Source organism: Ischnura elegans, chromosome 11 (genome assembly GCF_921293095.1).
Source record: "Ischnura elegans chromosome 11, ioIscEleg1.1, whole genome shotgun sequence".
Taxonomy (NCBI): domain Eukaryota; kingdom Metazoa; phylum Arthropoda; class Insecta; order Odonata; family Coenagrionidae; genus Ischnura; species Ischnura elegans.
The window spans coordinates 86,357,593-87,511,025 of NC_060256.1; the positions used below are offsets into that span (position 1 = coordinate 86,357,593).

Below are 1,153,433 nucleotides of genomic sequence, written 5' to 3' on the forward strand. Positions count from 1 at the left end.
TTCCACCACCAAGCCATTTTCTCAGAGCGAACTTCGGTATGGGTTTTAGCGAACAAGATGCTGACGTCACAAGTCCACACTGTGGCACATGTGGCGAGGGTCGTGCTTACTAAGTCACTGTCTTGTTTGTCCTGTCTATTTTGTCGCTGGTCTGCGACGACGAATTTCAAAGCACTGCAGGAACAAGTGACTTTTCGGAGGGTTCGAATCCCGGCTAAGTCAAATATTTTTTCATGGCGAACTTCATCCGTTGGTGTATTTAACTCTGCACCCGTGCGCGTGACTGCGTACAAAGTCACTCGTTCCTGCAGTGCTTTGATACTTTGTAAATTTTCACTGAATTTATTTTCTGGTGAGACGCGTTTCGACGGTAAGGCGTCATTTCCGAGTACAAATTCAACAATCGGGAACTCGATATTGTTATGTCCTTGCCCGTAACCCCTTCACAGTCACCAATCCCCCCCCCCCCCAAATTCTTCCCCCAAAATATTTAATGCAAGAAGTCCGGTATAATTTGGCCTTGACCGCTATACTTGCGTGCCTAATGAAATCTATAGATGTTTCATACGGTTTTTAGCCCTCTCTCTTTCAAAAACTGACCATAGAATAAGACACATTTGGATGAAACGTACCAGGAACATAATATCATATCGAGAGGTAAACTTGGAAAAGACAAGAAGCAGCTAAGAAAACATTCAACTCAATTTCTATGTAGTAAATGCGGCAGTTTGCCGTAAGTTCTTCAGAATAATTACAGGGGGCGTATCTTCCACATTATTTTTATTCCATAAACGCCCTCCGCTTTATTCTTCATCCCTCTTCTCTTCAATTCATCTTCTTTCCAATGCAGCTAATTTTGATGCATAATAAGCTAATTTTTCGTTAAGTTCTGAAGTTAAACGCATTTCTAATTCTTCATAAAAAACCACCTCTTAGGGAAAAATTAACCTGCTTAAGCGTAACAGTTTGCGAAGATATACAGTCAAGAGTGACTGTAAAACTTTTCCTATTTACCATAATTGGAGGTTTCTTTGAGGTGTTATCTACTCCACGTTTCCTTCATCAAGTTACCAAAACAGTGAAGCATCTGAAAAACTGACTGTGCGTGCAATTGCAACAGCAATCGGTACTGGCTGGTGGTGAGGCAATTTACGCAATGGTTGTTGGAACCATAAATTTCGCGGCACAATTACTGACCCCAGTGTAATCTTTCACATGTGAAAATAAGTGATGATGTAACACTCAATACACTACAGAAAAATTGTAAATTTCACATTTTAACTGGGTATGAAAACGTGAAAGATTTGTTTCAGAACATGAATGAATAGAAATGAATGAACAGAAATGAATATGATTCTCTATAGATGTGAGGTATGGAAAATGAAAGCAGCGGATAAGTCTAAGTCATAAAACTCACGTCATTAATTATTCAATGTACATATCCAGATGCATTTCGTTGGAAATAAAGACACATAGTAGCTGGTTTTCGTTTTTTTTATCTTCTAGGAGAACTTTATTCCCGAAGTGAACCATCATTTTCTAAGTAATTTATGACAAACAAGCCGAGTACTTACGGCAGTGAGTGACATACTTATTTTTCTTGTATATATCATATTTTTACAGCAAAAAGTTCATCAAACTGCGATTATTTTATATCACTGCGATAGATATACTGATAAACTTAGCCAAAAAAGCAATTGCGAAGGAAGCTGTAAATACATTTTGACAGCAATCAGTGAATTACCCTGCTGATAGTAAAGAAAAGTAGGAGTAATATATATGAAAACTATCGAATAATAAGACTCAAGATGTATTCTGTAAACTTATGCCTAACACCACAGTCGAAATTATGGTAGTAATTCCGCAAAATTCGTGATAATCGCAAATAAAACTTGTGTCTACTCAAACAAAGCCTCAGACTAAGGTCGTGGATTCAAGAACTGGGCATGAACATATGTTTTTGGAAATGGCTCTTCATACCGAATCTAGAATCACCATTAAAACATGAACTTTGAAATTCCAGACAAGACAAGCAACAAAGTTAAGCGTATTTATAATAGATAGTCACTCACCTGTAAAATCGAGGATAAGCCACGTTAACGCCGCACCTCCTTCCCACGTTGACATGCGTGTAAGCAGGTGGCCGGGTAACGCACCCTACATCCAATTTGATGAATTACTCCGATAATTATATCATACGATTTTGGAAATTTCTCATCAGTCTATAACTGCGACTGTTTCCAAACGACGTTATTCATTACTGGATTAGGGATTCAGATTTCGTAGCCAGTTACTCTAGGAGAAGTATTTCAAAATATTTGCCTACAAAAAAAGTAAAAATAAATGAAAAGAGAAATTAGGAAATACGTAACAGATATTATGATATAAAAAAATTTTAAACGTTATACAATAAATAAATATGGAATATGAAAGAGGAATAAAATATTAAAATAATAAATAATTAAATAAAACAGAATTAACAACATAAACTCTCGTCGAGTTAAATGAAGATAGTTTCTGACATACATTCATTGCAAATGATAAAAATCTCCCGAATAAACTTCTTCAGCTTTTGCAGTTCTGCATGTATTCCACAATACTCAGAAGTAAACAGCTCCAGTGTTACAAAATGAAGGTTTTCATTGTAGCCAATTTTCTATAAGACGATATTTTTTTTCTAATTCAACCTTCTGAATCCCTCTGGAGATCGTAAAATTTTGCATGTACATGTTGCATAGACTAATGACGCCTTCATTTTGAAATTATTATACAAGGTACATCTGAACTATGGTGACATCAGAGAAAACAAACAATGTAATTTCCTGGTTTTCTTTATTGATAATGCATTGGACATTCTTAAGTTTAACTAGCGAACAAATTTGTCAGAAAACCGAAAAATATGGTCCCAGTTCACATCAAATCAATCAATCATTATCACGTAAACATGAAATCATGCTACAATATTCATGTGGCAACTTTGGTACAAAATTCTTAAACAAGGCATGAGATAGAAGCTTCAAAAATTAAGTTTTATGGACAAGCACACTTATACATTCAAACCAGATATATCATTAATTTTCCATGAATAAATTTCAAATATATATATATGTATATACAAGGAACATTCTATTCAGATTTGAGTAATTTTTTAACTCGTATAGTAGATATTGTCTTAGTTTGCCTTCCTGATAAACCCCTCAAAATTTTCCTGCACCCAGTTTTTTTCTCAAAATCAAACATCCTTTTTTCATTGTCAATAGCTTATACATTTAACCCTTGTTTGAGTAAAATATATAAAATACTATTGTTTCCATTACACATGAATGATTGAAGTGTATTCTTTTCAGGTACATAGCATTTTTTTAATCAATTTTTTCTCTTTTTTTCAATTTATGAACATAAACAGCCAAGGCTTTAAATAATAACGGTTTCTTTCTCATAGCACCTGTTTGGCCTGGATCTGCTCCACTGAAAATTACAAAAACAAGAATATATTAAAGCCTAATTTTTAGAGGATGACACGCTAAATTCTGAGTAAAATTCCCCTTGATAAATAACTCACACAAATGTTTTTATATTCAATGGCATACATTTAAACTCTGATTATGATGCATATTGCATGATAAAAACTAAGAAATAAAACTTGAGAAGTATTTAACGGCTCAAGACGATGCGTGAGCATGAGTTTTTGATCAAAAGAGGACGATTGTTCCAAGCAATTCAATTTCAAGAATACATCAATATTTATAATGCTACTACGCAAAATTATAATCCTGAATAATTGATGACAGAAGGACCAGTGCCACCAAATTTTCTTTGTATACATTTCCACGAAAACGCACCTTTTTTTAAACTGCTGAAACTAATAGCCAAGCGCTCCCAATGGCTACGAGTTTTCACTGTTGCCAGACGCCCTGACCTCGCCGGGTATTACGTAGAAGTGGATTTAAATTGCATTTAATCTTTCCAATGTATTCTATAACATACTTAATAGAAATATATGTGTATCAGGGTGGTCCTTATTTTTCGATTTTTCGAATTTCTTTCGGGACGCCCCCTCATTTTATGCCAATCGGTGTAAAAACATATCCTGTAAAATATTATCAGCTTTATCTAAAGAATTTTATGGTTTTACGATGAGTGAGAATGATCAACAAATGTTGAGCGTATGCAACCCGCGTGTCACCAAAAATGTCTGCCTAGGGTGGGGCGCGCTCACTCCTGGGGCCGTATCTCGGGAACCACTGGTTACAATTGGTAAATATTTTAGGAGTAGCATGTCAAATGTCTATTGTATCGTTAGTTACCATATAAAATCAGTTGAAAAATACCAGCGCCTTCTTATCGCCATTCATACGTGAGAAACAGCCGAAAATACCAAAATTTCTCAACTTAAGAGTGCGATGCGGCACGTTTTCCCTTCATACAATTGCAAGAATATTTTACAGGGCATTTTTTACGCCAATTGGTATAAAATGAGGGAGCGTCCCGAAAGAAATTCGAAAAATGGAAAAATAAGGACCACCCGAATGTGTATATACGCACCGTGGAATCAGCGATGAGCGATGGGGGTGGTTGTACCCTGTGGTGGCTGTGGGGTGGGGAGTGGTGGGGGAAGGCGGGGGAGCAGGGGGATGAGGAGAGGGGCGAGGGGGCGAACCACGAGGGAATCGCCCCGGGCACGTCGTCCACCGACGAGCCGAACCCGTCCCCAGCCTCGTGCAGCATGTAGTCTTCGCACGCGTGGCCCAGCAAAGGCGTCGGTCGGCCCGGCGAATACGCATCTGCAACCGAAATGAAAGGATGAAACACGTAAAATAGTACCTCTTATAATTATAACAATCAGTTTGAACTTTATGCCTTGAACAGGATTGCATTTAGTCCTTCAGGATTCATTCGAGAAAAATGGTCAAATGTGAAATAAAATGGTGATCAATGCAAGCAGAACTGAACGAGTGAGGCAGTTTTGCAAGGGAACGAAATTGAGCAGGTTAGAACTTCATTATTTTCTAAAATGGCGCTGAATTACGCGAATGCATAAATGAAATTAGAACAGTGGCTATTTTGCCATCTCACATCCAATGAAGTAAAACTCATTTAAATAGTGGTTATTAGCAACGTTTATGGGGAAAAATTCTTTTCTTCTTTCGCTAATATTCTAGCGTCGCAAAGTTAAACCCGGACATTCAATTTTATTCGGCGACGCTAAAACATAAGCTTAAGGAGGAAATTACTTCTTCAGAATGATAAGAGAGGCCGTTGAGATCGTGAAAAGCCAGACAGCTTGAACAGGGAAGATGAGGAATGCTCGTTGAGCATCCACTCAACAGGGCATGGAATAGAATTATTTCGCACAAATTTGGAGATGTTCCCAGATTAGCCGAAGAAAATTTCCGATTTTCCATCGCCACATCCAGCACCGCAATTCCCCATATAAAATAGGACCAAAAGCTTCTTACAAATCCTTCAATCAGGGGCGGCCTGGGGTGATTGGGGGTCCCCGGCTGGGGCTCATTATGTGGCCCTCCTCCTCATCCCCCCTCTCTGGAAAATTTTAGGAAATAGCACGCCCGGAAATGGATTTTGACGCTATTCTGGATATTTAAAAGCTAGACCAAAGTTATGACAAAAGTACTAATTCACAGCTTATGAACTGTGATAATGTATTATGGTTCTTTATTATGGTATATTAATTATGTAGTGAATTTTTTCCATGCAATTGCACCGTAGTCTAAAAAATCTCCAAATAACCTTCTCGAATAGCCCTTTCAAACAAGCGTCAGGTTCTCCTTAATCTTCAAACACCTTTATTTTATTTATTTTTATACGATAGTTTCTCACTTGCTATGTTGTAAATAAAGCTACTAATGAAAACGTAGAGCTTAATAATTACAAAAAACTTTGGTTCTAGGGATCTTATTCTCTTTTTGTTACACCTTTCATATATTCAACTTCACGATAGACGCGAGCGTTTCGGGGTCCCTTAACCTCGGGGCCCTCGGCGATCGCCGACCAGCCGACCTGGCCAGACCACCCCTGCATTCATCTGAGGACGCCATCAGGAAGTTGGTGAAGCATTGGTGGATTATTCAACAAAATACGCGGATGCAGCTCGAAAATATTGGCGCTATCGCCTTTTAGGTTTCCAAATTGTGACGTTTTTCTTTGCTGGCGCTTGGGAGCGCCCACTGTCTCTCTTTTTTTTTAGTTACTTCCGTACACAGCTGCGGAGGCCGCTTTCGGAAAGAGAGGGGGGAGGTCACAACCCCCTCCATCCCCTCGATTGAAGGGAGTCGGCGAGAGTCGAAGGGTGGTGAGTTGATCGGGTGCGGCAGTCTGGGTAGGAGTTTTTTGCTGATCCACCAAGCGTCTGGCGAGGCCGGTTAAGGTTACGTGGTTGAGTTTATTTTCGAGTTCGGTAGCCGGTGGTAGTCCGAGAAATTGAATGTTCGTTCCTCTATCTTTATTGTTTTTGTATCCCTTCCATCACCCTGCCGTTTCCCAACCTCCCTTGATTCCCCGTGATGAACAGGTGCACGAGTCATTGAGTAATTGTCTGTCACTACCTACTCTGAGGGAATCTCTCAAAAAAAAAGTTATTGTCACCCCCCCACTCTTCCGAGTGTGGGCGGAAGCCCTTAATTACCCACACTGGCGCCCTTTATATCACCGACAACTCTACGAGCACTCCCGGGCAAACGTGACAAAATGTAAAACACACTCACCGAAGCTTCCTGGGATGACATCTGGTTCGCTCTCGTCGGTGAGGAGTCCGCCGAAGGCTCCTCCCCGGTCGGAGCGTGGTGCGGAGTAATAGCCGACAGTTGCCGGGGAAGCGACGCCCACATCCTCCGTGGAAGGACAACGCCTTCTCCCGTCTTTGCCCCCACGCGACCAACCACCACCGACGGACTGGTCGCCGCCGTACTTGCCATTTTCGTACCTCCGATCACCACTATCATGCATAAAAAGCATTTTCAATTACCACTGATGGAGGTTAAATTGATCACAAAATATCCTTCATCACCATCACTTTCCAGTTTTTTTTAACTACATTTACTATTACACAATACCCCGCAAGCCGCCTAAAAGGCATGTGGCAGGGGGAGGTGGAACACCAGCCGTCCACACATCATAAAAAGGAAGTGCTCTTACGAAATGTAGATACAAGCTTAGCTTGATTAATGTATAAGCTTAGGTAGCGAAGACAAGTAAAAGCATAGCTACAATACATAAAAACATAGACCTAGCAAAAATAGGGTGTGTCTAAATTCTTGCCTCTTATTTTGAATTACTTTCAAATTTAATTATCATTTTTCTTTCATTTTTTTGTAAAAAACATTGTAATAATAATTTTTCATACAATTATGTATGAAAAGTTCATGTTACCATATTCATTCAAAGCCCTGAAAAAGGTATGAAAATATACCAAAACGTTGGCTAAAAACTTTTGCGTTTATTCTTAAAAACGTACACTCCAAATCACTAATCAACATTCTAACTATTATTATATATCACTATATAACTATAAGGATTATGTAAGCACTTAGCCCTATCCCGGCGAACTAATTCCTGTCATATTGTGAATTATCAAAGTATGGTTGTATTTACTTTTCTTTCGAAAAACTTCATTCATTTCTTTCTTCGCAGTTACTTTATTATTTTGATGCCCCAACAAATTGTTGTACTTTTTTCTATTCGTTGAAATAAAATATGAGGATGATTTAATAAAAAATAAATGTTAATAATGAAAAACACTTTGTTACTTCTACAAAATTCACAGAGTTTCTATTTTATTACCGGTTTCGGCTATTACGCAATCTTCAAATACATACAATATATGGTGGGGCCAGGTATATATATATAGTGGTTGTTGATGTGGAGGTGGGGGTAAAAGGTTTGGATTCAAGCTGGGATTGGTAATTCGTGGAAAAGAATAGGGAATAGAATTCCACGAATTACCAATCCCAGCTTGAATCCAAACCTTTTCCCCCACCCCCACATCAACAACCACTATATATATATACCTGGCCCCACCATATATTGTATGTATTTGAAAATGGTGTAATAGCCGAAACCGGTAAAAATAAATACTATTTGAATTTTGTGGAAGTAACAAAGTGTTTTTCATTATTAATATGGAGCCCTTCCACCATGTAAAAGCTTCAAGTTTCGATTTAAAAATAAATGTACTTACCTCCGCTCCACCCTGCGATCCCTTCCGTCAGGGGCGGCTCTCATCACTCCCGCGTCCCCGGAGAGCTCCGTGAGCAGTCGCCGCTTGGACTCTGCGTCTTCGTCCGATGAGTTCGCGTTGGCGGCGGCGAGCGTTGAAGTCTCCCTGTTGGTGGCCGAGGGCTGAGGGGCGGCCGGGGAGGAAGAGGGGGGACATCGCGCACCAGTGGTAGCGGCACTGCCCCCGCCGCCCCTCCGAACTTTGAGGGCGACGAGCAGGGTGACGGAGAGCAGGGTCAAGGCAGCACCCAACACGACCCCTAGGAGCGGAGACAGCCTCACGTGTCCGTAGGAGGCTGGAAGGGAGGATAAATCAGATACTACGGTAAAAACTCGCTCATAAAGAATTTCATGGGAACATCGATGTATTTAGTTATAAACGAGATTCCATTAAACCCATAATAAATGATTTTGCTAATTTTGCTATACAACACAGGATTAAATTTAAATACACCAAAGGATGAAGTTCGCCATGAAAAAATATTTGACTTGGCGGGGATTCGAACCCGGATCTCCCGATTGCCGGTCAGGTGTGCTACCAGTTACACCACCAACCCATTTTCTCAGAGCGAACTTTGGGATGGGTGTGACAGAACAAGATGTTGACGTCACAAGTCAACACTGTGGCACATGTGACGAGGGTCGTGCTCACTAAGCCAATATCGGAATGAAAAACCTTTATTTTGCCGCTGGTCTGCGACGACGAATTTCAAAGCACAGCAGGAACAAGTGACTTTGTACGCAGTCACACGCACGTGTGCAAAGTTAAATACACCAAAGGATGAAGTTCACCATGAAAAAATATCGGCAATCGGGAGATCCGGGTTCGAATCCCGGCTAAGTCAAATATTTTTTCATGGCGAACTTCATCCTTTGGTGTATTTAACTTTGCACCCGTGTGCGTGACTGCGTACAAAGCCACTTGTTCCTGCTGTGCTTTTCACCACAGGATTGCCTGCTAATAATCCGTAAATCGTCTTTATTGAAGCAACAGGTCCGTAACAATTTCCTAAGGGACCAAAAAATAGTCCGTAAGAGTGGGGATTTCGTATCATTGGGACTCGCTTCATGCTGAGAAATTTACTTTGTCTATTACGGAAAATTTTAAGGGATCAGGCACTCGCGTCGTTATTGGTGGGATTTAGTAATCGTTATAAGCGAGTCATACTGTATTTCCATGGATAAAACTAAAATTTACTTTATAATTAATTATTTTGGTTTCGTCAGTTGATCTGAAAGGTTCCTTCGAATTATAATTGTATTAATGTAAATATAAGTTCAACTAGCAATTATATTAAGTTAAAAACGATTAAATAAAATACCTAATAATGTATATAGCAAATAATATTTACGTTAAATGCATTAAACTGCTTTTTCTTTTACCTGTCCTGACAACGACTAAGAAAAAACTTTTTTTACTCTTTTTTTAATTAACATCAATTATAATAATGAAAAAGAGTAAAAATGGGTTACATAATATATCTGTTAAAATTTTAATCACTTTTTGCCCAAGTGCCGGTTTTGCAAGTTTGAAAATTTACGAGTCCGATGCCGCTCTGTGGCAAAATTGTAAATATTTTTCAATTTTGAAGGAGAATGGCAAGCTAGTTATTTGAGGGCTTTATCGAGGGGTGCTGGGTTCATATCCCGAGTGAACCCTTCGGTTAGACCAATATAAAATCCTCGAAGTCCGTGATGGTCCAGAATTGCGCCCCCTACCCTGAAGGTGTGTCATTTATGCACCTGTGATAAAGCCTTGAGTGAGCTCTTTCCTCAACTTTCCGAACTAACAACCGGTAAACCCTTAAGGATTGAGTGAGTGAATGATAAGACAATTCCAATGCAGGCGTTACTACTCTGAGCAAACGCAAAACAGGATATGAATATTCATTCGAATATTGTATACTTACACTTCATTCCCAACCATGGATTTATCAAAGGAAACTTGCATCTACATCTACGTACTGTCCCGCAATCCGCCTAATAATCGCGTTATGGGAGGTGTTTGGCCAACTTTAAAAATATTATGGTGTTTTTGGGTCCATAGTTAGGAATGAAGTATTAGCGCTGAGGCAAGTCTAGCACTAGTTCCACGCTCGCCGATCCACACTGATTTTTGACATGGAACACTGATATTTTATCATCACATCGTAATTATTCTGCAAAGCAGTCCATGTAGTGAAATAAATGAGGTCTTATATGCTAAGATAAAATATATAAATGAAGTTAATAGTGGCTTTTATCAATGGAAAATCAACGACTACTGAAAACTACCCGTTTTCTGCCTCTTAAGATATTTTATGTAATCAATAGACAGCAGACAGTCTTAACTAGTTAAAGCCATGTAGAAAATGCAAACTATCGCCAATCAGAGAAAAAAAATTTTTTTTAGGAATTCTAAGGATATATAACTTAAAAGTCAATTTTTTAGGGCACATCAATTAATGGAATTATTTCAGTGACAAATTTGCTTGTACCATTGTTTGTAAAGAATAATAAGATGAAATACCATTGAGTTTACAAAGGAGATGTACATTAATTTTTTTTTTCTAAAAACGGCGCGATTGAAATTTGGCATTATCTATATTTTCAGTTTTGATCACTTGCTGGTCATAGGTTGGTATATTTTAAAAACATGTAAGGAACGTAATTTTAACTGAATTTTTTGCATCAAATAATTCATTTCTTTTGTTTCTATTGGAAACTTCTTACTTTTTAACTTGCTGCTTCCACCAAATACATAAAAAGTATGCTCCATCTCAGAGTGGAAACAAAACCAATGGAGGTGGAATTTTTTTTAATCCAACAATTTTTTTCAAAAATAACATATTTCTTTAGTAGCATTAACAACTAGGTAGAAATAGATACGCTATAATAATAATACCTGACTTATTTGACCATAATTGAAGGATTTCCATTGCGCTTCAAGCTGCATGAATATAGGAATATTCTGACGAGAATTTGGGTGAAAATACTGAGATAGTACGCATAATAATATAAATTAGAGTAAATAACGTCATTACCCATTAAATGTTTTGTTATGACCACACAAAGTTATTAAAGTTTTCCATCTCTAACGTAATATAAAATTATCATGAAATTTTGATTACTTATATCTGAACTCTGTATTAAATAACCTCAATATCTCTATTCCTCCTCAAGAAATAGGAGTCATTCATTGCAAATTCCAGAGAAATGAATGTTAATACCGGAAAATTGCATGGAGCGGTTTAGTCTCGCACGCAATATGAAATTAAAATATAACTGCGAATTGATTCGCACATCCGAAGGCACGTAGGAAATTGCCGTCCCGGTGAATCCAATCACTCACTCCAACCAGACATTTTACGCAAATAGTCATTTTTAGCGCTTTCGTTCTCGTTGTCGGCGTTAATTGTGGTTTGTGTGAACAATGAAACTTAAATCTAATAACTCGACGGTTGAATGTTATACAAATCATTGTTTATCGTTGATTAGTGACTTCGAGAGTAGGTCTTTAAGAATTGAATGCAAAATTGTTGGCCAAAGTTTCGGTATATAATTGGGACCATGGTTGGGAATGAAGCATTAGCGCTTTGGCTAAGTCCAGGATAAGTTCCACGCTCACCGATCCACATAGATTCTTGGCTTGGAACACTGATATAATATTACCACATCGTTATTATTCAACAAAGTACTTTATTATATCATATAATAAAATACATAAAGTCTTTAATAAGAAAATTAATAAAATATAATACATACCTTCACCAGGGAATTTTTACAATGAATATGATTTGATAAAATTAGTAAAATTATTTATATTCCTATTTTTTACTTACAAATCAAGCATTGCAAAATAGCCCTCATGTAGGTATGAAAATGTACCCAAACGTTTGCCAAAAGTTTAGAATTTAATTATTGAAGACTATGAAACTGGTCACAGTTAAAAATTAAGGTCGAAAAAATGAAAAAACACTATCATAGTTTATGAAAACTGACTGGTTTGGGCGACTCAGTGAACTCACCTTGTAAAGCAATTCCATACGCACCTTCGGTGCGCTATTAGGAACGTGAATGAATCAAATCGCATTTCCGTAATAATTTCATGCTGCGTATTAGATGAAACCATTCCATGCAATTTTCCTACATTAAAATTCATTTTCCTGGAATTTAGAATAGATGGCTATCATGAAACTGTGATTTGATTGGTGCTGAATCATACTTTAAAGGAAATTACAGTTCGTGCGACGGCAGGCAACTCTGATTTCCCTAAATGGCCCGCCGGGTTAGATTGTCACAAAATCCGGCTTGATTAGTTCCTACGGCCGCTTTTATTGCTACCTGAAGTTGAACTCAATGCCTAGGCTGTCTCTCTGTCGCAATCCCCTCCGCATGAATGTGCCTACTAAGGTGAAATTAGGTCGGTCGCCTTCAAAACCGATTCGGGGGATGAGGACCTCCAATTCACTTACCAATCCCCCGCATCGCTCTGCATTTCACGCACCGAAGTGATTAGCCCGAAGTGGGATGAATCCACGCACCCGCATCCCGCTTGACGACCAAACACGGATAAAACTTCCGCACGAAGAGTAGACGGAGGCTTGGTACATAAATACTTTACGACCCATCGCTCCTAACCGCTTGTTCAATCAAATCACTCAACCAGTACTTCCAATTTTATTGGGCTTAGAATAGAAAATCCGTTTTGGCCTCCCAAACTTACCTGTCACAGAAAATTTTCACCCGATTTAATAACAAAAAAAATTATTAAGATGAACAGACGGTGGTCATATTTTAGCACTGCAAGTAACCTTTAGTCCTCCATAAGTTATTTTGGCTGAAGATAAGTTCTCCTTAACTCATAGTCCTCTCATTCTAACTAGCTATATTTTTATTCATAAAAATTCCCAATACTTAACTTGAACCACTTTTCCCCTAAATGACTTTATAATTGTAATTATAGTTCTTCCTTATAATTTTATTTTATATCGTAATTATGAGGAAGGCTTAGTACATAAATTGTTTACGATCCCTCGCTCCTAACCACTTGTTCAATTAAATCTATCACCCAGTACTTCCTAACATTTCGGCTTAAAAGAGAAAATCCGTATAGGCAATACAAAATAACCTGTTACATAAAATGTTCACTTGATTAAAGAATTTTTGTGAAAGGATATACCCAATAATATGAGCAAGCCGTGATGATGTAATAGACAATGAAAGTAACTTCAAGTTCCCGAATCCCAATTAGCTATATTTTTAAAAATTACTAATTCCGCTTCCTTAAACTTACTTTAAACTAAGCTTCCTCAGTGTTCATTTATGACTATATACCTACTTGTAAGTATATATTCCGTGGTGAAAGCGCTTTGGAAAGAACCTTATATACCATTTCCACGTCTAATTGTATATTGAATAAACAAAGCAACACTTCCTGTACCAATTTATTAATAGGAGATCCCGGATTTTTACTTAATTTTAGATTATTTGTGTTACTTTATATTGATAAATTGCTTATATTGTATAGTTTTGGAATACGTTCAGCGTAATAACAGGAACACCAGTGCATCGAAGGGTTTCAGTGTGTTGCTTCCACCCGTTTGCTCAATAAAATCACGAATATAAATGAGACCCAAAACCAATGAGGTAAGGAGAGAAATTCCATTTCAGCCAACTACATTTACCGTTTTCAGAAACATGCCGCCTGATTTACAAAGGAGCAAAACCTAAATCTATAGCGCTAGCAAGTAATGGAAAGCCTTTAATACAAGTGATTTTAATCCACCTTTACTTTAAGAATATATGGATGAATAAATTTCATTTTCTCGCCCAAACCTGGATGCAAACTAAACTACTGAGCAATTACGTATTATTTTAAAATAAAAAGCATCTCTATTGAGATATATCATCAAACAAATCTGCGTTTACAGAACAAAACAATAACTTAATCGAGTATTTACCTTATATTTTTTTAAATAAATCTAATTTGATAGGGGTACATAAAAAATATCATCTCACAATTTTCTTGCAAAATAAAAATTGAGTGTCATTGAGTTGTTATCAAACAATGAGTATAAATGCTTTAGAAAATTGGCTTCAGTATATTCTGAAAGCTTTAAAATGTGTTCAAATCTACATTCTGCATACGATTAGATTACATATTCTTAAATTATCTTCGCCTTGTAATTTCTGGATATCAAACATTTGTCAAAAAAAATTCATTCGCACGGTTTTGAAATCACGTTAAAGTCCCTTTTGTAGGAACAAGACGAGAGAACTAAGTCGCTTTGAAAATTTGAAATTGGTCCGACCACATCATCTTCACACAGCCTTCGTGTTTTTCACCAGGACCGGCTGGGGCGAAATATCCGTAAATGAGGCTTGACTGAAAGCATTCCTAGCGTTTGAAACATCCCACTCTTCATCACAATCACTATTTTTACATGGTATAATCGCAAAACTCATAAAATGGTTATCCATCTAAATTGGGAAGTATATTTCTCAAATATTTGTTCAGATTAAGGAGATAATCATTCCGATAGGATTTTTTATCTTTGGCTATTTTATATGGAAAATAGATTTATATTAGACGTGTTCGCATTGATCACGTGTAAGAAATTATTGTGAGATATCATTCAAAATGCACTGAAACACTCTGAGAAATTCTATTGATGCAATGAAAAAAATCGCAAAAACCGGAAAAAAGAGCTGACAAATGGCACGTGTAAATTTTTTTGCTGCATTTATACACATTTTGCCGCCAAATGTAACAATTTCAATTATGTAATATAGATCATACTTATTTCTCGAGTTTTAGTTGTGACTACTATTCATTTCAATCATTGTTTTTTGTAATTTGAGACAGTTATAATTATCACTAAAACTATCTTTACTGCTTAGCAGCTTGCCTACAAAAAATCATACTTTAATTTTGGCAATTGTATTTTTCTCCAGCATTCCACATAATAAGTAGATTTCCGTTTCCGAAAGATCCAGTATGATTTTTGGTACGATGTGAATGAAATTCCTAATACTTAATAAAATAGTCATTCCGCAATATTTACACAAAATTAAATGCCGCACGACATTGCTTTGTTGACAAGTGCCATTCTCAGGCACTTTTCACATTTTAGTGGTAGAGAAACGCGTCGCGAAGAAATAAATTTATGGAAATATAATCATGCTAAAATAGTTCTTGGAGTGAAGGTCAATGTATGTTATGCAAAAAAGTTTTAGCCAACGTTTTTTTTATATTTTAAACTATCATCAGGGCTTAGCTTTGCACATATTTATTGATAAAAAATAATATATAATAAATATGTGCAAAGCTAAGTCCTGATGATAGTTTAAAATAAACAGAAACGTTGAGTAAAACTTTTTTGCTTAACATACATTGACCTACACTCCAAGAACTATTTTAACATGAATTAAACGAGGTCAAGATAAGGAAAAACATATGGAAATATAATGCAATGTCTAATTCAATCAGTATTCCCGGGAAAGTAAATAATGCCTTTCACCTTACGTGGAAAATGAATTACCAATTTTAAGCTACGAGGAGTTACCTTAAATTCTTTTAATGAGCGCGATTTGGAAAGTGCGATTAAATCCTCGAAGAAAAAGTAAGACGACTGTGCACTGAGAGGCTAAATGGCGACGTGAAATCGGTGCGACGACATTATATTCACAAGGACTTCGCATATTTCACTCGGCTCAAGGTAGGGAGCTACACATCCGGTAATGGCGCATTAACGCCCAAGGTTCTCAGATAGGAAATTGTGATGATACACTTAAAAAAAACATGCGGGAGCCTTTTGAGGAGGAGGCTTTAATCCAAGGGAGTCAATCCTTTCGTCACTACTCCGTGCCTTCCCGTCTTAAATGGGCACGTACGTATAGAGGAGCAAGCAAGCCGTGGGCGTATTATTCGTGTCTTTAATTACCGAGGGAGTTGGTTTTAGGCTGGCCGCAATGAATACGGAGATGGGTAGTCGAAGCTTTTCGGGGAATAATCTTCGCAGCCGAGCAGTCTGAGTCGTTCTCTTCCGTTTCATCATCATGATCATCATCTAGCCACCGCATTCGGTTAGGCGCGTAAACCTTGTCCCATTGAGATTTGTGGCTTGGCTCTTTAGAGAGGCTCAGAGATTCAGCCCATCTTCTCTTTAAATGAATCGAAGGGAGAGTGTAAAATTTGCAAGGAGTGATACTTTCGAACAGGGGTTGATGAACTTTTCGAGGCTACATATCGTACTCTGAAGTGAATAAATAGGGTAGTTTCCTTCGTCAAAGAAAACAAAATGCATTGATTGCTATTCGTTACGCACCATTAGGGTTTTTATGACATACAAATTATTTAGTTTTAGAAATACCAGTTTAGATGAAAGGCAATGGTCAATTTTAACCTCATTTGAAAAAGGCCAGATTGGCGCCCATGCGATTCCACTCCACGTGACGTCACAGGGACCTAGTGTCTACACGAGAAGATAGGAGTTTTACATCGTCTGAGATTACCAATGTATGCATGAGTCACAGAGCTCAGGGAAACATCTCTTAATAATCACTTATTAAAATTGACTAAGGTCGGAAAGTTTCCTTCGTTTGATAAGATAGTAATAATCCATATTGAAGCCAAGCGCTACCTGCTAGCAGCCTGCGTCGTATCAGCGCTCAAGCCTCGCCTCAAGGTCACCTCACGGGGCGGCAGCGGGAACCAGAAATACGTCACACGGACTTTTTCCCATCATTTCTACTTAACCGTCGCGTTTTCGCGCGCTTGAAAATTTTCACTTTTCGTTTAGTCGCGAAAAATAGATATCGTCATTCTAAAATCTAAGACCGTGAAATGCATACTCCAGGAGTAATAATCTTTCAATTTAGGGATAAAAAAATAAAAGGAAACCACCCTATTTGCGTAAGGAGCTGATGCTTTTATTCCTACGAATTATTTTGATGACTTTCTTAGTTTGCCACATCACGAGGTATGATGGCCGGATGAAACCATCTTCCGAATGCAAGTTGACGGGAAGAATGGCAACGCAGGGCCCAAAATGAGTTGCTCGGGACAGGTTCTAAAGTATGTGAAAGAAGATAAATGTGTCATTTTAAAAAGGATACTAAATAATAGAGCAGAATTGAGAGCTACATCAAAACAATCTTAGGAATTTCGACGTATGATGAGTGTGCCTACCGTCTCCCAAGTAGTAAAACTCTCTTAACAGCCCTTCTTCGATAGCATACGTATTTGAAATAAAGTTACAAGATTTAACATTTAAATTTTGAAGGAAATGTCGTACTTGTTTCCTTTTACCATGTGACTGAAGTCTTAATTCATCCTCGACTTGCAGGAATATTTAGCTTAAATTCTCAAAATAAACGCACTGATTTTTCCGCAAAGGGTTCGAACTAAAGTGACAAACAGTGTACATAAGGAGGACATGTGTTTGTTATGAATAGGAATTACTATGCTGGTGTTCTTTTAAAAACTTCAAAAAGCAGTCACATATTTCTTCAGAGAAATTATGATACTGGTTGAATATTATAATGGATTTGAGATATGAACTTCAGGGTTCAAGGTTCTGCGGACGTCCTGCGCGTAAAATATGAGAGTTCGTTGTAAGTACATTTATTAACATGTGAAGACTTTCGAATAACAGATGAATGTTGACAAGCACGTTATACCTAGGAATTAAGGAATGAATGAATAGAGACGTTTAATATTTTTGCTCTAAAATGGAAGAAGAAGAAGAGCAAGCTGAATGAACAGCCTATAAAAATTACCTACCCTCTCCAAAAAAAAACATCGAGCTCTTTTTCAAATATACTATCTCAATATTTCACGCGGAAGGTTGTCATGAATAGGTGGCGGTTGAGATCACTTTGGAGCAAGCCACGTTCGTGCAATAGCGCGCCCGTGAATCGTAATTGGCTCATGAACATCTACCTCCCGTTCTTAAAAACTGTTTGTGCTTCAATATCAAACTTGAGAGTACGGATTTATAAATTAAGGAATGATCATTGTAGGGGCAAGGTGAAATGAAAGTAACGAGAAAAAAAATGGTATTTTTTAACCAGTTAGTTCACCTCGTCTTTCCTGCAACAGTGGAATAAATTTCCACCAATATTCATTATTTTATTAAATTGAAGAGTCACATGGAAATGGTGCGATATAATTATTTTATATTTTCCACAAACTTCCACGGTGAAAATAGCTTAGAAATAGTCTCTGCCAAGAAGGGATGGAAAATCCGACGAATATTACAAAAGAGTATCCTCAAGTCAATCTCTAAATGTGTTTTCACGCAACGCGCACATAAATGGGTTTAAAAAAATCGCCACTCACTTCGCTGGTGGACAAATCGGTCGTAGTTTCACGTGGAAATAATGTTTGATTAGGAGTGTCAACCAAAATTTATATACATTATTACGTGATCTATGAAATAGATAAGTTTAAAATGCTATTCCTCGCAATTTCCAATAATACTATGCAAAATATTGGAAAAAAGTGGATCGCATTGTACTCATCACTGCGCCGCACAGTGGGCCGAAATCAAAAAAGCTGGCCAAAAATCATATCTTCCATAGTTTTATAATTAACTCGATGAAATTTTTCGCACTAATCTTGCTTACGCTATATAACATGAATATGATGACATTTTTCCGCAAAATCGATCCGGACAGTTTTTTTTAAACAAATTCGAGGAGACGGAAAAAAACAAAAATCGACTATTTGGACCGCTTTTGTAGAGAGGGAAAATTTAATTGAAATTAATAGTGAGGAATAATATTTTATATAGCTAATAGTAAATATAAAAGTTTTTTCTACATTAAAAAGTGAAAAAAAATCATTTTTGGCCAGCTTTTTTCGATTTCAGCCCACTGTGCGCCGCGGACATTTTTGAAAGTCGATTAAAATGCGATCGAAATGGCAACGGAAATCAGCCTTCTCTGGGATGAAATTGGGCCTCCTCTATGCAGTCCTCTTGGAAAATCCATTACAATTATGAGATCTGGACCTATGATACGTTCCCGTGACGAAACTGTTTGCAAACAAAACGAGTTGTGTCGCGGTAGCCATAGAGCCACAAACCACACATTCGTTCCCATTAGTGACATTGAAACCTCCACGACTTGAGCGCTCAATAGAGCTAAACAGTTCGATTCTCATTTCGACGGACGTAGCGCATTTTTCGGCCTCGTAAATTGATCCCGTCAAGTTGTTTCAATTGACTTAATGCACAAGTTTAGGATTGGCCTGCGTGTGTTCAAACGCTTACACGACCCTTTTGAGTCAGACCATTGCCACGTATTTCGTACCCCTCCCCCCCGTTTGATGAAAATTCGCGACAAACTTGGAATAGAGTGATTTTCAGCCGAGCAGAGATGACGTGATTTATTTGGCAATATTCCGCAAGCAGTCAGCTGTTTTGTACTCCAGTAATTAACCCGCTAAACTCATCTGTCGACTCCCTCGTCGCCGTGAGTGTGCCCATCGCCGTAATGATTGAGAAAGTTACAGCGCAGGGAACAAACGGGACGGAGATCAAATTGCCCAGCGGAGCAAGGAAAAATTGTTTGAAGCGAGGAAAACAGAGCTCAAAGAAAGATGGAATTACACTTCCCAAACCAAATATGAGAAATCATTTTACAACGCGGTTGTGTGTCATAATTTTGAGCTTTCGCCCAACTTTTTCTGCATCTACATACAACACCGCAAGCCGCCTCAACAGACATGTAGGTATAACGACTAGAGCCATTAACAAAAATGTATACATAATAACTTCAAAAAGAAGATTCGTGTACTGAGTCCTGGCTAGAATTTACTGAAGTCCAATGTTCTTCCTAGGAAAACCGAATTGAGCATTCGTCCGACTTTATTATAACTACATAAATGGCGAGCCGCCTCAAGAGGGGTGTAATGGAGGGTGTAAAGATACTAGTCTTTAACAAAAATTAATACCTAACAGCTTAGCAAAGTATATGCGTAAACTGAGCTCTAACTAGAATTTATTGAAGTCCATTATTGTTCCGGGAAGAAACAAATTGAGTTTTCGGCCGACTGTTTCTATATCTACATACTACCCTGTGAGCCGCATGAGCAGACGTGTGATTTAGAGTGTAAAGATAACAGCGGTTGACAAAATATATAAATAACAATTTCAAAATAGAGACTCGTGTACCCCACCCTAACAAGCACTCATTGAAATCCATTATTTTTCCAGGAAAAAACGAATCAAGAACAGTATTAATATAATAAATAATTTAAGTATGGAGAAGAATAAAGAAGTAAAATGGACGAAGTGGAGGAGGAACGAATAAATACTGGACATGGTGGGTGAAGAGAGGTAGCCACTAAATGATATACGGAGGAGACAGAAGGTATGGATGGAACTAGTGCTGAGCGGAGAGAGAATGTAGACAAAAGTGTTGTAAGGAAGAATTTTGGCTGAAAGAGGGAGAGAAAGGAAGACAATAGGATTTTTAGACATAATTTTAATATAAATAACAGGATAATATATATATATATATATATATATATATATATAATGTATTGGAAAATCCGAAATGCACGTGGCACGTAATATAAATAATTTAAGTTAATGTCAATACACACAGAGACACAAAAAAGAAACACTCACATTGGATAAATAAACTTGAAGCTATCGAAGCACTTCCGGCTTCTTCCTCACCATTCATTCTTCAGCTGACGAAGAAGCCGGAAGTGCTTCGATAGCTTCAAGTTTATTTATCCAATGTGAGTGTTTCTTTTTTGTGTCTCTGTGTGTATTGACATTAACTTAAATTATTTATATATATATATATATATATATATGAAAAAGAGGGGCGAAGGCGTTATTGTGAATAGAAAAGGCAAGTCCTCTAAGGTTGGGGAGGCTACCAGAATACTTCTTAAATACTCGATGCAAACCTACCTTAATCGATGGAATACTTCAATAATTATCAGTAAATAATGCGGAAGCAATTTAGATTTCATTGTCTTCTCACTTCTCTTTTGACTTAAATAGTCCACGGAAAACTACCTATACCTACTAGTAGGTACAATACCTACTTCAATAATTGATAGTCGATAATGCGAAAGCAATGGAGCTTTTGATTGAGGCCATACTTCTTTTTTGACGGCGTTTTTCTTGTCTTTGTTACTTTGGGGTAGAACTGGGGGTAACTAGAGGATACAATTTTGGGTAAACAAGGAAGAAAAAAAATGTTTTTTTTTTTTTAGATTTAATGAAAAGGAGTAGGTCTTATTGTGAATTCAAGAGGAAAGTTCGTCAAGGGAGAGGAGGCTGTCAGAAAACTTCTTAAGTACTCCATGGAAACCTACCTTAAACCGGCAGAATATTTCAATAATTGATAGTCGATAATACAAAGGCAATGGGGCTTTTATTTATTTATTAAATGTTAAATTAAATGTAAAAAAATTTATTTAAATAAAATTTAATAAATATATAATTAAAAATATTTATTAACACAGCCAAAATGGCCTTTACTTTGAATTCAAAACATAAAATCTCCAGCTTTAACAAATATAAACTATTTAAAAAGCTATAAAAAGGATATAAACAATAAAAAAGGGATTCAGTAGATGGCATTTCAAAGGTGCCTCTTGAATAATCTTATGGGCATTGAAAGATCCAGGGAAGGGTGAGTACTCGAAATGCCATTGAAGGAGGTAGGGAGTCTGTAAAAAAGTGATCTCTGAGAGAGAGAAAGACGGAATTTAGGTTGGTGTAGAAGGTGGTTACTACGGAAGGAGCGGAAGGGAATGTGGAGTGAAAAGAAAGGCAGCATATCTGAGGCTTGAAAACTATCTGAAACTTGGCATTGAAGGCATTGTAAATGAAGGAATTATCCTGGAAATTCCTACAGGAGGATAGTGGGACCAATGACAGGGCAGACATTACTTCAGAGCGAGAAGAATTACGGAGGAAAACGGTGTCGGGCTACTGAAATTTGAGGCCATACTTCTCTTTAGATGGCGTTTTTCTTTTCCTTGTTACTTTGGGGTAGAATTGGGGGTAACTAGAGGATACAATTTTGGGTAGACGAGGAAGAAAGAGAATGTGGTTTTTAGATTTAATGAAATGTTATAGACCTTGTTGTGAATTGAAGAGGGAAGTCGATGGAGGGACGGAAGGCTACCAGAATACTTCTATAATACCCCATGGAAACCTACATCTTAATCGGTGGAATACTTAAAAAAAACTACTCACCGGTCCTCTTCTCAGGGTCCCTGAACGTGACTTCGTCGAGCACGACCGCTTGGCTGCGTCCCTTGGAGTTGACGGCGAACACGGCCACCCGGAAGGACACGTCCGGCTCGAGGTCGGACAGCGTGAACGAGGGCCTGTCTGCAGTGATGGACATGAGCGGCCGACCACTCCCATCCTCCGGCTTCGGCTGCCGAGGCTGCGGCTGAGGGTGCCGTGAGGCGTCGTGGTGCTGCTCCGTTGCGGATGCCGCTGCCGTCGAGAAGGAAGCCGCACCCACGTCGGAGTCAGGGTTGTCGGGGTCGGGTGCGGCCGGGTGCAGAGGCACCACCACACCCGGGATGATCTCATCCAGCCCCTCGGCCTGCGAGTACAGCTCCAGAAGGAAGCGCTGAGGGAGGCCTCCGTCAAAGCCGGGAATGCAGCTCACCTCGACCGATGTGCTCGTCTGGTTGAAGAGGGTGCAGTTTCGGACTGGGAACGGCTTGCCTGTAGAAGCATAGATAAATATACTAGGTGAAATAATGCGTTTCCATGATTTTAAAAAAATTTACAGAAAAACCATTGGACATAACAACTTTTTCTGAGGCTATATCAAAGATAGAATCGTCACCACACCAATTCTCAAGCATACCGAGACTAGCCACGGTGATAACTTTACGGGAGTCACCCGCAATGCACAAATTAAGCAAAAAATCCACAAAGAAACATTCGTTCGCCAATTTCCACAAGGGAGAACGCCACCTCGGTTGCATAACTTACTCAAGCACTCGGCCGGAAGTCGAGGGATCCGGGTTCGAATCCCGGTCAAGGCGAATGATTTTTTTCTTTGTGGATTTTTCGCCCAATTCACCACACCAGTTGTTCACGTCGACGAACTGAAGGCTAGGTCATAAGCTGTTGTGGTTACTGTGATAGAACACATGTTACAAAACACCTGGCGGGAACTGGAATACCGCTTAGACATTCTCCGAGCTACTTATAGGGGAACACGTTGAAGTTTGCTAACGTAAGTTGTCTTTTAAAAAACTAGTAACAATAGCCTATGTAATATTATCAAATTTAAATTAATATGCCAAACAATTATACTGAATTACTTTTTTATAATATGGGCAAGACTTTATGCTCACCCCGAATATGCCATACGCTAGTAACTGTTCACAACTTTGCATTCATTCTCATACCCATCCTCCGAGACGTAAATCATCATTAAATAATTGAGGTCAAGGAAAAGAAACTGCTATCTAATCAACCAAGGAAGAATAAAACCATCACTCTAACGTCATCATCATCTCACCCAACAATAAAGAAGTAAAAGAAAAAGGACCAGAGAAAGTAAGCTGTGTAACAACGTTCAACAGAAATGCATCTATTAGAACATCAGAAATGGATAATTTACTCAAAAATCCTAGAGGACCCTTGGCACACTTGAGGCATTATGTTGTAAAACCACGACACTGGATATTTAACTTACCATGATTTCTCTCGTACTATCGTTTAATTAGCGCCTACCATAGTATCAATCATCATTTTAAAATATCATAACTTGATCAAGGTCTTTGATTCATCCCTCTAATAGTGAAATTTTACGTGTTGTTCGATTGGTGCTAGGAGAGTAATAGTAAAAAATTTGGAAAGATAAATAATCTTCCATGCTAGTATATCAGCTGCTACTTTAGGCTACTCCAGGCTAGCAGGGAGAAACTTAGTCTAAAATTATTTTCCTAAAGATAGAAGAGTTCATTAAGCATATTTTTACGATTGAAGCTTCATTACGACACAGGATAGTAACACTTTTTGCTCGTTCTGAGTCAATTTACGGTTACTTTTCTTCAATAAACTAGGCTAAAACCTATATTTTAATGGTGATATATCTAAGTTGAAATCATGGCTGAAGCCAATAACACAATATTGAGGGAATCAGAACTCTAAAGGCTATTATACTCTGTTCATTTTATCTCTGCGGGTGAGCTGGTGTTCCCAAAGTAAGTGGAGATGAGGGGAAGGAAAGTTTTTCGGCATATGACTTTGCCAATCAGCAAACAGTAGGCGTGGCTTCAGTCATTCGCTCTCAGACCTCCGCCGAATGAACATCGTGAATCTGCTCGTGGAGCAGTGTTGCCATACCTCACGCGTTCTCCTTGTACCTGACTAAATATGCCTTCCACCAATGGTGCCTCATTCAGCGCAGTAGCTGGAAATGTCACGGGCTTCTGTGAAAGGATAATCCCCAATGCCTTCCAAATGAGCAGGTATATTGTCTCGGCGCCGGGGCCAAAATACCTGTGGCCACCTATCATTCACACGTTTTCAGTGATGAAGTAGGGTGGCTATGTACATTTGGCAACGTTATGTTCGCTCCTCCTCTTTCTCGGTACTACCCCTCCCCTCTCAGGGAAGCCATTCGTGAGGGTCCGAACTCTCACGAAAGCTCAACCGCATGCATAAAGTGAACAGACTCTAGGATAGTATAGCAACCAAATTACTTGATTAATCAAACATAGAATATCCTTCGCTCTGCATAGGCTGAGTTAGTGAAGACTGAGCTCCTGAACCAGAGGCCCAGTAGTTAGGGGGAATTTGGAAAGGGTTCATTCCCATAATAATGAAAAACGTGGGTATTTTAGAGAGAGATGCATTAAATTAATCATTGAGAGGTTATGGAGATAAAATTCCTGGATCATCTTTCCTTCTTTCTTTGATATCAATGGCCATGCCAGAATTCTCATATGTGTGTTACAATATGAGTGGTTATTAGAGATTATACATAAAACCCTCATTTGCTGTAAGCTACTTTGAAAAAACCGTATTAAAATCCATGAAAATATTTACAAAAGATGAGGGACTGCTCAACCGTCAAGTGTGTAATTGCCGTAAGGGTATTCGTCATTGTGAATTCCCATGCAACGTGTAGACGTATGAAATTTACGCTGTAAAATTTTAAAAATCTTAAAATTCAAACTCTAGTACCATTCAGTAGTTTCTTGGGTGCATAATATGTTTAAAACTAAAACCCCACGCAAGCCGCATTTGAAACATTGTACTATTAACCCTGTAAATGGCTGAATATTGCTTATTTCCCGCTAAAAATGGATGAAAATCATTGAACTGACCAGCGGCGACCACTTGGTAGACGCAGGGCGCCCCTTGGTGTCCGACCGCGTTCTCCGCCCAGCACGAGAGGGTGCCGTAGTCTAGGTCGGAGGCGGGCGAGTAGCGGAGCAGCGAGGCGGAGCCGTTGCTGGAGAATCGGCCGGGGGCCACGTCCAGCGTCTCGCCCGAGTTGTTGAACTTCCAGCGGAAGGAGGTGGCCGGAGGGTCAGCCTCCACCTCGCACCAAATGTCAACCTCCTCGCTTCGAGACGCACCCACCACCAGGATCTTCTCGTGACGACAAACGGGAGCAACTGCAAGGTATAGAGGGAGAATGATACCAGATACATAGAATTTGTGTAAACAGGTTCAGAATTCATGGAAAATAAGGAAAGCTGCTGTGTGTACATTGGGGGAGTAAGATGGAGATCAAATGAGTGTATAGCTAGAGGAAGAGAAGCTTTAATATAAAGTAAAAGACGTTACGCAGCAGTATGAACGTAGGACAGGAAGAGGCTGGTAGACTGTGGGCCTTGGGAAAAAGAGTGGCAAGTATGGCATCAGTGCATTTTAGATGTGGACGTAGGTTCCGTACATCAATACATTGAAGTAAGGTTAGCATATCATAAGGCAATGGAAAGATGGTGGCTGAAGATTGGAGGAATGAGTTAGAAATCAAGTCAAGAATATAGATACCGGAAAAGAAGCTTATAATAAGAAGAAAAAGGTTTTGTGGAGCAGTTTGAGTCTAGAACTGAGGAAGAGACTCATGGTGAAATGCGGACCTTAGAAAAAGAGAAAAGGATAGCATCAATTTTTTTAAGATGGTGTAGATGTGGCTAGAGAGAATGAAATTCAAGGAGGTTGTAAATATACTGGAGGGGGCACCACTGGTTCCGAGCGTTGAGCGCAGTGTGGCAGGAATGGGGGTGCTTGGGTAGGATAGCCACGCCCACTTTGACCGAAACATTGATAATACCATAAGAGTCAATGCTAACTATTTGGTGAAATATTCTGTCATGATCGTTGTACGTTACAATAAACTATCACAAACGAACACAGTAAACCTTTTTCTATAAGTATGGTAAGGTTTCATGAAAAGATGCCTTGAATATCTTTTCCAAGGAAAATTTATTTGTCAAACACCACGGTTCCCCTGTGCAACTAGCTTAGCCAAAATAACATTTTATAAGTGTAAAATATCCATTCCCCTGCACTTCTACCGCTAGCTAATAAGTACAGCCAATGGAAATCTTACGAAAGCGTACCAGTAGCAATATTAGTACGAAAGTATGTTCAAGACGATATATTATCACCACAATATGGCTATGTGGACAGTTTAACATACACAGTAGTATGGCGAACAATCGGATAACGCAGACGGCAATCAGGAAGTAATCGTTGCATTTTCATTCTATAAATCAGAGACTATATAAGGAATAGAATACTTGATTATATATGTACACTGTTTGAGATCAAGTCCGAAAATCGTCAAAGCAAGATGGCGGAATTCTTACCACGCTTTAAACTCGAATACAGCGACTCCAGATATTTACAACCTCTTCGGTGAAATGGGAAATAGATAAAGCCAGAAATGAGAAGGTGTTGAGAATAGTTGGGGAGGAGAGAACATTGTTGACAAACGTACAAAACAGAAAAGGGGAATTGTGATGGGCATTATTAAAAGGGTAAGGGTGTTTTAAATATTACAGTAGTTGAGGAAACAGTGAAAGGCGGAAAGAGATGAGGGAGAAGAAGGCTGGAAATGAGAGACGATGTGAGGACAAACAGGAGTTAGAGGTAAACAAAGGAATAGGCCCGGGACAGTAGCAGGTGGAGATACCTTAGGAGTTTGGGGCCTACCAGTGGACAGATAACCAGTTAATGATGGCATTGAATTGCACAGGAAATTATTCCAATATTTAATGGGCTAAGAGATAAAATATTACCAAAAGATTTGTTATTGGAGCACAAATCCCACCATCATAGAGAGAAGTAAGAGTAACAGCTAATATGAAATGCATAAATACATGTATAAAGTGACTTATCCAAAACACTAATGTTTTATGGCCCAAATATTACACTACTTGAGACAGAGTCACAGTTATGATGAGATAGCCCACAGCTACTAGCAGGGTCTACTCTTAGCTTCAAAAAGCTGCACGACTGCAGCGGAGGAAGATTCATACAGTAAATGACGAATTATTATAGCTTCAATGAGCGTGCGGTATCATATTTTATATACGAGCAAAGAACTTTGAGAAAATGCTTTTCCAATGTTAACTGTTGAATTGAGTTTCCACCTTATAAAGCTATAAATCAGAACTTTCTCTTGGTCAAGATATGTGCATGAAGATAGTCCGTACCCACGCGGCTGAAAAATAAAGTAATGTGGGATTTTATGATGATTCAGGCAAAATTTATGGCAAAATTGCGTATTTTAACGAAAGCTGTGTCTTTTAAATAGCCTTCAAGAGAAAATTCAGGTTATTTGTTGGTAAAATTGTAAGATGTGGGATCAACAGTGGACCGTAAGATACGAGGAATGGAAAATTTAATTTGAGAGATTTTTTCGCTGAAAATTCGGTTTCTTAGGGATGAAAAAAAAGCTCAGGCGCAGAATCCATAGGGACTGAGGGGGCCCGAGCCACCTAAACAATTAGTTATAGGGGGAACGATAAGATGTGTCAGGCTTGTCATTTAATCGATAGTCCAGTTTTCAGGTTTCTAATTTTGATCTTATTACTCTTCCAAAATGCTAAAAAAAACTATAAAAATCACTATTTATAAAATTTCCCGGGGAAAGACCCCCAGTCTGGGCCCCCCAGTATTTTTTTTATAATTCGGCACCCCTGAAAGAAAGCGTTCCGCTGTGAATTCACACTCACACTTGACCCTGAAGTTCAGAGCGTTGCTGACACCTTCGCCTTCCGAGTTCACGGCAGCGCAAGTATACTGTCCTCCGCTGGCCCTCGTCACCTTCTGCAGAACAAGGGACTGGTTGCTCCGGATCACGCGCGCAGACATGTTGTGACTCAGAACTGCACCCTTTAGGAGAAGAAGACCATTCCCATTTATTGACACCGTTTTGAGTGGCAACGTCGCCACAGATTCCATTCCAAACCCATTCCTAGTGATAATATTCAAGTGGCCATCGCCTAAAGGAAACTTCTTGGTTGGAAAATTTGCAAAAAAAATTAATTTATATGATCTTAGGTTTTCGCGGCGTATCAGTTACAGAAAAGTCTCTCGGGTTTTCCACCGGTTGATGTCGTCTATGTCTCCCGACGTTTCGATCCGCGACTTGCTGATCATCCTCAGGGGATCTTCCGAATCATCCTCAGAAATCGCCTAAGGATGATCAGCAAGTCGCGGATCGAAACGTCGGGAGACATGGACGACATCAACCGGTGGAAAACCTGAGAAACTTTTCTGCAAAATTCATTGATATTCAAATAGAGAAACTGACATGATCCAGGGAGTCCCTGACCGATTTCATTAGCATTGATTATAGGCAAGTTTCTCGGCCATATCGTTTCTGGCAATATTATGGCTTCTCTGAAAAGTCAAAGAGTTCTACATAAAATAAAAGTATTCAGCACAGCATCCGGAAGTGTAGATATTTTGAATCACAACTCGCACTATTTCTCCACGAGCGATGTTCTCAAGTCAAGCAGTTTGATAATAAAATTTGATGCCATATTACTATATTGCATATGCATAGAAGAAAACAATTGATACAGTATTTTTCCAAAACGTTTATAGAAAATGAAGACAAACCGGAAAACGAAACAGTAGTAAATTGGATACACGATTGTCTGAATGTTCATTAGCAGAAAGCAGTTCTTGATGGAATTAGCTCTGATCTGACAGCAGGTGTTCCAAAAGACACAGTAATCGGCCTTTTTCGTTTATTATGCACTAATAACTGATATCTGATCCCAAAGTAGCAGGAAAATGCGTTTATTTGTTAGCTAATCTGTCATGCATCGCAAAAATAAGGAACAAATTCTTTATCGCATCTGAACTATTTTCATGTTAGGAAGTAAGAGTGAGGATTAGAACTTAATGTAAAATGCACGATGGTACATATTTCGCATTGGTAGCCCAACTATACCAATGGAAATGTTGTGAATTTAATCAACATAAAGGCAACGAATGAAATGAAATATTTTGGAGTAATGATAACTTCAAACCTATTGCGAGAAAAATGTATAAAAACTGTTTTCGTCACTACCTTGAAGAGGCTAGGACTGGACAAGCGTGTTGTGGCAAGGTTTTCGGATGAAATATTAAAAGAGGTGGTGTTGCACTCGTCCGGCCACACTTTGAATATATAGCGAGTAAACGGAGTGCAGATAATACACAGCCAGGCTTAGCCTGTTGATTTGATAAAATAAAGCGGAAATATTCGCGGCTTCCCAAAAAATGCTTAGAGCTAACAAGAAGCGTTAAGGCCGTTTTACACGGGGCATGGAATTGCGCAGGTTAGAGCTGCATTAATTTCTAAAATGGCGTGGAATTGCGCGAATGCATGAACGGAATTAGAACAGGGGCTATTTTGCCGTCTCGCATCCACGCATTCTCATACGTGTTCTAGCAATCCACCGCTTTACACGACGCAATTTTGATTGCGCTTTCGAACGTACGTCAGATTACACAATTTCGTGTACCATGCAAAACGCCCTTTATACAGCGTTTACTTGAATCAGCTGGAGATTCGGAGGCTATGCGACAGGATTAGATTTCTCGAGAAATTAATAGCAGAGATCTTTCGGGATGACACGTAGAGAATCATCTTATATCCTCACGATATTCCCATGCCCGAGAGAAGAGATACGATAAAGATATAATTTTCTGAACGGTTAAGTACAGGAATTCGTATTTCAAAAGGACTGAAAATCAGCGTTTCGTATTGAAGAGTTATTTATTGCAGAGCCAAACTGAGATTCCCATACCTGGAATCGTTTCCCGTAAATATGAGAAAATGTGTCACCACCGTTTGCATGACGTCGACTGGAATTTTCGCGTTAAATGCCTAATGAAAAATGAGAAATAACCCGTTTGGTATAATAAGCGGAAAACATGCCAAGCATTCCATAACATTCCCGAGCATAATTTTCGGTTTAATGTTATTCCGATTCTAATTAATAAAGAAGAATTTGAATATCCCAGTCAAAATTTCGAAAAATAACTAATTCCCATTAATTTTCGATTAATCTACGTAACATTAAAAATCTCTTTCAGAAGCTACTAAAATCTTCCCAGAAAACATTTATGGAGTGAAATTTTTAGTACTTAGTCATGAATACATATAATCATACAAATCATCATCAAAAATAGGACAACAGAAAATATAAAATTATCAATCATAGTAAAAATAAATTGTAAATATTGGATATAATATTAAATTTAAGGTCACATAAATGCAAATCAATACAGTTCAATGAGCACTTCTCTGCGACAAACTTGACAAGGTAAAGATTCATTCGTATTCCCAAAACGCTTTGAATGGCATGACATTTTCGTTGAAAGCAAATGATTCCTACGTACTAAATATTATAAATCAGAGTCATAAATAAATACATTTATGCAGCACTTGGACTAATTATTATAAAAATTAATACAACTAAAAACACAATACTCTAACATCACAGACACTCATACGTCGTAGAAAATGCGCCATAAATTGACGAACATTTCCACCTAGTCTCTCAATATCAAAGCCTACTCATTATGTGCGGTCATCGTGTCGCTGATGCGGGACATATAGAACATCTGTCATCTAAACTTGAGAGCTTCGTAAATATGCGTGTGAAGTTTCATACTTGTATGCCTTAAAGTTTAATAAATATATGCATTCGAAATACGTATATCCTTTTTGTAAATTAAACTGCTTAATTCACTGCTTAAACACTCTACATTTTAGTGATCAAAAATGAAAATTTTAATTTCCATGGTCGTTGATCGTAAGGTACTTTAAGTAGCATAAACTTCATCCACAGGTGTAAATATTTGGTAGAACATATTTGTGAATGGCAAAAGTGCCTGAATCAAGCAGTTTAATTGTTATTTAATGCAATGGCATTTTAAAAAATTAAGGTGCTATTTTTATGCCAAGACTGCCTCCTTGAGAAAATATTAGCATCGATTGCATCAGGTACCCGAGCAAAATCTAAAATAATTGTAAGCGTACTTTTTCCAAGATATGATTTTGACAGTGATAGTGATTGAGCCCGGTAACATTTATTCAACACTCTACCCGTCACTACTGTTAAGCTATATGTTCTGTAAAAATTTATTGACACAACTGCAGTTGACTGTGAAACATTTCTGGTGATTAAAAAAGAAAAATAGAGGGTGTGCTTAAGCAGTATGGCTCGTATCGCGAATTCATTTCCACCGGAAATATCTCAATTCAGTCCCGCAATAGTTCTCGACGACCGAGGCGGAAAATTCAATTAAGATGTCGATGAACCCATTTCGCGGAGTCGCGCATTACGACCGACCACCGCCAAAGCACCCTCCCAGAATATCAACGGAGCGCGAGTTCGAGTAATGAATTCGCGGTGGCCAACGTGCCAACTGCGTCGGAGAACTGCGCCGCACCCCCCGGCCTCGTCATGAAAGTCTCTCGCGAACTATGTGGCGAGCGTAGTCTCCGAGAATGTAGAAACCGGAACAACCGAATTTCGATTGTCATCTGTTTGCAATTAGTAGTGCCTCATTCTAATTACGATTGTTCCAGCGATTGTCGGAACATTCGTGCATTCACACGACGATTGTTAAAACCTGTGCGGCCCACTAGTGCTGACATCTAAAGTGAACGGGAAATTGACGGTAAGCAAAGCTGTTGAGGTATGCAGGGACAAGACGTTACTGTGTTCAACGTGTATTTACCGAGTTATTTTTCTTCCGCCCATATTCTTCCTTCCTAGAACAAATTTATGAAAAAAATAGAGCTTCACGAACTTTTCATCTTTCTCTTGTCGCTTCCGTTTCCGGTCTCCCAGCGCCTCACCATCGCAAATCGGCAGCGTTCGGAACTACGTCAACTATAGTCAGGACATCATTCACACGGCTAGTTCGGCCAACTGTTGTTAGGACGATCGCTCGGACAATCGTAATGTGAACGAGGCATAGGCCTATTTTTGTGTTTGACGTTTATGTCCTTCAGCAGGCAGAGAATTGCGTTATTAAAGGAGGCGTTCGGATATCTGGAAATACTTTATGCTGCCACTCTTCCTTCACCATGTCCAACACTTCAACGTTTCTCTCTAAGCGCTGCACTACAGATCAGAGTACTCAAAACATTTTTTTCAAACTCTAAAAGAACTAAAGCACTGCAGGAGCAAGTGACTTTGTACGCAGTCACGCGCACGGGTGCAAAGTTAAATACACCAGCGGATAGAGTTCGCCATGAAAAAACATTTGACTCAGCCGGGATTCGAACACGGATCTCCCGATTGCCAGTCATGTGTGTTAGCCAGTTACAACACCAAGCCATTTCTCAAAGCGAACTTAGGGATAACACACATGACCGGCAATTGGGAGATCCGTGTTCGAATCCCGGCTGAATTAAATGTTTTTTCACGGCGAACTTCATCCGTTGGTGTTGGACATGGTGAAGGAAGAGTGGCAGCTTCCGGATGAGATGAGAAGAAATTTGGTAGAATTTGCCATTTCTTTAATTTGTAGGTGCGCTTAGAAATATTTTCATTTAAAAACAACCTGGAAAACTGCTTAAGTAAGGAATCACTTTTAGGATGATGATCCCTACAAATTAGTTTCTAACCGATTAGGCCCACATTCCAGATTCATCTCTCTAATCAATCATGAGATCGCGCACTTAATGCGATGCTCACGCCACCCGAAGCGAACCTCTTCCCTCGCCACCGTTGCTTCCGAAATCCACTGGAACCCAATGCTACCTCACTCACTTTTTCCCCACGCGAGGCGCGGGAGAGGCATTTCAGATGGCATTCTAATGGCAGAGTTCAATAGGGTGGTTTCCTATTGTTTTTTTATCTCCCAAATGGAAAGATCATTACTCCTGGAGTACGCATTTCACACTTTTAGATTTTAAATGACGATATCTATTTTTAGCGATTAAATGAAAAGTGAATATTTTCAAGCGCGCGAAAACGCGACGGCTAAGTATGAATGACGGGAAAAGCCCGTGTGACGTCATTCTGGTCCCGCTGCCGCAAAGTGAGGTGACCTTGGGGCGAGGATATGTGCGCCGCTGAGATGCAGGCAACTAGCAGGTAGCAGAGTACCCTGCTGTCAGGTAGCGCTAGGCTTAAAAAAGGATTATTAATACCTTATCAAACGCAGGAAACTTTCCGACCATGGGCAGTTTTAATAGGTGATTATTAAGAGGTGTGTCCCTTAGCTCTGTTCCTCATGCATGCATTGGTAATCTCAGACGGTGTAAAACTCCTATCTACTCGTATAGAAACTAGGTCCCTGTGACGTCACGTAGAGTGGAATCGCATGGGTGCCAATCTGGCCTTTTTAAATTGTGGATAAAATTGACCATTGCCATTCGTCTAAACTGGGATATCTAAAACCAAATAATTTGTATATTATGTATACACGAACGGTGGGTAACGAATCAATCAATCGCAATCAATGCCTTTCGTTATCTTTGATGAAGGAAACTACCCTATTAAGTTTTATATTGTGTCTCGCGCCTCATTTAACTCGTCACCTGAATATCATTTGAAATATTCATGCTTAAGGGAAAGTATTATAGTTGTGTAATTAATGAAATTAATTAATAACGTAATTTTATGTTAAAAAAGTTTGGTCACTTCATAAATTTTTCTAATGGCAGAGTTAGAGAACTTTAGCAAGGTACATTTCATGGGCCACCTCTCTCCCATTTAAAATATGAATGCATGATAGTATTCTTGCGAAAAATATCCATAAAAACGGTAAGCAAAACATATTCTCATCTACGTGTTCCATATTACGACGCGACGGGTTTATTATCAATAATGAATTATACCGATTAAGGTAGGTTTTCATGGAATACTAAAGAAGTTCTGTCTAAATCTGGGAGCCTCCTTTAGTTTCACCAAGGTCTCCTTCAATTCAATGTAAGACCTACATCCTTTCATTCTATTTAAAAATCGCCTTCTCTTCCTTCCTCTCCCTCATTTACCTAACATTTTACCCTCTAACACTGTTTTCAACGTCCCCTTCCCGCAAAGTACTCGCTTCATCCATACCTTCTGTCTCCTCCGTATCTCATCCAAAAGCTACCTCCTCTCAACCACCATATCAAGCACTTCGTTGTTCGTCCTCCGTTTCGTGCGCTTCACTTTCAGTTTAGGACGTACTCACTGAATTAAACATCATTCCAGCCAGTTAATCTTTGTTTATTTCCATTGATGTAGCATTCCAAATACTGTAATGCGAAAGATTTCAATATATACTCACGTCGTGTATCCATGAGAGTCTCCTCCAGGGTGGGTTTGCTTGCACGTGACATTCGAAGTAGACGTCATCGCCCTCCTTGATGTCGTCCGGGTTCAAGGTGCTACCCAGCCGCAGCGACACGATCGGCGGATCTGAAAAACACAAATCATCTTATAATCCAGTCATCCTGACAAGGAGACATCGTGAGGGCGATGTTCGGAATCTAAAGGTCGACGTTATGTTCTGAATAGTGAAGGCTATTCGGGTTCTCCACCGGGTAATCTCCTCCATGGCTGCCGACGTTTCGGGGTACGAGTTGTACTCCATATTCAGGGCTGAGTGTCATTTCTCGGAAGGTGCTCGTCTTATATAGCGTGCCGGGATGTCAGGTTCCCTCTGATTGGCCCTTGGTTATAGCCAATCGGATTTTATTCAATACGGGTTTCCATATGTTACTAAGGGAGTAACTGCCATCTCTGTTGAAGTTTTTGTCAGTTAGCCGGATCTCTATGGCCTCCTTCGTAATTCTTTCCCAAAAAATAAAATCCGATTGGCTAATTGGCCGGGCCGATCTTTTATGTTCTGAATCTATACAGGAAATGCAGCATCATAATTCACAGCGTCCGGCGATATCTGGTGGAAGTGTTTTATATCCATGAGAATAAACTAAAACGGTAACCTTCCACACAATTTTATTTACTTAAGTACCGACCCGGTTTCGACACGTAGTGTCATTATCAAGGTACCAATTTGGCTTTCCAAGTTCTATATAAACCGTCCAGCAAGAGAAAGGTGGCATCCTAAGAGCAGCCTAGTGATGGTTATTTATTTCATAGTTTGCGTGTGTTTTAGACATGGTGTCGAAAGAGAGAAAGAGAAAGAGTAAATGTGGTATGGGAGGAATTTGTTTTAATCGAATTGTTGAGCGGGAGAGGAGGAGTCGCTGTTTTTCTTCGGAAGACGGGGAATGGGGTCGTATTTATTTATTGTCATTGGCGCATCTGTGCCTTTTAATATCAGCATTCGAGGTGATTGCCTTGAATTGGCGTAGTCACTGTGGAGTAGGGTGGTGCGAAAAAACTCAAGTTCCAAATTTCGTGTCGTAATAGAGCGGAAAAGTTGTGATACGTTAGTACAAGAAAAACAAAAAAAGAATTATTAAAATCGGACGTCATCTTCCGATCCCGCAAAGCACCTGAAAAAATGACAAAAATGAAAAATATTGTTTTTTTTTCGTAGTAAAAAAATTAAATTAAATTAATATCTTTTAACGTTGTAGCAAAAAATGATTACAAATAGCATAGGTTATTATTTATATATGCATATTTATGGTTTTTAACTGTTATTACCGATGGCAAAAGATCATTAAAAATGTATAAATTTTGCAATATAGCCGGTTTTTCAGTGTTGTGTCATAATAACTTAATGTAATATTTTAGTCTAAAATACATGTTTAATTATGCAGCTCTTCCTTTGTTCATATATGATTTAATAATATTTAAACAACCCAGAACTCACCGCGGAGAGGTGGCTGCACTTTGAGTTCTACCCACACCCTCCATCCATCCAACCAATGAAGGTTACTGCTTCTACAATATTTAAATTTTTTGTCCTTTTAAATTTTAACTTTTGAAAACTACTTTGTACTGCGATTTAGTGGTAAGGTCTGGCATAACGGACCTTGATTTGAATTAGCCCTAATAAATCCATCTCTGGATCGATAGCCACAAAGCTTAAGGGATACCTCCGTTACCAATTCCACACACGGCTCCATTGCTTGCGGGTGATATGGGAAGTTATAACATCCCAATCTTGTTTATCGCCAGATTCAATGAAGGAAGCTATTTCTTCATTAGTAATTATTCTCATAAAAAGAGGTGGAGTAGATAGTTTGACTACATTCCAGTCAATCAATTCTATATGGTCAGTTATTTCGAAGTTAATGGTAGGAGTAATGAAGTTTACGATAGGTTTGCCCTTTGGTTAAGTCTGTCTGGCTTTAAATACTCTTTTTAGCCCTAGCTCTCTAATGTGCCTTCTGTAATCAAAAACATCGCCATCAATACATTCTCTTCGTGATCAAAATTAGAGTTCCGTTCAATAACAGAGAAAACTACTTTTTTTTTAATATCCAGGTAGGTATCGAGAGGTTTCCTTTGCTCTGTTCACACGAGCCATCTAGCATGTGAAAATGGTCCAGTATCCCGGTTTGCTAAGTCATTTGGAAAGTCGCCACTTGTGATTGCTTGACTAATATCTATAAGGTATCTTTGGTCCTTGCTCAAAATTTATCTATCAACTTGTAGAATTTCACATTCAATTGTTTGAGAATGCAGTTTGGAAGCTTTCCATAACCATTCATATTAGTCCAATTGGCCCACTAAATGATTTTTGGCCACTTGTTTCACCATATAAAAACTGAAAAATATGACAAAAGTAATGCAATGAAATGAAGTAACCCAACTGCCCATTGCAGCGGGTATCATTGGTGTTTTACGAGCTTTCGAATAGTGCAACCTTTCCATATAATGTTGATGCTCGCGCCATCACAGCAAACTAACTCTAAGAACTCTAATGATACTCCTTGATCAGAGAGATAAGATAGTATGGAGACCACTATATCTTTAGCAGACCCGGAGCTTGGAGAAACATAACTCAAATACACAAAAGCCGGTTCTTTTAGTAGAGAATGGTGTTCCGCTATAACTGTCCGACAGTACTCCTTCGATTCAATAATTTCTATTACTCTGGTATTGTCTACCCTTCCGTCAAAGTATAGCCGTGTAGCTCACCTAAATCAAGATGGATTTGCTGTAAATCACTTATAATATTTCTCTTTTCCCTTCTAATTCTACATCGGTCAATGAACTTAGAAGTATATTCTTCAGTTATAACACCAATGTCTACAAGTACACTTGATGCTATAGCAGCAGCTGTACGGTGAGACACCCCGTATTGATCACAATGAAAAGCTGTACTTTGGAATTTTACCCTCATTTGCCATGGTGATTTATATTTTTTTGGATGTACTAGGCATGTAATCTTCCTAGTCAACAAATTTCTCCTTGATTGTTGAACTTTGCGTTGCGTCATTTAAAACCTCAACATCTTCACTTTCGGCTTCAATAGGGTTAACATGCTGCCTTTTTAAAGTAAAGTGTAATTTTGCCTTTCAGTTCTAATGGTCAGTTTTATTGTCATTTTTGAACTAAAGAGCTAATTAAAACTTCACCAAATTTATCCTCAAGTAATTATTACAAAACTGAAAAATAGGCGAAATTGCAAAATTTATACAATTTTAATGATCTTGTGTGATCGGTAATAACAGTTAAAAGCCATAAATATGCATATATAAATAATAACCTATGCTATTTGTAATAATTTTTTGCTACAGCGTTAAAAGGTATTAATTTAATTTAATTTTTTTACTACGAAAAAAAACAATTTTTTTCATTTTTGCCATTTTTTCAGGTGCTTTGCGGGATCGGAAGATGACGTCCGATTTTAATAATTCTTTTTTTGTTTTTCTTGTACTAACGTATCGCAACTTTTCCGCACTATTACGATACGAAATTCGGAACTTGAGTTTTTTCGCACCACCCTACTGTGGAGTCCTCTCGGGGGGTTAATGGGGGGGATGGCGATGTTTGTTGTCCATCTCATATGGAGCTACGTATGGACACTATACATGGAGCATGTTTTTCTATGGTAGCGATACTTTGACGTTGACAGCAGCACAGAAGTCAAGAGTGGAAGAATTCAAAATGGGGTTTCACCTAAGAATGGTGAAGACAAAATGAAACGACCGAGCAAGTAAAATGGGAGTGTTAATAATACTCGTAAGAAAGAGAACTCTTCAAAAAATTTAAGGAGAAGACAACTTAGTCGACCTCATTATGAGATGTGATCGCCTGATGAAAACAATCGTAGAAGTACAGGTAGAAGGGAAGAAAGGCAAGGGACGGCCCCGAATGAGTTACTTAGGTTATAAAGGATGCTATATTGAGCAGGTTATTAAGGATGTAAAACAGAAGAAATACGTCACTATGAAAAGGCTATCGAATAGGAGAGGAGAATGGAGAGCTGCGTCAAACCCATCTTAGGATTGTTCACTGAAGATAATGATGACAGGCAATGTATGAAAACTATTATGGCTTTCTTCTCCATAGGCACGATTTTGGGAGTTAATACATGCATACATTTTTCGCGGTGTGACTGCCCTTGAGTAAGCATGTTATGCCAGCTACCTGTAAAGCCAAATACGTTGTCGAACGCGGTCTTTCATTTCAACAATGAGCGCCCTTTTCTCTCTTATAATTTAAGCAAAGAATTACTATACAGGTATTCGCGTATCTTCAATATCTAAACCTAATGCGTTGGGCAGGTTGTGAACCCGAAAAGGGAGAATAAAATCCCATAAATCGCGCCCTATGTTCTCATTCGGAGCATTAATAATTCATACAGAAAAATAAGGAAAATACTAATGTAACAACTGTCTTAAATGAATGAGCTTGGCTTGCAATAGTAATGCTGATGACGTATATTATATTTTAGTAAGAAATCTCCCCCTGCCAAACAATCCACATATTTCTACTAGGGTTCTATGTAGATATGTCTGCATATTTCTTTGGCTTTTAACTATTTAAGGTGGGAGCTTTCTGTGAAATCCAAAAGATCATTCAGCTACATTGACATATATAATTAATACACACCTAAATCACTATATTCCTATCGTAAATAAAATAAAAACTCTGTAATATTCCACCAGTTTAGTTTCAGGTACAGCTAATTTCGACGCAGCAAAGTCCTCTTCAATTACCTGAAAATTAAACTAGTTATGCCTGAAAATGAAGTGCTGGAATAAAACAAGTCTTTATTTTCATTTACGATAAAATGAACTTCCACAAGGTTAAGACTGAGACGATAGAGTTAAACTATGCTTTTTGTATCATTGATATTGACTACTTTGTTTAATGGATATTGAATGGATTCGGAGAAGAAATTTGTAATTTCTTTTCTTTGCTTTGACATGTTATCCTAGAGAATTAATACAAATATTTATTCATACATTTTATCCCAAGCATTGCCACCACAAATAACGCCGACTGGATTCCATGCCTTTAAGGTACGTTTAACTAGATCTGCAATCCAATCGCAGGAACAAAGACGGAATCACTGGATGCTGCGAAATTCACTCGCGTCACGTACCTACAACACGATTAGCGCCTTGCGGTTTACTGAAGTTGCAGAATCGTCGCAGTTAGCGGACTGGAAGCGAGGACAAAAGAAAAAGATTAAAAGAAAGAGGTACGAGCGACGACTTTGGAGATGCACCCAGCGAAAGACACCGCATTAACTCTCCTCGCGAGCAAAACAAAAGAAGGCGCGGAGGAGAAAGGAAATTGGAAAAGCGTTGAAGGAATTAAGGCGCAACTCGTTATGAGGATAAAGATCGCAGTTCAGGAGCATTTTCGGACACCGCAAGGTTTCAAAGTTTCAGTTGCTGGCTGTTTGACTGTCACGAATTTGCATCGCAGCACATGGATCGAGTCACGTTTGCATAGAACTCCTTCCTGACCTAAAACTCAAATGGAAATATGTATACTGGAGCGCATCTCTGCATGAGACGAAACATTTGAAAACAACAAAGACAGAATACCCCAGTAAGCCACCGTAGGATTTCAACTAGTAGCAGATGAAGTACAGTAATTTTAGACGATGCAGTCTCCAACGAGGCTAGAGTCACTTCTAGCATCCCTCAAGGTAGCGCCATAGGCCCATTCTTATTCCTACTTTATATAAACTACAATGGTGAAGTTGCACACAGTAAGCTGCAGTAAGATTATTTGCAAGTGACGCTGTAGTTTACCGGGAAATCCGTTCCAATAAAGATAGGGATAAACTAACGAACGACCTTGCTGCTATCCAAGCGTGGTGCGATGCATGGCAGTTAGAATTAAATTTGAAAAAAATGTGTAGTAATGAATTTTTGTAAAAAACATTAACTCCCCACAACATAGTTATATCATTCGGGGCACTCAAGTAAAGACAGTTGAATCCGTGAAATATCTAGAAATCTATTCCAAACAGATTAGGTGACTGATAATAATGTAGCCTACTAACTTGTGTAAAACTTAATCCATGTCTTTGAATTTTATTATTATTTCTAACAGCATGTAATTGTATAATTTTTTATTATGCGTGACGTTTTTTGGACAGTGTGGTGTGCATTTGGGAGTCCGATTGCAGGCTACATGCTGGTGATTGATCACCCCCTGCGAAACACCCTAGAGGTGGCTCGCAGGGTATTATGTAGATGTAGAAGTAGAAGAATAAAATATGGCAGTAAATCCACGATAAAATATAAACTAGAAACGGTAATTTCCACACTTAAGTATATAATTCCACTCCAGATCATAAATTCAATACTCTATGTCACTTTCAAGGTAGTTTCACTTTGGCACCTTGAAACTGACATGACAGTGTTAAAATTCATTAGTGAAGTTATATATTTAATTGTGATATTACCATTTGCTGTTTATATTTACTCATGAATATATCGCATTTCCACCACTTCAAGCATAAAATAAGTTCATACGATAGCAGCAAATGTTCCTAATACCATTTTAAGGCATATAAAGAGCGGAAATTTGCGATTTCACCCAACAGGTTTCACCCAATATATGGTAACTTTTATACTACCATTAGAAAAGGGAATTTCTTGCCAACCCTAATACTTTTTTTCAATTAAATATCTTCTACTCGAAACCTTGGGTAAAGCTTTATATCACTGTTCGAAAAAACTCTGTGAAATATTTGTAACTGTCTTTACTATAACCTACTTTGAACATCCATGATAACATACACAAAATAAAATTAGCAATGGTAGTTTGATAAATCGCTTTACCACCTAGCAATTTCACACTACTATGAACAGTAAATAAGTGGAAGTAAGGAAATAAAACTTTGTAAGGTTCACTGTTATTTAATTATGGGCACGACCCGGGTTTCGTAACTTGGTTACATTGTCAGGTGGTTACCAAGTTACGAAACCCGGGTCGTGCAAATAATTAAATAACAGTGAACCTTACAAAGTTTTATTTCCTTACTTCCAGTATGGATAGGTTTCACATAGTAAAGCCTGAAGTTATTAGTAAATAAGTGTTTATATAATTCTATACATGAGAGAGAGAGAGTGCAAATATTAGATAATGACCAAAGCTAAAGTTTCAAGAAAAATGAGAAAAAATAATGGAGGGGATGGGAAGCCAAGGGATACAAGTGGTATTTTTGTTAAATAGAGTTAGGCATAGAAATAAGGTAATGAAATAAAAAGATATCATCTAGATATCAAGGAGAGAATTCCTTTTTCCAGACCATGCCATCACAGAGCAAAGACTACCTCGTTACCCTTGGTCACCAAGTTTTTGTATACCTATTTCTTCTTTCAATTTCTGTACCTAACTCTGTCTAGAAAATGAATCACTTGTACCCCTTGACTTCTCACCTCCTGAATTGTCCTTGCACTCTGAGAGCAGTCGGTATGTTTCCAACAATGTCTGCTGAACTCATTTGAAACTCATTGTTGAAAATAAAAATATCAGCTGGTAAAGAGGTGAAGGGGCTTTCATTAGTTTGTAGAAATCTCCTTTTTGACAAAATGATCATTCCATAAACAGATAATTAAATTATCACAGGATATAATAATTTTACGTACGTGGACATTTCTACCAACGATAGGTCACCACCGATCATCGCCTAAAGGGGATGATAACAATGTCATATTAATTTCTTATATTTTAACTGTCTTGATGAAAAATTCAAAGATACCTTAACTGTTTAAAGCACAAAAATATTCGGAGCTATCGGAGCTGTTTACCCTTGCTCCAGGATACACTTGCGCTGAAAACAAGGACTCAAGAAACCCTGCCGTACGTAAAATGCGAGAGTGGATGGGAAAGTGAAAGGAAGGTGAAAGGATAAAGTTACTTTTAAGGGTTTCGGACGATAAGCGAGTGAAAGGAATCCCATTTCCTGAGAGACCATAGCGCCACGAATTCAAATGCGGCCGCTATCTCAATAAACTCATTACGTTGCGTGGAAGCCGATTTTCCTCGCCGCTTGTATTAAACAGCCCCCTGGAACGCCACAAAACCTTAGAGCAGAGCCAAGATAGGGGCATCATAGTTTTCTTTTCTTTCCATAGCGGGGAAAAATCCATGCGCTCTTCAACTGCTTAAAATATCCGGTTGAATAAAGTTTTCGTGGGTTTTTATCCTGGTGTAAAAGTACATTTTCTCCAACGTTTCGAGGTCCGACACATTCCTCGTCATCAGGGAGTGTTGCTGGTTCGACGCAGCGGCGCCATTGATCTCGCCTGGACTATACAGTAGGCTGGGCCGAAAAAATTTTTTTTTCCCTGATCAAATATGCCCTGCGCGGAAAAGTTGCAAATTGATATCAGGATCTCGAATTAAAAATTTTTTTCAAATCGAATGATGTTAACCAATGCCGCCAGAGCTCTAAAGTTTAAAATATTGCGGGAAATCACGCTGATTTCAGAATCAAACGGTTAATGAGACTAATTTAATAAAAATATGCGATAATAAAAAATATTAATGAGTGGATACATATTCATAGTTTACAACAATGAAATTTAAAGTTTATTTGACGAAAGATATGGCTCAAACAATGCGTACGAATAAACAACTAAATTAAGTATAGAACACCCGCACAACACAATGGCATTTTGCCTACTTAGAGCATCGTTTCGAATATTCAATATTGGAGCTAAATTGAAGATATAATAATATTTATTTAGATTCATATATATTTCTATTATTTATATGGGATGTTCACCATAATTTATCGTAATTATTTATTATAATGTACAAGATAATGTTTCACTGTTTGAAACACCCTGTGTAGTTTACAGGGAGTTTCTCAAGGAACTTGTCTTACTTTAGGAGGAGTTAGGGGAAATAAATAAAAGTAATTTTGTGGGTAAACATGAGGGCGCGACTGCTTACTTACTGAACTATCGCAACGCAAACATTTTTGGATGCACTTAGCAATTACATGAAAACAGTTTTTATTGGGAATCCAGCCTTTTCAACATTTTCATTAATAAATTGAATTAATTAATTTTCAACATTAATACTCGGGATTTTTAAGGATAATAGGTAACTAAGGTTACGCAAAAATATTATATTACAAATGCCTGAAATAATTAATCCCAAACTCGGTGAGATTGGGCAATAATTTTGTTGAATATTAATTAAGCAAAAATATTGTTTCCAACATATATAATCGAATATTTTGGCCCAACTTTAATTATTTTATGTCCATAAAAATCCAGATTATTAAATAAAATTTCTAAAGGCAAATTAACCAATAAAAACTGTTTCCATGGTAACTGTGAGGTGAATCCAAAATAATGCTTGAGTTGCCATAGGGTCAGTAATAAAGGAGTTGCGCCCCCATTTTTTTTAGGACAAAAATGCTTAAAATTGTCTCCCCCACCACCTCCTGAAGTATTTGCACATTCCTCCAGAAACACCCGGCATATCCGAGAATAGGGCCGGCTGACGTAGTGTACATAAACCAGTAACTAAACGTCTTAGCGTGGTGGCAGCAACTTGAAAATGTTGTTGTCTCGAGAGAGGCAAAGCATACGCGTAAAATTTATATTGAGTAGAGCATATTTGGCCATTATGAGCTTTCTATTTGATAAAGATCGAGTTATATCTATTCGTCTTTCCTTGGATATGATTTTCGGGTAATAAATTTAATATTTTATAAGATATGAGACTGAAACCAATTTCAAAAGCTAGTACTTACTAATGCATAAAATCCGATTAAAGTTAAAGAAAACGAATCAAATAAATACCATTGAAGTTGTGAAGGATAGAAATATGTATTCGATACATGCACTTTTCAGTGTAAGTATTGTGGCTGAGGTAATAAAAATAATATGTTATAATCAGACAACAATGTTTTACGTCCACCTATAACTCGTAACAACGAGACGCACAGGGAAAAATTAATTTTAGTTTTATTTTTTTAACTAATGTAAATGGCTAACATCATATCGTCACACATAACATACAAATGGCTGCCTGACCAGGATAATACTTTAACAACAAAATATAAAAGAAATGTGGAATTCTGAGGAGCAATATGAATAGAAGATGCTTTGTTTAAACAAAATTAAGATTAAAGAAGGAAAGTGAAGGGCAAAATAAGCATTACGTTTAAGAATGCTCCTCTGTTTTAACTTACAGACGACTTCTATCCTCCAGTTGTCCTCGAGGAAGGCGCCGGTCACGTTTGGATTCTCGGCGCGGCAGGTCACCTGCTTGCCGTCGTCATCCGTGGTCGGAGTGAAGCTCAACTCGCTCACGGTCGCGTTCTCTCGAACTTCCTCCTGAATGTAAAGGATGCGCATAAAAACATATATGTATCTATAAATAAAATCCACAAAATAATAACAATCAGACAGATTAAAGGCTGGGACGCAATCAACGCTAACGTGAGACGGTATACGGGATCCGGGAGAACGTGAGACGGGGAACGCCACCGTGCGGTCACAATTGACGTTCCCGTGGCCGGAAAGAAAATTGACTAACGCCCACGCAGTGGTTTTGTTTGTGGTTTTCAGTCTTTTAGCTTGTGTGTAGGAAGAGTTTTGAAGAATGTTCGAAATCGACGAGGATAGTATGCACGTAAATTAAATTAAGTAAAGGCTTACCTTAACTGACTTCTCTTCAGCTCCCGTTGCACAACAACAACTGCTATATTCAGCAATGGGCGCCAACAGTGCTGTATCGCTGTAAACAGATGGCTCCCATTTTCGGGCTGTTCTGATTGGCTTTCTGTGTACGGGACACGGGAAGAGATGAAAGTTGCCCATCTCTCGCGTTTACGTACTCTCCGTAAACGGTGGTTGTGTCCCTTCCATAAGCTTTACCTTCCGCCATCTTTTTACCACTTCCCGTTAACGGCTCGTTAGCGTTCTCGTTACACGTTAGCGTTCATTGTGCCCCTGCCTTAAGGCTGGTCGTAAGCTGGAAGCGTTTTCAGGCGACTTTGCGCGCACGCGACAATGGCATAAAACTAGCGACTTCGCGCGGCAAATCACATGACCCTGCGTCAGACTAACCCGCGTCTACTGCGCGGCGCCAACCTGCGCGGAGCTTCAGGCGTACTCACGCTCGCGATGCACATTCTGCTTGCGTTCGATCTATCGCTCGCAGACGCTTAGCCTGAGAGCGTGAAGTGAATCACATATCGATGGGCGAGTTCTAACAACACGTATCTCAAATTCGGCCGGTTTGAGACGGGCGTATTAAACAAAGCATATTAACATTAAAAAAATAATATACTAGCAAATAACAACAAAAAAGAATGCTTATTTTTAGTCTAATGAACTTTTGGTTTTTAATATCAGTGTACAAGTAAAAAAATTAATCGTTTTTTTTCTCTCCCGAAAAGTTGCTATTTTTGAGATACATGTTGTTAGAACTTCGCCATCGATATGTGTGTTCTATGCTATGTGGTTTTGTTTTCTTGTGCTTTGTATTTATTGCGAAAATGGAAGAAAATACCGAAAAGTTTATTAATACAGTGCGATCTTTTACACATTTGTTGTATATGAAGGATAAGAGGTATCACTCAAGTGATATACAAAAAAGTACATAAAGAGGCAGGTACTTTTAAACAGGTATAACTCCTCGAAATCCATATTTACAGATAACGTTGTATTTTTTTCAAATATGGCCCAACTCACATATATCCGTATCGAATGCATACGTCCACTGGCAGCGCAAGTTCGCTTGCAATGGACGAGCCCTATGCTTGTAGCTGCTCATCTTGTTGCCGCTTCTTGCCTCGCGAAGCCGCCTGAAAAGGTTTCCAGTGTACGACCAGGCTTATACGCAACAACAATTACAAAAGAATTACATTCTTAAACTATGCATACAGAGAAACCTCTAACTTACGGGCACTAATAGTCATCGGAAATGTGTCCGTAAGTTAGAGATGTCCGTAAATCGGAGGTGACCCAAAGAAAACCGAATTTTTACGCTTTATTTTTCTCCACAAATATGGTGGTGTAGGAATGTAAGGCATCTGAATTAAATCCTTTTATTTTGAAAATTATATTCAAATGGTAAATAATAATTTGGAAATTAAAAAATAACGCAATTTTTTACGCACGTATGTAACTGTACGTATTCAAAATTCTCGACGTATATATGTAATTGACAGACGCGGAAAATGTAGGTCTGCCAGCGAATTCATTCAGCAAATTATACCAGGATGAGTATAAGGTATTCAAATCACAGCTTTACATCTATTGAGCGTTGCGTTTCTCGATGTTTTAAAGTGACTCACCCTGACTCTCTTGAGCTGCCTCTTGCCCTTGTACCACGTGATGACCGCGGGAGGTCGCGACCCCGCCGACTCACACGTCACCTCGTATCGGCGATCGGCCAGCAGCGGAGACGTCTTTGTCGTTATGCTCACGGTCAGGGGCTTCACTGGACCACCAAGGCAAACGCAAATCCCAGGAGAGCAGATCCACACGCACAGTAAACCGTGTCGGAAGAGAAATTATACATATAATTTATGCGTTCACTTAGTAAGCACTATGAGCAGATTCGAAAATGAAAAAATGACCTTTAATTACCTCTAATATAAAACAACAATTTGAAGTAATACACTATATTCATGATGATAGATATTGTATGAGGATAGCAGAGACATAAGCATCCCTAAATAAATGGCCGAAGGACAAAATATTCAAACAATTAAATTCCTTCAAGTTCCTTAGAAGTTTAGTTAACTAGAATAACAGTTTACAAAACAAATTAAAAGCAGAATTGGGCAAGTAAAACAGAATTTAGCAAGATTAAGGAACTGGTGACTGCAAGGAACATCAAGATGATATTAGGAAAATATTTTGAAAATGCTTTACCCGGAGCATCATATTGTATGGATGCGTAACAAGAACGTCGTACATGAGAGAAGAAAACTGGTAGGAAAGCTTCGTAACCTGGCTAAGGTGACGAATGGAGAAGGTTGGATTGAAAAAAAAAATTACAAATGAAGTACTGATAATAAAGAAATATACGGAGAGAAATTAAAAAGACAAGGGAAAAATGGATGGGACACATTTTAAGGAGTGACTGCGTAATGAGAATTAAATAATAAAAGGGAAAATGAAGTGGAAGAAGGAGGAAGCGGCTGGAATGGTGAAGGGCATCTAAGAAGGAAGATATTACGCAGAGATGAATACAGGGGCCCAGGAAAGAGTGCTGTTGAGACAACACTTAACAGGATTTACACCGCGTGTGGCCACATTTGCAGGCAACTGTTTCGTCTGCATTGCAGCGGCCTTCTGGAGTTCCCGCAGGAACTCAATGCGGATTATATCAAAATAATTGCAGTTGTGGCAGAGTATACATCGGGATAACATGCAGATCCCTAGAGATACGTAGCCAAGAACACAAAAAGCCACAAGAAATCAACAACTGCGACTCCCAAACATTGTTGAACACAACTGGGGTGGGCCCAATACCCCTATCCCACGCTGGTGTGGGCCCTGGAGTGGGTTCTGAACATGACAACGCAAAAATAATTGCCAAGGAGAGGAGATTGTCATCTACGAATGGAAGTGATAGAGATTAATAATGCCACAAAAGTATTCAACAGGGAAGATCAACCAGCTATCCTACTCATGGAAAACATAGCCCACACCAACACATGATAAAAAGTATATTGAGGAATAAGCCAGGGAATCCAGAACAATGAGAAGTCTCCTACTTCCTATGTGGAGCAATGAGTAGACACCGGACTCCGGATGAGCATAAAAGACGGTTGATTCCGCCTCTCGATTCATCGACCTGAAGAAGACGGCTGCAATTCCGGCGAAACTCTTGTCTACACATATGGACTCACGTGGTGCATGTCCCGTTAACCTCTCCGCTAAATGAATAGGCTATAGTAGGGCCTTTGACAGTCTTTTCTTGTAAGGGTAGAATGTTCTCTCGTATTTTCCTAGGAAGCTTCCTGAACTCTCCAGCATAAGTACCGGCAAAGGGGTAGGCGGTGCAGAAAGGTGGGCCAGAGCAAAGTAGAAAATATTTTAAACGCTCACAGTTCATAGTCGGAAGTGGTGAATACTCACATTGAATATCGAGAACCAGCGAGGTTTCCCTCGGCTCGACTAGTCCCGAGTTCGACGCCTGACAGGAGAAGATGGCTCCAAGAGCGGATCTCGCCACCGATGGCCAGTTTAGTCTGTTCTCAATCACCTCACCGGTGTTGCGCTCATACTGCTCGTCAATTGTTTCTCCGTCCACCAACCAACGAACAGTCGGTTCCGGCTTGCCTGTAAAGGAAAGAATAGGCAAATCATTAAAATGGTCTCATGGTCTAACTCTAACACTAACAGAGAGGTTAGAGGTTTTTGGTGCTTTCCCGGCGGACAGACTTAATAAGTTGGCAGTGATTCTTCCGGGTTCCCTTCCGCGTTTATCATTTTTTCTACAAAAGGACATCATTGGACCTAAAGAAGCCAACTAGAACGTTGGCCAAATATTGTCCAGAAAAAAAGGATAAACGCGGAAGGAAACCCGGAAGAATCACTTCCTACAGTCAAAATCTCCGTGGAAGATTAAATGAAGACTTTATAAGGTTTTTTCGGGTTTTAAGTCGGGTGAGAGAGTTCATTTTATCCAATGATTGTGACAGTATATCAAAAAAGGTAATTGAAATCAGAATTGAAAAAATCAACTTCAATAGACACACTGTGTTCGCGTTAATCAACGCTTGAGAACTACCTGGCTTTTAAAACCTCTACGAAGACCTCTAAGCTATGCAGGTTCCAGATTCGCTATTTCCTATGGGCCAACCAATGGGAAGGGATCACAATTGCGATTTAGCCATAAATATAGGCCCCTGCGTTATTCCCTGATGATGAGCAATGTGTCGGACCTCGAAAAGGAGGAGAAAATGACACCTCGACCCGGCTACAAACCCAAAAACCCTTTTTCTACTAAGAAGATGACGGTGCGCCCAAGGATACTGGCGGTGACGTTTTCAAGAGGCCCCAAAAGGCAAATTTCCCCTTAATAAGGTGAAAGAAAACATTTCGGTGAGCGATTTTCGATTATTTAAAGTAGGTAAGCAATTCAATTCCAACGTAAATTTAAATGCTGGCCCTCTAATGTAATCGGCTTTTTTTCACTTCACATTCCCACCCGCGCTATTCGTAAAAAACATCTACTACACTAGCCAAAATTCCATATTTCTCTGTCCCAGATCACTTTTTGAGCAGACACCCATGTCCTTGTTCAGCATCATTTAGTCTACCTCCCCGCCCCTGACAACACGAGCCAACTTCGGAATGCTGTCTTCTCCCGAATAATAATTTTATAACCTTTCCACTGATTTTTTCCACCGCTTAAGTTTTGTTTAACCTACAGATTATCTATGTAATACATATATGCAAGAATATTTGCGGCATAGCCCTGAAGAAATTAGGATTCGTCAAGCGTATTGTGGGAAGATTTTCGGATGAGAAAGTAAAAGAAAGGTGCTATTTCGCTCTCGTCCGACCGCACCTTGAATATGCAGCGAGTGTATGGGATCCAGTGTAGAAAGACTTAATCCGCGAACTGAATAAGATACAAAGGAAGGCTGCGCGTTTCGTCAAAAACCGCTACGGGCGTACAGACAGTGTTACCCAGAAGTTAAGCGAATTAGGCTGGGAGCCGTTGGAGACTCGGAGACTGCGCGCTAGGCTTAGATTGCTTGAACAATTAAGAATGGATATCTTTAAGAGCGACACAGAGAACATAATCTTAGAGCCACACTATATTTCCAGGTCCAACAGAAGCGATAAATTAAGAGAGATTTTTTGCCGAACGGATAGATATGGGAATTTGTTTTTCCCCCGAACAATAAAGGACTTTAATAAACGCTTGTCCCAACCTCGTTAGAGCACTTCTTTTTTTTTAATAGCTGTAAACGGCTGGTGTCCTAACACCCCATGCCACACGCCTTTTAGGCGGCTTGCGGGGTATTATGTAGATGTAGATAGATGTAGATATGTATAAAACAAGATGCATGTTGGTCTTTCCGTAATGCGTTTCAATACGGCTGCACGGATTGCAACCAAAGATAGTATATAAGAAGTGCAACTTATGCAAAGATTGTATGTAGTAAGTGCATCTTATTTACACGCTATATGCTACCTTTGCATAAGATGTAGATATAGATACTATCGACACTGTACTAATATATACTACCTATACTAGATAGTATATAGTAAGTGCACTAGATGCACATAATATATACTATATCTGGTTGCAATCTTACTATATACTATGATCCTCATCACTTCATTCACTAAATATCTGCCTTGTATGAAATGGAGTGAAATTATGAACGGAAACCAGTACGTTATATTTCGGGTATTCCTGCCCAGTCGTAACGGAGTAGGTGCAGTTTTTACGTGTTGAATAAATTTGTGTTTCTCGCTTTAGGGAAAACTCTCTACGGCATTCCATTTTTCAGAATTTTTCGGATAATATATTCAATTGCACAAATATGGAATGAAATACAATATTTTTGGACAATTGTACTAAGCCACAGGCTCAAAGACCGAAAGATAATTCGATCAAATACCATAAGAGAATTTGATATTTTCGTTGGGAACTCTTCGACCACCCACCCTAGTGTCAACATCTACATTTAAATAATACCACGCAAGCGCCTAAAAGGCGTGTGGCAGGGTGTGTGAGTACACCAGCCGTTTACAGATTTAAAAAAATGAAGAGCTCTGACGAAGTTCGGACTAGCGTTTACTAAAGTCCTTTATGGTTCGCGGGAAAAACGAATTCCCATATCTATCCGTTCGGAAAAATATATCTCTTAATTTATCGCTTCGGACCTGGAAATATAGTGTGGTTCTAATATTATGTTCTCTGTGTCGCTCTTAAGGGGGCGCCCAAGCGTTTGAATTTCCTAATTTAACACCTTGAGTGCGGCATGACGTGATATCACGTCATGGTGCGCTATCCCCTGGTGCTGATGACGTGATATCACGTCATGCGTACCCCGAGGGTTCCGACCCTCTGTAAGAGGTTCGGTTCTATTATGACATTTTTCGCCTCTAAGTTGCTCAGCAGGGATCTAGCAGCGCATTTGTGAACGCCGTTTCAAGCAACCTTTCCTGGGAGGATCGGGAGAAAATTTTTCTTTTATCTTAAGGTAAGCCAATTTCCATTCATTTTCCCCCTATATTTTATGCTATTATTTTTATTTATTTCTATTAATGCGTGAGTATGACAAATTTTATTTGAGTTTTATTTTACAAATAATATATATTTACTATCTGGAACTTAATTGTGTGTTTTTATTAATTTTTTATTCCGTTTTTATAATGTTTTGCGATAATATACATATTTTTTTCCATCCTTCCTTTTTTTAGCTCTTTGCCTTCTCTAGGCGAATGTACACGAAGAAGGAATAGCGGGAGGTCCTGGAAGAGAGGGGGATCAGGCACTCTCTGAAGACTACGAGCTAGAAATTTAGAGAGGGTGGGGAGGAGGTTGAACCCTCACAGTCAGGTACTCCGTTGCCTCCTTCTACGCCTGATCCCTTTATGTCAATCCCTTGTCCATCCCCTTTGTCCTATTCTTTCCCTGAACCCTCTAACAATACCGTCAGTCCTTCTCCATCTCAACGTCCTTTGCGGTGGACCCGTAGTTCAGTGACCCCTCAAAATATCACTTTCATAGAAAACCCAACTCTCACCACTCCACCCCCTTCCAACGACCCAAGAGTTTTTTGCGTCTCCTTTTCCCAGACACCCTCTTTCGTATACAGACATACTTTCTCAAAATCTCCGAAAGAATAGGTTAGAAATTGGAAACAATTGACCTATGAAGAGTTTTACCTTCATAGACCTAATATTTCACAAGATATTCCTATACTTAACCAATATATCCGACTAATGGAGCATTGCTATCTTGTTTGGCCTGCTTTGCTTTCGGAAATACATGAGTCGTGATTGATTCTTTAGCATTCTTCAAGCACTTCATTTTCACCGAACACCGGCCCAAATGATTCAGAGCCTGAGTATTTCCTCTAAAAAAATCCGTTCATTTTGATTCATTTCATTTCTCCATTGATTCCCTAATAATTCCTTCCCGAAACCTATGCACGCTTTTTCATTTATCGTGAACCCGCCCAAAAGATCTCCCTTTATAAATTCCGTCTTTCTGTCATCAGATTCTCCGGCTCACGAAAGCCTCTAGCCGCAGCGCCGGGATATGAAGACGAGAGCCGAAGCGCCGCAAGGGAGAGAAAGGGGGGGAAAGGGAACTCCCCTCCCAACTTCACCTGCGAAGACTCCGAGGAGAAATTTGATACTCAGGATAAATTTGATACGGGTCGCTGGAACAGGGGTCGAAGTTGGAGTTGATATGTGAAACCTAAGTGGCGGCGAGCCAATAAAAATAGTAGAAGCCAACTTCTGTTTCCTCTCGCATGCGCTGAAAAAATAGGCTTGTGAATGCGAAGGTCCTTTTGAGTTTACACGTTTTCCGAAATTGTTGGCGATGATATCTTCATTGCGTAAACAGGCATTTCGTCAACATCACGCCGCCGACCTCGGTGGCGGCTGGGTCCAATGATGTCCTCGTCTGCCAAACAAGAAATCGCGGGTTCGAGTCCCGCCTGGGTAGGTTTCCCCTATCCAGGGCTTCATTGTTCGTGTAAATAATTGTGAAACTTTTTGAATAATCAATATAAAATGGCTCAATTTGAGATGTATTCGGTGGTTTGGGAATAAAACAAAATTAAAAATAAAATTTGAGCATTGAATTGTGGTTTATGATGTTATTTTAACGGAATGTAGAGTCTTTTTACGTAATGAGGATATCATCGCTCGTAGTTTTCGAAACGGAAGGGAAAAACGGGTGGCAAACGAAAAATGGAGAGGTTTCTCATTTGATATATACCTACGTGAAATATATTCAACTAACATAATTAGTTATTGATAAAATGTAAAAATATATGTCAGCTAGCTTGCTTGAAAATCACACTTGGATGCGAAAAGCAATGGTTACAGCTAGAAATATATTTTTTATTAACACCGATGAAAAGAAGCAATAAAACAGAACATGATGAAAAAATTCTGTGGGAGAGCCGAAACCTGCATTTCAAGACAAAATTAGTACTTAATTAATAGTTGAACTTTGTGTCATCATTTTTTCTGATATAAATCTCATCAGAGATCACTTTGTCAATAGCGTATTTTCCTTCAGCAAAGAAAACGAAATGCACTGATTTCTATTCGTTACCCACCATTACAGTATTCATAATATACAAATTATTTGGTTTTAGAAATCCCAGTTTAGACGAATGGCAAAGGTCAATTTTAGCCTCATTTAAAAAGGCCAGATTGGCGCCTATGAGTTCCACTCCACGTGACGTCACAGGGACCTAGTTTCTATACGAGTAGATAGGAGTTTTACATTGTCTGAGATTAGCAATGCATGCATGAGGCACAGAGCTCAGGGAAACATCTCTTAATAATCACCGATTAAAACTCCTAAGGTCGGAAAGTTTCCTTCGTTTGATAAGGTAGCAAACGAAGCAAGCTGGAACCAGAAATACGTCACACGGACTTTTCCCAGAATTCCTACTCAGCCGCCGCGTTTTCGCGCACTTGAGATTTTTCACTTTTCGTTTAATCGCGAAAAATAGATATCGTCATTCGATAATCTAAGAGCGTGAATTGCGTACTCCAGGAGTGATTATCTTTCGATTTAGGCAATAAAAAAATAATAGGAAACCACCCTATTGGTTCAACTCTCAGTCGGCGAGCTGCTATTCAGAGGGGTTACAGTAGATAGTATAGCGGTACATAAAATGTTTAGAAGTGAACGGCGATTTTGTAGAGAAGGAAGTAGGTTTGTAGCCAAATAAAAGTGCCAATAAAATGTTCTTGCTATGATTATATATTTTCCTGTGACCAAAAAGGCCATCACTTTATGAAATACTTCGTATATTAGAGAAAAAAGGGCCATTAATGATAGAGGCCAATGCTTTTAAACAAGCAAACCATCACTCGCCTTTCTCTGCGCGTATCTGTGAAGGAATAACTGTTCATAATAGATATTATGAAACTGCCAGATAATATGAATTTGGCCAGGAATATCCTTTACTAGTTTTACGGAGGCATAAGTGCATTCAGGGCAACCGTTATCAGTGGCGCAGCGAGGGGGGGTTAGGGGGAAATACCCCCCTCCTCCCCCCAGAGCTCAGAGAAACTTTTAAGTTTAATCCATTTTACTTATTTGGATCAGTATTACTTATAAAATAGTGTTAGGATTTATCAAATATCCCTCAGAAAGCCGTAAAACTCGCCATTTTGAACCATTATTCTTAAATTTTTCTGGATTAGGGCCCCCGCGACTCCTACTTACCCTGGTGGGTATGCAATACCCCTCACAACCGTCAATATTAGTTGCGCCTAAAACCCCCCCCTAGCCTTAATTCCTAGCTGCGCCACGACCCTTATGCGTACATTCAATCCTGTACATGTTAAAAAGTTTAAAATAGAGGGTTCAAAATGTCATAAATTGAAATGTTTCAAACTGTGGCCTGTTTGGATATTTTCATTCATTTAAATTGCTGGGCTCAAAAACCGTTTCGTTAACAACAAATTGAGAGGAGCCATTGGCGTCGCATGATAACTAATTTTTACCACAAATAAATGAGATATTCCTTCTCTGTGCTTATACCAGTCTATTACCCAGCCCAATTATTGCCACTATAACTTTTTACATTTTTCAGTTTTTTTACTTTTCAAATTATGGGTCTCAGATACCCCAGACTCGTAAGTAATGAATCAGTTCCATTGTCATTTTTCGTCCAAATATCTTAATAACACAGAATGGACAAAGATGACATTTTTAAGAACCAAACAGTCACTGGATTTTGCTGCATTAGTGGATCTTGAAGTAGCCTTATATATCACGAGATTTTTTTTTACCGAGTTGGGTACCTAATTCAGGACAGGTATACAGATATTTTAACCATTTAAATTTTTTCCTCGTGTGCTACTACCGAGCTTACCTTCATCGACCCAAATAAAAAGGATTCGTGGACGGAAAAAATTGAGGCACTAAATTAAGAATAAATCCGCCACGGAGTGCCGCGTAATCCACGAGCATAGTCCTGGATCCTAGCGCCGCCACGGCGTAGTCGGCTGCTCGGAGAATTACGTGAAGGACGTCACGGGACTGAATATCTTCAAGCCGCATTCCAAAAGGCGAGAAAGAATATAAGAAGTTCGTTGAACTGAACTGAGTGTATAATTCCAAACTCAAGTAAGACATAATTAAATGGTTGTCCTACATTTATGGAAGTGCATCAACTCTTTCCACGAGTTACTCGGCTTGGCCCCATTCATCTCAAATGGCTAACAACTTATTCCTTGGGTATTCGAGCGATTCTGCCAAAATGACTGGTCCACAGAAATTTTCCGCAAGTGTTATTATTGCTCCAAATAAATAATGATTTGCAACTATCCGTTTCCATGAGATCGACGTCAAAGCCTACATCTGTGGTTCGGCTGTAATATCGAATGTGTATTGAACAAATGTTTATTCTTCGTGGACCTCAGAGCCAGACTATTACAGAAGTTACGTTTAGGTACGCATAGATAAGGCTGCACCTAATTAAGTTTGACTTGTACATTAATTTTCCCGACATGCAGAGGTTTCTTCATTAAAGAAAGATAATTTTTTAATTCTGCTTTACAAACATTAACCGGCGTAATTTATTTCCCTGGGAAGGGCTATACGACGTTTTAATAATTCGAAGAACGCAGTGCATGGCAATTTTTTAAGTGAGCCCTACAAGTGCATTGAAGTTCTGACTGAACGCTTCCACCATGTTTGACCGGATGAATGCGTATTTAGAACAATTTTTCTTCTTCATTTATTTCAGTATGTCCAATCAATCACATAATCAGTGCAGTATACCATTTGAATAAAACTTTCCTTGAATTTCCACAAAAAATATAATTTTTAAACATGATATGAAGAAGATAGCAAAGTTAATTATTGGTAAATAGTTCACAAATAAATTGCAGAGAAAAGTAAGCGAAAGAATATATATTACTCATGCAAGCAGGTAGCCACTGTTTTACATATTTCCCTTACATTTGTACCTCCTCCAGCTGTTACTGGTAATAATATATATTGTTGACTGCTTTGTCTTACTTTCCTACAGAAAAGCGAGGCCAAGGTCTGATATAATAAGCATGATAGAGGTCACGCAATGCAACACTATATTTTCAGCATCCCTAGTCAACATACCGCATAATTAAATTACCTCCGTGTACTAATGGCAACAATTATCACGCCAATAGAGGAACTTCGTGACAGAGAGAAGAAACGGGAACACAGGAAAGATATTTATTCCGAACACTATTTTTAATCATAAGATGAAAATACACGTATTGCACATGCCACACCGCATACATTATAAGAGGAAAACGATAGTGAAATTCGCCTACATTCATAAGAGACCCTCAAAATGCTGGTAAATATCAATTTTTACCTAAGCCTTACCGTGAAAATCTTATACACTGTCAAAATATTTGAAAGAAATTTGAAAAGTATAATACCTTGAGTTTTTTAACTAGCATTTTAAGCCGAAATCTTATTTTAACTTGTCAGGGTTGAGCTGTAATCGGATTAAACCGCAAGTATAGGATATCCATATTTTCCAGATGAGGGAAATTGTTCCATCCCCTGTATCTTTACAATGTTCGAACATATTTTTTGAGAATTTTCAAAGCTTTTATCTGGACATAAACCCGGTCACTTTAATCGATAACAACTGACCTTGGGTTTCAGACCATCACCATGGCAATAAGTTTCATAATAGATATTTTTCTCCCAACAATGACGCGTGACGACGTTTTGTTTATATTCTGATTGATGAACGGCAACAGCACCGTAATTATAGCACATTAATTAAATTACTGTTAGTCAAAAGTCAGATTTTTCCTGGTAATTTTTCGAAGGATAACTCAAAAAAGGTACAATAGAAAATTAGTGCGCTAATCGTCTCTAGATCCTCTTTAAACTGGGGTACTATCATAAGATTTACTGCCATGCCATGGGAGATTTAGCGGAAGAATTATAACTAGACTAAGTACATCCAAACCACAAACTCCCGCGATAGGACGAGAGCACGCGCTTAGCAAACGGGACTTTGATGAGCATTATTAGGCTCGGGAATGCTAATGAGTAAGATAGAAAAATCACTACTGGAAATGGGGCTTTATAATGGGGGTCATGCAACTTCATGGCATTAGACGCCAAAGCCTGTGACTAATTATGGAAAATTTTGAATTTCCTCCGAGTTCTGCAAGTAAAAGATTTTAACATTTATATCTACTTACCACTCCGCCAGCCGCCTGAATAGGCGTATGGCGTGGGATGTTACGACAGCTGCCGTTAAGAAACACAATGAAATGCTCAAACAAAGTTCCTTCAAGCATATACTGAAGCCCTTTATTGTTCTGGGAAAAAACGAATTCTTACACCAATCCGTTCAGAAAAATATCTCTCCGAATTTGTAGTTTGTGCCGGACCTGGAAATGTAGCGAGTATTAAAAATGACCTACTCCTTGCCGGTCTGAAACATATCTACACGTAATAGGGTAGTTTCCTTCATCAAAGAAAACGAAAGGCATTGATGGCGATTCGTTACCCACCATTAGTGTATTTATAATATGCAAATTATTTGGTTTTATGAATTCCAGTTTAGACGAATGCTAATGGTCAATTTTAACTGCATGTGAAAAAGGCCAGATTGGCGCCCATGCGATGCCACTCCACATGACGTCAGAGGGACATAGTTTCTATACGATAGATAGGAGTTTTACATCGCCTGAGATTACCAATGCATGCATGAGGCACAGACTTAGGGGAAACGTCTCTTAATAATCACCTATTAAAACTGCCTAAGGTAGGAAAGTTTCATTCGTTTGATAAGGTATTAATAATCCTTATTTAAGCCAAGCACCTGCTAGCAGGGTACTCTGCTACCTGCTAGCAGCCTGCATCGAAGAGGCGCACAATATCCTCACCACAAGGTCACCTCATACGATGGAAGCGGGAACTAGAATGACGTCACGCGGGGTTTACCCAGCATTCATACTTAGCCGTCGCGTTTTCACGCGCTTGAAAATGTTCACTTTTCATTTAATCACTAAAATTAGATATCGTCATTTATCGTCATCATCTAAATCGTGAAATGCGTACTCCAAGAGTAATAATCTTTCGATTTAGGCAAAAAAAAAATAATAGGAAACCACCCTATTGTTCAAGGTGCTTAAGTATAGTGCTCAACCTCCGAGTCTCTAGCTGCTTCCAGCATAATTTTTTGAGATCAGTGTAAATCTTTCTGTACGCCCGTAGCATTTTTGGCGAGGCAAGCAGCTTTCCTTCGTATTTTATCCAGTTCACGAATTAAGTCTTTCTGCTCAGGATACCATGTACTCGCTACATAAGCTGTGGGTAAACTAGTGCAAAATAGGACCCTTATTTTCCTCTCTCTTTCATCGGAAAATCTTCCCACAACACGCTCGACGAATCCTGGTTATATAAGTTAGTATATTTTATGCATGTTATTCATGTTGCAAAAAGTTGGAACCAAGTGTGAAATAGTTGTAGTAAAGTATAAAAATAATTCAAAAATAGTATTTAAACTTTGTTTTTAATCATTTACGCTAATATTTGTCACAACAAGGACGTGAGTGGTTTTGCACAACCTTCAAGGACGACCAAATATCCAATAGGGTGGTTTCCTATTATTTTTTTATTGCCTAAATCGAAAGATTATTACTCCTGGAGTACGTATTTCGCGCTTTTAGATTTTTAAATGACGATATCTATTTTTCGCGATTAAATGAAAAGTGAAAAATTTCAAGCGCGCAAAAACGCGACGCGTAAGTAGGAAAGTCCGTGCGCCGCATTTCTGGTTCCCCCTCTCTCCTTGTGAAGTGACCTTGATCGAGGCTCTGAGCGCTGATAGGACGCAGGATGCTAGCGGATAGCTGAGTACCTTCCTGTCTGGTAGCGCATGGCTTAAAAAAGGTTTATTAATACCTTATCAAGCGAAGAAAACTTTCCGACCTTAGCCAGTTTTAATAGGTGATTATTAAGACATGTTTCCCTGAGCTCTGTGCCTCATGCATGCATTGGTAACCTCAGACGATGTATAACTCCTATCCTCTCGTGTAGAAACTAGGTCCCTGTGACGTCACGCGGAGCGGAATCGCATGGGCGCCAATCTGGCCTTTTTCAAATGAGGATAAAATTTGACCCTTGCCATTCGTCTAAACCGGTATTTCAAAAACCAAATAATTTTTGTATTATGAATACACTAATGGTGGGCAACGAATCGCAATCAATGCCTATCGTTTTCTTTGATGAAGGAAACTACCCTATTGGACAAGGAATTTTTTCCTACTCCGAACATTTATTTTTCCTCTCGTTACCTTTACTTCAACGGGACTTGAATCCAGAGCATAAGGAATTGAAATTGACAGTTGATTTGTCATTAATATGGAATATTTCAAACACTCGTGCATGGGAGAACAAATGAAACCTTGACAGTAGCAGCATTCATCATTTATCAAAGGATAATCTGAAAAAAAATAATGGCTAAATCCAAACACAAAAAAATGTACACTTATTGCATGGGTTATAGAGGAGATAAGATCTAATAAATTTGATAACGCATAGGAAATCTATTCCCGAAAATGAAAAAAATGCAGGATAAAATTATAAGCTATTCAATTTTACGTGAATACTATGCTCTAGCTCAAAAAAGTTCCATTAAATTTTTTATTAAGATTTTTCTACAATTGGATTAATTCCAAAACCACTAATATGAGAGTTAAAGAATATCTTAAAATAAACATATAAAGAGGAAGCAGACTAAATTCTGATCAACATGAATTTTTTTGTAGATTTTTGAACATTCGTCTAAAATACTAAAAAAAAAGTTTAATAATCTACCTTAATAATGATTTATTAATATTTTCGCCTATTTGTCGGTAAATATTAATGAAAAGTCATATACTGAACTATGTTTAACTAATCAGTGTGAATAGATGAATAAAATAAAAATAATTTCAGCGAAAGTAGGGGAAAAAACTTATAAAATCTATAATTCCTAAAATTTTATATAAATACACTTTTTCTCAGCTAAGAGTGACAACCGTCAAACAGGGGAAATATATTATGTGTACGATATAATTATAGAAAATGTAAGGAGTGTCATCCCTCAGGAAAAGATGTGCCACAGTTGCTCATTTTGAATCAGATTCAAGTAAACTTTCATAAAGAACTTTCAGAAATGAATCAACTCACCTCCTTCCACGCGACAATTGAGGATGACGTCATCGCCCTCGTTGTAAGGGCCGGCAGAGGTTGTCACTGCTTTTCCATTCTTGTCAAATACAATCGGATGCTCTGGAGGCACTGAAATGAGAACATGAATTCACGAATCACGCATCATGTATTACCATACCTGCATGTAAATAACTTGGTTTCGTGCGTCGTATTTCTAAGTACTTCAAGAATGAAGCTGATCTAAAAAATTTGCATCATTTTCTAGTTTAATTTTACTTTTTCGTGACTTGCAACCCGTTTACAAAAAAAGTATATTGATATGATCAGTGGCGGATTACAGATAGGGACAAAGGGTTAAAGTAGGCTAAGTAGGGGTTAAAATTCCAGCAGCAGTAGTAGCAGAAAAATTACCATTATACATAGAGTAAATTGGATACCCGAAGGGGGCTATAGCACCCTAACCCTCCCCTCCACATAGATCCGCCACTGATTATGATTGAGAGAGTGCAAAAAAGATTTTAAGGTACAATTATTACCTACGTCCGTTATGATACTTACCCTTTAATTGATAATTACTTAGAATATGACAGCTAAATACAAATATTTTTGTGTTCAAAATGGATGTGTAAGGAGATTATCACAAGATAAATGGTTTTTGCATGACATTATAAATAAAGGTGGAAGTAGTAATCTGAATAGTAGATTATATGTGAATGTTCCAAATGGCAAACAAAGGTACAACAGGACTTCTATCTCATGAATATAAAAAGTTACAACGATAAAAATGGCCCTTTAAATAGAATTTGTAATTCCTTTGATACACTATGTAATGGCCTGCATTATTTGATCATCGAAGGAAATTTTGCCCGGAGATGATGGAAATTTTGAGCAAAATGAACTTGTAAATCAAAATAATACACGAACATAACCAGTCTGAGTCTATTGTATAGAATTTTATTAATTTTTCTTGTAACCGTAACCTTTAAAAGTAACTGTAACTTTCTCATCAAACACATTTGAATTTTTCAATAATTTAAGGGGCGATGAACCATTATTCTCTTCATTTAAATAAAAAGTGTTTGAATAAAAAAAACATATTTTTAAATTGGAATGTTACTTAAGACTTTTCATTTTACGACGTTAATGCGTTAACATGTAATGAGTAACCATGATGAAATAAGTGCCATTAAAGGGTAACGCGTTTAAAAAACGGAGTAAAAAAAGCAAAGCTAGTGTCATTCAATACTATGATTTTCCTAAGATTCACCAAGCAGTATTTGATGCTATAGGACATTGAGGAAGATTTAAGGAGTTATTTGAATCATCGATAGTTTAGTTAAAGATTTATACAAGTAGAGAATCAAAGATTATCATAAAATAAAATTGTTTATACAAATTACAGCCGGAAGAAATTTAGCATCCCGTTTAAAATCATTTAAAACCTTCACAAAACTGTGCGCCTACCTCAATCAAAACGTATTTTTTAATATAATCATTAAGTACTCCATAAATTCTGCTTCCCTTTAATTGAACATATGAAACAATAAACACGCCAGGTAAAACGTCAATATGAGCTAAAATTAAATCAATCATATTATGCACAGTAAATGGATTTGATTATAATTAACGGTTGTTTCCCGGTGAAGATATTATGCATAAATAAACGCCAGTGACGTGGTTTCAATATCCACCTGACCTTTTACATAAGGTTATTATTTCATAGCAAAGAAATTTAATAACCATTTCCCAAGTATTTTCTCAAAATATTGAATAGCTGATATTGCCTCGCTTAAGTAATACATTTTATGGGGTTATCAATAAAACTCCTTTGTGTTCTGAAGCTATTTTAGCCTCGAGTTGAAAGCCCATCATTAATTGTCATCATTCATCAGCAACTAAATTACATTTACATATAAAGGACTTCATACATGAAAGTGGCGAAAAAATAAACAAAATTTCTTTTTGAGCAGAGAATTTTTCTAAAATTATGTCACATACCCGAAAGATAGTTTGAATAAAATCGAGCGTAGCTATCGTATAAATTTTTCAACAAATTATCATAAAAACAGAAAAAGGTTATACTTTTTTGCACATGGGCTTCCAACATGCTGACAAATGGCATGTTAAACTCTGTTCATTGGGTGTTATGCGTCAGAAAATCCATGCACTAAAATATTAAATATGTCCAGATCAGCCTTTAACACTAAATTGCGTGTTAGGCTATACCAAATTTGCTACAAAAACGCATTTTGGCACATTTTATCGAGAAATATGAGTAACTTAGGTGCATGAGCATGAGATAGCTTGTGATTAACAGTTCTCGGCCACTTAATCGCATTGGAATGATTCTTTGGAACACATTGGGGAGCAAACTTTCATGTAACTTTCAATATTTTTTTTATTGTTTCCCTTCATTAACTTTTTTAGGTTTTATTAGGAGTCAGAAGGCATTACTCAGGAGAAATATAGAAGTGTATTCAAATTTCTAATAAAAATTTTTCTTCTGTACCCATTCCATTGCACTCTTATTTCAAGAGGAATTGAAATCACTTTAAATATCTGGGGAAAAAGACTTTTCATTCACTGATCCTTTGCCCGAAAAATTAAAATCATGGACCCCGCCTATTCATGCCGCATTTCCTATTTGACAATCGAAAAGAATGAAGAAAAAATTAAAAGATTTTCCTTATGATGATATGTTATATAAGTTCAGCCATTAATGTAACATTTTGAAAGTTGCAATTGGTTATTTAATACAAAAAATAACACATTTTGAGCCGCATACTATGCCTATCTATAAAGTATCTGTGCTATCGTATCTGCCTTGAGAATCTATTCTAACTAAAATTCTCAGTCATAATTGCATATTATTCGGAATTAAATAGATAAAAAGTTCAAAAGAAATTTTTCGATTCAAGTCTTTAAAAAGGTATCCCAATCTCAAAATGGGTTTAACAGCAGTGTCATGCAAGGGCACGGCAAAGAATATTAAATTTTTGCACTCTTTCTTTATGCCTTTCATAATGTCAAAAAAAGCAACAATTTCAACTTACCCTTTTTCAAATTAATGCATCACCAATGTTCAACAACAAATAGTACATGTATCAAGCTCTCAGGTACGGATATATATTTCCAGTATCCGCATTCCCTTGTCAAATTTCGCGAATAACGAAACATTAAATTAAAAAGAATTAAACGAGAAAATAAAATTACGCTCTCCCACGGGAGTCGTTAAAAATTTTCTCCTTTGATCCGGAAAGAGCTTCGCGTGTTACACATTCTTTTTTTTATTTCCTCCGTTACATACTCAGCGCCCCCTACCTCCGAACTCTCCGCGGCCCATTCGACTCCCAACCTCTCTCTCTGCGCCCAATTCGACCAACTCTTTCCCCCATTCGACCCCGACTGGCTTCTTTTTTTCGGCGGTCAGATAATTGGGTTGTGCTGGTGTCCGTGGTTTCACCAATGGGTTTTTTCTCCAAGCTTGCTCCCTCTCTCCACAGTACGCTTGCCGCTGCTTTCATGTTTTTTTTCTTCAAATTCTTCATTTTTTTTACTTCTTCAAATATTATTATTCCGCCGAAATCAAAGGGGTGCCAGAGCGGAACGCTATTACGAGAGAACATTAAGAAACGGTCCAGTTGATCATTTTTCCCCTCAAAAAAGGTTTCGAACGCAGCGGAAAAAATCAGCCTCTAATTATGCGGCGCTATTAATGCCCCCAATATTCACTTCCCTCCCGAAAACTGTCCTCCACAGTTTCCTAATTTCCTTTCCGCCGGGAAAACAAAACCAGAGTTTTTTTCCGAAATGCCATGTTCTAACTTTAATAAGTAAATATATTTACTTCTTTATCACTCGCTTCTCACATTTTTCCAGTTTCCTCCACGGGCGACAGTGAAAAATTATTGGTTTTCAATGAACGAGGGAGTAAAGCGATTTGTTAACACGTGGATGAATCGGATAATTTTATTAGCGTGATCTTACAAGCAAGAATCGCTGTTGGTGCAAATTCGATTCTTATTCATCTTCCTACATCGCGATTTACATGGAAGTATTTATTTCGAAACTGTTAATAGCATTCGTTACTTCTATCGATCCCTGGACGTCGTGAGAGTGAAATTAATCTCCCATCGATAGAAAATGGATAAACAATCAGATTTTATTAATCTGGTTTAAAAGGCTTTAATGGTATATTTGTTACGTTTACTTGGATTATTATTTTGTTATGTCAAAATGTTTTGTATATTAAATTCTGTTCTTATATATATGTTTATTTATACATATTTCTTTAAATTATATTGTATTATATAAAAAAAAACCCAATTGTTCCTTCTTTATGTATAAATATTGTGTATCGTCTTATTCTCTGTATTTTATATTGTTTCACACTTTTTCTAACATAGCCCTGAAGATGATTTAAGAAAATAAATCGAAACGTTGGCTGCTAACTTTTGTATAAATGACCTATACTCCAGGAAATACCATATTATATATTAAATAAGGTAAAGAGAAGAAAAAAATCATATCGCTTAATTAAACATACTGAATTGCTAAATTAAATTCATGAGGGAAAGCCAATGGAGGAAAGGTCTAATTGGAAGTCTTTTAAATTTTTAAACTCTCCTTGTAGTTAAGGGCAACCAAATAACTTTTTCAATCGACCGCCTTATGATTAATAAAAAGCAAACAAGTACTTCATAATGATACAGAAATAACCTGCATATAATAATAAAAACAGGATATTTTCTCCAATTAATAATAAGTAGATAACAAATAAATAACAAAAACAGTTAAGTAACACACCTTGTGGTAATGGAAACACTTCCACAAGGACTCCTTGGTGTGGCTGTAAGTGGTAAATAATATTTCGTTAAAATATCAATGAACGAGGTACTCAAAAGCAACAAAAGCATTAGAGTAAGACAGCGGTGAGTAACTGTTTAGTTCAGCAATTCGATTCAGGTAAAATTAAATTGACAGCATGGCCTATAGTGAACCAGTAAACATGGTGTTCCGAATGAAATAGCACCTTGCAGGGAGGCCAAACAGTTTTGAACCATTGAATTTCTTAAGGACATCGAGATATTCCAAGTTATCGTAAATTCATAGCCAGTGGCCATCCATGAAATGGAAAACTCTTCTTCCGACGTGGAAAATGCCTCAGCGCACAATGTTCACGTATAACGTGACTGGTTCAAGTCAAGACAATTTATTCACAGGAATGCTATCAAAAATAGTATTCATTAGAAATAACGTTCCCCGCTAAACGTTGCAAGGTTGCAACACGTTGTCAAATGAAGACAAACGGAAATAAAATAGAACGTTCACCCTTAGAACTTTCTATTTTATTTCCCAAACGTTAACCCTTAGAACGTTTCATTTAGACCAATGTTTCGATACTTTTATATCCTCTTCAAGTCGTTGGCTTGTACTAATACGACTGCTTTATCATTGTTCGCCATAATATAGTCACAGAGTTATAAATTTTAATGTTAGACGTGTATATTTAAAATTGAAAAGTCAAAAATGTATCTTGGGTTTTACGTGGGTTTCAATAACAATATTGTAATTTCATACGCCTACATTCTCTTGGCTGGTCCAAGGATGGTCTTTTTCCGACGGCGAGAACAGTAGGATATGATGAAGTAACCAATGCGTCCCAGATGAGTTCTTCTTACTGCTGAGAATATAAGCGGTGGAGTTAACAAGTGTATTATTAGAACCGACATTTGGAGCACTCATCTTTATTGTATTGAGGCATGGAGGACGACAGCGGTAGAGAAATCAAAGTTGGAGGCTTTGAAATGTGTTGTCATGGAAGAATCGTGAAGATCTAATGATAGATGGCGTGAGTGATGCGAAAGTTCTAAGAAGATTGCTAGAGAAGTATTTTGAAATCCTTGAGTGGAAGACGGGACAATTTAATTTTTTTATTTAGACAATTTAATCGGCCACGAGGTGGGCAATGGAATGATGAAATATTTCGTTTTAGGACATGTGGAAGGCATTCACTGCAGAGGTGAACCACGGATGATATTCAAAGAGCAGTTGATGAAGGTTTTTAAAGCACGAAAGTAGAACAGATGGGTCAAACCAATCTTAGGATTCATGACCGTTGATAATGATGACGAAGAAAAGAATAGTCCAATATTCTATGCACAATTAATTTACTTGCGGGCTTAATGATAAACATTAAGTCATTAAATCTTTCTCAAAGAAATACTTTATATACCTCAACGTTTTATTGAAAAAGTTTCAGCCCTCTTTAAAGTCAGATGATTCGTCCTTTCCAAAAACCTCTTCAATACCCCTTAATTTTCTTCAAATTAATGTTTTATAATTTTTATCTAACTCCTTCAAGCAACCCTCCTTTTCCTTATCTCCTCAACAATCCCTCTATCACAGTGGCGTAATTATCTGATGTAAGAGGGGAATAGATCCCTCTCTAAAGCCTCAGAATATTATAAATCAATATTTAAGGGGGCGCCCTAGCACGGTCGCGGAAGACGATGCAGACCCTTTCTATTAACCAGTTTGTGCTTCGCTCATTTTAGGTACATAGCGGTTTCTTGACTCAGAATATTTTAAAGCTTAAATCTGTGCCTCGAGACAAAGAAGGGTCTTTTACCAGGTTTCCTACAGGAGATACTTGACGTTTAATTTCACGAATTTCGATTTTTTTCAATGACTATCACCACGGCGCAAAATCACGTAAAGAAAATCCAACCACCCAAAGCATAATATAATCCTTCAACTACAAGCAAAGGCTGCACGTATGCCACACGTCGTAAATCAAAGCTACAATTTGGGAAATTGTGAGACCTTGCAGCCAGTTTTTCGATAACGCGCAGTCGTTTCAAGTCATCCTAAACACCTTTCCTCCTTCCGCGAGTCATCCTTCACTTCTTTGCCTCCCCTCCTGGCCCTCCCTTCCGAGGCGCGCAGGCCCTCCTCTCAACAGCAACACCGGCCGGCCGGTGATACGTTTTCTTAGCTGCTTGATTTTGGGGTCGCATCGTCGTTCTTTCGTTTTGCGTATTTCTTTTTGTTGTGCGATGGAAGTGTCTACCAAGCCTCAAGGGAAATGACGCCGTCGAAAAGAATGGAAGCCTTGGAGAAGGAAGACTTGCAACAAACAGAGACTGTCAAATTAACATAAAATGATCTAAATAATGTTTTCTTATCTTTTGATAAAATTGCCAGAAGTATATGTCTACAGTTGCGTTTTGTTTTAAAATGAGTAATTTTTAAGGATGCCATAGCAAGAATGAATATGGTTACATTCCGTAGTAGTGAAAATTTCTTTTCTATTGATAGTTTCTATCGTTTCTATTATTTTTTATGAAACGATAAAAATGTTTTATTTTTCACGTCTTGATAACATGGTGAGAGAAAAACTTCATGTTTATTCACATTGCTACGCATAAGATCTTACACCGCATAACAAAAAAATTATCAATTTTGATTCTCAAAAGGGAAATCTTGCACCAACCTGCCACCCCACCTCTCCTATCAAGTTATGTGCCTGAGTGTCCAACCACCCGACGCGATGATTAAATGCGAAATTAGTTCCGCATCAGTTATAGTTGAGGATATTTCGCTAAAGATGAGGCGACATTACAGTTTTCTACACTTGCATACATTATAAATTCCAAATGTGTTATTTTTTGATTTTTTAATGTACAAATTACGATTTTATTCATGAGATATATGTTACGGACTCGACGATTGCGCTGGCAAGTCAGAATTTTGTCATAAGTCAGAAGCTTGTCTCAGAAAGCGCGCGGCTGCAAGGAAATAGTTTCTTATTCTTGGAGAACCCATATCTTACCGCAATGCACCCGCATTTTGCTAACTACATTCTCCTAGGTCTTTCATAGCTCCCATCAGCTCAAACATTGGAAAGGGCTCAAGAGTGGCGGCGGGCCCACCGCGGTAACCCCTATTGTGACCGTAAACCCTACCTCAGTCTTACGATTTTTATCTAGCGTTTAAAAAGTTTTCTACTAAAAGAATAGCTGTACGTTTGTAGAAATGCCGCTAACTGCTTTATTGCCTCGTTATATGAAGGGTTTTTGCCATTTTGAGGATCGCTTATCTTCGATACAGGTGATTTCTACGAGGTGGCTAGCACGGAGTTTTCCACAAATGCTTCTTTCCAATTGATTGAAAAGCATTCCTTTCACGATTTTACCGAGCAAATTAGTCAACTTTTACTTGTAAGTGTCAGTGCTTGTGCTACGGAAGCGAGGAGCCAAGGTCTATTTTCCCTAGAGCGTGAGATTTCAGCATTGAGGACGAACTACCACTACTGGAGGATATCTCGCAACGATAAAAAGGTTCCTATGTTTTCCAAGATAAATATCTCACCGATTTCGTGTGTTGTATTAAGCAGGGTATTATATTCTAATATTGATTTTCATCTTTGATGATTCAGATTGTTGATATTTCGGATAAGAAAAATTGAGCGAATGAAAGTAACACGAAAAGAAATAAATGACGTTATTGTTAATGGAAGTGGAAATGCGTTGTCCTCAAAACGTAAATTTGCCGTTCAATATCTTCTCAATAAGTTTAACTGGGAGCAGGAAGTAAAGACGAAGGAAGTAATGCAGAATGCCATGAACAAATACTTTTTCAATATGTATTTCCAGAAATGGGACGAAAGCAAGAGAACCAGCGACAGGTTTGAAATAAAACGTCGATGTTGGTTAGAGAAGGGTATACCCACCTGACATGCATAATAATCTCCTTGAAACTCCTTGCACAGTTTGTAACCTATTATTCTTTAACGTATTCGTATTGGCTTTACTTTCCTCCTAGGCGATTTTATGTCACTAAGTATTGCTATCTAATTCCTGGTTTTTCTGGGTAAAGCAGCAAAGATAGGCCTAAGAAAGACTTGAAGAGGTCTAGTGATAGGTCTAACAATAAGAGCAGAAAAGTGACTGGTTTGAGAAAGCAACAGCAGCTGAGCTATCGCTAGCGACATCTGTGACACTGCGCTCGCAAGGGAATGATGCGGCAGCGAAGATAATCACGGAAATGACCACGACCACCCCCACCCGAGGGAAACGGATATTACAGAAATGGAGGAAAATACCTACAATTCAAAATGAACTGACGCCAGAAGAAGCTATTTCGCTGATTGCTGATGGCAATTTAACAAAGTTTTTATCCAAAATTATTCGTAAGACTGCCAAGATCCGGGGGTATCAGCTTTATCGTGGTAATGAAAGGGCTCGACGAAAAAAATCTTCATTCCTAGAGGGGGACATCAGTGGAAGAAAAAAATTTAAAGTGGACCTTCAAGGGCTTCTGAACCACACAGCCTCGCGCATCATAGCATCAATGCCAAAATTCAGTGATGATCACGGGGTCAACTTTTCCCTTGAATGCAAATGAAAACTAGTTGTGGAGCTGGTGAACTTATTCTTGATGTTTTCTTATGATTTAAATACTTTTGTTAATTTACAATGGTTCATATATCATTTCATGTTTTCCAAATATATGCAAACTTTTTATATTTTGCATTTTCAAAACATAAAAAGTTTGCGAGGTGATTTCTGATGAGTGCTGTATCAGAAAAAATGATGACTCAAAGTTCAACTATTAATTAAGTACTACTTTTGTCTTGAAATGCAGGTTTCGGCTCTCCCACGGAGTTTTTTTCATCATGTTCTGTTTTATTGCTTCTTTTCATCGGTGTTAATAAAAAAATATTTCTAGCTCTAACTTAAGTAACCATTGCTTTTCGCATCCAAGTGTGATTTTCAAGCAAGCTAGCTGACATATATTGCTACATTTTATTAATAATTAATTATGTTAGTTGAATATATTTCACGTAAGTATATATCAAATGAGAAACCTCTCCACTTTTCGTTTGGCACCCGTTTTTCCCTTCCGTTTCGAAAACTGCGTGCGATGATGTCTTCATTACGTAAAATGACTCTACATTCCGTTAAAATAACATTATAAACCACAATTCAATGATGAAATTTAATTTTTTAAATTTTGTTTTATTCCTAAACCACCGAATACAGCTCAAATTGAGCCATTTTGTATCGAGTATTCAAAAAGTTTGACAATTATTTACACGAACAACCAAGCCCTGGATAGGGGAAACCTACCCAGGCGGGACTCGAACCCGCGACTTCTTATTTGGCAGGCGAGGACATAACCCAGCCGACACCGAGGTCGGCGGTGTTATGTTGACGACATGCCTGTTTACGTAATATCATCGCCAACAATTTCGAAAAAGGTGTTAGCTCAAAAGGACCTTCGCATTCACAGGCCTATTTTTTCAGCGCATGAGAGAGGAACCCGAGGAACCAGAAGTTGGCTTCTAATATTTTTAATTGGCTCGCCGCCACTTAGGTGTCACATATCAACTCCGACTGCGAACCCTGTTCAAATGACCCGTATCAAGTTTATCCTGAGTATCAAATTTCTCCTCGGAGTCGTCGCGGGTGAAGTAGGAGGGGAGTTGCCTTTCTCCTCCCCCTTTCTCTCCCTCGAGGCGCTTCGGCTTCCGTCTGCATATCCCGGCGCTGCGGCTAGAGGCCTTCGTGAGCCGTTAAATTGGGAAATTCAAACGCTAGGGCGCCCCCTTAATAGTATTCTCTAGTTTTGAAGAATAATAACTTTTAACCTAAACTTTTAAATAAAGCCAAAGTTTAAGTGTCAAAATGATGTAAAATGTATTTCCAGGCATTTAAATTTTCAAAGATATTACCGGACACCCGTTCCCTGGGGGGAGGGGGTGATTGCCCCTTATGCCCCCAAACTCCCCCAAAGTATATCATTGGTAACACCACTGCACTCTCCTATCATCAAAAACTCCCTGACAACATTAAATAACACAATTTTAATATCAAACGTTACGCCTCAATAGTCTGAGCACACTATCATTATAAGGATGTAAAAAGGAAGAGATAAGAAGAAGTAAATTCATGCCTATAAAATCGGCTGTCAAACCAATCTTAGGGTTAATGATTATCTTTGATTATGAGTTTGATGCCTGGGAGCTGTGAATGCAGCCCAAAAATCATCAACTCACTCCATGACTAACAAAATTATTCACGGTTTTATTCTCTCCTGTGTTTTTTGGTCCAATGGGAATACTGCCACGGGCAAAATGCACTTTTTAGGTTTCATAGACCGAGAAGAATAGTAATTCCACGCCATTCACTCAATCAGCGCGATCCGTACTATTATGAAAACCGATGCCTTTGGCGGGTGATGTCACTCTCAAATAATAGGCAGGTCGTTAATTGGAACTGATCGTGAAATTCAACCAGAGTATTTTTTTTCAATTGCAAGGTGATATTGGACAAAAAAAATCTATACTACATCTCATCCTACCTAGCTCACAATCGCTATCACAATCACATCCATTTTATTTCAGGATGGACTCATATTACTTTCGGGTTGGCTAAACTTAGAAAAATGCAGACTGAATGACTTTGACAACAAAGTGAATGAAATAGTACAAAGACTTTTATGCGACTTAAATGAAAAGAAGAATGAGAACAGCACCAATTAAAGGTATCTACAAAGCATGCGTTTGTGATCCTGCTAGGAGGGAATTATCAAAGAAATCAAAAGGACCCAGTTATACGACAAGGAATATTCAAAATTTTATGATAGAGCCTACTAGGCAACTCTCAAATACGCTAAAATGTTCCTTCCTATATCGTGGGATAGGAGACCGGAATGGAAATATTGGAGCCCTTCCTAACTAATATTCATATTGTATGACGAGGCTAGAATAAATTGAATTGTGAGGGGCTTTTTTTATTTTTTATATAGCATTTTGTATTTTCGTTTTCATACACTTTTGTACTGTATGCAACCACCCGACAAAATATTACACTTGTAACAAATTGTTTAATAATAATCAATCTTATTGGATGCGGGATTTGAGATTAATTCAACAGGCCATTTCTTTGAATAAAAGAGAGTGTAATAGGAAGTTTCCGAAATTAATACAGTACTTATTTTTCCTTTGAAATCAGGAATAAGATATCCTTCAGTGGCCAAAACTTCGATTTTTTCCATCTTTACTTGACAAACGACACTGATATTTTCAGTGCACCCGTATTTTGATCACTAGAGCTATCACTTGTTTAAACTTTGGCTTAAATGTTATATTTTTGTGTTGCATATTAATAGACCTTTTTCAATGATTAACTCAATAAAAAAATCTTGCCTAAATGTCAAATTACGATGGACCTACATGTTGATAAATGGAAATTGCAGTAACAGTAGTACAGAAATGAGTTCTAATGAAGTCAATTTAAGTAGTATCACTATTTTAATAAGAATAACTATGGGAGCGATGATGAGATGAAATCAATCATCAAATTGAAAAATTAAAGCCTAGTCATCAATGTATCAGATCAATGATTAATTTTAGGACTACTTATATCCAGATGTCATATCATAATTTATATCTTCAATAACAATATAAACCTTAATATATTTTCTAATGCAGTAACTCGGAGGATATATTGAATATTTATACTAGAATAATCAAACTTTCCACTGAGAAAATCACAATTTTTCATCATTCAATGATGACTAAATATAACTTTTATTATTATTAATATTATATGTGAAAATTTCTTTCATTATCATCTTCGAATCTTCCCTCTTGAGAGGGATAACAAAATTAAATTCTGAATATTATATACTATGGTAAAAAAGTCATATCGGAGAAACAGATTAATCTTAAAATGCGTTTACATTATGACAGATGTAAATTTCAAATCGTAGCTAATTTGAATTACTCCATAAAATCGGGACAAAATACCACCAGTGTGGTTGACGAATGAAAGTCCACATAAGATAATCAATGACGTCACACAATAAATCGCCAGCCGTATGTCTTCGGCAGGAACGTCGCCTACGATTGATTTTAATTTCAAAGATCGGTTAAGTGGGCCAAGGATATTTCTCCCGATTAGAAACTCGACAGTGCACAACATCTTTATAACTACAGGCTCACTTCGACGGAATGGCAATCGATGAGTGAAGATACCAGAAACCTGAATCTTATTCCTTTCCTGGAACGTCCTCAGAAGATGAATTCTTTAAAAATATCCCATCACAAAAAACGAAAGAATTCTCATCATTAACGTCGCATTTGGAGCACAAAAAATAATTTTACGTGCACCTCTTCATTAGTGTACCACGCCAACAGTTAAACCCCTGCTTCTGAAGAGAAACTATGTACATCACTACAACCTTTTTTTTTATTAATTCAACATAACGAGTTGCCGATACGCATAAAGCCATAAATTTGAGCCTTTTCCTCTGTCCTAAGCCCAAACTTTGAACTTATAAAACTATTGATACATGATAATAGAAACTTGTCATTTTGGGAACACATTAGAAATGTAGTACAAAATTGTATCAACCTAGTACTCAATAACCCACGGTTTTGTGTTCTAATTAGTGATAATAATATTAAAAGCTACCTCAATAAGGAGGGAATTGATCTCATGTTGATGGTTTTGATTAAATACACTATTTCTTAAAGAATACGAACACAAAATGCTACATACAGCTACATAACACTCACGCAAGGATCGGGCAGTGTCTGAAAGTTCTCTGCCATCGGATAAATGACCGTTCCACGAAAAACTTTTCTGCCATAGCTTCCATTGCCGGTACCGTCTTTCAGCCAGTCACGACGCACGCACGCTAACAGCGATTGTAACGCCACGTGTAGTTTTTTTAATTGAACTGCAGTTTTAAATACGGAAAGGAACGGAATAAGGGATGGAAAAAGGGACGGTGGGAATGACCATATGATTAAAAAAATGATGGCTCGAGCGATCATTCTATTGGTCCCGGAAAACCCATCGCTGGAGCTATCATTCTGAGGGATGGAAAAATGTTCTTACGAATCAAGCTTTAGCGAGAGAGAACTGGAGGTTGACATACCATCAGATACACGGAGAGAGACGGAGAGGAGGAGGAGCGCCCAAGTGCTGGAAATGGTTGGTATGGATGGGCATATTAAAGATTCGGAGAGACATAGAGTATGGATGCTGATAGTTAGAGATGCGTGAAAATCGCAAATGCGATAAATGCGATATAGATGCGATGTGCGCAAATAAATGTGACATAGGTACGATGACTGGAATTTCATGATATTATTACGCAAATTTGCCTTTTCGACGGCAAAATTCGTATATTTTGTGCCCAGCGCAGTTTAAATGCTCCGCCGACACTCACCGCTTAAAGCATGTGAGCGACTGGCCAGCTACTAGCTGGCTGGGACTCAACGTGTTCGCGAACTACAAGTGGGCGCGGACAAGCTACACCTCCGCCACTATATGTCTTATTTCTTAATTTATTATTGTTATACAACATAATAATTTGAATATTCTGTATTTTGTCATACGACTGTGTTTCACTACATTTTATCGTCATCTACCTCATTATGAAAACCAAAAAATAGACATAACAAAATGCGATAAACTTAATGAAAGTGCGATAAAATAAAAATGAAATTGCGATTTTCACGTATCTCTACAGTGATAGTTTAGAATGGAAATGGGAGGTTAAGAAGAGTGTTAGGGGGTATAATGTTGAGCAAAACGAGGAAAAGGAAGGAAGAGAATAGGACTTTTGCATAGGATGAAAGAGAGTAAAGAGGGAAGTTCATTTAGGAAGGGGAGACTGCCAGGATGGATCTTTAATACTCCATGGAAATCTACCTTAATCGGTCGAATACTTTTGCAACTTATGCGGAAAATTAAATTCACTACTTTTGCATGAACTGCAGGGATTTATTTAACATACTTCAGATTTATCGATTTGGGTCTAATATGCAACATTTTGTTCGGTAATTTGTAGTGATTATAATGGTAGCTTTTTAATACCTCTTTCATCAAAGATTTGCTGTTTTTTGGCGAAAAAATCAATTAATCGATTATCACCATCTTCTCTAAATGCCAAATTCTTATCACTCAAGAAGTTTTGTAATGCGAGGAAAAGATGTTTATTGCTTGGGTGTCTTCATATTATACAAATTATTTGGTTTTAGAAATCCCAGTTAATACGAATGGCAACGGTCAATTTTAACCTCATTTAAAAAAGGCCAGATTGGCGCCAATGCGATTCCGCTCTACGTGACGTCACATGGACCAAGATGCTATACGAGTAGATAGGAGTTTTACATTGTCTGAGATTACCAATTCATGCATGTGGCACAGAGCTCAGGGAAACATGTCTTAATAATAACCTATTAAAATTGCCTAAGTTCGGAAAGTTTCCTTCGTTTGATAGGGTATTAATAATCCTTATTTAAGCCTAGCGCTACCAGCTAGCAGGGTACTCTACTACCTGCTAGCAGCCTGCATCGCATCAGCGCTCAAGCCTCGCCTCTGGGTCACCTCACAGGGCGGCAGCGGGAACCAGAAATACGTCACACGGACTTTTCCCATAATTCCTACTTAGCCGTCGCGTTTTCGCGCGCTTGAAATTTTTGCGCTTTTCGTTTAATCGCGAAAAATAGACATCGTCTTTTAAAAATCTAAAAGCGTGAAACACGTACTCCAGGAGTAATAATATTTTGATTTTGCAATAAAAAAATAATAGGAACCCACCCTATTCTGGCCATTTCTGGTAAATCGCTAGCTTCAAACTGTCCAGGTGTTGACAGCAGAGATACTTATTTAATTTTTTTCATTATGGAAGCAACTCATGCAAAAGGATATTCTTTCCAGTCCCATCAAACACACTGCAGAACTTTCGTGGCCGTTGGTGCTAGTTTGGCCACCGATCGAGGAGCTTCATCTCGCTTTGACCACGATCGTTTTCGCACAATATTGTACTGAGTAACCCACATCTCATGCCCAGTCATCATCCGTTTTAGGATTGGGTCGATTTTATTACGTCTTCCTAAAGTTTCGCAGATGGAAATTCAATACATCGTGACTTTTGGCGTTAGTTGGCGTGGAACCCAAACATCGAGCTTCTTTTTGCATCCAGTTTGGTGAAAATGGATTTTAAAAATTTTAAGGACGATCTTTAGCATCTGGGCGATGTCGTGACAACTAACATTCCGTTCAACTTCGATTATTTCTGTGCTTTCATCGACGATCGTTTTCGACGACCGGGCTGCCTGTGTGAGGAGCATCTTTAACATGAAAAATTCCTGAAAGTCCGGAATCGACGAAACCAAAACTGCACGTAATTAGCTGTTAGACTATGGGAATTATAAACACCATTCACCATATCAGCCACCTGGCTTGCATTTTCGCCTTTATCAAAGAAAAAATGGAAAAAGAGACTAAATTTTCTCTTAGTTTGCTACCATTTTTAAACGCCGTTTCACACGGGGCACAGAATTGCGCAGGTTAGAGCTGCATTAATTTCTAAAATGGCGTGGAATTGCGCGAATGCATGAACGAAATTAGAACAGGGGCTATTTTGCAGTCTCGCATCCACGCATTCTCGCATGTGTTCTAGCAATTCACCGCTTTACACGACGCAATTTTGATTGCGCCTTCGCACGTACGTCAGATTGCGCGATTCCGTGTACCGTGTAAAACGGCATTAAAACCCTGTAACTAACAACTGAATGCAGCAAACAATAAATTATGTAGTGTGAAGTGCCATCTTGACAATGAGCATAGATTTGAAATCTTTTAATCGATGCTTTACGAATATCAATCACTACAATCATCAACTGACAAAATGATGGACTTTTATTCCCCCAACCTGATATTAGTTTTAAACGAAGTTTACTGAGTTTTTTTGTCGCAAGAAGAGTCAAAATGCAACAGATCGACCGGGTTTAATTCGTCGCTTAAAGCAAACCCACTAGCCCCCTCTCCAAAAGCAACCGAAAGTTCTCTTCAATAATTTGAATATGGTAGTTTCCTTCATCATAGAAAACGAAAGGCATTGATTGCGATTCGTTACCCACCATTAGTGTATTCTTAATTTACAAATTGTTTGGTTTCAGAAATACCGGTTCAGACGAATGGCAATGGTCAACTTTAACCGCATTTGAAAAAGGCCAGATTGGCGCCCATGCAATGCTACTCCAAGTGACGTCACAGTGGTCTAGATGCTTTACGAGTAGTCAGGAGTTTAACATCGTTGAGATTACCAATGCATGTATGAGGCACAGAGCTCAGGTAAACGTCTCTTAATAATCACCTATTAAAACTACCTATGGTCGGAAAGATTCCTTCGTATGATAAGGTATTAATAATCCTTATTTAAGACAAGCGCTACCAGCTAGCAGGGTACTCTGCTACCTGCTAGTATCCTGCGTCGAATCAACGCTCAAAGCCTCGTCTCAAGGTCACCTCACTTGCGGCAGCGGGAACCAGAACGACGTCACACGACGTTTCCCCAGCAGTCATACTTAGTCGTCACGTTTCCGCGCGCTTGGAAATTTACACTTTTCATTTAATCGCAAAAAATAGATATCGTCATTTAAAAATGTAAAAGCGTGAAGTACTTACTCCAGGAGTAATAATCTTTCGATTTAGGCAATAAAAAAATAATAGGAAACCACCCTATTGAGAATTTCGATTTGTAGATACTAACTGCAGTAGTTATTCTATGTGACATCAGTTGATGTTGTGATGAAGCAAGAAATGAATTGTGGGCGCAATATTTCCCTTTCTTTTCCTTCAAGAGAACAATCCAACAGTGCATCATCTGCAATGGAACTCGACTGAGTGTTCGCAGCCAAATGACCACTGAATATGCGATTTGTACATCTCCCGCAATTAGCTTATCTTCCTCTTCCGAAGATTGATTCCGGACGTAAGTCCAAAAAGTGCGTTCACAAAAATAAAAATCCTAGCGACCACAACCACCATCAAGAAATGAATGGACATTGGTCCGTTGGTTGGATACAAATTAGCCAAAAAGCCCAACAGAAATGATTTGTGATCACTATATGAGGTTGAGCGATGGTGATGGAGAAATATGCCTCCAAATAATATTCTTTGTGAGAAACCACCAAAAACCATCAGATAAAATGAGATCGGTTCGTAAAAACATGCAAAAACTGAAATAAATATATATTTTAAAACGTAAGTAGGATTGAAATCAAATGGTACATCTGTCATCACGCGTATGAATTCGCAACTTAAATGAAAGGAAAATATTCCATCCATTGCCTGTGAGATTGAAGCATTATTCGCGTAAGTAATGAAAATAAGAACTTACCAAAAAGATTAGTCAGCTTGCATCCCAATTATCTCTTGAATATTTTGTCCATATTGAAAATGTTCATATTTTTAGGAAAACTAGAATCTAAGTTTGACCGAAAAAAATAAATGCTAAAACCTTTGTCGTTAGATTTGATAAAATATTGTTTGCAAGAAAGCCAGTATTGTAATTCATGACTTTTTACTTGGATATAACTCACTTCTTCTAAGTTAATACTTAAAGACCAAAGCATGTTCGAGTGAAATTTTTAAGAAACTGTTGATATCTCGTCAGGAATTCAACGTGAAAGTTTTTTTTATAATTAATAAAATACAGCAAATTTAAGCAGAAGTAGCAATGTATTATTCAAGACTGGCCAAATAATTACGAGCGACTTTCCGTTGGGTAGACATGTTCTTATTTCTTCTCTAATGTGGGAGTTATACAGGTGTTAAAATAATTGGGCTGGTAGACAATGGAAACTCAGAGGGTGTGCGTTAGACTTAGATTGAGAAAATATAATTTAATAGGGATATTTTACGAACAGATAGGAGTGGGAATTCATTTTTCCCGTTAAATATAAAGGGCTTTAATAAATGCTAGGAGGAAACATTGCTGGACCATTTCATATTCATTTTATAGCGGCTGGAGTACAAACACCTCCCATCATACACCCAATGAGTTTGTTAGAAGGTGTAAATTTAGATGAATTTAATGAAACAGCATTTTATTCTGGATCGACATATTTTGACATGTCGTATTTCTCTTAATCAGACATATTTTTACAACGATTATTAAGCTATATGTAAGTACATCCTTAACGCTATGAAAACTACCTCTTGAGGGGTGATTCATAAAATTAAAGCCATTATAATATTTCAAATTTTAGTCACTAGCATAGATATAGTGAAAAAAATGCTTTCAGGTTTCATCTAAGTTTATAGCGACGTTTTTAATAGCAAAAACATTATTACCAGTCAATTCACTAATAAGTTTTGCTTCTTAAGAGAGCGACTAGTTCACTTCACCAGAGATAAAACTCCTAAAAATAAAATACCGATTTTCCAATTCTTTACAGCATGATGCAAAATATTCTACATATTTTTCAAAAATGCTGCGGTTTTGTTTAAGCATCCTTTTCATTTCATTTACCGTATATATGAAAATAAAAACACCGCCCTGAGTGAAATAATTGTTCCGCCCACGGGAGCCCCATGACGGCGGTGCTAGTCCCATCCTCAATTGAGATGAGATGGCTGGTTTCATCTTTCATCGACCGGGGCTGACAGCTGTTTATTGCACGAATTTGATTGGTTCCCGCAACCCATCAAACGCTAATTGTAGTCCATCTGCTCCCCTAGCGCCATATAGCAATCACGTGGGACGTATAAATATCTACGTATTTCAATAACGTTGATTGAATAGCCGCCTTGAAATCCAAGATCGGGGTTCATTAAGGATGCATATACGCCGGAATATCTCATTTCTAATTTTGTATCCACCTACGCTTATTATATTCCCAAAATGAACTATAAATATCATTATAATGATTTTTTTTACGTAGATGACTTGTCGTTATTCGAATTAGATTAAGTAGAGCAATTTCTTTCTTCAATAAATTATAATTTTCTAGAATTTAAGTAATCATTCAAAGGTATGCATGTGAATAAGTGAATGTGGAAAATTAGGGCAAATCATCTATAAATAATGAATTCTAGTTAAGTCTTAAAAAATTCATTTCCTACCACTCTGCAGATATGCGACGAATAAGTGATATCTATTGGTGAATGTTTACTTTTTACAGTTGCCAATAAAAAAGTGATCAGCTGCGCTCAGTCATGAGAGTTCAGCCTCATCAGGGATGCCGACTTACAAAAAATATTAGGGGGGCCCAAACCGAGGACCTTGCCCCGGTAACTTTTATAAGGAAGTAGTGAATTTTAAGATTTTAAGCATTTTTGAAGTGTTATATGATCAACATTAGAACCCTGATCACTCGAATCTCGATATCTGGACACTCCGGGGAACATCGAAAAGCCTTACACATTTTTTCCTCAAATCTGTAATGAATTTTTGGGGGGGCTCGGGCCCCCTCAGACCCCTTGGAGTCGGCGCCACTGAGCCTCATTAACTCTTTCAGTGAAGACCGCACATAGTAAGTACAAATGAAGTGAAATATCTGGGAGCTCCCCAGAAATATTTGTGGCAAAGACCCTCAAGAAGCTAAGATTCGTCAAGCGTGTTCTGGGAAGATTTTCGGATAAAAACGTTAAAGACAGGGGCTGCTTGAATACGTAGCAATCATATGGGATACGGCGCACAAAGACTTAATCCGTAAACTCAATAAAATACAAGATAAAGCTGCGATATTCATCAAAAACAGCAACGGGCGTACAGAAAGCGTAACGCAGATGCTTAGCAAATTAGGCTGGGAGCCACTGGAGACCTAAAGGCTACGCGCCAGACTTAGATAGATTATGTAATTGAGAATATTTCAGAGCGACACTTAGAACATCATATTAGATCCTTACTAAAATTCTAGGTCTGACTAAAACAATGAATCAAGATATATTTAGCTGAACGGACGGAAGTAGAGGATTTCTTTTCCCACCAGTACAATTAAGGACTTAAATAAAAGTTGGTTGGGCTCGGGTATGCACATGTGGACTTTGCACTATTGAATAAATCACAAAGTCTATTGAGGCCGTGAGAGTAATAGAATATAGGTATGTGAGTGGGATTTCGGATTCAATAACTCGTTCAGTAGGACGACTAGTAGTGCAGTAGACACTGAAAATTAGCTTTTAACTCTAATGTCTGAGAAACTGAACCGTTCTACTTGAAATTTTTTATAGTTAGAGAATGTGTCAACAAACATTGGTGGCAGAAGGCTGTTGGACCTTCCCCACCTGAGAATGATTTCGACCCGCTCTAGGGGATGGAAATTTTGTTTATCAAGGTAACCAGAATATCCATATAATACCCAATTTGAAACAAAAGTTGAAGAATTTATATGGAATTACAGCGTTAGCCAATCTTCATATAATAATAATAATAATAATAAATAATTGTATTAATCCACACACAAATTACATGACAATAGCAAATTTGAGTAATTTTAGGTAGCCGCGAAGGATAACATGTTTGAGACTACATCCGAAATAATAATACATTATGCTTTACATATAGTGTAGCTCATTTTGTGTTACCTTGATAATAATCTATACTAACAAAGCTTAAGTGCGTACATGAAAAAATAACGAAAGTAGTATTTAATATTCATTTACATCAATATTTTATAACAATATTTATTCTAAACTTTCCTTAGTGAGAAGCCAAGAATGTGCATTTTTGCAAAAAACTTTTTCAAAGACTTTGAAATACAGCATGACTGGGGTAATAAATTAAAATTTGGGTCCTACGTACAAAAAAGATCTTTTTAAACAAAGTCAAATTTGGTTGTGGTAAGGGCACACTTATTTTACGCAGGGTAAAGGGAGAAGGCAGCGACTAAAATATTTTAGAGTTGCCATTATTTTTATATACTATATATTTATTGATACCGTAACTAGGACCTGACGGGCTGATGAAACTTTTAAAAAAATTATACTATCCTTGCATTTTGGAACAATCTACTTTTTCCATTCCATTTGCAGATATACCGTGAGAGTTTTGGTGGTAACTTTTAAAACATTAATTTCCAGTCTATCTGACCAAATTATTGAATACAAAAGCTTAATGTTAATATTTTTCCACGGTAAAATGTTCTAATGCAGTCGGATGAATATATTATTTTCATTCCATTCGCTGAGATTCCGTGAGTGTTTGTGGAAACTATTTAACCATGAGTTCCCAACTCGTCTGATTAAGCCTAAGAAGCACTTAGATATTAGCTTTAGATATGGGGAATAAATCAATACGGCTGAGCCCCTTTTTGTGGCGCGCCCCTTAGTGTGGCGCGCGCTCACTCTCGGTGCGATATCCTGAGAACCAATGGGCAGAAATGAAAGATATTTGAAGCGATACAATATAAATGTCTAACATGTCGTTGTAAAATACAGAATAGTGATATAATAATCCGAGAGTGACATTATCTTAAGTTATGTCCGAAAAACACCCAAAAAACACAAAATTTCTAAACTTTAAGTGCGATGCGGCACATTTTCCCGGCATCCGATTGTAAAAATAATTTACACGATTTATTTTCTCAGCAAATGGAACAAAACTGGGGGGTGTCCCAAAAGAAATTTGAACACTTTAAAAATAAGGACCACCCTACTAAACATCAAATCACAATCCGCACATAAATTGGGAAATCGGTGTTGGCGGTCTCGTGAAGGCTCTGTATGTCTCTAAAGTAACTAATCAATCTTCCATGCCTCTGGTTGATTTCCAGATAAATTTGAGCAACTGATGAGTAAGTCAAGGAATGGTATTTAAAATTGCTGTGAACCAACAAGTGCGCTTGTTTATTTTTCATCTCCATAGCTACGCGAAGTTAAGTTACTGTAAACGAGGGTCAAGGAAGACAAATGATTTCTGTTGCCAACAAGAGTCGCTGAAAGAGACCTATCTCGCATCTCGTCCCAATAAAATCACTCCCACCGCACAGGGGTGGCAACGGGGGGGCCACTCAGGGCCGGCGGCGGAGGATAACATCAGAGGAGCAGGTGGCCGTCCCAAATCCAAATACCGAATCCCGAGTGGAATTGATTCCTCGAATACGTCAACAGCCATCGCCCAAAAGGGATAACTGCACTGCCTCACCCCCCACACTCCCGCGTCAAAGTCACGTGACTAGTCCCTTCCGTACACCATCATACCACTCTACTCGGTACACGAATATTACATTCGAGGTTTCTACAGTCGTCGTCCAGACCCTTTAGCCCTTTATAACCTGTTTTTTTTAGGCAAATCAACTTTGTAGATTTTTCTTATAAAAATATGTGTTATTATTGAGTCTATCATGATTATTACGCCAGCCAAATATTTGACAACTAAAGTTCGAGGCACAAAATAACTTGTGGTTCAAATTGGCCTTTGTTGGAGCTGAAAATAAGCATTTATTTAGTTACCAACCTTCAATTTTAATGTTGTTTAATATCCGCACTGGGTTAGAAAACGTTGATGGTAATAAAAGCTATACCGATGAAAGTAACACAGCTATCTAAAAGACTTTTATTGCATCAAATACTAAAATTATGTAAGCGTAGATAAATATAATATCAATATTTAAGTCACATGCTGACTTGTTAGTAAATATTTTTAACAAATTACCTGAAAATACTTTTGAAATTCACAAATTACATTCTGATTTATAGCGAGTAGCACAACGTCGCGGTCGCCTCTGACTGTATTGCATCATGAGTGTCTTTGTTGAGTAGTTTAGAGTATGCTGACTATACAGCAGCGCCCTACAGAGCAAAAACCCAGGTGGCCCATGATACCCGAGTATTTCATAGAAGGAATTCCACCATTCCTCTACTAATTAACAGGATATAATCGTTAAAAATTGGTACACTACCAAAGCGGGAATTGGCACATCCTGAATCAATACCAAATGATATTCTTCCTAACATAAAGACCCAGTCTTTGGTTGGATTCAATAATCCTCCGGAATTTTTAAATTAAAAATTTCAGGGGCAGAATGTTAAACACTTTTGAACAGAAAGGAACGTTTATGAAACGTTAATCTTGGCCTGCTAGTCACAATATTTGGCTTATTCCAGAAAATACATACACTTTTTCATATTCACGCGGCATATTAGCACTTTTGGCATAAAACTTTAAAAAACTTGAACTAATGCGAACGACTTGATGACAACGGTCTGACGGCAACAAAAAACGGGAATCAGTGTTCACTTACAGTAATTTTGCATCACATTTTTTTTTAATTCTCATTGAAAGACGTTTTTGAACTCGAATTATGCTTTCTTACTCATCTGATAAGCTTACCAAAGTCGCCACTCGCGTCTCCGTAGTCAGGGTTTTGCGCGATTCACGAGGAAATGAGGTATAGTTATAGGTTTACCAAAATTTACATGCAAGATGGTATTATTTAACAAATTCATACATTTGTCATGCCATTCCTCGCAAAGAGAAATGCACTATTTAAAATATAGAAAATAAGTATATCTGAAATTCCTCTGAAAAAATGTCATTAGAAACAGAAATTTGCAAGGTGATTCTAAGTGGAAAGACATTTCTTCTTGTATTTTAGAGAGGGAGTTGAGCCAACGAATATCGCAAGGGATGAGAGAATTTTAAACACTTATTGATATGCCACTGTGATTGATTCCACTTTTATTTTCTCCATCCGTTTTCAACGCAAACGTCCAATTTTCAACTAAACTTTTCAACAGCTGACATATTTCAAGATACGATTCTCCAGTTGGCCTCGAAATATGTTGTCACCAGTGATGCAGAATAACGAAGTAAAACTATCTGAATTGCTATTAACGATTACATTTTCAGGTAATTTTTACTAGTAATCGATACATTTTTTTAAAGTTATTTTTACTTATCATTAACTCCATAGGTAGTGTAAGTAATCGTTATATTCGAGTTACCGTTACATTTTAGTAATAAAATAAAATATAAAATAAAATTTGAATTCCACGCGCACAGATTGAAAAGCAGTTCCAGGTAGATTAACCTCGTTCACAGGTGTAAATTTTTGGTAGAACATTTGCGCTTCTAGTACCTTAATAAAACATTTTAAACATTTACGCTGTGGCATAAAATAGTAATTAAATGCTGGTTTGCATGTAAGTTCTCCATGTTCGAGAAGCGATTTCATCATGCACAGCGGGAAAAATAAAAGGCAATTGTATTCTGATTAGTGTTTCAAACATTGATATTTTCTTTAAGTAAACTGAAACACTGGCTAACAACTTTTTTGCATTATTTAAATTTGACCTATACTCCAAGAATTATTTTATCATTATGTTAGTCAACGTGTATATACAATAGTAAAATGTGAAAGTTCCTGCCATTTCGCACAAAATCATTGTAAAACCTAAATGCATGTATTTATGCATAGGAATGCATGCAATGTATTTATTAATTATCCAAAACAAGATATTTTATCATTAAAAAAGAGCCATTGTTTTGAATTACAGGAAAGACTAAAATGTAACACATAACTTATGAATTATAAATGGGGTGCCTGTGATGCGAGAAATATAACTGTAACTCAAATATAACGATTGCTTACACTAGCTTTGGAGTTAATTATAAGTAAAAATAACTTTTAAAAAATTTATCGATTACTATTAAAAATGACCTTAAAATTTAATCGTTAGCAGTTATTCAAATACTAATTAATACTTCGTTATACCGCATCACTGATGACAGGATATCTAGAGGCCAACTGGAGAGTACCTAACACAGTCGTTCGCGTAAATTTTCGAGGCACAGCCACTGAACGGTTAATGAAAGGATCATATAAAAAAGACTCGGATTACTTGAACTAAAGCTTTTTGCTATTAAAAAATTCTACGTTTACAATTCTTGCATTATTTACAATATACTCAGTTTTAAAAGGTTACACAAAAAATGAATAAAATAAAGGTGTCACAAGATAAAAAAGAACCTCATTGCGTTTTTGAAAGGGTTATTTGCAAAGGTTTTATAGGTTTTTTTTTATTTAAGGGCAGTTTCAAGAAAAAATTCAATATGCAGATAGTAGAACCATAATAAATTAAATTCTCATTGTTCAACGTATTTTTTCTTTCGAAATTGCTTTTTTGTATTAACTGTTATCCAGTTTTTGATAGCATCAAAATCCATTCCCGAGGTATCAATATTCAAAAAATTTCCGGAGCAAGACCCCTGATTCCCTTTCGGTACGGAGGGCCCCATAACATGCCCCATCCGAAGGCCCCCAATCACCCCGCACCGCCACTGAATGTAATTCATTTAATGCATCATTTTTCGATGATCATCCTCCCGATCGCTAGTACTCTACTGCTAATATTAACCCTTTATAACCCAATGTTGCTTCTAAGTAACATTAAAAATGTATGCATTTTCAGCTCTATTCAGGAAAGATTTTAATTGCGTGTTCCTTTGTGCTGTATATTTTAAAAGTGAAAATTTTCAAGCGCGCAAAAACGCGACGACTAAGTATGAATGGTGGTAAAACTCCGTGTGACGTCGTTCTGGTTCCCGCTGCCGCAAGTGAGGTGACCATGGGGCGAGGCTTTGAGCGCTGATACGACGCAAGATGCTAGCAGGTAGCATAGTACCCTGCTAGCTGGTAGCGCTCGGCTTAAATAAGGAATATTAATACCTTATCAAACGAAGAAAACTTTCCGACCTTAGCCAGTTTTAATAGGTAATTATGAAAACATGTTTCCCTGAGCTCTGTGCCTCATGCATGTATTGGTAATCTCAGACGATGTAAAAGTCCTATCTACTCGTATAGAAACTAGGTCCCTGTGACGTCACGTGGAGTGGCATCGCATGGGCGCCAATCTGACCTTTTTCAAATGAGGATAAAATTGACCATTGCCATTCGTCTACACCAGTATTTCTAAAACCAAATAATTTGTATATTATGAATACAGTAATGATAGGTAACGAATCGCAATCAATGCCTTTCGCTTTCTTTGATGAAGGAAACTACCCTATTACATTTTGCCTTTGGTGGCAACTGAGCTGAGATGAGTCGAGCTTCCACGGTGGACTGGAGCTTCACCTAAGTAGGTCCCTTGGGTCGGAACATGACGCCGTATTGACCTATCTACATACACAAACAAAAGAGGCCTATTGATGAATTTTTCTCGGGTTCTCAGCCAGTTTAATTCTTTCACATAAGCCGCAAAAAATCGTTTAAAAAAGGCCTAGACACAGAAAATGTCTAAACTCAATCCTGAGGTCAGAAAACCTCCGCAATTCAATTTACATCCTAAACTCAGGGTTGCCAAAGTCACAGATACACAGTCCTGAGGCCGGATTCTGCTACATGTTATTTATTTTAACAACACGGGATCATAACAAATAAATTGTCAAAAACAGTTTTCAAAAATTGGTCATAACGAATGAAAGGTAAAAAATAGCTTGTCTTTAATCATAACGAAGTGCATGATAATAACGAATAAATGGTCGAAAAACGGCTTAAAATTAAACGCAAACTATTTTTTCTCTTCGAAATATGATTTTTTTCAAAAAGCTACAATTATCCATACTAAACCGACTCAACCACTACAGGCGTCAGCGTTACCCAGATGTTAAGGGAATTAGGCTGGGATCCCCTAGAGCCTTGAGGGATGCGCCCTAGGCTTAGATTGCTTGAACAATTGAGAATGGATATCATTAAGAGCGACACGGAGAACATCATATTAGTGCACCACTATATTTACAAGTCCGGCAGAAGTGATAAATCAAGAGAGATATTTTGCCGAACGGATAGATATGTAAATTCGTTTTTCCCCCGAACCATAAAGGATATTAATAAATGCTTGTCTTAATTTTGTTTGAGCATTTGCTTTTTAAATGAAAACGTCTGGTGTCCTAACACCCCCTGCCTCACGCCTTTTTAGGCGGCTTGCGGGGTAGTACGTAGATGTAGATGTTGTGCTTTTAGACGGTGCCAACGCCATCGGAATGAATTCAGGAAGCCTTATTGCTTTAACATGCTTTCTCAAATATGGATCCAATTGATGTGCTCTCTCTAATTGGTGCTGCGTCTTTTTTTTCCCAATGGAAGGGTGGGAGGCATCAAAAAGGCAACAGCGAGACCCCTCCCACGTTGTTTGGAGCAAACGACGGCCCTCAGCGTGGATTTGTGAACACTGGATTGGGTCCTCGAAGGGCTGCGCCCTCTTTAATGCTCCATTTTCCACGAGGCCCTCGTGATTCGCACACACACTCACAAATGGCAGCACTCTCACATTCACTCCTGGGTCCAGTCGAACAACCTCCACCCAACTCCATCCTCACTTACTTAGCAACTCCCTCCACTCTCTCCCTATCCCATCCAGAACACTCATGCTACGGACCGTAAGTCCTCCCGCCACCCATTCCATTGGGCTTTATGCTATCATTCGCAGCAACAAGAACACAGCTCGTGACGGGATGATTCGTTCTTTTTGGAGAATGAGACCAAAATAAAACGAATCATTAATTCGGTCATTTCAATTGGAAAGGAATATGTTAACTCATGTTTAAATAGTTCTTGGAGTGTAGGTCAATGTATGTTATGCAAAAAAGTTTTAGCCAACGTTTCTGTTTATTTTAAACTATCACTATTTTAACATGAATTAAACGAGGTCAAGATAAGGAAAAAAATAATAATTTAATATGTTTACGTAAATAGAGTATTTGTCATTATGAGAGTTAATGAATTTAGTCGTTAAAAAAATGCAGAATTAACTTTTTCTTGAGTCAACTGTACTTACTGTGTTGATGTTAAGAATTATTTATTTACAATATGAAACAAGAATAATTAAATCGGATTCGAACCCTCCCAGAACATCTCCGCAGCAATCGCGCTTGGAGCGAACCTTCACGGCTACAAAGTCACGTCTTTCTAAGATAGCATCAGTGAGTCCAATATGAATAATAAATAAATATAGGAAGAACATCGCCCCTTATCCCGAAAGACAGCACTCCTACGGCCCGAGCTGTTTGTGAGTCAATAGTATTGTAGTGATCCGGAAATGGAAGATTTCCATTTCCAAAATATGCATAAATATGATGTTGTGTGACTTCTCAGAATAGCCTGCTTGGTCAAACTATGCCTCGGGATTTGTACCTATTCACTTTCAAGAACGCCTAACGCCCCTTCCTCTTGGACGAAAACATCCTGGTTCCACTTCCCTATGTAATGGCAAGGTGGAGATGCTATTGGCACACAGGGACTCACTCAGTAACTCATACTCAGTCACTGGTCACTCGTCAGTGGTCAGTCAGCAATGTAGCCGTCAGTTGGAGTCGAAGCGCGGGCCGTATGGCCCGTGCGACCTAAGCGCCTCGCCATCCACCCGTGTCATCACTAGCAGCTTCTCTCCTGCCCGAGACTTTTGGTAATATCCTATATTTTGGCTATACTGGACGCACAAACTCATTATTACTTTATGTATATTCATTGAATTGATTGGTTAACTGGGATTTTAAAGGGAAATAAACTTTGAGTAAAAACTTTAACTACTTGAAAGTGATTATTCGCTTCCCGACACCAATGGCAAGATCCCACATAATTCAAAGCGTGCGACCCGCGACTTTTAAGCTGGCGGGCCGCACCCTTCCAGTACGTCAAGCAAAGCAACCTTATCAAGACCCTTCCAAGGTCTCCTCCAAGATGAGTGAGTCCTTCTGAAGGTTTTCCTGTGGAGAGGATGGGATTGATCACTCTGCGAAACCTCCCTTTTCAACAAACCGATACAGTTATTTGTGTCGTTCCTGTAACGTGATCCCTAACTTTACGGCCATTGGAGACTGAGGAACTGTTTAGAGGGAAGTAGGTGAAAACGCTTTCAGTGGCCAACTTAGAATCCTTAATGGTAAAATTCAATGCTAGACCTTTTCAATACTCCGACTAATAAAATACCTACCGAATTGTTATCGAGTTTCGCTACAGTCGTTCACTAATCGAGATATTTGGTATATAATCTGAGGTTTCAGGTGAGATGGAGTGGAAACGGTACATAATGAAGAAGCAGGAGCAATTTCCACAATTTTAAATTTATTAGTACTACCGGTTTCGCTTTACAGCATCATCAGGTAAACAGCTGATGATTCTGTAAAGCGAAACCGGTGGTACCAATTAATTTAAAATTGTGGAAATTGCTCCTGCTTCTTCGTCATTGAGATATTTGGTACTAAAAAGCAGGGACGCAGCTAGGAATAAAGGCTAGAGGGAGTTCTTGGGGGCCTTGGGATGTGGCATACCCGTCAGGGTAAGCGGGAGGTGCGGGGGCCATAAAAAAATAAAGATAAATGGTTCAAAATGGTTGAGGTTTACGACATTCTGAGAGATATTTTATTAATACTTACACTATTCTATAAGTAATTTAATCCAATTAAGTAAAATAGTTTAAACTTAAAAATTTCCTTAAGCTCTGAGGGGAGTTTATCCCCCCTCGCTGCACCACTGCTAAAAAGGACCGTGTAACCTCAATACTTCAAAGGATAATAATTATGGCGTGCAAAATACTATGGGCACTTCAATTAAATCAATTGTCAATTTTCCAGCGTTATAGCGTCTTGCATCTCTTTTTGATTCAACTTCCTTAGGAGATATTTCGTGGAACAACGTAACTAATAATAAACGAGGATATCGCATTGCCCACAATTCATTAACAGAGTACTACAGGTGTTTCAATTGATATAGATTCATCTTCAGGTACTCCTCAGGTTATTCTCTATTAGTACCTGAGGATGATTGTGCATATAGAAATTCCTAGGCGGATCACGGGGACACGTGCACGTCCCCCAGACCCTTAAAAAATACGCAAGATTTTTAATACGGTCCCATTAACATTGCATTCGTATTGTATTACGAGGTATCCTAGTGCTCTCCCCCCCCCCCCCCCCCAGAACAAAAGCCTGGTTCTGCCCCTGTAATAACACAGGCCAACAATGAAAAAACGTTTTTACTGAAAATACCTTATTCTAATGTTTTTTTAAGTTTCTGAATCCAAATATGATGGTTTCAAAGTTGTATCACCCACCATTTATTCACATTTTACTGTTAAATTTATATTTAAAGCAATATTTTTAGAATTTAACAGCTTTTTTATAGTTATAATAAAATTGAAAAAGGAGATCTAATGAATGAAGATAATGGGGATTACTGTTGGTACTTCACCGAGAAGTTCAGCAAGCGATTCATCGCAGCAAAAGCTACACAAGAAGCTTCGAGGAAAAAAGGGAAAGAAAATGAAGACCATTTCCAGTTGACAAGTGAACCCTGTATTATCATGCTGTAGTAAATACAAACAATTTTATCACAATGTAGTGAGTAAATACGAACAATTTTATGATGTAGCACAGTGTTTCATTGATTTCCCTGTATACCGTATAGGGGTATTAGACTAAATATTAAATACATATTGCTTGGAAACTATGGGTGATACAAAAGAACTAAGGCCAGGTTTGGATTCGACACGAAAAAATCTATAAAGACCAGCTATTAAAATAAAAAAGTTTTCAAAAAAATTTTTTGTTGGCCTATGTTATTGAAACACGTGTAGTACTCCGTTAATAAATAGTGGGAAAAACGATATTTTCGTTTATCATCTGTCTGACTCGTTCATTTAAGAATGATCTCTGACCGATTCCATCATATAAGAACGTTCTCTTGCTGATTCGTTCAATTGAGCGACTCATCTCCTTTCTCACCACAATCTCAAATAAGCGCATGGCAAAGACCGCGTCCGGCTGAAGCAAGCCACCGCCAGATGCGAATATCACGGCATCGCGCACAGCGGGAGAGTGCGAGGGATTCGCCCGACAATAGAATCCAATTTTCCAGCGCGATAAACGCGGAAAGCCAATCGGGGGAGGGTGGGGAGATTTCTTAAAGACGGAGGAGGGGGGAGAACTTTAGGAGGGGGGAAAGAGGGAAAAGTGGAGGCAGGAGCAGAGTGAGGGAAAAGCAAGGAAGGACCAAGTCAGCATGGAAAGGAAATCGCTCACGAACATAAGGTTCACGCCCATATGACGACTTCCTTGCTTCCATAGGTTTAACGAGGAACGGTTACGGGTGATAGAGCGCCTCGGTAAAAGTAATAAGAATCTGATGAAATTTGGTCACTTATTTTTTGAAAAACGCACTTCAAATGATCCAGAGAAAAAAAGTCTCTTCCTCCTTTTAATATTATTATGTATTTGTATTCAATGTATTCTGCTCTGTCCTGGCATTGGCCCTCAGCTATTGCAAGAAGTAACTCATGGAAATTGTTGAATTGAAAAGAAAAAAATGCTGCAAAACGAAAAAAAAATTCGTTCAAAAGAAAAAATGAAGATAAAACAAAAAAAAATAATCATAAAACAGACAAAAGGCAAATTCAACAAAAAAATCAAAAAAAATGTTAAAATTCATAAAAATTGTAATTTTAAAATGTTTTGGGCCAATAAGGGTCTTTTTCGACGTTCAATGTCGGCTAGGTTTAGTTCTTTTAAGTTTATTGTGCTTTAGGACGCGCTCACTAGAAGCCTGTCTTTCTCATTCTCCTTCCCTAATAATGAAGAGGTTATACTGGTCCTTTTACACTTGTATCGCCATTTCCCCATTTTCCCGTTAATTTAACATGAGCTCTTATGAGGGAATACGGTGTTTTCAAACTAGCGAAGCTATATGTAACAAGAAGTTGTAGTCACGTCACCCATTATAAGCACAATTTTGTGACAAATCCAAATATGCACGTGAAATTATATGTCCATGATAAAATAAGAAAGATGTTTGCAAAAAACTACCTGAAACTGGCAAGATTGCCGCCGGGAACTCTGGTACCAACATCGAAAAACGAAAACCACAACACCGAATTCGCCTAAATTAAACAAATATAGTCAGTTTTCCGGCTTTCACAGACGTCTTACCATAGCGTAAGTATAAGTATATGGTCTTACATATCTTTTGATCATAAATAAATATATTTATTTAGGATTTATCCCTTAGATTGTGAATATTTAGTTAAAAGTGTCGTCAACAGTTCAGTATGCAAAGGTTGGAAATACTGCTGAAACTAGTCAAGATGAATACTGGAAATACCTTTTAAAAATCATTTTTGAAGTTTGCATTGGGCTGATGTAAAAAATTGCACTCACATTTTATTCCTAATTATATTTTCGTAATTTAAAATTTTTGCGACTCTTTTGCGAAAATAATAGTAAGTCCAAGTATACGTGGGCGAACCCAGTGGGGGGCATAGAGAGGGGGACACTGCCACCCTTCCAGAATTGAAAATAAATTTAGTTCAAAGCAAAAGTAATGAACAAATTTTCTTTTTAAGAAAAATGATATTAAATCATTATTTTTTAAGCAAATGATTATAAAAACTAATAAATTACTGTCATAAGTTCCTTAAAATTTGGTTTCATCAACTTTTTCAGGGCAAAAAAAGTTACTACTTGATCGACCACGGATAGCTTTACCCCCCTCTCCCCCATAGTTTTGATTATGGGTACGCCCATGCGAGTATATGACTTGACTTCAGCTGATAACGCTCTAACTACCTCAAATACAAGAATTATAAAGTTATATTTTTGGCCTAAAACTTTATACCTCTGTATATTCTTGTCCGATCTTGTTTTTTTTTCTTTTTTTGCACTTAAATTTACTTCACATGATATGTTTTTTTCCAAGTGTCATATTAAATGAGATATTTATGATGCTTTAAAAAATTAGTTATCTTTTGTGACTAGCATTGTATTTAAAATTGAGAATGGTAGCTTCCAAAATGGTATTAACCACCGTAGCAACCTGAAGATCCTTCATTTGTTTTGCTACCAAGCCTGTAATTTGAGACATTATGATGCAATAAATTTATTGTTGCATCAAGTTGACAACCTTGGAAAACATTTTCATTTATTGATACGAACCATTAAGGGCGTTTTCACGGGGCACGTCATTGACGCATGAACGGCGGCGCAGACAAAATTGCGTCATGTAAAACGGCGAATTGCTGGAAATTGCAAGCGAGAATGCATGCATGCGAGATGGCAAAAAAGCCCCTGCTCTAATTCCGAGCTCGCATTCTCGCAATTTCACAAATGTTTTCAGTGCTAGCTTGCGTAATGACATGCCCCGTTTAAAACGGCCATCACATCATAATCAATCTAACAATGGTAAAAACATAACAATACAATACATATACATGATTCTGAAATTGGTCCGGTTTTAGACCATTGAAAAGTAATTTTCTTTTCTCTTTATCGCCTTTCTGAAAAAAAATTGACTGGATATTTCTTATGGTATTCCATGAAAATAAAAATGAAATGAAACACATATACGGACAAAAAACACAATTTGTGAAGGTGCGGGTGGTTATGATGGAGCTCAAATTTCCCTTTGTAAATCGTATCAGATTACTTCTTGTATTCGATAACATTCTCAGAGGCATTGCTGGACTGAATGGAGCTAAATTTCACTTCGAAAAACGTATCAGATTACTTCTCCGTATTATTGAGTTACACCCTCGGGTCCCTGGAATGCTCGGAAGACCCACGTTTTCCTCTATAAAGGTTTCATATTACCTTTCCGTATCAGATCTAATTTTGAAAGAGGCAGGTGAACGTTTATCATGAAGTATTATTCAAAACTTCATAGGTAAGTGCTGAACCGATGAGCGCTACCTTTTGTCATCTCTGTCCACATCCCATAGGACAATCTGAACAACCTCTCCACCCTATCCAAATATTTCTACTACCGTCTTACCCTTGATGGACGTTGTCAGATATTCTTAAATTAGTGCGTGTGCTCGAAGTAATGCTAATATGTGCTCGATTTTTGAAGGATACTATCCTTATTGTGTTAACTGGGCGCCCATAACTCGATGGGGTTGGATCCAAACGGTATAATATCTGGGCTTTATTGGATTTCGCGAGGATACTGGATTGGGATAATACGCTACGGAAGACCGATAATACTAAAAGAATTCTATTGAAAGATTCTCCGCCAATTTTGCTAGAACGTCATGAAATAATTTTGCCGTTTAAAATCACAAGAAAGTGACATTTTGGAGTGTTGCATCTTGTAAAATAGTTTATTTATTGTAAACCGATTTAAATAATATATATCTACCTTGTTAAAAGTTACATAATAATGAAGGAAATCCATTTTCACCATTTTCGATATAAATACGATGATCCCTCAATAAAATTTATCAATATGTATAACGTTTTTATGACAAAATACTGGTAGTGGAAAACTGTAGCTGCACTTTCAACGCTATTTTTTATGTTCGAGCACTTTATGTCAGTCCCTTCCGTTAAAGTGCCATCACCTGCAGTTATTTAGCCTCCTCCGTGCAGGTCAATGAGTCCAACTCCATAAATCAATCGGAGCCCTTGGATAGTTCCTGTATAGAGCCCTTGAATAGAGCCTTCTGTAGTTAAAATAGGTGCATTTTTGACAGTCATTTTGATCCCTACTGACATCACTTATACATACGAAAAAAGCGGCGGAGGATTCTTAATAATAGAGTATTCTTTCATTTCTGTAGGAACAGCAAAGCATAGTTTCGCTAATGCTTGACCACCTCGCCCTAATGACGGCGTGGAATTCTTCCATTCCAGACCCTTTCTTCCCTATTCCTACCCTGGAGGTGTCTGCAGGCTTCTATCGCTTCTATCTTCCTTACTCTTCTTCATTCCTCTCCACCCCCTCCTGAGGAGTACGGCGCATAAGTCTCTCACTTGGTAAACAGGAGTAAGGAGTGTAACCCCGTGAACCCGCCCAGCATAAGCGGATCTAGGTAGGGGGGCACGGGGGCACGGGCCCCCCCCCCCCCAGACCCTTAAAAATATGGAAGATTTTTAATACGGTCCCATTTTCATCTAATTTTCTTTTACTAAATAGGTACAGGGTGACATTTCCATGTAATTTATTGTATTTGTAAACACCCAGGTTTACATCAGCTCTCACTCAGTAGGTTTTCGAAGGTTTTTCACGTCCCCCTTCTTGTGTGGCCGTTTTCCTGCAGTGGGTTTTTTCCAATATGGACGACAGTCAATATCATTAGGTTTTTCCCACGTTCACTAACATCTTTTTACACTTGGTCAGTGGCAACTACGTTAACTTATAACCTTATTTGTTGATTGAAATCATTATGCTGAAAATGGAACTTCTATTTCTTTTTACGTAATTTCTCTTCATGTAATTTCATGAGCAACATCATTTTGTATTTAACTGCATAAATTTCATGTTTGACGAAGGGTTGGATGGATGATGGGACATTCTAGTCCCAATTTCGCCCAGTAAAGACGTTTTATTATTATTATTAAGACTGCATTCATTTTGTATTATGAGGTATCCTTGTGCCCCCCAGAATAAAATCCTTGATTCAGCCTTGCTTGTGCCTCCCCACGAGAAAGAAATCCTGGATCCGCCCCTGCCGCCCAGGGACAATGTACACATGTGCAGCATCCAATCGAAGGTGCTTGGTACTCACCGATGACGGTGAGGTTGTATCTGAATGATCGGGTGGGCGTGTTCCTGTAGTCCACGCGGCACCTGTAAACTCCCTCGTCCACGCGCTGGACGTCGTCCACCACGAGGGACGCTGGGTCGGACACTGTGCGGAAGTACGCCCGGGAACCGAAGGCAGTCGGCGACGACCAGTGCGTCGCCTGGCTCAGCGCCTTGCCCCGAACGTCGAAACTGTGGCAATACAGAGAAATAAATACATAATGATTAGAGAAAAAGGAAATGAACTAAGGGAATGACCTAGATACTGATAAACGTGTAACTGGATGGGTAAAAAGTTGTTATGAGTCAATCGCGATTGATTCGTTCAAAGTGATTGAATCACCGAGCGAGTGACTCACGAGTCATTGAGCGAAAACAAGTCCATCATCACTCGCTTGGATTTCGGGTTTAATAAAAACCATCAATACAACTTCTGCTAAGGTCTAACGGTAAACTCGAGGGTTTGCTAAATGATGACGTTTTATCAAAACAGAAAAGTTAGAAACTTGGAATCAAAATAAATTAAGTAATTTGCACTTTATAATGGCACAGTGAAATATAACAATTGCTACTCAAATTAATTATGCAGTTTTTATTTCTCTTCATTTTTAAACTTCTTTCTGAAATTTCTCCCTTTTTTAATGGTAATTTTAAAAAAAGACACCACAAAACCCTTACAGCTCTACAAATTTATATTTGCCTTCGGAAAATTTCGGGCCGAAAGCAGTTACTCGCTTCGTTGATAGTAAAAATATTAAATCTGGCTGCGTTGTCAACGCATTAAAGAGCACAAATAGAGGAACACCTATTTTATCAGTCTTGTAACTCAGTATTATAATACCCCACTGAAATATAAAAATCAACAACGTTTTGGCAATAGCTATTCAGATAAAATCCTTAGGATCTTGAGTAATAATATACCGGCGGACTTTAATTAAGTACTTAAGCAGACTTAATAATGTTTAAAAGTGTAATCAAATACGATACTTCCGCCAGAGTTAAATCATCATGAGAGATAAATCCAGCTGTAATAGTAAAAACGTCATAAATGCTGTGGAAGAGAATCATAAAATCAAACGGTTACCGATTGAAAAATTTAATAGAAAAAGAAAAATAGTTAGCAACGCATTTTAATGACATTAAGGATTTCGTCGCTATGAAACAATTACGATTGGAATCAATATCACTGCGACGTGAATATGGACATATCAGAGAACGTAATGAAGGCAAACGCATTATCCACCTTTTGATAGTTCCTTGCACACCAGACATCAATAATTGATTAAGTAACAGTTATCTAGAACAATACTAGAATAAAATATCAAAACATAATGGCAAATTAGGATTCGTCTTGTCGCTGTCTTATTCATATCATTTTAATAATTTACAGCACAGGCCTAACCCTAACGGATTTTAAATTTTAACGGGAAAAAATTGTATGAAGTTACCCTTGATGGGGCAATGGAATTCATCGAAGTAGGGTAAAAGGTTCCAAAACGGTTTAAGATTATATACTGTAATCAAAAGCAAGAACCGGTGAGATACTCATTTGCAATATCCAAAATATTTCATCTGTATCTACGTACGACTCATCAAGTCGCCTCAAAAGGCGTGTGGTGGGCGGGGGTGTTATGACACCAGCCCATAAAAAATAAATAGAAAATTCGCATGCGAAGTTCCGCCTAACATTTATTAATGCCTTTTATTCCTCAGGGATAAAACGAATGGCTATACCTCTTATTTCCGCAAAATACAACTCTTCATTTATCGTTTCTGTCGGACCTAGAAATATAGTGAGGTCCTATTATGATGTTCTCTGTGTCTCTCTGAAAGATATATGTATATGTATTCTTAATTGCACGAGCAATCTAAGCCTAGCGCGCATCCTCCGAGTCTCCAGCGGCTCCCAGCCTAATTCGTTTAGCGACTGTGCAACGCTCTCTGCACCCCCGCAATATTTCGTCGCTATCGAGAATAAAACGAATGGAATCCAGGCAAAACTCAAACGTGCGTGCATCGCAGGAGATCGTCATGGAGACAAACACATTAGCCGGCTTTGATTGTTCCAGGGCACAGTGGTGGTCGTCGTCTGGACGACCGTTTATTTATTCATAAAATCAAATTAGCCGAAGGGCGAAGGATGGGCGACAGTTTGCGGAGGTCGGGGAGAGAGGGAGAGATACAGATAGAGAGAGAGAGAGAGAGAGAGGGGGGTTGAGTGAGTTTGTTTGTGGTTGAGAGCCGAAAGTGCTTTTCTGGTCGAAGGCGGAATCCTTCCTTCCTTCCTTCCTTTCCTCCTGCTCTCCAAAACACACTCAGACAGTCTCTCTCTCTCTCTCTCTCTTCCTATACGGGGGTGCTCTGGTGTTTCGTGTTTAATTGGACTCGATCGATTCGCGGAGTAATTGAATTGAAGTTTCGCTGCGGGGGTGGAAAAAGGGTTGCAGATGGCACGTCCTGCGGAGTGAACGGAGGGGACGAGGTTCAGCTATATATGGATACCCAAAGATTTTTAAAAATGTTGCAGCACGAAAGGGTGAAGTCAGTCGGTTAATTCTTTTATATTTTGGTCAATTCTTCGCCGCGAATAGGGTAGTTTCCGTCATGAAAGAAAACGAATGGCATTGATTGCGATTCGTTACCCACCATTAGTGCATTCATAATATACAAATTATTTGGTTTTAGAAATACCGGTTTAGACGAATGGGAATGGTCAATTTTATCCTCATTTGAAAAAGGCCAAATTGGCGCCCATGCGATTCCACTCCACGTGACGTCACAGGGACCTAGTTTCTATATGAGTAGATAGGAGTTTTACATCGTCTGAGATTACCAATGCATGCATGAGGCACAGAGCTCAGGGAAACGTCTCTTAATAATCACCGATTAAAACTGCCTGTGGTTGAAATGTTTCCTTCGTTTGATAAGGTATTAATAATCCTTATTTAAGCCAAGCGCTACCTGCTAGCGGGGTACTCTGCTACCTGCTAGCATCCTGCGTCGTATCAGCGCTCATACCGTCGCCCCAAGGTCACCTCAATTGCGGCAGCGGGAACCAAAACGTCACACAGAGTTTTCCTAGCATCCATACTTAGCTGTCGCGTTTTCGCGCTTGAAATTTTTAAACTTTTCATTTAATCGCGAAAAATAGATATCGTCATTTTAAAATCTAAAAGCGTGAAATACGTACTCCAGGAATAATAATATTTCGATTTAGGCAATAAAAAAATAAGAGGAAAGCACCCTATTCTTCGCCGCGAATTGCTCGAGAAGCAGAGGGTGGATCTAGAAAACGGAAAAAACGGGTCCTATTATTTTGTAAATTCTTATGAAAATGGATAATGAAAGAAATTAGTGAACAATCCCTTCCAGATGAGAACAGAGATATCGATGGATAAGTTCTAGCAACACGTACCTCACAATTTGGCTGGTCTGAGTTAATACTGCTAATACTTTTAATAAAAAATAAAATTCAAGCAAAAACATCTAAAATGTGTGCTTCTTTTTCAGTTTCACGCATCTTTTGTTTTTAATTTCAATTAAAATTATATGCAATTTAAAAAATAAATCATTTTTTTGGTCTCCTGAAAAATTGCTATTTTTTAGTTACGTGTTGTTAGAACTTAGCCATCGATATGCTCCCTTGAGGATACATGTTCTTGTATAGGTGCATTTTTCTTCTTTCGAAGGAGTATATTTAACGAAGTACCCATAACAGTCATAGGGTTTCGTTACTCACTTTTATGCTTAGGACATTGCATGTTTCATTCCAACGACTCTTTCTGACTCTATATCTTTGTTTATATGAATAGCGAAACCTCTCCAGGGGGTACCCAAATAAATCCATTTGAGCAGACAAAAAAAGCAATCTAAAAGTAGAGAGAAGAGTATGTACGGCAAGTGAGGAATAAGAATGCTTCTAATTTGAATTATGATGAAAATATCAGTCTGCGATGCTTATATAAAATATTTTTTTATTTAATAAGCCTTAAAATATAATTACAATTACTTGTAAAAATAGAAAATTATTTCGAAAACTAAAGTCGTCAAAAACTTCAAAAAAAAAGATATATTTGGATTCTAAACGCGATTATAAATCACCATAGAATTTCTTCACCAATTAGCATTTCATCTCTGCAGGAACATAATTGGATCTAGTGATGGTCATAAATTTGACGATCCTCGTTTGAGTCTATATTGAGGTGAATAATGTCCACGGCGTCGGGTCATTCCAACATTCCACAGCCTCCATTGCAACTCATAATTTTTTTACGTTCACGTGTCCTCGAAATAGATGTCGGTCATCAATATCCTCGCTAAACGAAAACGGGCGATAAGTTAGGCGAGATATAATTTTGTCCAGAATTTGAGCTTTCGAAAATGAAACTGAGCCATGGAAAGTTTACGGGCGCCTGAATCTGAATCCTAAAAATTGCATTTTTAATCTCCCGTCATTAATTCTAACGGTCATTCTTCAATCCACATTGGTATATATTTTTTAACGCGTCCCTTTAAACAGCTTGCCAACGGATTGCCTGGTAGAGATAAAGCAGTAAATTGCATCTCCATTACCATTCTAGAGTCGAAAACTGATCTTAACCGTTCGCATGAACCTAGCAATTTCCAGTAAAAAAAAAGTGACACGACAAATGGGTGGATAAAAAAATTATTGAGCTTATTCCATGGGCTGAACCTGCTCTGGAATCTCAAATGTGGCCCTCATTCGATAACAGTTATGCAACGAAATCTACTGCCAAAAATATTAAGTCCTCTTTTAGCTATTGATCAACTCCACTGCTCACGAAAATTGTTGGCTATCCATCAACTATAAATTAGGAAAATTTGATTTGAAAACGCATGGTAGGCAGAACTGCAATTTGAATCTATTAAATTTTATTAAATGGAGATCCCATATCATTCTTGGGATAATAGTTTATTATGAAATGATACGTGATATAAAAAAATTTGCTATTGTAAAAACAAATTCGACCGCGGCCAGGATTTTGATGAAGTAAACTATCAAAATGCCATATCTAGGTTGTAATTCAAGCTGGGGTCTCTCTAATACGTTACGAAGTGTTTTTTCATTAATGATCTAATTTTTTATTTAGAATTATTACCACTACAATAAATACCAAAATATGCCACCTCCACAATTGAAATAGCCTTTTCGTAAATCATTCGGCATAAGAACACAACACGCAATTCGTCTGAGTAATAAACAATTCACAAAAGTATACGGAGAAGCATTTAACTCTATGAGTCTTTTTTCCCTTCTCTGAAGAAAAAAAGTTCATTTTATGTAGAGAAAGTTTATTTTGCTTTATTGAGTATTGTTTAATGGCTATTGCGGTGGTATTTTTTAATTATTAGCCGAAAATTTTGGGGCAATTTCGGATCTTAAGGGTTATTGTTTTACTTGATAGAAATAACCATTGATAGATTTCGAGGAAATGTAAGCTCACCTACATAAGACGGGAATTGATTCGATGTATATATCCAGTTTATCGGATTTTAGCCAAACGTCCGATATTTAAGAATAATTACTACACGTGCGAGTCAAAGGACCGATACAATGAAAATTTATTTAAGAAACATTTTTAAAATCCAGGAGAGATTATCATCACCTAAGGCTCGAATGCACGTAGGTGGATTAGGTCGAGGTGAACTTTACCCTCACCTATAGAAACAATCATTCAGGTTGGATCACTGGGTAAAGGAAGGGCTCGAAGAAAAAATGCTAAATGATAAATACTCCAATCAATAATTTCCCAATTTAAAATGTGTTTTACCCACAATTACAACTTATTCCTTCGCCCTATCCAACAATATGTTTTTTTCTGGAATTCTACTAATTTTGAATCTATTTCATAGCACATTAGTCAACCAAACATTGCTGTTTTCTCGAATCAAATTGGAGTTTATTGGTTATGCCCCTTACTTTGTCAAGGATATGGCATCCCAAAATGGCATTTCCTCTGTTCACCAATCACACACTAAGCGATTGTGTTTCTCCAAGGCGACTGATGGTACACAAACATTCTCGCGTCATTCAATGATTGTCTTTGCATGTCCTGCACTTGCAATGTAATCACGGACAAGTGTGATTGAGGGCCGTTTTGGATACTGTATCTCACATCGATTATTTGGGTTCTGTCATTCATACCATTTTCGTTCTAATAATGATGGACAACAGCCCTCTTTCATCGTCATCACTGGTCAACATTAAGACGATTATTTGACGCATCTTATCCCCATACTGTGGATGGTGTTAACACAAAGGCGATAGATGAAGTGAAGCATCTGAGAGTTACGCTTCGATCCTATCGAGGGGAGCATATTTCAGAAATATTTGTGGCAGAGAACTGAAGAAGCTAGGATTCGTCAAGGGAGTTGTGGGATGAGTTTTTGATGAAAACGCAAAAGAGAGGTGCTCTTTCGCACTCATCTGACCACACCCTCAGTACGCAGCGAGGATGTGTGATCCGGTGTAAAAATACTTAATCCGTGAACTTAATAAAATACAAAGGAAAGCAGCGCGATTCGTCAAAAACTGCTACAGGCGTACAGAAAGTGTTACACAGATGATCAAATATGATTTTCATACTCCTGGTTTAAAAGGCACACATAATAGTGAATTTTGGAATGTTATCCTCAATATGCTATGCTATATCCTCAGTATGCAATTGGCGCCAAATATCTAGTCATCTTTTTTAGGCAGAATGTAGTGCCGTATCAACAAAAATGTAAACAGGGATTAGCAAGTTTTTGTCTATTACAAGTTCCTCCTTGAAAACATTGGTGGGTACTCAATTTTCCATCCCTTGTAGTAATTTATGCAGAGACCATCAGGCCCATATATTAATGCACAATCATGAATTTCAAATATTAAAAAAATTTATACATTGGAAGGAAAATGGTTAGAGTAAGTGTGATTTTGTAATAATTTGATTATATTATGAAGACAACAGTCGGAGGAGAAGTCAATGGCAAGAACGCGAAAGGAAGACCTCGAGTAAAATGCATGGAACAGTTAATGAAAAATGTAAGTGGGAAAAATTAAGTATGTGTGAATATATATATTTGCTGTTAGAAGAATTTCATTATAAGGTTTCCAGGGACCAAAAGGGGGATCCCCCAGCCCATCATTTTCTGATCACACAATCATCCTCATCGTCCCTTCTTCATACAGTTATTCCACCACTTTCCATATTTACCACTGTCATTCAATAATTGTGACGTTACAACCGCTGTAAGCGGCCGTGCGTTCTGATTGGCTGAAAGACGGTATATGATCTGATATATACACGATCTGATACATATGTATTTATGTATTCAGATATTTATTTATTGCTTATGGACTTATGTCCTCTAAGATCAAACACAATTTACTTGTACAAAATCATAGAGTACATTTAAACAAACAATTAATTAAATATAAAATAGTAATATTAACTCACTTAAAATCCTGAAATAAACTCATTTACTCGTTATGAGCGACGAGCTAACAGGACAATGTAACAAAAGAGTTCCATTATACAAAGTTCAAAGAAAAATATATGATACATAATTTTCCAGTGACAAATCACCCTGAGCAGAACCAATGAGGAAGGAGTTTTATGAATAGCATGAAGTTACATGATGAAAAGAATAAACAATCAACGAAATATAAGAGATATACATTTTTATTCATGTAACCAGTAAGTTATAATGATGTACCAGCGATGGTTTCATCGATGTAAAAGAGACGTGACGAATTATGCAAAAAGGGATGGGAAATTCATTCGTGAAGCCATTGCGGAAAATGATAGCATTAATTGATCATTCTTTCCGCCATCATCGGAGCTATCGCTGGAGCTGTCCCTCGTCAATGATGGAAAAAATGATCGTGTGAATTTAGGCTGGGATAGCAGGTGGAACGAAACGAAAATGGTTCGTTTCGACCCGGAGCGAAACGAAAATACGAGGACTGGGTTTAGTTTCACTCCCGCACGAAATTAAAATCACCTACAAGTTTAGTTTTTATCCGGTACAAAACTTTACTCCCAGAAACGAAACTAAATTAATCGAAACTCCGCTGCTCATAGTTAAGTTTCGATCCTAGAAGTTGAGTGGAGGGGAGGTAAGAGGGAATAGTTTCCACCTATTGCGTTTGACATACGTGTGGAGAGGTTAAAACATCAGCTTAAAAATCTTATTCCTTAACGGACATAAATATGGTGATATCAAATTAGTTTCGTTCCCGCACGAAATTAAAATCACCTATGAGTTTAGTTTCGACCCGACGCAAAACTTTACTCCCAGAAACGAAACGAAATTAATCGAAACTCCGCTGCTCATAGTTTAGTTTCGATCACATAAGTTGAGTGGAGGGAGATTAGAGGGAATAGTTTCGATCCATTATGTTTGACATGCGTGTAGAGAGGCTAAATCGTTGAGTTTTAAAATCGAATGGCCAGTTTACATTCACCGTTCTCCTATTAGTGTCAAAAATATGAGTGCACCATGCATCTAATGGCGGTAGGCCGAACCTCTACTTCATTCAACCATCGAAACTAAACTGTTTCAAGGTGAAACACGTGGTCCCTCTGGTGCGAAACATTATCTGTGTATCAGAGTTTTTTAGTTAAGTTTCGACTCCAAGTAGTTTCGACTCCGATTTCGTTTCGAATCTGAGTTTATCTCCCTGGGTTTAAATTCATTCCGTTTCGTCTCTACGTTTCGCTTCCGGGAACGAAACTATTGAAATTTTAGTGGTTATGAATTTGGTTCCGTTTCACTTGCCATCCCTGAATTTTGGTTAGACGGCCGAAATATCATATCTTAAGCCTGAATCACACGATCATGTTTTTTCGTCGCGAAAGTGATGACTATCGCGATCACTAGAGTGATCACTCGCAAAATGATCGTCGCCGGCGATTGTTTTTCGCGATCGCGATGAGGATTCCCATCGCTATTTTTCATCACTCGTCCGGTCGCTTTTTCCGTCGCTAAAACCGTCCCTAAAACCCCATATCAGCCAATCGGAACGCATGATCGTATGGTGTGATTGCAGCGCAACGTTTGACAATTGTGGGAACGACATAGATAAACAAACACGCTATATATGTTCGTGATTTGGGTCCTATGACAACGAGCTGTGATATTGGAAATGATGTGAAAAGCGACGGCGGGAGTGACCGTGTGATTCAGAAAAATGATCACTAGAGCGATCGCTTTTCGCGACCGGAAAAGTGATCTCGATAGTGATAACTTTCGCGACGAAAAAAAAATGATCGTGTGATTCAGGCTTTACAAACAAAGAATGTGATCGGGCATTCCTGGAAGGGCATCAGAGCTCCAAGCGGATATGTTGCGGAGGTCCACTCAAAAGTAAATTTCAGATGGAATAATATGGAAACGAATTGTTAACCGTCATAGGTATTCGCCGATGACTGACGACTACTGGTCGAGAAATCCTAAGATTGATGGAGAAACTAGACACAAAAAAATGACGGAATTTTGAAATTTTTCTAGAAACGACAACTTTTTGTCGCCCTATTCCAGCATTCTGACAGCTTATGAAAGCTGAGGATTGCACACAAAAAAATGAGGGTTTTATAAATCCCGTATTGTTAGCATAACGCGCAGATGTCTCCCCTCAATGAGACTGTCAACACAGAACATTAGAATCAGGCAGCACGATTTCTGGTGCCGAGACCCATTCCTCTTCCTCCACGCACCTCCATAATTCCCTCTCTGTATCTCAATAGCAGCGCACTCATTGGGGATGACAGCGCCGTCCCTAAGTGCGGTCGCGGAAGGAACCAGGAAAGGAAACGAGGGCACACCACGGTTGCTGCGGACAACAACAGAGAATCCCTTTGTTGAATAGGATGTAAAGCAACCGCTGTGTATATGGAGAAAGGGAACATTAGTTATCCCTTTTCTCTACCGCAAAAAAAGCACTTCGGAGGACCAGGGGTACCAACCAAGAGGAGAAAAAACTGGCGACATCCTATACAGGAGGGTACCCTCGTATCCTCATTCCTTTCAGTTGGCCGAGAAGGCCAAAAAAGGGTCTTCTAAACGCCTCCTCTTGAAATTCACGGCCCGCCCACGGGAAAGCCCCTGTCCGGCTGCTTTTGATCCTTCGCACCCGATTAAGGCACTTGAGAACACGCCGCCGAACACAATGCCTCGACGGCTAACCCCTGTAAGAGCAGCCCCTGATTTCCTTTCATCCGAGCAAGGTTGATATTTAGACATAAGTGATACTAGTTATGTCGATATTCTTGCTTAATTTCACCGTTGCTATGCATGACCGATATAAGTAAGCAATTGATGAATGCTTGTTTCTTCAGTATGTAATTTAAGTACCCAAAAGTTTTTTGTAAAAAATTAAAAATATTTATAGATCTGATTTCTATTTTGTAGTTGTTGTGCACTTATTTTGATATTTTTGTATTAATCAACAATTTTCTGTGGTTTAACTTGCCTTGATGCTTAGATACATAAATTTTTTTCTGAGCGCCCATATGTAAAAGATGGTAACCACCAAAAGAGTCTCTTCTGTGTTTAACTTCCTTCTATTACTGCTGATGCTTATTGTAAAGTATCAATTATGTATATTAATGAAATAAAGTCATATTACATATATATTATTATAAATGGTGTACCGTATAATTGATAACATTCATTTTGCGCCGCACTATCTATCACCTTACTTTAATGGCTTTACCACCTACCGAACTCATTAATTTCAATATAATATCTCTGAACACTTGCGCTGATTTTTATTCAAAATGAGAATTATAACAAAACTGTATTGGCCAATAGCGTCCAATTAATATAAAACCCGCAGCAAAAATGAAAGCTCATTTCATTAGATACAAAAATGTACATTCAAATACAATTTCACCATCAATTCCACGTACAAAACTCATCATCCGAGTATACAGCATGTATTTGGTAGGCAGTAGAGGATCACATTCTTAAACTTGATCAGGTTAGTCATTCTGGCTGGAAACCATCAGAACGAAATTTTCAAACTCTTCCTTTAACACTCTGGTCTTACGTATGCATGTTTATTAACACATTCTTTCGATCAGAAACATCAATTCGAATTATTGATTACAGCTCAGACAGGCGTTAGTAATCACTACAGCAGCGGGTTGGTTGTTAAAATGTTCAAAGCGTCAAAAGTATCATTGTATTGATACGTCCATCAATTAAATACATACTTGACATAGTGGGACCCTAATTGGACCCTCATGACACCTAGAACACTTATTTACTGGACAAACAGGTACCCATACATTGCATCGTATCGCCGGTGTATTCGTGAAAATTATTAATATTTCATTTCATGTACCTAAAGTTAGCGCAGAGTTTCTAGTACTTTTCAAAAGTATTAAATTTTCGATCTAATACCTACTGGCTAGAATGTCTTGACCATGTTTAAGATTGTGATCCACTCCTAGCTAACGGCACATGCTTTACATTCCGCTGATGGGTTTTATTCGTATGACACTGGTGATTTCGAATTTAAAATGTATATTTTTGCATACTTTTTGTATTTACTAACTCGAGCTTTCATTTCTGTGACGTCTATATTGAGTGGATGCTCTGTGCACAGGATTGTATATCCACTATGATGCAGCACATCATTCGTAGCCGGATATTTTCGATTAAAATTGAGGAAAGTAGTATCCACAGTGGGTATAATTGGTATTATATCTGTCTAGATAATCTCGCATGATTAATTTATCCCTGTTCTCAGTTATTTTAATGGGAAAAGTTCTGTAGAGCACTACGAAATTAAACTTGCATCAGAACATCTTCACCAATAAATAAATGTATACCAATGCTCTCTTCAGCTGGGAAATTTTTATCAGTCGATTTAGCAATATGCATACCAACACGATACTTCGGAGGTATCAACCATATGTCTATTACAGAACTGTGATCTAAAGATGCTCCAAAGTACAGTCTCAAGTGGTTGCAGCCAGCTATTTAATTTCCGTGGCATTTAATGGAGAGGCCATTTCGACAACGCGGTCCACAATGGCTGGTCATTATACGGTTCAACAGGGTGCAGTTAACTAACCGCTACTTCCTTAGTCTCAAGAAGAATGAAGCATTGGTAAGCACATTCTCCAAAATTGTTCACTAAGTATAATTAATGAATGGACGCAATTTAATCACAGAATACAACTGATTTGTGAGAGTAATTCCTCACAATGGAGATCAACCACCAATTACCACTCAGGATTGTTAGTACCTTGACCGAATGCAATTGAAATCCTATTGCTGACATGCAGATCTGTTATGTTCCAAGACATTAATGGTTTATTCGGTAATTTTGTAGTAAGTACATTAATTTAAATTCCTGCTTTGAATTCCACGTAGTCAGAATAGTTTAGGTAGCCTCAAATTCTATAATACCTGCAAGATGCTTCTGAGGTATCGGCTGTCTGTAACAGAAATCTGGTCTACAGATGTTGCGAAGTACACACTCAAATGGCACCAACGAGCTATCATTATTCAAGGCATTTAATACGCCTTGCTGGGGTAACTTCCACCATGAAAGCGTATTATTAGGGTGACGTAGGCACGGTTTAAATTTCCAAGATCACATTACTGGGCACTTAATGCATCAAATTATCTTCTAAATTATCTTTTCCAATAGTAATAAAGTTTTAATTGATATAAAATAGAAATTGGAATCACTAAATCTCTCTCGCATTCATTTGGTAAACGGGGAAAGCGAATCGAAATATCTGATTTAATAATATGAGATAAGTAAAGATTTCTGGGGTCTTACACCGGGTGAGGTCCTCCATGTCTTCCTTCCAACGTTTTGACAAGCAACTCGCCGATCGTCTTCAGGGATTGGATGAGGCAAACCGCTATCATGTGGAAAAAACTCTATATGGAACTGCTCGTAATGAATGCACATTGGCAATAAAGAGACATCCTCATTGATTTGAGCAAAGTATGAAATACTTACAATTGATAGAGAACTTTAAAACGATACCACCCTCCCAGCCTCTTTTAGTCCCAACTGGTCTCTTTTGGTAGTCTATTACCCATTACAAACTTATCTATTCATCTATACTCATCCCCCCGAAAACAGCTCAATTTGGCCTTTACATCGGGGTGGGGGCCTACAATGTATAACAATTATGGTCGGCCACAAACAACCATTCCCAGGTAACCTATTCAGGCGGGAATCGATCCCGCGACCTTCAGCTGTAAGGACTGTACCCCATCTTAGTACTTATGCTATCACCTTGCTATTTCAAAAAGTATTATGAGTAGACTGTGGTTCATAATTCCCTGTATATCAATAATGAAATTGGTACCTCAGTAATTAATGCTATTCCCTGGGAAAAAAATAAGAATAAAATTATTTTTACAGCTAAACTATGTGTATTAAAACCAACTTGAGAGCAAGGGCTCTCTAATCCATCTTTCTGTTAATGCCATCTTCATGAAATTTTCAGGATATAAAAGCATACCGTGGTCAACATTTGAAACCTGCACCTCGAATTTGAAAATTTTAGCCTAGTAATCAATGGTATCATGCGGAAACAATCACAGAAACTATTTTTATCACAATGGAAATTAGTGTTTGATATATACTTCATTGATATGAAGTATTCATAAAAAGTGGCTTAAGTTTTACCCATTCATGAGTTGAACTTGTTTTTTTTTCTCTAGTACATTTCAAGTCAGAGTGTTGCTCTTTAGATGAAACTGTATAAGTCGTAATTGAAAACTGTGAATGAAATCTACTCGATTGATATGTAGTGATAATAAAAAGCTGCTAAATGTTGTTGTGCTGCTTTTTTGTCTTACACATGTGAAGTCAGAGTCTTCCTCTTTAAATGAAACTGTTCATAGGACAACTAAAATCAGGAAATGAAATCACTTCAATTGATATGAAGTAATCGTAAAATACTGCTGAATTTTTTTACAAGAGCTGAACTGATTCTGGTTTCATATTATCTTACATTTTTCAAGTCACAGTGTTGCCATCACCTCTCCAGGTTGGTTAAAAAGCGCGCAAGTTCGTTGCGAGGAAGCGAATAAAACTTGACGAGAATTTGGTCATGACATTGGCACGTTACGCATGAAAAGGGAATTCTGATGAATTATTATTTTGAATGTGATCAGGGGGGGTCCTGCTCCCTTCTGGGAGTTCTCTTTGATCTCTTCCCGATGGCAAGGCACGGGAAAAGGGGTGCTGGAAGGAAGGAGGGTTGGATTGGCGTGGGTTTCGCAGAAAGAAGCTTGTTAGCGGAATTCATAATTATAGCGGGATCCATAACGCATCATCATCCGGAACGGTGAAGGGAATTGGTATGGGAATGATATTGAGGAGACAAATTGATTCTCTCGCACTTGAGAAAGGAAAATAAAACCATCTTCCGCTCAGGGTACCTCTCCCTTGGCCCTGGAAATTATTTACACCTGGATTATTAGTTTTAATGATTGAACGTCTCGAGAGCCAACGATGATATAAATTTTTTGACACAAGGTCTATCGGTTGTGAGAATATTTTACCCCCCAAATCCCTCCACGAGGTATTATTAAGGGTTTTGAAATGATTTCAGGGAATTCGTGAAATTCGCTCTTACGTTGTATTTTCCCGATATCATATTTATTATTTTATTTATACAGAAATTTATGATCTAAAGGTTCTTCGCCCCATGAGAGGCAGAGTTTTGGTGCCAGTAAAATCCTTTTTCATTACTGAAACTTCAAAAATTAAGGTTGGAAATGGTGATCACATTTCACGAGGCAGCATATATCGTGAATTTGAAATCTCGAGGTTAAAGACGAAAATTTTAAAGACACAAATTTTTTAAATCCATAGGTCCAGATTTGTGATATTTTATATGTTTAAAAAATGATGGATGAACGTCGAAAGGATGGACATGGTGGGTGAGGAGGGCAGCTTTTAGATACGATGTGGAAGGGATAGAAGGTGTGGGTAGAGTAGTACTTAGCAGGGAGGAGATGATGAAAACAGTGTTGGATGGTAGAATGTTGGGTAAACGAGGGAGAGGAAGTAATAGAGTAGGATGTTTAGATAGAATAAAAGGGAATAAGCCTTATTTTGAATTGAAGAGTCTATTGAGGGGAAGGCAACTTTGACATGAAATGTGGAAGAGATAGAGTGTGTGGGTAGAGTAGTACTTAGCAGGGAGGAGATGATGAAAATAGTGTTGGATGGTAGAATGTTGGGTAAACGAGGGAGAGGAAGGAATAGAGTAGGATTATTAGGTAGAATAAAATGGAATAAGCCTTATTTTGAGTTGAAGAGTCTATTGAAGGGTAGACGGCCATAATACTTCTTTAATACTCCACGGAAACCTTAATCGGTAGAATACTTTATTAATAATTCACCTTAACCAGGCAACTTATCCCCGCAAATGATTGAGCGTGTAGAATGGAAGACGCACAGTTGTACTCCGTGGGCAGTGTACGCCAGTTGCTTGCATGGTGATTCTTCTTGACAATCGGAAGTTGAAAAACATACATTCTTCGTACATAAATAGGGTAAAAATCGAGTCAATATACTGTGAGCGTAAAATTTTCTCAGAGAGACAAGCGTGTCGACAACCAGGAATCGGGTCGTAGTTAAGCGGAATGAAGCGAATCTACTAGGTAAGCATCCTTCCAAACGCCATCGAGAAGAATGGAGAAGGTGAAGTGGACGGAGAGGAGGAGGAAAGACGAAGTGCTGGAAATGGTGGGTGAGGAGAGGCAGCTTCTAGATGAGATGCGGAGGAGAAAGAGGGTTTTAGATGGTGCGAGTGCTGATCGTGAAGGGGATGTTTTGGGGATGGATCATGACCAGGAAATTTTGTAAATAAAGGCAGAAAATGTGAAAAAAGGACAATTTCGATGCAATTATTCCTCCTAACTAAACTTATAAGGGAAATCATTAGAATTATGCCATATAAATTGATGTTCAAAATATTTACATCTTCATCATGTATTTTCGAATTTTTTCTCTATTTATTCTCTTATCTTACTTCTATTGCGGCTATTAATTGTAAATTTCCATATATTAATTTTTGTTGATTATAATTATTGATACCATTACGTAAATTCCTCAAGGGCCCGTGTGTACTTCGGTAATAAGGTGAACTGAAATGGCAACGTGATGAAATATTAGCCATCTAAATGTTTGATTTTTTATCAGCAACGTCACGTATATAACTCAGGTTAGCATAATTATTAGTACATGAGTTTCTTGGAGTGCAGGTCTTGTGTTGAAAACATGAAGCTTTTAGCCAACGTTTTCGTTTGTTTTTCAACGGCTGGAAATTATAAATGGATGTACTTTTGAGAAATAATGATTTTTTTTATTTTATTATTTCTCAAATCTCCCTTTTATTAAATATAACAATCATCATCATAAGTCAACAATCCTAAGATTGGTTTGACGCAGCTCTCTATTCTTCTCTCATATCCACTAGCCTTTTCATAGCGATGTATTTCTTTTATTTAACATCTTTCATAGCAATTTGTTTTCCTTATCTTAGTCATATCCTTATCCTTACATGAATTAAACGAGGTCAAGAACATTTTAAACAGAAATTATTTTGTTTATTTATCAATAAATATGTGCAAAGTTAAGCCCTGATGATAGTTTAAAATAAACAGAAACGTTGGCTAAAACTTTTTTGCATAACATACATTGACCTACACTCCAAGAACTATTTTAACATCTTTCATAACTTGTCCTCAGTAGCTCATTCGGGGCCTTCCCTTACCCTTCTTCTCCTCCTCCTGTTCTACTGCGATAGTTTTCATCAGGCCGCCATGCGTCATAATGTGGCCAACTTCCCAAAATCCTTAAGCAGAAGACGGGACAACAATAAGTTGTCCCGTCTTCTGCTTAAGGATTTTAGAGGACTTCTATTTTCTCCCACTCTTCTAAGTACGTACTACCACACATTACTCGGTCAATCCATTTTATCTTCATCGTTCTTCGGTAGTACCATATTTCGAATGGTTCTACCCTTGACTTTTCTGCAGTGTAAACGTCCAAACCTGACTCCCGTGTAGAAACATGCTCCATAAGCAGCATTTGATGAATTTTTTCCACACTTTTATGCTTGTATTCTCAGCTGTAAGAAGATTTTTTTTGCAGAAAGCCATCATCGCCTGCCCGATTCTACTGACAATTTGTTTCTTGCTTCGTCCCTTGGTGATAATTTTCCCTTGCTTCCCGGGTAAGAGAACTCTATCACCTCCTCAAACTTTTGTTTTCCTAAAATCGTATTTATAACAATTTCTTAATATTTCATATCCATTTTCATTTAAAGCCGTGATGAATAAATGGAATGCTGAAAAATTTCTTGGGTTTTCCACCGGTTGATGTCGTCCATGTCTTCCGACGTTTCGATCCGCAACTTGCTGATCATCCTCAGGGGATCTTCCAAATCGGGGGGAGACATGGACGAAATCAACCGGTGGAAAACCCGAGAAACCCTTCTGCAACTGATACGCCGGGAAAACCTAAGATCATGCAGAATAAATAGATTTTTGTCAAAAATTGCATTATAATTTTTTCGACTTTTAAGAGGTCAAGAAAAGAAGAAGAAAACTCGTTTTGCTAATCTTATTCGCACGAATATATTGAAATTGTGCATTATTACGATTGTTTACGCTAATGCGTAAGCGAGAAACCTTTCTCGCCAACCCCTTCCACCGCCCGAGCGTCAAATCACAATAAAGAACTTCCTTCGTTGATCGGATGATGGCGAAGTAGCATAGGTACACATCCCCATTTCCTCCTCCCACACTTATCCAAAGCGATAGCGGATCGAATAGCGAGTCAAGAAGCCTTAATGAAGTAAGAGCGGGATCTCTTTGACTCAATCCCAGAAAGCTCAACCCCCTCCGGATGTTTGGTTAACGAACTCCGGAGCTGCCAACTTGTGAAGAGGAAACGCGACAGGGCCGGCAACAGGCTGAAGATGAAGCAAATATCGAATCACATCGATACTGTACGGAATCTTTTGGTAATGTAGATAACTTCTCAAGCTAAAAGACAAAAATAGTTCACATTAATGGGGTTCATTTACTATTATGCTCTTCTCGCGTCGTCCTTAGGAGTAATTATTGAGATCAATGCTATAACTTCGGCCGAGAAATTGTAGTGCTCTACTAAAGTTTCTGTGTTTCTTTAAATACTTGTTTAATTTGGTAAACCCAAGCAATGGCGTATCCGGGTTCCAGGTTACAGCCCCTCTTATGAGCGCCAAAAAAAGAGGCGCCAAAAACGAGTAATACGGCCTCAATAAAAGCTTTTATAAATACTCGGACAAAATTACTGCTTTTGGGTCCTTATGACTATTATAAAATAATACTGTGTTTGAGGTTTTTGATATTGAAAGTCTACGTTTTCAATATCAAAAACCCCGAAATATTCCGGAGGAGGGCCTCCATTTGACATCAGGGGTTTTCAATATACCCGGAAGGGACCCAAAATCTCCGGTGAACACCCAACCCCTTCCCTTCTCAAAATCCTGCCTGCGCTACTGAATCCAACTGGTGAATTTTATTTACGCTCAGGCCGGTATAAAAAAAATCCAGAAAAGTGGTCAATCGTGAATTACCTACGACATGGTGTGATTTTGAGTGACCCAGATCACTCAAGATCTCTGTAAATGGGGATGAGGGATGGCAAAAATCGTCCTTACTTTGAATCTCCGATATCCACCATAGCAGTCTCGGAAAATAAGAACACAAAGAAAACGTAATAGGAATTTTTACGATTTTTCGACATATCCGGAATTAAACATTTAAAATTTTCTGATTATGCGACCCGCACTTCAATAAGTATTTTCACGTTTTTTATTTCTTTCTCGTAGTTTTGCAATTAACCACATTCTTTCCGCGATTGCTATTAAGACCGGGCAGTAGCAAAATTACTTTTAAATTAAAAACACGTGCGCGAGATTCCAGCAGCCGAACTGCGGCATTTATAGAAAAAATCGCGGATCCAGGTGAGATTCGAGCGAAAATAAGCGTGAAAGTTCGGAATGCGCAATGTCGCATTCATTTCTTTCATGCGCTTTGAAACGAGGTTTTACTAGTTCTGAAACCATTTTAAGTTAAAGAATACAGGTGGAATAAAGAAACCTAAATGTGTTACATGTATTTTTGAGAATAGGGTAGTTTCCTTCATCAAAGAAAACGAAAAGCATTCATAGCGGTTCAGAGGTGAAAAATGCCATTCTGCCCCAGTACTATGAAGGATAGCAACGGTGTCTCAATTAATAAAATTAATGGCGTCACTAGCTAGGACGGCTCATTGCTTGCTTTTATTTTTTCAATTGTTCTAACCTTGCATGGAGCTATCATTAGAATTACTAATCGTTGGAAAGTTTTGCCCTAGCATGAATGTGAAAGTATTTTTTATTATTATGCATAAAATTTTTATGACCATGCGTGGCGCAAGTTGGGATCCTCTTGCATGCTGATTTACGGACACCCCCTGTCAAACATCCTATAAGTGGCTCACAGGGTAGTATGTAGATGCAGATGAGCTTCCCGCCATTTTGCGCGGAAAGTTCCAGAGCCACAAAGAGAAAATGGTTGATTTCCATTCATCGACACACGTCGACACAAGTCGACTTGTGTCGCGGTTTTCGTGTTCCATTCCATGCGTGTCGCCGATTGCTGTGACACAAGTCAACAAACGATTACTCGCAGGAATTTGAGAGTCATAACCAGTTCCCGTGAGTCGACACTAGTCGACGCGTGAGTTGCATGAATGGAAAGCAACCAATTTGCTGCGAAATAATTATATCTCATTATTTCCATGACAACTGACACGTAATTAATGCGCTAAACAACGCGTAATACTTGGCGTTTCAAAATCTGCTTTAATTCATCTTCTGAATCTTATCAATCAGGGAATCTAAATGCTCCTTTCGTGTGATGAGAAAACACTCAAGATTACATCTCTGTGCATTAAATGCGTGCACTGCGCAGGCATTAAATAAAGTGAGGGGGAAATGTCAACATTTTTCATAGCAGTCATTAAAAATGGTTAATCACGCCAATGGTATTTTCTTCTTGTGTTTCCCAGTGGTATAAAAACGAGATAGGACTGTTATACGCTGTACTCTATAAACCTAAAGTTTAAATTTATGAACATTGAATGAGTGCAATGCACATGTACTAAACTAAATTTAACGTAGCTAGGTGGTGTCAAAATGTTTCATAGCGCTCATGAAGACTCGCTAAAAAGAATAAAGATTAAAATAAAGAAGTGAATTTTCGAAATCCTAATGACATCATTGTTTTACATCCAGAGCTCCAGACTCAGGGTCTTCTATAATTATACATTTTCTGTCTAGGGATTAATGGGATTACTCAAAATTTAATTAATTTCCAAAATTTCTAAAAAGAGGTACTTAGTCACTTTTAGATTTGTTGTGTGACAACCCGTGATTTTTTAAAAAATGGAAAGAAAATTACAGAACTTCACGAAAAACCAAATATGATTTTGAAGCTAATTTTTAGCATTGATTTTCATTGAGTCTACTTTGAATGAATATTGAAAACCCCACAGTTTTGTTAATACTCTTTTAGTGATTCCTCTTGGAGGCTCACATCATTGAAACCAGAACGAGTTTGAAAATATATTTTTCAAAACATCACTCCGCGATGTATGTGCCTAATAGCATATCTTGTAGAGGTTCTTGATTTATTAAAAACATAAGCCTGAAATAAGAACGCAAACATGCTACTAGAAATACAAATACAAATTGCACAAGTCCGACAGCAATTTCCACTACATTGTCGTCAAAGCCAGAATGAATGTATATTTTTTTTAATAAAATCTTTTGCGTACAATGTTAAAATTACCATACATGAAGTCATAAATTCAATATACCATACGATTATGAAGTTTTAAATATAAAATTAGAACTATATATACGACGTTAGAAACATAATTAAATAATTACGAAGTTAAAACGCCGTATTTGTATCATTTACAAAGACTCCACCCAGACGGCACAGAATCCTCCGTATCTAATTCGTATGCAGATAGTATCCATTGACTACCGCTCCGCTGCTTTTTGTCAATGGATACTATCTGCATACGAATTAGATACGGATGATTCTGTGCCGTCTGGGCATTGGTGCGCTCCAAACCAAAATGCTGAAAAATATTACCTTCATTCCAGTAAATTAAAATATAGATGGGCGCTTAAATTCTGGACGCCTAATATCGGTAGTGTGAAACATTCCTGAGGTAAACAACATCATTCAAATTGCTTAAGTCAATGAAGAATGAGAGTTACTATGGAAACGAGTAAACTGCGCAGCTTCATTGCGCAACGCTAAAAAGTCATCGAATGCGTTCTCGAAACTTTCAACCACGAGTAATAAAGAGATAACTGCTCCTTTTATCGCACACCTCTCTTAACTTTGAAATCGGAAAATAATTCCCGCGGGAATTAAAATTTCATTATCCAATAAAAGCAGTTATGGCCACTCAGCTGTCGATTCCGGCGAAATTCGCAGTGATTCAGCTCTCAAATTCTAAACGCCATCATCGCTTTCAAAACCTCAGTTCACATCATACGCAGGCCTGTTCTCAAAAAGCAATTCTTGATATCATAGTTCGATGGTTGGTCGCATAATCTACGCATATAATTTGTTTCATCTCAAGGAAAAAGAATATTTTCAAGAAGCAATTGTAAGCATATATTTAAGATTTATAATAAATAATATTAAATAATAGTTACGATAAAAAATTAATTTTTTCCAAGTAAAATTGTTATGCATTGCAATTCTTGTGACATCAATCCTACCACAAGCTCTTGCACGGCATGCAAAGTGATCCCTTGGTTTTTCAAAGTACCTAAACGTTCAACCTCGCTAGGCTACCGCACAGTTTTTGATCATCGTAAGAAAATAAAAATGTTGATAAGGGAATTTAAATATGCATACGGTAATTATAAAGAAATATTAAAGACATGAATTGATATTTTCGGCAGTGATTCTGTCGATTTTATTTGATGAGGCTTCAATCAAGTCACGTAACTACTGACTTGATGAATAGTGAAATACTTGACATAATTTCATTAATTTACATAATTCATAGCATAAAATAAGCATAATATGTTATGGTAGAATGAATTTAGGCATCCCAGAAGAGCACTCTGTTGGTGGGGTTGCCATCCGTTACAGATGGCAGCACAGGCAAACAAAAATATCTAAGGATTAAGGCATGATTATGCACGGAGAGGTATCGGTAAACCATTACCAAAACGCCAAAATACCAAATGGCCCATAACAACAAAACAGAAATTTTTATAGCAAATATTTTTAGGCATGCTTAAATTTCTTATCAAATCAATTCCTAGCCACGAGTTTAAACATTAACAAACCTAATATTCTGTTGTTTACAATAAGTACTTCTTCAATTCAAATTCTTCCAATATTCTCTTCGGGTTCTTTGAATTGAAAAAGTTAGGAATACATTGCTACTTAATTAAATCTCTTCATTGGTTAAATTTCGTACAGGGAATTTTTTGGGGACCAAAAAGGTTACTCAGTAGGAACTCAAGTGATTGAACTTTACCAATATTACTAGAATTAACCTTTTGCCTTGTAAAATCATAAGGAAAAAGGGTCTGCTGATAGAAATTAAAACACAGTCGTTCAATGATAGGAAATTAAAAGAGAGCCAAAATTCGTTAAGAGGGGAAATTGATTTAAAATTCAATTGAAGCTCCACCAACGTGCAGAGGCGAAACTAAAAACTTCGAGGGCGTGAAGATAAGGAAAACTGTCGAGTGTGTATCCCAGTTTTTTTTTTCTCCCAAAATTGCCTCGGATTAAAATCGTAAAGAAGTCGTTTGCATGTTGCGCGTTGGACTGAAAGCACTCAAAAACGTTTCGTTCCCGAGCGGGAACCGATCAAATCAAGGGGTCTCCCGTCCCCTCTCGTGTTTCAACCCTCAATATCATCATCCTGCGGCGAGAAATCACTCAACCGGCGATAAAATTAAACGGCTTATTGTGCCCGAGTGCTTTACCCGCAACATTAACCGCCCTCCGACTTGGAGAAAATATAATGAATTATAACCCCGATTTTTTTCCGCCGCGAAAACGGTTTTAAAATAATGCGACGATTAAAAAGGTTTTGGCCATTAAATGCGGCGGTGTGGATGGCGGTGGCCGTAAAAAACACAGGAAGACTGCGGAGCGATACAAGACGGGATAGCGTCGCGAAATTTATCCTCGAAATACATCGCTGCCGACCTCGCTATTAACCCAAGAACATAGGAAAATCACTGAGGCCGTGCCTGGAAATCTTTGGGTGGCATGGTACCTTTCAGGGCGAGCAAATTCACGCAGCTTGAAAACTCATTTCGAAATCATGTAAGTACTCTATAGCGTTATGTTTTTAAATGCCATTTTTTAAGTCCTCCCGCTCATCAAAAACTACACAATAGGTTAGTTTCCTTCATCAAAGAAAACGAAAGGCATTGATTGCGATTCGTTACCCACCATTAGTGTATTCTTAATTTACAAATTGTTTGGTTTTGGAAATACCGGTTTAGACGAATGTCAATGGTCAACTTTATCCTCATTTGAAAAAGGCCAGATTGGCGTACATGCAATGCTACTCCACGTGACGTCACAGTGACCTAGATGCTTTACGAGTAGTCAGGAGTTTTACATCGCCTAAGATTACCAATTCGTGCATGAGGCACAGATTATCTGTTAATAATCACCTATTAAAACTGCCTGTGGTCGGAAGGTTTCCTTCGTTTGATAGGGTGCCAGTGATGAACCTAGCGCCACTGATGGAGAACGAGTATAACTAAAGCACAGTATATCTGTCGTATGTTATTTTGGGTTAATTAAAGCATAAAAAATGTGAAGCGTAGCGAAATTCCGTCCCGAAAACCGATCCGGGAAGAGCTCCGTTCAAAGATACGGTTCGTGAAACTGGAAACCTCCGTAACAAAAGGATTTGTAACGAAAATCGCTTCGTAACAAACATTAAACCGAAGCGTTTCTGAAAACTTGTTTACGGAAGCGAAAAAAATTGAGGTTCTGTTATAGCTCAAGGAAAATAAAAGTGGTTCGGTGCGGGATTACATCTACTTGAATCTGAAAGGGCAAATATGGCTGCCTTAAAAGTTCTTTTCGCCTAAACGCGCACAACGGCCGGAAGAAGACGAGAAGGTGACCTGGGTTGCTCGAGGGAAAGACTAAATTACCCTCCGCTCCAGGGCCCAATCTGGAAGCGGACACCAAATAGATATCTTGCACTCGTATTGAGTGTATATTGTATAGGCCGGGACACAATGAACGCTAACGTGAGACGCGAGCCGCTAACGGGAATCGGTAAAAATATTGCGGAAAGGAAAGTTTATGGAAGGGACACAACCACCGTTTACGGGGAGTACGTAAACGCGAGAGATGGGCAACTTTCATCTCTTCCCGTGTCCCGTACACGGAAAGCCAATCACAGCGATACAGCATTGTTGGCGCCCATTGCTGAATATAGCATTTGTTGTCGTCGTACAACGTGAACTGAAGAAAAGTCAGTTAAGGTAAGCCATTACTTAATTTAATTTGAGTGCATACTATCCTCGTCGATTTCGAACACTTCAAAACTCTTCCTACACACAAACGAAAAGACTGAAGAACTTAGACCGTGGTCCCTGCCCTAAGTCGCTAAGGCCATCTCGTCGTCGTCACCTGGGGATTGATCGGGAAAATCGCACAAAAAAAGGAAAGAACTCATGTCGTCAACAATCACGCTTTAATCTTTCTTAATTCGTGTGCTCTCGCCGACTGCCCAGTGCACTGTCGTCTCCCTCTGGTAAGCGTTTTTCTGTTATTCTCTCGGGTGTGTAGCAGTCTCACGTTCTTAAGAAAGAGGTCTTGCCTTGCGTGGTCATGCGAGCACTTCCTTTCGGGATTGGGTGGTGGGGGAATCGTGGGAGTCGAAAGGAAAGGAGTTATTGCTGAGTTTGGATGGGAAAGGAAATGAGGTAAGGAAGACGACAGCCGCCTCTTACAATATCTTAATTTGTGCACAACCAGGCGTATTTCACTTTGTAACCTACATTTGAAACCACTCAGCTATATTTCGACTACTAGTTGAAGCGGAAACATTTTCCAATGAGGTTATCCTCCATACTAGCGCATTTGGGCATGATCTTGTAAAAGTTCACCTCTATGACTCAACTGTTCGCCATTTTGATATTTATTTCGTCAGTGAAAAGAGATTATCGACTACTTATAACCCGGGACGGCAATAGAAACTAAACAAAAGTAACCTGTAGAGTTTCATTAGTTACGTTCCCAGGAGCGATGCGTAAAAACGAAACGAAATGGATTTAAACCTGAGGAGCAAGGCAGGCGCGCACAAGCGCGACCACGGCCTCAACCACGGCCACGACCTGTGGCACGCGACCAGTTTTTAGCATTGCAGCAAATGGAGCGACGCGCACTAGGCCAAGTGCGACCCGTTGGTCGGACCCGAGTCATCCGACCAACATTTTTGAATTTGGTCATCCCCGATTCAGCGGTCGTTGCGGCCAGAAATTACACATATTGTAATGGCCCCCCGCGCACTGACTCCGAATTCACTCCGACCCGACCATACCGACTGAGCAAGTGGACAGTGAAAGTGTTTTGCTATCATGGGTGTGGTCGTGGTCGTGCTCTGGTCGGAAGGTGTACGAAAGAGATCTGTCGTGGTCGTGGCAGTGGTCGTGTTCGTGGTCGCGCTGGTGCGCGCCTGCCATAACTCAGGCTCGAAACGAAATCGTAGTCAAAACTACTTCGAGTCGAAACTAAACTAAAACTCTGGGACGAAACGAAACGTATATAATGTTTCGCGCCGGAGGGACCACGTGCTCCACCTTCGAACGGTTTAGTTTCGACCCACTCATGCCTCGTTCAGATTACGACTGTTCCAGCAATCGTTGGAACTATCGTGCATTCACACAACGATGGTTAAAATCTGTGCTTCCCTCTAGTGCTGACATCTAAAGTGAACGAGAAGTTGACGATTAGCAAAGCTGTTGAGGTGTGCAGGGTCAAGATATTACTGTGTTCCACGTGTAAGTATTTACCGAATAATTTTTCTTCCGCCCATACTGTTCCTTCGTAGGACAAAAACATGAAAAAAGACAGGGCGAAGAGGGCTACACTAACTTTTCGTCTTTCTCTTGTTGCTTCCTTTTCCGGTCTCCCAGCGCCTAGCTGTCGTAAAGTGGCAACGTTCGGAACTACGTGAACAATTGTCAGGACTTGCATTCAAACGGCTAGTTCGGCCAACTATCGTTACGACGATCGCTCGGGCAATCGTAATGTGAACGAGGCGTCACCGATTACGAAGTATGGTTGCATGAAGCAGAGGTAAGGTAGAACGGTGAACACAACCTGGCCATTCGATTTTTAAGCTCGATGTTTTAACCTCTCTACACGTATATCAAACGCAATAGCTGGAAACTATTCCCTCTTACCCCCCTCCACTCAACTTCTGAAATCGAAACTAAACTATGAGCAACGGAGTATCGATTAATTTACTTTCGTTTCTGGGAGTAAATTTTCGTCCCGGGTCTAAACTAAACTCCTTGGTGATTTTTAATATCGTGCAGTAACGAAACTAATTTGATATTACCATATTTATATCCATTAAGGAATAAGTTCGCCATGAGAAAATATTTGGCTTTCGAACGGGCATTTCAGGTAAGGCGTGTTACCCAGTTATATCACAAACCACGGTCCTTAGAGAAGGACCATGTCACCACCCTACCCTCTCAGAGCCAACTTGGGGATGGGTGTCAACCGAACAAGGTGCTGACATCACTGTTCTACACTGTGACCAATAGCGTAGCCAAGAATTTTGTTCGGGGGGGCTCCAAAACCAGGGGGAAAATGTTTTGAAACACAGGGTACCTGGTAGAGGGTTTTAAACTAATTATAACACTTTTCATGGTCGAAAAAATTTCATTTTTCAAAGAAATCTTTGGTAAATTCATGACTTTTTAAATATTTGTTAGTCTTTGGTGATGTAAAGTACGTGTGCTTTTATATTTCTGAGGGGGGGTCCGGCCCTCCCCCCCCCCTGGCAACGGTACTGTCTATGGCACACATTCCACGACTGTCTAGCTTGCAAAACCACAGTCGGCAAAAAAACTTGTATCGGCAATTGAGAAATCTGGGTTCGAATCTCGCCTATGCCAAGTATTTTTTCGTGGTGAAGTTAATATTTGGTGTTTATTAATTGGCATCCGTACGCGTGACTGCGTATAAAATCACTTTTTCATGCAGTGCTTTATCGTTGCAAGTGCAGTTCTTTCGCACACATTAGAAGAATGAAATGTTGTGGTATTTACGATCGAGCCATTCCCTCTTTCTGCTAAGCGTCGCAATCTCTGTATTGCTCCTGTCGATACTAGTCACGATATTTTTTAGATCACCTTTGAGGCTTATTCTAGCAAAGATAATAGTCCTTATTTCTCAATATGCTTACGATCCAAACAACGTTTGTGGTTGAATCACTGATGACGAGTGTGAAAGATAACACAGGCCAACAATGAAAAAACTTTTTTACTGAAAATACCTTATTCTTATGTTTTTAAAGTTGCTGAATCCAAATATGATGGTTTTAAAGTTGTATCACCCACCATTTATTCACATATTACAGTTAAATTTATGAAATCAAGCAATATTCTTAGAATTTAACAGCTTTTTTATAGTTATAATAAAATTGAAAAAGTAGGTCTAATGAACGAAGACAATGGGGATTACTGTAGGTACTATACCTAGAAGTTCAGCAAGCGATTCATCGCAGAAAAAACTACACAAGAAGCTTCAAGGAAAAAGGGAAAGAAAATGTAGACCAATTCCAGTTGACTGTTATTATCACGCTGTATTATCAGGCTGTATTATCACGCTGTAGTAAATACAAACAATTTTCTGATGTAACACAGTGTTTCATTGATTTCCCAACATATACCGTATTAGTCTAAGGTATTAGGTAGGTAGGTATCAGTCAAAATATTAAATACATATTGCTTGGAAACTATGGGTGACACGAAAAAACTAGGGCCAGGTTTGGATTCGACATATAAAAATCTATAAAGATCATCTATTAAAATAAAAAGAAGTTCTCAAACAATATTTCTTTGTTATACAGAGTAATTAGCTAAATTTTCTTCATTGGTACTAAACAACGAAGTACTATTAAGAAGAGTCTCAGTACATTTGAATGGGTGTCTATAGCCATGTATTGCAGTATTTTCATAGCGCGTCTGGCACAAATACAGGCGTTCCACAAGCATTTTCCGTCGATAACAACTCAAAGCCCATGGGAAGAGTGAGAAAAAAATTCATTTTTATCACACTTCGAACTTTAAACGCGATCTAATGGTGATATTTTGGTACCTTCCCTAAGTTACAATAATGTTCTAATATTACTATTAAATGCTAGTTAATTCGAACTGAAATTAAAATACCTTTAGTGCAGAACTCTTCTAAACTTTAGGAATAGGTTCCCATGCGAAGCTTCTTTAGTCATTGAAGCTGAAATAATAATTGGAACCAAGAGTGGATACTTTTCCGCCCAAATGATGCACTAAACTTAAGTACCTTCCCAAAGCTCGAATATTTTTTCCCTCGTATAGGGCGCTGGTTCGCGTTTTCAAGAGAGAATCCCCCGAAATGGCCCCGCGGCGTATATGACCATTCGCGACTTAATGACACGAAATCGACCATTTTTTTCAGAATGGCGAATTCCACCCCCTCCATGAAATCGTAGACAGTGCATTATGGTCCATTTACCGCCCTGTTGCTTTATCTTTTTGCCCAGCAGTGATGAGTGCAACGAAAAGTACCACTAAAGTACCTCACGTTGCAGATATCGTCGCCAATTTATGATATGGAGTTATAAATTAAGTCCACGGGTAGTCATTTATGCATCAAATGTGATGCTAGGTTTTTTTAATCTATCGAGTATAATACAGATATTAAGGGCCTCGCTGAATATACAGTTGTCAATCTGAGAATATCTATTTGAGTTATTTAATTTTTTTACTCTAGGTTTACTCACGCTGAAGGGTAATGCATACATTTGCCACGCAATAGTGAATTCTACTAAAAAATTAGTTGTGCAAAATTTTATTCCACATCGGTGGCGGTGGGGGAAAAGCCTAGCCGGATGAATCGGATGTCGTGGGTCAGGCCCCTTCTGGGTAGTTTATCTCCATCCAGGACGTGGTTGCACCAAGACAACTTTTCATGGTGACGAGTCGCTGCTCTATGTCATGGAAATCAACCCTTTTTCAGAACTCTTCCTCAGGGAATTCGTATACAGTGATTATGGCACATTTATCGCTCCATTACTTTATATTTTACCCCCATCAATAATGGGAGCAGCAAAAAGTACTACTCAAGTACCTTACTGGTAAAAGTACTCAGGTATCGAAGTTATAGCTTTTAATCCAGGGGTAGCTATTTATGTATTAAATGAGATGATAATTTGTTTTATTAAACTATCGAGTATTACACATATGTTAAGACGTCCCTGAGTATAGAGATGTTAATTTGAGAATATCAATAAGAGTTACTTAACTTTTGTATCATAGGTTTAGCCAAGCTGAGGAAACATTACATCCACTTAATACCCCACGAGTCACCTCTAAGGTGTTTGGCAAGGGTTGAACAATCACCGTCATGCTGCATGCAAGACAAAACCCATGCGCACACCACACGGTCATACAATTTTTACGCATAATAACCAAGAAATGCATGCACATTTGAATCGCTAACTGCAGAAATGCATCATGTCAAAATGGGACGATTTATCTTTTTTTATTAAGTTGTTGCTAGGTGCAAGAATAAACTTTCCTACTAAAAGGAAACATGTCATGCTAATAATACAGAGAATTTGTGTTCCATAACATGTTTCCTTTTAGTAGGAAACGTTAAGCCTTGCACCTAGCAACAGCTTAAAGAAGAAACGAGTAAAATCGTCCAACTTGGGCATGATTTGGACTTGCATTTCTGCAGTTGGCGGTTCATTTATGGATAATCAAAACTTGCTGACGCGACGGTTCGTAATTCCCATACTGAAGCCATGCGAGGTTAGAACAATGGAAAAATATATGCATATAATGAGTCGTCTAAATGAGTGACGCCATTATTTATATTAATCGAGACAAGGTTATTAGGTCTGATAATGCGAGAAATGAATGACATATTAAATCTCTTGTTTTTTGTACTTTTATTTCCTTCGTTTTCTTCTCGTGATCAAGTCTACCGTGGTACGACGGTGAGCGAAAGATTCACGTCCTCTGAGAAAAAACTTCTCCAACTTTACTGAGTAAATGTAGCCTATATTTTTCTATAAGCTCCTGTAAAGATTCCCGTTCCCATTAATGCATGCACTTTTCACGTAATAGAATATACTAATGGAAATAAAAATTTTAAAATATTGTTTAACGTTTCCACGACACCGATAGTTTATATTAAAATTTTACAAATCACGCCGATGTTAAGGGCCTCTCAGAATATAGGGTTGTTAATCAGATAATATCTATACGAGTCGTTTCATTTTTACATGCCATATTCAGCCACGCTGAAGACCATTAGTGCATACATCTGTCACGTAATATTATAAACTAGTGGAAGTAAAAATTTAAATAGCATTGCTTGGCGATTCCCAAACGCCGATATGTAAAGTTGCTATTAACATTGCACAAGTAACGTTTCGGTTACATTTCCGTTACATCGTACTTTTTAAACGTTTCTATAACGCTGAGTTAACTTTTTCTTGCTGATGAGTCGCCACTATAGGGCACTAGGTCAATCCTTTTCCAGAATGACGAATTCTTGTGCCGGGAGACAGTGCATTATGACCCGTTTATCGCTCCGTTGCTTTATCTTTTCGTCCAGAAATGATGGGTGCAGCGAAAGGCGCCGCTGGAGTACCGCACCACGGAAATCGCCGCCCATTATAACGGAGCGTTATAAAGTTAAATCCGGGGGTGGCAGCAATGCATCTCCCGTCATCTCTGCCGCTTTCCGAGGTACTATTTTCGGATTCCACTGCCATTGGACGAAGCCTCGCGGGCGCCACATAGTGCTATCCTACATAAGTAATCATTATTCGCAATTAGCCACGAATTGACCCATTTTCCTCACCGGTAGCAGATACCACTCTGGCTTAAATTCCATCCCCCTAACAGACACACACACACACACATATATATACACAACGACCCACTCACAATAGCGAGACGAAATGGTTTAGTATTTTTTTCGCAGGAAAAAATATTAGGTACTCGCTGAGTAACCCGTGGGAGCAATGAAAAATTAATGGTTTGGCGTGAAATGAAAATCCACTCGAAAGAGCTATCCATTGATTCGAATTTATGCGCTACTTTGTGCTGTGAAGCAAAGTATGGAGATTAAAGGCTTAAATGATTTTTAAATCAAAATTCCATGATAATATGTATAAGGCATTCACTACTGATAAAAGAAATTTTCCTCTGTTGGCTTAAAGTAGAAACTGTAATTTTGCTGACTACGTAATGGCATTAACTTAAATTGTAAAATAAATTGTAAATATGTTACCCGTGGAGCCATTTACACCTTGTTTACATATTTCCTTCCTGGTTGAGAGTACCTACTTGAAAAAAGCAAGTCAAAAGAGCTAATAATTAATTCAAAAGTATTAGCTACTTTGGGCTGTGAAGCAGAGTATGGGGATTCAATGTTAAAATAACTTTTTAAAATTGAAATTCCATAATTTTATGAATAAGACATTGCCTACAGATAAAGAAAAATATCCACTTTGTCTTAATGCTGAATACTGAAATTTCGCAAACTTCCTGATGGCACAAAATTATGAACAAATCGTATATAAATTACCCTTGGAGTCATGTAAGCTTGCGAATATTGCTTTCCTACAAAAAAAATTACAGTATTTACATTAGATACGTAAGTCATATGAGCTATTCATTGAATCAATTTCATTGGCTACTTTGAAATTTCAAGCAGTGCAAGGGGCTTAAACACTAAAATGGCTTTTTTTAAATTGTGATTCCATGATTTCATAATTCAAACTAACTCCACCTATTTGGTTAAGTGCGTAATTGTAGACAAAAGGCTACATACTGATACTATCACGTCGCATATGTCACAATTTTGAGTAGAGGTGATTCAATCTGGGTTGCCTAATTTCATTCCACTGCAGCTGATGCTTATTGTATGCTATGAATTACGTAAATAAATTAAGTCATACGCTATTACCATCATTATATTGTCCTGGAGATTTACTTTGTACAACTGATGATCGCTTTTCTGGCTTAGCTTTGTGAAATCTTTCCATTATGACCTGACGACGCAACTACTACGTTATGAAACCCTAGTCGTACTTTTTCACACATATTAGTGATCCTAACAAAGTTTATCCATTCACTTTCTATGAATTACTTTGTATTCATAATTATAGTTATTTTCCACTGGCACAAAGGAAAATCTGCTTGCAATTCAGGATGGGGATCCCCTCTCGTGCATCATGCCCGATCTGCTTTATTTCGCGGCCAGCAGAGCGTTCTGGGAAACCGCAGCTGCTGCGAGCTGGCGACAGGGGGAGGAAAAGTAACAGCTCCCTCTACGGCTACACTGTTGGTTCTCCCTCGGTCCGCACGCGAGGCCTCAAGCGTGTGAATATCATGGCCTGCTTACGGGATTACGGCCAGGTGAGCTCGGCACTAATACGTTGAGCCTACAGTCTACACCTCGCTAATCCTCGGCAAAATGCAGCTCGTCCGGCTCTCAAAGAGCGATTCACGTTACAATTAGTTAGAAAGCCATTTCAGCGCAAATTGACCACGAGGAACTGGAAAATCCCCTTTAGTTATTCGCGTGTGTGACATGAAGCTTAGAATTCAAGATAACTCCGGTTCCCTCCCGAATTTTCATAGGCTTTGGCCATCGCAAGTGCACCGACGTGAATGCAAGTGGTAAGCTACTACGTGCAGGGTTTTGAATCACGTTAGTAAATTCACTTGTCTTAATGATGCATTCACTAATTCCAAGTTAAGCATTATACGCATTAAAAGACTAGCTCAGCTAGTACTCCATTGCAATACAGCTTGGAAATTAACACGTTGCGGACCGCTCACGGAGATCTCCGTGTTTTGCGTGCCGAACGCTGAGGACCGGCCACGGAGATTTCCGTGTTTTCGCATGTGGTAATAAAACTTACTCTGCTTCTTTTAATATTTGTTACTTATGTTCGCATTTGCTTCTGGTGTATTCCAGAATGTGCTTTCATTGATTTAGATTAGTTTTATAACATTCAAATTATAAATTTATTAATATTTTTTCGATGAACGTAATCCACTTTTAGAGTTAACTAATGCATAGGATCAGAATGTCACTAAGCCGTAACGTGTGAAAAAAAACTCGATCAAACATTCATTTTTCTATAACAGCAACTCTTTAAATTCTACAATGTTCTGAAATTACGAATTATTATATTTTAGATGATAAGGAATAATTTTGGTTGGATTTCTTCGGTCCTTTTCTTTTGGCTCCAACAAAATCTATTGTCGGTAATTCTCTCATCGCCTACTTTGCGCCATACATTATAATGAATGGCGCAAAGTGAATAATGTATATTTCACCTCTGGGTGCATTCGGCTGTCTTTCACACGCGCCATGGTCTGGATTCTCACAAGACATCCTATCTCCAGCGCTCAACGTAAACACATCAACGAGTCTCGAGGGCCAAGCACTATGAGGGTCATTTCAGCGGGACCCTATCTTTCGGTCCTTGATAGAAAAGGACCAGATGGCCACAACGCTTATCTTTGTTAGTCTCTTATGTTTCCCTTTGCTAAGAATGCATATTAGTCTTCTTTGGGACGTTCTTGTGTTCTTTACTCTCTTCGTTAGAGATCTGAAGTCACGTAGTTTAGTGAGGAATCATTTCCTTGGATGAAAGTTGGTGTACGTTTACCCTATGAAAGTGCACGCATACGTAGCCTTCGTAAATTTCATTAATTTCCAGCAATAATTCCTGCGTATCTTGTCAACCGAAAAATTTCTCCAAAAACAATACGACCTTATTTATAGTAATGGTGTCAATTAGTGGTGGTGCTTGCGGAATGACGGAGAAGGATATATATGAAGAACTTTGTGTGGATGCATTATCAGACGTGCCAGATGATTGTGTAGACGAGTGTGAGAGCTCAGATAGTGAAATTGGTTTTGATATTGGTGGAAGACAACATAAAAGAAAAGCTGCACAGTTAGTTTACACTGATGATAGTGACTCCGATGCAAGTGATAGCGATGGTAGCTTAGTGAAAGACACCTCGGTGACATGGGATAAAATTGACCTTCCAAGAAGTTTGGAAGATTTTCAGGGAGTGGCAGGAATCATCAATGCTCCTGATAATTGTGAATGTGTTTTAGAAGTGGCAAAAATGTTTTTTGGGGATGATCTTCTCGAAATGATGTGTAATGAGACCAATTTGTATCGAATGCAGAACGAAGGCAGATACAAGTCCTCGCAGAAAACTGGGAAGTGGAAAAATGTAACGGTGGGAGAGATGAAAGTTTTTTTGGCTATTATTATTTTGATGGGAAAAGTCAGGAAAGATTCAATCAAGGAATATTGGAGCACTGATGAATTTATCAATACACCGATTTTTAGTAATTTGCTCAGCAGGAACAGATTTGAACAAATTTGGAATTCTTGGCATTTCAGTGATAATCAATCAAATTCTGAATCTTCCGATAGGCTACATAAAATTAGACCAATACTATCATATTTCTTAGAAAAATTTAAAACTGTGTATATGCCTAAACGTGATCTCTCTCTAGACGAAGGAGTAATACCTTGGAGGGGAAGATTGAGATTTAGAACATACAATCCAGGGAAATTGGTGAAGTACGGATTATTGGTGCGAATGGTGTGTGAGAGTGAAAGTGGTTATATTTGCAACATAGAAATATACACAGCTGAAGGAAAAAAATTAGAGGAAACCATATCGACCCTTTTAGATCCGTATTTACACCGTTGGCATCATGTGTTCCAAGATAATTATTACAACAGCGTACAAATAGCTGAAAATCTTCTAGCGAAAAAAACTCGAGTTTGTGGAACCATTCGTGCCAACAGGGGGCTTCCCACTGAATTTAGGCATGAAATAAAAAGTTTGAAGAAAGGTGACTACACATTCTGTAGACGGGGGGAAGTTCTGCTGCTTGCGTGGAAGGACAAGAGGGAGGTGAGGATGATTTCCACAATCCACAACTCGAATATGGGCGAAGGAAAGCGAAACAGATGGACGGGGCATATACAGAAAAAACCGATTTGTATTTTGGAGTACAATAAGTACATGGGAGGTGTAGATAAAGCTGATATGTACTTGGCTTACTTTTCAGTACTTAGAAAAACTATGAAGTGGACAAAAAAAGTGGTGTTGTGGTTGATCAACTGTGCCCTATTTAACTCTTTTGTGATATACAAAACATTGAACACATCTACCCGTTTGACCTTCAAAAAATTTGTTTTGGAAGTAGCCAAGGGCTGGGCTAAATGTGAGGAGGGAAGAAGTGCGTCTTCCAGCGATGATGACACAGAGGGCGATATAGGAAGGCCGACTCAGCGAGCGCCTAGGCAGGATAACCCAGCAAGGCTAGCAGGGGGAATGATGAAACACACTCTAGAGAAGATAGTGGGGCATGGGAAGAAGAAATATCCTTCGCGGATGTGTCGAGTTTGTTCTGCTAATAAACTTAGGAAGGAAACTCGGTATATCTGTGGATTCTGCAAGGTTCCCCTGCACAAAGGAGCATGTTTCACCAAATACCATACAAAAACTAAGTACTAACACCTCTGGTAAGTAAAACGCTTCAAATTTTATTAAAATACGTTAAAAAGTAAAGATTTTATGAGTGTTTTCGTGAATCAGTGTCATTTAGGTTAAAGCTCCTTTAAATGCCCGGTCCTACCCGTTGAGATTGGAATTAAATACCCGGTCCGCAACGTGTTAATGAAACATTATTATATTCACTGAATACTAAGTCGTAAATAAATTTGAATAGATATCACTATAGTTTTACAAACAAGCATTAAGCTTACTAACTTTTCTGAGAATATTGGTTTTGATTTCCGAAAAAATGAAAAAGTGTTTGTAAAAATACCATTGAAACTACCATTCCTAATAAGATTAGTTGTAACACACTTCAAAATTTAACATCTCAAAGATGTTCTCTGGACTTTATTTGAAACGAATTTTGTGTAAAAACAGTATTTTTGTAATAATTAGAATTTATCCCTCAATAAAATGGAAGGAACTTATTGTTAGTATTTACGGGGTCTGAATCATATACTCTGCTTTCTATTTTCTTATTACTCGTTTCCCCTTAGGTATTCCAAAAAACTTTGTCCATTATCGGATTTAATTTATTAATGTAAATTAATACTTAAGTTATTTCTGCGCAAATTGACCACGAGGAACTGGAATATACCTCTCGGTTATTCGCGCTTTTGCCATGAAGCTTAAGAGACTAGATAATTCTGGATCTCTTCTAAATTTTCAAAGGCACTGGCCGTGACAAGTGCACAGGCGTGGATTTCAGAGGTAACTACGACATGCAAGGGTTTTACTCACGTTCGTAAATTCACTTGTCTTTATGATGCATCTACTAAATCCTACTTAATCATCATACGCAATGAATTAAAATCGAAGCTAATATTCTAGTGTAATACAATACTAACGTGACCTGATCGTATTATGGGCACTGAAAATGTTATCGCAAATTTACGCTTATTTTATAAATTTTAATGATTATATGAATATTATATAATTTCAAAGGATTATATTGTTCTGTTTGATGTCCTATGCATAATTTTTAATTGCAAAAGTAAGGATTGGAGACAAAACTGGAATTTTTGACAATGGTTACTCATTATTAATTTCGCAGTTGTAAACACAATCGATAATAAACCATATATCGATCAATAAACGTGTACATTTTTCACATGTCATTTATATTAATCCCTCAAAAATCTCTATCAATAATGAATTTGTGAGGCCTGGTTTTTACTTGAACAGTATTTGCAATTACAAATTACAGGTTTTTTTAACATATTTTGTCCCTAAACAATGAAAAACGTATGGAACTTTTTCTAGAAAACGTACCATACGTTTTTAATTGTTTACAATGGATTTTCACAAACTTAACCCTGAAACAATTGATTTCATACTTTTTCCCATTTCTCGCTAATTATAAGACACCAGTTAGATTACATTTACTATAGACCATTGAAGCCTATTTCTACCCCATAATTATTCACTCGAAAATCTCACAAAAGGCCCTAAATTTCAAACTCATTTTTAAGAGAAATTAAAACATACAATGCCAGTAACATATCTTTATCGTCTAGGCATTGAAAAAAAAGAAATTGTCTCCACGTAAAGAGCTAAGAATGATCTAAGAATTCCCTGCAGTTTAATTTATTATAAAATTGGACTCCAATCCCAAAGCATTACTTTGTTGAAAATGAAAATTAGAAGGTGAAAAATAGGATAATTTCCCAAGGTACCGAATAATAATTCGTGATGTAAGGCGAAAAATAGCATCTTTACCATACAAATGAATAAATAATATAGACGAATCCATGAAATACCAGAAAAGAATTTTCTTTGACGTTTCTACATTTAAAAGAGAGTTTTTGTTTGCCCGTCCGCTATGCACGCGGCTTTATAAATGGCAACCAAAGTTAGTACATAGGTGAATCATATACTTCCAAAGCCCGTAGTGCTACCTCTATATGTGTCTGATTCGTCCTTTCCGTCGATTCCTCATACCCGGTTGTTACGTCGCGTCATACAAATTCTGTACTTGTACTTCCTCCTGGGTAGACACCTCTTTACCCACCTAAAGGGAAAACATAACTTAAGTGTTCTACACTTAACTATTACTCCTCTCTGTGAAAACCTTTTTTATGGGGTACATGAAATTTTTTATCTACGCACGGATAACGATCAATATTATGAAGTGAAGTGTAAGCTGCGCGGTACACGAAAATCGTTTTTTCCATTGCTTGCTGATACATATGTATACCATCATCATACCTGCTTTGTTCCTTAGGCTAAAAATTCTGCCATGTGACCGCAAATTCCAAGTTCCAATTTTCTCACTACTGGATATTTTCGTTCCCTAGCAACGCCGAGTGGCCTACTAGTTTGCTATATTTATAGTTTGTTAATCAAACTCAAACGAGGTAAAAAAAAGTGTGAGAAAAGAAATATGTCAACTGAATGGCCCATCACTTACCTATACAGTGGAATGCCCGCGTCATCCCGGAACCAGAATACCATGTAGACTTTGTCGTGACCGGGCGGAGTGACGTCACACGGCAGCTGAACACTTCGCCCAAGCACTGCCTCCACGTCCACCGGCGGAACTGAAAGAATGAACCATGGAGTCATGAAAGAAACAACTACAATCAAACTGAAAATACATGAAGTAATGCTACATCAGTGAGGATTCCTCATAATGAACGAGAATCAGTAAAACTACCTTATAACGAAATTCAGGGGACCATCGTTCTATTTTGTTATGAACACGATTTCGCTATATCCACATTTTTCCCTATGCATCCCAGGATTGCCGGCTAATATTCCACACATTCGCTTCATATAAGCAATTCATCCGTAATATTTAACCATCGTCCTATCATTTCCATCGAACGGCTGTAAAAGGAAGGATTTTAATATTAACAGTAGAACTTTTTGGTGATGACCACGCGTAAGAACAACTGATAATACGGTAAAGAACGGTTGAGTGGCGGATATGGCCGTAATTTTTTTTGTAAAAGAGGAAATAATTCCCCAAAGTACCAAATAATAGTTCGTTATATAAGGGATTTCGTATCATCCGTAGAATGGCGATGATAGGAAAGTCCAAGGGACCGGGAACTCACCTCGTTATAGGCAGGATTTTGTTTCAACCATTATCGTTATAAGTGAGTTTTAATGTATTTAAGACCTTGAAAAAGTTTAAAGAAAGGGAGCCAGGTATAGTACTCTAGGGAGGCATAAAATAGGTTATATGGGGCCTACAAAGAGTCTATAAAAGAGCAGGTTTGGAAGAAAATAGGTCAAAAGCTGGACTCAACCTTCTATACACAGGATGGAGCGATCACAAATTCAAAATTTAGTTCAAGAAGTAGAAAACGGAAACTTCGAAGGATTCCGTCTTGTATGGAGAAATAAACGAGTGGAATGACCTTCCATGAGCTCATCAGGGACTATTGAATATTGGGTTATTTTATTCTAATTAGTACGGCATTCGTGTCATTGTAGTTCTTGCATCCTGCAAGCTGTAATATAAGGTGTATTTACTGGTTCTTCAGTTTATCTTAGGTAGCAAGTTAGTATTTTCATTCTTTTACTTCGATGCTGCAACCAGGCGAAAGCCTACTTGTAACAATTCATGTAATAAAACTAAAGTAATTAATTTATGATTTATTTAAATACTTTCATTAGTGATCCGAATTTCTCGAAACATGGGACGATTAACCTATTCAACAACATAAGCATGAATAAGTGAGTCATAATAAGTTAGTAATGCACTGCATGCCCAAGTACCTATTGAGGAAAGATACCCGCGGCGCTCCACGGTATTATCTACGCCGTCATTTTCAAGAATTGAATACTACATTTGCAATAAGCACCGATAAAATCTTTACCAACAAGAAAGAAAATATTGAATTTGTTTAAGACAAAATAGGAATTTTTGCCACTTTGCTGAACACTTAAAGTTGGTTAACCAAATTCACCATTGGAGTGGTTGATAGGTATTTCAGATATATTACTTTGTGATGACAAGGCATCGTACGTTTCATACAAGTCGTGTGTCTTGATGTTTTAATAAACCTCAATTCAACCGCCTACATCGTTGTGAGATTTATTTTCTATCCCTCTATCAAAATTTACCACTTGGTAAGTTCTACCCGGCCAACTAAGTTCTCAAAAATGGCTTCGAGCGAAACTGCTTTCAGTTTCCTCTAGGGATAATGATATAATCAAAACTGTCTCATAAACATTACACAGCCAAAAGCATTTGCCTGTAAATTAATATTCTGTGTTATAGGAAATTATTCAATATTTGATAGGAAAATAAAAGAAATCTACATTCATATAATCATTTTCGTTTTTCCAAGATCCTGATTGGGTTAATAACTTGCCGTAAAAATAAAATAAATAGTCCATAAAAGGAATCGTAGCATTTTATACGTTTATCTATCTATTGGACGTAGAAAATTGAAAATATAGTTCGGGTGGCTCTTATAAAAAGACATAATATCGAGAAAAAATGGCTTTTGCTAAAATGAGATATCGGGAGTGAGAAGTAACAATTACTGTTGCAGGAAAACCGTAAAAAAACCAATGATAATGCACATGAGTAGGGGAAAAAGTGCAGAAAGATGAGAATATACATGACAGATTTCCTCATGTCGTAATTGGTAGAAATACGTATTGCTGTGAGCAATAAAATTTCAATTGAGATCCATCCAAGCTATTCCAAAATTTCGACTCGGAAAATTTTATTTGCTAACATGCTGCTATGACTTAGCGATTGGACGCCAATAAAAATTTGTTCCTGCTTCCAAAAACGGAACGGCACAAAGGAACATTTCCCTGGAAGTAGTCGAGCAAAAGCAATTGAATTCTTCGGGGAAGCTTTTTCCCTCATAAACGTCAGTTTTTCAGTTTATTTTTCAGCCATTAATGAGAAAGAAAACCTTCGGCATCCAAAGTTCGCGATATTAGACATCCACAGGTGAGTTCAATTCTTCTGGATATTCTAAGATGATAAAGGTTATTCTACAACCATTACATAATGTCCCCAAGACAGTAAGGTGTTTCATTTAGCCCTCACTGATGAATTCAATGTTGCGGTAGTTTACAGTTTTCAATTTACGTTCGTTCTGCACAATCAAGATCTGTCGGGTTCATAATCATTTTAAGTCTTTGTTTTGCCTCATTACAGTGGAACACCCTAGAAGAAATCTTGTTGTTACCTGTTATGGCAGCAATCAAACCAACCATTTATTTTACTTAGACGTTTCAGCTTTTTTGATCGTGTGATTCTATGTAAATTTTTCATTACGTTTTCATTTTGCTTCTATTTAATAACTTTCCAAAATGTGTGTTACGTATTTGTAGCTTTTAGGGATATGTATCCAGAGAATTGAATAAATATCTTCTTACTTTCTTACTCAAATAAAAGGGAAAATTAAAATGCTGACGAACAACAAATTCCAGGTGCTGATTGAAGAATTTCTAGAAGATTTTTTTTAACCAATTTCATTCCATTTACGACAGAAATACGCCCATACTTTTGTAACAATGATTCCGGTGAAAATATAACAATGAATTTTTGCGCATTTTTTGCGTTTTCTGTGTTTAGTGTGGTTTGTGTGAAAAAAAGAAAACTTAAACAACTTGACAATTGAGCAGTAATACAATAACATAAAATATAGAAACATTAATAAATTACGGTTCAAAAATTTTTATGTAATAACGTGATTCTTATTATTTAATTATTATCTTTTAAGTATCTTTTTATAAAATTATATAATACTAAACCGGGGACTTTTTCCTTAAATTTTCGTTTTGAGTTTTGGTCGTAATTGAATTCCTAATTTGTGGTAACAACATTATCCGTGGTTACAATATTAATTTCAATGATTTTAAATGGCTATGTTAATACTAATATTACATCCCTAAAAATAACGAATCTATTAATAATATGGATAAAATTATAGCCGTACGGTAACTTCTGTGATAAATTTGGACACTTCCCTTCTAGGATTCTGCAGTAGGTTACCTGCAGGAATTGCACCACATCCTAAACAGGAAGTTACAGATAAATTCATTATTTATTATTATGAGACGCAATGCGATAAAATTAAATTTCAAGGAAATATTCAACAGATCCTCGAGCATGGCTCGTGTTGGCAGTTTTCAAACGGTTTTGCAAGAAGTGACTTTATATGTACTTTTCATTGTCATTAATTGACAATGGAAATGTTGACTATTACATGTAACTGTACATAGTTACTTTTTTAATTGTAACTGGCATTTGTAGCTGTAACTAGTAACTATTACTTGTAATTGTACCTGTTACTTGGACATCTACAACTACATGCTAACCCGCAAGCCGTCTAAAAATTCGTGTGGCAGAGGGTGTTAGGAAAATAGCCGTTTACATATAGAAAGCAAATGCTCAAACAAAATTACGACTAGCTCTTAATAGAGTCCATTACGGTTCGGGGAAAAAAAGAATTCCAATATCTATCCGTTCGGCAGAATATCTCTCTTAATTTATCGCTTCTGTCGGACCTGGAAACATAGTGGGGCTCCAATATGATGTTCTCTCTGTCGCTCTTAAAGATATATAGTCTCATTTTCTCAGGCAATCTAAGCCTAGCGCGCAGCCTCCAAATCTGTAGCGGCTCCCAACCTCTTTCTTACTATCTGTGTAACGTTTTCTGTACGCCCGTAGCTGTTTTCTACGAATCGTGCAGCTTTCCTATGTATTTATTCAGTTCACGGATTAAGACTTTCCGCACCGGATTCCAATTGCTTGCTGCATATTCAAGGTGCGGTCGGACGAGTGCGAAATAGCTGCTTTCTTTTACTTTCTCATCCGAAAATCTTCCCACAATACGCTTGACGAATCCTAATTTCTTCAGGGCTTTGCCGAAAATATTCAATGTGTTCCCCACAAAAGTTCGAGGTTATCGTAACTCCCAGATACTTCACTTCGTCTGTTGCCTTCATGCTTACACCATCCACAGCATTAACATGGTTGTAGTAAGTCTACCCTTAGTCTGACGGAATTGATTAAATAAGAATATAGAATTAAATAAGACGGAAGTCTTTCTTCACCGGATTGCATACGCTCGCTGCACATTCAAGGAACTGCCGGACGAGTACGAAATAACACATTTGTAAGTATAACTATTTACATTATTGTATTGTACTGGTACTTATGAAAGCAATCAGTTGCTGTTTTAACTTTTAACAGTAACTAGATTCTTTTTGGATTTGAAACTGGTAGTCGTAAAATATTTATAACGTAGCTGAAACCGAGCCTAGTTACTGTTTTGGCAATTTACCGATCATTTAAAATTCCTAGTCCTCTCCATTTCTCCATGTACATTAATTTGGGTAGCAGTTTACACTTTTCATTACGAGGGAAGGAGTGAAAGACAGTCATTCGGAAGAGAATCGAAAAGGGTGAGCAGACAGACATCGTTTCCTACCGTGAGAGAGAGGGAAGACACACTCTTACCTACTCCTCTTTTCATTAGACCTCGCCCCCCTCCCTTGCTCCACTCCGGTTTCTTTGGGGACGTTATTGGCCAAGTTTCACCCTGAAGTTCATTGGCCGTAAGATTTCCCGAAACAAGCAGAGGCGCAGAGAGAGAGGTAGGTTAACTTTTTTTCTACCCGAGAGATGGAGCTCGTATTACCCGCCCGAAACATTTCACCCCTCCAACCCCTGAGTCTCAAATTTAAATGAAGATTTAATGAATTATGTGGCAAAAAGTTTTGAGCAGAAGACAGCAATGGGTGTGTAGGAGAAAAGGATACGGACGATAGTGGTGTGAGAAATAAATACGAGATGGCAGCACCAAACGGAAATGAAAAGTGGGAGGGGAGGACGAGTAGGAGATACACAAAGTAAGGATGCAGATAAGGTTTTATTAGAATACACCTATATGATCTTGCAATGGCAAATTCGTCTGGTGGCCATATTGAAATAAGTTAAATGTTCATAAAATTAAATTAAAAATAACTGAAACGTAATTACCATAGAGTAGAGAAGTATACTCTCATTTCATTGGCTGAAAGAAATTGTTCCCAATGGGTGAACCTGGGTAATTTTTAGCAGGGGAGAGCATACTTAGGCTTATTAGGAGATGATGTAATGAATCACCAAGTACAGATAAATTTCGACGGATCCGACTGTATAAATTTCAGGCACCAGTAAAAATAGATATGGAGGAAATGTGAATTTTTTTCTGAAACTCATGACTGCCCTTTCGAGAAGCTGAAAGACGTGTTGCTTTTCTAAGAGATCTTTTCTTTATTACAGGACAACGTCGGCAAATAGATTGAAAATGCTTGTTTATTGCTCAACGACCACAATGAACATATTAATTACATCAAACTACGCATCGTTTAATAATGGCTCTTAATACCCTCTGTCTCTCTGCACTTACTTACTCTGTGGTAGAGGTGTAAAGAGAAACAAGAAAACGGAATTGTTCTCAGTGGCACTGAAACTATTTTCAATCATAACCAACCATAACTACCGCTCTTTATTTTTAACATGAGTTAGTCAGAGCCTTAAGGACAATTGTAGTAGCTTTCTATAAACTTCCATTTAAAATATTTTCCTTAAGACACATACGCAAGAGACAAATGGTGTGCTACTGATACAAAGTTCCTCTGCCTATTAAGAACTAGCCAATAATAAATTTACTTCCTCCTAATGCTCAAGGGACGAAACAGAATAATTACTTTGGATAACCTAAAAAATTCAATCAACGTTACCTACGCAAGACTTCTTGGCTGAATATTTAAAAGGATAATAAGGATTTCTTATAAAAAAGAACGAAATAAATACGTATATGAGTTATATTTTTGAAACTTTTTGCACAAATAAAATTCCTACGCGAGATAAAATCTTTATTGGTAACTAAGCTGTAATCAATCATGACAAATCCTCTTTTGAAGGAAATAACCCTGCGTCCCATCGAAAAATAGAATAAATTCTCCCTCGTACGTAAGCTCTATCCTTTTATTTTTTGCTTATCTTTCACAATCTGTTTTTGTGTACCCACCCTAGAGCAAGAAATCGGAAAATAATAGGGTAAGCTAAAGCAAAAACAAAATATTAAATGATAGACAAAAAAAGTTGGAACTAACGTGGAAGAGTTTAATCTAATTTTCGATGAGACGCAGCCCATCTTTCTCATGGGAGCATAGAATACTTTAAGTATACTAACGATTAAGGTAGGTTTCCATGGAGTATTTAAGAAGTATTTTGGTAGTCTCCCCAACCTTTCTTTCTTAAATTCATAACAAGGTCTACTCCCTTCCATTATATATTCCATTAAGACCCTATTTCCTTCCTTCCTCTCCCTCTTTTACCCAACATTATACCCTCAAACACTGTTTTCAACATCTCCTCCCAGCTAAGTACTCTCTCCACCAATACCTTCTGTCCATTCCCCATCCAATCTTCGTCGTTCCTCTTCCTCTCCGTCCGCGTAACCATCTCGGTTCTTCTCCACACACAAACCTAAAATGCCTCCGGTATTTCCTCCCACCTAAGTGTCCACGTTTCCGAACCGTAAAGCGTGACACTCCAAATCAGACTCCTGACTAGCATTATCTTTAAACTCTAACATAACCATCGTCTCATAAGCTTCATCGTGTTCATGAACTCCTCCTTTGCTAAAGCAATTCCCTTCCTCATGTCTTCACGGCTCTACCTGTTTTCCTCTAATGTGCAGCCCATATTAGTACTGCCCTTTAATCAGCGAGCGTGCAATTCAAATTTTCAGTTTTGATTGCTAAGATGGAATGATTACTAAAATTAACGATAACTCGTACGAGCTTCGAGTAGATTAAGAATAAAACATTTTGAATGCAGCAAAAACAAGTAAATATCACCGTTATTAAGATTTCATCGTTAAAAGTAATGCGATTACTTTTAGTTAGTTAAATTGTATCACTAGGTTTTGATACCTCCAATAGTTTTGCTTTTCTTAGCATACAGTTTGAAAATACTCATATTATTTACTGAATAAAGTTTCTTCTCCTGACCTTCCTTATTATAACAACAATGTAATGTTTATGCTCTTGGAGTATAGGTCATGATAAATTAAACTCACATTTGGCCAACGTTTCGGAGATTTATTCTCCTTCCTCAGGGCTCTTAATTATAATGAATGTTTACAAAGAAAATAAAAAGAATAAATTAATTAATTAAGTGGTTACTATTTACCCTTTACTTATTTAGTGCAGCTGTTAAGTCCGAGTCCAGATATTAAGCAAATTAGGCTGGGAGCCACTGGAGACTCGAAGGCTGCGCGCTAGGCTTAGATTGCTTTAACAATTGAGAATGATTATCTTTAAGAGCGACACGGAGAACATAAAATTCAAGTCCCACTATATATCCAGGTCCGACAATGGCGATAAATTAAAAGAGATATTTTGCCGCACGGATAGATATGCGAATTTCTTTTTCCCCCGAACCATAAAAGGGCTATGATAAATGCTAGCCGTAATTACGTTAGAGCATTTCCTTTTTATTTGTAACGGCTGGTGTCCTAACGCCCCCTGCCACACATCTTTTAGGCGGCTTGCGGGGTAGTATGTAAATGTGTCTTGTATGAATTGCACCGGGACGTTTTTTGAAGTGTGGTAAACATGCTTTTCAGCTCGCGTAGATTACAAGTAAAAATTATTTTTTTTAATGTATGCATTAAAAATAAATAATATTAAAGTATAAAAATAATATTTTTATAAACATCACGTTTTGATAAAAAGAAGTAAATAACTGTCTACGGCCGCTAAAATTATTGAAAATTTTAAACATGATTGATGAGAAAGTAAAATAAGCTTTAGATGAACAACGAAAAACGGGGCGGGCATGTAAGATTGCATTCCCCTTCGCTAGGAGACAAATGTGATACATATGAACCAGCATTTATAAATTTCATAATCTCACATACAGACACCTTATTGCATCTACTGTGATTACAGCGTCTCCATTGGATTTATGTGGCAATGTTTAGAACTCCATATTTAATTTTTATTTCTGAATATTACTCGAAGTAATGTATAATTATATAATAATGTATGTGTAATTTATTCTTCCATGCATACATATTTATTACAGGTTATTATATCTATTCAAGGAAGTTAGGAACCCTGTAAGGCATTAAGCCTGTGTTTAGGCTAACTTCAAATTTCATAAACTGCGGAAATGAAAACACACAGAACTAAAACACTCTATACCTAGAGAAAAAAATATTTTTTGCGTAATAATATCATAACTGAATTGACCGTAAGATAAAGTACATGTGATGTAGAACGCATATGATGCCAAATGTGTTTAAAACAATATAACGACCCTTTACCATAACTTTTCAATGTCATCAAAAGTTATTATCCATTTTACTCCTCCCATCGCGATAAAAATGTTTATAGCATTGCGTTGTCATACAGTTTTCAGCTATTCTGAAAATTTCAGCGCTTTATTTAATCAGTACTTAAGTGGTTGAAATATCTAAGATAACTGAAAAATAAGATTTTTCCCGGAAGGACAATCAGGAAAGCGAGTATAATAAAACGTTGTAAAATTTCCAAAGATGTGTCTTTTAACAGTAATTCGATTGGTTTTACCTCGTTACACCACATCGGCGGTTATCAGCTGTGGTGGTTGGGGAAACAAATACGAGATGGCAGCACCAATGAAGAGGAGAAAGGAGAAGTCTGGTCGGTACACGCGTGAGGACGGTCGCGAGAGCATAAATTGTAAGAAAGGTAGAGACGAGGGAGTGTTCTAATGGAAGGAGGCGATTTTCTTCTGTTCTCCCCTTTCATTAAGTGAGCTTCCTTCCCCCACCGACTGCGCGGAGTGAATTTTCCCTTTGAAAATGTCGACGCGGCGACGTTCGGCTCGTGGAGCGCAACCTTCCGCGACTACCAAGGCCTCGAGGCAAAGACATGCGGTGCGTTCGGGAAGAATAAGTTAGGAGAAGGAGACGAGGTACACGTGGTGGTATCAATTTTGAAAGAACGAGGAGGACGAGATTTATATGAAAATGTTAATTAGCCGTCAATTCCTCTCAGTATCGGTCTTTAAATAATAATAAAAGGAAACTGCGCGCGTTACTTATAAAGAATGGATATTATAAATTTATTGAGTCACCCTGAAATAATATTGCGATAAAAAAATAAGTCTTCATAAAAACGTTATTTTCGCAAATATTTTTCGATATAAGAGGGACGATATTTTTAATTCCCAGTGGGCCATGAACAGAAGATAAAATAATCGATTAAAAATGATTCCATGGATAAATATTGATCACACTTGTGGTGTCCTTTCGACAGAATTCCCTCAGTGATTGAGGAATTGATCGTGGCTGTAGAAAGCATTATTATAATTTCTTCATAGGATGTTGCCGTCAATGACTTCAAATAAATTTTGCCGTCGTCTTGAAGCCCATCGTCCATTTGAAAACGCTTCCCTCATTGCCACATCTTTATTTCAGGGCAAAGATGGAAGTCGCACGGCACTAGATCGACATTGCGTGGCAGGTGATCGAAAATGTCCTATTGAAATCGCTCTAGGAGCAGTTGGGCTGAATCACTGCTGAGATGACGGGCATCGTCATGGATCAGAACACTTCCAGAAGTCAGCATGTCTCTTCTTTTGTTTTGAATGGGAAAAGGCGTAATGTTTCACAGTGAGCAGCTGCATGAACATTGTCACCGGATGCATAAAATCCATGAGTAACGCACCTTTTTGAAACAAAACACGGTAGCATAACCCGTTCGATTACTGAAAGGATCGCCTGATTTTCTTTGTTTGCCTAGTGACTTTTGGTGCATCCTTTGTGGTAATTATTGCTTTGATTCATGAGTGCCGCATTTAATCCGTCTCATCCGTGGCCACTATATATTTTTTATTATCTTTTATTGGCATAAAGGCCAAGACATGTCAATGCTGAAGCCATTTGGCGAGTCTTCTGGCTGTCCCTTCCCAGTGCACACTTGGCGGGAGAATCAGTTTAGGCAGTGTAGCTAATGAGATTGGCACTACCTTCAAATGACTTACGATCAAAAATGACTTGAGCGTGTGGTACGGAGGACGCGCAGTAGTCCTATTCCCTCAGTGCCCTCCTGTCGCTTGCATGGTGTTTTTGCTGAGCTATCGGAGGGTGGAAAAAAAAACAGCCGTCGTACTTTCATGTAAACCAATTTGTTGTTCTGACTCTTATTCTTCCTCCTTCCTTTTAATGATCGCAACGCCGCCGTCTTTTTTGGTGGCCATATTTTGAGTTAATATTCATATAAATTTTTAAATTCTGAATAACAACCGCGATGCTGTTAAAACCATAATAAAAGTGCCAGAATATTGCATTGTCGCCTGTTTCTGAGTGTTCCTGAAAATGTCAGCTTGATAGCTAATAGAAGAGTGGGTTTAAATGGAGTTGCAAGATTTTACCATGACAAGATGACGAACAACGAAGCGAGTATATAAAAACGTCATAAAATATGAGGGCTATTCTTTTTTCAAGGTCCCGTCGGTCGTTACATTAAGATCACTTTGAAATTTAAAACTGTTATTTACTCACGATTCAGCTACATCAACCAGCTAATTTTCTACATACAACCAGTTACGACGTAAACATTTATTCTAACATGGTGACAATTTTCCTATACCCCCATCATAGAAGGTAGCCGCCTGTGATCTCAGCCAATTCCCTACGCTGTCTTCAGCTCTTTGTTGTGGCCAAAACGCTGTCCTCTTAGCAAGCGTTTCATGTGAGCGAAGGGATGACAATCAGAGCATGCACATTACACATCTCAGCATAAAAAATTCAAACTAGAGCTCGCACATCAGATGTAACTGGAAGGCACTGCTGTTGTTACTCATAGGAACATATTTAAGTGCTGATTGTGCTCTCACGACTAACAATTGCGAATAGACGATGCAGAAGAACATAGCAGAGACGCTGCACAACATATATACGCAGTGTAAATTGAATAGGGTGGTTTCTATTATTTTTTTATTACCTAAATCTAAAGATAATTACTCCTGGAGTACGCATTTCACGCTTTCAGATTTTTAAATGGCGCTATCTATTTTTCGCGATTAAATGAAATGTGAAAAATTTCAAGCGCGCGAAAACGCGACGGCTAAGTATGAATGCTTGGAAAAGCCCGTGTGACGTCATTCTGCCATTCGTCTAAACTGGAATTCTAAAACCAAATAATTTGTATATTATGAATACACAAATGGTTGGTAACGAATCTCAGTCAATGTCTTTCGTTTTCTTTGATGAAGGAAACTATCCTATTGTCACTGTGGTTTTAATATTATGACCGATCGGACCTTGAAAAAAGAAAAGCCTCGTACTCCAGTTCGCTTACATACAGTGAGAGATTGAGGCTGACACTAGCAGAAAATTCAAGAGTGGAAGCATTCAAAATACGTTGGTAACGAAGTATGAGGAAAATACTTTGGATCCACCGAGAAAGTTATGAGGAAGTGCTAAGAAGAGTGGGAGGAAAGCCAAAGGTTGCATTCCCATGTCAATTTTTTCTCATAACAATTTTTATGAAATGAAGAAATAAAACTTTGTTAGTTTCCAATTTTAAGGCTTTAATTCCAATATGGAGAGGTTTCACAAAGTAAAGCTTGAAGTTATCAGTTATAATTTTTATGAATATGTACTGGACATGTCTTGGAGCTGCAGCTTCATGATACAAGCCACGAAATGACAAAAATGACATGTGATGGTAAGCGACACGGGAGATATCATTATCACTGCCCAACAATCCTAAGAATTGTTTGACGGAGCTCTCCACTGAATTCTCCTCATCTTTACACACCACCGTATTTTTTCTCCTTTACATCCTTGTTTTTCATTCCCATATACTCTGTTCAGTGTCTTTCTTTTTCGTTCTCGCTATGTAATTATCCATAATCATTGATTAACAATCCAAAGATTGGTTTGACGGAGCTATTACCTCAATTCCCCTATCAGTTAATCTTTCCACACCTGCGTATTTTTTCTCCTTCACATCCTACTTTCCATGCTCCATATATTTCATTCGAGGTCTTTCATTTCTGTTTTTGACATCCACTTGTCCATCGATGAATGTCTTTATCAGGCCATCATTTCTTAAGATGTGGCCTATAAGGTTTTTTCGTCTTCTTATTAACCCATTAAAACCCAATGTTGCTTCTAAGCAACATCAAAGAGGTATAAATTTTCTGCTCTATTAAGGAAATACTTAAACTGTGTATTATTTTGTGGTGTAAATTGTAATGGAGAAATAATTAGCTGCCACAAATTTTATGATCGAGTGAAAAATTTTCAAGTTTTCAAAATGAAAAATCTTGAAATTTGATTTCTCCCAGAAACAGCTCTGGGTTAGAAATGGTCAAGGTTTTCATGAGGCTTCTCCTCTCTCCAACTCTTCTTAGTGCTTCCTCATTTCTAACTCGTTCGATTCATTTCATCCTCATCATTCTTCTGTAGCACCACATTTCGAAGTCCCCCATCACAGATTTCTCTGCGACCGTCATTGCCCACGCTTCACTTCCTTTGAGAAGCATACTCCAAGTGCCAGTGAACTAAAATGCACTAAAAATTGTCCGTTTTACAAAAAAAAATTCATATTTTTTAATTCTAATGTGGACTGATAATGCAACCCAATTATCTACATACGCCTACGTACTTCCCTTTCTCTGCAAGTAACTCCTCGGAATAAGTCCATATTCCCTCCGTGAGAAGAGGTTTTATTCTTCCCGCGCCTTCGATGTAACAGCTCCAAGCTGTGCAGTCCCCCCCCCCCCCTTGGAGAAAGTGTCGGCTCCTATAAATATTCCGCGGTCTCTCATTTAACCGCGTGTAATCTGTGCTCCCGCCTTTTCGCTGTACCTTATACTCCGCGGCTCCTCGCTTTTTGCACTGCCGAGCAATCGCGTGTCCGTTATGTCTTACTCTCGCAACGCCCCCACGGCAAATGCGGCGTGTCTCTTAATTATTCATTCCTTACCAACACCCCTCTCCACTCTTCTTACATAGCTCCCTTTCAATGGGAATAATTTCGAGTCTCAAACTTTATTTTCCTTGCTTCGCGGGCGAATTAATTTATTCATGATTTCGCGAGGGACATATCTTTTTTTTAAGCAAGTCTTATCGGCTGAGGCTTTAATGAGGTCCTCGAGCGAGTTTTCTCGCCTTGGTAATGGCCATAAAGTGAATATTAATTCAGAAGAGAGGAAATTAAAAATAATGGTGATATAACCCTTCTTTCGTTTTTCGTTAAATGTCTCAGGATTTTCGCACTTCTTTGCCGATTCGGAGGAAATCCTTTGCATGAGTTCGGAAATTACTTTTTTTGCTTGATTGTTTTCGCGAATCGCTACAAGAAAGGAAATCGCATGAAAATTGAAATTTGTTTCTCCATAAACATCACATAATGGGATAACTTACGAATGCGCATTATTTACGCATGAAGTTATTATTGCATCAAGAGTAGTAACTGGTAATATCCTCACAAACGGATAAAATCGTTTCAGGCTTGCTTTGGTGGAAGGTCGATATATCCATGGTGAAAACACGAACGGTAATTCAGACTCTTAAATTCAAATCTCAACAACCAGCCATTGTTTCAGCATATTGTGTCATTTTGAAGGCGATAGAACCAGTGCTTTCCCAGTATTTATGCCCAGGCCAAGGTAGGTTTTTGAATTGAAGTGAGGAAATTACCCATTTTTATCGTGGATATCCTCAAAAATTAATACACATATACAATACGAAAATAGTTATACAATTTATCACTGTTCGCTGGTTAAAAGACATCACCAGCTACAATAACTCCAGGTAAATGTTTCAGGAAAAAAACAAATTTGAAAATTTTGCTGAAAAAGGATTGAGCGGTTAAAAATGGGAGTCGTGGGAGAGCATTTTATGGTTTATTTAACATAGAATATCGGTTACTTCACGCGTTAACACTTATTTTGTTTGCTTAATATTAGTCTTTCATTCTCACCCTTTACATACAAATCAAGCAATCTCAAAAAATATTTTATAATTAATTCCATACGGTGATGAGATCACGACGATAACTTTCACGAAATTGCCGTAAATCGATTCTACTTTGACGATCAAAATAAGTCTAAACATTTTTCACATAACCTTAACCCGAAAACGAAAGGCAATTTGAACGATAAAAATACTGTCAACAATTTATTGCTCGTTTTTTTACCGTCATCACGTAAACAAGCTTCTTTTGGTAGAATGACATTAGTAAGAGGATTTGAAATGGGAGTTATTGGCTGAAGGCTTATGGGATTCATCAACGTAAGCATTGATTTAGCTCATGTCGGTGTAGAATAAAAAAACGCACGTACAATATTAATCTCTGGATTGAAATTTAATCCATCACCCAAAGTGAAAGGAAGTCCATTCAATATTCAAAAGCAGCGCACACGTGTGTGATTAGTCACGAAGCAAATGATCACTGTTATGGCCTGGTTGCCTGCTCCTGTCAATATAAACTGATATCACTTTCTTCATCACTATTGGCCAAAAATTCTAATATCGGTTAAATTTACTTCTTCAATCAACTATTTTTCAGGGAACCTTTTTCACACTTTATAATTTCGTCCAGTTCGCATGAGTCTTAATAACTTGTCACAAATAACTAGTGTGAGCTCTGTTACTCACTCTAACATATTTCGAAGTTTTTAGGAATATAAGAATAGTCTTCATCAGGTCATCTAGCCTCAGAATGCTGGTGATTTAGTAGTCCCATGCCTTTCACATGGCTATGAGAAATATTCCCACGTTCTTCTTCAAATTCACTTATACTCTCTTTCTTAGGCTTTCACATTACTCACTCAATCGATTTATTCCTGCATTATTCTTCTGTACACTATATTTCGAATATTTCCATCATTCACTTCTCAACTAAATTCACTGCCAACGCCTTTATCAATGAGACAAGGGAATTATGGTTCAGAAGTACTGAAAACTGTTTTCTATACTTCTATTCGAGCACGCATTTACATTCAATTTCTTTTAAAGTACTCTGAGCACCTCGATATATTCCAATACAACATAAAAATCATCACGAGGTTCTCTTGGCATCTATCCATTACACCTCCAAAGGGAGCCAGAAGATTTATATTACTGTTTTCCTTAAACTCCGCATAATTGATTTTAAATAAAAATAGCCTTTTGTGATTATTTTCGAAATTGAGCTGAGTTGTGCTTTCATATGTCAGTGAACCGGCTTTTGGTTGATTTGACAATTCCTGTACGTAACAAGGTCAGTTTTATGTGTATCCCGCATACCTATTTAAGATTTCCATGTATTTCATTGTTTACTTTTACCCGTAGACCAATTTATTTACTATTCACTGGCTGGGCAGTAATTAGGGTCAAAAGTTCCATTAATTGAGGTGAAATTGAATAATTTTTTTGGGGTCACTCTCTCACAATCGGACAAAATTATGTTCATGGACTGCCATAAGAAAGCCAAAACTGGCAAATCAAAATTGATTGTTTGAGGCGTAACTTGGTGAAAGCGATTCATTATTAAAATTAAAAAGAAAAACTTTGTGCTTTCACATTAGTATTTATTCACAAATTTAGGTCCCAGTTTTTCGGAAAAACTCCTATACGGACCAAGTGATCCACTCCAGTTCAAGACATTGTTTTTCTCAGAATTTATCAGCCTTTCACAGCATGTTACATAGGATGCTGCATATTCCGATGTCCCCTACCAATTTCAATGAGGAATTAAACACAATTAAACTAATTGCTAATAATAACGGCTACAACGAACAGCTAATGGATAGTTAATATCGGAAACAATTAAAAAAACAAGCAGTGGGAGAAATTTATGGATCCCGAACGCGACAGGAATCCACGGCCAAGTGGCGTAGGATCCTTTTTTTTACAGGATATCGGGCCGAAGATTTACAAAAAGGTGCCTAAGGATAAAATTAAAGTTGCGTTTTACAATAAATCCAACCTCGGGAACATTCTTTCTCTCACAAAAGATGCCATCCCAAGAGAAGAAAGGAGTGGGGTGTATAGGTTAAAATGTGAATGCAACGCGGTGTATGCTGGGCAAACGGGGCGACAATTTCAAGAACGGGTGAAAGAACACCAAACCTGCCTGAGAAATAAAAAGACTACTTCACAATTTGCTATACATTTGTTAGATAACAATCGTCAAAATGATTTTGTTTTTGAAGTGCTTCATTTTGAACCTAAAGGACCTAGATTACTTAGACGCTTTGGAACAGATGGAAATTTTTCAGCATGTACGTTCCAATAACAACATTGTAAACGAATTTTTGTATGACTCCCACTCCCCTCTTTTAAGCCTCCCACTCGTGAATTCCTGGTCTAATGACATGATGAACCCTTCCGCCTCTCTCTCACCTGAACCCCCCCTCCACCAGCCATACCCCCCCTAAGAGAGTCTCCTCCCCCAACTTCTTTCTACCGAATGACTAAGTTCTTTCCCCCTCCCTCTTCTCTATTGACCAATCCGTTCAACCTATTTACCTTCCTCCCTCCCCCTCCTAGCCTGGTATAAAAGGATGTGATGGACCTCTGTAGAGTTCACCTGATGATGACGTCTAACGTTGAAACCATGGTCGTGAATAAATACTAATGTGAAAGCACAAAGTTCTTCTTTTTAATTTTAATAATGGTAAATCAAAAATAAAGTGGCATATTATTTCATGTCCCCTTTTACTAATTTTAGCAACAATTTAGCAAAGAAAACAAAATTAATTTTCACAATGTCCCCCAAATTTAGTGTCCACAGACTATGATTCTTCATGTTAAAACAAGTTAAAATAATATAAACATTCCAAAATAGTCTTTGTGGGCTGCTTTATTTCATAATATTTATCATAAAATTAAAAAAAACATTTGTCCTACCGAAGAAAGCAATCTCCGTTGACACACAGGAAAAAGGGGGAATTGTTCATAGGATATGGTGGCAGCCCTGAACAACCAGTGTGTAGAGAAAGATATTGTCAGCTTTATTGGGTTGTTTGAGTTTATACTTGGCTTAGTGAATGTTTTAACGCTGTAAGAAAAATTTTGGTTCACTTTTTTGAAAGAGCCAAAATCATCAGTCATTTCCGTGGACAGGTAAAAATTAATAAAAGTAAAATCTCGTAATAATTACAATTGAGATATCTTTTGCAGCTATAAAATGCATTTTCAATGTAGTAGAGACAGTCAGGGGCGGATCCAGGATTTATTTTTGGGGGGATGGGGGGGAACAAACAAGGCCGTATCCAGAATTTTGTTCTGGGGGTAGCACAAGGATACCTCGTAATACAAAACAAACGCAATGATAATGGGACCGTATTAAAAATCTTGCATATTTTTTAAGGATCTGGAGGGGCACGTGCCCCCGTGCCCCCCCCCCCCTAGATCCGCCTATGGAGACAGTGCTCTAACTTATATTAAGTTCCAACAATAACTTAATTTAGAGGAAATCGTCATGTCCGTGGGGATCGTGTTCGTGAAATCTGCAGTCCATGGACATGACAGATGGTAACCTACACTATCACTAGTTACAGAATGTCCATTGACAAATTCAAAAAAAATCTCGTAAATTAACACAATATTCCTTTTCTGCTATGTCCGTGGACATATATATCTTGTCCGTAAATAGCACATAAGTAAAAATAAAAAATTGTAAATATTACAAACGATCTCTATCACTTACGTCATTATATTGTTTGATTGACAAACTGTAATTACACAATTTTAGTTCTCGATAAACAAAAATTAATTTTTAAAATTTTGCCTTTAAAAAATTGTACGTTTTTCAGAGACTGACCGTTTACAATTTGTGATAAAATATTAACGAATGAAAAAATAAGAAAAAATACCGTAAAAATGTTCCTTTCGTAACGGTGAAATGCGCTATTGACACATTCTCCTAGATTCACCAAATTAATCAAAGGTACTCTCTTTTCACCACCTATTAACAATAATGAACTATAATGGCACTGTTATCTTAACGCAGTGCCAATTCAATTGACTAGGGTTTTGGTTAGAGCACGAACTGGCAGAAAAACCGAAATACTATTTTGAAACCAAATAGCCGCGGACAAATCTTAACTGAGTTAGCCACGAGTGGACATTTAGTGCGAGAATAGCACAGAGGCAAAAAGCATTTGCGCTGACCGAAATGGGAACCTTATTCTCTCTGATTCGTTAGATTCACGTATAATGCGAGTTTCGGGAAATCTCGGCTCGTATTTTGCTCAAGGTAAATGATTTTTAGCCCAGCGGAATTTTCGCACTCCAACCCCAAGTACCTATTAGTATTTTGAACTGATTCCTGTGCGTACACATTTTTAACATTATTCGCGCGATATTTAATATTTACTGGCTTGGCAGAAATTAGGGTCAAAATTGCCATGAATCGAAGTGAAATTAAATAAATTGTCTTCAACCATTTGTGATAAAATGTTAACGAATTAAAAAATCAGAAAAAAATGACATAAAAATGTTCCACCAGTTCAAATTCCAATACCTCCCCAGGAGAACAGTCAAGAATGCACATCACTTTTCGTCCCAACTAATCCTACATATGGAAATGCATTTAATATTTAATTTCAGTATCAAAGGCATGTAACGTGGAAAGTACAAGCTGGCTGGTGGATAACTTGATATTATAAAATAGCTGCAGAAGTTTGATTATTAAAATAATCATAATGAAAAAAGGGTGCACATGAAGGACACTAAATAAGGTATTGAATATTTGATGGCCCATTGCATCTGCATGGGATAACACCGATGACATTATTTTTATGCAACATGGCGAACCACCTCACTTTGAAAATGTCGTGCGTGCGTGGCTGGATGAGAAGTTTCTAGGACGCCGGTTTGAAAGACGCGGACCTCATGAGTGACCTGCAAGAATTCCGGACCTGACACCATGTGACTTTTTTTATGGGGCTGGGAAAAAGATAAGGTATACAGGACAAAATCACGCACAGTGAAGCAATTGGAAGCAAGGATCCATGAAGTTATCAACAATATCCCACGCGACTTCCACCAGAAGACTGTGGATTCCATGCCTGGCCGCGTAAGGCGATTGGCCAATGCCAGAGGCGCTAGCATTGAATTTTGAAGTATGTATCAAGATTCAGAAAAGTTTCACTGGTTTTCCACCGGTTGATGTCGTCCATGTCTCCCGACGTTTCGAGCAGCGACTTGCTGGTCATCCTTAGGGGATCTCCCGAATGATTCCGAATGACGATTGGGAAGATCCCCTGAGGATGATCAAAACTCTCGCTGCTCGAAACGTCGGGAGACATGGACGACATCAACCGGTGGAAAATCCTAGAAACTTTTCTGCAACTGATACGCCGGGAAACCCTAAGATCATACATGTATCAAGATTCTTATATTATACTGTATGTATGATATTCATTTCAACAAATTATTGCAGTTAATTCATAATTTATTCGCCTTTTTCAACACCTACTCATATATACCAGCCACACTGTATATCCATAGTTTCTGGCGAACCGTCAACAATTTTGATTTCAACCACTCTGCCGCCATTTTACATTTCCAACCCCCACAAATAGAGACTTCCCCTAAGGCAATGGGCTCGACCGAAACTTCAATGGACAACCCAACCGCATAAACTTCGTTACATTTGCAAATGGAGCGCATGAATGTAACAAAACTGTAACAAGATCACCAATGCTGACAAATTTCTGGGTGAATGACGCATATGTTTGATAGAAAAGAAAATGTTTTATTATGGTAGAGTGAAACGGAATAGTTCCCTGGAGCAAGAAAAATGTCTTTAAAATAGCCAAACTGCAAAATCGGTCTAAGAAATCTGTCGAGGCAACTACACTGATCCCATCATTATTATGAATTCCTTCCGCCACGTAGCTGTTTATAGGTTTGATTCAATATCTTGCATGATACATTTTGGTACGATCCACAATGCTTAGGAAGTTATTCATATCAGTAAAATAAAACATTCCTAAATAGTTCCACTGAATTTCTTTTCGCACGGCGCTTACCGTTCGATACCTCCACTGCAGAAACGCTCAACAATCGCCCACCTAATCAAATCCGCTCATCCCATATTATTAAGGCTCCGATTATATATTTTTTTAATTTTTGTGTATATTTCCTTGAAGCATGATCAAATTTTCAGCTGCACTCATTGATGACTTTGCCTGTGGCAGCCTCTGAAGTTTTAATGAGCTTTGCGATTTTTGGCTCACACTTCATTTGATTGTTCGTTAATTTTTGGCCAAAAACAATATTTTAATGATGCACTAGCCTCTGTATTCAGAATACACGGCTCCATGTGACTCTTTCCTGTTTACAAAAATAAATAGAGTCTCAAAGGCCCATCGTTTTACAAGCGTGGATAACATACAAATAAATCGCTGATAGATTTGAAGACTATCCCAAAGATCAAGTTTGAAAAGGGCTACGAGGATTGTAAGCTCTGGCACCAGCGGATATTATCTTATGGGGATTATTTTTAAGATGACAACTTTAATATGGACAAAAAAATTTTAAAAAGCGAATATTTACGTTATTTTCTGAACACACCTCGTAGACCTTGGTAGTATGGTACAACCAATGCCCATTCCATTGTTATCTTCATGGCCATAGCACTGATTCACAACCAATATAATTTCATTTGTATGCAAAATATTTTAATCATCCCTTTAAATCGAATGATATGCTGGCGCAATAATTAATCCAATATACATGAGTTAAGTAAGCCTTTTTTGGTCGAAAGAACACCTTATCGAGTTCTTTTTCATACATACCTTTCAACGAGATGTATCACAAGTGACTTTATAGTGTTTACAGGCAAACTGTTGTTCTCATCAAAGACTATTAGCAATATTTTAAGAAATACGCTGGTTCAATTTCCATATTTATTTTAAAATATGTTAATAAATATTAATTGGCAAACGAAACTACGATAAATAAGTTGCAACTATCATCGGAACAAGCAAACTCCAGAATGAAGAATTTATTTTCCAAGGATGACTGGCATTTAATATTGAGAAAATGTGTGTAAGTATTCGGGCATATACTTTTATGATTTGAATTCATGATAAGTTCGCATATTTAATGAGTGATTCAAAAATAACTCCTTATATTCAATTAGTTTCTATTTATACAATTCGATAAGTATTTAATTTATAGCAAAAGTTATAAGACGAAAAGTTTCTATTGGATGAATTTTTTCATAATTTTCCCATTAAATAAAATTACAATTAAAATAAAACGTATTTTAATTGGATTAATTCAAGTTTTTGCTACTTAAATTTTGTTGTTACTACCATTGATAAAATTCCGCCCACCGCTTTTTGTAACAAAATCTTTGATGTTTCTTGCGAATTAAAAAAAATTGGATGACCTTGGATGTGGCTGAAAAAAATGTACTTCCCTTATTTAATGATATGAGGCGGAACTTTACACTGGAATAACAAAAGAGAACGATATTTTGGAGGACAGGTAACGCGAGTGTATTTGCGAGTGTGTGTGACATTATGACCGAAGTCTTTAACCACGAGTACAATTGTTTTGCAAACAAGAAAAGTTTTTAAAGAAGACACGAGAAACAGACTAACTGGGGCAGAAGTTCTACGAAATCTCTTTTTGTGGGGGGAGAAAAAAATAATAATGTGAGACACGGAACGATTATTATTTTTCGCCATGGGAGGAGTTCGAGCGGAAAAATTGGAAAGTATAAAGAGTGAATCCAGTGCCTCACACCACAAAAGTTTGAGGCTTGAAAAAATAAATAAACAGGCCTCCTTTGTCCCTCCTCTAACACTCTCCTTGTTTCCGTCTTTCCTTGCGTGCTAACCAGTTGCCCAACCAAATTGAGAGAGAAAAACTCTCGAAAAATCCATTCGCCGGCGAAACATCCGTTAAAATTCTTCGGCTTTTTTCCTCCTCGATCTTCACACTTCCTCGCTCCTCTGTTCATCAAGGTCGAGAAATCAGCGCACTGCCAAGCAGAGTGTGCAAAAAGGCTGCGAAAATTATTCTCAGTTTATTCTCTTGAGCAGAGATTATGGCAATGAAATTTGTAGGACTGTGTGGGAAAATAACAAATTCAAAGGCATGCATGGCGTCTCACAGGCTATTTATGACCATGATAGTACCTAGATACAAACAATAAACGTTAAAAAAATCCACCCCAAAAAATGACGTTTAAATCCCGTGCAGGGCCGAAAAATACAACTTTTAATTACGCTCGAATTTAATATCAATCTAAGTTTTCTAACAATAAAGATAGGTTTCCATGGAGCATGTAACAGGCATTCTTCAAGTCTCTCCTCTTTTCATGGGCTTCCCCTTCAAACCACTATAAAGCCTACCCCCTTACATTCTATCTAAAAAAAAGCACCCTACATTTCACCCTATTCTCGTTTAAAAACCTTGCTCTCTTCTTCCCTATCCCTCGTTTAACCAGCATTCTCCCCTGCTCCACAACTTTTCACTATCCCCCCCTCGCTAAGTACTTGCTCCATCCATACCTTCTGTCTCCTCCGTATCTCTTTTAAAACCTGCCTCTACTCACCCACCATGCCCAGCACTCCGTCGTTCTTCCTCCTCTCAGTACACTTCACCTTCATCGATTCTTATTCATACTAACACGCGGCATATTGATTTTTCAATACTTTTGCTGTAATTAAACTTTAAAAATTGAATGGAATAAAATAACAAATACAATTTGGAGGCTCAAAAAGTATCGTATATTTATTACAAGATGCCATATGTTGGGGTAGTGGCTTAAGAGTCATAACCGGTGGACTTGGCGATAACAGAGACTCTTTTTAAGTTACCCGGTTCCTATTTCATTGCTTCGTGGAGCACACGTCAAGGAATCTGCCTCAGCTGTTGGCCGCCTCCTTCCAATACCGTACTAAAATTGGCTAGCCAGAAACTAAAAATCCCGTAACTTCCTCATAGCTTTCATTAATCTCGGAAATATTTTGCTATCACACCTATTGAACTGATTTAAAAACATCCCAATCATCGGGTTATTTTCGTGAGAAACGGAGCAAATGAGAGCATGTGTTTCAAGTCGTCCACATACTACAAAGAAGACTTATATAGGCACTGGTATCATTCATCTTATCTTGACAATCGAGCAAATGTGACAGGAATATTGAGGTTTAATGCTATTAAAAACGTAGGATGAGACCTCAATAGTCACTTTGCCCCATTAGAGGATAGAAATATTTGGATTTTTGCTGAAGTGTTTCCCCAAACATTCTATCAGAAAAAAATATTTTGATTTGGTCATCATCTTCAGTTACCAGCCATGGGGCTGGCTTTTATCAATTCGTCATTCTTCTTTGTTCATCACCATCATCTTCAGCTGGCAATATTATGCTGTGCTCATATCTCCCATGATCTGATTGATGAATGCAATTGGCGGTCTTCCTCTTCTCTTTCTTCCATCTAACGTCCCTTCCTTCAATGACTCTTGCCATTCGGCAATTGCGTCTGAGGGTATGCCATACCATATTTGCTCTTGTTTTCCTAAGGCTGTTTATAAAGGCTTCTCCTTTCACCAGCTCTTCTGATAAGTCCCTCATGATCTATTAATTAGTTAAATGATCTATCCTACTGATATTCAACATTCTCTTCCATTACCAATCCTAAAAAGCCATTAACTTTTCCTCTGTTACATTTCCGATTATCCATCTTTCACTTCCATATAAATCCACGCTCCAAAGATGCGTCTTCGATTGTCTTTTCCTCGTATTAAATAACAATTATATTTATAAAAGTTAACAGATTTCTCTTTCCATGAAATGCGCCATTTTCCTGAATAATTTTGCTACTAATTTCTCATTGATTGGTCACTTACATTTGGTGATAGCATCAAATATATACATGTATAAAAGAGGATGTCTGTTTGTCTGTCCGCTTCACGTTTCCATACGGCTGCACGGATTGCGAACAAAGTTGGTACTTAGGTGCATCTTATGCTTTCAAACCCCAAAGTGATACTTTTGGTTGCTTTCGATGCGTATTTTGCGTTGTTTTCCCATTACCATTTGTTTTTTCGTCAGGTTATACAATTATTGTGATTGGACATCCTGCTGGTTAGTCCAGCTGCCTTTTAGTTTAGTTAGTTACCTCTTGATACAGTCCAAGTGAAAAAATTACTCAAAGTACTTTTGCACTTGAGTATTAATCCTCTTTCTGCAAAATACTTTGCTGGAGTGTGCGCTCAGACGACGTGTTTGGTCTGTGCACGTACGGACACAGATGAACACAAAATGATCAATGTTGTGGAGCAGTGTCCTGGGTTCGAATAATAAGGGCCGTGCTTATCCCATGCGCTGTTTACGCAAGTCGTTCTTTTCCATTGAATGCGGTTACATTTGTAACACTATCATCATACTACCTGCTTTGTTCCTTTACCTAAGAACCCTTCCATGCGACCATGCATTCCAAGTCTCCCATTTCTATGGATGCTATCATTCCCCAACATCGCCGCATGGCCTGCTAGTATTTACCCTTAACCCATTAATGCCCAGACGTATCTTTAGATACGTCATACTTTAAAAATTCCTAAATACTCTTTAGTTTATTTTTTATGCAATTTCTTTACGTAATATGACAAAAGAAAGTCTTCAAATGGTATACAAGTGATTTAGATGATTTAACTCTATATTTGCAATTGTTATGCTTAATATCACATGTCTGGTCATGAACTACTCGGAAATGGCTACGCTATGGTCATGTGAAAATTTAATTTTTGCATAAAGTATTGAGTTATCCGAATCCAGTTTTTACCTGTTTTATTTTAAATGTATAAGGAATATTATCATTTTAAAGAAATTCATTTTTATTTCAAGCTCATGACAAAACTAGTCAGTTAAGTTTTGACGTATCTAAAGATACGTCTGGGCACTTGTGGTACTAAAAACTCAAGTTTTGACTTATAGGTATATTTCACTATATTTATTGAATAAATAAGTAAATAATTATTTTATAAACCTAATTATGTGATACCTCAAAAGACAATTTTATATTTCTGCCATTTCATGAAGTATAATATTGAACAATTAGGTAAATACAGCAAAAACAGGTTTTTTCTCAGAATTAAAGTGTGTGGTATCCTCATTTGAATTGCAATAAATTACCTTCATTGGAAGCATAAAATAAATCACTATTGAATTTCTGGAGGCACAAATGCTCGCGATATCAAGTTGCCTATCCTGGCACAGTAGCGGAAACAGAAAAAATTCAAGGGGGGCGCAAAAGATATATTGAGATACCTTTACTTGTATCGTAACGAAAAATAATCAAGTCACATTCAGAGTTTAGGAAAGTTTTATTTAAAATGATTATACCCATATATATAAGGCAATGCCATCTTATGATGTGAAGGAGTTACAATTGTAGTTCTGCAATATTAGGCAATGCGGGTGGCCCCGTAAGAGGGGGGCGCGCACCCCTTTGGCCCCCATGTGTATCTGCCACTATCCTGGCATCACTTGTATTCTGTATCGCCGACGGTGGAATGCATTGATTACTTTGTTTCTCGTTAAACTTTCTGCAGGCAATGAAATCCAGATTGCAAGTCGGAAATCTGTGTAGGAAATAAGTAACTTCAGTCAACATTGGTAAGGAAACTATGCACCACGCTATGTCACCCAAAAATTTGTATTTAGTATTCAAGTTCGAGTCTCCGATGGATATACCTGACATAATGAGGAATCGGTGCTTTAAAAACTTCTCTACCGTCTCTTTTGTGTATGATCTTTTGTAGCGCACCCCTTGCTATATAAGTCAGGAAAACAGCACAGCTCCCATTTACCGTTGAGAAGAGAAGACGTACCTTAGTGATGGAGCAGAGGTGAAACATATCTGAAATAGCTCTACCATCAACACTGTCAGCAGAAAAATTCAAGACAAGTTTTCTGAACAATTGTTAAAAATGTCAGTACATTCGTAGGTACAAATCGAAGAGATTTATAAAGTGTTTGGAATATCGCTACTCTCAGTTTATCACCGTGTACCTAGTCGATCGCTTTATCGGAGATCATCTCCAGGCTGCACCATCGAATTAGTTTCTCAGTCAATGCGTAGGAACAGGTTTGAAGAAATTTTAAGGCTTCTGCATCTGTCAGATAATTATTATTATGGGAAGAATGATGGCAAGGATAGGTTATATAAAGTTCAACTTTTGTTTGAGATTTTGAACAAGACTTTCAAAATTGTAATCGCTGGAGGATACTGTTTGGTGGATGAATCAATCGACCCCTACTATGGTAGATACGGCTGCAAGCAATGTATTAGAGGGAAATCAGTAAGATTTGGGTTATATGTAATTATGGTGTATTTCTGAATCAAGTCAACCTTTATCATGCTGGTGCCAATCTTGAGAGAACAGATCTTGGTCAAGGAGGAGATGTAGTTTTAGGACTCATGGATGAGTGTAAATTACCACCAGGTACAAATATATTTGTTGGCAACTTATTCACATCAGAGAAGCTGCTTAGAAAGTTGACTGGAAGGAGCTTGTGTGGCACTGGAACACTTCGTGACAATAGAATCAATTATGTATATAACCTTCCAGAAAAAGCTTCATTTCAAAAATCAAAAGAGGGACTGCTGAAGTTAAGTCGAAAAGTTTCTAACGATGAGTAATACATAGTTACCATGATTACTGATAGCATGCATAATAAAATGAAAACCCCTGTTTGTTTTTCAGTTTCCGATAAGAAAAAAATAATATTCCAATGCCATTGGCGATCGCAGAATACAATTCTTACATGGGTGGAGTGGACATATGCGATCAATTCTTGGCAAGTTATCGGACAACAGTCAGGAATAAAAATGATGGTTCACTTATTTTAGATGAGACTAGATGTATCAGTTGTACAGAGATGGCTACGGTATAGAAAACTGGATACAGGGTCACACCGCTGTAAAATTTCAAAATGCAAATGTAAATTGTTCACGTAATAATACTATAATAATACTCAACATTATATTATTTGATGGATAAAAATTAAAATTGAAGTTCAAAAACCAGTGATGAAGGCATAAGTAATGAATTATACAGCAAAAACGTGCATAAACACAATTAAATGATAATGTACATTTTTTTGACCCCTTAAGTGCCCAGATGTATCTTAAGATACGTATAGGATTAAGTACTATGCAAATGATAGAGATTTTTTTAAACATTTTTTCCCACATCAGAGGTGATGTCTAATCATAATTTAAGCAAAAAAAGTAAAATATTTTGAAAAAAATCTTCTGGGCATTAATGGGTTAACCATTCAATTCTTGTTACACTACCAGTGACATGCGGTCTGGGAGACAAACAAAAATTTATAAAACGTTGCAAAGTCATTTTTAGTTAGTTTAATGCTTCTTTGACTTCTCAACTATTATAAAACTTATATTTAATATTATGCATTCCCAATACGAATCAACTTTTTCAGTAAAAATTGTTATTTGAAACAGGATCATAAAACTGATATAAAAAACACTTGAGTTGATATTATTATCGTGCTTTTTTTAATTAAGTACTTAAAAATCCACATTATGCATCGAAAAATGCTTTCTTACAAATTATTAATTATAATTATTCTTGAAAAATCACTAGGAATTGTATTTTACAACTTTTTGAATTATTTCCACCAGCATTACGTTTATTGGTTTTTCCAAATTAGTGACGTGAGGCCTCACAGACCGTAACTAAAACACAGTTGCAAATTTTCAGAAATAAATAGTAAGAGCGTTAAATTTTAAGAGTACTATGTCCTTATTATGCAACATTATGACGCTCACAAGGATAATAGATATTTTGAAATAGCAATTTTGAAAATATAAATAATATTAGAAACGCAGCGATATCTCAGACCGCACGTCACCGGTTAAGGGTAAACGAGTCGGGTAAGTACTCTTTTACCGCTATAGCCATTTAGTCCTGGAGAAAAGTGGCGATATGGTGGGCCCTAGCATGTACACTCAAGGCAATGCGAGAGATCTCATCGGGGAGGAACATGAGTGCAAAAGAACGGGAATGGAAAGTGAATAGGATATGATATTACCGCTGAACATCAATAAGATTAAAAATCGGAGCAAGGATAAATTTTGACAAGATAATAGGGCAATGACACTGTCAAAAGTGGATCCAAAACAAAAAAAATAGAAATGAATATCATGATCAGTCGAGAGATATAATTCCCATATTTAACGATACCAGATTGATCTTCCGAAAGATATCCCGAGAGGTGGAAATTAATACGAAAATAATAATTTCATTTTGTGGCATCGAGAAGAGGGATTTAAAATGGCACAAACGAGATTCCGAGCTTACAGCTGGCTTGACCGATTGTTCCTTTGAATTTTATCGCGGCTCTGGAGGCGGAAAAAGGGATAAATCCAGAGTCAGAGTCAGTCTCTTTGATCGAATCAATTCGCCACATTAAGCCTCTCAGATGATATTAAATGTATGACTCACTGCCTTCAGGGCTCGATTCAAGGCGATCAGGGTTTCATTTTTTTAAGAAAGGGGGTGAGGAAAAGAGGCGACCAAATTTTTTTTATTGACGATAGTTGCTAATGTTAGAACTTGTATAAGGGCGATAGGCAATCAAGTAAGAATGTAAAGATAAAAATTTATTTTGTAAAATATTAAACACGACAGTACCAGTAGCTGTGTTTTTTGCGGTGCTTGAGTCAATAAAAATTCCAAAAGCAACAATTTTTCAATTTATTTATATGCTATTCGCATCTGAATTTTTGTTCTATCATTCTCCATAGAAAATATTTGAATTGTTCAAACATTTATGGACATTGACCAGAAAAAGCTTGGTAATGAAGATGGCACACTTAAGCCACTCAAGCCAAGGAATTCATGGAAGTTTATAATTAGTTTTTTAAGTTATTTTCATTTTCCATTCCCAGTGAGTTTAACCAAGTTTTGTCTGTCATTCTTTCTGTTTTTGTTTTAGCCCACTCCTTACATGACGCATACTATGTACGCCTGATGAAGCTGTCATTACTAAGGCGGAAGTCTAGCAAACCTGTATAGTCAACATACTTGATCCCAAAAGTTTATATATGGAAATAGCCCCATAATTTGAAACAATCCATTGTAAGAGTAAAGAATAAAATTCCATCAGAAGAAAGGCTTTCCAAGGAGCAATTCATCTTTTTATAATGATCCTCAAGGTCATAATTTATAAATTTTCTGAAATACGCTCATGATGGCTTTTTCACTTAATATTTATTACGTTTAGTGTTTGAAATTAATTTCCCGCACTCTAACATCATATCCAACTTATTTTGAATTTCTTTTTCGAAAGATTAGAATACTCAACCTGAGTCTTAAATTCATTTTTCCTTATTCTAACCCACTCCCATAAATATGTGCCAATCAGCCTAATATTAGGTTTATTGCGTTATTTCATTTCTACCCCTAAATTATAAAACTTAAAACAGGCTTGAAAATCTTTCAACCTGCCTCATTTATAAAAAACTAGCCCATTTGAATTATCAATGTAAAATGCAACCATAATTTTACATCATTGTAAGGAAAATGGAAAATTTTCTCGATTGACGGGAAATGGTTAAATTATTTATGCATTGTCCAATGCTTTTTCTACAGATGCAATATACACGAGCTAAATTTGTTATGTAAGAATTTTTTCTTACTCCTTTCTAGAGCCAAGTTGAAAGCAACCCACTCTTTTTATTCGCTGTCCCACGAACGGTATCTTCGATACCTTCATATTGATCGGTAGGTATTCAGATTCCCGGAAAGAAATAACAGAAATTTATGACACTAAATTGATTACACCCCATTAATTTCAATGTTAAAGAGCCGATAAATGTCCAACTTCATTAATCGCTCTGCGCAAAATCGGTGTCAATCAAGTACGTTTTAGACTTCCTACGCAACATCATTTCTCGGAAAGAGCAATATCTGAGTAAGGAGGAACAAAATGACTAAGGGAAGGAAATTTCATCAAATATTCAAATTAATACCAGCGGAAAAATCAAAAATGAAATGAGCGTATTAAAACCATCTGTATTATTATTATAATATAAATTGTTAAGAGTCTACCATAAAGTCGAGTGGTAACATAAAATCAGAAGTATATAACGATAAAAATGTACAATGCAAAGTACCTGCTTGGTTGAAAGGTTTCATCACACACAAAAATATACAAAAACCAAAATACAAAACATGAAGTACTTAGTACAAAAAAAATTGAAAAACCCCACAAAACCATTTTTTACATAATGCATGTCCACATGTACATAGCACCAAATCCGCAAAAAACAATACATGTATACATTTACATAGACCTCAAAATCCATTTTTCCACAATAATATATGAAGATCAAAGCAAAAAACATGAAACACCAAACTCAAAACATAAACGTTTTGAGAAACTCGCAGAGTTCAATTTTATTTGACCTAATCATAAATATCTTGGCGTTAGTTGGGAAGGCTAAAAAGAAATTCCTCCGGTAAACCATTCCAATGCTCAATCCTCCTATTATTATAATTTAATTTTTTTCACAGCATTTTGCTGGTTTTAGGCGAGGTACGGGTATCACCAAGCACTCTCGTCTTTTTACTTTGTGTTGAAAAATTTCCTTTCCAAAATTTCCAAAGATGTATTTAAAATTGCTGCTTTTTGTATTGTAATGAACAAGTTTTTCGGCAATCCAATAGTTTTAAGACTTTGATAGATTGAATGAGGCACTACACCTGTGGCAGAGATAATTATTGGTATTTTGTGTACTTTATCCGATTTCCATAATCTCTTAATTTTATCTTTAAGTTCTTCAAAATTTTCCATTTTGTTGGTGTAGGCTGTCGTGATGTTATGCGAATTAGGTACGGCAATGTCTATCAAGTACGTTTTATTGTGAATTTTATCTTGCACTACTTGATCAGGTCTATTGCTATGGACTGTTTTATCGGTGATAATTGATCGGTCATAATAAATCTTACAGTGATCGTTTTCAAGGATGGTTTTAGGGTTGTATTTATAATAAGGAACTGCATTTTCTATGAGTTGATACTTAAGAGCTAATTTCGGGTGGATGATGTTGCATATTTGATTGTGTCGGTCCAGATAGTCTTTTTGTTTTTTTTTTTAGTTTTTTAGTATTTTTTGTTTATTATTATTATTATTATTATTATATAAAATGATATTGCCTCGAAAAAATTTACATAAAAAACATAGCTCTGGCCAAACAAAGCTATCCGCTTACACTAATGTGACGTGCTCGGGGAATGAATAATATTAATTAAACATGAAATGACGTATCCGTCACCCTCGACTGTTTAGACTTGTTTTTTTTTATATATCGTATGCTAACCCTTTAAAAATCTCAATGCCACACTATTATTTTTAGGGAATGTTTTCGTTGAGTAATCACGATTTGCCTTTTTTCTTGATTAAAAACTGTTAATCCGAGAAAAAAATTGAGGTAAAATTTCAAATTGGAGATAATGAGACTAATGCTGAACATTGTCAACCCTTTATCCTCGGGAAATTTCAAAATGATATAATAAAATTTAAGAAGTGTACCTGTAACCAAAAAATAACTGATTAAGTGGAATTGATGCGTCCTTTTAGTGGCAAGATTCACTGCAGGTTAACAATCATGCCCGGAACTTGGGTGGAACAGAGGGGGCCGCGAGCTAATCTTTGCCCACGCTGACCAAACTCCTACTTCCGGCCCTGATCACAATTTTCCTCATCGTAAAAGTTTACCCAACTGATCTGGTTCATAGTGCACTGAAGTAAAAATTCGTGTGACCATCTTGAATACGTTGTAAGACTAACCTAATGAGACTCCCACGTAAGCACTGCAATTGTTCTTACGAGTTTTCTCAACGAAAAGATATGATATTTCCGTTTCGTTGACAGTGTTTTTCATCGAAAAAAACTAGTTTGAACAGAGAACATATGGCCCCAGAATGGCATGAAAAAATGAGTCAATTTCACCTCGAGCTGTCACTCTTACGACCAAAACACTTACGAGGAACAAATTCAACTCTGTCCTCACCACCTATGAAGAGTATTGAAAAACAGCGATGATGAATTGGTGTCATGTGGCCAAAAAAAATGACAATGGATGTAAGAAACAACAGAAAAAGAGATTGCAGTTGGAGAAAAGTGCTATCGATAGAAAAAAGTGGAAAAAATGGAATGAGGGAAAGGAGCGAATTATTCCCTGGGATTTGCGGCGAAAAGGAAACAGAGGAATAACGGAAAGCGGTAAGTTTTTTTCGGAGATCTCGCGGAAAAAAGTGAGGAATCCTTTCCGTCCTTTTATACCGTCGTCTCTTCTTTTTCTCGGAAGGAGGTGTGGTATAGGTTGAAGCATTATCACAGTTGGTAAACTTCACGGAGGGGAAATTTGGCATTGATGGAACGAGAGTAGGTATTGTTACTGTGAATTGCAGCTGTCCTGCGAAAGTTTCTTTTCGCTATTACTCCACTCAATCGCCCGTCATGACCCGTTGTCGCGAAAGCGTCGATTTGCCGTGTTTTATTTCTCACAGTCAGGGAGGAACTAACGCGGACCGTTATTCATCTAATTCCGCAACTACATTTATTTGAAATCGAGCAACCCAAATTAATGAAACATCCCATGGTAAGGAGTCATAAATCCTAATATTGGTTTGACGGAGCTCTTCAGTCAGCCCATCATTTTTAATTTACCAAAGAAACCAATGTTTTGCTACTGGTAAATCGTTCATTAAGTGAAGCAAACATAAGTGACCATTATATTCATGCAATATAGATGAGACCTCAAGCTGGGTATTCCAGTAAAGAATTTCGAAAAGAGAGGCCATTACTTTGTACAAAATAGGTAAGATTAAATTCACTGCTCTTGTTATAACTGATCATGTCCAGTCTATAGTTATTCTAAACATATTTTTTCTCTCGGTCATGTAATATTTACATTAAATTGTATCTTCTGTAAAGTCTCAGCTAGTCAGCTGAGACTTTACAGAAGATACAATTTAATGTAAATAAAGGTAGTCAGCTCAATATCTATGCTGATGAAGGAAAATGGGGAGGTACTTACTGGAAGTTTCTTCAAGGGTGCCCTCGTCTTGCCGTAAGGGCTACGTTGATTACAAGGAACACAGCTAGCAATCATCTCTCTCACATTTTTATCAAGGGAGGGCCACCAGTACATCTGTCGTATTCGTCTAATAGTCGGCTTTACTCCTAGGTGTCCTGACAGAGCGTGGTCGTGATGTTGGCGGAACACAGTTTCCCGTCGGCTCACAGGAACCACCACCTTTAATCCCTCACTTGTCGATCGGAACAGCAGTCCATTTTTCTCTTCAAAACTCTCGCACGACTTCCACTCCTGGCATTCCATATCCTCGGCTTGGTACTTCTTCCAATCTTCATCATCCATTACCTCCACCACTCGTATCTTTCGGCTTAACCCGTCGGCGTTAAGGTGGAGTTTTCCTGGCTTGTGAATAACCTCATACTCATATTCGGCTTATTTCAGCGCCCATCTGGTTAATCTACTACTGGGATCGCGAAGACTAAAAAGCCATCGGAGGGCGGCGTGATCCGTGATTATTTTGAATGGGCGACCCCACACATAAGGGCGAAAATACTGAACCGCGAATACGACCGCGCACAGCTCCTTCTCCGTGGTCGTGTAGTTTATTTCCGCTGCTTGAAGTTGCCGCGATGCGTACGCGATGGGATGCTCCTCGCCATCTATCTCTTGCGACAACACCGCGCCCACCGCAAAGTTGCTGGCGTCAGTGGAGATAACGAATGGCCTTGCGAAGTCAGGATAGGCGAGCACCGGAGTGCTTACCAAGGCCGCCTTCAAGGATTCCATCGCCGCGTCACAGTCAGGTGTCCATATGAATTTAGTTCCCTTCTTGAGGAGCCGCGTTAGCGGTCTTGCGACCACAGCGTAATTATTTATGAAGCGCCTATAATAATTGGCGAGTCCCAAGAACGATTGCACTTCCTTGGTATTACAAGGTGAAGGAAAATTCATAACCGCGTTTATTTTCTCAGGGTCCGGACGAACACCCTCCCGGTCGATCACATGTCCCAAATACCTTACCCTTTCTTTCTCTAGCAAAGTGACACTTTTTTCAATTTTTAACGACAAACCTGACTCTTGCAGCCGATCGAACACGCTTCTCAGCCTTTCAACATGCTCATCCATGGAGAAACTAAATACAATGACGTCATCCAAATAGACGAGACACTGTGTGGGCTTTAGTCCTCTCAAAACGCCGTCCATCATGCGTTGAAACGTGCTAGGGGCGTTGCGTAATCCGAAAGGCATGCGGTTGTATTCAAAATGTCCGCCCTCTACATTAAAGGCAGTCTTCTCTCTGGAGTCAGGATGCATAGGGATCTGATAATAACCACTCGTTAGATCTAACGTGGAAAAGTAACGGCTCCTCCCTAAATAGTCTAACGTTTCTGTTATATTGGGCAGGGGATACACGCCTGGGGTAGTCACTGCATTAAGGCCACGGAAGTCAACACAAAATCTATAAGATGGGGTGCCGTCAGCTGATTTTTTTGGCACAATGACGACTGGTGAAGCCCAGGGGCTACTGATAGGGACAATTATCCTGGCCCGTAACTGCTCGTCCACAAGGGTTTGAATCACTTCCTTCTGGTGATATGGCACTCTATAGGGGCGGCGATAAATGGGTGGAGAGTTGCCCGTGGGGATTCTGTGAGGGGTAATTGTTGTGGCCGGAGGTATTTTTCCTTCAGTGAATAAACTCTGGTACTCCTTCAACAGGGGTAGCAACGCTTTCCTTTCCGGTTCATCCAGATCCGCTAACTTCTCCCGGAAATCTATCTTTCGCTCTTCGGTAGTCGTTGCTCGGACGTGCCTTATGCCTGTAAAGTTACCTTTAAAAATTTTCTCCACTTCATGGAGAGTTGCCACTTTTGTTCCCCGTCTCAAAACAACCTCATCCAGCCCGAAATTCCCTACTTTTACCATAACCTCCCGTCCTCTCTCAAACTTACACACACCCCGCGCTACAGCACAACTGTGTGCGTCCGTTATCACCTCTGGCTCTGTAATGTATTCCTTCCTTCCTTTCCTCCATCCTTCCATTCCATCCTTCAAGAGGGGCGTCATCTGACAGTCTGCAACACACTAATTTTTCGCTCCTGGGCGGAATCACTGTCTCATCAGTTAATTTAATAGGAACTTCAACGTCCACTCCAACGACCCTTGCACTCTTTTTTTTCCTCTCCTCGCATCCTTCATGCGCGCTGCACTTGCCTCTCAACGAAACGTAAACGTCACCTAATTTCATTGTCTTTTTACTCACATCAATTAGTCCACCGTATTTTTCCAAGAAATCTAACCCTAAAAGCCCCTGATATTCTCCCACCGAATCTACCACTATCATATCTATACTATAAGAACACTTTCCCAGCACTAATTTCACCGTTTCTACACCATGGTTATACACAGTCTCCCCCGAAATACCCTTTATACGATATGGGGATCTTCTAATTCGTTCGCCCCCGTTCACACCACGCGCTACCAAGGAAACTTGGGCACCGGTATCCACCAAAAATCTGCAGTCTTTTCCCAAGACGCTAACTGCCACCACTAAATCCTCTGTCCGCTTAGCGGCCTCTAACCGTGGAAGGAACAGGGTTACAGGGGTCCGGCCTGGGTGGCGCCTCCGGACCCGCCGCCATTTAAAGGCTTCTCTGAGGGTTTCCGCTGGCACTGATAAGCGATATGGCCGGAAGCTCCGCAAGCATAACACCTCCGGCGGGGGCACCTTCACGCGAGATGGTCTGGAGAGTCGCACTCATAGCACCTCCGCCCCGCCTCCGCTGGGGAACGGAAAACACGGCGGACCGGCGAGGGGGCTCGCGGACTGCGATCAGCTTCGCGGATCCGAATAGCCGTCTCAAGGGCCGCGTCGAACGATGCCGGCACGGCCAAGCGGCACAGACGACTGAGCTCACCGGGAAGACCACGAAGGAATGCGTCCAGGGCCCTTTGGTCGGCTTCATGCTTGATCGCGGCAGCCATGTCAGCGTGGGTCGGAAGTTCATACGTGTGAGAGTTAATCGATCTCACCCGGTCCGCGAAGGACTCTAAGTCCTCTCCCTGCCCTAGTCTCACCGATCCTAACTGCTCGCGATAGAATCGAGCCGTTAATTTCGGGCGATATCGATCAAGGAGGTACTTCTTAAAAACTGAAAAATCAGCCGCCTGGTAGCACTCCTCCTTGATACGACAGAACTCTGCTGCGTCACCGCCCAAACGCACTCTCGCTGCCTTCAGGGTCTCTTCGCTGGTCCAGCCACTCAATTCTGCCACGCTTTCCACTCGCTCGATGAAAGCTACAACACTCTCCCCGGGGCGGCCAGTGAATACATCGATGCCGCTGATGAGCTAGAATTTGTTTCCCCGCGACGGAGCAGAGCTCTGAGTCGCGCTGCAGAGTCGTTCCTTTAGCTCCTCGTTTTCCTTAGCCAGGATGCTGATCTTCTCCCCGAAGTCATCTATGACACTCTGCAGCGGCACTTCATGCCCCCCAAAACTCACGCGACTCGCCATTCTTGCTGCTTCCTCGCGATATCTACGATCTCCGGTTTGATCGCGCTTCTGACACCACTGTAAAGTCTCTCGGGTCCGCCGGAGGTCGCAGAGGGAACGCGAGGAAGGGAATTAAGGAATTAATAACCAATTCCCGGTCTTTTCCATAACTCCTCTTTATTCGAGTTAAGATACAACCATTCCACAAGACGTCTACAAACCAACTCCACACGTCGTGTCTCCTTCCCACCGACGCATCAACCAGCTTGCAGTTCCCACCGCTCTTCTCACCGGATGCAGGGAGGGGTGGGAGGAAGGCATTAGGTATCTGCTTGCTCTAGAGGTAAGTATGGTGGGAATGCAAGTCAGCGTGAGACTCACACTTCTATGTTAATCTAAATGGTTTCCATACAAATCATTTCAGCAAATTTAGGCGAATGTAGACCTCACCACGGAATGAACCACAAGCATTGTAATTTCACATGCTAAGGGTAGGGGTTGAGTTCCTCTCCCCTAGGACAGCGAGCATTTCTCTTTGAGGATATTTGTTTAGGAATGTCCGAGGTTTTACCTGTTATAGTAAAGGGGTTTTGTGAAATAGGCAAGCATATTGACTCACTCGCATTTACAAACAAAGTGTTGCTTAATAATTTTTCCTTAACATAATAATTTATTGAATTTACCTTGACCACGATTTATTTATTCATTTACATCTACATCTACATAATACCCCGCAAGCCACCCAAAAGGCGTGTGGCAGGGGGTGTTGGGATACCAGCCGTTTACAGCTTTAAAAAAATTAAGTGCTCTAACTAAGATGGGACTAGCGTTTATCAAAGTCCTTTATGGTTCGGGGGAAAAACGAATTCCTTTCTCTATCCGTTCGGCAAAACATCTCTCTTAATTTATCGCTTCTATCGGACCTGGAAATACAGTGTGGCTCCAATATTGTGTTCTCTGTGTCGCTCTTAAAGATCTCCATTCACAAATGTTCAAACAATCTAACCCCAGTGCGCAGCCTCCGTGTCTCCAGCGGCTCTCAGCCTAATTCGGTTAACATCTGGGTAACACTGTCTGTACGCCCGCAGCAGTTTTTGACGAAGCGCGAACCCTTCCTCTGCCTTTAATTCAGTTCGCGGATTAAGTATTACTGCACCGGATCCCATACGCTCGCTGCATTCATGACGCTCGCATGTGACACGATACCAGCGTTTTCTGCACACTGTTTCTATATTTTCCATTGTTTTTATTACCATTAGCAACATGTATTTATCTTTCAATTGGGATAATTTTTCTATCCTGTAGACCCACCCTTTGCCCTGACCAGTTTAACTAGGAATATTTTTACCGATTATTCGTAAGGAAATATACTAAATACCGCAATACCTATCTATTTCTATCGCAGAATCTATCTATTCGAACTTCTCTTATGCGATCATGTATGGTCATAATGGAGAACCTTATTTGATATGGCAATAATCAAATGGGACACATCAAGTTATATATACCCTTCCGCTTAAGGAATAATATTTTGATAATTTTGAATGCATTTTGAAAAAACTAACAAAATTACTGAGATTACCGGGCCATCAGGGTATTCCAGTTAAGAATTTTTCCTTGTCAAGAAGAAAAATCATTTCTTTCTACACAATATGTAGCGATCAAATTCAGTGATCTTGGTATAATTTATCATGTCCGACTTAAATTGATTCCAAAAAAATCCTCTTGCCCATGTAGAATTTTAATTAAATTTTATTATATCCTCCACATCAATTAAAATAAATTACATGCTAATCTTTTCTACATATATTAGGGATTTAACCCTCCTTTAATCCTAGGCAATATGCTGGAAACTCTATTCATCCCCATATACATTACTAATTACAACAACTATGTAGTACACTTTAAAAGTCCTCATTAATATTCTCTCATCCAATGAGGCCCTATTTATGTGTATGGCATGACGACATTTACTGATCTACTTAGACTCAAAAAGGGAACAAGAACAAACAAAGTAATTATAACAATCTTGTGATATTTGATCCCTCTTGGAGGCTGGAATCAAAGAATTAATTTTTAGAGGGGGTTATTTTGGCGTAGTATTGGTAAACTTATTTCCTCACTCGGAAAGCAAAGCCTGAGGGATAAGTGATGATTTTTGTTTGACCAATTTCCTTCGCAAGAAAGCTTGAGATATTCAAAAATAAATTCCTCCGTTTGCTACTTAAGCTATAAAAAATAATCCGCATTTCCCACGTCCTTTCCGCCCATAAACTTCCCTCAGTAAACCACTTGGTAACCCAGTTAAGTAATAATTTTAAGTCCAGGCTAGGGACAACTAAAAACAAATCACTTACAAACATTTAGAGCTATGATAATGTAGTTCCAACAACGTACATATCGCCTCATCAAGTTCATCTTCTTTGTCATTCCAATACTTCTAGTTTTAATACTATAATTTTTAAACATTTATCGTATTTGAAATGCAAAAGCAATGAAGCTTACTACTTTAACAAAGAAAGAAACATATTCCAAAAGATGAAATTATAAAAATTAATAAAATAATTAACTTTTGAATAATATATGCATTATATAAGTAGATAATAATTAGAAAATATATGCAATGGGGAGCTCTCTTAAAATTAAAAAGGTGATTTTTTTCAACATGTCTAGATAAGTTAGTTAAATTTATTAACGCATACAAAATATGACTTCACAATTCTCAATCTTCATAATTCGTGTTCCTACAGAGCTTCAAAGTTCGCAAAAATTGCTAAATTCTTTCGCGCTACAAAAACGCTCTGTGACGTCAGCATGCGAGTAAACAGATTCGCTCCATGTCAATAACAAAACAGTAACAACGATAACAAACATCAACGATGATACTAAATCATTACTAGAAGGGTGTGTCAAAAACAGTTGTGAATAGTTTAAAATTTTTTACTGTACTTGTTTTGCGCAAAGGCGACAAAGACGCATTATTTCTGGGAACACCCTGAAGGTAGAGTAATTCATAGTCGCTTATTTCTTCTCCAGTAATTATGATTTCTCGGCACGGAGTTGAGAAGCCGTGAAATTGGAATGCAACATAAATTAAATCAACGATCTCCTTCGCTATTAATCTAAAGCTTGGTTTGTATATCATTTAACTACTGTCATTTACTCATCGCTTTTAATCTGTACTTGGTTCAATACTGGAATATGTGAAGTTAACGTTTTGGAGAAATACAACGGATCATATTTTATGCCGATATACTTAGCATTCCTAAGGTCTGGAAGAGAGACATACCGTGTTTCAGCAGTTTTTTAGGTTCAACTGTTAATAAATTTGAGCGTTTCAAATTGTGGGGCATAGGAGACACCGGAACATAAAGTGAGAACAATAATCTTATACAGTGGAAATCGCCTTAGATGAGGAGGATGAAAAAGTAATAAGCGCTACTTGTTTTTTCTTATATTCTTACATTCTTTAAACCTGTCAACTATTCAGGGTAAATATTTCACGTGACTTTGAACGTAGGTTTTCGCAGCGAGGGGCATCGTTGCAGGACGCATCATTCATCGCCTGATGATGCGTCCTGCAACGGTCGCGAAAGCTTGCACGACAAAGCGCAACACGCAGCTGCACCCGGAAGCCGATAGCAACGATTTCACGTGACTGTAATGAAATTAACATATAAAGCTATGAAAAAATAATTTGTGTTGAGATACACGGGTTTTTCTAAAGCTGAGAAAAATAGTCCACGTACACGTAAACGTATTGTTTACTGTACTCTGACGTCACGCTCAGCCAACACGGCGATGGGTCATTTGGTGCGCAAGATTACTATACAATTTTCAAAGTGGAATTTTAAGAATAATACGGAGGTTAGAGAAGAACTGCTTTCACTTTAATTGCTAGCACGAAGGATATTTTTTAATCGCATAATCATCCATTTTCTGTGGAGTTCCCCATTTTTTAAAAAGAAAAATTTTCTAAATTATATTTTCAATTCCTAATTTTGAGCTTCTGCTAACAGGAGCAACACACTGCGCGCACAAAACAGAAAACTGCGCAAAATAATCATTGTATTTTAATTTGGTTGGTTGTGATGAGATTTGGTTTACCAGTAAAGCACCTGAGCGTGCCTTTTGCGAGGCCGATGACGAGGAGTAGGAAAAAATACGTCAGGCCTAGGCCATTACTTGCGAGCCTGAATGGAAGTAGAAGAAGAGCTTCACGCAAAACACATAATTTAATATTCATCTTTAGACTAGAAAACTTTCAACCAGTGAGACAATTGCAAACGATAGGAGTCACTCCATTTTCAAGGAAGGCGCGATGATGACTGCATCATTGATGAAACTTGAAAGTGAAAATCTTATGGTAGTTGTTTCAAAATCTTTTATTGGGTCCATAGCAGAAAAAAAGAGACTCCAATCCTCCCCAACTTCTTCTTTGATTACTTAATTGTGCAAATTACGGCGCGAACTTACTTTCCGCACGAACACTCTTAAGGTAACACGGCAGTCGTCCTAACAGCGGTCATTTTCCTCACCGTTGGATCCGGAGTTGTCGGACGAAATGAGTTTTTTTTACGCTCGATATAAACTTATCCTTTATTTCGGTGGTTTAATCGCCCGTCGCCTGGGGGCGAAGGAGAAGACTTTGACTCGCTCCCCTCCCACCCATTTCCATCTGAAGGGTTTCCAAGGGATAATAAGGGCCCCGCCCTCGCGAAACTTATAAAAAGGCCCACTTTACCCTTCGTTTCCGCTGCGAAAACCTCTCAGCGCATCCTTTCTTCAAATTCTGCTTCCGTCTTCCAACCACGACAAGGGGAATCTATATACGGTCGTGAGAAATATTTTTAATAAAAATTATTATTTCAACATCAGCAGAGAGGCTCATTGATCTGCAATAGTATATAATGGAACTTTTTTTTCTGTGGTATTGGAATGTATATAAGTTGGGACCTTATCCTAAATCAATATTATTTTACAAAATATATTGTTCTAAATATAAAAAAATCGAACGGAAACACACGAAATTTCCAGCGAAGTGAAGTAAGAACTCTCTAAACTATATTTAAACATTCATTGATATGCACGTCATATGTTAGAAGTTATTCAAAAATTCTTTCCGAGGATTTCTTAAGTTTAAATAATTTCACTCTTCAAAAATTTCACTTAGCATAGAACCTATGCTAGGAAACGCTACAACTTTTAGCCTAGGTAAAAACTCTCTTAAATTATGACTAGGTACCAAAACCCCATTGAAGAGTTCTTATTATGATAGATTTTATGAAAACATTTTGCCCATGGAAATCAAAACATTTTATAATCTCCTTTTAGTATAATAATAAGTTTAAATTAATTAAAATTTTCGTATAATATTAGTGAAATCAAATAAATTATCAGTTAAGAAATATTAAAAACACAGCTAAAACTGGCATCTGCTTCTGGACAAAATAGCTATAAGTATTTATGTATTTTAATATGTATGCAACATGAATGTAATTGAATAAAAATTTCTTAATATAGTTTTTTCATTGCACATGTATTAGTCGCTCCTTAACCTGAATAGGAAACCCGACCTCGTTCGTGGAAGATTAACAGTCATTCTTTTGCCGAGGCATAAATAAACTCATTCCTCGATAACCTTGCTGAAACCGGAAAGAGCTTCTTCTGGGAAGATTCCTTGAGGAAAGAAAAAAAAAGAGGAGGCTTAAAATATGTGTTTCATTAAGGCGGAGAGGGTTTCGGATGATAAACCCGGGTAACAGTTGTTCTTAATGGAGCAGCTCGCCCTGATATCCTCTCCAACCCTCTTGAAGAGAACAATGTTGGGAAAGTGGAGCTCAATTCGAGCAAAACGAACCGTGTTCTTGAGTCTTCACCAGAGGGAGTAAAGGTACATCGTGATCACAACACAACGCATCAGTAATCATTTATGATGCTTATGTGTATTTTTTTAAATTAAGTCAATACATTTTTACGAGCATTTAAATTAATTTCAATTTATAGCTTTTTCGGTCCCGCTAAGTTGTAATTGGCTTATCAAAGTTTATTGGCTCATTAGTTGACCTCTCAAGACAACACTGCGGCACAGGAGGCGGACGTCGCACTCAATACTAGAACACAGTCGGAGAAATGAGCCCTAAACGTCGGAATTATATCAGAGCACGGCATGAAACAAATGACTAAATACGCAGTCTCGCAAGGGTTCAAAGTTATTTACACCACGGATGAAATCACTATGAAAAAATATTTTCGGTAACATTCAGCCTGAGATTCCCCTTGGAGGAAGATAGCTTGGTGATGACTAGCAATTAGAAGACCCGGGTTCGATCCTTAGATAATCCAAATATTTTTTCATTCCGAATTTCATCCCTCATATCCATAACTTTTCACCCGTGCGCATCACTGAAATCAAATTTACTAGCTTCATACAGCGCCTCTCAATTATATTGCCAATAGCACTACTTAAAAGGGCATTCCACTCTTTGCAGACAGTATTCTGAAATTATCACTTCATAAAAATGAACGTGAGAGATAATAGACACTAATCGTGATGCAGGCGTAGATGATAGGTTTCGCAGTAATTTCGCAAGTAAAAAGATAAATGCAAAGTGATAAATGAACTCCCTGGTGTATGAAACAAAAAAAACGAACGGACCCCTTGTAGAGTTGGTAATTTCCGATTAAAACCTTCTTACTATGCACTAAAAATTTCAAACGAAATCCGATAGAATCAAATATTACGGGAACAAGCTGCTTTTTTGATGATTTGCTTATCCAATGATGGTAAGGCCAAAGAACTATTCAATATAGACCTTTCATATTGAAAATTACTTAGGGCGAGACAGATTCCAAGAAAGTAGGAAAATATTAATATAGCACTGCTTATCTACAGGACACGAAAATATGGTGAATAGTTATACTTGTATAAAATTCATTCAATTTAGCTGACATTTATGTTTCACCCTTACTATCTTTCAACGGAATACTTCCTTCATCATAATGTAAATATAAGGCTACATTTATGCGTAAAAGTTACAAAGGAAGATGATATCTATTTTAAATAGCAGAATGACAAAGAATTTTGAAGAAAGAAGACATTAATCATTTGATTTTTACCGCTTTAGGGCCAAATTTGTTTTTTTTTTATATCTCCTGTATATAAAATATATCTCCAGTGTTCATTAAGAACGATCGTTCAACAATTTAAAGCCATAGAGCTAAATTTAACGCATTTTATCTTTTTAAAGCATCCATACTTCAAAGGAATCGGGAAAGAGGACCTCATAAAAGTCATGCCTCGGTTTGATGGCGATAATAATAATAATTCATTCACTTAACAAGGGTAATGATTCAGACTTTTCGCTTCAGCTCAACGGTGATTTTCCATTTAAATGCAAATTATAGGGAAATGGCATCTCTGTTCATTCATTATATCATTTCCTATTAAAACGCTCTTTTTTTTCTGTTTCCCGAAAGCCTTCGATTTTGCCCGATCCCAACCAAAAATCGGAATAAATTTTTTGCTGCCGCGCCTAGCTGGTTATTTTATTTTGTCTCTTTCGCGCAGTGGGTCCGAAAAGACCATTGCTATAGTGAAAATGGCTTATTTTGCAAATGCATGCGGAGATGGATAAGTCGGAAAATCTTCGCGTTTTTCATATTAATTTATTAGTGCTTACCAAGCAAGATCCTTTAAAATCACAGTCTCTGACTTAAATGCGTAAACAAAACATCTAGGCCTCCTTGGCAACAATACAAAATATGATAGCACCATTCAAGGTCGCCGCATACATTTCGTAATTGCTTGAGCTGAAGGTGATCTCACGTTATTTTGTGCTAAAAAGATACGAAATGGCTTTGCGCACCGAATTGTTCCAACAAGGCCAGCAAAGGTTATCTTGCGAAAAAAATGTCTAAGTGAAAATTGTAATCTAATACTATAAATCCCTCTTCCGACCACTCACTTACTCATACAAATGATCATTCGCGATCATGATAAATTAATCTTTCGATAAAATTCGTCATACTAGGCCCAATTCATGCTAAGGATCTCCAATTTGCGCATTTTCACTAGCTATTGATATTCAGTTTCTACGTAATTCCATTGTATGTATCGTACACTCTTAAGCTTACGAAGGGAAACTGCAGTCACACCTTATTCATATTTCAAGAATTTGGTTGAATGATGTGAACATTTTCGGACAAGGTTCGTATGTAACATCCCTTTTAGCAAATTATTTCATTTTCGGTTTTACTATTGCTGATCTATTGGTCTAAAAATAATTAATTAGGCAAAATTCACATCAAGTGGTGGAAAGAATGCTTTTCTTAGTATTTACAAAGTAGGTTTTTAGCTGAGTAAAAGTGCCAATAAAATGTGTTTTATATGAGAATATTTTTTCCCTGTGGCCAAACGACCCTTACTTCATAAATATGTCTCGTGTATTTCAGAGCGACACGAAGACCATCATATTACAGCCCCACCGTATTTCCAGGTTCAACAGAAAAAAATTAATTTAGAGAGATATTTTGCCGTACGTATAGGAATGGGAATCCGCTTTTCCCCGAAGCCATGATGGACTTTAATGAATGCTAGGTGGAACTTCGTTAGAGCCTTTAAATTTGTTAACGGATTGCATTCTAACACCCCGCATATTGAGTACAGGCAGGTATTGTAGGGCAGTACTTAATTTTTTATGAAGATGCAGAAATATTTCCTCTCTCACCTTTTTTAGGGTAGAAATTTTCCCTTAGGCCACGTTGCTGCCAGGGCTGCAAGGTAAACAATACGCTCCTGTCTATACGTCTACCTGAAATGTATACCCTGATACATACCAAATTTTCTCTGAACTTTAAGCAGTCAAAACTGTCTATGAATAAAAAATTGATATTCCTCTCAGTGAGCTGCTATTATAAATAAACGTTGTAGGATGATAATTAAACAGAACAATTTCATTGTAAAAATTTATGGGAATGAAGATATCTTAAACATGAAAAAGAATGACTGATAAACCACCACAGGATTACCAAACCTATATTTCAGTAAGACTCAAACTGTAGAACCACGTACATCGCGTTTCAATATGATATTTCGCAATGCCAAAAAATGTGCCTATCATCTAAACCGATAGAGATCATTACTAACCGTTAATAGAAATATAATTGGATAACCATTTGAACGCAACGTTTAAAAAAAATTAACATCAAGGCCATGTACGTCCAATCATTTCTCTGGAATTCTTGATTGTCACCGCTGGACGGGTTGATATTTTCCGTAGAATCAAAGTCACCGGTTAAGCTGGATACGCTTGCACTTGGACGCAGAATAAGCGAACAATGAGAGTAACTCAACAGCACGCCGAAGACGATCACTTTAATCGGAGGAACTGGTTTGATCTTTAGTGACTATTAATATCCCAACTATGATATCTCGTTCGGGGAAGGCCACAAATATCTCGGCTTACATGCCAGATCTCTTTCCCAGCAAATAAAAAATCTACATACTGCCGTAAGCCGCCTTAATACGCGTGTGGCATCACATGAAAATTTATTTTTTTTTATCAATAATTAGGTTCGAAGAACAGTGATGTAGTTATTTTAAAGAATAAACTACAGCAAACACTCGGTATGAAAAACGCCAACGTAGTATTCGACTCCTCCTTTCTTAAGCCGACTTTCGCTTGTAAAGGCGCGAGGGGCGTTAGGCAATGACGGTCGCTGCCCGTGAATGCGGCCTGCGAGCGACCAGGGGTGTGACGCGCTGCTGTAGCTCGCGGAAAAGTATTGTATTCCTGGAAAAATGTTGAGTGGACGTTAAAATGGAGAAAATTTTGGTCATACAGGGCTGCAAAATCGTGCGTTACCCCTGAACATGATGTTACTTCAAAAAACCGGGAAAATTTAATGTTATTACGCTCTTTGAGCGATCTGAAAGGAATGCATTATTGGGAATAAGACTAAAACATAATAAGCCAATGATTATAAATAGCAATATTGCAAAAATGCCAGAAACACGATAAGCAATGAAGTAATTTCACTGGGGGTAGAATAAAGCATAACAAAATTAGATGTAACTCCATATTTTTTGCAATTCCTCCTAGCTGCGCGTCACAAAATTAAATGGCTGCAGATTTGGGACACATTCCCCAAGTATGAGACAGTAAAGAAAAAGGTATTCATTCATGGAAAGGCCAATCGCGAGCATTCAAAATATTTATTATATTCTAAAGGCGTTCCAAATTATATCCGCCCATAAATCGCAGGATAAATTCCCCTCATACCTGAAAGATTTGATGATACTCCCCACTCACTCAGTCGAGAAAATTCATCGCATTCAAATAGGAATTCTCAGTAATTATAAATCCAATGATCTCATTAATTCTCACCATATATCGCCGTCTCATACTAAGCAATATTTATATTTTTTTGTTTTTAGATTTTCGCAGAGTTATAAAGCACTATAATATTTTAAGTTTTAATGACAATGATGGCTTATCACTTGAGCAGTGTGTAGAAAAGTTTCCTATCACAAACCATTGCTGTGTAAATGAGCAATTGAAACATTTTCTGTTTTCTCTGGGTCATGATCCAAATGATTGAATACGCCTATTTTTCACCAAGATTACCGGTGTAGAACGTAAATTCTATCATGCCATGTAGGTCGAAGGTGCGGCCACTAATACCACATTCTTTTATCTTCCATTCACGGTCCAGCTGACCCTGACTATGAATAAACATAACTAGCCATCATATGTCATATTTTATATCTCTGAAGGTAATTCCATAGCAATATCAACATATTCGTCATTCACTAATGTTTTGGGCGCATTAATTCCTACCAAATTCTATCTTTAGAAAAAATAAACTAACCGCATAATCATCAATACTCGTCATATGGCATATTGTACACCTATAAATGTAACAACAAATTTTAAAATTAATCCACACCCTATAGCCCACGTACTATTTCTAGCCATTGAATATCTGGCCGACGATCCCAATGATTGAATAATCGCCACCAAGTCTAACGCTGTTGTACGTAAATGTTACCATGGCATTTAGGTCAAAACCGTTACCACGAATACCCGCCAACCATTTCAATCAACAGGATCCACCAACTCTCACCGCTAATTCTGTCGCTGACGCTCTTTTCATGAATAACCTATCAAAAAAATCCCCACGCAGGTTCTTTCATCGTTACTTTATCGTTTTTTTTCCTTCCATTCACAGTCCAGCAGACCCTATCTATGCATAACCATAATTAGTCATTATAAATTTAAATTAGCCATCATTTTATATCTCTAAAGGTAATATCATACCAATATGTAACATATTCGTCATTCACTCACGTTTTTGGTGCTTAATGTTATACCAAATGCTATCTCTAGAGAAATTAAACCAATTGAATAATCATTGCTAGTCTTCATATGCCATATTATATAACTATAAAGGTAACACCAAATTTTAAAAATAATTCACACCCATGGATTATTTCAAGTCATTGAATCTGGGCAATGATCCCTCAGAAGCACTGCGGTTTTTTTATTTTAATGAGGATGATGGCAATCGCCTGAGTATGTGAGGAGAAGATGCCTTTCCCAAAATATGGTTTTGAGAATCTATAATTGATACAGTTTTTCTGTTCTCTCTGGGTCAAAATCCCAATGATTGAATACGCCTACTTGCCACCAATACTAACGCTGTTGTACGTAAATGTTACTATGACATTTAGGTCAAAAGCGTGACCAAGAATATCCACCAACCATACCAATTAACAGCAGACCCTGACGATGCATAACCATAATTAACCATCATAAGGTGTATTTTATATATCTAAAGGTAATACCATACCAATATACAACATATTCGTCATTCACTCATGTTTTGGGTGCATTAATTCCTACCAAAGTCTATTTGTAGACAAATTAAACCAAATGAATGATCATCATTAGTCGTCATATACCATAACATATACCTATAAAGGCAAAACCAAATTTGAAAAATTATCCAGACCATATTGCCCCTGTATTAATTCTAGTCATTGAAACTGGGCCCTACAAATCACTGCGGTTTTTTTTTATTTTAGTGAGGATGACGGCGATCTCATGAGCAGTGTGAGAAAAAGATGCCTTTCCCAAAATATAGGTGTGAAAATCTGTAATTGATACATTTTCTCTATTTTCGCCGGGTCAAAATCCCAATGATTGAATACGCCTACTTGTAGCCGAGACTAACGCTGTTGTACGTAAATGTTACCATGACATTTAGGCCTAAAGCGTAACCACGAATATCATTCCAATCGACAGGATCCACCAACTCTCACCGCTTATTCTGTCGCTGACGCTCTGTTCATGAATGACCTACCAAAAAAACCCACGCAGGTTCTTTCATCGCCACTTTACCTTTTTTTTATCTTCCATTCACGGTTCAGCTGACCCGTGCAGGTCATATGAAAACCCTCACCCCTCACGCTAAAAACGCCACGCGGCCATGCGATCAAATTCGGGCCGGGCCAAAAGAGTGCAGCCGGGATGGAAAAGGCGAGACAGTGGCAAAAGAGCATTTTCATTGCCTGGGGGGGCGGGGCAGCTATTTTAAGGCTGTCCCTCTAATCAGGCGCCGAAGACAACGTCCCCTTAAAGCACCGCCGAAATACATTTATAAATACTTAAGCCCTAAATATACTTTCCTCCTTTCGACCCTACCTTTCCACAACCTATCCATTTTCGTCACCTTTACCCTTTAAAAACCTGCATGAATACGAGGATTTCCTCAAATAAGAGCACCACCGTGTACCTACGTAGATAGAAACGGGAATAGATGGCATAATTATAGTTCAAATGGTGATTTTTTCATTAGGTTTTTATATGGATGAATGTTGTAAAAAATGATCACCATCTTGAATTTTCAACTACGTGATATAACTTTGGGAGGGGCTTATGATATGAATGTTATCTAATGATTTGAAGAAAAGGCGAAGATCAGTTTATTTTAAGAAAAGGAATGTAAATTCAAGATGCTGCAGTGATAATGATCTCCCTCGTGAAAAGGAAAGTAGAATATAACCCGGATGTCTACTCTTGCTTCGAGGATTCTGAAAAAGCATTTGATAGAGGAGCCTAGGTAAAGCTAATAGACGTAGATTAGAGGGATTGGCGGCTCATCCATAATCTGTACATGGCCCAGATCTCGCAAGTAAGGATAGCCGACGTGGGATCTGGGTGGACAAGAATTGGCCGAGGTTTGAGGTAAGGTTGCCCATTATCGCCGTTGCTTTTGACTTGTACTCCGAAAAGATGGTTATTTATTTTAATAAGATTAGTAATTAAGCATAATTAAGCAAAATAATAGCACAGTGCAGAAAAAAAGCATTAATAGCTAAATAAGTTATCAAAATTAAAAAATATAATCTTATTGAATTCACATGCTTAAATACATCACATATAATAATAATACTTAATAGCCTAAAGTGCACGTTAAACGCACCTTGCTGGATCGGTCCAGGGCCGAATGACAGCGTGTAAAGGGATCTTTGCACAGCACATAAGACATCATCGAAGTGTTAGACTGCACTAATAATGGTAAAATGGCTTTAAACTTAAAATGTGTACCACTAAGACATGCTAATAGTTAATAAAAAATTTTGGCTTGTGAGCCTGTCAGGCAAAATGCGCCTGAGCTCAGCCATTCCAATATTGCCCCTGACAGAAATGGTAATATTAATTAAAGATTCTTCAAAATTCCCCCAATTTGGGTACGCACATATACACACAAGGGTTTAATTGTAGGGAATGCGGAAGGAGACTCTCTAATCGTATCTCTTCCAAAAAGGAGAGCCACCATTCTTCTCGACACACACTCCGTATTCCCTAGCATTGTCGGCGATTTGTGGTGGTGAAGCAAGAGACAGCTAAAACTCGAATCTTTGATATCTTCCCCCCCCCCTCTTCCGACCCCTGGGATATGAATGCAGTCTCTGGAGCGGAAAAGGAGGACAAATTAAGCACTGCTGTACTTTAAAGTAGGCACTTGAAAGAGCATTCTGATTGAATCGTGGGCGGGAAGGTTATTTAAGAGGACTGTGACTTTAAAGGTCCTCTTTAAGCACCACCGAAATACGGAAAAGCTTCCCTAAAAAAGTTTCGATCCTGTCCTCCTACAACCGATCTTTTTCGTCCCTTGCACCCTTTTAAAGGTCGAGGGGATAAAAATAAGGATAAATTCCCCCACGAAACCCTTCCTGAAGCGTAGGACCACCATCCTCCATAACAGGCACGAAGGATCTCTACGCGTTGTCGGCGTCTGGCGACAGTCTTTTGTTCTCAGAACTCTTGAGTGTAACAGTGGACCGAGAAATGGATCAGAAGAAGTTACGCATTGACACGAGTCTGGCGAGTTCATAGAAGAGGCCCCATGGCTTATTTCCCCTGGAAAAATTCGGATCGCAGATGTAGGCGTCCGGGGAAGTGTGAACGCGCAATGGGAGACATGGTAGATAATTTGGTACGATTACAAGAACTCGAAAATCGATACTTCGAACTATGCGTTGTGAAAATGTTTTACTAAATTTATTCTCCATCTCTGGCGCCGCGATTGGAGGTTTGGCATCGTGGGTTCTACCACGGCAAGAAATATAAATCTCTCTTTATCTCATTTTCAATGCATTGAATATAATAATGATCAAAATGTACCGACTTTAAAATGTAAATTAGGGTCTTGCTTTCGTACCTTATTGCAATAGGAATATGACCGTAAGTCAAGTTACAATATTCACGATATTTTAAAACAATGGTCTCACTATATTTGACCAAAGAGCATGGAATATTTCTAAAATTTTATAAGGTATACCCATCCTTAAATACTTTGAATATATGACTTTATTTTATTAATTTATATAATTCATATCATACTTTAAGCCTTAGATATATTATATCTGAGCATCAAAGCAAATTTATGCACAGAAGAGTGTTCCTTATTATAAAAAATATGAAAGTAAGTGCATAATAACAACAAAATAGGCTTCATTGTAACTAGATATTTAATGAACAGTTCAGTTGCTTATATCTATCATTACAACATATCAATTTACTTGATTTAGAGACACTTTTCATCCCTTCAATAATTTTTTACCACATTTAAAATAGTTTTGTCGAACATAGAAGGCATTTTATACAGGACGATGAATCCGGCTTGGTTTTTTTTCTTGAAGAAAACCCATCAAACCTGTTAATTAGTATTTTTCTTGACGCATCGCCTTGCAAAAATTTTGCAATGCATGTAAATGACCCTATTTTACATTTTTTATGTTTCAAGATTTAACATCCTACCCCAGTTTTATCTCCAACAGAAAATTCCACTTTCTAATCCCAAGTATCTAGCATAGTGAAATATTGGACCTACATTTATACTCACTTCTTGATATCACATTTGGATGCATAGTTAAGCTGCTGTGAAGATCACAATGGGCTTCTTTCCGTATTTTAACCGAAGGATTAAATGGAATACTTAGGAAAACTTTTGTGGAGAGGAAATATGCAATACAAGGGCCATAATTGAGCTGTTATTTGCAAAGTTCAGGTTCGGGATTAAGGAACTTACGAATTTATAAATAACCACCATTTCATCAAGTTATGATCAAGTGGTTTGATGAAATCATTCCAACTTTCAAATGCTTTCTATCATCTCTCTCGCGGTTTTTATTTAAGTAGATAGTATTTCAAATGGGACACATGTTCAAACTGATAAATTTCTGATCCAAACGCTATGCGATAGCAATATTAACAGCCGTGTGCCTAGAGATAGTGGACGATCAAGATATTTTCTCCGCCGATGTGTACCTCTTGCGTGATTTTTGGAGCCTAAAATCGATATTTTGAAGCTATTTACTCTGAAGCATTTCGTATGAATTCGCGGTCTAAATTTATAACCCAACCGTGACATGTTTCCTTGAAGTTTGGCAACCATGTTTGCATCGTAGCCATCTTTGCATACTTTTATTCGCATAGCATTGAATGAAAAGAATTGCCAACATGGGCGCGCAATAAAAAATTTAAAAAACAAAAAAAAATAAAATTCAAGGGCTCGTTTGGGTTACTCCGCGCGACGGTTAATCTTTCCCCGTGCTGCCCCCTGTGACGGTTTCGAAAATTACGCGGTCAACGGAATTGCCTGTACCCACTCCCCGTCGCCTGCCTTCCTCGTAGCCGGCGTATTTATCATCCAATTGGTGCTCTGGTTTCCCTGAAAAAGCGCTCAAAGTGATAAAAATCTCTCAACCAATAGGTTTAAGTCAAAGGCAGTTTATTTATTTTTTTTATATTCCCTCCCTACCTACCCCCAACATCCTTTAGATGGCATATTTTGGAATATAATTGAAATTCACGCATCCCAGGAGCGATAAAATAAATCGAGTCTGGACTTATTATTTCCTCACAAAATTTCGCCTTTCTATAATTTTTTCCATAAAAAGGGAAGGGCAACCTTTTTAAATAGACCGCTGTATATGATATATTTTTCGATGTAACGTGCACACGTGTTTCAATATTTTAGATCAATCAGCTGCAGGTCATTAATTATTTATATTCGCAAACGATTTTCATTTTTTTTCAAACTACCATTGCCAAATTTGATTAAATTTTGCCAGTAAGGTGAATTTAATGTTTTATTGGAATAAAAATTACTATAGAAAATTAAAGTACAGCGAAAAATTCAGTATACGCAAATGGCATTATTTTTCATGCTATTTCACAATAAATGCGAGGTGAAGGATTTCAATCTGTGATACCAAAATATCCGGCTGGATAAGGTGGATGTAGTGATGTAGATGGCGCGCATGTTTCAATATTTTAATTCAATTAACCGCAATTCATCCTTTATGCATGGGTCCATGAATTGTTATTTTCATAGCAATATTACTTGCATGTTTCTCCTCCTGTGAGCGTTCTATGGTGCTGGATTTAAAAAAAATGAAATAAATACTAAAAATTTAGGTGCATAATTCACATGCTCCTACATCCATATTACGTAGCTAAAATGTGCAAACATAACGAAGCGTTATTTGTATATAAAATCCCAAAAATATTTCGAAAGATAAGACCATGTCCATAACAACATATTTGCCATTAACTGAAGTTTTGGATTCCTTAAATCCTAACCAAATAATGTCTCTGGCAAAAATAAACCATTACTAGTCATCATATCACATATTTTGACACAATATACGAGCACATTTTTTTTACAAAAAGTGTGTTACTTTTCGATGAAATGATATTTTGCACCTTATTTTGAAGTGTTTTACCGAAAGAGTAAAGCATGATCAAAAGCATTTCGTAGTGACGTTTTTCTTTTCTTCAAAACTATAACTGATGGCTCCTGTGATGTGAGGAATCATGCTGAATTCACCAGATAAATATGCTGGGTTCAACTGATCATTTGATGCCAACTACAGCTATATTTCTCCACTGACTAACAACAAGGAAAAAATATCAAAATGGTAACCTATGGTATGGCATGGTATTTGAAGAAGGCGATCGACAGCAGATGTAATTTGTGCGACGAGGAACTGAGGGAGGAGAAAAACCCGGCGTCGGGATTAGCCTGCTCTGAATGAAAGGCATCTAGGGAACCAGGGCTTAACGTCCTATTCGACGGACGGAGTGTTGCACTCAAAAGTGCCCTCCACAAGGCACTTAAGCAGGGCTCGTACAGCTTCTGAAAAACTGTACTACCGTCGTGAGTTGAACCCGTTTCGAGTGTGTCACTCCAGCCGCTACATCAAATAATACCCTGCGAGCCACCTCTAGGGTGTTTGGCATGGGGTGATCAATCACCAGCACGCAGCATGCGATTGGACTCCCACATGCACACCACACGCTCCAACAAACGTCACGTATACTAACAAATTATGCTACCATATGCTATTAGAAATAAAAATAAAATTAAGAAACATGCATTAAGTTTTACATACGGTAGTAGGCTACACTACAAGTGTTCTAATTTATTTATGAGTTCTATCGCTGCCGTTATAATCTCTTATTGATCGTGGAAAAAAGACATTCTGAATCTGTCTGTTTTACAATCTATCTCTCTTATTTTATTTATATGATCTGATCTTCCGTAGTATGTTGGCGTCCGTAAGATATGGTTAACTTCGTTAGAAAAGACACTGCTCTTGAATTTATCTTAAAGGTTTAGTCTACTTTTCAACCTACGGTCCGACAGAGATTCGCATCCGAGTTTATCTAAGAGGTCAGTTACACTAACAAGACTATCGTAACGACCTTTTACATACCTGGCAGCTCTTCTTTGCACACGTTCTAACTCTGTTATTAAGCCTTTTTCATGAGGGTCCCAAACAATGACAGCGTATTCTAAATGTGGTCTAACGAGGGAAAAGTAGCTAATTTCTCTCACTTTGTCGTCGCACTTTCCTAATATTCTTTTAACAAAACCCATTTTACGATTAGCTTGACCTGTTATTTCTCGATTATGTTTATTCCAACTACACCAACATACACTACACCAACCCCATCGCAAAGGCCTTTATTTTAGTACCTAGTATGCCTTTACGTAAAGTTTTCAACTTTTCTGTCGTTTTCTTTCCATTTATATATTTTTATTCCTGACCCCGGAGATAGCACTATTAGGCCTTTACATCGCAGGGCTACAACAAATTACTTACAATATACTATCACAAACATTCATCCCCTGGATAGAGGCTGCCTACCAAGGCGGGACTCGAACCCGTGACCTCCGATAAGGATGAAAATTGTCATAGTAAAATCATTTGGCTTAGCCGGGATTTGAACCCGGATCTCCAGATTACCGGTCAGGTATGCTACAAGTTACACCACAAAGCCAAGTCTAATCTCAGATAATAACATGGCCACGTCAAATGATTTTGTCCATGGCGATTATCATTCTTGGTGCGTAAAACTTTGCACCCAATCACGTGTCTACGACCAAATATACTTGTTCTATACCATAGGCAGATCTAGGGGGGGCACGTGCCCCCCCCACCCAGACCCTTAAAAATATGCAAGATTTTTATTACGGTCCCGTTACCATTGCGTTCGTTTTGTAGTACGAGGTATCCTTGTGCACCCCCCCAGAGCAAAATCCTGGATCCGCCCCTGTTCTATACAGTGCCGTGACAATCGTTTAGGAAGGTGAGGACCCGAAGTCACAGAGGCCGGCTATTTTGCTATCCATTAGCTACTTTTATTATTATAATTATTTCCGATTTAATTTAAACTTAGTTTTAACAAGTTATGCTCAATATAGTTGTAATGAATACATGTGACTTCAAAAGGTGAAATGCCTAAATATATTCTCTTTGTTTAATGTTCGCTAGTTTTATTTATACAATTAGTTATAAAGTGTTTTGTATATCACTCTGCTATTTGCCACATGATATGTATGTATGTGAAACCCTCTGACAAAAAATGTGGGTTATAGGGACCGTGGATGCAAAACACAATAAATTTATATAGTTAGTTTTTAAAAAAATCATTACGACCCTATAGAAAACAACTTTCTATTTTTTTACGCCCTGCATAAACCGGTTAAATTTTATTCCATCAAACTAAAATGTCACACACTGAAAAACATAGGCTTTCTTTACCATGGAAAATAACAGTAAGATATGCTAGTATCCTTCGAACTGCATTGCCTATGCTTTTCCCGGAGTTTCCTGGATATGGCATGGCAGTAGTAGTGCCACCAGAACCCAGATAAATTCCCAAGGTCGCCAAAGCCCTCGGAAACACAGTCGAGTTGAAAGTATGAAAAATGTGAATTCTTAAAGGAGTGAAGAACGCACATCATCAAGGAAATGACAGCGACGGACGTGGAGAACCTCAGCGTTTGCATTCTATCTGCAGTCTGGGAATCGATTTTTCCCACGGAAACAATAACTTTCTCTTTGCTGCCACGAAAAAGAAAATAACTCACTCGTTATTTCCTTTACGGCAGAAAAGTTCGCTCTCTCGACTAGGGACGAAAAATATCGGGGACGGCATCTTCGGGATTCGAAAAGTATTTCGAGATTTTTAAGGAGATATATCAATGGCGAAATATTTTCATTTGCTCATGCCAATATGGATCATGGTGACGCAAAAATACATTGAGTCACGATTATAAAGAGTTTTTACAATCTTAATCTCTTATAGATCTATAACCATGATGAATTCGTATTAAATATTTGTAATGTAGGTGTAGGTAAATGTAAATTTATAAACAATTATTAACAGCAGCCACTCTTTATCCTCAAGGGGTGCAAAAGAAACGTTGAAAGCACAAAAAACTGGTAAAATGAGTGTAGGTACTTGAACCCTAAAGAAAACCTAAATAAATAAAAAGTCCATGTTACATTGCCACAAATATTTTGATTTCACTTCGTAACCGACTTAAATACATTATGAAATTTCTTCAAGTGCCTTCAGCTGAAATTCAATTAAATTACAAATGAAAACTCGCCGGTTAACTTTTAAAACAACCAATATGCCAGAATTTCTGAAGTTTTAAGCCTTGAACAACTTTCTTTATCAAAAAAAACCTAAGAACCAAGTAAAAGCTTTAGCAGCCAAATATGTTTTTAATTTTTCTTCAACCATTATATTCAGCACAACATCTTTTCTTCAAAATCATTCACGACATAATTTTAAGTCAAACATCCGAAGACTGATTTAACACAATTCAAGACCTACGTAACGTGGAAGAGAATATCTTAATTAATAAGTGTAAAATAATAAACAATAAAATAAATTTGGAAGTTACAGCTTTTGCATATTTTTCATATTAGATAATTATATAAGGATTCAGACTAGATTTTTGCATATTTTTCATTGATAGGCTTACTTCAAGGGGCGCTAAAAAATCCTAAACACGACTAAGGCATTAATCAGAGCAATAGAACACTGGAACACCAGCTTTTTCATATGCAAAAGTGCAAAAAGAATTAAGGCCCTTACTAATGAACGGCCTTTCTGGACGAGTGATTGATTTTAAAAAATAATAATTCTAGAATTAATACAAAAAGAAATAATCAATGCCCCAAATTTTCCTCGTTTTACAATTCCTGATTTCCTTCGGTACCTTTGCTTCGAAATTTTTTAAAGGAGCAAAGAGTTTACATGCTCTCCGACGTCGCCATGGAGATCACACGGTTATGAATCGAAGGCGTGAAACAAATGAAGGCGGTGGTTCGTCGACCCGAATCGTCGAGCCGTCCAAATGCCAACGCGTTCCCGACACTATTCAATAAAACGTCGACGATGATCGAAGATAGGAGTCTTAAAGGGGCGATTTTTTGCGCACGGGAATAATCTTGAGAAATACGACTGCTCATGAATTTCTTCGGCACCACCAGCACCATGGGAACGATTCAAACGTACTTCATACGAAATCAACCACAAGGGGGGCTAAAATACTGAATTTGCATGCACACATTGGTACAAAATACACACCGTAGTAATTTTTCACGGAGGGTTTCATTACGAAATAATATTACACATAGTCTCATCGTCCACTTAAATGCATTAAAAGGTGGTGACTGATTATAAATTACGCATGATCTATGAATATATTTAGCCAAATCATATCAAATCGTCAAAGAATTTCATGCGAAAGGTCCACAGAGAAAAAAAAATTATTTGATATTATATTAAATATTTAGATTGTGCATTGCGGGTGACTCCCGTAAAAGTCATCACCGCGGCTAGTCCCGATATACTTAAAACCAAAGAATTTCACTTCCAATTTTTGGAGCAATACAGAGGGCAGATACTAATTGATATAAATTAAGTATCTATTGATCTTGAATAAAACAAAATCTTCTTACTGTATCCGCTTTCCCCGTAAGGCCCGATTAATGATAGCAGTTGGTCAACAACGGCTTCGCTCATCATTTTTTTACCATTATCGAATGTGATAGAGCTCGAAAAATTAAGACACCAAAATGTTTACTTTTTTTCTATCCGTCGATTACTTTTCTAGCTATTTGCGGCGAAATGTCGACGGGCATACGCCATTCGCCCAAAATTTTATGACGTCACTGACTCTTGCCGAGTGGCTCACCGCATCTCTCACACTTCTCGGCCTCCCAAATCCGTCTCACAAGTTTGTTATCGGGAAAACTCTCATGAGACGTCATTTCAATTTAAAATTGGGTCTATCTGAACGATTTAATGAAACAGAACTTCAACGACGTCACTTGATTATGAAATGTGGGCGGCAACTTTTGGAAAAAAGCGTGACGATGAGTACAAGAGCGATTCATTGATTCACAAAATTCGGCAATAAAATAATTGCAATCGAGTTGTCTTTACAATCGAGCATTGTAAAGACAAACACCATTTAACCGATTCAAACTAGAACCATAATTCTGATACCACAAGTGGGTGGAGTAATAACCAAAATGATATTAGAAAAAATGATAAAAATGGAAGAATATTAGAAGACCAGTTGTTTTTCCGGAAAGGCAGAGGAAGGGGATATTCTATTGGATGTACGAGGGTGTCCACTGAATGGGTAATAGAGTTGAACCATGAGGCATGAGTGTTATTTATTGGTTATGGAGAGGAGTTTGATAGGATCAGATGGGATATCTTACTAGATATTCTGAGAAAGGTACATATTGAGTGGAAGGAAAGAAGATAAATAAAACAATTGTACACCCATCATAAAGGCGCAGGAAGAATCGGCGACAAGGAAACGAAGGAAAGCACAACAGGAAGGAGAGTCAGGCAGGGTTGCTGCTTGTCACCATGATTATTCAACTTGCATGGAGACAAACTTCAGAGCAGAATCTTAAGAAGACATAGGGGGATAAAAGTGGGAGGTGAGAGAATAGAATCCATCAAATATGCGGATAACCAGGTTAAAAGAGAAAGTATTGAGGAAAAACTTCAGAAAATTATGAAAAAAGTTTTGAAGAAGAGAGAAGATTACTGAATGAGTATTAATATAAATAAGACTAAGGTAATGAGGGTAGCAAAGACAGAAGGACCCCTAAATATATTGCTGAAGGAAAAAAATTAAAACAAGTAAATCCTTTCGAGTACCTTGGTAGTATTGTTACCGAGAATGGCAGTTGTACAGATGAAATTAAAATCAGAAGCAAGGAAAAACAACATTTGGCAAGGTTAAGGAACTGGTGACAGCAAGGAATATCAAGATGGATATTGGGAAAATATTTGCGAAATGGAGCATCGTATTGTATAGATGCGAATCGTGGACGATGAAGAAGAGAGAAGAAAAGTATTTGGAAAGCTTCGAAATGTGGCTATGGCGACGAATGGTGAAGATTGAATGGAAAGATAAGGTTACGAAGGAAGAGGTACTTAGGAAAAGAAGGAGAAACTGAAAGAAAGAAAATGCTGAAACAAATTAAAAGGAGAAAGGTAAAATGGATAGAACATATTTTAAGGAGTGACTGCGTATAGGAGTTAATAATAGAAGGATCAAATAAAAGGGAAGAGAGGAAGAGGAATGCTGACGGACATCAAAGAAGGATGGAATTAGAGTTAAAGAGAGAGTCCCAGGACGGAGTGCTGTGGAGACAACACTTACGTTGAAACCTGTCTAAGGACACAATCACCTATGATGATGATATTTCAGAGCGACGAGTAGAACGTCATATAAGAACCCCACTATAATTCCAGGTCCGAATGAAACGATAATTTAAGAGAAATATTATTCCGAGCGGATTGGTATGGGAATTTTTTCTTCCCCTGAACAATTACACAGGCCAACAATGAAAAAACTTTTTTACTGAAAATACCTTATTCTTATGTTTTTAAAGTTGCTGAATCCAAATATGATGGTTTTAAAGTTGTATCACCCACCATTTATTCACATTTTACAGTTAAATTTATGAAATCAAGCAATATTTTTAGAATTTAACAGCTTTTTTATAGTTATTATAACATTGAAAAAGTATGTCTAATGAACGAAGATAATGGGGATTACTGTTGGTACTTCACCGCGAAGTTCAGCAAGCGATTTATCGCAGAAAAAGCTACACAAGAAGATTCAAGGAAAAAAGGGAAAGAAAATGTAGACCAATGAAAGCGTGATAATACAGGGTTGACAAGTGAACCCTGTATTATCACGCTGTAGTAAGTGCAAACAATTTTATGATGTAACACAGTGTTTCATTTATTTCCCTGTATACCGTATAGGGGTATTAGACTAAATATTAAATACATATTGCTTGGAAACTATGGGCGGTACAGAAAAACTTAAGGCCAGGTTTGGATTCGGCACATCAAAACCTATAAAGATCAGCTATTGAAATAAAAAAAGTTTTCAAAAAAAAATTTTGTTGGCCTGTGTAATGGGCGCAAAAGCTCTCAGATGAGCGTGAATTCCATGAGAACGTTCATCAACGTGGTAAACGCGCCACAGTCTTCGGAAGCGGATATCTCGGCAAGTGGCGCTGAGGACCACAACGGATTCAAACGCTGAAGGACTTAGAACGGAGATGAGGAGGGGAGAACGGTAGATAAACCACCTTACCCCCCCCCCCCCGCTATGCCACCGTTCGAGACCCAGTTTTGCATTCATTTGCAATTGTAATCTGGCTCGATGGAGCCTTTGGCGACTTCAAAGGAAAACGTAAAGCCGTCCGAGCCAAACCTATCTTAAGGTGCGAACGGCAGGAAGGAACATTAAAATTATCCTCCAATCCCCACTTCCACTTTGGTACGTTCAATGGTAGTGATTGATTAAGAATCGGTCACACCCAATGAACCGTTTCAGACTATTTAAAAAGACATCAAAATTATTCCCATTCTCCACTTCAATTAACATTAAATGGCCATGACTGCTAAACCTATTAATCGGTCAATAATTCCAATTTTGAGGTATTATTTTAACATAGAAGCATAGTAAGTCAAATCAAAATATATATTAGTCAGTAATCAACGTTATCCAAGAATGCTTTTGCTAAATTCCAAACCCATAATAGCTCTCTGCAGTCCATAACTGATTTCAAATTGTATTTTTAGTTAATCACATCGCCAGAAACACCGTACGGATCTCTTTAGGGTTTATCTCCTATCCTAAATCCTCAGATTACTCATTGTCTTACTAACAAAAGATGTTGCCTTGTTATTCAATCTTTAAAATACAGGATTACTTTAGGATGAATAAGGATTATTGAAATACGCAAATGTTCTGAATTTCCTCGAAGTATCCACTTCATCAATAATTTTACACCACTCAAATGTTTTTAATTTTTCCAGCACTTTTTCATACTTACTATGTAAAGTTCTTTAAGGCTTTTTTTAAATACTGAAGGTCTAATATACACCAACGATGAGGTTTGCCATGGAGAAATATTTGGTTAAGCCGGGATTCGAACCCGGTTTTCCCGATTGCTGGTCAGGTTTTAATACCCATCGCAAAGTTCGATCTAATAAGATGGCTTGGCTTTGTAACTGGCTAACACGCCCGACCGGAAAATCCAGGTTCGAATTCTAAGCTAAATATTTTTTCATAGAAGACTTCATCATGGAGAAGAAATACGCTTTATTCAGCTGAACCCATGCCCCGAGGGTACTGTAAAAATAAAGCGAACATAGGCTTATACACGTTTCTAAACGATGTTACCAAATTATAAAGATTTTTATTGAAAAAATATACCTTTTGCTAAAGAGAATCTAGGTCCCTCTAAGCCTCAAGGCTTGTCAGAAGGAGCCGGTCAGTCGAAAGGATAGGATAGGCCTTGTTAGAGGATAGGTGTGGGAATTTGTATTTCCTTCCCGAACTTTTAAACGCACGATAAATAATGAGAGATTTTTTATTTGAGGGATAGGTATGTGGATTCGTTTTTCCCCCGAACAATGAAGGCATTCCATAGATGCTAGGCGGATCTTTGTTGGAGCATTTCACTTATAATTGCTAACGGCTGGAGTCCTAACAACCCTCACCATACGCCTTTTGAGGGGACTTTCGACGTACTATAAAGATGTAGATGAATGAGGTGTTCTTTGTTGAGGTGCTGTCTGCGGTTGTCTACTCAATCAGCATTCTGTTCCCTTCTCAATCAACATATGTCATTAGAGCGGATCGGAAAAATCGATTTTTTTCAAATCCATCTCGCCCAGTGAAAAAGTTGTGGGACCGATCAAAAATAAGGCCTGAAAATTTTCAGACCTCTAGGTGAACCCCTGACTCTCGCTCAAATGCAATTTAGGGGGGGAGGGTCGAAATTCGAAAAATATAATATTTTATGGTCATTCCCTGTAGATTTTGCCGAGTTACTGAACTTTTAGGGCAAACGTTTCGTACGTTTTGCCGTATCTGCCACCGTTTAGCCACAAAATCCCTAATTTGAGTCTGCGTCCGCGAAGAAAATATTCCAACGCCCACGCTTCTATTCTCTAGAACAGGGGTTCTTGTGCCCCCCCTGGACTTTCTCAACGCCCCCTGGGGGGGCGTTGAGAAAGTCCAGGGGGGGCATGGCACCCAAATGAAATGAATAAAAAAATTACAAAAATAATTTCCTCAGATCTTTGAAATAAATTCTTTCTAAGTTTTCATAATTGTAATCTTTCCATTCTGCGTTACCGCATTCAACAGTGAACAAAAAAATCTACCTACTCACCGCATCAAGTGGGCACATACTTGTACGAGTACAAGTACTTGTGCAAGGAGTTGGTATGTAGGGAACCGTGGTAATAGGGTATCGCAAAATGGAAAGCTGATATGTGTAGCGGGGGGGGGGGGCGTGGTACAAAAAAGTTTGGGAACCCCTGCTCTAGAAGTTGGAAAAATCGATATGTTTAACGCCGACGAGGCACTAAATAGGGGACATGTCGTCTCACTACGAATCCTTTTTTACCTTTTATCACCTTCCGATTAGCATTCCGATAAATTAGCATTAATAATACATATTATTAGATATATTACATATTATATTAGCTTGAACAATTGAGAATGGATATCTTCAGGAGTGACACGGAGACTATCTTGTTGACCAACTATATTTCTAGGTCCAACAGAAGCGATAAATTAAGAAATATATTTTTCCGAACGGATAGATGCGCGAATTCCTTTTCCCCCGGGCCATAAAGGACTTTAATAAATGCCAGTCGTAATATTTTTTTAGCATCTGCTTTTTACATGTAGACGGCTAGTGTCCTAACACCCCCTGCCACACGCCTTTTAGGCGGCTTTGGGGTAACTATATAGATGAATGAGGTGATTTATTCTTGAGGTGCTGTCTTCGGTTGTCCACTCAATCTACATTCTGCTTCTTCTCAATCAACATACCGATGGCTAAGTTCTAACAACACGTATCGCAAAATTTGGCCGGTTTAACATAAGTATCTTAAACAATGTGTAATAACATTAAAAAATGAAATTCAAGCAAAGCACAACTCTGTCGGCAAATTCATGCTTCTTTTTCAGTTTTATTAATTTTTGGTTTTTAATTTTAGCGTTCAATCAGAAGAAAAACAATCGTTTTTTTGCTCACCTGAAAAGTTGCTATTTTTGAGATACGTGTTGTAAGAACTTAGCCATCGATATGTAATTTTATAACACGGTGGTAGTATTTTACAAATGCTTTCTTAGCATATTAACGTCGGTTCCGTTTGACAGCATTTCACTACCATTCATTTTTTTTCAATTTATGCAACAATCGAATTTAACACTAGAACCGCGGTGGGGGTCAAATTGACCCCTTATGATTTTCAACATGTATATTTCACACTTAATTTTTTTTTCACAAACCTGACATTGTCTGACTTTTAATGAATTGTAGAAAGGCATATTCGTGCGAAATTCCGACGCTCTAGGACTATTTTTGTGAACAATAGACAACAATATACCTAGAACCGCGGTAGGGGTCATTTTGACCCCTGCTCTGTTGTCGCTCCCGAACTTAATGTTTTCGCAGCAGAAATTCACCACAGGCGTAATTTTCGAACGGAGAGAAGCCAACGGCTGCGTACTGACAAATTTGCACTTTGTTCTGACCTTTGGGACTCTTTTATCGTGAACTGCAACTCATTGTACAAACCAGGGCCTGAACTCACGGTTGACGAGCAGTTTTTCCATCAAAGGCAAGATACCCTTGTACACAATATATGCCCATCAAGCCTGACAAATTCGGCATAAAATTCTGGATGCTCTGCGATGCTAAAACTACCTAGGCAAATCAGACGAGCGGGCACCAGATGTAAACTTAGGTGAGCATGTCGTTCTGAAATTGTCTGAATCATGCATGAAAAAAGGAAGAAATATCACTACTGATAATTATTTTACTACTGTGAAACTTACAAGGGCCCTAAAACCCCAGCAAACAAGCTTAGTGGGTAATGTAAGTAGGAAGAGAAGGGTCAATACCTCATGAGGTAAAAGCAGCCAAAGGACATCGGTAGTCCACAGTATTTTTGAAAAACAATGACGCCTCTCACAGTTTATCAGGGTAAAAGGGAGAAAAATGTGATTGTACTCAGCACTATGCATCCCAATATCACAGTGGGGGAAACTGAGAAAAGACTTCCTGAAACTATTGAGGTTTATAATAAAAATAAAGCTGGTGTTGACTTTGTTGATCAAATGGCTAGGCTTTACTCTGTTCGTGCTGCCACGCGACACTGGCCAGTACATGTTTTTTACAACATATTGGATATTGCTGCTATCAATGCTTACATTCTCTTCTCAGAATGCAAGGGGGAAAAGATTTCTCGTCACGAGTTTCTCAGAAAGCTGTCAGAGGAGCTTTCGGTGACAAATAAAATTTTAAGGGCTAGACCCAATTTACAAGCAAATTTGGACTTCTTCTTCGAAACTTCGAAGCTGGAGAATCGACGCAAATGTCAGGTACTTGAGGTATGCTCTGCGAAAAGCAAGAACAAGTCATCCTATCTCTGTATGGAATGTAAGAAAGTTGTCCGCGGTCCATGTACTTCGACAATGCAAGCAATATGTCTATCCTGTAAGACAAAATATATAAATTAGTTTCGTAATGTGAAAATTGTGCAGGAAAACCAAAGTATTCAATGTAGTTTACTTACCTTTTCTACACTTACCTTGTTCAGTGTTTCTTTTTTTACCCAACGAAACGAATTTATTCTATATTCTTCATTACTCTATGCTTCTCTGCACCAATGAAAGTGTTTCTTTTTTCTTAAAAAAAATTACATTTTTCCCCCATCCTAAGCCGAACATACAGTAAAAATGTGAAAAACGCATTATTTGTGCAAGGCGGGTAGCCTATCTAGCGCTTATACCGCCCATACATCATTCAAATTTCATTGTAAATCTCAGATAATTCATTTCACATAGTGCAGTATCCAAAAGAAACCCAAAACACTAAAAATATGGCAAGAAAAGACGAGGGGTCAAAATGACCCCCTCCGCGGTTCTAGGTATACGAAAAAGTCCGCGGTTCTAGTGTTAAAGATCAACTCTCCTTTCCAACTCCGTCAACAATCCAAAGAGCAAAGATAAACAAATCATGGAAACCCTTCAGATCTCAATATCATCTTGAGGAAATACACTTAAATTATCTTGAATAATTTAAAAATAGAATTGAAATAAATTAGCATTGATAATATTAGTCATTAAACGTCACAGCGAAGAAAAGGCTTACGGAAAGAAATAGGACCGACCTCTGCGTTAGCAATGGATTGATCCCTCAAGCACTCTTCTCTGATTTTTCAATCGTTAAGTGGTCATCATTATATATCGCTCGGCAAAAATACAGAATTTCTTTCACTGGCTCGCTAATTTGACCGGCACACTCCAGTTTTCAAGCATGGGGTTCGAGGTAAATGCCTGTCCATCTGCTAAGATTCCTTTTCATCCTGATATTATTAGCCCGCTTTTTGATTTTTGACGAAGTGCTTTCCTACTCAACTTAAAGAATATCGGATTATTCGGGTTCTAAGTGCCTATTGAAGGGTAGGCTTTTGCTAACGCAGAGATTCTTAACTATTTTTTCGAATCAAACCTGGATCAGAGTACCAGAGATGAAATCGAACAATTGTGACCGTGACAATGAAAAAAAATACATCTTTTTTTCATTTTCTGGGATTCATGAAGAAAAAAATCTATTGTGATTAACATATAGGTAATTGTTAATAATCGACAAGATATGCGATGAAAATTATCGCTATGTATACCGCTCTACGGTTAGCTTTCATTTTTTATGTGTTTCTGTGTCAGTAGTCAAATATCTGACCTAAAATTTAATTAGTTCTGCGAAATTAGTAAGTACCGTATGTGTAGATTATGGAAATGAAGTTTCAGCAGATTATGAAAGTGAAGTGCATTATATTTGCTTTATATGAAATTATTTTTTATTCACGCATCTATTTTTTTATCCGGCTAACTGGGAGACTACCAAAATGTCTAAATTTTCATTTTTGTAAAACTAAAACTCAGAAAACATGAGTAACCAATTTTTACATAATACTTATTCTAAAATGGATGCCTTCTTATTGATATAGTGTTGTGCGTAATCCAAATGGGATAAATTGAATTTGATGAGGATGGAAGCAGGCCTACCGTCCACCAACTTATCGAATTTTTTCTTTATTTTCTAATTATTTTTTTCTCAAATTTCTAAAATAAAATATGCTTATTTTTCGTCGATATTACATTTTTCCTCTACGTGATGAAATTACGTTATAATTACTTAAACCATATTACTTTCTGCTCTCGGTTTTTTTTATACCATGATTTATAGCTGATTCTACAGCTAAATATTAACTTTAGTTTAAATAAAAATGTTTGTAGTGAAACTTCCAATATTTTTTGATAAAAAAAGTTTTCTTGAAAACTTGTGTATTAACTTTTCTGAAATATTTCAAGTCATAATCGGCTGAAACCTCATTTTCATAATCTGCGCATATAGCACTTATTACTCTCGCAAAATTAATTAAATTAAGGGTCAGATAATTTATTATTGACCGAATAACACATCAAAAAGAAAGCCAATGGCATAACGGCCAATATAGTGGTATTTTCATCAAATATTTTTCGAACTTTTAGCTTTTCCATATTCGAACTGGATTTCGACAGACTCTTGGGCGAAGTAATGGATCCTTCCTTGTTTGCCTCTCTGTGGGTTTAAGTGTCATTTCCATCAACGTCTCGCTCCAATCCCTCCTTTCACGTTCCATTGACCCCAAAGCAAGGAAGGGAGAATGTAACGAAAGGGATGTGCTAGCAGGCTGAACGGAGGATTTATCTTTATAGCCTCTATCGCATTACACGACTAAAAGACATTGCATCCGTCTCTAATTCCCTTCAATGGGATAAAAATGCTGAGACTAGCGTCGGAGCTATCGCCGTACCGCTCGAGGAATTGCTTTGTTTCGCAATGAGATACTGTGAGCGAAGGTTCATTGTAGCCTATCTACTCTGCATTTGCAGTGCTTAAGAAGTTGGCCAGCTGCAATTGTGGACTCTTTCTCCGAATTATATTATTATTATTGATCAAATTGCTACAAGTCGATCATGTAGCCGGGTTGTAACGCACAGCATAAAAATACAGGGTAAGCATAAATATTTTCCTTGATTGTGTAAATTTATTACAGAATAAAAGATACAGTGTCCGGCGTGATGCGGTGGAAATCTTTGATATTCAGCTTATTAAAACAACTCGTCTGTTTCCACACTATTTTATTTTCATCGACCATGGTTTCGGCATCTTGTGCCATTGTCAAGGGCACAAGTTGCCGAAACCATGGTCGGTGAAAATAAAATAGAGTGGAAACAGACAAGTTGTTTTAATAAGCTGAATTATTACAGAATAACCTTTTAATAACTTTTTTCTGGGGCTATATCAAGGACAGAGTCTTCACCACACCTTTTGCTGACGTCGATGAACTTGAAGGCTAGGAGACAAGCTGCTGTGGGTACTATGGCAGAACAAATGTTACAAAACGTCTGGCGGGAACTGGAATACCACTTCGACATTCTCCGAGCTACCAAGGGGGCACAAGTTGAAGTTAACTAAGGTTAAGTGGTCTTAAAAAAATAGTAACACTGACCAATGTAACAGCATAAAATTAAATCATTATGTCAAAAGGCAAAAGTCAGGGTGAGAATTCATACTCACCCGTATATTAAGAAAAAATATTAAATGCTACAAATAAAAAGGCCCTAACAGTTCAGTTTTTCAGCCTCGTCATAAAATTCTGAGTATTAATTGGGAAGGGCTCCAATACTTGGTAGGGAAAGCCATTCCAGTCCTCCATCTCCCGATATCGGAAGGAACATATTAGTTTATTTAAGTGCTGCCTAGGTCACTTCATCTTAAAATTATAAATCTTACTCGCCATATAACTAGGTCCTTTGAACCTGTTAGATAGGACAATCCACGCAGGATCACCAACACATGCTTTATACATACTCTCAATAGGGCAGTTTCCTTCATCAAAGAAAACGAAAGGCGTTGATTGCGATTCGTTAACCACCAATAATGTATTCATAAAATACAAATTATTTGGTTTTAGAAATCCCAGTTCAGACGAATGGCAATGGTCAATTTTATCCTCATTTGAAAAAGGCCAGATTGGCGCCCATGCGATGCCACTCCACGTGACGTCACAGGGACCTAGTTTCTATACGAGTTGATAGGAGTTTTACATCGTCTGAGATTACCAATGCATGCATGAGGCACAGAGCTCAGGGAAACATCTCTTAATAATCACCTGTTTAAACTGCCTAAGGTCGGAAAGTTTCCTTCGTTTGATAAGGTAGCAATAATCCATATTTTAGCCAAGCGCTACCTGCTATCAGGGTACTCTGCTACCTGCTAGCAGCCTGCGTCGTATCAGCGTTCAAGCCTCGCCTCAAGGTCACATCACAGGGTGGCAGCGGGAACCAGAAATACGTCACACGGACTTTTCCCATCATTCCTACTTAGCCGTCGCGTTTTCCCGCGCTTTAAAATTGTCTCTTTTCGTTTAATCGCGAAAAATAGATATCGTCATCCGAAAATCTAAGAGCGTGAAATGCGTTCTCCAGGAGTAATAATCTTTCGATTTAGGCAATAAAAAAATATAGGAAACCACCCTATTCGTGCCTTTCAACCCATTTGACTGTAATCATCTCCACCCCAAAATATATAATATTTATGTAACACTTGCCTTCCTTTTAAAATTACCATTCACAAATCTTGCTGCTAAGCTAAACTGGACTTTTCAGGTCATGACTGCTGCTTGATCATCTGTATGATCGCCGCATGTTTCCTAAGATAGTTCTTGCAAACTTTTTTACGCGAAGTCATTACTTTTGCTGCAGCATATAAAAATTATATTCCTACTTTTTATGAGGTCACTCCATTTCTCCACTCTTTGACGGTATAAGCCGCTAGTACCTCTTGGTAATGAATTATTAACTTCATTTCTTTAAATTTATCAGGTCAAAATATTTAGTTTTAATGAAGCAGAACTACGTTATTTCTTCGGGTAATGTAAGTGTAGGCTAGGAATCGATACCAATGCTTTGGATATTTCAAGATTATATCGTAGGGTTTATTAAACAGAAATGAGTGGAGCTTCTTATTTGCGGAAACCTAATTTTATGCGTCAAAGCCAATAAAAATAGGAAAATAAAGTCTCCGAAACCGGTGTTTCGGTTGTCAACCATCATCACGGAAGGGAACGTGGCTTAGGCTCGGTAAAATATCTCTGTTTACCGCAGGAGCTGGAAATACAGTTAGGTTCTAAGATGTTCTCTGTGTAGCTCGGTAAGATGGGCCTGTTTTTCAATCCTTCGTCTACTTCTCGAGCTATTCGCAACGATATATCGAAGGGCTTATCCTTTTGGCTTGAAAGCTAATGACGTAACTGACTCTTGCCGAGTGAATCACCGATACTCTTTGACCTCGTGCATCCATCTCAAGTGGTTCTTTGTCATCACTATTGAGTGAGCGATTATTTCCGTCAAAGATTGGGTCTCTCTGAAAGACCGAATGAACCAGAACGTAAATGACGTCATAGACTCAAAAAAAGTGGGCGACAATTTTTGCATTTGTTTCACGTAAAAAGCTATGGCAAAAATTAGTTGTTTCCGGCGTGACTCAATGGAATATACTTGACATAATGAAAAGTTAAGAATGACAAAGTTTTCTTTACTTTTCACCACAAAAAAGGGATGAATGATGGAAACGTATCATTCCCCCCATTTACGGAATAATCTTAATGAATCGCGATTCCTACTCTGAGTGAACTACTCCATTCTACATGCCTGTGAATGACTTCGGGCTTCCCAACGATTTTAGCACTCTATTTCTTCCAACATTTCGATGAAATTCTTTTTCATTCATTCGTTTCTTTCTTTAGCTTCGTTTTTTTGTATCCGCTCTTTTTCTCCAAATAAAATGGTGTGCCTAATGCGATGGAAGGCCCGAGAGAACTTCGCAGATTCTATTCGCCGGGAAACAATCGAATACTTCGATTATAAATGGCTCAAGCAATCAAAGCCCAGACAAACATGGACAGACTCCGGTCAATCACCCTGGAATGCTAAAATTTTATGTTATTTCTGAAATATTAAATTTGCAAAACCAACAATATGATGGCAATATGAGAACAGAGAGGGTGACAACGACGCTTTTTCTCCTGCAAAAAGGGACGATACCCTTATCGCAATAGGCTGAAAACCTCTCAAGATTTCCGCGGAACAAGAAAAAAATAATTGTGGTGATAATAATAAATTCCCTGGCCACAAGATTAAAAACCCTCTCAAAGGATTAAGGTAGAGGAAAAGGAGGAGGTAAAAAATCGCGAGAGATCATATGGATTTTTTTCGCCATTCTCCCGAAAAGGATCCTCATCGGCCTTTTCTGGATCGGCGGTTAAAAATATCCGTCCCTAGCACGCACAAAAACGCACACACGACTTTTTTTACCCGACCACCGCGAACGAACATAAAAAAGATTGGAAGGGGAGTAGGGCCGAGAGGTATTCCTTGCTGTACACGCATATATATATAATTTTAAGGCGAAGAAGATTAGAGGTTGAAGGCAGAGATATTTGGGATTTGCATAACTGAATATTTATCGTTTTTAGTCTCCTCTTCGCCACCACCTCAGGGCACGGGGACAGCCATTCACTTGTTTTTTTTTCGTTTTCTTTTTATCCCTCTCTTTTACTCAAAAACCTCACCTGGATCGTCAGTATATCCCCTCCTCTTCAAATTTCATTATTTATTTTGACCTCCTCCTCAAAGGAGTTCTTCCTCATCCTTTTTTGCCTCGTGACATACAAGGAGTGTTTGAGGGTTGCAGCGGAACAAGGAGGAGGGGTAACAGGGTTTCTGAATTTACTTTACAATTTTATAACCACTATATGAGTACAGAATGGCAGTTGTAGAGAAGAAATTAAAAGAAGAATTAGGCAAGAAAAAACAGCATTTAGTAAGATTAAGGAACAGGTGACAGCAAGGAACATCAAGAAGGGTATTAGGAAAAGATTTGGAAAATGCTTTACATGGACCATCGGGGTGTATGGATGCGAAACAAGAACGTTGTAGAAGAGAGAAGAAAAGAACTTGTAAAGTTTCGAAATATGGCCATGACGACGAATAGAGTAGATGTAAAGATAAAATTATGAATGAAGAAGTACAAAGGAGAACAGGAGAAAAAAGAAGTATGTCGAGAGAAATCAAAAAGAGAAAGGTATAATGGAGAGATCATATTTTAAGGACTACTTACAGAAGTTAATAATACAAGGGTTGAATGAAAGGGAAGAGAGGAGGAGGGAGGAGGAGGAATACTGACGGACATCAAAGATGGAAGGTATTACAGTGAGATAAAGAGGAAGGCCCTAGACAGAGTGATGTGGAGACAACTCTCCCCTTGAAATCTGTCTAAGGACAGAATCACCAATGATAGGCACTCGACAATGTTATTTATAACAACGAAACGCGTGTTGTTAAGATAAATCCAGTGGAAATATTACAATGCCTCAGTTAACCAATATTAACATTTCGTCATGCACAATATTGGAATTGCTAAGGCCAAGCGGAAAGTGCCTGACAGTCAGAGATGTGAACAAATATAATTAACTCTTATTGTTAGTATGACTCAATGGTACACCTTTAAAGTTAGAGCCACCAATATTAGTGCACTCGAACACTTACATGATATCTTTCATGCTATGCATAGACCCTTTTCCATGCCGTCATACAGCCCCAGACCGATCCAGCAAGATGCAATTTAACGTACTCTTTAGGCTATTATGTATTATTATACGTAATGTATTTTATCATTTGAATGCTATAAGGTAAGTGCTTTTTACTTTGCTAACTCATTTATACAATAATGCTTTTATTTTGGTTTATTGTGCCATTATTTTGCAAAAATATGCTTAAAAATCCGCCACTGATCCGTCGGCATTAATGTGAAAAGTGAAAGTTATGCCAAATAAACAGCTCTACTATAAGCGCCAAGTGTCTATGCCGCCCACTGGCACGGAGAAATGAAGTAAACATTTGCGCTGTTTTTATAAGATCCAATGCCCCCGACGGAAGGTTTAAGAACTTCCAGCACACCGTGCCGCACATCATAGAAGGCAATGATGACGATATGAGTACGTTCGAGGTCGTGATTTTTTAAATTTTAACTAATCCCTCACTCTAATGATTTTACTTTTTACTCACCTTCTTCGACATATCCTATTTGTATTCTACATTTTCGTAATTTTCTTTTTCTCACTATGAATCATTGAGTTCACGTATAATGCAATTTAAAATATTCAACTGACGGATATGCTTTCAGTTCCACCGATCAAAATTTAATAAATGGATTACTTTCCCTTGACATCCGCTATTTAATGGTGATAAATGTCTCGGAGTATAGGTCTGAGCTTTTTTTTCAAAATTGTTTACCAAAATTTCGATATATTTCTAACTAATCCAAGCAATCATCCAGGATGATACTTAGCACTAAAGAAAGCCCTGAAGAAGTGATCATTTATATCGAAACGTTGTGAAAATAAATTCATACCATACTCAGACCTATACTCCGAGTCGTTAATCATCGTTTCACAATACATTTCAACCAACCTATTGGAGTTTCGCTCGATCACTCTTCACCCCTTAGCACTAGAACGACTTCACTTGGTCCACCACCCACAACGGCCGAATATCAAATTTAAGTCTCACCTTAGTTAGCTGCGCATAGATATGATGTACCAACGTACCAAGAACAATTCCTTTTCTGTGGTACAATGCGTGACGGAAAGCCTAAAAAGTGTCTTGAAAGCCTTGAAGTGAAAAACAGAAATTACATCATATAAGAACAAACCTTTCTCCGAAAAAAAGGACCTAGTTACGTGGCGAGGAAGGATCATAACTTTAAGAATGAGCCTCCAAGGCAGATAAACTTAAATTTTCTTTCCAACATCGGGGAATAGACTGGAATGGTTTTCCTGATGAAATATTGGAGCCCTTCAAAATTTATTCGCGGATTGTTATGACGAGGCTGAAAAATAGAATTTTGAGGGCATTTTTGAATTTTTTTATTTAGAAGCAGAAATTTAGTATTTTCAACTTTAAATATCTTTGTGCTGTATGTTACCACCCGACCTCATCGGTCAATTGTAACAATTTGGATGATGAAAATAATAATTCAACATTTTTTGCACAGGAAACAATTTGATTCCAGCGGCCGTGTGAGGTAAATACGATATTTCCATGCCAGCGATAAGTAGTAGGAAATGATAGTCCTAACTTTACGCCCATGCATGAACCAAAAAGTGACAAAAATTCACGAAATAAAATTACTCTAAAACGAATGGCAATCAACTCAAATCTGAAAAGATCGTCTTGAGTAAAATCAATATTTTCATGCAAGGAAGTAATAATTTATGGTCCTGCTTTTAACCCATGTATGAGCTACAAAACTATTACATGTCACGATATTAAATAATTCTTAGACCCACTCTTTTCGTTACGACGAAAACGAGGGTCGTTATGTAAGAGATTAAAGATAAGGCTAGTGAAGAATCTGATCTGAAATGTGGCGCTTTACGGTGCGAAAACATAGACACTTACGAAGCAGGACGAGAGAAGATTGGAGGAGATATGAATGTGGAGAAGAATAGAGGTATGGATGGAGCGAATACTTAGCAGGGAGGGAATGTTGAAACAGTGTTGGAGGGAAGAGTGTTGGGCAAAGCAGGGAGAGGAAGGAAGAGAATAGGAGTTTTAGACAGAGAGAAAGGGAGTCTTATTATGGACTTAAGGCCTTATTATGAATTTAAGAAGGCAGTTCTTGACGGTAGGGGAGACGGCAAGAATAATTTTAAATACCTTAATCAAACACGTCTTAACCGTTAGAATAAAAAATAAATAAATTAGCGCCTTTCCAAACCGTGAAGTATGCAATTTTTGCAGTACCCAAAACAGTACTTAATCAGTGAATCAGTTATTCATGTATCTAATCTTCATGATAAGGATGGACATTAAATAATATAAAAATTTGCATTTCTGAACACGAATTATTGATAATACGGCATATGGAGTCTCATTTTGGGCAGTCGGTCGATGAATTATAATTATAGGACTGTGTTTTTAAAATTTTATGAAAAATATCATATCGTTTATTTAGGAACCAAGTTTTAAGTGCCAACTGCCAAGCGTAGAGGTCGTTCGTTTGAATTTTTTTCGATGTTTTCCTTACCTATATCGCAAATTTTAATATCATGAAACGATTAGTAAAATCTCTGGTAGCAAAGGAATCATTTATTTAAATTTAATATTTTTTTGCATAAATGTGAATTTAGTAACGATAAAAGTGAGCGTAAATTATAACTGCAAATACAATACGAAACAATACTTGAGCATAATTTTTCACGTGAAACTTTCAACTTAAGTTTGACACACTCCGATCCCGATAAAATATCAATTCATGTGTACAAGTATTTTTATGCTGTAATTTCCGTTTTCAAAGTGCATTTTTGAAAAAAAAATCGCAAAACACTAGAAAGGAAATAACTTTTCAATTTAATCTCTCGACAAAACGATATAAAAATATTTGATTGGAGATTTTCGTCAACAAAAAATTGATGGTAGATGACACTATAAAACAACCTATTATTTTATATATTTTTTTAGTCTCTGATGCAATAAGATACATTTTATGATCTTTCCCCATTAAAAGGATTGCTTGTTTGTTTTGTGTAGCTGAAAAAACTCGGCCATTCTTTCCCCTTCAATCCGTATATGTCGTTTAACGATGATGATGATGGTGGTGGTGGTGAAAAAAAGCGAGAGAGATGGAGAGACAGAATATTCCTTTCACACCATCTGCGTCCGGCTTCAGGTCAATATATTTCATCGCTTTGTGAGCACAGGGAATGGGTGGTCGCCGTGGCTAATGCCCTACCAAGACAAATTCGATAGCGCCGGTCAAATTTCGCTCGCCGGCCGTTATAGAGAACAAACGGGTCCCGGAGACTCCTTCCGCAGATGATCCAACCATTAATCACTCACCAAATTGCCATAAATCAACTTTCCTCTCACCACCCGCTGCGCGAGTCTATATAGATGCTCACATGTCCAAACTATTATTTTCCTCCCCAGAACGCTTCATTGAACAACATGTTTGAGGCGCAGTACACAAAGATGAAATATAATGGACTCATATCTTTCAAAAATGAATACACGATGTACCTCCTTGGAAATTACGGGTAGCAAACACGGCAAAAATGCCAAAAATTAAAAGGAAGGATAGCCTCTCTTTACAGTGATGAACTTCACTTGTTGTGACACATGGGTAATTCTTTTTTATTTCTATTTTGATTTTCTTCTAATTAATTATTATTTTTTTGGATTCGCGCTTATCGCTCGTAAATTTTTTCAGAACAGGTGAGGATGAGCAATAGCCCATTATTATTAATATAAAAAATTTTCAGCACGGATCATACCCTTCATCTACATAATACCCCGCAAGCCGCCTAAAAGGCGTGTGGAAAAAACCCTTATGAAAATGGACTCTTACACTCACGAATATTACGCAAGAGGATCCTTAAGTCGACCTCCACATGTTTTATCACGCATTTAAATGGGTTTACAAAAGTCGCCACTCGCCTCGCTGATGGGCAAATTGACCCGAGCCTCAAGATGAAATAAGGTATAATTAAGGGTTTCAATCGAAACTTATGTTTATGATGATATGATCTATCAAATTTCTGAAATACACCAACGGATAAGTCAAATATTTTTTTCGTGGCGAACTTCATCCTTTGGTGTATTTAACATTGCGCCCGTGCGCGTGACTGCGTACAAAGTCACTTGTTTCTGCAGTGCTTTGAAAGACGTCGTCGCCATTAAGCGACAAAATCGGGGTTTTTCATTCCGGCAGTGGCTAAGTAAGCACGACCCTCGCCACATGTGCCACAGTATGGACTTGTGACGTCAACAACTTGTTGGCAAAAACCCATCCCGAAGTTTGCTCTGAAAAAATGGCCTAACCGGCAATCAGAATATCCACATTCGAATCCCGGCTAGGTCACATATATTTTCACGGTGAACTTCATCTGTTGGAAACTTTGCACCCGTGCGCGTGACTGCGTACAAAGTCACTTGTTCCTGCAGTGCTTTGAAATTTCTGAAAGCTCAATGCCATTGCTCGCAATTACAAATTTTGAACTTCAAAACATTGGAAAAAATTGAATCGCATTGCACTCATCAACGCGTCGCGGAGATTTTTTGAAAACTGATTAAAATACGACCAAAGTGGCAACAGAAATCAGCCTTCTATGGGATGGAATTGGGTCTCCTTTATCGAGGACCACTGCTTACGCTATTCCAAGTTCTTCAGAGGCAGAATGAGCAGCCATTTTTTACAGTCATTCTTTGTGCAAATCGCTCAACTGCAGCATAATTTTGACGGTTTGCGATAGTTTCAATTTGTTTTTGACTATTTGGCGTAGAGCGACTGCAAGCAATCCAGTTTAAAATTATTTTACCATAGATTATATAAAATAAATCTAAAAACATTAACAACTGTTTATTTAAACTGAGAAGAGGAAGAAGAATTTATTGCGATTAATTAAAAAATAGGGTATTTTCCTTCATCAAAGAAAACGAAAGGCATTGATTGCGATTCGTTACCCACCATTAGTGCATTCATAATATACAAATTATTTGGTTTTACAAATCCCAGTTTAGACGAATGGCTATGGTCAATTTTAACCGCATTTTAAAAAGGCCAGACTGGCGCCCATGCGATGCCACTCCACGTGACGTCACAGGGACCTAATTTCTATACGAGCAGATAGGAGTTTTACATCGTCTGAGATTAACAAAGCATGCAAGAGGCACAAAGCTCAGGGAAACATGTCTTAATAATCACCAATTAAAACTGCCTAGGGTCGGAAAGTTTCCTTCGTTTGATAGGGTATTAATAATCCTTATTTAAGCAAAGCGCTACCTGCTAGCAGGGTACTCCGCTACCTGCTAGCATCCTGCATCGTATCAGCGCAAAAAGCCTTGCCCTAAAGTCACCTCACTTGGCGGCAGCGGGAACCAGAACAACGTCATGCGGGGTTTTCCCATCATTCATACTTAGCCGTCGCGTTTTCGCGCGCTTGAAATTTTTCACTTTTCATTTAATCGCTAAAAATAGATATCGTCATTTAAAAATCTAACAGCGAGAAGTAAGTACTCCACGAGTAATAATCTTTCGATTTAGGCCATAAAAAAATAGTAGGAAACCACCCTATTAATTGAAAAACTCAAACTAATAGGAAGATAGGTAACCATCCTGCCTTAATCCAAACTTCTACGCTTAAATTTTACTGATGCAAGATTACATGTACGAAACCAAGAACGTGGTGCGCAAAAATGCCGACGACCTCAATCAATCAGTATTGAAAGAATAGAGAGATGGCAGTTTTCAACAGGCTTATTGTTGAAAGTACGACGCGTTTCGGTCGTCAGGTCATCATCATGTACAATATAGATAAATGGTATAAAACTCAAATCGGAAAAGATCGCGTTGATCCCCGCGGCCGTTTGAAGTAAAATCAATATTTTCATACAAATAAGTAAGAATTTATGGTCCTGCGTCGTACTTACAATAATAAACCTGTTGAAAAATGTCATTTCTCTGTTCTTTCAATAATTACAGGATGTCATTCCACTAAATCTCGCCTGATTCTGTTAATTTTGTCTTCAGTCAAATTCTTCTCTGTGAACACCCATTAAAATAGTTCAACTAAATACCTCATCATTGGCAATGAATTTATATCGATCCAGCTTGAATTGCAAAGTGAATATGTTCCCCATGTCTTCGGTTTTGAAGATGTAAAATTCTTCTATCAGTAAGCATAGGAGCTTGAGCCAAGTCAGATTAAAAAGTTGCTTCCTCTTCGAAATTCGTTGAGCATTCTCTTGCATTGCAAAACCAAAAAAAACCCTTCTAATTGATCCACAATTTTGAAAATATAATGCCGAATATTAGACCTACTAATCATCCCTTGTTACCAAAATGGTTTAACAAGAGATGTCAGGTACAACGGATCCTCCTTCATATGTATTTGTCTTCATGTTCCACCTGACCTTTCGCAAATTTTTAAACTGAAGGGCTTGGGCGTCAGAAGAGATAATATATCCTATTTTAATATTACCTGTATCTTCGGCCTTTAAATCAGTACCTGTGCTACATTCGGATCAGCCTTTATTATCCTATGGTCTACGCAAATTAAATGTATTTAAAAGCAATGATTTCTAAAATAAGTGGATAAAATATATCTTGCATTAGGTAACGTTTTATATGCCAATACCATGCATTTTCGAACTATTGATAGAGTCATTATGACTCCTCGTGATTATAATTTTATCACCGTGACTAATATTTTCCGAATTTCGGCTAGAAATTCCGAGAATTTTACAAAGCTTTGATACAAAAGAATGTATTTTCAATAAAAAGATGGTTTGCAAAACAATAATATCCCCCATTTTTTAAAATTGACCGATAACTACCGTAGAGAATCACTTTAGTGAGGCATGGACAATGACAGTCACGGAGAATTCAAGGGTGGAGGCTTTCGAAATGTGGTGCTACAGAAGAATGATGAGGTTCAAATGGATCGACCGAATAGTAACGAGGGAGCCCGAAGAAGAAAAGCCTCATGAAAACCTCGACAAGAAGACGTAACAACCTTAGAGGCCATATCATGAGACATGATGGCCTGATGAAGACAACCGTTGAGGGACAACTAAATGGCAAGAACGGAAAAGGATTAACTTGAATTAATTGTAAGTGTAAAAGAGAAGAAATAGTTTGGGGTGAAAAAATTAGATGGTAGAAGAATTGAGTGGAGAGCTGCGTCAAACCAATCTTAGGATTGTGTACCAGTGATGATGATGATGCTACTTTTACGAATAAGGTCAATTTGATCCAAAAATTGATTGTTTGAGGCGTAACTTGGTGAAAGCGATTATTTATTAAAATTAAAAAGAAGAACTTTGCGCTTTCACATTAATATTTATTCACAAATTTACGACCATGGTTTCAACGTTAGACGTCATCACCAGGAGTCTAACGTGATGATGATGACGTCTAACGTTGAAACCATGGTCGTAAATTTGTGAATAAATATTAATGTGAAAGTACAAAGTTCTCCTTTTTAATTTTAATAATTGATCCAAAAGAATTGACTCGCCCCAGCGTGCTAAGTGTACACTAACAACTTCAATGTGTTTGCTTAAGATTTTAACAAGTGATAAGTCGCGATTAAGCGGAAGTGATTCTCTCTTTTAAGCAAGGCACTTGGAGATCGGCCGGATAGAAAAAAATATCACAGTTTATCTCCGCACGATGAAAAAACACTTCAGAGCCCTTCGCTGCATTCACATCAGATTGATTCAATGTCCTCCACAGGACATTCGATAAAGAAATAACATCCGCCTACTTTCTTCGAGAAAACTTTTTTCCGCCATTTTACTCTTACGATATCATATTTTTATCACGATTTTTTTATGCTACAATTGAATCGAGCCAGAGATAGGATCAACTCCCCAAGGGTGACCTCCCAAGTCAACTTCAATCGGATTTTTTCTTCCTCCGAATTTCGCAAACCCCAGATGGGAGCAAAGTCTGCGATACCCATCCTTTCCCCTTCCGGAACACTTATCGCAAAGAAGAATATATATTTTTCCGGATGAAATCTAAGGAAAAAAATGAAGGGGAGACCTCCATCGTATCGGTTCGTTCCGGAAAAGATATTCTCGATGGGAAATACACTTACTGAGGGTCAGGGAAGTAAGACTTGTTTGCTTGCTGAGTGAGGATAAAAATATTAAATATCCATGGAAAATATCGAGTGTAGGTACAGGTTGAATCTTAGAGGTCTCTTTTAGTGGCCTTACGGAACATCATGCAAATGTTTTTCACACACTTTTTTTCAACTTGCTTCGTCTGTTTCAGTGACGTAGCGTGGGAGTCCGGACACTCAACCCCTCCCTCCCCCCGAAATATAAAAACACATTTACTTTCCTTCGTAAAAGACCACAAAATATGGAAAAATCATGACTTTACTAAAGTTTCCTTGACAAATGAAGTTCTTTCGGTTATGAAAAGGGGCAAAATTAGTTTTGAACCCTCTTCTTAGTACTCTGTGTTTAAAATATTTCCCCCTTAGTTTCCCAAAGGCCCCCGAAATTCCTGGTTACTGATCTGTGCGACTGTTTCATTGATGGAATCTCGTATTTGATTTTTAACCCACGTTTCATTTTTAGATAGGCTTGAACTCTTGCACATAAGTTCGCTTCTTATTAAAATTCAATACCAAACAATCAGAATTTTGACCCCATGTGCTCAAATTAGTTCACTAAATCTTCGAATGGGAAACTTTTTTTCACTGTAGATTTACTGTCACTGTATTTATAATTTTTCTGACAGAAACTTTTTTAACAGTTCTGATTACATCGATCACACGGTTCACCACTAAAAAGTAAAAAGGTAAAAATTAAGTAATAAAATATTTTTTAAACGCGCTTATTCCAAGAACACTGTAAAATGCACTAAAAAGTAAAAAATGAGTCTTTCATCTCTTGGAGAATAAAGAGTGAGTGCTGATAAGGTTTAGGTATTACGTACCTAATGTGGCGAACCATTACGTGCGTATCCCTCAGACTCATCGACACTCATCTCCAATAAATCTAAGCAGAACACGGTAGGCTTTAATATCCAAGTGATGAAAATGTTATTATTTTTGCTGTTTTTTGTGTTTTATTCTGCACTTAGGAAGAGCGTGTTTTTCAATCAACCTTCTATATTATTTCTACTGTAAAGATACCTTTTTCTCAACTTATACGCAACCAAACTCTACAAATGAGGTACCAAAATGCACAAAATTTATCAGAGAACATGCGACGGCATATCTTACTTCCTGAAAATTGCTATTGTTTCCTAAAATTGGTTTTTAAATAATTAAAAATAAAAACAAAAAAAACTGTAAATATTCCTGACGTTAACGGCGCACAAACTGATGCATTTGTTCATTTGCAACAATATCTCGCATTCTTTAAATAACTTTTATCAAAATGCGGCTGATTCCACATTCAAGTCTCCTGTTGATTCGTAAGTATGAGTCATCATGTGCGTTTAACAGAGGATAGTGTAATTACTTCCAATGTTGTGTTTAAACAGGTCCTCTGACCTCAGTTTGTACATGAACATTCCAATTAAATTTGTACATAAGACCCTGCCTTTTTTTCTACATTTTAAAATTAGAAACGCGCCTATCCCTCTGTGGACCTGCATTGAAAAGAGCGGGGGAAGCCCGTTGGGATCGGGCGCAGCACGCTCGTCTTCTTTTAGTTTTATTAAGCTATACCATTATCTTTGTTCCATTTACTTTAACTGTTGAAGGACTTATCGAAATATAAATTACAAATAATGATGTACCTATGTAACAAATTCTGAGGTAATTATCCATCTTAGAATTGAATTGATTTAAAAAATAAGCTATGAGATGCAGGTTCTGTACCCTAATATGATAATTTCTATAAATTCCTGAAGATGGAAGTCATCATATTCCGAACCATTGGCAATGAATGATTGTTTAATCATCCAAACACACAACCTACACACCACATTATTTTATTGGCTGCATAAATCAAGTGGTCGAGAAGGAAAATACTGACAAATATTAAAGCCACGTGAACACTTGCCACGTGAGTAATGCATAAAGAGTGATTGCGGTACTTATTTAAGTAAGATTTAATATGGTAATTAGAAAAAAATTATGATAAATAATATCTGAGCATGTTTTTATGGAAATTAGGCATGGGCATTTACAGAAGCAGTAATCCTCTGTGGTAGCATTCTGAGTGTGGTCTGAACAGGAACAGGGAATCAGATCTGATCGGAAATTGATGCTTCCTTTAAAACATTGAAGCAAAACGACGAGAGACAGTTTCCTCAGGGCCACCAGGCGAAACACGCTGTCCTAGAGTCCCGCATGACACGTTTCCCTCCTCGAAGGAGAGCCGCAGAGAAAGAAAAGGAAGGAAGGAAGCACGTCGGGGAGTGAGAAGTCAGCATCTACTCCGGCCTCAGTGGCATCATTGCTGCAGAAAACCGTCTCCGTAGCATTCGAGTTCGAAGTCGAGAACTTTGGTCTGACCCACTCCCTTGAACTCTTCACCGTACACGTTTCACGTCACATGCACTACTACGTCCTCAAAGTCGAATCTACACTTGTTAGTCACAATGTTTCATAATAAAATGAGATTTTCTCCATCTAGAGATCATTTTTGAAGGCTTTATCTGAGGTAATTCTAACACATCAATTCTCACAAGGATTCTTTGCGCCGTAGCGGTGATCGTGGTTTTTAAAATGCTTTAAAAATTTCCTAACCAATGGAATTATCTGATAATTTCAGTGGTCTATTTTCAATGTATTGTTTAAGCTAGGTAACGATATATCGGCCACGTGTTTCATTCCAGCTAAAAAGGTTTGTTCATAATATTTTGAGGTAGTTTCATACTGGAGATTTTATAAATGTTTATCACCCTGATAAAATGATATTTATTCTATAGTATTCAGTGTTCTATACAAGTAAAAGAATTTTGTTACATTGATGTTTATTTATACAGGAGGAATCTGCAATACTTCAGTAGATGGTAGGGCGGACAATTTTAAGCATTTTTTGTTCATAAGCATAGGGTAGCAGCTCCTTAGTTACTGTGCCATGGCAACGCAAACATTTCTTTTGGATGCATTTGCAGTTACTATGAAAACGGTTTTTTTATATCCAGCCTTTCCGATATTTTATTTAATTCTCTGGATTTTTAAGGACATTAAATAATTAAGGTAATAGTGATTATAATTCTCTGGAAGAATTAATTGTTGATCTTGAATAAAAGGGAGCTTTGAGCGAGAATCAACGATACGATTGCGCAGTATCACCCATTTTGAGATTTCTATTAAGTATTGTCATCAGGTAAGATACCGTCTTACTCTGTGGTATTATGTAATGCCCACCATTCTTGAGAAAAGAGCTTAACTGATGTGAGACAGCCAAGATAGCAACATTATGTCTCCAACTTGTACGGAAAAGATAACTTTGAATATGAAATTTGTTTCACTTACATAAATCTGCTAAATGGAGATATATTCATAACCAAGGCTGCAAAGTCAAGCGCTTACCTGTAAATAGAGAAAAACTTTGTTAATACTTCAAAAAAAAAACAATATAATTACTATCAAATGAACATATGTAACACAACTACGCATATAAACAGGCTTTGTCATTCAAATATTTGATTAGAATAATTGTTTCGGAGTATATCGGTTACTCTCCCTTACATTTCATAAAGTGAATGTGGCTTTATTTTACAACATCGTATTGTGTTCAGTTTAGAGAGTTCTAAAAAAATATGAGGGATGCAGCTGAGGTTGATTCCGCTAAGGTTAATGTACAGACTGTTTTTTTTCGTTTTCTAATACGCGTCCTTAAAATATTCTACAATAACGATTCATAGGTTTGTAAATCCATTTTACACCCGAATATCAACTTTGAATTGGTAATTAAATGAATTTTACCATGGAAAAAAACAAATTATAGAGTGGGATAAACACATAATATGATAAGGAAAGTTTTATGTGAACATTTTATTTTAGTTGAGTTTTTCCCGGCGCATAGTCTGAATTAATAATTCTCGGGTGTCCCACCGGGCGTGATTTTCTGTAATTGGTCACAACGTCCCAAAAATATTGGTCAGCAGGGTTTTTCACATTCTCCATATTCCGTGAAATAGCAGAGAATGGCCTATAAATACAGCGTCCTGGTGGTGAAATAGAGTGGAATAATGTAGGAATAAGAACGGACTACTGATTAATACCAATTTATATCTACCAAATGATTACCGATAAATACTGTAGCCGTCTACCTCGGGAAGGGTCCACAATATACGAGGTGGAAAAAAATTTTGTCACGAAATTTTAACTCTGGATAGCTTAAACCAGTAGAAACCAACATTACTAATGATGTTTAGCTCGAAAACTCACAATTGTTAACCTAAAGAAACTTTGAACTAAGGGCTCCGATTGGCCGCGAGTTTGCCCTGTTGCCGGATGCTCAGGATGCCTCATGCTTTCGAATGCTTTGCCTGCAGGAGTTTACGATGCATTAATAGTCCAGGAAATGAAGCTCATAAAAGTGAAAAACCTTGCAATTTTTTCAAACTGAATCGATTTGCACCAAAATTTGGGATTAGACTAATTATACCCCCTACTTCAAAATCTATATTATGCCGAAGGGCGCTTTTTATTTTTTAGGGGTGAAAACTACCCCTAAAACCTGGAAGTTAAAAAATTATTTTTTAAAGCTAAATACGTGTAAAATTTAGTTTAAATTATATGTACAATTATTTTTTTGTTTGGTAAATAATTTTAAGGTGTTTCAACCCATAATAATCAACCCTTATTGGGGGTTTATGTAAAAAAGAATTTTCGAACTGAATCGATTTGCATAAAAATTTGTGTTTATACTAATCATACCTCCTCTAAAAATTTTTTCAAACCGAATCGATTTGCACAAATATTTGGGATTAGACTAATTATACCCCCTACTTCAAAATCTATATTATGCCGAAGGGCGCTTTTTATTTTTTAGGGGTGAAAACTACCCCTAAAACCTGGAAGTTAAAAAATTATTTTTTAAAGCTAAATACGTGTAAAATTTAGTTTAAATTATATGTACAATTATTTTTTTGTTTGGAAAATAATTTTAAGGTGTTTCAACCCATAATAATCAACCCTTATTGGGGGTTTATGTAAAAAAGAATTTTCGAACTGAATCGATTTGCATAAAAATTTGTGTTTATACTAATCATACCTCCTCTAAAAATTTTTTCAAACCGAATCGATTTGCACAAATATTTGGGATTAGACTAATTATACCCCCTACTTCAAAATCTATACTATGCCGAAGGGCGCTTTTTATTTTTTAGGGGTGAAAACTACCCCTAAAACCTGGAAGTTAAAAAATTATTTTTTAAAGCTAAATACGAGTAAAATTTAGTTTAAATTATTTGTATAATTATTTTTTTTGTTTGTAAAATAATTTTAAGGCGTTTCAACCCATAATAATCAACCCTTATTGGGGGTTAATGCAAAAAAAATTATTTACCCTAAAAATAAAAATTATTTATCACATTGTATCTTCTTATTCACTTTCTCACTCTTATTATGTAATCACTTTTTTCTCTCATGATTTTAATCACAGCACAGAAAAGATATAACAATTGGATAAACAGAACAAACTTCGTCATGTTGACATAAACAAATAAATGCACATTTATGTACACATTACATGAAACACAATCAAACGGAGACTGTATGGCTTCCAGTCTTCCCCCACATGCATGCTCACAGGTCACTGTGAGCGAGAGCACACATACTCACATATGTGTATCTATACATACATCTTATGGGTATGTGTGTTTATTTTGTAGCAAATTTGAGTGTATCGTTAGCTTCTAACGTAAAGTACACAAAGTATATGCTGAGTATGAGGAATATTATGCTCTTAATTGTGGATTTCGAATTTTTCGAAAATAAATTTGTTTGGTATTTCAAACATAGCTCCTTTATTTTTTATGATAGAAAGTTCATTTAAATTGTATTTTGTAGAGTTGATACTGACTACAAGTTCATGTGAATTAAATTTTTTTCGAGTCATTAATTTTGAAAGGGGAGGGATTTAAGGGTGAGGATAAGGTGGAGCTCCCTTGGAAATAGAGGTTTTAACTATCAATATCTCACCAAATATTTATTGTATAGAAAATTAAAACACACCAAAATATTTAAAAATATAAAGCTACAATTTATTACTCTTGCATTGTATTCATATCTCCAGTTTTTCTGGAGTTATTTTGAAAAAAAGAGCATTTTTAACGAAATTGTAGAAAATGACTTTTCACTTTTTCCTCCATTTTTTTCAAAATTTAGCGTTGTAAATTAAAAAAACTTCTAGGATCAATTAATAATACTTAAATAAAGAGAAATACTGAAGGGCATTGATCAATTTTGTCTAGTGTGGTAATACGGTGTTGTTTTCAGTGATTTTTTCGTACAAAAAAGTAGGGACTGATCTTATTTTTAATCATAACTTGCTCAAATTTCATGATAAAAAATATTTTTTCTGATTATAAGAAAGTTTTTTAAAAACACTTTTAAATAGATTACATAATTTTTCCCCGAAAATTACATTTTTCCCGCTATTTGGTATTGAATGTTTCAAATTTAGCGTATGAAAACAATAGATAACCATCAACAAGTTGTAGCTCGGTCGGAATTGGTCATAAAGGAAATATAAAACAAGATTTGTATTTAATTTTGTACAAGCTACAGTTTTGTAATTCACAATTTCCTGATAAAATTAATGCTTTTCAAGTTATTTGCCTATAATCGATTAAAATCGTTGATTTTTCTGTCAAAAAACTGTTACTTTCATTCGCAAATAACTCGAAAAATATTAATTTTACGCAAAAAATGGTAAGAACATTTTATTCTTAGAATTCATTTTTCTATCGATTCCTGTGGTCAAAATATAATTAAAATTTTCCACCCCCGAGATGGGGTGGAAACCACCCCCAGGGTAAAAGCGCCCGTCGGCATGATATAGATTTTGATTCTTGGTATATGCCCTACTTATTGTGAAAATTTCAAGAAAATCGATTCAGTTTGAAAAAATTGCAAGCCAAAACGCTTCATTTCCTGGACTAAAAAGCCATTTGGCAACAGGGCAAAGATGATTTTTAAATTATAATAACAAATAATAAGGGACCTACCGTCGAAGAGACAGTCTAGATTAAATAATCATAAAGATTACTCATTCGAAATCTAGGGGTAATAAGTTTCGCTGAGAAATCATTCATCCCCTACAGTGAAAAGAATGTATTAATTATACAAATTGCTTTGAAAAGAATTCAATTATTCCGTATGCCATTGAACGGTGAACCACCTTCCTAAAAAGTATACAAGGCGGTGAAAAATTGTGTTAAGTAATTTTAACCCTGGATAGCTGACGCCACTGGGAACCAAAACTACTAGTGATATTTAGGTCGAAAAACGCATCATTTCCAAAGAAACTTTGAGCCAAGTGTTTCGATTGGCCGCGAGTGTCACTGTTACTGAATGCTCTGGACTAAGACAGGTGAAATATTCGAAGTACATATTAGGTTGTCTAGAGCATTAAGCAAACTCAGCCAATCGGAGCGCTTGGCTTTAAGTTTCTGCAGTTTAAAAAAAGTTCATTTTCGTGACACAATATTCCGCCCTGTAACAGTGACGCCGACTCCATAGGGACAGAGGGGGCCCGAGCCCCCTCAAAAATTCGTTTTGGGTGTGAGGAAAAAAATGTGTCAGGCTTGTCGATTTTCCACGGAGTGTCCAGATATCGAGATTCGAGTTAACAGGGTTCTAAGGTTGGTCATATAACCCTTCTAAAATGCTTAAAAAAAAGTTAAAACTCGTTACTTATAAAATTTCCCGGGGCAAGATCTCCGGTTCGGGCCCACCCAATATTTTTTGTAAGTCGGCATCCCTGCCCTGTAACCCCTAAAGGCCGTTTTACACGGGGCACGGAATTGCGCAGGTTAGAGCTGCATTAATTTCTAAAATGGCGTGGAATTGCGCGAATTCATGAACGAAATTAGAACAGGGGCTATTTTGCCGTCTCGCATCCACGCATTCTCGCATGTGTTCTAGCAATTCACCGCTTTACAGGACGTAATTTTGATTGCGCCTTCGCACGTACGTCAGATTGCGCAATTCCGTGTACCGTGTAATACGGAAGTTGAAGATGGTAGGTCAAGTTTTAAACAATAAATACGCCAAGACATCCCCCTGGTCGACCTAGAGTGCTGTTTCTTCTGAAAAACTCGTCTTTCTTTAGCATTTCTTGTCCAAATTTTGGTGAGCATAGATTTAAATTACGACCGTGTTTGCGTAAGAAAATGGAGCACCAACCCACTCGGAATGGAAGTAAAATGGACGATCATTTTTATTCACGGTGGATTTAGCGAGGGGAAGATGAGTTGTGCTCCAATCTGAGGATCATCCGCGATGGAGAAAAAGAAAGGATATATATCTAACGCAGACCATCTTCTTCATCATCTTATCTTAAGGGTTGGGTCGGCTGCCTGCATCACGCAGTCCACTTAGCGAAAAGGGCAGATAATAAGAGGCTAAAAGCCCCACTCTCCCTCAAGATATCATTTGCTCAACCATTCCTTTCGGCCCCTCCTCATTATTTTATTATTCGTTTTTTTTTCTCTCTACCTCGGGTTTAGCACCGGCGCGGGGGTGGTGCATTAGTTGAGCAAAGCCCCGAACGCGGCGCCACCCTCGCGCACGGTATTGGGTGCCATGGAGATTAATGGGCGACGATTGTAGTTCTTCCTCACGAAAGTTTTCCATTGATTCAGGTATTCTATCGAATAATTACCTCATGTTAATTGTTGGCATTCTTGGTCACTGCGCGCCAAAGAGTAACACGGAAAATTGGCCAAGTAAGGAGGCACAACAGTTACGTGGGAAGCATAAGGTAAGGAAACATTCATGGAAAAGTCCCCGGGGAATGACCAATATACAAGTACCTAGGACAGATCAAGAAGCACACGGAGGAAGTAAAAGAACTAGCTTGGGATAGGACTGAAGTACTATGACTGTGTGTTATTTCTTGAACAGTAGCAATAAGTACCTACCCTAGATTATCATCAGCTAATTCATTGTTGAATCAATATGTTGTAAAGCCGTTAAATTCAGAGTTCGGCATTTATTCGGGAACTAAATGGAAGACCGTCTTTATGGATACGAGTTTCGAGTAAATACGATAACAAAGACCGCTGCTAAAGAAGTGGTGGGGAGGGTAAATAGCTAAGGATAATTAGAACGAAATTGAAACAAATTAAAGATATCGGTGCCATCCTTACTGGAATGACTGGTTATTGAATTCAAATGGTAACATTTTACTCCACTTATCATGAATACAGGGCAGCTTATTAAATCTCAGCTTCATTATAAGGTCTTCTCCTAATCCCATAACCCAAACCTTCTTCATCGACGAATACCTTCATTTGTCCACAAATTGGAAGTTGATAAGTTATCAGCATACATAGGTAGCACAACTGCATAATAAGCTTTCCCATTCAAATATTATATTAGGTTCATTATTTCGATGTTTTTCGGTTACTCTTCCTCCCATGCCATAAAATCAAGTGTAACTTTCTTCTACAATTTCATATTTTGTTCAGTGTTGACTGTTCATGAGCGCGAGCACAGCAAAGGGGTACCCTAAATTACCACGTGGTTTTTTAAATCCACATCTCCTTCTACATATACTCATATATTCTATATCTTCTGGCACCTATCCTAAGTTATTATCAGTAAATTCATAGCTGAACCAATATGGTTTAAAGCCGCTAAATTCAGGATCCGGCAATTATTTGGAATATAGTTGGAAGACCGTCTCTATGGATACGAGTTTAGAGTAAACAGAATAACAAAGGTCGCTGCGAAGGATGTTGGAGATGTTACTTAACGAACAGAATGGAATAAAAATGGATTGAAGATAAAGGTGTGATCCTTACCGGAATGAATAGCTATTGACCTTAATTGGAAACATTTTTCTCCACTTATCATTAGTTTAGGGCATCGCACCACGTATAAGTTTCATTATTAGGTTTGCTCCTGGTCCCATTACCCCAACATTCTTCATTGACGAATACCTTCATTTGCACAAAAATTGGAAGTTCAGAACTTATCAAATCAGCGCAAGCACAGCAAAAGCATACCCTAGATTACCAGGTCAATATTTCCATTTTATCCACATCTGAATGTATATATTACCCCAAAAGCTGCCAAAATAAGGGTGTGTCATGTCTAGGGCACCAGGCATTTACACAAAAAAGGAAACGCTCTAACGAAGTCCGTCTCGCATTTATTATAGTGCTTCAATGTTCGAGGGAAAAACAAATTCCCATACCAATCCGTTCGGAAAAATATCTGTCGTACTTTATTGTTCCCGTGGGATCTGGGAATATATTGGGGTTCCACGATAACATGATGTTTTCTGCATCACTCTAAAAGATATCTTTTCCCAACTGTAAAAATCTAAGCTTAGCGGGCAGCCTTCGAGTCTCTAGCGGCTCCAAGCTTCGTTCAGTCATAATCCTTGTAATAATATTGAATACACGGAAGATAACAATTATATACGGTTTGTAATGTTTGGAGAACGGGACTGGAAATTTTTAATTAAAGTGCAGTCACTAAATCAAAAACGAATTTTAAGGAAGTTGATCTCAATTTTTTTCTAAAGTACCTAGTTTTACATTAGGAAAAAAACATTAGTTCTCAAAACATTTGGTATAGCCAGTGCTCTGAAAGCAACAATTTCATATTAAGTTCCATTGGAAGCGGTCTAATAGAAAATCTGATACGAATATCGCCTATCAACCATCCATCAGTGTCCAGTCTTATTGGCAGAAATGCCATTCTGACCCAGAATTATTGGTTTTTGGCCTTTGCTGAAAATATTTTCTTCGACGTCAAAACAATTTGTACGACATTGCTTCTGTAAGCAACAGTTTCATACTAAGTTCCCTTGAAGGCGTTGTAGTAGAAAATCTGATTCGTACAATGCTCATAAGCCACCCATTAGTGTCCACTCTTGTTCACCTATCATACCCTCAATGTTCCTATCTATAAACATAAAAAATGTACACATCTTCAGCTTTATTCAGGAAAGGTGAATGCTACGTGCTCTTTTGTGCAATAAAGTTAATGGCAAAATATGTAGCTGCCACAAAATGTATGATTGAGCAGAAAATTTTCAAAATTTTTAACTGAGAAGCCGTGAAATTTAATGCCTGAGGCAGCTCTGGGTCATAAAGGGTTAACAGGAAAGTCATACGGACTGGAATTATTAGTTATTGACCTTTACCGAAAATAGTGTTTTCATTGTCAAAAATATTTCTATAGGATGTGCCCTGTAAGCAGCGGAGTTTCTATAATTTCCATTGGAAGCGGTCTAATAGAAAATCTGATAGGAATATCGGTCACCGGCCATCGATCAGTATCCACTCTTATCAACAAGAAAGCCATCTTGATTGGCTTTATTGGTTATTTACCTTTACCGAAAATAGTGTCTTAATTGTCAAAAATATTTCTATAGAAAGTGCCCTGTAAGTATTTAATATTTAAATAAATTTTATGCTGTCTCAAAATAAATTGTATAACATTTTTTCTGTAAGCAACAGAGTTTCATATTAAGTTCCCACGGATTCTCTCTCAATCTGATTCGTAAATTTTTCATTCTTTACCCGTCAGTGTCCACACTTTTTAACAGGAAAACCATCCTCACTGGAATTATTGGTTATTGACCTTTACTGAAAATATTTTTCCCCGCCCGCCATTAGTCCAGGCCCACGTGTGTTAATCGCAGCTTCATTATTACGCCTGCTCTTCTTCCCACGCTAGCTCAGGGGCTTCGCAATCGAGGAATGATATCTCCCTTCTCTTGCGCGCGAGTCCCCGCCCACGCCGGATGGATTCCACGGGCATTTGAGGGATTTCCGGTTGAGAGGAACTCATGGAGGAAGATTCCGAGGGAAGAGAGAGCGAGTGGTGATTCCTATGTATATATATTCGCGAGGATTACAGCCAAACCAGCACTTTACCACGGCAAGTATCGACGTCTTTCGGAGCGGAAACCGATGAAAACCTGCCTTTTTTCTCTATCTCCCCCTTACATCCACGCCGTGAAAAGTAAGCAAAGCAGTTAAAAGCATGATAAAATCGCGGCGCGAGTTCATTTGCGAAAGTTATCCACGCATTAAATGAACGAGAGCTTTTTCCTCCGAGGCTGGGAGATCGGTTACACACACCTGAGCGATGCAGTGTTTCCGCTAAATCCCCGTGACGGGAAATGAATGAGGTGGGCTATCAAGGCCTTACCTGGAGAGGTTTAAGAGCCCTTTATTTAAGGATAGCTGGGGTCCATCCTATCAAGGTTCGGTATGGTATTTGGATGAGGCGAAGCACAACTAAGGTCATTTGCACCGTGAGGGAAGGGTAAATGAAAGAAAGGTGGAGAGAAACCCGGCGTCAGCATTAGCCTGCTCTTGACGAAAGGCACCAAGGGGACCGCGGCTTAACGTCCTATCCAACGGACGGTGTGCTGTACTTGAAATGCCCCCCTAAGGGTACTCGCATAGTGAGGAGGTAGAAATGGAGGTGGAGATAGAGGTAGAGATGAAGATTGAGGTGGAGGTAGTATCGCATAGTAAAGGGGTTTAGGCACGCAGCTTTCCCATAGCCTCGATCACGCGCCAGTCTTTCACCGTGTGGCATCAAATATAATGGTTATTGGTTAGTTGAAACATTTTCACAATGTTAAGCGATAGTAGTGGTGATGGTGACGACATGTCAACAGCATGTAAGTGGTGGCTGATTGATCGTTAAGTAATCGCAAAGTGCTCATCCCATAAATCAAGTGCCACAAGATCTGGGAGAATACCACCATCTGTAGTTGCAACTTAAGTATTACCCAGACAAATTTCAGGAAAACATTAGGATATCACATGAAATGGTCCTTGAACGTACCAATCACGGAGAAGCCTCCCGATATACCTCGCGACACACCGCTCGAAAGACAAACTCGTTTGTCTTTGAAAGCGGTCCCGCGCGACCTCCTGGTGAACCGTGAGGTACACCTCTACCTCGACCTGCTCACTATGCGCGCGCCCGTAACACACAATGTATTTGTGTTACGTCGAGGTATCGCGACCTCTACCTCTATCTCCACCTCCACTTCTTACCTCCTCACTATGCGAGTATCTAAGACACTCAAGCAGGGTTCGAGCAGTCACTGAAAAATCTCCGCCGCCGGGATTTGTAGCCACCATGTGACGGTCAAACAGTAGCCAAGATCACTGACATATAACTACATCTATATAATCTATTATGTAACCATTCCACGAAGTGAACGAGTGAACCATTGATTTGAGCCCACACAAGGACTTGCGATAGGGTATTAGATTCACAAGGAAGGAAGCTTTGAAAAGTGATGCGTAATTGAAGTAAAGACACGGTACACGGAATTGCGAAATCTGACGTACGTGCGAAGGCGCAATCAAAATTGCGTCGTGTAAAGCGGTGAATTGCTAGAACATATGCGAGAATGCGTGGATGCAAGACGGCAAAATAGCCTCTGTTCTAATTTCGTTCCCGCATTCGCGCATTTTTAAGCCATTTTAGAAATAAATGCAGCTCTAACCTGCGCAATTCCGTGCCCCGTGTAAAACGACCAAAGAGAATGGGTACAAAATGTTCCCAAAGAATTTTAACAGGGAACTGAAACAACATATTTTCTACAGGAGAAAGAAATAACTAGAAACTGAGTCATTCCTTTCTCATGCATTTCTGATAAATAAAATCCCAATTATTTTACATTTGATTTGTTACACCTTTGTTAGGGAGGAAAGACCCAAGAGCCGTAAGAAATAATTTACGTTTCTGTTTACAATTGTAAAACAGGAATATAACCAGAGGATAAAACAGCTTTACTAATACAAATGCGATTGATATCTAGCTAAGTCCACAGGGGCGGACCCAGGATTTCTTTCAGGGGGGGGGGGGGGGCACAAGCTAGGCTGTATCCAGGATTTTGTTCTGGATGTGGCACAAGGATACCTCGTAATACAAAACGAACGCAATGATAATGGGACCGTATTAAAAATTTTGCATATTTTTTAGGGGTCTGGGGGAGCACGTGCCCCCCCCCCCCTCCCTAGATCCGCCTATGTAAGTCCATATCCGAAATTTTGTTGTGTTTCCTACTCATCAATCTGAAAAGTATGCATCAAGTCCAAATCAAACTTTTTTATTCCACTGCCGAGAAACCTACACTTGTTGTAAATCACCACATTTTCTAAAAGTGCGACGGAAACCATTACGAGGAGTAACGGGAGGCAATACATTAGCAGTAAAATACGTTAATCTATCGAGAAACTAGTGATCACTCTGACTATGAAATTCGATCATCGGAGTTTGACAATGTTCATTTGTGTAGCCAAGAGTGGGGGACTCGAACTTAATCTGAGCAAATGCATGATTCAGAGAGAAACACATATCTTGCAGAGTTCGTCCAACTATAACCATGTTTATGCTGTGGATGGTATTAATATAAATGCTACAGACGAAGTGAAGTACCTGGGAGTTGCGAAAACCTCGAACCTATCGTGGGGAACACATATAAGAAATATGTGCGGCATAGTCCTGAAGAAATTTGGATTCGTCAATCGTATTGTGGGAAGATTTTCGGATGAGAAAGTAAAAGAAAGGCGTTTTCACACTCGTCCGACCGCACCTTGAATATGCAACGAGCGTATTGGATCCGGTGCAGAAAGACTTAATCCGCGAACTGAATAAAATGTAAAGAAAGGCTTCGCGGTTCGTCAAAAACTGCTATAGGCGTAAAAGCATCGTTACCCAGATGTTGAGCGAATTAGGCTGTGAGCCGCTGGAGACTCGGAGGCTGCGCGCTAGGCTTACATTGCTTGAACAATTGAGTATGGATATCTTTAAGTGCGACACGGAGAATATAATATTATAGCTCCAGTATATTCCAGGTCCAACAGAGCGACCAATTAGGAGAGATATTTTGTCAAACGGATAGATATGCGAATACCTTTTTCCCCCGAACCATAAAGGTCTTCAATAAATGCCGGTCGTTATTTCATTGGTGCATTTCCCTTTTATGTGGAAATGGCTGGTGTCTTAACACCCCCTGCCACACGTCTTTTAGGCGGCTTGCGGGGTAGTATGTAGATGTTGATGTAGGTTGATGCCATGAGAAACCAACGGTTAGCCGCCTGAAAAGTGATCCCAAGAACCCCGCATCTTACAACTAGTTCTTCATCAATTGTACCATCGCATGCCTCCCTGCAGAAGAAAAAGAACCACTGCAAAACATCTCTGTATAACATTCTTCTCATTTGCTCATAAGATGAGTATTTGAAAGAATAAACCATGCAATAGTAGTTCCCCATAAGTCCCGGTAGCTGTGTACCGATCGCTAATAGGTGGGTTTCCTATTTTTTTTAATTGCCTAAATCGAAAGATTATTACTCCTGGAGAACGTATTTCACGCTCTTAGATTTTTGAATGACGATAGGTATCTATTTTTCGCGATTAAACGAAAAGTGAAAATTAGCAAGCGCGCGAAAACGCTACAGCTAAGTAGGAATAATGGGAAAAGTCCGTGTGACATCTGTCTGCTTCCCGCTGCCGCCCTGTGAGGAGACCATGAGGCGAGGCTTGAACGCTGATACGACGCAGAATGCTAGCAGGTAGCAGAGTACCCTGCTAGCTGGTAGCGCTTGGCTTAAATAAGGATTATTACTACCTTAAAAACGAAGGAAACTTTCCGACCATGGGCAGTTTTAATAGGTGATTATTAAGGAATGTTTCCCTGAGCTCTGTGCCTCATGCATGCATTGGTAATCTCAGACGATGTAAACCTCCTATCTACTCGTAGAGAAACTAGGTCCCTGTGACGTCACGTGGAGTGGCATGGCATGGGCGCCAATCTGGCCTTTTTCAAATGCGGTTAAAATTGACCATTGCCATTCGTCTTAACAAGGATTTCTAAAACCAAATAATTTGTATATTATGAATATACTAATGGTGGGTAATGAATCGCAATCAATGCCTTTCGTTTTCTTTGATGAAGGAAACTACCCTGTTGTTGGCAGTCTTGGCCTGCTGCGGATTTGAATGGGGCCCAAGTCTAATAACTTCATGTTTTTCCACTCTTCATGTTGTCAACGATCGTGGTTGTGCTGCCGCTCAACCAGAGTATCTGACAAGATACTAATCAAGGATATTTTCTCATTACCGATGAGGTTTTCGAAATTTTTAAAATAAATAATAACTTCCGAGGTTTACGTCACACATTGAACGCATATTTGCCGACGGACATCGACATATTTGCTTTCCCGGTGAAAAATGAAAGTAAACATTTCTCGGGATACCTACCGGGTTAAATGTTCCATTTTAGCCCACGATTCGAGCGCCGACAGGAGGCTCTTCCTCAGGGCTGCTGAAATGGCTAAAACATTCGCTATAATTGAGAATTAAAACCGGTGGGAATCCCGAGAAAGGTGCACTCTAACTTACCGCCGTTTCGGTAACGATTCTTTTCTCTGTGGATATTTCACCCATCAAAGTACGACTCCTTATTGTGGGGACTCCTTTCAGGAGCCCTATCCACTCAGGCAATCTCTCGGATAGTTCGTGGTTGGTTCTCGGAAAGGCGTCATAATTACGGAATGAGCTATCAACTTCGGTCGATCCGAACTTTGCGTCATGGAAATTCGTCCGAGAGCGGCTAAAATGTAATTTAGCAGAGTGAATAGCATAAAAGCGCTTCCGAGTTATGGAAACGGAAAGTTCGATTCCGAAATATCGGAAACGGGGAGACGTAGCAGTTGATAGGCCTCCAGATCACACTGAACGAAGTGCTGAAGTAAAGGACAGCAATTGATTTCCTCGTCATCCTCCGAGGTTTGAACCAAGGTCCTTAGTATTTGGGCATAGCTATCGCAATATCCATCGCACAAATCTGGTTAGTAATGCGGGATGAAGTCAGTATCACAGGTAAATACGATACATCGATAAATCAACCGCGGAATATTTAAAAAAACTTAATCATATTTTTTTCGGTCATTTCGGAATTATTCGCAGTTAAATCAAAATTCGTAGCTTAAAACAATAAACTCAAGGATGAAGTTCGCCATGAAAAATATTTGACTTAGCAGGGATTCGAACCCAGATCTCCCGATTACATTTTTTCGTGGTGAACCTCATCCTTTGGTGTATTTAACATTGCACCCGTGCGCGTGACTGCGTACAAAGTCACTTGTTTCTGCAGTGCTTTGAAAGACGTCGTCGCCGATAAGCGACAAAATAGGGGTTTTTCATTCCGACAGTGGCTTAGTAAGCACGACCCTCTCATATGCCTCAGTGTGGACTAGTGACGTCAACACCTTGTTGGCTAAAACCCATCCCGAGGTTCGCTCTGGGAAAATGGCTCGGTAGTGCACCTGCCTATAGTCTATTCACTTTATGTCTGTGGGTGAGCTTTCGTGCGATCCCGGTCACTCTCGGATGGCTACGATTATGGGGGAGCGGTAGTACAGAGAGAGAGAGAGAGAGAGAGAGGAGGAGCGAACATAACGTTGCCAAATGTACGTAGTCACTCTACTTGGTCACTGAAAACGTGTGAGTCATGGGTGGCCACAGGTATATTGGCCCTGGCGCCGATACAATATACCTACTCATTTGGAGGGCATTGTAGATAATCCTTTCACAGAAGCCCATGACATTGTCAGCTACGGCGCTGAATTAGACACCGTTGGTGTAAGGCATACTTTATCACACACAGGTAGAAAGCGTGAGGTTTGGCAATACTGCTCCACGAGCAGATTCACGATGTTCAATTGGCGGAGTTCTGAGAGCGACTCACTGAGGCCACGCCTACTGTTTGCTGATTGGCCAAGGGAAAGGAACATGTTGAGAAACTTTCCGTCCCCTCATCTCCACTTACTTTGGCCACACCAGCTCACCCGCAGAGATAAAATGAACAGAGTTTAACACACCTAACCGGAAATCAGAATATCCACATTCGAATCCCGGCTAGGTCAATTGTATTTTTTCATGGCGAGCTTCATCCTTTGGTGTATTTGACTTTGCACCCACGCGTGTGACTTCGCACAAAGTCTCTTGTTTCATACAGTGCTTTTACATTTAAGCAACTCATTTTAACACATTTGAAAAATATGTATTATGTTTAACTTTAAATACGAACCCATTAATAAAATGGACGGAGACAATTTCATTGGCCTATATACTTTCACACTTGCGAGGTTTCAATCTCAGAAATATATATATAAGGATTTTCAGGGACAAGTGCGATTGCTTCGACAAATTTAAACCTGATTTTATACAAGATAATAGCAAGATCTAACTTTCTGAGCACTTTCACCCCATTCTGGAGGAAGTTCCTTTTGGTAAGGTATTCCGAAGGATTATCTCGTCAGGGGTACCTTTTGGAAAACCTCCTACCCTTTGGTTCCGTAAGGATTCCCACTAATTTTTCAAGGCCACAAAAAATAATCCCAGGGATTAAGCTCCACTTTCATGAGATTTAGATCCTTTCCTAGAAGGATAGAGAGGCCCTTTCATCGCCGTGCCGTAAAAGTTTCAACCGATTTCTCCGCGAGTTACAGGGCGCGTGTGGGGTATTAAAAGAAACGTTTCGAGGTGAAACACTACCATTACATCAGAGGGATAATAAGGATTAACAGTTCTTTTTTTTCGTCTTCTTGTGTTCTTTTGAAGAAAAATGCACGTATAAGGAATCTCACGCTCCTCAACACCACTGCTTTAATTCCATTGGGGATTAAATTACAGCCCTAGGTTGGCGCAAAACGCACGTAATTACATGTTGGAAAAATATCTAACCACTTCTTCGCGTAAAATGTGAGGCATTGAATTTCCTACCACGCCTCAGACAAGGAAAGGTATCTTGCCTCAGACGAAACCGGATGGTAAACGTGGGCAAGGCTACCGTGAGATATAGATTATATACCCATTTTTAACTACACGCCTTATCGGATGGCGAGGCACGCAAAAGCGTGCTTCAATGACCCGTCCGTCCCGCTTGGAGGGGTGTAAATGGGACATCACGCGTCACGGGATTCGACTGTTCGTCGAGAAATTTAAAAAAAATTCAAGCAAATAACAAAACATCTTCCCTAGAGATCTCCAGCCATTAACAAAACTCTTTGGCCTTTAAAACATCTGTAGCATGACATAAACACGCTTTAAAGCATGCTGTGAATGATAAATATCCAGACTATTACGATCTCTCGTGCAACGTTAACTGTGCGTGGAAATTGAGAAATGAAAATCGAGATGCGGAATATTTTACGCTCCCTTGTCACATTCTCAGATACTACATGTCGGCTATTACAGTGAACCAATATTCAAAGCATATCTAAAGACTCACTCCTAATAAATTCCACTCAGTGATCTTCAAAGAGCAGAATATTTTGTTGATAACTTAACATTGTTTCAATCCAGTATTTTGTCAAAAATTTACGTTACTCATGTTACGAATTTTGGATAATTATTTATTAAATATTTGTATATATTATTTTAATATGTTGAATTTTGACATGGGTCTTAAGTCTCCATCCAAAGCTTTTCGTGTCACGCTACATTTATTTTCAAAGGTATATATTATAGAATTCTCACCAAGTACATCTAGTTAGTCAATAGGCCTACTCTCTGAATAACATGAGTTCTAAATAAACTATTATAATTTCTTCCGGTGAATAATACTGTGGAATTCTATCCTTGTTCCCAACGAGGTTAGTAGAGTAGTTTCCTTCATTAAAGAAAACGAAAGGCATTGATTGCGATTCGTTACCCACAATTAGTGTTTTCATAATATATATATTACTAGCTGACCCGGCGAACTTCGTACCGCCTAACAATCAATGAACTTACAGTTTACTTACACCATTTATAAATCAAGAGCGGCTGTATCGTTTTTAATCATGTTTAATTATTATAATAAAATAAGGATACAAATTCAATAAAACTACGCAAATGAGTACCAAAATTGCTTGTCAGAAAGACATTTTCTTTATTGAATCTACATGGGGTGGATCGGAGCACGTTTACGCGGATTTTTTTCAACAAATTTTCTTACGTTTTGGCTTAAGAAATTTTGGGCATTGTGGTTTAATAAAGCAGTTTATGAAATAAAAATTATACGCATTCAGTTGTTGGCTATTTGCGTTATTAGCTGTAAAAAAATGTTTTTAGGTCCAAGTCTGTTGCATACACTTGGCCCTTTCAGAGGGCAGGTTGACACAACCCCAGACCGACGCTTGACTGATGCTCAAAATCGTGCAAGAAAAGCCCCTATGAAGCAGCATTCGCATTAAATGACTTAAGGCGCGCCAGTTTTAGTATCTCTATTTGGAAAAAATGCACTGCGTAAACGTACTGCATGCGTAAACGCACCTCGGTGAGCCCTACCCATTCGGGTTTAATGTCTTGCGTCAAGCACCTTCTGAGAAACAACAGTTTTTCTTTTGTATCAGGCGCAAGATGAAGCGGATGAAGCTAAATAAATATAGCGAAGCAAAGCAGTGACGAAGCGAGGGGAGGCTTTGGGGGATAAACCCCCCCCCCCCCAAGAGCTTGGAGAATTTTTTTATGAAAGATTTTGTTATTAATATTAGGGGGACGGATGACTAACAAACAAAACATATTTAACTATTCACACAGCCACAAAACCCACTATTTTGAACCATTTATCTTAAAAAATGTCTGGGGGAAGTGCCCCCACACTTCCCGCTTACCTTAGCGAGTTTTCTATACCCTACAAACCCGTGGTATTAGCTGCGCCCAAAACCCCCTATCCTAGCTACGCACTTGAAGCGAAGGAAGAAATACAGAGGATGGTTTATCGACTCGTGAACATAGCACGCTAAATTGACCATGAGAAAATCATGGGTTTTCATTAGCACATGATCACAAACAACACAAAAACTGAAAGAATGACCATGCGATTTTTTAATCGTTATCACGAATGCAACACGAATTGTAAATTGAATACGTTTTAGCTCAAAAGGGCATATGAGTTGACATCATGGAATCTACGGAATGAGGACTTCCTAACCTTTGAATTTTCCTTTGAGTAAAGTTGCGTGAATCACATTCATCACCAATTTTTTAATGATCACACACGTTCCGTTGGATAGTTATGGTTGGTTTAGGCTTCGAAAGATCATGAGCACAGAAACTACATTTTTCTGTAAATCGTGCCTTGGTAAGCCAGGTACGTCCAAGGACTTAAAATATTCAGATAGATAGTTGGTGATTTCGTCTTCGTTTGTTACACATTTAAAAGATTCGAATCCATGCAGAGTACGAACTATTTGAATTTACCTCGTTTTAGTCATCCACATCTTCGTTCTTGCTCGCTAAATCAACCATCTTTGATTCGGAACACGGACATTACCGTTTGTCAACAATTGCTTGGAGATTTGTTTACAAACACGGTAGTGAAGTGTCAACTCGAGCTGGGCCACGGCTGGGCTTACAATCAGCTCGAATTAAATTTTAAAAATGTAATTTCAATTTAATTAATATTTTGAATATATTTAGTAATTAAAATGTTACATTGTTACTAAATTCAGTTATTAAAGTGGTAAAAACAAAACAAATTATTTAATTTGTAGTTTTGACCGACTTATCAATTGTTGTGTTACTATAACTCCTAAAAGCATGTCCATAGGAAAGAGATGAATTTTTTGTGTGAAATTATCCTTTTTTTTAATGGCCTATATGTTAACCCCGCCTGAGACGAATCCAAAGAACCAAATCTCATTGAAATCGGTGCAGCCGTTCTCGAGTTATAAGTGTTCTAACTAACACGATTTTCGACTTTCTTTTATATATATAGATTTGGTTTTAGAAATCCCAGTTTAGACGAATTTTAATGGTCAATTTTGATCTTATTTGAAAAAGGTCAGATTGACGCCCATGCGATGCCACTCTACGTGACGTCAAAGGGGCCTAGATTCTATACGAATAGTAAGGAGTTTTACATCGTCTGAAATTACCAATGCATTGAGGCAGAGAGCTTAGGGGAACTTTTCTAAATAATCACCATCATATTGAAATTGCCTATGGTCGGAAAGTCTCCTTCGTTTGATATGGTATTAATAATCCTTGTTTAAGCCAAGCGCCTCCTGCTAACAGCCCGCATCGTAGCGGCGCTCATAGCCTCGCACCAAGGTGGTCTCACACTGCGGCGGCCGGAACCAGAATGACATGACACGGGTTTTTCCCAGCATTCATACTTAACCGTCGCGTTTTCGCGCGCTTGAAATTTTTGACTTTTCATTTAATCGCGAAAAATAGATATCGTCATTTAAAAATCTAAAATCATGAAATATGTAGGTACTCCAGGAGCAATGATCTTTCGATTTAGGTAATTTAAAAAAAGGAAACCACCCTATTCGGCCGTATAGGTCGAAATTTGTCCAATTTCTCATTCATTGAATAACACGCCTTGAAAATGATACACCAATCATCTTCCAAAACGTCGGCCTATACGACTGAATTAGCCTGGCTGAGAATTCGAGAAAAACCCTCTAGAACAGGGGTCTCCAATTTCTCCGATGGGCCACATTCAAAGTTCCGAATCGCCCCGCGGGACGGATAGCAAATTTGCCGATGACTGAAGCATTCGATACCAACGTCTACTGAAGAAACCGGTGGCGTATTTCTTATTTACGAACAGTTTAAGGCGACTTGACAGCGCTGCAATGCTCCTAGCGAGTTAAACGATCGAGAATCGCGAGCTAATTGAAACGAGTGCGCGGGCCGGGTGAAAGCCCTCCGCGGGCCGGATCCGTTTTTTTGGAGACCGTATTTTGTAACCCCAGCTCTAGAATACTAAATATTTGCACAAGAAATTTTTCAGGAACACAACATTTTTTCTCTTTTCATCGTTGGAATAAAAATATATCATATATGTTACAACGTCTATAATTCCCGTGATTTATATGCCTATCTCAACAATTCACAGTAACCAAGATAATAACAAAGGAAAATGGAGCTATTTTTCGAACGAGTGCAGACGATATATCGCATCCGTTCCAAAAACTCCACGTAAATGCTTGGGCGTTTGTAGCTATCAAACCTGCCGATTTATGCTCGCTTGCTCTATCCTGGACTGACCTAAGATTGAGCCATACAAAGCGTTTAATGGATTTTTTTAGGCGCTTGAAGTGTGTAACGTACTGCAACCTCGGTCATTTGATAATCACGGTCGGTCTAGAAAGCGAAGTCTTTTTACGAAATTGTTGAGTAAGGAAATTATTTCAGCTGATGAGCTCTGTGCCTCATGCATGCATTGGTAATTGGTAATAATTGGTAATTAATTGGTAAAATTGACCATTAACATTCGTCTAAACTGGGATTTCTAAAACCAAATAACTTGTATATTATGAATACACTAATGGTGGGTTACGAATTGTAATCAAAGCCTTTCGTTTTCTTTGATGAAAGAAACTACCCTATTGCCATGGGAATTCAGGATCCTTGATTTCATATTGGTCTGCGCAGAGGCTTTCTCATGGCATTCTATGCATATTTCATCCCCGTTCACGCGAGGGGGCCCGAGCCCCCCCAAAAATTCGTTATGGGTGTGAGGAAAAAATGTATCATCTTGTCGATTTTCCCCGGAATATCCAGATCTCGAGATTCGAGTTATCAGGGTTCTAATGTTGATCATATGACTCTTCCAAAGTGCTTAAAAAACTTAAAACACAATACTTATAAAATTTCTCGGGGCAAGATCCCCGGTTTGGGCCCCCCCAATATTTTTATTAGTCGGCATCCCTGAGTACTTTTATCCTTTGTCACTTAGGAGCTCTCTGATAATCTCTCACGTCGGAGGAAGACGACAATGGTGTCATATAACAGCTAATATACGTCAGAATTATCTTGCGAATTGAATTTCCTCCTAACGAAAATAAATCAGGGAAAACGAGTGAAATTTACTTCGGAAATCGCTACATATTATTATTCGAAGCCTATTCCACCACCTCTGAGCGTATACCGGCTGAACCTAAATTTTTGCGTGCATTTATCGTGCCAAATTGAAACCAGTTTCGCAAAAAGACCGATAAATTTTCGAAAATTTGTGTTCTTATAATTACTCTACTGCCACCCGCTGGTTTCATTCTCAAGCGGACGGACTTCTATGACACAGGAATGCAAAAGTTTATCCAACGATACGGCGACAGTCTCAATTCTCTAGGTGACTATGTAGAAAAAAGCTGTAACATGGATGTAATTCCAATATTATTTCAATTAAAATTGTTTCCCTTTTTCGCATAAAATAATAGGGGAAAATAATTTTCCCAAGTCTACCCCTTATTAAACTTTTATTTTTAAAAATTACTCATTATTACCTCCGTTAATTACCCATCTCCACCAACAAGTACTATTAGTCAAGCTAATAAATCAAACTCTAATTTATAAATAATTAATCCGTGACATGACTCCTACGTACTTGAGAATGTTTCGATTCAATGCTTTAATAATTTTTCGCGATAATCCAGCCACTCAGAATGTAATGGCAGGCCAGACAATCTTGAAATAGATTTTTTAATTTCCTCCTCTTCGGAATAAAACAGAAACAAAAGCGTGGGTGTGAAGAGGTGTATTCTAAAAACTCCTGGCAATAAAGACCGAAAAAAATTGCAATAAATCCAACGCAGCTGGGGAAACGAAAAACAAGAATTATTAAGTGCCAAGACATCCGCAAAAATGTATCTTTCCGCCGACCGTATTTCTGATGGAAGCCATTTTTTATCAACCTTAAATACAGGTTGTGCTTTAACCCAATTGTCTTCCCACGCATGAAATAATTTCCGGAACGAACGCAGCCCAAAGATTCTTCACGGAAATAAGGTCCAATAAATTACGCTCCGTTTAAATTTTATCCAAAGAACCCATCGAAATTCCGCTTTAACTCAGCTCTGCCATTAATTTCAATCATTTTCCAAAAGGTTGAGTTGATTAGAGGTCTTCCATTGGACTTTTTCTTCTTTATGAGGTAATATTATCCAATCAATAAGACTCAAAGAGACATATTGGGTTACAACGTAATTAAAATGGAAATAATGCGTGGGAAATTCGTAAAATCAGGGGCTAATGACAATTATAACTAATTTTTCAATGATCCGAAATCATTCTCCCTGTACGAAATCGGACTCCTTATTGTTCCCACACTTATAATTATAATTGTTTATTACTCCAAAAAATAAAAGTACAGAATAGAATTAATACATAAAACGGAGTAACTTTAGGTAGCCATTAAGGACAACCTGTTTTTTGGCTACCATCATTTGCATAGGGTCATGCTGACGTATAAACATTTGAATTGAAGCAAGCACAACATTTAAATTGGAGCAAGAACAACATTTGAATTGAAACAAATAAGTACATATATTACATGGTATTACATCATAGAAAAATCACATCATCACAACTTCGATGTAGATTTGACTTATTATTATCTATGTTGTTTGTTTTAAATGTATTCAACTCTCGACAACACAGAAATGGTACAAAAAAGGGCTTAGTAAAATGCAGATACCATAGCGTAGGGCGATAGATATGAAGATCAGTTACACGAATTGATTTGCAAGATGGAAAAGTCTTTATAAACGGTACCCTTTATGTTTTGCGTTTTTAAATACATATGCAAGCACTGCGGTATGACATTTCTATAGACTTGTTTACACAATTTGGCGCGGAGCAAACTTCACCCCAAACCGTGCGGGACGTCATTTTTAGGGTTATGAGCGGGGGGTGCACGAAATAATTTTTGCAAAACACATCAATGTGACTGAGAGATATTTTAAAAGTATTTTTCATATGCTTCAATCACGATGAGTTCCATTTCTGTTAATAATTTAAGGATACAGAGACTAGCCACGGTGATATCTTTACGGAGTCACCCGCAACGCTCTAATTGAGCGAAAAATCCACAGAGAAAAAAATAGTTCGCCTTGACCATGGTTCGAACCAGGATCCCCCGATTTTCGGTCGAGTGCTTTAGCTACGGACCTCCGCGGAGGCGCCATTCTTCCCAGCGGAAATTTTGAGGACTGGACAAGGTGGTATGAACTGCTGAGCTTATGATGCCACATGCAAGCCAAATCGTGATCGGTAAACTAACTGGCTAAAGCACTCGACCGAAAATCGGGGTATCCGGGTTCGAATCCTGGTCAAGGCGAACGATTTTTTTCTCTTTGGATTTTTTGCACAATTTTCGTTAATATTTGGCCCCGACGACCGGAAGTTGAGTTATTGCCACAAAGTTAGAAAAAGACGACCGTGATGCAAAGTTTGCAACAGTTTGCAACGCATACTAAATGAGGATTACATACAGTGAAGTCCCTCTATTCCGAATAGTACGTTAAATCCAAACAGCCTCCTGTTTCTTACAGCTTCGAGACGATTTATTTTTTCAAAGAAAATTAACCGTTTCTTGACTTTAATGTATAGTTCTTTTATTTAATAGCTAGGCCTTAACCCTTGAGCGAGCGTGCTGGCACATAAAGTTATAATTCTTCCCTTCTGATAATAACTATTGCCTTTAGTGTCTAAAGGCCGTTTTACACGGTACACGGAATTGCGCAGGTTAGAGCTGCATTAATTTCTAAAATGGCGTGGAATTGCGCGAATGCATGAACGAAATTAGAACAGGGGCTATTTTGCCGTCTCGCATCCACGCATTCTCGCATGTGTTCTAGCAATTCACCGCTTTACACGACGCAATTTTTATTGCGCCTTCACACGTACGTCAGACTGCGCAATTCCGTGTACCGTGTAAAACGGCCTTTAACGACCGGTTACCCGCCATATTTGTACGAGAAATTCGTAAGAAAAACTGAAGTAAGTACATAATATATCTACTCGAAATCATACCATTGACCTCCAAATCCCAAAACATCACACGCCTCATATGAACAAATTGCTCATAGTAACCGCCTCACGAATATGGAACTCTCTCCCAGCCCGAATAAGAAACATCACAAGCATGAATAAATTTAAACATATCACATATGGGTTTCTGAAAAATGCCTCCTCAACCTCAAGTTGAATTTCTTTTGTTTATATTCATGTTTAGCCTAAATATTATTGTTATTGTTATTTTTATTGATACACATGTGAAAAAATTGTTAACTAAATTTTGAATTGTGCTAAATCATAGAATTATCCTAATGTTTTGGTTTCTTTAAAAAATTGTTTGTTTGACACTATTGTCATAACAAATTATCACCTTAAATTCTTGTAATTAGTCTGTTATATCTAAGTGCGATCATTTATTTTATATATTTTTTCTTTTGTTGAAAATATTGTTTCGCTGAATTTTTTTCATGCTCTTGGCGATCTTCACTGGTTGTATTTGCCTGTAATTCTATTTATTTACTTCTTTTCTTCTATTTATCTACCAATGCTAAAAATGTAGAAAGCTGTGCATTTATTTTCTCATAAGCCTCAGCGCCCACGAAAATAAACGAAATTGTTATTATTATTTTATTATTATAAAGTACGCCAATCTTCGAAAACCAAGGATTTCAACGTTGTACGTACATTCTTATCTACAATGGCCTCGTGTATTCTTACAATGTACTTTGACTGTCTTTGATTTTTAAACCTCGAAGTATTGTAGCAAATTTTTTTAGATCGGCAAGAGGAACCCTACACCCGTGGCGTACTAAGTACGCCGCGCGACCGGTCCTGTACCACGTGCTTTGCTTTTCTTAAATGGTCACGTGTATTCTTACAAATTCATTTTTACTGCCTATAGCGTGAGTTTTTAAAGCACAAAGTATTGTAGCGAATATTTTTTAAGTCGGCAAGAGGACCCGTGGCGTATGAATTAAGCCGCGCGACCGGCCGTGTACCACCTGTGTACCTTTATATCTGTATCACCTATAAATGTACAAGCTTGAACTAATTTCTACAAATAAAGATAATTTTTAACAAAAATCGAGTGTTATCATTTAAATCCATGTGTCGTTGACAAAGTACGCCACGCGCCCGGTAGTGTAAAAGTATCAGGGTTAAACACAGCACAATAATTATTTTACGAACAAACTTTAAAATATATTACAAAATATTAACTATAAACTACGTGCAATATTCAATACCCTCTTTAAAATAAATTATGGTAAAGAGGAGTGAGGACAGCCGGACGTGCGCCTTAGAGACAGCAGTGTGAGTGAAGTGCGTCGAAGAAGGGGTGTGGTGAGGACAGTATTGTCCAGTTATGCGGTCGTATGCACTGCACACGTTGGTGATTCTTCGTTCTTCCTTTTCAAAAAGATTTTTTTACTGTTATTTCTGTCATTGCCGGTGGTGTCATGGTGCCGTAACGCGCCGGAACGCCGTCCCGTACTAGTTGACAAAAGACATAATAGCATAGAGTTTACATTACTAGAGTATTTATGCATAATAGTCAAATAAAATTTTATCAATTTTTTGCCACAAAATTTTTAATTTATTCATTCGCAACCAAAACAAAAAAAATTGCAATAAAATTTAAATAATACTTGCAATAAAAAACGCACAGAGAAATATTTCACTTTAAAAAAAAGTTAAAGGAAAGTGAGTTCCGGAACTGCTAATTTTTCCATGACGTCACTGGCCAATCCGAACCCCCAAGTAAGCCGAAGAGGTCCTAATTCGTTCTGATTAGCGGGACACCACTGTACTATGGGACCTAAAGGAGTCATAGATTTTAAAATGATGTCTAAATGGTACAAACGAAAAAGAAAAAAGGCAAGAACCGATGTGAACGGATAAAATAAATGTAGGTAAGAGAACTGTTGATCCTGACCGAACAACAGCTGAGCACTTTTTGTTGCGGCTTCTGTCCAGGTTGTCAAACATTGTTTCTTCATGTCGTTGTTACATTATCAACAACAATGTTTAGTTTCTCATGTTTTTTACAAATGGAGTCCTTATATCTTATTAAAATGCTAAACCCATCAACCACAGTCTGCACAAAATAGGAATAACCACAGTTACTACCTAAAAACTAACATAATACCAAATTGAAACCACCACTAGCATCAGCAGTTTATTAAAAAAATCTTATTAAAAAATGATAGCATATCCCATATTTCATTCTGCAAAAAAAAACTTAAAAAAAAGCAGATAACATTGTGGATAGACACGTATCAAATCCTAAATTTTTTTAGAGGTTTGCAAGCATTGATGGATTTAAAAAGAATTCGGGTCGTGACCTCCCTTTGAAAAGCTTTTACAGCGAACAGATAGGCACCTCTTATCAAGAGCCATTCACTTGAATAAGCAAACACTAGGAAGGCATAAACATTTCATGAGATTAAAAGTTAATTCAGTGGCCTTCGAATGAGTGAAAATTAAGGCAACCAACGAAGCGTTAGAGCATTGGATACAGATGAATTGCTAAAACATGACGAATCTGTATCGCAATAACACAAGCGGCTTCGTGACAGTTAATTTACTAACCAAATTATAAGAAATTAATTTTGCTTGTTTTAAACGTAATTGGACACCTTCAAAACCATTTCGACTTACGAAGAAATTGTTGTGCAATTAAATTATTTAACAAGGACTATCATCATATACAATTTAAAAATCAATTTATCTCTATTCCGAATTTGATACGCTTCGAAAATGTTCTTTTTAGACCGTGGAAAAAAATTATTTTTAAAATTGGTATGAGTCCTAATTTTTTGGTCCCACAGTGATACTGAAAATTTGTGCTCAAGCGCGGATGCCAACTTACAATTTCGCAATGCAAATATTAATGGATACGTAAATTGGATCATTTCCCTCGTACGATTATTCCAAAGATAAGTGCATACGAATGCTGACGAAGAAAAAAAGATGATATAAAGAGGAGACTCAAGTCAGATGGGAACGAAATTGATTTCATCCGATCAGAGATATGACTGAAAAGCCACTGAAACTACAACTACGCATGGTAAAGTTGAGAGGCGCATAGTGTGAACCTTCCCCAAGAGATGGAACTTACATCTAGATGTCCAGCGCCGTAGGATTGTAATTATAGCGCACATTGTTTCTAAAATCAGCTTTTCCCCTTCCACTAGACCTCTCCCCACCCCTCTGACTCTATCTTGTCCCTGAGACCGCCCAACAGACTTCATACAACCCAGCTCATGTTTCGCGCAGGGTTCACGTTACGAATTAGCTTCGAAATAAAATATCAGGTTACAGGAGAGCAATAGAAACATGATTAACCTCTCTCCCTTTGCCGCCAAATGACCTTTCTCACCCTAACGTAAGTTCCAGTCTTTCTGTTTCAGGGGACCAACTGAAACAGCGAAGAGTATGAGGGTTCAGGGCGAACCCTTCAGGGATACAACGCACCGGGGCCGGGAACCAAGCCAGTGGCTTATACGCCCGATCACCCGGGGAGGGGCTGGAGAGGAAGGGAAAAGGAAAGAGGCGCAGCCGCGATAGGAGCCCGACGACGCCTCTGGGAAAGGATAGGAGCGAAGGAACGGGACGGGGAAAACACCTCAGCGCTATAGAAGCGAAGAGGGCCCTACTATAAGCGAAACCAGACAAAGCCATAAATATTCTAACGATCTTGGAGGATCATTCTATGAGGATTAATGGTCGAACGATCACATCGTTTGATAAAATCTAACGATCGTTAGATAAATAACTGAAACAGCAGTTACCTTTGCGACCAAAGATTTTTAACGATAAATTACGGAAATTGGCTTTGTTAAGTTCATTTGATTGAAATATTGGTAATGCGCACGTAATTTAAAAAAAGAATGAGACCATACACGATGTATTTCTGACATTATTTAAGTTTGAGAGAAGAACTTTTTAGCAATGCCTAAAACTGTTTATACTTACTATCATCATAACAATACATTTTAAGAAAATATACAAAATCCATTAATTTTCACAATACTTATATTGATTCCACGTTGTTCTCCATTTCGCTCTCCTAACTGCTACTCTTTTCGTAGTGACGGACTTATCCAACAGATAAAATCAGCAAAATTTATAATGTCACATCAAATCCGCTGGTTAATGCCACTCTGAACTCAAAATCAGTAGTATTAATTCGTAAATAAATTGTAGATTGTAGCCATTATCCTAGTTTCCAGTGGCAACAGCAATTTGTATACTTGCCAGTGATTATTTTCTGTACACATCCAAATATTTACGGTTGAGATCGGAGAAATATTCGAAATCTACCTTCTATTCTCAATGCTCACGTGCGGCTTTCAAGGTATCAAACCACTGTGAATAATGAGACGCGAAAAATAATCACGAGAAGGCATCGAAGATCGTGCAAGAGATGTGAAAAGGCATCGCGCATTGTGCACGCGTGAGGATACAATGAGGAGCCGAAAGAGCCGCAAACATGGCGACTGCGCGCAGCTTGTTTGCCGAGTAATTAAACCGCGCCGTTCGGTTTCCCGTTGTGCCAAGCGCAAGGGAACTGAACTTCCTTTCCCCTCGGAAATTTATACAGGCTACTCGCCCACACGAGGCAGTGAAAAGGGCAACCGTAAGATGAAAAGGACACAAGGGTAATCAAGAGGGTATATAAGTATTTGTTCCGCAGGAGATGAAAATACAGGAGTAAACTTAAAAGTAAGATTTTCAATTTTTTTGTCATTAAATGAGACATTCATTTACATTGTTGGTTACATCGCTGGAAAGGTCACGGTTTCAGCTACTTTTGATGTAGTCACCCTGGTTCTCCGTATCTTCCCCAATCCCAAGGAAGGTTTTAAATAGCTGGAGGTGATGTATTCTAGTTTTAAGCGAGGTCAGAATTCCGCCATCTTGGTTTGACAATTTTCGGTCTTAGTCTCAAACAGTGTACGTATATAATCAAGTGATTCTATTCCTTACATCGCCTCTGATTTATAAAAAGAAAATGCAGCAATTACTTCTTGATTGTCGTCGGAGTTTTCCGATCGATCGTCATACTACTGTGTACATTAAACTGTCCACAGTCATATCGTGGTGATAATATATCGTCGTGAACATACTTTTGTACTATTATTGCGACCGTTCCGCTATCCTAAGATTTCCATTGGCTGTAATCTTATTAATTACCAGTAGAAGTTAAGAGGAATGGATATTTTACTCTAGTAAAATGCTATTTTCGGCTAAGCTAGTTGCACAGGGGAACCGTGGTGATTGACAATAGTTTTTCCTCGGGAAAAGATATTCGAGGCATATTTTCACGAAGCCATCCCATAATGATAGAAAAAAGGTTTACTGTGTTGGTTTTCGATAGTTTATTTTAACGTAAAAACGATCATGACCGAATATTTCACCAAATAGTTAGTATTGACCCCTATGGGATTATCAATGTTTTGGTCAAAGTAGGCGTGGCTATTCTACCCTAGCACCATCATTCCTGCCACACTGCTGACGCTAGCGATACATCTTAAGTCAACGACCCCCACTGCCATGGCGACTGCATAGAGGAGGCCCAATGCCATCCACAGAAGGTTGATTTCTGGTGCCACTTCGGTCGCATTTTAATCGGCTTCCAAAAATGTCTGCAGCATGGTGATGAGCGCAAGGCGATCCATTTTTTCAATATTTTATAGTACCATATTCGTAATAGGGTAGTTTCCTTCATCAAAGAAAACGAAAGGCATTGATTGCGATTCGTTACCCACCATTAGTGCATTCATAATACACAAATTATTTGGTTTTACAAATCCCAGTTTAGACGAATGGCAATGGTCAATTTTAACCGCATTTGAAAAAGGCCAGATTGGCGCCCATGCAATGCCACTCCACCTGACGTCACAGGGACCTAGTTTCTATACGAGAAGATAGGAGTTATACGTCGTCTGAGGTTACCAATGCATGCATGAGGCAGAGAGCTCAGGGAAACAGCTCTTAATAATCACTTATTAAAACTGGCTAAGGTCGGAAAGTTTCCTTCGTTTGATAAGGAATTAATAATCCTTATTTAAGCTAAGCGCTACCAGCTAGCAGGGTACTCAGCTACCTGCTAGCATCCTGCGTCGTATCAGCGCTCAAAGCCTCGCCCCAAGGTCACCTCACTTGCGGCAGCGGGAACCAGAACGACGTCACACGGAGTTTTCCCGGCATTCATACTTAGCTGTCGCGTTTTCGCACGCTTGAAATTTTTCACTTGTCTTTTAATCGCAAAAAATAGATATCGTCATTTAAAAATCTAAATGCGTGAAATACGTACTCCAGGAGTAATAATCTTTCGATTTAGGCAATAAAAATAATAGGAAACCACCCTATTGCTAGGTATAACATTGAAAAGTTCTTAATTTGATAAATAACATCGTCATGAATGCAAATTTCGATTTATATCCATTATTACACTTTATTTTCTTGTGAAACTCGGATCGATTTGTCCGTCAGCGACGCGAGTGGCAACTTCTGTAAACCCATTTGAATGCGCGGGTGGCGAAAACCTTAGAGTAAAATAATTCTATGGTGAAAACACATTATGAGGCCGACTTGAGGATCCTCTATTGTAATATCAGTGCCCACTCCGTTCCAAGTTGAGCTGCTTCACACACGCAAATAATCAAGACCACTGCTCGATTCGTGCTATTTCCGCAGTGCTTCGCAGTCGTCTACGCATACGTGACGATCCTAAACTGCTATAGCATTCAACTTCTAAGGTTAAGTGATATTGTAAAAATTTGGTAACTTCTCTAGAGATTTCAATAATTAATGTATTTAAACTCAAGTTTCCATCCACAGTCATCATTTTCAAATTACATTTCCGTTATCTATCAGGAAAAGTTGTGTATGAATAAAAATGAAACTGCTCGCTACACTGTGATATTTTAAGAATTATATCTTCGCAAAAATTGGGCTCACAAAGTAAACCCAAATGAAATTCATTCAACAATGTGATTGCATTCTTTTGATTCTGAAGAAGCAACACTAAGCGTCAACATCCACACCAAAAAAAACCGCAAGCCGCCCCAAAAGGCAGGAGTAGTTTGGACACCAACTTAACATGTGAAACAATGCAAAAACAGTTAAAGGGTGCATTGCGAGAAATATCAATTCTTGAGTTCGACCTCATCGCAGGACGATATGACATGAGGTATGTGTAGCCTCACGCATAAAATTCCCCTGCAGCGGATGATAAATTGGTGACCGACACAGAAAACCATAATCAGCAAAACATGAGTTTGGAAACGTTCAAACATTTTTAGTTGAATTACTCAAAATTAAATGCCATGCTTATTTTCTACTGTAGTCATACTCGTTCACTGCCAGAGGCGCTGGGCTCGGCGCACTCGAAGCGAACATATGCCTCGTTCACATTACGATTGTCCGAGCGATCGTCCTAACGATAGTTGGCCGAATTAGCCGTGTGAATGCATGTCCTGACAATAGCTCACGTAGTTCCGAACGTTGCCACTTTACGATAGTAAGGCGCTGGGAGACCGGAAAAGGAAGCAACAAGAGAAAGACGAAAAGCTCGTGAAGCTCTATTTTTTTCATGGATTTGTCCTAGGAAGGAAAAATATGGGCGGAAGAAAAATTATTCGGTAACTACACGTTGAACACAGTAATATCTTGTCCCTGCATACCTCAACAGCTTTGCTAACCGTCAATATCCCGTTCACTTTGGATGTCAGCACTAGAGGGCAGCACAGGTTTTAACAATCGTCGTGTGAATGCAAGATAGTTCCGACAATCGCTGGAACAATCGTAATGTGAATGAGGCAATAGTGAAGATTACATGGGATGACGTTACTGTATAGACTGTAGAAGTAACTTTTGTTTTCTTTTTTCTTTAAAAGTCACTTTAAAGAACGAAGAATTCAAAAGTTGAAATTTTAAAAATGCAAGCAATTGGTACACCACCAACCTGTTAAGGTGGCAGCTGCAGAAATGCTGCAGGAAACGTTATAAGTATATTGCTGAGTAAATTGTACTTACATTACCTGGTTCAATCTTTACTGTCTCAAAATTTCACTCGGGAATATTCGAGTCGGTGTTTATCTTCTTACTATCTTACTGCCCCAGATTTATAAAACTGTTCGCCACGTGAAAAGTAACCACAAACGACTTATTTATCACCTGCGGCGTTGGCTATATAGATTTTTCGGGAAAATATCACGCAGTTGGCTCTCAAAAAATAAGTTATGAACTGAGAATTACGTCACACGCATGAGAATATACCATTCCCCGGGAACATAAAAAAATCACAAAATAATTTTACTTGTCCGTCCGCCGTAAATAACGAAACACTCACATGGAAGAAATGAATGTAACGGTCGTAAATTTCATTAACAATTACATTTCTTCCTCCACCGTCCCGCCTCTACGTTTTCGAGAACACTGGACCGTACTTCCCGCTTAAAAATATATATTTTCTCTCTCTCTCTACCTCCCACCAACCGGTCATCCAGCCAGCCCGCAAACCCGACATTCCAAAAGTAAAATCTAATAAAATAAAACGAATAGGCATTTTCGGACTGAAATTAGCGCCATCCCGCGTGCCAGACACTTTGTCACGCCTTACAAAAAAAATATAGGGACGACGAAATTATATGAATCGCGACGGCAGCGCCGCATGAATACAGCGGCCGGGAGGAGAATCATTGTCCTTCGCCCGCCATTTTGTTTTTTTTTCCTCCTTCCATTTTTATTTTTTTATTCATTCACTCCGTCCTCCGTCCCTGCGTTTTTTTACGGATGCGATCAATTATAAATGCTTCCTTTTGTCACACAGCTGGTCATTCTGTCCCTACTCTGCTATTCGCAGTCGTCCGTTATGGTCCTGCCGCGCCGAAGGTTTCTTCTTTTTCGATTCCATCAGTGAACGCAATGTCTGCCCGTCTCTCTGTCTCTCCAACGCCAATCTCTTCTTGATATCACGGTCTCAAACGTGTGTCGTCCCTTAAAAAAAAAAAAGACGAACGTCTGCTGGAGCGAAAACACGGATGAAGTGAGTGTTATTCTTCCTTGATTTAAGCCGCTCTATAAAATATATTAGCGGTAAATTATCCTTAGCGAGCACTTAAGTATGATAGCACACTATCTATACGTGATGGAAGCGTCGGTTAAATGAATTATCGCGGAATCTGATCATAGTTGTAATTTGTGCAAATTTATTACATTATGTTTAAAAGGTGTTGAATAATTTATAAATTAAGTATTTTTTCCTTTCTCATGACTTCAATTTTGACGTCGATTTGTGTATTGGAGTCATTAACAATTAAATGCAAATATGCAAATGAAATGCTAAGATTTCGGTATATTGTTATACCTTCATCAGGGGTATGGATGATTACGATTATTAAGGTAAGGTGGGGTAAGTGCGACCCCTAAATAGCATACATCAATTTTCACTTGCTTAAGAAAATTTTCTAGGCTAGCTAAAAACATGAGATTCGATGCATAATATGTATGTGAATCATCGAAAAAGATAATTAGATAATCCTCTCTCTGTAAAGTGGTAATTGCTATAAATTTTTTCTTAAAATCTTGTCGAGGGATCACACTTACCCCGTACATGGGGCAAGTGCGTCCCATGGCTGACATGCAGTATATTTATACATTACGCGGCACATGGGGTAAGTGCGATTTGTCCATAAATTCAGCTGTACATTGCTTTTTAAAGTACCGAATTATGTGAAACCATTCTTTAGAAATCAATTTTTATCCTAGGTAAGTAATGTAAGTAGATATTTTTGCGTTCTTTGTTTAATTATGGCAGAGTATGGAATTGCTGTTAAGTGTGTTTTTATATGATAGAAACAGTATTCAACTGTTACACATTTCATATGACAACAAATCTGAATACAAACTAGATTGTAATGAACAAAGAATTGCTTCTCTAATGTAACTTACGTTATTAATATAAAAAAGCAAAACGAATTAAAACTCATGGCCTTCAACCAATTGAATATTGAATATTTATTTGTTTATTTTAAGTTGTACCCCGAGAAAGGTAGGCAAAACTACGACTACGAGATGAACGGACGGGTATATATCCTAAGCATGTGTAACGAGAAATAAAGGGATAAGTATTACAAAGTCGTTGGCTCTGGTTTCATTACTATGTGCGGAATATGTTGCACGACCGCCACCAGCTTCGAGAACGGAAATACGATCTTCCTTTAGGGAGGTCGCATTTACCCCACCTCACCTTACATTAATTTGATATTTAAAGGGTTGAAAGGTTACCGCAATGTTTTTCCAATAATAAAATATTTATTCTAAAAAATTAAATTCTAAAAAATATTTATTAATTATAATATTAATAAATGTATTAATTAATAATATTCTAAAAAATATTTATTCTAAAAATTCATGACTTCTCGTATCAAATTCATGTAATCATAATCATTCATACCCAGTGGCTTAGCCAGGAATTTTGATCGGGGTGGTGTCCAAAACCAGGGGGGGGAGGAAATTTTTGAAAAATAGGGTACTAATTGGAGAGTTTCCAACTAATTTTTACTCTTTTAATAATGGAAAGAAACTTCTTTTTTCAAAGAAATCTTTTGTAAATTCATGATTTTTCAATATTTAGTTTGCCTTTGTGACGCAAAGTAAGTGTGCTTTTATATTTCGGGGGAGGGGGATCCGGACCCTCCACACCTCCCCCCTCGCTGCGCCACTGTTCATACCCCTCAGGAAAGTTTAACAATATACCGAAACGTTAGCATTTAATTAGAATATTTTCATTTAATTCTTAATTTATATTCTTTAATGATAGAACGACAAATATAAAAATGCAAGATTATTATATTATGCTAAGCATACTATTTCTTGTTGAATGTATACATGCAATTGCAAAAATGAGAAAAGTAAAAGCCAGAGAATCTTCTGATGAGCTTCATTATGCTCAGGAAGACTCAAAATACCCGTGGAGTTTTTGGAAATACCCACCAAGAAATGGTGGCACTACTAGTCAATGGGTATTAGAAATTTTATCATCATTGAAGAAAAACCCGTCCTCACATACATATTAGACGTGTCCTTTAACGCAAACGATGTTACATTTCAGTAAAGCATTTAAAGAGGAAAAACGATGTCCCCAGCTTACCAATACGTGGGAATGAAGTATTACCGACTCTATATATTAGTAACAATTTATTCCTGATATTAACGATTTCATTTAACTTTAATTGGGAAATACATAAATTAGTTACTTTCTTACGATATTAACTTTCACTTTAATCAGTGAATTTTTCAAATAGTAACCATTATCTTCACCAGTTACTTTTTACCGATATTAAATTTAACTTCAATCGGCTACTTTATCATAAAGGTAACTTTAACTTCAACTAGTGACTTTTTTGCGTGATAAACTTTACCATTATTCAGTAACTATTTCAGAAAGGTGTCTTTTATCCTTAACTAATTACTCTCTACCGATATTAACCTTAACTTCAATCAGTTACTTGTTTCAGAAAGGTTACTTTAACTTCTACTGATAACTTTGTACCGAGATAAACTTAGACATTAATCAGCTACTTATTCAGAAAAGTAAATTTGTCTTTAAATAGCTACTTTATATTACTGAGATTGTCTTTTACCTTATTTTTTTCATTCTTTTCTTTTCTTTACAACATCTTTTACGATGACTAACTTTTCGCCACAACAAAGAACCGCAGCTACCTTTTTTTCCACATTCCGTGAGCCTCACAAATAGACCACGGATGATAATGATTGGAGTAGTCTTGTTCGAAATATATTCATCCATAGAGTAATTTCCACGTCTTCCGTACTGCCTATTGAAACATCTAGTTCCGATCCACCTGCGCGTTTCAGACACACCCATCACGTATCACTGGGCATCCAGGCGAAAGATATGACAGATTTGTCGCGTAAATTTCGTCTCTATCGGACTTTTAGAGTCTAACTCAGGAGGGAACAAAATGCGCAGTCCGCGGTTTCATTTGTCACTCGTTTCATTAAACTAGAAGGGACTTTTGGGAGCAGATGAATCTTTCGCATGGATCCGGTGAAATAATTCTAGCCAAAAAGGAGTGGCGTGCCTATGAATTAAACTCGGATGAATTCAGCGTAGTGATTAGTTTCCTCAAAGGATATTTCTAAAACCACACTAATGACATCCAGAAAATTCTATGAAACCATTTTAATTAAATGGGAATATTTTTCAATCACCTTACCGCTAACAACAATTCCAGAATAATGACGTTTTCGCCTAAAATAGTTTCTAAAAAAAATGACCAGTGTTGGTAAAAGTACTGAGAACATTTTTCTGGGCTCAGTTAATAAGTTATCATTTAAGAGTACAAATTCCTGTTTTTGAAAGGTAACCAGTAAAATTACACTTACAATTCCAATCGCTTCATGCATGATTGTCCACATTACCTGGCAGCTGGCGAATAGTGCAGTAAAATTGAGGAATAATTGAGTCATAGAAATTGCTAAAGTTAAAATTTTCTTGCGATATATACAGTTATTACTGCTGAAACAACGCAAAGAGTGTCATATTTTGTGTTCACTATAAGTGGGCTACAAGTGTGTTAGTAGGATGACTGAACCTATGCAATCAAAATATGGTTCTCTGGGATTAGAATTTATCTGTAGGCCGCCTAAGTAAATCAGTGAAATCAACTATTTCGCCGATCACGATCAATTAACGATTAGAGCGAAAGTTACGATTCCTCTTTCACCATAAGGAGCAAAAATTACATTTCGTAAATTGCAAGTACAAATTACTGTAAAAGTATTCTTTAGAAATAATCCGATTACTTTCACGCGGTGTTTATTAACACTGAAAATGACTGCGATACTTATAACAAAGCTGATGAAAACACAAAGTCTTTAGATCGCGCGTTTAAATGGATTTACAATCTACAGTCTACCTTCGAACATTTGTGAATTTCTTATTCAAATTTATTTTATCACTAGCCATTATGAAGAACAGGTGAGAAGACAAGACTTATGAAAACATTGATAAAAAGACAGAACAATGTGGTCAGTCATGCGAGACTGATGAAGACAATCGTCAAAAGGAAAGTAGATGACAAGAATGTGAAAGGAAAACTTTGAATAAAATATACATAACAGGAAAAGAAGGATTTGATGGAGAAGACACACGTAGGTGTGAAAAGTAAGCCGACGGGTGAATTGAGTGGAGAGCGGAATAAATGAATGAATGTTTATTTTATGTTGTGAGGAAAGGCACATACGAGCGAATGGAAAGAAATTACATTATCACATTATGCTCAAAATACATATTAAATGTCATACAAACAAAATATTCAATGTCAGTAATGCTAATCATATGAATTCAATGGTTCAAACTCTTTCGAATGGCAATTTCCTTTCTCATTCCCAGAAACACGAATAGCACAGAAAGAGGATCCTCAAATCGGCGTCTGAATGTATTGCCGCCCACCGCGCGTTTAAATGGGTTTACAAAAGTCGCCACTTGCGTCGCTGATGGACAAAGTGATCAAGTCAATGAGCAAGTTTCACGGGGAAATACGGTGTGATTGATTATAGGTGTTAACTGAAATTTATATGCATAATGCTATGATCTATCAAATTCATCACTTTCCAATGCTATTCCTCGAAATGACAAACATTACACTGCAAAATATTAGAAAAATGTGGATCGAATTGCAGTCATCTCCGCGCCGCGGACATTTCTGAAAACCGATTAAAATGCGACCGAAGTGGCGACAGAAATCAGCCTTCTATGGGATTGAATTGGGCCTCCTCCATGCAGTCCCATTGCCCAGAAAGCTCACGCCCGATAAAAAAACGCGTCGGGCGTTACGCATAGTGATTCAAGAGGAATCTGCAGCACTTCAGGAGGTGATAGGATAGACATTTTTAACCATTTTTTGTCCACAAACATGTGGACAAGTTACTCGTTTGTTACTGAGCTATGGCAACGTAATCATGTTATTGGATGCACTTTGCAGTTACCATGTAGACGGTTTTTCTTGTGTATCAAGCCTTTCTGACGACATTTCATTTAAAACTCTATATTTTTAAGGAAATTAAAATGACCAAGTTTAAACGAAAATGTGCGATTGTAATTGTCGGAAATAAATAATCTTTGAGCTCCATTAAACGGTAGCTTTGTGCGAGGGTCAACAATATGATTGAGAAGTCTCACCCCATATTTAAATTGGCATTCGGATTGTCCACCTTATGGACAGTTACCTGAGAAACTATACTATGTCATTCGATGGTATAATATTTGGAGGAGGCGACCGACAGCTTAGATAATTTGCGTCTTCGGCAATAGGGTGGTATCCTATTATTTTTTTATTGCCTAAATCGAAAGATTATTACTCCTGAAGTACGAATTTCACACTTTTCGATTTTTAAATGACGATATCTATTTTTTGCGATTAAGTGAAAAGTGAAAATTTTCAAGCGCGCGAAAACGCGACGGCTAAGTATGAATGCTGGGAAAAAAGCCCGTGTGACGTCATTCTGGTTCCCGCTGCCGCAAAGTGAGGTAACCTTGGGGCGAGGATGTGTGCGCTGCTGCGATGCAGGCTGCTAGAAGGTAGCGCTTGGCTTAAATAAGGTTTATTAATACCTTATCAAACGAAGGAAACTTTCCGACCGTAGGCAGTTTTAATAGGTGATGATTAAGACATGTTTCCTTGAGCTCTGCGCTTCATGCATGCATTGGTAATCTCAGACGATGTAAAACTCCTATCTACTCGTATAGAAACTAGGTCCCTGTGACGTCATGTGGAGTGGCATCACATGGGCGCCAATCTGGCCTTTTTTAAATGCGGTTAAAATTGACCATTACCATTAGTCTAAACTGGGATTTCAGAAACCAAATAATTTGTACATTATGAATACACTGATGTTGTGTAACGAATCGCAATCAATGCCTTTCGTTTTCTTTGATAAAGGAAACTACCCTATTGCACGTTGTCTCCTAGAGTGGCCTCACCTACACTGGTAACTCAACTCAATCTCAAGACTTTTAGTCTCCAGTGGACAAGCAACTTTAGACTGGAGGAAAGTTGAGTTGATAAGACTGCTTTGGTTTAAATTTCTCAAACTGGCGGGGCAGAGTGTTCGAAAAAAAAGTTTCCCAAACCTGGAGAGGTGGTAGTACCCAAAAATCAAGAAAAGAAGTCCGACAAACCTTGGTCCTCAAACGCTTCATTCCTAACCTACACTTTTTCATAGCGGTGAAAGATCGGTCCGAAAACGCATACTTTCTGCATCCTGCAGTACTCTTAATTCGTAGCATTCTTAAAACAAGAATAGTTGGACGACCTACGCAAGAAATGTATCGCAGTGCATTTGCTCACAGATTTGCTTTTTCAGATTAAGTTATAGCTCCCAATCTTGGCTCCATAAAAGAACGTTGATTAAATTCATTGATACAATTTTAAATCCAGATACTTATTTCGTGATAGATCACAGCCTCTTCAGAAAATAGGCAATTTTATTGCTAGTTTGGAGCGGAGATCATCAGTGTGTGTAATGAATAAAAGGAGGCCGATTACGCCTCCTCATCATGGCAAATTGCATCCTTGGTATAGATAAATAACACAGCGACATCAAATTCAAATAAAAATAAACAAATAATTATCCAAGATGCTTCAAATGATGGCGAGTTTTAGAAAATGATGACTTAAGCATTCATTTTCCAGTCATTGAATATCATAAGTGACATGATCTCTAGACTTGTCCTTAAAGAATGATAGGAGTATTCAAATTTACTAGTACAGTTCTAAATTTTATAGGATACTTAGAAAAAGGGCAACAAATAACTGCTGTCATTCGTACGCGTTAAATTGCACAGTACTGCATAAGCTTTCAATCAATTTCATTTTGAGCATCCTATTATGTAAATGAATAAATACCAATTTAATTTAGGCAATCTTTTCATTAATCTCTCATTTCTAACTTATCCTGGCATACTATACAATAATAATGGACACCATCCACGTAAAAAATACCTAATTCATCAGCATCAGCTAATATGAATACATACGTAAAAGAGAAGGTTTCCGTATCATAACGATATGTTGGTTATTCGCCAAAAGTTCATTAAAAACAATATATTTTTTAGCCATATGGATGCAATCAATTACCTTCAGAGATTACAATTATCAATTTAAATATATTAAGCACCTATCGAGTTATATCGCTATAATCCGAATCCCATGGATGCTTAAAATTTATGGCTATCGACAGGTCACAAAATATTTTTTTTTAATTATCATTAAATTTTAAAAACCCACGCGAATAAGGCCGCATTTATCATCTTTAAATATGGTAATTACGTAGAATTCCAACGTAGCAATATATATTCCATTTTTATTAATCCCTCGTAATTGCAACGTGTAAGTGAAAGAGGAGTTGATTGCAATAATTGCATTTTATTTTATCCACGAGTTAAAGCATTTACATTTTAAAAAGCATCAAGGCATATTTCAATGTAAACGAATTTATTTTAAGTAGCCACTTCAGTCACAGGAAACTTAATAATGCATCGCGGCATAGTTATTGCTTTATCAATGCAACCTTCGACCTTTATATTATACTAGCTGACTAGGCAAACTTTTTTTTGGCATATGTATTATTTCTAGTGAATATTTTGGCAGTCAAATAAAAAATAACTAGCTTATTGTAAGTGTGTGGGATGTGATTTATGCGGAAAGAAGAATGGCGCGCTGGGAACGATGACGACCTATAAAAATAACAAAACACTTAGCAGTCATTCTTTGAATTCATTATAATTTTATTATCTTAACCAATAAATATCAAGTTACGTCTCTATCAAAAATTATGACAGTGGGGAACTATTGGGATTATTATATACGGTAATATAAAAATATGAGATCACTCATTCGAAATCTCAGGATATTAAGTTTCGCTGAGAAATCATTCGTCGCCCTACAGTGAAAATAATCTATTAATTATGCTATTAGCCTTGAAAATAATCCAATTATTCCGTATGCCATTGACCGGGGAAAAGTATACAGGACCTTCGTAAAAAGCATACAGGACGGAGAAAAATTGTGTCACGTAACCCTGGATAGCTGAAGCCACTAGGAACCAAAATTACTATGCTGTGTTCATTTTATCTTTGCGGGTGAGCTGGTGTGGCCAAAGCAAGTGGAGATGAGGGGAGGGAAAGTTTCTCGACATGTGACTTTGTCTTTGCCAATCAGCAAACAGTAGGCGTGGCCTCAGTCAATCACTCTCAGACTCCGCCGTGTGAACATCGTGAATCTGCTCGTGGAGCAGTGTTGCCAAACCTCACTCGTTCTCCTTGTATGTGACTAAGTATGCCTTCCACCAACGGTGCCTCATTCAGCGCGGTAGCTGACATGTCATGGGCATTATCCCCAATGCCTTCCAAATGAGTAGTTATATTGTCTCGGCGCCGGGGTCAAAATACCTGTGGCCACCTATGACTCACACGTTTTCAGTGACAAGGTAAGACAGCTTTGTACATTTGGCAACGTTATATTTACTCCTCCTCTATCTCTCGGTACTACTCCTCCCCTATCAGCGAAACCATCCGAGAGTGTCCGGACTCTCTCGAAAGCTCAACCGAAGACATAAAGTGAATAGACTAAAATGATTTTTAGATGAAAAACGCATTATTTCCAAAGAAACTTTGAGCCAAGTGCTTCCATTGGCCGCGAGTTTCACTGCTCCGGATGCTCTAGACCAGCGGTTTTCAAAGTAAGCGCTACTGCCCCCTGGGGGCGGTGTTCTCGTCTTTAGGGGCGAAAAGAGCCAAGGAGGCGGTAGGGGGAAATTTTATTTTTATGTTAAAAGTATATTCTTACTTAAGTTCCTTTCAATGCGCATTAAGCCTTTTGCATATATGTGTTATGAAAACTATACATAATATATTGAATTCTAAATAAGTACTCGATTATTCATTGTTTCTAAAGTAACTATTACAATGTTACTCATTTGGTTATTTAGTGTATGATTCTAATCATTATTTTAAATTTACCGATTAGTGCCCGCTGAGTATAGGTTTATGGATCCAAGGGGTCGAAGTATCGAATAAGTTTGGTAAACACTGCTCTAGACGAAGGCAGGCAAAGCATTCGAAGTTATGGGTTGTACAAAGCATCCAGCAAACTTGCGGCCAATCGGAGCGCTTGGTTAAAAGTCTATGTAGTATAAAAATGGCGCATTTTCGACCAAAGAATCATTGTTAATTTTGATTCCTACTGGCATCAGCTATCGAGGATTAAAATTTCATGACGCAATTTTTTTCCTCCCTCTATACTTCAATATACATACTGCCTTCCCCAACTGAATTCTGTCGTCAGCACCCCCAGCTATTCAAACACACGTGACTCATCACAAAATCACCGGACGGGAATCGAACACATTACTCTTATACTCCAAGGCGAGCTAACTCATGATTGCGTAATAATAGTAAAAAAATAATTTATTAGTTTTCCCGCTGAAATTCATTAACACATGAATATCTATTGTTATGGTTATACTTATTCAGTTTGGTCCATCAGTAGATCATACTCATTTATTCCAATCGTATACACTTGACGAATGCGATCCATTTAACTTTTAAACGTCCTTCGTTTGTTTTCCGCCGCCGTGGAAACCTGAGCTCGGCATAATAAATAGCAAACAATCCAACAATGTAGAGACTTTGCGCCACTAAATCTAAGGCAAACACCGAAAGTGAAATCAATTTGCCGATCTATTATCCGCATTGGGAGAAGGGCGAGGTCGGAAATTCACTGGAAACTCACGAGCCAATTCCTGTCACCCCTTGCAGGTATCAGTTGCGATTACACGTGCGTAGTGGTGTTGACGTTTGCAAAAAAAAACAACAACGAAAACGAAGCGTGGCACGATACGCTCTAAACCACGAATATAGAGACATTGGCTCCACGACATCGCCATACATGCATTGGACTGTAATCGAAGTAATTCTGATACCCTTTCCTTCCAATTTGAGGCCACGCTATTCATTGTATATAGTATTAATTTAGTACCTACCCTGAATCCATTTATTAATTATTAATTATCATATAATATAATATTATGTATCATAAGTAAAATATATATTCGAAGGGAGAAGGGAGGTCTAGATCAATGTAAGTTCGTCAAAATTAAATTTAATATAGGCCCACCCCGTCATATTTTACATTTAAAAGTAAAAAAGCCAATAGTTAACACCGTGCTGACCTTAGTACAGTACATCTGTACCCCAATGCTGGCCACTTTCATTAAAGTAGTGTTATATCTTATCAACCAACCTCTAATACGAGGAATAGGTATATGATATATTTTTTAAGAATGAATTAGAATTTATTACTATTTTATTTGTTTATTTAGGGCTTAGTAGCACCACTTTGTTAAAACAAATTTCAAACTAAGATTTTTCAAAAGACGGATGGCGTAATATTTACCTACTCCTAGAAGCCGCGCGATATTATTTACCGGAAATGCCGGTGAAAAAATGGGGGTGCGCGGGTTACACGAATCCTCCAAATTTTAATGGAAGCCGTGGACCATTTTCCCTCAAATTATTATCGTTTGTTGCTCCAGAGTTTAGCATGAAAGCTAGGAAAACTTCGCAGGAATTACATTTCTAACATGACAAGGCCGTAACCAGAAAATATTTTCGGGGGGGTTTATGGAATAGTAGACAAACATAAAATTATTTTTATAAGCTAAATAAAATAGCGTATACGGTTATATACACATATTTATTATAAACCCATAAAGGAAAATATAAAAATATTATTACAAAATTGAATTTAGCCTTCTAGCTTTTTTTTGCAGCGACCAAATGAATTAACTCCTCGATGTCGATGTCAATTCCGCGGTCACTCAGGAGGCTCATTAGTCACTCTCCTCTCTACTAATTTACAGCACTATTATGTTACACACTGCACTACAACTACACACACTGCACCTACAAATTCGCTTAGATAATTATTCACTTAAGTCGCATTGGACTACTAGATGTCCCTGCGCCGCTATATAATATCGTCGTATGAGCACCAAGCGAGCATAAAGTATCTATTTATTTTTTTCATTTCGGGGGGGGATCAATCCCCCTTGATCCCCCCCCCCCCTGGCTACGGCCTTGTAACATAATTTAACCTTATTAATCATGGTAACGTAAATTTATCGATTTAACAACGAATCACGAGTTAGATATATTAGACTGTTGGTACGTTGGTCTTTCCATCCTACGAGCCCGGGTTCAAATCCAGGCGGTAGCAGAGATTTTTCAGAGCTTCCCCGATATATACTTAATAATGAAAATAATAAAATGTCTTTATTCGGGCGAGATTGAGACTAAGAAGTCCCCTATTCCACCTAACCCCTCCGTAGCGTCAATGCAAACATATTAAAAAATAATAAACGACCGTTTTCAATACAAAGGTTATACAATACACAATATTTGTGAAATGTCAAAAATATGAACAATATGTGAAAATTTTGTAGAAAAAAGAATTCTGTTTGTGGGAAAAAACAAGGATAAGGGTGTAGTATCCTTCAGCGAAAATACCCACTGCAGGAAAACGCCCACACAACACACACGCCATACTTGGGTGCTATGCAGAGGGCATTTCTAGTACAACTACCCTTCCGTCGTATGAGACGTTACGTCGTTGTCCCCTTGGCGCCTTTCCTAAAGAGCAAGCGAATTACGATGCCGGGTTTTCCTCCATTCTTCCTTCTCTCACGACGAACATGACTTGAGCTGTTCCTATCTACGACAACAGTGGACGGATATGATAACTTCATGTCCTGCAACAACTTGACATATACTGTCTAGGGATTTCTAGAACCAAATAATTTGTATATTGTGAATACACTAATGGTGGGTAACGATGCCTTTCGTTTTCTTTGATGAAGGAAACTACCCCATTACGCTGTACCGAAAACCGTTTTTTGAACAGGATATTCGAAATTATGGCGTTGCTTATAAGGCCTACCTTTGCGCCAAAGAATGTTGTCTATTCAAAAAAAATGCAAATCGCGTAGAAAATTTGGCGAGACACTAGTCAAAATGTGTAAAAAAATACACTGCAACGTGCCGAAACTGAACTAATAACTGATAAGGCTACCATATCATATCAGCTCAAAACTCGTACTTTTGAACATCAAAACGCATCTTGTGTGGTATAATTCAAAAATGACGTACAATAAAGTACTTCTACGCATAGTACCGGCAACAATTCTTCATAATGTCCAATGATATTGTGGTGTACAACAGTAAACTTTCCCCTCTAGAATGTTGTGAAATCGTATCCCTTAACGTTGAAAATCAATTTTTTGAAAAATTTATGAGGTTATTTTTAAGCTGTATTAATGGATTAACTAAAGCTATCGAATCTTCTTTTATTAAAAAATGCACCAAAGTATTTTATCGCAAAATTTAAGGGGCTATTTAACTGAGAAGTTCATTTAACATAGTTATGGAACCAAACGCCATCATTATATTCATCATATTTGATATACCTACTTAACTATAATCTTATTTGGAAAGAGAATTATTCTGCGACAAATACGTGATTATTCGCCAAATGGTCATTAAAAACCTGTATTATATAGCCATACGCATTCAGTCAATTATCATTTATAAAGCAATAACTTGATGCAAATGTATATTGAAGCATATAAAAATAGTATTACCTGGTAAAATTAGAAAGAGCCAATTCCCATGGATATTTCAAATTTATGACTGCAATGTATAAATCAGAAATTATTTACGGATTATCCATTAATTGTTTAATATCAAAGCTAGACACATACATCACCTGCAGCTACGGTAGTTAAAATGATTCTTTCTAACGTATACAGCGCACGGATTGAATAAATCCCATACAATTATGGCAAAAATGAAATATATTATCTCCATCCCATCAACTTTATTTTATTTTACAGCCAGATTAGTATCATTTATGCCCCTAAAAGTTACTTATAGGAGAAGCTATTTATTTTTTAATAAAATATTCAAATAAAAATTTGTTTAAAAATTAATGGTTACGATTTAATTTAACTACGTACATCAACTGTGCAACTTTTTTAATGCTTTAAAGATCATAATTTATTTGATGCACAGACTCATAATTCATGATCAAAATTGGCAATGACAACATGCAGAAAAACGCTTTTTAATTGAATTAGTACAATATTTCACCGAAACACCGAAAATGCTGGATTATATTTCCATCAACTTTTTAAAACGATATGGAATCCAAACTGCACACGGGAGAATGTTGTGAAATCGAAAAATATCGCGTTTAAATTGAGTTTTTTGACAAATTTACGAGGTTATGTTTATTTTGCAGTAATTAATTAACATCAGCTATCGCATCTTCTATCTATAAATAATCCAAACTTTGTATTTCAAAATTTAAGCGGTTATTTAACTTAGCAATCTATTTAATATAGTAATGGAACTCAGTGCCTATCCATTACACTCGTAACACCAACGACCTACTGAATATTTTGAACTACCTCCTGCAAACGATGATGAAATTTCTTCGCATTCAGCAAAAACCACGCGGTGAATTTCGCATTGATCAAGTCGTTCACATTCAGTTAGGATCCTTCGCTAGGTGACAGAATGAAGTACTAACAAAGCAATATATTTTTTCGCTAATTTTTCTCAGCGGCAATCCGTGTACAGAGCTGGTCAAGTGGTGAGATAAAGGCCCTTTCGGGCTTCCAACTGGGTTAGAATTGACCGCACGTATACCTTTCGACAGCTGACTATGCTGTCATCATTACGGAATGAGAACCTTTAAGGCCGCCATACATGGTGAATGATCATGCGAATGAAATCATTTGCAGTGTATAACGGAAAAATTCGCGAATGAACCGTCATGCGCATTATCTTTCAGTGAAAATTAGAACATGTTCTATTTTGCTCGCGTGATCCTGATATCGAAACATCGGGATGCGGCGAGTTCCAACCCGGTTGAAAACCCGAGAATGTTTCAACCAACTTATTCAATTGGAAAAATCCATTCAATGTGGGATACGTTAGGCTGAAGGTGGCAATCTCTATGCCCCCGCTGAATTAAATACTCCCGATGCAACGTTCCTTTATTCCCGACTTAGATAATTATAATCAATTTAAATACATTATTCATTTTCCGGATTTAAAAAAAAGAACTATAATATGCGCATTTTTCATCGACGACAATGATGCATACAGTGACATCGACATCTGCCATATTGTCTGCACAGCAAGTCAGCGTAATACCTCATACATAAAAGCTGCATTTTCCTTCATACATCTTTGCAGAATTTTGCTCATCATCATCAGTCATCTATTCGGTATTTACATTATTCATAATACTGCAACCCTTAGATTGGTATAGATAGCCAAATTAGATGCAGATTTCAATAGCTACAAGATAATAAGTGTGCAATTTAAATTTTCACTTCTTATTTATAAAATATAACGGTTAGTCACACGTAACGATTATTTGAACTAGCTTTGGAGTAAATTTTCAGAAAAAATTACTTTTAAAAATGTATCGATTGCAAATCAACATCTACGAAGATGTAATATTTAACAGTAATTCAATTATATTCACTTCACAACGTTGCTTCATTGGGTTTTGATTCCTCAAATATTATTTTGCTGCCCTTTGCAAAAATTTTGCAAAAACTCTCACATCTACATATTACCCTGCGAGCCACATCTTGAGTGTTCGGCAGGGGGTGACCAAGCTCGCAAGAGGTTTCCCACATGCAAACCACACGGACATAAAAATATTACACATGCTAACAAATTATACTTCCACATTGATGCAAAGCAAAATTTGCCTGCTACTCATGAATGAAATCGCCCATATGCCATTTCTATTATTTTATACCTTTTATTTGCTCAGTGCACTATCTATTTGCCAAATAGAACGCACGCACTCCCGCTACGCACTCGGCTCTTGTACGAACTGCATCATTATTTCAAGTGTGGCAAGCGTGCTTTTCAACTCAATGGGTTTTGATGCCTCAATTATTATTTTGCTGTCCTGTCCGAAAATTTTATTAATACTCTTATTATTTACCTTTATTTAATTGGTGCAGTTGGTATTTTCCAACTAGGATGAGCTCAACTACGCAACCGATTGTTTTATGAACTGCACTGGGATATTATTTGATGAGTGGCAAGCGTGCTTTTCAACTCAATGGGTTTTGGTGCCTCAATTATAATTTTGCTGTCCTGGACGAAAATTTTAATAATGCTCTTATTATTTACTTTTTATTTAATTATTGCAGTTGGTATTTTCCAACTAGAATGAGCTCAACTACGCAACCGATTCTTTTACGAACTGTACCATAGCCACATAGAGAGAAGGCCCGATCACAAGCGACGGCTGTGGCTCTAATATCCCTTAGATTCATTTGGGACCTTGTGTGAACACCTTTTACTCTGCCAGAAAGAAATTATTTATCCAAGGTAAGTATATGGAATGCAACCAGGTTTAATCAAATATTTGACATCACCACTTAATGCTATTGAATTTCGAGACGCTTTTGTGTCGAAGACTAAATTCTCTTTGGGTGAAAAGAGCCTTTTCTATGTAGTTATTTCAGATTTTAATCTTGTTATGTTGTACATCTAGTTCATAGTGACAATTTATGAATCAGTTATAAATAGTTTTTTTTTCAGGAGAAGAGCGAGGTTATATGGTACGTGGATTAGACGCAATATTAAGAAATAACTTATGATTGAAAAATATTCTTGTTGATGCGTGTCAGTATTTTCTCGGAACCCGCTGACTACTTTCTTATTGACTGAGTAAATTAGGTATCAATTATCTTTTCATTAGGGCGGCTAAACCAGCGTCGCAGACAGCACCACGACAACTTTAGTTCTGCCATGCTCTGGCGGTAGCACTACAATGAGTGACGTCACACGCCTGTTAACGGGCCTTCTCTCTAGGTAACTGTGACTGCACTTGGACATTATTTGAAGAGTGGCAAGTGTGCTTTTCAACTCAAAGGGTTTTGATGCCTAAATTATTATTTTGTTGTCCTTTCCGAAAATTGTATTAATACTCTTATTATTTACCTTTTATTTAATTAGTTCAGCTGGTATTTGTCAACTAGAATGAGCTCAACTACGCAACCGGTTGTTTTACGAACTGCACTGGGACATTATTTGACGAGTGGCAAGCGTGCTTTTCGACTAACTGCCCCCTCAAATCGCAAGCCCACGCTAGGATCCATAAACGGCCCGATGCATGATGTTTTCATGCACTCTCCCCACCCCCATCTACACAGCTATCTTGGAACCCCTCTCCCGGTCGTGTTTACAAGCCGGGCGCATAAACTACGGGGCGGTTACTATGGTGCTGATTAAACCGAACCTATCCTCCCACCTCCTCCCCTTGACTGCGATATACTGCGCTCTTGCAAACGAGAAGGTTCGGTCAACACGGACCGGATTCTCATTGATATCTGCTCACTTGAGAGTGATATATATTCGCCCACGCCATGTTTAATCGTAGCTCCCCCGTCACAGCGGGCGATGCAATATACCTCTGCCTATGCAGAGAGAGGGCTAGGCAGTGATAATATCCAGAGTTGTAGAGATTCGGAATTCAAACCCCTAGCATTGATTAGATAGTACTGTCGCCGAAGTTTTTAGGTGAAGCTAATGAGTTGATCCTTTAGGTAGCGGCGGATATTTAGGAGTTAGTACTATGCGCACTTCAAAACAGAGTAGGTACTATACACTGTGAAAAAATAGTGCTAATGCCACTCTACTTAGGCTCTTTGTAACGTACGTAAGGATCCGATAGATCAATCAGACAGATGTGGAGTGCATGTATTCGCTGAAATGCAGCGATTGCAATGGTTCCTACGTAGGGCGGACAGGAAGAAGCTTCGGTATCAGGAAGAGAGAACATTTTAGTGCTCGCAGAAATAACAAAGATGATGAAAGTAATTAAGCTAAACACTTCATATGCAACTGCCATAAGAGTGATTTTAAAATGAATTTTTTTTAATTATGCATCGACCGCCGTGAATTAGATTCCAGAGAGCAGTTAGAAATTAATAACCAGGGTATCACACCCATAAACGAATATAATATTTACCCATATTTTTCACCAATTTTGGCTTCCGTATCAAATTTCATCTCTTCTTCCGTTACGTAACTAAGGTAACGTTAAATAATAAGATAAATAGCTAAGAATGAACGTCTGATGATGATTATCCATCGAGACCCGGGTCGCGTAAAAAATAAGTTGTGAAAGCCAGTGTCGTAACTATGGGGAGGATGAGGGGATGTATCCCCCACCCCAAAAGCCTCAGAGAAATCAAAAAATTATTTGAAATCTTGTCTGTATTTGCTATATAATAAATGCATCTGCTTAAAGTTAAATTTTAAATTTCAAAATGATGTAAAATGCATTTTCAGGCATGTTATTTTAATAAAACTTTCCTGAACCCTCCATTTCCTGGGGGAGTAGCCCCCCTCATCCTCTCTTAAAGCCCCCTAACCCGCCCAAAGCATATCCCTAGTTTCGCCCCTGGTGTAAGCAATAGCTAACTATCCAAAACACCTAACTGTAAAAAATTTTGGAAAATACGATATTAATCGCGGGCACTGTTAGTTAGATAAGACATTGAAGTATTTCATGGTTGGGTTGGTATGGTAGTAAATGTAAATAAAACGCGTGTACACAGACTATAAGTGAATTTTGCCGTGGAAGGATTATTTTTGGAAATAGTCTTCGAAATGGCGTTCTATATGGCATTTTATTGAGATCCGTGGTCGAAAGCGGCGAGAACGCCGGGCCAGGGCCAGAAAAATATCCAGGAGGGTTAAACTGGAGCAAGGTTACACGTCAGGGAGGGTTCATTTGGAGAAGGTGCGCTTATGACCGCTTCAAAATATTTCGGGGATATAGGGGCGCGGAGTTGGAGAGGTTGTTTTCTTCCAAACTAATGCACTGCTGTGCTTTTAATCAATAATTTCATTAATTGGGAGAATATATCAAATTTAAATAACCATATTTTTTTCGCTTAGAATTTTTCTATTATGCCGCTATTTTGCACCGATTTTAATATTTTTGTAATAATTAAGAATTTTCTTTGCATTAACTAGCCTTTATGCATACACATGTTTGTTTTTCTGTGCTTCCATATGTATCGGATGGCAACCCCACCAAAAAGTGCTCTCCTGGGGTGCCTAATTTCATTCTATTATGCCCCGTTCCGATTGCGATTGTCCCAGCGATCGTCCTAACGATGCTGAACGACGTTGGCAGAACAAGTTGTGTGAATGCATGTCCGGACAATAGTTCACGTAGTTCCGAACGTTGCCACTTTAAAATGGTCAGGCGCTGTAAAACCGGAAGAGAACGTGATGTGAGAAGGACGAAAAGTTTGTGAAGCTCCCATCGCCCTATTTTCTTTCATGGTTTTGTCCAAGCAAGGAAGAATATGGGCGGAGGAAAAATTGTAAGTTAAATACAAGTTGAACACAGTAATATCTTGTCCCTGCATACCTCAACAGCTTTGCTAATCGTCAATTTCTCGTTCACTTTAGTTTTCAGCACTGGAGGGCAGCACAGGTTTTAACCATCGTTGTGTGAATGCACGACAGTTCCAACGATTGCTAGCACAATCGTAATCTGAACGAGGCATTATAGCTGCTGCATATTGCATGCAGATGAATGAAACAGTCATGTTTTGTGATTACTAAGTATTTTGCAAACTTAAAAGACTCCTTTATACCCATAATGGCTTCACAAGTACCCTCGTATTATCTAAAAATGCAGGCAAGAACTCAAGCCGGAATTAAGGCCGCTTAATTGCAAACGTCGGTCGGCGCCTGACTCCCTCATGCTTTAATTAAACTTCCTCGCATTTCAAGGCTCATTTTACGCCACTGCACCAAGAGTAATGACGCCTTGAAGATAAGAAATACACGATCATCGTTAAATGGATGGACAAAAAGAATAACGACTCCGTAAAGGAAGGCGAGTACTTTACGCGGATTCTTGTTTAACGCAAACGAAAACTGATGTCACCACGCGGTGAAACCCAGAAGCATGGAGACATCATTTAAAATTGGCGCCAATTTTTCATGCTGGATTGGTCCACCTTCTCTTTTCATCGACCTGAAGACGCCGGTTGGAATACCGGAGAAACAGTCGTCGCAAAGAAAATCCACGCGGCGAAACCCAGAAACATGGAGACATCATCTAGACAACGCCGCGGAAAACTACCCATGAACTTCGGAAACGAAAACATTCTCCCCTCGCATTTACACACGCTTTATTGCAGCCTTTGAATGCCCCATTCAGATAACCAACGCTCATGTGTACTAGTGTTAATGTAAACAAAGAGGCAGAGGCACATTCCCAGAAGGTAGTCTTCCCATAACATGCCCAATAAGATACCCAGCATGCACTGCAACTCATATTCACCGCGTATCAATCTTTGGTTTTTAATCTCCTTTCATATGCAAGTTTCCCACAATCACCGCGAAATTGCAAATAAAACGTCAATATAGTGCATTGCGTAAACGCAAAAAGATCATCACGAAAAAAATAAATAGCCCAGAAAGGTAAATGTGGTAAACTCGATTTTTCAGGCCTAACTTAGTGAAAATCCTTTGTGAACAATAAAAAGTTACGATACTTTTTCACACAATTTATTCAAGTCGACCGGTTTCGTCGCAGAAGCGGCATCATGATGGTGATGATCAGAGATGACGTCGCCTCTGCGACGAAACCGGTCGACTTGAATAAATTGTGTGAAAAAGTACCATAACTTTTTATTGTTTTAAGGATATGTGGGTTATTTCCTTTAACCAATAACGGGTCCGCATTCTTACGACGCAGCTTCCTTGGAAGAATGATGAGGATCAACTGGATTATCCGAGATGGTAATGAGGAAGTCCTAAGAATAATAGGAGAGAAGAGGAGCCTCATGGAAATCTTGATAAAAAGAAGAAATAACCTTATAGGTCAAATGTTGAGACATGGTGGCCTGATGAAGACAATCATCAAGGGACAGGTGGACGGCAAGAACGGACAAGGAAGACATCGAATGAAATATGTGAAACAGGTGAAGAAAGACCTGAAAGAGAAGAAATACGTAGGTGGGAAAAGATTAGCTGATAGGAGAACTGAGTGGAGAGCTGCGTCAAACCAATCTTAGGATTGTTAACCAATGACGATGATAAATATCCCTGATATAAATGCATCGTTACCAAGAGGTTCTACAACAAAACAGAACTATTTGCTTCTATCACACTTTGTACATTAAGGCCAGTGATGATGATAGATTACCTCCGCTAAATTACCGTTGGTTTTTCCATACTGATGGCGTCTATTAATTACGTGAGGTGTTTTGGCGATTTTTTTTACCCCTCTTCTCCCTAAGTGAGATATCGTGATATTTTGTTCGACCTCCTCCCTCTAATCTAACGTGAGATTGTGTAAACTGCGTATGTTCAGGGTAAAAACTTTAATCTATTCTTCAATACGTTGGCTTTATTTATATAAAACTATTTTTTGAATTATATTTAAGATTATTTAAGATTCAAGATTACTAAGATCGCAATCTAGAATCACATTTTACTCTGTTTGTTGCGGAAAAAAGTTCGTGATACTTGCCAGGACTCTCCGCACGTGAGATTAGGTGAGAATCGGCTTTAACTCCTCCCCCCTAAACGCCTCACGTAATTATTGAACGACCCCTTAATTCCGAATAGATTTCGTAAAACGCTTACACATTTAATATTTCTAGTGTGTTCAGTCAACGATCTTGACAGCAGCACATTAGTTCTAACAAGTCTTGTTAGGTTTCGTTAGACCCTACCTAGTTTCATAAGTGTCCTCACTTGTTGTTAGCCTCACGTACATGCAACATTTCACGCCGACACTTGACGGGTCTGTGAGCCTAAGCAAGTTATCCTCACGCCGTTTTGTTTTACCCTTACGGAATTCCCACACATCGCAAGGCTCATTTTACGCCACTATACCAAGAGTACTGATGTCTTTAAGATAAGAAATACACGATCACGGGAAAATGGATGGACAAAAGAATAACGGCTCTCGAAGGAAGGTGGGTACTTTACGTACACTCGCGTTTTGCGCAAACGAACACTTTCCATTCCCGCATACACGCGCTTTATTACGGACCTGAGTGTCTCATAAGGAGTACACCGTAACCAACCCACCCTTATGCGGGGCCCTGTGGATGTAAACGAAGAAACGGTGGCATATTTTCAGAGGGTAGTCTCTCCCCTCGACATGCCCAAGAATTTTCCCAGCATGCTCTGCATCTCATATGCACCATGTTCCATCTTTTTATCCTGCTTCGTTTTCTTCTTTTTTTTGCACATTCACCACTCCGTCGCCAAGAAACGGTCAGGTGAGAGTGACCGTATGACGCCATTAACATGAATAAAAAAATGAATAACCAAGAAACAAGATGGAGGACTGCTTTCGTTTTTCAAAGGTTCCATCTTCTCCGTTATATAAGGGCTTACACACGCCATCTCTTACATCATGAAAACCTCAAGGAAAGGGGAATAAATAACGAGGAGAAAATGGGGAGATCGCTTTCACGCCGTCTTTTGTCATCACCCCATCCCGATTAAACAAATGAGGAGCGGAACGCGGGACAAGGATTAAAGAACGGGCCCCGCCGCCATCATGCATATTTGATGCGGGAGATCTCGTCGCTTGGAGACCAGCGTGTTGACCAGTCCGGTTGAATGGGGTCCGGTCGTAATCAGACGGGAGACCGCCACGCGGTCAAGCGAAGGGGTCAAATGCCTCCTGGCAAGGGAGACGCGAATAGCGGTGCACCCAGAAAGAGGTAAAAAATGTTTAAAATAATATGAGACGGGTCAGAAAGGAGAGTAGGTGAATATTATCGCAGCCCGACATCAACCTAACCAACGCGGGACGCACGCGTTAAAGTAGCCCCCGTATTCGAAGACATCACATTGCGGCGTTTTCAATCCGAAGTTGGTGCAAACGAATAAAATTTTCCCAGAAACAGATGCGAAACGGCGCAAGCCTCGCAGTGTTGTGTGTTCGGATGTATGTGATTCACCTGTGTCGCGGTGACACGCAAAGCCCTCCTATGATAGTCAGGCCCAAGGTCACCAAGCTCCTTGAGCTTTCATAGTTTTTAGTTTCACTTTTCTATTCAGTTTCGTTAGGACCATAGGTGGATCTAGGGGGTGAGGGCACGACCCCCCCCCCCCCAGACCCCTAGAAGATGTGCTAGATTTTTAATACGGTCCCATTATCACTGCGTTCGTTTTGTATTACGAGGTATCCTTGTGCCCCCCCAGGACTAAATCCTAGATACGACCTTGCTTGTGCCCCCCCCCCCCAGAAAGAAATCCTGGATCCGCCCCTGGTTAGGACGCAGGGAAGCCGACTTACAAAAAATATTGGGGGGCCCAAACCAGAATCTTTCCCCGGGAAATTTTATAAGCAGTGAGTTTTAAGTTTTTTAAGCATTTTAGAACAGTCACAAGATCAACATTAGAACCCTGATAACTCGAATCTCGATATCTAGACACTACGGAGAAAATCAACAAGCCTGACACATTTTTTCCTCACAGCTATAACGAATTTTTGAGGGTACTCAGGCCCCCTCAGGCCCCATGGAGTGGGCGCCACTATTAGGACGCTACATCTTACAATTCTTGTTAGTCAAATTATCAGTCCTATTATGAATGTTTCTATGACAGGCAATCCTTAGGTCTTACTGAAATTGTGGTTATGATTATTGAATGATGGGGGTGAGTTATCGAGGGGTAGTATTTGCGGTTGGTGTGGCGGCTGGAGTGTAAGCTTCATACCCCGTTGGTCCGGGTTCAAATCTCAGAGCTGGGGAGATTTTTCATGGATTAAAATATCCCTGTTTGAGTGCCGTGTTGACGACACTTCAAGCACAACACTCCGTCCGTCGGATGGGACGTTAACTTGAGTTCACCTTGGCGCATGTCGTTAAAAGCTGTCCAATCCCGGCGCCATTCCTTCTCTATCCTTATAGATGGCGAAAATTACCAAGTTGACGGTCTTCTCCTTCAGTTTCATTCTGAGTTATTGAGGTTTGGTCAAGGTGTTATAATAGGGTAGTTTCCTTCATCAAAGAAAACGAAATGCATTGATTGCGATTCCTTACCCACCATTAGTGTATTCATTATATACAAATTATTTTATTTTAGAAATCCCGGTCTAGACGAATGGCAATGGTCAATTTTAACCGCATTTGAAAAAGGCCAGATTGGCGCCCATGCGATGCCACTCCACGTGACGTCACAGGGACCTAGTTTCTATACGAGTAGATCGGAGTTTTACATCGTCTGAGATTACCAATGCAAGCATGAGGCACAGAGCTCAGGGAAACATCTCTTAATAATCACCTATTAAAATTGGCTAAGGTCGGAAAGTATCCTTCGTTTAATAGGGCATTAAAAATCCTTATTTAAGCCAAGCGCTACCTGCTAGCAGGGTACTCTGCTACCTGCTAGCAGGGTACTCTGCTACCTGCCAGCAACCTGCGTCGTTACAGCGCTCAAAGCCTCGCCCCAAGGTCACTTCACACGACGACAGCTGGAACCATAAAAACGTCACACGTAGTTTTCCCAGCATTCCCACTTAGCCGTCGCGTTTTCGCGCGCTTGAAAATGTTCACTTTTCGTTTAATCGCGAAAAATAGATATCGTGTTTTAAAAATCTAAGAGCGTACTCCAGGAGTAATAATCTTTCGATTTAGGCAGTAAAAAAATAATAGGAAACCACCTTATTACTTGCCAAATTTTCACCAACATTTCGTTCCTTTGTTTGAGCAACCTCAGGGCTGAATATAACAACACAGCAATGAGACAGTATAAATGAATTATAACAAGCAATTGCAAACTCAGAAAAATATTGTAGTTCTTACGGAACATTTTGCAGTATTATTAGTTTCATAATGCTATAACATCAAAAACATTCGGAGCATTTTTCTATTACTAAATCATTTTACAAACAGACGGAGAATAGGTGACGGCCAATCAGAATCACATAGAGATCACGGGATTTTACTATTTCAATCTCGTTCACAAACGCAAATCCCGAAATTATTCTGAGTAGCTATGCCAGGAAACAATCACGTCAAATGAACTCGATGCGATGGTGTGATTGTCCCGTTATCTTGGCATATATTCGGCCGGAAGCACTGGAATGATTCTTATCTGGACAACCGTAGGTACTATACTCGCTTTCGTTTGCCAGTCGCTTCGTCTCTTTCACTACAAATATCCGCAAAACGCAGATGCATAGAAGCAGTAGGCTAAATTGTAATAGACGAGCATGCTGCCCCCGCCCCCAGCGGGCTTCCCCCGCTCTTTTCAATACAGGTCCACAGATGAATTGGCGCGTTTCTAATTTTAAAATGTAGAAAGAAAGGCAGGGTCCTATGTACAAATTTAATTGTCATTTTCATGTACAAATTGAGGTCAGAGGACCTCTTTAAACACAACATTGGATGTAATTACACTATCCTCCGTTAAACGCACATGGTGACTCATACTTACGAAGAAAGATCTGAGGTTTTCCCGGCGTATGATGTTGTTGAAGTTTATTCGGGATTGCCACCGGATAAGGTTCTCCATCTCTGCCAAAGATAAAGACGTTTCGATGGCCGAGTCGTCCATCGTCATCAGGGCTTGTCTTTGCTTGTCAGGGCAGAGATGGAGAACCTTATCCGGTGGCAATCCCGAATAAACTTCAACGACTCTTACTTACGTATATTAGTTTGTGCGCCGTTAACGTCAGGAATATTTACCGGTTTTTGTTTTTTTTTGTTTTTTTTTAATTATTTAAAAATCAATTTTAGGAAACAATATCAATATTTAGGAAGTAAGATATGCCGTCGCATGTTCTCTGATAAATTCTGTGCATTTTGGTACCTCATTTGTAGAGTTTGGTTGCGTATAAGTTGAGAAAAAGGTATCTATACAGTAGAAATAATATAGAAGATAGAAAATTTAGCGTTTCGACAATTTTTTCCTAGGGTTCTTGACTATTTTAGAGAGGTGTCGATTTTATGACTAATTGTCGAACCTCGTCTCGATCACCCCTAGAAATTGAGTGAGTCTGTCAGGAGTGATAAGAAGTGGGTTTTACAGTACATAGACGCTGTGTGGAAATTACAAGGAAGTTTCTTTTAACATGCTTAACGTACGGAAAAACTACGCAGTATCACATTCATGAATTGATTTAATTCCATGAATTATAATGCTAGCAAGTCACCCGGCTTTACTCGGGATGGATAGTACCCAGAGAAATCGGAAACTTGGAACTTGGAATGCATGGTCACATGGCTGGATTTTTATGTTTTCACCTATATAGGGTCAAGAAGTGTTCCTACCCAGCAGGATTTCTAACCGCAGAAGTTGAATGGCTTGACGTAACAAATGGTCATGACCCATAGGACACGTCGGACATAACAAGAAGTAAGTATTAATTCACATGTATCCTCTCTAACTTCAATAGCCGAAAAAAATCTTTTCTACTGTTACAACTTCTCATTATCCATTCCCAATAATTGTCCAGGCTACAGAGAAAAGTTAAAACTGTTACAGACAGTTGTCAAGGCATTGGTCATACCAAAAATCATTGCACTCTACCTCTGAGGTGCGTTCGCTGCGGCCAGGACCATTTAAATAATGATTGTACTGAGCCTAAAGAACTGCCGGATAAATGTGCTTTGTGTGATAACGCCCACCCTGCCAACTACCGCGGCTGCATCAAGCACAATGAGGCAAAAGCTGCAATGGCCGCACGACGTGGCGCTGTTTTTCAAAATACTGCTTCCCCGCCTCCCCTTACGAAATCATTCGCCGCTGCCGCAAACCCTGACTCCTCTCCCTCCCTTCCAACCAAACAACCTTCCTCTGTACCTTCCGCCAACGAAAACCAAGACCTCCTTTCGTGGTTCTTAGGCATTAATTCACATTAATCCTCTCTAACTTCAATGGCCGAAAAAAATCTTGTCTACTGCCACAACTTCTCATTATCCCAATAATTTTCCAGGCTACAGGGCAAAGTTAAAACTGTTACAGACATTTAACCAAATACAAATTACTCTGCCTTGATTATTATTCACGTCTATGTGTCTTTCGTATGCCTTACGTTCTTCCAATCACAGTTTTTCAATTGTCCTTGCTTTTTTGAGGCAATTATGATTCCATTACCTTGCAAATGGAATTTCAAAGAGACAAAAAAAATAATTTAAAAAATACATATTTTGTTGCTTGCAAAGCATATATTGTATTCTCTAAACAAAAGAAAAAAGTTATATAATCTAATTTAAAAAATTTAAAAGTAAAAAAAATGTGTATGCATATATCCAATATGCCAATGTTTTATAATCTTTCCTTTTCTACACAAACAACACTTTACACAGACAACTATACACATGCGCCAATTTCATTTAAATTTCTTTTGTAAACTGGCCGGTTGTGGTGAGTTTTGATCTCATCGGTACCTACAGCAAAGTATACGCGCCTTCGGCGCTGACAATGAGGGACTTCTAACATAATTTCAAAACTAAAGCAGCGGGAAAAGATATTATGAAAGACGAGCTAGCTCAGGATTAGTTCGATGGAATGGGGGAAGGTAATATTCGGTTTATAGTTTGCTAAATATTGCACCAGTCTTTACCCAAGTGTCTGGAAAGTATCACCAATACGTAGTCCATTTATAATTTTTCGATCCAATAAAAAAAACAATTCCTGAGTTGAGTTCGGGTACTAGAACAGTGGCGCCGACTCCATGGGGCTTGAGGGGGCCCGAGCCCCCTCAAACATTTGTTATGAGTGTGAGGAAAAAATGTGTCAGGCTTGTCAATTTTCCCTGTAGTGTCCAGACATCGAGATTCGAGTTATTAGGGTTCTAATTTTGATCATATGACTCTTCAAAAGTAATTAAAAAACTTATAACTCACTACGTATAACATTGCCCGAGACAAGATCCCCGGTTTACCCCCCCCCCCCAATATTTTTTATAAGTCGGCATCCCTGTCCTGGAAAGTCCTAAGAAGGCTGCTGTCGCTAATTCCCAGTGGGCTAAATGCATCTACTCTATTAACAAATTAACTTCATTGTAATATTGATACCTCTCCTTCCTCGGAAGTGTTAAAAAATGTGGGAACAAAATTTAAAATCGAAATGTCTAAGTGAAAATAAGCCCTTTCATCGGATTCAGCCAATTGGACGCATTGGTGATAAGGCGATCTGAAATTTTGTCATTTCAATTTCGCTTGCTTAACAGACACCAAAATAAAAAAGGAGGGAAACTTCACAAGCAATGATAATGTTCATTAACTAAATATAATGAAGACACACTTTTGTATGTTCCACAGGAGTTTTAATTACCGACCCAGGTTTCGACAGTACACTATGTCATTATCAAGGTTACCTGTGGAACATACAAAAGTGTGTCTTCATTATGTTTCCTGTCACCAAGTTCCACCAAGTATCGCCCTCCAGCCTTAATTTGATCATTAACTAAACATTTTACTTCGATTATGTGTCATTTTGTAGCATTGTTACGGCTACTGGAGTTTTTCCGCTCCTTTCTTTTACCTTAGAGCCAAAAATTTCCGTTTTTATGCCATTAACTGATAATCACTCACGCAAAAACTAACCCTTGTGAATTCACACGAGAAAACAATCACGTCTAATGGCCATGAGCGTGTGATTGTCTCCTTCCCCGGGAGCTGGCGCGGCTGGCACCGGTGGACTGATTTTCATCGACCTCGGGCAATCCGCAGGAACCATTACGGTCCACAGAATCCATTCTGTCTCACAAATATCCTACCCGTATCACATCTTCGTGCTGATACCTGGAGTAATTATGAACAAAGCTGCTCAAGATGGCGACGCGGTATCCAAAATTCGAGGAAATCATTAAAATCCCCAGATTCGATACTTTCACGAAAATGGAAATTTCGTCAAACTATTTAATGCGTAAAAATATATTTTTGAAAATTTTACGTCAATACTTCTCCGAAGGTGTTCAATTCGTAGAATTATAATTTCCAATCGAAAAAAATTACATTAAAAAACACACTTTCGTCGACATTAGCTTCAATACTTTTACGAAAATGGAAAGTTTGAGAATTTATTGCATAAAAATATATTTTTAAATAATTGCAATTTTTTCTTCTCTTTTTTTTCGTGGGTGTTTGGTGCACTGAAAATAAAATTTACAATCGAAATAAGTGACGTCATAAAAAATGTATCGCGTCGCTTAAAAAAAATAAAAATTTAATTAAAGTGTTGGAATTACCATTTACAGTTTTTATCATGGATATACTATCAAACTTCCACCAATTTAAGCCTGAAACGATTTTATACTAAATAAGCCACGTTACAACGCACGCTAATGTCGGAATTAGCTAAGGATATCCACCGGCGATCACTCGATCAACATTTCGGTTATTTCAATGACAATGGTATGCGCAGGAGTCGAAATTCAGTCTTGCTTAAAGGGTCTAGCCGGTTAAGATGGTGAAAAAGTGCCCCCTGATGAACGAAAAAATCATTTTCGGCAGACGTTGTATTTCTCGAAGCTTGAAGACGAACTCAAAGCTTGACAGTATGTTTATTACCATTAATTACGATTAATCTAAGTGAGATAGGCATTGTTTATGTTAATCTTTATTCTTAAGCAATAATATTAAAGAATGATCAACAATCGTTGCCCTCAACAATCAAATCAAATAGCCTCCTGGAATACATAGATACAAATGGCGCACAGCAGTTATTCCTGTTTTTGACAGTGTTCCACCAATTTTAAAAATCTGAAAAAAAATAGGATTATACTTTGATGTAGGGGTAACAACAAATTTTTATCGGCGTGTGTATTCTTTCTTAAAAATTTTAATTTGATTTTGAAAATTTCAAACATATGCAAAATTTTAGTTTTCGGTCAAAACATTTTGAAAAAAATCAGAATGGTAGAGCATAGTAGTATATACATTTTAAAATTAAGAAAAAGATTTAACAAAAATAAAAACTGGAGATATGGTTAAAAAAACGAAAAATTGTGTTTCAATTTTTTAAGGGGTTATTTTCCATTGTTAGGGCCTGAAACTTTGGGGAAACAATTAATTTTTTATGCACTTTAAGTGTATATTTTTAATTTTTCAAAACATCAGGGAGCACTTTTCACCATCTTAACCGGCTAAACCCTTCACTACGAATGAGAAATCACTAAATGAACCTGAGCGTCTAAATTTCTCGCTCCCCCGACATTTGCGCGGGCTTCACCCTTGGACTGATTGACTGATCTGGCCATCTGCATGCACTACACGGTCCTTATAATCCATTCCACAGTAAAAATGTACTATGACATCACTACTCCTCACCGGTACTTAGAGTAACTGTGCACCAAAGTGCCCAAGGTGGCTGGGGGGTATCCAAAGGGTAATATTAAGGATAAGTCGATTCCAAATGTCGATTCTCGATTCTGTCGATTATTGGGCCCGGATTTGGAATCAAGAATCGATCGCCTAGAGTCGATTCCGATTCCATCAATTCCAGGAAAATAAATATTTTGAAAAAAGACTATAAGCTTGGGGAATAAAGGCCACCAAACACATGAGCCATTTTGCAGTGCACATTATAAGTTAACAATATATTTTCAAAGTGTTTATTAATTTATTAAAGCTGAGGATATGTTACTGTAATACTGATTCGCATTTTTTTTATAAATATACTTTTAGGGGCACAGTATCTTCTTTGTTTTTTTATTCCATTTAATTCCTAAATTTTGATGATATCAGTGCTACTGAAAAATCAATATCCAACCAGCTAGTATGAATAAGAATCGATGGAATCGGATTCGGGAATCGGGAATCGATTTGAAAGAATCGGAATCGTAAAAATTGGAATCGACATAACCCCAGATAATATTAAAATCCCTAACTTCAATATATCTGCGGGAAGAGAGGTTTTGATCAAATTAAGTACTTGGAAAGGATTTTATAGCCCTGATACAACTATATTTCCATGAGCGTTCACTTCGGCGAAAATAAAATTTCTAATCAAAATAAACTAAATGAAAACACATACGCTATCGTCGGGACTATCCAATGAAACGTATCAGAGATTTTTATCTACTTTCGCAATACTTACGCCTATTTGGCAGTAGATGTGCAACGGGCATGTGAAAATTAGGATCATTCGTAATAACCATCATCCGTAAAAAAAAAATAAGAAAGAAAAGAGAGGAGATATGAGTACCGAATTCCACATAGCATTTCATCCCCACCAAACAGGCAAATATCTATAAGGGTGCGATCAAAATTCCCCATTTTTTTAGAGGCTGGTGTACTCAATCCACCATAATTTTATTGTTGCAAACGCCTGATGTCCTAAAAACCCCGCCACAAGCCGATTGAGTCAGCTTGCGGAGTTGCATCTACTCTACATAATCTACACCTACATAATCCACTCCACAAGCCGCTTCAATAGACGTGTGGCGGTGGTGTTGGACACCAGCGGTTAACAATTAAAACGTAAATACAAAAAAAAACGTAAGCCAACGAGGAGGTTTTTATTACACTGGAGGGGGCACCACTGGTTCAGAGCGTTGAGCGTAGTTTGGCAGGAATGGGGGTGCTTGGGAATGATAGCCACGCCTACTTTAACCAAAACATTGATAATTGAATAATAGTCAATGCTAACTATTTGGTGAAATATTCGGTCATGATCGTTGTTACGTTAAAATAAACAATCAAAAACGAACACAGTAAACCTTTTTTCTATCATTTTGGGAAGGCTCGTGAAAATATGCCTCGAATATCTTTTCCTAAGGAAAATTAATTGTCAATCCCCACGGTTCCGCTGTGCAACTAGCTTAGCCGAAAATAACATTTTTTAAGTGTAATATATCTGTGCCTAAAATATCTACCCTGTACTTCTACTGTTAATTAATAAGATTACAACCAATGGAATCTTACGATAGCGGATCGGTCGCAATAATAGCATGACAGTATGTTAACGACGATATATTATCACCACGATATGACTATATTCACAGTTTGATATACACAGTAGTATGGCGAACGATTGAAAAACTGCGATGACATTTAAGACGTAATTGCTGCATTTTCATTTTATAAATCAGAGGCGATATAAGAAATAGAATACTTGATTATATACGTACACTGTTTGAGACTGAGTCCGAAAATTGTCAAACTAAGATGGCAGAATTGTGACCACGCTTAAAACCCGGATACAGCGCCTTGACTACTTACAACCTCCATGACCGCCAAGCATTTATTGAAGTCCTTTATTGTTTGGGGGAAAAACGAATTCCCATACCTATCCGTTAATTTATCGTTTCTGCCGGACCAGGAAATAAATCAGGGTTCCAGGATGATATTCTCAGTGTCTCTATGAAAGATATCTAATATTAATTGTTCAACGAGCGTAGCCTCCGAGTCTCTAGCGGTTCTCAGCCTAATTCGTGTAAAATCTGTTTAAAAGCCGTTTCACACAGAGCATCATCTCATTATGTGGCGCGCTGCAGACTCTTTATAGCTGTACCGGTAAACCTAGTTCACCCTAACCAGCCAGTTTACAATATATTTCATGTTATGCGCATTTGTTTATGATGTGGGTGCACTTTTTTGTTAGTGTGTGCAGAACCTTAAAACTATTAAAAACATTATTATCATTTTGCATTCAGATTCTTAACTTTTTTAGGATTTTTTTTCCGGTTCCATTTTTTCAATCAATTTTTTTATAGCAAGTAGCATTTTTCTTTATTTTATACTTTTATCTTTTGTTTGAATATTTTTAAATGAATCAAATAATATTTCAACGTAAAAATATTTCATTTATGAATAATTTACTAGCTAATTCTTCAAGAAGGAAAGACATAGAAAAGACTCATAGACGAGTAACTTGTTGAGGCAGTTTTTTTGATGCTGAAATAGCTGGGTCATAATTCTAGATGCTTGTGAGGAGTGTGTTCTGGGTTCCTCCGAGCCTGAATGTGAAACTATTGAGATGAAATTGCTGTGGGCAGCTTGTGGGCAGAAAGGATGTCGGAAGTTTGGACAAGGCGGGATAGGTTTAGAAGAAGACGAAAGGATTTATTTTGGAAAATAGGCTGTTTTCCATTATTGCCTTGGAGTTAATGTCTCATTATAGCGCACAAAATTAGATATAGCGCACATTATAGATTGCGCACATTATAGATTGCGCACATTTCGCGAATGTAACTACAAAATTAGAACAGGGGCTATTTTGCCAGCACACGGTCATGCACTCTTGCATGCGTTCTAGCAATTCAACGCTTTACACAACGCAATTTTTACTGCGCCTTCGTACAGGCGTCAGATTTTGCAACTATGTGCACCGTGTAAAACGGCGCTTTCTGTATGCTCGCAGCAGTTTTTGGCGAATCGCGCAGCTTTCATTTGTATTTTATCAGTTCACCGATTAATTTTTTTGTGCCGGATCCCGTACACTCACTGCATATTCAAATTGTAGCCGGACAAGTGCGAAATAGCACCTCCCTTATTCTTAGTCATCCGGAAAGCTTCCGCAACACGCTTGGCGCATCCTAGCTTCTACAGGGATTTGCCACAAATATACCTTATATGTTCTGTTCTTAATAGGTATCAACTTCAAAGCTATCGTATCTCCGAGACACAATTCTCACGCATTTATTTTAAAACCATCCCCAACATATACATGGGGATTATTGGATTATCATGTGATCTGCAATTATGTCATTTCAATCTCGTTGGCAAGGAAAAACTGATAAAGTCGCTCTTGTCATAAGTACCGTAAGCTGAGGTTTAGCATCAGGGTAACTTTGGTCCACACTCTGAAAAGAGATTTAATATTTTCAAACAGTTTTTCAGTCAACATATTGTCATAGTGAATACTGTTACCATTAGGTAGCAGAACTAACTAAAGATTCCTCGATATGACGATTCCAAAGTATGGAAGATAATGTGAGGGGCAAAAATTCTTCTTGTCGCAACAAGAAGTAATCCATCCATCCATCCATCAGTAAAAACAAGCATCAAAATCATGAAATATCTTGTGTGGTACAAAATAACCCCAGTTTGGGGCATCACTGGCCCAACTTAAAAAGTAAAAAATCGCAAGGGAATTTCTGGATAATTGGTGCATCTGATATTCATGTAACACATACGCTTAAACGCAAATAATTTATTTTGACTTTGTAGTTCCCAATTCCCAGCTTTGCAGCTGTCTCCTGGGTGTTTCTTTAACAATTGTTTCTTTCTAAATAAAAACAGTTAAGTCATTCCCCAGATTCAAACAGGGGGAAGGAATATGGGCAAGGAAAGTTTTGGACGTTTTAGGCTTAAGGTAAGGTTTCGGTTCATAGTTCCAGAGACAAGTGAGACATGCATTTCATTGTCAGTTTTTTAAAATGATTTTTCAAATTTGTGCAAGCCGTCTATAAGGTGATGCAGAAGTCGAATTTGCCTCGTCATCGAATTTGATTTTTGCTGATTAACCATGGAGCCCCAATTTTTCCTGGTCATGACCCCAAACAGCAATATGCAAAATATTTAATATAGCATAGATTCGAATTTACTGATTTAAACATATTTTTGGACGTACAAGTTGTGCAGCTGGCAAAGTCGCACTTTATCTCAATCTAAATCTTACGGTATTTACTCTTGGGTCTAGATAGAGGAAAACAATCACGCCAAATGACAATGAGGGTGTGATTGTCTCGTTCGCCAGCGTTCGCTGGACTGATTCTTATCGGCTTCGGACCATGCGCAGGTATTATACGGTCCTCTCAGAATCCATTCCAGCGCGAAAATACCACTGGCAACTCGAATCCACCTAAATTGGACCAATCGCGAGGCGCAGTCCAATCTTATGGCTGCGTTTTGGTCATCGATGCGAGTTCCTCCCAATGAAGACTGGCGTGGTTTAGCGCGAGCCGCTGCAACGGGTGAGGAAGAAATGGGAACTCATCAAAATGGACGATATGCCGTAAAGTGATTACGATTCTGAATTGCCGGATTCTGAATTCTTGCGTTTTTGAATTTGGAAATTGATAAGGATGGGTGATTTCAGGTGAGAGAGGAATCGTGATGGTGGTATGGAATTATATTTACCAGTCCACCGTGTAATTAAACAGAAATATATAACTTTAATACACCTATAGATGGTAAAAGTATTGAAAAATACTATATGGCTAAATTAAATTTATGCTGTCGAATATGTAATTAATTACAATCAAAAATTACCCTTTGAATTAGTAATCAGAGGGATTGCAGTTGCATCTAAATTCGTTCATGTACAATACATATGTGTGATTTTTGTATTTAAAAATTTCTCTTTTCTTCATTTTACTGATACCAAATCACAAATAGCCCAATTGTAATACCATTCGTAAAGCAATGAAAAAAATGACAGAATTATTTTCTCAACGGTGCTAAGATGAGAATCGGTCCACTGCTACCTAGAAAATGTCAGATTCAAGATGCATTCTAGCAAAGAGACCGACAGACCTTCAAAGCCCACTTGCCGAGATTGTTTTCCGGTATCATGTTCCAGGGGCGCAGCTAGGAATTAAGGCTAGGGGGGGGTTTCAGGCGCAACTAATACTGGGGTGCTTGGGGTATTGCATACCCTCCAGGGTTAGCGGGAGTTGCGGAGGCCTTCCGCCGGAAAAAATTAAGATAAATGGTTCAAAATGGTAATTTTTACGGCCTTCTGAGGGATATTTTATTAAATCTCACACTTTCCATGAGCAATATTAATCCAATTAGGTAAAATAGATTTAACTTAAAAATTTCTGTGAGCTCTGGGGGGGGGGGTTTTATCCCCCAAAACCCCCCCCCTCGCTGCGCCACTGTCATGTTCATAGTGTGTCCTATCAGTCATGCGCTTCAGAAACAATAAAAAGTGGAAACACTCATCATTATATGACAGAAGTATACGCGTTAGTCAGAATGCCAAGAAAAGATCACTATTAATCCTGAGAAGACCTCACGAAAATATAATTAGGGCTGTTTACTGAAATTCCTATTCGTGCTGGTATAACCTATGAATTTCGTAACTTTTCAATGCTTATCCTAGGGATGGCTAGTATTATGTAGTGAATAATTAAAAAAAATGGATTGCTCTACACTCGTATTCATATATCTCAGAAGAGCAAAAACAAATATCAGGTAAAATATACGTTTGCAAAAGTACAAATTTTATGTTTTACTTCGGCTGATCTGAGCTACAGTTCAAATTTACATAAAGATAGTCATGGCGTTATTTTTACTAATGCATACGGGAGGCTTACCGGGAGGGTTATTCTGTATATATCCGAATCCGGGCTCAAATTCGGATGACGTCACTGATGGAGACAAATGCATTGTTCGGAATTGCACCAAGCGACCGCCCACAGCGGGCGAGTAACGGCTCACTCAGAGCCCTCTAGATTGCCTCGTAATAACTACGAAGTGGAGTCGTCGATGCCCGCCATTGGTACATCAATAATTTGTTGTTGGCTATGTTGAAGCACAGACGTCGAGAAGGGTGGAGTTTGTTTATTTCCAATATTCCAGTTGATAACTAAGAAAAATCAAAATTTCGTTCGCAAAAAGCATTCCAAATAACCAAGAATGAGTGCTTAGGTTTTTCACTTTATTATTGACGTTCCCATTGTTGTTACGCTTCAAATGTTTCTAGTTTGGTTCTTCCATGCTGCGGAAAATATCTCAGCTCTTCTTAAAAGCCCAACAATTTTCATATGTTTAATAAAACTTTAAATAAAAAACACGATATTTTGTTCAGCCAGGCGATAAGGTACTTTCCACCCATCTCTATCAATCACGCTTCAAGGTCCTCCAGCATCGCAGTATGCCGAATTTACTTGTGTACATAAAAGGATGTTCCATGAGAACGACTTGCCTGAATTTTCTCAAACAAATTTTCTGTGTTTGGGAAATTTTAGCCATCATAGTCGTCATGAATATTACATATTAAAATAAAGGATTCTTCAGCCTCTACTACCCGTTTTGTCTGTCACCTGTCTGACATCTGTCACCTGAGTCTCAAGATCAATATCTCTAAGACCGTTAAGAAAAATTGCCAATTCATCAGCAAAAAACACTTCAGATAACTCCATAGATTAGTTTCAGGGTGTTTTCTTTATTTCCGATTTTCCCATAGCCGTCACGGTTAAAAATATTTTGTAGTTTAGTTCTTACGGGAGCAGTAAAATATTTTAAATCTTTTTGAATGCCTGGCGATCTTAATTGTTCAATAAACCTTGAAAAGCACGAGGCCTTTTCATTTCCCCATAATAATAAATAGTGTAAGGAAGTTTTAGCCTGACGATAGCGAACACCGCCTTCCTCAAAGCGGAACCATAAGAGACTAGTCGACTTGGTGACGAAGTAGTGTTGAGAGTGTAACCCATAGTCTATCCAAACTCGAAAGGCATTTAGGCACCGCTCGAGAGCCCAACCATAGCCTGCCCTCCGCCAAATATTAGCCGGGGTCCGGTCGACCGATCCCTTTACCCTGCGTAAAATAAGTGTGTCCTTACCATGATATTTCGAAACCTAAACCAACCAAATCTATCCAACGGAACGCGGTTGGTGATTTAAAAAAACTAATAATGAATGTGATCCAAGCGACTGTACTCAAAGGGAAATTCAAAGATGAGGATGTTCTCATTCCGAAGATTCCATGATCCCAACTTATATGCACATTTGAGCTTGAACGAATTCCAGTTCGTGTTGCATTCGTGATGATGATGACAAATCAAAAGGTCAATCTTTCAGTGTTTGTAATTTTTGTACTCATGTGCTCATGAAAAACCCAAGATTTTATATGTAGTTTGTTCACGAGTAGGTTAACCATCCACTTCCGCTTCTTTTCTTCGCTTCGCTATATTTATTTCGATTCATCCGCTTTGTCTTGCACCTGATAAAAAACAAAAACTGTCATATATCAGGAAGTGCTTAACTTAAGAGATTAAACCCGAATGTGTAGGTGCCGTGGTACGTTTACGCAGTGCACTTCCCCAAACCGAGTTATAACCAGCGGGCCACGAGTATACGACATATTAATGCTTCTCTTGGGGCTATTTTCGCGAGATTTTGAGCATCAGTCAAGTATCGGCCTATCGATGCGTAAAATTTATCCAAAAATGGGTTTGACATTAATAATTCCTTTATAAGACCACAGTGTCTTATATTCCTAAGTTAAAACAAAAAAAATAGAAAATTCATTGAAAAAATCCATATGTACATGCCTTGGTCTACTTCCCCGGTGTAGTTTGAATAAAGAAAATACGTTTCTAACAAGCCATTGTTATGATTATTTATGTTTTCTAATTTTTTTAAATTTTTACCGTAATCTAAATATTATTAAAATCAGTACAGTCCGCCCTTGATTAACAAATGGTGTTACTAACTGTTCAGTGATTAATAGGCGGTACGAAGTTCGTCGGGTCAGCTAGTATTGTTATAAAATATTGTTGTAAATGAATTATAAATACTATTTTAGTAGTTATTTCTCATGTACGCACTTAAGCTTTGTTAACAGGCTACAAAGGTAACACAAAATGAGCTACACTATATGTAAAGCATAATTTATTATTATTTTGGATTGTAGCCTCCGTAAGTAAAAAGTTTATCCTTTGAGGCTACCTAAAATTACTCAATTTCTATTGTCATTTAATTTTCGTGTGGAGTAATAAAATATAATGATTTTACAAATCGCACTCCACTCTGAAAAATTATTTCACAAAAGCAAGCGTAATTCGTAATTTTTTATTACAGTTTTGATTTCTATGCGTAATTTCATGAAAAAATAGTCTATACACGATGGAGTTATGTCAATTAATAATGTAACACTTGGTGTGACTAGTGTGACACGTTAAAAAAAAGGAAAAATACAATTTTTTTGCAACCACTAAGTGTCACATAACTAATTGACATAATCCCATCGTATTTGCATTCCCATGAAATCACACGTAGAAATGAAATCTGTGATAAAAAATTATAAATTAAGCTTAATTTTATGCATTAATTTTTCAGGGTGTAGTGCGATTCGTGACTCATCATAGCCCGCGTGATCGACCGAACCCCGGCCATTGTTGGTCTCTCGACCTCCACCTGTCCCCCTAACCCGCCCTACCTGTTTGGACAGACTATAGAGCACTCTATGTAATACATGCTTATAGAGACGGCAGTATGCGTATCCAATGATCAAAAACCATTAACAGCCGAATGCCGGATAAAAATTCGAATCAGGTACCAAGCGTGGAAAATGTGTGATTTCATGATTTGCGAACGGTAAGCAGATGAGAATTTGAATATTTTCGGAGGGGGTTAGGGGGGGGTACGATCATTAATAACCAATTTCGCAATCGGCTCCCTCAATCAATACGGAATCGAGACAATAATTGAATCGTTTAATCGATGATGTGAGCGCATTTGAATGACTTATTCCCCCGGAATGATGCAAGCCGTAATGAGAGCGGCCATATTTCAAAAATCGTCATGATTTAATTTCGCGCGCTATTTAACCGCGAATTCACAACATTCTCGCACATGCCGACCGCCCCTAAACCGATTGCCAAGGTTTCATCGCGTTTTCCAACCCCTCAATTATGAAAGCGAAAACAAGCGGACGCCATGAAAATTCATCAACGCGATTTATGGAATTGTGCCCACAAAAATATGCGGGGAATTTAATGAGGATTAAAAAAAAAAACAAATGACGACGAAAATAGAATGTTATATCCACGCATTCATAAATTCCTCTAAAAAGCTCCATTATGAGAAGGTCAAAGTACTTCAACCTTTACCATTGGCATAATATTCTCATCCACCATTTTTTTTAAAAACTTCATGCTGTCCATTGCTTTTTTGTACTGACATTATATATAATAGAGAACGTGGATTGAAGCGCTTTACAGTGAGGAAATATCTACATTTCCATATTACACCGCAAGCCGCCTCAATGAGCATGTGGGGGGGGTTGCTAGGACACCAGAAATCAACAAATAAAAAGTAAATATCATTTACGACCGCCATTAGGAAACTTCCTCTTTAAATCCCTCTTTCCTTTCTCCGCCCTTCCCAAATAACAAATGAGCGGATGAGGCGTTCATAGAAGTGAAGTATTACGTTACATCTGTGTGTATTTAATCATGCTTTTTTGTTGTTGTTTCTTAGTTACACTTTATTATTTAACCATTTTTTTTAATCCAATGTAAAAGGTCGCATGTACTGTTTTTGGGTTTATTGCAAATAAATAAATAAATAAAATCACATGCGAAGTTCACCACACCATTGATTTTACAGCTTAGGGGATAAACGAATTACCATACCTGCCCGTTTGGCAAAATATCCCTCTAAATTTATCGTTTCTCCCTGACCTGGAAATGTAGTGAGATTCTATTATGATGTTGTCCGTTCTGCTACGATAAATGTGTATTCTTAGCTGCTCAAGCAATCGGAGCGAAGCGCGCAGCCGCTGACTCTGGCGGCTCCCAGCATAAGTTAGTAGGGTGGTTTCCTATTATTTTTTAATTGCCTAAATCGAAAGATTATTACTCCTGGAGTAAAAATTTCACCCTCTTAGATTTTCGAATAACAATATCTATTTTTCGAGATTAAACGAAAAGTGAAACTTTTCCACCGCGCGAAAACGCGACGGCTAAGTAGGAATGCTGGTAAAAGTCCGTGTGACGTCTTTCTGGTTCCCACTACCGCAAAGTGAGGTGACCTTGACGCGAGTGTTGAGCGCTGATACGACCCAGGATGCCAGAAGGTAGCTGAGTACCCTGCTAGCAGGTAGCGCTTGGCTTAAATATGGATCATTACTACCTTATCAAATGAAGGAAACTTTCCGACCTTAGACAATTTTAATAAGTTATTATTAAGAGATGTTTCCCTGAGCTCTGTGCCTCATGCATACATTGGTAATCTCAGACAATGTAAAACTCCTATCTACTCGTGTGGAAGCTAGGTCCCTGTGACGTCACGTGGAGTGGAATCGGCGCCAATCTGGCCTTTTTCAAATGAGGTTAAAATTGACAATTGCCATTCGTCTAAACTGGGATTTCTAAAACAAAATAATTTGTATATAATGGAAACCCAAATGGTGGGTAACGAATAGCAATCAATGCATTTCGTTTTCTTTGCTGAAGGAAACTACCCTATTCGCATAACATCTGCGTAAAGCTTTTTGTACGGCGTAAAAGTTTTTGACGAATCTCTCCTTTGTATTTATTTTAAGTTCACGGATTAAGTATTTCTGCGCCGGATCCCATATGCTCGCTGCATATTCAATATGTGGCCGTACGAGTGCTAAATAGCGCCTCTCTTATACTTTATCATCGGAAAATCTTCCCACGGCACTGGCCTTTTCTTTAAACTCTTGCACAGAAATCCTCTCATAAGCTCCTCCCTGTTAATGAAGGCGTCTTTTGCTAACGCAATTACCTTCCTCATGTCTATTCCTCTTCTTCCTCATGTCATGTCATCTCATGTTTCATCCTCATGTCATGTAGTATTCGCTTTTCTCTAGTATGCTGCCAAAATAGTTGTATTGCTCCATCTGCTCAAAGTTCTGCCTTGTTTTTGACATAATTATGAAATTAAATCCAACGATTACATTAAGGGGAGAAATAGTTTCAACCGGTAGAATACTCATACAATGGACGTACCCAGCGAGGGGCACGAGGGGGCAACTGTCCCCCCCAACCTTAGAAGCAAAAGTTACAAATGTCTTTAGGGATAATAATATATTTTCAATCAAATAATTTTAAAAATTAATATAGAGCTGTTACAGTTTCCTTAAAATTTTGATTTCATTCACCTTTTCCATGCTTAAATATTATCTACAACTTGAACAACCATGACTTGCCCCCCCCCCCACAAGTGGGTACCAACCATGGGTTGCCCCCCCCCCCCCCCCCCCCCACTGGGTACGCCCTTGCACTTGTATAAAAAAGATTCGTTAATTTCCTTTCCTGGGGAAACTGGGCCACCCATAAGAAATTTGTTCGAATGCATCTCACACATGTAAAGATTCAGAATAAAACGGTAGCACCTTCAAAAAAAGCTACCTTTTCCGTAAATGTAAAAATCTTAACCCAGATGGTGGGGATGTTGGTATTTTGCGAATCGCTCTCGTAATGTCATTATTATTCAAAGGTCAGGGCGGGAAAGGAGGTCAGCGCAGCAAAGGTCAAGTCCTCCTCGGATCAAAAGCGAAACCCCTTTCGTTCGCATTGTTTACGTGTTTATTAAAGGTGAACGAACGCTTTAATGCTATATATAGAGTGGGCAGATTTCGGCTAGGCCACTGCACCTTCGAATCTTGAGGGAGCGTGAATAAATGTAAGTATAGACAAACCCTTTCGTGGCGAGTGAATTCTTTCCTATTTCTTTCATTCCACTAATAACTTGTAAAAATTGATTATTATACGTCATTATGCGGAGAGTTTCCTGTGATCGTGCCTCCAACTCATCTTTTACTCAATAATGAGGTGTAGAAAAAAAACTCATTGACAAATCAATTTTTGTAATACATGAAATCATAAAATGGTCAACAATGAAAACATAAAAAAGTCTTTCAGCTCACAAAAAAACTAACAAAAATAGCATTTTTTTAGTTTCCAACAGTTTAAAAAATAAAACAAAAACAAAAAATCCAACCGAAAAAGTTTATACCTTTAATGTCTCATTGTTCTCACAACTGTTTTTATTTTTTAAACGTATTCTCCTGCACTGGAATGACACATCTGGACACATACGGTAGCTATCTTTTGCCAATTAGTTGTACAATTTTAGTATTTGATTGAATTGATAATTTACTGCAATCAATTATTCTGCATGTTAGAATTAGTCTTCCTATAATTGCAATGGCAATTAAAGAACCTGGGTAGCGTAGTGGTCTGCGCATTGGCCCGGAATGCCAAAGGTCCGTGGTTCGATTCCCGGTCCAGGGGAATTGTTTCTCATGGCAATTCTTGTATATTAGTCTTCCTAATTTAGTACATATTTTACGACCTTACTAGCAGCCTCTACTTCAATTTCTCCTGCACATGCAATGGGAGGGTATGCACTGGTCCTTTACACATTAGTTGTATTAATCTCTTTGTTTTTCACCATGGCACAACCAAAATTAATGAAGAGGTAGAATATATCGCACCGGAGCAGTAGACGAAAAATCCGGATCCAAACGGCCCAACCGATGGCAGTGTTGTACAAAGCGGTGGGATGCATTCAAGAAAGAAAACGTATCCCGGCGAAGTCCATTCTGCTATTGATAGGGGCGCACATGAGGATCCCCACATGTAACATCTACATAGTAACGTACGAGCCACCTTTAGGGTGTTTGGCAAGAGGTGACAATCACCACCAAGCACCATGCAATTGGATTCCCAATTGCATACCACACGGTCCAAAAAACGTTACGCATAGTAACAAATTATTATACCATATTCATTTAAAGGAAAAACTTGCTAAATACTCATTAAGGTTATCTGTCAATAAAACTAGAACACGCAAAATACGCTTGTAATACGATGTACTTTTTTTAAGTCGAATGAGCGGTATCTTCGAGGAATCGGTTTTGCGGATATTGGTTATCATCATCACTGGTCAACAATCCTTAGATTGATTTGACGCAGCTCTCCACTCAGTTCTCCTATCGGCTAATCTTTTCACACCTACGTATTTCTTCTCTTTCACATTTTTCTTTACCTGTTCCATATATTTTGTTCGAGGTCTTCCTTTTCCGTTCTTGCCATCTACTTGTACCTCCACGATTGTCCTCATCAGGACATCATGTCTTAAGATGTGGCCAATAAGGTTGTTCCGTCTTCTTATTAAGGTTTTCATGAGGCTTCTCTTCTCTCCTACTCTCCTTGGGACTTCCTCGTTACTAACTCGGTCGATCCATTTGATTTTCATCATTCTTCTGTGGCACCACATTTCGGCAGCTTCTAGCCTTGACTTCTCTGCACCTATCAACGTCCAAGCCTCGTTCCCATTGAGAATCATGCTATATATGCAGAATTTGTTTCATTGTTTCCTATATTCTATACTTGAACTCTCAGCTGTAAGAAGATTCTTCTTTTTGTAGAAAGTCCTCTTCGCCTGCGCTATTCTACTGATTATTTCTTTCTTGCTTCTTTTTTCGCTGCTAAATCGGCTTCTTAGGTAACAAAACTGTTTCATTTCTTCAATCATTTGTATTCCTAGCTTAATGTTTGTCCTAGCCTCCTCTCTTTTGCTGCATATTAATATCTTATTCTTCTTTTTTTATTTGCAGCAGATGACTGGTCATTGTCTTTTCCATATTTTTCATAGTATTCTTCAAATCTTTCTCCGATTCTATCCTTGCTTTCTCAGCTGCGGTCATTGTCCATAACTCACTTCCATGTAGGAGCGTACTCCAAATGTAGATTCTCATAAATTCTTTCCTTACTTCCATATTTAAGTTACTCGCTGTAAGCAGGTCTCTCTTTTGGTGGAATGCTCCTTTTGCTTGAGCTATTTTTCTGCTAATTTCTTTCTACCTTCTCCCGTCGCTAGTGATCCTGCTTCCCAAATAACAGTATTGGATGTTGGTCAGGTGACAGAATTTTCAAATGGATAGTACAGGAGGGAGGATTTTTTATTATAATATTCATAATGACGATGGTGACAAAAAATACCCAAAAAAGAAATTGTATAAGAAAATGCAAAGGTTCCTCGAGGACCACCCTTGTATATAGTGTAGCGGAAAAATATTAATGCAAACCCCTTTGGCATCTGAATGCGGCCCGAGTACATGAGTTCGGCATAATCCGATGTCAAAGAGCCTTGAGTTGAAAAGTGATTGATAGCGATAAGCGGTGAGTAGCGAATTTGACGAAATTTTTAAAGCATTTTTTATAACAGATATAAAGGAAATTATGACAACTCGATATGTTGTACCACTAAAAAGGCATAAACCCGATGAGTCCGCAAGCAAAAAAAACTCAAAATAATAATTTAAAAAATGATTTCATTATAAGAGGAGAATGAAATAGTTAATTAGCGTCTAAATAAATGTCCTGCCATCAGTCAAAGCAGAAAAGAACGACCTATAGTATGATTTACTTTTCCTTTAAGCCGAATGAGCGGTCTCCGAGATATTGGTCTAGTGGATATTGGCCAGGTGAAAGAATTTTACAACGGATCGTAGAGGCTGGAAAATCCTATAATGTGATACTCATGATGGCTAACAAAAAAAAAAGAAAATGTAGCTCATTTCCCCGTGAAATTTGGATCGCTTTGGCGACCAGCGACGTGAGTGGCGACTTTTGTAAAACCGTTTCAAAGCGCGGTGGGTGACAGCGCATTTAGAGGGCGACGTAAAGGCCGTTTTACACGGGGCACGTACTTGCACAATCTGATACGTGTACGAAGGCGCAGTCTAAATTGCGTCGTGTAAAGCGGTGAATTGCTAGAACACATGCGAGAATGCCTGGACGTGAGATGGCAAAATAGCCCGTTCTAATTTCGTTCGTGCATTCGCGCAATTCCACGCCATTATAAAAATAAATGCAGTTCTAACCTGTGCAATTCCGTGCCCCGTGTAAAACAGCCTTAAGGAACCTTTCTTGTAATATTCGTGACTAAAAATGCCCAGAAAGAAACAATGTTAGAGGAAATACCGGCGTTTCCTCGAGTACTATCCTTGTACACGGAGTATATTCGGCATGCGCCGATGCTTAAAAACGTGATGGACGCAGTTATACTCCATGTACCTATGGTAGCGTGTATCTGACACCATTGTGGTGCGATAAAATGAGTTAGAGCGAATTCGCACGAAAGCTAAGAAGGAAGGGTAGGAGAGATTGAAATCTAAAGCCACGCAGGGGGTCCAAAAAAGAGGGGTGCACACTGGGGGGGCAGGAAAAATTATGGCCGAGTTGGTTGCATGGGTAAGAAGGAGGGCGGGAGTCAGTCGAGCGAAACGCACCGTGACGCAACAAATGACGAACGTAAATTCGCCGTGGCTGACGGCAACAATAGTCCCCTCTTTCTGACTCACCCATTGTTTCGCCTTTCAACGTTAAATCAATAATGACGTCAGTAGCTGAGGCAGATGGCTTCTTTATTTTCAGCATCACGTTACGAAGTTGGCACCCATTGAGTCAGCATGGCGTGAAATAGAATTGGATACCATTGATGGGACGAAAATTGAAAGACTCTCTTTTATCCCATGCATATAATATCGACACTTACGCTCGTAAAGCACTATTAAAAAATCACTGCTTTCACACAAAATCGGCGGTACTTGAGTAAAGCAACGCTGCCCCCAAACAAGAAGTGGAGAAGGTAACTAAATATGAAGTACATAATAGCTTACGAGCCACCTCTGTGTTTGGATGCTGGTGCCAATCAGTGTATTTGATACAAACCTTTACAATTGGATAAATTTTCATGCATCATTAAATGAAAAATAATCGATACTGAAGGCATAGTTACCAAAAAAAGACAAAAAACAATACCTACATGAAAAATATAAAATTTAGATACTGATGAGGAACTTCAATGTTGGTAACTAGTGTGACAGCAATATCTACATACGCGAACGCTACCAAAGAAGTTGAAGTATCATTAAGAAATTAAAAAAAACAGGACAATGAGGTTCTATGACATTCCTTGTGTTTACTGAAAGTTTGATTTATTTTGAGATGAGTATTTTGAAAATTACGATCAGCATTCCCCGATACTCGAAGTATAATCGAATTAAGAATACATTTTACTCAACTTAGCGAATTTGAAATTATGAATTCCTGATGAGTATATCTACATATGAGTGTAGACATGGGTATACAGTTGAAAAAACTTGCTATTTTAGAGGTTTATATATAATAACAAGAAATTTTTCTAGATTTAAAATGTTACAAACGGCATATTCACTTCCTTTTTTATTATTTCTCCTATCTCTAATGACCTTTAATTCACTATTAATCCACACGTTCATGCTTTCTTTCCATTCTGACGCCTGTCATGGCGCAGCCACAACTGGGCTTTGAACCTGGATCCACAGGGTGAGGAGCCAAAACTCTGGCATTCGCAACAAATCCGATCACAATCGCTTTTCCGTTTCTTATTTCTGAGAGGATCGTTATGTGAGACTTTAAAGAAAAAGTTAGTGAAGAGCTTCATTTGGAGTGTAGCTCTCTACGGTGAGGAAACGTGGACACTGAGGAAAGAAGACGAGAGAAGATTGGAGGCATTCGAGATGTGGGCATGGAGAAGAATGGAGAGGGTGAAATGGACGGAAAGGAAAAGGAACGACGAAGTGCTGGACATGGTTGGCGAGGAGAGGCAGCTTTTAGATGAGATACGCAGGAGACAGAAGGTATGGATGGAGCGAGTACTCAGCGGAGAGGGGATGTTGAAAATGGTGTTAGAGGGTAGAATGTCAGGGAAACGAGGGAGGGGAAGGAAAAGGATAGGATTTTTAGATAGATTAAAAAGGGAGTAGGCCTTACAGTGAATTGAAGAAGGCAGTGCTGGAAGGATAGGGAGGCTCCTAGATCACTTCTTTATTACTCCATGGAAACCTACCTCAATCGGTAGAATACTATAATAAATTCAATTCCGATACTCTGAACATTCGCGGATTGCTTCGCAGAATAGTTAAGGAATGGTATAGGTAAGGTATGGTGACAATTGCGACTACAGCGCTTACCAAAGGAAGAGGGCAGGATTACAAGTAAAAGTTGAGCTTGCATGGACATACGTTCATACGATGATATTGTCCAATCCGCGTAGAGATACCTGAAAAACGGCATTGTCGGCAAAACGGCAACGGAGTGTAGAAAAACCATAAACCTATTATTTTAAACAGAAATTAGTAAATACGTACTCAGATCCTTCAGGTCAATTCTATGCTAAATCTAATTTAGCAGGTAACATTCGACTAGGTATCCATCAAAAGAACATTTCTTAGGAACCTTCGTAGCCATCGAGATGAAAGCACATGCTGGAACACTTCCATTTATACGGCCTACGCAAAGCGCGGAAAATGTGCTTTCAGTGGTGTACTTATGGAGTTCAATGAAGTTCAACTTTTATATCTTGCCGCACGCCACATTTTATGCCATATAGGATATTTTAATTTCAATTAAAGCCTTCATTCGCTACGGAAATCATTAGCATTATGTAAATCGGAATGTTACGTAATAATTACATGAAAACAATCAAAAAGTTTCGTCGATTCCTAAAGTATTCTTGCGGAAGAGTTCGAGAAACAATCATATTTGCACAGCTAATTAAAATGGCAAATCTTTTTTTCATTTAAAACATCAATTCACCTCAGCATCCAAGCGAAAAAAATGGCCAGAGAAAGAAGTCATAGTTCTAACCTTACATGTATTTGCTCTAGGAATTACTAACCATTAGCAATTTTGCTATGAATAAGCATGTATATTTTTCTAGTGTGCGTAATATTTCTATGACCGTGCGGTGTGCATGTGGCGGTCCTCTTGCATGGTGCATGTTGGTGATTTGTCACCCCCTGCCAAACACCCTAGAGGTGGCTCGCAGGGTATTATGTAGATGTAGATTGAATCACTAAAATGATCGACTCTACCCATCACAAGTGGCCTGCATGGGTGGAGGCTACGAACAGCAACCTCTGTGCTGCGAACAAGAAGTGCTCTAATTGTTACGAGGACGTCAATAAGCGTAAAAGTACAGCCACGTGATATACTTCCAGTGTATTCCCTACCACAAATTTTGGCATCACTTTCCATGAGCATAAAAAGGCACTGCTGAAGAAGAAGCCTAGAATCTAAATATGGAGCGGAAGGAGACTTTTTCAGCACGAGTACACGCCAAAAAAAAAGAGACAGCATTGAGAAAAGAAGAGGCGCACTTTAAAGTGGAAGTCGCTCTGATTGAATTCGAAACATCGATCGATCTCTCGAAAAGTGATACAAACGAACGCCAGAAGACGGTTGACCAGTCGACTTCCCCGCTTCCGACCCACTTGCGAGGAGACGCCAAGATGCAGTGAGAAATAAGTACACGTGGAGCGACATATGCACTCGAAGCTGTGGTACACGATGATACGATTGGTGGGAAACACTACCAACCTTAACAGTTTACACACCAATGCTCCCATTTGGGAACAGATATATGAAAATTAAGGAAAATTATATTTCGTGTCTGTGATTACGTTTATAGTTTTTGTTATGTAAATAAAGTATGGAAGTGATTCTTAAAGTTAATCACATGACTTGTGTATGAATTGATCGCTAATCATGCCTTTTCAAAATTGGTTATTTTTATCACCTCTGTAGTGAGTATGCGGTTTATTTGATATTTTTCCCTACACTCTTTCTCCAGTCACAAATGCACATTTATGCAACGAATCCATATACATATGATGTTGTTAAACTTAATTTTTTGGTCAAGTGTATATTTATTTTACAAGCAATAGCAAATTTTAAAAAATTTGTTCGGGTTTTCTTTCATATAAGCTAAAAATTAGGTGTAAAATAAATGGTACACGCAAAAAAATAATAAAAATTAGTCGGTAAGTTAGTTCAGTCTTTAAATAATTAATTGAAAAGCCTTAAGACCGTAAGTTTATAGAAAAATTAGCAATAAATATGAATTTGGATCTACGAAAAATTAACTACTTAACTTCAGTGAGTTCGTAGAAAAAATTGGCGTGGAATGGGCGCAATTTATCATTATTCTGCAGAGCTTTAACAGTTTACTGCCACGCATAAGTCTATTGAGCCGTTTATTTGCCACGTCGATTTTTATCGTAGTTTAATTCTCAATTCCATGTAACGTTAACGCGACTTTTCATTTCGAGGCCTCTTTCCACGATTCGCTGTTAGAAAAAAGTATTAATTTTAATTTATGAACATATCATTGACTAAGTTCTAACAACACGTATCTCAAAAACTAGAAAATTTTCATGAGAACAAAAAAACGATTTATATTTTTAATTTAATATAAGTTTAAATGAAATTTAAAACCAAAAATACATGAAACTGAAAAAGAATCATACATTTGCAAACAAATCGTTAGTTTTTTGCTTGAATTTTATTTTTTACTAACAGTATTAGCAGTATTAACTCAGACCGACCAAATTTTGAGACGTTTTTTCAGAACTTAGCCATCGATATTTAGTTTATTTAATAATCAGGGATATCCGAAATCTAAAATAAGGCATATGGTGGCATGTGTACCTTTAGTGGGAAAATATAATCCTCGAAATTGCGTCGTAGGCAAGGGAGTACCCATGATCATAACTAGGGGGGAGCAAGCCATGGTCTAAAGGGGGGCAGGTCATGGCCTAAGGGGGGGGGGGGGGCAAGCCATGGTCTATGGGGGGGCAAGCCATAGGATTTATGAGATTACTTCCTAGAAAAAATAGTTTTATTTTAGTTACATATCTTATACTAATATATATCATTTTTCGTGGGTTTAAAGAAAATTTGTCGAAGACTTTCGTTTCAATTCAGTACTGATTTTGCTTAAAGACTTTTGCGATTTTTGCTTCTAGGGGGGGGGGGCAGCTGCCCCTCGCTGGGTACGCCTATGGTCGTAGGTCCTCATTCGGAGGAATATTGACAATCCATAAAAAAGGAAGAATACCCATTACCACACGTCGATTGTTGGAGATGAGCGTGTCACCTAGGGGAGAGATGCCACACTAAAACTTTACATATCTTTACATTTTTTTAACATGTGACTATCTCTCGAACCCGGGCCTATGGGGAAGAAAGCCGAGACACTTTTTCTAAATTTATGGTATAGTTTCATAAAATAACTTTTTTTCGCAAAAATTGTAAAATTTAGAAACCCAAATCTCCGCGAGTCAGCTACTAGTGCAGTTTTATCCTCTTTATCCGTCACTAGTCTCTCCCTTCTCCGTCATCAATCAGACATCAAATTCGTTTATAATACCCTTAACTCCCACTTCGACAGTCCTGACATTGTTTCCTTCCTCAACATTAGAGTACCTTCCCGCCACACCCAATCTTTACTCTACATTCCTACACCCAGGCTATCTGTAATTAAGCGCTCACTTTTCCATAGGCTTTCCCTTTTAATAAATACTCTACCCGGTGATATTAATCCGTTTGGTCTGACACTTAAAAATTTTACTCATAGGGCATTAACATATTCATCGCATAAATGACTAGGTAGCCGGATGTTTGTTGTTTTCTTTTATTCTATTTAAATTTGTAGTAAATAATTATTATTTAATTATTAAATATTTGTTGTTATAAGTGCACTTTAAATTGGCAGTCTTGCTGTATGTGTACCTCTTTATTAAAATAAAAAAATAAAATCGTCGTTCAAATCTCGAACTGTCTCTTCGTCAGGGACTCCTATCTGAGGATATCTCATGCATATAACGAACGCGAAAGACAGTGAGAACTAATTATGACTGGGTCCAACGGGAAATTTTTTGCAACCACGAGAATATAGAACATATATATTTATACAAATAAAATTGAAATTAAAACCTACCCGTTAAATGTTTTCTTGGCTCTTTTTTGCATTGTGAAATTAATTTTTAACACTTGACCACTTTGGTATTTTTAGCACCTCAACTCCTTTCATTGAATTAGCCTAGAAAGTGGAAAATACATTTCCCAAAAAATCTATGATATGCTGGGAAATATGTGTTTTTATAAATAACATTAACCCCACCAGTTAAAATTTAAATATAAACAAAATTTCAATTGCAAAAGAAATGTATTCAATAAAAAAATATATATATAAAGCGAACTGTGAAGTTGAGTTATAGGAAGTACGAACGATTCTATCCGTTACAATATATTTAATAATAATAATAATACTTTATTTGCTTCAATCAACCGATTTGAATGACAAAAGCTGGTAATTTCATTACTGTTTTCCTGAATGCATGTGGCTGGTTTTTTCGTATATGCTCGGTAAACTTCCTTTTCGTATTTGCCGCCGAGTGATGCATTTTGTTTTTCTTTTGTTTTTTTGTTGTGTGTTCGCCGTAAGAGGGCAAAAGGTTATCAATTGTTGAATTGAAGTCAATTGTTGGCTAGTAAATACGGAACGCGTATGCTTCGGACATCCAGGATAACCTCCTTCAGAGACCACGTCCCAGCTCGCCATTGAAATAACGCCTCCGAATTTTCGTAAGTACCATTCGGCGGCAATATAATCTAATACAGTCCACTTTTCATCTTTTTGAATATTAAACAGTATATTTTATTCTATTTTTTATCGCGAAGCAAAATTCCCAATTTCAGGTTTTTAAAACCTTAAAAAAATTCACAGAAAACTATTTATTTGAAAACAGGTCTATGATACCACTATTCTCTTGAAATGTGTAACATATTTATATTTAAAAAAATTATAATTACTTTTTCAGCAAACATTTTCAGACGCGATTCGGTAGGGTCAAAATATTATACTATCAAGCTGATTATTTTTTTCTGCTGTTTGTTATCTAATGAAACTGCATCGAAAATTCAGCCGCACTTACAACTTAAAAAAAGAAGTTTTTTACCGCCCTTGTCATGCGTGTTTCAACCGCTTTTCCTCAAACACAACTTTCAATGGAGTAATGCGGAAAGCCGTGAATCTAAAAAAATTTAAGGAGACAGTGTCAGAATAACTGAGCGTAAAATGGCAATCAAATTAACTTTTATGTCCAGATGGACCTACAGCATGGCGCAAATACAACGTGGCAAAGGATAATTCTCAGAAAAATTCATTTTTGAAAAAACGCCTACGATTATAGAAGTCAGTTAATTTGGAAATGATTCCTATCGTGGGTGGACATTTCCACAAAGGATATTGGAGAGGCGTAGTTAAACAGTCGGGAACTGTTTTGAACTGAATTGATTACTAGGAAAACGCTAAAGAAATTGGTACGCTTATTTCATATGCAATAATTCTTATCGTGGGTGTATATTTTAATGAAGAATAGTTTTTAGGGGCGTTGTTTGCCGTATTTTATTTTCCTTCAGTAAAATGGAAAGCTCTAAAATATATTCCCTGTTATAAATATCACTATCATCATAATCACAATACAATAATTGCAAGAATGGTTTGACGCAGCTCTCCATTCTTCCCTCCTATCGCTAGACCATTCATAGCAGCGTATATCTTCTCTATTACGTCCTTTACAACCTGTCTTATGTAACTCATTCGGGGACGTCCCTTGCCCTTCTTCCCTTCCACCTGTCCTTCTACGATAGTCTTCATCAGGCCATCGTGCCTCAAAATGTGGCCAACTAAGTTGTCCCGTCTTCTGCTTAAAGTGTTTAGGGGTCTTCTCTTTTCTCCCACTCTTCTTAGCACTTCCTCGTCACTTACACGGTCAATCCATTTTAGCTTCATCATTCTTCGGTAGCACCACATTTTGAATGCTTCCACTCTTAGGGACAAATATATTAGCAGAAAATTGAAAGTAATAATATACAAAACAATAGCAGAAATTGTTATTAAATGAGGAGCAGATGTAGGGGACATTAATGAAAGGAACAGAAATAGGTTATATGCTACAGAGAGAGATTTCATATAAAGGAGCTGCAGAAAGAGTAGACTTGATAAAGTTATATATGATATACTTAGCCCGGTGAAATTAGCCCAAAAATTAGCGGTACCCTTACATAAATTCCCAACCAGCTGAAAATTTTCATGAAAATTTACGATACTACTCTAATGAAATCCTCGGAAAGTAGCTATCGATCCCGTTTGTGCAAAAAACTTTATTCAAGGCCGAAGGTCACAATTTTTTCCATTTTTTGGCCAAACGGTTGGTTTTACGGTAAAAATTATTCAAATAAAATTTGTAGATCATAAAATTATCTACAAAATAGTCCCAGCACTTTTTTCTCTAAGATTTACCATTTCTGAGGAAAATCCATTCGAAAGTTAGATGGGGCTGTATTCTTCGTAATGTGCATAACTATATTATTGTGCTCTCCGAACATCATTGGGCAGCTCTAAAAATTGTAAAGGTCACAAAAACTTTTTTCGAAAATAAATGTGTTTTTCGACCTGCTTAAAACGTAAGAGATACCGAAAACCATCGAAGCTGTCATATTTTTTGCGTAATAAAACGCGTACTCATTAATTTAATGTCAATGCCGTACATTAATGCCGTCATGCCCTGTACACAGTAAGCTTTTAACTGGGTGAAATGTTTCATCAGAAGCTCTCACTGCCTCTCATTTACTGCTTCAACCTCAAGGTTGGTAAGAATCGGTGATAGTACAGCTCATCCCTACCTAAGCCACAGGCGTGTACATTTCACACATAGCTCAGGGCAGTAGGACATTGCCTTTACCTTCGTCACCTCAAGGATTTTATTTGGGGGGGTCCGAAAGGCATCATCAGGGATTTGAACCCGAGACCTTTTGATTAGCAGACAAGCGGTCTACCTACTAGAATACCACACTTCGCCCCATTCAAAATATCAATGTCATTTCCTGGATCAGAGAACTTTTGAGCGACCGCGTCCAAATGGTAGTATTAGACGGTGCAGCCTCCAATGAGGTTAGAGTCACTTCTGGCGTCCCTCAGGGTAGTGTCATAGGCCCACTCCTATTCCTTCTTTATATAAACGACATTGGCGAAGAAGTACACAGTATGTACGATTATTTGCAGACTATTAAAAACAATGTGCTGCAACGTATTGAAAAAAAAAATTGGATCGCATTGCATTCATCACCGTACCGCGGACATTTTTGAAAACCGATTAAAATGCCTTCATTGAAAAGAAGTCAGCCTTTTTTGGAATGGAATTGGGCCTCCTCTATGCAATCCCCTTGGTGGAAGCATACGGAATGTTGCGCTAAGGAAGAACGATGAAGATAAAAATGGATCGACCGAGTAGGTAATGAGGAAGAGCTAAGAAGGGTGGGAGAAAAGAGAAGTCTTCTAAAATCCTTATGGTGAAGATGGGATAAATACACCAAAGGATGAAGTTCGCCATGAAAAAATATTTGACTTAGCCGGTATTCGAACCCGGATCTCCCAATTGCCGGCCAGCCGTGCTAAACAGTTACGCCACCAAGCCATTTTTCTCAGAGCGAACTTCGGGATTGGTTTTACCGAACAAGATGTTGACGTCACAAGTCCACACTGCGGCACATGTGGCGAGGGTTGTGCTTACTAAGCCACTGTCGGGTTCTGCAGTGCTTTGACGATGGGATAACTTAGTTTGGCACATTATGAGACATGATGCCTAAATATGGCAATCGTGGAAGGACAGTTGGAAAGGAAGAAGGGCAAGGGACGTCCCTGAATGAGTTACACGAGACAGGTTAAAAAGGATGTAATAGAGGAAAAATGCGTCGCTATGAAAAGGCTAGCGGATAGGAGAGAAGAATGGAGAGCTGCGTCAAACCAATCACACCATTGTTGACTTATGGTGACGATTATGAAATCCTAGGTGCAAGATTGGTAAGTCCGCGAAAAAAATTGAATGACATTCCTTTTTTGTATTTTAATTAATATTATGAAGTAACCTAAATGAATATCTATTTGTGAAATTTGAAAAATATGTAATGCTTTTAAGAGTTTTATTTGAGAAATTTCCATTCACATGATGTCTTCAAGCCAATTCTTGGTAGAAGAGCAAGGGGCGGCACAGAATTAGTTGCATAGAAAAGGTTATTAAGGTTGTAAAACAGGAGAAATACGTCGCTATGAAAAGTCTAGCGGATAGGAGAGAGGAATGGATAGTAGCGTCACACCAGTCTTAGCAATGATGACTTAACGATGAGGCAGATGTCTTCTACAAAACTTACGGAGAATAACGGCCCAACTTCACACACACAGAAGCGTTTGCCACATTCAGAAGCGTGATTGCCTGATGAAAACAAACATAGAAGGACTTCGGAAGGGAATGAGTGCAAGGGGCTGCCATAGTTACATAGGACAGGTTATAAAGTATGTAAAAGGAAGATATACGTCGCTATGAAAATGCTAGATAGGAGAGAGGAAACCAGAGCTGCGTCAAACCAATCGTAGGATTGAATCAAAAGGCAATTGCACTTTTCCGCAAGTATTTAATGTGTACGACTCTTTTCGATTCTTGGAGGATAGATGAGGGTACAGTTCACCCCGGACTAGGTCACAGGCGTGATAACTTCACACATTAAAGGTATGGGCGCCAGTGTCTTTCCCCTGGGCCACCTCGTATATCGAGGATTTTGATTGAGGGCATACAATTTGTCACATAATCACCGCAAATATTTGGGCTGTGCCGGTGAGTCAAAAAACTCACCCTAACCAGCCAGTTGACGGAAGCAATTGAAAAAATGGCGCATGCGTACCGTGTTTTGTATTGCTTGCGTGGAAAAAGAAACTTAAATCTGATAAATTTGAAAACAAGAACAACAACTATGCGTTGAATTTCAAGTTCAAAGTTATTTAATGAACTTTTCTGCTTTTTACTTTCATTATTTTTATTTTTACTCCAATATCATTTTAAGACCAATTATTGCGTTGTACCAGATGATGGCTCTGTTAGCCGAAACGCGACGTATGCATCAAATACTTGTGGAAAATTGCAACTATCTTTTATTTAATTACGTCGAAGTTCCACCACATCACGTCTGAATCGGTTGAACTCAATCTTAGCATTGTTTACTTACGATGGTGAGACAAAAAGACGTATAGAACTCACACTTTTGCGAAAATATTTTTTTCGCATTTTGCTAATGTGGCAAAACGTTAAATAAACGTTAAGAAGACTAAAGTGATAAAAGTGAGAAATGTACAATGTACATGGTATGCGAGTGAAGACAAAAGAAGGTGAAATACAGAATGTGAGAAGCTGCAGCTACTTGGGAATTTTGTTAACTGAAGACTGGAAAAGTATAGGAGAAATAAAAAGAAGGATAGGAATGGCGAAAGAAGTTTTCAAGAAGAAGAAGAGAGCCTTGTGTAACAAGGCACTGGAATCGAAATTGAGGAAGAGATTGGTGAAATGCTATTTATGGAGTGTGTTTATGTATGGATGTGAGACTTGGACGATGGGGAAGAGAGTCAGGGGCGTTTGAGATGTGGGTTTGGAGGAAGATGGAGGGAATACGGTGGAGGGATAGAGTTAGGAATGAGCGAGTGTTAAATAGGATAGATGAGAAAAGAATATTGATGGACAAAATAAATCAAAGGAAGGGTAACTGGCTGGGACATTGGATGAGAGGGAATGGAATTTTGAAGGTAACTTTGGAGGGAACGGTGGAAGGGGTCAGGAGAAGGGGAAGGAGAAGGCTGAAGTTCATTGACAACATAAAAATTGGAAGATGTGGAGACTTGAAGGAGATGGCCGGAGACAGGAGGGAATGGAGACAGCATTGGCGCGGGGGACCTGCCGACGGGAAGAACACCACAAGATGATGATGACATGCAACTGACACGAATAAATGATCCACCTGAGGAGTAAGATCACTGAAGATAGAAGAAAATATTGTAGACTTAAGAAACAGAATTTCCACCTATCTATGGAATGGGATCAATGAGGATAGAATAAATATTGCAGTTCCTGTTGGCTATCCATCTAAAAGTAGCAAAATTGATACAAGGAAAATGCTTTGATAATGTTCTCTTGGCCATCCTAGATGTTTACGGGTCAAAGGGGCACAGGTAGCTCTCGGTTCCAGTTAATAGACGAAATTCAAAGGGATAATCATAATCCCTTGAAAAAGCGACCATCATCGGTCGGGAAACGTTGGGGCCACCCAAGAATTGACGCGGCGACATAGCCCAAAAGTTTTTAATCATAATGACGAGCACCCGCGAAAGTTTTAACGAAGAATAACGTATACAATTCTCACTTTTGCGAAAATATTTTTTCCACCGTTGCTAATGTGGCATTACAGTTAGTGAATGTTTCCTACCTTGGGGCCCTGGAATGAGTATTCGTCCGATGGCTCCCAACCCCGGCGGTGGCGTCCGGGACTGACTGCTGAGCGCGAAGATCCAAGCGAGCACCAACAGCCTCAGGGCGTGGAGAGCAGTGGGCCCTGGGGCAGCACCGAGGCGGGGGGCCGACCAGGGCCACCCCTCAATGGCCTCAAACCCTTCGGATCGCATCTCAATCGTCCGTCCTTCCTGCGGAGAAGCGATCGGCGGCTGATGAATATTCAAGACGTCGCGACGCCGGTGGGCGCCGGCGTCTCCGACGCGAAACGGTCCCCGGCCGTCATTTCCTTCCACTCTGAGTCACACAGGAAACACACGAGACACACACGAAACGGACAACACAAGGCAAACGAGCCAATCAGGCAAAGCAGCCGTTCAGTCCTGGCAGCTTCACTGGGCTATCGTACTATCAAACAAGTGTTTTGACCGTTTTTTTTGTCCCAACGATTTTTTCACACACCGGTAAGCTACCTATAAACTTAGCCCATGCCTTATAATTATTCCCAGTACAGACGTCTCCTAAGGCAACAGTTTTTAGAACAAGATTTTTGTCAGTTTTTTATTTAAAATTTTATCCGATCGATTTTGAACTCCGGGAAACTTCCTGTAAACTTGTCCTTGTCTAAAATGTCTCAATGATGACACAAAGTTCTCGCCTTGATTCACCTAATAATTACCAAGCTTTGATTTCATTTGGTAAGTTTTCTTTCAAATAAACTTCAAAAAAAAGAAGAGATGTGTAAAATTATTTCGTCCAAGTCGTCCCAATACATCTACAGTACAACCACACGGAATAAATCATTTCGGTGAATATTTGAGTTCTTCTGAGGTCCGGTTCGAATATTACCGAGGACTTTGCCTTGCGCTAGTAATACTATCGGGGTTCAAATATGCTAACGATTTTGCGATTTCCAATAATCAAACTCCAGTATACTCCTCCAAACGACAAGTAGTTCACTGCTTTCGCGAATTGGCGAAAACAACCGGTTCTACAGAGACAAGATTCGCCAGTCGAAAAGTTAACTACACCACGTGCGTCAGACTTTTTCTGCTGCGAGACTATTACTGGGAGACACTAGTCATGACGTCCCTTTGGATTGCTATCTGCCAGCATACAGTAAACGGCGAGAAATCTCAACTACACAACACCTTGCGAAGTTCTATGCTATCAATTCGATGCGGCTGAACTTGAATAAAAAAAGAAAAACAAAGCGATGACTGCGCAGTAATAATTTTTAAGCACTTTTTAGATGCTGCAAATGTTGTAGCGATAAGTCATCAATACATCATTGGAATGATGCGTTTAGAGCTTTTTTCCGAATCACTATTATCGATTTTTATCGGTCCTATTCCCATGTATCTTATTTATCCCATGGATCGGTAGCCTCACTGGAATTGGTAGCGCGAAAATACTAACTTCGCAAGACTTTACCTACCGACGAGAGGATAATTATTTTCATTTCAAGAAAACAATGGACTCTAGGGTATCTCTGCGTTTTCAAATCCGATATATTATGGACAAAATCATCACCAATTTACTTTAAAGTGAAAGGAAAAGAACATTTCCAGGATCCCGCAATGATGTTCAACGATCCGAAAGTGGAAAAATGCGATTTAAAAAACCCGACCAAGAGCGCACGAAAGATTTCAGCTAGGGAAGAAATGACACGCTGAACCGCGCAGGTCTAGAATTTCGAGAGGTCAAAACTTTTTCGCGGGCTAAAAGAAAGCGAGTAGGAGGATGAGGAAGAGCCTCACGATGAACTCATTTACAAAATGTGTCACCAAATCGCCCCAAATGATATCCCATCAACATTTTCCTTCAAGAATATAGAGCATAATCTGAGTCCTGCTGTTTGAGAACTGAATTTCAAAATGAAACTTAAAAATCTACTCTTTAAAACGCGTGACTTGCCGAAATAAAGGACAATTAAATATATTTTATAGCATTAAGCAATGTCCCAATTGCTCTGACATTGCTCAAAAATTTGATCGAAATTCAACTAGGAACTTAGAGGAATCCGACGCTAAATTTAACCAAGGAAAACAATTTAAGATTCTTCAAGTCCAAGCGGAAAATGACTATGGATGAGAAGGCGTGCATCAAAAAAGGCTTCGCTAAAATTGTCCGAAATTTTCTTGGAGTAAAATACTCCCTTTCAACAGAAAGAAAAATTCATAACGGATGATAAATCGCTCTACTAGCACACAAGAACATTCACAAAATTTATTAGGTTTGCTGGCTCCTATATTATTCCAATTCTCTACCTGAAAGTAACGGAGGAGACTTGAAAATTCCTCAGGAAAAATACAGAGCTGTTCAGTAACCTGTCAAGTTATATATCGTCCCTGAAAACCGCTATCATTTTAGCGTCTGCGATTGCAACCAAGATGCGCCTGTAGACGATAAAGGGGTCGGAGAGTCAACGCATTCCACTTCGAAAAGATCTCTATGAACTGTTTTGAACAAAAACGGTTTTATTTCATCTTATAAAAATCTACAAGTCGAAAAATACATCGACGGACTAGGGCAGCTTGGACGACATTCACAAATTTTCTCAGGACTGTGTATATTTAAATAAAAGCTAATCATCTGTATTAAAATGCCGCAATAATCTTGACAGTTCGCTACAGAACACGAAAACAGGCCGATATCATCATCTATCGCTCCGAAAAAAAAACACTGAATTCAACCCAATACAACCAAGAACACCGGTGAACTTACTCTTTTTTTTAAGTTCTCAAAGAAATTTCAAAACAAAAATAGCCTTTTCGTTCCACCCCCAAAAATCTCTCCGTAAAAATAACATAAATACCTTGGTGATTTTCTGCAAAGCACAATTAAAGTCTGAAAATGTCAACTATCGCTCCGGAAAACAGCAAAAAATAAAACACTTCCAAACTGACGTGGCGATCTCCAGAAAACAATCGGCGCCGGTGTGCGAAGCGTGGGAATCAACACGGACTTTCAGCTCTCCAAGTTTTTATAGAAAATACGAAAGCCTTAGCCTCCAACCCTCTAAACTCTCTTCGTAAATGTAAAACGATTACATTAACAGAGATTGTATCATTAAATACCACTATTATTTATACGAAATCGCAGGCAAGGCTGCTAGTAATGCAAATTAAGTAGCCTTTTCTTGCCCCCAAAAATTTCGTCGTCGAATCAAAAAAAAGAGGACCTCGGTACTCTTCCCCACAAAACACGAGTGCTGTCTAGCGGTGTTACCTATCGCTCCGAAAAATAGCGAAATAAACCGCCGTCAAACTTGCGACTGCTCGGAACGAAACTGCTACGAAGGTAGGGTTGCGAAGTCAACAATGCCCTCCTGGCTTATAGAGTCTCCCCCACGCCGGCCGTCTCTTGCCGGCAGCTTCGCTCGTCGGGCGCCCGAATACGACTTCGCCTCGCGGCGCCGTATCAAAAGGGCCCGAAGAAGACTCACACTATGGCTCCTCTGCCCCTAACAAACTCGCGCCACGGCGGACGAGCGAACACTGGCGTCGGGAGGCGATTACATTTGGAGCAGAGGCGGCGGTCATGGACTTAAAACTCTCTCTCTCTCCCCCCTCTCGTATGCCGACCGCGGAGCCATCTGTGCGCCGTGCGCGAAGTAAAACGCACGCGCGCCGTCCCGAGGGAGGGTGGGTGGTCCGCAGCAGGTTGACGTGCTTCTGGATATCAGATCGGGGGAGCGACGAAATGCATGAATGAATGGGGCAGGGAGGGGAGAGAAGGCTTGCTCGACTCGCACCAACGCCATCGCGCCACCTCCAGTGAATATTCTCCAGGGAAGGGAAAAATTGTGTTTAAATAAAATACCTTGGAATATGCGTAAGATATAATACCTTAGATCAGCGGTTCCCAATCAGTGGTACTATGCGTACCTCTTGGGGTAACGAACGAGCCAGTAGAGAGTACAGCGAAAACAATCGGTATTGGCGAGTGCCAGGAACTACGTTTTAGCCAGGAAATATCCCTACATATTATATTAAATTATATGGAGTATTAAAGAGGTATCTCCTCTCCGTCCACTTCTCCTTTTCCATTCATCTCCATATCCAATCTCGAACGCCTCCAGTCTTCTCTCGTCCTCCTTCCTAAGCGCCCACGTTTCCGCACCTGAAGGCACTGCACTCCAGATCAGACTCTTCGCTGACCTTTTCTTTGAGCTCATTAAGATTCTCCCATAAGATCCTTCCTTGTTCATGAACGCATCCTTTGCTGACGCAATTCTCTTCCAGATATCCTTAAATCTATATCCATTTTCCTTTCATGTCCTACTCAAATAGTTTAATAGCTCTCCCTGCTCAAGTTTTTGCTCACCTACTATCTTGAGTCTCACATTCCTCGCTCGCGATGCTTTACAAAACCGCATTACCTAGGTCTTCTTGTGATTAATCTCCATGTCATATTCTCCATAACGCTTGTCTAACGCATCCGCTGGAGCCTGTAGCCGTCTCGCTGACTGGATAATCAACGCCCTATCATGCGCAAACCTTACCTGGCATACATATCATTTAGATGATGGGAAATATATGTCAAAAATTCCTTATATTATGCGCTACAGTAATTTCGTACGCGCCCTCTTTCAAAATTTTCGGAATTAAATTAGCCAAGGATGCTGTATCTCTTGGGTAGTCAGAATGTAAATGGGATAATGTTATATTTTACGATAGCTGCCGAGAGACCGCCTTAAAGTTTCCTTTTGATCTAATAATGATTCTTACTAAGCTTCCAATGGACATATGAACGTTGACCCGAATCTTCATCAGGATAAAGCTAGAACAAAATCTATTTTTAGCAAAAATTTTCTCAGTTCTCCATTAAATGGAAGCCATTTGTCGCAAGTACTTAACTAATTTTAACTTACAATAATCACATAACTAACACGTTTTAATGCCTGTACGTTTTGTTTACTGCACCCTGATACATATTTGAAAACTGTCCCTATCTGTATTGAAGCTGAGCTTAATAATTGACACTGTTCCTGAAGTTTAATGAGCTAAAGCAAGATATAAACTAAAAGAAACCGTTTCGATAACTGTGGAAAAATTTAAAAGCGTTAAAATAATTTGGTCTCCGGATAAATCATAGCAGTTACTCTTACCAAATTACAGGTTCTTCAATTTTTTTAAACTTCTTTTAATTAACAAATGAGACTCAACCTCATAGACCGCCAATTATCCAAAAATTTCTATAAGATAAGGAGTGAGTGAATAAAAGCATCGACTACTAAAATGTAACGATAACTCATTTGCACGATAACGCACTGAAGCATTGGAGTGTATCCCAAGTAAAAAAAATATTTTCTTAAAAAGGTATCGCTTACCAGTTAAAATTACCAAAGACGTAAGATGATAATGTTGTGGCAAGGTGCACTTCAAGCATGCTCCGCAATCGCGGATAAGTTCAACTGTTTTTTCTCCGTGACTAAGCTGTGCTATTGCAGATGCGTTTTTCCTGCACGTCTCTCGGATGTACTATTGTTTTCGATAATTTGGACTCTCAGCATCTCCAGTGCATTTCTACCGCTTGGCCGTGCACCCCTAACTCTTTGCCCTGCCAGTCCGCCAAAACCATTTTCAATAGGGTGGTTTCCTATTATTTTTTTATTGCCGAAATCGAAAGATTATTACTCCTGGAGAACGCATTTCACGCTCTAAGATTTTCGAATGACGATATCTATTTATCGCGATTAAACGAAAAGTGAAAATTTTCAAGCGCGCGAAAACGCCACGGCTACATAGGAATGATGGGAAAAGTCCGTGTGATGTATTTCTGGTTCCCCCTGCCGCCTTGTGAGGTGACCTTGGGACGAGGTTTGAGCGCTGATACAACGCAGGATGCTAGCAGGTAGCTGAGTACCATGCTAGCAGGTAGCGCTTGGCTTAAATATGGATTATTATTCCCCTATCAAACGAAGAAAACTTTCCGAACTTAGATATTTTTAATGTGTGATTACTAAGAGATGTTTCCCTGAGCTCTGTGCCTCATACATGCATTGGTAATCTCAGACGATGTAAAACTCCTATCTACTCGTACAGAAACTAGGTCCCTGTGTCGTCACGTGGAGTGGCATCGCATGGGCGCCAATCTGGCCTTCTTCAAATGAGGCTAAAATTGACCATTGCCATTCGTCTAAACCGGTATTTCTAAAACCAAATAATTTTCATATTATGAATACACTAATGGTGGGTAAGGAATCGCAATCAATGCCTTTCGTTTTCTTTGATGAAGGAAACTACCCTATTCCAGCATGGGGGCTATTGGAAATGGTTGTAGTACTATCATTTTCAATAGTACGTAAACACCCACGTGTCCCACTTTACTGATGGAGCCGGGTCGGTGGACTTTGAAGGTGGGCACACGCAGGGGCGCAGCTAAGAATTAAGGCTAGGGGGGATTTTAGGCGCAACTAATACTTTGGGGTGTTGGGGTATTGCATACGCGCCAGGGTAAGTGGGAGTTGCGGGAGCCCTCCATCAGAAAAAAATTAAGATTAATGGTTCAAAATGGCGAGTGTTACGGCTTTCTGAGGGATATTATATTAATAATTACACTATCCTATAAGTAATACTAATCCATTAAGTAAAATGGATTAAACTTAAAAATGTCTTTGAGCTCCGGGGGGGGGGGGGGGGGGTCTGTTCAGGAATATACAAATGCAAACATATGCGTCTCTAGCATGGCTTATAATGTAAAATTATTGCCCACGATAGTGGATAGCGGAGATTCCGAATAGATATAGCGGATTTTAGGAACGATAGGAACAAAAGTAATCGTATTATGCGCTAAGTATATAAACGTAAAGTAAAACTGTGTTCGCAATTCTGCATGAAAATGCGCCCCAGGAAAATATACTTAATAGCAATTGTCTCTTCTGTTCATGTGGTCATCGATGTATAAAAGTCATTGCGGATTAAAGTTTGAAGACCTCAATATTGCAGGGAAGCAACTTTAAGCATATAGTGGCTTACATTCAATTCAATGATTTTATTATTCGCTTAGTAATATTACCGGCTATTTCTTCCTCGAATCTATGTAGTATATTGGTGATAAAGAGTAACATGGAAATATTGTATTAATATTCTATATGAACATCAGATGCATATGTATTATTTGTTGTTCTCATATTGCCTCCACTATGTTCAATCGCAGAAACAATTCGATATGGAACGAGTAAATCATCACTTATCTAATGAATTATTCAAGCATAAAAATAAGAACCTCATCAGTCCGAATACAAAACTTTCAACGGTCGCAAAAAATCGAAATTCTAATGGCACAGATGAAAAGCCTAATGAAATAATTTTTCAGCCTCAATAATCATTCTGTTATTCTTTCATGTGAACCTTGGCAGAATGAAGACTCATGGATGAAGTACAATTTAAAAAACCCAATAGTGTTCATTTTTTCTGTCTATTTTCAGATTCGTTTCTGAGATAGCATTCACAAGCTTGAGCCATTGCAGAGTGGAATAATGCCGCCGCTGTAATTCGAAATGGATTGCAAAGTGATTTATTACGAGCGACAAGAGAGCCTTTATTATCAACTCAAGGTATAATTTTCCTGCGGAAGCTAATACTTCAAGAAAAAAAGGCATATATGCATACGATCTCCGTAAAGCCTGTCTAGATATTTGTTCTTCACCGTCGATTCGTTCTCCAGGTAAGTAATGTCATTTCTGAATTAATATCAGTGAAGTAATATCATCCTCTGAATTGACCAGTGTTTCATGATAAAAAGAAAAGGCTTTCATTAAGTTATTTGCCTGCATTATTCGTCAATCGTACTCAAAACGCTATATTGAATGAGTTTAAACAAATTTTTATAAATAGTTACATATATTGGTCACACTTTTCCGAAAATATAGTCGCTGGAAGAGACGATTAATTTTGCAGTCTCGGCACCTTTAAGAGCTCGCCCTATTGGATGCTCTGACGTGCTGTATATGCGTAAAATATAGGAGAAACTTTTAACGATCGAAGAAACTCCAACTTTCGACATTATAATGTGTGCAAACGGCAATAAAAAGTAGCCTGGATATTTTTTAGATAATTTCAGCGCTTGCCAGTTTCATATCGTAATTACCCCCACCGCAGTGATTTTCCGTTATTTTTTTGTTTATTTCATGATTTTCAATTAATTTCTTTTTATATGAGAAAGTCACTAAATTTTTCACTGGTAACACGAACAGCAAGGTTTGCTCATCAGTATTGCATAAATCAGTTATATTAATCATCGTAACATTGAGTGGAAGGCAGAGCCTTTGTATGGCCATATAAACCTCTAAGCATGAGTCAAACGGACGGAGAGCTTTGCTTGGTTGGATGTTATAACGTAAACCAAGACGTATTATAGGAATATGCCTGGTGTTTTTCTCAGATTTTCATCTATTCCGAAACCTTTCGAAATATCTACAATAATTTCTGTGGAATGCATGGTGAAGAAAAGGATGAGGGGTTCATCTTAGGAAAAAAAATAATAGTAGTCAAAAGAGCCGAGATCTTAAGTTGGCTTGCATGGCATGTGTCCCTGGTAGCCAAGATCTCTACATAATCTATGTATGCTTGTACGTTCATGTTTCAACTGTGCATTGGGAAGGGGGAAAAGCTTATCTACATCCCCCCACTAAATACGTTTCTCACGTCAACCAGCTTTTTTCTCGTGATGATTCAGTTTTTCCATTCTCTCCCCCCTCATTTTTTACTCCACCCATGTCAACTTGGTTTGCTCATAACTTGCACTCCAAGTCACTTTCTTGGAGTTTTAGCCGATAAGAATGACGACGCAGAAGTGTTTAATCTGCTAGAGTGTAAAGTAATGTATCAGCATTTGGGAAGATAATTGTATATTCTATTGAATCGTAATTAAAGTAGGTCGAACTAGATACAGGTTCGACAGGTGTAATAATCCTTCGTAATGTCACACAAGTATAAAAGGTAATTATGGTATTAATACCAATTGAAATTATCTGACAATTGTATGTTTTCAATTTAATATGACAGATTAAAAAACTAAAATCAGGATTAGCAGAAAATATGAATTTTCAAAATGACGCACCCTGATGTTATTAATCTCGTAAAATAATTAATATTACCTTGTATCTCACTCATATTCTCCTGCATAGGGTGGTTTCCTATTATTTTTTTATTGCCTAAATCGAAAGATCAGTACTCCTTGAGTACGTATTTCATGCTCTTATATTTATGAATGACGATATCTATTTTTCGCGATTAAATGAAAAGTGAAAATTTTCAAGCGCGCGGAAACGCGACGGCTAAGTATGAATGTTGGAAAAAGACCGTGTGACGTCATTCTGGTTCCCGCTTCCGCCCTGTGAGGTGACTTTGAGGCGAGGCTTGAGCGCTGATACGACGCAGGCTGCTAGCGGGTAACAGAGTACCCTGCTAGCAGGTAGCGCTTGGCTTACATAAGGATTATTAATACCTTATTAAACGAAGAAAACTTTCCGATCTTAGCCAGTTATAATAGGTGATTATTAAGACATGTTTCCCTTATCTCTGTGCCTCATGCATACATTGGTAATCTCAGACGATGTAAAACTCCTATCTACTCGTATAGAAACTAGGTCGCTGTGACGTCACGTGGAGTGGAATCGAATGGGCGCCAATCTGGCCTTTTGCAAATGAGATTAAAATTGACCATTGCCATTCGTCTAAACTGGGATTTCTAAAATCAAATAATTTGTATATAATGAATACAGTAATGGTGGGTAAGGAATCGCAATCAAGGCGTTTCGTTTTCTTTGATGAAGGAAATACCCTATTGAATTTTATCAATTCGATATCACAGAATAAAAAAACTAAAATCATGATTAGCAGAAAATATGCATTTTCAAAATGACGCAACCTGATGCTATTAATCTCGTAAAACAATTAATATTCTCTTATAAATCACTCACATTCTCATATTATGCCATTGAGGAGAACAATAGCAATGACATCATAAGCCTTATAAAATCATCCGCCTATCGCTATTGTCAGTGAAATTGAACAAAGATCCGGTCAAATGGGGGCTTGAGACGGCCGATATCACTCACGTGGGCTAGCACGTCATAGTTACGAGAACGCTGTGGGAAGAGGGGAGATGCTAATCTACTTCCCCCAACTAAACCAACAAAAAATAAACTATTCTCTGGCATCCAATTTTCACTCAACGCATGTCTACTCGGTAGGCACATAACCTTTTAGACTTTAATAATTAACTTTATTTGTTTCAACTAACCGTATATCCGTTAAGAAGTACGCACAAATGCTGCTACTATTAGAGCGTAAAATATATGATTTCGAAGATTATTACTTATCCCTTAGTACCGTAATTCAACTAAGTAGAACCTATAACGATTATCGTTTTTTTTTCTCAGAGAATTCTGAGGGCAAATATTGCATTTTTTACTTATTGAACTAATTTTAGAATTTCATTTTTTTCAATTCTATATTACGATAGCACAAAATCAAATAATTGAGCCAAATATCAAGGAATATTTTACATTATCAAAATCAAACCATCTATTGCAAAAGAATTCACATTCTCGTTAGAAAAAGTGGGTGAAGCATCTAGTTTGGTTTCAAGAATTGTCTCTCAAAATGGTGAAGCCTCACATTGAGTGCAAGAGAAAAAGGCTCCCTACCTTTCATATAATGACATGTCCATCGGCGGTAGAGCTCAGCTGTCCATCGGCGATTCCCCAAATTACGCATCCACTTATACTTCACACTAAACACACCATTGGCCATGACTTTTTCCATGAAAACTTAGCACTTTCACTTCACTGTATTTCTAGATGATTACTTGCTCCTACCATGGGGTAATATAGTTGAAATATTCACATCATTTCCTTGATAAACGCATCTGTTGACAGAGTGGCCGACGCTGTGTATCTGACGGCTTGAAACGGAGCGATGGAAGCTTGTTTTTAATCCTATACTTTCATCCAAACGGTTGATTAATTGAATTATCCACTCCTTTCTCGTAAAAATCTGAAAAAAAAGAAATGGTCCTAAAGTTAATACCGTGAAAACGAATTGCACCCATAACACTATACATCCGTTTATATGAAAATAAGGAATGGTCGTTGCGGAAACGCATGCCATATATACAAATTTAACCCGTTCATTAAAACCTGGTTTAAGATAGACCAGCTCTTGAAAGTGCATGTATATTTCTGAACAGTTTTTATGAAAAGAAACTTGTGCGAATTGGTGAACTAAATTGGAAGAGATTCAATATTCTGATCATACATTCATAAAATAAAAAGATAATTTTTTGTTGTTAAAAGTTGTTAAAAGATAAATTTTCGCGGACATTTTCGGCTCATACATTTTTATATTAATGTGTACTTACGTAGTAATGTATCGCATAGCCAGTCCTTGCTGCAGGATCTAGAGGGTCAAACCCCAATAACACGTGTTGCAAAAATCACATTAATGTTGACAACATTTTGTTGCCAAAGTGTATATTGTAATTTCGTTCTCAACATGCAAAACGCGATTATATAATATGCATAAACAGCATGGAATAATAAGTATGAGTAAAAGACATACTCCACTCTTCAGCAACAGACCATCCATCTCTCACCACTAATCGATAAGCAATTAGACTCGGACTTAACCATAGCAGAATAAAGAATATAGGGAGAAACGAAAGCAGTGCACTGCTTCTTACTTTAGCTATTGGAGGATGAGTAATTGCTAAGGAATTTAGGGGGTGTTTCCGGGCACGAATAGCCTAAGATAGTGTCAACAAGTGTTGAACTAAATCTGAGTCAAGGTACATCACGAAGTCTGACGGGAGAGTTTCGGTTCGTACGTCGTTGGGTGAGATAGGCAGTTGGTGGCTAAGGGGAGGTATCGAAAGAGCGTTGGCGAGGGTAGGAAAAGTGACTCAGGTGCCACCCCCCATACAATAATGCCATTAATTCAGTTTTAAGCGTGAGTTATCGCTGCATAAATTGGCTGCTTTGCGTTCCATTACAAGTCCTCTGGCTATTTTCAATTTTCGAGGTGAATCTTCAGAACAAGACGACAACAATTCATGCATAAAATTACACGATTTGGGTACACCGCGATCTCCAGCAGGCAAAACATACGAAGCCATGAGTTATCCAGAGCATTTGGCAACAGGGCAAACTCGCACCCAATCGTAGGGCTTGCCTAAAATTTTCTGTAGTTTAACCCTAATACGGGCAACATATTTTTCTGACGTAATCAGGCAAGGTGAGTCCAATGGGCTCTTTTAAAATATGCTTCTAATTTAAACTATTAAACAGTGAAAAATATTACTTTTCACATGAATTTGCATATATTGTGCACCTTAGAATCATTTAACATAAAATTGATTATTATTTGTTCAACAAAAGTTTAACTTTGCTTATTAATTTCATACATAGTAAAACAGCGAGTACAGTGGACTCTAGTGACTAATTGTTTCTGTTTACACTGCATAAAAAACCAAATATTTATCGTTACATGTACATAGGGATAATTTTACATCATTTTGACAATTACAACCAAATATTTGTAAAATGCACATTACTTTTTACATTTCGTGCAAACAGACTCACCTTGCCCAGATTTGTTGAAATTCAGGGGAAAAAATTATTTTTAAGTTACTTTGATTCCGAAAGAAGTCTGAATTACTCTAATTTATAGGAAATATACCACTACAAGAAGTAAAAAATTTACAACATGCTGACATTTCAATAACATAATAAAATTCTCAAAAATGTGATGCGATGAGTCCAAGAGACTCACCTTGCCCGTATTAGGGTTAAACCAGTGGCGTAGCCAGGGAGGGGTCCGGGAGGTTCGGGCCATCCCCCCTGACCATCCCCCCGAAAGGTAAAAACACATTTATTTTCCTTCACGAAAGAAAACAAAATATTGAAAAATCATGAATTTACAATATATTTCTTACCAAATGAAGTTTTTTTCGATTATGAAAACTCTTAAAATTAGTTAAAAACCCTCTACTTAGTACCCTGTTTTTCAGAAATTTTCACCCCTAGCTTTGGATCTCCCCCAAACAAAATTTCTGGCTACGCCACTGGTATAAACGTGGTGCATTATCGACCTAAACATAATTTGGTAATGCAATGGTCATTTTGATTACTACTGGCATCAGCAATCCAGGATTCAAATTTCGTGACCAGTGGTATCATGGTGACGGAAAGCGCCGGAACGCCGTTTCGGCACTATTAAAGAAAAGACAATAGTTAAATAACACTTTTATCAAATTTCTAATAAATAAACTCGTAACCAAAACAAAAATTTATTTTAAAATATCCAGACATAACTTGTGATAAAAATACACAGAGAATAATAGTTAACTTGTTGATAAGTTAAGGAAAGTGCGTTCCGGCACTGCTAATTTTTCCATGACACCACTGTTCGTGACACAATTTCTCTCCACTTCGTATATCCAGGTCCGACAGAAGAATGAATAAAATGTGCGAGGGCCGCTTATTTTTTTTTTCAAGTTCCGATAGCTCAGCAAAAACACCACACAAGCGACAGGCGGGCACTGCGCGAATAGGGGAACTGCGCGTCCTGCGCACCGCACGCTCGAGTAATTTCTGACAGTAATTGTTAGTTTAAGGTTAGTGTCATCTCATTAACTACAATGCCCCAATTGATTCTCCCGCCAAGTGTACTGTGCGGAGCGACAGCCAGAAAACTATCCGAATGCAAGGGTGCCAACTTACAAAAAATATTGGGGGGCCCAAACCGGGGACCTAGCCCCGGTAAATTTTGTAAGAGTCATATGATCAACATTAGAACCCTGATCACTCGAATCTCGATTTCTTGACACTCCGGGGAGAATCGACAGGCCTTACACATTTTTTCCTCACATCTGTAACGAATTTTTGGGGGGGCTCGGGCCCCCTCAGGCCCCATGGAGTCGGCGCCATTGTCTGAATGTCTACAAGATGGACATGTCTTGACCTTTATGCCGATAAAAGTGAATTTTTCTAATGCACCGTGGCTAGAGAGTGAAACAGTGTAAAATATTACGTAAATTCTCATTCAAAACAAAAGAAGAGGTATGCTGACTTCTGGAAGTGCTCTGATCCATGACAACGATCGTCATCTCAGCGCTGATGCAGCCCAACTGATCCTTTAGCGATTTCAATGGGACATTTTCGATCACCCGCCGTGCAATGCCGACCTAGTGCCGTGTGACTTCCATCTTTACGCTTAAATGAAGATGTGGCTTGGAGGGAAGGCGTTTTTAAACGTGCGATGTGCGACTGGACAAAGGCAAAAATCATAGGAAGTCATTAGCGGCAATATCCTGTGAAGAAGGTATAATAGTAAGGCCTGTCTACAGGCACGACCAATTTATCCATTGCCGAGTGGATTAAGTCGAAAGGACATCACAAGTGAACTTAATATTTACCTAGGAAATAATTTTTCATCATTCATTTCGTCTTCTACTCATGGCCCTTCCGAGCTTGAAAAAACGGTGAGTACTCGTATTTTTATATCACCCTTAGAGCAAAACAAAATATATGGTTGAGGTGAACTAGACTCACTAAATATGTCAATAGGTACATAAAAAAGAAAACATAGAAATAATTGTTGATGCAGAACAAATAAAGATAAAACAGCAAAGTAAAGGATTCAGCAGTATGATGTGAAAATGTAATAGAATAAAAAATATACGCGATTTAAATTATAAAGCATTCGTGATTAGCTAGCTGTGTTTTATTTAGTGTTTTTGTATTTCTCTTTATGATCTATTCCTTAAGTTTAATTTTTATCTGCATTGATAAGAGCCATACATAATTGATTTTTAAATGCATTAATTTTTTCTTTTTGTTGTAAGCCTTCGGGGAGAAAATTCCGGAATTAGAATTATAGGAAACCTTACCAATGGAGGCATACATGGATAGGGAAAAGTCGTACTATTAAGGCACTCTTTAAGTTGGCTCCTTAATAATGTCCTTATATGCCGTAGTGAGAAATGATTCTTGGTTGCACGAGGAAGGGGATAGCGCAGAGAATAGTGCGAGATGTCTTAGGTTTGGTCTCTGACCTCATCTTAAACATTTCGATGGATAAAGACGATTTTTTTACTTTTACGATAGAAAACTGAAATGAAGAAGTTCACCAAGTCACAGTAAACTATTTGCAAGGGTTCATCAGACTGGTTTTCGGGGTTACTACCGCGTAGATTCATCTCTGTAGACTCAGCCGGCGTAACTGTCGTCTGCAGCGATGAATGTACGCGGTAGTAACCCCGAAAACCAGCCTGCTGAATCCTCACCACACCGCGAAAGCCTACACAAGGATATTTGCAAGGGGGCAATCTCTATGCCCAACTTTTGTAGAGGCTGGTGTATTCAATGTATCCTATTTTTGTTGTAAACTGCGACAACACTGGGGAACATCCATTTTGTTATCTTAGATCTGCTACTTGCTTTTTGACTAACTTTTTGGCCGCTGGATAAGAAAATTACCTCACTTTTTATTTATCACGTCAACTTTTTAAGCTACATACTACCTTATTTTCGTCTCATACGTCATACAAAATTTCCAAATTGAGGAATTTAAGGGGAAATCTTACGTCACATATTGTCCGTACAGAATGATAAAATTCATACAAAGGTATGTATGCGAGTGTATTGTCAAAAAAAATCCGTGTATGTAACCGGCGCAACACCATAGCTCCCTTATGAAGCAAATTTCGGGCTACATGCTTATACCTCACTACAGCATCTCCAGCATAACTAGGCTGCTATGCATGTGTCGCTGGTCTCTTTGGGCCTCAGTCACCCGGCGCCGGTCGGATAAGGTTAATGTCAGCCAGTTGGAGAGCAATGATGCTGCAATGATTTGTCAAGCTAATCGTAAAATGGGTTTTGTTAAAAGAATATTAGGAAAGTGCGACGACAAAGTGAGAGAAATTAGCTACTTTTCCCTCGTTAGACCACATTTAGAATACGCTGCCAGTGTTTGGGACCCTCATGAAAAAGGCTTAATAACAGAGTTAGAACGCGTGCAAAGAAGAGCTGCCAGGTATGTGAAAGGTCGTTACGATAGTCTTGTTAGCGTAACTGACCTCTTAGATAAACTCGGATGGGAATCTCTGTTGGACCGTAGATTGAAAAGTAGATTAAAACTTTTAGCTAAATTCAAGAACAGTTTCTTTTCTAACGAAGTTAACCATACCTTACGGACGCCAACATACTACGGAAGATCAGATCATATAAATAAAGTAAGAGGACAGACAGATTCAGAATGTCTTTTTTCCCACGATCAATAAGAGATTATAACGGCAGCGATAGAACTCATAAATAGATTGCATGACTTGTAGTGTAGCCTACTAATCTATGTAAAACTTAATGCATGTTTCTTAATTTTATTTTTATTTCTAACAGCATACGGTAGTATAATTTGCTAGTATACGTGACGTTTTTTGGACGGTGTGGTGTGCATGTGGGAGTCCAATTGCATGCTGCAAGCTGGTGATTGATCACCCCCTGCCAAACACCCTAGAGGTGCCTCGAAGGGTATAATGTAGATGTAGATGCCCTCTGTGATCGACGCTTAATCTAGCAGAGACGGATAACAATTACACAAGGAATAGTGAAAAATCTTGAAGTTGTAGAAACAAACGAAGTACAGTTTTAAAATCAGCATGCCTATTTTACCATATAGCAGCTCAAAAATTTAAGTCAGTTTAAATTATGTTAAAAAGTGTTCCCCAGTGTAATCTTTCCTTAATGGAATTCACGAGAGATTTTTTATTAATTTAAATCAATTATTCGCCAAAATAATCTTTAGCGATTGCCAAGGGGGGATCCAGGATTTTTTTCAGGAGGGGGGAGGGCACAATAGTCAGATAGGCGAACGATTTTCTCACGCTCGATATTAAAAACAACATGCAACAATAACTGAATGAAATATTCTTTATTTTAATAGGAAATTAAACGATTGAGACTCCGTTATACACAAAACAAAACGAACGTAATGACAACCGTAATAAAAATTTTGTCTATAGTTTAAGCGTCTGAGGGGGGCCCCCGTCCCCCTCCTAAATCCGCCTACGTCGATCGCCTTTAAACACACTCAAAACCAGTCATTCCTTCAACTAAATAGTTTCAGGTATTCACCGAGAATCAGCGAATAAATTAATTACACGAAATCCAGGAATTAATAAAGGCGGCGGCAAGAAAATTAAATATTTGTACAAGAAGGGATTAACCGCTGAGTTGGGGTCTCAATGATATTCACCTCAGGGGGCGAGAGATGTGTAAAAAGGGTCAAGTTGCTTCGAATGTTTCCGGAGAGGACTTCGCGAATCTCTCGGCTTAAATGAAACGCAGACTCTTTTTGACACAAATGGGAAAAGTTATTCAAAGTTTGGGCTAGAACCGTGTGTTATTAAGAGACTGATTCACAAATAAAATACACTCGAGGAATTCTCCAAGTTATCCAATCTTATGCTGGACTTGAAGTAAAAACTTTATTTTTCTGTTGAGTCTTACTTTCGCGGAAGATTTCACAACTTTTTTTTTCAGGGTATTAAATTTTTTGTGGAAAGCTCTTTGATTATCTCTAGCTAAACTACATTTGTACCAAATAACTCCTTTTCATGCGTATATCTTAGCTCACAGCAGTGGCGTAACTATGATGGTGATATGATGGTGATGGTAATTCCCTCCCAAAGCCCCAATGAAATAAAGCAATCATTTAAAACTATTGTCTAGTTTTGACACATAACGACTGCATCCGCTTAAAGTGAAAGATCATTTATTATCATGGCAGTGAGCAGTGGCGCAGCGAGGGGGGGGGGGGAGGTTTTGGGGGATAGACCCCTCCCCCCCACAGCTCAGAGAAATTTTTAAGTTTAATCCATTTAACTTAATTGGATTGATATTACTGACAGAATAGCGTAAGTATTAATAAAATATCCCTCATAAAGCCGTAAAAGTCACCATTTTGAATCTTTTATCTTAAAATTCCGCAATTTATCAATCTCGCACCTACCACTTATCCTGGTGGGTATTCGATACACCCACACACCCCGGTATTAGTTGCACATAAACCCCCCCCCCCCCCAGCTTTAATTCCTAGCTGCGCCCCTGGCAGTGAGTCATTTGAGTCATTGAGATGAGTCATTTTCCAAAAATTTGTTGCCTGGTGCGAGGTCGCCCCCTATGGCCCCCATTCCCCCAGCATATTCCTAGTTACGCTACTCCTTCACAAGTTTTGCCACCTCACAAAAAACAGCTTTTTTGCTGTAATTATAGTTAGACAGTGGTTTAGTCTTGCTTTTGAAATTATATTCCCAGTTTTATTTATTTAAGCCCTTGAATGACAGAAGTCCTAAGGGTAAATATCAACTAAAAGTAAGCACGAAGAAAACCAAGATATTAGTATGCAGCAGAAGAAAAGAAGTCAAGACTAACATAAAAATAGGGAAGCAAAAACTGATAGAGGTAGATGAATTCAGTTATTTGGGAAGCAAGATAACTAGTGACGGGAGAAGCAAGAAAGAAATCATCAAACTTAAATATAGAAGTAAAGAAACAATTTATAATAATGGAGAATTATATAATAATGGAAATTTATAATAATGAATATTTGGAGAATGCTCCTATACGGAAGTGAGGCATGGACAATGACTGAAGCGGATAAAGGAAGGATAGAGGCCTTTGAAATGTGGTGCTACAGAAGAATGATGAAGATCAAATGGATCGACCGAGTTAGTAACGAGGAAGTCCTAAGAAGATTAGGAGAGAGGAGAAGCCTCATGAAAACCTTAACAAGAAGACGGAACAACCTTATAGGCAACATCTTGAGACATGATGGCCTGATGAAGACAATCGTCGAAGGACAAGTGGAAGGCAAGAACGGAAAAGGAAGACCTCGAACAAAATATATGGAACAAGTAAAGAAGGATGTGAAAGAGAAGAAATACGTAGGTGTGAAAATATTAGCTGATAGGAGAACTGAGTGGAGAGCTGCGTCAAACTAATCATAGGATTGTTGACGAGTGATGATGATGATGATGATGATGATGAAAGACATTGCAGGTATAACACCATGGAGGGGTAACACTTATAAAGCAACTATCAGAAAACGGTACTCGTGTATTTTCTTGTAGAAAACGGTTACGATTTCATAGTGGTATTGAAAATAGTCCTGAAATAGGCCTTTACGATGAATAAAACCTGGGGTCTTATTCCGTTTCTTTCGTTGTCAAGGGTTAGTAACACCCGTAATTTGCAATGCATTCGAAAATTGCGCATTTGACCATCTTGAGACGGGCCTCTAGAATTGCGATCCATTTGAAATAGTTTATTTTTAATTTTATCAGCTCTAAAAAATCGGATGAGATTGCGACTTGGAAGATAAATTATTTGAACCCCGTACGACAGCTTTTTTTCCTGACCCAAAACTCTTCCCATCCAACCTCTCATAATCTTTAAAGCAATACAACACGAAAGTTGCCGTCCTTTTTTTATAAGTCGGAGACGTCATCAGTAACAGTTAATTTATTTATTTATTCACGGTGAAATTTTCACTCGGGGAAGGAATCGTTCACAAGAGTGGGCGTTGGACAATCTCAACCACGTAACAATATTTCTGTTAAAATTTCATTCCTGATAGTCTGTAACGCAGCTTAAACAATAAATATAAATCGGGAATAGTAAACATAATCAATTACTGAAAATTTCTCGCCAAAACTAATTTGACCCAACCGAGCATAGGCAGTCGTGAAAATTCGTTACCTTGCGTAGCCCTGTTCACTAACATTAAATAAATAGGTAGGAGATTTCAATAAAAATAAATTAAATTTAGGCATAGTATAGACATGGGTGAAATTTCCACACGAACGATTTATCGCATCAAATGATTATCGGCACAAAAATCAGACTGACGCTGTGACACTATCGAATTTTTAGCGGTCGGTAAAATATCATTTGGTTCTGCGGAGAAGAATTTATACGTAATCGTATGATTTTCCTGCGGTGAATTGGCTGGCATATAATTTTATTTTTCTTTGGGAAATCGGTTGACTTATCACAATACTTTACTGTGGAGAATCGTTAGACTCATCATATGATTATTCTGCGGTGAATTGGCTGGCCCTGTTCATAAAATGGTTACAAGATTTCTTTAGAAGTAATTAAAGTTATATATAGTAATCATCCTTGTACCTCCCCATAAAACATTCCTGGATCCGCCCCTACTAACGAGAGATAATTCCACGACAGAAAAACAAAACTAAATAGAAAACACCCTAGCATAGCTGTGACACTATCTAGCCTTCTATGTTTCCCTACATTATACTTGGCTGCCTCTCTTTGAACTTTTTCAATCTTTAAAGTGTCATTTTTACAATAGGGATCCCACGCCGAGGTAGCATATTCTGGTACAGGTCGAACCATTGTTAGTTAGGCCATTTATTTGGTTTCTTTTGTACCCGCTTTCATATTCCACATTACCCAATGCATAGTTTTTAATGATTTTCCCACATCTGATCAATATTCACTCCCAAATCTAGTTTGGATGAGAAATTAACCCTCAAGTATTTACAATTGTTTAAGTTAGGAATATTTCCCAGGAACAAAATATACGGCCGATAATCCTTGTTTCTCCTTCTCGCGAATTATTTTGCATTTTCTCTCATTAACATCCATTTTGTTGGTAATTATCCAGAAAAGTATTTTATCTAAGTCATTTTGAAGGGTACACCGGTCTCCATTGCTTTTGATCCTTCGGTAAATTATCCAATCATCAGCAAAAAGGAGTATTTTGGAGTCAACTCCCACATGCATGTCATAAATTCATACATTTAAAACAATAGCGGATCTAATACGCTTCCTTGCTGGACCCTTGATATTACCGCTATCTACATGGAATATCCTTCACCTACTCTCTGGGGTCTTCCTTTCAAAAATTCCCTAATCCGTACTATAACCCTACCATCTAGCTGTAGCTTATGTGTTTCCTATATCAATCGTGTGGCACCTTAGCAAAAGCTTTTTTGAAATCAATGATCAATGCATCTTTTTCACTGCCTTGATCCAGGACTTCAGCAATGCCATGCGATAATACCAGCACTGGGTCTGGCAAGAAAAGTCCTTCCTGAAATCAAGCTCAAACAAGAATAGCCTGACACTTTTATCCCAGAATTCACGCAAGTACCTCACGATAACCTTTTCAATTAATTTGCACACTATTGACGTCAGGCTCACCAGTCTATAATTATCTACTTTAGTCTCATTATATCCCTTGAAAATAAGTATGACGGTTGCCATTTTCCTGTCGGAGAGCAAGCTTACATTATTTAGTGTGACGAAAAAAGTTTTCTAATTTAAGGAACTATTGCTTCATCCCCTGGTTTAAAATCATCCATGGACACATTATATGGACCCATTATCTGCTGTTTCTGTATTAGTTTCAATATTTCACTACCTGCTACTCTAATAGCTATAAGAGCAAGGTGGAATTTCCATCATTCTACACCGAAAAAAATATATCACAGTATATCACGGATGAGCTTGAACAAAAATTTTGAAGACATAGGTGACCATTATTTCGGTCATAAATGAAATATTATTAAAATTCGTTGGATTAAGTAGTGTTATGAATTCATTTACCAATTTGTATCTGCTTAGAAACTAGGTCCCTGTGACGTCACGTGGAGTGGAATTGCATGGTCCCCAATCTGGCCTTTTTCAAACGAGGTTAAAATTGGCCATTGCCATTTTTATAAACTGGTCTTTCTAAAAAAAATAATTTGTATATTATGAATACACTAATGGTGGGTAACGAATCGCAATCAATGCCTTTCGTTTTCTTTGATGAAGGAAACTACCCTATTAGCGAGACAGAAATGATGAATCCAAATATGAATCTTAAGAGAGGAAAAACCTCGCCACGGAGCCTGAAGGAAAACACTCCGACGGCCCAACGCGTGCGTGGAGGTGAGTCTCCTCAGTGCATTACATACGCTTATATGAAATCCGCTAGGCCTTATGCTCGTGGAGTTTGACTACAGCCTCGGTAGCTTAGTCGCGTCTGCGTCCGTTCTCGTCGGTTCTTGGTGTAGTGAAGGCAAAGGATGCAGGTTGCTTCATGTGCCAATCTTCCAAGTTATCACCGACCCGGCCCCATCAGTTGTAAAAACAATTCTCGGTAAAGGCCCAAAAAGGTGAAAGAAATAAGCGACTTGACTCTAGTTAGGCCTCACTTGGAATATGCTGCTAGCGTGTGGGACCCTTACGAAGTAGAACTAATAGCTGAAATCAATCGAGTACAGCGCAGGGCGGCCAGATTTGTGATGGGTTGTCAAGACAAAAAGTGTAGCGTTTCCAGTATGTTACACACGAGTTAGGATGTGAATCTTTACAGGAGCGTAGATCGAAGTATAGGCTTAACTTACTTAGGAAATTCGAAGAAGATATTTTCTCAGACGAGGTGAATAATATCCTTCGTTTACCATCGAACTATAGTACACGCGATCATGAGAATAAAATAAAAGAAATAGACTACAAAACAGAGAGATTTAAAATGCCATTCTTTCCTCGTACTATTAAGGATATCAACGTTGTCTCAATTGATAGGATTAATGTCGTCGCTCGCTTGGATCACTCATTGCATGTTTTTTCATAGGCTTAACCTTGCATGTATTTTCTCTAGGAATTACTAACCATTAACAATTTTTTGTGAATAAGCATGTATATTTTACTAGTGTGCGTAGTATTTCTATGACCGTGCGGTGTGAATGAGGCGGTCCTCTTGCATGCTGCATGTTGGTGATTTGTCACCCCCTGCCAAACACCCTAGAGGTGGCTCGCAGGGTATTATGTAGATGTATATTCTGGATGGTCAGCAAAAAATCGGTCGTCCAAGTTCTAATAGTGATTCTTTGGAGGCCATGGGACCGACCACGCATCGACACCGGTAAAAACTCGGTTAGCAGTCGTTTATTGCCTCAGAGGATCACGACAACCAAGCAAGTGATCGTTTGACAGGTTGAAATCCGGCGTATGTGTAATAAGCGGCCCTCCGCCCATAAAATATGTATGGGCCAATTTTTCACCGGCCGATATTTCGATATTTTACCGGTCAAGCGCACCTTGCACACACGCCGGATTTTAACCGGTCAAAACCGATCACTTGCTTGAATGTTGTCCCGGCGCCGGCGAACCACGGTGGGTGCTTTCCATTCATCGACACACGTCGGCACAAGTCGACTTGCATCGCGATTTTCGTGTTCCATCCTGTGTGTGTCGGTGACTGTTGTGACACAAGTCAACAAACGATTGCGCACAGGAATTGGAGAGTTATAAACAGTTACCGCGAGTCGACACTAGTCGACGCATGAGTCGCATGAATGGAAAGCACCCAGCATGAATGGCCGGCAGCTAACCGGCATTTAATCGGTACCGGTTCGTGGTCGGTATGTGTACAATCTCCCTCACATATTTCACTAATGGAATGTGGACGGCCGATATTTTACCGGCCCAGGGGCGCAGCTAAGAATTAAGGCCAGGGGGGGTTCTAGGCGCAACTAATACTTTGGGGTGTGGAGTTATTGCGCACCCGCCAGGGTCAGTGGGATTAGCGGAGGCCCTCCGCAAGAAAAAAAGTTAAGACAAATGGTTCAAAATGACTAGTTTTACTGCTTTATGAGAGATATTTGATTAATCCTCACACTATTCTATAAGTAATACTAATCCATTGAGTAAAATGGATTAAACTTAAAAATTTCTCTGAGCTCTGGGGGGGGGGGGGGGTTATCCCCCAAACCCCCCCCCCCTCGCTGCGTCACTGTACCGGCCAACCTAAATCGGAGTGTGTGCAAGGGGCCGAAGTTCGACTGAACAAAAAACGTTGACCATAACTAGCCACAACAATCAGGTTACTCCTAATCCAGATCAGAAGTAATCCGATTGTCGTTATCGTTAATACCTTGCAGTGGCGTAGGTAACTAGGAATGTGCTTTGGGAGGGGGGGGGGATGAGAGGGGATGTGCGAAGGGCGACCCCCCACCCACCACCCCCCATTTTAGGAAAATATTGGAAAAATGACATGCCTGCAAATACATTTTACTTAATTTTAGCACTTAAAATTTGAGTTTCATTAAAAGGCCACGTTGAAATTTGCTGTAAGTCAAAACTAGACAATAGTTTTGAATATTATTTTTATTTCTCTAAGGCTTTTGGGGGGGTCTACCCCCCTCATCCCCCCATAGTTACGCCTCTGATATCTTGTATGATGTTGGGCACGATATGGTGGAAGTTCTTAATATTTACAAAATTAGAAATGTCTAATTTTACTAGTTATCGTTAATAAATACACCAGCGGATGAAGTTCGCCATGAATTATTGACTTAGCCGGGATTCGAACCCGGCTAAGTCATTTTTTTCATGGTGAGCTTCATCCGTGGGTGTATTTAACTAAGCACCCGTGCGCGTGACTGCGTACAAAGTAACTTGTTCCTGCAGTGCTTTTAATATCGTTAATAGATACGTTTTTCGTTCAGCCAAACTTATTCATTCACCCTGATGATGATGGATGAGTCGTCCGTTGCAACGTTTGATGTTTACAACGATTTAAACCGGTGGAAACCCCGAGGAGACTTCACGCAGATAGTAGTAAAGTTTACTTACCTAAGGTCTTCCTACGGCGAGCGGACGCCGGGTATTCCATTAGGGTGAAGTTCGCCGGCAAAAACCTAGCGGACACAACACACTACCACCTCTTACAACACATTCGCGAAGACTGAACGAAAAACCAGCGCTTCGATACGTCACGGGAGAAGTGCCAGGCAGTCGAATTCCGCGTCGCGACGCTGAGTTTGACAGAGTGGTTGATAAAGGCATTTACTCACCTGACGAATTCAGTTGTCACGGCATCTTCATTTACGATTCATTGCTCTGCTAGCCTGCAATACAGTTCGTGCTTGAGGAGCATTACAGTAGATTCCGTTTAATGGGTCCAGTGGTTACTTGGAGTAGATCTTGAAGAACAGAACTCAATAGAGGAATATCCCAGAGTATTCTCCGCTTAATTGGGACAGCATGCTGCTTTATTGGGCCATGAGTCGGCGACATACACTCTATACTCGTGACCAAATTAAAATTTTTGTTTTCAGAATGCTATATTTTATATTTTCCTCCTTTGATTGACTCTTATTTTCACAAATGTTCCTATTCTTACCCTATTTTGAAAGCTCTTGTTGTTATAATATCCGCAAGAGGATAGGGCTTTTCTTTAATAGTAAAATACATTCATTCAGCGTCGCCCGAGTCTGTGAAATATATTTTTGACTAAATTTTTATAATTCTTAAATCATAATAAATTATCTAAACTCGCTGATTTATTAATCAAATTAATAGTTTAATAAACTTATGTTGCATTATGAACATTCTTTAGTCTTCTTTCTATCATTTCAACGTTTGTTTATGTCCATATACAGGATAGTTCGCCTAATCGGGGCAGCCGCTTAATTGGGGCAAAGCGCACAAGTCCCGATATGTCCCAATTAACCAGAATCTACTGTTTAACCTTTTTCTAATGTTATTTGGTATGGTATTTAGAGAAGGCTACCGACAGCTGAGATCATTTCCGCCATAAGGGAAGAATGGGGAAAGTAAGGGCGTAGTGAAACCCGGCGTCGGCATTAGCCTGCTCTATACGAAAGGTGCCAATGGGACCACGGCTGAACGTCCTATCTGACGGACGGAGTGTTGCGCTTGAAATGCCCTCCACACATAATTCAAGCAGAGATCGGGTATAGTCTCTGAAAATTCTCTGCCACCGCCGGGATTTGAACCCGAGCCCACGGGGTGGGAAGCCAACACCATAGCCACCAGACCAATCTTATTCCTCATACAGTTTTTCATTCACATAGATATTCCATCTTTCGCTAATTACTGTCGATGTTATTCACAATTTAATTTCTAATTGTAGTACTAGAATTCCTAAAATGTCTTATCATTACCAGTTACAGTATTATTTGTTAGTAACCTAATTTTTCTTCTGATTTATTATTTTGTTATTCCTATACACAGGGGCGCAGCCAGGAATTGAGGCTAGGAGGGGTTTTAGGCGCAGCTAATACGTTGGTGTCTGGGGGTATGGCATACCCGCCAGGGTAAGCGGGAGGTGCGGGGGCCCTCCCAGAGAAAAATTAGGAGATAAATATGAGTTTTACGACTTTCTGAGGGATATTTTATGAATCCTTACAAATTTCTCTAAGTAAAATTAATGCAATTAAGTAAAATGGATTTAATTTTTTTTAAATTCGGAGCGCTGTGTTTTATCCCCCAAAACCCTCCCCTCGCTGCACTACTGCCTATACAGATGTAACTTCCCGTCCCTGTAGCCGTTGCAGAAAATGATTGCTTGAAACGATCATTTTCCAGTCTTATCCATGGCCCAATAAAGCGGCATGCTGTCCCAAATTGGAGATATCGCTCGAAGCTGATAGAAAAAAAATTATCGTAGGATTCTGACTTTTGGACATGACGTCAATCAATCCTTCGTGTTCGTTTATTTTCCGTAACTACGTAAGACATGAGTGCTCAAATTAAAACGATCTCTTCTTTGGACGGCTATGAGTCAAGAGTACTGCATTACACCAGTGGCGTAGCCAAGAATTTTGTTCCGGGGGGGTCCAAAATCAGAGGGGAAATTAAAAAAAAAGGGTACTAAGTAATGGGTTTTAAACTAATTTTAATGCTTTTCATGATCAAAAAACTTCATTTGTTGGAGAAATATTTTTCATTCATGATTTTTCAATATTTATTTTATTTCACGAAGGAACATAATTGTGTTTTTGTATTTTGGGGAAAGGGTGGTCCGGACCCCCTGGACCCCCCCTGGCTACGTCACTGCATTAGGCTTTGTCACAGTCGTATCCCCTTCGAATGACACTAACATGGCTGCCCAACTGGGGGGTAAATTTCTTGTTGCACTTCTTCGCTAAACTACGGCAAAGCAGTGGTAGATTAAGGGGTATTCAGAGGGGAGGCAGGCCGTAACTTCCCCGTAATTTCTGGAAAAATTGAGAAAAACTATATTAGGTGACTCTCCAATGAAAGTTTTGATTTCACCAGCTTATCAAGCAATGATTCAAAATAATCGATAATTACCTAAAAGCCACATGTCCACGCATACCAGATTTTAGACGAATTCAGTGAGTTAATAAAAAATGCAAAATGTTCCACATAGGAGTCATTTCTCTCAAGAAATATTTGATAATAATGATGTCGATGGAGGCTGAAAATTTGGGGTTTTATTAGTAACACAGGAATGCCTACTAATTCAAGTGGGAAATGTATTTGGAAGTACCTCGCGTCAGCTAGTTACCCTGGAAATAGGCAGCACTTCCTGCATTCCAAGTATTTCATTAGGATAGGTGAGTCATAGCTGAAATAATTAGAGTCAAATTCAAAGTGATGCCTTAAAATTTTAAACTAAGGTACAGCTATAGTTCCTAGCAGATGTGGGGGGGGGGGGGTGCGAAGTAAAATCTGCCACTCCCCTGGTAATTTCTGGAAAAATTGAAAGTACGGTAATTTGTGGCTCTCCAACATTTGTTATTAGATACTTTCCTGTGCATATCAAACCTCTGACAAATTACTTCTAAAACGTGTTGCATACCACTATAAGATCATCCCCCCAAAACAATCACCTTAATCTGCCCCTGGTTAATAGCTGAAATAATAGCCAACAGATTTACGGTGATGCCATCTTAAAGATTTAAATAAAGGTTACTCACATTAGCCATTCTTCTCCCAAGGGTAAGCAGTCACCTTTGCACTAGTGTTGAAGGTATAAAAAGATCTTTCATCAAACTGGAAGAATAAAAAAAAACACACCTCCTGATGATTCACTGTTTATTATAAATACAAATAAAATTAATATATTCATATCATAAAACGTTCATTTTATAAATGTTTACAAATGGATTCATTAACATTTTTTCGTCCTCCAAATAGTACAAATCACAGATGACGCAAGCATTCCATGTCCACCTGCTTGGGAAGAATAAATCAAAGAGGACTCGGGGTGTGCGCACGCAAGAGAGAGATAAACAACTAATGAGAACGCACCATTGTTGCTGCGCACCGCTCTCAGAGAGGCAGCAAGCGTTCCCCCCACACAATAGACGAGCCAATTAAACAAATAACGCATGCATGTGAAATGCACATGCCGCATACAATATCAGTTGGTAAACCTCGTGTATTCTTTTGTTACCTCAATATGCCTTCTTTTCGATAAATTCTCATTGTTAGTGATGAAGGTAGAAAGGAACCATATAGTGATGACATAAAAAATGGGGTAATGCACAGTACCTAGTTTACGTACAGGTCAAAATAGAAGACATTTTATGTACATACATTACAGCATTAAAGTTCATCAACTTTTTCATACATACGATCTAAATGAAATCAAGTCAGACAAAAGTCCTTGCATGAAAAAAAATATTTACCTGTCAACAAATGAGAATAATTTAACCTGAAATTTTCATCTAAAAATGAATACAGATAGTTCTATACTTCAAAAATATTCAATACAAGTGACAAACAATGTCTTTCTTTGGATACAGTGAATGATTATTAATTACGCTTAAAAGTATTATTTCCAATTATTTCAGTGCAGTCCTCTTTAGTCACACGAAAAGCAATCCTCAGAATTTTTCACAGGAAATCAAAAAAATTGCAGTTAATAACTATTGTAAGTCATCTGCAAGAACTTTTGTTGAATGCAATACCTAAAAATCAAAGCACCATTAGTAAGACTATTCTGATGAAGCTCGTATTCCTCATCAGGCAAAAATTAAAAATAGGTATCTTCTAAAAAAGATGTCAGATGAAATTATAAGAGAGAGTATTAGAGGAGATAGATAAATCTGGTGTATGTACTGCCAAATTTTTGTTGCCTATAAATATTAACAAGTGTTAGGTGTTAGCAATTTTACATGCAGCTCAAGTATCACAAATATTTTCAACATTTTTTTCAGTCCATGTATTTGTATTTTTTGCATCCAGGCATGATAGCAAAAGTACAGTGAAGAACAATTTGATACATATACTTCAACATGTATCACAGATTAATTTTCAAACTAAAGGGTTGCGAATCTTGGCGGATACTGAGCTCCCATTTGCTTAAGTCTTACCCTTACATAAGTCATTCAGGCAGATAACATTGACAACAGGAATGGCAATAGCAGATGTATACATGCATAGGATTCAGGTTTCAAGTCAATAAATAATTAACTTAGTAACCCTCTTGAGTTTCCTTAAAATATATAGCTTTCTGTGAGCTTTCACTTTCATTTTCCTCCAAGTAAAGGACATTTATAGATATATACATGTAGGCTTACATAAAGCCTCAACTACTGTCTCTGCTGTCTGTGCCTATTTTCAGTAACAATTAATCATAAATAGGCTTTCTCTAACACTTACCAGCATTCACCGAACAGCGAACATGGTAATAACCACCAATCTGAAGAGGAATTAGTATTCTGTTTCTGATTCACACAATCTTTGCAACACAGATCAATAATTTAAAAGAGTATCGCATTGAGCTCCTTTTAAAATACTACTCTAAATTTATAAATAAAAGTGTACTAGCATGTTCTCCTCGCACAATTCATTAATATGTGAGCACGAAAAAAAGATGGTGGTTGCCTTATCCATACAAAGAGTAAAAAGTCAGATTTTTAACATTAATAAATGCCACAAGTTGAACACAAAGTTGAAGATCTCCTTCCTTCAGTGAAAATAGGAAACAGTGGCATGAACGCATCAGTTAAATAGTGATGCCTGGTCCAAAAAAAATTCAGTGTGTATAGTAACTGTCACCACAAAAAGATCAAAATGCATATGGTCCTGCTTAACCATGGAAATGTTAAAAACACGGAATGAGTAATCATAGCATTATTTACTCTAAAGAGTATCATCGGCATGAAAAAGTTCATCCATGCATTTCTTTGCTTTTCCTTTGTACATGACAAGAACAATGTTTTTTATTGTGGAATTTAGTTGGAAAAAATTTTCCACGACAAGGAAGCAATATAATGGTTTGAATGTATAATGAGATATCTTCAGATATGAAATTCAGACCACCAATTCAACAATAGTGCACATTGCTATGATTCATTGGCTGGAAATGGAGCTTGAATGCAGCTATGCAACGTTCAAAATACTTAATTCATTCAGAAAATTAATGAAATCAGTCCTGCAAAATGTGAGGATGCGGTGATCATTTAAGTAATTTACTCTTCAAGCAAATCATGACTTTTTACGATGGTACAAGCATAACATGAAAAAATGCGATTCAATTTTTTGTAATTGGTAATTTTTCAGCACCTAATAATATTTAAATGCAAAATACATTGGTCTATGGTTCATAAGTATAGATGGTTGTCAGACATCACATGATACTAAAAAAATTAAAAAACTAGGTATATACAAAGCAAAATATTTTGTAGTGTGGACAAGATACTCAAAAAAGGAAAACTCATGTAAAATTAAGTTGATAAAAATCACTAGTGCGTGCACACAATACCTACAAACCTTTGACTTTCTATTCAAATCATACAAGTTCCCCACAATCGATAAAATTTCCTTAGGGGATCCAAGAGAAACATGTCACAAATAATTAAAACAACTTACACATGAAAATGGTTATCACACAAGGTATGTACACATCATAACCTTCAAATGCTAAACAGCCTTATGACTTCATAATTAAACCATAAGTTCGTATCCTTTGTACATCGTAACACTCAATAATTTACACTTTAATTAAGTCAGTTTTTTAAACTTTTCATAAATTATGACCCTCATATTATAATTTTTGTGCTGTAGGCATATTATAATCGTAAACTAATAATTTTAACAAATATGTATTCATTAGGTTCAATATCAGAGAATTATGTATCGGTATTCATTATGGGAACTAATAAAATTCACCATCAACGTTTGTCTCAGTAAAAGCTACAGTTAATATACTAAGTACAAGATTTTTATATTAAATGACTAGTTTTAAATGTTATAATTTCAGCTCAGTAATCACACTGGTGGCAGCAACAGAGAGAAAATCTTTCAGAATGAATTACTGAAATACTGATTGTATGGAAACAAATATCCAATGTACCCTGAGTATCAAACCAGAACACATGTGATATAAAACGAAAATTTGAGACATTTTGAACCCAAAATGCATAACAGATGATGCTCCATACATGGCAAAAGAATCTCAAGAATATGGTTAAAGATAGCCTTGTACCAGGAAGGTACCTTATATAGATTAGGGGGATATCTGATACCTACATTAATAGGAAGGAAATGTAGATTTCTCAGTATTCTTTGTCTTTTAAGATTGATGATTGGGAAGTCTGTTAGGAACTGAATAAATGACTCAAACGTTTCATCTTTGAAATAAGATAACCTCTCTCCAATTCCTGTTAAAATAAAACATAAATGCACAAAGCACTAAACTCGTGTTAAGTAAGCTATTAGATTCAGCTATAATGAAAGCATACTGCCAATATTCATACAGAGAGCAGATAGATTATGTGTGATTTTTTGACCCTCTCGCTAAAACTCTAATAAATCTCCAGGAAAAAAAATCATGCTAAAAAAATGGCTAATGTTTTATGCACCCCACAAGTTATCTAACCAGAAATCAATGCAATACACTTGATAGACACAGCTGAATACTATCATCCAAAGTTCCATTGTGTTTCTTTGGTTTAGAATCAGGTACAAAGAAATGTAATTTTTTAAACAACTCTTCCGCACAGCACCTTTAAATTGGCTCAAAAATCCCCAATGGTAAACATTCATAGACTTATTAACTTATTAGACAGATAAATACCATTATGAAAAGTATTGAAACAAATGCAAAAGTTCAAGGTACTTTCTGACACAAAAAATAGTTATAAAAACAATAGAAATAAGGATGAGAGTCACAAAAGGTAAAATCACAATCCAAATCAACCCAGAAAGCTGAATGGAATCATAAACATTTTGGAGTGGCAACAACACAGGATATCAGATCACAATTCAAAGAAACGGTCATGAATATCTGATAGAAAGTTGGTTTGGAAGTGCTTCTGACCTTTATTGTCCTTGTCTATGCCAGAAGGCGGCACTAACAGAAACCCAGGCCTTTTCCTTTGACACAGGGCATGGCACACAACCAGACGACACCTTCAAGGAATTGTTGCAATCTATGCTCGGCAGTCATTCAGTCTGATACGGTTCATCCAAAAATCGCTAGTACAAGGTTCATGTCGAGTAGAATGCACCAACAAAATTACATTTTGGATTCAAGAGAGCCATAGGAAGACACTTGATGCTTAACTGATGGGTGTTTCTTCAGATACAATAGGTGGTGCTGGTTTATGCAGTATACTCACTGGCCTGTTTATGCTCTTCGACTTGGCTTTGTTGATTTCCCGGCGACGCAACTCATGAGGCGACTGCAAAACTTCTGTATACTCCCGAATCAAGCTGGCAATTTGGAAAGCCTGGAACATAACAGCAACATATGCATACAGTGGATGCTCATTTTTGTGAGTACAAAATATAGTGAAAATCTCATTACAACGAGTGATTGGTATCGTCACCAATCCTACGATTAATCTGTTAAAAAAACATTGATATAGCAAGAACAAGAAGTCATTGCCATGATTTGTACTCAGTATATCTATTCCACATACAGCAGACTCCCGATTATCCAGCTACACTTTATCCGTGTTGTGGATTATCCGTGCATGATTTTCACTCTCGCTCAATTTTTTCCGCAATCTTAACTTTAAAAAATAAAATCGGATGCAAAATCATCGGGATTGCTGCATTAATGCCAGGATACATCGGGCTTATTATTCCCGTCAGAATCCCATTTGTAAAACGGAAGCAATTGCGCGCTAGTTGCATTCACGGGAGTACCGTGTTTCTGTTTTCCAAGCTTTGCAGTGCCCAACCGCGCTCCGTGATCACGGAATGATGTCTCGCAGCAGTTTCAACCCCGGCAACTTGAGCGAGACGTGACTACGTGGCGTGGTGCCTGATAGCGTAGTTTCCGACGTCGATCAGCGGTTTTGAAACATTTGTGCAAACCACTTTTCTGTACCCTTGATCACGCAGCCACGGATGTGTGGTTTTCAAAACCAGGCCTTAAATGGAGCATTAATAATATGAGTATAACCATATTATCGCCGCTAAAAAGATTGCGAACTGGCAAAGAAAGCTCTCATTGAGTCCAGGAAGCACTCTAAAATAACAGAATAACTGCATAAGTAATAATATATTGTTTGTTTTACGTAAATTATGAACAATTCAAGACATTTAAGTGAAAGTTTGGGTTATCCATGTTTACCGATTATTCGTGCCTTCCCTCCCCATCATTAGCCTGGATAATCGGGAATGTACTGCAGATATACTGACTATACTATAGACCTATCAGTAGGTATATCTAGGTATATCTCTTCAGAGTGGAGCACAACTACGTAGTTTCCTTGAAAGTAAATAGGAGCACCCATTTTACCAGTTATGGTAGAAATAATCCCATTATAGTGCTAATAGGGTAGTTTCCTTCATCAAAGAAAACGAAAGGCATTGATTGCGATTCGTTACCCACCATTAGTGTATTCATAATATGCAAATTATTTGGTTTTAGAAATACCAGTTTAAAAGAATGGCAATGGTCAATTTTAACCTCATTTGAAAAAGGCCAGATTGCGATTGCGCCCATGCGATTCCACTCCACGTGACGTCACAGGGACCTAGTTTCTACACGAGAGGATAGGAGTTTTACATCGTCTGAGATTACCAATGCATGCATGAGTCACAGAGCTCAGGGAAACATCTCTTAATAATCACTTATTAAAATTGTCTAAGGTCGGAAAGTTTCCCTTGTTTGCTAAGGTAGTTATAATCCTTATTTAAGTCAAGCGCTACCTGCTAGCAGGGTACTCTGCTACCTGCTAGCAGCCTGCGTCGTATCAGCGCTCAAGCCTCGCCTCAAGGTCACCTCACAGGGCAGCAGCGGGAACCATAAATACGTCACATGGACTTTTTCCCATCATTCCTACTTACCCGTCGCGTTTTCACGCACTTGAAAATTTTCACTTTTCATTGAATCGCGAAAAATAGATATCGTCATTTAAAAATGTAAAAGTGTGAAATGCGTACTCCAGGAGAAATAAACTTTCAATTTAGGCAATAAAAAAATAATAGGAAACCACCCTATTGAACTAAAGGACTACCTGGCGTGTAGTATTTCTGAAATGTCTGCAACATTAAGGCCAGCATAGCTTAGGAGAAGACTTATGTTGCTTGCTGGACTGCCTATCATCTTTTTCATTTCTTCAATTAAGGATATAATGAGTGCCAGATATAGTGAGTCATTTTTCGGGTATTATGAGCACTTGTTAAACCTAGCTTCCACCGTATTTGGTTTTCTCTGCTCTGGAACTGAATCATTATGTTCTCCAATTTGGAGCAGACTGTGTGAAGGGAACAACACATTCTAGTTCAGTGTGGAAAAAAAGTAGGGTATGAAGTTTTCACCTATGCTCAACAACTGCAAAGCAAAAACATGATCCCTCTTCAAATAACTGAAAGAATTTTAATTTTAGAATATGTAAAAATTCAGGTTATCCATAAGGTAGGCTTCATTCAAACACATTTTAATGAAAAGCATATCAAATTAAAAGCAAAACCTTAAATTCACTACAATTTCACATCTACTGTCTTGGCAGCATTGCATTCAAATTATTTTGCTGAAGTAAGAATATATCTATTTTCATAGTTCCAATATTAAAAAATAGTGAGTAAAATTTTCAGAGGGGGCTAGGAAAAGCAGGTAAGAAAAAGGGATTGAACACAAAGTTACATTTTTACAGCAGTGAACACATATGTTCCTGAACATGTGCATTCTAAACAGCCAACTAGTTGAATAACCGCATTGAAAAGACTTCACTAACAGTTAAGATGCAAGGATATAAAAATAAAATGAAGAAATTCCCTGCAAATAATCATTTGACCTGATTTGAGGATTCAAACCCCAATGTTCCAGTTCACACTTATTTACCCCAATGTGCTGGGTTTATGAGGTTACTTTCTCTTTATAATAATTACCTGGGTAGTAGTGAGAATGACTTTGCTCTGTTTCTTTTCACTGCCTGTAATGATCATCAAGCAGTTAAGAGCTGGGCTGTAACTCAGGATTGAAGAGTACTCGTAGGTGCAGAGAGCATTCCTCGAGCGATGCTCCAGCAAGTGAAGGCCCCACTGATCAACAGCAAGCCACAACACTCGCGGCCAATTGGAAGTGAACGATTGCTGCAAGAACAAAATCACACAGTAATTAAAAGGTAAGCATTCATTAAATACAAGTAAGCAGTGGCGCCGACTCCATGGGGCCTGAGGAGGCCAGAGCCCCCTCAAAAATTCGTTATAGGTGTGAGGAAAAAATGTGTCAGGCTTGTCGACTTTCCCCGGAGTGTCCAGATATTGAGATTTGAGTTATCAGGGTTCTAATGTTGATCATATGACTCTTCTAAAATGCTCAAAAAACTTAAAACTCAATACTTAAAAAATTTCACGGGGCAAGATACCCGGTTTGGGCCCCCCCAATATTTTTTGTAAGTCGGCACCCCTGCAAGTAAGATGACTTGTTTATTGAATACGACTCTCAAAAAATTAATAATGTGTTTCTTCATAAAATTCTCATGTACAGCAAAGCTTTAATAATCCATCCTAATGGAGGAGATAGCCAAAATAGAAAATCAAAAGGCAAAGATACTCTTTTATTTGGCCATAACCTCTGGAATATTTAAATGCTTTATTACTGTTATTTCTGTGGTATGTGTAATATGGTACATATTTGAGGCAGACCAGCGACAGCTTAGATCATTTTCACTATGAGAAGGAGGTAGGGAGGGAACAGTGGAGAGAAACCTGGTGCCTGCATTAGCTTGCTCTCAATTAACCCTTTCGCGCCGGACCTTCGTTGAGGGAAATTCTTCCTTGTCACGAGTCTCTTGAAAATTTTTCTTTACTCCCCTGTACGAAGCTTTTCCGCGTCGACAGAAGGCAGTGGTTCCCTCCCTAACCATTTTGGACCCAACTCAGCGTGGCGCCGCTCCCTTTCCCCAGCCTCTGTCCCAGCCCCTCTAAGGATTAAAAGCCCCTTCACAGCGCTAGTCCGCGGTCAACTGACTGAAATATTAATGTTTAATACACACAAATATTTGCTATTCGCATCAATTTTTTTACATTCAAAATGAATTTTGTGTTTTTTTCTGAGTGTGCAGGAATTTTAAACGAAGTTCTAATGTTCATATTGACGGATTTAGTATATGTATTAGTCGTTCTATAACTTCATTGATATTAACGTTAGAATTTCATTTGAAATTTCCATGTGGTCAGCAAAAAAAGATGAATTCATTTCTAGCATTGGATTTCAAAAGTAAGCAACAAATATTTTTTTGGAAAAAACACTGCAAATAACAGGAGTTGACTGGTTGGAGAGGATAGGAAAGGGTAGATCTGAGTGGCCGAAGATGGGACTGGGCTCGCGCTAAGCCGGATCTCGAGGGGCGATGGCATCCGTGGGTCTATTGTGCCCGCCACGGTCACTTTTTTCATTGGTTAGGGTAGGAAAATTCATGCCGCACAGGTGTGGCATTCGTTTTATAGGGAAGAAAATCCTCGCCGCACAGGTGTGGCATTCGGCGCGAAAGGGTTAAAGGTGCCTCAACCAGGCTTGAGTATTGGAGGCTGAGATTTTTCAGAGACTGCCTAATCCCTGCTTGAGTGGTTGGTGGAGGGAATTACAAGTATGTACAGCACTGCATCCACTGGATTAGACTTTGAGCCGTGGTTTCTGTGACAGGCTTTCTTGGCATCTTTTGCATCCGTTCAATTTGAAAAACTTATTGTTTTCAGGTGGGGAAGAGAACGAAAGGGAATATATATAAGAGGAAGAAAGGTGTGGAATTGAATAGACTGGCTAGAGAGAAGATAGGTGGATAATCCGACAAATACATATCACATGATAAAGGCTCAACTGTTTTTAGAACTGCCTTATCAATCTTGAACACACAACATGCTCAAAAATCACTCAATCACACAAAGCAGCAATCATAAGAAAGTTAAATTGCAACGGTTACACAAAAATTAAAAGGCACAGGCAGCATTTTAAAAAAATTAAGGCCTACAGGAACACGTAGATTTCATACTGCATATTTGGACTGCATTTGAAAATAGCTAAATAGTAATTAACAATGAAATTATTCAACAAATCTGGCAATATTGCTTTTTTTACAGTAAGTGTCCAATGAATAAGCATGCGAGTAGAACTTTGTGGTAATAGTATGTTATCGTAACTGTTATAAAATCGACAATCTGGAATATTCTGCTATGCTTTTTGTGTTATTACTGTTTATGTAACAAATTCAGGTTATGATTTTGATGCTGATTCCATTTGGGATATTAGCATGTTGCAGAAATTGAAATTGTCCAAATAATTTCAATTTCATAATGATAGATCTAGAATTTTTTAAAGTATGGAAAAATATCTGAAGTATTTGAATCACAAACTAAACAGGAACAATTCAAGTCTTCAAAATCTCGAAGCTCCTCTGGGATTTGAAGGTTTCAAGGATTTAAGGATTTGAAGTCCATCTCTACATACGATACAGCATTTTTTCTGGCATTTTTGCAAGCTGTGGTGGCAATGTCCACATTTCTTTTAGTCAATCTAAAGTAAGTTCCCAAAATTATGACAGCATTATGTTTCTGGAGAGTTTAATAAATGTGAAGCCAGCAGATCTCATTTCACAGTAGAGCATTCTTCACCCCAATGATTACATATCTTCTGTATTTTTTATCATTCCCATGAGAGTGCTTGTTAAATAAAATGTCAGTAAATTTTTCCGATATCCGAGGCCAATGAAATATTCAGAAGGTATATTAGACTCATATATTCACCAACGTGATGAAAATTACTGCCTTATGCAAGCAACTGAAAAATGTGCATATTAAGGTTACGCATCCAACTAACTTTGTTCGTGTATATTCTGAAAAGAAATTTTCATACTGCCATCGTAGAAAAAAATTTAGTTTTTGCAGCAACATTTATCATATGAGCCAAAAAAGGATAACATAGGTTAGCAGACACATGATGTTAGCAATGAGTATTTATTCAGCAGGTAATTCAGAAAAAAATTAATTTTAGAATTTTTGTGATTTTTGAAACGAAAAAAACACATTAACATACCTGGTAAAAAAATTGCTTTGATTGATATTGCATTGTATTGTGCTGGATTTTTTTATGTTATACATGTATTTACCTATAACTGTGGTTTTTTTGCGTCCTATAAAAGGTTGGTAACAAATAAAAATGTCATGCATTATTTTTCTTACGCTCTGCAAGAAATTAGTTGAAAAGAAAGAAATATTAAGGATTGGAACAAATTAAATGCTGGTTTTATTTGAATGACATCAGACTCAAAGTTATGCCGCTAAAAGTTAATGAGACTGTGCAAACTGAAATAGTAATGGTGTACTCTTCTGTTACATACATTGACTACATAAAATCATCACTTAATTACAATTATGGGAACTTCCTTAGTTACTTAAAGTCTACTCAAATGTTGCCACAAATTTTCACCAGAGATGTAATGGGTTAATAAACCAAAGGACTTTTATTAGTATGCAAACTTAAATCATACTAAACAAAGGGCTACTACCACAACTAGAGAGGAAAGTAACCAGAAGCTGGGGGATGAATCACTATCCCATATCTATAAAGAAACAATACATACCATCATTCAAAAAATTGGAAACATCAGCCATTTGCCAACATCAACAAATAATAAATATATGCAGCTACAACAGCTTAATGTTACCACCACCTCTTTACGTTTTCATTCTGGCAATGAATTTCCACTTCCTGTTTCACAGGATAATGTTCATATTATTGCTAATTGGCTTTCTTTCAGCTTCTTTATGATCTTTATGATAGAGTTTCCTTTTGAGAAAAACTGAGTGCATTTCATATTTACTCAAAGCTTCACTCCTCCTACTGAGATCTTAATTAAAGGAATCATGTACTGTATTTTCATTTCAACTTATGTATATCTATGCCTAAAAGTATGGCCGTTCTGCCCATGCTAAACCTATAGTTTTTCTCTCTATTTTTTTTTCTTCAAAAGTTTTCTAATAGTAAAATGTTGGGAAAAAATTTAGCAGGAGATTATTGTGGATACGAAAGAAATAAAATTGATAACTATAAAATAAATAAAAATGAATATAGCATAACCTTAAATTGAACAAACATGATATTAATAATCAAGGCAGAGCTTATGGTCCCCAGTGAGAAATGGGTGGTGGAATCCACGTGGAACCCACGTGGAATCCACGTTGAGTGGTGGATATTTGGTGGTGGTGGATATTGAGTGGTTGGACCCACGTGGAATCCACGTTGATTTCAAGTGGATTTGTGGTGATTACCGTATAAGCTCGTGTAAGAGGCGCACCTTTTTTCCCAAAAATTGCAGCCGAAAATGAGGGTGCGCCTCTTACACAAACTTCTTATCTTCCCCCCTCCCCTTCACCGGTCGAAAGTCTGAGGGGAACTGAGTGACCTTGGTTTTCAGTGTAAGTCAGTTATCTGTAATCCTAGGTCAAAAACAAGCGGCAGGCAGGGGAGTTTCTCCCTTAGTGACGTATTTTTAAAATGCCCTGTTTGCTTTTCTTGTAAGCATCGCGCCGTCACGTCGGTACCCCAGAGGTGAAAATGGAAAAGATCGCGCGGGGGTTTTTCGCTCCGGAGGGCGCGCTAAATTTACTGCCACGAGTGGGCATCCCGCGCCATTTATACTGCATATAGTAATCGCTTATCAAACTTAGAGAAACGCGTATTTTTGAATGACATACCTGGTCAATAGTCAATATCTGTCTTGCCGAGTAATTTCCATTACGCTGAGGACCTGATTTTCCAAAAATCATCTTCAGACGCAAATATGACGATTATTGCAACTGAAAATTATATTGGTATCAAAACCTGCATTTTTAACCCTTTCACTGCTGTTCAATCTGCGGAAACCTTCTCCTCACATGCGGCGAAAATGTTAAAATGCGTCTCCTGGGCTCATGGAGCAGGTACTTCCAGGATGGGTGTGGTACACCCTCCGAAGGGTCACTAATCTCCGACCCTATCCTCGACGAACTCACCCTCGCAGGACCGTCTCATCGGCCCTACCAGCGGGGGCCCTACCTCCGGAAAAGTGACCGCTCTGACTGCAATTTGAAAATCAATCAATCAATCCGATCATCGAAATATGATAGTTTTCATCGCACTCCTGCCAATCAAGCAATCAAGTACGTCTTTGAACCGTGTCTCTGCGATAAAAAATAACGATTTTGTTAACTTTGCAACAAAACGTGGCTGCGGACCACCGGAAAATGGCCATTATATCAAAGTTAACAAAATCATTATTTTTCATCGCAGAAACACGGTTCAAAGACGTACTTTATTGCTTGATTGGCAGGAGTGCGATGAAAACTATCATATTTCGATGATCGGATTGATTGATTGATTTTCAAATTGCAGTCAGAGCGGTCACTTTTCCGGAGGTAGGGCCCCCGCTGGTAGGGTCGATGAGACGGTCTTGCGTGGGTGAGTTCGTCGAGGAAAGGGTCCCGGATTAGTGGGTCCCTTCGAAGTGCTTCGTGGACCATATGGCAGGGAGGAAGAAAAAGTACGTCCACCGCAGTCTGCCGTGCGGACGTACTAGGTACGTCCACAGCAGTGAAAGGGTTAAAAAATTCGAACGAGTGTGTTCATTTTTGGACTAAATTGTGGATGGTAGAAATCAGAAATGCTTGTAAGTGAAGAGCGCGGAAGGAGAGGTCCAGGGGAAGGAGCGCGATCCCTCCGTCTTCGAAGCAAGCGACGAAATACGGAGGGGAAGGTGCGCGCTCCCTCCCCTCCGTATTTCAAGCTACGAAGCTATGAGCGAAGGAGCACGGGAAGAACACGTCCGATCTTGCATTTGACGTCGTTGCCTTCAAAGCGAAGGGGCGAAGGAGCAGCAATGTGATATATGCAGTTTGCGTTGCATAAAGTTTCCAGTCGGTCTCGTCTTGTTTGAGTGCGCTTATGCTACGCTTGTTTCTGTAACTGTAAATCTTTGTGTCAAACAATTAGATCTTAAAAAACTTAAATTCTGTCAGATATGCGTCTCGTTAGATATCTTTCTTTTTTTGAACCTCGCGCGTGTCATACAATTATTGAAAGCTATCGAGATATCTTCGGGCTCAGTTGATGACTCACCTAGCATTTGGCCTCCAGAAACTGGGAGATCGATCAAGGTCAGTTGGTGAAACGGGGTAGGGATGAAACACGTTTCCATTGTTCCCCTGTAACTTGATGTTTTCCTGTGGGGTCTCGGAAAGGGAAAAAAACGGCAGAGGCATTGGCTGATGGAGGACCGAGGGTGGTTCCGTTAAATCTACGACGTGGTTATTATCCTACGGCGCGTAGATTGCCCGATTGTCGTCCAAGCTCTTGGGAAGGTTCGTGCTAAATGCCTGTCGTGTTTTGCCTTAAAATTTTCCATGGCTGCAATTCTATTGCAATACTCCTGCGAGAGCATTTAAACAAAATTGTTCGTGAGTAGGACAAGCATCGCAGAGCAACGGCGTATGCGAAGAGAGGATCGGAACTCTTTCTACTCCCTCTTATACCGCTGTTACCGCCGCAGTTATCAAAATTTCCTCTCTCAATATTAATTGAAAGAGGAAATTTTCCTTTCCTTTCCTCTTTCAATTAATATTGAAAGAGGAAAGTTCGATAACTGTCGAAATTCCCGGCGCACGTCTGCAACACCGCGCGGTAGTATAAAAAAAAATGCCGTAAAATTTTTTTTCTTTATAGCTCTGATGCTCAAAATAGGGGTGCGCCTCTTACACGTGTGCGCCTCTTACACAAGCTTATACGGTATCATAAAATGTTAAACAGAATTTCTAATTTGTGGAACTTAACTCTCTGGTGACATTGCGTCATTTATCATCCTGAAACCACGCTAGTTATGTGAAAATGTATCGCACATTCTATTTTTATATAATTCGAGGAAAGGCAGCCATGAGAGCACATGAAAAATCGTAGACACATATATAGAAGGTTTAGATATAGAGTGGTTGAGGTTTTAATGGTTTTAGGACAGCACCAACTGCTGTTTTAATTTTTCCACCAAATTTCCACGTGGGTTCCACGTTGATTCCATGACCAAAAACACGTGGTATCCACGTTAATTCTCCACGTGGGTTCCACGTGGATTCCACCACCCATTTCTCACTGGGTCTAGGAAATAATTACAATATCAGAATTGTTTGTTTAAGTGATCTTGCGATTAAATTAAGTTTACAAGGAGTATTTTGTAGATTACCCAGGCCTGTCTCTCCTACAAAATTAGAGCTCCATCATCAACTCACAATTATTCCCACTATGTACCTGCCAATTCCCCTCTCTTACTCAAAATTCTTCCCTCTAATTTAGTTTTTAGCATCCCCTCCCCACACAGTACTCCATCCATCAAAGCTAAACCTTAGAGCAAATGTGCAAGGGGTAAGATTTAGCATACATACTTTTTCACTTTTATTTCAGCATTAAATCTGAGTACATAAGTAGGTAAGTACAGTAGATTCCGTTTACTGGGTCCACCGGTTACTTATGGCAGCCGCTTAATTGGGGCAGATTTTGAAGAACAGAACCCAATAGAGGAATATCCCAGAGTATTCTCTGCTTAATTGAGACAGCATGACGCTTTATTGGGCCATTAGTCGGCAATATAGACCCTATACTCACGACGAAATTAAAATTTTTTTGTTTTCAGAATACTATTTTTTTATATTTTCCTCCTTTGATTTACTCTTATTTTTCACAAATGTTCTTATTCTTGCCCTATTTTGAAAGTTCTTGTTCCTATACTATCCGCAAGAAAATAGGACTTTTCTTTAATAGGACTTAATAAAAGACTCGTTGCCCGAGGCTGTGGAAAATATTTTTAACTAAATTATAATTCTTTAAAATCATAATAAATTAACTAAACTCGCTGATTTATTAATCAAATTAATAGTTTAATAAATTTATGTTGCATTACAAACATTCTTCAGTCTTCTTTCTATCATTTCAATGTTTGTTTATGCCCATATATAGGATAGTTCGTCTAATTGGGACAGCCGCTTAATTGGGGCGAAGTGCGCAAGTCCCGATATGTCCCAATTAACCGGAATCTACTGTACTTGAATTAACAAAAAATAAATGGCACTTTTCCACAAGTATGTTGTATACTGTGCAATGTGTTTTGACTATTTGGTAAGCAATAAACTTGTGGAAAAATGCCATTTCTTTTCTATTGACTCAGGATGTTCTTTCACTATATCTTGCTGGTATCAGTTATTTTAATTAGGTACTTGAGACCTTCAGGGAATTTCGTTCCTCAGGAAAATCAGCTAAATGAGTGAGCTAGGAGGTATGAGTTTGTTTTGTTTTCTGGTGTAATTGTGTAGTATTATGTGCTCTGACCTACTCCATTACCTCACTTCCTGTCTATCACTTCCCCACCAATCCCTCAAATTTCCCAGCAAAGAATATAGTCATGGGGATCATTTCTTTTAATCAAATCTTAAGCAATTAATCTTTGTACTCACCATCACATCGAAAATGGTGGCTCTATGAAGAGGCCAGCTCTGGATGAGATTGAGGAATGCTTTCTTTGCTTCGGCTGCAGTCATTCCACGCAGACTTTGGTGATGGATGGCAATGCCCTCATGAGGCACATTTGGTATCACACGAGGGGGCAGGCAATGACCGCAGATGGATCTGTAGTCAATCAGTTCCTCCCGCCAATCTCCAAGCTCAAGCTGAGCTTGCAGGGCACAGAGCATCATCTGGAAATGACAATGAAATCATTGGAGCCATTAAGTCAAATCGACATTGAAACAGAATGCTGAATCAACTTACAATATCCTCCTCAAGGTGTACAGTGTCATAAAGTAATCCATTTTATACATTCTAGGTATTACTACAAGCAATGGCAGCCACATAATATTTATTGAAATTATATTATACATTTTCATAAATTGAAATAAATTTTTATCCTCATGCAGCTAAATGACTAACTTCTATCCTATAGAATCTAATTATTTGTCACATGTTCATCAAATTTTATGAAAAGAAATTGGTACCTCCCCTTTTTGAAATTACAAGTTGGTCAAATGATACATAAAAATAAATCTTAACTTGAGAGCTTAACACAATACCAAAACATTAATAATATAGATTTTTTGCATATAGAAATAAAGGGCCATTATTAAGAAAGGGGTAAATGGTTTTGGCATTTATTTCTCAAAATGAAGCAAACAATCTGTTGGAATTACTTATGAGAAATACATGAATGGAGCAACCAGATTCGGGTGAGTACCAATCAGTCACTAATCAAGTCAAAAGCATCAACTCATGAAATCTAAATAATATTGGTTAATTATTTTCACTGAATGGTAAAATTCTTCAAAAAAATCTGATGAGCATTTTGCCATAGTTTCTTAAAATTGATTCATTATTTATTAAACTGTGTATTTTGTATTTCAGCAGTTACTGGTATAAACAGACTTTAAATCATGCAATGCTTTCTGTAGTTGCACAGGAGATTTATGAGTTACTGATGGAATTCACCAGTTGCTGGTAGATCTTGATGAGTATCTCACCGATGCTTCCTCCAGGAGGATAAAGAAAGTCAAGAAGATCACTCACCGATTCTTTCTCCGTGACGGGGAAGCGATCGGACCTCAAACTGTGCAGCACTTGATGGTACAGCAACTCCTTCTCGACGGGGTCATCTAGGTCGAGGAATTGATCGAAGAAGAGGTGTTTCTTGAAGAGGAACAGGTGCTGTGGAGGGTGGTGGTGTGGGGGCGGGGGAGGGGGATTGTTTGCGTTGTGCTGCGCGGCCTGCGGGTGGTGATTGTGGTTGTGGTGATGGTGGTGGTGGTTGTGCTGCTGCATTTGCACAACTTGTTGAGCGTCGCCGTTTGGCTGCTGCCCAGGGTGGCGGTGGTTCGAATTTCTCGCCTTGAGGTGACCCTGGAAATTATTGTGCATCACCGTGATGTTCCCTTGTGGCGCAGAAGCGGCTGCTGCGGCTGCTGCCGCTGCCGTGGCTATTCGATACCGCTCCCATTTAGACATTACATCAGCCACCTTCTCTTCAGGCATCAGACTGCGTTCTGAGTTGCCCAGCACTTCATATATGGCATAACCTGAAATTGAAAGTTCAAAAAATAAGTTAAATGAGCTGTAAGGTCATGGGAATCTGCTGTGGTCAGACTCCCTAAGATTTTCAGAAACTTGTTTCTCAACATGTGTACAGTAGACCCAGAGTTAACAATGAGTTCAACTTTCCATGAATTCAGCATATGATCTAAGCTGAGTCTTTAAAAAAATTATGAATAGGGTAGTTTCCTTCATCAAAGAAAACGAAACGCATTGATTACGATTCGTTACCCAACATTAGTGTATTCATAATATAAAAATTATTTGGTTCTAGAAATCTAAGTTTAGATGAATGTTAATGGTCAATTTTAACCTCATTTGAAAAAGGCCAGATTGGCACCCATGCGATGCCACTCCACATAAAGTCAACGGGACCTAGATTCTATACGAGTAGATATGTAGGACTTTTACATCATCTGAGATTACCAATGCATGCATGTGGCACAGAGTTCAGGGAAGCATTTCTTGATAAATCACCTATTAAAACTCCCTATGGTGGGAAAGTTTCCTTGGTTTGTTAGGGTATTAATAATCCTTATTTAAGCCAAGTGCTACCTGCTAGCAAGGTACTCTGCTACCTGCTAGCAGCCTGCATTGTAGCAGTGCTCACAGCCTCGCACCAAAGTGGCCTCACATGGCGGCAGCCAGAACCAGAATGATGCCACACAGGCTTTTCCCAGCATTCATACTTAGCCGTCGCATTTTCGCCCACTTGAAAATTTTCACTTTTCATTAAATCGCAAAAAATAGTTATTGTCATTTAAAAATCTAAAAGCATGAAATACATACTCCAGGAGTAATAATTTTTCGATTTAGGCAATAAAAAATATAGGAAACCACCCTATTTTGCAGCCATTGTATCCATTCATACAGCTTGTCATCATCCATGATTTACCCCTTGTATGTTAACAGAATACATTTTTAAACAAATCAAAATTTATGTTTGCATATTCTCATTACAGTGATTCTTCATTGGGAAATAATGGTGATTCAAGATATGATGAAATGCAATTCACCATTGGTCCTCCAGTACAGAATTATGCATCTACATCTACACAATACCCTGTGAGCCATCTCTATGATGTTTGGCAGCGGGTGACCAGTCACCAGCATGCATAAGAATCTCCACATATTGTGACGGTTGCGGCCGTCCCAACCCTAGCCTTTATTCCCTTGTTCACTGTCCTCACCCATTTCCCATCTTCCCCCTCCCCTTTTTCCTACCCAAGTATGCAAGGTGGAGTGGATGAGTGAGTCGGTGTGAGTGGAGGTCAGCCCCGTTGAATGGCCCAAGGTTTCCCCCTATTTTTTTGTGTATGTGTTGCGTGTGCATCGGAACCCCCTCACTCCCCGATGGGAGTGTATAAAAGCCGAACGCACCGAAGAAAAAAGAGAGAATTGTAAATTGTGTTGCTGACTGTGCACTACGAGAAAAAGTGAGGCGAAAGGCAGCGATCGGCGTAGAAGACGGGAAGCCAAGTCGGAGGATCCACTCTGAAATCCGAAAGTGGTCGCCAAGGAGGTTCCAGGGGCAGCCAGGCCGCGCACATTGCCGTCTCCAAGAAAAAAGGAGGCCGCACAGAAATAGACGAGCCTGCGTCCAGCCCGAACCACGGCACCAAGGAACGGAGTCATCCGGTGGTCATCCAGGTCACGTAAAGTTACATTGCCCTGACCCCAGTGATACCACCCCTGTCTGTGTACTTGTCCCCGTATGCAGCAATACGCCACTGTTAAGGCACCTTGTGAAATTCATCGACGCCTCAGTGATTTTTCTCATGATTCTCAAACTTAGTCAGCAACGGAACTTAAATGTGCAATTGGGACAGACTTTATTACTTCCCAGATATTAAAAAGTGTAACGAAGTCTAATAATTGAAACGAGTCCGCTTAACGGCATATATTTTTGACTTTTGTTAAATATTTTTTATTATTATTATTTCATGGTAATTTCAAATGCCAAGTGCATAAATCATTTGTTATTTCATCCATTCATCACTAACCCAATCATTTTCACTCATCTGGTTAAATATCTCATGTAAGATGTTTCTTATTTTTGAATATATTTGTGTGAATGCTGAATGAAAGGGTCCTTGCATTTCTTTGGGTATTCCTACGAAACCTATTTTCCTTCACCTGCCGCCGATCCGTCACGCGCCTTACCCCAATTAGGATCTCTTCACCACGAAATAAGCTGCGAACAGGAATCCCCCACATTTATTGTAATGCTAATTTAAATCTTTCGATAAATCGTCCTGGCTGGCAACGTAAGGAGGTTTATCATTTATGGGTGGTTTTCGCGGTTTTTCGTCCGGGCAACCGACGTTGAACCATTACAATATGTACCACATGGCCATATAAATATTACTCACAATTGCAAAAAATATACCTGCACATTCATGCAAAGTCAAAATTGGCCTACCATTAATAATTCAAATATGTACATAGTAAATTATGCAAGGTTAGATAGTAAATTATGCAAGGTTAGAATAATGGAAAAAGATAAACATATTATGAGTCGTCCTAGCCAGTGATCCCATTAATTTTATTATTATAGTAATGCCATGGTCTATAATATTTGTATTTTATCCACAGATGATATGTTACTTTTAGAGAAACATAACTTTGCATTCCTGAACAACATTACCCATGGTTAAACGTCTTGGTCGAATTACTAGCATTTACGGCACTAAGCCGCAAGGCTATCATACTGGAGAAATTTTATAATTGTGATACTAAATGTTCACAGAAAATCCAATTTAAAAAAAAAATTGGCTCATTAACAGCAGTTTTCAGGAAATTCATTTTACCACCTAAGGTTGAGCTACCAGGAAGGTTGAACTAAGGTTTACCACTTTAGGCTTACCTACCAAAGATTGGAGATTGAAGAAATGAGATACCTGAGGAAAGTTATCCAAATTAACCCCATAATTAGGGAGCAAAACTACACTAATGCATCACGAAGGCTTCACACCCAGTGGGTCCGGATTCAAGTCCTGACAGTGGCAGATACTTTTCAGAGATGGCTGTATCCCTGCTTAAGAGTAGTGTGGAGGGAACTTCAAGTGCAACACACTTTCCGACAGATGGGACGTTAAGCCCTGGTTAAGCCTATAGTTACAACCTGGCTAATTCCAACACAGGGTTTCTATCCTCCCTCCCTTACCTCTTGGTGAAAATGACTTCAGCTGTCAGTTACCTCCCTCTAAATACCACACCATTGATAATACCAGAGAGGAGAAATAATACAGAGCACACGGCACCTGGCAGTGGCCTATGTATGGGGGGATGAGGGAATAGACCCCAAAGCCTCAGAGAAATGAAAAAGAATATTTATAACATTGTTTAGTTTTGATACACAGCAAGTGCATCTGCTTAAAGTTAAATTTAATGTGCCAAAATGATGTAAAATATATTTACAGGCATGTCATTTTTTTTTATTTTCCGGGAATCCCCGTTGCCTCAGGGAGGAGGGGAGCCGCCCCCAAGGTATTTCCATCCCCCCCTCCAAAACATATTCCTAGTTGTGCCACTGGCACCCGGCATATTCCGTAACTAAGATTTTTCCAGTGCCAATATCACTTCTTTTATGTTAGCACTTTAAATAACCGCACAACTGCCGTCAGTGATGAATGAACAAAAATAGATAAAGAGCCTCGAAAAATCTCCCCTTCTATCATGTTTACGCTCTAAGAAAGAATTTTCCCATGAAATTTTAGCAATAGTAGATTGAATCTACTGGGCATAGCTTCTCTGTCGGCATTCTTCCGTGAATTCAGCGCTGGGAACTTCAACTCACAAGCCGCGTGATTTGTCTTCACGGAAATATTTTACTTTCTCATATCTAGTAACAGCACCGGGCACTTATGTGCTTCAAAATAATGGTTAAATGCCATTCCTGAGTCAAAAGGAACTGCCTTTACTTTCACATTTTGGATTTGACTTTAATGATTACGTGACGACTGACGACGCGAGTTATTCTCCTAGGGCATTAACACTAACTCTCGTTCTGTTAAAAAATAAACGCTTGCCACCAGGAAGAGTTATGCAAATAGCTATTCAAGGTGCAACTATGTTTCTTTTAAACCCACTGAGTTACAAGTTGGGTCAGTTTTGATCTGCGCGCCGCATAAATAACTTTCCCCCGGCACAATTCGTCCCGCAGATGTGGGATAAGCCCACGGAATGAGACCATGCATGCTGTCATGTTGAATCACCATCAACTTATGTCCATACTGCAAATATGACAATCTTTTTTGGATGACCGTGGGAGGTAAAATTTTGGTACGTGAGGATTTTTAACAGGTCATTTGGGCGTTATTTCGCTGGGGCGATGGAAAACATAACCTTGGCAGAATTCTAGAAAATCTTCCGTGAGTGATAGATATTCCGTAGTTCGTGATTCCAGATTGACGATCATCTACCATAGTTAAAATTAATATCCAATAAATTTCATCGCTCATTATTAAAACTTATTATTCTTATCGACATATCTATGTAATGAGCACATACTACTCCCACTCCTGTGACTAAAAACTGTGAAAAATGTGTTAGAAAAAGAAATTATTCTTTTCCAGTTTTATTATGTTAATTCCAGTTTACTATGCTAATTGTACTGCTCACCACTTTAACAATTTCTATGTTCCAAAGGAGTTAAAACTCCTAGAGCAATAAATGAGTTAATTATTAATTATTATTAAAATCATTCCCCAATCTTCTCGTAGAGGTTTCGTAACTGAGGTCATCGTATAAGTGAAAAGTTTCATAACCGAGGTTGGAAATAGATGGGTTCATATGGGGTTATTCACCGGACCAAAAAATCAGTGTATAAGTGAGGTCATCATATAACTGAGGGTTGTATAACCGAGGTTCTACTGTAATTAGAAAATGTTAGATAATAGGAGAGTGGATTGGGTAGTTGAGGCAAACCAATATTTGGATTGTTGACTTATGATGGTGATGAAAAAGGACCACTACCACTAAATTATAACTAATCACTAATAAAGTCAAAGACTACGTGACGTACCCATTGCACTTTCACGGAGACCAATTTTCGCTTTGACGATCTCCATGACATCCCTTGCAGTGGCTGATGGGTGGAATTCAACGGCATGGTACTGTCCATCCATAAAATGGAACCTTGCATAGATCGGCCTTCTATTTATTGTACACATAATCTCTTCCCTTGACGGCGGCCATTGCCGCCTCCTGGTCCCTTGCGTCTTGTGGAGGCACTAGGAGAAAAATATTCCACAGATTAATTCATCCATTAAAATAATCACAGTGACCATTCATAATATACATTAGAATTTTTTTCAAAACAGGAGGGCCCCCTTTAAATATTTGGGAGTTTCAGTATAAATTAAAAAGCTAATTAATCAAGGGTGCCAGGGGTTGGCTGCCCCCCAGTAATTTCTGGAAAAATTATGAAGATGGTAATATTTTAGGTGGCTTTCCAATTAAAGTTTTTGTTTCAACAGTTTAACAAAAAGTGTTTCAAAATAATTGATGAATTTGTAAAAGCAGATATGTATATGACTTATTTTCCCTGGTAGGCCTTGCATGCCACAATGGCACAGGAAAAAGTAAGAAGAGCCCCCCCAAAACAGTGACCCTAATCTGCCCCAGGAATGTAAAAAAAATCATTTTATCAGCTTTTGCTTTGCAACAGCAAACAAAATCAATACAATGATACATTCCATAACTTTGGCATAGTCTATTTCAAATAACGCAATGGATTGATAAAAACTTTTGGGAAAGTTCCAAATTAATGTAAGATTGCCTGTAAGATCATCCTGAATAGGTTTTAAAAATCATGTATCAAGAAATCTGCAATTTTTTTTTGCTTTATATTCACCCAGATTTGATTCCAAGAGGATCACAGTGTAGATGCTAAATGGATCATTTATAAGCTACATATATGCCTAAGCAGCATTCACCAACATGAGGAATAAAGAAATCAACAGTGACTGAAGTCTAGCTGAGAAAGCATAATGAAAATATGCATGTGCAAAATCTCCAAAACTCAAGGAAGGACATTTAGGCAAAAGTTTACATCATAAATCATTTTTGAGTTTGGGCTTCATAGTCCCAAGCACTGAAAGCAACTGGACACTGAATCTTTTTTAACTTCAATTAAAAAATTGGTTTAATTGAAAACTTTTCACTACCCAACAGTTAAGAGGGAATTATACATACCTTAAGTTTCCTTGGATATCACACAATTACTTATACCACTTAATTTTTACAGAGTACAACCAGGGTTTCAATGAATTATCATCATCTTCAGGTGCAAATTAATGATGATAATGATAGATTAATGACGATGATGATAATTCATTGAAACCCGGGTCGCGCTCTGTAAAAAATAAGTGGTATTAGTAATTGTGTGATATCCTAGAAAATTTATAATGGAATACCACAATGTTAATCAAGAGTTAGTGAATTTTGATACATACCTTTTCAGCAAAGCGGGCATATTTTCCCTCTTCCGACACACAGTCGGCAGCACACCTCTTGAGATGCGACAACAGGTACTTCCGAATGGCTTTGTCCGTTGGAAGCACGACAGAGCAGGCGAGAGAGAGCAGTGCCCAATGACGGAGGTTCACCCTCGAGTTGGGATCCGGGTGGTCGGTCGTCTGCTTGATCAGCTGCAAGTAGAGCTCATTGAGCAAACTCTCCTTCCTCATGCACTTCTCCATTATGCGCTGAATCAAGTTGATGTGCTCATCCTCAGCTCGACGAATCGCATCTCCTAGAAATTGACCATGACAAAAGTTGTTAAGTACATATAATCAATGTTGGTAAGTAATTAAGTTAAAGTAATTGGAATACTTTTGCAATTATTTGTGCATGTAACAATTAATTCCTACGAAATGTAATTTTTATTAGCAATTTACTGTTTATGGTGAAGGAGGAATCATCCCAGCTAGCACATTATAAGTCATTGAGATAAGGTGAAAGGAAGAAATAAGGAAGGCGCTTCTCAAGTAAGCTTGTTATGGGTTTCTTACAGCCAGGCCAACAAACATCCAGAGTAATGGCAAAATGGATGCCAAACTTTCAGCACTTCCGTAGATGCTGTTATTATCCCATCATTTCAGAGTGATTATTAAGGCCTTTATGTATAAGAATAATGTTTTTTTCTTGGCACTTCTATATATTATGAGGAGAAATAACATCATACCGCCATAATTTGAAAATCATTCACATTTATGAACTGATGGTGAAACGACGGTCATAAGAAAAACACAATTTCACAAGAATAGTGACGTAGAATAATATGAAAATGCCGGAAGGAACATCTAATATACATATTTTTGTCATCGGGACATCAAGCCATAGATTAAAATTCATAAATGTTAAGTTGTGTAGACTTTGATTAATTTCAGTTTTTCATGCACATACTAGACAAGTTTTTCTACATAATTAAACTTTAAATTGGTAACTACACCGTTCGCTTTCATCAGCTGCTGTGGTGTAGTGGTTAGAGTAAGGAGCATCGGATATGGAGGTCGTGCATTCGGTTCGCCCTGACGTTTTTTTTTTTTCTTTCTGCCGCAAGGATAAAGTAATTGTGTTATGCTTTATATCTTCACTAGCCAGTCGCTTGCAGTTATTCATTTTTTTCAATTAACGGGAATATCTGTTATCAGTTGTTAAGCCCTTGTAAAGACTCGCTTAATTTCACCGGTAGCCTTTAAATGCATGTCGGGAGAAGCCGCGTAGCATGTGTAGTACGCTGTTTAGCCGCCTTTGGCGCTCCAACAGAAGTGACTTATGTTGCCTGAGGATATTTGACAGCATTTCTTACCTATTCTTCCATATAATGTTACCCTTGCCTTATACAAGCCCCTTAGCTTACGATAAGCTGCTTATCAATTTTTTCTGTAAGAAAACCATAATAAACGGTTAACTCTCTTACTTTGTGCTATCTGGGATTATTTATACTATTTTAGCAATGTATGTCAAATCTGCTCATAACCTAATCGTAAACAGGTAACTTAATAAAGAGCCATAGAAAGAAATATTGCATGATACTAGCTACTGGTTTATGAGCCACAAGGCATTTACTTGTACTTCGCAATGTCAGGTGTTCAGATTATGGAACACTAGGCATAAATGGGTTACCAGGGTGGCATTTCAAAAAAATACTTGTTTGCATATGAATTTGGAGATGACGGAACTGAGTTAGACTGCGATCCAAAACTTACCATTTTGGCCCAATCCTGCATAGGTGAGGATGATTTGGAAGACCTGTAACACTATCTGCTCCTCAGTCTCTGGGATCTTGCTGAGGCTCTGGGGAATGCATTGACGGCTAAATGCCCAGTATGCATAAGAGAATCCCTTGTATGTCTCGCCGTGATCAGATGGCCCGTGCTCTGACCTTAGTTTCTCTAGCCTGTGCTTACTCAGCCTGAAATATCAAAAATGAAAATGTTTCATCACAATATTTCAAATGTTCACTGTCTGAATGGGTTAACAATTCATAGCAAAATAGTTTATGGGTACCTCAATAAATCAAGACAAACAAAGCCAGGGGCGCAGCCAGGAATTAAGGCTGGGGAGGGTTTAGGTGCAACTAATGCCGAGGTGTGTGGAGGTAGGGAATACCCACCAGGAGAAGGGGTATGTGCAAGATTAATAAATTACGGAATTTTAAGATAAACAGTTCAAAATGGTGAGTTTTACGGCTTCCTGAGGGATATTTTATTAATCCTTACACCATTCTATTAGTAATATCAACCCAATTAAATAAAATGGATTAAACTTAAAAATTTCTCTAAGCTCTGGGGCGTTTTAACCCCCAAAACCCCCGCTCGCTGCGCCACTGAACAAAGCTATCCCTTCTATCTCATAATTTAAATTGGATTAAGAAAGCCTCTTGCAAAAGAAAGCTTATCACAGATTTCCAAATTTCTCGAATGACATTGTATACAATGCTATATATAGTTGCTGTCATTAATTTTAGCATTCATCATATCTTACTTACACAATTTTACTTTGCATCATTCGAGACTGTGTTTAATAATGTACCGATTTTTAATGGAAATTCTTTGTATATTTTAATCAATAGTTTCAGGCATTAATTAGTGAAATTGCTTCATATTAAATATAGTTACTTTGTCAATTTCAAAATTACGAAATTAACGAAGTTTTTTAAATTTAATATCCATAGTTTAATCTTTTCATGTGTCTAACTATAAATGCTACCATGCAATGATTCCAGTGTTAATTGGTAACCTATTTAAATATAATGCATTTGATTACTATGCATATTTTTTGCAAAGGAAAAAAGATAATGAAAATAAAATCACAAATATTGTGAAAATAATATTGAGAAAATGAAGATATAATATTACCTATGTACCAATTTAAAAAATCATTTTCTTGAAAGCAATTGGTTACAAATGTGCCCAACAATAACATATAGAGCTGTACCTATTCCTTTATGAATTGCAGCTTTCATGATACAGATTTTTCTAATGAATATTTTGATCTAAGAAAAAATAAAATGCAATCACACACTATGGTATTACTTAGTAAAATTATTATGAAAATATATACATGAATTTGTACAAGATTGAAGGAATTACATCACTGGAATCCATTATTTCACTTTGCAAAGAAGAGTAAAATAGTTTACATGAATCAAAAAGCACTAAAATTCCTAATGCCTATTAAGACAAGCAAATTTCAACGAGTTTTTACCTGCGTAATGTGTTTCTTATGAACCCTCCACCCGTATCTTGAGGTTTTTTGAGTAAGTCACTGTCAACTAACGTCCGTCGGCAGTTAATTAAATTGTGGTATAAGCGTATCCTATCTTCGTTAGTTATCACCTTTGCCTATAAAAAGAAGATGAAATTTATTGGAATGGAAGTGTAATTTACCATATCATTTATAATAATAATTTTTTATTTGTCCAAGGATTTGTTGCAAATGTACAAATATAGGACACATCATAATTGTAGAGGGAAAAAGAAGAAAATACAATGCTAAATTACTAAACATATATACAAATACAGTAAAACCTCTTTACATCGTAATGGAAGGGACCAACATTTAGGCAATTTGATGTATGGAGGTTCACTATAGAGAGGTTTTAGTGATAGGCACCATTTTTTCATATCCTTTGGAATTGAAAGGCACTACTGTCTTTTAAACCATTATAGTTATGTGTTTAAACACACATGCATTCATCAGTGAACATATATTTATTATTTAATAATTACAGAAAGGGAACGCTATCGCTTGATTTTTACCACGATTTGAGAGAAAATGATGTGATCTCTCTCAATTCAACAGTCACTTAAAATGATTGGGGTAGTTGGATACCTTTTTTCTTATTTACTGTAAGGTATGCTCTCATATTGAACAAAATGGCCACAACTAATGATTAACGTGAAAATTACAGCATATTAAAGGGGTAAAAGAAACAAATAATAAGGGTGAAACATTTATCGCTGAAAATGTCATTCCATGTACACATAATCACGGCTGCATCAATGGTCTCTTGTTATCTCGGTACGATTTACGGAGGTCGTTAGGCTGTTTCGGTGGTATCTCCTTGGTATGATAAGTGGAGGTTTTACGATATAAAGAGGTTCACTACAAAGAGGTTTTCCTAATAATTTACATGTAAATCAGATGGGACCGTAGGGGTGGTATGATGTATGGAGGTTTATGATGTAAAGAGGTTCACTACATAGAGGTTTTACTGTATAAGCATAGGGCATGTCAATGTTTGGACAACAGAAATTCTTTTATGGAGTAAAACAGGTAATCCTGCAGAAACTTTTTCAGTTTTTCCTTGAAAATTGATGTCTTTTTTTTTCAAGCTTAATCTCATGTGGTAACCTGTTAAATATCTCTAAACCCTATATTTAAAAAAAGCTTTCAGGGATACACTACTAGGACAGATTTTGTTACAGTCAAGTGGCAAACTTACCCTCCTAATGGGTTGCTCAGCTTCAGTGATCCATCCTGCAAGAGGTGGATAGTAGCTGGCTATTAAAGATCCAATTTCATTCTTCTGGGCAGTCTCAAAAACAAAACAACGATGTGCATCAGGAAGAACTTTCATCAGATTAATCGTAATGAAAGAATCGCTCGGATCCAAGAATATGGACTCGATGTCGTGGTAGCGGTACTCATTGAGAACGAATTTGTCATCAGGCTTAATCATCATGATTCCATCACAATTCACTCCAAGAATGAGGGTATTACCTGAAAAAAAAGGAGTTTCAAAGAAGAAAAAGTGAAAGCAAAGGCCATTATGAAAGTTATTTTTACTGGAAAAATAACTTTCAATAAATCATCACTTTCATTAATATTTTTAATTTAAGAGATATCCAAGTAGGTATGATCCACTAGACTCTTCTTGGATATAAGAATAACCAATAAAAATTACAGAAAAAATATCATCAAGAAACAAATGGTATGTCAGTGGTATAATTTCAACAAAACATGGCAATTTAAGATTATACTAACCATAAGACCAATAGCCTCTATATGTAACTTGGAAAAGGGTTGTTCCATACAGAGGGTATTGCATGACGCAGGAGAGGTACAGGACTTTGGCAGCTAATTCAGACCTTCCCATTCCGTACTGCCTGTGAGCTTGTGCCAGTATACCAACCTGAAAATGAAATAATAAAGAACTTTGAGCTCTCTTGGGTCAATTTAGGGGCAATTATGGGAAGGGAAGATTAAATCAAACTGAAGAGTTTATAGCTGCTGCACCAATCACTGCCAACCTACAAGCTTTCTTTCCTTCAATTGCCACAAAGGCATACCTTATATTTTGCAGCTTGCCCTTGACTCAATCTCATGAATGTTAACTACTCTACATCCTAACCCTCATTATTTGCCAACACTATGTTTTCCGTCGCCCCAGCAAAATATAACGGCGAAATGAGCAGTTAAAAATCCTCCCTTGCCAAAATATTGGCTTCCATGGTGATTCAAAAAAGATACTCGTTCTTCTAGTATGGACGTAAGTCGATGGTGATTCAACACAATGGTAAAAGCAGCATGTATTGTCTCACTCCGCGGGCTAACCCCACATCTGCGGGACGAATGGAGGCGAGGGCAAGGTGCGTATATGCACCTTGGGCAAGGGAAAGTTGCTTGCACGGTGCCCTTATCAGAACTGACTCTACTTGTATCTCATTGTCAGTGGGTTTGAATGAAGTATGGTTGGAACTTGAATAGCTATTAGCTTAACTCCGCTATGTGGCAAGCGTTTATTTTTAAGGGAACGGGAGTTAATGCCCCCGGAGAATAACTCGCGTCGTCAATCGTCATTTAATCATTGAAGTCAAATTCAAGACGTGAATGATAAGGCAGTCCCTTTAAATTCAGGAATGGCTTAGCACCATTAAATCGAAATACAAAAAGGGTCCAGTGTTGTTATCAGATATGGGGAAGCAAAATATTACGTGAAGATGAGGCTTGTGAGTCGAAGGTCCCGGCGCTGAATTTGCAGGAGAATGCCGACAGAGAAGCTATTCCCGTTAGATTCAATCTACTAATGCAAAAATTTCATGGGGAAATGCTTTTTTAATGCATATAAATTATAAAGAGGGAAAATTGTTCCGGACTATTAATCATTTTTTTATTCATCACTGGCGGCATGACAGCAGTTGTGCGGTTATTTAAATAGCTCACTTAAAAAAAGTGACCATAACACCGGAAAAATCTGAATTTCCGAATATCCCGGGTCCTATGTGCTCTGCATTATCTATGGTATGCTATTTGGAAGGAGGTAACCGACAGCTGGGGTCATTAGTGACATGAAGTAAAGGTTGGGGGGATAGGAACCCTATGTTGGCATTAGCAAGGTTGTAATGATAGGCTCCAAAGGGACCAGGACTTAACATCCCATCTGCTGGACAGAGTGGTGCACTGGAAGTGCCTTCCACATTACACTCAAGTAGGGATAGGGCCATCTCTGATAAGTTTCTGCTATTGCCAGGACTTGAGCCCAGGCCCACAGGGTGTAAAGCCTTTGTGATGTATTAGCGAAATTTTGCTCCCTGTTAATGGGGTTAATTTGGATGACTATCCTTATACCGTAATACTGTAAAAATATGAGACTTTTTCTGGTTCCGGTTCTGGCCTAAATAATAAATTTACAAAAGCGTATGACTAAGCGTTCTAAAAATAATGAGCAAGTGTCATCCTGAAAACTATACTCCTCCTCAATACAAACTCTTGATTTTACACACTTTGATTTTACACAGTGCCCATATTTCGGTCCCTCCAACTGCGTAAAATCAAAGTTTTACTGTATTGGCTATTATTTGCTCTGCCTCCGGTAAAGCGACAATTTGCTATAGCGAGTATTTATTTGAGTACGGTGGAGTCTCATTTTATCGAGATTATATGTTGTGAGAATAGAGATTTTTGGTTCTAATAGAGGTAAAAAAAACTACATTCACAGCCACTTACCCATTGGTCCTCAGCTCGATTTCTGCTGATTCGATAAGGCAGGTACATGTCAACATCAACATAATAGTCAAACTTTCCATCTTTTGGATCCCCTAGTGCAACCTGAGCTTGTAAGCCAGCCAACTGCAGAGCCACCTTCTCTGTCACTGGGTAGTCATCACACTGAAAAGAAAACATCATTTCCAGTAAGGATATACAGTTTCAGGCTATTTATCCTGGCATTGGTAACATAGAAGCGTCAATCTCCGATGAAATTAAATGGCTGGAGGTAATTTTTGAGATTCATTGTTTATTTGGTACACATTTTAATGACACTCGCACAAGGGAATATCATTCAACTCAATTCAAATGCTGTTTCACTCCAGCAAGATGCAACTCACAAAAAATCTGAAATGAAAGCTTTTTGACTACTATTCATATGACTCAGTATAGGAAGCTTCACGAGCATTTTCAAAAAAATGAAAGAGCTACTAATAAACACAATTCACTCAACTGTTATAGAATTTATGAAAAAAAAACTCATACAAAATTGAATTTCTCACACTCAGATACATAGTTCTATTCAGCTACTTCAAGCATTGATGACAACATAAGGAATTATTAATTCTGACCAGAAGCACAACCACTCTTAATGATTGAGATTTCATGAAAACATTTTATATATATAACCTCCATGTTGAACACTGGTTATGTACTCCAATTTCAGGTTAGTTGGAGAAATAATTGAAAAAATTTCTAGTAACCATATTAACTTTTCAACAAATATTTTTGACAGTCATACAACAAGTTTTTGCTGGCATTACCTATGAAGTATCTCTGCAATGCAAGCAATATTGCATTTAATTAATATCATGCTTAAAGATACCATTATACATCAAATGAAACCAGCAGTATAGGTAAGCAAAGGCAGATCCAAAGAGGGGATAGGAGGGGTAGTAAACCCCTTAGGTATCCTAATTACACTGGATAAAATGATAATTTTTTTTGGATCTCCACTACTACTGGGAGGTTACCCCTGGGCCTTTAACCTTGCCTCCCCTTTCGTCCCTATCCTGGATCCATTACTGAGAGTGAGCAATGAAAATGATTGTGGAACAGTACAAAATATCAGTTGGAATATAAAAATAGCACCTCATATGGTTGATGGTTAAATATTTATAGTATATGAAGCAAATATGTATATCAAGAAAAGTATTGAATAAGATGACAAGAATTTTAAACATCATATATTCTTGAGGCACATGAGTAGGTATAATGAATGCTACAACCCCGATTTTTCATTTCACAAAGTCATATTGGAAATGGTTAAAATTTCAAACTAAATTTTATATACGTGCATGAAGCACTTAATAAGGTTCGATTGAAAAAATCAAGCACACCTTAGCACATCAAATGAAGAGGGTTTGGATGAATGCTCACCTTGACGACATTATACACAGCCTGAGCATACAGCATGTTCACTTCAACTGGATCTTGTGAAAGCTCTCTTGAACTTCTAAACAGTCTCTTTTTGAAAACAAACCTATTCTCACCACTACCAAGGGTAGATGCATTGCCTCTTTTGGTCAGGGTAGGGAAAGATGAAGAATTGCCTATTTTTGTTTGTTTCCTGCAATGAAAAACAAGGAACAGCATTACCATCACAAATTTTGGCTAAAAACCCTAATTTTATTCTGTTTCAATTTGGCCATAGAGTACTCACGCTTCCCAAGCAGCAATCACATCGTAAAGGTAGTCGTGGGCTTTGACGTGCTCCTCTCCATCGGGACGGCTCTGGTAGATGGCCCATCCCTCCAACGACCTCAGGCCTAGCTTCTCAGCCAATTTCTGGGCTGCATCCGCTGCCGTGTCCGTTGGATGCACATCGATTGCTTTTGTTCTTCCATCCAGGAAGAAAAACCGACAAACAATTGTACCTAATCGTCTCATTGCCTGCAAAAATGATAATAAATAATAGTAAGTATTCCTATTACAATTGTTGAGAGGAGCCGTTTTTAAAGTACTGCTTTGATTGATGCATGCATCTGTGTTGACTTTATTTGATGATCATTAATATCCATCGCATCAAATGCAATAAAGCTCAGTTATCCGCATGCAATGGCCAAGTATGGACCAAATGTCCCTGCTTTTCAAATAATTCTACAAGTTGAAGGAAACACAAAAGGTTCATAAGATCCAAAACAAATGATTTTTTTGTGTTTAATATGCAGGTATCCAACTGCTGATTGAAATAAAATGATTTTTAAGACAATAAGAAAAATATTGAAAGACTAAGTGGTTTAAGCATCATAATCCTAGGTTTATAAAAAAAAAGCAAAATTGAAATTTTTTCTGTAATACATGCATAAGTATGAGTTGATTGATTTTAGGCAAGCAATGCAAGGCAATTATCAACGGCTATGCAACTGATCAGGAGCTTAAAAGTGGAAAATATATCTCCAGATTATGAAAAGCACTTACCGCAATTTCCACTGTGGAAGGAGGATACTGACGAGAAGACACTTTAGTATACCGGCAATTATCCATGCACCACTGGACATATTGCCTCAGTTTACCTTCGACAAGAAGGTTTTTCTTCAAAAAGCACACAAAATACTGAAATACAAGAAAGAAATAATTGTAGTGCATATTCCTGCTCAATAAGGCAAATCTGTAACTTGGATAGATTCAGGCAAATACAGATGAAAAATTAACTTGCTGAAAAACTTGAAATATATACTTTTGAACGTACTGCATGTTCCAACCATCTCATATCATTATCAAAGGTGTAATTGTACATGATAATGACACGAGTTGGAAGTTAATAAATTGTGTTAAAAAAGTTGGAAAAATACTTGTTCTTTAAGTTTTTGCTTTTTAAAATACAAACTTAAATACTAAGTTTGTATCTTTTGATAAACAGATTCAAATGGATCCACTAGGTTCATTCTAACAAATAATATAAAGTTCACTCTAACCTTGAATAAGAGTTTGCTGGGTTGAAATGACACAATGCACAAACAGAGTATGAGCCATACTCTCTCCGTAGACTCATGGCTTGGGTTGTTTGTGGCCTGCCGCATGCACTGAACATATATTTCATCCCTCAGCTCTTCTCGCTCAATTCCATAACCAATAATAGCCTGTATTGTTTGCACTTCCACATCAGGCTTCATTTCTCCCCTTATATATTTGCATATGTCCTACAAAAAAAAGATATCAGAGTGAAGAGTCATATTTTTTAATTTGTCATCAAGGCAGCCTTTTTTTTGGCAATCAATGACTTCAACATTTACACAGAGTGGAAGACAAGAAACTAAAAATTCTGATATTCCTTAACTCTTTTGAGACGGAGGAGTTTTCGTCTTAGCATGACTCCTGTACTGAGCCCCAAGAGACTTCTTTGTCATGGTTTTTGGAGCATTTTTGGAGGACATTCGTTAAGAAGGGTCTCGCGGAACCTTTTTCGACCCCTCCCCATTGGGACTCCACCGTGGTCAACTTATGTACTGCTTATATGTATTTAGCACATGGACAATATTTGCTTGCACGTAAATTACAGCCTTTGAATTGAATTCCTCATTTTTTTCTGAGCATTGTCAAACTTTAAACGAAGTTCTAATGTCAATATTAACGCCTTTAATGCAGCAACATTTTCCATGTTGATGTTTAAACAGAACTTGAGATATAAATTAATATTTATCGTAGAATTTCGTTTAAAAATTGTAAACGCAGCTCAGAAGACAAAGAATTCAATTCTTAGTTTATATTTCTTGAGAAAAGAACAAATATTTATTTCAAAACCTGACTGGATAAACAATTGCATGACTGCGGTCCCTTACCGCTAAGAGGGGTATTAAAAGACATTCTAAAGAGGGGTAAGAAGGTCAGGGTACCTGCTCCCTGATTCCGAGGGTAAAGCCCAAACCCTGCGGTGTTGGGTCCCGAAACAAAGACGTTGTACACCCGCGACCGTCATAAAAAGGGGAGAGGTAGGTAACGTATACATATATGTATACGGCTTTCGTTCTCTTGGTCAGGAAAATCTCAGACGGAAACATACGGCTTTCATCTCCCGGGTCAAGAAACGTCCACACGTATATTTACGTCTTTAGTAGGGAAAAGGTTAACTGAACTGCTCTAACTTGCAAAATCCAAGAATGCCCAAATGGGTATGAGAGAATAGTAGCACTTGGCACCTGATGTGTGAATTGAGACGGGTTAGAATTAAATCTACCAGTGAAGGGTGACTACTGGGAATTTAAACTTGGCTGAAGGTAAAAATTGTATGTATAGGGTGAAAAGAATATAATGGCTTGAGAATATAATCACCAAACATGTTCCACCCTTCGCAGAAGAAAAAGGCATAATTAGACTGTTGAAAAATGCTCCAAACAATCAATTTGTCATCTCATTTCAACATAATTTCTTCCTTTCAGATTGAGCAAAAAACATTATGCTTACAGAAAGTTAATGGCATTTCCTCATTCTGATAACCAAAGCACACTTAAATATACAAAATACCCTCAATCACTGAAAAATCATTGAATAATTTGTGGAAAAGGAAATTAGATATCTGAAAATAATGAAAATGGCAATAGCTCTATGTGCATATCATCCTAAAAGTGTTAAGTGAAATAAATAATATCCTACACAGAAAGAATGAATTTTACTTACCCTAAACACAGAACAGGCAACATTAACATTGTCAGGGTCATACATATGAATGTGGGAGTTGGGAATCGTTGAGCCTCTGTAATAAGTCACCATCTCATATTTTGGAATGATTTCTGTAGACTTCCGTTTCCTTGTCAGGGTTGCCATTATGGTACCTTAAACATAAGTGAACCATACAAATGAACAAAAATACCTTATGAATAGCTCAAGAAAGTAGGTGATGAATCAAAAAATGGAAAAATACCAGTCTCAATGCTTTTTAAACACAACCAACATTGACTATGGAAGAAAATCAGTGAAGAAGTCCATGGTTAACTCACCATCAGGAGACCTTTCATGGGCATTGAAGTAATTCTGAGCAAACTCCACAATGTCATGGTAGGTGTCGTCCATATTCTCCTTATTATCCTGCTGCAGCTCTTCCAGTTCCTGTAATTTCCGCTCCACACGAAACTTCCTCCTCTGGTCTTTCTCTGTATCTTCCTCGGCTCGATTATAACGCCAAGAATACGATGACTGCATGCCCTGAAAATTTCAAGTTCAAAGTGAGTCAAATATGTATACTCATTATTGAATTCAGTTCCCGAGCCCATTTCAAATGACTCGGCGTCTAGAATGGGTTATTTCTGTTAATTAGTAGCTAGAATCATTTGAAATAAACTTTTTCAAATGTAATTATGTATTATCAATACAACGCGTTATTAAATTTGTAAGATAGAAATATGTATTACTGCCATAGTAACCACAAGGTTTTAATGGTCAATGATCGAATAACACTAAAGAATCCAAGTGCCTCACAGTTTTAGAAATACTCTGCAAAAGTGAGTTTATTGACTCATACTGAATCCTCCATATATGAATTATTTAGGAGGAAAAAAATTTAAATATGAAGAAATCATTTCAATTTCAACTTTTTCACTTTCAAACAGACGCCATTGAGAAGACAACAATTTTTTCTCTTAAAAATTGCAAAACTGAGAAGTAAATATGAGGAAATCAGTTCGATTTCAACTTTTTCAATTCTTTCTCACTTCACCTTTTCATTAAAATTACATTTTTACACAAATATTTTTTTCAAATATTCAAATTAATTTCTTCAACCTCAATCACTTTTTAGGCAAGCATGGTATAAAAAATGTTACCCAAGTGAGCAAGCAATATTTCTACTAAATATCCATTTTTATGCAAGGAAATGGAGGATTTAATATGGTATTTGAACAGCTAAAAAGCAGAAGCAAAAAAATTTCGAGGGATAATAATTAAAGACTTGACTCCAGAAATTTATAGGTAGCAATTAATAAGGAGTAGCTGCTAATCGCCTCAGACAAGACATCTTTCTCTCTCTGTGAACACTTTACAGTTGACTATAACACTATTGATCAACAAATATTGACACTACACTGGCTCAACCTGAGTACAGCAGGTAGAGAAATCTTGCAAAAAGTGGCCCAGACCCAGAACAAGGGCAGGGCAGAGGGGGCACGTGCCCCGGGCAGCAGACTTCAGGGGGCGGCAAAAGTTCAAAAATTTATTTTTAAAAGTTATTTAATTTTTCTAATTGAATTAGTTAACAATAATTATTAATTTATAAAGTGTATTAATTTATAAATTAATAATAATCATAATACAGTAGATTCCGGCTAATTGGGACATATCGGGACTTGTGCACTTTGCCCCAATTAGGCGAACTATCCTGTATACGGGTATAAACAAATGTTGAAAAGATAGAAAGAAGACTAAAGAATGTTTATAATGCCATGTAAGTTTATTACACTATTAATTTGATTAATAAATCAGCGAGTTTAGTTAATTTATTGTATTTTTTTAAAATTATAACAATTTAGTTAAAAATATTTTTCACAGCCTCGGGCGACGCTGAATGAATGTCTTTTACCAAGTCCTATTACAGAAAAGTCTTGCGGATAGTATAACAACAAGAGCTTTCAAAATAGAAGAATAGGAATATTTGTGAAAAATAAGAGTAAATCAAAGGAGGAAAATAAAAAAAAATAGTATTCTGAAAACAAAAAATTTCAATTTTGTCGCTAGTATAGAGTCTATGTCGCCGACTCATGGCCCAATAAAGCGGCATGCTGTCCCAATTAAGTGGAGAATACTCTGGGATATTCCTCTATTGGGTTCTGTTCTTCAACATCTGTCCCAATTAAGCGGCTGACCCAAGTAACCGGTGGACCTATTAAACGGAATCTACTGTAATACTTATTAACAGCGAACATGTGTAATTTTAATTACCACATCTCAAAAAACCACATCAACCACACAAATAGGGTAGTTTCCTTCATCAAAGAAAACGAAAAGCATTGATTGCGATTCGTTACCCACCATTAGTGTATTCATAATACACAAATTATTTGGTTTTTGAAATACCGGTTTAGACGAATGGCAAGGGTCAAATTTTATCCTCATTTGAAAAAGGCCAGATTGGCGCCCATGCGATTCCACTCCACATGACGTCACAGGGACCTAGTTTCTACACGAGAGGATAGGAGTTATACATCGTCTGAGGTTACCAATACATGCATGAGGCACAGAGCTCAGGGAAACATGTCTTAATAATCACCTATTAAAACTGGCTAAGGTCGGAAAGTTTTCTTCGTTTGATAAGGTATTAATAAACCTTTTTTAAGCCAAGCGCTACCATCCAGCAAGGTACTCAGCTACCCGCTAGCAGCCTGCGACGTATCAGCGCTAAGCCTCGCCTCAAGGTCACCTCACCGGGTGGGTGGGGGAACCAGAAATACGACGTACGGAGATATTTCCCGGCATTCATACTTAAGCGTCGCGTTTTCGCGCGCTTGAAAATTTTCACTTTTCATTTAATCGCGAAAAATAGATATTGTCATTTAAAAATCTAAAACCGTGAAATACGTACTCCAGGAGTAATAATCTTTCGATTAAGGCAGTAAAAAAATAATAGGAAACCACCCTATTACCACATCTCCACTTAACAGCTTACGGATTTATTATGCTTTAGTGGTGGGGTAAGGGGTAGAGAGTGGGGTGCACAGGATAGGGGGTGGAAAACTGACCTTTGACCCCCCTGACTAAGCTCCCAGTTCTGGCCCTGACTGCAAGAGTAAATTTCGTGGCACGGTGACAAGTCCCTAGACTATAAGTCTCAATACAGCAGTTGAGCTCTAGTTAGATTTCACTTTACAGTGTACACATAGGTACCTTAAGTGGCATTAGGAATTCATGTAGCTAAAAACGTATTTTAGCCACATTGCATAATTAGAAATTCATGGAGTCAAGGAGGAGGTGGTGCTGGGGAATGCAATATGGATGTTCTGAAGAGGAAAGTGATATTGCTTGAGACCCTTTACTATCCCCAGTAGTTCCCTTCAGTACTGAAAAGCCAATGTCCCTTGTGCTGGCTGCAACATGCAAGCAATACTATTCTGCCAACTAAAATTTTTTCCAACCATAGAGAATGACATTTCTGAAACTGATACAAAATTGGTTAGTTCACATATTTTTTTGTTCGTCACTCTGCAAAGAGTCTGAGAATTACAGACATGATGAAATTTAACAATCTATATTTACAATCAATCACATTCCATAACTCAATTATCTAATAGGAACCCAATACAAATACACTTCATGCCATGTGAAATTCAAGATCTATACCTTGGGAAAAACTACTGAGCCTTTTCCACTACCCATAGGCATTCCGATTTTTCTGAATATCGATCTACAAACACATGATCATATTTGATGTCAAATTGAGGCTTCTTGAATTATGTCCTGTGCAAAAAAATGATCTAGTTTCCACTGACTAGTGTAATGAATGCAATCAAACAAGAGTACTTCCTTATGGACAGCATACAGCAGATAATTTTGATAAAATGAGACAAAATAGCAACTGTACAAAGATATGGGTAAACTATAGGGTTGAAATTTGATTGGGAGAATGGAAAATGAGAAACTTTAGAGGGAAATGCTAGGAAATATTTGAGAAAATTGAAAGAGTCTTCCTCTGTACAATTACATGCAATACCCTTACACCAAGCTCAAATTTTATTAATCCATGGATGGTGCATATATTTACTCATGCAAGATAATATCATGCAATATATTTAAAAAAGATATGACAAGCAAAATATACATTGGTGATTGATCAGGAGCATAGACTTAATAAGAGAATGGATGTGGCTACTGAATTTACAACTGATAGATTGCAATAGAAGAAAATTTTATAGAGGATTTGAAGATAAATATTTACAGTACATATTCTCAACTTTTACTCAAATATTATCATTAATCACAACAGATTTTTTCTACATTAGTGTCAACTTCAATCAGTGCATTTATTTATTTGCATAGAATAGTGTGAATGTACATAAAATGAACTGCTTCGATGATGAATTGGAGCAATAAATAGTAAAAATAGGCCACCATAAAAAGCCATCCAAAATTTTAAGCATTTCATTAAAAAATGAGTCATAAACCACTCATTATTTATAATTAATATGTAAGCAGATGGTATTAACACAATGCATAAGGATTTTGAATTAGCGCTTTGCCGATCATCTGTTCTGGAAGGTCTCTAATTCCTGTTTTGCTAAACACAAATCCTCTCTTATTCTTACTTATAATTATGTAGCACCTTGAATGCATCTACCCAAAAATTTACATTCTGGCAATACCTTGCTGCCTTGATGCAAGCGTTATGTTGCAGAAATGGGCAGTAGAAGATGGAGCAGTAGAAATGGCGAGAGTCTGTAAACTTTGCTGAGGCCCTTGTGGAGAAACCTTTTTTCCCCCTGGCAAGAATCTTCCACCATCAATCATTCCCAATGTATTGATGGATATTTACGCAGATTAAAGCACCCACATGGCAGCGACTGTAGACGGAATTGACAAAATAGATCAGGGGTCTCCAATTTACTAGGCCACGAGGGCCACATTCCAAGTTCTGAATCCCCCTGCGGGCCAGGTAGCAAATTTGCTGATGACTGAAGTATTCGATTCCAACGTCTATTGAAGTATCTGGTGCAGTGGCGCCGACTCCATGGAGCTTGAGGGGGCCTGAGCCCCCTCAAAAATTCGTTATGGGTGTGAGGAAAAAATGTGTCAGGCTTGTCGATATTCCCCGGAGTGTCCTGATATCGAGATTCAAGTTATCAGGGTTCTAATGCTGATCATATGACTCTTCTAAAATGCTTAAAAACTTCAAACTCACTACTTTTTTTCTCTCACTATTTTCCGGGGCAAGATCCCTGGTTTGGGCCCCCCCAATATTTTTTGTAAGTCAGATCCCCTGATCCGGTGGCATATTTCTTATTTACGAACAGTGGAAGGTGATTTTGACGTGCAGTACAGCACTGCAATGCTCCTAGCAGCATCTCACATTGTTAAACGAGCGAGAATCGCACGCTACTTGAAACGAGTGCGCAGGCCGGATGAAATCCCTCTGCGGGCCGGATCCGGCCCACGGGCCATATTTTGGAGACCCCTGATATAGATGGCAAGCAGCTCATTGAACTACATATATTAAACATGGCGAACATGAATTGCAAGGGACTTCGATGCTGGGAAAGTGAATCTCTGCGCATTAAAAATTTTTTTTTTTTTTTTTTTTTTTTAAAGTTCATTGCTAGCTTAGCATATTAATTTGTATGAACGTTCTGGGTTTGAGTCCCAGTCAGGTTGCATTTTTTCCCTCAGAATTTTGGCTATTTAGTTCTACAACAGCATGGCTATCGTTGTCCATTGTGTGTTACATTTCCTTTACCTTTCTGTTAATTTCTGACGTATGTTTATGCTTATGGTGTTGTGTGAATGAATAAATAAGTATATTTTAAAATTTTATGTACACTCCTGATATGATTATTTAATTTCTTAAAACGAATTTTCATGAACAATGACTCATCAGCACTTGATATTGAGACTGTTTATATACATTTACATATACTATAGTTTTGTAAGCCAAATATAATACAGCTCCATCTATTCTCTTAAATAGTCCTGATCGCTCACCCACCTCGCTCACAGCACTCACCCCTGACACGGACGAGCCACGACTGCTCGGGCGGCTGTGTCTCGGGGAACTGCACACCGGCGACCCCCTCCTTGGACTCGGAACCCGATCCTGCCCCACGCTCCTCCTCTGCACCCGCTCCACGCCCGGGCTCTTCGGGTGCATGTGCCCGGCCTTCGGCTGCGGATGGCTCGGTGCCGGCTGGAGCGGGGGCCTCGGCACGTTGGCGTTGATGGCGTTGGCATTGTTGGAGAGGGGAGGGGGCGTGAAGGAGGGTGGGGGAGGAGGGGGGAGGTCTGCGATGGGGGGGCTCGTGGGGGCTTCCCCATCCCTCGGGAGCACGGCCTCGTAGATGGGCTCTCCATCGCCATCCAGCCGAGATGGGGAGGGTGGGGCGATGGGGGATGGTCCATCCGACATGCGGTCCTGCATAGGGATGGGGGGAGGGGGTGGAGGGCACGTCGGTTCGGGTAGCGAGGGCTGACCTTTGACCCCAGACTTGGAGTCGGGTCGAATGGTGGAGTGTCGGTTGAGGTCAAGGGTGGAGGGGGGAGTGGGGTGGTCCGAGTTGTGCTGTAGAGGGGGTGGTAAGGGTGCCATCCCGGCTGCCTCCATGCTGTTCCTCTGAGCTTTGATCGCTTCACATTCTTGCTGCAGAACATTCTCCAGCTGGAAGAAAATGATTAATAAAAGATACGTTAGTACAAACATGGGCATAGCCAGGATGATGTGTTGGGGTGGGCACAACCCAGTCAGGGGGGGATTAAACCCCTCTCGGGAAAAATGTCAACGTTTTTATCTCTAGAAATCACAATTTATGCTGTTGCGCCACTTAATATTACACAGTTGATGGGTCATTGGGAAGCTGTTTTGCTAAAACATATTGTTGGAGTAGAATAAATTTGTTTATTGGTTAATATTTTTCTGCCAAAATGGGGACACGTGCCCCCTGTGCACGTACTGAATATAAAGACCCCTGATTTACAATGGATTTGGCATACAATCATACAATCTGAACTGATTAAGGTCTTGATTTTTAAAATTTCAAATTAGGTGATTTTTTTCCTCCCTGACAATATGTCAACAATTATGTAACTCTCCTTCTTATTTACAGACCTTTTACATTATAATATAGAAACACTTGCAAGCATGGATGCTCTTCAGTGTGATTACTCATCCGAAAATAATGCTGATTCAACATGCCGTGGATGTCTCTTAAGATCACTTCTCTGGAACAGACTAACATTGTGAAGCAAGGATCTGCTGTATAATGAATCTTCTCAGATGATGCTTAGTGGAATTGTTAATCTTCATATTAAAACACCATTGTAACCTCTACACTTACGTAATTACAGTTGCATCATTGTTGACATTTCTGAATCCATAGTAAAGCAAGAGGCAGCTGCCCTCCCCCCCCCCCTCTTGAAGCAAAAATCGCAATTATCTTTGAGGAAAATAATATTTTTCAAGAAAATTATTTCATAAACTAATAAAGAGCTGTTAGTTTCCTTAAACAGTTGGTTTCATTCACCTTTTCCATGCTTAAATCTTACCTATAACTTGAACAACCATGGCCCCCCTAGTTTCGATTCTGGACATGCCCTTGAGGGATTAGGCAGTATTTGAACCCAGGCCCTTGGAGTGAGAAGCCAGCTCTTTAGCCATTACACCAAGCCAAACCCCTTGGCAATTTAATGAGTAAATCCATTTGTTCTTCCCATAGTAGATTGACATGATGCGCAAACAAGACATTTTGTTCTGCAGGTCTCTTCTATGGATTAGACAGTAAGGAAACAGAAAGAGGACAAACCTCAACATCCAAATCTTCGACCAGCTCGTCCATCCTCTCCCCAATCTCATCGATGATTTGGTTCCGATTAGTTTGGACATCAGACAGGAATGCAAACAGATTGTCCAAGTCAACGCTCTCTCCAGAGGGCTCGGTGGAGGCCAACTTTGTGTTGAGCTGCTGAGCCATTTGGGAAAGGGCAGCAATCTCTTCCTGGGCAGCACTGAAAAAAGTTACAACAGGATCACCTATTTTTTCTACTCACTCACTCACAACGACGGTTGATTTGTACAGGTGAGGGTTGAGCTCATCCCAGACTAATCCATAGGCATTTGAAATTAACATATTCAGAGTTGGAGGGACAAGTTCTTTTCCCTGGTCACCCAGAACTTTGAGGAATTTTTGCTTGGAGTTGTCCGAAGGCTTCAATCAGGATATGAACCTGGGACCATTCTGCCAGCAGTTAAGTGCTCTACCAACTGGGAAACCACATTCACCCAGGTCATGATTCAAAATAGTAGCAATGAATTTCAAATCTTTGATTACTATACGTAAATTTAAGACTTGCAATATCTGATTATAAAGAACACTTAACTGTCACACTCAAAAGAAAATGACTATTTTATTTTTGTGTGAGAAAAAAAATCAAGTTTTAATGCAGAGTATGTAAATACTGGCCAACCCACTATAGCTCAGTAAAGTTACCAAAACATTCCAATGACCTTCCCAACTTGACCCAATGCATTAGCCAAGCTCTGTCCATTGGTGCCAAAACTTGGGAAGATTTGGAATAACTTCAGTACAAACCGAGTCATGTTAGTTTCAATTTTCTCAAGTATTGTGACAGATTTTCCCTAAGCTTTCCTGTGTATCCAATCAAATAAGATACTTGGGAGCTTTCAGCACCACCATCAAGCTAGAATTAGATTCAAAGTTCATAATTCAAAGATTCAAAATCAACAAGAAAAGAGGAGTTAAGCTATTATGATTACTTACAACCTGCCTTTATGAAATGTGTAATGATAATAGGATCCCTTGCTTAAAAATCTTATTATGAGCAAAAGCCATTGGAATAAAACACCATGAAATTAAAAAAAGAACGGCTTATCTCTCATAATTGCTCTGTAATCACTGAAGAGGTAGAACATGCACGAAACAACATTAAACAGCACACAAAATTATTTTAGTAACATGTATGAGCATCTAGGTTCTAGAGTGAAAAACACATATGTATTTCTGTTCTATTCTGAAATTAGCATGTCATCAAATGAAAACAGTCAATGTTAAAGACAGCAAAAATAAATCATTAGGAATTAAAAATTCCAGATCTAAAGAATAAGAAAACTAAGGTTCTGCTGGAAAGAGAAAGGAAGGTAGTAAAAATAAAACAAATAATTGTGAATTATTTTTTTGCAACATGAACTAGGATTAAATCTGTAAACTAGAAGCTTTCATCAAGCCACATCAATGCCAACAACATTCAAAAGCAGTCTATATCTATCAGCACCTAGGTGTTTCTATGAAAGCATTTAAAAAATCCATTTCGCTTAAACAGCTCCTTACCCACTGTTCATTCCAACCAATCCATGATATTGGGTGCTTGAAAGGAAAAAATTACATTTTCATTTTGGAACCTGATATACAGCCATATCTATTTCCGAACAAATGACTGTCCAGACCCCCCAAAAATATAAAAACGCAATTACTTCCCTTCATAAAATAAAACAAAATATTGAAAAATGATGAATTTACAAAAGTTTCTTTGAAAAATAAAGTTTTTTTTTTATCATGAAAAGTGTTAAAATTAAGTTTACAACCCTCTACTTAGTAACTTGTTTTTCAAAAATTTTCCTCCCTGGTTTTGGACCCTCCCCCCCAGAACAAAATTCCTGGCTTCCCCACCCTGTCGATTTCTGAAACAACAATGCCTGTTCGCTGTCCGTTTGAAGTCTGTTGATAGCCTGTTGGAGATTAGTGAACAGAGTATAAACAGCCAACGAACAATCTCGGGTCACTCACAAGTAGGAACAACTTACGAACAGCCTACCAACAGTTTGTACTCTGTTTGCAGCTTGTTCCTTAACAGGCAGGCAACAAGCATTTCGGGAACAATAGTGAACAAGCTTTTAACAGGCAGGGGCCGGTTGGTAGTATGTTTCACCGAACAGGGAATGAACAGACAACAGTGAACAAACACTAAACACCCTATCGATTTACGTAAAAATAATGCCTGTTCGCTGTCAGTTTGGAACCTTTTGGAGATTTTGAGAACAGATTATGAACAACATATGAACAATTGTTTTAAGTTTCGGAATTTGGACAACAATTTGGATTAATCCAAATTTAATTGAGTACAAGGAAGTTTGAATGAATCCAAAGAAAATATCATCTACTTAAACAGTAATTATATACGGTTGAATTCATTATCACGATTACCATCAACCACGGATGACGGTTATTGAAGTGAGCACGCAAATTATATTAGCTATCTGCTCGGCTTACGCACGTTAAATACTTTACTTCGCCAATTACAGGCAGGGGCCGTATGTTTCAGCCAAAGAGTATGTACTCTGTTGTTTCAGCGGACTGGGAACGAACAGACAACAGAGAACGGACAGTCAACAGGCAAGGGTCGGTTCATAGTCCGTTTCACAGTACAGGGTACGAACAGAAAACAGTGAACAGCTAGTGAACAGGTTCTCAACAAGGACGGAAAGATAGCGTGGTGCTGCTACCTACCTATAGAAGATATAACCAATAACCGATACCGTTATCCGGACAGTTTACGAGCACATGGTCAACTGTGTTGTGGTGAAGTTGTTGGTTGCGGAGAAAACAGTTATTTATTTGATTATTATTTAACCTGTGCTAAATGCCCGCAGTGACGAATTAAGTAATTCGTGCATCTATTCAGTGATAGTGAAAGTCGTGAAGTGATATTTGTTCTTGAGTGTGTTTATTTAATAATTTATTGTGTCTCTTAAGTTTTTGATCAAGTACTGAGATTTGTATTGTATTTGTATTATGCGTATGTGCGTTACGTCGCCAATAAGAACCGACAAACATTGTCAGAGGACTGTCTTTCTTGTAGGTTTGTTTGTGAGAAGTGAAATCATCGTGTTCATAAATATTCTTTAAAGGCGTGTTTCTCTTTTAAAATCACACGTATTATATTGACATAGTGCAGAATCCGAGTTGTATTAATTTAAGGAAGTACATATTTCTTTGATGAAGGCATGTGAAATATTTGTTGGTGTAGTGGTTGTTCTGTTAATGATGACAAAGCTTGCTTTTCTGCAACTATTCAAGATTTTTATAACTAATGGAATATGTGGAAAAGCACAATAAAAGTTTTTCTTACAATCATTCAAATGAATTTCAACTTTTAATTCTATTTTAACATAAATTATCTCTTGTCTATTATGTCCAACTTAGCAACAGCGAACAGTTAAGGAACAAAGTATGCGCATAGGGAGAGAACAGACAAATAACAGTCTTCCCACATTGTCACAGACAAGGAACAGACAAGGCGTTCCAATTTACATTCTACGAACAGTCGCCTGCCTGTTCTCTCTTGGTCAAGGAACAGGGAACAAACAACCTAAGAAAACAGGCAATGAACTGACAGCGCACAGTCCCCTGCCTGTTCATTGTCTGTGGTCCAACAGGTAAGGAACAGAGAATGCCGCTTTCTTAACAGGGAGGGAACAGACAAGTAACCCTTTTCTCACAGACAAGGAACAGACAAGGCGTTCCAATTTACATTCTGCGAACAGTCGCCTGCCTGTTCTCTCTTGGTCAGGGAACAAGGAACGAACAGCCAACTGACAGACAATGAACAGACTTTATTGTTACAGAAATCGACAGGGCACTGTCTTAACTATACATAATTCCAATGATTTACCATAAAGAAATCAAGACTGTAGCAAGAGCAGGGATCTAAATTATGAATATCGAAAATGTTTGGTGGTTATGATCATACGTGTACCCACACTAAATGAGCCCCTCAAGAAATGTACACCCTCTCCAAAACCGTCCCCAAAATTATTTTCTGGCTGCAACTATAAAAAAAATAGCAGTAGAGGAGAAAAAAGTGCAATATACATTTTAAAAATTATGACAATTAATCCCAACTAACAGTGCCCACATAATTTCTGATTAGGAATAAAGAATGCTATATTAGAAACATGAATATTTCATACAGAAAACAACTTCATATAGAGCTGTATGTAGTATGTATCTGGAATAATACTGATATGATTAAAAATGAAACACTTTCACTGAGTCTCCTATGATCAAAACTTAAACCTATATGTATGGATATCATTTTCATGATTTACTCGTAAATCAAACTTGAAATGATGAATTAATGTGTTCCGAAGTTTAAAATACGAACAGAATAAGGCTTCATGAAGTGGAAGGTATTCATAATAGCACACTGTTCAACTCTTGCACCATTAATTTTACTCAAACACAAAATATACCTCATAGTAGTTTTATCTTCCAAAATGACAATTACTATTTCACTGCATATACAGGGTGGAAAAAAATTGTGTCACGAAATTTCAACCCTACTATCGGCACAAAAAAGGTAGAATGCTGAATTTTAAGCATTTGTATAAAATCCTGCCGAAGCTCCGTGTGGTCGTATCATCAATCAATATCTTATCTGTTTTCTCAAAGCTGTTTGAAAAAGTGTTCCTCAAGCGATTGCACAACTATTTAACTACTTGTTTTAATTTAACTACTTCATGAAAACCAGCATGGCTTTAGGGCTGGAAAATCTACTAACTCGGCCTCTTTTGAGCTGATAAATAATATCCTACAGGGCCTCAATGATAAACTAGTCACAGTGGGAATCTTCTTTGATCTCACCAAGGCCTTTGACTTGATCGACCACAACATTCTGCAAAATAAGGTAAATGCTCTTGGTATCACTGGTCCAGTCCAGGATTGGATCATGTCATACCTAAGAGATAGGCATCAAACAGTATGCTATCAATGCAGTAGCACCAACTCAAGTATCAAATCGAGCCCCATGAAATCTACAAGGGGAGTGCCTCAAGGATCCCTCCTTGGCCCTATACTTTTCCTGCTCTACATCAACGATCTCCCTACTCATTTGTCTCATTCTAAAATCACTCTCTACGCGGATGACACCTCGACCATCATTACTGCAAATAATGCTCAAAATATTGTTGACCGGACTAACCTCACAATCAATGAAATGCATCAATGGTGTAAAAGGAACAAACTGATAGTTAACAACCAGAAAACTGTCTTCCTCCAATTCCTACATAAAAACTCCTTCAAAAAGGATCTTATCCCTCACATAGACAAAATCTCACAATCCTCTGATGTTGACACCACAAAGTTCCTTGGACTTCAAATCTCCACCAATCTTGATTGGGCACCTCACGTACAGGTCGTACTCAAAAAAATCTCCGTTGGTATATTTATGATTAGAAGGTTGTATCCGATTGTATCAATGGATACTTTAAAAATGGTATACTTCGCGAAAATTCATTCCCATATCTCTTATGGCATTCTGTTTTGGGGAAACTCACCTGCAGCAAAAAGAGCCTTTTCAGCCCAAAAACAAGCCATTAAAGCTATGTACCATGTCCCTATTTGCACTCCCGGTAAAATCTTCTTTGCTAAATCTAAAATCCTCACCCTCCCTTCTTTATATATCCTTACATGTGCCTGTTTTGTCAAAGCTAACCCTTCCCATTTTCTTCAAAACTCTACCTACCATGATCACCTCACCCGTTCTAGAAATAACATCCATTCCAACCAATATTCCAGCTCTCTCTGCCTAAAAGGTCCCTACCACTCTGCCTCGATCCTATACAATAAAGTTTCCGATGAAATAAAAAATTGCAAATCACCTTCCGAATTCAAAAGGAGACTAAAAAGCCTCCTAGCTGAAAAATGCTATTACAGTATTAATGAATACCTGGAGGATGCATTATAAAGGAAATTTTCTAGATGGCAACTTGAATGCCTACAATTTTCCATACTTTCTGTTAGTATGTTTATAACCCTCTCAGCTCTGTTTCTAATGTTTTGTACATATAGTGAAATGATTATCTTGAGAATTCCCAAGAACCTGGAAAATTTTCAATCATGTATGTATGTTGGTATCTCATATTCAATCATGTATGTATGCTGGTATCTCATATTGACTTTAGCCTTGCAGATGTATAATTTGCCAATGGTGAAATAAATTTATTATTATTATTATTATTATTATTATCATATATTGTTTTACTCATTGTTTAGTTGACTACAATAATTCATTAAACCTTGTTCAAATGCAAATGTTTAGCTTCTATGGTCAAAAGAGTGAAGAAGAACACGCAAAAAAGTATGAAAATGACGAGACGGTCATCTTCTTCATCTCACCACAGGCAAATTATTTCATGGATTTTACAAAAATGCATAAAGTTCAGCATTCTATATTTTTTGCACTAATAGTGGATAGGTAATGCTAGTACGAACCAAAATTGCTAATGATGTTTTGTTCAAAAACATTTTTTAAACCAGAGAAACTTCGAGCCAAGCGATCTGATTGGCAGCAAGTCTGCACAGGACAACTGATGCCTTTGGATGCTTTGACTGCAGGAGATTGCATGGTACTTAGAATGTCTGGCCTTTCAAACTCAAATAACCATTCCTCAATTGATGGGCAGTTGTAAGTTCCTGCATGCAAACTTTGCTCGCTCCGCACTCTTCCAATGCAATAAGCAAACGTGTCGGAAAGGTCTCATTCGTCTCTACCTCATGCCAGTCATGAGTAGTTCAGAGTATCTGGCAGAAGGGCAAACTCTCAGCCAATCGGAGTGCTTGGCTCAAAGTTTCTGTAGTTCAAAAATGGTGCATTTTTGACTAAACATCACTCTGTAAGGCCCAATGCACACAAAGCGACTATTTTGTAACCACAGTTGGGAATCAGTTGTGTCTGCAACCAGTATGCAGACGCAACTTGGCCGTCAGCGCTTACTATCACAGAGTCAGGCGAAGAAGACGCTGTGAACTATTATCAATACCAAAGACGTTAGATAGTTTGTACTTGTTCAGGATTTCGTGCTTCTCTACTGCTCCAACGAGCATCATGTTGAGTTCTTGATCATTCATTTCGAGATTGGAACTATACAGCTGTCAAAATACCTCATAAACACCACGTGGTCTCGTGCTACTGAAAACTGCAATGCAACTGCAATGGTGGGCCCACAGTTGTACGTGACTGGTTTGAGATTGTCAAAAACCAGTCGGGTCGTGTGCGCCTCCCCACTCATATACATTGTCGAGGTCACAAAACAGTTGTGCGAGCAACTGGTTTGCAACGGTAGTTGTAAAACAGTCACGCCATGTGCGCTGGGCCTAAGAATGCCTGCTTGGCATTCTTGCATAGGCTCGGTTTTGCTCTTGGGGTGACGGTGGATACGAATGCCGAGTCACGTTCAGGTGGGGGCATCATATCCGACACCCCTCGTACCTTGCAGTCTCTTGGTGTGGGACTGGTCTCCATATGTGGGAAATGTTCAGGTATGGCTCTAATACCCTATGCCGTTTAACATGCTGCAAAATCTTGGCATGAGACGTGGTCATAGTGGGAAGATATTGGTAGGGCAAGATCCCATGGTTCTTTCCGGCCAATAGGAGGATGCCGAGAGAGTCACGAGATGACGTGAGCACGGTGGGTAGCTTAGAGGGCAAAGGCACCTGGAGGAGTCTTGCTCTGTGTGTCCGAGGGAACAATGTACTTGTGCTGTGTGCGAATTAAAAGGTGTTAAACCAGAAGTTTACTTTTCACCTTACTGTGCCTTCTCTGAACCTGGCCCATACTATTGAGCTTAGTGCTTACAATTCGTAATTTTGGTTCATATTGGCATCACCTATCTAGGGTTAAAATTTCGTGACATAATTTTTCTCCACCCTCTGTATATTTTAAATATATATGTAGTGACCCTGGCTGGCATAGGCATTCTAGTGCCTAGATGGCAGCAGTGTGCATACCGTTCGCTTTCCTCGAGCAGCCTCCTCTCCTCCTGGTCTCGCTTCTCCATTTCAAGTTCCCGCTGTCTCCTCTCCTCCTCCAGCTTCTCCCTCTTGCGCATCTCCTCCTCCATACGCCGCATCTCACGCAAAGCAGCAGCCACCTGAGAACAAAATGTGTACAATCAATAGAAGTGCAAAAGTGGACACTTGCAATTCAAAAATTCTCAAAGTGAGATACAAGATGTGATAATCATTTTCAAAAGAGATTGTTTGGACTCAGAAATAGATTTATTTAACACATTTTTGGTATATTTTTAATGGCTAATGCAAAAAAAAACCAGGGTTAAACATTTGGAAACTCTGCCAGAAGCTAAAAAGACGAGCATATGAATGTACACCTAAACAATTCTTCCTTTGTCCTATTTACCAAAATTACGCAATTTAAACCTAATGACTGTATTAATTATGTATACTTTTTACTGGGTATAGTGTTTTTAGTTTTTGCAACATATTTTAAGACTAATTGAGACACTCAATGCGCTGTCGCAACTTAGAATTCAAATAAGATTAGAAGTTTGAAACCAAAATTTCAATCATATCCATATAAATTTTGATTCACGCCAGAAAACTTAATTGTGATAAGTGTATGGTTAAACAAATTATTAAATTATTTAAAAATTAATTAGTAAATTATGGTTATGGACCAAAAAAATACAAATTTCTTCACCTAAGCCATCATGCTGATGTGCTTCATGCATGATCAAGGCTGAAGTTTTAAAAATCCTACTTTGTTATTGTGATTTTGAATTTAAGACACAAGAAATTCATCATTAGAATAAAAAGCTGCTAGCTAGTCTGCAGTTATATCTATATATATAAAAGAAAGTCGAAAATCGTGTTAGTTAGAACACTTATAACTCGAGAACGGCTGCACCAATTTTAGTTACATTAGGCTCTTTGGATTCGTCTCAGCTCCGGATAACATATAGGACATTAAAAAATAGGAAAAGTTCACAAAAAAAATTCAACTTTATATTACAATTAGAGATATGTTTTTAGGAGTTGATTGTTAAGACGGTCAAAAATATAAGATTTTTTTCGTTTTTACTAATGTATTGACTGATCTTTTTAACAATATTAAAAAAAATTTAAACGTTCAAACATGTTAAATATATTAAAGTAATATTAAAATAGTATTAAAATAATTGAATTAGAGGTAAGCTCAGCTCGAAATGAGTTGTCAACAAACACATAACTACCGTGTGTGTTAACAAATCTCCAAGCAATTGTTGATTATCAGTAATGTCCGTGTGCTCTGCATGAATTCGAATCTTTTAACTTTGTAATAAACGAAGACGAAGTCACCAACTATCTATCTGAATATTTAAAGTCCTTGGACGCACCTGGCTTACCACGGCACGATTTACAGCTAAAGGTAGGCTCTGTGTTCATGATCTTTCGAAACCTAAACCAACCAAAACTATCCAACGGAACGTGTTTGGTTATTTAAAAAACTGATAATGAAAGTGATTCACGGCACTATACTCAAAGTAAAATTCAAAGATGAGGAAGTTCTCAATCCGAAGAATCCATGATCCCAACTTATATGCCCTTTTGAGCTAAAAACGTATTCAATTTCCAATTCGTGTTGCATTCGTGATAACGATTAACAAATCGCATGGTCAGCCTTTCAGTTTTTGTAATGTTTGTTCTCATGTGTCAGTGAAAACCCATGATTTTCTCATGGTAAACAATATGTGGTATGTTTACGAGTCGGTAAACCATCCGCTGTATTTCTTCCTTCGCTTCAAGGGCGCAGCTAGGAATTAAGGATAGGCGCAGCTAATACTGGCGGGTCTGTAGGGTATAGAAAACTCGCCAAGGTAAGCGAGAGGTGTGGGGTCCCTCCCCAGACATTTTTTAGGATAAAAGGTTCAAAATGGTAGGATTTGCGGCTGTGTGAACAGTTAAATATTTTGTGATTCATCCATCCCCCTAATATTAATAACCAAATGTTATATAAAAAGATTGTCTGAGCTTTTGGGGGGGTTTTAACCCCCAAAAACCCCCTCCTCGCTGCGTCCCTGCTTCGCTTCGCTATTTTTATTTAGCTTCATTCGCTTTATCTTGCGCCTGATAACAAAACAAAACTGTTGTTTATCAGAAGGCGCTTGACGCAAGACATTAAACCCGAACGTGTAGGGCACACCGTGGTGCGTTTACGCATGCAGCACGTTTACGCAGTGCACTTTTTCCAAACAGAGATACTATAACTGGCACGCCTAAAGTCATTTGATAGGAATGCTGCTTCATAGGGGCTTTTCTTACACTATTTTGAGCATCAGTCAAGCGTCGGTCTAGCGTTGCGTTAACCTGCCCCGTGAACGAGCCAAGTTTACGCTACGGACTTAGACATAAAAATATTTTTTTACGGTTAATACCACAAATTACTAACAACTGAATCCGTATACTTTTTATTTCATTAACTGCGTTATAAAAACACAATGCCCAAAATTTCTTAAGCTAAAACGTAAGAAAATTACTCCGATCCAACCGTATGTAGATTCAATGAAGAAAATATCTTTTTGACAAGCAATTTTGATACTCATTTACGTAGTTTTATTGAATTTGTATCTTTATTTTATTATAATAAATTAAGCATGATTAAAAACGATACAGCCGCATTTGATTTATAAATGGTGTAACTAAATTGTAAGTTCATTGATTGTTAGGCGGTACGAAGTTCGCCGGGTCAGCTAGTATATATATATACTACTTCATTCATTCACACGGCGCCTTAAGCGCAAACATACATATAAATTCAGAGGTAAGGAAAGAAAGGGATAGGAGCATGGAATAGAAAAAGGACGAGGACAACGGTGCTGTGGTAGGTGGAAAAAAGCCAGAAATCAGAGGGTAAAAATGCGGCCTGACTGGATATACATATATGTATATATATATAACCTTGAATAACATCAATGTTGAAAGCCCTGGTGTACCAAGTGCTCCAGCATGATTGCTTGAGGAATACATAATGAAACAGTTCTTTCGTACACACCTCTCGAGCAAAGACACCCCTCAGATGTGATTGTATCACAATGGCTGCTCTCCTCTGCTTCAAGAATATTAACCGTTGCTTCCATCCCCTGAAGCCATGCTGTACTCTCAAGGCAGCATTTCTCTTTTTCAGGAAATCTGAAAAAAAAACATGCAAAAAGACATCAATAGGATGAGATGCATATTCATGTAATTTCACACATTTCCACTGACGTCAAGGCAAAATTAGCAGCAAAACCACAACCCACTTTCCTCAACTTTTTTAGGAGTGAAATATTACTCGGTGTTTTTTTATTACAAGTTATAATTTAAATTTTATTGCAAAATTTTTGGTTTTAGTTGCGAAAGCATATATTAGAAATTTTGCGTCAACAAAATTGATAAAAATGTTATTTGACTATTAGGTATGTCTTTTGTTTACCAGTGCCGGAACAGCATTTCGGCATGTTCCGGCACCATGACATCACCGCATGTTTCCTAGGGATGAACCACAGGAATATTAAGATAACCCATTCGTGCCTGAGCCTTGTGGAGGGAAATTCTTCCACATTACAAGTCCCTTGAAAATTTATGCACTCCCATGTGCAAAGCTCTCTGGTGACAACGGAGAAGGTAGAGATTCATACCTGTCCCAAGGTTGGGACCCATATCAATGGGATGCCAATCCTTTTCCTCGGCTACTGTCCGTGACCATAGACTGATTTAAAGACTCCTTCACAGTGCGAGTCCACGGTCAACTGAGTGAAATAGCAGTCTTTTATAGAAATGAATATTTGTCGTTCCCATCAATTTTTTATATATAAAATGAATTCCCTGTATTCTTCTGAGCGTGAAAAAATTTTAACCGAAATTATACTGTTCATATTGATGGATTTAGTGTATTTCTATTCCATATTGACTAATTTGGTACTGATCTGAACTCCATTGATATTAACGTTAGAACTCTGTCTATAATTTCCATGTGATAAGCAAAGAAATATGAATTCATTTCTAACTTTAGATTTATAAGATAAGTAATAAAATATGTTTTTAGAAAAACACTGCAAATAGCAATCAGTGTCCCATACCTGATCTGACTACGTATGCTCTCCAAGTCTTCTGAATTTTCACGGCCATCGACTGCACCACTTGGTTACGACCGTCCTCCAGAGGCTCATGGACGCAACTTCTTAAAAATACCTTGTTGTAACCCACTTGCCACTGGAAGCCTCCTAACCCCTTTTCCTCAATTATAACTCTGCAATAAATTAAATAAATATGTCTCAATAAAAGTACATGGTATACACTAATTGCATCAACATTTTTGTAACTCCTCTTAAAACTAAGGGTCAAGCATTGACTTTTACTTCTAAGCCAAAAAATTTCACTAACCGATATATCGCCTTTGAGGTAGGAAACAGTTCAAATTAATAATTCTGCAGTAAGTAAACTTAAGAGCAAAAGAAGGATAAAAATATATAGCTATAGATAACAATTGATATTAAAAAAACAAAATAAATAAAAAGAATGATGGTATTCCAAAAATTGACATCACAGAATTTTTTTTAACCCATTTATGCCTAGTGTTCCATTTTTGGAACACCTGATATGACTTTCTAATTTAATGACTACGACTCAGTATATACAAATATGCCACGGTTTTTCTTTCTGGTCCTCTTTATAAAGATATATTGTATTATAAGGCGCAAAGATTTAGTCAATTATTCCAACCCATCGCAACCAGTGTGTTGAGAAATATCGGTCTTTTTTTTCAAGGCAGTTTTTCTGTGACCATCTCTAATGTTATATTAATAACTATTTGCCATTACACCCAAATGTTGTAAATTTTTCCCTGCATATTCAGTAATAGTTGATCTACAGTGCTTAATGAAGAAATTTTTGAAACAACGTATTTTGTTTTAGTTAGAAGCTTTTATTTAACAGTGTTCCATTTTTGGAACACTAGGCAAATCCACTACTATTATACGTGCATTCAGGCGCACTGAAATATTCACTTTAATTTTAAATAAAGTCAGCAATTAGATGTGGAACAATTAATAATCTTGCCGGTTAATTGCTGCGCGCTTCTGCTCATCTCATTCATGGTTCTTCTGACGAAAACTTTTACCTTTTTCTGATACCGGATGTTGATACTACTGAAAATGGCGGTGCATCAGCTTCTTCTTCGCCTCAACCTCTTCTTGCTCAAAGAAAAAGGGTAACCAAATTTGTGTGCAAATGGAAGAAAGCCGATGTGACTGCCCAGACAATAGGAGTTAGAGTATCAGATGAACAATCACGAAAATGAAAACCCCTACAGAATACCTATTTAGAACTCTTTCTGGATATTGAAGTGAACCTTGAACTGACTGTCGATGTTTTTTGGAATAATTTTCCTGAGTGATTACGTCTCTGTCCCTAGACGACGTACGCTTTGGGAGCAAAGAACAGATTCGTATAATTCTCTAGTTAGTGCTGCAATGAGACGTGACCGATTTGAAACAATATTTTCAAATTTGCATTTTGCTGACAATTCTAACTTGAACCACACGGACAAGTTTTCCAACTGCGACCTCTAATTGAGCGTCTGAATGACAGATGTATGAAATTTGTGCCAAATGAAATATACTTCAGCTTTAATGAGGCCATGGTTCACTATTTCGGTCGTGACGGGTGCAAACAGTTCATTCGGGGTAAGCCAATTCGGTTTGGGTATAAATTCTGGTGCGTCTACGCTACATTTTCTGGTTTCAGCCTTATCAAGGAAAAAAAAACCGAACACTTAATACCAATAATATGTTGTAGGTGCTTCAATTTTTTTGCAATTCACTGAGGCACTCACAACGCAGCATCCCGTTAAATACCATTTTGTGTTCAACAACTTATTTACAAGCTTGCACTTCTTGATAAACTTCATTCAATGGGCCACCAAGCAACTGGCATAGCGAGACAAGATCGCGTAGACAAACCTCCTTTACTATCTGATGCTACACTAAATAAAAAAGTTTGGGGCACATTCGATTACCAAATTGATGGAAAAGATATTGTTTGTAGATGAAATGAAAAAAGTGCTATAACTGTTGCATCTTCTGGTGCCGGTGTCAATCCTTTGTAACAGTCAGTCGTTATTCTCAAAAGTAGAAAAAAAGATACAAGTTACTCTTCCAAATTCAACCAAGGTCTATAATCAGTATATGGGAGGAGTGGACCGAGCTGATGAAAATATTAACTAGTATCAAGCATCAATCCGGGGAAAGAAATGGTACCCGAGCCCTCCAGTTATTATGCTTTGAGCTGGATTTACAAAATTCTTGGCAATTGCATAAAATAAACGATGCAAAGCCAATGGATCTTCTTGAATTTCGTCGCCGTGTGACCTGTCACTATATAGAGAGAGACATATGGTAATACTGCTGAGCCTAGTGGAAAAGAGAGACCATGAAATCTATGAAACGTAAACTTGACTCACGTCATGACGGCATGAATCAGTAGAAAGTAAAGCAGGGAAAGCAAATTTGCTGTGTCAAATACCATAAAAAATACTACTTTTCAATGTAAAAACTACAATGTGTCCTTGCATGTTAAGTGTTGACCTGGATATGATTCTTAATAGTGAGTTAATAATAGTCTGAATCAAATTTTTTGCATGCTATCAATGAGTACGTCATAGTAGTGGATTTGCCTAGTGTTCCATTTTTGGAACACCTCGTAATTAATAATTGGTAAGAGATACATTGTTTTTTCTTTCGGATATTGTTTTCATACGCATTTTTATCGAAAATATGTAAAAATCAGGGTAAAATTCGCATTTTTCAAACCTTCGGCATAAATGGGTTAATGATTAAGTTCTCGTACACCATGAATGATCATGAATTATCAAAGGTTGACTGCTTCAAGGACCTGGGGGTCTTTTTTGACCCAAAATTAAAATTTAATTCTCATTGCTTGATCACTCAGACTAAGGCACTAAAGACGCTTGGGTGTGTTTTAAGATTTGATCGTGACCTTAATAATATTTATGGTCTAAGGATGCTGTATGTATCCCTTGTTAGGCCCATTGTTGAATATGGTTGTTGGATCTGGTCTTCTCACTACAATGTACATATAAATACCATTGAAAGAGTGCAACTAAAGTTCATTAATTTTGTAAAATACAAGTTTGGTCTTCAACATCTAGATTATAAAAGCATTCTTTTGGCACTAAATTTGGAGCCACTCCATGTTCGTAGAAAAAACCTGGGCATCCTCCTCCTCCTCAAGCTAGTCATGGCAACTATTGATGTACCTGAATTACTTGGGGCAATAAACTTTCGAGTTCCTACATGTGGTCTTTGGGACAATGCTGTTTTCAGTACACCCATGTCTCGTATAGCGCAATTTCGATATAGCGCAAATACGTTCCTCAGGGAAACATTGCAACGCAGTGTAGCCTAATCAAAACTCTTAAACGCTCTCATGATAAAACGTGAACTTGCGCGAAGTACAAACGAAATTTCTATCATTTTACGCATATTAATGTTATTGCTTGCCTCAAAGCTTCTTTTTTGTTTATATATTAATCGAACTCTATTGCTGTGCAATGGCCAAAAGTATTACTCGTCATTGGGTCCAGATAGCCGGCTTACCGAAGTAATTTATCTTGTCTCCTTAACAGAATGATAATAAATAATTTAGATCGTTAATTAAGCGTGAGGCTAGTGGAAATGATTTTTTTTTCAGCAATACGGTTTGAGACGTATTTTTGCCGTCATAGGTTATCGGGCGATTGACTTCCAGGTAGAACGTCTACGCCGTCTACGCTGAAGCCTTCAAGGTCATCGGTATTCACGGGGGAGAAATGGAGCGGTGGCCGAGTTGCGCATGAATAGCATCAACACATAAAAGGGTCCGCTATAGAGTCTCAAACACAATGGCTTTGTTCCCTCCCCGCAGTCTTAGGCCTTCTGCGTCTCAGGAATACAGTTCAGCAGTGGAAGGTGATTTAGATAGAGCCATACAGAGTAAAAACCAAGAGAATATGGCAAAAAATAGGAATGCGTGTAGAAAAATCAAGAATTTATCAATAAAAACTATAAACCTAGAAGAGGAATTGAAAGAGGTCAATTGCTTTGAAAATGGAGAGCGTCAAAGCGATATTGCGCAGAAGTTTAAATGTACGATGCCTTATTAAGAATAAAGACGAAGTTAAAACATCAGTGACCTCAGCCGCACCAACTTCAACCAAGCGGTCTACACATATGGAAAGTTCATAGAGAATCAGTACAAAAAGACGGGAGTGGTAATCGCTCAGAGACATTTAGTGAAAACTCCGGTTGGTTCCAGCATTTAAACGGCAAGCAGGTATTTTCAGTGCGGCGATATCAGGTGAATATGCAAATGTTGATAGCGCAGTCACCGCAACATTTTCTGATGAACTCCAAGCTGTGATTGAAAGTGGCTCCTTTCCCCCTCAACCAGTTTTTAGTGTTGACGAGACGATATTGTTTTGGAAAAGAATGCAATCTCGTTCATTCATTTTCAGGGAAGGAAAACCTGGGTCAGGTTTCAAGGCATTTAAAGACTGTTTCACGTAGCTGCTAATGACTCGGAGGACTTCAAATTAAAATGATTTATCATTCATAAACTCCGCTAGCTATGAAATGGCATTCGAAGTAGCATTTTCCTGTCATTTCGATGAGCGACAAAAGGGCCTGGGTGACACAATAGTTTTTTTTAGACCAGTTTGAAAAATCGTCAACTGCCGGCAACGCATTACGATCCCCTGAGATAGCAGATGTTAGCCCACCCGCACGACAGGAGGGAATTTCAAAAGCACGTAAGAATTTTTTTTAACGTGAATAAAAGTCTTTGAATGCGTGCATACTATCTTTAAAGATGTTTTAAACTATAAAAATTTATATAAATAATGTTTTCTAAGGCTTTTTATGGGAATATAGATGTTTTAGAGGAAATTCAATACCCAAGACCTATCCTACCAGGAACGCATCCCTATCTTCCCAATGATAAAACGCTCTCGTATAACGCAAATTCGTATAGCGCAAAGACCCCGAGGAACGCATCCCTTGCGCTATATGAGACATGGGTGTATTCCTTACCACACTAGACAATACTCGTATTTTACATCACTCTCAAGACTAATACGGGATGCCAATGGTACTTGCAGAGATGTTGATTTTTGTTGATGAGGTTGTCAACTACACAAATTAGAAATTATATCAGTCACCCAATGGACTGGTGAAACATTTATTTGAATAATTTATGTATTCAGATTAATGTATATATTGAAATATCCACAAAGACTTTATGTATCATCTAATTTTAACCAATTTTAATGATTACCTATTTTGATTGTTCAAGGATTTCCTATTTTGATTTTTCAATGATTACCCATTTTGATTTTTTATGATTACTTATTTTATATTTTTACTGATAAATGATTTTTCTGTAAGGCTAATTTTCCTTATGTATCCTTCATTACCTTATGTATTATCTTTCTGTGTCCATGTATTCCATGTTAAAGAACAGCATGCCCGTCAATAAATAAATAAATAATAATAAAGTTTCTCCGATATTTAATATAGAGGTAAACAAAGACATAGGAAAGGCAAAAAATATCAAATTAAAAAGTTACTTACTTAACAGCATCCTTGAAGTCAGCAGGAAGTTTTGCTTTGGTTAAGCATTTGTACCTTTGAACAAAATCTTCAAAAGACATGTGGATAGGATAACCCTCTTTCCTGATGCGAATAATTTCGAGCATTCCAAGGTACTTCAACTGATCTAGAACCAATTTTTCATTGTAATTGTTGGAAACCTTCTCCATGTTTGGTTTTATACACCTCACATACCTACAAAGGTAATATTGGGGAAATTATTAATTTATTGTCATAAAATTTGTTTTAAAATCTCTCGACTCAAAAAAAGACTTACAGTTACGAGTGCATATGATTCACAAAAATTCGATGAAAAATATAGGTTTATATCTTGAAATAAAGCAATGTTTGTGTTAACTTCATCTATCCAAATAAAATTATTTTATCTATTTTTAAGATGGTACATATGAGTTATCCAATTCAAATCCCAGGAAAATTCACCAATGTTCATCAATACAGCAAAGCAATAATTGTGGAACTTCAAAAGCTAAACTTCAATTTAAAACAAGTATATCAAAATTGCATGAATAAATAAAATATCATGCAAAAAATGACCACCTTAGTTCTTATTGCATATTTTATTAGATCTGCTTCAAAAATATTTCCACTATAACAATAAATCACTTTCCCCCTAATAAGGCCAGTATTTTCAGCATATTTGCATTGGTTTATACATATGTCAAATCACCAAGCCAAAGAGCAGATCTGAAGGAAATATGAACAAGTTCTTACCATGGGTTGGTAGACTGTAAAACGTCGACGAGTGCTTGCAGTTGGTACCTGAAGGTGTCACTGACGGTCGGCTTCCCTTTACTTGTCCCTCTTGACATAGTAGCGCCACTCATGTTCCCCATTCTAGTCACTGTGCATCCCAAAAGGTCCTGCTCACCAAATAATATGCCAATATGAGAAATCAGACACCATTGTATGAAACTCATGAATTGTTACCTATACAGTGATGGACTCTCTTTAATATGAACAATGATATGACAAAGTTTTTGTTGATCTTAACTCGTTGCGTACACATGGCGAGAATTCTTGTCATTTTTTTCCCGAACGTTCCGGACATATGACAAAGATTCTTATCATTTAGGCACGTCAACCTAAACAATTTTAAAGCGTACAATACGTATTTGTTAGTACTTTTTCAGTTGTTGTTCATTATTCATAATGAATTGATGCATCATAACGTTTGATTGGGTAAAGTTATATATTCTAAACATTAGCTTTTTAACCATGTTTAAACCATAGGCATTACGCCCTAATAAGCACATATTTCCAATCTCAACACCTCCACCCAGAATCGGCATTCCTAGGAATTTAAATACCCCGGTACGCAACATGTTAAGTAAAGTCATGGTCGCTCTACAATGGAAGTGCCACATTGGAAGCACATGGGAATAACACATGGCAATAGAAATGATATTATGTACACCTGTTTTGATGCTGTAAAATTATGAACCTAATTTTCAATCCAAACAGCATGAAATATAGAATTTTGCCTCCGCAATAACATATTCTCTGCACAAAATAAAGGCCCTAACTTAATAATGGTCAAAGCAGGGAAATCTTTTGATGGAAGTCTTGCTGGTCGTTTATCACTAGTTTCCCCAGTCTTTTTAAATCTATTATAAGTATTTAATAAAAAAATCAAGATATCCTACTCAGTTGCAGGACATATCTACCATTATTTCTGGTATGAATTTCATGTTTTCTGGCTACGTAGATGTTGACAAACAACATTAGCAATTTCTGGTGATCATGATTCTGTATGATGTTGTAATTCGTTAGGAGCACTACATTAGTTGCCATAATTACATTTCCCTTAGCCAAGCAGGAAAAATTCAAATGTCATTGTACTGTATAAAAAATGCGTGGATCAAGGAGAATATGATTTCATGATTCTAAAACTTTGTTCCTCAAACCTTTGAACCTCAAGTTACCTTAACCTTCCATCAGTCGTGTAACATTTTGGAACGCTATTTGTTGAGAGGTTACTCACAGACACCATTTTGGAACGATTAAACCAAATGCATTAAAGTAGGAATAACTTTTTTAACTACAATAAATCATTCATTGAATACTCAATTTCATGAATGAACAACAAATTTATGCACAAATAATGATGGAGATTTTTGTATTAATCAAAGACTGAATATTTACTACATACTTATTTTGATGTATCTTACAGTTTTTCCCTCATTGAAATTATATCAAATTGATTAAAATAAAAAATTAGTAGCAATAAGATGCATATCCAAAATTAAATGGTTTAAATAGTTGATACATATTTTAAATTATAACCATATTTAAAAATGTTGCGATATATATGACAAATCTATTACTATGTAACGTATTGTAACTCCAGTTGTCACGTGGCATTTACCGGACTCCAAAAACAACAAAATATCAAAATTATTTACAGAAATATGACAAAACATATAATCATATTGGTGACTATTTCAGAATCATAAATTTATAAGATAAAAGGAATATGAGTTTCCTAAACATTAGAATGCGATGCAGGCAAAGTGAAGAAAATGGCATGGCGTCTGTTAGATGCCACGTGACCAACGGAGGGTTTAGAAATATTAAATTATTAAATGTCACGTGCCATACTAAGAGCAAATGCAGCAGTTGGAGAGGAAAACAATTTTGTATTTGAGTGGGGAACCGCTGTCCACACATGCCATGCATTGGTCAAATATAACATTAGGTTGAATTCATATCTAAGCCTTGTACAGATACTTTTTAATGAATTACCTGATATAGAGTGACTTCCTGTACAAACTCATTGGTCGATCGGCTCATGAAATCAAAAAACACATCTTGTTGCACATCACGATTTTTGTCCACAAATCCTTCCACATTGTAGGTCACACAACCAGCGTAATGTTGGATTCCAAACTCCTTCTCCCAATTCCTGCGGTCATCGCCTTTGAAGTAGTTTGGGTGTCCTTCAAACTCCCCATGCAAATTGGTCAAGTATGCTATGTCAGATCCCTGAAAGTAATTTAAAATAATTTACTCAAAAGATTACATCAGTGATTAAACTTTCACTTCAGGATTACATGAAGGTCAATTACATGGGCCATATTTTATTTTCAACTCACGCATCAAATAAATACATCAACCCTTAATGCAGAGGAATATATTTCTTACAAGCACACCTATAAATTCAGGAGGAAAGTATTTAGAGTATATAATCCTTTCTCACTACAATGTTAGCCTTTTGTCAAACTTTTCTATGCATAAAAAACGTTTTAAAAAATCAGCTAAATCACAGCTTGCTCCTAAAAACTAAAGGAAATTAATATTTCTCCACCTTTGGTTGTATTGATTCCTTTGAGAAGAGCAGTTATTAAATGTAGAAATTTTACATTGTGCATAATTTGGTAATCTAAGACCCATCAAAAAGACAAGCATGAATAAATATGTTGTGGTGGTAAATATTCTTCTCTGCTTCCATTAAATTAATAACAACAAGATCTCTAGAGACAGCAAACTATAATATGTATTTGTTTTTCAAGGCTCATGGAGATCCAGCATCTAAATAAATAACATTAAATTACCTACATTCTGCATCATTCAATGACCTCAAGTAGCAAATATTAAGTTCACCAAACCAGGGTCGGATCCAGGGTTTCTTTCTGGGGGGCACAAGCAAGGCTGTATACAGGATTTTGTTCTGGGGGGGGTCTCAAGGATACCTTGTAATACAAAACAAATGCAATGATACTGGGACCGTATTGAAAATCTTGCATATTTTTTAAGGGTCTAGGGGGGCATGTGCCCCCGTGCTCCCCCTCCCACCCCCCTAGATCCACCAATGTACCCAACTGTTTTGTATCATGAAAGTGTTATTTTATTAATTTTCAATTGAAAATAAAAATAAAAGGATACCTTGGGCATGTGGCACTGTTCTGTGAGGAGCTTCAAAATGCATCGAGGGGGCTTCTCAATCAACTCCAGACAGGTCGTGTTGTCCGTGAACTGGATGTGGGAAAACTCAATTCCTTCTTCTTCATACTGAAAAAAAAACAATGTACATGCAGTCAAGGTTTGAAGGAAAATTATATAATCATAAATAATGAACAGTAAGTGAGCTTTCACCTCTATAGCAGCTGTTGATTTCTACATGACATTATCTTAAGCTATTAGCTAAGAACCTGAGAATAACTTGATTCTTTAAACCAAAAACCTATAAAAAAATGAATATTTGACTCTTAAAAAATTTCCATGGCATTGCTAAGCAAATTTCCAAAACACGTCTCATTTCCCATTTTAAATCATCACACTTGTAAATTTCTAGCTCAAATTTGCTCCTGTTCAGATGGATCAAGTTTTTAATCAGTCAAAATTTTTAAATAAACACACATTCAATAGCAAAATTATTAACTAAGGGATGAATTACTGTGGGAGAACTGTGGGAATTATTACAACAAAGATGTTCCACCAATAACAGTTCAGTTAACTTATAATCATGAAACAGATTTCAGAGGACTTCCAATAGTTCACAAGGCTTTACTTAAATAATATCATTATAGTGTGCTAAAATTAAGAAAAAATTGAGTTTTTCTTGACTAATAGTCATGGTAAGGCCAGTTATGCAATTTCATACAGTTGTAAACTAACTGACACTCTTTCATATCCCTTCATTTCATAATCATGCCTATTAAGAGCACCTAATTATTGTGTGTGGGACTTCTGCAAGAAAATATTTTGAAACAAAATTCAATGAATATCCCCAATTGACAATTACATATAGGAATTTCCTTTCAAAATTAAAGATTTTACTAAAAAAAATGAAAGTAATAAGCTAAGGTATTTTCAAAGTACTAATTCTGTCGAGGGTTGACATGCCGTCAAGACACCTAAAACAATATTGGGTACACAATTTATGATGAAATAGTATTGCAGGTACTTACAATTTCTTGTTCTAATGCAAATACATAGTGGTTGAAGAACTTGTGAAGTTTCTCGTTGGTGTAATTGATGCACAGCTGCTCAAATGAATTGACCGAAAAATTTTCAAAACCAAATATGTCCAAAACGCCAAGAAATCTGGAAGAATCTTGCCCTGGGTTGGTGCAAGTGTTGATATGGTTGACCAGCCATGCGAATGTTCTCGAGTATAAAGCCTTTGCCATTGCATGGCGATTTTCTCGAGCCTGTAATGAAAATAGTTATACTGAAAATTGATTTCATATCCTATGGTAGAAGTCAAATTCATACAGAGATAATAAGATGAAAATAGTAATGGAAAGGGAAAGAAAATGGCTGACTGCAAACACAGAAAAATATCCAGTAATTTACCTTAAATAAAATATTCGAAAATGTTTTTCAATGTAAAAAATTGCTCAAGGTTTTTGCTACTTGATTCAATTGCTGTCAAACCATTTGATTCAGTGGTTGCATGTTTTGCTTATTGACAATATTCTCAAAGATCACTGTCTTTTGTCATAGGAGTTAGTTAATAAAGCTTCTCAAAGTATCCAAAAACTTCTTTTGAGAGTGTCAAGAGTTGCAAGTAAAATCCAATTTAAAGGTGCATAAACAATGATTTTGATAAATTGTACATGAATCAAAAGCATATGACATAGTGCAGTTTACTAAATTGCACAAAATTGAAGATAATATACCCTATTCTTCTATCCATAATTTTCGGCAACATTTTCAACCACTATTTTTTAACAATACATTTGAATATTGAGTTTACCATGTATTTCTTTTTAAAGACAAATAACCTAATAACAAAATAATAAATTACGAATGATGGATACATGACTTTGTTCTCTGAAAATGAAATTGTTAATTGGGTTATGCAATTCCCAATATTCAAAATGAGGGACACATTACATGGGTTTCACACTAAAGTGATTTCTCAATTGTATTAGCAAAATTAATTTTTACCAACCTCTTGCAGTTTGAGAGGAATCTCCGTGATATTCCCTCGCACGTTTATCTGCCTGAGCAGGGTCACGTGGTTGAGGTCTTCGACCTGCAGTCCTAAGAGCGATGCCACCGTTTCAAGCACTTCCTTGTCTCCCTCTGCCAATTCACATTTCTCTCCATCAACATCCTTGAAGATTGAAAGAATATCACGTACAGTAATGGATACAAGGAGGGGTTTTGGAGGTCATGACCTCCAAGAGTAAGGACAAGTACAGGGCGAGTGATGTCACTACTTTGGTTCCAAAATAAATGTCTAAATAGTAACTAGGTTTTGAATCATGTGACTTGCATAACATTGGCAAATGGTTCATTGCTGTTGAGCATATTGGTACCAAGAAAATTCATTTGTGGCGGCCGCACCTCCTGCCTCGCCGCCACACCGCTTGCCCAGAGGCAACATAAACCGCGCTCTCTCATCGCTTCCCCTCAACAGGCCGGCTAGCCCAGCGGTAGCGCGGTCGCCTCCCAAGCGGGCGGCCCGGGTTCGATTCCCCAAGGGAAGCCCAATGACCTTTCATTCGTGAATAAAGTTAAAAATATTTAAATTTACTGTATCTCATTATTTTCAATGTTGGAACTTGAGCTTCTAAGGCCATAATTTGCTGTTTATAGGGAAGTTGGAAATAAATAAATAAATACGTGCCTACTGTTGGCATCAATATGATATGCTGTTGTACTTAGCAAATTTATATCTGCGCTTTTGCACATGCTAAAATAATGAATAATACGTCATTTTAAAGAAAATTTTATTCTTAATTCTGATTCATTATTTATTTTATGAAAATATGAAAAATATGGACACACTAGTGCAATAAGTGACTCTGCGCACCGTAAAATTAGCCGTTTTGTCAACTTCATGAACTTTGTAACTCAGCCTATGGAAAACTGCTTCATCTACAACATTAATCTTCCACAATAAGTTGCAAAAATTTTTCTGAATCAATAAAATGGCTTTTCCATAATTTTTGAACGCATATTTTGTTGTTTATAAACGAAAATGTTTAAACATTATCTATCTTGTAATTTTCCCACTTCGTTCATTGTTGTGTAAATTCCCCACGTCGCGTGATACACATGATAGTTACACTTATTTACCGAAAAGGGTGGTATCTACCTGCCCTCAACTTATCCTTAATCTATGGCGTGTACAGCATATCTTGAATGCCAATGCGTGTTGCATACATTGACAGATAGGCGCTATGTGTGTTGCGTGTACCATAGGATATATAATTAGATATCTCCAACACTTTAGGGGTAAATTATTGGTTGTTTAGCCTCCTGCGTACAACAATTGTAACTTTTACCGCTATCTGCATACAATAAATGTACAAAATATCGGATAGACCAGTGCTTCACGCCTAATCTACTCGAAAAAGGCACATTTAGCTTTACATCCTGAAGTGTAGGCAATACAGTCATTAGCTATGAGTGCGTCGTATCCTTTCAGAACAGCGCAAATTTTCGTAATGCAAGCTTTTTAATTACGAATTGGTAACCCGATTATATGCCGAACGATGTGCTTATTTAAATACCTATGAATATATGTTTCTAAAGCAAAATATTTCTAAATATTTGTTTCCAATTTCTCTTCACTTTTTAAGCTTATTATTAGTCTTCGTTATTATTTAAATCGTAGCCTTGGAAATTGAACAATTATTGTAAAAGAACTTCTCTGTTTATTATTTATCGTAGAGAAAAAAATTAATGCATTAAATTTTTACAGGCACGAATAACATGCTCATTTATAAGACATTTAGAAAATATATTATAAGCGTATGGATCATCTCTTTTTCATAGCATTTACCACTTACCACAAACTGCAAGTTTCCGAGCCACAAGATGGCGGAGAGCACGCTGTAGATGCCGTCGCTCATTTCGCCAGGCACCTGCAGGATGTTGAAAGCGAGTCGAAGGGCGTCGAATTTCCGTGCATCGTTCACACCGTCCATTTTGATGCAACCGGACTGGTTCAGGTAATTGTAGAACTCCGGGGGCCTCAGCTGGAACTGTGCGGCTAGTTCCTTGTTGTTCTGTAAAGAGAAAGTAAATGCTTTAGTCGATATCTACAATATACAGGGTAGAGAAAAATGTAGTCACGAAATTTAACCCTGGATATCTTATTCCAGTAGGAACCAAAATCACTAATAGTGATTAAGTCAAAAACCAATGACGTTGTATATATCTGGAGGCAGGGGCGCAGCCAAAAATTAAGGCTAGGGGGGGTTTTTAGGCGCAACTAATACTTTGGGGTGTTGGGGTATTGCATACGCGCCAGGGTAAGTGGGAGTTGCGGGGGCCCTCCTCCAGAAAAGTTTTGAGATTAATGGTTCAAAATGGCGAGTTTTACGGCTTTCTGAGGGATATTTGATTTATTCTAAGACTTTGATATAAGTAATACTAATCCATTAAGTAAAATGGATTATATTTAAAAATTTCTCTGAGCTCTGGGGGGGTTTTGACCCCCAAAAACCCCCCCTTGGCTGCGCCACTGTCTGGAGGCTCTGTTTCCGAGTTTTTGGCTTGGTCAAAGTTTCGCCATCTTAGTTTAACAATTTTTGGACTCAGTCTCCGACTGATATTTTGAGGTGACTAAGATCTGTTCTGAAAATGAACTAAATTAAGTGAAAAATGCTGCCATAATCATCAGTATTTGGCGGTGATTGTCATGGGATTTTTCTCATCATTCGCGATACTTCTGCTAAGATATAAACTCTGTGTCTGTTAGCTACTTTACTGGTGGGGATATCCTTGAAATATACATTATTACTGTATTTGTTAATTTCCGTTGGCTAAAATAAAATTCAATACCCCTAAAAGTGCAAGTGAAAGAATAATTTACTCTCGTAAAATTTTATTTTCAACTGAGCTGTTTGTAGAACGTAACCGTGGTGCTTTGCAATAAATTTTCCCTGGGAAAATGATATTTGAGTCATAACTTCGCGAAGCCTACCAATGAAGTAAGAAAAAAAGTTTACATTGTGCGTTCCATAGTTTGTTTTTATGTATTAACGAGTAATGACCAAAAATTTCGCCAAATAGTAAGCATTGACCCTTATGGGATTGTCAATGTTTTGGTTTTCAAAGTGGGCGTGGCTACTCCTACCCAAGCACTCCCATTCCGGCCACACTTCGCTCCACGCTCGAAATCAAAGGCGATTCCTGCAGATATTTACAACCTCCTTGTCACAAACACACCATTTTTAAACAACAGACACTTTGAGCCAAACGCACCGATTGGGCGCGAGTTGTATCCTATCAGAACATATGCCATGTTGCCGAATGCCTTGGATACATCGCTATCTCCGGCAGGCATCTCATTCGAAGTCACGAGTTGTCCTGGACATCCGGCAACAGGGCAGACTCACGGCAAATCAGAGTGCTTGGCTCACAGTTCCTGTAGGTAGTTTAAAAATGAATCGTTTCCGACCTAAACATCATCAGTTATTTTCGTTCCTGCCAGCATCAGCTATCCGAGATTAATAATTTTGAGGAATAATTTTTATCCACCCTGTATAATGATTTCGGTTATACAGTGGAACCTGGCTAATTCGAACTTCTTTCATTCGAAATATTCTTTAATTCGAATGTTTATCTTGGTCCCCAGCATTTTGCATTAAAAAAATGCTTTAAAAAATCGTGGATGATTCGAATTTTAGTTTTAATAATTCGAATTTTTGGTGCGCCAAAAGAAGGTATAAATTTATAAGGTATAATTTATATACTCTGCGACTCAAAGTAATTGTGAACGAGCGTGCTGCGCCCGCTCCCAGCGGGCTTCCCCCGCTCTTTTCAATGCAAGTCCACAGAGGGATAGGCGCGTTTCAAATTTTAAAATGTAGAAAAGAAGGCAGGGTCTTATGTACAAATTTAATTGGAATGTTCATGTACAAATTGAGGTCAGAGGACCTCCTTAAACACAACATTGGAAGTAATTACACTATCCTCTGTTAATACTTGTTTAGCGTTTTCCTTAATATTTACAAAAATATTTTGAAAAGATCTTACCCTAGGGAATGCTACATAAAGTTGGCCATGAGAGAATACAGGGTCAGGCAGGAATAAGCCAGCTCTTTGCAAAGTCTGACCCTGAGCCTTGTTAATAGTCATCGCATAGGAGACCTTAATGGGAAATTGTCTGCGATTCAAATTAAAAGGCATGGTGGGATCCGACGGCGTTGACTGTATTCTTGGGATGAGGACAATCTTGCCGGAATCGATTATTTTTTTAATCGTTTTTTTTTTTTAATTTTAAAAAACCAATTTTAGGAAACAATAGCAATATTTAGGAAGTAAAATATGCCGTCGCATGTTCTCTGATAAATTCTGTGCATTTTCGTACCTCATTTGTAGAGTTTGGTTGCGTATAAGTTGAGAAAAAGGTATCTATACAGTAGAAATAATATAGAGGATCCATCGAAAAATATGCTTCACTAATGGTATTGTTAAAAGGTTTATATTACACAAAATGCGTGCCAGCTTAGAGTTTGATGACTCACCCCGTCCCCTCCCGCCCTCCGCGCAAGGTTACTAAAAATAAAATGTAACTAAATATGTAACTAGTAAAAATTTAAATAAAAATGCGCGAGGTTACTAAAAAATAAAATGTAACTAAATATGTAACTAATAAAAATGTAACTAACAAAAATATAAATAAAAATGTAACTAATAAAAATGTTACTAAACTCTACCTCTTAGTTTGTTGAAATAAATATTCCCGTTTTAAGGTTACTTTAATCTAATTAATAGCCGTTAATCAAAGTATTTACATTTCAAGAGAGTCAATTTAATGAAGAGTTTTGATTATAAATATGAATTTTATTGTTTTGGACCTATTCATTAAGGACTTCTTTCATTCGAAATTTTTAGATAATTCGAATTTTATAACTGGTCTCTTGATGCTCGAATTATTCAAGTTCCACTGTATTGATAAGTTCACATTAAAAAGAGTGAAGTCCAAGTTAAAATATGAGTCCATCTTTAAAAAACCGTGAAAACAGCACACTTCAAATCAACAATTTTTGTAACAAATGACTTTTTCAATGAAAAAATATCTAGTGCTTTCCCGGCGAATGGACTGAGTAAGTGTCCATTTTCTCAAAATTTTTAGAGGCCTGACTCATTCCCTGATGAAGGGGAACGTGTCCGACTTCGAAACGTCGCGAAAAATGGACACTATCACCCGGCTTAAAACCCGAGAAAACCTTATTCACTCTTTTTCTATGTTCGTATTTTTTTTAGTTTAAATATTTTTTCGTGTTAAGTTTTCCTTTGATTCTCATGTACCTACAATGATACGAATCTTAATGGCGTTTGAGCTTAAGAGTTTTGTTTTTCTACTTCGCCTCGTTTTTTCGTGGGATGGAATTTTTGAATGGAGACTTCCGTCGTGGAATAGTGATAAAGTAGGATTTATTTATCATACAGCGGCTTAGTATGCACGACCTCCGTCGAATATGCCACAGTGTGGACTTCAACGACATTTTCGGTAAACCCAATCAGAGATTCACATTTGAAGATGGTTTGGTGGTGTAACTGGTAGCATATCTGACCGGCAATTGGGAGATCCGGGTTGGAATCCTGGCTGAGCCGAAATGATTATTTACAAGGCGAATTTCACCTTTGGTGAATCCGAAAATTGTACCTATTCGCTTGGGACGTATCGCATTTGTTTCGATGCAAGAATGATTTAATTAAAAGAAGAACAAAGTAAGCCCCGTATCAATATTTTAATTAATAAGTGATGGCTCTCTCCTGGCACAAGCAAAAAATATCATCTTTGAATATTGGCGTTTTTAATTAAGTCACAGATAACGTGAAGTTAAAGTATGAATTTACAATTATTAAAAACGCCCACAGTGTAATGAAAATGTTCGTAGGATTAAGAATGAAACAAAGAAGCTAAAATTATTTTCCAAATGTTTACTGAATTTTTTTGCAAGTTTTTTTTTCTGCGAAATGCGAACGAATTTGAGGCGATTTAAATTTCTGCAGACTGAACCTATTAGAGAGTTAAAATTTTTATCGTACGACCAAATTTCAAACATGCAACCGAGGGAAAATTCTTTATTCTCGCCAAACCTTAGATACTACTATATGTTGAAAATTTTATCCACGTCGTAGGCTGCATAATTACACCATCGTAGTGGAAATTTCGGCAACAACTCTTCATCACGATCCTATATTTCTGCCCTCGGGACATTACTGCTCCCAATTATCAAAACCAATCATTTCAGAGGAGGGGGGGCAGAGGGAGAAAAAGGGGAAAGAGGCGTCCCCGCCGCCGTGAGTCCCCTGACGACGACTCCTCCAGGGTAAGGATATTAATGATACTGTATTAATTACCTTGCCGAGTCGCTGACATCTCTTCCATTTATACCACCAGAATTTAAGCGCTTACCTGATATATACCTACCCATATTCCCGTTTAATACTTAAGTTACCCCTCTTTGAATTTCCTCCCAATCACTATATTTTACCCTTTACCCAGTAGTCTCCCCTATCCTTCCACCTCACTCCGCATAATCGTAAGATATCTATCCTCTCGTTCTCAATTTCCCTGGTTATACATTCTAGCTTACCCATCCTCATCATTTTCTTCACATTCCATGATCCTACATGCATTGCTGCCTTCTTCTCCATTTTATTGGTCTTCTTTTATCATTTCTTGGATGCAGACGATGATAAGTCTCTGAAAGGATTTCACATGGTACGGACCTCGAGGACCTTGCCGACCTCGCTACCGCCGACAACACCTGCCCTCCAAGGGCCGGGTCCCACGACTCCATCCGAGGCTCATTTGGTTAAGCTCCTTGTTTTCAGGGAAGAGATAGCCGGTAGGGTTTCCCATTTCCATTCCAACACTGTTTTGTACGTGACACAATCACGTGGACTACCTTTCGTCCTGATCCTACTCTTCGACCTATCTGGCATGGGTGGCATTATTGAGGGTGATTGAGAATTAATCCCGCCAGTGCAGCTCTTGGGGTCATGGGAACGTGCATGCTTTTCCACCGCGGTAAGGTGAGGGAGGGCAAAGATAGGGATGGGAAAATTTCAATGTCGCCATCAAGCCAAGCGGTGTGAGCCACCACTGGCGAAAACGAATTTGCAGTATGTAGATAAGTAGGAGGAGCTATTGGGGAGGGTGGTAGCCTAGTGTGCAGAGCATTTGGCAGCTGATCGAAGGGTCCCGAGATTGAATAGGGTGGTTTCCTATTATTTTTTTATTGCCTAAATCGAAAGATTATTACTCCTAGAGTGCGCATTTCACGCTCTTAGATTTTCGAATGACGATATCTATTTTTCGCGATTAAACGAAAAGTGAAAAATTTCAAGCGTGCGAAAACGCGACGGCTAAGTAGGAATGATAGGAAATATCCGTGTGACGCATTTCTGGTTCCAGCTGTCGCTCAGTGAGGTGACCTTGGGGCGAGGCTTTGAGCGCTGACACGACGCAGGATGCCAGCAGGTAGCAGAGTACCCGGCCAACTGGTAGCGCTTGGCTTAAATAAGAATTATTATTACCCCATCAAACGAAGAAAACTTTCCGAATTTAAGTAATTTTAATGGGTGATTATTAAGAGATGTTTCCCTGAGCTCTGTGCCTAATGCATGGATTGGTAATCTCAGACGATGTAAAACTCCAATCTACTCGTATAGAAACTAGGTCCCTGTGACGTCACGTGGAGTGGCATCGCATGGGCGCCAATCTGGCCTTTTTCAAATGAGGTTAAAATTGACCGTTGCCATTCGTCTAAACTGGGATTTTTCAAACCAAATAATTTGTATATTATGAATTAATGGTGGGTAACGAATTGCAATCAATGCATTTCGTTTTCTTTGATGAAGGAAACTAACCTATCCCTGGTGAGGCCTTCGGCCACCCTGGTACTAAAATCCTTGAAGTACCAGGTGGACTAGGGAAAGGAACTGGCTCCCTTACCCTGAATGTGTGAATGAAATTTCACATGCATGTGGCCTAGTTAGGGGTGAGCTCTACCCTCACCTAACGAAATTAACCTTGGGATTGAATCACTGACTGAGTGAGAGTTGAATTATCGAGTAGAGTAAAATAATCCAGAAACTTTTTTCTCTAGCTGCTCACTACATACAATAAAATGTTCGTAAGATAAACAACGGGGACAGTGAGTATTTCTGACATTATTTTGAAAACTCCTGCCTAACATCTGCATAATGCACCGGCATCACAACAAAATAAAACGTGAAAGGATATTACGCAGGTTACTTTTTGGGTTCAGCCAACAATTTCAACATCCTACTGTTGCGTTAAATATTTAAAAATATATCTGTCATCCAATTATCTGATGTGAGAGCACACATGTTTGAATATTTTCCCAAAAGAATGAGGAAATATAATTTTTTAGAACTACTATTCGATGAGAGAGCATACATTTTAAAATATTTTACAAATAAAAGAGCATAAAGGCATGAATAAATACATTTTTGAAATAAGCATAAATAATGATTAAAAATTCTGGATATATTTGCCTTCAAAATTTTATTAAAGAGATGAACTGTAAAAAATAACTAGAATACGCTCCGAGGGCTAACAGCAAAATCAAGAAAATGTAATTCTAGGAAAATTTCTAGTCTAGGAGCGCACTAAAGCATGAATCACTTCTGTATGCTATGAGGCACGAGGGTACGAGATGCGCTGTGAATAATTGATGTGAAACAGTAAGATGAAATGGGAAACTTCGGAGGCGCCACAATGTAATTATGACGGAGTTTAATTACCTTAATAGCATGCCATCCGTTGCCGGGTGCGACGTAAGTAATATAAGAATCAACTTTACACGAGGTTTGAAACAGCGAACGCTAACACAGAATATGGTATACGAATTGCGTTTTTACCCCTTATTCAGATTAAAATTAAAATGTATTATTCTAAAAACAGGAAAAGAGCTTAAAAAAGGCATTATCATAATTTAATATTGGAAAGGACTGGAAAATTTACCTGGACTTGTACTTAAAAAGAGATAGGAAAACACACAACTTAACTTTAAAGAGTCTAATACAAGTATCAGTAGAAGCCTATACGTATAATTAGGTCAAACCTATGTATAGATAGATAAAAAATGACACATATTACAAAAAGAATGCATACGCATTCCGAGGCGGCCCTTTCTATTAAAAAATTAATATATACAAAAATTATCGACTAAAGATAATTTAGATGTTTTAAGGAAAGAGTTATGATTATCTGTTTAAAAAAAGGCTAAGCGGAATTGATTTTTCCATCAATATTCATCAACTGACAGCCTTACTTATCGATTAAAATACACCTGCTAAAAACTTCCATGAATCTCCAATATTTTAAGGCATTATTTTACTCTAATGATAGCGCATATTGATTCATTGTGTAAATGTAGTAACGGAACTGAATTGAATGTGATTGTTTTCATAGTGATCTATAAAACATTTTTTAGAACTATGACATCCTAACGCCCGAAAATCTCTCGTCTGACGATTTCATTTTTTAAATAAGTAATATCACCCAGCATATAGAGTGAGGAATTATTCATCAGGTGAATTTATAATTTTTTTTCTAATTCTTTCGATCAATTTCCATTTTGACCCAAAAATCTTGTTTTTGCTGGAAAAATGATTTTTTTATCAAACCAATAATAACATACTTACTTGACAACAGTTATAGATGACGATCTTGAATTTAAAATTAGATACCACTTTAATTTATCTTTGTGTTGAATGCTTACCGATAAGTAGTTTTGCATGCACACAGAGGTAAATACGTACACATTTACAAAACAAAATCTGCCTGGTTTAACTGGTAAGGAATATAAACCGTGTCATCCATTAACGTCAGTGTTTTCTAATCCTTTGTTGATATATTCTAAACCAAGAGAATGTTTTTAAAAAAACATTACCACATAACTTAGGAAAATATTTCAGCCACTTAGGATATTTCATAGCGGATATTATTACCCTAAAATAGCTTCATAGTACTTACCACAGCTCCGGCAGTTAGTTGGTAGAAGACGTGATAGTTCCTTTCCTCAGGGCTCTGGAAGGTGATTCTCGATTGCTCCAGGAGGTAGTCTTGTATAATGCATCCCTTGATCATCCAATGGGTGTCGAAGCAAACCTGCATGAACTTCCCGAATCGGCTCGAATTGTCGTTTCGCACCGTTTTGGCATTTCCTGCATGGAGCAAGTAAAAATAGTTCATCCCTTAGTTCACTAAATACACAATATCTCAAAGAAACATTTCGTTAACATACAAAAAACTGTAGTTACAATATGAATTAAATCAAAATATGAATAAACATATGTTGGCTATTGTATAAACATTAGACAATTCATTGAGTGTTCATTACAAAAGTAACCTCAGCCATGTTCTCACAATAAAAATGTCTATTTAATTTATGTATTCCTAATGATATTTTGGACATTTTGATACTTTACACAAAGAATTTCGACTGCTATTCTGCGACAAGTCACCAAATTACTGAAGCCTAAGCCAAAATGAAAGTGTTCTGTGACATCAAAATTATTATTATTATTATGGTTGATGCAATGAATTTTTAATAAAAATAAAGGCCCCGAAGAAAGCAGATATTCATCGGGAATAAATTTCTGTCACATTCAAGGATCCCCAATGAAACCGGAGCCACGGTACGAATGTAATGGTGATTTGGAATCTACAATGAGCCCACGGCTGGCTGATTGGTCGCTGAAATGAGGTCTCACCGAAATAGATGTATTTTGGTAAAATATTTTCCCTTAAGCCATTCTTCAATCTTATAATATCCAAATTTGAGGATACTCAATGGCAGGAAAACTATTTTGCGAAAAATAGCATACAAAGAAATGCGATCAAAAGTATTAGTAGGTAGGTCGTCAGTTTAGGATATTAAAAATTCATTCTCTGATAAAATTTCAGAATGTTATGAATACCATATTCAAGACTTCAGAGAAAGAACCATATTCCACTAAGCATAACTGTAGGAAGATTCACCCAAATATGTAGTAGCAATAATGATATACCCATTATAACAATTTTTAAGGCAATTATTCCTTTTAATTTGGATCGATTTTGTTAGATCAGCTCTGAGATGTTGGCAAATAAACATAAATTTACAGAACAAATTCTACCTGGTTTAACTACGAAGTAGTATAAACTGTGTCATCCATTAACGTGTTTTTTCTAATACTTAAAAAGGTAGAATACTCTACAACCAGAGAGTATCTAATAAAAAACATTGCGACATAAATTTTGAAAATATTCCACCCACATAAGATAAATTATAGCAGATATGCATCAAATTGACGGGATTAAATCCTGCGATCATCGGCACAATTGGCGAGCTACTCAAATCAGAAATACTTCATATGATTCTGTCAATATATAGTCTCCGAAAATGGAATTTATTTAATCCGGAAACGTTTAAAAAATTATATTTTAATTACCAAAACTGTCTAACTATACACGATATTTTAATGGATATGAAAATCAAAAGATCGAGATTGTACCGTAAAATACGATCACCTCATCCTTCTGTGAATATTTAAAAGGCGGATTATTTTTAAATTTTACGAAAATAACACCTCCAACCAAATTATCAAAGATGAAATATACGATATATGTATTACAATCAAATGCTTAGATTAATTTTTCCACTTGAAACTACAGAATAATATCCTCAATATAATAAGTCCATGAAAAGTGCCAACAAAAATGCTTAGTGAGGTTAATTTCTGCCACTTAGACCTACGAAATAAAATACCAAATACACTAAAACTATGTAAAATGTAATTATCACTACGAAGTGAAATATACTTCATAAAATAAAAATAATCCATTGTAAAAAAATGGCATATGAGGTATGAGGAAGTAGAGTTTCTGCTAAGAAAGGTGGCATAAAAACTTTTCAATAAAAGGTATATTTTATATTTTATGTATGTAATTATGCGGTTATATAAGAAAGATAGTTATACTTGTGTAAATATTTGAAATATCATATAATAATAATGAATGCAATCGGTAAGATAACAAATAACTGAATGCAACGAAATAAATTTACTTCTCATGTATGTTAGCTCCAGACCTGTGCAAAAAGTGTAAGATGGTAGCGCCATAACTATTCAGTAAGGGGTACCTGTATATTTCATAATTATTTAAGTGTTTTCTAATGTAATATATTTGAATGTAAATGGAATAAAGTTATATTATTATTATTAAAATATGCTCTGATGATTGCACATTTTTGATAGGAATAAATTTCTGCCTTCTCCCAGGATGCTCGGTTGAACTAGAGTGCTTTTAAAATATATCGGTATCAGAGTCCGCCAAAAGTCAAAATATGACGGATTGTTCCTTGATATGATGTACTCAACGAACTGGGTGTATTTTGAGCGAAGCTCTTTCCTCTCCAACCATCATTCACGCTTAAAAGTCCCGTCTCCGAGGACATCCTAATGGAAGAGAGACAGAGCCGCGAAAAATAGCTCGCGACAGAATGCGATTGCCACAAATGCGTTCGCCGATTTGAGAGCGATCTTAATGGAGGGAGACGGTGAGGCAGGGAGTAGACAGACGATGGATGAGCTTTCGACGACACGACAATAGAACGTCAGAGTCGTTTCAAACGCGGATGGAGGGCAAACCGAAGCTATAATATGGATCGGAAGGACCTTTCCATGTACATGCGGAGTGGAGAAATATTGTGTCACGAAATTTTAACCCTTGATAGCAGTAGATGGCAGTGGGAACCAAAATTACTGAGGATGTGTAGGTCAAAAATGCACCATGTATGAACTACAGAAACTGTGAAGCAAGCGCTCCGATTGGATGCGAGTTTGTCCTGTTGGCGGATGCTATGAACAACTCAAGATTTCGAATGCTTTGATCACGGGACTGGTTTTTTCCCGCACGGGCGAAAACGTGTAACATGCCAGGAGCTTAATAGGGTAGTTTCCTTCATTAAGAAAACGAAATGCATTGATTGCTATTCGTTACTCACCATTAGGGTTTTCATAATATACAAATTATTTGGTTTTAGGAATCCCAGTTTAAACGAATGGCAATGGTCAATTTTAACCTCATTTGTAAAAGACCAGATTGGCGCCAATGCAATGCCACTCCACGTGACGTCACAGGGACCTAGTTTCTATACGAGTAGATAGGATTTTACATTGTCTGAGATTACCAATGCATGCATGAAGCGCAGAGCTCAGGGAAACATCTCTTAATAATCACACATTAAAATTGTCTAAGGTCGGAACGTTTCCTTCGTTTGATAAGGTAGTAATAATCCATATTTAAGCCAAGCGCTACCTGCTAGCAGGGTACTCTGCTACCTGCTAGCATTCTCCGTCTTATCAGCGCTCAGAGCCTCGCCCAAAGGTCACCTCACAGGGCGGCAGCGGGAACCAGAAATACGTCACACGGACTTTTCCCATCATTCCTACTTAGCCGTCGCGTTTTCGCGCGCTTGGAAATTTTCACTTTTCGTTTAATCGCGAAAAATAGATATCGTCATTCGAAAATCTAAGAGCGTGAAATGCGTACTTCAGGAGTAATAATCTTTCGATTTAGGCAATAAAAAATAATAAGTAACCACCCTATTCCGATACATTTGATCGCCTAAACCTCTGCCCACTATTGTTACTGAAAGACTGAGATGGAGTGTAAGTGTGGAGTGGAGACCTGACTTTAAACTATTGATCATAAAAAATTTAAAAATGGCAAAAATAAGTTAAAATGGACATTATTAGCCAGAATAATTCATTTTTTAATGAAAATTTGACAAAAATAGCTTTATGCATTAATGGGTCTAGACTGCACCGACCGTTGACCATTATGACTGAAGCTTCTGGCGTGTGACAAGAACTTTATGCGAAAAGAAGTATTCCTAAAATACCAACCAAAAGCTGTGTGCTGTATTTGTATTGTAAGGTAACGTTCTTCAGATCCTTCTGCATGAATGTCTTCAGGAGTTTTCTAAATGTTTTACCGTAAATAAGTAATGTGTAACTGTAATTGCGCTTGTAACAGTTACCATTTACTTTTTTTCACGTTTAAATTCCAACTGGTGATAGGGTGGTTTCCTATTAATTTTTTATTGCCTATATCGAGAGATTATTACTCCTAGAGTGCGCATTTCTCGCTCATAAATTTTCGAATGACGATATCTATTTTTCGCGATTAAACGAAAAGTGAAAATTTTCAAGCGCGCGAAAACAAGACGGGTAAGTAGGAATGATGGGAAAAGTCCATATGACGTCGTTCTGGTTCCAGCTGTCGGAATGTGAGGTGACCTTGGGGCGAGGCTTGAGAGCTGATAGGACGCAGGCTGCTAGCAGGTAGCTGAGTACCCTGCTAGCAGGTAGCGTTTGGCTTAAATATGTATTATTATTTCCCTATCAAACAAAGGAAACTTTCCGAACTTAGGTAATTTTAATATGTGATTATTAAGAGATGTTTCCCTGAGCTCTGTGCCTCATGCATGCATTAGTAATCTTAGACAATGTAAAACTTCTATCTACTCGTATAGAAACTAGGTCCCAATGACGTCACGTGGAGTGGCATCGCATGGGCGCTTATCTGGCCTTTTTCAATTGCGGTTAAAATTGACGGTTGCCATTCGTCTAAACTGGGATTTCTGAAACCAAATAATTTTTATATAATGAATACAATAATGGTAGGTAACTAGTCGCAATCAATGCCTTTCGTTTTCTTTGATGAAGGAAACGAAAGGCATTGATTTTCCCTATTTTCTGCAAACATATATGTGTCATGTGAATGGGAGAAGGACAAAAATAAGTAATATGAATTATGACAACTTTTTGCAAAACTGAATTTTCTGTGTTTAAACCCAATAGTTGATGGAGTATAAAAGTTAATTCAAATGCTGCTAAACTGTAGTTACTCTAAGCAAAATCAGTACATAAAATAGAAAAACCTTTGCGCAAGTCACTTATCTCCTGAAAGCTATTCTCGATATAAATACCGAAATTTTCACAAAGTTTGTCAGAAAATCTCGGAGGAGCACGTTTTCCAGAAAAACAAAAATAATTTTTGACAACTTTTCTACGCATGTTATGCCTCCTTGAATTCTACCGCAGTATCTTTCGGAAGTAACTGCCATAAATATAAGTTCAAATCCAGCTCGAGAACAGGCTTGTAGTTTTTCCTACATTTTTGTTTTATCGATGAGATTTTTAATCGATGTAAATGCAAGATCGAAGTCTTCAGCCCTCAGCAGCTTTCATCCACAGCGATCCCCCATGATTAAAATAACAATTCATCATTTGGGAATTGAATGCGAGCCGAGGTATATAAACACGCAGAACGCACCGTAAAAGCACTTCTGAGCTTTGGAGTTGAAATTAATCCCTCCGTGCTTTTTCGAAAGCCTACTTCTCTTAATTTCTCCCCCGATGATATTCTCCCTCTGGCAGCAATTGCCATGTTGCCATTGCCCGTAGTTGATAAACATAGCGTCAGTCGAAGCGACGGGTCGCGAAAAAAAATATTGCAACGGCGTCATCCCATCAGGATTTGTGGCGTCGGCTGTTGCTACGCAAATTTAATTAAATCAACCCATTAACTGATTTCATTAATGCGAGGATAAAGCAAGTTTCTCGGAATTAACATTACAGATACATATTCGCAATTTAATTACCGATGAATGTTCACGCTAAATAGAAAAACCGGCAAAACAAGGTGAGCAATCATAAATTAACATGATAAAACAATGAAATCGGTGATTTGATCGTGAATTCTATAAAACAGGCGGGTTAAAACTCAGCCCTTTCAAATAAATAATACACTTCACTCATTAGATCTTTACACCCGAATTTTGACAGCATTTTTGCTAAGCCAATCCGCAGACACTTTCTCTGAATTGTAAATCCACCTGGATTTTATTCTGGTATCGCATAAAATGAATTTCCGAATTCAATATTTTGACCGTTGAGTCATGATATTTCGAAAACTAGTAAGCCGTTTTCTGGGAGGCAGACTAAAAAAGTAATAAGTTAAAAATAGTATAATTACATCAATTGTAGAAAATCTTGGAATTGAAAATCGACAGCGATATACTCTTTGATAATATAGGTGAAAGGTAATACACACCCAACGAAACCCCCATTTATGAAGTCTATCGCCGCAGCGCATATAATAAATGCATGCAAATTAAACTCGTGGCTGATGTGATGTTGAATAGGTCAACATTAATCAACCCGCATTAATTAATATATTTTTGAAAAGGTTGATTTATTTTTATTAATTTATAAAAGCATATTTTCCCAATGTATTGCTTTTTCTTCTCGTATACTTTTTCTTTTCAACCTTTTTTTTATAATTTCTTAACACAACAACAATTACTTTCTCTTGCTATAAATAAATATTAGAACTAAGCCTAGCAGAAAAACAAGTTTTAAAAAATCCAACATGAAAAACATGTTAATACTACCATTCCAAAGTAAAGCGCAACTCATTTTAGAATATATTTCTTAAGCTTGGGAACTGGGAACTTTAATATTTATTTAATTAATTTAAATATTAAATTAAAAATGGAAACTTTAGGAAATAAATTGGATCAAATATGGATTTATAAATATAAAAAATTAATCTTTACAACTAATTACACTTCCAACAGGACCTTAAATGAAGGGTTAATTGTATGTTGTTCAAAAGAAAGGGGGACAGAAAATTTTGATATGCTTAGCGTTTGCTTATTTGATAAAAGTAGCGCATTATTATTTCTAATTGTTGAAGTGCAATCATTTCTGTTCATTCCTGCTAATTTGCTGGATTTTCTGAGAAAAGTCACTGTCACGACTATTTTCAATGGTATTGTTTAAGTCATATTTACTCCACCTGTAGACGAGTGTGAATACCACAGCAATTTTTATGAACACAAAAATGGCAGTGAAAACGCATATAGAAAAACAAATGGTACGTTACACACCGCAGCCGAAATACACCAAAGATAACTTTAGGCTGATTTTCAACCGACTGATTCAAAGGGTCACCCATTGTTAAAGATTCATTTATGCAAACAATGTATACATTCATACCTATAGCATATTAAACTTTTGTACACAAAATGGAGTGACTAAAAGCCTCCATGACCCGATTTCCTCTTTTAAATGTTTTCCAAAGAAAACCAAAACTGGAACAAACCCTCTACATGTATGCCCTAGTACTTCCAGAATGAAACAATGCGTAAATGAAAAATAAATTCAGTCGACTGAAATTATTTTTACGGCGTAACAATGCTCAGAGGTCCCTATGCAACGGCGGATTTCAAAATATTGCTCTGTTTTATGCGTCTGCCGGCCAAAAATTTTTTAACTCCCTTATCTCATGACATACGTGCGGTTTATTTTGGCTTCCACTGAATCATCCCTGGTGTCGGGATCCTGGTGGTTTGCCAAACGGCAAAGTCTCCGCTGAATTTACGGCAAAAAACCGCTTGCAACTCAATGATAATCCCGACTATATATCGTATTCTTTACTACCAGAGCTGCGAAACCGTGGTGCCAGCCTGATATGTTGGGTTTTCATAAAGAATAACTCGATACGCCACGCACACCTTTAGCATTTCAATATTTTTTTAAGAATCCGTCGATATTATTATCGCCAGTAAAATCGTATCGAAATGTGTCTTTTTCCATATATAGAACTAGAAAAAAATATGAGTAGCTTAAAAGCCGTAAAAAATTCATATTAATGGAAAAAGAGTCAATTTTCATTTGGATTCGTTTTCCATTCATTTTATTTATCCGGGATCATATGTTTTCACAGAACTATGCTCTCTAAATGTAATTAAATTTTGAATTATAAATCAAAGATATCATAAATGAAATATGAGTTAAGGGTGTGATAAGCTCCGCATTGGGGAAATCAAAAATGATTTCATGCAATTAAAATTTCACCAAATAATTATTAATCAATAATAAACCTATGGTTTAGGTTAAATAAAACAATCAATTTTCATATTCCATGTTCCATCAAAGGATTATCCAATAGCTAAATCCTTATTCCTAATTCCTCAGAAGGAAAGGTTTCAATTTTCAGAATATTTTTGATCGAATTAGTTTTAAATCCATTACAACAGGTTGAAAATTCAACGCAAAACATTTTTTGAGTCAAGCGACAATCGCCATTTCAGAATTTATCCAATGAAATCCAGCAATTCTCATGCGTGTGTGTATTCAGTCCAGTTTTTAGCTGATTGTTTAGAATTGAAAATTAAAACGGTACCAGAACTGACTCGAGTACCTAAGAAAGAAAATATAGCCAGTCTTTATTTTCCTCCAAAAATAAATTATGCGTTACTCCACATAGCTTAGGCAAGACATGCTTAGTTGCTAACGGCTTCCGGGTGCAGCATGCGTGTTGCGCTTTGTCGTGCAAGTTTTCGCGACCGTTACAGGGCCTGACCATTCATCGCCTGATGATGCGCCCTTTAACGGTCGCGAAAGCTTGCACGACAAAGCGCAACACGCAACTGCACCCGGAAGCCATTAGCAACGATGCCTCTCACTGCGAAAACCTACGTTCAAAGACATGCTTAGAATTGCAAATCTAATATTTTCTATTCTTCCTCATAGCTGTAACAAAGGAAATGTTGTCGCTGGTTCAATTAATTTGATGATATTTTGGGGACACACAGAGAAAGGTGAGTAAGCTCGCAGGCTAGGCAGAGCAATGCAATTTTATCCGTACCTGTAAGGCGCGGCCAAGGACCAAATGAGAACAAAATGGCTTAGAGAGTAATAATCCATGGAGATCAGGTTTGCATAGCGCCTTAATTCAAACCATATTTCACACATCCTATTTTATGCATTCCAATTATTGTTGCTTGATGGGTCCAGATCTCAAATTTTCATATTTTAATTTTCCACTATTTTTGCAATAATTAGAAACAAAGTACATTTCAAAGGACACGGTGGGTGAGTAAAGGCAGAATTCAGATGAGATATGAAGGAGACAGAAGGTATGGATGAACCGAGTGCTGAGCGGAGAGAGGACGCTGAAAACAGTGTCAGAGGGTAGACAACTCGTGATAAGATGTTGGGGATATATACTGCGTTTAGTATTGGAATATTATACCATTAAAAATAAGACGAGATAAGCAATTTAAGTATCCACATTTTTCTGTTGTAATGATTCTATTTTTATCGTGTTTTTCTATGCTTAAAATTTCCCTGATGCTTAGATATTTTTGTTTTCCTCCGCTGCGGGATAGCAACGGAGGTGATGTTAAATAACTGAGGGAGAGGAAGGAATAAAATAGGATTTTTAGATTGAATGAATGGGAGTAGGCCCAGTTGAGAATCGAATCAAGTAGTCCATGAAAGAAGAGGAACAGTCAGAATGTGTCTTAAATTCTACATGGAAACCTGTCTTAAGGTAGAACCTGCGCTTCGAAATACTGCTTTCATTAGATAAACTCGACAACAACGAGTTATAACGGCTAAATTTGTCATTTATAAAAATAAAAATAATTTTAAATCAATCAAAATAGCTGTAAAATGTATGTATTTGACTAAAAATGGAATAATTCTGTGATATGAAGAACGGCTGTTATATTGACTCTTAGGTATCGGAAGAATTTAAAAACTTTCTCTGGAAATACGGTAAACCTTCATAACTATACCATTTGTGATGAATAAAAATAACTTAATTAGTGAGAACTTTTGCTCTGTTAATTTTAACCTAATTTGGAAAACGATTTATACACAATTGCTGACCACCAACTCGACAACGCTGTCAACATATCGTAGTTTCACTCCAGTTGAGCACCTTTGTTTGTTTACTCTGAGGTTTGTTTACGCTACGTCGTTGAGTTACGTTGGACTGTGGCGATATTACTCGTTTTATTATCCACTTTACTAAGCCTTAAATAAATGAATATACCTTTGGGCTGAAGTGATGGCTTCATTATGCCGATTTAAAGGCAAATTTGTGTCTACTTCCATAATAATAATAAGGAAGGGGACAAAGATTCCCTTCCCTTGAAATGAGGATCTCTATAAATCACTGATTCATTGAACTACCTCGGCACTCAATGATTCTCGTTTACTTTATACGAAGATATTTCCAAGAACTCAGGCAGCATATCTCCCTACAGGTTTTCGCTCAAAGGTTCAGCTCCCTTTTATCACTGCGAAAGTATTGATCGGAAAAATCTCCATTTTACATTTAAATCGCCGATACTCGTCCTAGGTTATCTATGGTGAATATTCTTACTACACTATCCAAAATAAAAATGAAAAAAGAATACGAAAAGCGAAAAAGAAGATTAAATTACTAAAACAATTACAAATATAGCAGTGCGTTTGCAAAATATATGTTGAATATAGGTCCTCCTCATTAGAAAAGTAACTCGCGATAAGACGGTGGGGACATATCCCGCGTTTAGCATTGGAATATTACACCGAGATAGAGAATAGCATTGGAATAAGACGAGATAAGCAGCCTAAGAAGGGTAGGAGAGAAGAGAAGCCTCATGAAAACCTTAATAAGAAGACGGAACAACCTTATAGGCAACATCTTGAGACATGATGGCCTGATGAAGACAATCGTCGAAGGACAAGTGGAAGGCAAGAATGGAAAAGGAAGACCTCCAACAAAATATATGGAACAAGTAAAGAGAGATGTGAAAGAGAAGAAATACGTAGGTGTGAAAAGATTAGCTGATAGGAGAACTGAGTGGAGAGCTGCGTCAAACCAATCCTAGGATTGTTAACCAGTGATGATGATGTTGAAGCTATTTAAGTATCCAAATTTTTCTGTTATGATGATTCTATTTTTATCGCTACTGTGCACTGATTTTGATATTTTTGTGGGGATGAACACTTTTCTGTGCTTATAATTTCCCTGATGCTTAGATATTTTTGTTTTCCTCTACTGCGGGATAGCAACGGATAGCAACCCCACCAAAAAGAGCTCTTTTGGGGGTGCCTAATTTCATTCTGTTATAGCATATGCTTATTGTATGTTGTGAATTATGTAAATGAATGGAAAATGATCGGTAAAATTCAAACGCTTGTTTTCCTAGAAATATAATCCCAATAGCGCCTTCCTCAGCTGTTAACTTAAAGTGAATAATTTGTGGCAAAAATAAGAAATAATATATATGTACTATGAGAGAATTACAAATATTAAATTTATACACGTCAACCCAAAAATTGTTGACTTAGGATACGGTAAAAAAATCAAATTTATTCTTAAAAATCAACTGTAGAGTATAAAAAGAGCAAAAAAATCAGTTATGATGGGATGGAGGGCTTGAAGTTTAACCGAGTTAAAAATCGGACAGGTCACGACATATTTCATTTAAAAAATCCTCTTCAGTAGAGAATAGTGACCGCAGGACGTTACCAAACTGAAAATTTCCAAACGTTTTATGTGGCGGCTGATTTTTAGCCATCGGCGGCAGGTAGTGATTAACGGAAAGCGTCTCCATGAGGTAACGCGGTTTCCACGGTTACGCGCATAAAATTTAACTGCAGCCCGCGTACTCTGAAATGTCCACGAACATGGACAGGGGAATAATGGCGCATATAGTGAGGTCATAGAAAAAAAAAGTAGATGGAAAAACAACAAAAATTTTACCTATGAAATCGCCGGAATATGTTTTGGATAAAATCACCTTTTATATATTTCATCATATTCACATTGGTACGGAAATAAAGCGTGTATTATATTAATGTTTAGCTTTCAATACTAACTCTCCCTCTTTTAAGCAACCTCAAGAGGGTTTACCATTATTTAAGTATTCTACCGATTAGGATAGGTTTACATGAAGTATTCAAGATATATTCTGGCAGTCTTCCCTACCTTTATAGACTTCCCTCTTCAGTTTATAAGTGGGCCTTCTCCCTTTCATTCCATCTAAAAATCCTATTCTCTTCCTTCCTCTCCCTCGTTTACATAGCGTTCCACTCTCTAATACTGTTTTCAACATCCCCGCCCCGCTTAGCACTCACTCCATCCATACCTTCTGACTCCTTTGAATCTCATTTATAATCATCTCTTCTGTCTCTCCTCACCCACCATATCCTCTACTTCGTTGTTCATCCTCCTTTCCGTCCGCTTCACCCTCTCCATTCTTCTCCACACCTACATATCGAACGCCGCCAGTCTTTTCTCGTCTTCCCTCTTATGTGACCCTGTATTTGCACCACAAAGCGCTATACTCATAGGTCTTTTATTTATATTTCTTTTAATAGCTCTTAGCCTACTCTATACATACATTTTCTAGGAGATAAGCGAATGAGAAATCCGTCAAGTAAAAGTATAAGATACATCCGTTTCATAGGCAGTTATGCATCCTCTCAAGCTACAGATTGGGAATTTCTTTCGATTTATCACTAGCAACGCTTTCCCTATGGCCAGGAAGCTTTCTTAATAATTACCTGCCAGGTAGTATCTAGTTGTTCCGAGAGTAAGCCGCAACGATAATGGACTGCCAAGCTTAGCTTGCTATCGAAGCAGAGCCTACCGTGCGTTTGGCTTGGGGGCAAGAGCTAGCAATATCTCAGGAATGGATTCAATGTCGACTGGACGGAGTAATCGTGGTTATTACTACACGCCATATCAATCAACAATACGGCAGGGATAAGTACGTAGTTAGGGTAATCGGTTAGTGGTAATATAATTAGTATAATAACATACATACATGCATATTCTAGAAGCCAGTGTAAAAAAATGAACAGTTTTAAAAATTTCAACTTATGAAAATTATTTTTTGTCCCTATTATGAATTTTACTAAATTGTTTATGAGTCACAAATTGATCAATTATTTATCTCTAACAATTTAATACCTTTAAAAGAGTTATTTCATACATTCCTATACTCCGTATTTCTGGATAAATGACACCTAATATGAAGACGCTCACGTAAAGTTTGCAGTTTTCAACATCATAGCATATTGCAAACTGTAGTATACTTCAGGTTTTTCGCTGTGTAATTGAATGAGGACTATTTAATTAATTCTGTTGATATCGGTAACCAATAAGGGCAATCGAATGGTCAGATTTAGGTGGAATGACACATATAAATACTCTATCCGTTAGAAGGTGGGTGGAAAATGAAATGTTTGTCGGAAAAAAACTAAAAACTCAAGTCAGAATAGGATTCTTAAAGTCAAATTGACATGCATCTGCATAAAATGTACATTACAACTAATAAAAACATACAATTTATTCATGATTCAATTTGTAATGCAAATAACCCATACTCTGGCTGTTTATATTGAGTTTACGAAAAATCTCAGTATTATAGAAAGCTCTTCAAGTGGGCTCTTATCTGCTCGCACGATAAGGGATAACTATAAATCATAAAAAAAACTGAAAACGGTAATCAGCAGAATTCTTTCTATAATCTGCTGTTAAAAAGTGGGAAATCATAGCGTAGTTTGGTGAGATTAATTAAAGATTCCTCCCCCACACCACATAAAACGAATCGAAGACCGACACGAAGTCAACACCCAAGAGAAGAAGTTTATCCGGAAAGAGGACTCCTCCCTGACGACCACAGCACACAAGGCGACAATGAAGTCGCACGTTGTACCCTGGCCCTGGAACATTTCTCCCTCTCCCATTCCCCTCCTGAGAACCCTAAAAAACGACCCTTTCTCCAACAGCCTTAAATATTCCTATCTACCGATGCCAAAACCTTATCTTACCACTTCTTCTTTATATTACTATAATTATTTTATATAGGTACAAGTTGGCTATTTTCCAGGTGGTGACAGTTTATTTATTTATTTTCATACCACCGAAAGTAGCTCTATACGGCCTTTTACATCGGGGTTGATAACATGTCAAAAAAATAACTTACACAAACAACTATGACGTGGATAGGGGGTAACTTAAACAGGCGGGACTGGAACCCGCGACCTCCTGTTTGGCAAGTGAGGACTTAACCCCGCCGGCAAAATGCGGTCATAACTTTTATCGGCCAAAATAAAATTAGATCAGTTTAATCGAAAATATAAAATTAAAATTAGTTCTCCAAGATAATTTTTTGCACCCGTTATTGAAAATCTTTGTGTTGCTAACTGGGATGAAACAGTTCTGCAGGGAGTTGATTTCAATCACCAGTCATCCCGTTGAGACATGAGAACCTTTTTTCACTGGTCCGTTGTAACCGACATTTCATCTTGTAGTTGTGATCATTCCTATCTATGTCACTGGGGCTCTTTATATTTTTTTCGCAGTTACCCCATCGCTTGTTCCCCCGAAAGTGTGCGCAAAAGTGTGCAAAGCGTATTCATTTTTCCTCTCCGTCCAACTGAGTCCCATGCCAGCACTTGCAGCATTTTAATGTCACTATCAGTGTTTTTATGCTTCCCCATTACATACCTCGCTGCCTTTCTTTGTACCTTCTCAATGGATTTTGTTTGCCCCTTTTCATACGGGTCCCACGCTAGTGATGCGTATTCTAGCAGCAGGACATATTTGAGGAAGAAGGTGACTGCATATTAATTTTAATTTCATTAAGATCATGGACTAAATGTTTCTGCGCTGGGTACGGCGTCTTTGTTGAGAGGCTATTTAGGGAAACATGACATAAAATTAGTGAAGGTTCACAAGTTTGTTAACTTTGATTTGGATTTCTTACCTGATTGCGCCATATTCACTTACATTGCACTCACCACAATGAATTGAGCACACTCTGCTTTCATCTAACGCATCCACTTGGTCTTTTGATTTTATAAATTCCTTTCCTACGGATGCAGGTGAGAAATAACAATCTCTAAGCTTGCCCTTCGGAATAAGACAGCAAATTCTCTTAAGTTTTTTTGAAATAAACTTTTCACAGTGGAAAATAATCACCGCACAGGAGTTAATTTGTTCTTAGCTCGAGACGTAATTAGAGAGCATGTCTGTTGATTCCCTTAGGGGGACGACAGGTAGCACGACGACGGCGTAAGACAAATGCCGGAGCAGGTGCAACAGGCTTAGGTTACCATCTGGAGAGTGTGTCTTTACAAGCGACGACCTACATTGCCTCAAGTAGAGTAACCACTCCAAGACAAAGTAACATGGTTGATATAATTAACTCAACACGGCGAGTATGTTCGTTAGCAGTTATTGCAGCCAATGCAAATTGTGAGTTCATACCTGTTTACATACGTAAGAAATCGTTTCAGGCTTGTCGTGATGAAAACGCGATGTATCCATGGTAAAATATAAACAACAGATGAAAATCGCCACACTTTAACCCATAACCGGAAAACTTTCTGCTTGCGATTGTGAAGATATTAAGTTAAGTTGCTCCTAAGTAATAGTAATCCAGTGAAATCTTTTGGGGATACATCAACTTGTTTCTTCTGAATGACACGCAGCCATACAGCTTTAATAGGTAGTAACGTCCTTGGTAACTTTTCACTGGAAAATTATTTATTGGTAAGACGCGTTTCGACGCTGAGGCGTCATTCTGAAGTACACTGTTTATAATATCGACAATCCATTAAATACCCAAATTCTGGCAGGGGGGGGAGGGAGAAGGGTTATACAGGGGGGGAAATTTGGGGAGGAGTGGAAGGGTTGGTGAGGGAATGGTTGGGATGCGTGATATTATAAACAGTGTACTTGAGAATGACGCCTCAGCGTCGAAACGCGTCGTACCAAGAAATAATTTTCCAGTGAAAAGTTACCAAGGTTGTGTATTTTTATTTCAACATGGATTTTCACAAAGTAATGGCCGAATCAATTGCATTCATCAGGTAGTAACGAGTTCAGAATCTGATGTTGTTCAATTTCTACAAGTGACATTGATAGAAGGTATCTATCTTCAGAGCGAGCATATATTTTTTTATTAAGTTAAAATAATCTAAACACAACCATTTCGTGTTTTCTTTTATAATATTTGCATGTAATTTACAAACAGGCGGCGTCCAAATTGAATATCCGTTTCGCACCCACGTCTACCCGTTAGTGGGCTTATTTCTTACCGGCTCCAAAAATAAATTAAAAATAAGATTAATATAATGCGAGCATCGACACATTATCGGTGAAAATACGACAGCAAAAATGAGAGAGGGTTTTCTTCAAGAGACTCGTATGCCCAGAATGGAAGGATGTTGCCATATGGCCACGGTGGGCGGAAATGAGTTAATATATAACTCTACAACCAACCACGATTTCGACACTATGTAATTTTGAAGGTAATGAAACAGACACTCTTTCATGTATTTATGCCCAGAGCCAAGGTAGGATGAGGGGGTGTATGGAAGTGGCGTGAGGGGAGTGGGAGGGGGAAATAGTTTGGGTAAACAAATTAAGGTCAATGACATGAAAAAGACAACAAAGTGGCAAACTTGTTTACAAATGTAGGAGGTAATAGCATTTAATTCCTGGAATAGCTACTGCCGACAATCCTATTTCTTCGCTGAAAATCATCTGGTCTATGGCGTGAGATTAATTTTTTTAAACGGAAATAGAGACATACTTATTCAATTTACGTTTTATCCCCTGCCAATGGACTATATTAGTGAAAAATATTACCTAAATAGCAACTTTAAGAGTCAACACAAAATTTCAAGCATGATATTGAAATTTCGTTAAAAATGCTCGTGTAAGAGTGAAGTATCAACCTAGTTACGTCAAAGTAAAAAATATTCTCAATTTTGTCTATGCAATGCACACAAAAATTAATGCAAGAATTTTCTCTTAACTTTTATCACTACGAATCAAAGATTTTAAAGCAGGCTTTGCAAAAGACAATTCTTTTGTCATAACGTTGCCAAAACTTCGCATGAAAGAGAGATGCTTGAGCTCCCCTCCAGCATTTTTTTAAATCGTATTTTTAGTATAATTATTATAGAATATAAGTAGAGAAAAAAATTTAATTTCCAAATCATTTTTCATTTAAGCCTTCAGTGCCAGAAAGCTGTAGGAAACGTGACCAACGGCTATAGCATTTCGTCTTTAGTTTCAATGCATAACAAGTACTGAATAATTTTAATTATAGATATTACAACGGCAAAACACACTGTTTTTCCGCAAGGTTATGCTCTTCAGTTTATTAAAGTTAGAAAAGCGACAAAATATAATTTCCGGACATGTATAATAACGGGGGAAAAGAGTTAATGCTTTCCTTTTAATATACACAATAAGTTAATGCATTTCCTTCGCCCCCTAATCCGCAAATCACTCATTTCAATGCGATGTTCCACGATTTAGTTCTCATCTACGGAATGATTACTAGCATAGTGAATGAGCGAACTCAGTTAATTTTTATTCCCTTTAAACGAAATTCTCAGTTACTTTTTGACTATTTGAAAGGCTTAAGGAAACAATACTCTAACACACGTGACAAAAACATGTCCCCTTGCTAATTGACTGGCCCCTTGAAGAATTCAAGCGTTAAAAATTCTCATTTAATATAAAAAATGAAGTACCCCCCAGAATCATCCTTTAAAAAGGTTTCTCGAAACTAATAAACCTAAAAAATACATAAACATTATTTTTTGACGCATAGAATTAATAAAAGCATATTTTACACTATGTAATAGCCATTTTTATAGAAAAAAATTTAAAAGGTCAATCCATTTCTGTAACTGTGTATTCCCATGACTAAAACTAACGTTGTTAGCGATCAAATCTAAAATTTACGAGTGTGGGCGCCATCAATTTTGAAAACGTTCAGTCATACATAGTTGAAAACAATGGAGGTTTGGTTAAAAATCGATGAGTATAAACCAAACGGATGAACTGGAAAGAACATATCTTTTCCATTCAACCTCGATTCAACAAGCTCTGTATGGATGGATCACCTAAAAACTACACATTTCCTAATCCACAAGAAGTGAAAAACGGAAGAGGTTGAAGGGTTCTTAAAGATGGCGGGATTTCCGATCTTTAAGCTATAAAAATGAAATGCTCTAATGGAGAGCCAAAATAAATTACAACACAGTCTGTTTACGACACAATTACATCAAAGCTACATAAAAATTACCTAAAATTTTCATCGAAACACGCTGACTTAAACAAAATAGGCATGAATGTAAGAACAAATTTTAATGAGTTGATTTTTGACTTTCTATTTTCAAAAATGAGAATTGTTCTAATATATGCCATTTCTCTGATAAATTATCGACTCGAAAATTTTAGTTGTAATTACTGAACTAAGCCCGATTACGTTCGATTCAAATATCTGATCGAGAGTCGAGTTCTTGCGACCACGGAAATTTCGAGTCGGCAGCAGGTGATCAAGCCTTGATGAATAGATCGTCTTTTCTTTTTCTTCCGAGCGGTTTGGGGTCCCCACGGTTTACCAAGTTTCGAATACTTTTCCATCATCTTCAGTGCAGTTTGTCGAACTTGAGAAGATTAATCTCCTACATTTAAGGATATACCAACGTACTCCACACTGATCAAATAGTTCCGCCTACGATGAAAAGTATTCCATAGAAACGTCGACAGTCATGGGCAGCGTAACTCGGTTGAAAGCCCGATAAGATTTCTTCAGGACATACTATCGACTCCCCTCTCTTCATGAACTACCCTATTAAATTCACAATAAGATCTACTCCCTTTCATGCTATCTAAAAATCATATTCCCATCCTCTCCCTCGTTTACCCAAATATCTTCCCTCTCTCACCGATTTCATCCGGGTCAATAGCTCCTCTTCCAACGTTTCGGCTCCGTACTCGGGCAACGCCGTCATGGAAACACGTCATTGTTGTTGATTTGGCAGGAAACGCGAGAGCCACTCCTGTCATTCATTTTCCGGGAAAGTATCAAGTGATAACGAGATGCTTTCATTGCATCAGTTCACCAGTAAAGCAATAAATCCTTTCAGGTATATTTTTCGATTAAAGAAACACCGAAATTCGTTCCAAGAAGATACAAAACGCTGAATCTAAAACAATGTCGTTGTTCCGACAGATTAACAGCCTTACCTGAATGAGTTTCGCTAAGTTTTGAACCCCAATGTTTTTAAATTTATCTTCATCACCCCGAAAACAGGAAAAAAGGTCTTTACATAGAAGGGAGGGGTGACAACAATTAACAATAAACGGTAACAAATATCCTTGCCCCGGATAGGGTCAACCTACCCCGGTGGAATTCGAACCCGCGACATTCGGTTTGACAGGTGAGGACACATTTGAGACTACCTATCAGGTCCACGAAAATTTTGTGGCTCCACGAATTACTGACTTGACTCCAATTGTCTTTCCATTTAAAAATTCGACTATCATCGAGCTTCCAAGTTATCATTCCCACGAAATTTCTGCAGCTGAATAGGTCTTTCTTAGTGAATAGAGGGAATGTTGGGATGGACCCACCGAATGATTTGACGATCGTGTTTGGCCTCTAAGATCTGTCGCTGTACCCAAAAGTCCACGTTGCTGGGGGGAGATGTACTTATTTCGTCATTGATATTCTTTACTGAACTGAATCAGGTAAATTGCCATTTAAAAAAATTTGAAATCCGCACCAAGTAGATACCAAACGCCAACGACGTCAACGGAAATTTGTACCTCCGATAGGTAAACAATCCTTACTGAATAAGGTGCTATGAGTTTGCACTCTCCAAATACGAGGCTAAACACCTAGCCCACGAAATTAGTGGGTCCGAGACGTAAATAGTTTCCCCTGAATATGGTTCGAAAAATTTCCAATCTCAACACCTGAAACTACACATCACGACCTCGAAAATATCGTGGGTCAACGATGAAAAAAGTTTTGGCTCTAAGGGCTCATAAGTTTCCATTCTCAAAAAAATGAAACTAAACATCGAGGCAGCAAAAGTTTCGTAGCTCCGGCCGATAAATAGTCCTAGGTAAATAAGATACAAAAAGTTTTTGCTTTCAAACTTTGAGGCTAGAAATGAAGTCCATGAAAGTATCTAGGGTATATAACTAAATTAGTCTTTGCTGAATACGGCTCTCCGAGTTTCGATTCTCAAAATTTGAGACTTAACACCGTGGCCACGAAAATTGCGTAGCTCCGCCTGGTAAACTGTCTCTGATGAATACTTCAATAAGTTGCGAATCTTAACATTTGAAGCGGAATGTCATTTTCACAAAAATGTCTTGGGTTCACAACGAAAATAGTCTTTGCTGAATAAGGTTCCATGAGTTTTGATTCTTAAAGCTTGATCCTAAACATCACGGCCACGAAAGTTTTGTAGCTCTAATGCAGAAATAGGCCGTGCTACTCCGATTATCTTCATAAAAAAATTGCCGGTCATCGAATTTCATTTGTCCTTCTGCCAACGAAATTTCCGTGGGAGAATAGTAGGAGTTAGTGAATTATTATTACGGTATTGTGCTTTTTAGGTTGGTTTCCGTGGAGTATTTAAGAACAATTTTATTATTTTTCCCTGCCTTAATGGACATTCCTGTTAAATTAACCTATCTGTCCATCTAAAAATCCTATTCTCTTCATTCATATCCCTCGTTCATTCAATATTCTACCCTCTGACAACATCCCCTCTCCACTCAGCACTTGCTCCATCCATACCTTCTGTATCATCCGTATCTCATCTAGGAGCTGCCTCTCCTCTCCCACCATGTCCAGCACATCATCGTTCCTCTTCCTCTCCGTCCACTTCACCTCCTCCATTCTTCTCCACACCCACATCTCGAACACCTCCAGTCTCTCCCTCTTCTCCTGTGTCCACGTTTCCGCACCGCAAAACGCTACACTCCAGATCAGACTCATCGCTAGCTTTTTCTTTACAATTTTACATTACGATCCTGTCATAATCACCTTACTTATCATGAACGCCTCCTTTGCTAATGCAATTCTCTTTCCGATATCCTTACTATGGTATCCGCTATCCTATAGTCAAGTTTTTAAAATTGCTACAAAAATATCAAATACATAAAATTTCAAACAATAACACTGCCATACAAACACGAGTACACTTTATTCTGATTATATGAGAATGAGTTCGAGTTTTATACTATTGGTTATATACGGTTCGAGTTCGAGCTATATGTAGATATTTGATATGTAGATGTAGATATGCTGTTTCTATAAATCAACAAAGGCTAAATTTTAACTGCGGGAATTTGCTTCCTTGACATAACTTATTTGAAGATAATTTTCTTCTCTTTCCTAGCCTTCTCAGTAAATCTTGTGCGCCAAAGAGGTAATGTTTGTGTAAGCACTCACCGAATGATTCGAGGATGGTGTTGGCCTCCAGGATCTGCTGTTCCACCCACGTGCTCACGTTGCTCGTCACGGAGCACAAGTACTGCAGGATGAACTTGGTGGTCTCAGTCTTTCCGGCACCGCTTTCGCCCGAAATCACGCACGACTGGTCGGTGGCGTCGCACGCTTGCAGCGACGAATAAGCTGCCTGCGCCAAAGCGAACACGTGCGGCTCCAACGCGGCCATCTTCCTGCCCTGGTACTGAAACACCTGCTCCTGCGGATATCAACACGAGAGAGAGGAGAGTCAGCCGGGAGAGGGGAAGTTTGGGAACGGTGGCGCTCTCAAGCGCCCGATCCAGGACACTACTCTTTCCCACCCCTTCCCAAGTAAAATGCGATTCTCCACACATCCCCACCCAGGAGCACAGGGACGTATCCAAAAGGGTGGAAGTCCAGGGGACTACCCCCTCCAAAATGGGGAAAATTAAGTAAAAAGTCGAGTACAGTAATTTATATTATTGTGACACATAATTGATGAAAAATTATACTTAAGTAAACTTACGGCAAGAAAGAACGTAAGAGTAAAAATTAAAGATAGTCCATGGAAGAATGGTAATACATATGTTAAATAGAAGATAATTTTATATTGTTAAAACACTGATAAATTTACAAATATTGCCAAAAAATAAAAAGTTTTAGGTACTTAATATTTTATGGTGCATTGGTATTGTATATTTCATTGCGTATTGTGTACTTAAAATGTACATTATAACGTAAACTGATTATTAGAATGGGTACTGTACATAAAAGAAATGGAAAATGTTGTCAAATAATTATTTATGTAAAAGGTGCCAGCTGTTGACAAGTCCTTAACGGTTTAGCGGTGAATTGGAAATTTCTTTTAATGTATGTGCATGAATATTTTTTGCATAAATAAAGCCTTTATCATTTGCCTGAAAAATATGCGGGTGAAGAATTAGGAGACCCCAAAGCAAAATCCTCAGTGTGCAAAGAGGCCCACGAATTTCATACCAACCCCATAAATTACAATGAGGGTAATTATTAGCAAAGTGGATGCATACTTCTACTACAATTATTAACTGAGACTCAAATTCTACACTTAAATTTGTTTCCTTGTTCATTCAAAGTTTTCCATCCTTAATTTTAATTTTCCTCTATTAATGAGCATATGCATTGAATACATAGGAAGTTTACCAATGCGACAGCTAAGTTACAGGTGAATATATATTTTTAAAGGATCAAATGCGTTTTAAATGTTAAGTTCGGGGTAGCTAAGGGAAGGAAAATGGACCGTCCGCATTCTGAATTCATAGATTTTCATCGCCTTCGGCTTATCCCAGGGTGAGATTTATCCTTACTAATCCATACTATCTTTGGGGTTGAATCAATCGCGACGAATCGTGTTCTCAGCAAATATAACTGAACATCTAACAGCCATCAGTTTCAATTCGTAGATTGGCTGACGACTATTATTTTATAATAGCATTGCACTGTAGTTTTCCACATGCATACTATAGATGGCAAAAAAGAACGTTCTAAATTAAGGTATAAACCAACCTTGTGTGGGTCGATTTAGACTTTGTAAAAAGATTTTAACTCGTCATAGTACGTGAGGTGCCGATATTACTATTTATTGCCACAGAAATAAAAATATATAGTTTATTATCTGCTTTTACCAAATATTTAGTAAGAAATTAGTAATAGACCAAACTTTTGCTGAAATTCGACATTTTTCCTTATTCAGAGGACTCAAAATCTAAGTCTGCCGAGTTTTACCATAACATGTCTGTCTCGATGTCCATGGCTAGGCAGGCAATAGCCCCACTTGCTATCACACGTTGTGTATGTATCCTGTGCGCGATGCTGGATTTACACCAGGGGTTCCAACGGGAAGGTATAAAGGCCAGGGGCAGGTCTTTTACTGCTCCCGGTCCCTCCCTTAAACTCTTACCACTTATCCCTCCAAACAGCAACTTCCCCTTTCAGACGATCCTCGTGGCCACACGCGTTATAACCTCGGCCGTTTCCGAAAACGGCACCGATCCTCATGAATCTTAACTACGTACAGCAATTTTCGTTAGAAATTCAAACTGTACATTGCTTTGTCATCCCAAACCCATACTCAAAATCTATAACAAGAGTAAAAAAATGTCAAAATTTTTAATTCCTTAAACTTCAGTTATTTGTTAGTCATTAGAATGATTTTACAAAGTTTTATCCAATAACTCTAATTTGGGAAAATTTGGGCCCGTGCCCCTTAAAAATGCAATTTAGTTAGTCATTAGAATGAATGATGCCCCTTAAAAATGCAATTTTACATTTTTGTAGCAACCTTTTTTGAAGTAACTATACTAAATGCAAATACTCAAAGGCAAAGCGGTAATTACTAATTGATTACTCTAGAATTTACCAGATAATATTTTATTGCTCGAGGGAAATTTTCAAAAAAAGGTTGCGACAAAAATTCTAAAATTGCATTTTTAAGGGGCACCGTGACATACACTTTCTCTGCAGTAAATAAATAATCATACCATATGTAATGGCAACTTCAGTACCATTTAAGGCGTAAGTATTTTTGATAGCATAGATTTTGTGTAATATTGAGTCTGCATACGTAGCGAAGATGTATTCAATATAACCACTTCAGGAATTGGCCGGCATCTAAACAGAGCGCTCGAAGTGACTGCGCAGTTTCTATTAGTTGAAAACAATATTTACGCAAAGGTGAATTCAATTTATTTAACACGAAATAGATTTTATTCATCAATGATTCTTCTTCCTATACTAAAGTAATCATTTCATGGAATGAAAGTCTTCATTGGAGATAAAATCTCCGCTATAAATTGGATAGTTCACTGAAAACCTAAAGCGTAATTCATAACATTGATTCGATAGATGGAAGGGAAAGATAAGTCACTTTAATAAAGAATCTTTCCCACTAAGCCATCCCTCGTACGTTTATTTCATCACCACAAAAATATATGCAGTCCAAAATACAGAATATAAGATGCTAAATACAAATAAGCTCTTATTAAAATTTTTTTTTTAAAACCAGCCTTTATATTTAGATTACAGGGGATGAGCAACGTTTATATATGACACAAAGCAAAAAAACTCAGTGACCCCGAAAAACCAAAAGTGACGTATTAAAAAAGTCACTATATTTATTAAATTTTCAGTGAATGGTAAGCCCCCTATGTTTCAAAATGCCACCCCTATGCTTTTAAATGCCTACCCCTATGTTAAAAATGCCACCCCCCTATGTTAAAAATAAACATGTTTTGGGGGGCTATAGGTTGACTGGGGGGTAATTAAAGGGAGGTTGGAGAGAAAAAGTTATATTTTCATGTATTGTCATCGGAAATGAAGAAGTGTGCAAAATTTCAGCGTTTTTGCTTCACAGGAAGTGAGTCAAATTTGAGTTACAAGATTTGTACCAGACAAACAGACAAACAAACAGACAGGTTGGTGAGTTGATATAAAGGCTGGAAAAATGATGGAGACGGAGAATCTTTCTCGGATGGAAACCCAAGAAATGTTTATGTCAGCTATTCGCCAGGAGAAAGTTAAATCTGTCTTTGTTTTTTCGTTGATGCTTGCCACAGCTGTTGGTTCTGCATAATCCTTAGTTATTTGAGCACTCGACGGTAATTATGAAAAAAAAAGATCTTTTAATGCCGGGTGAAAGAGGAGAAGCACCAGCCGCTGCCGATTAATATTAGATTATGGTAAGCCTGGCACAGGATACCCTTTGGGTACACCAACATAACCCCTTTAAAGTTCCATGAAATTGTAAAACCTGAAATCGTGTGATTTTCTAAGGTGGAATAAAAATCATTATTATTATTTTGTGCTGGGTTTATATGCGTGTACTTCTATAGATCTGGTAATATTTTAGTGCTTTCAAATCTACTTTTATTTACATGTAATTACTTTTATTATACGTAAAATTTGATATGCTTAAAGTGTGTCTGTACCTTTTACTGTGTTAGTTTTATTGTTTTAGCGCATAAAATTTAATTTGATTTGAGTAAGTTCATGCATTTTAGTATATATGATGAAAAAGCAGAACCTGATGATAAGCAATAGGTTAGCAGGACCATATGTGACGAAAATGTAACACATAACCTTATTGCGGATTTTATTGTGACCGATGCACCTATGTAAACTTAAATAACATAATTATTAATATTACTGCTATTATATTATTATTATTTTTATTATTATATTATTATTATTTCAAAATAAAATTAATGAAAGAGTCTATCGGAGCAATTCTAAGAGGGAAATCAGCCAATGAGGTATCAATTCCCAGGCAACAAGGAAACTCGGCCGATCCCGGACACTCCTGGTGCCTTCTCCATGGTAACCCCTCCCCTTAATTTTCCTCCGAAGAGAGATATCCCGCTCCGGCAACGAAGCTCGCCAAAGGATACGGGCGTATCATAGCAACCCTACTTGCGTGCGCCCACGCAACATCTACACTTAAAATGATCAACAATGTCGGCAAAGGCAACAATCGGCACAAGAGCGACAAAGGAATACTCCCGCATTTGCGCAATTCATTGTATGGTCGATTAGTAACTTCTATTAGGACATGGAATACTTCACCAGAGGAAACAAGATCCTCCCTAAGGATGATATAAGGAGGATGCCAAATGATTTTTCCATGGCGAATTCAGTTCTTGATGTATATTTGTACCTCTGTGCGTCACATCCCACGAAGTTATTTCTTTCGTGCAGTAGAGAGCAAGTTTAAATGAAAGAAATTTTGCAGGCCCACTTAATTCAATCATAGTAGTTGAACCACATTAAATTCTGATCTCTTTACCACTCATTTGTAGTGTCGCTATATGGTTACGGGCCATTCTGAAGAAAGAAGTTGATTTTTTACCAAAATCTTTCACTGGCTTATTAAAGAGCAACATACCTCAATATCAGTGTTCACAATCGCAAACAGAAGGTTTTCTGGGTGGAAATGGGTTAAATGTTTTGGCTAAACTACCTAATCTTATCATCGAAAGCATGGGTATACCAACGAAAAAGCTTTACCGAGCAAGAAAAGAAAATAGAAATGGATGAAATAAATCATTAGAAATAAAACATAAGTAAGAAAGAATGTAAAAAGAAGCGTACTACCAGAGTTTAATTAGTCGACATAATAAATCGAAATATATAACTTTCTGATTCGGGACCGTAGGCAATAGTGAATATGTTTCCAGTACTGAGGTAATTAAAAAAAAGAAGAGAAAAGAGGCTTTTAATAATTATATTCAAAGACTGCACACTAGCCATGACGAGGCTGAAAATATTTAAATTTGAATGCCTTTATGTATTTTTGTATTTGGCATCCAGTACTTGTGTTCTGGATCTAATATATTAGCATTCTGTATGTTACCGCCCAACTATATGATCGACTTGTAATTACTTGTTTCATAATAATAATAATACAAACATCCTTATGATAAATAAATGTTTAGGTTAAAGCTGATGGGAAGGGTTGGTTTCATTTTTCAATGTTCATTTCACGTGGAGGAGTTATTATCATTTGTTTCATTACGAAGACAGCGCTTACTGCTGTCGTCGATTACAGCTGTTAGCTTATAATGACCTCAACGAAGAAAATAATCTCAAACTTTCCGTGCCTTAAAATCCTGGCTTAGGTTCAGTTTTAACCTTCACAGGGACGTCCACATCAAACCATATTATAAGCAACTAAGATTGCTAAACGCCAAATACCGTCGAGAATACCTTCTATAATCCTTTTTGTTTGTTCTATTTAAAAACAAATCACCTAAGTATCTGTATGATTTGATGCTTGGTTGTCACTCCGTCTCTGCAATGGCCACTAGGTCTGACACTAATCAATTGTATTTTCCACGACATCGCACCACCGCTTATAGTAAATCGTTTCTTGTAACCACAGCTTTTTATTAATGAATTAAGGTGCCTACTGAACTTAAAAATTGTATACCTGTTTAAATATTTATACTAAAATAGTATGATTATTTACCTTCTCGGGAATAGTATAAGTTACACTTGTTTTTTCTTAAAATTTGTGTTTTTGTTATTAGGTTCATTTTTTGGATGCACTATTTTCTAATTTGTTTAGTTAAGAATAGATGAGTTTTTTGTTGTATCAAATCCGGCTTGGTGTATAGCTCCATTTACCTTTTCTTTAGTTAGGTACATGTAATTGTTATGTTTTTTATGTTCTGAAATGGGAGAATAGCATAATTAGACATAAAAAATGAAAAGCTTATCTTTTATGCAATAATTGACGTGTCTGCAATTTACACTATATTAGTATTTTTGTTCTTGTGGATTTTTTCCTGAACAATAAATATTTTCTACCTATCCATCTTACCACTGTAATATGGCAGAATTATGATCTACGAGTCACTCGCGAAAGGATACACGTTTGTACGAGACTATTTTTTTTCCTTCGTAGAATAGAGCGCGCGTAGCTACAAACGTCTGAACGGAGTAAGAGGCGTGCTTTAAACCCTCGACTCTTCTCCGTTGCCAAGCCCCCTCTGAGAGCGGAGGAAAATTGACTCCGAAAGGCGACGGAACAAATCACGTACGTCAGCTCGCCGCTTTCCGAGACGTTAGTCTTTTTCTTATTATCTCCCGGGGAAGAAGACCAGAGATGTCCGTTATACACTTGGCTAGATAAAAAGTCTTCGAAAGAGGGTTGCGATAAAAAATAATGAAAGAGTAACATCGGAAATAAATCTCCATACTAGAGTCATTCACATTGCATCTTCAAATACCTTCACACAGCATCCTGTCCAGATTATCGACAGAAAGTGTCAATTAATCCACGACAAAGTGAATACCGAAAAAAAGCTATAATCCATTGATCTGAGGAAGAGGCAAAGCTTCACACTTCGTGAGGAAAAATTGAATACATGTCATTGGACAGATAATGTAATAGTTTAAGTTAAAATAAAGTCTAGTAAAGGAAGAAATAATGAATAAAAGTTCAACACTCGCCAATATCCAATGCTATAAATATGAAAAGAAAAATGGTGGAAGAGTGACGGAATTATTAATAAAAATAATATCTACATCTTACAAAAAAAGAACTGTTATTTCAAGGAGAAATGGGTATCTAATAATAAATTTCACTGATGGAGCTGTACACATTATTTTTCCAAAATACAAAGATATGAATAGTGTTGTAATTATAAAAAAATCATACCTCCAATTCTAAATGGAAAAAAATTGCTGAGATTCAAAGAAAACTCAATTTCTCAGCCCGTGGCTTCCTAATGATGACCTATCGAGATGAAATGAGTAGATTCGGTTCAATAAAGTCATAAAAAATTACTAATTTCAATTAATCCAAGATATTTATTGAACTGAGAAACTCGGGGTTGTAAAGACTGATTAACTAATGGATGGGTAGATGCTTTACAATAACGCATATTCTCAAGGAGATGATATTTTCACGTAAATTTCTTTTTTAAACTAAGCTTATGATAAATGATTATGATACACCCTATGCGATATTGTTGAATATTAAAGCATCGTTGAAACAGTTATGCTGTTTCCGTTTATCCAGAGGCGTTTGGGTGAATGAATAGCGATAAAATTTAATGCAATCTTCAAATCTCGATTTCTAAAATATGATTACGATACAGAATCTAATTGGCCTGACATTTAAAGGAGGCGACTGAGAGCTAAGCTTAGTTGCATCTTAGGGAAGGAAAGGTGGAGAGTAACCTGGGATTTATGCGACCAAATATTCATCAGAGCTATCATCTCTCATCATTATTATTAAACAGTCCTTTAGCCATTGGCATTAGATTGCATAACAATTTGTTTGTTACCCTCAATTCATTAAAAGAACATAATTTATTTAAAAATAATATCAAGAACTATTTATTACTAAACGCATTCTATAGAGTGGATGAATCTATGTAGTAATGCAATTGTTATTACAATATATTGTTTTCCAGCTAATTTTAGTAAAGCAGTTAGTAAATAATCTTAGTATATATACCCATTTTTATTATATTATTATATTTTTCGTATCTCATCTATTTCATATCTGACTACATTATGTGTGTCTATTTGAAGACTCCTATATTTGATTCTACGAAGAGTTTGATAAATAAAATTAGATGAAAAATAAAGAAATACACTAAGGAACCTCATTTAATAATTTAAGTAAAATCATAGCATGGAACTACATCAATGGAATTAATGGAGTAGCTGTGAAAAATAAAATAGGTAATGATATGATTAGGGTAATGATTTTGAAAGGATAAAAAAAAAAGAATTAAGCTGACCTGAATTCGATTCCGTGTTCATTACACGAAGCCCTAATTTGCACCAAATTCATTTCACTCCGATACGTAAGCTATTTCCACAGCGACTGAGCAGATAATAAGTGACATTGCGGTCGAATGAACGAGATATCAATCAATCCGTCGCAAACACATCATTTAAAAATTCTTTTCAATTATTCTGCGAACGACCGTACCATGATGATAAACCTCATACGCTGGGTACTAATAATCAAGGGAAATAATTAAGTAATCAGAATTATTTTGGATGCAGTTGATAACATAATTGGAGTAAAATCCATGTTAAATCATTTTATTTGCAGCGTTCGAATATCGGAAATAATATGAAATAAAATAAAATTGCATAAAACCACATGCTTTGTGAATGTAGGCCGCTATGTAATTAAGGACGCGGAATAAATAATTCAATGGATGATACGAATTAATGCCATCTTGAGTATGCAACCTTGCTTTACATAGGAGCATAAAGGGCATGCGTAGCATTCAGGATGCTTGAAGATCAGGTTAAAACGGATTCATGTTTCTCATTCTGACGATGTGGCTTGTGAGCTCCTTCTGTGAGCGGTGCGATAACTATAGAGTATGATTTGATTTTTCACCAGGCGATAAACTAAGGATGGAACGTGTTATTGAAAATTTTCCATTATAAATCACTGCAGTGGGTATATTAACACTAGAATGCCCGGCTGGGTCAAATTGACCCAAATAGAGGATATTCATGTTGATAATTTTGAAACGAAGAAAAATTTTAGACTCTTATTTCGTGACTTTTAATAATTCAATTTGGTTTACCACTGCGCAAAAGTAAAACCTGATATTATTACTTTTTCTATTTTTCCTCATCACTTACACCTCCTGTGCCCGGAAGGATCATTTTGACCCAGACCATCAAATTTATTTGAAGCCTTTCTACTGTTCATTTGTATTCATTGTAACTGTGTGGAACTTTGGAATTAAATAAACACATTTTTATATATTTTGAACTCATTCATTGTTAATACTCCCTCACAACACTGCAAGAGCATTTAAAATGTATAAATTAAAGAGAGTAAGAGATTAAAATACAGAAAAATTGCTGATATCATTAAAAATAATTATGTCTCTCATCAAATATTCCACGAAGAGGGAAACCTTTTCAACTTCGTTTTCTTGTAATTAGGTTTAATGCGAATAATTATAAATAATGTAATATTTGATATCATACTCATTACTTTTCTGGTATAAAACTAAAGAGAGTACATTTATGAGGCTACATTCCTTCCCATTGGCCCTTGATCCATGCGGCATATTCGACGCAATGCAATCGGTTTTCAAAATATTCCGCAGCGCGGCGTTGATCCATTTAAATCCAATGTGCCACACATAATAGAAAGCAATCACAGTAATAACATTGATAAGTCGTGAATTAGGTAGATTACATCTCAAGCATTAATCATCAACTCAAGCATTAATCTCAGTAAACAGCCCTAATTTTAGCTTATTTCCTCCACGAAATTCGAATGCTACTTCCCGTTCGTTGTAATATCCGTGCATTAAGCACTTCTCAGCTTTGAGCGACCAAGGTCGTTAGCTATCTCGATTCATCGCAAAATCGATGGAAGAAAAAGCGATATTAATCGACCCTAGTGAGCGAGACCTTTACATTGGTGTGTAATATATAAACGATGTGCAGTCGTCGCAGCCGCAGTATTGCTTAGTATATCACTACTGGCGGACTGCGTTGAAGAATTGGTGCCGAGAGGAGTTATTGTGGAGGATTTTTCAATTGAAAATTTTTGTTTTCAATTTTTCATTTAAAGATTGTGAGAAACGGTCCATTCGTCAAGGGGCGCAGCTAGGAATTAAGGCTGGGAGGGGTTTACGTGCAACTAATACCGGGGTGTGTGGGGGTATGGTATACCCACCAGGATTAGCATTAGGTCGAAATTAATAAATTGCGGAATTTTAAAGATATTTGGTTCAAAATAGTGAGTTTTAGGGCTTTCTGAGGAATATTTTATTAATTCTTACACTATTCTATTACTAATATCAATCCAATTTAGTAAAACGGATTGAACTTAAAGAAATTCTCTGAGCTCTGGGAGGGGCGGGGGTTTTATCCCCCAAACCCCCCCCCTCGCTGCGCTACTGCATTCGTCAGCAATTAACATTTCTTAGAACTCCATAAATGAGTTTCATTTCATTTCCGATGCTCTCATTGTTGTCACGCTTCCAATATTTGTATTTTGGTTATTAATAGCTCCGGAAAACATTTCAACTCTTCTTCAATGACTGATTACCTTCATTTATCCAATACAACTTTTAAAAAAATATGATACCTGCCCATTTTCCCAGAAAACTCTACGGGGCGTTTGACCGAACAATGGCGGACAATGCCTTTATGTCGAGCCTTAAATAACCGATGGCGGCGCTGGTGTAGTTTGCCAATATGGTGGACGCATCGAGGATAGTGTTGTGATCACGAACATTACAATAGAGGATACTCAAGTCCAGGGGCGCAGCTAGGAATTAAGGCTATGGGGGGTTTCAGGCCAAGTAATACTGGGGAGCTTGGGGGGTATTGCATTCCCGCCAGGGTAAGCGGGAGGTGCTGAGGTCTTACCCCGGAAAAATTTAACATAAACGGTTCATAATGGTGATTTTTACGGCCTTCTGAGGGATATTTTATTAATCCTCACACTATTCTATTAGCGATATTAATCCAATTAAGTAAAATAGATTTAACTAAAAAATTTCTGTGAGCTCTGGGGGGGTTTATCCCCCGAAACTCCCCCCCCCCCTCGCTGCGCCACTGCCCAAGTCTGCCCGCTCAAGTTGTCACATGAGGCGCATTTAAATTGTTTACAAGAGTTTCCGCTCGCGACGCTGAAGGACAAAGTGATCCGAGCCTCACGGAGAAATAAGGCATAATTAGGGGTGTTAACCGAAACTTATATACATGAATATGTGTTCATATATTCATAACTTTTCATATTCATAACTTATTCATGCATATAACCAACATATTCATAACTTTTCAATGTAATTCCTCGCTTTGCAAACACTATAATGTAAAATATGGCATCGCATTAGATTCATCATCCATCCGCGATATTTTTGAAAGCCGATTAAAATGCGACCGAAGTAGCAACAAAAATCAGCCTTCTATGGGATGGAATCAGGCCTCTTCTATGCGATTGATGTGATGACAACATTGGTTTTAATAGGAGGAATCGTCGAGCCACGGCGTAAATTTAAGTAGAAAATGTCAAGGAAGATTTTTCTTGTTTTTAAGGAGGCATTTCTATACCTAGGACAAATGAAAATAGTAATAAAAATTCATGAGGTCATAAATTAAAGCATAAATATCCGCAACTATTTCACGGCGATTACTGAAAGGGTCCTAAATAACCATAAATGCCTGACTCCGATAAAATAACACAATTTTTGGGAGGGTAGAGAAGAAATAGCACAATACATTGGATACCTCAAACCTACATGCCACCGTCATAGTAAATGATGAATTGTAGCATGAAAAGCAACTAAATGGCATATTAATATTTATGAAAATATAAAATATATCTATCACTTACGGCGTCACGATGGATAATCTCAACAAAATAATAAGAGAAATCAGAAAATAACCAACAATGCCAATGATTTCTCAACGTGGTTCCTAAGGTAATTGTTATGAATCATCGGAGCTCTACTTCCGTATTCGGCCGATAGGTGACGCCTCACTTGCCCGGATTCTCGAATGGTGGAAGCGTATGACACGACTATATGTACTTAGTGACGGAATAGTGTTGTGAGTGCAATCTAGATGACTCTGTAAGCGAATGGGTTACTCCACCATCCAGTGGTGGTAGGTGAAAGCATTTCCTGTGCCACTGCTCCTACAAAGAGGAATCCCCTATCTGCCACTGGATGTGTTGACACCCGTTTACGCAAATGGATTTTCCAGACGTCACCACTAGCGTCACTGGCAGAAGAGCGATCAGAATTCTACAGGGAAATTACCAATAGGATGGTTTCCTATTATTTTTTTATTGCCTAAATAGAAAGAACATTACTCCTGGAGTACGTATTTACGCTTTTAGATTTTTAAATGGCGATATCTATTTTTCGCGATTAAATGAAAAGTGAAAATTTTCAAGCGCACGGAAACGCGACGGGTAAGTATGAATGCCGGGAAAACTCCCGTGTGACGTCGTTCTGGTTCCCGCTGCCGCAGGTGAGGCGACCTTGGGGCGAGGCTTTGAGCGCTGATACGACGCAGGATGCTAGCAGGTAGCCGAGTACCCTGCTAGCTGGTAGAGCTTGGCTTAAATAAGGATTATTAATACCTTATCAAACGAGAAAAACTTTCCGACCTTAGCCAGTTTTAATAGGTGATTATTAAGACATGTTTCCCTGAGCTCTGTGCCTCAGGCATGCATTGGTAACCTCAGACGATGTAAAACTCCTATCTACTCGTATAGAAACTAGGTCCCTGTGACGTCACGCGGAGTGGAATCGCATGTGCGCCAATATGGCCTTCTTCAAATGAGGTTAAAATTGGCCATTGCCATTCGTCTACACCGGTATTTCTAAAACCAAATGATTTGTATATAATGAATACACTAATGGTGGGTAAGGAATCGTAATCAATGCCTTCCGTTTTCTTTGATGAAGGAAACTACCCTATTATTAAGGATGCTGATCAAAATTATTTATCGTAAAGATATAATATTCCCCATTCATGGCTTTTCAATGCTATTTCTCGCGAGTAAAAATACTGTGTTGCAATTATTGAGAAAAAATGGATCGATTTGTGAGTTGGCCTGAGCTTACGACTAGTTCAGGCTTCCGGCTTAACTTTGTTAAACCACGATGCAGAGAAATGAACTCTACTCGGTACGTTCCGACGTGGTAATTTATTAACATCGACCATAGTTTTGATACTTTTCAATATTTATCATGGAATAATTACATGATATATCAGTATCGAAATCAGGGCCGGAGTTAATGATTATTCAATATATTTCTTTTGTTCTTGGCATCTAGTTTATATTTAAGTACTAACTCTTGAGGTTTAGTATGTATGAAAAACATATTTACAGACGTTTCGGATATTTTTTTAAAGGCTTATTGAATGAAAAGATCGGAGGTACAATAAATGCAAAATTGATTCATTAAAAAAATTAAGTTAAAGAAAAAATATCCAACAAAACATTTAAAATAGAAAAACTGTGCGACTATCGAAAAAGTGTTACATCAATTTTCTGAACTAGTTTTTTTTAATCTAATAAATGAGGTTGTTTAGTTTGTTTTTCAATTGCTTTGTTACAATATTACATTTATATATATTTGCAATATATAAACTGTTACATCAAAATTGATTAATTAGGTTACAATATTTTTTGCTTGAACAATCGATATCAGTTCTTTTGTTATTTTTTTTTCGTGCTCGCATACACAAACAACTTCTTTAAATAATTTTTATGATAAATTATACACTGAGCTTAAAGTTTCTTTGTCATCAAAATATAAAGTGGTTTTTTATTAACTGCATATTTAACCAGAGCACAGAACTGTAAGTTAGTTTTAAAAGATGATTTGTTTACTGAAATCTTATTTTTGAGGTAATGAGATGCTTGTCCTATCGTATGAAACATAATATACATTTAGGAACGTACAAAGTGAAGTTTATTCCGACTTCGACGCAGCCATCTTGAACTCACCGTTTACATTTACACTTGAGCGAAGTACGGCTGCAGTTCGATGCGTAGCCAAAGCACAAAGCCCGGAGTTGGCCCCTGGTATTTGGTGAATCGATGAGTTCGGTCACGCAGGCTGCAGCCGAGGGTATCCTGCTAACAGCTCCTCCCTTGACGAGTGTGGCTGAAGGGCTCCAACCACGCACAAATCGGGATTTATGTTTCCACTCTGAGCGAAATATTCCCTCGCTGCTCTTTGGTGAGTGCCTCCCAGAGTTGCAATCCCACTTCTGACGCTTGGCTGTGTTTTAAGGAATACCAAGCGACGACACTCCTCGCAAAAAAATATTGGCTTATTTTTAAAAAAATCCGTTATTCATTTTAGAGATGAAAGTTCTCAACATTGCACCTATCATATGTCGATAATTAATCATGGGGAATTTGTAACATTATTCGCTCGATAAATAATAACTTAGAAGGCAATGACATACTTATAAAGTTAATTTATGAAAAAGTTACAACCTTATCATGATCAGTTCAATAAAAAATTCTAAGGTTGGTTTTACGCTGATCTTCATTGTATGATATTAAAAAAATATTGGAGTAGTTACGTCTCCTCGGGGTAATAATGTGGTAGTTTCCCCTCGCCTTCCACATCGCAGTACTACAGCCGTTAAAGTAAATTTTACCACATCCACAGTGAATGAGTATCGCTTTACTGACCACCTTGATCTCCATCTTCACCCACATGAGGAAGAGCTGCTACCCTCTCCCCCCGGATGATGGGAGGCTTAAGTGTCGGCGGCCTTCCGTCGCCAAACCACGGTATCTTCATAGGCTCTATATGCAAAATTTAGATGATATCCTAACCAGAGATAGTCCCTTACCACCTTGAAAAGCGTGGATTTTTGTCCATGACTGATTATTTGACGAATAAACTCGCTTATATCGCAGCTTACCTATATATATAGAGGTAGACCCACCATCCATAACTCGGTGAGTAAAAGCTCCGCCGCGAGACCTATTATAAAATTAATTTAACTCAATAACACATTACATAAATTATTATTTCATTAATAATATTATTTCGAATATAAGTACCTAATATATGGGATAAGTTTTACAACACCAAATTTGGCTTCGAGTTTTTAAAATAAGGTATATTCGTGTAAAATAGGAAAATGCAGGGGATAAGACACTTTTTATGAGTCTTCGAGTCTAGAATTTCATCGTCACTGTATTGCTTGGAATTTTATCTTTATTTTTATAAGAGATTTCTTATTTTAATTTTTCTCTGAGTAATTATAATTATTTTAAGTAACAGAGGAAAGTTAACAAATGAAAGCCATCAAAACGTTTTTATCATACGAGCGATTATTTATAGATTCGAGAAAATAGTTAATGAGAAGTTCACCTGATTGAATTCCTGAGTGAAAAAAACCGGTTTATGGCCAAATTATGCAAAAATTATATTTCCACAAACACAAGAATCCCCTTCTCCCTTTGTGCAGCAAAATTTCTTATTTTTACAACAATAAGTTCCAAATAAGTTCAGCGGAAATTGTTGAAAACTTATTTGCTATTTCCTTTTACACGCAGACATTGTTATCTTCCGAAATTAACTCCCAAATAACCACAGCAGATGTAGTTGAAAACTTATTTTCTATTCCTTTTTACCAGCAGACATTGTTATCTTCAACAATAAGTTCAGCAGACATTGTTGAAAACTTATCTCCTATTCCTTTTTAACAGAAGACATTGTTATTTTCAACAATAGGTTCCGAATAAGTTCAGCAGACATTGTTGAAAACTTGTGATATATTCTCTGAGTGCATGAACCATTATTTTTAATTTATCTCGAAACTTCACATTTGGTTATTACATGTGTAACGCCGTCATATTTGTGTTTATTTACTTGATGTTATTGATAAAATGGTTGCTACGGGGATGTTGGTTGTAGTGGTTGTTGACTGTAAAAAAGGAAGAGATTGTGTGGCGTTAAAAAGATATATGAAATAAAAGAGTGATATTAGCAAAGGTGGCGTTACAGACTTTTAATTGGTGGCTTAACGGTGGGATACGACGTAACTGGTGTTTCGGCGACTCGGCATTAGAAGTCTTCTGAAGAAAAAACCGGAACGGTGGAAGGAGATATACTTCGGCTGCAGAGAAGGAAAACCGGAACGGTGGAAGGAGATATACTTCGGCTGCAGGGAAGGAAAAACCGGAACGGTGGAAGGAGATGTACTTCGGCTGCAGGGATTTAAAAAAAATATAAAAAAAGAAGAGTCAAGACTGAAGTAACCACGCAGAATTTCAGAGGTAAGTGCCTGGGTTGGCAGCGTGTTTTATCTCAGTGACGAAAAAAATTTTTTTTTCGGGCGTAGTGCTAGTCAGATCTTGAAATATTACGATGAGCTATTTAGCTCGATATTTAAAGAAAGATTTGTTGTTGTTGGCGGAAGAGTTGGGAGAAACAGTTCCCGAAGATGCAAAGATTTTTTCGATAAAAAAATTGATAACTAATAGCTGCAATTATGAAGAAGAATTCTGTAAAGAATGGCTTCAATTTCGAGAAAGATTGCGCAAAGAAGAAATTGAAGAGCGGGAACGGTTACGAAAAGAAGAAATTGAAGAAAGAAGACGAAGGGAGGAGACGCAGTTTGAGTTAGAAAGGCTAAAAATTCAAAATAATGGACTACGCGATGGTGTGTCAGATCAAAACATGTCAGTTAGACCAAAGTTTAAATTATCAGATGTCATGCCATGCTTTGACTCCAAGGAAAATGACATTAGTCTGTATTTGGTTACTTTCGAAAGGCAGGCAAAAAGGGCGCAAGTTCCCGTAGAGGACTGGGTTGTGCATCTCATAGGGCTTATGCCGCGTGACATTGCGGAATTAATTGCCAGGGAACCAGAAGAAGCAGCGAACAATTTTGCTTACGTAAAAACACTGTTGCTGGAGAGGTTCAAGTTAAGTTCAGAAAAATTTAGACAACTATTTTTCAACAATTTGAAGACAGCTGAAACATCGTGGAAGGAATTTACGTATAAGTTGAGGAATTATTGGAATGGCTGGATTTCTGGTTTGGGAATAAAGACATTCGAGCAACTTAGTGATTTAATGGTGACGGAACAAATAAAAAGGAAGGTTCCAGCAGAAGTGAGAGACCATTTCCTTGATGAATGGTCTTCGTTTAAAGACGCTGATATTTTGGCAAAGAAGCTGGATGATTATGCTAACGTACGTGAATTATTCAGCAGGAAGACAATTATAGAAGATCAGAAAGAAAAGTTTAAGTATAGTGAGAACCGCTGGTTTCCCCGACAGAAAGATAATTGGAATAGAGAAGATAACCCACCGAATATCAAAGAATACTCCAAAGAAATTGAAAATGCTTTTGAACAAAGAGCTCTTCGTAAGTGTTATATCTGTCGGTCGACTGATCACCTAAAAGCTGAATGCCCTAAGCTAAGGCCCCCCACGCAGAGAACGAAAGAGGTGGTGGGATGCGTAATGACATTCGGAAGTGATGAGTTAATGAAAGATTTTATATCTGAAGGTTTGGTAAATGGATACAAAATGCCGATTTTACGAGATACTGGCTCGTCAATAGACATCATATCTCAAGATTTTGTAGCCCCGGAAATGCTGACTGGCAATATGTGTAATGACTCATTTTTCCCAGAACCCAGAGTGGGTGTGTGCGGTTCAGACCAGGGCAATGAAAAGACATGAAGAAAAGGAGGACATATCATCCTACAAACAAAACTATGAAAAATTCACAGGCATGGATGAAAATGATCTGCCATCACAAAAACTGGATGATGAATTGCAACAGTTAGCAGAAGCAAAGGCTGATGAAATTATATTGGTACAGGAGGAAAAGTTAAGTCAGCTTGAACAATTCATGGAAAGTTGGAAAAAAACAGTAGAGAATGAAAGATTATTAATGAATTACCGTATGGAACACCGAGAAATGGTAGGACATCAAATTAGAGAATCTTGTCAAATGGCAGTAGAAAACATAAGCAAAGAGTGGATAGAAATTAAAGAAGCATATAAGAAAATCCAAATGCACCAATGTAAACTACATGAGCTCGAAAATAACATAGCAACAGCAAAGATGGTACTAGAGCAGAAAGAAATTCTTCATAAAGAAGATTTGACAAAGATAGAAAATGAGAAGCGCACTGCTGAGGCGGAGTGGAAACATATAACTCTTGAAAAAGAAAAAATTAAAACTGAGAGAGCCTCAATGGAAAAGGACAAAGAAAAGCTAAAAGAAAAGATAAAATGTATTGAAATGCAAAGGAAAGAGTTGGAAAACAGAAGAGAAATATTCAAGGAAGAGATAAGAGTTGGAGAGGAGATACAGAAGAAGGTAGACGAAAAACGCACCTCAGGAATCATAGAAGAGCAAAGGAACTTGGAGAAAAAGCGGGAAATGTTGATGATTGAACATCATGATTTGTATAAAGCCAGGCAAATATGCGATGCACATCGAGCTATTTTAGAGTGGGAAAGAATGTGCATTGCCAGGGAGAAAGATGAGGTTCAGGATGAATGGATGCAGTTAGAGAAGGAGAAAATGGCTCTGGGAATCATTAAGGCAACTAATGATGAGAAGATGATGATGCTTGAAACTGCATGGAAGAAAATAAAAGAAAAAGAATATGAAATGGACATTCAATTCAAAGGATTGGAAGAAGAAAGAAAATGTATAAGCGATGAACGTATTTCCCTTCAGAGTGAGAGGATCCATCTCGATGAGTTGAAAACAACTGTACTAACAAGAGTAAGTGAAATTAACACTGAAATCAGTCAAGTTGAGCAACAAAAGAAAGAACTCTCATCCATGACATCTGTTATAGGTAGGAAAAAATCAGAACTTGAAGAGGAGAGGGAGGCTCTTAAGCTAGAAAAAAGAGAATGCATGGAGATATCAGAAAGAACTGGGGAATCAGATACATCATGGCAAGATTACAGGTTGAAACACTGTGAAATGGTTAAGAATATTAAGAACAGAATTCTTGCACTAGTTGATGAGGTTAGCTGCATGGAAGAAAGATCTTTAGATGGAGCAACCCAGAATGTACATAACTACAAATTGCACCACCAAAACTTTGATCTCACAAAAAAGTCAGAACAAGGAATTAATGCAGCGAAACTGGATGAAGATCATGATACCCAAATAATAAAGCACCTAGTGAAAGCTGTGAAAAGCATGGAAAAAGACACGTGTAAAATGAAATCTAAAATAAAAAGGAGGCGCCAGCTTAAGAAACAAGTAATCACCTTAAAACAACAAGTGAAAAGAATGCGAGGACAGTTATCCAATCTGCAAGAAAATTTGAAGGAGAAAAGTGAAATAAATTTTAATGCTATTGACCTGATGAACAAATTTATGCATCCCTATCAAGGAAGCCTAATCGCTAGAATAGATAACGGAAAGTGTGATGAATGTGGGGCGATCACCAGCATTAAAAATATAATGAAAACAAGAGCTGGTAAAATGGCAGGTGACTGGAAAAGCACAAGTTTTCTCCAAACAAACTATTGCCATCAGTGTTTCAATGTTATAGAAAATCAAAATGCTGATAGCTTAAGTAAATCTACTCAGAGAAACGTCACTGAGGTAGAGACGGTGTCGGGCTTGGGCACTTGCCATTCAGATTAAATTAAACAGAACTTCTTTGAAATAAGTTCGTTCTTAAGGGGGAAGAAGGCTGTAACGCCGTCATATTTGTGTTTATTTACTTGATGTTATTGATAAAATGGTTGCTACGGGGATGTTGGTTGTAGTGGTTGTTGACTGTAAAAAAGGAAGAGATTGTGTGGCGTTAAAAAGATATATGAAATAAAAGAGTGATATTAGCAAAGGTGGCGTTACACATGGTTCTCGCACTCATGTCTCCAATTTTGCTGCATGATCTAACCATGCCTTCCGCCGCTCCATGTCGGCCATTTTTTGAAACCGTGTATGGGCTCTCCGGGGTAGTGAAACACGGTACATCCCTGGTGCAGTGGGGGTTGGATGATTGGGATAAGAGGGCTTTTTTTTCAAAGGGTCTGGACGAGAGTAATGTTTGAGCAAAAGGTCGATATATCTACGAGTGGGGGTGGATGGGTAATTTGGAGCGAAGGGAATCCGAGGAAAAGTGGGGCCGTAAAATGTCATCCTGCTCATTTGGAGGGGGCTTTTTCTGCTCAATGGAAGAGAGGGACTTCGAGAGACGAGGCTTCGATGAGGAGGGAAATATCTTATTTGCTCCGCCCCTCACCCTCCTTCCCCGAACGAGTAGAATTGAATGAACGCTTTTGAGTCGCGTCTTTTTTTTTCGTAACTCTTCGAGATATCAGAAAATCCTGGAGAGTTGAACTGCGAAAAGGGTAGTTAATGATGTGACCAACAATACAGTTTGTCAGTGAATGGACTGCAATACTTATTTATCACTATTAGAAAACCATATGCATCTTGTATCATATTATGAAGCTTATTTAACTAAACTGCCCCTCTCCCCCATTCAAATTTTGTTGAATTATTTTAATTTTTATGTTTGTAATCTTGTCTCTTATGTTTTTTCTGTTGTTTATATTTTAAACTCCATAATATTATCATATTACTGTTTCACTATAAATTAGCAGAAACGGTGTATGTGTTCAACTAAAATAAATAAAAGCCATTTCAGCCTAGCATAATTTATGGTTTTCTTCTCCCTGTATGACAAATATATGGCGTTGATCTGCTTTTAACGAGAACGAGTACCATAGCAACTTTCTCAGCCCTATTTTCTGCCAAAAAGAATCATAATCAGTGTGTTTCAATAGACCAAAATAATATTATTAATGCAGAAGATGGGAATTTATTGATTCAATAATTATAGGATCACTTTCACAAATAAATCGAGCTTCTTAGTTGGCTTCCATACAGTCGCTCACTCTTATGTTGCTAACAAGAAGCTCATTTGAGCGAGGACTGCTTGCAGATACAATCGCGTATTTTTTATTTAAATGTACATAATAGACACAAAAAACAGTAATATTATAAGCTTTAGGAAGTTTGAAGCATATTCCGTAGTATCGAAATGAAATAAACATTCGTTAACTTTAAAAAATGACAGCTAGTTTTGATTTCCTCAAAAACAGTGGTATTAAATAAGAGGGGTGCAGGTTAGAATTAAGGCTTGCGAGGGTTTAAGGCGCACTAAAGCTTGAATCACAAGATCATTGTTTTCGTCATTATCATGTGATCATTCCAGCGAATACTCGGAAACAATCGTCGCGCGCATTGTTTTTCGCGATCACTCCAATAGGGTAGTTTCCTTCATCAAAGAAAACGAAAGGCATTGATTGCGATTCGTTACACACCATTAGTGTATTCATAATATACAAATTATTTGGTTTTAGAAATTTAGACGAGTTTAGACGAGTGGCCTTGGTCAATTTAAACCGCATTTGAAAAAGGCCAGATTGGCGCCCATGCGGTGCCACTCCACGTGACGTCACAGGGACCTAGTTTCTATACGAGTAGATAGGAGTTTTACATCGTCTGAGATTACCAATGCATGCACGAGGCACAGAGATCAGGCAAACGTCCCTTAATAATCACCTATCAAAACTGCCTATGGTCGGAAAGTTTCCTTCGTTTGATAAGGTATTAATAATCCTTATTTAAGCCAAGCTCTACCTGCTAGCAGGGTACTCTGCTGCCTGATAGCATCCTGCGTCGTATCAGCGCTCAAAGCCTCGCCCCAAGGTCACCTCACCTGGCGGCAGCGGGAACCAGAACGACGTCACACGGACTTTTCCCATCATTCCTACTTAACCGTCGCGTTTTCGCGGCTTGAAAATTTTCACTTTTCATTTAATCGCGAAAAATACATATCGTCATTTAAAAATCTAAAAGCGCGAAATACGTACTCCAGGAGTAATTATTTTCCGATTTAGGCAATAAAAAAATAATAGGAAACCACCATATTTTGAGGATTACCATTTTTTTATCATCACTCGTCTTGTCGCTTTTTCCGTTGCTGAAACCGTCACTGAAACACCATTTCAGCCAACCAGATCGCATTCTCGTATGGAGCGATTGCAGTGCAGCGTTTGACAATCGTGGGAAAGAAATATGTAAACATAAACACGCTATATATTTTCGTGATGCTGGTCCTATGACAACGAGCAGTGCTATCGGAAATGATGCAAAAAGCGACGGCGGGAGGGACCCTGTGATTCAGAAAAATGATCACTCGAGCGATCAATTTTCTGGTTGCGAAAAGCGATCGCTCTATTGATCACTTTTCGCGGCGAAAAAAATAATGGTGTATTTCAGGCTTAATACTGGAGAGATGTGGGGTATGGAGTACCCGCCAGGGTAAGCAAGAGGTTCGAGGGCCCTCTCCCAGAAAATGTTGATGTAAATGGTTCAAAATGGTGAGTTTTACGGATTTCTGAGGGATATTTTATTAATCCTTACACTATTCTATAATTAATATTAATCCAATTACGTAAATAGGATTAAACTTAAAAATTTCTCTATGCTCTGGGGGAGGTTTCATCCCCCCAAACCCCCCCTCGTTGCGCCTATGATAAATAAATCCATTTAGGTCCAAGATGTACAAAACATATTTTAATAACAGTCGGGAAAACCTTTTTTCAGAATGAAGTAAGCCGAACGTTTGAGTTTAGCTAACCCAATTAAATTGGGGTCAAACCCAGTTCTAATCACTTGATTGTTCAGATTTCCCTAAATAATGGTAAAAAGAACGGTTTCATTCGGAATAACCGAATCGCAACCCGCAAAAGAATCGCTGTGCACAGGACCGCATAACTGGACAAGACTGGCCCACCCCTTCTTCAACGCTCCCAACTCACGCTGCTGAACAGGCGCGCCGAGCTATTGTACTATGACTAATAAAGTTAAAGTAAGTTATGTATCGTTCACTGATTGGTCGAAACGCTTCAATACCATTCGAGATTCAGTAGAAATTAGAACCGTTCAAGACAAGACGAATTTGATGGAAACGAAGTGATTCAAGAGCATTCAAGATCAAATGTCCGCAGTCATGACGATTGACATGACGTCATATAGATTCGATAAAGATTGTTCAACGAGTCTCGAACGTAATTTGACGAGAATTTGACAGTGTGAAACCCCCTTAAGGCCTAAATAATAAAGACTGAAGCTGCAAATAAAAAAAGGCTAATTTTATTTTTTTTAAATTCGTCTTATAGCTGTTCGGACTAAGCTGGATATTCTGATAATTCAGATATTCGGATTAAACGCGTTCGGATTAGCGGGACTCCACTACCTTACATCCACTATCCCACGATGTGCTCGTTTAATCTTCCATTCCGTATGATTGATACTTAAAAAGAATGGAAAAGCATTCAGTTGAATGCACGATGCTCCACTACCCACTCACTATCTGGATAGATAATCGCATCATAAAACAAAGACCAGACATAACAATGAAGCGAATGCTTTGGCGTCGATTTAGCCAAATTGGCAGAGCTTTGAATCGCCTATACGCCAAAGTCTTTAATTGAACGATGGGGAAACGTCTTTCGATTAACAGATCGGTGCTAAATCGTCCATCTCTCCCATTATTTTTGTTTTTAACAGAGCCGCGCGCTATTAATAACAATAGCTTGCATATAATAAAAATATTATTTTTGTTGATCTTGTTACATGCCCTTTTTCCACTATTTCACCAATGCATGGAAGATTATTAGAACATAATGATGGTAAGCCAAAAACAAGTTCGCCTTCTACGTTACCTATAGCTCCTTTGCATTTTGTATGTCTTTTTTGTAATTAATATGGAATAATAAAATTTATTACCTACTATTATATTATTATTATTATTAATATGACCAAGATTACAAATCAGTAACAGGCGAAACAAAACTGCAATGAGAGAAACTGCCGCTTATTTTCCTGATGCTTTGATTTTTCTTCGCAATTTTGGCACTGATTGTCGATTTATGAACTTCCAGGCATTCAAGCTACTCCAGGTGGGTAAGGAATACGATTTCCCTCACCTATTCAAGAAGTTAATTACGTACAACTAAGAAGGCATTAATTTCTCGTATATATGCAAAATTTATAAACATATTGAACAATGCACTTTCCCTTCAATAAATTCTTACTTTACATTTAAGCAACTATATAACTCAGTTTAGCAATTCACATTACGTCTAACCTTCGTACTGTCGGTCAACAATTACCGCCAAACCAGCAGAGTGACGATATAATATTAAATGCCATGCTTCTTTTAATTATAAAATATACATTTGTGTGAGCACGTGGATATGATGTATCATGGCTGAATTCTGAAAACAATAGTATTCAACAGAGCATTTTGCTCAAGCTTATCTTTTTTTATGGCTTACTCCCCAGCATATAATCGCAAACCTTTCGAAAATTTCTGAAGTTTTGAGGCTGTTACCAGAATGAGACAAGGTGATTTGCTTATTCCCTTTGCTGTTCAACGCAACAATGGATGATGCCCTACAAGTATAATCAACGCTTCATATTCCGAAAAGTAATTAAAGATAAAAAAAATGATAAAATAATGAAAATAAAACAATGGAAAAAATAATAACAAATCAAATAAAAATGAACAAAAAAACATTAAAATATTATCAAAATAATGAAAAATATAAAAATATTCAAAGGTTATTTTCTGTAGACTTTTTATAAAAAATCAACAACTGTTTAGTATGTACGTTTCTGCTAACAAAAACACCACACTACCCCAAACAACACAAACTTATGCGCAAAAAATAATCGAATTGTAATCTGGCTGGTTGTGGTAAACATGGTTTACCGGTACGGCGTAAACGCGCCTTCGGAGCGACACTTAATGTGACTCTCTTAAAATGCCAAACGCTATGAAGGTACGTGTACACAGTAGAGCAAAATCTCGCCAGTCTAGAGACTGTAAAACACTGACACGAAATTTACTCTCGCGAGACCGCTATCGACGTACTCCTCTCTCCTCCATTTTCAAAATTTCTGCAATCTCCTTTAATGGTTTTGCTTTTTTTTGCCTATTCCGAAATTCTTTACTCGCGGTATTCCAAAGGTCTGGGTAACTGAACGAAGTATTTTGGGTCTTACACCGGGTTAATTTCTCCTATGCTATAGACCAGGGGTGTCAAACACACGGCCCGCGGGCCGTATGCGGCCCGCGGCACCATGACTTCTTCAATCGCAAACGGCACTTCCTTTGCTCCTTTAATATTTACAGCTCTTGCAGTTGGAAGATCAAAACTTACTGGCACTTCATCCATATTACCCACATGCATTTCTTCATGCACTTGTACAGGCAAAGAGGTGTCAAGTATCTGGGAGCATTAGTACTAGGGATTAAAGTAAATAAACTCTTTCTTCTTTTTCAGTCGCCTTTTTAAATAATAATAATTATAATATAGTTGCGGTAGTATTTTATATAATTCTCCTGTTATTGGTCCTGAAATACATATGCGGCCCTCGAGCTGTATGAGTTGGCTAATGTGGCCCGCCAAGGTGAATAAGTTTGACACCCCTGCTATAGACGTTTTGATGAGCGAATCGTGGTATCCCTGATGACGACCAACGAGTCGCCGGTCGAAACGTCCACAGTAATCAAGCAACTCACTTGGTGAGAGCGATTCGAGATCATTTCATTGAAGAGAGACACCGGGGAAGCACCATATCACTCTCCTCCATAACTTTCGAACGGCTTAATTGAATCAGAGGTCAGTTTTTCCCCACTTTTTAACCATTTCTGTCAGATAGGATGATTTCCTCTTGCGAGAGAAAATACTCTACCAGCCGACCTTAGATAGAGCGAGAGCAGTCTAGCGAGACACTCTACCTTTCTGTTCTGGCGTGAGAGCAGCTCTACCATTAGAGCCGAGAGTCGAACTAGCTATTATAGTGCCCTCAGAGATGTTTACATTGTAGAATTTTCTGGTAGACTGCTCTCGCTAGAGAAAATCTAGCTAAAAAAACTAAAATATACACATACCTTAAGGATAAGCATTGGCAAGGACAAGTACAAACTATATTTCACGCTAATGTGATCCCTCACTAAAAGTAAACTATAAAAAAGTCAAATTCTAACTGGCATTGCGGATGATGGCTTGGACTAATTAGTCTTCAATTACTGTCCACGATGTTGGTGCTTATTATTGTGTTTTTAATTTCACAAAGAAATTAACATCGAATGTATATGTACCTAATGTTCCAAAACGTGATTGCTCCTTTTTAAAAAGGCCTTCTGTTTCACCTTCATAAATTTTTTCCCCTATAATTCAAGCTTCAAAAATATTCGATGAAAAGTATTCATGCCAGAGAAATTCCCATTAAGATTCATTTTCCTTTTATTGAATACTTGCAGTTCTATATCCATTTCTTGCATTACCTAGTGCATTATTTCCTGACCCTATGCATTTGTTTTTTTCAAATCCGCAGCTAACATTCTTGCGTTTCCCCAGAAATCTCAAATTAATTGTCTTCATTTTTTATTACCACTTCATCCCTGGTATCCAAGTTTCGAATTAGATTGAGAATTTGCGTCTTTTATGGAAGAGGTCAGGGAGCCAACGTGGCCTCTTTTCAGATTAAGGGCAAAGGAGAACTTCATACACGATGAGTAAGCCGAATAAGTAGGTCAAAAGTGAGGTAGCAATCTGGTGGTTGAGTAAGGGATATTCGTCGCGGTAATCCGAAAAAAAGTAAAAAAAACGCTTGTAGCCCATCAAATACCTTGGCCACTTACTACTCTGATTATCTTAACTATTTACTGGTCAATGTATGTCGTGGGAGACGCATTTCAATACGGCTTATATAAGGGATCTCCAGGTATTTATTTACACTTCGGGCGATGTATGTCGTATGATACACGTGCTATAATGTAATTTAATGCCATAAGTGTGGTAAACATCCACCATCTCACCATGAATCTCGCCATCTCAATATGAATGTAAGCCTTTGTATGTTCTTAGTGGACCATATAGGTCCAAGAACAATAAATATTTCTTTATCTTCTTTATCTCACCGATGTTTTCCCGATCTACGTGGATGCTTCATGAATTTCAATATGGCAACGGTAATATCACTACCTCTTGACTCATTGTTAAGTTTTGTTTACGTAAATTAATTTTTATGGACATAGCGAAGCTATTACCATTCTGTCTTATCTTTATCACTGAGTATCTTTGGAATTTACATTCCACCAGGCAAATTAAGTATGTAGTCAAAATGGGAAATATTTTCAGGAGATACATTGGATTATTTAATTTAATAATTTATAAAAAATTTATAAATAAGCGCAACAGGATAGCTAAGTAAGACACCGGGTAATCAGAGAATTTTGGATGGCAGATAAGGCCTAAAGAAACCAGTATGCTGTTTCCGGCTATGTGATGTACTAAAAAATAATTTGAAGACAGAAAGGGACAGTAGAGAGCTATAAAGGGCTGGAAAAGTATGTTGTTCAAATGTATGTTCATATATCGTTGAGATAGATTTTGAAGTATTGATTACGTTTCACGAAGAAAATGAAATGCCAACCAGTGATTTAAAACTACATTTGAAGTGAATGAATGAAGTGACAGATCTTTTACTTTTGACTTCATCAACACCAAAGCATGAGATGGACCAATGTTTTGTTATTTGATATTTAGATTCTTGACGTGAACATATGTTCCCGCTTAAAGACACTGGTGATGGCGTGAACGAATAAGAAGTCTTCAACTCAGATTGAATAACACTTCATTTAAAGAACGTCACATAATCAAAGTTACCAAGAGTTATTATTACAGTATTCTACCGATTAAGATAGGTTTCCATGGAGTACTAAAGAAGTGATCTGGGAGCCTCCCTTTCCTTCCAGCGCTACCTTCTTCAATTCACTGTAAGGCCTACTCCCTTTCAATCTATCTAAAAATCCTATTCTTTTCCTTCCCCTCCCTCGTTTGCCTAACATTCTACCCTCTAACACCATTTTCAGCATCCCCTCCCCGCTAAGTATTCGCTCCATCCATACATTCTGTCTCCTCCGTACCTCATCTAAAAGCTGCCTCTCCTCGCCAACCATATCCAGCACTTCGTCGTTCCTTTTCCTCTCCGTCCATTTTACCCTCTCCATTCTTCTCCATACCCACAACTCGAATGCCTCCAATCTTCTCTCGTCTTCTTTCCTCAGTGTCCACGTTTCCGCATCGTAGAGCGCTACACTCCTGATCAAACTCTTCACTAACCTTTTCTTTAAACTCTTACATAATGATCCTCTCAAAAGCTCCTTCCTGTTCATGAACACCTCCTTTGCTAATGGAATTCTCTTCCTAATGTCCTTACTACTGTATCCGTTTTCCTCCAACGTACTGCCTAAATAGTTAAACTGCTCAACCTGCTCAAGTTTTTCATCGCCCACTTTTATCTTAAGTCTCACATTCCTCGCTCGTGATGCTTTACAAAACCGCATAACCTTAGTTTTCTTGTGATTAATCCTCATCTAATACTCCTCGCAAAGGTCGTATAACGCATCCACTAGAGCCAGTCAGCGAGGGGGTTCCAGGCTACATAAACCAAGAGTACATAAATAAAATAGTTTGGTTGCCAACCAACGAAGAAAAAACATCAGCGATAGAGAAATTTCAAATGACAAAAAGGCCAAAATTTGTCCAAAAAATTACAACCAAGGCACTACCATAAGGGAAAGACTTTTTTGAATAACGAGTTTTCATTTGCATATACCTATAAGGGAGGAGGACCAATATATGCCAGGTAAAAGGGAAAAAATCCTCCTTGAAGCATATGCAAACATTCTCCAAGAAGGATACTAAAAGCTACAAGACTCATTTCAGGACGAGCTGCACCGTCTTTAACATTCAGTTGAATATCAAAGTCACAAATAATGCCGAAAATGAATATGAGCAGAAAGTTAAATATAATATTTCGAAATGAAATGGAATACTCTCAGATGAAATGGAACGAAGCGAAATGAGATGATGCATAAGCCAGGGTCTAAGATATTGGATCGCATGAGACAAGACAAAACAACGTCTCGGTCCATACTCTTCTGTTTACAGCTGTCATCGCTTCGTAAAAAAAATTCAATGATAAGAATGTAAGAACAAAAATCCATTAGAAGGCATGATAATGTAACAGCCATAATTTTTTACTTCTCTTTTTTATATTCATCTTTGGTCACGCATATTTCACCAGCACCTGAATTCCAGGACCATCAGCAATATTATTTCCAATTTTGTACTCCCGTGCCATCTCGTCGTTATATTGAGTATATATTAAACTGAGGCAGCCGATATTCATCGTATTATCATGCATGAGTAAGTATGAGTCCATAAATAATTCATATCTAACTTTAGATTATATATTCTCCATATTCACAAAGTCAGTCTTCCCGATACGATGTTAGCTTGGATGTAATGTTTTGAAAAAAAAGGATTTGTTAGCGTGATATCAAAATAGTGGTCCATCTCATGATTTGGAGTGGATGGAATCAAAAATTAGAGTCATATAACTTCACTTTCAAATTCAGTTAGAAATTCGAGATCTATAACTTCACTTTACTCTTTCGAATTCATTTTTAATTAATTAGTTGGTATATAATTTTTATCGTAAAACTCAATCAAACTTTCGACGGAAAACATTATTATTCATACTTCAAACTAATATAGGTGCTTATCTGCTTACTTCGTTCAAACATTTTCTGGTAAGGCAACATTAAACACTCGTTAGACTCCAGGTATTTCAAAGATTTCATGCCGTCGAGTGGCGTAGTGAAGGAGGAGATCCAGGGGGTCTGGAACCCACCTCCCTTCCCCCCCTCCCCCCCCCCGAAAAATAAAAACACATTTACTTTGCTTCATAAAAGAAAAAAAACTATTGAAAAATCATGAATTTACAAAAGATTTCTTTGAAAAATGAAGCTTTTTCGATTATGACAGGGGTTAAAAATTTGTTTAAAACCCTCTACTTAGTACCCTGTTTTTAAAAAATTGTACCCCCTGGTTTTGGACCCCCCCGAACGAAATTCCTGGCGACCCCACTGCGTCGAGTAAATAAATTCTATAAACATCCATCGCCGATTCGATTTAACCTCGACCTCAAAAATATCTTTATAATTAGATAAACCAATAATGCTTGAAAATATTTCCATACCTAGTCATTAATTTGCTATCATTTGCGAGCAATGTTTGCGAGTAATGTTCCAGGGAGATAAAAATCACAAAAAAGAAATCCAAATAAATAGCTTCATTTTATCTGCGTCTCGCTGACTTTTCACGAGAAACGTTTTAGCCCTTAACCGGTGACGTGCGGTCTGAGAGACCGCTTCGTTTCTAAACTTATGAATATTTTCAAAATTAAGATTTCAAAATATCTATAATTCTCGTTAGCTTCATATTTTTGCATAACAAGGACATCCCACTCTTAAAATTTAACGTTCCTTTTATTAATTTCTGTAAACTTGCAATTGAACTCGATTAGCGGTCTGTGAGACCGCACGTCACTTACTAAGAATGCATCAAGAAAAGGAATAGGAGGGATAAATTTCATGCCTACTTACTACTTAGCCTTCCAACTTTAAAATTTAAGGCCTTTTTTGAATCTGGCGAAATATTGATACATAAATATAATAATTATAACTCAAGTGTTTTTGGCATCAGTTTTTTGATCCTGCTTCAAATCACAATTTTTTATGACAATTGGTTCGTATTGGGAGTGTAAAAATTTTAATATAAGTTTTAAAATAGTTAAGCATTCAAAGAAAAATTAATCAAAACAATAAAAATGGCGTAGCAATATTTTATGAATTTTTGATTTATTGCGGTCTTCCAGACCGCACGTCACTGGTAGTGCAACAAGAATTGCACGTCACTGGTTAAAGGTTAAGGAACCTGGTCATTTACATTCGCAAAAACGTACAAACATTTTCACCGGATGTCGGTCAATCATTTCTGGGCCTATTTTTTTATGGATTCGTTACGGCTTACTTAAAACGAGAAACCTTTTCAAGCAGTAAAATTCCAATGGCGAACTTTTTGGAAAACTAAAAAGTCCGATCCGTATTCTTTTGGAGAGGAATTTCCGTGATAATGGCGGAATTCTTTCCATGGCTGTACACGGCACAAGGCTTACCTCTCCCGTAGAACAATGGACCAGGTCCTATTGAGCGAAATGCACCACGGGATTTCTGGAGCGGCAAATGCCCATACGAGTGGATAACCAATGCGGAGCCAAGAACTCAGAAGCCGGCTAAGTTCCCGATCTTTCGACCCTTAGAAATAAACGTTTCCGAATAAATGAAGGATTTTTAGAGTGCACTAACCTCGCGAAAATTTCACCGGCATATTTCGCGGAAAAAAATGTATTCATAAGAGGAGAAATAATACTTTTAACATATTTGTGCAGCGAGTGGGATATCATTTTACTCATTGCATAAAAACGGGAATAGCAACTATAGTAGTTATTATTTCTCGATTAAATCTTTCGCGGCTCATAATGTTTAAAGAGTGACGTACGGTTGTATGCCGCGAGATGAATCGGATTTTTCCCCGACTTCTCGTGACCAACTGGTGGTCACCATTCCCTTGAAGAAGTGACCAGCAGTCGGTCACGAAAAGTCGAGGCAAAATCCGATGTATCACGTGGCATACACCCGTATGTAATTCTTTAATCATAGTGTATGTTATATTTGATACATTAGGTACTATTTGATACGGCATACAAACGTATGTAACTCTTTAATCATAGTGTAGGTACTATTTCAAAAACTCATGTAACAAAACACTTTACAGATAAATTGAAACTAAAACTTCTGTTTAACACAATTTGCCTAATGCAGTATCTTTCCACTGAGTTGCAACAGGTTTTCTTTATCACGCCGAATACGTCCGAAAATATTTCATGCGTGGCCTATGGTAAGTATTATTTTTTTCTTCATTAGTTTCAGGAAAGAACTTAATATTATTGAGGATAAATCGCAATTACGGCATAATATCAAGGTCAAAGGGATCAATTTATGAGGTATTGAAAAAAAAACTTTAAATAAAAACAGTTGTCTTGGAGGAGATCCGACCCCGGATCTTAAGTCTTCAAATTTCGAGAAAAAAACAAATGCTACCAAAATTAAACATAACCTGAGATAATTGAACGTATATTAGCTGCATAGCTTGTCAAAAAATTGCTTAAAATTTTATTTTCTGGCCAAGACAGCAGTAACAATTACCAATCAAATCTGGTTGAACACTAAGCACATAGATTGGTTTCCATATTTTGGGCCCAGATAATAGGTATTGCAACTTTTTAGTGACCTATAAAGTAGCCAAAACAATCATTGATTTCTTCTTGAAGTGAGAACGAAAACATGCAAGCTAAAATGATTTATTTTATACTTGAAATGAAAGGCCTCAACAGATACACGAATAAAAAATTAAAATCGCCCTAGATATGTAAAATTCGATTGATTAATGGTGGCAAGCGACACACAATGCATCTTTTGTTGAATACGAATGAGAACCATTTTTGGTTATAAATCCTGCTCTTTGCCCACCACTCATGTCACCTGGGCAGAAACATAACATTATTTAAAAGAGAAGTTTTCACGCCCTAAACAAAGAAGGAGGAGGGATGTTTGGATAATTTATCTATTGAATCCGTTTCCTTGTCTAAATGAAAAAAGGTGAATAGAAATAGAAAATCGAATGCAGAAAATGTAATGCAATTTAAGAAAAATTACATAAAAAACACACGACAAAAGAGATGTGAAACAAATTGAGTAGGATTCGATAACTGCAAATAATAATACTCATGTAGTAATATATACACTTGTAAACATAGGTGGCATGAATTGTATATTCTTATTTACGGTTACATTAAGTGCCGAAAATTAATGATATTATAGCAATCTCAATCACAAAAAGCACAAATCTGAAAGTTGTTTGGACACGTGATGGGGTATAACTGACTATGGACTTAATCGAAAATGCGAGGATTTCACACAATTAATTAGACACTAAAGCATGTGAAACCGCTCTGTCTCATTTTCATACAGTAATCAACTGCACTTAAATAAGGTAACATCATTGATATATGTATTTAACGTTGAATGTATGTTAGGTTGGAATATTCGCATCATAAATTAAAGAGAGAATTATTCTTGATACGGAGGTAAAAATGTGTTGCAAGGGTAAAAGCTCAGTTCCTTTACTTTTATTAGAGAGTGTCTGAATAAAAGATACCACATGAATAAAAGATGTCACCGTCGCCCCAGATTCTGAATTTAAAAGCTAAAAATATGAGCAAGAATGTAAAATAAACGCTTAAACACTTTTCTTTAAATATAATATAGCAGATATATACGAAAAGTTCCCCAGTAAAACCACTATCTATGCAGTAAGTAGCCGCGTTTTTAGAGCTAATGTGAATTTTATTTAGCTCATAGAGCATTTCACTGCCAGAAAAATTATAGTAAAAAACGTACCAAAAATTTAATGCAAAGCTTAATGATAGAGCTGCAAATTTAAAGTATTTACGACCATAGTTTCTCTTTTCTCGAATAGATCTTTCATTACATGAAACAATTGATAACGGGAAGAAAAATGACGATCTTCTCCAACATTTTTCACCTGAACCATCTTGGTAACTTCGTGACACAAATTACGCCTGCGATCTAAGGCAAATCAAATGCTGTCTTTTATCATATGATTCATTCAGTTACTCAAATAAAATGGTTTGATCAATAATAACGGTTATTCATTTGTCTATGGCTGTTTTCACTAGGTCACTACTCCGTTTATTGATTAGCTGATTACCATGTTTGCTAACATTCAATTGATTGCATTACCAAGTAAAACAAATACATTCGGTAAAAACAAATACATGGGTGCTTAAGTACCTACCTATATGGGTACTCGGACACCTCTTCAGGCACTTTAATGCCTATCTGAACACTTTTGTATCAGAGTGCCTGCATACCTGCAATGTTAACCATGCTGCGATGATTAAAGTGTATGATATATATCCTTTACCTAAGGCTAAAGATAAAAGGAAAAGATAAAATATCCTAACAAATAGTCGCATTTTAGAAATAAAAAATGATCATAAATAAATATGAATTCAACTATGCTTCAAAGGTGGGCAACGTTATCAGTTCTAGCTATATTAAATACAATCAAAAAAATTCCATCATAGCTAAGTCTCCTCTTACATGGTTAAACGCTCTAAAAAAATACAGCATCCACGGCTGCCTTCGGTGAGTCTAATACGACAACCGCACCAATTTATTTTTTCATAAATTCTCATCCAAGCTAACAGCGATTTTCCTATTACTTGGTAATTTCCCACACTTTTCAGAACTTTTTTGGCTGGTATTTTTCTTTACAGGCTTTTATCAACCGATGTTAAAAGCCTCTATACAATTTTTGAGAGCTTATCAAACAAATAAATCAAATGCCCTTCACATTCGGCCAGTTCTTCAGACAAAAAAAGGTTGTTTTAAAGAGTTCAAAGTGATGAATAAGCATAAACAACATTCAGCCATGTTTTCGTAGACGGCAAACTTTTCGGAGAAAATAAAGAATTTCAACAGATACAACCTTCACGTATTTATTCAAATTCCCCTCCACGCAACATATCTGCCCTCTGCCACGTTGAAACAAACATAAATGTCTTCCGCGAAAATCTGAAACTGCCCACATTATCGTGTTGGTACCGTTATAAAAGTTATTAATGACCTCAGATAAATTTTAAAGAACTTAAACCACAGCCCTTCGTAATGGCTGTAACCCTCGCGTTTCGCCCGCGAACACGTGGGTACGTACCAGATAATGCGCATCGTATAATATGGCGCATAAATCTTATGCGGACTTCCTCCCCTTGCGGGAGAGAGGCGACCCCAAAAGGCAAAAAGACACCCTTTCCATTGTTCCTGAAATTCTTACCCCTTCGCCCTTATAGCAACGAGAAACCTTTCTCGGGTGGGTAAGTCGATATTTGGAGGGAAGGTATAAAAGAGGGGTCCTCGACGCACAGAGACATAAAAGTGGTACTATACACAGAGGCCCCCTTTTTGCCGATGGTCTCCCCGCCATCGATTGCCGTGTCAGTGTGTGAGGGAAGAATCTCGCCTCGATATGGGCGCCTGCGTTTTATGAAGGCATTAGTGACGCCACCACCTCGACGGGAAACTTCCTTCGCTCTTTTCTCCGAGGGAAACACCGGATGCAAGGTAACGACGAGGTAGTGGTTCCTCGCTTTTCCAAAAAGACACGCGCCTATTATGGACGAACATGTCTTTCCACCGTGGAAAACCAATAACACCACATCTACGGGTATCCAAAATCTTTGAAGTGCAAGGCGTTCCAAAGGAAGGACCTGGTTCCCCCAACCCTGAATGGGCAAATTTTTCATGTCCATGGATTATTCTAGGGTTAGCCCTACCCTCACCTATTCAACTCAACCTTTGGTTTGAATCACTGGATGAGTGAGTAGATAGAATAATCATGTCATAATTTTTACAGTGATGCCCACGTAACGACGAGGTAGTGGTCACTCGCATTTTTTCCAAACACGCGGCTATTATGGCCGAAAGCGTCTTCCCAGCAAGGAAAACCAATAACCCTATTTCTACGGGTATTTACACACTCTATCTGTAATAGAGCGTGTAATCCTACTGGCGTGTAGCCCACACTGTGAAGTGTGGTTGCTAAGCAATGTTATGTTGTTATGATCAAGGTCTAACGCTTGAAAAATACCGACACTAATCAGTATAAAAATAAAATTCTCAATCCATTTATTAAACCATGACATACTAATATCGAAAAATACCTTCATAGTTATAGTTACGCTATCATGATATCTATCTTTGCTATCATGTTTATTGGTGAGCACTTGGCTGCAGACTCAAGAGTCCCGGGTTCATATACCGTGTGAAGCTTTTGAACACTCCCAGGCAAAATCCTCGAGGTGTTGGGGGAACAGGAACTGTTCCCCCAACCCTTAATGTGCGAATTTTTCATGCCCATGGTTTATTCTGGGGTGAGCCCTACACTCACCTATTCAACTCAACCTTGGGGTCGAATCACTGAGTGAGTCCGTAGAAAAAATAATCATGTCCTAATTTTCTCCAGTGCTACCCAGTAAGAGATTGTCGGCCTTTCGCATATGACACAGCCGCTCTACACGATGTTGGCTTCCACCGAGATTCTGGAGAGAGAGTTGACTGGGACAATCTGTTTTCATTCCTGTCTGATGTCCAAAATAACCGGAACCAAATCGCCGATGAGATTGGGGATAGGATAAAAGATTTGGTCGAAGATTTGGATGTTGAGGTTTGTCCTCTGTTGACTTACTGCCAAATGCATTAAAGAGATCTACCGTACAAATTTTTAATCTGCCTGTCAGTAGCTTCGTCTGGTGTGAGCTTTACCCAAACCTATCTAAAACAACCTTCGCGTTGAATCACTGAGTATAATGAATAGCTTTCGATCAAACATTGAGGCACCTCGAATGCGTGGTTGAATGAATTGTTTCATATTTTCTTAAAGCCCACGCAACGTTTTTGCAAATTACGCATTGCAAATTACGTGTCATTGTCAGGGGAAATTCAATTTGTATATTTCCTACTCCTTATAATTTTTCCCATGAGAATGACAGGTGAGAGATGAAATTGGTCGCGCTTAAACAAATTAAAAAGCTGTGAGTAATTGAAAAGGTTTCAATCTATTTATTTAACCATGACATTTTTTTAGTTATTTCATGGGATGAAAATAAAGAAATATTATCTAAAAAAATATCTTCATGTTTTTTATACGCTATCATCATATTTGTTTTAGTTATCGTGCTTGTTGAATCAGTGGTGCAGCGAGGGGGTATTTTGGGAGATAAAACCCCCCAGAACTCAGAGAAATTTTAAAATTTAATCCATTTTATTTAATTGAATAAATATTGCTTATAGAATAGTGTAAGTATTAATAAAATATCCCTCAGAAAGCCGTAAACCTCACCATTTTGAACCATTTATCTTAAATATTTTCTCGGGGAGGGCACCCGCCCCTCCCATATTCCATATCCCCCAGTATTAGTTGCTCCTAAACCCCCCTAGCCTTAATTCCTAGCTATGTTATGTCTATGTTATGTCTATATGTAGCGCCTATGTTAGAGTACTATCATGCTTTTTTGAGATCCAGTGAGTAGAATTTTGGTTATTTTATTTAAGTGCTATCGGATCAAATCTGAACCCTTCGGACACAGCATTAGAAAAATCTTGGAAATACGAGGCGGCCCAAGGACGAGGAAGCACGCCACAACTTCGACGGGAAACTTCCTTCGCTCAATCTCCATGGAAACACTGGAGATATTGGGACGACGGAGCCCTAATAGTGCGTTGCTGACTCCTTCCGGACATGCGGCCGTATCATATACCCATAAAGTGAATACAAGGTTTGCCATACAGTCTATATATCAGACCTTGTCTTCACTTCACAAAAGGCGTGCATTTTCACAGCACATTTATAAAATAAGGAAAATGTTAGCAATATACATGGGGTATCAAATATTATTAATCCATCACGATCCGATAGGCGTTTTTTTAGAGCTTGTTCATCTCTTCATTCAATGTTAAGATAATCAATTTGAAAGAAACCAAGTCTAGGAGGGATATATAGAAAAAGGAATTCCGGGACTACCTAAAATATTATTTTTGCATTCATCAATGGATAAAAACTGTGAAAATTATGAAACATACGAATTATATGGACAAGATTTCCTCCTAACATTGTGATCCTCCTTTTTTTCTCTATATTTCTCATCTTTGCCATGGCGACACGACCGATTTAAATTAAATGAAAAAAAGCGCCCTTCAAAATAAGTATACTTGGCTTAAATCGGCTTAATATGCCCTAGGCCAAGTAAAATACGCAACCACTCGCATCTAAGACCGTATCTCAATAATTAAATGAGTGCATTCCTTCACTAATGACCATTCCAAGTCAAGTAAGGCCGCTTTAAACCTCTATTGGCCAATTTATATCGTTTGATACACCATTCAAGCTGGCTAACATAAGAGATCTCCTCGTATTTCTTAGCACTTCGAGCGACGTATACACCTCGAAAAGAACACGTGCTATGAAGGCATAGTAAACAACCGCCGTATCCTTGAGTTTTCCCGATCTACGTTGATGCTTCATGATTTTCAACAAGGAATGGCATGTAATTTATTGTTTATTAACATGCGCAATCTGATACCTTACTGTCCTCTGTTTACCATGGAGCCTCTTTTGAATTTCTTTTTCGCAATAGCAATTAACTACTTCGCCAAAATGGTCAATTTATCTCAAAAGATACGTTTCATTATTATTATTATAGTATTCTACCGATTAAGGTAGGTTTCCATGGAGTACGCAAGAAGTGATCTGGGAGCCTCCCTTTCCTTCCAGCACTGCCTTCTTTAACTCACAGTAAGGCCTACTCTCTTTCAATCTATCTAAAAATCCTATTCTTCTCCTTCCCCTCCCTCGTTTCCCTAACATTCTAGCCTCTAATACGTTTCATAGTTTAAAAAAATAATTATCAAACATTTGAAAATAAACTAATATGCACTGCTCTTTTTGTAATACTTACTATGCTTAAATTTAAGAGAATATTTTCACCATTAAATTGGAACCACTGGCCTATTAAGGGTTTAAGTTGTTGTGAACAGGTTGACGCTTTACTCAGGTTTTCTTTGTCTTAGTTACGCCTAAAAATATCTAACACTAATTAAAAAACTGCGTCAATTAATGCAAAATAGGTCACAATCCAAAAAAACACAATTGCATCAACAAAAACCAATAAGCAAGTGACAAGACTCATTTAGAAAAACCCAACAAAACATGCATTAATGATTCGGGAAATCCAGCGTAAAATTCAACTGCCTCATTATTTTTCATATTTTTTGTCGCAACCCTTGTAATTTCGATCAAAACACGGTGCAGTTTAGAGATAAATTTTTTTCTCCAACTGCACGACAGAAGGCCCGGATATTGATATGGCTATTCCGACTCGCCAATTATGACGGGCCCAATGATTCGGAACAGAGCGCAAATATGCAAATGGAACGACATTCGTATGCAGCAGGCACATCGGAGCCAGTAATGGAGCCGTAAAGCAATACTTTTTTTTATATTTTTCGCTCGGGATTGGACGCAGAAATGGGTCGCATTGTTAAAAAAAAAGGACTCGCCTTACTGTCACTTCACTTCGTCACTATGTCGTCACTTTCCCATAACAACCGATTTTATTCATGCCTCTCCAATTTATTTTCCCAACCATATATTGAGTAATCAGTTTACTGTGTACTTGAATAAGAATTGAATTACAAAAGCTACAAAAACATTTCATATTCAATTGTATGCGAGGTGGCTTTGTCGATTTTTTTAATTGTTCATTAAATAAGTCGATCACTTAGTCTATTTCAAAAACTTTAATTAGTACACTCGACCGACTTCAACACTTTCAAGTCATGTTCCGCAGAATATACGAGAAGTTATTTTCCTGTTCATAAAAAAATACATAATCCCCCTGTCTCTATGACAGATCTCTCTTCTCGATCGCTCTATCAATCTAAGTCTAGCTCACAGCCTTCGAGTCTCTAGCGGCTCCCAGACTGATTCGTTAAACACCTGTGTAACGCTTCCTGTTCACCCGCAGCAGTTTTTGACGAATCAAGCCGCATTCCTTTGCATTTTATTAAGTATACGGATTAAATCTCTTCGCTCCAGATCTCATATTCTCAAAAGGGTACTTTACTTCATCAAAGAAAACGAAAGGCATTGACTGCGATTCGTTAACCTTCATTAGTGTATTCATAATATACAAATTATTTGGTTTTAGAAATCCCAGTTTAGACGAATGGCAATGGTCAATTTTAACCTCATTCGAAAAAGGCCAGATTGGCGCCCATGTGATGCCCCTCCATGTGACGTCACAGAGACCGAGATTCTATACGAGTAGATAGGAGTTTTACATCGTCTGATATTACCAATGCATGCATGAGACACAGATCTCAGGGTAACATCTCTTAATAATCACGTATGAAAATTGCCTAAGGTAGGAAAGTTTTCTTCGTTTGATAGGGTATTAATAATCCTTATTTAAGCCAAGCGCTCCCTGCTAGCTGTTTACTCTGCTACCTGCCAGCAGCCTTCATCGTAGCGGCGCTCAAAGCCTCACCCCAAGGTAATCTCACACGACGGCTGCGGGAACCATAAATACGTCACACGGGCTTTTCCCAGCATTCATTCTTAGCCGTCGCGTTTTCGCGCTATAAAATTTACACTTTTCATTCAATCGCGAAAAATCATTTGAAAATATTAACCTCATTTGAAAAAGGCCAGATTGGCGCCCATGCGATTCCAATCCACGTGACGTCACAGGGACCTAGTTTCTACACGAGAGGATAGGAGTTTCACATCGTCTGAGATTGCCAATGCATGCATGAGTCACAGAGCTCAGGGAAACATCTCTTATTAATCACCTATTAAAATTGTCTAAGGTCGGAAAGTTTCCTCCGTTTGATAAGGTAGTAATAATCCATATTTAAGCCAAGCGCTACCTGCTAGCAGCCTGCGTCGTATCAGCGCTCAAGCGTCGCCTTAAGGTCACCTCACAGGGCCGCAGCGGGAACCAGAAATACGTCACACGGACTTTTCCCATCATTCCTACTCAGCCGTCGCGTTTTCGCGCGCTTGAAAATGTTCACTTTTCGTATAATCACGAAAAATAGATATCGTCATTTAAAAATCTAAGAGCGTGAAATCCGTACTCTTAATAATCTTTCGATTTAGGCAAAAATAATAGGAAACCACCCCATTCTAATGGAATGATAATTTCGCTTGATTATACTTAAGTTTTTTTCATTAGTCAATATAACAATGAAGACCGGAGGCGTTCAAGATATGGGTGTGGAGGAGAGTGGAGAAGGGAAAGTGGACGGAGACGAACAGGAACGAAGAAGTGCTGGACATGGTGGGTGAGGAGAGGCAGCTTCTAGATGAGATGCTGAGGAGACAGAAATTATGGATGGAGGGGGTGCTGAGCGGGGAGGGGATGCTGAAAACAGTGTTGGCGGGTAGAATATTGGATTAACGAAGTAAAGGAAGGAAGAGAATGAGATTTTTAGATAAAATGAAAGGGAGAGGGCCTTATTGTGAATTGAAGAGGGAACTCAATGAAAGGATGGAAGACTGCCAGAATAATTGAGGATCCTCGAAGCCTGAAGGTACAAGTACAATTTTAATAATTTTTCAGATTAGAGGAGATAATGGTTAGTAGGGTACACGGTATAGTTGTGGCAAAGAGATTTACGTGAATCAATGAATCTATATGCATAGTATACTCATCATTGTTTCACTTGTATCCCTTTGCCACAGCAATATTGTGTACCCAAGTGGCGCAGCAAGGGGGGGTTTTGGGGGATAAAACCCCCCCAGAGCTCAAAGAAATTTTTAAGTTTAATCCATTTTCCTTAATTGGATCAGTATTACCTACTCTTAGAATAATGCTAGGCTGAATCAAATATCCCTCAGAAAGCCACAAAACTCGCCATTTGGAACCATTATTCTTAAAAATTTTCTGGAGGAGGGACCCCGCAACTCCTGCTAACCCTTTCGGGTATGAAATAGCCCAACGCATCTAAGTATTAGTTGCGCCTAAAGCGCCCCCTTAGCCTTAATTCTTAGCTGCGCCCCTGGTGTACCCTACCAACCATTATCTCCATTTATCTCCAAAACTGTTAAAATTGCACTAGTACCATTTCTCTCCTATGGTCCTCAATTCTAAAAGGCTCCTTGGAAACCTACCTAAATCGATAGATTTCTTAAATAATATAGCACGATAGTGCAGATGAGTTCTCCTTCTCCCTCGTATTACGCGAGGATTGCTTTGGCTTATATGTTATTCCCTCTCCTTTCATTGAATTTCATCACCTCCTCCTCCCTCGCACATCGCCGTGTCTGTTTAACCTTCCCTTCCCGCCACCGGATAAAACACACTTCCGCTGCGTCACCTCTTCCCGTCATGCCTTTTGCCTGCCCTCTCTCTCTCAAATAGCAATGGACAGCGCCACTATTGGAGGGTGGACAGAAAAAAGACGGTGCCTTCCACTGAGATATCTGGGGTCAAAATACCAGTTCAAACAAAAACAAACCTTCGGTGGATAACCTTAGGTAGCCATAAATGATGGTTGGTTTTCATTCATGGCATTTGTGTTAGCATAAAGGCGAAAAATACAGGGAATTACCTGGAAGTAATGATAACTTGGAACCTATCGTGGGCATTACATTTAAAAGAAATTCGTGGCAGAGTCCTGAAGAAGACAGGATTCGTCAAGCATAATGCGGGAAGATTTCGAATGAAAAAGTATATGAGAAGTGCCTTTTTGCACTCGTTCGGCCTTAAATCGAATATTCAGCGAGAATATAGGATTCGGCGTAGATATACATAAGCCCTGAGCACAATAAAATACTAAGTAAAACTGCGCGATTCCTTAAAAAGTGCTATGGGTGAAAAGAGCACGTTACACAGCCTTTACACGAATTAGACTATAAACTGTTAGAGAAAAACGAAAACAAGGCTTGAATTGCTTGACCTATCAAAAAATAATGTTTTCCACAACGACACAGATAACACAATCTTAGAACCTCACTATATTTGTAGGTCCGACAGAAGGTATAAATTAAGAGATATATTTGGCCGAATGGAAAGGTATGGAAATTCGTTCCGCATTCGAAGATTATTTGCATTTAATAAATGATAGGTTGGTTTCAACAATCAAATATCTCCAAGGCGCATATTTTATTAGCTTAATACCCGCTGGTGTTACGTGTCCTGCCACATACCACATAATCACTGCCATATGCCTATTGATGTGGCTGGTGTACTATTATGTACTTAGTAGATGCAGGTATCATTTGACGAAACCTTAGAGTGCAACCAAAATTTAGTCCATTCGATCTGACCTGAGTAACTAAATGAATAGATAAATAACTAGCACGGATACAGCAGTAAGGACCACGGGAAGAGAATTGTGTTAGAAAAGGAGTTGTTCATGAACAGGAAGGAGCTTATGAGAGAATTGTTACGTAAGAGTTTAAAGAAAAGGTTAAAGGAGTCTGATCTGGAGTGTAGCGCTTTACGGTGCGGAAACGTGGACACTTAGGAAGGAGGACGATAGAATACTGGAGGCGTTCGAGAGATGTGATTGTGGAGAAGAATGGAGAAGGTGAAGTGGAGGGTGAGGAGGAGGAGTGACGAAGTACTGGACATGGTGGGTGAGGGAAGACGTTATCTAGATGAGATAGGGGAGAGACAGAAGGTATGGATGGAACAAGTGCTGAACGCGGAGGGGATATTGAAAACAGCGTTGGATGGAAGAATGTTGGGTAAATGAGGAAGAGGGAGGAAGTGAATAGGATTTTTAGATGGAATGAATGAAGAATTTACTTACAGCCGAATGTACAACTTCATGAATAAGGAAACAATTCATCTGGTGCTACTTATGGAGCATGTTACTCCACGGAAGCGAGGCTTGGACGTCGACAGGTGTAGAGACGTCAAGATTAGAGGCTTTCGAAATGTGTTGCTACCCAAGAATGGTGAAGATAGAATGGATCAACCGAGTAAGTAAGGAGCAAGTGCTAAAAAGAGCCTACTAAAAACCTTCGGGAGAAGACGGAACAACTTATTTCGCCACATCATGAGGCTTGATGGCCTGATGATCAAAATGATGATGGTTACCCGTTATAACAATAAAAATATTTTATTCACAGTTATTGATAACCAATTTCAAAATTTAAATCGTATTAAACAGACAATTAACGTGCCAGAATTCTTCTCAAATCTTGAATTCTCCATGGAAACCGACTTTAATCAGAAGAGCCCTTTAATAATAGTATCTCAGAAGCCCAATGCTTCGAGGCATTAGCAGTTTACTACAGATCTGAGCGAGAGGCATGTGCTTCACGATATTCAATCTAGCCTCCAGAACGTACACTCACCATAAGCCCCATCAGGCGTTCAATCACAGAAAAAGCCATTACCTTTAATGAGCTCCAAGCACGGAGATATTCCGTTGCCGCGTCGGCAAGACGATCCCATCCTCTCCATTTAAACAGGGGCTTGAGGCTTATTCACTTCTATCCATTTCCTCAGACTTCCCATCGTAAATACGAGTAGGGAGCTACGCTGATGTGAAGCCCCAATCAATTGAGAAATAACCAAGTTCAACGTTCCAGGAAGAACTCTTATTGACTTGATACGAGTTGCAGGTATAAAATAAATAAAGTAAAAAAATGGGCTTTTAAAAAAGCACGTACGCTGATTGGTTTCGACAAATATTCAGAGTTTGAGGAGTTACTTCAGAAGTCATTCCAGGGTCATTAGTCTCTCCGGTACGCTTGCAATGTTTCTGTGTGATTAATAGATATATTTGTACTCAAACTGAAGAGAAGAAAATATTCTTGCCTACTGCAAAGTAGAAATACATTCGATTCATTGAAATCTTGATTTTATCTCAACGAAAAGCCGTTCACTTAATTCGAATCCATGCAGGGATAGCGGAGTGACCATCGCGGATATTGAAAAAATACGTAGTAGGCCTACATGAATATTGAAAAATTAGCTTTACAAAATTTTTGCAGCGTATTTTTTTCTGAAGCTGCAGCCATTATTAGAAAAGCACCTATGATGGCCATTCTGGCAGGCAAGGGGTAAATAATCTTTAAATGTGCTTGATTTGGATAGAATAATGAGGCTAGAATCTTGAAAATTCTTTGTTTTAGAGTGTTTCTTATCAGCTTCACTAGGTATTAAGAAAAAAGTTTTAAATTCAACGGGGAGCGTTTGTACGGGAGGCGATAAATTTAAAATTTGTTTAATAATATCAAAATTGTGTCAAATATGATGATTTTTATAGAGCCGTGGCTAGTGTTCTAAGTGCTAACTAAATATTTTATCACGTAGGAGTGAGTTAAGACTGTAGTAGCTAGACAGATGCACCCTCTTAAATGCCAGCATGGAGTGAATAATAAAATACACGAACAATGTATTTCAAAACATTTAAAACCATTAGAAAATTTATCACTTGCATATTATTTTACTCACAGTTTATACCGAATCCTCAGCAAAGAATCGCTTCAACAACTAACCACAGCTCCTGATTATACTCACCTGAAAATGGAAAGGAAGAATAATTACTCAATGACATCATTAACAAATACAGTTGACAGATAATACACAAATATTTGCTTGGTGGCTATCAGAGGGGTAGTGGAGTTAACTTAGTATTGCATTCACAATTGACAGCGACAAAAGACTGTATATAACCTAAAAACATTTCAAGCTCATAAGAGTTAGCCCATCTCTTCAATTTCAAGAGAATATTTTCTCACGCGATGACTTTTAAGTCTAGGAACGCTGTTTTAAGTTGTTGCGAACAGCGAGAAGCACTTTTACAGATTTCATATCCATAGTTACGCCAAGTTAAGACTGGTTAAGTTGTAGCGAACAAGTCTTAATTCATGTTGAGCCAACGACAGAAAACCTAGTTACCGACCGTAGCTTAATTTACAACACATCCATGGTTTCGTCGAACAGTCGACGTCATCAAGTTAGTAATTCACACAACACATTCCTTAACATGAGGATAGGAAAGGGATAGTAGTATCCTAATCAGTAAACGGCTAGAATGCTAATCGGAAGGTCCTCACAACTGCTGCTTTATGTACAATTTTCCCGGTTTCGAGCGAAAATTTTTCTCACCACCTCAGACTATGATCACAGGTTGTTTTCACGTCGCTGAATATGCCACTGACGCTGTAGCCGGATAGTAAGTTCATATTATTACCGTGAAGCCGAATCTCGATGGACTTTTACTCTTCGATCACAGTAACCGTGAGGTTAAATTTGCCCGCCTTTCACTACAGTTAGTCAGCTTGGGTGCATCGACCCTACCTACCTCCCCATCCTCTCACATCCCCTTGGCTTTTACAACCAGGGAAAGACCTAACCCCTTCCCCTCCTCCCTCCCAACTCCCCCCCCCGCCACAACTTCTGGTTTATATGGTCAGGTATTTAAGACGATCTTTCAATGTACTCCTCGCCTGAGGATGAGGCAGTGCGTCGAAACCGCGGTCGTTATTAAATAAATATTTATGTGGAAAAACAAAGTTCGATTTTCATTCATTACAACCGTGAGGTCGACAAAGAAGTTTCTTATCCTACTTGTGGTTCTCTTGAACGCTGTGCTTGGTCACAGTAGATTTTTCAAGTTAACGACGTTCTTTTAGCCTATATCTCGCGAAAATTAGAGGCGAGGACCAACCGATCAGGAGGCTCTGGAAGAAGATTTGGCTCGAACTCTGGAAAATTGTGTACAAAACGTAAATTGAGAAGAGGATGGCACGTGGATACCTGGATCCCTGAAGAAGATGAGGTTGACGCTCGTCGAAATATTGGAAGGACACATAGAAAACCCTAGACATCTTAAACAAAAATATCCGCTTTCATAAAACGATGCGGTGAGTAAGCGAATTGACTTCGGCTTGGTGTTGCTAAAAATATGTTTCGTCACCCTTCTACTCTGGTGTTTCAATTTTCGGCGCGAAATGGAGTGTAGCTCCGTAGCGTGAGGGCGAACCGCAAACATTTACCTATAAAAATGTGTCCCACTAATGGAGGTCATCTCCTGGTGTGCTCGGAAGTAAGGGCCCCCTATCTGCCTCGTCAACCTTCCTTGCGCCCCTCATGAAAACCAGAGCCTCTTGCTTTTATTCGACGCCGCTTGAGATGGACGGGAAGTCGTGGTGTTCGTTGCTGGTCTTGCTCGCTGGGAGGCGCTGTTATCTCTAAAATGCCCAACCATGCCTTCGGGCATTAGCCTTGCAGTAGATCTGAAGGTGGAGCCATGTGGTTACTATATCCACAGCAAACTCTGGAACGTAGCTAGGGAACCTTTCCACTCGCCACACACGGAATCCCATTGCCTTTAAGTAGTTCCTAATAGTGACTTGATGAATATAAGCAAACACCATACGCAATCGGATGCATTTTGTTTCAACCCTTTCCGTGCCACCGAAATTTGGTGGTACTAGCAATAACTACCAAGCGTAAATTTAAGAATTTTCTATCACTTTACGACGATGCTAAAATTTTAGATATCAATGTAATTTTTTTAAATTTACTAAAAATAATTTATGTGTTGGTTAAAATATTACAAAGCATAGGATGAGAGATAAGCAAAATATATTAATTTATTAGGGTTTAAATCTGGTAAACGCTCGGGCCGGTATATCGGGGCCTTGGATCTAAGAGGGCTAGCAAAAAAGTTCTGATTGATTTCATTCGTAGAATTTTTTGATATTGCAAGCCAAAAGTAGCTATCATTAGTCATAATATTTTATTATTAAGTTATTATTATAATATATTACTCTAATTAATAATAGTGCACTTAGCTTTAACGTCGTTAAATTGACATACGGTATCCCACAGGGAAACGTGATCAGACTCTTTTTGTTAAAATCGTATATAAATGCACTTTAACGAGCCATTATTACGTTTCGCGCATTATTTGGTCAGCGCATCTCAGCTACTTCCCCGTCTAACCCATCGGCCTCAAGTGGTTCGCTTTGAGCGTTTCCTACCCTAAATGACGATCTCAACTCTCCCTCAACTGGCACATTCGTGACGTTATCAACTCATAACGCGAGGGTGGTAACTTCCACGTTATTTCTCTCTTTGAAATGAAGACAGCACGGTAAAATCAGGAAGATTTGTTTTCATTTCCTTCCACATATCAAATTACATGAATTGCGATTTCGGGTTCATTATAAAAAACCGATCTGCCCAGTGAGAAGGTAACTATCCAGGGATATTCCTAGACTCGCGAGCAAAATAAGCGACGTCTATTAGGGAAAAACATAATTGGAACATGTTTGTGGTTTGCCTTCGACGCGAAAAGGCCCCAAGCTTTACCAAAAATTGTAACTAGAGCTAGAATCGAGACAAAATATTTTCAACAACTCCGCGCAGAAGTCTAAAAGCTAACTTACCGCATCGTCCTGTAAAAGTGAAGGCCGCGAGACAATTACGTAAATTTTACGTAAATGAATGGAAAATTCATTCACCCGATCACGTTCATCTGTTGAATTGTTGGCAAATTTTGCATGAAATAAACCGCCGGCATGAATAATTTGAATCATTTGACAAATCTATCCGGTTCTCAAGGTATACTTTACGCCTATAAAAGGTTAATATAAATTTCTTTATCAATATTTATTTAATATTCTGACGATTAGGCAGGTCTCCATGTAGACTTTCAAGAAGTATTCCGGAACTCTCCTTCTAAGCCTAAAAATTAGCCCTAATCGCTATCATTCTATCTAAAAAATCCTATTCTCTTACTTACTATCCCTCGTTTACACAACAACCAATAGGGTGGTTTCCTATTATTTTTATTGCCTAAATCGAAAGATTATTACTCCTGGAGTACGTATTTTACGCTTCTAGATTTTTAAATGACGATATCTATTTTTCGCGATTAAATTAAAACTGAAAAATTTCATGCGCGCGAAAACGCGACGGCTAAGTATGAATGCCGGGAAAACTCCGTATGACGTCGTTCTGGTTCCCGCTGCCGCAAGTGAGGTGACCTTGGGGCGAGGCTTTGAGCGCTGATACGACGCAGGATGCTAGCAGGTAGCAGAGTACCCTGCTAGCTGGTAGCGCTTGGCTTAAATAAGGATTATTAATAGCTTATCAAACGAAGAAAACTTTCCGACCTTAGGCAATTTTAATAGGTGATTATTAAGACATGTTTCCCTGGGCTCTGTCCCTCATGCATGCATTGGTAATCTCAGACGATGTAAAACTCCTATCTACTCGTATAGAAACTAGGCCCCTGTGACGTCACGTGGAGTGGAATCGCATGGGCGCCAATCTGGCCTTTTTCAAATGAGGATAAAATTGACCATTGCCATTCGTCTAAACCGGTATTTCTAAAACCAAATAATTTTTATATTATGAATACACTAATGGTGGATAACGAATCGCAAGCAATGCCTTTCGTTTTCTTTGATGAAGGAATTACCCTATTTCCTTTAACGCTGTTTTCAACATCCCCTCCCCGCTAAATACTCGCTCCATCCAAACCTTCTTTTTCCTACGCACCTCATCTACAAGCTGCCTTTCCTCACACACCATGACCAGTACTTCGTCGTTCCTCCTCCTCTCCGTCCAATTCACCTTCTCCATTCTTCGCTACACCCACATCTCGAACGCCTTGTTTTCTCTCATCCTCTTTCCTAATGTCCACAGTTGTGGTCATGTTTCCGCACCGTAAAGCGCTGAAGGCTAGATTAGAGTCTTCACTTGCCTTTTCTTCAAACTCTTAACGATACTGCCATAAGCATGATCATGAGCGCCTCCTTTGTTAACGATTGTCCTTATATCCTTATTAATCCTTATCCATCTCATATAATAAAGTTTGAATAATAATTTTTGCTACAATAACATCATTTGTTAAAATGTTAAAAAAAACACACTGTCATCCAAACTCGAGCGTTTTAGTGGGATTTAAAAAAATATTTTTTTTCGCCTTTATCATCATTTTTTGGTGATTTTATCATCAATACACAAAGGCTCAGTAAACTGCCGGAAATAATTTATGCCCCCAACATAATTTATTTTGAGATATTTTTTCCTTCCTGCAATCAAAATATTTTCATCATTAATCAAATGAATTCTCGTCCGAGTGATTGCGTTTGCTCCTCAAAAATCAATCACATATATATCCTGGTCTGATCCAAAAAAAGCATTTAATATAATAAAAACTCGAATCAGGATGTGAAATGAATAAATGCTGGAATTTCTCGTGATTAGTTTTTTTTCCCCTCAAGTTCACTGGAAGGCAAAATGTAAAGACGAATTATTTTCACTATAAGCCATTATTCACATTTTTTCGTTGTCTGCATAAATGAAGTTTCCATGCAAAAAGGAGGTCAAAATACAAAAATTAAACAAATTAAATAACTCCAGAATTAACCTGGCTTTTTACGCAAAAACTTCATTCAACATCGTTCAAGCAGAAAGGAAACGCTTAAACACCTCAGGAAGAGAATCTAGTTCTTAAATACTATAGTTTCCCAACCAAGAATGTAATATATGTCAGCTAAGTGATGTCTGAAGGTGTAAGCTTTTTTGAAATAAGAAAACAAGTCTTTACACTAATTTGTAAACTTTAAAATCGTTTATTTAAGTGTCAACATGTTTTGCTGCACAGCAGGATCATCTGTGCTCTCACTGGCTATATGTGCTATATACGCTCTTTACTAAACTATAGGCTCAGCGCTTTCTTTCGCCAGCTAGCGAAGTTTATTCTGAGTATCTGATAAATGTTTAGCTAATATGTACGCCACAATTCTCCAGTTCCAACGTTATACCGCCTATTTTCTTAGACATCGAGTCTTTGAAATTATTCCGTCCCATGTTTTGAATTTCAAACTCATCAAATACTTGGCATAGAATATATACTTACAACCACTGTACCACAGCCAAAAATGTAGACTGCTCGTGTATAGTGTATCCGATCTCTATCTATATATCTACACTCTGTCTGAAAGACTTGTGGTCTTCATAACGATTTGTTTTCATTTTGGAAATACAAAGATTTTAGAATTAAACTCGAAGGTAATTATGAAAAGCATAATTAGTATTTACTTTTATACTTGAGATCAAACTCTCCAACAACCTATCACCAATTTTACAAAAAGATGCTATGCAAAAACGCCATTTTATCACTAAAATAGGTACCAGCAATTGAGTTTTAGATCATATCATCATCTATCGGACGAAAAATGTTACAGTGGGCTATTCCTTGTTATCCACTTATAAAATACACTTCAACGCATAAGTTAAATATAAAAGTAGCCTGGATTAATCCCGGAAATTTAAATCACATTCATTAATCAATAGAAATAAGCATACATAATCTCGAATCTGATAAAATGAATATGATTTTATTTCTAAAAAATAATAGAATATTTACTATTTAAATAGCATCAAAAGCAATGGTATCATTATTGGAGTATATTAACTTTTTTATACTTGTCACTTGACCCAATAAAGACACAATGACCCAATTAATGGATTAATGATAATGCAGCAGTGCAGTGAAAATTTATGCAAAATTTTCATACTTCCTTACCCAATTAGTAAGGTAAGATAAATACAAGTGTACCAACGTACCCAGGAAATGGGTATCGTGTAAGTTACATCCAACACACATATTTGTTTTAGTTACTATAATTTATACAAGGATCTTTTGTTCCCCACACTTTGGCAGTAGATAGAAGAGGCTAGATCCAATAAGATTACTAAAAAATTACGGCAATATCGCAAAGGTTTTTCCAGATTGAAGTCTTGCAAGAAACAGAATAAACGTAAAAGACTGGCTGATCGATTAAACTGTAATCCAGTTTGTATCTCAATCTTTTGTTTTCATATTGTTCGGAGTAAATCCAGATTGGTAAATCCAACCAAGGAAGCAAGAGGCAGCAACACCATTATCACTCTGCATTGCGGAGAATTCATTTCTGAGAGAAGCGCGCTAAATATTTTTTATTGCCGTTAATTGGAGACATTCAGACCAAAAAAAATAGAAAGCGATGTCCCTATTAGGCCTTCATTACCGCTCCACGGAGATTAAATATCCCATTGCACTCCACTCCTACTTCACAACTATTTCATTCCCCTCGTTTAATATTGCTCACTAATTTGGTCCATATAATCACCCCGACTAATATAAAATGCTTTGATTGCATCCCTCATTTCTTTGCGAAAATATTCAGACATCCTATAGAGTCCTATATTTACGCAATATGCCCTAGGTGACGTTCTGTCTTAATCTAGCCTACAGTATCGGATTTTTAATTGCTTTATACTACCCTAAACTCAACTTTTAACTTAATTCACAGTTTCCGGAGAAATTTGGTGGAAATGCTTTATATCCATGAGAAAAAACTAAAATGGTAACCTTCCACACAATTTTATTTACTAAAGTACCGACCCGGTAGGGTCATTATCAAGGTAACACCTTGGTAATGACCCTACGTGTAAATTAGGTATTCGCCTTGATAATGACACTACGTGTCGAAACCGGGTCGTCACTTTAGCGAATAAAATTGTGTAGAAGGTTACCATTTTAGTTTTTTTCTTAACTTTTAACTGCCCTGAACTACTTTCTATTTTGAATTTTAGGATACCAACTCGATCCACCCGCTAAGTCTTCCTATTCCATATGCATATTCCAAGCACTCACCTTTGTATCGCCTCTCCTCCCTACCTACATTTTGTCATGCAACAATTTCGCCATACAAAATTTGTCCCATATGTCAGCTTTTCCATTAAATATTTTTATGTTGAAATGTTTATTGAAACTTTCAATATTTTCCTCTCTTCTAGTTTATTCTATGTTAGTTTTTGTATTTTTATTGTATTTTGTCCCATATCATATTTTTGTTAAATTTTTTTACTTTTAATTTGCGTCATGGCTGTACCTACATGAAAAATTATTAAAATAAATAATAATTACTCAGAGAGGAACTTATTATATTAATTGTGAAAACCTCAAATCAGCGTTTTATTTCACTGTAAGCTTTTCTTTATTCTTAGTGCATGGCAAAGGCAAGATAAGTTCATCTCTTAGTTCCGAAATTAAAAGAGAAACTAAAACTTAATTATATTTAACAGCGTTTAGCAGATAGGAAGAAATTTCACGATTCATACAAAAGAAAATTTAAGGTGCTTCAATAAAATAGGACCAGACCTCTGTTTTTGCAAAAAAAAACTGCTTGTTAAATACGATTTTTTTTGCGCTAGAATTTCACACGCAGTACGCTAAGGATTGAAAATGCATGTACTGGAACAAATATAAATTAGAAGATTCCGTGTAGAGTTGAAAAGAACATTTTTCAATAACCCACAACCCTCCTCTCTGAATAGCTGCATTCACATGAAACCAAAATTGAAAGTAAAGTCCTATACCATATCATTTCCTAACCTCGTATTTTTAAAATTATTTTTAGGAGATTAATTTGAAATTTTTCGAGAAATTTTATTTTATTTATTAATATTTCTAAGCCTTTTGTATGGTTTATTTATGCACGTTATTTTCATGATCACTTATTAATAAGAACATCAGACGTAACAAATTTCACAAAATAGTGTTATAAAAACAAAAAAAAACTATAATGTAAATGTACTTGATGAAATTTCAAAAAAAAATGAAAAATTCAGGGAAAGCCGTGCGTCTGTTGAGCCCTTTCTGAAATGCATGAGGAGAAAGGATGAAGAATATTTAACGACTCACCCTGCCAGCTGACGAAAGCCACATCGCGTGAAAGCGTGCGAGGCAATATGAACGTCATAAATTTCACAATGTCAGCGTTTTTTCCAGGAATTCATTTCAACTTCACAGTATGATGCACCTTTACTGCTGAAGGTAGAAAATGCATCTCTCACGAAGAAACGACTCGAAGTAATTTTATCCCAAAATATCCTTTACAGAAATATTTTCTTCTAGACCTATAAATTTTCAATTAATTCCCAACATCTTAGGTGAAAATATAATAAAATCGGATGAAAAGGTGAAAAAGAGTTGCTATTTTACACTCGTTTAGCCACATCTTGAATATTCGGCTAGAATGTGGGATCGTGCGTAGAAAGTTTAATCCGTGAATTTAATAAAATACAAAGTAAAGCTACGCGATACGTCGAAACTTACCACGAGCAAATTGCGTTTCACGACTGCTAAACGAATTAGGCCGGAATCCGAATGAGACTCGGAGGTTAAAGATTTGTTCAGTGCGACACGGAGAAGGTAATATCAGAACCTCACCTTACTTGCAGGTCCGAGGGAAGCGATAAATTCAGAGAGATATTCTGCCGAATATCGGTATTTGGATATCTTCTTCTTCCTTCCAGGATTAGGCTACTAAGCCTGTTCCGGCTCCACATTACCATCTTTTTCTTGGTCTCTTACCAAATAGTTGATATTCCATTGCTTGTTTTGGAATTCTTTCATTTGGCATTCGAAGTAAATGTTCCTTCCATCTATGTTTGTAGTCTTGTAGTTTGTCAGTGACTGCCTGGACACCCAGTTCATCTCTTATTTGAGTATTTCTTATTTTATCCAATCTTGTGCAGCCTTTATTCGGCAGAATATCTCTCTGAATTTAACCAGAGGGTCAAATTTTGCAGTAGTTACTGAATGTACAAATGGCAAATTTTGAAAATGTCTTTCTAAAATACATTGTTGCAGTTAAATATTAATTATATTTTTCTGAATACGCAGGTAGATGTGCGTACAGAGGTATTTTAAGTCCATTTGCATTTCGCTCAAACCGCATTGTTCAAGGCGATGGAAAAAGGATGATTTTGAGATTTAGTGAGTATATATTGAATTTCATGTGTTTGATTATTCATTAGAAATCAAAGGTTGTAGTGTATTATTTCCAGCGATTATATGAAGAAAAGCGTTATATTTAGTCACATAGAGAACCGCGTGGCTAAAATCCGTTGTGTATCCAATTTTTTTAACTACTCAAATTTATTAAATCATAAAAAATTTATTTTGCACTGAACTGAAACGATATTTATGGATATAGGAATTCTATTTTCCCTGCTCCCCATTTTCCGATGGTGGCAGCATTGTCACTGGCGCAGAGGTGATCGTGTGCAAATGATTATGACGTCGTCGCGTGTTGACGTCGGTTGTTTATTTTTATTCACTTTGCAATAGCCTCGATTATTGAAGTCCTAGAGCTTGTAAAATGCATTGATGTTGGCCGGCAGCCTTTGAAAGAGCCTCATGAAGTTAAATTTTTGATCTTTTCATCGAAGGTTATCAGATTCAGTGCCATATTATATGCAGGAATACGTGAAAGTCTGTTTCGGAAAGGTGTAAGCATGTTGTTAATTTCCCTAGAAGGTTCGGTTGCGGACTTAAAATAAATACTAGACAAGACTCCATACGCACATCTCCTTTCCTTTTCTTCTATCTTCTTTTTGTTAACATCTAATGCTTATTCGGGTGGCTTGCAGGGTAGCATATAGATGTAGATCAAATATAGGCATTTAGTGACGTGTTATTATCGGCAACTGATAATGTTATTAGAACGGTTGGAGTCAACCGTATAATGGAAACTAATATTAATGGAGAGCTATTATTTATATTTTGGCGATTAAATATTTATTTTATACGTGGTTATTCTTTAACATTACTTTTGAGTTTCACTTATACTAATTATCTGTGGAATACTATGTAAAATTTGAAATGGGTTATCAATACCCGTGAATAAAATATCATTATTACAACGGGTAACATCAAGTTCAATGTGGCCATTATTTTGACGAGGTAACGGGATATTCATGCATGTAAAGATGAGGCCAAAAATATAAAGGTTTTATGAGATAAATGATGGTGATAATGATAGGAGGAACACCTCTATTCTCCCCTTCAGTCCATTAATGGATGCATACAGAGTTACCATACCGAGTCATGAGCTACGTCACTTTAAATCATTTTTTAAAAAGTGATTTATGACCCCGTGACTTCGTTCTCTCGTCACGCGAGGTCGCACCGAAAACAAAGACTCGCCATCGTCATGTTATTACAGTGTTTCCGACTAAATGTGCTTATTTAGGCACCGCAATGCGTCTCGGAAGACAAGCTTAAGATGGGTTACTTTCTCGATTGATTAGCGAGGCACGATGAACACGATGAACTATAACTTCCACCATAGAAAACAAGTTCTATTCTTAGATACCTTTATAATCTGCCAAATGGGGTCGTTCACAAAGCTACAAGATCTCGCAATTCATTTAAACAATTCGCTGAAGGCAAGGGAAATATGAGATACGACGAAAGCATAATCTAACCCTTTCAGCAATTCTGTCATCACCATCATAACACAACAATCCTCAGATTGGTTGATTGGTACCCTATCACTTTTCCTAGCACTTTCTCATTACTTACTCGGTTGATTCACTTTATCTTCATCATTCTACGGTAGCACCACATTTAGAATGCTTGACGCTTGGCTTCTCTGCTTCTGCCTATGTCCAAGCTTCGCTTCCAAAGAAAAACCTGCTCCATATGCAGCATCTGATGCATTGTTTCCTTACATCTATGCTTGTATTCACAGCCGTAAGAAGATTCTTGTTTTTTGCAGAAATCTCTCTTCCCCTGCGCTATTCTTCTGACTTTTTCTTTCTTGCTTCGTCCGCAGTTAATAATGAGAGAGCTTCCTCTTTCAATGAACTCTTCATGCTCGAAATAGCTTCAACTTCAGCTTGCCATTATAAAAAACAAAGTTCATGACGCGGTAAAATGATGTAATTGATGCAAAACTCTTCTCCAACTTTTTCACCAAAACTCTTCTAAGAATAAGAACAAAAATCAACTATTTTAATAAATTCATATACGTTCTATTTACATAATTCATGTTGAACAAGTTAATAGGAATAAAGATTTTAAACTACGTGAAAATTATACTCATTATATATACTCATTGCAGTCTCATAAAATGTGACAATATTTTATGTAAGAGCCGATATATCGGCTAAATGGGTAAGAGAGTAGGTTTGCGAATACGCCATGAACATATTCACTAATTTCTATTTTGCTGTCAATAGTGATGGAATTAAAAAAATAAGAGACCTCTTTATTTCCGTTTTTAAGTCTCTTTTAAGAGACCTCTTTATCCTAACTTACTGAGAATAGATCCATTTTATCTTCATCATTCTTTGGTAACACCATACTCCGATTGATTCCACTCTTGAATCATCTACACCTGCCAGCGTCCAAGCCTCGCTCCCATACAGAAACATTAGCTATCATTCACACCGTATTCAATGAATTATTTCATCGTTAATGAAGAATTTCGTGCCTTCAATTAAAGGCTGTCTGCCAACAACAATGCATTTGACAAGCTCAAATACCTTACTAAAATTATGGAGGCCATCGCTAAGCAATTAAAAAATTACCCTTCGTCAGCACGTCAAACTTGCCCAACAAGTATTCTCCGATAAGATTTCTACCGGTTAATGAAAGTTTCCATAGAGTATTTAAAAATTATTCTGAGTCTCCCTCCCCTTCACGGACTTCCCTCTTTAATTCACAATAAGGGCTTTACCCTTTCCATCTATTCTAAAAATTAAAAAGACATTCTAAAAATTCTATTCTCTTCCTCCCTCTACCTCGTTTACACTACATTCTTTCATCAAACACTTCTTAAAATCCCCTCCCCGCTCAGCGCTAGCTCCATCTATACCTTCTCTCTCCTCCGTATCTTATCTAAAGGCTGCTTCTCTTAACCCACCACGCCCAGCACTTCGTCTTTCCTTCTTCCATTCGTTCACTTTACCTTCTCCATTCTCCTCTACACTCACATATCCAACGCTTCCACTCCTCCTCCTTCCTATGTGTCCATGTTTCCGCACCGTAGAGGCTCAGGCTCTTCCTTTAAACTTCTACATAACGATCTTCTATATTATTTCTACTGTATAGATACCTTTTTCTCAACTTATACGGAGCCAAAATCTACAAATGAGGTACCAAAATGCACAGAATTTATCAGAGAACACGCGACGGCATATCTTACTTCCTAAATATTGCTATTGTTTCCTAAAATTGGTTTTTAAATAATTAAAAATAACAAAAAAACAAAAACCGGTAAATATTCCTGACGTTAACGGCGCACAAACTGATGCATTTGTTCATTTGCGACAATATCCCGCATTCTTTAAATAACTTTTATCAAAATGCGGCTGATTCCACATTCAAGTCTCCTGTTGATACGTAAGTATGAGTCATCATGTGCGTTTAAAAGAGGATAGTGTAATTACTTCCAATGTTGTGTTTAAAGAGGTCCTCTGACCTCAATTTTTTCATGAACATTCCAATTAAATTTTTACATACGACCCTGCCTTTTTTTCTACATTTTAAAATTAGAAACGCGCCTATCCCTCTGTGGACCTGCATCGAAAAGAGCGGGGGAAGCCCGCTGGGAGCGGTCGCAGCACGCTCGTCCTCTCATAATCTTCTTCCTGTTCATGAACTACACCTTTGCTAACGTAATTCTATTCCTGATTTCCTAACTGCAGTATCCATTTTCATCTAATGTGCTGACATAATAATCGATTTGCTCGTAGTTTTTTGTCCATATTTGCTCAAAGCGATGATGAAAGTAAATCCAGCTAAACTATTAAGGGAGAAAGAGTTTAGATAGAGCACTAGCTCCATTTAACCCTTCTGTCGCCTCCGTATCTCATCTAAAACCTGCCTCTCCTAACCCACCATGTCCAGCACTTCGTCGTTCCTCCACCTCTCCGTCCACTTTACCCTCTCCATTCTTCTCTACACTCGCATCTCTCGAAAGCCTCCAGACTTCTCTCGTCCTCCTTCCAGAGAGTTTTTTTCTTATTAATAACAGCATAAGTTTCACGTGGAACATGACGAGAGATACATTTTCGAGAGAAATAACAGAATTGACGTCGGTATGGCTGTCACCGCTTCCTTAAACCGAGCTTTCCTCGAGACCCTGCGAGGGTATTTTCGAGAGAATTAAATTTCGTGATGACAGCGGAGCGGCGGAGAAAGGCCCCCAACCCCACGAAGAGTAGGGAAGAACAAAGAAACTGGGGGAATGGAAGGGGAAGCTCGCTTCCGAAACTTCTTCGTCGGCTCGAAAGAAACGTCCCTCCAAGAAATGAGGAGGAAGATTTGACGGCTCCCATGTTCTCGCTCTTCATAATTGAATTAAAGCGAACTCCGGGGGAATCGCGGAAAGGCGCGATTACACTTGGAGGATCGTTCCGTGACGTGCCAAGATACAACGTGAACACAAATTATTTCGATATCGAAATGAAATAAAATTTAAAAATAAATTGAACAAATATAAGCTAATTTATTTAATCCAATAAAGGAAATCGAAGAAAGGCAAAAAATAATAAATAAAATAGTTAAGTAATGAGATGTGCGACAAGGTTGCTCAATATCGCCTGATTTGTTTCATCCATTAATAGAAGCAGTAATATCTTTTTTAGCAAAGAAGTTTGAAGAAGCAAACCAATATGCAGACAAGTTGTATCTTAAGCTATAGAACCCAAGCACAGCAAGAGACATTTTAAATACGTTTATTAGATGATCCTGTCAGCATGTGTGAAATTTAAATATTTCTGTTTGAATTTAAAAATGGCACTCAAAACTAATTACAAATATAACAAAAGTAACTTTAAGCTTGTTCAGTTAGTAGAAAAATAAATACAAATTAAATATGCATTAGATAAATAAAAACACTGTTAACTTTGTCCACGCCATTCACTTTATTTGGCGCACCTCGATAGGGTTCGAATGTAAAATTTGTATGGAATAAATAAAGTACACAAAATATTTAGTTAACCATGAGCAAGGTCCACAAAGTCAGCTCGAATACAATTGAGTATTAGCTTACGCAAAACACGGGAGACGATACAATTCAAATTTAATTCACGAGCAGGAGATTCTGAATAAAGGCCCTGTTTTTTGTGGGATTAACGCTTCTAACTGTAGTGAAGGTGGCTCAACTGACAGCGGTCTTTAATTACTCAGAGTGCGGGTTGTTTTTATTCACCTCTATTCCATGGAAAGATCGGTTGCCCTTCTATCACGACGATCACGACGTAAAACATCCCATGACCCGTTCCTTCATCAATCTATTTTTTTCATCGTAGCATTTTCCAGCAAACGTTTTTTTCCCCTTGATTCGCAATAAGTCCACTTTCCATTCCATGCTGAACTAAAGCTTTTTTTCATCCATGGAGCGACTTTACGTTCTTTTACCAACCCATTACTTGTACTTGTCGTATAAGTAGAGCTAAAGATACACTTTCAAAGAAAGCCTATGACATTGAGCCTTTGACGATTTTGGGCTGTCGCGGGTGGAATTATACTATCGGCATTATGATCATGAAAAATCATTATTCTATGGATGAAAAGGTTACATTTTCATATGTTCAACTCCATCATTGGCCGAGTTACACATTTGATTGCTTTTTTCAGAATATCCCTCCTGTTTGCCCCAACTTATCCATGCTTTCTTATTCCCTGTGACAAATCATGTCTCATTCTCTCATCCTCGTCGTATCCATTCTTTTAAATCTACTCATCTTTCAACATGTCGGCGAAGATGAAGTAGGGCGTCTTTTTTTAATTTTTTTCTCAAGGCCTCAATACAATGCAGAATAAAATGAAGATTAATGTGAGCAGAAATAAGATATAATAGGGGAGGACCAGCTATGGGTCATTTTCACCCTTAGCCGTCCTTCTAAGTATGATATCCATCTAGAAAAGGTTCTATGAGTAATTACGCAACTTTTTTCTATTAGCATATTGAGTAATCATACACAAATTAAGGCAATTTCAGAGGAATAGGATATAAAATAAGAGTTAAATTTCATTAAAAACATGATGTATGGGTCAACATGATCCATCCCGTCCTCCTAGTGTTAAGTTTACGTAATTCACCATTATGTGATTTCCGAAGGTACTATTGGTCAGTCAATGAAATCAACCAACTACAATATGCAGCAAACAAAGCAAAAATGAACATCGGTGCAAGGAATTTTTTTTTATTGTGATAAAGGACCCGAATTCACAGCTAGCACGAATATTCAGGATCAATATGTAATGTATTTAAGAGGAAAATATGATTATGGATGCATACTACACATAGAAGTAATTGAATATTGCTAGCACCATAATTAATGTATCCATAAAACAAATGAAAAGTGATCGAATCGGAGGATATACTTAAAGAAACAGCCGGAAAAAAATCGTAATATTTTTAAATGGAATACGATTAAATATCAATTAGGAGCCTTTGAAATAAACACGCGTAATAATATTTAACGCAATCCAGCAGAAAGATGGGATAACGCATAGAAATAGAAAACCGATTTTTTGTGACTGTTTGTCTCCAGCAAATATGATTTCCCATTTTCCAATTCTCATGCTTTTCATCATCTTCCTTCTTAAATTGTCTTGGTTGTTATTCCTTGCCTCTGCGTCGCTTTCTTTATTGGTATCATATTTCTTTTAAGGCTATGCAGACTTTGATCACCATATCGTTAAAGAGGTTAGACCGACTGCACTCCGTAATTCAAAATAAATTCAACGAAGAGTTTCCTTTAAAATTTAATCAACTAAATGTGCTTCGAAGCATAATAGAAATGATATCCATAGAATAAAGTGTAAAAAGTAATTCATTTAGAGTAAGAAGTAATTCTTTTGCCGTCAGTAAAACGAGTGAAAATTCATTTAACATCACTGATAACATTTTGGACGTCATTATTTTAAAAGACGTCATAATTTTATGGAGAATGGTTATTACCATGGCACTTTTTACTGAGCCAGCAGTATGCTGTTAGCAGTCATAAATTCTTTAATTTATCAAATTTTCATAAATGCTCAGCACAATTCTCCCTCTTTCGCAAAAATTTTTCATTCTCCTTTCTTTACGTCTTCCTTTCTCTCTTGGGTTTTTCAGTCATTCTCTTTGTCTCCTTCGCGTCACTTTCATCCTTATTCTCTCCTTTCATCCTTTATCCTTTCTTATATTTTCAAAGCATTCGTTTTTTATCAAATTGTCAGAGCTTTAAAGCAAATTCTTACTTTCTGAGCCTAAAGTTTTCTATGCGCTTGGCTGATCAAGGGGTCACGGGTTCGAACCTCGAGTGAAGTCTTCGGAAAATCCCCAAAAGAAAATCTCGCTTAGTGAGGTGGTTCAGGGAAAAGAACTGGCTCTTATATTGTTTCCATCTTTTTCTGAGCTACATACACTAAAAAAAGACGTTGCTTGTAATAGAATCATTGTTTTCTGAACTTCACCTGATTTTTCTCAGCTATTACAGTAAGCTGTAGGAAATCATGAAATCGTTAATTTATCAAATTTTCATGTATTTTTCAGTATAAAATCTTTTTCTCCAATTTTTTCCATTCTCCTTTCCTCTTTTTTTATCTCCTTTCAGGCTTTCCCTGCCGTTCTCTTCGCCTTCTCTGCGTCACTTTCTTCCCCGTTCTCATCTCTCATACCGTCCTTCTTCCTCTTTCGGTTTTTTTATCACCTCGTATATTCCTCGGCAGTCACCCACCTCCACCTTTTTTTACTCTCTCCGCATACAACCCTTCTTGATTCTCATGACTACAAATTAGTCCCTCGTCATCGCCATGGAGTCGAGGTTATATGCGGGACCTATAAATTTCGAGGCGTAATTATTTTTTCGCGTCGCCCGCTGCTGGTTCGTTCTAAGGGCGTCCGTTCTTTGTAAGGTCCCCCTCCCGTGGGTATTACGGAACCATTTGTTTAATTTCGGCTGATATAAAAAAGCACTAAAAATAAACAGAATGTGATGGTCTTTTATCCCTGAACATGTGAATGATGATCTTAAAAATTTCGCTTTTTTTTCGAAATTATTTCGTTCGTACGACTGTTGGTCCCACTTCGAAAACGCAGTTCCATTTCATATGCCAATCCTCTATATTATTTCCACTGTATAGATACCTTTTTCTCAACTTATACGCAACCAAACTCTACAAATGAGGTACCAAAATGCACAGAATTTATCAGAGAACACGCGACGGCATATCTTACTTCCAAAATATTGCTATTGTTTCCTAAAATTGATTTTTTTTAAATAGTAAAAAATAGAAAAAAGAAAAAAACAAAAACCGATAAATATTCCTGACGTTAACGGCGCACAAACTGATACATTTGTTCATTTGCAATAAACAATATCTCGCACTCTTTAAATAACTTTTATCAAAATGCGGCTGATTCCACATTCAAGTCTCCTGTTGATACATAAGTATGAGTCATCATGTGCGTTTGACAGAGGATAGTGTAATTACACCCAATGTTGTGTTTAAAGAGGTCCTCTGACCTCAATTTGTACATGAGCATTACAATTAAATTTGCACATAAGACCCTGCCTTTTTTTTCTACATTTTAAAATTAGAAACGCGCCAATCCCTCTGCGGACCTGCATTGAAAAGAGCGGGGGGAGCCCGCTTGGAGCGGGCGCAGCACGCTCGTTCTCACTTAATATGAGATGGTCTTTTATTCCTGAACATGTGAATGATGATCTTAAAAATTTCGCTTTTTTTCTCCGAAATTATTTCGTTCGTACGACCGTTGGTCCCACTTCGAAAACGCAGTTCCATTTCATATGCCAATTCTCACTTAATATTGCTTCTTTTTTCGATTTTTTTAAAACTTCCCACTCCATGATTTTATCATTGGAGAAGGTATTCTCTGGCGTAGGCTCTTGTGCGATGAGTTGCAGATGCTCCCATGCTTTCCAGAGTTCCAGCGCGTTGAATGATTCCTGATGACGACAGCTTCGCAGGTCATTATAATAAAGCAGGTAAAAATTTAAAAGACGATTTATTATGTCCAGAGGCATACTACTGGCTGAGTTAAAATTGAGAGGTAACGGCCAATTGCAAATTCATCAGAAGAAAAAATGTTAATGCTTGCCATATCTTTAGTTAAAATTTAAAAAAAGAATTAAGAAAATTTATGAAAATGTTTAAAATTATTGTTTATTTAAACTATTCTAATTTTTAATTCGCCAAATTTACGTTTATTGAAAGACCAAACTCCAGATGTTGATATTATAATGTGAATAAAATAACCTTTTTCGCAAATTAAGATATGAAAAAATTTAGGAGGAAATTGGTAAAAAAAATAGAGAAACATCTCGTGGTGTAAATAAATATAAACTTAAGGAAAATAAATGAATGGCGATTTGGCACCAAATGAGGTGGCAAATAGGACAGGAATGCAGGATTTCGTAGAGCATGGAATTATTACCGATTATCACACGAATAATATAGCTTATAATGCCAGGAGAAAGCTCTAATAGTATAACAAATGCAAAAAATAAACCACTGAATTCATGACAGGAAGCTGATAATTATAATTCCCGATTAAATTTTAATTGAATGCGTTCGATGTCAAAAGGTCGAGTTTAATTGAATTGAATGGAAGCACTCGAAACGGTGAACAAATAAACCGAAATGGTGCCTTTGGAGTCCTTTGAAAATATTCCATCAATTAAAATCGACTGATCTGATTTTCAGACGTGTACTTTAATTTGAAAAAAAATCAAGCTGTCGTCTTGAAATTTTCGGAGTATGTAGGGAAAAATTTAATCCAATTCGCCTTGTTTCCAAAATATAAAAAAACTATAGCTCAAAGAAAATATTGCAGTTCAATTTTCATTTTTGGGATCCAAGCAATTATTCATCAAGGTCTACTGTTTTGAGAAAAAATTCTGTAATTTTAAATCAAATAATAATATGACAGACAATGATAAAAATAAAGAGAGAATGAGGCGTCCACGTTCATAACTATAATAGGCCCGTTAAGATTTATTTGTCGTCCATTGCGATGGAGTTGGAAAAATAAAGAGACCCGTATTTTTCATTTTACGATCCGTCGCCTACTTTTCGAGCTATTAAGTATCGGAGAATGATCGTCGGGCTTAAGCGATCCGGTGATAAGTTGATGACGTCACTGACTCTTTCCAAGTGGCTCACCGCGTCTCAGCTACTACTCGTCCTCACACATCCGTCTTACACGGTTCGCCTTCATAAACACTCTAATGAGCGATTCTTCCCATCAAAGATCGGGTGTCTCAGAATCACTTAATGAACCAGAACTTAAGTTATGATGTCACTAACTCATGAAAAGTAGGCGGAAACTTTTCCATTTTCTCATTTTAGAGTTCCGAGAAAATGGCTGATGCGGAGTCATTGAGAACGACTGTTTTTTCGTCATGACTTATCTTTTCAATTCATTTACCGAATTATTTTTATCAAATTGCGATGTGGGTTCGGAGTGAACGTCTCCATTATTTCACAAACGTGACAACGATGTGCGTGTGAATATAATATATATGAATTTGTTTTTATATTTTGCATATGAAAAATTTGCATTTTTGGCAAAAAAATTTGACTTGTATTTTCTTGTATGCTCTTATTTCCTCACATTGCACTTTTCTCCGATATATTCTTATTCTCTTATATTCTCTTACCATGATATGTTTTTTTTTTTCCTGCTGTCATATTCAAACACATTTACATTGAAAAAAATCAAATATTTTTGTGACTAGCATTGCATTTAAATTTAAGGATGCTATCTTCCACTCTGGTGGAAACTACCCACAGATTCTTCATTTTTTGTATCTAAGCTGTCAATTTTACACATTTGGAGTAATAAATTTACTTTTATAAAAATGTCTCGATAACAGATATTGAGTAGCTTACAGAGATCACCAACATCATCAATGCAAGGCTCGAAGATTTTCGCGGCGTTGATTAGATGATCTATGCAACTTAGAAAGCCTCGCCTGCAGGCCAAAAATTTGACGCGAGTTGAGCTCCAAAGGGATGAGTAAGAAAGAAAGAATAAGAGGAAAGCAAGAGATGGGTCATCGCCCGACGAAATGCCCGAAGAGGTAAAGATAATTTAAAAAAATCTTAAATTTCACTTCCTTAACCCCTCTCATTGCTCAGAGGCAGCTACGCTCACAGCTCAAAGGAAACTACGGGACACGAAAAGAGTCTCAAAAATTTTCAGAGATGCAATCTCAACGTGAGGTCACTCGGTTCAAATGTAGAAAGAAATTAAAATTTCAATTTCGAATTCTCGTGGCTCCTGAGACTCTTAGACCCGTGTCATTACGGCGCCCATTTAATCCCTAGAGGAAAATGAATAAATACAGCATAAATCGAATTTCTCTTCTTCTATGAAAAAATTTGGAAAAATTTGTATTTCTTTATTATATTTTCACATTTATTTTTCATTCTTAATTTTACTGTACTTTTCATCTTTTAAAACCATGCACCCTAAGACTATTATATTAATTTCGGAAACGCCGGAAAATGTTTTTTAAATAAAATATCTGAACTTCAAGGTTTCCATATTCATACATTACAAGAGGTGAAGAAAAAAAGAATAATAATATTATTTCATTAAAATATTACAAAAACATAGTTGCAAAAATGAATTTTACCCGTGGTTTTAATGAAACCTGCATACAGGATGTCAACAATGAAACTTTTTAAGACTGAACAAAATGCAGAAATTTCGTATTGTAATAAATTTACCGTAACCGTGAGGCTGATTAATAATATTATCAAATAATAATATCATGAAAATTGCTAACACAAAGGCGCATTTACTCAAAACTGGTCAAATGCTGGATTCTTATTGCGTTTAATCCATTCTCAAATGCTGAAACTATCCTGCACGTCAGTTCTGTTTACTATTAAGTTCATAAGCCAGCCTATAAAGTTATTTGATGGGAACAAATACGTAAAAATAAAAAAAATTGGTGAAAAGAGAAGTAGAACATCAGGAGCATGGTCTGATGAAGATTGCAAATCAAGAAGCCGAAAGAGTGAAGGTGGTAATATAAAGCAAATACTTTAGGGGAGTTTATTTATGGCCTAGGAGAGGAGTTAAATTTAACTGAAATGCAAAACTATAACCCATAAGCTGCTGATATTGAGGTCATAGTCCCTATTAAAGCTGCCTTCGAATTTCCACATTTCCACTGTCTCCCAGATAGGTTGTGGTTTGTAACTGTTTACTCTTGCGATTAATATTTTTTATACACGGTCCGTTTCCTGAGGATGCTCTGCTACCTTGGTGACTTCAAGGGTTGCCCGAATCGGAAGACTCGCTGGTGTTCCTCTAGTCGGGTCATCAAAGAGCACACGCCGATTCATTTCCTGTCACAGGTTTTTCCGATGCACCCCAAAACAGTAAACACAGCTGTAATGACCCGTGAAAGCTTTTAGCAAGAAACATGTCGCGGTGTAAACGACCTCAGATGCCCTTAAAGTCCTAGTGCGACCAACCAACATCGAAGAACAGGCTACAGTAGTATTCCTTGTAGGAGATGGAACGCAAGGAAAACGAGTGTGAGAAGAATACTGACTGAATAACATGGGGAGAGTATTATCTGTTGTTTATTAAAATAAAAATGTTTTTTGTAAGGAGTGGTAAAAGACAATACTTTTTGGAAGAACCTCCAGGCACAATTTCCGTGATCTTTTTATATTAAAGCTTCCAAAACCTGACAGAACTTTTTTCAAGAGAGGATTACTGTACAATGTACATGGGCCCCAAGTTGTACAATTTAATACCACTTGAAATAAAATCTGCTCAGGGTTCTTCAGTTAGGTTTTCCAAATTAATGGAGAAATATCTTCTCCATCAATTTAGTGTTGAATATATCTTTGATATATTACAATAATTACCGGTCTTTGGCTTTATTAATGTAATAAGTCAGCCTATTTTGCATCATAAATACAATGGATATTTCATCACAATTTTTAATGAAAAATATGCTTAAAATAGTAGTTGCACCACACAATCCCACCGACAAAAATACGAGAAATTACCTTTTTAAACCAATGACGCACATCATAACCCTAATTCAAGCGCACGAGAAAACATTCAAGAAATAAGAGGTCTGAGATTCCATGCAATACTAATCTATCAGATAGAACCTTATTAAATCAATGTAGCAAATTATAATCCTATTTTAAGGTCATGAGTAAACATTTACGATGTAAAAGACCTGAAATACCATTCAATACTGTCAGTTGGAACCATGTTAAACCAACGCAGCAAGTCATAAAAACATTTCAAGCGTATGAACAAACATTTCGCGGTGTAAACGACCTGAGATACGGCTTTAAGCGCAAGTGAGACCAGCCCACAAGGAAAAACAAGCCGAAATGGCATAGAACGGGAACCGTGAAAGAAGAAAGAGCGATGAGATAGAGAAAGAAAAAACGAAAGAGAGGAAGATCCTGAATGGATGCTAAGGGGGAAGGGAGGGGTCGTCGGTGTATATGCCAGGGCGACGGGGAATCTCCAGGGTACAGGGGAGAGTAGTAGTCGGGAATCAGGGGAGGGGTGGGGTGTGAGGAGGGTGTTGGTTCCAGGAGGGGTGGCAAAGAGTGGCTGTGGATCGATAAGGGGAGACCGGAGAATGAGAGGGAGGGTGGAGGGGGTGGTGGTAGGGGGAGGGGCGTTTGACACCCCCTCTTCCCCCTCCTCTCGTGACGAAAGTGGAGGGGGAGGGGGGAGCCACGCCCAAATGATGCAGGTCAACACGGGGAAACGCACACCGCGCCACACAGAGAAAGAAAGGGAGTAATATAAATTCCCTACGTCATTTCCCACTCCGATTTAGGCGTCACTTTTGACCAAAAATTAACTTTCCACGATCATATAAAAGGCAATGTTGACAAGGCTACAATAGTGTTTGAGACCCTATACCGTCTGAACGACATATCCGAACCTAGTGCTTTAAAATCCGTCTTCATTAGATGCGTGCAACCCATCCTAGAATATTGCTTTCCCATTTGGTCAGCTGTTTCTCCCTCCACATTAAAACTACTTCACCGTCCACTCAATTTCTTCAGAGCAATAGTACGACATCGCATACCTCACCTCAGACTCTCTTCACGTGAAGAAATACTTCATTCTCTAGGATTATTACACCCCACCGCCGATTGACATCAAATTCCTTCACTGCATCATGAATGGGTTCTTCAGATGCGTTGATCTCCTGACATTCTTTTCACTCCGCATTCCAGCTCGCAAAACCAGCAATACTGAAACTCTACACCAGCCCAAATTCCGATTTTCAATATCCCATATATGCCTTTTTTACCGCCTGCCCTCTCTTTTCAATTCCATCTCGAATACTTCTTCTTCCCTTGACCTCTTTGCCTCCCGTACCAATTTCAATAGCCAATTGCAAATAATTGCTTTTTGATTATTTTGTATGCATTGTGTACGTTAAAAATGATTGATATTTATGAGATTATTTTTATACTTGTTTTCCTCATTATATTTACATTATTTATTTTGTTTAAAAAACCCAATTTAGAGGTTTTAGTGCTATTTTTGGTGTTGAATAAATAAATAAAAATCCCCGTTTCTACAGAGAAAACATTAACAATATAAATCATCCGTACGAACCACTTAACGTGAGATTCCTGTAATCGTACATCAACATTCCTTTAAAAAATTAGCGTGGAGCCTGGTGGTAATTGTGCGAAAACTAGCCTAGGTTTTGGCCAATTTGGACCAGGGGTCTTCAACCTTTTTTGATGCTAGGGCCAAAACTCCATTTGACATCGTCCGGAGGGCCTCAATGATCCACGCCATTTAACCACCACATCAATAAAATATTTAAAAAGAACTGTGATTTCAAAATGCAAGAATCTTTATAGCTTAAAAGTTCAATCGATCAATGAGATTTTTGACAAGTGTGCCGATCAGAGCGTAGTTAGGAATTAAATCTAGCGGAGGGGGTGGGGGGGTTAAGGCGCCACTAATACTTAAGGATCTGGGGCCGTATTCTGTAACTCCAAACCGATCGGTGCGGCACCGATTCGTCGGGTGCGACGTCACACCGACTCCCGGTAAGAAGTCGTGCGATTCTGTACGTACCCGGTCGGTGCGGCACCGACGAGAGGACGGGAGATCGTCGGTAGCCGTACCGACAGCAAAAAGGTGTCGGTACGGCCACCGACTAGTGGGTTTCATGAATCGTGGGTGCGCATTGTACGTTTTATTTTGTTTTTATCTCACCACCGAGTAAATAATGAGGTTTTCTGCAATGTTATCTTTTTCTGCCCCTTCGAATACGCCTCTATAATTCACTGTGTCATCATCTATATTAATTACCTTGACAGAAATATAAGATAATGGTTAATAAACATGAGGTTTGCTGACATATAATGACTTTCTCTCATTTATGTTACCACTTTCACTCGCTTGTAATAGGCTTTATTTCTCTCTATCATCATTTATTTGCTCCTTTGACATAAAAAAGATATTTTTGATTAAATATGAGTTTTGCCGCAATGTTATCACTGTATATCACTCTGAATAGGCGACTGTTATTTCACTCAATCATCAATTTGGCGTTTCTCTCGGCATAGAAATAAGATCTTTTTATTTAAGTATGAAGTTTGCCACAACGGTATCAGTTTCTTTCATTTGTAACGGGCAACTCTATTTCATTTCATCGTCAACCATTGATTCCCTTGACGATAAAAGAAGATATTTGTTAATAAGTATGAGGTTTACCGCAATATTATCATTTTCTCTCACTTGGAATGCGCAACTTATACATATGTATTTCACCCAATCACAATTTATTTACTTCCTCGTCATTACACTTCTTTTAATTACACCCAGCTCCATATTTTTATAACAATTTCCTAACTTGTTCCTCTAATATGACATTTACATTTGCATTTGAATCCTACGTTCACGTTCCATGGTATGCTATTTTCGTCTGCTACGGGTAACCTTCCGTTGATAACATTTATACGGAACTTACTTAATGACAACTATATTACCAAATCATGAATAAATAGCATTATACGGAACCAATATTTAAAAAAAGAAACTACGATCTCAAGGATAGTTTCAATAATTCATTCCAGCAACAACAATCTCCATCACATACAAACTTTATTGTGATGTTGTAATATTGTTTCCTTCGATTCTGTAGGTACAGCATTACTACCACACATTATATAAGCATTGTTAACACCTTATCCAATATCGTTTATCTTAATCTAGCAATAAGTCGTAATTTCCGCAAATAAAAAGATTGAGAATGACGACAACAAACTGTGCCAATGAGTCTTCTCTTGTTTTTACCCTTCTTTCATTGGTGGAGACACGTGAAACTTCGGATATATTCGGATTTTCCCTGTTTGGGAAGGAGAGGGAACCGTACCGACTGGATTGAAACCGACGACCTTACAGAATCGCTGAAATTGTCGTCGTCGGTGCGGAATCCGTTGTCGGTACGGTTTGATGTCCAGTCGGTGGGCTTGAAAGGGAAACCGACCGGTGCGGCACCGACGAAATACAGAATACGGCCCCTGGGGGTTATGTGATACCCGCAAGGGTAAGCGGGAGGTGCGGGAACCATCCCTCAGAAATGTTTTAAGAAAAATGGTTCAAAAGGCTTTACGGCGGTGTGAATAGTTTGATGTTTTGTTTTGTGAGTCCTCTGTCCCCCTAATATTAATTGCAAAATTTGTCACATTAAAATATTTTTATACAACAAATGTCTCTGAGCTTTGGGGGGGTGTTTATCACCCAAACCCCCCTCCCTGAGCCACTGGAGACGATATATATATTTTATATTGTGTAGCGCGAAACAGTATTTTCTTTAGCCTCCTTGGGCCGCAAGATATTAGCCGGCGGACCGCGGATTGAAGACCCTTTATTTAGACGGTAAGTGTCGCTTCAAAGTTAAGTATCCCGCAACTGGACAAGGTGAAAACTTTACGGAGTCACCCGCAATGTAAAAGTTGTGCGAAAATTCCACGGGGAAAAATCATTCGCCATGACCGGGATTCGAAAACGGGTCTCTCGATTTCCGCTCTAATCCACAACTTTCCAATTTGAGCAAAGGAAGATTAACTGCTAAAGCACTCGCCCGGAAATCGAGACATCCGAGTTCGAATCCCGGTCAAGGCGATTAATTTTTTCCCTGTGGAATTCTCTTATAAATAACGTCAACATTCTTTTAAAATAATAGCGTGGAGCCTGGTGAGCTTTGTGCGAAAACTAGCCTAAGTTTTGGTCAATTTGGACCAGTGGTCTTCAACCTTTTTTTCCTCAATGATCCACGCCATAAAGTCTTTAATCAAGTCTTTAAATATAAATTCCCTCAAGATTAGGCTAATCCCAGCTCTTCAGTGACCACGTTCGTAGAGAAAATTAGCGTAGAGCCTGGTGAAATTTGCGAATATAAGCGCGAAAATTTAGAACGGTTCGTGTTGGATCCACACATAAATTCACTCAAGATTAGGCTTAAATTGCATGAGTAACAATCAGCAGAGCATAGGAAAATAGGATTTATTGATGGAATGAAAGAGAGCAGGACTTATTATGAATTTTAGAGGGAAGTCCATAAAGGAGAGGAGACTGCCATAATACTTCTTATGAAAACTCCATAGAAATCTACCTTAATCAGTAGAATACTTAAATAATAATGAATGAATATTAATTTTTAATTGATCGAAAGAGCATTTTGGGTAGAACGTAGATGTAATCAGAGCGACACGGAAAACATAATATTAGAGGGATATTTTTCCGCACGGATTGGTATAGGAATTCGATTTTCCCCCTGATCAAAATCTGAATTCAGACGTCTCCAAAACAAAGCACATCCCTTTTTCAATTTTTGTAAACGGCTTTTGATGTAAGACATACCGATTTTAGTGATTTGCGGATCCGTTACAGTAACTGTATTTATCTTGAACATGTACCAATGGTACATAGACGTATTTAATAAAAAATGACTCTCTGCAGTGATTACCGAAAATTTATAAATAATACTAGTGCGAAGGCTTCCGTGGTGCGCTGGTTATGTAGGCTGCATTTTCCGGGTTTCACCGCGTAGTGGTTGCGTTGGGGACAACAGTTTCTCCTGCAATCCAGCAGGCGTCTTCAGGTCGAAGTGATTTGATGAAACTGACGCTTCGACCTGAAGACGCCTGCTGGAATGCAGGAGAAACTGTTGTCAAAAAACGCAACCACGACGCGGTTAAACCCGGAAAATGCAGCCCACATTATAAATAATACATTTTTTTAGAATTTTTTTTAATTTTTACGATATTCATCAATTATATTCGTATATTTTAAATAGATGATAAAGCATTTTGACATGGACGCTTAGGAAATAGAACAAGAGAAGACTGGAGGCGTTGGAGATAGAATGGAGAAGAATGGAGATGGTGGAGTTGTCGGAAAAGTGGAGGAACGAAGAAGTACTGGACATGGTGGGTTAAGAGAGGCAGCTTGTGGACGAGATACGGAGGCAGAAGGAATGGATGGAGCGAGTGCTGTGCGGGGAGGGGATGTTGAAAACAGGGGCAGTAGATTGTTGGATAAATGAGGGAGAAGAATGAAGGTAATAGGGTTTTCCGATAGAATGAAAGAGAGATGGCCTCATAGAGAGGGGGCAGGGAAGACTGTCAGTATACTTTCCAAATACTCCATGAAAACCTACCTTAATCGATAGAAAACATGATAGAAATACATTCATTTTAATTATGAATTGATTCACAGCACTTTAAGGGAAGAAAATAGTTGTAGATATTTGCAAAAAGGATGAAATTTATCGTTTAAATATCACTCATTTTTAATTTGCTTCCAAATCGAATCTCAGAGTTGCCTGTTTGATATGCCACCAAGTCAATAGAATGCAGAGAGAATGGATTCACGGGGTGAATTTCATGAGATAATTACCAATCAACCTTGAATCATTCACTCAGTAAATCAACCCGAAAGGTAGCTTACTTAGGCGAGGGTAGAGATCAGGTGTGTTTATATAGTGATGGAGAACAACACGGGAAAGACACACGCACGGCGGAGAGACAAGCACGCCCACGCATATGAGAAACGAAACGCCAGGATTGGATGTAAGAAGAGAAAAGTCTGCTGAGGATCAAAATGTATCGATTTGAAATGAAAATGTTCTGCTACTTCCAGTTTTGGATGGCAGAAAAGAAAAACTTGATTTTCACTGACCGTTTTTGTACCGATGTAAAATTTCGTCAATGCTAATTAGAATCAATTGCCTAGATTTATGGGAGACCTTTATTAATCATTGAATTTCCATCACTGCTGAAGGCATTCATAAACGTCACATACGTGAAACACAATATAAAATAGTACCTTGGTACATCAGAGATTTTTGTCATAATAAATTCAACATATTCAGAGTTACATAGTGGAAGTTCGAAATGTTAAAATGAAAGTTAATTACACTTTTTCACCTTTAATTTCAATGCGTACGACGCGTTTCGGTTCACCTAGCCATCGTCTGGGTTAGTACGAAACGAACGCGTTGTACGCATTAAAATAATTAAGGGAAAATTGCAATTACGTTTTATTTTGCCGTGGTCACCGTCCACACAAATCCACTCAGTTAAATCACCATATTGTATGTTAAATGTATAATAAGGGGTACTACCCCACTGCTTCTACCTTATTAACGCTAATTAAAGCGAATTGAAAACTTTTCGGGTTACTTACCTACGTCAATTTGTGGGTGGCCTCAACGTTTTACAATCGATACTGGGCGCTTTTTCATAGGAATATTATGAATTTTCAGAACTTAACGTTATTAAATCCCCTTAATAAAAGCGACTGGAATGGGCCGGGATGCGCGGGGCCCACCCAAATATTGACGAGACGAAATAGCCCAAAAAATATTTAATTCACCATGACGACCACCCGCGATATTATTGATGAAGAATCAAAATAATATTTTCGTCTGTTACGCCATGCAGGCATTATGAATCGAAAATTTAATTAAAGGACAGTTATATTGAAAAATTTCCATATTAAAGGATAAGCAGGGATCATTTTTCAGGGATCATCAGGGATTTTCCTCTGACAAGCCTATTTCCCTCAATAACATCGTCATCAACAGTAAGCGATCCAGAGATAGGAATGACGCCGCTCTCCACTCAGCCCTTAATATCGTCTAACCTTTCCACAGTCATAAATCATTATTTTTACTCCCTCATCATCTCATCCAAATTCTTAATTCGAGGTCTTGTTTTGCCCTCCCAACGTTCCACAAGTTCAACAATGCCATGCCCAATGGTGTGACCGATGAAGCTGATATGTTCTCTCAGCGTTTTCGTCAAACCTCTTTTTTTTAAGACTATCCTCAGTACTTCCTCATTGCCACAAATAATTCAGTATTCTATGAGCAAGCTGCAAATTTTTCACTGCAAAATTAGTTCTGTCCTTAATACTTAGATCCATTTTTCCTGGCGTTGCCATAATTTCTACATTCCATGAACCCATCAGTAAGGTTCTTAAAATTATCATAATACTTATTGTACTGTATGGATCTGAGATCAGGACACTAATTGTAAGTATAAAATCAGGAAAGAAGCCCACTCGATCAAATACAATTCATTATAATTAAACACCTATATTCAATGCGTTTATGGAAGCCAATTCCATTGTCATTCCATGAATTTTCCTCAATGGTGAGACAAAAATAAAAAAATTCTACCTAATATTATTGGCCCATGACGTGAACAAGGTATCTGGAAGAAACGGGCCAACAGAGAACTAAGAGTCCTCTACCAAAATTCCGACATAAAAAGTGGTTTTCTATCATTTTTATTGCCTAAATCGAAAGATAATTACTCCTGAAGTACGTATTTCACGCTTTTACATTTTTAAATGACGATATCTATTTTTAGCGATTAAATGAAAAGTGAACATTTTCAAGCGCGCGAAAACGCGACGGCTAAGCATGAATGCTGGGAAACTCCGTTGATGTCTTTCTGGTTCCCGCTGCCTCAAGTGAGGTGACCTTGGGGCGAGGCTTTGAGCGCTGATACGACACAGAATGCTAGCAGGCAGCAGAGCACCTGCTAGCTGGTAGCGCTTGGCTTAAATAAGGATTATTAACACCTTATCAAGCGAGGAAACCTTCCGACCTTAGCCAGTTTTAATAGGCGATTATTAAGACATGTTTACCTGAGCTCTCTGCCTCATACATGCATTGGTAATCTCAGACGATGTAAAACTCCTATCTACTCGTATAGAAACTAGGTCCTGTGACGTCACGTGGAGTGGCATCGCATGGGCGCCAATCTGGCCTTTTTCAAATGAGGATAAAATTGACCATTGCCATTCGTCTAAACCGGAATTTCTAAAACCAAATAATTGGTATACTATGAATACACTAATGGTGGGTAACGAATCGCAATCAATGCCTTTCGTTTTCTTTGATGAAGGAACTACCTTATTGTCAGGTCAGATAAACTAGGTTTCCTTCATTGAGATAAGAGAAAACTTATTTTTTTAAATACATTTATTTCCCTCAAGTGTACGCATTGTAGGAGTAGTATACGTCACTATCTCTTAAGAGCCGCTTAAAGCACCATTATCATGCGGATTCACCACATTTTTCACAAACTCGAAGGAATTGAACAAAAAAACGCCAAAAAAATATTCATCCTCATGTCAATCTTTCTCTTGAATGCCGTAATTAAGATTGAAAATATCAAAAGGCTATTCACTATTAAAAAGGCAGCTTTTGATAGATTGCGAGTTTCACTAGGCTATCACGCTCCCCTAAATAATTCAATGCAGGGCTATTAATCCAGCTTTCAAGAGTAAACACATCGTCAGCGGGTAGCATTCCCTTAATCATACGAGGAAAATAAAAATCATTGGCAATCAAAAGGATTGTCTCTCCCATCGCCAGATAACTCGTAAACTTTCAAGTTGAAAAATTTTTCCCTGGTTCGGATCCTACCCAAGCAGATTCTTTTACACAACTAAAGTCTCCTCCTCGTCAATTTTTCTCTGCAAAAGAAAATGAATATCGCAGATACGTAAGCTATATGAAAAAAACATTTATAAAATTTTCGTGTGAGGAAATTTTTATGTTATTCCTCTCACTTAAAATGAGCCAGAGAGACGAAAATCGTCGTTTTACTAGAGAACATTGCCGCGGGGCGAAGTTCGTCTTTTTGGTTCTCATAATGGGGTTCTGTACTAAAAATTATACTGCTAAATTATCTCAAGCGATAGTTTATGAGCTGCAGATTATAAAAATCACTGAAAGATTATAAAATGAAGTATTAACCCTTTACGCTGTAACGACGAGTCCAGCTCGTCATGAACTTTCGATGCCAAACCACTCAATGACGAGTGTATCTCGTCATCGAATTTACATAATTGTAGCACTATTTAGAGGAACAATATAATTATTGTTAAAGCTTAACAATGTTAAAACATTCATAGAATACATGAATAATTCATATTTCATGAAACATGAGGCATTGGAAGGATTAAAATGAGTTTATTCGAGTAGCGATAGCTTTGTTCTCCATGTTTAATAATCACATTTTACTTCACGGTTCTACGTTGATTACAAAATATCATTTCACTATCTATCACTTATAAGAGAACCACAGAAAAAATAAATAGAGAATGGGAGCATGATATTCAGAAAATTAATCGAAGTGGAAGGGGTTAAATTACTGTATTAAAAATAAAGTATAAATTCTGGCATAAAATCTTACGCGCCGCGAAACGACATTTCGTTGGTCGGAGGACGGATGACGTAACAAGCCATATCCCTTATGGCCAGTACTCGAACTACCTGCTGATTCAATGAGTAAGACGTTTTAGTATTGTGTCCTTCGTTGTGTACGATAATAATTTTATATCATGGATCAGGAAGAATTCGTTAAAGTTGATTCTAACAATCTTCCCGCCTTGGACATTTTTACTCTTCACGAATTTATAAGAAAAGATGATCGCTTTAACGCCGATGGGGTCAGAGGTACAAAAATGAAGAGGTAAGTTCATTTTCCCGAAATTAATATCTTACTGCATACTGCTAAGTTTCACCTATAAATATTTTAACTTTGTAATGTGAAGGAATATAACATTCAATGCTAGTTTAATTAGATTGTAAGGAATGGTATTGATTTTCTATTTGAAAATCACTCATTAGGGCGGCCCGAGATAACTACGTCGATTATACGTTAAAGTGAAGAGAGTCGGATCGGAGTGTACTGTAAATGCTCGAGTTTGCCCGGAGCATAAAATACGAAGCAAGTCTTACAATATTACCCTCGTTTTGAACGAAAAAGAGGAAACAGTTCGGAGCTGAACTGTCTGGATTGCACTGCGTCTACTGGTAAGCCTTAGTTTGTAATTAGGTAGCTAAGTAAGAAATGTATTTCTTTTGAATAAGTTTACTTCACTTTTAAAAATTCCGTTTGGTGGTAATTAAAGATTTTTAAGAACGGGGTAGATTTGCGTCGATACTATAAGAAAACCTGGCCGTTCTCATAGTTTTTCGCGTGTTCTTCTTCAATCTTTCGACCGTAGAAGCTAAACGGTTAAGTTTAAACAGTTTTTAATGGTTTATTGTTGTAGTCGAATAAAAAATGAGTAAAACAATACATAACACAACCCTATGGAGCTTCAGCAGGGTTTTAAACAATTGTTTAAGGTTCAACATTCTACCTTTAGTATGATCTTAGGCTTTCCCGGCGTATCAGTTGCAGAAAAGATTCTCGGGTTTTCCACCCGTTGATGTCGTCCATGTCTCCCGACGTTTCGATCCGCGACTTGCTGATCACCCTCAGGGGATCTTCCTTCCTTCCTTCTTTCGGAAGATCCCCTGAGGATGATCAGCAAGTCGCGGATCGAAACGTCGGGAGACATGGACGACATCAACCGGAGGAAAACCCGAGAAACATTTCTGCATTCTACCTTTTTTTTGCGCAAATAGTTGGCACGAAATCCTAGGATTTTACGGTAGAAGAGAAAAGTCTGTTTAGAATAAAATACGCATCGATTCTGACATTACAATATTTCCAATGAATTTATCTCAGCACGACGCGTTAGGATATTTTCAAGTTCATTTTCATTTTCATAGGTCCGATAAAAAGCGATAAAATAAGAGATATTTTGTTGATTTTAATTTTCTGTAAACGATTGGTGTTCTAACTCTACCCTCCACGCACTATTTGACGTGGATTTTGGAGCTTTATGGTTTTAAACTTTCCACTTAGCACATATTTATGAAAGAAATTAGTTGCACAGGACGCATTTGAAAGTTTTGTCATAGAAACGAAATACGTCGTGCGAAAATGAAATCAGTGGAAATATTCCAACGTCTCATTTAACAAATATCAGTAACTTCCAAAAAATTGCGCCTGATATATCATACAAGATGTCCTACAATTATAGTGCTATTAAATGAGTTTTCTGGTGTGACTACATCGTCAGGGAGCGGTATTCCCTCCCCATAATATTAAGTGAGGGACTATTATTAAATATCAATAACTTACAGCACATTGTGCCATATATTTCACTCAAAATGATCGACTGTTAGGCTACCCTGTCTAATCCAGAGCTGCTTCTGTGAAAAATTACATTTCAACACTTCTCATTTTAAAAAAGTGAAAATTTTCCATTCCAGCATAATTATTGTGGCAGTTACATATTTAACCATTAATCTTCACAATACAAAATAAAGAACACGTAGTTTAAATCTTTCCCGTATAGAGGTGAAAATGTATAAATTTTTGATGTTACTTTGAAGAAACATTGGGTAATTGAATTCGCTTGTGTGAATGCATCGTCAGCGAGTTATATTCCCTCCCTATAATATTACATGAGGAACTATAATTTAATGTCAATAACTTGAACCACGTCTTGCAACATAATTTTTCACAAGATGATCAACTCTTAAGGCCGTTTTACACGGTAAACGGAATTGCGCAATCTGACGTACGTGAGAAGGCGCAGTCAAAATTGCGTCGTGTTTAATCGGTGAATTGCTAGAACACATGCGAGAATGCGTGGATACGAGACGGCAAAATAGCCCCCATTCTAATTTCGTTCATGCATTCGCGCAATTCCACGCCATTTTAGAAATTAATTCAGCCCTAACGTGCGCAATTCCGTGACCCGTGTAAAACGGCCTTTAGGCTATTAATTGAGTTCTCTGGAGTAAATAATCAGCGAGCTGTATTCCCTCACTATAATAATGAGTGAGGGACTACGATTTACTTAACTTCAACCACATTGTGCATATATCATACGAGATGATCCACTATTGGGCTAATTGAGTTCTCTGTAGTGTAAATACATCGTCAGCGAGTCCTATTACATCCCCATAATTGCCTAGAGTCGAGTGTGAGACTATTGTTGGATGGTGAAAGTGATGATGCGTTTGGGAGGGTGGTGTGGGAGTGGTTGGAGAGGCCGTTGAGGACAGAGGGAGGGAGGGAGAGAGAGAAATCGATTTGGAGGGTTGAAGGGGCCTGCAGAGGAGAAAGGAGAGGATGTTTAAAGAAGGCAATATGGGGAGGGGAGGGAGGGTGCCTAGCGCAGCGCATTCACCACTCATGACGACGAAGAGAGGGCGAGAGAGAGAGCTATATAGGGATCACTGAACCCTGCATGCATACAATCTCACGTAAATATACACATATATATATACACATATGCAGAGTGTGGGCTCTCCCTTAAGAAAGTTTTTAAAGATATCATCCCCGTAGTTCCTCCACTAGCCGCCGCGATTCGGCGTGTGGGGCGTAGGGGAGAATAGGATGCCAGCCGTTAAGAGATAAAAAGAGAATGCAAATAAGAAGTGCTTTGCTCTCAATACCTTTTTTTTTTAGTTTCTAGGCAGTGGCGGAACCAGGATTCTTTTCTGGGGAGTTTGGCACTTGCGAGCGGTTCTCTCATATCTGAGATTAAAAACAGCATGCAAGAATTACTGTGCGAAATATTCTTTTTATTTTAATACGAATGTTTTTTTATGTAAAATTAAATGTTTTAAACTCCGAACAAAAAAGAACGTAATGATTGCCGTATTAAAAATCTTGTCTATTTTATATGCGTCTGAGTGAGGGACCCCCTCCCCCCCTCTAACTCCGCATGTGTGTCTAGATGCATAAGAAAAGGCAAGTACCGATTCTTTTCTAACGATTACGAATACTCCATCAAAACAATACCCCATAAGCCGCCCCAATAGATGCGTGGCGGGGGGTGTTGGAACTCCAGCCGTTGAGTAATAAAAAAGATAACGCTCTAACGAAGTTCCACCTGCCATTTATTTAAGTCCTCCGTTATTTCGGGGAAAAATTCTTAAATTTATCCTTTCGGAAAAATATTTCTCTTAGTTTATCGTTTCTGTAGGACCTGGAAACATTGATTATTACAAAACTCATACGCACCAATGCATTATCATTTGCTGCATTGGTTTAACAAGGTTATTTCTCGCATTTTATTACGTAACGTTTCGTGACAAACCTACTGCTTGAAATACTGTATACTCTTTAAGAAAAACGGTTCTACCCCAATTTGGAGAAATATTATGAAATATCTGATTTGATAATAAATCAAATGACATATGATGGGGTGAGAAGCCAAGGGATACGATTGATTTTTTTTCTAAACAGAGTTAGGTGAAGTTGGTTGTAAGAAGAAATACACAAAAATTGGTTGCCAAGGGATACGAGTGAGTGAGCCAGTTCTCGTCTGACCTCGAGTGGAAAATCAAATACACTATATCAAATATCTAGTCGATCTCATTTGTTTTCTATACCTAACTCTGTATAGAAAAAAGGAATCACTTGTACCCCTTTGCTTCCAACCCACTCACATATGTTCGGAAAAGTATATTTCTTCATTCATTGTTACTGCCGGACCTAGAAATATAGTAGGGTTCTCATATTATATTTCCTTATCGCTCTTAAATATACCTATTTATTCTCAACTTCTCAAGCCATCCAAGCCCAGCGAGTAGCATGCGAGTCTGAAGCGGATCCAAGGCAACGTCTTTTAATATCTGTGTAAGGCTTTCTGTGCGCACGAAGTAGTTTTTGAGGAAATGCGTCGCTTTCCTTTGTATTCCATTAAGTTCACGGATATAGTCTTTCTTTGCCGTATAAAACATGCTCCAATATGTGGTGGGGATAAGGACACTAGCCATTCAAAACAACATTCCCGTTGGAAATATTTGATAGCTATATATGGAGGGAATAGGACTCATTTTTTATTTAGATGTTGTGTGCCTATGTATTGGTGAAATATAAGTCTACATAAAACTCAATAAGCCTCTGGGGTAACCTAAACCTCCAAATTTGGTTTTGTATGTATTGTATTTGCATTTTTAAATTGTTTAAGGAGCATTAAATATATAATATTAATATGTATTACAATGCTTCCCTTGGATCTACTGGATTTTTTCAATGAATTACGATTATTGGTCGGAGCGAAAAAACTCCATCACTTCTCATTCATTTCCTATTTATAACAAAAATCACGAGAAACTAGTTTTTACGCCATCTGAATAGCCTAGTTTCGTCACTTCTTGCCTTCGTCCTTTATGGGCTGACTTATTCCTTTCCCCCAACAGCCCACTGCTCCGTGGAGAACTGCCCCAATAAGATTATTTCGCACGCCCCGACGGCCTCCTGGTTGTGAAAGAGGAAATTATCTCCGGACAAGATTGGAAATATTGGGTGTGGAGAAAGGACTGCCGGCAGCGCGATCAAACATACAGCGGCCGATGATTGAACCTCGACGGTGAGCGACCGGCGACAAAAATTGAAGGTTAGAACTCACGGCCCTAATGCCTCATTCACATTGCGATTGTGTCAGCGATTGTCGGAATTATCGTGCATTCACACGACGATTGTTAAAACCTGTGCTGCCCTCTAGTGCTGACATCTAAAGTGAACGGGAAATTGACGGTTAGCAAAGCTGTTGAGGTTTGCAGGGACAAGATATTACTGTGTTCAACGTGTATTCACCGAATAATTTTTCTTCCACCCATATTCTTCCTTCCTAGGACAAATCCATGAAAAAAATAGAGATTCACGAGCTTTTCGTCTTTCTCTTGTCGCTTCCTTTTCCGGTCTCCCAGCGCCTAAACATCGTAAAGTGGCAACGTTCGGAACTACGTCAACTATTGTACGGACATGCATTCACACGGCTGGTTCGGCCAACTATCGTTGGGACGATCGCTCCGACAATCGTAATGTGAACGAGGCATAAGAGTTGATAGAACAGGTAAGGTGATCTCTACGGCTTCAATACCGAAATATGTTAATTTGTGTTTCTCTCCAATGGCCGTTATAGTCAAGTGATTTCTCAGTTCACGTTAACATTGGAGACAACTATTCTGTTTCCTTTGTGTTGAGGCGTAGCTTCCGAGATGCTCAGACCTCAATGGGCCAGAATATCCGATTTTCGATTGTCATTTGTTTGAAATTCTTATGCCTGTTTTTTTATGACCGTGTGGGGATACTGTGAAAATTTTCGTGTTAGGCCTAATTTTGGGCTGCTAATGTTTGTTCGGAGCCGCAAATTTCCATAATAATTATTATAGTCTTGAAGCATAGATCAGCGAATGAAATGCAAAAATGTTTGCCGACATTTAGATATTTGCCTTTATCTTCCAATACCTCATTTTCTTTCGATATCTCCTTACCGAAGCCTCAATACCATATTAATTACTATATGAATTTAGGCCACGAAAAAGAAATCGTAAATTTTAATTACACCAGTATCACAGCTATCAGGAAATTGCTACGTACGGCTCATGGACCATTTTATACAATAGTATCCAATATATTCCGCGTGTCGTTTAAATAAACACGCAGATTTGAATGCTTAAATATTTGCCATTTGTCTGCACTAATACATTGACGTCTTGGATTAACTAACAACTGTATATAGATGGTAAAACAAAAAAGTCTACACTGGTAAATTAACCATCACGTGTAAGTACCTCGCAGGAAAAAATTCGCATATAGTTCTCACAAATATGCCTTTATTGCAAGTATAACAGGCGGACCTTCACGCATGAAAAAATATATTTCAAGGGAGTAAAACATAAATCACGATGAATTCTGAACATTCATTCCACTCATCATATTTTTTCCGTAAATTTTCAATTAGAGACAAAAATGGGGCTTTTGAGACAATAACGATTGATTTAAAAAAATTTACGGGCTGTAAGATGAACATCATTTTTAGGCATTCTGATTTATGAAATATTTGAATCCATTCTTCATAAAAAAATATCGTTTCTTTGAAATAATAAAATTGTTTCTGACCGTACTAGACCGTAGACCGTACGGCACACGTCGAAGAAATAAGTACGGGGAAAAAAGGGTGAACCTTAAAATTGGAGTATAACTTTTTCCTAATTGAAAGATATTAAAAAAGTATGGGTAAAAGAAATGCCATATATATTGTTTGAGTTTCATACGATTTTTTTCCGATGGCCTTTTTGGGGATTGCAAAGAAATATTACCAGGCTTACAAATTTTAAGAGTACGCTCTTTGCTGTAAATGGATTTTTTACGAGCATTTATCCCAGCGGTCAATGTTACGATTCATTCATTATACAAAATATATTAATCTCGAGAATGACGGCTGCTTTATCACACATGTTACACTGTTTCCAACGGCAACACAGTCATTAATCAAACAAACCCCTTCTCCATCCCTTCAGTCTCTCAATCATGACACTCGGATACATGTCTTACGTTATTGATGGGGATGAAAATCGCCTCACAACAAAATACTAGTCACATGGCTTCTAGGGTTCAATCTTTGTAGCGAGGAAATTTTTATTCCTGTTTACGAGGCGAGGCTTTCTTTATCTGGCCGCGCACATCTTACACCGATCTGCTTTTCTTGAAGTAACCGTAGAGTATCGTAAAACGAAGTAAAAATCATTGCCAACACACTTGGGCTAGCAAACTTAAAAGTAATAGTTACTCAACTAATTTTTGCCATTTGATTCCATTTTTCAACCTAACTTTATGAACAAAATACGATTTGACTTAAATGGAACTAAATATTTGACTGCCAAAAATTAGGTAAAACGCCGTATTTACCAAACAACAATGTCCGTAATGTATAAAACAGACTATTAGACGTATAACACTGCTTAAGTACATGGGGTGTAACGTCGTGTCCATGATATTTGGCGTGATTGAACATTCATTGATGTTGGAATTGTATTTTTATTTGTATGCGTATCTGTATTTATATTGTTTTTTTGGAGTTGAGGGCGCTATGGTGATGGGGAGTAAACAGGGAATTGTTAGAGAAAGATGAAATAAAGCTCTAAGGATTATAAGTGATAAATATTGTCCGAGAAGAAAAAAATGTTTCGACATCACAGGGGGCTGGCCACGGTGATAACTTTACGGAGTCACCCGCAATGCACAAATTGTGCGGAAAATCCACAGAGAAAAAAACATTCGCCTTGACTGGGATTCGAAACCAAATATCCCGATTTCCGACCTAATCTATAAATTTCCAAATAGAGCTTAGGAAACTTAACTGGCTAAAGCCCCGGACCTGAAATCGAGAGATCCTGGGTTCGAATCCCGGTCAAGGCGAATGATTTTTTTCTCTGTGGTATTTTAGTTGCCTTCAAATATAAATTCACTCAAGATTAGGCTGATTCCAGTTCGTCAGTGAAAATTTCTAGGAAAATAGGAAAAATTATCTTCGAGCCAAATATAACGCAGTGATTAATTTCAATTATTTGATTACTTCTGCGATGAACAATGGAGAAAATGACATTTGATGTGATTAGCTGCAACCAATAAACTCATGAAAATAACGATATCATAAAAATAACTATATGCATGAGGTAGTATTAAAGTTGTTTTATTTGGCTAGAAAAATACCATTCCTATTTTTATTTCCGCCATAATTAAGTATTCCAATACCTAAGTAGTGTCCACATAGCTCTAAATAAATATAGAATATAATAAATTGTCTCGTATGAGAACACACCATATATTATGCTTTCAGTTCTTTACATCATCAAATATTATATCCATGTAAATACGGTAAAAAAATGAAGTCCCAGCAAAATGGACGAAAATAATTCAAGAAGATATGCCAAAAACATGAGTCACAATACGAAAATGTTCTCAAGGATTTTGCTCTTTAAAAAATGTATTTTCAAGCATCTCTTTTAAGCATTTGGGCCGAATGCAAACAGGTCCTCGTCATTTCTCTGAAAGGGAGATTTTCACGTGGGGATTAGAGATTCTTGCATTATTCCAAGAGGGAAAACGCGATTTTCTTTTATTTATGTTGGGAAGAGGTATAAGAATGAGTATTGAAAGGAAAATGAAGAGAACAAATTTCCAAATATCTTTTAGTTGGACATCATTCCATCAGATGGGAAAGTTTGGTAGTTATATTTTTACATAAAATGGTGATGAATGTATCCAACCATTTTGGCAATCACACAATACGATACGTGTGCAACCAATTTCATTTATCAGGTTTAAAAATATCTTCATCAAATATGCCATTGCTGACAAATTTATATTACATAAGTACCAAGTGAACTTTTAAAAATAACTTTTCAAACGCAAAAACGACTCTGCATATTTTCAAAAAAATTTTGTTGCGTAACCGTATGTCAAAAATTAATAATGCAGAAAAAGTCCTATCCAACGCTTTTCAGACTCTTCACTGTTGTTCAAGTTAGTTAGTTGCATTCAAAGAACCCTATTTCAGTTAGGATCCCAAATTTGAGTTGACTTACATGTATCTTCAACATGACTTTGGTTTTTTCACCTCTACCCATTTTACCTTCACGTGTTGAAGGTAAATTTAAAAAAAATTTTCAATAGAAGGAGGAAAGTATAAACTTCGTGGTAGACCTGAAGATATTATATGACATTTAATGCATTTTCTTCAGCACAAAAACTTATTTAAAAATAAATACTTGGTAAAAAAATATAACTTTAAATATTTTTAAATAAATAACAATTTGACGTGATTTAAAATACAATTTGTATCAAAGGCTATTTTTAAGGTTCCAACACCTTTACATGATTATGTGCAACACCTGAAGATGAGAGGAAATAAATAAGAACGTGGTAACAAGTCATCGATGAATATTATACGTGAAATCACTAACTTAAACTGTTAGTTTTACAATGAATCTATTTTCGATTAGTCTTGAAGTGTAAGTCTTTAAGAATTAAATGCAAAAATTTTGACCAACGTTTCGGTATATTTTTATACCTTCATCTGGGATGAATTATGAATATGATTACAATAATTTGATACATGCAGTCATGAGAGGGTACTACAATGTTTGTAACAATAAAAAATTCAATAGTAAATTATTAAAAAGAAGAGACCAGAATATTGACATACCTTTTATGCAATGAATGTGTTATGTTTATTGATAGTAACTAAGGTAACACAGGTCATCCTATCTATTTTCATATCACCTATCAATTTTGAGTTATTAAATAAAATGAATCTATTATATAAAGATAAGCGGAAATCTTCCGAAATATTCTATAGTGAAATTGTAAAAGTGATCTCCTGAGGGAGAATCTGGTACTTTCCCGGCAAATGGACTGAATAAAATTCTCTCGGGTTAGCACTTGCGTGAGAGTGTCAAATTGCCTCCAACGTATCGATGTCCGACACGTTCCTCTTTATCAGGGAATGATGCCGATGCCATGACCGTGGCCTGTATTTATACTTCGCAGGTGTGGCCTCTTCACTTTGGTTAGCGTCGATTTTTGTCTTCCAATCACTTTATTGTTGCTAAGAACTGGCCCTCGATCGTTGCTCAGCGTGTACCCGATGTCTCTGTGGTAATGCCGGTTTTCTAATCGTATTTTAATTGCCTCTTTAGATATTCCGTTGCTAATGATCTCACTGAATGGCCGCGCCGAAGGCACGAATTTATTTTCTCTACCGGTGAGCCTTGGCTCACTCCAAGTAGCTTGTTTACAAAAATCATCAAAAAATAGCGCATGCTTTCTGTTTTTGGTGTTTAGTACTGTCAGAATGAGACAGAAACTTAAATTTACAATTTATTATAAAGAACAGACCGATTCTACAAAAAGAATCCAAAACAATTGACAAATTATAATTATTTTTTCTTTTTTCTTTTAATTACATTATTTTTCTTTTTGTGTTATTTTTCCAGCAAATTTCTCTACTTTTTATTTTATTTATTTTTATTCAATATAATGAGTATTCAATTTCACTTTCATGTTTATAGTCTAATTTCTATGTCTATAGTCTTAGTATATAATCTATCATTCTCAATAATACATTCAAGTACAAATACAGGCAGTGGCCTCCATGGGGCCTTAGGGGGCCCCAGCCCCCTCAAAAATTCGTTATGGGTGTGAGGAAAAAATGTGTTAGGCTTGCCGACTTTCCCCGGAGTGTCCAGATATTTAAATTCGAGTTATCAGGGTTCTAATTTTGACCATATGATTCTTCTAAAATGCTTAGAAAACATAAAAGTCACTAATTATAAAATTTCCCCGGGCCGGGTTTGGGCCCCCCCAATATTTTTTGTAAGTAAGCATCCCTGCATACAGGTCAGGTCACCCAGCTGTAACCCCGAGAAAACCTAATTCACATGATCTCCTCTCTGCATATTTGATTGATTGTTTGAGAAATCTCTTCCCCATTTTTCGCCTCAATTCTGCAGTTGAAATTTGATGCTGAAATCAATATTTTTCTTTCAGGAAACGAATGAATATTTGGAATTTTTCTCCACACAAAGGAGCGGCTGGGAAGAAAACTCGTTAAACTGAGCGAGGCTGCTCGCTTCGCAGCTGCGAGGTCAAGAGGAAAAAAATCGCTCTCCTCAAGAAAGAAGGAGAGAGACCGCGCGTCGCGCCCTGGAGAGGCACCTCTCGCGTTCCCTGCGTGAGACAAAGCAAAGTGAGAACGCCCGCATATTTTCCTCACGAATTTCATGAACCACTCTGACGGAATGACAGGCATTCTGGGAAGAAAGAACAAGAAGGCTAGAATTAAAAGTATCGGGTGACGCATGAGTAAAGAGAGATAGGAATCTCAAGAATAATTCTTACTTTAATGGATGAAAATCTTAAGAAAAAATGGATCATATTAACGCAGATAAATAAGCAAATAATTCCGCAGCACTTAGGTCTGATCAAGCATTTTCAATGCAATATTAAATGGAGGATTACAGGAGCATAGATATCAAAAGTGGATACATTCAAAATGAGATGTTACAGGAGCACGACGAAAATAAAAATGGAGTGAGCAATGACGAAGCCCTGAGAAATGCAGGAGATAAGCGGCATGAAAACCTTGATGAGAAAGAGAAACAACCTTATCGGCTATATATTGACACGTGATGGCCTCTTGAAGTCAATCGTCGCGGGACAATCGGAAAGCAATTGGAATGGAAAAGGAAGACCACGAATTAAATATTCGAGAAGGCAAAGAAAGATGTGAAAGAGATGAAATATGTAGGTGTGAAAAGATTAGCTGATCGGATAATTCAGTGGAGAGCGTCGTTCCATCAGGGCTTACGTTTAATGACGATGGTGGAGATATTTGAGTGTTTAATCCACATTTTACGCTGCTCATTCTCTTAAAATATGAAATAATATGTGGTTAAGAAGTTTTCCAATGTAACGCTCAATGTAAAAGAAGGTTGTCACAAACTTCAGCGGATAGAGTAAGTCAACTATTTGAGCAGCACGATGGAGGATAACGGACAAAGCAGAGAAGATATCAAAAAAATAATAGCGTTAGCACCAGAGGCGTACAAAAAATAGGAAGAAACTGCAGAGGGGATTGTTAAATAAGAATTTGAAGAAGAAACTGTAGTGCTTTGCAGCGCGAAGAATAAACGCTGACGAAGGGGGAATAGAAGGGATTAGAAGTTTAGGAAACGTTGGTAAGGTAGGTGGGTAATTAGAGGAGGCGACCGACAGCTGAGGTCATTTGCGAGGTCATGAGGGAAGGGTATAGAGGGAAGAAGGGGGGAGAGAAACCCGGCGTCGGCATTGGCCTGGTCTTAACGAAAGGAGCCAAGGGGACCACGGCTTGACGTCCCATCCGACGGACGGAGTGTTGCGCTTGAAAAGTCCTCCACACAACACTCAAGCAGGGATTGGGCAGTCTCTGTAAATTCTCTGCCACCGTCGGGATTGGAACCCGAGCCCGCACGGTGGGAAGCCAATACTCTAGCCACCACACCAACCCGATCCCTTAAAAAATGTTTAATCTTTCAGCTCTATTCAGGAAATATCTAAACTACCCATTATTTTGTAGTGTAAATTTTAATGATGAAATAGTTAGCTGCCACGATAATTATCATTGAGTGTAAAATTTCCAAGTCTTCAAAATGAAAAATCTCGAAATTTGATTTCACCCAGAATCATTTCTGGGTTATAAAGGGTTAAGAAACACACAAATACATGACGCGATTAAATTGGTGCAAAGATTGAACCGAACCATCTTCCAACGATCCGTGAAGATGCACCGAGGGGTGAGGTTGGAGAGTAGCGACACGACCCGCTGTGTCTCCTGGCCTCCTTTCTCGCTCTCCACTTGTATCCTCGCATCCATCCCTTAGTTATCTGGGTCGTCAGCCGCCGGAGGGGTTAAGGATTCCGCCGGTGGCAGAGTAAAGGGGGAGAGGAGACGACAGGGGGGTAAGACAGGGCTGTGCGAAGGGGTAACAACCCCCCTAACAGCTGCTCGGCAATATGTTCGCCTCCTCTCGCCGTACATACACACTCATTATTTTTTTCCGCGTTAACTCCGCATCTCGGTGAAGGGATTCAGTCGGAGTGCCTCTCTCCGCCACCCCCCTGCTTTCCATTTGCGCCTTCTCCTTACACTTACATCACCACTCTCCTTTTCATCTTTCTCTCTCTCTTTCTTCGTCTTAGCAACTCTCATGCACTCAATTCTTCTGCTTGGGTTTCTGAAACATTCAGGGAAGACTACTGCATAAAACTACATACTACTATGAAAACCCGTCTCGAGAGAATATCTTGCATGATGTGAGGGACGATGTGGTGGAAGTTTATATATTGGTAAAATTGGACATTGCAATATTTCCACTGAGTTTTATTTCGACACTATGCGTTTCGTTGTTACAAACAACATTATCAAGTGTAATATAAGTCTTCAGAGATTTTTCTTACATAGGTATTGGTGCTTGAAGGGAAGGGGTAAGATGGAGGATGGTGTTTTGGTATGGAGAATTGGAAAAAATTGAGAGTTTCCATCCTTTCCATCACTGGCGGTCTTTCTAGCCCTTGAGGTATTACAAACGTAATAGTGTAATTTTACGTAAGAAATAAATGCATAAAATTTTTAAACCAAACGACAAGGTTCAAATAATTACAATAAGTGAGAATATTGCGGAAAAAAATACTGAAAAAAGAAAAATACGAAAACATTTCATGAATATTTTTGAAATCTTTAAAAAGGTGAAGCAAAAAAAGATAAAATTTCATGCACCGTATTAATAGGAAGACAGAATTTGATTGCAAATATCTACATTTTTTTTAGATGCAATTACAAAATATTTGCTCATAAATACAAGGTATTATTGATACAAATAAAAAATAAGCGTGGAATGCTAGAACTAGCATTACAAGGTCTCGTAGATCATGAAAAAAAATGAATGCGACAAATCGATCCAAATTATCATATACTTTAATTCAAAATCGACCAAACAATACACTGATTTTAGCGCTAATGTTTTCTATGATCGCCGCAATTATCGTATGAGTGATGTATTTACACCTTAAGTGTCCCTAACGGACTAATAATGCAAGCTTTTTTCCATAAAACGCCTTTAATTTATGTGAAATAGTAAATCCAAACAGGGGCAGACCTTTTAAAATGCACAATTCAGCCTCACTACAATGAGGTCATTAGCCTTTCCCTCTCCAGAAATCATTTCTTTGACCCAAATTTAAGTCCTCTTCAGCTTTTCATAGCCTCTAACACCACTTACCTCGCTCCAAATCCTTATTCTTTCCCTCTTTTCCGGCGCTTATAATGCACTCTCCATTCAAGCTGCTCTTCACCCTGCCTTCCCATGTCAATATCTCCTTAATACGATTTCATCCATCTTTGAATCGGTGCCAACAATTCTCCACTTTCTCTCTTTAACTTCTCTAATGCATTGACGCTTCTACGTTTGTCCTCCTCAACACTTACAATATCACCTTCGCTTTCTGTACAACTCGATGATCGGAAATTAGAAGTCTTCACTAAATACTTAAATGGTTGCCAAAATAATAATGATATTATTTTCGTTAAATGGCTATCTGAGAAGGGCTCGTTTGCCATATGGGGGATGCTTAGGCGTCCCGGTAGTGAGGTGGCCTTTCTTATCTAGGTTCTTCGGAGGCCACAAAGTTAAATACCCAGGAATATCTTTGAAGATACAAAATAACCAAAAAACTAGCTCGAAAGAAATGCATGAAAGATAACTTTGCACGCCATCATGGGCACGGGTGCAAAGTTACATGAAGCAAGGATGACATTCGCCATGAAAAATCATATGGGCCAGCTAGGATACGAACTAGGACCTCAAATTTGCCTTTCACGTATGCAACCAGTTAAACCACCAAGCCTTACGGATATTACGCAATCACTTTAACAACATGTCATATTTTAAACCAAAAGTTTGGTGGTGCAAATGGTAGCCTACCTAAGCAGCAATCAAGAAATACAGGTTCCAATCCTTGGTGTGCATAAAACTAGCTGGATTTGGTTAAGATCCCAAGAGACTGGGATTAATCTTCTATATTATTTCTACTGTATAGATACCTTTTTCTCAACCTATACGCAACTAAACTCTACAAATGAGGTACCAAAATTCTCAGAATTTATCAGAGAACATGTGACGGCATATCTTACTTCCTAAATATTGCTATTGTTTCCTAAAATTGATTTTTAAATTATTAAAAAAAAACAAAAAACAAAAAAACAAAAACCGGTAATTATTCCTGACGTTAACGGCGCACAAACTGATACATTTGTTCATTTGCAATAAACAATATCTCGCACTCTTTAAATAACTTTTATCAAAATGCGGCTGATTCCACATTCAAGTCTCCTGTTGATACGTAAGTATGAGTCATCATGTGCGTTTAAAAGAGGATAGTGTAATTACTTCCAATTTTGTGTTTAAAGAGGTCCTCTGACCTCAATTTGTTCATGAACATTCCAATTAAATTTTTACATAAGACCCTGCCTTTTTTTCTACATTTTAAAATTAGAAACGCGCCAATCCCTCTGTGGACCTGCATTGAAAAGAGCGGGGGAAGCCCGCTGGGAGCGGGCGCAGTACGCTTGTAGGTGTATATTTACGTCAGAGGCAGTTCATTCGGTTCACTTCTTTAAGCATTAAAGTTAAAAAAAGATGAAAACATTAAAGTGTCACTGGTGAAGAGAATAAAAATTAATTTCATGGATCATGTCTACTTTCAGAGAACAATGAAGAAGCATTATCCAGCTTTTTACCCAACAAGATCCGAGTATTCCCTGGGCTATATTTAAATACTATACCATGGAATGAAATGGCAACTAAAATGTTTGTGATGCATAGATAGTATGAGAAGAGAAATGCATTGTCTCACGCGCAATAGTGTTCTAATTTTTTTCTCGGAAAATAAGCACGGGCATAACAAAAAAGCCTTTCAAATATTTTTACAACATCTCAACTTTCTGGCCATAGACAATTAATCCTAAGACGCTACGCCGCATGCATATTGAGACGGGTAGCAAGGTAAAATATAAAAGTAGATATATATTACCGTTACAAATAAAAATACAATAATTGGATGCCAGTGGGTCTATTAGTTGGTTCTTCAATCTCATTTTCTGAAACTCACAGATTTCCTATGCCCTTTAGGGCCATCGATTGCCGATAGGCCAGAGATTTTCCTAAGTTCCTATCATCACCATGCGATAATTAACCTGCGAGGCAATTACTATTTACTGAGGAAACCAGGCAAGCATATCTTTGATGATCGGACCTGGCGTCACTGTGCGTCTCGCCTGTGAGATCATTATTTTTAAAATACGTTTTTTAAGGGCATACCATAGCTTTTCTCAAGATTTATCAAATATGAATTTGTTTTCTGAGATGGAAAAAATGCAATTGTACCTTTCTCGTATAACACTGGGGAATAATTTTTAATTTATTTTCTGTTGAATTCAATTTTTGAGCTGAATTAGGTTAAAACAGCCACACTGATTTCAAAACTGTAGTAAGTTATCCTCAACCACGCCAAGTTTTTTTCACTGTTCCTTGTGTAAGTGTGACCACACACAGCTTAATTGAGCGTCGGTCACAAGAGGCATCATTGCCCTCCAAATGGCTGAAATAAACATTATGCGAATGTTTCCGAGTGGCTGACGCCGTAGTGCATAGTTGTGTAGCTATGCAGGAGATATTATATTGAGACGTAGCCACGTTGTCCGAAATTTGCTCCATATTGAGCGGGTTGCATACACTAATATTTTGTCGGCAATAAGGTGGTTTCCTATTATTTTTTTAATACCTATATCGAAACATTATTACTCCTGGAGTACGGATTTCACGCTGTTAGATTTTTAAATGACGATATCTATTTTTCGCGATTAAATTAAAAGTGAAAATTTTCAAGCCCGCGAAAACGCGACGGCTAAGTATGAATGCCGGGAAAACTCCGTGTGACGTCGTTCTGGTTCCCGCTGCCGCAAGTGAGGTGACCTCGGGGCGAGGCTTTGAGCGCTGATACGACGCAGGATGCTAGAAGGTAGCAGAGTACCCTGCTAGCAGGTAGCGCTTGGCTTAAATAAGGATTATTATTCCCCTATCAAACGAAGGAAACTTTCCGAACTTGGGTATTTTTAATAGGTGATTATTAAGAGATGTTTCCCTGAGCTCTGTGCCTCATGCACGCATTGGTAATCTCAGACAATGTAAAACTCTTATCTACTCGTATAGAAACTTGGTCCCAGTGACGTCACGTGGAGTGGCATCGCATGACCGCCAATTTGGCCTTTTTCAAATGAGCATAAAATTGACAATTGCCATTCGTCTAATCTGGGAATTCTAAAACCAAATAATTTGTATATTGTGAATACTCTAGTGGTGGGTAACGAATCGCAATCATTGCATTTCGTTTTCTTTGATGAAGGAAACTACCCTATTCATATGCATCGGTAAACCATCCCTTTGAATACATCACCAATAAATTTCTTTTGAATATTGCTGAAAGTTAAATTCATCGTTGGTTATTGGCAGGTACCATGAAATTAAACCACATCAAAGAGCCGAGGGTCGGAGTACAGGTGCTACGGGGCTAGGTTCCGACGTGGTTTGAGGTGGGTTCTTTTTATAATGTCAGCAGCGTTTAGTTTTCATCCGTACGAACTGAAACATTTCTAGCCTGAAATTTATTTATTGCAATATGCAAATATCCCACTCCATCACGTTTGGATTTTCGAATTTTCTGCCTGCGCAGGTTAGTCGACGTCAAAAGACATACAGCAATGCACTCGTCAGGAAAGCCCGTTTTGCCTCTTTTAAAGTGAAAATTAGTGATCAAGATAAATCATGGGCCCCTTACAAAGTAAACTAGCAGTATGTCAAGAATTAACGGACCTGGAGGAAGGGAACACAGTACATTTCTATTTGATATATCCGTGATTTGGCGAGAGCCCAAAGATCACTCATGTTGCTGCTTTTTACTAGCAAAAATATCTGTACACAACAAGAAAATGAATTTTAAACCAGAGTATCCTAATTAATCTTCATCTATACGCCCAGTGCTTTATCTAGCTAGAAATGGAGTTCCAGTTTTCAAAGTATCTCATTTCATCTGTTTGCAAGTACAGGAATACGAATCAGGTGAAGATCAAAGTGGCCCCAATGACAAATACATTGAAATTGAAGATGATTCCGTTTGTAAGGGACTTGAATAGTATAAATCGGATTATATCGTGCGAAATTTGAGTCTCTCTCTAATAGATTGCTACCGATAATTGACCACATATGAAGTACTCCAGGCAAGCATCATGAAGCGAAAGTTTATACATAAATATTTTAATTTAGCGTTTGGTAAAAGAGTCACTATTTGATTAATCGCAATTTACACTTGCAGTAACTATATATAACCCTCGTACAAATTAAAACATTCTGTATCGGCAGTATACGAGGTAAGATTTCCCTTTAAATCCCTGCCTACCAAAATTTTGTATGTCATATGAGGGAAAAAGACGGTATTTTGTAGCTTAAAAAGTTGATGTGATAGAAAAAAACTGAAGTTATTTTCATATCTTAAAAAGACCAGATTTTATTCAGAAATAAGTCTCAGATCTAACACAACAAAAGGGCTGTTCCGCAGTGCAAATGATGGTGCATACTTAATTTGCATTTTATTTCTAGCGCAAAAATCCCATCATAATCCACAAACCCCTTTGGTAATCGGGGGTGATTAGATTTAAGCAATTTTTATTCCACATAAGCTTGAAGGCAAAACAACAAAATTAAATGGAATCGAGTGATCATAATGAAAAAAATGAAATTTTTCCTATCTTTTTAACCCTTCTATGTAATCTCTTTGTTTGAGTATGCGAATTTATGTTGATGATGTCAATCGGCTAATACAAAATGTCTCTTATAAATATTTGACGAAAACTTGGCGTTTAGGTGGCAGCTATAAAATGTAACTTATCAAGTGCTTTCGATACCAAACACTTAAAATTACATACATACATGATAGATCAGTGTATGTAACGTCTAGCAGGATGAGAAATTTTTACCGGGGGAAGGTCCTCTCTGTGTTTAAGAAGCGACTCATTAGTTACCTGATGAAACAAAGAAAATGGGGAATTGATGTATAATAATAATATGTCATATAATGTATATAATATACTGTTTTGTATGCCATGCATACAAAACAGTTATTCCCCTTCGTGTAAATACTGCTGCATTTACTATAATTAAATTTGCACAATATTTTTAAACGGTTTAGTTTTCATTTTTCGCTATTATGTTTCTAATAGTGCACTACTTGAAGATTGCATATATTTTTCTTATGAGCTATTTGTGTAAATTCTTTGGAAGTTGGTTGTTACGTTAATGATTATTCTGCATTGGCAATATTTAGCTGTAATTTAAAATGAAGCTTAATTTTTTTTTTTGAGTGGTCACATTCAAACGTTCCAACATGTCTCAGAGCTTCAATATATATTTATGAAAACGAAATCTTCCCATAATTCTCCTGAATTTTGTATACTTCCTCCTGAAACACAGATTCACGAAATACTCTACCGTAGCGTAACAAGCATCCTCGCGTTTCGAGTCGGTATTCGCAGTAGGAGGGACTGTGAGTGGCTATTTTCTCTCGGGACTCATTATTGTTGCACACGGGACGCCAGCAACGGTCCAACAGGCCAATCAATACATGTGCAAAGGAAAACCGACTCACCGCTGCGAGCGCACAGATGGAGCACAACAAGATACACGAAGCAAGAATATCGATAAGGGATTCTCCACCCGGCTCTTAGCCAGAACTCCAATCTGAAGTTGTGCTCTCACTCCAACCCAGTGAAGTCAAATCTCAAATTAAGTTGAGTTTAAGTTAACAGCTCGCTAAAATTTACAAATTAATGGATTCACCTTAACCTTTAAGCGGTGACGTGCGGTCTGAGGGACCTCTGTGTTTTTAAAATTATGAATATTTTCAAATTGGTTGTCTATAAGTATCTAAAATCATCGATAGCGTCAAATTTTTGTATAATAAGGATATAACTCTATTAAAATTAAACGTTTTTATTATTCGATTCTGTAAATGTACAAATTAATTCGATTTGCGGTCTGAGAGACCTCACGTCACGCCTGCAGGATGCGTCAAGAAAAGGATTAACGAGATAAATTCAATTGTTTCTTATTAGTTAGCCATATTTCTTTGACAATTTAGACGCTATTTTGAAAAGTGGCGAGATATTGACGCCTAAAACCGATAACAATAATTCAAATGTGTTTGATATCAGTTTTTGGATCCTGTTTTAAATTACCTTTTTTTTTACCGAAAAACTGATTCGTATTGGTGACGCATAAAATATAAAGTTCGGAATAGTTTAGAAGATAAAGAAACATAAACTTAAGCAATGAAAATGGTGTCGCAATATTTTATGAATATTTGATTTATTGCGGTCTCCTATACCGCACGCAACTGGTAGTTTAACAAAAAGTTCACGTCACTGGTTAAGGCCAAACTACTTTCACCGATAGCCTTCTAATCATCAAAAATTATAGCATTACTGGAACAATATATCACGCGTGTAAATTTTTTCAAGAGAGATATTTAATTTTAAAAAGTGAAAATCGTAAAAATACGAAAATAATTCTGAACATATCTGCAAAAATGGCGGACGATGAAGAGAAAAAGAGAAAATTTTAATGTATTACCAAGAAAAAAAGAGTAAAAATTTTATTGATGACATAAAAAAATTTCGAGATACAAATGCAAAACTTTTCTCATTAGTACATGTTACATACACAAGGCCACAGACTTTCCTTCACCACAATTACAGCGAAAGTATTTACGGAGGCAACTTCTAGATCTGAGTTTTTCTACGCATTTCAAGTCCATATGGTTTACGCCGTCATCCAAAAAGTGCTGGTGATGCCTAGAAGTAGTCTTCATATCAATACCGTGTAGTTATAAAGCATGCAATTCAAGCGTCAAGTACTTGATCGGGTCGTATATTTCACAATCTGATGTTATTGCTGTTATGATGAACTAACCATGATTTTTTTAATGGAACTATAATTCATTGAGAAGATGCCTAGAAGTAATCTTCATATCAATACCGTGTTGTTATAAAGCATACAATTCAAGCGTCAAATACTTGATCGGGTCGTACATTTCACAATCTGATGTTATTGCTGTTATGATGCACTAACCATGATTTTTTTAATGGAACTATAATTCATTGAAATCGTCATTGCTGAAAATAGAGCAAAATAAAAAAACGGGTCGGAGACGGCGTTGAAGTAGTCCTTGGCACGGCTGTCGATTCAGAACAAATACCAATAAAAATGCCCATTGGGAGGAAATTTTTATGAACACGCTCCGCACGGAGACTCGAATCGATTTGCTGTTATTCTTCGAGTCCAATCTCGAGGGGTCGAACGGCTCTGAAGATCTCGTTGAGGAAAAGTCAAGTCGAGGGGCGGGCGAAAATCTTCTCTTTCCTGCTAATGAGACCGCAGTCACGTGATTTCTACCCAACCCATCGCCGGAGTGCATACGAGTGTACTCCAACGGAGCACGTTCTTCCGAGCGTAAATAATTCAGAGCATTTTTATCCGAAATCAAAACCGGTGAGTTCATGAACGTGAATTATTTTTGCACTCATAATTTCTTTAAAAAAAGCGAACAAGCGGAATATATAAAATATTGAAGCGATAATTTAAAATACAAAGGCAGGTGCAGTGAACAATAGATCAACAAGAGGATTACGAAGGGAAAAACTATCATAAAAGCCGACAAAATCCTATGAAATCGTTGGCGGCTTACGTGGTGGAAATGCGATATATACATGATAAAATATAAACAATAAATGACATTTCCGACATCTTATTAAATAACTCCACTACCGAACATGGTTTCGACACTCTTTATTATTTTCAAGGTGAAAAACCTAATTGATTTTTAGCGACGTAAGCTATCATTTTGAAATTTCCATGGTGGACTGTTGTCAACGTTTTCATAAACCGCAAATTTAAAAGTGTATTCTCATCATGTCATCATAAATGAACCCTAAAAGCTTGAGATGTAAGCAAGATTGAACAAAGTCATATTCTAGACCCTGACTATTTTAATAGTAGATACATAACCAGTGACGCCATGGCATAATTAGCAGTGCAGGAATGCACTTTCCTTTACCTTTTCCAGAAGTGAAATATTACTCTGTATTTTTATTGCAAGTTATTATTTACATTTTATATAAATTTTTTGCTTTGGCTACTAATGTATGTATTAGATAGTTTGAGGCAAACAAATTTGATAATAGTGATATTTGACTATTATGTCTTTTTTTAACCAGTGCCAAAACGCCGTTCCGTCACTAGTTGACAAAAGACATAATATTCAAATAACTGGCACCATGACACCACTGATTAAAACTATTTCAGAAGGAATTCTTCACGAAAAGGGCCAAATACGACTGGATGACCTGGAAAGATTCTCCCATTTCAAAATTCAAAAAGGAAAAATGAAAAAATGGAGCAATGCAGCCCGAACATTTTAAAACCATATTTATTCGTTTTGCTGTACCTCTTTCTTATCAGATAAATTTTCTTACTCACAGGTTTTTGGATATCTTCAACCATTATGACAGCTCATGGTATCACTTACCTGGAAATGAAAAAAATAATTATCAATAAATTATTTCTGAGACATAAAACCAAAGGGACAATATATTTTACACAAAAATGACCTCTTGTTAACTTAATTGATACATAGCTATAGTACAGTCCAATAGATGATATCACAACAAATAGTTTAAATATGCAAATGAAATCATAGCAACTTTAATTCCACAAATAATAACCACAATTATGAATATAGCCAACTGCGTAGCCATTATAAAAAATTGGAGCAGAACCTGAAAACCGTATATTCTTTACATATCATAAAAACAATTTTTATTTCCTGAATGCGCTTTCTTCGATAGCGGAAATTAAGAGTCTCCTCGTTAAATGTAAATGGAGTTATGTATCAGTTGCAAGTCTCAAAATAGTGAGCATTATGTTAAAAACACCAAGACGTGCTTTTATGAATACCTAGTTGACAATTTTGGTACGAATGGCGCATTTTTTCCCCTGCGTGGCAACAGAGAAGAAATAAATATAACTTGAACCGTCTTCCCTGCTGGCATCTCAACCCAAATAAAGCTCATTATCTCACAACAAGATATTTCAACGTCTCTTCCACCTGAAGAAAACGCCATTAAAACCCAGTTGCAGATGAATTAAAAAAAAACTAAATCATTTCCAACGAGCCGAAAAAAAAAATTCAATTCCCTTCCATGCACTCAAACCGATTTATAAGTACCCACAATTACGAATATAGTCAACTGGGTAGCCATGATAAAAAATTAGAGCAGACCTGAAAATCGAATATTACTATATATTACTTTCTTTAGTCATGGGATGAGTTAATGAGGATACCTTGATGCAAATAACATTGTGAAAAGACCTAAAGTAATTGAGTAGGGATAGAATAAATCACGTAGAGATATCATGAAATGAATTCAAACTGAATCGGAATCCCAAAAAATATTTATGTCCTAAAGAATCGACCACACTCAGTAATGAAACTTTATTCAACCTAAAAATAATTCCGATCTTTCTCATTCAATGCAATAATTGAATACACGTATTCACTACTATATAAAACTCACATGAAATACAAAATAAAAATTTCTCGTTAGAAAAAGGCGTAGGAAATCGATTATTTCGAAATTAAATCAAATCTAAAATTATAAAATAAAATATTTGGAGATTTTTTGGACCAATTAATCGGTAATAATTCAAATAATTTCTTCGCAAACTACCATGTAAGCAAGTAAGAAGAACGTTTTCAGACCAATGAAAAAAGTCGGGCCTGTAATTCGGAAGTAATGACCCACATAAATCCTTTGACCCGCATAATAGCGTCAGTCTAGTACAAAGGGATGGATGAGTACGTACTTGATTGCAATCAAGGATGTTTGAAATGTACGAGTAGCTACAGAGTCGCGAGAGTTGAGTTTCTTGTCTCGACAATCGAGCCAGAGTTCTATTGAATGTACGTAGACCATACTGCGGACCAATCGTCTTCCAAAGGGGATTTCCTTGTCTTCCCAATTGGGGCACCGCGGTGCATTTCAATGCGAGATCCGTCCGGGACGGAGGGAGTACTCCAAGGCTCTAGACTGGGCCCTCCATCAATGAAGACGTCAATACGCCCTCCTCCCTACAACTTCACTTCCACCCCATATCATTGGCTCCACACCACACACACTGCCCAATAAAGTTTTACGTCTCCATTTACAACTCAAAGTTTCTTCTTGCCACCAGTCTTTATCCCATTACTTTATTTTAGCGATACAACACAGTTTTTATTCAAGTATTCAAACCGGCTAAGGTATGGATACTTAGTAATGTGGACGAGAGTAGACTTGAGGCGTTCAAGATGTGTGTGTGGACAAGAATGGAGAAGTTGAAGTGGATGGAGAGGAGAAGGAACGACGAAGTGCTGGACATGGTGGGTGAGGAGAGGCAGCTTTTAGATGAGATATGGAGGAGACAGAAGGTATGGATGGAGCGAGTGCTTAGCGGGGAGGGGATGCTGAAAGCAGTGTTAGTGGGTAGAATGTTAAGTAAACGAGGGAGAGGAAGGAAGAGAATAGGATTTTTACATAGAATAGAGTTGGCCATATTGTGATTCGGGGAGGTATGTTCAAGTTGGGATAAGATGCAGGCCGGGGTTCATTCATCACGGAATGAATCAAAGATATTATGATTCATTAAGAAGAAACAATTCGATCACCAGTCATCAATCAATTGCTCTTCCAGTAGACAACAATGTTATAGGGTAGAATCCGCTCTTTCCTATTCAAAAATACCTTTATTAACGTGATAATCTTCCTGCACCTCGATTATGTAAATGTGACAGCGATGATGGCGATAGATGACCATCACGTTCTCCTATCACGTTCCGCTGTATCACGCGATCATGTAAGCCACCGTCATCGCGCGTATCATATAGGTACGAGCGCGTGAGGTTGGTATCATTGAGAAATCTGAAGAGCCAATGAAATCTTTCGACACATCTCTGTCCGAGAATGCGTCGTCTGCGGAGAGTTTGAAATAACAATAACAAACAACTAAAACATAAAATGGAGGCAGTTCAAAGCTAAGTACTTCGCTTCACCAATAGAAAATATTATAATTAAGTACTCGTATTATGTTAAAGTTATGGGGAAAGTGTAGTATTACTTTTCGATGTGTGATAACGTAATCTATTATGCTAATGCTCGCCGGGAGATGCTGCAAATTATTTGCTATATCGTCGAAAAGTCGTGACCTTGGATTGAAACTAATTAATGTTGAAATGATAATGGAAGTGTAATCGCGCTAGCGATTTGAATGTAAGTAGTTAATAGTTGATTTATGATGATTAAAAATCGAAAAGGAGTTTAACGATGTTGATATGTTGGAGAAAGTACTTGGCAAATGTTGATAATTTAACTTCGATATAAAATAATTGACGTTTGAATCACGGATGTACTTCAATTAGCAGTACTTTCCAATTTACTGTGTGAAAATAAAGCTGCCCGATCGAATTCACCACCATGCGCATATAACAATTGAACAACGTGGACAACTACAAAGTCAACAGAGCACTCCAGTTGAAATGAATAAGAATTATATTGGTTTTTAATCGATTATAGGGCATTTTTAAATTAAATAAACAATAATTTTTTGCAAATATCTGCATTTAGTCTTCGTTTTTATGTCAGCATATGCTTGTCACCATGGGTTTCGAACGTGATAGGCCGATGACGCTCGCAGCGTGATAAAGAGAGCGATAACGGTTTCATAATCGCTGCTATCACCTTCCGTCATGGGAATCGCGTTGCCCCTGGCAACGACATCGCTCTCACCCTTCTCACAGTTACATAATCAGGGTGCTGATGTTCTTGCTGCTGTGCAATGTTTTCCTCTAAACAACTAAACAAAAACTTTATCTGATCCACTTGCTCAAGTTTAAGACCATCTACTTGTGCCTTGAGGCTCACTTTGCAAGCATTGATTTCATATTTATGGAAGAATAAATTTTTTATCGAAATATAGTGGCTTTTTGAGCCTCTCAGTCACGATGAAACCTAATAACTTCTTTGAAATACAATGTAGCAATGAGTGGCTGAAACAACCTGAGAACGAAAACGCTTGTTATATAGAAAATTCCAATTTTTTTTCTTCCTATACGAATAAACACCTACACCACTTTTTTAATGCGCGCCTTTATATGAATAACTACGTTAGGGGATTTTATTATATATAGATTAAAAGTATATTTTTTTATCCCACTGCAATTCATCCACTACTCCTGGCATGAAAATATTCCCTCATTGAGATATTTAAGTTTTAAATCGTAAACCCCGAACTTTTTCGACCACTTTACTTATTTTATACAAAGTGCCTTCTCATTCTCAAACCACAAAGGATGCAAAAAATATCTCGCAAAACTTCCCCTACGAAACTTTTGAAGATATGATTTTATTCTGCCGTGGGGAGATCGTGAGTCGCTTGAAATTGAGAGAAAAAAAAGGAAAAATTAAATCCGTGGATAAGAATTGACTCGCTGCACTTAAAATGCGGACCTGTGACAAGGCTTTTTTGATCGAGGAAAGTTACTATGAATGAGTTTAACCAGAATTATAAAAAATTGGAAAAAATGACTTCTTCAGCAATTAATATATAAGAAATTAATACTTGAGAAATTTCCTTCCAAACATTAAATAATATTTAATATCTCTCCAGTGAAATCTTTTCTCAAAGGAGCATTTTAGAATGTAATAAAAGGTATCAGGCAAGAACAAGCAAAGCTATTTGTAATAAATACAGGATACTACCATTTTGATACAGGATAATACCATTTTTACCTTTTTGGTACAAAAAAGACAATTAATAGCGCTTTAGCCATGGTATGATATGGTTGATTCAAATTTTTATATCCTGATATCCCTGCAGTGACGGATATTTCACACAGACTGTGGCCGTTGGATGAGACGGATCGCAAAAAGTATAAAAGAGAGGTGCTATTTCGCATTCTTCCGCCCACACCTAGAACATGCAGTGAGAATATGGGATTGGAAGCAGAAATACTAAATTTGTGAACTTAATTTACAGACTCGGAGGCTGAAGTCTAGGCTTAAATTGTTTACGAACTTAAGAATAGATATCCTTCAAAGCGATACGGATAACATCATATTAGAACGCCACCATAATCCGAGTCCAAGAGAAACGAAGTTCACCGTCACAAATTAAAAGTAAAATACAGAGATTATTAGAGTAGAATACATGTATAATTACAACAAAATTTAAAATACGAATTAATAGTTAGAATCATCAAAAGCTACTGAAAATGGTACATCTTGAGAAATATCTACCACTAAGCCAGCCTAGTCATAAATATAATGCAAACCTCATTATTTATGAACCTTCTGAATATATTTCTCGGATTGAACAGATTTGCGGCCCTTTTACAGGCGTAGTATTCACCCCTGGATTATATCTTTCATCTGTCATCACTTTTTCATTCAAATTTGTGTTGACGGCTTTGAAATTCAATACTCTCAGTCTGTTAAAAACTTAGGAGTTACTCTTAACAATGCACTCACTTGGGAGGAATAAGTAGCACATATTTCAAATAAGTGTTATAAAACGTTGGCACAGCTTAAGCATTTTAAGCATTTAATACCTCTTGAATTGCGCAAAAAGTTGATTCAATCGTTGTACCTTCCTCATATTCAGTATTGCTCGCTGGTAATGTCTGATCTAACTAATGAATTGTCCAATAAAATGCAAATACTGTTAAACGCTGGTGTAAGATTTATATTTAATGTGGCATTACATGAACACATTACTCCTTATTACTTAAAGATCGAGTGGCTAAAACTTGAAGAACGAAAAAAGTTACAGTATTCTATTTTTATGTTTAATTTATTGTCAAGCAAGACTCCTGATTATTTATATGAAAGAATAATGGTCAACATTAGCAATTGTGATAGGGTTGTTAGGGCGCGGAGACGTTTTAAAATACCAAAATGCAGAACAAACTCGTTCCTGCAATCGCCTCTAAATACATCAATGAGAATATGGAATGATATCCCTGATTACATTGTTAAGGTTAATAACATTTACCAGTTTAAAAGGCTTATGACAGCTCACTTATATCAAACTTTCCGTGCAAACCTAAATGAAAAACGATCTGGTTCATTGTACAATGGATAATAATAAGTGTATATACATTATGTTGGTATATTTGTAACTATTCATTTTCTGAAGATGTGTATAATTTATTTTTTGTTAATTTTTACATGGGTATACTCTTGTATGTGTGTTACCTTTTGTGCACACCGAATAAAAAATAATTTGGTTTCTTGTCCAAAGAACAATAATAAAAAAGTGTGCATATATAAGTGTATATGCATGTATGTATATATATTTCACACATGTGTGAGTACATAGCTTCAGAAGAGATTCATAATTTATACTTTGTATTTTTTTCCCTTGAGTATAATCTTGTATGAATACCTAAGCATGTTTTCACTTTTTTGTCATGTAATTGGAATTTTGTCTATGTTAACATATGTATACTCCTTTATGAATATCTACGAATGTTTCTATTGGCATGTAATGCGCAGGTATGAAATTCAAATAATTAGTATATTGTCCATTTGCAGCACCAAAACTAAAAAAAGGTTAAATTGTAATCTTGTTCCATAGGACACTAGTCCTCGAACAATAAAATTCTATTATATTCTATTCATCACCAATGATGGAATGCTTGTGTTTACAGCGTTGACTGTATATAAAAATGTTGAGAGAAATACTCTCTTAAAAACTTCTTTGGCGCAAAATTTGATATTATATCATAAATCAAATTTTGCGCCAAAATACCAAAGTGATCAACATCAAAATTTGATATTGATCGCTTTGAACGCATCACTTTGGCTTCAGTATAAGAGATCAGAGAGAAAGTAAATCGAATTATTGTTTGCCTTCTTAGGCTTACAATGGGTGAACCTTAATTAAATAGATTGTAGCTCAATTCACTATTTGGTAAACACTGGAATTGTAATTAATGCCCTCTATCATTGTCAAGCTGTAGAGGCGTTGATAGGAAAATAAAATATCAGTAAAATATCACGTAATGGTATCATTTTCAAAACACCGAAATTGAAGTGAAATACAAGCCTGGTGTAGATGGAAAGCAAGCATTATGCAGTTTTATATTATTTATTATATTAGTCTGGAGGCTTTTATAAATTCCTGCACCAATGAACGCATGACAAGTACATATTTTTAAAATACCACTTCCATTGAAACAGAGATCATGGCCGCGCCAAATTGATCGGTATATTACCTTCGAAAATACAGAATAAAAGTGGACTTCATTGGGTTGGAAAGCAATTTCTTTCCAATCCATTTATCTCGGTTAAGGCCATCGTTTCGGGCGCATCAGCCTTCTACCATAAAAGGCAATCGATAACGACTCAAGCTGCGTCCATTGTGGCAGTAAAACGCCTTGTAGCCAACGTGCGATTCCGTAAGATCGATCAATGGACACTGAGCGATTCTAAATAAGATATAATGTCCAATTCAGAAAAAGCGCCGAAACTTGTATGCCATCAATGTAAGTATCGAAACATCACGACATTCAAATATATTAGGAATCCGTTAATGAGTTTTGACACAAGTGATACATAGTTTCCCGATAAAAATCGTGAAATATCGCCCGATAACAAAAATAAAAATATCCAGCATAATATTCATGAGTTTCACGGCTAAAAAAGAATATTTGGAGAACAATCCATCTTGTATCCAGCTAAAAATGATCGCTCTGATTGTGCACCATACTCCGTCCATTTAGGGAACACCATTGCTACATTTTAAGGTAAGATTTAGCGCTAATCGGCAGATAAGGTGATTTCTGGAGGTTTCCTTGAATTAAATACACTGGGCTTAGTTTCGGGGAATAATAACGCTATATTTTGTTATTGCAGGAGTTACTTTGGCATATTTTGTAACTGTTGTCATTACCTAATATAAGTCAAATTGATGCTTAGTAAGCATTATGTCATTTTGCCTAAAACCTGATTTCTGTATCTTTTTTGATGTAAATACACTGAGTTTAGTTTCGAGGGAATAATAAAGTTATTTTTGGTAATTGCAGCTATTAATTTCGCTTATTTAGTAACTGTAGTTATTACCTAATGCAAGTGAAAAAGATGCTTCTTAAGCATCATTTCATTTAGGCCTCTAAATTCGCAATTTTGATGGAAACCTGAGCTCTCAATTATAGTAAATATGTATTATAATAATGGTCAAAAATCCAAAGATGAGTATGACGCAGCTCTCCACTCAGTTCTCCTTCTCTTTTACATGGTTTTTAGCTGCTCCAAATATTATATTTGACGTCTTACATTCTTGCCATCCGCTTTTCCATCGATGATTGTCTTCATCAGGCCATTATGCCCCTAGATTAAGTCACTCCACCTTTTTATTAACGTTTCCACAAGGCTTCTCTTCTCCCTCACTTGGACTTTCTCATTGATCACTAGGTAGATCCATTTAATTTTCATCCTTAAATCATTAAATCTTACAATGGTATATATTTATTAAACTTTTATTTAGTATATATCTTGTTTTTTCAAGCATCAAAATAATTTTTTAATCCCGCAAATCCTCTTGCTGACGTTTGGCAAGCTTTATTTTCGCATCATCTGGGTTGATAATTTCTAATAAATTAGCAAATCACTGCCACCGTTTGAACCTCTCAACTAAAACTGAACTTCAATTTCCATTGTTAAAAGTTCGAGTTTGGTGAAGAGTTCGAAGAGCTTTTATGTATTAATATATTAAAAAAAAGTTCTCAACAACCTAAGACGCAACAATTAAGTTTACCATTTTTTAACGAGTGGATTGGTCCATCTTTTTAGAAAATAAATCACGTCCTCTCTTTTTATTATTATAAAGGATGAGAGAGTGCTCTGAATTTTTTCATTGTTTTCATACGAATACGATTTGCTTTAAATTTGCTTCTATGCTTTTTAATAGCACTGCCGTCACTAATGAATCCGCTTACGTAATACAGATGGAAAACAATAAATTTCTCCGCATAAAGTTCCAATGCATGAAAGTCTCTAAGCTGAGTGGCTTAAATTCCCCGGAGATTCGACTGTTCGATGGCCGCCTCATTATCGAAATGCCATCAATTGCGCGAATTCCTGCACGAATTGGATGGAGGAAAATGCTATTACATTCCCCAAACCAGAAAGCAATGCATATATGTATTTTCCACCCACACAGCGGGCAATGGGTGTTCAGAGGAAATCGATGAAATTGCGATCCTATATCTTTAAGGGTCTCTCGCACACACGAATGAAGGAAGATTCTTCCACGAAGCGGATCCGATAACGGCCAATATTCAGGGGAAGAGAAGTAACAAGCTACGCGCCGATATTCTCACGGGAAATATTTTTTCATCGGGGTCATCCAAGACTCGGGTTGAGCCATTGATACTTAAATTATAGTGAAATATTGGAATCGTTGAGGGGAAATAAGTCTGGCAACAATGTTCATCAATTGCAACCGAGATTATGTGTGCCTGAATAATGTTAGTGTACAGAAGATGGATAAACGAATAAAAGGCACAATTACCAACTTATTCTTTTTTTGATTTACGTTAAAATGAAAATAACTAGATATAGTTAAGAGGATTGACTATTTAAGTTTGATTCCTATTTTTTCCCATCATAGCTATACCAGATAAAATATCAAACCATACAAGGTGTATAGAGCCCCAGTACATTATAAATCATGGAAAAACGGTTTAAAGACACAATTACTGACTTATTCTTCGTTAAACTTACCTAAAAATTAAAAAACTACATAGTTATAGCTAGAGGAATCAATATATGGCTTTGATTCCTATTATTTCCCATAGTAGCCATTTCCAAGATAATATCGAAACATAAAAGGTAGCTTTATCCTCATTACATCATAAATCATGGATATGAAAGTCTTTCCTTCAACCTTCAAATTTGTATATTTCATGCATTTCGAATATCAGTCAGCATACATGATATTTTATGTACTTTCACAAGGTAAAGTATATTTTTACGATGAGTATTCGAGCTAAACCTGATGAACAGCTTGGAATAGCTTTCCTACGTAAAAACTTCAACGGTTTAGGGGCAGTTGAGCGGACTAGTTCAGTTAGTCTCCATAGGCCCTCATTAGCCGAATCCTCCCTCGCCATTTGATATTATTTTGTTAAGAAAGAATAGATAAATGTAAACATATAGAAAATTGTTTCAAACATCACACCCACAAATTGATGAAATCCTCGTAACAAATAGGGTATTCGAAAGGGGATTTTTATCTGGTTTAAAAAGTATAAATGCACAGCATTATGGATGATCTGCGAATGTGAGCGTAATCATCTCAAGCACGACCTTTTTCTTTAGCACGATGCAAGTTTTTTTGAGAGTTACCTCCAATCAGTATATTTACACCCACATATGAAATTCAACAAAATTAGAGATTGAAATCTGGTGTGTATATAAGATTTTACCTCCCATATGGACGATGCAATGAGCTGGCAACCCTGAGTCGTGATCAAGACAGGATTTTCTCCACACAAAAGTCGCACGAAATAAAATTCCAGGCCAAGGACGTATGGGTACTTAATGAGGAATTTCGCATTTTAGGTCATGAAATCCGAGGGTAAGGCGCATAAAAAGCATACTGGATTTTTTTACCTACTCATCAAGATGGTAGACGGAAAATATGTCTCGAAGAAATCTTAAGCAGTGAAACACCTGGGATGGGGATATATATTTCGAGGGGTGGGATGGGTTTGAACTGAAGGGGTGCGATAAAATCTTACCTGACTGGCATTTCAGAGGGGGATGATTTGAACCCCCTACTATATATCTCTCTTGCTATAGCCTAATACGTTGAGTTTACCTCTCACGCAAAGGAATGTGTCCTGAAAGTAATCGAATTACCATTACGGATTAATTTTTTGGTAATTTTTACAAGTACACGTTAATTTTTAAAGTAATTTTTCCTAGCAATCTAATCCAGAGTTCGTGCGTCGCATCATTAAATTTTAAAAACTGTTGCAATTTAAAAATCAAATAGCGAAAATTTGAATTCCAAACGCGCTGATGATCCATAGGCAGTTCCAGATACATTAACCTCGTTCATAGGACTAAATTTTTGGTAAAACATATTTATTTATGCCTAAAGTGCCTACATGAAACACATCTATTATAATGTTATGTAATGACATTCATATAATAATTAAAATGCTGTTTTTCATGGTAGTGCCGCGGCTGAAACCGAAATAAAGAAGTATGAAGAAAGAACGATACGAAAATTTCGAGACATAGAGAACGAAAATGTATCAAGAAAAACGCTTCAGCGAAGTGGAAGTGATTTTCAATGAAGATAAGTGAAGTTATTTTCAGCGCAATGCAATTTTTTGTCACTGGTTATTAATAGACGAGTTTCAAAACTTCACTACACGAGGGCAGCACTGGGCCATCTCGGTCGAGTAAATGCACGTTAATTGTTTACCGAAGTTTTATGAACGGGGATTATATTTTTTTATGGATTCGCAAACTTAATATCGAACGATTGTTTTCAAGCTATTAAAAGTTTGGTAAAACTGACGCAAGGTCTGTTTTACCTTATAGGGGGACAGGAAAAATATTTACCCATATTTTAGCATTAGCAGGGAAACCATAGAATTGGCTTTTAAAAGGCTGTTTTCCACAGCCAAATACTGTCAAGAAAACAAGCAAACACCTATTCTGTGACATTTAACCCAGAATTTGACAAAAAATGGAAAACATTTGCACTCTTATACTCATTTCTAATTTGTAAACTGAACGTAAATCAAAATTTTTGAAATTAACTAGAAGTCGAAAACCTTTTCAACGGCTTTAACTAAAGCATTATTCAATAAATTAAGAATATTATCTTAAACTAGATCTCTCAAAGAATATCAATTTTTCAAATCAAAAAGAATGCTTTCGTTCCTTTTGCTTGAATTTGACAATTCTACAATAAAAAAGTATTCATTAATAGCATTGCAATCATACATTACAGCTGCGTTATACAAACCAATCAGATTGGTTTGTATAATGCAGCCAATCAGTTTTTCCTTTAGCTGACCTCAAAAAGGAGTTTAAATTAAGCATAATTGGGATTTTTCATGAAAGTAACATTTCCCTCGTTGTCCGTATAGAATCTTCTTTTAAAAAAAATTACGATGAAAATAATACTATTACTTCGATATATATTTGGGATTTTTCGTAAAGGTATCATTTATATATATTTACATATATTTCTCCGTATATAATCTTCTTCAAAAATAAATTATTAAAAAATAATCATATCGCTTCGATCGATTTAACCGGAAAATATCTTCTTGAATGACTAAAACAATTAATTCGATATGACAGATTTGGATTTCTACTGTACGTATTTAAGGCCTTCACAGAGGGGGAAATCTAAGGAACAACAACATAAGACGATCACCAACACCCAAGCTTTGGATGAGGGTAATCTACCCAGCAGGACTCGAACCCGCAACCTCTTTAGTTTAGCGGGCAAGGACCTTACCCCGCTGCCATCGAGGCCGTACCAGAAATCAGTCAGGTATCTAAAGTTCGACACATGAGGGCAGCTCCAAGGCCTGTATTTAGAGGCGATCGACAGCTCATTGGCGAAGTGAGGAAAGAATGAAGGGAAGGAGGGTGGAGAGAAACCCGGCGTCGGCATTAGCCTGCTCTCAGCGAAAGGCGACCACGGCTTAGCCCTTAGCCGGTGACGTGCGGTCTGAGAGACCGCTTTGTTTCTAAAATTATGAATATTTTCAAAATTGCTATTACAAAATATCTATAATCCTCTTGAGCGTCATAACTTTGTATAATAAGGACATAGCACTCTTAAAATTCCACGTTCTTATTATATATTTCTGAAAATTTTCAACTGAATTTTAGTAGTGGTCTGTGAGACATCAGGTCACTAAATTGGAAAAACCAACGAACGTAATGCTGGTGGAAATAATTCAAAAAGATGTTAAAAACAACTCATAGTGATTTTTCAAGAACAATAATGATTAACAATTTGTAGGGAAGCATTTTTAGTAGCATAACGTGGATAATTAAGTACTTAGTTTAAAAAAAGCACGATAATAAAATCAACTCAAGTGTTTTTGATATCAGTTTTTTGATCCTGTTTCAAATAACAATTTTTACTGAAAAAGTTGATTCGTATTGGGAATGCATAATATTAAATATAAGAAATATAAGTTTTATAATGGCTGAGAAGTCAAAGAAACATTAAACTAAGCAATAGAAATGACTATGCAATGTTTTATAAATTTTTGTTTTATTGCGGTCTCCCAGACCGCACGTCACTGGTAGTGTAACAAGAATTGCACGTCACTGGTTAAAGGTTAAGGTCAAATCCAGCGGCCTTACTTGAGATGCCCTCCACAAAAAAATTCCAAGGTGGGATGTGGTAAGGTCTGAAAAATCTCTGCCACCGCCAGGATTTGAACCCGGGCTCACGGGTCGAGAAGACAACACTAGCCACAGTACTAACCCGAAGCCGTGAACTTAAATATACTTTAATAATTGATCCAAATAGTAATTGTAAAGCTACTCAACTGTAACCATCAAGAAATCAAATTTAGGAATACTGGAAATATAAATGTTTGTTCATTATCGCTTCTCTTCATCCTTTTCCTTCCATTGAACAAAGCGAACGAGGATATTTCAACCTTATTTGGTTGTGCTATTAGAAATCTCAGGTGAATCAATGTGATTTGATTAATTCACGGATTATGCCGTTTTAAAAATTTAATATGGGAGCAGTTTAATTAAGCGAATTTAAATTTTACGCATAAAACTGTGATACTATATTGCCCGACAATGTTCCTGAACAGCAACGTCATGTTCAATATATATTATTTCACATTTGTTTCCTATAATTGTTAAGTTATGTGTAAAATTTTTATCTGTAATTTTTAAATGCATTTATATTTGCTTGAAAAATGTGTGATAATTTGTAAAAAAAAAACATCTAATTTAAACATTCCCATCCAACAGACTTGGACTTGCCCACCACACAATACCCAAGCAAGGATCGTGAACTCTGTGAGAAAATATACCCTCCACCGCCGGGATTCGCATGATAGACAAACATTCCACTTAGTGCTCGTACTGATATGATATAGCGTGAAGCAATCTAGGGGAAGTGAGCAACCACGGGTATTTTATACTGTTGTGATTTAGCGAGTGCCCGATCATGGACTCTTTCGTGACCCAAATCTCCGCTCAAGTTCAAAACACGTCCCTCCGTCCCAGTTCTCCCGCTCCCCCGCCGCGCCCCGATGACTAAATAGTTCAAGGGCGCGTCTCCGCACCCCCCACCCACCCACTATACCATGCCTCACCCACCCCACAGCACCCCGCCCTTTGTTGATCCGTTACCGGGTTATCAGCGGGCTATGGTGATGGCGAAATTCTTTCAATCGGAGTAGCTTCTTGACAATGTGAATAGTTACTGCACTTCTGGCGAAGCAATCCCTCCCACATGTTTTTATTTTCATCCCATACCCAGGGAGGAGAAAAATTGGGTCACGACATTTTAATCCTGAATTAATAATGCCAATAGGAACCAAAATTTGTGATTAAATCAATCAAAAAAATCAATGATATTTTGATCGAAAACGCACCATTTTTATACTACAAAAACTTTGAGCCAAGCACTCAGATTGGCCGCGAGTTTGCCGGATGCCTTGAATTCATCGTTTTTTCGTGAAAAAATCATTTGGCTAAGCCATGATTCGATGCCATAGTTTCCGGTCTGTTTTGAAACATTGTATTACCTAGCCATCTTATTCCAAGGCAAATTTCAGATTTATTTTACCGGGGTGCAATCCTTAGCCTTGAAAACCCCAACCCAAACCCTAGAATATGCATATAAACCGACAATTGGGCAAATGGAAACGAGAAGCTTAAATGTGGTGGAAGGGTTCCATACTTATAAGCAATGATAACACTTCGTGACTTCCACAATTTATTTAAAAAATTGAGACAGGTTTCGGCAATTTTTGTCTATGTGCTTGATAATGGCTTGATAGCAACAGTCGATAACGGATTGATGGCAAAAATTAATATTGGCTTGATAAACAACTATTGCTGTTTACGTATTTGACAATGGCAGCACCATGGTTCATTAGCAACCGCCAAATCCGAAACGATCTCAAAATGACACCAATTTTGTCATTTCTTAAAACCGCAGTAGAAAAATTTCAGCATTCTTTTGGCAAAACATATAACGAACTGTTAATGAATCTTTGGGATTACATTATTCCAAATAAACCCAGACATAAAACTCCCAAATTTTCCCTAAAACCTTCCCATATTCCTTTCCCCACCTAACCCAATGCAATGCTTAGACTGAAACCTCAAGAAAAGAAGCCAACTATACTATAAGAAACCATCCCGTTCCTGAATCAACTAGAAGACAGCTGATTGGCTGGGAGCTAGTACTGCTGCTATAAAAGAAAACTCCGCTGCTGCTGCTGCTACTTGACAATGGCTTGATAAAAAATCGTTGTTTATGTACTTCACACCTGATAGCCAAAACGGGTCGTATTTAAAAAAATACATTGTGGAAGTCATGAAGTCTTATCATTTCTAAAACAGAAAGGAACTGCTGAAGATGGTGAGAGTTTCGCTCGTCGAAACGTTGGAAGTAGAGATGGAAAACCTCACCCAGGGTGAAATCTTAGATATCTCTACCACGTGATAAATATCCAGCAAACACGACTCCCAGGATTATGCATTCGAGAGCTGATTGAGTTATTTCTCCCCTTGAATGCTCCGCACTGAATATACTGAATGAAACTTCTCCAACGGAGTATTTGAGAATTCCCCGATTGGATCAATATTTCGCGAGACACCTGCATCCAAATTTGATGAGAAAAAAACCTTTCAGTGCACCCATTCACGTTCACGCCATAAACTGCGTAGAAGGTCACGGAAAAAATGAACGACCCTGACGTGCAAAGGTTAATTGGTCATCCATGCGTGCAGGCACGTAGCCAGGTTTTGATGGCGGGGGGGTAGGAGTAGCGTAGCTCTAGGGGCGAGACTCATCTTATTTATATTCATTAAAAATATAACGCAGCCTGAAAAGTTGAAGGCAATAATCGATTGAGGCTTGATAGTAGGTAGCAGGTACACAACTAATGCATTTTTAAATTGAGAATAAAAAGAGGACTGAAAATACACGGAGAAAAAATTATGTCACGAAATTTTAAATCTAAATAGCTGATGCTAGGATGTGATAATGTTTGGGTCGAACACGCGCCATTGTTAAACAACAGAAACTTTGAATTAAGCGCTCCAATTGGCCACGAGTTTTCTCTGTTGCCGGATGCCTTTGAAACATCGCGATCTCCGGTAGGCCAAGTATTCGAAATCATGAGTTGTCCAGAGCATCCGGCAACAGGGCAAACTCGTGGCCTTTCGGTGCACTTGACTCAAAATGTCTGTTGTTTAAAAACGGTGCGTTTTCGACTAAAAATAATCAGTAATTTTGGTTTCTACTGGCATCAACTCGGTGACGTTGCCAGGGGGTTCCAGGGGGTCCCCCCCTCCGAATTATAAAAACTCAACAATTTTTCTTCATAAAAGAAAACAAAATATTAAAAAATCATGAATTTACAAAATATTTCTTTAACAAATGAAGTGTTTTCTATTATGAAAAGTGTTAAAATTAGTTTAAAACCCAAAACTTAGTACACCGTTTTACAAAAATTTCCAACCTCCCCTGGTTTTGGACCCCCCTCGAACAAAATTCCTGGCTACGCCCCTACATCAGCTATCCAGGGTTAAAATATGGTGACATAATTTTTCTCCATCCAGCATAATAGCAAGCAAGCAATAGACCGATATAAAATAGCTTGAGACTAGAGTGAACTCACGTTAATCCGAAATAATGAGGACCGAACCCTGTTCGTATTACTTGATCGTTCGGATTAGCCGAAATAAGTGTAAAACATCGGTTTGAAAAGGAATAGCGAATCAATGGTGTGCGCATTGCAGAATACCGTGCGGAACACATAAGGAATATTTGCGGCATGGCCCTGGAGAAATTAGGATTCCACAAGCGTATCATGGGAAGATTTTCGGATGAGAAAGTAAAAGAAAGATGCTATTTCACACTCGTCCGACCGCACCTTGAATATGCACCGAGCATACGGGATCCAGCGCAGGAAGACTTTATCCGCGAACTGAATAAAATACAAAGGAAGGCTGCGCGTTTCGTCAAAAACTTCTACGGGCGTACAGACAGCGTTACCCAGATGTTAAGCGAATTAGTCTGAGAGCCGCTGGAGACTCGGAGGCTGCGCCCTTGGCTTAGATTGCTTGAACAATAGAGAATGGATATCTTTAAGAGCGAAACGGAGAACATAATATTAGAGCCCCACTATATTTCCAGGTCCGACAGAAGCGATAAATTAAGAGAGATATATTGCCGAACAGAAAGATATGCGAATTCCTTTTTATATAATAAATTTCGATAGAGAATTTCCTTTTTATGTACAAATGGCTGGAGTCGTAGCACCCCCTGCCACATGCTTTTTAGGCGGCTTGCGGGGTAGTATGTAGAAGCAGACCGTGAAACTGGACAAGGCAGTACTCGCCCTCCCCCTTCTTCAACACTCAACACTCACGCTGACACTCATAGGTGCGCCTGGCACGATCGGCGGTCAACACTCCCCATTTCTGTAATTTACCTAAAAAACTGTGTTAAAAATAGTTCGTAGTTTATAGTTCTCATCTTTTTTATACCGTTCACAGTCCAATTTTCCCCTTATGGAACAGTTTTATAAAAATTTACTACAATTATACTTCGTATCTGTGATTACTTTTATAGCTTTTTTATGTTAATAATGTATGCAAGTATTCTTTGAAGTGAATCACATGACTTGTGTATTACATTGGTCGTCAATTATACCTTTTCAACATCGGTTCTTTCCATCAGCCCAGTAGTGATTACGCGGTTTGTTCGATATTTTTAGCTACACTCTTTCTCCAGTCACAAATGCTAATTTATTCAAAACATCAGTATATATCACGTCATTAAACTTAGTTTTCTGGTCAAGTGTATACTCATTTTTCAAGCAGTAGGAAAATTTTGTAGAGTGTTCCCATTTGAGAACATGCTTGAAAACGCATTTAAAAATTTTGTTAGGTTTTTCTTTCATAATATATATAATTTAGTTTTAAAATTAATAGGATATGCAAAAAATAATAAAATAAGTTGGTAAGTTAGTTAGGTATTTAAAGGGTTTAAAAAGTTGAAACTATAAACTACGTTGTATATGTTATACTTCGTACATAATGGAATTATTGTACTGCGTTTACGGGCTAAATATTAAAGGAAAGAAATGCTGTAAATAATGATAGGATTTTCTTTCTAAAAATTTCGTCCTGGAGTTATTCGGATTAAGTGTTTGTACGGATTCCACCAGTTCGAATTAGCGAAAATCCACTGCTTTTAGTCTTTCGCACTAACCCAAATTCGCAATTTCATTTCTTTAATCTGAAGATGAATGGTAAAGTGGATGTTAGAGAAACTTCGAGACTCAATTATTACTAGCTTTGTGACATTTCTGGGAGAGAATAAAATTAGATATGAGCTCAAGTGTACGTAATCGCTAAACTAATTTTCTTACCCTGATGACGACGAACGAGTCATCCTTGGACATGTCGGCGACAAATAACATTTTAAACGAGTGAAAATTGCTTGACGGTTTTCTCGGAATCATTAGAAATTTATTCGCACCATTAAACCTGTTTTTTTTCCGCCAGAACTTTTTCTTCCGGACATTTTATCCCTCGCAATATCGGAACGCAGAGGCTTGGTATATCGGCCATTATTTAAATAATCGATCAATGCCCTTCCATGCTGCGTCAGCTGATTTCAACAGGATTGCCAACCTGCCGATGATGCAGTATACATAAGCTGAGTGAAAGGGCTCGCGTGGAGTGTTGGCATCCTCGCCTTTCCCGTTCCCTTAGGTGATAAAAAGAGTCCATGCTGACGAACATTGGCTTAAAAAGGTTATTTATAGGATACCTATCCACCCTTTTATGTTTCTGGCGTAAGGAAAGTGGATGGTTATGCCTCTGTCATAAATCCCCGTATCGACTCTGTAGACCTTTAAAGGTTCACGTATTCAAGACAAGAAAATGCTGATAAATCCTTAAATTTATGAAAAATAAATAAACTTTCGAGGCTCGCGTTCAAAGCTCCTTGGATACATACGAAGTAGGCGATGCACGGAAAAATATGAATTTGTATTCCATTGTACTTTAGGCGGCGTAAGAGCCAAGTGGTTAGAAAGATAGGCAACTGCTCCGAGAGTCTCGGGTTCATATCTAGGGTGTAGCCATCGAACACTGCAAATGGTAATCAACAAATCGCCAATCGATCAGGGAAAAGAAACTCACATCCTCACCTGACTGAAGCACTTACAGGCTTGTGGCTTACGCTGGAGATAGCTCTATCCTAACCTATTTAATAAAACCTGAGCGATGATTATAAATTAAATACTCTGAAGGTATACCAGATCCATTTAACAACTAAACCACACGTCACAAAACATTATCATGCGGAATTATTTTACACGTCAAACGTCACCCAATTTTTCATATTGCCGACGCTTTTATAATTTTAATTCTTGGACTTAAGAAGAGCCGCTCAACTAAATACAATTTTTTTTTCATTATAAAATGTTAAATAATTATTAGAATATTTTCTAAAGAGCTAGTTCACAGTATTTTACAATACATCTCAAAATATACTATAAAAGGAATACAAAACTTTTCATTGTAAAGGATAAATAAGTAAATTTTTCTACCACTAATTAAGCCCAAGAATTCCGATAATTCGATGCAGTCAATGCGAAAATTTGTATCCAAACATAGTCATCGAAATAGAAAAGACTTTGGAGACGAGATTACTAATCATATTAATGATAGGTTTCGAATACATAATACTTCGCAAATCGCCACAATAGACGTGCGGTGGGGGATGTTAGTACACCACCGGTTAAAAAGTAAAAAAGAAATTCTCTAAGTTCCTCCAAGCATTTATTTAAGTCTTTTATGTTTAGGGGTGGGGAAATTTCCACGCTTATCCACTCGGCCAAATGTGTCCCTTAATTTATCATAGCCAATTTATCGTTTTAACAGAGACATATAAAAAATAAAAAAATGTTTTTTTTTAATATGGAAAAATCCTTTTAAGTAGTTATTTAGTGAGTTCATAGTTATGTCACGATATTATAAATATATTTTCATCGTTCTTTCGATTGATTAGATAACGATATTTTTTCTTAAACTATCTTGGACAGTTCATTTCCTATTTTGTGTGTTTTCACACATAAATCACTTCTTTAAACAATATTGTTGGTAATAAGCACTACACATCAAGCATTTAAAAAACAAAATAAACAACTGCTTGAAGGGAATTTCACCTACATTTTCTCAAATCATTTTGTTAAATGGTTATTCAAAGTATTTCTTAAAATTTGTATAAAAATGTGGAGAAATTTCGCACATTCTGGGTATTGGGGGGAGGGGAAGTTTTTTTCTTGGGTCCTCTGTAAGAAGCGAATTATATTTTAGAAACTTTTGCATTTTATTTATTCTCAACTATCGTGTTGTAAATTATTTTCGATTGTCTTTCGGATGATTATCATTAAAAAATAAGATAAACTTTATTTTATGCTATACAAATCGTTGAACTTGTATCCGATCAGTGAATTTAAAAACGGCACCTGCTGACAAACCTTTAAAGGCTTAGCAGGACCAAGCCACCTTATCCCTTACATTTTTTATTTTACTTTTGCATTATGCCGGCATCGGTGGCGGCGGGATAACGTCCTCGCCTGCCAAACAATAAGTCGCGGGTTCGAGTCCTGCCTGGGTAGATTTTCCCGGTTCAGGACATAGCTGTTCGTGCACGTTTACTTATTAAATTTGTTGAATACCCCGGAATAAAATAGCCAATAAGAGCTGAATCCGGTGGTTTGAGAAAAAAAAATTAAAAAATGATATGTCTTTCCTTTGTTCCTTCAGAGCAACTTTGTTATTTTGATGACGCTTAAACTTTTTTTTGCACTTCTTTCCTAATGTTGAAAAAATAAATTGAATCATGCAATTCCACCAAATTAAGCCTGGAACGACAACCTTCACCTCATGAAAAATTTCAGGTCCTTCGTCGCGAGGCGCAACAGCGTCGCCACAACAGGGAGAGAGAGAGATAGCAAAAGAGATACAGAGGAGAGAAGAGGAGGAGGAGGGGGGGTTGGAATGAAGAAGTGAAAGGGAATTGGTTACACGTGGGTCGGGACGGATGCTGAACACGAATAGCAGAGGGCAAATGGGGTAGTGACGTCATCATGCATTTATGCGCCCTTTTCAACAGTCTTTTTGAATAATAAATCTATATATTAAGGGAAGCGTAGCATAAATGATTCTACAATTAATTACCAATCCTCTAGGTACAAACATTTTTGCTGGGGTATGCATTCACACGGTGTTTTTGGTCTACGCACCTGCGGACATACATAGTTATCAATGTTATGGAATTTCGAAAATTACTAGTTTTTCTTTTCGTTTAAAATTATTATAGTAATGGTGTAAATAATTATATTTTTGTAAACCACAAATTATTGTGAGTTTTATTCTTGCTGAATAATCTTTTTCCTTCTTTTTTATACCATTTTTGGCTTCCTAAAAGGGAGATTTTGCAGCATAAAATATTGTTTGTTAAGTTAACTTAGATACAGCAAATTATTAGGATTCGATAAATTCGTGCCAGCATCCGCGATTATACGATTGAGTCAAAAGATTATTATTGGTTAGTAGTAGTTATTTTCATTTTTATTATTGTCCAAAATTTTAGGTTTAATTTATATTTTTTTATAAATAATATACATTCATGATTCTACGAAAGTTAGATCACAGACAAGGATTAGATACCCTTTTATACTAAACGTTAATGTTCTACCTGGGTAGTAATAGTTAAGTTCTTGAAACCCAAAGAATTTGGCGGTATTTTAGTATTTTCAGAGGAACCTGTTGTGTAATCGATAATCCACGCTTTTCTTTACTTAAACTTGTGTTCAGTTTTTATACCTCCGTCATAAGAATGTTTTTTTAGCTAATCCCATGAGCGATATACGGAAATAGTTTTTTTTCATTGTTTGCTGTTACATATGTATGCCCTCCTCATAGCAGCTTTGTTCCTTTACGTAAAAATCCTGCCTGTGACCATAAACCCCAAGTTCCAAGTTTCCTCCATCTTTAGGCACTATCCTTCCCGAGCAATGCCGGGTGGCCTGCTAGAAAATTCATGAGTATTTAAAAAGAAAGTATAAAATTTATAGTTCTATTCCCTCATTATTATCACAATAATTTCTTTAAGGAACTAAATGATATTCTATGAAAAATCTCAAAGTTTGAAATTTTCAAATCAGTCATTTTCAGCATTTAGAGATTGTAAGAATAAAGAATAGTACTTTGTACTTTTCCACATAAATACTTTATTTTAACAGAGTCTACATGTTTCCCTGCATTGCAGCATTATCAAGACTCCGTTAAAATAAATGTTAAATGTGGAAAAGTGCAAATTACTCTTCTTTATTCTTAAGAGTGATCTTCACAAAGAATCTGCCTCTCCAATTCAATTTAATTAGAGTAGAGATTGGGTTAAATACGACTGCACTTACATGTCACTTAAAATATGTACCTTTTTTATTCATGGATTTAGTGTTGCGATAAATTTGATATAAATAAAAATACATAATAATAATAGATACTTCGAAATGTTCCTCGACGAGGTAAATAACATAAAAATACCCCAGATTGGGCAGAATCACAGGAAACAAAAAATATATAAAAAAACGCTCACAGTACTAAATTGTCGGTGGCCCATTACCACCTACAGTCTCCTACCTAACTCTGAGGAAGGTGGTAATGCGCCATCGAAAATTTAGTACTGTGAGTGTTTTTTATATATTTTTTGTGTCCTGTGATTCTGCCCAACACGGGGTATCTTTATGTTATATAATAATACATAAAGAATACACTTTTCGTCCAGAAAGTACATGTAAGTAGCTACTTCGCTGAACTTAGAAAACGATGACTGCCGGTATTGAAAATCTGTATCAAACGGTCACATTCAGTCAGTGTAGGCATGAAGATCACGGTGACCAGAATGACCTCTGCTTCCCTTTTCTTTAATTCATCGAGGCCATAAGACCTTGACCAAGGAAAAAGGTGAAAGATTTATGGTAAACAAGTTTTATGGAATTCCCTTCCAGGAAAACAGGGCACAGGGGCTGTGTGTGAAAGGAAAATGGGAATGGCAATCAAAGGGAGGTTAGAGGGTTTTCATGAACTGCCCCAAGGCCACTGCAAGGCCTTCTCTCGTTCCCAGGGTAAGCTCATCCTTTCTCCGGCATTCTCCGGGGGCGAGCAGGAAACGCAAAGGGGTGGACTCCGGGCCCCACTTTCCCGGAATGAGTTTTTTTTCCACGAAGAAAGGTGAGCTCTCTCAAGCGTCCATGAGGGCCCACAACCCCTTTCTCCTACAACGCTTGACTTCTGAACGACTTTTCGGAATTCCGATTTTTCGGAGCATATTCTCAATTGCTGACCTCTAAACAATGGAATGCTGATCCACAGGGGGGGTCTAATTGGGTTGTAACTCCCCAGAAGTCGTGGGGTCCGAAAAGTTACCATTCTATCCTGTTTACATTGAACAGCCAAGGGGGTGCTGTAACCCATCCTAGCCCCTCTCTAAATATAGCACTAGATTGTAACATTTCAAAAGCGTATAAAATAGCCTCTAAGTTTAGAGCTAATTTGTATTTCAATTCGTTGGAGCTGGTAAATATATCGGAAAATATACATAAATACTTTTATGACATGTGGCAACCTCCAAAAATTTCGATTTTATCTGGTGTGTGTTTCGACCCAGTGAGGGCATATAAATAAAATAGAACCTACACCGACCATTAAGTGGAGTCTACTCAAAAAAAGAATCGCCCATTTAAAGAAACGATATAACGCCATGGATTATGTGTTTCCGGGTTTCCAAACGGGTTAAAATGAGCCTTCATCCTGCTATTATCTTCAGAAATAAAAAATTGGTTCTCGTGGATTTCCTACTAAAAGTTATTGCGAAGTTAACGGCAGTTCAGTACACGATATAATTATTATTATTTAAGTACTCTACCTATTGAGATATGTTTTCTTGGAGTATTTAAGAAGTATTCTGTAAGTGGGGGGACCCTTAGTCAAGCATATACTCTCCCCCCATAGATCCGCAACTGGCATGAGGATTAATCACAAGAAGTCTATTGTTAATCTCAGACCATGCATCCTTTACGCATGGTTATGGTTCTGAATTTTTCTAGCATTTCTACCAGCATGTTTTGCATGTTCTAGCCTCATAGGCGGATTGTCTTCACGATTGATTGGCTATTTTTGCCTGAGAATGAATGTGAAAGTATAATTGGTTAGTATGTGTTACATTTTTATGACCATGTGGTTTGCATGAAGTAATCCTCTTGCAATCTCCATTCTGGTGATTGGTCATCTCCTGCCGAACCCCTTAAGGCTGTTTTACACGGGGCACGGAATTGCCCAGGTTATAACTGCATTAATTTCTAAAATGGCGTGGAATTGCGCGAATGCATGAACAAAATTAGAACAGGCTATTTTGTCATCTCGCACCCACGCATTCTCGCATATGTTCTAGCAATTCACCGCTCTAACACGATGCAATTTCGACTACGCCTTCGTACACGTCAGACTGTGCAAGTACGTGCCCCGTGTAAAACGGCCATTACAGGTGGCTCTCAGGGTATTATGTAAATGTAGATGTTATGCGGTTTTGATGACGTATTCAAGCAGTCGAATCGTTAGTGATCTATGAAGAGCAGCTTAATTTCAATACTGAAATCAAAATATATTCTAACAAAAAATACGTAGAAGTGGCCTTTGAGAACTGAAAAGGGTCCTGAAAAAATTAAATTCTTCAAAAAAATTAATTTATATATTTTAGAGCTTAAAAATTTCACTTTCCAGCATTTAAGGTTTGATGTGGGTGAAAGGATTGCGTCTTGAAACATAAAGAGGGAAAGAAGAAAAATTACTCCATATTCTTTTTGTGTTTATTTCTCCTTATCATACATTCACGCGGGGTCGCCAGGGCACAAACCCCTTTCCCAAAAGCAGTTCCCTTTCTCTTTTCGTCGACACCGTCCCCTTTCCCACTCCAACCCCTTCTCACCCTCCCTCTCAAACGTTCCCTTTTCAATCTTACCAAACTCCCACGCACAGCCGATGCCTTACCAATTACCTCCTCCATATTCATTTCTTTAATATATATCGCTACATGTAGGCAAATTACACCCTGTTCAACATTTCCCCTATGTCTTAAGAATGAAAAAAGTATATCTGAGAAACATATAAAAAATTAAAAGGAGAGTTCATAAAATTTAAAATACAGGCAACGTTGACCACTGGCTCACCGAGGGGGGGGGTTTTGGGGGTTAAAAACCCCCCCAGGGCTCAGAGAAATTTTTAGGTTTAATCCATTTTACTTGATTGGATTGATATTACTAATAGAATAGTGTAAGGATTAATAAAATATCCCTCAGAAAGCCGTAAAACTCACCATTTTGAACCGTTTACCCTAAAATTCCGCAATTTATTGATCTCGCACCTATCGCTTATCCTGGTGGGTATTCCATACCCCCACACACCCCGATATTAGTTGCACCTAAACCCCCCCAGCCTTAATTCCTAGCTGCGCCCCTGACGTTGACTACGGTAAAGGTACTACATTTATGGTGAAATTTTCAGTAATCGATGTGTACCGTCTCTGGTACTAATACCACATCATCTTTATCATTCATCATCATAAGTCAAAAATCGTAAGATTGTTTTGACGTAGCTCTATTCCTATCTGCTAACCTTTTAATACTGGAGAATCTCTTTCTCTCCCATTCATTAATTTATTTAATACATATTGCTACTAGTAGGCTATCACCTGGTGATGAGTAATAATATAAACGAATAAAAAGCCTACTTCACAAAGAGCAAATAAAGGGACATAAGATGCAACTGTGGGACACAAAAATACACTAACACGAATACCATACTGCTCATTATCGTCACTGGTCAACAATCCTAAGAATGGTTTGTCACAGCTCTCCACTCAGTCCTCCTGTGAGCTAATCCTTTCACACCTACGTATATCTTCTCTTAGACGTCCTTCTTTACCTGTTCCAAATATTTTATTGGAGGTCTTCTTTTCCGTCATTGTCATCCACCTGTCCCGCGACGATTAATTTCATCAGGCTATCATATCTCAAGTTGTAGCCTATAAGGTTGTTCCGCCTTCTCATAAAGGTTTTCATGAGGATTCTCTTCTCTCCTACTCTTCTTAGACTTCCTCATTACTCTCTAGGTCGAAGCATTCCATCCTCATCATTCTTCTGTGGCACCACATTTCGAAGGTCTCTACTCTTGATTTCTCCGCGGCAGTCATTGTCCATGCATCACTTCCATAGAGAAGCATACTCTAAATGTATATGATAAATTGTTTCCTTACCTCTATGTTTAAACTTCCCGCTTGCATTTCCACTTTCCTTTGGTGAAATGCTCTCTTGGCCTGGGCTATTCTAAAGGCCGCGATACACGGCGAATGATGTCATTCGCACGATCATTCAGCATGATCATGCGCATGATCATTCATCGTATATGATGGAACAATTCGCGAATGAACCTTCATGCGCATCATCATTCAGTGAAAATTAGAGCACGTTCTGTTTTGCTCGCATGATCCTGTGAATGATCACGGAATAATTCAGCATAATCATTCGCACGATCATTCACCGTGTATAGCGGCCTTAATAATAATTTCTTTCTTGCTTCTCCCGTCGCGCATTATCCTGCTCCTCAGATAACAGAATGCATTCACACTCTTCCGGCTTTTGTTTCCCTACTTTAGCCATACTACTAAAGACTGAAATTTGAACTAAATAAAGGTAAACTTGTTGGAAGTTAGCATTCGTCTCATAATTCCCCGATCCTCGATTTTTAATCGGACGTGTCCCTTCTCTCTCCTTCTTCTCTCTCCACGGCAATGGATTCGTCCATTCCCCCACAACCCACAATCTTCCTCCATTGAATTTCCGATTCCGCCCCTTCCCAGTCGTCATCACCAAACACCGACGCGTTCCCAACACGCACAAACCACCTCCATTCACCCCGGGACCACCATCAACAGGGCAGGGCGGTTGTGGAGGGAAAAATGGAACTCCCTTTCAATAGCTAGAGGAAAACGATGTAATTTGTGATGAATAGAACCCACACCGACCATTAAGAGGAGTCTACTCAAATAAAGAATCGCCCATTTAAAATAAAACGATATAACGCCATGGATTATGTGTTTCCGGGTTTTCCAACGGGTTTAAATGAGCCTTCATCCAGCTATTTTCTGCAGAAATAAAAAATTAGTTCTCGTGGATTTCCTACTAAAAGTTATTGCGAAGGCTACGGCAGTTCAGTACACAATTGAATTATTATTATTTAAGTATTCTACCTATTGAGATATGTTTTCTTGGAGCATTTTAGAAGTATTTTGTAAGACAACCCCTTCCTTTATGTACTTCCCTCTTCAATCCTCACTTAGGGCTGATCCCTTACACCCGTTGACAGCAGCGGAGAGGTGAAGAGTGGAACCATTCGAAATGTGGTGCTACCGAGGAATGATGAAGATAAAATGGATTGACCGTATGAGTAATCAGGAAGTGCTAAGGAGAGTGGGGGAAAAGAGAAGCCTCCTAAAAACCTTAAGCAGAAGACGGGACAACTTAGTTGGCCATCCCCTTAAAAAAAAAATCTCCAACATTCTCCCCTCAGAGACTGTTGTCAACAACCTCTAACCTCCCCATCTTCATAAACATCAACAAGGAGCATAAGATTGGATCCTTCTGTAAAAGTTGAAGAAAAAATGCTAGTGAAGAGTCTGATCTCTAGCGTAGCGCTTTACGGCGCGGAAAAATTGACACTTAGGAAGGAGGACGAGAGAAGAATGGAGGCTTTCGAGATGTGGGTGTAAAGAATAATGGAGGAGGTGAAGTGGACGGAGAGGAGGATGAGGGACGAAGTGCTGGGCATGGTGGGCGAGGAGAGGCAGCTTTTTGGAGGAGATACGGAGGAGAAAGAAGGTATGGACGGAGCGAGTACTTAGCGGGGAGGGGATGCTGAAAACAGTGTTAGAGGGTAGAATGTTGGGTAAACTAGGGAGAGGAAGGAAGAGAATAGGAATAGAGTTGGCCATATTGTGATTCGGGGAGGTATGTTCAAGTTGGGATAAGATACAGGCCGGGGTGAACGGCAAAATGCTTCATGTAAATACACTAATACGGATTTTTCAAGATTGATCCGTTCATTGAATCAAGGAATGAATCAAAGATCTTATGATTCATTAAGAAGAAACAATTCGATCACCAATCATCAATCAATTGCTCTTCCAGTAGACAACAATGTTATAGGGTAGAATCCGCTCTTTCCTATTCAAAAATACCTTTATTAACGTGAGAAGAAGTGCTGGACATGGTGGGTGAGGAGAGACAGTATGTGTGTGATACGGGGAGACAGAAATGGAGGGTGTGCTGAGCGGGGAGGGGGTGTTGAAAACAGTGTTGGAGGGTAGAATGGTGGGTAAATTAGAGAGAGGAAGGAAAATAATAGGATTTTTAATGGAATGAAAGCGAGCAGGTCTTATTGAATATTTAAGAGGGAAGTCTATGAAGGGAGGAAAACTGCCAGAATATTCCAAATACTCCTCGGAAACCTACCTAAATCGGTAGAATACTTCAATAATAAGTCAATCGTTCTTCTGCTCTTCCATAGGAAGGGGCTTACGTTTACTTACTTAGAAGAAGCGTTTTATTTGCTTATGGCTTCAAGCATAAACGGATAAAACGACATTCAGAAACCCTGAGGATGAGCCCCAAGTCGAAGCTTGATACATTCGCTAGTATGGAGAAATCATTCGCCGGGAAAGCATCAGCATTTATTTCAGACCATTTTTTATTTCTGGATATTATTATTAGTTCATGCACTTTCTCTGCTGGTTATACCAGACGGTAATATTCACATATCCTTAGGGCAAATTAGGATTAGGCTCGGATGCTAAGGAAGAGAATTCACCCTATCCTACACTGTCCGATCATGCCGGACCCAGGAATCTTCTCACGATCTGGCAGGTCTGTAGTAAAACAGCTTTTTTCCGAGGTTAATCAGTTGTTTTTTAATTCCCAGGCCTTTGACTTCTTTTTTGAATCTTTTAGACAAGACACCCTCCGCAGAGATTATCAGTGGGTGAATGCTGACGTCTTTCAACTTCCAAATATTTTTTATTTCACCGGCCAAATTCTGATATTTTTGTGTTTTCTCTCTTTCCGTAGAATCAACATTGTGATTTAGTGGCACTGGTACATCGACTATGTTTGCTCTTTGCTGTAATTTGAGGATCAATAAAATATCAGGCCTATTGTAATCTATGGTTTTATCTCTAAGTATCGGTCTGTCCCAGTATGAAATGTGTGTATCTGTCTCTAGTACGGCGGGTGGATGGTATTTGTTATATGGTGGAGTATTTTTTTAAAGTCCATAGGTAGTTGCTAGGCTTTGGTGGATATATTTATTGTTATTGTTCTTATTATTATTGCTGTTATTATTACTATCATTATTTTTCCCCCTTTAAATGTTCTTCAGTTTTTACTGAGTTATTAAGTGTAAAGGGTACGGGTTCTCACCAAAGTAACTCTACTATTGAATTGCGTTGAGAAATTTTCTCGTGAAATGACAGGTTGAAATTATTAGTCTTTTGCAATTTGATGCATGTATATAGATGAAGGTTGAGTATTTTGAAACTGTTTTGCATATGTTTTGGGACGATACCGGTAGCTGAGATGACATTATCATTTTATTATTATAATTATTATTATTATTTATAAATAAGGCCGGCATTTCATCTTATATTGGTGATCTTTCCTACCTATATAGCTGGTTTTCAATCTTATTTCGTAGTTCCACCCGTACCTTTTCCCCCTTAAGTGTGTGGAAGAGTGCGCAAAGCCAATTTATTTTTCTTCCTAGTGAGTCCCACCCTAGTACTTTTTAGAAAGAGGATGAAGGCGTATTTCAACCTGGTGGGAAATCCGGAAAACCCTAAATGACGTAATATAGTTTTTAACAAATGGAAAATTCTTCCTTGTGTAGGCTCCACTTAAAAGACGGTCGTTGTACGCTCAATTCACCACAAATTACATCATTTTCCTCGATTTATTGAGTCAGAATTTCATTTCTCCACCATAACCGCGTGCCCTGTTCAGGGTGCACCCCGGGTATATATCGGAAGAATATTTTAGTACTAACTATGCGATAAGGGAATACGCAGACGAGGCCATTGGCATAGCTAGGAATTTCGTTCCTAGTCCAAAACCTGAGGGGAAAGTTTTTAAAAACAGTGTACTAATAAGAGGGTTTCAAACTAATTTTATTACTTTTCATAATCGATAAAACTTAATTTGTTAAAGAAATATTTTGTAAATTTCTTGATTTATCAATATTTAGTTTTCTTTAATGAAGGAAAGAAATTTTGTTTTCATATTTCGGGGGGGTGGGATCCGGACCCCCCCGCTCTCCCCTGGATACGCCACCGGACTAGGCGCATAGAAGTGAGCTATGTTGTTGGAGTGGCATAGAACTGGGAGAGGAGGTTTGAATGCTGGGAAAGAGAAAGTCAGGGAAAAGATCAGAAAGTAATGCAAAATCGAGGAATGGCGGCGGAGTATTATGATTTTTTTATTTGCATTTTTCATCAACTTTTTATTGACCCGCGCCGCGCTCGTTAGAATAAGCTTCCGACTCCCAGCCTCTCCTCGCTGAGCTCCAAGAGAAAAAATGCGAATTCAAAAAGCCCTGAAAAAATTCTCCTTTCCACATCTCTCCTGTATTCATGGTACCGCAGCTGGGTGGAAGAAATGACACTCGGTTCTCCCCTTTTTTCTATCGTGGAATATAAACTTTTACTCAGTTTGCGAGTCTAGACTACCTCATTTGCCGTGGAATCCGCGGAGAGCCAATTGTAAGGCTCTTGGGATGGAAATGATTGAGGCAATTATTCATGAAGGAATCTCAAGTCCCTTGATACATATAAATATAATTCTAGCTTTTTTTTCATTTTGTGATTCGAATCGTTTTCATTGCTAGAGTAGGCCATCATTTCACTCAATCTATGCTTAGGCTTAGGTACCATTTTACAGAAGTAATGTTTGCAGCCAAGTAGAATTTAATAGAATAGAATATTTTTATTATGCTCTAGGTAAAACCTATGAGAGCAAAAAATAGATAATACAGGAAATGTCATGCTCTTAATAAAAGGCATTTTGACAAAAATAAGGCATTATGGAGATTATTGCTGGGCTAACAAGTAGTAGATATTTATACAAAAAATGTAAAATATTCAATACTAATAACACAAAAATATAAGTTTTAACTTAGACAGTAATGAACACACACATACATATACACATTTATGTAGAGAGTTTTGATAACATCACAACATTTAATGATAGATTAGAAGGAATGCATCGATTTAGAATTAAATCGATGCATTCCTTCGACCCTTTTTTGCGAAGTTCATTATCGGTATTCTGTAATGAAGTGATTGCTTTCGTGTACTCCTTAATTTAAATATGCATTAGTAAAAACAAGGTACGTGAACTCAATGTTTCGGTAGCTTAAATTTGTTTTTCTTGCCACGACTTTAATCATGGATAATGACAGTGTTTCTGCTTTGTTATTTTATATCCTGCTGGCGCCGATAATTACCGCAAAGTGATAAGGAACTCAGGGATATTTTCCAGAATTTAAAAAAATAGCATTTTTTAAAATCCCTCTCGCAAAAGAGTATTTTAATGGACAATGTTGTGGATGGAAAAATTATCCCCACTGAAAATCTACATGGATGTGGAAACTTTACCAGCTAACCATCCCATAGCTATCTTCCAGAGTTCTCCGTCAAAATTAATTCAAGTTTAAATTACATCTGGAAACTTAACTATTTGGAAGAACATGGCACTAATGTGATTTGCGTACAGTATTATCGTGATATTTTTTTTTCGGCAGAACAAAGAAAAACAGGGGACAAATTAGTTCACTAGCTTCGTTCTGCTTGAAATGAAATTTAAATTGGGACTAAAAGGAATATATATATGCTTCCATGTTTTGCAATAAAAATTCCAAAGATGACAATAAATTAGGCTAAATTACATAATCAAAGACTTGCCATGATTTCATAACTGCCCTAACCATTTTAGTTTCAAAAATGACTTCCATAATTAACCTTAAATTTCGGTGAAGACATAGAATAACAATTGTAATCAAAGATAAGGAATTGAAAATGACTTTAACAGCAGATACTCTTCAATCTCTTCAATCAATATGCTCTTCAAAAACTCTTCAAATAATCATCTCTGAAATTGTCGATATTTTGTAACAGTAAACGTAAAATGCAAATTATATTTTTTTTGTGTTAGACATTTTAAATCCAGGTGTATCTTTCAAGATTCTTCACCCAAAGTTTTATTAGTGATGCCCTACTACTCTGAATTTAAGCCGAATGGCCAGCAAGTCATGGCTTGGCATAAACTCTAATGGATTCCCGATGATTGCGTGTGGTTTATATCATATGGTATTAAAAGCTGTTTTCACATCTATGAAACTATTTATGATGACGGAATAAGACGTCAAGCGGGAGAAAACGAATCGTCCTCCTCACATTATTACTATAGATTTAAATTAGACACTTTTTTCACGGAGAAATTCATCTTTGATAGGTTTAATTTGGTACTCGCGCAAGTCCCTTATAAATGAAAAATTTGGAGAGATATTTTGCCGAACGGATGAGCATAGAAATTTGCCTGTGCCCCGAACAACGAATGACTTCTATAAAAATGCTGGGCGCAAATTTGTTAAAGCATTTCCTTTCTATTTGTAAACTGCTGGTGTCCTAACACCCCCGCCACACATTGCGGAGCCGGCTTGCGGGGTAGTACGAGTTAATAGTGTTTTAAATTAAGCCAGGTTTTCAAATTTATCAATGTGTAGGGTAAACATCAACTGTTTACTATGACTGCATCCTACGGTAAAAACTTATTCCCTTACATTTATTATGGTACATAGTTAATAATTTTTATACTTACGTTGATATTTCTCTTATTTAATGGTGTTCAATATTTACGTGGATATTATTTTTCATGAATGACACCCTTGATGACGGCTTCTGCTAATCTAATTTCCTGACTGCTTGGTATTTTAACATATTGTCCTGCAATTCTTAATTATATATAATTGTTTAGCTTGCAATAAGATAGTACGTATATATATATGTATTCGAAAATCTTTCAATTATAAAAATTTGTATTCTCTTTTTCATGAAGTCTTTTCTTTTATGATGACCAGGTTTATTTAGAAAGTTTCACATTGATTTGCTACGCGTACTATCGGAATTATTAGGATAAATTAGTGGTAGATAAAAATTTATTTATAAGTTACAAATGGATGTTTTGTTCCGTTTTATAGTATTTCTTCCCTCGTCCAAGCCCACCATTTCGTAGCTCATCACCCTCTCTGTCTACTTCACCTTCTCCATTCTTATCCACACCCATATCTCGAAGGCCTTCAGTCCTTCCAATAGTAAGTGTCCATGTTTCCGCACCGTAAAGCGTTGAATACTAATATTACTACTGCACTCTTTAGTCTATGGTGAGCTCTGCCCTCACCTGTCAAAAAACCTTTGGGTTATAACACCAACAGAAAATGTAGGATAACAGAAAAGAGAAGATAGTGCTTTAGTGTAAAGCAAATTATGAATCCTAGGTAGTTTCCAAAAGTTTATGTGCGCCTATGCTCCGCTCATCGGTTGAATTTATTGGGCAAATCAGAAACAGTACAACTATGAATATCACGCTCAAGGAATTGTAGGTAGGAGTGGATACAGCTAGGAATAATAAGTGCATACAAGGACTCATCAGTCTACTACACTCCAGATCAGACTCTTCTCTATCTTTACCTTTAAATCCCCACATAAATATCCTCACATAGGCTCCTTCCTGTTCTTCACCGTCTCCCCTGCTAGCGCATTTCTCTCCCTGATGCCCTATCTGCTGTATCCGTTTTCCTCAAATGAGCTGGCCAAATAGTTGTATTGATTTACCCCCTCAATCTTTTCGCCACCTACTTTTACCCTGAGTGTCATATTCGTAGCTCGCGATGCTTTACAAAACCGCATCAGCCTAGTCTTCTGGTGATTGCATCCCACACTCCTTGCAACACTCGATGGACATTTGGGAGAGAAAATATCGATGGCCAAGCCCTAACAACACGTCTCTCAAAAATAGCAATTTTTAAGGAGAAAAAATAAACGGTTAATTTTTTAATTGCATATAATCTTAATTGCAATTAAAAACCAAAAATACATAAAGCTGAAAAAGAAGCATACACTTGCAAAAAAAGACATGTTTTTCGCTTGAATTTCATTTTTTATAAACAGTATAAGCAGCATTAACTCAGACCGGCCCAATTTTGAGATACGTGTTGTTAGAACTTATCCATCGATATATGGAGATCATTACTTTTATTACACTAAAAAGCACGGCGAAGAAGAATACAGCATACGGTTTTGGAAATTTTTTTTTATATCGCCCTATGGAACTTTCACGCTTCAACCACCTCTCTGAATTTCCTGCAAGTGTTCATCTTCTTCTCCCTTCTAAACCCTTTTCCACAAATGTCGTCTACTCCCACAGTCCTCGCACAGCGTCACAACGAGCGGCCACCCCCGGACCCCCCCTTTATCCCCTATAACCCCCTCCTCCTCCCTCCCAGCCATTCCCTGGGCGTGGCATTAAAGGCGACCTCTTTTTAAGGTCATACATATATCGTCCCCACATTTTTACTCGTCTTCCCTCGTCTCCCTTAACATTTAAAGAGGCTGATGACGCCCTTTTCAATATTTTCTTTTTGGCACATTTCACGCAGATTCACTTCACATTTTTCCCTCTTTCTGCTTCGCGGAATAGAGAATGTCAAATTCCATGAGGCGGATGAAGGTTAGACTATCGGAAAGTGACTGTTGATTAGGTTAAGGTACCCTTCCCGAGAGACCGATGAAAAATTGTTTCCAAAATGTATGTGGGATGAGAAACCTTTCCTTGCCAACGGGCTGCATGATCAAATCGTCAAGGCTACGCGAGGCGTGAATTATGACGTCTTCCTGAGATTTTTCGTAAACAACAATTGTATCAATGAAAGCGAGGAAACATACGTGGCGGTATCAAGAGAGAAGCAACGATACGGATGGGTGTGCAGCAAGGTTGCCTAACATCGCCTGTCATGTTTCTCCGATTGCACATACACAGAAGAAGCAACGTCCGTAATGAAAACTAGGAAAATAGAAATGGATATCAATGACGAACGAGCTTATTGAGAACGATTTGCTGATATCATAGTTTCAGATGCTGATATTCATTTAAAATTAAAATGTTAAACCTAATCCTGAGAAGTGAATTATAAAAATTGAAACATGAAATGAAATAATACACAATAGCTAAAATGTTAAATATTGAAAATCGCACATTTCTGCTAGCGTTTAACATATTATATTTACTAATGAAGTCCATGAACGAAGCCTTCCTATCACATGGTAGCCCCTAGCAAACCGGAAATATTATTTATGAGACAAGAAATTAAACGCCAAAGTTTTAGTTAGAACATATCAACACATGAATAGGAAAAATAGGCAATAGTAATGGATCCTTGTAGTCTTTTTTGTGTTTCTTACATAAATACATGTACAGAATTGAAATCCCCCATCCCCTTCAAGGAGTATATATGTTTGCTTACCATTCAAATTTGTCGTACTTGATAATGACCTCTATGGTTCGAAAAATGTCGTACGGACGAAATAAATCAGTTGAAGTCAACGAAGTCTCCTTATCATTTCCGAGCTTTGGTATTCCAAGCTTGCAGGGCCCTTGGACTGTTCACAAAAACATGAGATATCAGAAAATTCCATAGAATTAAAAATTGAAAAGGGGCCAATTCGAGAGAGAAGGGCGGCCACTACAAATCGTCCCTAGTTGAGATGAAGCGCTCAGGGAAGTGTTCCCTCAAAACAACCATCTATGCTCTTGAAGTGAGGGCCGACGAATGACGCATGATAGCGATGAAGTAGGGTAATTTCCTTCATTAAAGAAAACGAAAGGCATTGATTGCGATTCCTTGCACAACATTAGTGTATTCATAATATACAAATTATTTGGTTTTAGGAATCCCAGTTTAGACGAATGTAAATGGTTAATTTTAACCTCACCTGAAAAAGGCCAGATTGGCGCCCATGCCTTGCCACTCAACGTGACGTCACTAGATGCTATACGAGTAGTCAGCATTTTCGCCATTGTCAGAGATTACCAATGAATGTATGTGGCACAGAGCTCAGGGAAACATTTCTTAATAATCGCCTATTAAAATTGCCTATGGTGTGAAAGTTTCCTTCGTTTGATAGGGTATTAATAATCCATATTAAAACCAAGCGCTACCTGATAGCTGGGTACTCTGCTATCTGCTAGCAGCCTGCATCATTGCGGCCTTCATAGCCTCGCACCAAGGTGGCCTCACACGGCGGAAACTGGAATCAGAATGACCTCACACGGGATTTTCCCAGCATTCATTCTTAGCCGCCGCGTTTTCGCGCGCATGAAATTTTTCACTTTTAATTTAATCGCGGAAAATAGAAATCGTCATTAAAAATCTAAGGGCATGAAATATGTACTGCAGGAATATTAATCTTTCTATTTAGGCAATAAAAAATTATAGGAAACCACCATATTTTGCAGAAACAAAACTTCATAGTCACGCCTCTCGAACGAGACCACTGACGCACAGTGGTGGGAACGGCCGTTCTGTATGGACAAAAGTATGTTGGGCGCTTATATTTCACGTAGAAGCGCCCAAATTCTTGTAAATGTCTTCAATATTAATAGCATAACTTAATTGAATGATGAAAATTTATTTCCTCGTTGCCTGAGGCGAAAAGAGGGGGGAGAGAATTTCCCAGATTTTTCTTATATCGCTTAAAAAATAAACACTGGGGTGATATTATATTCCTTAACGTCGCGTCCGTGATGTTCGGCGTGATTAATTGTGCCATGGTACTTGGATTATGCATTGATGTTTGAATTGTATTTTTATTTGTATGCATGTTTATGTTTATATTGCTGTTTTGGGAGTTGAGGGCGCTATGGTGATGGGGGAGTAAATAAGGGATTGTTAGTAAGAGAGCCATATTGGATGCAGGAGAGAGACTAAGGGCCGTATTAATAGTCGTTCCCCTGAGGGTCCCCCAGGGGCACCCTTCCCAAGGGACTCCAAGGGGAATCTTCAACATCGGTATTAATAGTCGTCCCCTTGGATTCCCCTAGTAAGGGGACTCCGAACGTGGTAACTACGGGCCGTAGCGACAACAGAGGTGTTTATTTACTTTATTTTTATAAGTGTTTTTGAACAAATAACTTGAGATGCCGGCGCGAAATGCTTCGTTTTCAGCTACGGAGAAGTAAATATTGTGCGATTTGATTGAAAAATACAAATGTTCCATTGAAAGAAAACCTCGCATTGAACGGACAGCGTTCAATGCGAGGTGAAGAAGAAGGCGTGGCTATCTGTACGGAGTGAGTTCAACTGTCACCGCGATGTTGTTAGAAGAGATGTAAAATAACTGAAAAGGTAAATAAAAAGAGTATGCAAGTAAAGGTAAGTTTAGGATGTCTCTTTCAGGTATTTATTTGCAAGTTAACTGATTTTACGTAGTCGGTAATACAATTTTGAAGAAAACATCCTCGCCTTGCCGGATTCAGCATTTTCTGTCGATTTCATAATGAGATTGCAGCGTACCTATTTAGCAACAGAATATTTGAAGTAAAGAAAGTAAAATGTGCATTCATTCTGAGGGGATCCAGTAATGTGGGTTGGAGTAATATGTGGAGTGTATTACGGTATGAGTTTTTACGTGCTGACGGGCGCATATTTATTTGCCTATTGAGCCTGAAAAACGGTGTTTCTGAAATGCGGGTGCTTTTTTTGCTCTTGAATTATTTGCTAATTGCTGTATTAATTTCTTTGGTGTGATTAGATGTGAATTTGATAATTTTAATGACAATGAATAATAGTCCTCAATATGCCTTGAAAATTAGCTGGGGTAAATAGTGCTAGTGTTTTGATAGCTAGTAATATTGCATTATTAACTTAAATGATATTAGCCGTTGGACTCGGTGCAAATTCTATCGAAAATTATTTAAATAGATGCTTTGGGAGGCTGTGGGATAAAATTTATAACCATCTAAACGATATTTTAATATAAAAGTTTAAGAAAAAAATGTGTCGTTTAAGTCGCAATGCTACATTTTCGGCGATTAAAAAAATTAAAAAATGATCATGCATTCAGCTGTGTTTATTTATTTTTTCCTACAAAATGATATATGATATATTGTTGTTAATTTATAATTGCTTCCTGGATGCTTTCAGCCAATACTTCCATGGGCATTGCTGAGAGGGAGTTAAGGGCGAGGTTGGAAATGATGGAAGAGGAGAGGAACTATTTACGAAGATTGTATGAAATGAAGATAAAAAGATCCCTGGAGAAGGAAAAAATAACAAAAGATACACTGAGGCAAGCTGTGGCTGCTAGAAAGCTGGCGGAAGCACAATTGAAATAGTTTTTGGGAAACGTGACCCCTAATTTGTAAATTTTATTTTTATAAAATATATTTACAATTTTTAAAATTTGCATATAAATTTATTCCTTCAACTCGTGAAATACCTATCATGAAAGCATGAGATAATGGCTGAATCATAAGGAAATCGGTGCCTGTTATTAAGGGAAATGGATTTGGAACAAGTTTTGGCATCTAGCAACAGCCAAAAAACATAATAGACTACAAAGTTGAACAGTGGTAGGTCAAGGTACCTCATTCGCTCTGGTGACCAAAAGCTCCAAGATACAAATTTGTTGTGGCGCAAACACTGATAACTGAGACTGAGGAGGTAATGTAGCGGAATAAAAACCAGATAATGTGGCCTTTGTGTTTTAAAGGTTTAAGTAATTGCATTCCCAAAATCGAATAATACAACTAGTACGTAGTTGGATAGATTTCCTGGTTCCGTCTACGCTGTCATTTTGATGGCGACGTTTTAACAACTGTGCTCTAGGTGTCCTCAAGCCAGGCTGATATGGAGAGTGCTTCTGATTGCCCGTTGTTCATACGGTGGCGCCAGATTGAGGGAGCGCTTGCCCGTCGCTGATTGGTCCCCATACGGGTAGGAGGGTCCTTCTGGGGTCCAGAAACAAGCGTTTCAAGGTGCTGGAAAGGGTGTAACCGTCTTCCCGATTCGTATTTTATGGTCTTTTGGTAATTTACACCGATTCTCTGATTATTCTACTACGGTGTATTGCATTTCTTTGGCCAAGATTTTTGCTTTATCAAAATTGATTTCATTACCTGGCTCTGACAAGACATGTTGAACAATTTCTGATTTCCCTCTTTGTCTATTCTTCAGTGCTCCAGCATGTTCCTTCATTCAGCATTGTATGGCCCTTTTAGTTTGTCCTACGCATGATTTCATACAGATGTATTGAACCTCGTATACACTCTCTAACCTGAGATTCACTAAGGACCGACGAAATGAGGCCGCACCATCTCAAGCAGAGACCCTCTCACTGTTTCCTTAGGAAACCGGTACCGCTGCAGGAACTCTGTATCTATAAAAAAAAATCGAATACATTTTCCGAATCACGGGCGTAAAACTTCTTCAATCTCAGATGTTGGTTCGCCAATCTATCGAGACGACGAACAAAGGCATCCAGGCTGTCCATCCTCGTCAAAGATACCATATCACGGGTAAATAGGGAAAATATGAACGTATATTCAGCGAAGTAATACACAGGAAAAGGTTGAGGTGAAAGGGAAATGGTGAAATGAATGAAAATGGGTGAAAACGAAACGATTTTTGAATGGGCGAATGAGCAATGTGCCAGGGTGAATAAATGGTATGGTATGAATTAATATGGAGGTGAATAAAGGCATAAATGAGTAACTTTTTAACGAGAGCACAACAGCAACGAACATGTTGGAACAAACAGCAACATGAAGTCAATAAAATACGAAAGCAACTAACGATTTCTGCTTACAATTCCATTAGTACCTGTTTTCTCCGCTTCATGCACATGTCGCAAGGCAAGGCTCGCTCCGCTCCCATTGTAGGGGACTGCAAGGGGGCCCCTACAGCCTAGGGGACGACTATTAATACCAGATTCGTGCGTGGGGGACTGTAAGGGGATACCTAGAGCTAGGGGACCCCTGGGGGTCGACTATTAATACGGCCCTAAAGCTCCATAGATTATAGATGACTATTATTGTTTGAGAAGCAAATAAAGGTTGCGACATCACAATACTACTCTGAAAACCCGTCTCAAGAGAATATCTTGCATGATGTGAGGGACGATGTGGTTGAAGTTCTTAATATTAGTAAAATTGGAAATTGCTCTCCGTGCGAATAAATGCTTAAGCTGTCAAATCTTTTTATCTTCTTCCACCTTCTTTATCTTCTATGATCGTCATCTTCCATACATATTAGTTAATTTTTTTCCGTCCTTGGTTCCGTCCATGGCGCTCCGCTAAGACATCAACCGACTGAATTGCACCCATTTTGAAAAAGAAAGTTATGCCGCCGCACCTTGTATTTACAATCATACGAGAGTCGTACGTATGGCATGAGATAAGAAGTCACTCTCTCCTTCTTTCTAGGAACACAAATCGATGAATATTTCGGGAGGTTTTCAGCATTTCACCCTCACACGGGAGGAGTAACCGGAAGTTGCGTGAGTTTCTCGCGGCGTCCCCGAAATCGCCTCTGGGAGTTCCGGCTTTCCTTCCCCCCCCCCCACTCTTGGCGATTTCAGGGCCCTGCCGACTGCCCCTGATCTCCCGTCGAGTTTACCCAACTTCCGGAGAATCGCCGAGGTGCGAGAAGTGAGAAAAGCTTTTATCACTTCCCCCTCCGAATTGTAAAAACCACGAACACTCTTCCACGAAAACCAAACTCTTGATGATCGCATGAAAACATCGTCTCTATTTTATAAAGGCTTTTTTCCAGTCTGCATTTTACTTCACAATCCCAACCGTGAACCCTTAGCATAAAATAATTCGCATTTGTATAACTTTATTAATATATGGAAAATGAAAGATTAAAATTTGTTAGTTCACTAATATATTTAACCCGTTATAACCCAGTGTTGCTTCTAAGTAACATTAAAAATGTATGCATTTTCAGCTGTGTTCAGGAAAGATTTAATTTACCTGTTCCCTTGTGCTGTAAAGTTTGACGGCGAAATATGTACCTGCCACAATAATTATATTTGAGTGAAAAATTTGCATATTTTCAAGTTGAGAAGTCTTGAAATTTAATTTATCCCAGAAGCAGCACTGGGATGAAAAAGGTTAAAAAAGCACGGCTCGGGTTTTTTATTTCATTTTCTATAACGGAAAGGTTTCCCACTGTTAAACTTGATATCATCAGTTATATAAATTTATTTATTTTATTCAACTTCACCGCCCCGTAACAGCACTATAAGGCATTTACAGCGAGGGAGTCCAACAAACAATAACGTAGAAAGATCACAAACGCCCGTATCCTGGATACGGGCAATTTATTGAGACGGGAATCAAACCCACTACCTTCGGTTTGGCAGGCGAAGACTTAACTCTGACACCAACGCGGCCAGTGAAGGCGGCCTTGTGTATAGCGCTGCACTGCATGATTTATTAAACGCCAAATAGAAGCTCTTTTAATTTCATTCGGTCAAGTACAAAATCCCACGATCATTTAAGAATGAACGTGGGATTGTGTTCATAACTGAATTCGTATCTACATTCTGAGTATCCACGATAGGTACCGGACACTGGAATGGAATTTCTATTCCTTGCTACGATTATATGACGTAATTTACTCTATCTATTCTGATTTCTTCCTTACCTATGCCCATATTTCTAAATGTAGTTTGAATATCCCATACACTCGGGTTCTCTTCTTACAATTAATATTGCCTTTAGTGGAAATGCGTTCACTTTTCTATTGGAATGGATATCAACATAAATACTCTAATCGATAAATATTGAATATACATTGGTTCTTGTCGACATCGCACAAACTGTAATGCAAACTTCGTGAATGAACGTGGGATTGTACTCTTAATGCGAAGAATGATTTTTTAAATACCAAAACGAGAGACTAAAACTCGATATTTTTAATGCATACATAAAAAATAGGTTCAAAAGGAAGATATCGCATTAAAAATATCCTCTTGAAATGAACAGCGTCCTATACCCTTTAATACAGAATACCATCTTGGGAAATAAACATATTCTATGCTAACACTGCAAATATATTCTTAATCACAGCAAATTTTCGGCCACGAACGATGCTCAATGATGATTCAGGCAGATAAGAAGATCATCTATATTTTACTTGTATCACCTCTTCGATCCCGCCATTAAGAATAATTCCTTCTTTAAATTCGAGTATTTATTTTTCAGTGTGGGAAATGGTGGTTCCTGGTAGCAATAGAAGCTGCTTTCAGAGCTAAGAATGTCTAGAATATTTTTAAAGCAACGATGCACTTGCAAAGAGAGCTGAAACGACGCTATTGTCCCGGTGGACTTCGTTTAAACTTGGAATTGAGTGCAGTATTGTTTTTAATACGGGCACGTATTTCAAAGGAGATCATCTTTACTCTCGTAGCCGCACAAGTAACATTGTATTCGATTCTCTGAGGGACTGAATTGCTTTTAACCTGACTTGAACATCCAGGGACTCAAAAAGTGACTGCAGGAATAAAATAATCCTTTGTAAGGAAGTTACTGTTACCGCAAAAACAGGGGAGCATATTTTCCCAGAGGATACGTTGCTCAAAAGGAAGAAAAAAATACATTCAGTGGAAAGATGCAACGGAGTTATTTTATTATCTGTACTTCTAGAAATGAATGGAAATCAAATACTATGGTAGCTAAAGAATACATACTTAATGAAAATTCTATTTCTATTGTAATAAATAGTCCTTATTAAGGGCCTTTTTATTAGCTCTAAGTACCTTGATTTCAAGAAATTAACTATTAATATTAAATATATATTATAAAAAACTATGCCTTATCTAATATATATTTTTCTATTTCCCACAAATAAATAGAAACTGCCAGTTTATTCACTTAAATCCGTTATAATAACATTTTGTTGCAATTGAAATCCCAATAAACGTGCGATTATTCAAAATTATATTTAAAAATTTAAGAAATGCAATTGTTAGGATTAGTATAAAATATTAACATAGGTGAAGTGGTAATTACACCAAGAGATAAAAAAACGTGATCTTCCAAATCTCGCGATATATTTTCCCATTCTTTAAAATAAAAAAGCAACAATCCACATGGTTTTTCTCGATGAAAAACACATGGAATGCATTTTTTATTAAGAGCAAAATAGATAACATAAATATTATAAGATAATCGAAAGAAAATATTTAACAGTATAATTTTAAGGCAAAAGATACATAAATTGTAGTTAAAAGCCAGGATAAAACTTACGACATGGTAATTATGGGATTCGAATCTGCGACAATCAGCATAGTTGTCGATCTACTCCAATCAGAAATAGCACTAGGTATACCTTTACTAAAATTTTGGCTTCCTTGTATTTGATGAGTCATATTTAATTAAATAAATTGATTTAGATTGAGGGTATTTTGAAGAATTTTGTTTAGATTTGAATAAAATCACTTTATTTGATGGCGAAGAATAATTTTAAAGAGAACTGTCGTCCAATGTCAAAAAATGACTTTTTGCTAGCTTATATCTCTTTGGGACTACTGTGTATCGTCTTCGACCAACCCGGCGGTCAAAGACGCAGTGCTAACCAAAATGACCATGAAGAAGGATTTGGTGCTTTCCCGGCGAATGCTGTTGATAAAGTCTTCACGAGAAATCAGCCGGGTAAGGATGGACATTGCTGCCAACTTTTCAATGGCCTTCTCTGGCCATTGAAACGTTGGCAGCAATTTCAACCTTACCCTGCTGATTTCCCGAGAATACTTTATCAACAAAAGAACCATTTTTCCACAACCGTTTTAAGCATTGTATCATCCATTCAGCGCATTCAAAGTCAGATTTGCCTCATTTATCAGCAATCTCGATGAGTTGCAGGATGTATCGAAGTAACTCTTCGAGCCTTTTTCGGAACATGGCGTCCTTATGCAGATAGCAGATTATGCAAATTGTACGCGCCGATATGTCGCGACTATGATTGTTTTCTCAGTAGACCTTGGCATTTACTTATATGACAAGATCGCGATATTTAACAGAGACTCCAGTTCCGAGAACGTCAAAGTGATCACTCATTGCCAAACTGCGAATATGACCCTGAAGAATGAACCTGCGTTCGGAATAAAAAATTATTAATTCTATTATTATTAAGAAATAGTAATAGAATTGAGAGGGACTCGTTTCACAAACGCACACGGTAAATGGTGGATAAAGCGACGGCGTTGGCGTTAAAGTTCAGTTTAAAGACTGGCACAAGGATTCGATTAAATCTCGTTCTTATTACAGTATATTCCGGTTGATTGGGACATATCGGGACTTGTGCGCTTTGCCCCAATTAAGCGGCTGCCCCAATTAGGCGAACTATCATGTATAGGGGCATACGCAAACGTTGAAATGATAGAAATAAGATTAAAGAATGTTTATAATGCTACATAAGTTTATTAAACTATTAATTTGATTAATAAATCAGCGAGTTTAGTTAATTTATTATCATTTTTAAGAATTATAACAGTTTAGTTAAAAATATTTTACACAGTCTCGGGCGACGCTGAATGAATGACTTTTACTAAGTTCTAATAAAGAAAAGTCCTATCCTCTTGCGAACAGTATAACAACAAGAGCTTTCAAAATAGGGCAAGAATAGGAACATTTATGAAAAATAAGAATAAATCAATGAAGGAAAATATTAAAAAACAGTATTCTAAAAACAAAAAAACTCATGGCCCAATAAAGCGACATACAGTCCTAACTAAGCGGAGAATACTGTGGGATATTCCTCTATTGGGTTCTGTTCTTCAAGATCTGTCCCAATTAACCGGCTGCCCCAAATAACCGGAGGACCCATTAAATGGAATCTACTGCATTTATCTTCTCCAGCAGTTAAGATTCTTGGATACGTCTCAAGTGAAATACTTTCTTCGAGAGTTGCACGGGGACGTTACTCCGTGCATTTGTCATATTAACGTGTCGAGAGGTATGCAAAGGGGACTCGGGGACAATAATATGCCTTTCGTCGCTTCCGGCCGCGGTCATAACAGCAGCGGAGTCGCATCGCATATTCCGAGCACGCTTGCAGTCACCACGCCTGACACGCCACCGGAAACCGACCCTATAGCAGCAGAGAGGAGCGAGCGATTCAGAAAGACTACAGCGGCACAGAGTCGAGGACTTTTTCGGAAGCACACACTCACTGTGGGGATATTGCCGCGGGAAGAACACAGGATGTGCATGTCTTCGTTTAAGGAGGCACAGCTGCAATAGATCAGCCAAAAAGAAATATTGAAATAAACCACTGAAATATTCCACGATTATAAAAATTAATTCCCACCAACGTTTAGATGTTACTACATCATCTTCAAGGTTTAAACTCTAATGCGATACATTGGTCCAAATACATTTTATAATAGTGGACAATGCAAGTGTTTATTTTAAGTTTTTATTCTACGAAGATCACGTATTACTTTACCAAAACCTAACATTAGGCTGTATAAACGTTGTTTCTTGTTTATTGGCCCAAAAGTGTATAACTTAACACCTGATTCATGCCTGAAAGCAAAAAATAATAACGTAATTATGAAAAATATAGTCTTGGTTGTTTAGAATGCAAAGTATGGAGGATATTTTTCTTTAATATAATACCATGTAATACATGTGCGTACTTACTTCAATTCAAATGCTGTGCCTAAAATGTTTCTATGTCAGCATGACCCTATGTAAACGATGGTAGCCATAAAACAGGTTGTCCTTAATGGCTACCTAAAGTTACTCCTTTTTATGTGATTAATTCTATTCTGTACTTTTTTTGGAGTAATAAAACAATTTATTTATTTTATAAGGAAAAATTCCATTCCATCAAGCTTGAATCTTCGGATTTTATTAAAAAGAAATACTTGATGCGTATTTCGTTGAACGACAATTGCTTTCATGCAAAACATCCTCCGACAAAAACATCAAAATAATAGATACACAAAATATGGTCTATTCAATTCTCATAAAAATTGAATGTATGCATGCACAAAAAGTATTTCAATAGGTATTTGAGCCAAAGTAACTTCGGAAGAACAGAGGATGCGCAGTGTAAAATTATTAAAGCCGTTTTAACCGGGGAACGGGATTTCGGAGGTTATAACTGCATTAATTTCTCTTTATGGCGTGGAATTGCGCGAATACATGAACGAAATTAGAACAGGGGCTAATTTGTCATCTCACGTCCACGCATTCTCGCATGTGTTCTAGCAATTCAACGCTTTACACGATGGTATTTTGACTGAGCTATCGTAAACACGTCAGATTCTGCAATCACCAACCTCGCGTAAAACGGTCTTTATTGATAAAAAATTAAGGCCTATTCCTCAGTCTAGAATTAAACTCAGCCGTCCGTACGGTGGCGGAAAAAAATAACTTGATTCCCTTGTTCCCATGATGACACAAAGAACGACTACCTCCAATGATAATTTTCTAACTATTTCTTAGATAAGAGACATCTAGCGGTCGTCGCTGGGTTAAAAAAAATGAACATTCAAATTTCCAATTTTGCTCGTAGTACCGAAGTCATAAACGCTGTATCTTCAGTTGAAGGTAGTTCATAAATTTTCAACAGAGATACAGATCTACAAGATACCCTTCGAGTCCCCTCAATAGGCATGTGGAGGGGTATGTTAGAACACCAACTATAAGTAAATAGAAAATGCTCAAAGGAAGGCTGTCAATATTTTCTCGAACAGGGAGTACTATCCTGAAAAAAAGCATTTTAAGTACTCTTAAATCCGTTATATAAATAACAATGAAAATATTTGATTAAGCCATTTTATGCATAAGATATATGAATACGTTCCACCAAACTTTTACACCTATGGATAGGGTTAATATATGCAGGGACTGCCTTCCGATTAGCATTATTGAAATTTTCTCTTTTGATTATAAAATTGTAACGATTACCCAAACGTAACAATATCTCGCACAGGGTTTGGAGTAGATTACAAATTAAAATTACTCAATCTTAAAATTTATCGATTAAAGAGTTAAAATAACCAAAAATATATCAATTTCATTCCGTCTCTAATCACATTGTACCGAAAACAGCATATTTTGGTCTTTCTATAGGACTTTTTCAACTATTTAACAACACGTACACTAACAAACGTAACCTGGATAAAGGCAACTTGACGAGGCTGCCATCATCCAGGTTACGTTATTGGCTCTTAAAAATGTGACAAATTTTTTCACTAATATAGTAAAGTGCAGAGCCCCTCATCATCGTAATATGTCCGCTGATACTGTTTTGCACACTCTCTCTATATCTAATATTCAAAATTTAATCCTCAAATCTATTTTTAAACTAATACATAGCATTCTAAACTCTGCCATAGACTGTCCCGATCTCGTCTCCAATCTAACTTTTAAAGTTCCATGCAGACCCACTCGAACGCATTCGCTCCTCCATATGCCCATTCCCAGATTGTCACTAACCAAACGTTCCATCCTCTCCCGCCTCTCGTCCCTCATAAATTCCCTCTCAGATCACGTTGACCCGTTCTCCTTTCCAAACCACTCCTTTACAAACCGCGCTCTTTCCTACCTTAATAGAGACTCTTTAATGTTCATGATGATAAAATAAAATAAAATGGTTAATTTCCACACACTTTTTTTTATTAACGAACTACCGACCCGGTTTCGACACGTAGTGTCATTATCAAGGTACCCATTTTGGCTTCCCAAGGTCTATATATACCGTCCAGCGGGGGAAAGGTGGGGTGGAAAGGCTAGCAAGGGAGGGGGGGGGGCAGTTTGACTAAAGGAGCGCAATAAGGAAGGTCTTTGGAGGAGGGGTTGGGAATAGGGATTACGTAAATTAGTGAATCGGTGAGGAAGGAAGAGAAGTCATGACAACCAGGAGAAGAGCGGGTGTTGGCGAAGGTCAGAGATTAAAAACATCTAAGAGCGGGCAGGAATTTTCAGGGATAAAAGAGGCGATTGGGTAAAATACACTTCGTCGTTACAAAGATTATGCGGGCTATTAACAATTTCATATTTCTCGTAAAAGTCCAGCTTTTGCCCTTTGTCTATGTAATGTAAAATATCAAAATCAAAGTTACTAAAATGTTTACCTTGATAATGACACTACGTGTCGAAACCGGGTCGGTAGTTCGTTAATAAAAAAAAGTGTGTGGAAATTAACCATTTTATTTTATTTTATCATCATGAACATTAAACATTTCCACCATATATCGCCGGACACTGTGAATTATGAGACTCTTTAAGTTCAATAAGTTTACTTTCAATGTATTGTTATTTATTTAAATTTATTATGTTTGATTATGTTTGTACTTTTTAAGTTTGTTATGCTGTGCCACAATAAAATGGCAAACTATGCTGTATGTGGACAATTTGATAAACAAATAAATAAATAAACCTACCCCGGCGGGACTAGAACCCGCGACCTCTTGTTATAAAGGCGAGGACTTCAACCCGCCGCCACCGAGGCCGGCCGTTACATAAAGATGTAATTGCTAAAAGTAATGCGATCACTTTTACTTCTGTAATTGACATCAATGATCAAAATCTACGATATAATTACATTAATTCGCGAGACCATCGGTTGGTAATTATTTAAACTGATCCATAATTGACTTTGCGAGGTCACGAAACGAGGCACGGGATAAGAGGAGGAAACATTTCTCCACGCAGCTGGAATCCTCAAATCCTCCTTCCGCTGTTTAGCATTCAGGATCGCAGTACGCAGCCACGGCGGAGACACAATCAAATCAACGCCGACATCAAATTTCCACGGAACCACTCGTGTATTCACGCGAAGGGAAAGTTTTCAATCATCCCGGTGACGTCCGATCGTTGACTCCCAAGCAGGACTTCTTCCATCCATGTCGAAAACTGCAACGGGCGCACGGATGCTGACTTACAAAAAAGATTTTGGGGGGCCCAAACCCCCGGTGATCTTGCCCCGGGAAATTTTATCAGTAGTGAGTATTAGGTTTTATTTAAGCATTTAAAAAGAGTCACATTAATCACAAGAAGACTAAGGTAATGCGGTTTTGTAAAGTATCGCGAGCGAGGAATGTGAAACTCAAGATAAAAGTAGGTGGGGAAAAACTTGAACAGGTAGAGCAGTTTAACTATTTGGGTAGCACATTAGAGGAAAATGGACTCAGTAGCAAGGGCATCAGGAAGCGTATTGCACAAGCAAAGGAGACGTTCATGAACAGGAAGGAGCTTCTGAGAGGATCGCTATGTAAGAGTTTAAAGAAAAGGTTAGTAAAGAGTTTGATCTGGAGTGTAGCTCTCTACGGTGCGGAAACGTGGACACCGAGGAAAGAAGACGAGAGAAGATTGGAGGCATTCGAGATGCTGGGTATGGAGAAGAATGGAGAGGGTGAAATGGACGGGAGGAAAAGGAACGACGTAGTGCTGGACATAGTGGGTGAGGAGAGATACGGAGAGATGAGATACGGAGGAGACAGAAGGTATGGATGGAGTTAGTGCTTAGCGGGGAGGGGATGTTGAAAATGGTGTTAGCGGGTAGAATGTTAGGGAAACGAGGGAGGGGAAGGAAAAGAATAAGATTTTTAGATAGATTGAAAGGGATTAGGCCTCACAGTGACTTAAAGCAGTCAATGCTGGAAGGAAAGGGAGGCTTCCAGATCACTTCTTGAACACTCCATGGAAACCTACCTTAATCGGTTGAATACTATAATAATATAATATGATCAACATTAGAACCCTGATAACTCGAATCTCGATATCTGGACACTCCGGCGAAAATCGACAAGCCTGACACATTTTTTCCTCACACCCAAAACGAATTTTTGAGGGGGCTCGGGCCCCCTCAGGCCCTATGGAGTCTGCGCCAATGTACGGGCGTACAGACAGCGTTACCCAGACGTGAAGCGAATTAGGTTGGGAGCCGCTGGAGACTCGGAGGCTGCGCGCTAGGCTTAGATTGTTTGAACAATTGAGAATGGATATCTTTAAGAGCGACACGGATAACATAATATTGGAGCCACACTATATTTCCAGGTCCGACAGAATCGAAAAATTAAGAGAGATTTTTTGCCGAACGGATAGATATGGGAAGTTGTTTATCCCCCGAACCATAAAGGATTTTAATAAACGCTATTTCCAACCTCGTTAGAGCACTTCATTTTTATTTATAAACGGCTGGTGTCCTAACACCCCCTGCCACAGGCCTTTTAGGGGGCTTGCGGGGTGTTATGTAGATGTACTTTGACTTTATTAGCAGGGTCGTGATGTAACGAAGTAAAAGTAATGGAATTACCCTTTCAGATTACGCCTTTGGTATTTTTACTAATAAACGATGCATATTTAATACGAAACATATTTCGGCGGCCACGGTGGCAGCGGAAATTTTTAGAAATAAAATTAAAACGGTGGTAACCCGAATACCTCTCTAAAGGCCTGGTTACACGGTACATTAGAATGTACAAGAATCTGTACATTTTTCTGAATGGTTTTCTGAACAGATTCTTGTACATTCTCATGGACAAGATTCACGAGTGGGTGGTTACACGGTACATTTTTTCGGACATTTTTTCGTACATTTTTAAATGCGCAACAAATTATTTCAACTTCAAATATAAACCAATGGGGAGCATGCAAACTTTTTTAAAAGTACTAGAATAATAAGATCCTTACCTCAAATGTACTTTCCGAAAATTTCGCGGATGAATAATGTTTTATAGCTGAGATATGAGTCTTTAAAAATAATCTTCATCGACTGTTTGAAAACACGTGACGGGGCGTGCGCGCGTTACATCACGGCCTGGAATCCACTGATGACAGACTGAGGAAGTGGATAGAAAAACTGTCTATGTAGGGACTCAAACGCAAATTTGGCGAATATAATTGCTGCTTTAACGCCAAACTTCGGATTGTGAATGGGTTGCCAAGGCGTTGTTGAAATAAATAAAGGCGATTGTTTGGGGGGCTTTGGAAAGATTAAATTAAAATAAGTTGATTGCAGATTGTGATCTACATTACACACCTACATCGTTTGCTTAATGCAGTAAGTATATTGCAGCAAGGACATTCAATAGAAAAACGTGTGAAAATCATATAAATCGTGTATCCCATAAAACCATATAAAGTGCCCCGACGTCTAGTACCTCTATTTACTCGCCGGAGAAGTTTTTTGCTTGTGTCCGAAGGGACAAAAATAAGAGGAATAAGTGGTTGATGATCCACAGAATGGAGTCAAATACATTATCTATATTGTCAACGGGATATCCTCAACGTAAGTACACTCTTAAATCAGGGTTACCGCAGGATTTAATCAAGTTACTTATTTCACTTTGTAAACAACTCTATAAATGTACCTATCATTCTACCCATTGTAGGATCAAATTATAAGGAAAGTGGCTGTTTACGAGAATAAATACTGATTACGATTAAACCACGGTGAAAAATAAGGAATGTAATGGGCGGCCGGCCTCTCGTCACAAGGAGCCCCTAACAAGGAATATTCACAAAGTGTCTTTCGCCGATATCGTTAAAATTTTGTTGGATAGTAGTGTTCCATAATAAAAGCACATTTTCAAAATTTCTCGTGCCCTTAAGCCTTGTGATATAATAAACAGGACATAATAAAGGCAGTTGAATTTTAGACTTGAAAGCGAGTGTGTCGTGATTTCTCTCCATCCTTCTCCTGTGAATCGGCGCGCGCTACAGGAATATACGAGAAATATGAGGCTTTTGGCAAGGTAAATTCAATATTTATTACTGCGATCCCCATAACGTTCGCTGCATGCCAACGCAACACCTAAAATTTCGACTCGTTTTGCAGTCGGTCTCGATTAAAAAACAGGAACTTGAGTAAATACAGCGTAAATAGTACTTGAATCTTATTTCTTTGCCTATCACATGCTTTTTATGACCTTTTAACGATCATTTGGATCTCAATCTTGGACAATTCTCGCGGTTCATACATTCAGCGCCTTTCCATCTGATCCTTCCTTTTACCCATCCCCTTTTCTTGTGTTCCATTCTTTCGCTACCCATATCCAATCAGTGAGATATCCAAGTCAAGCAAGATCATATCAAATCCAAATAACTATCGGGGCCATACGTAAACAAAGAAGTCGCCTATACAAGCCAGATGAAATGAATGTGTCGTTTTCGTAGTCTGCCACCAGGTGACTCTGAGTTCAAATTGTATGATTGTCTGAACGAAATTAGAGCAGGCGTTCAGAAATTCATACATTCTTACATTTTGCGTGGTTACACGGTGCATTTTCCCGTTCATTCTGAGATTCAGACATTCTCACATTTTCTTGTACATTCTCATGTACCGTGTAACCAGGCCTTAAGACTACGGAAAAACGCGATTGAATGCTTAACATTATACGTAAAATTGATTTTTTTTCTTTCACTGCGTACATGGAATTAAATGTGTCAGCGCGAGTGATTTAGTTCATTATAACGAAAGTGAACTAGTTGACTTTGTGAGACATTTTTTCTTCTTTCTAATCCATAGTACTTTGAAATTACCCTTTAATCTAGTGTGTACTGTTTAATTTATTTAATTAGGAACTGCCAATAAGGCCACCTTTAAATATTGAAAAAGAGGAAGAGTATGCAATTCGATCGCGTTCACTTAATTCTAATCAGTCGTTTCGGTACCGGTGATAAGTTTTGTGTTTTTATCAATATTATTTCCTTTATTGCCCGACAGCGTAAGTCCTCACCTTCCAAACAAGAGGTCACGGCTTCAAATCCCGTCTAGGTAAGCTGCCCTTACCCACGCCACAGTTGTTCGTGCACGCGTAAATTTTTTCTTGTTGAATACCCCGATGTAATTGGTCAATGTGAGCTATTTTCGGTGGTGTGAGAATAGATGAATAAATCAATGTTTACTCGTAATCTACTTCAAAACAAGCGCGGGTAATCGTTACATTTTATTAATCAAAATAGAAAACTTTGATTCCACCCTCGCTAATGGAAAGGCAGTTCCAGCCACAATTACCTCATCCACAGGGGTACATTTTTTTATACAATGACATTGCATAATAATTAAAATGCTGGTTTGCATGTTCGATTCTTTCATGTTCGCGAAATATTGAATGCGATTGCATCACGGAAAGGAGCAAGATTAGAATAACTACTTCTGGATGGAAATTCTTGAATCGGAGCCATTCGGAGCGCTGCGCTGGAATCAAGTTTCTTTCTTTCTTTCCGTCGCGTTTCCGCACCTTAGATACTTTCGGAAGCCGAAAGATATGTATAATTTTCACTTATAAACATAGCGTACGCAGTTGATGCTCCAGCAGTGGATGTGGGGCAGACTTAATAAAATACATTATGATTGAGAACTAGCTTAGCATTTATTCCTAAACCCGGAATAGAAATATGTGAGGAGCTTGTGATTGATTATCAGTATTCTCACAATGTTTACATTTGGGCATAAGATTAATATCTTATTATTAACATAGCTTTTTGAATCGCATTTCCAATTAATAAAATTTCAAGGAAATACTGTCTCTTAATTTGGACAGGTTTCGTAATCATAATCGAATTACTGAGTGTTGCAACGCCATCTATATGTCGTTTTAAATATTTTGGGGAAACTGAGGGTTGACCATCTTTCGGACTACCAGCATGTACATACTGATATGGAGACGCTTTCTAAGACAGACCCCAAGGGGACTACAAAGGAAAATTAATTATATTAGATGAGATTGAACGAATCAAAGCCTTTCGAGAACGCGAAGACTGGAAGGATATGAAATAACACGTATAACGGTCGTCACAGGCACTTTACAATTTGGTAAACGAATAAAAGGAATAACTGTATGGGAGACAGGAAAAATGTTTACCATGGCTTCTTTTCCTTCGATACAACGTTACTTAAATAAATTCCAGTCTCATAAATTGATGTTTATAGATTTTCAACCATTTCCGCCCACCGCAGCCATATGGCTACATCCACGGGGACTGCATAGAGGAGACACAATTCTATCCCACATAAGGTTGATTCCTGCGGGCATTTTGGCCGCATAATAATCGATTTTAAAAAATGTCCGCGCCGCGGCACTGTGATGAGTGCAATTCATTCCGCTTTTTTCCATTATCTTGTAGTATTAGGTGCGCAACTAAGTTCCCGCTGTTTGTCAACAGATGGCTCTAGCAGCGATTACTGGTCGATTTTGACGTATCGGAAACGTCACGAATCAAGCTTAGACATTTGGTAAACAAACCGCTCGACAACAATGGAGAGTTATTTTTAGCGCCATATCTTTATTGTTGCGTGAAAATGTCCGCAATTGTGCCAGGTAACCGTCATTTGCGGGGAGTGTTTATTTTCTTCTTTCATTCGAAGAAAACAGAGGCTGAAGTGCATCGAGACCTCCAAAAAGTTTACGGAGAAGCTGCTCTAAGAGAAACAACGCGCCGTAATTGTTTCCGTCGCTTCAAAGACGGTCATTCCAATGCTGACGTGAAGGAAGACCAAAAACGTTCCAAGACGCTGATTTGAGGGCATTACTCGATGAAGATCAGTACCAAACTCAAGAATAGCTTTCTTATGCGTTGGGAGTTACCCACCAATCCATTTCCAAGCGATTGGATGCGTTGAATTTTATGCAAAAGCCAGGAACTTCGATTCCTTATGATTCTGAGTCTACAGCGTGACAACGCTCGACCCCGCGTCGCAAAACCCGTTAAAACCTACCTGTAAACGCTCAAATGTTTTTATATTACGCCGTTCGATTATTATTTGTTCTGTTATATGGCACATGGTCTTGCTGATCTGCAGTTGCGCTCATACGAAGACATCAAAAAGTTGCATGATTCGTGGGTAGCCTCAAAAAATGAACACTTTTACCGTTGCGGTATTGGCCTCTGCCACATTGATGGGGAAAAATTGTAGCTAGCGATGGACAATAGTTTGGATGATTCATCATGGACTCCATGGATGCGGGTTTGGAAGTGGACGCCGTTGTAGTAGACCTGTCTAAAGCCTTCGATAAAGTCGAACACAATCGACACATACTAAAGATGAGACAATTACCCCAGCAAATAGACAGACGGGTGATCCTGTGGGTTGAGGACTTTCTAAAAGGTAGAACTCAAAGAGTACAAGTTGGGGATATGAGTTTCGATGAAACAATGGTTACATCGGGGGTGCCTCAAGGTAGTGTTCTTGGGCCAATCTTGTTTTTAATTTATATAAATGACCTCCCAAACAAAATTAACTCGCATGTTAGACTTTTTGCCGACGATTGCATTATTTATAAACAGATAGGAGGAGAGAGCGATCATGAATCTCTGCAAGTGGACATTAATAAAATGGCAGACTGGGTGACTCGGAACGGGATGGATATAAACGTTAGTAAATGTAAGCTTATATCCTTCGGCAACAAGATAAAGTCTACCAAAAGGGACTATCAGTTCTTAGGTAACCCTATTCCTAGGTGTGACAACTGTAAATATTTAGGTGTCCACCTGTCTAAAGACTTGAATTGGGGGCTGAACGTTCAATATACTGCCAAGAGAGCCTTCAAGAAACTGCACTGGGTGATGAGAAATCTAAAGGGAAGCAAGTTTCGCACGAAGGAAATGGCGTATAAAACAGTAGTTAGGCCTATCCTAGAGTATGCCTCAATGGTGTGGGATCCCTATGAGGTGGGACATATAAAGGCCTTGGAGAGAGTTCAAAGAAAAGCGGCTCGATACGTTTTGGGTAGGCATCGGAGGATAGAGAGCGTATCAGGCATGTTAAAAATACTGGGGTGGGAATCTTTGGAAAGTAGGAGAAAAAGAAACCGACTCTGCGGTATGTATAAAATATACAAAGGGGATAAATCATGGAGGGAATTAAGCAATGAAGTGAGAAAACTAATTTCATTGGTAGGAACGATCATCAGTTCAAAATCAAATGCCGGGCGCAGAGAACCAATGTTAAAAAATTTTCATACCTGAATAAAACAATTGAAGATTGGAACAGATTGCCTGCAGAGTTATTTGAGCCCTTTCCAAGCAATGTAAAAATATTTAAGAAAAAGCTGAAAAAGTATTTAATTTTTTAGAAATTCTAATTAAATTTTAAAATTTGTACAACTGTCTAGTTGATACGTGACTTTGTGGGGATATTGTGTTTTTCTTTTTTGTATATACATGTTACCACCTGGCCAGTTGCCAAATTGTAGCTTATGCAATAATAATAATAAATTTATAACAATTTTTTCACGATAAAGTTGTATTTTCGTTCAAAATCTGCGCACCTAATATAATGTTTGCAATTGTGAGTAATAGCATTGGAAATTATAAATTTGATACATTAAATTTATCATGCACACAAATTTTGGTGAAAACCGCTAATTATATCTTATTTCCCCGTGAAACTTGGATCATTTTTTTCGTCAGCGACGCGAGTGGCGACTTTTGTAAACCCATTTAAAAGCGCGGTGGGGCACATAATGAGGCCGACTTGAGGATCCTCTATTGTAATACTCGTGGCTACATCCTACCGTTCCGAGCCAGATAGGCTATTGAATAGAATCCGCACTCCTTTTTGGTGTCGAATAGTCACAAATATGTTGTTGTACAACTGGGTTTTGAAGATTGCAATAGCTTAACACTAGCATGCCCGACCAATCCTTATACCTAGAGATGTGTGAAAATCGCAAATGCGATATAGATGCGATGTACGCAAAATAAATGCGACATAGATGCGATGACTGGACTTTTATGATATTTTTACGCAAATCTGCCTTTTTGACGGCAAATTTCGTACATTTTGTGGCGAGCGCAGTTTAAATGCTCCGCCTTAAAGCATGTGAGCGACTGGCCAGCTGCTAGTTGGCTGGGACTCTACGTGGCCGCGGTGGCCGCGAACTCCAAGTGGGCGCGGGCAAGCTACACCTCCGCCACTATACGTCTTATTACTTAATTTATTATTGTTCCACAACAAAATTAAAATTATTAAAAATATTCTGTATTTTGTCATTTAACTGTGTTTCACTACATTTTATCGTCATCTATCTCATTATGAAAATAAAAAAATAGACGCTACAAAATGCGATAAACTGTCATTGAAAGTACGGTAAAATAAAAATGAAAGTGCGATTTTCACGTATCTCTACTTATACCCTATTATGCCCGAGTGGGTCAATTTCACTTAATATGGCGCTGTATGCATATTTAACTCATAATACTTAATTAATTCCCGGTTTATTTATTAATATTGTTTATAAAGCATTTTGGAGGGTAGTAGAAAATTAAATTAGACGAAAAATATTAAATTTGTAGTTGTTCAACAATTTCTATGGTGCTATGGGAAACTATAATAAATTTGTGAATGCCCATCACTTATCCTTTTGTTGGGTTTGGGAGTTACAATGAATTTCAATCGTATCAGGTTTAAAAAATTACAGTAACGTTTTGACAAAAATCTGTATAAAACACACCGTTACATTGAATACAAAGGAAAAGTAGAAAGGCTTCAAATGGATTTGATTGTCTGGGTCAAAATGAGCCATTCGGGCATGGCAGGTCTAAGAAATGATGAGATGATGAGAGAAAATAGAAAAATTAATAATATCCGGCCTAACTTTTGCACAGTGATAAACCAAACTAAATAATTAAAAGTCATGAAATGTGAGTCTAAAATTTATCTTCCTTTCAAAATAACCAACATAAATGTTATCTTTTGGGTCAAGTTGACCCAGCCGGGCATTCTGATGTTAATACACTAGTCACTTTATTTTTAAAGTCGATCGAAATAAGTCCACTGACGGTAAGAAACCGGTGCGAAACGGAAATTCAATATGGACGGCTATTTTTTGTAAATTACATGCAACTATTATAAAAGTAAACAGGAAACGGCATTGCATAGATTATTTTAACTTTCCTTCTCCAGAAAATAAACTTTCCCCGAAGATTCACCCTTCCCATCAAGGTTACTAGAGGAAATTGAGCAACAATAGATTCTAACCTCGCTACAACTCACGTCAGTATAGCTACCAGTCATTCTGAAGAGATAAGTTGATCCATCAGGATCACTTTCGGAAAATAATCGTCATACTGTTTATATTATTGAATAAAGGAAAATGTCAACTTGATGAACTGTTGTTACGCAAGCAATATAAATTAATCGTACAGCAAGAAAAACAAATGAATGGACATTAAATTAATAAGGTTGAAAAAGGGATATGTTTTGTGAAGACTAATTTGTCCTCTATAATATTTTTTTCTCGTAAACAGCCAAAGTTTCACCTGCTTTTGCAAGGTATAGATGTTGTTACTCTTTTTGATTGGTGTTCGGAAGCAGTTGTAAATTTTTGATTCGAAAAAAAAATAAGAATCGTTCAAACATATTAACACTCGGCTTGAGCAATACATATGAATTATTAGTAATCTATCACTGATGCACAGCAAAAATAGGACCACTACGCATGCGTGAAAATATGTTCAACACTTACCGCGTTATAGATGTCCAGCTCCTTGTACGGGTTCACAGCGACGAGGATGGTCCCTGTGTAAGTCTGGAGATCAACGTTAAGGAAAAATTTCAAATGGTAATAGGCAATCAAAGAAATACAGAAGTTATATTCATATATTATTACACAGTAAACATTTGACTTAGCATCAAAGACATTTTTAAATAGGCATCAACTCACTCAATATGGAGAAAAGTACAGGAACAAGTCTATAGAGGGCCATAAACAGATATATAGGTTTTCAAGCATAAATTTCCACTTAAAAAAGGTACTCTTAATGCTTTATAATTGACGATTGCACGATTCAATGTTTGGTAAATGTTATTTAGCCATACCGTGCTTTCCTATCCAATTTCCTAAAGTATAAGGTAGGATCAAATTTGAATTCCCACACTTTCTCTGCATGTTTTTTATGTATGCATTTTAGGTATTCATAACTCGAAAGTATTTTAGTAATTCTTCAACGATAAGTCGCCGAAATGAATTACATTACATGAGTACTTATAAGATACGAGAACGTAATTGTATACGAAAATCACAGTTTCACCTAAGGTCAATAACAAGATACAGGGGAAAGAAACAAAATAAAGTTTTGCCTCCTCATTTTACCAACGATAGGATAACCTCACCTATCACTGAGTGAAAATAAGGTCCAACGGTATTGCAAATCCTCGCATGTAAAAAAATAGCATAATTATTGACAGTACTCCCATGGAGTACACCAATACAAAGTAATACAAAGTTGATTTTAAAAAATCATTATTATAATTTTCATTAACAGCTTCCAGCGTTATTTTTTTTATAGTGATACAGAGATTATCAAGGGGATATGTGGTAGTCTAGTGGGCAGAGAAGTTTCCAACTAATCTAGAGATACCGGGTTCAAATCCCGAGTGAAGGCTGCGGACATCCCCAAAAAGCCCAATGAGTCGGTGACATAGATTCGCGACGAAATTAAAATTTTTTGTTTTCAGAATACTATTTTTTTAATTTTCCTCCTTTGATTTACTCTTATTTTTGACAATTAGTCCTATTCATGCCCTATTTTGAAAGCTCTTGTTGTTATACTATCCGTAAGAGGATAGGACTTTTCTTTAATATGACTTATTGTTAGTAAAAGACATTCATTCAGCGTCGCCCGAGGCTGTGAAAAATATTTTTAACAAAAATGTTATAATTATTAAAAATGATAATAAATTAATAAAACTCAGAGATTTATTAATCAAATTAATTGTTTAATAAACTTATGTTACATTATAAACATTCCTTAGTCTTCTTTCTACAATTTAAAAGTATTTTATGCCCATATACAAGAGAGGTCGCCGGGGCGGCCGCTTAATTGGGGCAAAGTGCACAAGTTCCGATACGTCCCAAACATCCGGAATCTACTGAATATGTATGCCTCCAACCTGAGAGCATAGAACAATGAGAGCATTCTGTAAAAATAAGTATCAAAGCGGGAAATTTAAACATTGAAGTCAGGGAACAATTCATTGGACCTAACATTTTGTGTATAGGTAATTCTCTACAAAAGTGAGACGTGGACGATATCAGTAGTGAAGAAATCAAGGGTGTTGGCATGTATTTCTAAGTTTTCTTTGAGCTAATTTTAATGCTCTGCTGTAAATTTTGGGTCTTCGAACTTGAGCCGTACTTCCGTCAAAAAACGCTCGTTAGGTACAACTTAAAAAGAGGCAAATCTGCCCTCCATCACTTGGTATTCTGACTACGCATCCGTGAGCAGCGGTGACAGTTGCTTCATCGAATACACGATTTCGGGAAATGCTTGACGACGAATAATCTCTTGAATGATTCATAAGCTGTCGAGGGAAGGTACATACCTTGCGCCCCTCACATTTCAATCAAGCTCTAATGCATCTTATGTATACGACCTTTAATTTCTTCCTTTCATGACATATTTTCATGATCACCAAAGGAGTTCGCATAATAAAAATTATTTTGCCTACCAATTTATGGATACTGATTGCTTTAATACGTCACGAAGTCTAAATTTAAAGCCATTGCAGATGAAATATTTCTAAGTTCTCATTATCGCTGGTCAGAAGAGATGCAAATTAAAATCGGAGTCCTGAAGGGATATAAAAGTCATTGGGCCCTACAAAAGCTATCACAGAGTAAATTCCTCTCAAAAAACACTAAAGTAAGGAAATATTGCATCAAAGCTAATATTTAGCGCTTGGCTTAATTACCTCACCTTCGACCTGAAGACGCTGACTGTAATGTCAGCGAAACTGTTGTCGCCAAAAAACAACTGACGCGGTGAAAACCCGAAGAGAATGCAGAGATCATCTAATCAACGCCGCGAAAATCTTCGAACCTACAAGCTAATATCTTATTTATCATACAAATGTAAATCAGACTCAATTATGTAAAATAAGTTATTTTGTAAACCTTAATCAACAACGTAACATTACATGATTCAAGCTTTTAGTAGCATTTATCAAATAATTACAGACATATACGTTTCTTATTCCACGGAATAGAGGCATGGAAAATGACAGTAGCAGTTACCTCAGGAGTTTACAAGCGGTGCAGCAAAAGAATGTGGAGCGCCAAATGGATCGACCGAGTGATCAAAGAGGAAGACTTAAGAGAAGTAGGAGAAAAGAGAAACCTGATGAAAACCTCTGCAACTTTATCGGCCACTTCATGAGACATGATGGCCTGATGAAGACAATCGTTCAGGACTATAAGATGGCAAGGACTAGATAGGTAAACCTCGAATAAAATATAAAGAGCAGTTTATAATGAAGGATGTGAGAGGAAAAATGCGACTGTGTGAAGAGGTTAGCTGTTATAGAGAATAGGGTGGTTTCCTACTATTTTTTCATTGCCTAAATCGAAATTTTATTACTCCTAGAGTACGCATTTTTCACGCTTTTAGATTTTTAAATGGCGATGTCTATTTTTCGCGATTAAATTAAAACTTTTCAAGCGCGCGAAAACGCGATGGCTAAGTACGAATGCTGGATAAAGCCCGTGAGACGTAATTCTGTTTCCGGCTTCCGCCGTGTGAGGCTACCTTTGTGCGAGGCTATGAGCGCCGCAACGATTCAGGTTGCTAGCAGGTAGCAGAGTACCCTGCAAGCCGGTAGCGCTTGGCTTAAATAAGGATTATTAATACACTATCAAACGAAGGAAACTTTCCGAGCTTCAACAATTTTAATACGTGATTATTAAGAGATGTTTCCCTGAGCTCTGTGCCTCACGCATGCATTGGTAACCTTAGGCGATGTAAAACTCCTGACTACTCGTATAGAAACTAGGTCCCTGTGATGTCATGTGGAGTGGCATCGCATGGGCGCCAATCTGACCTTTTTCAAATGAGGTTAAAATTGAGCATTAACATTTGTCTGAACTGGGATTTCTAAAACCAAATAATTTGTATATTATGAATACACTAATGGTGGGTAACGGATCGCAATCAATGCCTTTCGTTTTCTTTGATGAAGGAAACTGCCCTATTGAGTTGAGAGGTGCGTCAAATCAATCTTAATACTGTGGACCGGAAATGATGGCCATAATTATCGTAATTTCAGTAATCCAAATCCGAATTTCAGTAATTTTCTAATATTTTCGGGAAATGAGCAGTATTCTCGATTTCAAAGTGGTCCTAATCGCTCCGTAAATGGAGCTCAGGGGTCGGGGAGATTTCCCTCATAATGGTAAACAGGATATTCTCTCTCATTGATATGCAGACTGCAGACCTCTCCGGACGCGTATGGGTTTCATCCTGGGGAAAAAGGGTTCTCGGGGATGGTCTCACGTAGGGATTATAGCACAGGGGTTTGGCGTGAGGGATGAGCCAAGGGATATTGAGGATAAAATCCCCACGGGGGTGTGGAAAATGGGTAATTTCTTTTGCCGACAGTGGTCGATGAAATATGACTCGAGGTCGCTTAGCATTGTTTCATTTTTTCATTTTTCACTGAATGCATGACCCGGAAATTTATAGTGATGGTCGTAATAAATGAAAATCACGGAATAAGAGCAGGGAAAAGGGGCTAGCTCAAGAGTGAATGAATTGCAATTAAAACAGAAGATACGAGAGTTCGAGCGAGCCAATATCCTTTCGTAAAATTAAGGATTTAATGGTAGAAAGAATCAAAAAAAGCACTCCGCCATAAATAATTAAATCCTCGCTACTGGTTTCAAAATGTTAGAGTCATTATCAAAACAAATAATGTACGACGCTAAGGTGTTGAAACAAGAGTACAGCATTAAATTATTTGTGGAACAGTACTTTGCTTTTGGTCTGTTCTGCCACGAGTAATACTTCATTTCATAGGCGGATTTAGGGGGGGCACGTGCCCCCCCCTCAGATTCTTAAAAAGTAGAAGAGATTTTTAATACAAAAATTAATAAATTTAATAATTTATAATAAAAGTTATAAATATTTCCATATCAATAACTTTTATAATAAAATTAGGAGTACATTTCGTAGCTCAATTGTTGCTTTTAGTTTTTAATCCCAAATTTGAGAAGACTGTTTTCCTGTCAGACCCCCATAGAAAATTCTGGATCCCCGCTGGCTTCAATACACCAAGAAACACCAAAATAAGCTGATTTGATTGTGGATTTAAGTTATTCCTAATTTAAGATTTTCACTCTTGCGATTAAAAAATATGTACTGTAAATTATTATAGAATAAACAAAGAAATCATTTTACTCTCAAAACACTTCTGCGTAAAGATATAGTACATATTTCGAAAACTCGTTTAACGTTCAGGAGGTTTTTATATAGAAGGAAAGCGAGTAAAGTGAACTTAAGAAGGAAGTCCATGAAGGGAGAGGAGACTGCCAGAGCACTTCGTAAATACTCCCCTACCTTAATCGCTAGAATACTCAATAATAATTTAATTCCTATTAAAACATTTTAAGATTTTGAAAAAATAATCCGAAAAAATTGTTTAAAAAGCCACACCCTAATGCGGATCCGATGTTTATTTTTCCATGAGATAGAGATGCATCAACTTAAAACAGCTCACTTAGGCACTCTCTGGCATTTCCAAGTCTTCCTGGACGGTCGGAGACACGGTACTGAAGTGCTAGGGTATTGTTGCTAGTGGTATCTATACCTGGCAATCGTCCAAGTAGGCATGCGGGATGCCAAAGAGGAAGAAGCTATTCTCTCTCATTCACGATACCGTCCCGACATTCCGCCAAAGCAGCGTCATAACAAACGCCGAGACTCGCGGTCCTTTGTGAAACCGGACAATTGTCACCAGAGTGCAGTCTTTACGGTTGTTTTTCACTCGCGAAAAAACTTTCAACGGAAGGACCGAAAGAAATGGCCTCCAGAGATAATATGGCCCGTACACTTAAATTTTTTCCTTTCCCAAGAGATGGCAGCGCTCAGGTAGCGGTCTTTTTGTTTGACGGCGTCATTTCCCCAAAGAAATCTTCAGCAGCTGTGGCAAGGAGTTTGAAAAGTGAAAATTCTCCCAAGGATAAATATAGATCAATTAAAGTATACTTGCAGTGTATATGATGAAAATATTTCCCATTCTTCATTTATATTCCTTGAGAAAATTGTAACACAAATAAGGCCGGGAGCTTAAGGCTTTCCAGCGAAAGCAGACGAATAGATCTTCCCTATAAACGCCGCAAGTTTTAATAACGTATCTTTTAGGCAAAACGTAGCTGTTATCGATGTAGTAAAATACGATAAAAATAAAACTTAAGCGTCGTAGATTTTCGTTCTCGTTATCCTTACCAATATACGCATTTAAACCTAAAATAAGCAAATTATTCAACTGAAGTTCATACTGGCCTTAATGAATGTTTAAAGTACGCCATATTTCATGCCTAACGGCATAATTATCGATGCAGTGTTGTCGCCTTTCCTCACTCGTCACAATTCAGCATACTAGGGAGGGAAAGAAGTAATGCAGTTGCATAATATTAATATAAATTCATACCTCGCTATCATCTTGCAACGGCATTGAATGAATCTGCTTTTTATAGGATCTAAGGAGATTCCACAGCGCCCTATGAGGTTTCTTGCGGATGTACTTCTTCCAACACCGGCGTTGAATTTCAATCAATTAATGATTAGAGCAAATCTGAAGCTTCCTCCAACGGAGTCCTCCATTCACATAGCGTACGACCGAATTGAGAGATTTCGGCACGCCATTTATCTTGTTAACGGTAAGTTATCCTTGTAGTGTTGCTACCTTTCCTTATTCATGATAATCCAACTAACTTGGTAAATGCGTAAAAAAGGTCAGTTGTATGAAATGTATAATAACTGATACCCCACCAATAGTCCCTAATGAAATTGAATGCAATATCTTTTGATGGGTTTCATTGAACATCATTCACTTCACAGGTGCAAATGAGGTTTCTTCCGAGTAGACTTCCTCCCACTCAGTCGCTGAATTTCGATCAACGAATGATAAAATGAGCAAGTATGAAGAAACTGGCCCAGAGAGAGATCCCACATCCTCCTTACACATCGACATACAGACCGAGGAGCGAAGGCGGACGAGACGAGACTGTGGTGAATACGGAGAGCGCTTTAATAAAGTGGGAGTGGTCCGAGGCAGGAGCCTTGGCGCACACATGGTTTGCTTCAAGTGAAGCGCGCGGGGGAGGACTTAGAGCTCGACCACACCGTAATGAAGGGACCCTTTCAAGAGGAACCATTACCTCGAAGCGCAACGCTCATCATCATCACTGATCTACAATCCTGAGATTGCTCTGACGCAGCACTCCACTCAATGCTCCAGAATCAGCTTATCTTTTCAACCTACGTATTTCTTCTCCTCCACATCCTTCATTAACTGTTGAGTACATTTTATTCGATGACTTCATTTTCCATTCTTGCCATCCTTTGGCGATTTCTTACATGAACAGCTTTGAGCAATAGAGAAATGCAATCATAATTTCCAATTCGTTTATATAAAAATTAATCTCTTTTCCTATACTCTGACTACTCCTTATCCTTTCTTACATGAATTAATGTAATTCTTTTGCTGCACCTACTGTTTGTAAGCTCTATTAAAACTCTTATTACGTTCTTACGGAGGGTAATCATCATTTTCACTGCTCAACAATCCCAAGGTTAGTTTTACGCAGCTCTCCACTCAATTCTCCCGTTCCTCCTTTCACACCAACTCTTTATCTTCTCTCTCAAATTCGTCTTTGCCTGCCCCATAAATCTAATTCGCGTTCTATCTTTTAACTTCCTTGCCATGTTCTTTTCCTTCAATGCTTGTCTTCATAAAGCAATCATGTCTAAATATATGTCCGATTAAGTTGTTCCGACTACTTATTAATGTTTTCAAATGGTTTCACTTCTCTCTAACTCTTCTTAAGACTTCTTCATTACTTTCACGATCGATCCATTTGATCCTCATCATTCTTTGGTGACACGACATTTAGAAGGCCCCCACCCTTCATTTCCTCCCTGGTGTCATTGTCCATGTCTCACTTCCGCAGAGAACCATACTCAAAATGTAATTTCTAATATATTGTTTCCTTACCACTACGCTTATATTTCCCTCTGTAAGTAAATCTTTCATTTGGAGGAATGCCCTCTCCATCAGGGCTAATCTACTGACAATTTCTTTGTCGCTTTTTTCATCGCTATTATTCTTCTTCGCAAATAGCAGAATTCATGACATCTTCCAAATTTTCTTTCTCTATTTTGACGTTAATCTTGAGTTCTTCTGCTGCATACTTAACTGCATTTAGCCGCACAACATAATGGCTATCATTCCGATTCTCACCCTGTCTCTTCTCCATCATGGCATACCTCTCCATCTTCATAAGCCCTTGTTCGAATTTCTCATTTTCCCCATACGAACGTTCACCACCGCCTAAAAATTCCACCCAAGGTCTTTAACTCCTTTCGTCCTCTCCTCAGTCTTTCGATATCCATATCACTGCCTTCATTCAATCATTACATTATTGCACCAAACAGGGAACTTTGTTCGTACATATTCACGAAAAAGTACTAAATAATTTACGCTGAGAGGGTGAAATTTGACATAAAAATATACTTTGGCTTTGCCGGGATTCCAATCATTACCTCTCAATTGTCGGTCAGACATTCTCCCATTTTTGCATTAAAACTTTTCTAGGTAAGGTGCAGTAACTGACAAATTCCGGGTTCAACCTTGGGATAAGCAAAATGATTTGTTATTGGCAAATTTCATCTTTAGGTGCCCGTAACATTTATCGTATCCTGAAAGTTGCGACAAAATTTTAATTTTCCTCTGCGGCGATAGGCCGAAAAGTATTTCAATTTACTAAAGGCTGTCTCATGAAAAAACTTTCTGTTGTAATTGTACTATTTTTCATCGAACTTAAATTAACTTTTATGATATGATATTTTTCATTTCAAGAACAGTGTTTTGACCACGAAATTGATGATGATGGATTCGAAAAATCCAATATAAGATATTTTTGTTGCTATTATTGGAATCCACGATGGATCAATGCATTACAATACTTTAACTCCATCTAGAACTTCAAACTATCTAAATCCTTTAAGTTCCCAGGATGCTAGCCTCAGCAGAAATAAAATTCAGAGAGAGCGTTCAAAAACAAATCCATTTTGGTTTTCTGCCAGATTCAGCATATAGATGGGAGTCGTCAATTTTCAGGGAGGGACACAGAAAGTCCGCATCATCTGATCTGTCAGAAGTAATAAAGGGAATCATTATACCCCGTTCACGCAACATTGATCGCGACGTGCTTAACCCACCTACGCGCGTTCAAGCGCTATGTGATGTGTAGCTTCGTGCATTTACGCTTGAACAGGTGCTGTATTTCTCCTTTCACTCGAACCGAGAGTGAATATGATTTTACGTCACATGATTCAACAGGCTTCCGAAGAATTGTATATTTAGACAAAGTCATGATGAATCTCAATACTATTTCATTTCCTATTTAAGAAAAACATTTGTAGCAGAGTAAATAGTTGAAGTACTTTTATGTGACGCCAAATGCGAGACTAAACTGCATGACTTGGACAAAAATTGGTGCCAATCAATGGGGAGAGATAATATATGCGATAGAAGTAGTTATCAATAAAAGCCACGGTCATGGCAACAGCATCATTACCTCATGACGAGGAACGCGTCCGACTTCGAAAGGTTGGAGGAAATGGACACTTTAACAGTGCCATGTGAGCGGCAAGCACCCTTCAGCTGGAAACTTGGAAAACCTTTGTCTATTCGCCGGAAAAGCAGCTTCTCTTTCTTCACTGTCTCCAACGACCTGTTTTCAAATGCTTGCGCTGCACTGATTCTACGTCTGACGCAGACCCTGATAGCACAACGTCGTTCCAAATTGATGTCACTCTCTTCCAGAATGCACTGAAAGAACCTTGCTCACGTATAAATTCACAACAACTCTTAGTGATGTCAAACCTTTCAAATGTGTGATGGCCGCGTATTAGATGTTACAATGAGCCCACAAAATATATTTCATCCCCAGTGTTGCCAGATCGAACGTTTGAGAGTCAGTCTCAGTACTTAATTTACAAACCTCGTAAAAATTGGTACGTGAGCCCTTATTGTCCGTGAAAATAGTCTACGAGAAATACTGGCGGTATACGTATCCTTTACTGCGGTCACTTTTATGGCCCTTTCTCCAAACTCCACTTTCGCGTGGATTTCCGCAGTGAAAGGATTTAAGGGCGAAATAAAGCTAAGCCGACGTGACGCAAAAGTGACTTTTCCGTTTTCCTCTTAGACGGCCTTCAATTCTTCGTAAAGGCACATTACAGTTAGTTTAAGTTCAATAATCATCTAAAATCTCTTAAGCATTAGCAAGCTTTGTCTCCATTCCTTTTATTGCCTAAAGCAAAAATATAACTCTGTGATGTCAACAGAAAGCATGGTTTTTCCATTACATCCTGGTCAAAAGCCAACCAGCAACCCTACTTTTACAGATCCACTTAGATTCAAAATTGGATCACAAAAAAACGAATGACTTTGAAGATGGTCTTGAGACATTTTACCTCCCTTGGATGGTAAAATTTAAATATTCATTTTGAGGGGGAATTATTTTGGCGTAGTTTTGTTGAACTTATTTCCTCATGAGGAAAGACAAGCTTTAGAAAATAGAGACGATTTTGGCTGATTTCTGTTTTCTCACCAAAGAACTAGAAAAAGCAAGTTCACCAGTAAGTTAAACCATCTGAAGTACTGCTCCTCTAAAGCATTCGCAGTGAGACAAACAGTTTCTTCACTCTCCTCCCCCACCTCTCCACTTTCTCACAAGTCAAGAATTGTTTTTTTTTTCAATCAGACTGACATTCTTCTACGGCTGCGAGATATTCCACAGTAAAAGATCAATCCGCAAAAAATTGAGATCTTTCTAAATAAATCCCTCCGTTTTCTACTCCACCTCCAACGATTTATCCGCATTTACGACGACTTTTCCGGCCATAAACTTTTCTCCGTAAACCAATCAATAACCCAACTAGTCAATAATTTTAAATATAGGCTCGGAGCAACCAATAACGCGTTACTTACAGACATTTAGAACTACGATACTACAGTTCTAACTACATACCTCATGCCTCATGAAGTGTACTCATCTATGAGTCTTTTCCTATGTCTATGCCTTTCTGTTTCTTCTAGTTTTGATAGTTTCATTCGTTGAATAAACTTATCGCCAGGTATGTTATCAGTTACTCCAACAAGCAGAGCGTAAACAAACAAAGCCATCTTCTTCCAAGACAATTCTAAGACTGGCTTAACTTGACAAGATATTGACGTTGCAAGTTCACACTTTGTCACAGGATATAGGGGTCATGGTTACTAAGACATTGTCGGAGAAATAAAGGAAAAATAAGTCGCTTAACTCAGTCTGAAGACCTTGGAAGAAAATGGCTTGATAACTAGTAGCATACCTAACTGGGATATCTGGGTTCGAATCCCCGCTAGTCAGAATAATTTTTGGTACGGTGAATTTCATCCATGGTTGGTGGTTTCCGGCAATACTATGTGGAATTTACTGAACATATTGGATGAATAAAATTTGAACTTTGCTTTTCCACAAAATTCTGTGGAGAAATGGCGTTTCAATTCTATCAAACAGAATTCTGTGGAAAAACAAAGTTTCAATTTGATTCATTCAAAATGTTCATCGATGGGGCACAACATTTAAATGAGGCGATAGACATTTGAGATCATTTTCGCAGTAGGGAAGAATAGGGAAAGAAATATGGAGAGAAAATCGGCGACGGCATTAGCCTGCTCTCAACCAAAGCCGCCAAGGGGAACACGGTTTATAATAACGTCCCATCCGACGGAAGTGTTGCTGGACTTGGAGGATTCTCCACAAAATCCTCAAGTAGGGATTGGGATGTCTCTGAAAATCACTGTCACTGCCGGGATCTGAACGCGAGCTCACAAGGTTGGAAGCCGAAACTCTCGCCACCACACCAACCCGAACCCCCAAATCCTTGAAATACGGCGACGACGATCTCCAAATTTCCTCTCGGTTGAACACCAGGTTACGGTGAATATTTTCCACCTCATCAGAGAAAGCGAGTGTGCAACAGAATCCATAAAGGGGAGCAAATGGCATTTGAGTCTATACTTTATCTTTACCTCCTTCTAATCACCCGTTATTGTTTAGTATTTTTTCTATTTTCAATGAATACATGTGTTATAAAAAATAATAAAATTGGTTTAAAAAATAAAATACTTAATACAAATTATTGAAATTTGCTCTTAAAATTCTCATGGGATATAACTGAGAAAAAAAACTAAGCAAGGTTACCAGAGTGGTAGCGTCAAAAAAATTTAAAATGGAAAGTTATCAATTTAAAGGAAAAATCAATTATAACATCACTCATATTTCTAATGTATTGGATTTTTATCAAAGAAATGCTTTCGTGATTAGTAGTAAATTTTAGAGTTAAGTTTCTACTTCTAAAAACACCACTTAACGCCAACAAAGGCGCTATTTTTAATATATTATTGTATACTGGTTGGTTGGGGTGAGTTAAGGTTCACCGGTACAGCAAGAATATTCCCCTTCGTCGCGGTCATTCCAAGACATCAAGCAACAGTAACGGGACCAGTGTTCCCTATCCAGTGTAAGAAAAGGGGAAGATGGAAGACAAGCTACTATTAAGCGAGGGCGAGGCACAACAAATCTATGGAGAACTAATCCTAACCGAAAGATTTGCGTCGGGTCCAATCGGCCAACAAACAGTAAAGTCAATACATTTATTTTTTCCTTGATTTTTTTCAGTTTTTGTAACGCTTTTTGAGTTTTTAACGAGTTTTTGATATTCTTAGTTTATTTTTGCTATCCATCCTTGGATCATGAACGTAGGTCTCTTACGCCCGCATGTCTTTTAAAACTCATTCATACATAATCCTGAAAAAGATTTGAAAATTTATATCTCTAGTGAAGACAAGACATTTATTTATTCTTAATTTTTTCAGTTTTTGCAATGTTTTTTAGTTTTGAATATTTTAGATATTTTAGATTTATTTTGGCTATCTATCCTTGGATTATGAACGTAGACCTCCTACGCCCGCATGTTTTTTAAAGCTCACCCATACCTAAATCTAAAAAAGGTTTGAAAATGTATATCTCCAATGAAGGCAAGACATTTTATTTCCTCTTGATTTTTTCAATTTTTCGACGTTTTTTTTAATAGTCTTAGATATTTTTGATTAATTCTTGCTATCTATTCTATGATGACATGGACAATGACACCAGGGAATCTATGATTGTGAAAGCAGGCCTCCAATGCCCGCATGTCTTTATTTGGACTTATTTGTATACAGAAACCTGTAAAAGATTTGAAAATGTGTACCTCTAATAAAGGCAAGAAATTTATTTTCTTCTAGTTTTTTTAGTTTTTGCACCTTTTTTCAAGTTATAAGTTTTAGATATTTTACATTTATTCCTTCTATCTATTCTTGGAGTTCAAACGCTGGCCTCCAATACACGCATCTCTTTTAAAAACTCGTTCATAAATAAACCTGAAAAAGACTTGAAAATGCATTTCTGTAACTAGCTATGAGAGAGGTTTCCCGGTGAATAATTCTGTGTTGCACCCGACAGATAAAGGGTGGACTATGTGCAGGACAGGGCAGTATTTCATTTACATGTATTTAAAAATGTAGTTGTGATAAAATACATTTGTGATTTGTATTTAGTATTTCAAATACTCGACCTGAATGTATCTAGTATTTCAAATACAGATTGTTGGTACTTTTTTTCCCAGTCTGAAATAAAAAATGCATTTGTAAAATGCTTTAGAAGGAGCTATCATAGCACTTCTGTGACATTATGCATCAGAAATTATTTTGTTTTCGTTAAAATCGTTTTCATCATGCTTGTAACTATCCATATTGCGTGCAAAGGCAGGTTATATTTTTTAAGATCTCCAGTTTCTGTTCAAATGTATCTAGTATTTTAAAAGATATTTAAAATACTATTTTTTAGTTTGTTTTTCAAACACCTATATCAAATGTATTTTATATCCCAAATACATTTGGAGTGATATTTAGTACGTTTTACTTCAAATACATTTGGAGCTGTATACTGTATTATGTATTTAAAATGTATTTGGAGTGATATTTTATATGCTGAATTTCAAATGCATTTAGAGGGGTATATTGCATTTTGTATTTCAAATACATTTGAAGCGGTATAATGTATAATCTATTTCTTAAATATATTTGGGGAGATATTTTTATATTGTATTTAAATAAATTAGGAGTGATCTTTTGTACGCTGTTTTAAAATACAATTGGAGCGGTATATTGTATTTCTAATACATTTGGATCGGTATTTCGTATTTCAACTACTCTTCGGCCTGTATTTTGCCCAGCCTCGAGGGTGGGCTAGGTGCCACACCTCCGCCCGGGTCGGAGCCCTCGTATTTGCATTCTGCGGTCGAAATATACTTCCGCCCTTTTCCAGTCGAGAAGGCCATCTGTCGGCGGCGGAGTCAACCACTCTCCCTTCCCCTCTCTCTCCTTTACTTCCCCTTCCACCTTCCCATGCGTCCACGATAACCTCCCCCGCCCCCTTCCCCTTATTGACCCCTCCCCCTCAGTGCGATGTCGCCCGCATGAGGAAACGACCGCTTATGTATTCACTCGCGTAATTCGTGATCCTTTTTAAAAAGGATTCACTTGCGCAAATAAAAATATTTAAAAATTATTTATACATATATATACATGTGTATACGCGCACTTGCAGACGGAGCGGGACTAGCAATGAGTTGGGTGGGAATCATAAAATGAGTGCATTTGCGAGTGCATTTGCGAGTGCATTGAAATTTATATCGCGTTTTTACCGAGTTAATGAGCGTAATTACTGCAGCTGGGAATTAAAATAATGTGACCTCATGAGGATACTTAATGGTCGTTCGCTTATATTTTTTCACGTATAAATCTGTCGGACTACATTAAGATATAAAAAATTCAACTTAGTATTTTTCAAAGAACAGTTTTATAAAGGTTAGAAATATTTTTATGCAAACTGTACTGTACTGAATAAAGAGGAAAATTGTCTGAAATCGGAAAAATATACCGAAAAGTAAACACAATATACGTGAAACAATGACAAAAAAACATACGTGAACATTTCCTATCTCTATAGACATATAATATGAATTTTGACCAGCGTTTTTCGATTTTAGCCCACTGTAAGGCGTTTGATTTACGTTTCATTTGCTAGGAATATTATTTTCTACACAATATATTCCATTTTAGGAGCATCAAAAAATGCGTATTATAATTTTTTATCGTCGTGATCATCGATCATCAATCGTAATTGGATTGACTCAGTTCTCCTTTAGGCTAATAATTTTATTTATTGTAGTATTCTACCAATTAAGTTAGGTTTCCATGGAGTGTTCAAGAAGTGATTTAGGAGCCTCCCTTTCCTTCCAGCACTGCCCTCTTTAATTCACTGTAAGGCCTAATCCCTTTCAATCTATCTAAAAGTCGTATTCTTTTCCTTCCCCTCCCTCGTTTCCATAACATCCTAATATTAACGTAATATTTTTATTTGAAGTATGAATATGAGCTAGCTATGTATATTATGGGAGACATTCTTTTTCACTTAAAATTGTCCACCTACGACTACTTTAATCAGAACACTATATCTCATGATGTTTCATATTACGTCTTCTCCTTGGAGAGTAATTAAGGTTTTTATTTTCCTCAACTCTTCCTAAGGTAGGTAAGTAGACGTGAGCTCGAGAAGTAAATAAAGGATTAAGACTGCAAAACAGAGAGCTTAAAATCTCATTATTTCCTCGTTATATGAAGGATAACAACGGGGTCTCGATTAACAAAAAAATAATAACGTTACTCGCTTGTACAATGCTTTGTGTGTTTTTATCTTTTCATTGTTCTAACCTCGCATAGATTTACTATAGAAATCATTGACCATGTAGAAAGTTTTGCCATTGCATGAATGTGTACGTATAACTTGTTAACAGGCGTAATATTTCGATGACCGTGTTATGCGCAAGTTGGTGATTGTGTTGCTTACTTGGCATTATTTGGTAAACTTTTTCAATAAATAAAAATCTTCTTAAACTTGATTTACTCAACTTTTCTTCTACTTCTTGCACGAAGTGACACACTTTTTAAACAAACTGCGATACATACAAGGGATGCCCCTGCCAATCACCTTAGAGGTGGCTCACAGGCTAATACGTATATGTAGATAATAGCTATCTATCGCGTCAAAGTCCTCTTACAGTCCTATTTTGATGTCGCGCCTGTGCGAAACTAGACGGCTCAGCCTTTGAAACGGTAGGGATCACCTCCCTTCGCCACTAGCCATTTCTCGACTCAGCAAGGGGTTGTCAAGAGGGCTTATTGCTCATTAAAGCAGGTGATGTCCGTCTCCCTCGATGAAGCCTCCACGCTCCGTAGGCCAGGTGTCGACACCACTTGAGCTACTGAATTAACCTCCTCGTGAAACCCTATTAATGCCGATTCACGCTTCTACCTAGAAGTTTAGCGAGCTAAAAATTGGTCCCTTTGCCTGGGAATACAATAATAATCTAATTTTTTCAATCGCATTTAATGTATAGAGAGGTCGAATTGTTCACCATACCACTTGACTGGGAAATTATAGTTATTAATTTTTTTCAATTGTATTTGACGTATCAGAGTGGTCGGGTTAATTAATATACCACTGCATACTATTTTACTTACTGCTTTCCTATTATTTACGGAATGATTCACAAAAACCCGTACACATATTGCATGTTCCATACTTAACAACAATCTATATTTATAAACGACGCTATCCACGAGTGTGTTCAAGATGTATAATGTTATACAACTATGCATTCTTACAATCGGAGTGACTTGTATTTACTATCTTTGGCTGACGATGGCGAGTAGAACAAGCCGCCGAGACGTCCTTATTTCTAAATCTACTTATTAATTTATTTATTTAATAATTATTACTAAAATTATGCAATACCCTGGTGGTAACAATGGAATAAAAATAAACGAATGATAGGCCTAACTACTTTAAAACAAAGTAAAGGAGCAGAAAATACACTTTTAGGATACAAAAAATTCACCAATTCAAATACCACAATACTAACAAATGAACTTTGGACCAAATAACTGTCTAAAATGTTCTCTAATGAACCACAATGACATCAACCGAGATAAGAGAAACACACTTTAAAAATTTTATGCGTGCAAGAAAGGTCTTAAAATATTCTTCGATTTGGTCATTCCAATCCATCATTCTTCCATGCAGGAAGGATTCCTTCGATATGACCGTATTCTGCTACTTGAACTTAATTTTGAATTCGTGATCTTTCCTTCCTATGAAGCAGGGTGAGTCCAGCATTTGACCCATTTACTTCCAATCCCACCCTTTTATAATGGTTTTGTAGACCCCACACAAACTATTCATGGTCCTCTTTAATTTAAACGGCCTTCATCATAAAACATCTTAGCATAGCTGTAACACAGTCTCCACTTTTATGTCGCCCTAGAGTCTATCAGGCTGCCTTTCTACCAACTTTTTCAATGCTTAAAGCATCTCTTTCAATTTTAATATCTTAGAATGAATTAATATATTATAACACAGGACGATCGGTAGTCATGTATACCATTTCTCGCCGGCCTCGGTGGCGCCGGGGTAAAGTTCCCGACTGCTAACCTAGAGGTCGCGGGTTCGAATCCCGCCTGGGTTGATTGACCACCACCCAGGGTATGGATGTTTGTGATTGTCAATCAAGTTAATTGTAAGAGAGGACAATGTTGTCCAAAATTCGCTTGAAAAATAAAAGACGAAATTTATTATGCCTCTTTTATATTTTCTTTAATATTTCTCATGACCCAATACAGAGACAAATAAAAGAAATATACGAGCCTCTAAATTTTCATAATTGCTCACAGCTTCATCAGGGGGATAGTGGTACATCAAATCACACATTATATACGCCGATGTTATCGCTACCACTAAATATCGGTCCACTCTCTTCCCTTGATAACGCAGTACAAATTTGCGCCTTCATCCTGTTGGGGTACAATAATTGGGGAACGGGGTTTGAAGCAAAAGGGCTTGGAGCTCCTCGCATGAATTCCTTAACTGAATTTCCTCTTCATCAGAGAGAGCAGCGATCCGAAGGGAGAAATCCGATGACCGGAAGTTGGGAGAGGCAATATTGACAGGGCCCGAAATGAAACCCCAATTACCACTACCACCACCTATACCATCCTCACAAAATCGGTCGATTAAATTGGTGGTGCCCCAAAATTAAGTCCAAGCAGATGCCATAAATCATGTTTCTAGTTCATTAACAAAACCTTCCGAAAAATATTTGAGCGTAGCTTTAATAAGATATGTGGGAAATGTAGGAAAAAATCGATTCATATCTGTATATGCATCTATAAAATTTACAAAAAAACGTCTTACTATAAATTGCTAATTTACCCTCAGAAAATTTGAAAATTTAAATTCCGGAAAATATTGTGATATATTTTTTTTTGGTAAATTAATTTTTCAAAGCAATACTTGGCAATTTTTTATGTTTTATTGATTCGGGCGAAGAAATTATTTTGGTTCCTTGGTTGGCTTTATTATCATCGATGCTCTTTTCATCAAAACAGTGCGTCAAGGTCTGCAAAATAGAAGCATTTTATCCGCGTATTTTTCACAGAATTAACTGAATAAGACTGTCAACAGCCTTTAGTGAGGGCAGAATACCCAGCGAATTCTACTCTTATTATTTTTTGTTAGGATTTTAAAATACTTAATGAATAAAAATATATTTGAATTGCACTTGTCTACAATTATTTTTTAATTAAGGGACATAATTGTCCCAAATTTTTGAAATGAGTTGGTGAATGACTGTAACAATTGGTTCTATTGAAGAATAGGCTATAGGGTAGTTTCCTTCATCAAAGAAAACGAAATGCATTGATTGCGATTCCTTGCCCACCATTAGTGTATTCATAATAAGCAAATTATTTGGTTTTAGAAATCCCAGTTTAGACGAATGGCAATGGTCAATTTTATCCTCATTTGAAAAAGGCCAGATTGGCGCCCATGCGATGACACTCCACGTGACTTAGCGTAAATAGATGTTCGATAGTGTGGTATGTAAAGTTCCTCCACGTGGCGTGATGGACGTTTATTTGTTCTAGCATTATATAGCGCACTTTGGTGTAAATATGTGGGAAGTTCCGTCGTTATTAACTTGTGCAAAAATGTTGCCTTATAAAGTAAGCGCCTATCTGGTATTTTTAACCATCTTGGTTTTTCAAAATATGGTGTCACATGTTCATAATATGCGAAAATGCTTTATATCAACCTAGTCTGAGGGATTAGTTTAAAAACATCCGCATATGTGTTTAAATTTTCACAAAATTAGTGTTCTTATGTCATGGGACACCCTATGGATAATAAGGGAGCGAGAATTGGCATTACTTCACATCCCAGACTGTATCTTACAAACTATTAGAGATACCGCTTTCATATGAGTGGGAAGCCAAGGGGTACAAGTGATTTTTTTTCTCAATAGAGTTAGGTAAAGTTAATTGCCAGAATAAATACGCAAAAGCCAGGTTGCCAAGGGAAACGAGTGAGTCTCTGTTCTGTGCTGACATCGAGTGGAAAATCAAATGCAATACTAAGTATCTAATTGATCTCTTTTGTTTTCTATGCCTAATTTCTGTACCTAACTGTGTATAGAAAAGAAAAATCACTTGCACCACTTGGCTTCCAACCCACTCATATAAATGTTTTTGGAAACATGCGCATTAATATTAGCCTGAAAACGCATTTTGTTATGCAATCTAGAGGCTGCAATCTTTGTGGACCTTAAACGGTTAATGCGTAGTACGCGTTTTAGCTCAAATAGCCATCATCTGGTATTAGAAATCACTTTACTTGAGAATATCACCTTTATATCACATTTATGTATCTGAGGAAGAGGTGAGGGAAACGTCATTTAACTTGTCCAATTCTCCCAACCTCTTGCTCAAATGTATATATGTGATGTTCTCAATAGGGTCGTTTCCTTCATCAGAGAAAACGAAAGGTATTGATTGCGATTCGTTACCCGCCATTAATGTATTCATAATATACAAATTATTTGGTTTTAGAAATACCGGTTTAGACGAATGGCAATGGTCAATTTTAACCTCATTTGAAAAAGGCCAGATTGGCGCCCATGCGATGCCACTCCACGTGACGTCACAGGGACCTAGTTTCTATACGAGTAGATAGGAGTTTTGCATAGTCTGAGATTACCAATGCATGAGGCGCAGAGCTCAGGGAAACATCTCTTAATAATCACGTACTGCCGAAGGTCGGAAACTTTCCTTCATTTGATAGGGTAATAATAATCCTTATTTAAGCCAAGCGCTACCTGCTAGCAGCCGGCATCGTGGCGGCGCAAACAGCCTCGCACCAAGGTAGCATCCCACGGCGGAAGCCGGAACCAGAATTACGTCAGACGGGCTTTTCCCAGCATTCATACTCATCCGCCGCGTTTTCGCGCGCTTAAAATTTTTCCATATAATCGCGAAAAATAGATATCATCATTTCACAATCTAAAAGCGTGAAATGCGAACTCCTGGAGTAGTAATCTTTCGATTTAGGCAATAAAAAAAAATAAAAGGAAACCACCCTATTACTGTAATTTCCTTTCCAGATTATGGATCTCCGAGCAAAAATTTGTCGTACGATTTTCAATAACGGTGGAGAAAGTGCTATTATATTTTATTGTAATAAATCAAAATTACGCCACATCACGACTGAATTGGTTGTATTGATGATTGAAGCACGATTTTTTCTCTATTCCGTATAATTACTTATATCTTCAGCTGAACCTCAGATAACTTAGGCATCCCCCTCATAGAACCTTAGAGTAGTGGAGGGTGTGTAGTTAGCACCCTCTTCAGTAAACACGTGTACCCATTATATGTAACACTTGACGTGCTAAAGCGGAACATAAATGAACCTCAGATTACAAAATGGGCACATATCACAATGAAATACAATATATTAAATTTTTTTTCAACTTCACTCACCTTTGAAAGGTCCCTGAATACATAATATTCTGTCACATCCTAATGCATAGCAATACTGCGCAATCTCGCCTATCCTACGCAAATCACATGACACAATACACACGTTACCATAGAGATCTACATAATACCTCGCAAAGCCCCCTAAAAGGCGTGTGGCAGGGGGGTGTTAGGACACCAGCCGTTTACGTATAGAAAGGAAGTTCTGTAAGGAAATTACGACTAGCATTTATCGAAATCCTTTATGGTTAGCGGGAAAAACGAATTCCCATATCTATCCGTTTGGCAAAACATATCTCTTAATTTATCGCTTCTGTCGGACCTGGAAATATAGTGCGGCTCTAATATTATGTTTTTCGTGTCGCTCTTAAAGATTCTCAATTGATAGTAACGTCACCGTCTACTTTTAACCTTAGTCTAAGTATAAAATAGGACAAATTATAGGTCAAAGAAATAGGTCACCCAGTTGACAGAGCCATGGTAATAATATTCTGAAACAATGCAATAGCCGTGCAGTAAACAGAGCCCAAATAAGTTCCTACCAAACCAATAGTGTCGTCTTTCTTCTTCCTGCCATTTTCAATTAAGGAGTACTGAGCCCTCGCCGAAACAAGTTTTATGAGGGATAAAAAAAGGTTATTCCTCTGGGTTTAGCCGTCGGAGATCCGTTTTAGCCTTCACCCTCTGTCTGTCTACCCGAAAGTAGAGGGACGGACGAAAAGCAGTCAATATCTCATCCCAGTTCGGACTGCATCGCACTGCAAAATGCTCTGGCCTCATCACTGCGCCATCGACGCGGAAGGACAGACCAATTGTTGCCTCGACACAAAATATTCCCTTCACACCAGAGTCCTCTGGATTGCCTTACAACAACTACGAAGCAGAGCCGTCGCAATCCGCCATTTTTGACACAACACTAAACACTGGCGGACTGTGTTGAAGGTTTGGAGACGAGTGAAGTTTGTTTATTTTCTATTTTCCGGTTGAAAATTGTGAGAAATGGACTATTCGTCAGCAATACTAATTTATCATAACTCTATAAATAAGTTTCAAGTTTTCACGTTACTTCAGAACTTCCGCTTGTTGCCAAGCCTCTAGTTTTTGTAATTTGGTTCTTGCATCACTCGGAAAACATCTTAATTCTTAATGAACGGCTGACAAACTTCATACCTTCAATCAACCTTAAAAAAAACCATATTTTCTACCCATTTCCCTATAAGCCTTCATTTTATCCTAAAAATGGTGGACACCATGCCGGTGAAAGGATTTAGTTAAATCTGATTGAGTAACAGCTTAACAGTGCGTCCAATATATATTTAATTCGTCTTCGAGAAGAAACTGTGAATAGATGAGTTTAACAGCGTCAAAATATCAGGAAATACTACGTTGGTGGAACGATTCGACGTAAGTGCGGATGTAATATTGAAACACTTCAGAAAAAATAACTTCCAACAGGCAGATATTTGTATGAAACTTTAAAAAGAGAAAAGTACTTGTTCAACTAAATCTACATTCTACCTCGCAAGCCGCCTCAAGGCGTGTGGCAGGGGGTGTTAGGACACCAGCCGTCAACAATTAAAAAGGAAATGTTCTAACGATCTTCCGCCTATGAATTTATCAAAGTCCTTTATTGTTCGGTGGAAAAACGAATTCCTATACCTATCCGTTCGGCATAATATCTCTCTAAATTTATCGTTTCCTTCGGTCCTGGATATATATTGAGCTCATCAGCTCTAGGAATCTAAGCCTAGCGCACTGCCTCTTGAGTCTCTAATGGATACCATCCTAATTTGTTTAACGTCTGCGTAACGCCTCCTGTACGCCTATAGCAGTTTTTAACGAATCTCACAGCTTTGTTTCACTTCTATTTCATTAAGTACACGGATTAAGTCTTTCGAATACTCTCGCTGTATGTAAGGTTTACGGCAGACAAATTATAAACAACACCTCCATATGTTTAAAAATTCACTGAATATCTATGAGTGAAAAAGGAGTTGACATTAATTCGTAAGAGTATAAATTGAGTTGATTGACGATCCAATTTTCTTGAAGGCCGCTCTATCGGTCAAATTAGCTAATGATGTAGAGATTATTTTGTGGATCGTTCAAGCTGTTAAACTTTGAAATTCTCATTTCAACGGTTACGCTATAAATTTAGATTATTCCTCTTTTCTTTAAACGTCACAATTCCCTAAAATAACTCTATATTTATCACTTTAGTATTATACAAATACCGTTGTTGATATTTATAGATATTATAATTCCCTTTACTGAAAAAATAGGTGACCTACCTTAATGACCTATTTTCCCATCACTTACTGACCCAATCATATTAAAGTCGTGGCTAGTAATGGATATTTCCGAACTCCTCGCTCATACTATACTCCCATTCACGAGTTATATCCGAAACCCATAAGAATTTTATCGGAGAACTCCCTCGCAGGAAATGAACCAATCCCATTTCTTCTTAAAAGCATCGCTCCGCGAACGAGTGATATTCTCAGATATAAGAGAGATGGATGGTTGCGTGGAGTGGAAAGGAAGATGGATAGCGAAAAAACTTTCCTCGTCTTTCATTCTAAAACCCCCGTCATATTTGCTACGATTATCTAGCCATTGCACTGACCTCCCGTAGGGAGAAGCTTGAAAAAACTTGGCCAAAATCCAAAATTTTTACTTTCAAATAGAAAATTTTAAATACGCATTTTTGGATATACATTGTTCACGCTACATTTAAACAAGACCACATAATTATCGAGACATTTTAACACCAGCACAATCCGTCGAAGTTGAAAAAAAATGTAAAAAATGATGAAACGCAGATTTTTTTAAATGTTAGTTTAATACCCTTGCTTTTTCGATCATCTGAAAGCAAATATGGCAATTTTTAAATTATGCATCAAAGGGGGCTGCTTTTTTCCAAAGATAATGGATGATTGTAGTTCAAAGAAATCAAATTTTGTTGATATAATAAAAACGTGGTATATTTCCTTATTTTCTTCCAATGCAAAGAAAACGTTTAGTAACAACACAAAACGACACGGAGGTACTTAGATCACACGCAGTTAAATATATCTACTAAAATATAAAGTAAAAAAACTTTACCTATTCATTGAACTTGAGTTTGAAACCAATAACATACAACGAAAAAAGACGCAGAAAACTTATTCCGTCATATTTTATTTATATTTATAAACTATTTATATTTATAAACTATTTCATATTTATAAACTATTTCCGTCAAATATATTCCGTCATTCCGACTTTATTTGCCCTATAAGTACATTAAAAGTAAATGCCAATTCTACAAAAAATAATCTAGCTTTGCTTCATGACCGGTGTCATTATATCTTTCCATCACCAGAAAAAAATGTAAAATGTAATTAAACCATTTGCAGAGTAAAATTTAAGTGTTTATGGAAAGTTGTCAGTAACTTAACTTACATTTTATAAGGGAGACAACTTTTCTATTATTTTCCTTATTCAGTTACGCGCAGTTTCAAACTAAATTTTTACATTAGCAATGACATTCTCACCCGTAATTCCTTCATTAAAAAACAAGAACTTATTTCATATAAAAGATATTTCATTGAAACTTATGGCATGCACATTAAAGATAAAATGTATATTTACCTCGCTTTTACTAATTCTTGGTGGTTATAACAAGAATTGTTGCATTGATTTTGGAAGCATAGGCTACTGAAATTCATGCATCAACATTAAAGAACTTACTAGGCAGCAAATTAAAAAAAAAATTACAGCAACTTATATCTCAGTAATGAAAATTAATCTTATCGACAAGTCATCATTTTCCTTTTCGACGAAACTAAACCTTCCTGTGGAAGTTACTCCTAATGGTTCAAATTCTAAGATTTATTCTAACACAACGCAGAATTGGGCATGAGAAATGTAACGCAATATCCCCATTCCGAACTTCCTTATTGACGCGAAATCCTTTCCGCCCACCTGCTAACCTCACCTGTGTCAAGTTCACGGTCGCTAGGCCACAAGGACCCTTATAGGGGAAGGGATATTTGAGCATTCTCCTTCCATCAGCAGCCTTTGCTACGACCGGGTCGATACAATGGGAGAAGCCAGCCATAAAAGGCTTACGCCGCCGTCTCTTTTCCACACCAGATCTTTTTGATGACGGCAAAGGCGTTTTCCCTTTATAGACGAGCGACGTAGCGTTTAATGCCCCCTGGGATTCTGCCTAAATATTGGTTCTCCGGATCTGGGTTAAGGAGAAAATGAAGACGTCTCCGGAGCTTTTACGTGCACCGTATGTAAAAGAGTCCGGGAAGAGAGAGATTTTAAAATTTTACATCGGTGATCATGGTGAAAGATTCCTGATCTACAGGATAATATGGGTTCATTGAGGAAACTAAACTACTACATTTTTCCCAACATACTTAGGAAGCTTGAATGAAATTAGTTTTTTCTTCGAAAAAAATTAGAAACAAAATCTTCCACCATTAAATAAAATTGTGAATATCTCTGAGTAAACGACGAGTTTCAATTAATGTATAAAAATACTCTTTGAGTTTGATAGACTAGTCATTATAGGCCGGCCCTTATTTTTCAGAATTGAGAAAAGTTATGTTTTCCTAGTCTCAAAATGATCCAAATGAGGTTCATATTCACGTGTTAAAATTTGGTTACTTTAAAATAACGGCAACCCGTGCCCCAAGGGCCCTAAGTACTGAGGACCCTCAATTGAGATTTTTGGGGCCGAAAAAGTGCTATTTCTATGTAAAACGTAAAAGTAAAGCCCTTTAGGGCCGATGTTTTGTTTGTTTTGACCTATCTCTAAGCGTTTACGAGATATTGTCCGTCGTAATGCAATCCACCCCCATGGGCGCTACCCCGCACCGCGGCGCCGCTGAGGTACGGCCCGCACCACTTACTAGAGACTTCCCCTCCAACCCCTCCCCTCTCTCGGCACAGACTTTGCTCCTGATGGCAAGATGTAGTCTTTGAAGAAATGTGCTTACGTTAAAAAGAATTTAATTGCCATGACAATGCTTCCAATCAAAGTGATCAATTTACTCGTATTTTCACTTGTCCATGTATTTCAGTACGTATTAACCAAAACAAAATACATTTTCGTATTTCTAATCTTTCATATTTGGCATTTAAAGTGTATTTGCGCACGTTAGGGGCTGTGCTACGATGAAAATTCACATTTATTGTTAGTAATTAATTTTGAAAGCTCTCTTTCTTCTACGTGACTGACTTAAAATCTTGAATTAGTTTCACCCCTCTCTCTGCACAATCATCTACCGCTTGAAGGCCCCGAATAATTTGCAAATCGTTCTTGTAATCAGGATGTTCATACCATTCTTGCATGGGCACATCAAAGAATGCAGTTCATATTTCCAATGAATTAAATAGCTTTCTCGAATTAGTAGTGACAACATTTGATATAGATACCGTTTTCAGGTCTTCACGTTTATAGAATGCCATCTTTGGTGGATCATATTTTCCCTCACGTGTCCTCATATGGCGTATCACATTTTCCTTTTCACACCCAGAAAAGGATTCGTCAAAGAATGACAGGCCTATGAACTCCTCATTCAGGTACCACAAGTGGTTTGAAAACCTCTTTTGTACTCCTTTCGCTATGTCCAGGTTAACACTTTCGTAATTTCAGGATCTGAAAGTCACTGTTGGGAGCAGATACAGCACAAGGAGGAATCACAACTTTTTCTTTATCCTTGAGCATATTGAAATCTATTCCACCAATAACTGCATTTCATGCTCCTATTTGAATGCATAAGAATTTTACTTCTTCATCCCACGCACATTTATCTGAGAGATTAACTGTGAGCTCAAAAATTCAAGGGTAATATTCTCTTCTCTAAATCTCCACGGTAGTTCCCACTCTCTCTTTATGTCGTCGCACCTTCATCCATTCTTTGTGTAATGTTTCTAACATTTCAGTCACCTCATTTTCTGAAATAACAGGAATTCTCATTTTGTTCCATGGATGAAACGCATTTCTTACTGTTTTTCTCGCACTAAGTCTGATACATTTCAAACCCATTAGGTTATAGAGAAACACACAGTACTTATCTCACTGTAAGCAACTTTGAGCCAAGTATTTCTTCACTTTCTTTTCCAACCACTTCAATGTGTGAATTTAGTCTTGATTTCATACTTTTTCTTGTTGGCCTATTCTTAAAATGAACGCCACGTGTGTTCATGATAAACTACTTTTTTCACCACTTTTCTCCGTATATCCTTAAATAACTTAGCACATTCTATCCTTTGCGCACTATACATAAGAACTAACTATCTCTCCACATTGATCTACAAATGTGAACTGACTGCCTCGTTTCTTCTTCATAGAATATTTCTATCAACTGTTATGACCCTGGAAGCCCTGCTCATTTCCTTCATTCCTTTATAATTCACAAACACAATTGTATCAAATACTTATAAAATTTGGTACATGAAGAGCAGTTTTGAACAAAGCATGCGGTAATTGTGCGCGGTCGTATGGTGGCAACAAACTAAGGTTTAAGGGGTCGGTGCACAGTACATAGGACGGCGTTGAAGGGTTAAGATTGACATTGTATGCTTTAAAAACATTAATCATGACACAAGAGGAACTTTTCAATTCTGTACCACTAGCATGCAAATATTGCCAGCAGAAGCAAAGTCTTTGCCGAGGGAGGGGAGGGGTTGGAGGGGAAGTCTCTAGTAAGTGGTGCGGGCCGTACCTCAGCGGCGCCGCGGTGCGGGGTAGCGCCCATGGGGGTGGATTGCATTACGACGGACAATATCTCGTAAACGCTTAGAGATAGGTCAAAACAAACAAAACATCGGCCCTAAAGGGCTTTACTTTTACGTTTTACATAGAAATAGCACTTTTTCGGCCCCAAAAATCTCAATTGAGGGTCCTCAGTACTTAGGGCCCTTGGGGCACGGGTTGCCGTTATTTTAAAGTAACCAAATTTTAACACGTGAATATGAACCTCATTTGGATCATTTTGAGACTAGGAAAACATAACTTTTCTCAATTCTGAAAAATAAGGGCCGGCCTACTAGTCAAGCTTTCTTTACGGCAACCTCATGGTCAAGTTAGGGAAAAATACATAGGTCATGTTGAGAATAATCCCTGCCTCGGTTGATCATTGAAATTCTCATTTTAATTTTTAATATAAGGCATACCTCATTTTCTTAAACAAGGCATTTCTCTTTTCATTTGACTAAACATTCATAATGCTAGAATAATTTACTCCCAATATATTCTAAATTTTAGGGTATAAGACATCATTCAAGTGAATGTTTAATTTGTTTGGGACCGCCATTCTATATTAAAAGCACATTTTGAGCTTCCATCTAAGAGTTTAATACTCTAACATCAAGAAGGTCAACACCTTTTGGTTTAAGTATTTTTTTCTCCGGAGTTAACAACAAACCACATTAGATATTTATTACCCTACTAATTTACCCCTCTACGTTCTAATCATCACCAAACGTTCTCTTGTTTTCCCCCCCGCATATAGCGTCAAAAAGTACAAAATAATTTGTGGTCAGAGCACCTACCTCGATTTCGGTGAGTACAAAATAGAATCCCGGTATATGTAAATGTGTTTGTGAATAAAAGCAAACATCGAAAAAAAAAGTTTTCTTATAATAAGAAGAAAGTATCCTCAATATTGACGCCAAAGAGGGTGATCTCAATTTTCGGAGATATTCTGGCATGTCTGAGTCAGAACTGATGGCACCGTTCATGAGAAATTCGAAACTTGAAACGATGAATTTGGGGAAAATATTCATTACGCTAGGATGCTTTACTTGCCTCCCAATATCTCTAAATTTGAGGATATCATTCAATGTCAATAGAATCTTAAATGCAACAGCTACCACCACTCAAAATTAGGAACATATTATAAGCTCGTATTTTAGTGTTTCATACTCTAAAATCGAGAAGGCGACTTTCGATTGGTGTCATTTTTCTGAGGAGGTAAAAATAAAACATGCTCCTTTTCGAGGACTTGAAAGATTTTGACCCCTTTTTTTCTTAACTGCGAGATGAAAGAATACGAAAGAGATAAGCCCTGTGTTTACGCAACAATGCGGATGCAGACTTCATTCCAAGCGTCAAACTGCACCTCCCTGTTAAACATGCCAAGCGGAAATTACGACAATCGAGGCGTAGAAACGGATGCTGATTAAGAAAAGAACGGAAGCCAGGAAGTTACGCCCAAGCATTGCATTTTTTAGGGCAATTTTATTTGTACGTAGCGAGGCACTTTACACACCGATCGTTTGTTTGCGTTATGTACGTTGATAGAGGTGACAAATACCTTTTTTGATTCTTTACTATGCCTGCTGCAATCTCACAAACAATTTGTTAATAATTAATAGCTATCTGACAATCCCTGAAGAGAAATATTTCCACATAATGGAGTCCTTGCTATAAAATGTATAGTAAAGCATATATTATATAGCAGGCCTCAATCTCAGAATTGTGGATTTTATATGATAAGTTGTTTTTTTTATAATACTGTCAGGTTTTTTCTCTGTAGGAGCTTGAAATTCTCAAAATTAAAAATAAATATACATAAGTCCGCACTATAACGAGTAGACTTAAAAGATAGGATATAAAAATAGTTGCATAAACCTTTCTGCATGAATTCACTCATTAAAAAATAGACCTTAGAGTGTGATTTAAGCGAAGTTATTTTTCATCATGAAGTTGTCCTTTCTCTTCACCTATCTTTTCAAAATTTAACCACCATAACCTATAAATATTCATCTACACAGGCAGCGATGGAAATAAACGCATTTTACCTTGACTTGACAGAGAAGAAGCGGTATGGCCTCGTTCAAAATGGTTATTTCGATTCATTATAGAATGTGTCCTAAATTTGAGCAACGACAAAACACTCAAAACACGATGGATCGTTCCTATGACAGTCAATTGGCCGGAAAACTGGCATTGGCGTCAAACCCCTCTGCAGCTTAATGGCAATATTCAACGCTTGAAACATGTTGATACTCCAGTGGTGAAAAAATATAAGTCCATTTCATGCAGTCACTACTATCACGGAAGCATAATCACAGCAATAACTAATGCGTATTACTTTCCGTAGTAAACTGAGTGATGAAAATCCACGTTTATCGACTAGGTCATGCGGTATTAAACGTTAATCACAGCCATAGGTGATCACATTGACGGATAACACTTGCGATGCCATACCAAGAGTAGACATATTCCGCTTTCGATAAATATCGAAAAAAATGACGAAAACTACAAATTTTTCAATATTTAATAGATAATTTTTTTAAAGTAAAAACCTGAAATGAATATACTGAAAGAATAACTAAGCGCTGTCAAGCTTTGTCTTTGCGTGAATAAACATGCATTTTTGTTAATATTCGTAATATTTTTGTTATCATTGCCTTTCATGACGGTGATTGGTCACCAGCTGCCTCATCTTAGGAGTGGCTCGCAGGTTATAAAAATAATAAAAATAGTTACTATATGGACTAATGTCCTTTTACAAAAATTACAATAGGCATAGTTTCGTTATAAAAAATAGAAAATTAGACATTTTGATGCTACAATATTTTGAATGCAATTTAAGTTAATTGAATGAATGTATATTGAATGGAATGAATAATTGAATTAATTAAATGAATGTTTTGTGATAAATTAATTGTATGGATTGATTCACCTCGTATATTGAAATACCTCATCGTTCCATAAATTACTAGGTGATACATCTCATAGGTGTATAGAGGCAGATGAATTAATTTTTTTACTGCGCTTGCTATCCATAAGCATAACCATGGAATACAGCGCAAAATTTTACCGCACGAGAGGGTAGTTATAATTTACCAGGTAATGGGAGAGGGAAACGACTTTAAGTTCGTGTGTTGCGATGGACGCAGGGATGTCAATAGAAAGTAAACGAAAGTCAAAACCAGTAAAATTTCAATACTTTCGTTCCTGGGAGCGAAATGTAGATACGAAACGAAATGGATTCCCTTGATCTGTGACGTGCGGTCTGAGAGACCGCTGCGTTTCTAAAATTACGAATATTTTCAAATGTGCTATTCCTATATAACTATCTATAATCCTCGGGAGCGACATAATTTTGTATATTAAGGACATGGCACTCATGAAACTCAACGTTCTTATTATTAATTTCTGAAAATTTGCGACTGAATTTTAGTAGCGGTCTGTTAGACCTCACGTCACTGAATTGGAAAGCCATCAAACGTAATGCTGGTGGAAATAATTAAAAAATTTATTAAAAAGAATTTCTAGTTATTTTTCGAGAACAATGATAATAATTAATAATTTTTAAGGGAGCATTTTATTCTCAAGTGTTTTTGATATCGCTTTTTTTATCCTGTGTCAAATAAAAATTTTTACTGAAAAATTTGGTTCGTATTGGGAATGCATAATTGAAATTTAAGTTTTGTAGTAGTTAAGAAGTCAATGAAACATGAAAATAAGCAATAAAAATGACTTTGCAACGTTTTACGAATTTTTGTTTTATTGCGGTCTCCCTGACCGCACGTCACTGATAGTGTAACAAGAATTGCACGTCACTGGTTAAGGGTTTAACCCGGGGAGCTTAACTCAGTGTCGAAACGAAATCGGAGTCAAAACTACTTCGGGTCGAAACTAAAGTAAAACTCTGGGACGAAACGAAACACAGTTAATGTTTCGCACCGGAGGGACCACGTGCTTCACCTTGAAACAGTTCAGTTCCCACCCACACACCGAAGTACGAAGTATGGTTGAATGAAGTAGAGGTTCGGCCCACCGCCACTAGATGCATGGGGCACTCATATTTTTACCACTAACAGGAGAACGGTCAACGCAAACTGGCCATTCGATTTTTAAGCTCAATTTTTTAACCTCTCTACACGTATGTAACACATAATGGGTCGAAACTATTCCCTCTTATCCCCTTCCACTCAACTTTTGGGATCGAAACTTAATTATGAGCAGCGGAGTTTCGATAAATTTAGTTTCGTTCCCGAGTCGAAACTAAACTCCTTGCTGATTTTAATTTCCTGCCGGAACAAAACTAAACGTAGGTCTCGTATTTTCGTTTCCTCGCCGCGTCGAAACGAAACATTTTCGTTTATTTTCACTATCCGTGGTCTGACGCCGTGGTGTCTGTGGATGACACCAACTGAATGCCTCACGAAACAAGGAAGGGGGTTGAACGTGAATTGTTGTGGAGTGAGGTGGGGGGGAGGAAACTGGCAGGAAGGGCGGAGAGCGGAAGAGGGAGGGGGAGAGAAATTGAAATCCTATGACAACGAACAAGAATCACCGGATTCTCTGAGTCTTCCCTGATTATTTCCAGAAGATTGAAATTCCCCGAACATTCCTCGTATTCCCCGGCAATTTTATTTTTTTAAATATAATTTCAATGAAAATGCCCACAAACAACAACATTGCCAATTAACAGCGGCACATTTTCAAGTTCATATATAAAATATTACGAGAATCAAATACATGAAATGTAACGTGAATCAGATGCCTAAAGTTTGGCGAGAATCAAATACATAATATACTACGAGAATCATATCCATTAAAATACCGAAAACAATTAGATAAAAATGAGAATGGGAACAGTGCAGTGCAATGGTAAGAAATATATATTAAGTGATGCTATTGATGATCAGAGAGGTAAGACAGAGCCAAGTTTGTTAAGACGTTTTCCATGCAAGCAAACAAACTGTTGGGTTTATTGCCGAAATATGGGAATGGGATAGTAGTCAAAATTAAACACATCATTAGGAATAAGAAAATTAACATTTGATAGAAGACAATACATTTACTTCGTAGCATCACATGACTGCTTATAGGTTCTGGGCAGGAAGAAAGGTTACATGCACCGTAGGAGAAGTGAAAGCAAAGGAGAAGGGTGTCTGGGTGCGAGGCTAATAACCTTCAAGCACGCAACACACGATTCGCAAACACTTTTCGATCGATCGAATGGAAGGGAGGAATGGGGGGGGGGGAGTCGATGAGTCACCCGTGAATTATAATCGCCGACAACTTCGCGATGCATACAAAGAGTCCCTTTTTCGGGGAGCCTTATGTCGCTGCCTGCAGTGCTTGTCGGGGGTGCAGGGGAAAGATTTTGGGGGAGTGAGGTTGGTCCATTGTTGTAGGTAGTCCAAGGGGATGTTGTGAAGAGGGGTTTAGGATCCGTGCATGAACGTACCCTGGTGAGCTTTATTGTTGGCGCGCAATCCATCGCGTTGGGCTCAGTGAACGATTATAACGACTGGTGGAGGTCTCAATGAAATCATCAAGTATGCAAAGAAGTTGCCGGATGAGAGGGTATATGAGAATTTAAATAAATGATTAAGGAAACGCATCATTCGCACAAGACAGGTTTTCAAGAATATGTATCTCATTCAATGGACTTCAAAGTGAATCAAATATAATCTTACCTAAGGAAATGCTTCGTGGACAGACATCGTCGATGTTAGCAACATAATTCATTTGTATAAAATTTTGTACCTACTTATTTTATTTTTATTTAGTTCTCAAACCACCGAACACAGATCATATTGGCCATTTTACATCGGGGTATTCAACAAATTTAACAAGTAAACGTACACAAACAACCATGCCCTGGACAGGGAAACCAACCCATGTGGGACTCGAACCCGCAACCTCTTGTTTGGCAGGCGAGGACGTTACCCCGCCGCCACCGAGGCCGGCAAGAAACACTAGGCTGGCTTTGATAGTTTTGGTAATTAATTATACTATTAGCTTATTTCTTCTTGTATTAAGTTCTTTTTGTATTATGATTGTTATTATGTGTTTTTATTGGTAATTTCCAGCTGTATTCTATGTTCACTTCTTTATCGTTGATGTTTTGTCATCGTTGGTTGGCGACCAAACTTATTCATTTACCTTCCCTCGACAACAATACGTGATGTACTTTCAACATTTATTTTGATGTTATTTCATGTCAGCAATACTTTTATAACGAGCGTGCTGCGCCCGCTCCCAGCGGGCTTCCGCCGCTCTTTTTAATGCAGGTCCACAGAGGGATAGGCGGGTTTCTAATTTTAAAATGTAGAAAAAAAAAGGCAGGGTCTTATGTACAAATTAAATTGGAATGTTCATGTACAAATTGAGGTCAGAGGACCTCTTTAAACACAACATTGGAAGTAATTACATTATCCTCTGTTAAACGCACATGATGATTCATACTTACGTATCAACAGGAGACTTGAATGTGGAATTAGCCGCATTTTGATAAAAGTTATTCAAAGAATGCGAGATATTGTTGCAAATGAACAAATGTATCAGTTTGTGCGCCGTTAGCGTCAGGAATACCGGTTTTTTTTTTGTTTTTTTTTATTATTTAAAAACCAATTTTAGGAAACAATAGCAATATTTAGGAAGTAAGGTACGCCGTCGCATGTTCTCTGATAAATTCTGTGCATTTCGGTACCTCATTTGTAGAGTTTGGTTGCGTATAAGTTGAGAAAAAGGTATCTATACAGTAGAATTAATATAGAAGATAGTTACTGCGTTTATTTTTGCGGCATATCGATACCTCCCCTGCATAAACGCTCAAAAATCGCCCACCGAATCAAATACGCTCATCTAGATAGCCCTTATAGTACTACAGATGAGCGTATTTGATTCGGTGGGTGATTGTTGAGCGTTTATGTAGGGGAGGCATCGATATGCCGCAAAAATAAACGCAGTAACTATTATAAAAGTATTGCTGACATTAAATAACATCAAAATAAATGTTCAATTTTTTCTTGAGAAAAAAACCAGTCTCTGGCAAATTTTAACAGATAGAAGATTAAGTTTTACAAATTGGGTATAAGAATAAATATAAAAATTAACTTCATCTGAGGGGCTAATGTATGGACAAGTAATGTGCGCGTTTTTAGTTTCGAAACAATGGAATGACCTTTTCCTTCTGTTTTCTCGACTTATCCAAATGCGGTACATATCGTTTTACTTTGCCACTCGCCTTAATGCAAGGTTAGAGGATGGGGAGGGGTCGGAAAAAGCCATAAAAAGTTCAAGGCCGGCCCTAATGCACGAGGACATTTGGCTGTTCGCATAAAATATGGATGAAACCACATGTTCGCCGTGAAGTCATCCCCATTACGTCTCGAATCCGAAGTATTACGTTACGTTTTAATGGAACGCTCACTCGATGCTGAAAAAAAATAATTTGTGCGCTAATGCGTTTAGCCATAAGCGTTTAGCGAACCAAGGATATCAATAATTATGAACGAAACTCGATTACAAAGCACTTCCCCAGGGCAAGCAAAAACGCAGTTATCGGCTAATCGCCCAGTTACTGCTGGATTTTTTTCGACACTGATTTGACCTAGATTCTCCTGCATTTAGGATGATTTTCAGGTAGGCCAACCAGAATAATCTAGCCGGATGAGCTGCGTGCGAACCAGCACGATTAAAATTATAAACTATTAGCTAAAAAAAATTAAACCCTTGTGCTAAAATGAAAAGTCTAGCACGTCGTGAACTTTCGATGCCGAATCGCGCAATGACGAGTGTAGCCCATCATCAGGTTTTCATAACTTAAGGGCTATTCAGGAGAACAATATAAAGTATTTTATACATAATAATATAAAGTATTTTATACAAGGTATTTTTAAAGTTAAATAATGTTAAAACATCCATAACGTAAATAAAGAACTCATATTTCATTAACAATGATGCATTGGAAATAAAAAATGGTTTTATACAAGTAGCAATAGCTGTGTTCTCGATGTATATAACTAGACATTCAACTAAATGAAATAATTATCACATTTTATTTAACAGTTGTACTAAGATTACAAACAAAAAAATATTTAATTAACTACCATTCCATTTGAAAATAACCACAGAAAAAATAAAATGAGGATAGGTGAACAATTATCTGCAGAAAATACATTGAAGTGGATGGTGTTAGCAAGAAAATTTCACAAATAAGATTTAAACGAGTTATTCGAAACATGGCGCAGTAGATGATTGATGAGGATGAAATGGATCGCTCGAGTGAGAGATTAAGTAAGTGCTAAGAGTAGCGGGTGAAGTGGAAAGTCTCCTGGAAACCCTAAAAAGAGGACGGGAAATATTTATCTACCATTGATGAAGCCTGATGCCCTGATGAATCACTGAGGGACAAATGGATGAAAAATTTAACAAGAAGGGCGTCATATGAGGTCGAATTATAACGAATATGGGGATCGGGTTGGTGTGATGGCAAGAGTGCTAGCTTCCCATCCGGCGGGCTTGGGTTCAAATCCCGGCAGCGGCAGAGAATTTTCAGAGACTGCCAGATCCCTGGTTGAGTGTTGTGTGGAGGACATTTCAAGCGCAACACTCCGTCCGTCGGATGGGACGTTAAGCCGTGGTCCCCTTGGCGCCTTTCGTTAAGAGCAAGCTAATGCCGACGCCGGGTTTCTCTCCACCCTTCCTTCCATGCCCTTCCCTCATGGCGCAAATGACCTCAGCTGTCGGTCGCCTCCTCGAAATACCATACCATATAACGAATATGAAGCAAAAGAAGTCCGCTATCATGAAAGGATTGCTTAATAGGAGATAGGCGAGGGCTTCATCAAGATGATCCTGATTCTGCATGATAATGAGACTTCCAAGTCGCATATTCTATGAACAGAAAATTACTAATAATTACGAGTCTTATGATGAATTGAAACAAAGGACAGTTGCATTTTTCCACAAGTATTTAACGCGAACGACACATTTCGGCTCACAGCCATCATCCAGTACAAGGCGTCTCGTTCGACAAATTGAAACACAAGGTAGTTGCACTTTTCCAAAAGTATTCAATGCGCACTTTCCGCTCACAGAACCATCACCTGGTACAAGATATACTAGAAGACGCCTTGTGACACACGCCTTGTCATCTGATACAAGACGTCCCGTATTAGCAGGAGTTATCCCTGATGATGCAAATAATTTTGCCGAAACGTTGCCTTGACTGGCAAGATGTACCTTATCCCTCGAGAAAATCCCAATATGACACAATTATTATTTATGCAAGGGTCTAATAATAATATCGTTTGAGACATAACATATTGAGTACTACCTATATTTTCATCAAAAATTCCATTAGTTTCACGTAGAGTACAGCTCTAGAATACTATTGCCTTCGTAAGATTTTGAAATTGAATGATTAAAGGCTTAAATGATGTCTTCTATACCCTGCTAATACCAGAGAAATGAAATCCTAGTTCTAAATTAACAAGAAATCTTACCTCATCGGTAAGTAGCATCACAGTAGATGATCATGTTCGTGAAATATTTCACCCCCATTATTTGCATGTACATTCGTTATAAGTCTTTAATTTGGAGAGCAATTTTGGAAGCTCCTGCTTTTGAAAATTCCTTCATGCACTATGAATTCTTCGAATTCGGTAACAAGGTTGGAATAAGCACTGGGTACATCGATAAACATGGTGCGCTCGCTCTACATATACACCCCCAAAGAACTATTCCAATTAGCGCACAAGCAAGGGAATCCCAATCAAAAGAGAGTGGTACTTTACGTATTACGCCCGAGAACAAATGAGCACTGATCCCATTGGGTAATATTAAAGGTTTGACCTAGATTTTCTAGCTAGGAAACTTCCGCCTCACAAAATTTTATACCAGCGCGAAGGGTTTTATGGGTCACCTGATAATACACCCCTCTGAAGATAATTAGGATGAATTGAGGGGAAAATTTCTATGACTTGAATTAATGATATTTCCTCACAACCTTCCTTCATAAAATAGTTTTCGGAACCTTAAATTAACAGCAAATTCGTTCTGATGGTGTACTACGCTGATCCTACTGTATTTTTTAGCTATTTTTCACAAGTTTTAGAGGAATAGAAAGCAGGTAGCCTGAAGAATGAGGCCTCGCCCTTTATTGGTTATCCATGATAAACGTTTCATTGCTATGCCCATTCTTACATCACCATGATCATAAATCAACAATGCTAAGATTGAAATCCGAAGATCCAAGTGTGATGGAGTGGAATTTTCCCATACTGAAATAATCACTTGCAAATGTTCATGATTACAAAATTTTTATTCCGCCCTAGGTTTCGATATTTCTATATCATCTTCAAGGACTGCTTTTGCGCAGCTGCCCATTAATCTGTCCCATCTGCTATCCTTTTAATGGTGACGTATTTCTTCTCTTTTACACACATTATTAACTGTCCCATGTAATTCAATCGGGGTCATCCCTGCCCTTCTTTCCCTCCACTTGTCCTGAAACGATTGTTTTCATCAGGCCATCATGCCTCATAAAATTGGCCAACAAAGTTATCCCGTCTTCTACTATTTACACTTTGAAGCATCTAATACATTGTTTACGTACTTCTATGCTAGTATTCTCGTTAATAACTGGGCCTAAATGATTCGGGGCCGTCCCTAGCCTTTCTTCCTGTCCACCAGTTCTTCGACGATAGTTTACGTCTAAATTGTCCCGTCCCCTCCTTAATGTTTTCATACCGCTTCTTTTTTCTCCTGTTCTTCTTGGCACTTTCTCAATTCTCACTCAGTCGATCAAATTCATTTTCAACATCCTAAACGTAAAGCAAACAATTCTCTGCGACATATTCTCCTGATTACGCATAAATTATCTGGTAAATTATATGTCACATTGAAAATATTTAATGCATTCATCTTTTGCAGGAGGTGGCAGCTATTTATTTTTCCTCGTATGCAAGTAAGTCTCTATTATCTTCAGATGTTATACACAGCATTTAAATTACTTGAAAACTATTCCTGTGCTCAGTCATTTTTACCATGTGAGCAATATTTACCCCAAAGTCCTCATATTTGGGACTAGAAAGCAACGCAATTTCCCCGGAAGACATGGAACACAGGAGAATTTTTTTATTGTTACACAGCGGACATTCTAATTTATAATTGGATTTGAAAGTCTTAAAAACGGTGAAAGTACCAGACAGGAGCATTAACTCCTCTCGGGATACCGCGCGGGTAAGATTTAGTAAGAGCGCCGACGTTTCGGGTACCGACTAGTCACCCATTCTCACGGCTACCAAGAATTCTATGGCTACGGTTTAGTAGCCGTGAGAATGGGTAACGAGTCGGTGCCCGAAACGTCGGCGCTCTCACAAAATCTTACCCGCGCGGTATCCCGAGAAGAGTTTATACATATTGTTCGCCGGGAAAGTGTAAAATCTTACATAAAAGACTGGAGTGTTCAAACGTTCATGGTGTCCCCGTTCATATGATCAAATTGCTAATATTTTGTCAACTTTGAGAGATTATCTTGAGAAGACGCCTTTATTAAATAGACTCAGCCATTATGAAAACCGACTTCAACGCCAAATTAGCCGAGACAGTCACATTTCTTTTGAAACGCTAATTTTATTCTATTATGTGATAAAAAATTGCGTAACCTCAACGTCCACCATTTTGCAACATAAGAGCGATCGAACTCTGTTTAGAATTTCTAAAACTACGTAATAATTAAGAAAAACTTATCCTAATATTAAATAATATCATTTTATTCTCCAAATCTGTATTCCAATAACGTCAAGAGTTTCTTAATTTTTAACATTAAAAGAATGAAAAACAACCTTTCCTAGCATTCAAAACACATGTTAGTAATAGTAAAAGTTAGAAGTTACTAAAAGAAGTAGTTATAAATTAATAATAGCAACAGTTGGCTGAAGAATGGTTGCACGATATGCTTTCATCTTGAGTACGGAGAGCATTATATTGCATACATACAAATTGGTAATTTATTGCAAACCATTTTTGAATAACTAAAAGCTGTTTCACACTGTTAAATTCTGTTCGAGACTAGTTGAACAAGCTTTCTCGCATGGATATGACGTCATGTCAATCGCCATGACTGCGGAAGTTCCGCCTTAAATGCTGTCGAATCTCTTCGTTTTCATCAAATTCGCATTGTCTAATTCTAATTCGCGAATCTAATTTCTATTGAATGTCGAGTGGTTCTGAGGCGTTTCTAACAATCATCTAGCCTCCCAAGAGCTCCCTTGGAGATGGGCCGAGTATTGACATCATCGCCGCCCTCATTAAAGTTGACGAGAAGAAAAGTTGTTCACATTAAGTGAACTAAAACATGAAGCAGAAGAGAAGCTCAACACTGCAAGAAATTAATACAAATTTGTTGCCTGTACGTAAAATTATGATTATAATTCCCTCTCGGTCACGCTTCACGGAATTCCTTTGTCGATCATTTTTTATATAGCTCTTCAAGTAAATTCAAGCTTTTTACAATAGTGTGAAAGGCCGTACAACTCAATAGGGTACTTTCCTTCATCAAAGAAAACGAAATGCATTTTTTGCGATTCCTTAACCACCATTAGTGTATTCATAATATAAAAATTATTTGGTTTTAGAAATTCCAGTTGAGACGAATGACAATGGTCATTTTTATCCTCATTTGAAAATGGCCAGATTGGCGCCCACGCGATGCCACTCCACGTGACGTCAGAGAGACCTAGTTTCTATACGAGTAGATAGGAGTTTTATATCGTCTGGGATTACCAATGCATGCATGAGGCACAGAGCTCAGGGAAACATCTCTTAATAATCACCCATTAAAATTACCTAAGTTCGGAAAGTTTCCTTCGTTTGATAGGGTAATAAAATCCTTAATTAAGCCAAGCGCTACCTGCTAGCAGGGTACTCTGCTACCTGCCAGGAGCCTGCGTCGTATCAGCGCTCAAAGCCTCGCCCCACGGCCACCTCACAGGGCGATAGCTGGAACCAGAATGACGTCACACGGACTTTTCCCGGCATTCCTACTTAGCCGTAGCGTTTTCGCGCGCTTGAAATTTTTCACTTTTCGTTTAATCGCGAAAAATAGATATCGTCATTCGAAAATCTAAGAGCGTGAAATGCGTACTCTAGGAGTAATAATCTTTTGATTTCGGCAATAAAAAAATAATAGGAAACCACCCTATTCAAGATACGTCGAACAATCTCTCTTGAGAGATCGTCTCGAATTGTCTTCAACATCATTTTAGCTTTCATGACGACTAGTTCCACGTTCCTCGTTCAAGATATCTCCAGTAGTGTGAAAATGCTTTACGAAGTTTCAAGTTCCTACCTCGAGAAACGTTACTGTCTAATTTTGTCTACCTTTGTTTTCGTTTTAAGCCCACTTTGCGACTTAAGCTAGGTGCTAGTACTGTAGTACTTTTTAGTAGATCGCACACTTTGACAAAATTCCCTTTGCTCTTCACTCACGTTATCCCTATCTCCTCGTCTTTAATGCATTTCTTCTCTCGGGGGACTCGGCTCCTTTGATTATTCGGCGAAAGGCTTCTTCGCTCCCGCGAACCCAACGCGGCCGCTTTGCAATTCAAATCCGTCGTTCCTGTTTAATTCCACTTTTACGCGGTCTTGCGTTTAAAACAAACGCTTCCGCTGCGTGTACAAAAGAGAATTACATTCCCCTCTTCCTTTTGCATTTTCGAGTCAATGTTTTCATTTTGTTCCGAAGCCTAACAGACCCTTTCTAAGCTAAACTGCGTGAATTTTCTATGTAGGTATACGTCACCCAATGGAAACGGGTGCTCTGAAATGTATTGCTCGATACGTACAAACTAAACCGTAGGCTGCCTCAATAGGTGTGTGTTGTGGGGTGTTAGTGCAGCAGCCGTCAATAAATAAAAATTAAATGCACGCTCGAAGTTCCGCCCAGCATTTATTTAAGTCCACAATTTCTCGGGGGAAAAAGGAATTCTTATTCCTATCCCTTCAATTATCTTTTAATTTATGGTTTCTGTAGGACATGGAAATATAGTAGGCTTCTAATGTGATGTTCTCCCTGTCGCCCTGCAAGATATTTATTCTCAATTGGTCAAGCAACCTTAGCCTAGCGCGCAGCCTCCGAGTCTCTAGCGGCTCCCAGCCTAATTCATGTAACATCCGTGTAACGCTTTCTCTATGCCCGTAGCAGTTTTTGACAAATCATGCAGATTTACTTCGTATTTTACTAAAGGCACGGTTTTAGTCTTACCGTGCCGGATTTAATATGCTCCCATGTGAGGTCAAAAAAAAGTTCGCTATTTGACAATTATATACATATGGATGAAATAGAACTCACTTTTTTATTTCAATTTTGTTTGTCTATAGATTGATGGAAGATAAGCCTATATAAAACCTCAAAAACCACTTCAATAGCCATATGGAGGGGTGAAATGGCCGCTTACAAAGAAATCAAAATATCTCTCTTAATTTATCGTTTCGGTCGGACCTGGAAATACAACGGGTTACTATTATGATGTTTTCTTTTCACTCTTAAAGATATATGAGGGGATAAGAAGCCAAGGGATACAAGTGATTTTTTTTCTAATCAGAGTTAGGTAAAGTTAATTGTTAGAAGAAATACGCAAAAATTGGTTGCCAAGGGTTACGAGTGAGTCTCAGTTCTGCGCTGACGTCGAGTGGAAAATCTAATCCTTATTAAATATCTAATTGATCTTGTTTGTTTTCTATGCGTAATTTCTGTACCTAACTCTGTAGAGAAAAAAGAAATCACTTGTACCCCTTGGCTTCCAACCCACTCACATCTATTCTCAATTGCTCAAGCATTCTAAGCCTACCGCGATTTTAAAGCAGGCCTATGAACATGTCGTAGTGTGCTTGAATGAGATAGAGGGAATAAGGCGTAGGATGTGGAGGGGAACGGGAGTCTGTATAGATAGCGCGCAGGAGCAAAGTGTTATCAGCAAAGTGTCGCTGTTGCGGCGTGGGAAAGGGAGACAAGAGAAGACAAAGCCTAAGCATTCTTCCAGCCCACAGCCACTCGGGTATCTCGTTCACAGCACTTGCAAAGCACCGTGTACCACTCGCGGTGAAGTCGCCTTGGCAACAATAAACACTCCACAAAGTAGGCGGATCGATATAACTCCCCATATGAAACAGATGACGAAGTTTTTTATCCCGTAGTTTTACGACTATGTTTCCGAGCAGTCCGGCGATGATATGGCCATCATTCAATACAATCATTATCTTGTGCCGTTACTTGGTGAAATAACTTCGTATTAAATAAAATATTTGATTGGGTTTATTTTCATTTTATATTACTTGGTGTACGTCGTATGGCATAAAATACATCTGTTTTAGGTGGCGGAAGTTCCTTTAAAAATCTTAAACGGTGACGAAGTAATATGGTGTCTGCCACAGTTGTAGGCAACATGCGTACAAAAATATATCACGTCTTTAACCCTGCGGCTGCAAAAAAGTAGAAATAATACAATTTATCTTGAGATAAATTAAAATATTTAACTTGGCTTAAATGATACTATATATTAAATAAAATTTTGCAAATTTCACATGCCTAATTTCACACGATAGGTTTCACCGCAGTGTGACATTATATGGTGTGGATATAGGAAATATCGAATGCTAATTCATCTATTATTTTATATATATATTTCATGTAAGGCAAGTGTATTATTTCTCATAGAGATTTATCGGATGATAAATTGTGTTATTTCCGATTTTTTGCACTAACAGGGATAAAAATGTGATGTTACGTCCATTACATTCAAACGAAAACGGTGGGAGGCACGATATTACTTCGGTCACCGTTCGAAATTTTAAAAACTATTTTACCCAATTTAAACAGATATTTTAAATTTCATACAATGACACGCATCCTTAATGTTGCAAAGCTCAATTTAAGAAAAAATGAAAATGGCCCAATAGCATGAGCAGAATATGACGGATATATTTTCGAAATTATTAAAAATTGACCGGAAATAAAGGAAGGAAACTTTGAAGACAGGCCACCCGCAAAGTGATAACTAAGTGATTACACGCCGCTCCATGTTTGACGACAATTATGCATATTGAAATTCACCAATCATCAGTATCAAAACAAAATCATCCGGTAGAGTCAACTACATAGGTTATTGACTTCGTCTTACGAGTGCAATGGAGATCACTTTCGACTGGTCAGCTAAGGGCCATGTGGTCACCTTAGAGCCTTAAAAAAGGACACTTTCCCCTCGTTCCAGCTGGATGATTTTTTTCTTTTTGTGCTCTCTCTCACTCGACAGGGTTTCTGGTGAGTTGGTGGATGATCACTTATTCGAAAGTCATGTGAGACGTAATCATCCGTAGTTTTACAGCAAGGAAAGAAAGGAAGGCCTCGTTAATGTCATTCTTTAATGTACTTGCAAAAAATATAAATTAAAATGTTTGATTTTGGCACTTAAGGTCAAAATTACTATGTACATACTGAGAAAATGAACCACTTTCTGTGATCAAATCACTAGATTATAGAAAAGAAAAGCAACCTCCTCGACAGAGAAATTTACTGGACTAATAAAAAATTCTCGGGTTTCTAGCCGAGTGAGACGAAGAAATAATAGGGTAGTTTCCTTCATCAAAGAAAACAAAAGGCAATAATTGCGATTCGTTACCCACCATTAGTGTATTCAAAATATACAAATTATTTCGTTTTATAAATGCCGGTGTAGACGAATGGCAATGGTCCATTTTTATCCTCATTTGAAAAGGGCCAGATTGGCGCCCATGCGATGCCACTCCACGTGACGTCACAGGGACCTAGTTTCTATAGGAGAAGATAGGAGTTATACGTCGTCTGAGGTTACCAATGCATGCATGAGGCGCAGAGCTCAGGGAAACATGTCTTAATAATCAATTATTAAAACTGGCTAAGGTCGGAAAGTTTTCCTCGTTTGATAAGGTACTAATAATCCTTATTTAAGCCAAGCGCTACCAGGCGGCAGGGCACTAGGCTACCCGCTGGCAGCCTGCGACGTATCAGCGCTAAGCCTCGCCTCAAGGTCACCTCACCGGGCGGAGGGGGAACCAGAAATACGACGTACGGAGAGATTTCCCATCATTCCTACTAACGCGTCGCGTTTTCGCGCGCTTGAAATTTTTCACTTTTCATTTAATCGCGAAAAATAGATATTATCATTTAAAAATCTAAGAGCGTGAAATACGTACTCCAGGAGTAATAATCTTTCGATTAAGGCAATAAAAAAATAATAGGAAACCACCCTATTATTTATTTCTAATTTATCAGTGGGATTACAATTATAGTTACCATTATTTTTAATTCTGCTTCTATGCGTGAAGCAATCACTGATAATATATTCTCAAATAGGGAGCAGTAAAATTCAAGCCAGCATTTTAATTATCATTTAATAAAAATGAATAAATAAAATAACAAGCTTAAAATGATTGATGAATTTGTATTAAATCATGTATATATCAATACGTATGGAATGATACGTATAAAATTATTAATAACTGACAGAAAAATATTCACACTCGGACAGAAACCCGCCGGACAGAAACTGACTTGAATCACATATATTACAGAAAGGTCTTTCTCCGTCATTCCGTATATTTTCCGTTAATACTGAAACTAAACTGATAAATGAGAAGAAAAAATACAATCTCCATCTCAAATTTCAGTATTTACCTACCCATGAATTTTACTTAAAATTTTCAATTTTTCCATGTCGATTACTCGCTCGATTTACATGGACTCAACACATTTCTTTTATTCTTAACTTAAAAAAAATGATTAAAAACCCGTTAAATACATATCCAAACCAAATAAACATACCATAATCAGGCAAATATATTACAAATAAAGACTATGAAGTATGAAGGATATTAAACGTTCTCTAAAAGAGACATGGTGTGTAAGGAACTTAAAAGATAACGTGTATCACGAATAAGTAAAAATATTGAGTTGAAATTATTCAAGAACTATTATCAACGGGAATTGACAACAAAAAATGAAAATAGTACGCAATACACATGGAGATTGTACATTCTGTGTATAGTAGTCACGCTTGGTATATTTTTGAAAGAAAGCATAGGAAGAAAGTGCTTTATGACACACCTTCTCTATTTGAAACCCAATGCCACCGTTTCCTTAACATACGCATTCTCTGATCCCGTGAAAGTTCAAATTTTCGCACGGGTTACCAAGCTATTTATTAATATATTTCGCCGATAAAAAACGAGAGCTCATAATGAACTGGATGTTGGAAAGATGATTCTAAATTAAGAAACCATTCATAATGGCGCATGTATGAAGTTCCTATTTCTGCATCGCAGTGCAGCATGGGCGATGAATGTGAAAAAAAGGAAGGAAATGATAATGTCAACCATTATACTCATGAAAGTCGACAAATTTTACGGCTTGGCCCAGTGGGGTAGCTAGGAATTTTGCTTGCGGGGGTGCAAAACCAGTGGGAAAGTTTTTGAAAAATAGGGCAATAAGTACCTAGAGCGTTTACAATTAATTTTAAAACTCTTCATAATCGAAATATCTTCATTTGTCAGAGAAATCTTTTGTAAATTCATGATTCTCCAATATTTAGCTTTCTTTCACGAAGAAAAATAATTCTATTATTTTATTTTGGTGGGGGTACCTCCCTCCTCGCTACGCCACCTGCTTGGCCTAAAATCCTATCGAGTATTCAGTCCCGAATAAAACCCAAAACCTAACATAATAATAACTTTACAGTTCACACGCAAACGGCCAAGATGGAATACCCACCGTAAAGTTTTTACTCGTTAAAGAAGGGCGCTCATCGTTATTCTCGGCTGTGGCGCCGAAGAAAAACACAGGCCGACTAAAAAGAGAAATTCCCAAAACTTCGCCTTATCTTCTCCCGCGGGGGAGACGAACTTTCAAACCTCCGCAACTCCCGAAGATCACCGCTGCTTCATGATATTCCCTGGGCTCAAGGAGAGCGTCTGAGTAAATATTATGTTTGAATTCGTGTGTACATAATCAATCTTGAGTCTACTTTATAATTTTGGGTCAAGGCCGAGAATTAATGTGGCTCAAAAAACACAAATAACTCCATGTTAAAAGGCTCTATGGGAGAATTAAACGGGTAGGTAAGGTTTTATCAGTAGCTCAACCTCTATTGAAGATATTAAGGTGATAAGCAGGTATGTGATGTAACGAAATAAAAGTAATCGAATTACACTTAACGATTACATCTTTGGTGATTTTTACTCCTAGTCGATGCATTTAAAAAAAATGTAAGTGTTACTAGTAATCTGCTCCAAATGTAGCGCGAATAACCGTTATATTTTAGTAATCGCCACTAATTTGGTATCGAACGTGATAATTTTGAGATCCACGCGCGCTAATCCAAAGGCAGTTCCTGCTACATCAACCCCATCCATCGGTATAAATTTTCGGTAAAAAATGTAAAAATACTTATACCGAAAGTGCCTAAATCAAATGTAAATATTATATTATGCAATGGCATTAAATAATAGTTCAAATTCATTTTTGAATTATTATTCAATGCCATAGCATTATTTGATGCAGGTACTTCCTGATTGAGAAAATATTTACAGCGATTGCATCAAGTACACGAGCAAAATAAAAAGTAATTATGTAATCTTACTGGTTACTTTTTCAAAGATTAATCTGTATTTGTCATTAATTACAAATTTGATGGTCCAATCGTCATTCAGCCCTATTACGCGATATCAACTATTTTTCCATCACTGGTAGTAAAACCATTTTACATGGGGCACGTACTTGCACAATCTGATGTGTGTACGAAGGCGCAGTCAAAATTGCGTCGCGTAAAGCGGTGAATTGATAGAGCACATGCGAGAATGCGTGGACGTGAGATGGCAAAAAAGCCACTTTTCTCATTTCATTCATGCATTTGCGTAATTCCACGCCATTTTTGAAACTTAATAACCTGCGCAATTCCGTGCCCCGCGTAAAACGGCCTTCAATTTTGGTACAGAAGAAAACCCAAAACTGACAACGAGACGAGATTTAGACATTTCGTATTCCCCTCTCATCCCAATTACACCTCTTCGGCTGCGCTTGATGTACACAATGTTTTGCCTTCAGTGTCCTGCGGCAATATGTACTTATTTATTTATATATTTCGTACTAATGTGGGCATTCGAATTACATTTCATAATAGAGTTTTCATGCTTCAAATAAATATTTGGCCGATGTTTCCAAAATTGAACGAATACACCATGTACATGGAATCCCGATATCGAAGGTGAAAACTGAGTCTATACTTCTAGGATTCTTCCCTTTCACATTTCACGCCCTCATACCTTCCAAAAAAACTAACACGAAGAGCGAGAGTGAAAAAAGCATCCAAGCTAAACATGTAACCGAATACGTGAAAAGAGAAGTTTTACAAACGTCGCATCGCATCGCCTCAATTTCAGGAGACAAACACTTAAGAAGATGCCATCAACTATCTTCTAGTTTTCCTCCCATTGTCGTGCAATAAAAAAAAACTTAATCTCACTTTCCTATCAAGGCCACCAATCTATCCAGAAAGGAAACACGGCTGGTATGAAGAAGATATCTTCGGAGTGGGATCCAAAAGAAAAAAAAAGCGGAGGATTGACGAGGAAAGGAAATTTGATATGGGGAAAAAAAGAGAGCGACAAATAGGAGGAGTCCAAAATACAGAATTCTTGGTGAGAGGAGACAAAGGACAGTGCGAAGCTGAACGAACTTCGTCGAGAGTCGTGGCAAATAAAAAAATGAATGTCGAATAATGAAACAGAGTTCCAAAGTATAGTTGTGTTTTGAATCGCTCTAGATAATGTCGAAAACAATCTCCAATGTTTATACGTCCAAAGTCCATATCCGAAGTCCAAACATTTAGACTTTATCTCAACATGGAGAAGTCATTTTTTAAAGCTTAATTCATTCAAATATCGTCTTCAGTCGATCTAGAAGAATTCAATTTATGATCGTCCAAAAATTGGAGCGGATAAGTCTGCTGATGAGCCACAAAGTTAATGAGTCAAAATACGAAAATCACGGAGCATCGCTCAAACTCTTCTTACAAAGAAATTGTTACTTCTTTACGAAACCTTTAATATATGCTGATAATTATCCATTAGCATGATCTACATTCACAGTTCAATATTCTTAGTTAATTAATTTTTTGGTCAAGAAAAATGAAGAATTTCCATATGCAATGAGATCAACATAATTTATCATAATTTGTACATATTTGGAGCTATGTGGTGGAATATTATTTATTTAACTATCATAAGTTTAATATGACATTGCAACATTTCCGCTGAAATTATTTTCGCATATACGTTTCTTTGTTCAAACATTACTTTCAATTGAAAATTGTAGCGACAATAGAAACTTTTGTTGTAACAACGAAACGCAAAGCAATTGAAAATTGTGACAAAAATTTAAAATGTTGTTGTAACGACGATTCGCAACGTGCGAAAATTATTTAAGTGGAAATATCACAATGTCTCAATGCTAATGCAATCATATGACTTACAAACGACCGCAAAAATTGGATTTAAAATAAATGTGGCCATCTGCCTTATTTTATAATTAGCCTTGTATACGGTGAGGCCAACAAACAGATTCAAGTGTTTTTTTCTTCCTTCCCTTTGTACAATCAGTTTACACCAAAAAGGGAAAATGGGAGTCATAAGGTTTCGTCGAAAAGAGAAAGGAATACGTATAGCAATGGGGAGAAAAGCAGCGAAGAGGCCTTTTAAAATGGTTCTTCCATTCGACCCCCAGAGACTGCTGCTTGAGCCTTTGTGAGCATTGAGATCTAATTCAACCGCCAATGTGGACATGTCCCGAAAATTCACAAAGGCTTTAAATTACCATTAGGGTGTAGCTTAGCGTGATATCGGGGTGGCACGGGAGACCCTTCCCCAAAAACGTATGCCGTCGGAAACGAAAGGGAGTTTCATCAATGCTACTCTACAAAAATGAAGAGAGGAAAAAAAGAGCTGAGGGACCCAGAGAAGGAAAATAAAAAGCAATTTCGTTCCTTTGGGAAAGGGAAATCCTCGCTTTCTATCCAATAAAATCAATGTATTCCCAATGAAATGAATTCCTTGTAATGTAAAAACATTTTGTTCTATCCAAGAATGAATAATTTATGTCTATAAACATAATGGTTTCCAAATTTAGAAGAAAAAAAAACGGACTGATGAGGGGAAAGATCCATGATATTAATAATTCTATTGATTAAGCATTGATATTATCTACCTTGGCAGGCCATACTATCTTCAACTGAAAACGTGCATCACAAAAAATATTTATTAATTATTTAAAATTTTGATTTTATTAAATTTCAAAATATTTTTTGTTCCGAAAAAAATATTATGTTACTTTATTATTATGTCAATATTTGTGTCCCAAAAAAGTTCTTGACACAATAATATTGAATAGTGAGTCTAGATCACACAAATTTGGTAATTATTGGCATTTTATAAAGTTTAAAAAGAAATGACCATTTACTTTAGAAGGAGGGTTTGAGGCAAGTTTCCTAGTTGCCGGGAGATGATTCTATTCTTGTACAATCCTGACGTAAATACATTATAAAATTACAAGTTTTGTCCCCGGATTTTTATAAATACCAATGTTCATCTACAAGCATTTTCAGTCCTAAGCAAATTAATATATAGAGGAGTTAAAATTATTTTGCTAAATATTAGTCAAGCAGATCACCCAAAAATTGTTCTTCATCTAAAAATTATCGAATAAATCATGGAATTCTAACCACTTCAGCGTTGATGCGCATTAGCAATGTTACAGGGGTTACATAAAATTAGGTTCCACTAAAATGTTTTTACGTAAATTAACAGATACGCTGGTCCGTACCAATAGAAAGTATCTTTATAAAAGTTGGCCATAACTATATAACAGTTCGCAGTCGTGGTACGGATATACCTTTATTGTCATGAAATGGAAAGGGATGCTTTTTCTTTTCCGAAGAAATCAATTGCCAGTAATTCATTTTATTTGCGCCCCACATCTTTTCGAATTTGACAGCGTTTATACATTACCAATGCACTATATTGCCAATAAAGAGCAAACAACTCACATTTCAAAGCATAAGACGCATATATAGATGCGCGCATAAATTTTATTTTTGCTATGGTAAATACCTTAATTTTTCGTTATCTGATGAATTTTAAGCAGCGATATTGAAAAAAAAAAAACAATTCACGCTCCATTCTCCATTAGTTACTAAATATCACACATCCAGAAAGCCTAGTTCAATGTATAACTTAGGAGAGGGATTGTGTCTACCACATTTGAGGTCGTTGCCTGGGTGAAATAGCCATGAGATGCGATCCGTTTAGGTTGAGCTGTTGGAATGGGGTATTAAGCTCAGAATTTCTCGTTGTTTCAGCACATTTCCTTTACTCTTTGCCAAGGCTTCATGGAAATGGCCGAAGTACATTGGTGCATGGGAAAGGAATACTTTGCTCTTGTATTTAACTCCACGCAATCTACATCTGGATACTACCTCGCAATCCGCCTCAATAGGTGTACGGCAGGGGCTGGTTACCACACCAGCAATTTACGAAAAAACGGAAAATGCGCACAAGAAGTTGTCCAATAGAAAGAAGCAGTGGTGAGTGTAGTTGCAACAGAGGTAAATTCATGACCGGTTCAAAAATACCAAGGTAGTACCATAGTGGGAGAAGACTTCGGACGCCTCATAACAAAAACTTTCGAATGGGCTCGCCGGCCATTTTATAACGTTTTTATAAACTCGCATTGCAGTTGTTTGCCACCTTGCCCTGGTCGAATCTTGCAACTCAATTTTGACCCACTTTTCGATAAGCTATCACGCTGAAGTTTTCAGAATACGTGAGAAACAGATGACAATGCAATGCTGTAACACTTTTATTATGATTTTGTCTGTATCTAGATTGATATTCAGAATTTAAAATTAAATATGGCGATTAGTTCGAAAAATTACCACCAAAATTCTATGGCAGCGATAAGATCATTAAAAGGAACGAGAATGACAGAGAATCCGACAGACTAACTTGTTCACATCAAAGCTCATTGAAAAATTTGCGAGCAAAAATTTACTAGCATAAGAAGAAGTGAGAGATAAAACAAAAAGAGGTGACAGGTGAGATAGGAAATTTACAATGTAATTTTTGAAAAGTCAAATTTGTCATAACTTGAGTAGGTACATGTGAACAATTCCAAGCTGAACATTTAGTAATCAATTAACACTTGATATTCTCTTTTGATTCGCAATTATTACTTATTGAAACTATGCTCGCGTAAATAATGTGTAATTTTCTAGATACTCATTATTCTAGAGCGTTTCTACACTTACCGAAATTTGAAATTAATGATGTAATTTAATTTATTTCGCGATAAAAAACGTTGGTTCTCATAAAAATTCATTTTTATTTTGCATTATTATATCTATCATTGTCGATTGCGATGGTGTTTGCAAAATGATGAGACCCGTTTTTTTATCGTTTCTCCACAATTCGCCTGCTTATCGAACCATTCGCGGCGAAATATCGACGGGCTTATCTAACATGACTTTAGTTCCCACTTCTGACACCAACGATAGGTGTATTAGGCATGACATCCGTGGTAACAGCAGTTAGGTGCGGTTAAAGAAAGGGAAATTCAAAGAGTCAGAGGGAGGAGCATAAAGGAAATGGAGATCCTTACTCTCTGTCGGAGCTAACACAAAAAAAATAATTTCGCGTGAAAAAATAGAGAGGCAAATTGAACTCCATCCTTTTGGACGAACAAAAAGCCCTTTCGCGATGGGCCTTGCGGAAATTGAATTCTTCCTACCGACTGAGATGAGAAGCGCCTGACGGAACAGCACGCAGCGCCTGTGTTCCGTCCCTATTCACTACCCTATCCCACCGCGCCCTTTAAGATCATCCGTCCTGCTTTCCCCTCAGCGTATTTCTCCACGAAAAATTCAGGGCTGTGTCATATGCCAAGGGTTACACCCATCCCTCCCTCGCGAATTGGCTGTTTGCTCTTTTCATAACCTTTTCTCCTCGTCATTCTCACGAAAATGGTCTCGCCGACTTCTTTTTTAACTCATAAACCACTCGTATTCCACCCCATGCATCGCACGCGTCTAATCCGGTGGTCCGGAAATAGAATTTTTCCGGATCAAATATTTTTCCTTGTTTCTAGAGGTTTAGTAATAATTAGGTACATCATTATAAAACAGAATGATTCAAAAAGAATGTATTATTACTTATTTCGAATGCATATATTAATTAAACTTTAATACACACGAACATGAAACTTAACACACATATTTACGAACCTCTCAAGTTCAGATTGCAGATGTTCAATATGTCCTCCGTCAGCGATATTAACTACAGCACATCGACTCATACTCGTACAAGCATGTCTTTCGTTAAGCCCGCTACACACGGTGAATGATCATGCTGAATGATCACGTGATCATACACAGGATCATGCGAGCAAAATAGAGAATGTTCTAAAGGCCGTTTTACACGGAGACGGAATTGCGCAGGTTAGAGCTGCATTTATTTCTAAAATGGCGTGGAATTGCGCGAATGCATGAACGAAATTCGAACAGGGGCTATTTTGCCGTCTCGCATTCACGCATTCTCGCATGTGTTCTAGCAATTCACCGCTTTACACGACGCAATTTTTATTGCGCCTTCGCACATACGTCAGATTGCGCAATTCCGTGTACCGTGTAAAACTGCCTTAATTTTCCCTAAATGATCATGCGCATGACGGTTCATTCGCGAATTTTTCCGTTATACAAGGCGAATTATTTCATTCGTACGAACATTCAGCATGATCATTCGCATGATTATTCGCATGATCATTCACATAGCGGCCTTTATTTCTTACTAGCTGACCCGGCGAACTTCGTACCGCCTAACAATCAATGAACTTACAGTTTACTTACACCATTTATAAATCAAGAGCGGCTGCATCGTTTTTAATCATGTTTAATTTATTATAATAAAATAAGGATACAAATTCAATAAAACTACGTAAATGAGAACCAAAATTGCTTGTCAGAAAGACATTTTTTTATCGAATCTACATAGGGTGAATCGGAGCACGTTTACGCGGATTTTTTTCAACAAATTTTCTTACGCTTTAGCTTAAGAAATTTTGGGCATTGTGGTTTAATAAAGCAGTTCATGAAATAAAAATTATACGCATTCAGTTGTTGGCTATTTGCGTTATTAGCTGTAAAAAAATGTTTGTAGGTCCAAGTCTGTTGCATACACTTGGCCCATTCAGGGGGCAGGTTGACACGACCCCAGACCGACGCTTGACTGATGCTCAAAATCGTGCAAGAAAAGCCCCTATGAAGCAGCATTCGCATTAAATGACTTAAGGCGCGCCAGTTTTAGTATCTCTGTTTGGAAAAAATGCACTGCGTAAACGTACTGCATGCGTAAACGTACTGCATGCGTAAACGCACCACGGTGAGCCCTACACATTCGGGTTTAATGTCTTGCGTCAAGCACCTTCTGAGAAACAACAGTTTTTGTTTTGTAATCAGGCGCAAGATGAAGCGGATGAAGCTAAATAAATATAGCGAAGCAAAGCAGTGACGCAGCGAGGGGAGGTTTTGGGGGATAAACCCCCCCACCCCCAAGAGCTTAGAGAATTTTTTTATGAAAGATTATGTTATTAATATTAGGGGGACGGATGACTAACAAACAAAACATATTTAACTATTCACACAGCCACAAAACCCACTATTTTGAACCATTTATCTTAAAAAATGTCTGGGGGAAGTGCCCCCACACTTCCCGCTTACCTTAGCGAGTTTTCTATACCCTACAGACCCGTGGTATTAGCTGCACCAAAAACCCCCTATCCTAGCTACGCACTTGAAGCGAAGGAAGAAATACAGAGGATGGTTTATCGACTCGTGAACATAGCACGCTAAATTGACCATGAGAAAATCATGGGTTTTCATTAGCACATGAGCACAAACAACCCAAAAACTGAAAAAATGACCATCCGATTTTTTAATCGTTATCACGAATGCAACACGAATTGTAAATTGAATACGTTTAAGCTCAAAAGGGCATATGAGTTGAGATCATGGAATCTACGGAATGAGGACTTCCTAACCTTTGAATTTTCCTGTGAGTAAAGTTGCGTGAATCACATTCATCACCATTTTTTTTAATGACCAAACACGTTCCGTTGGATAGTTATGGTCGGTTTAGGCTTCGAAAGATCATGAGCACAGAAACTACATTTTTCTGTAAATCGTGCCTTGGTAAGCCAGGTACGTCCAAGGACTTAAAATATTCAGATAGATAGTTGGTGATTTCGTCTTCGTTTGTTACACATTTAAAAGATTCGAATCCATGCAGAGTACGAACTATTTGAATTTACCTCGTTTTAGTCATCCACATCTTCGTTCTTGCTCGCTAAATCAACCATCTTTGATTCTTTTGGTGATCAATCATATTCTGGAACTCTTTGTTGATGAGCTCACTGAAACTAATTTGCAATCATTCCAAGGAAATGAGTTAAAACTACTCGATTCCTCGACAGGAACACGGACATTACCGTTTGTCAACAATTGCTTGGAGATTTGTTTACAAACACGGTAGTGAAGTGTCAACTCGAGCTGGGCCACGGCTGGGCTTACAATCAGCTCGAATTAAATTTTTTAAATGTAATTTCAATTTAATTAATATTTTGAATATATTTAGTAATTAAAATGTTATATTACACACCTACATTTCTTAGATAACAGTGAGTGCTTGTAATTTAATATGAACTTTATATAATAGCAATAAAGCTCAAATTGATTCTACGTTTTAGTTAGAAAACGTTTGTATGTGAAAAAGAAAAGGGCTGTTTTTAGGGTTTTCCCGGAAATTATTCGATTTTTTCTCGCCGTAAGAACCATCCTTGGACTTCAACGAACATTTAAAAAAAAGAATTGGCCAAATTGGTCCAGGCGTTGTTGAGTTATGCGCTTACCAACACATTTTGCGATTCATTTTTATATATAAGATATGGCAATACGGATCCGGTTCTTCACCTCTTCCAGATTCTGTGGGATTGGTGGTGTATATAAAAGTTGTCTTTAACGAAAACCCACAGTAAGAAGTCACAGGTCGTCAAATAAAATAAACTAAACTAAGAATTCGTTTCCCCAACAGCCGAGCCGAGGCGCAATTATCGATAGTTTGGACAAAATAATACTTTGTAATACGGTTATTCTATTTTAAACACCCTGTGCTTTCATAGTAATGGATGAAATATGGAGGAGATAGCACATGGATGCAGCGAGCACTGAACGGCGAGGGGTTGTCTACAACAGTGTTGGAGGGTTCTACATTCTTTAAATCGGTAGTTTTTTTACTTTTTTAAATTTTAATTCTATGGTAACTGAACCACGGCTTTAGAGTTCGATTTCGGTTTTCCACCTACCAACCACAAACAAAGCGAGGGTTTCGTTCTGCCAACGGAAGCTATCAACTTAGGCTGCCACTCCGAAAACCACCCCTGGGGAGAGAATGCCACGGAATAAGAGAAAAAAAATGTTTTCAGAAATATTTCCCTCAAACCTACGACCTGAGTTGAAGGCCTTTACGTGCTCCTTCTACCATTGGCCTTGTTTATAGACAAACTTTGAAACGGGAATGCATTGGAGGAGCAATGTACCAATAAAAGATACAGTGTCCGGCGTGATACGGTGGAAATCTTTGATATTCAGCTTAGTGAAACCACTTGTCTATTTCCACACACTTTCATTTAAACCGACCATGGTTTCGGCAACTCGGTCCATTATCAATGCATGTGCCAGTACCAATGTGCCAATACTGTCCAGGAATATGGTGACTCAAAGACTCTCTCTAGTAAACAGAACATCAAGGCCTTTCTGTGACGAGAAATGCCGCTATTTAAGTAACGCTGTCCAAACAATTGTTTCAAGTTAAGTGATGAGTTTTACTGCTTCGAATTGAAGTTTATTTACTAATCCATTATATAATTATCCATAATCCATCGTTTAGTAATGAGAAATTTGTGCACAAAGAGAAGCTTTTTAATAAAATCTGTCTATTTTTAGGCGCTGCTTTCCAACCTTTTCCCTCATTCCAATGTAATAAAATGAAAAAAATCATGGGAATTGAATATCTATAGTTCCAAAAAAAAGTTTTAATTGGACAATAATTTATAATTATATTTTATCTCTTTCAAAATGTTATGAACTGATTCATGGAGTCATCGAAGATTGGTATGACGAATCTCACCGCTCCCCCTCTTCTGTCTGCTATCCTTGTCATACTCAAGTATTCATTGCATTTTAAATCCTCAATAGTATATTCCGTTAGTTCTTGACCTCTTGTTTATATATCTTGAGTATAAACAAGAAGTCTAGAACATACATATTTTCGAACGCTCCGGAAGTTTATTTTCAATATCCAAGGCTTAATATGTGAAAAAATGAGAGGTACAATAAATACTTAAGTGGTCAAGTATTTAAAGTTAATTTTACAGTGCAAAAAATATTCAATTAACATTTAAACAAATAGATTAAAAATATGTGTATATCAACACTGATTTACTAATTCTATGAACAATGAAGCCATTATTTCATTCTTTCGACATGATATTTGATTCTCATTATTATTTAGGATACTTCATGGTCTCCTCAGTAAATTTTAAATCATTCATCACCATTAATTTTAAACCATTGCTCTGCCTTTTCTCCGTTTCCACTTTTCTTTTGACGATTACCCTCATCACCCTACCGAAATAATATCCAAATGATTCCAAAAGCACAGGACTGCAATAATAATCTCAGTAGTTGGTCTAGGCTAATGCAAAGCAACGTTCAGCGCTATGTTTGCATTCACGCTGAAAGCAGCCACTCGGAAAAACCACCCTCGGGACACAAATTCCACAGAACACGCCAAACTTTTACCCTCCGAAGATCTGAGCGTAAGACGGCCTTTTAAAACTCTCCCACCTCGGGATCCGTTTATTTCCGGACCCGTTTATTTCCTTCTTAAAAGGGAAATTCACCGGAGGAACCGACTTTTCAAAAAAATCGAAATTTGAACTTAAAGATCGATTTATCGAAAAATCGATGGTTTATTTTTGAAAAAAATAATAGTTCACTCACTCAGTCGATCAATTTGATCCTCAGTGTTATATTCTTCAGTTATGCCTATAAAAATCTCGACTTTTCAAAAAAATCGAAATTTGAACTCAAAAATCGATTTATCGAAAAATCGATGGTTCATTTAAAAAAAATAATAGTTCACTCACTCAGTCGATCAATTTGATCCTCATCATTCTTCCATTGCACCACATTTCAAAAGCCAATTACCTCGTTATTTCCCCTGCTGCCATTGTCCATACCGTACTTCCGTAGGGAAGCTCATTTCATGCGTAAGTTCTTTTCATTTTTATTTATCTCGATTACCCTGAGAAGAGCACAATGTGGTCTTTACAGTGTGGAGTTTAAACAATCAACATCAGACGATCACACACACCCATGTCCTGGAAGGGGGCAACCTTTACAGTCGGGATTCGAACCCGCGACCATGGGTATGGTAGGCGAGGACTTATCCCCGCCGCCATTGAGGCCGACACTTCTGATTTCGTTGTTTCCTTAACCCTATACTTGCTATTCCCATATTTACCATATTCTTTTACGTAGGTACCGCTGTGAATAGGTTCCTTACACATTAAATGTATGCTCATACCGGGAGTAATTGAGGATTAATCCCGCCAGTGAAGCCATAGAAACGCGCAAGCCTTTCCACCGCGGCAAGGTTGTAGCCTAAGGGAAAGGATAATCCATTGATAATTCCATTAACGTATGGAGTACACGCGATATTTAGTGCGCTTCTCACTTAACATCAAATGCGCGACAGAATACATTAATTGAGTGGGTAAGAAGCTAAGGGGTACACGTGATTTTTTTTCTAAACAGAGTTCATCATCATCACTGGTCAACAATCCTAGGATTGGTTTGACGCAGCTCTCCACTCAGTTCTCCTATCAGCTTATCTTTTCACACCTACGTATTTCTTCTCTTTCACATCCTTCTTCACTTGTTCCTCTTTTAAACCGCCTTCTGACAAGGACACTTCTCTCATAGTACTCGGGTGCTGTGAACATACGACTGTTCACATGTTACTTTTGGTCTCGTCCGGCGAACTCTGTCTTGCCTTTCAAGTGAGAAAAATCAGTTTTCTAGTGTACTACTTCGTTTGTTTTCGCTGAAAAACTCCGTTATTAAAAAAAATCACTTTTATCCCATGGCTTCTCGTCCCCTCAATTCATGTTGAAGAAAAGAGCCAGAATATTAGTGAACCCGTATTTAAAGTAAGGGACACGTACTGATGTGCCATGTGAGTAGCCGTGGCTGCATACAATCAGCGCAAGATGAGTAGTACATGCGGAAACAAGACTTGTAATTGAAGATGCACGCGTCCAAGTACAAGGACGGCGTCTCCGGGGAAATGTGCTGAAAGCGTTATTGTCGTCTCATTAGGGGAAGAGTGCTTTTTCGGGAAAAAGGGACTGTATGGCTTCTTCATCCGTGCAACAGGCGCCGGCGCGAATCTCAACTCGGCCGCAAACTCTCAGCATCCAGCAGGAGGTGTTATTAACCCCCCTTGGCCTTTCAACCCCCTGCATAAGACGGGGGCCACTTTCCACCACTCCCCTCCTTGTATAAAAAATGAGAACGTATGTACGCGATACACCCCACGTATACTATCTCGTCTTTCCGCCGACGCGTTTTCGCTTCAAAGGAGAAATAAACAGAGGTAGAGAGAGAAAGAGAGGGAATTGCAAAGGTCGACGACTCAGGTCGAAAACGGAAGGGTAAAAGTTTTGCTGTGTTTCGCGGAATTTTTGTCCCGAGGTTGGTTTCCGAGTGGCTACTCCCAGAGTGAATGTTGACATAGCTGCATGCGACTATCAGGTAGCCTATGCCAACTACTGAGACTAGCTTGTGTGATATGCGGCACCAGTGGCGTAAGCATTGGGGCATATTAGGGGATATATCCCCCCCGAAAGCCTCAGAGATGTCAAAATATTATTTTAAAATACTGTTTTGATTTGATATATAATAACTGCATCTGCTCCAAGTTAAATTCTAAGTGTCAAATGACGTAAAATGCATTTTCAGGCATTTTATTCTTCAATATATTTCCTAAACTCCCCGTTTCCTCGGGGGTAGTCCCAAGTAACCCCCCTCATTGACCCCTAAAGCCCCCGAATCCCCCCCAAAGCATATTCTCAGTTACGCTTCTGTGTGTCACGATGTGTTATATGAGGAAACTGCTATTAATATTGGTTAAGTAAGACGAGAAGGACTCTTCATTATTTCCGCTGAATTTCACGCGACGTTTATATTGTTTACAATAGCCAGAGCATTTGCCAATAAACGGTTTATCATGTATCGCAAATACCGTGATATTCAGTTCATAAGATTGTGTCTAAGATCACTTTAAATAGCTGAAGAGGATAACACTATTCCTCCAGTACATTCCCATTTGAAAGGAGAGATAAACGGAACCCGAAGTTTTTAAGATTCTCCACTCACGTCTTCGGAGGTAAAAGTACTGCCAACCTTTCGATGTCCGACTCGGCCATCGTAACGTCGGCAGTAATGTAGTTCTTGACCCGGTGGCGATTCCGAGAACACTTCACTCAGTCCATTCGCCGGAAAAGCATTAAATCTTTGAGGGAATGTTGCGGTTATGCAGTTATGCGACTATTCAGTACCCTAGACCAACTGCTTAGAAAGCTTGTATGGTGTACGGCCCGATGTGGTGGAAGTTACCTTTAATTAGCTTAATTTAATTAATTAATTTAAGAAGAATTAATATTTACCTTGATTAGTGTCTCGGAGTGCAGATCTTAAAGACCTAAATGCAAACTTTTTGGCCATCGTTTCGGTATGTTTTTATACCTTCATCAGGATTCTAATTTATTTGTTCCAATGCACGCCATTTGGTTATTTAGTCTATGATCTATAGGGCTTAGGGACAGCGCCTTAGAGGTTATAACACAGCTAAGGGAATATCTTTTAGAAATATGACACTAAATTATAATTGCTTAAGTATAATAATTACAAGTTTTTCGAAAAACGCTATTTTGACGGAGGCATGATTTCTCAAGTATTATGAATTTATTATGTTATGCTTCTTAACTATCTATAATTTCATAAATATTTTTTATTATTTTTTCAACAGTGCAATTTCAATGCAAAAGGTCTAAATTTATGAATGAATATTTATACTGTGGTTTAATGATGGAACAACAAACATAATAATTTGTATATAATGCTATTCATACGACCACCAGTGAAATGAATGTTGATTGCAAAAATGAGAAAAGGCAGGGAACCTTCTGATGAGCCACGTGTGGCTCTGTAGGACTCAAAATATAAAGGAAATCATCACCTGTTTCCATAAATTCATTGCTGCACTCCATGTAAAATATGCTTTCAATGCTGAGATAAATATGCTATCAACTTTGAGATAAATTGGAACAATTATTACTCTATAATGATTTTAAAACGATTAAAAAAGTTAGTTGTAATGTATCGAAATCTGCCGCGTAAACAGCGGTGACATACGTAAATTGCCACGAGAAAAAATTGTCATATATTTGATTGATATAAAAAAATACCTTCAACCCCGGTACAATTGCCATTGAAAATAAGGAAGCTGGATAGCGTAGTTATCTGCGCAGTAGTCCGGAAAGCCAAAGGTCCGTGGTTCGATTCCCGGTCTAGGGGAATAAAAAAAAAGTTCTTCTTAAATTAGTTCTTATTTCACCGATTACCGAAAACGTTAAGATGCCGATAGGAGGACGTCGAGTATAGGTCTACGGAATGGGCAGTTAGTGAAACACTGGTATAGAGGGACGTGCCTAATTTGAAAAGTTGAGGGCACAAAAGGGTGATGTAGATCAATGGTTTAATGAGTGTCGTGTCCGCTTGATAGAGGGAGCCCAGGTGAGGGCATTGACGCGTGAATAAGGGACCGCGGACTTCCAGCAGACCTCAATTGAGGAGACCACCGCACTTCAAAGGGACGTAAGTTTGAGAAGGGACTATTCCGACCACTATCGCTTCGCTCCAGGGAACGCAGCCACACATTCGGATTGGCATTTTCGGAATCTCATTGTCACGGAACAAGTCCTTGCTATTGGTCGATAATCTCTCCCTATGGATGAAAAAACTGGTACGATGAATAGGTTTTAGTTCAGTAACTGACTTAATGAATCTATACTGACAAACGGTTAATTATTCTTTAAATGATTACTTTTAAAATGTGCGGTTCTAATCGTGCCTCAACGACTGGCGATAAAAAAATGGAATTTTCGCGAAATTATTTGGGAAAAAAAGTTAGTAAAAAAGAATTTACCTAATTTTCCTACAGTGCCTGTGCTCTAAACATAGCACAAATATTGATTATAACTATCATAAAAGTGTGCAAAAATAAAGTACCACAAAGTAGGCTATATAACCATGAAAGTCTTTAAAAAGCATTTCAACGAATACTTTGAGTTCAGGGACTGACTTAAGGAAGCAATACTGACTGATACGAATAAAAATATGACTGATATGAATGCATAAAAAAATATGCACTTCTAATTGTGACTCAACGAATGGCGACATTAAAATGGGATTCTCACGAAATGATTTGAGGAAAAAACTATTAAAAAGGATATCCAAGCAAATTTTCCAGCAATACTACTGCTCTAAGCACAGAAAAAATTTTGATTATAACCAGAATATAAATGTGTAAAATCGAAATTGCCTAATGAGATTGGCCTGCATAAACACATTTCTCAGGAAAAAGTCCTGCGAATACTTGAATAATTTTTTTTAATTTCACGACCATTTTTTCACAAGTTTTAACTACAGCATATAAATTAAATTTATGAATGATACACCCGCATGAGCTCACAATTTGGAAAATACAGGACAAAATATTATAGATTGATACATTTATTAAAAGAAATGTTGATCCTGCAGTCCTGGTCGGTAAATAATTTCTACAAGTTGCCCACGGCCAGGTACAAGTAAAATGAACAATGAAATTGGAAAGAAAAGTTATAAGCGTCCCAAATGACCATGAATTGCATAATTCATAACGATGTAAGAAAATTCATACCATTAATTACCCTCCAAGCAAAACTCGACAAATTTTAGCCCGCACTGACACTCAAGGGGACATTTTCAAATTAAAAAGCCGTTTTCTCAGTGACAAATTATGACGCGGAAACTGCATTCTTTTGTCCGTAACAATTTAGACAACCATCATGACATGAAAAAAAGATAATGAGACGCCTGCGGGTTGATAAGCAAACAAACTCGAAACAAGGATGCAGCCTTGAGGGACCCCTGTATACACAGAAACACACGGAACAAGAATGGCGACCAGAGTGTCAAAATGGGCCGTCAAATGGCACTCTCGTTTTCCCGCCCTTCTCGACTTCCGTCCCTGCGTTCACTTTTTTCCCGCCTCTCAGGCAGAAGTGGAGGGGAAGGAATGGAGGGGTTAAGAAAAGGGAATCGGCCACTTGGAAGAGCGGAAGATGAAGGAGAGGAGAATGAAGAGGGATACGAGGAGAGAGAAGAAAGCCGTAATAAGTACGGCTGGAAGGATGGATGGGGAAGTGATTGTGCCCAGCATTTTAAAAGGGCGCGTATGAATGGCAAGACAAGGGAGGTTGGCGAATGACGAATCGTAGATGACAAGCGCAAACCGTACCACGAAAAATGCACGTGATTTAAAAACCCTGCAGGGCCTTACATACCCTCATCCCCAACCCGCCTAAGACCACTCGTAACCATTCCCCCCATCCCCTTGTAAACACTCCTGAATACGTCATTCTGCACCCCCAAACTCTTTCTTTTTTTCCACCCTTCATAAAGAGGCTTACTTGTTACTGCCTCGTCGTTAGCTTCAGAGGGAGCTTGAAGGAAGAGAGAGCTTCACAGGCTTGAAAAATTAAGAGAGGGGTGGGTTTTGATGGCATAAAAGGGAGAAAACCCACCCCTTACGTACTCCACCCTTCCACCCTGCAAAGGCTGCCTGAATGAAATAGTAGGGTGTGGAAGAAGGGGTGGGGATAAGGGGTGCATTAAGGGATGTGGGGTGAGTCACGAGGTTCCTCCTGAAGGGCGGACGTTGCGTGTATGGCAGAGGGTGCCAGTGGGTCGGAATGAGGGAATGAGTTCCACGCCACGATATTATCAGCGGGGTCGCTTTACGCCCTCAACCCCACCGAAATAAAAAAGGGGCAGGGACGTAAATAAGCGATGTCATTAAATATGGACGCTCAATCAATGGCGGATTTTTATGAATCAGCGCCTTGCCGATCAATTCATAGTCATGGAGGGGTACGTTAGAGAGGAAAATGGACCACTTCCGGATGCGGGGTCGCCCGGAAACGCATTCAGACCATGCAATTTTCATATGCATCCGCCAGGAGTGCTCATGGATTCAATACACAGGGGTAACCTACGCAATGTTTTCATCGCCGACACCGGAATCGAGATGATTTTCAAGAGATTCATAATCTATTTATATACCTATGTAGCCCCACAGAGCCAAAGAGGTTTTTATTTATTTATTTATTTCACACAACATCAAAAACAGCACTGCTCGGCCTTTACATCGGGGTTGATAACATTTAACAATCACAAACATCCATGCCCTGGGTAAGGGTAACTTACCCAGGCGGGACTCGAACCCGCGACCTTCGGTTTGGCAGGACTTTACCCCGCCGCCACCGAGGCCGGTGTCCTTGACATCTCCAACGACTGATCGCCATACGTTACGATCCTGCATTAGGTCCACTGTTACGTTGAGCCTTTACCATAACTAATTGTAATCTCAACCGATTCAGGAGTAAGATAGTGGTAGATCGACGCATTGAAATGAATAGGTAGTTGCACAATTCCACAATAATTTAAAGCGCACAACATGTTTCGGCTCACAGAGCCTTTATCCAGTACAAGACCTCATGAATCATGTCTTAAATTACTGTCGTAAAGTACATCTGCCTTTCATTTCTACTTTACATATTTTTCTGCGCTTGATCTCCCCGCCGTAGCTTTGGTCCCAGTGGTCGCCTGCATCGTGGGAGATTTTCCGCCACAACCATCATGTGGAGTCCAGCTCCCTCCTGTTAACGGGGCCCGCCTATCTCAATCGTATTGTACCAATAGGCTAGTTTCGTTCATCAAAGAAAACGAAAGGCATTGATTGCGATTCGTTACCCACCATTAGTGTATTCATAATATACTAATTATTTGGTTTTAGAAATCCCAGTTTAGACGAATGGCAACGGTCAATTTTATCCTAATTTGAAAAAGGACAGATTGGCGCCCATGCGATTCCACTCCACGTGACGTCACAGGGACCTGGTTTCTGGACCTAGGTAGGAGTTTTACATCGTCTGAGATTACCAATGCATGCATGAGGCACAGAGCTCAGGGAAACGTCTCTCAATAAACACCTATTAAAACTGCCTATGGTCGGAAAGTTTCCTTCCTTTGATAAGGTATTAATAATCCTTATTTAAGCCAAGCGCTACCTGCTAGCATGGTACTCTGTTACCTGCTAGCATCCTGCGTCATATCAGCGCTCAAAGCCTCGCCTCAAGGTCACCTGACTTGCGGCAGCGGGAACCAGAAATACGTCACACGGACTTTTCTCATCATTCCTACTTAGCCGTCGCGTTTTCGCGCGCTTGAATTTTTTCACTTTTCGTTTAATCGCGAAAAATATATATCGTCATTCGAAAATCTAAGAGCGTGTAATGCGTACTCCTGGAGTAATAATCTTTCGATTTAGGCAATTAAAAAATAATAGGAAACCGCCCTATTCCAGAATCTAGATGCGGTAAGTTGAAAAGATTCGAAGTATATATCAGTGATAATAATATTCTGCCCGTTATAATCCTAATTATGCTCCACATTCTCAGGGAAATGTTTGCGACAAAACAATTACTCCTTTGTTGAATCTTGGGGAAATTGTGAAAGCGATTCCCACTATATCAAATGTCTTGAGGTCTCGTTGATTTCGGTCGGCACCTCTGCACCATTGGGACGGGGGGTGGATACGTACAAAGCAATCCTTTCTCTTCGACAAGAGAGAGAGAGAGAGTGCTTCAACATGGCACGACTGATTTCCCCGGAGGTCAAACACAGGTCTTCGGATTGACAGTGGTTTTCCACGGAAGAATTACCAATCAGGGACCTGACACCAAACACCTCATCGAAGCCCTTGAATCATAAAAGAATTAAGACTCGCTCTAGAAAAATATTTACGCCCGCAACCGCCAAAATATTGAAAAGTTATAGAAAAAATACTTTTATTATGCACTAGGTAAAACCTATGAGAGCAATAATAGAAAATACAGGAAATATTCTACTCTTAATAAAAGGAATTCTGACAAAAATAAGCATTATGGAGATAATTGCTAAGCTAACAAGTAAATGATATTTATACAAAAAATGTAAAGCACTCAATACTAATAACACAAAAATATAAGTTTTAACTTAGACAGTAATGAACACACACATACACATTTATGTAGAGAGTTTTGATAACATCACAACTTTAAGATGATAACTCTAATGAGTTGAGGAGACTGAATTAAGCTTCCCAGACTTCAAATCGGAGTACAGCCTTCTTTTAAACGACTGAAGTGATTGTGACGTCTTTATATTTGGCGGAAGAGAGTTCCAGAATCTAGACGCAGTTGGATGAAAAGATTTGAAATATATATTGGTGAGTGCTTGAGTAATTTGAAGGTCAGAAACACGGCGGGTGGAAATTCCAGCAACTTTTATGCTATACTAACTATAGGTAGTAGAGGCAATTTTATACTGTAAATAAATACACTCAACATAAAAGTTGCCAAAGGCTTTCAACATTGCTATGCATTTCACACAAAACTATGCAACTTTACATCGGCGATAAGAGAAAAAGAAACCCTAATGAAATCACGCGACTAATTCAGCAGGAATAAAATATGATTCCGTCCTCATTTCAACAAGACATGGTCCAATATTGCACTACTGTCTCTATCATACGCATAAATTTCCCGCACGATTACAAAAAATTAAGTCCTATACGGTGAAATTACCATTCAGACAGGAATCAAACCAACGACTTTCAGTTCAACAAACGGGGAATTCGTCTAGAACACCTTTTTTAACGACATTCTATTTTTCGCTAAAATTGAGAAATCTTAACTTGAAATGAATGGCCTAAAACGGTGGTAAAGCAAAATAATTTATGATAAAACCTCTAACTCAATTAGATTGATCCCAAATCCCATGACCCTTTCTTCTTAATGAACGATAAGTTAATAACTCTATCCACCCCTGGCATGAACAATCAAATTTCTCAGATAAAAACAATCAAGAGATCTTGATTTGTCCGGTGAAAATTGATTTGAGCCATTGAGTTACCTGCAGCGTTTTTCAGCACGAATATTTCCAACCCAGGTTTTTTTATGGACGCGTGGAATTTTTTATACCTGTTTCACAACTATAATAGTTATAAGCCCTCATTAGGATCGCGTAGCATTAAGGCAAGAATAATCCGCATTCATTTACACCATACTGTTTCAGCTCCAAAGTTAGTTTGAAACTCACATCATAAGCGAAAACAGATATTCTTGGAATATTTCTGAAGCATAGTGACATCATCACACGGTATATTATTTAAACGTGGTTGCTATTTATACATAGTAATGAACGCCATTTCGGAAAACAATCACTTCTTCAACTATGCGAAATGTATTTCTTAAATTGCGTTCATTCCACTTTTTTACCAATGCCACTTTCCTCCTACATTATATGCTCCATATGAAACGCCCTTGCGATACTTATTTACATACTATAATCAATTAAAATTGATCGATAGGATTATTTATAAACAAGTTCCACCGTTAAGTAATACTCTGTGGTGCTACTTGTCCACAATGGATGCCATATTTTTGAGTAGCCATTTTTCATTTTAATATAAGAGAAAATAAAGGTTGTTTCAGGAGAATTCTTCAGGAGGTGGTAGTCGAGACAACTTTAAGAATAAGTCCTATAAACATGGGGGCGCAAATCCTTAGTTACTGGTCTATGACAACGCAAAAAGTAACCATGGAAACGGTGAATAACATCATTTCCAATGGTGTGAGGGATCTGAAGCTTGCGCTCATTGTAATTGAGATATGTTTCGTTCATTTTATGCTATCCAGGAAAAGGACCGTAGCTTATTTTGACAATGCAATACGAATAACCACGTACATTTTAACTGTAGATAGGCGTATTTTTTATGATAAAAGCTTTATTTTCAATGGTAGAATAAAAATTTTCATAACCCATTTTGAGGAAAATTTATACTGACAATGCAATACGCATAATCGTAAACATTTTAACTTTGAAAAGGCATATTTTTACGATAAAAGCTTTATTTTCAGTTGCAGAATAAACATTTTCAAAACTGACTTTGAGGAAAATTTATTTTGACAATGCAATACGAATAATTGTATCCATTTCAACTTTAAATGGGCATACTTTTAGGATAAAAGCTTTATTTTAAGTGGCAGAATAAATATCGTCATCGCCAATTTTGAGGGAAATTTATTTCATTTATTGCGGTAAACAACCTTTAAATGTTAATTTTTTTACCGAAATTTTCGTTACGGAAGGGAATTTTTACACCCATTCTTACAATTATTCGTTCATTATACTCGTCTGAAGGCCTTTGATTTGTACACCCTGCAGACCTCCACATCTAACTCACCCACGCTAGCTTCTTCAGTTTCTTTTTCACTGTGACCTTTTCATCTGCCCCACGTATTGGTCCCTATGGGCGAACTTTTCCTTCAAAGCCTAGCTTATCAATTACCACCTCTCAATTAGAGTTCCCCACAGAATCTTCCGCACGATATCTGATCACGGACTGAAGTGGGCGCGAAATACAATTTAGACAAAGAAAAAGAGACACTTGAGAGAGGAAACTCGACCGCCCGTCACATAGTTTTTTCACGCCTTGTAATGAGGAGCATCGTGTAAAAGGACTCGTTGAAGAATAGTTCCGCGCGGGCGCCTACGACCAATTACGCACGGCAGCGTCCTCGAGGAGGGAACTCTAAAAAGTCCCTCCCCGGGAGCCCTTGAACATCAACCCCGCTTTCCTGGCCCTTGTTCCCTTCCCCAACCCCCCCTGCCCTGCCCAACCCCTTCATCAGGGGCTTTTCGTGTCCTCTCCCCCGCTTATCTGGCCTTGCTGATCTGGATAGGACGACGTCAAGCGCGTATCTCTCTACACAACATTTTACCCAGCTCTATCATAATATCAACATACCAAACTCCAAATAGGTATGGAATAGGGTAGTTTCCTTCATCAAAGGAACGAAATGCATTGATTGCTATTCGTTACCCACCATTAAGGTTTTTATAATATACAAATTATTTGGTTTTAGAAATCCCAGGTTAAAGGAATGGCAATGGTCAATTTTAACCTCATTTGAAAAAGGCCAGATTGGCGCCCATGCGATTCCACTCCACGTGACGTCGCAGGGACCTAGTTTCTACACGAGAGGTTAGGAGTTTTACATCGTCTGAGATTACCGATGCATGCATGAGTCACAGAGCTCAGGGAAGCATGTCTTAATAATTATTTATTAAAACTGGCTAAGGTCGGAAAGTTTTCTTCGTTTGATAAGGTATTAATAATCCTTATTTAAGCCAAGCTCTACCAGCTAGCAGGGTACTCAGCTACCTGCTAGCATTCTGCGTCGTATCAGCGCTCAAAGCCTCGCCCCAAGGTCACCTCACAGGGCAGCAGCGGGAACCAGAAACACGTCACACGGACTTTTCCCATCATTCCTACTCAGCCGTCGCGTTTTCGCGTTCACTTTTCGTTTAATCGCGAAAAATAGATATCGTCATTCGAAAATGTAAGAGCGTGAAATTCGTACTCAAGGAGTAATAATCTTTCGATTTAGGCAATGAAAAATAATAGGAAACAACCCCATTACGGGATTAGAACTTCCTTTGCCGCGATAAGCTTTTTTCAATGAGATACAAATTTATTTTTCGATGCGAAAAAAAGATGAAACGCGACAACTAATCATAACGCAGTGTACCTCCAACAATGCTTCTGATAGATCCGTTACGGCTAGGGGATGTTTATTATTAAAGTATTCTTCCGATTAACGTAGGCAGGTAAGGAATTAAGGTAAGTGGGTTGCAATTGATATATCCTTGTAAATGAGGCTGGATTAGGGACTTCAAATGTATTTTTATTGGTTTATATTTCTGTACCGTTATTAATATCAAGTAATGGAATAGAAACGATTTTTAATTATTTAGTAAAAAAAAAGGATTTTGTGAACACAAAAATGAGAAATTGTAATTTCCGCGAAATGCATGATTTTTTTTTAAATACAACAAAAAAAGTATTACTTTTAGTCGTATATCATATTCACCCAGTGATTCAATCCGAAGGTTGGTGTCGTTAGTTGAGGGTAGAGCTCACCCCGAAGTAAGTCAGTTACCTTTTAGAGGAATTTAATCTGGGAGTGTCCGAAGTTTTCACCCAGGATTTGAAGCCGGGGCCCTCGAACAGCAGACATGTGCTCCACCCAATCACCGAAGACGATCGTAGAAGGACAGGTGGAAGGGAAGAAGGGCAAAGGACGGTCCCAAATAAGCTACATTCGAAGAGTTATAAAGGATGTACGAGAGAAGAAATACGTCGCTATGGGAAGGCAAGCGGATAGGAGATAGGAATGGAGAGCTGCGTCAAACCAATCTTAGGATAGTTGATTTATGATGGTGATGATAAATGAATCAATAAGCAATGGTGACTTCCCAAAGAAACATATCCTCCTCAAAAGATTACTTTCTGGTATGGTCTCGGAAACTAGTGACGTTACCAATTCATTAGGGGTTTTAATTAACATTTGCTTATTATTTCAATATGGATCACCATGAAAGAAACCTTGGAAAGAAACACCCAGTATTCTAGACTACCATGGCTTCCTTGCTTGCTGATTGGACGTCCAACTAGGGAGTGTGATATGACACCCTCTGGTCAACAAGCGGAGATGGCACAGTGGTATTTCCCATTCTTTGGTCGTCATGGAGCCATTCCGTCATCTCTCCCCCTGTCTCAAGACACATGACATCGCAATCCCCCTGCCTCTCAATGGTCCAGCGATCATCCGCTATCAATCTCTTCTACTGACACTCCGCCCGACCCTTTTTGCTTTTTGCGGCGACGCCGATTGGGAATATAGTCAACGAACGTGTGATCCCTGCGGTAAGGGTGATTCTACAACCCCAAAGGCGACATTTGAAGTCACGGATTTGCCTAAATATATATTGTCGAGATTTTCAAAAAGACATTATTTCTCTCTTATTCCCCAGGTGGCAACGGTAAGTGCACGAATATTAGAATGAAGGATCACGTAAAGATTTTAAGCGTTTTAAAATTCCACTCCATGAATTAATAATTCATTCCAGTCAACATATTTGACTGAACTGCAACATCGTCAGGGATGAATATATATTTAACTCACTCATTCACACATTAAAACCGAACGTTGTATTTCGTAAATGATGGTAGGGCTCAACCCAAACTAAGCCATAGCCGTGTAGAACTCAAGCATTTAATAATCACCTATTATAACTGGATATGGTCGGAAAGTTTCCTTCGTTTGATAAGGTATTAATAATCCATAACTAAGCCAAGCGCTACCTGTTAGCAGGGTACTCTGCTTCCTGCCAGCATCCTGCATCAGCAGCCTGCGCCTAGCAGCGCACATGTTCTCGCCCCAAGGGCTCCTCACTTTGCGGCAGCGGGAATCAGAATGACGTCACACGGGCTTTTCCCGCCATTCATACTTAGCCGTCGCTTCTTCGCGCGCTTGAAAATTTTCACTTTTCATTTAATCGAGAAAAATAAATATCGTCATTTAAAAATCTAAAAGTGTGAAATGCGTACTCAAGGAGTAATAATCTTTCGATTTAGGCTTTAAAAAAACAAAAGGAAACCACCCTATTGGTCAAGAGATGCGATGTCACCCATCGCGTATTCAAATGGGTTCAATTAGGTCTCCACTCGCGACGCTGACTGGGAAGTGATGGAAAATTCACGGGAAAATAAGCCACAATTAGGGATGCTAAATTTATATTATATAATCTATCGTATAAATTACCTTTCAATGCTATTTCTCGCCATTACCGCGCTGCGGACATTATTCGAAACCGATTAAAATAGTAACCGGATTTGAATGGATACTAGTGGCATCATTGCTCAAATATCTCAAGCACCTAATCATTATTTGTAAACAGTTCTTGTCCTTACATTCCCCTCCACACGCCTATTGAAGCATCTTTCAGGGTACTATGTAGATATAGATATAGTTGAGCACTCCGTGAAAAATAAGGGTACAATAAGGTAACTTGAAATGGTTTGGTACTATTTAAGTGGTCGGATTGGTATCACTGACCAGTGCACAATTTTGTGTTAAGGCAAATACAGTGGATGATTTTGGTATAACGTTATATGACAGTCAGTATTTATAAGAATGCAAGTCCTTATAAAAACAGGTAAGTAGCCATTTCAAGTTACTCCGGTTCACGGAATTACAGCTTATTTGACCTTCATTATTTTTTTCCTCTTCGTGTTCCTTCGCGCACGACGAGGTCGAGTGACCTATTTCATGGTTTCACCCCCCGCCTTTTGTCTCTAAACGTCCTTTTCTATTCATACTTCCTTTTTCTATTAACTCCTATGTAAAATGTGTTCTAAATTTTTATCCTTTTTTTCATCCCTCATCCATCTTGCACCATCACTATTGTAATTTTCCCCCTATTCCTCGCACCACCCGATGAAATTTACTATTCTTTGTTATTTATTTGTAAATACTGATGAATATTTTTTTTCATTATTGGTTACGTTGCTTAATATTATTAAATTGTTTCTCCTGTTGTTGTGAGTCCTCTGTAATTGGCCTCGTGCTGTTTTTGGACTGGATTTAATAAATAAATAAATTTTATTTACATACTTCAGCATCTGCCTACCTTCCCTTATGTTTTCTGACCGTCCCCGCCCAGAATAGGAATGGCGTGATATCCATGGCGTGTGGCGCGTGTGTTGGGTTGCTGTCTACGAACTTTCCGTATTCCCTCTCAACTTTTCTCGGCATTCGCGAGCAACAATTGCGGCAAAAGGCACAGGAGCGGGTGAAGTGAATTTCCTCGCGGGACACCAGTCGCTTGTGGCTTTGAGGCATCCGGAGCAGAAAGGCCAGAGAGAGGAAATTTGGTCGGGGAAAATTCACAGCCCCTTTACGTGGAGTCCCCACTGGCCGCAAAGGAGCTCGAAGGTCGCCCAAAAGTTAGAGCTACTATCTAGATAGTTCCCTTCTATTGAATTCTGCATGTAAGAGTACGGGGGAATCATATTTGTCTCCATACAGTAATTCTGCGGCACACCGAAATATACCCGAAAGTTTCAACTACACACATAACAAATTAACAGTTTTAATCTTCTATGAGTCTATCCTATGTCTTTCTATTTCTTCTATTTTAAATTATATCAATCAAATATGTTTATTGTATTTGTAATATAAAAAATTAAATAACTAAAACATTTAAAAACTGATAAAAAAGTTTACTTTAAACAAATAAAGAGCAATACAATAATAACATATAATGATAAACAATAAAAATTAGAAATTTGGAAATATCTATCTCTTGCGTAGCATTCTGTCTGCCATTGTACAATTATGCTTCTATTCATTTTTTCAATGTTTAATGTTGACGCTTCTTGTAACACAAACAACACACAACGCAGACAAACGCGAAAAGGTGGATGAGTAACATAATAGAAGATTTGCAAGGAATGGAAGCCCGGAATGATTGGAGTCGAGCTCGTAGAAATTGAAGAGCAATGACTCTGGCCTCTTCACTACACAGTGTAGCTATCTACGGCAACGGATCATTCTGAAGGAACAAGTTGATGTATCCCCAGAATATTTCACTGGATCACTAAGGACAAACAAGGGAGAAACTTGCGTAAATATCTTCACAATCGCAAGTAGAAAATTTACTGGGCGGAAATGGGTTAAGTACGTTGGTATTTTTGATAATCAACACCCGCATAGCTACTAATTAGCATTTTAACTCTATACCTCTAGTACTCCTCGTCACTGATTTTTATGCAAGTTCATCACCGATATCATATTTCACTGCACCGCGCCACTTTACTAAGGAGTAATCTGTTCAATTCAGTACCCTTTAAAATGAATATCTCTAACGGCATAATACAGTTAACCCTGTATTCAAGGAAGGGAGAGGCATGGTAAAGCATTGCTGCCTCTGATCCACCTGGTATTTCATTAACTTAATTGCAAATCCCGGGAGTAATAAGAGGGGAGAGCTCTGAAATAAAATATTTCTCCCTCTCAGGATTCCGAAAATGCTTTGAGATCTTCCCGCCTGTATATGGAACGTACTTAACCGCATCCACGATTCACTGACATCCCCGGCATTCCAACATCGCGTCGACTGAGCTAGTGAGGGTCACAGCGTCACAGAAACAAAAATTACCCGGTTCATTTCTATTTTCACGGGTAAAATCCCGTTTTTTCCTAAGTGAAAACATCTACCATCTACCTGTCAAGCCACCTCTATAGGCGTGTGGCAGGAGATGTTAAAACACGAACCGTTATAAAAAATAAATGGAAATGCACATTCGAAAATAAGCCTAGCACTTATGAAAGTCCTTTATTGTTCCGGGGAAAAGAGAATTCCCATACCTATCAGTCCGGCAAAATATCTCTCTTAATTCATCGTTTCTTTAGGACTCAGAAATACAGTGAGGTTCTCTGATGATGATATCCGTGTCGCTTTGAGAGACGAGATCTGTTCTTAACAGCTAAAGTAATCTAGACCTAGCACGTAGCCACTGAGTCTGCAGTGGTTCCCTACCTTATTAGTCTAAAAATCGTGTAGTACATTCTCTCGCAGCAGTTTCTGACGCATAACGAAGCTTTCCTTTGTATCTGACCAATATTTTGACCAACCTATGTAACCTGGCAACCAATGCGATGAATAGATTGTTTGTTCCCTGCAGACGTCAAGTTGCCTACATCATCGTATGGGACGCGTAATACCAAAAAAAAATTTGTTTTATGATAGCCTTTATCGCTTTGCATATTTTCGATAAGATCCATACTTGAGTAAATCTAAAATAGCAATGAAACTTAAATTATAAAGGTTAATGTAGGCTATGGAGTTATGAAGGCTAGGAGAACCTGAAGATTAAAGGTGGACAGCAAGTACGATATAAAGCAAAATACCCACCCCTGACGCCCTATAACATAAAGATACCCTCTTTGGCAACTTTTATCGTTCTGCTATATACATTTAAGTAAAACAGAATTAGACTTGACGCTTCAATTCCAAATCCCGCGACAATAGAAATGCTAGAGACTCGTAGGCTGCTCGCTAGGTTTATATTCCTTAAGAAATTGAGAATAGATATCTTTCAGAGTAAAACGGAGAACATCGAATTAGTTAGTTAGTTTTTATTTATTTAAAGAGAGTTTATTAGAGAGTTATTTAGCCGAAGAGATAGGTGTGGAAACTCATTTTCCCCCAAACAATAACGGACTTTAATAAATACTATGCGTAATTTCGTGGGAACATTTCCTTTTTTTGTTAAGGACTGGTATCATAGCAACCCTATTGAAGCGGCTCGCGGGGAAGTTTGCAGATGTAAATGAACAGGGCCAGGGTACAAAGGCTAGGGGAATCCTGTGGACTTGATTTCGGCCAGCAATTAAAAAGGGAATTACCCTACCTCTGACACCAGATCCAACCACGATACACACTTTGGAATGCACAGAAAAAAAAACAGGAAAACCTTCCCTTTACCATCAAACCCAGGGCGATATTTTTTTCTTTTTTGGTGGCATCACCCGAAAGGGGTTTTTCGTGACCAGTCGACCGAACCCGTTCACGAAAGCGGAAGGGGTTTCCAAGTCCATGCACGGTATCATGCACAAAAAAACGAAACACGCTCATAAAGTTAATTTGCGAAATAAACTTGATCGTCGACGTTTACGAACAGACAGCGGGAAAAACTCGTCCTTTTGATGATAACTTCTTACAGAAAAAAAACTCAATTAGCCTAGACACCTCTTATTCACATTTTATGAAAAGGTTATATTACTTAAAGCAGAAAGCGTAACTCGTCTTCATTTGTATTGTAACCATTCTAACTCTGGATAGGCTCGGAAATAAGAACACAAACTTAAGTACCATTTTTTATAAAAGATACAGCCTCCGTCGTAATTTGGTGCAGCTCATTGATACTTAACATCATGAAAAGTATTTGTCTATTTACTCTCTTATTTATTGCAACCAACACATTATTCGGCACATGAGCAATTTCGTCGGGGAAAAAACGGATATTACATTTTTAAAATTTTAATGAAAAAGACCTTGAAAGATGGCATTTTGTACCTGGGTCAGTTGGAATCATTAAGTGTGGAAATAAACAAGAACTTTTCATTTGGTCAGCTACCTTTTTTAGAAAATTAGTGGTAATAAGTAATACTCTCCTACGGAAAGTAACGATCCAGAAAAGGTGTCCTCAAGTTAGTGGAGGGTATTTCTAAATAGAGAAAAGAGATTTTTCCGCTTTTATGAAAATTCTATAAATTAGGGAAACCGGGTCGGACGAATGCCGGACCAAAAGCCATTCTCTAAAAGAAAATAGTTCCAGAATTTTAATGCTGTACTATGACTGCTAAAAGCTCACAAATAATGCAAAGTAAAAACAACCATGTGATAAGCCCTAAAACGAGGTCCTCACTGAGAGTCTATACATAGTAATTTCACTTGAGAATAACATATTTAAGACAGCACTTGAACTTAACATCACTTCTGCTTCAATATAAACTAAACGGTAGTCTACGAGGGGTTTTGATGGTTTCCCTCGATTGCAAGACCAAAAGCCATCCCAGATGGAAAGAGTTCGAGAGAAATATGTTTTTACAATGACTGCTATATGCTCACTAACAAATGTAAACTTGAAACAACCTTTTGACAAGCATTAAATAGCCCGGTCAAATCAGCCCAAAAAATAGGGGTACCCTTACAGAAATTCCCAACAAGCTGAAAATTCGCGTGAACGTTAAGGATACCACTCTAATGGAATATTGAAAAGTCCCCATCGACCCCGTCCGTGCAAAAACTGTTATCCAAGGTCAAAGGTCACAAAAATGGATTTTTTGCATTTTTTGCCTAAGCGGTTAGTTTTACGGTAAAAATTACTCAGATCTAAATTGTAGATCAGGAAATTATCTACTGGATTGTTATCGCCTTTTTTCTCTAAGATTTACCATTTCTGAGAAAAAGCCATTCGAATGTTAGCTGGAACTGTCCACTCAATTCTCGGAGAGCGCAACAATATGCTCATGCACATTACAGAGAATATAGTTGCAGCTAACTTTCGAATGGCTTTTGCTCAGAAATATTAAGCCTTAGAAAAAAAGTACACAGACTAATTTGTAGATAATTCCCTGGTCTACAATTTTGGTTTGAGTAATTTTTATCGTAAAACTAACCATTTGGCCAAAAAATGCAAAACAAAATCCTTTTTTGTGACCTTTGACCTTGAATAAAATTTTTTGCAATCACGGGATCGATGGGGGCTTTTAGGGATTTCATAAGAGTGGTATTCCTAACGTTCCTATAAATTTTCAGCTTGTTGGGAATTTATTCAAGGGTCAATGTCTATTTTGACCGGGCTAAAAGAGGAATGCTCCTAAACGGGATCCTTGCTGAATATATATTTGTCTATAAACTACCGATACTACGTAAATATCCACCTACCCTGTCATTAATTAAAATAAGCCTTTATTGAAGTCAAATGACGGATCAGACATTAGCCTTGGAGATGGGAACCGACTCAATTCCCGAAAATCGGCAGCAATGTCAACAAGTACCCGGTGGGAAACCCGATAAGCCTTCAAAAACGCGAGGGAATACCTAGGGTGAGAAGATAAACCAGATACGAAGCAGCGGAGAAGAAAAATCGTGGAAAAAATATGTCGCATTTTTTCGGAAGAGATTCAGTCTGACATGCAACATCCCATTGATGCCGGATGCCCACGGGAGGCTGCGACAATGGAGTCGGGAGCAGAGATCTCCGCTCGGAAAAAGAAAAGGGGTTGTCGCGAAAAAAAATATAAAAAAATTTCAAAGACAGAGCAAAAAAAGAAGAAAATGAGATCGTGAGTATGGAACCGTGAAATTCGAACTCAAGCTTTAGGAGGAAAAAAGACGTCAGACGGGTACAAATACTTAGGGAACAGATGCGACACGGAAGAAGAAGAAGAAGAAGACACGACACACCTTCTGTGAATGGACGATATGAGGAAAATAAGAGGAAAAAACACTCTTTAGAGACACGTTCGTCGCTCAAGAAGGAAAATATTGGAGTCGGTTACACTGAGGAAGTAAATATGTAATAAATATGCGTATCGCTATATCACGCTTTGTTGATATGATGTTTCGTAATAGGTGGATATAATTTTAAAATAAGTAAAAGAAGAAATATTACACGATTTTCATTGCTTTTCGATTGCAAGTAGTTTTCAAAATCATTAGGGTATGTCTATATCTACATACTAACGCGCATACAGCCTTAACAGGCATTTAGCGGAAGGTGGCAAATAAAAAGGCAATGCTCCAACGAAATTGAGCCTAGCATTTAATGAAGTCCTTTACTGCTCCGCAAAAATCTCTATTATTTTATCGTTTTTGTCGGACCTATAAATTTAGGGGGGGGAGGTTCTAATGTCAGCGATACTTGTCGTCATAGCGGATGAAATCACGTGGAAGAAAACCCGAAAAACTCGCTAAAGTCTCCCATCCAGCTCCTTTCACTTGCTTTTTGACTCATTCACATCTTGAGTCTCAGGAATTAATATTAGATATGATATAACAACAAGAGTATTAAAGTATTCTACCGATTAATGTAGGTTTCCATGGAGTACTTAAGAAGTGTCCTGGAAGCCTCCCCTCCCTTCATTGACTTTGCACTTCAATTCACAACAAGGCCTACTCCCTTTCATCCTAGCAAAAATCATATTCTCTGCCTTCTTCTCCCTCGTTTATCCAACATTCTACCCTCCCAAACTGGTTTCAACGTACCCTTCATGAACAGAAAGGATTTTATGATAGGATCGTTACGTAAGACTTTAAAAAAAGGATAGCAAAGTGTCTGATCCTGAGTGTATCCCCAACACTGTTTTCAACATCCCTTCCCCGATGAGCACTTGCTCCATCCATACCTTCTCCGTATCTCATCTACAAGCTGCCTCTCCTCACCCACCATATCCAGCACTTCTTCGTTCCTCCTCCTCTCCGTTCACTTCACCATCTCCATCCTTCTCCACACCCACGTCCCAAACGCCTCCAGTCTTCTCTCGTCCTCCTTCCTAAGTTTCCATGTCTCCGCACCTTAAAGAGCTACACTCCAGATCAGACTAATCAAATATATCCAAGATTAGCTTAAGGTTAGTTCTTTGTTAAAAGCAGATGTATTTTCTGGCTTATTATTAAAATCCCCCATTGATAAATCTAATTTGATATTATTTCCTATATCATCAAAAAGGTCTTCGGTCAACTGTACATGATTCCATGCAATTTGAAATTATCATGTTCGTACTATCGCATCCCAACCCTCTACCTCCTTAATGTGACTAACAATTGAAACAATACAAAGGGCTTTTTCATAGTGCAACGATTTTTACTCTTGAACCACTATTAAAAGCAGCTGAGAGAAATTTGGTAACACCTAGACAAAGTAATCAGGAAACTTACTCCTGCTTGGCAATAAATTTTACGATCTATTGCTATGGTCCTCAAACTTTTAAGCCTAAAGGTTGACGATACTTGTAAGTATGGGCGTAAATGAAGGAGAAAGATAATGAATGAACTTAAGATGACATCAGGGACGAGTGGCTATAAATTTTCCATGCTTCCGTCAAAACGTGATCTCACAGAAAAGTCACGAACATTCTTGGAAGAAAAAAAACGGTGAATTGATATTTATTGTCTCGACTGGTTGCGATATATTAGTAATAGTTAACAAAGAGTCATTTAATACCACATACTTTATCCTGACTAATAATAATTAGGAGAAATTACCCAACAGAAAATTTTTTGTTATTCCATTTCGGAGTAAATCTCTGTTTCTTTTTGTCCATAGTTTAAAAATGAAGACTTTCATAGAATGTGAATGCTGACTCCTTATTTACCTTAATATAACTTTTAGCTTTCATTCACTTAACCCAGAGGGTGGTTTCCATCCCTTTTCGGGGGGGAAAAGTTGGTGGAAAGTTTGTACACAGAGAATGTGTTAACAGACATTGTTGATGCAGCACAAAATAATCCCGGAAATCGATAATGGACCAAATGTAGTAAAAATATTTGAAAAAACAAATCATGTTGTTCCCTCTTCCCTTATCTCTTCGAATTAAGAATCCTGATATTCCACTTTATGTCTTTCTACAGTACAACGGTCTTTTATTACCTTATTCTGTGTTCCGATATGAGAATTATATTTCCCTCCGATCCGTGATTCTTTCATTTCATTCCCTATTTCTTTCCCCGTTTATCACGCTCTCCTAATTATTGTCTCCATTCTTCTCATTGGTTATCGGGCCACAAACGCTTGCAGGAGGTGTTCCGTTATACCAATGCTCGCCACAACCACCGAGTGAACAATACAATAATTTTTATGCGCATTGTTATGTGTTGTAAGGGTAGTATGCTGTTTGTGTTGGTTTAAAAATTTAAAATTGAAAATACGAATTGGAACATTTTTTTCAACAATTGCATAGAAAAAGCTATGAACAAGGTAAATATTTTTTTATTATTATTTATCATTACTTCATTATAATTTGCAACATTTTTACTTTTTTTAAAGTATCAAATTATAACATGTTGTCCTTTTTTAGCTCTTTCCTTTTTTATTCTTCAAATACAATAGACATATTAAACAAATTACATTATTAAAACTAGAATAAGTGGAAAGGAATGTGAAAAATTCATAGAAAAGTAACTCAATGAGGTAGAATACATGAAGGAAGTACACTATAGTAGGAGGAATACATTGCTCCAGATGTCTATAAATAATTGGTTGCCTTGAGTCTCGACAAAAATTATTGACTAGTCGAGTAATGAACTTATTGACTTCGGGGAGTTTTTGGGCAGAAAGAATATCGGAAATTTCGGGTTAACTTTGAGAGTACAATAGCATACGGACGGATTTGTTTTGGAAAATTTCTTGTTTTTTGCGGATTAATTATTTGTTCTCTTCTAAGTACTTTCTACCGTCGCCGTTCTGTCTCCGCTCGTCGTGTGTCCTTCCCGTCATCCCCCGCGCGCCCCCCAACACTAACTCACTCACTCTGGCGGTCCCAACCCCGCACACTGGCGCACACGAACGCAATCGCGCACAAGAGGGAGAAAGCCCTGCGGTCGATCGATACGGAGCGGAGAGTGGAAGGGATGGGACAGCGGCGGAAGACAGGAGAGAGACTGGCTGCTCTGCTGCGCTTTGCCAGAACCCACGAATGCTCGGGTCTCCTCGGGGGAAGTAGGCAACTGAGTGAAAGTAACTGGTATTCATTACTTTTCCAAGACGGAAAAGTAATTCCACTTCGCAACATTTGGTGGAAATTTTTCACATTTGTTCTATTCATGCATCCAGAAGACTTTTTGTCATTCAAATCATCACCACTGGTCAACAATACTAAGATTGTTTTGACGTAGCTCTTCACTCAATTCTCTTACCAGCTAATCTTTTCACACCTGCGTATTTCTTCTCTTACACGTCCTTCTTTACCTGTTCCATGTATTTCATTCGAGGACTTCCTTTTCCGTTCTTGCCATCCACTTGTCCCTCGATTGTCTTCATCAGGCCATCATGTCTCAAGATATATGCCCTATAAGGTTGTTCCGTCTTCTTTTTAAGGTTTCCATGACTTCTCTCCTACTCTTTCTATGACTTTCTCATGACTTACTCGGTCAATTCATTATATCCTCATCATTTTTCCATAGTTATTCAACTGCATAAAGCATTACGATTGTTTTCAGAAGCCGATCTCACCAACAGTCAAAAGCCTCTGATGTCACCTAAGCTCTAACGTGTTTTTGAATCCATCACGTTTTAAAATATTTTAGGAGCAATAAAAATGTAATATATCTGGAAATAAATACTTTGTGAATTACACAGGGTGCATTTGCACATTTCCCAGAGTGAGTCAATGCTGTCCATTACCGCCTTGACTTTTTAACATGTAAGTTGAGGGGATGGTAAGATAGGCGTGGGATGAGTTGGAAGCTGGAGTAAAAGTGGGGGGAATGATGTTTAAAGCAGTGAGGTTCGCGGATTATCATGGAGTTCACTGGTTGATTAGGCAGTCGTTGAGAGGACTTCAGCATCTCGTGGATGCGTTAGACCAACATTGCGACAAGTATGGCAAAAGGATTAATCACAAGAAGACCAAGATTGATTGATTTTGTAAAGCATCGAAAACTAGAAATGGAGCACTAAAGAATAAACAGGTGGGTAAAATTTGAGAAGGTATAGTGATTCAGCAAATTGGGCAGAGCAATGGAGGAAAACGGATACAGTAGTAAGGACATTAGGAAGAGAATTAAGTTAGCCATAGAGGCGTTAATGAATGAGAAGGAGCTGGTGAGAGAATATTTATGTAAGAGTCCAAAGAAATGACCAGGGAAGTCTCTGATCTGGAGTGTAAGTGGACGGAGAGGAGGAGAAACGATGAAGTGCTGGACATGGTGAATTAAGAGAGGCAGTTTCTAGATGAGATAGGGAAAGACTCAAAGCGGAGGGTGTACTTAGCGGGGAGAGAATGTTGAAAACAGTGTTGGAGGGTAGAATGTTAGGTAAACGAGGGAGAGGGAGGAGAGAAAAGGATTTTTAGATAGAATGAAAGGGCCTTATTTTGAATTTTAGAGGTAATTCCATGAAAGGAGGCGAGACTGCCAGAATACTTCTTAAATACACCATGGTAACCAACATTAATCTGTAGAATACTCATATTATAATAATAATAATATTCCACAGATTTTGTTCAACACTGACCGCAGTTTCAATGGCTGAGCGTCATGGTAACAGTTCACAAACTTATGGAATTTTTTCATTGCTTACATTTAATAGTGAAGACCTGTTAAATCTATTGAATGATAGTGATTTTCGATTAAGTGAAATTCGAAGATATTTTCTCAGACGACGTGAATCATATCCTTCGTTTACCATCGTACAATAGTAGACGCGATCATGAGAATAAAATCAAATAAATAGACTGAAAAACAGAGATATTTAAATGCCATTCTTTCCTAGGACTATTAAGGATAGCAACGTTGTCTCAATTGATAGGATTAATGGCGTCGCTCGCTTGGATCACTCATTGTATGTTTTTTCATAGGTTTAACCTTGCATGTATTTGCTCTAGGAATTACTAACCATTAACAATTTTTTTGTGAATAAGCATGTATATTTTGTTAGTGTGCGTAGTATTTCTATGACCGTGCGGTGTGAATGAGGCGGTCCTCTTGCATGCTGCATGTTGGTGATTTGTCACCCCCTGCCAAACACCCTAGAGGTGGCTCGCAGGGTATTATGTAGATGTAGATAGTGATGATATCGATGAAGATAAGGATTTTAATCAAGAGAACTGTGACAAACGCAAAGGTTTAATAGTTGAAAACATTGATTTTTGACGCACAACAATACGTTCTAAGCTCTTCAAATGTAAACTTGAAATTACATTTTGACAAGCTTTGAAGAGGAATATTCATATACGTGGCCCTGGCTTTGAAATACATTTTTTTAGAAGTAATTATGCCAAGTCTCTATTTTTTTGTAATATCCTCATCTCTGGATCTCACGAGTGCGTCCTCCTCCCCACCACCTTCCGCAGTGGGGGTGCAGGGTGATAAGGGATGAGACTGCCAACGCCCCCGCTCTCTCCGCCACACAGTCGAGTGCAAAAAAAAAACAAGTCAATGCGTACGCGCGGAAGAGAAGAGCGTTTCGAGAAGGAGAGATGCGAGGAAATGAGAGTGGGAGGCGGGCGATATCCCGATACATCGGCCATTCACCTATCGAGCGCAATATCGCGTTCAGCCAACCTTCCCCTGCGCCGAAATACCTCTCACTGAATCAAGAAAAAGAATACAAACACGATTCTCTGTATTCGTCCACACAATATAGTGGCATTTAGTTATTATTATAATATTCTACCGATTAAGGTAGGTTTCCATGGAGTACTAAAGAAGTGATCTGGGAGCCTCCCTTCCGTCCAGCTTGCGGACGGGTCCCGGACGATGAGATTCCGAGGCTCATTTGGTTGTACTCCATGTTTTCAGGGAAGAGATAGTTCGTAGGGTTTCCCACTTCCATTCCAACAGTGTTTTTCACGTGACACCATCACGTGGACTACCTTTCGTCTGGCTCCTACCCTTCGAACTATCTGGCATGGGTGACCCTACCGGGAATAATTTAGAATTAATCCCGCCAGTGCAGCTCTAGTGGTCATAGGAACGCGCAAGCCTTTCCACCGCGACAAGCCCAAGGAAAAGGCAGCATTTAGTATCGACTATTAAATAATTCAGGTCACAGAGGCCACTATGTTTCTATCTATGCTAAGTTGTCGTTTACGCATTACATTCTCCATTTTTTTAAACGACTCAGAGTGCTGTGGGAAAATTTTCGGATGAAAAAGTTAAGAAAAGCTTTTTTCCACTCTTCTGGACACACTTTGAATATGCAGTGAGCATATGGGATCCGTCGCTCAAAGACATGATTCGTGAACTTGATAAAATACAAAGGGATACTGAGAGATTCGTCAAAAACTGCTACGAACGTAGATAAAGCGTTACACAAATAGATATATTTCAGAGCGACACTGAGAACACCATATTAAATTCTATTATACTATATTCCCAAGTCCAAGGGAAACGATAAATAGGGTGGTTTCCTATTATTTGTTTATTGCCTAAATCGAAAGATGATTACTCCTGGAGTACGTATTTCACGCTTTTAGATCTTTAAATGACGATATCTATTTTTCGCGATTAAATGAAAAGGGAAAATTTTCAAACGCGCGAAAACGCGACGGCTAAGTATGAATGCTGGGAAAACCCCGTGTGACGTCGTTCTGGTTCCCGCTGCCGCAAAGTGAGGTGACCTTGGGGCGAGCCTTTGAGCGCTGATACGACGCAGGATGCTAGCAGTTAGCAGAGTACCCTGCTAGCAGGTAGGCAGTTTTAGCATAGGCAGTTTTAATAGGTGATTATTAAGAGATGTTTCCCTGAGCTCTGTGCCTCATGCATGCATTAGTAATCTCAGACAATGTAAAACTCTTATCTACTCGTATAGAAACTAGGTCCCTGTGACGTCACGTGGAGTGGCATCGCATGGGCGCCAATCTGGCCTTTTTCAAATGCGGTTAAAATTGACCATTGCCATTCGTCTAAACTGGGATTCCTAAAACCAAATAATTGTATATTATGAATACACTAATGGTGATTAACGAATCGCAATTAATGCCTTTCGTTTTCTTTGATGAAGGAAACTACTCTATTGAGAGAGATATTTTGCCGAACGGATAAGTATAGGAATTAGCTTTTTCTCCGAACAATAAAGGACTTTAATAGTAGCTAGGCTGAACTTCGTAAAGAGTATTTCCTTTCTACTTGTAAACGGCTAGTGTCCTAATGGGGATCGGGTTGGTGTGGTGGCTAGAGTGTTGGCTTTAATTTTAATTTTTCTTCCGCCCATATCCTTCCTTCCTAGGACAAATCCATGAAAAAATAGAGCTTCAGGAGCTTTTCGTCTTTCTCTTGCCGCTTCCTATTCCGGTCTCCCAGCGCCTAACCATCGTAAAATGGCAACGTTCGGAACTACGTCAACTATTTTCAGGACCACAGTGGCGCCGACTCCATGGGGCCTGAGTGGGCCCGAGCCCCCTCAAAAATTATTGATGGGTGTGAGGAAAAAATGTGCCAGGCTAGTCGATTTTCCCCGTAGTGTCCAGATCTCGATACTCGAGTTAACAGGGTTCTAATGTTGATCATGTGACTCTTTTAAAATTCTTAAAAAACTTAAAACTCACTAACTATAAAAATTCCCGGGGCAAGATCCTCGGTTTGGGCCCCCCCCAATAATTTTTGTAAGTCAGCGTCCCTGCAGGACATGCATTCACACGGCTAGTTCGGCCAACTATCGTTAGGACGATCGCTCGGACAATCGTAATGTGAACGAGGCATGAACAATTTGAGCGCTATGGTAAGTGGCGTGCGGGTTATGGAGCCGTGGGAAAGGATCTGCAGGGGAGGAATGTTTGGGAAGGACACGGGGGAGAGGAGTGAAGTGGGAAGGGGAGGAAAAGCAATTGCAACAATGGCGGGGATCGCAAGGGTACGAGGGGAGGGGGAGGGGGTGCGTGGGAGGGCGATCCCAAAGCGAACGAGGGCGAAGGGGGGAGGATTTTTTTATTCGTATTGTGGAGGGGGGAGAAAAGCATCATCCACCCCCTGGTGACGTCAGAACGCAGCGAAAGGGGAATTCTCCCCAAGTCAGAACTGTTTCAGCGCTGTCTCTCCTTGCAGTCCTATACGCCAGGGGCGCAGCTAGGAATTAAGGCTAACGGGGTTTAGGTGCAACTAACACCGGGGTGTGTGGGGGTATGGTATACCCACCAGGAGATTAATAAATTGCGGAATTTTAAAGATAAATGGTTCAAAATGGTAAGATTTACAGCTTTCTGAGGGATATTTTATTCATCCTTACACTATTGTATTAGTAATATCAATCTAATTAAGTAAAACCGATTAAACTTAAAAATTTCTCTGAGCTCTGGGAGGGGTTTTATCCCCCAAACCCCCCCCCCCCCCCACGCTACGCCACTGCTATACGCTATACTCATTCATTTCCAGAGATTCGGTACAATGGCGTAGAAGTAATCGAATTACTATAAACGGCACCTACATCTTTGGTATAAATAAGCCACGGTGATAACTTTTACAAAGTGACCCGCATTGCACATATCTATGCGCATAATCATAGAATTAAAAAAAATCACTTTGTTCTATTCCACACTTTATTTTAAATAGTGCAAGCCACCCATCGAATTGTACCTGATGATAGCATGAGATGCTGAAACCCGGGTCGTGCTATTTAAAATAAAGTGTGGAATAAAACAAAGTAATTTTATTGTATTCTCTAATGAAGCAAATCCACAAAGTAACGCCTGTGACCGTGTCTATGCATAAGTCTAGAGCGAACCTATAATGCATAAGTCTAGAGCGAACACCTCTTCGTGTTCAAAGTTCGGGCCTTGCTCACCGGCTGTGGCGCCGAGCGCACGACTTGTACTGCTAGTCGCATAATATGCTCAGCAGTCCATACCACCTTGTCCGGTATAGTCCACATATTTCCACATGGGAGAATGACGCCTCGGTAGCTTAACTGGCTAAAGCACTCGGCCGGAAATCGGAGGATCCGGGTACAAATCCCGGTCAAGGCGAACGATTTGTCCTCTGTGGAATTTTCGCACATCTTTGGCAATTTTCACTTGCAGTCTAGACATTTTAAGAGTAATTATTACTTGTATTCCCTAACTTTAGTGAGACCTCACTTGGAATATGCTGCAGCGTGTGGGACCCTTACGAGGTACGACTAATAGCTGATATCAATCGAGTACAGAGCAGGGCGGCCAGATTTGTGATGAGTTGTTACGACAAAAAGTGCAGCGTTTCAACTATGTTACACGAGTTAGGATGGGAATCTTTACAGGAGCGTAGATCGAAGTATAGGTTTATCTTACTTAGGAAATTCGAAGAAGATATTTTCTCAGACGACGTGAATTATATTTCGTTTATATTATTTCATTTATAATTATTATTCGTTTACCATCGTACCATAGTAAACGAGATCATGAGAATAAAATAAAAGAAATAGACTGCAAAACAGAGAGATTTAAAATGTCATTCTTCCCTCGTACTATTAAGGATAGCAACGTTGTCTCAATTGATAGGATTAATGGCGTCGCTCGCTAGGATCACTCATTGCATGTTTTTTCTTAGTTCAAACCTTGCATGTGTTTGCTCTAGGAATTACTAACCACTAGCAATTTTTCTTATGAATAAGCATGTATATTTTTCTAGTGTGCGTAATATTTCTATGACCGTGCGGTGTGCATGTGGCTGTCCTCTTGCATGCTGCATGTTGGTGATTTGTCACCCCCTGCCAAAAACCCTAGAGATGGCTCGCAGGGTATTGTGTAGATGTAAATGTATTCCTCCAAATCTTGTGCGAGTAGTCGATGCATTTGAACAATCGTCACATTTGAGTTATCAAAGATGAAAATTTGATTTCCACGCGCGCTCCTCGAAAGGCAGTTCCAGATACATACAGTAACTGCTGCATCCACTGGTGTAAATATTTGTTAGAACATATTCATTTACGCCGTAGTTTTTTGGCTTAGCACCTGCCCGTAAAGCAGAAGGCCCGCGATTCGATTCCCGGAAGAAGTGGAATTCTATCCGCGTGTTTTCGGCCAATATTCCATCTCCGCTTCACCACTGTGAATTCGTCATATATTCGGGTCCCTATCGCTTTGTTTCATATTCTATTTATTTGTAATTTATACGAATATATAATATTATTTTTTATGTATTCAGGGTGTTCATAAAGCCTTAACGATAAAATTGAAGAAGAGGAAATTGTTAGCCATAAGATATGCCAAAGCATTAGCGCTATGGAAATTAGCATTGTTATGTATGGATCGCGATCGGCAATGGCGCAACGAAGGGGGGGGGGTTGAGTTTTAAACCCCCCCTCCCCTTAGAGCACAGAGAAATTTTTAAGTTAAATCCATTTTACAAAATTGGATTAATATTGCTCGTAGAATAGTGAAAGGACTCATAAAACATCCCTCAGAAAGCCGTGAATCTCACCATTTCGAACCATTTATCTTAAAAGTTTTCTGTGGGAGGGCCCCCGCATTTCCCGCTAACCCTGGCGGGTATTCCTTACCCCCCCAATATTAGTTGCGCCGAGAACGCCCCCTAAACTTAATTCCTAGCTGAGCCCCTGGCGATAGGTGTGAGTAAATTGTGAAGTGCCCGTACCGAATGCAGAATATGAAGTGAGAATTGTTGTCTCGCTAAGCAGAACACCCTGTTTGTGTGGCGGGTCATGTGAGAGCAAAAGTGGGAGCGAAATAATTAGAGTGAGAGAGAAAATGGAAGGGAAGGAAACGAGACGAGGTCAATTTTTCCTCGGAGGACGAAATTGAGACCTTAATGTAAGGGGGACACAGCCATTCATACGATGTAAATAAGCCAATTACTGTTCATTTCCGACAAAATCATCAACAAATTATCGTCTTACGTGATCAGCTCCAGGGTCGGGTAAGCAACTGCTCTATACCGTCTTCTTTTTCAGTCTGTCAATATCATAAGACATGAACAAGTTGTTATTTTTTTGAGAGACGGGTGCTTAGGAAAATATATGGTCCGGTCCAGGACGAATTAACTGAGGAATGAAGAAAACGACTCAATCAGTAACTTAATAATCTCCATGTGAACAATACGATGCGATGCTGAGGGATCCGTCAAAAACTTCTTCGAGCGTACAGAAAGCGCTACACAGATGTTAAGTGAATTAGGCTGGGAGCCGCTGGAGACTCGGGAGGCTGCGCCGTAGGCTAAGACTGCTTGTGAAATTTATAACGGATATCTTTCAGAGTGGCACATAGAACATCTTATTAGAGCCCCACCATATTTCCAGTTCCGACAGAAGCGATAATTAAAAGATATATTTTGCCGGACGGACAGATTTAAGAATTTGTTTTTTCCCCGCAACAAAAAGGATTTCAATAATTTACCCAGATGTTAAGCGAATAAGGAACACAGATAACATAATATTAGAGCCACAGTATATTTCCAGGTCCAATAGAAGTGATAAATTTAGAGAGATGTTTTGTCGAACGGATAGATATGGGAATTCGTTTTCCCCCGAACCATGAAGGACTTTAATACACGCTAGTCCCAACGTCGTTAGAGCACTTCATTTTTTTAGCTGTAAATGGCTGGTGTCCTAACACCCCCTGCCACACGCCTTTTAGGCGGCTTGCGGGGTATTGTGTAGATATAGATGTAGATGAATAAATGCTTGTCGTAATTTTGTTTGGGCATTTGATTTTTTCATGTAAACGGCTGGTTTCGTAACAACCCCTGCCACACGCCTTTTTAAGCGGCTTGCGGGGTAGTCTGTAGATGTAGATATTCTCCATGAGGACAATATGATAGTGGGATTATTAAAAATCCGGTGATTGGATTGAATAGGACATATGGAACGGATGAATAACAAAAGATCTACTAAATTATCAAATTATATGGTGGAAGACCAAGAGGAAGGCCAAACATGAGGTGGATGGTTAGCATAATAAGTAGAAGATCTGTAACGAATGGAAGATTGGAAGGGAAGTGGCCAGATGAAGAGAAGAGTGTAGAGCCTTGGTGATGACGTAGCGCAGTCGCGTCAAGTAAAGTAAGTAAAATCATAACCACGACAAACTGCAATCTAAGTGCTAAATTATTCACTACATACATACGGTGCGATCTCGGTGATCCGACATGTACGCAACGGTGACATGGCCGGAGTGTTGAAATCGCCGACTAACTGGAAATTAACAGGAAAAAAAAACAATTCCACAAAATATTTTTGTATGATAATACTTCTGGACTTAATTTTGTCTTTGTAGCAGGCCATTATTACAACAGTACCTATCAGTTCGCCGCGCGCTAGTCCAAAGTCATTTCCTAACATAACTTAGTTTTCATTACCCAATAGTGTGTCACGCAGCCAAAACCACGTTTGGATCATGTAAGAACGAAGTAGAAACACTACCAAATAAATTAAATACTTCTTACTTTACCATAGTATTCCATCCAGGCTTGAAAATTGAAAGAAACTATTTTGCAAATCAGAACTGTACATTGAGTTGCCTGTTTTTTCCCCAAAATATGCGGTAAAATGACATTTATTTCGTACTGACGGCACATCTAATTTGATAATGGTATTTTATGAACAACTTTATTGCATGAAGGTCCACTTTATATTATTTTCAATGCCAATGTTTATTTACTCTATCCTAGAAAGGCCTTGATATCTCAGCAGAATGAATTGTAGGTAATCATTTCATTGACAAAAATATTTGCCGAGATATTTTTATCAAAGAAAGAAGAAAATAATTGGATTGCAAGCAGGGGAAGAAACTCGTCCTTCATCGAATTAAAATAATATTCCCCATCTTTGAAAATAAATGTCCATTCCTCCATCGGCCTGAAATTATCTTCCTTTCACTTTTCCAAAATTGTTTGTAGAACTCCCGGGGTCAAGGACATTAATTCGAAAGAACGCAGTGCGTGATTATAGGAAAAAGTTCCTTTGTATATGGTCCCATTTCTCTTTGCTTTCGAATGCCTGGCGTTTTTAATTAGCATTTCATTTTCATACTATTCGTCCTCTACTTTTGTGTTCCTTTGACAGCACTTCCGATGAAAATAAAGTCAACATCGTGAGGCATAAAATTATTGTCAGGTAAATTGAATAAGACTTCCATTCCAATAAGTTCTAGGTAAATAAAATATGTCTTTTTAACGTTAATGCCATTTTCACAAAAGTTATTTTTTCCGTTATAAAATTAAGGACGGGAATACTGAAATTTTTTCTGAATAACTAAACTCAATCTTAAATGAATATTGAAATAAAGAGGTTCAATTGTGCGATTGACGCTGCTCCAATCTTCGATTAAAGACCGTATCAGTCGAAAAGAAACTTAACCTCAATGACAACTACAATTGTTTTTGGTCTTTATTGAATTGTTAGCCTGCGAGAAAGATGTTTCATTTTCAATGAATAAACTTCAAGCCTCGAATTAAGCACATACAGTACATTCTCAGTAATCAGGGATTGCAGTAATACGACACGCCGAGTAATCCTGATTCCTGGACACTAAAAATACCTATAATCATAACGCACAAAAATTTGTGAAAGTTCTCAAAAGATAAATTCAAAATAAATATCATAAAGACGCCACAATATTGTTTTTCATCAAATATGACCAATGGCTGCCTTACCTTTCCGATCGTTTTATTTCCTCCGATATATTGAAGGCCTCAAGGGAGTCTCCTCTCTTAATATTACGCCATACAGCAGATATTTGTTTCAACTCTCTCTTGAAGCATACCGCGTGATCAAAGGAACGCATGTATATTCACTGATGCATTCCTCTCTTATTCAAATACCTGCGGGAGACGCAGAAGTACTTCAAAGGATATGGAATAGCTCGGCTTCGCAGAGAGAAAAGATACCAACGCGAGGTTTATATTCTTATTTCACAGCCCAAAGGACTTAAAACACGAGAGAAAAATTGTAAACAGGGTGTCTCTAACAGAGAAACTGTATAAATAGGTACTCGAGGACACAAATTTTTCATCTTCACCACAGAGGATTTCATTGAGAAGATATTTACACTAATATTTTTCCAGTTGTTTCAACCTCAAAGAAGCTAATTTAGCATCGGTTAGCATTTGTGTTACCATACAGTCTTTATCATTCACAAAACCTTTCTAGGGCCTCGAAATTTTTAGACGAAAATTTTCCTTTATTTCTTCAGTGAGACAACGAACGAGTACTTGGGCTTTTAAAAGAGTAAATGAGCTCACAATTTTCTTTAACGCGACAAATTCGCTGGTCTTAACATTTTCCCCATCGTTCTATCTCCTCCTGTTTTAATTAAGGGATAACATAAAATTTCATTGAGTAGTTTAGAAGCTATAACATGGGTAGTCCAAAGATTGTTCCCATAAGGCTATCTCAGTTGAATATCAATAGAGGGTTCAAAAAAGGATTCGGTTTCAATTACTTAAAAATTGGAGCTAACTTTCCTTAGGCAAGTTACGCAATATATCAGGGCTGTCTTGGCAGTAAAAATATAGAAACAAAAACTGAGGAATTGAGGAAATGATACCGCGGCTTTCCAGTTAGCCGCTAGAGAGTCGGAGGCTATGCTGCAACAGCAACTGCGTTGAAATCACTAATTCCCACAGGCAATTAAGACCTATAACAAAAATTAGGAAAATATTTTAACACTCGTTGCGTAAACGTAAATATCTCTTGGAATTGGATGGCTGGTGGGCTACCATCCTCCGCTAATCATTTATATAGAGGTGGTTTGGGGGTAGTAATTCGATGGGGTGCGGGACAAAGGATAAGTAATCATCTCCAGCATTCATTACGCTACGTAAAGGTATTGCCACCACGGCTCGTGCATGTAAAAGCAAATACGAATGGACCATTTAGTATTGCTGAAAATATTATTCGTTATAAATGAATCAGAAATCACGTAATAGCTCTAAGTAGTTTATGTGACACCAAGTGTCCCACAAGGTAGCGTAATCGGCCTCCTTTCGTTCTTTATATAGAGAAATGACCTGTTCTCCCAAGCAACAATACTTTTTTCCCGAGTTAGGTTATAATTGTTGAAAATCTCAGCTTCAAAATTTCTTTTTCAAATGTATTTGATACTAATCCCTATACAAATATTGCTAACTTATGACTGATAAGATAATTTCCATAAATTTTATTTAACTTCATTCGCTAAATTTTTTAATTTTGCAATAATTTCTCTCTCCATTGAAACTAGGTTGTAGCTCAAATGTATTCCAATAGCAACTATTTTTCCTGCCTTTTCCGTTTCATTGATTAATAGGATGTACCTTCAATTGTAGTCAATGTATCAGTATATTTTTTATCAGTAAATATCTGTCGGTGCGAATAGAGAATATGATCTTGTGATTATAAAACTACCGATGGCTCATAGTATTATTATTTTTTTAAATGAGAAACTGTCGCTGGCCTTTTTCCGAAGATTTCTTTGCCTCAGGGTTTCCATTTTTCCAATATAAATTCCTTCCCTTCTCCCATCGCTAAAATTCCTTTGCTTCGAGTCCCCTGGCGCCAAAGTAAAAAAAGAATAAAAACGAAACAGCCTGAAGGAAGATTTACCAGGCACGTCCGCCGAAGCAGTTTCTCGCCTCCTGGTCCCTTACATTCCTCTCCCGCTTCTCTTTACCTCGTTCGTCTTCTGTCATTCCTTTTCTCTTCCATCCGTTACAGCACAGATACAGCAAGTTAAAGATTAAAGTTTTACCGCCACAACTTCGAAGGGACTAGAACTAAACCAAAGAAAATGCACGGGAGAACATTTCTTGCGTAGGGCTTCCTACCATCCCTATATCTAAATATGAAATCTTTGAAGTTAGGTCATTTATTAAAAAAAAGTATTTTTGGGCGTTTACAAAAATAAACATTTTCCAATTTCAAGGCATACTATATTAAAATATAAGGGGTATTGCAAGTATTAAAAATAAATTTTCCATATCTCAAAATATCCAATCGGAGACGCTACAAACTCATATGAGGTATTAAGCCAAGCGCTACCAGCTAGCAGTGTACTCTGCTACCTGCTAGCATCCTGCGTCGTATCAGCGCTCAAAGCCTCGCCCCAAGGTCACCTCACTTGCGGCAGCGGGAACCAGAATGACGTCACACCGAGTTTTCCCAGCATTCATACTTAGCCGTCGCGTTTTCGCCTGCTTGAAAATTTTCACTTTTCATTTAATCGCGAAAAATAGATATCGTCATTTAAAAATCTAAAAGCGTGAAATGCGTACTCCAGGAGTAATAATCTTTCGATTTAGGCAATAAAAAAAGTAATAGGTAACCACCCTATTCCGGCGAGGCGAGGGGACCTTTCGCAAGGTCCTCGTCACGACTGATCTGACGTCACTGTTTGTTCTATGGGCAAAAAATGGATTCATTTCAGGGCTGCTTTAATCTAAGGTAACAGCAAGAAGTCTGCTGAGGCGACTATAGGACGGCAGTGGGTAGGGACAGGGTTCGAACCTCGTCTTTTGCCGGGAACACGCGGACTCGTAGCGCGTTGTCGCAAGGCGCGTTGTCGAGATGAACTCGCCAGGTAGCGGAGATGTCTTTTCTCGTCCAGATGATACTTTTTCGGAGTTTATCAGCACGTATATGTCATAGGGAGCATTGACTAGGGATGCCGAGATTTTATAACTAGAGAGTTTTAATTTTTTTGAGCATTTTAGAAGAGTCGTATGATCAACATTAGAACCCTGGTAACTCCAATCTCGATATCTGGACACTCCGGGGAAAATCGACAAGCCTGAAGCATTTTTTCCTCACACCCATAACGAGTTTTTAAGGGGCTCGGGCCCCCTCAGGCCCCATGGAGTCGGCGCCACTGGCATTGACTATCTTTCTTTGAGAAAAAATTCAGTACAGATCACACCTTTGATCCCTAAAAAGACAATGAGCAGTGATTTCAATTTTTATATGCCCATTCTTGCAATTATGGTCACTCACCTATTCCCGGCCCTTCTTAAAGGCCTTTAAACTTGTGAGTAGGACAGACTAGAGTCCCAGCGCAAAGAGAGAGGTATTGTAAGTAAAAACGCAGTCGAGTATTAAAAATAAATTTTACAGAGCTCAAAATATCCAATCGGAGCCGTTAAAAACTAATAGGTTTAGGACTATGCTTAAATAGCTGGAGATATTATGGACCGATAACCTCACGAATATTTTTTTCTCCTCAAGAGATTTTTTCAGTTTAGCACAAAACTTACGATTTTTTTCGATTGCCGATTCCATTTTTCCGTGACACGGCGCGCAGAGGTTTACAATAACTGACGTTCTGAAGCTTCCAAAGCTTGTATAGCACTGAGACTGGTATTGCGGTAAACCTTAAAGTTTCCTGCTTTCCTGCTCCTCTGTACCTCTTCTGTTTTTCCTTTCCAACTTCCATCCATCTTCCTCGACAAGAGCAGATTAAAGATTAAATTTTAACCGTTACAACGTCGACGAAGGCTAGTCTCCTAGCACTCTAGCTAATGGAAGCCGTGGGAGAGTAAATGGATTCTGTTCGTTTAAAAATTTAGCGAATTTCACGGTGAAAAAGAATGTAGCAGTGCACACTTTCACTGCAGCCAACAAACTTGATTCACTGCGGCACTCAACAGCCTTGAGAAAGTTACACCGAATGAATTTTACACCGCTCTGAGAAAAAAATTAATGAAATTACTGCGTGTAGAACCTTGTTCGGCTATCAGTGTTCACATTTTGTTACGTCTATTTCAAAATTAAAAGATTCAAATTTTCCACAGAAACGTTTTTAAAGAACTAACCGGTCATTCTTTTAACACCTAGAGTTTGATTTTATAAGGTCAGTGATATTTCAAACCGTCTTCGTTAAGACATTGATTGTGGTTTTAACTCCAAAAACTACTTATGGGCATGGGTAATTGAAATTAACCTTACGCCGTTGGTCATTTTCAATTTTTTAGAAAAAAATACAGATTATTGAAACAGTGTACAGTCCTAAATATTCAACCAAAAACATACCTTGATTAGAAGAAAGGATGAAACGATGAATTATTTCCAGCAGTTTTATTATTTAGATAAGAATTAACTAAACATCAATCGGAGAATAGAAGTAATTTTGCTTTTATATGTCAGTCATTTTCAATTTGCATAGAGGTCTTTTGGTTCGCTGGGCGATTGTCTATACTTTCTTAAAAGCTCACCGAAAGCTGACAAAACACATTTCACGGCGAAAAATACTTAACTCGATAAACCAAAAAGAACGCAGAAAATCTGCATAGAAAGCCATTTTATATATGATCCTTAGTTAACATATTTTTTCCATGCTTCAGAAATACAGTTTCCATAAATTTCCATGAAAAAAAGTTACGTGTTTTGCTATACCAGCTTAAAAATAACTATTTCTTAAATTCTTTTCTATTCATTAGCCAAAAAAACCAAAAACTGAATTACATTGTAGAATACAGACAACGCAGTATTACTGCGCAATCAATGGAGGTTTATTCAGCATTCCTCACTAAATAATAGCTAACCGATATACTATGAAAGAAGCGTAAAACACCATTCGTCTTTTTTATTATTTTGACCTGGTGACAATGATGTTTATATTGCCCGTACAATAAAGTTACAGGATCTTTCTACAACGCATTAATTATTTTTAATAAATTTAGCCAAGCATAAAATCGTAATCCCTTTATTAAATTTGCTGTAAAAATCATTCATGACGTTTTTCTGAGGGAAACATTCCCAAACTTTTTGAGAGAGTCGTTTTAATATCCATTTATAAATTCTGTCCTCTTGCCCAGCCTCCTCTCATTCAAAATTAATCCCAATTATGAGAAATTCTAATTAAAACCTAACGTTTACACATGCTTTCCCTCTCATTCTCCCTAAGATAATTGAATTTAATCTGGAAGATATGCTAACTACCTCGTTTCCTCTCCGGTTTATACCCATTTCCTGCATTTATCATTCATTACTTTAATACTAACTTCCCATATTTTTCTTTCCATTTTCAGGGCCTCGCAACAACTTTCATTTTTTTTATTAATTTATGTCTATTCTAAAAATCAAATAATTATGACATTAATTTCGACTTGGTAGCATTTTTTTACACAGCGAAAAAAATTAACATCTGTTAAGCCCAAGGCTTATACGATTTACCAAAATGAAAAGTCATCAAAAATGAGGTATCCCCAGTGGAAATTTCGTAATTTTCCTTGCAAATGCTCTAAGTTAGTGAAATTGAAATTTTTGAAGTGTGAGATTGCTAACATTTTTACTCCCACAGGAGGAATGCTTGAATAATTATAACACACTACGTCATGATCAATAAAATTAAGTGTTTTTTTATACTTCAGACAGTTTTTTACGGATATTACCTGTTTCTGTTCGAAGGTTCAATGTTAAAAGAAATATTTTAATCGTGAGATTATTGAATTCTCTTAATTACATGTTAACTAAATCTAGAATTTTTTTATATTCCCTCTTAACTTTTTTCCAAATTTTTCGAATTTCGAGGTAAAAATTCTAATAGAATTTCTGATTCGAAGCCCAAATATTGTTCCCACAAGCTATCTCAGTTGAATATTAATTAATATATCAAAAAATGATTCCGTTTCATTATTTTAAAAGAGGTGCTAACTTTCCTAAGGTAAGTTACACAATATGTGCCGACATCAAAAATATGAAAACAAAAACTGAGTTATTGAGGAGACAATACTGCGGTTTTGCAGGCGCCTTGGTCCGTTGAATTGAACATAATTTACCAGGATTGCATGGTGAAAGCCGCTAGAAACTCGAAGGCTACGCTGCAACCAAAACTGCGTTGAAACCTCTTATTCCCACAGGAAATTAAGGACTATAACTAAAATTAGAAAAATAATTAATGCTTGCCTTTTAAACGTACATATATTTTGGGATTGAATGGCTGGTGGGCTAACATCCCCACCAATCACCTACATAGGGGTGGCTTAGGCGATATTAATTCAATGGGGTGCAGGACAAAGCGTGAGTAATCATATCCAGTATTCATTAAGTTACGTAAAGGTGTTGCCATCACACCTCGTGCATGTAAATGACACTACGAATCAACCTTTTAGTACTGTTGGAAATATCATTCAGTAATAATGAGTCAGAAACCAAGTATTAACTCTGATGTATTAAAAGGGATATCGTTGACTACCTTCGCCGCGTAAACTGAAGACGAAACTCTATGCGGCGCGAAGTGCGTAATGGCGTAGTGAAAAGCAACAATGCGATTTTCGCGATCAAGCCGCGAGACCTACCGTCTTCGTTAACAGTTACTACAGGTGTCCCACAAGGCATCGTAATCGGCCCCCTTTCCTTCATCATGTAGACAACTGATCTCTGCCCCCGATCAACAGAAAATATGATTATAAGCTGACGACACTGAAATCTGTCGCGAAATTAGTGATCACTCCGAATTTGAAGTCCTATATATCATCAATTAGGACTAGCGTTAGGCCTTAGCACATTGAATTTTTTTCATATTTTAAAAGAATTATAATTTCAAGTTTCTTATTCAAAGTCATATTTAGGTATAAATCGATTAGAAAAAAAATATTTCGCCGGGTACACCACCTTACACCCCTTGCAATTTCTCTTGCAGCGTTCCACGAAGTATTTAAGGGTATTCTCTCCTCTTTTGCACCCCGAGCACGAAATCAAGGCTCCACCCTCGCCTGTGAGTGCGATAATAACACCCGGGGAAACGGATTAAGTCACGTTAAGCACGGCGGAGGACGAGGGAAGGCGAGGGCGGGTGGAAGGCGCGCCAAAACGACGAAAAACAGAACTAAAAAAAACAAAGCAGTCTCGACGAGCGACGGTTATGTCACTGACCCTACGAAACAATGCACGCAGTTTCCTGTCGTCGACGGTAGGAACAGGAAAAAAATAATAAAAATAGTAATAATGCAACCATACATGTACCTGCTGCCATTGACCTTTTTCGGTGGAATACGTCCGTATCGAAAGCTCTGCGCAGTGTGTTGAATGGCAGGAAAAAGAACAGAACTACCGATATCTTACGGGGTGCACGCCTGAGTTCGAAGGATATTAACTGCCAGAGAATAAGCCGGAATCCGCGGAATAATTCGCAAAAAAAACCCTTTTTTACGAATATGAAATTTTGTTGTTTTTGTCTTTTTACATAAAAAACATATTTTCCGACGTTATGGAATTTATTTTCCGTTATCAAGGCTTACTATACTAAAATATGAGAGGGATAATGAACACAAAAGCTGATCATGAATTAAAAATTAATTTTAGAATGCAAAAACATCCAATAAAATATTCTAACAAATTGATTGCACTTTCATTCATTACACCAGTCATATTTTCATATAGCAAGCCATGAAAATAGAAAATGAAATTCCAGAACAACGGAAAATTTGTATATATTTTACTTATAAGGGCTAATACCTCAAGATTTCTCATTTATAAGAACTAAAACAAGAAAAAAATGACAAAATAATTGAGAAAACCTCAATAACATTCGGAAAACTATGGAAAAAATATACTAATTTTATCAAATTCCATAAGGCAGATAAGCACCGTGTTACCCACGCATGAGCTCCAACAGGCAACAAAGTAGCCAAGGAAACCCAAACAATCTAGCACCAAATGCTAACTTCAAACCTAAAAATCGAAAGCAGGCATTTTATTCATTTCTAACAGCAAGTACAGCTACAGAAAAACTAACGGAAAAAATTAATTTAAAAATGTATTTATTTTTTTTGTATTCACCACCGCACTTGCTTCAGTTTACCAATATAAAGGCTAATACAAAACTTGCCTGCGAATTTTTAAAATACGTATAGGCTATATTTATTCCAAACATTTTTATCGAATGAAATTCAATCAGGAAAAGAGTATTTTTATTAATAATGTGGTGTAATTATTCATGAAAAATGCCAAGGTTCCATATAAAAATTGGTAATGTTGATGTTTAAGTCATCTAATTAAGTTGACCATCGTGTTGCAACGCCTTGTATTACTTCGTACATTGTCCTGAAGACTGAAAATATTCAAATTCCGAAACGCACAGCACAGCATACATTTCCTATCATTCAAATGACATATTCTTGATAATCTGGTCATTCGTACGTCCAAAATTTCAAGTCAATAGGCTCACTTGCAAAGAATTCGGAGGATACAGTTGATTTTCAATGCCCGGACTAGTACGGCCTACCGTTTCCATTACTTTCCGAACGTTACACTGTCAGTAAAGTGCCACTTTAACCCCACTTAAACCTCGCACGGGGGCTATCTCCTTAGTAACAGTCTTGCAATCAGAAGAGTAAACAAATGGGAGAGGCCTTTGAGTGCTTTTTTTATGAGGTACAGGTAATCAACCCTCCTGTCCTTGTTTTTTTTCAACATCCGCTACGATGCACACGTCACGCCTAATTATGAAAAAATAAAATGTCTGAAATTGCATTTATGCCGAGATAAACTCAATGCGTGTTCAAGGTCTTGAAATCCATAAACTTTTACCTATTTTTATGAAAGTTTTATGCATAGATACAGGAAAAAGATATACCTGTGTCACTGAGTTATTCGTATTACCTAAAATCCATGCCTTATTACTGGACCAATCTTCCCTAACTTCCTCCTGCAAGTAATGAAATTGCTTACCCGTAAATTTTAGAATCCCTACCACAATTTCGACGTTCAACAGAAACATGAGTCGATAAGAAATGTAGTGAAACGTCGGGAAGCACGTACCTCCTGACCCGAGAAGAATACATCCAATTTACCTCATTTTAACGATTAATTTTTATCGTTTTCCTGAGGTATACGATATCCCACTCGAATGGGAATCTCTGTCAGACCGTAGACTGAAAACTAGACTAAATCACAAATGAAAAAACGACTTCGTTTTCTTCCACTAATTTATTTTGACGGTACGACATGTTTCGTTTTTTCATTTGTGAACTTCAACTTCCACAAAGTTGAGCCTGACACCATTGAACGTACTAGACTAAATCTATTATTTTAATTCAATAGCAATTTATTATCCGACTAAGTTCGACATGTCTAACGAACGCCCACATACTACGGTAGATCAGATCATGAAAATGAAATAAAAGAGAGAGAGAAAGTAGAACAGGCAGATTCAGAATGTCTTTTTTTCACGGTCAATAAGAGATTATAACGGCAGCGTTATAGCTGACAAATATGTTAGACGAATAAAATAAAATTACTTTGCTCCATTCCACACTTTATTTTAAATAGCACGACCCGGGTTTGGCATCTCATGCTATCATCAGCCTGATGATATTTAAAATAAAGTATGGAATAGAACAAAGTTATTTTATTCTATGATGAAGCAGTTCCACAAAGTAACGCCTGAAACCGTGTCTTATGTTAAAATATACTAGATGACTTGTAGTGTAGCCTACTGACTAATGCATGACTTAATGCATATTTATGAATGTTCGTAGTATTTCTTATAGCTTGATTGGCATGTTCTATCTTCATAGGCAGGTTGCCTTCTTAAGTAGTTTGCATTTGCATGAATGTGGAAGTAATTATGTCAGTATGCGTAACATTTTATGACCGTGGGCTGTGGGAATCCTCTCGCATGGCGTTGATTGGTTACCCCTTGACAAACACCCTATAGGTGGCTTGCAAAATATTATGTAAAAGTAGTAGTTGTAGCTGTTTTTTAATGTCCAAAGCACCCGAAACGCTGGCACAGGATAAATATTCTATTATTCAAATAGCCGATCCTTGATATTCATCTCATAAGTGTGTCCAAAAGTTTTAGTCAAGTGGTTCTCTTTAAAATAATTCGGGGCTCACACATGAATTTCAGCTTCAATGTCTGGAATAACACAACCGACCGTTTCCATTACTTTCCGAACGTTACACCGTAAGTAAAGTGCCTCTTTAACCCCACTTAAAACTCGCCAGGGGGGGACTATCTCCCTAGTAACAGGCTGGTAATAAAAGAGTAAACAAATGAGAAGGGCGAAGGAAAGTGGTTTTTTCATGGGGGACAGAAGACAACCCCTCCCGCCCGCATTTTGTTTTCGACGTCCGCTACGATGCACACGTCACGTCGTATTATGAAAAAAAAATTCAAATGGCTGAAATTGGATTTAAGCCGAAAACTGCAAAAGGCTTTATGCTTGTTAGACGTCCTGAAATTCAAAAACTCCACCAATTTGTATGAAAATTTTATACGTAACATAGATATAGGAAAAATATATACTCGTGTCACCGAGTTATTCTTTGTGCCTTAATTCCATAACTTATATCTTCAGCAATCTTACCTAATTTCCTCCTGCAATAAATGGATTTCTTAACCCATAAATTTCAAGACCTTCTCCACACTTTCGATATTCATGAGAAGCATGACGACAATTGTAGCAAAATGTCGGAGAACATGTGCCATCTGACCCGAGAAGAATACACCCAATATACCTCATTTTAACAATTGATTTCAATAGGGTAGTTTCCTTCATTAAAGAAAACGAAATGCATTGATTGCTATTCGTTTCCCACCATTAGGGTTTTCATAACATACCAATTATTTGGTTTTATAAATCCCAGTTCAGACGAATGGCAATGGTCAATTTTATCCTCATTTGAAAAAGGCCAGATTGGCGCCCATGCGATGCCACTCCACGTGACGTCACAGGGACCTAGTTTCCATACGAGTGGATAGGAGTTTTACATTGTCTGAGATTACCAATGCATGCATAAGGCACAGAGCTAAGGGAAACATCTCATAATAATCACCCATTAAAATTGCCTAAGTTCGGAAAGTTTCCTTCGTTTGATAAGGAATTATTTAAGCCAAGCGCTACCTGCTAGGAGGGTACTCCGCTACCTGCCAGCAGCCTGCGTCGTATCAGCGCTCAAGCCTCGCCTCAAGGTCATCTCAAAGGGCGGCAGCGGGAACCAGACATACGTCACACGGACCTTTCCCATCATTCATATTTAGCCGTCGCGTTTTCGCGCGCTTGAAAATTTTCACTTTTCGTTTAATCGCGAAAAATAGATGTCGTAATTCAAAATACTAAGAGCGTGAAATGCGTACTCCAGGTTTAATAATCTTTCGATTTAGGCAGTAAAAAAATAATAGAAAACCACCCTATTGTTAAATTCCCAAGTATGGCATTGGAGTACCACCTGAAGACTCCAATACCCCACTAGGATAGGAATCCCTGTCAGAGCGTAGACCTAAAACCAGACTAAACCTACCGTATAAATTCAAGAGCACTTAATTTTCCGATGTAGTTAAACAATCTTAGGAACTCCCACACACAATGGAAGGTCAGATCATAAAAATAAATAAGAGGGACTGTTGAACAGATTCAGAATTCCGTTTTTTCCACGATCGATAAGAGACTATAAAGGTTGCGTTAGGACTTGTTAATAGGGTAGTTTACTTATATTGTAGCCTACCAACTTATTTATTCCTTACTGCATATTTCTGTATTTTTCTATTATTAATCACAGTATATTTTGATTGTTCTATATGCATTGACAAATTGCCTTAATATATAATTGGCCAGTTTTGCTTTTGCATGAATGTGGAATCATATTTTGTTTGTAAGCATAACATTTTTATGATCGTGTGGTGTGCATGTGGAAATCCTCTTGTGTGCTGGTGATTCATCACCCCCTGCCAAATACCATAGAGGTGGCTCGCAGAGTATTATATAGATAAAGCAGATGTATATGAATACTTGCGTATAAAATCGTTTCAGGCTTGATTTGGTGGAAGTTCGATACACCCATGATAAATAACACAAATGGTTGTTTTCACACTTTACTTCAAAACTCAACTACCGATCATGGTTCCAATGTATTATGCAATTTTCTTTCAATTTCCCTTTTTTTCAATTGCCATTTGTAGTTTTTATCATGTATTTATACCTTGGTATACACGCCTCATATGAACAAATCATTCATAGTAACCGCCTCACAAATATGGAACTCTCTCCCAGCCCAAATAAGAAGCAGTACAAATATCAATAGGTTCAAACACAGCACATATGGGTTTCTGAAGAATGCCTCCTTATCCCCAAGTTAAATTTCTTTTGTTTATATTCACTTTCTTATGTTCATATTTCTTGTTTATATTCACTTTCTTATGTTCATATTTCTTGTTTATATTCACTTTCTTATGCTCATATTTCTTGTTTATATTCACTTTCTTATGTTCATATCTCTTGTTCATATTTCTTTTGTTTGTCACCTTAAATTTTGTAATTAGTGTGTTATATCGAAGTGCGATTATTTATTATTATTTTTTTTTGTCGAAAATATTGTATTGTTTCTTTCATGTACTAGGCGATATGCACTGTTCACATTTGACTGTATATGTATATATATTTATTTACTTTTACTTTTATTTATCTATCTCAATATGAAATGTAGAAAGATGTAGGTACTTATATTTTCTCATGGGCCCCAGTGCCTACGAAAATAAACGATATTATTATTATTATTATTTATGAATACCCGTTTTTTAATATCTACACCACCCAATTAGATAAGATTCACAGCCAGGCAGAAGACACCGCATGAGATATCTCAAGGGAAAGAAAACGCGTCTCATTTTACCTAAGTTAGCAGGGAGGTGCGTGTTGCTGACACCACGGCGCCCCCAGTGAGCGTCTATTGATTCACCACTGGCGCCTCGCCAACGCACCCTCTCCCGCTAGCACCATTCTCGCATACGAGGAGGCAAATGTGCGAGTTGGCATACAAATATGCGCATCAATGCTATCATCTGGAAGCTCCATTCCCGGACCACTCAAATATATTTACGGAAGAGGCTCTTTACATTGTTCCGTTGCTATGCTTTCCGCCATTTGTTTAACCCTTAATCGGTGACGTTCGGTCTAAGAGACCACTGCATTTCTAAAATTATGAATATTTTCACAATTGCTAAACTAAATTTGATTAGCGGTCTTTGAGACCTCACGTCACTAAATTAAAAAAAAAAACTGATTAACGTAATGCTGGTGGAAATGATTCAAAAAGTTGTTAAAAACAATTCTTAGTGATTTATCAATAATGACAATAATTATTAATTTCTAAGAAAGCAGTTTTAGTTGCATAACTTGAATAATTGAGTACTTCATTTAAAAAAGTACGATAATAATAACTCAATTGTTTTTTATATCAGTTTTTTTATCCTGTTTCAATTAACAACTTTTATTGAAAAATTGGTTCATATTCGGTGTGCATAATATTAAATACAAGTTTTATAATAGTCAATCAGTCAAGGAAACATTAAAATAAGCAATTAAAATGACTTTGCAACGTTTTATGAATTTTTGTTTTATTGCGGTCTCCCAGACCGCACGTCACTGGTATTGGAACAAGGATTGCACGTCACTGGTTAAGGGTTAAGGATGGGAATTTTTTCGGAGATACAACTGTTCTACAACAATATCCAGGACAGAGGACGGCGGGAAGACACAGTTTAAATCTATATAGTACCTCGCAAGCCGCCTCAAGGTGGCGCGTGGCGGGGAATGTTAAGACACTAGCCGTAAACAACAGAAAAGAAAATGCTGCAACGAAGTTCCGCCAAACATTTGTGAAAGTCCTTTAGTGTTCGGGGAAAAAATGCTGGCCTCGATGGCAGCGGGATAAAGTTCTTGTCCTCCAAACAAGAGGTCCCGAGTTTGAGTCCTGAATGGGTTGTCCCTCCCCAGTGCATGGTTGTTCGTTAACGCGTAAATGTTATCTTGTTGAAAACCCCCATGTAAAAGGCCAATATGAGCTGTTTTCGGTGGTAAGGGTACAAATAATTAAATAAAGCCAATTCCCATATCTATAGCGTGTGAGAGTAATAAAGGATTTTCATCTACATCTACATACTACTCCGCAAGCCGCCTAAAAGACGTGTGGCAGGGGGTGTTAGGATACCAGCCATTTGCACATAAAAAGGAAAACCTCAAACGAATTTACTACTGGCATTTATTAGAGTCCTTTATGCCCCGCGGGAAAAACGAATTCCTATATCTGTCCGTTCGGCAAAATGTCTCCCTTAATTTATCGTTTGTGTCGGACCTGGAAATATAGCGGGGTTCTAATATTATGTTCTGCGTTTCGCTCTTAAAGATGTCTATTCTCAATTGCTCAAGCAATCTAACACTAGCGTGAAGCCTCCGAGTCTCTAGCGGCTCTCAGCCCAATTCGTTTAAAATCTGGGTAAAAATGTCTGCACGCCAGCATTATTTTTTTGACGAATCGCAGAAGCTTACTTTATAACTTTATTCAATCTATGGGTTAACTCTTTCTCAGTCAGATCCCATTTGCTCTCTGCATATTGTGTGCCTAAGCGATTGCGAAATGGCACCTCTTTTTTCCTTTTTCACACAAATCTGTCCACAACACGCTTCACGAATCCTAGGTTTCTTCAGGGCTCCCGCACAAATACTTCTATTATAATTTAATCCCCACGATAGGTTCGCAGTTATCATAACTTCTGGATACTTCACTTCATCTGTCGCCTTTATGTTGACACTATCCACAGCATACACGTGACGATGATTCGTCGACCTACGCAAGGAATGTCCCGCCGTTCATTTGCCCATTTTAAGTTCTAGTCCCCATTCTTAGCTCTACACATGAAAAATCAAGTGGGAACCAAAACTTTAATGCTTGATTATAGACCATAAGCGTATGATTTTAATGCTAATACGCACTATATCTCAGTCATTTAAGAAAGGCTTTTTCTCCGCCACAAGATCAAAAGATTAGATGAAAGAGAATATTACGCGGAAACATTCGAGTGGGCAATGGCATCACCAGCATCCAAAGCCTAGATGATTTTGCGAAATTCTTCCAACGAAACATCGGCATCCATTATGGAGACCCTAACCGGGTTTGAAAAAATAAGAATTCACGCAGATATTTGAACCCGTCCATCTGGGTGGGAATTCAACGCTATAGAAATTAGAACCACCGAATTCGCATCCCAGGAAAGCCTTCACAGCGATAGCAAGTCGTTCGTTTTATTGTCGTTTATTGAGCTGTTTATCCACGTCTTTTTATAACGACAATGATCCAATAGCCCATTTTTTACAAACGGCAAATCCTCAAAAAAATACTCGTCGAGGTCGTTCCACCAAAGTTTCCACAAGAAAAGGAACCTGCCCGGTCAAAGGGAATGTGGGAAAAAGTTTTCCCACATTGTGCACTCAGTTCATCCTCCAATTCTTCCACTGCCATACTGTCCGGGAACTCACACGCGATTAGTTAAAAGTTGCAGAAACAGAGATCGTAACATAGATTCTCCACGGATTAGGCTGCAAGCTGCCAGGGAAAGAACAGAAGTTGTGTGCTTGGCATGGATGGCTTGAGCAACAGATATCTTTCAATGCGAGACGGAGAACATTATATTAGAGCCCTATTATATTTCCAGGTCCGACAGAAACGTTAAAATGAGAGAGATTTTTTGTTGAACGGATGGGAATAGGAATTTACCCCGAACAATAAAGGACTGTAATAAATGCTATTTGGAACGTTTCCTTGTCGACGTTTAACTTTTTATTGTTAGCGGCTGGTGATGTAACACCACCCGCCACATATGGAGTCAACTTGAGGGGTATTATGTAGCCACCAAAAGAAACCAAATCCTTACACCTTGAATCTATACATATTGAATAAAAGTTATCTCATCCGTGCGTTGTTTATTCCTACGCTTCTATAACAAAAATTCCTCAAGTTAATTTTTTATAAGCAGTAAATCCTCAAAATCCACCAAGGGATGATATTTTCCAACCACCAGAAAAACCCCTAAACAAAAATATAATCTGAGATTTCAGGCGAGATGGAGTGGAAACGTGACATAATGAAGAAGCAGGAGCAATTTCCACAATTTTAAATTTATTGGTACTACCGGTTTCGCTTCACAGCATCATCAGATACCTAGGTAGGCGCTAGAAACTCGAATGCTAAGAGCTGGAGTTAGATTTCTTGCTATATTAAGAATAGATGTATTTCATGGTGACACGGGAAAAATCATCTTAAAACCGCCAATATTTATTTTTTATAACCACCAAATCCTCAAAATCCGTCGAGGGATGATGTTTTCCAGCCAAGATGCCACCAGGAAAAAAGACTTCGCGAATTTATGGGGAGGGAAAAAGCGTTCTCCCCTTACTGCTCCCTCCAATGCTCCCATTGCGATGCCGTCTGCGAAGGAAGGAACACAGACGCACCCTTAGACAGGGTCTGCAAGCGAAGAGGGATGTTATAAGGGGGCGCCAGACCCTTCTTCGGATCACCCTCTTGGAGGCGTTCAGTGGGGGTTAGGATTCGATTTATAAGGAGGGACAGGGGGTGTAGGGTTTTTCTCTTCCCCTCTTCTTTGCCCTTTCTAACTGTAAGGAGAGGCCCTTCCACTCAATAAACGCACCCTCCCCTTGATGGGCAAACCTTTTCCAGCACCCCTCCATGGTGGAAAGAGAGGGTGTCCTTCCCCGCGTGTTAAGGGTTGGTTGGTCTCCACTCCTGAGGACAGTCACTGGGAATCCCGACTTGTTTTTCTCAGTCTTCTTTCCGGGGATGATGAGTAAGGATATGTCTTGCCACGAAAGAGAAGGCACGGTTAGCTGGAGGATTTCGTCACTATAACATATACTAAACTGGGGGATTCCCATGAAGAATATTCGCCGATCTTTTTTCATGTTTTTTGCTTTCCAGCGGGCAACATGGATGAAAATCTCTCTGGCGCCCCATCGATTCGGGTTGCGTCTCATCACATCAGTAGAGTCGTTGAAAAATCGTTACGATAGCCTAATTAGAATAAGTGACCCGTTAGATAAACTAGAATGGGAATCTCTGCCAGACAGTAGATTGAAAATTAGACTAAACCTTTTAGATAAATTCAAGAACAGTGTCATATCTGACGAAATTAACAATATCTTACGAACGCCAGCATACTGCGATGGATCAGATTATGCAAATAAAATAAGAGAGGTAGACTGTAGAACAGACAGAATCAGAATGCCTTTTTTTCCACGATCAATAAGAGATTATTACGTCAGCGATAGAACTCATAAATAGATTGCATGAATTGTAGTGTAGCCTACTACCCTCTGTAAAACTTAATGAATGTTTCTGAATTTTATTATTATATCTAACAGCATGTGGTGGTATAATTTGTTAGTATGCGTAACGTTTTTTCGACCATGTGGCGTGCATGTGGGAATCCAATTGCATGCTGCATGATAGTGATTGATCACCCCCTGCCAAACACCCTAGAGGTGGCTCGCAGGGTATTATGTAGATGTAGAGTTATAGTTCATTTTATCTTTTAGAGATTAACGTACACTGAGAATGTCTCGCAATAGTACTAAACACAAACGAACAGAGTAAGACCCATTTACATCTACGTAATACCTCTAGGATGTTTAGCAGGGGGTGATCAATCACCGGCATGCAGCATGCAAGAGGATTCCCACATGCACACCGCAAAGGTCATAAAAATCTTACGCATGCAAACAAAATTTACCTCCACTTTCACGTAAAGGCAAAACTTGCCAACTGCTCGTGAATGCAATCTGCCTATGAAGCCTAAACATGGTGTTAGAAATATTAAGAAAATTCAGAAACATGCATTAAGGAATACATTAGTTAGTAGGCTACAATACAATTCAATTAATGTATTAGTAAATCCCACCGCTGCCATTATAGTCTCTCATTGATCGTGGACAAAAACTACATTCTGAATCTGTTCTGCGGTCTATCTCTCTTAATTCATTTCTATGATCTGATCTACCGTAATATGTTGACCGATGGGCATGAAATGAGGATCGGGCATGTGCACAAAAAGTACTTTTTGTAGAGACTTGATCTGTCTCAGGACCGTGTCCGTTGGAGACTAGTTTCAGCCTCTTAGAGATCTCCGAGACTTAAGTCCTGGAAATTGATCTCAACAATGTGTTCTTGGAAAGAAAATTACTGAAATTCCGCCGCTACCATCGAGACCAGTCTCAGAATAATGAAATTGTGTCGAATGTGGTAATGCGAATTTTCAATTGAAGGAGAAAATAGCGTGAAAACTTGGAACGCGCAGTGTCGAAGTCATTTATTTTAATGCGCTTCACGAACGTGTTTTGTTAATCCTAACCGTTAATCGTGGAAGGAGACACCTGAGCATGAAACATAACTTGGATATAATGGAAAATTAACCATTTCTAACCCAGAGCTGTTTCTGGGAGAAATCAATTCTCAAGATTTTTCATTTTGAAAACTTGAAATTTTTACGCTCAATGATAATTATCCTGGCAGCTAAATATTTCGTCATTAAAATTTACATTACAAAATAATATTTAGCTTATTGTTAGATATCTCCTAAATAGAGCTGAAAGTTTAAGTTTTTTTGATGTTGCTTAGAAGCGACATTGGGTTATAAAGGGTTAAGAAATAAACTACGGAAAAGACATCGCAAGAGGCGAAGAAAAATCTTAACACAATTTAAATACCTTGTATGCGGCGGTTTGCAGTCGTATTTCAGGTGCTCCGGTGAAAGTTCCCATTGGTACTTCCATTAAGACTCGGCCTGAATGGATTTTTTCATGTTTTTCGACGAGTATGGTGATCTTTAGAAATTGGCAGTGAAGTTTATCCGAGAGGGAGGTAATGATCACGTAAATGTACGAAGCTTCTCGTCGCGTCTAGTTTCTCTTGATAAAGTATAATTCCATGTTGTGATTGATCACTGGATTCTATCATTTCTTCATCCCTTTATTCGACGTATGGGTAATTCGTAGAGATTTTTGAACCAATTTTCACTTATCATTAGGAACTAATTTTTTGTGAGCAGCAAAAATGTAGGCCGGTTGAATAGTACTACATAGTACGAGATTCCAATTCATATTAGAGAATTATTTTTTTCCTTATCTTGGCCTCGTTTAATTCATGTTAAAATATTTCTTGGAGTGTAGGTCAACGTATGTTATGCTAAAAAGTTATAGATAACGTTTCTGTTTATTTTAAATCATCATCAGGGCGTAACTTTGTACATATTTAAGAAATATTTAATAACTTTTTTGCATAACATACGTTGACCTACACTCCAAGAAATATTTTAACATATATATCAGAGTCCAAACTAATATAATAAATTCATGGTTAAATAAAAACACAGTACTATTCCACAAGACAATAAGGTTGTGGAATAGTACTGTGTTTTTATTTAACCATGAATATCTCATCGTTCCACCAAGTAACGCCTAAATCTGTTGATTTTAATATAATAAAGATGATGAAAAAGCCCATTGTTTGCTTTGGAAAATTGAGCTTTTCAAACTCTGGGTTCTTGCTTTATTTGCAGACTCCTATGCTCACTTAGCTTCATATAAGGTACTTGCTTTTTTCACGGATTTTGTATCTCCTTGGATCTTTATGGGAAACCGCGGGCGACAATGGAAAAGAAGAATCGATCCTACTCAATCTATTTTACGGCCACTGTCGGCTCTGGCCGCGAAGTGGATTCGCCTTCGCAATTTCATTTTACGGGAGGCTATTCACGAGTATCGCGCTGTTGAAATCATCGTCCATCTTCGTTTTGCTGGCAGACTCTTTAAACGAAGTGGATTACATCATTGCAAAAACGACGTTTCCACTCAATATACCGTGAGCATTATCAGAATTGTATTTAAAGAGGAATAAAAAGGTCATTTCAGTGATACTTATGAAAGTGAAATTTAATCTATTTACGATTTGTATACCGTTACTTTTCCCTGTTCTGTGACTGGTAAAAGATAAGGAATCTGTAACACGGCACACTATAGAGATGCCACGGTATTAATGTTATTATTATTGCTATCAACATCATCATCAGTATCACCATTACTATTTTAATTATCATCAAGGGTAGATCCAGGATTTTTTCTGGGGGGGATCAAATGTCTGACAGGATTAAAAACAAGATACAACAATTACTGTACGAAATATTCTCTTTATCATAACATGAGAGTTATTAATATGAAATTAAATGATTGAGGTTCCGTAATATAAGAAATATTACTACATGTAAATTGAAATTTGTAACTTAACTTATTATTGTGCTAATGCTTAAGTTAACTGATTATTGTGCTGATGCTAAAGTAAATAAAATCAGATGTATATATGAGTTCATACGTTTGTCGTGCTGTTAATTATATATACATATGTATTTTTTTGTTCTACTTCGTCATATATATTTAGTCGCATTCTGTGAAATCGATGTATTATGTAGATCTACTTATTCTTGTAATATGTCCGACTCTATTATATTTATAACCATATATGTTACTAAGGGACAAACATGTCCCGGAATAATAAATTTCATTTTCCATTCTATTCTAATACACAAAACAAAACGAACGTCATGATAACTTCAAAAAAATCTTGTCTATCAGCTAAGCGTCTGGGGTGGAAGTGCCCCCGTGCCCTCCCCCTAAATCCGCATATGACTATCATCATCGTTATTATTAAAGTATTCTACCGATTAAGGTAGGTTTCCATGGAGTATTTAAGAATAATTCTGGTAGTCTTCCCTCCCTGAGTGGACTTTCTTCTTCAATTCACCATGAGGCCTACTCCCTTTCATTCTATCAATAAATCCCATTCTCATCCTTCCTCTCCCTCGTTCACCCAACATACTACCCACCAACACTGTTTTCGAAATCCCCTTCCCGCTCAGCACTCGCTCCATACATTGCTTGTATAAATTTTAACGAGTTCAAAAACGGATCAAACAGAGCTTGGATTCATAATTCATCACCATTACGTTCTGATTATGATACTTACCATGCTTTACATGAATTAAATTTTATCAAGGGACTAATTAGAAGCTATAAAATTATTTTTTTTAATTTTATTGTACGATGCATCGTCGTGCTGTGATGATTAGCGACTCCAAATTGCAGGCTCAAATTCTGCAGCCGCAATAAAATTATTTTCGAATTCCACGAAAAAAATAATTCAAAAAATATTTTTCTGGGAATATTGGGGGGCGACAAGCTACCTTTCGTATCGTATCAGCGCTCAAGCCTCGCCCCATGGTCACCTCACACGCCGACAGCTGGAACCAGAAATACGTCACGCGGACTTTTCCCATCATTCCTACTTAGCCGCCGCGTTTTCGCGCGCTTGAAATTTTTCACCTTTCGTTTAGTCGCGAAAAATAGATATCGTCATTTAAAAATCTAAAAGTGTGAAATTCGTACTCCGGTAGTAATAATTTCGATTTGGGCAATAAAAAAATAAAAGGAAACCACCCTATTCAAAAAGTGAAAACTCAGGCAATGGCCTGGAGTTTCATGAAGCCTGAATCACACCATTGTTTTTTTTTTCGTCCCATCCGAGTCGTAGCCTCGGCGATCGCTCCGATAATGGCGGAAACATGAACGTTTCACGCAATCACACACGACCGCTAACAGCGACTGTAACGCCACCTATGTTATGTATGTTACACGAGTTGGGATGGGAATCTTTACAGGAGCGTAGATCGAAGTATAGGCTTAACTTACTTAGGAAATTCGGAGAGATTATTTTCTCAGACGACGTGAATCATATCCTTCGTTTGCCATCGTACTATAGTAGACGCGATCATGAGAATAAAATAAAAGAAATAGACTGCAAAACAGAGATTTAAAATGTCATTCTTCCCTCGTACTATTAAGGATAGCAACGTTGTCTCAATTGATAGGATCAATGGCGTCGCTCGCTAGGATCACTCATTGCATGTATCTCATAGTTCTAACCTTGCATGTATTTGCTCTAGGAATTACTAGCCGTTAGAAATTTTTTTATGAATAAGCATGTATATTTTGCTAGTGTGCGTAATATTTCTATGACCGTGCGGTGTGCATGTGGCGGTCCTCTTGCATGCTGCATGTTGGTGATTTGTCACCCCCTTCCAAACACCCTAAAGGTGGCTTGCAGGGTATTATGTAGATTTAGATGTATGGCTATTAATTGAACCACAGTTTTCAATATGGAGAGTGACCGAGTAAGCGATGGATAAAGGGACGCTGGGAATGACCGTGTGATTCTGAAAATGATGGGTCGACCGATCAATTCTTTGGTCCATGAAAACCTATCGCTTGAGCTATCACTCTGAGGGACGGAACACAATTATCGAGTAACTTAACGTTAATGGAACTCTAAGGCATTGGCTAAGAGTTCCATTATTGATCCAAATACCGTATTACTCTGACACCGGCGAAAGCCATGGAAGACACCGACCGGTCACGTTGAATGAGGGGCTATATCGTCTAGAGTGGCTAATTTGGTAGTTTCCAGTCTCCTTCCATGTCTAAACATTCCAACCAATTCCGTGGACTTCACTCTCGTCCGACTTTATGGCAACAGATACTGGATCAATCCCCTGAATCTTCGCCACCATTGCCATTTGCAAATGAAACTGCTTTCTCTCGCCTGTCGAGTCAGTAAAGCCTGAATCACACGATCATTTTTTTTTCGTCGCGAAAGTGATCACTGATAATTTTTTCTGAATCACACGGTCACTCCCGCCGTCGGTTTTCGCATCATTTCCGATATCACAGCTCGTTGTCATGGGACCCGCATCACGAAGATATATAGCGTGTTTGTTCATCTATGTCGTTCCCACAATTGTCAAACGCTGCGCTGCAATCACACTATACGGTCATGCGTTCCGATTGGCTGGTATGGGGTTTTATGGACGGTTTCAGCGACGTAAAAAGCGACCGGACGAGTGATGAAAATAGCGATGGGAATCCTCATCGCGATCGTGATCGCTAAAAACAACTGCCGGCGACGATCATTTTGCCAGTGATCACTCAAGTGATCGCGATAGTTATCACTTTCGCGACGAAAAAAAATAATCGTGTGATTCAGGCTTAAGGGTAGCCTGTCGCTTATAAAGTATGCATAAAGAAATGGTTGCTAGGTAAATAAATATTTTTGTTTGAATGAAATAGTGACTCATATTCTGAATGTGTTTTAATGCACATAATTGCATTATGTGTCCATAAATATATTATATTCTCTAGTTTGAGCTGTAATATTTATATTACAATGTCTTAAAAAAGGAAAGAGGAGTTACTTTACGTCAAACTGTGTTTACTTTAGCCTCATAAGTTCCAGAATACGTGTGGACCATAAAGTCATTTTTTACCACTATATTCGGTTTTTAAAAGAAATGAAAAACATTTTCCTACCTTAGCTCGGCAGAGTTTACGGCCGAGCAAAACTGTTGATAGTATATCTGAAATAATAGAATTTTTGAAAAGGATACGTATATCTGATCCCTGTCGTACCGCACTTGCAAGTTCTTGTTAATCCCCATCTCGTCGATGTCCGATATAACGGTCATGTCCGGAACTCCATCTTCTGGGCGACATCCTGAAATGATATCAAACATAATCAGGTAAGTGCTACATGAACCTGGGAGATATGAACTCAAATGAAAACAACATGATTACAAGGACATCTGATAGGCTTTTGATAGAAAATTTACCATTAAATAATGTTTTCTCTCTTATCCACCATGTCTTTGAGATATGCTGACAAAATTATTTATTTGTTAGAGAGGCATCATAAGTAATGTATTGAACACGCCACATTTATAGGATATAATGAGAAAAATGCAAAACATATTTACAAATAAATACTCGTATAAATAAGTCTTCAATTTTATAGAGATATTTATCAAGGAGAAAGTTACATAATAGTTTTTGAAGGCATTCAAATTCGTCCCTTTTTTTAATATGCCATGGGATTAAATGTTAAATTTTTATCCCATTAACTTTGGGACCTCGGGAAAACAATTTAAAATTAAGTTGCATAGCACGCAAATCCTCAGATCTCCCGATTTATTGTTTGCGGAGGTTATCATTTCTATAAAATATAGATGTATTGGATCTAACATACTGTACAATATTATAAACATAAATGGACGGCGCAGTGAGGAGATCCAGATTTTTAAACAATGGCTGGCAGTGTATTACATATTTCTCAATAAACGTATGCATACATAAATTCCTCGCCTCGTCTGGAGAAATTCATATATTCATAAAGACTTTTTTATAGGCCTACTACATTCATTTATAATGAAGGACCCGAGAGAGAGAAAATTTTTCAAAATATTTTTTTAATCGCATTCATGTGTTACCACAAAATTTAATTTTTTTGTATAAAATAAATTTGTCAAAATTTTGCAATAAAAGTTGCGGTTGATTCTGAGATGATTTTTTCTGGAAATTTTACAAAAATATTTAAAACGTGAAAAGTTAACAACAGCAGGAATTGACTTAAAATCAATTTATTTTATATTGCATGTAAAGTCTCACTTTTAGAATGAGAATTACATTTCTCTACAAACTAGGTTGGGATATATACATGGATAACTATTATTAATGCCACGTAATCTTGGTGTTTTTGCCAATGTGAAAAAACTGAAATATGCATAATTCGCGAAATACTTATGTAATGGCAGTCCAGGGGTATTTATGTAGAGGAGCATACATGCAGGCAAATAAATTTTGCTCAAAATCTGAGATTCTAAAGATCAAACGTTTTTTGACCTGATGTGGAATGGCTAACTTACTTAATACTTAATAATAATTCAATAACTGGAGATGAATACAATGTTACAGTGTCAAGCCAGAATACCATTAGCCACTGCGTCCATTGTTACTAGGTTACTACCAAACTCTATAATGGTGTTTGAGGATTGATATGGCCTAAATACAGCTAAAACGAGAATAAACTTGCTAAAGATCATCTCATAACAATAACTGTTTGCTAAAGACAATGAAAACATTTCATTCAATGCTTTCCTATCTCCATATTTGTAGTGTGGCCAAAGTGAACGACTGCGAAGACAATTTCGTGTACTCACGACGAATTTCGGTGCAAAATATTAGCATTACACTATCGCTAATCCAAACAAAGGAGTACGAATGATGGACAAACTTAATCACACGCTACGAAAACGTACCGCAAGCCAAATTTTGAGTTGAATTTCATACAGTGAATCAGTCATTTATCATGATGCCAAGCCACTAAATCTCATAGCAACTCAAGAGTAATTCGTAGTTAATATTATCAGTCAAAACAAGCATGAACGTATAAATACTTTTTAACATTTCCTTTAAAGTACACATCTATTTGGATAGCGATCAGTTAAATGTGTCCTACTCATCTAATTGTAAATCATTGGTTCCATCAGAAACCCACTTAGTCCGTAAATCACACCTATTGACTATAATAAATATTTTCCGAGTCATAGGTTACACAGGCCAACAAAAAAATTTTGTTTGAAAACTTTTTTATTTTAATAGCTGATCTTTATAGATTTTTATGTGCCGAATCCAAACCTGGACTTGGTTTTTTTGTATCACCCGTAGTTCTCAAGCAATATGTATTTAATATTTAGTCTAATAACCCTATACGGTATACAGGGAAATCAATGAAACACTGTGTTACATCTTAAAATTTTTTGTACCTACTGTTCACTATATCGTGATAAAATTGTTTGTATTTACTACAGCGTGATAATACAGGGTTCACTTGTCAACTGGAATTGGTCTACATTTCTTTCCCTTTTTTCCTTGAAGCTTGTTGTGTAGCTTTTTCTGCGATGAATCGCTGGCTGAACTTCTCGGTGAAGTACCAACAGTAATCCCCCATTACCTTCATTCATTAGACCTACCTTTTCAATTTTATTAAACTATAAAAAAGCTGTTAAATTCTAAGAATATTGCTTGATTTCACAAATTTAACTGTAAAATTTGAATAAATGGTGGGTGATACAACTTTAAAACCATCACATTTGGATTCAGCAACTATAAAAACATTAGAATACGGTATATTCAGTTAAAAAGTGTTTTCATTGTTGGCCTGTGTTATTATTATTAAGGGATCACATTTGCGGAAAAATAAAACCAAGGATTAAACTTGCTCACTAAGAGTCCAAACCAACAGAATGCATATCAAAACAATGCCTCTTAATACGCATCGTTGACATAGGCAATTTAAACAGTAAACTAAATGCTTTGCTTATGATTCCATACCTGCAGTAGGCTAGTAAAACCACAGCAAATAGGCCACGCAGTTAATTCCGAGCATTAAGGGGAGCTAAATACTTGAATTTCCGTGATGAAAAGTCAAATAGAGTGGTACAGCGAATGAGAACACTTAATTAGACATCATGAAAAAGTGACGCAAGGCAAATAGATAATACGTCAAAGTAAATTAGTCACCTCACTATAACGCCAATATTTTTAATACCAATTGATCAAAGAGTATTTCTGTGAAATTTACCAAATGTGACCACAAGCTTCAAATAAAAAATGCATCCTTCTCCTAGAATCATTTCTTATATTTATATATTTACATATATATGATATCTATAGATTTAGGAGCTTTTGCGCATAAACCATTTTATTTATTTTAAATAACCGCATTTTTATTTTCCATTTCCAAGGCTTACTGCAGGGTTATGAGAGGTGCAATTGATAAAAAACATGATACGTATTAAAAATTGATTAGAGTGCAAACGATATACTATAAAACATTTTAACTGATTCATTTAAATTTTTAAAACCAAATTTAGAAAATTTACGTGCCATGTACTCATAACGACTTTAAGTAAAAAATATTAGCATTGCACTATGGCAAATCCAAACAAAGAGATTCGTACAATGAATAAATTTAATCACACGCCACGGCAGCGTAACGAAAACCAAATTTTCTTGTTGAATTTCATACAGTGAATCAGTCACTTATGGTGATACCAAAAAGGATCACCCTCTCATGACTCTAAATAAACAAGGAATCAAGCAAACAATCATCATTACATGGTGATTGCGTTCTTTGTAGTTGTTTAGTTTTTTTACTTTAGATTTTTTTAAAGTTATGCTTGATACAATACACGTTACCATAGAAACGCACGAGACAGTGTTAGGACCAAGGTAGTGAAGTCACCAACCATCTACTTACATCCTTACTAAAAGGCAAAATGAATCCCGCTGATTCTAACAATATATATTAGTTAACACGCAAAACGGGCATTATTGTAACAACTGCGTTTACATTCTGAGAACATATGTAGTTAAGGAAACAACTTCGCACCAACTCGAGGGCATAAAAACGACCACTTCACTAACTTCCAAAGTTTCGCATCGACAAACAGGCAAGAAACTTGTCCCGCAATCAAGGGGACTGCATAGAGGAGGCCCAAATCCATCCCATAGAAGGCTGATTTCCGTTGCCACTTCCGTCGCCTTTTAATCTGTTTTCAAAAATGTCCGCGGCGCGGTGATGAGTGCAATGCGATCCACTTTTTTCCGATATTTTCCATCTTGTTCTTTGAAATTACGAGTAATTGCATTGAAGAGTTATGCACTTGACAAATAAAATCATCATGTATATACATTTTGGTTAATAGGCCTAATTATTCCTTATTTCCCCGCAAAACTCGGATCAATTTGTCCGTCAGCGACACGTGTGGCGACTTTTGTAAACCCATTTAAAGTCGCGGTGGGTGATTATATATGTTAATATTTTATTAAACATGGATTTTCAATTATGAAAAAATAGCATACAGAACAGAATCAATTCTCAAAAATCCATCTTTAAAAAAAAAAACTAAAAATATCTGCTAAAATGTAAATAATATAGTATGAATTAAGTATTCACAAAATGGCATTTCAATTGGTTTTATTGAAATGTAATCGGCAGTAAAAATAAAGCCTCAAGACTGGACTAATTGTCAAAATGTAGAAATAAAACAAAACATAATCAATCGGACGAATATACTGCGCCTTATCACAATTAGTCCATGAGACGCCAATTTGGAGTTAGGCGACGCGATGGGAGGCGTACAAACATATTTTCCGCAGGTACACAGGCCCGAGAGAAGATACGCTTTGGTTTTATTGATTCACGGAATGAAGAATTCGCCCGTAACATGACTCCTCCTAGCACTACATGCGCCAGCGAATCCAGGAAGTCCTTCTTTCTCGAGGGATACGAACGCAAGCGAGCGAGCAAGCGGAGGATGCAACAAGCCCAGCAGATTTGCACGCCGCGAGTCTTTTGTTTGAACGCGGGAATTATCCCTCCGCACATTGGCTACACTCAACTCAAAACAATGGAATGCTGGTCGCTATGCACACCGCGCGCGGGAATTGTTGCAGCGAAGCCGAATCCAGTTCGGGACGTCCAAGCATGGTCGATTCCTATGCACTGTTTGGAATGATAAAACGTTCAAAATTCTATTTTGAATCCATTTCTAGATGCAAAAAGTGTTGTATAAGATCCAAGTAATATGTATTCCATGAAGTGGATGGAGCGATGGATATAGGACCCATGGGCGTACCCAGCGTTGGGCAGGAGGGGTCACCCCCCTACAAGGAAAAGTAAATTGATTTCATAACGAAAATTTTGAAACACATTTCTTGAAATTCAAGAAAAGTGATTATAGTATAAAGCATGATATCAAAATAAAAATATTTTTTCCGTGCAAATAATTTTAAAAACCAATAAAGCGCTGTCATAATATTCTTGAAATTTCAGTTTCATAACCTTTTCTGTGTTACAACTAAAACGACAACGGCCTGCCCCTCTAGTTTTGATCCTCGATACGCCCTTGATAGGACCCTAGATAAAAATAAAAACTTGAGGGGGCAAAAACTTGAGCAGGTAGAGCAATACAACTGTTTGGGCAGCATATTAGAGGGAAACGAATACAGCAGTACATCAGGAAGAGAATTGCGCTAATAAAGGAGGCACTCATGCACAGGAGGGAGCTTATGAGAGGATCGTTACATAAGGTTTTTTTTTAATATATTGATAAAGAGTCTGATTTGGAGAGTAGCGCTTTGCGGTGCAGACACATACGAAGAACGACGAGAAAAGACTGGAGGCCTTCGAGATGATGGTCTTGACAAGACTGGAGATGGTGAAGTGGATGGAGAGGAGGAGGAACGACGAAGTGCTGGACATGGTGGGTGAGGAAAGGCAGCTTTTAGATGGGATACGGAGGAGGCAGAAGGTATGGATGGAGCGAGTGATGATCGGGGAGGGGATGTTGAAAACAGTATTGTAGGGTAGACTGTTGGGTAAACTAGGTAGTGGAAGGATGACAATATGATTTTTAGATAGAATGAAAGGGAGAAAGGAAATATAGCCTTATTTTGAATTGAAGAGGGGTAAAAATATAAATTCCAAAGCTGCCTGATTACCCATGTCTTTAAATGAAGCTCAATCCTCTTAGTCCTTTACAAGATGGCCAAGAGCGCAATTTCCCTTCTTCCCTTAAGGAGAGGGTATCAGCATCCCATTGTTCATATTTCAGTGATCGGCACGCATATTCGAGTCTGAATGAAAGGACTTCAAATCAAAAAATATAACCCAAGTTCCGAGACTTAAAAAGTGCTCACGCAACACATTGTTCTCAAGTAAATATCTTTGCAGGTAGAGATTGCTTTCAGTGTCAATATCTGTATAAAAAAACTCCACTGAAAACTGATTGTATCTCTTAATAAGGACATTGAATCGAAGAAGTTTCCTTTCTGAAACAAAAGGATTTGGAATTATGAAAACAATCCACCACACGCCTATTGAGGTATCTTGCGGAGTAGTATGTAGATTTAGATATTTTCCATCTATTGAAAGAACTTTCATGAAATCCCAGTTCAACGTCCTAATAGATGGTAGACGTAGGTACTTCTCTTGTACTGGCAGTGTTCTGTACCTGGCGCTCTTCCACGTGTGGAGTTTGGCATTCCGCAACACTGACGCAGTCATTGCTTACTTCTCACCTCATCCATTAGTACGAGGGATAGGAAGGCCTTCAGATCCCCCCAAGGTAATATTACCGACCCACCCAACGGATAAATGATGACGATCGATGAGAGGACGAGGAGACAGCTATTACAACATACAGTACATACAATTAATAAACTGGAAAAGACACTTCTTTGTTTTACCATTTGTATACGCTGGTTAAAATAGGGGCGGAATACTTAACATCGACCCGAAAAACTTTCTTGACGGAATAAGCTCGGACGCAGTTAGTATCCCACAAGGTAGCGTAATCGGCCCCGTTTTGTTCATTATAAATGGCCTCTTATCCCGAATCAACAGCAAAATTCGTTCGTTCGCTGACGTTGCTATTATCTTTCGGGAAATTAGTGAAGTTATCGAAATCACTCTTCACAATGAAATGCTATGGTAGGATTTAAACGTCGTTCAAGTGTGGAACCAAGAGTGGGGACTATAGCTTAATCTGAGCAAATGAACGGCGGTATATTTCTTGCATGGGTTCTCCAATTATTCCCATGCATATTTTGTGGATGGTGTCAACACAAATGAAGTGAAGTATATGGGAGTTACGATAGCTTCGATTATTTTTATTTGTAAACGGCTTGAGTTCCAACAACCCTAACACATGCCTATTGAAGTGGCTTGCGGGGTACTACGTACTAGCTGCAGATATTTTCCAGCTCTTGCAAAAAAAAACTTTCATGAAATCCAAGTTCAACGTCCTGTTACAAGGCAGGAGTACTACTCTTGTACCTGCAGCGATCTGCATCCAGCTCTTAATTACGTGTAGAGTTTGGCATTCCGCAACACTGTCTCAGTTATTGCTTACTTCTCCCACCCTCTGACATGAGGAGCAGGTCCTTCATATCTCCCCGTTGTAACCTTACCGACCCATCCAAAGGATAAATGATGATGGTCTATGAGAGGACGAGGAGACAGCCATTATAACAGCTGAAGCATGCGGAGCAAAAAGACACGGCAAGGAGACTGCATAGAGGATGCCCAATTCCATCCAATAGAAGACTGATTTCTGCTGCCACTTCGGTCGCATTTAAATCTGTTTTCAAAAATGTCCGCGGCGCGGTGATGAGTGCAATGCGATCCACTTTTGCCAACATTTTGTAGTATAATGTTTTTATTGCGAGGAATAGTATTGAAAAGTTATAAATTGGATAGATCACATCATCACGTATATAAATTTTGGTTAACGCTCTTAATATACCATATTTCAGTGAAACTTGGATCATTTTGTCCGTCAGCGACGCATGTGGCGACTTTTGAAAACCCATTTAAAAGCTTCGAAGGAGACAACACATTTAGAGGTCGACTTGAGAATCCTCTTTCTGTAATATTCGTGACACACGGGAAGGACAAGATATATTCCCCGTCAAATTCCTTGATTCGGAGGGTTAATTGTAAAATAACAAAGATATCAACGTACCCAAAACATTTAAACGTGGTATAGTGGCTGAAATCGAAAACGAGTGAGCAGCATTGGAAAGTGATGTTCTTTTAGAGGTAGGTACCTAAAACTTTGCAACAAGAACACACAGAAACTTGACTGAACTTGGAGTAAGCGAGATGCTGAAACTTTGAGATAATCGCCAACTGATTAACAACAGTTTAAATCATCGTAACTCAACCTAGCCTTCTTTGCTGCTGGAAGCACATTTCAACGTTATCAATTTATTCACATCAAAAAGAAAATAGCAAACATACAAAAAATACCAATTAAAACTTTAAACTTTAGCCACTTTAAACAATATAATTAGTTCTATCCGGCGGGTAATCGAACCCCGCTCTCCTGCGTGACAGGCGGGGATACTGACCACTAGACTACTCAAGCAATTATAAATAACGCCACCTCATTCCAGATTTGACATTTCTAAGTTCATTTAAGCTGTTATATATCAGTAGACGATCATCTCATAGTTTTAGCTTCTCAATTACGCCATGTTTAGTCTAGTTACTGCGATCCAAGTCATATTCCCTGATTTTCCAGATGGGTAGGTAATATTTTGAGGGCGTGGTACCTCACGAGATAAGAGCGGAAGAGGAGATTATGCGCGGTTGAGGAAGATGGTGTTTGCTTCTCTTCGTCATGAAGGGGAACATGTTCTCCCGTCAGATTAAATGATACTTATTAATTCATCATTACTGATTTTCGCTGACAATAGCATTTTCTTATCTTTAGATTTTATTATTGAATTCAAACGAATATTAAGTCTCGCCATTTGGTATAACACTTCGTTGTAGCACCGCATTTTGAAATGATGAATGACGAATCGATCGAGAAGAATGATGATTATAAAATGGAGTGTACAATGAAAAAGTTCTGAGAGGAGTAAGAGAAAATGGAAGCCTTATGAAAACATTGATAAAATGGTGGAACAAGCATATCGGCCACATCTTGAAGCATGATGGTCAAAGATAACAAGTGGATGGCAAGAACAGAAAAGTAAGACATCAAATGAAATACATGGAACAGGTGAAGAAGGATGTTATAGAGAAGAAACACGTAAGTGGGAAAAGATAAGCTGATTCGGAGAATTGAGCAAAGAGCTGCGTCAAAGCAATCTTAGGATCTTTGACAGGTTAGGACGAGGAAGTAAATGGAATATATTCTTGGCAAAATTCAACAGCGTAATAAGATGACTGTTAAAGGGAGTAAAGTAGTATTTATGGCTTCAAAACATATTATAATTAGCATAGCTGCTCCATGTTGATCGAGCTCATGTGGCAATGTTGGAGGTTCAATTGTAGCCAAAGAAGACTAACTTCACCAGAAAATAACAACTGTCTTATATGCCTAAAATAGGATAGTTTCCTTCATCAAAGAAAACGAAAGACATTCATTGCGATTTGTTACCCACCATTAGTGTATTCATAATATACAAATTATTTGGTTTTACAAATACCGGTTTAGACGAATGGCAATCGTCAATTTTATCCTCATTTGAAAAAGGCCAGATTGGCGCCCATGCAATGCCACTCCGCATGACGTCACAGGGACCTAGTTTCTATACGATTAGATACGAGTTTTAAATCCTCTGAGATTACCAATGCATGCATGAGGCACAGAGCTCAGGGAAACATGTCTTAATAATCACCTATTAAAACTGGCTAAGGTCGGAAAGTTTCTTTTGTTTGATAAGGCACTAATAATCCTTATTTAAGCCAAGCGCTACCAGCTAGCATGCTGCGTCGTAACAGCGCCCAAAGCCTCGCCCCAAGGTCACCTCACTTGCGGCAGCGGGGACCAGAACGACGTCACACGGGGTTTTCCAGGATTCATACTTAGCCGTCGCGTTTTCACGCGCTTGAAATTTTTCACTTTTCATTTCATCGCGAAAAATAGATATCGTCATTTAAAAATCTAAAAGCGTGAAATACGTACTAGGAGTAATAATCTTTCGATTTCGGCAATTAAAAAATAATGGGAAACCACCCTATTGAGCAAAGAGCTGCTTCAAAGCAATTCTAGGATCTTTGACAAGTTATGACGCGGAAGTAAATGGAATATATTCTTGGCAAAATTCAAGAGCGTAATAAGGTGACTGTTAAAGGGAGTAAAGTAGTATTTATGGTTTCAAAAGATATTATAATTAGCATAGCTCTTCCAAGTCATTCAAGCTCCAGTGGTAATGTTGGAGGTTCAATTTGTGTTGTAGCCACTGAAGATCAGGCGTGATATGTCTGACCTCATGTTCTTGTTTAAAACAGTGATTGGCATTATAAATATAATTGTGGCTTCTCAAGACTCTTTCGTCTTGGTGACGATGCTGTATCACAAGTTATTTTTGGAATTAGTGCTGTCATTTTAAGGGTGTAATTCGTAAAATATTTGCTTCGTACTGATTTGGTACATGTGTACTTAAACCACCTAGTTATTTTAGTATTGTTACATATAAATTTTACTTCTATTAACTTTTATCCCTTGTTGAGTTAAGCTTTTCATTTGTTGTGTTCTTCCTGAAGTTAATGCATATGTGTATCATTTTTGTCATGTTTCTTATATTAGCATGCTATTTGGTAAAAGGCCGATCCGTTGACAATAAATTAATGAAAATAATTACTGTTCGCAACCATCGTTACTAAATAGTAATTCACTCACCATTCACGTCGCTTCTAGTTGAGGAATCCACTCATTTCGATTGACAAAGACCTTTCATTTCCTTAGAAATCACGGATAGCTCCCAGGGGATATTTAATTTCCCCATTGCAATACTTCGCATTAAGTGATTCCGCTCCACTTCGCAGTAACACCGGATCTGCGAATGGAGCTTCGGCTATAAAAAGCCTACGCGCTACGATTCGCAACGGCGCTGTGTCTTTGTCTCCGCCGGAAGCGAGCCCCGAGCTTCCGGTTCTTCATGTATGCAAACCTCTCCTTATCTCTTCTCCTCTGGCCTCAATAAGAAGACGGAGAAGACGCTGATTACACACGCTAGAGCCCTCATTGCCAAATCAAATGGTACACACACTTGAGTAGCTCTCTCGTGCACATAGATAAATTATTCCTGCGGTAGTACTACGCCTGAGTGTGTTGAAAAGAAAGAGTTCAGTTCTCAGAAGAAGAAGGAGTTCCCTTTTTTGGCAGAAGGCGCCTTTGCCACAATGCCATAATTACGCGATGTATTTCTTCATGAGCCGGGACTCAGTTAAATGGAAAATAAATTAATTTCTAGTCTGCTTTCCCGAAACATCAACCCTACTATAAACATTGTCACGTAATTGCCGCATAAGCGTTTGCTCCACAGCAATTATAATGAAAGATATAAGCTTTCTACCGGTAATGGTACGCTACGGAAAAGAATTTTGTGATGTTCTGAAAAGACATTTTTAATTGGAACAGAGGATAAAAAGCGATGAGATGGAGAACACTTCAAAGAAGAAGATTGAGGAAACTTCAAAGAGGGGACAGAAATGATATAAGATTTTTGGATGGAGCGAGTTTTTGAGCAAAAAGAAAATAATAAGACCAGTTTTAGATGAGATAATAATAGGTAAGCGAGGTAGGGCAAGGATGAGAATAGGATTTATAGAATTAAAGAGAAGAAGTCTAACAGTGATTTGTAAAGGCTATTTCAATTTGGCGCAAAGGTAAGCCGCGATGATTCGTAAAACGTGCCCACACGTAAACACCTAAACCGACTCGTAAAAAAACTGATATCTTTTTCGCATATATGTTTGGGTTGTAAAGAGGATACATACCTCACCCTCGACCGGTCGCGTTTTGTCTCTTTTTTGTCATATTGCTCGCTTAAAACAAAATTATCAGAGAACAGTGACGAAAAAAATTAACACATAGGCGTCTGAAAGCGGCCAGTTCAAAAACTACTCGTCATCCACAATTTTGCTCTCGTGATGCTCTCATACAACCGGGAATTTTTAAAGCTGTATAATAAGGACATTACGAAGAGAATTGCATTAGCAAAGGAGGCGTTCATGAACAGGACGGAGCTTCTGAGAGGATCGTTATGTAAGAGTTTAAAGAAAAGGTTAGTGAAGAGTTTGATTTGGAGTGTAGCGCTCTACGGTGCGGAAACGTGGACACTGAGGAAAGAAGACGAGAGAAGATTGGAGGCATTCGAGATGTGGGTATGGAGAAGAATGGAGAAGGTGAAATGGACGGAGAGGGAAAGGAACGACGAAGTGCTGGATATGGCTGGCGAGGAGAGGCAGCTTTTAGATGAGGTACGGAGGAGACAGAATGGATGGATGGAGCGAATACTTAGCGGGGAGGGGATGTTGAAAATGGTGTTAGAGGGTAGAATGTTAGGGAAACGAAGGAGGGGAAGGAAAAGAATACGATTTTTAGATTGAAAGAGAGTAGGCCTTACAGTGAATTGAAGAGGGTAGCGCTGGAAGGAAAGGGAGGCTCCCAGATCACTTCTTTAGTACTCCATGGAAACCTACCTTAATCGGTCGAATACTGTAATAATAATACGCCCCTAACACCAGGGAAATAATCATATCCGTCCTATTATGAGAACGCCCAGAAGATCCAGCAACGCATTCTTACCCATATTCTACGAAGAATGCTTCGCCCACGACTCACCTACAATCTACTCTCGCCGGGACATCCGTGAACACAGCCGACATAGAGACACATGGACATAGAGAACGCCATGGGACAACACCGTTCTGCTGGTGTAGTGGGTGAAGTATCATGCAACGAATCAGAGGTTCCACGGATCAAGTCCAAGTGACGGCTAATTTGATTCTGTACACTCTGTGGACATTTTTCTGATCTTAAAACTTCGTTAAACCTATCACGAGATCCAGAGAATTTTAATAGCTACTGAATTCTTACGCGCTTATTTATATGTTGAAATTCAACTCCTATCTTGCACAACCAATAGCTCAGTTGACTGTGGAGTGAATTCTAAATACCTAAAATTCTCAGTCGACCCCACATAAGTGGTGGGGGTGATTCCGTTGTCAAGTTCTCTGAGATGACGTAGATGATGGCGCAGCGCCAATTTTCCACTCTGGTGGCGTAATGGGAACTAACTATGAAACTGAGAAAAGACGTCCGATAATTTTCGGGCGTATTATTAGGGCAACGGCTCAAGGTAAATAAACAATCCACCAGGTCGTGTAGGCACGTTAATTATCGCAATAAATACTCTCATATTGAGCCAAAAGAAGAACCTTATAGTCTCTAAATTACTTAAAAAGCCGTCTGTGCAAGTACGGAGCAAATATGATCATTGACGTGGGAAATTACGTTGCATCATCAAGGTTCGTTATTCGCTTTCACCTTCCGTAGTTAAGTTCATTATGTGGCAAATAGTGGCATGAAAATACGCTTTCTGTGGTTATACGTAAACGAAGTATTGGTTTGCCAAAAGTATACCAAGTGCCAAACGTGAAAAATATTATTATACATTCGTAGAAACAAGGTGCATGTATACCGCTATATTGTTCTTATTAGTTCAGTCAATTTTATAATTTATTTAACTTGGTGGCTTTAAAGTGGTACTATCATTATCTTTCCGCTTACTGTACATTTTAAAATGGTTTGTGTGAGCTCGTCTTTGTAACGTAGATTTTTTAATCGAAGTAATCAGTAGACGATATTTGCCCGCCATGTTTTTGTAGGGTGTAGGGCTGGTTCGGGTACCCTACATCATGTAGTTTAGTTCCAAAAACGGCCATATGTTGGGCTTGATGTGGCGTATGTAGGGCGAGATCGGTTTATGTAGGGGCTGATGACGTATCCAGGGTTGGTTGGCCCTACAGGATCGACTAAGAATACGGGTCTAAACCTAGGCCTCGCATTTTCACCATCGCCATCGCTCCGGATCGAAACGAAGCATTTTCGTTTCGTTTCAATGCCATCCTTGATTATAGGTAGTAATTGAAAAGAGCCTCCTCCATACACGTTGACATTTAATATATCATGTTGGCGTAAGTTTTAAACAAGCAACACGCCATGGCATAAGAGAAAATAAGATCAGGAGAAACAGTGAGTCAAGCGTTCTCGTGAGTATGGTGCATAGAATTGGCCCTTTTAAATTGCAGCATCTCAAACCGTAAAGGCCGTTTTACACGGGGCACGGCATTGCGCAGGTTAGAGCTGCATTAATTTCTAAAATGGCGTGGAATTGCGCGAATGCATGAACGAAATTAGAACATAGGCTATTTTGCCGTCTCGCATCCACGCATTCTCGCATGTGTTCTAGCAATTCACCGCTTTACACGACGCAATTTTGATTGCGCCTTCGCACGTACGTCAGATTGCGCAATTCCGTGTACCGTGTAAAACGGCCTTAAGAGCGAGTAGGTCTTCCCACGCAGCCAGCGCCATGAGACGCAATGATGAAGAGGGCGCGAAGTTATACCGCGGAAAGGAGACAATCCGACTGCTGCGGATCTTGCCAAGAGATGGTCGACACTGCAATTGCGTCGAATCATCCTCAAGTCGAGTCTTCCAGACTACACCATCAACAAACTATCTAAAGGATTCAAAATAAAAGTAGGTGAACAGGTAGAGCAATTCAACAATTTAGAGAGCACATTGTAGAAAAACGGATGAAGTAATGAAAACAGGACAATTGAATGTGTTAACGAACAGGAAGGAGTTTACGAGATGTTTGTCACATAAGGGTTTACATAAAATAGTGGGCGAGATCGAAACTAAACTTATGCCACGCATTTTCGTTTTGCTTCGGGTCGACACAAAATAGCTTCCTTTCGTATCAATTGCCATCCTTGGTACACGGGAAAAGTAATAAAAAAGGAAAATTTAATGTTTTAACGATAAACAAGGAGTTTACGACATGTTCGTTACATAAGGGTCTACAGAAAATATTAATGAAAACCTTGAGAGGGTAGATCAATCAAACTACTCGGGCAGCATATTAGAGGAAAGCGGATATAGCAGTAAGAATATCAGGAACAGAATAGGGTAGTTTCCTTCATCAAAGAAAACGAAAGGCATTGATTGCGATTCGTTACCCACCATTAGTCTATTCATAATATACAAATTATTTGGTTTTAGAAATTCCAGTTTAGACGAATGGCAATCGTCAATTTTATCCTCATTTGAAAAAGGCCAGATTGGCGCCCATGCGATGCCACTCCACGTGACGTCACAGGGACCTAGTTTCTATACGAGTAGATAGGAGTTTTACATCGTCTGAGATTACTAATGCATGCATGAGGCACAGAGCTCAGGGAAACATGTCTTAATAATCACCTATTAAAACTGTCGATGGTCGGAAAGTTTCCTTCGTTTGATAAGGTATTAATAATCCTTATTTAAGCCAAGCGCTAACTGCTAGCAGGGTACTCTGTTACCTGCTAGCATACTGCGTCGTATCAGCGCTCAAAGCCTCGCTCCAAGGTCACCTCACTTGGCGGCAGCAGGAACCAGAACGACGTCACACGGGGTTTACCCAGCATTCACACTTAGCTGTCGCGTTTTCGCGCGCTTGAAAATGTTCACTTTTCCTTCAATCGCGAAAAATAGATATCGTCATTTAAAAATCTAAAAGCGTAAAATACGTACCCCAGGAATAATAATCTTTCGATGCAGGCAATAAAAAAAATAATAGGAAACCACCCTATAGCGTCAGCAAAGGAGGCGTTCATGAACCGGGACGAATTAATCAGAGGATAGTTATGTTAGAGTATACATACAGAGAAAGCTAATGCAGTCTCTGATCTGGAGTACAACGCTTCACGGTGCGGAGACATGGACGTTAAAAAAAGGGACGAGAGAAGACTCGAAGCGTTCGAGATGTGGAGAAGAATGGAAAAGGTGTAGTGGACGGTGAGGAAGAGGCACGACGAAGTGCTGGACATGGTGGGTGAGGAGAGTTAGTTTCTAACTACTTTCCAACTACTTTCATCTTGAGTCCCCTAGATGAGATGCAGAGGACACTGAAGGTATGAGTGGAGTCAGTGCTGAGCGGGGAGGGATGTTGCAAACGAAGTTGGAGGGTAGAATGTTGGGTAAAACAAGGAGAGGAAGGAAGAAAGAAGGATTTTTAGATGGAATGAAAGGGAATGGGGTTTCTTGTGAATTTAAGAGGGATGTCCATGAAGGGAGGTGATACTGGAAGAATAACTCGTAAATACTCGATGACAACCTACCTAAATCGGTGGAATACTATAAAAATAACAAAATATCAATTTAAGAAGGCTGCTTATGGGGACGATACAACTTAAAAATTCGTACAATAATTTTAAAATTACTTATTGTTTTAAGTACCTAGAGGCAAAAAGTCACTGTATTACGAAAAGATAAATATTAAAATCTGTCAACGCAAAATAAATTTTCAAATACGCTTGAACGTATACATAAAAATGTTGCTCTTATACGTTCCACTCTGTTCATGAAATGACGTATCAGGCAATTGTTCAGTTATTGACGATCTGTCTATTATCCATTTTCTTATCCAAATTATTTGCATACGAAGGCTGTTTACTATCTTCCAGAAGGACAAAAATAAATAATGTATAAAATAACGTCCAAAAAGAGTCTCCATGCACAAAATTAAAAAATTATTCGAAAACGTTTGAAAATGCGTATGACACAGCTTGCACTCATGCAGTTCGATGGGAGAAGAGCCAGGATGCATTTTCCTCTTGGCATAATCTGCCGAAAACAAACAGAAATACGAGGATTCACGCGAGCACCCCATAAAAGGAAGCAGTAGTATCCACCGGCCCACTTCAATTAAAAGCGAGCGCAAAACTCACACCATTGAATCGTTTCTGAGCGAAGGAAAAAAAAGCGAAAAACAAAGGAACGTCAATTCTTTCCTCGAGAAGACAAATGGGAAAAAATCGCACACATGCGCTATTTTTTGCGACAAAGTGCCTGGCGTCGGACGAACACGTGATTGTCAGTCTCGGAGCGAGATCTGAGAGCGACGCGCTCAATTCTATCTTTTTTTTATTCCCTTTCATCGTCTATTTTTTTTCGACAGAAGACCCCGGGATTGAATTTTAGCTGAATGCACCATACGCCCACGTCCCATTAAGCAACTCTAGTTGAGCTTCTCAACAAGTCGAATGCATAAAACCGTTTTGCATATGGTGGTGGAGAGGAAAAACCGTGGTGCTGGTCGCTCTCGTGAAACGAAAAAGAAACATGAACTAACTAGAGTAGTAGGATCCTAATAGTTCACGCCCTTGTTACAATTGCGTATTTTGATAGACATAGAGGAAGTTGGTAAAAGGTTTCCCGATTTCCGAGAATGATAAAATTCTGATGAACGATCACGTATCTGATCGTGTTCGGATTCTGATCACGTATTACTTTACCAAGAACTAACCTTAGGATATATACACGTTGCTTCTTGTTTATAGGCCCAAAAGTGTATAACTTATTACCTGATTCATGTCTGAAAGCAAAAAATAATAACGCAATTATGAAAAATATACAGTTTTGGTTGTTTAGAATGCAAAGTATGGAGGATATTTTTCTTTAATATAATACCATGTAATACATGTACGACGTAAGTACGTACATTGTACGTACTTACTTCATTTCAAATGCTGTGACTAAGATGTTTCTATGTCAGCATGACCCATTCTAAACGATGGTAGCCATAAAACAGGTTGTCCTTAATGGCTACCTAAAGTTACTTCTTTCTATGCAATTAATTCTATTCTATACTTTTTTATTTTTTTGGAGTAATAAAACAATTCATTTTATTTAACATCTATATGAGATTCGTTGTACATTTAAACCATAACATGTGACAATAACTACGGTTCGATCTTGCCTTAAATTTGGTGTCGGATTAATGGTGCGAAATTTTTGAAAAGCAAAGTCATGATTTTTCAAACTATGGAAATGTTTTACGATAATTTTATCCAAAACTTGATTTTTACGGGAAAATCGTCACAATCGTTTCAACCCCCTCTCTCCCGGGATACATACAACGTTATCTTTGGTATGAATTTCATGTTTTATAGTTTATTAGATGTCAACAAACAACATTAGCGATTTATATTAACCATGGTTCTGCATGATGCTGTTATCTTTCAGGACATTTCACTTAGCCAAGCGGTAAAAAAATCAAACTTAGATTATTTTATATAATACGCCAGTATTATATTCAATACATTGACAAAATACCAAGGATATGAGCTAATGTAATTTTAAATTGCTTTCCTGCACCCCCTGGAGGTAGCTTTTCGATCAGCGTCCTTTCCGATAAATGTGGCCCCTTACTCTAATGCGAACTTTAAACATGCCTCACGAACTACTTTAAGGCTTTGAGACATCGTTACAGTTATTTTAGCTTTAAAACAAAACAGAACTCTTCAAACAACAAAATTTCAGAGCACCCAATCCAGGCAAACGATAACCACATGTATGGAGTATGAGTCGTAATACGTGAGCGCAGATGATAAGAGTGAATTATTCACGGCGTAAATAATGATAGCAGCAACTAAATGGTACCGCATGAGTGAGTAATACTTCGAAGAGAAATAAAATAATCAGAAGTTACAAATTTCAGTGGTGTTGGGGCAATCAATCCGATAAAAATTCAGTGAAGATGAATAAAATCATATCTCCAGCGTCATCCTGCACGGAAAAAGTTTAGTTAGAACTATCGAATTCTGATGAAATTTATTAAACTTTTCTCTTCATATGGCACATTGAAAAATTCATTAATAATTACTTAACCAGTTTGATCTTGACAAACTGGCTTGGTAATTGTTACCGAACTGACCACAGCAGTTCGATAAAAACTACCAAAATCGAAAGGATAATAAAACCAACGTAGTGGGCACATAAGAAAGATTTCCACCATGAAAAACACTGTTCTGATTTAAAATCATAAAATTAAGAGTATAACGTAAGTTTCTGCGAAAGAAATACAAAATAGTGAAGAAAAAATACGTCTGCACGAAGCATTGAAGCCCCCGCGCAGTAGAAATGGACTCTAACAACTAGGCTAAATCGGTGACCAAAATAATAGATTGCACAAACGTCCTACAATACTATTACTGTTAATAATCAACCTTTGTTTTGAAATGCGAATAAGGTGTGACTACATTTTCCCTTTGTAAGCTTAAGAGGAATACTTGATGCATACAATTGCATTACGTAGGTACTCCTCTATCAATATCTAGTGCCGATGCGCAAGAAAACTTTATTTGCAGACTTTTTACATCGATGTAGAGATGACTTTAACTTGCTGGGTGATATCCTTAGCATGGATTGGGTCTAGTATGACGACTTTTATCATATGTTATTGAACATGATCGCGAATGATTACACCTCAGGAATGCCTCTAATTAAAGTTTTAATGAGTCGAAATACACAAACATCTCCTTACAGCTTTAATATCCATGACAATACGCTATTCAATCATTGTCTTTGATGCACCAGCTAACGGATTACATTGCACTTTAAAGCAGAAATCAACAGAAAAATGAACGTGAACAGAATTAAAACGTTATCGACATCACAAATAATGAAAACAAAATCATTTCTACCAACCTATCTTTTATATAAGGCATATTTAAGAATCTTTCAACTGCAAATGTGTATTGGTATAACCAGTAGAGGAACGACAGAGCGTTCTATAGATTATGAAACACTTACAGCAATGAATAATAATAAAAGAAGTAGAATTCAATGGTTTCCGGCTAAAAGTTGTAGAAGTTGAAGTTCACAAATGACAAAACGACTTCGTTTTCTTCCACAGATTTATTTTCTTGGGACGACATGTTTTAATACTTGGCACAACATGTTTCAGTACTTGAAAATAACTCTTGAGGTTGAAACATGTCGTGCCAAGGAAACAAATCCGTGGAAGAAAACGAAGTCGTTTTGTCATAGGTGATAGACATAGAACTCGGCCGGTGGTGTACCTAATAAGCCTATTTATCAATGAAATAGAATAAAAATACTTTTCTCCCCACGAAACCCAGTCAATATAGTAATCACGCCTACTTTGAAATTCTATCGTCAGATTTAAACAACGCTCTTGTGTAAAGCCAAGAAAGGCGTCTATAACTTAATCGGAGAAAGGTCACGGCGGGACATCTCTTGAGTAAGGGCCCCAGCGCACTGGCAACTTTTACAAAGCCACTATTTACTTCCTTTGATGAAGTCCAAGTTGAAACACACGGCAGTTGATGCAACTGAAAAGTCGCCTGTGCGCGGGGCAACAGTAAATGCCGTGTGTTTCATTTGAACTTCCACAAAGCTTCAAACTAAATAGTTACTTTGTAAAATTTGTCAAGAGATCTCTTGAGTAAGGACCCCAGGAATCGGAAAAAGGTCCCGCCGTGACCTTTCTCCGATTAAGTTATAGACGCCTTTCTTGGCTTTACACAAGAGCGTTGTTTAAATCTGACGATAGAATTTCAAAGCAGGCGTGATTACTATATCGACTGGGTTTCGTGGAGAGAAAAGTATTTTTATTCTATTTCATTGATAAATAGGCTTATTAGGTACACCACCGGCCGAGTTCTATGTCTATCACCAATGACAAAACGACTTCGTTTTCTTCCACGGATTTTTTTCCTTGGCACGACATGTTTCAACCTCAAGAGTTATTTTCAAGTACTGAAACATATTGTGCCAAGTATTAAAACATGTCGTCCCAAGAAAACAAAGGCCCTAAGTCGCCCAACCATCCCCATGTATATTTTGAGAGTGTTGATAATATGACGGCGGCATATGAAGTGCAGTATCCGAAATTTACAACAATTTCGAACCTATCGTGGGAATCACATATAAGAAAATGTTTGGCACAAGCCTGAAGAGCTTGGATTCGTCAAGAGCGTGTTGCGGGAAGATTTTCGGATGACGAAGTTAAAGAAAGGTGCAATTTCGCTCTCGTACGACCGCACCTAGAATACTCAGCGAGCACATGGAATGCGGCGCAGAAAAACTTAATCAAATACCAAGGAAAGCTGTAGGATTCCTCAAAAACTGCTACGGATGAACAGAAAGTGTTACACAGATGTTAAACGAGTTACGCTGGGGGCCGTTAGAGACTCGGGTACTGCGAACTCGGATTAGATTGCTTGTGCATTTGAGAAAAGATATCTTTCAGAGCGTCAAGGAGACGATCACATCACAGAATCGCTTTATAATGTGTTTTTTAATACCAAAATGGTAATTTCTTTTGAATCTTTTAATTTTTTACCTGAATTCTCGATTGAGAAACTTTTATTTTTTTCTTTCTTATTTATTTTTTAATCGAAGATTTTAACATTAGTACATGTACGTTGCAAACGTGTAATTAGATGTAGTTTTATGCATAGGAAAGGCTCAGGGAAGAGTGATAAGTGGAGGCAGTAAATACGTTGTTGGGACACTTGGGTCGTAGTCCTAAATACCCGCAGCAGTGTTTTGTTTCTGCCCTTCATCCTGGATTCAAAATTAGTTACCAGATAGGGAATGAAGTTACTACTTGTAGGGTGTTTGTAGGCGTTACTGACATCGGAAATTCGGATTGGATAACTGAGACGGAAGAGGCAACGGATTGATTTTTATGGAAAAGATTCTAACTTTTTACGTACGGTTCGATTTTTGGCGTAAATTTCGCATGAGTAGGTACAGTACCACCGGGTGAATGATATTTTTATAATAACGGATTCTAGAACATTGCTGAAATTAATGCTTGCAATTTTCCACGATTATCAAATTTATTAAGACTTCAGTTACAATGTTAGCACATCATCTTGACTGAAATTTTATAATCGTGGAACATTGCAAAAACATATTTATTTCACTATATATTTTTCAAACTATAATTTTCTTTATCGAATTATTGCTAACTTTATCAAGCCTACTCTTTTTGCAGCTCCAAATTTAATATCTCTCTTTGAATCGCCAATTACCTATTTCTGTTATAATGTTTGGTTCTTTCCCGGCGAACAATAGAAGTAAAAATTTCTCGGGTTTTTGACCGGGTCAGGTCCTCCATGCCTCGTTCCAACGTTTCTACAAGCAACTCGTCCATCGTTTTCAGGTAATATTGAATCCAATGGTCGCTTAATTCCTAAATTCTTGACGACGATGGGTGAGTTGTTCATCGAAACGTTGGAAGGAGACATGGAGGATCGAACCCGGGGCAAATCCCGAGAAATCTTTACACCAATTTCTGTTTATTTCGTTTTTTTGGTTTCTGTCTCATATTACAGTATTTTTTTATAAAATACCATTGTACTGCTACAGCAAATGCATGCATAAACAGCTTTTCTCTCATTTATCGCGAAAGACATTATTAAGGATTTTACTGATTAGAGTTGGATGCTAACGTACTTCATTAATGTAGAGGGAGTCCATTAACGTTATTAAGAGCGTTTTCCGCTGTTAAATTTCATTTGGCGAGAATTATACTTGAATGGTGGAGACTCATTTCAATTTTTCTTGGGATGCGCTGCACACCGGAAATGGTTTCGCCCTGACTTGCGGTCCGTCCTAATTATGTAGAGTGCAAATTTACCGCTCCATTTAACCAAGCGACACATCCGCCATTTTCCTCGCGAAAGAGCGAAATTCTCTGAGAAAAGAGGAACCACTTTGCGAAATTCAAGTTTGAATTGCGAAAATTAGAGGATGAATATTAAAAATATGCAAGTGATAAAATAACAATGAAAGCCTTGGTAACATGCACTATCCTATACATACATCATAGATCCATAACCTCTAGGTATTCAAAAACTTAAAAGTGAACAGATATCCATATTATTTATAGATTTTCCTCATAAATTAGTGGAATAGAACAAAAATTAAACTAGCAAGACAATAGCTGAAGAGGTTAAAGAGTTTTCTTACAGTGAGTTACCGAATAACCAGCGATTAACGAAGCAAGAAAGAAATAATTGAGTGAAGTTAGAAATAAGCGTCACAAAAATAGCACAGGCGACGACAGCATCCTACAAAAAGAAATCTTGAGTGGATCTGAGAATACAAGCATATAAATAAGGAAAAAGTCATCAGATGCTGCATGTGGAACATGTTTGTGCCTGTGAATGAGTCTTGGACGTTGATAGGTGCAGAGAAGTCAAGAATAGAATCATGTGAAATTTGTTGTTATCAAATAGTGATGGAGAAAAAAATGGGTCGAAGCAATGAGGACATTTCGCAATTTTTTACGATTAAAAAATTTTATTGCGACGTAGGTTTCAAAATGGTTCAAAATGGTCGAAACACCATCTTGAAATATTTTGTACATTGAACATGATGTATTAACATCGAAGCGTAGGTCCGAATTAAATTTTATAATATTGGGAAATTACAAGAGTTAATTTCAATATGGAAAAATTCCAATCCATCACGATTGGTTCTTCTATGTTTTTACAGTGAGGAAGTGTTTGAAGAGAGGGAGAAAATAGAAAGGTTCCCAAAACCTTAATGAGAAGACGAGACAACTTAGTTGGCCATATAATGAAACTTTATGGCCTGATGAAAACAATCGTAGAAGGACAGTTGGAAGGGAAAAAGGGCAAGGGACGGCCCCGAATGAGTTACATGGGTAAGATTATACAGGATGTAAAAGAGAATAAATATGTTACTATGAAAAGGCTAGCGGATAGGAGGGAAGAATGGAGAGCTGCGTCAAACCAATCTTAGGATTGTGACAATGATGACGGTGATGAAATTAAGGGTGGAGGTATTCTTTCCGTTTTATGTCCTATCTATACCTAATGTATTTCCTTATGAATCTGTCAGTTTCTAAAGATACACGCCGCGTCACATCTGAGTAAAATCTCAATCGTACATAATCCCCGCCACTTATCAAAGAGTACGATCCTCAACGACTTAATCCGTTATTTGAGATACCGAAATCCATTCCTATGATGTCATATCAAACAAGATAAGATGGCAAACATGGAATAATGCTCGTAAAAAACTGGAGTGATTCCAATCTAATCGTGAAAATTATTCATTTTAATCCCACGTCTTAAAAATCAAGTACAGCTGCCGTCAACATGTATTAGTGACGGAAAATGGCACATAATTTGTAAAAAATGAGGAACAAATTATTTTTTTTAATACCTGGAGACGTAATACCACATAATTGGGATCTGTACGAGTGAATTCGTTAAGTTACGCGAGTGCTCTTAATTTCAAATTTACCCTTCAATTTGAGAGACATTTAATTCTACTTTGTGTATAGTGTATTTTAGTGTGTATTATATTTATTCTATTATATAACAAAATTTATGGGATAATGGTCATGAAATACAAAAATGGAACAGTAAAAGTAAACAATAGATTGAAGGAAGAATTAGACTTAAGGTAGTTAGAGGGCCTAGGTAAAAGTAACAAGAATTTTTATGAAACTTTGGTCACATATTGGCCTTTTTGTCGGTCTCGGTGAAGGCGGGGATAAGCCCCCGCCTACCATACAAAGGGTCACGGGTTCGAGTCCCGCCTGGGTTGTTTGCCCCCTCCAGGACATGGGTGTGTGTGATCTAATTTTGTAGATTGCTTAAAAATACCGAGAAAAAAGGCCTCATTTTACTATTTTCGGGGGTAATAGGGTAGCTTCCTTCATCAAAGAAAACGAAATGCATTGATTGCTATTCGTTACCCACCATTAGGGTTTTCATAATATACAAATTATTTGGTTTTACAAATCCCAGTTTAGACGAATGGCAATGGTCAATTTTAACCTCATTCGAAAAAGGCCAGATTGGCACCCATGCGATTCCACTCCACGTGACGTCACAGGGACCTAGTTTCTACACGAGAGGATAGGAGTTTTACATCGTCTGAGATTACCAATGCATGCATGAGTCACAGAGCTCAAGGAAACATCTCTTAATAATCACTTATTAAAATTGTCTAAGGTGGTAAAGTTTCCTTCGTTTGATAAGGTAGTAATAATCCATATTTAAGCCAAGCGCTACCTGCTAGCAGGGTACTCTGCTACCTGCTAGCAGCCTGCGTCGTATCAGCGCTCAAGCCTCGCCTCAAGGTCACCTCACAGGGTGGCAGCGGGAACCAGAAATACGTCACACGGACTTTTCCCATCATTCCTACTTAGCCGTCGCGTTTTCGCGCGCTTGAAAATTTACACTTCTCGTTTAATCGCGAAAAATAGGTATCGTCATTCGAAAATATAAGAGCGTGAAATGCGTACTCCAGGAGTAATAGTCTTTCGATTTAGGCAATATAGAATAATAGGAAACCACCCTATTGGGATAAATAAATCAAAGATAAATAAATATTATTCGAAAGACGCACTTTAAATGACCTAAAGAAATAGGTACTCCCATGTGCCGTTTTGGAGATATTTGACGGTCAAATTAAGATAATTTAACATGGGCTTTTACAGAGAAATACGGTTATTTAGAGCTAGCGAAGTTGTTTTTGACAAGAAGTTGTTGAGACGGCCGGCACACATTAGAAGCAAAATTTTGTGAAAAATCTAAATTTGTAAGGGAAAGTATAAGTTCACGGTGGAGTAAAAAAGATATTTGTGAAAAACTGCCTGAAATTGGCAAGATGGCCACCGGGATCTCTGGTACCAACATCGCGAAACGGAAATCACTGCACCGACTTCGACTAAATTACGCAAATACATTCAGCTTTTCGGCTTTTATGTACGCCTAAGATATATTTGGATGTAAATAAATATATTTATATAATATTTACCGCGTACATTGTGAATATTTGGTCAAAAGATTTGCCAACAGTTCAGTGTGCAAAGGTTCGAAGCAGTGGTGAAACTAGTCAAGTTGAATACTGTAAATACCTTTCAAAAAATCATTTTTGACCTTTGCCTTTGTGATGAGGTTCAAAATTTCACTTGCATTTCATTCCTAATTACGTTTTCTTTTGTTTAATTTTTCTGGCGACTCTTTTGCTTAAATAATCCAAGTACTCCTAATATATAGCTTGACTTCAGCCAATGCCGCTCGAAACTACCTTAAACGCATGAGTTAAGAAACTAATTTTTAATTATATTCGGCTCTGCGCTCTCTGATCGACCGAAAGAGAACAGCTTTCATGATTCTGTAGTAATGAATTAATGGAAAAAGAAGCAGAAAAGTAGGAGTAAAGTTATTTGTTCACTGAAGACTAAAAGTCTCCGGATTGAGTCTTTAGTCACAATTGGAATGGTAGTGAGACCACTCTCGGAGAAAACGTACGATAATTCTCGGAGACTTCAATTGTTGCCAGTGCAAACGCACACTTGCTAACTCACGAGGAAAAGTCTCATAATTCAAAAAAATTTCCTTCTTTTGAGACTGGTCTCAGAATACTTACAGAGGCGTAATTTTCAGCAGTTTTCCTTTAGTGGGCATTTTGTTGAGATAACTATCCGAGGCTCGAGTCCTCTCGAAGGCCTCCCGAGACCTCTCGGAGGCTATGATTAGTCTCCAATGGACGCAGTTCGGAGATAAATCTCGGGGTCAAGTTCCGACATTTGGACACTAGTGGACACGCAGCTTTAGAGTTTATGAAACGAAGAACACGTAGATGTCCAACGAGGAGGCTATTAGATCAGCTCATCGTCTATGTCCACATATTACCCCGCAAGCCGCCTAAAATGTGTGTGGCAGGGGGTGTTAGGACACCAGCCATTTACACATAAAAAGGAAATGCTCTGTCAAAATTACGACTGAAGTTTACTAAAGTTTTGACTAAATTACGCCGAAATTACTTCTATTAAAGTCCTTTATTGTTCGGGGGAAAAATGGATTCCATTACCTATCTGTTCGGCAAAACATCTCTCTTAATTTATTGTTTCTATTGGACCTGGAAATAAAGTGGGGCTCTGGTATGGTGCTCTCGTTGTCGCTTTGAAAGATATATTCTCAATCGCTATAGCAATCTAAGCTTAGCGCGCAGCCTCCGAGTCTCTAGTGGCTCCCAGCCTAATTCGTTTAGTATGCGTGTGTAACGCTTCCTGTACTCCAGAAGTACTTTTGGGCGAATCGCGCAGCCTTTCTTGGTATTTTATTCAGTTCGCGGATTAAGTCTTTCTGCACCGGATCCCATACGCTCGCTGCATATTCAAGGTACGGTCGGACGAGAGCGAAATAGCGCCTTGCTTTTACTTTCTCATCCGAAAATCTTCCCACAATACGCTTGACGAAGCTCATGACTTTATAGCGAGAGAGAAGATCCTTGAAGGTGTTTCCGGCTTCAGATATCTAGGGACAATAAGTATAAGAAGACAACAGGGAGTATAAGATGCAATTCATATCTAAATCAAAAGTCAATACTGGAGCTCTAGTTTTAAGCTCAAAAAAAAGGAAAAAATGCAATGACGACCCTTTCCGCCCCAGCAGTGGACAGCAACAGAAAATATTTTAAAATTAAATTAACCTTTTCCAGTTCTCCGGGAGAACCTGGGTTCCGATGAGCGACCTTTTTTCTCCATGATGTATTCCTCAGCTCTCGGGATATCCACACAGTTCACATCACTAAACCAAGGAAATTGAAACACTAGACTTCAAATCATGTCCAGTTGAGTCAACTGGCGAAGCGAAATCACAGTTGAGCACTTTATAATCCAATTCAAAACCCAAACAGGAGAAAACGAGATGGCTGGCAGCTTATAGTTCAGTCTTCCTTAAAAACTGTACAAGAATGTCAGGAAACAACTTTTATGGGCAAATCACAGATAACTCTTGGTTGATGTTGACTGCTGGAGTCGGAAAACAACTTAAGGGGCTAATATGGTGGTAATTTTGGTCTATATCTTCATCAGGCTTGACGGACTATTGATTTTTCAAATCAGGAAACTACTTGAATAGTTGAAACGCCGAATGATGGCATTTAAACTCCTATGAGGCCGATAAAATAATGATAGTTAATTTCGGTAAACAATTAGGATAGTTGAAACACCGATAGCTATTGCGCTATATCTTCTTCAGAACTGATGGAATGCTGTTTGCTGGAGTCAGTAAGCAATTATTACGGTTAAAACGGTGATAATAATGGCGTTTTTCTTCCAACTGTTGATAGTTGAAGTCTGAAAACAACTTGCGTGGTTGAAACTGAATAACGATGAAGTTATCCCCCCAACAATGTTTGATCTGCTGGTTGATAAGGAAACTAGGATGGTCGAAACTCAGTTGATGATGATGACGTTGTGTCTACTCTTCGGGTTTGGTTCACGTCGACAGCAACCCAAATTAGTCGGGAGTTGCGGCCGCACTGGCCGGGAGAATGCGACGAACGTGGGCGGTGCGGGGTCAAATGTACGGGGTGATCTAACGAGGCCTGTCCCGGCTGAGCGTTCGTTCGCGGCAAACTAGCGCAGCGGACTGGGAGAAGCGAGGAAGCGAAATCCGTGCTCGCTGAATGCAGATAGGGAAGACAACTCGAAACAGGAAGGAGCGACCGCGGCATTTCTGGAGAGATAAAAAGGCTTAGAGCAAGAGTTTCGTCATAATAAGACCGGGGCTCATGACAAGAGGAGTACAAGCATGAAGAGTTAGAGCATAGCTTCCTGGCCAACTGCCGGTTTGTTTCCTCGTTGCATTAAGATATTATATTAAAAGAATGTAGCACGTTGAGCTCTAGGTTCGAGTTGTTTTCTGTCTTCAATAATCAATAGTCATTGAAGCCTGAGGAAGATATAGACCAAAATTATCACCTTATCAGCCCCACAAGAGAAAACTCACATCATACACAGCAGCAGGCACCGGGGGCGTCCCGAAATCCACTGTTAGTACTGGGTTCATAACTCGCTTGTTAATGTAACGCAGGAACCGGTTTGTTAACTAACACATTGTGCACGCTTTCACGGAATGTAACGGACGGAATTCTGTGTATTGGAGCTTGCTGATAAAATTTTTCTTCAATAAAAACCTGGAAATGTATATCGGATGTGACAATGTCAATTAATGTATGAATTAATACGCATTCGCGATACATTATTCAAAAAATGTAAGGGAAAGATTTTAATTAAGTTATTATTACATTATTTTACCTGTTAAGGTAGGTTTCCTTGAAGTATTTAAGAAGTATTTTGGTAGTCTCCCCTCCTTTCATGGCCTTACCTCTTAAATTCACAATAAGGCTTACTACCTTTCATTCTATCAAAACATCCTGTTCTCTTTCTTCCTTTCCCTCGTTCACCCAACATTTTACCCTTTAACACTAATTTCAGCATCCCCTCCCCGCTAAGTGCTCGCTCCCTCCATACCTTCTGTCTTCTCCGTTTCTCATCTAAAAGCTGCCTCTCCTCACCCACCATGTCCAGCACTTTGTCGTGCCTCCTCTGAATTGAGGTCAAGGAAAAGAAATCGATTTTTTAACTCCTAAGTTATATTATTAGCTTACTTTTTATTTTGCTTCACAACTTCGGAACGTTCATAGAAAAAGTTAGCGTTCACTGCACGCCATCCGTCTGTCTTCTGCAGGATAGTAACAGAAAAATATCGCACATAACGCACATAAAATCGAGTCTAGCTGTTTCTTAGCCGCATTGATTTATTTTACACGGATTACTTCTCCATTAAATTTTATATCAACGTTATTTATTACTCTGAGGTGTCTTCTACTCTTCACGATTAGAATTAACAAAACACGACTTCAAAGCGCACAAAAAATACGACTCACGGCACGACATACTTCATTCCAAAGTTTCACGCCAATCTTACCGTTAATTCAAATGGACCAAATCCTACGCTAATTTTCGCGATAATTTTTTCTCTGAACGTCGCCGATGACTCTATGGGTACTGGAAGCTTACGCTAAGTGCTTCGTAGGGGAGACCGGGGCACGTTGGCCATAGGGGCAGGATGGCCCAGTCGAGCTAATTCATACAATAGACTCTGAATCGTGCTAGGAATCTATCAGAAGATTGGTAGCACACTTCCCCTTGCTCCAAAAGACCATTATGACTGGCGGAGCATTTTTTGTCAAGTAATAGTGATTAATTGTATTTGCGCGTGTTTCAGTGAAATTCAACTCCGAGGTTTAATGTGTTATCTAAGTTTTGACCAATTTGGGCCCAATAGTTGAGTACTATAATTAAAGATCATAGTTTAAGGATAACTTGTGTGTGGCATACAATCTAAATTGCTGCAGTGAGTTTTGTAACGAATACAATTTATTGTAAACATGGCGATGGGGCAGGTTGGCCCAGCGACGACAGGGCGCGTTGGCCACCCGGGTCAACATGCCCCGTCCTATGCATTCCTTCGTCAAAAATGGTCTAATTTTGAATAGACGGTCACTTACATCATCAAATGAGCTGTCATTCAGGTGTAAATGACTTAATATTGTTTCAAAACGGTTACAATGCATGCTTGCCAACAAGAGTGTGGGGATGTACCTTTTGTTAAGTTTTGTTACCTCTTTGGACCAACACATACGTTTATTAGGGTATTTATCGTAGCATGACATTAGCATTACATGTCATATTGCCTGACACTAGCATGCTATACGTTCCTCCTTCTCCAAAGCTAGATTTACATTTTTCTGGTTAGCATATATGTCACTGTTTCTTGAAATATATTTCTTTATAACTATTAGTTTTATTTTGATTTCCTAAAATCATACTAGTTTAGCTTACCAAAAAATATATGGGCCAACGTGCCCCAGCCACTGGGCCAACTTATCCCGATGTAGGGGCAGATTGGCCCACCTGTCATATGACCAGTATTTATTTATTTTTTGAAATTTATTACTCATTTATTCAATTTTAACTATTGCCATCCAGATTCAGAAAGACTGTTCTATAATTTAGCAATAATTTCATAAAGTTAAATATGTATAAATAAATAATATTTAGAAAATTAAAAAAATCGGGCCAACGTGCCCCGGTCTCCCCTACGACTAATTTTAAGCAATTTTTTCTAAAAAAAAACATTCTTTAAGATAATTCATTAGAAGGTACTTTTTTCATACAAGCTGAAGAAGGGTGGATATCAAAAAGGAGAAATCTGAGAAAGCCTGTTCTAAAAGACCTCTGAGGGGAGCTCATCTCTTTCGAATGATGGCAAAACATAGCTGATAAAGGCAACGGCAAGGAGAAAAATGTAAGAATCAATGGAAATGTGGGGCTGCCGAGAAGAAAATGGAAATAAATAATCGAAAGGCAATGGGGACGTCCCTTTGAAACACAGCGGTATGAGGAAAAAAAATCTTACTGCTCATATTCTGCGGAAAAATACCAGAGAAAAGTCTGATTGTGAAATGAACACATGAAAAAAAGCATGTTGACATTTTATATTTCCATTAGCATCGCCCGTTACCGTAATTGAAACAAAGGTCTGTTGTAGGATTCTTTTGAGCTTTATGACCTCTATCTGCAGTCATTTTGAATTTTTTTTCGCAGTGAAAATATATTTTGAGAAAACCTTCGTGGTTCATTAGTGAATTTGTAATGTTTTTGGGGTTACAGGCGTTTTGGCGCTAAAAATCAGACATTTCTCCTCCCTTGCCGAAAGTATCTTCTGGGGTGATTGCGGGGGCGGATTAAGGTCGTTTATCAGAAGGGAGGTGGGATAGTTAGTCGTATTAATGGTTTGGTGGTATGCAATACCTATCAGCGATAATAGGTCTGACCTCTCATGTGCGCAGGCAAATGGTTTTTAGATATTTATCTTTTTATTGAGACCGTTGTACACGGGGCACGTACAATCTGACATGTGTACGAAGGCGCATTCAAAATTGCGTCGTGTAAAGCGGTAAATTGCTAGAACACATGCAAGAATACGTGGACGTGAGATGGCAAAAGAGCCCCTGCACTAATTTCGTTCATGCATTCACGAAATTCAACGCCGTTTTTTGAAATTAATGCAGTTCTAACCTGCGCAATTCCGTACCTCGAGTAAAACTGCTTTTAAAGTATTCTACCAAATAATGTAGGTTTCATGGAGTTTTTGAGAATAATTCTACCATTCTCCCCTCCTTTTATGGACTTCTCTCTTCAAGTCACAATACGACTTACTCCCTAACAATGCCTACTTTGGTGACAGCGGGGTTAAGTCCTCGCCCGCCAAAAAAGAAGTCATGGGTTCAAGTCCAGGCAGCTGGGTAGATTTCCCCCATTAAAGGTATGATTTTTCGTGCACGTGAAATAGTCAAATGTTTTGATCATTTCGATTAAAAAATGGCCAATACGTGCTATCTTCGATGGTATGGGAATAAATAAGATTTTAAAAAATGATGAATGAAAATGGTGAAAAATTATGATTTAATGAAATAAATCCTAATCTCTGCTTTTATATACCTACCTTGTTTACCTAACTTTCCACCCTCCAACAGTTTTCTACATTTTAATTTCAACAGTTTAATACCCATAAGTAAAAATTGTGTGAGAGAGAATCTTTTACTTCAGTTATAAGACTACTCAACACTCTACCCTCTGACTCTGTCTTCAATATCCCCTCCCCGCACAATACTAGGTCCATCCATACTTTCTGTCTTCTCCTTATCTCATCTAGAAGCTGCCTCTCCTCACCCACCATGTGCAGTTTTTCGTCGTTCCTCCTCCTCTCCGTCAACTTTTCCTTCTCCATTCTTCTCCACACCCACTTTTAGAAAGCCTTCAGTCTTCCCTCGTCCATCAACTATTTTCTAACATTGTTTGTTAAGCTGGTGAAATAAAAATTTATTTCCGAGGACCATCTAATATTTATCTAGATAATATTATCTAGATAAATATTAGATATCCTATCTATCTAATAATAATATCTAATTCACATTAGCACATCAAAATTTAAATAACCCCCGTAAACCGGTGACTGACTGTTGTGTGTAGCTGAGTAAAAGCTATAATGATTCTATTAAACACAACAACCAGAGAGAGACATTGACTGTTGTAGACAGTGCAGCACCTCGAAATACACATGATTCGTGAGTGAAAACGTGTTAGATGAAAATAGATTATGTCAGCATAGAAACGTTTGATTAATCTAATGTTAGCAAAATCTGCGCATAGTCATTTTCCAAGACAAACAATCTCCAACACACCGATATAACTTAATTCTATTGTAATACCCACGGAAGTAGATAGTGTAATGGAGTGAATATTACAAAGGAACTTTCCTGTACACATTTAGAACTGTTTACACTTTACGGTTCTGTACTCACATCATGATGTGATTACTACGTAATGTGTAAGTTGAATATCGTACTCATGCAATGATAGTAAATGGTGAACAATATTGGAGACAGACAAGCATAATCTCCATTTGACCGAAGATACACTCATCAGAGTGTTGTATAATCGAAATATGTTTCAATCCGGGACATCGCACAGTGGGCTAGAATCGAAAAAAGCTGGCCAAAACCTCAAAATCGACTTTTTTGAGCCAGGAAATTGAACCTTCGCATACATATTCTCAAATAAATTGTGCATAACGTTCCAGATGATTTATTTCCGGTATTTTAACGTTAAAAATATATGTGAGGTCAAAGTTGAACAAATTTAGCGATAAAACGACCACCCTCGATTTTTTCTGAAAATTGCCGACTTTATCCTCGTGCAGTGGTTTCATGAATAGTTTTATCGACAAAACTGTTATACCATCTTAATTGACACTTCTTTTTCTTTCATTTGAAGGGTTTTTAAAGATTTTGTTTCATCGATGATTTTTTTCGACTCTAGCCCACTGTGCATCGACGCATATCATTCACGGAGGCGAGGTTTCAGAATTTCATTCACTGATCACGAACGATTTCAGCGGACGACGGGCATATTTCACAGCAGGCTGAGCGTCAAACGGCCAGTGATCACGAAAATGCGATTAGTCCGCGATATCGCACGGGATAACAAAAGAGGGCGGGCGGTAAGTAAGCGGAGAAGAGCGGGGAGAGAAAGCGAAAACATTCAAAGTATACCAAAGCACTCGACTCGCCGAACAGAACAACCATTAACTACGTACGTATTCAACGTCCGAAATGTGGATCAGGACAAAAGCGCCGATCAAGCGGGGAGACTATATCGATAACGGAGGTCAGAGAAAAGACGCTCACATCCCATACCTACGTTCACCACAGCCAAGACGACATATGGAAATTTCGGAAAAGACCGGGATATTTACGATACATCGAAATATCGGAAAATATCGCGATATTTAAGAGATAACAAAATATCGCGGCATTTATAGATATGTATCATGAATCCAAATTTGATTTTTGAACATTCGCGATAGACTTCCATCCGATTAATCAACGCGGCATATCGCCCGAAAACGCAAATTAAAATATTGCGCCCGCGCAAAAATCCCGCGATAAATATCATGATAAAATATTGTCATTATCTAATTTTTTTAAATCCCCGCCCGATAAACTATCAAAAGATATGATTCGATAAGTACCAAAATTTCGTACAAACGGTTACTTATCTATTTATTTATTTTTTATTCAGGTATTAATTCACACATTAATTAACATTATCACATCCGAAATATATTTCAAGGTATTTATTGAAGAAAAATTTTATCAGTACGCTCCAATACCAAGAATTCCGTCCGTTACATTCCGTGAAAGCGTGCACTGTGTGTTAGTAAACAAACCGGTTCCTGCGTTACATTAACAAGCGAGCTGTGAGCCCAGTACTAACAGTGAATTTCGGGACGCCCCCGGTGCCTGCTGCTGTGTGCATGATGTCACCATGGGGGTAGCAACATGGCCGTCTATTATTTGATCGCAACGTACAAAATTTAATCAACCAATTTTAGCGTGACTTCGTGGATCTAGGATGTATTCATGGCAGGACAAAAAAAACAAAGTACAGTTCCACAAACTTTACGTTGCTTTCGACTAATTTCGACGGCTATAGAGTCATTCTCAAGACAAACTGTCTGTTTAGACAATTAGTCCGCCATGTTGCTACCCCTATGACTACAGCATGCACACCGCAGGCACTGGGAGGTTTTCCGAAATTCACTGGCAATACTTGGGTCATTGCTCACTTGTTCTTGTAACACAGCACAAACAAGACTGTTTATCTTGAAAATGACGCTATAGTCGTCGAAACTAGAAAACAGCAGCATAAAGTTTGTGAAACTGTACTATGTTTTTTTGTACTACCATGAGTGCAAAAAAATTAAATCCGTTTTCGTAAATAAATTGGGAAACTTATCATGATAAAATTTAAAATTCGAATTTTCTGAAGCACCAAATATTTATTTAAAACATTAAAAATGTTCTTAATAGTGTTAATTAAATACTGTGGAAGGAATAAATTACAAAATATAAACATCCATACCGAGATGACCCTAAGACACTCGGAATATAGAAAAGGCATTGCGGACTATTCAATGTAATCACATAGTCAAGGCAACAGGAAACAATTACACAAAAACAGCGATTTAACGAAAATTCATGTTTACGATGATTCTACCTGTATGTAAAATAATAATAATAATAATAATGGTTATTGTTCCACACAAATATAAATTTTAAGAAATACATGGCTACAGGAACATAGGTACCCCTTTGGAGTTAAAATTCCGTTTTGGGGTTAACGACTCGTTCTTCAGTTAAAGTGCTTTTGTACATTTTACACAAAAAATGTTACCTTGCTGGATCATTTGTATTGAGAAATAATAAGCTCCCTAACATATGAAACATAAATAATATGTAAACATAATATATATAAATAAACAAATAGAATATGAAACCACTGAATAACATAAAACAATCATAGCATCTCATTCCATTCATCACAATACCTCATTCACCTAAGCAACTGTGAAATATCATTATGAGCAAACAACCACATCTTTATCCTTTTGCAATATCTCTATACATTCATTTCGTCAGTTATGTATTTTGGTAACTCACAGTAAATTTTCGGTCCCAAGAATAGATAACTGTGTTCAAATAATTCTGTTCTTTGCCAGGGTATGTGAAAAGTATTACAATGTCGGAGATTATGTGATATTGGTAAGTTCTTTTCACCCTCTCTAATATAAAATACTCATAGGACCTTATAAACAAATAAATACCTCAAAGGTAAAAAACGGAAGTTATTATTATTTATTTAGCAAAAATTGTCCCAATAGGTTAACGTACTTATAGGCTTCAAGGGAGAGGGTTACATTAGGGTCTGAATTGTACATCACATGAGGAGGAGGGGAGGAATAAGTGAACGTAGCTGGACCGTGGTTAAGAGGGACGGGGGGGGGGGGTGGCTGCGAATGACTCGTGAGCGGTGATTTAAGTTTCGGAGGGGGGAAAAAAGCGAAGGACCAGGGGCAAGGGATGTGCTCTCGCGTGCAATTGGATCTGTGAAAAGGGGGAAAGAACAAGCAGCTGCAATGCCGGGCTAAAAATTATCTCGAAGACCATGAGCTAAAGCCAGTTATCAGCTTCACTATAAATCTTGCATGATAGAGATACTAAAGATACGGCTAATTAATGAAAGGACGCTTGTAAAACGAGAGGATGGGTAATCCATGTCGAAATCATGCCTTCTCCCTTTACTCTGCGTAAAATGAGTGTGCCCTTACCACAACCAAATTTGACTTTGTTTAAAAGATGTTTTTGTACGTAAGACCAAAGGTTTTCAAGGTGTTCAAGGTGTTACCCCAGTCATGCTGTATTTCAAAGTCTTTGAAAAAGTTTTTGCGAAATGCACATTCTTGGCTTCTCACTAAAGAAAGTGTAGAACAAATATTGCTATAAAATATTGATGTAAATGAATTATAAATACTACTTGAGCTGTTTTTTCATGTACGCACTTAAGCTTTGTTAGTATAGATTATCAAGATAACACAAAATGAGCTACACTATATGTAAAGCATAATGTATTATTATTTTGGATGGTAGCCTCATTCCAACTTCCCCGTAAACATCACTTTAAGGTCTTCACAACGGAGGATAAACAATACACAACACAAACATCGATGGCCTGAATAGGGACCACCTACCCAGGTGGGATTCGAACCCACGACCTACGTTTTGGCAGGCGAGGACTTTACCCCACGGCCACCGAGGACGGAAATACATGTATATAAATATTTCAACTTAATTCACACAAAAGAGTTGTAATAAATTGTAAATGGATGTTTTTCACATGGTTTTCGGGGTCTTTTTCGCGGTCCCATTCCGAACCAGTGTCTTTACATATGTAATTTCGACTGCTCTTCGGTGAAATACTTCAATCATGACTCAGGAATTCAACCCATCAGTTGTATAATCCTTACTAAAGTTTGTACTTTCTGTAAATAATTATAATGGATTACGACTTTCTATTGCATCGAGTTCGAGTGTTATCGGTGGTCAGTAATTGGGTAGAAATATTTTTTTCAACTGTGTATGCCTGTAAACTTTAATAAAGTATTCACAGATTTCATGAGACACCCTCTAAACTGTCATTTTGGTGATACAAACATGAAGTTGTTTACATAAAGTGTTGTTGATTCAACATGCATAGAGTCATCGTAAACATGAATTTTCGTCAAACCCTGTTTTGTGTAACGGTTTCCGGTGGCCTTGGTTTTGTGATTACATTGAATAGTCTGCAATGCCTTTTATATATTCCGATTACCTTCAGGTGATCTCGGCATGGATGTTTATATTTTGCAATTTTTTCCTTCGACAGTATTTTATTAGCACAATTAAGAATAATATTATATCGTCCCATGATTTTGCCTTCACATATGTAACTTTTACCTTGCCACCTACTGCACATTGAAATGGGTTTATAAAAGTTCCCACTCGCGTGGCTGGTGGGCGGGACGATAAGAATTTCACGGAGACATGAGTTTTAAATAGTGCTTTAAACGGAAGCGTACATTCGTGACGATACAATCTAACAAATTCATAACGTTTCCGTACAATATCTCGCGAGTGCAAATACTCTTCTCCAAACGTTGAGAATAAATGGATCGTTCTGTACACATCGCCGCGTTGCGGTTACATTTGAAAGCCTATTGAAATGCGCTATTGAAACGATGACAAAAAACAAGCTTACGCGGGATGGATTGGGACCTCGTGCATATATTCCCCATTATTATTAGCCCTCCATTCCGCTCTGCGAAAAACTGAGCTTCCCATGGTAACATAGCAACCAACCTAAACAAACCTTCCGCAAGTTACAAGGATCGTGTGTTTCAGGCATGAACGCTTACGAAGATTCTTACTTTCGGCCTGAATTTCTTGTAGACGATACAACATATTGAATTTACGCTACGGCTATGGTGTCATTTTGGCTTAATTTTAGTTACATTAATAGTTATCTTCCTCATTCCCGAGGCATATAATACCGTTATTAGCGGCCTGAATTTCATGTATCCTGGTAAATTAGATGTTAACAAACAACGTTTGTGTTTTCTGTGAATCATGCTTTTGTACGATGCTGGCATCTTTCAGGAAGCACTGAACTTTTTGCAATAACGACATGTCAATTAGCCAAGCAGGGAAAAATTTAAACGTCGATATATTGTGTACAATACGCCAAGACGAAGGAGGTTGTGAGCTCTTCTCGGGCTTGCTACCTGGTAAGAAAATGAAGGCAGCCGACGAAGTTGCGGGCTCAGACTCGTCCTCAATTTTCGAGGCTATTCAAAAACTATTGAGGAGCCTTAAGAGAGGCGAAAAAAATCGATGATTTCCACCTCAACTTTGTGGAAGTTGAAGTTCAGAAATTACAAAACGACTTCATTTTCTTCCACACATTTATTTTTTTACAACATGTTTCAACCTCAAGAGGTCGTTTTCAACCAAAAAAAATAAATCCGTAGAAGAAAGCGAAGTCGTTTTGTCATTTGTGAGCGACAAGTCGAAGCGTTGACGACCTTAAATTTTCCCACCCAGTGGAGAGCCCGAGAGGAATCCATGCAAAACATGGATACAGTGATTTCCCGGCGAATAGACAGTAGAAGGTTATCTACATAATACCCTTCGAGACACCTCTAGGGTGTTTGGCAGGGGGTGATCAATCACCAGCATGCAGCATGCAATTGGACTCCCACATACACACCGCACAGTCCAAAAAACGTCACGAATACTAACAAATTATGCTACCATGTGCTGTTAGAAATAAAAATAAAATTAAGAAACATGCATTAAGTTTTACATAGGGTAGTAGGCTACACTACAAGTCTTCTAATTTATTTATGAGTTCAATCGCTGCCGTTAAAATCTCTTATTGATTGTGGAAAAAAAGACATTCTGAATCTGTCTGTTCTACAGTCTATATATCTTATTTTATTTATATGATGTGATCAGCCGCAGTATGTTGGCGTCCGTAAGATAAGGTTAACTTCGTTAGAAAAGACACTGCTCTTGAATTTATCTAAAAGGTTTAGTCTAATTTTCAATCTACGGTCTGACAGAGATTCCCATCCGAGTTTATCTAAGAGGTCAGTTACACTAGCAACGTAATGACCTTTCACGTACCTGGCAGCTCTTCTTTGCACGAGTTCTATCTCTGTTATTAAGCCTTTTTCATGAGGGTCCCAAACACTGTCAGCGAATTCTAAATGGGGTCTAACGAGGGAAAAGTTGCTAATTTCTCTCACTTTCTCAGTTTTCCGGCAAATGCAAGCCCTCACCCGGCTGGCAACCTGAGAAAACCTTCTTCACTTCATGCATAAAATTCGCCTGGAAAGTTAATCATACATAATGCATTCACATGTTGATGGAAACTTTCGCGGGGTGGTGCAGCATGCGTAGCAAGGTTTTCGGGTTGACCTTCGCGTCGTTTCATCTTCATGACGGCAGTTTCGACGGCGGGCGAAAACCTGCATCAAACACTTCGTACCTGAAGACGCCAGCTGCAACGCCGGTGAAACTGTCGTCGTGAAGATGAAACGACGCGGAGGTCGACCCGAAAACCTTGCTACGCATAATACATTCACGTTCCAACCACGCGTGGTGGGGGACGGGTGGTAAAGGCCCAGAAGGTCCCACGGGTTGTTTTGACGCTTTCAGCGGGACTATGAGCAGGGGGGAGGTCGCGGTTTGGAGGGGAGGGGGAAACAGCTGCCGTGCGTGGCCCGTGATCCTTCCCACCCCTCCCCCCTCTTTTTCCCGGTCCGGGGGAGCACGCCTAGACTGCTCTTCCCTTGGGCAGACGACGCCAGGTGGCGGGACACGCGCCTGCAGACCAGCCGCGCTTTTACGGCTTATACTGCCGACACGTGCCGCGGAAACTCCCCCCAATATGACTGGCAAGAGTCTTCTATTCTAACCCTCTCTCTGCGCCCATAAATATTTCGAGGTAGCCACTGCTGACGCAGTCCATTTGACCATTGGGAGGCTCACCCCGGGCGATACTTCGATTGAGCCGATTCTCGATACATACGTGAAATCGGGTTCTGAAGTACTATCGGAACGATTCAGCGATTTACAATCGGATTATTCGTCAGCCAATATGATACCGGCACTTCAACCCATTTTCGCCGACTATACATACCTACATTGTGGCCACACCCTGCCGTGCTGGTTAAATGAGGTTCTTGATGAAGAACTCTGCATTTTTTGTTTTAAAATTGTCTCAAATATGCTGTTTAAGATTCGTTTATCCTAAATACTCCATGGAAACCTACCTTTATCGATAGAATATTTTAATAATAATAACATTTCATCTATTAGTTTATTTTTGAAACTGATAGAATTAATCCTACTTGCTGACAGACTGCTGCAAATCGGAATTTCAATACGGACTAAAAAAGTACATGTTATAGAAATTAAAATAGAAGGGCATTGGAAGGATTGTTTTAACTCACGCAAAAGGTCATTCCGAGCAAGCTGTTTGATTGATACATAACTAAGTTAGTTAAAAGGAGACGGTATTTACTTAAGACGACCGTCGGACGAGAAATTTTTCTAGGCATAAATGGTTTAAAATCCCATATTTCGCCAACCACAATAGTAACGACGATTTAGAGCCTGAACTTTCGTCGGCCGAATTAATAATTACGATTTCAAAGCTTGTCGAAAATATTTTTATTTCTTATATATAAACAATTGACGACAGAAATGCATTCATGCATAAAATAAGCAAACTTGGTCAACATCTAACAGGCCCTTCAAAGGGCGTGAATGAAACCAATGGTTTATTCATTAGATACAAACGTAACGTGCGTTTGGTGGTTAGATTACAAAGGGAAATATTAAACTTAAAAGTGCTCCGACTGAAAGCGGATTCAGGAAAAAATTGACAATCGGTACCCTATCATCATCAACAGTCATCAATCCTGAGATTGTTTTGACGCTCCACTCTTTTCTCCAATCGGCTACTCTTTTACCACCCACATAATTCTTATCCTTTAAATCCTTCATCATCTTCTATATTACGTATCTAATCCGTGGCCTACTTCTACCATTCCATACGTCCTTCAACAGCATAAATACATAATTTTTATTATTCCATTTTGTCGCATGATCAAACCGATTAAGTGGTCCCGTCTTCTGTCAAAGGTTTTAAATGGGATGGCCTCCTCCCATACTCTCCGTATATCTTCCGAATCACTCACATCAGTGGCGTAACTATGGGGGGAATAATAACAATAATAATAAAACGTGTTTATTGAGCGAGATTGGGACTAGAAAGTCCCATCTTCCATCTAACCCCTCGTCAAACATGAAATATATGCAGTTAAATACATAATGAAGTTGCTCATAAAATGCAGAGAAGAAATTTACAGAAAATTACACGAGGAAATGACATAAAGAGACCTAGAAGTTCCATTTTCAATCAACAAATGAAATTATAAGTTAAAAATGTTACATTTACCAAGTGTAAAAAGATGTTAGTGAACGTGGGAAAAACCTAAGGATATTGACTGTCGTCCTTATTGGAAAAAACCAACTGCAGGAAAACGCCCACACAAGAAGGGGGGCGTGAAAAACCTACTGAGAGAGCTAATGTAAACCTATGTAATGAGGGGATGGATCCGCCCCCAGAGCCTCAGAGGAATAAAAAAATGTTTAAAACTATTGTCTAGTTTTGACTAATAATTACTGCATCTGTTAAAGTTAAATTTTAGTGCCAAATTGATGTAAAATGTATTTCCAGGCATGTCATTTTTCAAAAAATTTCCGGGCCCCCCTCCGTTGCCCTGGGGGGGGGGTTCGTCATCCCAAGCCATCCCATTCCCCCAAAAAGCATATCCCTAGTTACGTCACTGACTCACACCATATATGCATTTGATCTTAAAAGATTCAGTTTCCGGGCGTAACTCGGTGGAAATCTATGATATTAATGAATAATGAAAGCACTTGTCTGTTTCCACACTAATTTATTACTACCGACAACGGTTAAGGCACTTAATGACATTTTGAGGATTTTGAAAATGGCTTGAAGTGCCGAAACCATGGTCGGTAGAAATAAAGAAGTGCGTAAATATACAAGTGCATTAATTATGCTAAATGGGATTTGATCTTCATCATTCTTTTCTTAAGGCCGTTTTACACGGGGCACGGAGTTGCGCAGATTAGAGCTGCATTAATTTCTAAAATGGCGCGGAATTGCGCGAATGCATGAACGAAATTAGAACAGGGGCTATTTTGCCGTCTCGCATCCACGCATTCTCGCATGTGTTCTAGCAATTCACCGCTTTACACGACGCAATTTTGATTGCGCCTTCGCACGTACGTCAGACTGCGCAATTCCGTGTACCGTGTAAAGCGGTGAATTGCTAGAACACATGCGTGGATGCGAGATGGCAAAATAGCCCCTGTTCTAATTTCGTTCATGCATTCGCGCAATTCCGCGCCATTTTAGAAATTAATGCAGCTCTAACCTGCGCAATTCCGTGCCCCGTGTAAAACGGCCTTTAAAATGTAAAGATGTGAGATTTTTAAACAAAAAACAGAAACGTTTGATATTTAAATACTGTTATTTTATGTTGTCAGGGAGTTGTTGATGGAAAGAGAGGGGGATTGTTGAGGAAGAAATAAAAATCTGCTTGAAGGAGTGAGACAAAAAAGATTGAATAAAATGAAGATTTTTTTAAGAAAAGTAATCGTCTGACGTTTCACGATGCGACAGGGGATCTAGACAGAACGTGGCCGTCCTTTTAGTTTCGTCCATCGTTATTCACTCGGCTACCCACGATACACTACCCTCCTTCTCAAGTTTTCCTTTTCAAAATGCCCGAGTGAAAAAATTAGAAAAACATTCAGGTGCATATTCCCCAAGTATAGTACCGGTCCTTTTTTACGGGCGACAGTCCGAAATTGAATAAAACGCAAATCACCTAAGTTAGAAACATTTAGGAACTGATTTTTTGTGCAGTTCATGTTACCTATCTCTGGATTAATCAGTTACCGTAATCGCGAGGCAAATCCGTCACGTTTACCAAAGAAACCTGCCATTAATCCATATGGCGTGACAGTAATCACTCCCTTTGCCTTGGCACGCGTGTTCTACACCATGAGACTATATTGAGTCGAAACCCTTTCGTGAAAAAAGGCGGAGACGATTAGTGTTTTTGCGTTTTTTACCTTTTTTTCGAACAACACAATCCTTGTGACTTTAGAAATGTGAGAGACTGCAGTTAGGGAGGAATTCCTTGACGCGATCCCTCATGTTCCACACAACTAACCTGACATCATCAACATTCATGCTCGCTATGCGATTACTATGTTACGATACGATAATTACGAGAACGGAAACAATGTACGAAAAATCCACAGAGGAAAAATCATTCGCCTTGACCGGGATAGTGCTTTAGCCAGTTAAGCTACCGAGGCGTCATTCTCCCCTGTGGAAATTTTTGGACTATACCGGAAAAGATGGTTCGTATCCCGGTCAAGGCGAATGATTTTTCCTCTGTGGATTTTTCGCACAATTTGTGCATTGCGGGTGACTCCGTAAAAGTTATCACCACGGCTAGTCCCGGTATACTTAAATAAATACGGAAACAATGGTTTATTAATTTAAGTAACAAGTACGCCATTATCAGAGATGGGGAGTACTTACCTAAAAAGTAGGTTAGAAATATTTAGGACCCAGTCAGTCACAGGTACCCGACAGGCGCTTACCCCTTTCACTAATAAGCTAATGACGTCACCGACTCTCGAAAATAAATCAGTCACTGGTAACTATTGCATTCTAGGTATTTTTATGTATTGGCAATTTTTTTTATGTAATCAATTGCTTGCAATCTACTCATTGCTTTCTGAAAGTAGTCGTTCCTTTCCCGTTCTGTCTAAACCGACTGACGTATGACTTGGCGCGAACTGGCTTCTTCCTACGAGCGTAACACGGCCAAATTACCAATCAAAAGCAATGTGTTAAACTTGTATTTTAAGGAAATGTTCAATGTAATCCCTGCTTGAATCTCGTAGGAATTTTTCATAAGGATTTACGAAAATTAACCGTACCTTTACTTGTAAATATAACTGATAACTTCTAGAAATTGTTACTGAAACATTTAACTGATTAAATATTACAAAGTATCTGCATTGGAGCCTAGTCACTATCTTTGGTACTCTACCGATATCAGGTGATTATGACGACCAGTGGAAAACTATGATTTAAAAAAAATAATTAAAATAAAGATTTAGATGTATCGCATATTAATTTTGCAATTAAATTTTGAAAAGACTTCTCTTTCTATGCACATTTCCATGCCATAATTTCACTTGTGTTACTTTAAAAACAATACTTTTACTGCAATTAATTAGTTGAGCGAACTAAATGAAAAATTAAGTTTTCTGGGCATCACACCAGATAAATGAGTCCAAACCGAATTATAAAACAATGATAATTGGAAATAATAAATCCAATTTGGTCTATAAAACGTCATAAATATAAAATAATCCACCAGGAAAGCATAAATACACATAATTTGAAGAAATAATGGGACCCATATTTTTCCGTGTCTCCAACCTTTGCCAACTTCTCCAATCATTTGTGCCGACAATTTGACACGCTAACCCTTTCGCTAATAAGTTAATAATGTCACTGACTCTTGCAGAGCGCCTCGCGCATTCATCTGGAGTGATACGTCGTCGTCAACGCCCTAATGAGCGATTCTTGCCATCAAAGATCGGGTCACTCCGTATGATTTAATGAACCAGAACGTTAATGTCGTCATTAACTCGTCAACTTTGGCATTTTTTCATTTTTCAGTTATGAGAAAACGAGTGAATAAAGAAGAATTTTCTTTCGTAATTACTTATCTTTCCCTTCCATCTAACGAATTATCCTATTGAACTGTGGGTGGGGAATTTCGGGTCAGAGAAATCGAACCGATTGTTTCAGGCCAAAAAAAGCTTCCAGAGCAAAGTCTGCCCACTAATCAATGCCGGTATCTTCCGGGGTGTTTGCAGAGTGATTCATTACACTTGGGGACATTACATTATCGTCGACAGTTCCGTTGACTTGAGCGAAATTAAGAGGCATTTCATTATGGATGGCCCCATTGAAACTGACCCAACCTTTGGGTCCTGTGTAAATTTTGAGGTCCCTCCTCCACTCCTTCGGGTCAAACTGCCCGAAATGAAGGATCAAACCCTTTAATGAGTCCCTCTTTCGTTTGAGTCCCACTCGAGTGGTTCCTCGACTAGCATCATCCGCCAAGTGGTCTAGAGCAAACGGAGGGCGTTCAGAACGCTGCTGGTTGGGCATTCCACTCCAACAGCTTGACGATCCATTAGGGGGAACATGACCAGAAACCCATTGCCTTCTCACGTCAGATTTAATCACCGTGGTGAGAAGGGAGCGATTATGTATACGGAAATGCATCAAGATAAAATAATCAATCTCTCCTTCTAGCGGCAAGAAAAACTAACAATACGTTGAGGCCGCTTCATTAAAAAAGAATAGCAAAGAATATACATTAGGATTAACGAAAAATCGGCTTAAGACCTTCGGAATGTTCATGTACTCCGAATATTACAGAAGAGGATCCTCAAGTCGGGCGATGAATATATTATCAACCACCGCGCATTTAAGTGCGTTTACAGAAGCCGCCACTCGCGTCGCTGACGGAAAAATTTATCCTAGATTCACGGGGAAATAAGGTATACTTAGGGGTACTGACCGAAATTTACATTCGTGATGGTGTAATTTATCAAATTCATAACTGTTCAATGCTATTCCTCGCAATTTCAAAGAACAAGATGCAAAATATTGGGATAAAAAGTGGATCGCATTGCACTCATCACCGCGCCGCGGACATTTATGAAAGCCGATTAAAATGCGACCAAAGTGCCAACATAAATCACCCTTCTATGGGATGGAATTGGAGTACTCGACTCCTCTATAGACTTCCCTAAGTTCATAGAAAAAAATAACGAATACTCGACGCCATCTGTCAGCAAACCATGTAACAAAATAACCGCAAACAAATACAAGGTATTGAAATTTATTTGAGCTGTCGAAACGTTGTCTTTTCCGGAATTTACTTCTCAATTCAATGATATATCCACGTAAATTGGTGACAGGTTTAGTAAACGACTAGAGAATACTCAATTGTAGCATTCGTGGTTGATACCATCAACATTACACGATGAATAAAATCCAAGCATGGGGACAGTCCCGAAAATCTTTTTATTTCTTATTTATAAACAGTAAACGACAGTAATACTCACGATGCAATGAGCAAACTTGATCTACAGCTAATACGTCCTTAATTAGCGAAATCATGTTATGCATACAACTGTATTACGCAACCATTGGTAAATTAAAAAGGGAAATAGTAGCACCAGTATTTTGTTTTCTTAGTTCCAAGACACCTCGAGAAAAATGGACTATTTTTTGCTACTTTTTTCAAAATACCCGATAGAAAAATTAGTACATCCTTAAGGGGCACATTCCTAAAGTCACATTTGACAAGTTACTCACCAAACTTGAAGACCTCGCATATCATAAATGTTAGAGATATTTAAGACCTGCATTTTTTATTTAACCTTTAAAATTTAATTCGCATTCCTGTTGTCCTTTTCCTCCCATAAACCTCCCAGAGCAAACTAATTTTTAACCCTACTGGTTAATAATTTTAACTCCGGGCCGTGGGCAATAAATAACCCATTACTTACGGACATTTGGGACGACGATCCTCCAGTTTCTATTACGAACATATTGCCTCGTCAAGCTAGCTTTTATTTATCTTTTCTATGCCTTTCCACTTCTCCTAGTTTTAATAATTAACATTATTAAATATGCTTATCGTATTTGGAATAAAAGGAAAAGAGAAAATAAGGTAAAATGATAATATTTGCTACTTGAAAAAAATAAAATAGCGAATAATGAAGACAATGAAATCATTTAGCAAAAATAAAAGATGATGAATTAACTTGCGAAAAATATTCTTTCTGCTATCGTTAAAAAATTTATAAATCATATTTGCAATGTTTAATTTTAATCTCCTACTAATCCGAACAACACATTACACACAATTCATACACAAGTGTGCAAAATTATTAATGCATGTAAACTGGCTGGATTTGGTGAGCTTTTTTTTGCCGGTACTGTTTCTGTACGCGCCTCCGGTGCGGCCATTACTCGGAAGATATAATAGATACTATCTTCTCTCTGGATTTATCAGATTCCTTAAGATAAACGTGGCACGAGTCTTTGAAGTCTTAGCCCTCCTGACAACATGAAATAATTTGCGGGCAATTTTCAATTGGCTGCCAGATCATTACCAGCCACCCTCAACCCTATGGAATTGTGGGTCGGAACATCAATGGAGGGAGGGAAAGGAGCGGAAGAAATTGACGCGAGGAGTGCGGCCGATGCAAAACCCTTGTCCCGCCCATTCCAAAGCGACATCCCTTTCATATGCCTTCCATCCCTGGCTTCATGGTGATGATGATGCGGTCCGCTTTGCATCAAGTGGTGGGGTCTGGAGAGCTCTCTAAAGTTTGCGGTTTTTGGGGAAGACAGGGGTTATTTGACAACGGCTTCTTGGGCAGGAGCGACCGCGGCCATGCAATTCAGGGTATCGAACTCAGCAGCGGATACAGAATAAACTCAAGGGGGGTAGGGCGTAAAAGATATCTTGAGCTACCTTTACTTTTATCGTAATAAAAAATTAATCAAGCCACGAGCGAAGTTGAAGAAAGTTTTATTTAAACGCATTATACAAGTATATAAGACAATATCTGACACTAAATCTCTTACTAACTTTTTCTCAAGTTTAGTAAAATATAGAGTACCTCACATGCGTAATATGCCCACTAACACCATTCTAACTTCTCTCTCCATTCACAATCTTCCTTCTGTACGCCTTTAAAGTGACCTTAAATTTATCTACAAAATCCTAAACTCAATCACAGACTGTCCTGAACTCCTTTCTTTTCTTAATTTCCGAGTACCCTCCCGCTCCACACGCACCCACTCACTGCTCCACACACCACTTCCCAGATTATTTATCACTCATTCAACGCTCACTTTTTTACCGCCTTCCTTCACTTCTGAATTCCCTTCCTCCGAGTATTGATCCCTTTTCCCTATCCCCGAAAGTCTTTACTAAACTTGCTCTATCTTACCTCTCTGAACATCAATAACAACGCTTCCCATTTCTTACCATTGCTACAATTTTCTTCATCTTTATATACTTGTGTTCTTTAATTTTGAGGTTTGATTCTCATTATATTTTGTGTACTTGATTCTCGGCATATTTAAGGTTGATGTGACTCCCGTAACATCGTATGTACTTTGTTTCCTTGTTATATATTATTTATTATCTTGTTATTGCGCCACTGTAAATTGGCAATAATTGCTGTATGTGGGCTTTTGAAATATATAAATAAATATGAAAAGTTACAATTGTGGTTCTACAATGGTCGGCGATGAGGGCGGCCCCGCAAGGGGGGGCGATTCCCTGTGCCTCTTATATACATCTGCCACTGACCGAATTTAAGCTACGTGTCTTTGGAGAATTAAAGTCTCGAAATTTGGATACACAATATTTGTGGTAAGTGTGTTTTCTCTGAGTGCATATAATAATAATGTTGAGACTAGCAGTGCCAACCAGCGTGTTCCACAGCCAGTTTGACTCTGCTACACTACCACTCATTGCCTTTTTGCCTATTATTGTGGCGCTGTTGCCTGTAAAAGCGTTGCACCTGTCACTGGTTGCTAGAGTTTAGCAAAGCAGAATCACTGCGGTGGGGAGATAGTTTTAATTGTGGCTAGCCACTATCTGTCTCCCGTTTTGTGGGCAGGCTGTTTTTGGTTCGTTTTTGTACGTTTTTTGCCCTCAACTTTACGCAGCGCTGTCACCAAGTCTTGAATGTGCGTCCAACGCAACACCGCTAATGACTGTTGTTGATGATCTCAAATTTAAAAAAAAAAATAACAAAAAAAACCTAGTAAACTTTTTCAAATTTGAAAAAAGGCAAATATTGGTGAAGGTCTACCATATGTACCCGGAAAAGTATAGAGTCTGATTTTAAAGTTTGTGATAGTTAAACAAAAAAGACCGGTCGTGAAAGAGTGATACGTCATCTTAAGACAAGAATCCAGGAAAAACGCTCATCAAAGAAAATCGTACCAGACCCTGGAAGGCAATAGAAAATTCCTTGTGTGAATCTTTCCTTGGTAATGATGCGTCCCGCTTTGACGTAAGTGGTGGTTGGGAAGTGGAGTGCACTCTAAAAGTTCGTGGTTTTTGGGAAAGATATGGGGGAAGGTTATGAGGGGGCAAATACAACCCCCCGATCCCTTCACCCCAAAAAGCCAACACCACTCCACCCCCCCTCCCCCCCCCCCCCCCCCCCAAAAAATAAATAAATTCACTACACGCGCGAGTGGCGGGCTCTGATGAGGCCTTTTAAAAAAAGCCGCAATTTCTGGAAAGAACAAAGCCCATTCACGACAGACGCACGATCATAGGGGTCGCAGGGGAGAGGTTGTCGTGGATCACGAACCGCAAGGGATAAAGTGAGGTTTTTTTTATACATATACTTTATCTCTGCTCTATTTTTGGAAACGTGCATATGGAGGAGAGAGGAGAAAGTGCCTTTGTCATTATTACGCAACAGGGATGCCGACTTACAAATAATATTGGGGGGGGCCAAACCGGGGATCTTGCCCCAGGAAAGTTTATAAGTAGTGAGTTTTAAGTTTTTTAAGCATTTTAGAAGAGTCATATGATCAACATTAGAACCCTGATAACTCGACTCTCGATTACTGGACACTACGGGGAAAATGGACAAGCCTGACACATTTTTTCCTCACACCAATAACGAATTTTTGAGGGGGCTCGAGCCCCCTCAAGCCCCATAGAGTCGGCGCCGCTGTTACGCAATGTATTTCTTCCTTAGGGGTGAGACTGCTAAACACAAAACGTGGTAGCCGATACCAGAATCACACGAACGTTTTTTCTCCTCCCATTAGAGTGATAGCGATAGATTTTCAGGGAACAAAAGAAAGATAACTGGATATATAATTTTCGGAGTCACACGATACTCCCTATCATTCCACCTCAAAATACTATAATTCTCTTCATTCCTCTCCCTCGTATACCCAACGTTCTACCCTCCAACACTGTTTTCAACAACCCCTGCCCGCTCAGCGCTCGCTCCATTCATACCTTCTGTTTCCTCCGTATCTCATCCAGAAGCTACCTCTCTTCACCCACCATCTCCAGCACTTATTTTACTTTCTCCATTCTTCTCCGCATCCACATCTCGAACGCCTCCACAATTCTCTCGTCGTCCGGCCTGTGTGTCCATCTTCCCGCACCGCAAAGTGCTACACTCCTGATAAGACTTATTTTTCTTTAAACACTTACATCATAATCCTCTCATAATCTCCTTCCCGTTCATGAAGTGTGTAGCGTTATAGGATGGGGAAACATGGGCAATTAGTAAGGAGGACGAGAGAATACTGGATGCGTTCGAGATGTGGGTCTGGAGAAGAAGGAGAATGTGAAGTGGGCGGAGAGGCTACGAGGTGCTAGACAGGCCGAAGGGATTTGTTAAAAAAAACTGCTCCGTGTTATCCTACCTAAACCGGTGGAATACATGCTGTCTAGACCTAAAACAAGGAAGTTGTAAATACACTGGAGGGAGCATAACTGGTTCCGTTCGTTGAGCGCAGTGTGGCAGGAATGGGGGTGCTTGGGTAGGATAGCCACGCCTACTTTGAGCAAAACATTTATAATCCCATAAGAGTCAATGCTAACTATTTGGTGAAATATTCGGTCACGATCGTTGTTACGTTAAAATAAACTATCGAAAACGAATACAGAAAACCTATTGTCTATCATTACGGGTAGGCTTCGTGAAAATATGCCTCGAATATCTTTTCCCAAGGAAAAATTATTGTCACCACGGTTCCACTGTGAAACTTGCTTAGCCGAAAATAAAATTTTGCAAGTGTCAAATATCCCTGCACTTCTACTGGTATAATTATTAAGATTACAGCCTATGGCACTCTTACGATAGCGGACCGGTCGCAATAATAGTACGAAAGTATGTTCACAACGATATATTATCATCACGATATGACTATATGGACAGTTTAATATACACAGTAGTATGACAAACGATCAGAAAACTCCGACGACAGTCAAAAAGAAATTGTTGCATTTTCATTTTATAAATCAGAGGCGATATAAGGAATAGAATACTTGATTATATATTCTTACACTGTGTGAGACTAATTCGGAAAATTGTCAAACCAAGATGGTGGAATTCTGACCGCGCTTAAAAATCGAATACAGCGCCTTCAGATGTTTACAGCCTCCTTACCCTATACAGACCTATTCCTATTTATTTCTCCATTCTATTCAGTTTTAAATTTCCCACTTTTTCTTCCCTTTTCCCGCTTGCCTTGGTTTTAGCATAGAGTAAGTATATATAGAGAGCTCACCACACGTACAAAAATCGTATACGTTTTTGGTGTAGTTCTAGAGCGATTAACCAGATGTCACTAAAAGAATTTTGGCAATTTTTTTAATTTGCTCGTTCCACAAGTCTAAAAATATATTCTGAAGCAGAAAGGGTTGCTACATTAAGTGGAGACGTTAATTATTCGATTTTGTTTATAACAATTGTTATAAAAAATATTTTCTCGAATTTCGGCTTGTTACTTGACTTTTCCGAGTTTATATTCCTAATCCATTTTCCGGCAGACTGTTCTTAGTATAAAGTTGAAACTTGCAGGAAATGTTCATAGCACATTGTTTTCCATACTAGTAAACTTTAATTTGTTTATAACTCAGTTTCAACGTTGTTATGTGTGTTTATATATCTTTCGGACGAAAAATTTGGAATTTTGCAGGGTAAAAATCAATCGCCTGCTAACTTTCGTATCTTACGATATAGGTCCATATATGCTGCGTATGAAATTTGGAAAAAACTATAAATTTATTTTTGGTGAAAGAGTTGTAACTTTATCTCAATTACAAAGGGAGTTATGCATTTTTAATGGCCGCACCTCGTCAGGCTTTCCTTACTGGCCTGGGTCTACGCAGAAAGCTCCCGCCTCCTAAGGAGTTCGTTTTGCCATCAGATAGGTTGGCGAGGCGAGGGTTTTGTTTTGACGAGGAAGAGATTTTCCGTGAGGGAAGATCTTTTCGCTTCAAGAGACAATATAAATCTTATTGTTGGTCATCGCATCGTTGAACGATCAACATATCGAATGAAATACATTTCGCGTAGTGTGCTTCAGAACTTCAGATAGGAAATACTTCACTTTGGTGAAGTGTAAATGCTATTTACAACACCAAGTGCCGGAATATTACAATAAAAAGGGAATGCGAGATTGGATCTCTACACTGAACAACAATGCACTGTTTGCCTTTCGCTAACGGTCATAGCCTCTTCACCACATATACTTACTATATGGTTTTAGTGTTCTTTTTGTTTTGTGCGTGCAGGGGTCGCTTTATACGTTCCAGGGATAGTCTTTTCAGGAATCGCATTCTCTCGCCGGAAGCTCCGGGGAAAAATACACATATCTTTTCTTTCTCTCGTTGACCTTCAAATGGGAAAGACATGCATAGAATTGCGGGGGTTGGCGAAGACAAAAGGTAAGCTAAGATTTCCTTAACCTCATGTCTTCCAACTCCTACATTCCTTCATCTTTTTTCACTTCCCATTTGGTTTCCTCTCCATCGTAATTTTAATTTTTTGGCTGTAAACGTGAGACTAGTTCCGGCCCTGCATCACCAGCCTTTAGAGAGGGATGAAACGGCCCTGTGACGCGACACTTGCAAGCAATAATTAAAGTATTTTTATACCTCTCCTTAGCGGGAATAAGGATCCGACGTCTGGGAAACCCCGCGTGGTCTTCAGGGTTTGGAGTCACCAAATAAAAAATCACGACCTTCGGGGTCGTTGCTAAGGTTTCATCTCTCTTTCTCCGTCTAAATTGTATTTGTTTTGTTTTTTTTTCAACCCCGTCTATTGCGCTCCTGTCTGTCTCTTCGTTTAACCTCGCACTGGAATCCCTTCCCCATGAAATCCTTCCCCACAAAACAGACCCTCCTCGGAAGTTCCCAGGGTTAAGTTGTGCTCATTAAGGGCTCCGCTGTGGTTAGGTGGGTGTTGTTAATCCCCCAATTGGACAGGGGTTTCGCTGCTTTTTAAAAGCTCTGCGGTCGAGGAGAGCCGTGTTGCTTGTTCAACACGGTTTTAAAGGGCGGTGCCCCCGACTCGGATATGTCACCCAAGGTGGATTTTAGGAATGTGAAAGTTACGGAAACACGGGAAAGTTTGAAGGGGGCGAGATACCTCTGCGGAAAGCTTAAGCACGAAAACTAATGGTAAGGAACTACTGTTCGTCTGAAAGGAGTAGATAGCCGAGTGTAAAGGAATGTTTACGGAGAAGAAAGTGTAGTTAAAGCTACAGAACTGATCCTGGTTGACACATTCTTGGATAGAATTAAGAAAATCATGATTAATATAATCAGAATTTTTGCTCGTATTGCAAGACCCAGTCCAGTATTATGAGCAAACATTTGAGCGTAATGCCAATAATTAGTTGGCGAGTAATTTATTTAAAAAATATCTTCGAGCATAAAATTATTAAATCAGTGAAATGATGATATTGCCCGAGAATTTCATTGCTCCAAGGATATACCTGTCAGCATTCAAGGTTCAGCGGGTGTCCTGTACGTAATAAATGAGTGCGCGTTATCACTTCGCGTACCATAGGCGTAATATTACGTCCTGCTAATCCTTCTGAGGATTTCCATGGACGTAATATTACGTCTATCTATTTAATTGACTTTGTTTGCGTGAAGCTGTAATATTTCGCCCGTGGTACTTTTCCATTTTACTGCTTAGTGGTTCTGTTATTTCAAAAATCAACTGCTCGATGGAAAAAGAGTTGTTTTAATGTCTTGAGGACGAAAAGTCCTCTGTAGCTACCGGCACCCTTTTCTCAGCCAACTTTGTGTGAAAATTCTTTGGAGGTAAGAACCGTTCGTGGAGGGTGTAGTGACCCTTTCTGTCATCCAGGATTTTGAATGATTTGCTTGGAACAATGATTTTGCATGATTCCCATAGTTTAAATAGTTCAAATTGAGCGTAATAAAAAATATTATGCATTTTATGGCGGTATATCATTTGTTGCAACTTTTTTTATTTTTCAAAAACAGTATGTTTTCATTATTAAAATAAATATTTAAAAGTTAGCAATAAATGCTATTCAACTCATTCATAAAGAAGAGCAAAGTCCATTTTTGTTGAAATACAAATCGATATAAATATATTTTTGATGCTAATGTTTTAAAAAATTTGCGAATACAGTAAAAATGGCTTGATTTTTCAGTAGGGCTTTGAAATTAGCGGCTGGCACTGGCAAGTGTTATACTTGAAATTTTGGAGAGATGCGGATAACAATTAAAGGTTGACCTGCGAGCTGTGCATGCGTGCGTGTGATAACCAGTAGCGTAGCCATGAGAGGGCTGATGGGACACGCCCCCACCCCACAAAATCGAATAATTTTAACAGAAAAAATATTAGCCTAGAAAACAAATGTATTCTACTCCACCAATAATAGGAAGCAAAACTAATAGAGAGTGTAATTTTTGTGAAGTAACACTACGAACCACGGCTATGCGCCTGGTCTGACAGCAAAGCCAGCGTCTTGAGTGTGAATACATTGTATTCATAGACGCTCATTTATGGTCCGAAACTCCATCAATTGTATAATTTTAAGCTCCAAAGTAGCACTAAATGTGATTTTTAGAGATACAAATGTTCACATTTTCCCCGAACGGGGGTACCACCCCCATGACCCTCTGGGCCGTGCCCCCCATAAAACATCGTCCGGGCTACGGTCCTGGTTATATCTACTTGGAAATTTAGGGTACAACCTTAGGGGTATCCACTCCATATGAATTCGCCCGAGATGTATTACCTCCTCAAAGTAAAGCCCCCTTAAAGGAGAAAAAGTTAAAACTACCACACTGACCCTGGTTGTGTTTCTCTAGGGTAGAATAACGAGAATCATGATTAAAATTACCAGAATCCTATCTCGTGTTACTAGTATAAAATTTCACAAAAATATTGAGTAAAAAAATTTCACATAAATATCACATACTGAGTCCAGTACATATTTTGATAATGAAAAGTAAAGAAACCTTTGTCATTTCACGTATATATTTAACGAATGTACGACCTAGGTTTCGACGTGACACGTTATCATCAGAAACTGCATTGAAGGCAAAGAATAAATAGTCACACACAATTTGTTTTCAATTCGGTAATGACCACAAAATGAAATTGAATCTTACTCTCTATGGTAGAACAGAGAAAAATCAAAGCACTGTTTCACAAATAAATAGTCACACACAAAATTATTTCTTTTTCAAAAACACAAATTTTGTGCGTGGCTATTTATCCTCAGCCTTCTATGAATTTGTACCAGATGAAGACGTACCACGCAGAAACCTAGATCTTACATTTAATATTTATGTGGAATTACAAAGTTTTTTTTACTATTCATTATGTTAAGTAGATTCCACAAAGCCACGCCAGAAACAACTGTACCCATAGAGAAACAAAAACCAAGTACTGTTCCACAAACGTTTTTTTATTTGCTGTCAACTAGTTTCAACGTCTATACCGTCATTAAATATCGTCATCAACAAGACAAACAGCTGTTTTACGATATTTAATGACGGTTTAGACGTTGAAACTAGTTTACAGCAAATAAATAAAAAAGTTTTGGAACAGTAATTGGTTTTTGTTTCGCCATGAACATTTCATCGTTCCACCAAGTACCGCCCAAATCAGTTGATTTTATTCGCAACTTTATCCAGTATACAAGGCGTATTGGGTAGCGGCTGCCTGGTTATCTATACCAGACAACGTCATTAGGGCCAAGTTTTACGTAAAGCCAGTGTCCCACGGTCAATTTCTCCGTAGAAGTATTCACAAAAAATCAATTGCCATGAAGTGTAGTTAATCTAACCGGAGAAATTTCAACAGCATGGTGTAGTAATTGTAGCCATGAATGTAATTGGTCCATATACGCTTCTGCTTACAGAATATCTAAGACGGTTTTGTTTTGCAGCTGATGCAAAAGATGTAACTGCTAGACGACTAAGAAGTCTTGAGAGCGATACGCTGAGCGCACTTTCCCTGAGAATAGGTGTCCAAGGTCGCAGTTTTTTTTATAATGACCGACTACGACTGACAACTCCTGAAGAATTCACGATAAAAAGGCACGCCCGTCAACGAAGCCTCCGACTAGAGATGGGTACACCTCGGAAAATAAAGGAATCTTTTTGACGTCTGAAAAATACGCGTTTTTTCATTCGGTTCTTAAAAAAACGCGAAAAAAGCGTTTTCTTTCAATAACTTTATGTATGAAACTTTTCTAGCATATCGCCTTAATTAAGCGCAATGAATTTAATTATCATTTCTTTAATACCTTTTACAAGTTACAAGCTCCTTCCTTCCATTTCCTCATTAGTTTCTTGATTAGTTTCTTAATAATGAATCTCCCCAGGTATACGTGATCCAGGCCACTGGCAATGAGGGTTGACATGAGATTTTACAGATTCCAAATACATCTCATTGAAAATTCCATGCGATATAATGTCACATTATATATTTCAATATTTCCATGTGATAACTAATTCTTGGGAATGATAAATTATCACTGAATTTTTATCGGGAATATTATAAAACTGAAATCTAAGAGGATATGACTTTATAGATAAAAATTTTAATCAAGAAATGAAAAAAAAATAATGAAAAAAATGTTTATATTCGACGTTATAAATCACCCAATAATCTCGCATTTTATACTACAATGTTTCCATGTTTTAACTGATCAAAGGAAATGATAGTGCATCAGTGTACATTTCTCGGGAGCAATATAAACTAAATTCAAGGAGGACATGCCTTTTACAGGTAAACATTTAATACAAGAAATTTTGACAAAATTGAAAAAAAAACTTGCAATGAAAAAAAATGCGTTTTTTATTCGACGCTTAAAAACTTCAAGGTAAAAAAAGCGTTTTTTCCCATCACTCCATCCGACCCTTCACCTGCCCATACAATTACTCTCCTCCGCTTTGCTTTCCTCAAACCGTCACGGAGCACTGACTCTTTCCCACCACTTTTTAATTGCTGTCTCCCGACACCACCGCGTTCCGCCCAGCCAACGGATTTACATTCGGAAGAAACGATATTCCTGGCCGCGTCCCCATCAGGACGTGAGAAAAGCAGACCCTGCCGAAGCACAGTCAAAACGTCCTGGGAAACAAACACACTGCGGCAAATTCCTACGACAGAGAGAAACTAAATTTTCAATGAAACGTGATTTCCGTAATATATGAATATGGAATACTTTTTTAGGGTTCTTATGGGAGTTCTAATTACTTAATTGAATAAAAGATTTAAATGACAACACCGAATTCAATGCGATGTTCACTCTATTGTCGTTCCAGCCCGAATGCCTGTTTATTTATTTCAAACATGTTAACTTGCATAGCAACAATGCAAAATGACCAATATAAAATACAAACACAATATAAAACTGTAAAATAACAAAACCAAAACGATAAAAACCAAATCATATAACAATATTATTAGGACGTCATACTGTTATTGCACTTATCCTCCGTATTCTAGTATTCATTTTCTTTGATGCACCAGTTTACGGATAACATTGTATGGTAAAAAAGGAAATAAACATAAAAATCAACGTAAACGTTATCGCCAACACAAACAATGATAATAACATCATCTTTCAACCGCAATTGTGTGTTGGCAACAAAACAGGAACAACAGTCCGTTCGATAGATTTCGCGAAGCGATTAGTGTATCAGATAAAACTAAAGAATGTTCGATATTTGTACCAAATATGCAAGCTCTTTCGTAAAATCAACTCATGACTTCGAATGCCTTGCCTGTTGGAGATCGCGATGTATCCAAGGCAACCGACAACAAGGGTAACTCGCGCCCAATCGGAGCGCTTGGCTCAAAATTTCCTATGTTTAACAATGGTGCGTTTTCGACCTAAACAACATTCCTAATTTTGCTTCCTGCAGGCGTTAGCTATCCAGGGTCAAAATTTCGTGACGCAATCTTTCTCCACACTTCGTATAAAGAAAAAAATATTCCCTCACCCCAACGCCGCGCTGACAATATTTTCGTTAACAGATTTTAATGGTAACAAAAAAATCAGGCTTCTATGAGGTGGACAGGGGCCATCTCCTTGTAGTCCCCTTGGTTTAGCCTATCATAATTTTTCCTATTTGTATCTGGCTCATTCAATTAAGCTCGATTAAATGATATTAATATCAATTGTATAAATAATAGTTCAAACAAAATATAATGTCAGCATTAACAAGTGAAATGTATTCCCTTCCCTTAAGCAAGTTACTGTGGTAGTGCTACGACACCGTGGCGATTGGACCAGGGATGGCAATAGAAGCTAAACGAAAGTCGGAACCAGTAAAATTTCAATAGTTGCGTTCCCGGGAGCGAAATGTAGAAACGATACGAAATGGATTTCAACCCGGGGAGCTAAACTCAGGGTCGAAACGAAATCGGAGACAAAACTACTTCGGGTCGAAACTAAAGTAAAACTCTGGGACGAAACGAAATGTTGAAAATGTTTCGCACCGCAGGGACCACGTGCTTCTCCTTTGAACAGTTTAGTTTCGACCCGGATTCGACCGAGTACGAAGTATGGTTGAATGAAGCAGAGGTTCGGCCGACCGCCATTAGATGCATGGGGCACTCATATTTTTATCACTAACAGTGGTACGGTGTACGTAAACTGGTCATTCGATTTTGAGGTTCAATGATTTAACCTCTCTACACATAATACGTCAAACGTAATGGGTCGAAAATATTCCCTCTTTCCCCGCTCCACTCAATTTCTGGGATCGAAACTTAACTATGGTCAGCGGAGTTTCGATTCATTTAGTTTCGTTCCCAGGATTAAATTTTCGTACCGGGTCGAAACTAAACTCCTTCGTGATTTTAATTTCGTGCGGGAACGAAACTAAACCTAGGCCTCGTATTTTCGTTTCCCTCCGGGTCGAAATGAATCATTTTCGTTTCGTTTAACTTTCCATCCCTGCATTTGGACTATGGTAATATATAGCCAAATGCGGGCTAAGGGAATGCATCGACACCTACCGATCCTCGCGCCACAGGTGACAAAATTTGGAGTGCGATTTAACGCGCGGGGACCGGGTTCGCATTAGGATTGCTACTGCCACCTTGTGGAGCCCCCTATAGTATAATACTTAATAATCACCCCAAACGGAGCCGTCTATTGTTTACTGTTATTCTGACGTACGATTTTATGTACGAAATTTCAAATACAAGACTCGAGGCATTCGAGATGTGGTTGTGGCGAAGAATGGAGAAGGTGAAGTGGACGGAGAGGAGGAGGAACGACGAAGTGCTGGACATGGTGGGTGAGCAGAGGCAGCTTTTAGATGAGATACGGAGGAGACAGAAAGTATGGATGGACCGAGTACTTAGCGGGTATGGGATGTTGAAAACAGTTTTAGAGAGAAGAATGTTAGGTAAACGAGGGAGGGGAAGAAAAAGAATAGGATTTTAGATAGAATGAAATGTAGTACTTAGGTCTTATTGTGCACTGAAGAGGGAAGTACATGATGTAAGGGGAGGCTGCCGGAATTCTTCTTAAGCACTCCATGGAAACCTACCTTAATCGGTAGGATACTTTAATAATTATAAGGCTCAAATATTAAAAATACGATTTTCTCGGCCTAGAAATTCAAGATACGCACGAATGGAATGATTTTTTAAGATACTAATTTACGGAAAGGAGAGGTCGATATAAACTCAGTGGCCTATGCCAACGTATCTAGCTATGATCGAAACTCCGACCATGGGGTTGATTCAATGCCGCTAGAAGCTGAAAACCCCAAAAACCACTTGGCGGCAACAGCGACACCAGTGTCGGATTTCCTCATTAATCATTCCGCAAGGTCGCGGTGCGTAGAGCACTTCAGTAAAAGCCGTCTGCGTCGAAACGCAGAACGACGCCGCCTTCCTCAAATAATAATCGCCTTGATTCCCGCCAACGGATTAACGAGGACGCATTCAACGCTCGAGAGGCCCAATTTGACGAGACGCGACGCGCCGCTCGTAATTGCCGCGCGGACGTCAATTGTTTTTCGGTTAAGGAACTCCCACGCATGCCGTGGTTATTAATTATAATTTTACGAACGTCCCTGCAGGCCACGCCAGTGGTGTTTTGGAGCGGGAGAGTAACGCCAGAACTGTAAAACACTGCACACGCATTTCGATGTTCTATTTTTTTAAATATTCCACGACACATTTACGTTAAAGCATGAGGTGTAATCTCCCACAAAGCATACATTGTTCAACATATTTGACTTCGGCACAAATATACCGCTTTGGAGAAGGCTAATAGAAGGTGAGTGATATAAATGTGTTTAAATACCCTACTTTGTGAGCATCTATATGTTACAACAACAAAAATACGAGTAGATAAACGAATATAAGTATATAACGCAAGAGAGAAAACTTCGACTTCATTACACGGCAGACATTTCAATCTGACCTCCGTAGTTATTTGTTCATAATAAATAGTGATCATACCTCAGAAAGGTACATTCAATTTCAAAAGTTGTAAGACAAAATTTGTGGCGCCACTTCTGCTTATCGAGGAATTTCTGTTTCCCTTACAATTTTTGTTTCCCTTGGTTATTCACCAAAAACATTTCGTTTGCGAATGACGATATGTGTACTCATGAGGAGATTTTACTTGCAAACTGACCATTCTCTTTCGGTTTATGTTGGATTTAATGATAATTTCGGGTGCATTTACTGCGTACTTGCCCCGGTTTTCACAGCTGGTTTCTATTGCACGTATAATAAAATTTGCACTGCAAGTAGTTGCGGTGGCCTAGTGAAGTAAACGTGCGACTGAGATGGAGGAGATTGTGAGATCGAGTCCACGACGTGGAAAATATTGGTCATATTTATTTCAGATGATTCACTAGTTTTGTATTTCTTTATATATTTCAAATAATTTTAAAATCGCTGCAAAAGCATCATTTACTTTTGTTAAACTATAATTAGCCACATAAAAGTTAAGAATAAGGCAAGTGGGGTCTTATCCTTTTTAAGAATGGCTAAGTACATCTACAAGGCAAGGGATTTGGAAAAAAGGGTAAGCCGGTGGTAAAAAGTGGATAAAAACCAGGCGTCACCTCTAAAAGTTTAATAGAATATACCATAACGTCCAGTGCACAATGGAAATGCTCACTGCTTTTCTCCGTAGATCTGGGACGGGGACCACTTCAACACAGGAATGGTTTACGCAGGAACTTACCTGTAAAGAGGCAAATAAAAGAGTTACGTTAATAACGAATAAATTTTACGGACAATGCATATTACAAAATTTTAAGATTAAGAGGAAACTGGGTCTATGTAGCTGCTATCAATTTAAAATATGAAGCCCAGTTTTGAAATTCATAAAAATTCTGGGTAGGTACCTATAAAGATAGTAAATAACATGTTAAAATACCATTTTTTAAATAAAGTGCTATACAAATGCTTTCTTTTCAAGGAGAGAGATATTATCAACGCATTCAGTGGAATCGTAATTTAATTAATTAGAACAAAGACTAAATTCACCACCTTCATAGATTATTGACATCGCAAAGAGAGAGTTCTGAATTACTTGCATCAATAAATATTAACATACCCAAAAAATGCAAGTAAACAATAAACATTTTTTACGGATTGGCAATGTAGATTTTAACCACCATATTTCTTCTCTTAGATAGAATGGATTGGAACATGCATCATTTCAGAAACTGCTGAAAGTCGAATTTGTTTGATAATTCTATTAACTTTGGAAAACATAACGATAAGGTATACGCTGAAGATCAACGCTTAGAAAACAAAATCATTAGTCAGCAGTAGATGAGAAAAAGTGAAGACAAAATTGTAACTAGGAAACCATTAACTAGAAGAGGTGAAGTAGTTCTGCTACTTGGGTGTAGTCGAGTGATCAACGATGGATGAAGCAAGAAGGAAATCTTCACTAGAATAGTCCAAACGTGGAGGGAATTCCTCGAAAAGACAAGGCTTCTTAATTCTGAAAATATAAGCGTTGAAATCAGGAAGCACATTAGGACTTACATCTGAAGCATGCCTCTAGAGATGTGAGTCAAATGTAAGCCTAGTGAGGAATGGACAAAGACAGCAGCGGAGAAAGCATGGATGGAGGCCTTAGAAATGAGGAAGTCCTAAGGAGAGTAGGAGAGAAGAGAGGCCTCATGAAAACCTTTGCAAAAGGACGAAACAACCTTAAAGGCCATTTCTTGAGACATGATAGCCTGATGAAAACAATCGTCGAGGGACAAGTAGATAACCAGAACGGTAAAGGAAGCTCTCGAATGAAATATGGGGAACAGGTAAAGAAGAATGCGTGGATGTGAAAAGATTAATTGATAGGAGAATGGAGTGGAGAGCTGCTTCAAACCAATCTGAGGATTGTTGACCAGAGTTCAAGGGAAGATGAGATGAAGAGGGAAAAAACAAGAATATAATTGTTGTTAAAAATTATTTAAAAAAAGGAGTTCAACACTATTAAAACATGAATGCAATAGGGTAGTTTCCTTCATCAAAGAAAACGAAAGGCATTGATTGCGATTCGTTACCCACCATTAGTGTATTCATTATATACAAATTATTTGGTTTTAGAAATACCGGTTTAGACTAAGGGCAATGGTCAATGTTAACCGCATTTGAAAAAGGCCAGATTGGCGCCCATGCGATGCCATTCCACGTGACCTCACAGGGACCTAGTTTCTATACGGGTAAATAGGAATTTTACATCGTCTGAGATTACAAGTGCATACATGAGGCACAGTGCCCAGGGAAACATCTCTTAATAATCACACATTAAAAATACCTAAGTTCGGAAAGTTTCCTTCGTTTGATAGGGGAATAATAATCCTTATTTAAGCCAAGCGCTACCAGCTAGCAGGGTACTCTGCTACCTGCGAGCATCCTACGTCGTATCAGCGCTCAAAGCCTCACCCAAAGGTCACCTCACAGGGCGACAGCAGGAACCAGAAATACGTCACACGAAGTTTTCCCAGCATTCGTACTTAACTGTCGCGTTTTCGCGCACTTGAAATTTTTCACTTTTCATTTAATCACGAAAAATAGATATCGTCATTTAAAAATCTAAAAGCGTGAAATACGTACTCCAGGAGTAGTAATCTTCCGATTTAGGCAATAAAAAAATTATAGGAAACCACCCTATTGTACATTCCTAGCACAGTTTACGTAAAAATGAAATATATACACATATGCATATGTATAGCAAGTTTTGATAATATCACAAAATACAGGTGGAAAACTAACTTAAGCCCTGGTTTTCAACAGGAGTAGACCCTTTTTTTAAATGACTGAAGAGATTGTGTTGTTTTTATATTTAGAGGTAGAGTGTTCCAGAATCTAGATGTTGTTACCTGAAATAATTATGGAGGAGGTGATTAAGGATATAAAGCGGAAGAATTATGCAAGTGTTAAAGAGAGGCCTATAGGAGAAACGAATGGAGAGCTGACATAAATCTTAGGATTTAAAATTTTACGTTTTCCCGGCGTATAGATTGATGAAAAATTTCACGGGATTCCCACCGGGTGTGGTATTGCGTTAATTCTCCCAACGTTTCAATGGCTGAGTCTGCCATCATCTCCAGAGGTTTTATCCTTAATGGTACTTTTTACGGTACTTATTTATTTATTCATATCCCTGGTTGCACGTTATTGTTGTGTGCGGATGTATCGATTAATTGTGGCATTCCAGGCACTGCTCAGTTGGAAGCCTTCATCTCTGTTTAAGGAGGAACCATCATTTCAAACATGCCCGAAAACCTCCCCTTATTTTGACATATGTTGTTGCTCATTATTTTTTCTATCGAATAGTGAAAAAATATTACTATGTCACCGGCCATTTAAGAAAGATTTATGGATTTGAAAATGACGGATTTCCACCTTGAAATACATTGTCTTTATGGGAGAATGATGACCTTCCCTTGTAAAACATTTTTTATCTCAAATTTGGCCCGAAATTTATCGTTGAAAAATTAGCACAGCATAGAATAGACATCGATGCTTAATATATGTATTTTTTTAGAAGGGGTTACCGGTATGTTAGCGCCAGTATTTAAGTTTAAAGAACATACTTACGGTTTTCTGCAGAGCGAGCAGCCATTATGCGGCGGAGGTAGTGGCAACGTTGCAAATATACGGAGGTTAACTATGAAGAGCGATATTGCACCTGTCGACCGCTGCATAAATTCAGTGAATTGGATTTTTCGGAGTCATTTTTATACGTATTCATTAAACGAATATTCAGTTCATCTCGAAACGTGCTATACACCGAAGTATGAAATTTATCAGTGCTGGTTGTTAAAGTAATTCCTATATGCGACTACATTTTATTAAACATGCGAATAATCATGACCGAAATTCAATACATCCCTTGAAATTGTCGGCGTATCGCTTCAAAAGCGAAAATGATAGAATATAATGAGACTTGCGATAGTTTATCTGTTCTTCTGAATACTACTTCAAATTTTTTCACGTTTATTTCGAAAAATATGCATCGTTTTCAACTTGTAGAAAATACTTATTTTAATAGAAGTTCTAAGCGTAAAGTAGAAAATCTAGCGCATTATGTATTTAATCATCAGTTTAATTGATATTAAATGTCTAGAATAAGGTGTACAGGTAAATGAATATACCACGAGACAAGCATATTGCCGTTGGGTACCGACTATGTAGTATTTGGAAATACAACTTCGCGAACGTACTAATTAATCAAATACTCACCCATGTAATTCTTCGAAAGTATAAAATAAAATAGACAAGAGTACTTCCTTTTTCACTGACCAAACAATTTACTTTGATACGTTTTCCAAAGGTCCAATTAGCATAATTTGAAAAAACAACAGTAAATACATTTACCTATTCATGAAGTCATTGCAGGAGGATAAAAATTAGGATGCATTCCTGAACAATCGATGGCAGCTGACATAAGTGAGTCCGTAGAAGTTGCAATGCCAGTCTTCCAAATTTACTGAAACTTCGGCACTAGGAACAAGTATTATTTAATTATCCTGATACTAATGATTCGAATTACATTTGGGTTATAACTGACACATTAGTTTCTAATTTTCACTAATCAACTCCTTATTAATAGTATGGATGAGGCTATTGAATGGAAAATCTACAAAGAAATAAACATTAAAGAACTTTGTGTCAGTCATTCGACAAGGACTTTAATCTTCATAAATCAAGACATAAACATTGATTATTTAAACAATGATGGACACTTTATGTTGGGAAATATTGCAAAAATTTCTTAAGAAATTGAAAATGCACGTAAACGATTCGGTATCCTTCAACAGATGCACTCGTTGAAATCGCTTCGATGGAATTGATGGATTCACTTTCGGCCACATTTCGTTTCCTCAAATAATCCAAGCTCTTACCTTTACCTTCAGACACAAATTTGCCTTTAAATCGGCATAAAGACGCCATCACTTCAGCCCAAAGGTATATTTAATAACTTAAGGCTAAGTAAAAGGGATAATAAAACGAGTAATATTGTCACAATGCAACGTAACTCTACGAGGTAACGTAAACAAACAAAGGTGCTCAACCGCTGTGAAACTACGATATGTTGGCAGCGTTGTCAAGTAGGTGGTCAGCAATTATAAATAAACCATTTTTCCAAATTAGGTTGAAATTAACAGAGCAAAAGGTCTCATTAGTTAAGTTCATTTTATTCATCACAAATGATGTAGTTATAAAGCTTTACTGTATTTCCAGAGAAAGTATTTAAATTCTTCCGATACCTAAGAGTCAATATAACAGCCATTCTTCATATCACTAGATTATTCCATTTTAAGTAAAATTCATGCATTGTACAGCTATTTTGATTGATTTAGCATTACTTTTAATTTTTATGAATGACTAATTTAGCGATTTTAACTCGTTGTTATCGAGTTTATCTAACTAATGAAAGCAGTATTTCGAAGCGCAGGTTCCTCCTTAAGCTCTTCTCCTCAAGGCTAATGGCAATTGCCTCATTTACAATTTTATACCAATAGTTATTAGTGCGGCACAAAACCTTCGTATTTTTGAAGTCCATCCCATGACCACACCCGGTTGGAATCCCGAGAAATTTTTCATAAATCATAGGATTGTTGACTAATTATAATGAAGAATATTCGCACATAAATTCTCTCCAATTGTGACTTCAACCGAATGAATTTTCTTTAGCGCGCGGTTTTTCTCGACGCCAGTGGTGCAGGAAGAGTTTCGTTCGAAAGAATAAGATTCCTCGTCTGTTACTCTAGCTTACAACGCAATTCATGGGAAAGAAAAATGCGAGCAAGTCAGCATTGATTGCACCCCACGTATTTTTCGAATTGTCATCGTCAGCATTCAATATGCACCGAAAAACTAAAAAAAACACGACGCGCAGCCATAACTCTTATTTTCTAAACACAGTTGCTACTTCCGATGTTTTCCCACGTCTTATCGTTTTCGCTCGTAATAGGGTGGTTTCCTAATTTTTTTTTATTGCTTAAATCGAAAGATTTTTACTCCTGGAGTACGTATTGTTCAAGCTTTTAGATTTTCATATAACGATATCTATTTTTCGCAATTAAATGAAAAGTAAAAATTTTCAAGCACGCGAAAACGCGACGGCTAAGTATGAATGCTGGGAAAAGCCCGTGTGACGTAATTCTGGTTCCGGCTTCAGCCGTGTGAGGCTTCCTTGGTGCGATGCTATGAGCGCCAATACGATGAAGGCTGCTAGCAGGTAACACAGTACCCAGCTAGCAGGTAGCGCTTAGCTTAAAGAAGGATTATTAATTCCCTATCAAACGAAGGAAATTTTCCAACAATAGGCAATTTTGATAGGTGATTATTAAGAGATGTTTCCCTGAGCACTGTGCCTCATGTATGCACTGGTGATCTCAGACGATGTAAAATTCCTATTTACCCGTATAGAAACTAGGTCCCTGTGACGTCGCGTGGAGTGGCATCGCGTGGACGCCAATCTGGCCTTTTTCAAATGCGGTTAAAATTGACCATTAACATTCGTCTAAACTGTGACTTCTAAAACCAAATAATTTGTATATTATGAACACACTAATGGTGGGTAACGAATCGCAATCAATGCATTTCGTTTTCTTTGATTAAGGAAACTACCCTATTGCTGCAACCCTAGTTCATGGGATGCAGATGCAGAAAAAAAACAAGAATATAATTGCCGTTAAAAAGTATTAAATAAGGAGTTACACATAATTAAAAAATGAATTAAATTTTAAATTCCTAATACATTTACGGAAAAATAAAAATTCTAATTTAGTGCCGAATTTATTCAGCAATATTGAGACTTCAGCTGCTACGTGCAGTATTCATTCTCTATTAACCCATTGAGTAACTTATTTGTTTTTAATCTTATTTATTAGTATCCTTTTTAAGGTTACAATACCCCTTATATATATTCAAGTTGAAGGATTTAGGCGGCTCTTTATGGAATGCTAATATATAAAAATAATTACGTCACTTTTCAATTCTACAAAACAACATTTTTAAATGATGTAACAGTTATATTTTACAATTATTGTATGACTGTTTTGATATCTGCATTCTTTTTCAAAAAACCATCCCATTGTCTTTTTGACCACCGGTTTTTTCTTCCTCCTCTTTTTCTCCCCGTCCGGATGGGGCACGCGTCCCCCCTTCCCGAATATTGAACAATCCCTCAACGGCAGTTTACACGTTTTACTCTTCCTAAAACTCCTTCTTACTCATCCTGAGGTGTAAAATAGACCATTACACCCTTAATAGTGTCTATTTCCCGCAGATAGACTTCACTGCCTGATGATGTTAACAAAAGGCAAATATATCGCAGGTTTTAACAGAAAAGTTTACGATCTAATAAATTCCAATATTATGAAACAAAAAGAGACTGTGATTGTTGTGCCTTTCAGATTATAAAACTTAATGATATCATGTCATTTATTCTCATTCACTTCACGTAATATTATGTACACATATATTCAATATCTTTGAGTTGTATATTTTGAGCATGTTTTATTTATTGATTATGTTAATTTATTTCTTGGCAGTTCATTTATCAATGTCTAAAGGACCTATGAGCCCACGACAGCTAATTTTTTTACGTTCGAAAAAATAAGATTCCTCGGCTGTTATTCAAGCTTATCATATTATTGTGCAAAAAAGTTTCTCGGGTTTTCCACCGGTTGATGTTTTCCATGTCTCCCGACGTTTCGAACAGCGACTCGCTGTTCATTATCAGGGGATCATCTTTGTTCTGTTATTATTTTATGGTTAGTGAATTTTGTATAATTATCTGTAGGATATTGATAACGACGCCATAGAAGTCGAATCCGTTGGACCGTAATAAAAGTCTTGTGGCATTGTAGGAAGTGTTTTTGCAATGATATGGGATATATTTCTTTCCGTTGGTGTCATGGTGGACACTGGTTAACCAAAAAATATAAGAGTCAAAATACGCTTTTATCAATTTTTTTGCCTCAAAATTTCTGAATTATAAATACGTAGCCAAAACAAAAAATTTAGTTATAAAGTGTAAATAATGACTTGTAATAAAAAACACACAAGCGTGATATTTCATTTCCCCAGAAAGTTAGGGAAAGTGCGTTCCGGCACTGCTAATTTTCCACGACGTCACTGATTCTTTCCCTGCGAACTAATAAGATGTATTTCTCTCGGGTTGTCCACCGGGTCAGCTCTTCTGCTGCCGACGTTTCAATGGCTAATTCCGCCATCGCCATCAGGTCCTCCTTACTTGGCTGGAATATAGCGCTCACCGAAAATTTCGAGACCCAGTCACGCCAAGACCTTGCTGAACAAGTGCTCATTGCGGACATGTTTAACGTACCAAGCTACCGTGACCGCCGTGAACACTGAAACAAAGCGAGCGTGGTTTCTCACATTCCCGCGTCTTGCTTTATCAGCTCGTTAAATACGAGAGAAAGAGAAGTGTTCCGCCTCCTCGTTAAGCGATCCTCGACTACTCTCTTTGCGCTCTGTAGAATTACCCGACAGAGACACTTTCATAGGCCATTCGCACCGACTCGGCGCGTTAAGCTTGCAATTACATTCAAAGGCACCTTATACTCTGGTCGCTAAATCTCCGAATAAGTACTCTTCGTGCAAGTAAGTGCCAGCTGAACAAGATATCCATTCAAGCCGTATCAACGCCATGGAATTACCCTTAGCCACTAATTTTCAAGATTCGTTCATAACACTGTAACACGCGGGAAACATATAGAAACCTGCGCAGAAAGATTTATTTCGTGAACCAAACAAAACGCTTAGGAAAGCGGCACGAGTCAATAAATTTTGTTGACAATGACTGGAGCTAACAAAGGGCGTTACACTGCTTTTACATGAGTAAAGTTACAAGCCGCTCCATCGCTAAGTATTACCCTAAATACCGGATTTAAGGAAAAATTAGCGAAAAATTTAATGAAGCACTTTCCGAAAAATTAGTTTAAGGCTCATAGGATTTATGTAAAACTTAGGGTGGGTGATGTCATTACAATGGTCCCAACATAACTAGAACGTCTCCATGGTAACGTGGTAATGTCTCACGTGACTTGCATAAGATAAGCGAAATAGTGCACTATTGTTGTGCAACCGAGTGCCACCAAAAATCATTCAAGGGAAGCTCAGTGGCCTTTGAAAGGTGAATATAAATTTTAAATATGAAAATATATTGTATTTCATTTTGATGTGTGCTTAAATTTTCCTCTCGGGCTCATTGATGTTTGAATTTCCCACGCCAAGTGACGCATGCATCTACATAACATCCTGCGAGCCACCTCCATGGGGTGTTTGGCAAGTGTAACCATGAGGTGACCAATCACCAGCATGAAGCAAGCCAGAGGATCCCTACATGCACGCCACGCAGACATAAAAATATTGCGCATAAATAACACAGAATAAGTGGACATTCGCTAGAAGGCAAAGCTTGCCAACGGTTAGTATTTCCAATAGTAAATCCATACAAAATTATTAAATTGGGAAATAAGAATCACATGCAATGAGTCGTCCAAGCGAGCGACGCCATGAAATTTGTTGATCGAGACACCGTTGCTATCCCTGAGAGCAAGAGGAAAGAATGACATTCTCCTTTATTTTCTTCTCGTGATCACGTCTATCTTGGTACGACGGTAAACGAAGGATATTTTTTACGTCGTCTGAGAAAAATCTCCTCCGAATTTACCAAGTAAATTTAGCCTGTACCTGGATCTACTTTCATGTAAAGATTCCAATTCCAACTCGCCTAACACATGATAGGTAGAATACGGGAAATCTAAAATAGAGTTGGGTCGATTGAGGAGCTTTCAAAATGGCGGTAGTAAACAATAAGATTCAAACAATGGCAAACAATTCTCTTGGACGACGCAAAAATAAATAAAAATGGAGTCATGCAATTTGGAACTATGCTATTCCTTCCAAACCCAAACATAGAACCCCTGAATATGCCCTAATCCCTTCTCATATTCCCTTCCTAACCTATTCTTTGCTATGTCTGGACTGAAACATCAAGAAAGAAGTCAACTACAGTATAGAAACCAACCCCGTTCCAGAAATTCTAAGAAGACAGCTGATTGGCTGAGAGCTCAGACTCAGCTGAAAAAGAAAACTTCTCTTTGCTTGGCTTGGCAAATACAATCGTACGAGACGTCGCTACCGATCATTCGTCCTGAAAACTTATCAATTATGATTGCAATTTCGGCTTATTTGATTTGGGTAATAAAGTAAAACATTTCAACGTGTTAACCGAAGAGAGCCAGCCTCTAATTTATCCTAAGTCTTTACAAGCTGCCAACGTTAGCAGGTATATCCAGGAGCGGTCTGCCTAAGTTGGCTGGTCGGCAATCGCTGAGGGCCCCGAGCTTGGGGGGGGGGGGCACAACCCTTGCGTCTATTGTGAAGCGTATATGAAAGATGTAAAAGAAAGACGCAGATTACTTTAGCAATTTTACAATTATAAAATTGTTAGTTTTCATTAGTTGCTTTATTTACAACCTACTCATTGTCAGTGTAGAAACCTTACATTAAAAAATCAAGGTGTCAGAAGATAACAGAGAACCTTATGCTTTTTTGTAAGGTTTATTCGAAAAGGTTACGTTAGAGATTTTTTAAGATTTCAATACAGTTTCAAGGAATAACTTCACTAAATAGGTAATAAAACCATAATAAATAATTACATTTTATAAATTGTGAAATGTTCAATTAGGTATATAATATTTTTTCTCACGAAATTTCTATTTTTTTCTTAACTTTTATCTAGTTTTTAAGAGCCCGAGTAGCGCTAAAATCCATTTCAGGGCATGCAATTACCTTAAATTTTCCGGATCCCCCCCGCGATCCCATATAAGGAGGGCCTCATCATGTGCTCCAGCTGAGGGCCCCCCAATCACTCCAGACCGCCCCTGGGTATTATCTATCGCTTTAAGCAGAAACCTCTATGGTAGCAAGTCGCAAGCCATCCCTCAGGATCCAATCTTCGCACAAAAATCTCCATTACAGGCCATTAGGCGCACAAGTTACCCTCGATATATAAGCTAACCAAGCGTGTAAACGAATTTCCAGAACCCAGACCGAAACTTTGTATCTGTATACACACACACAGGCGAAGGCGATGTTCCGAAAGTTACGAAATGGCTCGCTTGGATAGGATGCTGCACTGAATCTCCGAGACACAGGAGCAAAAAACAGAAGACAGACTCCGAGGCGCAGAATCAAGGACCTCTCCGAATGGGATGTGAAGGAAAAAAATGAGAGAGAGAGAAGTTGACCGCAGAATATGCGTTGATTCACTTCCGTTTATGTTCGGCAATTCAGATAGCCTCTCATCATGCCAGCGACTGCGTGACAGTGCCTCTGGTCTCGATAGAAGCACGATTTTGTAAGCCAAATGCGACTCCGACGAAGATATCATTATTGTGTCCACAGTGTAGAACAAGGTCAGGATTATTTATGCATAATTTTACTTTAAATAATTATCATCATTATTAAAGTATTCATCTACATCTACGTAATACGCCGCAAGCCGCCTAAAAGCCAAGTGGTGTTAGGACACGTGCCGTTTACAAATATAAAGGAAGTGATCTAATGAAATTACGACTATATAGCATTTATGAAAGTCCTTTATGATTCGGGGGAAAGCGAATTCCCATATCCATCCGTTCGGCTAAATATCTTTCTTAATTTTATCGCTTCTATCGGAACTAGGAAATATAGTGTGGCTCTAATATTATGTTCTCCGTGTCGCTCTTAAGGCCGTTTTACACGGGGCACGGAAATGCGCAGGTTAGAGCTGCATTAATTTCTAAAATGGCGTGGAATTGCGCGAATTCATGAACGAAATTAGAACAGGGGCTATTTTGCCGTCTCGCATCCACGCATTCTCGCATGTGTTCTAGCAATACACCGCTTTACACGACGCAATTTTGATTGCGACTTCGCACGTACGTCAGATTGCGCAATTCCGTGTACCGTGTAAAACGGCCTTTAAAGATATCCATTGTCAATTGTTCAAGAAATCTAAGCCTAGCGCGCAGCCTCCGAGTCTCCAGCGGCTCGCAGCCTGCGTAAAGGCCGTTTTACACGGTACATGGAATTGCGCAATCTGACGTACGTGCGAAGGTGCAATCAAAATTGCGTCGTGTAAAGTGGTGAATTGCTAGAACACATGCGAGAATGTGTGGATGCGAGACGGCAAAATAGCCCCTGTTCTAATTTCGTTCATGCATTCGCGCAATTCCACGCCATTTTAGAAATTCATGCAGCTCTAACCTGCGCAATTCCGTACCCCGTGTAAAACGGCCTTAACGTTGTCTGTACGACCGTAGCAGTTTTTGACGAACCGCGCCTTCTGCCCCGAGTTCTACCGATTAATGAAGGTTTTCCAAGAAGTATTTAAGATATATTCTGTCAGTCTCCCCTACCTTCATGGACTTCCCCCTTCAATTCATAAGAAGGCTTGCTTCCTTTCATTCTACCTAAAAACCCTATTCTCTTCCTTCCTCTCCCTCCTATCTCTCATCCAACACTCTACACTCCAACGCTGTTTTCAAAATCGCCGACGCTCGCGCATGGGAGAAAGTTTTAAACGCGGAATGGACAATGGTAAAATAGTTTTAAACCAGCCCTTTATTTCGGTGTCCGACCTGCTAGCCTTTCCATGGTGACGTCTTTCTTCTCTCTTACATCCTTAATAACTTGCCCAAAATAACTCATACGCATCCAATATCACAACGGATAAATCTACCCGTCATCTTGTTAGGGTTTATATAAGATTCCTCTTTCTTTGGGAATATGATATAACTTTTCCTTTATGGCGAAATTAATCATTATTTCATTTATAGATCTTGAGCTAGAAAAAATCGATAATTGTTTAACAATCGACCTTACTACTTTTAAAAATAAGTTCCATCTTACCTGTAAGTTCTATCAATATATCTATTGAAGTGAGGTAACAAAATCATCAGAAACTACAAATTGAGCATGTTTCTGTATGGGAGCGAGGCTTGGACGTTGAAAGGTACAGAGAAGTCATAAATGGAAGAAGCATTCGAAATGTGGAGCTCACGAAGATAGAGGAAGGAATAGAATAGAAGGATCGACAGCTTTGCTATTTCCACATAGTAATTTATTGACATCGACCATGGTGTCGTTACAGAGTAACATTATCAAGGTGGTTTCTATTCCTGCGATTATGAATTTCCACCAAGTTAAGCCCACTACGATTAATTATATGAATGAGGAAGGGAAAATGTATCGATCAAGTAAGTAATGAGGAAATGCTAAGAAGAGTGGGAGAAAGGAGAATTATTCTACAAAACCTTATGGAGAAGACGGAACAAACACATTATGAGGCATGACGGCCCGATGAAGACAATCGTATAAAAACTGGTGGGAGGGAAGAAAGGCAAGGGAAGGCCCCGAATGAGTTGCATAGGACAGGTTATAAGTAATGTATAAGGGAATAAATACCTCTCTATGAAAAGACTAGCGGATATGAGAGAGGAATTGAGAGATGCATCAAACCAATCATAGGGTTGTTGACTGTAGTTTATATACCGTAAGTTGGCGCACGGGCCCACGAAGTACCTGAGCCGCGAGCAAAGGAGGGGAGGAAAGGACCGACAAAAAAATGTTTGACAACTAGAACCTCTCATAGAATAATTAGCTTTTTTTAGTTTCTCATAATATCTCAATCTAAATAGCATATTTGTAAAGTACTAAAAAAGCTCAGAAGAGTGATATAAAACATGAAGTGCTCCGATCATAAATAACGAAATGGTCGAAAGTTAAAACCAAACATACAGTATCACGGATAAAAAATAACGGGCCCCTGTGCCAACTTACGGTACATACACTTTAATGGCGATCATTAAGTTTTATACCCCATAGCATATTTTAAGACGTTTAAATGGATAAACGAGAAAATTTTTTATGAAATATGTCACATCCTTTAGTGTAACCCCACCATCTAATTCGGTCCCACTTCTGACACCATCATGTTCACCTCAGTGCCTCCATTCTTACTGTGACCCAAAACCACGCGGAGTACCACCCAAGGGAGAAAGATGAAAATTACATACCAGAACGCTGTTCTAAAGCTCCACTTTGCGAGGAAGAGGTTGGGAGCAATTCAGTTAGTGTGCGACTGAAAGTTAATATTATTTCCCCTTCAGGGTCCACGGGCATGAAAACGCTCTCGAAATCTTAATCCCTGGAGGGGAGGGGAAGTTTCTCAAAATTGCATATTTTGGCGAAAGAAGGCCCCGCGAAGTCCTTTGAAAGTTCAGAAAGGAAGGGAGATGATTGTATCCAACCCGTTTAACCTCGCGAAATTTATCGCAGAGACGTGGAGGACCTCTAGATAGATTCTAAAAAGAAGATCACAAAAGTGGAGTTACACAAGCTGACGTATAATAAATGCAACCGATTCAGGCGTTATATAAAGTGGAAGTTAGAAATAATGGGGAACATGAAAAAATTTTTAAAGTACTATAATATGAAGTTCCATACCTCAAATGTATTCGCCGAAAATCTGGCGGATGAATAATGTTTTTTAGCTGAGTTATGTGTCTTCAAAAATTAATCTTCATCGGCTGCTTGAAAACATGACGTCATCGGAGCGTAACGTCACGGTACGGTAACCACTGATGACAGGCTTGGGGAGTGGATAGAAAATCGGTCTATGCAGGGGCTCAAACGCAAACTTGGCGAAAATAATAGCTATTTTTACTTCGATAGCTTGCATTCAAGGCTCTACCGCTATACTCTCTTAGCGAAGTGAATGGTGCACCGTCCGATGACGTCAGAAGGCGTTTCAGGTCACGTGACTTCGAGCGATATTGGAGCACTTTTAATTAGTATTTAATGACGTTTGTGGAATGCTAAGAGAGTTTTGGCTTATATATTTGGACTCGTGAAAAATTGTCTATTCAGTGGGACTTACGAGCATGATGAACAAATTTCATGCATGTTCCCCATTGAAATAAAATTTAATCGCTCTTTTTCTCAATTATTTAAATGCGTTGTACACGATTCGGTTCACAGAGCCATCACCTTGTACAAGACGTGACTGTGAGGCGAAACGAGTCTAACGTATCAAAATGTGTGCGGAAAATGAAATCACATATTATTATTTTCATCCTCTGTCGCGATGATAAAGTTACGCTGAGAAAAGCAACCTGGATCTTATTGAATACAAGGCACTTAGAAGAGTACACTTCGATTAACCAATCCGAACATAACAAAGAATCTGTCGCAATATTCGAACGTAAGTCCTGAGTGGAATTGAAATGGCAAAAGTATTCATAAATTATTTCAATCTATTCTCACACACGTATCAAAAACTCGACAGCGGGTATCGAATAGGACAGACTAATTTGAGACTAATGACGGATATAACTGAACATTTATCGATTATGTATTTCAATTCCATAGGAATGATGTCATTAACTCACCTGAATTTAGAAATGGTGAAGTGTTTATCAGCTATTTCAGTATATTTTTTTTCACTGACCTATCAAGTGATACTTGCCAAGTTACTTGGCAAAAGATAAAGATCACGGCTGACTGATTTTAGATTAATGAAGGAGAGAACATTTCTCCATTGAGTTTTTAAATTCTATAGGGATGGCGTCATTAATTTATCAGCAAATTGAATTGGTGATGTATTCGTCAGTTATTTCAATATATTCTCCCTAGCGTATCAAGGACTCGACAGCGGATAACGATCGCGACCGAATGATGTAATCGACAATAAAAGGAAATCAAATGAAATAGCCCACTATATGTTAAGTGTTATCTCGCTCTAATCACCTGCCACTAGAGTGTAGATACCCAATTTCCGCTTTGGCAGTGTTGTGATTTCCCGGGGTGCTGATGCAATGAGGAAAACAGATCGCAAAAATCTGGCCAGCAATGCAAAAAATGAGGTTTCATTCTCGGAAATTTTTGTATCCTCTCGTCCGGAAAAGGGATTTACAATCAGTAATGAAACGGCATCGGTTATGGCATTTTCTGCGCCATTGTTGCCTTCTACCTTTACCCTGCGTAAAATAAGTGTGCCCTTACCACAACCAAATTTGACTTTGTTTGAAAGATGTTTTTTGCACGTAGGACAAAGGTTTTTAATTTGTTACACCAGTCATACTTTATTTCAAAGTATTTGAAAAACTTTTTGCAAAATGCACATTCTTGGCTTCTCACTAAAGAAAGTGTAGAACAAATATTGTTAAAAAATTATGATGTAAACGAATTATAAATACTACTTTAGTTTTTTTTTCATGTACGCACTTAAGCTTTGTTAGTAAAGATTATCAAGGTAACACAAAATGAGCTACACTATATGTAAAGCATGATGTATTATTATTTTGGATGGTAGCCTCAAACAGGTTATCCTTCGCGGCTACCTAAAATTACTAAATTTTGCTATTGTCATGTAATTTGTGTGTGGAGTAATAAAATGATTTATTATTATTATGATATTATAAAGAAGCATTGCACATATGAACTCGGGCAGCCATTGTCACGCAAGTTACCGATCAAATATGTGGATAAGAATATCAAATGGTAAAGTCACGGATCTATAATATAAAGTGGTTACGTCTTCTTGACCTCCATATGATAAATGACATACATATTTCATGAGGTGTAGGTTGATAAATTAAATACTATAGTTAGCCGACGTTTCGAAAATTTAAAGGTCTTCGCCAAGGATTAAATTCATTATTATGAAATTGAAAAAGATGCGGAGAGTAAACATGAGCGATATTACAAATAAAGAAGTATAAACATATGACAAACAATGTTTTAAAAACGTTTTTAGCAGCGCAAAAATGCACTAAACTTAGTTTAATGTGGTAGAGTTATTAATTTCGTGTTGACGTGTTCTAGCGTTAAAATTGATTTTGAAGTAAATTTAACACAAAAATTACCTACATCTAGACACCTCAATGAATATATCATCCAAAATAATATTAATGCAGGCATTCTCAGCATAGATTTCAGGAGAATCTTTCAATTTCATACATTAACCTACTGCATTAATGTTGCTAATGATTAGAAGTAGATAATTTATTTGTTAATTTTACTCCAATATTAATTATATACCAATGATACTACTTTTACGTACAATCATATCAATGATACGTAAAAAGTAACATCAAATTCGGATTCGGTTGTTCAACTGCATTCGGTATCGTGCATTTTTATTGATGATTTGTCATGAACAACGCTATAAAGGCTTTGTGCCACCTTTTGCCCGATTTGGAGCCAACTCTGCGCCGCGCCGCCCGGACGAGGTTCGCAAGCAAACGAGGCGGCGCTTGCCTTCCCAGGATCTTCCGCACCCTGGGATCAAGGGGGCGTGGGTGTGGGATACCCACTCCCCTCCACAGCTCCCCACCCGCCCCTCCCAGCGCCAGCGAGCAGAAGCGGAAATCCCCGGATCGCCCCATTGATGTGGCGGCGAAGGCCTCGCTGCCATGGAAACCCGAGCGTCTTCTGTTTTTTTTTTGTTTTTTTTTTCTTTTTCAATAGCATCGCGGGCGCAACAGCTACCAGTCAACCGACCGCTGGAACAGCTGATCTCTAGGACACGATCATTATGTCTTCGTAAAAATTTATATCTTATTATTATTATTATTATAGTATTCTACCGATCAATATAATCTGAGGTTTCAGGCCAGATGGAGTGGAAACGTGACATAATGAAAAATGAGAAAGCTGGAGCAATTTCCACAATTTTAAATTTATTGGTACTACCGGTTTTGCTTTACAGCCTGATGTTTGTACAGTACCTGATGATGCTGTAAAGCGAAACCGGTAGTACCAATAAATTTAAAATTGTGGAAATTGCTCCTGCTTTCTCATTTTTCATTCTACCGATTAAGGTAGGTTTCCATGGAGTACTAAAGAAGTGATCTGGGAGCCTCCCTTTCCGTCCAGCGCTGCCTTCTTTCATTCACTGTAAGCCCTATTCCCTTTCAATCTATCTAAAAATCCTATTCTCTTCCTTACAGTCCCTCGCTTACCTAACATTCTACCCTCTAACACTAACACAGTTTTCAATATCGCCTCCACTCTATACGAGTCCATCACGTACACGGTAGCAACACTTAATAAACTGAGCAGTAAGTAGGTAGCATTGATATGGTGGCCTCACTCCCATGGAAACGCGAGATTCTTTTGTTTTGCTTCTTTCTTTTTCAATAGAAATAGCTAGAAATCAACCGAACGTTGGAGCAGCTAATCTATTGGAGACGATATTCTGCTAAAAATATATCTAATTCAGTAAATATAAGAGTCTTTCATGTATCACAGTGCAACACGATGCATAATGCGATAAACTTAGCAGTAAGTAGCATAGATGAGTTGGCCTCCCTGCCATGGGAACCCGAGAGTCTATTATTTTTTTGTTTTTCAATAGCATCGCAGTTGTAACAACTACTAGTCAACTAGGTTTCGGCAAACTGTGCCATTATCAAGGCACCTAGGTCGGTGAAAATAAAAGGGTGTGGAAACAGACAAGTTTTTATAATAAGCTGAATATCAAATATTTCCACCGTATCATGCCGGACACTGTATCTTTTATTTTAAAATACTTGTAAATACTGCCAAGCTCTGAATATAACTATTACTCACATGAGCTTTGGAGTAGAATAAATAAGAATTACGTTTTTAGAAATAAATATGTTACTAGTAAAAATTATCAAAGATGCAATCTTTCAGAGTAATTCCATTATTTTCACTTCGTTACATTATATCATTTCGAATTCTTTTTTTCCTGATTTGAGATCTGGTGTCGGAGTGCACGACTCCACACGGCCAATGGTCACGGCCATACCAATTTCAAACTTATCCAAGCCTTCGCGCAATAGGGTGGTTTCCTATTTTTTTTAATTGCCTAAATCGAAAGATTATTACTCCTGGAGTACGCATTTCACGCTCTTAGATTTTCGAATGACGATATCTATTTTTCGCGATTAAACGAAAAGTGAAAATTTTCAAGCGCGCGAAAACGCGACGGCTAAATAGGAATGATGAGAAACTCCTTGTGACGTCGTTCTGGTTCACGCTGCCGCAAGTGAGGTGACCTTGGGGCGAGGCTTTGAGCGCTGATACGACGCAGGATGCTAGCAGGTAGCAGAGTACCCTGCTAGCAGCTAGCGCTTGGCTTAAATAAGGATTATTAATACCTTATCAAACGAAGGAAGCTTTCCGAACTTAGGCCGTTTTAATAGGTGATTATTAAGAGAGGTTTCCCTGAGCTCTGTGCCTCATCCATTGGTAATCTCAGACGATGTAAAACTCTTATCTACTCGTATAGAAACTAGGTCCCTGTGACGTCACGTGGAGTGGCATCGCATGGTCGCAAATCTGGCCTTTTTCCAAATTCGGTTAAAATTGACCATTGCCATTCGCCTAAACTGGGATTTCTAAAACCAAATAATTTGTATATTATGAATACACTAATGGTAGGTAACGAATCGCAATCAATGCCTTTCGTTTTAAACCTCAGACTATACCATATTGTGTGTTGGCTGGCGACCTCACTTCCCGCTAATGGGCCAGCATGGAAGTCCACGACGCGGCGGTCGGCCGTCCCTTCATCTACATAATACCCTGCGAGCCACCTCTAGGGTGTTTGGCAGGGGGTGATCAACCACCAGCATGCAGCATGCAATTGAAATCCAACATGCACACCACATAGTACAAAAAACGTCACGCATACTAACAAATTATACTACTATATGCTGTTAGAAATAATAATTGAATTAAGAAACATGCATTAATTATTACATAGTTTAGTTGGCTACACCATAAGTCATGCAATCTATTTATGAGTTCTATCGCTGCCGTTATTATCTCATATCGATCGTGAAAAAAATGACATTCTGAATCTGTCTGTTCTACAATCTATCTCTCTTATTTTATATATATTGTCTGATCTTCAGTAGTATGTTGGCGTCCGTAAGATATGGTCAACTTCGTCAGAAATGACACTGCTTTTGAATTTATCTGAAAGGCTTAGTCTATTTTTCAATCTACAGTCCGACAGAGGTTCCCATCCGAGTTTATCTAAGAGGTCAGTTACACTAACAAAACTATCGTAACGACCTTAAATCAATCCGATCGTCCCTTATAACAATCCGATCAAGAGGGTCAATTCGTGCCCTCGCAGGGGTGGCTGGCTAAGAGAGGCGTGGTCACCTTGGAACACGGCCCTGGGCAATCAGTCGTGACGGGGAGTGTGAGCAGAATAGGATCCTCAAGTCGGCCTATTTACGTGTCGTCACCCACTGCGCCTTTGAATTGGTTTACAAATAGCGCCACTCGCGTCGCTGACGGGCAAAGCGTTCCGAATTTCACGGAGAAATCAGCTATGAGCAGAGCTGTTAATCAAAATATGTATTCCCGATGATGTGATCCATCAAATTCATAATTTTTCATTTCAATTACTATTATTAATTAATTAAGGACATAACTATACCAATAGGTTAAGTAGTCACCTGGGAAATAATTAAAAACCGAATATGTGATGTTGGTAGAAATTCAATCAAAGGCCATATATAATTACGCTATTTTAGTCCTCACATTAACACAAATCCACCGAAAATGCCAACGGTACCAACGACACTTCCATAAAATGAAAACATGCACGCCACATTATTATGTTTTCTTTTCTTTCCGATAGCCCTGGGCTGCGAATCTTTCTATGCCTGCCCCCCATAGGTACGTTCCGCCTGGATCAAATGCTTCATCATGATTTTGAGGTGGGCCCATACTTTTGATGCTTGTCCATTCCTTCCAAGTAACTTAGAAAGTAGAATGTAAAATCCGATAGGACTTTCTTTTTTCAGCATCGGAATAATTTACGACGATTTATAGTTTATAATAATTTATAATTATAACCGTTAATATCTTGGTGCAATATTTGGTCAAAATGTACGCCTTATTCTTGAAATTATCGGGATATAAGTTACATGAGCGAAGATTTTTCGTGTTTTACAGAAGGTTGGGATATCCATTCCTCCTTCCAACGTTTCGACGAGCAACTGACCAATCTTCTTCAAGGATCCAAGTGAGGACTGGGTTTTAATTTGGATTCTTGGATCCTTGAGGACAAAGGGCGAGTCGCTTACCGTTATTATTGCCGTAAAAAAATAGCATGACCCGACGTTGACACGTTTTACCTAAACACAAAGAATATCGAGCAACTCTCGCGTGATTTTTTTCTCAGCTCAAATAATTAGGATCAGAATGAGACTTGGAAGATATATATATAGATTATAAATATTAATTGGATACCAAGCGACAAATTTTTCACCTTAAAATTCATTATCATCATAATCTATTTTTGCAATGTTTCCCGTTCAAAATGCAAGGAAGTCGGCCGAGTTTGAAATGCTCGGATGACTTCAACCCGGCTCTAACTGCTCCAATGCGCGGCGCATAGTGACTAGAGTTCCATTGTTTAAATTTCAGTGCATGATACAGTGATTCCATCAGAGAGAAGCCTCCCCCACGCTAATGGAAGCGCAACCGATACCAGAGGGTAATACACCCCTTCCTGTAGTATATTTCCAGAAAATGGATGCTGCTGTAAGCTGCTAATGGAGCTATAAACGTCGATGAATGAGAGAGACCCGCTCTGCACAATAACGCGTCACTCGCACTTTCATCCCTAATAGGATAGCGATGGATGCCAGATAATGCTGTTAATGTCTGCTGCACAAGAGAGTACATACGCTTTGAGGGGTATTTGTAACGCAATGGGGAATGCCGTAAGGATAAAGGTTGTATGCATGAAGTAACTACATCGACCGTCATATCTTGAGAATACAATATTACTATTTTCTTGTGAAAATATGGTAAGCGGGTGAATAAAACGGCTTTTTAGAATATATTTCCCTTTAATTATCTTAATTAGATATACTCTTTACATTAAGTTTGTTTTTTCTCTATCCACTGGAGATATTAAGTCATTGTATCACATGTGCCAGTATTCCTAAAATATCCTGAAGCCAATCCTACTATTAAGCAATTGCTGTAGGGATCACGTACAGCTTTACATTGTAATTGAATTTCAATGTTCAGTAAAATACGATGAAGCAGTCATCATCATTAGTCAACAATCCTAAGATTGGCTTGACGCAGTTCTCCATTCCTCTCTCCTATCCGCTTTCATTTTCATAGCGGCGTATTTCGTCTCTTTGATATCCTTTATAACTTGTCCAATGTAAATCATTCGGGGCCGTCCCTTGCCCTTCTTCCCTTCCACCTGTCCTTCTACGATAGTCTTCATCAGGCCGTCGTGACTCAAAATGTGGACAGCTAAGTTAATGTCTAAGTTGAAGTCCCGTCTTCTGCTTAAGATTTTTAGGAGGTTTCTCTTTTCTCCCACTCTTCTTAGCACTTCCTCGTTACTTACACGGTCAATCCATTTTATATCCATCATTCTTCGGTAGCACCACATTTCGAATGCTTCCACTCTTGACTTCTCTGCTGCTGTCAACGTCCAAGCCTCGCTTCCATAGAGAAACATACTCCATACGTAGCATCTGCTGATTGGTTTCCTTACTTCTATGATTGTATTCTCAGCTGTAAGAAGATTCTTCTTTTAGTAGAAAGCCCTCTTTGCCTGCGCTACTCAACTGAATGTTTCTTTCTTGCTTCGTGCATCGCTGGTAATTCGGCTTCCCAGGCAGGAAAACTCTTTCACCTCTTCAAGCTTATGCTTCCCTACGCTAATGTTTGTCTCAGCCTCCTCTCTTTTGCTGCATACTAATATCTTACTCTTCTCTTTGTTGATACTCAGCTTTTATCTGGCCATTGTCCCTTCCATATTTGTAAAACTCTTCTTCAACTCCTTCTCTGATTCGGTTATGACTGCTATGTCGTCAGCAAATCGCAGCATACTAATTTTTTCTCCGCGGATATTGACACCCGATACTTTCTCCTTGATTTCATTGATGGCTTTCTCTAAGTAAACATTAAGAATTAAGGGGGAAAGTGCACGCCCTGATGAAGCAGTATGACTGCATAATTATTACTATACGGGTGAATGATTTCGGTACGTCTGATTATATAGTACTAAAATAATATTTTTGCTTACAGTTTATTTGATTCAAATATTTATTAATTTGAGGTTGGTCAATCAAATTTGTATTTAATTACCTACAGTAATATTGGCTTCGCTTATGTTCAAATCTACGTTGAAAGCATGCATTTGGTAAAAAAAATTGTGTAAGTAATTTACTCTTTCCTTAAAAAATATTTATACCTAGTGGGTCCCTAAACTTCCAAAGTTTTCAACAACATACATATGGTGTTTTGGTTGAACTTCATGTATTTGTATGCTCATGCCCAGCTGATAATTTAAAATGGTATTTCATAATTTAAGCGTGGATAGTCTCTTTTAGCATTTCTGTTTTTAATGCATATTTTTGAAATGCAATGCTAGAAATTAGCGTACCACATCAAAATTGAAGTTCTTCGTCGACATATTTTAATCTCCATTTCGTTGACAAATTAATCCCTCCAACCTTCGTATGGATGGAATGACTCTTACTCATAAAATTTGTGTATTTCCTTCAACACTCGGTGGTGGAAAAGTTCTCTAAACGGAAGGTTGCGGGTTCGAGTCCCGTCAGGGTAAGTTACCATTATCCATGGCATGAAATTTCGTGTACGTTCAATTTTTAAGTGTCATGAAACCTCCGATCTAAAGGACAAATAGATAAGTTTTCGGTGGTGTGGAAACAAAATAAATACATTGAACTTAGCACTAAACCATTAGTACGTGGACTTCCGCATCAGTGTATGAGCGCTTCGTCCGTAGGTATGCACTGGTTTGTTAGTACACCACGAACATGCACTTGAGTCAGTACAAGGTATATACTTCGGTTATGTACTTGGAATGGAATTCGGCCAACAGCTGGCTCCCTTGTCTTACTCCCTTCCCTTCACTCACTAGTTTTGGGGAGGTTTTTCAACTTTCCCCTACGCGGTGAAAGGGTATACCCCTACGCGGAGCTGTTCGGGGTTCGGATGTCGTACACGTGTGGGGTTGGTCCCCGCAGCTTTCATCACCTCGTGTCCATAAACGAGCGGGTTAATTGCTCCGTCGAGACTAGTGGCGCCCGCTGCTGGTTGTGCGGTGCAACTGCCGTCGTCTGCCACCCACCCCTGGCCGTCCCTTTCCAATTTGGTAGGGGCGGCCGGCCTCAGCTGCGACCCTTCTCCACTAGTCGCCGAGAGGACGAAATGAATATTTGAAAAGTACGTTTGTGCACTGCGTTAGCTTTCTTTCGGTGGTTCGTTCTGCAACCGTACGTAGAATCTACACCTACGTAACATGCTACCGCGCAAGCCGCCTCAATAGGTGTGCTAGGGGTTACCTAAGATAAAAATCAAAATGTATTCAATGAAATAGAATGTTTCAGGTTAATAAGGAAACTTTGAAATCTGTACCGGAAATTTTAAATGTCACAAATTTAATGTGACGGCGTTATTAAAGAAGAATTATTTCGAGAAGGCGTAAATACTACCATATGTTATTTCCATAAACTATGCCAATCAAATATTCCTTAAATCAAATAAAATCTTTCAGGGCATTACATCGTGAGGGCAAAATTCAAAACAAATTATTCTATTTGGCATTTAAAAATTTTTATTTTAAATACAAAAAGCCATTTGGCATAAAAAGGCATTTTTCCAGAATATGATGATAAGTTATATCTACACCTAACGATACATCAATACGACAGATTAACAGATTTCTCGTGATTATCGCTTCTGCAGCTATCAAACTGAAGTTATGAGGAAGCATCACCACCGCTCGATCTCTGCTTTTTTCAATGCGAATGAGGCATTTAATTCTTACGCTGTCCTCTTGTAATTTTCATGGTGAATACAATATCTCGAATGCAAAAAATTCACCCAGGGAATATTTCAAATGGAAACTTTTGTACTTCAGGCACAGGCAAATTTTTATATACACTTATTCCACTTATCCTGAAAAATGCAAGATGATGACGTAAGTATTGCATAAGTTATTAGTCGCGAATAAAGACAAAATACGATCTAAAATATGATAAAAAGGGATTGAGAGCGTCACGTCATCTTAAACTGTGTATCCTTAGAAAGTCTTTCCGCACATAAATAATTCAAAACAAAACATTTTCACATACTTTTCTTCAAAAAGGATATACAAAAATGCTGATAACCTATTGCTTATACCTTCAAGCGTGTTGTGGAAAGAATATCGGATGAAAAAGTGAAAGATAGGTGCTATTTCGCACTCTTCCGACCGCACCTTGAGTATGCAGCGAGCATATGGGAATCGGTCCAGAAATACATAATTCGTGAACTTAATAAAGCACAAAGGAAAGCTCCGCGATTCGTCAAAAACTACTCCGGGAGTACAGAGAGCGTTACACACATACTAAACGAATAAGGCTGGGAGCCACCAGAGACTCGGACCCTCCGCGCTAGGCTTAGATTGCTATAGCAATTGAGAATAGATATCTTTGAAAGCGACAACGAGAGCACTGTACTAGATCCCCAAAAGAAAAAAAAATTAATACAGATATTTTGCCGTACGGATAGGTATGGGAATCGGTTGTTCCACCGAACCATAAAGGATTTCAATAAATGCTAGTTGTAATTTCGTTAGAGCATTTCCTTTTCTGTGTAAACGGCTGGTGTCGTAACACCTCCTGCCACACGCCTATTAGGCGGCTTTCCGTGTTGTATGTAGATGAACATCAATATTGAAGCAAAATAGTTCTAATTTTCCATACAATACATTTAAAACATTCAACCGATCTAATTTTTATCACGTATTTAATGTCATTCTCAAGGTACGCCTGCTACGCAAAAGCTAACATTGCAAAACCTTGGTCAAATGTATGTTTTTATTTAATTGTATGAAAATTACGACTGTTTTCCTTCAGTACGTAAGTTAAATATATTTCCGCAAAGTGAAAACTATTATGTATTTATACCAATACTCATATGTTTTATTCTCATTATTATGTTTAATATTATTATTATTAATTAAATATACATTCCGCATTTTCTACGTACAAGAGAAAGATTACTAAATGCGCACTTTCGTAAAATCTTTATGTTTTTTTAATATATTGGACACAAAAGTTGACTATTGCTATTTATTAATTATTATAATTTTTGTTAAGAAATAAAAAATAAGTTTATTACTATATTATATTTCACAATAATTACTTGCATCTTCTAAAGGATTCATAGTCGCAGAAAAATTAAGACAATTTTCAATGCATAAAGTTTTAAACTAATTACTGCTTTTTCAGGAACGAGTAAACAATCGCTGGAAATCAAGACAAAGAACCACCGGTAGAGTTGTTTCACTGAGACTTTTTTCAAGACTAATTTTTAAATTGGCTCCCCTTCTTTTCAATAGACCTCTTATACTTCATGAAACATTCATCAAAAAAGATTCAAACTGGAGCAAATGCTCGAACAGTAAAAAAAATAACTGGGTTAAACCAAGTCATGCATACGCTAGAAATATGACGCAACTCAAAAGAGGCATGACAGTGCATCAAACTGTGGGTATACTATGATAATAAATAACGAACGAAGCTAGTCTGGCTTTGGGTTTTATAGCAATGGTTAAAAGTCTCGTTGCAGGAATCAGGATTTAAAAAATTGTTTTTGAAATCGCGAGCTCTGAGTAAGTGGAACGATATGAGCGTCTATTGAAAACCTCTGAACGCTGTGACCATTGAAACTTTCCCACGGTTTCATTTCCTCACCGAGTGTGCAGAAGTAATTTTCGCTTTATATATTTACGACGCCAATATTGCCCGAGTGGTTCACGCCAGCAGGGACAATCCTCTTCGTGGGCGGATGTGCGAATACGAAGAACATAAATTTTCGCAATAGTGGCAATCTCCGACGCTGTCCATAAACGTAAACAAGGACGAAACCATGGGAACGCAGGGATGGAGCGTGGCCTCCGTCGATGCACCGCAACCGCCGAGGGAGAAGGCCTCCAAAATAATTCTGTTTTTATTTTAATTTGAACTCTTGAGGTATAGGTCATTAACGAAAAACATATTTTCCAACGTTTTCGAAATTCGTTCACCATTTTCGAGGCTATGAAAGTATTGGAGGTATAGTACATTCTAAAGTAGTCAAGAACCAATATTTATGAAAAATTTAACGATTTCAATAATAATGCATAATAATAGAAATAATTGTTTTCAATGCCTCAGAAGTTATGTGTGTATACTCCATATGTAACAGCACTTTGTGCAGCTTACGACAAATCGGAGCCGTATTCTAAGAAATTTTGACTCTAGAATTTAAAAATAAAGTACTGCTTGCAATAGGTGACAAGCCATCTTGTAGCGAAATTTCACGTTGTAGATACATTATGACAGAAATTTGAACTTTTTTGCACAACTTACCGTACTTTATATGCGGAAGACTGGTGGTTGGATGAAGTATAAGTTGTGGAGCCGAATTAGTCACATAGAACAGGTTAGTAATTATGTACAAGAGGACAAATTATTCTACATCTACATAATACCCTGCGAGCCATCTCTAGGGTGTTTGGCAGGGGGTGATCAAGCACCAGCATCTAGCATGCAATTCGACTCCCACATGCACACCACACGGTCCAAAAAACGTCACGCATGCTAAAAAATTTTACTACGACATGCTATTAGAAATAATAATAAAATCAAGAAACATGCATTAAGTTTTACATAAGTTAGTAGGCTACGCTACAAGTCTTCTAATTTATTTGTGAATTCTATCGCTGCCGTTATAATCTCTTATTGATCGTGGAAAAAAATACATTCTGAATCTCTTTGTTCTTCATTCTATCACTCTTATTTTATTTATATGATCTGATCTTCCGTAGTATGTTGGCGTTCGTAATATATTGCTAACTTTGCTAGAAAAGACACTGCTCTCGAATTTATCTAAATCATCAATATCAAAATACGAATCTTAAATCCATCATCCATACGAAAATATCCATATCTAAATACGAATTTTTTATCGTCACTTCTTCCAATGTCTTGAATAGAGAGATTACTCTTGATTCATAAGGGATTTATTGTAAGAAGCAGAATTCCTCAGGATATCTCCTCTTACTTTCTTGGTTCGATATACTTCTTCTCCGTTGGACGTGGTGAAATGGTCTTTGAATTATCCATTATCCAGTAAGTGACTTCTTATTTAACAAATTGATCGAACAGAGGTTATGAGTCAACAGTGAGAGCAAATTCCAGAACGTCGTAGGAGGAGCCAGTAATGAATAAAGGCCTTTTTTTTACTGGAGCTTCCGAAATTTATTATACAGCGCAAAATATAGCCATTGTTAATTTTTTTATTTTTCCTTATATTATTTATATTTACATCAACTTTTATTAATTAGATTAGTTTTTTGTCGGATAACATTAGCACTCTAACATAAGTTTTTATATACTTGACAATTTATGTATTTATTGTACCCCTTATCTTTTCGTGTAATAAGCCTGGCGAAAGCGAAAACGGTTGTGACCGACGACCGCAAATTCAGAATTGAATCACTCGAGTGAATGGTGAACGGTGTGATTGATATCACTGAAAGGACCGACTTGGATCATCACCAATGGGACATTCCTTTACGCTGATGTTCGTGGGCTACCTGCTACCTGCCGCTGCTGGAATCCGAATACAAATTCGTAAATCCCCTTAAAAACCCGGAAGGCGTAATCGTTTTCAACTGTCAAGGTCCCGATGTTTGGGTGTTTTCGACCAACCGACGTGACTCTATCAGTAGGTATGCGTTAAGTTGCCATTAAAAGGATCTTCCAAAAATAGACAGCGAGGGCTTATGGGGCTACCCATGCAAAGAGCCAGGAAAAAAATAGCAATTACGTACGTAGCACCTGCCGCAGGATGCCAGATTTGCGGAAAGTTCAAATAGAATACTTTTTCCTGATGTTCAAAATATTTTAGAAGAGAGCCTAATTATTATCGTAGAAACGATCAAATGAACTGTATTAGTGAAATAGAATGCAGAGCCGATTGATTAAAGATTTCGTTTTTTCCACGTACAACAAGAGACCATATGTTTGCAATAGTTTAGCTATTAGATGGCTTGACCTGGAGTAGGTGAAATAGGCTCTGATTGTATGGTCAATAACTAAAAAAAATTGTTAATACCAACTATCTGCATGAATATATTGGCATGTTAAATAACTCATGGAATAATCATTTACTAGGCCAACTTTTCGTACTTCTATCACTAACTAATAGGTTTATTCGCATGGTAGCATATTTTTATCCTTAGCACATTCCTATTTTATGCCATATTTTTTGTTAAAATTGAAAAAGAAATTTATTTTGTATATAAGTTTGTTCTTTGTATATTGTTAAGTTTTCAAACGAGCATGTATTTAAAAAATATTTTGTATGCTCATGTATTCATCCCTTCAGAATTGTTTTCACATTGTTTTTTTTGTCACGTATCGGATTCATAATGATTATGTTTCAGAAAATTATATATATTTTCCTTGTTTTCTGGCTTGCCTCGTATTTGATTTTTAAGGATGGTAGCTTCCATGGTGGTTTTTTACCATTGAAGCTACCTAAAGCTCCTTTTGCTTGTGTTGTTAAAAATATGTGAACTTTTAAGTTTGGAGTAATAAATTCATTCATTCACTCATCCTGGCCAAGTGCCGTTTTTGTGAGTGCTTGGAGCGTGTCCAGCGAACGAGCTCGTTTCTGATTAAGGCTGCATGCCTCATGTGGACTCGTGCGCCGCACGCTGGTGGTGGCTTGCACTGTTTCCCGTCGATGTAGATGTGGATTAAGTGCACTGCTACCAAGGTTAAGCAACGAAGTGTGAAATCGTGACGTCCTGGAGCAACGCTTTTCACCGATTGGTTTTAGCCCACACAAAAATTGAGTTTTGACGGAGGAAGGAATGTTGGTCGTTGACTATTGTGTCTGTGTCGCCTTTGCATAATGCCTTCGGCGAGCCTAAGGAGATTAGTCGAAGTGGTCACAGCAGAAGTTGAGCTGGGAGACCCTTCTCTTCGGCGTCGCCACATAATACACCTTCCTCTTTCTCTCTTCGGGAATTCGCTTGGGTCTGCTGACCTTGGAAAGTCTTCGCCCGATCATCTTGGGCTGTCTTGGGCATTCTGCTTGCGAAAAGAAGGCTCCAAAATATTTGCCTGGCCTTCCTCTTTCTATTTTTAATGCTTTCCTCACGGAACGTTCATTGTATACAAACATGACCTGTGCTATCGAATTAACAGTAAAAATGCTATTATTTGCTGACGACGCTGTTTTCAATCGCGTTATTAGTGATCTCTCTGACTTTGAAAATTTATCAACGGATTTAAACAACGTACATGTGTGGACAGTAGCGGATACATAAAAAACCCAGGGAGGGGGGGGGGCGCAAAAGATATCTTGAGTTACCTTTACTATAGAGTTAGAACGCGTGCAAAAAAGAGCTGCAAGCATACGTGAAAGGTCGTTACGATAGTCTTGTTAGTGAAACTGACGTCTTAGATAAACTCGGATGGGAATCTCTTTCGGACCGTAGATTGAAAAATAGACTAAACCTTTTAGATAAATTCAAGAGCAGCGTCTTTTCTAACGAAGATAGCAATGTCTTACGAACGCCAACACACTACGGAAGATCAGATCATATAAATAAAGTAAGAGAGCTAGACTGTAGAACAGACAGATTAAGTAAAAGAGATGCGGTATTCCCTACTCGTCCGGCCACACACTGAACATGCTGCGAACAAATGGGATCAGGGGCAGCAAGAATTAATCCATGAACTTAGTAAAGTTCAAAGAAAAGATACGCCAATCGTCAAAAACTTCTACGGGTGTACAGAAAGGTGTTTGAAAAGTACGAGTGTACACTGTACAGTACGCATGTTAAACAAATTAAGCTGGGAACAGCAAGAGATTACTGCAGCAAGAGGAGGCTCCATGCTATGCTTAGATTTCTTGAACAATTAAAAATGCTTAAAATTGATATATTTCGGAGTGATACAGAGAAAATCATATTAGAACCCCACAATTTTCCGGTCCGACTGAAACGATAAATTAACAGAGATATTTTGTCGATCGGTTAAGGTATAGGAATTCGTTTTTCTCCCGAACAATAAACGATTTGCATTGCTCCACCTAAGTTCACACCATCCATGATAAAAATATAAAATTGGATAAATACTCATGCAGCTGCATATAAATAGTTATATGGCGAAAAGAAAAACAAGGGCCAACAAACCCAAACCACAAAAGGGAAAAAATACATGCATTTGGTCAACTTAGCCTGTTCATCTACACCTACCTACATAATACCATCAAGCCGCCTCAATAGGCGTGTGGCGGGGGTGTAGGAACACCAGCCCTTTGCATATAAAAATTATATGCTTTAATAAAATAACACCTAGCATTTAGCTCCGACGTAAGGTGTCCCACAAGGAAGCGTAATAGGCCCCCTTTTTTCATCATATACTGATGTTGGGAGGAATTACCCCTTGCCACACACCCTAGAGGTGGCTCGCAGGGTATCGGGTATTTGTAGATTCTCTAGGTCCAATCTATTTCGTTCCCTTTCCTCATTTCTCTCGCAGGAACACACAGCCATTGAAAATGTACTGGTTTCATTTTTGGGTTTGGTTTCGAATGGTTTCCCTGGCTTTGGAGAGGGGGACGGAAATATCGAGGAAAAAATACATAAATGTCTAAAAAAAATACAAAAAAGAGCTCGAGTATTTCAGAGTTCCGGATGCCGCGCCTTGAATATTTGATGCCTGGAGATATGACAACCGGCGAGAGTGGTGCTGTCCGCTGCTCTTTCCACGGCATGACTTCGGATATTCCGGCTGATTGCAAACATGTCCTCGACGCGTATGATTGATATTTGCCTACTGTCGCATCCGATTGTCAATAAAAATGGAATCAAATATTTTTTTTCTACTTGAGAATGGATATTTAGTTTGTCCAACGAAGAATACGGTGTCCGGAGGATACGGAATGCAGTCACTATCACTATCTACCTACATTCCTCGCGAGTCTAGGCAGGAGTACGTTGGAGAAACGGGGAGAACCATTAATACCAGGATCAAAGAACATAAGAGGCACCTAAGGCTCTGACAACCCGAAAAATCCGCGGTTGTAAAACACGTCATTGACTCCGACCATACGGTGAAGTGGGGTCAAGCGAGAATTCTATGCCGTGAGACCAAATTCTGGGAAAGACTGATTAAGGAATCCATCGTGATCCTGCTGACAAGTAACACCCTCAACCGTGACGCCGGGTATTCACTAAGTAATGTATAGAAACAGGCACTTAGGAAAATAAGATTGGCTGCCTCCCGGCCAATCACGTTAGACCTTACAACCAATTGAAGACTAGATAATCTGGCAAACTTCACCCACTCACCATTAGCCCTGAGGATGGAACCCGACTCGTGTTCCGAAACGTCGGAAGAATGGAGGGAGACCACCCGGCTGGAAGCCCGAATAGCCTTTTTCACTATCTACCTAGTTTGTATCCGTACCTATATATTCATAGCGAGCACACCAAAATGTAATGTTAATACTCCCATTCTATTCAAACCACATTACCACTCGCACCTTTCATAACAATCTTCTACTACACCAACCTAAATTCCGTCTTCCTCTCTCCCGGAGATAGCATTTTTACAGACTTACAATAGCGTGTCCAAACTCCGAAGGCGGCTAAGAGATTATTCCTTATTCGACACCATTTCTTCTACGTACCCGTTCCGATATCTTTCAACGGCCTCCGGAACACTCAAGAGACAGCTTCGAAAAGACATCTTCTCCTTACTCTTAATGTTTGCATTCTTATGAAGGCCGTTTTACACGGGGCACGGAATTGCGCAGGTTAGTACTGCATTAATTTCTTAAATGATGTGGAATTGCGCGAATGCATGAACGAAGTTAAAACAGGGGGTATTTTGCCATTTGACGTCCACGCATTCAGGCATGTGTTCTAGCAACTCACGGCTTCACGCGACGCAAATTTGATTGCACCTTCGTGCGTACGTCAGATTGCGCAATGACGTGCCCTGAGTAAAACGGCCTTTAAGGAGTTTTTATAATTTGTATTTGTTAAAGCCGCAGATCATAATTGTAATGTTCAATGGAAAGGTCAAAACGGTAGTTTTTGAATAATCAATTATAATAAATATACAAAAATCAACGTCGAGCAGTCATCTAGCATGATTTTCGAACGAATACGTACAAGATTCGGTTTCTCCAACGAACAATAAAGAACAAAAATAATTGCTATGCGGAACATCGTTAGAGAAATTCCCTTTTTAAATGTTAATGGTTGGTGACCTGACACCCCCACCGCATCCCCTATTAAGGCGTCTTCTACATCTACATCTGAAAAATATCCTGCGAGCACGCTATAGGGTGTTTGGCAGGGGGTGATCAACCACCAGCATGCAATTGAACTCCCACATGCACACACCACACGGCCCAGTAAAACATCACGCAAACTAACAAATTATACTACCTCACGCTGTTAGAAATAATAATAAATTCAGAAACATGCATTATGTTATATATAAGTTCGTAGGCTACACTACAAGTCATCTGATCTATTTATAATTTCTATCGCTGACGTTATAGTCTCTTATTGATCGTACAAAAAAAGACATTCTGAATCTGTCTGTTCTACAGTCTATCTCTCTTATTTTATTTATATGATCTGATCTTCCGTAGTATGTTGGAGTTCGTTAGATATGCACTGCTCTTGAATTTATCTAAAAGATTTAGTCTATTTTTCAATGTAAGGCCTGACAGAGATTCCCATCCCAGTTTATCTAATGTAAGAGGCCAGTAACACTAACAAGACTATCGTAACGACTTTTCACGTACCTGGCAGCTCTTCTTTGCACGAGTTCTGTGTTATCAAGCCTTTTTCATGAGGGTCCCAAACACTGGCAGCGTATTCTAAATGTGGTCTAACGAGGGAAAAGTAGCTAATTTCTCTCACTTTGTCGTCGAACTTTCCTAATATTCTTTTAACAAAATCCAATTTACGATTGGCTTAACCTGTTATTTCCCGAATATGTTTATTCCACGATAGATCATTATTTAGTCTAACTCCTAGATATTCCACGGATTCGACAGTCTCTAATCGGGTACCCCGAATGACATATCTATGTTGTGGGGAGTTATTCTTTTCCCAGAAGTTCATTACCACGCATTTTTTTTTTCAAATTTAATTCTAACTGCCATGCATCGCACCACGCTTGTCTAGGGGTAGTATCTACTTGATGAAGAATAAATAAAATGAAGTCGTTCTTAATGTAGCTCTACGACCCCATCTGACCCCAAAGTATTTTTGGGATGCCATCCCCAGCTTATGAGTGCCTGTAACGGTATACCGAATGCAGGGGAAGAGGCCTATTGGTTAGGTTGATGTTAGTCGGAGGGTGATCGCGTTCGTAGATAGATAATTGCTGCTATTTCGGTCGAGGCTGGAAAAGGCTCCCTACTGGAGTGTGTGAAGGGAAGGGAAGCTAAGCTTGGAGCCCTGGAGGATTCTTGGAAGGAAAAACACCGCCGTATTAGAGCCAGACCCAGTGAACATCTTCTTTCATGATACATCCACGAAGATAAGGCGGAAAAAGCGAAAAGGAAATGGTGAGAGAAATGTGATACCAAAGTCAAGTGCGAGAGTAGAGGCGAAGTACAGTATTGTGTACTATGAGGATTTACTTCAGACGCCAATAATGCTTTAACCTGAATCACAAGATCATATTTTGCTTTCCATTCTCTATGGATGGCGAAAAAATGATAGTTTCACACAATTATTTTCCTTCGTGGCTCCAAGGCTGTACATCGAATCAATTTTTTCACCACTCGGCTAGTCTCCTTTGTTAACGTTGAAACAATCGCCGGCACCGTCTTTCAGCCAATCAGAACCACGCACGACCTCTAACAGAGATTGCAACGCCACGCTTGACTTTCAATCGAACGACAGTTGTAAATAAGTTAAGAGACGGATATAAGCGATGGAAAAAGAGACGGTTGGCGTGTGATTCAGAAAATGATGTTACGACAATCTATCGCTGGAGCTATAACTCTATGGGACAGAAAAAAAACTATCGTATCTACATCTACATAACACCCTGCGAGACACCTCTAGGATGTTTGGCAGGGGGTGATCAATCACCAGCATGCAATTGGACTCCCACATGCACACCACACGGTCCAAAAAACGTCACGTATGCTAACAAATTATACTACCATATGCTGTTAGAAATAAAAATAAAATTAAGAAACATGCATTAAGTTTTACATAGATTATTAGGCTACACTACAAGTCATGCAATCTATTTATGAGTTCTATCGCTGCCGTTATAATCTCTTATTGATCATGGAAAAAAGACATTCTGAATCTGTCTGTTCTACAATCTATCTCTCTTATTTTATTTATATGATCTTCCGTAGTATGCTGGCGTCCGTAAGATATGGTTACCTTCGTTAGAAAAGACACTGCTCTTTAATTTATCTAAAAGGTTTAGTCTATTTTTCAATCTACGGTCCGACAGAGATTCCCATCCGAGTTTATCTAAGAGGTCAGTTGCACTAACAAGACTATCGTAACGACCTTTCACATACCTGGCAGCTCTTCTTTGCACGCGTTCTAACTCTGTTATTAAGCCTTTTTCATGAGGGTCCCAAACACTGGCAGCGTATTCTAAATGTGGTCTAACGTGGGAAAAGTATCTAATTTCTCTCACTTTGTCGTCGCACTTTAATAATAATCTTTTAAAAAAATCCATTTTAAGATTAGCTTGACCTGTTATTCCCCGAATATGTTTATTCCACGATAGATCATCATGGAATCTTACTCCTAGACTTAAGACTCAGGTTTAAGCATTGATTTAAAATAAGTCATATGTCACTAAAATCGCTACCTCCGATATAATTTAAATTTTTTTTATTCCGTAACGGCAATTCGTCAGGGCCGCTTACAGCGATTGTAGCGCCACTCTTGGCTTTTGTTTGAACGACAATTGTAAATACGAGAAATGAGGGAGCAAGCGATGGAAAAAGGGACGGTGGGAATGACCGTGTGATTGAGAAAATGAAGAATCGAACGATTACTCTTTTGGTCCCTGAAAACCTATCGGTGGAGCTATCATTCTGAGTATCTTATATGAGTGGGAGACAAGCCAAGGAGTACAAGTGATTTCTGCTCTAAAATAGAGTTAGGCACAGAAATTAGCAACAGAAAACAAATGAGATCAATTACATCACGATGACCTCGAACATCTCGTGGGGAACACATATAAGGAATATTTGCGGAATAGCCTTGAAGAAATGGTAAATTTTTACAAGAGGTACAATCCGGATTTCGCCTTCAAACCTTCACTTTCCTGTAGTATTTTTGCCTCCTGATTAACGTGGTGACATTCATTCCTGGCGGAAATTAATAGTTTTCGAGATATTTTAACTTTTATGGATAGCGATTTTCGGGTTCTGCGCATGCGCGGCCATATTGGAATGGCGGTAAATGAGTTTCACGGAACATGTTTGAAATTGTAAACAAGAGAAAAATATCCCTAGTGATGGTCCAATACATAACAAAGTGGGAGGTAGAAGTGGATAAATCACTTTCTGGGCACATGTACGGGCTGGTCAACTAGAAAAAAATATCCTTCGAGCTGGTCCAGTTGGTAAAGTGGGTAAATCACTTTCTGGGCACATGTACGGGCTGGTCAACTAGAAAAAAATATCCTTCGAGCTGGTCGAGTTGGTAAAGTGGGTAAATCACTTTCCGGGCACATGTACGAGTTGGTCAACTAGAAAAAAATATCCTTCGAGCTGGTCCAGTTGGTAAAGTGGGTAAATCACTTTCCCATGACTCTTCTTTTATTATGATGGTAATGTTTGCGCATGCGCAGAAGGTGAAGTGCGTAAAGTAAAGGGTGAGTAAGTGAAGATCGTAAATGGCGGCGCATGCGCAGAACCCGAAAATCGCTATCCATAAAAGTTAAAATATCTCGAAAACTTTTTATTTCCGCCAGGAATGAATGTCACCACGTTAATCAGGAGGCAAAAATACTACAGGAAAGTGAAGGTTTGAAGGCGAAATCCGGATTGTACCTCTTGTAAAATAATACCGAAGAAATTAGGATTCGTCAAGCATACTGTAGGAAATTTTTCGGATGAGAAAGTAAAAGAAAGGTGCTATTTCACATTCGTCCGACCGCATCTTGAATATGCAGCGAGCGTATGGGATCCGGTGCAGAAAGACTTAATCCGTGAATTGAATAAAATACTCAGGAAGGCTAAGCAGTTCGTCAAAAACCGCAACCGGCGTACAGACAGTGTTACTCAGATGTTAAGCGAATTAGGCTGGGAGCCGCTTGAGACTCGGAGGCTAATATTAGAGCCACACTATTTCCAGGTCCGATTGAAGCGATAAATTAAGAGAGATGTTTTGCCGAACGGATAGATATGGGAATTCGTTTTTTCCCCGAACCATAAAGGACTTCAATAAACGCTAGTCCCAACTTCGTTAGACCACTTCCTTTTTTATGAGTATATGGCTGGTGTGCTAACACCCCCTGCCACACGCCTTTTAGGCGGCTTGCGGGGTATTATGTAGATGTAGATACTTAGTAATGCATTTGAACTTTCACTCGATGTCCGGACAGAACAAATACTCACTTGTAACCCTTGGCAACCAAAGTTTTGTGTATTTCTTCTAACGACTAACTTTACCTAACTCTGCTGAGAAAAAATCACTTGTACCGATTGGCTTCTCCCCCCCTCATATGATATGCGGCACATGTGTCGGAAGTTCTTAAAATTAGTAAAATGAGACATTGGAATGTATCCACAGGATTTGTTTGAACACGCCACGTTTCGTTGCTACAACAATATTACCGAGTGCCTTTATAACGCTGTTGTTGATACTTGATAATGTTGCCTTAACAACGAAACGCGTCGTTTTCAAATAAAACCAGTAGACATATTGCAATAAATTTCATTTAACTAATATCATTCTGAGGTACGGAAAAAATGACCGTGTGACTTAGATTTTAGAGATTTGGACACAAGTATAGTCTATACAGAGTCTATAAGCGGCCGTCATGAGATTAAGAGCGCTAGGGGTTACCGAGCACACGAGTCAGTTGGATTTCACAGGGGTGGTGCGTATGTGAAAGCGGTTCGTCGGAAGTGAAAGAAGGGGAAAGGGGGTTTGAATTTCGGGGGGAAGGGTGTAGGGGAAGTTGCATGAATAAAGAGAGGAACCCTTACCCCATTCCCTTTAAAGCAAGGGGAGGGGTTGTTACTCGGGGTAAGGGTTCGGGGCGGCGTATCAAGGCCCACAACATGATGACGTCTACTATCGATCGAAAGGCAGAAACGGCAGCAGGCAGCGAGCGAATGTACGAATCTCATGACGGTTCCTCTGAATCGATTCAAGTGCCGGCCACTCTCATTTTTTGGCTCTTCCGGCCGACGCACAAACGCTTGCGAGTCCATGGTCACAAAAGACCCCCCAACACAAATAAATATCACTTTAGACGATACTCAACACGGCTACAATTGACTGACCGTCATTAGTAGGCACTTGAAAGTTATTCCAGGTTCGAAAACAGGCTAAACCAAATGATATTTTCATAATCTGCTGATTCGGGCGTGACTTCACGAAATCGACTGCATCATCACTGGTCAACAATCCTAGGATTGGTTTGACGCAGCTCTCCACTCAGTTCTCATATCAGCTAATCTTTTCACACCTACGTATCTTTTCTCTTTCACATCCTTCTTTACTTGTTCCATATATTTGGTTCGAGGTCTTCCTTTTCCGTTCTTGCCTTCCACTTGTCCCTCGGCAATTGTCTTCATCAGGCCATTATGTCTCAAGATGTGGCCTATAAGGTTATTCCGCCTTCTTGTTAAGGTTTTCATGAGGCTTCTCTTCTCTCCTACTCTTCTTAGGACTTCCTCGTTACTAATTTCAGGTCTCTCTTTTGGTGGAATGCTTAACATTTGGTGGAATCGGCTTAACATTATGAAATGCAAAAAAAAACTTTAAAATTCCACATAAATTTAATGCTACAGGACTTAGGTTTCAACATAACACGTTCTCATCCGGTGCAAATTTATTTTTGTGCATGTCTGTAGCGAATTTCGTCCGACCATGGTTTAGTTACAGCGTAACATTTTCAAGGATTTCATTTTTAAGAGAAGGTCCGACGAAATAAATCACCATGTGGAAAAAGCAAAGTTTTTACTCCTTCAACTCCTACAATAATGCTTTTCCATCAAGTCACGCCCGCTACAATTACTTATACTGTACAACTAGTTTCACCGCATAGGGCCATCCTCAGGTACTATAAATTATTATTTATATAAAAAATAGTAAATACAGATAATGATTAAATTGAGAAATATTAAAATTATACATTTTATGCTATATGTTTTTTAGTTGCTTGCTGTATTAATTAGAGACGTTGATGGTAACATTCATTTAGCATATTTATGTAACTATGTGCGTTAAATCAGTTTTATTGAACGGGCGTTAATGATTTACATGAAATAATAATAAACAAGGAATGAACGAATGCATTAATAACAATTGAGATGTATACAGTCACTCCCTTCCGCTTTTCGTTCCATTATTATGAGTTTCTTAGCTTGAACCCAGATGCCTTGCTTTCTTTAGCAGTCAGTATCTGCCAACCTGCTTTAATCTTAAAGCCCTCGCGAAGAAAACACAATAACAAGGAGAAAACAAACAATCGTGTCTCAACAGTTGAGGGAAATGTGGCCACGCGAGCTTAAGTGAGCGAAGGCAAAAGCATTCGAAACAAGACCGTGTCGGCCCAACGGCTCTCTTCCATGAATTAACGGATCGAGTGAATCGCCGACGAGCACTCTATTCATGTCGACACGATCGATCCATCGCGATTCTGCAACGCCGATTGGTCCCGCAACAAAGGGAGAGCCGCTGCGACTGATTGTTGCCGACGAGGAGGCGACGTCACGCATTGTTGCACACGGTCGGTGGGAAAACGCCACCACGACGTCCTTGCTTTGAACTCGACTCGCATAAAAGAAAGCGAAAAAGTCGTGAATGAGAAATTTTCAAGATAAAAAACTCGATTTTGGATCAAAAAGGAGGATATGAAAGATAAGACAATAAGTAAACAGATGCTTTGACGACAAAACGACATTCTAACTGCGTATTGTTACCATGTTGATAATAATATTAATAACTCGTCATTACTAGGCCGAACTTGATACAATAATGGCTTTCTTCTATCCAACCCCGCTTTATATGTACAATAAATATTAAATACTCGCTTCAAAAAACAACGTCAATTTATACCTGAGAAATGCGAGAAAAAAACATTGAAAACAATAAAGAAAACATAATTAGAGAACAACATGATAGCTATGGCGAAACAACAATATTGATGATTTCAAAAATTAAATGAAAACAGTAACTTATTTTTGTATAGAAAGAAATGAATAATAGAGGGAAAACATAACGATATTGAATGTTATCTTTTTTAAAAAAAAGTCACTAGTATTGCTAGAACTTGGAAGTTTTGATTATCTTTGTATACGATTTATATTTTACTGCTCATCCGTTAAAATGATTTTTTATGCCAAGTTTCTGAATAGGTCAGACAGGGAAAATATTAAAAGCTATAAATTCAGGTTATTCAGCAGTTTTTGATTTTTTTCGTCTGTAATATTTACTATTCAGCTGTCCTGCATTTTTACTACTTATATAGGATAGTGACGGCGTGGTATGAATATCTCTACAATTTGCTCATGTGTCGGATACTGGGATAAGGAAACTATAGGATGCCAGTGCTCATTCACAGCCTAGAATTATACATTACCTAGAGAAAATAGACTCTGTCAACAGCCTCGCAGATACACATAGTATTTACCTCCCTCTTGGATGAACTGCACTGCCAATTTCTAAAGCTCATCTCCCTCGTCACAAAAGACAAAAAAAATCCATTCCGACTGAATTTTTAAATTCCGAAGGAGACTGTCACCGGAGCATTTTTATGTAACTGCGCGGAATTAAAAGAAAAAGAGAAAGTCGTCTCGCGAACTTCATTTCGAATGAGAAATATTTGAAAGATGGAAAATGTTGATTAAACGCATTTCGTTGAAAAAAATGAGGCAATAAAGTCGGCAAGATGGATAAATGTTAATGAAGGGAAAAATCAGGATACGTATTCACTTTATTTAAACCTTATTTCAAAAAAATTCCACACATTGACCTGAATTCATGAAATTCCGAAACTTTGACAAAGAAAGATTTTTTAATCGCCCAAAGTAATAGTACTATATTACTGTCATCATCACTGGTCAGCAATCCTAGGATTGGTTTGACGCAGCTCTCCACTCAGTTCTCCTATCAGCTAATCTTTTCACTCCTACGTATTTCTTCTCTTTCACATCTCTCTTTACTTGTTCCATATATTTTGTTCGAGGTCTTCCTTTTCCATTCTTGCCTTCCACCTGTCCTTCGACGATTGTATACATTTATATTAATGTATATAAGTATAATACCACAGTAACCTATACTCGATTTCTTAATGGATATTTATGATAAAACTTATCACAACTTATTCTCAATTAACAATCAGGAACATTCGCGAGTCAGCATTCAAGCATACCTTACAGAAGAAATAATCCCTTTATTGCATAACATAGCCCATATAAAAAACACAATAATGGTTATACGTATCAAACTACCAACTTATCTTAATAAAACAATAACGTAATCATTTTCAAAATCCAGATAATAACAACCTACTGAAACACCTCGATTAATCTCTTGATGATTACTCTTTGTAAGTATAACTGGAATATTTTAGATATTATGTAGGCTATTTATTCTAAGGATTATGAAGGTTTTAAAAGATAAGCCGATATTAAAATTAAGAGAACTCCGTCAAACCAATGTTCCGGTTGGTAGTAACAGATAATAACAGTAACAGATAACGATGATCGTATAAACCATTTTGAACATTCTTCAAGCATAAATGCCAAATTTCCGAATTTTAATTATAAAAATTGATAATAATCTTTTACCATTAAACTGGGCACAATTACAACGTGCAATGTTGCTTTTATGATAATTACCTAAATAATATGCCACCTATACAAATTTACACTACTTTTAGGCCTCCATAATAGTTTGATTACATTATTCCTAGCTATTTAGCTATCCATTTTCATCGTTTGGTACTTACAAATGAAAATTTGTTCCTGTTTAATATTCCAAACACAAATTATTGAGATCTTTGAACCTGCCCCAGGTGCTACGTAAACTTGCTCCATAAACGGGGAAAGGTTACACACTTGGCTAGGATTGACTGATAATTTTGTAGTAAAGAACAAAGATGCTGTTCCTTTTGCTTCAACTAAGAAAAATGATAATCAACAATATAATATATAGATGCAGACAATCGACATAAACAATCGGTTAGCAACATAGCAACCAGCGATGAAAGAGACGCGGGATTATGGAAACATTTGATTCCGAAATTCAAAAGTCGTTGATAATTTTAACGCACCCCTGAACTCAAAAAGATATGAATTCACGCTGATAATTTGTACCGCCTGAAAATGACATTTCGAATTTACTCAAGGGTTAAGGTTTTTTTTAAGTACATTGAATATATCCTATACAGCGTGCGGATTCGGTAATGAGCAAAATTATCGCAATTATTCCTCATTTTTCGCTAATTCCTCGAAATAAGCGCATATAAATTGGACTCGCTCATAATTTTGGGATGAGAGATTAAAAAAATACGGGATTCAGCGTTGGGTCATATAAAATAACAGTTTCCACAGATATTTTAAAAACCGCCTTCATAAATCCAGAGCCTGCTGCATATATGAATGGGAATTAAAATTAATTTCAATATCGTGCTTCGAAACCTCCTCAGGAGCGTTTTTCATTTTAATTTCGCTACGAAGGCTTCAATTTAACGGCAGGATGTAGGCTCTGATGCAAATTTCATATTAACATAACCCAGAAACTCTTCAAATATCACCGTAGCCTTTTCCCACTTATACAGAGAAACTAGACTTGATGTAAAGCTTTGATCTATTTAAGAACCCATCAGATTACAACCTATCACCGCTACACCAGAGGTTCTAGAAAGAGCTAGAGTCTTTGCCTTCATTTCACTGAATGCTTATGAATTCGCTGAATTAAACAAACGTCAGGTACACTGGTAATGCCTGACGTCACGACAGCCTGCTGCCACGGAAATTCGCCATATTTTCCTCCAAACAAATTCGACTTATATCAGTTTTTACCACAAAGGTTATTTAAGCATTCGATTTCTGATTTCTACGGTACCTGAAAGATATTCTAAGCCTAATACTAACTGTCGACATATACGATAACGTATTTTTACCACCACAGCAAACGACATGGGCATACAAAAGGTCATACACATAGGCATACTCCAGCGCTGTTTTCAACGTCCCACTGCCGCTCAGTACTTGCTACATTCATAAATCCTGTCTCCTCCGCGTCTCATCTAGAAGCTGCCTCTCCTCACCCACAGTCATCATTATCATTAGTCAACAATCCCAAGATTGCTTTGACGCAGCTCTCCATTCTTCTCGCCTCTCCGCAAACCTTTTCATAGCTACGTTTTTCTCCTCTAGTACACCATGTATGACCTGTCCTATGAAACTCATTCGGGGCCGTCCCTTGCCCTTCTTCCCCTCCACTTGTCTTTCAACGATAGTCTTCATCGGGCCGTCGTGCCTCAAAATGTGGCCAACTAAGTTGTCCCGTCTTCTGCTTAAGGTTTTTAGGAGGTTTCTCTTCTCTCCCACTCTTCTTAGCACTTCCTCGTTACTCACACGGTCAATCCATTTTATGTTCATCATTCTTCGGTAGCACCACATTCCGAATGCTTCCTCTCTTGACTTCTCTGCTGCTGTCAACGTCCAAGCCTCGCTTCCGTACTCCATATGTAGCATCTGATGAATTGTTTCCTTACTTCTATGATTGTATTCTCAGCTGTAAGAAGATTTTTCTTTATGTAGAAAGCCCTCTTCGCCTGCGCTCTTCTATTGATTATTTCTTTCTTGCTTCGTCCATCGTTGGTATTTCGGCTTCCCAAGTGAGAAAACTCTTTCACCTCTTCAAGCTTATGCTTTCCTAGGTAAATCTTCGTCTTAGCCTCCTCTCTTTTGCTGCACACTAATATCTTACTCTTCTTTTTGCTGATTTTCAGCTGATATCTGGCCATTGTCTACATCTACATAATACCCTGCGGGCCACCTCTAGGGTGTTTGGCAGGGGGTGATCAATCACCAGCATGCAGCATGCAATTGGACTCCCACATGCACACCACACGGTTAAAAAAACGTCACGTATGCTAACAAATTATACTACCATATGCTGTTACAAATTATAATAAAATTAAGAAACATGCATTAAGTTTTACATAGGTTAGTAGGCTACACCACAAGTCTTCTAATCTACTTATGGGTTTTATTGCTGCCGTTATAATCTCTTATTGATCGTGGAAAAAAGGGCATTCTAAAACTGTCGGTTAATGTCGCTCTCGTGGGGACTACCGATGGTCAGTCGCCCTAATGAGGGTTCACCCTCGACTCCGAGCCTAATCCGACCCTTTCCCGGGGTCCGAGCTCGCGACGGATGGACCCAAAACACCAGGAGGGCCCCCACCCATGTGGGCCACGTGTAGTACAATTTTGATTTTATAGTTCCTCTCGTGCTATCAACAATTTATTGCCTTTATCGTCTTCTTGATGACACCAGAAATACGGTCCTTTTTTGATCGTCTTTCTACGATGATTGTCAAGAATTTTGTCCAATGTGCGCTAAAAGTCCCCTTTTGACTTGGCAACGGCGCAGCCATCAATTGTGGGGTGAGGTGAGAAAGCCCTATCGGACCCAAAGCGTCCGACAGCCAAGAATGCCAAACTGTGCCCTGACCTTGGATTTGGAAAAATTTATGCTTACTAACTTGAATGTAGGTGGAGATTTTAACATAATTTATATGGAATGGGAGACTTTCAGCTTTATTCGTGTCCTGGCGTGTTTGGATATAATGAGCAGAAGCCTCGACATTTGGTCTACTTTACATTCTTCGATTTCATTTTCATTATGAATTAATAGTCTCTGGTTTACGTTTAGTACCTAAATTAACGGTCACACTTGGTCGTATAAGGAGATTTTTTAGTTTCCTTGCCTTGCAATCAGGGATGCCGACTTAGGAAAAATATTGGGGGGGCCCAAACCAGGGATATTGCCCCAGGAAATTTTATAAGTATTGAGTTTTATATTTTTTAAGCATTATAGAAGACTCATATGATCAACATTAGAACAGTGATAACTTTAATCTCGATATCTGGACACTCCGGGGAAAATCAAAAGGCTGACACATTTTTTTCTCACACCCATTCCGAATTTTTGAGGGGTCTCGGGCCCCCTCAAGCCCCATGGAGTCGGCACAACTGCTTGCAGTATTACGAATGTGATATGATCCTATTTCTGAATTTTTGCTTTGTGTAGCTGCAACCGACAGGTTTTGATTTCAGTCGGGATCTTCCCTCTCGATCTGTTGATAGTTCCAAATAAACTAGTAAGGTTACTCTTCAGTCTCTGCAAGGCAAAGAGAAGTAAATGAACAAGTTATAATCCTTCTTTTTCATAAATAGGTGGAAATCAACTATATTACCACATGGCATCCGGGACGCATATCATTTGGCCAGAGATGATATTTTCCAAGATAAGGAAAAAGCATTCATGAAGTAATTTTTATCAGTATCCACAGCTACCCACGCTTTTTGAATGTACTTACTGGGCTTTCTCGGAATGAATGACGAAAATGGATAACGGGTTTTAGTGGTGAAAAGTAATTGTTACGTAGGGCCCCAAAATTTAGAATACACTACAAAGTCATGTAATCTATTTGTTCTGATCCTTGACAATGCCCGTCACCTCAGAGCTGATGCAGCCCAATAGCTCCTTTAGCAATAGGGTGGTTTCCTATTATTTTTTTATTGCCTTAATCGAAAGATTATTACTCCTGGAGTACGTATTTCACGCTTTTAGATTTTTAAATGACAATATCTATTTTTCGCGATTAAATGAAAAGTGAAAATTTTCAAGCGCGCGAAAACGCGACGCTCAAGTATGAATGCCGGGAAATATCTCCGTACGTCGTATTTCTGGTTCCCCCTCCCGCCCGGTGAGGTGACCTTGAGGCGAGGCTTAGCGCTGATACGTCGCAGGCTGCCAGCGGGTAGCTGAGTGCCTTGCTGAATGGTAGCGCTTGGCTTAAAAAAGGTTTATTAATACCTTATCAAACGAAGAAAACTTTCCGACCTTAGCCAGTTTTAGTAGGTGATTATTAAGACATGTTTCCCTGAGCTCTGTGCCTCATGCATTCATTGGTAACCTCAGACGATGTATAACTCCTATCCTCTCGTGTAGAAACTAGGTCCCTGTGACGTCACGTGGAGTGGAATCGCATGGGCGCCAATCTGGCCTTTTTCAAATGAGGATAAAATTTGACCCTTGCCATTCGTCTAAACCGGTATTTCAAAAACCAAATAATTTGTGTATTATGAATACACTAATGGTGGGTAACGAATCGCAATCAATGCCTTTCGTTTTCTTTGATGAAGGAAACTACCCTATTTCAATGGGACGTTTTCGAGCACCCGTTCAATGTCGACATAGCGCCGTGTGACTTCATATTTACGCTGAAATGAAGAATTGGCTAGGAGGGAAGCGTTTTCAAACGGGCGATGAGCTTCAAGGGAAAGGCAAAATTCGCAGCAAGTCATTGGCGGCAACAACCTATGAAAAAGTATAGTAAAGCTCGTCCACAGGCTCGATATATCCTTAATAGCCGAGACGATTCTGTCGACAGGATACCACAATTTTACTCAACATTTAGCTATGAAATAATTTTTAATCAATCACTTCGTCTTCTGTTCATGAACCATTGGAGGTTGAAAACATACGGGCCCTAGTAAATCCTCGGGTCCAGACGAAATCCCTTCTCGCTTGTATAAAGAACTAGCCACAGAAATTTCCCTCTACTTGCAGTCAATATTCAGTAAATCAACAAGGAACACGAAGTACCTAATAACTGGAAAATTGCCTAAGTTAAGTAGTATATGATTCCTTATTGCACGCGGGAAAAACATCTAAAATATTTCGGTTTTGCAGTTAATTTCTCAAACCTTATCCTTGTGATCGTTTATACCATAATAAATTTTCACGCTCATGTATCTCCAGGTTTGTGAACAACTTTTAAAATCCGTATTATTGGCCAAAGTAGGATCAAAATTACGTTTATTTGGAAGCTGTATCAATTAAAATACGAATGGGGTACCACAGAGGCGTAACTATGGGGAGATGAGCGGATGTATCCCCTCAAAGCTTCAGAGAAATCAAAAAATTATTAAAAATTTTGTTTGGATTGGATACATAATAACTGCCTCTGTTTAAAAATAAATTATAAGCGCCAAAATGATGAAAATGCTTTTTCAGGCATGTAATTTTTCAAATATTTTCCTGAACTCCCCATTTCATGGGAGGGGGGGGGGGGGGTTACCCCCACTAATCTTCCTCATCCTCCTGCAAAGTATATCTCTAGTTACTCCGCTGGGGTCCCAGATGGACCCCATTTGGTAACCAACGTTCTAGACAGAATGTTTGACTGTTTTGAAAATGTTTGAATGTGTAACTGAATCTTTATTAATTAATTATTAATATATATCTTAATTCTTTTACATAACTAATTTAATTATAAACAATTGATACTATTAGGCATTATTATTTTTGTGTCCTGTCATCAAGATTGGGATTTTGGCGATTTTCATGAGTAACATCTAAATCTACATCTACATAATACTCTGCGAGCCACCTCTAGGGTGTTTGGCAGGGGGTGATCAATCACCAGCATGCAGCACGCATTTGGACTCCTACATGCACACCACACCGTCCAAAAAACGTCCCGTATAATAACAAACTATAAGTACTACTATATGCTGTTAGAAATAGAATATAGAATAGAAATTCAGAAACATGCATTAAGTTTTACATAGGTTAGTAGGCTACTCTACAAGTCATGCAATCTATTTACGAGTTCTATTGCTGCCATTATAATCTGTTATTGATCGTGGAAAAAATGACATTCGGAATCTGTCTGTTCTGCAATCTATCTCTCTTATTTTATTTATATGATCTGATCTTCCGTTGGCGTCCGCAAGATATGGTTAACTTCGTCAGAAAAGACACTGCTCTTGAATTTATCTAAAAGGTTTAGTCTATTTTTCAATCTATGGTCCGACAGAGATTGCCATCCGAGTTTATCTAAGAGGTCAGTTACACTAACAAGACTATCGTAACGACCTTTCACATACCTGGCAGCTCTTCTTTGCACGCGTTCTAACTCTGTTATTAAGCCTTTTTCATGAGGGTCCCAAACACTGGCAGCGTATTCCAAATGTGGTCTAACGAGGGAAAAGTAGCTAATTGCTCTCACTTTGTCGTCGCACTTTCCTAATATTCTTTTAACAAACCCCATTTTACGATTAGCTTGACCGGTTATTTCTCGAATATGTTTATTCCACGATAGATCATTATTGAGTCTAACCCCAGAATTTCACGGATTCAACTGCCTTTAACTGGGTGCCCCAAATGATATAGTTACGCTCTAGGGAGTTATTCTTCTTCCAGATATTCATTACGACGCATTTTTCCAAATTTAATTCTAACTGCCAAGCATCGCACCAAGCTTGGATAGCAGCAAGGTCATTCGTTAGTTCATCTATATCTTTGCTGGAACGGATTTCTCTGTAAACTACAGCGTCGTCTGCAAATAATCGCAACTTACTCTGCACTACTTTGCCAATGTCGTTTACATAAAGAAGGAATAGGAGTGGGCCAATGACACTACCCTGAGGAACGCCAGAAGTGACTCTAACCTCATTGGAGACTGCACCGTCTAATACTACTCTTTGGACGCGGTCGCTCAAAAATTCTCTAAACCAGGAAATGACATCTTCGTCTAGACCATAAGATTTCAGTTTTATTATTAACTTTCCGTGGGGTACTTTATCAAATGCGTTTTTTAAATCAAGAAAAATCGCGTCTACTGGAATGTTGTCTTCCCCGGAGACTAAAATACCGTGGGCGAAAAGCGCTAACTGAGTTTCGCACGATCTGCTTTTCCTGAATCCATGTTGAGTTCCCATTAATAAGTTTTGCGCGTCTAGGTGTTTCATTACCGAGCTGACTACGATGTGTTCAAGGACTTTGAAAGAGATGGACGTTAAGGATATCGGCCTGTAATTAGATGGCTGTTCCTTGTCTCCACTTTTAAACATTGGCGTTACATTAGCGATTTTCCAGTCATTAGGTACTTCGTGTTGCTTGATGGATTTACTGAATATTAACTGCAAGTAGGGGGCAATTTCTGAGGTTAGTTCTTTATATACGCGAGAAGGGATTTCGTCTGGACCAGGTGATTTATTTGGACTAAGCGATTTCAATATATTTTCTATTCCGAGCGTACTAATGTCAATAGCTGGCATCTTATGTATACTGGGATTGTCATCGGTCTCGGGTGAGTTTTCGGAAGGCTCCGTAAACACGCTCTTAAAGTAGGAATTTAATAAATTGGCTTTATCGTAACTGCTTGTCAACACATCTCCATTGTCGTTTCTCAGCGAACATACGGTAGATCGTTTACCTTGAACTTCCCTAGCATATGATCAAAATGCTTTTGGGTTATCCTGTAACTGCTCTACTAGTGTTTTTCTTTTAAAATTCGTGAACGCATTCCTGAACGCTTCCTTCGTGGCGGCTTTAGTCAACGTATATTTTTAATTATTAGCTCGCGTTCATTAGCGGATAAATCCGTGCTGACTTTTTTCATTTTTGCATGACACGCTCTCTGTCGCCTCAATGATTTTCTCACTTCCGCGTCGTACCATCTCGGTTCGCTGCCTTCTTTTACTATTTTACTAGGGATGTAGGTATTTATTCCCGAAGTTACGAGCGAAAGAAAAGCTTTCCAAGTATGCTCTACATTTAAATTTAATACTGATTCTTGAAACTCGGGGAAAGCATTTTTCAGATGACTCTTAAACCCATCAAAATCAGCTCTTTTAAAAATGAAAACTTTACGCTCTTTTTTAAAGTTTACAGCGGTATTTAGAGAAATTTTGCAGTTACTACCCGATGGTCACTTAATCCTTCGACAGTGCCAACATTTATTACCTGATGTGGTATATTTGTCGCTAATAAATCAAGAATATTTTCTCCTCTGTTTGGTGCGGATACTATTTGAAACAATGATATAGATGTAAAAGTTTGTATTAAAGCCTCTCAGATCTATTTATCCCTCCCACCAGGAATGAAGCTATAAGTCTCCCAATCTATAGAAGGTACGTTGAAATCTCCACCCACAATCAAGTTTCTTATAGGATACTTGGATGCTATGCTGTTTATTTGATTTTGAAAATCCAACATTGACGTTATGTGTGTAACATGTGATCAAGAAAATTTTTATCATGGGGTTGTGTTTACTTATCCTACTGTCAGTCGTCTCACACTGTGTGAATGTTCTTAGAGTAATAATACAATTATCGCACGGTCCTCTGTCCTGTTTTACGTTCCTTCACTGGTGATCTTTAGTACATGTCGTCCGTTCGTAAAATCCGTACATTTTCCCGGTGAAATACTGTTTCGTCGTATCGGACTACGCAAAATTGGTGAAATATGTAAAATATATATCTGTGATTGAGAGTTCGTGTTCTTCACAGTGGTAGTTCTCTGCTCGTTTCAGCTATATCCCCTATTACAGTGGTAATTCACAGTCAAAATAGTAGACTCGATTTTTCTTGATTTCAAAATAGCATTTGATAAAGTACACCACGGGAAGTTAATAATAAAACTGAAATCATATGGCCTAGATGATCTGATGATGATGTCATTTCCTGGATAAGAGAGCTTTTGAACGACCGCGTCCAAAGAGTAGTATTAGATGGTGTAGTCTCCAATAAGGTTGAGGTCATTTCTGGCGTCCCCCAGGGTGGTGTCATTGGCCCACTCATATTCCTTCTTTACATGAACGACACTCGCGAAGTAGTACACAGTAGGCTACGATTATTTTCGGACGACTCGGTAGTAATAGACTGCAAATCAGAGATATTGAAATCGTTATTCTTCCCTCGTACTATCAACAATAGCAATGGTGTCTCAATTACTAGAATTATTCGCGTCACTCCCTCGGACGACTCTCTGCATGTTCTCTCTTCAAGAGCAATGTCTTTTCTGACGAAGTTAACCATATCTTGCGGACGCCAACGGAAGATCAGATCATATAAATAAAATAAGAGAGATAGATTGCAGAACAGACAGATTCCGAATGTCATTTTTTCCACGATCAATAAGAGATTATAACGGCAGCAATAGAACGCGTAAATAGATTGCATGACTTGTAGTGTAGCCTACTAACCTATGTAAAACTTACTGCATGTTTCTGAATTTCTATTCTATATTCTATTTCTAACAGCATATAGTAGTATAGTTTGTTATTATACGGGACGTTTCTTGGACGGTGTGGTGTGCATGTGGGAGTCCAAATGCATGCTGCATGCTGGTGATTGATCACCCCCTGCCAAACACCCTAGAGGTGGCTCGCAGGGTAATTTGTAGATGTAGATTGTAGATTTTTTGTTTTTCTTTTTAGGTTTACACTTGCATGGAGTTTCGTCTTCACTGCTGCATGTTGAAGATTAGTCGCCCCCTGCCAAACACAATGGTGTTAGGTGTAGATCTAGAATTTACTAATAGGTTGACTTGTTGTGTATCCTACTGACTTATGTATTCCTTAATTCATGTTTCAGAAATTTTCCTTTTTTTAAGGCCGCTTAACACGGTGAATTTTATTTCGCAAGATCATTCTAATGATCTTTCGAATGACCATCATTAACCGTGTGTAACGGAAATTTCCTGCGATCGAATGATCATTTGAGGAAAATTTTAGGCCTGTTCTAATTTGCTTCTACATCTACATCAACATTATACCCTGCGAGCCACCTATAGGGTGTTTGGCAGGGGGTGATCAATCACCAACATGCAGCATGCAAGAGGACCGCCACATGCACACCACACAGTCAAAGAAATATTACGCACACTAGAAAAATATACATGCTTATTCATTAAAAAATTGCTAATGGTTAGTAATTCCTAGAGCAAATACATGCAAGGTTAGAACTACGAAAAACATGCAATGGGTGATCCTAGCGAGCGTTGCCATTAATGCTTTCAATTGAGACAACATTGCTATCCTTAATAGCACGAGGGAAGAATGACATTTTAAATCTCTCTGTTTTGCAGTCTATTTATTTTATTTTTTTCTCATGATCGCGTCTACTATAGTACGATGGTAAACGAAGGATATGCTTCACGTCGTCTGAGAAAATATTATCTTCGAGTTTCCTAAGTAAGTTAAGCCTATACTTCGATCTACGCTCCTGTAAAGATTCCCATCCTAACTCGTTTAACATACTTGAAACGCTGCACTTTTTGTCGTAACAACTCATCACAAATCTGGCCGCCCTGCGCTGTACTCGATTAATTTCACCTGTTAGTCCTACCTCGTAAGGGTCCCACACGCTAGCAGCATATTCCAAGTGAGGCCTCACTAGAGTCAGGTAGCTTATTTCTTTCACCTTTTTTGGGCATTTACCGAGAATTCTTTTTACAAATCCAAGTTTACGGTTGCTTGAATGATTTCCGTGAATGATATGAGCGCACGGCGTCCATCTTGCCGTTGGCATACACCTCGGAATTTTAAGATCATATTTAAAATTTTGGAAGCAAAGTAACCATATGCAAAGCTCAAATAATAATATGTACTTTGAGAGAACATAAATTCACAAACATCAATTGTCTAAAATGGGTAATTCGGAAATGACATTCGGGATATTCAATGAATAAAAACGTCGTTTTTCTCCTCGATTGCTTCAATATTTTGTGTAATTTACAATTATTAAAATATATTACATGAGATGAGCGCTGAAGTTTGGGTTGAGAGCCCCAATTAATGACAAAATCTCTGTTTATTCGGTGAACACAGTAGAACGAAAATGAGCCGTTACGTTATCTTGGCTCCCCTATGAAATCACAATATTGCCTATCTCTCATCATTGAAGGTAAACATAAGAATTAAATTTCAAGCATTTCCCAATTTGCTTGAATGATTCCGTGAATAATATAAATGATATGGTCATTTGAAGAGTAAGTTTCCTTGTGATCATGTTCTAGAGCGCACTATCTTGAAGCAGAATGATCGTTGCCCATCAGCGAAAACAACTTATTTTAACTTATGTACTTCGTTACGAGTTCACAAAACGCACGATTTATGAAAGTGGTTTTCCGCTATCAATTCGTACCGTTCTAATCTCTACTTAGTACGTCATAACCCACCGAAAGACGAATGAATTTAATTCGAATGATCTTTCGAATGAAAATTCACCGTGTAAAGCGGCCTTTATGCCTTCTCATCTTGTCTGTATGAGCAGTTGGCAAGTTTTTCCTTTGCATGAATGTGGACGTATTTGTTAGCATGCAATTTTCAATTCTTTGCAACTTTCCAATTCCCAGGTCAGAACAGGGTTTGCCATTGTTGAGCGTCGAGCGAGAGGGCTTTCCTATCCCACCCCAAAGTTGATGGCTGCAGCGTTGCCAAGTCAAAAGGGGACTTTTAGCGCACATTGGACAAAATTCTTGAAAATCATCGTAGAAAGACGATCAAAAAAGGACCGTATTTCTGGTGTCATCAAGAAGACGATAAAGGCAATAAATTGTTGATAGCACGAGAGGAACTATAAAAATCAAAATTGTACTACACGTGGCCCACATGGGTGGGGGCCCTCCCGGTGTTTTGGGTCCATCCATCGCGAGCTCGGACCCCGGGAAAGGGTCGGATTAGGCTCGGAGTCGAGGGTGAACCCTCATTAGGGCGACTGACCATCGGTAGTCCCCACGAGAGCGACATTAACCAAACTGTCTGTTCTACAATCCATGTCTCTAATTTTATTTACATGATTTGATCTTCCGTAGTATGTCCTTTCCATATTTGTCAAAGTCTTCAAATCCTCATCTGACTCATATCAAGTACATATTCGGGTGCAAAAAAGTAAAAAAAAAACATCGGGCTGAGTGTGAATAGTGATCGCTCCGATTTTTATTACCCCATTCCCAGACGCACAGCGATGTCACGCCCTGTTACTCAGCACTCGAGAGCAGTGAGTAGCATTCCTCGGCAGGTGAGAGGAACTCAAAAGAAATCCAACGGAGGGGAGGGGAAGGTGTGGGAGGGGCGGAAACCACTTCGGACGCGGTCCAATAAACGCGACCAATGCTCCAGAATGCTCCCGTGGCGATCCGTTGATCCCCACGGGTGCAGTGGTGACGTCATGGGAAACCTCATCGTGCCGGTTTCCGCCGATCTCCGAACGCTCCCAGGAAAATCTTTGGCGTGCTGTCATCATCATCATCATGAGAAGTTAACAAACCTAAAGCCTGAATCACACGATCATTTTTTTCGTCGCGAAAGTGATCGCTATCGCGATCATTTATCTGAATCACTCGGTCACTCCGGCCGTCGCTTTTCGCATCATTTCCGATATCACAGCTCGTTGTAATAGGACCCGCATCACGAAAATATATGGCGTGTTTGTTTATCTATGTCGTTCCCACAATAGGTTAGTTTCCTTCATCAAATAAAACGAAAGGCATTGATTGCGATTCGTTACCCACCATTACTGTATTCATAATATACAAATTATTTCGTTTTAGAAATACCGGTTTAGACGAATGGCAATGGTCCATTTTCATCCTCATTTCAAAAGGGTCAGATTGGCGCCCATGCGATGCCACTCCACGTGACGTCACAGGGGCCTAGTTTCTATACGAGAAGATAGGAGTTATACGTCGTCTGAGATTACCAATGCATGCATGAGGCGCAGAGCTCAGGGAAACAGGTCTTAATATTAAGAAGGACGTTTTCCATCTTGTTTCTGATTAAGTATTATTAAAATTGATCAATTTGAATATCCTGTCGTCTAAATAAACCTAAGAAAATCAACATTAATTTAAGCGTTTCATTTCCATCCAAGCATGTGCTCCCTACTCTCATTGTAAACAAACCGCCATGACACTTCACTGCAAAGGCTCCCAAAATAAGAGCGAAGCATCCTGAAGCACTGATTGTTGGAGCGGAAAGAACCGACGCTCCGGAGCGCCTCGGAGCGAAAGAGCATTCATTGGACCGCAGCCTCATTCTTCTTGCAGAGGAATTCCCGGCGTTTCCTATCACCCGCCCCCACCTCCCTCTTCCAAGGATGACTCGGAATCCGTGACGTCACCCGCCGTGGCTTACTCGAAAGAGGGTGTATCCATGAGAGACGCAACGACCCAAGGTGACTACACAGAGAAGGACCCATTCCATTTCCCATAGGAGGTCGAGATGACGTGAAAGGTATACTTCCCTTGCCGTCGTACTATGGTGGAAGAGATCATTTATTATTATTATCAAATTCCCCGTAAACAGCAAATGACGGCCTTTTACTACGAGGGTTTCTAATATTAACAAAGTTCAACACAAATATCCATGCCCTGGATAGGGATAACCTACCCAGGCGGGATTCGAACCCACGATCTACGGTTTGGCAGGCGAGGACTTTACCCCACCGCCACCGAGCCCGGCAAAGGTCATGAGAGGTCTGCACAAAAGAGAAATTAAAGATTTCCCTTCCACCTGTCCTTCCACAACTGCTTTTATCAGGCCATCATGTCTCACATTGTGGCCAACTAGGTAAGTTGTCCCGTCTCCTCCGCAAGATTTTTAGAAGACTTCTTTCTCCTCCCCCTCTTTTTAGCACTTCCTCATTACCTACACTGTCATCATTCTTCGGTGGCACCACATTTCGAGTGATTTCACTCTTGACTTCTCAGCACCTGTCAAAGTCTAAAGGCCTGGTTACACGATACATAAACACGTACGGGTTAATGTCTTAATGTATGAACGAAAGAATGAACGCCAAAATGCACCGTGTAACCACCCAACTTGTGCAAATGCATGCACAGAAAATAGAACCTGTTCTAATTTGGTTCATGCATTCGTACATGTTCCGTTCCGGTCCACAAAAATCATTCATTCAAACAGACTTTAGTTCGTACGTGTTAATGCATCGTGTAAACAGGCCTGAAGTCTCGCTCCCATAGAGTAACATGCTCCATACGTATCATCTGAAGAATGGTTTCCTCCCTCCTATACTTGTATTTTCAGCAATTAAGAGACTCTTCTTTTTGTGAAAAGCCCCATTCTCCTGTGTTATTTTACTATTTCTTTCTTGTTTCGTTCATCGTCCATTAGGCTTCCTAGGTAGGAATAATCATTCACCCTCTTCAAGCCCACGTTTTCTCAGATGTACGATTTTCCTATCCTCCTCTCTTTTGCTGCACAATAATATCTTAGTCTTCATTTAATTGATTTTCATCTGATATCTGGCCATTTTCCTTTCTATATTTGTTAAATTCTTCTTTAAATCTTTCTATGTCTCGGCTATGCCTGCTATATTGTCAGCAAATCGCAGCATACTATTGCTTTCTCCATAGATATTGATACCCAAAGTCTTCTGCTTAATGACATTGGCCGCTTTCTCTATGCTAACATTAAAACTAACGCCACACGCTTGTCTCACTCCATTTCCTTCTCTTATTTCTGCAGTTGGGTCCACATTTTATCACAGCTCTGTAATGCTCCGGTAAAAAAAATACGCGACGAAATCAAGGAATATGTAGAAGGAAACTGTGCATATGTAGAAAATACCCGAAGAAATAAAATGTGAAAATGCGGATAAAAATGGATACCTATTTATATATTCGGAACTATTCGCACGGCTACGGAGAGTCCTTTATCGCCGGAGGGAACGAATCATTTATGCATAACTGATCCAGCAGATGGCAGGGAAGGCGTCTGCGAAAATTCCCCCTCCACTAGAATGTCGCCTTCACCTGTTCGGCAGCCGGCTGCCCCTTTGCGGATGCCGAACGGCAGTGTCCCATGAATGATAAAAAAAACAACGCGATAAAAAAGAAAGTCTCTTTTCCTTCCTTGAATATCAAAAATAATAAACACGCCACACTGATCCAGAGGCCTACATTTCCGGGAATCTTTTTCGAAAAACGTAAAGATGCAAACCAACACTGAACTTTCCTTCCGCTTTACACTCCCTAAGATTAATGTATGTACTAGTACATGTATTTAAATTACATTAATTTTTATTATTTTACTGACAATATCCACATCCAGCAATATTGCCAACATAAATTGGCTTAAGATATAATGAGAACAAAATACATAAAATACATATCGAGTATCAAATACATGAAAATACAGAAAACTAGTACGTATAAAATAAAAAGAATCGGAAAACTAGGCGAGAAAAATAACTTTCAGTAAGTTTGCGATAAAAATTTTAGATGATCTCACATTTTATATAAATTATGATGAAACACATGGGGAAATATTCAATTTCAACATCAAAATTGACTCGGATACAATCAGTTATTTCCTTGTGAAGTTTACATAACTAATTTCCACCAATTGAAGCATGATAAACAAATTAACGTCCATCTGTTACGAACGAAATGCATGATTTATAGGTCAGTTTTCACAAATTCTTTATTAATTCCAGCATTACCTTAAATTTTCATGGTGGATTTATCATGGGGGTCCAGGGATTCCGCCCCTCAAATAATTAATTTACCCCCTCCGCTGGTCAACAAACCCCCTCAATTTTTTCTAAAATTCTGACTTCAGCCTATCACTTTAACGCAATGATCTTCTCCCTTGTTTTTAATACATAGCCACAAACGCGTAATCAATAAAAACCAAGAATATACTTCTGTTTACAATGCAAAATCTTCATTTGAGTAACAATTTATACAAGTATTTTAAGAGAAATTTCGTTATACTTGTTCACAAATCTAACCGTAGCACACTCATATTTCTGTCTGGAGAAAGGCCCGCACCATTTAAGAACTGAAAACCTTTCACAAGATTTCACCGATGCAATAACACCAGCGCTCCGACCTAAATTTTTTTTCCGAAAATTCTTTCATAAGTGCTATAGATTCCATAACCTTTTTGAATCTGTCCCACTAACGGGTCTCGTTAAGTTACGATAGAATCATTCATATGAAAGGTAACCTGTGTTAAAAAGGAAATAGATATAACCGCGGTCCTTCACTTACGAACACGCCAGTCAATAGCTACTGGTCTCATTTCGCATTCTAAGTAACTGCAGCAAATTATTCTCAGCCCCCAATCCTTAGCGTCCAATTATGAATCAAGCTCAACGATGGATTTCCTCATGAGCAATCAGAAGCGATTTCAACGAAACGTTTTTTTTCCGACGCTCGGCACGAAATTCTCTGGAATCTCTGCACTGAGCTAACGGTCAACAGCATCTGGTGTCCTCCAAAAATGTCCCGAGTAGAAATATGCTTTCCTGTAAAATGCCACTAGCTAATAAAAAGCCCAAATTCTATCTGAGATGGCTACTAAAGTAACATATGACTTATTTTAAATCAAAGCCATTAGTAGTGAGCAAAAAAATATGCGTCCCACCGTTTCGCGGAACTCCAAGTTTTAGCGCACTCTTCCTTATTCAAACTTTGTTTTTTTAATGATCTCATTCTCATTTTAAACGGAGACAAAATATTGAACTCAATCATACGCCGTTGTAAGGAAATGAAAACAGGCAGACATATCACTGAGAAAAATGTGAATTCGAAACTGGTATCAGAGAGAAAAAAGTGAAGTTTTAAAATATCTCACAGATCCTGGTTGAAACCCTCTCGGATAGAATAACGGGAATTATGGATAAAGTTTTCATAATCCCAGCTCGTGTTGCAAGATTCAAACCAGCACTATGACCCAGAACTTGAGTAGCGGCTGGCTGATTAATTATCCAGGCAACAGCTTTGAGGACATACAAATACTGAGAACAGCCTGTTCCCCGAGCTCAATTTTGCCGTAAATATATTCATGAAAAAATCAATAACCAGAAAGTGTAGTAAATTTAACCATATCACTCGCTACAACATGGCACAGAAACTTTAACCACGAATCTTGTGGGTTCATATTTTAAAATACTAAATTATAATAAAATAAAATTTATTCAAGTTGGAATTTTTCAGTTCACTGTTCAGAAAATGTTTCAGTGACATTGGCCTTAAATTTCATAACTTATTACCATCTCAGTACAAAATGGCGGTAAATATTCATTTTTTTCTTAAAAAGATTTTTAAAACTGGCCGTATATTTTTCTAAAAAGATAAAAAATATTGGCAGTATATATTTCTAAAACATGTAAAAACTGGCTGCATACTTCTCCTAAAATTGAAGAAATACTTTGCTAAATCATATTTTATAAATATAATAACACATTAAGTCAAAAATACTCTTGTGTCGTTACATGTATTTTTTCCTCTATTTTTAAACCAATGCCTGAAAGATAATTATATAAAGATGGAAACATAAACACGGGTCCACTTTCTAGGCAACCTAACGCTCCTTACATTTTGTATGCCTTTGGTTTGCTGTAATTAACTTAGAGCAATAAATCGCGGAAAATTGCAGGTATTTATTTCAATAAATCCCTAGATTGGTTTTTTCGCAGCTCTCTACTCAATTCTTCTCTCAGTTAATCTTTTCACAGCTACATATTTCTTCTCTTTCATATCCTTCTTTACCTGTGCCATATATTTTGTTCGAGGTCTTCCTTTTCCGTTCTTCCTATCCACTTGTCCCTCGATCATTGTCTTCATCAGGCAATCATGTCTCAAGATGTGGCCTATACGGTTGTTCCGTCTTCTTATTAAGGTCTTCATGAGGCTTCTCTTCTCTCCTCCTCTTCTCAGGACTTCCCTATTACTAACTCGCTCGATCGTTCAAATCGACTTTTCGGAGTTTACATATTTTTCCTTCCGAAGGAATATTTATAGTTTCACCACCGAAATATTCACATCCATACCTACCCCTAACAGTTTGTGGCGCAATTTTTTATGAATCATACAATCGTTGAATTAGTTTCTACCTTATGTAGGAGGATAAGTCGTGATATAATTCAAATCATTACATAGGAAAATTCTCACGGTAGAGTCCATACATATTACGGTACGGTGTGAGGTTTTTCATGTGACCCGATTTTGCCCTGCATAATTCTTTGTTTACCTTGCCGACTTCATTGCCTCATTTTTAACGAAATGCGTGTAAAGAACATTTTCCATATTTCAAATTTCCATTTGAAAGAAATTCGCGAGAAGACTTTCTCTCGATCTTCTCTCATGATCAAAAGGTGTTTTTTTCACCGCGCAGTTAAAAAAATGCTCCGGTGAAAGTCTCCTTTGGAACTTGAATTAAAGTTCAGCCTGAATGGATTTTTTTATGTTTTGCGACGAAGTCGATTAGCTATAGAAATTGGCAGCTGCAGTTCAACCGAGAGGGATATGACGACCATGTGTATGAGCGAAGCATGTTCTGGTTGAGTCTATTGAGGCTGCTAGCGAGGTAGTATGAAGATACAGGTGATTATATACACGAGAGAATCTGCCTATATCGCATTGGGAAGGATGGAGGCTTTCTAAATTATAAGTTTTTCTTGATATTACACCATTACTAATACCACTTCTTTTTCACATAACGTGACCCGGGTTTCTATGAATTATCACCATCTTTTTATCGTACCTGTAGAGTACTCGGAATTCACAAGTAGAAAGCTTTTCTTTTTTTTTCGTCTGCAGAATTTCACAGCTTCTTTTATCAATGATGAGAACCACCCCACCACCATTTATAGAAAGCTTTTCGCCTGATTTTCAAGATAATTCGAGAAATCCCACTTACTATGTTAAGAACGTCCACTTGGATAAGATTAGGGAACTAATATTCTTTTTAGTAAGTAGTTATATTTGCATGGTAACATGTTCGTATCATTATCACATTCCTATGTTATGGTCTGACCGCGTGTCGTTGTCGTTTGTGTTTGGCCTGTGTCCGGCAAACGAACGCGTTTACATCTACATAACACCCCGACAGCCGCTTAAAAGGCGTGTGACAGGGGGTGTTAGGACACCAGCCGTTTAAAAATAAAAAGTAAATGCTCCAAGGAAATTACGAATAGCATTTATTAAAGTCCTTTATGGTTCGGGGGAAAAACGAATTCCCATATCTATCCGTTCGGCAAAACATCTCTCTTAATTTATCGCTTCTGTCGGACGTGGGAATATAGTGGGGCTCTAATATTATGTTCTCCGTGTCGCTCTTAAAGTTATCCATTCTACATTGTTCAAACAATCTAAGCCTAGCGCGCAGCCTCCGAGTCTCCAGCGGCTCCCAGCCTAATTCGCTTAATATCTGGGTAACACTGTCCGTACGCCCGTAGCAGTTTTTGACGAAACGCGAAGCCTCCCTTTGTATTTTATTCAGTTCGCGGATTAAGTCTTCCTGCACCGGATCCCGTATGCTCGCGGCGTATTCAAGGTGCGCTCGGACGAGTGCGAAATAGCACCTTTCTTTTACTTTCTCATCCGAAAATCTTCCCACAAAACGCTTGACGTATCCTTATTTCTTCAGGGCTATGCCGCAAATATTCCTTATGCATGACTGGTGTGGTGTCACCCCGTGCCATACACCCTGCGGGTGGCTTGCACGGATTAGGTTCCACAAAGTCTGCCGACAATACGATGAAATACTCCTCGATAATCTAAACGTCGGCGGACTTGTAGAGCCTATAACCCGGTTGAAAACCAGAGAAGATTTCATTGTCACATTAACTTCGACTCGCGATAGAATCTCTTTATATTTATAGATTTCTAGAAACAGGCTTGCATTCAAAATCAACACCGGCGTGAGGTTAGCACAGCGACCGAGAGCCCAAAACAGAATCTGCGACGACGATCAATACTTCACGCACACAGCGTTCCCGTCTGCCGGCGAGAGGGCTATGCGGCACACGGGGACCAAAAATACCTGCTCGTGAGCCAAGTTAATTACGCATCAGAGATGTGCAAAAGTCGCTCTTTTCAGAGAGTCGATCTTTAGGAATCAAGTCACTAGGGTGATTCAATCAATTAAGCCAATCAATTCGTTCCAAGGGAAGGTTTCGATGGTTTAAGACAAATCTTTTCCGAATGTAACGCGTAAATTTAGCCCAAACTTTGCTCTACGCTTCTGTTGACATTGCCACCCTAACTCGCGTAACATATTGGAAACGCTGCACTTTTTGTCATAACAACTCATTAAGAATCTGGTCGCCCTGCGCTGTACTCTATTGATATCTGCCATCAGTCGACAGGGACACGGCCATTACCAGTGGTCAACAATTGCTTGGTGAGTTGTATACAGACACGGCAGTAACGTGTCAACTCGAGATGGGCTTAGCTAAAATTTACTCGATTTTAATTATCAATCTATAAAATGATCTTAATATTGTTGAAGCCCAGAGGCGGCCCCCGGGGTAGTACGTAGATGAGAATTCCAAATAAAATTTCTCACGAAGTATACCGCCCCACGATTAAAACATTTAGTTGTAGTTATTATTACTGTTGTTATTATTGTAGTTGTTATTACTGTTGTTATTATTATTGTTGTTGTTGTTCTTATTACCATCATTATTATTATTATCGTTATGGTTACATTGTTACAAGGAGGCCATTGGCCACGTGGTAACATGAACATACGATGCAAAAAGAAATTAAAAACATCGTAACGAAACCCTTGGTCCCTACTTCATCAACCGCTTTTTAAAAATATGTAAATTTTTCGGGAAGGGCTCAAATAGTGTCGCTGGTAGGTCGTTCCAGTCCCTTATGGTCCTATTCAAGAAGGAGAACTGCTTTGGATTTCTCATTGCGATAACAATGGGCCCGCTCACAATTTGTATTATTATTGTGGTTGAAAAATAAAAAGACCCTCTATATTTTTCAACCACAATAGGCTTGGGTTAGGGATGCACTGACGTACTCTAGGTAGTGACCCTAGTATATATATTATTTTTTTCAAATACTACAGTTTTTTTACATTGACCAATCTAATTATTATTTTATATAAAACAATGCAATTTCCTGTTATCGTTGTTCAATTTTATTCTTCAAATAGATGTGAACGAATTTTTCCACCAAAAATGCAGATCCATCTGAAAAATAAAACTTTTTTTTAATATAACAGGAAAAGTGAAAAGCTACCGTTATCTAGGATATATGGTGACACGTTACTGAAGTATTACAGAAATAAGATCAAGGATAGCAATGGCAAAAGAGGCTTTAAGCCACGAGAAAAACTTTTTCTACGGAGTAAAATCCTGGACCTATAGCAGGACCTGGACTAGCTGGACCTGGACCTGGAGCTGAGAAAGAGACTGACGAAATGTTACTCACGGACTGTTTTCGAGTAAGGATGTGACGCGTGGACATTAGGTAAGAGATATAGTAGAAGCTAGGAAACAGAATAGGAGATTTCGAAATGTGAATGCAGGGAAGAATTTAAAGGTCACAATATTTTATCACTCGTAATGTCCCCTTTTAATTTTATCCCTCGATGGAAGAGGGAAATGGCCGATGAAGAAAGGCAGTTGTATATTTTTCCGGTCGATTATCGTCCATATGTGTTTAACAGCTCTTGCACATAGCGGTCACTCAAAGGATGTATCGCAGGAGTGAATGGGACTTCAGCGTCACATTAGGCAGCGTATGGGAAAGGAACGACAATTGAGGATATTACGTCTTCATCTCTCGCTATTTCATCGCTGTGGTAGTCACATCTATACTTAAACTGCTTAAGCAGCGAGAAGGCTATGTGCAGTGGAGCGCAATATCGTATAAGGAATCGCTACAACTTTTTACTTTTCAGCAAATAGTTGCTACTCTTCAGAGGTCCTCAGAAAGCTTTAATTTTATCGAAGAAATGGTCTAATTGTAAAAAAAAATCGATCCGTCAACTCTTCATAATTTTTTCGAAATGTGTGGCTTACATAATTTACTTACTAACCTATGAAGGAAATTTATAATGATGGACGACTTCTTGATTATTGCTGCACAAGTAAATGATATTGCAGTGACAACTAAACGCTTTGTGCGAAAATAAATTCAGTGGAAATATTGTAATTTCTTTTTTAACGATCCGCCACATCTTGTCGCATATCATGCAAGATAATCGTTTTTCTCTTTCAGGATTAACTGTGACCTCGTGCAATTACTGTAATTGTTTCATTCTCAAGTCTGGCGAAGGTTTTCGCGCCTGAATGAAGAAGGTATACGGGGAAATAAGTATTTTTACACGTATTTGAAATTTTTGGGAACAAAAAAAATCGAATTCACAGTGCTCGAAGTTAAGGCCAGGTAATTTTACGCGCAAAAACATTTATGTTTTAGAGAAACGAATTAATAAAAGAAATAGTGAGGAGAAGAGGATTTTATTTTTAAAAAACTCTGCCATCCAACGTAGAAATAAAGGGGTTCTTTAATGTTTATTACAGTTGCGTTGAAATTGGTTGCTTCCCTAGTGCATCCTCAAACTTGGATGCCTTGATTTATTTTACAGACAGTAGCGGCCCACAGGCGGACCCTGTTTTTGTGAAATTGGTGGTATGGGTACACGGATCCCACGGTATGTGCTCCCTATGTTAATTCATTCCTAATTGTTCCTATTAAAGCCTCTCTGCAAAGGCAGCCAGCCCCCACAAACCCTCGCTTGGAAGACCCGTATAGTGGCGATATTCCGCATACCAGCGGGTCGAGTCGCGTCACGTGTCGGTTCGTCGAATACACCCAAAAATCGGGACCTTAGAATGAATAGAGATGTGCTAAGTATACAAATATGCTACAATGCAAATAAAGCTACTAGTTAATGATAGAAACACGAAAAGTTGGCCAGGTGAATGATTATTGCCTAAGTTATAACATGCCAAAATATTCATGCGGATAGTTGGTATTAACAATTATTTTTAGTTATTTACTATAAATTAAGAGCCTATTTCACCTATTTCGAGCCAAGCCATTTAAGAGCTACCGGAAAATATTATGGTCTCTTGTTGTACGTGGAAAAAACGAAATCTTTAATCACTCGGCTCTGCAGTCTATTTCACTAATATAGTCCATTTTATCGTTTCTACGATAATAGTTAGGATGTTAGGTAATAGTTAATAGTTAGGTAATAGGTTAGGTTACTACGGCAATAATTAATAGTTAGGAGAATCCTTTAAAATATTTTGAACATCAGGAAAAAAGTATTCTATTTAAACTTTCTGCAAATCTGGCATCCTACGGTAGGTGCTACGTACGTAATTGATATTTTTTTTACTGTTAAGGCTCTTTGCATAGGTAGCCCAATAAGTCCTCGCTGTCTTTTCTTGGAACATCGTGTTATTGGCAAATATACGCATACCTACTGATCGAGTCACGTCGGATGGTCGAAAACATCCAAACATCGGGACCTTGAAAATTGAAATCGATTACGCCTTCCGGGTTTTTACGGGGATTTGCGAATTGATAATCGGATGCCAGCAGCGGCGGGTTGACCACGATCACCTGCCTTAAGGAATTGGTGATGGGCCAAGTCGGTCCTTTCAGTGACGTTAATCATTCACTTGAGTGAGTCAATCCTGATTTTGCGTTCATCGGTCACGACCGTTTTCGCTTTCCGCCTCCACCAAACACGACCGATATTGTTCAAAGATCCAAATTACGCGGGGCCTGAGGGCTGCTCTGGAATAAAAAAAATTGCATCGGCCTCGCTGGCGGTGGGTATAAGTCCTCGCCTACAATACCGAAGGTCGCGGGTTCGAGTCCCGCCTGGATAGGTTGCCCTTTATAGAACATGAGTGTGTGTGAGATCGTCTGTTATTGATTTTTTAAATACCCTACGTAAAGGCCTCGTTGTGCTGTTTTCGCGGGTAATTGATATAAATAAAATAAATGAATAAAGGGTTAATTAAATAAATAAAGCGACCGTCTTCTGTTACTGGAGACCGACCACCGACATCGTTCGTGAATGACCGATGACCGACTTCGATCGCGAATGACCCACGGCCGACAACGGTCGCGAACGGCCAATAAGATTGGGCCATTCGTCGGAGAGATCACGTCCATTGACCGCTCGCAAAGATGATTTCGATCACGATTACTTCCTTTGCGTACTCCTCGGAGTACCCCGACGAAGCGAATGCCTGATTTTTTTGATGCGCGTGTGCAGCCTTCAGCTGATTCGTCAAATACGAAAACGTTATCGCAAAAAAGCGCACAATAGGGTAGTTTCCTTCATCAAAGAAAACGAAAGGCATTGATTGCGATTCGTAACCCACCATTAGTGTATTCATAGTATACAAATTATTTGGTTTTAGAAATACCAGTTTAGACGAATGGCAATGGTCAATTTTAAACTCATTTAAAAACTGCCAGATTGGCGCCCATGCGATGCCACTCCACGTGACGTCACAGGGACCTATTTTCTACACGAGAGGATAGGAGTTATACATCATCTGAGATTACCAATGCATGCATGAGGCACAGAGCTCAGGGAATCATGTCTTAACAATCACCTATTAAAACTGCCTATGGTGGGAAAGTTTCCTTCGTTTGACAGGGTATTAATAATCCTTATTTAAGCCAAGCGCTACCAGCTAGCAGGGTACTCTGCTACCTCCTAGCATCCTGCGTCGTATCAGCACTTAAGCCTCGCCCCAAGGTCACCTCACTGGGCGGCAGCGGGAACCAGAAGTATAGAAATCGTCATTCGAAAATCTAAGAGCGTGAAATGCGTACTCCAGGAGTAATAATCTTTCGATTTTGGCAATAAAAAATTGTAGGAAACCACCCTATTAACCCTTTTGGAGTTACTAAAGGAATCTAGCCCCTTTCTTCTCGTTTATAAGGAATGTCGGCCTCGATGGTGGGGGTTAAAGCCCTCGTAAGTTACCCTTATCCAGGGAATGGTCGTGTGTGAATGTCCTTCATTGTTAATTCCCCATCGTAAAGGCCGTAAATGTTCGGTTTATACGGTAATGGAACTAAATAAATAAATATTACGCGCATAGAAAATAATAAGTTCATATCAATTGTGGTTACGCATCTGGAAATTCCAAAAATTAATTAATCGTTGAATTAATTGGTTCATGACTCCCATCAACTACATCAAGTCTTTGAATTGGCTATATGAATAAATACTGATTAGTATTCAATCATCGAGGCGTGTTTAAAATTAGCATGAGTATAGCTTTCTCAATGTTATTTTTTAAATATATTTACAGTTTTACAGTACGTATTCCGTGATAACTCACCTCCAAGTATTCATTTCCTGTTACCGTATCCTTATCCTAGACTGTCACATTGTTCTTGTGCCTTTTCTTCGCACATATCTACAAGTGCGTTTTATACCCTGCGCGCTTTTTTCGCATAAAATACGAAATCACGAGCTTTCTCGTGAAATGTCAAACATATTTCGGAGCTAAGATAGTAAACTGTCTATTTTACTCAGTCTATTTCTTGGCTGGCATCCCCGCGCTTCGAAGAGTAAAGGGAGACCATATGGTAAGCCAGAGTTGGTAAACGGGCTGGAAAGACATCTGCAGTGACTCTCAGTTATTGCTTTATACTCAAATATGACGTTTAGTTTATTTATAAATAAATATATTTATCTAGGTTTCGGAATGATAGAGGCAAAAATAAACTTTGTTATATTCCAAACAATATTTATTAAAAACTCTAATGGTTTCGACAGTTTTGAGTCATTATCAAGAAGTAACGGAACCACTCTGATAATTAATGTATGACATTGTGATATTGGTAACAGAACCACCGAAATATTGTGTGGAATACAACAAAGTTTGTTTTTCATTCTATGAACGCTTCCACGAATTGAACTAGTTCGGAGGGGATCGGGTTGGTGTGGTGGCTAGAGTATTGGCTTCACACCCGGCGGGCTCGGGTTCAAATCCCGGCAGCGGCAGAGAATTTTCAGAGAGTGCCCGATCCCTGCTTGAATGTTGTGCGGAGGGCATTTCAAGCGCAACACTCTGTCCGTCGGATGGGACGTTAAGCCGTGGTCCCCTTGGCGCCTTTCGTTAAGAGCAGGCTAATGCCGACGCCGGGTTTCTCTCCACCCTTCCTTCCATACCTTTCCCTAATGGCGCGAATGGCCTCAGCTGTCGGTCGCCTCCTCCAAATACCATACCTACTAGTTCGGATATGTATCTTCCATTATCAAGGCAGATTCTATGAAAGATGAGAGGTAAAATAAAAGAAGGCGCCGAATTATTGAAATTAATTTTGCATAAAATATATTTCACATATATTTTCTTAATTTGTTTTTAAAATTTCAAACCATTCGATAAAATTTTTATTGGACACTTTTATTTCTCAATTTATTAATTTGCCAAACCTCGCTAAAAAATCGCTAATTGTTGAATTAAAACTTTTGGGCAATGTCGCCGCGTCAACGCCGTGACACAGCCCAAAAGTTTTTATTCAACGCGACGAGCACCCGCGAAAGTTTTAACGAATAAATCGCTACTTGACCTTAACATCGGGGTTTTAATAAAATTTAACAATTAAACATACACGAACACCCATGTTCTAGATAGGGAAAAACCTACCCAGACGAAACTCGAACCCGACCTTCGGTATGGCAGGCGAGGACTTTACTTCGCCGCCACCGAGGCTGGCAACTGTAAAATTAATTTTTAATCCTTGGCTACTCTTGTATATACTCTAGTTTTCATCTTTCCACGTAATAAACCTCGAAAATGGAAAATAAATTTCGTCCGAAAAATTCGTTTAGAAAACGTCAGCAAATGTTTTTTTATGAGTGACCTGAACATCAAGAGTTCATATTTAAATTTAAAAAGGAGCTTAAGTATGAAATAAATGTATAATTATTACTTGTGCGGATGGGTAACTGTAACATTGACTGGGCCTGCAGATATGGCTGAGTAAAATTTGCCCCGAAATCCCCCGAAACAAGAATGGATTAGTCTTCGAAATCGTCGTCAGCCTCGGTGGCGGCGAGGAAAAGTCCTCGTCTGCCAAATAAGAGGTCGCGGGTTCGAGTCCCACCTGGGTGGGTTGCCCCTATCCAGAGCATGGTTGCTCCTGCAGGTGCAAATGCTCTGTTGTTGAAAACACCGATGTAAAAGACCAATGTATGCGGTGGTATGGAAATAAATATTGAGCAATTTTAAGCCTGAACTCCGGAAAGTGTACATGAAAATGAAATAAATGATTTTTGTGATAAAATTGTAATCTTTGAAAAATTTGTTGGTAAAAGAACTTAGTCAGTATTGTAAATATTTTGTCCGGGAATTTCATCAACAATTTTGACGGCTACCCGAAGGTCGGTTTGACGTGGATACACCCTCATTTCTGCTATCAGCTGATCTGTAAAAACCCGCCCTTTATCACCTGGTCCATTTATGTCATCTAAGGTCTTTCTTCGCAATTCATTTCGATTATTATCGTGGGCCAGAAAGGCTCACGAGATATTTCACAATAAAACTACAATTCAGGAAAATCACTTATTAGGGGTACAAAAAACTACGACAAGGCTCGATGAAGGCAAATACAAATAAAAAAGAAAAAACATAGAAAAGACGAAAAAATATAAACCTACCAACGCATTATGCTAGAAAACAAACGCATTCACTCACTCCCACACACACGCACACACAAAATCCCGAAAGCAGGTACCTGGGAATGCAACCGCAGAAAATTTCCACACCAATGAAATACTTTGGAAACAATCCCGATACTTATTCAAACAATGAGCCCAACACCAAAACGCAACACTAGCGGAAAACACATAAAAACTATATCAAAAATACATTCCTCATCACATCAGTAATCCATCACACTAGCATGGCTAGTTATCCTGGGAACTTTCCATGAACTATAAATAAGCCACTTGCACTCTTTTCTCTTAAATACTCGTGTTGATGGCAAGTTTATTATTTCTGTTGGCAGTGAATCCCATATTTTGGCAGCTCTCACCGTAAAAGATTTTAAAGTTTCATGGACCATGGGCTTACCCAGCGGGGGGCAGGAGGTGGCAGCTGCTATGTATCATATTTTATAAAAGTGAAAGATCTGTGATTTAAAAAAAAACTTTGGGCACTGACGGGTTAAGAAAGACATCCGGAAAACTGTCAGCATCTATGTAAATTGATGCTCAAGAAAGGTGACAGAGTCATTGGTCCTGATGAAATCTCCAGCGCAGGAGGTGAAACGTTGACCATTTAAAATCTTAACAAGGAATATCATTTACGCAAAGAGTAAAATTCTCTGTGATAAAACCATTAGGCTGGGTTGTATTTCATACCCAGGCCTTGCAATGCCCGCCAGATATACTACTATTCACACCACCAAGTCATCTTAAAGCAAGGCGAATTTCAGACTAGATTTTCTGAGCAATGTCTTAGCCCTTAAGTCCACGTGGTGGCATAGTTTGAGCTTAGTGAGCCCCTGTCGTTGAGAAAACCTTGCATAGTCGCTAGGATTGGAAGTTTTTCAGAGCACTTCATTGCATGGGCGTACCCAGCAAGGGGCAGGAGCAAAAATCGCAAATGTCGTTAAGGAAAATTATACTTTTTCAAGCAAATAATTTGAAAAACTAACAAAGAGCTGTTACAGTTTCCTAAAATCTTGATTTCATTCACCTTTTCCATGCTTAAATCTTACCTACAACTTGAACAACCATGGCTTGCCCCTCCCCCTAGTTTTGATCCTGGGTACGCCCTTGAAATAGACCGATAAAATAATTATATATCACTTTTCATAATTCTAGGAAGAAACCTCGTCTATGATGCCACCCTCGTACATTTTGTGTGTCCATTGTCCTCAATTCGATGTTATATCACGCTTCTCTCGACCGTGCGAGTCGCAGAAGGCATTTATTCCCTCCGCTGGTTCGCGAAATAATTATTTTTAGAGTTCCGATTGTTCGGTGGGGTGCAATAAGCCTGGAGGGAGCGTGGGCCTAATTTTAGCAAAAATACGGCATGGGGTCCGCAGTTTAACGTCGCATCGGACGGACGGTGGGGGTCTTTCGGCTCGCTCTCTAATCTTGCCATTTAATAAGCAGAGGTCTGTTTTGAAGGCCCTTTAAACTCTTTGAGAAAAAGGGGTTACGCCGGGAAAATCCATTCGGCCAAATGGCGGTCCTGTTCCATGGGTCTTCGAAAATTTCCGGGGACGGATTTGACGTAATTTAGACCTTAAAAAATGTCATTGATCGGGGATCGTCCTGCATGCTAGTGATAGATCACCCCCCGCCAAACACCCTAGAAGTGGATCGTAGGGTTGTATGCAGACGTAGATATCGAAATTTTACATTGAAAATCAAGCGTCCTGACATCAAAAACAAGCAGGGCAATCGGTAAGACATTCGAAAATGAAAATCATAGGACTAAAATATTTAAAAAAAAAAGTACAACGAATCCTTTATTACTAAATAATTCATACACTTTTCACTTTTTTCGGATTTCGAGAAAACAATCTTAACAGTAAGTTTTTCCCAAATGAATACTTCGAATTTATCATCATTACACGAATAATCAATCAAATCGATATAATGAATACTTATCACCAACACAAAAAAATAAATACTAACTCAACGTGGTTTCAATGAATAATTAAACGAATATAAATAGTCATCCCCTGCCAAACACCCTAGTCTAACTAATAACATAGATCTCAGTGATTTAACATGCATTCTACTTCCCAAAGATGATTGCCTAGAGCAATCGAAAAACCCAAACTCAATGCATCCATGGTAACTATAATTAGCTTTTGGATATATTTTGTTTTCGGACAATGCAACTCTCGCTAATCGACTCGAGTTCGACTCTTTTAAACAACCAAGAAGTGGACCGCGGGGTTTTTAGAAGATGCTGTTGAATATCTTATGAATCTGTTTTAACACTAATGCAGCATTCGCTGTTTTATTCTGGAACTAACCAACGTAATTATTTCAGTAATTCCTATAGTCTCGTATTCACTAAGAAACCCTGGAAAACTGGAATTTGGTTGCCATGGTTTTCGATCAAATTCAAATCAAAAATTAATTTCAATCATCTGACCATATATTTCTTCATTTCATAGCTGACGTAGACTGACCTTTGGCTCTTAAGTAAATCATTTGAGTATCCTATTGGGCATTACGTAAATCGAGTAATAATGACAGATTACTTTGGACAGAAACGCCCGAATTAACCACATTTGACGAAGAAAAATAAGACGAAAAATTCGTAATTAAATCCTCATCCATCAAACTTTTCGCAAAATTTTCAGTCAGGTATTTTTTATTCGTAATTTCCTTCGCAGACAGGTGTTCTGACATCCCCGCCCAGAAAGGTATTCGGTATTGGCCCAGACGCATTGAGCAGAGAAAAATAGGATGAAAACACAGTATAATGGCGCATGCACATATACCAAATAATACGTAAGACAATCACTTTGCAATTGGGGACTCGGGTACCTGGATAACCTGGTGGTCTGCGCATTGGCCCGGAAAGCCAAAGTTCAGTGGTTCGATTCCCGGTCCAGGGGAATTTTTTCTCAGGGCAATTAATGTCTGTTTCCGCTTTATTCCAATCCCAACCTTATACTCAAAGGCTCCCAGTACTATATCCAAGGGTAATTAATACGTTTATGGATGGTACGAACAAATTTAGTTGTTGAACAAAGAAAATTAAGACGAAACTACGGTGACATAATGGTATTAAAAAAACGCCATAAAATATGAAGCATTATCGAGTTCCGTTACGTTCGATGTAGAAACCACGCAAAATATGGGACAGAGAAACTCAGTCGCAGAGCAAAGAAAAACAAGACGAAACTATAGCATAATGGCATAAAAATAATATGAAGCATTATCGACTTCAATATTATTCGATGTAGCAACCCGGTATTTTAGTTAGATCAATGGTATCCGGCAGAGAATTGATTGTTTCCATTCATCAGAGAAATCCTGTATTCATTAGAGATCTAAAGAGACTGACAAAACATTTCGTAGAGATGAAAAAAAAACAAATGAAAGACACTCACCCGATGAAAAATAGCCGGCCATGGCTCCACCTTCTTCTCCACGGAACAATTCTTCCTCAGGAGGTGTAGTACTGGCACAGAAGGTGTCGTAATCCACACGATACACAGGGGTTTCCTCTCGATTCCTCGTTGAGGGACAAAAAAAAATCCCGGAACACTTCGATCGGCGAGGTGATTTTCAGACGAGGGCGGTTTCTCAAGGGGCGGAAACCGAATAGGTTTTGGACAAGGGGAGCGTTCCGGGGATATTCGTAATAAATATAACTACACAACCAGGGTGGGATAAAACAGGGGGGGGTTAGACTAGGGGTACCACCAGATGGTTTCCTGAGGGAATATATGTACGGGAGGGGAAGACGGGACTGTTGTAAAACCAGTGGTTGGGGGGGTGTGGTTGTTGCTATGATTATATATAACACTATATATGATGTTCACTCCCTGGGGCACACCACTGTTGGTATCACACTGAAGTGGCGTTCTTCTTTGGTTCGCCGGTGGTCACGCTGAAGCGTTGCCGGCATCACCAAGGCCGTCGTCGGCGGCGGCGTGAACCCGGTCGCCCAACTCTTCCTGGTCGCACATCGGCGAGCGAAGGGACACTGCGGCGCGCGGCTGGCTGCACGGCGGGGGAGGAGGAAGGGACGGGGATGACTCGGTCGCGCCCCCTACCCTCCACGAGAGACCGAATCGATGAACGGATCAGTGAACGAATCGAAGTTTCCCCCTTTTAAATGCGAACGAATCGGTGATGAGTGAGTCAAATAGGATCTCCAGCTAAGCCGTTACAATCGGTGAGTTTAACACCGGACCTAAAATTATTATTATTCAATAACTATTTAGAGTCTTAGTCCCAATGTTAGTTATATAGCAGTTTAAAATGTGGCGTTATGGGGGTGAAATTTATAAGAGATATTAACAGAATAATGAAGATATTGCTGTCCAATAATTACTTGTAAAAATATTTGTGCGTTACCTTTTTGCTGTATCATTAAATTTATTATTTATCAAAACTAACTTTTGTAAATGTATTTGCTCATATCATTTTCATTAACATTCCACAATGTACTAATTTTCGAACATACTTAGAGAAATGATGGAAATGAATTTGAATTATATAATCCACGTCATCAATTAAAAGTCATAGCGAAGGTTAAATGTAGATGCGTAAGTCAACGCATTAATTTCTCATTTAATCTCGATTAATAAAAATTGTTATTCGGAAAGCAGAATGTCTAGTTATGGAAGGAAAGAAATTATCGGCAGGATAGACGACAGTTTCGGACGCATTCAAGCTCTCGTCCTCGGGTCCAAATAAACCCGAAAGACTGAAACTGTCGTCCACCAGAGTGAGTCAACGCGAAACTAACCAGAAAAACAATTATTATTTTTAAGACCCGTTTTTAATTCCATTTAATTCCTATCTTGTGCAATTCATTGTAATTTTCATGTAATTTCATTTCATTTATTTACGGGATAATCCATCAACCATATTCTTACGCATGATTTCACAGTTGATAGACAATAGAAAATAATGAACACGCATACAATAAACCCATTAAAAAATGAATTTGAAAAATCTATACAGAACTGCACAACAATGAATTAAATATGTAAGCAGATACAATGATATGAAATTTAAGGTAATATAAACATGTTCTCGTAGTAGAATTTTTAAATTGAGCTCATTTGCAACAAGTGACTTTGAAATCTAGATAGAGACATGGAGAAATCATAACTTTGGCCGAGTTTATTAAAATTCCTCATCATTCTGGATAGCGGGGAGTTAAAGACATGATTTGTTCTGTGGTAATTAACAAGAAATAGGTGTGGATTTCTAGAACTATGGCTGTGTGCATTAAAATTCACTAAAGGAAGAAGAAAGGAACAATCACTATAAGAATTAATAATTTTTGTAGAGGAATAGAGCATCGATGGAAGAACGTCTGTCATATAAGGATTTCAGATTTATAAGGGATAGAAGATATGAAGACTGACCTGAATATTTGAGACCTTTTTCCTATATTGTGTATAAATTACAAGTTTTTGAGTTTTCATAACCGAGTTACGAGTTATTGTCAAGGAATTATTTGTGTACGCGCTCAGTACCGGTCCTATAACTATATCTCTGGAGTTCAATATTATTTTTTTTATTTTACAATTCCCTAATAAGAATTCACAATTAAAAAATGGCACACCATATCGAATCATGTTGAATGATCGTAATATAAACAGAAATAAACCGGGGCAGACTGTTAGTAGCGGTTTACGTCAACTGAACGCGACCAATAATATACTCATCCGAGTCGGTCACGACCATTAAAAATTGCGAGATCTGGTCAATGAGCGGATCAGTGAGTCAATCGCACTTTCCTCTTTCGCGAACGAATCGAAGAAAATAATAACTTGAACGAGAGTAAGTAATCGTTCGGCATCCCCCGCTGAACACCCAAACGACGGCTGCCATGGAAATGCAGATGCACAATCATCCGACCCGCTCGCCTTCCCCTCCCTTTTGTTTATAGAACGGATCACTGAACGGATGAACGAGCGGATCGAACTTTCTTCCCCCCGCGAACGAATCAATTTCAGCCGCCCCCGCATGAGTCAGCACAGCGCTGGTATACTCATCAATGACCGCACGCGTGTCTTCTCACTTCCTCTTACTTCGTATTTCTTCCTCTCTTTCTCTCCAATGACGCGTGTGTTTCCCGAATGTCATAAGGCCTGAGTGTGAAAACTTGCAAGAACAAATCCTTCTTTGGACCTCAAACACTGTAGTAATCAAATTCGAATTATGTTCAAATGCGTCCATGGACTATTCTATCCAACACTTAAATTAAATTCATGAACTCTCCGTCGAAATTACTAAAAGACTTTGGAGAGGCTTGAGAGAGAATTTTATTTTTTTAATAACTGCGACATTTTAGATGACTATGCTTATGGAAAATTAAAGCCTTTTTTCGGCGATCTATAGTCGTGATGATGCCTAATACATCTACATAAAACCTCTAGGGTGTCAGGCAGGGGGTGATCAATCTTCAGCCCGCAGAATGCAAGAGGATTCCCGCATGGACACCTGACGGGCATAAAAATATTACGCACACAGATTATACTTCCACATTCATGCAAAGGCAAAACTTGCCAACTCATACTCGATGCGTAGTTTTTCCGCATGGAGTGAACCCGGACACCAGACACTGTTTGACGAAGCAACAGTTGTTGCAAAAGAAAATAGATATTATCCCAGACTAATAAAGGAGGCTATCGAAATATTCAAGACACCTGAAAACATGAACAGAGGAGACGGCTACCCTCTCCACAACTCGTGGAAGAGGGTCATACGAGAAAAAAGGAGGAGGACCAATCAGCATCAAGCATGAAAAATTGGCGCCAAGAATACACTATATAAGTCATCAAAAATTGAATCCCGACATCGACCTGAAGACGCCGGTTGGAATAACGGAGAAACTTTCGTCGCAAAGAAAATCCACGCGGTGAAACCCAGAAGGATGGAGACATCAACTATATATTCAATAAGGCAATCTGCCACAAAAGCTAGAACACTTAAAACATGCTGTTAGGAATACGAGAGGATTTCAGAAACGTGCATTAAGGTATAAATATGTTAGTAGGCTACACTACAAGTCAACTAACGCCAGTCAGTGGCGTAACTATGGGGGGGTTGACGGGATAGATCCCCCTCCCCCAAAGCCTCAGAGAAATAAAAAAATATTAAAACTATTGTCCAGTTTTGACATATAATAACTGTCTCTGCTTAAGGTTAAATTTAAAATGCCAAAATTATGCAAAATGTTTTTCCAGCCATATAATTTTTCAAATATTTCCTCCCGGAACCGCCGCGGCGTTGCCTGTCCCCACCCTATGCCCCTTCATCATCCCTCCCCACCCCCACAAAGCCTATTCCTAGTTACGCCACTGTTTAACCTATTAGTAGGTAAATCCTAACGCTGCCGTTATAGTCTCTTATCAATCGTGGAAAAAACGAAATTCGTAATCTATATGTTCTACAGTCTATCTATCATACTTTTATTTTTATGATCTGATTTGCCGTAGTATGTTAGCGTTTGTAAGATTTTTTCTAAGAATCTAACTTCGTGGGAAAATAAACTTCTCTTGAATTAACGCAATAGGTTAACATTTAAATAAATAAAAGATCGTAGCACCAGAGGCGCCGACTCCATGGGGCCAGAGGGGGACCGAGCCCCCTCAAAAATTCGTTATGGGTGTGAGGAAAAATGTGTCAGGCTTGTCGATTTTACCCCGAGAGTCTAGATAACGAGATTCGAGTTATCAGGTTTCTAATGCTGATCATATGACTATTCTAAAATGCTTAAAAAACTCCCTACTTATAAATTTCCCGGGGCAAGATCCCCGGTTTGGGCCCCTTCAATTTTTTTGTGAGTCGGCATCCCTGCGTAGCACTTTTCCACAAGAATTTTAATTAAATTAAATAATTAAAAATTTTGTGGAAAAGTGCTACGATCTTTTATTTATTTAAATATGCCTAACTTCCACCAATTGAAGCCTGAATCTGTTGAACTTATTCGCAATAGGTTAAGACTAGTACCTAGTTTACGATCGGACAAAGATTCTCATCCGAGTTGGTCAAATAGGTCAGTAATTAGATCTAATAGGTCGGTATGTAAATCCCTCCTCGAATTAAAAAAAAAGAATAAAATCAAGGTAGAAAGATCGCGACAAATCGATCCAAAGCAATTCGAACATATTGTGGGGAACACGCATTCCTATGTCATTGTTGTGTGGATGACACTTGGAGTGCAACTCCCCGCCCGTCATATGACACGCTAAACCGTGGTACCCGTGACGCCTTTGCCTTCAGAGAAGGTTGATGCCGATGCCGGGTTTCTCTCCACCCTTTTCTTACGCCACAAATAGGGTGGTTTCCTATTATTTTTTAATTTCCTAAGTCGAAAGATTATTACTCCTGGAGCACGTATTTCACGCTTTTAGATTTTTAAATGACGATATCTATTTTTCGCGATTAAATGAAAAAGGCAAATTTTAAACCGCGCGAAAACGCGACGGCTAAGTATGAATGCTGGGAAAACTCCGTGTGACGTTGTTCTGGTTCCCGTTGCCGCCGTGTGAGGTGACCTTGGGGCGAGGCTTAAGCGCTGATACGACGCAGGATGCTTGCAGGTAGCAGAGTACCCTGCTAGCTGGTAACGCTTGGATTAAATAACGATAATTAATACCTTATCTAACGAAGAAAACTTTCCGACCAAAGGCAGTTTTAATAGGTGATTATTCAGACATGTTTCCCTGATCTCTGTGCCTCACGCATGCATTGGTAATCTCAGGCGATGTAAAACTCCTATCTACTCATATGGAAACTAGGTCCCTGTGACGTCACGTGGAGTGGAATCGCATGGGCGCCAATCTGGCCTTTTTCAAATGAGGATAAAATTGACCCTCGTCTAAACCGGTATTTCTAAAACCAAATAATTTGTATATTATGAATACGCTAATGGTGGGTAACGAATAGCAATCAATGCATTTCGTTTTCTTTGATGAAGGTAACTACCCTATTACCTCAGCTGTCGATCGCCTCCTTCTCCTCTCTGGAAGTTACGTTAACTTCAAGCCTATCGCGGAAAACACACATAATAAATATTATTGGCAGAGCTCTGAATAACCAAGGATTGGTTATGCGTGCTACAGGAGGATTTTCGGATGGAAAAAAGAAAAAGAGGTGCTATTTCGCACTCGTCCGACCACACCTTGAATATACAGCGAGCATACAGCACCCGCTGGGATCGAAAGACTTTTCAACTATGCCTAATGGCAATTCTTTTTTTTATAACTCGCACGATTAACTTCCACTTAAGGCCGTTTTACAAGGTACACGGAATTGCGCAATCTGACGTACGTGCGAAGGCGCAATCAAAATTGCGTTGTGTAAAGCGGTGAATTGCTAGAACACATGCGAGAATGCGTGGACGCGAGACGGCAAAATAGCCCATGTTGTAATTTCGTTCATGCATTCGCGCAATTACACGCCATTTTAGACATTAATGCAGCTCTAACCTGCGCAATTCCGTGCCCCGTGTAAAACGGCCTTAGTAATCAGAGAAGTCTTAAACTTTCAAAGTCAATCCATCCGATTTTCTTTTGCTTTGGATGATTTTAATAGAACTCAAAATTCAGGTTCGTTGCTTCGAAGGTTCGTCGCTATTCAATTATGTCAGAGCGCGTATGAACTCCAAGCCCTGTTCAGAATCATATCCTTTAGCTGGGAAATAGGTCAGTGGAAATAGGTCACGAGCTCCAAGATCAGAAGACGTGGTCCCATTTTCAAGGTTCCCCTGGGAAACGACGTAAACGTCTTTGTCGTCACAGGCGGATCTGGGGGGGGGCACGTGCCCCCAGACCCGTAAAAAATATGCAAGATACTTATTACGGTCCCATTATCATTGCGTTCATTTTGTATTACGGGGTGTCCTTGTGCCACCCCCAAAACAAAATCCTGGATCCGGCCTTGCTAGTGCCCCCCCAGAAAGAAATCCTGGATCCGCCCCTGTTTGTCGTGAATATATAAGCAATTTTGATAAGCAGTTTAGGTATCCATAAATTTCTGTTACAATTATTACTGTTTTGTTTCTCATTACGCTCTGATTTTGGTATTTCTGTAATATTTAACACTTTTCTGTGCATAAACTTGTCTTGATGCCTCAATATTTTGTTATTCTGTGCTGCGATTTGTATATGATGGTAACCTCACCAAAAAAGTATTTTCTGGGGTGCCTCAATTCATTCTACATATTTCATCTTATGTTTAATGCATGAATGAAAGTATTACATGTAACTGAATGAAATCAATTCATAAATTATAATTGTTATATCAAAATATGATTTACTCTAATTATGCTTAATCGATGGACTTTCTGCTACACTGAGCTATCCAAGTTAAAGTTTTAGTAACTTGGTAACCAATTAGTAGATCGCTCTGGGTACAAGCCCTCAAGAGAAAAAATACAGCTATATGAAATTTACCATTCTACACGTAAATATTAAAGTAATAATCAAATTACAATCATATTTTCATCACATAGTATGAGAATAGAATAGTAATGATTGATTCTGAAATCAAACAATATTTCTCAAATTGGTATATGAAAGAAATTTAGCTAATATAAAATTATAAAAAACCTCATAATTTCTTCTATACACAAACAAAATACTTACTCATATCAGAAATACAAAGTCTTAGGTAAGTTGGTGGTGCAGTGGTATGTTTTTCGTTTGCCGGAACAGTATTCAAGAAAATATAAAAAGGAATAAATTCACCTGGTTATAACTCTGCGGGAACTGAGAACAGTCTTGAAAAAATGATTTAGATTGTATAACGTTCCGCGGTAATTCCTTACCATAATTTTCTAGTTGTAGGGTTGTAAAATTTTTATTCTAAAATCTTAAGCTATATTTCAGAATAAATTTAAGCGCTATTCAAGAATGAATAATTTAAAAGAAATTAAATTCAGAAAAAAAACATACAATTATAAACATAAATGTGAGATACAATCAAATGAGCTATTACTTCTGAACGGCATGCCCTAGCATCTACACTAATACATCAACTTCAAGCAAAATATCTACATCTACATACTACTCCGGAAGCCGCTTAAAAAGGCGTTTGGCAGGGGGTGCTAGGACACCAGCCGTTTACACTTAAAAAGGAAATGCGAAATAACAATTAGCATTTGTTAAAGTCCTTTATGTTTCGGGGGAAAAATGAATTCCCATATCTATTCGTTCGACAAAACATTCCTCTTAATTTATTGCTTCTGTCGGATCTGGAAAAATGGTGGAGCTCTAATATTATGTTCTCCGTGTCGTCCTATCTAGTCTTTCTGCACCGGATGCGCGGTGCATATTCAAGGCGCGGTGCGGTAATAGGTGTAACTTTACCGTAGAAAACTACAATTAGCGTTTGCATAGAATTTCATACCGAAGTTCCGAGTCGTCACCATCGATTTCACCATTTTAGAGCAAAATATCATAAGTACACCACTTAATGCTCATATTTTAACAGAAGGATTTTCATTAAATGTAAAATCTTGAAGAGATGGAAGAGTTTTGTTTCCTAGGTAGCCGAATAACCAACGATGATCGTAGCCAGACTGTAATAATCGGTAGAATGACACATGTGAATAGGGCCTTCTGCGAAAAGAAGAATCCACTAACAGCAGAAAAAAAAGCAATTTTAGAAGTGAGGAAACGATTCACTTCATTCATAGAAGTTAGGAAACAATAAGGAGCATGCTTCTCTATAGAAACGAGGCTTGAACGTTGACAGGGGAAGAGAAGTCAACAGTGGAAGCATTCGTAATGTGGTGCCAGCGAAGAATTTTGAAGATTAAATGGTTCGATCGATCAAGTAACGACCGACGGTAAGTAATGACGAAGTGCTGGGGAGAGTGGGAGAAATGTTCTCTACGCTCCTGTAAAGATTCCCATCCTGACTCGCCTAAAATATTGTAAACGCTGCCCTATTTACCGTAACAACTCATCACGATTCTGGCCGCCCTGCACTACACTCTATTGATTTCATTTATTAGTCCAACTTCATGAAAGTCCCACACGCTAGCAGCTTACTCCGAGTGGAGTCAGGAAGTTTATCTCTTTCACCATTGTATGGCATTCAACCGGGACTAATTTACAACTATTTACTACCCACAATTTAATTACTCATTTTAGGACTTAATTTTCGCGTATTTTAATTGAGTAATGTTATGTAATATGCATGCAATTAAGTAAGTGCACCTGCACACACGTGCTTGCGTAATTAATTTTCCGATGGTGTTCGAATTGTCCGCATTGCACGCAACCATTTTAAGATTACTAACCCCACGCCTGACACCCCGGATATGGTTCACAGCATTGGCGTAACTAGGAATATGTTTTGGGGGGGGGGGTAGAGGGGCTTGGGAGATGATGGGGGTTAGAGGGGGCTACTCCCCCAAAAAACGGGGAGTTCAGGAAAAACTTTTAAATAATAACATGCCTGACCATCATTTTGGCATTTAAAATTTAACTTTAAGCAGATGCAGTTATTATATATCAATTCCACACAAGATTTTTGCAAATTTTTTAAATTTCTCTAAGGCTTTGGGGGGGATACCTCCCCTGAACTTCCCCCATAGTTACACCACTGGTTCACAACGCATTATTTTGAAGAAAAAAAAGGGGAAGCCAAATTACCAACGATGGACGAAGTAAGAAAGAAGTAATCAGTTGAATAGCACATGCTAATATGGCATTCTACGTAAATAAGAATCTACTTATGGCTGAAAATACTAGTATAGAAGTGAGAAACAATTCTTCAGATGTTACAACATAAGGAGCATGCTTCTCTATGGAAGCGAGGCTTGGACGTTGGCAGCAGAAGAGAAGTAAAGAGAAAAAGCATTCGAAATGTGGTACTCCCCATGAATGATGAAGATAAAATGTACCGTCCAAGTAAGTGATGAGGAAGTCCTAAGAGGAGTAGGAGAAAAAGTCTTTAAAAACCACGAGGAGAAGACGGGATAACTTAGTTGGACACATAATGAGATAGATAGACTGATGAAAACAATCGTAGCACAGGTGGAAGGGAAGAAGGGCAAGGAAAGGTCCGGAATGAATAGGTAATATACGACAGATTCTTAAGGATTTAAGACGGAAGAAATTCGTCACTATGAAAAAGATTTGTTGAACTTTTACTTAAAGCTCCAGTGGCGGATAGGTACATATGGGGGAGGCGCAGGGGGCGCGCGCCCCCCTCTTGCGGGGCTGCCCGCTTTGCCTAACATTGCAGAACCACAATTGTAACTTTTTATATTATAAAATAGCATTTTCTTGTAATTTGAGGTAATATATTGAGGTTAATTTGGTATGATTTACAAATGACCAACGATCCGTGACGTCACGACTTTTATCAGTCCATTGCCCACCACCCAGTAGGAGAGTCACTTGTGTCGGCTCAATAGACAGCAGCAGCGAAGCAAAACCCTCTCCTGTAAGTGTGATAGATGACCGAAAGACACAAGTGCGCGCGCAAGGTGGTCAATTCAACAGAGAACACGGAGAACACCAACCCCTCCGTTAATGATGCGCGCGCATCTCGTTCACCCGACCGGATCTCGCGAACGGATCTTTCCATCGGCTCACCGCGTCCAGTCCTTCACAAAACTCGCCCCTCCTTCGACCGATCGGGCGAGACTACAGCTGGTCATGGCGACGTGGAGGGGCGGGGAGGAGAGGGCGGGGGGTAATTCCAGCCCCCTCCCCTCCGACACACTCCAGGGCACGCTCCAGGGAAGGGCGGGCCGCACCACCCCTCCCCCTTCCATCATGTGTTGTCAGGATTTCGGTGAAAGAAAGAAAGGGACCCAGGGAGAAAGAAAGCAGGGGTCTCAAGCGGTTGGGAGAAAGCAACTGACACCCTCCATTAGAATATTTATATACATGCATGCAATCAATGTCCGAATCACAAATATTAAGATTGGCCACCGAATGTTTTTGCAATAAAACGGGTTAACAAAAGTCGTCAATGGCGACGCTGACAAATAAAACTATGCGAAAACTCCGAATTTTCTTACGGATCAGTATAAGCTATACAAAACATTAAGGTACTTGCGCACCTCATTATCATCATCATCACTGGCCAACAATCCTAGAATTGGTTTGACGCAGCTCTCCACTCAATTCTCCCATCAGCTAATCTTTTCACACCAACGTAATTCTTCTCTTTCACATCCTTCTTTACTTGTTCCATACATTTTGTGGTCTTCCTTTTCCGTTCTTGCCTTCCACTTGTCCTTCGACGATTGTCTTCATCAGGCCATCATGTCTCAAGATGTGGCCTATAAGGTTGTTCCGTCTTCTTGTTAGGGTTTTCATGAGGCTTCTCTTCTCTCCTACCCTTCTTAGGACTTCCTCGTTACTAACTCGGTCGATCCATTTGATCTTCATCATTCTTCTGTAGCACCACATTTCGAAGGCCTCTATCCTTGTTTTCTCCGCTGCGGTCATTGTCCATGCCTCACTTCCAAATAGGAGCATACGCCAAATGTAGGTTCTTATAAATTGTTTCTTTACTTCCATATTTAAGTTTCCCGTTGTAAGCAGGTCTCTATTTTGGTGGAATGCTCTCTTCGCCTGGGCTATTTTTCTGATGATTTATTTCTTACTTACTTCTCCCGTCACTAGTTATCTTGCTTCCCAAATAACCGAATTCATCCACCACTATCAGTTTTTGCAACCCTTTTTATTCTACATCAACATAATACCATGCGAGCCACCTCTAGGGCGCTTGGCAGGGTGTGATCAATCACCAGCATGCAATTGGATTCCCACATGCACACCACACGGTCCAAAAAACGTTACGCATACTAGCAAATTAAACTACCACATTCATGAAAAGGCTTATTGTAGTTTCCCATCTTCGCGTTCGAAATAACATTGCTAAGTACCTAAAAATTATTATGGTGACAAAAAATTCTTCTCCTCCAGATGCTTGTTGCAATTAAAATAAATAGTAACCTGAAGACAAATGATCAAAATGGTGATGGTAAAGTTATACCGCGTGGGACCGCGAACCCTATCCCCAGTTATTAATTTAAGGCTGGATGGCGATATTTGGTGGAATTTGGTGACAGGAGTCATAATAAAAGATAAACTGAATTACATGCTCCACAGAAGTTTACTTGACCTGACCTTTGAAAATGTCATAGTGTCAGACACGTCATGGCAAAATTAACATTGCCAGAACGCACTTTGCTTGACTATTTTTTTAGTGAAATATTGCTCTCTCTGTTTTTTAATTACAAGTTTTTATGTACATTTTATTACAAAATATTTTGTTTCGGTTACGAATGTATATATAAGAAATTTTAAGGCAGCAAATTTGATAAAACTGTTATTTGACTATTATGTCTATTGTTAACTAGTGCGAGAACGGCGTTCCGGCTTGTTCCAGCACCATGACACCACTGCGTAGTGTACATGTCGAAACCTGGGTAGATCAAGTAAACTTTTGTGGAAAATACAACTCAGTGCATCATTTATTATGTTGGTAGTATGGTATTTGGAGGAGGCGACCGACATCTGAGGTCATTTGCGCCATGAGGGAAGGGTATGGAAGGAAGGGTGGAGAGAAACCCGACGTCGGAGTTAGCCTGCTCTTAACGAAAGGCGCCAAGGGGACCACGGCTTAACGTCCCATCCGACGGACGGAGTGTTGCGCTTGAAATGTCCTCCACACAACACTCAAGCAGGCATCGGGTAGTCTCTGAAAATTCTCTGCCACTGCCGGGATTTGAACCCGAGCCCGCCGGCTGGGAAGCCAACACTCTAGCCACCACACCAACCCGATCCCCATTTCTATCATGTTTCCTGATAGCCAGTGAGAGATTTATCGTCGCTAACCATTGAAACCATGGGCGTACCTAGCGGGGGTGAGAGGGGGCAGCTGCCTATCCCCCGTCGCTAAAAGCAAAAGTAAACTTATTTCAAAACGAAATTTTCTTTGAATCCAAGAAAATGGATATTAGTATCGAAAATTTTTAGGGTGGTTTCCTATTATTTTTCTATTGCCTAAATCGAAAGATTATTACTCCTGGAGTACGCATTTCACGCTTTTAGATTTTTAAATGACGATATCTATTTTTCGCGGTTAAATCAAAAGTGAAAATTTTCAAGCAAGCGAAAACGCGACGGCTAAGTATGAATGTTGGGAAAAGCCCGTGTGACGTCATTCTGGTTCCCGCTGCCGCCGTGTGAGGTGACCTTGGGGCGAGAATATGTTCGCCACTGAGATGCAGGCTGCTAGCAGGTAGCAGAGTACCCTGCTAGCTGGTAGCGCTTGGCTTAAATAAGGATTATTAATACCCTATCAAACGAAGAAAACTTTCCGACCTCAGGTAATTTTAATAGGTGATTATTAAGAGATGTTTCCCTGAGATCTGTACCTCATGCATGCATTGGTAATATCAGACGATGTAAAACCCCTGACTACTCGCATAGCATCTAGAAACTCTCTCTCTCTCTCTCTCTCCCTCGGAAAGAATCGCTCATTATAGAGTTTGTGTTTATGTACCAAATGAGATGGATGCGCGAGGCCGAGAATCAGCGGAAAAGCGGTTCGCCACAAAGCAAGAGTCAGTGACGTCATGAACTCGTCTGCGAAAGCCAGTCGATATTTAGCCGCGGATACCTCGAGAAGTATGGGATTTAATCGGAAAACGGAAAAATTTGGGTCCATTTATTTTTCAAATTCTATCCCAAAAGACAGTAATAGGAAAAAGGTGAACGAGTAGATTATAGCTTCTTCCTCCGTGAAATTGATCTGCATCTGCATGAAACTTTGCGAGCCACCTCTAAGGTGTTTGACAGCGTTGACCAATCACCAGTAAATTAGCGAGTGACTCCATTTATTTTATTAATCGAGACTCCGTTGCTATCATGTATACAGTACGGGGAAAGGATGACATTTTAAATATCTCTGTTTTGCAATCTGTTTCCTTTATTTTCTTCTCGTGATTCCGTCGTCCACAGTACGACGGTAAACTAAGGATGTTTTCAAGTCGTTCGACGAAAACTCTTCCCCAGTATTTACTAACAAGGTAGGACCACGTATCTTACTATCGTATTCTGCTGAGAAACAATTATATATCATTTTAGCAAAATATTCAATATCAGTGATCCAAAGTATATATTTTTAAGTTTCAGAGAAATCATTAACAAGCAATCGCAAGAATTTGATGCTTTGACAACAACGCAACAAAATACTCAGTATCAGTAATACAAGAAATATATGTGTTAAGGTTTAAAGAAATTATAACTTACACTTGGAATATAAGTGTTGACGAGACAACACTAACCAATAAAAATTGTAAATTAACTTAAACGCTGGTCCCGTGCTCATTTTGTTGCAGTCAAAGGTGTACCCAGTACAGGGATGCCAACTCACAAAAAATATTGGAGGGGCCCAAAGCGGGGATCTTGCCCCGGGAAATTTTATAAGTAGTTCGTTTTAAGTTTTTAAAGCATTTTAGAAGAGTCAAATGATCAATATTAGAACCCTGATAACTCGAACCTCGACATATGGACACTACGGGGTAAATCGACAAGAGTGACACATTTTTTCCTCACACCCATAAAGATATTTTGAGGGGGCTCGGGCCCCCTCAGGCCCCACGGAGTCGGCGCCACTGACCTTGGATCAAAACTAGAGGGAGGGCAAGCCGTGGTCGTTCAAGTTGTAACATAGCAAAGGTTATGAAACCAAATTTTCAAGATAGTCATAACGGCGATTTATTACTTTTTACATTTATTTGCTCAAAAAAAATTATTATAATAGGGTAGTTTCCTTCATCAAAGAAAACGAAAGGCATTGATTGCGATTCGTTAGCACCCATTAGTGTATTAATAATATACAAATTATTTGGTTTTAGAAATTCCAGTTTAGACGAATGCAATGGTCAACTTTAACCGCATTTGAAAAAGGCCAGATTGGCGCCCATGCGATGCCACTCCACGTGACGTCACAGGGACCTAGATTCAATACGAGTAGTCAGGGGTTTTACATCGTCTGATATTACCAATGCATGAATGAGGCACAGATCTCAGGGAAACATCTTTTAATAATCACCTATTAAAATTACCTGAAGCCGATGTCCCACGGTCAAATTTGCGTCAAAATATTTTGATCAAAATTTTTGTCCAAAAATTTTGATGCAAATATTTTGATACAACTGGACTGGGGGTGTCCCACGATGCATCTCATTTTGATCAAAAACAAACGAAAGACGATATTTATGTAAACAACTAGGAAACTTGTGGAGGTGGAGGATTCTTTCTTTTTAAGCAGGCGAAATTGTTTGAACAGGCCTCTTGAACATTAAAGATGCGAAAAAAAGAAAACAGAAGGAATTCTGAGCTTGGCCTTGGCTGGAAAAGGGGTATGAAAGCGTTGGAATAAGCATGCTAAACATGTTGGAGAAGGAGTTGGTCGCCGATGTTCCCGTTTATTATCGATAATAATTAACGACAAGTCAGGATATTTTCATGTCCCTTATCAGCAAGGTTGAGGGCAGAATAAAACGCCAGGATACAAACGTGAGGCAGTTTATTCCCGCGAGGAAAATGTTATTAATAAATGATGGACATTGTGGTTGAGGAGATGTTATGAATAGTGCTGTAAGCGTGCATTTAAATCACATTTTTCTCTCCTAATCTAGCAGTTTCTAAAATAAGGTCCTTATCCTATAATCATAGTAATAGAAACGGGCAGCTGTAGTGTTTCACAGGTACAATCGTCAGTTCCTACTAGTCATTTCTCCAGCTGCTCGCTCGCATTGTATGCCTTCCATAAAGCGTAAAATTCGGCCTCGATACCTTAAGTAAATCTTTTATTATTTCCAAAACATCCCTCCTGGTATTGCGATTCTAAAGATCGCTTTCTTTCTATTTAAGATCAACTGATTATTACGGATTTCCTATTTGAGAGCTTCCATCGCCTATCACGACAAATTTTTGCTCATATTTACCTTTAGGGCCACACCAGGCGATGAAATAGACGATCACGAACGTATATATATATTTGAAATAATGTTTTGTGAATTCACTTCGTGGTATGGTGATATTATAAATTTAAAACTAAACCTTTTAGTATTCCATACAATACTAATGAAAAAACTCAACCGGTTTCGATCTTTTCAGGTCCTTATCTAGAGGTTTACGATTTAGATAACGACCTGAAAAGGTGGAAACCGGTTGGGTTTTTAATGCATACTGTGTGGAATACAACAAAGTTTATTTTTGTGTCCATAAATATACATAATTATTAATTAAAATACTCATGCAGACGATAAATAAGTTTAACGTATTTGGCCTGTGTGTCAGCGCTTGGCGATGCTTTTTTGTCAAAGGCCCTGTGATTGGTTGGTTTCATCCAATTGGATGAAAATTTAGAACCTGTCCTATCCATTTGTACAAATCGGTGATTTGTACAAACGATAGGACCAAAAGCCAGTTGGACAAAATTTTGACCGTGGGACAGGGTGCGCGTCAGTTGCATCAAATTTTGATCAAAATATTTTGACGCAAATTTGACCGTGGGACATCGGCTTGAGGTCGGACAGTTTTCGTTTGATAGGGTATTAATAATCCTTATTTAAGCCAAGCGCTACCAGCTAGCAGGGTACTCTGCTACCTGTTTGCAGCCTGAATCGTATCGGCGCACATATTATCGCCCCAAGGTCACCTCACACGGCGGCAGCGGGAACCAGATTGACGTCACACGGGCTTTTCCCAACATTCATACTTAGACGTCGCGTTTTCGCTTGCTTGAAAATTTTCACTTTTGATTTAACCGCGACAAATAGATCGTCATTTAAAAATCTAAAAGCGTGAAATGCGTATTCCAGGAGTAATAATCTTTCGATTTAGGCAATAGAAAAACAATAGGAAACTACCCTATAACATTTTTGATACTTATATCCATTTTCTTGGATTCAAAGAAAATTTCGTTTTGAAATAAATTTACTTTTGCTTTTATGCAGCTGCTCCCTCCTCCCCCCCCCCCGCTAGGTACGCCCATGGTTGCATTGGTTATCGACGATTAATCTCATTATATATTAAATACATTGCGCCGATGAACATATATTATGTATGTTCATGATTGCGTCTTTGCTTCGAAGCAGTGGCGTAGCTTTGGGAAGGATGAGGGAATAGATCCCCCCTCAAAGCTCCCTATATATATTCCCTTGTAAAAACAACATTAATGAGACACATACTTGCTTTCTTAAAAATTAATGATGATTTGAACTGATAGTAGTAACATATATTCCATTTCAAATTTTCCCGCGCGTAACCTAGATTGGCTGGAATTCCGCGTCATGGATATGGTGGTTATAAATTCACTGACACCCTACCATGGACGCTTTAAAGTAAGTTTTTCTTAACAAATTATTGCTTGAAACTTTTTTCTCCATAACATCATTTCCAAGGTATTCGCGATTAACATTAACCAATCAGGTCGCAGCGCGGGTGAATACGAACGTCCTTAGAGAGAGACGGTGCTGTCCAACCGAAAGTAGTTTAAAAGCACGAGCCAGACAAAGCGAAATGATTGAATTTTACTCTCGAACCAATTCTAACATCGAGCGCCATTAGAACAAACAATACTTGTTCAAGAATCATAGAGAAAATTGAAAGAACATTCATTCGTCTGTGGTTGTTCATGTTTTGCGTGACTTTAGACTCTGGGATTTATTTAGCTGGGAGGATTTGAGAGAAGATTCATTACGCTTTGATAGTGGACAGGAGGGAAAATTCTTTTTCACCATGGGTTGAACTGGAGGAATGAAGTTCTTTTTTCATTTTTGCTGAAAACCAAGTTGTAATTGCACCCATAGGCGGATCTGGGGGGGGGGGCACGGGACACGTACCCTCCCCCCCCACACCCTTAAAATATATGCAAGACTTTTAATACAGTCACATTATCATTGCGTTCATTTTGTATTACGAGGTATCCTTGTGCCCCCCCCCCCCCCCCCCCCCCGAGAACAAAATCTTGAATACAGCCTTGCTTGAACCCCCCCCCCCAGAAAGATCTCCTGAATCCGCCCCTGATTACACCATTTGCTTATGTCATTGATATCCCTGGTGTATCAATGGTATGATTTAGTATTGGGGAGGAGCATTGACATAGCCAGGGGGCAGTGGCGTAGCCAGGAATTTTGTTCGGGAGTGGAGGGGGTCCAAATCCAGGGGGGAAAATTTTTGAAAAGCAGGGTACTAAGTAATGGGTTTTAAACTAATTTTAACACTTTTCATGATAGAAAAAACTTCATTTGTTAAAGAAATATTTTGTAAATTCAAGAGCCCCCCCAAAATATAAAAACAATAGGGAACTTGCATACATTTCATAAACAGTTGTGAGCTCCAAAATCATGTAGAAATACATGTTTGCGTTTCACAGTGAAAAGGTTTTATTACTTTTTGATGTCGTTAGCGATATTTTATTCATTAAAGTTCAAGAGAATTTTCAAATACGAGTGGGACTCGAAAACGCCCGATGATTGGCTAGCGGCAAATTGACGTCATAGTTCAGTACGAGGAAGCGAAGGAAGCAGCATAGGTATTTGGACACAAGCGACGGCTTGGTTGTGAGGCATTTCTTAGTTCCAGTACAGTGAGTCCTCGTTTAACGTTCCTGAAAAATGTGACGATAAACGAAATGACGTTATTCGAAACATATATCCCATAAGAAACAATGTTAAAAGTGAATATCGGCTTCTATACGCGAAAAAAATTTAGCGTATCATATCTGGGGCATTTTTTACGATGGGAATTCGATATGGTGGTCGCCCGGGCAACATCGTCGCAATTAAAGGATCCAACCGATGTGCATCTGAAATGTTTTATAATTCATAACAAAGTGAGACTTGCGTATAACATTGGCGAAAGCGTATACTCATGTGAAATGTGTATTCTTTTGGCAGTCCGGTAGAGAGTCTTACGGTGAACTTATTTCCACCTCGAAGCTGTCGATGATTCTTTCAACTTAAAAATACCTTGCCTGGAGGGCGACAGGAAGCTCTGAGGAAGCCAGACTATTAATGTTTCAATTTAGTAGCGATAATATAGACGAACTTCCAACACAATCTACCATCTTGTAACTCAAAACCCCGAAACCACTTCCTATTCTGCAGAAAGAATCGGTCAATCGCATTTCGATTAATATAATAAATACAACGTCTTCAGGTGTTAATATAAGTTACTTTTGTAATTAGAAGGCCTTCCTAAAGTAACATTAAAATTTTAATATTTTCCAAACAGAGTCTTTAATACATTTTGGGAGCTTTTCTCACGATATATCTGAAACCTACTCTAAAGGCGAGCTCATCGTCATTGCGATCGGTTGTCACTTAAAAATTCCGTATCGGAAATCCTAGAGGGATGACCTTCGACGATGACCATGATCACCTGCACTCTCACTATCACTGGAACCCGTGGTGAAAATATCATCCCAATCCAATTACTATTTGGTTTTAACTGGGAAAGAGCAACATAGAACTGCACATTCTTTGGACAACTTTGGGTTTGACTTTCCCTCAAACATCCCATTTCCCCTGTGGTGCACATCAGTCCTATCTTTATACGATAGCCTAACAACCTTTAAATGGATCCTAGGTTTATCCTGACAACCAACTAAATGGAAATTGCTGATCCACACGTCTTCCTCTATCTCCACAGTTTCCAAATCAAGGGCCGCGGAACATTCCTCATTGTGACTCAACTTTTTCTGAAAAGCAAGCCGGCGTAGAATAAAATCAAAGAATGCTGCGATTCATTTTTTGTGACCACCTCTGGATTCCATTCTTTTTCCATCTACAACTTCCTTTATCTTTGGGACAAGACGATGTTTAAATATTTTCATTAATTTATAACAAAATATAAGTTCTAAAAATACCCAAAAGCCATTTTATTAATCCGCACTGACGAGTGTAAATTAATGTGGAAGATGAATGCTGTAGACGTAGTAGTTTTCCTTAGGTTGAGTTGCAAAGTTCATGAAGTTGACAAAACGGCTAATTTTTCGGTGCGCGGAGTCATTTATATTGCACTGGCCGTGTCTATACATTTTTCAATTTTTTTGTAATAAAATAAATCAGAATTTAGGATAAAATTTCCTTTAAAATGACATATAGTTCATTATTATAGCATGCAGTGAAGCCAGGGTATAAATTTGCAAAGTACTGCGGCACATCATTTTGACGCCGACAGTAGAAGAAAACGCTGTCTTCTTGGCTGGCACTCGAATGCATGAGGATCAACGTTGCTCTGTATTTTCCAGTGGCGGCTTGCCCATAAGGACTCTCGGACGCCGCCCCTCCCAAATATTTGAAAAAGTAAAAAAAATAAATATCCATTAATTTATAATTAAACATCTAATTTATCAAAGTGTTTTTTCAGTCCCATACATCGAAAGTATTGGAAAAACACGAAAAGAAATGGCGCGAGAAGTTCGTATTTGTAGCCGTGGGGCGCTGGCCAGAACGTCCCAATCCATCCCCATGCAGTTATATGGAGAGTGGTAGTAGTGGGGGCCGCTGGTGCTATGACGCGTCTAACGTTGTGTCTTATGGAGGTCTTGGGACGTCGTCCGAGAATGCGCAGAGCGACGTGTGAGTTGACATCGCTGCGCAGGCCGGCGGGCGTATAAACTGGCGTCTACTTGGTGCTGCCACAGAAAAGGGACGTACGGAATCAGAATGGTCACTGTACTGGGTGTAGTTATACGATTTTAATTTTTAATTACTGGTAAGTATTGCTACAGAAAATAAATTACCTCATTATGCTTGCGTTTTTGGGTGTTTGAATTCCGGAACACATAAAATCCAACCAGTTAAAGGCCGTATTGACGTAGGAAAACTATTCTCGAGTATTTGCCACAGTTCTGTTATGATTACGAATTTCAAGAACCTTGGGGAAACTAATGTTATAATGTTTAGGCCTGAACAATGTATTCATATCTTCCCGATGATTAGAAATGCGGTACCTACTTTTCAGATAAATTTATCAAAAGACCTGCAGTATTAGGAAAAATCAGTTAACATTCCCCACTGATTTATAATTTAAGAAATAGGTGCGTGCGTGATAGGGTGAAGGATTAAACATGATTTAACCCGTAAAACGTGACTTTAAATAGAGTCATTCAATGAATGTCAAGAAGTTTCGCGTACAATGCACCTTTTGTGTGTAGGTTCATCATTTTTCTAGCCGTCCTTGTTGTATTAGTTCATGTTCACCTAATTCCTCAGTGGCAGAGCGGTAGCTGTCTGACGGAAAATGTCCACTTGGGTCTGATTTAAGTGGCTTCGAAGAGTTCATATCAGTGCGGAGATCCTTACAGCTCCTATTTGTGGTTCAGAGCCGTCTTCTTTTACGATCTAGAATTTATTTTCTATTATATCATGGCAATGATTTCGAAGACATGGTTATTCCAAGTGCGACCCGTTGGCGTTTCGTGTGTTTGCCACATATGAATCTTAGACTCAAGGAGATGGTGCGTGACGTCTTTTGTTTGCTTGAGTGCCTTTGCTGACCTTAAATTCGTCCCTCAGCTGAATCATCATTTGTGGACCACGACTTCTATCTCCCTTGTGTCTTCCTTATAGTAACGCAAGACTCTCCTTAAGAACGGAGTGAAATGAGTTCAGACATCATTTTTGAGGAGTTAACTGTGCTTAATTGCCGATTAAGAAGTTTCTTAGTGCTAAGTGTACATTCAAGAAGACAATTTTGAATTAATCAACAGTGCTCGTTTTTGTTTTAGGGAAATATAGGGAAAAATTGTCCCCAAATCTGTGTCCTGGCACCTTGCTCTTTTTGGTCGTATTTTTCGTCGGCTCATTTTGTGTCGTCCCTTGTTTATTTATAGACTAGTGCCCTTGCTATGTGTTCAATCGGAAAGAAATGGTTGTCCGGCGCTGATTTCAACGAACGTGTAATTGATCACTTTGCTGGACAAAAGGAAAGAAGGATGGACTTGTGCAATATAACTAAAGGCATGTGAGTATTTCAGATTTTGTTAAAAATGTGTGAGAAATATTTAATTATTGATTTTAAATCATACTGTATTCAAGAAGCAACGCGAACACCGCAATCAAAGTTTACATCTACAATAGCAAAGAGCGCGCATTCTAGTAGTGTTTGTTGCCTAGTGGAAGTCAGTGACACTCCCCTCCCTCCTCAGGTGTTACAAGTGTCATTGCTACCTAAATCTTTGCAAATGTCGAATAGATTTGACAAATAACGCATTATGATTGCAAAACGAACAACATAAGTGTATTGCGGGCATATCCGCACGAAGAATGTAGGCGTTAAAACCTAAAGTTACGTATTTTCGTTTGTATTTGCAAAATATCGCAGCAATTATATTTTTATTCTTCAAGATCATTGATCAGTATAATCGAGAGTCCGGACTAAGCGGATCCGCATGAACGAGAGTCTACCGCATTTAGTATTTATTAATCAAGCTTTATTAGGAAAACTAGGTATTTTTGTTGAAAAAACGGAACATATGGCATTACTAAATTTTATTCCTAGATTGCCGTAAAAACTTAATAAAATACACGAAATATTAAAAAAGTGGAGTGGTGCCCGGTGGAGTGCGCCCCCCCCAGGCATTTGACTCACGAGCCGCCACTGGTATTTTCATATTTCCTCTCTTGATTTTAAACATCATGGAATTTTCTATGTCCTTCCGTAACTGAAATTGAACAAGTGCCATAAATAATTTGAGTCCATCATAACTATCGAGAAACACCTATCTCGATTTTTGTTGTGAAGTTGAGTTTTTATTCTACGGCGGCCGAATTATCGAAAAATCTCAGTTTCAAGTTATTCAGTCAATGAAATATCGAAATATTATTTATATTAAAGTTATCTTCGCTCACATAGCGCACGGGTTTATCATTCCGATTATTATACTCTTATTTTTCCGTAACGCTTATCCCGACAGACGGCATGCATCGAGGCTTTTCTTCTAATTTCCTCCGTGGGAATGCAGACGAAAATTTTTTCTGGGGTGTTATTGCACAGAGGAACAATGCACCACTTGTAATTTTTCCTTATTTCAGCCATGTTCTCCTTTAAACGCAACGTGGCTCTTCCAAACCTGCAGTTACTGGGCTTGGATCTTGGACTCGTACTGAACTATGACGTCACGGCCAAAGATTAGTGGGGGCGGTATTTTTTAGCCCGCGAAACTCGGGAGACTTTTGGGAGTCATTTTCTAGGGTAAAAACTGAATTTTAAGCGGAAAAAAGTATATTGCGGTACTAAGTGTTTACTGTAGTATATCAGCATACTGTTTATAAAAAGTATGCAATTTCCCAATTATTTACCTTCACACAAAAGAAAACAAAATATTGAAAAATCATGAATTTACAAAATATTTCTTTAACAAATGATGTTTTTTCGATTATTAAAAGTGTTGACATTAGTTTAAAACCCTCTACTTATTGTTAGTACCCTTTTTTTTCAAAAATTTTCCTGCCAGTGAATAAAATATTGATTCCATTGGTTGGTCAACACAGAAATGCTGTAAATCTCAATTTTCCTCGGTAATACTACATGATTAACTAAGTCATAGCTTTTTAAGGTCATAGAAAACTCCAACCACTCTTTCCTGTTTGCATAGATTAAATAAAAAATTGTGTATGTGCTTCTTGAAGGCAATTTCAGTTGACTTTTTCTTCAGGAAACCAAATTTGGAGTCAGAAAGAATATTCTCCTTGCATAGAAAGCAAGACAATCTGTTATAAATTTCTTGTTCAAGAATCATAGAGAAAATTGAAAGAATAGGTATTCGTCCATAGTTATTCATGTTTAGTGTGAATTCCCTAATTTAGCTGTCTTTAGCTTAATAGTGAACATGCTTGATGCAACGGAGTCATTGAGAGGGTGTGTGATAACATGGGTAATAGAAAATTTATCAATACCTTTAAGCAGGGAGCATAGTGTGTCATCAGAGCCAGCGGAATGGTTTTCATTTACTTTCATAATGGTTCTAGTAATTTCTATGACATCATCTGCGTAAAGTAATACATATTGATGGGGTATGCCAATAGACAACTTCCGATGATACAATATTAGGGCTGCTTTTTTCTTTTGAGTAGTTCAGTCGTGTAATTGAGAAAATTTTCATTCGGTAGATTGGCAATATTACACAAGTTGCTTTGTAACAAGAGCATTATCATAATAGGCAGTGCTGTCTATCATCTTATGATGTGAGAATTCTGATAATTAGAGCACTGGATATAATTTTTAATGAATTCCCATATGTTGACTTCCTGGGATTGCTGGAGGAATCGGTGATGTGCATGCTGTAATTTCATCTTGTCTAAGACACCAACTTATGGTGCTTCTTTCTTAAATTCAATGTAGAATTCTCTCAGTGAGACAGTGTCCTTGAAAGCCAGCTTTAAATCTGCAAAATAAGCCCTTATTTCATGGGTGAGTGATTTTAATGGTGAACTGGAGTACTCACAGGCATCAGAGGGAAGCTCACATTGAAAAAAGGAAAATTTTCTACTGCTTTCAACTTTTCATCAGGGCGTTGATGATAGCCTAATGACTCCAGAAATCTAAAGAAGTCACAAATTAATTGATGTGGAGTAACTATGTATTTGCTTTCATTTTTTAGAATGTTATGCGGAGGATTGAATTTTGAGGGTAAAATTCAAAAGATATTTTCATTTCATAGCCATACAATCCTAATATGTACTGCAGTCCTTCAGAGGCAGATACACTTGGGGGCGCACATCCCCCTTGAGGGGCCACCAAATTGTCTAACATTGCAGAACCACAATAGGGTGGTTTCCTATTATTTTTTATTGCCTGAATCGAAAGATTATTACTCCTGGAGTACACATTTCACGCCTTTAGATTTTTAAATGGCGATGCGTAATTTTTGCGATTTAATGAAAAGTGAAAATATTCAAGCGCACGAAAAAGCAACAGCTAAGTATGAATGCTGGGAAAAGCCTGTGTGACGTCTGGCAGCTGCTGCGTGAGGCCACCTCGGTGCTAGGCTATGAACGCCGCTACAATGCAGGCTGCTTGCTGCGAGCATGGCAGTAGCATAGTGCCCTGCTAGCAGGCACCGCTTGGCTTAAATAAGGATACCCTATCAAACTAAGGAAATTTTCCAACCATATTTTTATTTTAATAGGTGATTATTATTAGAAATGTTTCCCTGAGCTTTGTGCCTCATGCATGCATAGGTAATCTCAGACGATGTAAAACTCCTATCTACTCCTATAGAATCTAGGTCCCTGTGACATCACGTAGAGTGGCATCGCATGGGCACCAATCTGGCCTTCTTCAAATGAGGATAAAATTGACCATTACCATTCATCTGAACTGGCATTGGCATAGACAGGAATTTCGTACGGGGGGGGAAGTCCAAAATCAGCGGAAAAATTTTTGAAAAACAGGATACTAAGTAGAGGGTTTTAAACTAATTTTAATGCTTTTCATAATCGAAAAAACTTCTATTGTTAAAAAATATTTTGTAAATTCATGATTTTTCAATATTTTATGGAGAATAATAATAGTGTTTTTATATTTTGGGGGGGTCCGGACCCCCCAAACCTCCCCCCTGGCTACGCCACTGTATACTGGGATTTCTAAAACCAAATAATATGTATATTATGAACACAATAATGGTAGGTAACGAATCGCAATCAATGCCTATCACTTTCTTTGATGAAGGAAACTACCCTATTGTAACTTTTTTATATCATATGATGGCATTGTCTTGTATTTGTGTATAATCAGTTAAAATAAAACTTTCTTAACATTTGCATGCCACCTATTTTCCATTGCGATGAAAGTAAAGGTAGCTGAAGATATATTTTGCTCCCCCCCTTTAGTTTTTTCTGTATCCGCTACTGGTCCTCCATTTTCCAAGCTAGTCCTTCAGTTCACTTTTTTTTCCCGGAGTTCTCGGTCCCAAGTACTAATTTACCTCGGAGAACTTCACCTTCTATTTTTCCCACCATTACACTCCTCATGTAATTTTCATGTTTCCAGAAATGTTATTAAAACCATGCGTGAAATTCATCATGGTTATATCACACGGTTAAGCCAGGATTCAAATCTATATCTACCAATTGCCGGAAAGTCATGCCACCATTCACACCAGCATGTCATTTTCTTACAAGGCAAATTACAGACTAAATTTACTGAACACAAAATGTTATGCACATAAATGCACCAGTGCACACGACACTGCTAAGTCACTTCCACAATGAAGCAAGGGCGTATCCAGGATCAAAACTAAGGACATGTGGACTTCAGAGCTAAGACATTGCTCAGTAAATCTAGTACGAAATTTGCCTTGGTTTAAGATGAATTGGTGGTGTAAATGGTAGTATATATGGGCTTTGCAAGGTTTGGGTATGAATTACAACCCAGCCTAATGATTTTATTACAGAGAATTTTACTCTGTGTAAATGATAATCCTTGTTAAGATTTAAAATGGCCAACATTTCACCTCCTGTGCTGGAGATTTCACCAGGACCACTGCCCGTGCCAATTTACATAGATGCTGACAGTTTTCCAGATGTCTTTCTTAACCCGTCAGCGCCCTCAGTTTTTTTTTAAATCACACATCTTTCACTTGCATAAAATATGATACATATGAGCTCAACACAATGAACACACTTCAAACTGACTGAATAATAGAGGAAACCTTCTACTAAGTATGTGCACCGAAATGTACGCTAAAATTCACATATTAAATGCATTGCAGGAGTATTGGCTCGGCACGCTATTGGGTGGCACCCGTGGGTGTTGACTGGTTAATAGAAATGACTTTAAGTCATGTTTCCTTAATCTTCCGTCAAGGGTCTTGTTTGAAGTTTCTTCCATGCTTTTTAATTTCCAAGGCCACCCAGAAGATTCTCATCTTGAAATATTTTTCTCTGGTGAGAATTTACATCAATATCGTGTCCTTCTGCAGCATGCTCCACAACCGCTGATTTATCGGTGTGGTCCAGCTGAATCGACGTGCTGTGCAGTCCTTATTGTGCATCCAGTTTTGCCCACGTATATTTGCAACATTTTAATTGGTATACTCCCTCTTGTTTCCAATTTTTCTCTTCCTTTGAATTTCTGGATGTCTCTTAATTGCGTGGATGGCTTAAACGCAGTTTTAATCTGGTGCCTTCGTAATATTCTAGGTATTTTATCCAAAACTCCTCTTATGTAAGGCAGGAAGGTTTTTTTCTGCTCTTTCTACATCTTTTCTTCTTCAAGCCTTGGTGTCTTTACATAGGTATCTCCAATGCTCTTGGAGTTGACGAGCAGCCTTTTAGCGATGAATGCAATCTCAGCTAGGGCTATTCCGTTTACGCCTGCTGTGCTTCTTCCAGCTGGCATAAAATGTATAATAAGATACATGTTGAGCACAAAAGTTCAGAAAATAAACAGAGTCTGTTAAGTTATTTCATGTAGTTTATTACACAATCAGAGAAAACAGACAATATTTGGGTAAAATATCATTTTCAGATAATACTGAGGACATTGCCAGTGGATCGTAACAAAATGCAAGAGGAACAGGGCAAAGAGGAGTTTTGAAGAGGCAGCACAGCACCACTAGGTAGGTAAGATAGTTATTTAGAGATAGAGAGACAGAAGTGACATATTTCATATTAATATATCAAAGCGGCAATGCTTATGTTTGGCACAGATTACAGCATTTTGTATCACTAATATTGCATATACACAGACAGTAAATTATAAAATAATAATACACACACAGGTATCTGCTGAGATTTGATAATGAACATTTGGGGAGAGCACCACTCCACTGAGATTATCGACAATAGAACAGAATCCTAAAAGAAGCTGCAATGTCCTCCCATGGAGAAACGAAAAACATAAACAGCTGTTGTCTAAAAGAATGGTTTGGCATCATCATCATCATTCCCATCTTATATATATATATAATATATTTATATATATGTATATAAATAAAATAAATACATTAGAGCAAGAAATTTATACACAGTGGCTTTCTCACAGCAAGCTCTCTCGAAGGAGGATTCAACACATGACCTAAGTGGTTTTAAAGTTTATTCTTTCCTTAGCTACTTTTTTAGGTTTTTTTAAATATATTCTGACCTGTGCCGCCTGTCGGATGAGAGGGAGAAGCTCTTACAAGTACAGCACGCTCACACACGCACAATCACTCGACATATTTATGTTTTTTTTAAATAGATTTGCTGCTGCTCTGACAACAAACTGATCTGCAAGGATGTGGGCATTTACTCTATGTGTTATGGCTATTTCAAGACATGTTTTTCAATCATTCCTCAAAAAAATCAGCATATTTCTCCTCCACTTCTCCCACTATGTATATATAGATATATTATTCATATATGTATATATAAATATTCTTTACACATTGTTTCAAGAGTGCAAGCGTGACGAAAAATATGGCATGTAAAATTCTCATACAGACACTTTTAATAACATGTTTGTGCTTTTGTACAGAGCAATCATCATTTAAAAACTAAAATAAAATCTTCCCCTCCACATACACTCACAAATAACATGTCATTGTAGAAATTAGGGCCAAACATGGAACACAACAGAACAAGAAAGGGATCGACAACAATGCACCGCATGGTGCGGTATAGAATTTCTATAATACACTCAAAAAGTTCAATAGAGACACAATGACTTTGCACCCAACCAAATTAAATCTTGCACAACCTTCCCGTTGTGTGTGAACATGACTCCTCTAAAACTTAATAAATACCAAAAAAACACAGAGCCTTAGGGACACGAGTTGGTCTGGAGTGGGTGGAAAACAAGTCTCCTGCGGTTAGATTAACAAGACAGGAGAAGGACGTTAACACACAGTACAGGACAATGGCGTCCAATGTGAGTTAGAGAAAAATGCTTCACCAACGCCTTCAAACCGTGCAAAATTCCTCCCCATGGAGTCTTGACTGTATCCCCAAAAGAACAGAACTTGTGCTCTCAGCACCCTTATATACATACATAATGGCCCACTACACTGTTTACCCTAATTTTCTGAACATAATACTAATCCACTTCGAGACTTACTTAAGTTACTGCGAGCAAAATACGAAAATTTTCAAATCAGCAAATTTGCGAGCAAATTAACAAGATTTTAAACTTATTTCTTTACAATGTTTCCTGTCCTACCCTGACTCCCTATTTTCACTGAGCACTTCATATCAACCATCTGAAAGCTAAATCGGAGAACTACTTAACTATATTGATGTTAATGGCTTTCGATCCAAATGTTTCAGGGATGAAATGACCCTATGCTGAAACTTCAAGTTTTTATCAAACCGTTTGGTAATGTGAACATTGGATGAATTAAATTAACTATCTGAAAAAAGTGTGCATCCATGCATAAAATGGGATACTTCTGGTTACTTGATGAATAATCGTGGTGAAAAACATGTGCGTCTGTAACCATGCATAATACATACCCAACTTTATAGAGGATTTCTCGCTGAAAATATTCGTACTACGTACAGAAAATTAAAGCAAAATGGATCAAAATTTCAAACAATGATGACAAAATGAAGTCTACAGGGGATAACGGAAAAGCTGAGGGGGGAACCAGCCTGGAATTAAGCATGGCTGAGGGTGCGAGAAGCAGAATAACAATGACTTAGGTGGGGCTTGAATGACTTAGAAAGAGCCCCTTGTCTATCAGGAGACATCTTTTGAGACCCACGTCCATCCCACTGACTGATGCCCATAGCAATGGCACTAACCTAGGCGACAACATTAAATAAATATCAACATAGTTATAATATTTATATATATATATTACAATAATATATAACAATCAAAAACCTTAACTTTGAACACAGGCAACTTCAAAAGTTACGATACTCCCATAAGTAAATTCACTCGCAAGTTTCTTTGGTTAAATGTCATACACATCACTAGGGTAAGGTGAAAATGCAAGGGTTAGGAACAGATAGGCCCCTTTTCAATAAGTAACAAGACACAATGCCCATCAACTCTAAAAGCAAAACTCTTCTACTTATCTCCTCCGTTAAGTACAGAAAAACACAAGGAGTAAAAATCACCACCCTACCAACGCCGGCGGTATTAACAGGAGCACTTAATCATTAAAACGTTATTTCACTATGGATTTACAGCTCTCCAACATTTAATTCCCATGTAGCAAACTTAACAACTCTATTGCATGTATTAGTTGGGAGGAAGGGAGATTTTCATCTTTCACTTGAAGCACCCTATCTCTGTACTCCTACACACTTTTGACCATTCAAACTAACGGGCAAAAAAAAACCATGCAGTTGACAAGAATGTGTGATACAAGAAGAGAATGGGTTTGGACATGAAGAAGGCAGATAGAAGAGATATTTGAGATGAATACCACAAGGGTTTCCCACCAGGTTCTTCCGCCACCGAAGTTTCAATGGCAAACCAGCTATCGTCCTCAGAGCAATCAACTGGCTAACCTCGCCATCCTCTTCAACACCCTCAGGAAGATGGCAAAGTTAGCCATTGAAACGTAGGCAGCGGAAGATCTTACTCTGAGTTAAACATGGGAATAATTCATCCCATTAGTTCACTGGGAAAGAATTAATCCTAGAAGAGATATTCGACATAAAGATAAATGAAAAAAAAAAAAAGCCATGTTTTGTGCTAACTCCAGAAACCATCAATTAAAAAACCGTTTTCCGTGGCTGTTTTTTGAGACCTAAATCTATAGCTCCAATAACAATTCCCATGGATTAAACTTGACTCCAACTACATTTTTCAAGTACATTGAAGGTTTCAAATATTAAATCAAAAGGTAATTAGGCTTGAAATTATTGTGCAAAATATAAGGAGAATTAAAATATCAACACATTCCACACTCAGGAACCAGTTATGTCAAAAAATGATGATGATTTAAGATTAGCACTGAAACATCCTAAATCACACATGGGAAATTCTAATTTTTTTCGCAAATATAAGGTCAATATGGATCATTTCATCAGCCATTAAATATAAAAAGATTCAACTACCACGATGGAAATTGATTTTCATGATAGATTTTAGGTATTATGGCAATTTTAAAGGAAAAGAGTCAAGATGTTAAGCTAACCCTTCAAATGAAATGAAAACGTAAACTAAGAAACGGCTATCTCGTTACAAATATGTACTCATTATTGAAATAATTCGAACACTATAGTTGCAATGCTCAATAATACGATCCCATAATAAATTGAAAACTTAGAAATGAAGATTTTTGGGATGATAACTAAAAGCTTGCCAATTATCTCGCAGAGCAAATACAAATGCAGACTCCTTTGAAGAAAAAATTCCAACAATCCTCTACGGCATGTTGGAAACACAATATCAATCCAGACAAAAATATTTTAAGAGATCATGGTTTTGAAATTTTCCTACATGGCCACAAGAGAAGTAAGAATGGAGCATCAAGGACCATGTACAAGGTTAGAAACTTGAAAATTAAAATCTTCATGTCCACCAATTGTATGGGGTGGTGTTGGGAGAGGGGGGATGATAGAAACTACATACATATGGGAGAGTGGGAGATGATGAAAATATCGGAAACCATCGGAAAGGGTCAATCAATTACCCTCCCTCACACTGTACCTACAAAAAAATGTTTTTTTCATTTCCTCCTTCATCATGAAGTAATAAAAGGATAGGCCATTAGTGGAAGTGGGGAGGCCGTTCAAGTTAGCGTGACGCACCTCCCCTCTGAAAAGTGAGATGATGGCAGAAATATAGCGGTGAGAAGGAAGACTTGGTGAACAGGCCGAGATAGATACCGATACGGAAAGAGAGAGAGAGAGACAGTTTAGTAACTTATTATTTTTTACTTCACTCACTCAGTACTCGACCCAGATGTTGGTTTGCATAGAGTGGGGCTACGCGTGGTAGACTAGTGGGTAGGGCGTTGGGCTTCGGATTGGATCAAATCCCAGTTGAAGCAATACGACAACCCCAAACAAAAAATTGATGCTCAAAGAGGTAGCCCGAGGAAAATGCCCCCCCTCCCCCCCCCCCACCTACACTGAATGCCTGAATTTCAGTGACTTAATCTGGGTCGAGCTCCACCCTCAACAACCCAAGCCAACATTCAGGTTGAATCACCAAGAGAGTGAGAGAGAGAGAGATAGACGATGAGAAAGGAGACATCGTCATCCAGTGGTCGGGGGAAAAAAATACACAATGTGGTACATAGGAAAAAAAAAAAGAGTCCATGTCACTCAAAGCACAAGTCCAATCACTCGCACAAAACGCTCAATCACGCAACAACACAATTTACTGTTTTTTCACAGAAAAAATGGGAGGGCCTTTCTTTATCTTCATTTAGAGATTTTAAAAATTGAAGGGAGCAGGCCACCTCTACGGCGACTCGAGAATCTCTCTTGTTTATTTAAAAAAAAAAAAACCTCTTTCTTGGTAACATTTTTCAGGTTGGACTTTCAGGGATTTAACTATGGCATCTTATAAAGGCTGTAAGGATTTAATGGATATATTTAATCCTCGTCCACATCCTCATTTTGAGTGTGGCTTTCATGGCGTCCCCTTCAAATCCCATTAGGTTTTTGTATTTCCACTCAAATAACCTAATTTTTTTACATTTTATCGCCTCGTTCTCTCAAAAGAGGGAGTCACACACTATGTACGCAGCAGCACAGCAGTTAAGGAACAGCACAAACGGGGCAAAGGACAAAAACATTCACAACTGTACAATCAAACGTTTCTAAATTAATGTGGCGTCCACAATCATACTCGCATCCTTACTCACAATTGCACACTGCATTTGTACTAAAATCCTTGCATTCGATCATGCACTTTAAAAGACTTCTTATATATCAGGCAGGATCACACACCCACAAATCACTCCCGACAACATTATATACGATTACGCATAAATATATTCTGGACAATCATATGGTTTATATTTATCATCTATTTAATATACTTAGCATATACATATATGTATATTTTCCAAATATATATATATATGCATATCAGACTGCTCGAGAAAATCAATTAAGGCAGACGAATATTAATCAAAATCAACACCGACTACTCTAATCTCCAACAAGACAAATCAGCGGATAGAGAATGCCGTTAGGTACCTTGCAAGGACACCCGGAAATTCAGCACGGCGAGCCCATCCCTCTCTTTGAAAGGCTTCTTTGCTCGATTCCCAGGGCTCCTTTGTGCAAATCGCCACGTAACAAGGTTGGCATCAATATTTCTTTTACTATTACAGAGAATATGAAAGTGGTAGCATGGGCTGCTTTTTAAGGAAATCGCTTCGCATGCCCTTATTCTTGCAGTGTTGCCATAAGATGTAGAGCTTTCTTAAAAGTCCATGGAAAACCTGTTAACAGCCCAGGAGAGACTACTTTGACGAAATGTAGTGAAGGAGGGATTCTGATGTAGGTAACCATTTTCTTTATGGGTTACACTGAGACTGCTTGCACTCCCAGCCAAATACACAGCACATGATTTCATAAGGAAAACAACATAAAATTATCCCTCTTGCATTGGCCACCCTTACATTCCTGCCTTGTATCTTGTAACGGGAGTTTTTACCCTCCCCTCAAAACAACCGTCTCTGTGATAGCTTTCCTATTTTCTCCCTGTCATTCTGCGCATTTAGGTGCCAGGAACTTTTAACAAAAGCTATACATCTTTGCCTGAATAAAAAAATATAACGAAACCTAGCTGGCACAAACTTTGTAATACACATGAACTCCTTCAAACTGTTCAAGAATCAAAAGTAGTAATAAAGCCAGGATAATTAACACAATTGATCACAAGCGATAAATGAGATGAAATACTGTGACATGATGATGGGTTGTGAGAAATATAAATAAAGGTCACTGAAAATAGTACAACACTGTAGTAAATCTCAAGCGATGATAACTATCCAAACATCAGCAAAATGAAAGTGGAATAAAATAAACGCTGAGACGTGAATTAACACAAGTGATGAAAAGCAATAAATGTGATGAAAAACCGCAGTATGATGGCACGATCAAAAAAATATAAATAAAGGCCACTGAAACTTGTGATGGTTTAACAACTGCAGTAATTCTCAAGCCATGATAATTATCCAAACATCATCAAAATAAAATGAAATGTAATGAAATAAGACTGAGAAATGGAATAATTGCAAACCCAATGCAGTTCGTTACACGCATAAAAATATTCACTTACAAAAATGACATACAACATAAAAATAAAACTAGATGACTCATGAAATCCCTCCTTGTGGCAGTACACAAAAATTATCCTTCAAACAAAAGCCTTATGGAATTGGAAAAAAAAACTTTCACACGTGCACACATGAAATTGAGGCTACTTTAGCGGTTGGCAACACTGCCCTTGGTTCAAAAATCTTTCCTACAAGATCAAAACTGGAATCAACTCTCATAAGACAAGAGTCATAAGTTCTTTTTACACCTTTTCAGAAAGGGCAAAGGTATCCACGCTATCAAAACAAAACTGAAGTCCTTCGATCCAAGCACCTTTGAGATGGTAATGAGTATCTTTAAGGTATCAAACAACGACAAAACGAATCCGAGCAAATTCCTTCTCAATCCAGAGAGAGAAAAACGTTCGATAATAAAGATATATATTTATATTTATAATTTCATGCACGAAAAAATTAAAAAAACTGACGAAAAAAATATATATACTCATTATTAAGATGATACAAAATATTTATCAGCTGGATGGAGCCTATTTAAAGCATAACCCTATCAAAAGTTTCTGATCTGAAATTTTCAGATCTGGAACAGAATTACAGGTCAGAAATTAGACACTACGGAACCAGCATGGGACTGATACGGAATCGGCAGCAAACCAATACAAACCGCATGGAATTTGGTATCGAAATAGCCAGGAAGTGAGTGAGTAAGTGTGGCGTTTATAGGGATCCTTCACGAGTAACATACGCAACTTATAGGGAACAAGAATTGGACAAAAGAAACTGGCAGAGGACATATCGGAATGGTAGGTAACAGATTTCCATGAAAATTGATTGGAAATACCTGCAGGTAACTGATTTTAAACACAAGGAAATGATATGAAACATACTATATACCAATCTTTTCTTGAATCCAGATGTTCCAGATTAGAAGCATCAGTTCCATAACTGTTCCAGATCTGACATTACTTATTTCAGATCTGATTTTGATTTGGAACTGGTATGAAATTTTTGATAGGGAAGGTTGGATGAAAGGACTTTCAACGCAGCCGATAATCAAGCACCCTTGTTTGTGCATTCTTGCGCACTTACCAAAAAAAAAGGACCAAACATTTTTCATAAGTATCTAACGAGACACTCACAATCATGCATAAAAAAGTCGAGTGTTTCCTTTCCAAAAAAAATTGGCAAATGAGGTTCTCATACAGAGAGATTCACTTTTCCAGATGCTTGCACCAAAAAATGCACTAATTACTCATTATTTCCTTAATGTGTAGTGAGATTTAAAGTTTCCCATAGGCCGGTAACTAATCATCAACCATCCTCTTCAACAAAGAGCATTCACTACGACCAAGAGGCGATGCGGAGCGCAAGGGTAATAAAAAAGGAGGACAATGGGCAAACAGGCAAAGACAACTACGTTCTTAAAATACCAAAATCTGATGGTATGTGCGTGATTACGTGAGAGATGATATGGCACGCAAGGCAGTGGCCAAAACACATCACCAGAATTCAACGAGCAAAAACCAAAAAATATTCTTAAATCAAGCAACAATCATTCATTATGACTGAGATACCTCAAGTAGCAATCAAACAGCACCAGCTAATTAAAGTACTAGCATCACGTCCAAAACGTAGAATAAGAAAACTTCACATATGAAAATAATGAATTCTTAATATATAAAAAAATAAAAACCCTTGTCGGCTGATTCATTAGTGTCACTGGGAGACAGAAAAAAGCAAAATATAAAATATTCAAATGGGAAAAACAACCTATCGAGGAATGAGAGAGGCAAAATATAAAGCTCCTCAATGATGATAAAGAGGTCATCAATCCAAAACGTGATTTGAAAAATCGTGGAAGGCAGCCTTTTAAAAAAAAAAAAAAACTTATATGGCGGAAATAAATACATGATGAGATACCCAGTGCTCGAAATACAAACACCTAAATGTAACTCATAATCATAGCTGGGAACACCAAAAACATATATTTCTTAAATGCAAGCATTTGTGCATTCTCGGTCAACTGATTCTTGCCAAAAAGGAACTTGAAGTGAACCAGTTACTTTTTGGCCATCATTTGGAAAATTGTACGTTTACAGTGATTCCCCTGCAATTAGCCAATCGCACATTTAAGCCTCATTAAAATTTAAATGCCAAGAATGTGCTGAGTTTGAGAGACTGAATAAAATTAGAGAAACATAAATTTTATTAGTAACATCCACAAACACTAATATTCTGTCGTAAACTGTTGAATGAATCGCAATTCTCCACTAATTTAAAACAATTTAGTACATAGAAAACTAGTTTCCATACTCTGCAATTTGTTCGAATCTCAGAATACAGAGTAACAAATCTAATCGTCTAATTAAATTGGTTTAACAGAGTGGAAAATCACAACTGATTCAACAGTTTACAATGGAACAGTCCCACTGCATCCACTTCAAGTGCCTTAACTTATGTAACTTATATTCTGGTTCACGTGAATTGCGCCACCCCTGTGCAACCAATGGGTTACAGGTAGAATGCACCATATCCTCTGTCTCCTTTCTAGCGAGCCCACGAAAAAACAAAAGTATTTACCCTAGCGACAAATGCACGCCTCTCAGTCCCCCTCGCATATTTCCAACATCACCCCGTAAAATGCAACAATCGAGTATGATTTTTTTGGCAATATACAAACATTTATAATGCACACCCAAAAGAGAAAAAACATTAATGCATTTATTCCATTAAAAGTGATGTGCTCCACCAAATAACCTAGCACACTCCTCAAAGTCATCATCTCCTATGCCTCTCAAATTTTGAGTGGTTCTACGTACAACGCACTCGGCCAACTTTCTTGCTCTTCACATGTTCGTTTTTTTCCTCCCTTCCATTCACTCCCGCCCAGACCGACCAACACGACCGAGTCAAGGTGGGGAGAGAGGGGAGGAGACGCATGGGCACCAACATAATAATAATGCCCATTGAACCACCAAAAAAAAATGTAAGACGTTAAATGTCCTCCTGCAGAAAACACTGTTTGCTGTTCAAGAATGTTTCCGTAACGATTATCATTCTCTCTCCATCCCAAAGCTGAAGATGCATGCCGGAGAAAAAGTGGCCGCATCTTGGCTTGAGTTGGTTCATATTTATACTGTACAAAGAGAGCAGGAGACTTCAATGACCCCAAAGGTCTTGCCAGCAGGAAAAAGTGATACACTTATTTGCTGGCGACATTAAACTGGGGCCTTCTTAAAAAGCTGGCTAAATTGATAGGGATGTGTCCTTGAAGATACGTTAACATATTTGGTGGGTTCTTTCCGCATGCATATTTACATGTATGTGCGTGCATGAATAATGCTTGATGAACTTCTTAAAATGCATACATGATAAGAACATTCACTTTTTTCACTAAGAGGCAGCTCAAAATTCTAAAGAAAATATCCTGGCGTTGTCATTAATCAAATTTTTTATCCACTGACTAGATTACTCCCTACCTTTCACCGTTAAGCTATCATGCCCCATTACTCTAATCTCCAGAGCTTAAAAAAAAGAAACACAAATTTTTTTAAGATGAGTAAGGAAATGATTACACATTCCCTTTGTGTTCTAAGTTCCATTTACCATTTTCTATGGTTTACACTTAGGCAATCCTATAATTGTTACCACAGTCATGCATTGAAACATTCTGCACAAAAGAATTAAGGAATCACGATTCTGTACGATCAACAGTGATTCAACCCACAGACTGCCACACTCATGCAGAAGAGTAATGAAAGGAAAGATATCCATACTCTTAAAATGACATCCTACTACACCATCGGTTTTCCTCCAGATGTTTTCTTTGGAATTTTGCTGCCATTCCAAACCAGTCAAACAAACACCTAAAGTTTCTTACCCACATATTCATTCCAAGACATGGCGATGGGCTTGCACGCACAAACATGGGCACATGTTTGTATATATACCTCATGTATACATTTTTAAATTTTATAGCATTTTTCTCATCCTAATGCATTAGACACCCTTTCAATACACATACGTTTTAAAATCCTTTTTTTGGCTTAATTTACAATATAAAAATCTTCTTATTTTTTTGTTCAATACTGTATACTAAATCTTGCAACAACACATCAACAACAACATTAACAACTCGAAGAAGGGGAACATTTTCTTTGCTTCCAAAAAAGACAAAAAAATTCAACCAATGAGGGAGAACGATGACAAGAAGGGATTGGTTATATAAGGCATTAAAAACGAAGAAGTGAACCTTCCTGACGAACGAGATGAGATTGGTGGGAATCAAGAGAGTGTGCAAGAGATAGATGAGAGAAAGAGAGAGAGAGATGGGACACAACGCGAGTTGTGGTTGGCAGGGACTGTGAGGGCACGAGGCTCGCCTGGAGGGTTGAGGGAGGGGAGGGGAGAAGAGTCTGGGGTGGAATTGTGGGAGCGGAGAGTGAGTAATGATGATGGGGGTCGAAGGGAGAGGGAGAGGACGACGAGGCGTTGCCCGCTAGGCGGGAACCTTGTCCGCTCCCCCACTGTGGTATCGGCCTGGATTGAAGTCCGGGTTCACGAACGAGAAGCCCTTGAACTCCTCCTGGTTGATGGCGTGGACAACGTCCGAGTTGACAGGCGTCAGAATGGGCTCTTCCTTGGTGAACTCCGTGTCAAAGTTGAGTGCATCCTTTTTACTCTTCTGCGAGGGGGAGGAAGAGGAGACAATTTTAAGTTTAACCCTTCAGCAGTCTGGTTGGCACCATGAATGCCTCAGTGCAGGCCCAGAACTAGGGCGGGTCAGAGGGGGCACTTCCCCAGGCGGCAGATTTCAGGGATCCGCAAAATTTGATAACGTTATTTTAAAAAGTTATTTAATGTTTCTAATTAAATTATTTAACAATAATTATTAAATTATAGATTATTAAACTATATATTAATTAGTGATGGATCCATTCTGATCCCGGTTCTGACAATTTGATTCCGACTCTACCAATAACGATTCCTTCAATTCTGCTGCCAAAGGCTCCAAGAAAAATACCACTCCAGGCAACAAGACAATCACGTAAAAAAAAACCATTACTCTTCAAAAGAATCAGTTAATCACAGCATCACTCATACCATCACTATGTAATTAAAATTTAATAGCTAAATTTCAGAACCGAACTTATCCATCTTAAACATCGCCATGAGACTACGGCATGGAAGAAACGTTCGTTATGATGATTTAACTGTGTTTTGTTTTAACGATTACGCGGCATGTAAATTCAAACGACTGATAGAAGCACAGTCGTATGTATATAAATTTGTGGTTTGAAGTACCACTGAAATCGGAATCGATTTTTCACCATGGAAAATACTCATTTTCGATAGCGATTTATGGCATAGAATTGAGGAATCAAATCAACCCATCACTAGTTTTAAGTTTAAACCTTGAGCAGTCTGGCTGGCACAACAAATACCTCAGTGGATACATATTTCACCTCCTGCTACAACAACCTCATCTACAGGTGTAAATTTTACATAGAACATATGTATTTATTTTTGCCTATAGTGCCTAAATCAAGAATTTCAATTATTATTTTACGCAATGGCATAAAACAATAATTTAAATGCTGCTTTGCATTTTATTACTCCCTGTTTGAGAAAACATTGACATTGATTATTAACTTGGTTCAATTTTTTGTTCGGGTGAATCTCTACAAAAAAATACATCAACTTTTACAAAACTAACATTTATTCATTGTTCTAAAACAATCAAATTCACCACAATGATGTTCATGGATGATGGATTGATGGCTTTCCTGATGGAGAAATATTAGGGCAAATAAGGTGCTTCTTTCGAAAGCACTTTAGTGTCCAGTAATGCACATGAGTGCAAAATTATATGCACCAAGGATGAGCTCTGCCATGAAAAAATAATTTGCCATTGCCGGGACTTGAACCCACATCTCCAGATTGACGGTCAGCTATGCTACCAGTTAGAGCACTAAACCATCTTCTTCACCAAATTACTTGTTCCATGCAGTGCTTAGGAAAATGTCTGTCACAGAATAGTGACAATGAGAAGTTTATTCCTCTGACAGTGGCTTAGTTAGCACAACCTCCATCTTCTGTGCCACAGTGTGCACTTGAAACACTTCGTTTGGTTTTCAAACCCAGTCTCAAATTCTCATGATTTCTTCATGGTAAATTTCATCTTTGGTGCATGCTTTTATTGAGTTTAAAAATGAAATTTACGTACATAATTGATAACTTCAGGTTTAACTTGTAAGACACAGAGAATTCCAAAGAAAAGACAAAACTTGATACATTCCGTATAACTTGAACCCTCCAGCGGGCACGCTGTGGCACAAAGTGCAACATTGTGCCGCTTCGGCCTCACGTTATTAATCGTAGTTGCCCAGTAAACCAAACGCACCAATTATTCCAACAAGGTCATGAATTTACGCTTCTTCATTCGAGTTTTTCTTATTAATATCAGCGGAAAACCAAGTGTTGCACTTAGTGCCACGCGCACCCGCTAGTGTCAGAGAATATGGCGCGCCTGCTGGAGGGTTAACCAAATACACAGCCCATTTCATCACACTGCATCAATTTGAATGAATGTACATACACACATGATAAAGACAAAGTTTGGTGAAACACACTGAGGAATAAATCCACTTTTCTCAGGAAAGTACAAAGTTTTGTCCTTTCACCTGAAATTCATGCCTTATTATATCTTGAAGAAAAAAGAATGCCACAAAAACTTACAATTTTAGGCTTGAAAGGAGGTTTGATGCGGCGTGCCTCGAGCGCCTCCCAGTCAATGTCTCGGAAGAATTGATGCACACGAATGGCTGCCTCACACCCTTGCGACACCACGCAACCCAACCGCTTGGCCGAGTTCTTCGTCATGAACTGCAAAACATCAATAAACGTAAATAAGAAATCAAGCCATTTGCAAGGGTACAGTAACTGCCATATTTGCACAAACCTAAAGCTCCATGTCCACTGGAGACAACTAAAAGTCTCGAGATAGGGAGTGATACATCTCTCGGAGACAATGTGCGATAAGTCTCGGAGACTTAAAGAGTGTTGCCAGTGGACACACATTCTTCCCAACTCTCATTGGAGACAAAGTTTCGGAGTTAGGTTATGCGTGTCTCATAAGAACGAAACAATTTCGTTCACATAAGTTTGAATTACCATTTGAAATATACATAAAGTGGTCATAAATGCCTCATCTGAACTACATAATAATACAAAAGTAAATACACCAACTCCCAAATTAAAGCTGATCCAAATATTTTAAATAAATAAAACTAACGGCATCACTGTGCATAAAGCGTCTTCTCTTATTTTCATAGAGTAAAAAAAAACAAAAATGGGGCACACCCAATGTTAAGAACTGGAACAGATATTTTAATAGGGACACTTAAATCAATGAGGTGATGCAACGAGGAGAACTGAGAAAAAGACGAGAGAGACAACAGCTAGTGCTTACCCCCTTGAGAATAGAAACAGCCTCTTTGCCCAACCAAACAGGATACAGGACATCATCATGCAGAATTGACTCAAACAGATCATCCTCATTGTCTGCTTCAAACGGGGGCTGACCGGCCATCATCTCATACATAAGAACACCCAACGCCCACCAATCCACACTCGGACCATACTCCAACTCTTGAAGGATCTAAAGAAAAAGGCAAGAAACATGGGAAATCACACTTAAGGAAAATAGCTCGGAAATAACCAAAACCAACTGCTATGACATTATAACTGATAACTTCAGGCTTGACTCTGTGAAACCTCTCCATATTGGAAATAAAAGAATAAAACTTTGTAAGGTTCACTTGTATATTTCATTTTTTTCCTTACTATAGCATTGGCAAACATAAAGAGTGCTCTAATGAATTACAACTTCCAATTTAAATATAATCTTGTCATATCCTTCTTATGTTTGAAATGATATTAGAGGAGGCAACCGATAGTTGGGAGTCATTTTTGCATAGCTATCAACTTACAAATCTACCGGTAGATAATTATGATGGAGCACCAGGTTCAGAATTCTTTAGTTAAGGATTAAAGAGGGAATGCATTGAATAATTACATACTTGTTAATTTTGACAAATTATACAGATGACAGAATAAACCAGATAAAACTGACAAAAATGACGGAATATCGACATGCATAGGTAATGTGCAAGTACACATTTAAGGTTTTAAATGCAACAATAAATTACAGAAGTACATATGGCAGAGGCATTAATTCTACGAGCATAAAGGAGAAAAGAGCTTGTAAATCTGCAAACTGTATGATCGGGAGCCAGATATTGATAGTTGATTGTTTTTTTTTCCCAAACTCATTCAAGTATTGATTAAAAAATTCCAGTCTTAGCAACTGGCTACAGTTACTACAGTTTCAATCTCCAATATGTATTTACAAAAAACAGATCCAAGGATAACAGACAAAAATGTTGTCAAGCACACCTCTGGAGCGATGTAGTCAGGAGTCCCACAGAAAGTGGTGGTAGTATTCCCATCCATGATTCCTTCCTTGCACATCCCAAAGTCAGCTAGTTTGCAATGACCTTCGTTGTCTAATAAAATGTTGTCCAGCTTCAGATCTCTGCAAGCAATCAAAATAAAAGTTTTATGAGTTAAGAAGGTCAACTTAACATATGTACTTACAGACAAAAACACTTAATATTTTGAGCACTGCAATGATCACATAGGGGCAGCATATAAAATTAAAATTTAGCTAACCCAAATTTCACTTTGACACATTCATTGCAGATGACTTCAATTCAAGGGTTTCCCTTAGTTCAGTTGTAGATACAGTGGAACTTGGTTAGTACGTTTCTGAAGGGACCACGAAAAATGAACGTACTAACCAGGAAAACGTACTAACGAGGAAAGTAAATAATAGCAGTCGGGGTTATTGCAATCAGTGAAAAAGTCGTCATAATTACAATTACTATCGGTAGTTCTCATAGGATCGCCTTCCTGAACTCTTTTCACATTTAAAATCAAGGAAATGAGCGCTACCATGAAAAACAATACCACGTGAATAAAAATTGCAATTTTTCATGGACATCCCGGAGACGATTTCATGATTACGGCGTCTATCTCCCGTGATTTATCCTATATATATTTACGGAACGAGGACGAGTGAAGCTCAGACAAGTCATTTTTCTTTCTCACAGCGTACTCGGAGAATATAACAACGACCCGGAGTAAGTCGACTGGTTTTTTAAACATGATAAAAATTGGGCAAAATTATATTGACTTTCAAATTACGGCAACAGCCGTAGACATTCGCTTCTGGAATGATACCATTTCGATTGTAAAATCGATCGATATATCGACTGATGACACGCAAGATTATTAGATTACGACGTAATTACAAGAAAATTTTATATTAAACAGTTGAAATTTACTTTCAAAATTTGTCTAATGTCGTCTGCTTTCGTTCCGAGATCAAGTATTTTTAAGCTAAGCTTCGCGTGGAGATCCAGAGGATCGTCTGCTCCCGCAACAGTAGTCAAGTAAATACGCACGACGTCGAGTTTATGGAGCAGTACTGCTTTAGATAATGTGGGAATTGTCTAATACCGTTAAGACTCATTTCTTCATCATGATAACTCGTGCAATAGCAACAATTGCCCACTCACGAACTTTGAGCGCAGCAGCGGGCACTCCCAAGCGCTCCAAAGGCAACAGAAGGTGAGGAGCTCGGGGTGGGGAAAATTGGGGCTTCTTATTGGCCGTAGTTTTTCATAGTCAGAAATTCCCGAAAAATGGCCGCATTTTATTATTCAGCACGTCACAAGAATTCAGAAATGCATTTGGATAAATTACGGTAGAAGAAAGAGATGTGGAATGAATGGAAGAATGTAAATGGCTAATAATAATAAATTAAATCATGAATTCAGACGTTTGCGACCCTTAAGAAGACACTAGAGAACGAATTGCGGGTTGCGTCACGGCAAGCAATTGAGCGTACTAACCAGGAAAGCGCAATTTTTTCAAACGTACTAACCAAATTCTTTTACCTGTATTTTGTTCGGATGGTACCGGGACCGAGGGAAATCGCCGTACTAAGGAGGAAAACGTACTAAGGAGGAACGTACTAACCAAGTTCCACTGTACCTTGAATTCAATGTAATGATACCATTTATTAATGCCCTATCACTAGAGGTCCGTGAAAGTGGTTTTATTTTTGGCTAAAATTCGTTTTAAAACCATGTGATTTCGGTGTTATAGAAAATCTTGGCGGTGTTACTTCAATGCAACATTTTTCCCATGTTTATAGGCGTTTTATTAATTTATGCTACACGTTTCATGAATACTTATACTTTTATTAAGCATTTTACATAACGTTTAACACAATTTCGATTGTACAAAATTTCTCACAAAACTAAATGAAAGAAATGGTTCAACTTATTTTGGTAGAAGGTATATGAATAGTTCAAGGGTGTAGTCTTGGTGAATACGATCTGCAAACAGCAAATTCCCACTACCTTATATCAGGGTTGATTGATTTAAATCACTTTGATTTAAATCATGATTTAAATCACGATTTAAATCACGATTTAAATCACTTGATTTTTATTTTTTTAAATCAGGTGATTTGAATCATAATGTGATCAGTATGTTTGATTTTTAAAGAGTCAAGAAAAGGAAGCTGTAAGTGTATAATTTTGATTTTTATTTCTTAATTAATGCAATGAATCGACAGTTATCAGCACAATGGTGGCTCTTAAATAGAAATGATACTGTAGGAATGCATGTAACATGAGAATTTTAAAAAATGGCTTTGGTTAGAATACTAGTGTACCCGTTGAAAAAAATTTTTTTTCTGATTTAACTTCTAAGCGTAGGCACCATACAAAGTTGCAATTACAGAATTTTTCTAAACTTCATATGCTTTAGAACCGCATAATATAGCACATTTGATACTTCCAATGGCAATTTTATATTATGCTGGTGTAATTTTTAATTTGATACCATTGGCATTTCCATAGTTCTCTCCCCTGATTGACTAAATGTTGTATTAAGTTTAGAGTATGTTGCCTCTTATTGTTTCTGCAAACGATCATTCTCCAATATGCTACCCAAATGGTTAGTTTTACAAATAACTGAATGTTTGATGAATGGGGAATCATAAAAATCTCATTTAAATCAATAAAATCCGATTTAAATCAATAAAATCTGATTTAAATAAAAAAAATCAACAAAAATGATTCTTTTGAAAAAAATCATGATTTTTATTAACCCTGCCTTATATGTGTATACTTAGAGAGCCATTCCAGAATTTTTGGATTGTCAAGTTTCTCTGCACTAAATAAAGCCTTTAAAAATGCTTCAGCAGTAGCAACTACAAGCTCCTCCTTCACTTTCTTCGACTGAGTGACTGTATGTTCAAATGATAGCTGTCGTTTTGCGGGTCCCCTTTCTTTCGCACGTATATGTGTACCGCTACTGATGCACTTTAACAAAGTGCCACATCTTTCAAATTCAAATCTTTTATCGTAAACTTTACACAGTAATACTCTGTCTTTCACATAAAATCCTTCTGAGCTGAATTCACTTGCCCTGGTATGAACAGTATCACAAGCTTTTGGCATTTTAAAATTCCTATCCTTCATTCGATATTTAAAGCTGGAACTACGATTAAAAAAACAGTGCAACCGCAAAACACAACCTATCATGATGGTGTTTTCAAACTGAGTGCTGGGTAGCTACGGTATAACCATAGTACTGTATAACTTACAAATTGGCCGAAATGTTTCATGTCGTGGGTTCCCTTTTGATACCCCTCTCCCAGGTGTTGAGGGAAGGTAGGACAGCAGATAGATACAACAAAATCACTTAGCTTTGATTACAGCTGTCGCCAATCGGTCAGGAAAGGCAGTGAAAGGAGCACACATAACAAAACATAGTCAGATTCAAAGAAACTTGAAAAATTATTTCCCATTAATCAATCCTGAAACATTTAGAATGAGACACTTTCTCACCTGAAGAATTATATTAGATTTGGCCAATGTCGAAATGATTTTATTTGCATTTCAGCTCAGTGGAGAGCCGAATATTCGACGATCCGTCTGCTAATAAGGAGAACCCCATCTCCTCCTATCCTTTCTGTTCCTTCCTTTCCTTCCCCCAACTGCTATCGCTTCATGCTTTCAAATAACCATACGTGTCTATGGATGTCTTTAAACGAATCGAATCGGACAGTTGACGGCACGGCACCGTTGACGGCCGCCGTGGTCACCACGGCACCCATTTCAATCTGGCCCGGCGCGCCGTCTAAGGCGTGAAATACAGTCAGTGCTACATAGCGGCCGCTTTCTGACAAAACGACTTTTCGCCGCCCGCCGTTCACATTACGACGCCCGAACTTCAGGCCGCTTTCAGACGAGACGACTCTCTGCCACGCTGTGGGCCATGCCGTGAACGGCCGCCCGGTCCCAGCCAGCAGCCGTCTTTAAGTCAACGAAATTGTTACATGAGACCCACACTCAAGGTTTTCCTGCTGCAAGTTATCCAATAGCGCTGTCTAATGCATCGCGGTGAGTCACCGGAATTACTGCTCGGCATTGACGCGTACCGGGCGTGTGAGCTTGTATTTCTGCTCTTCCGCAGCCACATTAAATTTCTTTCAGCACATTTTTAATTCATAATATCTAATTCTTCAGGTGAGAGCATCATTCTAAATATTTCAGGATTGACACATGGGAATGAAAGAGAGAGGCTGTGATAAATTTAACGGAAAATTCTGGCGGAGAAATCACTACAGTGCGCGATATTACGCGGATGCGTTATGCTGGAGACTAAACGAGCCAATTGACCTTGGAATCGTAATGAGATAAGAGCAAATGAACGTCGGCTGCATTAAACAATGGATTATGACTCATTAGATGCGATTTTTTCGCTAAACCACCTATATTCGCAAATAATGCAAAATTTTGTTTTTATTTACCGATTTCGAGTTATTTCGTGTTATTTCGCGATATCGCGTCTCGCGAAATTCACGGACCTCTACCCATCACCTACTTCAGTGCCAGGACCTGGGCATAAATACTGCTAAATATGTTAGGCCAAGAAGCTTTGCCCACCATCTCATAGGGTATTTTGCTAATACATTTGCATTTGGCATAATTTTACTTCTCATTAACCCATTTACGGCCAACGTTGCGAAAATGCAACATTATTGAGAGATGCAAAAAAATTTTTCAATTGAATTTTATTCATGTAGAATTTGCTATTTTCGATAAAAATAAGTTTAAACTGATTTTTAGTGAGATTATAATGACATTTAATAAGTATTTCGATATTTATAAAAATACTCAAAATGTGTCCATTTTCTAGTCTCCTGTTAAGCAAGATAAATAATTTTTCCTAAGAGTAACTTTTCCCTTTATTAAGTTTTTTATTCGTCCATGTGGACGTAGAAACTTCAATTAATAGATATTAAAGCTTATATTTCGTCAGGGAGTCAACATTAAGCAAAATTCAGATCCGGAAAATAATGTTGCGTTTTCTCAACGTTGGCCGAATCCGGTATCTATAGGCAGTTATGCAACCCGCATTACCACATTTCCGTCTCGTAGGAATATGCCGTTTTTACTGTCAGATACAATCCTACGCCTTCCTTTGCCTCGTATTTTACAGATATCGTCATATTTGATAATTAAAATTCTTAGATATTATATTTCCAATTAGATGCTGCAGTATTTTACCTAAATCCAATATAAAATAGAGATGCATTACGGCTTGAAAGAAATGAGTCAAAGTGAATATTTTTACAGAAGATAACGTATTTTCCAGTTTTTAATTGACATTTTTATCACAACAGATTGAATTACAACAAATAATGACTATTTATGAATTACATGAAAGCATTTCGGGTGCAATGGAACACAAAACTTTGTACATTCAATCTGAATTAGTCCTTCCTTACTTCACGATTCAGCTATATCACCGTCTTCCACAACAGGATATTGGGTGAATGAAGACGATAAGGCGTACATTTGGTTCGGAAATGATTGGACCAAAACATATTTAGACAAATAAAAAATAATCTACACTTTTCAGACAATTCCTGTCTTGACAAAAATGATAGAATTGTAAATTATGACCTCAATTTGACGACTTGAATTAAAAATTATTACAATTCGGAATATTTGCGCATAAATTTTGAAATAATGAGCAAATGGTACCTTACTTTGGTCACTACAGTGCATAAATGTTCTTTTAAAACAAGCCTTTTCGATTTTGCTTTTAACTTTGGTGCTTATGTTATTCAGACGGTTTTAGGGTTCAACCAGGCGATAGAAAATTACTTCCATCGAAATTTACGCTTGGAAGCAAGTGTTATTCTGGAATTTCTCAAGGTTATCCCTGATCCCTCGAATCATCGTATGTTTTTCGATAACTTCTTTTCATCTTGAAGACTATTTATTGTTATGAAAGAAAAAGTATTATTTGTCACTGGAGCCATCTGTGAAAATATAACGGAGTGCCTGAGAGAATATAATAAAACCATCGACGTGAAACCGAGAGGAACATGAAAACAAACATTTGATAAAGCCGAAGGTCTTAGTATTGTTCGATGGAATGATAACTAGATTGTCCCTGTAGACAGCAATACAAGTTTTTCGCTTCCATTGGGCACAGGGAAAAGTTTCAGCAGAAAAAAGTAAATACTATTTCACATACATACATGTTAATAAAAGAAAATACTACTCTTGTTATTGGGGAGTATAGTAAATACATGGGAGGCGTGGCCTACTTGATAATGCTAATGCAAATTACCGCACTAGAATTCAGGGGAAAAACGGTCCTAGCTTATCAATTTACTGGACAGCATTTGCACTAATGCCAGGAGATTGTACAGGTTATGCAACGGAAGTAAATTTCACTGGTAGACTTCAAATCGTATCTAGCAGGGACGCATCTAAAAAGTGAAGTGAATCAGTCTGTAGATGACGTACCCCTATACAATTCGCGTCCATAAACATAGAAAAAGTAAGCCATGTACTTCATTGCGGATTCGTGAAGCATGAAAGGACGAATTTGGCCATAGAGTTAAAAAAAATTCAGTAGTTGCCGAAACAGTGTAAAAGCCAAACCATGTATGAATGTACGAAATCTTATGTTCCATTGCACCCAAAATGCTTGAGTATTTCATAACTAGCCAATTGTTGTAATTCAATCTGCAATGATAAAATTAAAGTCAATGAAAAAATGTGAAATACATGCTCTTCTGAGAAAATTTTCGCTTTGACTAATTTCTTTCAAACCGTAAAGCATGTCTATTTTATAGTGGATTTAGGACAAATAACAACAACATCTCATTGGAAACAAAATATCTAAGGATTTTATTTATCCAATAAGACAATATTTGTCATATACGTGGCATAAAAAGGTATAGGATGTTATCCGACAGTAAAAACGGCATATTCCTATGAGACGCAATATCTTGTAATGCGGGTTGCATAACTGCATACAGATACCGGATTTGGCCAACGTTGCGAAAACGCAACATTTTTTTTTTTACCATAAGCAAATTTTTTTGAAGGCCCATATTTTCAATTTACCTTATTTAGCATGTTATTAGGTAAATTGAAGAGAAAAAATTATATATTTTCAAGTATTTCTTTACTCTGCCGCTAATGGGTTAATATAAACTTTTTTATAAAATATACGGAGTCCATGTTGCAGTATGGCTTTGTAAATTTGATGTACATTCAATACATTATGACTTTATCATAGCAATGAAACATGGACTTCATTAGCATACCTCAACAGGGGCATTGATTTATGAAAAAAATATTGTGGGGCCCATACTGGAGGTCTTGTCCTGGGAAATTTTATAAATTGTGAGTTTTAAAGTTTTGTAAAGCATTTTAGAAGAGCCATATGATCCACATTAGAACTCTCAAAACTCGACTCTAGATAATCGGATACTCCGGGGAAAAATCGACAAGCCTGACACATTTTTTCCTTATCCCCATAACGAATTTTTAAGGGGGCTCGGGCCCCATGGTGTCGGCGCCACTGTTCCTCATTACATTAGAATCATAAGTGAGCCCAAATAAAACAAGGAAAAAGTACACATAAATTATTCCTACACAAAAAAATATTTTACCAAAAACAAAGTAAGCCCAAGTGAGCCCAAATAAAACAAGGAAAAAGTACACACAAATTATTCCTACACAAAAAAATATTTTACCAAAAACAAAGTAAGAAGAGGAAAGTACATTTTCCCAGGGGCAAAAAATATCTGTGCTACCGAGAAAGCCCAGCAAATTGCACAATTAGCAGAAAAGTAATTTTTAAGTACATACTGAGTAGACTATTTTCAGGTAAAGACTGCCTATACATATATTGCATTGCTATGGTTTCCACAAATTTGGCAGTTTTTTTTTTATTAAATCAGAATAGGAAAATTAAATATGAACAGTTCATTCATCACTAAAAGGTGGCTGATGAAGTCACACAAGAGGTAAATAGGTACAGTCCAACCGGCGAGAGTTGTCCGATGGCACATCAAAAGGAGGGGTGAAGAACCCTGCGCCAAAATGGTTTACAACCAATCGCTGTCCCCCAAATGCACCTCACACACCCTCGCCTAGTCATACAATGTTGTCACCTGAATATGAAGCACTGAAACAAGCCTGAACCACCAAAATAAGCCCTTTCTGTGAATCGCCAAAACAAAGGATTCTTCCTTTGGATCCTTCACGCTCGTCGTCCCTTCTGGCTGCTTTCTTATGCTAACCCTTTTGTTTACATGTGATGTGGGCATTTCCCTTTCTTACCAGGCAACCTTGCCCCTTATCCCTTCTAGCTGTCAACGGACAACTCTCGGCGGCCGGACTGTAAGTGGAGGAAGGGGGAACTTTGCAGGGAAGTCCTTTTCACCCCAGGAACCTTAGCGCATGGCTTCCCTCTCAGTACTCACTCCTTTCCCTATTTTATGAGATGGACTGGGACCATCAGTGCAGCAGGCTACAGAGGGTCGGCCGACTTTTTGCAAATGAATTGCAATAAGAAAAGTCTTATTGCCCTATGATATTCATTAGGCCAAGAAAAATCAAGCCACCAGAAAAAGTGGCAAAAGGACAAATGAGCTGAGGAGTTAATACTGACCAAATTTATGTGTAAAATTAATTCCCATCAGACTCACCTGTACACTACACCATGTTTATGCAGGAATTGCAGGGCCAATGTGACTTCTGCAGCATAAAACCTCGCGCGGGGCTCATCGAATTTACGAGCACGCTGTATTTGGAACATCAGATCTCCGCCATTCACATACTCCATGACAAAGAAGAGTCGATCCTGTTGAAAATAAATCTTAATTAATACACAGAAAAAGCCACTAACACAGGCAAATCCAGCAATATAACTCTTTCAATGATAAAGGCTTTAATCCCAACGCGCAGGTATACAATCTTCCAATAGATAAGTCTCCATCTGTGGCCAAATTGCCCTTAATCCATTATATTAACCCTTTTGCTGCTGCTAAATCTCCAAAAACCTACCCCTCACATGCAGCAAAAGTGCTGAGCGCATGGCAGGGAAACAGAAAAGGTACGTTCACAGCAGTGAAAGGGTTAACCTTTCAACAATAGAGTTATTTTCATTCCCATTTTCATCTTCCTGTTCCTGGCTCCTCCCTTATTGCCTCACCATTACAGTGAACATTATACTCTGTTGATTTTATCTCTTCGGGTGAGCTGGTGTGGTCAAAGCAAGTGGAGATGAGGGGAGGGAATGTTTCTCGACATGCGACTTTGCCTTTGCCAATCAGCAAACAGTAGGCATGGCCTCAGTGAGTCGCTCTCAGACCTCCGCCGAGTGAACATCGTGAATCTGCTCGTGGAACAGTGTTGCCAAAGCTCACACGTTCTCCTTGCATGTGACTAAGTATGCCTTCTACCAACGGTGCCTTATTCAGCGCGGTAGCTGGCAGTGTCATGGGCTTCTGTGAAAGGATTATCCCCAATGCCTTCCAAATGAGTAGGTATATTGTCTCGGTGCCGCGGCCAAAATACCTGTGGCCACCTATGACTCACACGTTTTCAGTGACAAAGTAGAGTGGCTATGTACATTTGGCAACGTTATGTTCGCTCCTCCTCTCTCCCTCGGTACTACCCCTCCCCTATCAGCGAAGCCATCCAAGAGTGGCCGGGCTCTCACGAAAGCTCACCCGCAGACATAAAATGAATAGACTATAGCTTCTGAAATAATGCTGGTTTGTTCACACGTGAGGTAGCGTGCCCATAAGGAGAGACTAACTGCTTATCAGACTGATGTAATACGCAGATAAATTTTGTGTTTTAAAGGTAATGTAATAGTCTTGTTTCAATTATTCGCCCATCATTATTTATTTTACCATCAATCAAAACGAATTCTACAGAGATGGGGAGACATCAAATTAAGAAAATGACAGTAGTTGAATACAAGATTTTTTTTCCCAACATTTACAAATTTTATGCACTGAAATTTCTATCAGATAGAATAACCAGTTTTTAGACTGGTGCATATATCCATCTTAGAAGGTAGAATTAAAAAATGGTCACCAACCTTTGTCTGGAAACATGAATGCAAGGCAGTGAGGAAAGGATGCTTGGCCGCGAGTGCCAAGATCCGTTTCTCAGTCATTGTGCAGTCCACATCGTCATCCTGGATAATCACATCCTTCTTCAGCACCTGAAGAGGCAAAAAAAATCAGTAAATAATGACTTAATCAAAATCAATTTCATGAGGATCACCACATATCCACAATCACAATAATCATCACATGTTCTTCCATTTTATTTTTTTCAAATTCAATAATGAAATACAGGTATTCCTCACTTTACTATACAGATGTATGTATAATTATTTAGAAGTGTTAAGTGATAGGTGTATATCAGAAAACATTATTTACAGTGTGTGCACAAAAGGTTGACTTTTCTGGGGGCTAATTTGCATACATGGGCATCAAAAGAGTACAAAGAGTAGACTTGTAGAGTACATAAGAGTGGAGAGAATATGACAGTGATCGAAAATCCAAGAGATGGCTATTTTTTGTAGACCCAATTACTTCATGAATATATTTAGGTAAATCACATTCTTTACTTTTCCCATGCTTATAAAAGGTAATGTGAGAGTTTTGTCATGCTCCTACGTTGAGGTAAAGCACACAGACTGTACAAATCGAGAGCCATTTTGAGACCCAGTCGTAGTATTGCGAAAGCCATGTCAAACGAGGGATACCTACACATGCAATCTTGAGTCATGCACAAGGATGGTGTCACTGGAAAGGTTCAGTACAAGACCAAGAGGCCAAGATATTTAAAACTTTGAATAGTTCAAAGGGACACCTCGGAAAGAAAAATTATGCGGATACGATGTGGAATTGAGAAGTAAACTCAGGAAAAGAAATTGATGCAGCTAAGAAACAACTAAACTCAATTTCAACACACTGTGTGTGCAGCAGTTTGCTTTTAGTTCTTCAAAAAAATGATACATGACATATGACCCAAGCAAATTTTTTTTCCTTGAACGCACCAAGGCCATGAAGCTAATTTTTTGCTAATTGCTTAATTTTAATTTATTGCTAATTTTTTCCATATACCAGCATAAGCTGAGCCATTGAAACTATGCTCCATCATGTGGCCTCGGCAAGCTCTGGACACTGCCCCTGAGCGTTGACAGGCCGCCTGGACTGAGAATTCTCCCAGCACAAAGCTACGTTTGCTTTAATATTATGGATTATTCATAAACTCCATACCCGCAGGATGGGAAGTCATTTAGTTGAGCTGTGCATAACAATTTAACTAGCACAGTTGAGTGTATTATATCCATGATGCTTAAACATTTATTGACTGATGCAATTAACCTCATGCACCTCTTTTCAGAAATATTCTTTGCTCCGGCACCGGTAAAATAAGTGACCCTGATGACCTTCTAGATTAACATTTATGCGCCGCTCTGAAGAGATATGCCTCCCAATACCAAGTACACAGCGCGGCAGAGACTTCTCAGCCTCGCTCTATCCGTATTTTTTCAGTTATTCATAGGCCTATGATGGTACACTGCCAATAACTCTGGAGATATCTGTCACAATACCAAGCGCATACCATAAAAGGTACTTTTTGCCCTCGCTATATCTAATTTATTTTACATGTGACACATAGGCCATTTGGCAGCACAAAGACTATCATTCACTGTAACGCAATTCTCACAATATGCCGTACTTGCCATACTAGACTTTCACTGTACTTTGTTTGGCGCAAGGAATCAATCTGTGCTGCACAGTATATGGTGCTAATTGTTACTTCCCACATTTTCGAAAAGATTCCAGATATTTCAGCTTTTCCCAGTACAATTCTGTTACATTTCATTTCCTAGTCTTCTCGCTGTATTCCCAGTTTGCGGGCACCCTGCGGTAAGTGTACATGAGGGAGTAATGGAAGATTTTGAGGAGTGTACTGACCTTGACGGCATAGACTTCGTCTGTGCCCTTCTTCTCAGCCAGCATCACCTTGCCAAAACTCCCCTTGCCCAGCACCTTTATGAAGTTGAAGTCCTCCAGCCCAACCTTCCTCTCTCTACCGGTTCGATCCAACGAAGGCTCTATATATGATGACCGCCCTGCAATCAAAACCAAAATAATGGTAAAATCAGGCATTAGATTTGCTGTGAGCAATAGGGTAGTTTACTTCATCAAAGAAAACGAAAGGCATTGATTGTGATTCATTACCCACCATTAGTGTATTCATAATATACAAATTATTTGGTTTTAGAAATCCTAGTTTAGACGAATGTTAATGGTCAATTTTATCCTCATTTGAAAAAGGCCAGATTGCCGCCCATGCAATGCCACTCCACGTGATGACAAAGGGACCTAGTTTCTAAACGAGTAGATAGGAGTTTTACATCGTCTGAGATTACCAATGCATGCATGAGGCACAGAGCTCAGGGAATCATGTCTTAATAATCACCTATCAAAACTGCCTAAGGTCGGAAAGTTTCCTTCATTTGATAGGGTAGTAATAACCCTTATTTAAGCCAAGTGCTACCTGCTAGCAGGGTACTCTGCGCTACTACCATGCTCGGCAGCAAGCAGCCTGCATCGTAGCAGTGCGTTCATTTAATCACGAAAAATAGATATCGTCATTTCAAAATCTAAAGGCGTGAAATACGTACTCCAGGAGTAATAATCTTTCGATTTAGGCAGTAAAAAAAAAAGGAAACCATCCTATTTTAACATATCAAATAATAATAAAACCGGCATTTTCCACAAAAAATAAATTTGATACAATGGCTTTGATGTGCTACATTCATCTTATGGAAGATGATGGCCAGAAGATGATGTAGTACATCGAAACCAATCATATTTGATTAATATTTGTCGAAATTGTTTATTATTACTTTATTATGTTATCCCATTAAATTATGACTAAAATGACTACCTTCATTACCAAATTGTTTAACCCTTTCGAGACGGCGGAGTTTTCGTCTTAGCATGACTGCTATACTGAGCCCCAAGACACTCTTCTTTCTCGTGGTATGGAGCATTTTTGGAGGGCATTCCTTAAGAAGGGTCTCGCTGAACCTTTTTCGACCCCTCCACGCAGGAACTTTGCATTATCTCCAACTCCGAGAGTAGTTGTGCTCCCTCCTTTCTGGGTTTACGACCATACCTGCGGCATTGGTTCGCGGTCAACTTATGTATTGCTTATATGTACAGTAAACTCTTGATTTTACGAAGCAGGATTTTACGAAGTTTTCGATTATACGAAGTGATATTGCGGTCCCGGTGAAAAGCCTATGCTAAATACATGGCGCTATTCGATTATACGAAGTTTCGATTATACGAATTTTTTTGAATTTACGAACCTCGGCTCGGTCCCTAGGAGCAAATGGCATTCGTTTATACGAACTACGGCGAAAAATTTGTCAACAAAACTAGTTACGCCGGCGTAAGTAGCTAAAACATCAGCGCTTCCAACTGTGGTCCATCAAAAGTGCGAAATCGTAAATGATAATGCAACTTTGGAGAGAAATGGGTCGCCAAAAACCTCACTGTGGGAATTTAGGGGGAGTAGGAGTTAAGTTAAAATATCGCCGCTGACATTATGCCCCTATTTACGTGCCTGTTCGTAAACATAGCATCGACAATAATTCGTAGTTTAACATGTCAGGAAGGTCGCGCGGAGTATTTCGTACACCCCTAATTAACCCTTTGCACTGCTGTGAACGTACTTCGAAGACTACTTGACTACTTTTCGCCGAAGCACTTCGAAGGGTCCCTAATCCGGGACCCTTTCCTCGACGAGCTCACCCTCGCTGGCCCCTGAACCCTGGGTTTCAAAGGGCAAAGGTGCCATGGGGGAAAAAAGAGTAAAGTGCGTGTTACTGTGGGGCTGTGCGTCAACCAAACGGGCACGGACAAAATAAGCCCGTTGTCATTGGGAAATTTGAAAGGCCATGGTGCTTAAAACATGTAAAATTGGAAGCCCTCCCCGTTTTTTACCATGCAAATAAAAACAGCTGGATGACCCGAGAAATTTTCCAGCAAACGGTTATACGTCTACAGAGAAAAATTGCTGGAGAGAACAGCAAAATTGTTTTAATAATGGATAATGCCACCGTTCATAAATACGTGGAAGATCTAAAATTGGCTAATGTTCGAGTCCTCTTTTTACCCCCGAACTCGACTAGCAAGTCCCAGCCCTTGGACCAAGGCATTATCCAGAATTTTAAAGTCCTATACCGGAAGAAGCTTGAGCGGTATTACTTGCGATGGATCGGTATGTATACATTCATCTATTTTGCTCATGTGCGTTTGGATATCGATTTAGATATTTTTATTCATGATTATCATTCTTTCAAATATATTTGCTACTTTTATAAATGGGAACAGAAATTAATAACATCCCGAAATGGACGTTGATACATGCAATCCGTGCCATAATATCTTTTCGTGTATATATTGGCCTTTGTGAATGAACAACTTAAATATCTTAAGTACTGGGCTCTATTTACCGCCAATTTATATTTCAGGCTTCTCGTAATGAAGACGCACTTCCAAGTCTAACCATGAACTTTCTTCTCACGCGCTTCCCCGTTCTCCCATGCTGGGGTTCTGTCTTTCCAAAGCCGTCCCTTCCCTCCTGCCGCCTTTGGCTGATCTTGCTGACACCCACCTTACGCATCCCAAACCCCTCCTTCCCCAGCATTTCCCATTCACTCCCTCCCTAAGGAGACTGAGCTTGTGTGCGTCGCAAAAAAATACGGCCCCCAAAAGTAGACTGAGGCAGAGCTGAAGGCCATTTCCCCACCCTTCTTTGTCCTGCCCCCTCCACCAGTCCTTGTGCTGACCACACTTCTTCCCTCAGGCAATCCCCATCCCACTCTTATTCACCCCACCCACTGGGAACGTTCCCCGATTGTGGAGAAGGGCATGGTTCATCTTTACCTGCAACGGGGGGAAGTTATTAACCGGAGAGAGGCGGAAGAAGTATCTTCCACTATCGGGAAAATGGTGCCGCGCTTATAATTGTCTCTCTTCTTCTCTGCTGACTTTTCAATTGAAATTAATTTCTTTGCTCTTTCCACACTATATTTATTTACGATTATGGCGCGACAATTTTTTAGTGCTAAAACTAAGAAAATCTTTTCTCTATGTCAATGATCCTTTGCCTAACTTTCAATACGGCGGAGAAAGGAACACGAAAACTAAATGAGGTGACGGTACAGGTTTTTGCGTGTCATTTTTTGGGAATTCACGCTAGCAAACCAATACTTAACCACGTTGAGAAATGATAAAACGTCTCTTGTAGGAAAACAATCAATGTGGATAATAACGTTTCTATCTATATTTCTCCGATACTGTAAGATGTTTCTCCTGTCGTTTTCCGGTTGGAACCTTGCTCCTGTCGGCATAAAATGAGAGAAACATACTACATGAACAGGTCACCTCACACCCGGTATGAAGAATACAGTCCTGATGAAGAATTAAGTCTTTTATGGCAACGTCTGCGAAGATGATGGAACACAGTAGTCGGACGGAGAACTCAAACAGAATTTACTTCAAATATTCGCCAGAAGATAATCACATCCTACGTTATTTATGATCGTAATTGAATCTCAGTGAAAATAGAGCACATTCTGCTGAAAATACGAAGTAACTCGAAATATTAACTTACGAAGGTTATTTTGGAAACGGGCTAAGACCTTTGTTTTTCTTTTTTTCTCGTCACTGAGCGATAGAGGGCGACATAAATGGCGGTTAGGCCGGCTGCCGCTAAAATTCCGTGGGTGTCAGAAACAAATATCTATCGTTTGCATACTTAATAGTAGCTATTGGCTCCTAACCACAAATTTATAACTGTTAATTCTTGCAAACTTGTTAATAAACATTGCAATTCATTATTTGATTACTTTTTCTAAACTGGTCGGGAATTTCTTTAGCGATCGTTGATGTTGAAGTATGAACAAGAAATGGGAATTTTACGGTGATATAATTATTTAACGATTTTTCACATCATAAATCGATAGCAAAAAGCCTTTTCTATGAATTATACCGAGAATAACCACCGAAAACATTTAAATAAGACCACTAAAGACAAAAAACGGCGGAAGAAACAAAAGCGAACATTTTTTCGTGACTTATGAAAAAGGTTTGAATTTACGAAACTCGATTTTACGAAGTGCCAATTTTCCGGTCCCACTGACTTCGTAAAATCAAGAGTTTACTGTATTTAGCAAATGGATAATTGTTGCTTGCACGTAAATTGCAGACTTTGAATTGAATTCCTCATTTTTATCTGAGCATTGTCAAATTTTAAACAAAGTTCTAAGGCCATTATTAATGCATTTGACGCAGCAACAATTTCCATGTTGATGTTTATACATAACTCGAGATATAAGTTAATATCTGTCATAGAATTTCGTTTGAAAATTGTAAACGATGCTCAAAAGACAAATAATTCAATTCTTAGTGTATATTTCTTGAGAAATGAACAAATATTTATTTCGAAAAATGACTGTATAAACAATTGAATGACCCCTGTCCCGTACCTCTAAGAGGGGTTCTAAAAGAGGAAGGGTCCGGGTACCTGCTCCCGGATTCTGCTCCCGGATTCCGAGGGTTAATCCTAAACCCCGAAGCGTTTGGTCCCGAGACAAAGACGTCGTAAACCCACAACCATCCTAAAAGGGGGGGAGCTAGAAAACGTATATATACAGCTTTCGATCTCCTGGCGGGGTAAATCTCACACGTATATAATCTCACACGTACGCCCGTCCTCTGCCGGGTCAAGAAACGGCCACACGTATATAAACGTGTACAGTAGGGAAAAGGTTAAGACAGAAAATGAAAACCGAAGACTGAAAAAAATTAATTTTGTCATGTTTCAAATATTCAGCGTAGAACCGCAATGGAACAAAATTCAAGGGACTAAAAATAATTAACTCACATATTTTTAAATTCAATTCACCAACAATTAAAGATTAATTGGCTCCACTTTTCTATCAGAGATTTTGATGGACGACTGTCGGTGGGCAAGTTCCATAGCAATGCGCTGAAGTTGCATCTTGTTTCACTGATTAATACGACAATTTATTAAATTATTTTGTGGTTAACCAATTCCTTGATCTCAGATCTCTGTTAGTGTTAGTACTTGCCACGTGTTTTTCATTAATATAATTAAAAAGGCACACAGAATTCTATGATTTTGCTAACAGTGCATTTTTTTCCCTTGTTCTCATCATAAAATACTTTAATATTAAGTATTCAGTTAATGACAATTTATATTATATATTTTATTAAATGTAACCGAAATTAAAAATTAACCACACTCCTCTATGAATTCTTCTCATTACTGCAAAGTGATCATCTATCGAAGGTAATTAATACCATAGAATCCTGAAATGAAGTTTTTCCAAGACCATGGTTTGAAAACTTCTTATGTGTGAAAACTTTTAAAGAGGGGAATGCAGGTCAAACTTTATGGGATAATTACTGTTACATTAAATCTTTGGAAATAATCTCAATTAATTTTATTTAAACAAAAGCAGTTTACTTAGTAAATAACAAATGGAAAAGAAAGAATTCAGAGTGGTTTGTTGATAAAAATTTTCCTTAAACCTACAGAAAATGATTCTACTTCTTTGAAACATTCAATGGTTCTTTCAAGTATACCAGAAACACTACCAATAAAAGCCCAAAATACAGAATGATATCACAAGATAAAATGATCTAACCAGGTAATAGGAAACAAAAGCTTTAAAATATATTAGACTTATTGAAAGCCTCTATTGTGGGAAGAAATTATTAGAAATACATTGTTTAACTTTCGTCAGTGAAGACTGCTTAGCCAGGAAAACGCATAAAGCAGAAACTTATAATCAAGGATCAATTAACTACAACTTATGGCCTTCTCTATGGGACTCAAAAATCTAACTTCTTAGAGGAGAAAACTTCTTATCTGGATTCTACAATAGTTAGTATACCCAGGAAAAATTTTCAAACAGTTTTACCAATTCTTTATGTCTTTTGCTCAGATTTTTGGCACTGATTCTGTTTTGAACTCAAGAACCGACACTGTCAAAGAACGGAACAGATCCATTTCTGATTCCTGCCAAAGTCTCTGCACTCACCTTCCCCTCTTTTCTCCGGTGGGAGATCTCCGTCGCGGAGCTTTTCCCGCATCTTCTTCTCCATGACTTCCTGGGCAACGAGACGCATCCGAACCTCCTCCTCTTCCTCCGGCTGCGACCCTCCCCCTGGGACTAGCAGACCACTGTCGTCCTCCGATGAGTGCGGACGAAGACCACCTGACGACGCCTTGTCTGTTGAGGAGGGCATCTGCAGGCAGCTCGATGAACCAGTGATAGGGGTCTGCAAAGACACGTGAAACACAAAGTCAACACTTGCTATTAAGAGCTGGGCAAATCCACAGTAACTAGCTCAAGATTTAGAAAGATTTCTGCAACCTTTTATTTCATTAACTTGTTTCCCAAAAGCAACAGAGTTAAAAAAGTACAGTAGAACCTCTATGCAGGGAACCTCTTTACACCATAAACCTCGCATACTTCACACCAAACCTATGGTCCCGTCAGATTTACATGTAAATTTATGGGGAAACTTCTATGTAGTGAACCTCTTTATCTCGTAAAACCTTCATACTTCATACCAAGGAGACATCCCCGAAACGGCCTAACTACCTCTGCAAATCGTATCGAGACAACTGGAGACCATTAATGCAGCCACAATTACGTACATGGAATGACATTTTCAGCGTTAAATGTTTCACCCTTTTTTTTTCTTATACACATTTATTATGTTGTAATTTTCACCTTAACCATTAGTTGAAGCCATTTTGTTCCATATGAGAGCATACCTAACAGTAAATAAGAAAAAAGATATCCAACTATCCTAATCATTTTAAGTGACTGTTGAATTAAGAGAGATCATATCGTTTTCTCTTGAATCATGGTAAAAAAATCGCTCTATAGTGCTCACTTTGTGCTATCATTAAATAATAAATATATGTTCACTAATATGTGCATGTTTGTTTGAACACACAAATATAATGGTTTAAAAGACAGTAGTGCCTATCATTTCCAAAGGATATGAAAAAATGGTGCATATCACTGAAACCTCTCTATAGTGAACCTCCATACATCAATTTGCCTAAATTTTGGTCCCCTCCATTACGATGTAAAGAGGTTTTACTGTACTAATAGATGCTAAAGAAAAATGGGAGAAGGTTGTTTCTGAATGAACGGTTCAAGCCTGGACACTGTTGGGGGCCTTTTCACATGGGAAAGGGGGTGTGACCAATCCTCTGTAGGAATAAATAAAAATATTAATATAAAGTATAAATTTTCTGAGTCTATAAGCACTGATATAACCACATTTAGTCAAGTCTTCAAGCTTATCATCTCCAGATTCTTTGAAATTAAACCAATTGACATGAAATTTTGCACAAAGTTCAAAAATGAGTCGACAAACATTAGCGAAAGAGCACCATTTGCCATTTGGTTGAAATCCCATCTTGGGGGGATGGGAGAAATGTTTTCTGTTTTCAAACATTTTTCTCTTAATTACTGCAAATACCATTTGTATTATCAAATGAAGTGCTACAATCATCGACGTAGTTTACATTAAAACAAAGATAATCATTATTTGAGGAATGATCTATGTGGAATATAAAACAAAAGTTATGTACCTTGAATTGGGGTAACTTTGGCCCATTCTAATAAAAGCATACAAATCATGTTCTAAACTATGGCAAAGATAGCCCACACAAAATATCTTTTGGCATACTGTTTTCAAGTGCTCCTTGATTTAACTTGTAAATTTACTATGTTCCGGTAAAAATGAAAAATAACATTAATGCTAGAAAAAATCATTTTATGTTGCAATTTATCAATATATATACAACCAGTTTATGTTCAAAATTTCTTCTATTCTATGAAACTAAAACCCTAACTAATTCAGGAGTGAAGCCAGTTCTGCTACCTGTCAACTGCTGCAAGAAAAAAGTCGATATCTCAATGCAGATGGTGTCTTTGGGGCAAAGTTACCCCAATTGACCAAATAAATATGCTTATAGATGCTAAAGCAAATGGGAGAAAGTGAATTTGGTTCAAGTTAGGTCACCGGTGCACAAAGGGGAGTGTACGCTCCTCTATAGGAATTAACAAAAATATAAAGTATGGATTCTCTGAATCTATCAGCATTGTTGTAACCACATTTAGTGAAGTTATACAAGCTTTTCACCTCCAGATTCCTTGAAATTAAACCAGTTGACTTGAAAATTTTGCTCATTGTTCAAAAATGAGTCGACGAACATTAGAGACATAGCATCAATAGCCGCTTCCACCCCAAGGGTGATTATAAGCACTTCTTGGTGGTGGAAATTTTTATCTAAAAGAACTCAGGAAATTGATAGAAGGCCAAATTTTAAGCAAAATATGTAGAATTGAGTTTCTTTGATAATTCAAGACCTTTTGTGTCATTCATGATTAAAAAATTAAAATTTTCATGGAAGAAACCATGTTTTCAAACTGTTTTTTTCATGAGTAATGCAATTACTGCATGAGTTATCAGATAAAGTGCAACAAACAAAAATGCAGCGATTAATGAAGGAAAGCTCTTTGAGAAATGATCTAAGTGAAATATAAAGCAACAGACTGTTGTTGGAAGGGGACATTTTTATTAGTGAATGCTCAAATCAAATGTATTTGAAGTTAAATAATGGAAACAGGATTGATTTCAAAGAGACACTGATTACGAATACTTTATAGTGCTTGAAAAAACCTCTGGAGGTTACAGCTGATGTTTAGCTTCATTGAGTGGACTAATCTTCATCAATATTTATCATAAAACAATACTGGCACCAATATGTTCAAGAAAATTTAGAGCTACTTCATTAGTATCCAAAAATATCAGTTATATTATTTCAAAAATATCAGCTTTCCCGAGAAATTTCTAGACATAGCCAATAAGGAAGTAACTACTGGTTAGACATCTTGATTTCTCAAACGGAAGCTTCAATTTCATATTTTTCGTCGATTGCTCGCAAAAACAAGGCCATGCCCAGATAATCTGCATGGCTAATCTAAAAATATTCTTCAAAATTACAACAATTACAATCTGATAATTCACTTCTTTACCAACAATGGCCTCACATACCTTAGACCTTCTCGGAGTTAACTTATACGTTGAGATTCCTATCTTCCCGAGGATTTGTGCTAACTGCTTGGTGTTAATTCCACAGTTATTTGCCACGTTCTTTTGACATCTTTTATGGACATTCATGTTACAAGCTGTGAAATAAAATGGAGTCATGATTAGAACAAAATGATATATTTAAAGTCTTGTTAAATAACTACTAATTTAAGTACTTTACTGCCATAATTATTATGGCTTATTCTGATCAGATTCTTGGGTTACCAAAGCCACTAAAGACTTAAGAATGAGTCTTCTAGTCAAAAAAGAAAATAATTGTAACCTCCAATTGGAACATATAAAAATTATCCAATTTTGATAGTGAAAATTTCCAAAACACATTTAACTAAATTTAAGAGAAGCAAGTACTCATTTATGCAAAGGGTTATTTGGTTACGCACATACATTTTTGTGCATCAATGAACTTTTACCAAATAAATCCACAAATATGATAAAGTCACTTATTTATGGTGCTGTTGCAAGTTTATCACTACTATAATAGTTTTATTCAATTGTAGCCATTCTATGACATTGATAAAAATAATAATCCTTTAATTTGTCTGGTGATTTGTTTGTACAAATATAGGATACATCAAGGAGTGAGTAAGGTACAATTACAGTAAAAATAAAGGGATAAAAATGTTACACATGAAGAAATTTGTCCACAGAATAAAGTAAGTGTTTCAAAAGAAACTCACGAAGCTTGCACTAGAAGAGTGAAATAGTCTTTATTCTCTCAACTTCCGGTGGAAGCTTATTAAATAACAATAGGCCCATGTACTGTGGGTCATTAAATAAGTTTTTTGGTTCTTATAAATGTTTGATGGAGGCTTGTAGCACTCCTAGGGCCGGTTTTATAATGTCTGGTTAAACCTCACGTTAATTTAACGTGGAGATAACGGTAACGTGGAGTTTAACGAGAGGTTGGGTTTTATAAAGCAAATCCTACCGCCAGTTGGCTGATGGGAACTTTAACGAGAGGAAAGCGTAGCTACTGTAATTCTCATACCAACAATTGATCGCGAAAAGTGAAACAGACGAATGTCAAAATTGAAAAAAAATCGAGTTGGAGAGTGGTGAAAGAATTGTTTACGTTTGTTTTGAAGTGATGGTTAGCTTTGAAAACGAAGATGACGCCAATATTTTCGGTTTCAATCGTTGACGATCTTATGGTCAATCATCAGTGTGTCGTTAAAATAAAAATACTCGCCTCGAATTGTGAATATTTGGCTAGTGAAAGTGTTAATTGTATGAGTCCTGCTATTCGTGTAAACCATAAATTACACGGAGATAATGAATGACTATTTGTGAATGGATTGAATCAAGGTGGAGTCCCTTTGCAAGAAATAGTGGTAAATTAACCTTGTTTGTGCTTATTACACGAGAACGAAGATTCTCATTTGTATTGTGAAACCAATCGAAATGGTTTTCTATTGAGTAGGCCACCGGTAGGAGCGATTTTAGGAACGTTTTGAGGCTACAATGTAAACATAATGACGATAAATTTTAATCATACTTTTGCAGTAAGATATATCTTCTTAGCGTTAGGATGGCCCCTACGCTAATTTATCATCATCTCTGCGTTCCCTACGGAATTAGGAACAACTTGTTAGTTGTGAATAATCAAAGCCTTTCCCGTTTTCAAAGTACTCACCATGGCCATAATTTAAATAACAAAATTTATAACCAACCACCGTCTAATAGAAAAATTCATCAGTGTTCATTAAAACGATAACGCTCCTGTCACAATGATGTCATTGTTATGATTAATTCATGGTGATTCCTTTGATGATTTTTGTGTTTTTATAGAAGCATTTTCAGTTTTATAAAAATGTTCACAATAAGGAGGTATATTCATCCATGTGCCACTCATGTAACAGACACGAAAATATTTGAGCCATATAATTGTTAGCTAGCAGCAGATATTTCATAACTTTAAATTATCTCATCTTATTTATGACTATATATATATATATATATATATACTGTTGAGAAGCAATATGTCTCATGAAATCCATAATCTCTGGCATATAAATTTTCAATAAGGGACAGAACTAAGTTTAAATTTCTTCATTAGAGAGATCAAAACCTATTGCATGACACCAAGTAGCCCTTACCATTGAAGTATAAAGTTAAACATACTTTGATACTGGCTGTCAATACTGTAGTTGATACTGTAATAGGGATGACTGTGAGTCTTTATGGTAATGCCATTGAGAATGTACTCATTGCCAACATAAAATTGAATGGATGTTCAGAAATCACTGATTATGAACATAGCTTCACAGTCTAAAATTAGAATTAGAGAAGAATGAATAAAGTTTGAATAACTTATGCATAACCCTACCACAGTTACTTCAAGGGCTCATGCCATCCAATTATTGAATAAATGTACACTTTGCAGCAAACCTTTCATACTTTACAAGTAGGCTGCATGTTGTTATGACAATATGCATCTGTAACAAAATATTACAACTCTTTTTGGCTCATAGCTTGGGATGGGGGATCAATTCTTTATGTAAATTTTATTTTTGCAAACCTTGTGTAAGAATAAGTTTTAAGTGCTAACGTTACAAACTTCATATCTAATCAACAGCAAAGGCTTGTGTTGTATTTAAGATTCAAGGGAAAGAGATGGGGTGCAAAGATATTAAAGTTTCTGGGTTCAATTTATAAAAAATCTGTCAAAAAAAATATCTAATCAGAATGAAAGCATTAATTTTCAACTCTCAGTGGTGTTTATGAATACTATACTATATATGTGATAGATATTTTCTTTTATTCTCAGCCCACAAAATATGAAGCTTTCATTGAACATGTTTTAAATATTTAGCAGATTACTAAATTATACAAAGACAGTAGTGGATCCAGGATAGGGACAAGGGGGTGGGCTAGGTGAGGTTAAAATTCCAGCTGTAGTGGGAGTCGGAAATAAACCACCATTCTATCTAGTGTAAAGTGGATACCCAAGGGGAGTAAATTGGATACCCTCCTTAGCCCCCCCCCCTCCATGGATCCGTCACGGTACAAAGATACAGTTATTTATACAGCATTTAAAGAATTTATTTGTATCAAATGCAAAGCATAAGGACTCCATCATGATGACTCCTTCATTGCAACTGTCTTTTGGGATAGGAGTTTTCAATAGAATTATGTTGTTACATGTAGTCACAGTAAGTAATTTTTTTTACTACCTACTTCTGGGGTAATCCTTTTGAATGCTGTACCAAGTCATCTCTGAATGCACCACACTGACATCACTCACTTATAATTAATGTATGTGCTTCCACTATCATAAATGCAATAGTATGACTTCCTCACAGAATTTTACCGTACCATGTTCTATTTATGAAGTGATCATAGAAGCAATTTCCCTTACATCCACTCCACTTCCATAAATCTATTAAGAAAATTTGCCTATGTGACATGAACATAGACTGTTTCTCATTATATACGTTGCAGCTATGCATGTTAAAATATATCTTTAGTGATGCAGATCGCAGCGAGACAGATGAGACAGAGATAATCCTTGGAATAAATAAAAAGAGGAGAATTAAAGGGAAAATCACAGGACCAAAGTGCAAATAGAAGTCTGGTTAAGATATATGGAGTAAGGTTTGCTATGGAACTGGTATTTTTGACCCAGAAGGAGGATAAGAATGTATAGATACAGGAATGTATAGATAAGATTGACAGAGGAAAAGGAAGTAGGAAGTGCTAGACGAGATAAATGAGGCAAGGGAATTAATGCAGGAGATGAATGTGAAGTGTTCATCAAGCTTGAAATGCTGACAACAGGGATTAAGGTAAGGATTTTGAGTAACAAGCAAGGGCAGGGAGACAATGGTTCTGGAATAAATGGAATAACCATGTATGTTACTAAGAAATATGTCAACCTTAATGAGTAAATCACTTATAACAGTAAGGAATGGAATGAGATATCAAGTCATGCATGATTATAAGTGTTGATGATGTTATACCTAATCGATTTTTTGAACGTATGTACTCATTAGTGACAGTTCAATGGATGGAGCATGAAAAAATTAATAAAAGCTACGTATGGGATTGAAATCCCAAGAAACTAACGAGTGTACCAGATATGTGATGTAAATTGGCTGTTATAGGAATATGTCTTCACTTATCCTTTGAAGACTTATTAAACATATTAGTTACTTAAACGTCGACAAGTAGTAGTAAGGGTTAATATTTTAGGAAGAAACCATACCAAGGATCCCACTTAAGACTTTGATAGAGTCATTAGTAAAATTAGACATTGCAATACTTCCACTGATTTTATTATAATAAAAATCAGTGGAAATACTGCAATGTTTTATTTTACTAATATGAAGAACTTCCACCCTATCTCGCTCAATATCATACAAGGTACTTTGAAAGAGCTTATCGATGAAAAAATTTCAGTGGCCACTGATAAGCATAGAAAATAATGAATGGAATGGTGGTGAATGCAGTCATTTCCTGTAAATTCATCCTCATGAGCAAATACATATGTACACAGACAACAGCTTTCCCCAATAGCAAGCAAGAGTAGCCCAGCTGGCTCAATATTGTAAGAAATACAACTGACTCTGATTGTTTCAAACATTCCCTTAGCAGACAATGCTTAAGAACCGTAAAATAATATTTATTTGATTGATCTGGCTTTGATATCATATATTCCATATTTTCCACGAGTCTTCAGGTACAAGGGTCCAAATTCTCTTGAATTAAGGCTCAAATGTATGGAATGAAATTAAACTTTTTCAGGATAAGTATCGAATTGTTTATTTTCACCATATTAAAACATTCAAGCCTGAAATAAGATAAGTATTGGTAACCAAATTGGCACTCTTATATTTTAACATGAGATATCTAGATGGGCACCACTGATTCTATGGCTCTGAAGCTACTTTTGATGGCAGATGCACCACTGATTCTATAGCTCTGCAGCTACTTTCGATGGTAGATAATTTGCTAGGAGGTTTTAATAGTACATAACCTGTGTTTGGCTACGAACAGCACTTAGGCAATAAAGTCGCAATTTTTTCCGTTGAAGGCTACACATTAGAACGATCAGAGAAGAGAAGACTTTCCTTGCTTAAGGTGCCTTTCCAAATCTTTTTCTATCAAAAGGATAAGAGGTCATTACTTTAGTCACAAAACGTACAATAATTAGTAAACTTCCACACTCCAAAGGCTCATTCGCCTTACAAATTCATTGATATATCATACCATCTTATGAGCAAATCAGTCATTCTTACTTTTTTACCCACACGAGCTGTATTGGTTGTATCAATTTGCCTTTCTCAGCTTCCAAAGAAAACTCAAACAGTATCTTGTATACATTACGTACGAAACGTGCTAAATACTTTCTTTTTCACGCAATATTTCACTTGCCTCACTTATTCCTATATATTTATCTCCAAGAAATACCAAGCCGTACACCAAATATTGTTAATGGACTTACCTACAATTTTTATAGTAGTACTTTGACAAACATCCTTTGGAAAAGGAAATACGAAAATACTTTCACCTCATAACATATATCCTCAGAAGTAATTATGAATTCTATAGTGACATCACATGCTAGTAAATCAGAATGCAATCAGTAAATACGATCCTTTTCTCTCTTTCGATTGCCAAATACGAAACTTGGCTGTTCTTCTAATTCAAACTGTCTTTGTAAACACAGACACATTTTGAAATCGTTGATGAAGTCAGCAAAACCAGGTAATAACAGATTTCTATACCTACACTCCTGTTACACCTCCTTCCTTCCCTCCGATATGTAATTCTAGTATTTTTCATCAACTCACTTGGCTGGCACAAATCATAACAAACTCCTACGCCGGCACAAATATTGCATAACTTCAACATTTTCAGGGGTTAAGCACACGATCTCCTACTGCAGTCCATAGAATAGACAATATTATTTATTGGATGGTGATTATTATCAAACTTGAGATGTTTGTAAGGATTTCGTAGCGAATACCGTAGAATAGTGGTCCGTTCCGGATATATCACCGGTCTTATGGAAATATTTCACGTATTACATTGCTATTGTGGTGCTAAAAATATTGGAAATTGATTGCTGATATCGTAGATACGGATAAAAACGGAGGATGCTGCGCTTGGTCGATTATTTCTTCCGTATATTATCGTAGGGTTCTTCAGCATTTCAAAACATCCGCCATTTTCAACAATTTAAACTTCACGTTAACTTTTTACCCGAGGGAAATCCATGGTTTAGCTTGACTACCACTTTAACGCTCAGATTTGGCTTAACCATCGATTATAAAACAGAATTCTGGGACTTAACCGACGCTTAGCTTAAACTCCAGTTTAACCAGACATTATAAAACCGGCCCCTAGTGTAATAACAATGATAATCGTCACTGGTTGCATAATTAGAAACATATTTTTTGCACAAACAATTGCAGCATACATGTACACACCCAGGGGAGAGGTAATATATGCACTAAATTTCCGAAATAGAGGGCGACATGGGGTGTAAACATTGATTACACATTGTCCATGAGGAATATTAAAATATTTCATGAAGATAGATCTACAGTATACGTTTTCATTTCAAACCACGCTTATACCCACCCTCGCACTGCAGGCCTTGCCGAATGAGGCCATACAGTAGGGAGCCACAGTGATCACAGAAAGTGAACCTCTTGTAGTTGTGTACCACAAAGCGGTGGGGCATGTTCACATTAAACCGCGTTGGTTGCTGAAATTAAATTCCAAAGTTAATACAAAGTAGAATGCTACAATATCAGAAAGGCCATGAATGCTTAAGTTTCAATTTTATGGGAGTGCAGTTTTTTTTTGTTATGGATGGGCAACTCGAATAGCAAAACATCTACCTCCAAGAACAATATTAATATTTGTGATCCTCAATGATCGATGAAGATATTGAAATGTTTCCTTGAATATACAGTATAAAAATTTTGCCAATGCTGGTATCAATTGCTTTTTCAAAATCCATATTGATTCATTATTTTTTTTTTCAATCATGGGCAAATTATAAACACACATCAATATCATGCCTGAATTCTGCTTTTTCTGCTCATTCACAATAAAAATATACACAAACTCAGCATTAACTCTTGAACACAAAAAATCCTTACCTCTTCCTGAGAGCTATCGTTCATCCCTGGACATTTGGTCACCACAAATTGGTGGCATCTCTTATGAACAACACAGGTGCAAACTGTAGAACAAACAAAAAGCACAAATAAATATAACAATATGACCAAAGGCAAGTAAACACAATGAGATATGGCCAAGCACAAAATGTGTACAGGACTAAAATGCCAAATGGCATAAATACGTGAAGAAGAAATTATTTGAAAAATTTGGGGAGTTACTGTATTTCTCCAAACATAACCTCTCCTTCTATAATTTAGTTTCTCCCACCCCAATTTCAGTAAGTATGCTACAATTAATCTGAGCAAATTGTCGAAAATACCATTTTTCTATTACTCAGGAAACAAATTTTTAGGTGCTATAAGTTCATTCAGGTTTACTTAAGGCAAAATTAAGGAAACCCATTACAGCCTAAAATGCCTATTTTAACTGTTTAAGCCCCTTTCTACTGTTATAATTTATTCAAGGGCCTGAAGGCCTGTTTACACGATACATTAACAAGTACAGGTTAATGTCTGTTTGCGTGAATGATTTTTGTGGACCAGAACGGAACATGTAAGAATGCATGAACCAAATAAAAACAGGTTCTATTTTCCCTTCATGCATTCGCACAAGTTGGGTGTTTACACGGTACATTTTCGTGCTCATTCTTGGGTTCATACAATTAGACATTAACTCGTACAGATCACTGTATCGTGTAAACAGGCCTTTAAAGAGTAATGTTTTGGTTTCTCTTCCACTCAATTTAAGTTGACATGTTGTCATTAAACTTGTATAAAAATACCATTCTAAGAATAGTTACAAAAAGAGTAGAAGCCAACTAATTGAAATTTTGAGGGCATTTTTCTTCATTTTTAATGCCTTAATGTCCTCCGGTTAGAAATAATGCATTCCAGTATTACATAATCACAAAAAAAATATTAAAATTAGTTTAAAAAACATGAATATTGTAACCCCTGAGAAAAAAATTCTACTATTGAGGTTGTTACCTAACAAAAAGCAGAATTTCTGCCTCTTGACAACAAAGCAAGTGCAGTATAAATATGTCGTAAAATAGTAAAGGAACAGCTGATCTAGATGTATTTGAAGATTATTAAGGACTTTATTTAGAGAGAAAGAAGTCAATTGCAGTTAAGATAGTTCACATTTAATTTTCTCACTGAGGTTACGGAAACCATTGCCTTCACCTCTTCAAGTTTTTGTTATTTGTGTTCAATGTTTGTCCTGGTCTCCACTCTTTAGCTGCAAATTGATATAAATTGATTTTCAACTGGTACTCAGCCATTGCCCTTGACATATTTATAAGAATCTTCTTCACGTCCTCCTCTGTAATCGGTATGACTTGCATGTCACGACAAACTAATTATTTTCCCTCCGGTATTGACTCCCATAGCCCTCGCTTTCAGTGGCGCAGGGGGTTTAGGGGGATAAAACCCATCCCCAGAGCTCAGAGAAATATTTATGTTTAATCCGTTTAATGTAATTGGATTAGGATTGCTTATAAAATTAATCTAATTAAGAATAGAAGTGTTAGGATTAATCAAATATCCCTCAGAAAGCTGTAAAACTCGCCATTTTGAACCATTATTCTTTAAATTTTTCTGGAGGAGGGCCCCCCCCGCAAATCCCGCTTACCCTGGTGGGTATGCAATACCCCCACACCCCTAAGTATTAGTTGTGCCTAAAACCCCCCCCCCCCCAGCCTTAATTCTTAGCTGCGCCCCTGCTCTCTTTAATTTCATAGATTCTTCTTGTATATTACATAAATCTGGATATAAGCGTTAAAACTTATAGGGGAAAGTGCACATTGTTGTCTCACTTCTCTCCTTATATTTTTGTAATGATTGGCACAATAGGAATTCACGCCATATTGCTGTGTTTGAGATAAAGAGTTCTGGAATTCATTATAAATTGATACATCCACATTTTCTACAGCTCCCAGTGCATTATTAACTAATTATTAATATTTGCCATACTAAGAAAAAGCACAGTGCTTCTATGTTGATTGCACCCAGATAGTAAAAGGAAATTTAACTACACACAAAAAAATAGGATCTAGTGCTTCATACTCACCTTGGCATTGGTATCCCTGCTTACCCAACCCCCTGGAAATAAAAATAAAACATAAGTCAACGATTTTATGGTTCAGAGCAGAAGGATGAGATGAAAAAATACCTCCAATGAAAGCAATAATTTAATAAAGACAATCTGAAAACTTGTTTTCCTTGATTTTTATACATGCTAACGACATTCATTTTTAAATAAACAAATAAGGCATTAATTAAACTGCAAAGAGATTTTTCTTCATCAATACACAGCTTTGATGAAATAAGAGAAAGTTTTAGCATCTTATTTTTTTCATTTAAAGTGAAACTTGACAATTTATTTTCTAGCCGCATTTGGCAAAGAAAAATTCAAAAAGTCCTCAGAGAAGTGTACTCTGTCTGAAATATGGGGTGATAAGATAGTCCTTGAATCAGACTTTAAAAATTACAAAAGCCATTAGATAGAGATTTTCAATAATCAAAGCTGTTATTCTAACAGGGCAATTACTTATTCTAATGATCTCTAATCCAAAAGTCACTGCTCAGATTCAATGTATAAGATTGGTAATCTGAACAGAGGTGAGTAATAAATAGCTCAGGGAAATATCAAAGCAATGAATAGCACAAGATATTGGAATCGTCCGCCATCAGCAAGTAAAAAACATGGCGAATAGCATCAAATTCCTTAAACTTCAGTTATGTATGAATTATTAGAAGTATTTTTCACATTTTCATCCAACAACACTTACTTGGACTAACTTTGGTCCATGATTTCTATATTTTCACTCTCTTTGTGCAAATATTCAACATTTTTTGGAATCAAAAACATTCAGAACAGTTATGGCAAGCAATCACAAGTTAGCTCACAGAGCAGGTGGAGTAGATATTGATGATTGATGCATTGTATTTGACAGCATGTAAGATGCACCCACATTTCTGTATGGCACACACAAGAAAAGAAGTCTGTGCAAAGGTGCAAAGCATCCCAACAGCTAGTTAAGTTAGTTCCTTTTACATATTATACTATCACATATATAGAAGAAATATCGAACAAGCTTGATAATATTTTATACAATCAAGCTTCTTCGATGTCTCGCTCCCAACTCCTTTGATATCGCAGAAATGAGCAAAACGATAGTAATAAGTAATATTGTAAACAAACGATAAATGGCATTACATAATAGCAATGAGCTTAATGATAACAATCACAATGACAAAATTCTTCAACTGAATTACAAATATTTACATATTATTTTTATTTTTTTATTTTATTTTCATACCACCGGATACAGCTCTTATTGGCCATTTTACACCGGGGTGTTCAACAAATGTAACAAGTAAACGTACACAAACAACCATGCCCTGGACCGGGGAAACCTACCCAGGTGGGACTCGAACCCGCGACTTCTTGTTTGGCCGGCGAGAACATTACCCTGCCGCCACCGAGGCCGGGGAGGTAACGTTTAGTAAATATAACGGAGTCAGTAATGAACAGTAACCAATTAAGGTCGGACCTTCACATATAAGATGCAGGTGATTTTTTGAGTTACTATTTCGTAAAAAAGGTGCATCTTATTAGCCGTCAAATATGATAATACATTGCTTCTCATGTCTGATAATAATGATAACTTTGTGACCAGCACAGCGGTTTCACTATCTTGTTTTATATGCTATCCCACCAAATCTCGAAAGACATTCTAAAATACAGCAGGATCTTCAGAAATATCGTATATCTCCGAATATAGTCCCCCCCCTAATTTTGAGGCTTCAGCTTTGGGAAAATTTTAAGAAATGCGTTTGTATAATAAGTGGAACTTGGTTATAACGTCATCAAAGGGACCAGAAGATTTTTAACGTTACATCCGAGTGACGTTATAAAAAAAGCAGCCTTAAATCTGAGTGAATACAATACAATACAGTGTCCCTGTGTCAGTGACCTCGTAGAATGTAGGGGTGGGAAAGGATTAGACCCAGGTATGCGGGACAGCCCCCGCTCCCTCCAGACACCAATTAAACAAAAGAGTTGCATCCCCTCACCAGCTCAATGTCCAGCTTGCGACCTGGTTTTGCTCTTGATGTTTCTACACATGGTTTCTATGAACTTGGGACATAATACAATCACACTACCACTATTGCAACCTAAGAATCGCAAAATTTTTGACGCTATACCCGAGCGTCGCAATATTTGTTGACGATATAAACGGGTTTTTGTACAACATAAAATGTTCAATTTTGGCTGGTCTGTATAAAATGTGACGTTAAACCCGAGTTGACGTTACAGCCGATGCCGTTATAACCATGTTCCACTGTAGTCCCCCCTTTACTTTTACCACGGGTATTTTTGGAAAAAAAGGGGGGACTATATTCAGACAAATACGGTAACCAGAGGAGAAACTCTTAGTTTTTAGAAACTCACCAAATGAACTCTCGGCAGTGTGAACAGAATGTAGGCTGCCGAAGGAACGTCGCCATGAACTTGTGACCGTTGACCTGGTGCACCCGCCTCCGCATGGCACCCCTCCGGCGGTTGAATCCCTGCCGCTCCTTGAACTCCCGTGGCTTCTCCATAGGATGTTGGTCCGCTAGTTGAAGTTGAAATCAAGGAAAAATGAAAGTGAGTTCCGTGCGGGGCACTATGAAAATCAACAGCCAATGTGGATGCTTCCTGGCAGTGTGAAGTTTATACAGTGTGGGGATGGACCATTAAAAATACAAGAAAGTCAAACACTTCACAGCATACTATTTGCAATAATACCATATATACATAATATACAGGGTGTCCCATTTACCTTGACCACCCGAAATAACTTTTTGTCCAGATGCAAATTGAAAAATGTGTCAAGCAAATATTCATTAGCCGTCATGGGGACATTAATCAACACGATTGCCTTCCATGTAGCTTTGTTATTTACAAAGATATGAACAGGAGGAGTTATAGGAGAGGAAATGAATTGCCGAATAAAAAATATAGGGTGCCATTTAAAAAAGACATACCGCTGTTCATATTTTTGTAAATGACAAAGCTACAAGGAAGGCAATCATGCTGATTAATGTCCCCCTGACGGCTAATGAACATTTGATTGACACATTTTTGAATTTGCATCTGGACAAAAAGTTATTTCTGGTGGTCAAGATAAATGGGACACCCTGTATCTATAGGATATCCCATAAAAATCAATAAACAATGTGGTTGTAAAAAGGCCAATGGTCAAGTCTTACTTCTTTAATTGCCAAGTTCCCTTCAACAGCACATGATTTTGACTAGAATGATAGGTTGGCACCTTGCACTCGGGGAGAACAAAGTTTATTTTTAGACTGTTGAATTAATATGGAGGTGTAATGAAAGCACATTCTTTAAGTATAGCTAATTTCAGCTATTAAAGAATAATGATTACCTTAAAAGTAGCGACAACTTACACATTTTTTGCAGTATAAAATGACAAATGCTAGAATGCAATAAATGTCATAGATAATATTATTTACTAATATATTATTCTACATCTTATCATTTTCAATAATTTTTAATTTTGATGCATTATTTTCTTTTCTTTCCTCTCATTAGAGGCAGTAAAGAGACCAGAAGAATGTAGAAGTCCAAAGAATTATGAGTACAAAGATGATAAGAGCCAATGAAGATAAAATTATTGAAGAATTATTAATTCAATCATTTTGGGAAAAAAATAAGTTTGCAAGGGAGTATAAATGACTGAACTTTAAAAGACAGCACTTATTAATACATACTTGATACTAACAGTTAAAAATACTGATCAGTGTGTTTAAATTTTTCTTAAGAGTACGAAAATCCTCGCACAAACTAAAAAAAAAAAATATAGCACCAAATTACAAATAGACTAAAATGAAAAATATCCCTTAAAATTAATAAAATTTTCATCTAAAAACATTCTTTGTGGATGGTAATTGCCATGATACATTTCAAAATCATGTATGAAAAAAATGTGATTCAAAGGTAACATGACAAATTTTCAAAGGAAATAAAATAAACGTCACATTGACACATCATTAAATTTCAAAATCTCATGATAATAAAAAAAAAAATTAGCTGGCAGAAGAATTGAAATTGAACACTTACAACTTTTCCAGATAGCCCAACAAGAATCAAACACAAACCAGGGCATTTCTTCACATAAACATAAAGATTCAATACATAAAGCAAAATATCATGTTACATAGGTCCACTTCATTGTGGAACGACATGGCAGGAGTCAAATAATTGACTAATATTTTCTCCAATGGTTTCCTTGCATATATTTCTTACTTCATGACATCCTTCAAGAATTATTCATATATCCATTTCCAAACCTATATTGAAATTTAAAGTAGTTCTCCTGCTCATGAGTTTCAATATCCAATATGAATTATGAACAACATTAAAGAAGGAAGCTCTCAGTAATTGATAAAATTAATTACCTGTTGATGTCCATTTTAAATCGATCTTAACATGTATTTTTCCATGAGGTTCTAATTTAATCTGGAAAGAGAAAGAAAAAAATGGTACAATTAATTCAAAATACATTGGGTAGTAAAAAAAGATTAATTAATTAATTACCGAGACAAATATAATGGACATTACAAGAAACTCACTATGCAATGACACAAAGGCCTACAGGAGATAAAGCATTGTCAAATTCTCTTCCGTATTAGGGCATTTAAGGTTGTATTTTCCCAGAAAAATTTTTAAGTAAGAATACATGAGTACGGTAAATAATGATTAAGTATACATTTACAATTGCTTAATTCCACCATCATGAAAAAACTTTCACCAGCTTGATATTGCACATTCTTAAAGCCTTCTTAAGACATGTAATTATTAATTAGACATATCAGTCAATTTAAGTCATTTTTTAGTAAGCAATCCATCGATTTTCCACCTTAATACGAAGTGCGTGCCTTGCACTTACGTCGATGCTCTTTTTTTTAACTTGATTAAATACGTAAACAGATACGCCACTTTACACACACTACCGTTGAGGCAGTTGGTCACAACAACAACTCGGATCACTGTCATCAAATTGTTTATATTCGTAACTGAGGAACCCATTAATTACATGATTTTCTGCTAGTTGGTTGGAGTTGCGCTTGCGCGCCACGACTCATGAGGTGCGTGGCGCTAGTGGTCAAGAGCAAGCTCCTCATGAGAAACTTTCGATAAACTTTCGACCAATATTTTGCCCTAGAAACGCATGAACTTCTTACATTATCGAAGTTAGAAAAGGATTTCGGCCCGCGATGCATCTTGGAAAGTTTATGAGCTACGCCGACTTTTAAAATTAAATCATCAGGGTCGAGTTCATGTTACGAAATCGCAATTTTTGTTTAAACCAATCTCAATTACGAGTTTCGTCACTAACAACGACGACGCAACTGCCAGAAAGGTTAAATTAATTTAAGAATAGGATTTCACAGACTTTGACAAGATTTCTCTTTGGTGAGTAAAAAATTACGCCAGGACATAGCCAACAACTCACGCTCAATCGAAGGTATAGAATGAAATCTTCGGCTTCGAATTGATAAAAATATGGTCTATATTACAATGATTGTGATAGTACATCAAAGTAGAAATTTGAATTGGTTTTGCAGTTAGACGTTCACAGTGATATCGCTAAGGTGATATTGCGAATCGACAAACAGGTGCTTTTTCCTCTTCTCACTTCAAAATGAAATTTTCATAAAAACATAAAAATTCCGGGTTCTGAAATAATGAAAATTTAGAAGTAGTACGGAGGATTCCAAAAAAACATTTAGGGCCTTCTTTCGATTCAAAATTAAACCAAGATAAGAGACTAAAAACATTCATTATATATGCTCAGCAAATAATGACATGCTGAAAAAATATAAATTTTAAAGATTAGGTAGCGAAGTTGTTGACTTGTGGGAGACTTAATCATATGCTCCAAACTGGAGCAAAAATCTGAATCAGGAATTTGCCGCTGAAATGATTACTGAGATTACGATTAAACTTAATGCCTTAAACTTGAGAAAGAGACAACATATATCACGCAAAAGGGAAAACTGCCGAAAGGTTAAATTAATTAGAGTATAGGATTTCACAGACTTTGACAAGAAACTTTCGCCGTGCCACACGTTTTACCACTTCTGTCAACCTCAATCAGACTCGAGTCCGTAGTGGGGGTCCACAACAGCTCTTGACCACGGCAGCAGTCTCGTCAATTCAGCACGTACATGCGAGATTAGGACGACATAGCCAAGGAGATGTTACCCCACACTCATTAGGCCACACCTCGAGTAGCTAAGTCACGAGCTTTCTGCCCACCAGACTTAATATATAGAAGAAAGCACAGCACTTCTGAGAACATAGTTATCAAACGCTTGCAAAAAAATGTTTGAAAAGACAACGTTACATCGAGACTCAATAGTGATTCGGAAGCTGCTCGCACTGGACAACAAGACCAATTTGGAACTCTTAGGACAGAGGCGAGTTTTCGAGCGGACACGATAAATGAAGTTCGCAACCCCGCATCGCATCTTTAAGACTGAAGCATAGGTCACCATTTAACGTGGCCCACACAGGCAATAATACTTACTTAAATTCATATTGCCAATTGTTTATTTAAAAAAAATATTAGGTCAAAATATAAATAATGGCTTCCGACGAAGATATAGGTACTAATTTTAACATGCCCGAAATCATGAAAAGGTTATCTAATCCTGCGCGATAGAATCAACATCTGCCTTTCTTGAATCGCTGATCGAGGCGGTAATTTCTTTCAAATTTAGTAAGCTACTAAAACTCAAGTTTACCCCTAACCATAGCATTTAACCAAATGTGAATATTTTACCTAGTCCAGAAATCCAGTGGAGTGCTTGCACATTTTTTTCATAACGATTGATGCCCCAAAAAAATATTTGAGGCATCAATAAAACTCTTATCATAAAATGTTAACCCCGTAATACTTCGCACTCATTCAGTAATAAAAGTTTGAAATTCATACTTCAGACCTTCTGCTTAAACGAACGGTCGCAATCTTCTTCGTTGAGTGACGTAAGCAGGCACGTAGCCAGAAATTAGCTTCGGAGGGAGACTTGGTGGTATGCGGGTTCCCTATACTGATAGCTTGTTGTCAATACGCAATCGGAAGTGAATACATTTCAATAACCCAGCGATACATTCTGTGTGCATAATGCCTAGAGTTTAAGTGAAAAAGAAAAAAACGAAATTAAAGTGTCAGAGGACAGGTGCTCCTGGGCAGTGGCGCCGACTCCATGGGGCCTGAAGGGGCCCGAGCCCCCTCAAAAATTCGTTAAGGGGGGAGGAAATACGTGCCAGGCTTGTCAATTTTCCCCGGAGTGTCGAGTTATCGAGAGTAGAGTTTACAGGGTTCTAATGTTGACAATGTGACTCTTCTAAAATGCTTTTTAAAAACTCAAAAACTCGCTATTTTTTAAATTTCCCGGGGCAAGACCTCAGTATGGGCCCCCCAATATTTTTTATAAGTCGGCAGCCCTGCTCCTGGGCTAGTGGTTTCTTGAGCAGATGCATCGCAGATCGGGGAGGTGGGGAGGTATGGCTGAAGCCCCCCAAAGCCAATCCCCTCCCTGACTACGTGTCTGCTCTCTTAATACCTAAAGTCGCCAAAATCTGATCCCTGCAAATACTCCAGTTGTTTCTGCGAATTTGTCGAGTAAATTATCAGCCAAAATTTCCAGAAAATCGTCACAATCTCAAAAATCAAAACAAATTCGCGAAAGGCGCCAACTGCATGACAAGGAAGAAAAGTTCGTGGCGTCATCAGAGGTCGGGTTAACTACACGATTAGCTCTCTCTCTCAATAGAAGATAGGGTATATTCCGCACAGTGCTAATGACGATCCGACAGTCGCCATCAGAGACATCACCGCGCCTCTATCCGTGAAATTATGAAGAATTTCGGCCTTTAACTAAAATAGAGAGCCAAGAACAAACAATGGAAGGATTCAGATGTTTACTATTCCAACCCCAACAGAATCGCTAACGAAAAAAATACTAAACGACCCTAACGTCAATACCTACACGGAAGGTCCAGCTGTCTTCCATGGTTACACACGATTCACTTTGAGGATGTTCATAACACAAGAAACGAACAATTTTAATCTAAACGTGACGACGATTACGCTTCGAAGGCAGAGGTGACATAAAAATTAAAGTCAGTTCGATTACTACAATGAATAGCTCTGATAAGAGTTTCCTAGTAGGGATGGGTTACTTTTCCCTACAATCCTACATTAGGCCATTAATTAGCGTTGTGGAGATGCTCGTCGTTTCATAAATCATTCCCTGAACCCATAAACAGACGAATGTCGTAAAAACATTCCGCTCCGTTTCCATAGCTAGGCACTACTCCGTTATTCCAAGGTATTGCGAAATTCCTGCCACGAGAAAATAAGTTAATGCGATACCACACTCAGGGTTATAACGGAATCTAGATTTTTAATCTCCCATGACTTTCCGAGATTATTTTTCCAAATAATCTCGCGACAAAGTAATAATAATTTTAAGTACAGCGGATGGGAGCAAGTCGATACTTAAGGATGCTGAACACCAGACCAGAAAACGCCCATGCAGACTTATCCAGTCACTGTCTTTATTGAAGAATTATAATAAACAATAAAAGAAGGTGAATCATTACCCCCCAAGCGGGCATATTTTTGAATTTTTTGTAACTTACAACTCATATAAAAATGAAACTATACTCTTGAAATAATTATCAGGGAGAATGGACTGCCTGTATCTAAAACATAAAAATTTAATGGTAAAAATATAACCTGCCTGATAACATACGAAGTTAACTTTACCCAGTTTCCTATATCAAATGCTGCCTCAAAATCCACGAAGCTGGCATACACGTCCCAGTTATGTTCTAGTTTATTCTTAAATAGGATCCTCATTACAGCTATAACAACACCGGTTGACTTTCTTTTCCTGAAACCGAGTGGAACGTCGCCAAAAATAATCATTTTTACTCGCTTCCATTTATCTGTTCTAACTTCTTTGAACCACATCCGCCGCAAGCGATATTAGGCTAATAATCTTATGGTCGCCGCATACTACAGCTCTCTTCTTTTTCGGTAACGGAATCAGAACTGCCTTCAAAAATTCCTCAGGCCAGTGAGTAATACGTAAACACAATGAACATTATACGTAAACGTAAAATCGCTAGAACGGCTTACTTCATGTTTCATTTCCAATTTATATTTTTGTTCTGACTGCATTTTATCCGTACTTTTCGTTTTCTTCATTTTTGAGCATAGCTTGACCTGAATTTCTTAGCGGTAAGCACTTTGTATTGTTCTGACATTGCATGAAAATATTACATTAACCGTTGGCAAGTTTTGGATTTTCTACGAAATTGTATTTGTGTTGTGGTCACGGGTTGCATAGAGCGATGCAAGCTGGTGGGAGCACACCACCAACACGAATGCGCACGCATTTTTTATATGTCCGCGTGGGGTTCCTGTTGCATGCTGGTGTTTGGCCACCCCCTGCCAAACACCCTGGAGTTAGCTCGTAAGGAATTATGAAGAAGTAGTACAAATAAGTGGTCATAATTCTTCTTCACTACGTGGCGTAGACTTGAAAATAACGATCACCTATATAAAATTTGTTGGCTAAGAGAGCATGCCTGTTACTTTAAAGATATTTTCACCAGCTATGTTGTTCAAGCACTTCGACCATGCAAACCAGTCTTCGCTTTGAAGCTCTTTTGAGTCGGCGCGCTCCAAATCTGAACGCGCCGATTTTAATTTGTGACTTAATAATGACTCATAGCTTCTCCACATTCGGGGAGGGGCTTAGCATAAACACATTGGCGGGAGACTAGCCACGGGGCAGAAGGATCTCAAAGGGGGTAGAGGGGTGGATCCACAGATCTTCCCCCTCCATACCAATGATAGGGGTAGGGCCGCAGCCTCCGATATGTACACGCCGGAACACTACCTCACCTCTTTTATTTTTACGCGAAGCGCGGGAAATGAGCTCCTTATGATGTTCTTATGGGAAAGTGGGAAAGTAGTACTTTATTCACGGTGGAGAAAAACTGTGTCACGAAATTTTTACCCTGAATAGTTGATACCAGTAGGAATCAAAATTACCAATGATGCTTACGGCGATAACACACCATTGTTAAACCATAGAAACTTTGAGCCAAAGGCTCCGATTGGCCGCAAGTTTGCCCTGTTGCCGGATGCTCTAGACAACTCATGACTTAGAATGCTTTGCCCAAGAGGACTGCCTAGAGTTTCAATTCCATCCTATAGAAGGCTGATTTCTGTTGAAATTTCGGTCGCATTTTAATCGGTTTTCAAAAATATCCGTGGCGCGGTGATGATTGCAATGCGAACCACTTTTTTCCTATATTTTGCAGTTAAATGTTTGTAATTGAGAGGAATAGCATTGAAACGTTATTTATTTGATAGATCTCATCATCGTGCACATGAATATCGTTTAACACCCCAAACTGTACCTTATTTCTCCGTGAAACTCGGATCAGTTTGTACGTCAGCGACGCGAGTGGCGACCTTTGTAAACCCATTTAAATGCGCGTCGAATGACAACTTATTTAGAGGACAACGTAATGGAAATGTGAAAATGCACCTTTCCAATAAAGACACCGTCTTTACGCTGCTGATGAACAGACTACGTCCAATAAGAAAAAAATGTACTTAAATAGAAAAATTGTACCGACTTTTAAGGATAACAGGCTTACAAAATGCAACAGAAATTGGTCAACCAACTGATATAGGCACATCGATTCAGTTGCTGTTTTATAAATCGAAACCACAGAAATTTCCAGAGCCAATACGATATTTTCCTTGTATATCTATGACATTTCCAGTGAAAATGCAAATCCCTGAGTTCCCCAGGTTTCTAGAGCACATAGTATAGTCTTCACATTTACGCTGCAATTTAAGTAAATTTATTCACATCCGAAATATACCAGCAGACACACACAAGTAAGTGTAGGTCATGTAATAAATTATTAACGTAAGTGCGATCATGGCATTGTTTTTTTTCATTGTGATACATCACGATGCTAGCAATGGCATTCGTTATGTTCCATTAAAAACTGAACCTTCTCTAGAAACTAGTTCATACATCTGTTCTCCTATGACTAGCAAATGGCTGTGAGGAAGGTGATTGACAGCCCATTCAAAGAGTAAGAATAGAATATGAGGAGAAGATAAGGAATAAGGCTCGGATCCGTGAAGATTTCTTGCTCCAATTGTGAATTCCTTGCGGAATACGAGGGAAAAATGTACCGTCATGAGATCCTCAAATGTCATTCTGCCGAACGGCCATAAACGTCACCCAAGGTCGAATGAGATGGTTACATATGAGCTGAACAGACTTCCTTACTTACGTCACCCTGACTGGCAGAAATTACTAAGAATTTGTAACAGAGAAGGACATCCGTATCTCCTGCTATCCACATAATGTCAAACCATATAATTATTTTATTTTATTGATAAGTTAATACAACTTTTTATTAGGAAGTTATGCACAGCATGATATTATTCTGCATTGAGGGCAACAAATGGGATACTGTGAAGATTATAAATATCAAGGCATGCAAATTTATGAAAAACAGAACGATGGATGAAGGAAAGATGCAGTAAAGGAGAAAAGGAAATTGCACTTATAAATAACTTGTTATGAGACCAGAAAAGATCCAATGAAAATAAAAGAGTAAAATACACACAATGGTGAAAAGCATAGTAACTTGGTTCATGCAATCGTACATTTCCCCTTTCGTTCCACCAAAATCGTTCATGAATATTGACATTAACTGGTTAGGGATAATATATCGAGCACTCGGGGGGAAAAGAGACAATATAAATACACCCACAAGAAAAAGTAGCGGAGACTTTCATAAAAGAGCGTGGTTCACAGTCCAAAATCTGCAAGTGTTCCATCGTTCTCCCCCTAAAAAAACACTACGGATTTAACGGCCAATAACTGTCTCAGCAGGCCATGAACGTCAACCCTTAAAACCACTAAAATTTCCAGCTGTCAACACTCATCGCGGCGATAGTAGTTAGCCAAGTTGTCAACGCTCCATAAGCGAAAACAAATACAGCAGTATGGACGACAGGAGGAGAATCGCGTTACCAAAGGAGGGTTCGTGAACAGGGAGGAATCTATGAAAGTATCGCAATGTAAGTGTTTATAGAAAAGATTAGTGAAGAGTCTGAGCCGGAGTGTAGCGCTTTACGGTGCGGAAATATGGACATATAGGAAAGAGGACGAGATAAGACTGGAGGCGTTCGAGATGTGGGTGCGGAGAAGAGTGGAGAAGGTGAAGTGGACGGAGAGGAGGAGGAACGACGAAATGCTGGAAGTGGTGGTTGAGGAGAGATATCTAGTAGATGACATACGGAGGAGACAGAAGGTATGGATGGAGCGATCACTGAGCGGAGAGGGGATTCTGAAATTAGTGTTAGAGGGTAAAATGTTGGGTAAGTGAAGGAGAGGAGCGAAGATAATAGGATTTCTAGAAAGAATGAAACGGAGTTAGCCTCATTGTGAATCGAAGAGGTAAGTCCATGAGGGGAGGGGGGACTGCCAGAATATTTCTTAAATACTCCATGGAAACCTTCATAGATCGGTAGACCACCTAAATAATATTTCAGAAAATAACAAAGGAGCCATTTTATTTTAATCGTAATCCACTTCACTATCATACAGTTTCTCGAAATATCTAATTTGCCTACGCTCGTTAGTGAACAATTAGTGATGTGATGTAACTGAGTAAAATAAATCGAATTACTGTTAACAATTACATTTAACATAAACATAAACACTTGAAACCTGTACACGAAAAAAGTAATTTCTACTTGTAATCTACTCCTGTAACTATTCTAAAAGTAAATCCACTCGAGCATTCTCTGTTCTGGGAGCGGCGCGATCCGTGAGGGCTCCTCACGTAATTTCGTAACATTTTAGTAATCAAAAGTGAAAATTTGAATTCCAAGCGAGCTGAGCGAAAGGCTATTCCACCTCCAAGTGTAAATTTTTAGAAGATAATTATTTATGACATTATTGCCTGAATCGATTATTTTAATTCTTATTAAATAGTATGGCATTAAGGTATAAGTAAAATACTGGTTTTTATGCTAGTTCTCCTTGTTTGAGTAAATATTGACAGAGATTGCGTCAAGTACAGGAGCAACATTAAAAGTAATCGTAGTTTGTAATTATAAATAATGACAAATTTGGCAGTGCAATTGTAATCGAACCGATTACATGTTTTCAATACTTTTCCTATCACTAGCCTTGACCCAGTAACAAAAATCGCAATTAGTGAAACAAAAGACTGTTTAAAATGCCCAAGTTTAAATAGAATTTCAGGAAATTAAAGCATGAGAACACCATTTTTGTTCACATTAAGTGACAAATACATCGTTTTCCGCTCCAAATTAAACGTAAATTTCTCATATTAAAATTCATCTGCGAAAAAAATAATCCAGTTAAGCTTTCTACGTAGGTAGTTGACTTCATCTTTGGAGAGCGATGGAGTTTATTCTCAGCCGGGATACGAGCCCGGATAATATTTAAGCCAAATCTTTTTCAATCGCGAACTCCAACCTTGGTGTTCATAAATTTGCACCCGCGCGCGACTGCGTACAAAGTCACTTGTTTCATTCAAGGCTTTGAGTTTATTATCGAATGGTCTGCTAGCCCGATTACAATTTTCAACAATTATCATTTGAAGTGACCGACTTCGGTCGTGATTGACATAGCGAGCGAAGATCGACCATTTGCGATTGACTCACTCAAGTGAACGGTGATCGACATCGCTAAAACGACCGAAATGGCCTGCTCGTATCCCTCTCCCTTATCCCCCATTCGGGTTTCCCCGGTTCGTCCCATTCATCGGGACTCCGATCCAAGCCTCCCTTCCCTCCCCCCGGCGTAACCTTCTCCTTCCCCTTTACGTCATGCCTCTCTCCCCCGGGAGACGAGGCGGGGCGTCCTGGCGCCGCTTTTGTCGGGATAGCACGGCGGCGTCGAGCGCGCCAAATGCTAACACTGGGGCGGCTCTCGCGAATTTCTCCACGGGCGGAGGTGCTCTTTTTGATGCCGACTCCCGCGGCAATGACTTCATTGACTACTAAATATAATGAATAAAATTAACGTTCTCTCGATTAAGAAACGAAGAACTTAATACAGTTGATTCTGGTTAATTGGGACGTATCGGGACTTGGGCACTTTGCCCCAATTAAGCAGCTGTCCCAATTAGGCAAACTCTCTCTCAAACCACCGGATACAGCTCTTATTGGCCATTTTATATCGGGGTATTCAACAAATGTAACAATTAAACGTACACGAACAACCATTGCGAATAGTATTACAACAAGAGCTTTCAAAATAGGGCAAGAATAGGAACACTTGTGAAAAATAAGAGTAAATCAAAGGAGGGAAATAAAAAAAAACAGTATTCTGAAACCAAAAATTTTAATTTCATCGCAAGTATAGAGTCAATGTCGTCGACCCATGGCCCAATAAAGCGACATACTGTCCCAATTATGCGGAGAATACTCTGAGATATTCCTCTATTGGGATCTGTTCTTCAAGATCTGCCCCAATTAAGCGGCTGCCCCAAGTAACCGGTGGACCCATTAAACGGATTCTACTGTAATTAGACCTGCGAAGACATAGCTTTCATCGAAAAGTTTTGGAGTAGTAAATCTATCCCATTCCTAAATGTAATTTGGGCTGGTAAATGCGGATCTGCGTTCAGGAAACAAAATATCATGACGCAAAAATACAACACAAAACGGCCAAAAAAATGCCAAAAATGGATACTTTTTCAAACAAAAAAGCTAAAAAAAGAAACAATTCTTAGCCTTTTCCGTTAAATAAAGTAACTAATGTGTAAAATCCGAAGATTCAGGCGTGATGGCGTGAAATGTCTCTATACTGAAGGAAACACTTTTGCAAATTTCCACGATTATATTCGTGCTTATGTGCATAATGGGATAAGGACCAAATCGGATTAAGCAAGGGCACAAGAGAAGAAATGCTTCTCTCTAGGCAATTAGAAAAGAGAATAGAGAAGACCAAACGACCATCATTGCAATGATGGAGTTGTAGAAGGAATTGGACAACGTGGATCCAGTCAATGTTTTGAGTTCAACGCTCGGAATTCTAAAAAGAATAGAAGAGGGCTCTATTACGACAGGATAATTATATAAAGTTTGCATAAAAATAGCTTTTATCTGGAGGCAGTTGAAAAGCAGCTATTTCGAAAGGTGTGAGACATGGCTATGCTCTGTCTCCTAAAATTTTCAATCTTTAAACAGAGAGAGCCGCCAATTAAATTAAAATAGAAGGCTTCAGGAGTGAGTATCTTCGAGAAAAAATAATAGCATGCGACGATTTGTTGATAACAGTGGTAGTCGTAGCAAAAGGGAAGGATTTTAGGAAAATTCTAGTGAATATGGAAAGAACGATGGAAAGACATATGCTGATTATAAATATCAAGATAACTAAGATATTATTAGTACTCAGCGGATTAGAAGAGATCAAGCCTAACATTAAATTTGAAAAACAATAAGTTGAAGAGGCGAAAGAATTTTGAATCATCTATAAAGACGAGAAACCAGGGATTAATGGAGCAAAAATGAAATCGTCAGCATAACAGCTCAGGAGAAGAGAGCATTGTATACACGAAGGAATCCGCCTAAATCAAGAAATTTAAGCATATTGGCGCAGGAAAATTCAGAAAATTTATGTAATTTAGTGCTTCTGCATGTCAAAGACACTTGGACGGTATGGGGCAGTCGAGTCAAGGCTGTAAGCATTTAAAATGGGGTGCAAAATGACACCGATGAAATTTAATGGATGGACCGTGTGAACTCAAAGGAAGTCCTAAGAATAGTGGGAGAAAAGAAAGCCTTATGAAACCCTATGGAGAAGATGGAACAACTTAACCTGCCACATCCTGAGACATGATCAAATGAAGGCGATCGGCGAAGAAAAATTGAATGGCGAATTAAGGCCACGGAAGGGATATATGAAGCGTGTGATTAAGGATAACCTTGATAATAACATAGGAATTAAAACGATGGTTGGTAATTAAGGGTTACAGGAAAAATTTCCGACAGAGTGGTCACACAAAGTAGAGCCAAAAACATTAAATAATTTCAGAAGAATGACGAAAGTATTAAGAGATAGCCCGATAGGATTGAGAGCAGAGTTGAGTCAAACCAATCATAGGACCATATAACAATTATAATGGCTATTGTTTTGCATGAGCCGTTGGTTCTCAACGGAAGTGAGGTATGGACAATGGCAGCTGCGGAGAAATCAAGGGTAAAGACATGCGAAATGTGTTCCTACAGAAGAATGATGAGGATGAAATGGACCGACCGAGTAAGTAACAAGAAAGTCCTAAAGGCCTGATTACACGATACATTAACACGTACGGGTTAATGTCTAAATGTATGAACGCGAGAATGAACGCCAAAATGCATCGTGTAACCACCCAACTTGTAGAACCTGTTCTAACTTGGTTCATGCATTCGCACATGTTCCGTTTCGGTCCACCAAAATCATTCACGCAAACGTACATAAACTTGTACGTGTCAATGTACCATGTAACCGGGCCTAAAGAAGAAGATTAGGAGAAAATCCACGTAAAACCTTGACAAGAAGACGGAAAAACCTAATTGGCCATTTCTTAATATCTTAAGACATGATGGACTGATGAAGACAATCGTCTAGGGACAAGTATATGTGAAGTCGGAAAAGGAAGACCTCCAATAAAATATCTGGAACAGGTAAAGAAGGACGTGTAAGAGAAGAAATACGTAGGTGTGAAAAGATTAGCTGATAAGAGAATTGAGTGAAGAGCTACGCCAAAACAATCTTAGCTGACCAGTAACGATGATGACGATGAACAACCTCTCGAACTCACACTCATCAAGTGACTGAGAGGGTTTGGAAACAGAGGCGGCCAAGCTTGGGGTTAGTATACCAGGGACGCGATGCATGGGGGTGCTCCAGGGAATTTCCCACCATGGCAGACGGAAAGAAATGGTTGATAGGGCGCGATGGGGCGACAAGGATTGAGGACTACATCCAATCCCGCAAGGTATAAACGACCCTCATACCTCAACGAAACGTAGAATACAAACAATAATAGATAAAGAAGATACTGTAAACCACTAAAGTCAACATATACCAGCACAAAGAATAACATAAGCATTTGAGCGCGTATAACTTGCGCACAAAGGCATTTTTAACCTAGGAAACCAATAGGGTGGTTTCCTATTTTTTAATTGCCTAAATCGAAAGATGATTACTACTCCTGGAGTACGTATTTCACGCTTTTAGACGTTTAAATGACAATATATATTTTTCCCGATTTGATGAAAAGTGAAAATTTTCAAGCGCGTGAAAACGCGACGGCTAATGCTGGGAAAAGCCCGTGTGGCGTCTGGCAGCTGCTGTGTGCGGCCACGTGGGTGCAAGGCTATGAACGCCGCTACGATGCAAGCTGCTTATTGCAGAGCACGGCGGCTGCTAGCAGGTAGCGCTTGGCTTAAATAAGGAATATTACCCCATCAAAGGAAGGAAACTTTCCGAGATTAGGTCATTTTAATGGGTGGTTTTTAAGAGATGTTTCCCTGAGCTCTGTGTCTCATGCATGTATTGGTAATCTCAGACGATGTAACTCCTATCTACTCGAATAGAATCTAGGTCCCTGTGACGTCACGTGGAGTGGCAACGCATGGGAGCCAATCTGGCCTTTTTAAAATGCGGTTAAAATTGACCATTGCCATTCGTCTAAACTGGGATTTATAAAACCAAATTATTTGTATATTATGTAAACACTAATGGTGGGTAACGAATCGCAATCAATGCCTTTCGTTTTCTTAGATGAAGTAAACTACCCTATTCAATGCCTAAAAATTTCAACAAGTAATCCATTCTTGAAAATTATCCTTGATTTTTTTATAGCGAAAACTTGACATGAAACTTTGATGAGTTTATGATAAAAATTTATTTTTGAAAGAATTGTTATCCAGGAATATTTTACCTATGAATAAGAATTAGCAGAAGAACGAAAGTAATAGTGAGGAGAAGAATCGCATGAGAAGAGGGATTTCTACAAAAAGAAGAATATAACACTTTTAAACAGCGACACAATTTCACGCTAATTTTCACATTAATTTAGCCTGGACCCGCTTTTTTTTCAATTCAATAAACGCCGCCATTGGCGTATGGGTCAAGGGGTCCATATCATAGAAGGTTGATTTCTGTTACCATTTCGGTCGCTTTTTATTCGGTTTCCAAAGATGCTCGCAGAGCGACGATGAGTACAGTGCGATCCACTTTTTCCAATAGTTTGCAGTATAGTATTTCTACTAGCGAGGAATAACATTGAACTAATAATAATAATTTTTATTGTTCCACACAAATATAAATTTAATAATTACATGGCTACAGGAACATAGGTACCCCTTTGGAGTTAATACTCCGTTTTGGGGTTAACGACTCGTTCTTCAGTTAGAGTGCTTTTGTACATATTACACAAAAAAATGTTACAATTCTGGGTCATTCGTATTGAGAAATAATAAGCTCCCCAGCATATGCAACATATAGAATATGTAAACATAATATATGTAAATAAATATATAGGATATGACATCACTAACTAGCATAAAACAATCATTGCATCTCATTCCATTCATCACAATACCTCATTCACGTAAGCAAATGTGAAACATCATTATGAGCAAACAACCACATATTTACCCTTTTGCAATATCTGTATACATTCTTTTCGTCAGTTAGAACACAAAGTAAATTTTCGGTCCCAAGAATAGGTAACTTTGTTGAAATAATTCTGTTCTTGGTGTGGGTATGTGAAAAGTATTACCATGCCGGAGATTATGTGATATTGGTAAGTTCTTTTCACCATCTCCAATATAAAATACTCTAAGGACCTTATAAACAAATAAATACCTCGAAGGTAAGATGTTTATTTTTTTTAATAGAGGAAGGGAATGTGTTAAGCTTGATGCCCTCAGCATTACCCTACACTATGAATATTATAGTTCACATCATCAGGAATATAAATAATGATCAACAGCCCTGATTATAGCTTACTTCTCCGTGAAGTTCGGATATCTTTTCCCGTCAGCGACACGAGTGGTAACTTATGCAAACCCATTTATTAAATGCGCGGATGGAAAATAGCGTCTATAATATAAAGCAAGACACCCGGGTTTCGTAAGCTCTACCGTCCTAACTAAGCCACTATCAATTCCGACGCGACCTAAAGAATATGAGAGACATTTTACATTTACGCTTTGCATATTTAGCACTAATTAGCAGGCCATCCGGTGTTGCCCGGGAAGGATAGTACCCAAAGAAGTGGGACACTTGGAACTTGGATTTTTACGTAAAGGAACAAAGCAAGAATGGTTTCCGTATACCGCGCACGGGATAAGTTAATACCCCAAACATTGATCGTTATGTGTGGCCGTACGTGCGTAAAACGTCGTGTGAACGCATACCCCTGCAAAAAGGTTTGCACCTACAGGACTAATAGATAAATGCAGAATCCTTCGGGTTATGTTTTTCCTGAGAGCTTGTCACGAGGTGTGCCCACCTGGCAGGATGTCCAACCACATAAGTTTGATGACGTGACGTAACAAACGGTAATGAGAAAACGACGCAAAGAACGCGTCATACACAACCGGAAGTAGCACTACGGGATTTGGGTAGCTTGAGATACACGAAAGTCATAACTTTGGTGGCAATCCGTGCAGCCATATGGAAATGCATAGCGGACAGACAAACAGATATCCTCTCCGTTAAATCACTAATTTCTAAGTTTTGCAATAACATTCTATCTACAATTGCCGGATTTGACGTAAGGGTGCTAGAAGCTCACGCTAAGTGCTTCGTAAGAGTGATTTGTCGCTAATTCTTTCTCTAGAGAAAAATTTACTATTTTATATTTATTTGACTGTTTGTTCTTTCCATCATGTAACTTAAAGCTATTCCTGAAACTTCCTCCTCATTGGTTCTGCTCTCTGTGATTTGTCGCTGGGTAATTGATGAGCTGTAATGTTACGTATAGTCACTATGATGGAAGTAATTATAGCCTTTTTGGAACATTTTGTATGTGTTGTCTGTATTTTTATGAACTTCGAATGATGGAACTATTTTATTGTATTGTCCTGCAGGTTTATCGCTCACAACGAGGAAGTGAGTTGATTTCATGATTCTGTTTCAATTTATTCTATGTTTACACTTACTCTATGTTTATTTTTATTTTTTTCTACAGTGAATTGTTTTTGTTCTTACAGTACATAGGTCCTAGAGCGATAAAAATCTTTCTAAATCTAAATCAGCCTTTTAATCTCACCCCTCCCTCCGGCTCCAAGCAAATCCCTCTCCTCCCGGAGGACCCATTCGTGGTCTGTTTTTAGTTGAAGCGGGGCAATAGTTGGAGAGCCGTTTTGGGGCGTCCCTCTTCCCCCTATGCCTCCACACCCCCCCCCCCCCTCTCGTCGATCCCTGCCCCCTTTTCCCCTCCCTTTAAAATCCCCCCTCCCATTCCAACCGAGCCCGCATCCGTCTACTTCTTTCGGAAAGGTTCGTTTCTACCACTCTCTCCCCTCCCCCCCCACTCTGGCCTGGCTGCATTCTGGATTTGTGTGCGGGGGAGGAAGGGAGGGAGTTGAAATGGGGGAACTTTGCATCTATCCCGGTCGTCCGTGGGTCTTCCTTCCATTCTATTCGGGCCATGTGAAAGGGCGTCCCTCTAGAGTCTTTTAGCACCCATCAGAAACCGTATAGAGAGAACTTATGAATGTTGCGTCCCAATGATTTATAACCGGCTTCCACACCAAAATGGCATCGTCTTTATTATAAACAGTCGATAATCGTAAGATATGTTTGACGCAGCTCTCCCCTCAATTTTCCAATCGGCTAATCTTTCAACACCTACACAATTCTTCTGCTTCAACAATCTACCGCTAGTGTTGCGAATAAGTTCAACATTTTCAGGCTTAAATTGGTGGAAGTTAGACATATTTAAATAAATAAATGAAAGATTGTATCACTTTTCCGCTTTTTTTGTTATTTTCAAATGTTTTGCAGTGTCTTGTACCAGATGATGGCTCTCTGAGCCGAAACGCGTTGTTCGCAGTAAAACATTTTGTGGAAAAGTGCTACAATCTTTTATTTATTTAAATACTACTAGTGTGTTTTATCTTTGATGGAACCTATAATGGAGAGAAGGAATTCATTTCTATTTGGTACATTCGTATCTTTCACACAAAGCATACCAAGTAGCAAATAGCTCACAATAAAAAATATACAGCAAAGCTTATGCTGTAGCACACACAAAGTTATTAACAGCATCACAATGCCAGGAGCTGTAACATCCCTTCAAAAAGACTTCATGAAATTGTGCAGATGTGAACAAACTACTAGCTGGTGTATGTGTTGTGTCATTTATGGAGCCTTTAATGGAGAGAGAGAAAATCATTTTGAATGAGCAGATCGACCTCTTCATAAAATTAAAAAGGGAGATAGAGTTACTGAGAATTTACTAAGAATAATCATTGAGTTCTAATTTGTAAGCTAGCGATGGGACTTCCTGGGAATGAAGTGACATCAGCGTTACCAAAATCGATTTTTATGCTCTGTTTTTGTGTGTGGTTACAAGGAGATAAGGGCAGTCAGGGGATCGTTCACCAATTATTTTTAATTATTGATTATTACCATCATTAATAGTCATCAATCCTAAGATTGGTTTGGCGCAGCTCTCCACTCAATTATCCAATCGGCTCCTCTTTTAACATCCACACAATTCTTCTGCTTCACATCCTTAATCACCTACCTCTGCCGATGTTCCCTTCCACCTTTCCGTCAACGATAATTTTCATTATTCTGTTGTGTCTCATGCTGTATCCGATTAAGTTGTCCCATCTTATACCAAAGTTTTTCAAAAAGACTTCCATTCTGTCCTATTCTTCTATGAACTTCCGCATTACTCACACGATCTATCCACTTGCTCTTCCTGATTCTTCTATAACGCCACATCTTGAAAGCTTACAACCTTGATGTCTCCGCTGCTGCCATCATCCATTCCTCTCTACTATTAAGAAGCATGCTTCAAATCCAACTGCAAGTCCTAATAAATTGATTCGTTGGTTAAGCGTTCATTTATTCTTGCGGGGATTGGCGCACTCCTACTTCAGTGTATGGCTTCAGCTATTGCCATCATATTAAGGTGCGATAGTAATCCTCATCTTATATTTTTCTTCCTTGTACCTTGTCTTTCAAGTTTTTACTATAAAGCTAAAATCTCTCAACCGTTAAGTCACATACTTTGAATGCTTCCGCGGACACTATATTACCGCGACGAATGGTTGTTTGGGTTTGCATCGCCGCTTACTCATGTGTTTGTCTAGGAATTTTAAGTACTTACGATTACACTATTCGCCCACATCCTTTATCTATAATTCCGAGTAACTTCCTTCCTCTCTATCTCCTAACTCCTTCAAACACGGTTTCTAACACCCCCTCCCCATCCTAACGTTCCATCTCCATCCTAACGTTCCATCTCCATCCTAGCGTTCTATCTCCTTCGTATATCACCTAGAACCTTCCTCTGTTAATCCTCAACGTCCGGAACTTCATCAATTCTCTTCCTCTCCTTCCACTTTACCTTCTCCACACCCACATCTTGAACGCCTCCTATCTCTTATCGTCGTCCTTCTAAAAGTGTCCACGTTCCCGAACCGTAAGTCACTACAATACAGATCTGTCTCTTCACCAGACTACTCTTTACACTTTTACGTAATGATCCTCTCATCAGCTCTTTCCTATTCGTGCACGCCTCCCTCGCTGACATTGCAGGTTATTTCCAGGTCCGGCAGAAGCGATAAATTAAGAGAGAGAGAGAGAGATTTAGCCGAACGGATAGATATGGGAATTCGTTTTTCCTCCGAACCATTAAGGGCTTTAATAAATGCTAATGGTTTTAACCTTTTCTTCTTATGTGTAAACGGCTGGTGTCCTAACACCCCCTGCCACACGCCTTTTAGGTGGCTTGCGGGGTAGTATGTACATGTAGAATTCTTTCCCCGATGTCTTCACAATTAAGTCCATTTATTTTTATTAATCTTCAACACCACGAAAAGCGCATGTAAGGTCTTCAACAACAATGTAGGAAGATCAATACCACTCATGGGGCAACCTACCTATCAAGGCGAGACTCGAATCCGCGACCTGCGGTTTGAGAGGCGAGGACTTCACCATGCCGCTGGCAGTTTCCCTCCGTCGTGCTACCCATATAGTAAAACTGTTGCACCCGCTCGTTAGTGACCACCTACTTTTATTTCGAGAGTATGCAGATGAGATATTCGGCATCGACATCAGTTAACAAGAAGCTATGTCTCAACGTTGGCATCTCATTTCCCACGTGCCGCTGTGATCACTGGCAACAGCAGAATGACGCGATGCTCCGGTGGACAGGCGCCAAGAAACACGAATCGCGCAAATATAAATTTTCGCCACCCCCCGCCCATCGTGACGAAGGTATTGCTTCTATAACAATCCAGGATCGACTAAGGAGTGCGGGGAAAATTTAAATCAGAATGAATCGCGAATGCTTCGTTTCATAGCAAGTCGTAATGAATTTCAACTTAAATATTTTAGAGAAGTCAAGAGTGGAAGCACTCGAAATGTGGTGCTACCGATAAGAATGATGAAGATAAAATGGATCGACCGCGTAAGTAACAGGAAATGCTAAGAAGAGTGCGAGAAAAGTGAAGTCTTCTAAAAACCTTAAGGAAAAGACGGGAAAACTTAGTGGGCCACACTATGAGGCACGATGGCCGGATGAAGACAATCGTAGAAGGGCAGGTGGAAGGTAAGAAGGGCAAGGGACGGCCCCGAATGAGTTACATAGGACAGATTATAAAGGATGAAAAAGAGAAGAAATACGTTGCTATGAATAGGCTGGCGGATAGGAGAGAGGAATGGGAGTTGGGTCAAACCAATCTAAAGATTGTTGACTAATGATTATGATAAAAAAATAACAACATTTCGACATCATTGATTATTTTCTTACGCGGTTCAGAGACGAAATTAGGCTACAACACATGATGATGACGATGAATAATTATTTTGGGCTATTCCGCCGCGTCACTGTTTTGGATAACCCCAACGTTTTCCAGACCAATGCTGGTCGCTTTCTCAAGGGAATCAGATTATTCATAAGAAAGCTCAACCAGTATTGGTCAGGAAACGTTAGGACAACATTAAACACTGGCGTGGTGAAATAAGCCAAAATGGTTTTATCACCATGACAACCACCAGCGAAAGTTTTAACCAGCCGCACTAACATAAGCTCCTTTCACTTTCATTGTTTTTATTTTCATTTTTTTAAGCTTGACGACAGATGTCAGTAGGGAGCAATCGGAGGCTATCGTGACTGCTGTATTACATAGCGGTTTATGGCGAAAATTTGTAGTTGGCAGAGGAAATTAGTAATATCTTGGTGTTAAATGGGCAAAAATGTTAGCCAATTTCTATTTTCAAAATTCGTCTATTACCAATCCATATAAGTACTTGGTTACAAAAAATGTATCATACGAAATCGATAACAAAACAAAACCGCCTCCATGTAGGAGTTAAAAAAAAACGGATAGCATATTTTCTGCTACCGATAAATAATTTTCATTTATGAGAACTGCTCGGCAACAGCATCGAGTGTTTAGAATCCTTGAATTGTTAGTCGTTGACATTTAGCAGTTCCAAAGAAATTTTATATTAAAGCCGTGAACAGATCTCGACATTTTGCAGCCCAATACGCATTGAACTCATGTGTTTGATCAGGTCAAATGGAAACAGAAAGGGAGATTAAAGTATTGTTTCTATTCCATCACTAAATTACAAGTGAATCTTAAAGGCGAGTCTAACTCCATTTTTAAAAGGAATTTTTACCAATAAATATATAATAATAGAGCATGTTATTTCCATAAAAATACATGTAACGGAACACCAAACACAAATACTTACACGACTTCCCCACGCAAACACACAGTTTCAAGGAAAAAATCAACAAGGGCCTTGGGGGATGTTTCACTATATGTTTATAACTACATAGACAGATATACTAATATCGGGAGAGGCATGACTTCAGTGAAATTGAGTCATAAAACCATGAATTCACATTGGAATGAGAATAGGATGCATCCGTTTTTATTTTCTCCTTTGTAACTAGATTCGACAAGTAAACGAAACTTTGCCATTGAAACAAAAGCTTAACAATGCTTCGCTTGAAAAAGTTTTATGACATCCACGCAAATCCATCTGGTTGACATCCACGCAAATTTACTCATTCCACTATCAGAATGGAAAAGTAATGAGGCAAAGAATTGTTGTTACCAGGATTAACTAATGAAAAGCCTCCGTCGTAGCAGAAAAAGCTGACACCTACAGCAAAAAGGCCGAGAGTAGCAAATAATTTTTACGATTTATGTTCGCAAATTTGGACAAACGTAATGAGTCGCACACCAAACGTCTTAAGGTTCGTAAATCATAAAGGTTATACAAAAAATCACAAGTGGGAGTGATAACGCGTCTTAGAGCAAAAAAAGTAGATTCGAAGTAAGGTAGTCATCGTGAATGACACCGAACTGATTTGAGTAATTTTCGAGTTTGCATATGAATTCGCGAGAGGTCGGCCCGACGAGAAGAGGCAGCCCGGAACAACTATCGCAAGTCGGGCACCGCTATGCGATTCGCAGTGACATCATCACCAAGGTATGCAAACAGTTACTTGCACTATATAGGTGATGAAAAAATCAACGACCCCAAACCCATTCATGAGCCCAACTCTATCACCTAGCTTTCACCCGCCCTCTGAAAGGACTTGACTGAGATTGCACCCCGCATCATTGGGAAGAGCAATTTTTCGTCTGCTACACCTGCGGCCTTCACTGAAATTTAAAAAAATCCAGGATACCGTGCTCCTTCACTGCAGTAAATTTATTACATGTAAATTCCGTTATTTACTTACTTCTTATACCTTAAGGAATTTTCATGGAAACTATAATATATAATCCTAATTGAAAAAGTAAAAAAAGTTAATGAGTTTAAAAACGTTTTGGAGAAGATCGCCCATTGGCTGATTAGGCAATGGAATTGTTTGAGCGGCGAGTTTGTTAACACGTTGTTTACTCCACATGAAATGTATATGCCCAATCACTTTAACGCTCGCGTAGTAGCTTGAAGATATTAATAATAGCCATGCGTAAATAATTTTTTACTAAATTTCACCAGTTCCTCGAATAAGGCGAAAAAAATTACTCGACCATTGTTTGTGGCATGATGGCTAGAAGAAGACAACATTTGAGGGTCAAGTGTAAGACAAAACCGAAAAGACCTCGCATAAATAATATTAAATAGGTTTTAATGTGAAGGAGAAGAAATATGTTTAAGTGAAAATATTAGCTGATGGGAGAGTTGAGTGGAGAACTGCGTCGAACCAATCCTAGGATTGTTGACCTACGATTATGATGATAATCAGTTTTCATGAAGCTGAGGGTTTCACTCATAAATGAGCATGATGTCAACCAAGATGTCACAGTAGATAATGCTTGGTTTGTTAATTTCCCGAAGAATTTACCAACAATCGTTCAAGCCAGATAGCTTGGCAGTTCGTCGGCCAAATAAGAATCGTCTAGAGATGGAAAATCAGTTACTAAAACAGGCTTTAAAGAAAACGTGTTCAAACCGTGAATTTTCTTCCTGAGTTAGGAGGTAAGATGCTTCCACATTATTTACCTCGCGAAATAAGGAAATTGATGGAGCTTTTTTTTAGAAAAATCACTTTTCCTTTCTTCAAGATAGGATAAATTAGGTAGTCAAACATGATAAATTCTTGGGACCCATGTTTAAGCTTTTTGAATATTTTTTACCTGGTTGTACTACCGATTTGCGCGCGAAAAATTATTTTAAATATCACTTTAAGATTATGGACATACTGTTTAGGTAAAGAATTACCCTGGGTCACTGAGTCCGAAAACAACTGGTTCGAATCTCCGTTCAAGGCGCATTGGAGCACACCGAGGTTACTTTTCCGCTAATTCCTGATTTCATGCATCTCATAGAAATTTTCACGAAAAATATCTGCTTAAAATCCTAAATCAGTGATTAATAAGTGAGTAAAATTCTGGCATTTTACTCCTATCCTTCCTCCTCGTAGTGATACGCCAAATTAAATTCCTCGTCGCTATCATATTTCTTAGTATCACTCGCCCAAAACTTAATACCTCAAGCACATCCTGCCTCCTTCCTTTCTTCAAACTTAATGCACAATACTAAGGAATAACGCGGCGTTCAACTTTGTCGTACTAGGCGAGGAGAATGTAGAAACAGGGAAAAACATCAAAGGTGCATTGTGCTGCACAGTACATGGCGATTAAATATTATTTTTATCAACGACAATTTTAAAAACGATTCCGAGATATCCGAGGATTCCCTGTCTTTTAACTTTTCCAATTCCGCTGCATTTCATTTCTATCTCTTTTCTATGTTTTCCCGGTTTGCGGGAACCCTGATATTTCACTATCCAACCAATGCAACAAGCGGACCAACAGAATGTTTTAAGTTGTATGAGCTAGTGAATTGTATGGCGTAGATCCAACTGAAGAAGAAGCTCAACCGCACAGCCTTTAAAATCAACATTGTGATACGGAAAAATAAGTTTAATGGCTTTGGTTTTTAATTATTTGTTTTGTTAATAACTAAAATAATGGTGACGAGATTATTTTTATCATGATTCTCAAATTATGGTCGACGTCATATCAGACTTCATGTCAGTTGATAGTCACAACGACATTTATATTTAAGTTGCCACCAACAGTTTTACTATTTGCAAAGCTGGGGGTTGAGCTTCTACGGCCTCCAAAACTGTAAACAGGAAAAAGGCCAATTGAGTTTTTTTCCTTTTTACAGTTTTACTATTACTAGACCAGCATCCTCGTTAAGTCCTATCGGTCAATTACGTCGATTTCATAGGCATCAGATTAGTAATAGTAACTAAGCGGTTGTCAAAAAAATTGACGATTGAACATAAGAATTAAGCCTTATATATAACATAAGCACTTATACCCGCTCCAACTGTCCACTGGCACAATGCCTAGGATATTTTATAATTGACCAACGGGTTACACGACACATTGTAAAGTACGAGTTACTGTGTGAATGCATGAAAATTTTTGGTGGACCGGAACGGGACATGTACGGATGTGCGGAGAACAGGTTCTAGTTTCTGTTCATACATTCGTAAAAGTTACAAGGTGGCTACAAGGTGAACACTGGCGCTCATGCATTTACGCATTATTTCGCAAGTGTGTTTGTCTAGTGCAACCAAACCTACATGGCCTGCTAAAAATGTTCAGTTCCAAGAGCAATTTTTGGAAAATGCAGCATGAACCTAACAACCTATCCGGCCTACAACAACCGGTAAACAACTTAACCGGCCATATCTTGAACCATGATGGCCTGATGAAGACAATCGTCGAGGGAAAAGTAAGAAGGTAAAAAAGAAAGACCGTGAATGAAACATATGGATCAGGTAGAGAAGGATGTGAAAGAGAAGATATACGTAGGTGTGAAACGATTAGCGGAGAATTAAGTGTAAAGCTGCAGTAGAAGCTGTGGATGAGATACATAAAGCAAGGTATGAATGATGTAAACCAGTGATTGTTATATTCATTACAGCCTAATCCTCCATTCTGCAACCAGAACTCTAAAATAATGAACTTTCCTCATGAAAACTTTGATAAGAAGGAGGAACAACCTCATCAGCCACATCTTGAGAGATAGTGGCCTGATGATGACAATCGTCGAGGGATAAGATGGCAAGAGTGGAAAAGGCAGACCGCGAATAAAAGATACGGAACAGTCTACGAAGGATATGACCGAAAATGAATACGTAGGAGCGAAAAGATAACCTGACAGGAGAATTGAGGTTATAGCTCCGTCAAACCAATCTTAGGATTTTCGACCATTGATGATTACGATGCACCATAAACAGCCAAATTTAAACCACCTTATAAATGCTACGATTTGAAGCTACAGGTCACACCAACTACGACACAACACTGACCCTCAACTCATGCGAGTAAATATACATGTCACTCTAGTCGACGAGTGCGTGGTGAGGAAAAGTTAGCACGTTTAGGAAGAAAGTGGGAAAAACCACACGCAAACGTCGGTCTCGCTGCAAATTGGTCACCGCGACGCGACACTTAAAAGGAAGGTAAAATGTAGAAGAGCAAACTAAGACCGCACGTGCAGCAAATATCGTGGCAAGAATATATTTCCGTTATGAGATGATTCGAGAAGGCCGATTTCACCCGCGCAAAAACTCGGACGGATTTCTGGGAAATCCCACCTTCACTAGAGTTATGCGAAGTGCTCAAAACGGTACATTAAGGGGCAGTGAAGGCGACGGCCACGCGGACAAGATAAATTTCGAGAAAATAAAATGTGTTAGCATTAAACTAAAGAAATATCCGGTGCTTTCCCGGTGAATAGATAGAATAAAGTTTTCTCGGGTCCAGCCGATTGAGAGAGTCCATTTCCTCCAACATTTCGAGGTTGGACACGTTCTCCGTCATCATGGAATGACAGTACAGACAGTGGATAAGAAACCCTAGGGCGGGCTCGCCGGTTACTCTTCTGGGGGCAGGGTCTGGAAGCGTTAGCTTATCACCTCTTCACCTAAGAAGGGGGGAGGACTGGAAGGAAAAAAGGAAGGAGGCGCCGCCGCGATAGGAGCCCGACGACGCCTCCTGGGAGTGGATAGGGAAGGAAGGGAAGGGACGAGGAATCCCGCACCGTCACAGAGGCGGGCGGGTCCAACCACTAGCGAAACCAGGCAACAGCCATTGCTATTCTAACAACTTTGGAGGATTATCCTATGAGGAAGAATAATCCAACGATCAAGTCGTTAGATCAGTAAAGACAGGGTGCCATGACAGTAGCCTGGATTTATACATGCATCGCATTTGTGGTCTCTTACTTTTGGTTGGCGCTAATTTAGCGTTAAACTGCCAGGCGATGACTCAAGAATAATTGCGTGACAGTCAAAATAACAAAAACAAATAAGTTTCCACATTCAATTTCATATAGCCAAACCCTAGTTCACATATACATACAACCCCAAAAGCCGCATCAATAGGCGTGTGGCGGGGGGTGGAAGGACACCAGCTGCTCACAACAAAACTTACTATTTTTACTTAGCGATTTCACATATTAAATTATTTACGAGACGTTCCGATTTTCATCTCATCTTCAGGTAACAAGAATATGACCGTAAAACTTGGGATTGAACACAAGGTGGATAGCTGAAGATGATACGAACCTCTAAACCGGTCGGAAATAAATTTTTTATGTTAAGACGCAAAGTTAAATTTTTATGAGGAATCTATTTCATAAAATTAAGTCAGAAGCCAATAGTTCTTCTTAGTATAAATAAAAGAATATAAATTAAGCGTCTGAGATATGGGACTAATGAGTTCTACTTAAAACAAATGACAAATTAGCACAGTAGTTCCCATGCCTACTAAACGTTTCAGCAAATCAATGATGAAAATGCAGCCTACAGTACCAGCGCACCGCGGAAGCCTTCGCACCAACTTCAATGATGGGAATAATTTTAATTAACAATGGATTCATATTGCGTATTGATCTTATCAATAAAACGAATTTCTTGATGTGCGGCAGAAATATAGTTTTTATTGCTATTTTTGTTCCATAAAACTGGTCAAGAATCCTAGTATTGGTTTGACGTCGCTCTTCACTCAATAGGATTGTTTCCTATTATTATTTTATTGCCTAAACAGAAAGATTATCACTCCTGGAGTACGCATTTCACGCTTTTAGATTTTTAAATGACGATATCTATTTTTCGCCAATCCAATCCAAAAAGCCAATCTTTGCATACCTACGCATTTCTTCTCTTTCACAACCATCGTTACCTGTTCCATATATTTCATTCGCGGCCTTCCTTTTCCGTTCTTGCCATCTACTCTACAACTACTTGTCTTCATCAGGCCATCATGTCTCACGAACTCCTCATTCCTTCTACACACGAATACTTTTGATTCTCCAAAAACATCAATAAACACGGTAACAGCTGCATATTTCTACATTTGTAATCACCAGAAGATGCTGAAAGATTGCAAACCCTAAGTTGCGGGATCAATAACTGCCAAACACTAAGTCAGCAGAATTTCAGTTGTTTTATTTCTGTCATAAAAAGATGAAAAATATATTACAACCAATTTATCCGGAGACTAAAAATGTGGTTTAGCTTTGATTGGTTGCTGTAGGAGGAATACCTCTAGAATACTAGACGAACAATAAGGTGCATTACTAGATAATTTCTAGAGAGGCAAGCAGTCCATCGAAAGGAATATCAATAGATGAGACGACTGATGTTTACAGCTGTTTGTCTAGCATGGAATCTTGGTTTCTCTGCTGCCTCAATTTTGGAACACCTCAAGGCAAAACTCTGGATGGACCAAGGCCACTGGGCGCGTGCCAAATTCCCAGCTGTGTAAAGGAGACGGCAGGAATACGCTTAATTCCTCAAGTCAACAAACCCCGCGTCCTTCACATCGAGGGGCGTTCCGGTGGCATCAAGCGCGGGAGGAAGAGATAGCATACGGAAGACGAAGAGAGGAAAATACGATCTGAGAAGGCTTTCAGGGAGCGGAGCGAATTGAGATTAGAATGGCCAAATGAACTTATCCGTGAAACGAAAAGCCACCGATCTTTGAGCTTCGGTTCCTTAAAAACTTTGGCGTTCTCGGGAAAAACACGCGAAGGAAGAGATCCTAATGTCGACGCAGAAATTACGATACGAAAAACTAAATAAAAAAAGGGCGAAGAAAATATTTGCTTTCAATAAATAACATTGAAGATTACATTTGATTCTTAAAGCCACCAAGGGCATTACATAGTCATTAATTAATATTTTTGGGTAATGGTTTTTCACCACGACGGAAAGGAAATTTTATATTTACCACTCTTATTTACCACTCGCATTTCTTATCACGTGAGTAACCAAAAAAGGCCTCCCTTGATAACAACGCTGTAAAGAAAGAAATTTTGTAGCATACAAAGGCTGACAATTATTTAACTCAGTATGAGCCCACTTTTAAAGGCATAATTTTTTCACTTGTCACAAGGATAGCGAAGTTATACATCCACCAATTGCAAAAGAAAATTCGTCATAGTTTATGGAAACTTATCCGATTCATGAGCAAAAAAAAACTCAGTATTTAGCTCGAACACCTTGATAGCATAGGTAGTTACTTTTCTTTATAACCGTACCAAATATATAGAAATTCGTTTATTTAAAATGATTACACTTAATAATTTAAAAAAACAATCAAACGACGAAAAATTAAGCTGCAAACAGGCTTTCCGTCTCTTTATTCTTTGATTTACTAATTTCGCATCCAAACTTATAGAGCACATTATACGTTTTCCGACACAAAAACAGGGCGACCTCATGGCGGAAAGGCACCTTGGCCATGGGTCACGGAAGCACCGAGGGCACTAAAATTAGGGCTAATTAAAATGAGCAGGCAGGGAAGTGGATAAGAACCGTTATCACGCCCTCGGCCAGGAGGAAATATTATACGGTTCAGCTAGTGTAGAGACAAAAGTGATTCCTTCGCTAGTATCTCCCTTTGTCGTCAGAAGCGTCGTTCACCAAAAATTATTGTTGTCCTCAAGATCATGAACGTAAACGGATAAGTCCGTAATAGTGAAATCCAAGGAGCCCAATTCCATCCCATAGAAGGGTGATTTCTGTCGCCACTTCTGTCACATTTTAATCTGTTTTCAAAAATGTCCGCGGCATGGTGCCGAGTGCATTGCGATCCACTTTTTCCAATATTTTGCATTGTAATGTTTGTAATTGCGAGGAATAGCATTGAAGAGTTATTGGTTCGATAAATAATATCATCATGAATGTAAAGTTATGTTAACACCCCTGATTATATCTTATTTCCTCGTGAAACTCGGATCAATTAGCCCGTCAGCGATACGAGTAACGGCTTTTGTAAACCCATTTAAAGGCGCGGTGGCTGACAACATATTATGAGGGCAACTTGAGGATCCTCTTTTGTGATATTCGTGGTTAAATCTTTCACACACATCCGAAATCGCAAGTTTAATTTTTAAAAAGTCGGTAAACGGAGGGGAAAGATAAGTGACGACGAAAAAAGTCTTCCTTGTCCAGCCATTTTTGCATCACCATCAAATGAAAAAATACGAAAGTTGCCGCCAACTTTGCATAAGTGACGTCATTGGTGTTTAGACATGGAAACACGATTTAACCCATTAGCGAATAGCGTCCGATATATCGGACGCGCGTATTTAATTTTTTTCTGGGCTCCAGTTGACTTGTGCTACATTTTGATACTATATTAATTTCAAATGAATGTCTGTCTCCACCGCCCTGCTAATATTTTAGTTGATTCCTAGAATTTATCGACTTGAGAAGCATTTATGTGAGACATGGCATTGAAAGAATTTTCAGTCACCCGCACTGGGAAAGTAAATTATTTTTTACTGTAGTATTTTGCTCAATATATTGATAAATTTGATCTCCTTTTTCTTCTAAAGGTTGATCTTTTTATTTTCTATCTTATCAAGTTTTTCTGTACTATTTTGAATCTGTAATCAACACTGACAACCAACCGTCGGACATCGGACGGGCTGTATTATTTAAACTATTGATTGTAAAAATTTAATAATTGCATAAATAAATTAAAATAAACCTTATTAGCCAGAATAATTACTCTCTAAATGAATATTTGACAAAAATAACTTCATGCACTAATGGGTTAAGAAACGTAAATTTGGGCAATGACGAATGGGCAAAATAGAGGCAGTTACATGTAACAGGACATTGCATACTAAAGAAAACACTCAGTATGCCCATAACATTTAATTCAAATGCTCAAGTTATTTTTATAATGGTTTCTCCACTTTACGCTGATTCATGAGATACGTATCTGTTCGTCAAACCCAGGGCCGGCCTTAGGGCGGGGCGACCGCCCCGGGCTCCGCGCTTTGGGGGGCCCCGCGTTCTTGAAAAAAAAATTAAAATATACGATAGTTTTGAAAACGCAATTTCAACTATTACCTTTGTACTGTATTGTTAAGTCCGAGCTAGACAAAAAATAATATTATGAAAAAGGAATAATAATGCAGTAATTTTTATTGTGCAATTGCGTTTGACAGTACAGTACTGTGTCGTGTGAGTGATAACAACGAGTGAGAGAACTTGACATGAGTGAGAGCGGGCGCGGCTAGGTAGTTGAAGGCGTAGTGTGGCGAGGGGAGGAATTTTATGAATAAATATAATTATAAATTTTATTTGTATTATACTATTTTGAACTCAACTGCGTGATGGTATCATAACGGCGTAATTACGAAGTCTGAATTTGGGAGGGGACCACATACTTAGCCAGAGAGTGGTAGGGATTCAAAATGCTCGAGTTTGTAGATGGGGTATAGAGTTTAATATTTTAAGTGAAGGGCCCCGCACTGAAGGTTCGCCCCTAGCCCCGCACCTGCTAGGGCCGGCCCTGGTCAAACCAAATAATTCTAGCTGCCGGCGTGACGACCAGTTTCCCCATGTCCTGAGCAAGAAAGGAAATAGGTTCAGAAGGTCCGTGGTTTACCGCCGCCTTGAGTCATCGCATCCTGCTCAAATGTGGAATACAGCGCTTGGGAGCATCGCGGGAATTAGACCCGGCGAAACAGTCATTTCGTGGAGGGAATAACGCCCCGCCGGTTCCGAAATCAGTAGTCCACACACGGTGACGATAAAGCGCAGAAATAAGATTAAGATCGATACCTTTCAATTTATTCCAGACAGGTAAACAAAATTTCCCTTATCTTAAACTTAAGAAGTTTCACAGAAGAGACTGGCAAAAAGACTGTGAAGAAGGGAAGAACTGACATTACGACAAGGCGCAAGAAATTTGTATCGCCAAATTATTTAAAAAATAATGAATGAAATATGACGGAAAGAGAAAGTACGAAAATTTTGCTCAAACGCTTACTGCATGATAATGCCCTTCCAAGCGATGCAATTTGTTGCACACAACGAGAGAAGGTTCCAAAGTGGGGACTACCCCCGCCAGTGAAAATCAAGCTAGGGGTAAACGTTACATAACCGGCGGAAAAACTACATGGTGATACGCTCGAAAGCAACTCAATAGGGTAGTTTCCTTCATCAAAGAAAACGAAATGCATTGATTGCGATTCCTTACCCACCATTAGTGTATTCATAATATACAAATTATTTGGTTTTAGAAATCCCAGTTTAGACGAATGGCAATGGTCAATTTTAACGTCATTCGAAAAAGGCCAGATTGGCGCCCATGCGATTCCACTCCACGTGACGTCACAGGGACCTAGTTTCTATACGAGTAGATAGGAGTTTTACATCGTCTGAGATTACCAATTCATGCATGCGGCAAAGAGCTCAGGGAAACATGTCTTAATAATCACACACTAAAAATACCTAAGTTCGGAAACTTTCCTTCGTTTGATATGGGAATAATAATCCTTCTTTAAGCCAAGCGCTACCTGCTAGCGGGGTACCTCTGCTACCTGCTAGCAACCTGCATCGCAGCGGTGCAAATATCCTCGCCCCAAGGTCACCTCACAGGGCGGCAGCAGGAACCAAAAATACGTCACACGGAGATTTCCCAGCATTCATACTTAGCCGTCGCGTTTTCGCGCGCTTGAAAATTTTCACTTTTCGTTTAATCGCGAAAAATAGATATCGTCATTCGAAAATCTAAGAGCGTGAAATGCGTACTTCAGGAGTAATAATCTTTCGATTTAGGCAATAAAAAAATAATAGGAAACCACCATATTATTTTTTTCAGATACCAAGAGGCGGAGTTTAGTGCAGGCTCTACTAACACCTCTATATAGCAACGTTGAGATTGTAACCCTGGTATAACGAAAGAGGATCGGCGATGCAAGTGTTGTCACCAGTCTTCTCTTTTCCCCACTCTTCTTAGCAATTCCTCCTTCCTTACTCGGTCGATCTATTTCATCAACATCATTCTTTTGTAGCACCACATTCCGAATATTTCCACTCTTGAATTCTATGCAGCTTTCAACGCACAAGCCTCGCTCCCATAGAGAAACAGTCTCCATATGTAGCACCTAATGTATTTTTCTTTCTTACTTCAACGTTTTTATTCTCTTATGTAATTAGATTCTCCTTTTTGTAGAAAGCCTTTTCCTGTGCTATTCTATTGACTACTTCTTCATTGCTTCGTTCATAGTTGGTTTTTCGACTCCTTAGGTAGCAAAAATCTTTCATCTTTTCACGCTTTTGTTTGGTTAAAACACTATACCATCGAAAATTTACCAATTTTATTAAGTAGTACCGGTATGTGCTTGGGTTTACTTGTATTAATTACGGCACCACCGACTTGAGAACTTCCGCGCCCTTGAGGTTTTCCCTAATAGTGATTGCGCTTATCTCGTCGTCTTTTCTTTATCAACTCCCGCCCAAGTTGCGGGGACGCGCCGAACTTCCGCAGGCGAAGAAATACACTTCACACCAGACAGGTTTTGACCTCTTTCATTCATTTGTCCCTAAATCCTCAAGTATTTTGCAGCCTCCATTACCCCATGGGGTATTTCAACTACCCCCAAGGGTCTTCCAATTACGACAATTGTTTGCACGTTAATTACTTCAAGTGTAAATTTTACCTCCATTAAATTTAATACTAACGAATAAATGAATTTTAAAAACAATAGGATTTCAATGAAATCTATTCCTGTGTATTTCATTTTAAAACTTCTTCCATTTCTATTAATGCATCATTATTATCAAGATAATACTAGTATTTTATCTGTGTATACCTTTATCAATAATAATTCATAAAATTCAGAAAGATCATTGTAAAAAGTTAAATCAATCGACAGCAGACGGGAACCACGGATATACGTCCTATTACATGTGTAAAGATGACAAAACTTATGAATTTTACAGAAATATTTGGGGCATAAAGGAGATTACATGCTCTTCCAGAACAGATAACAAACGTATGATTTATTATGAAACTAACTCATTTGTTTTCAATATCTACAATGCAATACACAGTATACCTTCATTAGCAACTGAATGAATACTGTTTCTTCAGGAGTCCAATTCCGTAACATGTCACAGTAAAAAAGTATCATTTTCCCGCAATGATATAGCTCTTGTGTTTTCCATACTTAAGGATATTTCTTGCGGTATTCACAAATACTTCTAAGATCAATATGAAAATTTTTGCTTTTGGCGAAGAGAAAGACACAAACTTGAGGTTACCGAGAGAAAAATATAACCGAAATTCGCACCATAGTAGTCTAGTGGGATACTGTAACTAACCCATTACTTAAAAACTTAATTTTTTGAGACTTTTAAGAACCATTTTTATTAAATTTCGATAAGCATTTCCGATCCACTAAGCAGCTTCTCAAAATAATAGATAGATAGCATGACAGATATGACACTATATTTTATATTTTGCTCCGTGCCTTACTCCGACAAGGCTCATTAGCAAATCTGGAGTTATCTTTTCACGTCACTAACGGCTCCATTTCAAACCAAAACACAAATTAAGCCAGAGAGTTTTAGGAAATTGAGTCACATTAAAGTATAACGGACAGCAGCTACCTTAATTCACTGCAACGGCTATCGGGTGTCTCAAAGCCTCTGCAATAAATCCGAATTGTTTACGCTAGGGCAGAATGGCCTTCTTGAGACCACTAATAATAGAAGTCTTATTTTCCACACCCAACGGTTTTTTTTCCTCGCGCACACCGCGCGGCAGGATTTCAAAATTTAGCTGCCCCGGTCCGCTTAGCTAAGAATTCTGTCTTTCTGTCTCTCTCCCTCGCTTCGTTTGGTGGAACTACGCCCAGGGATTCCAGAGTGGCACTTTGCTATTATTCTTCAAAGAAGACAGTCCTCCACCCAAAAAAAGACCAAGAGTACAAACACCTTTTGTCACTAGATTGCGGAAAAGAAATTCACGGACAATTCCAAGAAGTATCCCTGAAAAAAAAACTATTTAAACAGACATTTTTAGCTAGTAGTATGGCGTTCAAAATGCAATTGAAAGTTTTAAGACAAATAACGCCGAGAAAACGCGCCAATATTACTTTCATTCGTGAAAGTTGACATTCAAATGATAGCAATCGTTGCAAGACAGATGGAAGGGAAGAACGGAAGAGAAATACATCGGATGAAAATTACACAGCAGTTAATAAAGGATGTAAAACAGAGGATTATACTAGAGTTGAGCAAGAAATAGCCGACAGGAGAATCAAATTGAAAGATGCATCAAACAGATCTTCAGATTAAGGTTTTTGATTGGGAGCGTCAGTATTCAACTACTTAATGACCTTGGTCGTAATCGTAATTTTCCAAGCAGCTCCAATACTTTCAATTAAATGTCCCTGAAGCGTCTCAGTTTCCGATGCATATTCGCTTCCCGTCACGCAACAACCCAGCGAACACCATCATTATCATCACCGGTCAACAATCCTAAGATTGGTTTGACGCAGCTCTCCACTGAATTCTCCAATCAGCTAATCTTTTCTCACCTACCTACTCCTTCTCTTTCACATACTTCTCTACCTCTTACATATATTTCATTCTATGTCTTCCTTTTCCGTTCTTGCAATATAAATACGATCCCGCTTTACTTCGCGAGAAACATGGTAGATGAACGATATATTTCCTGCGAACAAATGACAGGGAAAAGTAGAAGGAATTAGCTCGTTCACTGAGGTGCGAATTGGCCTTTGAATCCGCTAATTCGGTAGAAGAAAGGCTGCTTGCATTTTAGACCACAAGACATTGTTGCTAGAGAAAGTCGTGGACGTGAAAACGAAAATTAACGACAATTGTAGCCTACTCAAGAAGTTCCAAACGATCGTCTGAGAACACGATTCGTAAGTTGAAGAGGGAGTGAGGGAAATGTGATGGGAGGAGATGATAGTGACGTCAATAACTCTTTAACACCACTGTCCGTAAAAGGGTTAGGACCTTCGATTCAACGCTGCCGATAACTCAACCACCAGGTGGTAAACCAAAAAATAAGAAAACAAAAAAAAATTACGGTCCGTTTCATAAAAATTCAATTAAATTAGGATTAGAATAAAAAGAACTTGTTGAAGAGCCCATTGGATTCCACATTGATACAAACATGAGATCATCAAAAAGATCCATAGCCCAAATTAGAAACCCATTTGGAACCCTTACTAGTCACATGTGATAAGGATACCGGGATTTAGTCCTTCAGGACTTCACCGGGAAACTTGTGAGGAGCTCCAGAGAGACGAGGCACATGCGCATAAGATCATATACATTTCTGCATCATTTCCTTAGTTCCAAAATGTGGAAAATAAACCATTAACACATTTTCAGATAATAACATCAGAACCCTTACAAGCATCTTAATTTTTGTGTGAAATAATTGAAAGAATATCGACACTGATTTTCTCCAGTTACTTTACTGGCGCAAATTAACTTATAAGTTCGATACCGTCACTTCCAAATAAATCTAACAGCACACGATGCCGGAATTAAGGTCACTAGTTAGCCCAACGACCTTCGCGCGGTAGGAGACGAGTGTTCTACTCTACACTTGCTTGCTTGCCATTACAAAGTCATACGTTAATAAGCAAGCATACCATAGAAGCACAGCCAGGTGTTAACAGTGCTAGTTACAGTTAAGGACACTAAATTGTGAACAATTTTTTGCCGGATTTAGGTATGAAGAATATACCTACAATAAACCGACATGAAGGTTACAGCGATGGATATAACGACTACAAGAATGTAAGTATGGAAATATACATCCGAATCTACATCTACAGCATGTTTCTGTAAGACGACGGAGCATGAACGATTAAGGCAGCAGAGAAATGAAAAGTGGAAGAATTCGAAATTTGGTACCAGCGAAGAATGAAAAAGGTCCAATGGTTCACAAGATAATTGGGGTTGATTTGATAAGCAGTTTTAAGTATCCGTGAAATTTTTTTGTTAAAACGCTTTCCATTTTGTAGCTATTGCGCACTGATTTATTGATTTGATATTTTTGTAGTAATTAACACTTTTCCTTTCATACTCTTCCCTTGATTCTAGGATATTTTTGTTTGACTGACTACCATATTTTTATCGGAAGGCAATCCCACCAAAGATTGCTCCTCTGGGGTGTCTAATTTCATTCCATTAAGGCTGATACTTATTATGTGCTATGCATTGAGTAAGTGAATGAAATAGAGTCATATATTTCAATTATTATCATTACGGTAATTTACGAGTATTCTGCAAAGATCAGCTGAGCTAAGGTGTGACGTTTTCACCGAATTTTAACGTGAGGCGAGAAGTCGATAGATAACTTTTTCTCTTTTGAATCTGTTTTATTAGGCCACTGAGAGAATAGTCGGCCCCCTAACAGCAGTTGGATAGTTAATGAGGCCCTGTTGGAGAAGAAGAGAATTGCGTTAGCTGAAGGGGCGGGTGGAGGGCTTTATCAAACCAATGTTATGACGGCTGACCAATGATGGGGATAAAGGATACACGGCTTGGATGACCTGGCTTGAAAATACAATTAAAAATCACCTTTTCTAATTGTCGCACTTGATCTCTCAAAAGCTGCTGCTATCATAGGTATTAACACAAAAAATTAGGAATATATTTCAAGAGGATTAGGGATTAAATACACGTAAATGTGTCTATTCCAACTACCCTTTACCAGCAATGTGAGTCACCTGTAGAGCATCAAGGAAAAAATTGTAACTTAATTTACAAATTGTACAAGACTATCACTTACAAAGCAGTATCAGGAGAACCCTACGATACATTTTTGCAGTTCATCGTCACGTAATAACACACCTATAATCAGCAGTGTAAAATCAGGAATGTATATTCTATCTATCATACGAAGTTTCTGTGCTTATATTTTTCTTTACCACTAATTGTTCAACTCAGGATTACTGCGATGTACAATGTGGATTATTGGCAGTTTTTACCCCAGGATAAAAGTATCGTCCTACTCAATCTATAAATTGTTCCAAAAGTACAAAGGGCTAACTTGGAATATGCTACTAGTGTGTGGGACCCTTATGAAGTACGACTGATATCTGAAATCAATAGAGTACTGCGCAGGGCAGCCAGATTCGTAATGAGTTGTTACGTTAAAAAGTACAGCGTTCCCAATATGTAAAGCGAATTAGAATGGGAACATTTTCAGAAGGGTAGAGAAAAGTGAAGGATATATTTTCTTAGTGAATTCGGAGATTTTTTTCTCAGACGACGTGAAACATATCCTTCTTTTACCGTCATATTATAGTGGAGGTGAAACTGGGAAGAAAATGACGGAAATATACTGCAAAACTGAGAGATTTAAAATTTTCATTCTTTCCTCTTACTGCCAGGGATAACGACGGTGTCTCGATCAATTGTTTTAACCAATCATGGATTTACTACATGCAATAATAACCGATGGCAAGTTTTTCCTCTGCATAAATGGGCTAGTATTTTAAGTTATCATGCGTACTATATTTATGACCGCGTGGTGTGCACGAGGGAATCCTTTTGCATGCTGGTCATTGATCACCCCGTGCTAAACAACCAGAGTGGCCAACGGGTTATCATGCAATGTTGAATTACCCGAAAGTTAAGGTTATTTTCAACCTCGCCTGTGTCGCGCCTTATTATACATATATTATATTTAACTGTGGGATTGAATTTCGAATATTCTGAACGGTGTTTCTTCTTCTGGTAAAAGCACGTGTCACTGACCCTTTGATTACCAGAACAAGTAACACCTTCCAAAATAAATGGTTAAGTCTTCTTGACCTCTATAATAAATTAGTAGGCAATTCATTGAGGTGTAGGTCTGTTAATAAAACACTTCAGTCCGCCAGTACACCAAAATCACGCAAAAATTAATTGTAACAATGTAACATTTCAACAAACAAATACTCCATGATATTTCACTAAAGGTACTTGTACAATTACACTGCTCAAATATTTTCTCTCTACCGTTTATCATTAGTACGAAGTTTTATTTTTGTACAAGGCTCAAACCGACTGTCCGCATTTCCTTTATTTTCATAATGATTCATTAAAGCCCTGAAAAAGGAAATTCATTTTCGAATCGTACGCGAACTGAAGTGTGTTATTTATAGATCTATATCTCAATACATTGTCTTATAACCGCCCATAATATTCTAAATCCACTCCCACAATCAGATATATATTCACCCGTAATTTGGGTAAGATTATTAGCTCCGACGAGATCTCTGGCAGAGGGGAGGAAATGTTGGCCGTTATCACTATCGACGCGACGTGAATCCCCCAAAAAGAAATATTTCTACTCTTCATTCGGACACCGCCCGTGAAAGTTTTACTAAACTGATGATATAAACCTAAACACTGGCATACGTGGAGATGAGACAGACTTCATCAAGAATAATTTTAAGCTGGTCACTTCAGGGGGGGAATTCTGGCACTGCGAAGGAGTTAACAAGGAGACTGAACATACGTCACCTAGTTATCACCGAGGTGACTTTTCTCTACAACAACCCCACTCAGCAGACTAGAGACGCCTATATAATAAACTCCAATTGCACAAAACCCAAAATACTCGAGAAAATTACCAACATTCCGCACGTTAACATTTAAGACCGGTTTACCACCGAAAGAATTAGCAATAAATACCAATTAGGATTAATAAAAACATAAGCTTCGCACCTTCAGAGGGTTCATAGAAAAAAATTTGCGTGGACTGGACGTCATATGATTGAGGGAGAAGGCATGGGGTTCAAGTGATGTATTTCTAAACAGAGTTAGATAAAGAAATTGATAAAAGAAATATACAAAAACTTGGTTGCCAAGGTATACGAGAGAGTCTCTGTTCTGTGCTGACATCGAGTGGAAAATCAAATGCACAGCTAAATATCTTGCTGATCTCTTTTGTTTTCCTTACCTAATTTCTATACCTAATTCTGTTTGGAAAAAATCACTTATACCCCTTGGCTTCTCACCACTCATATATCAGTCTTCTGCTGAATGATAACAGCACACAGTCACACATACGGTAATGAAATTGAATTGAGTAGTTTCTTGGCTGCATCGATGACTTTTCCTGGGTTTCCTCATCGTTTCATTTTTATCACTATATCAATGTTCATTCCGAGATGCCCTCCTCCAAGATTCAGAGCAAGGGGACTGCATAGAGGCGGCCAAATTCCAAGCCACAGTTGACTGATTTTTGTTGCCACATCGGACACATTTTAATCGGTTTTCAAAAATGTACGCGGCGCATCATGTTTGTAAATTTTTGTCGACGCCCCTAAATACACCTTATTTCCCCGTGAAACTCCGATCTCCTTGTCCGCCAGCGACGGGAGTGGCGACTTTGGTAAACCCATTTGAATGCGCGGTCGGTGACATCACATTTAAAGGCCGACTTGAGGATCCTCTTTCGTAATATTCGTGATTCAGGGTCAGAAATAACAAAACACGGTTGCGTAGCGCACGAAAAAAGTGAATACGACACCTCGTGTTCCAGAGTTTCTCGCTAATTTTCCCGTTGATTCAATATCTCACCAGGTTCTACGCCGGAATTTTCTGAGAACGCCGCCATTGGTTTATGGGTACTGAAATATCACGTCTCTTAAGTGCTAGTTACGTAAAGCGAATGTACGGCTAATTATTTCCATAAATCGGCCTATGGCATACTCAATGCTTCCATAAAAAAGAATTTGGGGCTTAGCAAATTTTAACCATTTTATTGAGCAGTTAAAAACTATTATTAAGCAAATGACTAGGGCACGATACATGCATTTCACCTGTCCTCAACGACTTCATATACCCCCCAATAAAGCATAGCTTTCATAAATTAATTCCTCTGTTCACACAGTTTGTAAAAAGCTGTCGTAGAAGCCAATTAACATCGACGGCAAAGATAAGATAACAAGGTAAGCGGTTATGGGATTTCTTAAATAAAGAAGAAGAGTCGGGCAAGTAATTTTTCTTATATTCTCCGAGGGTGAAAAGGACTTTACAGAGAGGGTTTCGCATCCATAGAATATAGGTCCCTAATTTACAGAATTCTTCAGTACCCACGGCAATAACCCGCTACTATGCTCGAAGAGTATCTCCATACGAAAGACTCGAAGATACTCGAAGAGTATCTTCAATAAGCGTGCGGCGGGGGTTTTAGGACACCAGCCGATTCGAAAATAAATTGTCAATGCTATATAGAAGTTCCGCCAAGCATTTAAAAAGTCCTTTATTATACAGGGCAAAAGGCATTCCTAACTGTCTGACGAAATAATATAATTTATTGTGTCTGCGGAACCTGGAAATAAGGTGAGGTTCTAATACGACGTTCTACGTGTCCTTCTGAAAGATATCTATTCTTCATTGCTCAATCAGTCTAAGCTTAACTAGACACTACACCCTCTTACACCCTAAACTAACCATCAGGAAACTATACGAGATAAAATTCATGAGAGCATTACAGCCCATGGTTCAGAAGGTCAGACCATTGAAAAAAGTGATCAGAAAAGAATTGAGACCTCAGAGGAGTGTTGGAGGAGGATGGTCAAGATAAAATGGACGAATAGGGTGAGAAATGAAGAGGTACTTAGTGAAGAAGAGGAGAATGAAGAAGAAATTGCACTATGGACCACTGTGCGACAAAGAAGAACACGGAGGATTGGCGGTGTAAAGAGATACAACAGTTACGTGGCAAGCATAATGGAAGGAAATATTGATAGAAAAGTTCCCAGGAGAAGACCAAGTATCTAGGACAAATGAAGAAGGACATCACATTTAGAGGCCTCAGAAGAGCCTCAGGAGGTAATAACACTAGAGTGGGATAGGGTGAAATGGAGGTCTGCACAATACCAACCTTGGGATTGCAATACTATGATCGCATTTTATTTAAAACTGACACCACAGCGTTCCAATGAAATATTTTCCCTTGGCTTCCTAAATTCATGATGGCGCCATGCCGGCAAACCCAGTACCCAAGTAACATTAACGTTACTTTTTATTTCTTCTGATATCGGAACTTATGATCCCACGACTAATTTTTCAAAATGAATTAGGTAGCTATTTCATTCTCTGTCACAAAAATCTCATTATAGTACCACTAATTATATAATAATAGGGTATTCTAACGGTTGGTCAACATACATTATTTGTCTTTCCTTTCTCCAACTTCATTTATTTAAACATGGTCAGGGCTAAAATAATGAATAGATGATGGATAAGGTATATAAGTAACAAAAAATCAGCAAACCAAGGCCAAAAATTTTAAGAATAAACTGGTAAAATAAATGCTGTCAAAAATTTCCCCATTATAGTTGAATATAAAATCTAGTGTTTTTAATTCGATATCCTCGGCACAATTATCTGAGAAAGCTTGAATTTTTCGAATATTCGAAAGAGATCAACGCAAGCCCAACCCAACAAATGATCCAAGATAGGAAGCAATTGGCAGCTTCCCGGACGACTATCCCAGCAATTACACAATATCCACATGAACATAATTTTTCCTACAGGATAAAATGTTAAAAGGGATAGAAATGCACCGCAAGAAGCAACCCATTTCGTCAGCAGCCAGATAAACCGAGTTTCCCCATGAGGAAATGCCGCCATGAACCTCGCATCCTCACCAAAATTTGCCTCCGGGAAGAAAAATAGCTGCCCCAGGGTTATTCTGACTCGCGTGTCTGGAAGCGCGTGCGTGTCTATCACGCAGAGACGGGGAGAAGAAGCACGCGAAGTCCTCACGGCTGAAACCCATGTAATTAAGCCGTGCGAATGTTTCTCGCTACGTAACAAAACTCGAAATGGATTATTAGCTGGTTACACCACCAACACGGCTAATTATCCATGCAAACGTTATCACTTACTTGCTACGGAGAGCACCCATGGAACAAGCAAAAAGCTATAAGGTCTACAAGTAATTAGCTGGGCAGTGTAATCATAATAATAAAAGAACAAGATTAAAAGGCGTATATTAAACACAATATATAAGTCATTGTTTAAAAAATATATGGCTGAACTTCAGTACGAAAACCAAGTTTTAATTCACCGTGAATCCGCCACACGACTTTTATTGTTCTCAAGAAAAATTGGTGTTTAAACCTGTTCGCACACGGATATATCTCCATAATTTGGTGATCATCGACCAATCTATGGTAACAAACAGGAGTTTTTGCTAATTCTTCGATTTCATTTGAAAATATTTCAATTACGCATTCTGTAAAAGATAAATATTTAGTTTTGAACGGCAGTCACATGGTGGTATTTAGTCTAGTTATGGCAAAACTTCACCAGTATGGCAAACTTACTACGGGAACCAGGCAACTGATATCAAAGAAAAATTTTAAGGACGATATCGATACCCTAGTTCTGATTGTGAACGATTTACTAAAAGTATCTATACCAATGAGCATTAACATTGCTAAATATTCCACCATATACGGTCGGATTTCAAGGAAAAGGACATTCATTTATTTGATCTCGGTGATTCCCAGTGCTTGTGATTGAAGCGAAGGATATTCTTCATCCTCATTTCCGGTTGTGTCGCAACTGTTTGTTGCAAGTATACATCCTTCTCCTAAAGCCAGGTCCATCAGAAACCCCGAAGAAGAATCGGGTGTATGTGAGCATCTTTGAAGTCTCGAGCAAAATTCTTAAACGCACACACCACAAATATACTGATTCCCCACATGTAGTCACTAAAGAAATGATCACTAAATGATGATACGAATGTGACAAGACCGCAAACCAACAAGAATTAAATACCCGGTGTTTCAAAATTAATAGCGAGGTTTTATCGCTTTATAATATTTATTCAAATATACTAAGTTCAAAATAAACACAACTTAAGCAAGAGCATCTCCGACAGTTTTACATAAAAGCCTGTAAGTGTTCGATGTGAGCACTATGTTTGCAAGTGTAATGGAATAAATATAATAAAGCGTTGAATCTACCTCAGCAAGCTTCAACGGCGTTCGTATAACAACCGCCCTTCCAAAGCGAAGGACACGAGGTTCGAGTCCCGCCGGAGTAGGTCATATCCTCAACACAGACCGTTAGCATTCGAATGCAAGATTCAGATCCAAGATAATTATCAAGGCCTCCGTAGAACTCATTTGTAGAACACAACTCCAGATGAAAAATTGGTATACTTTTGGCCTGAATAGTCCACCACGAGAGCAGCATGTTCCCCTGTTCCACACAATATTTCTTGACGCTAGCCATTGAGCAGTGAACTAGAGTGCAGAAATGCAAAAATAACAATTAAGAAAATATTCAACCAAACTTCAGGCCACTCTGGCTCTAAAATTCAGTCCCTAAAAATGTATTTATCATAAGAATTTGAAATGAAAAATGTAGTAAGCAACTATAGAGCTATCTGCGGATAACGAAGGACGAATACAAATTATTTTGCTACTTAAATAGGACAATGCTTGACAAGAACAATTTACCAATAAAACTTCCAGCCCTTCCGCAGTTAGAAGTTTCCGCAAATTTTTTTGTACTTTACAATTTTATCGAAATATCCTAATGCATAGTTTTCTATAAAGGCAATTTCGTCACAAATGGAATTGCCCCCTTACAATCAACTCAAATCATAATCTCAAATGGGCATGACCAAATAGATTACGGATACGTTGTCGAGAATAAATGAAAATTACATGATTATAGGAAATCCAACTAGGAACCTTTTCGGTCACGGCGTAGACCACTACGCTACCCAAGTTCCTCAGTTGCCTTGGGAATTAAGGAACCAGGATAGCGTAGTTGTTTCGCAGGGGGCCGAATTTTGAATGTCCGTGGTTCTACTCCCGGTCTAGGGCTTCCTTCCCATGATACTTAATCCAGAGTCTAACCTTCACTGAATCAAATCAAAAATAAGCCTTGATAGAGAATTATTCAAAATTACCTGAAAAAACGACACCTAAATATTAGCAACAACTTTTTTCACGGCTGGGTCTTGTAATTGCTCAATGCATTGCCAGATAATATTGATCCGTTTTTTCTTCCTTTAAACTCCATTTGTCAATCTCACTTTGTTCAAAATTGTCAATCCCAAATTCCCCGGCGAATCAATAAACCTCTCTCTACCTCCCTTTATACGAGTCTTATATTTTTGTTCTTTACCATCTTTTTCTAGTACACTTCGTTTAGATTGTTTACGTTTAAATTTCATGTTTGTCACAGCGTCGTTGTAAATTGGCAGAAATGCAGTATGAAAGCAACTAACTTAACTAAATAAATATTACCTGATCAGATCTTTACGATGAACAGTAAATTGAGAGTACATCCGTATAATCAATTCATGAGTACTACCGTATATTTCCATACTCTATTCTGTGCCGCTACCATTGAAAAAAACTTTCTGAATAGGTAAATAAAAATCGTTTAAATTCAGCGGCTTTATTTGACTGTACTACACATTTTTACAAAATGGAGTCATTCTTAGGTATTCCAAGCACAAAACCTGGGATCCGAACCCAGAGGCATTTGATTGCAACCCATAACTACATTCGCAACATCCGCCACTCTTCTCTTGATGCATTAAATCCGGTTTATAGAAATAATTAGTTGCTAATATAAAGTAAGAGTGAAGATAAAATTAGTATCATAGCTTCGGGGCGTTCGAGTTCATAGGAAAAAATAAGCATGGACTGGACGCAGATACATTAGCAGAACTATATCAGGAAACTGTCGCACACAAGGTATTGAAATTGAGTCAATTTTGTTTTTAATAAATAAAAGATCGTAGCACATTGAGTCAAGCTGTGTCTTAGCCGCATCGATGGCTTTTCCAGAGTCATCTTCTAATTACATATTATATTCATTTCATTTGTCACACCGAGGTGTCGTCTTCTAAGATCCACGGTTATAACTAACAAAACACGGTTGCATAGCGCACGAAAAAATGGATACAACACGGATCGTTTGAATTTCCACGAATTTACCGTTGATTCGAAATCGACCAAATCCCTCGCTTGTTTCACCAGATTCCACAGTAATTTTGTACACGAAAGCCGCAAATGAATGGGTGCTTGAGTCCCACACTAAGTGCTCCGTATGGATAATGTATTGTTTACGTTTTTAAATAAACCGGCCTCGTAAATTGAAATTCACGGTAATAATTCGGTTAATGGAAAATAGAGATAAGCTTAGAAAAATAAAAACCTGACCCACAAGATGTAATGCCCAAAGGAAAAGGAATACAGAACTATCAGATGACAATGAGAGGAAAGTGAAGAGAAGAAAGCTATTTAGGATATCTGGAAGAGCTAAACAATGGTGAAAATGTCAGTCCATTGGTAACAAAAGAGGAAATTACGACATAAAAATGACACGTGAGCCTTTAATCTTAATATCAGAATATAACACTATAAGAGACCAGGAAAATTATAAGACATTTGGAATTGATCACTAAGCTGCAGAGTTCATTATAAATTCAAAGGAGAATACTAGCTAAACTCTACATACCTATCAGCAAAATGTACTCTAAAGGAGAGATACGGCAACACTTTGGAAAGAATATCAATAGTATTCAGTTCCTAAATACATCATAGAAATAGAATAGAGCATAGAAATGAGGAAATTTTAGAAGAATATTTTTGATGACATATGAAAAAGATACAAGAGAATTCTCAAAAACAATGGGGAAAGCGGAGAAATGTTGCTGGATTGAGATTCAAGATGAGCAAGGGTACAAGAGAGGTAATACAGGTCCAGCGGCTGCTCACAGGGAAGAAAATGGAGAAGGAACGGAGGTTAATAGCATTTGAGGACTTCAAATAAGGCGACTTGGGATTCAATACTAAGAATTCCGAGAGAAATTTGAGCTCTCTGGACCAGGAAATTATGTATAGCCTAGATGAAAACCACGTGGCTAACATTAAACCTACATGCTAGGAATAAGCAAAACATAAAAGAGTTAGATATGGGAATTCAGTGCTTAATGTCATTTTAAGACTTGAAATGAAGAATGCCTTCAATGAAATCATATACTTAATGGGTTGAGGAGTGAATAATCACAGAGAAAATGCTGAGATTTGCTCACAACACAGAAATCAAAACTAAAACGGAGAAGGATTCGAAGAAGTTTATGATAATTAAGGAAAAGATAACGGCCTGGCATAAACTGAAAATCAATAAAAAGAAAGCTTAAGACATGTGTATGCAGCAGAAGAGAGAAGACCACGAAAAACATTGAACACAGAATACAAAAGCTTGAAGAGGTGAAGGCAATGGCATCCTTACAACACTGGGAGAAGACTAATGGGGGAATGTGTCCAACTGCAAGTGACTTATGATTTTCAAAAGTAAGTCCTCAATAGTCTTCAAATATGTACATACCAAATCATCTGTTCCTATTTTATTTTACAATATATTTTTGTATTGTATTTTTTTGTCGCCTAGAGCCAGAAACACTGCTTTCTGTAAGGTAGCAGCCACAACCTAGCGGCTGATCTTGAAGCCACCAAGTGCGTCCACCGGGTAGCGGATGGTGGGTCAACCTCTGGATATAGAAGTTAGCTGCGATATAAGAGTTTACTTGCGGAATAAGCAGCCGTGGACAAAAAGCGGCGGCATTCCGAGGTGGTATCCCTGGGTAAGATGGGCCATTTAAATGATACATTAAACCTATGAAGATGCCGTGACTTGGCGATGGGAGGCCGCCAACAATTATGCCTCACATCATCTAGGGGAGAGGGTAGCAGCTCTTCTTCATATGAGTGAAGGTGAAGACACTCATTTCACTGCTGGTGTGGTAACATTTACTTTAACGGCTGCAGTACTGCGATGTGGACGGCAAGGGGAAACCACCATATTATTATCTGAGGAGTAGGAACTAATCCAACCTTAAATAATCAGATGGATTTATCTCAGGTAAAACATTCGGGAGGTAAACTAGTCCCCCATTACGATCTCCGGGTGGGGACTACCCGAGGGGGTACATCGGCCAACTGTGATAAAGTAATGAGGATAGGTACATGGAACGTGAGATCACTTAGGACTCGCGGGAAGCAAGAAAACCTGAAGGTGGAAAAGCAAAGATTGAATATCGACGTGCTAGGAATCAGCGAAATGAAGTGGCCTGAGGAGGGAGACTTTTGGAGAGGAAGCTATAGGATTATACACACAGGATCTCTAAACGGTAATGCCTGGGTTGGGATAATGCTCAGAAAGAGCGCCGAAATGCGTGTGAAAAGCTTCCTACGGCACAATGAAAGGATAGTTATGGTAAAGTTAGAGACCGCCCGATCACGGAAGCCGGTAGATACCGTAGTGGTACAGGTCTACCTGCCTACGACAGACTACAAGGATGAAGAAGTTGAAGACGTCTACGATGATATCAGAGAAGTAATCAAACAGGCATGGGGTGAAGAAAACCTTATTGTTTTAGGTTATTGGAACGCTGTCGTCGGCGAAGGCTAGGATGGAGGAATAATTGGAAAATATGGATTAGGAAATCGAAATGAAAGAGGAGAAAGGCTACCAGAATCCTGCACGGAACACAAATAATTGGTTGCCAACACGTTCTTTAAGAATCACATGCGAAGAAGATATACATGAAAAATGCCAGGACACAGAAGAAGATTTCAACTACACTATATTTTAGTGAAGCAGAGGTTTAGGAACCAGATAAAGGACTGCAAAAGCTACCCGAGGGCAGATATCGACAGGGATCATAATCTAGTGACGATGAAATGCCAGCTGAAATTCAAGAAATTAGAGAAGAAGGCATGGCAATTACAGAAACTAAAGGAGCAAAAAAATCAACACGATTTCAAGAAGTAGTGGAGAGCAAAATAAGATTAGATCAGGGTGAGAAATCAGTGGAGAATAACTGGACAAATATCATTAATGGCCTTCAGGGGCCCTCTATAGAAATTCTAGGGAGAATAAAATGTGTCAAGAAAAAGCCATGGATCACGGATGAAGTCCTGGACCTCATTGAAGAACGGAGAAAGTATAAGAATGCGAATACTGAGGAAGGACATGCTTGCTACCAGAGAATAAGGAACGAGATTTTCCGCAAAGCAAGGAAAGCTAGAGAAGCGTGGATGAGGAACATATGTGAGGACGTGCAAGATAACCCCACTTTCAAGGGAAAGTGGCCTATGAAAGTGTAGAGGAAAGGAACCATTTCAAGGAACGAAGTACAAGATGCAATACAATGAGGGACAAGTATGAAAATATTTTAATCCAAAAATGAAGACAAAGCCAGGAGATGGAAGGAATACCTGGAGGAATTATACCAGGAGACAAGCAATTTTGGCTCTTAGGCTGCTCATAGAGAAGAGAATGGAGAAGAACAAACCGACTTTCATAGCATTATTCGATTTAGAGAAAGCATTTAATAACGTGGAAAGAAAGTCAATGCTAAGATTTCTGAAAGAAATCGGAGTGCTGTACAATGATTGTTGATTTGTTCAAATTTTGTATAAAAAGCAAGTAGCTGTGATCATATGTGGACCCAATAGTGCAGAAGCAAGAATAAGAAAAGGGGTGAGACAAGGGTGTACATTTTAATTTTTAATGTTGACATCGGGAAAACCATAAATGAAATCAAGGAGAAAGCTTTGGGTGTCAATATCCACGGAGAATAAAAATAGTATGCTGCAAGTCGCTGATGACATACCACTCATAGTCAAGATAGAGAAGGATTTGAAGAAGACTTTGACAAATATGAAAAGATCAATGGCCATATATCAACTGAAAATCATCAAAATGAAGACTAAGATATTAGTATGCAGCAAAAGAGAGGAGGCTAAGACAAATGCTATGGGAGCTTGAAAAGGTGAAGGAGTTTTTACCTGGGAAGAGAGAGCTCACCTGGGAAACCGAATGACCAATAATGGAAAAGGAGCAGGAAAGAAATAGTAGAATAGCGCAGGCAAAGAGGGCTTTCTACAAAAAGAAGAATCTTCTTACATTTGAGAAAACAAGCATAGAAGTAAGGAAAAAATTCATGCTATCCTACACATGGAGCATGTTTCTCAATGGAAGCGAGGCTTGGACGTTGACAGCAGCAGAGAAGTCAAGAGAGGAAGCATTCGAAATGAGACGCAACCAAGAATGATGAAAATCAAATAAATTGACTAAGCGAGTAATGTTCCAAGAAGAGTGGGATGAAACAATATTTTTCACAGTACAAGAACTGGACAGCCTAATCTGTAAAGGTCTGTTTACACAATACATTAACAGGTACGAGTTAATGTCTGTTTGCATGAATGATTTTTGTGAACCAGAACGGAACATGTACGAATGCATGAACCAAATTAGAACAGGTTCTGTTTTCTGTGCATGCATTTGCACAAGTTTGGTGGTAACACGGTGCATTTTGGCGTTCATTCTCGCATTCATACATTTAGACATTAACCCATACGTGTTGATGTTCCATGTAAATAGGCCTTCAGATCATAAGGTACGACTGTCATGAGGCATAAAGATAATCATCAAAGGACGAGTTGATTGAGATAATGGTAAATGAAGGTATCAAATTATTTATAAAAAACCATCAAGGATGGATAATAGAAGAATTGAGTACATATCAGAAGGTAAGCTGAAAGGAGAGCTGCAACAAACTAATCCCTATATTGCTGGCCTGCAATGAAGTGTGCTCATGCATTCCCTCACTCAAGTGATTCACCTTGGAGGCTTGTTAAGACAGGTGAGGGTAAATAGGCAGCAATTCTTCTGGGTTTCTTCCGTGTTTATCATTTTTACATAACGGTAAAATGGATACACACAGAAGGAAACCTGGAAGAATTGCTGCCTACCGTCATAATCTCTGCAGAAGCCTACTTGAAAAAAGGTGAGGGTAGAGCTCACCTCAGACTAAACAAAAGGGATGTGAATAACACACATGCAAGGTAGGAAGGTCAGTCTCTTTCCCACCTCAACTTGATGGGGGCCACCTTGCAAACTGAGGATTTTTTTTCAGGGGACGTTCATAGCCTTCCTGGGACTACGGGATTTAAACCAGGGACCCTTTGGTCAGAAGCTAAACTCTCCACTCATCAGGATACTCTACTCTAGCATGCATAAGGGAGCATGTAAATAATTTGGCAAAAAATAAATAGATCACACTATAAATGGCCAATGGATTAACTAATGACCAATAGACAGCTTCAACCAAATGGTCATAAAACCATTGCATGGAAAACGACAATTGAAATACAGAAGATGGATGAGAAGTGGAAAACATTACCACTCTATAAATTCATTAGTTTCTTATTAATTAAAACATTAGCCTAGTTTGGTATGTCTCCTAGGTTTACATATTTAGATCAGACTTTGATGCAAAATGATAAACCTGAATTCATCATCTTTGAAAGTATACACATCAGAAATCATGATTAAAATGATGGACTGATATGTGACATAATAAGTATGAAATATCTTTAGGTGTTGATCCTATCCAAAAAAGCAAGCTTAGCATATACTACTTGGTATACGCAAGGTGCTACCTGTGTGCTACATATCCTTAGGACAGCAATAGCCTATTGAGTGATGAATCACATCAAATGAGGTCATTCAGCCAGACACAATCAAAATTTATAAAAAGCATTCAGCAGATGGTCGCGGGAGATATTTAACAAAGAAAATAATTCACCTTCATTCAGAAATACTTTCATAATTTTTTAAATGAAAAAATGCATAAGTTTTCTGCCCACTTTTCATGAGTTAGTGAAGTTATCATGATGGCCTGATGAAGACAATGGTCGAGGGACAAGTAAAAGGTAGGAACGGAAAAGGAAGATCTTGAACAAAAGAGATGGAACACTTAAAGAAGGATGTGAAAGAGAAAAAATGTTATAAGGTGTGAAAAAATTAGCTGATAGGAGAATTGAGTGGAGAGCAGCATCAAACCAATCTTAGGATTGTTGACCATTGATGATGATGAGTGAAGTCACTGGAATTTTTGCACATGAACACATTCTGAGACACCCCACACCCTTGACAGAAGGAATTTGACCCCCAAAAAGTTCTTGGTATCCAAGGGTTTTTAAATTTTTCTACCACCGCCAACCCTCCATACACCATCTTGCTCAACCACCGTATCCCAATTAAAGACAGCCATGAGGTTAACACCCGGGAGAAGAAGATCATCTGGAACAAGCACTCCAACCTGATGCCAGAACGTTCAAGATGACAGTGACCCTGATAAACAACCCCTTCTCCCACAACCTTCAACATTCCCACTTTCGAACACCCAACCCCATCCTTTCTCTTTGAAGTAGGACATATCTCAGAACGAATATGACTGCACATGATGCACTAGAAAATGTTGTTACCTCGACAAAATGTATTGTGCAATAATAAGTTCACCGGAAATACTACCACTTCATATTTAACTAAAATGGTCTAAGGAGTTATACTATCAACCAAACACACGAGGTAAATGTGTGGACAAACATGGCGTATAGACAGAGAAGCAGAAACTCAGTAACCCACAACACACGAGTAGTCAAAACCCTCAAATTATCTGTGAAAGGGTTCAGGCTGTTGATATTTTGCTGGAGGCAACTTATTGAAAAGCGGAGAAATGGATGCCTCTTTATTCTTGAATCTCCATTAAAATCGGCATTGAAAAATTGGTGAGCATTCACATGAAGGCCATTTGCGTCCAATATGGGTACTTTCTTCTCCACAGGTGGGCAATAGCAATTAAATTACTAGCAATAAAGTCATATTTGTGAAAAAGAGATAGCAATTGGTATACATAGAAGTTTCTTCAAGACGGACCACAAGCAGTAATTTACAAAAAAAGCAAATGGAATCATTGACTTTTTCTTCGATATGGTGACATTATACGCTATAACAGACAGTAGATATCCTCTAAATGCAATACAAAACAGCCAAGCAGTGAATATTGTCAGCAGAGAATATACTGAGTAAAAATTTCAATAAGTGGTAAAGGTCCATGTTGGTTCTAAGCAGTTTTATCAAAACAATAACCACTGTAGCTTCTCTTATCAAGATCTTTTGATGCTTTGACTTTTCTCTATTAACTCTGGCGATTGGCATGACTCAAATGATTGCTGCTAAGTAAATCACTGTATTGGCACACCACGTATCAACCCTTAAACCCTCTTTTGAACTTTTTTTCATTTTCAATCTTCTGGAGTAATCATTCAAGTCTTTACTTCGTCAAACCTCTCACCATGAGAGAAATTATTACTCACAATGCATGTAATGGTCCACTAGATATATACCTCTCACAACCTAGTTTCATCTGGAGTGTGACATCTCCAATAGGTACATTTCACTGTCTCTCTTTACAGTCATGAGAAATTCAGCAAGCTATTATGAAATATGAATGTTATTTCTGTTCATTCCTTTACATAAGCCCATGGTATATCTGTTGTACAAGTTTCAAAATTTACTGACTCCTCCTGATTAATGAATGACAATTTCACAAATTTACAATGTTTCCACTAGTGATTCTGCAGAGTGAAACGTGTGTGTCATCAGATAAGGGATCTTCATACTAAGGTTGCTTGTCTGTCTCCAATTCAAGACAAAATATATGTGAATAATTGGGGAAAAAATAAATAATGATCATTCACGAAGAAAGTGAAAATGCTTATGAATAATCATGACACATACACTACAATGCTTCACACTGAACTTCATGAAGAAATGAAGCCTGATTTTAACAGCAATGTAAAGAAAATCTATCTCAAAGCTACTAAGAATATCACAATAGGCATTTAAGATCAAGGATTTCAATCCATCACGTAAAACTAAAACAATACAGAGCAGTGACTTAATTTTGTATGAAAAGTCACAAGCTATAAACGTGAATTATGCGAAACAGACTGGCTTGAAGCATTGATTGACAGAGAAGCAAGGCAATAGTAAGAAAAAACTGAATAGTAGTTTGAATGATTTACAGGGTGGCATGTGCACAAAGTAATATGAGCAAAGCACACTTGCGACACCATTAAGTCAGAGACCCAACACTGGATTCACAAGAATAAAATGCTCTTCTTTTATCTTGCTATTAACTCAAGTATTCCCACAAAAGCAAAGAAAATCACTTTTTCAAAGCATTAATCATTGTTTGCTATTCCTTAATTTTTATATCCTTTCTAATTTCCTTCTAAAGGCCTGTTTACACGATACATTAACACGTATGAGTTAATGTCTGTTTGTATGAATGATTTTTGTGGACCGGAACGGAACATGTATGAATGCATGAACCAAATTAGAACAGGTTCTATTTTCCATTCATGCATTCGCACAAGTTGGGTGGTTACACTGTGCATTTTGGCGTTCATTCTCGCGTTCATACATTTAGACATTACCCCGTATATGTTAATGTACCGTGTAAACAGGCCTTAAGTCCATTCTCAACTCCTCTAACCACCAATTTGGATAAAAATATGTTTTAATCTATGACAGAGCTTAAATGAATTTACGGTAAAAAAGTCAAACTTAAGTCAATATACACATGTATTTTTTTATGCTTGAGGAGCCCTTATTATCGAACTGCCAATCAATCAAAGGAAATGATATATCACCACAATATATAATCTTTTCTAAAATAAACCAATATTTCAATTTTTTAAGATCCAAGTCACACAAGTTTTAGCATAGTTTAAATCTCATTAAATTACATTCATAAACAGTACTCTCTGCGGTTTAAAGAAACCAATAAGTATGGCTCCCCCAACCTCATAGTTAAAATATTGACAGAAAAATTTGAGAATAATGGGATACTGTTGTTGGTAAATGCAAAGAAAATTGTCGACTTTTTTCTGGGAAAAATGACAATTTTAGCTCTGTAATACTATGATCTAATCCTGTGAATTTTTTCATGCTTTAGAACTACATCACTAACACAGCACTTTCAAAATTAGAATAATAAGCCTACCAAGGCAAGACTTAAGACGTCTAGGAGCTAACTACCTCAACATCATGAAATCGCTACCAACACATTCATTTTCCGAGTTTTGTTTTCAAAATGAAAAATTTTCCACTGCTTTAGATTACTAGCAGCAATGTTAAGTAGATGTTTGCCTAAGCTTTCAAGGGTTAGCAGAAAGACCTTTTTCCCAATAAGCAGTACCATACTGAACAGCATGATAGTAATATAGTTATTCACTGCTGCACAAGAAAAGATACATGCTCCTATTGCAAACATGGAATACAGAAAATCGACCTTCATATTTTTAGCGTCAAGTCAGATCGCTCAAAACAATAAATGGAGTGAGTGAATGCACATAAACCTAAAACAAATATATATCGGCACAAAATGGAAGAATATTTAAGCAAAAATCATCACTAATCAGGTAAGAAACACCAAGTTAATGGTAATTCACTAATGGCGAAGCACATATGGTGAGTATAATATAAAAAGATCAAATATTTACAAACTTTTAAGCATATTATGATTCTTGAACCTTGAAACTCATTCAATCTAGGTACTTTTCTTTATAATAACAACCCAAAATTTAAACGCAGAGATCAACATACTATCAAGTCTTAACAAAAAAAGACATGTATTGAAAAAATCTCAAAGAAACGACATAATTAGGAGAAAAAAGTCTCACAGCGCAATGAATTTAAGATCTATTTCTTCGCCATTATTGAATCGAAATAGTGTGTTAAATTAATGGCAAGATTCTTTAACAAATTAAGAAACAAAACGATTAAACCCAACCGTAAAATCAAATACCGAATGTCGGACTGACTTTCACGAATACAACCCTCGTCCTACTATAATTATATAGGTAGTACTTGGGAATCTTAAAAAAAAAAAAATTGCATAACCACGGCACCCAGTGATGATTCCAGAACGAAACCAGTCGTATAATGTAAAACACCTAATGCTATTGTCGAGAACCAAAATTATCCATAAAACCCTAAATCCATACATTAGGCAAATACAAAATTGATGCTGGCTCGCAGACGCACATGCCTGTCCATTTAAAAACATACTTACCTACTTCTGCACAACATCTAAAACCAAACGTTCATCACTTTCCTTCACTAACCATGACCAAAACACAATTTTAATGAACGCACACCTTAAAAAGAATTGATCGTATTCCTGACAAAATATAACCATAAATACCACCAACTTCTTTGTTGGCTGAATTTCCTCAATAATCATGCCTCCTATTCATAAATATTACACACCTACCCAGATATTTCAGTGAAAATTCGCCATATAGGATAATTTTATGCTACGTATACTTCACCTAACCATAATAAAGACAAAATAACAACAACTACAGGCTATGTCCAAAGTGGAAGCTCCTGTACATATGTCAATGTATGACCTTTTCGGGCATTCGAATGCATTTAAGTCCGCAAATTCTACTATTTTACCACTCTAGTTCCCTCCAATACAAAACGAATCCCTATATAAATCAAAGATGATGAGTATGTATGAAATGCATGCAAGGCGATCACAAACAGGGTAATTTCCCAGAGCCATAGCTAAACAACGGGTATCAATGGGTGGATTGGAAAAAGCGTAATATCTGGAAAATATTCTTAACATACCCATATATCGGAATGATCTCTGTGGGCCAGTTCCTCGAAGGGAATACTGCAGTTAGCCACAAAAGTGTCCGGTGGGATGGCGGCATCGTGGAAAACAGTCAACCCTAAGTTGACAGCATTTTGCACTTCGGTGGTAAAATTTTCATTCCACACGGGGTCACAAGTCTTCGGTTTTGTACTTGAACGATCAAATTGATTTTCATCCACATCTATCGACACATAAGGATCAATTGGTTGATCATCAGGTTTACCAAACGCCATAGTATGCCGCTTCTGAAAATCCGTAGGTCTCAAGCCGCAAGCCTCGCATATTTTCAGCTTTACGGTTCCAGTGAACATTGGCGTCGAATGACCCACAACTCAAACAAAACTCTTGCGCAGATATAACAGACCAATTAAGTAACAAAATAATGTGTCAACCGCATAAGGAAACCCTTAAAATTTCTTCCAAAAACAAGGCTTTCTTGACAGCCATGAAGGTCGATTTTGATAAAAATTCACTGCACTCTAATTAGCTATCCCACAATGCCTTTCGTTACGTCAGAACTAACATGGCGGCGCTGTGCAGACGGATGCTACGTAGTATTCCGCCCAATGTCAGAAGTCCTAGTTATCTGGAGAATATTTCTCGGTAAGACTTAATGTTTTTAGATAAATTATATTCTAATCATGATTTTTTTGATTTTGTTATTCACCCAATAGTGGCTTATTGCCATATATCCCCTCTGTTTAAGTGCTGCGTTCCTTTGTACAAGATTGGATTCAATCTTAAAACACAAGGGAATGGTCCGTGGACCAGCTGTTAAAAGCTTTTTCACCGCCATCTGAGAATCTGAAGAAGAAGGTTTACTTCATCATCGATTTTATTGTTGGCATTCAATTTAGCTCAAAAATATTCAGAAAATATGGACTTTTTGACAGAAATATTCGTCATTTATTCATCTTTTAATTCATCATTTCTAATAATTTGTTTAAATAAAAGCATTATGAATGTATTAGTTTGCCAAATTATTGCTCGAATTGCATTTGAAATTCCCGCTCATTACAGACATTTCAGTCGTTTAAAAAGAAATATTTCTGTGATGTAAAGCTATATTTCATCATATTGTGGTATTACAGGTACTACTCTGCAGTTGGGCAAACGGAGGTAGTAAAAAATCCTCCCCATCAAAAATCCGAAGGTATTAACATAAGTGACAGCTGCGTGGAAAGAATAAAAGCCATTGCCAAGGATGGACGATGTTTACGGGTAACAGTGGAAGGAGGAGGATGTTCCGGATTCCAGTACAAATTCTTTTTGGATAATGAAATATGCGAAGATGACAAGTGAGTATGCTGTCATGTGTGTGGTGATTTTGTGTCGTGCCTTCTTGTTATTGGGCCATGTTTCAATATTTCTCCGAAACAATTTGTGTTACTGCAGCAATTAGGCGACGGACATTGGCCATTAGGGATATTGATAGTGGATTGTCAATTAATATTATTTATTTTTCCTGTAGGGTATTTGAAAAGGGCGGAGTGAAGGTGGTCATAGATGAAACTTCCTTGGACTATATCAAAGGATCCACAATTGACTTTCATTCAGAGCTGATTCGATCTGCTTTCAGGGTGGTTGGTAATCCGCAAGCAGAGCAAGGATGCTCCTGTGGCGCTTCTTTTAGCATAAAAATAGAATGATGAACGTATAGACTCTCTGAAATCCATATATTTTTCATTAAACCATTTTATTGTAGAAGTCTTCTTCACAAATGGGAAGTTTTCCATATTCTGAATGGCTGTGATGAGTGCATCTAGCATCATGAGATTATTCAATATGTAATACAAGCACAAGTGTAATGATATGTACTTAGCAAATGAATAAAATGATATTACCAAACTAAGACATCCTGTCTCTGCTGTCTTTCAATCTAATGAAAACGATAATCTTCAGCACTTTTTATATTCAGGGTATTATATACCCCAGGAGCCCAGTAAAGTACAGGTGGATCAATGTTACCAGAATACCTTCCTGAGCCAGGGTATGAAAGTCTGAGACTTACATATTACCATGCTCCTTGGGAGGGAAAGGTGCTGTCACAAAATGATCTCAATAATGCCTCCAGGAGGAGGACAGGAATATTTCACACCACCATTAAGGAGATGTGAGCTACCAATAGTAAAATTAGATTTGATCTTCGTATAGAGAAAGGTAAGATCATCCTCAAAGATTTGATAATCCTGAGATTCTTGGTAAAAGCCTTTTTCTCTCTCCGACCCATTCCTTTTTCCATCATCAGAAGTCAACAATCCTAAGCTTGGTTTGACTCAGCTCTCCTATCCGCTAGCCTTTTCATAGCAGCATATTTCTTCTCTTTTATGTCCTTTAGAACCTGTCCTATGTAACTCATTCAGGGCCGTCCTTAGCCCTTCTTCCCTTCCACCTGTCCTTCAATGATTGCCTTCATCATGCCTCAGAATGTGGCCAATTCCTTTTTCCATCACTCTGTATTTACATTAACTGTAGCTCAATTAAAGCCAAGTGTGGCGTTACAATTGCTGTTAGCCTTGAAAGGGATGGAAAAAATGATCGTGTGATTCCAATCTAAATGTAACAGTTTTTGGACAACCATTTGATATATAAGTATCTACATATAATACAATATCTGTAAAATGTTCGAAGTTGGATTTTTGAAACCCGTTCCGGAAATCCAGTAGATATCTCATGCCACTTGGAAAGTATACCCTGTTATAGGGGCAGATCAAGGTACATAATTATTTTGGTGGGCCAGTTCACTACTTCCCTCAATGCCTCTTAGTTAGTGATAACAGTTCAGTGCAACTGCTTAGACAAGTGTCTTGAAGATATTCTCCAGTTATCTTCAAATGTTGTCTGTTGAAATAGTGAATTGAAAACTTGCTTCTGAGAGCCCCTTTAATGATCACACTCTTTTGTAATTTTTCCGCTAACGATGGGGGGAGTCACCCCTGCCCTCCAAATTAACCCCCTGAAATGTATTCTTGCCGTTTTGGAGAATATTAAATGGGGTAAGTCATACCATTAACAACAGTTCCATCAACGGCAATACGGGGCCTGATGTAACAAAAAAATTGGAAAAATCATGAATTTATTTTTGTTTGTTTAAAAATAATAGATGAATACCTAAGAACCACTTGTCAACGAATATCATATCTCAGATGCATTATTGCTGAGAGGTACTGCATACTCCCAAAGCACTGTGGCAAGTAACGGAACCCCCCTCTCCAAAAACCTTGATTCACCCCTCCCATATTGTCGTGTCCTCTCGTGGACAGCTGGACAAGGGGCGACTCAGACTAGGGATCTTGACTGATGATGAGGGATTCAGGACTGCGAAGGTGGTCCTCTCGGAGGGACAGTAATGGCGAGAAATGAAAGATACAGAGTTTGCCGCAAGGAGTGTATTTTGAGACGATTGTTGAACAAGAGTGATCTCCTCCCTTGGATACTGCGGGTCAATCGTAGAGCTTCCCTTCCACGGCCCTGTGGGCGCCTGCTAAGCGTGTCCCGACTCTTGACGAAGTGACCTCGAGTGAATGATGCCCGCAGTTTTTAAGGCATCACAGCATCCGACCACCCCCCTCCGTGTGCTATAGAACTTTCTACTGGTGCACCATTCTTTTCTGAAAAGTGCAAATGCACCAGCAATCAAAAATGCGATTCCCACTGTCAGCAAAATCTGCATATAGTACAGGCATTGTGGCTTTCCTTTCAGAAAAGCGCACACTCACAGTCTATCAAAAATGCAATCCCCACTATCAGCACAATCAGCATCGCACAGGCATAAAGGAAAGTTCCAGAGACTCACGCAAAAAAAGGTGAATAAGATGGATGAAGAGGATGCATAGACCAGAAATGGAATCAACCAAAAGAATAGACACGCATAAAAAAAGTGCGAGAACTTAAACAATATGAATCCCTACAAAAATGTTTTTCTGGCTACAGCCTTGCCATCAGATTAGTATATCTGGTGCAGATCTTTCAGGTTATGATGCATCTTCTTATATGTATGTTATTTTATAACTTTTTATGTTGATCTCATGTTACCTTTTGCTACCCTTTACTTTATTAACGTGTTAAATAATGCGTATTAATGTTTATATGCTTTTTATATAAACTTAATTACGTAACTCTATATCTATATGCTTATTAATGCAACACTTTTTCCGTACATTGGGTTAACACCGGTAAGAGTAAAGAATTATTATTATTATTTATCACCTGTACTCAATGCAAATTTTGAAACGTAAAATTACTATTGGTTTCATTCAGTAGAATGTGTTCTGAAAATATGTACCAACCATGGAGGGAAGGAGTCAATCACAATTAGTAAACAACAAAAAACCATACGCAGCCATTGCAAATGGACAAGGAGCAGCTGAGAAGTGGCAATATGCTCTGAATGAGTTTAGTCACATCATCAGCTCGTCAGTGAAAGGTTGAAGACTGTCTCTGAGGAAGTGAGACATAGACAATGACAGCAGGGGAGAAAGCAAGGAATGAGGCCTTTGAAATGTGGTGCAACAGAATAATTATGAGGATTAAATGGATACACCAAGTTAGTAATGAGGAAGTCCTAAGAAGAGTTGGAGAGAAGAGAAGCCTCATGAAAACCTTGGCAGGAAAAGGAACAACCTTATAGGGTATATTTTGAGAAATGCCACTGTTTTCTCGGTCAGATCTAACCCTATTTTACTGTACACACAATTTTTTTCTGAATCATGATTTTCACCATGGTACAGCAAACCATTAATTTTCATCCATTCAAATTTTTCATTCAAATTCACCATCAGAAATCCATTCAAATTCATTTAAGGCAAAGAGCAAATTTTATAGTTTGCAAAGTGCACCAAGGTTGAATTTCACCAAGAAATAATTATTTGGTCCACCAAGGATCTGAGGCCACATAATCCTAACTCCAGTCAGGTACACTCCCAGATACAGCACCAAGCCTTCTTCCTCCAATGTCAGGGCTGCCCTCCTTTAAAACAATGCAATATTTCAATCCTGCCATGTGAATGTAGGTGAAATTCATGTGAATTTCTAAGAGAAAAAATTCCCATGCCAGGAATTTAACCACTGAACTTTGGCTTTCCGAGCCACAACGCATATTCAGTCCAGCCGGCAAGAATTGTCCGATGGCACATCAAAAGGAGGGGTGACGAACCCTGCTCCAAAATGGTTTCAACAACCAATCGCTGTCCCCCAAATGCACCTCACACCCTTGCCTAGTCATACAATGTTGTCACCTGAATATGAAGCACTGAAACAAGCCCTTTCTGCAAATCGCCAAAACGAAGGATTCTTCCTTTGGATCCTTCACGCTCGTCGTCCCTTCTGGCTGCTTTCTTCATGGAACCCTTTTGTTTACATGTGATGTGGGCGTTTCCCTTTCTTACCAGGCAACCTTGCCCCTTATCCCTTCTAGCTGTCAACGGACAACTCTCGGCGGCCGGACTGTAACTCTCTGGTGATTTTCCATCGCAATTGTACAGAGGCTCATAATACTAGATATTAGGCCCTTTGAGTCCATACAAGATATCTATATCCATTTATCTTCAAAGGAAGGTTGTGTGGCTCATCAAAAACCGCAACGGGCATACAGACAGCGTTACCCAGATGTTAAGCAAATTAGGCTGAGAGCCGCTGGAGACTCGGACGCTGTGCACTAGGCTTAGATAGTTTGAAAAATTGAGAATGGAGATCTTTAAGAGTGACATGGAGAACATAATATTAGAGCCACACTTTATTTCCAGGTCCGACAGAAGCAATAAATTAAGGGAGATGTTTTGCCGAACGGATAGATACAGGAATTTGTTTTTCCTCCGAACTTTAAAGGACTTTAATAAATGATAGTCGTAATTTCCTTAGAGCACTTCCTTTTTACGTAAGAACAGCTGGTGTCCTAACACCCCTCCACACGCCTTTTAGGTAGCTTGTGGGGTATTATGTGGATGTAATTTATACACAGCCTTGTCTGTACATTTATTTAACCTCTTGATAATAACCTGGAAAGGTTGAAACCGGTCAAATATTTTAATAAATTAATACAACAAAGTTTAATTTTTAATCTACCATCCAAGATGGCAATGCAAGGGAGAAAACCGAGGCTCTTGGTACTATGTACATCTTAGGCCCTTGCGGTCATTCATTTCATTGAAGTCCTTTCTCCCTCGCTTTGCCATCCTCGACGGACCACGAGGGCCTAAAAATAAGATCTAGTACCATGAGCCTCAGTAAAGTTGCCATGGGAATCAAAGAACCAGGATAGTGGTCTGTGCAGTGGCCTGGAAAGCCAAAGGTCCGTGGTTTGATTCCTGGTCCTGGGGAACTTTTTCTCGTGGCTATTCATGCAACTTAAAAAACAAATGTTTGAAAAGTCATTGATGAATATTTAAAAGCCCTTACATGGAATGAGATACATATGTGGTTAAAAATTAATCTTTTACATCAAATTTCACGTTAGAGCAACCTCGGATTAGAGCAAAATTGACGATTCATGTACCCAGTACACTCGTGGGAAACACAAAAACGTGGTAACTTCTGTGGTGGCAGTATCGGTAAACTGGCTTGCTGGCTTTCATTTAAAGCACAAACAATGACCGGCTATAAAAATATTTGACTCCCACAACCCCAAAAACATCACTGCACATAGCCGTAACCGTATGGTACATCAGAACTTAAGCCTACTATTGTTTACTAAACACTTACTATTTTGTGTTAATTGTCTACATGAACCAGCTAGTAAATTAAGCATTAAATATATTATGTATTAGTAACACCAACATCTATTAAATGCGTGATAAATCTGTATAAATTGTTTATTTCACATTAGAAAGTGCCTCAAAAACAAAATATGCAAATTATCTGAACAATGTACAACATCAACAAGAGGGCTACATCTGGCAAAGAGCACTGGAATGTTATAAATAATATGTATAATATAAAGATGACAATAAAGATGAAAATATTTTCAAAATAAATTTTAACATATTTCTATTTTAATTTTCCTTTTCGACTAGTTTTGTTATTCAGCTGGTACGTCAATTCATCAATTTTATCTTTCTGGATCGTCAGCTTCTCATTCATGTTGGCCAAGTGTTCTGACATCATGCTAAGCTGGGACTCATAATTCTGGGTAGTTGTTTGCAACTCTTCTTGTAATTCCTTCAGATGATCGGCCATCTTTTCTTTAGTGGATTCCAGCTCTACCTTGTTCTCATGGCACAATTCCAGGCGTTTATGAAGCATTGTTAACTATGAAAGAAAAATACAGAAAAAACATAATGATTAATAAATGCCCACAAATTAACTATGTATATGCTGATAAAAAATTATTATTGCGGTAATCCGTAGACGAAGTCTTCACGCAACTGAACAAGCTTCGGCAGTTAGTCCGGAAAATATAAAAATCAGGTTCCACTATCTTACTTCGGGTTTTTTATTCTCAACCATTTGTAAAAAGTAACTCTCAACAAAGTAAGTCAACAAACCCTTGACTACCAAAGAACATACGTAATTTTTCCGTTGATAAAAAATGGCATTGTCCGCGAAGATACGAAATTATGTACAGTGGAACCTCGTTAAAGCGAGTACGAGCTATAGCGACACCCCCGCTATTACGAGAGATAGCCGATGTACCGTCAATTGACCCTATAATAAGCGTGTTAAAGAATTCGTTTTTACGAGACCCTTTCGGTGCTGGCTCTCGCCATAGCGAGGGTTTTACCGTCGGAAGACTTTCATGAAGACTCCTTAACCTCTGTAATTGCTAGCGATCTGTTAGAAATGAAGTTAATGGAGTGCTCAGTCTCAAATTTATGTGGTAAACTGTCGTTCGATAAATATAATGATTGGCGAAACAATGCTTTGCATGATTTTTATTCAGTGCGGCGCTTATAAATTGTTTGAATAGTTAGTCGTTATTTGAGTAAGGGAATTTAGTGATGCAAAAAAACATCGCCTTTCGCCTGGATTTATGCTTACGTTTATCGGATAGATGTTTATCTGTCGCCGCACCACTCCTGTTCCTGTATATCTGTTCGCAACAGGTATATTGGCTATTATTTGCTCCACCTCCGGTTAAGCGACAATTCGCTATAGCGAGTGTTTATTAGTGCACCGTGGGGTGTCGTTATATCGAGGTTTCACTGTATTTCATAGAAATCTTAACACTCCCCTTGGGCAATACCTGTTTTGAAATGCAATAATCATGTAACCCACCACTCTCTGAATGAGTACCACACAACTCAAGACATAATAATTATCAAATATTCAAGCATCTTAAATTCTATTGTACAGATCCTTAAGTCCTATCATCTTTGATTCTTACCCCTGGCAGTCTTTTAGTAAATATATCCACAGTATTCTTGTCCGATGGTACATATATATAATACACCATTTTTTCTTTGACTTGTTCCATGATGAAATGGTATTTAACAAAGAAATGTTTGTTTCCTTCAGTAATAACATCATTTTTGGCAATGGCAATGGAACTCTCATTATCACAATATACAACACAAGGTTTAGGCATTAAATATCCTTGATTAATTTCTACTAACAACTTGATAACTATACTATTTCAGTTACGCACTAATACAATGCAATAAACTTTGCATGAGTTGATGAGGTTGCCATGCATTTTTGCCTCCTTGCTCGCCAGATAAATGAAGCCCCTGCTAAAGAAATATAATATCCTGTAATGGACTTACAATAACCTTTCCTACCTGCCCAGTTTGCATCAAAGTATGCATTAATTTTACTTTGACATTTTTGATAACATAAAGCATAACCTCTAGTCTTAGACAAAAATCTAAACATATGCTTGACATTTTTCCAATCAGTTTGACATGGCTCCTCCATATACTGACTTAAAATACACACTGCATAGGGAATGTCTGGTCTTGTATTTCCAGACAAATGCAACATAAAACCTACAGCTTTTTGATACAAATAATTGCTTATTTGGTTCTCAACATCTTTCTCTTGAAAATCTACTGGTAATGGAGTTTTCACCCCATGACAATCTTGCATCTCGAATTCTTCCAACATATACATATTTTATATAATTCTCCTGATCAATGTAGACCACACTTCTTTCAGGTCTTTGTATTCTTATGGACAAAATATTATGGGCTGAACCAAGATCCTTGAATCCTACATGCTTACCTAGATAACTCTTAAACTGTGATATCTTGTCCTTCATTTCAACAAGCAACATATCATCAACATAAACCCCTACTTTAAGGTCAGACATGCTAAAAGTACATGGATCACTTAAACACTATTTTCATCCATACACAGACAAAATTGAGCTTAGATGCAAATACCAATTTCTACCTGATTGCTTACTTATTTAGAGAAATTTTTAAGTTTGATCCATGTTAATTAATCGGATTGATATTACTAATAGAATAGTGTAAGGATTAATAAAATATCCCTCAGAAAGCCATAAAACTCACCATTTTGAATCATTTATCTTAAAATTCCGCAATTTATTGATATCGCACCTACCACTTATCCTGGTGGGTATTCCATACCCCCACACATCCCGGTATTACTTGTATCTAAACCCCCCCCAGCCTTAATTCCTAGCTGTGCCCCTAGAGGGGCCAATTCCTTTCCATGGGCCATTTACACTTCAAGAATTTTCGTGACCAAACTAACCTTCAGGTTGAATCACTGAGTGAGTGAGAGATAAAACCTTCTTCTCTCAACATTGTACATAGTTAACAAGATGCGTAGAGAATGGGGATCCCATTTCACTCCCTTTTTGGTTTAGTTCTCACATTTTAACTGCATGCCCCTATGAAAAAATTGTATAAAACTGTTTCAAAATTTTATACAATTTATACAATTACCATGGCAATTGTATAAATTGTATAAAATTTTGAAACAGGTTTATACAATTTTTTCATAGGGGTGGTTTTCATATTTTAACTCAAACAACGAGTGCTTTGCGGCTTCATAATCTTTTTTGCCTGTTGGAATCCTTAGACCACATTTCCGCTGAGGCCCTTGCTCATCCTGTCCTCCCCAGCACTTTGGGTACATTTAATTGTGACACTTGATATAGATCATAGCTTAAGTACTCGTTGTAAACAAACAACCATTCAGACATCAGAAAACTGAGATACCAGATTAAACTACGTGCCATATATTTCACAGGATTTCCATCTTCGCATTTAAAATTTTTAAAAAACAAGTTTGTTGTGAAGGATTAATGCTAAATACCGGCCAACCATGGTTTTGATAATTTATGGGATGCAGAAATAATTTTTGAGTGCTAAAATATGCCTTTTGAATGTTATTCAAGAAGGGTAAATAGGCAGATTTTTTTCTATAGAAGTATGATATTGTTAACTTTGATTCTTGTAAGCCATGTCAGGCAGGGGCGGATCCAGGATTTCTTTCTGGGGGGGGCACAAGCAAGGCCGTATCCAGGATTTGGTTTTGGGAGGGGCACAAGGATACCTCGTAATACAAAACGAATGCAATGATAATGGGACCGTATTAAAAATCTTGCATATTTTTGAGGGTCTGGGGGGGGCACGTGCCCCCGTGCCCCCCCCCTGGATCCGCCTATGATGTCAGGCCATGCACTGTATTTGTAGAAGCAAATGAATTACAAATGAACATGACATCCAGAAAGCAATCTAATATAACAGATTTAATGTACGTAAATAATAATACATAGAATGTTTGATTTAGGAGAATTATGAAACATACATTAAATTAAATTTTGGATTACTTGTATTTTCCGATTATTCGTGCAGCCTCTTCCCATCATTAGCACAGGTATTCGAGAGTTTGCTGTAGTGCTTTAATGAATTACCTACTTTCTACAGTCTCAATGTGCAATATACTGGTTATTGAGTCACTTAGATTTCATTTCAGAATTTTAGAAATTTCAGATTTACCATATATACATACAAACCTCTTATAGGAACATGCCAAACATAAGCTGTGATGTTTCAGCTCTAAGATACTATATGTATATCAATACTACAAAAACTTTTATTAATATACATATTAAATTTTAAAATGCCTCTAATTAAGAATGTTCAGTGGCTAACCAACCTCAGAATGTAAAGTTAACGCCTTGCTCTCGGAGATTTGCCGGTCAGCAACAAGCAGGTTAATCCTTTGAATAAAATAATCCTTTACTTCCTTCTCTCTGGCATAAACTTCTTCCGGAATTTCCATGGCTTGCTCTAGTTTCCCAAGCTTAAAAGAAAAAAAGTTCATTGGTAATCCATAAAATGAGAAAAATACAAAGTAAATATTGTCTTTCTAAAAAAAGAGAAGGATGACCTAAAATCATAATTTCAGTCAACCATACCATGTTAGTAGTAATGACAGGAGATGAAACATTATTGCTATCTGGGATAACAGTTTCATTGGCTGTCTCTTTTGGGGCTGCATTCTGCATTTTGACAGAATTATCTCTCTGTTCTGCATCCGGGCACTGATCTTTTCCTTCTTGAGATTTCTGAGTGGACAACAAAAACACTAATTAATGACACATCAAGCAATATACTGATCTCATTATTCAGAAGTGATAAAGGAAAAAAAAGACAAAATACATTCCGAGGAGTGTAGGATTACAATACAACCTCATTTACTCAACACATGAACATAATAACTACAAAGGAAAGCTCCACAATTCGTCAAAAATTTCTACGGGTGTACAGAAAGTGTTACATAGATATTAAATGAATTATGCTGGGAGCCACTGGTGACTCGGAGGGGGTACACTAGGCTTACACTGCTTGAGCAATGGAAAATAAATATCTTTCAGTTTGACAGAGAGAATATCATAAAAGAACCCCGCTACTTTTCCAGGTACAACAGAAACAATAAATTAAGAGAGATATTTTGCTGAATGGATAGGTATGGGAATTCGTTTTCCCCCCAAACAATAAAGGACTTTAATAAATGCTTGGTGGAACTTCTACAGAGCATTTCCTTTTTATTTATCAAGAGCTGGTGTCCTAACACTCCCTGCCACTTGCCAATAGAGACAGCTTGCTGGGTGGTGTTACAACTACAAGAGAAAGATGAGTCACCTGGATTTCTTTAGAATATTTGAGCTGCAACAGTTGGAATTCGAGTCGCCAGTGTTCCACTTCCTGCTCGAGGCGCGTGGCCCTCTGCTGGCTGCCCTCCAGCTGCTGCTGAAGCGCCACCCTCCCCGCCACACCACTGCGAGCCTCCTCACGCGCCCACAGTGCCTCCTCATACGGAACGCTCTCCTGCTCCCCTTCCTACAATGTCATCAAAAAAAAATCAATCCACACAAGGTAAGTTTATGTAACAAAGTACAGTGAAGCCTCGATATAACGACACCCCACGGTGCACTAATAAACACTCACTATAGCGAATTGTCGCGTTACCGGAGGTGGAGCAAATAATAGCCAATATACCTGTTGCGAACAGATATACAGGAACAGGAGTGGTGCGGCGACAGATAAACATCTGTCCGATAAACGTAAGCATAAATCCAGACGAAAGGCGATGTTTTTTTGCATCACTAAATATCCTTACTCAAATAACGACTAACTATTCAAACAATTTATAAGCGCTGCACTGAATAAAAATCATGCAAAGCATTGTTTCGTCATCATTATATTTATCGAATGACAGTTTACCACATAAATTTGAGACTGAGCACTCCATTAACTTCATTTCTAACAGATCGCTAGCAATTACAGAGGTTAAGGAGTCTTCATGAAAGTCTTCCGGCAGTGAAACCCTCGCTATGGCGAGAGCCAACACCGAAAGGGTCTCGTAAAATCGAATTTTTTAACACGCTTATTATAGGGTCAATTGACGGTGCATCGGCCATCTCTCGTAATAGCGGGGGTGTCGCTATAGCCCATACTCGCTTTAACGAGGTTCCACTGTATTACATTTAAGTTATAATGAATAAAAAATACATATTATTAATAATGACAATCATTCAACTTTATTTAAACTTTTATCAATTAAAAATAATTTGTTTACACAATTAATGATTGCACCATTATTCTTGTAACATTTTCTAATATGTTAAAAAAATGTCATGCAAAAATAAGTCGTTCAACAAAACTTTACATTGATTTGTTCTAAAAAAAATGTTTGATCAAATAAAGGTGTAATATCAATTGCCAAAAGTCATTGTTAGACACCTTTTGGGCGAATAGATGACTCATGCAGCAGTTTACCTCCATCAATGGGGAACTTCGAAGCAGGTAGGCAGAAAAGGTCAGTGGGGGAGAAAAGAAGGAAGGGTGAAACAAGATTCTATTATTCTCCTGTAACTTGATATTTTCTTTAGAAGCTTTTGATTTATGGTCTTCGTAATACGAACCCTGCGTGAGCTGGGGCCTTTCGTTTGATTTTGGAGATGAGGAAAGCGTCGGAGGAGGGGCCGAGGGCTGATGGATGGAGGGGGTAGAAGATTTAGGGAATTGTGCTATGTAGTTACTATTCCACGGCACTGAGGTTCTCCAGGTGGGGGAAATCGGGGATTTTAGGATTTTTTCCCCCAATCATCTTCAGTCGAACTCTCACATCGAACTTTTTCACCGCTCTTATCCGCGCATTTGATGTAGTTCGTCAACTTGCCTAAAATGGTGCTGCATGCACTAAACGAAAAGAGTTCTCTAGATTTTTCCGAGTCAACTACCAATGACGTGCATGCGACAGTGTATGGCACGAAATTCAAAGTATTCGAGACGGTATCTTTGGCATAAATATTCGAGATCTCGAATATTGAATACTTTCCAGTATTCGAGGTATTTGAATATTCGGAGATACTATTCGCTCATCCCTAATTAAAAGACATTTAAGCGAAAGTTTGGATTATTTGTGTTTTCCAATTGTTCGTGCCGCCTCTCCCCATCACTAGCCCGGATAATCAGGAGTGTACTGTTTTATAACTTTCGTGGCTGTGCAGGAAATGATGCTCAATATAAATTAGATTGACTGGAAATGGTAGGATGAAGTGACACTCACCTGATTAAGAGCACTTAAATAGCAGGCGGCCCTCTTCTTGAAATCCCCCACCAACGGATGAGGATTCGATCCTACACTACCACTCATCAGTTTCCTTTCCTCTCCTTTGACCACAGAGCTATCCTTCAACAGCTGCGCTTTGCTATCACTTATGATCTCTGAAAGCTGAAATAATTATTCAACATTAATAATAGAAATGTCCTATTAAGGTTTTTTTCATTTGTTACTGTAAGAGTAAGGTTAAAAAGAATTAACAGCGGCTAGAGTTAAATTAAGGTTAATTATTTTTTTTTCACCTTGATGTTTAACACTTATGCTCTCTAGCTTTTATCCTTTTTTTTCCTTTTTAAACTCAAGTACATTGGTATTACATTTCACATCTATCACTTGTTTTTAATGAGAATAGGTACTTTCAAGAAAGTAAAATGAGATTGACTCAACAAGCAATAAAGAGAGGCAAGTTATTTTTAAAATCATCGATGTTTAATTGCTTGATTGATTGATTTATTCACCATAAAAAGACAAGATTATACTTGTATGGGTTTTTGTGAAGTTTTACAAATAAAATAATACAAATAGAAATTACAAAATGAAATGAACTTGAAAATGAATTGTAAGAAGACTTAGTATTTTCCAAAACAGTGAAACAAAAGAATCAAGATAGTAAACTTTCATAGATTAAGAGTATGGGTAACATTCTTTGTAACATTAATTCATGACTTTAATTCATAACTGATATTTTTCCAGTCTCATGAACAAAATGTAATTCAGTATGTACATATTTTGTAAGAATTCTTTAGGATCACAAGAAAGAAAAAACCGGTAAGGTGACAAAAATGGAGTTGTGATATCAAAACCATTGAATAAAATACCCAAAATATAGGAAAAATAAATAAATATATATTGCTACTAATAGTGTACATCACCATTAACTAACCACTAATTAGAACAGGAGAAAAATGCAATTTAAGCAAGATAGAAGAATTCTGCAAACCTTTTAATGCCATATGAGAGAAAAAACTTAAAAAAATACTAAAACTTACAGAGTTTGATGATAGTTCTAATGCACTAAGATAACTATGTATGAAGATCTATATGATTTACTTTGATGACAATGTCATGATAATGTTGAATGTACTATGATAACTAGGCTATACTTATGTTAAATAAAATATGAAGACTATGTGATGCTGTAGAACATATTATGTTGCAAAACTGTTCCTCCTTGGTACATGTAAATGTAACGTGTAATTAGGTCTTGAGAATGATTAGGAGAGAATGAACAATAAAAATTGATGCTCACCTTTCCTGTGCAAGTAACAATTGCAAGCAGAGAATTGACGAGGCATTCATCGGTGGTCTTAGCTTTTTCTGTGACTTGTGGAAGGTCTCTCTCTAGCCTAGCTTTCAAACAATACATTTTGGAAAGATCTGAAATAAAGAGGTTGAAAAAAAAGGAATAAGAGTTTGCTCTTCAATCAAAATTCTTTCAATCCTTTATTGATTGCTGAACAAACAAACCTTTAGCACAAAGATGGAGGGAAGTGAACACATCTGATAACTCCAAAAGGAACCTCTTCTGAGATGATTTTGGATGCTGGTAGGAACGTTTACCTGTACAAGAAAAAAATAAACACAAGTAGTAAAGAAAAAAGACTTTTTTGAACAATGGGGAACAAAATCTCTTGCATTATTTATTTTTATTTATTTGGCACGAATCCAAAATCAGCTGACATGGCCTTTAAATAGGATTTTTAAACAAGACAAAACAACATATCACACACAAAAAAAACTTATGAAAGACACTATGTAAGATAACTACTGAAAAGACAGCCTCATCCACTTCGGCAATTAAGGAAGGGAGACAACGGGAGAAAGGGGGATTTAGAGAGGAAGTCTGCTGACGGCAGATGTAAATGCTGAAATGGATGATGTTACGTCAACCAGGGGCGCAGCTAGAAATTAAGTCTAGGAGGGGTTTTAGGCACAAGTAATACTGAAGGGTCTGGGGGATATGTGATACCCACCAGGGTAAGCGGGAGGTGCGTGGGCCCTCCCCCAGAAATTTTTTAAGATAAATGGTTCAAAATTGTAATTTTTACGGCTGTGTGAACAGTTTGATGTTTTGTTTGTTAGTCATCCACCGCCCTAATATTAATTACAAAATTTGCCATATTAAAATATTTTTATAAAAAATTCTCTAAGCTATGGGGGTTTATCCCTCAAAATCGCCCTCACTGCGCCATTGATTTCAACAAAAGGGGTGTTGATGGAATTGTAGGTAAGAGGTAGCCAGTAGATAACGGCTACCTCTTCTGTACCTTCTGTACCTGGGAACTCTGGATCATAGAGACAAGGTGGTGAAGCAGATGGGAGAGAGAAGAGTTCTGTGCTATATGACAAGGGACACACAGAGGGAGAAGATCAGAAGAATATCCTTAGACCTATAGCCACCATTCATCTTTCAATGGAAAAATTTGAGGTCACCAAAAAAATCTCTATCAAACATCAAAACATAGTTAATATTCATCATTTCCATTCAGTGGTATTTATCATCTTCATCTGTACTCTTGCTCTTGGCACATAAACTACATGTATTTTACTCTTATTGTTACTCCTCCACCGATTTCATATTTTATGAGTATACATGGATATTCACATTATTAAACATTTGGTATATTAGAAATGCAAAATTTCTTGGGTCACATGTGCAAAAAGGACACCAACTCATGCCTTAAATATGAAAAAAATGCCCATCATATTCACAGTGAGTAACTCATGATTGCCAGCTCTTAGAGAGAGCTAAGATTATTCCTAAGGAGCCAGGTTACTAAATTTTAAAAGACCCTCTGAGGGACTACCTTCATACTTCCTTCTTGAATAAAATAATTTTTGCTCGCAGTAATTTATTTGGGGGAAGGCTGTAAATAATAATTTTAATTATATAGCAGCAGTATAAACTTGAGACTCAAAAGGCTGACAGAATATCTCACCAGTCTAAAGACCCATTCTCACTACCACGAACCATGATGACTCTAGTTGCATTGTTCCGAATATCCAAATTTGATGGATGGGGTGGCCAGGCAAAATTGAAATCAAGTACCACTTCTCCAATTGTTGCACCACTTTTGCAAATGATAGTACACTACTGTCTGTAAAAAAAAAAGCAAGATACTCGAGTTTGAGGAGCTCTAGCGTCTAAATGAAGCAATCGATTTCAATGCAATAAAAAGCATACGAAAGAGAATTTAGTTCTACGTTATATCATGTACTTTAAAAATTCTTCGACTCACTAGTATTTCCTGTACTTAATTTTTTCTCAAAAAAGTACCCGTTTTTTGCGCGTAAAATGAAGGTGCCCAACTTTTAGTGCTTGGCATTCCCGTAGTTTTCGTTCCCATAACTTGCAATTTTGATATAAAGAAGCCACATCTATTACTAGCAGTTTGCCGAAAACAAATTGTTTATACTACAAAAATTAACGGAGTTGTTGTAAACAACACAAACCTCTGCTAACTTCGAAACAAGTGAGTCAATTGAAAATTGATTGGTACTGTTGTCTTCCGTAGAATGTTCGTAATGTATATACGTAGATCATACACATTAAATGTAAGCAGTATATTCAATATCTTTTTATATTAATTTTTGTTTTTAGCTCTTGTCGTTGCCTTCTCCCTGCCTGACGGGGATGGGCTAAACAAAGCAACAGAAAAGAGAAAGTCTCTCGAAGTCGTGTGCAGTTGCCACATAGCGCATCGTGACTCACAGTACCCTAGCAGTTAATGAATCATTCGCTGGTTGCTTTAAAACGTTTACCTTTAGGGATGATTCGACTATTGTTAGTGCAGATTCCCTCGGTGAATCAAGCGTCCTAGAACGGGTTTTTCGGAGACGGAAGTCCAAATGGTATTGAGTGCAATTTGCTTTTTTTGCTGCGAAACAGAAAAAAGTATGGACATAAGATATCCTGTGTATCAAACAGTGTCTGATTGTCTTGGTATCAGCTAGATATCAGTGAAAAGAGTCGCGGCTAAACAGAAGGATTATGAATTTTTACCATCCGATAAAATTTACGCTATTATGGCTTAGAATTTACGTCATAGAAAAGCATTTTAATGAAAACTCAGCCCAACCTGACCTTAAGTTTACCTGAAGGGTGCAACAACGATACTTTCATTGTGCGAGTCGGTCATTTAAAGGAAGCGCGCCCTCTGCTGAGTCGGTGGCAACCACGCGCCTCTTTTCGCCTCCCCCTCCCACGACGGAGCTGCCGGTACGCGCATAGAAACATCTAGATAAATAATAAGTGATATTGACGTTATTATTGATATTTAATATCCATTTCATATGTGCTTGCATTACTAACATTCTACGGAAGACAACAGTACCAATCAATTTTCAATTGACTCACTTGTTTCGAAGTTAGCAGAGGTTTGTGTTGTTTACAACAACTCCGTTAATTTTTGTAGTATAAACAATTTGTTTTCGGCAAACTGCTAGTAATAGATGTGGCTTCTTTATATCAAAATTGCAAGTTATGGGAACGAAAACTACGGGAATGCCAAGCACTAAAAGTTGGGCACCTTCATTTTACGCGCAAAAAACGGGTACTTTTTTGAGAAAAAATTAAGTACAGGAAATACTATTAAGTCGAAGAATTTTTAAAGTACATGATATAACGTAGAACTAAATTCTCTTTCGTATGCTTTTTATTGCATTGAAATCGATTGCTTCGTTTAGACGCTAGAGCTCCTCAAACTCGAGTATCTTGCTTTTTTTTACAGACAGTAATTGTTATATTAATTTACAACGTGAGTGGTTAAGTAATAGCTTGAGCTATCATTCCTGAGGTCATATTAGCTATATCACTCAAAATATTCCGCATTACCAATAAAAAAGATGATTATATATGCGATGCAGCATATATGATCCCAACACAGCATACAGGTGAAAACTTGGGCAGATGGCACATATAAATAGGAGGTTAACTTCTAACATTGATAAAAACAGGTTACATTTATAAGCTTATATTGAGTGATAACTTGTTTATCCCCATTGGAATGGTGGCAAATTATTGATTAGATGCATATTGTCATGACTTCATTCATAATTCATTTTTTTTTACTTGCCCACCATTTGAACAAAATTATAACATAGCAGAATTAAAGTAAAATGATTAATAACAGTACAAATGGATGATATTAACATGTAACAGGGTTAAATGAAGACACCCAGTAATTATGACTAGATCCTTAATGTAAGACATTGGAGTGCATACTAATTAATTAATAGCTATATAATTCACTAGGCATACGTACTTTGCATGGAGAGCAATCCAACATAAGTATTAAGTTTAGCAAAGAGTGTAGTAAAGGTTGAGAGCTGCTCTCTTATTTCCATATTCTTCATTTTTAGACTATCTTCACAAGCATAGTTCTTACAATCTTCTTCTATGCTTTAATTTGGAAAAAACGAAATAAAAATTAATGACAGCACACTTAAAAAAATAAGACTTCTTCACACTATGAAAGGATGAAGCCAGAGTCACACGATCAAATTTTCCATCCCTCCGAGTGATAGGTGACAGGTTTTCAGGGACCAAAAGATAGATCGCTCGACCTATCATTTTCTGAAGCACACATTATTCCCACCATCCCTTTTTCCGTCACTTTCCACACTTACAAAAGGGTAGTTTCCTTCATCAAAGAAAACAAAAGACATTGATTGCGATTCATTACCCACCATTAGTGTATTCATAATATACAAATTATTTGGTTCTAGAAATACCGGTTTAGACGAATGGCAATGGTAAATTTTATCCTTATTTGAAAAAGGCCAGATAAGCGCCCATGTGATGCCACTCCACGTGATGTCACAGGGACCTAGTTTCTACACGAGAGGATAGGAGTATTACATCGTCTGAGATTACCAATGCATGCAAGAGTCACAGAGTTCAGGGAAACATCTCTTATTAATCACTTATTAAAATTGTCTAAGGTCGGAAAGTTTCCTTCGTTTAATAAGGTAGTAATAATCCTTATTTAAGCCAAGCGCTACCTGCTAGCAGGATGCTCGGCTACCTGCTGGCAGCCTGCGTCGTATCAGCACTCAAAGCCTCGCCCCAAGGTCACCTCACTTGCGGCAGCGGGAACCAGAGCGACGTCATACGGAGTTTTCCCAGCATTCATGCTTAGCCGTCGCGTTTTCGCGCGCTTGAAAATTTTCACTTTTCATTTAATCGCGAAAAATAGATATCGTCATTTAAAAATCTAAAAGCGTGAAATACGTACTCCAGGAAAACCCAAGAAATATGTACTCCAGGAAACTACCCCATTGATCACTTTGAGTCATCGAATATCGAAAAGTGAAAAAAGCTCATAATTCGAGGTATTTGGTGATTTGACTATTCCATCGTCCCATTCCTAATTCTAACTTAAACCAACCTGCATCCCATTTGCAGTTTAAATTTATTCATGCAATATGTGATTCTAGTTTATTAAACACTGGCACAAGTTCCAGGAGTTCCAAAATAAACTTTAAATTACCAAATCAATAACTACCGTATATGTCTGAATATAGTCCCCCCTTTTTTTCCAAAAATGCCCATGGCAAAAGTAAAGGGGGGGACTATATTCAAATGCATTTTTTAACTTTTCCCGAAACTGAAGCCTCAAAATTAGGGGGAGGGACTATATTCGAAGGAATACGGTAATTAACAACTGACAACCATAGAGCCTTTCCACTCAAAGCAAGGAGAAAGCATTTATGATGATTTAGATATCATATCATAATTAAATATGAACATAGAACAACTGCATACATTTATTTCAAATTGAAACATTAAAAAATCCATTCCCATCTATACAAGATTCTAAATAACATTTCTCACAAAAATCTGAAGTAAAATTTGAATGCATTGTGTTACCTTAACTTGTGATAAGGCAGCAATTTCTGCAGGTACGTAACGTAAGAGGATAATGCTCGGCTAAACTTTTGAATTGACGGGACCGTCTCAAGGGTTACAATGATGTCACTTTCAAGACCCTCCTGGAAATCTCTGTACCCTTGCTCCAGTGCCCTGAGGTATCTGGCATTGTCTTTCAGAAGAGTTGAAAACTGGAAGATAACTTACCATTAGTCAATTGAAATATGTGGACATAGCAAACAGGATTTAAGCATACTGTTGCTGTATACATCATGCTACACTATCTTCCATCTTTGCCACGAAAAATACAAGTAGTATAGACAACAACAACAAGACATCCATATTAATAGTGAGAATTATCACTCTCAAAAAATAGTCTCTACCATATCATTCCACAAATCTATGAGCTACCCAATCATCTTAAAACTATGGAGAAAGCAAGTTCTTTCAGAACAGAAGTAGTAGCCCAACTCATTAACAACCCACTTTAATCCCTACCCGAGCACTTAAAGACTTAAAAAAAAACTCCTTTAAGTGATCATCTCAAATGACAAATTTGTACATGTAGTTGTAGTTTGACAAACTTACGTATATTTGGCTGTCCTAGACCAAACCTATGACCATTATGCAAAGTTTGTAAGAGCTTTGTCATTATTCTTCCAATTTTAATTAACCACTCTTTACCTGCCTTGGGTCTACATATAGACCCATGGGACCAATGAAGGTTCATTTATTACACTTGATTTTATGTAAAGTGTAAGGGTGTCGCTCGCCGTCTCGTGCCAGCTCGGTTCCGCTCTTGGGGTAATGGAAGAATCGCAGAGTCACGTTCGAGTGATGGGTCCAGTATCTGAAACTCATAACACGTTGCAACCTCTCGCGTGGGATCCATCCTCGTGCATGACTCTGACACCTTACTCCGATTAACAACTTGCAACTGGCTCTCGCGTGGGAATTGCTCTCCGCGTATTCCTCCAACACTTAATGCCGTAACGCGTTGCAGTATCTTGGCGTGGGAAGGCGTATGATGTGCATGATCATACGGCCTTTTTCCGGCCAATAGGAGGACGCTGAGAGGGTCACGAGACGGACGCGACACGGGAGGAAGCCTCTTGGAGGGAATAGACTGGGGAGTCTTACGCTGTAGCTCGGAGGGGGAGTTTGTACATGTGCTAGTAACAATTAAACGTGTGGAACCAGACTTGTCATCTCATTCTGCCTTCTACAAACCTGGCCCTTCCTATAAGCTTACAAGGAGACTTTGCCTAACTGATGTCAAGAAAGAAGATGAAACCTTTTTTATTTGAAAGTAGACACTTAGATAGGAATACAGTCGAAGGGTTTTGTCCAAATACGCCCGGGTTTGAGAGAAAAAAGCATTTAAAAATTGAAAAATATGGTCATGTTGAATTTAATGTTAAAAATTTCACCCATTGTTTAAAAGCGATTTGGCCGAGTGGTACCGTGCCGCGCTTCTGGTGTGTAAGTTCAGGGTTCGAGTCTCGATGTCGGTAAATTTTTTCCAGTCTGCCACCTCCTCCATTTTTTGTAATCCGTTCCATGTTCTTCTAATTTGTTCATTTCGGACGTTTTATATTTTTTTTACTTGACTGCTTTTTGAGAAAAGCCCTAAACTGACATTTATGTAGCTAGCTAACCCTTGCTTCGAATTATTCTTTCCATGCCAAGATTCATCAAAGCAGGAGTTATAAAACGGAGGTGCTGGCATCGATGTGAAGGGAACTCATTTTCAAAGCAAAATATTTCAAGCATGGATGTGTCCGGAGAGTCTCCCGGGTTCCTGCTGTATTAGTATTTAGAATAAACAACAATTTTCACTCGTCCTCCAATGCGATCAATTTGGAGTATTCCAAGTGTTAAATGTCGCTCTTGCTCCTCTGACTGTTTTTGCTCTCCCGTAGTCTATTTTTTCACCTTGGTAACTTAATTTTTTGTGTAGGTATAATAGGATTTTGGAAGGAAAGAAAGAAATTTTGTCCACAAAACCTGAATAGTTGAAGGGCTAGACGATTAGAACGAAGTTCTTTCGACACATAGTAACCTGGATAGTAGGTTGAAGTACAGTATATATTTTTCGTTGGAATTGTGTCTCCATAAAGCCATTTTTGGGCACCCTGCCGACCATTATTCCCTATTCCTCTTGCCCTAACCGATCGATGGGCGAGGTATGCTTTGCTCCCACAAACTTACTCTCCTCTCATTGTCAGAGTCCTTATTTCCGCGTATTTAGGTGCCTAGAGATTTCAAACAAGCTGTATAAGCTGGGGAACGAATTGTCGTTACATGTGAATTTTTAATTACCTGGAATATACTACTCGGGCAACTTAAAATTTGTTCATGGCCCGCACCTGTTGAGGTCTATGTCCAAATGATAGTACTGTTTTTAGTTTGGCTTGTTGGCTCGTCCCTTCCCTTTCCTTTTTTTCGTGGCCTCGCCAGACTCCAATTTTCCTACGCTTCTTTTGCTTTTTCCCGTAGCACGATATCATTCGTTTTTCTCTTGCTTTCATTAGATCTTATGCCCACGAGAAATCTCTGTCGCATAAAGGACCATGAATTGGAGGAAATACCTCCATAACATAAGGCACAAATTTATCAAATTGAATAATCTGCAATTGCCACTGCCTTCTCCAATATTTATTTATTGCTTCGCCTCTTTACAGGAGTTCGGGTGATAATTGTAATAAAACAAGTAAAGCAAATAATTGAAAAGCACCATGCTTCTCTATAAAACTGCTACCTGAACATTCGCCCTTGTGATTCTTTATATCTTCAAGGAAACATATTTCCCTTAACTTTTTTCAACAATTCAATTCTCTACTAACTTCGAGGCATACTATGCATACCTCAGCATATCATTGAACGCTGGTTAGGACAACTGATGACGCACGATTGAATAGATTTTTATTCCATCCTCACGTGAGGAAATATCTGTTTTCCCTTGAAGGAGTAAGGTGCAGTTCTGGTTTCGTGCAATAAACTGCTTTAATTGCCTGTAAAAGTGTGCATCGCACGGTTGCCTTACGGATGTGCACTTCGGTGGTATAGTTTTTACGCTGCATTTTGGTTATCCATCCTCGTCGATAAATAGTTCATCATAAATGGCACTATTTTTTGTCCCCCACAAACCAATAAGCAATAAAAATGTATTGTTTTTACCGCATGGCCGGAGAACATTTTTTTTTAATTTTAAATACAACCCATTCGTAAGTTTTCCAGATTTAGAGTGCACAACAGAAACATTTAAAATTCACTCTCCAATTTCTTCGCTCACTTGCGGACCAAAATCACCTCCAGGTTCTGACAAGCACAATAAAAACTTTAGGAAGCAGCTTTCCTGAGGCTGTGGCATTACTGCCTCAGGAAAAATAGCATTCTGCAATGAGTGAATTACTTTGATCACGCTCCCAAGAGCAACCTGAACAATATTCTCCCTTTCTCGATCGCATTCTCTATATATCCACTTCTACGGACACCCGGTCTGATATGTATTAATTACGAAATCTATTACATTTGGAGATGGGGCTTTTTGTTTGCTTCGAAAACGTCATTGCCGATTGCAACATTTCTTCAGCACACGCTTGCTCGCCCGCTGATACGTATTTTGTTATTTTACGTTGTACGATTCGGTGTCTCATCTTGAAAGATGCAACCCATGAAGCACTGGCAGAGAATTCAAATCCTGGAGATATGTGCTGAAATCACGCTGAAATAGCATATTCTTGTATATTCCGAGTCATCACCGGCTCATTCCTGTTTCTGGCTTCCACAAAGCGATCGTATACCCATCTGTCGATCATTTCAAGCTTGGCGAGTTTCGTTCCCCTTGATTTTATATCTTTCTCTCGTATGGAACCCGGGAAACTCTCCGGACACATCCATGTTTAAAATATTTTGCTTTGGAAATGAGTTCCCTTCACATCGATGCCAGCACCTCCGTTTTATAACTCCTGCTTTGATGAATCTTGGCATGGAAAGAATAATTCGAAGCAAGGGTTAGCTAGCTACATAAATGTCAGTTTAGGGCTTTTCTCAAAAAGCAGTCAAGTAAAAAAAATATAAAACGTCCGAAATGAACAAATTAGAAGAACATGGAACGGATTACAAAAAATGGAGGAGGTGGAAGACTGGAAAAAATTTACCGACAACGAGGCTCGAACCCTGAACTTACACACCAGAAGCGCGGCACGGTACCACTCGGCCAAATCGCTCTTAAACAATGGGTGAAATTTTTAACATTAAATTCAACATGACCATATTTTTCAATTTTTAAATGCTTTTTTCTCTCAAACCCGGGCGTATTTGGACAAAACCCTTCGACTGTATTCCTATCTAAGTGTCTACTTTCAAATAAAAAAGGTTTCATCTTCTTTCTTGACATCAGTTAGGCAAAGTCTCCTTGTTAGTGCTTACAAAAGGATATAACTACAGACTTGCAAACATTATAAATTTAACAGAGTATAGTCCAAAATGATTTGATGCTCTTCCAGCGAATGTGGGTTAACATTTCTCGAGATTCTCACAGGATTAAATTATCTATTACAGCCAATGTTTCAAGCTCCGACTTGGTGTTCATTCTTAGGGCTGCTGAATGTCGTTTTATTTGTTTTTAGAACATTTACTTCTATAAACCAACCCAAATGCTTTAGGAGGAGAGTAACATCATACACCAAGATAATTATACATGTAGATATAAATTTATCAGCATAGAGAGCATCAAATGTCATTCAGATACCATAAATAAACATATACCTTGGCATTAAGAGGACTAGGGCAGTCAGAAGTAGCTGCAACACGTTGCTCTGTGTACGTGTGAAAGTCTGACAGCCCAGTTGCTAGATCCCGGACATGGCTGCCAACCTGTGCCACCAGGTGAAGACACCAGGCCTGTCGTCGCCTGTCCAGGTGTGGGACGTTAAGTTCATTTAGCTCATTGATCCCTGAACACAGAAAAAATATAACCTCAGGCTACATAATAACAATAATATTTTATTGTTCATAATGGCTTTTTTTCCTTTCCCTTGGGCAACAACCTTGTCGCGGTGGAAAGGCTTGCGCGTTCCTATAACCCCTAGCGCTGCGCTGGTGGGATTAATTGCAATTATTCCCGGTATGGCCACCCATGCCAAATAGGTCGAAGGGTAGGAGCCAGACGAAAGGTAGTCCACGTGATGGTGTCACGTGAAAAACACTGTTGGAATGGAAGTGGGAAACCCTACCAATTATCTCTTCCCTGAAAACATGGAGTTAAAAAGCACTCCATGGAAACCTACCTTAATCAGAAGAATGCTTAAATAATAATAATAATGGCTTTTTTACACAAACTTGGAACTCTTCAATTATGTATATAAAATATTACTAAGAGTAGCTTGCTATAAAATATTTATCAGTTTGATATTTTATTCATAAGATAAAAAACCATGTCTTAGTAAAAAAAATCTTAGATGCTCTTTCAGAGCCATTAAAGTCAGTCATGTTTTTTTATTACAGGAGGAAGGGCATTATGTACATATTTTACTAGGGCAATTATCTGGGACTTTATGATATATGTGCCTCAAAATGTGGGAATTGAGATAAATGTCCTTCATCCTTCTAACGGATTGTGAACGAATGGAATAGGCTTGGTTGTACAACTGCATATGCACAAGTTTTGTTTCACAAATACAACAGTCATATAGATGTCATATGTTGTTAATTCCTTATGCAAGGGTTAAGGTGATGCCATAAATGATTCATATTCTTGTGCCCCCACTGTGGTTTTTTTTTTTAACCCTCTACATGCACACTACCCTGATACCTGCAGTACCCTCAAAAGGGCTGCCAACTTATGTTATACTACAGCTATCATTATTGAAAGTTTACGGGGCTATACAAAATTTGGACTAGGATCTACTTTGAAATGGCAAAATATTTGCCAGAACATAACATAAAACACCATTCTTTTATACACAATACAAAATTCATAAAAGAGTTAATCAAAAATTAATACAGAAGTTTTAAAAATATTGTTAATAGCAAACAACATGAAATGTGGACTGGAGTAAACTTCGATCAAGCACTGATGGTAGAGAAAGTTGTAATAGCTATGAACATTACTTTACTTGGCTTAAGTATTAAATAATGCTGCAAATTGAAAAAATATGTAGGCCACGATAAAATATTGTAGAAGACTAAAAAATTCAATTAAATACATATTGGAAGCAGAAAAATAAGTACTTCCTTATGTCTAAAACAATGGGACAAATTAAAGATATCATTCATATAAAATTTGAAGAATAAATGGAATTTTTGGCACTCACGTCTGTCCACAAAAGGAATATGGTTAGAAATGATGTCATTAGCAGCCTCCAGTTTTTGTTTCAGCCCTTCCTCTGTCTCCTTAAGCCTTTGTTCCAGCGCATACACCTGAGAACAGGTCTGCTGAACTTCCTTCTCTTTGGCACTCAACCTAGCTTCCATCTTTACCTTATCGGACTGCAAGCTTTCAATCACAGCCTAAAATGAGAGGAATAAAATTGTAAATGGTTCAAATATTATGGTGAAAAGGGTATCAGAGGGTTTTAAGTACCTGAATAAACTATGCCATTGATTTCATCCCACATGTTATCTAGAGATGAGTCAAATTCTTTCTTTTCCAAATAAGAATATCAATCTCAAATTCATGTTAAGCAAAGGATACCTATATTTTGTTGTACACAGTTTGTGTGTACATATAGAACATTTGAACTGAATTGAACATTTATTTAAAATGTGAATTTATCCTGTTAACACTCCTAACTTCAGAATTCATTATTCTCAGTCTATCTTCCTTTACCCCACAGATGAGAAAGAAATTAATAGCATACTGACTAAAATTAGTAGGAAACACTCAGCTGGCTATGATAACATTCCTGGAACCATATTGAAAGAAAATGTAAAAATGGCTATATGACTCCACTTATTTACATACATATTTAGTTAATGAGTCACTGTCAATGGGAATTTTTCCAGAGAAATTAAAGGTAGCCAGGGTTGTTGATTTTCAAGAATGGTGACTCCCAGGACATGAATAATTACAGACCAATTTCTGTTCTATCTGTATTTTCAAAGGTTTTTGAACAAGTCATCTTTAACAGAATCTTATCGTTTTTAACTAAATTTGAAATTCTCTCTAAAAAACTATTTGGTTTCATAAAAAATAGGTCAACCGAAATTGCCATGGCTAAGTTCATCCATAATGTTATTGGTGAACTTGACAAACACAATTCTGTTACAGGAATCTTCTATGACCTTAAATAACCATTTGATTCTGTGGATCATGAGATCTTACTTTCTAAACTTTGATCTTACTTAATAAGATCTTGCTTTTAAATTGAAAAGCCATTTTAAGTCCAATATGTACTATTGAAGAATATTTAAATGATTCCATTAGCAATTATTATAATAAATATTTTGTGAGCACAGGGGTGGATTAATTCAAAACTAATCATGGTACCTTAGAGGCATGCAATGCCTCTCAATGGCAATGCGTCTGAGGTCTGATAAGGGTAGACAAGTGGATTTTAGACATATATCAATCATTACTAAACACTTTTAAAGCTGGTGAAATAAAAACTTTCTCTGGATAGTCACCTTTAAAAATTACCATCTTATTAATTTTTCCATAAATTATGAGGAAGGCGGAAGAGGAGGAATGGTCATAAATGAGTGGGGGGGTGGGAGTCGGGCTTAATTGCCGAGGAGTGGCCCTAAGGATTCGCTAAGCTGGGTCTGGGACCAGGCCTGAATGCACCCGACAATTGCTACCTCATCGGTCACTTCCCTTCCCTTGCGTCTGCCAGAGCCGACGTCCCGTCGTTTGCGTTGAAAAATTCGCCACAGCTATACACGATGTTACGTTTTCTGCATATGAAAATGCCCGTCGACTCTAACTGACGTCCGGCACGAAAGGGTTAAGTGTGTATGTATAATGTTCCCACACTGTTAAAAGGCTGACTTCATTGACCTCGAGTCAAATATGCTAGTGAATGATTTCCCGTAAATACATTGTTAAAATTCAGAGTAAGCATAAAATAAATATATCAGTCACACTGAAATCGCAATTCTGAACAAACTTAGGGTACACTATAAATCATCAAATTTATCTCTTACCTTGTAACTTTCCTCAGCATCATTGTTGCACTTTTTGAATTTCTGAACTTCATGTTGGAGCTGTTCTAACTTTTCTGTCATCTCAGAAACCTGAAGTTGATAGGTAATATCTTTCTCATGCATCTTTAAATTAAAAGAAATAGAAAGCCATTAGGAATGTTAATATACAATAGAAGAATCTTTTTTTCAAATGACACAATTCTACATCAACAGCTATATACTACCCCGCAAGCCGCCTCATCATGCATGAGGAGGAGGAGTTAGAACATCAACCATTAACAAATAAAAAGGAAAAACCCATACCAAGTTCCACCAGGCATTTATTAAAGTCCTTTAATTTAGGAGGGAAAAAAAAATTCCTTTATCTATAAAATATCTTCCTGTTTGCCAAAATATCTCTCTAAATTTATCATTCGGGTCAGACATAGAAATATAGAGGGATTTTAATATGATGTTCTCCATGTTGCTATGAAAGATATCTATGAGGGCCATTTTTTAAGTATGGGCAGTTTTTTTTACATAAAATAAACCAAATTTACTTTTTTCAAAATCCATTTATTTTCATACTTTCCTCTATTTTTCTACATAGTTCCCTCTTTATTTAGGTCACCTTACCTTAAAACTAAGTTTTAAAACCCCTCTTCAAAGAAGTTTGCCCCCTGCCCTGATAACCAGAGTTCACGGCCATCTTCCCGTCTTCGTCGTCATTGCAGTGCTTCCCGCAAAGATGATTTTTAAAGTACCGAAAAAGGTAGAAATCACAAGTTCGGGGCTGTATGGTGGGTGATCCCACTTTCCCCAGCCAAAACAGTCAATCATTTCCTGGGTCTGAGCATCGGAGTAAGGCCTTGCGTTGTCGTGGAGAAGTAAAGTTCCCTTTGTGAGCATGCCGGGTCTTTTGTTCTCAATGGTGTGTCAGAGCTTGGCAATGGTTTCTGTAGGCTTCTGACTTTATCGTCATTTCTTGGGTGATACAGTTCACTGGTGAAGCACTGCACCTGTTCCAAAACACCATTGCCATGACTTTGCATCGCAACAACGTTTGTGATCAAACCTTGTTGCGGCCGGCCGGTGCTCAGGCCAACCTGAACGATCATCATCGTCTTGCCATCGTTGAATTCTCGGACTCATTTCCGAACTTAACCTTCGCTCATTGCATTAGCACCACACATTTCACCAAGCTGACGGTGAATGTCATCAGCCAACATGTTTCTGGCTGAGATATGAAGTGAAGCACTTTGCACTTTCCACATAAAACTTTATTAAACTACCGTCGACATGTTTCGCTTGATAATGCTGCAGTGCAGCAAAACATGTCGACTGTAGTTTAATAAATTTTAATGTGGAAAGTTCAAAGTGTTTCACTTCATATCTCATAATGGATCTCCACAAAGTATCTGCCTCATCCATCCAATTCATGTTTCTGGCTGTCAAAAATCGCATCACTGACCGAATCTCACACGCAGCGGACAATTTAACAATCTTAAACATTTTAAAGATCCACATTAAAGTGTACAGGTTTGACACAGAACTGCAAGTGACATGCGGTTGTACGCAACGAATGATGGGAGGCGGCACGCACACTCGTTACAAACGGCACGTGAACTACTACAGTGTACGGCACAAAGGCCCTCACTTAAAAAAACAGCCCTCGTATTCTTAATTGCTCAATTAATCTAATGAGGAGGCGTTGGGAGGGTGATGTTGGGGATATAAATTCAGATGGTATTTTCTGAAAGTGTACAGAAAATGTAGAAAAAGTGTCATGGCTTTCTTCCTGATAGGCCTGGGTTCGAGAGATAAACACATGCAAAGATCTGGCATGGTATCAGTCCCCACAAGTAAGCACTTTCCTCCAACCACCAGCATAACCAAGTGTGTTGAGCTGTGGATTTTCATTTCATTGCATGGCTGGCGTGGTAACTATGGGATCAATTATTTATAAGTGGAACTTTTACTATTTTCCAACACTGTACCTACGATTGATACTTTGAAGTTGAAATTAATTCTGAATCATATGCCTTGATGGAGATTAATGAAAAAAAGCTAATCGTACATTTTTTTGGGAGGAGATTTCCCATTTCTCCAAATATGTAAAAAATAACTGAAAATAACAATTTAACTTGCACACAACACATGCACCCAATGATTAAAAGAAGGAGAAAATATGTATTACAGTATATTGAAAAAAATAATACAGTTAACTTACCAATGACAGAAGCTCAGCATTCTCAGCTATTTTCTTCTGAAATTCTTCATCTATCACATTGTTTGTATATTCTGGTGTTTGGAGTGGTGCTCCAGAACTTTTCCCCTTGCCTTTCTTGGACTTTGCCTAGAAAAGATGAAAATAATTATCATTGGCAATATGTGAAAATCTTTTGAAAGCTCGAGACCAGTGCACACAGGCCATTTTTTGACCAGCGGCTTGAAACGTAAATCTTTTGTAACACCTCAACGAAATAAATACAACAATATGTATATTCATCCATCACCCAGATAACAGCTCAATTAGCCCTTTATACTGAGGTTTGACAACAAGAAACAATGAACAAATACAAACATCCATGCCCTGGATAGGGGCTACCAACCCATGTTGGATTCAAACCCATGACCTCTGGTTTGGCAGGCAAGGACTTCATTTCACCACCACTGAGGCCGGATATGGCAATGAAATTTATTGCAATGTACAGGTATCCCTTACTTAACACTGTAGATACTTTCCCATAAACTGTCAAGTTAAGCAAATTTTGTGCTAAGTGATATGTATGTACATCAGGCATTATAATTTACACCTTGTGCATCACAGGCTGACTTTACTGGGGGCTTTTCACATCCATGGGCATCAACGGTCGATCCATTTCATCTTCATCATTCTTCGGAAGCACCACATTTTGGATACTTCCACTCTTGACTTCTCTGGAAGTTGACAGCAGCAGAGAAGTCAAGAGTGGAAGTATCCAAAATGTGGTGCTACCGAAGAATGATAAAGATGAAATGGATTGACCGTGTAGGTAACGAGGAAGTGCTAAGATGAGTGGGAGAAAAGAGAAGCCTCCTAAAAACCTTAAGCAGAAGACGGGACAACTTAGTTGGCCACATTATGAGACATGATGGATGTTTTTTTGAAAGGGCAAATCTAAGTACCAGTCATCATTACAATCTGATATGTCAGGGGTCAACTCAAATCAGAGTTGGCCTGGAATAACCCATATACCTCCTCAATACAGTGCAATGGTTATAAATATTTACCTGGTGCTCAGCTAATTCATCCTGCAATATGGTGACTCTCTTCGTTAGTTGTTGGTTGCGAAAATTTAGACTATCCATTTCTTGGTCTGCTTTACGCAAGCTTTGATCCCTTTCTTTCAAGACATCCTGGAATTGTGAATCGCAGAAATTAGGTATGAAAAATCAGAAGTTTGTTTAAGACCTCTGAATACTATAATTAACAATGGATTGAATGTAATAGGACTGAGATGAAAGATAATTACAACGAACTATCTGTACAAAGATGAAACAGCCCAAGGTACTTATGTATTATTGTGTGCAAAAAACTCATTCACTAATTTCAGGTACAGACGAGGAATAAGTTTTAAGGGCATCAGTGCATGTAAATACTGCTATGTTAAAAAAATCCATAAATAAATAAGACATAAAATAACATAACTGATGACATGATGTGCAGGTGCAAAAAATCAGTGATTAAAAATTTTACACAGTGTAGGCAAAATCAGCTCAAACCGAGTATCGAATTCATCATCCGTCAAACTCATGGTAGAGAGTGGTTCAACTGGTTAAGATTTGAAATTTAAGAACATGTAATAAAATTTTACCTACAGCTATTGCAAAGTAATTTGAGAGCAACCTAAAAATGCTACAATGTATGTCATACGACTATAAATTTCATTTTGAAATAAATAAGAACTCCTTCATCATCACTTGGTACAAATGCTTCATGAATGCACATCACATCATGTAACTACATAGATGGTAGGGGAAATAATGCACAGGATGGATAGCAATGATAGGACAGGTGATAAGGAAATCTATATGTATTAAGGTAGAAACCAACTATAACCTCTCCACCAGAATATGTTTGAGCGAATGTTAGCCCCTTGCCAGTGACCACTACAGCTGCACATACATAACCCAGATAAACAGTATTCTTTGCAGGGGCTAATGGAACCATATTAAAATTGCTATGGTTATAATCTGAGATCTTTCACAGGGCTGATAAGCCCCTGCAAAGAATACTATCTAGATTGCGTGTGTGCAGCCGTGGCTTAGGCCCAGTATAAAAGGTGTGACTGTTCTGAAACTACAGCTGCAAACCAGTTGATCGCACAACTTTTTTGTGACCTCCACGATGTATTGGAACCCCGAGGCACACACAACTTGACTGGTTTTTGACGGACTCAAACCCATTTGAAACCAGTCATATACAACCACGGGCCCACGGTTGCAGTTACGTTGCAGACTTCAGTTGCACGAGACCAGGTAGTGTTTTACTGGTGTTCTAAATTCCTATTAGGAATCAGCGAAATGAAGTGGCCCGAAGAAGGAGACTTTTGGAGTGGAAGCTACAGAATGATACACACAGGATCACTAAATGGTAATGCTGGAGTAGGCGTAATGCTCAGAAAGAGCGCCGGGATGCGTGTTAAAAGCTACCTGCAGTTTAATAAAAGGATAGTAATGGTGACGATAGATACTAAACCTGTAGCTACTGTAGTGGTGCATGTTTACATGCCTACATCAGATTATGAATATGAAGAAGTAGAAGATGTCTACCAAGATAAAGCGGAAGTTATCAAGCAGGTAAGAGGGGAAGAAAATCTTATTATTTTAGGTGACTGGAATGCCGTCATTGGCGAAGGTCAAGATGGAATAATAACCGGGAAATATGGGTTAGGTAACCGAAATGGAAGAGGAGAGAGGCTACTTGAATTCTGCACGGAGCACAGGCTACTGGTTGCCAACACTTTATTCAAAAATCCCCTGCGAAGAAGATACACGTGGAAGATGCCAGGAGACCTTAGAAGATTCCAAATCAACTACATTCTAGTGAAACAAAGATTCAGGAACCAGGTGAAGGACTGCAAAAGTTATCCAGGGGCAGATATCGACAGTGGCCTTAACCTAGTTATGATGAAATGCCACCTAAAATTTGAAAAATTGAAGAAAGCCGAGAAAAATATATGGCAGGTTGAAAAACTGAAGGAGGTTCAGCATCAACTGGCTTTTAAAGAAGAAAAGAGAATAGGAGATGATACGATCAATAAACCAGTGGAAGAGAGTTGGTAAACCATTACAAGTGGTCTGAAGGCAGCAGCTGAGGAAGTTCTTGGTAAAAGAAGAGTCATTATGAAAAAACTATGGATCACGCAGGAAGTATTAGATCTCATTAAAGAAAGAAGAAAATATAAGGCTGCGAAAACAGAGGAAGGACAGATTTGTTACAAGAGAATAAGGAACGAAATATGTTGAAAAGCGTGAAAGGCTAGAGAAACGTGGATGAAAAATATTTGTGAAGACGTTCAAAGCAATCTTAAACATAGAAAAGTAGAGGCCACCTATAGGATAGTGAGGAACCACTTTAAGGAAAGGGGCATAAGATGTATTACCCTAAGGCACAAAAACGGAGAACTAATGATTGAAAACGAAGACAAAGGGAAGAGATGGAAGGAATATTTGGAAGATTTGTACAAAGGAAGCAGCCTAAGAACGAATGCTATCGAAAACGAGAGGGAAGTGGATGCCGATGACATGGGAGCCCCAATTTTAACATCAGAATTTGATGTGGCTGTAAGAGACCTTAGGATAAATAAAGCGCCTGGCATTGATGATATTCCTGCAGAGCTAATTAAAAATGCAGGAGAAAAGACGTTGAACCAGCTGTACAAAATCATTAGTGGAGAACTGCGAAGATTTTAGGACCATAAGCCTAACCTCACATGCGTTGAAGATACCGACAAGGATCATTTATAGAGGAATAGAATGAAGAGCAGAATAACAGTTGGATGAGGACCAATTTGGATTCAGAAAAAAACAAAGGCACAAGGGAAGCAATATTGGCCCTTAGACAGCTCATAGAGAAGAGAATGAAAAAGAACAAGCCAATGTTCGTTGCGTTCGTGGACTTAAAGAAGGCTTTTGACAACGTGGATTGGAGCACAATGCTTGGAATACTAAAAGAAATTAGGGTTCTTTACAGTGACAGAAGAATCATCCACAGTTTATACAAAAACCAAGTAGTGGTGATAAAATCAGGGCCCACCTATGAAGAAGCAAGAATTAGGAAAGGAGTGTGACAAGGCTGTGCATTGTCCCCCGTAATTTTCAACGTTTACATTGAGAACGCCATTAATGACATCAAAGAAAAGGCATTGGGAGTGAATATCCATGGAGAAAAAATTAGCATGCTAAGATTTGCCGAGGACATAGCCTTTATAGCAGAAACTGAGAAGAATTTGAAAAATATTCTGGTTAATATGGGTAAGGTAATGGGTAAATATCAACTGAAAATAAGCACGTAGAAAACCAAGATATTAGTATGCAGCAGAAGAAAAGAAGTCAAGACTAACATTAAAATAGGGAAGCAAAAACTGATAGAGGTAGATGAATTCTGTTATTTAAGAAGCAAGATAACTAGTGATGGGAGAAGCAAGAAAGAAATCATCAGCAGAATAGCCCAGGCGAAGAGAGCATTCCACCAACAGAAAGACCTGCTAACAGCAGGAAACTTAAATATGGAAGTAAAGAAACAATTTATAAGAACCTACATTTGGAGTATGCTCCTATATGGAAGTGAGGCATGGACAATGACCGAAGCGGAGAAAGCAAGGATAGAGGCATTTGAAATGTGGTGCTACAGAAGAATGATGAAGATCAAATGGATCGACCGAGTTAGTAACGAGGAAGTCCTAAGAAGAGTAGGAGTGAGGAGAAGCCTCATGAAACCCTTAACAAGAAGACGGAACAACCTTATAGGCCACATCTTGAGACATGATGGCCTGATGAAGACAATCGTCGAGGGACAAGTGGAAGGCAAGAACGGAAAAGAGAGCCCTAGAAACAAAATGTATGGAACAAGTAAAGAAGGATGTGAAAGAGAAGAAATACGTAGGTGTGAAAAGATTAGCTGATAGGAGAACTGAGTGGAGAGATGCTTCAAACCAATCCTAGGATTGTTGACCAGTGATGATGATGAGACCAACTTGAAGTAACCTTATCAAAAGATCCTTTCTTTGAAAAGAACTTATTTTTTTATGTTTTCTGTGAGAAGGGTTGTAAAGATGTTTCTCAAGCCAAATTTTTGGCATATATGTTTATTGTTGGAAGTTAATGCAAGTATTTTTAGGATATGCATCAGAATTAATTCATGATCAGCAAATGGCGATTCACAGCATTGAGATGACATAATCTAACACTTGCCTTCAGTTCAGCATTTCTGGACTGCTCCTCTATCACAGCTTTCTTAAGAACAGCAGCTTGGGCCCGGATCTAAAGGAGAAAAAGAGGAAAAAACAACATTTCATTCAATCATTGTCTCAATTTATTAAACTAGCAGACCACCCGGCATTGCTCGGGAAGGATAGTACCCAGGAAATTGGGAAACTTGGGTTGCACGATCATATAGGATTTTAACGTTTTCTCTTTGAGCATGTCTAAAGATCTATCAGAATGTCTAACCGCAAAGGTTGTATGATGCGAAATAATAAACGGTAATGAGAAAACAAAGCAACAGAAGAGTTGGACGCGACCGAAACTACTGCTATGGGGTCCGAAATCATGAGATGGACTTATGTACTTACTTGGACTGCAATCTGTGCAGGCGTATGGAAATGCATAGTGGACAGACAAGCATATATTTTCTTTTAGGAATATAGATGGCTGAACTTGTAAACAATTCCTCCCAATAGGTTACATAATTCACCTATTTACTGAAATCATATGATGAAATTACTGCTAAGCTATGTAATTAAAGAAATTCAGTCTACATGGTTCAACGTTCTTCATTTTTCTTATTTCATGGGGTAGGAGGAGAGAGAGGAAAGAGGAGGGGCAGGGTCCTTTCCGTCCTCCAACCCCACACGTCTCATTAACCCCTAGCACAGCATGAAAATTACACATATGATTTTGAACTGACAGAGGAAATTAAATGTGGATGATTTAAAAAAATTTGAGGCCTCAGTAATGCCAAATGAGATTAAATTTCCATCTGTTTGAAAATTACGGTTGTTAAGCACACAATGAGAACGGATCTGCCTATGGGCCATAGATCATTGACCTCGGAAGTGATAAAATCCAGCTGGGATGCAAATTTAAATCAGAGATACACCTTCATAGAGGCCAAGTTTCCACACTATGCCTTGCAATTAAGTCACTTTTGCAGGTTTTTTAAGAATTTAATATCCTCAAAAATAACGACGACGCAAAATTATAAATTACAATCTTCAATTAGTTATGCAGTCAAAACAGCAAATGTTTATAACTGGATTTCATTTAGAAGCCATAACTTCATATAAGGCCCTACCACCAGTAAGGTCAACAAAAGTAGGTCTGCTCCACATCTGATTTCACTTAAAAGTTTCCCCTTACGAAGACGTTTAGAGAGAATCTTTCAACATATTATAGGCTGAGGATGGTGACTCGATGCTTAATATGATCATAGAAAAACAAGATGATAAATAATCTTCTAATTGTGCCACTAAGTTTTCATGATTAAATACCCATAATCCACGAAGTTTACCACTGAAAAGGCATTATTTCAACAGAACTAGTCAATAAGAACCATTCTAAAGGGTAATACGATGTAAAATAAAAATGTACACGCACAAACATCACACAAGCCACACTAATTACAGATGAGCACCAAAAATTACAACTCCGCATAAACATCCATCTCGGACAATAGAATTACCTTAGGCCAACTTTAAACCGGTAATAAGGCAAAGAGGAATAAATAATTAGCGCTATGAAACATAGTTTTACAATTATATAAATATATGTTAATTTGTTTTTTACAAACTAATGCCGTGTCCAACAACTTTGGTAGTTACCTTAGAATATTCTGCTGCTAGCTTCTGATACTTAGTTTGCAAATCCACGGGAACCCCTTCCATTTCGTGATAAAATATGACCACCAAAAATAACTAAACTGCAAACTTTAAGCCATGTCTAACTATAAGAAGTCGGTAAGTTATGTGAAACAATAACACTTCTGTCAAAGGAATGGCATTTTCAAGAAAACTTACAAAAAATAACGCAATTGGCTATGAAAAACGAGAGGATGATTCAATTAAAAAGTTAGTTGGGGTTGTTTGCACACAAATTTCCCTGCCACATTTGTTAATCATACTTATAAATCACGTCGGAAATGTTTTGCCATAATTTCATTTCACTCGCGGTCTCACGTTCTTTTGTTTATAAACGCCCCCTCGGCTGGTAGGCCATCTGCCGCTTCTTGCTCAACTGGCGGAATTTGAAATCACATGAACGCACAACTTTAGCGCATGACGGTCGAGTCCAATATTACGAGGGTAAGGTAAGGTATATATCCAGGTTCAGCGAAGAGAAAAATAATCCTATTTTTGATTTCTATTCTCAGGCCGGTCAAGTCTAGCACTTCAACCATGACAGAATTACGTTTGGAACACTATTATTACTATAACAATTAATACGGAAATTGTCTTAAAAAAACAGGATTCAAAGGAGAAATCAATAATCATTGGTTAATAAGAGTTGGGAAAGTAAATTTCCCAGCAATATTTTAGAATAAAACTTAATTAAATCTGAACTCTTAACCAATTCATTTCTCTTCTTTATTTTTTTTAATACATATATGAACATGCTGAAACCTTGATAGGTATGAACTTGTTTTACATGTTTTTTGTGGGATATAAGTTCCAAATACTTTCCATCTCATCAAGGCATTTTAATGTAAAAATGGATATGAAAAACATTAGGTAGCACAAATACCACAAGCTGATATGTGGATTTCTAGCAATCATGAGTGATGCACGACACAAAAGTCGGAAGAAGGTGCTCCAGATGTGTAAAGGATATGGGCAAGAAAGCTCGTTAACCTATTTCACTTCTCTCTCACCGATAGCCAGATTTCTTACTCTTTCTGGCCAATCAATATAATGCTGGCTTCATTCATTCACATCAGGTGGATTTAAGGGATAGCATAAAACCAAATTAAATAACTATTACCTTCAATGGATTCCTCATATATTTTTGGTTGAAGGGTCAGAGCACTTGACTTACCAATAGCCAGTAAGATGACAAAAGGAGTGGCTCAGATCATTGAAATTCAGTTCACTCTTGAAAATTCAGTCACACTTCCATTAACCCTTTCCTGGCACCAGCACCTCTTGAGGAAAATTTTTTCCATGCTTTTAGTAGCATATGTTAATCCTCTCTGTGCGTAGACCTTTTTGACCTTGCACTGGAGTTGCAGAAGTATCCCCGTCCCTATAATTTCGGACCCAACTCAATAGGGCATCCAGCCATTATCTTGGCCCCTAGACTAAACCCTCAAACCCTATCATAGTTCGGGTCCACAGTCAACTTACTGCTTTACCAGTGTTTTTTTTTAAGCAAATATGTATTGCTTTTGATTTCCAATAATTTACACTTCTGTAAGAACATCAAACATTTTTTTTAAGAATTGTGGAAATTTAAATGGATTTCTAGCGTTGATAACAATAAATTTAAGGAACACAAGGTATTAAGACTCTAAATCCAGAAGTCCATTATTAATAATGCTAAAACTTTGTTTAAAAAATGCTTACGAACATAATATAACAAATAATTCAATTCAAAATAAAAAAATTGGGTTATGCAACAAATTGTTTCTTTACAAAAACCAATCACAATATAACTACTGCATAACAGAATTCTTCAGTGAGGATTATCTAACATGAGTAGGAGGGTTGGGCTTAACACGTTGCATACCGGGATATTTAAATTCCTAGGAATTCTGGGTGGAGGTGTTGAGATTGGAAATATGTGTCTAATATGGCGTAATGCCTTTGGTTTAAACATGGTTAAAAAGCTAATGTTTAGAATATAACTTTACCCAATCAAACGTTATGATGCGTCAATCGTCAATTCATTATGAATAACGAACAACAACTGAAAATGTACTAACGAATACGTATTGTATGCTTTAAAATTGTTTAGGTTGACGCGCCTAAATGACGAGAATCTTCGTCATCCGTCCGGAACGTTCGGGAAAAAAATGACGAGGATTCTCGCCATCCGTATGCAAAGTGTGAATTGCTGAGGAGTGGTACTAGGGTCTCGCTAAGCTGGGTCTCAGGCAGGGTGAGGGCATTGCTTCCTTAGCTGTCACTTCCCTTCTCTGGTGACAGCTTAGCTGTCGTCTTCTTGTTCGCATTGAAAAATCTGACTATACACGGTGTTAGGTCTTCTTTGTATGCAGATGGTCGTCAGCTACATCCATCGTTGGGTGCAAAAGGGTTAACCCTATCATGCTAGCAAGTCCTGCCGAGGAAAATACTTTCCCAAGTATAGCCACTTTTGGAGTCCTCTGGAGAGGTATAACTGCCCGTCCTCGAGGACACAACTCAGCAGGATCCTAGGCAGGGATCGGGTTGGTATGGTGGCTAGAGTGTTGGCTTCCCACCCCGTGGGCTCGGGTTCAAATCCCAGCGGTGGCAGAGAATTTTCAGAGACTGCCCAATCCCTGCTTGAGTGTTGTGTGGAGGACATTTCAAGGGCAACACTCCGTCCATCGGATGGGACGTTAAGCCGTGTTCCCTTGGCACCTTTCGTTAAGAGCAGGCTAATGCCAACGCCGGGTTTCTCTCCACCCTTCCTTCCACACCCTACCCTCATGGCGCAAAAGACCTCAGCTGTCGGTCGCCTCCTCCAAATACCAAACCATACCAGGATCCTAGGCTCTTACCCCATCATTAGACTCGACCCTTCAAAATATGAGAGCCATTGGGAACACGAATTTGCTTCAAACCTACTGCATTAATAGACCAGGAAAGAAAAACTTGACTTCTAACAGTTTTGAACCTAACTTGAATCTGATCAGAATCTTTCAAATTTCATTTGATGCACTGATTTCCAGAGGACAGGAGAGAGTGATTTAAATCTCATTTCCCTTCTAGCAGGTTATCAGCTGTCTTATTCAGTGCTTTGACACTGTATTGATTATCATTTGAAACACTTTTCCTTATTTATTGACTTGAAATTGTTTTCCACAAGTAATATTTCCAACAGACATGAATTGTAAAACAAACACAAAAGAGGCCTGTTTGTTCCCATGTTTCCAAATTCAATCTCACATCTCATATAACATTTTATTCTGAGGAAATGGCAACCTTTCCCAAGAGAGTTTTTCCCTTCAAAAGCAGGCCATTAAAGGCAATATTTTGTCTCCCTCTTCGTACCCCTGGCAGATCTTTATTCAAGAACCATACAATCCTCACACTTCCCTCCCTTTATATACTTAATTGTTCCTTATCTGTCAAACAAAACCCCCAAATATTCTCCTCTCACCATGATGTGCACCTTACCACACACGAAATAGTACTGACATCCACTATCCCAAGCCTCTACTTTCCTCTCTACCTAGTCCTCATCATTCAGCCTCAAATATCTATAACAAATTACCATCTGATATTAAATCACTTCTCTGCCAGTGTTCAAAAACCGTGTCAAGAATTTGCTTCTTGAAAAAGCATATTATTGCATTTCTGAATTCATGGTATGAAAGTGTGACTGTGGTCATACTTGAACTTACTGTATTTGTTTTTTACTGAGTCCTGTTGTGTTTTTTATTTTCTGCTACTTAACCAATGCTGTTTGTTATAATGTATCATTATCTTCATTTATCATTTTTGTTTTTTTTTCCTTTGACAATTTCTATGTTACTTGCTAACCAACAGAAATAAAAACATTATTATTATATTGTTATATGGCAGCACAGATTAAGACAAAAGTTAGAACAAAGATACATCTCAAGCTATCAAACCCCATAGTAAAGTAGTGCTACTTTTGGTTGTGTCTGTCACATTGTTTTCTCATTACCGTTTGTTATGTCACGTCATACAACTCTGGGGTTGGAAATCTTGCCCGGTAGGCACACCTAATACTCAAATAGAAAATAAAAAAATCCTGCTATGCGACCATGAATTTCACATTCCAAGTTTCCCACTTCTCTGTGTAATACCCTTCCCAAGCAATGCCGGGTGGCCCGCTAGTTGTAAAATAAATTTCATACTCTCCTGAAATGAGTTTCATACAAAAACCATTCTCACACAGGCTTCACCTTTTGCATAGACTAGAAAATTAACTTTTCTGAGGTTTCAAAGAGGTAAATTTACTCGAAATCACATTCAGAAATAAAAATAATGACACATAAATGATGAAACATGCACTTCACCATCCTACAAATATGTAATCACAAAATCACATGTGATCCCATCCAACATATTGGAGGGGTTGGTGGAAGAGGAAGACTATGATATTGTTTAATGGAGTACAATATTATTTTTAGTGCATTTAATTATAATTAAGTATGATGCTAATTATAGTTTTGCATCATTGAAAATTATGCAAAAAGAGACTAAATTATTTTATTGTGATGAGAGAGATAAGTGACGTTTATTTTGTTAGGTTACTCCCTTCCCACTTCAAGGCTTGTTTTTATTCTGCGAGTGCATCCACATTGATGACAGAGATCCAGCATGAGAAGTTACGAACATTTGGCAGGTACGGCTACGTTAATCTTCAAAGCTCAGAATTGGTGGTAACAAAAAGAATAACATTACAGCAAGCAACTAAACCACAAAAAAGAGGCAGAAATGATTTTACACAAAATTAACTTCAACAAAACAATTCCATTTCATTTCACACACACATTCACTGTGTACAAAATATTAAGACTTGAGTTAAAAGTTTATAAAAATTTATACATCGTTAGGAACTCTCTTAAAACTGCTGGTGTATAAAGTTATTAATCAATAAAAAACAATAAAAGTTTGACTTCTTTTTAAGTCATTGTTCTTCAAAATATTATCCTCCATTTGCTCTTAAGTTAGCTCAATTGGACACTAGGAAAGCATCGACCTTTCAGTACTACATAAACACAAAATTGTCCCCAAGGCTCAGAAACTGGCAATGGTACTGCCAGCTGTGAAAAGGACAAACCAACTGTCCAGGATATGAAGGGAAAACTCTTGATTGGCAACCACTTCTGTGCTCAGCCTGGAAACACTGAGGAGTGGAGGCAGAGCTGTGGTGATCAATTGCTAGTGATTTTGCACGCTTATTCAGCCGCAAGTGGCCTCCACAAGTGGCAACAGCTTGGCAACCACTGCTTTTGCTATCAGCTGCTCGTGGTAACTCAAGTCTCCAAGAGGGCAGAACTTCAACAATACTGCTTGTAAAATGTCAGCCAATAGCGGCCTTGACTCTTTGGCGTCTACTAGTGGCTATCATAGCTATGTATCACCTGCAGTCTAGTTCCATTCCTTTACTATTCACACCCAATGCATGGAGTGTAGGACCTGGGGTTGTGATTCTTGCACTTCCAAGACACTCCTCATCAAGGTAGAGCACAGCATACTGAAAAAAAGATATGCAATTGAAAATAGCAATTTCAAACTCACTCCCTGCTTTGAAACAAAAGTGAGTATCAGGGGTGAATAAAAGAGTGGATCTATAATAGGGGCCTGGGATCTCACAAAATGAATAAAATAAAGAAAATGTGAATTAATGCAGTCTAAATTAATGTAATGAATCACGTGGAATGGCATAGACATGGAATGCAATTATACTTCATCATACATAGTGATTATGTATTAGCTACTGAGTATGTATTATATTCCTGTGAAGAAATTGAGGGTAGAGGCTTTCGAAATGTGATGATGCACAAGAATGATGAGGATCAAATGGATTGACCAAGTAAGTAATGAAGAATTCCTATGAAAAGTAGGAGAGAAGAGAAGCCTCATGAAAACGTTAGCAAGAAGACGGAACGACCTTATAAGACATACCTTGAGACATGATGGCCTGATGAAGACAATCGTCGAGGGACAAGTAGAATGCAAGAACAGAAAATAAAGACCCCAAACAAAATAAAGGCACAGGTAAAGAAGGATGTGAAAGATAAGAAACATGTAGAAGTGAAAAGATTAGATGATAGGAGAATTGAGTGGAGAGCTGCGTCACGTCTTAGGATTGTCAACCGGTGATTATGATTATTATTCCTATTTATTTATTTCCAGCCACCTCTGAAATCAGCACATTGTGAACTTTACATCAGAGATTCAAACAACCAACAGCATAAGAAGGCTGCGGATGGTAATAGTGTTTGCAAGTGCAGCTCCTGCAAATTATCATTGAAAGTAAACAAAAAAAGTCGTGCTTCGTGATTTATGCCCTTGTATATTCCACTTTAAGTGCACTGGGCTCTATGATGTATCATAAAAAGCAATACTGGAGAACCACGACATACATTGGAGATGCATGCCATGCAGCTCATCAAAACACTCAATTGTAAGCATGGCCGACGACATATGAGTTCCTGAAAAATGAATTGGAAAAGCTGGGAAATAAGAATAAGGAGGTAAAACCTATTTTGTTTGTCAAGCGCGATAAGTTTTTGCTAAAAGAAAAACCCACGGCACCAAAAGAAGGCCCATCATCATTTTCAGCTTCAAGGAACATGCCGAAGGATAGTGCGAAAAATCCACTGAGAAAAAATCATTCGCCTTGACCAGGATTTGAACCCAGATCTCCCGATTCCCGGTCTACCAACTAGTAAAGCTACCGAGGCGACATTCACCCCTGTGAAAATTTGAGGACAATACCAGACAAGGTGGCATGGATTGCTGAGCATACGATGCCACAAGCAGTCCAAATCTTGTGCACAGCGCCACAGACGGAGAGCAAAGCCCGAACTTTGACCACATAGAGGCAGTCATTCTCTACTTAATTTAAGAATACCATGGCTATCCCGGCATTCTTAAACTATGTTGAAGGATAGTTCAAACTCAATGCCGAAAAATAAAACAGCTGACTTTAGTGAACAGTGGGCAAGCTAATTCAGAGCTTCAAGTTAATTATAAAAACATTGGTGAACATGCAAGTGAAGAAGTTTCATTCACTGAAGTGTTTAACAAAAGAAAAGTGAAGAGAGAACTGAAATAAAAATAGCTCAGTTAGCAAATATGATCGCCAAAAACTCTGGGATATTGGAAACGACACTATCACTAGCAACTTTGTGGCATGAACAGGTGGATTCAATTATTTTAAGAGTTGAGACAAACCACAAACTACATATGAAGAGATAAAAAAACACTAAGTAGAGTTATACTGGAAAGAGTTTACTTCTAAAAAGTTATTTTCCCCCTAAAATTCCGTTGCCTTCAAGGCATGAGCAGACTTCTCTCTTCTCCGAGAATTGAAGAAACAAGTAACTTGGCCAAATGATACCCCAGAGTTCCGATTTAACCCCTTGCTCCTGAAAAGGTCAAATATTCATGGCCATGACCCGGCCAACAGAAGAGCCTCCTAAGATTTATGGCCAACCACTTCACTAGCATCTGATGCGTCTGTTTCTGCAGAGCCATTGCAATTGCAGAACCAGAGCCAGATGGTTAGACGGCCAAAAAAAGAAGACAAAACAAGACAAAGATGGAAACAACACTCCAGAAAATGTAATGGGTCAGCAATGTACCATATTACACCAAAACACTCAATGCATCCAAAACAAAGTGGCGACTATGAATGCAGTGTTGGGTGGCTATGACATTTAGGTTCTAAGCGTGTTATCTTCATATCAGGGTTGATTTAAATCATGATTTAAATCACTTGATTTTTATTTTTAAAAATCAGGTGATTTAAATCATAATGTGATCTATATGTTTGATTTTTAAAGAGTCAAGAAAAGGAAGCTGCAAGTGTATAATTTTGATTTTTATTTCTTAATCAATACAATGAATCGACAGTTATCAGCACAATGGTGGCTCTTAAATAGAAATGATACTGTAGGAATGCATGTAACATGAAAATTTAAAAAAAGGCTTTGGTTAGAATACTAGCGTATCCGTTGAAAAAAAATTGTTTTCTGATTTAACTACTAAGCGTAGGCACCATACAAAGTTGCAATTACAGAATTTTTCTAAACTTCATATGCTTTAGAACCGCATAATATAGCACATTTGATACTTCCAATGGCAATTTTATATTATGTTGGTGTAATTTTTAATTTGATACCATTGGCATTTCCATAGTTCTCTCCCCTGATTGACTAAATGTTTTATTCAGTTTAGAGTATTTTGCCTCTTATTGTTTCTGCAAACGATCATTCTCCAATATGCTGCCCAAATAGTTAGTTTTGCAAGTAACTGAATTTTTGATGAATGGAGAATCATAAAAATCTCATTTAAATCAATAAAATCCGATTTAAATCAATAAAATCTTATTTAAATTAAAAAAATCAACAAAAATGATTTTTTTGAAAAAAAATCATGATTTTTATCAACCCTGCTTCATAAGTATATTCCATGGTGATTAAAAACTTCTTGGGCTATTCCAGAGTGTCAATGTATGGGTGGCCCCAACATTTCACAACCAATGCTGGTTGCTTTATTAAGGGGAACTAGTGAGGCTGGGATTCTTCTTCACATAAGTTCAACAGATTCAGGCTTCAATTGGTGGAAGTTAGACACATTTAAATAAATAAAATATTGTAGCACTTTTCCACAAAATTTACAATTTTGTGGAAAAGTGCTACAATCTTTTATTTATTTAAATATTCTTCTTCACATCTATATAAGTGCTGTATCTGGTGGAATTTTCAGCCAAAAAAATCTGTAATCAGTCTGACATTTTTATTTTCTGTGTTAAGTATATTCCATCAATCCCTGAGACTAGAACCATTCTTTGATAATTCTTGATACCCAATAATGATTATTTTCTCTTCTTGATACTTTGTTCATACCACGTGTGAAAGGTTAAATGAAGAGGTATATTATATTCTGATAAAATTAGGTGCAATGAGTGGAGTAACGGAGCAAACGAAGAAGCTTACCTGACCAGGAGTTATTGCTCTCAGTGGTTTTGCTAAACGAATAATGAGTCTCCCACTGTGTGCACAGAAAACTTGACACTTCAACAAGGAATGAGTGTGCTGAAATCGGAAATCACAGTCGAGGACTCCATCCTTGACTAACTGAGGCGGAGGTGAATGTATCCAGTGAGGTGTATCAGTCATTACCAAGTCTGTGTAAAGAGCAGGGTGGCGAGTCCCCATAGCCTAGAAGAATAGAAAAAAACATGAAAATCTATCAAATATTTAAATACCGTATATGCGCGTGTAAGAGGCGCACCTTTTTTCCCAGACATTGCAGCCGAAAATGGGGGTGCGCCTCTTACACAAACTTCTTATCTTCCCCCCCCTCCCCTTCACCGGTTGCAAGTTCAAGGGGAACTGAGTGGCCTTGGTTTTCAGCGTGAGTCAGTCATCTGAAACCATGGGTCAAAATCAAGCGGCAGGCAGGGGAGTTTCTCCCTTAGTGACGTATTTTTAAAATGCTCCTGTTTGAATTTCTTGCAAGCATCGCGCCGTCACGTCGGTACCCCAGAGGTGAACATTGAAAAGATCGCGCGGGGTGATTCGCTCCGGAGCGCGCGCTAAATTTATTGCCACGAGTGGGCATCCCGCGGCATTTATACTGCATATAGTAATATTGGTGTCACAACCTGCGGTTGAAAAAATTCGAACGAGTGTGCTCATTGTTGGATTTAATGGTGGATAGAAGAAATCGGAAATGCTTATAAGTGAAGAGCGCTGAAGGAGAGGTCGAGGGGAAGAGGGCTCCCTCCCCTCCGTATTTAAAGCTACGAGCGAAGGAGCAAGGGAAGAACACGTCCGATCTAGCATGTGACGTCGTTGCCTTTAAAGCGAAGGGGCGAAGGCGCAGCAATGTGATGTACGCAGTTTGCGTTGCCTGAGTTTCCAGTCCGTATCGTCTTGTTTGAATGCGCTTATGCTACGCTTGTTTCTTCCGAAATTGTGCTGTTTGGACTATGTTGAATATTAGTAGCCTTATTTTAGCTATAAATCTTTGTGTCAATCAATTAGAGCTCAAAAAACTTAAATGCTGTAAGATATACGTCGCGTTAGGTCTAATTCTTTTTAGAACCTCGTGCGTGTCATACAATTGCTGAAAAATATCGAGGTATCTTCGAGCTCAGAAGGTGACTCACGTAGCATTTGACCTCCAGAAACTCGGGGAATTGAACCTGGTAGACCGAAAAAGGTCAGTTGGTGGAATGGGGTAGGGATGAAACACGTTTCCATTGTTCCCCTGTAACTTGATATTTTCCTGTGGAGTCTTGGAAAGGAAAAAAACGGCAGAGGCATTAGCTGATGGAGAGCCGAGTGTAGTTCCGTTAGGCCCCTTGCACACACACCGATTTTGGACGGCTGGTAAAATATTGGCCGATATTTTACCGGCGAAGCGATGCTTGCACACACGCCGGATTTTTACCGGTCAAACGATACGTTGCTAAGTTTTTGAGCCGGCGTCGGCGATCCACAGTGACAATAGCCGGCAGCTAACCGGCATTTTGCCGGTGCCGGCGTGTGGTCGGTACGTGTGCAAGCTCCAATGCTCTCCCATTGTTCACTATTGGAATGCGGACGGTCGATATTTTACCGGCCGTCCAAAATCGGTGCGTGTGCAAGGGGCCTTAAATCTACGACGTGGTTATTATCCTACGGCGCTGAGGTTGCCCCGATTGTTGTTCAATCTCTTGGGAAAGCTCATGCCATTTGCCTGTCGTGTTTTGCCTTAAAATTTTCCACGGCTGCAATTCTATTGCAATACTCCTGCGAGAGCTTTTAAACAAAATTGTTCGTGAGTAGGACAAGCAACGTAGAGCGATGGCGTATGCAAAGAGAGGATCGGAACTCTTTCTACTCCCTCTTATGCCGCCGCAGTTATCAAAATTTCCTCTTTCAAATAGTACCGAAAGAGGACATTTCGATAACTGTCGAAATTCCAGGCATACGTCTGCAACACCGCACGATAGGATAAAAAAAATGTCGCAATATTTTTTACTTCATAGCTTCGATGCTTAAAATAGGGGTGCGCCTCTTACATGTGTGCGCCTCTTACACAAGCTTATACGGTAGTTAAAACACACATATTGTATTAAATACTCTTCTAACTATCTAGCATTTCTTTATTTGTACAGACAATGCATAATGCACAAACTAGAGGTAGAGTCTTAGAGGATCACTCAGGAAGATAAAATGCATTAAAGATTTTTAAGGTTAGCCATCTTCGGTGTTTGCATTTATGAAAAGGAACGGCTAAAGTGTTGGCTCACATCCAGTGGTGAAGCGAGGGGGGGAGGGGAGTTTGGGGGATAAACCCTCCCCCCCCCCCCCTCCCCAGAGGTCACAGAAATTTTTACATTTAATCCGTTTTACTTAATTGGATTACTTATAGAATTGTGTAAGGTTACTTATAGAATTGTGTAAGGATCAACTAGTGTTCGACAAAAATTTAGACTGGGTAGCTAAAATAGTAAAACTTTGTCTACATCTAAATGAAAATTTAATCTTAGGAAATTGTTTCAAACTCGAAGTACTGAAATGAGCATGAAACAAGCAGCTTCGTACATAGTCATGTGCATGAGTACAAATTTGTATACACCAAGGATGAAGTTTGCCATGAGAAAATATTTGCCACAGCCAGGATTCAAACCCGGATCTTCTGATTGGCTGTCAGGCATGCTAGCCAATTATACCACCCAGCCATATTCCCAGAGCAAACTTCAGGATGGGTTTTACCGAACAACCAGTAATCAGGAGATTTATGTTAGGTCTAAGTGCCCAGGTGGCACCTAGTGCCACCCCACCATCAAGCAAATCTTATCTAATTTAATGAGAGACACAAATATTGGTCTTCCTAGGGTACAAGCAGAGGTGTTATGGTGCCGGAATACACAAGAATGCCGTTATGTACAAGAGCGCCGTTCCGGCACTGGTTAACAAAAGACATAATAGTCCAATAGCACTTTCATCAATTTTGTTGCCTCAAAATTTCTAATTTATACATTTGTAACAAAAACAACAAATTTGGTAATAAAATGTACATAATGGCTTGTAATATAAAAAACATAAGAGAAATACTTCACTTTTAAAGAAAGTTAAGGAAAGTGCGTTCCAGCCCTACTAATTCTGCCAAAACGTCACTGGGTACAACTAAGGAGTCCTCAGGTTATGGATTAAATTATGATTACAGCTTTAAAAGATTGAAGGTTAAATTCATTAAAGGATCAAAGTTAAAGGTAATTAACAAATTACATTTGATTAGGAATTAACAAATTGTTGGAAACCATGCAGAGGATGGGAGATATATTCTGCTGAAAGGATTACACTCAACATCAACACAAACTCCATTGAAATAAAAATCAAACAAATATAGCAAATAATTGCAACAAAATAGTGACCAACAATATTCCGAGATGATCCCTCACCACATATATGTTCTGAGTTGATGGGTCTTTCTCCACTATGTAGAAGGGTTCTTTGCAACCACCAATCCGACTACGTTGACCAATTGTCCACTGGTGTATCCCATCATGTCTCCCAACTATCTTCCCCGAGTCTACATCCACAAAATTTCCAGGATGGGAGGTCACATACTGTAATTATCAAAATATTTAACATTTTTGAAAAAAAGGTAATAAAATGTCAATTTATAAGCACAGGTACATAAACACCAGACTTATCTAGCATATAAACCTTATCTTTGGGATTGAATCCAGCCAATACAGTAGACTCTCATTATTAAAAAGTTCATGGGGCCAAAAAACCTGAGGTTCGTAATAATGAAGTTCGTATGACCGTTTCTTTTAGGAACTGTCGAAAAAACATAGTAAGTCAAAATTTCTTGTCTCTTCAATCTTCTCACACTGCAAAATCACTTCAGAGTAAAGTGTAATATATGCGATTAAATTACGCGGAAATATATAAACGCAAACACATTCGTTCCATTTTCTCAGCTGAAGAATGCAGCATGATACAATTGAGGGTTGATAACTTCCCAAATGCAGTAAGTGCTCGATATATGTACAAGATGCATTCCGATACCTTGCTCATTAGTCGATAAACCTATGCAAGGCATCGATGAGTGCGGTTATCCTGCAGAATGCAACACTGCATCACAGATGTGCATCAACTCCAACTGTGCGATTGTGACGAACTGATCTAGCTGGGTGTGCAACGTAGTCGGAGCCGAAAATATTGCTGTACGTGGGAAGGAAGAGCAGGCAAAACGCTAACTGACTTCACACCGGATTCATTTATACTTTGTTCAAATGGGATGCTCTCATAAAATTAAAAAGGTAATTTTTTTAAACATGTCTAGATAAGTAAGTTAAATTTATGAATGCATGTTAAATACGACTTCATAATTCTCAATATTCTTGCTGCTAGAGAGCTTCAAAGTTCGCAAAAATTACTAAATTCCTTTGAGCTACAAGAACGCCTTGTGACGTCAGAATGCGAGTAAGCAGACTCGCTCCATGGTAATAACAAAACAGTAATGACAATAACAAACATCTACGATGATACTGATTCAAACCTTGAAGGGTGGGTGAAAACAGTTATGAATAGTCTAACAGTATTACGGTGCGTGTATTGCGCAATGGTTGACTACAACTTCGAAAAGACGCATCCTGGAAACATTCTAAAGGTAGATTAATTTAGTTATTTTCTAATACTGTGGAAATCGCCGTAGATAAGGATGATGAAAAAAAAATTAGCGCTATTTGTCAAGACTGTGTTGCATCTTCCAGTATGCATACATTCTTTAAACCTGTCAGTTGTTCAGGATAAATATTTCACATGACTGATGATGAAATTGACATTAAATTGTACAGAGAGATACATAGGTTTTTCTAAAAATGGGAAAAATAGTCTACTCTCTACTGGCACCACATAAACGTATTGTTTACTGGACTCTGACGTCACGATCATCCAACATGGCGAAGTGTCATTTAGAGCGCAAGGTTCGAAGACAATTTTCAAATTGGAATTTTACAAATACTACGCAGGTTAGAGAAGAACTGCTTCCACTGTAATTTTCAGCATGAAGGATATTTTTTATCACATAATCATCCATTTTCAGTGGAATTCCCCATTATGCCTAAAGTAAAAGTTCCTCAACGCCAGACAGCATCGCATCGGCCAACTCAAAAAGCGCCAAATTTGAAATTTAGGGCATGCTTGAGTTTTCTGAATCTCTGAAAGTTAGTAAATCAAATTTGCATAGGAAGAGGCCTAACTCTAGGTCCAATTTACGAGCGGTAATGAGTGTATCACCATGATTCCACAGGAATGAAGCTTATTACGATGTTGCATGGATACTGAAGTATCTCCTACTGAAGAAAGAACTATAACTGACACTCTTGGGCACAGCGCACGAAGAGAACTTAAATGTAGTGCAAATATTTTGACGTAGCATATACATAGTGTAAAAACATCATTGCTTATCTGTGGAACTTCGTAATATAGTTCACTTTGTAACCCCCGAGACCGCAACTGAGATTCGTAATTTCGTAATAATGTTTCATTTACTGTAGATTGGATAGGCCTTTTAGTCGGAACCAATGATTTACTTCGTAATAAGGTTGTTCGTATTAAGGAGAGTCTACTGTAGTACTGTAAAAGGACACACTGAATTTGTTTCTTGGCATACAATTAGCTATTTTTGCTTCACTACAATGGTTCTGACCATTGGCCAAGAGAAGGGGGACCGGATACCCCCCCAAAATATAAAAAACCCAATTACTTTGCTTCATAAAAGAAAAATAAATATTTAAAAAACATCATTACAAAAGATTTCTATGAAAAATGAGGTTTTTTCATTTACAAAAGGTGTTAAAATTAGTTTAAAACCCTCTACTAAGTGCCCTGTTTTTCAAAAATTTTCCCCCTGGTTTTGGACTCACCCTAACAAAATTCCTGGCTACCCCACTGATTACGATCATTCAGCAGAGTACGTTAGGTACGTACGTAAGGCTAGAAAAAATTGAATGTGCTGAATGAATTGTTCCTGGCCTATTTTCCTTTTCTATCACTACCCATTTCTTCAAAGCCCAACACTGTGAAACAATGTGTTTACAATGCCCAAAACCCTACCCCCAGTTATATATATATATATATAGACAATTTATAGACAAATACCCGGTAGATTCAATCTATTAATGCTAAAATTTCATGGGAAAATGCTTTTTTAATGCGTAAAAAATTATAAAGAGGGAAAATTGTTCCGGGCTATTACAGTAAAACCTCTTTACATCGAAATGGAGGGGACCAAAATTTGGGCAATTTGATGTATGGAGGTTCACTATAGAGAGGTTTTAGTGGTAGGCCTACCACTGCCTGCCTGCCTGCACCATTTTTTTATATCCTTGGGAAATGAAAGGTGCTACTGTCTTTTAAGCCATTATATTAATATATTTAAACATATATTTACAATTTAATGATTACACAAAAGTAAATTGTTCAAGAGGCCTTTTTAGAAAATAAATTAGTTAATGGGTTTGCTTAAAAAAATTTTCAAGCTCTTTCGAAATAATGTTTTCAATTCCATGAGCACTTTTTAATGCCATTTTCACTACAAATAAATCACTAGCTCTTTTCGTTAATGCCTTTTGACCTAAGAAATAATTCCCTGGTCTAAGGGTTGTAATTTACTAATAGTGTTCGGAGGAAAGAACAATAGTTTTATATTTCTAAACATAATTTCTTCATCCTCATATTTAACTGCCTGAGTTTTTTTTATTTGCGCAGCCTAGATTTACAGTTTCTTCTGTTTTTCCTCGGTTGTTTACAATAGATGTGAGGGTGAATGATGGTATTCCAAAGGTCACTGCCTTCTGCCTGTCCTCGTTGATGGCTAGGAAAATTGCTAATTATGTGGTAATGTCAAGCAGTCGCCTTCTTTTATTTCTTGAATCCATCATCAGCCTATGATTAATTAAGTAATTTTCATATTTTATGGCAAATAATTGAAAATACTCCTTATTATATCTTTTAGAATTGATTTATCATTCTTATAACATGTGACTTGTTAAAGATTATAAAAAAATAAAGAAACACGTGACTAATACAAAAAATAGACAAAAAATTGAGCATAATTTTGAAAATTTTGTTGAATTCCCTCTCTCCAAAATACAATGCACGTAGCGTTCCGAAGAGAAACTCTGTCGCGGGCACACGGAAACGCTAGGTCTGCGAAAGGACGTGATTTCCCGGTGAGAATGCGGGGCGAACTACTTCAGAATGCGGCGGCGACGGAAAAAAATTTCATTGCCCTACCGCGTATCAGCTAATTAGCTGTCTCCTTCACCTAACACTGTCGCGCATGGATTTATTTTCGTTCAGTATTGCTAGAAATTGACGTCCCGGACTCCCGATGGAAGAGTCAGATTTCGCGGCAAAAATACGCAGTCAAGACATATGACTGTCGCTAAGCGCAATAAATTTTAAACTAAGATCGTTCACGAAAGCATCGAAAAAATTATCAAGGCGGTAGTAAGAAAGTGCTACACCGGGAAATATGGGAATAAAATAATTGCGAAACTGTATTTGATTCATTTCAAGTCGCGAAAAATTCATGAAATATTTTCATTTTAGAAGCGGAAGTAGCAATGAGGTCGAGTAATTCGGTCTCCGTGGATGGGAGTGAAGTTAGTTGAAATATTTCCGTCAGCAAGTGATTATAGGCTGCGCTGGTCGCCTCTTTTATTAACTGAACATAGTATGTAGGCACTTACAAGAAAATAAAGCCATCAGTAAAAGGAAGCGAGTGCTATCACGCGATTTTGACCATGATTTGAAGGAAAACGATGTGTTCTGTCGTCATTTACCGTCACTTAATACGATTAGGATAGTTCGATGCCCTAACTAATGGTTAACGTGAAAATTATTAAAGGTGTATAAGAAAAAAATAAGCGTGAAACATTTATCGCTGAAAATGTCATCCCATGTAGGTAATCGCGGCTGCATTAATGGTCTCTACTAGAAGTTGTCTCGGTACGATTTGCGGAGGTAGTTAGGCCGTCTCGGGGCTGTCTTGTTGGTACGATATATGGAGGTTTTACGAGATAAAGAGGTTCACTATATAGAGGTTTGCCTATATATTTACATGTAAATCTGACGGGACCAGAGGGTTGGTACGAAGTATGGAGGTTTACGATGTAAAGAGGTTCACTACATAAGAGGTTTTACTGTAATCATTTTTTATGACATGACGGCAGTTGCGCGGTTATTTAAATAGCTCACTTAAAAAAAGTGATCCAAACACCGGAAAAATCTAAATTTCCGAATATCCCGGGTCCTGTGTCAGGGTTCCCACTCTACCTGAATAATGAAATTCACGGCTTTTTCCAGGTTTTCACGGTTATTTTTCACGTTTTCACGGTTTTTTTCAGGTTTTCACGGTCAAGATTTCGCTAAATTCACGGTCCGTTAATAAGCCAACAATAAGAAAATCACTGGCCGTATATCAACAGAAAATTAACGTACGCGGCAAACGCTGTGAATGTTAACGCCGCAATGAAAAGTGATATCTGTTATGACGTAAACTATCGTTTGCAAAATTCAGGGCCGACTAAAGGACCAGCCTAACCGCGCTCTTGCCTCGACGCCGAATACCCTTCGGACCTTCTTCCGTCCGGACACCCGAAGTCCTTTTTCAATTCCTCGCCGAGAGATTGTTTTTTGCGCACGTTATTACTGCACAGTAGCCGAATTTCCCCCACCCCAATCATTCTTATTTAACGGAAAATATTTTATTTAAATTGTTTATAGAATATAATAAATCGAAAAACAATTTCATACACCGTATTAGCACAAATCTAAGACGAACACGATTCTAAGACTACCCTCCTTTTTTGGAACTCCACTGGGGGAAAAATTTTTTTTTCTAATAACGTTACGATTATAAAATGAATGCGGAAAAAAAATCAATGCTTTATTTTTTGCTAGGTTGCCTATGTCCCAGGAAACGCAAGATTTTGGCGAGTAATTAAAGGTTTCAAACAATATTTTAGATAATAACAGGAATAGTAGTACTTTATCAAGACACATAGGTCATATTGTTGATTCGACCCATATCTCTTTCAAAATTCTGAAGGAAAACGCCACCTCACAAAAAAAATGTTTGCTCTCCACTCGGAATTTACACTGCTATCATGGATTTCAGTCTGATGTAAAAATTCTTATCCATCAAACACCATTTCCAGTACACGTATTCACGAGAGCTATGTGCATGTTGTGCCTAAAACAACCGCATTCGCCGGCACAGTGACTGGTTGTGAGATGGATGACGAAGGCCAAAAATAGTCTATTACTTGAATTGTTCCTGTCTAATGAATATATTTTTAATATAATTGAGGTAGTGTGTAAAGCGTGAACAATGTTGCGTTAATCGTCAGTGGCACGCTCATCTGGATCTTCGCCTTCATATCTCTATTTGTTTTCTCCAGGTAGCTCAAGGTAGCTCACTCTACCCCCACCCCTACCATCATGTGCTGGCGGACAACCCAAGGCGCTCTGCAATATTCACGCGCATCTAGCCCGGATTCTTTTCTTCGTGTTCAATTATTTTCAGTCCATCTCTTAAAGTTCTCAATAGTTTCTTCGGAGTGGCCAAGGTCCGAAGACGAATAAAATTAAACTAGTGAAAATGAAACCTGACTTTATTAAACCCGCATGGAAAACACTTGGTGGTTCGAAGTCCAGCCACCCTGGAAAGTAGGGAACCACTTGTACGAGGTGAAGTTCGGAACTGATGCTATCGCGTACGGTACGCAGAGCATACTGCAGAGGGCGAAGCGTGACCATATGACTGCGCCATGAAATTTTTTACCCTAAAGATACCCATTCTTTTCTAACTATCGTAGCGCCAGATGAGCAGATGAATTCGGATTGGAAGTAGGGAGAAACAAAAATCCTGAGAAGATATCCCTTCGTCAGTAACTCTGACAAGTGAGACTTTTAGTATAGCTCGTAAATTGATAACTGATAACAACCTGATATCATGTTTCCGGGACAAAATGCCGAATTTACTGCCGAGAAGCTCAGCTACGAGGATATCGCGTTTCGCCAAAAATCACCATCGTATTTTTCCAACTATTTCCTTGCTTAAAATACGTCGCGTTTGGTCTCGTTTTTTTAAATTACGTGCAAATTACTAACATTTCAATCTAATAAAAGCATAATAGCAATTGCTGAATATCATTGTTAGATACCTTTTGGGCTAATAGGGGACTCATGCAGCAGTTGACCTCCAGGAACTGGGAACTTTGAAGGAGTTAGGCTGAAAAAGGTCAGTGGGTGAGAAGAGGGGGGAGCGGGAAACACGTTTCTATTGTTCTCGTGTAACTCGATATTTTTTTCGAAGCTAGGGTCTTCGTAATACAATCCTTACGCGAGCTGGGGCCTTTTTTTATTTTGAAGAAGAGGAAAGCGTCAGAAGGGGGGAGGCGAAAGCTGAATGGAGGGGGATAACGGATCTTGGGAAATGCGCTAATGTTACTTTCCCACGGCACTGAGCTTCTCCCAATGGTAGTTCCATCTCTTGGGGAAGATTCCAACTATGTGCTATTCGTTATTAGCCAAAAATTACACATTGTATTTATTTCGTCACATTTTCGTCTAACGATGGGTGCGGGAAAATTATGCGTCGGAACCACGATCTTCAAACGATCAATGCGAGAAACGATACTTGGGGGAACGATAGATGCGGGAAAAAATTACATTGTCTATAAGGAACTTTATTTGGGATCAGAAACGGCGAACGATCAATGCGGGAACGATAGATCGAGGTTCCACCGCATAACTTCTCTTTTGAAAGCGGCAGTTTAATGACTTCTCTGCTACCGTAATACTCTGAAACCAAAACTGAATCGATCTCTCTAATCAGAGGCAAATCATGTTCCCTTCATACTGTTGTTTTGGGAAAAATGGAACGACTTTGTAGCAGTTTATATCGCGACGGCATTGAGGCTTTAACGTTACGATCCTAGGCGGATCTAGGGAGGGGCACGGGGGCACATACCCCCCAGACACTTAAAAAATATGCTAGATTTTGAATACGGTCACATTATCATTGCGCTCGTTTTGTATCATGAGGTATCCTTGTGCCCCCCAGAACAAAATCCTGGATACGGCTTGGCTTGTGCTCCCCACTCCCCAGAAAGAAATCCTGGATCCGCCTCTGGTTAAAATTTAGGTAAATTGTAATCAATCACACAAAAATTTTGTAAGTTGATCAAGCTCTAACTTGAATGGAGCCGAGCCCAGGGGGAAAGCAGGCGATCTCGCGGACACGGCAGAAGTGCACCCGGCGATTGATTGGCACGCACGCTTTACCTGCTGCCTAAAATGGCAATAGTTTTTCACTTAAACACAAAATTAAATAAGCTAAATAACTGTTCAGGTATTTTTGACGTTGATTTTTCGTTGTACATATAGCTATATATAGTAGGTTGCAACCTCAGGTATCCATAATTTTTTCCGACGAAAATTATGCAACCCGATTGACGCCGAGAATTTTGCATTCGATTGTAAGACGAACCCTCTTTTCTGCAGGAGTTAGGAGGAAAAAAAACTTGTCTTAGATAGGTGCAAATAGGTACATTATAATTCACTTGGTTTGAAATACATATATAAAGACATAATAAATACCTGCTGAAACATGTTATTTTCACTTTCACTTTACTTTATCACTCGTCAAATATTTCCACACAAACTTTCCGGTTGCGACGTAAAACTGGCAAGGCCCAGGTCGACGCATGCGAAGATCGTGTAATGCTGTGTTGCCATAAGCGGAAATCTTCTCTCGTTTTCAGGCCGCAACGCGCGAGAATTAGTAACGTCGCGCCGAAAGCTCGCTGTCGCCCGGTTCAAACGCAAGGAGCGTAGTGTCCACAGCGCATAGCAGGTTGTCCAGGTTAGCGGTCTTCCAATCACAGGTTTGAGGGTGTTGAATAAACGTTCAAATTTTTCGAAACAAATGGCATCTAGATTTAGTTTTGAAAGTGGTCGCTGCAGCCAGTGGGAAGCCTCATTGGGTGGAAAGGGACTAAGCAGTGACCGAGGGAGGGGAAACCAAGCCAGTCGAGGAAAGTAAACAAGCTGATGAGAAGTGGTGTCATATTTCAGGAGGGGGGAGAGAAAAGGCCTGCGCTGGGAAAAGATGTTTTTTTTCTTCAGGCAACATTCTTTCCCACGCTTTTCTGACCCATGCGACGATGCTCGCCACAATGAATAGAAGTGCGCTCGCCACGAACGAAGTTGAAAATTTCTGGGAAGGTATTATTATCAAGATTGAGAGATTTTTAAGGTTTTAGGACGAAATTCACGGCTTTTTCCAGGTTTTTTCACGGTAGACGAAATTCACGGCTAATTCACGGTTTTAAGGTTTTCACGGTTGAGTGGGAACCCTGTGTGTGCTCCGTATTATCTATGGTATGCTATTTGGAAGGAGGCAACCGACAGCTGGGGTCATTAGCGCCATGAAGTAAGGGCTGGGGGGATAGGAACCCTATATTGGCATTAGCCAGGTTGTAATGATAGGCTCCAAAGGGACCAGGACTTAACGTCCCATCTGCTGAACAGAGTGGTGCACTGGAAGTGCCCTCCACATTACACTCAAGTAGGGATAGGGCCATCTCTGATAAGTTTCTGCTACTACCAGGACTTGAACCCAGGCCTACAGGGTGTAAAGGCTTTGTGATATATTAGCGAAATTTTGCTCCCTGTTAATGGGGTTAATTTAAATGACTATCCTCATATGCCTCATTTCTTCAATCTCCAATCTTTGATTATCTCAGGTGGTCAAACGGATTTCCTGAAAACTGCTTTTAATGAGAATATTTGAAAATTAGCTTCTCTGCGAGCATTTAGTGTCACCATTCCAAAATTTCTCCTGGGTAACAGAAGTAATCTTAGTGCCAGAACTGCTAGCAATTCAACCATGGGAAACATTATTCAGGAATGCAACGTTATTTCTCTTAAGGTAACATGTCATCTGTGGTGTTGCTTGTGAGTAATTAAGATTATTATAGGCTTCATTTTTTTGCCTCCAAATGAGTAATTGAATCCGGGAAACATATATCTGACGTGATTGAAGAAGATTTCATGCTCTTTTAGCATAAAACCTCACATATGAGACTTTATCTGGTTCCGGATCTGGCTTAAAACTGTACAAAAGTGTATGAACAAGCCTTCTAAAAATAAGAGGCAATTGTTATCCTGAAAACTATACTCCTCCTCAATACCAACCCTTGATTTTACACACTTTGAATTTACACAGTGCCCATATTTCGGTCCCTCCAACTGCGTAAAATCAAAGTTTTACTGTACAGAGGAAACTTCATCCCACAAATGGCAATACCAAGGCGGTTTGGAGAGAATAATATACCTCGGATATAAATTCCTGGAAATTTCTGGACCCGATGAAGCAAATTCCCATGCTTTCCTTCTTTTTCAACAGAGGAGCAAATTTTTCTGCAGCAGCAAATTTCTTCACCGCACTCTTTTTCATGTCACCAAGTGGAAATATACTCCTCTGCAAAGCACGCTGATGTATTTGACTGAGAAAGAATGTTTGGTCCTTCCTTTCATCTCTTGCTTTCAGCAAATGCACTCCTATCAAACAAAATAAAATCAATTACACGCATAACACTATAAAATTACTTTTCATATATTTACATCTGATTCAAACAAAGAGCAAGTGTGAAATTTGAAATCAAAATGCTCTAAAATTTAGTATACAAAGCACCGATTACAGGAAAATAATTATCATTAAGTCAATAAAAACCCCAATATGCTGTATGAATTGTATAAAAACTGGTAACCAGGGGTAAAACTAAACATGTAACACAAAAAGTAAATTTACACATTAAACTAAATAGTAAACAGAATTTTTATAAAATAATTTAGAAGTACATAAATAAAAACTGAAAATATAAAACAATAGTGCAGCCCATGATGATGAATGAGATAACACAGCTACGTACGACAATTAAACACCAAAAATGGAGTACACTTTTTTCCCAAAAAAAAAATTCAACTTTCTCTATTGTTGTAAGGTATATTAGGGCAAAAACATGAAGGCCAAAATACAAGCACAGCAACATTGGATATTAGCCAAGTTTTGGTGCAGTGTAACACCTTTATTAAATAGTGCAACTAGAAAGTAGGCAGAGGGGCTTGAAAGTAAGTGTAACTCTTGTTCTGTAATTCTTGGATTAGTGCAAAGGGACAGATTACTTTCTCACGTAATAATTTGGAAGCAATTACAGAGGAAAATAGTAAACAGAAAAGTGACCTTGCTTGCAGTTCATAAAATTGGTCACACATTACCTGACCCCATCTCATCTAACAATACCGTATAAGCGCGTGTAAGAGGCGCACCTTTTCCCCCAGATATTGCAGCCGAAAATGGGGGTGCGCCTCTTACACAAACTTCTTATCTTCCCCCCCTCCCCTTCACCGGTTGCAAGTTCAAGGGGAACTGAGTGGCCTTGGTTTTCAGCGTGAGTCAGTCATCTGAAACCCTGGGTCAAAATCAAGCGGCAGGCAGGGGAGTTTCTCCCTTAGTGACGTATTTTTAAAATGCTCCTGTTTGAATTTCCTGCAAGCATCGCGCCGTCACGTCGGTACCCCAGAGGTGAACATTGAAAAGATCGCGCGGGGTGATTCGCTCCGGAGCGCGCGCTAAATTTATTGCCACGAGTGGGCATCCCGCGGCATTTATACTGCATATAGTAATATTGGTGTCACAACCTGCGGTTGAAAAAATTCGGACGAGTGTGCTCATTATTGGACTTAATGGTGGATAGAAGAAATCGGAAATGCTTATAAGTGAAGAGCGCTGAAGGAGAGGTCGAGGGGAAGAGGGCTCCCTTCCCTCCGTATTTAAAGCTACGAGCGAAGGAGCAAGGGAAGAACACGTCCGATCTTGCATGTGACGTCGTTGCCTTTAAAGCGAAGGGGCGAAGGCGCAGCAATGTGATATACGCAGTTTGCGTTGCCTGAGATTCCAGTCCGTGTCGTCTCGTTTGAATGCGCTCATGCTACGCTTGTTTCTTCCGAAATTGTGCTGTTTGGACTATGTTGAATATTAGTAGCCTTATTTTAGCTATAAATCTTTGTGTCAATCAATTAGAGCACTAAAAACTTAAATTCTGTAAGATATAAGTCGCGTAAGGTCTAATTCTTTTTAGAACCTCGTGCGTGTCATACAATTGCTGAAAGGTATTGAGATATCTTCGAGCTCAGAAGGTGACTCACGTAGCATTTGACCTCCAGAAACTCGGGGAATTGAACCTGGTAGACCGAAAAAGGTCAGTTGGTGAAATGGGGTAGGGATGAAACACGTTTCCATTGTTCCCCTGTAGCTTGATGTTTTCCTGTGGAGTCTCGGAAAGGAAAAAAACGGCAGAGGCATTAGCTGATGGAGAGCCGAGTGTAGTTCCGTTAGGTCCCTTGCACACACACCGATTTTGGACGGCCGGTAAAATATTGGCCGATATTTTACCGGCGAAGCGATGCTTGCACACACGCCGGATTTTTACCGGTCAAACGATACGTTGCTAAGTTTTTGAGCCGGCGTCGGCGATCCACAGTGACAATAGCCGGCAGCTAACCGGCATTTTGCCGGTGCCGGCGTGTGGTCGGTACGTGTGCAAGCTCCAATGCTCTCCCATTGTTCACTATTGGAATGTGGACGGCCGATATTTTACCGGCCGTCCAAAATCGGTGCGTGTGCAAGGGGCCTTAAATCTACGACGTGGTTATTATCCTAGGGCGCTGAGATTGCCCCGATTGTTGTTCAATCTCTTGGGAAAGCTCATGCCATTTGCCTGTCGTGTTTTGCCTTAAAATTTTCCACGGCTGCAATTCTATTGCAATACTCCTGCGAGAGCTTTTAAACAAAATTGTTCGTGAGTATGACAAGCAACGTAGAGCGATGACGTATGCAAAGAGAGGATCGTAACTCTTTCTACTCCCTCTTATGCCGCCGCAGTTATCAAAATTTCCTCTTTCAAATAGTACTGAAAGAGGACATTTCGATAACTGTCGAAATTCCAGGCATACGTCTGCAACACCGCACGATAGGATAAAAAAAATGTCGCAAATATTTTTTTCTTTATAGCTTCGATCCTCAAAATAGGGGTGCGCCTCTTACACGTGTGCGCCTCTTACACAAGCTTATACGGTATATCTCTGAGCTTTCTCATTTACGTCTCCAAAAAAAAATAGGTAAAAAAAACCTGTTCTTACTTTTACCTAAGGGGTGATGATGGCTGACTGTTGCCGGCCTATGATCTTCACTTGGCCACTATTTTCCCCAAAGTATGTAATTATTGTCTGTATTAAGATGAGTTTATAAATGAAATTGAAAACACACCAAACAGGAGGAAAAGCAATGGCAGTACATATTGCAAAGCATTTAATGATTAAAAAGCACTAAATTGATTAGAAGAAGAGATTTTTATTGTACCTTAATGTTAAATCATTAAAAAAAATCATTTCAGTATTCGATATTCCTAGCTACCTGATAAAGTGGCTATAATAATACGTAGCAATTAATAATTGGCTATAATATGAATGTCAATTCAAATTCTAATATCATTACGATATTTGCTTTGATTGTTGCTTATGAAATTGTGTACTAAACTGTCATAAGCCTCAAGCTGGCAGGGAATTACCCTGAGAGTGACTGGCAAATAATTCAACATCTATGAAATGGAGGAAAATCATGTGAGCAAAAAACCTGTTGTGTATTCGTAGAAAATAATGTGATTGTCCACAAGTGTTTTTCCATACACACTTTTTCAGTTCAACTTGTTCCCCACCCACCTTCTTGATACACATGCTCTCATTAGAAAAGCGAAAATTAAACATATCCTGGCCTCTCAGGAAATTAGGCAAGGTATGACTTGTACAGATTTTTTTTATGCTGACAGCCTGGACAAACTCAGTCTATTGCTAAATACAATAAGTATAAATCAGTCATAAAAAGGTGGAAAATATTCAGTGTATTCCAAAGGTATACTATTTCTTGTTGCGCCCAGCAAACAAGTGTGATGCTTGCTATCTGGTCGGAAATAAAAAGTTCAGGTTTGGGAAACTCTGTAATAAGCTTCTTAAATCCTCCTAGTGTGGGGGGTCGATATATATCGGCTTATGCTGCTCGGGCGAAAAGTACGGCAGGCCAATGTATCGGCTCTTACGTAGTTCATGTATTAATTTGCTAAAACTTATTTCAGTAAACATAAAAATATATGTTGTCAATATCAACCAGTTTAAACTCAATATTAAAAAAAAACCACTTATGGATATATAATAAAATAGCTTTGTATTGTTGAATAAAAACTTTTGGGCTATGTCACCGTGTCATTTTTTGGGTGGCCCCAATGTTTCCCGCCCGATGCTGGTCGCTTTCTCGAAGGATTCTGAAGAGGTGGGAATTTAAATTCATATATATATAGGTATCTGTGTCAGGTGGTGGGGGGAGTAGGTTGATGATTGTTTTTGCTGATTACAGGTTGACAAGTACGGCTAATTTCAAAGCCGGTGTCCCTGTTGAAATTGTCCTTTTCCTCTTTAGATATTTCTATGGCTTCTCTGATGAGACTCTGTTTAAAACCTTTTACTTTGGCAACAATTTTTGTTTTGTTGCATTGGCACCACCCAAAAATTGACGCGGCGAGATAGCCCAAAAGTTTTTATTCAACATGACGAGTACCCACAAAAGTTTTAACAAAGCTTTGTACTGATTTTTTTTCCTCCTAATTGCTACTTTTTATGAAAATACCCTCCGCATCCCTCGCCAGTAACCCAGGAAGAAGGACAGGACCAAGAGGGTTAAATTAGGTAAATTTTAAAGAGGTGACCATTGGAGAGATGTGACCGTTTGGAAAGGTTTTACTTGATTTTAAATTCCGTAGATAACACAGCAGCACACATTTTTCATCCATAATTACCTTTAGTTGAGTCGAAGTTCTGGAGATATTCACCAAAAGTAGTGCGAGCATAATGCCCAGTGGAAATGGCATCACCCCCTAGCTCTTCAGTTGCATGCTTATAAAATGCTTCAAATTTGATGTGCCTGTTGCATAATATGTCTGGGTTAGGTGTAAGTCCAGATTCATAATCATTAACTAGATTGCTGGAAGAAAAATTCATCATCAGCACTTAAAATACTTCAGAGTTAAAAATCTACTAAACAAAACTAAACTAATTTTATTTCAGAAAGTTAGGCCTGCTATACTGAATGGTTACAGCAATGGTAATTTACTGATGAAAACAAACATATGTAATTATCTGGGAGTGATGTTAAGCAGGGATTTGCAATCGGGACCTCATATTATAAGGACAACGACCAAATATAGAGAGCATTATACACATATTTTCATGAGATGCCTGGGGAAGAGCAGCAGCAAAACTGCAAAAAAAAAACAAAAGGGTAGTTTCCTTTATCAAAGAAAACTAAATGAATTGATTGCGATTCCTTACCCACCATTAGTGTATTCATAATATACAAATTATTTGGTTTTAGAAATCCCACTTTAGACAAATGTTAATGGTCAATTTTAACCTCATTTGAAAAAGGTCAGATTGGTGCCCACGCAATGCCACTCCACGTGACGTCACAGGGACCTAGTTTCTATATGAGTAGATAGGAGTTTTACATCGTCTGAAATTACCAATGCATGCATAAGGCACAGACTTCAGGGAAACATCTCTTAATAATCACCTATTAAAACTGCCTAAGGTCGGAAAGTTTCCTTCGTTTGATAAGGTATCAATAATCCTTATTTAAGCCAAGCGCTACGTGCTAGCAGCCTACATCCCCGTGGCGCACACATACTTGCCCCAAGGTCACCTCACAATGCAGCAGCGGGAACCAGACTGACATCACACCAGCTTTTCCCAGCATTCATACTTACCCGTCATGTTTTCGCTGTTCAAATAATTGTGAAAAATAGATATTGTCATCTAAAAATCTAAAAGCGTGAAATGCGTACTCCAGGAGTAATAATCTTTCGATTTAGACAATATAAAAATAATAGGAAACCACCCTATTGTTAGACCTATCTTAGAATAAGTTACTAGGGGATCCTCATCTGAAAGGGGAAATCAAACAGCTGGAAAAAGTTCAGTGCTTACCTGCATGATTGGTAATTGGCAATTTTAAAATAGCATAGTGGTCTATGCAGTAGCCAGGAAGGGAAAAGGTACTTGGTTCGATTCCCGGTCCAGGGAAAATTTTACTCATGGCAATTCTAATGAATTTCACTACCATTCATACCGTGGAATTGAAATATCAAAAAAATCCTCTACAACATGTAGTAAAGTTCTCAATTACAAAAAAAGTCTTAGTTTCCTCTTGAAAATAGTTAGGAATGCTGCAGATATAATTCTTGCATTAGAATAATGCCTGTCCTTTCAATGGTTCCACTGACAAACCCATGACCTTTCTTTCACCTACATTGGTTTCTGTGGTGTGAACCAATTCACTGAAAGTATAATTTTCACTTCAAATCCCCAACCACATTGGTAAATAATCCGTTATGGTCCACCAAAATCGTTCACACATTAACTTATACATGCTAATACATTGTGTTAATAGGCCTTAATATGAAATGAAAAAACATAATAGGTACCGAACTTTGAAAGGTGGATGATCTTTGCTCACCTAAACACCTCCAGCCAATATTCCTTCACGAAATTCACGACATGGAATGGTATGCCAATCTTCTGGCACACCCACTCGGCGTCACTGATATCATTTTGGGATGAACACACTCCTTTCTCGTCAAGCAGATCCCAATTCTGCATGTAGACACCAATCACCTCATATCCTTAAAATCAAAGAAGTCTATTATAATCGATACATTCTCTTTTCATGAAGACAAAAAGACTAGGTGTATTTCTCCCAAATGAATTTCATATAGATCATTGACATTTTCAATTGGAAATTTCTTTCTTTTTTGATAGTGTTCCTTTCTTTTTGTCTATGTGATGGTGTGTGATGTGATGAGAAAGAAAATGAATAGAAAAATGAGAGCAAGAGGTGAAGGTCTTGACTTATTTTTAGGTCGGAGATAATATCTCAGAGAAATTGCAAGTGAAAGTGTGGAGAGAGGTAACTGAATACATGGAGAAAAGTCAGGGTGCACTAACAGCACTTGGTGGACTGAGGAGATGATGAATTAGAGGAAGTAGCAAGAGTTTTGTGTCAAGATTTTGAAGAAATAGATGAGGTTAGGGTTGGGGATCATTATGGCAATTACAGCGAAGTTGAAGAAATTTAAAGTTGAAGAGAGTGAGGCTAAGTGTATACAGAGTTCACAAGGAAAACCAGTCTTAGTGAAAGTGGATGTCGATGTACGAAGTATCACATGATGGAATACAGAAACTAAGCCCTTGCCAGTTTCCAGTGAAGATTGGAATTGAATGTCCGTGGGTGAACTATCAAATTCTCATATTATGGTAGTACCACTGAGTGGCTATGATATGAATGTCACAGGAGGAGATCAAATGTTTATTAGAGATAAAGGAAAGGTGCATAAACTAAGAATAGTGGTGTTTGATTGTGCTGCAGAATTAATGTTGTTGAGGGAGAGAGTGGCTTGACCAATTGATGCTGCAGGAAAACAGCTACAGGAGTAGAAGTCAAAATTTTCAGGGCTATGAAAATATTCCTCACCTTTATTTTTAAGTAGAAGAGTAGACACAGCACTATCTATTCCACCCGATACAGCTGAAATTACTCTTTTGATTGTAGCCATTCACTGACCTGTAATGGAAGAACGTTCACACAAGAACATAAAAACTATTTCTAATAAAAAATACGGCTATGAGGGCACAACTGTGCAACACATACAGAAACGGACCGATTAGATATTTAATTTGCAATCACCACCCAAAGGACTGAACGCTGGACAGCATAACAGTAAGTATGATCTGCGAAGAATGTATTTATGTACTTCACAGAATATGTCAGCAAAAGTAACAGCAGTTAAAGAGATACCGACACTGGCAATTCAATTCCTGTGCACAGAGTTACACGGTATTCTCCATTCCAAAAAGTTTCTAATACCAAGAAATGATCAACGAAAGCCGCGCGACGCGCATGCGCGCCATCGTTGAATGTTCACTAGGCGCTTAAATTTAAATTTCCACTGCTACGCATCACCCCGTAGGTCTCATTCTCATGGTCAATTAAACGCGATATGTTAACGAGTCGGTAAACTATCCGCTGTATTTCTTCCTTCGCTTCAGAGCGCTAGGAATTAAGGATAGGGGAGTTTTAGGCGCAGCTAATACTACGGGTCTGTAGAGTATAGAAAACTCGCTTAGGTAAGCGAGAGGTGTGGGGGCCCTGCCCCAAACATTTTTTAAGATAAATGGTTCAAAATAGTGGATTTTGCGGCTGTGTGAATAGTTAAATATGTTTTGTTTGTTACTCATCCGTCCCCCCAATATTAGTAACAAAAGTTTTTATAAAAAAATTCTCTGAGCTCTTGGGGGGGTTTTAACCCCCAAAAACCCCACTCTCTGCGTCATTGCTTCGCTTCGCTATATTTATTTAGCTTCCTCCGCTTTATATTGCGCCTGATAACAAAACAAAACTGTTGTTTATCAGAAGGTGCTTGACGCAACACATTAAACCCGAATGTGTAGGGCACACCGTGGTGCGTTTACACATGCAGCACGTTTACGCAGTGCATTTTTTCCTAACAGAGATACTATACCTGGCGCGCCGAAAGTCATTTGATACGAATGCTGCTTCATAGGGGCTTTTCTTACACGATTTTGAGCATCTGGCTCAGAGTCTGGCGTTGTGTTAACCTGCTCCGTGAACGGGCCAAGTTTACGCAACAGACTTGGACCTAAAAACATTTTTTTACGGTTAATAACACAAATAGCCCACAACTGAATGCATATAATTTTTATTTCACTAACTGCTTTATAAAACCACAATGCCCAAAATTTCTTAAGCTCTTTTGATACTCATTTACGTAGTTTTATAGAATTTGTATCCTTATTTTATTATAATAAATTAAACATGTTTATAAACGATACAGCCGCTCTTGATTTATAAATGGTGTATATAAACTGTAAGTTCATTGATTGTGAGACGGTACGAAGTTCGCCGGGTCAGCTAGTCTTGTATATTTATAAGACTTCGAAATAAAGTTAGTTCCTTGATATTAAGAGAAAACTTAAAATGCTATTTACGTGTGATGCACTTTCGTCGGAGCATTTTAAGCAAAACCCCAAAATTTTGTGCAACATATACAGAAACGGACCTATTAGATATTTAATTTGCTATCACCACCCAAAGGACAGAACTCTGGGCAGCATAACAGTAAATATGATCTACGAAGAATGTATTTACTGTTATGTGATCTCAATTACTTGCTCAATGTTTCAGATAAAATACATACACAGACGTCTAATATTTCACGACTAAAGACTCATATAGTTTATGAGGCTCGACCCCCTACTTCCACTCATTGTCAGTCGTGCCGAACTTCGAGGAATTTGCCCTTGAAATGGGGGAGGAAGAAGAGGCCGTGGTACATCGCATCAAAAGAAGGGCGAAGGGAAGTGGGGCCTAGCCAGTCATGTCAACGCGAGGAACACACAGTGGGCTGAAATCGAAAAAAGCTGGCCAAAAATCATATCTTCCATATTTTTACAATTAGCTCGATGAAATTTGTCCTCCTATTCTTACATAGGCTATATAACATAAATATAAAGACATTTTGCCGAAAAATTAATCCGGGGAGTTTTTTTAAACAAATACGCGGAGACGGAAAAAAAACAAAAATCGACTATTTGGACCGCTTCAGTAAAGAGGGAACATTTAATTGAAATTAATAGTTAGGAATAAAACAGTAAGTAGTTTAACATTTAATTTAATAATTTAAATAAAAAAATCCTATTAAATACATAAAATTATTTTTTTAAACATTATTATCGATATAGTCAACTTACTTTGCGTCAACATTTTGTCTTAAAGAACAAACATAAGAAATCACCTAGCGAACAATTTTTACCATAAACCAAAATAACACATAAAATTATTTATAAACCATGATAAATTAACATAAATATAAAGAACATAAGAAAACATAAGAGATAAATTTACTAGCCCACTATCAGTTTTAATCGGATCCCCAGCCGTCACTGTTCTAAGCAGAAGTTGGCTCTTCCAATACAAGTAAGTATCGTATATCCTTTGAAACATTTCTTTAAGCATTTGTACATACATAACTATTGGATATTAGATGATCCGAAGTAAGGAGAAGCCTTCGGAAAAGATCTCCCCTTTCAGTTCAGCGCGAAATTTTTCGCGTGTGGTGCGCTCGGAATCTTCTGACATCTTTGTGGCGATATTTCAAAGCTTCCTTCGAAAGTTGGCCAATTGGAAGCACTGCTGCCTTGGCAATTGATGCTCCATAAAACAGCAATTTGTGCACCGTGGGGGGCGTGTAGTACCACGGATACAAATCCACGAAAAGGTATGCAGTTTCTGAGCAGTACTCGCTGAAACTGGCGTAATCTATCTCAGGTCCAGATGTCAGAGCTTTTAAAATTGAGGCAAACCTCGAGATGAGTTCCTCGCTAATGCTTATTTAAAAAGGAAAAAAGTCCTCACCAAATCCTTCTTCCAAAAATTTTAAATATTCAATACAAGTTTTTGAATTAATAAATAAAAATCTATATAATTTGAGTTTTTGGTGGTAAACATACCGGTAATTTCTGATGTTAGCTTAGGTTCAGAAAAAAACGTTGGGCAGTGTTCCCATCATTAGTCGTGCCTTGACCATGCTTTAACAAGTGGTCTCAAGAAGAGTTTCATGCATATCTGTTGGGAGCGCTATATCCTTCTCTAATCAACATCGAAATTTTACTACAAACTGGTTCTCTTGCATTCTTTCCATTTCTAGATATACCTATTGAAAAAGTATTTATTCATGACGTTCTTCAACATTTCCTTTGTCTTCTCGTCTTTCCCCAAGTTTAACTTATCATAAAGATATTGAAGGGCCAATTTACGTTTTGACGACGGCGAATTTACATTTTCATTAACAATAACGTCATGTATTTCTTTGCGGGTTACTTTCAAGCGCTCCGTTTTCTCTCATCCAAAATATCAACAATTTAAACCACCGGGCAAGAAAATCGAAATTAGAACTTAATTCTCTGAATAATACACACGATCACTGAGATATTTTACTTGGAAAACGTACCTTTTTATCGTTCCGAGATATCCTTCACTAGTAGTGGTTCGGCCTCAACGCTGAAATTTCAAGGTAGACTGGGAAAATAAACCCTGGTTCTTCGCATCCGTAGCGCAAGCACTCACATCCTTTCGCACTTACGAAGACAAAATCACTAATTTTCTCGGTAAAATCGTAAAAGATAATAGTTTTCAACCAATTGAAAAGAAGCATTTGTGGAAAGCCCCGTGTGAGCTACTTCGTAGAAAATTGTTTGCACGGATGTCGAAGGGAAGCGATCCTCAACAGTCCAAAAACCCTTTCATAGGCCGAGGCTATAAAGCAATAAATGGCATTTCTAGAGAGGGACAGTTATGAAACGAGTACATAACTTCTTTAACGCTAGATAAGGATCATAACACAGTGGTTGGGTTTTCGGGTACAATAGGGATTAACGCGGTCGGCAGGGTAGTGCCCGCCAGGGTGTGGCATACTAAATGTATGCAGTGCATGTAAGTGTAGTTTTGTCTCACTTTTAGCGAATTATCCTCGGCCACAGCTAAGTCTGAACAAATGTTCGCATCAAACCACCGCGTCGGGCGGTTGGACATACACGCACATAACTTGATAGGAGAGGCGGGGTGGCAAATTAAGGCAGGATTTTTCAATTGATAACTAAAGTTGACACTTTATTTTACAATAAGATGCTAAACACTTCGTGAAGCAAAGTGAAAAACATCAACTTTTTCTCTACATTATGTTAAAAATACATGAAAAATAGGACATTTTAATTGCTTAAATAAAAGTAATAAAAATTATCGCTATAATAAAAACTTTCACTACAACGAATTATGAAAATGTTCATTTTTATTATGAAATGGTTTAAAATTAGGCATTTTAAAACATAACGCAACAGTAGCAAAAAACTTCAGTCAATTTTTTCAAAATATAGGAAAAAAATTTTGAGATCATTTTTCATTAAATTCACAGACGTCTCCTGCTTTATAAAAATGAGTTATGAATAAAATTATTTCAGTAATGTGGTCACTGATTATTATTATACTTTTAAAATATAATACTTTTTTCCAAATTAAAAAGTGAAAAAAAATCATTTTTGGCCAGCTTTTTTCGATGTCAGCCCACTGTGGAACGTAGGTAACGTCGTGGTAAATAGGTCTAACATATCTATAGTCAAAAAGTAAAGGGGAAATAAGTAACATTTATGTGAATTGGAAGAGTCCTCATGTAAATCGGCCACGCAAATTCCCTGCCGTTAATTCTTGTCCAAGAGTAACATTTTCGCCCCTCAGAATTTACGGAAATGGCAAAAAAATATTCAGTGAATTCTTCGGACTTCCGATCGGAACATCGACAGAAACGGAGGGCCTTACCCGGAAGAAATGCTGAGAAAAATTCATCGCAGTTGCTCATTGGGGAAAGTCTCAAATTGTGTGACTTGGGATCACACTAATAATACCAACTTTCTTGAAATGTCAACATGGCTCTCTTTATTACACCTCTTATCTCTAACATTTCTTTTTGACAACCCCCTTCTTATTATCAACAACACATAGCAAAGTACTTTTTATCTAAACAATAACCAATCTAAAACATTGACCTAGCAAGAGATACATTGACATATAAATTAATAAAATTTAAAAAAACCCACATAACCAACCTAAGTAAATAAATAACTTTAAATTAAATAAATACAAATGGAGTTGGAGAAGGCAAGACGTAACAATACTTCTTTGGCACTTTAAGGTTAAGGGTTTATCCCAACTTGGTGAAATGTTTGACCGCTCGAAAATATTCAGTCAAATGGCAGAAAATATTCATCAAGAAGGACAACGAATTTCGAGAGATTTTTGGGCTTTTTTCATAACTGGCTCGAAAATAAGCGTACATATTTAGACATGTGAATAAACACGTTAGAGGCATCGCACAGGTGTTTGGCAAGGAGTGAGAGGTTTAAGGTTGTTACTTTTATCGTTATTAAAATCAGGACCGAAGCCCAATAGCAGATTAAGGGGGTGGGGCCACCAACGTAATTTCTAGAAAATTTTAAAATATTGTAATTTTTCATGTAGCTTAAGAATGAAAGATTTTTTCTTCCGTTCCGTTTGATCAGCTTGATAGACTATGTTTAAAATAATCGATGAATACCACAGAGTCAATCGTCTGCGAATATATATCAGGTCTCGGACATAATATCGCTGAGAGATATTGCAGAGGATATTAATGAACACCCTAAAGCATTGATCTTAAACCACCTCTACCATAGCCAGAAAAATTTCGAAGGGATGAGAGGTTCATTAGGAGGAATTTCGCATATGACCCTTCTACACAGCTTTTTGGGAAGGAGGGGGTTGAGACCCCCTGAATTCTCCAACGATACGACGGTTATGGCCTCAAACGTCACTGAAAAACCATTACGAAAACACATGCTCGTAAATGTGGATGATGTAAGCTTTACCCTAAAGTGTTCAATGCACGATGGAGAACTTCTCATCAAGTGAACAGGTATTAATCGGAAAGTAATTTACAATGCAAAACCAGTAGCTAATGCGACTGAATCTTAACGTACAGCTCAACCACCAACTTCATGGCGCAACTAACTCATTCACATACGACTCATTCTGAAGCTTTCAACCGTGCTAAGGAGGGGAGCTAGCGCTAATGATTATTGCGTCTATTACCCCCTCTGATATTTTAATGAAAAATGGCATATGAAATACAGAGATTTAACAAACATCTCTTACCTATTTTCGGTTTTTGAATTTGTATGGCACCAGGGGAAAGCAGTTTGAAAATCCTGGTTATATGAGAACATAGGAGTTTTTCTTTAGTATTTCAAAATAAAAATTTAACGATAAATGAACGCAATTAATTTAAGCTATACCTTCTTAAGTCAAAAATTGCTGCTACCCACAAACTCAGCATATTAAATGTTCAAAAAATGCATACAAATAATTTATTACTACAAAAAAATTTTAGTTTTAATATATACACAATAATTGTTATAAAGTTGCTGAAAACGTTTCATAATTCATTTTAAATAATATTAAATTCCGTGCGGCGTAAATCCCCCATGAGAGAAATGCAGCATGTGTTCCGCATTTCAGAGCGGCGCACAGTGGGCTAGAATCGAAAAAAGCTGGCCAAAACCTCAAAATCGATTTTTTTGAGCTAGGAAGTTGAAACTTCGCACACACATTCTCAAATAAATTGTGCATTACTACTCAGATTATTTTGGTCCTGTGTTTTCACTTTAACAGTATATGTGAGGTCAAAGTTGAGCAAATTTAGCGAAAAACGACCACCCTCGAATTTTTCTGAAAATTGCCGACTTTATCCTCGTGCAGTGGTTTTATAAATAGTTTTATAGAATAAACTGTTATACCATCTTAATTGGCACTTCTTATTCTTTCATTTGAAGGGTTTTTAAAGATTTTGTTTCATCAATAACCATAGATACATAACAAAATGGCGGAGCCTGTTTTCAACCCATTTTTTTACATAAACGTAGAAAAAAAGTAGACATTGTCACCGGCTTACACTAAGTAACTTATATCATGTCGTTCTTTGAAGCTTCTATATTGTGAATCTAAAGTCAAACCTTGCACCAATTTGCAACCCCGAATTTTAAATCGTTTTTTCGAACGCACGGACGACTCCGGTTCTGGCCGGCGGCGGCGGAAAGTACGGCGACGCGGCAAGCGAGTGGATGCAATATGGTCTCATTCACTTTTATGTGTGGATAACAGATATATTAGTGACAGAAAATAATCACCAGAAAGTAAAATTAATAAATATCGCTACGAATGACTCTCATTATGCAATCGCTGGGCACTGCAAGAGGTGCACTGAAAGGTTTTTTCTTTGAGTGCATTCCGTGGAGAATGGACTTAAATCGCGTGCTTTAAGTGGGGAAACGGACTCTTTTACTAACTAACAAGCTCTATTTCTAGGCAAGAGCCCTCGATGATCCATGGCCTCCACTTCCTAACCTGCCATACATATTTAAAGGCCTTCTTACAACGGTCGTTTTATAGTATTGTTGTAGTGCCGAGCCCTTCGAACTTGTTTTTGGTTTGAACTCCTGCTAGCTTTAAAAGTTTCGGAAGGCATATTACTCACATCGAATAATGTATTCTTTCTAAGAAATACAGTTCATTTTAATCTATGTCTTATGCTCAATTTAAAGTATTGATTTAAATCTCTTACCTATATATCGACGTCATTATTCTTAATAAACTGCGCTGCTGACAAAATGGTTATTTTTCAGAAATATTTTACCATACAAACATAACACAAACAAAAGCAACACAATTTGCACTTTTCCCAACTAACATACTGCAATTAGCACTGTCAGCAATAAAAGATTACTGTTTTTCATTCACTATCTGACGAGTTTTTATCACTTTCATTGTCTGCGCTAAAGCATAGTTTTCCTTTTTCAAAAACAGATCCATTACATTTTTCGGCAAGCTGTGTGTTTCCTCCAGTTTAATTGGCGTAATTTTTGTCATTATCAGTTATGACATTAGGAGTTGTCTTCGGAATAAATCCCTATTTGTGGCCACTCGTGCCATGTTTCTAGTCAACCATTCACGGAACTTTCTCACGTCCTTATACCGTGCCTATATTGCTTCCCCTGACAGTTGTCGCAATTAAGAATGGACTCTTTTGCAATGTCAGCTCCGTGAATGAAGACCTTATGTACGGTTGGTGGCATAGCAAAATTGTATTCAAAGCGTCAGTGAGAGAGAGAGAGAGAAAATTAAATTTTTTGGAGAGGAAATCTAGAATAATTATGATGACTTTTGAATACTCGTGCCTGTTTCATGCTTCGCCCAACGAACAGCATTTTTTACCTAAACAAGAAGGCACAAAGGTGCTCACGAGGAATAATTCATGAGACATAGGCCCTCGTTCTCACGTGCGATTGTATTGCGCATGTCCTAACTGCTGTCAAAGCCGTGTTTGCAAATTAAAGTGCACTTTATATTCGACACGAAACTTGGATCTGTGGAAATGCACGTTAAGATTCGAGTCGCAGTAAGATGCAGAACCATTTTTGGAAACTTCTTATGTAACTTCTGCTACAATTATTTCACTCGGGTAAATGAAATCATATGCTCGCGTCACTCTCTCATCGCTGGGGTTAATATTATATCCCTGGCATTTCAGATTTTCGAAGACCCTTACACCGAAATTGTGTGAGCTGCATGGAAACAATTACTTAGTGAGAGGGCCTCTTAATCTGACATAACATAATACTTGGGGTTGCATTTTATCCACTTAGCAAAAGTTCTTCTTGCCTCCGAGGATGGTCACTGTATCTTCCTTTTGCATTCGTTTTCCTCCTATTCGTTCTCTCGATACAACCCTGAAAACATGAATTGACGTCCATCTGCACTGGCTAAACTAGAGCAACATGTAAATTGTGCTGCATAAGGAATAGTTATTAATTGCTTTAAATCAAGAATATAAACTAAATAACCTTACTGGATAAGAATAATGAACTCTTCAAGCACCAAGACAGTACTTGATTTGGGAAAATTCGGCAAAATGAAGTACTGTATTGAGCCATTTTCCATCACGTTTAAGGAATATATTAATTGTTATTGTTAAAAAGTTTATTAGTTAGTAAAAGAGTCCGTTTCCCCACTTAAAGCACGCGATTTAAGTCCATTCTCCACGGAATGCACTCAAAGAAAAAACCTTTCAGTGCACCTCTTGCAGTGCCCAGCGATTGCATAATGAGAGTCATTCGTAGCGATATTTATTAATTTTACTTTCTGGTGATTATTTTCTGTCACTAATATATCTGTTATCCACACATAAAAGTGAATGAGACCATATTGCATCCACTCGCTTGCCGCGTCGCCGTACTTTCCGCCGCCGCCGGCCAGAACCGGAGTCGTCCGTGCGTTCGAAAAAACGATTTAAAATTCGGGGTTGCAAATTGGTGCAAGGTTTGACTTTAGATTCACAATATAGAAGCTTCAAAGAACGACATGATATAAGTTACTTAGTGTAAGCCGGTGACAATGTCTACTTTTTTTCTACGTTTATGTAAAAAAATGGGTTGAAAACAGGCTCCGCCATTTTGTTATGTATCTATGGTTATTGATGAAACAAAATCTTTAAAAACCCTTCAAATGAAAGAATAAGAAGTGCCAATTAAGATGGTATAACAGTTTATTCTATAAAACTATTTATAAAACCACTGCACGAGGATAAAGTCGGCAATTTTCAGAAAAATTCGAGGGTGGTCGTTTTTCGCTAAATTTGCTCAACTTTGACCTCACATATACTGTTAAAGTGAAAACACAGGACCAAAATAATCTGAGTAGTAATGCACAATTTATTTGAGAATGTGTGTGCGAAGTTTCAACTTCCTAGCTCAAAAAAATCGATTTTGAGGTTTTGGCCAGCTTTTTTCGATTCTAGCCCACTGTGCGGCGTCTCCCCCTTTCTCTACGGATGAGACGCCGCACCTCGTGGCTCTATGGCCTGCATGACGTTACTAGATGAAAACATTCCGAGCAGAAGTGACTGTTTCTTCAAACCTCAAACAATCGTTATATAGCAGTATTTCAACGTCCGATACGAATTTAGTGCAAGGCGAGGAAACATTTTCAAGGTCAAATACCAGGGTTATGTCAGTATTTGCGCTTTAAAATCTGAACAACCAATGAAAAACAAACGGGACAGCAACACTTATTTCCTGGCATCTACTGTGCCCCTGCATTGCGCATCTGCCCGCAATTTCTGGAAACGCCAAAACTCAGGGGGAGGGGGTGCAGAGTGTATCCCGTTTGGGGCGTCTCTGCCCAATAGGGTGGTTTCCTATTATTTTTTTTGACTAAATCGAAAGATTATTACTCCAGTAGTACGTATTTCACGCTCTTAAATTTTTAAATGACGATATCTATTTTTCGCGAATAAATGAGCAGTGAAAATTTTCAAGCGCTCGAAAACGCGACGGCTAAGTATGAATGCTGGGAAAACTCCGTGTGACGTCGTTCTGGTTCCCGCTGCTGCAAGTGAGGTAACCTTGAGGCGAGGCTTTGAGCGCTGATACGACGCAGGATGCTAGCAGGTAGCCGAGTACCCTGCTAGCTGGTAGCGCTTGGCTTAAATAAGGATTATTAATACCTTATCAAACGAAGAAAACTTTCCGACCTTAGGCAGCTTTAATAGGTGATTATTAAGACATGTTTCCCTGAGCTCTGTGCCTCATGCATGCAGTGGTAATCTCAGACGATGTAAAACTCTTATCCTCTCGTGTAGAAACTAGGTCCCTGTGACGTCACGTGGAGTGGAATCGCGTGGGCGCCAATCTGGCCTTTTTCAAATGAGGATAAAATTGACCATTGCCATTCGTCTAAACCGGTATTTCAAAAACCAAATAATTTGTATATTATGAATACACTAATGGTGGATAACGAATCACAATCAATGCATTTCGTTTTCTTCTAACCTATTGCTTGAGCTCATGCGAGACTGCGTATATGCGAGACGGCATAAAAGCCCCCGTTCTAGTTCCGAACTCTCATTCACGCAATTTCAACACGTTTTCAGCGCTAACCTGTGCAAAGACGTGCCCCGTGTGAAACGGCTTTAAGAACTGCTGCTAACTGGTGGAGCCTCCTATACTAATATAAACTCTATGGTTAAGGCTATCGGTTTTTCTCCAAGAATTTCTCGCGATCCAACCGGCATATCGTAAAACATAAAACTAACCGCCTCTTTATTTTTTTTATTTATATCATAATGATCGAAACAAAAAAATGGAAGACAATTCCATTACGCTTCTGAGAATCACTGGGAAAATGGTAAATTGGGGACAGAGCGAAGGACAGCGCACGTAATCGCTAAGACAACACACGATCACAACATAAGCTGGGAGCAGCCGCACGTGAATACCGCTCTCTCCCGGCACAGAAGAGGTCAGGTGACGATGTCCACATGCTGTCGTTCCTCATCCTTCGTCAGAATAGAAAACTTTTCGAGGATCCGACGAAAGAGTTTGAGAGGACGCGTAAGTCATCTTTAGCCTTTTTCTCTCACCGCAATTCCAACAATAGGGTGGTTTCCTACTTTTTTAATTGCCTAAATCGAGAGATGAAGAGAGATGAAAATCTAAAAGCGTGAAATACGTACTCCTGGAGAACGTATTTTACGCTTTTAGATTTTCAAATGACGATATCTATTTTTAGTGATTTAATGAAAAGTAAAAATTTTCAACCGCGCGAAAACGCGACGGCTGAGTATGAATGGTGGGAAAAGCCAGTGTGACGACATTCTGGTTCCCGCTGCCGCCGTGTGAGGTGACCTTGGGGAGAGGATATGTGCGCCGATGCGATGCAGGATGCTAGCAGGTAGCGCTTGGCTTAAATAAGGATAATAAATACCTTATCAAACGAAGGAAACTTTCCGACCATAGTCAATTTTAAAAGGTTACTATTAAGAAATGTTTCCCTGAGCTCTGTCACACATGCATGCATTGGTAATCTCAGACGATGTAAAACTCCTATCTACTCGTATAGAGACTAGATCCCTGTGACGTCACGTGGAGTTGCATCGCATGGCCGCCAATCCGGCCTTTTTCAAATGAGATTAAAATTGAACATTAACATTCATCTACACTGGGATTTCTAAAACCAAATTATATGTGTATTATGAATACACTAATGGTGGGTAACGAATCGCAATCAATGCCTTTCGTTTTCTTTGATGAAGGAAACTACCCTATTGCAACCATGAATCCAGTGATTCATATTTTACCACGCTTTGTAGTGTTGTATTATCAGATATAAAAAATGCGCGCTTGAAAATTCTCACATTCCATTTTATCGCAAAAAATTGCTATCGCCATTTAAAAATCTAAAAGCGTAAAATGCGTGCTCCAGAAGTAATATTCTTTCGATTTAGGCAATAAAAAAATAATAGGAAACCACGCTATTGCTACACAGAGCAGTAGAAAGTAATCTGGTAAGATTTACCACACTCAATGGTATTTGATTTTTTATGAATACATTTTCTTTTAAATCGCCGTGGGAAAATGGCTTTACGTAATTTTTAATTCCTGCAATCGCAATTTAATCAAAGGAGTGCGTTTACCTCTGTAATATTATTGAAGAAAAGTCGTATTAAATCCATAATTTATTTAAAAAGTAATTCAAAATTAAATGAAAACGCGATATGATTAATGCCGCTTGATATAGTTCCTAAACTAAAGTGCTCTTTATTAGAAGTTTTAACTTGCCTCAAAATTTACGTAAACCAAGAATATTTAAGCAAGTACTCCTTTAGTTAATCTTTTTTCAGGGGAAAAGTGAATGCATGTCTCCGTCGGAAGAGTACATCCATCTGGACTGAGCGCATGTTTTTCTTGTTGTATTTCTTATTTTAATTTGAACCAAGAATGCGAAATTATCGCGCATTCTAATGCAGACCTTAGCTCTGAAAAACATTTGACTGCGACGCAAACAGCAAATGTTTGTCTCAGATTTGAAATAATATATTTCTATTTGAGATTCATGCATTCATTCATAGCATTGCAATACTAAGATTGATATACGTACAGCAGCCTTTCACTTCTCCCTAAGCTAGTTCTTTATCCTTTCAGCGGCTCTTCGTCCCCGTTACCTTCCTGATCAGTCGTAAGTGCTTATTACTTGGTCTCCTTTTGGGGACTTTTCCAGCAATTTTGGAAACGATTGTGCGTACCTTTTAGCAACACAGATTTGAATATGCTTTTAATAAGGCTGAGGATTCAACATGAGCTTAAACAAAGCAGAGAACATCGGCAGCAATGATTATGTAGAATTATCGATGGACAGACTAAGCCAGCGGCGTATGATTCTGCAGGTTCATGGTAGAAGGGCCATTTTTTTTACTTTGGACTAGTATCACTCGGATTTTAGTGCGGGAAAAACCTCAGCTGAGATTCAAACCTAGAACACCTGGATCTGTAGCAGAAAACTCAACCCTTCCGGTCACTACGCTCTCCTCACGCACGTAGGCGGAGGGGTGGTTGGGGGCTAAAGTGTACCTCTCTAAAATTTTTGCAACTACTCGCAATACATCTGATTGGGAGACTACTAGCCAAGAGACAACAATCCTCTGACTCTCCATTTTTCGACATACAGTAAAAATCGCTTATAACGAACACCTATGTAACGAAATCCCGCATATAACGAGGTGATTTCCCGGTCCCTTGGACTTTCCTTCGATCGCCAATGCTAATTTCCCCGCATGAAACGAAGACGGATGATGCTAAATAACCGCTATTACGAACTATTCTCCGGTCCCTTGGAAAATTATTTCCTCATTTATAACGAAATTACCGTCATCTTCGCTACTTAATCGTTCCCTACCTTATCATCAGTTGTTCTGACATGTGGCCATTACCACATACTTCTACCGTTGATATTGAAATCCTTCCCTTTACAGTCGTTTGATGGAAAGGGTGGGACTATGGTCAAATGTTACGGATCTGCTGCTTAAATAATAAATACGATTACTCGGAACAATAGCCGGCAATCCTGTAATTTATAGGTCAAAACCCTCCAATATGGATACAACGAAATCCCGTTTATAACGCAATAAAAAAATTTTGTCGTCTGAAATTCGTAAAAAGCGAGTTTTACTTAAGTTTCATTCCCTAATGTCTACACATAACCAAATATGAATTTAACTTTTATATTCAGGCAAACGAAATATATTACCGATTTAATGAAATGAGGTTTTCCTATGCGTGTTTCGGGAGGAATATGCAATACTTCAGAAGGTTGAAGGGGAGATGATTTCAAGCATTTTCCCGTTAAATTTGCCGTCGCAACTCCTTGGTTACTGAGCTACGGCAACGCAAACAAATTTTTGGATGCAATTTGCAGTAACCTTGAAAACGCTGAATAACATAATGTTCAGAGATGGAAAGGATCGAAAACTTGCGCTGTTTTGTTTAGATGTGTTTTGTTTACTTCATGCTTTCCACATTAGCTTAATCATACAATGGATAACGAATAATCTTGAAATTTCAACTTTCAACGGCGTATTTTTTATGATAAAAGCTTTATTTTCATAGATAACATAAGTGCACATTTTCATAACTAGTCTGAAAATTTATTTCATTTATTACTGTAAATATCATTTATTTATCATTATTTACACGGATGATTTAGAAACCTAAGTGATGTCATGACCGCTATGCAGCATACCACGGATGGGGAGAGAGATGCTATTTTCCCCAGTTACCGAGGCGATTACCTACAACAATGGAAGTTTAACACAGACGTGAGGAATTAAAAATGAATTAATTCAACGCAATGTTTTGGGGTTGCAGTCTATCAAAGCATGGAAACGAGAGGTTTGAGCAAGCATCAACTTTTTCGATTTCGCAACAACGATTTCGTAATCTCACCCCTTACATACAGGGTGCGTTATAAAAGTAATGCAATATTATCTCCTGCGCCGCTCCTATTGGTCGGAGTGGGATCAAACCACTAGGAATAGGTGATGTGAACGCTAAGCTTTGCAACACTTGTTTCATTGCTCTCCAAGCTGTGGAAGCGCTAGGACATCAGTTATTGTAAACCTCTGCACGTTACCTGTGCCACGAAAAAATGGAGCAATTGACAATGGAGCAAACCCACCAATCCAGAAGCCGCCAGCATATCGATATACCTCCACTGCAAAAACGTTCAACAATCACCCACCAAATCAAATCCGCTCCTATTCTCTAAGCTTGGATCCGGCGTTAATGCCCCGCACACTGCCAGCTGAGCGGATTCGAATAGGGTGGTTTCCTACTATTTCTTTATTGCCTAAATCGAAAGATTATTACTCCTGGAGTATGCATTTCACGCTTTTAGATTTTTAAATGACGATATCTATTTTTAGCGATTAAATGAAAAGTGAAAATTTTCAAGCGCGCGAAAACGCGACGAGTAAATATGAATGCTGGGAAAAGCTCGTGTGATGTCAGTCTGGTTCCCGCTGCCGCAAGTGAGGTGACCTTGGGGCGAGTATGTGTGCGCCGCGGCGATGCAGGTTGTTAGCAGGTTGCAGAGTACCCTGCTAGCAGGTAGCGCTTGGCTTAAATAAGGATTATTAATACCTTATCAAACGAAGGAAACTTTCCGACCTTGGGCAGTTTTAATAGGTAATTATTCAGACATGTTTCCCTGAGCTCTGTGCCTCATGCATGCATTGGTAATCTCATACGATGTAAAACTCCTATCTACTCGTATAGAGACTAGATCCCTGTGACGTCACGTGGAGTAGCATCGCATGGGCGCCAATGTGGCCTTTTTCAAATGAGATTAAAATTGAACATTAACATTCGTCTAGACTGGGATTTCCAAAACCAAATTATTTGTGTATAATGAATACACTAATGGTGGGTAACGAATCGCAATCAATGCCTTTCGTTTTCTTTGATGAAGGATACTACCCTATTGTTGGGCTACTAGATGAGCGGATTTGATACGGTGGGCTATTGTTGAATCTTTTTGCAGTGGAGGTATCGATATCACCCAAGCATCCCCCGCAAATTTTCGGCTACGTGCCTGTGTCTCCACCTAAAAAAAATCTAAAAAGGGAAGGTGATAAGCAATGAATGGCAACGATACTTACGCCACTGAGAAATGGCATCGCCGCACACGAGATTTTCCGTCGTAATTTCTTCTCAATAGCAGAAACAGCTAGCTGCAAGCGGTTTCCAAACTAGGTTTTAGCGTCCGAACTTGATAGAAGCGTTAATCTTGCTTCCCAGACGGTAGAAGAGGCGCGAAAATTGACAGGTTACGTCAATAGTCATTCAATTTCATTGACATGGTGATTCGACAGTTTCCATAGAACTTTGGCATAGCATCAACAGCCACAAAAACGGAATATCCTTCATCCGCATCATACTAATGAGAGAGTGTTTCAAATGAACAAAAATTACGGTATATAATAACGATCAAGAGTAATCCCAATCCTATAGAAATAAGCTTTAAAAAATATTTCAATATTTTGGAAAAATATAATCCTCCAAAAACACATTTTTTAAAGATATAACTTCCGCCACTCCTAAAGCCCAGTTTATAAACAATCGACTCAGAAAAAATCGATTATGGTTTTGAAATGAATTCAATAAATAGAATTGGTGTAAATATAGCATCGACAGAGTTGTATTAACCACTAATAAAACGCAATTAGGATTCGGTTGTGAAAATTGATAAAATTGTCACTAAGTTATATTCGTCATTAAGTTTTTAGTAGAAGCTAATTACACGTATAGTAAAATAACTTTTTACGAAATTTTTACAAAATACCCAATGTCTGACTAAATCGTACTGTCCTTTTAAACGACAATTTATAGAAATCATTGTGTACAAATAATGAATGAATATTACTTTAAATATCATCGCCGATGCCTTAATATAGATGTTATGAACTACCGTATGCATCCACACTAGGTTTTATTTAGCCAACGCTAAATTTCTATTTCGCTAAGTATCAGAAAGAAAGAAGCGATTACTTTCAAAAAATAGCTAGCAAATTTCAACTATCGGTTACATTTTTGAGAGTGTAATCATGACAAGTGTTATCGTTTCCGGTAACTCCATTTTTTCCTCAGTTATTTACTGTGTTCACCACTCGAGAATTGAATAGATAAATAAATGAAGGCAGGATTTAGCAGCCAAGGTAACGAAGGCGCTAAGTTGCCCAGTGACGCCACATTTGTCTCGGAGTAATTTGTAATACCCAAAAAAGGTTTACAAGCCTAATCGACGTTAGAAATACGACTTTCGCAATCGCATTATGACTTCGGCGGTAATATTTATGTTGAATCTTTGAAATATCGAATAAAAATGACAAAGTTGTCACTAATTTCATTTTGATTAAGATAACCGCTGATATTTCTTAGTGACGCCATGTCAGGCATAGTAAAATTGATACAAAAACCTTTTATCATTACAAATCGTTTGAAAAAAACATGACAAAAACTTACCGCAGAGGACACTATAACTTCTTTATCGAAGGGGCATTTTTCTTATTTCTCATTGTAATCCATGAACAATAAGAAGGATGTCATGGATTTATTAAGCAGTTCAAGGTTCCTTCATGTTATTAGGTGTACACATTTTTAAGAAACTTCGATCCGATGAGTCCATCCAAGTATGGTTGGTAAACACAATTTATCTCACATTGGAGCCGCTCTTTGTCGCTTTGAAAAGACACATTCACCACCCATTTTTACGATCTCGCGAAAAGGAGACAACGGCTTTCCCGTGTCGCTTTCCAGGAATTTAAGGCCGATGTAAACAGACGTTGCAATGTCCGACCAAGGCCAAGGTCGGTGGGAGAACCGAAGAAGTCTATTCACGAGAGGCAAGTTGCACTCGTATGCGTGTTTGGGATTTATATGTACACTTGGGTTCCAAGAGTGCTTACCAGCGCTCCCTCATAAATTTAAGCATCTCGTGTGAATTATAATGAAACAGCAGCCCTCATGAATCGCAAAAATCAACAATCATCAATCCTATAAATGGTTTCCAGCAGCTATCCACTCAATTCTCTATTCGGAGTAGGTAATATTTTAAAAGATATTAAAATTTAAAATAAATATAAAACGAGTCAATTAATACCGACATAATTATTCTGCCTTACATCCAGGGGCGTACCCAGGATCGACACTAGGGGGAGTGAGGGGGGGCAAGCCGTGGTTGTTCAAGTAGTAACAATTTTGCACAGAAAATGATGATGAAAACGAAAATTTTAAGAACATTATGACAGGGCTTTATTAGTTTAATAGATTATTTACTCGAAAAAAAATTTTTAGTTTAGTTCCATACCATCATTTTTATCCAAAAGAAAATTTGTTCAAAACTTTCGTCTTGAACTAAATTAATTTTCACTTCAAGGGGGGGGGGGCAGTTGTAACCTCCTCCCCTCCGCTGGGTACGCCCATGCTTATATCCTTCATGAGGGGCGCAGCTAAGAAGTAAGGCAAGGGGGGGTTTTAGGCGCAATTAATACTTAGGGGTGTAGGGGTATTGCATGCCCACCAGGGTAAGTGGGAGTTGCCGGTGCCCTCCTCCAGAAAATGTTATGATTAATGGTTCAAAATTACTAGTTTTACCGCTTTTTGCGAGATATTTGATTAATCTTAACACTTTTCTATAAGTAATATTAATTCATCAAGTAAAATGGGTTAAACTTAAAAATTTATCTGAGCTCTGGGGGGGGGGGGGGTTTATCCCCCAAAACCCCCCCTCGCTACGCCACTGTCCTTCATTACTTACTCTATTCAACTCATCCGTGGCCAGGGGAAAATACAGGCCGAGGAGTATTTGAAATACAAAATACCGCACCAAATGTATTTAGATGTATGTATTTGAAATTTAATATTAAATGTATGTATTTGAAAAACAAACTACAAAATAGTATTTTATAAATACCTTCTCAAATACAAAATACATTTGCATGGAAACTAAGAGATATTAAAAATATATATCCTGCCTTGGTACATTATGGATAGTTGCAAACATTCTTACGAAAAAGTTGAAAACGATTATTACGAAAAAGAAGTAATTTATGAAGCATATAATGTCACAGAAATGTTATCAGAATTACTTCAACAGTTCGTAGCACTTTTCCACAAGAATTTTCAATGCGTACAACGCGTTTCGCCTCACTGAGCCATCATCTGGTACAAGAAGATGGCTCAGTGAGCCGAAACGCGTTGTATGCATTGAAAATTCTTGTGGAAAAGTGCTACGATCTTTTATTCATTTAAATATGTCTAACTTCCACCGATTGAAGCCTGAATCTGTTGAACTACTTCAAAAGTATTTTACAAATGTATTTTTCATTTTAAATGGGAAAATGCCAAAAATCTGTACTTGAAATACAAGATATATTCAGGTCGTGTATTTGAAAAACCAAATAAAAATTGCAAATGTATTTCAAATAAGTATTTTAAAATATTTGTATTTGAAATACTGTCCAGCCCTGTTCGTGGCCTACCTCTGCCGTTCCTCTCTTCCACCAATACTTGAACGATAATTTTCATTATTTCATCGCATCTAATGATGTGGCCGATTAAAATGCGTTCAATGAGAGATTCACTCTCTTCGGTAACCACGTGAACGCATCATGTGCATCACGTGATGTGGGAAATTTAAACATCATTGAGCCATGGATGCAAAATAAAACACTCATCAAAATTAAATAAACATATAAAACTTGAATAACAAATGAAAGTTCACTGAGATTCTCTTGATTGATATTTCTTGGTATCCAAATGCACAGCAATTTACCCAGTGGCGGCTTGCCCATAAGGACTCTCGGACGACGCCCCTCCTAAAGATTTGAAAAAGGAAAAAAATACCCATTAAATTATAGCAATACATTTAACCGATGTTTTTTTCAATCGCATACATCAAAAATGTATGAAAACACCGCTGCAGCGCCCCAAATACGAACTTCTCGAGCAATTTTTGCGTGTTTGGATTGGGACGTTCTGGCCAGAACGTCCCAATCCATCACCATGCTGTTATATGAAGAGTGGTAGTGGTGGGGGCTGCTGGTGCTATGACGCGTCTAAAGGCTGTTTTACACGGTACACGGAATTGCGCAGGTTGGAGCTGCATTAATTTCTAAAATGGCGTGGAATTGCGCGAATGCATGAACGAAATTAGAACATGGGCTATTTTGCCGTCTCGCGTCCACGCATTCTCGCATGTGTTCTAGCAATTCCCCGCTTTACTCGACGCAATTTTGATTGCGCCTTCGCACGTACGTCAGATTGCGCAATTCCGTGTACCGTGTAAAACGGCCTTAAGCTTGTGCATGGCCACCTATAATACAGGCCGGAACATGGAATTTTGGCAACGCTGTGCCGGGGTGCGATTGTGTTTTCTTAAGAGCATGGCGACTTATGCGTGAAGAGTGTCCGTGTGACCAAAGAAGCATTAAATCTCTTGTTACAAAGGCAGAACTGGACTTATTTTGTGGATATCCCATTGGCTAAAGGTACGTACAATAGTTTAAAGATAATTTTTGGGAGCTGAAGGAAGAAAATCACGTTTATTACTTCAAAAGTGTTGTGATCACATGCCGGCCGGCCATTAATGGAGGGGAATTGAGAGTGCAACAATACTGGTTTTAAATGGGGAAAAAGAATTATTTTTCTGTACTGTGTTTTGCCTTACGGCAAGTAAAATAGTTAAAAGATATTCTCAGTGTATTGTGAGTGGATATTCAGCAGTATTTTATCCAAAGCATTGCGTCTCTTGGCGGCCGGCCACGAAGGAACATTAAGAGAACACAAATGAAACGAAGTGTATTTGTCGGGTATTTAAATGCTGCGTTGTTTTTTATAATATTATTATTCTTGGGTTAACAGTGATTGCTATATTTGGTTGCCTTATGAATAACTATGTGTAGCTGTATCTATAATAACGTCGTATATTATTGAAGGAAGAATGGCTACTCATTAACTCTATTAATGTTTCTAGGTACTAATGTCATTCATATTTTCCAAGCTAATCATGAATGCACTCCTTTTTTTCTGTAATCAGCGAAACTATTTTTATTCATGAAACTTTCCATTGTTTTCATTTAAGGTGCCCAAACGTTATCGTGTGCCATATTGCAGAAGCAACTACCTATCCACCAAGAACAAGGGGTATGTGACTGTGTTCCTGTTCACCAAAGATGAACGCAGTAGACAGAAGTGGCTGAAGAATATCCCTCGGAAGGATTGGAATCTTTCTTCAAGCGCAATAGTTTGCGTCAAGCATTTTGCTGAGCAGGATATCCTACACCGTGTAACTTACATGAATAAGAACGTTGAAGTGAAAAGTTACGAGTTAGATCGCCTAAAGTTGTCCCCTGGTGCTACTCCCACAGTGTTTCAGGCCCTCTCCTCTTCTTAAAACTTCTTATTGTGATCAGTGAACCATGAAAATCTGTGAAAATAAGTAGATGAGTTGTACTTCTAAGAAATGAAATCAGGAAATATTGTATGAATCAGTGGAACAGGAAAAGACTGCTGATGAAATGATAATATTTATCATTATTTCCGAAATACATGCTAATTTGACATCTGGCCGCCTTCTACTACTGAAGGTACAGTGGAAAATCAATTGCTACTAAGTGATACGGAATATATAAGTGGTATTTTGAACTAATTCATCTTTCCCTTGCAGGTAGAACTTCTTGTTGTGATCAGTGAACTATGAAAACCTGTGAACATAAGTAGATGTAAATCTTGGAAATGAGATCAACAAATATTTTATGAATCAGTGGAACATGAAAGAACATTGATGAAATGTCAATATTTGTTCTCGTATCGATAAGGGCACCTTAATTGATAAATATCCGCCTTACAATAGTCTAGGTATATTGAAAATCCAAGGGTACTGAGTGATATATCTATACGTGGTATTTTTGAACTAATCCATCTTTCTCTTGCAGGTAAAACTCCTTATTGTGATCAGTGAAGCATGAAAATCTGTGGAAATAATTAAAGATGAAATGAACGAATATTGTATGAAAGAAATTAGTGGAACATGAAAGAACTTCTGAGGAAATGACTATATAAGTTTTCATATTGAAAATACTTAGTAAATTGACGTCAAGCCGCCTTCCAATACAGTAGGTATATTGGAAAATCCATGAGTGCTGAGTGAAAATACATATATGTATGTAGTATTTAGAACAATATAATAATTTTCTCTGCAGCTTAAACTCCCTTTTGAGTGAACGTTTGTTAGTGAACCTTGAAAATTTGGTCATATAATCAATTATGAAGAACCCGTTGTGGCTACCATTATCGATATTAATTCAATAATTTCCTCTCGTTTGTAAAATTTGATTTTCTTTTAATAAGTATTGAGTTAAATGTTAGTATAATGTTATTTGTTGAGACATTTTTCCAATTCGGAAGTCGTTAATATTTCATTATACTGATCTTGTTGTTAAGAAATATTAGATTGAATATATATTTATCTTCCTTGTGGCTTCATATTTTTTAAACGTTGTCCAATTTATATAATGCTAAGACTAGTTTTTTTATATCACATAGTTTTCTAATTAGCCCTAACATTTGTACTGATCATTTTTTTCCATCAGGTAATGTGGTGCCTGTGAAATTGATAGCTGTTGCTGGTGACGGTTCATCGGTGAACTTCAAATGGCAAGATCTATGGAGGTTGTTTCCAGCTGAAATTGAAATTAAGAACCTGTGGCAGCTTTTATTTATTCCACTTTCTGGAGTAATATTTATGCTTTTATGGCCATGTCTTGTGACATTGTGAGGTTGTTTGACCTCTTCAATATGAAATGTTTACCGGAAAATGTATATATCTGATTTTTATTTTAAATAAATGTTGTTGAACTTCATAAATTATTTTTCTCTCCTGAAATACCGCGACGAAAGGTGCTAGAAAATAACGCATTACTTTTTAACATGTTAATTTTATAGGTTATGCAGGGAGGTGAAATGATGTTTATTTAAAAGGCGCTCTTTATTTCTAAGTCAATAAATTTTATAGGGTGTTCTTCCATATTAACAACCAATGGGTTAAGTAGTAAACTAAACGATATTTCCTTCTTGGTCTGAACTTCTGGGACGTCGATCGCAGTACTTAAATATATTTCCGTGCATAATCTCCCGTATCCCTTGGCTTGTTATTAGTTCTCACGATTACTTTTAATAAATAGCTGTTAAAATACGAAATATAACTACTCGAATAACTCAACCCTACCGTAATTTTTAGCTTAACTTTAGGGAAGGTGAACGGAGGTCCAACCGTATTAACGTCAACAGCTGAGAGGCCGATCCACCGCACCCCAGGCGATGTGCAGAGTAGCACCCCTGACGTCACGTAAAGCGCTGTCGCCAAATTGCATGTTCCGGCCTGTATTATAGGTGGCCATGGCTTGTGCCTTATGGAAGTCTTGGGACGCCGCCCGAGCATGCGCAGAGCGACGTATCTAGTGAGTTGACATCGCCGCGCCGGCCGGCGGCCGTTTAATCTTGGTGTTGCAGTGTTGCAGAGCACCTTGTTTTGGTTACCAGTTGACTTATTATGCGTAAATGGTTTTAATGTAAATAGGCCTAGTTGTAGTTAAGTTAATCGAGTTAGTGATTGTTAGTGTTTTAGTTTTGATGATTGTTTTGTGTATTAGAGAGTCATAATGGTCTCTAGATTGCCTTAAAAACTCTCTAAAATACACAACATATTCAAAAATGTTGACCCCCCCCGGTGGAGTGATGCCCCTACCAGCATTTGACTCACGACTGAATTTATCATTCGCTAATTGCATGCGATTACTCGAATACTCGAGTCACGTGACACAATGCCACGTTGCGATTGAGACGCTCGAGATATTATTGGAACAAAGTAATGACAACACCCGTCCTCTACTAATCCTCATTATAAGCCCCTGACGGGGTAAAATGAAATCGTTGAAATGGATAAATGAACTGGGAAAATGAACGAGGTGTTTATGAAAGTGATGAAATGTAACTAGTTAAAAGTAATCGAATTACTTTTAATGAGTAAAATTATTTATAATATTACTTGTAATCTATAAATTTAAAAAAGTAATTTCTACTTTAACCTAATCCAAAGCTCACGCCAGTAATCGTTAGATTTTAGTATCAAAAAACAATATTTGATTTCCGCGGGCGCTGATCGAATGGCAGTTCTAGCTACATTAACTCCCAAGTAGATTCTGGTAGAAAATACTTAGTTATGCCTAATACAGTTATTTTAATTCTTATTTTATGCAATGGAATCACATAATAATTAAAATGCTGGTTTGCAAGTTAGTACTCCCTGTTTGAGAAAATATTGACAGTGATTTTATCATATACAATAGCAAATTTAAAGGTAATCGTAATGGTAATTCTAATCCTAAAGAACAATTTATAATTGTAATTAATTGCAAATTCAACAGTGTATATTCAATTGAGCCCGATTATTTTTTTTCACTTCTTTCCCCATCGATTGGCATAACATATTAACGGGCTATCCTGCGAAGGTCCTACGGAGGATACCCTTTCTAAAATGTAAGACGAAATTATATTCTTCACACATTTCAAGGCCCCAGTTTAATCGTACCTTGGCACATGAAGGAGAACTGCTGTTCATGTATTAGGTGGTGAAGCTGTAGTTTGAAATGTTTTTTAGAGTCCATGTAACTAAATCATCGATCGAGGCGAAATAAGTCAAAATCGCATTCATACGATGTCTGCTGCATTTCAAAATTTCACTAGGGAAATGCGGAATATGGAAAATTTTGTTTGAAACAATTCTTACAACTAATTTAATTATTTCTCAGTTCTGCTAAAGGGAGTATCCTTGGAAACAGTCCGCCTTTATGTTGTACGAACTGTTATATCGATTTATTAAGATTTTTTCTTAGAATATAAAAGCTGCACAGTCATCAAGTTTTAATGCATATTATATTTAAGAAGAAAATTAGGCCTCAAGTCACGAGAAACTTTTTTAAATATATAGTTTTTGGTTTTTTCCCGGCGAACAATTGCAGTGAAGTTTTCTCGGGTTTCGCACCGGGTCAGGTCCTCCATTTCTCCTTCCAACGTTTCGATGGACAACTCGCCCATCGTCATCAGGGATTCAGGAATCCAGAATATTTTAAATATGCATAAGCTTGGAGTTACCGCTTTCTAGGCACTTACAATTGTCATTTTCATGTAAAACCGTATAAAAAAATTCTTAATTTAATGACGATTGTGTCGATGGCTTTATGAAAACGTGGTAATTAACTGGCTTTCATTTCTAGTCCATTTAACCTCTATTGATGAATTAGTTTCCCAGATACGACATTTCAAACTCCTGCGCATCGACTCTCTGCAAGGACAGTGGGCATGGGTGAAAATGATTCCGGTCTAGAAACGCAATATTATGTAGTCGGTTTGACATAAATCGAAGCCCATAATAATTTACCGCTGGCGTGCGGTATAGCTTGTCCAATACCGCAAACAGATACGCATTCTGGTGATGGAGGAGAAAAAAAATTGCATGCAATGTCTCCGGGATGTGAAGGACAACATGGTAATTACGGAGCTCTCTCCTCTCCCATTGAATTAACTGCCTAGGAGAGAATTTCACGCACAGATGAACGGATCGCAAGGTCTGTCCTGGTCGTCGTTTCTCGTCGTACTTGTCACTGGCACGAGGGCATCAGCTGATATTCCGTCTTCTTCGTACATACTTATGGTACACACGTATGGTATACACAGAGCATCCGGCAACAGGGCAAACTCGCGGCCAATCGGAGCGCTTGGCTCAAAGTATCTCTAATTTAAATCGACCTGAACATCTTTAGTAATTTTGGTTCCTTTTATCGTCAGCTATCCAGGGATAAAATTTCGTGACAATTTTTATCCACCCTGTATACGATTACCCAGGGGTCAATCTGGATGTGATTGGTGGATAAGCCTAATTATTAGGCTCTATGATTGGCTGAGATGGAACTATTATTGTAATTATCAAAGTATTCGGTAACGGTAACCTATCGGTACCGGTAGGTTTACAGGGAGTATTTGCAGATTACCCCGACCTGTCATCCATTCCACATCGGACTTCCCTCTTTAATACACATCACGGTCTACTCCCTTTCACTCTATCTAAAAATCCTATTCTCTTTCTTCCTCTCCCTCGTTTACCCAATATTCTTCTCTCCAACACCGTTTACAACATCCCCTCTCAACTCAGCACTCGCTCAATCCATACCTTCTGTCACCTCCGTATTTCATCTCATTTAAAAGCTGCCTCTCTTCACCCACCATGTCCACCCCTTCGTCGTTCTTCCTCCTCTCCATCCACTTCACCTTCTCCATTCTTCGCAACACCCACATCTCGAATGTCTCCACTCTTTTCTCTTCCTCGTTCTTAAGTGTCCATGTTACCGCACCGTAAAACGCTATCAGACTTCACTTTCGTTTTCTTTAAACTCTTACATAACTATCCGCTCATAAGCTCCTTCCAACTCATGAACGCCTCCTTCGCTAACGCAATTCTCTTCCGGATGTTCTAACAGCTCTATCCACTTCCTCTAATGAGCTGCCCAAATAGTCTTGTCTCACATTCCTCGCTATGCAAACTCGAATGACTTTGGTCTTCTCGAGATTAATCCTCATGTAATAGTCCTCGCAATGCTTGTGAAATATAACTTATAGCCCTCTTTCTGACTGGGTCATCAACTCCTGACCATCCGCGATCCTCACTAATTTAAACATAATCCCCCCTCTTTTACTCCAGCTTCCAACTCATCCCACGCCTCTCTTTCCATCTTGTGAGCGTATACGTAAAAACAGCAACGATTTTTCATTCCCAAGTATTTTCTTCCATGATTCACGGTTAGAACTAACAAAATACGACGGCAAAGCGGATTAAACAAAAAAATGAATACGACACTACACGTTCCAAATTTTCTAGCTAATTTTCCCGTTGTGAAGGATTTAAGGTTATCCCGGCGAGTAGACTGGATGAAGAGTTCTCGGGTTTCCAGCCGGGTCCAAGGGTTTTTCAGCACCGACGCACAGTGGGCGGAAATCGGAAAAAGCCGGACAAAATTACAAAATGGCTTTTTTTGAGTTATAAACTTGAAACTTCGCAGGTATACTCAAAAATGATTGACATTTATTGATATGTACTTCATTTGACATAGGTCCTACCCGTTACTGAGATACAGAGGCTCAAACGTGAGCAAATTTCCATAAAAACGCCCGTCTTCAATTTTCTCTGAAAATCTTCCAAAGTAAGTGAATGGTGAAGTTATGGGTGGATTCTTGCCGAATAAAAAACCACATAATCTGTTAGCATGGTGTTTTTTCTTTAATTTTCCGTAATCTTAAAGAATACAGCCCATAAATTCTTACCGTGCAGTAAAACAATGGCGGATACTGTTTTTCGACGAAGTTTTACATTTAGGTAGAGTTTCAAATAGGTTTTCGGCAAGGTCGCGCAGAGTAACTTATATGAGAGCATTGTTTGAAGATTTCTTGAGGTCTTTATGCAGTTTTCTTTGAAATAAGTTTGCGTCGCCGGAAATTACATTGATTTTTCGATCGCGCGGCAGGGTTCTTCTCCGCGCGTCGGGAGTTGGATTAGCCGCGCCGCGGTAAGGTTATTGAAGCTGTATGGGTTTTAACGCTCAACATTCACCGTTTTTATGTTTTGCTTCAAGACACCGATTCTCAAATGGACTATGGTGAAGACAGTGGAGGTTTTTCATGCGATGTACTTGCACGTTTCATCGAAGTTCATTTCGTTATCTTTGGATACGATCGAAGACCATACTTCTATTAAAAGCGTTCAAACCTCGACAAAGTGAGTTGTTTTCCTGGGACTCATACAAAAAGACCTACCAGAAAGATACCAGCTGAGACCCTTATACCTTCTTCAATCACCGATCCCTGACCCTCAGGATTCTAATTTCGAAAACGGTCGTTTTATAACACCCTGGAGCGGAGCCCTTGGCCGTCTTAACGGAGGTATTTCCATGGGAACGAAAAAATGAACGATTTTTGTGTAGCTTCAAAAATTGGCTCGCTGAATCCATAACATTTCCGGAATATGCTTTGCTTTACTTTCTCAATACTTCTACGGGAGTAGGCATTTTTGTAAAAATCTATTTCTTTCAAATTTATTGAATAAATACTATTCCACATTAAGCTTTACGTTACAAAATTCATACTTTATTCATACGTACCGACGGATCAATATTGACATAAATGGCGTGAATAAATTATTCTGCGACAACGTTGCGCTTGATAAAGGAAACTTACGCATGCGGGACTCGAACCCGACACTTCTTTGACAGGCGAGCATTTTACCCCACCGCCACCCAAGTCGGCAAATTGAACAAATAACGAACTGCAAAAAGCGTCATTAAATCTAATGTTTTACTCTTGAGATGAAGAGAATAATGTTCAAGAAGATGGCTAATAATGCAGTGTTCAGTGACTTAACATTACTAATCATGAACATAGATTACTGATGGCAACTAAATAATCAAAATTTTATGGACGAAAATTATGGATCGCGTGACAATCTCATGTTCTGCACCTACAGTAAGCACTAGAGAGTTGTTGAAGCAGATACGATGAAGACAGGGTAGTTTAGGTAGACAATTCCACGGGAACTTCTAGATTTTTTTAAACGTGTATCATACCCTCAGTTCTACTTTGACTGTGGTGAAGGAAAGTTAAGTTCTCTTGAGTGCGCAGAATTTGTGAAAGTGATTTTAATTTGCTTGTGGAACGTAGAAATTTCAAACTTCCACTTGCCTGTAAGTACGTTTTTGAATAAATCCCCCAACATCTTTTTCAAAATAGTTATTTTAATTTATATTATCAATTTTAGCTGAAAATTTTCTTAGCATTCCTTTCCTAACTAAAATAAATTAAAATTTAAATTATCAAATGCCACTGTTTAAATTCCAATCGATACGACATATCCAATATGCATTCAGAAAATCATATGTGGCAGTGCAGCGTACACAAACCAACAGAATATTTATCGATATCAGGTGAACGATATTTTACATCCCCTAAGTTATTCATACCCGACGCTATTGCACCGCAGATTTAGAACCCCATGATTCAGCTGTCCTTCAGTGTGTTGCAAACTAAAAACTATCGTTTTTCTTAATTTCGAAATGACTATACTTCCCTGTAGGATAATAAATTATATGGGTTTTAAGATTAAGAAAAAATTAGGAAAATAAGGTAAGCAATGTAAGCATTACTTTTCCGTTGAGCATGGTCAGTAGTAAACAGAGCTTGATCGTGTAAAATCCAGAGTTGAAATCATTAAGGCCATCCACCTGCCTTTCGATATAGGTAATGTCTTTCTGATTTTGTAACTTCTTTTGTCTCTTTTTTTCACCTAAAGCGGATGGGATGACAAAATCGTGTCGACGTCGGCAGTGGATTTTCCCAGATAGTGTCATCTAAAATTGTAGAGCCTATATGTGAGAAGTGCCTCCGATGCAATTTAAATTCTTTATCAAAAGTTTAGAGATAAATGTAATTAACCAAGAGAAAGTGGAGACTTCAGTCGTTACCTGTAGCGCATTTGTTACCTGCTGCTTTTTAATCAAACTAAGAGATACAAGGGAACTCATGACTAGGAATTTATCTGAAGCATCCACTTGTTGCCACATTTGCTTATATTGAGAGTGGCCCGAACTTCCATCAAAACCGTACTTAGAGATTAATCTGTAGTTCACCACACATTTTAATTCTTGAGAGGTGGAAGTGGTGGCTAAGCAGGCTATTGTTCCCAATATGGTGTGGTTCAGTGGTGCTTGAAGGTTTACTTCGCACATGGTCTCAGTTATTTTAATTCCTTCGTTATAAGCTGCCTTTTTTGCTATCGCTATTCTATCATAACTGGGATACAATTCGTGTCCATGGCTCAGAGCTGTCCTACGAAAAGACCGATGTTGACACTTGGTCAAATCAGAGGCAATCATCAATGACAGTGCCTCTTCCACTGTCATCTCAGGGTGGACCTTTTCACTCGTCCTCCACTTTGAAAGAACCCTCTTAGCCCGAGTAGGGGTCGTAGTTGTTATTTCTGCAATTAGGTGAGCTGCTGCAGTGCTTCCCTCTCTCTCAAACTCACAGATGCCGCGAGAGCAAGCTCAGCAGTAGTAGCAGTAGTTTTTAAAGTTTAAATTTTCTTCTGCGTGATCTAACACATTAGGTGCGACATCTTTTTGGCCGCCCTGGAATGCCTGGCAAATATAATATGAATTTTGTAGCATGAAGCTACAGGGGGAATTTTATTTAGTCAATCCATTTGAGAGGAATAGATTTTTACAAAAATACAATACTCAACCGGCTGTCGTTGAAGTATCGGGAAAGTGATGCATAACAAATTCTGGAAATGTTATAGAGTCAGTGAGCCAACTTTTGTATCGACACAAAAATCATTCATTATATCGAGAACTCTCTACCCATTTCTTAAGGTATGGCCATAGAATGCGTTTTGTCAGGAAGTCATTGAGAAATTTCAGAGCATCAGGGCCTTGTCTTAAATTCAGCCTCCGCGATAAATAGTGGAGCAAATATTTTTTACCGAGTGAATGATTTTTTTACCAATCCCAAAATTATTTTGTAGATATCAAGTCATGTAATAATGTGAGGTGGCATTTTCAATGGAATGGCGGATGGAGCCTATATAAAATTTAGAAATAATAAATTTGTCGAACCTATCCTAATCCAATGCCCTAATGCGTACACGGGGAGGAACGTATGGTAAACGTGTAAAGACATGGTAATCTGTATGTCAAAGTAGAACTGAGGGTATGATGCACATTTTAATAAAGCTAGAAGTTCCCATGGAAATACCTCCGTTAAGACGGCCAAGGGCTCCGCTCCAGGGTGTTATAAAACGACCGTTTTCGAAATTAGAATCCTGAGGGTCAGGGATCGGTGATTGAAGAAGGTATAAGGGTCTCAGCTGGTATCTTTCTGGTAGGTCTTTTTGTATGAGTCCCAGGAAAACAACTCACTTTGTCGAGGTTTGAACGCTTTTAATAGAAGTATGGTCTTCGATCGTATCCAAAGATAACGAAATGAACTTCGATGAAACGTGCAAGTACATCGCATGAAAAACCTCCACTGTCTTCACCATAGTCCATTTGAGAATCGGTGTCTTGAAGCAAAACATAAAAACGGTGAATGTTGAGCGTTAAAACCCATACAGCTTCAATAACCTTACCGCGGCGCGGCTAATCCAACTCCCGACGCGCGGAGAAGAACCCTGCCGCGCGATCGAAAAATCAATGTAATTTCCGGCGACGCAAACTTATTTCAAAGAAAACTGCATAAAGACCTCAAGAAATCTTCAAACAATGCTCTCATATAAGTTACTCTGCGCGACCTTGCCGAAAACCTATTTGAAACTCTACCTAAATGTAAAACTTCGTCGAAAAACAGTATCCGCCATTGTTTTACTGCACGGTAAGAATTTATGGGCTGTATTCTTTAAGATTACGGAAAATTAAAGAAAAAACACCATGCTAACAGATTATGTGGTTTTTTATTCGGCAAGAATCCACCCATAACTTCACCATTCACTTACTTTGGAAGATTTTCAGAGAAAATTGAAGACGGGCGTTTTTATGGAAATTTGCTCACGTTTGAGCCTCTGTATCTCAGTAACGGGTAGGACCTATGTCAAATGAAGTACATATCAATAAATGTCAATCATTTTTGAGTATACCTGCGAAGTTTCAAGTTTATAACTCAAAAAAAGCCATTTTGTAATTTTGTCCGGCTTTTTCCGATTTCCGCCCACTGTGCGACGTTTCGAGGGCGAAGTCTGCCATCGTCTTCAGGGTTCATTCAACCATTCCTCATGTTAATTTTAGCGCAATTTCAATAGGGTCCGTGCTAATTTTTTCTATGCACTCATTAATTCATCGGTAATGGAATCTCACGCTAAAATTAAGGAACGCTTATTGCTAATTTTTACAATATCCCGGCTCTAAATCATCTCCAAATGGATTATTCGCAGCCAATACCTTGAGGAGTAGGCGAAAGGATCGGATATTTTGTCAAACTCTGACACAATCGACAATAAAAGAGAATTTGGTGAACGAAAACATTGTAAGAGGGTGACAATGTTATTGTTCTCAATTTACGTGGCAGGATTGAAATCAATTGCACCACCACTTACCGTCAAATTGTTCGTAGAAATGTTTTGATTGTGTACGTCGCCTTGTAGCGTCTCGATAGCGCAGCTATTGTTCTGATAGTTTAGGACACAAGTGGCCGTTTTTGCCGACTTGACAAAATCCATCATCACCGTCGTCTCCGCCAAGGTTCTCCGAGAGGAGGACCCAGACGGGGTTGTGTTCTTGACGCTGATCGAGATAATTCCAACCATTTTTCATTCCAAAAAGTTGATTCCGATTGGTAATCAACGCGATCGGAGTCGCGTTTGAGATATTTTTATTCAACGACGATATGAGACCTCATACTGACTTGGCAAAGTGAAAAATTTTAACGACAACAAATGCCAACCGCGTTGCAACCAGTCGGTACTTACCTTTCGAAATGATAACCGATCGGAACCAGAGGCGCAGCTAGGAATTAAGGCTAGGAGGGGTTTTAGGCGTAACTGGGGTGTCTGGGGGTATGGAATACCCGCCAGGGTAAGCGGGAGGTGCGGGGGCCCTCCCCAGAAAAATTTGAGGATAAATAGAGAGTTTTACGGCTTTCTGAGGGATATTTTATAAATCCTTACTCTATTATTTAAGTAATATTAATGCAGTCAATGAAGTGGATTAAACTTAAAAATTTATCTGAGTTCTGGGGGGGGGGTCGCCCAAAACCCCCCCTCGCTGCGCCACTAATCGGAACAATGTATGACAAGCACATCCCTCTTGTTAGTATGGGATTTTGATTTTTGACAAGGGTCAGCAACCCCCAAGCCCCACACTACTTTTCTGGAGGTCATCTATACATAGGCGGATCCAGGGGGAGGGCACGGGGGCACGTGCCCCCCCGGACCCTCAAAAATATGCAAGATTTTTAATACGGTCCCATTATGATTGCGTTCGTTTTGTATTACGAGGTATCGTTGTGCCCCACCCAGAACAAAATCCTGGATACGGCCTTGCTTGTGCCCCTCCCAGAAAAAAATCCTGGATCCGCCCCTGCATCTATATCTGGTAGTGTGAAAAGACCCGGTTACATATAGTACATTAATCATTAACCCGTACGAGTTTATGTGTAAATGAAACAGCGATTATGGAGAACTGGAACGGTAAATGTACTAATGTGTGAACCTAATTAGAAGAGGTTCTATTTTCTGTGCGTGAATTCGCACAGGTTGGGTGGTAATACCGTACATTTCTGCGCTCATTTATGCGTACATAGGTACATTAATGTATTAACTCGTACGGGTCAATTCACCAATTAACCAGGCCTTAAGGTGCGTTTACTGCGGGCAACACTCAGCTTCCAAGTTATCAATAACTAGCCTCAAAGAAAAAAAAACTTTTTGAGTTATTTCCACCTCATCCCCTCGGGCCCTCAATTCATTAATGCGGCATTAATATAGTATATTACTACACTGAAGCTCTGACTGGGAAATTTAGTTAATCTCAATGGAAGGATACAAATCAGTGAGTAAAAATGGAAGGGCTACATGGACTTAAAAGACACCATAACATCTAGCGAGGGTCATAAAGATCACATCATGCGTTAGAGGGAATAGATGCCAACACCAAGAGTAGCCTACGTTGTATAGTTATATACGTATACATATGAATAACGTAGGCTACGCATAAAGTATTATAAAGGCATTCTGAGAAACGTGGAGTAAATCATTAAAAAAATGGATATTAAATGATACTTAACTCAATATTCAATCACTCAGGTTACACCAATCATATTATAAAGGTCTACCAAATTTTTCGTCAGATATATGTCAACTAAACAACAACAACAACGAAAAAATTTGTAACCAATACAGCCCAAAATAATATTAACTTTATCATTGCCAAAGGATCCCCGACGGATCCAGTAAGATACTGTCACTTTATTAAAATTATGCGAACTCATTTAAAACTATATAAATAAATTCATTGGATAGCAAATGTTAATTCATATATTAATTTTCACGAAATACTACGTAAGTTTACACCAAATTATTGATACATAGTTACGTAAACATAATAACGGAGAATATTTCCTGGACATTAATTCTTCGAATTACGCATAGGCTGAATATATGCTTTGGAAATCATCAGGTACAAGGCAAGCCTACTTCAATAGCGTAAACAAATTGCGTCAACTATCTCTGTAATTGATTCTCGATTGAAGGTCACTCACCTATTTGTATCTAATTCAGCAGCAGAAAAATAAAATACAAAGACCCGAAATTGATGCATCAAAAAGCGAGAAAACGAAAAGGGAGATAAGATGAACAGCAAACAAGGCAGAGTATTTGTTTGGGCAGAATGACATTGACACATAAAGTGACCGCTTTCGGTGTACACATTTGAAAATTCTCGCTATCTCATGTGTCATGCGCACTGCGTTCGGAGCATTTCATTTTTTTCACAGCGGATTTCGTAACTCTTGTGTAAGTCGGCAAGCCCCTCCTCTTTTAGCATGGAAAAGGGCATTAGGAAATGAAAACATTTCCCTGAGCAAGCCACAGCCTCAGTGGACGTGCAATGCGTTTAATATGTGTTCATGTATATCTCTGCTAGTTGGAAAACCACTTGAAAATGTAAATTTTTGACCTAGGCCACAGCGCGTATTTTATTTGGTGCTTGTAAAATTGTTGCCGCTAAAAATTTGAATACAGTGCTTCAGTTTTGTGCATCAAGATGAGCAATACAGCGAGATCTTTGAAGGAATTCAGAGATATTATTGGAGAGAGGTATCATTCCAGTGATATATTTTGGGTTTCAAGAGAATGGAGACCCTCACCGTCGTATCGGCATGCCAAGAAGAGGACCCCGTATGAAGTGAAGCTGGATATCATGATGAGTCCTCGAATTCAACATGTAGTTGAAGAGGTTGGTGTTCGAAGCGGTCGAATTTTGACGATTAATCCTTATTTTCAGTTAAGTTAGAAGATAAATTGCTTGCTGTTATCTTTTGTGAAAATCGCTTGCTAGAATCAACTGTAGTCGGTGTTTGTTTACTTACCGGTGCAGGTTTTTTTGCAGTGAAATTCATTGGAGTGCCTTGTGATTTTATTTCTTTTGGAAGCCCTCGATACATATATAATAATACTGAATGCTTTCTTAAATCTCTGAATGCAGTTTATACTCACCTTTTATTGAAAAAGATGCTCCTTTGTATTAAGGCTGCGGAAGACAGGAAAACTCCCCAGGAATTGCTGTACAAAGAAGTTGACAGTATACTTGATGAAATGGGACACAAGCAACAGCTACCAGTCATTCGTTGGTTTGGATATTTTCTGACGAAAGTGATGAAAAGGATATACTCTGGTGTTTTGGTAAACTCGGAGAGCATTGAGCGTGTAAGTTTTGATTTTTGTCAATGGAATCTATCAATCGGTGTGAGCTATTTTGTGCGTCTTCATGTTCTGTAGATCTGTGTGGTTGGAAAATTCACTTATTAGTTTTCATTTTGATTTTCAGATGCGGGATGTTATGCCAGATACACCTATCATTTTGGTCCCCAGCCACCGGAGCTATGCGGACTTTTTGTTGCTATCATATATATGTTTTCATTTTAACATAAGCCTTCCTGTCATAGCGGCTGGCATGGGTAAACTTTTTTTTGCAATTAACGGTGGGCGCTGTATGTATAGTTAAATTTTACATGATTTATATAAATTCTATCTTACTTTCAGATTTTGTCTCCATGTGGGGAATCGGCAGGATGCTCAGGGACTCGGGCGCATTTTTCATCAGGAGATCTTTTGGGAATGATAAAGTCTATTGGGCTGTATTTAGTGAGTATGTGCAATCTCTAGTCAGGTTTGGGGAAGCACCGATGGAGTTCTTCATTGAAGGGACGAGAAGCCGCTCTGGAAAGTCATTGACTCCGAAATTAGGTGAGTATTAATTTATTATTCACCCAATAAAACGTTTCTCTTCCAATTAAGCAAGTGAACCTCTATGCAACACACACCTCTATGTAAAGAATTAGTTTCCTAGTCACAAGAAGTTTGTAATAAAGACATAGGAGTGTGCTAGATAATTTCTTGCAATGCTGTTGGTGAAACAACAAGCACCACCCCCTGGGTCAAAAATAAATAGCAGTGTTCAATGCCTTTAATCTGTTATTCCTAAAAGATGTCATGTTAAGTGAATTTTGTGTTAAGTTAGAGGTGTATTTGCAGGTGTTATACTTTGCAGTGGCACAGTGAGGGGGGATTTTTGGGGGATAAACCCCCTCCCCCCCCCCCCCCCCCCCAGAGCTCAGAGAAATTTTAAATTTAATCCATTTTGCTTAATTGAATTAATATTACTTATAGAATTGTGTAAGGATTGATAAAAATAACCCTCAGAAAGCTATGAAACTCACAATTTTGAACCATTTAACTTAAAAATTTTCTGGGGGAGGGCACCTGCACCTCCTACTTACCCTGGCGGGTATTATGTATCCCCCAAACCCCCCAGTATTTGTTGCCCCTAAAACCCTCCCCAGCTGAACACCTTATACTTTGGGCCTCATTAACTGACTTTCTGAGGCTATTTTATCATAGCCATATGCTGCCCAAATCACACGATCATTTATTCATCCCTTTTTAAGGGTAGCTCTAATTATCACTGATAAGAGTGGCCAGCGAGGGTGAGCTCGTCGAGGAAAGGGTCCCGGATTTGCGACCCTTTGGAGTCTGTACCACGCCCATCCTGTGGAAGTACCTGCTCCATGGCCCCACAAAACGCATTTTAACCTTTTCACCACATGTGAGGAGAAGGATCTCGGAGATTCAGGGTTTCCACTCAACGTGAAAACCTTAAAACCGTGAATAAGCCGTGAATTTCGTCTACCGTGAAAAAACCTGTAAATAGCCATGAATTTCATCATAAAACCTTAAAAATCTCTCAAACTTATAGAAAAAGAACTAAAATTGACAGATCAAAAGAAAAAAAAAAGATATTCCAATCATGTTTCAAGGCCGAGCCACATACAGACACTGTCCACACATTTATCTCCACACGTATATTCAAAGTGCATTTATTATTGGTCTTTGTGCCATGACGACACATCGATCTTGAGGCTGTGATTGGAAGACAGGCACACAAAGTGTTCATTAACCCTGGCGAAAATTCAGACACTTCTTTACTTCCCTACCTCACTGCTCCCTCCATTTTGCCACTCACAACCTTAAGCGGTGATTGTTACGTTATCAACAGACAGTGAATTTGACGATATTTAGACCGTGAAAACCTGGAAAAAACTTGGGATTTTATAATTTAGTTAGAGTGGCAACCCTGAGATTGAACAGCAGTAAAAGGGTTAAAAGTCAATGTTAAATAAAATGTATGCAGATCTGAAGTTTGAGTGCAAAAATATATTTCCTGTCATTGTGTAGAGTTAGACAGCATGCACACATCACTCCACCTGAAGTTGACCAAAACAAACATCTTTCACATGTAGAGGTTCCTGGATTCTCAATAGGGTAGTTTCCTTCATCAAAGAAAACGGAAAGCATTGATTGCGATTCGTTACCCAACATTAGTGTATTCATAATATGAAAATTATTTGGTTTTAGTAATCCCAGTTCAGACGAATAGCAATGGTCAATTTTAACCGCTCTTGAAAAAGGCCAGATTGGCACCAATACGATGCCACTCCACGTGACATCTCAGGGACCTAGTTTCTATACGAGTAGATAGGAGTTTTACATCGTCTGAGATTACCAATGCATGCATGAGGCACAGAGCTCAGGGAAACATCTCTTAATTATCACCTATTATAACTGCCTAAGGTCGGAGAGTTTCCTTTGTTTGATAGGGTATTGATAATCCTTATTGAAGCCAAGCACTTCCTGCTAGCAGAGTACTAAGCTACAAGCTAGCAGGCTGCATCGTATCGGCGCTCATAGCTTCGCATCAAGGTGGCCTCACACGGTGGCAGCTGGAACCTGAATGACGTCACACAGGCTTTTCCCAGCATTCATACTTAGCCGTCGCATTTTCATGTACTTGAAATTTTTCTCTTTTTATTTATTTGCGAAAAATAGATATCATCATTTAAAAATCTAAAAGTGTGGAATATGTATCTTTCAATTTAGGCAATTAAAAAAATAGAAAAAACCCTATTTTAGAGGCTTTAGAAAGTAAAAATGACTGGACTTGGCAACCAGTCTTTCTTGAAGGGGTTTCCCACTCATCCAGTTCTTGCTTATATAGGTTTAACTGTATTGTAAATATAATTTTACTGTGATCCATGGCAATAAATTTGACCACTTATCTGAATCTATATGCTGATGACCTGTCTCCTTCACTTTTGTTCAGGTTTTCTGTCTGTCGCATTGGAATGTTTCTTCTCTGGCCACGTGCCAGACGTCGTGCTTGTTCCTGTCAATATAAGTTACGATCGCACCCTGGAAGAAGTATTGTACGCGTATGAACTTCTAGGTGTACCTAAGCCCAAAGAATCCACATCGGTAAGTGTGCCAATACAATTATTTATCATTAATGTTTATTTCAAATCATGTCAAAATAAATGTGGATTAGAGAATTTTTGTCTCTTGCTATAATTCTTCAATATTTTTGAACAGTTGTGAATGAAATATGTAGTATAGATATTGCATATATTGGAGTCACAATCTCAGAACTCCTGTGATGGTTGATCAAAGCTGAACAATTGGCGAAAGATGAACAGCAAATTATAAGGGTAAAAAACAACTTGAACATAAACATACAAAGTGAGATAGAATTAATGTATGTGTTGGTAATATTTGTCTGACATTTTATGTGGCTTGTCTATCTTCATCCATGTTGCTTACAGACTACGTAGTTGTGTAATTGCTGATGGGCATGTCTCTTGCATCCATTTCAAATTTAGTCCTGCACAATGAAGACACAAACATGTGGATGAGCTGGGGCACTATTTCCTTATCAGAAAAAATCAATGTGTGCCTAGATTCATGGGGAGACATGTGATAATATGGGTACAGCTAAAATGTTATGGCAATGGGGTTGTTTGCCTATTTTATTTATTTATTGTCGATTATGATAGTGTTTGAAAGAAATGAAAGTACCTATTATCTTGTCAATTTTTGATACATCCCCTGCCTCTCCGATTATTCTAGACGAATCAACGACAATGGGGTAGTTTCCTTCATTAAAGAAAACGAAAGGCATTGATTGCGATTCGTTACCCACCATTAGTGTATGCATAATATACAAATACTTTGGTTTTAGAAATCCCAGTTTAGACGAATGGCAATGGTCTATTTTATCCTTATTTGAAAAAGGCCAGATTGGTGCCCATGTGATGCCACTCCAGGTGACGTCACAGGGACCTAGTTTCTATACAAGTAGTCAGGAGTTTTACATCGTCTGAGATTACCAATGCATGTATGAGGCACAGAGCTCAGGGGAACATCTCTTAATAATCACCCATTAAAACTGCCTGAGGTCGGAAAGATTTCTTCATTTGATAAGGTATTAATAATACTTATTTAAGGCAAGCGCTACCAGCTAGCATGGTACTCTGCTACCTGCTAGCATCCTGCGTCGTATCAGTGCTCAAAGCCTTGCCCCAAGGTCTCCTCACTTGTGGCAGCGGGAACCAGAACGACGTCATACAGATTTTTCCCGGCATTCATATTTAGCCGTTGCGTTTTCGTGCGCTTGAAAATTTTCACCTATCATTTAATCGCAAAAAATAGATATCGTCATTTAAAAATCGAAAAGCGTGAAAGAGTTACTCCAGGAGTAATAGTCTTTCAATTTCGGCAATAAAGAAATAATAGGAAACCACCCTATTAACGAAAGATGATTAAGTGAATATGTGACCAAAATACAATTTGGATTGATTTCCAAGATAAACATGTTTCATATCGCATAGAAATTACATGTGTAATACTTGAGAGACAAGGTTGGGCGAAACTTGTAGTCTCCCTGTCAGAACTTGCTTCTTGTTGCTTGTGATGCGCTGGCTGCCAGGGAAGAGAGAGAGAAAAACAGAATGGTTAGACTGAGTGTGCCGCGTCATTGCTCAGCCCATTTCTTTCACCTTCCTGAAAGAAGTGGCACTGGTTGTGCTGTTTTTAAAAATTCTGTGAGATTCAGGATAGTGAAGAAGTCACTCAAATGAATGGCAATGACTGTCGAGCTGTATAAGGTTAGAGGCCCCTCTTACGCATACTCAAATCTATTTTTCATGGAGCCTCTACCCGCTCACAGCATTTTACACAATTTAAAACATATTCCTACGTATTTAATCAGTAGAAAACCCACTTTAACATTACTATGTGATTGTGGCTTCATCAAGTCCTTTCTCCCTTGCATTGCCTTTCTTGTTGGACCGCAAGGGCCTGACTTCTTATATCCTAAGCCTTAGTACAATTCCAATGGGAATTCAGGAACTGGGATAGCGTAGTGGTCTGTGCAGTGGCTCGGAAAGCCAGAGGTCTGTGGATTCTTAGTCCGTGGTTTGATTCGTGGTTCAGGGGAATTTTTTCTCATGGCAATCCATGAATATTAATGAAATATTGTGAAAGTGAAATTTTGGGACAAGCATGTGGCTTTTGTATTTTCCTGTTGAATAAATTCCAAGGATCACAAAATTTCATGTAAATGCAAAATATTTTTGTGGCATTGTAGGATTTGAAGATCGTTGAAATGAGGCAATTGAAAACACTCTCATTTACGTGAATGTTAACTCTCTGAAATCAGAAATTCTGTTACTATAACATAGACAAATTATAAGAGGAAACGGAGCGTAAGTATCAGTAATTAAGAAGCTAGCTCCTGAAAAACATAAAAAAATGGCTGTACTCCATCGCACTATTTATGTCATTTGTGTCATTCTTCCTTGTTGAATTGTCGACTTATGAGTCACAGTTTAACAGCATGATTTAATTTTAAAATGCCTCTTTCCAGGGTCTTTTCAAAGCACTCAGAATGTTGGACGAGCAGTACGGTCGAATCCACGTGGACTTTGCTCCCCCGGTGTCGGCTCGACTATTCTGCGCCTCTGTCGGCTTGTTGGATGAACATCGCTCTGCCAGGGCCGCCACCTACTCCCCCTGTTTACCCCACACGCCCCTGGCAAACGAATCAAGAGCCGTGACTGACTTGGCTTATCACCTGGTGCGCCAGCAGCAATTCAACACTGTCCTCTCACCATTCTCACTGGTCGCCCTGGTTCTCTCCAATCACCTGGCTTTGTCGGCCACCGATGCCAAGTTGGGCTCCATCCAAGTCAGCGAGGTGGTCCGAGAGGTAAAATGGTTCAAGTCAGTCGTGGAGACCCTTGGAGCATTGGTGGCAATTGAAGGTAACAATCATTGGTTTCCCATTTCCTCATTAGTCATTACTTAACATTTTGTTGATGTGTAGAACCAATCCTCTACTGTGTTCAAAAGGAAATCTTGGATTTCAAAACTGTCCATGTATCCCACCAAGGTTACTATATCATTGCCTGAGCCTGAGCATTTTTTCCCGGAGTTGAGCTCAAGGAGTGAGTGTTGCATGTACGTGAGTGAGTGAGTGGTATCCCGTCCAAGGCGACTTTAGCTATGCCTCTTCAACTCTTGCAAAGCTTCCTTTGAGTTGAGTGCTTGTGAAGGGCTTCTAGTTGAGAGGGTGGGGTTGGTCACAGCTGCAAATTCTCCTGTTTCAGCAGTCTGTCATAGTTAGTCTCTAACCTGCTACGTGATACTTAATGTTATGGATGTTGGAGACAATATTCTGTTTCACTATTGAGGCTGTAGAGCTCGCCTTACCCATTCTACTTTAACTATTAAACTTTTATTATTTATATGTAGTGGTTATCTAAAGATTCCTCTTTAGCGTTTGTAAACCAATTGTCTTCCTACTGCCTTCATGTGGATGATATTTAGCTCAATATGTATAAGTTTAAAACATTATTCATTGTGCAAATGCACTGGGCTGAATAGGTAGAGGGTGGGATCAAAGGATTAGGCTGAATAGATAGAGGATGGGTTAAAAGGTTGCCTCAATCTGTGGTGTGTTTTATCCCTTGAAGTGGAAGCAAAATTGCAAGAAACGCAAATAAAGCAATCAACACATCAGTGATGGATATTATATATGTACATGTGTATCTCTTTAGTATGTGCTCCGCTCTTGCCTTTCTGGATTATCTCGATAAGGCCCTAGCTGAGTCGGCTCTTCTCCCACTCCATGCTTATAATTATCACTGAAAGCATTTTGGAAGTCCTTAGTGTTTTGAGTGGCTTAAATTTTTTGGCACTCGTATAACATTGAACTGTCCACTTGTGTCCATGTGGATGTGTCGCCTACTGCTTTTTTCAATGGCTTGAAGTGCATTCTTAGGTTTGATTTCTTTTGCAGGTGATGTTGAGAAAGCTGTCCTCGAATCTCTGAAGATCCATCAATCCCTCGTGCACCTGACACCTTCCAATACATTGCAACTAGTCAAAATCCACTCTCCATCGGTGAAAATAAATCCTTCAAATTTGAAAGGTATGGGTGGAAAATACTTAAGTAAAAAATATCTGTAGTGTTGATAACATTTGGTCTCTAATTAACTAAGACCAAACCTTCAACCATGGAGTCAATTTGTTTAAAATCATGGAAGAATGTAAGAATTGATGTGGATATGAGCATTTTATTTGCCTATTTACTATATAAAGTTCATAGGTCTAAGTCCTTCAATTTTTTATTTGTATATAGCACTACAATTTTTCACCTGTCACGGTAGTTACCATATTCATCTAAATATAGTCCTCCCCATAGGCGGATCTAGGGGGGCAGGTGCCCCCCCCTCCCAGACCCCTGAAAAATATACAAAATTTTTAATACGGTCTCATTATGATTGCATTCCGTTTGTATTACGAGGTATCCTTGTGCCCTCCCCCCAGAACAAAATCCTGGATACGGCCTTGCTTGTGCCCCCCAGAAAGAAATCCTGGATCCGCCCCTGGTCCTCCCCTTTTTTCCAAAAATGCACATGGTGAAAGTAAAGGGGGACTATATTCAGATGCTTTTTTTTTATTTTCCCGAAACTGAAGCCTCAAAATTAGGGGGGGGGGGGTACTATATTGGGAGAAATATATATAAGGAGTATTTTACAAACTATCTTGGCCTGTCTGTCCTGCCAAATAGGACTTCCCTCTTCAAACCACTATGAGACCTTTCTTTCTATCAATCTATAAATCCTAATATGTATTTCTGCCTATAAATCCTATTATCTTCCTCTGCTTTCCCTGCCCATCAAGCATTCTTCCCTATTGCACTGTTTTTAATATCATCTCTCCGCTTGTTGCTTGCACCATCCAAGCGGTCTTCTTCTACCTCAGCTCTACAAAATACAACAACAAGGTGATAAATAATTTGGTAATAATGATAACTAAAATTAATTTCCTGCTTGTTACTCCTTGATACTCCTACTATAATAAATGAAAATAAGACGAACCATAAGGCAAAACCACAGAAAGCACTTAGCAAATAGAGTGAAATCGGAACCCAACGGCTGTTATGACATCACGCACCTATCTCCCAAAATGGCAAGTTGCATTTGAAACTATACCGTGTCTTTGATTTACCACAGCTCAGTAAATACTTGCCACTTGTTTGATCGGAAGGTGTATTTAATATTTATGGAACAATGTTGGTTGTCTACAAGATGCGTGGGTTGAAATGGCTGTAGAATGAACTTGTATGTTCTACATTCATTATTTCATATTCAAGGAAAGTCAATATTAAAAATAAAAATTTCAATCAATGCAAAAATGACTTAATTCAGTATTTGAATTTATTGGTTCAATCATAGTGTTACTTCCCTGTGCAATGTCATTTTCATCATCATTTTTTTCTGATTCACTGTAAGTGATCAATTTCTCTGCATTATGTACTTCATGTTTCTTAAATTTTATGTCTGGCTAAGTGTATCATTACATATCTGGCTCAGTTTTTAATTATTATTTATGAATATATTTTCTTATTTTTCCTTTTGAAACAGGCCACAACATGTCAAACAAAACCCTGGAGATTGCAGTTTCCATGGTCATGTTGCAACATTATGTTAATCAAGTTCTACACTATCTTGTAAACCCTGCTATAATTACTGTGGTAATGCAGAACTTGCAGGATAGAGAAACTATCACCAAAGGTAAGCATTAGTGTCCAACAGATAAACTCCTCCATACTCTTGTGAAAGTATGTATATGGATATCGTTAGCGCTATTAAATCAATCATATAATAAATTTTTTATTTTATAATAACATGGTATGCAATTGTTATGTAAATATTCAGGGGAAATAGCTGAAAATACTTTTTTAATTAAAAAAACTAAATACAGTGAAACCTCGATATAACGACACCCCACGGTGCACTAATAAACACTCGCTATAGCGAATTGTCGCTTTACCGGAGGTGGAGCAAATAATAGCCAATATACCTGTTGCGAACAGATATACAGGAACAGGAGTGGTGCGGCGACAGATAAACATCTATCCGATAAACGAAAGCATAAATCCAGAAGAAAGGCGATGTTTTTTTGCATCACTAAATTTCCTTACTCAAATAACGACCAACTATTCAAACAATTTATAAGCGCCGCACTGAATAAAAATCATACAAAGCATTGTTTTGTCATCATTATATTTATCAAACGACAATTTACCACATAAATTTGAGACTGAGCACTCCATTAACTTCATTTCTAACAGATCGCTAGCAATTACAGAGGTTAAGGAGTCTTCATGAAAGTCTTCCGGCGGTGAAACCCTCGCTATGGCGAAAGCCAACACCGAAAGGGTCTCGTAAAAACGAATTTTTTAACACGCTTATTATAGGGTCAATCGACGGTGCATCGGCTATCTCTCGTAATAGCGGGGGTGTCGCTATAGCCCGTACTCGCTTTAACGAGGTTCCACTGTATTTACTTTGGCCAAGAAAGAAGAACTTTGTTTGGTTCTATTATATATTTATTTTTTCTAAAGTTTAAAGGTGAAGTTTTGTTATCGATGGTAAATTATTTCATTGCCTTGATAATGAATGTATATAAGTTTTTCCCTTCTGTCAGCTTTTACATAAAATTAGTATGGGTAACTTGAGAAATGAAAAACCAAAAATTTCTGCATTTATCAAATTCATAAATTTAAGTATACCGGGACTAGCCACGGTGATAACTTTACAGGAGTCACCCACAATGCACAATTGTGCGAAAAATCCACAGAGAAAAAATCATTTGCCTTGACCGGGATCCCGGCCAAGGCGAATGATTTTTTCTCTGTGGATTTTTTGCACAAATTCATAAAGTTGCTTCAAATCATACCTGATACAACTTGGACGTAACAAAACCAAACCAAAGGTGTATTATCTTTGCAGAAGGCAAATTTTTCAATTTTCATGTAAAAGAGGAAACACTTGCTACTGTGGAATGAGTATATGCATTTTTCAATGTTTTGTATTTCTTTAGCCCATATTTTCATGAATTCCATTTCTTTGCTGGTATTTTAGATGATCTGTTTGCAAAATACAAGTTCCTCAGGTCACTGCTTTCCTATGACTTCATACTACATAAACCCTGGGAAGTTAAGGTAGGTCTAGGCTTTAGAAATTGTTTGTGTAAGTTGTGCTAATTGACTTGGGTGTTCATAAAGAGATACTCCAACTATCTTCTGCCCTCTTTTAGGATTACGAGGAAGGTCTGAAACAATTAGATCTGCTGAACATCATTGAAGAAGTGTCTCCCGGGAATTTAGTCCTTGGAAATCATAAAAAGTTGCAAATAATTCTCTGCAACTTGATGATGCCTTTTCTCTCAAGTTATGAGGTTGTGTGCCAAGTCGTAAAGCAGGTAGGTGATAGTGGTCAAATACCTATAATTGGTACTCATTGAATTTATGGACTATAGACTGACTGAAAACTAGTTGGTTTTTATGCTTCAAGTCATTTTTTTAGAAGTCAGTGTCATTTTTATGGTCAATTTATGTTCACTGTGAATGGTGTGGAGCAAATTTTCAAAACCTCAAAAAGGTAGCAAATAATATATAATACAGGCAGACTGCTTACATGAAATATGCTTCAATTTTGTTTCCATTACTTGGTTTAAAGTTGAGTAAAGCACATACTGTGAAAAATTTTGGTCTCATTCATTTTGATGTGGGATAACCATTTAATTCATGAAATTGAATGATTAATGGAACGGTAGATGTACAGTTGAAAAACTTGAACCTTTAAAACATAGGATCATACTGGAATTTATTATTTCAACATTTTTTGTTAATAGAGAGCTAGTGAATGTAGTGATTGTAAGTTTGAAATTGTATTAAACATTTGGAAAGCCACGGTATTATTATCCTTTTGGGAAGTCATTGCAAAATAAATTAATTCCCTCTAAAATATGGTGAGAAGACAATTGAAATGAATTTACTTGAGCTTATTGTTGGCTGTGCACTACCAACGTCATTCTTCTTACTTTTTGTTATTCCAGTAAATTATTCAAGATAACATTACGTGGTTGGGAAATAATGATGTTTAGTAGATTTCCACAAGAAATTGTGCGAAATTTTTCTTTAGTAGATTTCCACCTGGCTTATTTTTCTAAGCCAGTTTTGGTGACTCATTGCTGTAATCTAGAGTTGCACGAGTGTTTTTGTGTAAAGAAGAAACTTTGAAAGTGTAAGGGAAATACTTGAAACCTCTTGCTAAAGGGAATGAGTTGCTGAAGCCATTTGAGGAAAAGTAAACCATGTTTTATGGTCTAGAAAATAGGGTGGCTTCCTATTATTTTTTTATTGTCCTAATCGAAAGATTATTACTCCTGGAGTACGTATTTCACGCTTTTAGATTTTTAAATGACGATATCTATTTTTCGCGGTTAAATGAAAAGTGAAAAAATTTCAAGCGCGCGAAAATGCGACAGCTAAGTGTGAATGCTGGGTAAACTCCATGTGACGCCGTTCTGGTTCCCGCTACCGCTTTGTGTGGTGACCTTGGGGCAAGGATGTATGCACCGCCACTGCGATGCAGGCTGCTAGCAGGTAGCACAGTACCCTGCTACCAGGCAGCGCTTGGCTTAAATAAGGATTATTAATACCTTATCAAACGAAGGAAACTTTCCGACCATAGGCAGTTTTAATAGGAGATTATTAAGAGATGTTTCCCTGAGCTCTGTGCCTCATGCATGCATTGGTAATCTCAGACGATGTAAAACTCCTGACTAATCGTATAAAAACTAGGTCCCTGTGACGTCACGTGGAGTGGCATCGCATGGGCGCCAATCTGGCCTTTTTCAAATGAGGATAAAATTTACCATTGCCATTCGTCTAAACCGGTATTTCTAAAACCAAATACTTTGTATATTATGATACACTAATGTTGGGTAACGAATCGCAATCAATGCCTTTCGTTTTCTTTGATGAAGGAAACCACCCTATTACTAAGTTTTCTCATTTCCCTACCATGGTAAAGCTGCACCAAGGATGGCCATCGACAAATAATTTTATTGAACATTAGATACTAAAGCGGTGGCTATGAAGAAAAAAAAGCCATCAGTACATAATTGTAATGTTTCATTGCAGGAGGCGATAGAGCCTTGCAGCAGTTCTAAAATTGTGAGGTGTGCGCAGAAGAGGGCAGAGCAGTGTCTGTACGATGGATCCTTGGTGCACCCTCAATCCCTATCCCTTGACATCTTCAACTCGGCGCTCAGCTCATTGGTTGCCATGGGAGGACTCAAGAAACTGAGAGAGTGAGTAGCTCATGAAATGTTGCTTTGACTATCACAAGTCTAACTGTGAAGGAACCTCAAGTTTAGTGGTAGAAGTGTAATTGGTTTGAGGGATTGTGCTGATGGAGCAGTGATCAGAAATGAGACCCAACATTTAATTATATTAATTGAAAATGCAGTGCCTTGTGGTTACTAATGACACATCAGGACCGGTGCAATTTTCTCCAATTAAAGTTGTTGTCGCATTCACACGAAGCATTCCGTAAATGTGTATGCATGGAAATGATGAAATGTGGCAACAAAGACTATTCTTTCTTTGTCCATCGTTTGTCCATCCGCATTTGAGATATGCACATCATATGAATGCAAGGGTTATTCCTTTCAAGGTGCTTTTCTCATAAAAATCCATTATTACTGATGCGTATGAATTATTTGAAAGGAGGTGAACTTGCTTGTGTTCTATCCATGATAGGAAGATAAAAATACTAATCTGTATTTTAACATTTTTATTTCAGCAATGGGAATGTGAAATATATAGTGTGCGAAGAGAAGCTGGACGAAATCAGCAATGAACTACGTAAGTACATTTTTGTTACTTGAATGTACAGTGGACCCCTCTCAATTAAGCGTTGGACTTGCAATGGATTCGGTAATACTATATTACCTGTTTTGAATGCTTTACAAAAGTTCAGCTTTGGCGATTGTTTTTTCATTCACACAATGTGTCATTAATTATGTGGTTATAAGCTTTGTATATTAATGAAACACATTTTCAATATAGTAAAATTTACATGCATCTGATTCCTCATCCAGAAATAATGCCTATAGAACATGCATCAGAAATCGCTTTGCGATTGGTCTTCCACTATTAACCCTTAACCAGTGACGTGAAATATTTGTTACACTACCAGTGACGTCTTGGAGATCGCAATAAATCAAAAATTCATAAAATGTTGCAACGCCATTGTTATTGTTTTGTTTAATTTTTGTTTGAATGCTTAACTATTCTTAAACTTATATTAAAATTTTTACACTCCCAATACGAACCAATTTGTCATTAAAAATGGTGATTTGAAGCTGGCTCAAAAAACTGATGCACAAAACACTTGAGTTATAATTATTCTATTTATGCATCAATATGTCGCCAGATTAAAAAAAAAGCCTTAAATGTTAAAGTTAGAAGGCTAAGTAGTAAGTAGCTATGAAATTTATCCAGCTTATTCCTTTCTTGATGCTTTCTTATGCTAGTGACGTACGGTCTCGCAGACCGCTAATCGAATTGAAATTCAAATTTACAAAATTTAATAAAAGGAACATAAATTATTAAGAGTGGGATGTCCTTGTTATGCAAAAATATGAAGCTAACGAGAATTATAGATATTTTGAAATATTAATTTTGAAAATATTCATAATTTTAGAAACGCAGCGGTCTCTCAGACTGCACGTCACCGGTTAAGTGTTAATATTGTAAAGTAACAGTGTAACAAAAAAAAAACAAGGTCAAGGAAGGGTAATGAAATGAAGCAGATTTGTGCCGGGAAAAAACAGGGAATTGTCTGGCATCTTGGAATCAATTTGAAATGTGGTAATTGATAATAATCCCACCCCCAGTATCTCTGCCTTTACGTGGCGGATGGGCTTGCTTGCTCCAAAAAAATGAAAATAAATAAATAACAAAAATAATAATATACAAAACAATAATCTGTCCAAACTGATATGTGGGTCAGATACATGGATGCTAAACCAGAAAGAGTAGAAATCATTGAGAGTGAGTATAGGCATTACATTACGGCTGTTGGAGAATTTCATCTTACAATCATTGATAGTATTCGAAAATGAGGGTGTTAGGACACCAACCGTTTACATATAAATTAGAAGCAAATGCTCAAACAGAATTAAGATACCATTTATGCATTAAAGTCCTTAATTGTTCAGGGGAAAAACGAATTCCTATATCTATCTGTTCGACAAAATGTCTCTCTTAATTTATCGCTTCTGTCGGACCTGGAAATATGGTGGGGCTCAGTGGTGTAACTAAGAATATACTTTGGGGGGGGGGTTAGTGGGGGCTATCCCCCTGGAAATGGGAAATGGAAGTTTACGCTCCAATGCGGTTTTCAAATAAAACTGAGACCAAATTGGCCGGAAGGCCCGAAGCATATTATGAACATGATTCTTCTAATGAAATACATGGATAGAAACATCAAATTACACATCTACTCTATAATTCAGGGAAATGTAATTTTCCTCACCCAGAGAATATTCTGATTCAAGCGATGTTAGCCGATGAATGCAGAAAAATTCATGCAATGGCCATCAAAAATACATTGAAATTGAGAGAAACTCAGCAGGAGGAATTGAGGGAATTTGAAATTCCAAAGCTAAACTTCGATGCTCAAAATTATATCGGCTTGGTTGACTGGGAAGCAATTGAGGTAAATCGACCACCGTTAGTAGCTGGGATGACAAACAAAGATTTGAAAGACCTTGTTACAGAAAGATCTGTTTTAGAAGTACCTTTTCCCTGCCACACACAAGCAGTTGAAAGGATGGTACAAATGATAACATTGGCATCAAAATCCGTGTGCAGTACTGAACGCAGGCATGAATGGGCATTATCGTGCATAAGAGACAGAGAAATTCAGCCGAAATTTGAAAAAAAATCACAATATAATTTTGTCAGAGTAATTGGTGTGCTTACACAATCGTGTCCTTTGAAAGATTGGCTGGGGGGACACGGGTGGAACTCGATGGTAGCCTCTTCCTCATGGGGAGTTCTGCGTAATTTCTTCACGAAACTAGCAGAGAGCTACTTAGTGAAATGCTTGCTGCTCAGGTTCTGTTCTTTCTCAGCCTTGGCTGAATTTCTTGTTGAAAATGGCTCCACAGGTACGTTATTCGTCATTATGATTGAGGTTAATTGAAAATAATTTACCTTATTATTACTTTATGTGGGATTATTTACTACCATATGATGACTTATTTGCTAAAAACTTAAATTCAATCGAAATAAATATTATTTTACCTGCAAATTAGCCCCCAAAATGGAATTTTAGAAATGTAGGCAAAAATGAGTTGTGTTGTGCAGCTGGTCTATACTCTAATTTTGTTGTTAATTCATAGACATTGTTTGAACCATAGATTTTGTCAAATAAACTTCAAATTTCATTTTTATAAACTATAAACATGTATCCACTCTTTAATAATATCCAATATCCCATATTTTCATAAAATTCGTCGTCATAGCCGTTTGAATCTGAAATCAGCCTGATTTTTTGCAAAATTTTAAACTTTAGAGCTCGGGCGGCAGTGGTTAATATTATCTGATTTGAAAAAAAATTTGAGTGCGAGATCCTTATATCATTTCGCAACTTTCCCGCACAGGGCAAATTTGATCAGGAAAAAAAAACCTATTTTCAGCCCACCCTAATATGTATGTTGGTATAATAGCCTCATCTGCCGCTCTTCCTGATCGAATGAATATGAAATTGATGCCATAAGGAAAATCATATACCGAGTTGAGAACTTTTTGGATGTGTTTGAAACTTTAAGTGAGCAATTTCTTATGATACTACAGAGAAATGTGCCCGGAAGTAGACACAGAGTTGTTGTTGAAAAGTTGTGAGCAGTCTGAGCAAGGGTCTACTGTACTTTGATTTGAGTGCAGTTACTTTACCATGTTAGAATTGCATCATGTCTGTTCTTCTATCCCAGGTAAATACTTGCTGCAGCCAGAGAAAAAGGATTATTCCTATGGCAGGATATCGTCTGATTACATGGCTGAACAGCAAAAGAGAGCGAAACTGTAAGGAAGTTTTGCATAGATTCTGCAGGATTATAAAATCTTACTCAAAATTGGCAAAATGGAATCCCTCGGCAGTCTTTAGTTGGAAGCTGTTGGTAACCATGTTGCTTTTGTTACTCTTGCCTTACCAAATCTCATTTGCCCTTTTGTATTTGTGAATATGTATGTTTTGTAGATCTGTGTGTATGTATGTTTGTAAGATCACTGATAAAATCAGTGGTCTGGTTTTGTGCTTGTACAGATTCTTCATTGTACCGGTAGTGTGCATTAATTATAGATTTAACAGACTCATTAGCACTGTTAACTCGATGTGGCTAATGTATCGTGGCTATTCATTATATTAGTGACTCCATTCCAAAGTATTATGGTATCGACTGACTGCAGTGGGCTTTGCCCTGCAGATATTGTTTGCTGTGTATTTCTTGTCTGCTGTTGGTAGCTTTCCATATTTTTGAGCTCATAAGACATGTAGGAATAAGTTAAAGGGTAAAACATTGATGATAAAATACTAATAGATTAATAATTGAATCTTTAATTCCCCTCTGGCATTCTGTGACTCGGCTCAATCGATAGCGATGTTGTTGATACAGCATAATTTTTGCAGATTTCTTGAAATTAAATGATATTGGTTCTTTTACTCCTTATTCCCAGTTATCACAATTATGTGCATTTTACTTGGTTTCCATAGATACCCTCCCTCTTGTCAAAGATACAATATCTAATGCAAAAGGAAATTTTACATTGGCATTGGATATCATGTCCCTCAAGAAGGACTGTCTCCATGGATATATTCTATGTTTATGTCATGACTTGTACTTGCTGTATTATGCATTGCACTCTTGATCTATGAAATTTTATCATGGACATGGTAAAAGAATTCTCTACCCCAGTTAAATGATATTAGGCTTGTAATCTGTTGGTATTCAATGATAAAAATTAATTTAAGAATTTTGCATACTCGCTATGTATTGAATGAAGCTAAGCTTTTTGATTGCCAAATATGCAGAGCTTTTTATGGGTTTAATTATCGAGTCCTGTTGCAGGAGGGGGAAGTGTGGAGAGATTTTCCGTGGATAGCGGTATCAAAAAGTGATGATCTTATTAGCCAAAAAATATGGTCGATCAGATGCTGTGTACTCTACCTTAACTTGAAGCTCCCTTAATGTGTGTATATGTGCTTCCAAAGTGATTTTGGAACAGAAAAAAAGTTGTTCCCCTTTCAAATCCAAAGTCAGTGTTTGTGTACATGTGTTTGTCTTTAGCCTAAACCCTAAAAATCTCTCAATTATAGATTCTGAGAAGAATCTACTTTAAGAAGAAACCCAATTTTAGTATTGGAATCATGTAGATACTTTTGATGGAAATGAAAGCCAAAATAAATTACAGAATGCATTGTAGTGACAATTAGAATTATAAATATTATTTTATGCCCAAAAATTTTCCTTTGAAAAGTATGAATTTTGATGCATTAATGAAAATATTGCCTCCTACATATTTATTTTGAGTTTAATATTACGTGTAAGCCAATTCAGTATGGAACCCCAGTATTGCGTAAAGAAGCCTTTTAAGGCTGTTAGTGTATGAATTGGAATGGTTTTGTTAAACCATTGGTTTGCCTCCTTAATTGTATTGCATTGATTTTCTATGTGTTTTTCAGGGAAAATCACTGCCATTTCAAAAACTAGTTAAAGGATAGAAATATCATGCATGAAATGTTCTAAATTACGGTGGTGTCAATTTGCTGCTGTTAAAATATGAATTAAATTTTTTTCTGTGAAATAAGAAACTCTTTTGAATCTAAGATTGGGATGGAAAGATTGTTCAGATCAGTTTATGCTTGAATGCTGCGTAGCAAAAAAATTAGAACCCAAATACGCCATTGAAGAAAGTTATGACGTAAGCTATTCTGATCTGAATTTTCTTTTTCGTTTAGCATGAAGAAATTGCATTTCTCTGCACCATAATTGACACCATCACTCGTACTTGGCATTATTTCCATTTATACTCTACTAAGTTTTGATATTTATCTCACCGAGTTCCACAGTCAACTTCAGAATTCTTCTATTATGTACCTACACTATTGCAAATGCCTTTATTTCGGTTTTTAAAAGTATTTCCTCGTGTTATGGATTTTGTTATGGGTGCTCTCTGTGACTGAGTTATTTTGCCATTGAAATGTGATTTCTTCAGAAAAATTTAGATAACTTTATTTTTTTTCATACTATGTTTACCAGTGTTTTCTTCTTTTGTGATAGTTGACTCTCTGTTGAGATTATTTGTTTTATTTATTGTTGAATACATATGTATTTCAATATTTAGGTTGTTTTATTTATTTGAACTTTTTTTGTACCTTATAATGAACCTAGGATTAAGCTTAATGAATTTTTCTTGGTCTTTGCCCTGAACGATTGGCTTCATATCTGCTGACGATCAGAAATCAACTACATATTTATCTATTCTCACTCACCATGAAGATTTGCTGTGCTAGGTTAAACTCTTAAAGTTGGAAATACAATGAAAACAAAATTTTAATTAATTTTTTTCAATCAGAATGAAAGATTTTAGCAAAGAGATCGATTCTTCCACTGCAAAAAGCTCAACAATCGCCCAACGAATCAAATCCGCTCATCAAGTAGCCCAACAATACGAATCCGCTCAGCTGGCAGTGTCTGGAGCATAAACCCTCACCTCTGTGCTGAAAGAATAGGAGATGAGCTTTTGTGCTCCGGACACTGGCAGTTGAGCGGATTCGTATTGTTGGGCTACTTGATGAGCGGATTTGATTTGGTGGGGGATTGTAGAGTGTTTTTGCAGTGGAGGTATCGATATATCAGTTATTATATATACTGTATTTATCTGAATACAGTCCCCCTTTTTTCTCAACAATGCTTGTGGTATAAGTAAAGGGGGGACTATGTTCAAATGCATTTTTTATATTTTTGCCAAAACTGAAGCCTCAAAACTAGGAGGGGGGAGGGGCTATATTTAGAGAAATATGGTATTGGCTTCAAAACTTCAGAATGCCAGTTTTATAACCATTTATCATTGATAAAACGAGATAATTCATTGTCCCATCATGTACCCTTTATAGGTGGTATTCAAACCGCCCAACTCATTTTCAATTCACTCTACATCTATAGACTATTAAGCAAGCAGCCTCAACGATTGTTGGGGGTTATGGGGGAGGCTTCCTAAAAGAAATCCTATTTCTGTATGAGGAAGGCATAGATAATGGGAACTGTAGTATGAATATACTGAGGGATTATATGCCTTTAAAAAAATGGTAAATGGATTGTTTTAAACAGGAGGGCACCGGATGAAAGAAAAGCATAGACAGTAGGCTTTAGAAACATTGCCTGAAATTCCAATGCCCTATGTCAATGTCTTGTATTTCTTATTCTGTCACTGGGTGCTCAAACCTTCTCAAAAATTGTTGAGACAAGTGAAAGATGTTGGAAAGTGGTTAAATTCGTAACCAGTGACCTTAAAAATCTGATAATTAATCCACTTTGGTCTCCATAGGTTATCATGCTGCAATAGGGTAGTTTCCTTCATTAAAGAAAATGAAAGGCATTGATTGCGATTCGTTACCCACCATTAGTGTATTCATAATATACAAATTATATGGTTTTAGAAATACCGGTTTAGACGAATGGCAATGGTCGATTTTATCCTCATTTGAAAAGGGCCGGATTGGCGCCCCATTCGATGCCACTCCACGTGATGTCACAGGGACCTAGTTTCTATACGAGTAGTCAGGAGTTTTACATCATCTGAGATTACCAAAGCATGCATGAGTCACAGAGCTCAGGGGAACATCTCTTAATAATCACTTATTAAAATTGTCTAAGGTCGGAAAGTTTCCTTCGTTTGATAAGGTGTTAAAAATCCATATTTAAGCCAAGCGCCACCTGCTAGCAGCGTACTCTGCTACCTGCTAGCAGCCTGCATCGCAGCGACGCACACATTATCGCCCCAAGGTCACCTCACACAGCGGGAGCAGGAACCAGAATGACGTCACATGGGCTTTTCCCAGCATTCATACTTAGCCGTCGCGTTTCCGCGCGCTTGAAAATTTTCACTTTTCATTTAATTGCGAAGAAATAGATATCGTCATTAAAAAATCTGAAAGTGTGAAATGCGTTCTCCAGGAGTAATAATCCTTCGATTTAGGCAATAAAAAATAAAAGGAAACCACCCTATTGTTCGGCCTGTCTTCCCCTTACTAACATTGCTGCATTCCTAAGGGATTTAATAAATTCCTGTTGTCTTCATGCTGATTCGATCTTTAGCCGACTCTATAGGGCCTGAGGGGGCCTGAGCCCCCTCAAAAATTCGTCATGGGTGTGAGGAAAAAATGTGTGAGGCTTGTCGATTTTCCCAGGAGTGTCTACATATCGAAAATTCGAATTATCAGGTTTCTGATGCTGAGCATATGACTCTTCTAAAATGCTTAAAGAACTTAAAAATCACTATGAACTTATAACATTTCCGGGGACAAGATTCCCGGTTTGGGCCCCCCAGTATTTTTTGTAAGTCGACATCCCTGATTATTTGACCTCACTAATCGGTGCCTTTGGTAGATGTTATATTGGTGTAGAATGAGGTGGATCTTACCAGATATGATTGAAACAAATGGGATTAAGGCTTTGGACAACTGTTTTTCAGGCAGCTCGTCCGGGCAACTGTTTCTTGTCTGATTTAATTAGAGCCTTAAAAATTTGTTCTTTGTCTTAGTCGGAAGATAAGCTCATCTAATCGATGATATATGATCACATAACTGCCAGTGGCAGATCAAGGATAGGGACAAGAGAGGAGGGTAACCTGCCAGCAGTAGTGGGGGTCCGAACAAAATTACCATTCTATCTAGTGCAGGGGCACAGCTAGGATTTTAGGCTAGGGGGTTTTTAGGTGCAACTTATAGTGGGAGGTCTGGAGAGTATGGAATACCCACAATGATAAGCGGGAGGTGCAAGGGCCGTACCCCGGAAAATGTTTAAGATAAATGGTTCAAAATGGTGAGTTTTACAGGTTTCTGAGGGATGTTTTATTAATCCACACACTATTATAAAAGTAATATTAATCCGATTAAGTAAAATGGATTAAACTTAAAACATTTTTCTGAGTTCTGGGGGGGTGTTTATCCCCTTTTGCTCCGCCACTGGGGAGGTGAGCTATTTTGGAATTATGTAAGGCTTGTGAAAAGTACCGCATGAAAATTAATTAATTACAGCCAAACTAAGGTCCATTCAATGGAACCACTAACAGTTCAGAGAAGTGTTCGCCATTCCAAATGCCATTAAACAATACGGCATTGAAAAAGGCGGAGCAAGGTACATAACCTCTCTTTGTAAGACATATTCATATAAATAAGTCCTCAACTCCAGAGGGACATTTCTCAAATAGAAAATTATGCAATAGTTTTTTGAAGGCACACAAAGGTATCTCTTTTTAAATATGGCATTGGATTACATTATATAGTTTTATCCTCATGACTTTTATCCATTTAGCCGTGACACAAACGCATTCACACACGTAGATGTGCTCAATTGCAAATTTTTAGAAAAAAACTTGGGATATGACTGAATAGTTTAAAAAAAAAGAATTTTGAGCAACATCTCCGGATGGTTTTTGGCTAATATTCTGCCATTGTGAAAGGAACATCTCTGGACATCATCACTGGGGTCTTCAGAAAGGTTCTTTACGAATTACCCTATTTATTGCATAAATAGGAAAAAGTTAAAAAATTTCAGATTAGTCAATCATTGATTCCTGCTGAGTTCAGAGTTGAACCGCTTCAACTTGGCTGTTATAATCAAATCAAGATCGATCACGTCCTCAATCAATTTCGTACTCTTTTTGCAATGATTGGAGTTTAATGTCACAGTGCAATTTAAACAATGGAAGGCTGATTAATGCCCAATTCCTCCTCAAGCGAAGCCAAGAAATTGCGTATCTGACCATTTTGAGAAGGACCTCTAGAATGGGGAACGTGCATAAATTTTTTTATCCTGCCTTAATTACAAGCCTTTGCTTTTTTATGCTTTTTTTGGCTTGTATAAAAGCATTAACCTGGCTGGAAACCCGAGAAATATTCGTCAGAAGTATTCACCTGGAAAAACTAAAATCGTTTATCATTTATCTTTAAAATTCTGCAATTAATTAATCTCGCACCTACCGCTTATCCTGGTGGGTATAACCCCCCCCTCACACACCCCGGTGTTAGTTGCACCTAAACCCCCCTAGCATTAATTCCTAGCTCCGCCCCTGCCGCCAGCTACCTGTGCCGGTCCCATACGGTTTTTTTGTCGGTCCTTTCCTCCCCTTCTTTGCTCGCGGCCCACGTACTTCGCGGGCCTGTGCGCCAACTTACGGAATACAATAAACTCGATTGTTTTTGGCTTAACTTTTTTTATTGTTACGGAATACAGACTGTAAAACGCCTTTTCATTGTTTTGACGTCATCGCACGGTCTACCTTTCAATTACAATTAGCTTCGGAATTAGAGGCTTGATCGGCTCGATTGAAAGATATCAAAGTGCATAAATATTATGGAGCTTTTTACTGATTCTTTAAAGTGACGGAGAGTGGTTCAAGAGTCAAGATAGTTAGCTTTAGTCGACTCCCTTATGAAGGCGGCATATTTCCTGAAAAGCAGTGATTTCTTCGCCGCTGCCGAGATGCGTATAGTAAAAGCAAGCAGGTGAGTATGTAGTTGTGCGGTCGATAAAAAGTGCTTAAAAAACAATAATAATTGATTTACAGCCCTTCGAGATTTATCCGATTGTATCATTCGATACTTTAAAAATGGTATACTATGCTAAAATCCATTCTCATATTTCTTATGGCATTCTGTGTTGGGGAAACTCACCTGTGGCTAAAAGAGCCTTTTCAGCCCAAAAAAAGCTATTAAAGCTGTATACCATGTCCTTATTCGCACTCCAGGTAAAATCTTTGCTAAATCTAAAACCCTCACCCTCCCTTCTTTGTATATCTTTACATGTGCCTGCTTTGTTACAGCAAACCCTTCCCATTTCCTTCCCAATTCTACCTACCTATTTATGCTAAAAGACCAGAATATATTTTCTTAGAAGTTAAAATTAATACAACTAAAATTCTTATTGGTTCAGCCTATAGACCACCAAAAACTGGGCATTTATCAGATTTGGATAATGTATTATCAAATTACACAACCGTATTCGAACATATAATACTGACAGGTGACTTCAATTCTAATTTTAATGCAAACTCCCGTGATAAAAATTATCTCCAAGGAATTTTCTATGGCTACAATCTTAAAATACTACCATTAAATGCAACTAATACGACGAAAACTTCTTCAACTTGGATTGATTTGGCAGTAACTGCAAACAAAGAAAAAATTCTCACTCACGGTCAGTTTCCTGTCCCTGGTATCTCTTCCCATGATCTAATATTTCTTGCTTACTCTATTAAAATGCCGAAAGCAAAGCAGACTATAATTCCTCATCGCAACTTAAAAGAGATAAATAACGATGATTTGCTTAGTGAAGCATGTACACTACCATGGTCCTCTATTGAATTCGTTGAAAAGGTTGAGGACAAAGTTGAAATTTTAAATAATCTTCTAACGTATCTTTTGGATAAATTTGCCCCGGAGAAATTGGTACGTATCTCTAAACCAAATGCACCTTGGTTGAATGCGGAAATTAAACAATCAATGTCAGCCCGAGACTTAGCCTTTAGAATTTTTAAGAGAACAAATGATATCAATGCATTCAACAGGTACAAATGTCTCAGAAATAAAACGAAGCAGCTAGTAAGGAATGCAAAAATTAAATTTTTTCAAACTGCTACTAAATCTAAAAATTCACCAACCATTCTCTGGAAGCAACTTAACTCAATCGGCATAGGTAAAAGCAAGAACATTCCCAGCCCAACGAATGTATCCCTTGATAGATTAAATCAAACATTTTCACAGCCACCAAATGAAATTCCAAATGAGGACAAAGAGATAGTCATACAAACATACTCCATCAAATCAGCCGCGACACATAACCATACTAAGAAGCTTACTTGGAAACCTGTGACTCAAATGCAAGTACACTCTGCGTTTAAGTGCATCAAGTCTAAAGCTCAAGGCTCAGATGGTATTCCCCTTGAATTCATTAAATCATTACTCCCATTAATTCTACCATACCTCACCAACTATTCAACTCGTCACTATCACAAGATCATTTTCCCATTAAATGGAAATCTGCCCTAGTTAAACCCATACCAAAAAAGGGAAACACTCAAGATCAATTAACTTTTCGCCCAATTTCTTTTCTTTCAATCATTTCTAAGGCTCTAGAAAAACTTGTTCACGAACAAATCACTACCTTTCTTAAGCAAAATAAAATACTCTGATTATCAATCTGGCTTTCGGCACGGACATAGTACCACCACTGCTTTAGTTAAAATAACGGATGATATGCGACGCTCCATGGACAAGAAAGAGATCACAGCACTCGTACTGTTAGACTTAAGTAAAGCCTTTGACTCGTTAGACAAAGACATTCTTGCAGCTAAAATCCATTGCATGGGTTTTTCTCCTTCTGTTGTTAAATGGATTACTTCTTATCTCTCTGATCGGAAACAGAAAGTAATTGCTAATAATTTGGAATCCTCTTGGATCCACCTTACTAGAGGAGCCCCACAAAGCTCCATCATCGGTCCACTTCTATTCTCACTTTACATCAATGATTGCTCATCAGGACTAAATTGCAAGTATCACCTCTATGCAGACGATCTACAAATCTATTTGCATTCCACAGTCAATAATTTAAGCAATAGCTTGATGTCTATCAATGATGACTTAGCATACCTCCAAGAATGGTGCAATAATAACTTCCTATGCATAAATCCTAATAAATCTCAAGCAATACTAATTGGTTACCCAAGAATTTTAGCGAGAGTGCAGAGGGATAAACTGCCAAATTTACGTATCGCCGATTCCCCAATTTCTTTTTGCGATGAAGTCAGAAACTTAGGATTAATTATTGATCAAAATCTCTCTTGGGCATCACATGTAAATAAAATCACTAAATCTGTTAATCAATCACTTTATCCCCTATTAAAATTTAAATATGTCATCCCTACATCTCTTAAAGCGCAATTAGTATCTAATTTAATATTACCTTTATTTGACTATTCTGACATTTCCTACCAGGACCTTTCTCAAGAACTTAGTCTTAAGCTTCAACGTTCCATGAACAGATGCATTAGATTCATATTTAACTTACAATTATCGGACCATATAACTGATTATATTAATAAACTGTCATGGCTGAAACTTGACTCTCGACGCCGGCTGCATACTCTTTCTCTACTATATCAAATTCTAAACACAAAAACACCTCCTTACCTATCATGCGAATTCAGGAGTCTTGACACTGTCCATATGACTAACACAAGAGGGAATCACAATCTTGTTATACCTCATCACCGAACTGTCATTTACAACAAATCATTTACCGTTACTGCATGTAGGGAATGGAATAATCTTAACCTTTCAATTAGGAACTCATCATCATTGGCATCTTTTAAGAGGAGGCTACACAAAGCACTTTTCACCTCACAACAAGTAGGTATACATGACACTGAGCAGCACCTGCGACAAAGTGATATGCATCACTGAATGCTTGTATATATATACATGTTATATTTTATATCTTAATTGCTTGTGTAATATTTGTGTATCCTATGTATCTTATGAACTATGTTGTATTTTGCATGTAACATGACATTAGCTTTCACTCAGTAGGTTTTCGCAGGTTTTTCACGCCCCCCTTCTTCTGTAGGCGTTTTCCTGCAGTGGGTTTTTTCGCTGAAGGATACTACACCCTTATCCTCATGTTTTTTCCCACCAACTTAAATCTTTTTTACACAAAAATTTCACATATAGTTGTTTATATTTTTTGACATTTCACAAACAGTGTATATTGTATATTCTTGGTACTGTAAACGTTTGTCTAATATTTTATAATATGCTTGCATTGACGTTATCGAGGGGTTAGGTGGAAGAGGGGACTTTCCAGTCTCAACCTCGCCCGAATAAAGGCATTTTATTATTATTATTATTATTACCATGATCACCTCACCCGTTCAAGAAATAACATCCACTCAAACCAGTATTCCAACCAGATTCCAGCTCTCTCTGTCTTAAAGGTCCCAACCACTCTGCCTCGATCCTTTACAATAAAGTTCCCGAAGAAATAAAAAATAGCAACTCACTCTCCGTATTTAAAAAGAAACTAAAACTTCTCCTAGCTGAAAAATGCTACTACAGTATTAATGAATATCTGGAGGATGCATTATAAGGTAATTTCCTAGATGGCAACTAGAATGCCTATTTTTTTCCATGCTTCTGTTAGTATTTATTAACCCTCTGGACTCTGTTTTAATATTGCACATATCATAGTCAATGATTATCTTGGGAATTCCCAAGAATATTATCCCGGTAATTTCAATATTCATGTATGTATGTAATTGTTTGTTAATTTCATATTTGACTTTAGCCTTGCAGATGTGTGCACTGCCAATGGTGAAATAAATTTATTTCGTCAATTAAAAAAAACCCTATTGCGGGTGCGCTGGCGTATAAAGTACACCAATCTTCGAAAGCAAAGGATTTCAAAATTGTATGTACGTTCTGGTATAGAATGGCCTCGTGTATTATTACAATGTCATTTTGACTGTCTATAGCGTGAGTTTTTAAATCAAAAAGTATTGTAGCAAATTATGTTTAGATCGGCACGAGGAACCCGACACCCGTGGGCCACGGGTCCCGTGTCGTATATACATACTACGTCGTGCGACCGGCCCTATACCACTTGTACCACCTGTGTATCTTTATACCTGTACCACCTATAAATGTACAAGCTTGAACTAATTTCTACAAATAAAGATAAATTTTAACGAAAATCGAGAGTTATTATATAAATGCATATATCGTGGGCAAACAATTAATATTTCCACTGCTAACTGCAAATATGTCGGATGTATTTACTTAGTGGTCCACCATGCAGAAAACAAATAATTTTCTACAATTGGCCAGGGTTGAAAGCCAAGTAATCGTTAAAAAGTAATCATTAAAGTAGTTGACAGGTACAGAAATAAGTTTCAAGTATTATTTACGCTTTATTTACACGAAAAAAAACAGGTCGAAATTTTAAGTTTTGCGTTGACATTCAGCTATCGTAATGAGCATCATATAGTAGAAACATATTGAGTATACCTAGCTAAACATCGTATATTCCTGGACGCAGATTCCCTTTTTAACTAATCAAGCCGCATTAACTATAGCTATTTCAGAAGCAACAAGCTTTGAATTAATTTTCAGCATAATACATAAAAGAAAAAACGCCAAAAATCGAAGCAAATGTCTGACTACGTGCCTGGCCTATCATAAATGCTTGTGTATTAATGAAGACCAACCCTAAAAAAATGAAAGATAAATAATTATAATCAGTTAGATCACACCAAAATGCGCAGGCCACTCTTTCAGAAAATTGGCCTCAATGAACCCCATTGCTGTGGGGTAAAAATGTTTAATCTACTCCCCCATGTATTTGTATTCCAAGAAATAAGTACAAAATTGAATTAAAACAAAACATCTCGTAGTTATGAACTTGCGTTAGTTCTGATAGGAAGTTTGATTGTTGTATAAACTCAATTTTTATTTACTGTCTAACTGACACGGATGAGTTATAGAGGTTTGGATTTAAGGTTATAATAATAAGTTAACTTTTACCACCAACGTGTCGCTATTTCATGCGCGGATCCAGATTGCTACGTACAGCAACATCAAAGTGAAAAACATTAATGAAATCATATAATTAATTGCATAATAGAATTCTGCTAAAATTTGCAAGTACCACAAATTTTCGCATTAATTGTATTGGAAGCTACGTAAAAAACAAAAAAACATTGAAATTCTGATTTAAACATTTTTTTGGTTTATGCTTTGATTTATGCAAGGTAAAAATAAATACATTAGTTTATAGATAAGAAAAAAATTAAATGGATGTATATTCATAATATGGGATAAGCGATTTTTACATACTTATTCCACACTTCACGAAAGTACACGACATGTACGTGTTTTTTATTAAGGCTGTAATCTAAAGAAAAAAGCTCAATAAATCATTCCCGTCAGTTATAAAGGAAAAATTGGTCAAGAACCGCAGAGTATTTATTTTTGAATTAACATCGTGTGAAGTGTTTCTTTTATATTCATAGAAAAACGTAATTGTTCATTCGTTTGAATTTTTGACGGGTCTTGTATTAATGTATTTTGTACCCACAGTAAAATATGATTTTTCTACGAATAGAATTATTATAATTATCCTCAAATAAATAATGATACTGCTTACGATTCAAACAACGTCTACAAGCAGAGCGAATCTGTATAGAAAAAATGTCTAGTGAAAACTTTAGGATAGGATTTCAATCCGTAGCGTGAACAAACCATAAAGTGTGCTTTCCTCGTCCATAGAATGTTTACCATCGGATGCGTAAAAATCCTCAACAGCAGTAATTACCCAGCTACCCATCTGTCGAGAGCTATGGGCAAACCGTGCGAGTTTATACTTCTCCGGTAATTTCGATGGGTCAAGCTATACATATACACTATGCACTATGCACTGGACTGACCGTGGATACTCATGCCCTCATCGAGAGACTATTTATTTTTGACGCGGAATAAATAAAACGCAGCGGAAAACCACTATTCTAGGCAAATCCGATAATTGCTCCGTCGAGCGGGAGGATCGAAAATCACTTCACAAAGTATTTTTTGTTTTAACGATAGTCCCTTTTTGGCCTCTTGTGCATTCGGTACAGCTTACATTCGACGCTGCAACACTGCTGCTGCCATCTCTTGCGTAAACCACGCAGCGACCTAATGTGTCTCGTTTTTCGAGCCGATCCTTCAGTTCCGAAACTCAACACACTATAAACACCCCCTGTCCAACTGTGAATTTTCCATTTGTTCCTCGGACAGAAAAAAATAAGTGAAAAAGATGAAAAATCGAGAGAAAAATAAGAGAATTTTCCGCCATTGATGATGCACGTGCGTTCTTGTTTCGTGATGACGTCACCCCCGGAGGGCTCGTTGCTAACGTTAACAATGCATCCGCTGCAGTGCACTCTAACGGGTTGGGTACTCGTCGACGCTGAGCACGCATTGAAATTTGAGGCACCTCTCACTCCATCTATCCACATTCCCCTCTTCCCGAAAAAAAAAACCTTTAGCTCACCCACACACTAACACACGTGAATAGATTTCAAACAAGCGGCATCGACGACGCGACAACGGGACTCGTCGACCGGGAAACACGAAAAAAATAAACGCAACAACGAGCTCGAAACAATAAACAAACGAATGGATCGCACGAAAAACAAAACACGCGCGAAATTGACGCGATAGATTGATTCTTTTTGCCGTGGTAACGCCGAGAGAGCGCTTGACTGTGAAGAGAGATAAGGGAAAGAGCACCACGCGAGGAAAAAAGATAAAAAAGGAAGAATCGGTCGAAAAAAGCGTTAACGCACTCGCTTTTCGGTCCGCGTTTTTTCTTTTTTCATTCATTTATTTAATCCGTATTTTTTCTACTGTATCCGAAACGATGCCTCTTCCTACCTACTACTCTTCTTTTCCTCTCCACACGTTCCAACGTTTTCACGGGACAACGGTTTTGTGGAGGGGAAAATTCGAGTCGGTACTTTACAGAGAGGGTGGTAAACGTCCCAGTGGCGCCACTATCGCGCGGAAAAAATTCAGTGGTGGGAAGCACAGCAGTGCGCCGTGAGTGTCGGAAGGAGACGGAAGTGGCTTCGGTCGTCGCATTTCGTTCCTCTTGTTTTTATATGTATCCCACTCCTGACGCCAATTTTTTTCGCCATCGCTGTCACGGGGAGCTGACAGACTTTTGGAGTATCCACAGCGGACCACTAAAACCCTCATCAACGCCTCGCCGAGTTCCGCCGCTTCCCACTTCGGAATGTTGATAGATTGATGCAAATTTCGTGCGGTGAGTCAGGCGAGGGCTGAATCTCGATCAGAGCGTTGGAGAGCGTTTATCATGCAGTGCACGGTGCCACAGCAGAGAGTTTATTTTTGTCAGCAACTTCAATCGACGTTGCGCTGACATCTAGAAAATTAAAATGCGCGCTGGCCGTATCTGAATGGGGTTTATCTATGATAAAAATATTACAGATAGCTGAGAAATATTGGGAATAGATGCAAAACATTGATAGCCTGCCTTCATTTTACATTTTGGAGTCAACGAAGCTGAGAGTTAAACATTTGCAAAGACAAATTTACCTCCTTAAAAGTCATTTCGCTTATCGTTAGGTAATACAGCGGCAGCGACACCTGGATTCATAAAATGTATTGCTGAGGGGTTATCCAAACAGAGTATTTGAAAAGGTCTAAGAAGCAACGAAAAACAAATGCTCGAGGAGTAAGAACTTTTTAAATTTTTACTGCATTGTATTACATAGTAATTCAAGAATAGCAGTTTAAAATACGTATGTCAGAACTTGGGCTGATACAAACGGTCGCCATCCTCCTTAGTCAGTGATTTAAGGAAGCCTTATCGGCAACTACTTGTGGCTAGTCTAATGACGGATTGTGCCTCGGTCAAACAACCTCTGTAGTAACCGCGGTCCGAAACGCGTAGACCTTAATAATCCCCGCGTTGGTTACCGAGATATCAGTAGTTAGTAACGCTGCCGCTCAAGCGTTTTCAGCGCTGCTGGTGTGGTAGAAACCGGAAAAAGAAACGGAAAAGAATATGAAGAGAAAAACGATATGACTATTTCGAGATATTGAGAGAGAATATGGATCGGGGATTCAGCGTAGTGGAGGTGATTTTCAAGAAAGACAAAAGAAGTTATTTGAAATGTAATGCAATTTGTTTACCAATCGTTATTTATTTTCATACAAGTTTCAAGATTTCTTCTCGTATGAGCAACACTCGGTTACCGCGATCGTATGAATACAAGTGGACTGATTACTAATATACTGAACAAAGTTGTATGAGGAGGTCCTCGTAATATTCTTAAAGTTGGAGAAGATGGTTATCTTTAAGTTGGCTCTTGAATAAATGTTTTTGTTCCACCAAATGAACGCAAAATAAAAAAATGATTACCATCTAAAAGTCACTTATCTGCGCCTATCAGACGTAATAGACCCTTAGCAATGAGAGTAAGATCTGTCAGTTGCAAAATGCATGTTCCCTTTGCGTTATCAAATTAATGGAATGAAAAAAATACCATAAAAGAAATATTTTGATATTTTGTCACAGATTTTTGTGTAAGAATTCAACTAATTTCTTCGCAAATTTACTTGGTTGCAAATCTGAAATTTCAAGAAGATGAGTAGCAACCAGATAAGTAAATAGGTTCAGTATTCCTAGCTGAATTCAAATTAAAAACAAATACTTCAAATATTTGTGCAGAACATTGGAGAAAACGGATACAGCAGTTAGGACATCAGGAAGTTAATTGCGTTAGCAAAGGAGGCGTTCGTGAACAGGAAGGAGCTTATGAGAGGATCGTTATGTAAGAGTTTTAGGTTAGTGAAAGGTCTGATTTGGAGTGTAGCGCTTTGCGGGACGGAAAAATGGACACTTAGGAAGAAGGACGAGAGGAGACTGGAGGCATTCGAGATGTGGGTGTGGCGAAGAATGGAGAAGGGGAAGTGGCCGTATATGAGGAGGAACACCGAAGTGCTGGACATGGTGGGTGAGGAGAGGCAGCTTTTCGATGAGATTCAGAGCAGGGGCGCAGCCAGGAGTTAAGACTGGGGGGGGGGGGGTTTAGGTACAAGTAATACCGGGGTGTGTTGGGGTATGGAATACCCACCAGGAGAAGCGGTAGGTGCGAGATTATTGAACTGCGGAATTTTAAGATAAACGGTTCAAAACGGTGAGTTATACGGCTTTCTGAGGGATATTTTATTAATCCTTACACTATTCTATTAGTAATATCAATCCAATTAAGTAAAATGGATTAAAATTTTAAAAAATTCTGAGCTCTGGGGGGGGGGGGGGGGTTTAACCCCCAAAACGTTTAACCCCCAAAACCTCGCTGCGCCACTGATTCAGAGGATACAGATGGTATGGATGTAGCGTGCACTAAGCGGGGAGGGGATGTTGAAAAGAGTGTTAAAGAGTAGAATATTTGGTAAACGAGGGAGAAAAAGGAAGAGAATAGGATTTTTAGATAGAATGAAAGGGAATAGACCTTGTTGTGAGTCCATGTAGGGAAGGGATACTGCCAGAATACTTCCTGATTACTCCATACTAACCTACCTAAATCAGTAGAATACTTAAATAGTAATAACTGAGTAGGGTTTGAATATTATTAACCTTAAAAATAATCAATTAATCTAGTATCACCAGGAAGAGGAAGTAAAAACATGGGTATATTATGTTTCGCTGCTTTGAGAAGATAATACATTATGCTCGAGGACACAGGTATACACTCAGAGCACCAGATAACTCCAGCCTAACAGTAGTGGTGTAGATTCTTGAATTCGTAAATTGTAACGTGAAAACAATATGAGTCCCCAATCCAACAACATTTTTGAAAGAGATATCTCATGAGACAAGTTAGCCGTAGGGTCAAATCAGATACCTCCGCTGAGGATTTTGAGGTACCGAGGGTTTTGTGAATATTAATGGATTGCAAGAAATTAAATGAATATATGAATAATTTATATTGAGGGATGCATAATTGATACGATTTTTATTGGTTGCTTACCTTTCCTTGCCTTGGGGAGACTGAGAATTTACCCCCCGCATTGATGCCCAATCACTCAAGCCAACGTGAAATTGTAAAATCAATTTAATTCCCATAGCCTGGATGCATTTACGTCATAACAGAAGTTTTATGATGCTAAATACTGGGGCCGACTAAGCCCATTGTTAGGAGGAGGTGTTATTATTAATTTTCGCTGCGCCTTTAGTGAATTGCCACACCTCTCGGTGATAATTCATTTGAGGGCTTATATGGTTTGGTAAATATATTCAGATATTAAGGAGGAACCTGCGCTTCGAAATACTGCTTTCATTAGTTAGATAAACTCGATAACAATGAGTTATAATCGCTAAATAAGTCATTCATAAAAATTAAAAGTAATGCTAAATCAATCAAATTAGCTGTGCAATGCATGAATTTTACTTAAAATGGAATAATCTAGTGATATGAAGAATGGCTGTTCTATTGACTCTTAGGTATCAGAAGAATTTAAGTACTTTCTCTGGAAATACAGTAAAGCTTAATAACTACATCATTTGTGATGAATAAAATGAACTTAACTAATGAGACCTTTTGCTCTGTTAATTTCAACCTAATTTGGAAAAATGGTTTATTTATAATTGCTGGCCACCAACTCGACAACGCTGTCAACATATCGTAGTTTCACACCGATTGAGCACCTTTGTTTGTTTACGTTACCTCGTAGAGTTACGTTGCATTGTGACAATATTACTCGTTTTATTATCCACTTTACTTAGCCTTAAGTTATTAAATATACCTTTGGGCTGAAGTGATGGCGTCATTATGCCGATTTAAAGGCAAATTTGTGTCTGAAGGTAAAGGTAAGAGCTTGAATTATTTGAGGAAACGAAATGTGGCCGAAAGTGAATCCAACAATTCCATCGAAGCGATTTCAACGAGTGCATCTGTTGAAGGATACCGAATCGTTGACGTGCATTTTTAATTTCTTAAGAAATTTTTGCAATATTTCCCAACATAAAGTGTCCATCATTGTTTAAATAATCAATGTTTATGTCTTGATTTATGAAGATTAAAGTCCCTGTCGAATGACTGACACAAAGCTCTTTAATGTTTATTTCTTTGTAGATTTTCCATTCAATAGCCTCATCCATACTATTAAAAAGGAGTTGATTAGTGAAAATTAGAAACTAATGTGTCAGCTATAACCCAAATGTAATTCGAATCATTAGTATCAGGATAATTAAATAATACTTGTTCTTAGTGCCGAAGTTTCAGTAAATTTGGAAGGCTGGCATTGCAACTTCTACGGACTCACTTATTTCAGCTGCCATCGATTGTCCAGGAATGCATCCTAATTTTTATCCTCCTGCAATGATTTCATGAATAGGTAAATGTATTTACTGTTGTTTTTGCAATTTATGCTAATTGGACCTTTGGAAAACGTATCAAAGTAAATTGATTGGTCAGTGAAAAAGGAAGTACTCTTGTCTATTTTATTTTACGCTTTCGAAGAATTACATGGGTGAATATTCGATTAATTAGTACGTTCGCGAAGTTGTATTTCCAAATACTACATAGTCGGTACCCAACAGCAATATGCTTGTCTCGTGGTACATTCATTTACCTGTACACCTTATTCTAGACATTTAATATCAATTAAACTGATTATTAAATACATAATGCGCTAGATTTTCTACTTTACGCTTAGAACTTCTATTTAAATAAGTATTTTCTACAAGTTGAAAACGATGCATATTTTTCGAAATAAACGTTAAACAATTTGAAGTAGTATTCAGAAGAACAGATAAACTATCGCAAGTCTCATTATATTCTATCATTTTCGCTTTTGAAGCGATACGCCGACAATTTCAAGGGATTTATTGAATTCCGGTCATGATTATTCGCATGTTTAATAAAATGTAGTCGCATATAGGAATTACTTTAACAACCAGCACTGATAAATTTCATATTTCGGTGTATAGCACGTTTCGAGATGAACTGAATATTCGTTTAATGAATACGTAGAAAAATGACTCCAAAAAATCCAATTCACTGGAATTATCATAGAGGTATCTGGAGGGGGCATAAGCGCTCTGAGGTGAAGCCAGGCATAACGGTACTTTTGCGCATTTAGCCATCATGCTCTTCCCCACTTCGTCGATTTGCCGTAAGCTTACATGTTAAGTAAATACTGTTTTTTTCTGAAACCAGTGGCTACAGAGGTCATATAAAGGTACGTAAATATTTATTAGTGTGTTTATTTTCATGGATATTATTATCTACATCCGGAAACATTCCGTTAGGCAGATATATGCTATTTAAACTTTGCATTCGCAGATGGTTTGCTGCTCGGCTTACGGGTGCAATAATCGCACGGAAAGGAAGAAAACAGGCCTTACTTTCCACCGGTGAGTAAAATATAGAATAAAATAGTCAAAAAAATGCAATATAGCGTGAGATGTTCGCTACACCTGATACATATTGAATTTGTTACCTACAACGTGCTCGTGTTTGGGGTGCCTTTTAATGTGAATAGTTGATAATGTTATTAGTCAACGGTAGTAATTAAGTATTTTATTGGTATTTTAAGTGTCATGTTAACTATTTTGTTGCGAGTATAATATTTTATGTGTCATGTTAACTATTTTGTTGCGAGTATAATAGTAACGATGGGAAATAATGCGACTGAAACACGTGTCACACACATCTTTTAGATGGCTTGTAAGGTATTATGCGGAGTTTTGTGGTGTTCTGTAATTTTTCAGTTAAAATATTGAAGAAGACATAGCAGTTATGAGGCAATTAGGTAGAATACACTTCATTGTTACAAAGAATATGCGGGCAGTTAACAATGTCAATTTTCTCATAAGTCCAGCTTCTGCCCTTTGTAATTACCTTAAGGCATCACAGAACACTGTTAATTACGTTATTTGATTGTTATTCTCAGCATATGTTAAACTTTACGGGGCAGGAAGTGGTAATTATTGCTAGTACCTTAATTTAAATACATTATCTATAGTAATATTTTTTGGAATTGGTGTATTTATAAAAATAATGGTTATTGTACAGGAAATTTCTTTCCACCTATACATATTCACTTTCGCAGCCTTTCTACTTTTTTCAGGATATCCTTGGAAGTTTGCTGGTCCTTTTATTAAGCCATTTCCGAAAACCTTTCACCATTTATAAATGGTGAAAGGTTTTCGGAAAAAAAAATTCATCACAGGAAAGTATACTTTCCTGTGATGAATCATGAAGAGTGGCAGTTGCTCACTGGAAAAATTATGAATTGCAATCGCCTTAGCTGTTTGCATTTCGGTTTTGCATTTTTGGCCTCACCATTGTGTATGTTTACATTTGCTGTTGATCTGCCAAAGTTGAATCTTGTACTTGAACAATGTGAAAATTTTTTGTGTCGTGAATTAATCTTTTTGTAATTTGCCCATTAAATGAATTTTTATGCTTGATTTTGTTTTTCTTTGAAAATCATAATATTTCGACCTTTTCGTCAAGTTAAATTTAGAGGCACGCACTCAGACGAGTTCACTCGCGTGCAAAGGGGCATTACTTGATGTAGTATGGATATTTTCCAGGGGCTTGGGTTGTAAAAATAAAATAATTTGTATCGAAAACGTAGTAATTTCGCAATCTTTCGTCCGTCAATCTTACTTGAGCATGGTCAACTGCGGACGTACGCACTCGTAGTGCATTAACTTGCATTACGAGAGGTAGCACCGTTCTTTTTCGGGGGCTTTGACAGTGAAAATGGAATTATATGAAACAAAGTCGTGAGTTATTTCTGCGTAATGTCGTGAAACTTATTTTAACTTCGGGTTTGGTCAATATTTCTATCGTACAGGAGCAGTTCATGACGAGTTCAATGGTGATTACTATGTTCGTAGAAGTAACGACGGTGCATAGCAACATATTCAATCGATCTTTAATTTCCGGATTAAGATTCATTAAGTTGAAATTAATGCAATTTTCGAATTGCCAGCCATTGTTTAGCTAGTAATATTGATATTAGTAAATTTAGCTAGTTTTCGCGCGCTTGTAAATTTTCACTTTTCATTTAATCGCGAAAAATAGATATTTTCATTTAAAAATCTAAAAGCGTGAAATACGTACTCCAGGAGTAATAATCTTTCGATTTAGGCAATAAAAAAATAATAGGAAACCACCCTATTATGCATCGGTCGACAGGCGCAATATCGCTCTTCATATTTAATCTCCGTATATTTGCAACGTTGCCACTACCTCCGCCGCATAATGGCTGCTCGCTCTGCAGAAAACCGGAAGTATGTTCTTTAAACTTAAATACTGGCGCTAACATATCGGTAACCCCTTCTAAAAAAATACATATATTAAGCATCGATGTCTATTCTATGCTGTGCTAATTTTTCAACGATATATTTCGGGCCAAATTTGAGATAAAAATGTTTTACAAGGGAAGGTCATCATTCTCCCATAAAGACAATGTATTTCAAGTTGGAAATCCGTCATTTTCAAATCCATAAATCTTTCTTAAATGGCCGATGACATAGTAATATTTTTTCACTATTCGATAGAAAAAATAATGAGCAACAACATATGTCAAAATAAGGGGAGGTTTTCGGGCATGTTTGAAATGATGGTTCCTCCTTAAAATATTTTGTTTTCTAAGCTGGTTAACTGAAAAATTTCATTGGAGAGTCACCTTAAAGATTACCACGTTTTAAAGTTTTCTAGAAATTACGGGGGTGGAGGGTACATCCCCACACGCTGATTAAATTACAGGTCTTGTGATAAAAATTCTGAAAGAGTTGGCTTCAAAATAAAAAATTACAATTCAGTTTCTAGGTATAGCGGAATCTCAAAATCGCCTAATTTTAAACAAGGCTTCATAAAATTTATCTCCAAAAGAACTCTGAATTATATTTCTTAGAAAGAATATGCATTGGAATGGAGTAACTTTTTAAAATAATTTCAATGTGCATTTCTCACCTACATAACCATCAGTAACATCCTACCTGACGTCAAATTATTCTAAAGTAAAAGACCTGTGAAAAGTAATAAAATATAATTTTCAATGAAATATGTGAATACTAAAGTGCATCTATTATTTATTTCAATATCGGTAATAAAGAGTGATATTCTTTTGTGTCATACATGGAATGCTTTGTAATAGGCGTCATTAATGCTCCCCTGTGGGAATTTGTGGACTATACTTACAAACGGTCATTAATGCTACTTACAAACTGTAATTATATATCAGGATGGCGTAATGATTTTCTATTCATGCAACCAGAGACGTAAAATTTCTTATATCTAAAAATATGCTGGTTTTAATTGCTTACAAAAAGAATTAACCTAAAATGGAATTCCACTTCAGTTAGAAATAAACCTTAAAAATCGACTACTCATATTATTACCAAGTTTTTGTGACACATTCATCAAATAATTTATTAGTTAGTTTAATACATGTAAATTTTGCGACTTATTTAGCTTTCAAATAAGTGAATACTTAATTTGGAAATGAATGCAATGATACGAGCTCGGAAAGATACTGATGGTAAACATTTATGAAAAAAACTATAATACACGGTGGTTAACTCTCATATAAAGGCGAGGCTATTAAAGGAAAAGCCGCATGAGTAGAAAACGCAAGTTCAAGCAAACATCATCCCTCATCATAACCCTTTGCTTAACCTGTCACAGCGGTACCTTTTCCTAGTACGAAATTATTCAGCGAAGTTACTTGCATGGCATCCTTATCTGTTGTTACAATGGGATTGTGTCTCGGTTTTAAACTGAAATTGTCCGTGATCTTTGTCTTCCTCTTAGAGATGAAATACTCGAGGATTCAGAGATTATATATGCGCACGTGTGGGAAAAGGCCATCTTTGCACAGGAGCAAAAAGAATGAAAAAAAAGGAAACAAGATGGCTTCCTCTTTTAAGGTCCGAAGAAGACGCCATTATTAACGATAATAGCGGGGCGGGAAATGACGTTGCCATGGTGAGGAGAGTTCGGGTTGTAGGATCTAATGGGGCCCTTTTGCGGCGAATCAACGCGGCATTTCCCATAATTCCCTCTGGCCCCATTTAATCCTCCTCCTCCTCAGACCCGTCGTCGCTGTTAATGCCCCAAGATTGCCTCCTCGTTAAGACGGATCTTCCCGCTTCTAGCACCTGTGTCGCACGCGCCTTAGCGTTGCTACCCTAAGACGCTAGGAGCGATTCTCCCCCTCCATCTAACCCTCTCCACCTACGCATGTAGGCATTCCTTTAAGCAAGCAATGCGAGTCTTATTTGTGTTATGGTTCAAGGAGACGATGAACTTAAGGAGGGGGTTTAAGCGCAGAAGCGAAGGAGAAATGGCTTAAATGCATATGAGAACGAATTTTTGTGGTCTTCGACGGACTTGGAGCTTATAAGGTGTAAGATTAAGGGGGCACATTCCCTAAAAGCATGACGCTCGTAAATTAATTGTTGGCATTGGTCCAATATTTCTAGGTATAAACATTATGTTTATACATCGTGTACTAAATTATGATTTAAAAGCAAAGAATACGATGCACGAATGCAATATTCCAGTTTTTTTCCAAACTCCTTGGTACGTAAAGAGTGAATTTGAAACATATGGCTGTGAACATAGTTAAAGAATGATTTACAATTTACTTTTATATTTATTAACGAAATATTGCATCCCCTTCAAAAATATTTTGAAGTACTAATCCTAGCAAGTACGTATCATATTTCTTTCTTTTTGAGGCCAGGAATTGCATGAAACCATGTCAAAATAAAACATCACCACCATCATTTTTAGTTTTTCATTTAAGTAATTAACAATCAAAACACACGATAAAAGTGCATTCACTCGGGAACCTGAAGGGTTCCAATGCTTAATTATTTCACTCAATTTCAGATTACAATTTTCTTTTTTGCAAAGGTGAATTACCAGATTCACAAACCATTAATTTTTTCATTAATATCAATTTTATTGAAAGCTTAGCAACGTGGCAATATTCTGATTTTAAAATATGATGATATGAATTTTAAAAGATAATTAGCAATTTATAACACATTTTCCTCACAAATTATGTTTCATATTTTTACCGTTTTTAGGTGTTGCTTTTTTCATTCTTTTTCACGTGAGAATGTGTTCGATAACAGCCAATACCTTGTTGATTTAAACGTTTTCATCATTCACAATAAATGTCTTTCTTTCAATTGAGCAGCTCTATGACAAATTTAATTTGACTAACAAAGCGAAAATGCTCATTTTTCGTGAAACTAGTCCATGCTTTTCCCTTCTTTCAGTAGTAAAATGGCTGGTGAGGATATATTTACGTTTATGAATGCGCTGTCCCTTGACACGCATTTCCTTTTGAACGAGGCGTTCCTCTGAAATGCATAAAGAGTCGGCAGCAGGGGGATCAAGCAACGCAGGTGGCGCCGCGCAGCGCCGTAGACCGGAAGAAAAGAAAAGAAGACGTGCGAAATAATTGAAACGGCGCGGAAGCGAGCGAGCGAGCGCCCCGGCGGCGGCGGCCGACTCGAGAACTAATGCCTCCCTCCTAAACGAGCAAGAATTGTTGCCGAGGTGTTGTTGTGCTCTCGAGCCGACAAACAAAAGGGATGAGAGGGACAAAAGACGGTTGGAGTGCGGCGTTAACCGGACGAATTATTATTCAATCGCGGCCGACGGCTGTTTGCTCCTCCAGAGGTGGAAAAGCGGCAGGAGCGGAAAAAAATAATTCGCCATAATCTGGAATTCTCGCATTTCTCCTCCTAACCCCACCTCTTTCTCTCCCTTGCATAATTGAACGGAGCATGCTGCACTACGGCTTCCAAAGGGATTTGCTACACTCCAGCCTTTTTCGCTTTACCTACGGGCAACGCTTTTCTCGAGCTTCGTACATATTTTTTTATTAGTAGCCAGGCATCTTGCGCTTTTCGAGCACCGGAGGATAATATATATTTAGCAAATTTTTGGAAACAGTTTTGGTCTCAAAGTTTTCCCAATGAGAATTTTTCCACGTTAAAGTTTCAGTGGGTTTTACTCAACTTAAAAAAAATATACAACGAATTCAACCGATTCAGAAATGATAAAGTGGACGTTCAGCATATTCAAATGTAATGCAATTGTACGTTTATGCGTGGTACGCATTTAGGTGTGAACGGAGGAATTAGTTTATCACTCCCGCCTTTCCTTACTCCCAACTAGAACTCCCCTCATCCTTTCACGTAATAAGGTTTAATAATAACAGGTAAGGCAGTGAGGACAACAGAAAGAGAATTCCTTATCTCCGATCTTCTCCTTAGAACCGCGAACAACGAACCACGAAAAGCTGACGAACAAGATCGAGTACGCTCTCGGTATGAGTTGGTAACGTCATCAACTTATCTGCGAAAAGGTCAAGGACGTAAAAACGTTTCGCGGAAAGTATCCCTGAAAGTAGGCGTCCAAACTAAAAACTGAAAAATACGTGATTAATTATTTTTCGAATTCTATAATTAACAACAGCAATAAAATTGGTGACCTTGAAAGGTTCATATGAAGGTATGGTACCTATATGTAATTGCTTATTTTACAAAATCAATGCAATTGTAAAAGGGATACTTACCTAACAAAAATTTTATACTGGTACATCATTATTGATATTCCATTTTGAGATGAATTCTCCAACACTTATAATTAAGTGGAATAAATATAATAATGGAACTTAAAAAAATATTAGAATGGTGTCTTTAGGAATCACTTAAAGAGACCTCTATGAGAAAACATATGCAAATGAAAACGGCATTCAATTGTTTAAAAGACAACAGAGAAGCTGTATGTCAGCATATCCCTCATATGAACCTTTCTATGTAGCCTTGAAGATAAATTTCATTGAAATCCGATACGTAAAAAACGAATAAAATGTAAATGTTTGAATGTCAATTTTCTATGAAAGACTAAAGTTTAATACCATTTTTGGATACTTGCTAAGAGTTTTTATGGACTCTAATAACGGTGTCTGATGTGAATAGCTGGAAAAAATTATAGAAACAGATAAAGAGAATTTCCTGTGAAGTCTCTTTTAATGGATTTAAGACAAATATAAGATAAATAGCATTCTTTTAACAGATGAACCCATTGGAGCCCATGCGATAATTCAATCATCGCAGGCATAATCTTCCACAAATTGTATTCTACACGCAATACTTGTATGCTAGCTTGGTTGCTTACCTCTAAGGATCATATGAAAAGCTGAGCCAGCGGTAGGTGGGGCGAAAAAACAACGGAATAAAATATAATGTTCCATAAAATATTAATCAAAACATATTATCCGAACGGTTAGAATACCAAAAGAGTAACAATTAACATGGATTTCTATTTACTAACAAAACAATGGGCGATAATGCTTGAAATAGTTCTCTCGTGGAAGGGGCTTCGCAACAATGACGCTTTATGCTTGTCATTGTCGTTGAGGCCGAAGAGTAGTTCATAAATAGAAAGGAGCTGATGAGAGGATAATTATTTAAGAACATGAAGAAAATGCCAGTGTCTCATTTGGAGTGTAGCGCTTTACGGTGCGGAAATATGGACTCAGTAGGAGAACGAGAAAACTGTTGGTGTTCGAGATGTGGGTGTGTAGAAGAATGGAGTATTATTTTGTTTTTAGGGTGCCTCGACAACTAAGGTCATTTGCACCGAAGAATGGAGGAGGTGAAGTGGACAGAGAGAAGGAGGGACGAAAAAGTGCTGGACATGGTGTTTGAGGACGAGCAGCTTTCAGATAAAGTACGGAGGATACAGAAGGTATGGATGGATCGAGCATCGCGGGGAAAAAAGTGAATGAAAAGTGACTTTGAAAACTAGTGTTGGAGGGTAGATTATTAGGGTAAACGAGGGACAGGAAGGAATAAAATATAATTTAAAGTGTAAGAGAGATTTTAAAAGCTCATAGAAAGGCAGATGGAGAGACTTAAGGTAATTATAAGTAAGGGTTGTAACCTAATCTATTTCAAGATAAATGGAAATTTTGAATTGGTGAATCCATTTATGCCCATGCTCGCATTCAACCATCTCAATTGAGGGGTTGAGAAACCAAGGGATACAACTGATTTTTTCTTAACAGAGTTAGGTAAAGTTAAATGTTAGAAGAAATACACAAAAACTTGGTTGCCAAGGGTTCTCTGATTCTCTGTTCTGTGCTGACATCGAGTGGAAAATCAAATGCACTGCCAAACTTCTGATTGATTTTATTTGTTTTGTATACCTAATTTCTGACCTAACTCTGTGTAAGGTGGTCCTGTGTAAGGTAACGCCTTTGTAAGGTGTGTTTCCCTGACGGTTGAAACGCGTCGAGCTTTCAAAAATAAACCTGTGGAAAAGTGCCATATCTCTGTTCTTTTAACATTAATAGGACGTCTTTCCACTATATCTCGTCTGGTTCTGTTACTTTTATTGTGTGGTGTACATGTTGCGGTCCTATTGCATGCTGAATGTTTGTGACTTATCATCCTCTGCCAAACGCCCTAGAGGTACCTCGCAGAGTATTCTGTAGATGTAGATTGCGTGCTTTTATTTCTCCATTGTTCCGTTGGGAGCGTACTTGTGGGTATTATTTTGCATGCTGCATGCTGGTGATAGCTCACCCACTGCCAAACGCACCAGAGGTGGCTCGCATGGAGTTAAGTAGATGCAGAACCATAAGTAGAATATTAAATAAAATAGTGCACGATGGTTAACTCTCACTCTGCCAAACACCTTTGTGGAACCTCGTCCACAGAATTCCGGAAACACGTGGACGAGCTAAAGAGTGGAGTGGAGGAAGAAAAAGAAGTTTCTTTCTTTCCCCTTCCCCTCAAAAAATTTCGGCGTTGCCAATTCTCTGGAGGCAATCGGCGTAAATTTGACCACTTTTCGTAAAATCCTTATTTATCATCGTAGAACCTTGATCTGAAGACGCACTTATTCATTCAACCGCGAGGAATATGATAAGTGTATTTATATAACTCTAAGTAGTAGCGCAGTGGATAAATCCCCCCCCCCCCCGCTCCCAGAGCTCAGAGATATTTTTAAGTTTAATCCATTTCATATAATTGGATTAATTTTACTTATAGAATAGTGTAAATATTAATAAAATATCCCTCAGAAGTCCGTAAAACTCACCATTTTGAATCATTTATCTGAAAAATTTTCTAGGTGATAACCCCCGCACCTCCCGCTTATCCTAGTGGGTATTCCATACCCTCCAGACCTCCCAGTATTAGTTTCACCTAAAAACCCCCGTAGCCTAAAATACTAGCTGTGCCCCTACCTCTAAGTGTTGGAATTAGAAAAGTAAAAAAATATACTACGACAGGTGGTATCGTCAAGGGTAGGCTCCTGCTGTTACGGCCGTTTCCCAAAGACCCAGATATCTCTTGTGACCCCGAGGAAAGGTTTGGAAAATGGTCGCGCTCGAACATTCCTTAGGTCCAATATACCTGTCTGGATCTTGGCCCCACCAAACTGCCACTAACCATAATTTATTAGAAAAGAAAGTCTGTGGAATAGAGAGCACTTAATTGCAGATAGCCTGGGTGTAGGATTGTTTAGTAAAGAGGTAGATCGGGTGTGGCAGGAAGGTACTCTGATGTTGAGGAAGGAAACAATATCAGGACTGTGGAAGTGAGAGTTAAGGGCACTGTAAATGGTTTTTTTATCTTATTGAAGTCGAAGACGGGAGAGACTAGGGAGGGATAAAGAGGATAAAAATGCATTAGTAGGTGGCTCTCGGAGATTTGGGTTTCTAAATTTTGCAATTTTTGCAAAAAAAGTTGTAACACTATTAAGGGTGGCATGATTAGTGGGAGCAGACATTGACCAATTTGGGGAGATATTGGTGATCACCGGAATACTATGGATGAGAAGTCGGATCGGAGTGCCATAGTACTGGTGATATCCGTGATTTCTATTTGTTACTGTAATTATACTAATTCCATTTTTTTAAATCAGTAATTTGTAAGTATAAAATTAATTACTGATTTTTAAAATTAAATCAGTAAAAAGACAGTTAAAATGACAAATTTTTATTGTAAGATTGTCCACTGTAGAGACCATTTGGCAACTGTAATTGATTACTTTAATGGAGCCTGTTTACTGTTTTCAGTACGCTTATCAACAATGATGGTTTCATATGTTTTACTGAATAGGGCACTATCTAACCGCCCTTCACCAATCCTTACTCCAAGATGGCGACCAAGATTCGATTGTTTACTGATCGGTGGTTTCGAGTGACGTCACTCATCGTCTACCATTCAGTATCACCATCACTCAACGGTTAGGCCGGCACCGCTCTTCCACTTTGGAGCGACGACTACTAACAAAGAGTCCTTACCTTTTCGCCGAAGCGCCCTCTCTCTCTCTCCTCGCCATCGATCCGCAGCGCGTCGCTTCGATCGCCTCGCGGGCGCACGCCGTGCTACTCCGCCTCGTCACTAGATGGGAGTGCGAGCGCGCGCGCCACTCTACCAAAGTAAACAATGAGTCGTTGGCGCCCACACAGACGGTCGAAATGTACGCTGATGGACTCTCGGTGGTGCTCCAACCACCGCGGCGACGAAAAACTGTACTATGAGGGCGAGAACGAAAAAAAACAGTGGATGGATTAGAGTGAGTGGACTCTCTACAAGCGGTACTACATTCATATGGCTGTAATCGTATGCCCTTCACCAGCGTAGAGAGTTGTACATGCACGGCTAGGAAGGAAAGCGTTCTTACAGGTTGATATAAAAAAATTAGAAATTAATCATCCGCAGGAAGTACTAAGCGTAGAAATATAGTATTAACTCAGCAATGACGGCGTTAATGCAAATTATATACATATTTTTATATAATAATGTTTTTAACATTTTTAACATTATTTGGGAGAGTATTTCGTTATTTATTCATATTTCATATTTATTTCATATTTATTCAATAAAGGACTTATAATATCAAACGTTTTGGTGCTCTACTGATTATTATTTTTTAAGAGCTTGAGAAGCCAACGACTTATCTTTGGTGTAAGGAGGCAACCAAACGAACAGGTAGATACGTTGATATGACGAACAAATGTTGGTCCCAACATAGTATCATAACGTCTTCACAATCGTGAAGAGTTCGTCCAGCCGCGTCACATGTGCAAATCATCATCAACAATTTGCGGGAGTAATGGCAGACACAATATGCTGCATAGCACTAGTTAAATCTACAGTGTAACATGACATCGCCACGTATTTTAAACAAAATTCTGATGTCGCAAATTCCTTGCCCATACAAAAAATTAATTTTTTGAGGGACTTGTGGTCAATTTATGCAAAAAATAACAATAAATTATCCGCGAGGAGTACTCAGTGGCTGATTACAGTATGCATACGCCAAAATGTTCATAGAAAAAAATAGCGCGGAGCTCGGTAAAATTACCACAAAAATTTGAGTGTATTTTGGACGATTTCAAATTAATGTGTAAGTTAGCATAAAACTTTGAAACGCGCAGTGTTGTATCCATAATAAGATATAATCAGCTGTAAGATTTGTACTCATTGTTTCATTCGCTCAACCGGTTTCAACGCTCACACGTCATTATCAAGAGCTGCAACAGCTGTCCGAATAAAGAGCCCCCTTAAAACCCTAACCGATGACCCTGCCTAGACCTTTGCCACGTAAATGAGTCTCCAACCTAAACTACTTACTAAACTATTACTACTTCTAAATTTTACCCCACCTACACCTCCCAGCCACAAATATAGCAGACTAGCTGCACAACATTCTACACTGCCAACATTACACATGCGTCATTTTCAAAATTTCCTTTGTAAACTGTATCGTTGGGGTGAGTTTGACCTCTTCTCCTAGCTCTACCCTCACCTAACCAAACCAGCGTTCAGGTTGAATCACTGAGTGGGTCAACTTGGTCGACTGAGCTCATCAAAACTCGATTCTCTTGCTTTCCTTTGTCCATACAGAAGACTTACTTAGAGATGAAGTAAGTCTTAGGAAGAAGAGCATATGTTGAAATATCATGTAAATAATGGTCACATAGAATCCCGGGGTAAACTGCCGAATATATCCGAGGAAATGATGCTGATTCGCACAATGCTTAACCTCGCCCGAATAAAGGCATTTTATTATTATTATTAATGCTTCGGTACCTGCCCTCTAGTGAATGGAGTATTCGTCAATCAATTCGTATCGAAGTTTGCAGAGGTTTGATTTGTGTACAATAACTTCTTTACTTTTATTGGAATAAGCTATTCCTTTTTAATAATCAATTAGGAATGAATCCAGCTGCTTTATATCTAAATTTCAAGACCAGGAAAGAAATTTTACGGGCCGTGGCGTAGCAAGGGGGAGTTCCGGTAATATAAAAAAAAACAATTTATTTCCTTCATAAAGAAGACAAAATATAGACAAATTATGAATCCACAAAAAAATTATATGACAAATGAAGTTTTTATGAAAAGCGTTAAAATTAATTTGAAACCCTCTACTTAGTGCCTTGTTTTTTTTCCACCCTGGTTTTGGACTCCCCCCCAACGAAAATACTGGCTACGCCACTGTCTACGGGTATGCCATGTCTAATTTGAGCAACATAATTTCACGCGCAAAAACAGTTATTTTTCTGAGAATAACTTATTACAAAGGAAACAATAAGGAAAATTACAGGGTATTGAATACTGACGGAAAAAATACTTTACTGATGGAAAATTGGTTGAAAAGTATATCATCTATCGTAGGTGTACACAGAATATTTGCTAAATTAAATTAGTTTGTTAATTTGGACGTCAGAGTTCCTCAAACTCGGGTGTCTTGCCTTTTTATCACAGACAATAGAGTACCAAGAGTTGATCTAAGCATTGAGTATGTCAATACTGAGTGAACAGATAATGCTTGCAGCGGTAATCACTATATGCGCATTTGGTCATTTTCTAAATGAGTTAATTGTGGATGATAAGCTGTAAACAAGCATTTAAGATATTTATGGTGGCGTTGTTTTGTGTCGGATTGCTAGAATTTTTAAAAGTCGGTGATATTGGTTGCGTTGCAAGGAGACAAAAAGGAGAATTAGCGGCTTGGATTGTTTCTCTGCAATTAAATAAATTGCAAAATAACTACGGGATAAACGAAAATGTGCAGCTTTTTCAGCTTTCCGAAACATCCAGTCAAGTAAACGTTTTTCGTACCAAATAATTAAATACTGGCTAGTCTTACACTAAACCAGTTCATCGGAAAAAATCTTACTTCTTAGATCCATATTTTTGCTGATGCCTGGAAATTATAAAATCGGATACGAAAAAATTTACTTGTTCTTATGATTTAGGTGCAATGAATGGATGCTTCGTCGCGGTACATATACAAGGCGCGGATACATATATGTAAATGGATTCGCTGTCGGTATTTGCTGGTGCTATATTGCTTGAGAGCTTCTGAGTGTAGTGATAGATGAATACGCTTAGTTAAGCGAATATAGCCTACAATTAAACCTAATTTATGATCTCCTGGTTAAAAATGACCCACTCAACCCAAGGGAACTATTTGTTTCTGGAAAGGCAATGACGTTTGAGCTATTTCTAATTTTCCACACATTTTACTTATTTTCAAGATGGTTGCGGCGCGAAATTACCATCACAACATTACAATTGTGTATTACCATAACGTCTCTCGCGTATATCCTTTCTCTGTGATGTAAGTAAGAAGGAAGGATGGCAAAGGTTGAAATTTCATGAATTTAATTTAATTTCAAATTTTGCGCACATTCAACTTATTTTAAAGATGGCCGCTCGGCAAAATTCTCATCACAAGATTACAATGAAGGAAGGACGGCAAAGGTTGAAATTTTTTGAATTTAATTTCAAATTTTGCGCACATTAACTTATTTTAAAGATGGCCGCTCGGCAAAATTCTCATCACAAGATTGCAATGGTGTATTAACATTATTTCCTTGGAGGATATCCTTCCTCTGTGATGTAAGTAGGAAGGGAGGATAGCATCGCCTGAAATTCCATGGATTTACTTAGTATCCCGCTAGAACTTGGCGAAATCCTGCGAGGGAATGATGCTGAGTCGCACACAATGCTTCGGCACCTGCCCATTCATTAAGGAGATAGGAGACGCATCGACATGGGTCGTCATTGTGCGGGCCAGCCATTGGTGGTTCGCAGTAGTTGTTGAGGCTTCGAAACAACAGACGCGCGGCGCAGCGCTGCTGTTGTTGTTAGGGAGGGGAGGGGGAATAAAACGAGTGGCATGGCAACCGACCTAACATTGCCTTCGCAAAGGGATTGAGCAAACAGGTGACGGCAGCATGCGAAAGCACCGCCGAATTGAGGGTTGCGTGTGTACGTCAGTCAAATGGGGTCGTACGGAGGAGGGAAACGAGTCAAATTGGGTAGTTGGCTCCCCGACACGAGGTAGCCATTCACACAGACTAATGCACACGGCACATAACACACACGCGAGAGCGCAAACACGCACACAGATGCATGTGGTACGTAGGTAGCACGGGGTCCCGAATTCATGTTTGCCCTATACACCAAAACTCCTACTCTGGTCGTCCATCTCTCCCAGGGCCGGCTTCACCCCCACCCCTTACATTTCGGCCTGCTCCCACACCCTGGCTGGCCCTGGACCACACACGTAGTACGTGCCCACCCATCCCCAAAAATTGCTCTGTATATCTCACCCCATACAAATCTCTTCCCACCCCAGCTCCTAGTTTGCAAGCGCACGTATGTTATGTAACGCGCTTGAATTTGCTTCGAATTTTCCTTTTGCGAACGTCCACTTAACGAATTTTCCCCGTTAACCTCCATTTGGCACGGGTAGCGTTGGGGTGAGTAGGAACATAAAGTGAAAGAAAAAACCAGAGTAATCACGTGATTTCGAGTTTTTTTCCCTCTCTTTCTATCAAACCCACCCCTCAAAATTCCAACTTTGCCGTGAATATTCGGGTACAAGTTATTTTAGCCGCCTCGTTTAATTCGCGATTTCGCCTTGATGAAACACGTAAGAACTTGGGTGGGTTGCTCATCAGAGTGCGAATAAGTTAGAGTTAGGATTAGACGATATATTCATGTTTATGTAACCTCTCATCTGCATTACATGCAAACAAATTTGCAAAATCCTTTCCAAAAACAGAAAATGGAATGCTCACACGCCTCATATTTATTTCCACCCATTATTATCCTTTCCCCATAATATCATTCTCTGAACTGTGCCATGACTAATACGTGATTTTTGTTTCCGGCCAACCAAATGTTCTTCCTGAAATCCTCAAGAGAGCTGAAAAACTGAGAATAGAGAAAACAAAACAAGGAAGTGAAATTCGTTGCGTGCGTACGTATACATCTAAGAGATAAAAAATGTTAGTAAGTAATCGAGGAAAAGTAGTTAGATTACTTTTAACGATTACTTTTGTAGCAATCTTTACTTGTAACGATTACTTTTTGAGAAATGTAATTTTTATTTGTGATGTACTCCTAACGGTGAAAGACGAATCGCTACTTTAGTTGTACTCGCTACTTCCTTGTGTAGGCTGAACCAGCCAATGAGAAGACGCCGGCCTCCGACGGGGTGTATGAGAGACGGGCGATACCACGGATCTCCACTTCATTGACCTGAAGAAGCCTGCTGCAATGTCGGCGAAACTGTCGTCTGCAGAGATGAGTCGACGCGGTAGTAACTATGAAAATCTCCACGCTCAGCACTTGCTAATTACTCGTAATCGTCACTATCTTTCACGTAATGTGCTTGTTTAGGTTCTGCCACGTTTATGCTATAGCCTTCTTCAGATGGGTGCAAAATATACCCCTTGTGTTGTACACCATTGATGTGTAAATTTCCTAGGTCACTTTATGCACATGATGGTTACCAGTGTTGGTATGTAATCAGGGATGCCGACTTACAAAAATCTTGCCCCGGGAAATTTTATAAGTAGTGAGTTATAAGTTTTTTAGGGATTTTGGAAGAGTCATATGATCAACATTAGAACCCTGATAACTCGAATCTCGTTACCTAGACACTCCGGGGAAAATGGACAAGCCTGACACATTTTTTCCTCACACCCATAACGAAGTTTTGAGGGGGCTCGGGCCCCCTCAGGCCTCATGGAGTCGGCTCTACTGTATGTAATCGAGTAAAATAATAGGAGTACTTGCAACGATAACTTTTGCATTAATTTTACTTGTATTGATTACTTTTTACGAAATGCAATGTTCACTTGTAATTCTCTCCTTACGGTGAAATAGGAATTCATTTTAATCGATACTTTCTCGCAATCGACGATTAATTCACTGATTTATCTCGAACGTAAGATAACTTCGAATCTCCGAGTATCATCGTTCAAATTCAACTCAAGCAATTTCTATGACACAATTTTTCCACATTTTAACTCTAATAGTCGACAATAGGGTGGTTTCCTTCATCAAAGAAAACGAAAGGCATTGATTTCGATTCGTTACCCACCATTAGTGTATTCATAATATACAAATTATTTGGTTTTAGAAATCCCAGTTTGGACGAATGTCAATGGTTAATTTTGACCTCGTTTGAAAAAGGCCAGATTGGCGCCCATGCGATACCACTCCACGTGACGTCACAGGGGCCTAGTTTCTATACGAGTAGATAGGAGTTTTACATTGTCTGAGATTAAAAATTCATGCATGAGGCACAGAGCTCTGGGAAACATGTCTTATTAATCACCTATTAAAATTGCATAAGGTCGGAAAGTTTCATTCGTTTGATAAGGTATTAATAATCCTTATTTAAGCCAAGCGCTACCAGTTAGCAGGGTACTCTGCTACCTGCTAGCATCCTGCGTCGTATCAGCGCTCAAAGCCTCGCCCCTAAGTCACCTCACTTGCGGCAGCGGGAACCAGAACGACGTCACACTGAGTTTTCCCAGCATTCATACTTAGCCTTCGCTTTTTCGCGCGCTTGATAATTTTCACTTTTCATTCAATCGTGAAAAATAGATATCGTCATTTAAAAATCTAAAAGCGTGAAATATGTACTCCAGGAGTAATAATCTTTCGATTTAGGCAATAAAAAAATAATAGGAAACCACCTTATTGCCAGGTTACAAATATATGTGTTGTTACAAAAATTGTGAGATGGGATAATCTCCGAGTATCTGTATTTTCTATGAACTGTAATTTTATAGATTAATTTTTAAAATTAGTGATTTGTACTAGTAATTGAGTACTTTTTTACGCAGTAACTGTAATTGAGTCCAGTTACTTTTTCTCAACGTTTTTTTACTACTACTGGAGATCAATAGGAGATTACACTACGATAAAATTCGTGCCCACATGTATCAGTTATACGACAATCCCTTCAACATCCACCGGACTTAAATATAGAGATTGGAGACGTTCTGCTATGTTAGCAGGGGTGTTGGCGCACGCCTGTTTACCCACGGCTGTTCAAGTGTCACCGCTTGGCAAACCACTCCAAAGTGAAAAGGTCAAATAGAATCGCGGAATCCATTCTCTTCGGAGAAATAAAGTCCCCACTCTTTGTCGGTCGATGAAATTTTAAATACTACGGATTCCGCCACCTTTTTCGAGATAACACCGAGGAGACAAGTCTTTAATTCAGATTCTGCAGGCTGCTATAATTCACCATTGCCGATATATTTATCCATATAACCCATAAAAACATCGGCCAATAATTTGAAATATGGGGTGAAATTATTATTTTACATTTAAGCTTACAATTAGTAATTACAACATAAATACACAACATAATACAGAAAGATAACGTAATCTAGAAACATATAGTGTGACGTAATATAATAATAATAATAATAAGCGTAGACGCAAGCATGACATAACATCTCCCGAGATAGGTACATTACTCATTTTGGCTTAATATGCATTAGGACAAAAGAAAAAAAAAGACTCCATCTTAAAATCAGACAGAATTAATGGGCTTCCACGTGTCCTTTAGCAATAAATTACGTAAACAAAACCCAACAATGATATCCGAGGAAGTGAACTGCTCGCTACAATGTTGAAATTCATTAGGCATCTAAATACTTCGGGAAAACCCCAAGAGATGACGGTAGTTTAATGAACAATATAAAACGCGTTTCTTCCGAGAATCATCGCCCAAAAAAGTGCAAAGAAATATGTAGAGATATCTTATCCTAGCCAGTTGGAGTTGCACGGGGTATATCGACCAAGAAAGGGTCAAGGTAGAGCATCACCATTCCCTAAAACTCTTGTATTTTGTCTCAATTTCATGACAAATTATCTGTTTTAAACTTTGATATAACATTGAAATTTAATAAATGACTATCAATACGAAAAAGCGTGTAAATCTTAAATGATAGCGCGATGAACCATATCCATAATTTGAACATATCAACACAAATAATTCACTATGGTACACATTACTGTGTTACAGGTACTTTCGAACTATTGAACTGACTCTGCAACCTATAGCCTGAAAATTTTAAGATGAAAGCCTAGCCTTTAAAAAAGTACTCCGTTCATGAAAAATAATACTAGATGATCTTAGGACTGTTGTTTATGAAGATCTCATGAATCTCACCATGTAATCTTTAATGTACTGGTAATCACTGGATTAAGGATTGAGTGTTGTAAATGTTTGCGGGCAAAAATCCGCGGAGTGATTCTCCGGTTATTTGCGAGCAGGGAAGAGTGGGGAAAGTGAACCGTGAAACCTGTATCAAACGACCACGGAAGGTTCCAGTGGAAAAGGTCGTTATCAGTCGTGGTCGCAGGACAGGTTTTAATTGGTCCGGAAGTGGTATATCCCTGACAAAGGGCGACCACTACCTTTTTAACGCCTTTTTCAATGCCATAATTTCTATGGTTTTCGGAATGCCGAACGTATCTCGAAACTGGTTGGTAGTGGTTTCATTGAATGGACCTAAGTTTTATGAGTAATTGATTGCTTTACATGCGGCACTTATAACATGGCTTATGTTATTCCATAATACCTCGTCTCCCCTTGTGAATGTGGCTTGGTAAAAAAAGTATGAAATTATTCATGAAAAAAATATTCAGCTTTGCCGGGGATCAATCCTGGTTGGTATAACTGGTTAGCATATTAGACCAGCAATCAGGAGATTCAGGTTCGAATCCTGACTAAGCTAAATACGTATTTTTTCATAGTGAATTTTACCCTTGGATTATTTTCACCCATGCGCAAGACTGCATACAAAATCACTTGTTACATGGAGAGCTTTGAATGCATCTATGATATTGCTAACTTTACGAACATATCGAAAAATAATATGACTTCCAAATTCAAAAAAATATATATTTTTTGAATAACCATGCTCCCCTCACGCCCGAAAATTTCCTGTAAACAGAAAAAAAAATCAGAAATTCGAAAACTGCCGATGCATAGGCAAATTTTCCACGCTGCCGTCCGCTTGGCTTATTCGTCCAGTCATCTTTCAACAAACACACACACACACACATGCAACAACGACTATCCCACGCGAACGCACGCCTTCCGCTCGGCAGTTGTTTCGACTTCCTTTTTTCCCGCCCGCCCGCTTGCTATAGTTTCCCGCGTTTCTCCTCCATTAATTCTTTTTGTTTTCCGGTCGGCGGCGGCGGCGGAGTGTTGCTGCCGGGCTCGAATCAAAATATTTGCACATCCCTCGTTCGTTTTTCGCTCGGTAGATGGGGGTGAATGGGAGGAAAGGGGTGGGTTTAGAAATTTGAGGGATAGTAAGAAGGGGAGATGGAAAAAAGAAGTCGCAAAGGGAGGGGAGGAGTGATGGCGGGTGGCCCATAGGCCTGGATAATTTCCATGTACAATATATATCAATTTTTTTATAGCGTGTCAGTCAGACATTTTGTTTCCATTTTGCGCTATTCTCTCTCAAAATTTGAGCTTTAGCTATACGGTTTAGTGCTTTAAATGTACATTCGCGGGGGGAGGGGGAATCCGGGGGGTCCGGACCCCCCCGAAATATAAGAACACAATTATTTCTCATCACAAAAGAAAACAAAATATTGAAAAATAATGAATTTAAATAATATTTCTTTAGCAAAAATGTTTTTTTTCCGATTAAAACAGTGGGAAACTTAAATGTGGATTTAAGGAAACAAGTTATAAGAACCTACGTTTGAAGTATGCTCCCATACGGAAAGGTGAGGCATGTACAATGACCGAAGCGGAGAAATCCAGGGTAGAGGCCTTTTAAATGTGGTGCTACAGAAGAATGCCATTGATGCCTACTGGGTGTGACGTGCTGTGATTATAGAATTGTCTCTCTTCTTGTCTGCAGACTTTCAAATGAAATTAGTTATTTGCTTTGCCCTTTTCACGCTACTATTTATTTTACGATAATGGCATGACTAATTGTTAGTGCTTACATAACGGAAATATTTTTCTCTATATCAATGATACTTTGCATAATTTTAAATACAATGGAAAAAGACACACAAAAACTAAATGAGTTTAAGGTACACGTTGACGAGGTTGTTGAGTGTAAGGTAATGACGATGATTCTCGCCATCCGTACGCAACGTGTTAAGAAAAGTGTTAAAATTAGTTAAAATCCCATTGCTTAATACCCTGTTTAAAAAAATCCCCCTGGTTTTCGACCCCCCCGAACAAAATTCCTGGCTACGCCAATGGATAGGAACCATTGAAATTAAGGGGAATCATCAATCAGTTATGCAGGGGTCTGCAAAGCGTTCATAAAGGAGCGGGCTAGTGAGGAAATAGGTCAGAAGCCGGACTTATCCTGCTGCAGAGGAAGGAACGATCATGAATTCAAAATGGAGGTCAAGGAGCAGAAAACGAATATTTTGAAGAAATCCTTCCTGCGAAGAGGAATGAAGAAGTGGAACGACCAACCGGAAGAAATTTTTCAGATATTTCCCGCAAACATTACACATTTTAAGCGTTCTTCGATTATTGGTTGATATCATTGTTGTTCATTAGGGAAAGGATTAGTTTTGGAAATTGGATTATTTGGTTGAAATTAAGTTATTAGTAGCATGAGATTCGTATTAGTGTATTTTTTGTATCTTATGTGTGTATTTTCAGCTCTTTTACTTTGATCTTAGGTAGGCATAGACATTTCATTCATTTATTTTGATTATCATAATCACAATAGACGATGACCTACCAGTAGCCATATGTATTTGGTAAATAAACGACCTCCCTAACCCTTAAAACGCCCAAACCTTACTGTTTAGCTCGCGGAGTGGTAGTGCCATGTAAGATTCAAATTTAGAGTAATTAATAAAAGAAAGTGCCACATAAGATTCAACGATTCAATAAGTGGGGCGACACTACCGGAATTAATCCTCCGTCAAAGGTTGGTCTATATAGCAGACATCTTGCAAATCCTTTCGCGACAACTTAACTCGGTCTAACTCTGGAGTTGAAAACTCATAAAAGTCGCGGTTTGTGCACAGAAAATTTAAATGGCTTGAATTAATTTAACTTAAGATAGGCAAAAGCTAAAAGTTTTATTGAAATAACAAAGTATCATGAAGCAGACAGCTTTGCATATCTAGAGATATAAAAATTATCGCAATTCATCTTCAATTGCTTTCAAGATCGACGCTAGTCTAATTTTAAGTGATGAATGGAAGTTTATTTCAGTAATTGATTCGGTTCATATTGAGTAAATTAATGCCGAATTGTGTTGCTGTGATCGGGAATTAATCATCAGTTTTCGACGCATGGTGTCATTATCAGGTTAAAAATAGTCGACACTACGATAATGATAGCAATAATATTGTTTAAGACAGGTCACCCTCTCAACATTAATGTACAATCAAAAAGTCAATTGTTCGGAAAAGGCTATTCGGGCTTCCAGCCGACGTTTCGGAACACGAGTCGGGTTCCATCCTCAGGGCTAATGGTGAGTGGATGAAGTTTGCCAGCTTACATAGTCTTCAATTGGTTGTAAGGTCTAACGTGATTGGCCGGGAGGCATCCAATCTTATTTTCCTAAGTGCTGGTTTTCATACATTACTTAGTGAATACCCGGTATCACGGTTGAGGGTGTTACTTGTCAGCCGGATCTCGATGGATTCCTTTACCAGTCTTTCTCAGAATGCAGTCTCACGGCATAGAATTTTCACGTGGGTGCGTGAAGTCAATTGTTGTTCACAATAGGACTTATTTCTTGTAAAATATAGCCAATTGTTGGTAACAATGGCATTGGTATTTAAATTAACAATTTACTTTTTTATTGTGCAGCATTGCTTATTGCGTCTGCTGTCGTCGCGGTATCTTGTCCATGAATAAGAATGGGATAGTATACGCAACAGAGCAGTCAGGAAAATATATGCTATTATTTGCTACCACGGCCTAAAGACTGATTGACCTACAACTATGCCATGCGCTAGCGCGGGCGGCGACCGGATCAACTCGTGGTACAGCTGGAGGAAATCCAATGTTTACGTGTTTTAAAAATGTTTACTGCATTTTTGTTGCTTCCTCATTCACACGATTGCCTCATTCATTACTACATTTCTCATTGGTAATTCCATTTTGGGTCCATAAATGAGTTAAGCTGCGATCAACTATTATCTAGGCGAGCGGTTGTTTAACCAAACATTTCTCCACCAATAATTGACTGTATTGTTGAGCAGATGATGGCACCATGCTTCAAACGAGTTGTAAATAACTTTTGCCAAAATAATGATCTAGTCAAGAAAGTGTCCGATTTTATTTAATTCGAGCCATTGTAATGGATTACCCGAAATGGTTTTCATTACACATGTGCTGCCATCTCTCTGATGTCGAGGGAGTAAAATTCGCCCGAAAATGAATGAGTTAAAAATGCTTACGTATATGTATATGAGAAGAGAGAGGACGAGCTGTCATTTCAGCCTCACTGACAACGTTACGTCTCTATCGCGAAAGATTTTAATTTGTCAATTCCATTTATCCCTTTCGCCGACCACGCTGATTTATTAATCATCTCCCTTCCCTCTCTCCCGGACCAGTCTAAAACAAAAGCGCGCTGCATCGCGACACCGGCGGTGCCAACCAAAGCGTGGCATTTTACGCTCCAGAAAACAAATCCGATGAATATTTTCCATTTTCGAAAGAGATTACAGGTTCATCATAAGCGGTATATAGCAATCACGTTGAATGAATAGATTTTGTGGTATTTTAGAGGATATAGGCACATACTAATTTTGTGATGCTGACGTCAACGTGTGTGAGAGATGCTAAGTATGTAGGAGTGGAAGGAAATAATCGAATTCATTAAGTAAGAAGTTCACATAGTTACAGTAATTGTTTACAACGGACTTCGGACATCTTAAAATGATTTTTAGGGTGAAATACTTTAACACGACATTTATGGCATATAAAGAGAACTATATTCATTAAAGTAGTTTTATAGCACGCAAATATCTACTAAATTAATTCCAGAAAGAAAGTACTATAAAATAATTTTTTTCTCGAAACACTATTGACCACATCGATATTTCACCGCGAATAGCTCGAGAGGTAGGCGACTAGCAACACGCCCTCGCCTTGCATACTTACTCGAATAACTCACCGCCCCAATTCCGTCATCAGCAGATGCGTGCCAAGACAAAAAAATATTGGTCCCAGCATGAAACTATGAGGTACTACAAGTCATGAATAGTTGGTCTCGGACCAGCCGCGTCACATTTTACGTCATACACGTCGTACCCAGCAGGCTATGCGGGAGAACGTGAATACCAGCTGTAAGATAATATAATATGTAATAATTAACAATTGAACATGGCAGTAGGGAATGGATGTAAACTTAATTTAAAGAATGCTTTCTGCATTAAATTAAGAATTAATTATTCTAAAATAAGGCCATTATTATACATATTTTGGGCCCTTGAATATTTGCTATGAGGTAGTAATACAGGAAAATTTACTGTATATGGGATACAATTTTTTAAAGTAATTGTATTCAATTATTTAAAAAAGTGTTTTCAACATTTTTAACCTTATTTGGGAGAATATTTCGTTAAGATTAATTAAATACAGAACAAATATTTTAAAGTATATTTGGTGCTCGATTGATTACTGTTTCTAAGAGTTAGGCAAGTCAACAACTTATGTTGGTGTAGAGTTACATGCAAACCAATCAGTAGATGCGTCGCTAAGGCGAACAAATATTGACCCCAACATGAGATCATGACCAACTTCAAATCGTGAAGAGCCGCCACATCCATCCAATACAGCCGTCTCACATTTGCTGATCGTATTCAGCAGGTGGCGTGAAGTATTGCCGTAAGAATATGAAAATAATTCTCTGTAACGTCAGCTACGGCGCACCATGACGTCACCATGTATTTTAGACAAGATGCTGATTTCGTAGGTTACTTGCCCGCACAAAAAATAAGTTTGCTGAGAGACTTGAAGAGGCTAGTTTATACGAAACCATTACAAAAAAATTATTCGTACGGAGTTGGTGGCGTTAGATTTCAATGTTCGTGGGGATCGGGTTGGTGTGGTGGCTAGTGTGTTTGGTTCCCACCCGGCGGGCTTGGGTTCAAATCCCGGCGGTGGCAGAGAATATCTAGAGACTGCTTGCTTAGATGTTGTGTGGAGGACATTTCAAGGAAAACACACTGTCCGTCGGATGGGACGTTAAGCCGCGGTCCCCTTGGCGCCTTTCGTTAAGAGCAGACAGCTAACGCAGACGCCGGGTTTCTCTTCACTCTTCCTTACCTACCCTTCCATCATGGCGCAAATGACTTCAGCTCTCGGTCGCCTCCTCCAAATACCATACCATTCAATGCTCGTACGTCAATGCCTCCGTTCATAGAAAACATAAGCGTAGAATTGGGTGAATTTAGCGCCAATATTTGCGTGGTGTTTGGTAGAATATGAATTTACGGGAGATACAGCGTGAAACTTTGGAACGCGCATTGTCGAATTCAATTTTTTTCATGCACTTTGTAACCGTGATATGCTATTTCTATTCGTGAATCGTAAAAAAGCGTGGGTGAAGTATGAAATTGAGAATAAAAGTCTGGAAAAGAAATCGATGCAGTTGCCAAGAAACTGCTCAATTCAATTTCAAAGCTTCATGTACGGCATTTTACTGTCTTTCTTCAGGAGAATTATAGCTGGCGTCTGGTCCACGCTGAGGTTTTCTATTCACTCACCCCGAAGCTGCGAATCTCCTTTTTTCGTGACTTCTAATTTATATTTTTCCCGTAAATTTATCTTTAAACCGGCCACATAGTTGAAAAGAGATGCCATGGGGATAGTTATTCATTTGCCGGCCTCGGTGGCGGTGGGGTAAAGTCCTCGCCTGCCAGTCCGTAGGTCGCGGGTTCGAATCCCGCCTGGGTAGGTGATCCCTAACCAGGGCATGGATGTTTGTGTTGTAAGTTGTTGTTGTTGCAAAACCCGTTATAAAGGCCGCAAAGTGCTGTTTACGGGGAAATGGGAAATAAATAAATAAATAAATAAATTTGAAGCATATCGATTGCTAAGTTATTACAACACGTATCTCGAAAATAGAAACTTTTCAGGAGAGCAAAAAACCATTCTTATTTTTTACTTGTACACTGAAATTAAAAACAAAAAGTTGATAAAATGAAAAAAGAAGCATTCATTTGCGAACCAAGGGTTGTTTTTGTTTGTATTATATTTTTTAATGTTATTACACTTTGTTTAAGATACCTGTCTCAAACCGGCCATATTTGGGATACGTGTTGTTAGAACTTAGCCATCTATATATTGCCTTTTGGGGCAACAAAGAATTCGATACCTCCACTGCGCAAACGCTCAACAATCGCCCACCGAATCAATTCCGCTCATCTAGTACAACAAGGGCTACTAGATGCGCGAATTTGATTTGGTGGGCATTTGCCAAGCTTTTGTGCTGTGGAGGTATCGAATTACTAATCGATCGATTCCAAAATTGGTGAGTAGGTATAACATAAAAATGCTCTTTAATTTAGGGAATAAGACAAAACAGAGATGTTTGGTTCATAAAAAATACTAGTAATAATGTGGTAGTAAGTAATTAGAAGAATATGAATTACTTAATTTGATTTGATGCTTGGAAGCTAGAAACGCCCATATTTGTCATGGAGTAGTATTTATTATTATATTCTACATGTATTTCTCCATCCTACTATGAAATAAGTCACTTGCGTCCCTGACGGAGAACTTGATCTGAGTTTCACAGGGAAATAAGATAATTATGGGTGTCAACCGAAATTTACATTCATGATTATGTGATTTATCAAATTCATAACTATTCAATGATATTCCTCGCATTTGCAATAATCATACTGCAAAATATTGGAAAAAATTGGATCGCATTGCACACACCTCAGCGGTGCAGATATATTGTATTGTTGATGGAAGTGACTACAGAAATCAGCCTTCTATGGATGGAATTGGGCCTCCTCTATGCAGTCCCCTTGACCTAAATTAATAGAGATACACGGCTTACAGACATCGATAGTTACATGTAAAATTGAAACAAAAATTTGAAATCTCAAAACAAAAGTTTGTGAAAATGGTGCTTAAGGCATTCTAAGTTTTTTTCATGGAGGCTCGCTTACATCCTTTTTGGCCATAAGATTATGTCGCCATAATTCCAAGAAATCGTAGTCCACCGGATAAGGAGTTCTAAGGCGCTGGCACTATTCATCTCAGATGAAGGAGAGGTGGACCTCCGAGCAATAAAGCTGGATCTCCGGAGATAAGTATATTAAGACGGAGAAGAGATGGTTTGAGGTTAATACATTAATCCCTGAATCTTATTTTCGATGAACGACTTATAAATACCAATAGATACATGTAAAACTTGATAGTGATCAGTACAGAGACATTGAATTTTTGAAATCTCAGAACAAAAACTTCGTGAACCTCGTGTTTTAAGGCTTTCCAAATTCTATTTTCACTTAGCCTTGCTTCCACCCTTTTGGGAAAGGCTTTGTGTCGCCATAATTCCAAGAAATCGTAGCCTACCGGATAAGGAATTCGAACGCGCTGGCACTATTCATCTCAGATTAATGAGAGGATGACCTCTGAGCAATAAAACCGAGTCCCCAGAGAGAAATTAAGACGGAGAAGAAAGGATCTGAGCTCCCGAATGACACCCTTTGACACTGGAATGCTATCGCGTCTCTTTTGGAAAAAGAGAAAAGGGATAAAAGGATAAAAAAAAAGTTTTGATGCCTGTTGAATGATGTGCCAGTGAATCAAATTGTGTTTTCTTTCCCTTACGTTTTCCGGCTACCGTATCTGACCCGGGAGAATGTCCCAAGACGCCAACGGGAGAGCGATAATTAATTTTCCAAACAAAAACTCAAGGATGATTCCCACCCCTTGCACACCTGGGGACCGAAATTTTGGGAGGAAATAGTTTCACTCCCATGAACGTTTTTATAGGGCCATCATTCTTTTCTCGAGAAATATACTATGCACACACAGAAGAACCCGAGTTGGATTTTTCAACGCCTGGCCAACACAAAGGAGTTAATTTTGAAAGGGTTATAAGGAGTGGGGACACCCACACCATTTCATCATTGCTTTAAATTATTTTTTTACTACGGCTACTGCTGGAGTATCAACGTATGTCCAATGCAATAATTTCGTTGGTATTTTTCAGTGATGAGATGTAAAAAAGCAAAAGTAATCGAATTGCGTCTAGTGACTACAATCACCGTTATCACTACACTACCGACTGCGTGCTTAAAACCATTGCTACGCATTGAACATAAAATCTGTAATTAACTTCTCGAAAATGGGAAAAATTGACGAACAAAAAAATAAACTCGTTGCGGTAAACATCACCAGTTGAAATTTCCATAAACATTGATTCATGGATGGACGAATTTTGCCAGTCAATAAAGATCTCATGGTTTGTCTTTAACCCAGATTTTTTTTCTTCATAGCCACCGCACCAAGAATAACTAACCCATACAAACTACTTACTTGGCAACCCGTAATCAGCAATAAACAATCAACAACCTACTCTTCCAACCTCCCGCTTCCCTCCCCCACCACCTGACACGGATACCTTATATGAATTTAAATTCCCACCGCTTCAGAATCCCTTGAGTAAGCGACCAGCATTGGTCAGGAGACGTTGGGGCCACCCAAGAAATTGACACGGCGACATAGCCCAAACGTTTTTATTCATAATGTAATTTTTTAATTTTTTCCTCTTTCTTTATAATTCTATCTAATTTTTTCGATAAAATGTGGTAAACTTCTAAAGAAATAAATGAAAAACAAAGTAACATGAATTGAACTTATTGAAAAAACAGTGCCTCAATTAATTAACTCAATGACACAATTTTACTGACGATGTGGTCGTAACTTACGAGGTTGTTGGTTGGTTACTTAAAATAAAAACGTAAAGCATAAGTTTTAAAGTTCTATCAGTAAATTTGTTCCACATACTATCAGTGGTGGAGGATTCATCCAAATATGAAGTAGCAATGAAGTCCTTGTGTAGGCTTTCGCGGTGTGGCGAAGATTCAGGGTGGAGGTTTTCGGGGTTAGCACCGCGTAGATTGGTCTCTGCAGACATCAGTTTCGCCGGCATTGCAGCCTGAAGAAGCCTGCTGCAATGCCGGCGAAACTGTTGTCTGCAGAGACCAATCTACGCGGTGCTAACCCCGAAAACCTCCACCCCGAATGAAGTAGCAATAATGGCGTGCCCATATAGCAAATTCTAAGCACTGAAGATGGAATTCATAAAATGCAGAGTCGTTGACTTGTAATGAATGGTTTAGTCGCCCAAAATGACAGTGTACAATTGATATTGCTAATGGACATACATAAATCAAGAGATCGAGAAGGAAAATACTGTTGACTATGAAATATCCACTAAACAGTAATTTTGAACATAGTTAAAGGTTCCATCAGAGTACAAGGAATTAGAAAAATGATGCCTGTAACTTTGGGATGTTAGGATAATGAGTGACTATGCCTTGGTGCTTCAATGTGAGAACACAAAAATACTTGTGAATGTGGGAAAAAGAAGGGTCTGAAGTAACTAAGAAACCACGTTGTGAAAGATGTTTCAGAATATGATTTTTCGTGAGAAAAAAATCCACTAGACCGGCTATGGAACCACGAACCTATGGTTTTCCCAGCCACTGTGCAGAACACTAAGCTATCCAGGTTCCAAGTGGGGTTATGAACTTAAATTCATATCGCAAAATAATTGCGTTTTTGTGTTAGCTAATGGTTAAGGGGAGTATTAAAAACTTAAAACATAGCGTATAAAATTACGCATTTAGTCACTATATTACATTAAAAACATGTAAATCTGAGAAAACTCTTCAGCGCAGTCTTTGGAAATCAATCACCACTGCGTAGAACACTACGCTATCCATGCTCCTGATTTCCCATGATAATTTTGAACCCGGATAGCGTAGTGATCTGCGCAGTGAACCGGAAAGCCGAAGGTTCATGGTTCGATTCCCAGTCCAGGGGAATTTTTTCTCATATGTCATTTCAGGTATTTTTCGCCGCCGTTCATGCGGCAGACTTCGAAATATTACATATGTTTGAGATCGTTTGGATCCACGTTCCCTGTACAGCTATGTTCGCCGGGTAAGAATATCCGTCTGTTGTTTGCTAAAGTTCATATTCTACGGGAACATTCGTTGGCCATGTTGGTACTGTGTTTCTACCTATATCTGTGTTAAGCCTGAATAACACAATCCATTCTTTCCGTCTCTCAAAGTGATAGCTCCGGCGATAGGTTATCAGGCACCAAACGAGTGATCTTCTGTCATTACCACCGTCCTTTTTCCCATCGCTTATTCCGTCACTTTCCGGATTTACAATTCAATTAAAAGCCAAACGTAGCGCTACAACTATTGTTGGAGGCCGTGCATTCTGATTGGCTGAATGACGATACCAGCTATGGTTTTAGCGACGGAAAAAGGGACGTACCCAGCGATAGAGAAAGGGATGCGATGTCCATACCTTTTTCTATCGCCCTATATCCAACCATCCTGAGTCCATCTGGCCTGAATCCATCTGGAGCCAACACGGAAAATGATCACTTGAAACGGTCATTTATCCGCCATCATCGGAGGGATAGCTCGGAAAGGAGGGAAAACATGACCGTTTGATTCAGGCTTGGGGGGAACTCAGAAATTAAGGCCGGCTTTTCGCTTTTAGCGGCCGTGTGTGTAAAAATACGATGCACAGGCTGCCTATCATTAATTTTTAAATTGACTCTAAAGCCAATAGGGATCGGGAGATTTCGCACGGTTAAGGTTACCACAACGGACAATACACCCGTAGAAAAAATAATAAATTTCGACATTGTCGGAATAGATACATGATTTGCGCCATAACAGGGTAGTTCCCTTCATCAAAGAAAACGAAAGACATTGATTGCGATTCGTTACCCACCATTAGTGTATTCGTAATATACAAATTATTTGATTTTAGAAATACCGGTTTAGACGAATGGCATCGGTCAATTTTAACCTCATCTGAAAAAGGCCAGATTGGCGCCCATGCGATGCCACTCCACGTGACGTCACAGGGACCTAGTTTCTATACGAGTATATAGGAGTTTTACATCGTCTGAGATTACCAATGCATGCATGAGGCACAGAGCTCAGGGAAACATTTCTTAATAATCACCCATTAAAATTGCATAAGTTCGGAAAGTTTCCTTTGCTTGATAGGGGAATAATAATCCTTATTTAAGCCAAGCGCTACCTGCTAGCAGCCTGCGTCGTATCAGCGCTCAAGCCTCGCCTCAAGGTCACCTCACAGGGCGGCCGCGAGAACCAGAAACACGTCACACAGACTTTTCCCATCATTCCTACTTAGCAGTCTCGTTTTCGCTTAAATTCGCGAAAATTTTCACTTATCGTTTAATCGCGAAAAATAAATATCGTCATTCGAAAATCTAAGAGCGTGAAATACGTACTCCAGGAGTAATAATCTTCCGATTTAGGCAATAAAAAATAATAGGAAACTACCCTATTGGAAAATCGGAAATCAAATTCTCCGTCGCATGCCGCATATGTAATGAGTCTGGGACTAAAGGGTTGGGAGAATGATAAAAGAGAGGTACACTGTACACACACATTCCGGAGAGACGGATGACGAGGTGGTCCAGAGAGGTCGGGAGACTGTTGAAGATGGGAGGCGTTGAACAGTAGTCGCGGTCCATGTGTGCGCTCTCCGTGTTTCTTCTGTTCTTCTTGGGGAGGGAGGGGGGAGGCGTGGATGCACATGGGGGAGGGGACGGCGTTTAGTGTGGCCGTAAAAGTGGTCGGGACGGAGAGGTGAGAATGTCAGGGTGGCTTGTAGGGTGGAGTACGCCCCTCTCCGGAGAAAAATGCCCTCTAGGGCGTGGTATATTTCTATTTCTTGGATGCTCGAGTTCATACGCGCACACAAGACGAAAGATGACGTGAAGTACCTCTGAGTTAGGATAACTTCGTAACCATCTTGGGGTACTCATGTAAGAAGATAAGCTCGGATGGGAATCTCTTTTAGGGAAAGTTCCGTAATTGAGTGAAAGGTGAGGTAAATGTATCATAAAGCTATATCATTCGGGGCACCCAATTAAAGGCAGTTTGAATCCGTGAAATATATAGGAGTTAGACTCAATAAAGATCTAACGTGGAATAAACATATTCGAGAAATAACCGGTCAAGCTAATCGTAAAAAGGGTTTTGTTAAAAGAATATTAGGAAAGTGCGACGACAAAGTGAGAGAAATTAGCTACTTTTCCCTCGTTAGACCACATTTAGAATACGCTGCCAGTATTTGGGACCCTTCATGAAAAAGGCTTAATAACAGAGTTAGAACGCGTGCAAAGAGGAGCTGCCAGGTATGTGAAAGGTCGTTACGATAGTCTTGTTAGTGTAACTGACCTCTTAGATAAACTCGGATGGGAATCTCTTTCGGACCGTAGATTGAAAAATAGACTAAACCTTTTTGATAAATTCAAGAGCAGTGTCTTTTCTAACGAAGTTAACCATATCTTACGGACGCCAGCATAGTACGGAAGATCGGATCATATAAATAAAACAAGAGAGATAGATTGTAGAACAGACAGATTCAGAATGTCTTTTTTCCACGATCAATAAGAGATTATAACGGCGGCGTTAGAACTCATAAATAGATTGCTTGACTTGTAGTGTAGCCTACTAACCTATGTAAAACTTAATGATCGTTTCTTAATTTTATTTTTATTTCTAACAGCATATAGTAGTATAATTTGTTGGTATACGTGACGTTTTTTGGACCGTGTGGTGTGCATGTGGGAGTCCAATTGTATGCTGCATGCTGGTGATTCATCACCCCCTGCCAAACACCCTAGAGGTGGCTCGCAGGGTGTTGTGTAGATGTAAGAAATATTTTTGGCAGAGCCCTAAAGAAGCTAGGATTCGTCAAGCGTGTTGTGGAAAGATTCCCTTATCCAATCAGTGTATCTCTCGACAATTCAAAGATGGAGGTGCTAGTGAATTTCTCACTTTGGAAAGGGATTAAAGAATGAAAGTATCTGTGTATGTCCCAGCTCAAAGAACGAAAAATATCGTATGTGCAGAAAATCAATTATGCATTTTTATAAAGAAATTGCTCATAAAATACGCGCATAAATGAACATAAAGGCGACAGATGAAATGAAGTATCTGGGAGTTACGATTGCGCTTCCTATGTTTATATTTCCTCTTGAGGTTGATATCGTCCATCATTAGTACCTGCATAATGTGCAATGGAATTAAGAGAATTATACCATTAAGTGAATTATACCGGTCCATCCATTTGATCGCTGGAATTTTCAACTACATTCATAGTTGCATATTTGCGGCTGTAACGATGTCGGGTCCCATATCTTTGTACGGAAAGAAAATAAATCTTTAGGTCCGTAAAAAGGCCCTTAAAGAACAGTTAAAGTTATCGGATTCGATTTTTATAGGACCTATAATAGTAATGGAGCACTCCTGATAAACAGTTGTTGATTTTCTCTACTTGTATATTGATGCAACCAATTAGTGACGTGAGGTCTAAACTGACTCTTCTACCAAAATACGAGGGAGGTTTTTTTATCAACCTGCGATAGCTCAGCAAACACACCACACAAGCAACAAACGGGTACTGCGCGGATAGGGCAACTGCACGTCCCCGCACTACATGATGAAGTATTTTCTCACCGTAAGTTGTTACTTAAGGTCAGCAGCAATCTCATTAACTACACTGCCACAATTGATTCTCCCGCCCAGGGTGCACTGCGGAGCGACAGCCAGAAAACTCGCCGAATAGCTTCAGCATTGACATGTATTGACCTTTCTCCCGATAAAAGAGAATTTTTCTTTAATGAAATGTAGCTTAAGAACCTACATTTGGAGTGTGCTTCTATACGGAAGGCATGGACAATGACCGCAGCAGAGAAAGCAAGGATATAGGCCTTCGAAATGTGGTGCTACAGAAGAATGATGAGTATCAAATGGATCGACCGAGTTAGTAACGAGGAAGTCCTAAGAAGAGTAGGAGAGAAGAGAAGCCTCATGAAAATGTTAGCAAGAAGACGGAACGACCTTATAGGCCACATCTTGAGAGATGATGGCTTGACGAAGACAATCGTTGAAGGACAAGTGGAGAGCAAGAACGGAAAAGGAAGACCTCGAACAAAATATATGGAACAAGTAAAGAGAGATGTGAAAGAGAAGAAATACGTAGGTGTGAGAAGATTAGCTGATAGGAGAATTGAGTGGAGAGCTGCGTCAAACCAATCCTAGGATTGTTGACTAGTGATGATGATGAAATGTAGCTAGAGCGTGAAACAGCGTGAAACATTACTCCCATTCCCATTAAAAACAAAAGAAGAGATCTGGTGACTTCTGGAAGTGTTCTGATCCATGACAACGCCCGTCATCTCAGCGCTGATGCAGCCCAATTGCTCCTTGAGCAATTTCAATGGGACGTTTTCGATCACCTGTCATGCAATGTCAACCCAGTGCCGGAAACTTCCATCTTTGCGCTGAAATGAATATGTGGCTTGGAGGGAAGGCGTTGTCAAACGTGCAATGAGCTTCAGGACTAAGGCAAAATTTATTGGAAGTCATTGGCGGCAACGTTCCATGAAGAAGGTATAGTAAAGCCTGTCCACAAGCATGACCTATTCCTCAATCGCCGAGGCGATTATGTCGAAAGGACACCACGAGATGAAATAATTTAATTAATCACTTCGTCTTCTGCTCATGACACCTACATGCACATAACACCCTGCGAGCCACCTCTGGGGTGTTTGGCAGGGGGTGACAAATCACCAACATGCAGCATGCAAGAGGACCGCCACATGCACACCACACGGTCCGAAAAACGTTTCGCATACTAGCAAAATATACAATGTATATTATCCAATATACATGCTTATTCATAAAAAATACTTATATATGATGGGTCATAAATAAAACCGCCCTCGTATGTGTCTACTGAGAAAAAATACGTGACTAAGCGCTGTATGGAGTCCCGCATGCAAGAAAAAAGACAAAAAAAATAATTTTAAAAATTAACCAAGTGAGGCAGACGACTAAAAATCTGTAGTATGGTATTTATCCATTTTTAGCTTTTGATTCTCAGTTCGCTTGGCCTGATGCTGAATTTACTATAATGCGTTTTAGGGCTTCTAGCTATTAATTTTTAACCCTTTCAGTATTCTTTGAAATTAATACAACGAAAGATGTTATGCTACCTATCAAAGCACTGTAGAAACAAGTGACTTTGTACGCAGTCACGCGCACGGGTGCAAAGTTATATACACCAAAGGATGAACATCTCCATGACCGGCATTCGGGAGGTCCGCGTTCGAATCCCGGCTAACTCAAACATTTTTTCATGGCTAACTTCATCCTTTGGTGTATTTAACTTTGCACCCGTGCGCGTGACTGCGTACCAAGTCCCTTGTTCCTGCAGTACTCTCTTTAGAAGGTTATAGATACGGAAATGAACGAATACAGTCAGCCATTTTTTCATGGCGAACTTCATCCTTTGGCGTATGTAATTATGCTACCTATGTATTTTCAAATAAATGTGGTTTAGGGGGGGGGGGGAGATGGTTACGGGCCTGATATTTCTCCATTGCTGATTATTCTTATTCATTTTTTTTCCAATATCTCCCCGACCTATTCGTTCCTTCCTCTCGGTATGTCAATTCCTCCGGCAGGACCCCCACGGAAGAATCCGTCATTCTTGGCTCTCATCGTATGAACCTGAGAAGAAAGAAGGTCCTCTCCACTCCACTCAAAACCCCCTTCACGAGAAACCTCTTCTTCACACGCGGTTTTTTATATCGCCCCACCACCTTCTTTTTTTTTCTCTTCTCCGAGGTGGAGTGCGGTCGTCGTGGTGTGAGAAAGAAATCCTCGCGCGACCCACGCCCGTAACTCGGTGGTGGGTCTTCCTCTTCGCTCGAAAGAAGACGCGTTTTACACTCTGGGCGTGTTTATATCTATATATATATTTATAAATGTGTGGGCTCCTCTCTCTCTCCCTCTCTCTCTGTGTCTGTTAAAAAGCAGACGGGGTAAAAAGAGATACAAAAAAATAAAGAAGGCTTCCTCCTCCGAAGGCCCATTCGGTCGAGGCTCCATCAGCGTCCAATTAGCACCACGGGGGACCACCTAAGAAGACCCCCTCCCACGCGCATCGCGGTGGGAAAGACACAGTGGAGCGGTGGCATATATGCGTACATACCACTGCTGCCTTGCCTCCCCCATCCTTTCCACTCTTGTCCTGTTGAAGAGCTTCGTCCCAGACGGGTGCTCTGGAGGAGTGGGGATGACCGTCGCGAACACAGGTGTCGGACGTGCCGGGAATGCCTCAACACATCGCGAAGCGAATATTGTCCCATACCCCAGAAGTGTAGAATAGAATAGAATATTTTTATTATGCACTAGGTAAAACCTATGAGAGCGAAAAATGGAAAATACAGGAAATGTTCTACATCTTAATAAAAGGCATGTTGAAAAAAATAGGGCATTATGGAGATTATTGCTATGGTAACAAGTAGTAGATATTTATACAAAAAATGTAAAATATTCAATACTAATAACACAAAAATATAAGTTTTAACTTAGGCAGTTATGAAAACACACATACATATACACATTTATATAGAGAGTTTTGATAACATCCCAACTTTAAGAAGATAACTCTAATGAGTTGAGGAGACTGCATTAAGCCCCAGACTTCAAATAGGAGTACAGGCTTCTTTTAAACGACTGGAGTGATTGTGACGTCTTTATATTTGGCGGAAGAGAGTTCCAGAATCTAGATGCAGTTGGATGAAAAGATTTGAAATATATATTGGTGCGGGCTTGGGGAATTTGAAGTTCAGAAACACGGCGGGTGGAAATTCGAGTAACTTTTTTGCGTACGTAGTGTATAAGCGTACGTAGAATATAGGCATTTTAGAGGGAGGAAATATGAATGAGAGTAAAGGTTATCATATAATTTCAAATAGTTTTATACAATTTCATCCCTCATATTTAGGGATGCGCGAATACTCGAAAATTCGAGTCGAGTAGTAATTGCATGCTGCATGCTGGTGATTGATCACCCCATGCCGAACACCCTAGAAGTGGCTCGCAGGGTATTATGTAGATGTAGATGTAAAACTGGAAAGAAATGCCCTCGATCATCAAGAAAGCATTTCGATCTTTCTTAAAAATTCTATTGAAGCCGAATGGTTCCAACCGGTGTTCGTAAAACTTGGAAGTGCGTAAATACATAAATTTTTACTACAAATAGTTCAAATATGCATTTTAAGTAGATTTTTTGGGATTTTTTCTGCTACTCAAATGTGCATTTTGATGCATTTCGAATGTACAATAAACATGTTTTTGTAGGATTTGTATTAAAAATTGAATCTTCGATTTTTTTCGATCAATCGATCTTTTGGTTCCAATTTCAATTTTCGTTGAATAGTCGAGCTCTTGATTTCAACTAGGTGCTTTTTCAACTCAAATATCAATTGCTCGAAAAATCGATTTCGACCGACAGTTTTCCATCGCCAGGTGATAGTAAAGACCGTTTTACACGGGGCACATACTTGCACAATCTGACGTATGCACGAAGGTGCAGTCAAAATTGCGTCGTGTAAAGCGATGAATTGCTAGAACACATGCGAGAATGCGTGGACGCGAGATGGCAAAATAGCCCCTGTTCTAATTTCGTCCATGCATTCGCGCAATTCCACGCCATTTTAGAAATTAATGCAGCTCTAACCTGCGCAATTCCGTGCCCCGTGTAAAACGGCGTTAACACAAGTATTTTAATGTTCGTCAAAATTTTAAATAACGCTCTTAATAGGATCCGTTCATACACCGCTGAAGTGTTAGAAGAGCATATTTACGGAAGAAACGGAGACTCTAGAAAAAGAAATTCTCGGGGAGGAAGCATCAATGTAAGTTTAGTATTCAAGTATTTTCAAATGCGTGTTGTACATCATACTGTTTATTGAAAATAGATGTGATATAAAATTAATAAAATACGACAGAGCCACCCCTATGATACTCGAGGTGAAATATCATGGTGAATATAATAAAAACAAGTGAAATTTACGGCCTCTACCCCTGCGAAAAATATTTAATTGGGTCTGGTAGGCTGAATACCAGATTTAGTTTGACCAGAATAGAGTGTCTTTTCATCTTACTTACTTCGAATTCAGTGGCGCCGGCTCCATTAGGCCCGAGGGGGCACGAGACCCCTCAAAAATTCGTAATGGGTGTGAGGAAAAAATGTGCCAGGCTTGTCGATTTTCCCTGGAGTGTCAAGATATCAAGATTCGAGTTATCAGGGTTTTAATGTTGATCATATGACCCTTAAAAAAACTTAAAATTCACTACTTATAAAATTTCCCGGGGCAAGATGCCCGGTTTGGCCCCCCCCAATATTTTTTGTAAGTCGACATCCCTGACTTAGATTGTAAATTAAATTCCCATTGGATAAAATACTCGATAAGGAGAAGAAGTGCTAGGATTTAAGTAAATAGATTTATAAGTGTATCCCTTTCAACTATTTTCATTCATTTAATTCCTTATCTTCGAATTGACTTCTTTGAGAACTCCCTCCTGAATGGGGACCCCAAGAATTGAGTAAGAGTGATTCGTGTACATGTGAGGAACGAACCGAAAATGCCTCAACCCCTCAATTCCAACAACTCCAGAAAAAACGACCGTACAAGTAGATGGATACATCTACATCGACATAATAACCTGCGAGCCGCCTCTAGGGTGTTTGGCAGGGGGTGACAAATCACCAGCATGCAATTGGATTCTCACATGCTCACCACACTCTCTACAAACGTTACACGTACTAACAAATTATACTACCACATGCTGTTAG

The 1,153,433-nt window shown here is 38.2% G+C and overlaps 7 protein-coding genes and 2 long non-coding RNA genes across 12 annotated transcripts; 3 read left to right on the forward strand and 6 right to left on the reverse strand.

Moving 5' to 3' along the window:
- Positions 1-2,815: 2,815 nt before the first annotated feature.
- On the reverse strand, positions 2,816-313,849 carry LOC124168089. Its single transcript, XM_046546199.1, has 15 exons — positions 310,334-313,849; positions 136,116-136,245; positions 97,732-97,940; positions 61,439-61,549; positions 49,153-49,356; positions 47,358-47,503; positions 45,246-45,390; positions 34,986-35,116; positions 28,427-28,586; positions 25,559-25,852; positions 22,449-22,934; positions 8,198-8,531; positions 6,726-6,955; positions 4,546-4,784; positions 2,816-3,468 (listed from the first exon to the last, which is right to left on the reverse strand). The coding sequence occupies exons 1-15, from the start codon at positions 310,527-310,529 to the stop codon at positions 3,415-3,417; spliced, it is 3,069 nt and encodes a 1,022-aa protein (XP_046402155.1). The 5' UTR covers positions 310,530-313,849; the 3' UTR covers positions 2,816-3,414.
- A 7,270-nt stretch (positions 313,850-321,119) lies between these two features.
- Positions 321,120-335,089, reverse strand: LOC124167504. The gene is made up of 2 exons (XR_006866701.1): positions 335,021-335,089; positions 321,120-321,365 (listed from the first exon to the last, which is right to left on the reverse strand). It is a non-coding gene; the product is annotated as an uncharacterized LOC124167504 (long non-coding RNA).
- Positions 335,090-338,351: 3,262 nt separating this feature from the next.
- On the reverse strand, positions 338,352-844,875 carry LOC124167585 (myosin-I heavy chain). Of its 2 annotated transcripts, XM_046545558.1 has the most exons (35): positions 844,295-844,875; positions 710,128-710,234; positions 594,873-594,935; positions 436,416-436,671; positions 415,265-415,455; positions 407,085-407,303; positions 405,236-405,400; positions 404,247-404,489; positions 403,222-403,347; positions 402,082-402,321; positions 400,051-400,199; positions 399,301-399,513; positions 393,754-393,923; positions 392,688-392,824; positions 389,648-389,790; positions 383,189-383,224; positions 381,647-381,848; positions 379,858-380,505; positions 374,156-374,360; positions 373,836-373,990; positions 372,137-372,361; positions 371,640-371,774; positions 370,882-371,111; positions 370,599-370,788; positions 369,180-369,341; positions 367,218-367,365; positions 366,676-366,953; positions 365,436-365,572; positions 363,935-364,140; positions 362,177-362,475; positions 360,745-360,952; positions 355,200-355,705; positions 354,098-354,337; positions 345,515-345,718; positions 338,352-342,900 (listed from the first exon to the last, which is right to left on the reverse strand). In XM_046545558.1, the coding sequence occupies exons 1-35, from the start codon at positions 844,314-844,316 to the stop codon at positions 342,730-342,732; spliced, it is 7,029 nt and encodes a 2,342-aa protein (XP_046401514.1). In that variant the 5' UTR covers positions 844,317-844,875; the 3' UTR covers positions 338,352-342,729. The 2 variants fall into 2 exon arrangements, with proteins under 2 accessions (XP_046401514.1, XP_046401515.1); XM_046545559.1 differs by lacking the exon at positions 383,189-383,224.
- Positions 573,367-574,841, forward strand: LOC124167586. The gene is made up of 2 exons (XR_006866733.1): positions 573,367-573,781; positions 574,580-574,841. It is a non-coding gene; the product is annotated as an uncharacterized LOC124167586 (long non-coding RNA).
- Positions 844,876-871,333: 26,458 nt separating the features above from the next.
- Positions 871,334-977,238, reverse strand: LOC124168284 (protein kinase C). The gene is made up of 15 exons (XM_046546433.1): positions 976,720-977,238; positions 921,450-921,510; positions 919,438-919,603; positions 917,050-917,081; positions 914,958-915,040; positions 914,431-914,557; positions 907,789-907,922; positions 904,746-904,986; positions 898,573-898,730; positions 896,676-896,801; positions 895,273-895,427; positions 886,566-886,704; positions 885,580-885,768; positions 884,847-884,993; positions 871,334-882,792 (listed from the first exon to the last, which is right to left on the reverse strand). Exons 1-15 carry the CDS (start codon positions 977,056-977,058, stop codon positions 882,607-882,609), a joined length of 2,283 nt encoding a protein of 760 aa, XP_046402389.1. The 5' UTR covers positions 977,059-977,238; the 3' UTR covers positions 871,334-882,606.
- On the forward strand, positions 977,237-978,599 carry LOC124168285 (iron-sulfur cluster assembly 2 homolog, mitochondrial). The gene is made up of 3 exons (XM_046546434.1): positions 977,237-977,350; positions 977,839-978,045; positions 978,219-978,599. Exons 1-3 carry the CDS (start codon positions 977,271-977,273, stop codon positions 978,394-978,396), a joined length of 465 nt encoding a protein of 154 aa, XP_046402390.1. The 5' UTR covers positions 977,237-977,270; the 3' UTR covers positions 978,397-978,599.
- Positions 978,600-983,542: 4,943 nt separating this feature from the next.
- LOC124168004 (protein phosphatase 1 regulatory subunit 21) lies at positions 983,543-1,015,268 on the reverse strand. The gene is made up of 16 exons (XM_046546082.1): positions 1,014,875-1,015,268; positions 1,013,247-1,013,315; positions 1,009,062-1,009,187; positions 1,008,019-1,008,144; positions 1,005,810-1,005,932; positions 1,003,979-1,004,174; positions 1,002,432-1,002,619; positions 997,659-997,849; positions 996,052-996,188; positions 992,255-992,347; positions 992,037-992,164; positions 990,734-990,898; positions 988,804-989,001; positions 988,077-988,226; positions 987,815-987,961; positions 983,543-983,992 (listed from the first exon to the last, which is right to left on the reverse strand). Exons 1-16 carry the CDS (start codon positions 1,014,935-1,014,937, stop codon positions 983,732-983,734), a joined length of 2,361 nt encoding a protein of 786 aa, XP_046402038.1. The 5' UTR covers positions 1,014,938-1,015,268; the 3' UTR covers positions 983,543-983,731.
- Positions 1,015,269-1,019,320: 4,052 nt separating this feature from the next.
- Positions 1,019,321-1,045,007, reverse strand: LOC124168171 (mitochondrial tRNA-specific 2-thiouridylase 1). Of its 3 annotated transcripts, none has more exons than XM_046546295.1 (8): positions 1,044,797-1,045,007; positions 1,044,620-1,044,709; positions 1,043,606-1,043,771; positions 1,041,891-1,042,075; positions 1,037,318-1,037,544; positions 1,027,356-1,027,523; positions 1,023,895-1,024,119; positions 1,019,321-1,020,422 (listed from the first exon to the last, which is right to left on the reverse strand). In XM_046546295.1, exons 2-8 carry the CDS (start codon positions 1,044,699-1,044,701, stop codon positions 1,020,306-1,020,308), a joined length of 1,170 nt encoding a protein of 389 aa, XP_046402251.1. In that variant the 5' UTR covers positions 1,044,702-1,044,709; positions 1,044,797-1,045,007; the 3' UTR covers positions 1,019,321-1,020,305. The 3 variants fall into 3 exon arrangements, with proteins under 3 accessions (XP_046402251.1, XP_046402250.1, XP_046402252.1); XM_046546294.1 differs by having other exon boundaries at positions 1,044,807-1,045,006; XM_046546296.1 differs by lacking the exon at positions 1,027,356-1,027,523 and having other exon boundaries at positions 1,044,807-1,045,007.
- A 34,263-nt stretch (positions 1,045,008-1,079,270) lies between these two features.
- Positions 1,079,271-1,098,666, forward strand: LOC124167826 (dihydroxyacetone phosphate acyltransferase). The gene is made up of 13 exons (XM_046545865.1): positions 1,079,271-1,079,744; positions 1,080,038-1,080,214; positions 1,080,336-1,080,465; positions 1,080,551-1,080,754; positions 1,083,168-1,083,319; positions 1,085,766-1,086,162; positions 1,087,200-1,087,331; positions 1,088,830-1,088,979; positions 1,090,333-1,090,412; positions 1,090,508-1,090,672; positions 1,092,399-1,092,568; positions 1,093,063-1,093,124; positions 1,096,262-1,098,666. Exons 1-13 carry the CDS (start codon positions 1,079,553-1,079,555, stop codon positions 1,096,354-1,096,356), a joined length of 2,106 nt encoding a protein of 701 aa, XP_046401821.1. The 5' UTR covers positions 1,079,271-1,079,552; the 3' UTR covers positions 1,096,357-1,098,666.
- Positions 1,098,667-1,153,433: the final 54,767 nt, after the last annotated feature.

Coding starts and splice junctions, on each gene's coding strand:
- LOC124168089 (XM_046546199.1), bottom strand. CDS start 310,529: ATGCGATCCGAAGGGTTTGAGGCCATTGAGGGGTGGCCCTGGTCGGCC. Junction 61,550..97,731: donor ATACAACCTCACCGTCATCG/GTGAGTACCAAG, acceptor TTCTCATTTCAG/TGCCTCCAGAGCATCCGATT. Junction 49,357..61,438: donor CAATTGTCGCGTGGAAGGAG/GTGAGTTGATTC, acceptor TTTCCTTTACAG/GCAAGCCGGAACCGACTGTT.
- LOC124167585 (XM_046545558.1), bottom strand. CDS start 844,316: ATGGCCGGCTATTTTTCATCGG. Junction 372,362..373,835: donor TTGCCTGTTCTGTGTTTAGG/GTAAGTAAAATT, acceptor TTTTTTTTGTAG/GACATATGCAAATATATAAG. Junction 345,719..354,097: donor CCACCATTTTCGATGTGATG/GTGAGTACAAAG, acceptor TTGTTCTTGCAG/CAATCGTTCACTTCCAATTG.
- LOC124168284 (XM_046546433.1), bottom strand. CDS start 977,058: ATGTTCACTGGAACCGTAAAGCTGAAAATATGCGAGGCTTGCGGCTTG. Junction 919,604..921,449: donor TTTAAAATGGACATCAACAG/GTAATTAATTTT, acceptor AACTTCAACTAG/CGGACCAACATCCTATGGAG. Junction 885,769..886,565: donor CTGACTACATCGCTCCAGAG/GTGTGCTTGACA, acceptor CTTTTTCTTTAG/ATCCTTCAAGAGTTGGAGTA.
- LOC124168285 (XM_046546434.1), top strand. CDS start 977,271: ATGGCGGCGCTGTGCAGACGGATGCTACGTAGTATTCCGCCCAATGTC. Junction 977,351..977,838: donor TATCTGGAGAATATTTCTCG/GTAAGACTTAAT, acceptor GTGGTATTACAG/GTACTACTCTGCAGTTGGGC. Junction 978,046..978,218: donor GAAATATGCGAAGATGACAA/GTGAGTATGCTG, acceptor TTTTTCCTGTAG/GGTATTTGAAAAGGGCGGAG.
- LOC124168004 (XM_046546082.1), bottom strand. CDS start 1,014,937: ATGGAAGGGGTTCCCGTGGATTTGCAAACTAAGTATCAGAAGCTAGCA. Junction 1,008,145..1,009,061: donor ATGAATTAGCTGAGCACCAG/GTAAATATTTAT, acceptor CATCTTTTCTAG/GCAAAGTCCAAGAAAGGCAA. Junction 992,348..996,051: donor TGGATTGCTCTCCATGCAAA/GTACGTATGCCT, acceptor TTTCTTGTACAG/GTAAACGTTCCTACCAGCAT.
- LOC124168171 (XM_046546295.1), bottom strand. CDS start 1,044,701: ATGGCTACAATCAAAAGAGTAATTTCAGCTGTATCGGGTGGAATAGAT. Junction 1,037,545..1,041,890: donor GAACTTCGACTCAACTAAAG/GTAATTATGGAT, acceptor TTTGTTTGATAG/GAGTGCATTTGCTGAAAGCA. Junction 1,027,524..1,037,317: donor TCCAGGAATTTATATCCGAG/GTATATTATTCT, acceptor TGATAATTACAG/TATGTGACCTCCCATCCTGG.
- LOC124167826 (XM_046545865.1), top strand. CDS start 1,079,553: ATGAGCAATACAGCGAGATCTTTGAAGGAATTCAGAGATATTATTGGA. Junction 1,079,745..1,080,037: donor TTCAACATGTAGTTGAAGAG/GTTGGTGTTCGA, acceptor CTTTGTATTAAG/GCTGCGGAAGACAGGAAAAC. Junction 1,088,980..1,090,332: donor TAGAGAAACTATCACCAAAG/GTAAGCATTAGT, acceptor CTGGTATTTTAG/ATGATCTGTTTGCAAAATAC.